At 46.0% G+C, this 1,153,433-nt stretch overlaps 1 protein-coding gene and 1 pseudogene across 2 annotated transcripts; one reads left to right on the top strand and one right to left on the bottom strand.

The window, feature by feature from the left end:
- Window positions 1–72,976: 72,976 nt before the first annotated feature.
- On the bottom strand, window positions 72,977–73,537 carry LOC138448008 (carbonic anhydrase 12 pseudogene; annotated as a pseudogene).
- Window positions 73,538–457,674: 384,137 nt separating this feature from the next.
- Window positions 457,675–968,373, top strand: SEC14L1 (SEC14 like lipid binding 1). 2 transcript variants are annotated; one of them, XM_069654651.1, is made up of 17 exons: window positions 457,675–457,809; window positions 493,237–493,327; window positions 637,054–637,203; window positions 637,897–638,028; window positions 662,947–663,075; window positions 675,620–675,851; window positions 677,274–677,383; window positions 711,086–711,275; window positions 764,246–764,334; window positions 764,523–764,593; window positions 772,535–772,706; window positions 819,601–819,735; window positions 838,249–838,383; window positions 839,680–839,931; window positions 894,555–894,733; window positions 967,129–967,230; window positions 967,996–968,373. In XM_069654651.1, the coding sequence occupies exons 2-17, from the start codon at window positions 493,265–493,267 to the stop codon at window positions 968,231–968,233; spliced, it is 2,379 nt and encodes a 792-aa protein (XP_069510752.1). In that variant the 5' UTR covers window positions 457,675–457,809; window positions 493,237–493,264; the 3' UTR covers window positions 968,234–968,373. The 2 variants fall into 2 exon arrangements, with proteins under 2 accessions (XP_069510752.1, XP_069510753.1); XM_069654652.1 differs by having other exon boundaries at window positions 457,683–457,809; window positions 493,212–493,327.
- Window positions 968,374–1,153,433: the final 185,060 nt, after the last annotated feature.

Below are 1,153,433 nucleotides of genomic sequence, written 5' to 3'. Positions count from 1 at the left end.
TTGTACATGGAGGGGGAATTCATGGAATTCGAAACACTTCAAGAACAAAATGATGTCCACACTGGCCAGTTTCTATGGTACCAGAAACTTAGATCCACGGCACGCGCCAGATGGTCGACATGGCCGGAGGAACCGGACACGAACCCCCTGATCACATTGCTATACGAACTAGGAGAGGGAGGGAGACCAGTGTCACAGATCTACAGCCACTTAAACGACACCCCCAATCCACGCAGTGCTGGGCTAAAATCCAAATGGGAAGCAGACATAGGTCGAGAGTTAACAGACTGTGAATGGGAAAGGGCCCTCATATTTCCTAAAACAGTATCCAGAAACCATAGATTTAGGCAAATACAATTGAACCTTCTACATCGTACATACCTAACCCCATTCAGGCTTGCCAAGCTCCATAATACTCAGAGCTCCAGATGCCCCTGGTGCGAAATGGACAATGCGGACCTGTTCCACATGTTCTGGCGGTGTGCCAAGACACACTCACTGTGGTCCTTCATACAGCAGACAAGCGAAACTCTGGGGCTGACCAGATATGAATGGACTCCTAAGGAGTGCCTACTCGGCACATACCCCAGACCAGCAAAACTAAAACACCTCATTAGATTAATGGACATTATGAGCATTCTGGCTAAGAGGACAATTGCAATGTCCTGGAAGAAACCATCGGGACCACAACCAAAAATCTGGCACAGAGAACTGAAACGATGGGTGCGAGCTGAAACGAAAGCTTGGGAAGAAAGTGTAGCCAGATCCACGGATGCATCGAGTATGACCCTAGATGCCTGGAGAGGGCTTACAGACCCCCTGTTTTACCCCTCTGATGATAAGCCCCCATGAATCACCACAAGCATGCAGTAGAAGGCCCCGAGGACAGGAGCAGAGTCCTCGAGAAAGTCCAGCCATACCTTCATGTGAACCCTCCTAAAGGAAGTCCCCTCACCTCCTGTAAATCCTGACCCTCCCTGAGCCCCACTTGGTACCGACCCCTCAAGAAGCAGACACCTGGAGATAGTTAAAGTTTCTATGTTAAGTTGTTAAGTTATAAATGTTAATAACCTGAGCCGCAATCTGATTTACTGCTTGATAACAGATTTGACAATTTTTCTGTGCTTGTAACAAATAACAAATGCCAATAAACAGATTTAAAAATAAAAATAAAGCCTTTTGTTACTTTGCTCGGTCATGGCAACACCACTTGAAAAGCCTGGCCTACTACTTATCTCAGTCTTTGTTTGAATACTTGTACCTTGCTTGAAACTTCTAATCTGCACCCTCAATCTGTGCTAATCTGAGCTCTGTCCTGCATCTGAACTGCAGAGAATATAACGTCCTTGTGACTGCTTTTGTTAAAATGTGTCTCGTAGTTTTGAAAGGAACAAAGTGCCCTTGCTGTCGTTTGCTACATTTCAGATGAACTGCCACTTTTTTACTGTTCTGATTGCAGCAAGGGAAAAGAGGCTAAAGGCACTTGAAAGGAATATGCATGGTTATTTTGGTAGCTTCTGGGGCAACATATCATTCTATGGGTTCTGATTGTAAAGAGGGATGGATGCATCCAAATACTCTTGCATCCCTTGATTTCTTTGGTTTCACTTGGCCCAAATATGTGTACACCACGGGCCCAAAAATGCCTTAAGAGGCCCCTGGCGGTCAGTGAGTTTTTTGTTGAGTTAGGTTACAGCACGTAAAGTTTGTGTTGCCATGTTGGAGCTCTGGTGTTTTCCCACTCTTTTGCCTATTAATGAGTTTCAACCTATGAAGAATGGGTATTTTTGGGTTTGAGCGGTGGTAAGATAAGATGTAGGTCCAAGTAAAGGGGTGTGTGTGTGTGTGTGTGTTGGTTTAGGTATGATCTGCAAGGTGGGAAATGGGACATTGGTGGGTTGGTTAGTGAGTGTGAAGGCTGCTTACTTTTCCTGTGTTTGAGGGAGTTTGGTTCCTTGTCACAGCGTAGAATTCTGGAAACCCAGGACCTACAATGTGTCACCATGGTTACCATGATGCTGTTGTGGGTCTCTGACGTTTTAATTGTAGGAGTTAATTCAATCATCTTTTCATAAACTGTGTTTGGTGTGTCTCCTATATATATTATTGTGAAGGAGGATCTAATTTCTCTTCCTAAATCTTTATTTGAGAAATTCTATTGATGTTGGATCTAAGTCCTTAAAAAATGTGTAAAACCCAATGTATGTCTGTATGTATATGTGGGATTTATAAATCACAGATACGGTTGGGAAGCAAAGGAGCGCTGAACATGGTGGACGCCCTCTGTGATAAACTGAATCAGAGTTATTCAAGTTTGAGGTTGGGTGGAGATCACAAGGGACGGCAATCCTATTCTTGTACTTTACAAAAGGGAAGAACATGTACTTATTTTCAATTGCAGATCTATAATTTCCTTTCTGCAATCACGAGAGACACTACATCATGTGGACCATGTTACAAGAGTTCTGCCAGCAACATTAACGCGTGGTTCACTAGTTGTCATGCCAGTGCTTCTGAGACCTGGAGATGCATGATCAGTTTTCAGATTCTTAAACACTGGACTAAGCTCATTCCAATGCTCCTGGTTGAGTCAAAGAGCTTCCCCACCTTAAATAGTTTGAGGATTGGCAACTGGGGGTCATTGCATGAGTGCTTCTTTCAGATCGACTCGATGAATAGGGGTGGAGGGATGCTTAGGTGATCTGTTGATACCTGCCATGACAAATGTGGTGGATCCGATGCTGTTCTTCTGTTGAGTTTAAATTCTGGTTGAAGATTCCAAAAGCTATTGCAAGAGTACTTTATCATGCTGCTCTATTGTCTTTAGAAAGTTCATTGTTCTTACCTTTACTAATTTGTGAACGTTGAGTTATACATGCTTCACATAGTTTGATGGGGGCATGTTTATCAGACTGTTAAGGATTTCAATCAGGCAACACACCCGGGTCTCAGCCTAGTATGCAGTGCACAAATTAAATACTTATTTTATTATGTCTATAGGTGCAATATTCTGAGTGATATACCACTCATATCACACCCCTTCTCAAAATACCCCCAGGTCACAATAAACCAGGAATCAGGCTGGTTGGTAAAGGTAATATATATTTATTTATTAAAATTCAAACCAAACATTTGCTTTGTAATAGGGAACAGCAATCACCAATGTGGTGACAATGACAGATAGGTAGGTATGTAAGGCAGTTAAATTCACTTTTTGCAACACAGAATATAAAATATCAGAGAAAAGAACAGTTTCGGCTTGTTTGAAAGATAGCATTTGAGTTAAGATTTCCCCCTGCAAAATTCCTTAACCCACAAATAACAATTCTAAACAGATATAAGGAAGCAGCAGGTATTAAGGAATAAAGAACCGTACACAGAATTTAGATACAACCTTCCCTCCCCAAACAAGAGAGAAAAATGGGTTGGAAATCTTGCACTTTAAAAATGACATTCGGAAATGGCTGTGTGAAACAATGAATATGTGCAAAAGTTCCTAAATCAGTACACATTTCTATGGGAGCAACACTGACAAGATGCTAACAATCATGAGCTATACTTTAAGCAAATCAAAGATGCTTCCCTTGAAATTTTTGGGATTTCTTCAGAATGTGGGCCTAGCTGAAAAAGGAGTTCAGCAATGCTGAGGCCTTAGCTTGGTAAGTAAAATCAGGAATCAGGAACAAGGATGGAGAATTCAGGAACAGGGCGCCACAAAGAAAATCAGGATGAAGTCAGGAATCAGTGTGCCAGTGTGCTGTGAGGTTCCCCTATTTATCATACTAAATTACATCACTAAATTATATGACAGGGGCAGTCCTACAACCCACACCAATGATGCTATGATTGGGCAAGAGCACAATCTCTGCCTTGCCTTTCGCTGATGGATGACAGAAAGGGATGTCATGTTTCATGAGATGATCTTTACAGTGTCTGGAAACCTCTCATAGCTATTGGGACAAAAATCTAACTTTCCCACAAATACATATTTATGTAGTTATGATCTCTAAGAAAATCAGATGCACAGGTTACATATTTTGTGGGTCACATTTCAATCCAAATCTCCAGTCTGTGTGGACCTGGTTTAGGCTTTCAGGGACATTTTGGCAATTTTAACCATGAAAGATTTAGCCTAAAATTTCCCAATTTTGTACATAGATGCGCATTTACTCCTGGTATATGTGTACATAATGTTATGTGCGCAAATCAATACTTTCCCCACAAATGGTTATTCTTCACAACTTCTGTTCCTTATGCAGTACAAGGTTCCATCATGTCTTCAAAGAACGAGCATAAAGTTAGAGTTAAAACTACCAACTTTCAGATTTCTCCTCATTCATGTGGCAAAGTTACATGTCTTTAAAGTTCAATTACAAATAGGCATTTAAACACCAAATTGTCCTTAGCAGTTTTTTTATTTTCATTAAACTGAAGAAGCTGTCAAATTCCTTTGAAACAGGATGAGGGGCCTCTTTCCTGCCTTTCACACTTGACAGGTGAGAATCTTAGCCTGCTATTGTCTCAGCCTTAGGCAAAGACGAATGTCTGATGCACTGGGAAACCCCTCATTGTCTTGGGATTCAAAGCATCCATGCTTGCAATTTGCATTTCCTGCTCCAGAGGTTTATGAGGTTTCACCCTTCCTCAGGCTGGCACTCTGGGATAGCAGTTTTTTTTCCTTTGACATAGGGCCTCATTACGAGGTGGGCGGTAAGGTATTACCGGCACCAGTAAGGAGACCAGTGCTGGTAATCCCTTACCGCCCTACTACGAGGTCCCTTAGCGGGTCCCTCCAGTAACGCCTTGTCTGACCAGGCGTTATGGACGGGACCCGTTAAGGGACCTTGAAGCTAATAACGGTACCACAATTTGCGGTACCATTATTAGCGCCTTCCCCATTCCCATTGAGCCCTATAGGGGCCCTATAGGGGCTCAATGGGAATGGGGAATGGCTTTTTCAATGGGGACTTACCCGTCCCGCAAAGGTCGGACTACACCGGTAAATCCCCATTGAACGAGACCGGTGCTGGACACGTTATTGGCGGCAGTCATGGCATAAATAGCACCATGACTACCACCAATCTCGTAATGAGGCCCAGTTTGCCATTCAGCTTGGGTTTTTGCTTTGATGTATACTTTTAACTCTCAACTTTAAACATGTAGAATGAAACTGTTTATATGTTTGTTTCTAACAGTAGCAAATCCTTTTTACATGCTTGAATAATCAAGCCTTTAAACAATAATATACTTTGTAAAATAGGCGATTTTGCTCTTCATTCAGGATAAAGCACATTTAACTAATTTCTTTTAAATTTGGTTTTCATCTGCAGAAAATACCCATTTTAGTCAGCTTTAGTCCTTCCCTTGAGTGCTGGAATGGTTTGCAGCATGGATACATGTATCATGCCTTTGTTTGGAGTCTCTCTCTGCACAGCTGATTCTTATACTTATTGCAAAGTTTTAGCCGCGTTTCCCGTGAAAATGAAAACAAAACCTCGCGTTTGCGTTCACAAAGATACTTTTTCCTGGAGCTGTCATTCAAATGAGGCCTGGTTCCTCTGAGCCACAATGGATGATCCCGAGCAAGCATTTCAGGACCTTTTTGATCATAGTGGTTTATGAGAAATGAATGGATTTAGAGCAAAACAGCACTTTGAAGTTTGAAAACTGACATTTAAAAGATGCATTTTGGGTTTTCAGCACAATGATGCTATTACATTCACTTTGCTCCATGCTGACTGTGGCAGAGCCCACTGGCATGTTCTTGCAGTGAGGAGACTGTTTTCACCGCACCTGAACTGTGTGTGGCAGGATGTTCAGCCTTTTTCCGGTTGTGACTCAACACAGTTTTAAACATTTTGGCGCACACAGGAGTCAGCGCATTCATTTTGGGCTGTTTCTTTCACCATTGCAGTAAAGTGATGTAGTGAGGCACATTTGAGTGGGTCAAAATATCCCACAAGACTGCATTCTGCAAATAAGCAATCTTCTTCACTTCTTTTAGCTTCATGAATTAGTGCTTCAGCTAAAGCCATAGGTCAATCCAATTGTACTATGATTTGTTTGCAATGTATCAATATCAAGAAACTCAGGTTTTTGGACACTGGGGACAGAACCACGTCATCCTGCTACTGTCTCTTAGATGGCATACGATGATCAGGTGACCTGCGCAGCTCACTTTTCAGGCACCAGAACACTTTTTAATGTTTGGAAAGGGCTAATCGGCACCTGTGAAAAACAATGGAGATGTCAGATGTAATTTCCACAAAATTATATATTTGACCACTTGTTAACAGTCCAGCATTAACATCTGGATTGAGACCCTCTGTGGAAATCTTATTATTTTTAAAAATATATTTCTGACACCTTGCAACGTGCTTTGCTTTAGCAGGATGTCACAGTGCTTGTACTCATCCAGCTTCTTCAATTCAGTCTCAGATACAGAGAAAACTAAATGTAGCACAGTGCACACCCAAATCCTCCTCCTCTCTAACTCTCCACTCACATTCTGTGGCCTTTCTTGGAGCTTTAAGTGAAAAGAAGATCAAAAGTTCCTTTCCCAAATTAACGATTGATACATGTGTGTAAGTAGGCCCGGAGAGTAGTTCATACCTGTTCATTGCCTTTTAAGAGGCGATCTGTAAGAGCCCGAACTATAGGAAGTGAGAGAATGTTTTATCTTGCATCCTTACTGGTTTAATATACTGTACATGCATTACATTAAAAACCTTTATTCATTCACAACCAAATGCGCAATTTATTCATACCAATAATATTCAATATTAACCCCATTGTGTCAAAAGTAGCATTTCAAAATACATAATACAGTTAATTGTAAGAATACAAAATATGCTATACAATCAATCCCTTCATAAAACAATAAAAAATATTCATTATTGTTACACTATATTAAAAGCTGTAGATTTAGACACATATTTATAGATGTGCCTAAAGCTATGCTACATGTTTCTGTCCCAAGTAATACAAATGCTTTGAAATTCTTCATGGGTATTCTAAATTGTGTTACGTATTGTTCAATATGAGATTTTTCTTTTTTTTTTTTTTCCATTCACTTTTTATTTAATGCTATATCATACACAGGTAAAAGGACAATAATGAGACCAAATCTAAGATACAGAATATATCATATTGCTGCCTAGTTATCAAGCGGTTCCTAATTGAATGCCAATCTACTTTCTGAACACACCATGGTCTCGATTCATCAAATAACTTCAGTACAGTATCCATTTATAAAAACAAAGTCCATTGTAAAACTTGTCATTGTATTAACGTAAAAGAGCAAAGATCATGAGGTTTATGATGCACCCCCTGGTAATCATGCTGACTCACAAAATGAATTAACGGCCCCCTTTCCTCCAAACATTTGCTGTATAAAACTATAATTTCGGCCACCATTCCTTTATATGTGGTGTGCTAGCCATTTTCCAATTACGGGCGACTACATTTTGAGCTGATACCAAGAAATTAACTCATTAATTGGAAAACCTATATGGCTCCTCCCATCTTTCCATATACGTATGTAGGGGCGTAAACCCCTGCATTAAGCATTTTGTATAATGAAGAGATACTCCTTGTAGGGGGGATCACCTATAAACAAATCTTCAAAGGGTGTTGTTTCTTTCAACACTTGCCTAGACACTTTAACATTAGTTATACAATGCCTGAGCTGAATAAAACCATACATATCTGCATCCTTTTGGGGTATTCCAAATCTGAGTAAGAGGGGATGGAAAGGTAGTCATATTATATTTCCTTGCTGCCCTATCCCAGTTTGTCAACATAGCCTTGTTTATGGAAGTAACTGTGTGACATTTAACTGTAGGGAAACGCCAACACTAGTCATGTAAAGGGACCCCTATTGCCAATTGTTCTATTTCCACCCAATCTTTCAGTGAATTCTCAGACCCTTTGCTGTCTAGGAGTGGAGTAAGCTGCGTTGCATACAAATAACTCTCCAAACCGATTTTCTTTGGAATTAAAATTGGCAATGCCTGTAGAACGTACAACACCCTCGGCAGCAGGGTCATCTTAACTGCTGCCATTCTTCCTATCTATGACATTTCAGTCTTATCCCATGTTAGTAAATCCTCCTTAAGTGATGATAATCCCCAGGGACAGTATTCTGATATAGCCAATCATATCTGGGTGTAAGATAAATCCCCAAATATTTCAGATTTTTGGAAGTCCACTGAAAATTAAATGCTGCCTTCAGATCCTTTTCCACGTGAGGTTCTTCCAATATAATAAATATGTCTGATTTAGTATAGTACATTTTAATTATACTATCATTTACTATAATTGTAAAGCCTGATGCATTGTGAAATGATTCTAATAATGCCACTATATTAGGTAACATGTTCTCTGAATCGTGCATTAAAAGAAAATCATCATCGGCATATAATGCGACTTTATGATGGGAACCTGCCATTTTAATTCCTTGAATGATGTCCTGTATGCAGACTTTGCATGCCAGTGGTTCCATTGACAAAGCAAACAGGAAAGGCAATAATGGATACCCTTGCCGGGTCCCCCTGGACAAAGAAAGCGGCTCAGTGAACGTAACATTTAACTCTATTCTCGCAGTGGGTTGGACATAATTTGCTAAAACTCTTTTCACAAATGTGGGTCCAGAGCCAAACCCGCGTAGCACCTCAGAGAGATAGGTCCAATCTATTCTTTCATAGGCTTTCTATGCGTTGACTGATAACACCATTAAAGGTATATTCTTGCGTCATGCCCAGTCGATCACATTTTTTTCCCTTAGAATATTATCATGAGCCTGTCTACCAGAAAACAATCCCGTCTGGTCCCTCGGTATAATATTTCAGGCAAATGTTCACTAACCTTATGGCCAACATTTTTGAATAAATATGAGCATAGTAATTCCAGTCTGCTATTGGTTTATATGAGGCACTCCTTGCTGAATCCTTTCTCGGGTTTCCGCTAGAAGAGTCAACATGCATTCACCCATCGTAGGGGTAATAGCTCCAGTGTCAACAAAATTATTAATAGAAGTAGCTAGCTGAGGAGCCAATATGCACACAAATATTTTATAGAACAAGGCCGAGAATCCATCTGGGGGTGGGTTTTATTATTAGGGAGGGATCTTATCAATTGAAAAATCTTCTCTACCCTTATCAGGGCTTCTAACCTAGCCCTATCCAAGACGGGATATTTTCGGAAGTTGCAAAAGAAAGTCCTGCTGGACAGTAATGTCTAGTCGGTCCACCCCAAATAATTCTGTGTAATAACGGGCAAGATGCTCATCTTAGTGGGTTCGTCCTCATGCTCTTGACCCATTTTGTCTTTATGTTTTGCTATTGTGTTTTTATTATATTGTGACTTCAGCTTGTAAGCCAATACCCCTGAGGCTTAATTAGAGACACTAAAGTAATATCTTTTGGTTTTGAGCAGCTTATAGGATATATTGGTTTCCCTGTGGAAATTAGTCTCCACGGCTGGATACCTGTGTTTCTCATATAGGTCACTTTTTTCAATTTAATGTATTCACTAATGTGTTCTCATATCACACTCTACATGACTGCACTTGCATTTCAATGCATTACATGACTGTTCATCCCCCACTGTATTTTTCATCTTGTAAAATTGTTCCTGCCCAGGCACAGCTACAAGCTGCCAGTTTTACTGCCAGTAAATCACCTCTTCCTGAAAAACACTTCCCCTTCCCAATCCCTGCATTTGTACCCAACTGCCCCCATCCCTTTCTGTCACTTGGACTTTCTTGCTCCCCCAAGGGGCCATGCCTATGCTCTGATTCCTGCCCCTTCCTCCCTGGACTCATGAAAGCAGATGTGGTCACCACAGGGGTGGGTGAGGGGAGCCCTTCCAACTCCTTCCTCTGCTGTTGTCCCTTGATGCTTGCCAACCTGACACATCCCTGCCCCCGTCCTCCTTGATCTTTCCATCCCCTTTCTGGGACAGCTGTGGAGGAGGGGGTCTGTGCCTGCATGTGTCAGCCTGCCCCCTGTTAATCTCCCCATTCTGTAACTTGGACAGCTGTGTTCAACATGACACCAACCCCTTCCTGCTGGGACTCTGTGGGCGAGCTCGGCAGGGGTGAAGAAACAGCCTTATAAGTGGACAGAGAACCAGGGCTGGGTCTCTTTTTTAGCTGCAGTGCTGGAAGCGTGGGGGAAGGGGAGCTAGAGAGACCCAAACAGGTACACTTTCTCCAATCTAGTCTACTCCCTTTCCATTACCTTGTGCCCCTTCCTCCCCAACCTGCTCTTCTCTGCTCCTGCATCTACCCCTTTTCCTCTCTCTCTGTGTATCTCTCTTTTACCCTCTCTGTTTCTCTCTCTGTGCCCCTCACTCTCTCTCTGTGCCCCACACTCTCTGTCACTCTCTGTGCCCTCATGCTCTGTCACTCTCTATGCCCCTCACTCTCCCACTCTGTCACTCTCTGTGCCCCTCACTCTCTGTGCCCATTACACTCTGTGACTCTCTGTGTCCCTCACTTTCCCACTCTGCCACTATATGTGCCCCTCACCCTCCCTCACACTCCCTCCCTCACTTTCCCTCCCTCACTCACTCTTCTTCCATCGTTCTCCCTCTGGGTGTGCCCAGCCAGTATTCCTCTCATCAATGCCCTCCTTGTGCCTGCAGGCCAGTGCAGACAATCATCCATATCTAGTGTGCCTACTTACTCTGCTGGCAATGAGCCTACTTCCCTGTCTGTAATAACTGTGTTTCCTGATGTCTGCAAGGACGTAGGTACCTTCTTTTGTGTTCTCACTTTCTTGGGTAGACTGCCTGTTATTGCCAGAGGGGGAACCCATTCCGCATACACAATGCACACCTCACTGAGGTCTGTTAATTCCCTGACCCAAAACTGTGGCTCTGTCTGAGGTCTCCCCCACAACCTTCCCCAATGTGGCCTGCCTTCCAATTCCACAATGCTTTCAGTTCATCCCTAGCTGTTTGTCATTTTTTTTAATGTTGTCGGTCCAATTCTGGCACCCTATTTTAAATTGTTATTCTTTGTGACATTAACATCGTTTTCTGATCTGATGCCAAGCTAAGGAGTTCACCCCATTATGTGGCTTTTAAAGCCTCCCAAATGTTACAATCAAGGTATCCTGCAATGTATTTTAAATGTAACAAAATCCTCTCTGAAATAGAAGAGCAATAGGTTACATCCGCCAGGAGGAAATTATTAAACTTCCACATATTGGCCTTCCTAGATAAAGATGTATATGCATCAATTTGCATTGTAATAGGGTCATGACCAATTCTAAAGTAGAAGCTGAGATTGAGGCTAGATGCCAAGAAATAATATATCCTAGAGAAACTACAGTGGACATGAGAGAAATGTGAATACTACCTTGTCTGAGGGTGAAAATACTGCCACACATCTACTAAGTGTAAATCTTCCATAGCTCGCCATAGAGACTCCGAACCCGCTTTTTCCGAGGTCCCAGCCAGTCTCAATCTCTGCATTTCCCCCGTTTAGCACCACATTAAAGCCCCCCCTATAACCAATTCCCATTTCTGAAATTGGGCAATACTCTGATACAATCCAGCTTAAAAATCTTCAATGTGTTGACTGGAAATTTAGATTGAGAATAAAGATACATCTTTATCCCCCAAGCATATGTGAATGCCATTAAATCTCCCCTGGTTGGCCCGAACTTCCCGTCAGTTTCTTACATTTTAGAGATTGAGTAAATATGATTGCCACTCCTAATTTCCTATTCCGGGGCGATGAGAACAACTGGTGCAGAAAACCGCTACACCTCATTCGCTGCCAGTCCTTTTTCAAGAGATGATTCTCCTGTAGCATCACTATGTCGGCCTTCATTTCGGTTAATTTAGCAAACATACTTTTATGTTTCATAGGGGAATTAAGACCTTGTACCCCCACAGAGACAATTTTAAGATCACCCATTTATTCCCCACATGTCAACCTCTTCAACTTGACATTCCACCCATCCCGTTCACCCCAGTTGTTAATGCCTCATATCATCTGCCTCTTAGCGAGATCATCCTCTTTTTGCAATGCCCATTTTGTATTTGCAGCACCGCCATCTTGTGACCAGGGAGTGCATTGAACAACTTGAACCACACACACCCCAACCTTAACAGAAAAGACTTCTGCTTCCAGCCAATGGAAATTATAATAATCTACTCTACTGCTTAAATGACTTGAAAAAGTTAAACATAAAACAACCCCGTCATAGGGACACATTAGGTATCCAACATATGTTTTGGCATGCACTTCTGATGCCACTGCATGTTAAACCAAAACACAACCTCACAGAATTCTAACAAATAACCAACAGATCAAGACCCAACTTAAATTGCAACTGCTCACTAATCAGCATGTGAGGCTCTCAGCCCAAAGTGAAACACAGACCCCACTCTGAGTCACTTCAATTGCCCTCTGAGTGCCCACTCCTCTCTCTTTGATCTATGTAGGCTCGTCTACGCTCCTTCCCTCGATCTCTTCAAGATCTTACTCAATCCCAATCGGTCCATGGGCCCAGGGACTCCTCCATGACCGGCAACTGAATCTCCTCATGTGGAATCTTAAGCACTTCTACCACTGCTTAAAGGGAAGCAAATTGGTGTTTGACCCCCTCGAACTTGAACATGATTCGGAACGGGTAGCCTCATTTACATGGGATTTCTTTACGAAGCAGCCATTGTGCAAGTGGATACATCTGTCCATGCATTCGACTAGTCCACTGCACCAGATGTTGGAACAGATTAAGAGTGCAGCCTCTGAATAAAACACCCTGTCTTCTGAAAAATAAACTTACTTTTTATAAAAATATACCCTTATGAGCAATCTGGAAGAAGATTTTGAAGATGTTGAAAATTCGAAACTAGCCTGTGCATCCAATCCAGGGTGAGGTCAGCCGCAGAAGCTTCACCCATGACCTCTCTAACCAAGCCATGCACGTAATCTTCCAGGATCCAGCCTATAAAGAATCGCGGGATCCCTCTCATTCGTATATTGTTCTTGCATGAATAATTTTCACTATCCTCTGTCCGTTCATCCAGAGACGACCGATATACCTCCAAAAATGTAACTTGTTGGTCAAGTTGAGCAAAGTTATTCTCTTGGTCACAGAAGGCATTTTCCAAATCTCCTAATCAGTCTTCAGCTTGTTGCACATTCTGGGACAATTCACGAAAAAGAACCTTTAAGTTCTAGAAGTGTAGCTTCCATGTCCTTTTGGATCGATTGCAATAAGTGAGCAATGTCTCCTTTGGTGGTTGTCTGCTCAGGACCAGATGCCCCAGTGGAGGTGGACCTGATTGTCTGTAGCAGGTCTTTAATTGAAGACGAGGATTTGTCTTTCAACTTGTGCGACTTTATTGTGAATCCTAAGCTTTGACATGTGTCTGCAGAGCCTACTCGTTATAACCACAAACCCTCCACACCATTTCACATAGAGGAGGTAAAGTGTAATCATGCCATGCCTGCTTCACTCCTCCCATGTAGGGCATCAGGCCTCCCCTCATGGTCTCCTTATGTTCATGCCTACGGGAACCCTCACCTTTCCTCAAGCCCATCAGTAATATTGGGATCCCTTCAAAGGCTATCGCGAGCCAAGCACCTTCTAATCTTTGTTGTAGTTTGGGCCCATCTCGGGTCTACCGCAAATGACTGCCATGTTCAAAAGCTGCTGCCAGCCCAGAAGTGACTCCCTGCTTGCTCTCCTGACACACCACACCATTCCAGACAAGGGGTTCCACTCCCTGTGGTGCGGTTTGTCTGTACTGAAACAGCAGGGAGGTGGTGCCTGTTACGCTCACCTGGTATCCACGGGGACGCCCTTATGCCCTTGTTACCGGATTCACCCTGGACCCTTCCCGATTCGGGATGGTGCCTTCTATGGAGGTCGGGCCTGAAAACACAGGAGGACTGGATTTAGGAACAGATTTCGTTTTCTTCCCCCCGCTCCCTGGATTCGATCTGATGGCCCACTCCTCACCTTGTTGTGATGTCTGGCGTGCCCTCAGTCCTACCTTCTGTGCAGGGGCATGTAGGTTTCTGCGGGTTTGAGCGACCGTGTTAACTTCACTGGTGCTAACCCATTCGAGTGTCTTTAAGGAGGTAAGTGTGGTTAAAGCAATCTTAAAATGTCCTTGTTTTCCTTTCTTGCTATTAATGTCTTTTCCTTATTTATTGCCCCTTAGGTGCACGGAGGTTCGGTGGATGCGCAGCTTGGATCGGGCTCCTACCCGGATGATGGACGCAGGAGCTTGTGATGGATGGTAGGTTAAGTGCGAAGTGCGGCACGGTAATGTCTTCTTTTGCTAACCTGTGTTCTTTATTCCTTTTCAGGTCGCGATGGTCTTTCTGGGCGTGTGAAGATTTCTGAAGCGGAGCCGGCCAAGAAATGCCCAGCCAGGTGAGGTTCTCGTGATTACTGCCGTAAATGCTGTGAGTAACCTGCTTTAACGTTGTCCTTTCTCTCCCCCTCCAGGTGCTTTGTTCTGGTGCGTGCGTGATGTCCCGGTGATGCTGCCGACTGGATGAAAGACTGCGAGCTGCAGGAAGACGGATACTCGACGGATTGGAAGCTGCAGGTAAGGAGAGACTGCTAATGATGTTCTTTTGTCTCCTCTGCATGTCCGCTGTTCAAGGATTGCCGGATTCTGGTCTCTGGGTACGATGAGCGTCATGCTGCTGGCTGCAGAATAACGCGAAGCACATTCTGTAACTTGGGTGTGGTTTATATAGCCCTCTAGTAAAGTAGTCCAGGTAAAGTATTCTGGGCTACCACACCCAAAACACTGCACCGCACAGTCTGGTTCTAGGAACTAGGCTGTGTGGGTGCCTCCATGTTGGCTGCAGGCCTCCAATGAAAAGTAGTCCCTTCAAGACTGTGTCCCAATCTGAACATGAGCCTGGCGCCAAAGGCGCCAGGTCTGACTCCAGGAGAGTCCATGAGAATAGTGCAAGGCCCTTGGGGCCCTAAATGAACCCTGAGTCTTAACCCTACCTGGCATGTGACCATGCCAGTGGGGTTTTGGGTGACGGGTCGTGACAGTGCCTTACTAATTTGGATCAACTCCCTTTCCTTACTGCAACCACATCCGCCATAGGCAACTATGATATTGCCCATGCCTGCCGCTCCCACCTAGGAGGGTAGAGCTGTTATGGAATCTCTAGGTTCACTCGATCGGATTATTCCTGTCCTGGGTTACAGATGAAAATCACTGCCTCAACAGCCGTTCACTGGGCACAACTTCCAAAAACCCTCAGCGGTGGCTGCTGCAGTTATACCGCTGCCTATATCAGCTGCACCACGTCCTTGAAAACGATCTAAGTCTCAGTGAAGTCGTATATGCAGGGCTGGAGAGCTCACTGGAGAGCTCACAGGACATATGTCTCCAGTTACCTCTAATATAGAAATGAGGGAACCCCCAACAACCACTAGTGCAGCTAGTGGTATTTCTACCTTTCCAATTAGGGGGATACTTAAGAGAACATATAAGGAGCAGCAAGGTAGGTAATTCCACCAACAGCTAATACCATACAAACACAGGGCCTCATTACGACTCAGGCGGTAAGTGATCAAAATTACCGCCATGGCGTAATGAGCGTTAACGCCATGGTCCGATGGCGATAAGAGCGCCATATTACGACCCATCGCGCACGAGCATTACGCCATGGCGGTAACGTAAACTACGCCATGCCGTAAACAGCCCTTACCGGCCTCGTTAACAGCGCAGGGTGACCTACCGCCACCCATCATTGCGCCGACCGTAGTCAGCGGTCACCGTAATTAGCGGTGACGGCAATTAGGCGGAACCGGAAATAGCGTAATCGCGGCGGAACGGGAAACAGCACAGCGGCCATCTTAAAAAACACAATCAATTGCCATCCTACCCAACCACACCACAACCAACCCTCAAACCCTGACATTCCCATAACCCACCCATTTCCTCAGCCAACCAGGCCGAAAGTTGTCAAGAAGGCATGTGACAGGCAGCGGCAGGAGCGCTTCAGTCGTGAGGAACTGCAAATGCTTGCAGACATGCTCCAGAAGAAGGCCGATGTTGTCTTCTCCACTGAGATGACCCGGACAGCCATAGGCCGCAAAAAGGAGGTGTGGGAACTTGTGGCACAACGTGTCAGTGCTGTTGGAACCACCCTACGCACCTCCAAACAGTGCCGCAAGAGATGGGACGACCTGCGGATCAGGGTCCAGGGCATTATGTCTGCCAACCATAACCTGGCCCTGGGAACTGGCGGGGGAGCAGACTCCCCACTGAAGATGCAGCCATGGGAGGAGACATGTGCCTCTCTGATTGGCATTGAGTGCATCGAAGGTGTCGGCGAGATGGAGAGAGGGGCCCCGACATCTGGAGACACAGGTAGGTGCCTCATATCCAGCCTTGCAAGACACCCTGATACACTTGCACGTGACAATCACAATGTGGCAGACGCAACACATCAACAGATGAGCCACACCCTGCGCACATGCAGCATGTACACTGTACAGTAGGCAGACACACACCTGCATGCAAAACCGAACCTAAAGGGAGGCAACCTGTATGTCACGGGCTACTAACTCCACCATCTATCGATTACACTCTTCACAATGCCTGCTCAATGTCCGCTGAACCATCAATAACAGTCACCCTCCTCTGCTCCACCACAGGCTCGCAATCGGACACTGCCAGGGACGACAGCACCAGCACCCCAGCCAAGAAGGCCAGGAAAGTGGGAGAAGGGAACCATGCATCCACCTCTGCTGGACCCAGGCAGAAACCACGCCAGGCTGAAGAGGCCAGGGCAGCAAAGTCCCCCGAGGAAGGGGTCGTGACAGCGCCTGCAGCCCAACAACACCCACTGTTGCCCACTGAGGGCAATGTGTCAGCAGGGAGCAGTACTGTTGGGGAGACTGCAGCCATCGCTGCCTGCTCCGACAGTGATGTGGAGGATGACACTGGACTTGACCACAACACGCAACTGCACTCACCACACCTATCCCCAATCAGCCATCATGGAGATGACACCCAGGGCCCATCGCCAGCTAATTCATGGCCAGCAACTCCAAGCCCAGTGGGAGTTGTGGAAGATGGGAGTAGTCCCATTGGTACCCCATTGGCACCCTCCATTGGGCCAGAATTCCAGCTGTCGCTGGAGCAGATTGCCAACAGGCAGGAAGCACAGGGCACACTCCTCACGCAGCATGTTGCAGAATGTGGAAGTGCCAGTGCAGCCATGGAGAGGAGTGCTGATGGCATCAGGGCTGCCATCCAAACTGCCAGCAGGGACATATGCACCGAACTTGCTGCAGTGCGGCAGATGATGAGCCAGCTCATCCAGACAATTGTGGACACATGCCGTACTGAGCAGCCCGGTACATCCTCAGCTGCAAGTTCAGCACAAGCCTCTCCCGTCCGCAGGTCATCCAGGACCCTGAGGAGCACAGGCAGGGGGGCCCCAGGTTCCGGGAGAGGGGGCAGTCAATAGTGTGCTAAACTATACACACTTCACCACGGGCACTGTCACATGTTTGCAGGGTGTTCAGGGGGGAGGGGGAGGGGGGAATTGGGTGTGTTGGAGTGTTCAGGGGGGAGGGGGAGGGGGGAATTTGGTGTGTTGGAGTGTTCAGGGGGGAGGGGGAGGGGGAATTGGGTGTGTTGGAGTGTTCAGGGGGGAGGGGGAGGGGGAATTGGGTGTGTTGGAGTGTTCAGGGGGGAGGGGGAGGGGTTCTGTTATACCTATTCAGAAGAACAATACACTTTTTCTTTTCTCACAAACGAAATGTGTGGACATTGCTCATTGCGTATGTGTGCTTTATTGTTTTACAGTCCACAGTGTTGACATACCAGACACACTCAGTGCCCCAAGTGCCATCCATATGTTACACACTCGCTGTGTGTGCTAGAAGTATCGGTCAATGACATTCTGACGCATTATATGCCCCTCCTGTGCATCGCTGCCTCCCTGAGGTGCTGCCCCATCCCCATCATCATCATCCCCATCATCAGGTGGTTGTGGTTCTGCGTCAGGGGGCAGAGGCACGTTTCGTCTGATGCACATATTGTGTAGCATGACACGCGGCCATGACGATCTTTGCAACCTTCTCATGGCGGTACATGAGTGCCCCGCCAGACCTGCTGAGGCAGCGGAAACGTGCCTTCAGTAGGCCAAAAGCATGCTCTATCACCACACGGGTACGTGCATGGGCATGGTTGTAGTCCTCCTCATGCTGGTTCGATGGGTTCCGCACTGGTGTGAGGAGCCACCTCTTCAGGGGATAGCCCGCATCACCTGTAAAATGTGAGAAAATAATGTGTCAGGAACGAGATTGATATGTGAACATGACGCACAACCATGCCTTGATTCTGACTGTTACTGTGCACCAATTGGAGTTGTGGTTATGGATTTACACTGTGCAACCAGTATGTGTTCATGGCTCTCATGTACTGTTTTGCATGCAAAAACACAATGCAGGGGGGACGATTGCCTTGTGAGTGGCCATCCACTGTGTCCATTCAGGCCGTCATTCATGTGACCTTGCACGTGTCCTGTGAGCTTGAAGCTCACATGATAGCAACATTGATGTCTGGCTCATTATGACCCCAGTGAGCATTACTGGTGTCAATGGGGACAGTTTGTGGGTCTTGTAGTGGTGCATTGATGTTCCTGTCTGTCATGTGCCTCCTTTGTGCGCAGTTGTGGGGGACAGGCCTTTCAGTAGTTGGTGCATGGTGACGTGCATGTTGGTGGTTTTCTTTAGGGTCAATGCGGTCACAATTTGCACAATGCACTTGCAGATGGTTGTGTCGTTTTTGGGATGCACTTTCATTCACATGTTGGGATGATTAGGTCAGGCATGATGTGTACACTACTCTGTTGACGTCAGTGCTGCCACAGGGAATGATCTGGCTACTGCTAGTTGCACCCATGTGACGTATGCATCACCCCCCTGTATCTGCCAGATGAAATATGCATTGGTACGTCATTCAACACCCACTTTGCATTTCCATCCTCATGACATTAGACTCACCGAGTAGGTAGGATCTTGAGCCTGCATGTCGCTCCATGTAGCGTGGTATTGTGGAGTTCCGAAGGACCATAGAATCATGGGTTGATCCGGGGAATCTGGCACAACAATGTGTGATGATCCTGTTGGAGTCACAGACCATTTGCACGTTGATTGAGTGGAAATGTTTACGGTTGCGGTACGGTACCTCCATGGCATGTGGGACCACCAATTCAACATGGGTGCAGTCAATGGCACCAATGCAACCAGGTATGCCGGCCAGTGCATGGAAACCCACTTTGGTGTTGGCAATCTCCTGGGCAGACAGTGGTAATGAGATGTGGTCATCTGTGTGCTTGAGGAGGGCATCGAGCACTTGCATCAGTGTACGCGAGAATAATGGTTGTGATATGCCATGCAAGTGCCCCACTGTGTGCTGGTAGGTGCCTGTGGCCAGGAAGTGGAGCACGGACACTACCTTCAGTAGGGGGGGGGTGGCAGTGGGTGTTTCAATCATGCTGACGATGTCGTTGTGTATCATGTCCACAATGGTGGTGATGGTGTCCCGGTCCAGTCGGTACAGGGTGTGGATCTGCTCAGCGGTGAGGTTGAATGGGCTGGCTCTGATGCGTGGGATTGGGGGCTGCCTGCGTGGTGGCACTGGCTGTGCTGGTGGGGCTTGCTGGGCCTGCCTTGCCCTCCTTCTCCTCCTGCGTCTCCTCTGTGCAGCCTGTTGTTGTTGTTGTTGTTGTAGTTGCTGTTGTAGCACTCGCATTGCTATCAGGTCCTCCAGCCCCAACATTGCTAGTCCTATTGGTATCATTGTGGAGTGTGACTGGATGTGGGAAGGGGTGGGGTGTGCTCTTTTTGTACTTCCTGAGTCTGTATTGCCTTCACCTGTGCTGTTTCTGTGCACCTGCGGCAGCTGCATTCACTTTACATGGCCCTTTACGGTTGGTTCGCAATGGCGTAATTAGCACCATGGCGGTAAGGTACTTAACGGGCTGGGTGATGGCGTTAGGGGCATGTCCGCTTGGGTCGGCATTCGCGTACCTTTCCGCCATGGCGCTAAGTACGGTGTGGATGTTGGCGTGCGCGCGCCCTTGGCGCAGTCAGCGGCAGCGTTAGCTACGATGCCGCTAATGACATCGTAGTTTACGGTCACGGGTCGTAATCGGCCCTAGCGGAAGACGATGGCGGTAATCGTTTACGCCATTGTTTTTCGCTTTGCGCCAGGGTCGTAATGAGGGCCACAGTCTTTTAGCAAAACATATACATGTTATTCAATAGCCATAAAAACACTGTACAAAAGTTAATCAGTAAGAAAAAATCAACAATTGACAGAGTGCTTGTGACAAGAACAAACCTAGGCGTGTAGATCACAACAATTCATACCTGATGTCAATTTGACTTCGGTTTCGTATAACCCTCAAGTTCAGTTTACATATAGAGATGGAATATGATCCACACTTGGAACTCAATTGATAAACTAGCCCACTTAATCGCTAGTGTAATGCATCAACATGTTTCAGTTCATATTCTAGCGTGTAGAACTTTCTTCAGGAGGAGAATCACAATTTGTCACTTCAACCTTGATGTATTATTTTTAAGAACCCATTGGGCCTCATTACATTCTTGGCGGAATGGGTTAACGGTTGCCGCCAATGGATGCAGACCCATTAAACCCATTCTGCCTGATTACGAGGTCCCCTCGCGGGAGCCGGTAAGGACGCCTGGTAAAACCAGGCGTCCTTACCGGCTCCCGCGAGGGGACCAGGGAGCTAACAATGGGCCGGTCGTAATCAGCCCGTTGTTAGCTCCCTGCACCCATTCCCATTGAGCCCTGTGGTGGCTCGAATGGGAATGGGGAAGGTCCGGGTCCGGGTCCGGGTTCCCTGAGGGTGGAATTACCGGGCCCTCCAAACTCAGAGTGGCCCGGTAATTCCCCATTCAGGGAAGCCGGACCCGGTTTTGGAGGCAGCCATGCCACCAATAGCGGCATGGCTACCGCCAAAGCTGATATGAGGCCCTTTGGCTGAACTGCAACCATCATTCTGCACTTCAAGCTTGGGTACGCTGTGGGTGTGTAAATTGCTAAGGACCACGGTAGCAAATCCAGAACAGCCATTGTTTGCCTACCATAAGTCGACCTCTATAGATAACTGTGTAAGCTCTAGTCGCTATCGAACTCTCAGTGCCCCCCAGTTGAGCATTACAAGCCAATGGAGGCTACCCCCAGTTGTAGGGCATCATCCATGCGGCCATTGTGCTGTTTGCAAACTAACCACCAGAAGCAAAGAAGTGAACATAGGTCTGAACCGTCCTTGGTTACAAAAAGCTTTTTCAAATTGGAATATAGAATATGTAGTGTGTATGATCACATGTCCTTGTGGTCTACACTACATCGGAAAGATTAATAACAAAATCAAAACCTGTATTAGGGAACATAAAAGCTGCCGAAAAAATAAGATCTTGCAAGCACCGATGGTAAAGCATTTTGTAGAAAAAAAACCATGGTCCTGAGAGTTTCTCATGGACGGTCCTGCTGGTAGTGACAGGTGACAAGACAGGCATTAAAAACAAAATACTTGTCCAGAAAGAACAAAAGCTTATTTTGAAGACACGAAGTGACATCCGGGGTCTTAATGGCTCCATTGAATGGCACAAATTTAAATTAAATGGTATAAATGGTACACATACGGCCACTACTAGTCAGAAACAAAACTGAATTCCCTGGGCAACAGCCAGGCACTCTCAAGAATTCCAGCAAAACAAACTATATGCAACATTCTTAAAGAGGAGGCTCCTTGGTCATTGAAAATAAGCCTGGCGAGGGAGAATAAAGATATGATCGTCCGCTATAAAAAATAAGTCATCGCGGGACTAATAGAGATAGAAGAGGGACTACGTTTTTAAATTCCCAGGGCAGGAGCCTTTCATTTACTCGCCCAAAGATGGCGCTAGCAAAGACAACCACGGTGCCGGTACGGAAGTATACCGCGATGGCTCCCATCTCGAACGGATTATCCCAGAACAAGGAATTATGTGTGATGGAAGTCTCCTTTTTGGGACTGGAGAGCACAACGCGTCTCTGTGGGTTACCGGATTCCCGTGACTGAATGGACGAGGTGAGTCGGTCCAACACAGTCGGGTGGCAAAGAACATTCACTAGAGGCAAGCGAGAATGGGCAATTGCTCTCTCTTCTAACAGCCTAACCTAAAAGATACCCGGACTACACGCTGCAGGTACAAAGGCGCCGACTGAACTTTGGAGCAGTAAAGAGGAGACTGCGGGAGGCGAATCTTAAATATATGCTGATGTACCCTGCAAAGTTAAAAGAAAATTACAAAAATAAGGCATTGTTCGTTGAGACCCCAGAAGAAGCTATGGATTGGTTGGATGCACAGAATGGCCCACAGGAGACGAAGGAACAGTGAGGGGCAAAGACAAGTGATGCGCAGCTGACACCAACTTCAAGGTGCTGTATATATAATGACACTAGGACTTGAATATAGATACATAAAGGTCAGTTAAAAGGTAGACTGCATATAAGGTGGGGGAACAACACAACATATTTGATGCGGGAGACACAGAGGTCCCAACTCGTACCCCAGTAGATAGATTAGCTAGGTTGCCAGTAGTGTGGAAACCACCTGCGGGGTTCCTTGCACTGAGTAAATCGGGGCGGGACCAGAAGTGGGAAGGCCTGAGATCCAGGGGTGGAGCTGGGTGACAGTTGGGGATCGGGAGGGTGGGGGCAGGGGGAACTGTTGGGGTGTTCGTAGTGGGGATGACAAGGGAGCGAGTGTTGGGACGGGAGGAGGGTGAGAGGGGAGTTGAGGAGTTTGCAGTGGGAGTTGGTAGGGAACAAGCTTGTAAGGGGGAAGGAGGGAATAACAAAGATGATACAAATCTGTACAGGAAGAGGATGGGGAGAAGGGTGGGTGGAGTAGGGTATAGCTGAAATGGGGGACCTTAGAATTGTGACCTGGAATGTACGCGGGTTAAACACTTATATTAAGCGCAACAAAGTTATGATGTATCTACACCGGCAAAAGATAGACATAGCAATGCTACAGGAAACCCACTTAACTAAAGAGAGACTAGAGTTGATGAAGAGGAAACGAAAAGGCACCACAATAGGAGCCACATACTCAGTATATGCTAGGGGGGGTCCTTATATGGATTGCGCCCCACGTCCCGCTCAAACTGTTACAACAGGAAGTAAGAGAAGATGGAAGAATGGTGCTGGTAAAAGGGATGGTGGGTAATAAAATGGTTAACCTGATTAATATCTATGCCTCGAACAATGATAACGCATCTTGTCTCAGGAAACTGTATGCTATTGTTAGCCCATACATGGAAGGAGCGGTCATAGTCCGGGGGGACTTTAACTGCACACTAGACCCCAAGATGGATAGATCAGATGACAAAAGAACCAATTCTAGCCCGGCGGCGAAGGTCCTGACCACACTTATGTGAAGTTCCAGCTCACTAAGATATGGAGGAAGCTGTACCCCACTTGCAGAGGGTACTCCCATTATGCAGCCCTGCATGACTTTTACACCAGGTTAGACTACATACTAGTGTCTAGTTCCGTGTTTGAGCAAATTAGGTGTGCGGAGTACAAAGCGGCAGTCATATCAGACCACACACCACTGACGGTGACATGGCAGATCTCGCCGCCTAGGCCCAGGATACCGACATGGAAACTTCGAGCTGAAGCTCTCAAAGACACCATGTTCAGGGAAGATCTTAGGAAAGCAGTACAGGAGTACTTTGAACTAAATGAAGGAAGTGTTGAGTCAGCTGGCACACTCTGGGAAGCATTTAAGGTGGTGATAAGGGGGGCAGCAATATCAAAGTCAGCTGGGCTACTGGGTGACATAATGGCAGACCTACAAACCACGGAAAGGGAGATTGAGGATAAAATGCAAGAGAGACCGGAATCCTCAGAAAAGACGGAGGCGATAAGACACGTAACCGAAAAATGTAAATCCCACTGGAAGAGATTATGTAACCTCAACTATAGAAAATATATAGAGAGACAACATGCGGAAGGGGATAAACCAGGCAGATTACTAGCCTGGTTGTGTAAGAGTGAGACCCCAAGACAAGTGATGCGAGAGATGCGACGTGAGGATGGCATACTCGAAGACACACAGGAAGGGGTGAATGAGTGCTTTCAGAAATACTATCGTAAATTATATACCGATAAAATAGAGGCAGAGGAAATTGACACAAACAAAGTGCTGGAAGGTATCATCCTGCACAGGCACGAGGTAGCCGACAGGGAAAGGCTGGAGGCACCACTGGACTTGGAGGAACTGGAATATGTAATCCGTAACCTACCCAACAATAAGGCGCCGGGGGCCGATGGCCTCCCAAGCAAATATTTTAAGACATACATGGCAGACCTGCTTCCACCACTGTTGGCTATGTTAAATGAGGTGTTTGAACGGGGCAGGCTGCCAGAGACTCTAAGGGAAGCAGTCATCATCCCGCTTCTCAAGCCGGGTAAAATAGGCACTGACTGCGGATCTTACAGACCGTTGTCGATGTTAAATCAGGACAGTAAGATCCTCACCGCAGTGATGGCAAACAGACTGAAACCACTGATCAGCACCCTGATACACCATGACCAAACGGGATATGTCCCCCAGCGCAGCATTTCTGATAATTTTAGGAGATTGCACCACGTTATAGACCAGACTGCTGGGGCGTGGCCTGGAGCTCATGGTGGACAGAGGCTGAGGCGCCGAGCTCCGGCCGAGACACTGCATCTTGATCCTTTTTCGCCGTAAGCAGGCATACCTCCGGGGCCACATCGAACCACGGTGGACCGGAAACCGATCCTCATCAAGAAGCAGTGCCTCTGATAAGAAATCGGGACGCAGAACGTCCACAATCCCGCCCGTTCTGCCCTACCCCCCGTCCCCGCCGGCACCTAAGATGGCGGCTGTTCCATGATGCCGCATCAACTCGAGACCAGGCAGTCAGCTATTCCCACCGCAGCGCCCGCAGGAGGAGAGAGGCGCCAAGACCGCGGTCGAGGCACGCACTGAAGACCGCTGTGCTATACCGCCCCTTACAACACGAAACGCACCGGGCATCGGACGGCTGGACACAGCTCTTTCTCCGAGTCCGACCGCGGGAGCCCAGAACACGAGAAGTGAGCGGGAAACCGCTAGGAGACACAGCATCGTCTCCCTGCCATCAATGAGACCACTACGTTGCCGAGTCCCGTGGAGAGCGGAGCCAAAGTCACTGAGGTGAGGAGACCTGGGGGGCACGCCACCAGACTAAGGGGGCTATTCGAATCACCACACTGCCCCGTGGCACCCTGACCTCAAGCCCACGGCGAACCACTTGAGAAAAGAGGACAATAATCCCAACCCGCTGTGCGAGACCCCAGGCCACCAAAATTGGGTACTCCCTAAAACTCTCGTTAGCAACAAAGAGACGCCAAAATCAATTGGAGCACTCACGCTACTGCGCCACAGGCGCTGCAATTTGAGCGGAGCACGCGCCTCTCCAGGCAACTGCAACAGTACAACCCCACGCACCTAAGGGCCATAAGCGAGAACTGAGGCTCGAATCTCACCAGACAGGCCCAGCGCTAAAGCGCCAAGACTTTAACATGTCCTCCAGGAGCAAACCGAAACCCTCCACAATGGACACGTACGTCACCACCAAGTCAAAAAACTCAGCCACCCCCCACCTCCACACTCTAGAACCCGCACAATCAAAGGGGGCTGATTCCGCCGAAAATCAAACCCAAGTACTAGAAGCCATAGCATCGCTGCGCACATTTATCGATTCCAGAATAGACAAATTCAGATCAGACATCCAACTGATGCTCCAGGATGCTAGAAACTTAACAGAAAGGGTGATGAACTCCGAATCGGCCATAAAAGAGACAACGGAAGAAACAGTCGAACTGAAATCCAAAGTCGCAAACCTTGAAAGGCAGGTCGCCATCCTCGAGGCCAGAGCCGAGGAAGCCGAGGGACGTGCCAGACGGGGCAACATCAGAATACTGGGAGTGCGAGAAGACGACGAGGCCCCGAACCCAACAGCATACGTAGAGGCCTTCCTACAACAAGAAGTAGGCGCGGGAAAACTTACACAAGGCTTTGCAGTTGAAAGGGCACACAGGTCCCTCCAGAAGAAACCCCCCCCAGGATCCCATCCTCGCCCGATAATCGCCAAAATACTTAATTTCCAAGATCGAAAAACCATATTGAGGCCCTCCAGGGAAGAGGGCCCCATAGAACGTGGCAACGCTAAAATCTCTGTCTACCCAGACTATACTCCAAAGGTGCAAAGGGAGAGAAACTCATTTGTACCTATCAAGGCCAGACTCCGGCAACTGAACCTAAAATATATGTTACTCTATCCATCGAGACTAAAGGTCATCCACAAGGGCCGTGCGATCTTCCTAGAGTCCCCAGCAGCCGCCAATATGTGGATGGAAGACAACAATCTAGCAGAAGACGGGGACACCTATCCCAAGGGCAAATGAGGAAATCCACTTATCTACGCACTTGACACATAAGCGCATACTGCATCACTACCCTATGACAACCAAGGAGGTAACCTACACCACTATTTATCAAACAGATGCGGCCCTCGCTTGGCCTCACACCAGGCACAGGACCTAGCCCCCACGAACAGACCAGGACAGGCCAGTTGCCTGCCCGACCCCGCTCGAGCCTGATACCCGGATGGGACCTGACGGCGCGAAAGCGCCTGAGCAAGAAAAACGCAGTCGCTGGGCGCACCAGTTCCAGTTTTGTTAAATGTTACTCTAGTTACACAGTCTTCACACTAGCGCAACGAACAAGGCAGAGGGCAAGACCACCGCAGATCACAAGCAAAACCAGAACTAAGAACCGAGATCTGGGAACCACCGAGGATGATCAACAACCGATGAGAAACACAGGAAAGGGCAGACGCACGGAATCCAACACTCCATCCCAATGGCGACACAATTGAAAGTGATAACTTGGAATGTACGTGGTATGGGATCATACTTGAGAAGGAATAGGATCCAATCCTATCTCCGCAGAAAGGAGGTATCCATTGCACTACTCCAAGAGACCCACCTGTCGAAGGAGTCCTCGTCCAAGTTAGCTGAGCGGTGGGGAGGCACCACGAAAGGAGCACCCTACTCTAGCTATGCTTGAGGAGTTTTCAAGTGGGTGAACCCGAACGTGCCATTCTGCCTACTGGGCTCGGAGGCAGACCCTGAAGGCAGGTATCTAATAATATGGGGAACCATTGAACATACGGCGGTCTGTATAGTGAACTCCTACTTTCCACAACACGGAATTCCCTCACACCTTAAAGCGCTCTGTGCCAAAATGACGCATCACAGGGAAGGCACCTTCATATGGGCTGGCGACTTTAACTGCTACAGAAACGGAAACATGGATAGATCCACACCCCCCCAGCAACCGAGAAACGCCGCCACTCAAGCACTCAACGATGTGCTGGATTACCTCAACTTGGTTGACATTTGGAGAGAACAACATCCCAATGAAAGAAGCTTCTCATATTACTCGGCCCCTCACAAGATTCACACAAGGATTGATTATCTGTTCATCAACAGAGAGCAAACCTCAATGGTAGACGCAACAGCATACCTAGGCAGATCGATCTCCGATCATTCACCATTAATTATGGAATGGAAATTAAGGGGACCCAGACCACCGATCCCGACATGGAAAATGCCCACTGCAGCGCTTGCGGATCAAGAATTCAGGGAAGCCCTCGGCAACAAACTTGAGGACTACATAGACAACAATAAAGGTTCTGTATCAACCTAGAGCACGCTTTGGGAGGCGATGAAGGTAGTGATAAGAGGAGAGGTGATAGCGGGGGCTGGAGGCATTCGGAAACACCTGACGGCAGCCCTAGAAGAACGAGAAGCTGAAATAACACGCCTCAAGGCATGCACTGTCGCCACCCCGGAAATGGAAGAGACCCTACAAGAAATTTGCGAAGAATGTCGCACAACCTGGGACAGGCTAGCCAAATTTGACTTTGCAACAAAAACTGCTAAAACCCACAAAGAAGCCGATAAACCAGGCAGGATACTAGCCAGGTTATGCAAACGGGAACAACCAAGACGCACTCCTACAGAGATCATAACTGAGAACGGGACAACATGCAAGACCCAACAGGATATCAACAACGCCTTTGCGGAGTTCTACTGTAAACTATACTCCCACAATAGGCAAATATCCAGAGAAGAAATCAAGAACACCCTGGAAGAGATTGGGCTATCCGAGGAACAGAGAGAAGCTTTGGAAATGGAGATCACTACAGAAGATGTTAAGGAAGCTATCAGGTTGCTGGCCACCTGTAAGACTCCTGACAGTGACGGCCTCCCGCCTGAATTTTATAAAGCTTACGAAGATATCATCACTCCGATACTACATGAGGTCTACACGGAGGCATACGGAGTAGGGATACTCCCTAACACTATGAAAGAAACAATCATAATCCTCATGCATAAGCCCAACAAACTGCCCATGGACTGTGATTCATACCGCCCATTAGCAATGCTAAACTACGACAGTAAGATCCTAACCACTATCCTAGCCAATAGACTTGCAAAGGTGGTGGGAACCCTGATTCACGACGACCAAAATGGCTTCGTCCCGGGACGCAACACCACGGCCAACCTAAGAAGACTTCAACACAGTATGGCGGAGACCACCGCGAGAGACGAGAATCTTGCGGTACTCTCACTCGACACAGTCAAGGCCTTCGACTCAATATTCTGGGAATGGTTTGTCGAGGTGCTGAGGGAGTTTGGATTTGGAGAGGGTTTTGTGAGATGGATCAAGGTGCTCTACAACTCACCAATGGCAAGAGTGAAAACTGGAGGGATGATCTCGAAGCCGTGGGAGATTCAGAGAGGCAATAGGCAAGGGTGCCTGCTATCACCGATGCTATACATCTTAGGCTTGGAACCAATTGCCATCTATTTTAGACAACAGTTCTTCGACGCAGGCATTAAACTGGGCGACCAACACTCCATAATATCCCTGTACGCCGACGATGTACTCTTGTATGTGAAGGACCCACAAATAAATGCACAAGTCATACTAGACGTCCTCGACAACTACGCACTTTACTCAGGAATCAAGTTTAGCAGATCGAATTCCTGTGCATTCCCGCTGGCAAGACTCAGAGGCCTAACAAAAACTGATTTACCAGCAGTGGGGATAAAATGGCAATCCGAAGCATTCCGATACCTGGGAATAAACATCCATCACACCCCAGAACACACGACCACAACACTGAAATGGCGCTGAAGGGACTCCGCAATTCTATGAAATTCTGGTCAAAACTGCCACTTGCAATGATGGGTCGGGCGGCCATTACAAAAATGATAATTCTCCCCCGCTTCCTATACTTCTTCACAAACATCTGTTACTATATCCACCCCACCTTCTTCAAGACACTTGAAATATTAATCCGAGACTTCCTATGGGTCCCTTCCAGACATAAACTACCCATCTCAGTGCTCACACTACGACACAAAGAAGGCGGAATACAATTCCCCGACTTTCAGATGTACTACTTAGCTGCACAGCTCAGCCACGTGACAAGGTGGCTTCAAGACGAACAAAACAATGAATCTGCACTACTGAGACAAATACCCTCCAATCTCTTCCGGAAGGAAGTACTCTGGAACCCCCTCAAGCAGACACAGAATGTCCCCATGATAGCGAAATTAGGCAGACAGATCTGGAGCAGAACTCGCTCCATTCTACAATCGAGCCATCCATATTCACCCAACTCTCCCATCCTAGCGGATGCATGCAAAACCATGACGGATCTGAGGGTAGCAAGAAGCTGGGAGAGTGCCGGGATCCATGTATGGGGGGACATGTTCGAAGAGGACAAATTCAGAGACTTTGAATCGATGCAGGAGGTTGAAGGACTCTCCAGCGGCCAATTTCTATTGTATCACCGACTCAAACAGATCACCAGAAGCAAATGGGACAGCTGGCCCGAGGAACCCACTCCGGACTCGTTATTACAGGAGATGTACGAGTTAGCGGATGGATGGAAACCGGTAACCCGGCTCTACAGCCGATTGATGGACAAACCCAACCCCAAAGGCATAGCACTCAAGGAGAGATGGGAAATGGACCTGGGCATCAAACTAACCAACAAAGAATGGGAAAGAATTTTATTGTACCCAAAAGAGGTGTCCCGCAACGCCAGGTTCAGGCAGATACAACTGAATACCCTATACAGGACGTACATGACCCCACAGCGGGTGGCTAAATTCAACAAGAAAGTCTCACCGAATTGCCTCTGGTGCGGCAGCGACACAGCCGACATGATCCACATGTTTTGGACCTGCAATAGGGTAAAGACACTCTGGTCCAGAGTTAGGCAGACTTGCACAACTGCTGGCATAACCAGATATGAGTGGGACCCGAAAGTCTGCCTATTCGGAGCTCACCCCAAAATAAGCAAATACAGACACGTAGTCAAACTGATGGACCTATCCTGCATCCTTGCGAAAAGAACCATAGCTATGGCCTGGAAGCCCCCAGGGGTCCCGAGATATGAATGCTGGATTAAGGAACTAGAAAGGTGGTCCGAGGCAGAGACCAGAGCATGGCAGGAAGGGGCCAACTATGGAACAGACGAAGCAAACAACACCCTCGAGTCGTGGAAGGCCCTCCTAAGAGATGTGCCCTTTACTGCAGACCACAAACCCCCCTGAAGGGAACCCCAGAAACAACATAATGCCAGGAAGAGTTTCACCTAAACTTTCAAAGACGCCCGACTTGACCCAACCTCGGCACCCGAACTCACGAATTCACCTACCTCTGCCCCTGTATAGACACTGAAGATACCACAACTTTTAATGAAGACTGTTTTGTTTGTTTGTTTAACACCTCATTTTTTGTTAAATGTTAACTATATTTAAATGCTAATAAAATATGTTTAAAAAATAAATAGACCAGACCGCTGGAAACTTCCAAGAACTGGCGATAGTCTCACTAGACACAGTCAAGGCTTTTGACTCTGTAAAGTGGCCTTGGCTACTAGCGGTTCTTAAGAAATTTGGGATAGGACCGGGTATATCTGCAATGGGTGAAACTATTGTATAGTGCACCGATCGCCAGAGTCGGGACAGGGTTGGTGGTCTCGGAAAGGTGGACACTAGGCAGAGGCTGCCCCTGTCCCTGATGCTGTTTATCCTAGTGCTGGAGCCACTGGCAGCGTACCTCAGATACCAATATGGGGAGGTGGGCATTAGAACGAAAAGTTGACAGCACCTGATATCATTGTATGCAGATGACATGCTATTGTATCTGAGATACCCTTAAGAAAACTTACAATATATACTAGAGGTACTAGATCGATATGCACTATTATCAGGTGTCCATGATATAAGGGAATGCCTCAAGATACGCTGCAGGTGTTACAGATTGAGTGGGCGGTAGACACCTTTAGATACCTGGGGATAAATGTATACCATAAGGTTGTAGATGAACACAAGAATAATACAGAGAGGGCAGTAGAAGGGATCCAACGCAGTATGACATTCTGGACAAGGTTGCCCCTGACCATGATGGGAAGGATGGCATTGCTTAAAATGATAGTATTGCCCAGGCTGCTACACAATTTTGCAAATGTCCCGTATTCAATACCTAAACGCTTTTTCAATAAACTCCATAATATGTGCAGAGGGTTCATCTGGCATAACACTAGGAATCGGGTAGCCCTATGGAAATTACAAAACCCACACGATAGGGCGGGTATTAAACTACCCAATTTTGAAGTGTACTACTTAGCGGGCCAATTGCGTAGCTAGATGGCTTTCTGATGACACCATATCAGAGTTCAAACTATTGAGGCCGAAATGCACACCATATTTTCTGAATGATTGGATGTGGGTAACGGAGCCACCGAAAGGTAGGAGAGCGGCATTACTGACCCTGGGAAAGAAGATCTGGCATAGGACCTGCATAAAGTTGTGAAGCCGGACACCGTGCTCCCCGCAGGTCCCTCTGTGACACTGCAGGGGATAGACGACCAACTGAGACGTGCCATAAGGGAACACTGGTAACCGGTTGGGGTGACAACGGTTGGGGATGTGTGGCAAGGAGGTGGCAGAATAAGTTTGACAGCTCAAGAGAGGACACAGGTCTACACAGCGGGCAGTATATCACGTATGTGAGGCTGATGGCATTGTTAAAAAAGACGTAGTCAGAAGAGAAACTGGGCCAGCAGCCAGACAAGGCCATAGAAATGGTCCAAGCAGTGTCAGGCGGGGGACACAAGGTCTCCAGAATTTACGAATTATTGATGTCTAAAGTGGGAAAAGAGGTGGTTCAAACGAGGCGAGACTGGGAAGAAGACAGTGGGGAGACAATAAGTGATGGTCTATGGGAAAGGATGCAAGGGTACCATAAAAAAGGGTCGAGGAATGTCCGATTACAACAGATTGAACTGTATATCACTCATAGAGCATATATGATCCCCAAGAGAATTGCTAGGTTTGCAAATGCGCCTACACAGCGGTGCCCGAAATGCAAGGTGGAAAATGCTAGGATGATACACATGTTTTGGGCTTGTCCCGAAATAGCGAGATATTGGAAGGAAATAGCAGACTGACTGGCTACCAAAGGGATTGAACTGGTGGTAGACTCCTTGTGGGCATGTATGGTGGGGGGCTTCCCTAGACCACGCAAACTCAAGCATGTGTGTAATCTCAAAGATCTGGCCTATATTTTAGCGAAACAAAGGATAGCCATGGGATGGAAAGCTCAGGCGAGACCCAAGGTAGATACCTAGTGGAGGGACCTCCTTCAGTGGGCTGAGGCTGAAACTGTGGTCTGAAGGGAGGTAGCATGTAGAGGGGGAGAAGAAGAAGCAGAAACATTGATGGCATGGCAGCATTTGATTGCATCACTAACGGGCTTGGGACCCGACGAATTGGACATGGATAGCTCCCTGGATTATGGTAAAGAAGAGACAGTTGTGGACTAGTGGACCGTGTTGGCTCCTTATAGGGACTTTAATGGGGCGGAGGGGAAGAAAAGGTGGGATGTTGGGGTTTGAGTAGTTTATGCACCATGTTAAGGTGCACTGTTTGTTTGTTATGAAACTAATAAAATGTTCATTAAAATTCTTTTTTTTTAAACCTAAAATACTGTTTTTCCGTTATCCCAAGGGTCGGTCTTTCTGCGACACAGGAAGGGGCCGGTCTGAATTTTGGACGTGTACTACTGATGACAAGTGACGTCAGGTAAGAGCGCCCTCGGCATGGAGATTAGATGGTGTCCTGAGTAGAGGACACATGCAGAGTTGATAAGTGGGGCTAGTAGCTCATGTCTCCCTTGTTAGAATTTTTAAACATGATGAGGACTTTATATTAGAGGCCTCGAAAACCTTTCCTACCAGGTTTTCCTAAATCATCTGGGGCAAGAGTCCTAGAACAAACAAACATGCAAACTTGTTCTATAAGTTTTATCTTTGGCATGTAAGATAGTGAGTGCTGGAGAGTTCACTGTGTACAAAGTTTAGAGTCATGAGGAGTTCTCCACACGTGGTGTCGAATGGGAGGACTTGCCCAGAGTTGTTTTGTGGTATAGAGAAGTTGGTTATGATAAGGAAGTTTGATATTGAGTCTATGTATTGTTACAGATGATCGTGCCAACTGATTTTGGGACAGCTGTGGAACTGGAAGAATAGGTTTACTCCAGGACCAGATCAATATCTTTGCCCCACTCACACAAGAGGTAAAGAATGTTTTCTGCTCCTCGTCTTTGACAGATTTATACCGTCCAAAACATAAAAAAGTAATGGATTTTTCCCTTTATGTTTCACACCCACAGCATACCCAAGCTTGAAGTGCAAAATGATGGTTGCAGTTCAGCCAATGTGTTCTTAAAAATAATACGTCATGGTTGAAGTGACAAATTGTGATTTCCCTCCTGAAGAAAGTTCACACGCTAGAATATGAACTGAAACATGTCGAGGCATTACAATAGCGATTAAGTAGGCAGTTTATCAATTGAGATCCAAGTGTGGATCATATTCCATCTCGATATGTAAACTGAACTTGACGGTTATAGGAAACCGAAGTGAAATTGACATCGGGTATGAATTGTTGCGATCTCCACGCCTAGGTTTGTTATTGTCACAAGCACGATGTCTATTGATGATTTTTGATTACTGATTAACTTTTGTACAGTGTTTTTATGGATATTGAATAAAATGTATATGTTTTGCTAAAAGACTGTGTTTGTATGGGTATTAGCTGTTGGTGGAATTACCTACCTTGCTGCTCCTTATATGTTCTCTCCAGTTACCTCTGCCGGGCCATGACCAATATGAGATTTTTCAATTAGTTTGCTGTCCAACCCTCTCACTTGTTTTACAAAGCAACCATTTATTTTGCAGTTGTATACTGTGGGCATATAAAATCCCTTCTGCTTGCCTTTGTCTTACTTTTAACAAAATGTGATGTTCCTCCTAAGAAATTACAATGTTTCTGTTTCTAAAATCCCCTGAAATTATCCCAATGTATTCTGCTGTATGTTGCTTTATAGAATAAGAGCAGTTGTTTTCTCTCAGTCTAGTTCCACTCTGTCCTTGGAGTTAGTTCAGCAGCTTGCATGCCTGAGCTGCAGAAAAAGAAAGAGTGAATGCCAGGAATATTTAATCTTTCTCTGCACGGCTTATGGCATCTGAGCTTCTGAAATAGCATTGAAGACACAATGGATCTAGAGTGAGAGACAACAACCAAGGTACGGCAGAAAAACATAGGATGTCTTGGTGAGCACTGTATATAAATTTGGCGAAATTTCTCCAGGCATATGATTTCTATTGTGTCCAGTAGGAAGTGACACACATTTCTGCACTACTTAAGCGAGGAGGCCCAAATGTTTGCCTGCGATGCATTAAATGTTCCGATTGCCAAAAACATGATTAGCTGCTGTGGGCAAATGCTGTTCATCGGTTCTCTGGTTCCACATGCTTTTAAAATCTCTGTTTTTTTAATTCATGTGTGTGTTTCTTTGTTTATCTCTTGGCCACATGTATGGCACCTACTGCAGACACAGCCACTCTAAAGCACCTACAAAGAAAGGGACATGGGTAAAGACAATTAATCTTTCACTGGCTTTTGAGGTCTTCTAATCAGTGAAGGCTAGGGAGAAGAAGGAGGCTAAGTGTGTGATCACACAGGAAGGGAAAAGTGCAATAGAACCTGGGAAGAAGTAAATGCAATAGTCCACATTGCAGGAGAGAAGGTGCACAAAAGCCCAGGAGAGATAAATGTAAAATGAACCAGAAGAGGATAGGTGCCAGGGAACCAAGAGGTCCTGGCATAATACAAACAGTGTGGGAGAGTGGAGAGCATAGAGAGGATTGGGCCAGTACTGCCAAGAAATAGAATAGGCAATGGCCCCAGGAGAACATTCAATGTCGAAGCTCATTTTTAAATAGAATTGTCATTAATCTCTTGTAGGTGTTTTCCCATCCGTAAGGCCTAGTGTACATCATTCCAGAGCAAGGCACCCCTAGAGTCCAAGGTCCTCTCCCAAAGTTCCTTCCTCCTAAAGGGCGCAATAACAATATTGTGCACTAAAGAGGATCTGAGGGGCCTTGACAGTAGAGCTGTATCTTGCACTTTCAATAGACTGCTTCTACCCCTATAAAGTCTCTGTGGGTGATACACAAAGCCTTGAAGTTGATGCTGGCAGCAAGAAGGAGGCAGTAGAGGGAGAGCAAGGATGGGTGATGTGATCACAAAGTTGTAGGCACAATGGTAACCTGATGAGCATGTTCTGGATGACCTCCAGTTGGTGGGCCAAGCATTCAGGCAGCAACAGGAATAGTCTGTTGCCATAGAAGAGCCTTAAAATCACCACGGTGGTTGTCATTTTCATGCTTTTACGGAGTTTAAGGATATGGGGGGTGGGGTGCTTAAGCATGTGTAGCTGGACTTGGGATATCTCAGTAATGAAAGACAACAGATGTCCGCACTTTTGTGGAACACCTTTGTGGAGGTTCATCAGAGGATTTCTGATCTCCCGGTAATGTCTTGCACTTATGGTGAAAAGGACATAACACTGTCAAAGATGATTCAGAGATTTTTGTAGTGTGGGTCAGGATAGGTGGTGGTCCCAGAGAGGCTAGCTAAGAGAAAGGGACCTATAGGGGATTTGAGGAGATATGTGTAGGATTTTGGTGTGTGACTTATTAACAGAGAAGCAATTGTCAATCACCCTGTTATGTATCTGCAGGAGGCATGAGGAGATGTAAGGTGAGATGATGGAGGAAGCACTGAGACTGAAGGTAATCTCTGTGTCATCTGAATATATATGAAAGTTGACAAAGAAAGAGGAGTTGTTGGCGACAAGGGTTTATGGTATGTGTTGAGCAGCCATGGTAATATAATAGATTCCTTTTTAACACCACAGATAAGGAATTTAGGTTGGGTTAAAAGGGACCCAAATTAGACATGGATAACCTGTCAACAAGAAAGGAGGAGATCATTCAAGAGCAGTGACATTGGTGCTAAAGTAGGTGTTCAGGTGGTCAACAAGGATGGAGTTCTTGATGGTATCAAAGGCTGCAGAGAGATCCAGGTTGGATGAGGATGGCTGTGATGTTGTCATGTTTTGCCTTGTATAAAGGAGGTCAGTTTCCATTCCCCTGACTGAACTGTAACTGAATGTGTGGTCATACAGAAGATAGTGAGCTTTCCTCTAGGATTGCACTGTTGAGTTGCTGCTATTTCTAGGGTCTTTCCCATGAAGGGGTGTAAGAAATAGGGTGGTTGTTAAAAGGAATGTTGGGGGCATCCATGCACATTCTTTTTTAAAAGGGGATTTGCAAGTTTTCTTAATGATGCCCAGGAAGATTCCTGTTTAAAGTGAGCAGTTGTGGCTGAGGGAAGGTGCAAAGGAGACAACATTGCCATTTATGGTCTTTGCAGGACATGCTCAGAAAGTAATTTCATTGTTTTTAGCTAGCACAATCATATCAGAAGGAGAGGTTGGCTGGAAGGCAAGAAGGAGACTTGAGTCTTTTTGTCCAGGCAAGGTGGGGCAGAGGAAGCGCTGGTGTGCATACAAGCTTGGAATTAAATGATCATTTCACAGAAAAGAGTCAACCATTGATTGGGGGGCTTCTGTGGAAGAGGCATATTCAGAGAAACAATAGATCTTGAAGAGTACAGCTTCAGAGTTGTTGGCTCTGGCAATGTGGTCATGCAAGAAAGTTGTCTTCCTGCTTGTGATGATTGTGTACTAGCCTTTCAGATGTCTCAGCCATGCTATTTTGTCCTTTGTTTGTTTTACAATTTGCACTAGCATCTCTCTAGCACTAGCACTCCTTTGGTTTTCTTCATAAGAGCCATTTCCTTATTGAAAAAAGGGTACAGTTTTGCTGCTAGCTGAAGTTTCTTCGTGATGACCAGAGGCTGAGTATCTAAAGTTATGCAGAACTCTTTGTGGAGGCTCATCAAAGGATTTCTGAAAAATGTGAATGTCAACTGTGATCAGACCATGTGAGGGGTGTGTGCCTTATGGATCTGCCAGAAAATTTCAAAGAGAAGAGAAAATGAGAAAATGCTTAAATCCAGAAAAGTTAAAGCATTCCTAAATGCTGAGGCAGAATAGTTAGCAGAGCCGTCAAGACAAAGGTTGATGTTGCAAAACAAGATAAGCCAGTTGGAGATAGAGTTCGACCACTCAATGGAAAGAGAATGTCCCGAGAGGATCTATAGATAGAGGCCATCATAATACAAACACAGGGGGCACAAATTCAAGTTGCAAACTACTAGCCATAAGGAAGGCACTCTGCACCTCAATTCTATGCATACATATACAGAGAACACAGTTACTTACTAGCCAAGAGTCAAATATCACTAGCCAATGAGCAGTGTCAAGTGCACATTTTGCACCCTGCAAGAATTCTTATTAAGTAGGCATTTGCAGGAAATAATTTCAAAGGAGAATTTGGAAGGAAGGATCCTTGTGACATGGATATGCGAAGGGTAGATCACAGCTTCCCCACATCCATATTTATTCTGACTTCTAACTCTAATGTGCAATTGTAGTATACATTTTACCCAACGTGTTTAGAAAATTGATCTTTCATGCATCATTTGACATCAGTTATCTAAAAACATTCTTGGACAGGCAGGGCGCCCTCTACCATCCTCTATGTCTTGAAGTTAAAACACCACGATTTTGTGAATTAATTATTGAAAAATATATTTAGGGAAAAATATGTTGTAAACATTAAAAATGCATTGGTATGTAACGTCTTGGAGCACAGGTTCAGACGAAGCCTATGCAAGTAGGTGCTGGATCCAGAGTTACTTGAACAAAGCCTCACTTGGATTCTATATGGTGTTACAGAAAGCCTTCACATTGGTAGCTTCAGATACAATTACCTGTATTGTCTTTCTTTTTATATTATTATATAATTACGAAGAGCTTGTCCTTCATCTTGTTCCTCAGAGCTTTTTGCTTCTAGTGTCTGGTTGATAGAAAGGCCTCCTACAGATTGACCACTAGGCATAAAGATGTGTTCATAATATGGATTATGTATATAGCTCACAAAGCAAACTGAATGGTCGATTTTTCAGGAACTGTGTCCACACTAGTAGTACTAGCAGAAGATTGCTTTACTTGTCTCTGTGCCCCTGTTGGATTGCAGCAACCATTTTGTCCACAGTGGGAGTCAGAGAAACCAGAGCACAGGACATGGGAAACATGTGAGGATGGTAACCGTAATAGGCAAAGAAGAGGGAGTTGTTTATGGCGGAATGAAAAGAGGTATTACAAGCTAATTCAGCTATTGGTAGAAGAGAGGTCCAATTATCAGCAGCACCAATAGAAAAGCAACAAAGGTATTGTTCTAATACTTTGCACACCCTTTCTGTTGACCTGCTACACTTGGGATGGTAGCCTGAAGAGAGATTGCATTCAATGTGTGGGGCAGAAGATAAATGCTTCCAGAATCTCATGGTATATTCGGGCCCTTGATCAGAAACAACAGTAGTGGGGAGGCCATGGAATCGGAAAATCCCCTGCAAAAACACCTCAGCCATTTCTGAGGCAGTGGTCCCCTTCTTCATGGCATCAAAATGAGCTATCTTAGTGATGCGATCTACTGTCACCATAAAAGTCATCATCTCTTCCAAGATAGGCAATTCCATGATAAAGTCAGTGGTTATCGCTTCCCACAGTCCAGTTGGTACAGGAAGAGGGAGTAGTTTCCCAAGGCTGGAGTGTGTAGAGTATTTGTTCTGAGTGCAGACAGAGCATGAAGAAAAATAATCAGCAACGTGCTTCCTCTATGTAAGCCCCCAGAAATATCTTGATAGGATGTTACAGGTGGACCAGCGGCCGGATAATCATGGCGAAGACATATAGCTTTAATAGGTAAGGTCTCAGTGGAAGCAATTAACTTCTTGTCCTTACAGGTATAGCCATCATTATCCAACAAGTTCTGTACCACTTCATGTAAGCCTGTAAGACTTGGGTCCTCAATATAAGTCCTCAATATAAGTTTGGCAGTGAAGGTTAATTCCATTACCACCACTTTTCCTGCACCTCCAAACTACAAGTTTGCCGATGGGGGTCGACTGATTTAACTCTAGCCAATAGCTGAGGTAAATCTGACCCCCACTGGCAAAAAACAGCCAGCATTCCTATCACTGGTAATACCGCTAATACTGGCAATCCCCACATGGACTCCATGGAATGGGGATTTACCGACTGTTGCTGGCATCTGTAATATCCTGTAAAGTCCAGGATATCAGGCGCCAGTAAGAGTGGGCCGTTTGCCAGTATCCTGCCAGAATTACCAGCGAGATACCAGCAAATTTATAATGACCACCTTGGTCAACAAACTGCTGTACGTTAAAAACAAAATGCTTTCCGGTTAACAGCAATTCACTGGTTCAGATGCTTGGCCCTGAATCATATATTTCTGTTGTGAAGTTATTACATTATGTTGTTATCAATATGGAGGGGGAGACATGCATGCAATACTAGAGGCTATGGAAGCGTGGAGTTGTCACTGCTGCCAGGTTCTAATGAGGTCATAGGGCACTAGCTGTATGCTCTGTCCCCAGCGTTCTATATTTGTCAGTTGGAGTTGTCCCTTGCCTACATTGGATGTTTCTGATGTGCTGGGGGTCTTTTACCTGTTTACTTAATAAATCCATATCACAAAGACTTACCTGCCTCCACGAGTGCCTTCATAACATTGGTGACGAGGATGGGATGTGGACAGGAGACCTGAAGACCTCCAGCAGAGCTATCCAAAGGCGAGCGCCGCTCCGCTTTCCCCTGGCGTAGTAGCGGCGGCCCGCAACCAAAGTGTTCCCTCCCCTTTGTGCCCGTGAGATTGTGGCCGCTCGGCCATCCCGGCGTTGTAGTGGCCACCCCGATCAGCAGCACCGACTGTCTTGCCAGCCAAGTAAGTGTCGCTGCGCTGCACTACTCTCCACCCCAGGGCTTTGGGTAACTCTCGCCGCGTTACTTTCCTCTATACTCTCAGCCATAACACACACGCTGCGGGGCCATGCCGTGAGAATAAGCGAAAGCCCGCTTTATTGTTTTGGACGCCTGCCGTTTCATCGTCCTCTGTGGCACAGGCCGACGCGGTGTCCCGGAAGAGGGAGGGAGCAGCGCTTGAAGAAGGAGGGAGGATTACCGTACCCATGGTAATAGAAGCGCAGCAAGAAGAAGGTCATCATTCATTCTGTAATGAATGCGCAGTGAAAAAGGTTTACCATACCCACGGTAATAGAAGCGCAGCAAAAAGAAGGTTATCATTCATTTTGTAATGAATGCGCAGTGAAAAAGGGTTACCATACCCACGGTAATAGAAGCGCAGTAAGAAGAAGGCCTTTATCCATTTGGTAATGAATGCGCAGTAAAAAAAAAAATTGTGGAGCTGACGTTTTATCGAACTATATTACAAGGATGTGTGCACAGTAGTAAATTCAGTGAGACTTTGACAGAGCATAAGGGAACACATTAAAAAGGGGAGAAGAGACATTGCAAAGCTTCATTAAGCAGGACCTTGAAAGGACATTAAAGGGGATCAATGGAAGACAGAGGTTTAGATTGAATTTAGTAGCACATTGCCGAAAGTTCCATGTCATCAGACTTATATCCTCACAGAACGAGAAAGGAGAGAGAGAAAACTTCAAGGAAGAGGCAGTGCACGGGAAAAGGCATCAGCAAAAGCATTCCAGAACCAGGAGCATGGCAGGTCTACCTGGAATAGCAGGGCCCCCAATATTCATGCCTGTGCCAGGTCCAGCAAAAATACGGTGGGCTCTGGTGAGAGGAAGTTGGCTTTGTTGCTGCATTTCTTGGGATTTCTTGGGATACGAAGGTCAGAGAATTTATGAAACGCTTCCTCAGCCAGCGGGAGATGGCAGTGGTGCGGATGACGCTGTCAATGAATTTGATATGGCTCTACTTAAGCTGGACAAGCATTTCAATCCCAAGACCAGCACGGTATTGGAACGTTATAATTTCCGCATGAGGGTGCAAGCACAAGGTGAATCGGTTGAAGAGTATGTGACAGCCTTGCGACATTTAGCTTTGACATGCAAGTTTCAAGGGTCTTTTGATGAACACATCCGTGACCAGTTTATGACTCATTGTAGATCCAATAAGATACGCGAAGAATTGTGGCTGAAGGACGACCCCAATCTTGATGAGGTTCTAGATCTTGCTAAACGTGTGGAACACTCATAGGCATGTGTCGCTAAGTTGTCGAAGAATGAAACAAGCGACCTCAAGGAAGTAAAGAGTGAAGTCCTAAATGTCGCAGATAACAAAGGCAAAAGAAGGGGGAAAACCAAGCAATCGAGCAGAGTTGTCGGGGAAGAGAATAGAAACCAAGAGCCTGGGCAGAGGACTGAAAGAAAAGAGGACAGACTATGTTTTCGATGTGGGAGCAGTACGCATTTTGCTTCATCTGTTGTGTGCCCTGGCCGCAAAGTGACGTGTGCAAAGTGTAAGAGGAAGGGTCACTATGCGAACTGCTGTAAGAACTACCAATTTGGTCAATCCGGCCAAAAGAAGGTCTTGTACGTCAATGAGGAAGAAGATGGAAGATCGTCAGAGGAGGAAGTGATAATTCCAATGCAGAATGTCATTGTCAATACCGTGAATGTTGTGTTGGATGGTGAGAATGGAGACGAGTGTGAGCGACCTTATGCGGTTGTGAAGGTGAACGGTCATGAAGTCTATATGATGGCTGATTCTGGCTCAAAGATTACGTTAGTGTCCAGAAGTGTATTTGAGAAGGAGATGTGCGGGGCCGTAGCCCTATTAAGTGAACCGGATATCAATCCTGGAGGGTACAATCAGGACAATATTGTTTTACTGGGATTTGTATGGTGTGAATTCGAGTTCAAAGGAAGGAGGTGTAGAGGAAAGGTATATGTCACCGAGAAAGGGCAATCATTGCTGGGGTGGAGAGAACAGAAGAGCTTGGCCATTCGATTAGATCCCAATAACCCTGAGCAGGTGCTTCAGGTGTCTGTGCCTTGCAATAAAGTAGACAAGTATGTGACAGACCATATGGGAGTTTTTGAGAAAAGTTTGGGAAAGGTGAAGGGATTTCAACACCAAATTATTCTAAAAAGAGGTAGTGTGCCTGTTGTTGCTAAACTCAGGCCGGTACCTTTCTCTTTGAGAGAGGGTGTGAAGAATGAGCTTAAAAAACTACTACAGATGGGTGTGATTGAGAGAGCGGGAGGCGTCGAATGGGTGTCACCGGTGGTAGTGGTAAAAAAAAGTTCTGGTGATCTGAGATTATGTATTGACATGTGTGAGCTCAACAAGTGTGCGATGGTCGACAGGCACCCCTTGCCAAACATGGGTGAGATGTTAACCATGGTGGGCCAGGGGAAGATATTTTCAAAACTTGATATGGCGTCCGCATACCACCAGGTTGAGCTGACGGAAGAATGTAGAAAGGTTACGGCTTTTATAACGCACAAGGGTGTTTTCCAATTTAGAAGAATGCCGTTTGGGTTGGCGTCGGCCTCATCGGTATTCCAAAAGATCATGGATCGGTTGATTGGGTCGGTAAAAGGAGTAGTTTGCTTCCAAGACGATGTGCTGATTTGTGGTGAGACGTTAGAAGAACATGACAGGAGTCTTGATGATGTGTTGAACATTTTCGAGGAGAGAGGCGTTACTTTAAGGGAAGAAAAATGTTAATTTGCGGTATCTAAGGTGGACTATTTGGGTCACGAAGTGTCAGCTGAGGGGGTGAAACCCAAGGAAAGCATTATTAACTCGATAAAGGAAATAGAGAAACCCACAACAAAAACTGAACTTCGTTCATTTTTAGGTATGACAGAGTTTTATCAAAAATGTGTGAAAGACTATGCAACTAAAGTTCGTGAGATGAGGAAAATATTAAGGAAAGGTGCTGATTTCATATGGAGTTGCGAGTGTGATGCAGAATTTAACAGAATCAAAGAGGAAATAGACATGGCAAAGCCTTTGGGATGTTTTGATACAAGAAAATTGTCTATTATTACGGTAGATGCTAGTGATGGCGGCCTGGGAGCCGTTTTGGCTCAGAAACAGGATGATGGGTCGGAAGTTATAATAGCCCATGCTTCACGTGGCCTAAAGGGTGCGGAAGTACGGTATTCAGTTCTTGAAAAGGAAGCTCTCGCTTGTTATTGGGCCGTAGAGAGGTTTAAAAATGTTGTCTGGGGTGTGGAATTTGTGATTCGGACGGATCACAAACCTTTGAAAGTAATCTTTGAGACGAAAGGACTGGACAAAATTTCACGAAGGGTGGCTGGATGGGTCACCAGTTTGCAACCCCACAAGTTTGTGATGGAGGTGATTCCTGGAAGAGAGAACACGGTGGCGGACAATTTGTCTAGAGTCAAGGTCAGTTCCCAAGATAGGATTGAAGATGATAACATGGAGATGGTGTTTGTGAGTACAGAAGGCATTGTATCCAAGCAAGAGTGGTTGGATGAGATAAGGAAGGATGCGATTTTGAGCAGGGTGATATCCTACGTAGTTTCTGGTGTTTGGCCTAATAAATCGGCCTTGTTGGAGGAGGAAAGACCTTTCTGGGAGGTGAAGGATGAATTGTCAGTTGCGGATGAGATATTGTTCAGGTGGGAGAGGGCAGTAGCACCAGTGGGGATCCGTAGAAAAATTATCGATCTGGCGCACAGTGGACATATTGGCATCGCAAAGACGAAAGGGGTACTGAGGACTGATTACTAGTGGCCAGGTTTTGATAAGGAAGTTGAAGCCCGTTTGAGTGAGTGCCAATTTTGCATAAGAAGTGGTAAGGGCGTAGAGGCCAAGAGACAACCTTTAATTGATGTTGGTGTTCTGGCTAAAATTTGGAGTGATATAGCTATGGACATATTAGGACCCGTCGATTTGGGATATGGTTGGGGAAGATTTGTGGTTCTGGTTGTCGATTTGTTCTCTAGGTGGGTAGATTTCAAAGTTGTGAGAGAAATATCGGGGAAAGTATGGTTAAGGTTTTGCAAGAGATCTTTGCAAGTGAGGCTCTCCCAGGAAGTGTCCTCACAGACAATGGCACGCAATTTACCGGTGGATGCTTTCCCAAGTATTTGGAAAAATGTGGTGTGAGACATAAGAGGGAAGCTCTTTATCATCCTGAAACAAATGGAGTAGTTGAGAGGTTGAATAGATGTGTGATGGAGAGCATTTGCATGGGGGAAGAGTGTGGATTTGATAAATTGGCGACTATTCAAAATAGGATGTGGGCATTGCGCATGGCACCTCACGCTACTACCGGTCTGTGTCCGTTCGAACTTATGAGAGGTCGAAAACCTTACTCCATGACGTGTCCGCCATGGTTAGGCAGGAGCAGGGAATCTGATGTAGTCATTGATGAGGTGAGGAAGTCTCTCAAGAAGAAGAAGAGTGAATGGGTTATGCGTGAGAATAAAAGGAGAGGAAGGAAGGAATTGCGGGTGGAATCTGGTGACTGGGTGAGGATTAAGAAGGGAGTGGTGAGAAAGAAGGGTGACTTGTTGTATTCTGACCCAGTTAGAGTTGTTGCAGTGTTGAAGGGTGCAGTGCGTGTTGCAGGCGGTCAGGTTTGGAATAAAGACTGCATCGCTACTGTAAAAAGATGTCACGTGTAAAGTGGAGATATTGGGTGAAGAACTTTTATGAAAAAGAGGGAGATGTGTTGTGAAGTTATTACATTATGTTGTTATCAATATGGAGGGGGAGACATGCATGCAATACTAGGGGCTGTGGAAGCGTGGAGTTGTCACTGCTGCCAGGTTCTAATGATGTCATAGGGCACTAGCTGTATGCTCTGTCCCCAGCATTCTATATTTGTCAGTTGAAGTTGTCCCTTGCCTATATTGGATGTTTCTGATGTGCTGGGGGTCTTTTACCTGTTTACTTAATAAATCCATATCACAAAGACTTACCTGCCTCCACGAGTGCCTTCATAACAATTTCCTAGACAATGCAGCAAGAATGTTCTTGGAACCAGGTAAGTAGGTTAGGAAAAAATCGAACTATGCCAAAAAGTAGGCACATCAGGCCTGTCTGCTGTTTCTACACTTAGATTTCTGGAGAGTCTTAAAATGCTTGCGATCAGTTTGGATTTCTCTTGGATACAGAGTCCCCAGTAATAGGTGTCTCCATTCAAGGCAAGCTGATTTTAATGTTAAAAGTTCCTTTTCCAGTACTGAATACCGCCTTTTGCTGGTGGTGCGGGAACAAGAGTAATAGGCTATTGGCAGCCTGAAGTTGAAGGAGCACAGATCCTAATGGGGTGTCCATGGTGTTCAGCTTCACGAAAAGCTTTCTTTAGATGTATAAAGGCTATATCAGCCTCTCTAATCCAGGAAAACCTATCGATAACATTGTTTTTTGCAATAGGTGAGTCAAAGGCTACACGCGAGCTGAAAAGTCTTGGACGAAATTTCCTATAACAATTTGCCAATACCAGAAATTGTTGAACTTGGAGAACCGACTGGGGAGTTTGCTGAGACCTGTTTCTTGTGACAAATGTGCTCTACTGATGGTTGTTTGCACATCCCCTTTCCTTGGCCATCCATTCTGAACAGGTGAGAGACTCCAACAGTGTGCATCTCTTCTTGCGACTCAACACTGATCTTCTTCCTGCCTGTGTAGCAGAGCTATCATTGCACCTATCTTTACCCAACTCTCACAAATACAGGATCACCATTTTTCTATGTCTGTATCATTGCTTCAGCTGCCTTTACCCTTTGAAATATGCTCACATGGATGACCAACATTCTACTTCAAACAGGCATGCAAACAGTAGATTGATCAAATAAAACGGTGTCAACTACCTAAACCACACCTGGCAGTCACCTTGACAGTAGCAAAATGATGTGTCTACATAATGTAGAGGACAGCAATTAAAGGTTCTGTTGCTAACTGTTCTAATGGGTAGAACGCACTCAGATGTTCAATTGAACCTTGAAAGTAGAATATTATCAAAATGTGAAATAACTGGCGAGGGACTTTTTTGTAGACACCTTCAGAGGTATTACCTTGCGACCTATTATGAATTGATACTTTTAATTTTTGGACATATTGGTTATAGAATTTTTTGATCAGTCGTTGCATCGAAGTAAGCTTCTTCGGAGACATAGAGACCCTCCACTCTGTTTGTTCAAAATAGTATCGGTTGGGTGAGCTTACACTTGTCGGTGCGCCGCAAAGTTAGGAAATGAAAACATCTTTGAGATAGTATTTGAAATTCCTTTAATTGAAGGTTTTTAGTGTTGTAGCCTTAGTGGATGACACGTGTTTCAGCAAGAAAAGATTGTCTTTTTCAAATCCAGGCTATATGTCCTCTGTTTGCCATGTGGTCTGCGTTTGAGAGTACCGGCACTCTCAAACGCGGACCACACGGCAAACAGAGAACATTTTCGTACGAGGTGGGATTGAACCCATGACTTACCATTTCCTTGCATTATGCTGTTATTCACGGAAATGAATATAGCCTGGATTTGAAAAAGGCAATCTTTTCTTGCCGAAACACGTGTCATCCACTAAGGCTACAACCCTTAAAACCTTCAATTAAAGGAATTTCAAATACTATCTGAAAGATGTTTTAATTTCCTAACTTTGCGGCGCACCGACAAGTGTAAGCTCACCAGCCAATACTATTATCAAAATTTGGCTTCATCATAGTCTTCATGAGACTGCTCCAAAATTGAGTAGGCATCATCCACTCACACTAACAACCTTCTTGTGAGACATACTCCTCAAGGCAGATGTGATATATAGATTTCTTGTCATCATCTGGCAAAACAAAGAATGAACTCATCCGCGAAAATTGTGCCAACCTCTATTTCACATCTCCTCAAGACACTCAAAAGAAACAAAGCCCTACCCCTCAGGCATGATCACTAGATCGAAGCAGTATGATATAATGAGATGTATCAGCAAACACATTTTTGGAAAACAGTACCAGAGTGAGTACATAATATCACATCACTGGGACAATGACCATGAACAGACAAACCCTTCAGATGATCAATGAATCATGGATTATAGAAATGCATGGCAATAGCAAGAAAAAAATCTATTGGAAGGACTGTCTATGAAACTACATAGTCCTTCCATTAAATCGTGCCAACAGTACATAGGTTGGTCAGGTCTATCCTTGCATGCCACACCATGGTCTACAACAACTCCGATACACTGGAACATGCTTGAAGACTGCAAACATTACATCACAACTTTACATCATGGGAACCTCATTTGCCAGGGCCTAATTGTTTACCCTCTCTTCCAACCACCTGGTAGTTACCATTAACCTCGACCAGAATTGCAGAATTATTATCTAAGGCAACCCTTTCTGTGTGATGACATTGATTCTAATCTTAATGTACCGAAAGCCATTGCATCAAGGGTTAACAAGTAGACAAGCAAAAGTGGCTTCTCCTCACCCAGTTCCTTAGACTAATGGCTCAGTCCTGACACCTTTGAGAACAACCTGTTTTGTGTTCCTAGCTACCATGCAGGACAGTCTAGTATCATGTTGCAGACCATTTAGCTGTCATAACCATCTGCCTTCCACTCCTACAACCCCTGTCAAGCACCCACAAATTCCACTGTTAATGTACTGGTTGTCCCCCATCATAATGTTGCAACATAATCAGCAACAATTACAACTACTGGTGTAATGCTACACTCATTAAAACCAACTCACAGGGCTCCATACATCAGTCATAATCAACGATTGCCACAAAACCCCTCCCCAAATGGCCCACATCATCTAAATCTGCCCACTAAGAAACCTTGTCAAACCCACACTCTGCAGCTAATTCAATAAATTTAATTCAGATGTTTATAGTGATCGGAAACAAGCAGAAGCTCAAAAATGGCAGAAAGATAAACAATTTAGCGATACAATTAGGAAATTACTGACAACACAAAGTCATCAAAAATAATCCAAAATGTCATTAATAAAAGTAGGGACCCGACCACCAATAGAATAGGATCAAGGTAATAGTGATGATATCTTGTCACAAATATCTGAATTTATATAGAGAAAATGTAGGAGTAGAAGCAGAAACGAATCATGAAATATTGAACAACATTGACATTCTGGCTAAAGAAAGAACATATGAATAGAAAAAGATAATACAAATATCAAAACCACTCCAAAGCAGCCAGCTGAATCTTGCCCATAATGAAGAAGTCTCCCTGCTTTCAGTGTGTATTCCTTTTAAATGTGTCGGTGCTTTAAAAAATAATTGGGATATGTGTTTGTCTGTGTTTTCCCCTTTTTCCTTGCAGATAAATAGCAGACAACTCATTTTTCCAGTGGATCCAAAGTCAATTCATTTTATTGCGTGTTGAAAGAGAAAGTTCTAATACTATATAAACTTACGTGAAATGGAAATATTTTCTGTATAAGAAAATAATGGTTTCATTATAATCATAACTTCTCATTTGGCACTGCTTCATTGTTGGCTCACATTCTCTACATTCATAAACCTTAAAAAGCCAACGGATTGGTTTCACTGCAAGTTTAAGAAATGGCTATTCTCCAATTGTTTAATTTCTGCAGTTTCATTGCAATTACTACATTTCCTTACATTTGTGTCAAAACCATCCATCATAAACTGTGTAAAGTTACAAAAAAGCTGCAAAATGCACAACTCGGGCTGTAGAGCAACAAGGGCATGGGGAAGGGTTGGTGCAACACTTGTTCAGGGTTGGATTGAAAATGTACAGGTGAAATTGTGTTACAGTAAAACTGTGCAGGGCCTAAAGAAAAAGGAAATCATCAGAAGAAGCCTGTCCTACAAGCCTGCCAGCCTGCCAAATGCAAACACAAGCTCAGGTTGACAAACAGCATCAATCAGAGCATGCTCGCTGCAGGCTCTTTTTATTAAAACCACTGCTTGAAACGTCTCCCAATACAAATTACAGAAGATACAAAGAACACAAAAAATACAAGTAGTGGGCATAGAAATGGTGTTTCTCCAGTCTCCAGTTTCCACTTGAACACAAACATTTAATACTGGTTGGGCCTTACCTTACACCTGTATCTGGAATGTCTAGTGATGAATAAAATAAAAACCTAGCCCTGTCGTGCTGGCAAAACAATCATATTAAATCAGCGTGACAGAATGGGCCCAGATTTTGGGGGAAAAGCACACAAAATGTATGTTTTAAAAAAAGCAAATCTGATTTGATTGCAAGTTATTGCAAGTCATACAGACCTATCTCTGTGCTCAAAATGGACAAAGGTTTTGCACATCAACAATGGAAACATTGATTAATCTAATGCAGAGAAATATAGTTAATAAAGAACAGCATTGATTTTCTCGAAATCAGAATATTCATAATCATGCATTAGATTCATAAATTGCACTCACTATACCTCAGTAAAAGAAATCTCTCTTACAACAATCAGAAGATACACAGAAAAAGCATGTACAGGGTTAACTGGCAATTCATTTACCATATCGCAATTTCTACATTCTTTCAACAAAGTATTTAGGATTTTTATGAATCCACAACAGCTAGAATGTATATAAATATGTATAACAGTGAATATACAGAGAACATTGAGTTTCAACAAGGAACAAGGCAGGGATGCCCACTGAGTGAGTTTCTATTTGCTTTTATGAAGACCCACACTCCAGGGAGTTGAAGGCATAGAATGATATATATTCTAAACAACCCAGGAAATACAATGAAAATTATACAACAAATGATATAGAAATTTGGTAGCATATTAGGATTTTAGGTTATAAATCAAAAAGCTATCCAAATTTACCTTAACCATTACATTCAACTAGTTGAAACACACTTAAATATCTGTATATCTGGGTCATGAGTAGGCAGAAGTAGCTGTATTATCTGAAATTAGAGAACATGATGAATAAAGTAAGGATTGGATGGAGTAGTGTAGGCACAATACAACTCCCTTTGATTGCTAGAATATAATACACCACGAGGCCCGTTATCGCAACATGTCTTTATCTATTTCAGTCTATATCATTAGATGCTCCAAAATCATTTTTAACAAATATTTGAATTGTCATTCTCTTTGGAATAATAAACGGGTAAGTACAATGTTTTGAAAACTCTGTCAAAGTGAAAGATCGTGGAATGTGAACTACCAGATCTGTTTTACATTTTTACTTAGCTACCAAATTTCAGGTTAGATAACTGATGTTAATGGAGATAGAAATGAGTGTTTCATTCAAATAAATCGATAGGACATGAACATTCAAGTGAAGTGCTGTACAAATTGGGATGCCAAAACCTTTTAAACAACCTTTTAAACAAGCCAAGCTAAAAATCATAGTCTTGCACCATTATTGTTGTTTACTATTAATTATACTAATTTTTCTGACAAGAAGCCTACATTGTTACAATGTCACTGCTACTTGATAACAAATCTAAGAAAATCACCTGATCCGAGGACTAGTGCGAATTTCCTCAGATTCAGAATAAATACCCTACCATCTCTGGAAATTCTACATATTAGAGATGGGGTAGCTTTTCCTAGTGATATTTGTCAGGATTGTGAGATAAAAGCAAAGCACTCAACCAAACATCTGTTATCTGCCTGTGCTGGGACTAGGGAACTGAGGTGTGCCAGACTACAAAGGTTTGTTCATAATGTTGAATTTTTGGATTCTGCTATGTTCTAGGTAAGAATGGCTTCGGGAAACCAAGTTGGAAAGACTTTGAATGATTTACACCTCATTAACAAGGATACCATTTGTAAGAATCTGTAGGGACTGAAATATGCTGTAGTGGCCTGGACTCCTTTTGCTCCTTTGAAATGAATTGCTCTATGCTATTTAGTTATAATATTCATCTTTTTTCTTTTCCTTTTGTTTTAAGGATCATAGTTGTCATTTTGATGTGTGGCTAATTTGTGTCTTCGTTTTGTCTTATGTGTAAAACAACTATTTTTCTTTTAGGATATCAAAAATTCTAATGTTTTATTGTTTTATCTGTAATTGTTCATAATGTGTAAAAAGTCAGGATTTTTCTCTTTGGCTATACCACAATACATTTAAAAAAATAACAAATGAGAACATTTGAAGAAAATATGGACAATAAGTAGAACCACTCAGATATGCAAATGCACTTCTATATACACTATGCATTGATATGAAAGCCATTTGGGAAAGATATGGGATTGGCAAGCAATGCAAACTGATTTTGAACAAACTGGACAATTATATGTAGGGGTAATTTTATCTGATTTGAGGAACTAATATAATTAGTGACAAATAGTAATAACTTCACTTATTCTCATGTTTTGAAAATTAGGCTTATAACATTTCAACAGAGAAAGATCTTACAGAAGAACACATGATTAACCATAGCATAACACAAAATTATATTGCACAATATGACCCAATACCTCCATCTTCAAAATAAAGGAGAAGAGGAACAATATTACTTTAGGATGGCCTTTTGAGCTGGGTTAAGAAATTGATGTTAATGATTGGGAAATTGTATATGATAGAAACATAATTGTACTAGACCATCAGCAATGCAGACAAATCAGTATGATAAGTAGCATAGACTCTGCAATGCATTGAAAATAAATACATTTTGACATTACCAAATGGTCGCTGATGCAGCAACAGCTTGAACAAACAGCACCTGCCCACCCCCACTGACAGATCCTTATTGAACTGTGATTTTAACTGCTTTTATCAGAATGTCCAACAAAAAAGACGTGTGACACTCCTGAAAACCCTACCTCCAAAAGAAACCAAGAAATCTCCTGAGATGGCTAAGATGGAAGCTGGTAAAGAACCAAGTTCATATGATATCTACACTCTCCTAAATCGTGTGGCTGAGAACGATGGTGAGATGAAGACTCTCCCTTTTTGACCTATCTGGTAAGGTTTCAAGTCTGAAGGGGCAAGTGTCATAAGTGGTAAAGAGATCTGGGAGCCTAGAAAAAGAAATATGAGGAAGTTATAGGATTTATAAGGAACTTAGAGAGGAGTTGAATCATCTGCAATTGACAAATTGCAAGCTTGGCAAAAACGTACGCACCCTTGGGGTTCCGGAATCCAAAGATACGTTGCACAGTCCAGCTGATCTGATAACTCTAATTTTGGGAGACTATTTGGGATACGGTGTGTTGTTCAAATCTGACATTGATACAGTTTTCAGGGCTGGGAAGTTAGATGCTGGAAAGCCAAAGAAATCGATCATTAGTCAAGGAGCTCATATTACAAAATGCGAGGGTTAAAGGCTCCCGGTTATGACATGGGAATCCAATATATTTCTACCCATACTTTCCCATGGATGTGGTGTTCAAGAGGAAGCTATTTGGAGAGGCCAAAAGGTTTGCAAAGGAGAACAATATCAAAGTGATTCTCCCTAACCCTGCGACTCTGAAACTATGTCTACCCAAAGAGATAAAAAGGACTTCAGACCCCATGCAGGCCTGTCGCTGACTGATGAATGTGAATGCATATATGTATAATGGTGGGTGCCAGGATTGTACTCAATTGGCCCTTTTATTTACACATAGTTTGTCTTATCAACATCTTAAAGTAATGTTTATGAATCACATGGCATGTTGCGATAATTAATATTATAATTATTTTGTATACTTTAAATTATACTTTTGTTGATTATAATTCTGATGTTTACTGTTGATTTGAATTCTGTAATGGTCTTAACAACCTATAGCTGTAGTGTGATGAAATGGGTTGTGTGCACGAGCCTGCCTATCCCTGTCCCTCTCCTCACGTCTGTCTGCATGATCTCCTGTTTGGTTGTATCATTGCGCTTTCAAGGAAAGGACTGTGTCTGGGAAAGGACTGCATTTGTTTCATGGTCCACACTGATCCAAAGTCTCAACGGCTGCGCCTCTAGACGGCATTGATGGCACCTATATGTACTTATGTGTCTCTTCACATTTTGTCTCTACATGTCACCTCAATATGGTTTCTGGAAAGGACATGCATTTAGGATACACGGTACAAAATTATATTTTGAATAAATGGAGCGGCTTGGAGGGAGAGCGCGAACAGGAGGGCAAATCACACCCCTGACTCCCCGTATCCGCACATCAATTACTTGCAGATATGAAACGTCTTCCTCTACACCTAAGAGACAGCTTATACAGTGTACAATGTAGGTGAGGCTGTGCACATACTGATCTCAGCGGTTTTCATATAATTTGCATAGCACAATGCTTTGTTTATCAACAACCCTCTGAGCTTGCATGACAATGTTGATATTTATTTCACTTTTGGACTATGTGTGTTCTTTGTGAATGACTATCTCTTTGTTCAAATATGATTAATTCTATGGTGGTGGGTGGGTACTGTTTCTTTGCTTTGGTGATTTAACTTTCACTTGTGGAGCTACTTACAGTGTTTCATCCATTGCAATTATATCCAGTTGTTTCTGGCATTCCCTCCACTCCTCTTGTGCAGAGGCCCTACTCTATACCCCCTTCCTTTTTTTTGTTTTTGTATATATACATACTTTTCTTAGTTTCTGCTTACATGGACAATTATACTGTGCGCAGATATATTTATAAAAATATATATGTTTTGTAATCATACTCTATATTTCCATATCTCTACCCCCTTTTCGTTTTGTATTTACCTCTTTAACATAATCGTTTCTTTCTCGAATACTGTGATTTAACATATTAAACCTCTATCATGGAATGTGAATAGATCAACCCTGCCAAACATAGAAAGATCCTGTCATGTTTGAAATCACTGTCATGTGACATATCCCTATTGCAAGAAACCCACCTTACTGATACAGAGGCAAAGACACATTAACACAAATAGGTGTGACAAACCGAAAAGATTTAGAGGGGTATATTACTTCAGTGAGGGTCAAGGTCCAGGATGCAGAAATTGTGTTGTGTTACATTTATGCTCCAAACTCGGATGACTCGCACTTCTTTCATGAACTATCATAACATATTCACAATTGTGGGGCCCAATCTATCATAATTGGAGGTCATTTTAACAATGTGATGTATCCTATGTTAAACTGTTGGAACGTACTTAGGACCATACAGATCACGAGAAGTAGATGTTGTGACGAGGCCTGCACAAAGGCCCTGTCAGGGAACAGAGGGAGCACACCCCAAACAAACTGTGGTGCCTGCTTGTCTACAGGTCCCCTATCCACCTTACTTGTGATGATGGTGGCATCCCTGCTGCAGGAGAACACCGTTGGAGAGAAGGCGCAACGGGAAGCAGCAGAAGGAATACACCACACAGCAGTGGTCCCCACTTTGCCACAGGATGCGGCAAGCAGCATAACACTGGCCGCAAGAGAAAGGGACGCAGCGAAGACTCTACGGGTCTACGCGCCATGCAGAAATATAGGCCTTATTAATAAAACTCTCACCAGCCCACCAGGGACATTAACTCCAGTCCCTCAGAAAGTCTTGTATTACTTTCTTTGCAAGAGATGCTGTCAGAAAAGGGGGCGGGCCTTACAAGCTATTTTTGAAGCCTCTCTAAGCACTTCCACTGCCACACCCCCTTGAGCCGATTAAGTGATTGGACAGATTGAGTATGCAATCCTGGTAGGGGGTGGGGTATTTAGGAAGGTGCATGTGAGTTGTGCCGTTTGGGATAGTTGGGTGGGGTAACCTGTACAGAAGGATGTCCGAGAGACCTGAGAAGGCGACAGCGAAAGGAGTGCAAAGGCTATTGGTGAGAGGGGACCTGTGGGGTGTTTGTGTTTGAGAGTAAGGAGTCTAAGAAATAGCGATAGAGTAGAAAGTAGTTGTAGGTGGGTGTAGTGGTAGTAGCAGGAAATGGTAGCTGGCAGTAGTGGACGGTAGTTAGTAGAAGCAATCGTATTGGAAGTGACAGGATTGGGAAAGGGTTATGAGAATAGTAGGAACAGGGGAGAGAGGTAGGTGTAAGGTAGAGGGGGAGTTGAAGGTGCAGTAGTAGTCAGGAGGAAAGAAGGCAATAGTAGTAGAGGTGTTGGTAGTAGAGTGGTAGTTGGAATAAGGAGAGTGGTAACATCTAACGGTGGAGGTAGAAAGTCAGAGTGAGAGATTAGAGGTACAGTGACATGGTGGGAGGAGAAAAAGCCTAAGATAGCAGTATGGATAGGAGATGCCGAAACCAGCGACCAGCAATATAGATCTTATAAAAGATTGTCAAAAGGGATTCCCAAAGCGGCAGGAAAACTCAATAGTCCAAGTTAAATAAACTGATCCTAGAAATCACCAGACACTATTTGAGGATCATATATTAATAGCGAATCCTACAGAATGGTACTAAAGTCATCCTCCAGACCTATGTTAGTTTTCAAAGTGGTAGGATCAGTTAGGTTTGTTTCGGACAGCAGCCTTATTCCATTGGACATTCAGAAATGGCAGACAAGCACCTTAGCCATTAACATACAAAGGGACCACCCATAGTGATAGAAAAAGTTAAGTCTTATCATTTTACTTTAATACAATATTGTGAACCATGAACTCAGATTGTTTGTGCCTTTCTTCTGACTTGCCAAAGATGATAAAAGGCTATGGAGTGAAGGATGAGTACATCAACTATTTCTATCTACAGATGAGTATCAGTCAGAGGGAGAAATGAATCTAATTTAGGACATCATGATCAACCACTCCCTCCTCTAGGTAGCGACTAAAATTGGTTATTTATAAAACGCTTAATACCCAGAGGTTTCTAAGCACGTACCCGGGGATCAAACCTGTGTTGCTCTGCGTGGTCTTGCTTCCAAGGCGAAAGCTTTGCCCCTGAGCTATCCTCCCAAGACACACTTGAGACCAATTACTTGAGATATGGTTCACTGGCAGGAGCATATTGACTTTTGTGAATATTCTCCCACAAAAATGCAGTATCCTCTCCAATAACAGAAACTAGAGTAAATGTGGCAGGGTCTTAATGATCAAATCCAATGGTATCTCGTGCATTGAGATCAAAAGGCCATAACACCCACGTCTATCAACATAGCTTAGTCAAGTGTTCCATCAGTCCTACTACCTCCCTGGAGAGTTTAGTGGTCTACTGCACATCCCGCTCCAAGCTCAATGTTGCAGTCGCTTTATACCTGAATGATCTAAGCATATGACATCACTCACACATGGGTGTAATAGCATTAAAATGACAGTTAAATACAACTGTACACAGAGGGCCTAATTACGAGGCTGGCGGCCGCGGAATAAACGGTGCCGGTAAGGGACCGGCACTGTTCATTCCGGGCCGCCACATTACGAGTTCTGCTGCGGGTCCCTCTCTGTACACCTGGCCAGACCAGACGTACAGAGCGGGACCCGCTAGCAGTCCAGGATGCTAACAACGGGCCCGTCATTAACAGGCCCGTTTATTAGCATCCTCCCCATTCCCAGTGAGCCCTATGGGGACTCAAATGGGAATGGGGACGTACCGGGTCCGGGTCCCGCAAAAGGGAATTACCGGGCCCTCCAAGGTCGGAATGTCCCGGGAAGTCCCCTTTTGCGGGCCCCGGACCTGGACCTGAGTTTGGGGGTAGTCATGCCGCTAAAAACGGCATGGCTACCTCCAAATTCGTAATGAGGCCCAGTGTGTTTTAGTAAAGTGAAGAGTGATGAGTACACTCTGCGGGCTTCCTTGTGCGTGGACTTCTAAGTTTGTTTACTATTTCTCTCACTGCCAGGAGGTGGTGCTTAAAGACTGCAACACACACTGAGCATGCGGTGTGCACAATGTGTTTTGGTGAAGTGAAGAGTGATGAGAACACTCTGCGGGCTTCATTGTGTGTGGACTTCTAAGTCTGTTTACTATTTCTCTCACTGCCAGGAGGTGGTGCTTAAAGACTGCAACACACACTGAGTGTGCTGTGTGCACTGTGGGTTTTGGTGAAGTGAATAGTGAAGAATACACTCTGCGGGCTGCCTTGTGTGGGGACTTCTAGGTCTGTTTATTATTTCTCTCACTGCCAGGCGGTCGTGCTTAAAGACTGCAATACACGTGGTGTGTGCGGTGTGTGCAGCGTGTTTTGGTGTTGTGGCGGTCTGGGTGTGCAGCTTGTGCTTGTGGAAACATTCTGGATACCTACTGGAATCGTTATTGAACCAATTAACACAGCAAACTCTCTTTGTTTGAGAGCACCTTGTAGGTATGCTCTACGGAGTGGAAAAATTATAATGCCACGTGTGCTTCCCTTGAATTTGGTATCCGATTAGGAAATGCTTGCAGCTATGAATTTTCCGCTACCTCTATCGCCTGAGCTTACACTGTGCGCTTCCTCCGGTCGAGACTGTTAATCCCATGGCGGGGGAACTGTGTCAAAATTGGTCCCTGTTTTGGGAGACTTAACTAACCAACACATAAAAGCCTGTTCCAAAACAATTAAAACTTTTTTTTCCATCGAAAGGGAAACAGACTCTTAGAACTTGTCCGGGAACGGGACTAAGTCTGAATGAAAAAGTGTTGGCTTTACCAGTAGCAATTGGCTCCATATCAAGGCCCCAATCGATGCTTGAGGATCATAGTCTTCCTCTTGTGGCCCACAGTTGGGATGATACTCCACCGGATCCCCATCAGTTTTATGTACCTGATTTTGATTCTTCTATGTCCTCATTTGACTCATCACCGTATTTTAAACCAGCGAGGAAGTCAGATATTCCATTTTCATCTAATGCAGGGGTGATATTTCAGTTGCGAACTCACTAACTGAAATAAATCAGGTACTGTGCATATTGGTGAGTCTATACAAGGGTTTAAAGCTAGAAACAAAATCAAACTCAATACTCTTTGAGGCCCTGTTATTGAAATTCAAAAACTTTAAACTTCATATGACGGTGAAAGATTTTCTTTTCAATCAAAGCTCATAAAAGCCAGAGGATGTGGTGCATGGTCAAGCATTGGCTATAAATCAAAAGGGTGTACAAATCCCTGTCGTGCATTCGGGGGCACTGGTACGTCTGTGGATCAAACAGTTAAAGTTGTCAATATGACCAGAAGTCCTCTCCCTGAGTGTGTGGATGTCTTATCTGCCACTTGCGGATGTCCTAAGATCTCATCCCTCCAGATTCAGACAAAGGTCAAGGGTTTGTTGCCAGAAGAGGTGATACCCCCAATGTCAGCAGAGGTGATAGTACCTCTGGGTCAGAGTTTGGAAGTAATTTGTCTGGATGAATTACTGGGATGTGTAAAATCTCAGAATGAAGTTATAGCCACTTAGCGTTGTCATATTAATGTAACTTCAGGTAAATGGGGCTAAAACCCCCAACGGAAGGCTCAACAACTGAAGAAAACAAAGAACTGACGAACCAAAAAGGTGAACTCATATTCTTCTCACCACTTTGTGAACTCATTATTGTCTCAATCATTGGTGAAATCAGCTCTTTCTAATATCTCTAAAACAAGGGGGGGGTGCAACAATCATCCAACATGGGAAACTCTATTCCAACATCGTCGCAGACATTCTTTGGTTTGCAGGCTAAATTGGGGTTTGTTCCTGCTGTTGAGAGAGCAGCAATAATGCAATATAGTCCCATTGTGTATTCTGATTCATTGCAATCTGCTACTGCACAAGCATTGGCAGGTAACCAGCTAGATATGCCATCTTCTGCAGTCACAGCAGGTTGTTGCGATTTACTGCCAATTGGGGTAACAACATTCCCAGTTTGTTCTGTAGTAACTCAAGAGGGGATGAATGGCCAGTCAAAGCTTCAGTCATCTGGAAATATAAAGCCTTCTGCTGCTTGGTGGCATTATTTGGACTCTTTATGTGTTTCTTCCAGAGAAGGTCAACAAGTTACTCTGGTTCACAATCAGATGTCAGAGAATGAATTGCAACGTCTCAAAGGTAACTTCCTGGATGTTCTCTTTGAGTGGCGACCCTTGGGTCCAGAGGTATTATGTAGAAAGGGTAAATTGAAAGGGAAACCAGATGCTATGCAGAAGGAAACAGATAATCACTTCAGAATAATTATCGAAAGTGTAATAGCTGAGAACAAATGCTTAACTTTGAACAGGACAAACATCCTGCATCTATAACAAGAGATTCCCAGTCTAGAGGGGATCTAGGCTAGGGACATTGGGAGGGTTTCCATTATCAATAGGTATAGGACAGATAGATGTGTAGTGTATTTAAACTCAAAACTTGTGTATGAATTTGTGTTGAAATCACCGGACTTCCTAGGAACCTATGGTTTTGATCTATCCCATTTTTCTGATAATTTCTTCTTGCTTTTGTATACCAGAATGTGAATTAAGTCTTTAAGGTGAATGCTGAGGATTTCTGAGGAAACACATGACTGGTTGTGGTTATTAAATGTGGCGACTAAAAAATAATACATCCAAATGTGATTGCTCAGAAACATTGGGTTTACCATGGTCGCTCTTATCCTGGAACACCAGAGGGCACGTTAAACTCTTTACTGAATCCAGGGTGGGTGTATAATGTATGCTTCATATGGTGGTATGCCTTCAAGAAACTTGGCTGTTGTATCCTCCATCCTTTCACGGCCTCGCTGTGACTTTTCAGGCAGTCCGACAAGCTGACCATGGTCGACCGTCTGCAGGGCTACTTTCCTTAGTGAAATCGGATAAGGGAACTAGTGTGGTATCATCTGGCAATTCAATTTTTTGTGTCTTGCTGACGCATGTACGACTAGCGGATAGTGTGATGGTGAATGTCCTCATTATCAACATCTATTGGAATGATAAAATCTCAAGGTTGGGATAAATGCTTGATTTTCTGGTCTTCACTATTGAGGGTTGGTGGGAGGAGGTTGGGGGTGGTCAGGTTCTTGTAGTGGGTGACCTTAATTGTGAATGTCGCAATCAAGCTACTGGTATAGAATTTTAGGGCACTTTCATTGCCACCTCACATAAGCAGAATAATGTGATCCAGTGGTTGGGATGTCTCAGAGGGTTAGGTCTGACCATATTCAATGGGACAGTAAAAGGGGACACCCCCCTCCGAACTACGTGGTCTAATGGGCTAGTCTATTCTACCATAGACTACGTTTTTGCGGGAGGATGGCTGTTTGATTTTTGTTGTGAGTTGAAAATGACTCCTACTTTGTTAAGTGATCATTCCATGTTGGTGGCAAAATTCTGTTCGGGACCGACTACATATGGTGAGGAGAATTGCGGTCCCACTGATCTGAGTACCAATATGGCAGGCAATCGATTGACTTGGAGCCTCTCATTGGTGGCTACGGTTAATAAGGCATTGGTTAAGATTTTGACCTCCACAACAGAGGAGTGGAGGTATTACACTTATACTGCCCAATATTTGGATCATTTTTTACATTAATTAATTGAGCCACACGACTTGTATGGGAGACGCAGAGGGCCCCTTAATCACCAAAAGCACAGGCATGCATACAATATAGAGGTGGCATCCCACAAGCGTGAGCTAAGAAAGTCTATTAGGAGATTGCGGAATCAGTATGAGGTATCATACTCAGAAAAAACCCTCTAATTAATTCTCTTTCTCAATGTCATAAGAATTGGATGAGGTTGAGAGACGTGCGAAAAGACCCCGAGAGGATGCAGAGGTCATGTTAAAAAATCTCTCAAATAAATCGGCACAAGCTTTTTGGAAACTAATTAACACACCAAACTGCCCCAAATTAGTAATCAAATCAATGCTGTTTCTGAAAGTCCATGTGTTGCCCATTTCGAAAAAATATATGGTAAAATATATACTGACCAAGAATGAATCCCTCTAGAAGTGGGTACCCTGGAGATAATGGATCCCATTTTGTTTGGCCATGATATTGTCTTAGACACTGTTATGAAAATGAGTCCCTCACGGGCCTCTGGGCCGAACAAGCTTTCAAATATACTGTTTAAAAGGAATCCTGTGGCCTGGGTAACTGCTTTGTCGACTCTTTTTATGGATATAGTTATCTCGAGATCTTTTCCTTTCACTTGGTCGTTTGCCCATGTTGTACCTATCTAAAAGAGGGGTCATCAGACTTCTCCACTTAACTACAGGCCTATTGCTGTTCTTGATGCCGACAGCAAGGTTTTGCGTGTAGTTTGCTGTCCCATCTTGAAACATGGGCCTTCGAGGTTGGTAGGGTCCAGAAGTGGCAGACGGGTTTCCGTTGAAATCCTGGCACCTCTATTAATGGTGCAGTGGTCAGTATTGTTCAACAGCTTTCCTGGGAGGGGAAATACATACATTGCCTCACTTGATCTGTCCTCTGCTTTTGATGCAGTGGATCACACACTATTGTGGTCTAAATTGAAGTTGTGGAGTTCCTGATGAACTATTGCGCTCAATAAGTGTCCTCTATTCCACTTCTGAAATTCAAGTTCATATGAAGTACCTGGGGGCTTTGTCATGACAAATTCCGACCTTTCGTGGCGTTAGGCAGGGGTGCATATTAGCCACCTGCCTGTTTAATTTGTATCTTTCAGATATTGGTGAGCACTTACAACCAACCACTTTCATCTCGCCAAAGATTCACTGATTCAAACCATTTTGGCTGTTGTATTTTTTGAGTGCACTGTGGTTGGTCTGCAAAGAATGTTGAAAGTTCACAACTTACATGAGTAAGCATGCTCTGACTGTAAATTCAGCCAAAACAAAAATCTTGCAATGTACTAAGGGCCGGAAAAAAGCCACCTATCACTGGAAAATTGATGAGCAAGTAATTGGGAAGGTGGACTCACTTATCTATCTGGGGTTTTTCCTTTCCTCCAAACAAGACCATGCAAGCTTGTTTGAATGGTTAAAGAAACTTGCTCATAACTTAGCCAACCAACTGGTGAAGGTTGATCAAAAATATGGCAGATTTACTTCCAAGCCCAATTTTAAGGTTTTATGAATGTAAAATTGTGTCAAAATTGTTCCGATATCTACCCTATGGTACTATTGGAGTAAGTGCCTATTTTGGAGACCATGATTTGGCTGAGAGTTTTACAGCTTCCTAACTCTGTACCAATCAATGCAATTAGGTACCATCTGGGTATTGTATCATTGCAAACACGTGAAATTTGCAAAATTCTCCCACTCGTAATAAAAATTCTGTTTCCATCTGTGGTTTCTTTACTTGAAGATCTGAATATTATGTTAGATGCCCAGTCGAGTACTTGCCTTTCGAGAGGTTTACTCATTTGGTATTCTGCTTTTGGCAGAATTGCGTAGTTCCATTAGGGATCTGAGAGACAGCTCAATACACAATAAGAAATTATTATTTGAGACTGACTGCATTTTAACTATTGTACATTTTAATTTGTATCTCTGACTCAACCATCTCCAAGGTGAACCTAAGTAGTTAGCATTTTTGACCCCTTTTCTTTTTGTATAAACAGCCAAATCTGCTAACAGGGTTTTTTTGAGATTTTGCCTTAATTTGTCCAAAACTAGACAGATTCTTGCAAGATATGGGATTCTCAAGAATGATGAGGTGGGTTGTCGTTTTTGTAATATTCCCTTAGAATGTAAGACACTTAAACATCTACTTACCTACTTCGCGGCACTCCAAAAAGTTTACAGAATTGATGGTTATGGGTGATGGTGAGAGCATCTGGTCAATCTAGCTATCAGGTTATACAACTTCCTCTGTTTTAGCTATTACCAATATTATTAATTAATTGAATTTGGAGACTGAGTATAGAGCACATTTGTTTCTTAAATGTTTGTATTAGTCAATCCCTCTATTTTAGACCTGAGTGTTAATGAAAAATATAATGACTCCTTTTAAAGATTTATGGGTTTTATTGTTGTTTGAATGACTAGAGTATGAATTATTGAGGTTCTATAGGAAAAGTTGTATGTAAAGTGGTTCCTTTTCTGTTTATTTAGTTTTCCCCCTTGTTAGATTGATGGTAATAGCAGATGAGTGAGCATAATGTGCATTGTGATTTTAGTACCATTTTATGAGTCGATTAATTGCATTATGATATTGTTATTGATATGAAATGTGATATGATATGGCATTTATACACAAGTGTTTCAAAGCGCAACGAGGCAAGGGAGGGGGAACAGAGGGAAGACAGAGACAACGATCTTACTAGGCCAGGTGACCAGGTGACATTGAGATCGCGCAAGTACAGGGGAGAGGGGAAAGGGAAAGTGCAGTTGGGAGGTGTAGGGAGCAGTGCAATAGATAGGATCAACAGTAAAATAAATAAATAAATAGAACAGTAGGTAAAAGTGCGGCCAGCTAGTGGCAAGTGCAGGGGCAAGTGCAGACATCAAGTGTCAAGAGCTGGTGGGGACTGTAGGGATACAGAAACAGCCCCACGTACAGGGGTTACCCGGAGGCAGTGCAGGAGTGCAGATGGCAGGGGAGGGGACCTGGGCCCAAGATCAGAGGGTAGCCAGGTGACCAGTGTAGTTTCAGTCAGGAGTTCAGCAGGGGAGAGGAGGAGAGAAATCAGAAGCAAAGAGGAAGGTCTTGAGGTGCTTCTGGAACTGAAGATGGTTCTCCTTGAGCTTCAGGGAGGTAGGGAGGCTGTTCCAGAGGGAGGCTCCTGCCGAAGATAGAGATCTACCACCAACATGTTGTTTGGAGAAGCAACTGACCCTGGGGGAGTTGGAGGCGAATGAATGAAGAGCCAGAGAAGGAAGATATTTAGGAAGAGAGCGTTAGAGGTAATGAGGCCTCAGACCCCAGAATGCCTTGTGGGCAATGCAGAGGGGTTTGAACTTAATCCTCACAGCTACAGGTAGCCAATGCATAGATTTCAGTCCTGGAGAGATACCATCCCTGGGCTTGAGGCCAAGGACAAGTCTCGCAGTCCTGTTCTGGATGAGTTGCAGAGGGTGGAGAGTAGAAGCAGGTGGATTTAGAAAGAGGCTGTTGCAGTAGTCCAGCCTAGAGAGAACCAGAGCTCTGGAGACAGTGAGCTTCTGGGGAAAGGAGAAGAAGGAAAGAATACCCCTGAGGAGGTGCAACTGGTAGTGTGACTTCTTAGAGAGGTCAGAGATGTGAGGAGAGAAGGAAAGAGTGGAGTCAAAGATGGCCATGAGGATTTTAGCCTCACAGGTGGGAGAAGGAAGAGGGCCAAGAGAGGCCGGCCAGAGAACAACAGGAAAGGAGGGAGTAGGTGTGCCGATGAGGAGAATCTCAGTCTTACTGGCATTAAGGCAGAGATCGTTGTCAGCACACCACTCCTGGATAGCAGACACACAGTTATAGATGAGAGAAGGAGAGTGGCGGAAGGAAGCCTGAAAATTATCTGAGTGTCATCCGTATAGCACTGAAAGGTGGGGCAAAGAGTGGCTATGCAGTGGGCAAGAAGTACCAGGTATTGGCTGAACAGCTAGGGAGAGAGGATAGACCCTTGGGGAGCACCACAGGTACAGATAGAGATAGAGGAGAGGAGGGAACCAAGTTGGACGTGGGAGGGTTGATCTGAGAGGAAAGGGGTCAGCCAAGCCAGGGCCTGATTGGTGATACCCAGGTTATCATGGAGACAGTTGAGCAGGATGCGATGGTTGACCATGTCAAAGGCAGAAGAGAGATCAAGTAAGATGAGGACACAGGGGGTATTTGAGTGAAGGTTGGAGAGCAGGTCTGATGTTTACAGATTTCTTTTATTTCTGTTTTCTTCTCTTTGTAATGTTTATATGTTAAATGTTATTTTCAAACAAACAACATTAAAATAAAATAACAAAAAAACAACAATGGATTTGCCATTTGTCAACTAAGAGAGCAACGCCACATATTTTCATATGCATAGATATAAAGTGCGTGCCATTAAAGATACACATTGGGAAGTCTATTGCTAATTTGAGGCCATTATAAAGAAAAAGTGATCAATTGCACTTAAAATTAGAACATTCATGATAGATCACACCACAATTATTACTTGTAAAATGTTACCTTGTTAATTTCACTTGTATTAAAATGTATAGAAGCACACACCACCCACAAATGAATTCTGAACTTAGTTTAAGCTCAAAATATCTCTTTTGCACAAAAAAAATATTTTCTTAAAAACAACAATGGCCAGGCCTCATTGCCCATCATTTTGATCTGTGCACAGCAGACAATTCCTGGTCTTCGACAATTCCCAAAAAACAAGCCAAAATTTATTCCAGAATCAGGTTTCTCATGGACTTGTTTTTCATTAAGTTAAAGTGAAGGTCTATTAGTGCTCTAAGTAATGATAATTGGCTGAAACATTAGGTGCATTCAAGAGACAGGTTTCTTCAGAATTAACTAACCTATGTGTATTGAAATCCATTGGGCCCCATGAAGAAAGTACATCTGCTCCATTAACCAGTTTATTAAAATGATCCTTTGTTCAACAAAAAGTATTTCTCAAAATATATGCTTTCTGTTGATAAACTGTCAAGCCACACACAAATGCATTCAGCAAAAATGTACGTCATGTCAGACCATTAGGGCGCTATCCACACACCATCCCTAACCACGGAAGTGAATGGAGTATGACCCTCCCACCTTGGTTGGCACAGGTCCTTAATTTCGTACTCTCAGGTCAACATGAAGCAGCCAATGGTGGGGAGAGGGTTAGGGAGGGGTTGTGGATGGATAGAGGGAAAGAGGAACATCAGAAAGAGGGTTTGGGTTGCATAATGTATGGGCAGGGGAGGTTGGGAATAATCTTACAATGTTTTGTGTGCAATGTTCTAACCTGGTGTGTCTCAAACATACCTTAATTAGTGTCTAAGCAATTCAATACTTGTATGCACTCTGATCTATCTCCTGAATAATTCTTACACCTACACACGTCATTAAATGGGCTCCTTAATTCCCCCTTTCCACCTTTACTGACATGCCAAATGCATTACAGTGAAGAATGAAATGGAACATGATGTAGCATGATGTAACATGATGAACCACACCAACAATGGCATGGACAGAATTTTGTGGCAATGAACACATGACACAATGATGTTCACAAACACACATAGTTCTAATTAACTGGGTTCTCACTGCTGAATTATTTGAGATACTGTGGCACCCTACCATGCTCGCCGATTTTCACATTTGTGACTGAGCAGTCTGTATAGTACTTCCAACACCCTGTTTGCCTCACAGCATGTACTTTTTCCTGTGTATGCACTTACAGCGTTAATATATTTGGGATTTTCTGATACTGAAACCACACTGTTTGCCTCACAGTGTGCTGGGTAATATGATCTTCATGCGAAAGCTGGTATCCACACTAAACACAATGTCGGCATCCGAGTGTGCCCAGAACATAACATTCATGAACATCAGGTTTGGGTACTTATTTTAAGCTCGTAGATTCGTTTGCGGCGTCCCTGAGCGTAGACATGCTGGCAAGGATTCTTCAGTCAGAAAGCTGAAGTCTGTTGTTCTCGTTCTCACCGCCACACTGTCGGGTTTGTTACTCCCCAGCTTCCCCGCCACCAGGTTTGTTCCACTTCCTGCCCATCCCACCAGGTTCGTGAACAAATCTGCACCAAGGCACAGGCAGGTGCTGCTTATCAGGACCTCCAGCAGCACAAGTGCACTGCACATACCGCCAAGCATCATGGGGCTTGTAGTTCCCAGAGAGATTTGCAGGCTTAATGACCTGCATTGCCATGGCTTGTTAGCAAAGCCAAAATGACTATAGCCATACCTGCAGCTGACAGCCCGACAATCCCTTGTTGTTCTGCACAATGTTGACTTTAAATTAGGCATTCAAACTGGACGTACAATATTTGTTCGAATTTCTGAACAATTTGTTCAATTAGAAAACAGAATACAGATTTGGATTAAGCAGAATAACACACATCATGCGCATATACAAATACTATATTAAAATGTATGATATGCATCATTTATATATTTTATTAACTACATCATGCATGAAGTGGCTGGCATATAAATAAAATCTTCAGATTCAGTATAGTCTTATGAATCTACATATGCTAATTTCAACAAAATCACATGTTCAAGAAGAGAAATATTCAAAAAGAACTATTCCAGTTCAATGTTGGTTTCCTCAGTTAATCATTAGTGCAGTGACAGTTCATAGCTGAAACATCATCTTATGGCAAGATAAATATCAATAGGCCAATATAAACAAGGAGAAGCACCTTGGTGGGTGTGGGAAACTCAAAGGAACCTATCACATGCTCGGTTCAATCCAAATATCTGTGTCAAAATGATGTGATGCTTTGTGTGTGGGTTTTGCTTGGTATTCAAGCTCAAGCACCTAGGGAGAAAGAAGAGCCATGGGAACATCAAGATGCAAGAGAGCTTGACCAACAGGAGAGAAGGAGATTTGGCTTCCAACTGGATATAGCTGATGAGGAAGTCTCTTTAATGGGCATTAACCAAAATAGACCTAATGCAAAGGTCTTTCCCATAGCAGGGCCATATAACTTGAGCACTAATTTGAAGCAGGTGCACTGACTCAAGGTAGAACCTAACTGGTGGAGCAGCATGAGGTCATTGGTGTTCCTACCTGTCCTGGGCCTTTGAAAAACAGAAAAGGAGTGAGCAACCAAGCTCCAGATTGTTTAGGCAATTTATGAGAAAACATTTATTCCCAGGCAGTATTTTGGGAGCCCTGGTTTAAAGCTATATCCCTGAAAAAAGGGAAAGTAGTATAAAGTGTGTGTGTTTTTCATTTGTCAACCCTATCTAGCATCATTGTAAAATTAATCTGCAATTTGGGATCTCTTGAACATTTAGACATCTCAAACTGAAATGTGGAATTGTGAGTGCTTTTATTGTTGTCTGCAATAGTCAAAGAAGTAATGGAATACTGTTCCTTAATGAACAAATACAACTAGGGTGTTTTGAGTGTGAACCTAATTCCTTTAAAATAGTGAGATAGTTAGGCTCTACTGTCCCAGCATTACAAAAGCAACAGAAATTATGAGAAACCTAATCCTTTACAAGTATTTGCAACAAATCCAACATCATAAAAGATTTAATCAAATGTTGTCCATGCCAAAGCCAAGAGCTCATATATAGTGTCCAGCATGAACCCATAGATTTTGTCCACCATTTTATTTAAAGTAAAGATAGCATATTTGTCTGTTGCCAAAACTTGTTAATGGCTTTAGAGAAAATGAAGAGAGAACTGCTTCAACTTTTGATGTTATGGTGAGCTGGACTTAAGATAGACATAATTTTATACTGAAGATTGCTTGATTTAACTTTTGTGAAACCATCAATGTCAATTGGTGCATCATCATAAAAAACTATCTGAACCCATTGTTTAGAGTAGTCATTCATATGTATTTTTCTATGTATGAATGTTTGCACGGGAATGCCATGTACCGAGGATATTTGATGTTAAATGAAGTGGTTAGTAAGACAGACGTGGGCAGGCTATTGTGTATTTTTAATGTAGTCCAAAGTTATTTGTAGCATTTTGGGTGACTTCGGCAGTAGCAGTGGAGGTTAGGAGACCACCTGCATTTCCTTGATGTATTACTTTAAATAAAATAAACTATTATACAGCCTTGTATAATTGTATAATTGTATAATTAATATTGTATAATTCTTGTATAATTCTTGTTCCAGATTGTGTGGTGGGATTGGTGCAGTGGTGGTTATTGGAGGGGGGATATTTCTCTGTAATAATGAACCAACCACAACAGTAAATATACATGCCAAAGATTGATCTCATTACAAGATGGGGGCTTCTTTGGGATGCAGATGTTATGCAGATGTTACTGTGTACTGTGTAACTGATGTTAGCACATGAATGCATTGTGTAATACAGATTGCGCCCATGTTCAAAAACATATGTGAAGTTACATTGATGTGTTAAACTAAATGGTACCTGTAGAAGAATCTCAGTGGATACAGAATGTTTTCAGAAAAGGGTACTGGTGAATTGAGAAATGTGTTGTATTTCAATTGGGTAATAATAGCTATGTATGTAAATATGTCCCATGTAAAGCGCTTTAGATTAAAGCGCAACATAAAAAACGAATTATTATTATTTTTGAAGAGTTGGTGTTGACCGATCTCACAAGTCTGGAAAATGTTCTTGGTATCCCAATGTATCCCGGGCCAATAGAATTTGCTAGCAATGTGGGCCTGAGTTTTAGCTTGGCCTAGATGTCTTCCTGTAAGATGGGAGTGTGCGAACTCAAGCACTACCTGTCTGTGAAATCAGGGAATCACTAGTTGTACCATTGGTAATCTCTCTGGAGTAACATCCCCTCTAAATAGGAGTCCTTTTTGTAAGAAGAAAAATGGATCACCTCCCTTCCGTCCCTTAGATTCAAGTATAAGTTGGAGAAGAGCTTCAGCCAACAAGGGATTGTTTTGCTGAGCAAAATCCAGATCTGGGAGCATGTCAGAATTATCATCACCTGTTAGAGATGGTTGGGAAGAAGTATGTTGTTTATAAGCATATCCCTCTCAGTGGCATCTTTCTCAGCCTCTTCCTTGGGAATAGGTAATCTTACCCTCTGAAGTATTCCTTGGACTATTTATTTGATCGCCTACCTGTATTTGAAAGGTTTCCTCTTTGTGGCTGTGCATTGCAGTCAAATCCAACTTCTGACACCATATATGAGACAAGTGTGGTATCAAGAGAGACACACGGGATCATTATGGGTTTGGCTGTAATCCGCTGGTTTTAGTGGTGGGTTGCTGCCGAATTTGTAACACTGTTTCCACCACTTGAAATCCCAGTGCTACCAGGACATTACAACTCTCGTCAGCTCGGGATATCAGGCCGCGGAAAGTGTAAATCCCCATTCCCATTGAGTCCCATATGACTCCATGCAATGGGGACACGGAAGCACTGGCACACACACTCAATTGTTATAGTTTCAAAACCTTTATTTACTATAATGCTAGGGTTTCTGTAATACTTAACTGGCCCTAACTTGTTGTATGGTTCCTTCAATTGATGTTTCTAAGGGCCGTCAATGTTTGAAAGTCCAAAACCAAAATGAGTCGGTGTCTAAACGGTATTCTCCCCCAATCCCTCATGATCTTCCACTTAGGTGATCCTCTGTCGCTTGTTCACCCCCAGGGTCGAGATCCAAAAGTGACAGGCCTTCCCTGGGCACCTGAGTGGAAGATCCCTGGGGATTAGGCGGGAGAATACCATCAGGTTTTTCACACTACACTGTAAAACCCAAACACTCTAAGTAAATAGGAAACACTGATTTTCAGTAACTGGAAGAAATTCTATATTATCCAACATCACAGAAAGGATTTGGGGCCCACAATCCAGAAGAACAATGGAGAATAGAGAAAAGCGAAAGGAGTAGTGCCCTTGTAATGAACCAAGAAGTTTTTTATACATTCACTACGACAGGGAGAGTATATACGTAAACAGGGAGGGGGGCTGAAGAAGTGTCTTTGACTCTGATGAGGAACTGAAGTGGGAAGTGATAGAAAAAGAAACCCACAAAAACATTTTGTGAAAGAACCGATTAAAATTAACCATACCAATGCCATAAAAATCTTTATAACCTCTTATCATAAACATACAGAATATTCAGTTTGGGAACATTTAGAATTGTATGAACAGATGATGGCATCATTTGCATTGAAAAACACCAACCAATATAGAATACTTGACATGATCTCTTTCCTTAGAGTTTTTGAGGTTCCTTGCTGGAAAGAAAGACCCAAATCACTATAAAAGCAACTTTTAATGTTTTTTTAATGAAATAAAAAGTATACTTTTATTACTTTTCTTTTTACATAGAAATGAAAAGAAAAAACACCTTTGAAAATGTCATTGGCAATCCTTCAGCATTTGTGCACATTATGACATATGCATCAATTATTATGGATGAGGGAAAGAAAGCTTCATTTCAATACAGGAAATGGTGTGTGAATGAAGTACAGTCAACAGTTCAAACAAATAAAAACATCGGAAGTGTGGCATAGCAAATGAGCTTTTAGATATCCCATTGGATCAAAGGAGTGATTTTCTAAGCATTTCTGACAATACTCATGCACTGGAGATCCAAACAGGTACAATAATGTACAACGACGAAATGTTCAATTATGTATTGATGTGAGGCAGTTATATAATTTAGATTTTTCTCATTCATCATGGTCAGTTTAAAATCAAGCTTTTGCAGTGTGAAAGCAAAAAACGGTTAAACAAATGCAATTGTGGTTCCGTTCTCAGTGTCCTGCCTGCCCAGAGCAGCGTGATCAAAATCCTTCTTCATTGAAATAAATTCAAAATATGCATAACTTCAATGCAAATACTGTTGGGCCTGACCTTGGCAGAATTATTTTTAGAAGGTGTTTGAAAGGCAATTATTTTAGAAAAAGTGTTTTAGGTAATTGCCATAATTTTCATTCGCCAAATATTAATGTAAGTAAAACACACACAGACGCACGCACGCACGCACGCACACACACACACACACACACACTTTACTTAAGAGAATGCAACAGCATACTGACATCTATTCAATGTGTATACGTGTAAGCTAGAAGACGGTTGTATCAATTTACAATTTTATAAAAAATGCGGTAAAAAAAAATAGGAAAGTTATCTCGAGCACACCAAGGCACAGCATTCTCGTCCACTGGCAAGAGTGCCTTTAAAAACAAGCATTGCGCCTATGATGATCGAAAACGATTTTGCTGTTGGGTATTTCCAGATCTCTAGAAGCTAATCAGGAGTCCATCTTTGCCAAATAAGGGGTCCCCTTAACACACCCTAGAAATATTGACTTTGGAGAAGAAAGCGCGGCAGCACAAGCGAGCATTTATTTTGCACCACCCAACTGCAGTGGTCCACAAAGTAACTTCCCATTAATAATGTGTTGCCATAATGTGTGGACATCAAGGACATAAATGGAGCATCACATAGTACCATTTAAGGCAATTACTAAATTGGAAACTGGAGCACGATAGTTGCATTTTTAAGAGAAGGAATGAGAGAACATTATTTAACACATGGCATAAATTAACTAAATCGGTTGTGAATCAGCATGGGCGGCACTGATTGTCGTGATGGACCTTGAAGGCGGTGCAAACACAATCATAGAATCTTCACTAGTCTGAGAAATCTCAGAAACCCAGAGCTGCTACTGGAAGATAATGTAGAAAAATAAAATGGAATACAACAAACCATATGTTTTTAGAATTCCCTCTATTCACTGTGACTTTAAAACAAATGCTAGATGGGGATCTAGTTGTGCAGTTGTCAGTCTGTTGGAAAGGGTTAACCATTGAAGGACCATCATTATGTGGCAAGAATAAGCAATGTTCACTAGGATACTGGTGTCGCCATTTGATTGGATTAATGCCTACAACGAACTCTTCACAGTTTCATGCCTCAGGCAGGACTTTGGGAAACATTAAATAGTTAAAGTTCAACAGTTTAAAGCTCTTTCTCCCTTTGTCCCTATATCAGTCCTTTAATTAATATTTTGATATTATGCACTTTGCCCATAACGTTGGTACAGTCAGCACACAAATCCTGGTCGATTTCCACAGTTATACTTTTGAGACGTTCTACTCTTTCTCCACTGCTGGCTTGTATATCACCGATTTGTTCTCTTTGTCTTCTTTGTTAGTGCACTTGTTCCTTGGAATCAAGCAACAGGTACCCACACAATTGCAATAACACAATCGCAATAATGACAGGTACCCCAAGAACACTGGCCAGGACAACGGAGATGACAACTCCTTGACGAAAGGAAACCGAGACTCGCCCTTCGTCAAACTCTTGTGGTGTTCTGTAGTTATCAGCCATCTCGAAAGGAAAAGGGTCATTTTCCTGCGTACAATACAGGTCAGTTTCTAGTGCAACAAGCTGCATGTGTGCAAGCTGGACAGGATTTCTGAACACAGTCCAGAGAACACTGGGATAACAGGGTGGGGTAGTCAGCGACCCTTCATATCAATAGTACTCATCCAGTCTCTCTGGAAGAAGTTCCTGCACATTAAAACCTGAAATGGGAACTATTTGATCTTTGTGCCTCACGCTGCTTAACTGACAGAAGAGTTTTTCAAAAGATGGATGGAATGAACCCAACTCAATAAAAACTGCAAGAACAGCAAGACCATCTGCTTTATCAATGGCAGTTGCTATATCAGGATATTTATCAGAGTTACAATACACAATATGCATCAGAGGAACTTCCTTTGAAAGAATGCTGCTGTTTGTCTTGATGCAGCAACTCTCAAATGGCTAACATATGAAATCCTTTGGCCCTAAACACTGACAGTTACAGTTTATACAGCTCCACAGCTAAGATCATTAGATCCGATCTCATTTTGACATAAACAGATGTAGACTCAGTTGAGTCAGCCTTTAAAATATTTTTCAACACATCGAAAACCTGCAAGAAGCAAGTAAAGCAGCATATTACCTAATGTGTGCTGTGGATCAATCTGATAGGGAGTTTGCTCAAGATCTCAAGAGTGTCCAAATCTCTTGACGTGTCCATACAACATATGTTGTTCGTCTGCAATTTTGATGACTCAAGATTGTTGAAGTGGATTATCATTCAGGCTACAAGGTTCTATGAGGAACAGTAATCAACAACTCTGAAAAACGAAGAAAAGAACCCTAAGCAGAAGCCTTCGTCAGTCACAATTGTGGTAGATCAGGTGAAGATGCTATGCGCAATGGCAGCAGGTTCAGCAAAGTACTCACATAAGGGAAATAATCCAGAAGCAGGGTGCATTCCAATCTCCTGTTTATCCAGGTACAGGCAAAATGTCAGAGGGCTTAACAGGCCCTCAGACAGTGATATGATGTTGTATAAAATGTCATTTATAATGCGCCTGTAGACAGGTTTTTCAAGGCGCTACAAGACAATGGAGTGAAGACAGAAGGAGGACAAAACGAACGATATTACTAGGGCTTGTGTCATTCAGATTGTGCAAGTACGACAATGCAAAGTGTATGGGAAAATGAAGGGGGACGTGCCAAGGAGAGGGAAGGGGGAAGTGCAAGTACAGGGGAAGGGCAATAAGGGCAGCATTGCTCTGAGTAATTGCGACCAGGGCAGAATGGCTCTGTGTAAGTGCAAGGAGGCAGGGGACTGTAGGGTTACAGTTACAGCGCTAAGCAGTGGTAAAAGTGAGCGGGAGCGGTCGGGAGTGGTGCTCCTATACTTTTTTAAATTACATTGTACAGCTCCTATACTTTTATTTTAAAAAGAAACCGTTCCGGAATGCTTTTGTTTTGTTTTAAAATAAAAGTGTAGGAAGAAGTTGAAACCTTCACTTTCAGTGCACTGCGCTTAAACAGCAGGTGCAAGTGTTTGTGGGGTGTATTGTGTGTGGGAGGGGTTGTGGCAATGGGGTTTGTGGGGAGCAGGGGCAGGCCAGCAGGGAACATAGTTCCACTACTTCTTTTTGTACACTTCGACCACTGCCTTTAAGTGTGCAGTAGGCCCGTTGGGAGTGCAGGGGAGACTGTTCATGGAGGAGCCTGGTACGCAGTGAGACGCTGCGGGTAGACAAGCAAACAGTTGGTACAGCAGGCTGGTGGTCAGCAGTGGAGAGAGAGAAAGCAGAGGAGAAAGGGAAGGTCTTGAGCTACTTCCAGAACTTCAGGTGGTCCAGCTCAAGAATGACAGGGCTAGGGTGACGTTCCAGAGGGAGGCACCTGCAGAGGAGAGAGATCTACCCCCCTCTCTTTGCCTGGAGAAGCGTCTCCCCTTCAGAGAGTTTGAAGTAGTTGAGCAAAGGGCTCAAGAAGGAAGATATTTTTGAAGAGAGATTCAGATGTAGTGTTGGCCCCGTCCCCAGAAAGCCTTATGGAGGATGAGGAGGGTCTTGAACTTGATCCTTGCAGTCACCAAGAGCCAGTGGAGAGATTTCAGTGCTGGAGAGATACAGTCCCAGGGTTTGAGGCCACGGACAAGTCTTGCAGTCCTGTACTGGATTAGTTGCAGAGGATGGAGAGTAGAGGAAGGTGTATTACTTCCTCCACAAGTCAGTCTTCACCAACTGTCCATCCCTGAATCCTCCCTTAAGACAGGGAACATTCCACCTTCTATGTTCCACTGTCACTAGGAGGCCCGCAGTGTGGTGAGGGAACAGAGGCTGGGGAACACATCACCAAATTGAAGTTTACTCCTCCATCTCACTTAGAGACGGGGTATACCAAAGATCTACTCCTGTGCTTTTAAAAATTCGAAAACACGCAGGGAAGCCTCTCTGTTAAAAGCCAATCAAATAGTTATCCACATGGAATGCAAAATACAATGAAACCAGACTTGCATTAATCCCCGGGTTTTGTTCATAGGCCTTTCCTAGGCTACAGGTATGCTCCCATCACCAGACCCCAGGATCAGGTTTTCAGGGGAATCCAGACCAAAGTGTCTCTTGGGATAAAAAGCAATTACCTCCTCCTAGAACAAAATAACAAGACAACTTTCTACCTAATCCTAGGTTCCAAGATAGATCCTTGTATCATGGGTGATTTGAGGCCGTGCAATACATACAACAAAAACTATCAGAATTCCTAGAATTACTTCTCTAAAAAATATAATTCTGTTCCAAGGGAGGAACAGAGATATGAGCAAACCCAACCCAGCAGTCAAGAGGGTATCAAAAAGATTACTTATCTGGAGCAACAAAGACCATTGGCCAAGTTATGAGATCCCAAAAGGCGAAACCTATTAGTAATGCTCCCAGAAGAACTGCCCAAACTGAATTGATAGTTCTGAGAGGACAATGTTAGGAAGCAAATATACCTAACAAAAGTCACCAGGAGAATAGGAAAAGGGGGATTCAAATATAAAACTTAGGCCACCCCTTGGAGGGAGCTGCCTCTATGCGTGAAAAATGGTAAAGACCAATAATGCCACCTGTTCCTTCCTTGGGGTTAAATTCAAATAAAAACAAGAAAGTGAATTCCAGTGAAGTGAAAAATGTGACAATCACATTTGAGAAAGAGACTATATCAGTGGACATAGAACCAGGAGGTTCCTCTTTTAAGGATGAATTGCAACCTTGAAAGGAATAACAAATCAAATGTAAAAGATGTGTGACAAATATCTGAAGAGGAAAGAATGAGATTAACCAAGAAACCCCTAGACATGAGCATACCCAAGAAAAATCAAATTAAATAAATCTGATTGAAAGGCCAAGTAAAGAGGGCATTCTTTCAACTCTGGATTACTCTAGAGACTGCACACCAAGCAAAGGCCATGCCCAGAAACATGAGAAAAGGGTGTAGTCCCTGTTGCATTTGTGATTTCGAAAGCTAGTTATAGTCCTTGACCAACCCCTCTGAACTTCAGCTTGAGGAAGAGGCTCATATGGTGATGGCCTTAGGTCAAGTTTATGAAACCCAATCATGAGAACGGTACATTGAAAACTGTCCACTAAATTGCACCTTCTCTGCATGTCGGAAGTGGAAGATGAGAGGTTTATCACCCCTATCACAGTTCAGGAGAAATGTGACTGCCAGTCTCTCATAGATACTGGTTCTAAGGCGACCTCCACTTCTTAAGGAATTCTCAACACTTTGAACCAAGAAAAAGGGGTAAATCATTCCATTATCCACAAATACATTCCTGGAAAATTCCACAACTTTCAATGAAAGGGGATTCCAGTAGATGGGGGTCACTGAACTGGAAATCAAAATCTTGTGATAGTCCTGGCTCTTGAGGGCACTCCTTTCTAACTTGGAAACAATTTACTTTAACAGATGTTGCCCTTGATAGATTGAGTGAACCAGAAGCTCTGGACCCAAACTCTCCACTGAGTCAAACTAGACAAAAGTTGCAATTATGTCCGCTTGAACAACTCTTGTCACATGAGTGAACAGCATCCAGACACAGTGGAAACTAATTTACAAAATGCTCAAGTTCCTTCATATCTCTAAAGAAAAAGGATGATTGTGAATGGACTTACACTGAACCTTTACAAATAAATCTTTCACCAAATAATGAGTGGTTATCCACTTTGGATAGAAATACATTAAGCTTCTGTCTGTGGATGGTCAACAGTGTGTGTCTAGGTAAACTAGTGGATACCTCAGGCAATAAAATAAGCAGTCTTGCTACTATACAAAGGAAATGAGACGCCCTATTTATCCCCACTCAAATTAATGGAGGTAAAGATCCATTTCTCTCAACGTTTTGCTTATGATATGATATGATATGACATTTATAATGTGCCTAAACACAAGTGTCTGCTTGATTCAAGAAAGAAGCTTCATCAGTGAAAAACTGCATAGACAATTACAAAGAGAAGATACACACATTTTACAAGCTATATAAATTGGAATCCAGTTGTAGTACCCAGATTATAAAATACCTAATTGTGGCTATTGTGAGGAATCTGAGGCCGCCCTCACTTCTTTTCCCCTGATATCCTCTGCTCTGGTGGCTAAGGAAAGGCTATCGCTTTTGGATCCTGACCCGGGGGGTGGATATGCGAGTATCACCTGGGTGGAGGAGACTTGGGACGTGGGGAGAGCACATCCTTAGGTGAAACATGGTATCCCCAATTTCCCTTTCACAACAAACCTTCCATCCCTCAAGCCTATATAGGCTTCTGTCAGCCTTTTTCCTGTGCATGCACATTCCCCAAAACACACCAGTATGCTACTGGGACGAAGATGAGGACAACTAGAACAACACATCCTCACTTTGTAAAAGCAAACACATATTGACCTCAGCCAAGTACTGAGACAAGGAGGAGGAGAACAAGAGTAAATCAGGACTACCACTTTAGCGATCCAGCCCTCTTTAGAATAATCATGAAGGTGGAAACTTTAAAAGCTGGAATCCAGAGGGAAATGGAGTCAGCTCTGGGAGAACGCCCACAAACTGCTGGGTGCAAGCAGATCTCTCCGGTGTATCGGTGTGGCAGGAGGAGCCCTCGAAACCCGTGGAAAAGTGCAGAGTGTATGCAGCGGGAAGCAAAGGTACAGGATGCTGGAGGCTTGTGGCAAGCCGTAAGAAGGAGGCTTGTTAAACCGAGGGAAGCAGTCATGTGAGTCCTGAGTCACAGAGGAAGCACTGCTGGATGAGGGCGAGCCATGGAAGACCACTGGGAGAAGACGCAAGGTCCTGCACGGAAAGAAAGAAACCCATGGTGGCAGAGGACCTCGCAAGAAGCCGTAAGTCTGGCCTTTGAGTGCAACCAGAAGGTGAAACACCGGCTGGCAGGCAGACATGGAGAGAAAGTAATTGACATTGATTTAAATGGAAACACGCATTGCTATTTGAAGGAAGGCAGATATAGGCATTTCGAATACTGAACAAAATAAAAGCAAGTTGAAGCAGATAAAAGGGATTTTTAATACTGAATGAAGTTGTGAACACTATTGAATCTTGAGAGGAGAGAAAGAAGGAGTGTGAATCTTACTGAAAGGAAGTTTGTGAATAATACTGAAATGATGCACTGCATTATATCAGAGATCAAGCAGTGGCAAATGGCCAAAATACAAGGAACTCTATTAACTGAGAAACAAGTGTTAGCAAAGCCAAAAGAGCACAGAGTTGTGTGATATGAGAAATCCAGCATTGGCCAAAGCCAAGAGAGTTCAAGGAACTGTATGTTATAAAGAAACAAGAATTGGCAAAAGCTAAGGGAACATAGGAAAGTGTAACAAGTGCATGGTGGCCATCCAAGCCACACTACAGTGTCAAGGGAATGTGACACATGTGAATGAAGCAAGCATCACTGCTAAGGAAAAGCAGTGGACTGGGTTTAATGGAAAAGCAGTGAAGAAGTGGTACCGGTTATGTGATCTGTAATGGGTGGGCCATGTGGTCTGACAACTGTGCCTAGACCGGTTGCCCCCTAAATGGAAAAGTCACTGAAAACACCTACAAAAAAGCTTGTGTTGTGCAATAACCTTGTTGGTGATTTTGAAGTCTTGTTTTTTTGAAAGCTGGAAGATTTGAACTCTTCGGGAAGGAAACCCCTTTGTGCTTTTTTTGAAAAATTGGAAGATTTCAACTCTTGAGGAAGGGAACCCCTGTGCTTCATGAACTATTCTGATCTTGTGGAAGGGAAGCTAATTACAAGTCAAGAGCTAGAAGAAGCTCTGAACTTTAGTTTGAACACTAATCAATTGTGATGCTGACAGCCCTACACATTGTATGCAGTTAGTTGTGAGGGCAAGTAAAGGTTTTGGACACAGACAGATGTTTTGCTTTGGACTTCCTGACGCAGACTATCCTTAGTTTTCTTTAGGTAGGGAAATCCCACCTTAGACTAAGGCAAGTTAGGCATTACTCCACCCTGCCTTTTTGAGTTAGTAAAACTTTGTTAAACAAACTCGAGCATGTTATCTGTGTCTGACTCATGATGGCTTCACAAAAGGTGACAGGAGTCGGATGCGGCTCAACTGATACAAGTTGGGGAACTCTTGAAATGACCACATTTATTACAGCCTCCGATCCACCACTCGTTAAAAATGAACCCAAGAAACAACTGGGAGGAATTGACACCATCAGAGGAATTAGATAGTGGTAGCTCTAACCTTGATAGAAATACTAGAAGATTTTAGATGGCCAATCTTAATTCTTTAACCAGCCAGTCTTTCCCCAATGGTTAGAGGCCAAGTGGTCAAATTCCATTGAGTCAAGACCATCAGTCTTGGGAAGGTGGGGAAGTTTGAGACCCGATCCCTTCTGAGTCCAAGGATGGGAGTAACCTTTCATCTAATAGTAGCCTGGGCCATCCTTCCTATATGAAAAGCAGTGGAAGGGAAAAGCTACTGTCTGTTCTGTCCCCAGGAATGGGTGGTCCCAGCTACAGAGAAGATCATCATTTACTTATACCTCTGGGTAGAGCTCCCCTCTAACATGGTTATGTATGTTATACCAGGCAGAAAGAAAGACTTGAGAATATTGCCACTACTATCATGTGAAAATAAAGTGGAATTTATACTACTGAATTGTGCATCCAACCCAATTAAAATCCAAAGGGGGGATTTGATGGGGTGCTTGGTCTACAAAGTTATCAGCGAAAACCCTCACCAAGCAAACCCAGAAATATTTGGTAAGATCCCAGAAGTCGAGAGAAGGTGGGATCCGGATAGGAGTGACAGCCTATGGGAAACATGCAACTTTTCCAATTCCTTAATATCAAGGGGAAAGCCTGCCTTTTTGAGTTAATAAATCTTCGCTCAATGAACTTGAACCTATTGTCTGTGTCTGACTCATGATGCCTACACCCCATGCGTTGCTTGATTAAATAAACAAACTCAGAATGGCTTTACACTGAAATGTAAATAATATACACTTAACAAGACCAAATGCTTTACTGAAACCAAAATTAGCTAATGCAAAGAAGCCTATGTATGTCTGCTGCCATATGAAATAGGAATAGAATAAACTCTGCAACTTGAATTTCAGTATAATAGAAGATAATAATTGACAGAATGTTAATTGCAAATTACATTAGAGATCTAGAATATTCTTGCAAATCTGAACATATAATGCAAGGAAGAGGACCCTAGCGGCAGTCCAATCCAAAAATTCAACTGCAAATGGTTCTGCAGGAGGTGAGTTTGCTGGGTATTTTAACTCAAACAAAGTTGGCCGAAGAAAGAGTTTTGGTAGAGCGGAAAATGAGGAAAGCCTGTGTCAACAGTGGGTAAGCTGATTAAGACTCCAACTGGAGGTAATTGATGGAAATTCTCCTGAAATGTCATCTTTTACAGATGGGACTGAATACAGAGTTCTTTCCCATGATAGAACCAGATTTCCTGAGAGGGATTTTGAGAGCAGCTGTACAGAATGAAAGGGAGGGCTTATTTGGTGTTAATGCCTCAGGCTTACTGATGTCTGAATCAGTCCCAACCCTTAGAAAGAGAAACCAAAAGTGAATACAATGGCTGCAAATTATTTAGACATATGTCCTAAGAATTAATTAAACACTAGATGGCAATTAAGCGTATTTTGGGGAGCCCTATTTACTAGCTATGTCACTTGAATAGGGGATACAGCACAAGGTGTATGTGCTTTGTGATTAATAATTAAAATTAAAACCCTTGATAGCTTTACCATAATAAGGGTTTCCTCCAACAATTTGGGATCTCTGGAGGCATTCCACATCCCAAAATAAAATTTGGAATAATAAGCCTTTGTGATTGGTGTCTGCCATAGTCAATAAAGTAAGTGAAATCTATTCCTTAATGAATACATTTAAATGGGGTGTTGAGATGGTGAGCATGATTACTATAGAAGAGTGAGAGAGCTAGGCACTGCTGCATCACAGTATTGTAAAAATAAAAGGAATTCCTGAAATCAAGCCTTTAAAATTATGTGCAATCAATTCAGTTTCGCATAGATATCCCTTTTGGTATCGATACCCAATCTAGGAACTAAATGCTTTTCGCAAATAGTGTCAAACATTTTAGATTTGAATTAGCCCAACAATCAGAGAACCAATACATTTGTGAACCTATCGTTTTGTAAACATAAACGCTGCTTGTTCAACTGCAATTAAAATTGTTGTTTAAATAATAGCAACCCATTGTATGGCTGGTCTGTTTTTTACATTAGTGGCCGGTGAGGGACAATGAGCTTGTTACAAGCAATCTCATTGGCCCTCGCTGGGGAATTACCTAACCAGGAATCGCTCTCCCCTACAACGTTCTTTCACTCCTGTCCCCGACTAGGGGCAGGGGGGGTTACAGCCACTCAGCCAATGAGGAGGATCGGAACGTCAATTCCTGCTCCGAGCCACCACATGGCTGGAGGCTGCCAACTTCCCCTGCCGTGTTGTCCCCCCACCTCCCCAATCCAAAGTATTCCCTGCCCGCCCTCCCAACCTATCTTTACCTTATTTTCTGTCCATTTCGGGAGCGGATGCACTGGGAACACTTCTGTCCCCCATGCGTCTGCTCCCGATCTGTGACAGGCCGTCATGGAAAGAAAGAAGTGATTACACATAGTCCCTTCTCTCCTTTCCATGGTAGTTATTTTATTTGTTTACATTTTTCCCTATTTTTTGAATGACCGCCAAGGAAAGGGAGAAGGGACTACTTGTAGTCCCTTCTCCCTTTCCATGGTGGCCATTATGTTTGTTTACTTTTTCACATTCATTTTCCATGGCCACCCTGGAAAGGGCGGGCATTTATTTTTTTTGTCTGTTCCGAAAAGCCAGAGATTTTTTGCTATTAGTACACTGGTCTTATGGGCTGGGGTACTAATAGCAATGGGCCCCTTACAGGGGGGCATTACCACTTCAGGTAGAGAAATATGCTATGGACAGCCATGGGATCTTTTAACATTACTAACATCTTTTTTTAGCAATCCAGTCATTATATGATGAAAATGTGGCCATGGTTAGACTAGGCCAGTGGGGAGAATGTACTGATTTTTTTTAAAGTCAGTAATGGAGTAAGATAACACAGGGCTGTGTACTTGCCCCGCTGCTGTTTTTGTTATACATAAACTTTCTTGCAGATCAGATTCAAGATCTCGAATGTGATGCCCCAAGGCTGGGAGATAAGAACGTTTCAGAACAAGATCTCGGTCAGTACTTAAAGATTGCTTAAGATTTTGGATATATTTTGTAATGATTGGGTACTGGAAGTTGTTGGGATCTGACTGGGGAAGAGGTTAATGGGGGACAGGAGAATGTGGAACGTGGGTGGCGTTTGAATGGCTGATGCTTGAGAGAGGAGAGCGGATGCCGATGGGAGTGGTTATGTGTAGAACTGCATATCAAATAAAGTTAATGTGTCCCTTAGATTCACATTTGTGGCAACGAGTGCCGGGGCAGTGCTATTAGGATCTTTGTAAATGGAGATTGTAATACCCAATATGAACCCTTGATGACATTGCTATTGCAATAGAATAGGATGTGACCTGACTTATTCTGGAGCTGTTGGCTTCCTACCGGATGCCATAAACTTGGCCTCCTTTTATTCCGATATTATGGTTGAGAGGGAATGGCCGCTAAAATGATGACCTTTTGGAAGACATATTTTACAGAGGGGGTTTCCCAGTGAAATTGTAATGGAAAATGGCGCAAAGTTCACGCCAGAGGCTATGAGGACCTTTTTAGGTTCTGTGGCTTTTAAACATAAAAGGACAGTATTGCATCATCCATGTGCAAATGGGTTGGTAGAAAGCAAATCGACTCATTAAAGGAAATCTAAAACTGGTCTTAATATCGGGCATAGCTTGAAAGGAGGTCGTCAGACAGATGGCCTGGGCATATTGCACCATACCACATTCTATTACAAGGGAATCACCTTTCCTATTGCTTAAAGAGAGCCTGTCACTTCCAAAGAGAAGTTTTGCTTTTCTAAAATAAGTGCACGGATATATTACTTAGTTTTCTCCACAATACACTAAAAAGGAAAGCATTGTACACTTGAAATGGCAAGAATGTACACACACTCTCAGCTGAATTGTATAACTGTCTCTTTACGGCCGTTTATTAATGAATAGTATAAAATAAATAAAAGCAAATTATATGGTATACTTCAGCATTGGAACAGTTGCAAGCCTCCTTATCTCGCCAAAGAATTCACTGGATAGCTTCCAGACTGGGTTGGCAGAGAGACTCTTCACAACGGGACTAATTAATGATTGATACAAAACATAAATAAAATCAAATTAGTTGGTATACTTCAGCACTGGAACAGTTGCAAGCCACCTTATCTCGCCAAATAACTTCACTGGATAGCTTCCAGACTAGGTTGGCAGAAAGACTCTTCACAACGGGACCCGGGAAAAATGCGTCCACCTTTCTCCCAGCAAAGAAGCTTTCTCTGACAGCCTAAACGTGTGCTCTCCAATTTAAACATTAAAAATGTGTCTAATGGCAATTTCCGGAAAGTTCACCTGTTGCTGGCATTCACAGGCATTCGGCTGAAATGTCATATGGAACTCTGCAAGGGGTAAACACATTATTTTTCTCATGGGAGTGCAAAAGAGCGCAAAAGAGCTTGCTTTTGGCTCCTGCAACGTTATCAGGCAGTAATTCAAAACAGTTCTTGAACACAGCAAAGTAGCAAAGGGAAAAACAAGATGTTTTTCTAGTGATTCACAGAATTCAGGCAGTATTCAAAGCTCACATTAAAATGTAGCAGCCTTCACTGTGGCTTGAGGAAAATGTCAACTTCTGCACCCAGAATGCATTTCAACTAGGGTCATGTTCCTTAGTCAAAGATATTACTTTTTTAGATCATAACAGCATTACCCGAGCAGTAGCAGCCCAATGGCTATATAAGGAACAATGTGATAATAGGCATAGAGTCAAAGAACAAAAACATGCAATAAGAGAGTGAGTGAGGGTGAAAAACCAAACAGAAACATTTCTAGGACCAAAGAAGATATATAGGGTCATAGATGGTGTGGTTATCATGGAAGGGGAGAACCGTGGTCTAAGTTGTGACTAGTCAAATGCTCCCAAGGTGCTACTGCAAAGGATCATATGGAGAAGACTCTGAGGGGTGAAAAAATGGATAATGATAGTGGCAACAGCCGATGGGATGGGAAAACTGTATTTGAAGGAGGAAAGATGTCAATCAGGAGGGACACTAAGGAAACGGAAAGGTCCACAGTGGATGAAAGACTTTTCTTGTAAATAAGGTGGGTGCAGCTCGTTGGGGGTGTGTACATTTCTTGTGTGTGCTCTTCCCTTTCACTGCAGGTACATAGTCATATGTTGTGCAACACAACATTTTCAGTGTATTCTCTCCCGATTCACTGCATATACATACTTGTATTTCATAATTTCTGTTTCTTATGGGAAAGAGGATGTGTTGGGATCTGACTAGGGAAGGGTCTTGTGGGGGCCACAAGAATGTGGAAATCGGGCAGAGGTGTCAAGGGAAGACGGTTGAGAGAGCAGAGCGGCTGCCAGTTGGTGTGTTTATGGGTAAAGACTTATATCAAACAAAGTTAATTTGACTTACCTGGAAATTATCCTTGGCCCCACATTAGAAGCTAATCCTGCGAAGACTGTGGCCATAGTGTTCCACAGATTTAGAAATAAAATGATTCCTCTTTAATATAAGGGAGTTTACATTTTCCAGGTTGATCAATTTGACTAATTAGGAGTCAGACCGTCAGCTAATAGCTCCTGGAGCACCGATGTGTATTTATTGTAGCAATTGTGTGTCTAGATGGCACTCATGTGCCTAGACTTAAAGAGAAGATATAGCGGTAGAGTTTCTATTGAGGCACTAGAAGCATATAGCACAAAGCTCATGCAGCGACCCTATTTGGGGCTGATTTATGGGGCCATATATCGATAAATATTACTGAATTGAGTGAAAAGAGTTTTTTTAAGACTCTGCCCTTGATCCTGCTCCTTTTAGAAGTGGGAATGCAACCTATGTGGTATGAAGCCTAGTTAAAAACCCTTGTTATTTTGGAGACACCAGGGAGGAATTACAATTTCATGAAAGAGTCCTCTGGGAGATTAATAGTCAAAATGGGGATGGTGAGTGGAAGGGGCTTTCTTTTGTTAAATCTACTTTATGTCTACCATGTCTTCTTGCATTTGTGGAATGAATATTAAGCACATAATGGTGTGCCTCACCTCAAAATTAGGGCTGCTTTTGATTAGAGGGAGCTGACCCATTTCATATCTTGGTTGATTTTGGCCCTTTTTATCCATAGACCATTTATGATTTAAAACAACATGGAGATGTGAACCTTATTTGAGATTACTCGAGTGCCCACAGAAGCAAGCTCTATATGTAAGTGTGCACTTAAATCTCTTGCCTTTAGCAAGTTTGGTTGCCAAGTGGCATTCATTGAGCTCTAATACCTGTCCTATATGTACCTCAATTGTAGAAACAATTATCCACTTCCTCTTATTCTGTCCACGTAACAGTAAGTATAGGGAAAGGTTTATTTGATCCTTCATAGGAGCAAATTGGACTATATGTTCTTGGGACGCATCAGTGTTTTTTAAAGTGTTAACCGCTCCAGATGTGATTATGTCCACAGTAAAATGTTTAGATTCTATCCAGTTTAAATAAAATAACTATTTGAATTTGATTCATTGACTTACTATGAATTTAAATGGATTCTTTCAGACCCATGAATTGATTTTTGATTCCATCTGTTTTTATTGATTTATAATAATAATAATAATTTGGCATTTACATAGCGCCACGAACCCTCGGGTATCTGAGCGCTGCTTATTATTACCCACGGTGTGTGTTGCTCATTTATTGACCTCGGAAGGATGAAAGGCTGAGTTTGGCCCTGCCGGGATTCGAACCTGCTTTAGCAGGCTCTGCACGAATGTCAAAGCGAGCGCTCTACTCGCTGGGCCATTTATTTTGTTATGTTTTAATCCTTTAAAAGATATATATTATTATCCTAATAATCTCATTTTTGTTGACACTTAGGGGGTAATTCATGGATTATTTGCACCGAAAAAAACAGGATTTGTGCGCCATTCTGCCCGCAAATCCCTGTTTAACAAATAGGGATTTGCAGGCAGAATGGCACACAAATCAATTTTTTTTCAGCGCAAATAATCCATGAATTACCCCCTTAATATGCTAGTTTGAGGTTTTCTTTCAAAAATACAAGTTCAAAATGAGTAAGACCTCCCATAAAATGTTGTTCCAGGAATGCTATCAGTATAAAGAAGCCAAAAAAGGCTGCATGGATGGCTTTCAGTTACACGTTCGCATCAAGGGGATCTTCAGGACAGCTATTTTGATGACTCCATTTACCTTCAGCGCTGCTGATGAAATACTTCATCAAGGATAACCTGAGTTTGCCAAGTTTTCCTGTGTAATATTTTGGTTAGTGAATACCTAGAACAGCCTCCCAAACCAATTAGTTTGGCCGAAACAATTATGTAAATTCATAACTACTTGGGACTGAACCGAACAGTGTTGATTAAGCAAGATTTTATTTGGAGCATTGCTTGATAAACGCTTTGGCTTTGCCACCATAGGGAACTTCCACATACCTCTGTGAAGAAGCAGTCCCGGGCAGTGAGGGGTGCAAGCTTGTGTGGTGCATGCCTACAGCAGAAATCAAACTTACTACAGGACAAAGCAGAGCAGATTTCAGCCCTAATGAAACCTGCGCAAAAGCATGTGGATATTTGCAGCTCAAGACTACATAGACCTACCTCTGCGACACTATTTTGGAGACTCCACAAGTCCCAACCATGTGTTGTCTACTTTAATGAGACTCCACAGCCACCATCCTAGCATGGAGTAAGGAAGATCCATTAACCCTCAAAAGGCATTCATTAAACTTCCTCTGTGCATTCCTACTATGTCAGCATGTATATGTGCTAAGGGGGGCACTAAACAATAAGGGATTTAGGAGCTATATTGTGTGTCCATTTTCTTGACAGCATTATCTCAACTAACACATACAGAGATTTGGGGATTAGGAATAAGGTTGGAAGAATAAACTATTACCACCAGTTATTCAAATTAATTTCACATGCTCATGTTCTTTCCTCAGGCCTATCCTTTCCATTCATTAATATATTGATGTCATCGGCCATTCCAATGTTAGCAAAAAAGTCTGTTATTTCGTACTCTTCATCGCCGAGTTCTGGGTAGGCTTCTGACCAAAATCAGAGGTTGTAGCATTGGTGGAATCACATGGTTAGTGCAGCCGCTATACCAATGCCCAATGTTACATTACATGATCATAACCCACCCGTGACAAATTGCAGGAAGATTTTAAAATGAATACTTGATTCTCGTGCGTGCTGTGATGATTCACTAGGTGCCATCAATTCTCCCGAGTGGGGAGCCCCTTCTCATGAGGCTAGGAAGGGAGACTGCTAACAAATATTCCCGAAGGGTGGTTTAATGCAGGAGGACCTCGTAGGGAGAGACTCCCCTACTGGGGATGAGGACGACCACCTGGGTGATAGGCGGCACAACACCCACTCTCTGACTGATACATCAATGTGCGATTGTAACATCGTGTCAGTTTCCTCAATTGAGACGAAGAAGATCAGCCGAGATATAAAGATTAACACAAAGCGCAGGTACTGAGAAGAGGTGGCCCAAGCAGCCATGAAGAGTTGTCCATGGTATGGTAGGAAACGTTCTAGTGATCCGAGAGGGAATATTCACCTAAGCAAAATAAAAATGGACAAGGGACTCAGTGAAGGAAAGAACAGTCCTGGATGAAGTTCAGCTGAGAAGGAAAGCAGCACTGGAGATAGTTCAGCCCGGGAAAAGCAAGGAAGATGTAGAGAATGCTTAGAAGAATCTGAAAGCCATCATCTGTTGGAGATGGGAAGTAGGCGGCCAGAATCCTTTGGTGTGGAGCTGGTCGGGAACATGGCTGGAGGCTGAGAGGCAGTGGCATGACCTTGGAAAGGTGGACCGTGCAGTCATACAATAGCGCCTACACCGCCGCCTGGAGGATGGGAACGAGACACGTGGAGCAAGAGACCTGGGGACATTGAATGCCTGTGCAATGATCCCAAACGAAGCAAGAGCCAAGGAAGAAACAGCAGAGCGTGGGATCCGGTAGGGGTGTAAAGATGGGAAAGGAATACAAATTAATTAAAAATAAGGATACGAGAATTCTTCCTCATGGCAGTAATTGGGAGGAGAGTAAACCAAGTGGGCCTTGCATAGTCAACCCAAGCAAGATAAGGGTCTGGGACTTGAACCAGCATCAAGCAAATATCAGAGGAAGTCGCCCTCCAAACAGTGCAGAGATAAGCCTGCTGGACACCAGGGAAGGGTATTGAACCCTGTCCATAATTGTAGTGGGGGAGACAAGCCCACTGACCGCCAGGAAAGGGTCTGAGACCCTGTGCACAACTGCAGTGGGGAAGAGAGGCCCACTGGTCACCTGGAAGGGTCTGGGACCCTGTCCACAACCGCAGTTGGGAAGAGAAGCCCACTGGTCACCACGGAAGGGTCTGCCACTCTGTCCACCATACCAGTTGGAAAGAAGAAACCACTGCTCATATAAGAAGGGTCTGGGACCCCAACAGAAAGCTCAGAGAAAATCTTCCTCACTACAGCGGCGGAGATAACGCTCCTAGTTATAAGAATAGGATCTAGGATCCTAACAAGATTTGGGACATTGTTGAAAGCAAGTCACAAAGGCAAAATGTGCATCAACCTGGAAGCACTCTGAAAAGATTCTATCAAGTAATATCAGTAGAGGGCGTCATTCTCCTGGAAGCCAAGCAGACGTTGTGATAGAGATGACAGGGGATGGGAGTCATTCCCCCTGGCTTTGTGAGTGAACTGTGCCAATCAGACAAAGATAATAGACGCATTTGCTTTGCTCTGAACCAAGGCATCAAGGCAGACCCTGACAAAATCAGCGCCATTGTCAACCTGGAGTCCCCGAAGGATGTGTCCGAGCTGCGATCCTTCCTTGAGATGGCAGGATACTGTGCCCGATATCTACTCCAATATGTGATGCTGACCAGCCCGCTGAGACAACTTCTCAAGAAAGACCTCCCCTTCATATGGGACGGACAGTGTCAGGAATCTTTCTACAAGATCAAAAAGGAACTGGCAAACAACCGCCAGCTTCCGTATTTCAACCCTCAGCGGGACACGTAAATTACAGTTGTAGCCAGCCCAGTCGGACTAGGCGTGATCCTAGCCCAGACCAACCAGCAGCAAACAACTGAGACGGGCATATTAGCGTATGCCAGCAGAGCGCTCACATCCATTGTGCAGGCTTACTCCCAGGCAGAACGTGAGAGCCTAGCCGGGATCTGGGCTGGTGAGAAGTTTCACCATTTCTTTATAGGGAGAACATTTGTCCTCGTAACGGACCTCCAAGCACTCCTGTCCATATTTGGAAACCCCAAGATCAAGAGGCCACCCCGTATAGAGCAATGGGGCATCCGCCTCCAAGAGTACGACTATACTATCGTCCGCAAGCCGGGAGGTGAAGCCAACCCCACCGACTATTTGTCCAGGCACCCTGGCAGTGCTCCAGACACCGCCATGCAGCTCGAGGCAGAATCGTACATTGCATACTTGTACTTAAACACCCTCCCCCTGGCCATTACGAAAGTGCAATTTGCCAAACAGTGCAGGACAAACCGCACCTTCTGAGCGGCCGTCCAACTCACGAACTCCAAGAGATGGCGGCATGTAATCATGGAAAGCTTTGAAATGGGGGAGCTGGACAGGAGAGATCTGCAGAGGATGGCAATGATACAGAGAGAACTGGCCACAACGGAACAAGGGACACTCCTGAGAGGAAACCGGCTAGTGGCCACCAAAGGCTTCAGGAAGACCCTGGTCATAATCGTGCATGAAGGGCATAGGGACATAGCCAACAAAAAGAAAATTCTACGCAACCAGGTCTGGTTCCCATGCATGCACACCATAGTCGAGGCCACCCTGAGACACTGCGCTCCATGTCAGGTGACAGCAGCGAGCACACCCCCATGCCCGCTCCATACAGTCCCAACACCTGAAGGACCCTGGCAAAAAGGGGCAGTGGACTTCTGTGGACCCCTGAAGAGGGAGGACACCTTCTTGTGGCAATCGACGAGTACTCGTGGTTCCCCCTAGTGAAGCATGTTCCATACAAAGCATTCCACCAGGTGGTAGCCGTAGTGGACGAACTATTCAGCAAATGGGGCGTCCCCAATGTTGTAAAGATGGACAATGTCCCACCATTCCAAAGAGAAGAATTCAGAAAGTTTGCAGCACGTTTGGGTTTCCACCAGCAAAGGATCACCCCACTGTGGCCACAAGCCAATGGCATGACGAAACGCTTCATGGCAACCATAAAGAGGACCCACCAGAAACCCGCTGCAGACCAGGCCTCCATGCCCCAAGCCATTTGCCAGATGCTGAGGAGTTACAGAAATACACCTCATGAGACAACCGGCCGAACCCCAGCAGAACTCATGATAAAATATAACCCACGAACATGGCTGCCGCAACTGGAGGACTACACTCCGGCCGAAGACACTGAGATTAGGGAACGAGGGGCCGAGAAGAGGAGAAAGGCCAAAGAATGGACAGACCGAAAGCGGAAAGCCAAAGAGTCTTAAATTCCGGCAGGCGAGGTCGCACTGATCAGACAAACACAGCAACGGAAAACTGACCCCAGATACAGACCCAAACCCCTGGTTGTCACTGAAGTGAAAGGGCCAATCATCACAGACACTGGAGACTACGAAGAGATAACAAGAAATGCCTTGTTCTTCCGCCAGCTGTTCCAAGAGGACCCTGAGGAAGAGGTGCCTGGGGTGGTAGAAGAAGCCAGGGAAGAAGGACCGCAGACGGAGCCGCCTGAGGACCCCTCACCAAAGGCTCCCGATGAGGGCACCGGGGACCAGCATGGCCACCCTCAGCAGACCATATGCAAACCCCCCCCCGCCTCATCGAACAGATGTAGGCCACAAACTCCTGTGATAAGGGGGTGGGGGCTATGGGTTAATAGGAGCACTGCGTCCTTAAGGGAAACGAAAGAGAGACTGGAGGGAGGAAAGGGGGGGGCACGAGGGGAGGGGACACAAGAGGAAACCGCAGTAAGCAGTAGAGGTTAGACGTACACCCTCGAGTCCGTCTATTATTGTCTATATGTGCCGACCCAGGGACACAACAAGCTTGATGGCTTTTTTGGGTTGGGGAGTATATTGGCTTTCGGGCGGTATGTTTGCAGCTTCAGAAGATGTCTTGTTAATGTGGGATTGTTTATGTTGTGGTGTCGTTGGTTACAGGGTTGCCTATAGTCAGGATCCTAGTGGATATATTGAGTAGGGAAGTATGTATTAATCTTTAGTTCAGTGATGGGTCTATTGTTTTAGGCAGGCATTGTTTGTTTGTGAGGTACAATAGCCAGTGTGTGCTTACTTTAAGATATTGTACTTGTCTTCGCAATCCTCAGAGTAGCAGGCTGCCTCTACAGAACAGCTGAGGTACATGCCTCACAAAATCAACACCCCTAGAAGTGTTTACATATGTTCTACTGCACTAAGGTAATGCTAGCTGGCTGCGCTACAAGGCAAACACCTGCTGCAATCTTGCACATCACAAGATTGAGCCAAGATCGTCTGAGCCACGATGGCTGCCATTCCCTTGAGAAAGGGGCTTAAGGCGAGCGCATACCTGCAGCAGCTTCAACACCCGAGTAACAAAAGCATTCCGGGAACAACTGTAAATATGCAAATGAACCACAACACGTGAGCCGTCAGAATGAACACGAACGCTCGCATCTTAATTGGATTTCCTGGAACTGCCTCATGGGGACTATCCACCTGAGACTGGTATGCGCTGGCAGGGGCAGCTCGCACGAAGACTCGCCAAAGATAAAATATGGTACTGGCCACATTATATACTTCTTTATTTCTCTTCATTTTGCGCAGCTGGGTCCTCTCAATTAGTTGCACTAAACAAAGGTCGGGGCTCGTCAGACCTCAGGGTTCCAGGAGAAATCTGACATTGTGGAAAATCACGTGGAAATTGAGTATAGTCATGCTCTGAGCCTGTATGAAGATGCCACAGATCCTTCCGATTCTATGGTGTGAACATCAGGCTTCTTCTTGGCTTAACAGAATGAAAATTAATGCTGCCATATCTCCCTTCGTCACGTGATTAAGTACAATGGAGTTTCGGAAAACACCTTTTGTTTGCTTCTCATAATCCATTCCTGATCCTGCAATTCTTCCTCTTTTCTTTCTGCTCCTGTCCTGGTCACATGACGAGCAGACCTGGCTAAGAGCTTCTAGGAATGTTGCTTTCAGTACCAGACACAGTTCCTCCTGTGGGCTCAAAACAGGTTGGCAGATAGGCGCGCACGTGGGTGGACGTGACCAACTGCTGTCTGCACTGAAGGTTTCATTTGATAATCCGAGAAAGGTCAGGACCTCATCAGATAGACAGACCTATATGTGTCTGGACTGAATGCTAAACTCCCTCTATTCTTCTGTTCAGCACCAGAAGCAAGCCTATTGGCTACCGAGGATTTTTATTCTAAACATAGGATCATGGAGTGTGCTATGATTTCCCTCCATTCTCAATGATTCTGAGAAGTCTTCCCTATGCCAGTCCGACGGAAAGGCAATTGTGTTGTTTGCGTCATTTTGATTCTATCGGGGATGTTACCCAATTTCCCTGGAATAGTCCATTGACTTTCTGATTCTTCTGTGGGCATTCAAAGGAAATGACCTGCAAACCCCCCGCATCGTTTAGTTCTGTCACTGCAGCTGATAGCGTGGCCTACATAAGTCATGTGAGGATATTAATAATAATTTGGCAATTTATATAGAAGGTCATGCCTGATTGCCCCACCTTCTAGGTTCTCTAATATTAGGTGGCACTACCATTACCCACCCATGGTTTTCAATGTGTAAACCTCTGGAGGATGAAGGGCTGGGTTGGCCCAACCAGACTATTGAATCCATGTCACAGAGCATTGACATTGCCCCAGTCAGAAGGCAAGTATGTTGTGCTTGAGCTATTCGCCTAGGATCAGTGGGCCCCACTAATTCCAGGGCCACAACTCTGCTTGTAATCATTGGCTCGCAGAGACATGTGGTTTCCTTTTGGCCTCATGTAAGTCAAGTGATAGATTTATTTTGCCAGATGAGGCAAAAACAGTTCTTAGCATAGTGTGAATGCTTCTAGATCAGCTATCGAGTCTAATCACTCTATGACGAATGGCATTTCACTGGCGACACATTGGCCTGTCGTTTTCTCAGAGGACTTGAATAAGTACTATACGTAGACCCAAATACTCTCGCCTGTGGGTTGTGATTAAAGTACTACCAGTGTTTGGAGAACGAATGGACAGCTCAGATGTATTCCTGCAACTCTTTCACCAACTGCTTATGTTCGTGTGCCCGATTCCTTTCGGAGGATGGTGTATTTTAGAGCCCTTGATGTGCTGGGACATGCATTTTCTCCAGTTGGGGTGTCATTGAGCATCTCTCGCCCGACTAAAAGGATTTATAGGATTATTAAGTTCCTCACTTTCTCAGATGGTCCTAAACTATATTTATTTAAAGGTTTACAACAATATGAACCCTGCCCCAAGGAAATGAGACCACCTGTGGACCAGTTATCTCCTTTGAGAAGGCGTTCCATCTGGTCACCTCTCCGACTTTGGTTAGATGGATTTAATGGGTCCAGGAGGGCATAGGTGTTAACATTCTAGGTACCCACTCCTGTAAGGTTCTACCTCTTCTGCAGCCTGTTGGTCAGGGGATAGGCTAAACAACATTCTCAAGTATGCAGGTTGAGGAGCATGTCTTTCACAGATTCTACGGTAAATCAATTATCCACCATTCTTCTGAGACCAGACATGGAGGTGGAGGAGAGCCATCGAGCCTGACATGTTGGATTCTGGGTGTGATAGCCTTGCTATTGTTTCTCACAAATGGTTAACCTTTAAATTATTGATGGTCGCTATTGAAAAGAAGAAGGGGGCAGGAGCAAGAAAGGTTTGCGGCTCGGGCTCAAATCATAACGAATCAAGTGCCAAAGTGGATTATCAAAACTGTACATTGAATTTTTCTTACTGCTGTAAATAGGGTAACACAGTCTGCTGCATAATACCTGCTTCAGTGTCATTAACAGAATGCCGACACTCTGTGGTAATTTACTAGGAACAATTATAATTGTTTCTATCTGTTTGTGATATAAGTGAAATTATATTTTTGATAAAGTCTATTCAGTGTGGTAGCAATTTTTCTTTTTCCATATGCTGTACATCATCCATGCAGTTTTTGGTATATTTGCCATTCTAAAATGGTGTGTCTGTGTGAAGAAATACTCACGTGTGGCTATATAATTCCTAGGTCTGCAAACATTAGTTGTATCCATTTTACGTTTGCATTACATAGTTGCTTAATTAATTCGGCACAGAGACAAACAATACATTTTAATTGCTTTACTGTCTTTAAAATATTGGACGAATGAAGCCTCATGTGGGTTAAATGAAGGCAGTGCTCATTTGTATAGTGCTAGTGTAATCCCCGGTGAGGAATTCAACCATCCCCACGGGGCGTCTGCGCTCGCATGGGCATTTTAAATGTTTTGTATTGAAATGAATGATGGGAGATCAACCTCAGAAAATGTGTGGGGCTAATCCGCACACATTTTCCTATGCTCACCGCAAAACAAACCCATAGACCGGGGGGACACAGCCAACAGCTGCAGTCCTTCTTGTCACATTTAGTTGGAATGTGACACCTAGGAGTACTTGAAAGCATCTCAAGAGAAGGAGGGCAACACCTTCCTCCGGCCAAGGCCAGCCTAATTATCTATCGCGAGAGGCCTGATCGCAGAGCTGACATAGGGAACAGGAAACCCAACACCTTTTTGATATGCATCTGAGCCAACCTGAAGTCAGCTCCCACCCCTTAGTATGAAGGGCAGTTAATGTCATGTCTGGGACAACTGTTTACAGTAGGTAACCCCTGCAGGAAGAACCCCTTTCAGAGTGAAGAAGTATGTTATTTGATGGAGACAGAAAGTCTATTCTTGCCATAACCTCAAGGGAGACCTGCGCTTTGATCAGGGACCAGAGAGAGCTCCATTAACCAGAGAGATCCTTTGATGCACAACAGACTAGAAGATGGGTGGGACTTAGTAGTACATGTTTTCACCCCTTTGCCTTTCTTGTTGCAAAGCCCTCTGGTTATGACCTCATGCATAACAGAAGATTGTTGGTAGGGACCCAGGATTGGTGCATTAAGGTAGGGTTATCCTGCACCAATCATTGAGGCTCATTTGGCTTTTAAAGAGGGTTGAGCCCCTCTTTTGGTAGATCATCGGAAGACTTTGCAAGGATTAACAAGGAGCGCTCATTTGGACCCTGGGTACTGAATCCAGAGGCTCCTCTAGCAGCTCCAGAGCTGGTTCCCAGCCAGCACACAGCTTGTCCTGCTAGGCTCTGCAAGCAAGCTTCCTAGATGGGAAGTACCAGTGAGTCTCGGAACCAAAAGAAGGACAATGCCATTGCCTGCAACTCTCTCCTCAGCTTTAGGCAGTCCACCTTAAATGATGACACAAGCCCAGCAAAGAAGCTAGGAGGAATGCACCGACAAGCATCAACCAGCTTCCACTTTTAAGGACATTTTCGAGGCAGTCGAGGCCCTCGAGCTGCAACTGACTGCACCTCTCACTGTTTTCATGCCGCGGTCACTCACACCATCCGAGACGCCTTCACCAGTGCTCCAGACCCGCCAACCAGCACTGAGACTACGATTCCTGACCCTGAGCCACTGTGTAGGCCAACCTGCAGCCATCCGTCCAGCCTCGCTCACCGAACTGCCTGCCACCAGATACCCGCAGCTGTCTCCCATTTTGAACTATGTTGCAGAAGCTGCAAAGCGCCCTGAAATGGACTCAACGCTGTCGAGCACCGAGAACTTCTACAATCACAAGGTACTTTGTGTTTCTGTACCACTGGTCCTTCTCTGAAGGCCCCTAGTGACATTTTATGACCCATTGCTCCCTTTGTGTTGAAACCAAGTATCCTTGAACATTGTGATTAATTACTTCACCGACTACCCCCTGTCAGTATCCAGAGTGCACTCCCTTTCCTTCTTAAAACTGTCTATCCTCTGTATTCCTGCACAGGGTGGAATGTATTTGTAGTGTGCTAGAACTGTCTGTTGTGATAATAATAAAGTAGATATTTGTCTACAACCTTAACAGGAGAGTCCCCTTTACCATTGGGTAACAATTGTATTTTTGCTGTTTTGCAACTAACCAACTATCCACGACCTATTTATTTATTTATTTATTTATTTATTCGTATTTGTTAAGCGCACAGGCAGCCCATAGGGCATCGTGGCGCTGGTTACAGATATGAACATGACTTCTTGTACATACCGAGAAGTCATAACTTAGTTGCAATAGAAAGGTTTGCAGATATGAACATGACTTGTTATACATACATAGAGGTCATAACTTGGATGCAAGAGAAAAGTAGTAGTTATAGGTGTGTAGCTGTGGGTGAGGAGGAGAGAGAGGAGAGGGTGGGCATACACATGATGGGGGAATTAGTTGAACAAAGTGGTTTTCAGTTTTTTTCGGAAGGTGGTGAGAGAGGTTTCTGCTCTGAGCGTGCTAGGTAGTGCGTTCCATAGTTTAGGTGCGATGTAGGGGAAGCTTATTCCACCTGCTTTAGCTCGCTTGATGCGAGGGACCCTAAGTAGGTTAGTGTGGCATTGTCTCGTTGGCCTATTGGTGTGAGATCTAACTAGCGTGTCAGACAGGTATGAAGGTGCAGTCAGGTTAATACATTTGTGTGCGGTGGTAAGTATTTTAAATGTAATGCGCTCTTTAACAGGTAGCCAATGTGCTTCCCTTCTGGCTTTCGCAATGTGGTCTCTTTTAGGTATATTGAGGGCTGCTCTTAGTGCATTATTTTGTGTTATTTGAAGTTTATTGAGATTGGAGTTGGAAGTGCCCGCCAGTAGCGCATTACAATAGTCTAGTTTGGCTCCAATGGTGGCTCTGGCAATGGATAGGCAGTTATCTTTAGTTAGGAATGGTTTGATTGCATTGATAAGCTTGGTACTCAGGGCGGAAGCAGAGACAATGGAGTTGACTTGCTTCTCCATGGAGAGTGATGCGTCAATGTGGACTCCTAGTGTTTTTACCGAAGGTAGAACTGGGATGACACAATTGTCAATGCAGAAGTTGGTGAAGAGGGGGTCGAGGTTTGTGAGGGTGGGTTTTTGGCCGAGGATGAGGATTTCGGTCTTGTCTCCGTTAAGGCATAGACCGTTTGTGGCCATCCATGCTTGGATGGTGGCGTATATATTCTGGAGGGTGGCTGCGTCCTGGTGGTAGAGTCCTGTGAGCGGGAGGAGTACTTGGGTATCGTCAGCGTAGTTGGTGTATGTGATCCCAAGTGCGTCCAGTTTATCAAAGAGTGGTTTGGTGAAAAGATTATAGAGGGTAGGAGCCGTACATGAGCCCTGAGGGACTCCATACCTGATGGTGGTAGGCTCTGCGTTGGCTGTATTGGAAAACACTTTCATCACTCTACCTTCGAGGAAGGAGGTGATCCAATTTGTGGCTTGTTTAGAGAAATGTGCGGCCTGTGTGAGATGGTTGGTGAGGATGGCGTGGTCGACTAGATCAAATGCCGCTGAGAGGTCTAGGAGGAGCAGAAGGGCCGGCTTGCCTTTGTCTAGGATCAGGGTAATTTGATTCTTAAGATCTAGTAGGGCAGTTTCGGTGCCATGACCTTTGCGGAATCCAGACTGCCTTTTACCTAGGACAGAGTTGTTTTCTATGTAGGCCTGTATCTGCATATGTGCAGCTTTATCAAGGATTTTTAAGAGAAATGGAACCGTAGTAATAGGCCGATAATTGTTAGGTTGAGCAGGGTCCAGGGTTGGTTTCTTTAAGAGTGGGCGTACCCATGCCTCTTTAAGGCTGTCAGGAACATTGCCAGTCTTGAAAGAGGCGTTAATGAATGCTGTGATGATTGGTGCGAGGGGGGTCGCACATTCTTTAATGATATTAGGGGGGCATATGTCGCCTTTACATCGAGATGGTTTGAGCTGTTTGAGGATGTGGAGAGTGTCTGACTCGGTGATTGGGGAGAAATCGAATTTGGAGGTGTGCTCGTCTTTGGTGTTATTGACGGAGAGGGTCTGCTGGGTGTGCAGTGCCTTAGAGTGTTCTGCTATTTTATTTTGAAGGAGGTCTATTTTATTTAACATTGCTGTTTGAATGCTGTTACACCAGGTCTCATCCTTAACAATCTCATCTGTGCAAATTGGGGGGATGGTGAGCTCTTTAAAGATGGTGAAGAGCTCTTTTGAGTGGGAGTTGGCTTCCAGGATACGTTTATTGTAGGTTTCTGATTTCGCCTGGAATATGGCATGTTTGTATTTTTTAGAGAAACTGAGAAAGTCTACTTTGGTGGTGTCACATGGATTGGCCTGCCATGTTTTGAGGGCTTGGCGTTTGCATTGGCGTAGATTTAATAAGTCCTCCGTGAACCATGAGTTGGAGTGAAACGATTTTTTTGCTTTTTTGTTTTCAAGAGGGGCTGCGGTATTGATGGCGTGGGTGAGTGTGTCTTTGAGGATCTCTGCTAGTATGCAAGGGTCAGAGGAGAACGGTGGCGCTAGGCAGGGGATGTTGAGAAGGGGACGTATATTTTCTGCTGTAAGTTTTTTAGCACTTCTGGCTAGCATGGCCGGTGCTGGTATAAGAGGTGTGGAGTAGGAGGTTATGGGAATGCAGAATTGAAGGCAGTTGTGATCAGTCCAAGGAAGGGCTGTGTTGGAGTTGAGGGTGGAGCCACAGTTGTGATCAGCTACCCAATCTAGGATACGGCCTTTGTTGTGGGTCGGGGCAGTGACTATTTGTGTGAATCCTAGATCTGTGAGGTTTCTGGTGAGGGTGATAGCTTCTTTGTCAAGTTTATCATTATATCCAAGGTTAAGGTCTCCTAAAAACAATGTTTTGGAAGTTTGTTTAATGTTTTTTCCAAGAAGATGGTTGACTATGCCTTTGAAGTTATTGGAGGGTCCTGGGGGTCTGTATATGACATGAATGTTTACTGTGTCTTTGGGGGAGAGGGTGAGTTTGGCTGAGAGGATGTCAATGGGGTCTTCCCCTGTGGTAGGAGTCTGTCTTAAGGCTAGGGTGTCTTTAAAGATTAGTGCGACTCCACCTCCCATTTTTGCTGATCTGTCTTGTCTTAGGATCGTGTAACCTGATGGTACAGCTAAGCTGATAGTTGGGCCAGAGGCAGGGTGCAGCCATGTTTCTGTTATGGCTAATATGTCTAGGTCTTGGTTGGTGATGATGTCATTGACTTCTAAAGCGTGGGCGTTGAGTGAGCGTACATTTAATAGAGCACATTTAAGGTGTTGGAGCTTATTTGGTAGAGTTGGCTTGAGGTTGGTACTAGGGGTACAGTTTTTGGTAGTGTGAGTAGGCTTGTTAGTCGAGTGATATCTGACTTCACAATGGTCGTGTGGGGTTGGAGCGAGCTTAGGGGACCTGATAGGGTGCTTGCGGGTTGTGGTGTATGGTGGGCAGCAGGTCTTGGCGTGAGTGCGAGAGCCTAGGCGTGAGTTTCTAGGTGTGACTTGCATGGGTGTGGAGAGGAGAGCTAGATGGGGTGTGCGTGTTCTGAGTCTGTATTGTCTGAGTAAGATCTCTGGAGGAGTGGCATGTGTGGTGGTGTGTCTGGGCTCCATGAAGTGGCTGTTGGGTTGCCCTGAGGGCACGGAGTAGTCAGTAGTACTAGTCAGTAAGGTGTAGACTAGACCCGTGAAGAGGTACAGTGTGTGGCGGCAGTACATGTTGAGATAAGTTAGCGAGTAAAGTCTCAAGCGACCCTAAGGCGCAACACAATATCACAATGGTGTCTGGGCGACCATAAGGTGCTACACAATATCACAGTGGTCTCTGGGCGACCATGGGGTGCTACACAATATCACAGTGGTCTCTGGGCGACCATAAGGTGCTACACAATATCACAGTGGTCTCTGGGCGACCATAAGGTGCTACACAATATCACAGTGGTCTCTGGGCGACCATAAGGTGCTACACAATATCACAGTGGTCTCTGGGCGACCATAAGGTGCTACACAATATCACAGTGGTCTCTGGGCGACCATAAGGTGCTACACAATATCACAGTGGTCTCTGGGCGACCATAAGGTGCTACACAATATCACAGTGGTCTCTGGGCGACCATGAGGTGCTACACAATATCACAGTGGTCTCTGGGCGACCATGAGGTGCTACACAATATCACAGTGGTCTCTGGGCGACCATAAGGTGCTACACAATATCACAGTGGTCTCTGGGCGACCATAAGGTGCTACACAATATCACAGTGGTCACTGGGCGACCATGAGGTGCTACACATATCACAGTGGTCTCTGGGCGACCATAAGGTGCTACACAATATCACAGTGGTCTCTGGGCGACCATGAGGTGCTACACATATCACAGTGGTCTCTGGGCGACCATAAGGTGCTACACAATATCACAGTGGTCTCTGGGCGACCATAAGGTGCTACACAATATCACAGTGGTCTCTGGGCGACCATGAGGTGCTACACAATATCACAGTGGTCTCTGGGCGACCATAAGGTGCTACACAATATCACAGTGGTCTCTGGGCGACCATGAGGTGCTACACAATATCACAGTGGTCTCTGGGCGACCATAAGGTGCTACACAATATCACAGTGGTCTCTGGGCGACCATGAGGTGCTACACAATATCACAGTGGTCTCTGGGCGACCATAAGGTGCTACACAATATCACAGTGGTCTCTGGGCGACCATGAGGTGCTACACATATCACAGTGGTCTCTGGGCGACCATAAGGTGCTACACAATATCACAGTGGTCTCTGGGCGACCATGAGGTGCTACACATATCACAGTGGTCTCTGGGCGACCATAAGGTGCTACACAATATCACAGTGGTCTCTGGGCGACCATAAGGTGCAGATGCTATTATCAAGTGACAGCATATTGCAATGCAGGGCAAGAGCATGGTTAGTTGGCTACAGATTATGCATTGAAATATTTTTGTTGCAGTTCGAGAGCACAACGGTGCAGGTGGGACCTTGGACGTAGCAATGTTGGGAGGTGCATGTCTGTGGAGGCTGAGAACAGTTCAGGACTCTAACTCGCGGGTCGGGAGTGGATTGTGGAGGAGGGGGGCAGTATGCTTACCCTGTGGGTGGACGGCAAGGGGTCCTGGCTCTAGGCTCAACGGTGTAGACAGGCTGAAGACAGGCACAGTGCCTTTGTGGGTGCCTTCGTGGTGGGCCGGCTCCAAGCCTGCCGGCTTGTGGTTGGCTCCCAAGTAGGGGAGAGGAGCCAATCACGATGCTTGTAGGGCTGTGGGGCCGAGTGGAGTGTTGTGGCAGTGACGGTCGGCCATCTTGGAGTGGGGCAGACCTCGTGTCTCCCAATGGTGGCTAGATGCACTCCAGTGCAGTAATGGGGCAAGTCCTACTTGGAAGTGGGCCCCTGGGCAATCAGGAGCGGCGCGGATATATTAATAAATAATCCGCCGCGATTTGCCGAAAAACGGCACACTCGCGCTCCGAATTCCGAAAATTCCGAAAATCATCTGATGGCTTGTGGCATACCTGGAGTTAGGCAGGGCTCCAGGGCATCAGTGCAGGGCTGCCTACTGCTCCAGCAGTAGAAGGAGGGAGCTCCTGCTCCTCCAGGCTCAGCAGACCTAGCTGAGATAAGCCTGCCGTTCCGTCCACGTTACCAAAAATGGACAAGGAGTTTTATAATTTAATTTTGTTTCCAATCTGTTTGGATACCTTCTGGTGTACTAGAGGTGTGGAGCTGATTGATGGTTTATAATATGATATTCATCCCTGGACCACTGGTGCCCTGGAAGATGATTTGTCACCCCCACCCCCCTATGGGTGTGAAGTTCCCATTAACCATTGGCTGGGTTGTGTGAATGCCCCTTCCTGGTGTACATCAAAAAGCACATGTGTCACAGCTCACTAGGGATGAAGGTATCAAATGCATTTAAGTGCACTAAATAGTGTAATACACAGTTGTTATTATATATGTTTTATTGGTTATGTGAATTGTATATGAAATGTAAGTGTTATGGATTTAGGTTTGATGCAGTATGTATTAGATATACCTATGTATTGTTATGTTATGAGAAATGGGGGAATCCATTTTAGCTCCCCTGGTGAGGTATTTGGCTACTACAAAGACCTTTTCTACAAAATGTCCTCAATTTGACCTTTGTGAGAACCTATGAGAGCTCATGGATTGTTGGGGAAGTGCCTGTTGAAGGGCAGTTGGATTGAGAGAGAAGTTGTGATAGCCTGTCCTGTAGTTAAGCACTCCAAATACTATATAAATATATAAATTAATATATACTCTCAGAGAAAAAACAATACCCATGACTTTAAATAAAAGTTGCTTTAAAGCTTTTTTATGCCATCAGTTCAACCCTGTTCATTGCACTACGCCACTCACCAGTTCCTGAGGAGTTTTCATATGGGGTAAGGTGTGTAGCTCCCCTGCCTCATATCTTCATTCCAATCCAACTTCAGTTGTGAAGAAGTAAGGGTTATTTTTAGCTTTACAAATATGCACAGTGTTCCAATCGACAGTCTGACTGGACTTCCAGGTGAGGAAAGCACTGTTCAACATGCCTTCAAGTCACGTTATTAGAGAGAAATGCTGCTCTCAGAGGACGCTTTCTCTTTCTCACTCCGGCTCAGGTGAGATAAATAATGTAAACACAGGCTGCCGCCAAGTGATTTTAGTGTCACTAACAGAATACAGACTTCAGTACAAACCCTGTTTGTACAAGGTATACACATTTCTTAGGGATTCCTATAAATGAAGTCCTGCAAGAGACTTTTGATTATGGTTGTGGAAGTTAAGGAATACCTTTGTTTGCAAGGCAACTGCACATCTATCTTCAGCACTCTTGTCTTTTGAGCCTAAACACCACCCCCACAGTGTCAGCTGTATAAACTACATTAACAGTGTTCATATTTTCATGGAGCTGCTTGCACTCTCTCCCATACATTTTTAAATGGATGTCCTGGATCCCTATTGGCACCACGGGATATGTGATATGGTGATTGAGTTCTGAACTATGCACGCTGGAGCTGCATTTCCATTTTTGAAAACAGTCTGAGGAATGGACACTTTTATAGGGAATAATACATTGCAAATTAACACATTGCTCTGCTGATTCCTAAATATTAAAAAGACTGGTATTTAAATTCTTCACATCTAGAGTCCTAGAGCAAAAGTGGTGAGAATCCCATCTGAGATCACTGAAGCTGCTCCATGAACTTCAATCTGCGCTTCAACCAGGAGAGTGGGCATTGAGCTATTTCATCCTTCGCTTTTACCAACTAACTGTAATGCATACTATTTCTTACACAGAATGGTATTATCATGTAGAGAAGGAGCCAAAGTTCTGCCCCTATTTTGCCTACATGTTGGCAGCCAGAGATTGCGACATGTGCAATGCCAGTAAGAGTGCCAATACCGCAAAAATCCTTGAAACAAGGTATCCATTGAGAAAACCCTATATTTATCCATGAAGAAATTATGATCTTCTAAAGGAAGTTCCGGAAGAAGTGTGAAAATGAATGAAAAATGAGATGGTGATGTCACATGAAGTAGAAGTGACGCACACAGTAGAGATATAAATGAAGTAAGAATGTAGACCCTATAGAACCTGATGGCGGAGTAATGAAGTATGTAACATTTTGCCCCTGAAATGAAGATTGCATGTGCGGAGAGGCACCAAAGAAAATGAAAAACCATTTTACAATTGTACAGACGCAGTAACGCAAGTAGACGAAGGAATCATAAGGCTGGCTATGTAGTGAATAGATTGCGGCGATGCGCCAAAGTATATACATAGGAAATATATAGAATCTGGATGTTCCACAATGCACTTTAGCAAACTTGGACCCTGTGAATGGAAGAATTGGAAGTGTGGTGCAGCAGAATAATAGGTGACGGTAAAGAAAGATTTGAGAAAGGCTTCTCTGGCCCAGTGTCAAGAGTTGGGGCCACCGAGAGCCTAGCCGTGTACTCGAGAAGATACAATAACCTGAGAAGCGAATCCAGCTTCCATTTGAGGTGTAATGAAAATCATGGATGGTGCCAAGATGTCTTCATTTAATGGTATTATAATACAACAAAGAGCTTGAAAGCGTGGTCTCCAGCCACGTGATTGGATGAGAATAGACTTTGGGTCGAGCTACACCGAGACCAGAAGATAAGACCATGCTTCACTCCCTTTTATTCCCAGGCGCAGTGAGCCTCTGCAAGGCCAAGTTCCATAGGGTTTAATTGAATTGCAGACCGCATTTGTGATGATGGATATTGGGCTAATTGGGTGGGAAGGCATGACCAGGCCAAACCCCCCAGCACCTGGAGTCCCAGTTGCGTGCTGCTAGCATGTGAAAACTTCCAGAAGGGTACAAGCGTGCTAACCAATTGCAAGGGGCCACGTATTAAGGAGCCCTATAGTTTGAGAAGTCAATAGTATGTCATATATTTTCATGACATGGAAGATGACTTGCTCTTGGGATGGGCTTAGTTGCCCACCTGACCTTAGAGATACAATCACGTCCCTGTTGCCCATAGAAAGTACATGTAGATGTGCCCCGTTGACCGACCACAACCCCTAGTAGGTTTTCTTATTTTGCCACGTATCCTGGCGTAAGTCATGATGAATATTTCATATAATGGCAATGTTTTTTATGAATTATGGCGAGATAAGTCTGTGCTGCGTCTGTTGATGTCCATTGTACTCCCTGTTTTAAAGACTTGTTATTAAAACAGCTTTACCTTTTGCCAACTTCTTGAGTTGGTCTGATTATTGATGTTTGAGTAAGATCTGCATCCCCATCCATCTCAGGTACTGTTACCTCGTCTTAAAGGACCCGTTGTCCGGGTTCAATCACATGAACTGAGGCATTATTTTGTCTACTTGGACTTTTTAAATTTTTATTTTCTATTACTAATCATTTAAATGTGAATGTATTTTAGTCAGTCTGATACTTCCATGATCCATATTTGTGTTTCTCACAGTACAGTGATGGGGGAATAGCTCAGGGGCAACGTGTACATCTTGGAAGCAAGACAACGCAGCGTAACATAGGTTGGAATCACAATCCTTGCTGAGAAACCAATCTCTGGTATTATGCCTGTCATAAAAGAACAATTATAGTTATAATAAGAACAAATATTATCCCTAAGGAGGGGACAGAGTATTTTATTAAAGCACCACTGTTATACTTGTGCATGCGTAATTTATTCGGAGTCATCCATGTGCAACAGTGTGAACGCTGCACATTACACTCAATATGGAGGGGTGATTATTTTTATTGATTGAGTTTTGAGCACTGTGTCAGTCCAGAGGTTTGGTAGTGCTCTCAGAGTTTATTAAAACAATTCAGGCTATTAGTCCTGGTACCTTCGCTCTCATATGTAAGAGTTGATGGACCGGTTACACTATGGAGAAAGAGCACTTAGGACATGGACTGGACCGCATGGCAAGGTATCAAGTCACCGAACTGGTATGACCTAGGCTAGTTTAGGAGCTATGAACTGTAGACTTTGATAATGGAAGCCGATGGAGGAGACTTGGGATTTAACAAAGAAGGTAATGGACGGGAAATGGAATGCGCCAAGCAGTCCTTATCTGCTATGAATCAATTTTCCCCAATTAATAACATTCACTCTGCTTCTCATGTGTCTCCAATGGGTGGGAATGGACAGAGTCATACTTAGGTTTAAGGAACATCTACCTTCATGGGATGCCATAGCCTTAATCCATGGATCCTCTCCTTTAAAGTAACCACTCATCTTCTTGGTGTGGCTCCTTTTTAGCATGTTGTACCATTGTAGATCAACTGTGTGGTAAGCAATGCACAGTTCCCAACCAGAGGGGAAAGGGGCAGGCTGTGCACAGAGAAAGTAGTTTATGTGTAATACCTGCTGATCCTAATCATTTAAGCTGCAAGAGCATCATCAGTGCTTGCTACCACTAGCAGCAGATGGCAAAAGCGAGCAATGGGTAAGAACCAGGAATGTAGGTATACCAGCAAGGCCATAAATAAGGCACCCACCAAACCAATCTTGCAGGGTGCCTGCAGTCCAAATGTATGTCCAAACCTCTGTGAGGGATTCAGCATATGGGATATCCATCAACTGGCCAATTAAAAACACAGAGCTTTGGTGGACCAATCAGAGCCCCCTATTCTTTGGGTTGCTACACTAGGTTGATAAAAGGATCAGCTAATTTCATGGTTCTTTGCAGCTTTTCCTTGGCTGTTAGAGGGAAGAACGGCTCTGGCCCACAAAGGAAGAGAGATGGGCAGCTTGTGCTGTAGTCCTGGAGGGCATTTTGTGTCTTTTTCACATTCCGGTAGTGTAATTGTATATTGTTTTATGAATTACCTCCTCTTTTTTTCCCCGAAAAAGAAATCCTTTGTGAAAAACGTTTGTGAAGTCCTTTGGGATTTTTCTTAATCTTTTAATTTCCCTCCTTTGACCCAAAAAATAAAAAATTGGTAAAAGAAACTTTATGAAACCCTGGGTGCACCCCGTTGTTGCTGTATTTTGTATCTGCTTTCCCTTACACTACCCCACAAACTGAAAAAGAGAAACTTGCGGTTCTCTTAGTGATCCTCCAAGCCTACAATTATTATGGAAATATGTATTTCTTTGGGTGAATCTTATCGTTGGTTGAGGAGGAGGGTCATCAGCAGAAGATAGAGCAGGAGGAGAGAGAGATGAGGGTGAGCAGGAAGTGCAACGGGAGGAGGCAGATATGGAGGGGGGGAAAAAGTTGGATCATGTGGAAGCAGAACATGAGTGGGAGAATCAGGTGTAAGATGAGGAAGAAGAAATGGAAGGTCAGAGACTAACCAGTCTCATGCTGGGGCTCCTGTCATGGGGAGGGGGAAAACAGGACAGAGGAATAGAACAATGAAAGGGAATTGCCCCAACACTTAGTCCATGGTCTTCCTGGGTGTGGCAGTACTTCCCAAGCTCTACATTAAGGAAGTGCGGGGTAGTAACAAGACAGGGCATTATGCACTGGGAACGACTGCATTGGGTAAATACATTTTGCGAAGGCATAAACCAACATATTATCTGAATGTGCCACTTTCTGCTCCTGCCACCAGGGTAGCCTCCTCCAGAGGTGAGGCAGAAGCATATTCCATCACGTCTGTAGATACAGGTCGTTTCCCATCACAACGTAGAACACAGCAGTATGGGACAGAGGCCAAAGCATATCTAGCAGCACTGGCCACAGCTAGCAGGGCTATGTTGGCTCATTTAGCTCACTGTCCACTTGTGGTGGAAAGGTTGTCCATGCTTAAATACAGGTGCAACCAATGTGATCACATGTGCTGGCTTGTAGACACACATTGCCTGCATTGTGGGGTGGTGGTCAGCCGACAGAGCTGGAAGACACTACTGTTCGAGATGTTTTAGTGGCTTACTGGCCTGCCCAACATCCCCCACTTAAATGAGCAAGGGGAAAGACTGACAAGCCTTCAGTGTTTTGAAAATTGACTTCCCACACCTCACCTGCCTGCTCCTATTTATCACCCCTCTCCTCCTGGCATCCTATGATCTATTCATTGCTCAGACATGGCATCCATCCACTCTCGTTGGCTCCTTGTCCTTCCTTGCCCCTGTCGTACCATTGCAACTCTCCCCTGATATCAAAATACCACATACATATGTTCTTTCAAGTCAGCTCTTCAACAGCATCTCCTATAATTGGAAGGGGCAACCACTCTCTGTATAATTGCCACTGTCTACATGCGTGCTCACATCTCCCTCCAAAAACTCCTGTTGGTTCCCCTGTTAGTTGGTTCCCAGTTCATGTCTTACCCTAGACCCATCATCCTCAGGAAGACCCTGAAAGAAAAGTGGTCTGGTCACTTTCCTGTAGAACAAGAAGAACCCAAAACATTCCCATATTGGTGGACCTCAAGTAGCAGGAAGAACACCAAAAATTCTCTCTGGTTGGCGGAAAACCCAAACAAGTCTGTTATTGGTACCTCTCAGACCTGTTGAAAGGTAGCTCTCTCATAAAGTACTGAAGTTTAAAAAATAATAACAGTAGCAGTGCCTCTGAACAAGACGAATGAGTAGGAGAAATGATAATGGCATCTCATCATGATATGACAGTCACACCACACCCACAGTCATTTACTAGAGTTATCCGTTTCACAACCAAATGACTCACTAAACAACCCTGCTACACTTTTGACAACTTGTTGGCAGCAACAAAGCCAAGCTCTAGGTTGTGATGGGGTGCCCACCACAAATAACCATGCTAACTCTTAAGGCATGTCTGAGGGTGTTCATTGTAGTAGTAGAGACAGACTGGATGCTGAATTTAGGTGTTCTCTGGGGTCCACAGGGCTTTGGATTTTGGCCGCCCGGGCCGTCCCCACTGTGTCCTCCTCCCTTGCCCAAGCATCTGTAACAGGGATGTAAGGATGTTTTCTCGAAGATGATGGCTACCTGTCTCCCTAGGGGTCTTTTAGATGTCCCTGACCTATCCTGCTTAGTACTGTAAGGGTATTATCAAATGGTGCCTCCTTCCACCCAGTTCCACCTATTCCTCTTGCACACACACTCTCGCCTGACCCTTCCCTGCATTAGGTCCCAAGATGTTCCCCTCCCACTGTACTATCATCCCTATGAACTCTCACTCAGCCTTTCACCACCATCCTTTGATTTTACTTCTCTTCTTACTCCTGCTTGTACTATCAATCTGATCTCCAACCATCACTCCACTGCTACCACTGCTGTTATTCTTTCCTCCCTCCTATGATACCTCATGGCTCCCTCCGCTACTAATGCTACTGCCTCTCTTTCATTACAGCTAATCCTACCACTACTTCTATTCTCCCACTCCCTGTTGCTACTAATGCCCCTCTACTACAACTACTATCTGTCACCATCACTACTCCTTCTCTACTATGACTATCACTCATTAAGCCTCAGTACCGACCACTACTACCAACTGCCACCCCCTACTCCCTCTATCACTCTACTACTCCTAAAATTACTATGACCAATATTACCACCCTGCTACTCCTACTCTACCTCTACCCCTCACACTCTCCACTCTCACACACAAATGCTCCACTGACCACCCCCTCCTTCCGATAGCCTCTGCACTCATTTCGCTCTCGCCTCCTCAGGTCTCTCAGACATCCTCCACCAACTTCTGTCCACACCCGACTGACCCACAATTGACCACTCACATGCACTCCCTTAAATACCCCACCCTCCTACCAGGATTGGCCTCATACCTTATCCAATCACTTACCTGGCTGAACTGGTGTGAAATGGCAAGGGCTTGGTGAGGGCTGATAAGTGCTGCTAAGCCCCGGCCCCTCCTTCATGTAGTCTATCTGCATTCCTAACCTGGAGCCTGTAGTGTCTCCCAGGGACCGGTCCTTTGAGGCCTCCCTGGTTGGCTAGTGGGGTTGCAACTGCCCTTGCGCCCCTTAACAATTAATATCCCTGGTAGGTTAGTGGATTCGTCCCCAAGGCCTCGATGAGAGGAACTTTCCGTCTTAAAATATTACCCAGGTGGTTTAGTGGGTGTTGTCTTCCTACCAATGCTCCATCTGCTACAGGATGGTACTTTTGTAACCGGAGGGACAGCCCTAATGATGGCAGGATATGAGCTAAGTAGGGTTGAAACATAAGGAGGGCGTCCTACCATCCACATTTGGATGTTTACACAATTTATGTAAACATAATTACTTTTTTCATGTTTCACTTGCCCGAGAAATCTGTGCAGGATGGTACTATGGCATGGGAAGCCTCTGCAGCGTCCCCCTCCCTTGTGACCTGTGTTGCCGCGTTTTCAGCATTACCCTTTTTAACAGAGACTGCTGCTGCACAGTCTCTGTTTCCAAAGTCTCTGCTGTTTGTGACTCTGTTGTGTCCCCGCGTTGTACTCCCTAGGATTCTCTGTGGGTCACTAGCGCCATAGGATAAGTTAAGGAGGGGCTGTGAGGGGGCCAGCCTTCGTGCCGGCACCGTGCCGAGGTGTTGGGGGCTGGGCTCCCTCCCAAGCAGCCCCTGTCACGATGTGCTGTGGTCTGAGCTACTCCACCGCCACCTTCTCCAAGATGTCAATGACCTTATGACCTCTGCCATAAGATCCTTCTATACACAGAGTGGCTTGTTGCTGGATTGGAAGCATTTGCTGCATGTGGTGAGAAGCTGTTGTTCTTTGTCATTGGAATATCATGTTGGGCTAAGATGCGGCCTACTATGGACATCTGAGTGAGAAAGAAGTGGTGGTGGGGTTGTTTGTTGTGGGGCTAGCATTGGTAGTTTGACTAATGCACACTGACGTTTTGCACGTCCCGATCTTGCAGAGTGTGTTTGAAAGACACTGCACACAGGTGGATGTGTAGCTTTTCCACTCATGACTGTAATTTTGCCATTGTTCTTCTCCTCCTCGTATCAGTATTTTCCCCGAATCGTGTGTTGCTGCTTCCTGTACTTGAATGGTTATAATCCTTATGCAGCAAATCACCAGAATCATTATTCTCAAACTATTAGGATGTTATGGATATAGACCAAGAACTTCCCATATCCCGCTCCTCTACATTGCGTGCTGTCTCTCGTGGCTCATCATGCACCTCCACACTATGGCCCTCATTACGACCCTGGCGGAAAGGGGTTTACGCCGGCGTAAACCATGGCGCCCCTTTCCGCCTGACTACGAGTTCCCGTAGCGCCATGGTGATTTTTACGCCTGCTTTTTGCAGGCGGAAAAATCCATGGCGCTACGGAACTTGTTGTTAATTACGGCACCGTAATTTACGGTGGCGTAATTAACGCCTTCCCCACTCCCATTATACCCTATGGGGCAGAAATGGGAATGGGGAAGGGTAAATGGGGATTGGGGACTTACCGCCCCGCCAAGGTCGGAATGGGGCGGTAAGTCCGCCAACCACCATGGCGGAGTTGGCAGCTTAGCGCCATGGACCATGGTGCAAATTGCACCATGGTTCTCCGCCAGGGTCCTAATGAGGCCCAATGTGTTGTTTGCCCAAGCTCATCAAAAGGGGCAATCTGCACATATCCCCCTTAAGGCACGGATCCTTCTTCTGCGACCCGAATACCTGAGCACCTACTATCTCTTACACAGCAGATGCTTCTCCCTCCAACGAATGTATAGACTTTTGTAAGCAAGGCACAATTATGTACAATACAGCCTCTGAATATATTCTCCTCTTGCCAGCAAAGAACTCAAAGAATGTTCTAACCTGCAAGTATGTGAACAAGTCACACAAAGACAACACACTCAAACACAGGCATTAATTATGATCTCCCCTGCCTTGAAAGAATTCTAAGAAATTATTCTGCGCAAGCAAAACATATGTTGACTGGTCATACAAAGAAGGAATATTCAGTGATAGTCATATAATCTCCTCTCGACTTCAAAGAACTCTTAGAGCCTCATTCCGAGTTTGGAGGTAGTCATGGCGCTATTTGCGCCATGACTTCCTCCAATAACGGGTCCGGCACCAGTATGGTTCAATGGGGACTTACCGGTGTAGTCCGACCTTTGCAGGACCGGTAAGTCCCCATTGAAAAAGCCATTCCCCATTCCCATTTGAGCCCCCATAGGGCTCAATGGGAATGGGGAAGGCGCTAATAACGGTACTGCAAATTGCAGTACCGTTATTGGATCTGAATTCCCTTAACGGGTCCCGTCCATAACGCCTGGTCACACCAGGCGTTAAAGGAGGGACCCGCTAAGGGAACTCGTAGTAGGGCGGTAAGGGATTACCGGCACCGGTCTCCTTACTGGTGCCCGGTATCCTTTACCGCCCCACTCGGAATGAGGCCCTTAGACTTGTGTATGCAAACAACAAATATGTGGACTGGCCATATAAACATGGCAGGCTCACTTACTGCCACAAAATATAATCGCCTTATCCCTACAGTCTTTTCTAGGCAAACAGAAAATATGTGAACTGGTTACACAAACAAACAGACTCAGTTTTCATCTTCTCTGTTCTTTGTCAACTTGTGACTCCATGTCTTTATCTTTAGTATCTCTTGAACGGTTGTCTTTTCATTCTCGTCTTAAATTCAATTTCCTCTGATGGTCTTTAAATCTCTTAATAATCTTGCTCCTTCTTATCTCTCTTCTTTGGTTTCCTTTGATGTTCCATTCCGAACACTCCATTCTCAGTATATTTTTTTTCTTCACTGTTCCACATCCTCTGTGTGCCCAGTCTCATTATCATTCTTTTTCTTTACTTGCACCTCTACATTGGAATGCGCTACCTCTTTCTCTATGCTTTATTCCATCTTATTCAGTTTTTCATTCGGCTCTTAAAGCCTATCTTTTGTAGTTGATTTTTTGGCATTGTAAATCACTTTCTTGCACTGTACTGTGATGTGATATGTGTACTTCGCTTTGGCATACACTGCATAATAAATATTCAGAGGCCGATTCATGGAATTAATGTGCGCTGAAATTTTCAGCGCAAGCGTGCGAAAGCGTGCGAATCGCAGTGCCAGTGCGAAAATCGCAGCGAAACCCGCGCACAGCGATTCATGGAAGTCCGTGCGCGTGGAAATCCATGGATGTGCGCTGAAATCCTGTTCAGCGCATGCTAGCGCACTCGCCTTCAAAAAGCGTGCGCTAAGCGCACATAGCGCGGCGCACACGACAAAAGCAGGCGTAACACGGGGCGTGACACGTGGAATGGGGAACAACGTATGAAAATGTGGGCGTCACGGGGAAAGTACAGGAGGCAAGTGCACGGAACGCCCACACGCTCGCCTACAACATGTATTCATGGAATCAAATAGGGCAAACCAGCGCACGGGCAAAGACGCGCACAGGCCTAAACACGTCCGCCACACGAAGGCAGGCGGTAGCGTCCCTGCACATGAAAAAAATGTGCGCTAACAAAAAGCACGTAGATACAGCTATGATGAATGTCCCATACTGTGTCCCTCTAGGACAAATGACGTGCAAAGCGGTACGCGACAAACAGGGACACCCGCTGTGTGAAAAATAGCGTGTGCGTGTATTTCGGGGGTGCACAGGAAGTTTCACATGCGTTAGGCCTTGGGCTAGCGGGGTACTTGTATAACTGGGGTTCGCGTGAAGTCTCACATGCGATTGGATCCGGGTACGTGTATTTCTGGGGTTCGCGTGAAGTTTAACACACGATTGGCCCTGTGCGAGTGGGGAACGTGTATTTCTGGGGTTCGCGTGAAGTTGAACACGCGATAGGCCTTGGGCGAGCGGGGTACTTGTATAACTGGGGTTCGCGTGAAGTCTCACACATGATTGGATCCGGGTACGTGTATTTCGGGGGTGCGCGGGAAGTTTCACACACGAAAGGGCCTGTGCGAGTGGGGTACGTGTATTTCTGGGGTACGCGTGGAGTTTCACACGCGATAGGCCCTGTGCGAGTGGGGTACGTGTATAACTGGGGTTCACATGGAGTTTCATACGCGATTGGCCCTGTGCGAGTGGGGTACGTGTATTCCTGGGGTTCGTGGGAAGTCTCACATGCAATTTCAGCAGGGTACGTGTATTTAGAGGTGCCGGGGAGTCCTACACGTGAATTGGCAGTGTGGGTCCTCCCAGGTGTTCCCTCTACACCCTGCACAGCCCCTGCAGGCAGCCCACACCACAGGGGACTACCCTGCACCCCTGGTCATGTCCCGCAGGCAGCCCATCCACCATGGGCATGCCCCCCAGCCAAGCCACATGTCACCTTGCACTACTGATCACCAACGCATGACCCCCTGCACCCCCACCCCCCAGCAGTGCAGGGCACCTGCCAGCAGGCCCCCACTCATGTCCCACTCATGTCCCCCAGCACCCCCACCCCCCCAGCATTGACAGGCACCTGCCAGCAGCCCCGGCACATGTACCCCAGCACCCCCACCCCCCAGCAGTGCAGGGAACCTGCCAGCAGGCCCCCACTCATGTCCCACTCATGTACCCCAGCACCCCCACCCCCCAGCCATCAGGGGCACCTGCCAGCAGTCCCCCACTCATGTCCTCCAGCCCCCCCACTCCCCCAGCATTGACAGGCACCTGCCAGCAGGCCCCGACACATGTCCCCCAGTACCCCCACCCCCAGCAGTGCAGAGCACCTGCCAGCAGGCCCCCACTCATGTCCCCCAGCCCCCCCACCCCCCAGCATTGACAGGCACCTGCCAGCAGGCCCCGACACATGTACCCCAGCACCCCCACCCCCCAGCAGTGCAGGGCACCTGCCAGCAGGCCCCCACTCATGTCCCACTCATGTCCCCAGCACCCCCACCCCCCAGCAGTCAGGGGCACCTGCCAGCAGGCCCCCACACATGTCCCCCAGCACCCCCACCCTCCAGCAGTGCAGGGCACCTGCCAGCAGGCCCCCACACATGTCCCCCAGCACCCCCACCCCCCAGCAGTGAGGGGCACCTGCCAGCAGGCCCCCACTCATGTCCCCCTGCACCCCCACCCCCCAGCAGTCAGGGGCACCTGCCAGCAGGCCCCCACACATGTCTCCCTGCACCCCCACCCCCCAGCAGTCAGGGGCACCTGCCAGCAGGCCCCCACTCATGTCCCCCAGCCCCCCCACCCCCCCAGCATTGACAGGCACCTGCCAGCAGGCCCCGACACATGTCCCCCAGCACCCCCACCCCCCAGCAGTCAGGGGCACCGGCCAGCAGGCCCCCACTCATGTCCCCCAGCCCCCCCCCACCCCCCCAGCATTTACAGGCACCTGCCAGCAGGCCCCGACACATGTCCCCCAGCAGCCCCACCCCCAGCAGTGCAGGACACCTGCCAGCAGGACCCCACTCATGTCCCCCAGCCCCCCACCCCCCCCAGCATTGACAGGCACCTGCCAGCAGGCCCCGACACATGTACCCCAGCAGCCCCACCCCCCAGCAGTGCAGGGCACCTGCCAGCAGGCCCCCACTCATGTCCCACTCATGTCCCCCAGCACCCCCATCCCCCAGCAGTCAGGGGAACCTGCCAGCAGGCCCCCACTCATGTCCCACACATGTCCCCCTGCACCCCCACCCCCCAGCAGTCAGGGGCACCTGCCAGCAGGCCACGACACATGTCCCCCAGCACCCCCACCCCCCAGCAGTGCAGGGCACCTGCCAGCAGGCCCCCACACATGTCCCCCAGCCCCCCACCCCCCAGCATTGACAGGCACCTGCCAGCAGGCCCCAACACATGTACCCCAGCACCCCCACCCCCCAGGAGTGCAGGGCACCTGCCAGCAGGCCCCCACTCATGTCCCACTCATGTCCCCCAGCACCCCCACCCCCCAGCAGGCAGGGGCACCTGCCAGCAGGCCCCCACTCATGTGCCACACATGTCCCCCTGCACCCCCACCCCACATAAGTCAGGGGCACCTGCCAGCAGGCCCCACACATGTCCCCCTGCAACCCCACCCCCCAGCAGTCAGGGGCACCTGCCAGCAGGCCCCCACACATGTCCCCCTGCACCCCCAGGGTGACTGGGCCTTGCGTCGCCGGCCGGTGGGGGCATCCCCGCCGCTTTGCTCCACAGCGCCGTCTCCGCCCTCTTCATCACTTGCCGCTGTGTAGAGGGAGACATAGAACACAAGCATCAGGGTACTGTACAATGGTCCCCTAGACAGGAAGCAATAGCAGATGAGTGGCACTGTCAAACATCACTTCCATCATGTCCCTCCACAACACATGGGTCAGTGCAGGCAAAACACATGCAGTAACAGGCATGGCGCATGCTATGAACATTAGCATACATGTCCAAGGGACTCTTGAAACATACAATGCTGGTTTGAAACTCACATGCATCATGGGTCATGCCTATAACATGCACACACTTCACCGTAGTTTCATCCCTCTGGCCGCGTACACCCCAGACACAGTGGATACAAGGATGAGTAGGCTGCATCAGTGAATCTGAACATTGTCACAGACATGTGTCATGCATCCATGGCATTTACAAGTCACAGACACGCAAGTCAGACACACAGACATGGACACCAGACATGTCCATGACAGCAGCACCCAACTCTCACACCCCATCCATGTCCAATAACAGAGACAGGCATGCATTAATGTGTGCATTCCGCATGCTGCTCCGCATGTTGCATTGTAACACATGCACCAACCATGTGGTTCACACATTACTGGTCTCACATGCATGACCATGATGTCCATGCACACACACATACGTACCTGGCCTATGTCACACATACAGGCAAGTATCAGACAACAAGCACCCTGCAACATGCCCTGTCTCACACAGCAATGCTTGGCCACTTACCGCTCAACTCCAGACGGGTCTGCCTCTGAAGGATCTGGGCGTGGAGCGCTGGGCCTACGCGTTCCAGGACCCTCATCTGGAAGGTACTCATGCTGCCCCGGCCCCCCTCCATGAGGCGCCGGGCCTTTATGAGGGTCCTGGACCTCAAGTCCTCCCAGCGCTTATTGACTTGCTTGATGTTGCGGGTTGCCACCCCCTCCGCGTTGATGGCAACCAGAAAGTCATCCCAGATCCTATCCTGCCCTTCCTTGTTGGCGTGTGATGTTCCGAAGAGGGCATCATAATGCCCCAGGACATGCTCCACCAGGACACCAACTTCCTTCTGACTGAAGCTGGTGGCCCTCTGCCCCTCTGGCTGGGGTCGCCAGTGGTCTCAGATGGTGTTTGCCCCAACATGGCGACCCCCGAGGCAGGCGTGGGTGGGCAACTGTGTCCTGCACGCGTTATGTAACTTACGCGCTTACGTGCTAAGGGCCTTTGGTCCAATGGAATCGCGTGCGTGTGCTGACGCACTTACGCGCTAAGGCCCTTTCCTCGAATTACACGCTGACGTGCAAGATTTTCACGTGCCAAAACACTCCGTATCAAGCTGGCCACCCGAAAACACACGGAACACCACGCTCCTGCCCTGAAGGCCATTTTCCTGCCCCTAAGAGCCCCGAGCACGCTCCCACCTGCCATCTGCTGCTGCCTGACTGCCTGCTGCCCACGTGCCCTGCTATTTGGTGCGTGCACATCAGCCCTCTGCAGGGGTCCAGTTGCTGTGTCCACCCCTGCTGGAACAGAAGACTCCCGACTGGGATACCATCGCTCCACAGCCCAGCCCCCGGACCCAGTTGCCCACCCACACCTGCCTCTGGGGTTGCCATGTCAGGTACACCACCATCTGGCACCACTGGCAACCCCCAGCCAGAGATGCAGAGGGCCACCAGCTTCACTGCCACCGAAGTTGGTGTCCTGGTGGAGCAAGTCCTGGGGCAGTATGATGCCCTCTTCGGAAGTTTGCGCGCCGACAAGGAAGGACGGACCAGGATCTGGACGGACATCGTGACTGCCATCAATGCGGAGGGGGTGGCAGTCCGCAAATTCAAACATGTCATGAAGCGCTGGGAGGACTTCAGGTCCAGGACCCTCAACAAGGCCCGGCACCTCTTGAAGGCAGCGGATGCTAAGGGGCGCCGGGGCCACCTATCGGAGCATCAAATGAGGGTCCTGGAACGCATATCTCCAGCGCTCCACATCCAGGTCCTTGAGAGGCAGACCCGTCTGGAGTCGAGCGGTAAGTGTACATGCATACTGATTGTAAGCTGTGCGTGTGGTGCTGTGCCAGTAGTGTGCAGGTTGCACATGTGGTTTTGTAGGGCCATGTATGGATGTGTACGTACAGGGCAGTGAGGCTAACACATGCGAGTCCTCTCATGTGTGAGACACATGGATGGTGCATGTGTGTGTAAGCTTGCATGCCAAATGCAGATGTGTGAGCACACATGTTTGAATGACAGTGTATGTAAATTGGCATGGTTGTGGTGTCACACATGGATGTCGGTTCCAGCTGCATGTATCTGCACCGTGTACATGTGCATGTGTGTGTATTTCACAAGGGTGCAACAGTGATGCAACATGGATGCTTGGGACACTGATATGTAGAAGACTGATTGCCAGATGTGACATGGATGCCGATCTCATCACTGCGACAGTTGGTGGAGGTTTACACATGCATGTAAGTGTGGTGGCATGTGTGCATGTCTAGTGCACTCCCTGTGTTTCATGTGATGTGTGGATCACCTTTGGCTGCTCATGCTGTTGTATGTCTATGGATGGTGCTGGCTGTTGCCATATGGCTGTGGAATTGCTCATGTGCGTGAGTTTACATGCCATGTGTGTTGGGGATTGTGATGCCATGTCTGAAGTTTGACACTGCCACTCATGTGCAACTGGCATGTGTGTATCAGTCCATTGTACAGTGTCCTGATGCCTGTCTCCTATCTCTTCCTGTCTGCAGCATCAACTGATGAATAGGGCGGAGAGGGTGCTGTGGAGCACAGTGGCGGGGATCACACCACCAGCCGGAGACGCAAGGCCCGGCTACCCTCCCAGGTTGTGATCTCGTTAGGGAGTGAGGAGTCCGGTGCCGCGTCCCAGGCTGCAGCTGCCGAGGGTAGGTCCAAGAGGCGGAGGCCGGAGTTGGACTCCTCGGCAGCAGAAGGGGCAGCTGAGACCCCACAGGGTCCGACGAAGGAAGATGGCATGGAGTCATCCAGGTTGGTGGGGGGTTTGGTGGAGGAGGAGGCCACGAAAGGGACAGAGATGGGGTCTGGAGGTGGGGATTCCACTGGTGCCAGTGGTGCAGTGCAGGGGCAGGGACAGGAGGCAGCACAGGCCGCCGCGGAGGTGCCTGTGTGTAATCCTGTCCCCGATCCTGTGACTGCATCATCCCGCACCAGCAGGGATGCCTACGTCCAGACCCGTTTTCAGGAAGGGGATCCGCTTACAACAACTGGCCTTCCTCTCCCTGCGGACGTGGCTATCCGGGACCGGGTTGAGCCTGTCCTGGCTGGGGTGGCGTTGCGTCAAAGGGCCATGCGAGGTGACCTGCAGTCTTTTCATGGGTAGACTGCACGTCATCTCGAATGGCTCGTTCACCACGTCAGCCTACTGGGACAGGTCACCCAGGCCGGATTCCTCCGTTTGCTGAACCTTGCTTCGACCCCCTCCTCACCTGAACCCCTTATGCGCCAGTCATCCTCTGTGCCATCTTCCCACCCATGTATCACCTGGGTACCCTGTGGAGCTGCCTCTGACCGTGCGGCCAGGCTGGTGGAGGACACATCCCTGCCACAGTAGGGAGTCGGACGTCCAGCAGGGGTGGCCACCTCAACAACTGCACCCCAGCCGGAGGAGGATGTGCAGGCAGCAGGAGCCAGGGCACGGGCACAGGCACAGCAGCAGCAGCAACAAGGTGGAAGCCATGATGGCTCGGGGCCTTCGACATCGGAGGGGCAGGCATCGGCCGGAGGGCAGGAGGACCCAGGACGGGAAGTGTCTTCTGTGTGTCAGCGGTTAGGCCATGCTATAGATGCGGAGCGGCAGCAGACGGAAGATGCACGGTTCACGATGGTCAGGGCGGAGAACTCCATGCAAAGGGCTCTGAGGCGGGCCGAGTGCCTCGAGGCAATTCGCAGGGACCTGGAGGTCCGGATGTCATCGTCCCTGCAAACCCTCGGGGCCATGGAAGAGGACCGCCTCTGGGACATCGAGCAGGAGTTCGATGATGCCCTGGCCCGGGAAATCAGGAAGTGAGCCGTCGGACTAGCCCGCTGCCATTGTATATAGTTAATTCGTGTTAGGTTTCCTTTTGGTTTTCATTTCATTTGGGGCGCTTGGACAATGCCCCACCTTTTTGTATATAGTTGTTCATTAGGTAGGGTTTTTGTAGGTTGGTTCAATGGTTGGGCTCATGGACCCTGGATTTGTACTTTGTATATAGTTCAACACTGGATTTCACTTCATTTAAGTTTCTTTTTTACCATGGATCAATGGATGTGTCTTATTTTTACACTTTGGATTTGGTTGGATGGACAGACTCTTTGGACCCATTTGCTTTTGGATTGATTCGGATTCTGCTTTCACACATTTTTAAAAAATATTTTGGACATGCAGCTTTTTCTTCATTATTTCCATTATTGTGTGATTTTGTTTTATTCATTTGGTTAATTATTGAATACACATTTATTATATACTTTACTGATGTGGTCTTCTATCATTTGTTTTGTGCATGTCACAATGTCGTTCTTTTCACAGTTATGTCTCACCATTGCGTGGGTCTGAGGGACATTGATTCATGGCCATGCTGGTTATGTATTTTCTATCATGACTTTGGGAATTCAATGTGGGGTGTTTGGACTGGGGTGGGATTTGGGTGGCCATGAGGGGCATGGGTCTGGAGTGTGTTGACCTGTCCGTGGGGACATGTGTGGGGGGCTGCTGGCAGGTGCCCCTGACTGCTGGGGGGGGTACAGGGGGACATGTGTGGGACATGAGTGGGGGCCTGCTGGCAGGTGCCCCTGACTGCTGGGGGGTGGGGTGCAGGGGGACATGTGTGGGACATGAGTGAGGGCCTGCTGGCAGGTGCCCCTGATTGCTGGGGGGTGGGGGTGCAGGGGGACATGTGTGGGGGCCTGCTGGCAGGTGCCCCTGACTGCTGGGGGGTGGGGGTGCAGGGGGACATGTGTGGGGGCCTGCTGGCAGGTGCCCCTGACTGCTGGGGGTGGGGGTGCAGGGGGACATGTGTGGGGGCCTGATGGAAGGTGCCCCTGACTGCTGGGGGGTGGGGGTGCAGGGGGACATGTGTGGGACATCAGTGGGGGCCTGCTGGCAGGTGCCCCTGACTGCTGGGGGTGGGGGTGCAGGGGGACATGTGTGGGACATGAGTGGGGGCCTGCTGGCAGGTTCCCCTAACTGCTGGGGGTGGGGATGCAGGGGGACATGTGTGGGGGCCTGCTGGCAAGTGCCCCTGGCTGCTGGGGGGTGGAGGTGAAGGGGGACATGTGTGGGGGCCTGCTGGCAGGTGCCCCTGACTGCTGGGGGGTGGGGGTGCAGGGGGACATGTGTGGGACATGAGTGGGGGCCTGCTGGCAGGTGCCCCTGACTGCTGGGGGGTGGGGGTGCAGGGGGACATGTGTGGGGGCCTGCTGGCAGGTGCCCCTCACTGCTGGGGGTTGGGGTGCAGGGGGACATGTGTTGGACATGAGTGGGGGCCTGCTGTTCAGCCCCTGACTGCTGGGGGGTGGGGGTGCAGGGGGACGTGTGTGGGACATGAGTGGGGTTCTGCTGGCAGATGCCCCTGACTGCTGGGGGTTGGGGTTCAAGGGGGACATGTGTGGGACATGAGGGGGGGCCTGCTGGCAGGTGCCCCTGACTGCTGGGGGGTGGGGGTACAGGGGGACATGTGTGGGGGCCTGCTGGCAGGTGCCCCTGACTGCTGGGTGGTGGGGGTGCAGGGGGACATGTGTGGGGGCCTGCTGGCAGGTGCCCCTGACTGCTGGGGGGTGGGGGTGCAGGGGGACATGTGTGGGACATGAGTGGGGGCCTGCTGGCAGGTGCCCCTGACTGCTCGGAGGTGAGGGTGCAGGGGGACATGTGTGGGACATGTGTGGGGGCCTGCTGGCAGGTGCCCCTGACTGCTGGGGAGTGGGGGTGCAGGGGGACATGTGTGGGGGCCTGCTGGCAGGTGCCCCTTACTGCTGGGGGGTGGGGGTGCAGGGGGACATGTGTGGGGGCCTACTGGCAGGTGCCCCTGACTGCTGGGGAGTGGGGGTGCAGGGGGACATGTGTGGGGGCCTGCTGGCAGGTGCCCCTGACTGCTGGGGGGTGGGGGTGCAGGGGGACATGTGTGGGGGCCTACTGGCAGGTGCCCCTGACTGCTGGGGGTTGGGGGTGCAGGGGGGACATGAGTGGGACATGAGTGGGGGCCTGCTGGCAGGTGCCCCTGACTGCTGGGGGGTGGGGGTGCAGGGGGACATGTGTGGGGGCCTGCTGGCAGGTGCCCCTGACTGCTGGGGGGTGGGGGTGCAGAGGGACATGTGTGGGGGCCTGCTGGCAGGTGCCCCTGACTGCTGGGGGTGGGGGTGCAGGGGGACATGTGTGGGACATGATTGGGGCCTGCTGGCAGGTGCCCCTGACTGCTGGGGGGGTGTTGGTGCAGGGGGGCATGTGTGGGGGCCTGCTGGCAGGTGCCCCTGACTGCTGGGGGGTGGGGGTGCAGGGGGACATGTGTGGGACATGAGTGGGGGCCTGCTGGCAGGTGCCCCTGACTGCTGGGGGGTGGGGGTGCAGGGGGACATGTGTGGGGGCCTGCTGGCAGGTGCCCCTGACTGCTGGGGGGTGGGGGTGCAGGGGGACATGTGTGGGGGCCTGCTGGCAGGTGCCCCTGACTGCTGGGGGGTGGGGGTGCAGGGGGACATGAGTGGGGGCCTGCTGGCAGGTGGCCCTGACTGCTGGGGGGTGGGGGTGCAGGGGGACATGTGTGGGGGCCTGCTGGCAGGTGCCCCTAACTGCTGGGGGGTGGGGGTGCAAGCTGACATGTAGCTTGGCTGGGGGGCATGCCCATGGTGGATGGGCTGCCTGCAGGACATGACCAGGGGTGGGGGGTAGTCCCCTTTGGTGTGGGCTGCCTGCAGGAGCCGTGGGGGGTGTAGAGGGAACACCTGGGGGACCCACCCTGCCAATTCACGTGTAGGACTCACCGCACACCCCTGAAATTCACATACCCCGCTCTGACAGCAAAATCGCGTGTGAAACTTTCCGCGAACCCCAGAAATACACGTACCCTGCTGAAATCGCGTGGGAAACTTCCCGCGATCCCCAGTTATTCACGTACCCCACTCGCACAGACCTTTTCGCGTGTGAAACTTCCCGCGAAGCCCAGTTATACACGTACCCCACTCGCACAGGCCCTTTCGCGTGTGAAACTTCCCACGAACCCCCGTAATACACGTACCCTGCTCCAATCGCGTGTGAAACTTCACGCGAACCCCAGTTATACACGTACCGCACTCGCACAGGCCCTTTCGCGTGTTAAACTTCCCGCGAACCCCAGTTATGCACGTACCCCACTCGCACAGGCCCTTTTGCATGTGAAACTTCACGCAAACCCCAGTTATACACGTACCCCACTCGCACAGGCCCTTTCGCGTGTGAAACTTCACGCGAACCCCCAAAATACACATACCCTGCTGAAATCGCATGTGAAACTTCCCGCGAACACCAGTTATACACGTACCCCACTCGCACAGGCCCTTTTGCGTGTGAAACTTCACGCGAACCCCAGTAACATGTTCCCCGCTTGGCGTTTGCTGTTTGGCAGCCCTGTAAACTGGTCCAGGGTTAGCGCAGCCCTTTGCGCTGGATTGAGGATTTTGACGGCTTTTCCTTGCGCTAGGGGCGTTCTTGGGGGCGTAACTGGCGCTGCTGCAGGGTCGCTGCGCCACTCTGCGCCATGGCTCGTTTTGGAGGCGAAAATCCATGAATACGCTGTGCGCGGAAATCGATTTTAGCGCACGCTGCTGGCGTAGACATTCGCACACGCACACTGTGCGCCAGCCGCGTGCGCCACTTTTGTGCGAAATTCTATGAATTACCCTGACAATATGTACAAATACAAATGCAGTTACATCCACTCAATATAATTTCCCACTGCTGCCAAAGGATTGCAAGACTTGTCTAAGTAAGCAATACATATGCAGACTGGTCACACAAAGATGGTATACTCAGTTATAGACACTAAACATAATCTTCTCCAACATCCACAGAATTTGTAGAATTTAGAGTATGTGGACTGGCTCCACACATATGACATACTCATTGCAGCCACTAAATAGGATTGCCTCCTTCCTCCAAAGAACTCTAAGACTTTTCTATGCAAGCAGCATCTATGTCAAATGGCCACACAGGGTCAACAGATTCAGGTGCATGCACTGAACATGGAGCCTCATTACGAGTTAGATGGTAATTCTGTGGTAAATCCATGGAAAACAAATTACTGCTACCGCCACTTGGTCAGTTGGAACTTCTGCCTGATTACAAGCGGTGGTAGCAGTGTAATTCCCAATTTATTTTAGTTCTAATGGAATTTCTGCCACGGAATTACCACCACAGTAATTCCACCAATTCTGCTGACTTATTTGCGTTGAGTGGAAAGATTTACCTCCAGGGTTTTGCTGGAGGTAAATCTTCCACTCAAAGCTCAAACGTATAATTTGGTGTAGTGGTACAATTGGCGGTAACTGTGTTGCTGCCAATTATACGACTTACCGCCCAATTATCTCCCCCTACTTCCAAATACACAAGCAACACATATATGGACTGACAACACAATTACGGCATATTAAGTTATAGCCACAGAATATAAACCTCTCCTGCCTGCAAATAATTCTTAGACTTTTTCTATGCAGTGAAGAAGTATATGGACTGGCCACTCAGAGATGACAGGCTCAATTAGAGGCTCCACATATAATTTCCTACTGCCTCAAAAGAACTCTAAGACGTTACTATGCAGCAACAAGTATGTGGATTGGCAACCCTCTCATTCAACATAGAATGTGCTCTAATAAGACGTTTCATTTGCAAAAAAGATGTCAAAGGCTTTTCATTCACGAAAAGAGATCTGAGACTTTTCTTTCACAAACAAATAATTCAAAGAGCCACATTCTCAAAAATGAGCACAAATGAAACAAGCACTTTTTTCATTTGTCCTCATTTCTGAAATGCACGGTCACCTTATTCTCAAAGGCATCTTTACACCATCTTTTCACCACTGTTCAGCCCCCTTGCTCTCAACACTAACGTTTGACAGGCTTCCAACAACCACGTGATTGGTTGGAGTGATTTTCACAGAGACAGTCACTAAATGGACTCGTCTCAAAAAATGATAACAAAAAGCATTCCAATTCCCATTTGGGGATTAGAATGCAAGTGTAACAGCTGCGGTTTTTAACAGTGGCTGTCTCACTTAAAGAGAAAATCGTGACAGGGTCAGAAATTACCCTCCTATGATTTGCTCCTCACCCTGCTCCTGGTCCGGACAGGCACAGTGGTGATGACCCTCATTTCTACGCATTTAGAATTGCTTCCCATCCATGAATATGTTATGTGCTCTTAAATGTACAGAAACACCCTCTTATTTGCACAAATGTGGAAAAGGGGCATTTTAATGATGGCATCTAAGAGGCACTCAGTTAGATGCCCTTTTAGAAGGGGCCTGCTCCTTTTGTTGGCACCAGTGATGAGATGCGCCAGAATAACTAGTCACTTAGGCCCAAAACAGTTTGGAGAATCAGGCCCAAAGACTTCATATGCACCACACATTTTACATATTTTGTTTGGCCACAAAAAGATGGGACACTGTATAGACATTGAATGGACTTTCCTGCCTGCCGCTGCCTCCAAACAATTGTGTGATGTAATTTTCCTCAATCTACCAATGAATTGTACATATATGTATGTCATGCAAAGGGGATCAAACTCACTCTTCCCTGCTATTCCTGAGATGGCACGTTCAGTTAGAGACAATGCATATAATCTCCTCCTCGCACCAAACAATACTCTGACTTTTCCACATGAGCAACAAATATCTGAATTGGTTACATAAAGATGGCACACTCAGTTACAATCACTAAAATCACTATCTTGCTTAATAAGATTTCTTAGAATGTTAATTTGATTTCTAAGAGTTTTAGGTCACAAAAATAATTATTTGTGTTTTCTAAGTAAACAACATGTATGTGGAGTAAATGCAGAAAGACAACATACACAGTTACAGCCACTGAATATAATCTCTTCCTGCCTCCAAAGAATTCAAGCACTTTCTACAGAAGAAATGAGTATCTGGAGTAGCCACAAAAAGATGACTTCGGTAAAAAGCCATTGAATGCACCCTCATGCCCAAAACATTTTCTAAAGCATTTCATTTGCAAAAAGACTGGTGTGCCCAGCAATAATTATCTGGACTGTCCACACAGAGATGACACACTCAGCTACAGCCACTGAACTTGCTCTCTCTCTCTCACTCCTAAAACAATTTCTAAGACTTTTAATTTGCTGTGAAATATTTCTATGGTGTTTAATTCACATCGAGAATTCTAAGGCTTTGTATTGACTTCTTACAATGCAACAAGTATTTGGTCAGGCTACAAAAAGATGGCACAGATACAGAATGTGATCACCGTCCTTCCGCTGGCTGCAAACAATTTTCCCTTCAATCTGAGAAGCAATGACACATGCGCTTATGCCATTAAAGGTGGTAACTGGGATTCTCTTCTTGCTAGTACTGACATGCTACACTCAATTAAAGATACTGTATATAATCTTCTCCTGCCTTCAAAGAATTCTAAGACTATTCTGCACAATAAAAAATAATGTGCTCTGGCCACACAAAGATTGCACTGAATGTATTGAATGTACTTTCTTTCCTAAAAAGATTTGTAAGAGATTTCATTCAAAAGATTTTGAAGATTTTGTTTGTAAAAATAAGCAACAAATATTTGCTCTGGCACAAAAATATGATGCACTGAGATCCAGCCATTCTATCTAATCTCCGGATTGCCATTGCCTACAATGCTGTGATATGCTTCTTCTCAATCTGACAAGAAATGGCAGGTGAGCACATGTCATGCTTGTTTGTTTGTTTATTCATTTATATTGCGCGCCAGACCCGAAGGTATGAGGGCACAGGAGCAGTAGGGTTATTCTAAGCTTGGTTCCAGTGCTGTACAGTGATTTACAGTGTATGCATAGGTTAATACAGTTGCGATGGATACAATGATATACAGTTTCCAAGTATACATATTTAAATAGATTGCAAAGGCTAGGTCAGTTATTGGTCATTATTTTTTAACCACTGAATGTAGTTACGTCTAAAGAGGGGGTAGGTTTGGGGTGTCCTTAGGGCGAGTGGTAGGGAGTTCCAGTGTTGGACTGCTTTCACCTGGAAGCTGTTACTGCCCATTTTTTCGATCGATTGAACTTGCGAACTGTAAGCAGGTTAGCGTTGGAGGTTCTGGTGGGGGGCTGCATTAGTGAGGCATTTGTGTGTTAAGGAGGCTACTTTGAGCCAGATTTTCTCGGAAGTGGGGAGCCAGTTATGAGATCTCCTGATGTTGGAGATGTGAGCTCTCTTGGGGATGCTGAGCGCTGCTCTGAGAGCATTATTTTGCAGGGTCTGGATTTTATTAGTAACCTGTTTGTTGGCTCCAACATAAAAGGCGTTACAATAGCCCAGTTTTGATAATACAAGGGTTCTGGCTAGGGTAATATAATTTTGAGTGGATAGGAAAGGCTTGGCTGCTCTTATAAGCTTACATGTGTAGGCTGTGGAAGAGGCCATGGAGATAACCTGTTTATGGAAGGAGAGGGCGGAGTCTAGGTAGGTTCCTAGGGTTTTCACTACCTTGGCTACCTTGATGGGGTTGCCGTCTATAATCAAGCTTGTGTAGTTGTGGTCCATTTTGTTTAGATTTGGGGGGGATCCGAGGATGATGAGTTGAGTCTTGTCATCATTCAGGCATAGACTCTGGGAGGCCATCCATGCCTGGATGATGAGGTACACACTGTTCACCAAGGCCAAATCCTTGTTATAATCTCCCGTCAACGGGATGAGGATCTGGGTATCATCGGCGTAATTAGTGTAGGTGATACCCAGACCATCAAGATCATCAAACAGGGGCTTCGTGAACACGTTGTACAGTGTGGGGGAGACACATGAACCCTGAGGGACCCCACATGTGATGGGGATGGGGTCAGCGGAGGCTGAGGTGGAAAAGACACGCATAGATCTGTTGCTCAGGAATGATTCAATCCAGCCGATGGCTTCTTGGGAGAAGTGGACAGCCGAGTCCAGCTGGTTGCATAGAATTTTGTGATCAACTAGATCGAATGCTGCAGAGAGGTCTAGAAGAAGCAATAAAGCTGTTTTCCCATTATCTCTCAGAGTGTCGATTTGGGCCTTAAGATCGATGAGAGCTGTCTCTGTCCCATGTTGGGGTTTAAAGCTAGATTGCCGGATTCCCAGGAGGTGGTTTTGCTCAAGGTATTTTTGTATTTGTTGATAGGCTGTTTTATCTAATATTTTGAGCAGGAAGGGGACGGTGGTAATGGGTATGTAATTAGTGGGTATAGTCGGGTCTAGGGAGGGTTTTTTGAGTAGAGGGAGGACCCAAGATTCTTTAAGGTTGTTGGGGGTGGTACCTGATGAGAAGGAGGCGTTAATAAGTTTGGTGATGAATGGTGAGAGGTCCCTTGCCGCATCTTTGATGATTTGTGAGGGGCACGGGTCGCCCTGGCAGTTTGATGGTTTAAGGCTGAGGATGATTTTTTCCACTTCTAACGTAGATACTTTGGAAAAGCTGAAACGGGTGAGTGGGTTAGGTATTGGGTTCTGAGGTGTGGGGGAGGTGTGGGGTGTGTGGGAGTGTAAGTGGAGTTAGTAGAGTTAGTTAGGGATTCTTTCTTGTTGGTGATTTTGATTTGAAGGCCTGCTATTTTATTAGAGAGGGAATTTTGGACACTGGTGCACCATTGTTATCTTTCACACATGTGTCTGGGACTAGGACAGGTGTTTCCAGCTCTTTGATGAAAGTAAACAGTTCCTTAGTACTGGATTTTGCTTGTGATATTCTCTGGTTGTACGATTCTTGTTTAGCGATAATGATTTCCTTTTTGTAAGTGGAGACTATTTTGTTGAGGATCTGTTTGTTGATGTCTGTGGGAGATTGTCTCCAGGCTTGTTCCTTTATGCGCTTCTCTAATCTGAGAGCTTTTAGGTGGGTAGAGAACCATGTGTTCAAGTGTTTTTTCGGCCTACATTTTCTCAGTTTTAGGGGTGCAATAGAGTCTAAGGCTGACCGCATGCTATTGTTGTAGCTTTCTACGAGGTAGTGGGGGTTGGAGGTGGGTTGGAGGTAGCTGAGAGTTGGTTCAAAGTCAGGAGGATAAGGGGGATGAGTTTTTCAGCTGTGATGTTTTTTTTGCTTCTCGTAGGGATAGCTGTGGCTAGAAGGTTGTTAGTAATAGGGCTAGCGGCTTCCAGGTTGAAGGTGAGGAGATGGTGGTCGGACCATGGTTGAGGGGTGTTGGCTGTGATGGAGGCCACACAGTTGTGGTCCGCTACCCAGTCAAGGGTTCTCCCTTTGTTGTGGGTAGGGGTGGACACTCTTTGGGTAAAGCCTACTTCTAACAGGGTATTGTTAATGAGGGTAGCCTGGGGGTCTTTGGGGTCTTTCAGGCCAACGTTAAAATCTCCTAAGAGGAGGCTCTGGGAGGTGTTTTTTAAGATGGTGGTGAGGTCTTCCTCGAAGGAACCTAGCGGTCCAGGGGGTCTATAGAATAAGTGGATGGTGATGGTTTAGGAGTTGGCAGTGGGAAGCTTAGCTGTGAGAGATTCGCATGATGGGGGGTGGTTGGTGGTGTCAAGTCTAATGTTGAGGTGTGTTTTGGCAATTATGGCGAGGCCTCCGCTTCTGGATTATGTTCTGTCCGTTCAGAGGATAGTATAGTCATCAGGGATGGCTAGTGAGAGAGCAGGGCCAGCGGCTGCATGGAGCCAGGACTCAGTGATGGCTAGGAAGTCTAGATCTTCTGCTAGAATGAGGTCTGCTATCTCTGTGGCATGGGCTACTACAGATCGCGCGCTAATTAAGGCACCTCTTATGAGAGGGGTGATAGATTTAGTACGGGTGGTTATGTCGGTTAAATTGTGAACCTTATGCTTGGTCATGGTATTAGTTAGGCTATGCTTGGGTGTGTCTGTGGGGCGGTTGGTGGGAGGGACCGAGTGCATGGGTAGGGTCCGGTTAGTTAATTTGGACTCGATGGAGTCTCTGGCTCGGGGCTCATATAGTTTGGGTAATCTAGCACGTAATTTGGTGTTTCTGGCGGCGAGGTTACATGGTGTAGAGAGGTGCATAATGAGTGGGCAAGTGGTGCCTATGGAGGCAGAGCTAGAGGTAAGGCTGAGGTGGCTAGATAGGTGGATGAGGTGGAGAATTACTCCATGCAAGGTGAATAGTTTTCACAAAACATGAGCTATCCTATTTCGATGTTCTAGATCTGCCTCAACGGAGTCCTATTTTAATTTTTGGCTTTGCTTAACTTAAATCCTACTTTAATGTTCTACTGTTCCCTCAACTAAATTCTAGTTATGTTTGTACCTTTTCCTCAACTTCATTCTATCCATTTTCTGCTTTTGTCTCAACTAAAGCCCATTCACTCAACTACTGTGCAACAACCCACCTCTGTAAAAACAAGACCAAGGAGGTCATTATGACCTTGGAGGTAGCCATGCCGCTATTTGCGGCATGGCTACCAGCATTCCGGGTAACAGGTCTGGATTCCCTGAATGGGGAATTACCGGGCCATTCTGACCTTGGGGGGCCCGGTATTTCCCCATTCAGGGGACCCGGTACATCCCCATTCCCATTTGAGCCCCCATAGGGCTCAATGGGAATGGGGAGCATGCTAACAACGGGCCCATTAATGACGGCATCCTGGTTTTACCAGGCGTCCTTACTGGGTCCCGCAAGCGGACCTCGTAATGAGGCGGTAGGAGTTTAACGGGGCCGGCAGCTTTACCGGCCCTGTTAAACCCATACCTTCAAGGTCGTAATGACCTCCCAAGTCTGAACTCAAACTACCTATGCCCTAATTATAAAATTTAAGTCTGAATCACCCTGCCCAAAAAATCCACAAAGCTTAGGGGAAATTTGTTTCTCTCAAAAGTACCAAAATTTGGAGGACCCAAGTTATAGCTGAATAGATTCCCCAGGCTCTACTCCCAAAGTATATTTTCCATTTGTTAGTGAGCGTCATACAAGGAAAACATAATCTCAAATGACTATGAGGGCAATGGTCTGAAATGGCCTGGACATGACTGCAGTAGCCATTAAGCACTTTTTCAATTACATGGATAAGACTTCTGTCCAGAGTTGCAGATGAGGCCTACGATTGTTTCTGTCCCTTCCAAGATGTTCTGCACACGGGATAATGCACAGATGGTAATCTATGAGCAGATGATGCATGGTGTGCTGCACAGATATTTTAAACTAGATACACGAAGGAATGTTTAGAGGCCAAGATATATAGAGGAAAGTGATTGGGTGCAGTGTTCATCTGTGCACCGTGATGTGTGCCAAGTGCATTCATGGTCTACATATCTAATGCCACGTCCCCGTCCTATATATTCCATGAAACAGGGGGATTGACTCACTGACAACCTTGCATATAGTACCCGAGAGGGTAGCTGTGGCTATTCATGGAATCTCGTCACTTCTCCCCATAGGGGAGCCCTTCCCTCTGAAGCCAGGGAGGTGAGCCCGCTACACAACATTCCCCTTAGAGGTGGCGGTCCATACAACGTCACAGGGAGAGACTCCCCTTTTGGGGACAAGGGCTCCTGTTCCGTGAAGGAACTCCCTGCCCTACTTTCTCATTAACCCCTCAGACCATCACTGCCTCAGAAGACACAACCTGAACAGACAACTGTGTGCTATTGGGATACCACTCACATATTAGAACCTAAAACAAATCCACTAAGAAGAAGAAAAGGAGTGGAGGAGTAATGCTGATTGTTCCTCTATGGCAAATAGGGAATACTGTGAAGAGTGGGAACTATGGAGTAAGAAATCATTCTCCAGAGAAAGAGAAGAAGGACAATGATCTTCCATCGGGGAGGACCCAGCTAAAATGCATAAAAACCAAAGAAGGACTTGGATTGGAGAGTCATGTTCACCGAGAAGGCGAAGCCCAGGAAGTTCGAACCTGGGAGAGTGAAGCCACAGCATTCCGGGAGGTCCCCGGTAGAGAGGACTTGGAGAACGAAGAAGGAAAGTGGTGCAGTAGCCAGCAGGGAGCCAACTTGTGTGTGTGGCAAGCATTGCAAGGTGGTGGCGTGACAATAAGGAGGTGGACCGCAAGGTCTGACAATGACGGCGAGACCATCCAAGAAGATACTCGGCGGAGCTGCGTAGACCAAAGCAGATAAGGAAAGGTAGACGCTGGAAACGTTCCTCAAGATGGCGTGATTCAGACCCCACAGGAAGAACCGGTGATACCAAGCTGATAAGCTAAAGGTAACGGGAACATCAGGAGACCCAGTAGGGGCCACAGGCAGACACTGAATAGCAGAGATTTTCATGAATACCGAAAGATTCATCATACTCGTCCCAGTACCTGTAACAGTAGCAAAGAGTATAACAAATACCGGGAGATTCATGAAAATCATCTCAGTATGGTGAAAGCAGCAAAGAGTAAAACAAATACAGGGAGACTCATCATACTCATCTCAATAACCGTAAAAGCAGCAAAGAGTAAAACGAATACCGAGAGACTCATCATACTCGGCTCAGTAAACTTAAAAGCAGCAACGAGTAAAACGAATACAGAAAGACTCATCATACTTGTCTCAGTAAGTGTGAAAACAGCAAAGAGTATAACAAATACCAAGGGACTCATCATACTTGGCCCAATAACTGTGAAAGTCGCAGAACATATAACGAATCCCAAGGGACTCATAATACTTGCCCCAGTAGGTGTGAAAGCAGAAGAGTTTATATTAAATCCAGAGGGACTTGTCACATTCGCCCCAAGTGATTACAAAAGCAGTCAAGATAGGGAAGAAAGTCAGAAGACTTGTAATACTTGCCTCAGTGGTTGGACAGACCAAGACAATAGCAAAGAGGAACAGAAGAACCTACATGGTGGCTCCCAAAAAGGGAAGTACTTACAAGACAATGAAGTATTAAAAGAAACTGGGAATACTGGTCTCTAATGTGTGAGAGACTGTGAAACAAGTCCAAGAGAGAGAGATATTGATGTGAAGGAAATCCAGACGAACAAAGGTCAAGAGCCTCAAGTAGGAAACCAAGGAACTGTAAATAAGTCAAGATAGGGGATACCTGAGAGAAGGTAGAAGAGTACCCTTGAGGAATTAAAGGAACTGATCAACTACTTGTTGTATTGTGCCTGTCTGTCCCTGGTGTAAACTGGTGATGTCATGTGGAATGTTGATCTGTGAAGGCGAGTGTGTTGACATGAAGGTTCTGTAGTTAGACAGCTGGCCCTCCCCTGCCTGGGTGATGGGTTGCTAGTGTTTACTTGTCCTTATAACTCATTGTGATAGTGACTTCAGATCTGCTAATAAACTACATAGGTAATCCTGAGTAAGCGTGAGAGTCACATCGCAACATTGGCGACAAATTGGTCTTAAGAAATGAAGAACCTGCGTGCGAGAAGTATTTGAAGCAACTGGAGAAGCCCGCTGCAGGTGGTGCAGGTAAAAGAAGAAAAGAGGACAAGAAGGACAACACTTCCCCTGTACACAAGTAAGACCCATCACCCAGGGCACAGAAGGGGAGGAGGAGGGTCCAACAGCAGTTGGAATCAGCTGTCCATAAGTTGGAGGGAGAGCTGGTCCAGGGGAGCGAAGAGAAAAGCAGGGCCATAAGCAGAGGCATGTGCTCAGAGACATGCTGCAAGGAGTAAGTGGAGTCCCAAAGAGCAAAGCAAGCCCTTTTGTAGAGGGTAAAATGAGCCATATTTCTTGCAAGAGGCATACATCCCTCAAGATTAGGGAGGGAAGCTGCACAAGGGAAAGCCTAAGCAGAGGCGAGAAGATACAACTATGAAGGGGGTAGATCCTTCACCTGGGTCTAGAAGGTGTCACAGAGAAATGATGCCTTGGAAAGAGGCGATGGACGTGCAAGTTCCTCGTCGCCAGAGTACAATTATGCATATGAGCAATGCTTAGTTGCCTTGAAAAGTGTGACAAGCAGGTAGTACAGAGGTTGGCGCCTACCTGGGTGAAGGTGACAGAGTCTAGGTCTCGATTGCAGTTGTCCTGTGAGACATGAGGGCCAGTGAGACATGAGCACCAGGCAGGATGCTCCTCCGACATCTGGCGGGACCGGCGGGTTCCTGGTGATTAGAACAGGGGGATTTGGTCCATTGGGGAAGCAGAGCTCTGTGAGTTGCAGTGCTCAAGGACCGAATGATGACATCATAGCTGATCAGCGTGTGATGGCGAACAGTGGAGTGTCATCACGCAACCCATTGTGTCTAGGCTGGCCGGTTCGGAAGTTTGACAAGTAGTGTGATTCACCTAGCACTATGAAAACAACGTGATGAAGGTTAATGAGAGTAAAGGACCTTCATTTACGTGGGGCTACGCCTCCAGGAAGTAAGGCCTGAAGTGAGATAGGTGGATAAAGGACTGTCGACTACGTGATGCAATGTTCTCCAGAAGCAGCGCCTGAAGCAATATTCAGCAATATTCAGGTCGGAAGGTAAGTGACAGGTATGGGGAAGTGACAGGTGCAGGGAAGTTTTTGTTCCGAGACTTCATCTGCGTCGGATAAAGGGGAAAGTGAAGAGATTTATCTGAGCCCAGGAGATCCGTGCAAGAGTCAAGTGGAATCACAGAGGGGCTAAAACTGCCGGCGCGTATGAGGTGGCAAGTCTGCGAGTTAAAGCTGGAAAGTGTGATGTCCTCACTTCCTTATCGTTTGGAAGGAAGTCCCATGTTTATGTTTACACACGGGCTGCGACCCGTGTATGCATAGGGGCGGGGTTAGCCGCCCATGGGGGCAGTTAGAAGAAGGATCCCGAGCAATAAAGATGTGTTGCACCCCAGCTCCGTGTGTGTCTCTTCCTGTGATGCGGCTGGTTGAGAGTTCCATGTAGGAGGGTGAAGAGGTCCACAGAGGGGATACCACACTGGCGACGAGGGAAACGAAGTTCCCGCCGTGCCCGCGATCACTGGTCCACAGCTCGTGGTGTGCCGACTGTCACCACTGGGAGCCTGGATTTGATCGCACGCGGGCCGATAGCGGTGGGTGGAGCGCGAAGGCTCCCCACTCTACGAACTTTGGCGCAAGCGTGTTTCGCGCGGTTGGAGCAGCTGCCGGCTCCCCGCGTAAACACCATTCCGGGCGGTGGAGAAAAATCCTCCCGCCGACGGCAACGCCTGCGGAGGCCCGGCCTAGCACAAAGAAAATAAAAATAAGCAACAAGCAGCGGGTGGAGCAGAGACTCCCCGCGCGGGTGGAGCAGCTGTTAGCTCCCCGCCACCAGCATCCCCGGGCGGGGGAGGAGCTTGGCTCCCGCCAACGGCAAGCGCGAACCTCCCGCTCCAACGATCGGGAAGACATAGGGGTAAGAGCGAGCCCCCTCCTGTCCCCAAAGGAAAAAAAAAAAAAAAAATCAATCACACCATGCACGAGGGCCGAATGTGCTGCCCCCCCAAATAAAAACAAGGTGCCACCGCCCCAAGAAGAGGGACCACAACACCCCCTACTGGCAACAAGGTGCCACTGTGCCAAAAACAGGCACCACAGCAACCCTGCTGGCAACAAGGTGCCACTGCGCCAAGAAGAGGCACCACAGCACCCCTGCTGGCAACAAGGCGCCACAGCGCCAAGACTTACATTATTAAAACAAAACCGGCACTACAGTGCCCTGCTGCAAAGTGAACCACACTCAGCTCAGCCAAACAACACACAGAGACACTTCCATGAGCAACTCAGAGGAAGACTCACTGACCATCCCAGTGACACCAAGCAGCACAAGCCAAAAAAAAATGACAGACAGCCTCCTGACACAGCTGCCAGCAAAATTTGACCTCACTGACACTGGCACCCTTGGTTCAAGATGGAAGAGGTGGCTGAGGGACTTTGAAGTATGTCTGAAGGCGGCAGGCGCACTAGATGAGGAACAAAAACTCAATCTTCTAAATCATGCCGTAGGACCAAATGTCAGAGACATTCTTGAAGAAATCCCTGAGGACAACATAGATACGTACGTCAAGCTAAAAACAACACTCACGGAATACTTCACACCTCACACTAATGTGGACTATGAACGACACGTGTTCCATACCACAAAACAACAAAAGGGTGAAACCATAGACGCATTCGTCATGAGACTAAGAGCAAAAATGAAACACTGTGACTTCAACAATTATTCAAATGAAGAAGCCCTCAGGTCACAAATAATAGTGGGGTGTGAAAGTGCCGACTTCCGCAAAAGACTCTTACAACAACCACGCAACCTCGAGGAAATCCTACGGCTGGCACGTTCGGATGCGGCCCTAGCCGCACAAGTGGAAGGTTTGGATGACATAAAAATAACCCATGGAAAACACGAAAGTCTCAACAAACTGGAAGGGACTGCAAGGAACAGTGATCCTTTCTGCTACCGGTGCGGACACGAATACCCCCACGAAGGGACGTTCCCCGCAATGGGACAGAACTGTTCCGCGTGTGGTGGAGAAGACCACTACAAAGCCGTGTGTCTAATTTTCCGCAGCAAGATGAGAGGGGCTGGAAGGAGTTACAAGCCCATGCCAGAACAGGAACAACATCAAATAACACCCCACCGCCATCATCGAGGATCACACCAAACCCCTGAACAAGGGCGCCACAAACACCACGACGAACAGACGGAAAGAAGACATGATAAGAGAGAATGGAGGGAGAACAGGACACCCCTCCCCAGGACAAGAAGAAGACCACGAAGATACGTACGGTGCCTCATTGAACAGTCACAGTCTGACAGCGTATCCAGTGCATCGTCAGATGAGAGAACACCAAAATTGGAAAGAAGCCAGGAGACACCAAGAAAGAAAGGATACCTATACGCTCTAGGGAACAGCACAGCAAAAGAACAGAGCCCCATCCTCAGAATACAAGTAAATCAGACGGCCGCAGAGTTTTTGATTGACACAGGGGCAACTGTAAATGTGATCAGTGAGAAAGTCTACGAGAGCATACCCCATGCCCCCCGCCTGCAACCAGCTCGAACACTCATTTTTCCATATGGATCAAAGACCCCGCTTGCATGCAAAGGTTTCTTCATGGCCTCGTGCCGATACAAAGAACATGAGAAAAGGATACCCATGCACGTCCTGGAGGCAGCGACGGAGAGCGGATGCATACTGAGTTATAAGGCAGCCATAGAAATGGGACTAATACACATATTGTACCGTCTCATGGTACACAAATACCTTGACCCCACAGCAAGCATAGAACAGGTTTTTCCATCGCTATTCAAAGGCCTTGGGAAGTTGAAGGACAGGCAAATAGAACTCCACATCAACACCAAGGTCCCACCCATAGCTCAACACTATAGAGGAATACCCATAAACATTCAAAGACAAGTAGAAAATGAACTAACCAAGCTGCTGGATGCAGACATTATTGAGCCGGCGGAAGGACCCACCCCATGGGTCTCCCCAATCGTACCCGTACCCAAGACATCCGTATATGTGTGGACATGAGAAGGCCCAACGAGGCCATACTAAGGGAACGCCATCAAGCCCCTAGGATAACGGACATGGTACATCTGCTAAACGGTGCCACCGTATTCTCCAAGCTGGACCTCAACAAAGGGTACCACCAGCTGGAACTGTGCAAAAGTTCACGATACATAACCACTTTCGCCACCCATCTAGGACTCTTCCGCTACAAGCGGTTACGTTTCGGCGTGTCGTCTGCAGCTAAAATTTTCCAAGCAGAAATTCACAATGTCATCAAGCATGTACCCAACTGCTTGAACTACAGCGACGACATCCTGGTGTTCGGTCAAACTCAAGAGCAACACGACGACACACTAATGAGAGTGTGCATGGCTCTGGAAGAGGCACAGCTCACACTAAACAAAGACAAATGTGAGTTTCGCAAGAAAACACTCCGTTTCTTCGGTCACATATTCTCTGAAAAGGGAATGACACCCGACCCGGAGAAAGTCAGCGCACTTCGAGAAGCCCCGCCACCCGCCACCACATCAGACCTCAGGTCTTTTCTGGGCCTTGCGAGCTACTGCACACGATATATAAGAGACTTTGCATCCATCAGCGAACCTCTCCGAGCACTCATCAAACTCAACACAGAATTCACATGGTCCCCACAGTGTCAAGAAGCCTTTCAAGCAATTAAAGATCGCATATCCGACGCCCGGAACATGGCATATTTCGACCCCAAAAGAACGACAGAACTCATCGTTGACGCCAGCCCCGTAGGCCTAGGTGCCATCCTGACACAACTTGACGACAGAGTAAAAAGCAAGAAACACATAATATCCTATGCCAGTCGAAGTCTCTCCAAGACCGAACAAGCCTACTCTCAGGCGGAGAAGGAAGGTCTGGCCGTAGTGTGGGCTTGTGAACACTTCCACTTGTTCCTATACGGAAAACCCTTCGTAGTGGTAACAGACCACCACGCCCTCATTTTCATTAACGGCAACCCTCAAGCGAAAATGCCTCCACGCATAGCTCGATGGGCCCTCCGGCTACAGAACTATCAATTCTCCATCACTCATAGACCTGGGAAAGAACATAACCCTGCTGACTTCCTCTCGAGACACCCGAAGGACGCGTGTGGACCTGAACCATCTATAGCTGACCAGTACATACGATATGTTATCAACAGCAACACACCTCAAGGACTGGACATGGACCACATCATTAGTGAGTCCAATACGGATCAAGGGATACAAACCATCCTCAGATGCGTAGAGACAGGGCGATGGAAGCATGCTAAGCAAATTCGGGAAATTATGAACGAAGAGGTCAAGAGGGATATCACATGCTTCTTAGCTGTGAAAGAAGAACTCGCAAAATCGGATGAAGGGTTGCTGCTGAAGGGGACAAAGCTGGTGATACCACGCAGTCTACGCCAGAAGGTACTCGAACTCGCTCATGAAGGACACCGGGGAATTGTGTCCACCAAAAGGATGCTGAGGCAGAAACTATGGTTCCCCCATCTAGACACGGCAGTAGAGGAACTATTACAAGACTGCCCCACCTGTGCACTGGTAAAACCACACACCTCCCCAGAACCCCTAAACATGACCACACTCCCCAAAGGAACATGGGAAGAAATAGCTGTTGATCATTTTGGGCCCATGGAAGGAGGAGAATACATTCTGGTGGCTGTTGATGAATACTCAAGGTACCCTGACCTACAGATAGTTTCTTCCACATCAGCCCATCATACCATACCAGTGTTAGACCGGATGTTCGCAACGTATGGAGTGCCCAAGGTAGTAAAGTCCGACAATGGACCCCCATTCACTGGCCAGGACTTTCAGAGATTTTCTGAGTACATGGGTTTCAAGCACAGAAAAGTGACACCCCTATGGCCACAGGCCAACGGAACAGTTGAGCGCTTTATGAGCAACATCAAGCGTACCACACAAATTGCCCGAATCACGGGAGAACCGGTCGAGAAGTTATTGTATCAACTAATGAGAGACTACAGAAATACTCCCCATAGCACTACGGGGAAAACACCATCAGAGGTGATGTTCGGGCGAGCAATACGAACACGGATACCCCATGTGACCAGTGAGGGAGAGAAATACACGAGAGATGATGAAATGAGGGAAAAGGACACCTCTATGAAGGAGGTCATGAAAAGGGCAGCTGACACCAAACGGCGAGCAAAGACAAATAACATGGAGCCGGGAGATTTAGTGATAGTACGTCAGCCCCAGCCGCGGAAAAATGTAGCCCCGTTTAGCGAGGAGCCTCTCATCATCATCCACAAGAAAGGGTCACTCATCACAGCAGAAGGAGACCAGAGGACAATAACAAGGAACTCATCCCATTTCAGGCGGGTATCGAGAGCCCCAGCCAGAGCAGAAGATAACTTGAGTGACGAGATCGTTCCATGGGATGCTCCCTATGACGGAGATAGAGAAGATTCCGAAGGAGAAGAGACTCCCGAGAGAGGAACAGACATTCCGACAGGAACGGAAGGTCGACCAGCTACGAAGAGGAAAAAGCCCCACCGCCTCATTGAGGAAATGAACTAGTTGGACTAAATGTTTAGTAATGGGAGGATGTGATGTCCTCACTTCCTTATCGTTTGGAAGGAAGTCCCATGTTTATGTTTACACACGGGCTGCGACCCGTGTATGCATAGGGGCGGGGTTAGCCGCCCATGGGGGCAGTTAGAAGAAGGATCCCGAGCAATAAAGATGTGTTGCACCCCAGCTCCGTGTGTGTCTCTTCCTGTGATGCGGCTGGTTGAGAGTTCCATGTAGGAGGGTGAGGAGGTCCACAGAGGGGATACCACAGAAAGTACCCGATTTATAGCAGATTTGTCGCTGGTCAGAGAGGAGTGATTGTCACAGAGAAGAAGAAGCGCTGACGTATGAAGTGCCAATATGGCATGTAGCCTTTAAACCTGTGAAGTTATCCCTACTTTGTGTGTATCTGTATAGCGGGGCTATTAATGCTATTAATTATGCAAATATGCTATTGATGATGCATTTATGTAAGAATTGTTGAGTTCTGAGTTGAGCTCTATAGAGAAAGTGAGCATATGTGGTATGCTTGTACTGAAGAAGTTATTAGAAGTTAACCATATTTTAGGATTTGCAGGAAAATATGGACTTCCATGGACAATTTTATTGATGATGGTGTGAGAGAGTACATGTCCGTGGGGTGTGGATTAGACCTAATGCTTTTGAGGATTTGCAGAAAAAAAAAATCTGGACTTCCATGGACAATTTTAGTGAGGGTGATGTGAGAGGGTACGTGTCTGTGGAGTGTGTTGTAGACCTAACGCCTTTGAGGAGTTGGGTTACTACAGAGTAACATTGACTTTTAGGAAATAATATCATGTAATAGTTTGGGAATGTTATTTTTTTCATGCTGTATTTCTATATACTGTGGAGTGAACAAGGGCATGAGAGTGCATAAGTGAAGGAGGTAGTGACACCTCCATTGAGAGCATTGTTATGACAGTAATTAGTGTGGTAGAGTTTGCCACAGTGGTTCGGGAGATTTAGAGTGTGGTTTGTAAGGTTCAAAATGTTGGCGTTAACAGGAGGTAGCGCCTCCGTTGTGGTGGACGAGTGTTGCTGGTAGCGCCTCCTAGAATAATGTTTGGGTTTGTGTGGTATACACCTCTGAGGTTAGGGATGTAGGACCTCCAATGAGGGCATTTTTGAATGCCAGTAAATGGTGTGGTAGTGACCACAGTGGTTAGGGAGGTAGTGCCTCCAGTATGTCCACCACCGATGGTGAGTGGATATTGTTGTATAGAGCCTCATAGAAGTTTGGGAGGTAGCGCCTCCAGTGTACCCACTCCGAGTGAGGAGTGGCCAATATTTCATAGAGTAGCACACTCTCTGAAAAAGGTGCACTGTTTGTGTGAGGGTGTGAGTTATGTTAGCAGGTGTGGATGTTAGGGTACGCAGTCTGCAATGCTTCAGGGAGGAGTGTTAGTTGTTGGAAGGTGCGTGTCTGTGTGTAAGAGGATGAAGACTTATGGCTTCCATTTAGATTTGTTGTCTTGCATGGAGTGCACTACTGTCCCATCTCTGTTCATAAGCCTTTGGGGCACGCAGCACGCGACCAACATTTTTATTGTGGGATAGATGGTTATATAGTGACTGTGGGGATTGTCCTTGTATTGTCCTTGTCTGTGTGTGATGTGAACTGGTGATGTGTGTTGGGAAAGGAAGGATATGTGTTGTATTGTGCCTGTCTGGTGTTGTATTGTGCCTGTCTGTGTCTGGTGTAAGCTGGTGAGGTGTGTTGGGAAAGGAAGGAGATGTGTTGTATTGTGCCTGTCTGTGTCTGGTGTAAACTGGTGATGTCATGTGGAATGTTGATCTGTGAAGGTAAGTGTGTTGACATTAAGGTTCTGTAGTTAGACAGTTGGCCCTCCCCTGCCTGGGTGATGGGTTGCCAGTGTTTACTTGTCCTTACAACTCGTTGTGATAGTGACTGAGATCTGGTAATAAACTACATAAGTAATCCTGAGTAAGCGTAAGAGTCACATCGCAACACTACTTTACAAGGAATTATCTCAAGATAGACCATTAAGACTGAGAAGGCCTCTCCAGGAGAAGGGTCTCATTCTCCTGGAACGTCTTTTTGGTTTGTTAGTTCATAATTAGTGGTATGGTCAGACAAGGGTAGTTTTTGGACAGAGTATGCACTATTTTGATTTAGATGACTTGACTGACAACAAGCACCCCGGTTAGATTCGGCTAGGCAGGAAAAAGCCCTGTTTGGTAGGGATAGATAGGCCTTGGGTTTATTATTTGAATATACTTGCCACCTCTTTGTCAGCCTCCTTCTTCAGACCTACCACATAGCCCTAGAATCGTGTTGGATTTCACTTGGCACTGATGACATTGACATGGAAAGAGCAGTAACCTATGATAAAAAGTAGATGTCAGAGAGTGCAAGGCCCAGGGCCAACCCTAAGCACATGGCATCAAAAGATTTGTAGGTACCCTTATTTGCATTTGTAGTGACATCAGTGACATTGCAGAAAATGACCTCATAAATTGGGTATCATGGGAAGTTACTTCAAAAGAGGTTGCCAAGAGTAAGCTAAGAGGCAAATAAACTTTGTGATGTACAATACATTAATGGTCACTGTAATTGTACATGAGGCCATATCATGAAAGAGGCTTTTTTGGAGTAGTGAACAATGTTCCCCTCCTCAATTCCATGCTTGGCTTTCAAAAATACTATATTTATAGAAATTACACAAATCGTAGTACGCCAATTGAACACATATATACATCTTTACTCTTTAATACATTAACCAAAAGAGGTTTGACTGTAGCATTATATTTCCACATCCTGAATGGAAGACTACAAATATTAAAATACAATTCAGCATGGGGCTAAAAACAGCCTTTGATTGTTGCAAATGTACGTTCAAAACTTAGACTCACAACAAAACCTAAGGCCCTCATTACGAGAACAGATACCTTTTGTGCTCCTCAGGACACAAATACATGCACCCTTCAAACAGTGGGTGGGGTCACCTGTAAGCAGGCCTGTGACTCGGGGAACCTGTGCGGGGTCCCTCGTGACTGTATCTGGCACCCTGACAACATGCGTATATAAAATCGTAGCTCTGCAATAACTTGGGACATTTGTATGCAAACCCCCGTGAAACATTCCTGCACCCTGCTACGCTGCTTATGCACACCCCTATGTTACAATCGGAACCCCAATTGAGTACATGCACACTGAAATCCGACATGCAACCCCACCTGTGCACTGCAAATCCTACATGCAAGTGGATTTACGCCTGCCTTCGGATGGCGGGTCGTATGAAGGACTTGCGTGACCATTTCCCAATCGAACCGCTGCGCGATCGAATCCATGATTACATTTCGTGTCGCGCAATAGTGGGTGTGCGAGGGACACCCAATTTGTCACAAGTTCTTCCCCATTTTTGGTGTTCCGCCCTCTTCCCAGCCCTGTGCGGAAACCACACACGCGCTCTAATTAGAGTCTCGCTCAAGGCCCTCGACACCTCGAACAGACTTGCCAAGCCAGCACAAACTCCATGCAAGTCCAGGAAAAGTACTACGGGTTCGGTTCCATGAATCGACAAAGGCGGATTAACGTATTTCCACAAACATAATTCCATGAATCAGGACATTTATGTTTACAAAACATTGCTTGGGGAGTAATTTCTTTCGACTGTCAAAAAACCCTGTAGCTAGCTTCTGAATTAAAAACCACATTCCTAGATCAAACACTATGGCAAATGTATACACAATACAAATAAAAGCAATCATGAAGACACTGCAGAAACAATAGTTGGCTTCAGTTAGCAAAACACATCACAATCACAAGTTTTTTTTCACTGCAATCCAAAGACAGATGGTGTTTTAGAAACAAAGTTGCCAAAGGAGGTGCAGAAAACCATATGTCTACCAACTACAGCTGAGAATATATGTGTTCAAGTACCAGAGTTGCAGACTGGAAATCATGGCTTCTCAACATAATCCAAGTGTGTGCTCCTGGTGAAATCGTTATATGTTCCTATGCCTTGTCCACCAATATTAGAAGTCTCTACAAGTGATACAACTCACATTATCCACTGCTCCAAAAAATTCGTGAAATTGCCCCATATATTAATTAGAGGTAGGCAAATCAATGAGGGCTCAAGTATGTCTCGAACCAAACATCTTGCTAAAGCTCAGCCCCTGACCCTCTAAAAATCAAATGCCAAAAAAGAGCCAACGCCTTAAGTGCCAAGCACGAGTATGCTCATCCTTTTTGCATAGACTTGCATAATAGCCGGGCACTTACGGGGAGCTGTCTTTGGTGAAGGTGGTAGCTGAGGGTGGGAGCTGGGAGTATGCAAGAAAAAGGCAGAAGCGGAGATGTTTGAGAAAGAAATGGAGGCCTGGCAGCAAGAAGAGGAAAATCCAAAGAGGGAGAACAGATAATGGAGAAACAAATAAGATGCAAGAGCAGAAATTAAGAAAATTATAGCATACGTTTCCTCAGTGCAGTGTGAGTCAATTTATCTTGAAATGCCACCGGGGTCAATTGTGCTCCTAGCAGCGATCACCCCCTTTTGGTAAACACAAAGCGACGCATGCACTGTTTGTGGAGCCCACTGCCATGCATTGAACAAAGATATTGGGGACTTAGAGAGGCACACTAAATGGCAACTAGAGTGTATCAAACACAGTCACTTCTGAATACAGAGGGCAATCTAATCTCGCAGTAAAACATTTAAAATCTATGGGAAAGTCTCCAGTTGAACACATTGAACACACATTATATCAGCACAACGTAATGGAAACATGCCCCTCGAGTGTACCCTGTGTAGGCACCTTTCTGGCCAGCAGAAGCTGCCTTTATTGCAATTCATCCACTGTAATATCCCTCTGACCAATTGCAGGCAGCCATGTCCGAGTCTGTAAAGCACAATAAGGTGCCAAAAATCCACCATCCAGCCCCCCGCAACCCTCAACGCAAGATACCTTAGACATAATCTTCAGTGTTGGTCTACAAGGGCCAAACTTTCCACTGTGAATTTTTGTACATTTAAAGATCTTCAGATTTTAAAGAGTTAAGTACTTGTCTCAAATATTTGCAATCCATAGTCACTGGTTGAAATCATGACAGGGCTTTTCAGCCCTTTATACTTTGAGGTTGATACATTAGAACAAATAAACTGCCAAATAACAACACTGGGTATCACAGTGTTTAGAAGTAAGAGGAATAGGGCATGAAACACTATATCAAAAAGTTATATGTTCTATTACTCATACGCCATCCAGCATGTGTCATTGCTATAAAGTGCTCTCTAAATGAATAACACTCTTTAGTTTTACTCTCTGGGTAATTGAATTGTAGCCTTTTTATGGTATAGCATAATCATGATGGTAAGGATGAACTCTTTTTGGTTTTTGTGCATTTTGATGTAAATACAATATTGCCAACACCATTGCTTCAGAGAAGAGAGAGGAAAGGAGTACCCGAATGCTGACTTTGTGGTTGGCATGGAATGAAAACTGGAAATACTGTGGCATGATCGGCCAACACACTAAATGTTATTTCTTGTTATTATGCCAATGTAATCCAATAATGGCTTGTTTAATTTTCTCCCAATCAGGAGTATTGTAATATGTCACTTTCAAACCTGTGGCTGTGAAGTGATCTTTCTTTTCCCAGCGAGAGAGAGTTTGGCTATTTGTGGGTTATTTTACTGGCCCTGTTGGGCTACATATGGTTTTCCCTTCCTGGATACTGTTACCATACAAGAGATTCTTTTTTCTCTCTTTTTTGGAGAGCTGCAGTACCACTGACAACATATAGATTTCTTTTGAGGACTTCTGTATGTTATCTGTGGCACTGCACTTCTCCATTCTCAATGTGATTTCTTATGAGGATATATGTATGTTGTCAGTGGTAATGCAGCTCCACAATAAAATGAGTTATGAGAACATCACATTGAGATGAAAACTATAATATGATATGATATGTTATTTATAACATGCTTAATTCCCAGAGGTTTCTAAGCGCGGACCCGGGGATAGAACCTGCGTTGCTCCATGTGGTCTTGTTTCCAAGGCGAGCATGTTGCCTCTGAGCTATCCTCTGACAACTATGACTAAAGACTGCAATTGTTCATGCAACCAACAGATGTCACTCCCCACTTGTGCTGTTGCTCCTTTCCCCGTTGTGCTGTCCATCCTCCCCTTGTTCTGTCTCTCCTTCCCCTAGTGCTGTCACTCCTCCCACCTCTGTACTATCCCTTGTGACGAATAGAGGGATTCAGCCACTTCTCCCAAGGGTGAGAGAGTCCCTTCCTCTGAGGCTAGGGAGGTAAACCTGCTATATAACATTCCCCTGAGGGGTGGAGGTAAGCGGGACCTCACAGGGAGAGACTCCCCTCTTGGGGATAAGGACTCCCTTTCCTATAAGGAATTCCCTTGTTACTATCCCCCCAAAACCAGAATAACAGTATTAACTGACAGATAACTAAATTCCTCTTGCATGTGTTTTTGTAATGTAACACCAGAAAACCATCAACCTGGTACTGCGAAGAGTAAGAACAGGAGAGTAATGAAGAGTGCTTGTCTGTCAAGTACTGACACAAAGAGCCCAACAGAAGGTATGGTGAATAAGTCCCTGACACAAATGAAGGACTTTTCTTGAAAGCCAGGGAAGCCCGAGCAGCACATCATAAATAGAGAAGGGCCAAGGGAAAAAGTATTGAGACTCAGGAGTTTCAGACCATTCGGATCGAGGAGGCTAGGAAACAATAGGAGGCACTGTCTTGCTTGTTGGAAAGCAGACACAAAGAACAAGGGACAGCAGCACGCTGCTCAACCTAAGCAGAGGAAACCCAGAGGAGTCCCTAGTGCTTGGTAGGCAATAAGGCACTAACAGACCCCAAGAGGTCTATTCTTGGGTAGAGTACCCAGCTGAAAGCCGAGAGGAGGAAGGTGGTGGCGTGGAACGGAACCAGAGAAGGAATCCTTCCATCGCTGAAAACGTCAAAGAAGAGTGAAGCGTCTCTCGAGAGTAGGACATGGAAGAAACCGGAAAATCATCCTGACCAACCACAGAGAAGAGAAAGAGAACGCTCATCGGGTAATACAGAAACACTTTAATACAGGTACAGTGTAGAGTGGTAGACCAGGGGAGCGAGGCATAAAGAGTGAAAAGCACTCGGGGACCCGGCATCCGTGTCCCAGTAATTGCCAAAAGTATATGAAGAGTGAAGATCACTCAGGGACCCAGCATCCTTGTCCCAGTGGTTGACAAACATATATGAAGAGTGAAGATCACTCAGGGACCCTGCATCCTCGTCCCAGTGATTGTCAAACATATATGAAGAGTGAAGATCCCTCAGGGAACCTGCATCCTCGTCCCAGTGATTGAGAAAGGCATATAAAGAGTGAAATTCACTCAGGTATACGGCTTCCACATCCCAGTGATTGGCAACAGTGTGAGAAGAGCGGAAATCATCCAAGGGCATATATATTTGTCTCAGTAAGTGGCCAAAGTAAAGCAACTACATAGGACACGTGATAAGTACTACTGTAAATGTCAATGCTGTGAGAGGACTAAAAAACAAAGAAAGATTTTGTTTATACATCCTGAGAAGAGGAAAAGTATTTGGAGAAATAGGGGGACCAAATACCCAAAGGTGTGGGAAGCCCCATTGAAAGAACTGAAGGAGCTATTACAAGGAACAGCAACAGACTATTTGAAAATATCCTATTGAAGAGACTTGTGCTGAGAAGCATCCCCCAGGAGAAGGGAGTCTTTCTCCTGGCATTGTTGTTTTGTATTTATAGTGGTAGGGTCACTTTAGGCCAGTTCTGACAGAGGACAGACTATTACTTTTGGACTTCACATATGATGAGGACCACCGTAGTTTAGTTTTGTTAGGTAGGGCATCTCATAGATCGGGGTAAGTGAGGCATTTTTATTATTATTTAAATAAAAGCACGTTGAAAATGGCACATGAGAGTCCATCTCCACCTTCTGACCTACCACATATGGTGTAAAGAGTTGGATGCAATACCACTGATAAACGTTAGGGGACCCTCAAATATACCAAACTATCACCCAAAGCTTCTTTGCCCACGGTAGCTAATAGGTGTCAACCTACATGGTAGTGCTGATATTGCTACAAGACGGGGAAAGGCAACTGATCCCCACAGGGTTGATTCCATCTCCACTGTCAGGAACCTATATCCGACTAGCCTCTAAGTCAGGGCTCGCCTCGAGGATATGGTCTAGACATGATGCCTGGTATAATTGACCCCAACTATAGAGGTGATGTCAAGATTCCATTACATAGTCATAATCAAGGAAAGCATGCCTATAAAATAAAAGGAGAACAAATAGCACATGGAATTTTCGAGAAATCCATATTCCCTGTTCCCCGGGAGGTTGCAGAAAAAGAACAAACTGAAAGAGGCAGCAAAGGTTTTGATGAAGCTGATAAAACCCTGAAAGAGAGAGCAATGCCCCAAAGAGAAGAAACTGAGCTCATTCCAGACATAGCTTTTTCTCAATATAACGATCACAAATTAGCAGAGGCTTTTGCTAAGGTGATATCTGAAGCAGAAGGTCAGACTTAAGCTGGGTCTTTCTTTTTTTAAAGAAAGGTCTCCTTTACATGGAGGACATAACACCAGAGCGTACGGCGAGAATGCAGTTGGTAATTCCTAGAAGCCACCGAAGGGTAGTCCTAGAACTTGCCAACTCACACTTAACAGCAGGGCATCAAGGCATGAGTAAAACATAAGACCAAATCATTCCAAGTTTGTGTTGGCCTGGGATGTGTGGTAACCTGCTAAATATTTCAGAAAACAAGTCGGTCAGTCCCACCAGCAACTTTACAAGCACTCCCTATTTTAGCGTTCGCTTTCTCACGAATTGGGATGATATCGTCGGGCCTCTTGAATGCTCAAGGCTGGGAAATAAGTTTATACTGGTCATAGTAGACTATGCTACTAGGTATCCTGAAGCTTTTGCCCTCCAAAACAATACAAGTCATCAGATATTAAAACATCTTCTTCCTTTTTTATCTCGAGTGGGTTTTGGCAACTTTGGACATTTTAACTAACTAAAGGTCCACTTTCATGTCCAAAATCAGAGGTAAAGGAAATACTACAAATGCAACTCTGCAGACTTCTGTTTATCATCGGCAGGCCGACGGATTTGTTGAACGTTTCAACCAGACACTGAAAACGATTTTGCAGAAACCAGTTGAAGCAGACGGCAAAACTGCAATTCAATGATTCTGTGGGCACTGTTCGCAGTGATAAAGTCACCTGAGGCTTTGCTAGATTACTCACCCTTTGAACTCCTTTATGGGAGAGAACCTAGCAATGACATTGATATGAGAAACCTGGGAAGAAAGGGAGGAGGCAACGATACTGATCTCTCAAACCACCCAACATTGAGGCATAACATGACATTGGTATGAGAGATTCTTACCATACATTTAGAACAGGCCCAAGAATCCCAAAAGACCAGATATGATGAGAAAGCAGTCACTCATTATTTTCAGTGGGCCAAAACATACTGGTCCTATTACCTACCTCCGATCAAAAAATGTTGTCTAAGTGGTATGGTCAACATGATATAAATGAAAAAAAGGCACCTATAACTACGTCGTTTCTCAAACTGATAGACAGCAGAAGACTAAGCTATACCATATTAAATATTGAAAGAATGGAAAGTTCACCCCATTGAAAGTTCTTCAATAAGGATGGCTACCTTGTTGACTGATAAGGGTCAAGAAAAGAGTCTGGTCACCGAGTTAACCGTAGAACAACAGGAAGATGGTTAGGACCTGTTACACCAATTTCCTGATGTCTTTATTGCTCAACTAGGTCAGTTGAGACATTTTGTACACAACATTAGAACCCCCCAACGAAAAGTATTGAATTTAAAACCATACAGGGTTTCAGAACCCAGAGAGGAAATCATTTACCAAGAAGTGGAAAATATGCTCAAATCCAACATCATAGAGCCTTCAGACAGTCATTGGTCCGTGATGGTAGCCTGGTAGCAAAACCGGATGGATCGTGGAGATTTTATATCGATTTTAGGAAGTTATGTTCTATTTCCCAATTATCATGTGCCTAGGATTGATGACTTGATCGACATATTGGGAAAGGCAAAATATATCTCCATGATCGATCAAACCAAGGGCTAATGGCAGGTACCATTAAATCCTGCTGATAAAAAAAAATGCTTTTTCCACTCCTCGGAGCCCCACCCCCTTTTAGCTCGACCTCAGGCCCCAGCCCCATTTTCATGTTTAAACTCCCCTCCCCCTTTTTACTGTGACCCCAGCTGCCATTTTCATTTTAAAAGCCCCCACCCCTTACTCCTTGTAGCTCGACCTCAGCCCCCATTTTCTGAAACTCCCAAACCCACCCCCTAAACCCCCTCCCCCAGGCCCTGAATGGTGTTGCTCCGGGCCATGTGACCAAAAACACTCTTATTGGACCTTGCCTGGGCATCCTGCAAGGGGCAGTGCAAAAGGGCAATTCCCCCCCCCTCACACCCACCAATCCTGAGGACCACGGACAACGGGTAACGGACGACACAAGATATTCGCAAAGGTTTGAATCCATCATTTGTTCAGCAAGTGGAAATCTACTGTTTGAATCCTGGTATTGATATAGTCTTGTCACATCAAACATTTACAGTATAGAAATGTGCCACATCGGCTAATGCCACTGTGGGGTTTCACCACATCTGAGCTTTGCTATGTGAGATTTACACCTTGAGTCCCGCTATTTTGAACCTTGTCTTCTTTGAATCTTGCCACTGTGGGGTCTCACCACATTTGAGTGTCCTTTCTGCTAGTTTTCACCACATTTGAATTTTGCATCTGTGGGGTTTTGCCACATTTGAGTTTTGCTACTGTGAGATTTCTCCCCTTTTGATTTTGCTGCTGTGATGTCTCACCACACCTGAATTTTGCTACTGTGAGGTTTCAGCCTATGGATTTATTTATGTATTTATCACGCACCACAGCCTGAAGGCATCAGAGCGCACATTAAGGACAGGCACAGAACGGACAGACAATTCGGGAGGTGTAACTTTTACCAGAGGAGGCCATTAGTTGAATAAGAATCTTGTTACTGATTTCACTGCTACTTTGGGGTTTCACCACATTTCCATTTTGCTACTGCTGAGGTTTTTACCACACCTGAATTTTCGCTACTGTGGGGTTTTCACCACATGTGAATCTTCCTAATGCTGGGGTTTTCAGCACATTTCAATTTAGCTATTGTGAGGTCTCACCACATTTGAATATTGCTTCTGGGGGGTTTCGCCACTTATGAATTTGCTACTGGGGGGGGATTCACCACGTTGGAATTTTGCTACTTTGTGGTTTCACCACATGAATCCTATCATGGTTAGGTTTCACCACATATGAATTTTACGACAGATCGCCAGAAACCAACTTACCATCCCCTTCCCTTTTACACACCCTCGCACCTCTCACATACTACACACACCCAGACAGCTAGTGAAACAACATACCAAACACATGCAAACCACACACCCCTCTCTAATCATGCTACAAACCCAATACCTGCAGACAACAAACAACTCAGACACTGGAAGCCGCCCTTCCAGAAACAACACGCCCATTGCACATAACACAGCACACCTACAAAGCTCACACGCACATATGCCAGTTTCTCCTGGTTCTGCAAGCATCAACATATGAACACAATCTCTATCTTATCCCTCATTCACCAACCATACCCTCGTTTTCTTACAGAGCCACCTGAGCAACTGGAGACCTTGCAACTGGCAGCGCTGTGCAGTATAAATCAACATAACATAACCTCCACCATACATCTGCAATATACACTGCTCACCCCCCCAAACACAAATCACTACCTTCAGTAGAATACAGCTGAGCTCCACAAACAATTTGGTCCAGCTGTTCACATAAACAGTCTCATTGACTCTCCTACTCCCAATATAATATGGCATGGCACTCATCTGTTAACTATGGACTGCTACTAGGGTCCTAACCACTCCCTACCTGCCATAGTGCTGGCTAAAAATGCAGGCACGTATTTTAGATATCCTTCCTCACATATCACATCTCTGACTGCGGTCTTCTGAAGGATGTTCATCCACACAGCACTTTGAGGCCATAACAAAGGCAGTAGGTGCTCCACAAAATGAAAATAAATGACATAACTTATTGGATTGTTGTATTCTCCCTCATGTTGCCATTTCCTACTCCTCCCCTACAGTGCTTCCCCCACTCCTGGGCGCTGCCCTTCATTCCTTCCCATGCTGTCATTTCTTCCATAATAAATGTAAAATGCAATAAACAACTACAAAGGTCAAAACTATTGTCTTTGCCAATGCTTGCATTCTGTCGCCTCTGGCAGTTACTAAAAAAACAGGCTGCTTAATTGGCTCTCCTTTTTTTCCCAATGGCTCGGCTATCTCAGGTTTCTACATGTAGTTCAAGCCATGAAAGTTGAAATGAGGATCCATTGACCTTGGCCCATAAATGACCTTTTTTATTGTGGCATGAAATGGCAAATTTTTGTGCATGAAATGTCAGATTTCTGCAGTACAAACCATAACTTATTATGGCATTTTTGCGGCACAATTTCTATTAGCTGGAGGGTGTAAGAATGGCACATTGCAGGAAAGTGGCAGTGAGCAAGAGTACAAGAGAGCCAGGGTATCATTATTTGTTCCTTTGTATCAGTTTAATAGGAAGAGTCCCAGATGTCTTAGTCTTGGCAGAACAGTGTTTGTTTTGGCTAAATTTATTTGGTTTAATGTGCATACAAAGTTAACATTAGTAACTGTATCGATCATTATCAGTTGTAATGCTGAATATATTCCCTTTCTATGTTCTCCAATTCCCCAAACAACTGCACACCTTTCTCACCAGCACACCTCACAAGTCTCACCAAATTCCCCATCACACCCTGCATTCCTGACCTCTCACTCTGTCATACACATACTCATGTGCTCTGTCACACTGCCGTATCCCAATATGCACTCCCCAGTTCCTGCCACACTCCAAGTCATACTCACACCTTACAATCCCAAGTTTATGCGCAGTATACAGTGATTCACCCTTTCTTGCTACTTCTGCCTCTGTGCATAATTTCTCCCACTCTAGCACACTTGTCCCTCATACTTTCTCCCAATATGCAGCTCTCTGCCTCTTTCCTGCCAACTGCTCCCTCTCTGCTTTATGGTCCACTGATCCCTGTGATCCCAAGATCCCTCTACTTTCTGTGCCTATGCTCCTTCTCTGATTTCTGTCTTGCCGCTCCCTCTCTGATTTCTGGCCATCTGCCCCACTGCTTCCTCTCTGCCCACTTGCCCACTGCCCCCCCTCTGGCCCACTGCTCTACCTCTGCTTTCTTGCCTTATCACTCCACGTCTGACCATCACTCCCTCCTATCTCTTTTCCCTCTCATTTTGTGACAATTTTTACATTACTTTTAAATTTAGATTTTGGCGCAGATCCAATGGGGCACCTAAATATAGTGCAGAGGATATGCTATTTTCAGATAGCCATTTTTGGAAATGAGAAGGTCATCTTATTCTCAAAGGTGACCTGTGCATTTCCACAGGGCTGAGCTGTAGTGCAGATGGTTCACTAGCCAGCCTCCTTGAATACATTATTGTTGGAAGTGCTCTCTTGACAATGTTCTACAGGCGCCCAGTGCATTTCACTGTGAAGAGCCCAGAAGGGGCCTGCCGCTGTAAAATGCAATCAATAAAACATATGTCTATCCCGTTTGAGGAATAGAAATCCAAGTGAGATAGCAGTGGTTCATAACTCTGCTGTCACACTTAAAAAATAAATTGCATAACAGGGTCAGGAAAGACCCTGTCATGCAGTGGCACCCCTGTGCGCCTATTCAAAGCAGGCGCATAGGGTTGCCTACAATCTCTGCACATTCATTTAAAAGCACATCTTATTTGTAAATTTGGTATGTGCTTTCAAATGTTCAGAAACGCCCCCTGATTTGCGCAAAGGGGTGAAAAAGGTCATCTGAATGGGCGCAAAAAAGCACCCATTCAGCTGTTCTTTGTGGATCGGGCTGCTCTTTTGTTGGCGCAAGTGATGAGAAGTGCATACGCATTTCCTTTCTTGTGTCAAAAAAAGGTTTTGAGAACCTGGCCCTTGTTTCTTTATTTTAAACAGTAGCTTTTGCAAAAATTGCTGTTTTCGCGCTGTTTTTTAAAACAGCAGTTTCCGCAGCATTTTGTGGGATCCCAGAATTGCTGCAAGCTGAAGGGTCGAAGAAGGTTCCAATGAGGATTCTTCATCCATTTTTAGTTACATTACCCGTCAATCACCTTTTTCTTGCCTATAATTGGGAACCTTTCCGTTTTTATTTGTCGGTGAGTGAGTGATTACACAGCCGTGAATGGCTACAATCGATTTAGCCGAGGCTTTGGGCATCCTTTCAGCCGGCCAAAATATACAGTGTATTACAATAGACGCTGTTTCCACAGTGTCAAACATGATTACAAAACTGCAAAGATTATTCAAAGGGGAAATTCTGTATTGTTCAGGCACATTTTTAGGACCTATAAGTAAGTAATCCTGACAAAATTGCATCTGTCCCTTTGGACCTCTTATATGAACAAGATCCCTGCGACTTAGTCCAACCCAGAGCCAGTACATAGATGAAAACTGTAATTGTAATGTGTGATGTTGTTGCACTGTAATTGCGTTAGACTACACTCCAGTAAATGCACATGCCTCTCCATTCATTAGAAGGAGGGAGTGGACTGCATGATGGCTGAGTTGCAGTAGGCTTGATTGCTTTTTCAGTGCACGTGGTTAATGGTAATGATGTGATTTAGTCTTGAGGGACCTTCTAGTCCTGTTTTGTTTGTTGATAAATAAAACGTGGCGTCTTTTCTACGTTGTTATGGTGATGATAAATACAGCATCTTTATTAAGTCGCTTCTCTTCGATTATGCTAATTTGCAAGTATTTTTTCCAATGGTACAGCTCGTGGTTTGGCTCTTAGAGCCCAGCCAGACGTCCTGCTCCACTCTGGCTCGACTCTCTGTATACATGTCTAGGCCTGCCTACATATAGCATTATACTAAGAGCGATCAATCGTCTTATGCACATCATATAGTCCGTCACTTGGCTTACTCCTGGCAACATCTTTTTAATGTAACTTTCCATGATCCCCTCCAGTAGGAAATACTCACTGTGTGATGTTATTACATATGCAAATTAAGGGGCCCTGCACATTTTGTGCCACCCAGGGCACCACAAATCCTTATGCCGGCCATGAAGAGAGGCCTCCTTGCACCTCTCATCAGTGGTCAAATTGTACAAAATAAAGTAGTGTGTCTACGTACCGCTGTCAACACACCCACATGCTCATCTTGCTCTTCCCATGCTCAACTTTCTCTTCCCATTTAGCCGGGTGGCGCTTTAAAACACGATGCTGTTGTATAAAGCGCCTAACAAATAATAAATAAATAAATCTACTCTCTGCTCGCTTCCACTCGCACCCTTCCCATTGCCAACTCGCCCACAATGCAAAGCTACTGTCTGGTGTCCTGGCACTCCTCCACTCCACCATAAACACTATGTTTTACCACTGAACTATCAAGATCGCAGGAAGCACAGTGAAAGAAAATGGACCTGAGGATCACGAATACTCTTCAGTGCAGGAACCCTCTCATTTATAATCCCCCATATGGGACATTATCCACACACAGCAGTGTACTTGCCAATCACGTTCAATGGTAGAAGACAAATGCTGATCATTGTCTGTGCCGTTTTATACGGTGGTGGTCCAGAAATGAGCTGTATGTCCCAAGCAGCCAATCCAAATAAAGTATAGCACAGGTGTCTCAGCAAGTTATGCCATTACTATGGTACATGCAGACAATAGGTTTGAATTCCAAACGATGACTTTAAAAAAGAAAAGTGACCTTCTACGACTGGCTACGAAGTGTGCTCCACACAAAGAAAATGAATGGAACGCGGTATCCTTTAGTTCCCATCCACTTCGACCTCTACCACTCCTCCGCCATTTTTTTTATTACATTTAATCCCAATAGATCTACAGCCACCATTTTATAACTTCTGCTCTTCCCTCATCTTCCAGCTTCATTGGTCTTGGACCCTGGATAGGAAGGTGTTTGTAATGATTGCTCTGCAGAGCTTGCCACCAGCTGCTAAGCAGCACTGGGGTGATTAATCAGTAATCCGTGCAGATGCTGCGGCAGCGCTTTCGGCAACAGCAGACGATGACAGGGACTGTCTGAAAATGGTGCGCATTCTTGTCCCACCGCTGTGAAGGGACTTATGCTGCTCTTGGTGGGCGCCGCGTCTTCTTTCAACTCTGTCACCATTGTCTGCGCTCTTCTTCTCCAGCTGATCCAGCGGGTAATGACAATCATTCACAAACATCATTCAGGCTTCATACAAATAAAGACAACTAATATAAATCAGCAAAGGAAAACAATGCAATCAAATGAAGCGAACGCCAAACTCACCATAAAGTGTATGACCCTCTCTTAGAAACACACACACTTCCCACTTCTCTGCAGTGTGAAACATTGGCCACAAAAACATATATCGAAGGACCCAGACTCTTCCACCCGGTATCCGCCAGAGTCGCCCTAAGCTTAGCCACCTTTTGGCAATGGAGCTACTGTTTATTTTATACGCCAGATCAGGTGCACCACTGCATAGACTTGTAATGGGTCAAGTGTCACCCTATTAGCATAGGGCCACCAGATTTCCCGAACCAAAAACCGGGACGATTTTGCAAATTGGGTGTAATAGTAATGGAACATGAACATCAATGTGCAGGGTCTAAAATAGATATGATATACAGATCAACCCCAGTTGCTAAGCCCACAAGCGACTGAGTATATCAGAGTTGTGGTATTCAGCAAGAGTTGAGGTATCGTAACTTATTTTCGAGTTCCATTAAGTTTTTTAATGGTCTAGTTGTTGGGAGGGACTCCCAGGTGTGTCAGAGTATAGCTGGGGGTCCGCTTGACTTCGAGGGCCCAATACCCTCCCCAGAATAAACGGAGGACTCAGTCAACGGCAAGTAATATTGCAGTTTATTGCAAATAAAACCAAAAGGCATCAATGCAAGAAAATGGGAATTATCCGGTACATCTCAGCTCCCCATGGCGTGCGGCATAGTTTTGTACATGGATGTCATCATCACCTTGGCCCTTCCCTGAAAAACCTATCATCACAAGTGATTGGGTATCGAGAGTACTATTACCTATGGGGTCTCCTATCGAAGTTATTCTACTGGTCCTTGCATGGCAGGTGGCTGGCCTGTCCTGTTCCCAAGAAGCTATCTATCACATTGTTGCAGAGTAATGGGCTTACCATTGGTTCATACCCTTTGCCATCCACCCCTGGCTTTCTAAGCTATGATTGGTTAGAGCTGATCTCCCCAGGCCTGGGACCCGAATACGTTTTCAGACCTCTATGCACCTCTTCAAGGTGATGTGAACAATTATGTGTCTGCATTGTAACTTGTGTTTACCACCATTGCCTATGAGAATGCGCTCCTCACAATGCAACACTTGTTGCTGGTTGTTTTATGGTTTGCTGGGATCGGCTCTGCTTCCTCCCCCATAGATGACTGTCCATTGTCTCGTTTGGCTGTACCACATGCTCGGAGACCACAAAATTGGGCTCTTCAGCTTACATTTATGAGGATTTAACCTGCTTCTCTGCAGCTGGTTCCCTTGTTGTCTGGAGATTGGAATGTGTCTGCGTATATCTGATCTTGGCTGTTAGCCTGTCTTGCATGTGTTGCTCTCTGTGCATCCTGAATCAGCCTTGCTCATCTCATGCTCCATGGCTTGATATCTGCTGTAATTTTCCTACACCTTATAATGTGGTGTCTACATTGTCCATGTTATGCTAGGTTCCCTATAGGTTAGTGATACGTGGTTCTATCAGGCTCCATTTATACTCCTGTATGTCCATTCGATTATTGTTATAAGCATCTGCAAGCTTTCACATGATGTCTTGTCCCTTGCGATTCTGCGTTACTGCATTTGGCTAGCATGAAAAATAATACAAGCATTGACAGTATGAATTTGTATTTATCCTCTAGCTAAAGAACTGGGTAAGTATGTTGTTCATGTATACGAATGTGTGTTTGTGTTGTGTGGTGCAGGACTGCGAGTGTGCTTCATGTCTAATGCTGCCACGTGGTGGTGTCACTAATGACGTCAGCACGGTGGCTTCTTAGTGCTTTAGTCGAGGCTGTCCATAAGGGTATTTCCATCCACAATCTCAATTTCTTCTCCTATACCTGTGAAGAAGTGTACAGGATTCGGTCTGTATGGCTGGCTAAGAGGATACCTTTCTGTGTACTGGTTAATCATTGGGGCACTTGGGATTCGTCCGAAATAAGATGGGTGGTTGCAAGCATTTCTGGCTCTCCGTCGTGGCATGAATCTCGGGGGTGATGAGGGTCATTCTCGGGACCCTCTCTTCATAATCTTTTTCAGGAAGATTTGTATGCATATTTTTCTGCAGAGTACTGAAATGCACTAGTGCTATGGTTCTGCATTCCCATGTGAACACTACTGCTGTGTCCCTTCCTCTTCCCACATCCAACATTTCCTTCACCTTCTATTCCTTCCTCTTTCATATTCCTATTTATTTAGTGGGGCTTTTAATGTGGTGCAATGCATGTGAGCTACGTCGCCCAGTATTCTTCCATTCTACTCAATTCCATCACATCTTTATAATGTCCTTTACCATTTGTATGTCATTTTCTTGTATTTTTTGGCCCTTCAAACTGTCTGGTAGCAGTACAAGTTGTATTTGTTGATAGTGTCTCACTCGTGTATTGCGGGGCTTTCCCTGCAGCTGTGAGCTGGCCTGTAGACTCTTTAATCAGTAAGCTGCTCTCATAAGGATATATCTTGAAAGTGTTTTTTTTCTTCAAACAGGGCCAGTTTAGTGTCTTGCAGAAACTTCTGAGGGCGGCGCACAAGTTATGAAAAACAGGGACTGTCCCCAAAACCAGGACATCTGGTCACCCTATATGAATGTTATATTGTGTCCTTTTGCTAAATGGATGAGTTTCAATCATGCCTCATCTTAGTCTCTTGGAACTAGGAAACACAAGAAGAAAGTGAGTATGTGAAAACAATCAGAAATCCATAAGCATTCCTTCAAAAAGCATATGACCTGACATCCAATAACTCTGTCATGAGAGACGACCATACTGTATCTTTGTATAAAGGCTTCTTGTTTCAAAGCAAGTGATGAGGTCAATATGTTCACCCCTTGCAGCTTCCTCAAGTAGTGTGTGTTCAGCACCTTGAAGCATCTGTTGTGCTAGATGGGATTACCAAGAAAAGCTCTCAGACCAAATAACCGGACAGACTCAAGGAGTATGGCAAAGTACTACTTTATTCTAAATTTAATAAAGCATGGCAAACTGCAGACATCAAACTGATGCTTGCACACTTACATACAAACTTGATCACACAGAGGTTTTATACCCCAATTAACATCATCTATGACATCATCCTACGTCACAAACTGTAAAACCTATTGATGGGAACGATTGGTTAGGGGAACATATCTACTTATAGAATACATAGGGGTTGATACACCATTGGCTGTCTCCTATCTGTAAGGCACGTCTTGAAATACCTCTAAATATGTATGATACTGATTCCAGCAGCCAAAATGGAGCGTATTGGTCTATGCAACATTGAATAGAAGGTTGCCCAATAAACCCACTGATTGGTTAGCATTCCCACCCAACCTTGGACTTTCGGCTCGGCTAGCAGCACGTAAGCGAAATGAAACCCAGGTGCTTGAGTCACGTAAGATTATTCCCCACTTTCCCAATTAGTCCATCATCTCTCATCAGTCTGACCATGTGCCAGAGTTTTCCGTTCGTAGTTGACCTTGTAGCCTGCTCTCTGTTGTGGTACAATCAAGGGAATGTGAGCACATCACTATCTTCATTCTCAGAATGAATAACCCTTGTTTTCAACTTCTGAATCACACGTGAACAGACCACAAAGTTGTCCATTTGGACCTCTTATTTACTGCTATGTGATTCAATTCATGCTGTGTGTCATTTCTCCTCTTGGCCTTTAGAGACTTTGCTCACTCTATCTTGTATAGACTTTATAAACTTTTAATTAATTTCAAGTCATTGGAAAGTATAGATTGACATTTCCAAAGCCAGGGAAGGCAGCATTTTCTTCAGTTGCATCTGGGTTTTCCAGCCAACTGTGTTTCTGCTGGGACCATGCCTTCACAGGCGGGAACTTTGCAATCCAATAACTCTTCTCTCAAGTCCTAGCCAGTGCTCGAACGCGGGTGTGGCTGTTGTATGATGGTAGCTTTTACAGAGTGTTAACACTTTTTAAACAAAATTCAATATTTTTTTGTTATAACATTTTCGTTATTACAGCATTTTCTGTAATTTAGTTTGTTAAAATCACTGCATACCGTGTTAACTAAGTTGGGTCCAGGAAGGACCCAGGGCCAACTAGGCTTGACTGTAATTGTGTCTTTTGCCATTTGCTTGACATGGAAACCTCGTGATTTACAAAGCCCCTTTCGGGGGGTGTCATTGTTAGCAAAGTCGAACTGAGTAATCAAGCAGGGCTGGATGATTGCATTTTTAATGCTGACCTCTCACTGTCCAGTCGTGGGTCAAGGTAATAGATGTACAGCGCTATCGGCTGGGTACCATCTTTGAAGAGTGCTGGGGCAGTAATCCAGATAGAGATGGAGGCAGTGGCAGACACTATCTTTTGAATTTATTTGAACAGTTCAGATGGAGAAGGTCCGCCGGGATGTGCATGGACAGCCAAGTGAGATTGCTTCCCAGTACTCAACAGCAATAGAGGTGAGTAATGCATGCTGTTGGGGGCCCACAAATTGGTTGTGATGAATAGAGCTGATTCAGCAAGTCCGATGATCTAGTTCCTTTGGTTTTCAACTAAGGGTGCTCCAACCAAGCAGAGCTACCCCCAAAGAGTGCTCATGGTTGCTTAGGTGCAAGGGGGGATGAGAACCTGGTACCACAAACTTGAACAATCATTTGCCACATATCTTGGGCTTTGAAACCATCACTGCTGACTTCCAAGATCTATTTCCTGACCTGGATCTTCTAGATTCTCCCCCTTGAGTGTGCAGCTGTACTGACTGGTCGGCAGATGGTGCAGGTCTGCTGTGGCGAGACTTGGCTCTTGGCAGCAGGCTTCTACCATTAGTGCACGTGTACGTTGTGAGGGACCGGAGGGGGGTGTCTGTACTTCTGCTCTCTATTTGGTAGAGGAGAGGCACAGAGGAACCCTGCCAAGATTCTCAATATTGGTACGTGGCCGAGCAATCAAGGCCTAGCTTCTCAGGAGGTGATGCGGGCTGATTCTTAAGTACAGTGTAGTCCCCGAGCACCCCTAAAGGAATGTCTGCACACTGTATCGGTTAAAACACAGTCTTTATATAATTAATATTCAAGGTTATATACAATATCACGATAACACACTTTGTACTCCGTTATCTATAATGGCAATTATACAGTTCTACGTGGTACCACAATTACTATTAGATCTCTTTAAAGTGCATCAACTGTACGGTTAAATGGCACACAAATCAAGTCGTAAAGGGAAACAACAGTAGAGAAAAGAGGAAAGCAGTTGATAAGAACAATTGGCAGAAATACTGGTCACTACCGTTAAACACAGCTCTGTGTGGAGATCCCCCCACCTAGGCAACCTGTAGAATAAAGATACAAGCCCAGTCCATATATTGTTCACATGAGACTGGCCAATAGTTCTGCAACCCCAAAGTACCTGGCGCTGGTGCGTTCCTTGTCGGGGAATCGACGGCCCTTCTTGAGTGCCCTCCCTTTAAGGCAGGAGTCACGGGTCCTCGAACGTGTGACGGAGAGCAGGATGAGCTACAACGGTGAAGTGGCAGCTTCGTTCCTAGCGGTGCTCGTTGACGGGGAAGCGTAAACGTCCTGCCTCTGTGTCGATAGTTCTGGACCGCAAAGAGTTTGAAGAACTGATGCCCAGCAAGGGCGTCGAGTCGTCAGCATCTCTGTGGTCTTTGGGTGGCAGGAAACCCACCGGCGGATGCTCCTCGGTGTATCGACGGTCAGGCCTTCTCCAGCAGGATACACCGGTGACGATGCGGACGAGAGCGTCCTTGGATTTGAAAGTTCTTAGGCAAACGGGAGCACGGCGGCTCCGGTCGGCGACAGCGGTCATCGACAGTGGCGGACAATGGTCCGGGTGCTTCTCCTTGGGATTCCGCGGCAGTCCCCGTCTCCGGTCGGCAGCCTGTCGAAGGTCTGTCTAACAGGGAGCTTTGGCAAAGATCAGCTGGTGCACGATGGTCCCTCGTAGCTCGGGAAGAGGGCGCCTCACCAGGTCCTCTCTGGGTCAGTCCTTGGAGACACAGCAGCTTTCAAATTGTGAAGGAGAGCAACAGCAATTCTTCTCGTCCAGCAAGGCTTCAAGGTCAAGCTTTATTCCAGTTACTCATCGTAGTGGACTTCAGCTTCTGAACATGATTCCTAGCAGTGAGAGGTCTCGAGATATACTGTTGATCTCCCATTCATTCTGCTGGGTCATACTCAATCATCCAATCATAGCGAAGGGCATTCGTGCAGGCAGGCAGCCAATCAGGCACACAGTGCATTCAGGCCATTCACTTCTCTACAGACACTCACAACAAGTTATGTGTATTGGGACAAGTACCCAGCCATTCAACACTCCACACTGCATTCATACCAGTTTCGGGCAGAGCTGTCTCAGTCATTGTGTCAAACACCAGATACTAGACACCCACAACACAGAATGCATATTCGTCACACACTCCATTCACCCAGGTCCCACCCACAGACGTTCCCACAACATACGGTCGTTGGAAAGGCTCCAGCCAGTCTGGTCAGCACTTCCCCACACTACCATATTTGGAACTTCCACCCAACAGCCAGTCAGGGGGAAAGGACAGAGTCAGGGCTTCCCGGGACTTCGGGAAGATCAAGGTAACAGGTGATGGAAGGCAAGAGGCCATGGGGGCCATCTTGTCTCCATCAGGAATCTACCGATTCCAATGACAGGGCCTGGGCATCCCAAAATGGAGGACGCTCAGGGCACCAGTCAATTCAGCACGGAGCTGCCACCAGCCCATGCCCTGCCCTGTGGGTCACACACAGGTGCCCAAAAACATACACTAGGGGCACAGGGTTGCACCCCTACCCATGGGTGCCACAAGGGTATCCCATGGGTCTGTTCACCAAAACCAAAAGAGAGAGCTGCAGCGCCAGGAGTCCCACATGAACTCCTGCACGAAAAACACGACAGGACACATGATAAAAAGCAGTAAAGGACAAGGATACGGAGGCCCTGTCCCTCCGATGCGTTTCCAGTATTACACAAGTCTCCTCTCGCAATGCACTCCGAAAAAGGTTCCAGGTGTCAGGTGGCTTTTACCAGGATATGGCACAAGGGAGGAAATGGAAACTTTAGTAAAGCGCCACCAGGAAAGCAGATATACTTAGATCCTTAGTGAAGTTCAAAGTACTGAGGCAGAGCCTCCAGTATTTAAGGGGGGAGTGCAGTAGGTGTTCAAAGCCACAATCACATGCATGCTATTCTTTGAAATGCCTGGTTCTGGTCACTCAGAGCCAAGTATGTTAGCTTCCTGGCATGAATAGCTGTGTGCATTCAGGAACTCATTCTTTGAGTCCTACACGATCTTTAAGTGCACCATTTTCTGTGTAACAATTAATGTGGCTGTTGGGGATCAAATCTGCCTTTTCCCTGTACGGTTCGATGTTCGTGCCTTCCGGCTTGACAATGGCCACAGTGACTGCCAGTATGGCAGAGCCAACACTGCGAGTGTAGTCTCCTGACGCAGCGCCACATTTTCTCCAGTATAAATGTGGGCATAACCAGGGCACGCTGTGAGGTGTTGTTAGTATATGGCCTGGAACTTACATGTGGAGCACTGCGCTTACGTAGTGTTAGCTCTTGCCGCAGTCAACACCCTGCAGAGAAGCTGATCTCGAGGCTTGTAGGGCCTTAGCTATTCTTCTTGGCCGAACATTTTAGATCCAGCAGTGCTACCTGGGCATGATGCATGTGGGTTCGTTATTTCCATGCACAGACCATGCCTAGAGTCAAAGTATCAACAATGTATGTCTTGGTTGGAACACTTAAACAACTAGGTGAAAATAGGCCCAGGGTGGTAATCGCATTGTATAGTTAGAGAGAATGCAGAAAAACAGGAGAGAAGCACAGGGGGGGGGTGCGGGAGGTGGCTGTGGGTGATCTTGGGATAGAACTCTCATACATGTATCATTATTGTTAGGGAGAATTCTCATAAATGTGCTAATTCCCTCTACCTTAGAGCCCTCCAGCTCTTTTGCTAAACATTGTGGCTTTGAAGTTTTTAATTCTGTTTGTTTTCTGTGTTTGTTTCTTTTGGTTGTGGTGTTTTAAGATAACTCCATAGGCATCATCTTTTCATGTGTGTTACACAGCACCCTCAGTGCAGTGACACAGGGAAGCCTTTTAAGACTGTCCGAAGGTTTAAACGCCTTCTCTGGGACAAACTACTGTTTCCCAGAGAATGTAAAGTTAAATTGACTTTGCTAGTCTTTTTAAATTCCTAGACCCAGCACACACTATCTTACAATAGAGTGCTGGAGGAGTTACCTAGTATCCCCTATGTCTAGAAACTCATGTAGCAGTCAAATGATACCCTTTCCTATCGAAATGGCTGGTGGCAGTGGTTTTACAAAGGACTACCATGATTTTTCCTCAACCGCAAACACCGGTAGCTAAAAATCACAGGAGGCATGTTTTTCAAGATAGCGCCTTAAGACCCTTTGTTTAAACAGGTCCCAGTCTTCTTTTTTTGCCACTTCTTTTTGGAAAGGTCCTTGTAGAGTTTGGGCCTCATTACACGGTTGGCGGTAAGGGTTAACGGTCACCGGTAATGGTACCAGTGACCGTTAACCCTTACCGCCTTACTACGAGGTACCTTAGCGGGTTGGTACTTTAACGCTTGCTTTTAGCAGCCGTTAAAAACCAACCCGCTAAGGGACCCTGGTGCTAATTACGGCACCGCAAATTTGCGGTACCATAATTAGCACCTTCCCCATTCCCATTATGCCCTATGGGGCATAAATGGGAATGGGGATAGGCAATGGTGGAAGGGGGAATTACCGCCCCGCCAACCGTGGAATAGGGCGGAAATTCCCCTTTCCACCAAGGCGGTGCCGGTATTATACCGGCATGGACCAAGGTGCTATTAGCACCTTGGTCCACCGCCTACCGTGTAATGAGGCCCTTTGTCTCTGCACGCCAAACTAGGTTTGGTCCCTTTGTTCCTACGCCTTTGGCGGGCTTCAGGACTGAAGACCGCCTCTGGTGCCCGAGTGTCTGGGGTGGGCAGGAAGTGAGAGAGGTGCCCGAAACTCACAGAGCTTAGTCTCCTAGGAGACCCAAATGCACTTTGGCATGATTGGCTGGCTGACTGGACAGCCAGCCTGCTGGCTGAGTGGCAGCTAGGCTGAAATGAAAGGGAGAAAACTGTTTAAAAGGCGAGTCTCTTGGACTGAAAGGCAGAGTCAACCACTGGAACAAAGGAACTGAAGACGATCTGCAAGAGGACGGCTGCTGCAATTACTGGACCGTTGGTTTGCCCGAATCTCCAAGCTCACCTCGACAGAGAAACCCCTTCAAGGACGACTTCTTCCTTTGAGTTGGTGGGACCAATCAACTCGTAAGCCACCTGGCTACCATTCTCTGAGCTGTTTAGGATTAACCATCGAGAAGGACACCAGCTTGCTTGTTTGAAGAACAACAACCGGAATCGAAGATTTGCCAATTTGCCAGCTTTGTGATCCGTTCCCGTTCAGTGCAGGAGTCCCCCGACGTCCACCCTCTTGTCCCCAGGACTGTAGCTCAGGAACAGCGAGATCTGCAGGAACTGCCAGGAACAGAGTCTTCAGCTGCATCTTTTTCTTCAATAAAAGGTACTGTGAATACCCAACCGAGAGAATTTACCTCTCACCGCAAAAGTTTGTGGAATTTTGGCAACTTGCAGGCCTAGTCAGCTTGTGACCCGACGTACAAACCTTTCTTCAGTGAACTATTTCTAAGAACCTTGGCAAAGACTTTTTGTTTTAAATACTAGAAACGTTTTTACTTATACAAGACACTAGCTCATTGACTTTGGCCTACCTATTGCATTGAATCAACTCCTCTGGTGAACTCAAACTATTTGCACTGTTTTAAAGTAACTGTAATATTCCTTTTATCAATTTATGCCTTTTTGCTCCTACTTCAATGCTATTTTACTCCGACTTCAAGGGAGCACAACTGCTTAGTAATCAGTATTGTAATAAAATTTTTGTGTGATATTGGTTTCTCCTTTAGTGAATGATTTCTAAATGATTCTGTAATACATTAATAATTGTTTTAACAAGAAACCTTGAGTATAAGTGTCTATCTGAATACGTGTCATTGTAGACCTTTTTGTAAGAGCCTTACAAGCTCACATTCCCTCTTGAGATAAGCCTGGCTACTCAACTCGCTATCAAAAACTGTGTGGTAAAGACTTATACCAAAGGTTGGTTTTGCATACATCTGTAGTCCTAGTTGTGTGTAGTCGCCACAGAGGTTACTGCATACAAACTTCTCCTAACAATTATGAATTACACAACAACCATATTCGTGCATTTCCAAAATTGCCCCATGTGTTTCTTCACAATAGGTATATGCCTTTGCACAAGAGGTAAACGATTGTTCAGATAAGATAAACAGTCATCAGATCACTTTTCTGATTTGCCCAAACTTGTGCTGGCCATGTGGAGGCTCGGCACCACTTCACCCAAGACTGTCACTGTGCTGCTGCTGTGCCTACTGCCCCCAAAATAACCCTATCACCCTGCCATCACTTCCGCTTACCTCAGAATGGTGTTGCAGGATATTGACAAGGAGCATTTTACCTCAGAATCGGGTGCTCTGTCCAGGACAGCAGAATGAAAAAAAAAACTAATTAAACGAATATAGCCGGGGATCCCAGTATCACCTCTGGCCTTTTTTCAGAGATAATACTGGTTGTAAGGGCTACCTGGACTTTAGTTGGGTCATTGGGCATTGCACCCAAAACTAAAAAGCAATCCAACCAACCATGCAGTCTGCACATAGCCATTCACGCACATGTAAATTAAGAGGGTACTATGAGTGACTCAGAGGCTTGGTGCTACTGGAGTGTTTCTCAGAACTGATACTCTTACAGATCTCTCGCGATGAGAGTCCGCAGGGTGTGGATTGGAGCAGAGGAAATCAGGAGAGAAAAAGAAAAAAAGATAGATCATCGAAATATTTGTCTGACAGTGGGATGGAGGCATTCACCTTTGGGGTGTTTTTAAGTCTAGAAAAGACAAAACACCCAGATGGTAGAAAGCAGGAAGACAAAACTTCCATAGAATGGCCTGTGTTTAAAATATGGCTTTCCGTCATGGAGACAAGAACCCTCAGATGTATTGTTAAACATACTGACAGCATGTTTTTCTTTGCTTGAAGGCCTCCCAGATTCCTTCCCCCACTCCTCCTGGCCAAATTGGAACTTTTACATATCCATTTGCTGTATTGTACAGCTTTTTCTTCTCAGACTTGAAAAGACAGGTTCCACCTGTCGTCTTTAATGATTACTGACTTTCATAGGTTTTGTACTGTTAGTTGTTTACTCCAAGAATGTTAAACATGAAAGTATTTTGACTCCCCCAAAAAATTAAATGACTTCCCCATATTTAGGCTTTTAATCAATGGTGGTTTGTGCATTGTGGGCATGGAGGCATAGAACAACCAGCTATGCACAGGCCACCACTTATTATGTAATGCACAGTGCAGTATTTCAGGAGAGCGGTGCATAACAGAATTGCCTACTGCCTGAAGAGACAGAGATCTTTTCTCTCCCTTGCTGACCTACCTGTCTGTGGTGATGACCTACTATTTGGCTACCCTCAGAGTCTTACTGGGTACCAGGCTCCTCCACGATCAGTCTCCCGTGCACTGCCTCCTGGCCTACCGCACACCTGCTGGGTCCCAATACCCCACTGGCGTTCTGTAATAAGGGTTGATCCCACGTGGCCCCAATTACAGAACGCCAGTGGGGTATTGGGACCCAGCAAAAACTCGAGAGGAGCTGTTACAAACTATCTATTACCACACCAAAGAAGAATTAATTAGGAGCCAGAATATCAGCAATAATACTTCTGAGAAGAACTAATTAGTGAGGACCTTTAAGGATCAGCAATTGAACCACATATCGTACAAAGATAATCGAGATATTTTCTGAAGGTCGAAACAGTTGTCAGCTGTTTCAGATCCTTGGAATTAAAGCACATTGAAGAAAACACTCTGGAAATTGTTCTGGACATTTGTATTATTGAGAAAGAAACCTATTCTTTGTAGCAACCCGGTTCATCCAACCCTTCTCTATACTGTACCCTTTGGGAGTGTTAGGGGTACCTCCCATTGCTGTTGCTGCTGCATGTGACCAACCATAGACATTTGGAGAACAGTGCACCCATTTTTGGCTACACCCCACCAGCTACTTGTGCTTGACTATCTATTATGATTGTCAACATTACTTTTAATATAGAGGTTGCATTATTTTATTTTATTTTTATTTTAGCATTTGTGTAACGCCCGGACCCACAGGTATCACAGTTTTTGTACAGGTGGATACAGTAGTAAAATTGTAGGCAAAAAGCATGAAATAGGTAAGGTCGTAGGATGTAGCAAATATGTAATTGTTAGTCATACTTGTTAAAAAAAACAAGTTTTCAAATGTTTCTTGAATGCAGGGGTATGAGGATTCATTTTTTTAGGTGCGGTGTAACGGTAAGCAATGGATACCGTTTTGAAGCCAATCCAAACTTTTATAGGTAGCCAGTGGACTTCCTGGCGGGCTGCAGATATGTGATCCGTTTTACAGAGCCCCAGTGCCACACACAGGGCTTTGTTTTGCAGTAGCTATAGTTAAGGTAGGTTGGAGGCAGAGGTGTCCTTAAAAAGGGCTTTGCAATAGTCCAGTTTGCACAGAATGATGGCTCTTGAGAGCGTGAGACAGTTATTAGGGCTGAGGAATTGTCTGCTTAGCGAAATATGTTTTGCAGTGTGAGCAGTTGAGGATGCTAGGAGTTGACATGCCTTGTCATAGAAAGTTCAGCGGCAAGGTATACCCCTAGGGTTTTGCATATTTGAGGGCAGAAATGGTGTTCCTGTCAATAGTGAAGGTGGCGTAAGAGGGGTCCAGGGATTTGAGGTGGGTGGGGGAGCCCACAATAAGTAGCTCCATCTTCTCACCATTGAGGCAGAGGTTGTGGGTAGTCATCTAGGACTGAATGGTGCCAAATACCTTGTTAATGTTGATTGAGTCACTGGTGTGGTTGCCCGTAAGGGGGATGCAGACTGGCGTTTCATCAGCAAAATTGGTGTAGGTGATGCCTAGGTTGTCAAGAATGTCGAAGAGCGGTTTAGTATAGGTGTTGTAGCGGGTAGGGGAGAGGCAGGATCCTTGCGGGACACCAAGTGGGACAGGGATAGGGTCGGCTGTGTGGTTGTCCATAAAACCTCTTGAGGTACGGTTGCTATGGAAGAATTTGATCCAGCAGATTGCCTCGGGGGAGAAATGGAGATCTGGGAGAGATTGTGGCAGAGCAAGAAGGGTGCGGTGTTGATGGGCCTGAAGTTGGTAGGTGTTAGGGAGAATTCTCATAAATTGCTAATTTCCCTTACCTAATGAGTCCCTCAGCAGCTTTGCTGGATTTCTAGGGTTTATTTTTCACCTGGTAAGAGTGTGAGCCTTTTTCCCATTCTTACATGTGTTTTGCTGTGTGTGTTTTTACCATTTGTGTGATCTTGGGCTCTGGAGCCTCACCTACACTGACTCCATTTTTCTGGGACTGACTGCTGTCTCCCAGAAACATGTAAAGTTGTTATTAACTTTATGTAGTCTCTTTAAATCACAGACCCAGTACAACCCATCTTACATGGAGCATTGGAGAGGGTTAATTCTTATCCCTTTCTGTCTGTTTCTCTTGTAGCACTGTCTCGCTCCCTTTTCATCAAGACTTGGCTGGTGGCAGTGGTAACTACCCTATTTTTTCTACCGCGGTTATCTTAAATAACCATGGTATTGTTTTAGGCTATTTTTAGTAGCCTCGAACATAAACCCGCTTGACCAAATATATTTTATTTCGGTTCCGGCTGGGTTTATTCGCCATTTCTTGTTGTTAAAGTCTTTCTCGTGTTTTACTCTGCGCGCCAAACCAGGTTTGGTCCCTTTGTTCACCGTCCTTTTGCAGGCTTCTGCACAGAAGCCCTCCTTAAAGCGCTTGAAAGTCTGGGTAGGCAGGATGTGAGGGAGGGGTCTTAGGACCCCTTCCACGGATTCCATTGGTAACCCAAGTCACACTCCTGTTTGATTGGCTGGGTCACTGTCCTTGCCAGGACAGACACCCTGCTGTGTGATTGACAGCCAGGCTGTGTGAATGGGGGGAAACTGGATAAAAAGCAGGTCTCTGGGACTGGAAAGGCAGAGTCACCACTGGAATGAAAGATCTGACGTAGAGCTGACAGAAGAGGACCCCTACCATGACGGAACCGCCCGGTGAAGCCCTGCTGGAGGTCCGAATCCTCGAACTCCAACGACAGAGAAGATCCTTCAGGAATCTTCTTCCCTTGAGCTGGTGGGACCAACCAGTTTGCCCAAACTTCAAGCCAGGAACCCTCCTCTGGTCGAATTCGCTGTACAGAGCTACAGTGGGCCGGATAGCCAGCAAGGTCGGACCCTGCCTGGGTTTTAAGGAGCGCACCTTTTATTCGTTGCTTTGCGCTGCTGCTGGTTTCTTCCCTGGGTAGTGCAGGACCCTCCATTCTTCCTACTTCATGTCAGTCCGACAGTCGCTTCAGGAACCGTGAGCCTGCTGGAACTACCAGGAACGTCTGCCTCAGCTACAGCTTCCTCTGCGCTTTACGGTACTGTCCAAGCCTGGTTGCTCGTTTCGGCCGCGGGGAAAGTGTGTGAAATCTTTCTCCAATCCGAGGGATTGTCCTTCTCTTCTCTTTGAACTAACTTTTCTGCCAACCAACCTCGTCCGAAATCCGTGGCACGAACATTACCGCGAACTACCCTGAACCGAGTGATCTTGAGCAAAAGACTTGTGACCTAGTGGCTTTGGCCTTAAGCCTTTTTACCCTGATTCTATCACTGTAGTACTTACCTGTTGGTGTGGTTGGTGTTGGTGTGGTTCAATTTCTATTAACTTTGTCTTTCCCTCCCTTTTGAATCTCTGGAGTGCCATTTTGCTCCCACTTCATTTTGTGAGCTTAACTTGTATAGAAATTATTGGGAGTGGTGTGGTGTATTAAGTGTGTGATTTTTAAACTGCTTTATGATAGTGAAATGTCATATAACTAAAGAGTAAATCAATGTACATTCTTTTACTTGGAAACCTTGAGTCAGAGTTTGCTTGAATCATAGTAATTGCTGTCCTTTGTGTAATTATTTGATACTGCTCACTTACTCTTGAGATAAGTCTGGCTGCTCAGCCATCGCTACCACTTTACTGTGTAGTACAGGCTTGTACCAAAGGGGAATTTGTACTGTCACTTGTAGTCTTAATTGTGTCTGGTGTTCCGAAAGGGTACTGCATATAATTCTGCCTAACAGTAGGTATTGTTGGGTCCAAGGATTTATTTTAACAAGGGGGTGACCCAAGCTTCTTTGATACTGGTGGGCACCTCACATGAGATGAGTAATGAGTTGACAAATCCAGTGATGATGGGGGTGACACTGGGGGCACAGAGCTGTATAATGTGGACGGGGCAGGTATCTCCTTTGCAGTTGGATGGTTTGAGGGTGAGAATGGTATTCAGAACGGTCTCTTGGGTGACAGGGTGGATGGAGAAGCAGGGAACAGGCTCTAATGGGGGAGTGGATGGGGTCGGGCAGTGGCATGGGAGGCGGGTGCATGGGTTTGACAGCTTGTAGGGTTTTCTTGGTTGTGATTTTGCTGCAGGGAAGTTTGATTTTGGTAGTTAGAGCAGTTTGTATGGTGATGCACCATGCTTCGCCAGGTGTAATTAGGAAGGGGGGTGCACTGGGGTTTTATAATTCACGCAAGAGTTCCTTGTGTTGGGACTTGCCATGGAGATTCTGTTGTCATAGGAAGCAGCTTTGATGGCTAAAATAGCAGCCTTGTAGGTAATGAGGCGGGTGCAATTAGTGGGGCTGGGATGTTTCTTGAACAGATGCTCAATGGCTCTTTTCTCTCCGCGGAGGGAAACTAGTTTGTCAGTGAACCAGATGTTAGTAGGTTTGAATGGTTTCAAGGATGTATTCTTAAAAGGAGCATGTTGGTTGAGTGTGGCTAATAGGCTTTCATGAAAATGGTGAGCAAGTGCAGAGGGGCTCTTGCAGTGAGAGGGCTGTGCTTCAATGAGGGACATCAAAGTGGGTTTGAGGATTTTATTTTTAAACTTCAGTGTGCTTCTTACCTGGATTTGGGTAGACGGTAGGCAAGTGTTGGTTACATTGTTTTTTTTTAACTTTATTTTTGGATTTTTCAACAAGTACAAACAAAACAACACCCAAGTGGGTGCGTCAACAGTTGTGCCCTAGAGTCCCATCATCTTCCCTCATTCCCCCACAAAAAGTGTGTATAAAGGATACTGTCTCCTCGGAAAGTCACTCAGGGTTGGGTTAATCTGTGAATGAAACGATTGGAGAGTCCTTTTAGGATACTAGTTGGGATTGAGTTGGCGAGGAGGCACAGTTGGAAGAGGAAAATAGATAAACAATGAATGGTCCCCAAATATTGGGGCGGCGTGCGTGCAAGGGTGGTGTTCTGATCAACTCCGTTTCCACGTCTTGGCAGTACAGGATGTCCTTTAACCAGTTCACCAGGGTGGGGGCTGGGTCCCGCCCCCATGACATGGCCACTCTCCTGCATGCAAGTACCAACAGGATGTCTGCGAGTTTCCTTGCTGCGGGAGAGAGGTGTCTCATTAACCCAAGGAGGGCCACGGCGGGAAAGGGTGTCGGGTCCTCTCAGATAATTGCAGCCATTGTCTGTAAAACCTGGGTCCAGAAGTGGGATAGTCCGAGGCTAGGTGAGGAAAGTTCGCCGCCGGGCTGCCACATCTCTCACAGGAGGCCTCTGATTCAGGACGTTGGACAAATGTTTTGGCCGGAGTGTAGTACATTTGATGGAAGTTTAAATGGATCTGCTGAAAGCATGTGTTCAATGGCACCTTTTGAGTTTGTCGGGGATGTATGACGAGTCCTCATCAGGTATCCTGGTTTGTAGAGATTTTTCCCACCCTGCCTTCTTGCGAGTATTCTTGGGTACCGTGTCTGCCAAGAGGGATCTGTATATCATTGAAACAAGTCTGCCTTCGCCCTGAGCTTGAATTGCATTGTGTAAAAACTGCCATGTAGGTGGTTGTTGCGGGAATGTCAGAAAAAGTGTTTGAAGGGTGTACCGGAGTCTAAAATACACAAATGTGTCAAGGGGTGTACTGCTTCTCTTCTCTTTGGCTGCCTGCGGTGTTATGAATGATCCTTCAGCAAACTGGTCTGTATCTGTAGTTTGTCTACCCATTGGTGGAAGACTATCTCTGCGGTCAGGGGGACCCCGGGTATAAACTTGACTGGCAACAGGGGGGAGAATCTGGTGTGGATGCCATATTTCTGTGCCAACCTTTTCCAAATCGTGTACGTGGAAAGAACCACTTTCATCGTGGCTTGGGGCACTGGGAGATGGCTAATGATGACTGCTCTGAGCAGGTTTGGAGATGCAAGGGCCTGCTCTACTTGCACGTGCGGTCTGATGAAATGAGTGGTGTACCAGTAGCTGAGGAACTGTGCCTGGGCTGCCCAATAGTATCTCTCTAGATCAGGGAGAGCCAGGCCTCTGTGAGACGATGGCAATATGAGCATTGTGTAGGCCACCCTTGCTGGTTTACCCGCCCACAGTAATTCAAGCATTAGACTCCTGGCTTTCCGCAGAAAGGACGGTTTAGTAATAGGGGTATATTGGCAAACAAGTAAATAAGTTTAGGGACCATCACCATTTTAACCAGCGAGGCTCTACCCCACAGTGTTAGTGAGGGCTCTTTCCACCTGTGTATTTGTGCCTGGAGAGACCCTAGCACCTTCTCGTAGTTATCCTTAAATAGGCCGTGGTGATTGAGGGACATTTAAATCCCCAGATAGTGAACGTGGGTGTCTTCCCATGTGAACCCGTGGTCATCTATGAATTTTTGGGTGCCCTATGTCAGGGGGAATATTACTGATTTGGTGTGATTAATTTTTAAGCCAAACACGATGCCAAATTTAATGACTTCGTACATAATGGGATTCAGATGTAGGTTTGGGTCTCAGATGAAGAGAACCACATCATCTGCATAGAGAGAAATGATCAGTTTATGTGGTCTGAGAGCGAGGCCTCTCTGGAGTTATCGGGAACGTAGCCCTGCCGCTAAGAACTCCATTATTAAAGAAAATATTAAAGCTGAGAGGGGGCAGCCTTGTCTGGTCCCCCGCTGCAAGTCTGTGCTTGTGGACTTTGTGTTACCCAAAATAATGGACGATCGGGGCTGTTGTATAAGAGGGTGATCAGCTTGATAAAGTATCTCCCCAGGCCCATCTATTCGAGTACCACAAAGAGATAGGGCCAGTCGAAGGCCTTCTCCGCATCAAGTAGGTCCGCAATTGATTGGTGTGAGGGGTTGAGTGTTTCCATAACTCCAAACAATCTCCTGATGCCAAATGTTGTGTTTTGCCAAGGGGCAAAGCCCGCCTTGTCACCTAGTACCAGTCCCGGCATGAGAGGGAGCAGTCTAGCCGTTAGGATTTTTGCCAGTATCTTGTTATCAAGAATGATCAATAAGATTGGCCCCTATGAGGCACAGTCATCAGGGGGTTTACCTGTTTTGTGTAGCAGAATAATGTTGGCGTCACGAAGGGTCGGTGTTAGGATCCCGTGTTCTAACGCCTCTTCATATACGCACAGGAGGCGTGGGCCACTGTGGTTGCAAAAGACTTATAAAATTCGCCGGTTACACCATCAGGGACTGGAGACCATCAGGGCCTGGGGCTTTGGTGTTGGGTAAACTTTTAATAGCTAGCATAATTTCTTCCAAGGAGATGGGCTGATTTAGTGGCTCGCAAAGCTCTCCCTCCACCCAGTACAGTTCAGTGTCGTTCAGGTAGCCTTGTAGGGTTTTGGGGTCAGTGTTGTGTTTAATTCCTGGTAGAAAGCGCTGAATGCGTCGACAATTTCTTACTCTGTGTGCACCAATGTGCCTTGAGTGTTGCGCACTCTTTCTACCTAGGTGGGTTTCCTATCAGCAGCTATCAGCCGTGCCAGCAGGGCTCCGGGTTTCTGGCCTTCACCGTATTGATGGATTTGATCTCTACGGCCTAGAAATTTCAGCTCTCGCTCCGCTATAGTTCGAACTTCAGAAGTTCCTCTTTAAGTTCTTTAAGTTCTGCTTGGGTAGTCTTTTTAGTTGGCTCTCACTCGCGGCCAGTTCACGTCTGCTCAATTTCAGTATTCCGTTCTCCTTTGCTATGCACACACCTCTGACGAAGCATTTTAAAGTCTCTCAGAGCGTTCCTGCCGAAGGGAAAGAATCTTGATTGATGTCTAGAAAAGCCTTGATTGCCTCACTTAGTTCTGCAGCGAACACCTGGTCTGACAGTGAGCCTGGTTTAAACCTCCAGTGGGGTGTTCCCGATCTTTTTGTGGGGAGCAAGCATTCAAGAGCTACCATGGAGTGATCGGAAAGGGTCTTGGGAAGGATTTGGCAGGGTCCCCACTGGAACAGGCTCTGAGATGATACAGGAGATAGTCAATCCGCGAGCTGGTGTTGTGGACTGCAGAGTGGAAGTTGAATTCCCTGGTCTCCCAGTTAGTGTGTCTCCACATGTCCACCAGGTCGAATGCTCGGCAGATTTCTTGGATCTGAAGGCTTGCTTTGGACGGTCGTGCGGACGTACTGTGTGATTTGTCTTTTAGGGGGTCAATTGGCATGTTCATGTCTCCTCCACAGATGAATGTTGCGGAGCCACAGCCCTCGAGTTGGGATAAGACCCAGTTGAAGTTGCTTGCTCCGTCTACATTGGGGGCATAAGAGTTCACGAAAATAACCTCCCTTCACGCCAGAATCCCTCTCTCACCAAGAGTGCTCTGCCTTCTGCGTCTTTCTCTGATTTTATCAAACTGAAATTGGCTTTCATGTTGATAAGGATGGCCACCCCTCTGGCATACGACGAGTAAGATGAAAAGTACCTGTGGCAGCCCAACTCGCGAGCACAACGGTGTTCTGATTGTGGGAGGAGATGTATCTCCTGTTTCATGGCCACATCGGCTTCATGCCTCCTGAGACAGTGAAGGATTTTCCAAGACTTACTGGGAGGTTGCCCCCTCTAATGTTCCAAGTGACTACCTTGAATTTGACATGTAGGCAGTGGGATGTGGATAGTATTTGGTGGTGTCAGTTGCGGAGAGCGGCGCTCGTGCAGGAGTAAAATGATGATAAACCTTGGTACTTTTTTCTTGGTGTGGGGAGGAGATGAGATTGGATAGGATTGGGGGGAAGGGTGACAGGGGGTGAGGTCCCTGTAGGCGCATTCCCCCAACAGTCTCTGAACTCCCTCCCTTGCACAGGCAACCCTCAACTGTTCCGAAGTTAGTATCCCTCCTGGTTAGTGAAACCATTAACTGGCAGGGATTATTGCAGGGTACTTTCCGAAGATTGTAAAATTGGCGATGTCATTGCTGCTATATAAAGGGGACTGCACTAGGACAGGACACACACACAAAAAACAGACAGACAGACAGGAGACCGAGAAGGCTGCTGAAACTTACCATCTGACAGCTGTAAGGAGACATCAGAGGAGATTGCTGAAAGTGCACCTGGGTGGAGCTGCCTATTTCTAGTAAGGCCTAAAAAGTGACTGTGTCCTAGGGTGGAGAGCGGGAGGCCATCTTTGCAAGTGGAGTGACAAGACCCCTGCCTTATCTTTCCAGAGGATCTTGAGATACAGCTGACTTTCCTGAACCTTAAACAGAGATGTGCAATGCAAGTAGGAGTGAGCTCAGGGAACCCACAAGGTGGGGGAGTCTGCTTGCCTTGAATCCTTTCCCTTTATAGTGGGAGGGGGGAGACAAAACTACGTAGATCCTTAGCCTAGTTAACCAAAAATATTAATTTAATGAATTCCCCCTTTGGCAGACAATATGGGGTGAATTTTGCTAAAATCCGAAACTAACAAAGCTCATTTCCCATTGTGTGTTGAAAAATATGGCCTATGAATTAATTTTGTAATTCTTGTTGCCCAGCTGACCCCTACTTCTTAAGGAAAGGGGGTGTCTTTGTTCTTAAATCAGTCAACCTTTTTATCTAGCTTCCCCAACTCAGGCCCTTCAGTAAGGAAGGGGGAGGGGTCTATAATCCAAAACTCCCCAAAGCATTCATATTTTTCTGTCTGACTTCCCAATATAGACCAAAGCAAGGGGGTGTTCTGAAAAACAAACCAATAAATCACCCTGTGTTTATTTTGAACCAAAAGTGTGGGTGAAATTATAATTGCCATATGTATTTTTACCAATCTTGAAATCCTTCTACTAACCTTTTAAGCCTGCAGAAAAATCAAACTAGCACAACATTACATAACTGCCTTTGTTATTGATCAGTGTAATTATTTAGTGAAGTGAAATTTGCAGAAAGTTAACAATTGTGATTGTGTTCTTTTTTTAATTTCACTGTTGTGATTATTTATGCTGAGAGAAGTTGATTGTGTTTTGGCATGGGTAAAGTGTTGCTGACATTTTTGTGCTAATTCCTATTACCTTTAATTTAAATAAATACCAATATATTTCCCATACACCTGCCTGGTTCTTGGCTCATTGTTAGCTCAGGGAAAAGGGCTACAAGGGGCTAAAAAAAAGAATCTGTTAAACAGATTGTTGCATAACCACGTGAGTGGGGAGGAAGGAACTCCCTGTGTTGAGGGTGGCTTCTCAATAAACTGTTACAGTAGTCGGTGTGAGTAAAGGAGTTATGAGGAGTGGGATTACAGTGTCAGGCTGGTTGAGAGAGTTGAGTTGTTTGTAGTCCAGGTCAATGGTGAAGGTTGTTTGGGGGTTGGTCTTGAGCTTGAGTAGGAGTGTTCCATACCCCTCAGTGAGCAGCAAAGGCAGGGTGCGGATTTGGAGGTCAGATTTAAAGATTAGCGCATCAGCTCTGTGGATGGAGTAGTTAGGGGGTATGGTGAGGCTGAGCAAGGGACCTGATGCTCTATGAAGCCAGGATTCTGTGATGGCTAGTAGCTCCATATGGTTGTCGATTATGAGGTCATGGATTTCTATAGTGTGGACGCCCAGGGATCTGGCATTGATAAAGGCACAGTTGGGAGGGTTTTTCAGAGCAGTCAGAGATGTGGTCACTGGTTTGGCCTGTGGGCTCATAGTAGGGGGACGGGTGTTGAGGTGGTGGGAGTTGCGCGGTGTGGCAGGCTAGCCTATGAGATCTGAGATTTGCAAGAATGGGGTAGGAGAAGTGTTGGAGGTCGTGGGGAAGCAAAGCTGTTCTGGCTCACAAATGTTGTAGTCTCTGGGGACCCAAAAGTGGGCAGGAGGCTCTCGGCGGGTGCATGCTAGTAGAGGAGTGAGGTTTGTAGAGTTGGGAAAGGAGGGAGTTCAACTTTCGAGGGACGTGGATTGTGGCAGGGCTGACTTGGTAGTGATCAAGGCAGGTGGCAAGACACTAGCTAGCGGCAGGGCTCTCATGAGCCTGGTCAGGGCTGGTGGTCGGACACACTTGGTAGTGGTCAAGGCAGGTGGCAGGGCACTAGCTAGAGACAGGAAGCTCTTGAGCATGGTCAGGACTGATGGCAAGACCTCTGTGCAGCTGAACAAGACTGGATTGCGCAAAGAGTTGGCTAGGGGGTGACCGGAGTGGGGCGAGAGAGCATAGCATGCTTGGTCACTAGGAGGAATGTTGGACTGGGGGATAAAGGTGTTTCGGGGAAAAAAACAGGATGGCCTGATGTGCTGGTCACTGCCCATGATGATTAAGGGAGTAGGCGGCGTGGCCGGTGGCTGGCTGGCAGGTTAATGCTCATGATCGGAAGTGGGGGTGGAAGAGTTTTAGGGGGGTTAGGTGTCTGCAGGGGCTAGGTGATGGTGTCATTTGGCATTTCAGGTCTGTGTGAACGGCAGGCTAACAGGTGATCCCGGTGCTGGAAGTGGCTGGATGCAGGAGGCTGGAAGAAGTGATAAACAGGTCAGTGGACATAATCCCTAGAGGAATGGGCAGAGTTAGAATATTGGTGAACATATCCTGATGGTGTATAATGTGTAATGCCAGGAGCAAGGCTGGATGTACGTAAGGGAAAGGGGGTGAAGGTGGTAGGCACTGAGGATGGGTGGCCGGTACTAGGGGTGGTGGAGGGACAAATTGGAGCTAGAACTACATGGGTGTTGTTAGATGGCAGATGCTGGGAGGTACTGGTGGTGGAGGACGTGTCAAGGATCCAGCGTGCAGGGCCTGGGCCTGGCGTCAGCCTGGACAGGGCCAGACAGGGAAACTCCAATCGGGCCTTAGACGTGGGCCTTAGTAGGGGGCTGGCATAGCCTGCCGGCTGCCTGGTACATCCAGGTCTTGCATCAGTATTGGCCAATCCCTGGTGGTCGGGTGCAGGCCAAGCAGCAGAGGCACTTTGGTAGCCTCGGCCATGCATGTACAGTCGGCCATTTTTAGGTGGCCATGTGGTAGATTCGAGGGCAGGGCAGTGGGAAAAACAGTAATTTCAGGTGGCATCAGGCAAGGCCCAGCAGGGCAAATTTCAGTGATGAGGCAGGGCTGGAGCTCACCATGCCCAGCAAGAATTTGCAGCATGTTATTGCATGACACAGATATGCTTACCGGGCATGATGTAAATTCTGCAGCCAGACCACTCGAAGTAGCGGAGTGATCAGATGGCTCAGGAAAGAGCTCCTGTGCATCACAGCTAACCCCACAGGTCCAGACAGGGGAATTATTGGTTAGACTTTTGATGCAGGCATGCATCGCTAAGATAGCTGAGGGTGCTTTTCCTTATTCTGATGATTGAGATCATTAATGCTCGTGCTGGTGATTGTGGGAACTACTGCTTATGCTGAAGAATGCAAGTATTTTTAATTTATACTAAATGTGTGGCCCTTTACTGATGAAAGGGATGTTACTGATGCTGAAGTCCATTAGTGGTCAAATGATAATGACGGAATTATTGTTTATGCTGCCTGATTAATGAACCTGTGCCTTTTCGATACAACATATTTGCCACCATTAAGGAGTACTAGCATGAATAATTGTATTTTGAAAGCACCTTGGAGAACAATAACAGCCTTGGAAAAACATATTAAATATCCCCAAAAAGGAGCCCTGTATTTGGCTTCTGTGGGCAGTCATCTTTCCCACTGCCTGGAATGCTGCCATGGCTCATGGTAGAAAGTATTAATAATGCACTTGACTGGTCACTGCAGGGCACTTTTTACACCAATAAGAAGATTTCTTTTTTATTACACCGTATTTACTATTGGAAATATATTTACAACACTTAAGTGCAGCAGTAGTTTTGAAACGGACTAATTCACAAATAGTTTATCTAAAATGCTATTTTGCAATGACATTTAGATCCCCATTTCTGTCTATCTTTCATTTTGTCTATCCCTCTTTCCTTTTCTTCTGTTTTCTTTTATTTACTTTTCTTTCTGTCCTTTTCATTATTTCGTCCTTTCTTCTCTCCATTTCCTTTCCGTTCCTTTCTACTATCCTTTCCCTATCTCCTTCCATTCCTTCTCCCATTCCGTTCTTCATATTTTCTTTCAAATCTTTCTTTCTCATTCCACCCTGCCTTTTTCTTTCAATGTCCTTTCTTTCTTTCCAGTTTTCTCTTTCTTACTTTCTATCCATGCATTTTAAAAGTATGCTTATACATTCCCTACCCATGGTATTAATGCCCCAGTTGCCTTTGTAGCCCTAGCAATGATTTGCAGCTCGGTCCTTGATTTTACCCCACTAGCCCAGTAATTACTTTTTGTATCAGCAATATGCACCATAACAAGTGAATTGGTTGCAGAAGTTACAGGTTCTTAGCTGGCAGGCTAATGTTCTCTTCAAATACATACATTTTGAACTTTGAAACCTATCCTTCCATCATTATTTGTAGGAGTGATGTGCTGACGGTGCCAGCGCTGCATATTTCTACCATCAGCAAATTCCGGCCAGGAGACAAGAAGCCAAAGAGTCAGCAGGCACCCCAGTCTAGCAGGAATTAAACAAGGAAAAGTAAAAAAGAAAGAGATTGGAACGCCATACACCACCATTACACCAGAGAGAGCCCCACTCTATGCCCACCTCACCACCAGATCTACCTCTACAACCCATGCATTTTCTACAGGGACCTTTCCCATATATAGTCCACTGGATAAAAACTTACATGACCCCCATCATGTAAAGACCCACTCATAATACAGCAGAGGAAAAGCCTGCAGTGGCCTAGCTGGCCTAGCAAACAAATTACAACGGGTGCCCATCTCACTGAAAGAAACCTGCTCATCTCAGTTCAGACACTGCAAGCACAGAGTGAACGTCATCACTACCTTTTGGGTTCAGGTCTTTCGTTACAGTACTGTCAACTAACGGCAACACCTTGGTTCAAAGACTGAGGCGCTTATCCTCTCAACATGTCTCAGCACAAGACCATTGTTAGCCAGGGGCAGTTTGCACAATAGCCCAGGGCTCCGTTTATGAGGGCTCAGCAGCACCAGCTGCCACCTGTAACACAGACTGCGTTGTCAATGGAGCTGCACTGCTTTCAGGCAGGCTCTTTTCTCTGCCTGTTCCAGTAAGGCTATGATCTCCCTCAACCCTGTGACGATTTGGTGCCAAATACACCCTCCCTCAACCACAGAGGGGCGACATAAATACTTGGCACCTTATTCCCTCTTTGTTTTGGCAGACCATTTAAAGTAGAAGCTATTTATAAGAGATGATTCTTAAACTTCCCTTAACAAGAACTACAAAAGTAGCAAAGCACCTGTTAACTTCCCAAATATATGTCTTCTTCCAAGACAACATATGTCACACAAAAAAGGTTTTACACTATCTGCCTTATTTTCATGTGCTCTGAAGTGACAAGCCAAAAAGAGTTTGTTTTGCAGAATAGCACATTTTCCTCACATCATATGGGAAGCATGTGAAAAAACAGCTGTTTACCTGTTCACGCATTATCTTTTGTTTTGAGTCTTTAAGCCATGAAAGTACATTTAAAAAAACCTAAAGGCCACATTTTAGCCTTCCGCTGAATTGCATTCTGTGGCGTTAAGCCCCTGTTCCAATTGCTGGAAAGCGGGTAATGGCCCGGTAACCCAAGTTAATGGCCCAAGAGACGTGTGGGCCATTAATGAGGGCTCTGGTGGCTCAAGGGCTGAAACGGGGGCTTAAAGCCATTAGCACCCCGGGTTACCAAATAGGTAATGCGTGGTGCTAAAAAAAAAGTATTTTCAGTCATTGAACGGGATGCCTATCACGTCTGGTTCATTGACTGAAAATACTGTTCTAAGATGGACGTCATAGAAAGGGAAGCGTCCCTTTCCATAGCGGCTGGAGAAGCTGGGAAGCTGCTGTGGCAGCCTGCACCGCCGCAATACACAGGTAAGCGGGGATGGGAAGGGTTGTTAGAAAAGGCAAAAAAGCAAAATAAAGGGAAGGAGGGTGGGAGAAGATGGCTGCCGGCCGTGGGAACCAGCTGTTGGGCGGCGTTGCACGTGGGCTGAGATTATTGGTTTCAGCCCTTTTTTCTATCCACCTGATTCGCTGGTTCCCCGTGCAGAGTGTTAATGCTATTCGTAGTCTTCCATCCAAGATAGGGAAAAATAATTTTATAATCATCATTTTTAGCTTAACATATTTCTATTCTGATTTACATATTTGCATGAGGACTTTATTATGATGTGTACTATTCAAGTAATCTTTATAAAAACAGAGTCTTCTTGAATGCAGACATGGTGGTGAGGAGGGTAAGGGAGCAAGGTCAAGTGAGTCATGATGATTTGCCAGGATGTGGTATGAGAGGTTGCTGTCCTGGAGACTGCATTGTTTTCTCTGGTCCTGGTCCTGGCCCTGCCCCGATTTTGTGAACATGTGAAGACCTGAAAAATTGCTTATTCTCACTGTCTCACTACCTCCCAGGTAAATAGGCTCTTCTTCGACTGCACTACAAGGCAATCCTGCAGTAGAGGCACGTTGCCCTCTCTGCCCCAAGCCCAATCCCTGCCTTGACGTCCTTGAAACCTGCGGAACAAGACATAGGTATGTAGCTCACCTTATGTTGTGAAAATAATGAAGGCATTGCTTGGAGAATCATTTCTTTGGATGCAAAACATAATGCCTGATTTACAAAAATGTTTTCAATGGGGCTTTCCTGTGTCAAAACATTGTTGTAAATCAGGCCCATAATAATCTTTATCCATATAGATTCATCTCTCTGAGGCTTATCTGCCACAATTAGAAGCCCCTATGACTGATGCAGCTCACCCTGCTCACTACTCAAATGAAAGGCTCTCTAATGAGACTGGCACAAATATCATAGTCACAGACACCATAGCCTGGACATCAACAAGCTTTTCTCTTGGCTTACTTCTGGAAACATCTTTAAATGTAACTTCCCATGATCCGCTCAAGCATTAAAGACTCATTCTGTGACGTAATTGCTGTGATGTCTCTACATATGCAATCCAGCAGGACCCACACTTCTTTTTCTGCCAAAGACTCTGCAAATGCTCATCAGTGTCTATCATTTCCAAGCCTGTGATATGACTCAGCACAACAATCACTGTAATCTAACCCTGAGTCAGCTTTACACGTTGCTGCTTGATTTTGCACCTTGGCATGTATGCGGCAGTCCTGTCTTCCTCTCTCCCTTCCAGGCCATCTAAAACTGCCAGTGTGAGGAATTGCAGCCTTGCAATCCTGTCCACTACATTTCCTTTAGCACAAAGCTTGTTGGGTTTTATCACAAGGGCAATGATTGGTCTTCTTAAAGCAGGCTTGCTTTTGTCCAATTACTTGTGGACTTTTGCCTATACAAAGCGTGTCTACCGCTCCTTCTTTGATCCACTTTTGGACCATCCTTGACATAATAAAGAATTCATTTGAAACACTTTTGGGATGGTTTTGCATTTCCAAAAAACACACATTGAGGTGAAGGAGTGCTCTAAGGCAATCCACTTCCAAGGCACATTGGGGGTGGTTCCTGCTGAGGACCAGGGCATGCCACACTGCTCAAAAACCTCCGTAGGTTGGAAGAACATAGACTAAGATGACTCACCTTGTCCAAGAGTCCTAACATGGGTTTCGCAGTATCCTGAGAACCGGAGCAGCCATCATCCCTGTTTTCTCTGTCAAACTGCATCAAACTACCTTTGATACCACCAACCAGCTCGACGCCATAGCACCAAAGCAGAGTCTCGTCACTTGACTGGCTCCAGCACCAATACACTGCACACTCGACTTCTAATCGCTGCAGCAGACACAGCATCGAACATCGGCTGGAACCGCTGGATCATTGTTTCACACTTTGACCTTAACCAGGGTACCCATCGTCTCGATACAAGCTCGATCATCAAACCACTCCTGGTGATCCCTCCAATCTGCACTGGTCGATGCCGCTTCTGAACCGCACTGAGCACCCACTTAAACTCAACTTAACACTGACTCGCCACATGGTTCAACACAACACAACACTTCTGTACCTGATTCAACCTGCACTGACAACCTCTCGAAGCCCAGCTCAACGCTATCAAACTGCCACACATTGGAATAAGGTACCTTTCAGAGGCCGTGTCCCAGTGGTCCACTTTTGGTACCCTAGAGACTGGCTAAGTCCCTTTTACACCTTTTTCCTCCAAGAACATACACTTTTGAAACTCATTGCATTTCTTGCCTCTGTTTCCAGCCTGCTGAAAACCCAGAGTGCTGCACCATTACATTCTGCATTTCTCTGTCTTTCCGTTATAGCTGTGGGTTTTTATAGTGTTTTATAGTTCTGTGTGCATTGGTATGTTTAATTAAACTAAATATATTTTATAGACCTTGATTGGACATTCCTTTTATTTTGGACTCTTGTACTTTGCTGTTTGGGTTGCTTCTGGATCACATTCACACCCCTTCTCAGAGTATTGCCTTCCCTCGGCCCGGGTTACCACAATAGGTGAAGGAGGTATATTTCTTAGCTATGCCTGTTTTACCTTCTTGATTGGATCACTCTTCTTTTGTATAGGTGTGGGAACTGAGCAGACGGTCTAGCCACTACTCATCATTAGAGCAGAAGTCATTTCATCTCCTTGCACCTTTTCCCGTCATCTCCATGCTGGCAAAGCCTGCCTCCGCCTTCACTCATGTTTTCTGGCACTTACCCCTCCTTGTGCACTTCGTATTTTATGGAGGTGCCGTCACCATTTTCTTCTCAAGGAGGAGGTTATCGACTAAGCCTGTCTTCTCTACTATTATGCTCATGGGGTCGGGTTGTAGCCAGCCAGTTTGCATTACACAAGGAGGAACCGGTTGGCCACTATTTCATTTTTGGTTGCTCCATTGTTTCAAAGCATTTCTCATGACAGTAAACCTGCATATCCCCAAATCAATGCTGCCGTGCCCATGAGAGATAGGCAGCGATAAGAAGACTGCATAATCAATAGTGCAGTAACTTCACACACTGAGGCCAGCGGCTGAGCATCCAGTCACTTATGGGATGTGCAGTGAGGCTAGCCACCTGTCGAAAGTGTACCAGCTTGGTCTAGGAGTATGATAACTGTTGACACAGAAGTATCCTTGGCCCACATGCTGAGTGTGTGGGGAAACTACCAACTGATAGAAGGACATAAGTCACACAATTTCGATTGTGTTTGAACACAGATAGGCACTGACTGTGATCATGATTTTATTTAACCATCTGCGACCTCTGAGCACATTAACCAGCCAGAAATCTGAGATTTCAAAAATCGTGATAGTTGCTAAAATGATCATTCTTCACATATGGAAATCTAACTGCACATTAAAACATGGCTAACAGGCATGTTGGACCTCTCATCACTGGAAGAGTGTCCTATGGAACGATGTAAAAGGAACATGTGTTGATAGCAATCTGGGACTGTTGCCAGATGTCCTGGAGTCTCATGATCAAGGCATGTAACCTAAACATTGACATTGGCCATAGCTAACCATGACGTTTCTCCTGTTGTTTGGAGGCTTCATGTGATTGTCTGCATACGTCTACCCACCACACAATCCCTGCACTGTCGCCCACCCACCTTCCACATAGCATAGCTAAAGTAACGGTGAATCTTAGTACTTCCATAGGACAGTATTGTGGGAACGATCAATGGTGTTTCTGCCTTAGGATAAAATCGTACGATTACTTGGTTATTTAAATGGCTTTGTAATATTGTGTGCTTTCAATAGGTGTTGAACCCCTGCCCCTCCAAAAACCTAATACTGACATCTGGTGTCTCGGGGGCTATGCACCCCTCTGCCTATCCAGTTTAACAGAGAGCGCTGTTGCTGCCCCAGCATGCTGCCTGTGAGTGATTGTGCTCTCAACTTTTTATTACCTGTGTTTGTTCCTGCAAGATAGATCTTACCCTACCCAGGAAAATAATGTAGATCGTCTTGAACACAGCAACACTGTAGGACAGATGAAGAGATCAGTGTGTCAAATGCCTGCTGTGACAATGATTCACAGAACGTTTTCAATGGGATTGCGCCATTATTAAAAATGCTCTGTGAATCTGGCGCAATGTATGCATACTTGGCACAGTAGATCAGTGAGTGTCTGTGTCTACTACAAAGGCCATGAAGTGCTGCCTCATTCTTTTACTCCTTCGTTGGTCAACATATTAGCACCATTAAGTTGCGTAATAATAACAACTTTAATTTCATTTCCAGAACAAAAAGTATATGTAATGTAAAGTTTGCTACATAAACCTCTATTATTATCGCTCCATTCCTACACACTGTGGGCCCGATTCATGGAAAAGTGTGCATTTCTTCTGCAATTGCTGCACGCCAAGAACAACACTGTACACAGAAGAAAAGATCTGCGTACCGCGTATTCATGGTATTTACTGCGCAAACTAACCGTATTCGCAAGTCTCCCCCAAGCAAAGCATACACAGGCAGAGAAGCTACCTTTGCGTGCACCCCCGGATGTGGATAAACGGACCCTTCAGACAGTGCTTGGTGTCCCCCACAAGCAGGCCTGCATCTCAGGGAAACCTGCGCAGGGCCCCCTATAACTGTTACCGGCACCACGACAACATACGTATGATACTTCGCAAATCGGGCTAAACTCAGAAAATCTGCATGCAAACCCCCGTAAGCCATTTGTGCACCCCGCTACACTGCGTACACGCACCCTTAAGTTAGTCGGAACCCCGGTTGGGTACACGCACCCCTTAATTCGACATGGAAACCCACTTCTGCGCTGCGATTCCTATGCTCAAGTGCCTTTACGCCTGCCATCGGGTGGTGTAGAGATCTAGGGATTTGCGTGGCCATTTCTCTGCCGAGAGGCTGCATGGGTGGTACCATGAATACGTGTCATTTGGCACAAAATGTGGACGTGCGAGGGACTGCCTGCGTGCCGTCCCTCATAATGCCCACTTTTTCACATGTTCTCCGCCATTTTCTGTGTTCCCTTCCGTTGCCAGCCCTCTGCGCAATGAGAACAAAGTATATGGTGGAAGGCACAACTATGTCAAAATTGTATATTTAGGTCATTACGCTAGGATAAGGTTGTAAGACTGCAGGAAGTTCATACCAAATTTCAGGTGCAGCAGGGAGAATCTCGAGGCCACTCGAGATTCGTTAAAACAAAGCACCAGACACACACCAGCCGTTGCCATCTTATAGCCCTAAGCTGCACTCCTAATGGGACTTGGTCCCCATTATTATTATTAGAATCTCGTGAGTCCAATCCTACTCCGGACAGGAGAAGTTTTGAGTCACGGGAGTCAACAATCTAAATTAGTTTTCGATGTAGTCGGCATTCACTGTATTCATAATCTATTCATATAAATAGCAAGGTATATAAAGCATCTGTCTATCTGCTCGTCTACAGAAAAGCACCACAGAACTGCGACACAACAGCATTCAAACAGATAAAGTGTTTTTTATAGATATATGAATGTGTACATTTTACCAAGACACTTTCAAATTTATACATTTGCAGCCACACTATTACCTAATAGTGTGGGAAATCATTAACAAAAAACTAATGGTTGTACATTGACAAATTTCTGAAACAATGACAGTATTCTGAGCTGAATGACAGTCCTCAAAAGCACCAAAATGGACTCAGAAGATTATACAGGAAATTACATATTAAATTAAACCAGGAATTCATACGTGGCTGAACAAAACAGAGTAACCACATTAACTCGATTATCCTTCTGGGCAGTATGATTCTTTCTGCTCAGAGCTTCCTAAACACACTCGTAACAACGTGTGCCGATGCGTTTCGATTACGTAACAATCCTTCAGGACGGGTGTGTTATAGTTTCAACAATGTTCATTAATTCCTACAAAAGGGAAGGATAACCTAAGTAGACCTGTATGGGAACAGAGAGATTAAATAGTTAAGTTTCTTCTGCTGATTGTGAAGCATTGTTACTTTTGCTATTAATGTTTATATGAAAAACAATAAAGTGTTGTTGAAAAAAAAAATAGTTAACTTTCAAGTGAAGAGTAAAGCGTAGAGTAAAACTGACCTTATTCCTTTGTATGTAGCAAAATACCGGTGTCAACCTATATGGTAAAATGTGCAAGAGTGCATCATAAAGATTTATTCTAGAGCACGATTCATCTTTTTAAGTAGTACAGACAGAGTTAAATGTACTCACCCGGAAGGAAGACCAATCCCTCTCCCCGGGTGAAATAAAAGGTGATGGGCCGTTCGGCTTGAGGCTAGAACAGATCAGATATGTGCCTTAATTACGTTATAGACATGTCCCCCTGCAATTGCAAAAAAATGTAAACTTAAATGGAGTAAAGGATAAGCTAGATCGCTTCCAATTAAGAGAGCCTGTCGAAAATGACCGGAGTCAATTGTGCTGCCTGTTTTTAACAATGCAAATTGTATTTCAAAACGACAAAGTGGGCATACACCGTGGTGTAGAACATGTCGGGCTATAACTACTGTGCTCCTCCCCAGTTGCTAGGCTGAGATAATGTCCCTAAATCAAAAGGGATACGGCACTCGTGCTGGTTCGAAAATTACACATAAACATAAGCTTCAAGCATGAGCTTAAAAACTCGCCCAGGCTCTCCTATGTTGGTGCGCTGATGATCACACTGACCATCACATTACGTGAAGTACCCATCGTGATGGGCACAAAGCTATGGGAACTTCAGATATCTCACTGAAGACACTTACCATTCGGAATCACGTAACCCCCAGTCCGACCGAGCAGCCCGTCGCCAAGACGCGCTGCTCGCAAGTGTCCTGTTTGCATGGTCGTCATGGAGGCGGCGCGCATGCGCGTCTCTGCTCCAGACCTCCATCTTGGTATGGGTCTGGGCGACTGCAGCGCACGTCTCACAGAACGCCCCTGCCAACAGTATCAGCTCATTATTCTGCCGAACACGTGTTCGGGTTTAGGCTCCACGCCCATATTGTTGTTAAATAGTAATCTAAATGGCTAGATTTTCAAGTCCACCTGGCTCATGCGCGTATGTGCGTTTTGACCTCTTATTTAGCACGTCAGTGCGCGTGTGTTTATTGTAGAACATTAATCTAAATGGCAAGATGTTCGAGTTCACCCGGCTAATGCGTGTATGCGCATTGTGACTTATATGTAGCACGTCAGTGTGCGCGTGTCCACATGCGCGTGTCCATAGGTGGAAACGGAGCTAAGTATTAAAACGTTGTCATAACGGGAATATTAACAGGTGTAACTATAGAGAGTGTATGAAGAGAAAGTAACGGTGTCACTGTACCTATAGGTGAATCTAGGTATGAATGGTGATGAACCTCACCCTGAAAAATTCAATACAGAAGGGGGGTTGAAAAAAGAAGGGGGGTATAAGAGGGGGGGGCATCTAAGCAGTATAGAGCCACATGGTAAACCCACGTATCACTGTCGATACTGGTATATAGATAGAAAGTAAAGTTTTTCAAGGGCGGGAGAAGGGGCGTACGGCAGTAAAAAACTGCTCCGCGCCCCTAAACTCCTGCAAGATAGTCATAGTGACCATCAAGTGAGTATGGTGTGATCCAGCAATCCAGTCACTCCCATCACCCTAAGGGACACCACGTAAATGTTGTGCTGTGATCATTACTCGCAATAAGGTGTCTTTTCTACTGACCTCAATGAGGAAAAAGAGCCCTTCCATGCATATTCGATGTATCCTGCGGTGTCAAAAACCGCTCCCATTCTAATTAGTCAGATTAAAGCCTGCCTGTTACCAGGCTAACATGGTATTGACTCAACAAAGACCTTCCGGTGCCTCTGCCGTTCACATCCTGAAAAACCACAATAAACGTCACCAATAACTCTGTTTTACAACATACCCAAACTAGTAGGTATCGAGTTAAACTCAATGCGTAACCAGAAATCATGTTCCAGACTTTGCCTCAAGAACACTGCACTGGCACATTGATTTGAAGGCACTACCTTGACATTTGTTAGTGACAATCTGTGTGCAACTTAACACAAATAACTAAAAGCACTAAAGAAAACACTAAAGAAAATACATAAGATCAAATTCACAATTCATTCCTCTTGGGCTCAGACAGTCCAAATGATCAATCCAAGCAATCTCCCTCTGGAGTAATCTCTTATGGACATCGCCCCCTCTGGGTCCCACCCTGACTTGTTCTATGATCATACACTTAAGTTGAGCAATACTATGTTTTGCTTCTAGGAAGTGTATTGATACCGGGGATCTGAGACTTTTTGTCCGAATATTGTTCTTGTGTTCAGTCTAGCGTAATTTTGCTTTTCTCATGGTGATCCCAACATAATAAAAACCACAGGGGCATTTAAGCGCATAGACCACATTTGAGGAATTATAGGTGCATGAATGTTTCAATATAATAGGCTTCCCTGTGTATGGGTGTGAAATTGTGTTACCTGGGAGAATGTTACTGCAGTGCTGGCAGTTATGACAGGGTTGGGTTCCTTTGTGTTGAGTCTGAGCCTCGTTAGGCAACGATAGGTCTGCTCTGACCAAACTGTTCCTTAGGGCCCTGCTATTCCTGTAAGCAAAAATTGCCAGCTGTTGAAATAGTGGTTGTGTTGAGGGGTCCATTTGTAGCACTGGCCAATTTCTTTGGATGATGCTCCTGATTTGTTTTGCTTTGAGCTGAATAAGTGGTAACATAGACCATAGAGTCATCTTTGTTCCGCTCTTTGGGTTTCTGTAAAGTGTCTCTATCTATAGTTGCCGCTTTTTCCTCGATCTGGGCTAGGGTGGTGGAGTTGTAGCCTCTTTCCATGAAGTTGTGACGTAAGGATTCCGATTGTCTCACAAATTCGGTATCTTCTGAGATATTTCTGCGATACCGTAAAAATGGACTCAGGTGGACACTGTCAATTGTCCTACGAGGATGAAAACTCGTTGCCAATAAAAGGCTGTTTCTGTCGGTAGCTTTGGTGAAAACCTGTGTCTCCAAATTATCCCCCTTCACATATACTTCTACGTCCAAGAAATTAATCGAGGTTTTGCTTGTGTCAGTTGTAAATTTAATTCTCGGGTGCATTTCATTCATCATACAGAAGAATTCCTGTAGCTCTTCCTCCGGTCCTGACCTCCCAGCCCTCTGCGCAAGCCACTCCTACGCTCTGCGTGGTTTCTTGCGCAAGGTGCTTAACGGCTCACAGAGACGTACCGAGCCTGCACAAACTCCACGCAAGTCCTGGAAAAGTACCGCGCATTCGATTCCATTAATCGACAAACAGGATTTTGCACGCAGTTTGGTGCGCAAGTTCCCTATGTCCCACACAGGTTATTCCATGAATCGGGCCTGTGTGTTTTCCTTTACATAGGCAGACACCCACTCTATCAAGCGACCTCCGTCTATTCATAAACCTGCTGCAAAGCAGTCTATGTCATTACGAGTTTGCCAGTATCCCACTGGTAATTCCGGCGGGATACTGGCAAAATGACCTACCGTTTCCGCCGCCTTGTAATCCAGAATTTCCAGGATATTACAGGTGGCAGAAAGGGCGGTAAATCCCCATTTGTTGGAGTCCCATAGGAAGGGATTGCTGTTTTTTCCGGCATGGGTAATACCAGTGGTAGAAATACGTGCTGTTTTTTTGCCAGTGGGGGCCGGATTTACCTCCAGCTCTTGACTAGAGGTAAATCAATTAAACCCCACCAGTAAACATGTAGTTTGCCAGTCTGGGAAAATTGGCGGTCTCGGAATTACCAGCAAATTTTACCACCAATTTTCCCAGACCTGCAAACTTATAATGAGGGCCATGCAACCTACAGGTCGGAGGTTTAAATCCTGGTAAAATTGCTCAGTGGGCTAATGTGCTCACTGCAATGATATGTAAATCCCTCTCACCCCCTCTCGTGCCCCATACAAACAGTGGGCCTGCTTTACAAAGCATTTTTCGATAGGATTGTGCCATTGTAAAACAGTTTTGTAAATCAAGGCACACTGTGTTTATGGCAAAATGAGACCCACAGAATGGAAATCTCTAAAGAATACCTTCCTAACGCTTTCCAGGCCATGCCCCTGAATATAAATGATCCTTCATAGTTGTTGAAGTGTTGGTACAATCTAGAGGTACTTGGGTTTTAGCCGTGAAATTAGCATTGGTGGTAAAGATAGAGGGCCTCCTGCTCTTCTTGGCATATCCCAAAGAGGTTCTGAAAACTGCCATGACAGAACAGCCTTTAGTGATGGTTTGCCGAATAAGACGCCCTGGCTTGCCTCAAGGCTGCCAGATGGTTTATGTCTATTTCTAAAAAGTATGGAAACGTGAGTCTAGACTCTAGACAATCTTGGAACTACACGTGACGCAGAGAAAAGAACAACAGTATTGTACACTAAAAATCCGAACGCAAACCCTGAAGCTCAGTAAGAAATAGAGTCTGAAACCAGAATTGGCAGCTAATATTAATAGATTGTTGTTCCATTTCTCTATCTAGAGAGAATATTTTCGGGCTCACTGAAACCATTACTTCAAGGTATGCTCTGGTATCTTTGCACATCTGCACTTCTGTCCACAGGGTATCAGGGACAATTGAAGCACTTAACATATTTATTTATTTTATTTATTTCTAACGTGCCAAAAGCCTGCAGGTATCAGGGCGCACACCAAGACACAAGATAGAACGACCAGCACAGGACATCAAGAGAAGTAAATACGGAACCCCATAAGTGGTGTTCTATTCAAACAGTAGTGTTTTCAGATGTTTCGGAAATGGAAATAGATCACTTTCCTGTCTAGGTTTTAAGGGTAAGGAATTCCAGGCCTGGGGTTCCAGAAATGAAAACGATCTGCCATTACCATTGGCCCGTTTCGTTTTAGAACATGAAAGCAGCCAGCAGCTAGTGGACCTTAAAGCTCTATTCGGCCTGTGTAGAGTTGGTCTGTCTTTATGAGAACGAGGGGCATTGCTGTACACGCATTTATGTGTTAAGGTTAGAATTTTAAACTGCACCCGAGCAACCACTAGAAGCCAATGTAGTTCCTTTCTTGTGGCAGATATATGTGATTTCCTGGGTACGTTTTGGGCAATGCAGATGGCATAATTTTGGATCATCTGAATTTTGTGAATGCAGCTTTTATTTGCTCCACCCAGAAGGGCGTTACAGTAATCAGAACTGTAGCCCGTGCAAGGGCAATACAGTTTTGTTCCGAAAGGAACGGTTGTATATGCCTCTAGAGCTTTGAATGGGCCTTCCCCCAATGAGGCCTCCAGATAGACACCCAGTGTTTTAACTCTTTGCAGCACAGGAATGGGACAACTCTCAATTGTGAACTTTAAGTAATCTAATGGAGGGTTCTTCCTGCCTTGGGGAGACCCAAATATCATAGGCTTTGTTTTAATGCTGTTATGGCACATAGGCACCAGTAAACCACTGCTGGAGGTAAATAATTAATAGGGCTGTTTGATTGCACATTTGTGTTTAAGATTATAATATTTAGATTAAATATCATTTTTGGTCAAGATTTAAAGAAATATATTTTATTTGAATGGTTATTATTTTCAATGTCTTCCAGCCTTCAGGAAGAAGCCTGTACTGAGAAATACGTGTCGCCTGTGACAAACCAAATGTTCTGATTTACTTTGGAAAACACACATGGTGAAAGCAGCGCATTAAAAAATGCAATTGTAGACCAACACAAATTAATGTCTAATGCATTTCATTTTGCAGGAGAATTTGCTGGGAGTATTGGTACCCTCATTTTCCGAATACTTAAAGCCGGTCATCAATCACACACCTGTTTTCTTTTGATTACTGCTTGCCACAAGGAAAATGTGAAACAATCTCACTTTCACAACGTATGTGTGAGTGTTTAGGTTTTTCTGAGACGTAATACCAGTATTTTTTCTATTATTACTATAATTATCCACTAGCAAATTGGCACCTGTTCTAAAACCTGCACACAGATGATGGCATAAGTATCTCAGTGTTCAGTGTGAAATAAATAATAGATATTTTAATAACTTTATATCACCATTAGATGATTACATCTCTCTCTCTCTCTCTTTCTATATCTCGCTCTCTTTCTATCTCTGTCTTTATATATACATATACACATGTAGACATATAAATGAGAGAAAATACTATGTGAAAGGGATGTTATTGTTAAGTTGCCCTAATAAGAACGTATGAAATTCAGTGACAAAACATTGTTAAAGGGTAGTTATGGTTGCACCACAAAATCGAAAAATCATAGGAATTCCCCTATGGTAACCTACACAACAATCACAAAAGACATCACCAATCTGTTAGGATCCAGGCAGAAAGGACTTACTATGAGTTGGGTTTTGTGTATTGCAGTCAACATCGGCAGGGTGACAAGTAGCCCCTCATGAACAAGGCCATATTTTGTATAATGCACTTATACTAAGACAAACTATCGACTGAAGTTCTATTGAGAAAATAGCAACCATAAAATACATCAGCGTGGCAGTTTAGCATGCCTTATATGGTATAATCGGCAAGAGAATTATATGTCTTTCTATGCCTACCAGAACGCAGATAAGGGTGACATTTGGAGTTAAAGGCTACATTTATGTCAAGCACTAGGCGAGTTACTAATAACATATGATTATTTTGTGATGTCATATGTGATCTTATCAGTGGTGCCATCATTGATGCCATTTTTGATGTCATCTGTGATGTCACTTTTCTGCTTATGAGAAGTGCATGGTGGTGGTTGCGCAGCTTATCATAACTGGCACATTTCTATGGTTTTTAGATCTTCACAGGTGTCCATGAATAAATCCAATTCATTCAGGAGTCGCTCACCGAGATAACCCCTACCTCACTATGGAGTACTAGGCTTCTCAATAGTCCTCACCTCGTACAGGTTGGGAGATTGTGTAATGGGGAGAGTTCGTTCCAGGCTGCCTCTTGTAACCTACAGAGACCAGAATTCCTTAACAAATGAAGTGGACTTAATCATGTGCACCTTGATTGAAGTGACTCCCTGATGACACATGACAGTGCTTGGAGGAGAACATCACTGGACTGTAAGGCTGAGAGAGCTGGAGACCAGTGTGTTCCACTCACAGGAGAAAACATTGTTTTGGAGCTCCAGACTCCAGAGTGACTGCACCAGCGTTATGCATTACCTCAATATGGAGAGCTCCACTGCTGAATACTACACCCCCCCCACTGTGGTTAAGGCACTGTGTAGTTGGGAAGAAGTGGTTCCTTGCTGTCTATGATAAACCATTGTGACTAGAATTCTTTGCAGGATTAATTGACGTTAACTGTGTGCGGTTCTACTGAACTGCCTCCCTGACAAATGAAAACGTTCTTTCTAGCTACCTTATAGTATTGTCTGGAGAACCCGTGTGAGAAGGACCTCTGTGTGGGAGAAGCGGGCTCTGTGCCTTTTTTTAATTCCCTGTACCTGGTAATGCCCTGACATGCCCCGAAGTGCTTCACTATGAAGGATGTGCACCTCCCACAGTTTCTGCCCTGAGGTTTAATGTTGTATATTGACATGTAGGGTATATGCATGTTAGTGTAAGGTTGGCTGCACGCTCTCTCTGTAGGGGAATGTGAGTGGAATGAAGGCTGCAGATGTGTGTTTTGGAAACTAGCTAAGCAAAATGAGGAGGGGCCCAGAGGCTGTCTCTATGTCTGAAAATACTTGAACTGGAACAAGGAACATGGAGCCTTGAGAATGAAAAAAACGTCACCTTTCCTAGATAAAGCTTCATGGAACGTCATATCTGGAGTGACACAACTATGTATCATTTAGTGTACAAGGCTATGGAAAATGCAAAGCACTGTACCTTTTCCCCAATGCTTAGGCCTTTGTGTAATAGTATAATGCTGCAGTTCTATAGCCTGTCAGAACGCCAGTCTACTCTATGTATTGAGAAAACATTGATCAGGACATGGTTCCGCATGGCTTGAATGAGTAACCAAGAGTTAAAGACACCTTTCCTCCCTCACGTGTAATAAAAGGTTTGAGACATCTTCCGATCTCCGGATTATTAACCTCTAGCATTCATCCTGCTAAGTACTATTTTTTTTCAACACTGTTCTTATTTTATGTTATTAGGATTTTCACCGAGCACCATGGTCTCCAACATGCTCTGGTGAATCTGAACAATTGGTTTGGTAGTGGATTACTGGGGAAAGAGAGAAAATGCAAGAACGCTTTGGTTACAGTCCTCGGGAAGATGCATGCAGTTCTAATAGTCTCCTGCAAGCATTAGACCAATGTCAAGTGTGAGCCAGTGCCATTTTAACGCTTGGCAGAGGATTTGTCCCATGCAGATGACATTGGTCTTGCTTTCATGGGCCATACTGATTTCTAGTGATTTATTTTTTCAACCCACTGATTTTGGGTGTAGATGGCTTGGTGCAGGCATCAGAAAATCTGGGTGTTGATGTTTCCTAGGAGGCAGCTCTGTCAGGTGTATTGAACCACGTTTGAGTCATTAAGCTGCAACATTTGGTGCTGTGGGCTTAGAGAATCCAAGATGGCCAAAAAGCCCACATGTGCGCCAGAATCCAGGAGAACTGCGCAGTTGGCACGAGACCACTCCAAAGATACAACCTTCTTGTGGGGGGTTCCACATCACCACTCTACTGTAAGGATGCCATCAAAAAAATGTTAAGCAAGGGTCCTATACTATCAAGCAAAAGACCATTCTATTGAAATGCAGTAATTCAAGACAACTCAAAAATGGATGCAGTACCGACAAATTCCCCAAGGCGGCGCTAGCGGTCTAAACTCTGACAGGGAAACTGTATTTAGGAATTGCAAGAGGGGCAGGGACTTCAAAGCTTGTTGGTTAATTGAAAATCTTAGCCACCTGCTGTACCCAGAGGCCAAGAGGCTGAGAACTCTTAACACCCCAGAGACTCACCACAGGAGGCAGGATATCACATAGCCCTTCTGAGTGAGGGGGAGGGGTTTCCCCTTCAGCCTGGAGGAGAGAGACAATAACCCTTTCTGTTGAATGGGGTATGTTCATTTTGAGTGTTTCCTGTCAACAGCCCCCTGCCAGCAAGGAGAGACATGTGATCACTGACCCACCCAGACTTCGGGGGGCGGACCCAAACACTTTGGGGAGTTGAATTGCAACAAATATATATTTTATAGAAACTGTGATAACTTATTGTAACCAAATGACAGGAATGTACAACATTGAGAGTCTTAGTTTGAAAAATGCCCTCACAATTTGAGTCCAAACTCCAATTTGTACCATGTTCTGGGGCAAAACCCTGCTAATTATGAATATTGTAGACAATTTATTTAAGCTAGAGACATGGAAAGTTACTGGGATATATGTGGAAGGGAAATGTACCTTTGTATAATTTTTGATGAAAATGTCATATTGCACAACCCACTAAAATCGAAAATAAGTTGCCATTTTTGAATGCAAGCTCCTAGAAACGTCAGAGGCGGAACAGAGACTACCTTAAGCAATGTGTAATATGTACATGTAATGTCAACCACTTGTGTACCTGGGAAATATGTATTTGAATCAAATATAGATTTGTGGGCAAATTGACCAGGGGAGGATCCTCTGACCCATAAACAGACCTCATCACTCTGACTCACAATCCAATTCCCCCAATCATGGGAGAGGGGAGAATTGGGCCAATGACAAGTAGAGAGGGGCAGGCTCAGTTATGCCACGCACACACCCACTTCCAAAACACATAAAAAGAGACTGCTGGTAGAGATTTTCAATTCCATTTTCTGCGGGACGCTCTGCCGGGAGACTCCAGACTTCACATCCATCAATCTTCAGAGACCAGAAATTTACTTCAGAACTCAAAGCAAGGGCCTAAACCCACAAACTGAGAACTCTTCTCAGCAGGCCTCAGCATCCTTAAAATCAATTGCAAACTATTCAACAGCCGGGCGAGCTGTTTGAATTCCCTGCCAAGAACTTTTGCCGGAACCGCAGACCAGACCCAGACCGCCGTGAGCAGAACCAGAGATCCGGATCGCTGTGAGTAGAACCGGTGCCTGATTGACCCGCCGAGCAGAGAGAACTTCCGCTGGACGTGTTGACCAGATCCGTGATGAGGCCCATTCATTTCAAAATTAGGAGTGAGTATCCGCCAGAACTGTGCAGAACCCAATCTCTTAGTTAAAATAATCTAATCCAAACTATTTAACCTAATTAGAACAGCCTCCTAGAAATCGTGTCATCTGTCATTTGTAAAGCTGCACAACTGTCGCCTGTCAATTCTGCAGCTGCAAGCTGTCACCTGTCATTTGAGTTTTACTTTAAATCCGAAAATCTACCTTTATTAAATCGTCCAAATCTCTGGAACCGTTTGTCCTAGGAACGCAATTTAAATTTCATTTTAAAGCTGTGATTCTAGGCTTTCCAACGAACTAGAACCGACTTCCTGCTCCCTATACTTTTTCCGCAATCGCGATTTACGCACTCGCAAAATTTACTGCGATTTGCGATTTTGGCTCAATTTCTCCACTTGTCAAAATAGCAGCTCCATTCTTTCCTTTGTTAAAATCTGTTTGCAACCTGCTAATAACTCATAGAGCATTGCTAAAGTGAGCCTGAACTAATACCAACAAGCATCTCTCACTCACCCTGAATCTCTAGAGGGAATTAAAATAAGTTAGCACATTTTCCATCCATTGCCATCACATTTAAAAGCATTTTGGGCCTGTGTTTCAAACCTCTACCTGTTTTCCTCTAAGATTGCTGGGGGGGGAACTGCATTTCATATTGCATTTTGTTGGGATTCTTGAAGACTGTGTGCTCTCCTTCCATTTCTTACATTGCATAGGGGGGGAGTGAATTGTCAAGGAAAAGTGATTACATTGTCTTTTGTTGAAGCCATATCAAGTTATCTTCTGTACTGCATTTCATTCATCATTGCATTTCCTTGAACCATATAAAGCATTCTTTCCCACCTTATTCTTCTGTTCCTATTCATAAGTTACCTCTTGCTGATTACTGCTTATATTCACAAGTGTAATATCCATTATCAATTTATTTATAGAAGTGTGATATATATATATATTGTTTACATTTTCAAATAAACCTTTTAATTTGCAAAACAAACCTACTTCTTGGCTCAGTGGGGTCAGGGGGATTCTAAGAGGGGGATGTTATACAAGGGTTGTCATCCAGAGTACTGAACTGGACATAAAAATACATCAATAAGGGTTTTCCTCAGCATCCCAGACTAGGCATTGACTTAGCTGAAGTGTTGATTGAATGTCGCTTACAGCTCAGATCTCACCTGCCTCCATCTTTGCCATTTTGACAATTGAAATCAAGAGGACTATACAAGGGATTGTCACAAATGGAAACATGGACAGTAAGTGAAGAACAGCAGACAGAGATTTACAAACATTGTGACTAAATGGGTATGGATGTTACTAACCCATACAGCTAAAGCAAATATAATATTAATGGTGTGCCCTCTATGGCAACAAACATTCAGCACAGCGCCTAATCTACAGTACTGGCAAAAAACCCTCCTTTTGGGGAGGGAACCTAGGAGTGTGATCACATATGAATGTGTTTTAAGCAATAAGCCCGAAGTTGGGGATGCATTACCACTTCAGGTAATGCCCCAGGGCCCATAGTTACAGGCCTGGGTCCCCATCCCTCCCCGGAGGGAAAAGCAGTAACACGGGCAGGCAAGAACTCCATGGGAAACAGGTGCCCAAGGCCGGGGACATTACTTCCAACCGCCCTTGCGCTCCGGCCCGTCTATGTTACAGCTTTTCCCTCTGGGTATCAATGGGGACCCCGCCGGGCCTCCCTGGTACAGCCGCTCAGCTTGGGGATGGTCGACCCTAATGGGAAACAGGCACCCAAGGACTGTGGCAGCACGCCCGGCCATCCTGGAGCACTGGCCAGGCCGCGGTACAGCTTTTCCCTCCAGGGGGTGGTAGGGACTCAGCCGGTGCTCCCTGGGACCACCGCTGAGCTTGAGGCATGCCAACCCAAATGTGAAACTGATGCCCACGGCCGGAGGCATCACCCCTGACCATCCTGGAGCTCTGGGCAGGCCGCGATACAGATTTTCCCATCTGGTAGGGACAGGGACACTACCAAGCCTCTTCGGGACAGCCACTGAGCTTGGGGACAGTCAAACCAAATGGGAAACAAGTGCCAAAGGCCTGGGGTAGAACCCCCATCGTCCTTGAGTTCTAGCAAGGCCACATGAGAGGTTTTCCCTCTGGGGAGGGTTGGGGACGCGGCCAGCCTCCCCGGGGCAGCCACTGAGCTTGAGGATGGTCAACCCGAATGGGAGACAGGCGCCCAAGGCTGGGGCCATCGCCCCCAACCTTCCTGGCTGTGTAACAGCTTTTCCCTCCGGGGATGGATTGGGACCCGGCCGGGTCTGTCTCATGCTTTTCACACATTTTACTATCAGGGTGACTATTGTGACAGAGGATATGAGCACCATAGCAAGTGTGTATTGCATGTTCTGAAGGAATGAACGTTTGCATTACTAGCACACACGTTTCTGACTAATGCCTACTACTCAACAGCGCAAACACATTTAACTGTATGTGTCATGCTTTGCACAAGCATGAGACATACGGTTCCATGTGTTTATGCTCCTGAGTAACGGGGGGTAGTCATAAACATACATGAATAAAAACAGTTTAACATTTGTATTGAAAACAAATATATCCGCACAACACATTACATTAATTTCACTATAAAGCATTTCAGAGAAAAAACAAAAACAGGGTTAGTTAGGTTTACCAGAATATTTGATTTTGAAACAATATGTTTTTAATGTATTAATAAAGTTTATTATGTTGTTACCTTTACATTATTTCTGGTAATTGTAGACTTGTTTTTGTTGCTTTAACCTTAACTATTTTGTATAAATAATTGTTTGAAATAATATACATATTGTGACAAATCCTCAGATGTCGTCCCTTCTCCCCTAGGGGGAGCCCTTTCCCATGAGGTCAGGGAGGTGAGGCCACTACCCAATAGTCCCCCTGTGGGTGATACTCGGTGGCAGGATCTCATGAGGAGGGATCCCCCCTGTGTGACTAGGGACGACTATCAGAGGAGAACGCAGTTTGACAACTGGTTCCATTCACCTAACCCCCCTTTACTCCACATGTACATGTCTCACACCCATATTATCAACAGTACTGGGATGATGAAGAGTACAACCGATCCAATTGAGATCAAAGGTAGAAGTACTGAGATGAAGAACTCCATTGACTCTCAGGAGAACATGCAGATTAAACATACTGAGATGAAGATGAGTATTCCTAGGAAACATAATGAGAGTCTACTTGTTGCCAGATGCTCATTGGTCAATGTAGGAAACAAAAGGAAAAGAGACTCAGAAAGCAGTTGTCTAGTACCCCCACAGGAGCTACAGGAGCCAGCACATGCATGAATGTGGAAGGAAGCAGACCAGGACACCAAGAAGGGAGTTGAAAGGACCAGACCAGTCCAGAGTGGAAGGACCAGAGGGCAAGCTGGCAGAGAGAAGATCCCGGTAATCCTGAAGCCGGGGAAGTATGTGAAGGGAAGACAGCGCTGCCCAGAGTAAGATTGTGACTGCAGTGTTCCCGGGCGGACCTGAGCCTCTGCAAGGCTCCCTAGAGGTAGGGGGAGCACATGGGCGAGCTGGTGGGAATCTAAGAAAGTGCAATTTGCTTCTTCAAAGTCACAGTACCTGGCAGGCAAGTGAACCAGGTCTGTCTCACAACAAGAGAAGCTTAAGGGTCTGGGACCCACCAAATGAAAACAACACAAGTCATCTTCCTTGTGGCGGTACTTGGGAGGAAAGGGCCTTAAGCATCCAAAGGCAAAGAAGAGGAGTCTGGAACCCACCACTATGCAAGAACAACACGAGTCATCTTCCTCGTGGTGGTACTTGGGAGGAAAGTGCACTGATATCCGCAGGCAAACATGAGAGTCTGGGACCCACCACTATGTGAAAACAACATAAGTCATCTTTCTCATGGCAGTTCTTGGTAGGAAAGGGCCCCAAGTATCCTAAGGTAAAAAGAAGAGGGGTCTGGGACCCACCGCTATGTAACAGTAGCACGAGTCATCTTCCTCGTGGTAGTACTTGGGAAGAAAGGGAACCAAGTGCTCTCACGTAAAGAAGAGGAGTCTTGGGGCCCACTGCACAAGAACCGCATGTGTCCATCTTCCTCAGGGTGGTACTTGAGAGAAGAGAGCTCGAAGTACCTGAACATAAAGAAGTGCGGTCTGGGACCCACTCCCATGAGAAGAAGGGAAGCCAAGAGACTTTTACTAAGGACTATACTTGTAAGGGAAGTGAACCAAGTTGGACCAAACATAAAGAGAGAGACGCAGAGGTATGGACCCTACCAGAGACTTTACAATTGGGAAGGAAAGCCCAATGGAAGGGAGACATTCCCTGTGCATTGTGTACTATGTCAAGAAGCCTGGCATTGTGAATGATGTCATGAAGCCCTGACATTGTGAACTTTGTTTAGATGCCTGGCATTATTAACTGTATTAAGAAGTCTGAAGAAGGTCAGGGGAAAGGAGACATCCCCTCTAGCCTTAGGAGGAGTGCAGAAAAAACAAGGGAAGGGCGACATTCTTCCAGGCATTGCAAATTTTGTATTGTACCTTGGGGATTCCGAGAAATCCCTTGGAAAGAGAGACTTTTCACCTTGCATTGGGAACTTTGTTTTGCGACGCATTAGTTGGAACAGTGAACTGTGCATTCTGGGACATTGAGTACCTCCAGAGAGAAACGTCTCTGCCTGCTGAAGGGAGTCATTCACGCAGGCCGAGGAGAACCAACCCTATCCAAGACGTCCAAGACGTCCAGAAGAAGGGAGTCATTCTTCTGGACCAACCTCCCCCATTTTCTGTTAGCTTACTTAAGGATTAGATGTATGGGACAGAGTGAGGTTTGTGCACACAGAATATTGGACTTTTATGATTCGGACATCCAGACAAGACCCTTGACATTAACTTTGAGGCAGGGAATCCCCCTCTTAGAGATAGGGATTGGTAGGTTTTCTTTTTTTTTAAAGCCTAAATGAAGCTGATTGTTTCAACATGCCACCTGTGTGTCAGTGCATTCACTCTGCATCCTTACAATATATATGAGCCACATGTACTCGTTGAGTTAGCTGACCCGTATTAGTCTGGCAATTAACCAAAGTGTGTGTTAGTCACTTGTGCGGTAATAGAGCATATTTTTGTATTTGAATACTCAGTGCATTTGTGTTCTAAAGGATGTGTGGACTGGGTGAGTTATTACTTTGGGCCTCATTACAAGTACAGCAGTGCAGGTAAAAGCAGCAGTAATGAGACATAATTCAATAACTGATATATTACCAGAGTGTTACTACACCCCTGTACTACAAGTTTGTGGTAAGGTGCAGGATTTACCTTTGCTGGAGGTTAATCCACAACCTTACTGCCAGAAATTGTCAAAATGATATATGTGGGGGGCGGGGCGTGGTTAAGCGCCGATGTGGACGGAAGCCTGATCCGTGCTCCCGCTCCGGTGACAAAAAATACATTTTATATCTTTGCGGACATGAAGTAAAACAACTCTTCTTTAGTGTGTGAGCCCTACCGGAGCTTTTCTGCAGCTTGCGGTGAAGTTTCAGCTCCCTCTCATGGTCTCAGAGATGCAGCGTCGGACCAGAAGAAAAGAACTGAGGCGCGGCCTTCTGACAGCGAGGTATCATGATGAATGAACTGATGCGTCCTGTCAGCGATAAGGCAGGCGCGTTATGGGGCCCGCTACATTAAGGTACCTCGTTTCCTGCACAACAAAGGCTGAATGCCTATTACAATGATAATGTAAGGATTATAAGGTGTTTTTAACACACCCCAACGTTTTATATAAATGGTTCTTCATTAATTTAACATTTTTCTACACCAAACATCCATATACTGATGCAGCCTCATAAATAATAGCACATAAAGCTCATAATTGACTGCATTTTGCAATATATTAGAGTTTCATTTGAGCAATATAGCATGGTGCATGTAAATTAAAGGAAAAATATTGCTATGGGGCAAGAAAATGTTCCGAAGGCCTCATCATAAATAAAGCTATTTTTCTGAGCGACAATACTAAAGACCTTTTGATAAATACATGCAGGAAATATCATAATCATACATGGATGTTGGTCAGAATGGAAAGCTGAATAATTTGCTGAACTGTAAGTTAAATGTATAGGCGCACATGTCCTAAGGTCGCATTTAGTGAAGCATTTTGAGAAGGTAACTATCTTTAATATTAAGAAGATACAAGCAGTGCGTCACCTCTAATTCATTCATTGCTGTACTCTTATCACAAATATGGGTTCAAAAAGGGGCAAACTAATGAACTACCTTCTACATCGATGAATAGTGCTCCTAAAAGACAAAAAAGCAACTCACCTACACCAAAAGATGATACACAAGATCCAGTTATGCTAGCTATTTTGTCTGAGATCAAGGCGCTCAAACGCTTTATGGAAGTCACAACGGCGAAACTACAAGACTAGGCAAAAAATGGTCTCCCTTTGAAACAAGAATCAATGAAGTTGAAAGAAGGGTTAGTAATGCAGAGGATATTACGGAAAGAGTGTTGACCTTGGAAAATTTGGTTATATCTCTTCAGAAACAAGCAGAAAATTCAGAGAACAGAAATAGGAGAAATAACCTACGGATCGTAGGCCTTCCAGAGAAAGTAGATAAAGATGATCTTATTCAGTTTTTATACTTCATGCTTCCTACACCAAGTGCCTCTGCAGCTTAATATGCAAAGAGCCCATTGTGTTGACATGAAGAGTCCCTCTCGAAATGCCCCAAGAACTTTTTGTGCTGCTTGACTATTCGCATGTGGTACTTATTCTGGAGAAGGCTAGGCAAAAAAAGCAACTTATGTGGGAAGGTTACACATTCCTTATCTCACAAGATGTCTCTAATGTTACTGCAGCAAGAAGGAAGGAACTATTGACGTTTAGACCAGCCCTAAAACAACTGAATGCCAGCTATGGACTCATCCATCCTGCTTCATTGAAGGTTACCCTTAATGGTAATATGTGGTAATATGTTTACCTTTCAAAACCCAATAGACCTGTGTACCTTTATCCAAAACCAAGAAAAGAAGAAATGGATACGTCTAAACCACATACTTGATTTGGAATCTATTATTGACCCTCTGACATCACATGAAGTCCTCACTGAAGTGGGGTAATGGATGAGCACCGCTGGATCTGGATCTCCATCCCTTTTCTTCTTCAACACATCTCCAACTTGGTTTGGAGTGGCTGTTTCCTGCTAGCCATAACTCGTCATACCATTCAATGCTCTCGTTAAAAATCATAAAATTCCATGTTGTACTTGTTAGTCTTCCCCCTTTCCTTATGTGTCTCCCCTATACGTTCATTACTGAAACACTTGTCAGACTTGACCTTAAGTACGAATATTTTACCCTAACTGCCATTAATGTCTCTTAAGATATCATCATGGAATGTGAAGGGATTGCATAATCCTGTCAATCGACAGAAGATGCTCTCTCATCTTAATAGAGTTAAACCTGCAATTGCGTGTCTGCAAGAGTCCGACCTTTCACAAGAAGAAGCTGCTAAACAGAAATGCTTATGGGTAGGTCAGGTTTTTTCGAGAATGGCCAATGGAAAGAAAAATTTAGTTATTACTCTTATTTATAAACTTCTTAAATGTAAGGTCATTTCCACAGACTTAGAAGATATAGGAGGATGGGTGTTGGTTAAACTTGTTATTGATTCTATTGAATATTCTATACTAAATGTATATGGTCCCACCAACGCTGATCATGTCTTCTGCACTCAATTGAGAAACTATACCTTTAATTCCAGCCTTGATAACCTCATTGTGTGTGGTGACTGCAATGAAGTCTTAGATCCCCACCTTGACAAAAAATCAAATGTGCATTTCAAGAGTACCATATCCCATCACCAGTTCACTAATTTTGTGTCGGATTAAGCTTGATTGATGCCTGGCGCATAGTCCATCCCTCTGATCTTGATTATACTTATTAATCACCACCTCATAATTCCTTTTCAAGAATTGATTATATTTTCATATCAAATCCTTGACCACTCAATTGTTGGATGCCAAAATAGAACCTATTACCCTGTCTGATCATGCTCTTGTCAATATACAACTTTCTAATCCACAGAACAACAACCCATGTAACAGATGGAGATTCAATCCAACCCCCCTGAAAGATGATTCTTTCACCAAATGTATTCAGCAGCAGCATTCTCATTTCTTTTCTGAAAACCTCAACATTGATGCATCCATAGGCAATAATAGGGATTGTTATAAGGCAGTATTAAGAGGACATATAATATCATATACTACCAATAAAAGGAAGAAATTCAAACAAGAAACGGATGATATTATGAATTCAATCAAATCCCTGGAACATGAATACTTACGATCCAATTCTATCACTACTCTACAAAAAATTACTAAACTAAGAATACATTATAATAATTTGGCTATGCAATACTCACGTACTAACCTCTTGAAGTATAAATCTAAAATATTTCAGTTCTCGAATAAATCGAGTAAATCATTAGCGCCATACCTTAAACTGAAAAGAAATAATGCTAAGATTACTGTAATTAAAGATCACAATGGTAATAGAACTTTTAAAGATAAAGACATTTTAAAAGCCTTCTCACATTTCTATCAAAAATGATACTCTTCGGACAACACATCTAATAATTCTTATGCATCTGACTTCTTAGAACAAATACACCACAACTCATATAGCAATACTAATCTACAGATACTGAATGCCCCCTTGTCAGCAAGTGAAACATATAAAGCTATTAGAGACCTTAAGAAAGGAAAATCTCCATGTCCGGATAGTTTTTCAATAGATTTTTTCACCCACTTTAAAGACTTACTAGTACCTAAGCTCAATGATTTGTATTCATCCTTTATTTCTAGCGGGAAAGACAAAGGATCCTTCACTGAAGCTATGCTCATTGTCTTTCCTAAGCCTAATAAGAATGCTAAACAAGTACATAATTATAGACCAATATCCCTGATTAAGACGAATTGCAAAATGTTTGCCAAAATTAAGGCCAATAGACTAATTCCCTTTCTTCCTAATCTAATCAAGAATTATCAGGTAGGTTATATTAAGGGATGATCGTCCTCAGCTAATATTAGACTGTTCTCTAACTTTCTTAATATTATTCAGATTTTTTTTCCTTATGCTGCCATTGCTCTTGATGCCGAAAAGGCTTTTTGGCAGAGTAGAGTGGATATGTTTGAAGCATTAAAGTGGCATAACATTCCTGATCCCTTCATAAATACGATTAAAGTACTGTATTCCGATCCTGAAACATCCATTTTAATTAACGGTCACATATCATCCGATTTCTCTCTTGCCAGAGGCACTCAGCAAGGATGTCCCCTGTGTCCCCTGCTCTTTATTCTGGCATTAGAACCCTTCTGTGAACCTATTAGACAGGATGACAACATAATAGGAATTAATTTTGGAGGAATTCAAATTAAAACTGCTGCGTATGCTGATGATATATTACTACTTTTGCATATAACGGATACCTGTCTTCGCAAGCTGTTACATATTGGTACACAATTTTCTTCGGGATCAGGTTATGAACTTAATAGAGATAAATGTGAAATACTCCTGCTTAACATACACTGTACCCAACAAAATATTTTAGGTTCTGGAATGAAATGGTGCCCTGCAGGCATCAAATATCTAGGCATCCATATAGCATCCTCTATAGAAAATATAACTAAACAAAATATGGCGCATATTCTAAGTAAAGTTAAAGAGCTTACTAATTCATGATCCCCCCTGTATCTATCCTGGTGGGGTAGACTTGAATCAATTAAAATGATGATCTCCCCGATTATACTTGACTCTCTATATATGCTTCCTATTCCACATCCAGCTTCATTTTTCAAATCACCAGACTCATGCATCCTCAAATTCCTCTGAGGGAAAAAGAGACACATAATCTCGTTAAGTAAACTTAAAAAGCTCAGATTAGAGGGAGATGTAGGGTTCCCAGACGTCAGGAAATATCATATGGCCGTTATTTTAAAGCATACACAATTGTGCTTCCTTCCTGCCGATCCTGGGTTACCTAATTGGCTTCATATAGAGACAGCGATGGTTTTATCCCATTCTCTTATGGACTGACCATATATTATAGACAATAAGAGATACTTTATTAATACAAGTATTATTGTCTCCACTATATATCTAAGGTCCTATCTATTTCCATTCATTAAAAAAAAATCTCAGTTTATATCACAATATATATGGTTGAACCCCCTGATTAAGATTAACAAGAGAAAGTTATGTTGGAAGCCATGGCTCTCTCGGGGTATTAAATATGTGAAACAGCTGTTTACCCAGGGAGCAGCTCTTACTTTCGATGAAATAATGGCTAAATACAATGTTCCATTGATACTGGTACACCAATACATGGATTTGATTAATACTCTAATGGATAATTTTGCCTCACTAACATGTAATACACAGGATTATCATGTTGACAGAGCTAGATAGCCCGCGGGGACAAGGGCGCGGGTGTTGGCGTCCCGCGGAGGAGCAGTCTTGGCCCAGGAGGGCTTCCATACTTGCGTGCAAGCCACGCCCCCTCCACTACTTCCCCTAGGACTCTCGGCCCGCCAGGGTGAAGCCCGCGGGGACAAGGGCGCGGGTGTTGGCGTCCCGCGGAGGAGCAGTCTTGGCCCAGGAGGGCTTCCATACTTGCGTGCAAGCCACGCCCCCTCCACTACTTCCCCTAGGACTCTCGGCCCGCCAGGGTGAAGCCCGCGGGGACAAGGGCGCGGGTGTTGGCGTCCCGCGGAGGGTGTTTGCGGACCCGTGGAGGTGCATCTTCTGGATTTTGTCCCTTTGACCCTGAGGCGGTACACGGACACAGTGTTTTGGCGGTGAAGAGGGAGACTCGGCTTGGATACACCTGGGAGAAGAGGGTGAAGTAAGTGCAGGCGAGGGACTGTACGAGGAGCTGTTTGCCTGTGTGTCTTGGTCAAGAGGGTAGAAACATTGGGGTGGACCTACTAAATTCGCAATGTCACTCCTCAAGTCCCTAAGAACTTTGAAAGCCCAGGGACCACCAAGGAAACCCCTCCCTCCATTACCAGCTCTCTCACCCTTCCCTCTCCCCTCATTTTGCTCAGAGGTTCTTCTCACCCGCCAAACGAGTGGTCCCAAACCCAAGCGAAAGGTCCTGGCTGTGAAGAGGTTTTGCTCCCAGGGTCAAAAGGGAGCGTCAGCCAAAGCTCCAATCCCGGATGTGCAAAACTCTGTCCCAATTCATGGGGGTGAGTCCCTCCCATGTTCCCCCGAACCCCCACTAGTGATGAAAGATGGAGGCTGTCGGCTGCCACAGGGGGACAGTATAGCCGCCGGACAAGGGACCAGGGAAGGTCCAAAACCTACTAACCATGGCAGTATGTCTGACCCTTGCGCAGGAGGGGACCGCACCTCTAAGCCTCAGGAGGACCAGGCTATCATAGGCCCCAACGGAGGAAGACATCCAGGCCCGATGTCCCGTCCATCTACTGCAGATGTGCTCTCTCCCCTTGTCTCCAGCTTGAGCCTCAGTCCCCCCAAGGTGTTATCTGTCTCCGGAAATCTTGGCCCCGGATCAGAGATGCCGGAGTCCAATGAGGGAGATACTGCAGGAATTAGAGTACTAGCCAGCAGCTATACCTCAGTAAGCTCCACTCCCGCTTGCAACATCGTGGCTTCTACCCCGTCACCATGTTCTATCATTCGTGCCAGCTCGGGAAAGTCTCTTTCTAGCTCCGCTCTGGCTAGCCCAATTGCGGGGGGCAGTACATTTATTGACGACGACCCTGTGTGCAATCTCTCCCTGGACAATAGAAGCTTCGGGAGTGTACCTATGCCCACAGAGTGCCCGTTGGTCAGCACCTCTCTCTACCTATCTCCACTTAGGGCATCCATGCAACCAAAATGTGAAACCTCCCCGGCTGTAGGGCTGGTTATTAACCCCCCAACCGAGGTGGTTCTGTCACTCGGGGGGTGTAAGTGCAACCAAGTTTTGGCTGAGTTGGCTGCCATTAGAAATTTGCTCACAACTCTAATAGCCATTAAGGGGAGGGAGCAAAGGGAGGGGGAGCCCTTTCCCATTCCGATTGTCTGTAAGGGTCTCTCTGACTTCCCTCTGGTACACCCCAAGGATCAAACCCCCCTGTGTCCCGAGACTATAGCTCCAACATCTTCTTGCCCCAGCCTGTTGTCTGAGCTTGCACATTCAGACATTGGAAAAGATCCCAGGGCAGGCGGCACCAAGCACAGTGAGCTTGGTAGGGTGGTGGAATTTGCCCCAAGTCCAGTAGTCCTAAAAAGCCCTAATCATGAGGGTTAGATTGTCCTTGGTCCACGGCACAGAGTCGGCCCATCTCAGCACCCTGTTCATGACCAGAATGGTCGAGCTACAGTGTATCTTCACAGTGTACCAAAAATGGAAAAGAACATGTTGGAGTCCAGGGAATCTCTTGTAAACAAAAGTGTACACTGGTTACGTTCCGTGAGGGGTTGTTCCTTTGTGTCCAGGGAATCCTTGGTAGGCTGTCGGAGATTGGCCAGTGTGGGCAAGAGCCCGAAGGACATAGTGGAATTGGCCTTTTGGGACTGGAGACTGGCGAGCAGGGTCCTGGGTCAATGGGGGGGAACGGGAGGGACACCAGGGAGCGGAATTCTAATCAGCCCACACTCTTACTTAGGCTTTATATCGCCCATGAGGCCAGTCAGGAGGTCCTACACCCTGTCTGGGGCAAACCTCACTCCCCTGGGCCGTGACCGGACAGGCTTTTTGGGGATCAAGCCCAGGCAATGGGAGTTATCCAGAGGGTGATGGGGGCCTTTGTTTCACCCTTTCCTTTCCCTAAAAGACTTTTTGCTGCACTATTCGAGTATATGGTCTATTGATTGTAATTGCTTTTTGTGTGATGTTTTGTTCTGTGTTTGATGGATTTTTTTCAATCCGAATAAACTTGTTGACTGATATTTATCTAATTCGATGTTTACTGTATCTGGGTTCTACAAAACATGTATATCTGATCCAGCTGTGGCTAACTCATACAACTGTTTAATGGAGTGGAAACGAGACTGTTCCCCAAGTGACGCTCTAACAGTATGGCCTCTTCTATGGAAAAATATCTCAAAAATGATTGTGTGAGCAAGTTCACTCCAAACCATACACTTCTTTCACCATAGAGCCTTTATCATGCCACATACTCTTTTTAAAAGTAAATTATCCTTAGATGACAACTGCTGGAGCTGTTTATGCATTCAAGGTTCCTTCAAACAAATGTTTTTTTAATGTGTTTATGTTAAAAGATTTTGGGGAAGGGTGTGGAATATTCAGATAGATATTTTTCATATACAACAAGATTTGTGTTTTTCATTCTCCTCCATGGAAGTACTTGTATACAACCTATTTTCCATACACATAATGGCTTCCTGTTTGACCTTTTAATTGCAATTGCTATCCAAACAATTACATCTAATTGGAAAGACGTTAAACGTGTACACTGTAAGATTTGGTGGAACTCATTTTGTAACATCCACAGAATGGAAAAATACAATGCTACTTCTCCACAGCTGCTACTTAAACATGAGTTAAAATGGAAGTAATTTGTAGAATATTTACAAAATACTTCTGTCGATGGATAGGAAACTCTTTATAACTAATTGATTTTATAAATCCTAAATAACATCAACCCTCTCCCATCCACATGTGTATGTTTGTCCTGTGCGTCTTGTCTGTACTAAAGTACCAAACTTAATGAGGCCCTTAGTATTGACCGAGATCTCAACTAGACACGTCAGGTCAGTGTAGCACATTCTGACGGTTATGGTTTAGATTTTTCATCATGAATGGAGGACTACAGGTCACAGAATGCAATGGCTATGTTACACCATCCCCACCTACAGTACAACAAGTCAATAATTGTTATGTTGTCCCCACACGGAACTAGAGTTCCTCTACCCACATAGTGCCTATTTCTATCCCAAAGAAGGGTGGACGAGCCCAACACTTTATACACAAGAGCCCTAATGCTAAACGATATCTGTACCTCAAGAAGAACTCTCCTGTCCCCTGGCCCAGCTTCCGCTAGGTGTCACGGGTGGGCCGCCCATCTAATGGGGCTATCAAGGAGAGACTGCCCTATTCCTAAAGTCAACTAAACACTATCTCAGTAAGTAAAAATGATTTTAGATGCTATGTCATGCATCAAGGGGTCTTGTGCCACCTTGCTTATACCACCTTCTTCAGGACTGTCCGGCATCTCCGGTTCTGGAAGCACCTCAAGACCGTCCTCCTTTCTTCTGCCTTCGCTCCCCCTTTCCCCCTCTGCCCTGCTGATCTGTTCTCTCTTGGCACTGTGCACCTGGCCACCCTCTGTCTTTTGGGCCCAGGTACCTGCTCATCCTGTCACCCTCCCGCACTGCCTCCGGGCCACCCCTTGCACTGGGGTCTGTATCTGTACCCATACAGCCCCCCCCTTTTTATTCCTGCACTTATCGGACCTACCCTGCCTGCTGCCTTAAACCTAGCACTTGAAAATTGCTGGCTGCATTACCACTGTTTGTTGCCTTTATTATTTATTTATTGCTATTTATCTGTTTCTCCTCTGCTTCGCACTTTCCACCTCCGCCCCTTCCATGCACTTTTCCCCTCCCCCCTCTCCCATGCACTTGCACGTTCTCAATGTCACTGGGCCTAGTAAGATCACTGTTTTGTTCTCCCCTGTTCCCCTCCCTTGCCTTGTCGTGCTCTGAAACACTTGTGTACGAGCGCGATAGAAATAAAATAACAATCAATCAATCTCCAGGTTATTTTGGAGTGTCGCGGATGTGTGACTCAATGCCACACTCTATTAAATCAGGAACATTTCTTCTTTGCTTCTCATGCCGTGATGATCCTTCCATATAATTATGTGATGTGTTCACACTTTCCTTTATGTCTCACCAGGCTATTGTCAGTTCACCTTTTAAATGCCTGGGGTACTGGAATCCCGCTAGTTGTTAACTCTCTGTTGGCTTCCCAAAGTCGATTGAATTCCCCCACCCACATACATCTAGTACAGCAGAATGATTTCAGCACATTTTTTAAACTGTTACTTTTTTGTGAGCCATTCTACATACATGCATCGTTTATGAAAATGGAAATTTCCATAATTTTGCAATAGCACAGAGATGAGTGTTTCACGTAAGAGCAATTAGTAATGTGATAAATGGTGTGACTCGGAAGGCCAAACCGCTGCAGAAACGTTCAGCTTCAAGCTCTTCCTCAGGCTCTACCTCTTTCATCCAGCCTGATTTGCACCTCACATTCTATTTTTTCACTCTGCATTTTCAGCCTCTCTGTTTTGATTGCCTCCTTCCTTTACTAGTTGCATCGCTACCTTTCAACCAAACACCAAAGCGCGACTTCTGTCTCACCCTGGCCCGACCCATCTGTCTTCTTGATGACATATTGTCCAAAGCTAATGAGCCATGCTGCGATGCTGGCGCAACACTGCATTTGGCAGAGGTGCAGCTGAGCCAGCGAAGACTGAACCAGAAACAGGGATGTTGCCAAGGGCTCATTCTTGGTTTATGGTGGCTGTTACTGGCTGTAATCTCCCAGAGTCCTTTCACACATAGTGTGTGTGTGACAGGAAGAGCGGCACGGACACATAAAGGTTGCGACTGGCACGGCCATTTCTAGGGGTGGGCACACCGTGCAATAGCCTACGGCCCAGTTGGATGCAAGGGGCGCAGATGGCAGTCTGTTAAATCTCCCACCTGGGAGTGCAGAAAGCCATCGCATTAAACATTATTGAGCACTACAGGAACACAGACAGGGAACACAAGCCTGATCTACCCTTATCCATTTACCTCCCAAGATGCAGCCAATAGCTTAATACTCAGCTGAGAGGTTTTTAAGAAGGGTCCCACTCCCTCCAATTAGCATCTCTTTGTGTAACGAACCATGCTTAAACAGTATCATCATTTCTGCACAGCACTTGCGAGCCAGAATGGAGGGATGGGCATTAATGGTGAACTAAAGGGACTTTTCTATTTATGTATTTCTTTTGCTGGTTTACTAGGCTCATTTATTTGTTTAAGGGTGTTTTAGGCAAACCCATTGAGTGACTCAATGTAATCTGAACACTACTAGGGTTGAGACAAAAGACTAACATTCCCAGAATTCATTGAACAGTTAAAGGAAAACCCAGAGCTGGAAACATGTGCTCAGGTGACATAGAGTCAAGTTGCCAAACTATGCTCTTTAATGGAGGCAAAAAACATTTGAGATAGTAGGGAATGCAGCAATATTGCTACCTGTTATGTTTGTTAACCTGCCCCTTAAGTTTTAGCATAGGTGCCAAGGTTTGGAAAAATTGAATTTTGGGTGGAGTGGGTTGCAACAAGTATTGTAGAAACAATAAATGACAAAGCCAACAGTGTTTACATGTTTATAGTGAAAAGCATTCCGTTCTTGCTACTATTGGTATTGAGATCACATGCCCATGTACATTCCCGATTTGCTTAGTGTTACAATTGCATGCCCAAGTTACCATCATTTGATAGGTTTTGCCTGGACATGTTAACATGCAACCTATTGCAGGTATTGTCATCATACAGTGCCAGGTATTCATACAAATGTCCAGCTTTTGTCATCAGAAAACAGCAGCAAGCACAATTTACTGGCCCTTTCAATGTGTTGCCATTGCATTTGCATCATATCATTATAATTTGGTGATTGTTATAGAGCTTCATGTAGATGGGCCACTTCTAAGCTCTGTATCAAAGTGTGTTCATTTTACCCACTGATGGTATTCGATTCATCACCCTCAGACTGAGGAATGGCCTAGTCAGTGCCACCAGGGTTCCAAACTTGCTGCATGGCATTGTCCCATGCCAAAAACCAGCTCGTTGCACAAGAGCTATCCTCATTATGCAACTATTTGCCAGATGTTAACATTATATGCCCAGGAACTCACACCATTTGGCAAGTATTGCCATCAAATGCCTAAGTAGTAATGCCATTTTCTAGATATTGCAATTCTACACTCTGGCACTTTCACGATATTCCAGGTTTTCGCATTAGATGCTCATGAACTCACACCATTTGGAAGCTACTGTGACGAATTGAGGGAATTCGTCCCTTCTCCCCAGGAAGAGCCCCCTGTGTGAGGCTAAGGATTTGAGCCTGCTGTGCAACTTCCTCACTAGGAGTCGAGGTGAGTGCAACCTCACCAGGAGAGACTCCCCCCCCTTGGGGACAAGGGCTACCATTTACATGAACTGCATAATGCCCTCAAAGTAATGACCTATATGGATTTGTGAAACATAACACAACATTATCGATTACATAAAAAAGAAGTTAACTTATGCTATCCACAACAGAAAACGAAGACTATCCCTTTTAATCAGCCCCTCCAAGGGACTGTGCCAAGGATGCTGAAAAGGGATGATATGACAAGACAGAAGGGGGAAAGGTGAGACAGAACAGAGAGACAGCAAGGGAGGGCGAGAAGCGGAGAGAAGCCAGAATGCAAAGAGAACCAGGGGAAGCCCCCTGTGCGTAGCAGAGCGGAAGGAGGCGGATCTCTCGCAAAACTCAATGCCTGCATTAGCCAGTTGAGTGCTGAAGTGGAGCCAAAGATGCTGGGAGACAGGCGTGTGAGAACGGAAGAAAGCACAACACGATTAAAGAGAGTCCAGTGGTGGCATGACCACACAGCAATGGTGGTGGGCAGTCTGCCCACAGAACAGCACTGATACCACTGCTGGTAGAAAACCACACTCGACCCGAGATACAGTGCAAGTTCGATTCGGAAGATGAGGACAAAACCCCCAGACGATGCGACAAGTGAGCCACAGAGCCAAGAAGAAGCAGAAAAAGAGTCCAAGACCTTGCCAGTGATGTTACCCCTGGGAGAAGAAGGTAATACAGGGAGCGGGATTAAATGACAGTTAAAAGGGACTCATTATAACTCTAACGCGTCCCAGTACTAATGAGAAAAGTTTTGGAAATAAGCCGAAGCATGAAATGCAGAGCTACATGAAATACACAAGGCCAAGTTCGCTTAGTGTTAATTACGAGTGATATTAAGGCAGCACTTGTCTCACAGAAACTGAGGAAGCGCCTGGACCTGATATGGCCCCTATTGACTGGCCTGTCGCCTGCTCCAAAGGCAATACCGACTCTCGGTCCACACTAAGAAGAGAGCCCACATTCAAGCCTGTGTCTCTGTGGCATCTAACAACTCAGCCGAACTCTTTAAAATTTGCAAGGAGCTTGCCAACCCTGCGACAGTCTCCACCCCTCCTCTTGCCTCCCTGGCTCTCTGCAATGCCCTTGCCTCGCACTTTATCTCAAAAACCCAGGACATCCTGTCCACCTTCTCCTCCCTTGCCCCTCCTATTCCCTCTCAGTCTGTGCTTGCAGACCCCCCCGTAACCACCCCCCACCGTCCTTCTCTTCCTTTCCGATTTTCTCCCCTGACAAGGTCGCTAGACAAGTCCGATCTATGAAAGCCTCGTCAAAACAGGTTCATCCCTGTTCCTCTAAAACCATCAAGGGCCACATTGACACCCTTGCTCCGGCCCTTGCCGATTTTTGCAACCACTCCTTTGCCTCAGGATCCTTGCCTGCCACCTGAAGCACTCCCTTGTGCATCCTCTTCTCAAGAAACCCACAGCTGATCCTTCCTGTCTGGCTAATTACTGCCCAATTTCCATTACCCCCTTTCTGGGCAAACTCCTGGAAAAGCTGGCCATCTCTCAGCTTAACCTTCATTCAGATTCAGTTGGCTGTCTTCATGACCACCAGTCTGGCTTCAGAGCGGCCAGAAGCACGGAAACTGCTCTCCTGAACATCCGTGAATATCTGCTCTCCAACCTAGACTCTAACATTCCCTCTGTCCTCATCCTTCTTGATCTGTCTTCTGCCTTCGACATGGTCAACCACACCATCCTGCTCAACCGACTCCGTGATAACCTGGGTATCACTGATCAGGCTCTGGCCTGGCCGACCTCTTTTTTCTCTGATCGACCCTCTGAGGTCAAACTCGGGTCCTTCCTATCATCTATCTTCCTCTCTACCTGCGGGGTTCCCCAGGATTCTAACCTTTCACCCTGGCTTTTCAACCAATACCTGGCAACTCTTGCCCGCTGCATTGCCATTTTCTGCTCAAATTTCCAGTGCTATGCTGATGACACGCAACTCATTTTCTGGCTGCCCTCAGCCACCTCCTCCGCCTCTCTCACCTCGGACTGCCTAACTGCCATTCAAGATTGGTGTGCCGCCAATGATCTTTGTCTGAATGCCAGCAAGACGGAGATCCTCCTCATCAGCACACCATCTCCATCCTTTTCCCTCACTCTCTGGCCTGTCTCCCTTCTGGCCTGCCTCCCTTGGCCCAACTTCTTCCCCACCTGCGAGGCTAAGAACCTTGGGGTCATTTTTGACTCCAAACTTTCCTTCTCCGCCCATATCTCTGAGGTCTCTAAAAAGTCAAACTTCCTACTGCACCTCCTCAGAGGTACTTTGCCTTTCCTCTCCTTCCCTCAGAAGCTCACTGTCTCTCAAGCTCTGGTTCTCTCTAGGTTGGACTATTGTAACAGCCCCTTTCTAAATCTACCTGCCTCTACTCTCCGCCCTCTGCAACTTATCCAGAACAGGACTGCGAGACTTTTCCTTGGCATCAAGCCCTGGGATCGTATCTCTCCAGCTCTGAAATCTCTCCTTTGGCTCCCAGTGGATGCAAGAATTAAATTCAAAACCCTCTGCATTGTCCACCAGGCTATCTGGGGCCTGGGTCCAAAATATCTTCAGCTATCCCTCCACAAATACTTCCCCTCTCGAGCTCTTCGCTCCTCTACCTCTAACTCCCTCCGGGTTAATGGTTTTTCAAAGAAACGAGGTGGGGGTAGATCTCTATCTTCGGCTGGGGCCTCCTCTTTGTTTCTGCCTTCTTTCCCCCTCTCCCCTGCTGACCCGCTCTCTCTTGGCACTGTGCACCTGGCCACCCTCTTTCCCCTGGGTCCAGGTACCTGCTCACCCAGCCGCCCTCCTGCACTGCCTCCTGGCCACCCCTTGCACTGGATGGACTGTATCTGTACCCATATAGGCCCCCACCCCATTTTCTTCATTTCTGCACTTATCAGATTTACCTAGTCTGTCGCCATAAACACAGCACTTGCCACTTGCTGGCTGCACTATCACTGTTTATTGCCTCCATTATATTTTTTTATTTATTATTTATTTATCTACTCTCCTCTGCTCTGCACTTTCCACTCTCCCCCGTCCATGCACGTTTTCCCTTTTCCCCTTCCCATGCACTTGCGCGTTCTCAATGTCACTGGGCCTAGTAAGTTTGTTGTTTTGTGTTCTCCCTTGTTTCCCCTCCTCCTGCCTATATGATATATGATATTTTATTCGTATCGTGCTCGTACCCAGGTGTTTCAGAGCGCGATACGAATAAAATATCATATATCATATAGGCAGGAATTGGCCATATTGATTCCTTATTTGTAAAAAGTTTTTAATGCTTTGTTAGAAGCCAACAAAGTCCCACACTCATGGATTCAAGCAGTACTTGTCCCCATATTCAAGAAGGGAGATAGGGAGTCCCTTGCCAATTACAGGCCCATCTCCCTTCTTGATGTGGGAGGTAAGGTGTTTGCAAAGGCGCTTCTGGCCATTTGGCTTGGAGGTGGGGGCTTTCAACCATCTTCAAGCTGGGTTTCAGCTTGATGCCAGTACAGTAGACCAAGTTTTGAGGCTTTATTCATCCTGAAAAAATATGCCACATCGAGGAAAATGAACATTTACGCAGTTTTTCTCAGAACTGCCATAGACAGTGTGTCCCGAGCAAGACTGTGGCAGAAATTGATTGATCTGGGCATGCCGTCTGGCATTTTGAGACTGATTCAGTCTCTTTGTAATGATAATGGGGCAGTAATCAGGTACTCGTTGGACGGCCAAACAACAAGCAAAGTAAAAATCGATGTTGGAGTTAGGCAAGGCTGTGTCCTTGCCCCCGCCCTTTTTTGTGTATTAATCAATGGGGTTAGCAATTTACTGTTGGCCGAACCTACTGATGCCCCAACGTTGGTGAATCAGAGAGACCCAAATCTCTTATTTGCAGATGATGCTGTCCTGCTTTCTCTTACTCCAATGGGCCTCCAAAGGCAATTGACTATTTTTGAAAACTTCTGTGAGGAAAATGGACTGTCAATAAATGTGCAGAAAATGCAGTCAATGGTGTTTAGTAGAATCAGGGCAAAGAGAAAACCGCATCTTATAACTTTACTGAGGGATGGCTAGATTGAGCTAGTTACCCAAAATGATTATTTAGGAGTCAGAATAAAGGCCAATTATGCATGGAATAACCAGGTGAATCAGGCGGCACTTAATCTGACCCGGTACTGTTGCCCTCTGTCTAGATTTACCCAGGTCCAGGTGGCGGGTCCAGTGAGTGCCATCTTGCAGATCTATAAGAGTCAAGCCAGACAGGCTGCCCTATATGGTGCTGAGCTCTGGGGCATGTGTAATACAAGCATGCTCCAGGTAGTGGAGCAGAAATTCCTAAAAACTATCCTGGGCGGGGGGCGTGGCTAACCACCATGTTGTAAAGGCATGTCTTCCGTAGGCTACTGCTAGATCCTTAATTAAACCCACTAATGCAGCAGAGAGTTTGGCGTGGATCGGCGCAGACGAAGATGGAATTATTGAGCTGCCCATGGGTGAAAATTGGAGACGAAGAGCAGCTTCCCTGTGGCGATCAGGTACACGGAAACAACACTCCCAATCACCAAGATGGCGACTGCCATGGCATGACGACTGAGAAGTGGAGCCATGGCACCTGCGCCACATCATTGAAATGGGAAAATAGGATGCCCAAGGAGGGACACAATGAGGCATGAGGGAGCTTCAAAACACGAGGACGAGTGATTGAGTACAGCTTGAGTGGGGGAAGGATCGTGTCAAAGCATTGCTAGCACCAGCCACGTCAGGATTGGGGAACGTGTGCTGGGCTGGAGAGAAGCGGGATGCTGAATGGACTGAAGCGCAGTGTTGTGCGGAGACGGGCTCCAGAGGCCGAGCGTGCAAAGAGGTGACGGAGAGGGACGGAAGATCAGAAATTCCTGACCATAATTTCCCCTACAAGAGAGCTACGGCTCGGAAGGCTAAGACATAAGAAGGCAAGAGGAGGAAAAGTAAACAGCAACCAAAGAGAGTTGCAGTGTTTACACAGGACATTGCTGATGCACAGTGGTACATGGAGGTGCAAGTGAGTGTCGCCCCAGAACAGATATCAGAGGGAAGATAGGCGGCTGCGAAGCAGCAGGGGAAATCCCATTATGCAGATACTCTAAGGCTCCAAACAGTCACGTAACACCATCAATTACTTTCCAGAGCTGTTGTGCAGCCACAGAGGGACCGGCAGGCACAGAGCAGAGAGGGAAGAGGTACATATAAACCATTGCAAAGCGTTGGGGCCTGCTTCCACATACAGCTGGGGGCGTAACAAACCAACTACAGATAGAAAAGCAGAAGCTGGTAAATGGAATTGCATTCGACAGGATAATATTGGAATGCATGGCATGGTAGATCTCACTGAGGGAAACTAATACAACACTAGAAGTGCGCACAGTGAGCCCCTTGCTCCCCAGCCTGGTGCTACACCACACCACTTAAATGATACTTCTGCCCAGAACGGAAATGGGGGAACTAAATCTTTGTCAGCCAAGACTAGCTGTAAGAGGGAGAAGAAGCATGCCCGCTGTGCACAACAACCACATTTGGTGACGAACAGTAACAACGAAGACGCGCAGAAGGATGAGCCCCAACACTGGCAATGTGTACTAAAGATAACAGAGGGTGCTAGAAACACATGCATACATGTTGGGGAGACAGAACAGAGGAAAGGGCAAACAGATGATAATGGTGGATTTTACGAGAAGAGGTGGAAGTGCCCCGGGCACAGCCGTAGTGGGGGCATCGAATGAGCTGAATACTGCCGATGGGCCACAGCAAGATGAAAGACCAATATTGGCAGCCATAGCAGCTCTAAAGGCCTCTCTGGAAAATAAGATTGATGCAGTCATAGTCGACATGGGCCAATTATGGCAAGAGGTCTGCTCCATAGCCGACAGGCTAGGCACAGCGGAAGCACAAGTGCAAGAAAACACAGCGAACATAGGCAATACCACATTAAATGCAACACAACTGACCGATAGAATGAAACTTCTTGAGCAAAGGGTAGAAAATACAGAAGGGCATGTGAGGAGGAACAATATACAAATGCTAGGTCTGCCGGAAGGAGAAGAAGGGCAAAATGCAACGGAGCACTTGTAGAGCTTGCTATTGTAAGAAACAGGTGCTGAGACGCTGACAAAATGATTCACGGTAGAACGTGCACACAGATCCCTTGCTAGGAGACCGCTGCTGGAAGCGCCACCCAGGCCAATAATTGCACAGATTAAAAATGTCAAAGACAAGGAATGCATACTGGCATTTTAAAGAGGTGGTAGGGTATCCGAAGGGCATCTTCAAAGTTGGCAATTTACCCTTATTGCACTTTGCAAGTAGAAAGGAACAGAGTGCATTTTGGCCATATTAAGGAACGATTACGTCAAGCTAACATAAAGTATATGCTCATCTACCCCACTAAACTTAGAGTGGTACACAAGGACAAGACTTGCTTTTTTGAATCCACGATGGAAGTGCAGGACCGGATCAATAGCGAAGGAATAGCGCCCATCCCGGAAAGAGGAGTCAATTGAAAAGACATAGCACCATGGACACGATGCAGAAACAAGGACACTGCTCTGGAGTGGACAGAATCTATGGTTTAGGAGCAGAAAGCCCTCCTGAATACTGAGGTCAGATGGGTTATTTAAACTCCCTGGACAGCCGGTGATGTATACACCTACTTAGACAGTTTTTGCTAAGAGTGCCAGATATACGGTACTCGCCACTGCACGTTGCTCGCTTAAGCGAGGCGGGAACACGAGAAGCGGTTAGGCCTAAACATGCAAAAAGATGTTGGGCCATTGTTTTCCGTTATGAGAAGGGACACGCGCTCACCTAGCGAAGTACCTTGGAAGTGCCTCTTTGCCTGGTACTCTCGCAGATTGCTGATTTTCTTCTTTGGACTTCCTGTGAATACAGGCTTAAAGATTTGTGCTTTCCATACTAGATTGAAGACATTACAGTCTACGTGCTGAAAACCACGAGCGACCCTAATGGCCTGACTAAATAAAAACAAGCACACGCGCGCACCTAGCGAAGTACCTTGGAAGTGCCTCTTTGCCTCTTCGCATTGGCGTTGAGGGCTCAGGGCTCTTCCTAGGTTATCTTCCCAGTGCGCTCTCATTTTTATCATGCAGTCACGTTTCCCACTCTCCTCACTGAAATCTGGTGTGCTGTTGGGCATTTCGCCAGTGAAGCGACAAGAGATGATAAAACCCCAATTATCAAACTCACGGAAGCGAGCGCTAAATCAAACGTGCTCCACGCCGGTTGCAATAAGAGCAGGAAAATTACCCAGGTTTGTGCACAAAGACAGCTCTACTGCTGATATTCAAACATTTTGTAAAGAATCTCAATTGCCTACTGTTGCTAATGTTAAACATCAGGTGACCTCCTCCGAATTATTGGTGGAAATGGCTTGTCGGAGGTCTACCTTAAAAAATGCATCTATTGTACAGGGTGTCAGCAAAATGCCATCTGTTAATGCTATATCAATTGAAGTAAATGAACCCATTGAAATATCTGATGCTCCTAAAGTGGCACGTGCAGACTTTAACACTGTAGCGTCTTCGTCAGACAGTGTACTTTTGAACAAGGTTCCTTCTACAGCTAAGTTTAGTTTAGTTTAGTTTATTACTTGTATTGCGCACCGAACCCACAGGTAGTCGAGCGCATCATATAAGATTGCTCACAGCTTAGTTGTGCATAACAAAAGCATTACTAAGACACTGATCAGTGAATTGCCTGATATTGCGATCATCGATTTAAACACAAGTCAATCTGGTTTTTCAACACATTTGTTACCTACATGTCGCGTAATCTCTCGAAATCACCCATGATGTTCTCTGATATAGAGATAGAATGCTCAGAAATCGAGATCTCGTATCTTGCGCCAACACCACGACGTCCCAAGAGCCCTATTCTTAATGCTCCAAATTTATCTCGCCCGGAAAAGGAACAGAACTTGTTGGCAATAACATTAGACGTGATGAATGTTGCTTTACAATCCTTGTTTAGATTGTTTGAATCTTTAGATAGTAAACAAGCTGAACAAATGAGACAATTCGAGAATGTATTACTGTGGCAGGCTGAAACTGGCTCATTGCGAAAACGAAAATTAACTGAACATCATGTTGATGTAAAATTACCGTTGAGATTGGTTTCAGCCTGCACACAAACTTCCATTTGTAATGCACACCCGGATTCACTCTCAAATCAAAAATCAAATACACAAGGCTTCAAACAAATCCGTGTAGTGCCACTGATTGAAGGCATTATACAAGATACCAATGTCCAACCAGCACCTAAAAATAATGAAGTCATTCTAGGGGTATCACAACTAATGCATGAAAAAGCAGCGAAAAGTACATATACCATCTTTTCCAATGATTCGAAAAAGAAAGTGCGAACAAATGATCAAACAAAATTACCAAAAAAGAACTGTACCGAGAAAACAAAATCTTTCTTTAAAAAAGTAAACATTCCTCCAAACAATGCGAGAATAGCTTCAAATGCGGTTACAAGAAAATATCAACAACAGGTGCAGGCTTGCGCCATTCTTAATCCCCCTAATATAAATTCAAATGTTTTACCTTATGCTCCATTGGATAACTTGATGAATGTGGCTACCGGACAAGCTATTGAAAATAATAACTCAGGGGCCACACCTTTGGTGAGCCGTGCTAACGCCCTTACTTGTACCACTAAAACCGCCATAACGGAGTTACATCGGTGGGAAATCAGACGAGCGGTCGACGCTTATATGACGGGGCACCCCCTGCCTATTAAATTGAGCTCTGACCCAAACTCTGATGTTTCCAAGTTGAATGGGCACGCGCAAATACACTTAAACTCCTTTGACAGCACAGTCTGCTGCCGTACACTCTCTTTTAAATTCCCGCTCGGCCCATGTCTGTGCGGTGCAAAATCCGATTGTTGCTGCAGAAAACTTGAAAGAACAAACTAAAAGCACCCCTTTGAACATCAATGGTGGCTCTATTCAAACACAAGCTGCAGTGTCAATAACTAACAGACCGATGACTTCACTTGAGAAAAATCGTACTCTTCTTGCACAAGTTGCGCCTGAACTCCTTCAATTGCTGCAAACAGTGTTGAATATGGATATGCTAAAAACAAACCCCCACTCAAATTCCACTAAATCATATTCAGTGGGTAGCTTGGGGAAAATTAATGATCATGGGAAGAAACGGCCTGCAAATCACTCTTTGAGTTTGTCTTGCAGAGCAAGTCCCTTTCCACAGTATGACTTAAATTGTCATTCAATTCTTAAATTGTTTGCTGATATTCCTCAATTAGAGGATATTACCTCCTCTGATATTGTTTTGGTTGAATTCCAGCCCAAACAAAAACCGAAATCTGTGAGAATTTGGATGAACTCTAGGGTAATCTAAAACACAATATGGCTATCTAAACTCCAGCTGTTTGCGATGGGCTTTGAATTATCAGCTGAAACTACAATGATGAAACCAATTTTAGATCAAAACCAGGCCCAACCAAACTCCCAAAATGAGACCCGACAATTGCCACAGCAAACTTTGTCTATAAGTAAGCAGATTTGTAAACAATGTAATTGTATGCCCAAGCAAAGATAACTAGACTAAGAGAATAAAGCTGGGGTGATTTCCCTATTGATTTGGAATACTATGGGTTTAACTAATTTGTTGAATAATAATGAAAGTCTTTTAAGCATGTTCAATATCCTCCTATTACAAGAAACATGGCTTACATCTGTCGCTATATGGGATAAATATGAACTGCTTCTAAACCCTGCTCATAAAGGAAGCTGGGGGAGACCCACTTCTGGCCTCCTAATAGCGATACAAATGAGTTAATTAGTGCCAACCTATGGGCTTCTCCTAACCAGTATATGCAGCTGATTCATCTCAAAGTTCATTTAACCACTTACGCTTTGATAAATGTCTATTGAAATCCGGTGGGAATATCCGATAAATGCTTCCTAAAAGATCTAAGCGAGTTATTGAATCTGATAACACGGGACCCCTTAATCTCGCAATTTCTTATTGCTGGAGATTTGAATTTTGATTGTATAAATGAGAAAATCCAAAACAATAAAATCAGAGCGGCAAAGTGGAATCAGTTTGCAAAATTTCATAATCTGCATAAACTCAATGGAGCTTTCAAATCAGATAATCCCCCACATCCAACGTGGCGAAGAGGGATATCCTCCTCGACAATTGACTATATATACACCGATGCTGCTTTCTTTCAAGCCTTCATAGATTTTGAAATCTTGGAAACATCGGCCAGTGATCATTATCAGCTGACAGCAAAATGACTGACTGAAAACAATACACTATGTGTGAGAACCAGTTCTCAACAAAGTAATATAATTGTAAACACTGGTGGTAATTGAATAGACTGGTGGTCTGAGGAGTCTTTGGGTAATTTTCATCAGCTTCTGGCAACAAATGTAGCCTCAATTGCTGACGGTGATTGCCCTAGTGAGGCGATCTATACTGTCATGATGCAAGTGGTACTTTGTAACTCGAGACAAAGATCCTCAGTTCCAAAATCAGATCTGCACAAGATCCATGCATATGATCATGATGTGAAAGTAAGGAAACCCTATTTAGAAGACTTAAACATGAGGCATTTAAACAACCAGAAGACATCAGGTTTAGATTGTTATCCAACATCAGAACAAAGTATAAGAACTGGCTAAAATTTAGACGGTACAAATTATACCAAAATTATGGTGCCATCATGCTGAGTGCTTTACACAATAAGAATATAGCCAAGAGTTGGATGTTATTGAATCAGGTGTCCAATGACTCTCAAGCCATTATACTAGCAAATGATGTCACAGAACAAAATTGGATTAACCCCTTTACAAATCTTTGCTCCATTCCTGAGGAGGCCTTTAGTTTGGATCCCTTGGCAGGTCTGATGAGATTTTTTTTAAAGTTTGACTTAGATGATATTCGTCTATACATCAAACAAGCCAGCAATTCTAGAGCTTGCGGCCCGGACGATCTATCTAATCAAACTCTTAAGAGACACCCTGAAGCTGGGGCCATTATACTGTTTAACATCTTTACCATCATTAACAAGACCCAATCTCTTCCGCCCTCTTGGAGACATTCTATTATTCACAAGAAGGGAGATAGACAGACACCTACTAGTTATAGACCAATAGCTCTCTTGGATGCGCCTGGGAAAATGTACTCAAGAATTATATTGAAGGAGTTGAATACTTGGACTTCTCGGGCACGTCTTAGAGATCCTTTCCGAGCAGGTTTTGTAACAAGGCTTGGGACCATTCCTTACATCATCACGTTAAACATGCTTCAATCAGATTATGCTGCTCGAAATCAGCCTTTGTATCTTGCATTCTTTGATTTCATAGTAGCTTTCGACTCCATTGATTAGCTGCTCTAGTTTAATAAACTGATTGATTATAATTGTCCAACAACCCTACTTGAATTGATGATGCTGTTGCAAACAAATACGACCATGCAAGTCAGGTTATCTCAAGCTGGTCTTCTGTCGAATACATTCTCTACCCATCATGGTCTTAAGCAGGGGTGCATTCTTGCCTCCTCAGACTTCAATGAGTTTCTTTTTGATTTGGGTATCTCCTTAAGGAAAATTCTAAATGATCCTCCGAGCTTGGTTGATCAAAAGATCTGTTATCTACTGTATGTACTGTATGCAGATGATCTTGTGCTTATGTCTAAGACCCATGTTGGTTTGCAAAAGTTATTGACTGGTCTAGATGTATATGTGACTACTAACCATCTTGAGATCAATACTAACAAAACTCAAATAATGGTCTGCACACCAAATGGCTGTAGAAAAATAAGATCGTTTAAGTGGAATCTTCACAATGTAGAGCTTCTAAATGTCTCCCAATATAAGTATGTAGGAATGATAATTTATTTCTAATACCATGACATGCTTGACCCATGAACTTGAATTGAAAGGCAAACTGCGTTCTTTGGTCTCACAAGAGTCTTATGGGCAAATATGGAAAATTTTCAATGCAACACATTATTCTATTCTACCAGCAAAAGGTAATTCCGATCCTAACCTATGGCAGCGAAGCCTTAAAGCCAAGAGATCGCAAATGGTGGGATAAACGGGAATCTTTCTTTTGGAAACAAGTTTTGTGTGTACCAAACTCTACGCCCCTCCCCATATTGCGCTTTGAACTGGGGCTTCTTTCCATGAATTGTCAGGTGGTGTGGAAATACTGTGCCTTGCTTCGTAAGTGTTTACTGTGCCTGAAGTGTTCTAATTTATTGGGAGTAATGGCTTATCATTTACTGGCTCTGAGCCAGAGCTTTTCTAAAACTTGGTGTCAGTATACTTTAAATGCTCTGGCTGATGCTTCGGTAGAGTTGGACCTTCTTTTACACAATCCAGCATGATCTAAAGTGAAGATCTTCCAACATGACTGGTGTGAGAATCGAAATAAGTGTATGCATTATAAGGATTTTGACACAAAATTGTTTGGTCATAAGCAATATCGAGCTATGGCTGATTACTTGATCAAATTCCCATCTCCTTATATGCGCAACAAGTATCTTCGATTTAGATTAAATCTCTGGCCTACAATGGATGTGATGGCAAGAAGAAGGCTAATTCAAAAAGAGCAAAACTATTGTCGTTTTTGTGAGAACAAAAATCAGAAAGAAACTTTGGAACATTGTTTAGTGTTCTGTCCGAAGTTGAGTTGTCAACGAATGAAGTTCTTTAAGAACTCGCTTGAAAATTTGTGTACATCTGAACTGATTGATCCATGGCAGAGCCTTTTTTCAAGTACAAAATTGGCAATCAGAGTGGCTAAAGTACGATTCTTAGTCTCAATTTTTCCAGAAAATCCACTGTAACAGAATGGTAAAGTAACTATCTGTATGTAAATTGTTCTGTGATTGTAGAAATTGATGTAAATATATATGTAAATTATTTTCTAATCCTAATGTAAATGTGAAACTTTTGATGTAATTTGAAAGGTTGATTTTATTAACCATCCAAATAAAAAAATAAAAAATTTAAAAAAAGAGAAGGGACACGTCCTTCCATAAAGGTTTTGGCTTACTGTTGGGAAGGGGGTTTCAATTTCAAGAGAGAACTGTAAGAGTGTGGTCTGGAATGTACAGGCATTATGTCCTGTCTCGAATGGGGCATTGGAAGGGCGGGCATGAGCTAAAATAGTGGAATGATATTGGGAAAAAGGCATGTGGGACAGGATAGGCAGGGTTGAGAGGTGGAAATGGCCACAGGGGTTAAGATAGTGACCTGGAATATACAGAGTTTAAATTGTTATATCAAAACATTGAGAGTACATACATGTCTGCGGAGAAAAGGAGTGAGAATAGCACTACTACAAGAAAACCCACTTCACGATGGAACAGTAATGCACCCTGGCAAAGAAATGAGGAGGGATGTTGGTGGGCTCACCGTACTCCACATATGCTAGGGTGGTGGTGATTTCGGTGGCACCCTCGGTCCCCTTTAAAATCTTGGAGAAGAGGAGAGATGATGAGGGCAGAATGTTCCTTGTGTATGGTGTTTTGGAAAGTCTACAGGTGTGTATTGTTAACACATATGCGCCCAAACATGAGGCGAGACCTTTCTTCAGTTCACTGTCCCCACACTTGACCACATATCGGGGAGCAATGTGGATCTGGGGGGGACTTTAAATGCACAATGAATCCTTTCATAGACAGATCAGATGGTAAACATAGGAAGCCGTCCCCTCCAGCCAAACTCCTGACAAGATTATTAGATCATCTGTCGCTTGAGGATGTTTGGAGGTCGGAACATGGGCAATCACAAGGATATTCACATTACTCTGACCCACACGTTGTGTATACGCTGTGCCACTACAGTCAAGTGGCACAGCGAGTAGAGCGCTCGCTTTGACATCTGTGCAGAGCCTGCTAACGCAGGTTCGAATCCGGCAGGGCCAAACTCAGCCTTTCATCCTTCCGAGGTCGATAAATGAGCACCACACACCGTGGGTAATAATAAGCAGCGCTCAGATACCCAAGGGTTCGTAGCGCTATGTAAATGCCAAATTATTATTATTATTATTGTTACTATTGATTATCTCTTTACCAGACAGGAAATGTTTGGAAAGTTCGAGGAACTCGAGCATTCCTCTCAGACCATGCCTGCTTGATTGTAGAGTGGCAGGGGCTTTCATATAGGCCCCTGATTCCAGTATGGAGGATACATGCAGAAGCATTACTTCTGATGTGTTTCAAAATCAGGTATCGGACAGTACAGAAGGTTTTTCAAGGTCAACGTGGCAAGCGTGGATAGTCTAGGTACACAATGAGAAGCCTTTGAAATTATGATGAGGGGCGAGGCAATGGGGCGAATAAGCAGGGTTAGGAAAGATATATTGAAAGATCTTTCGAATACTGAGAGACAAATAGCTGAGACGGAGCACAAGCAAGTGGCAGAAGGCGAACAGAACGGAACGTTGATAAAACTTAGACAGCAGTGTATAGCGCAGTGGGAGAGGCTAAGTAGGTTTGACTATGCAAAGTACACGGAAAGGCTAAATGGGGAGCGGGACAAACCTGCATGTTTGCTGGTGTGGCTGTGCCGAAGTGGAGAGAAAAGGGAAATGATTTGTGCACTTTAGGATGACAAGGGTGAGACACACAGGACACATATTGGTGGTAATACAGTGTTTGCTAGGTTTTATGAGTCTCTATACAATCAAGAGGAAGAAATAGATTGTCTGGAAGTGGAGGAGGCTTTGTCACATTTACCAATGCCAAGCTTGACTTCAGAGCAGGCGTAGCTGGTAGATGCCCTACTGGCAGTTGAAGAACTACTTGAGGCTATTAAGACATTAACCACGGGTAAAACACCTGGCACAGATCCACTACCTGGGGAATTTTATGGAGAATACATGAAGAAACTAGCGCCCAAATTATTAGGGATGTATGAGGAAGTGTATAAGAGAGGGAAGTTGTGACTAAGTTTAAGGGAATCCATAATTGTGCCGATTCCGAAACCGGGGAAGACTCCTTTGGAATGTGGACCATATTGTCCCTTCCCCATGATAAACACGGATTGCAAAATCCTGACGGCAACTTTGGCGCAAAGATTTTAAAAGGTGATAGGTGAAATAGCACACCCAGATCAGGCGGGGTATGTCCCGGGCAGAAATACTTCCTGGAACTTACGTAGGTTACATTATATAATAGACTGTACTAATAGTATGCAGAAGGAATGCTTAGTGGGTTCCTTGGACGCTATTAAAGCATTCGACTCAGTCAAAAGGGGTTGGATGTACGCTACTCTGAGACGCTTTGGCATGGGACCCGTCTTTTTACAATGGGTACCGTAAGGAACTCATGGTGGCAACAGTAAAGACAGACACAAGTGATCACAGTTCAAGGGTGTTTATTAAACTGTAAATGCATGGTGGAAAAATGGCTTACCTAAGATAGGACCAAGTTTTGACCATCAACTGAAACATGAGGCAGTCCTTGTGGCATCTTGTGAAAGTAAAAGCCCTATACTAAAAAAATAAACTATTGCCAAATCCTTACAACTAATTACAGAAAGAGTGTGGGATAGGGTTTTCAATAAAGAAAGAAGTGTTAAAAAATAATAAATCAGGATGTGATTGCCAGGGGTCTCCCTTCCCCACGTTTTGAGCATGGGACAAAGTGGATCTCCTGAGCACAGCACAGGCTCCAGCTTTACCAGCACAAGCCGACATTTCCGTACCAGCTATCCCATTCGTCGATGGTTAAGTCTCTTTTCAATAAAAAGACTCTTGCCTTTGAGGGCCTGATGTATACAACAACAAACAAAGAGTTTCTTTCCAAATGGCCTTTGAGTGATGTCTTTTCACCCCTGGATCTCCCTCGGCCAGACTCTGACCCAAATGACTAGGGGGACAATTCACTTCCTCTGGTCTTCCAATATTTCTTGCACTCACGAATCTTAATGTCCTTTCAAACAATTCACTTTGGACATCCCTCGGTCGGGTTCACACAGTCTTTGTTTGACTTTAGACTTCGCCCCTTCTCTTTAGCATCCCTCTGCCGGGTTCACTCTTGCCAACCTTTGCAACAAACTGTTCATCTGCTAGTTACACCAAGCGGGATTCATTTCCCTTTTCCCATCAATTATCTGCCGGTCAAAGACTTTCTATGGTACAGAGGATTTTACAGGACCCCTGTATGACCACTTTGACCTCTTCTCGCCTTTTCCCAAAGCCTTCTAGTTACGGCAGTCTCTACCTTCAGGTAATTGCCCAGAGTTTCCTGCGTGAGCACCCGCGTGGTGCCAGACTCCTCTGTTGCTTGTTCCCCCCTCTTTCATCAATATCTTCCTTAAACCTTTCAAAGTTCAAATAAGCCATGGGCTACTTTTTGTTCAACACAGTTTGGTTTCTAATCGACTCTCCCCTTGACTCACCGGCTGTGATGAACCGCTTGGCTTTCTTTCTCTTTGGGGTTGAAGTTGGTACCACAGAGACAAGCATCTCTCCCCCGGTTGGTATTCAGCGGAGGTGTTTGCGGTCTTATGATTCCTTCTGGGGAGGTTGAACAGGCCTTGTTTGGAAAGGGCAAGGTTGCGTCTCTTCTTGTCACCCTCTCAGTATTTGCCGTCCTTCTCCTCCTCTTGAACTGCCGTGCTCAGTAAGCTCTCACGTTGTGCGGTCTGCCTTGCTTGTCCTGTGCTCTCGTGCTCCACCTTTAATACCTGTGGGGAAGGGAAAGGGCCATCAGGTGTGCGTGATTCTGGTCTATTGCCTGACTTTGCTTGACCCTTGTATTGGGTTGTATTGGGTCATGTCAGGTAAACGGCTCTGGTGTTAGTCCATTGTCTTTCATGTTGTGCGAAAGTGTTTGTGTCGGAAAAGCGGGCGGGGTCAGTGTTTTGGAATATCCTACGTGGTAGGATGGGGAAAAGGTGTTGAAAGAAGGGGGATACTGTGTCTCACCTGTTGGTGTCCCACTCCCTGAGAACCCCCATCCAGGTGATCCTCCCTCACTGGTCCACCCCCAGAAACTTGATCCAATATCGATGGCCGTGTCCTGGCCACCTGGATGACAGAACCCCGGGATCTAGCTAGGAGACACCTTCAGCTTTCTCACAGTACGAGTGATCTACACGGCACCAAGGGCTGCTAGGGTACGGACGGGGGAACATACCTCTGGAAGCTGGGAGCTCAGAAAAGGTACAAGGCAAGGCTGCCCCCTGTCTCCTATGTTATTCATCTTGGCCTTGGAGTCGCTTGCAGAGAGTTTACATTTAGAATATAGAGACACAGGTATAGCAATAAGAGAGATGAGGCATGTCATTGTTTTAAGCTGATGATATGCTGCTTTATTTAAGTAGACCAGGGGACAATCTTTCTCACATATTAGACATGCTGGACAGATACGCAGAACTCTCGGGAAAAAGGATCAGCAGGGGAATATCCTGCTTGTTCTCGTTGGGAGACTTGAGGGCCTTAAATGAAAATCAGATTCCGGAACTGGGTATAAAATGGTCACTGTGGTCGTTTAGATATCTGGGAACTAACGTTGGGCATGACCTCACAGATACACATACACTCAACATGCAGGGGGTGTGGAACGGTCTTGAAAAGACCATGCTATTTTGGAAGAAACTGCCGTTATCAATGGCAGGCAGGGCAGTGCTGATTAAGGTGGAGGTAGTGCCAACGATAATGTATCATTTGGTAAATGTCCCATACAACATGGCTGTGACATTCTTCCGTAAAGTTGATGGCGTAATGAGAGAATTCTTATGGGTGGGCAAAAGGAATAGAATAGCGTTGAGTGCGAGTGGAGTGACTATGCCGAAGGTGGGATCCGTGTACCTACCTTTAAAGCCTATTTGGCAGGACAGCTACAGTTTGTCAGTGGGTGGTTGGCGGACGAGCCTACATTAGTCACGCTGCTTCTGCCACCATGGGTGGAACCCTTTTTTTTTTTTTAAAGAGATACTATGGGTGGATGACAGGAGTTTAACATAAATGCTGCATTTGGTAACTCATGGAACGAGGATGTGGAAGAGAGCCTGGAAATCGATAGGGGTGGAAGGACCCTACTCCCCACTCTGGCAGTGATAGTGAATAGGCATCGAGAAATGAGGGAAGCAGTTAGAATCCAATGCGAAGAGAAAGGGGTAGCCACTGTAGGCGATTTAACGGAGGACGGGCGGTTAAAAGAGTTTGAGACCTTATGTAAAGAAAATGGAATCCTAGACAGACAGTTTTTGTCAAACATGAGCATGGTCGGATTAATTGCGTGAAGATGGCCTGAAGTTCAGACTGGAATAGTGATTGATAGCACACTTGCAACCATGTATGATGTTAGAGAGGGGGGCTATGTCGTATCCCGATTATATGAATTACGGATGGGAAGACGAAGGCAGGGATTGACAAAGACACAAATAAAGAGGAACTAGGTAATTAATTCACTGATGTGGAACGGGGAAATGTGCTTCTTTACACAAAACGGGTGTCCAGAAATGTTAAATTTAAGTTGATTCAACTGTATGTGACACATCGCACTTATATGACACCACACAGGATATCACAGATCCCAGGTGCAGATAAACAGGGCCACCCTATATGTTTGGTGGGGGAAGCAGGAATGCTTCTTATGGTCTGGATGTGCCCCATTATTCAAATATTCTGGGTAGCGATTGTGGATAGAGCGGCAGAGGGAGGGGTGGACATGAAGGAGTGGCCGCCTGAAGCATGTTTATTAGGTATGTTCCCATGGGGGAAGAGAGGGAGAGGACAGGATAGGCAGACGACACGGCCTGCAAATTGGCTTGTGGCCCCAGCATTGTAGCATGGTGGGGAGATTTACAGAGATGGCCGATGGCAGAGACAGTGGTGTGGCATAGAGCGATAGGCAGAGGTCAGAGGGAAAGGAGTGAAGACGTGCTGGCCTAGAATACGCTCACCTAGAAAGTATTCGACACTGAGATAATAGAGCAAAGCCTACAAGACGAAGGATAAGGGGATGGATGAGGAGAGCAGGCTTTGTCAGGGTTGTCTAGAAGAGACTTGTTAGGGGTGCAAATAGAAACGCAATGCAGAAACATTGAAGGAGTAATGGCTGAAGAATGGGATGTGAAATGCAATTATGGAAAATATGCAGAAGTAAATTAGAGGGCTAGGGTATGGCTCAGCTGGCAGAGCATCCGACATCAGAAAAGTACATGCAGTGTTTCTGGAGCGGCTTCAGGACTTAGAGCTTGAGGTATTGCACACACCAGGAAGCTCAAACAGTGTGAACACTACTGGGATTGTGATTTGTGGATGCAAACTGGAAAACACTCAATGTTCGATTATTTTGGGGGGGGTGGTGGGGCGGGTGGAAGCGGTATGGGGGGTTGATAACTGTATGTTTGTTTGTCACATGGAAAAACAATTACATTTTTTTCTTTTAAACTATCCTGGGCTTGCCAGCAAACGCCTCTAATGTCCTGGTTTTTTGGGAGGTGGCTCTGCAGAGCATTGACTTCATCTGTGGAGTGAGGCCAATGTTTCTTTGGGCTCACCTTTGGACCAATGGTAACCTGGGTAATTATAGAAAAGCGATAAAAGATGTTTTATCCCAGCCTGGTGGCTCGAATTTTCCTTGGTGTGCGGCCATAAGGAACGAGCTGACTATTATGGTGTGAGAAAGTTATTGGTTTTATGCTGAATCAATTGAAAAAAGCTTACGAAAGAAGGTGGGAGAACGAAACTCATGTGAAACAAGTAAATTCAACTGGTCTAGCCCGATTTGTATCAAGGAAATACATTTCGGCTTTGAACATAATTTAGATAGAATGCAGGCAAAATTGATGAGATCTCTTTACATAAAGTTGTGCATTGGTATTTTGCCTCTTGCCAGCATGAAACATAAATAGAACCCGAGTAATACAGCAGATTGCCCATTCTGCTGAAATGTAGCCAAAAGCACAGTGCACTTCATTCTCATTTTCCCAGAGTATCTCCACATAAGAAGGAAATACCTGATGCTGCTCTTTAAACAACCTTGTATAAGAGGAATCAGCGAGGCCCTTCATTTACGTGTAGTGGGAAAGAGTGAAGTAGCGGCCCATTGTATGGGGAACTATGCATATCAAGCTTGGAGGAAGAGATCTAAGTATGCCACCTCTCTACCGAAGGATGTGTTAACCCTGAATGGTTAATCGATTGTTTCTTATTGTTTCATGAATATTACTGATTTATGAATTTTATCTGTGCATTTTATGTGCTATTCCTTTCTACTTGTAGCATTGCTATTCATGTTATTTAGTATTGATCAATTTGAGTGTTGAATTTTGTATGTGACTTTTATGATCTGCTGGATCGAAATAAAGTTATATGAAATGAAACAAAGTAGTAGAGGAATAGAGTTGAAGACGTGTTGCCTTGGGAAAAAGGAAAAGTCATCCCAGGCCCTGACGATGAGAAAGAGAATATAACAGAGAAAAGTATTGGAACTAAGTCGAGGAATGAGAATCATGTTCATGAAAATCAGAGCTACATGAAATACCCAAAATGGGTGGGGAGTAGAGTGGAAAACTCTTTGCCTTGGGAAAACATAAATGTCAGGCCAGGTCCCGAAGATGAGAAAGACAACATAATACATAAAGACATTTGAGAAACAAACACCCAGGTGACCAGAAAGACAAAGCTCATACATGAAACAGCACTCTGGGAATAGAGGCTAGCACCTGACAAGAAAGAGAGACGGAACCTATATAACGGTAATAGTGTTGCCATAAAAAGAGAGAGGAAGAATATCAGTCCCCTACAAGAGTTACAGAATTTAATTTAGAGGATAACAAGAGACTATTTGTGTTTTGCCTATTGAGTGGAACTAAAGAACATAGAAACCCTGTGAGAAAACACAGCAACCAGGAGAAGAGAGTCACACTCCTGGCCTTATTTGGTTACATTAGGGGTATGGTCAGATAGGATAGATGTGGACATTGTATAGACTTGTTTTGGGACATTCATCCTGGCTGATGAGCACCATAGTTAGTAAAATAGGTAAGGAACATGCAATAGATATAGGAAGAGTTAGGCCTCATTTTACTTTAGAATAAATATCATGCTTAAAATGTCTTCACAGCCTCTGTGCCCTTCTTCTGACCCTTCACAGTATTGTTACACTTAGTTAGATACTCAGCTCACATGGCAACATTACTGCTTCACGCCATAGCCTACCTACTTCTCTGGCCTCTCCCTATAGCGCTTTGAAGTATCTTCAAGGAACTCTATATAACCTAATCTTACTTAATATTGATGGTAACTTTCTTCTTTTTCACTACCACCCAACTCTTCTATATATTTACTGGCCATCTTCTATTCTTCCGCCAGAGGGTTTGGAATTGCCTTTGAGTGCTGTGTTCACCAACTAAAGAGAGCTACTGGCTCTTACTACAGTTTCAAATGAGACACAATTTCAGAAAAATAGATCACGCAGCAGCAACAGGTGCTTTTTCAAGAGCAACATCTAAGAGAGTGCCCTTCATTTAGACAACAAACTAAAACATTAGATAGAAAATGAATTCCTGTGTAAAATATTATTGTATACATTGTCTACTTATTCATTTTATGTACGAGACAACAAAATGGTATTTAAATTGCAATGATTTAATGATTTTGGAGAGAGAGGGCAGTGCGAGGTAGCAGAATAGGAGCCACCTGAGGGAGGCCCATTCTGGTGTTTTGCCCTGGGCACATTATTGTCTAGATAGTGCCCTGGCTACTGGCAATGTCCCTGTGATACGGCACTAGCTACCCTTTATTCTCTTAGCTTGTGACGCTCTCACACCATCTTTCGACCGGACCCCATTACATTCCTGCCTAAACTCAAACTCAACAAAATTAAAGCTATCACACAGCTGTTCTTCCTCTCCTTATTATCATCCATAGACTACACAGTCTAGTCTCCAGTTAGACCTGGCATGATATCTTGTCGACACTCTCTGATTTCGTATGCCCACCTCAGGTATAGCATATACTGGCAGGTCAATGTTACTCGCAGCTGGGATCATAGTCGACATCTGAAGCTCTCATCTGTCCCTCAATGTTTATGGCAGGTATCACATCAGTTTCTGATTTAAAGTCCTCCTTGTTTTAATACTCGTCATTCCTTCCCACAGTCTCCTCAACAACAATTGAAATGGGAAACATTACGGGTGACTAGGGAGTGACCATCAAGGACCATTGATCTCTTTGTGGCTACCCCTACCCCTGGCATCCACAGTGTGTGTGCAGGGTTTCTGTTGTGCCAAAGTACCTGATCTCCCCTGTTCAATGCCACTATTTTGGCACAGCTTCCTGCATGTCTACATTTGGAACATGACAAGATGAAAGTGATGGGTTTAGACCTTTCATCGTAGTAACTCGTCCACTGGGGCTATGGGTGTAGTGGAATGAGGCGCTTGACGGTACTTCTTCAGGAACACAACAGGGCTCATTTTTTCATTCACTGTAATTCAACAATAGACACATAGGTGGGTCCCCACCCATCAAATTTTGGTCACGTGTACAGTGGAGTGCAAAATTGCAGGACATAAGGGGGCATACACACTGCCAGGCAAATTGAGTAAATGCTGCCTGCTATGTGATCATATATAGGGATCCACAGCAGTTGTGCCAGCACAAAAATCCATGCCAGAACAAATGTTGGGAGTATTTGTATGCCAGAGAGGATGGGAGCTGCTGAAACGCAAGTTGTGTTGCGCTGTTCCTCACTGCCACACAAAAGCAGGGAAATGAGGCATGAACTAAATCTCATGCATAAAAGTCTTACCAAAACTTTTATGCATTAGATTGACCTCAAGGGTCCTTGAAAATGAGCTCTAGTGAGTGCACTTTGAGTTCTAACCTTGAGATTGGGAGACACAAGAGAATGTATTCAAGGTAAACTTGAACCTTTCCATCTCTCTATTTGGCCAAGACCATGCTCAGGGTATTTTGCATTGTTTTCTACAAACTCTTGAGGCATGCCTGACATGCAAAGATGTTCTCTATTACTGGAATCACTATGTGCGTAGCGGTCCAGGACAAAAACTCCACTTCTGAGAAATGAAATAATTCATTCAGGATGATAATGCCATTTTGTCAGTATTGCCCAAAAGTCAACACTTGTCACTTGCCACCTGACGGGGCCGAACACACAGGCCCTTCCATGATTGGTGGGCCTGCGCCTGGTCTCCCAGATTCTTGACACAGCACACACTGCCATACTAGTTCATTGCTTTTTACTCTAAGCCTGAGAATCAGACTTTTTCCCTCAGTCCTGACTTCATTTTTGCAGTTCTTTATTGTCTGCTGTGTGCTAATCCAAGCACTTTCTCTACTAGGAAATCTGCCGCCACTATCCGGGAGTTTGCAGCTGGATGTCTCTGTTGACATAGAATAGCTCTTTGTAAAGACTGAGTCCTGCTAAAGATGACTCTGACATCTTCTGATGTACTAGTTACTTCTTTAATTAAGTTTTTGTACATTATATCAAGTACATCAAGTCAGGTACACTTAAGCTTAGGGCAGCATGCACCGGCATCCTCTCTCAGGGGTTTACATCTCCAACTGACTCTCACAGAACACATTCATACATCAACATTCTCTCAGGCTACATTCTCTGTCACTCATTCCAACATTCCAAGCATTCAACTCAGAGTAGAGGGGAAGTCTAGTCACTACATATCTCTCCCCCTTAATAATAACAAACAACATCTACCAGCAAAAGATACACACTCACAAACACACACCATCCAATGCGCGTGCATCTCTTACCTCAAACAGAAACACTCTACACGCACACCTAAACCCTAAGAGCGTCCTCACCCTGTGGGACAATTACTCCTCCAAACAATGCCTCTCCCTTTTTCTACACAGTAAAGAAGAGACAACATCAACATCAACAAAGATACCCTTCTAAACTCCACCACAACTTCAGGCATACCAGCCCCTCTACACATTTACTCATCTCACAGCGCACAACATCACATCACTACTCGGCTCCCTCACATCCACTCCGTACGCACAACTCACTGGCTGCGCACTCCACATATTCCTTAAACCAGGCTAGGTATTCCGAATACCCGGATAGCCAACACCACAACACTCAGTGTCACTATCCCACATGGGCCCGTGTTAAAAGAACGCCTTCTACACCACATTCTTCCTACAGGAGCTCTTCATTACACCACTCACTGAAACATACAACACTACTCATCGCATCAACTGCTAACAACGACTCTACTCCCCCACAGCCACTCCATACACACAGCTCCTGGCTGAGTACTACACATGTCCCTAAGAACCAGGATGGGCATTCCAAACACCCGGGTGGCCTACACGCAACAACAAAGTCACCAAAAGTGCTAGTGTCACCACCCCCAAAAGTTGCCTGTGTCCCAAGGACCACCAATCACTGCACCAACACACTAGCTGCGAGGAAGCTCCAAAAAGCACACTCACAACAACACTACGCAACCACTGCATCATACTCTTGATAATCCCCAAAATGTCAATACAATTCAATATCAATGTCATAACATTTAAGTAACTTTTACACAAAACTTCTACATTTTCTAACATTGAATAAGAGTCCCAATAAAAATCATTAGTATTGGAAAACTCACAAACACGTTTCCAAATTTGATTTACTGTAACCCTAACCAGTCCACACTGCCTGCTACTTTTTTAGAGTCCATCTGTGGGGAAAAAAGAACTGTTAAACACAAATGTCCTATTAAACTAAAAGGTTCATAAAATCATGTGCTAAAATCTCAACTATGTATTTTCTAACAGAGGCCACGACTTTTAAACTCATTCCGTGCTCACCATCAGTCGCACCCAGCCCTCACATCACCACTACCATAACAACTTAATAAAACTTAATACTATAGCCAGAAACAAATAAAACAATTAATCTTCATTTGCTGCTTCTCCTGCCAGCTCCCATTTGACACAAAATGTACCTTTGGGGACACGGCCCTTTGTCAGCTGTAGGGACATGACATACTTCCCCTTTCCGATTCTGTATGCCGGTATCCTTCGGTTTCCCCAAACCATTTCAGTCGAACGCTCCACATTCAAACCTTGAGCTACGGCACCGTCCAACGTTTGCTTCAATGCCGGCATCCCTTAACTGTCACCAACTCATTCCCAAAGCCGCGCCATCCCCACAGGCAGCGCACCTTCTTCATCGTGTGGCATTTGTTTTTTCTTTCCCTTCCACCCATGAAACGGTGCTTCGCCACTTTTGCCTGATAGTACACCACATTTTTCCCTACCACTGCTTCTTGCTGCACACGCTTAGCCTTTAAAGCAGCCCCTCACCACCATCATTCACAAAGAAAGGACCTCTGTTTTCCCAGTTGCAACGTTGCAGCGTTGAATATGTCAAAAGGTTCTTTCCTTTCACACATGCAGTTCCATGGAAGTGAACACTTACCACGCCGATGACGTACACTACGTTCAATGGTAACAGTTCTGCTGAATCGCCAACTCCCTCGGAATTCCACCTGATGTCACCATTCTTGGCCCAACTCCGGTGAGCACGGAGCTCTCCGCTCAACCGTCACTGCACCCGCTTAAAACTCCCGGATGCAGACAACCTCACTAAACGGGTCTCCTGACATGCGCCGCCTCAAGCAACATACTGTTCACCATCACGGCACGGTTCCCCAGTGCTTGGGAACCTCCTCTGTCAACATTGGGATGCCCTCAGGAGGCACTGGGCCACAAGGACCTCCACTAACACAGCTCCCGGCAACTCCAAATCAAGATAAGGCTCCCACTGTGAGCCCGGGCACTGATCCGCAGAAATCACCACAGCACTTCAGAGGTCGCTGTAATAATTGCATCCACGCAGGTGAGATCTCCTTCTGCAGCACTTTTGCTCGCACCTTAAGTCTCCACAGTTCTATGGACCCCAGGTTCATTGCAAAGCTCCAAGCCCCACCATATGTCAATATTGGCTCTCAGACTCTCCCATGCGCTAATATGGCTCCAAGCCCCTCCACTGTGCAGTAATGGGCTCCAAGCCCCTTAAAGGCACAGCAATGGGCTCCAAGCCCCTCCAAGTGGTTTGCCAATGGGCCCTAAGCCCCTCCAATGTCAGCAATGGGCACCAAGCCCCCTAAATACAGCTATGAGCTCCAAGCCCTTTCAGTTGCTGCAATGGACTCCAAGCCCCTCCGAACCGCAGCCATGGACTCCAAGCCCCTTCACATTCTGCAGAGGTCTCCAAGCCCCTTCATTTCTACTAATGGGCCCTTAGCCCCATCAAAATCCATATTGCCAGTCTCTTGGCCCCCGCTGTCCCTGGACCACCTGCTGGCAGACACACTGGCCCCAGGCCCTGGCGATGCCCTCTACTTCCTGCGCCTCTGCATCCAGCGCTGGGCCCCTCTGGCCTTATGGCAATCAGCGCTGCCCCTACCTGAGAGGATCTTCATTTTGGGTTGGGGGGCGTTGCATGTCCCCTCCTTTGTGCTGTCCCCCCAGCACAGCCAGCATCCTCGTCGCCATTGTAAAGAGTGAGTTCTGCTAAAGAGGACTCTGACATCTTCTGATGTACTAGTTACTTCTTTAATTACGTTCTTGTACATTATATCAAGTACATCAAGTCAGGTACACTTAAGCTTAGGGCAACATGCACCAGCATCCTCTCTCAGGGGTCTACATCTCCAACTGACACTCACAGAACACATTCATACATCAACATTGTCTCAGGCTACATTCTCTGTCACTCACTCCAACATTCTAAGCATTCAACTCAGAGTCCAGGGGAAGCCTCGTCACTACACTCTTGTCTTAATTGCCACAGTGTGCCCTGATTGTCGCCCATGCAATTCTTCGATGTGAATTATTGTTTAACCAAGTGCCCTAGTGGCCATATTTCCTTTCCTGTTTGGACAACTGGAGACATTCATCATTTTCAATAACTATAATCATTTCTTCAAGTTTCATGGGCACTGGTACATCCACTACAATGATGCCATGAATATGTACTTCTCCCATGTTTTCCTCACTAGCAATAGGGCAGGGGGCACTACTGGGTGTATGGATAGAACGTCTGCCAAGTTGATGCCTCCTTGTTGATAGTGTAGCCCTTGGTATTTCTGGCCCTGGCCTGGGCAAGGGTGCGCAGTGCTTTACCTCAGGGAGGCACCACACTGGAACACCCCCCAACCCCTAGACCAGCTGGGCAGGAAGGTGCGCTGAGCAAAAGGAAACATAAAGATGTTAACTCAAACAGAAGACGGGCCACAAACCTAGGTTCCACATGGAAAATAAGGCCTAGTGCAGGGGAGGTAACACTTGTGAGCAATTATATATTTATTTTAAACGCAAACAGGTCCAGATAACATATCATAAAAAGAATCGACCACCCCTTGTACTTCCCCTCAGACTGGCTACCCCTTTATACAAGGCGTTAAGAGTTATCCCCCTGAGGGAACACTCCTCATGTGATGAACCTCCAGCAGCCCACTCCCCTATCTTCGCTGGGCTCTCTCCACTTGACAGTATAATCCCTTCTTCCAATATTTAAATTGCCTTTCTATTAAACAACCAGAGGCAACTTCAGTCTTCCCTAAATATATTTCGTATGTCCTTAATAAAAGTCACAGTCTATTTACAAGACCGAGTGGCATTGCACAGTACCTTTGTATCCTTTCAGGTGATGTATCCTCAGCCCCCACTCTGCAGCATGTGGCAGTCACAGGATAATATACCTGCCTCTGATGCGCAGAGGCCTTGCTGCTCAATATGCCCAAGATTATTTCATGACGCTTTATATTTACTTTCCAGGGATATAGCAGCCGATTTTCTTCTGTGCCAGTGATTTCTCAATCCAAGGTCTAATCCCTCTAATTCCCTCCCTGGTTGTGCATAGGCTGCATGTTCCCCCTTGAGAGGGGCCCACCCTGTGTGGGTGAGCACCAGTGAGTGTGGCATCTGTTCGGCTCTGCCATGGTCCCGCTTACTTGAGCAGAGCCACCAATGAGCCTGCCGCTCTTCTCCATGGCTACCACGCTGCATCAGATGTAGAGGTTGGGGTTCTAGGTTAGTTCACTGTCTGCTCTACCCATCTAGCCCTAGGAGGGCAAAAAACCTTACAGACACCTCGTCGGTTTGGGCGGACCTGCACATGCTGCCCGGGCCTGTGAGGTACACACATCTTCATCCCCTAGCCCGTATGGGCCCATGTCAGGCAGGCTTCTCCACACATGCCTCTAGGTCTGACATCTTGTGTGACTTGGGGACGGGCACATCACACAAATAACATCCTGGGCTTCGTTGTTGTCCAGCTCACCTGGTTTGGCCCCTGGGCATGCTGTGTGCATCCCAGGCCATGCCCTCTGGTCCGGGCCTTATATGTTCACAATGCCCTTGATCTGGGCTCATTCTTTACCTGTGTCACCATCCTGTGCTGTGCAGCTTGGGACTTACTAATGTTGTTAGGCCTGCTTGGTCTGGACCCTGGGTGGGCAGACATCTCCCCCGTCCCTTTAGGAGCACAGGCTGCTCAGAACATGCAGTTCATCCTCTAGATACCACTGGGCTGCGTCTGGAATATGTGGCGCAGCTTACAGGATGTCTTAAACCCTGTGACGCCACAGCCACCCAGGGAGCTCACAAGCCTCTCCTTCCTAAGTCTTGCTCCAACCGTTCTCCTCAACGGTTTGGTTTCCAACGTCCCTCAGCTTCTCGAATAGAATCTTAAGCACATGTAAGTCTATTTTCCATTCCTTGGGGTCCCGCCTTTTGTCATTCATTTATGGATGTTCCAGGGGGCTCCCAAAGTGAGGACACCTTGGTACAGTCAGGTAAATCCAGTGATTTAAGGATCAATCTGCTAATATACAGAAGGTGCAAAGAAATTATATTTTCAGCCATACCAGTCAAGAAAAGAAAAGGGAATTGCATAAAGATTTGAGTATTATTGCCATAACATTTTCAAAAATAGAGTCATACTATATAAAAAAAATTGGTTGACAGATTATAAAATACTTACTGTTATAGTGAAAAATGTTTAGCCATTATGGTGCAAAAGAATTTTGAAATCCTTTTGGTTGATTATTAAAGGAGACCTAATAGATCAATCAGGTATAGGTAGATTCCATTGCATGCTTTTCTATTGTAGGAGAAATCATCACATTGTTTTGTAACTAATTTTAGCAAATGTATGTTAAGGTAATAGAAAAGCTACAAGAGAGATGGTGGGGGGTGTGAGGGCTCTCCCCGCGCATACATTTGCGGTAAAATGTCATATATGCAATTAAATCCAATCTTTGAAGTTGTTAGGAAACAATATTATGATTTATGCGCCTTCGACTGTGCATGAAGCAAACTTCATAGTACCATGTGCCGATTGTGTTATGACTTTGATCAGGTAGAAACCTATGGCAAAAAAAACTTCGGGAGCCATGGACCACAATGCATTCCGATAATACATCTAAAAGAAAACCCTGATCTTTGCAGCAATATTTTGCTCTTAGTCTTTAAGCAAATTTCAGTATCCAATATCATACCATCCTAATGGCAGTCCTCTATTATTATTCCTATTTTTATAAAGGGCGATAGGGCTGAACCAAAGAATTATCGGCTGATCGCCTTAATGGATTCTGCAGGTAAAATCTTTGCCTCCATTGTTCTTAAAGATCTTTACCAATGAGCATATTCTGTGAGCAGATTCCAGAAATTACAAATAGGTTTCAGGTTTCAGATGTCATATGGGTACATTCTTAAACGAGTTTCTGTTGAATCTTCTCCAAACACAAGCTTGTAAGCGAGGTAGCCAACCAGTATATATTGTGTGTACTGATTTAACTATCATTGTTCTCTTCTTTGCCCTAAGATAGAATCCTGGGCCATTCCTCCAGGCCTGTTGTCGGTTATTGCCCTCTTACATTCCAATAATACTATCCAAGTTAGACTGAATGGTAATGTGATGTTGACTTCCAAAATATGCCTATTTTGTGAGCTGTGAAAAGGCTGTGTATTGGCCCAACTAATCTTTAATGTTGATGATCAAGGTGACCATCTCTCCAAAGTTAATTCTATTCCTGCTCTTATTGTTGAAGTCCTTATACAATGGTTGGCCTATGCTGATGATCTAATTATATTGCGAATACATGAAACGGAATGAACTGGTGATAAACATGGAAAAATCAAAGGTCGTGACAGTCGACAGAAGTAACAAACCATCTAAGAAAAAATTCTAATGGGAAATTGGAGGAGCATACCTGGAATCAGTGTCAGAGATCAGATATCTAGGAGTGAGATTTAACATATCAAGCATAGAAAAAAATTGGGAAGATGAGTTGTATGCGAAAGCAAAGAAGCTAAGCTCGCAGGGTAGAATAATAAATGAAAGATTTGGAAAATCCTCCCTGGTGCCAGTACAAATATTTTACGTTCAGAAAGTAGCTCCATCACTCACATATGGAAGCGAAGTTGGAGTGAATCTATCTCATGAAATCACTACTAAAACTACCAAGAAACACACGTATAGTAGCAATCAGATCGGAACTTGGGCTCGAGTCTCTTGAAGCGAAAATTAAATGGAAATCTCTGAGACTGTTGAGAGAAATTTGCGAAGAACAGCCTGCAGAAGGGTACAACATACTGGCAGAGAAAGGACAGGAAAAAAGTGCTGTATGTTTAAACAACTGAAAAAGGGAATGGTGCCAGATTTGATCAGAATTGGAATCATCAGAGGATGAGTTGGTCATGAACCCAAACCGTTTAAAGGAGAAGCTCTTAAGACAGGACTGGATTTTAACAAGAGAGGCAAAATTTAACCTATAGAGTATAGGAAATATGGCCAAAGAACATTGAAAAAGAAATGTGCTTCTAGAGTACTTGTTAAAATTCCCTTTTAATTTTCATACAGAGAGACTACTGAAAATCTGATTAGGTGTTTTTACAACAAACTAATATAAAAACAGAATAGGAAAAAGAGGGATCAACGAAGGAAGGCACAGATTCTGTTCAATTGAAAAACAACAGGAAACAACATTCCATCTCTTAATGAAATGTGGAGCCATAGTAAAAGAGAGACATTGAATGTTGGAGGGCCATATGACACCATTTGAATCAAAAAGCAATCAAGAATGGTGGGACTATTTTATACGAGGAAGTAATCATAGACTTACATGTGCTGGAATAAACTTTTTAGAGAAGATTCTTAAAGAAAAAGACTTAGAATCTGACATTAAAACAGTTGCAAGAAGATGAAGGAAAACAAGTTCAGGAAGAGTCAAGGAGTGTGGTAAAGGACTAAGATGACAAGAAATTGGGAATGAAAGTGTGATAAAAGTTTGCAATTGTAAACTAAATATGCACTATATAAATACAAAAAATAATTCAAAAAGGATATTGCACCATGCTCCTGAAGGTCTTAAACTTGTATTAAATGCACTCCTTCAGTACCCGACCAATTATGATTTAACAATTTATAGTTCCAAATCAAGTGATGGGCGTGCCCTTAAATAATAATCCCATTCCATGTCACTGGCACCTAAATGGGACAGAACTAGAAGTCTGAAGTCTCAGAAAATCATATTTGTTGGGTTCCCCTTTATTTAGGCATCCTAATATGTTGGGGGTAATTGAGAGACTAAGATAGAACATCCTAGCCCTTGTAGCTCAAATTACATTTATTAAGAAGTATGGGAAATGTACAGTATCTACTCATGTAAATGTTTATAAATGGAAGGTTTCTCCTTCATTGCTCTTTGGGCTGGAGATATCTCACAAAACTGATTGGTACTTCTTAAATAGATTAGAGGAAATTGTTTGGAGAAATGTCTTAAGCCTTCCTCAGAGCGTACCAACTGTGATAGTTGTGGTCGAGTTGGGCCTTTCTTCTTTGTTGGTTCATGCACAGTGATAGGTACTCTCTTTTTACCTCAAGGTCTTATTACCATTTACAAATTCACTGTATAGAACGTTTTATATAGGAGGGAATTTGATCCGTTGAACACTAGAGTTCTAAAGTATATTCTGTTTAAATCTATTTTAGTTTCAGAAAAAATGGGGAATCTTCCCCAGTATTTAACTAAATTCCCTAATGCCAAATTCAGGAGAACATATTTACATTTTCGGTGTAATCTTTGTCCTACTTTTGAAGTAGTTGGTATAAGATGAGCTTTGGATCGCTACAAATGTATATGTAGATTGTATAATCGTGATATCGTGGCAACAATGGAGTATTTTCTGATCTATTCTTGTTTATATGCTTGTCATGTGGAGTGCTTCAGCAAATTTGTCATAACTAAATTTTTCTTTCTAGCACTTGTTTATGGAAAAGGATCCTTAAAACAGTTGATTATATGAATACTGTTAATTAGATATTAGAGACATGCATAACTTACAATGTTATGAATCTACTGGTACTATGATACAGTAAATGTTACTCGTTTATCTGTGACAATTATTTCTGGTGAGTGTGAATGTTTGATTCCTTCACACTGCAAAAGGTGCATCTGGGTTAAAAGCCCCCATACACCCTGTAAAGCAATCTGATATTCTAAAACAACAAATTGAAATACAAAGTAAACACCATTTCCTTGTTTTGTAGCACTTCAATGTTTCATCACAGCACCAAAAAACAGACTCAATGCATTCTCTGCATTCTAAGTGCCTGATTTACAAAACTGTTTTAACATGGTAAAGTGCCATTGAAAACATGTTTGTAAATCAGGCCCTAAGTGTTTGTTTTAAAGGAGTGGGTATTGTGAGAAATCTGAAGGTGTCTCACCTGCTAGTCCGGGAGATCTGTCATCCAGGTGGCCAGGACACGGCCATTGCTATTGGATCCAGTTCCTGGGGGTGGACAAGTGAGGGAGGATCAACTGGATGAGGGGGTCTTTGGGGAGTGGAAGTGGAATACCGATGGGTGAGACACAGTACCCCCCTTCCTTCTAACTCGTTTTCCCCATCCTACCTCATAGGATACTTAGATGCTCTACCACCCTTTTCCGACACAAACACTTTCCTTTGCCGTGAAAGACAACGGACTAACACCAGAGCAGTTTACCTGACATGTCCCGACACAAGGGTCAAGCAGTGTCAGGCAATTGATGATGACTACGCACACCTGACGGCACTTTCACTTCCACACGGGGATAAAAGGCAGAGCACAAGCGCACACTTTGAGAAAGGCCGAACGCACAAGGAAACAGCTACAACGGACCAGCAGTTCAAACAGAGGAGAAACCTGGAGGGATGAAGAGGGGGGAACTGCCCTTGCCCTTCTCAACTTAGACTTGCGAAGCCTTCGAAAGGGAAACCATATGACTGGGGACTCCACCTGGCGTATGGTGTGACAGTTGTCAACGGCACACAGAGCCCTCCCTCTCTGATAGCCAAAGCGGGGAGCAGCGATTGCCACCCCGGTGCTGTCCTTGAATCCAGAGACAAGAAACTCTGCCAGATCAGCACAGCCGATTCAGAGAAGACAGATAGCAAAACCAAACTGTGCTGGGTTCAAGGTTGCAGGTGGCAACCTTGTTAAACAAAGAACTTGTTTAAGTGAACTTTGAAGAAACCCTAGCAAAAGGTCCAGAAGCAGAGGGGTCAGGCATCGCGAGGCGCTCACTCGAAGGACTCTGATTGAAGCCTTTTTTTTGGGTCATATTGTTTTGTTAAAACTACAAAAACCAAAAGGCCTTAAGAGAGGCCAGACTGAAGTGTCAAAGTGGTCCGATGAGGGTCGGGCAAAACCCCTCATACACTCGAAAGTCTTTGACCCATAGGAGAAAACTGAATGAACTGTAAAATTGAATGATACGTTTTTGAGTGAGCCCGAATGAGGGAGATCCAAAGGAGCAAAGAGCAATCGCCCAACGTAATAGATTACCAAAGGAACTTTTGTTTATTGTTTTTGGTTCAGCCGGCCTTCTAAGGCAAGAGACTTTGCAGGAAATAGACTTGGCCCCAGAAGGTCCTGGCATCATTGAAAGGAACTGTAACCTCGTGCTGGTGAGGCCCAGTAGTGTATTGTGCTCAAAGGTCCTGCCTTGCCCCGTGCTAAAAACATGGGGCAGGGAGACCCCCGCCATAGAATCCTGACTTATCAATTGGTGAACACAGTATTTAGTGTTATCATTAGTTATGTTAATTGTTAGTCGTTAAAAAGTCCCTATTTTTGTAGAAGTCTGGTTGGACATTCTTTTATTTTGGTACCGAAGTACTATTTTTGTTGAATTGTTTATGTACTAGCTCACCTTAGTGGCTGCTGATTTTTTTAACTGGAGGAGCGTATATGTATGTGCCTAATATGCAGGAGCAACCGAGCATGGTAGAATTAACTAAACATGGGGTGAGGGGTTTGTGATGTTCTCCCCTGAGAGAATGTTTAAAATAATGGGTTAAAATGGTGCATTTTACAGCACTTTCTGTGAAACATTGGGTAAGAAAGCCACACAGTTTGTAATCAATTTGGTATGGTAGCACATGGAAAAGCCCAATAGATTCAAGTCACAAGCCATGCACAGTCCCATTTTCAAATGCATTTACAGGATGCATTGGGCCACAACACATGCCATTAAGTAAAGATTTCCGTGCTCAATGTGCCCATATGCAACAATGCATGCTGCATCAATATATGCTAGTATTACCATAGAAGCACTAACAGTGAGTAAACATACCATGTCACTAAAATAAAGACTATCCAGATTGGTCATACCATGATATGCCAGTGTATCGAGTAATCACACAGTAATCACACTTATTTTTGCTTTTATCTTTGATGCAAAGTACAAAAATGCCAGGACAGACACAGAATATATGGCTACTGTGGATCCCCTACTTTAAGCAAGTCTAGCCATTTAATAACACTCATCCTGTTTGCTTTACTCTTGATGACAATTAAAAAATGTCATGCCACATTAAGAAAATAAATGCAGACTGGCACTTCTAATGTTGGTCAGTCTATCCATATAAAAACAGTTATATTTGCTTTTCCCTTGATGCCAAGTAAAACAATTCCATGCCACATTAAGAAAGTTTACACAGACTGACACTAGTAGTGCCAGTCCGAATATACTTTCGTAATGTGGCATTGCACTTTTTACTTGACATTGAGGTTAAAGCAAACATGATAAGAGTTATTACCTGGGTAGACTGACATACATTGAATGTAGGTTAGTGACAACACTTAGCATGTTTGCTTTACCCTTGATGCACAGTGCCACACAGGGGCTGACAACAAAAACACTTCCATCTGAGCCTACACACAACATTCATGTAACTCCTTGTATACATGCCGTCATAAAAATAAGTATCAACATACATACATGCATGCATGCAATCCATACAGACATACATACAGATAATTTATTAAAAAAACACGTACCTTGCCTGCATGCACCCACGCCACTACTGGGAGGACCGGTTGGGCATCCCCTCCTCTCTGGGATGTAAACACAGCAACTGACAGGAGAGGGCTTCTCTCCTGTCAGTCAGCATATCTATGCTGCTAGTGCAATAATGAGACGGTGGAGCCAGTCTTCCGGTCCCCCACTACTTCCTATTTTTATGGGCTACATTTGTTGCTGAGCCAAAGGATCTCTGCAACAAACGATAACAAAATAAAATGCTTAGCGGTGGACGGGCACCTGCTCTAAGGCAGGCAGCACAGTCTCCTGTGCAAATAAAACACACAGGATACTGAGCGGCTTGCAACACAGGAGAGGGGATGGCCTGCCCCATAGTAGCAGGCAGCCACTGCATCTCATACACCTCTTGAAGAGGAATAGTCTGTCCTTGGCCCACATTACCAAAAAAGAAGCAAATGAGGTATATTTATCAGGCTGTGTATGTTCCTCTTTTAGGATTGGGATCAAAGCTTGTTTAGTAATAGTGTGGGGCTGAGAAGCCGCTTTAGACACTACTCATCCCAATACGCCTGCAGAGCAGTAGCCATTTTGTCACACTTACTCTCAATGATAAGGACTGTGATGGTGTTAGGCTCACCCATTTTTATCACACGATACTTTTTCCGCTATTTTTTAAAGAATATTCATGAGTCCTGTGAATTTCTTTTGCATTCAGAATCCATTTGAAAAATGCACTGCTCCGTTGTTAATTGGTTGCATTCAACATTCTACATCCCTGAGAGTGCTCGTTGGGGAGTGGATTTCTACAATTGAATATCTATATTCTGATTAGAAAACCCCATTGAGGGTCAGAGAGCATGGAATAATGTGCGTGCCAACTCTGCTCTCCTAGTGTGTAAGATAACAGTCCTGCTGCTTGCATTGCCACATGCAATGAAAGTGTACTCAAGGCGTCAGATTTCAGGCGATAGCAGGGCACGTGGCGCCCGCACGGCAGATATTGTGTTAGGTGGAGTCTAAGGTATAGGTAGGATTAACTACACACTGTAAGTGACGGTCAGGGCATTCAGTAAAGAAATACCAGCCAATGCTGTGGGGAACAGAAATGCAAATAGACTCACAGTCACACCCATGATTTGCCTGACAATACGTTTACAGGCTTCTTTCATTCGTCACTACAGGTTTTCCAGTGTTAGGGGTCAATTCATACCAGAAGCTCTCTCCAATACTGGAGAGAGACCATTCTATTCACAGAGAAGTTGCCATTAGAAACCCTGACTCTCTTATTCCATGAGTAAATCAGGAGTAAGTCAGAGGTTCTCTTCTAAACTTCTTTGTGGATTGAATAGTCTATATCCAGGAGTAGATAAAAAGTAAGTTAGAGTTACGACTGGTAACTTCTTTGTGAAGCAGCCCCTTACACCGAATGAATAAACTATAACAAAAAAAAACTGGGTTGCTTTTTCTTACCTATTGTCGTTCGTGCCCAAAAGAGTAAAACGTGGCATAAGATTTCTTGAGGCGTGGTTTTACCAAACTGACCATTTACACTAACGTTGTCCTTTTTTGTATTTGTATACTCAGAAGAGGAGGAGCTCCACAACGGAGAACTTGCCATGTACAACCGGGGGAGACTCCCCAGAGTATGAAAACCAGACAAGATACCAGCGCCGACTGAATGGCCCTATTACCAGCAACACCAACAGTGCCACGTGAAGCAAAGCCGACACAGCAATTGGGGGCTATAGGAGCTGATCGATGTGACGCTCAGACAACAAAAGCCATATAAGCACTGGTATTAACGCGGCTAGAAAGGAACTTGGTGTGTCCAACCGAAGGACGGATGGTGCAGAACTCGCTACCGTTGGGACACAAGGAGCAGTGCGACGGCTGCACTCACGCGGGAACTTATTGACAAGCCCACAGCGAGAGCAATTAGGAAGGTGCATCAATATCTGAGATACTACGTAAGCCACCGGTTGCCGACGTAGGAATAGATAGGAGACCCAGACGAAAGGTGAAGCTCTGGCGAGAACGCTTTGGCCTCTAAGGCGGGCAAAACTAAAGCAAAACAGCCAACTATGGATGATTTTGCCAAAGCTTCCCTAAGTGCGCAAGCTGTGAGACCCAAGAAACAAGATATGCAAAGTGGGTCGACCCCCGCACGAGATGACCAACAGATATTGGAAGCCATTGCAGAGCTGAAGACTTCTTGGGCCTGCAAGATGGACTCAGCTATTGCAGAACTAAGGATTTCGCTGGAACATAAGATTGATGCAGTCAGTGTAGCTGTCAATCTACTACGACAAGATGTCCGGAAACTGGCAGAGTGTTACGCTCACCTGGATTCCACAGGGGCGTCGAACAAAGCTGGACTGCTGCGGTCTCCACCAGTGTGACTCGTAGCGAAGTGATGATCGCCTGCACTTGCCCACTCAGTTTCGTCTGCCTGGCCCGCAAGAATATTTTCCTAAAAGCAGTAAAGGGGATTAGCCACCCGTGGTAGAGAGGTTACACTAACACTATTTTCCTTGAAAACTTCCAGTATTCCCCTTCATAAAGTTTCACCTTATTGTTTGGATGGATGAACTCTCCATCCTGCGTGGAGTGCAGGGGCGCGTAGAAGTTCAGTTACTTCACTGATACGAAGGTATTTGGCAGAGTTCCAGACAACAATGACTCTGTGGTAAGTAGTGTGTAAAGCGAATGTATAGTTCTTTTGGAGTTCAAATGTCTGTTAACTCACTCTTGCTCCTTTCATACCTTTTCCCTTTCAGCATGATCCAAGGAGTGAGTTTGCCTTGATGGATGAAGGTAGCGCTTAGGTAAGAGTCAGTTTGTACCAAGCACCGTCTAGCAAGTAAAATTTTTCCAAATGTAATTAACCAATAGTTCTCTATCTTCTTTGCAGGTGCGGCGCCTTGCCGAAAATGTCTAACGTAGGATGGTGACCAGCACTGCCTCGCGTGGTAAAATTCCGAGTAAGTTTCTTGCGGTAAGTAAAAGAATGTCTTTGGCAGAACCCCGCTCAACTTTTGTTTTTTCTTGTCTTTTCAGATGCTGATGTTTCGGGCGGCGATTCAACGGGTGCTGCGCCGGGTCGTGGAGATGCTCCGAAGACAGGTGAGTATGGCGCGGCGCTGCAGCTGGAAATGTGACACGGTTTATTTTAATGTCTTTTTCCTTTATCCACAGGTGCGGCTGCTCCAGGAAAAGATCATGACCAAATGAAAAATCTCCTTGTTCTAACCTTCTATTCTTCTTTCCTTTTCTCTAGGATCGGGTCCGGACACAAGACAGGTGTGGCTGTAGACTGGATGCTGGACTGCAGACACGGTGAGCGTTACGCTGCTAAGATGCAGATTAACGCAAAGTGTGTGCTGCTCTTCGGGCGTGGTTTAAATAGCATCAAAAAAGTAGTTCCCAGGTAAGAAGTTCCAGTACCACACCCAAGCAGCAAAATAGTTCCTAAAGGAAAGTAGTCCCTGTATGGCCTCATGATGACCTGTACATGAGTTCTTTGCAGGATGACCTGCATAGTTTAAAGTTGGCAATATGAGCCTGGCGCCTACTGCGCCAGGACTGAACCCATATAGCCCCTAGGTGGGGTTTTGGGAATTCCTGTGTCTTCTTGGGTGCCTGTTCCCTGGACAGATGGACCTGTTCTGGATGGCTGGGGGCAGTCATCGTGACACAGAGCACACGAGCGCGCTGGAAAAGGATGTGGAATCTAAAAAAAGCACCAGCACTGCGAATGCCAAGGAAATCTCTGGGCTACAACAAAAAGTGCACAACCTGGAAAATAGGGCGGAAGAGGCAGAAGGACGGGCACGGAGAAACAATATACGCCTCGTATGGCTTCCAAAGGGGGCAGAAGGAACGGACCCGATGAACTATGTTGAAAATATGCTGCTGCAGGAAATAACTGGAGGCACACTCACCCAAGGATTCGCAGTGGAAGGGCGCATAGGGCCCTGACCAAAAGGCCGCAACCTGGCACACCTCCCAGGCCACTTATTGCCAAAATTCTGAAGTACAAAGACAGGGAAAAGATACTGGAGCATTTCCGCAAAGGAGGAACCATCAGCAGAGGATCTGCAACCATCGCGTCGTATCCAGATTATACCTTCATGGTGCAAAGACAACGACTGAACTACGTATCTGTCAAAAGAAGGCTACGCGAGGCAGGATTTAAATATATGTCACTATACCCGGTAAAATTGGAAGTGGTGCACAACAACAAGATGCACTTTTTCGAGACCCCAAAGGACGCGACTTCATGGCTGGATGCACAGAATTGCCCAGCAGAGACTGTTAACCAGACGGAGAGCAGACTAGATAAGTGATGATGTGGGGGTGTCTGGGCCGCAGACACTGTTGGTTGAGCTGGGTGGGTTGTTGTTTACAGCTAAGCCATTGACATTGAGCCTCAGCATAATCCTCTGGGCCTATTATATTGGTAGAGTGAATGTAGATGCAGTATGCTATATATATATATATGTGCTTAGGACCACTAAGTTGGAATATACAAACAAGAGATGTAATATTGGCATAGTATAGCTTTTGCGTATTATATTGAGGCAGTTATGTGGGAGTCACGGAGGGAAACGCTCTTACCTCCAATAGTTAGTTTAGTTGGGATACCAGTAGAGGGCCCTCCCCTGCAGCGTTCCAAGTACCGGGGTGACCGGGCTAGGACTAGATGCAGGGTAGCCTGAGATCCAGGGAAGGATTTGGGAAGGTTTCAACAGTTTGGGATAGGGGTGGGGGGCCGAAAGGGGAAGTTGTGGAGTTTCAAAGGGGGAAGGGAAAGGTGTTGGGGATGTTCAAGGGAAACTAGCCTGCAATCATATGCCATGGAAGAAGATGAGAAGGGTGTGGGGGGAAATGGGTGGAGCAGGAAACGGCCAGAATGGGAGACCTGAAGATAATGTCCTGGAACGCGAGTGGATTGAATTCTTGTATTAAATGGAATAAGGTAATGATGTACTTAAGGAGGTTGAAGATAGACATTTATATTTGGATTTTTGTATTTTATTTATTTATATAGCGCACGTGGCCCAAGGGCATCCGGGGGCATTACTTAGGTTACATAGCAGAGATACAAGCATAAACAGTAGGGATAAACATTGCACTGATACAGGAAACCCACCTGAACAAGGAAAAGCAAGAGGTGGTAGGGAGAAAATGGAAAGGGATAACCCTAGGGGCAACATACTCGATGTACATCAGAGGGATCCTCACATAGATAGCGCCACATGTCCCGTTTAAGGTATAACAGTCCACCATAGATGAAGACGGGAGGATGGTACTAATTAAAGGGATGGTGCAGAATAGATAAGTGAACATTTTTAATGTTTATGTCTCCAATCAGGATACCACAGCTTACTTCAGAGGCGTATATCCCAAGTTTAGTCGATATATGGATGGAGCAGTTATATGGTCTTTAATTGTATCCTAGACCCGAGGTTAGACAGATCTGATGAGAAAATATGCAGACCGGTTCTGGCTGCCAAGGCTTTGATTACCCTGTTACAGGACTTTAGATTGGAGGATGTGTGGCGAATACGCCACCCTCACGTTAGAGGGTATTCACACTATTCCGCGCCACAGAACCTAGGCACCAGATTAGATTACATTTTTGTCAGGCCAGAGCTACTGGAAGCCGTGACACAAGCAGAATACAAGGCTATAGTCCTCTCGGACCATGCACCACTGATAGTGACGTGGCAGATCTCTACCCCTAGGGTGAGAATCCCGACATGGAAACTCAGAGCAGAGGCACTCAAAGATACTGTATTTAGAGAAGATATGGGAAAGAACATACAGGAGTATTTTTTAACATAATACTGGCAGCGTGGAGTCAGCCTGGATGCTATGGGAGGCATTTAAAGTAGTAGTGAGGGGAGCGGCAATATCAAAATCGAAAGGGTTACAAGGCGGTATATTACGAGACTTACATAATGCAGAGAGAGAGCTGGAAAGGACAATGCAGGAAGGCACGGAATCCCCTACGGACAGAGAAGCCATTAGCCAATTACAACAAGCATGTAGGGCACACTGGGAGAGATTGTGCAACTTAAATTACAGGACATATGTGGAGAAACAACATGCGGAGGGAGATAAACCAGGAAGGTTGCTAGCATGGCTGTATCAAAGTGAGACCCCCAAACATACAATCAAACTAATGAAAGATGTGGATGGCCAGATGTGGTATAGCCAAGAAGGTGTGAATAAATGTTTTTTGGAATATTATAGGAGACTGTATGCAGATGTTGATGAGGAGGAAGAGGTTGCCACGCTTGGGTTGTTGTCAGAGATTGCTCTACCTAAGCTTGACACGGCAGACAGGGAGAGCCTAGAGGCCCTGGTGGCTTAAGACGAATTAGAATACGTGATAAACACGCTTCCCACCAACAAAGCCCCTTGCATGGACGGCCTCATGAGTGAGTTTTATAAAACGTACAAGACCGAAGTGCTCCCTCCGATGCTAGCAATGCTGAATAAAGCGTTTAATACTAATGTGTTGCCCATATCCCTTCGGGAAACAATAATTATCCCGTTACTTAAACCCAACAAACCAGATACGGATTGTGGGTCATATAGACCACTTTCGATGCTTAATCAAGGCAGCAAAATACTTGCAGCGGTGATGGCGAATAAGCTGTGGCCCATCATAAACAAACTCATTCATCTTGATCAGACGGGGTATGTCCCAGGTAGATGTATATCAGACAACCTTAGAAGGCTCCATCATGTCATTGACCAGACAGAAGAAATCTCCCAAGAGATAGCGATAGTCTCACTGGATGCAGTGAAAGCCATTCATTCGGTCAAGTGGCCTTGGCTCTTAGCCGTCTTGGAGGAATATGGGGTGGGGTTGGGTATCTGAAGTGGGTCTGGCTACTATATAATAAACCACTGGGTCGAGTGAAAACAGGGCAGATTATATCTGAACAGTGGCAACTGAGTACAAGACAGGGCTGCCCGTGGTCCCCGATGCTGTTCATTTTAGCGCTGGAGCCCCTGCGGCGTATCTGAGACAACAATATGGTTAGGTCGGGATTGATACCAAGGGAGGGCAATATTTAATATCAATGTATGCGGACGATATGTTGCTGTACCTGAAATACCCCAAAGAGAATTTACAATACATTCTAGAGGTTATGGAGCGGTTTGCGATGATATCTGGCATAACAGTCAACCCCAAAAAATCTAGTATATTCCCCCTAGGGAGATATGTAGGATTGCCACTACACACATTGCCGGTATTGCAGATAAAATGAGACAGAAACATCACGATACCTGGGAATAGATATATACCATAAAGTTGATGATGAGAACAAGCAAAATACGGTGGCTTCCATGTCAAAAATTGAAAACAGTATAATATTTTGGGCCAAACTACCTTTGACCATGATGCGGAGGGTGGCGCTGCTGAAAATGGTGGTATTGCCTAGGCTATTACATTACTTTACAAATATTCTGTATATGATACCCAAGCATTTCTTTGGTAAAATACAGAACATATGCAGGGGGTTCATATGGTGAAATTCCAGGACCACAATTGCGTTGTGGAAGTTGCAAAACCCGTATGAACAAGGGGGCATTAGATTGCCCAACTTTGAAGTGTACTATTTGGCCAGCCAGCTCCAATACATGGCGCGCTGGCAGGCGGATAACCCCACACATGAGGATAGACTGCTCAGGGCAGAGGGCACCCCTTTCTTTTTGAATGAGTGGATGTGGTTGACGAAGCGACAGCGGGGTGAGGGGACGAGTTTGCTAAACTTAGGCTGGGAAATATGGCATAAGTCTTGCCGGGTGATAGGAAACCCAGCTCCGTGCTCTCCACAAGTGCCACCGGTGGCAGTAGTTGGTACGGATCAACAAATGAGAGTGATAATCAGGAAACATTGGGAAACAAACAGCATAGCAACCTTGCGAGATGTGTGGCAAGATGGGAAAGTGATAGAGTTCGATACATTAGTGGAGGACTCGGCAGTACACCGGGGACAATACATTACGTACGCTAGGTTAATAAAGATGGTCAGGGATAGGTGGCCAGAGGCTGTGCTGGCTCAACAACCGGATGCGGTCATAGAAAACTTCTGTGATACATCAGAATGGGGCCATGAAGTCTCTCGGATATACGAGCTGTTGATGTCCAAGGTCAGGAAGGAGGTGATTAAGACAAGACGGGATTGGGAGGAAGAGTGGGGGGAAGCAATGGGAGACGGGCTCTGGACCAGGGCACAAGGCTACCATAAAAAAGTATCTAGGAATGTGAGGCTACAACAGATTCAGCTGTCCATCACCCACAGAGCATACATGACCCCTAAAATGATAGCCAAATTTGATAATGCTGGAACACAGACTTGTCCAAAATGCGGGGAAGTGAATGCAGGAATGGTGCACATCATCTGGATATGCCCGGAAATTAGGGGATTCTGGAGAGAGGTGGCACACTTATTGGCAGAAAAAGAGATAATTTTGGATGTAGACTCCCTAGATCGAGCAAACTGAAGCATGTAAGCAAGCTCAAAGACTTGGCGTATATGCTTGCTAAAGGCAGAATAGCAATGAGCTGGAAAGCAAGAGGAAGGCCCAGAGTGGAAGCTTGGTGGTACGATCTTCAGAAATGGGCGAATGCCAAGACTACGGTTTGGCACAAGGCCGCAAACAGGGGAGGGGAAGAAGAGGCAGGTACGCTGGTAGCCTGGAAACACTTGGTAGCATCTTTGTCAGGGTCGGGTCGGTGGAAGTTCAGAAAAAGATAACTCCTCAGATGCAGAGGAGGAAGAGGCGCCCACTGGATGAGGCTGATATAGGATGTAATGTGAAGTAGGCTTGGGAAGTAGGGAGGGTAGGGGCGGGAGAAAAAAGGGGGAACGAAAGGATAAACGGGTTTATGTATAATGAGACTAACGCATGTTTGGTGTTCCACTGTATGATGCTTTTGTTGACACTAATAAAAATGTTTAAAAAAAACATTCACCTTTATACACATCTATTCCTGACTATGTCTCTCTTGTATAGCGATGCTGGGGCAAATAAGCCACGAAAATTCCAAGATTGCCAGAGCAAACACTCACGTCCCACATACAGCCAACATTACATTGCATACTAACTTACACATCTCAAAATCTGCCTTGGAAACACAAAGCAATTACCACAACAGTTTAAGACATATCAGCCTCCTCCCTTGTGCGGGTAGGGTGGGAGAAAAAAGGAAAAACATGTTTATGTATAATGAGAAGAACGCATGTTTGGCGTTCCACTGTATGATGCTTTTGTTGACACTAATAAAAATGTTAAAAAAATAAAAAAGTAAATAATAAACAAAACATTCATCTTTATACACATCTATTCCCGACTATGTCTCTCTTGTATAGTGATGCCGGGGCAAATAAGACACGGAAATTCCAAGATTACCAGAGCAAACACTCATGTCCCACATACAACCAACATTACATTACATACTAACTTACACATCTCAAAATATGCTTTGGAAACACAAAGCAATTTCCAAACAGTTTAAGACATACCAGCCTCCTCCCTTGTGCAGAACTATGGTCCACCTAACAGGACTGACGTGCCCCCATGTTATCACAAAAACATGATTCCCCGCTGCATCCCTCCCTACCTGTGTCTGCAGCATATATTTCCCATGTTCCCAACTTCTTATCTTAACACTCGTTCATTTTCTTTTCTTCTGCAGATTAAAGTCTAGTTACCCTTGGGGGGCACAATGTGAACCCCAATATGGGCCTCATTACGAGTTTGGTAGTGTGGGAAAAACAGTGTTACGAGTTTGGTAGTGTGGGAAAAACAGTGGTGGTGCTTCCGTTTACCTCAATTTTTCCTGCACCGCCAAACTAAAGGTTTGGTGGTATTACGTCTGGCAGAATTACTGGATGGTAATACTGCCGGTATTTGTAGGTAAAGTGGAGGAGCATGAAGCTGGAGGAAACTCCTCTACTTTACCTCCTAAAATCAGCAGTATTATCATCCAGTAGTTCTGCCAGAGGTAATACCGCCAACAATACACAATGGAGTCCTTTGGCCTCCATAAAATGGGAATTTAAATTGTAAAACCACCACTTGCAATCCGGCAGTATTACCACCAGTTAGAATACCACCGAACCAAGTGGCCGTAGTGGTAATGCCATTTGTTGGTATCTTGGTGGTATTACTGCTGAGATACCACCAAACTCGCAATGAGCCCGATGTCCGTAATGCACTAAACCATAGATGTTGGGACAGTTGACCTCTGCATGACAAGCTGCTGATGAGGGGCCTTACGGGAGATGTCTTGCTTAGTCAACATTTGCAGGTATCGAATTAGTAAGACCCTTATAATGGGCTGTGTGTCTTTGAAATGTATTATTTATTAGGTATTTTGTGGAATGCCACATGTCTTGCCGCTGCTTCAAGGCACATGCCCCCGTTGGAGTGATCTGATGATGAATGTTCTGGATTCATGTTGGATAGCTGCTCAGACTGGTCGAACAAGGAGTTATTTCATATGGGATTGAAGGCAACAATGTATTTATTTATTTATTTTTTGCATTTATAGCAGCGCACCAAACCCTTGGGCATCAGTGCGCTAGTTACAGTAAGTGTGAAGTGACATTCTTCAAGATGCAGGATCACGCATACAGATTACAGCATACAGGTGGTTCTTAAACAGCACAATCTGGCGGAGCCCGGCCTCATGGTACCAAGGGATACATCAGGTATACAAATATACAAAAGGACAACATTTGTTTAACTGGTCAGTATGGCAAAACCGTGCCTCATGGTCCAGGGGCTTCATCAGGCATAAAGATACATGCGTGACAAAATAATGGTGAGTGCACAGTCTGGGAAAGCCATGCCACATGACACGGGGAGTCTACATCAGGCCTACAAATACATGAGAGACAACATAATGGTGAGGGCACAGTTTGGCAAAGCCACGCCTCATGTATGGGGGCTACAGTATGGGGGAACAGTAATTCCGTTTGCATGCACCTCGCAAGTTAACAGACAGGAGGATGGCTGCCCAGTTTGTTTCCTCATAGGTCAGGTTCTATAGTTTACTCTCTTCGCCAGCAGCCTCACACTTACTATGGGCATTTATCATTGTTTTGGCTTGATACAGTGTGTCGCTTGGCTTCCCTGGTGACAGGCGCTATGTCCATCCATTATTGGATTTCCGCTCTGCCAGGCTGCTCTACTTGGCTTTGGAGCTGCACCCGCACTTCCATTGTTGTTATTCTGCCCAGCCTTTCATTGGGCAAGACCACCCTGTCCCAGGACCTCAGCCCTGATTCCATATATATGCCCTGTACTGCATCACAGTACATGCAGTGTGCCCCAGTCGAGCGGCCGGAGGTTCTTACTGGTGGGCAGTGTATGTCCCTTTCACAATATTATGCTTCCGGTGCCCGTGTAAAATCACGTGTCTCAGGGCTTTGATCAATTGCACATCCACAGGGTACTTCGTCCGCGCTGATCTCGCCTCTGCTACGTTTCGCCTCATGAAATGGCAAGCAGAGTGTTACGGCGGCGTTCAGAGGGGTTCATAGTCATAAAATCGAATGACATAATGTCGAAAGTCATTATGTTAAAAAAAAAAAGGTTGAGAAAAAATTTCGAATTTCTATTTTTGCTTGTATTTGTTCTAAATGGGGGATTTCCTCCCCAACCCTCTTTTTTTAACCCCTTTTTTCTAATCGCGATAGCCAAAAAAAACATAAATAAAAAAATAAATTCTAAAAAAACATGTTCGACATTTTTATTTTCGACATTATGACTGTCGACATTATGTTTTCGACTTTATGACTTCACACCGTTCAGAGGGTTTTCCTCATATCCTGTACAGCCTTGGTATTAAGACTGTGAACTTGTAACCACTGCAGCCTGATCCTGTTACTTTGTATCTGAGTCACACGGGCCGTGTCCCTGTGCTGTTGGCCGTATGTTCTGTACAGATCGAACGTTCATGCTGTTGTAGTCTAGGTGGCAATGCGAGGTGCCTGGACTCCCGAAAATCTACACTGCTGCGTTCCGTATAGGTACATCCGTGTTGGAGACTTCACTGCATACGTCAGTGCCTCTGATCTTCCAGATACGTTCCGTTTTCACCTTTCGGCTCCTCAGCCCGTTGAAATAATTCCACCGAGATTCTCACTACTAACGGTGTGGCGCCTGCCAGCACGACCGATACACCTTCATACTGGAGCCGGCAGTTCCAGCTGCAGTGGGCTGAATCCGTCTTGTACCAGACCAGTTGTTCCTCCTGTTACGTTGCATTTGTCTGTCCAGTCCTTTGTCCTTTGTGAACCGCCATTTTGTTTTCTTGTTGTGGATCTGCAGCAATCTGTCACTGACTCGCAGGTCACTCGTTACGGTGCCATTCGTTATGAAATTGTGCTCATGCTTTGCAGCCACCGTTCATGCGTACATAGTTAAAAGTTTACCAGGCATGGCGAACTCTGAGCATAGCTTTTGTAGGGATCAGGTAGGATCGGCAGGAGCATCACAGAAACAGCTCCTATCTCATGGCTCTGTAGCCACGCCACTCTGTATAAAGGTGAATGTTGTTGCAAATAGAAGGTAAGGCAATGGAGTGTTCAAACTATTATGATAAAATTGAAAAAGCGTGACACCTTGATGCCAAAAAGGTTATTATTGAGAGTGTGTTAGGCGTCATATCATGCTAGACTTTATTTTAGTACAGGGTGGTGACTTACTTGGGAGTACCCTATCAGAATATCGTAGCGCATAGCCATCTATAGAGAGAATATATAGCCTGTACCCCCTATGCAGGCTGTGTACATTTGATCGAGTGAAAGGCAGGGAATGTGCAATAAACAGGATAGGTAAGGAGAGAGGCCCAGATGTCTGTCCGATCGTAGACACTGTTAATCCGGCACCGTTCTATTATGTTACCATGCTCTGACTGTTACAGAAAGGTTATGACACGCTTTGTTGCTTGTACAGTATTTTGTGCCACAGTGAAGCCACCCCACAGGACTGCAAGCCGGCAACATGAGGACCAGTGTACCCAAACATTGGCAGTGAGGGGGCCCCTATCAGACAATGGGCATGAAACAGAACTGAACGTGCTTCAAAACGGTCTCAGAGTCACGTACAATGGTGACCTGTGCAACCTGTACACCTGAAAACCCTTTAAAAAACATTTGGTAGGGATTATATGTTATGTTATACTATGTTACTTGATATTTGTATAGATGTAGATGATTCATTGAATTAAGAGTGAAAGTGTCCTCAATTTAAAATGAAACCTGCCAGGTATAGATGGCTGATGGGAGAGAATGCATAGGGCAATTGACCCAATTGGAAACAAACACATTGAACCCCCCCCCCCTCCTTTGGAGTATTTCAGGAAATCCACCCAATTCAGAGTTTAACACTGGCACAGGTTGTATTTCTGCAATACCTCCAGATTATAAAAGGGCATTTTGTGGGAAGACAAAATAGTATTTCCTTGTAAAGAAAATGTTTTATAATTGTTTGGCTGTCGAAGAGTGATTCCAAGTAGCTTTAACTGAGGGAGTAATAATATTTTAATGCGATAGAATACTAGTACTGACTAGAAAAGGTCTTACAATTCACTGCGGTTAGGAGGAGATTATACTCAGTGGCAGGGCGCAGCACACATGCCATCTCGTTGTAACTCTGTAGAAGTGAATATCTGGAGTGCAAACACATCTGGAACTATCAAACTAATGATTGTCCTAATATATTTATTTGCACGCTCAATGTTGTGCTTTCTTTTTTCATTCATGACAATTAATTTCTCCAGTTTACCAGCATTCCTGGCAACGACAAATTACACTCACAACTTATGTGGATTTCGAAATTCTAATTTGATATACAGACGAGTGAAGAGTATATTGGAACAACGTAATGGTCTGTCCCCTGTGCATAGTCCATCAGTTTTAATGTTGAGTCCAAAACTCAATATTCCTCTCCCTCACTGGTTATTGTTCAGTGATTGGAGGTGTAGTAGTTTGATATGTGTGAAGAGAATTGGTCTATCATTTCCCAACCTCTTACTTTTTTTATTCTTATCTGTGATTCTTTAGGGAGGAGTTATCTTTTCCAAATTTCAAACATACAATGATACAAAGACAAAACAGAGCATTTAACGCCTCATGCTCTTCTAATTATTCATATACGTCAGAGTTCGTATATCATAACATGTGTTAAGTTCTATATCCGACAGTGCATGAAACAAGTAATGAAACAAGAATCAGTCTACATATATTCAATGCACATGCAGCCAGATAAGAGATATTGGGTCCCAACATTACATGAAGAGGAATTTGAGAACAACTGTACATAGCATAAACATTTCACAGTGTGTGTGTGAATCTACAATGGATACAATAGTGTCTCTACTATTTCTGTATTGCTATGGCCCATGTGTTACAATGGTTCTGTGCTCCTGGTATGCCTCTTGAGGATGAAACCTATGCGTTTCTACGCAAGTCAACGTCACTACCTGTTAGCTGTTGGTGTGGGCAAGGCTGGATGTGTGTGGGGTCTTGTCCCTTCTTTACATGTTTTGGGAGGTTTGGAAGTAGTCTACCTTCATCTGGACTTGATCAGTGGAACCCCTAGTTTTGGAACACCAAACGACTCAATTCCTAGGAGGTATAGTTGCTGGTTATAAAGTTAGAGTGGTGTGGCAAAGTACAGACTTCGAATAAAGAGAGAAAGGGCTAGTTGTGTGCCCACAAAATAAACTTACTTTGAATTTAAATTAAATCCTCCATCTGGGGTCTACTTGGGGGTGCTGCAAATAGAGTCCTTAACATGATAGTCTGTGATAAGTTATAAAAGATAGTAAGAAACAATAGCGAAGCATTCACTATTATGTACCATTGTGTTTCATTACATAAAAGTTTTATCTGGAGCACTTTACCGACCTGCTAAATCGCTATGGTGTGGGCATGCGAGGTCAAAGTTTCCTGCAGCAGGCTCCACTATGGCTGGAAATTAAATGAAAAAAAAGAGGTTAGGGATCACAGCGTTCTGGCATTTCTGGGGTGCTAGTTCTGGGGTGGTAGTGAGTTACCATGTATTCGCATACTGTTTCCAATATCTGGAAGAGTCCCTGCTCATGGTACATCTGCACCGAGTGCCAAGACAGAGAATCAATGGCCGTGGCCACGGGGCGCACCTCCTCAGAGCACGGTCATACTGCCGCTGCAATCGGGAGACAGAAAGGGGGGGACGAAAATGTCATAATTATGGAGCCTGTGGCGTTGCCCCTTTAAGGGTACGCACGCGACGGAGTGACGTCAACTCCGTCGCGTGCCAGTTTAAATAAACGGGGCGGCTCCTGGTGACGTCAGTTCACCGGGGAGCCCACACCGACAACATCTCCGTCTCTGTGTCTGATTACCACAGGGGGTGGGGGGCTCACGGAGGCGGCCCATCGGAGACCGCCAACAGTGGCGACGAGACCGGGATCGCTTCCTGAGACACGCGGGGGAGTTTCGCCGCAGCGCGGATGATCGTGTGTGAGCGCGCGACGAACTCCGACCGCAGAGAAGGGAGCGACGCACGCGGCTGGCGGCCATTTTGATGAACAGGCCTCGGAGACTCACGGCTTCATAACGAAGCGTCGGTGAGCCATCCGGGCTTAATTTTTGGAAACTTCAGCGGCGGATGGTCGCTGAACACAGCGCATGTCAATTTCATGAGGAAACTTTGACAATTTCCACCATTATCGTCGAGCAGAGGCAGGGGAACTCCATGGGGAGCCTGCTGTTGCACTAGGAGTCTGTCCCTTTCCTCTACTCAATTTTTGGACACATCATTGTCTGCATGCTGGCTGGAGTGACACCTTCACGAAGATCACGGCTAGTGGTGAGTTGCGGCCCCTTTCTTGCCAATCTTGTGGGGTGCCTGTGCGCTCTCCACCATGAACCAGGATGCTGCTGCTGCTGCTGCTCCTGCTGCTGTGGGTCCAGTACCGCCTGTGCTTCCACCTGCCCCTCCGCCGAAACCACCGGGGTCCCTACAGCCAATGCCTGAGTTTGATATCTCGGGTGCTCCATCGGGCCTGGGACAGAGGTGGAAGATGTGGATGGATAGGCTGGAGATGTATTTCAGGGCCACAATGGAAACAACGGACGACGGCAAGCTGGCCACCCTCCTGTACTCGGCTGGTCCGGCGGTGCATGAGGTATTTATGTCCCTGCAGCCGGTGGACGGATCGTTTGCTGCGGCAAAGGAGGCACTCCATAACCATTTTCTGCCAATGGCCAATGCGGACTATGAACGTTTTCTTATGGGAACGGCTCGCCAAAAAGATGATGAGACTCTGGATGTATTCGTTGGGCGGCTGCGGCGTCTGGCAGCACCGTGTGCTTGGAATGACCCCGAGGTCATGATTAGGAACCAACTCATTCAGGGGTGCAGCTCTGGGAAACTGAGACGCCAGATCCTGCGGGAGCCGGGCATCACCCTCCCTCGCATCCTAGAACTGGGGAGATGCCACGAGGTCGCTGAACTGCGTGCGACCAGGATGGAAGCGGGTGTTCGCCCAGCCAAGGTGGAGGAGATCTGTGCGGTCGGAAGAGGCCGCGGGTTAAGGCGCCCTATGAACAATCAGAGCCAGCGCGCGCAGGGGCCGAATATCTCCTGCCCGAAGTGTGGCTATGATCTCCCGCACCCCGCGGAGTGCCCGGCAACGGGAGTCAAGTGTGGCAGATGCGGAGGCCCTGACCACTTCGCCAGAATGTGTAAGTCTGCCGCCCCCAAAATTGTGCCGAGGGGACCAGTTCGAGCCGGCTTCTTCCGGCCCCAGAGGGCTTCCAACGTTGCCCAGGTGGACCAGGGTGACGAAGGAGCCCCTCAGGAGGAGGAGGAGGAGGACGAGGATGAGGAGAACGTGTTCTTCGTGTCCAGTGTGAGCGTGCTCAAGTCCCGCTCCAAAAGACAACCCAGGTGTAACGTGCTGGTTAATGGAAACTCTGTGCCGATGCTAGTGGACACTGGCGCTTCTGTAAATGTAATGGCCCGCCAGCATTACAAGACCATGCTGGCCCCGCCCGTGCTGGCTGCGCCGAGGGCACGCATATTCACCTTCGGCGGGGACCGGCCTTTGCATCTAGACGGTGTGTTCGTGGCCGATGTGCAGTATGGGGACTCACACATACGGGCTCGATTCTACGTTACACCGGTGAGCGACAACACCCTGCTCTGCTGTGCCGCGGCGGAGGCACTGGGCATCGTCACGTTCGCATACGCAGTATACTTAGAGGACATCCAGGTCCTCCTGGCCAAACATGGATCCCTGTTTGAGGGCATTGGACAGCTGGTGGGTGAGCCAGTCCGGCTCCATATCGACGAATCCATACAACCAGTGGCGCTGAAGCACCGACGGGTCCCTTTCCATCTCAGGGATCTGGTGGATCGTGAGCTTGACAACCTCGTGGAGTTGGACATAATTGAAAAGGTTGAAGGACCCACCCCCTGGGTGTCACCCATTGTCATCGCCCGCAAGCCCAAGCAACCCGATGCTGTGAGAATTTGTGTGGACATGCGGCTGCCTAATAAGGCCATAAAGAGGGAGCGACACCTCACCCCCACCATCGATGACATTATTGCGGAGCTGCAGGGTGCAAGGTTTTTCTCTAAGCTCGATCTGAGATCGGGCTATCATCAGGTGGTCTTGCACCCCGAGTCCAGGTACATTACTACCTTTACCACACATCGGGGTCTTTATCGATATAAAAGACTAAGCTTTGGGGTGTCCTCGGCAGCGGAGGTTTTTCAAAACATAATAAGAGGTGCACTGGCGGATCTGGAGGGCGTCCTTAATATCAGCGACGATATCCTGGTGTACGCCAAATCGGAAACGGAGCATCGGTCACGCCTGTCCAAGACTTTTGAACGGCTACGTCTGCTGGGCCTCACGTTACACAAGGACAAATGCGAATTTCTGAAGACGGAGATCGAATTCTTTGGGTTCGTATTCAAGGCGGATGGGGTGTCACCAGATCCCCGCAAAGTGAGAGACATCAAGGAGGCGCGCCCGCCCGAAAATGTCGCGGAGGTGAGGAGTTTTCTGGGGATGGTCACTTACTGCGGCCGTTTCATCAGAAATCTCGCATCCCGCTCTGAGCCCCTGAGGTCGCTCACCAAGAAGGACACCACCTGGCAGTGGGGCCCTCTGGAACAGGCGGCATTTGACGATATTCGAGGGGCGTTGGCGGCGCATGATACCATGGCATTCTTTGACCCGAGCCTGCAGACGGAGATCGTGGTGGACGCCAGCCCATATGGGCTAGGGGCAGTGCTCACGCAAGTGGGAAAAGATCAGGAGGTCCGGCCAATAGCATATGCCAGCAAGGCCCTGTCTGACACTGAGCAACGTTACTCTCAAATCGAGAGGGAGGCCCTGGCGGTACTGTGGGGCTGTCGGCACTTCCGCCTCTACATTCTGGGGCGTCCTGTGACCGTGGTCACTGACCACAAGCCGCTGTTGCCGATCATGGCGGGCTCGTCATCTCGCCCGCCAGTGAGGATTGAGCGTTGGATGCTCGCCCTGCTGGAGTATGGGGTGTCATTGACCTATCGTCCCGGTGCCAACAATGCGGCGGACTACCTATCGCGACACACCAGGAACGACTCGCAGGTGTCGGCGTCGGCGGAGGAAGCCGACGAACATGTCTGCCAGGTCATAGAGACTGCAACACCGAACTCCATGCAGGTGGAGGAACTTGAGGCGGCTTCGAAAGGCGACGAGTGTTTCTCCATCCTGAAGGAGGCCATGCAGAAGGGTGCCTGGAAGACAGTGCTGGAGGCGGTGGAGCGAAGAACATGTGAGGCCAGGGTCACTCTCGAGCAGTTGTGGAGAGTGAGAGAGGAACTAACGTTCTCCGAGTCGGGGCTACTGCTAAGAGGGGAAAGGATCGTAGTGCCCCAGGCCAAAGTGGCACAGGTCATCGCGCTGGCGCACCAAGGGCATCAAGGGGCCCCCAAAACCAAAGCTCGCCTCCGTCAGAAGGTGTGGTTTCCTGAGTTGGAGCGGAAGGTGGAGGCGTTCGTGGCCTCTTGTGTGTGGTGTCAGGCGGCGGCCCCGGCCCAGAAAGAACCATCCATTGAAGCAATGCCCCGCGGGACTCGACCATGGGAAGTGGTGCACGCCGACTCCGGGTCCACATCCAGAGGCACGCATTTTCTAGTGGTGGTAGACGAGTGGTCGAGGTACCCGGAAGTGGAGTTTATAGACTCAGTGGCGTTTGAGAACGTGGTGGTGGCGCTAGAGAAGATCTTTGCCACTCATGGCCTCCCCTCGGTGCTGTGCTCGGACAACGGAGCCCCATTCCAGGGGGAGAGTTTCGCAGAACTCATGAAAGAGTATGGAATTCAACACCGGCGGGTCACCCCACTGTGGCCCCGCGCCAACGGGGAGGCCGAGCGAATGATGCGCACCCTCAACAAGGTGTTCCGCATTGCCCATGGAAGAGGGGAGTGTTTGCAGAGGGCTCTGTACGTATTCCTACGAGGGTACCGCACCACCCCTCATTCGTCTACGGGGGTGGCTCCGGCAGAAGCACTATTCCAGCGGTGCCCGAGAGATGTCATACCGGAGGTGGGGGACAGAGACCCCGCCGTCATCGACAATGAGCAGGTGGAAGAGGACAGACAGGTCAGGACACAGATGGAGAACATCCGGAGGGGGCTCAGACCCCCACACATCGCGCTGGGGGATGAGGTGCTGGTAAGAAATCGTCACCCTCATGGAAAACTGTCTCTCACGTATGAACCCGCCCCCCTGGACGTGGTGGCCGTAAAAGGGTCAATGGTGACTGCATCGGATGGAACTTCATCGGTAACCAGGAATGCGTCGTTCTTCAGGAAGATTGGTGACCCCAGAGTGGACAACCCGGACAACCGAGAAGGGGAAGGCGCTCTGGATGAAGGTGGGGGAGAACACGCCGTAGTGGAATCACCCGCTCGAGGCGGACCTGGTCCAGGAACACCAGCCAGGGACGGTGGCAGGAGGTACCCCCTGAGATCAGGGCGGGGGAAACCTGCCCGTCTCAGTGACTATGTTACGGACTGAGCTGGGAGGCTGACCGGGGACTAATGGTCAGGCCATGACAGGTACACACGGGGGATCCGGGGTGGCTGTCAATAAATGGGGGTTTTTGTTGAAACTTATAGAGTGATATGTGTCATAGATGTGTGCTAGTTAAGTACTCCTATTTCCAATTTGTTGTTATGGAAAAGGAGGAGTGTGGCGTTGCCCCTTTAAGGGTACGCACGCGACGGAGTGACGTCAACTCCGTCGCGTGCCAGTTTAAATAAACGGGGCGGCTCCTGGTGACGTCAGTTCACCGGGGAGCCCACACCGACAACATCTCCGTCTCTGTGTCTGATTACCACAGGGGGTGGGGGGCTCACGGAGGCGGCCCATCGGAGACCGCCAACAGAGCCTGTCAGGGCCGAGGCCATAAAACCTTGGGATACCGGCGGTGCGATCGTGTGCCTTTCTTGCGGTTTAGCCGTCTGTGTGAAGCTGTCGGGCGCGCAAGGTTGCTAGCTGTGCCCATTGGTATGGGAACATTGAATGGTTTTCCTTTCTCATAATACGAGAGAAATGTGCCCATTGTCATGGATATGTAAATGCTGCACTGCCGGCGCATGCTCGTAACGCACGTGACTGGCTGGCGTTGCCCGTTGTTTCGGCAACTTGCTCTAATGGAAGCATGCATATGGCACCTATGCACGCCCTGTTGCTAGGGGTGCGTCCAGATCGAGCATATCTTTAACACCTAAAAGTGCCTAGGGGGAGGTGTGCAGAGGAGGTCCAGCCCACTGTCTCTTGGATAGGAGGTGGCAAGACATTTCAAGTTGTATCTACTGATAAGCCAGGGAAAACAACACACAGTGCAGAGATGCAGGATATGGAAGGTTCCCGGTATCCTGCTCCACCCCCACCCCCCACATTCACTGATGATGTGGCTCAGAATAATTAGGATGATGATAAACAAGATAGAGGTGCCCCATCTGAATCCAGATAGCAGCTACTGATTTTAGAAACCAGTAATACAGAGCAGAAGAATACGGGTAAAAAAGCCACAGAAGAGAAAATCTACTGTTGAACTTTGTACAGAGTCTTGGAAAGCCAGCCCATCAGCTCTGAAAGTGAAAAACATCAGCACATGGCAGCCACAGCACAAACTCTTCTACCATCACTTTCGCTGCCAGATTAGCACAGGAAGGCAGTCGTCTTAGTCCAGCAATCAAGTCCAAAGTGCAGAAATGAAACCTACTAGAGGACAGAGAATGACAGCATCTTGTGCCTAGGAATGTGTACAACATCTTTGCACTGCTATATGATGCAACACCATGCACAGGATTAGGATAAATCCAGAAAACCTCTACTGAAGCATTTTCACCAGCTACCCGTCACCTAGGCACCTGCAGTCTGTATAGTCAACACAAGAATTGTTGCTTCTGTGCCATAGCTCTATGAACTGACCACCGGTGGGTGTCCAGTCATTTGGTCGACTGAAAACTGGTCGAATGACATTTGGTCGACGGGTTTTCGTTTTTTAAAAAAAGGGTTTTTTAGAGAAAAAAAGGGGGTTGGGGGAGGACCCCCCAAAAAAATAAAAAAAAGGGGTGAAAATAAAAAAGAAAAAAAATTCGACCATTTGGTTTCGACCAAATTGGTTTCGACCAAATTGGTTCGACCATTTTTCTGGTCGACCAATTTTTTTCGACCAAATGTCTGGTAACCACCACGGTGGTGACTGGCTGTAAATGTTTGTGATGCCATTAGTGTTTGTGCTACTGTTGTTCTTTTTGGAGTCCGGCTCCTTCTATTTAACAACCATAGTAATGCAGGTGGAGCTACCATCCAACTAGGCAGACAGTAACCATAGCATTTTGTTCTGCTCTCCCTGTGGAACATGAATTGCAAAGATGACAATTATTTGGCTGTTCTAAGCCCTGTTATATGAGCACCAAACTCAAAAAAACACAAGTTCGAGCCGCCGCTGCAGTTTACCTAGCACACTGTAGCATTTTATATACTGTCATGCAACATTATTCAATGTTATATTCCAGAGAGTTTAAACTGTGAATATGGGCAGTGAATAATTATCATGTTCTACTGTATTAACTGCTTTGCTGTGTTTTACCAAAATTGCAAACATCTAAACAATGGCTTTAGAAAACACACAATATGAGGCACAGGCCCTCAATGACAATCTCTGCACTAAGTATGAAGTTCACCCAATCTTACAGGATTATCTGGTGTTGTGTAGTATCATGCCATGTTTTGTTCGAAGTGTTAGATTGTTAGCTTCTTTATTCAGCTCAGAGAACAGAACAACCAACACACACAAGCAATAAAGTTCCAAACCACAGGAATGACTGTGGGGAGAAAAAAAAATATAGACATTGTCTCGTCCACCCTCGCATGGTCACCGAATTGTACACCTATGGGCTTATTTTACAGCTTGGATTTTGACTTTGGGGATACATGGTCAATGAACTCCTACAAGGTGTACTGGGGTGAAACTAGAACACAAAAGGGAAAAAGTATTATCTTTCAGAGTCAGAATGTAGCATGAAATAAAGAAATGTGCATAAGGGCCTAAGCTAAAATAACCTAGTGTACCATACCAGTCCCCAATCTAAAAGAACACAGTTCCAGGGATAAAACTGCTAGCTATCTTCAGTTCGCTCACAGTCACAGGGTGTTTATAGCACAAGAGCAAGCTTTTTTGGTTTCTCTTTGTTTTGCTCCTTTAAATATTATCCTTGGGGGATTCCAGGCGTGTAGGCTCAACACACACCTATTAGCAGGTACTTCCCTTTTGCCTGAGGTCACATCAAAAATGATCACAGACTGGAATTATTTCCCTTACTTACTCTATTCTCATCCATCAGACAAGGGGTGGGTTCAGGCTCCAGCCTCTTCCCTTTACAAGCTCACAAACTTGCACCGTGGCCTTGGATAGTAGCCAAAGCAGGCTTTCAGTTCTCTGTTCACCTCAAGTTCTCTGGCTTAAACCAAGATCTTGGAAAGCACCAAGCTGGCAACTAAACCATACGGCTCTCCTTCAGACTTTACTGGTACTTGCCAGGGTCTGTACAGCAGCCCCCAGCAGACTTTTGGCAACATGCGTCAAAGTCAGCACTGCTCAGCAAAGTGTTCTCCTTCGTTAACTTTTGTTCACTTGTCTCTTTTACCAAAGCTTCTTTCTCACTGTCTCACTGTCTTTTGCCCTCTGCCTCCTTTTATACTGTTTTAGTGACTGTAGGATTGGGGGAATCATCCCCTCATTCTCTTGAGGTCACTGGATTGGCGAGGGCACCACAGGCGGCTCTACTGTCTCCCCAGGTGTGACATTTTCCCTTAATGTACTCATGTGTCATTGCTTTCTTTAAGGTTTGATTGATAAAGAAATCATGGCCCTTGTCTCGGGAGGATAGCTCAGCTGCAACGTGCTCGCCTTGGAAGACGACACGGGGCAATACAGGTTCGATCCCCGGATCTGCGCTTAGAAACCTTTGGGTATTAAGCGCTTTATAAATAACCTATCATATCATTACTTAAGGACCACTGCCATTATTTTGGGGTCAGCTCAGTGGTCCCTCTATCTGCTTCCCTGCCTTTTCAGCAGAATAAATGTCTCAGTGTTGCTGGATTTGTGCAGCTTGTGAGCTGCCTGATCTCTTTTATTTGTTCTATTAGCGGTAAGCTCAGGAAGCTGCAAATAAGTGGGTCTGCAAGAATTTGCCCAGCTGCAGTTCATTTGCAATGTGAGCCAAACGCTTTCTTCTTCGTTCAGTGACAAATAATCAGGGATCCTGGTAATTCTGTTCCTTGCACAGCTGATGGACGCTGCAGGCACCTTCATTGAATCTCCCCCCATCTGATCTATTTCTTTCTTAAGGATAGCCCTCCACAAAAGTCTGTGGAAGGCAGATAGGCTCTGGGGGTGCACTTTATACCACTTCCAACGGTTCCATCCTGAAGTGGGTGGCTCCAGGGGAGTTGCTAGGTCTGGAAAAGACCCGGGGCTAAGCTGATGTCGGAACTGTTGGGACTGGGGGCTAGCTAGCCTTTTGGCTGTAGCTCCAGAGATTCTATCCGGGGCTACAACCAAAAGATCAGGGGCTATAGGCCCCTTAGCCCCCCCCTAGCAACGCCCCTGGGTGGCTCCATTTAGCTCAAAGAACCTCCAGGTCCCTCACCTTCCCCCTCACAGCGGACTTCGTCAAACCAGTTAATAGTGGTATTGTATTCAGTGGTGGGTTGATGCTTTACTCCATAAGCCTCCACCACTTAAAATGCACATTGGGACTCATTACAAGTTTGGCACTCGTTACGTTGCCGGCACTCGTAATCCGGCAGTAATACCGACGGACGAGTGACGGTAACGGCAATATAGTTTGGTGGTATCCCATTGGATATAAGGCGGGGTACCGCCAAACTATATTGCTGTTACCGGCACCCGTCCGTAGGTATTACTGCCGGATTACGAGTGCCGGCAACGGTTGTAAATCCCCATTCCATGGAGTCCGCTGGAACTCCATGGGGTCTTTGCGGTATTACCAGTGCTGGTAATACTGGCAATTTTTGCCCCTAAGGTGATTGATTTACTTCCAGCTCTTAGCTGGAGGTAAATGAGATGCCCCACCTGCCAACTTGTAGTTGGCCAGTGCAGTAACCTGCTGGTAAACGTTATTACCGGCATGTTATTACTGCACCAGACAACTTAATATTGTGTTTGTTTTCTGTCCAGGAAAAAAAGTAAATAACTCAAGGGCCCATTGCCAGCTGGCAGGATATTACATGTTGCGGATGGAAACTGCTAATATTAAAGACCAGATTGAATATGATTAATACATAGGATTTCTGTCTTCAGACTTTACAAAAGTATTGCAAGTCGCAAGTTCCCAACCGTGTACTTATTAATGGGTCAACATGTGTCCACTTAATTGATGTCAAAATAAATACTTTAACTCAGAGTAACCACTTTACTCACTCCCTTTTCAGCTCTGCAGGCAGCACTCAAACTTTGACTGTTGAATATATTTGCATTTTATTCCACACAACAGTAGGCTGTGATAAAGGCTTCTGCAACTCATTGTGATCCCCTGGCACAATTGGAGAGGCACTCTTGTCATCCCTGCAATATTTAGGGAATATGTTGCTGGCTCTGAAGGCAGTCACTATGTTTGCCTTTTTCCTACCCTCTTGCCCAAGGCCCAGTCAATCACATACTGGAGCATGTGCATCTCAAGGGCATCCTCCTCTGGCATGGGGTTGAGCGCAACCCAACTTGTATTTATGTGGCTATACAGGTCCCTCTGTGCCTGCTCTAATAGCGGCACACCCAAGAGGCTTCCAGCACAATCACAAACAAGCTGCACTAGGTGTGATGGGAACAAAGCTCTGCTAGTGCATAGTGCATTTGATGCAGTATTCGCAAATGGCAGTGATTCTTGGGCAGACTAAGAGTGTGGGCTACTGAGGGTTACTTTTACCAGTGTGTCTGTCCACGAGCAGGAGGGTGATCCTGTTACTCCATCTATGTTTCCTCTGCCTGTTCCACCAGCACCTTCACCATCTCCTCGTTCATCTCCAGGCAGTTCTCTGATAGGTTCTCGTGAGCAAGGGGAGCAAGTGAAGCTTAGTGGTCCGTCTGGATGGGAGACGGAATAACTTATGTGGTTCAGGGGTGACAGAGAGAACATCTTTTGGAAAGAGTTAGACTCTTATTTGGGTAATGTATTTTTCTGAACTGGATACTATGGTAGGCCTCGCCATTTCAAGATGGAGACCTATCTGCTACAGATGATGTTATGAAGAAGTGAGTGCTGCGAGTGGAACCTTCAAATTCTTCTAAACTGCCTTTCATCTGTGACTCAGAAGCTGCCAGACCTCTTCAATGTCAGCCTCAGTAGAGTACGTCAGAAGCACAGCAGTTGTTTATCTAAGGGGAAGCAGTATTTCCAATTTAATGAGGGCCAAGGTCCCAATGAACTTGCGCGAGTGTGCAGACCAATTGGAGATTTTAAATGAAGGCTGAGCGCAGTCATGAGCAACAAACAACAAGCGTCCACAACACAAGTACCTTGCCAAAGATTCAACACTTGCACGATGCCCAGCAGCAATCATTTTCGCCAACTCAGGGAACTTTCTCTTTTTAATCTGTGTTTGTGCAAACTGTTGATGCCTAAGGTGCGAATTCAGTGTCTGGCACCTGATGCCCCATCTAGGCTTGCTAGTATTCTATCTTCAGTACCAGGGCGTGTTGGAGTAGAACCTCATGCTCTGTGCACCCTTGCAGCACTGACCCTTCACTGGAGATTAGTGTTGCTTAAACCGTTCTTCAAACCTAAGGCCCACTCTCAGCTGTGCACACTGTGAGGAGAAAAACCCTCTTTCAACGAAAAGACTTAATAGATTTCTACACATTTAGATGGTTAAGGATTGATCTGAAGTAATGTTTTTTAGAAAGGAAAATCAAATCTAACAGTACTTACAAAACCATATGAGGAGAGTTATCAATTGAAGAAAACCATCTGAGGCTAGACACTGCATGGAGGGGTCCAGTGGGTGCCATCAGGAACTCCTACGGGCACCGTTTCGAAACCATTCAACCCAAGCTCTACGCAGAGGTTACAAGGTAGAGTGAGAGACCTAGTCTGGTCAGTATCTAGAATTTTGCAGGTTGAAAGAGGAAACTAATAAAGTTGCAGGTTTTGTATTACTGTAGGCTTCCTCATCGTGCAGTGGGACACACCTGGAGTTTCTTATTTTATCCCATTCCCCTTTCCCTAGTGGTATACATAACTCCAGAGCAAATCTACATCAGGAGTACCCAAACGTTTCTGTGGTGAGAGCTACATATCATTCAAAGCCAATGGAAGAGAGCGTCTTGGGTTGATGATGTTCATGAGGAAGGAGTGGGTGGAGCGGTGGGGGCAGGGCTATGGGTGGAGTCATGGCAGGCAAATACTTGCAAAAATAAATACAGGACTAAAATAACGCTCTTGTAAAGAGATGACTTGAAGTTTAAAAAAAACTACAGTGGTATTATTAGGGCACAGTGCAAAATGTGCTTAATTCCTCCTTTGGTGGGCAAATAAAATGAACACAGGGATCATTTCCACTGCATTTTTTCCTCTTTCTCGGGTTTCTCTTTCTGGTGCTCTCCTTTAGCATTCGTCTCTCTCTCTCTCTCTCTCTCTCTCTCTCTCTTTCTCTCTCGCGCTCTCTCTCTGCCTCCGGCCCACACTCACCTCGTCTCATTTTCTCTGTCAATCTCTATCCCATTTTACTTACTTGATTCCTCTCTCTCGCACCCTCCCTCTGTGTAGATCTTTGTCTCGCTCCATCTCTTCCCACTGTTGCACATATTTTCCCTTTGTAACGCCCCATTAATGCTACTTTGTAAATTATATGACACAGTATGTGGTTCATGCCTTTACAATGCTGTTATTTCCATTGACATTGCGAAATTGAAGCAGAGTCCTGTTTAGAGTAACATACTTATTTGCATTAAAAAGTAATTTAAAGAAGGAAACGGATGTATGTATCCTAATGCCGGTTATACATGACATGTTCACTGTGTCTGCCCTTACTTACCTGTATAGATAAAGCATTGCTATCCTACAAAAAAACACATGATATATCCACCATGTTATATACTTACCTACTTACCTGATTGGCCATCCCTCAAAAGGCTGGCCTTGGTTTCCAGCAAAGAGACACAGTGTTCATCCTGAAACAAATTGTGTCCCACAAGATATTACCGCCCAGGGCACGGCATGTAGTAGTGCATCTCTCCAGCTGACTTTATACAAACACATCCTGCGCTTTCGGGGGTGGGGGGATCTGAGGGCGGATGTTGGGTGGGGGAAGGCTGTCCCACCAGTACTTCGTTCAGCCAGGCTCAGCGTGCCTTAAGCCTGAAGTGTTCTGCCACTCATCTCTCCTAGTTCTAGGTCTTGTCAGCTGTACTGTGCTTCACCTCCAGAGCATGTCGGGCTGGGAAAAAGAAAAATAGTGTATGGTGGCCATTTGTAACACCTGCCTCACACTTTAGAACGATAAGGCTGCGGTAGGATCAGATGCCTGTGGGCCGGGTGAAGAAGGAAAAGAAAACAGATGCTCCCACCCAGTGTGCCCAAGCTCCTTTGATCGAGAATAAGCTCTGGGGGATCAAGAGTAGCAAAACCAACAAAAACCCTGGTGAGGCCTTGGCTGCTCCGTGTTTGTGTCTGAGTGTTTCGTCACTCTCCATGTACAGGGATCACAGGATTTAGTCAGTGAGGTTGCACTTTGGTCGAGAGAAATAAAAAACCCATTGGACTTCCTAAAATTCCTGTTGTGGGTCTCTTCCTCAACCCCAATGTTTGTGACTTGCAGGTGCCCTGCCTCCCTTCAACTCTGCATTGTAGGAGCAACTTCATAGAAGGACGCTGGTTGTCAGAGAACTGGCTCTGTCTAAACTGAGACAAAACTGAACTACTCCTAATTCGTTCATCCAAAACAATAAAGAAACTCGACAGCCAGTACAATGTCTTCACCATTGACAACACACAAATCATAGTTTCCCAGGCCATTAAAACCCTTGCAATCTACATAGATTCCAACCTCTCTATGAGGAAACAGGTAAATGTCATTGCCTCTTTCAGTCTACATAGATTCCAACCTCTCTATGAGGAAACAGGTAAATGTCATTGCCTCTTCTGCAGCCTACCACTGTAAACTACTTAACACAGCTAGACCCTTCCTGACTAAGCAAAACTGCTTGACCATAGCCAGAGCGATAATCGGGGCCCGACTGCAATGCCCTCCTGGTCGGCCCCTCCACAAAAAATATTGAAAAACTTCAAATTGTCCAAAATAATGCTCTCTGGGCTGCAGTCGGCATCCCTAGAAGGGATCACATTTCAGCTGCAAGGAAACAAGCCTTATAAAAAAGTGTCCATAACTGCCCCAAACACTGTTAACATAGGCCCTTCCATAAACCCATTACCAACTATGAAACTGCTGGACACCCCCTCCTTCTACTTTCGCAAAGTTTCCACCAAAGAAGTTGAGAAAGTCATCCTCACCCTCAAACCTTCTAATTGCCAGGGTGACCCATGTCCAGCCCAAATCATAAAAGACGCCGCCCGCAAACTCTCACCATTCATTACTAAACTATAAACGCCTCTTTCACATCAGGCACCATACCCAGCAACCTGAAACATTCCTGGGTCCTCCCCCTCCTCAAAAAGCAAACTTTGGACCCCTCCATCCCAACCAACTACCGCCCCATAACTACTGTGCCGTTCCTATTGAAAATCCTAGACAAAGTTGCCTACCAACAAATTCAACACCACCTGGAACTAAACCACCTCCTAGGAGTCCGACAGTCCGGCTTCAGACCACAGCACGGCACCGAGACTGCACTCCTAGACCTTAAGGCACAAATACACATACTAAGAGATAATGGCACGACCTCTCTCCTACTACTCCTTGACCTTTCTGCCGCTTTCGATCTGGTAGACCATGCAATACTTTGCAATCACCTGGTCACGGCAGCCTGCTTCTCCCAGAAGCAGTCGCATGGATCCAGTCCTTCCTAGACAACGGGACAATGCGAGTCTTCTCTCCCCTAGCAGCTGCTGATCCCGCACCCATTACTTGCGGCGTACCCCAAGCATCCTGCGTATCACCCACCCTCTATAATATCTTCACAAAGCCCCTTTTCGATAATCTAGACGGTCTTGGTATCACCTACACCAACTATGCAGACGATACACAGATCCTCATCCCGCTGACGGGAGATTATGACAAGGATTTGGCCTTTGTGAATAGAGTCTACCTCATTATCCAGGCATGGATGGCCGCTCATGGTCTATGCCTGAATGATGACAAAACAGAACTCCTCATTCTAGGCACCTCCTCCAATATAAAAAAACTGGGCACCAACTATGACTCCTTCATAATTGATAACAAAACACCATTACTGTAGCCAAAGTAGTTAAAACCCTCGGTTTTTATATAGATTCCACGCTTACATTTGGTAAACAAGTGAATTCCATGGCCTCAGCCACCTCGTATACCTGCAAGCTAATTAGAGCAGCCAAGCCCTTCCTTTCACCCAATAACTTTGTCATCCTAGAAAGAGCATTAATCCTGTCGAAACTAGATTATTGCAACGTCCTCTACATAGGCAGTAATAAATAAATCACCTCCAAAATTCAAACACTGCAAAATAATTCCCTGAGAGCCACCCTAAACTTCCCTAAAAATTCCCACATATCAGACCTTAGGAGATCCACCAACTGGATTTCCACTAAAGAAAATAATCCTCCTCAAAACAGCTTCCCTCACTCATAAATGCCTCAATCATGCAGCCCCACAATACCTTATAGACAGATTCACCAGACAAGCCTCCCCTCCCTTACGTAAAGCCAACACTAACCTTTTATTATTACCCAGATTTAAACTCACTAAATCTGGCAGGAGTAGCTTCGCTGTCAAAGCGGCAGAACTGTGGAACTCACTTCCAACTGATCTAAGGGAAGATCTCCCCTACCAGCAATTCAGATCCAACCTGATCCAATGGCTAAAAGATCATGATGCTTAACCTCGCACTACAGTCAGGTGGGATCTCATGTATATTCTGTATATTTGCTCCGTTCTTTTAATCTGTCACACCTGCATTTTGTAAACCGACTGTACATACTTTTATGATTATTTGTCTCTACATTTCTACAGCATTGTAACCATAGCTGTACTCCTTGCTTATTTGTAATATGTAACCTAAGTTGAACAACCCTCTTTCTGCCTTCGCGCCCGAATACCCCCGGGTCTGGTGCGCAATCTAAATAAATAAACAAACAAACTGGGTGCCCATTAAAGAACTCGTCATGCTTCAAAAAACTGGCCCTCACTCACAAATGTATCCACCACGCAGCCTCTCAGTACCTATCACAAAGAATTACCAGACCACCCACAAGGAGACCAACCAGAACCCCATACACCAACCTACTCTCAGTGCCCAAGGTCACAGGAGCAGGGACTGAAGGCTCCAGCTTTCCATTCATTGCCGCGACCCAGTGGAACTGCTTGCCATCCAACTTCAGAGGAATATCATCTCACATAGCCTTCCGCAAAGCAATCAAAACACTACTGTCCGTCTGAACCCGCCAGTATCTACTCTATATCCTGCCTGTAAAACTGCCACTCTTCTTGTAACTAAGTCGTTTGTAAACAGTGCTACCAATGTAACCCTAACTAACCCCCAACGCCGTATGTAACCAGTAAGCAAAGTATGTAACATGTAACTAAGTCACTCTCTACTAACAGCGCCTCGATGACCCTGGGCTGCTAGTGTGCTTTATAAATGCAAATAAATAAAATATAAAACATTCCTTCATTCCACTCTTTGGCCACCTTGATTCCTCCTCAAGAGGACCGCCCTGCTTTCACCTGCAGACACTCACTTCATTACGAGGCTATATATGCTAGATACAGAGGAGAGGAACTACAAAATACTACTGAAGAGTGCCTGACGTTTGGGCTCCTGTACCTGCTGGATTAACCTTCAGTAATAAAACACAATGGCCATGCCTTCGCCGGCCAAACTCAGCTCTCCCAAATACAGAGCTGAAGGTGTCCTTTTAGTGACCCGTCCTCTCGTTTCAGCACTTTCATAAATAAGAACAATGTATAAAGTTTGACAAAGTTGTCTTCTCTCGCTTCCAGCTTGCCTAATAGCTTACATTACTGTGTAGAGTGCACATACAGGCACGTTGGAGAATTTAGGAGAAGAGAAAGAACAAAATTATGATAAAGCCCCAGCTCTCCTGGCCCCCGGTCTCTGTGTGGCATTTGTGTCACACCAAGGCAAGGCAGGGGTGCCTGCCCACGCTTTCTAGACCCAAAGGTGTGCACGCACATTTCAGGGGTCAATCTTCGATAGTGCACCCTGGAAGTTGTCCCAAAACTGCAAGGCAGTTCATTAAGCCCATCAGCATCCTCGGGGAATAAAAGGTGACAACAAGTAATGCTGGTAGCTTCAGCCCTCCCTTGTTCAATGAAACAAAGACAGATTTAGTGCACTTTATCCAAGGGACTTCATCCTCCCTAGATCTGGGAGCCAGCCTCACCCCAAGCCCCTGAGACCATACAATTCCAATGATCTGCTGTGTAGCTTATGTAGGTACAACTGAGGCATAGGATTCAGAAGCCACAGCTCGTCTGAATCCTGCCTGCCCAAGGCACTGGGCGAAAGTTGCTGCACCCAGAAGAAGATACCCCAAAAAGTGAAACTTTGCATCCAGCTCCACCAGCCTCTGTGCAGCCACAGGTGCCATCCTAGAGAAGAAAGAAAAAGACTGCCTGTCTCTGAAGAAAGAAGCTGCGGGTGACCCCAGCCTCGTGTGCCTGTCACCCTACTAGCTCGCACCCACCTTCAGCAGACACCAAAAGGCCATCACAGGCACAGCACCGAGGAGCAGCTTCTGGGTTCAGAAACTTAGCTTGCTTTTTGGATGCACTCGGTTTGATTATCAGTTTGGCAATTTGTGTGGCTTCTTACTCGTATATTTTACAATTCTTTTTGTAGACTGCAGCTACGATTATTTAGAAGTGACATTGTAGACCAAGGTCAAGTCAGAAATCGATCCCTCTATTTTCTATCCATACCAAAGGCTGGCACCTTTAAAAAAAAGGGTATTTCGTATGAAATTCAGAGCACAGAATAAAGAGACAAGACCGAAAGCAAGAAAAACTCTATAATATATAGGAAAGGCTTGGTATCATCACAAGCTGTGTTTGGGAGATCTTTATTGAGATGAGAGATGATAGGTTATTTATAACGTGCTTAATACCCAGAGGTTTCTAATCGCGGACCGGGGTTCGAACCTGTGTTGCTGCGTGTGGTTTTGTTTCCAAGGCGAGCCGAGCACATTGCACCTGAGTTATCCTCCCATGTTTCACTTTTTGGCACAATAGTGACTTTTAAACCCACTTTTCTACCATTTTCTACAGAGATATGTCCTTAAACTATTGACATTGTTGCCAAGCCTCTTGCCTGGACATCCCTGCTTTGTACGTTCTGTGTTTTCCTTACAGGTGTGGGCTTATAATGTTTTTAGTTACTTTGTTACTGGGTGTTTTTATTTAAATTGAGATGTTTTATAGAACCTTCATTTGACCATTTTTTATTTTGGAATCGTACTAAAGCTGTTTGGGTTGCTGTTCTTATCAGCTCACACCCCTCATGAAGACTTAGTCTGCCCATGGTGCATGTGACCTAAAGAAATGAAGGAGGTATAACAGTCAGGCTCTGCCTCTTCCACCTTTATGATTGGGATCACTGCTGGATTAGTAGTAATGTGGAACTGAATAGGCGGTGTAGTAGTCACTACTCATCCCTGTACTCCTGCAGAGCAGTAGTAATTTCCGGTATGCATTGATTATAATGAATAACAAACAGAGAATACCTTTAATAAAGAAACAATAATAACGAAAACAATATTGAATTATTGTTTAAAATGTATATGGGGTGGGGTAAGGTGTTAAAACATGTGGGGGGGGGTTGGGGTGCGTTTAAAAGCATAGGGAAACTGGGGACTTCCTGGGACCTCCAAAATAAAAACAAATAAAACATTTGATGTTTTTAGTTATAAAGGTTTTGTAATTAAAGCATTCTCTGTAATGTAATTTGTTATAATCAAATGTAACAGTCATTTCCTCACAATGTGCTAAGTGCAACTGCAAGAATAAAAGTACTTTGGTGTTATGTTTGCATTTTCTCTGATTGCAGTGAGCAAATGTTGACAAAAGTAATGAAGTTGGCGGAAGGTGAAACCACACCACGCTGCATGACCGAAGGCACAAAATGATCGGTCTCCGTCTTTGGAAAGTGTTACCTTTCCCGGATCCGCTGCATTACAAACTGTGTGCTTTGTCTCAGCCTACTTCCAGTGAACCCCTCTTTTGGGCTGAGCAGCTAGTTTTTTGAGATAGTGAGAGATGAAGAGAAGAGGATGAAAGTGTGAATGGGAGCTGCAGGGGTGAATGGCTAGGGAAGCAAGGGCGTGGAAAATATTTAAACAATGCTGAGGAAAAAGTGGGGGGAGATATCTGAACAGTAACAAGCGAGAAAAATATAGCAAGGGATAGAAATGCTCAGGGGCAGACTGTGAAGGTGGGCAAGGGGACAATTGCCCGCTAGCACGGCTGGGTTGATGCTTCCTTGGATCAGAGCCACAATATGTAAAAAAGTAATTGAAAAAGACAAAATCCTTCCAATTTCAGCCTGCTTTGAAGTACGGAGTGCTACAAGACCTGCTCAGATTCTGTGTGGATGGGGTGTGACAAGCACTGGTATGGATCTGCCTGGGTAGCCCTTACTCATATGCCACCACAGTGAGTGAGAGGGGAAAAGAGGAGAGGCCACAGGTGCATGTTCATACTGGACAGTGGCAATGTACGCATTTGAATAACCGGGCCTGTGAAGTCTGTACTGTAAGGAACTCGTGGTGGCAACAGTGAAGACAGACACAAGTGATCACAGTTCAAGGGTGTTTATTAAACTGTAAATGCAGGCTGTAAAACACCTAAGCTAAACATAAATCTAGGATGGGAGCAAGCTTCGACCATCAAATGAAAAATAAGTCAGTCCTTGTTGCGTCTTGTCGAAGTAAAAGGCCTATACTAAAAAAACGATTGCCAAATCCTTACATCTAATCACAGAAAGAGTGTGGATAGGTTTTTCAATAAAAGAAGGAAGTGCTAAGAAATTATAAGTCTGGATGTGTATGGAGCACCGAAGAAGGTGGATCTCCTGAGCACAGCACACACTCGAGCTTTCCCAGAACAAGCTGACCGTCCCGTACCAGTTATTAGTTATCAGGTTCTTCGATGGTTAAGTCTCTTTTCAATAAAATGTCTCTTGCCTTCAATGGCCTGATCTATTCAACAAAACAAATAAAAAGTTCCTTTCCAAATGGACTTTGGGTGATGACTTTCCACCTCTGGATCTTCCTCGGTTGGGCTCGGACCCCTAGGCTTCCCTCAATCAGGCTCAGGCCTTTTTTTTGTGATCACCCTCTGCCAGGCTTGGATCCAATTACCAAGAGGGAAAATCCACTTCCCCTGTCTTACAATACTCCTTGCATTCACAAATCTTAATGTGCTTTCAAACAGTTCACTGTGGACATCCCTTGGTCGGGTTCACTCCTGTCAACACACTGTTCATGGGACTTCAGGCTTCACCCCTTTTTGGTAGCATCGCTCTGCCATGTTCACTCTTGCCAACCTTTGCAACACACTGTTCATGCGCTAACTTCCCCAAGCAGGATTCATTTCCCTTAGCTTCACAATCATCTGTCGGTCAAAGACTTTCGACTGTACAGAGGATATTACAAGACCCCTGTATGACCACTCTGACATCTTTTTGCCTTTTCCCAAGTCCTTCTGGTAATGGTAGTTTCAACAATTGGGTAATCGCCCAGAGTTCCTTGAGTGAGCACCCACATGGTGTCGGACTCCTCTGTTGCTGGTTTTCACCCTTCTTGCATCAATAGCTCTATCAGCCATTCACAGTTCAATTTAGCTGCTTGTTACTTTTCATTCAAACCAGTTTGGTTTCTTATCGACTTTCCCATCGACTCACCGGCATTCATGAACCATTTGGCTTTCTTTCTCTTTGGGGTCAAGATTGGTACCATGGAGACAAGAGTCTCTCCCCGGCTTGGCTATCAGCGGAGGAGGGTCTTGTGTACCATTGACATCTGCTGCAGCACACACTGGCTATTGTTTGCGGTCTTATGGCTCCTTCTGCAGAGGATCCATAGGCCTTGGCCGAAAAGGGCAAGATCGCGTCTCTCCTTATCACCCCCTTGGTATGCGCCTTCTTTCTCCTCCTCTTGAAATGCCATGTTGAGTTAGCTCTCACGTCATGCGGTCTGCCTTGCTTGTCCTGTGCTCTCATGCACCACCTTTTATCCCTGTGGGGAAGGGAAAGGGCCGTCAGGTGTTTGTGTGATTTTGGTTAATTGCCTGACTTCGCCTGACCCTTGTATTGGGACATGTCAGGTAAACGGCTCTGGCGTTAGTCTGTTGTCTTTTGTGCTGTGCGAAAGTGTTTGTGTTGGAAAATGAGGGGGGCAGTGTTTTGGAATATCCAAAGTGGTCGGATGGAGAAAATGTGTCAAAATAAGGAGGACACCGCGTCTCACCCGTCGGTGTCCCACTCCCACTCCCCAAAAACTCCCCGTCCAGGTGATCCTCCCTCACTGGTCCACCCCCAGGAACTGGATCCAATAGTGATGGCTGTGTCCTGGCCACCTGGATGACAGATCCCCAGGGACTAGCCAGGGAGACACCTTCAGGTTTCTCACATACCCTTGCTCCATGCAATGTACCACATTTGTTTCACAGAGGAAGCGGAAAAGAAAATCTACATTTCCCTGGTCTTTTTTTCTTTAGTGCTCCACAGTGAAACAACAGGGTTGTAGGTCTATAAACCATTGTATGACTCGAAGGTTGGAATCTTTGCGTTGGCTTATCAAAACTAGGGGTGACTGGTCTGTAATGAGTGTGAACTTTAGTCCCAATAGGTAGTACCGAAGATGGATGATGGCCAGGGCCTCCAGTTATAACACAGAGGAATTTGTTTCACGTGGGAACAGCTTGCAGCTCGTGAATAATATGGGATGTTCCAATCCATCGCAAACCTGGGAAAGGACGGCTCCTAACCCTGTAAGGGAGGCATCTGTCTGTAGGACAAACTCCTTAGAGAAAACAACTACCTTCTGGATAGGGTTCTGACACAGAGTCTGCTTCAAGGTGTTATAACATATCTCATCCTTGTCATTCCAATGAAGTTTCTGCGGTTCAGCATTCTTAAGTTTATCGGTCAGCTGGGCTGTTTTGTCTGAAAAGTTGGGGCTAAACCTACGGTCGTGTCCTATTAAGCTGAGAAAAGCTCTAAGATCTCTTTTGGTATTGGGAGTTGGTGTATATAAAACAGCTTTTACCTTCTCATGTTGGGGTTGTACATTCCCGTTCCCTACGAAGAAGCCAAGATATTTTACGGCTGATTGGGCCAATCTGCACTTAGTTGGATTTGCAGTTAGGCCAGCGTTTGTGAGAACTTTCATGATGGTATATAGATGGAAGAGATGGTCCTCCCATGTCTTACCATAAATGATGATATCGCCAATATGAGCTCCACAGAAATCAGAATACAGTTGTAGGATTTGATCCATGAGGCGTTGGAAAGTAGCTGGCGCACTGTGTAGACTGAAAGGGAGGACTTTAAATTGGAATAATCATAGCACCGTTGAAAACGTGATCTTTTCCTTATCTGGTCCATATACAGGAACTTGCCAGTACCCCTTGGTTAAATCTAGGGTAGATAGAAAGGTGGCTGCTCCGAGTTTATCAATTAGGTCATCGATGCGTGCCATGGGTTAGGAATTAGAAGTCTGATATGGCATTAACTTGACGGATGTCCATACAGAATCTGCAGGAACTGTCAGGTTTAGTAACCAACACGATAGGAGAGGACCATGGACATGAAGAGGGCTCAATAATGCTGGCTTTCAACATTTTGGTGACTTCCTCGATCACTATCTGTTTACGGGCTTTTGGGAGTCGATATGGTTTTAAGTGCAGCACTTTACCCTTAGGTGTTCTAATATAGTGGTATGTACTTCCTGGTTTTTCTGGGAATATATGGGGAAATTAAATTACCACATCTTTTAGATCTTGTAGATGCTAAGTAGATAGCTCAGAAGGAATTAAGTCAAAGTTATCTATGTCTTCAGGAACCAGACAGGCTAGTACTTTGGCATGGGTGACTGACAGGTTCTCTTTCCACTCTTTCAAGAGATTTTCAATCTCGTTCTCACGATAATCCCCCGTTCTCGGTTGAGACTATTACAGTGGGCTCTCTTACTAAAATTCCTAAGGAAATGTGCCGTACTACTTGTCAAATGGACATTCTACCTTCAAAAATATGCTTACAATATTTAGATATTTTTGCACCTTTGACGCATTTTATGAATGCTTCTTTTTTAGATAATGATGTGCCCAACCTTCTGAAAAGTGTCACAGTTACCTGTTTACTTAAAAAACCCAATCTCCACCCTACAGTATATTCTAACTACAGACCCATCACCAATGTTCAATTTCTGTTGAAGGTAGTTGATAAGGTGGCGGCTGTTAAACTCCAACAGAATTTCAATAAATCAAGCATTCTACACAAGTGGCAGTGCGGTTTTAGGAGTGCACATGGGACGGTGACTGCAATGCTCGACTTACAAACTGAAATGCTAGACATTATGGATGGTAGTGGATCAGGGCTGCTGTTGCTTTTAGATCTTTCAGCGGCCTTCAATCTTGTAGATCATTCCAAATGTCTAATTGGTAATTGTTCCACCAATAAAGTTAAATGGTTTTGGACATTTCTAAGTAAAAGAAAGTCTAAGATTGTTTGGGTAAATTCTTCATCTCCTTCAGAGCCTATTACATGTGGAGTTTCGCAGGGGGTCTGTTCATCTCCCACCCTCTTTAATGTCTTCTGTTGATCATTGTGTGATCTCTTGGACTCTATGGGATTACATTTCACCAACTACGCTGATGAAACTGAGCTTCTTTTTAGAGTAAGTGGAGAATACACAAAGGACACAGAGCTTATTGCGTCTGTATGAGAACATTCGTATTTGGATGATGGAAAATGGGCTTTGCCTTAATAGTCAGAAGACTGAGCTTCTGATTTTTGGCTCCGTCCAAGCAAGAGAAAAACTAGGAGTGGATTATGATAAGCTATGTATTTATTTATTTATTTATTTATTTATTTTAATTCTTCATAATGCGCCAAATCGCCCGCAGACCTCAAGGTGCACAAAAAACACAAAACAGGACAGCAAATTAACGAGAGACACAGAATTCAAGAAAAGAGAAACAAAATCTAAGGGGCCCTAAAGAGAAACGTTTGAATTTGGCGAGGGAGGTGGATAACTTAAGGTCCAAAGGGATTGAGTTCCAGGTAGCAGGGGCCACAACATCAAACCTGGTTTTCCCAAATTTGGGTAGGCGAAATCTAGGTCGACTAAGCCTAGCCTGTTCGAGTGACCTAAGGGATCGTACAGGTACATATCGCTGAATACGCTCAATGAGGTAGCTGGGTGTTGCAGCATTCAGATACTTGAACTTAAGTGTCAGGATCGTAAAGGAGAGCTGGTGCTTAATAGGCAGCCAATGCAGTTTTTCTCTGGCTTCAGTGATGGAGTGCCATCTTGGAAGACCCAGCACTGCTTGGACCGTGCAATTTTGTGTGACCTGGAGGGTGGCCAGATTGGATTGAGAGGCTATTGCAGTAATCTAGCCTCGAGTTAATTAAAGCTGAGGCTAGAATAGACATGTTGTTAACAGACAAAAAGGGACGCAAGGAACCCAACTGCTTATTAATCCAACTGCATGAAGCACAAATCTTCGTCACATGAGATCGGTCAAGTGGCACAGCGAGTAGAGCGAGTAGAGCGCTCGCTTTGACATCCATGCAGAGCCTGCTGATGCATGCTCGAATCCCGGCAGGGCCAAACTCAGCCTTTCATCCTTCCGAGGTCGATAAATGAGCACCACACACCGTGGGTAATAACAAGCAGCGCTCAGATACCTGAGGGTTCGTAGCGCTATATAAATGCAAAATTATTATTATTATTATTATTATTATTATTATTATTATTATTATTATTATTATCTCATGGTAAGCTCTGAGTCAATCTTGAGTGTTTTGACGCTCTGAGCCACGGGAATGAAAACATTGGAAATAAAAAATGATGCATATTCCAATGAGGCATTTTTTAGCATGTGGCTAGAAGCTGCAATGAGAATCTCCATTTTGTCAGTGTTCAGGGCCATGGAATTCTGGGTGATCCAGGAGTGAATGAAAGTATAAATGGTTTTGATTGCCTGAGAATCCACGGAATAAGATCCCGAGGGTTCGAGGATGACCTGGGTGTCATCAGCATAATTGGTATACAGGACACCCAGGTCATCAAGCAGCAAAAGAAGAGGAAGAATATAAATGGTAAAAAGAGTCAGAGACAGTTAAAGGAATGTTTTGGTCAAAATCTTTTATTGCCCCTACGGGTCGGCCATGTGTTTTTAAGCCTAAGTCGCTCGATTTTGGAAAAATTCCTGTGGACCATACCTGAGTTTTTATCCATTAAACGCACGCGAAAACAGGCACCAGGGAGCTGCCATTTTGTGATAATCCTATCATTTCCCCCATCGCCCTGGCTGACCTGCTTTTGCGGCACTAAATAATATCCCCCGACCCTGAGCCTGTCATCAGCAGACGCGTACCGCCCATTTTACAACGCCAAAGCACGTCTCGTGTCAACATTCGCTGCGCTTCAGCTAATGACGTGTCGCCATGGAAATGGCAGGACGCCTCTTTCCTCAATAAGTATAAACAGACCGTTTCACAACACACAGCAGCAGATTTTCGATTCCATTCCTCTCCCTGTGTTACTTTGAGTATTTTGTGACTCGTTTCTGTGCTCTGGTCAGCTACCTTCGTTGCTAGTAGCCCGTGTGAACAGATACCAGTACCACGGCTATAAATTATTTTAGTTTGTGTAACAATCAATGGCTACAATAATGCCCTACATGTACGAGCCCGAATATACCAAGGAGGAACTACTGGAAAGGGAAACACACGAAAACGATGGGTCTTTGGACGGCAGTTGGGAGGACGATTCAACAGCTGAAGAGCCTGGACCTAGTCGCATGGACGGTGTTTCCACCTGGTGCACATGCAATCGGTGCAAGCTAATGCCAACCGAGGACGAGAACTGCTGCTGCTGTGAAAACTCGGGATGCTTGGCCTACATTTCGGAAGGCGAGCCACGACTGCAATGCATCACCGAGCTGCCAGACTTCAGGGCAGCCTGCCTCACACGGTCTGTGTTGAGGATAATGATGGTGCTTATGTACGAACTTCGCGCAACTGTTCGTCCTTGTAATCCGAGTAACGAGTAAGTATACTCTGGTTGTCATGCCACTCCTATTTCATGGTCTTCTACTATATCCAAAATTACATATATATATCATTGTCGTTCAATAGTGTGCAGTGTCTAGATAGCATTTGTCCGAGCAGAATGCCATTAGTTACAAGAATTGTCATTGACAACAAACGTTTATTAAACTTATCTTGGTCATTTAAAAATAGTTAGTTCCATTCCTTTTCACAGGTGGTACAGGCTGGTGGCCTATTGTTCCTTTATATGGTGGCTTCACGGGAGGCTTGGACACCGCGTTCGAAGAGTGATACCCGCCTGTGCCATTCGTGCCATAAGAGAAACGTTCCAGAGTGTCTATGAGGAAATGGAGTTCGACTTTGTCAAAAGCCTTATTGTTGCTGTATTAGAGACACACAGATATGGAATTTTGAACGTTTCTGTGCAGAGCACTGATCCATTGCCACCCAACATTGCCACTGTGCCATGTCCACCCAAAGGAGAGCTGCTTGTGAAGTACAAATCTTCTCTCTATTCACCTCATATTGCTGACCTTGTCTATATGTGTATGTATATATTTTTGTTGATGTAACTGATTTTCGCAATCTCTAAATGCTGCGCACTGTTAACCGAGGGGAGGCTTGCGTATTGCAAATAATAAAACAAACAAACAATAAATCTCACTTTCAACTCAACTCCTCGGGTACTTTATACTTTCCCTGACCTTCCCCAAAAAATTATAAGTCTCAATAGTTATGGTTCTTTGGGGCTTCAAAGCTTGCAGACAACGAGGACAAAATTGGGGGCCTTAGAACGCGCCAAGCGAGCCGTTGCAGATGGGAGAGAAGCCAGTTCGCATTTGCACATTGAGGCGCAGTACATAGATGGATTAGAAACTTTAAGTTCTCACAGATGGCTTTACTACGGGATGTTGCAAAGAAAGAATGTATGCTCATTTCTAGTGAAGGTCAGCGGCTTTGATTTTCAGCTCGCGCCCTGAAGAGGCCCACAACTCGCACTGGCAGTATAAGGTTCTATTGTTTTTTGACCTTGAGAGACAGGGACCATGCCGAAAGAACTTCATTTGAAGGGGGTGGGGGTGGGTGCAATAACGTAAACGACGATAAGGCAGAACATTCTGAAACTAGACCGAGTTTCATGTTAGTTCAGTATACGAAAAATCGTTGTCAAGAGCACAGTGGGGTTTACGGACTGCATTACGCAGAGACACAATGGAAATTGCAAATATAATGTAAGTAACTCTTTAGACGCTTTTATACCGGAATGAAGAATTAATGAATGGATGCATGAATAAATGAATGAATGAAGAGCTTGTTAAACGTTTGTGGGATCGTCCTTGTAGCGGGCACATGGGCATGCAGGTCCACATCCACACGCATGTACACAAAATGTCGTTTCTCATTGTGTACTAACCTCGATTTATTTCGTTACTTTTCGCATTGATTTTAGAGCCGAACATACTCCATTGCACTATCCTTGAAAGCGAATAGTTTCAGCTCGGCCGTAATAAATAAAATGAATAATATTACTAAAGATCGGCTGGCGAGACTAATTATAAATTTTATGTTTTCAAAACAGGTATATCCTTCCCTTTTGCTACTGCCACCAGTTTCAGACACCGGCAGATGGTTTTTTTAACCGCCAGCTGCAGCTTAATGTAAACAACTGCACAATTCTGATGATTTTGTGGGACGATCGCCAAGGGCCCATATGCCCTTACGCGGTACTAGCGGCTAGAAGCAACATATCAACCTTTACGCTGGCCTAGTGCCTACTTGATGGAACAGCCTTGCAGTTCAACGTGCGACAAAAGTGCTTCTTTTAACGAAAACCAACACCCTGTGTACCATAAAGGAACAGCGCGTGACTCACGATAAACTTTTACGGATTTGCAGATAGAGATAAAAGAAAATAAATGGCTTTCGGAGTTCATATGGCAATTGCTGAATATTCTATAAACATTTAATGTCAAATAAATGTACTTTACCAAATGTACCATGTTGCTGTTTGATTTTAAAGTACAGTTTCATATTCCGAATTGTGGCGCGCTGTGTTGTGAGTTGATCTGTGTTGGTTTCCGGGTTCTGTGTGAAGTCGCGTAGAAGACTGGGCGCGTTTGCCTACGCAGCACAGAAACGTCACGGAGAGAGGCGGGAAATATGAATGTTTTGATAATGTCAGGCTCAGGGGCGGGGGATAGGAGTTAGTGCCGCAAAAGTAGGTCATCCAGGGCGATGGGGGAAATTATAGGATTATCACAAAATGGCAGCTCTCTGATGCCTGTTTTCGCGTGCGTTTAATGGACGAAAACTCGGGTAAGGTCCATAGGAAATTTTTCGAAAATCGAGCGACTTAGGCTTAAAAACACATGGCCGACCCATAGGGGCAATAACATTTTTTGACCGAACCATTCCTTTAAGATCCCTGATGACCACCCCGTGTGAGAAGAGTGGGACAAGACGAGGTGTCATGAATTACAACGCGAGCATTATGTAGGCCCAGGAAGGAGACCAGCCATTGCGTGGTTAAGTTGGTATAGCCGACCAGGGATTGCAGCATGGATGCCAAGAGCTCATGGTCGACCAAATCGAATGCGGCCGAAAGATCCAGCAACATAAGAAGTGCTGGATGACCGCATTCGATAATGGATGCCAAGTTGGACTTTAAATCGAGCAGGCGTTATAGCCAGATTGACGAGGCCCCAGGATGGAATTTTCCTCGATAAATCTTTGCAGCTGAAGATATGCCACCCGATCCATCACCTTAAGTATTAAAGGGACCTTAGTGATTGGGCGGTAATGCTTGGGCTGGAGAGGATCGAGGTTGGCTTTTTTCAGAAGCGAAAGTACAATATGTTGTGAATCTGCGCAATGGCCCAAGCATTACATTTGATGACACAATTTGGATACGTAAGTCGTAATAATTCCTGCACAATCCAAAAAACTCCTTGTATCCAAAGACAATTTATTGCAGAATCTCGCAAAATCTACAGCCGACACGTGTTTCGACCAATCAGTCGTTCTCAAGGCAAGTTCATCTGTTACTTATAGTCACTTAAGTTTGCAGATTATCTATCCTCCGATAGTGTGCTCCTAGTTGGAGAGCCTTCCTGGATCTAATGATTAATTATGTTGCCAATCACAAGTTCACTTCTCCAAATAGATTAAATTCTCATGTGGCGCAGTATGTGCATATGTGTGTTCATCTGGTCAAATATTATTGTTTTCTGAACAGGAAATATGTTTACGGTGTGTCCTGAGTTAATGAACTCACAAGCTTCAATTCATTGGTTCAGATACCTGGACCATGTAGTCATTGGGATAAATCCCAAGTTGCATCAACTGGGCTCAGATCCAAATGCCAAGGGGTACAATCCAATTCCCCTGGTTTTACAATACTCCTGCATTCACAAATCTTCCTTCATTCACAAATCTTAATGTTCTTTCAAACAGTTGACTGTGGACATCCCTTGGTCGTGTTCACTCCTGTCAGCACAATATTCGTGGGACTTTAGGCTTCGCCCCTTTTTGTTAACATCCCTCCGCCGGGTTCACTCTTGCCAACCTTTGCAACACACTGTTCATGCGCTTACTTCACCAACCGGGATTAATTTCCCTTAGCTTCACAATAATCTGTTGGTCAAAGATTTTTGACTGTACAGAGGATTTTACAAGACCCCTGTATGACCACTTTAACCTCTTTTTGCCTTTTCCCAAGGCCTTCTGGGTATTTTGAGTTTAAACAATCAGGTAATCACCCAGAATTTCTTGACTAAGCACCCACGTGATGTCAGACTCCTCTGTGGCTGGTTCCCCCCTTGTTGCATCTATAGCTCTATCAGCTGTTCAAAGTTCAATTTAGCCGCCTGCTACCTTTCGTTCAACCCAGTTCGGTTTCTTATCGCCTTTCCCATCGACTCACTGGCTGTGATGAACGGCTTGGTTTTCTTTCTCTTTGGAGGCAAGGTTGGTACCACAGAGACAAGTGTCTCTCCCCATCTTGGTTATCAGCGGAGGAGGGTCTGTTGATATCAGCTAGCTATTGTTCGCGGTCTTATGATTCCTTCTGCAGAGGATTCACGGCCCTTGGTCAGAAAGGGCAAAATCGCTTCTCTCCTTGCCACCCTCTCGGTATGCGCTGTCTTTCTCCTCCTCTTGAACTGCTGTGCTGAGTTAGCTTGCATGTTGTGCAGTCTGCCTTGCTCGTCATGTGCTCTCGTGCTCCACCTTTTATCACTGTGGGGAAGGGGAAGGGCTGTCAGGTGTGTGAGATTCTGGTTAATTGCCTGACCTTGCCTGAACCTTGTATTGCGACATGTCAAGTAAGCGGCTCTGGTGTTAGTCCGTTGTCTTTCATGTTGTGCGAAAGTATTTGTGTTAGAAAAGGGGGAGGCAGTGTTTTAGAATATCCTACATGGTAGGATGGGGTAAAGGTGTTGAAAGAAGGGGGACACTGTCTCTCACCCATCAGTGTCCCACTCCCACTCCCCAAGGAACCCCATTCAGGTGATCCTCACTCACTGGTCAAATCCCAGAAAATGGATCCAATAGCGATGACCGTGTCCTGGCCACCGGGATAACATATCCCCGGGGACTAGCCAGGGAGACCCCTTCAGGTTTCTCACAGTAACTAATGCTCTTTTACAATCCTCAGCAGTTTATCACGACTCCTACTTGCCAACGTTGTAAGGGTCCATATCTTATTAAGAGTTTTTCCTCAGTTTTATTCTGTAAGAAAACTTACGCTTCTGTGAATTTCTAGAGCACTGGTGAGTTAATTAAAAAAAAGTGAAGTATTAGCTCTTCCAAATAGCACCCATGTACAATACTATCTGTGGTTAAAGAAATGGTTGTTGGATTGTGGTACACATTTTTAAGCACAGTAGGATTGTGGTACACATTTTTAAGCACAGTTGAAAAACATGCACAGAAACGTTTAACATTCAGCTATTAGTTATTAGTTGACTACAAAATAAGGGGAGTGAGCAGCAGAGTGAGGTTGCAGACAGTGGCAGACCGGAGTCTTTCTGCTGTTTCTCCACTTTTCCCAGCATACCTGTGTCTACAAAGGGGCCTCCCACCCGCGGAGCGGCCGCGGAGTGAGCAGCAGAGTGAGGTTGCAGACAGTGGCAGACCGTGGCCAGAGTGTGGGCTAAGGGGAAAGCTACCGAAATGGACACACACCCGCGGACAGACGAGTCTGAGAGGACTACACTTGCAATGAACATTGTGAACGAACAGCGAGTTGCAAGGGCGGAGTTATCGCAACCAGGAGCGGTCACAGGTACGGGTGCGGCACCCCTTCACTATACTCGGGGAATGGAGGGCTCTGTAAAGGATCCTTCAGTCGCGGACTTTTCAGCCCTCCTTGCCGCCCGCCCCTCCTCTCCGTATCCCTTGTTGGAAAATCCTTCCCTTCACGAAACCTGCTTTCCCGTTACCCTACCCACCTCCCCTATTTTTTCCCCGCCTTCCCTTTCCCGTTCCCTTACCTGTCCGACCTTGGAGGTGGAGACTGCAACAAATCACCGGGTGCTTAGACCGTTGAAGGAGTCCTGTCCGGGAAGAGGCTTTCCCCGGAAACGTGGAGAGAAGATCACAGCTCCCAAGAGGGTGCCGAAGCGCACTATTTCGTCTGACCAAGCCGAGTCTCCTGTGACACCCAAACTCGAGACCGCGAGACTCCTGCTGAGTAATTCCAGCGACGAAGCGCTCCGCATCACACCGGAAACGGAAGAAGTCGGGCCTTCGCCTTCGGTGGACTCGAGAGGCAACTCGTCAGTGGAGGCTCAGTGGGGAGGAACCACTGTGTCAGCGGTGTCGGCCCCCCGATCTGCACGTGTGTGCCGAGAGGGGGAGGAGAGCCAGACTACTAGAAATCATACGGCCCTCGATGCATCGCTTATGGCCGGTGCGAATTGCATTAGCCCAAAGGGTGATAAAGACCAAACAGAGACACTTGTGGGACAACGCCCAAGGTTGGACGTGGCAGGCAACGGCGATTCTTCAGAACACCCAAACAACAGAGGTAGCGCCCAAGACGCCATGTCCAAGTCGTTGGGGTTTGCAACAAAAACTTTATGTGCTGCGCAAATTCATACTGCATCAGCAGCAGAAAATCAAGAGTGTCAAATAAAGGAGCCCTGGCCGATGCAAACTATGGCCATAGAAAAACCTGGAGAAGTATTTAATTGTAAAACTGCACATCGAAATCCGGCGGTCTTCGACTCCTCAGTGGATGGAAGCACTGAGGTTATCGAATCCGTTACGGAATTGGGCACTGCAACTAAAACTTCGGAAAAACCGACAGTTGCATATTTCCAAACGAAAACCCAACTGAAAAAGAAAAAAGAAAAAATGGGAGTGGACAACGAGTGTCAGAACACCCTACCCTTAACGACGATCTGCAAACCACATCGACATAACTACAATAAAGTGAGAAGCAGAACGACCCCTAGATCGAAAACTCTTTCAAAAAAAAAACTGGGGCCAAAAATCGGTCCTATCAAAGGCTGCACAGTGACAGCCATGAACGATTTTTTCAGAACGAAGCTGGAGTTAAAATTAAATCAAGGTCACGAGCTGTCTGACTGTGAAATTCTTGAGAGTCTTGATGAAGTAGAAACAAATACATCAAAACCAGACTGTCTCACAGTGGAGGCCCCCATAAGTCCAAAACCTCTGATCAGTCCATCAGCCAAGACGCAGGGAGGGTCTTTCCCGCCTTTAAGATGGCACTACTCAAATAATTACCAAAACACGACTGAATTTAGTGAATCAACGGGAAAGATCACTGATTTAAGCTCCCAAATCTCATCGGAGGTTGAACCAAAGACAGATAAGGAGAGAACTGAAGAAGAGATTTTGACCCTAGAGCCTAATACAGACCTGCACGAAACTACGACTGCAGAAGGCAGCCTTATTAAAGAATCACGAGACATGGATCCTAAAAGCGATAAGATCAAGAGACCACAGGCAGATGAGAAGCAAGTGATGGACATCGGAGCAGTGTCGCCTCCAGTCGAAGGGGGACCAACTGCTAATCCAAAAGAAAACGAAATTAACAGGGGAAAAACAACTCTACTGTATCCCGCACGAGCCGTGACACGGAGCCTCGAGGAAATTCAACAACTACTTCCACTAAACCTCGTGCCGCAAAGTATGGATCATTCCTCACTAATGTCGTCAGTGACGATAGCAATGGCGCCATTTACAAAGATGTACGAGACTATAAATGATACACTCCGGGATCAGGTGTCTATGCTTACCGTAATGCAGTCCAAACTGCAATATTTGGAAGGCTACATTATGGGGGCTCAAAACTCCAAATCGGATGGAAGAACGCAAAATAAAGGGCAGGTTGAAACCTGCCGCTGCGGTTATGCCCATGGCTCCCTCCCGACAGCTGAGCAACTTGAGAACAAACAATCACAATATCCGAACATAGATCAGACAGCCACATCTCTCGGACAGGATGAAACCGTAAGGTCGCAGGTTCATGACGAAAGAGTTGCCAATATTTCCAACATCGAACAAGGTGGCGAGCCACTGGATGCTATTATAGCTATCCTTGAAGAAGGAGATAATCATATGGTGACGGTAAAAGAAGCAGTCACGAACGGGGCAAATCAAGAAACAGCTAATCCCTTTTCCTATATCCAGACTGGGGAAAAAGTTAAGAACCCCAGTAAAGATATCAATGCAAAGCCAAAGAACTTCACATTTGGAATATTCTCGCAACAAAAATCAATCGTCAATCAAACCTCAAAGAAGGAAGGGAATAGACCAATAGTTTCTTTGGTCTCTGAAACATCAGCGAAGCAGCAAAAGGTCGCCGTTAGGAAAAACGGTGCTCCAACCAAACTAGCGAAGAAACCCACTATTCGGACTACTAACGAGAGAGAAAAGCGAGCTAATTGTGCAAAGGAAAAAGGGACTGTCCTTACGGTAGCGGAGCAGTTGGATTGGAGTATTGTGACTGTGGACGAGACAGGATTCGAAAATCACCCAACAAAATCGTCAAAGAGAAAGGCACATAAAGCGATCACGGACTCTCCCATAAACGAACCACCATATAAGGTCCTCATGTACGAAATTCCTGACTCGCCAACAGCAGTAACAGTGAAAAACGTAAGACCGCATAAAGCTGAATCCACATCTACCTTGAACCCAAGGTCTAACATTCAGGAAGTACAAAGAACAAAAGAGGGACGTAGAAACGACACAAATATATGGAAGGAAAATAAAAACCGGTTTTCTCCGGTTCATACTCGAGGACAGGCAGACAAAGGAGAGCGGATAAAGCCTCGCAAATTTAGCTATGACAACAAAAAAAAGATATCAGATTCTTACCTCCAATACATCACTGAGGTGAACCTGAAAAAAAAAGGAGAAAGCATATTAGAACAAGATCACGAGCGGAAAAAAGCAGCAAAACAAATCTTTACTGCCCATATGTTAAGACTGAAAAACATCAACTCAAAGCAAGAGGATATAATCATGAACAGAACTAATATTATAAAAATTTTGACCCAAATCACAAGCCTGCAGCACATCGAAAATAAAGATCTGTGGATAGTAGAACCAAGTACCACCGGGAGATCTGATTATTCTTATATACACCTTTCTTCGGAGAACACCAAACGTCATATAATGAGAGAATCCGAAAAGCTACTGTCGATGGGATTTGAATTAACTGACCCCAAACATGCCCACGTAAAAGAGGTCTCTACTACACGAAGCGATAGAGACACGAGAAATCTGAAGGCCACTCCGCAAATGAGCACTAGATACATCAGTAAAATGCCTCACGCGCAGCCTGGCCTGACGAGCCGAAGTCCATACTACTCAAGATCAGGAGTGGTCAACCAGAAAGAAAGAAAAAGACCCGAGATAATTCTTCAAAAAGAATCGCAACGGGAACAAAACATTCATCGAAACAAAAGACCCCCACAATCTAACTGTAATAACCCGTCTTCCAAAAATGATGGTAGACTAAGTTCAAACGAAGTGGAATCATGGACATGGTACAGAACTGAAGTACCAAATCGAAAAAATTATTAGCAACGAACGATGGGAATGAAGACTCCCATGCGCTCGGGAAAGCCAAAAGTTTAGGAGACACAAATTCAATCGCCAAACCCACTAAGAATTGGATGCTGGAACACGAGAGGCTTCGCTCATTTAACAAGAGAAACCGATGTTAACTTGGGAAATTTCGATGCACTTTGCCTCCAGGAGACCTGGTTAACTACTAAACCCCAACTAGACGGTTACGATATAGTATTTACGTGTGCCAGAAAAGGTGAATCGGGAAGACCGTCAGCAGGCCTCATCACCGCCATTAAAGCAGGATCTGGCCTGGAAATTTTCGAAATATTAAAAACTTCTTATTGGACACAGGTCATGTTTCTAACAAGAAAATCTTCCACTCTGAACCAAAAGGAAAGTATGGTTCTTCTGGTCAATGTCTACTGGAATCCACAGGTAACAACCAACGAAGATTTCCTCAACGAACTTCAAAATGTTTTTGAGGAAGCACAGAAGATACGGAGTGACCACAGTACCATTATAAGTGGGGACTTCAACGCTATCTGTGAAGGAATTGGCAACCGCTCTACATCGTTTACTCAAAAGTCTCCCGCGCGGGAGAGAGGCAACTTTCTTGAAAAGATCATGGCGGAACGAGATATGCACAATCTACACTGGCAGCGAAATAAGGCAAATCTGGTAATTCCCTCATGGCAACGAGACGAACAAACAGGAACGATAGACCACATATTCGTCTCGAGAGACATCTTGCCAGAGATTCGCTCCTTTACAATCAGGCCAACAATTTACAGCGATCATAATCTCTTAGAGACAGAAGTTTGGGCTGCCAAATCCCAAACGACTTTGAACAATCTTCCACTGGAGACAACAGAAAAAAGCAAGCGGGTCAAAATATCTGCGAAGGGCATACGGGAATTGGAAGCCCAATTTGTTGGTTCTCAAACTCTAAGACCGACAGTGCTAAAAAGAAAAGAGATTGATCTGGACTACACACCCCTTCTAACCAGGTTTCTAATGGATCCAGCTAAAGCATCGGTGGAGAAGAATGATCGATCTCATCCGCATGCATACAATAAAGAACTTGTAGAGAAAAGGAAGGAATGTAGAAAACTTAAAAGATTAGCACAAAGAACCCCATCTTCAGAGAACAACGAAAAATGGCAAAAATCGGTACGGCATTACAAAAGCTGGCTTCAAAATCATCGCCACAAGCTGTATCTGAAAGATTCCCAGCAAATGCTGTTAACCATCTGCGGCAAAAAGCCTAAGGAATTCTGGAACTTGATCAATGGAACACAAAAGAATGCTAACGAGAGCATCCAGAACAATGTGAGTGAGGCACGTTGGATTGACCATTTTTCAAAATTATTCGCACCCATTAGGGCACTGAACGTAACTGAAACTTCCAAGAGTGAATGTCATAAAAAGATAAGCCCATGGTCTATTCCTGATGACAAAGAGTCTATCTTAGACAAACTTAAGAAATTAAACAACTCGAGGGCTCCAGGACCCGATGGGATCAGTAATTTGGAACTGAAAAAAAATCCGGAGTGCTGGGCTAACATCATGAGCGAGCTTTTCACAAATTGTAACAGAAAAGGAGCTATACCACCAACTTGGCGAAAAGCCAACATTGTGCCCATCTACAAGAGAGGTGCGACTGATGACTCGAATCAATACAGGCCCATTGCCCTTCTGGACACAATGGGGAAAGTATTCGCGTCTCTGGCTCTAGATGCGTTCCAAGAGTGGACGCGTTCGTCAAAAGTATTGGACCCATTCCAGAATGGCTTTATCAGAAACTCTGGAACCTCAACGAACATCCTACTCATGAGTGCTTTAAAGGGAAAGGCTCTTCAAAGTGGCAAACCAATCTATGTCGTTTTTATCGACCTGGTCCAAGCGTTTGACCAGGTTGACAGGGAGCGCTTATGGGCGAAATTGGAATCAAAAGGATGTCCGGAGTCAATTTTAAATCCAATAAAGGCCTTACATCAAGGGACATCAATTCGAGTTCGCTTGAGTGCAGATGGTCGACTCTCGGAAGAAATTGTAACAGCTCGTGGAGTCAAACAGGGTTGTCCTTTGGCTCCATCACTGTACAACTCTTACATCGCAGACTACGGAGACTCCACCCTTGCGATTAGACATTTTCCCCCGACGTTGGGAGGGGAGAAGATAGATCGCTTACTGTACGCGGATGATATCATCTTGATGGACTTAACACCTATAGGCCTTCAACGGCAATTGGATAACATGGTAACATACATGTCTGAAAACAATTTGCGCCTAAATAACGTAAAGACAAAAGTGCTCATTCTGGGCAGACCTCCAAAGTGGACCTCCAAATTCACCTGGCACTGTGATGGTAGGAGGCTGGAAAGAGTGGAAGCCTTTAAATATCTTGGGATCACAATTAGTAACGACAAAGAGGAAAAAATCATGTTGGAAACACTCTGGGCAAAATTAAAAAATCTTACAGCCCAAGCCAAGGCTGTGGACAAGAAACACGGCCGCTTCTCGATCGTACCTATTGTGAGATTCTATAAAGCCAAGGTCGTTCCGGCCCTAATCTACGGGATGGATGCAATGTTGCTAGCCCCGAACACCATCTGGGAGAAACTGGAAGCTTATTTTTGGCGAAGGGTCCTTGATTTAGCCCAATCTACTCCAATTGCATTAATAAGACGAGAGTTATGCACCTCCTCACTGTTGGCAATAAAACTGAGAGCCACCTTGATGTTATACCGCAAGGTAATAAATAATCCAGAAGCCCGAGTATTGCACCTGATATGGAAAGAACTTTCGGAGGGAAACAATCGGATGCTTGAATCCTGGGAACAATCCAACCGGAGAATATTGGAAGAATTGGATCTGCCTGTTGAGACACTCATACACAATCCAAATCGAGTGTCGAAAAAACTTTTGGAAGCCGACTGGATTCATACTCAAGAAGTGGCTTGGTCGTATTCCATCACAGCAAAATTACCAACTGCTCCAATGACGCTAAACGCCACGCGAGGTTACTTATTGAAGTTCCCAGATAAGAACCTAAGTCGTCTGTTTTTAAGATTCAAGTTGAACCAAATAAAAACCAACGAGATCTTGGCAATTCGTAACCAAGTACCATCGAGCACCTGCCGCTTCTGTCAGCCTATAAATGCCATAGAAAGCACAAAACATCTGCTAATGGAATGTCCCGGGCTCAAAACGAAAAGAGACAAGTATCTTGCTGACCCACTGAAAAACCATCTCACCCTCGATGAGGATAATCTCTGGTCACTTCTGACGAATGGGAATAACACCAGATGTGTCTTAGGAGTAACACTCTTCCTCAAATCCTTGAAGCTTGAGCAGGAGGAACCCCACTATGCTCTAGCTCACTGAACAAAGATATGTCTAAAAGGAATCTGGACGTTCTATGTATGAAGACCACTCATGTCTTATTTTTGTAAAAATTGTGACACAATTAAAACAAAAATAAAAAAAAAAAATAATAAAAAAAAAAATAAGGGGTTCATTCAGAGTTGTGTGTATTGTTTTTACTGAAATACTGCACAAGGAAGTTAGTATTTCTGGAATATCGCTGGAGGTATTTGCTGGTAGCAACATAAAAAGTTTTTCTTTTGAACATTTCTTTTCAGACATTTTCATCTTGAAAGTGAAGGCGGATTATATAGAGTAGTGAGTCATAGCACTATTATACATTTGTTTGTATGCAGAAAAGGGTCAATTCTAACTCATGTATGGATTACATGTGTAGGGTGGTGACAGAGGGCAACAGAGATCCAATTAAGACTTCTCATGTATTTTATCAGGTTGTTTTATCTTTTGACTTGCTGCATTGAAAGACAGAGTTATTAAATGGTGTAATATTTTAGCTCTTGGATAACAACTTTGCAGAGCACATTTTGTTGGTTCTAATCTTAAAGATAAAATATGAGAAGATTAAGCCTCCTCTGCTGTCTAAATTGGAAACTGTGGAACCAGAAAGCCAGGGCTCAAATTTCTGGTGTCCACACTTAACACATTTTGTGATCCTGAGAAAATCATTTCCCATTACTATGCCTTATTTTCATGAACTACCTATAGGGAAAGTCTCACTCATATGGGTGTATAATGTATAGTGTTACTCCATAAATAATTATAATATTAACCATTTATATAATGCACACTGATGGCGATGCAGGTTACTAAACAAAGGTCTTACGTTGTGGGGGTGAGTAGGCAGGGTGCTAAGCATCTGACTCAGCTCCACCAATGAATTCACTAGCTTGCCCACCTCTTTACAATGGTCTAAAAGTAAAGATGAGATGTGATGCTGTCAATTTGCAAACTAGGACACAAGGAAACCTGGGAAATGTGAACTTTCCCATTTCAGAAAACTACATTTTTCTGGTGAAATATTTGCACTACATTTTGTAACTGGGAGAGGTTTCCTGGTGCCTGTGTCTCTAGGAAACCGCAAACATAACTGAAATGTATAAGAAGATGTGTGGGAGTCATAAGTAAACAAGGGTAATCCAGACGTGAACCCCTTGCTCACGGTGCTTTAGAGAGGGTCAGCTTCAACCCACTGAGGAGGCACAGCAAGGCTGAAACACGTGCCCGGTGTTGCTGATGGTTGGTACTCTTGTTCAGAGTAGAATCGCATAGCATGTCTGTGCTGGACTGCCTTTTGGATGGGGACAGACTGATATGCAAATGGATATGTATGTTCTGTGTAAGGGGCAGTGAGCTAAAACGCGGTTGTAGACCCACCTGAGTGGAAGATATTCCATAGAACAGGGTATTTGACCCATGTTCATTCTCACTCCTCTTCAATATGTGAAACTTGGGGTTTCACTATAAGTAACCAAGGGTAATCCAGATGTGGACCACTTGCTCACTGTGCTTTTGAGAGGCTCAGGTTCACATCACTGAGGGGGCCCAACAGGCTGAAATGAGTGTCTGTGGTTGCTGATGGTACTCTTGTTCAGAGGAGAATTGCCCAGCATTTCGGTGCTGGGTTGACCTTTGGGTGGGACCAGACTGATATACACATTGATATTTCTCTTCTGTGAAGGGAGCAGTGAGCTTAAATGTGGTTGTAGGCCCTCCTGAGTGGAAGAAATTCCATAGAACAGGGTATTTGACCCATATTCATTCTCAGTAGAGGGGCCCACAGATTCCTCTTATAACAGAAAGCTATGCTGCATAAAAATGTCAATAATGTCTACTATAATACTTGAGAATGTGTGGGTGGGGAAGAGGTTGGTATTGTGTTTGGTTGTTCTGGAAGTTTGGGCATCTGCATTATGGGTTTAGGGCCCTGCACACTGTACCAGAAAATTATACTTGCCCCCCAGGCCAAAAGTTGACAGTCCTCTGCTGCTGTTCTGGGGAATGGAAAGGAAAGCTCGGAAGCAGGAATTGGGAGTTTCAAAACTACCAGACAAAGCCAGTGAAAAGGCATCAGAATCCTTAAGCCAAAAGGAGCTTTCACTCTGACATGCCCTGATCAATCATAGCACGTGTATCTGCCAAAAAAGACACTGCCACGCTGTGATTAGTCAGATCTCTTCCTTGTTGTACAGTACATAGATTTTATGGAAGCAACTAGTAGGCCCCGGGCGAGCTATCAATCGCACGCCTTTTATGAGTTGAAACCCCAGAGTGTGATGCAAGCTACAGGTAGGTCTGTAGGGTTTAACAGCAACTTCTGTGGAATTCAGCATACTGGGACCGAACACCCCCACCACGTCTGCAGCCTCTTCTTCACGTATCACCATTTACTATCCAACTCGAAAGTTGATTAAGTCATAGGGCCTCATTACAACCGTGGCGTTAAGGGGTTAACGGCGGCGTAAAAGGCTGCAGCGCCGTTAAACCCTTAACGCCAGATTCACACTTTAACGCCTGCTTTTTGCAGGCGTTAAAGACCAACCCGCTAAGGGACCTTGGTGCTAATTACGGCACCGTAATTTACAGTGCCGTAATTAGCGCCTTCCCCATTCCCATTGAGCCCTATGGGCCAAAAATGGGAATGGGGAAGGGGCCATGGTGAATGGGGATTTACCGCCCCGCCAACCTTGGAATGGGGCGGTAAATCCGCCATCCACCATGGCGGAATCCGGCATGGACCATGGTGCTAATAGCACCATGGTCCAACGCCAGAGTTGTATTGAGGCCCATTGTCTAGCAATTACGTTGGTGTATCCGCAGCTACTGTGGCCCACTTCTCAGACACATAGCCAGCTCCTTCCATCACCTCTAGCACAAGGACTTTCTGTGCTAACCCTTCCTTTTCCGCATTCCCATCTTTCTCATCCGACGTTGGCAACCCTATGTGGTCAACCTCTGCATCCTCCACTGAGGCCGTAGAAAATCCCTGTTCGTCAGTTCTCCCTTCTGCACAATCGCCTGGACCTTCTCCCTGCATGGCCATGGCAAACCCTTGATTGTCAGCTCTGATTCCTGTTCTCTTCCTGAGCTGTCAATGACTCTCCCACCTCAGACAATGCCTGATGCAGCTGTGGGAGAATGGAACCTACTCCCAAAAACACACCATGCGCACATTTCTCCTCCAAACCTCCAAATAAACTTCCTTGTTCTCCTGGAAGGGAACTTCCTCTTTCACCTCTCCCTCCGAATACACATGTACTTGCACAAAACTCACACAGGCAAACAGAAAAAGTTCTCAGGCAAAGAAGAGTGACTAAAACAATGGAAGGATACTCTGATTCAAGAACAAATGGATTTTTTTTTAGGTTTCAAAACAAGTGGGAATACAAAAGGTAACAGTTATTTTTTTTTAGGTAAAAACCAGGGTGAGTGAAACAAATAAAAGACATTGGCCCTCATGACGACCCTGGCGGAAATCGAAAAATGATGGCGGAAATGCAATACCGCCATCGAATAGCGCTCGGTGCGACTATGACCCGTCACCGCAAAGTACGAAGCCATTAGCGACACCGTAGTGAACGCCAACGCTAACTGCACCAAGTACGCGCGCGCGCCATGCCAAACCGTAAATACCACCATGGCGCAAGGGTACGCCAATTCCGACCCTAGCGGACATGTACCTAACGCCATCAAGCACGGCGGAAAGTACCATTCCGCCATGGTGAGAAGTACGGCATCGCGAATCAACCGTAAAGGGCCCCACTGAGTGCCTGTACACCGCTCCCTGCCCACAAAGTACAACTCCCCGTAGGTGCAATGAAGTCACAATGCAACCAGTGAAATGTACAAGTCACCCATGCATGCCAACGAACAAAAGAATCACAAGAGGGGCCAATGGGAGCTGCAGGGCACAGATGGCACGAATACAGAAGCCATTCCAATGGACATGACCACAGTCCCCCACCAAGAAACGCACGCAAACACAGGCACCTGTGAGCAGCAAAATTCCGAAAATCACATCATTCCACCAGTCCACCTGGCTGACCGGCATCTGTTACACAAAACCCAATCCCCCGCCCCTGAGCATGACAACATTCAAACAGTCATATTGGCAGCCCCCATCCCTGACCTCACTGGGATACGTAGGCAAACGCGCCCAGTACAGTACCACGCAACTAAACTCCGAAGCTGGAACCCAATGCAGATCTCCTCACAATACATCGCTCCCCAAATAGGATTATGCCACATCACTCGCAAAGAAGAACGCCACACGGCCCATATCAGAATAGAAATTTAATGCGCAACAAAATCACCAAGCCCATACAGCCATTAGGCCATGAACTCCAAAACACATTTCACCATTGTGGGCTGCATCCGCAAGAAATGACCAGCTACTACTTGTGTGACGCCCTGTTCCATCATGGTACACAGAGCCACATTCACGTACGAAAAGGCAACATGGTAGCGCACAGAACCGCAGGGCCGTCCCAATGGGGAGGCACTAGTCCAGCTGAAAGGCCGAAATGTTGCTCCGAGCCACTAGTACTGCGTAAGGGCATGTGGCCCATTGGCGATCGTCCCATAAGATCGTAATGCTGCTCCACTGATTAACACGAAGCAGCAGGTGTCGGGAGTAAAAGCCATCTGCAGGAGTGGCATACAGATGGCAGTGGCAAAAGGGGAGGAGATACCTGTCAACCAAAAGAAAAGAAAAAGAACAAAATGGCCATCAGAACTACATTCAAACAACTCACTTCAATGATCACACTAAATCCACAGCCATATGCATGCTAGCCCACTCCAAAGGATCATCACCACCCCAAAACCACTTGCGACTCATAACCATCTATATCGAGGTGTAAACACCATCACAAATGAGTGTACCTGTGCATGCGTCTGTGAAAACAGAATCCATCAGATGGGAATGTTAACGTGCATGGACACAAGTGTCTCAAGGCGCGTCGAGACAGGGAGGGCTCAACAAGGCCAGATAGACGATGGTCCCACTATGGCAGCCCTGCATCACATAGCGCAGGGGAGGCGGACAGATTCAAAGAAGCCCTGTACATGGCAAACTCTGTATCAAATCATCTGCCCATGCATCCATTCATCATTCCCTCATCCCGGCATAAATACGCCTGAATATTTACTCACATAACATTAGAAATTTCCATTGAGTCTGTGCGCTATGCAGCCTGCAAAATCCACAGTGCCCCAGCCCGTAATTCCAGTGTTGTGAAGTAACATGTATTTGGGAACGTCCGGCCTCATCGCCCACGTCGCTATTGCGCATCCCAAACTATACATATCAATCATTGCATCCTCGCCATGGCCCCTGTCTCAAGGACATTGAACAATAGAACGTTATATTTGCACTCAGACCTGTTGGCATCTCCTCGCCGCTAGCTGAAAACCGAAAGCGCCGCCCTTCGAATTCCTCATTTGCAACATCACGTCGAAAAGGCATCTGTGGCCGTTTGAAATCACAAATTAATCCATCTAGTGCGGCTGTGTGTGAAAATGGCAACTGCCTTCACCCACGAATGGGACGCCCCGCCCGTCGGTGCAACTCGGTACAGTGATGCATGAGGGCCCACCGTTACTCGAGTACTACGTTCCACTGATCCTTCACAAGTCTGTTCGCGACTGCAAAGATTGTATGTGAAACAATGGGACCATAGCCAAATGTACATATCAACAAATGTTACACGGCCATCGGGTACAAATACATGATTGCAATAGCAAGATGCCATTCCTCGAATTGCAGCGTTGTGTGCGGGACGTGCTCGGCCAAAGGGGAGAGCAGCTTGCACAGGTGGAATGAATCACCACAGGTGGAGGCCATACAGCTTGAAAACACATAAATTGCACACCCAGTCTCCTCCCACAACCACACCCACTCCGAAATGCTACCGGCAGGACTCGAGATGTTGGCCCTGGGGGACCTGATAGCACTGCAAGTACTCCAACTCCAGGAAGAAGACGAACACCAACTACAACCGGCCGCACGGAGGAGACGCAGGAGGAGGAGGAGGCCAAGGCAGGGCCAGCAAGGGCCGCCAGCACAGCCACTACCACCACGCAGGCAGCCCGCAATCCCACGCCTCCGAGCACATCCGTTCAACCTCACTGATGAGCAGATCCACACCCTCTACCGTTTGGACCGGGACACCATAGCCGCCATTGTGGACATGACACAGGCTGACCTTGTCAGCATGATAGATAGCCCAACCGCCATCCCACCCCTACTGAAGGTGGTGTCTGTACTACACTTCCTGGCCACAGGCACCTACCAGCACACAGTCGGACAGTTGCATGGCATTTCTCAGCCACTGTTCTCACGGACACTATTGCAAGTGCTCGATGCCCTCCTGCAGCACGCAGACGACTACATCTCCCTACCACGCTCGGAGCAGGAAATTACCAACACTAAAGTGGGATTCCATGCACTTGCCGGCATACCGGGTTGCATTGGTGCCATCGACTGCACCCATGTGGAATTGGTCGTCCCACATGCCATGGAGGCCCAGTACCGCAACCGAAAACAATTTCATTCCCTGAATGTACAAATGGTGTGTGACTCCAACAGGATCATTACACATTGTTGTGCCCGATTCCCTGGATCAACCCATGATTCTATGGTCTTGAGGAACTCTACAATACCACGCTACATGGAGCGACACGCAGGGAACAGATCCTGGCTACTCGGTGAGTCTCATTTCATGCATGATAATGTGGGGTATGTGAATCGGCAATGACCTGGCAGGAAGGGGGGGGTGTGCGTACGTAGCAATGGCATTCCACATCATACGTTTATCGTCCACATACAGGTGATGCTGGATATCCACTGAAGAGATGGCTCCTCACACCAGTCCGGAACCCACGGGACCAGCATGAGGAGGACTACAACCATGCCCACTCACGTACCCGTGTAGTCATTGAACAGGCATTCGGCCTACTGAAGACTCGTTTCCGCTGCCTCAGCAGGTCTGGCGGGGCACTCCTGTACCGCCATGAGAAGGTTGCAAAGATGGTGATGGCATGTGTCATGCTCCACAACATGTGCGTACGTAGAAATGTGCCCATGCCCCCTGACGCAGAACTGCAAGCACCTGATGATGGTCATGATGAGGGTGGGGATGTGGCAGCACCTCAAGGAGTCTGCGAGGCACAGGAGGGCCGTGACATTCGTCAGCATCTCATTGATGCATGCTTCTAGCACTCACGCCTGGTGGCTGATACATGGACACGGTACTCGTGGCACTGTGTGTGTCTGGTACATGCACAATATGGACTGTACGCCTATGATGGCCTAGTACACAAAGATCATTGTCCACACATCTCATTGGTTGATCGTGCACTGTTTATGGCATATGTGATATCATGTTGAACACCCTATCGACCCGCCACCCAAGTGAGCCCAAGAAACCCCCTCCACCCTCCTACCTCCACCCCGAACACCAGTGTCCAAAGATGCTCATTGTCAGTGGGCTGTCGCTATTGCAAGCCCCCTCTGCGGGTATCAGGGGCACCCCTGCCTGTGGAGCGCAGGTTCCTCCCAGATCTACGTTGGGGGCTGCCCTGGACGGAACTTGCAACGGATGATGTCTCTGCCTGCTCACGTCCATGCATGTCCCTAAGGGTTTGTGAGAGCTCAGTGAGCACACGGCGCACTGCGGCAAGTTCGGCACATACGTCTTTGGACGTCGCATGCAGTTCCCCCCTCAGGCTCTCGGTGCTTCTCTCCATTTGGGCTCTCAGGCTCTCGGTGCTACTCTCCATTTGGACTCTCAGGCTCTCGGTGCTACTCTCCATTTGTGCCCTTAGTGTCTCTGTACTTCTCTCCATTTCTGCCCTAAGTGTCTCAGTTGATGTTTCTATGTCTGCCTTAGTGCCCCCACATTCATCGGCATGGTCCTTGAGGAGCGTGGCCAGTTGCTGCTGTTGCACGATTAACTGGTCGAGGGACTGTTGCCTCTGCTGGGCCATGGCCATTTGCGGTGGTGTCACAGAGGGGCTGGTGACCTCATGTTGCCTTGCCACAGGGCTTGTGGGGGATGGCCAGTCGTCGTCTTGTGGGTGCCCCTGCGTGGTATCCTCATGTTGTACGGGATGGGACAGACAGGGGGATTGGGACAGGTCATGGATGGATCTGACTTCGACATCCCCGTCTTCTGTTCCGGAGCATGCTGCCATCAATGGGGTGTCACCTATGGTGCTGCTGCCACCAGAGGCAGTGCCTTCTGTGGCATCCATTGGGGGGACCTGTGGTGGTGGTGTTGTGGGCATGCTGGCTGCTGGGGTGCCTGTTGATGTTCCCTCCTCTGTGCTGCCACCTGATTTGTGCTGCTGCCGTGTCTTGATGCGTGCAGCTGAGGTGGAGGGTCTTTGGCCGTTGGTCTTGGCCCTCTTTGCAGGTGTGCTGGTAGGGGTGTCCTGATGCTCGTCGTTTGGATCGGACCCTGTGGTGGAGTAAAGGAGGGCGAGGGTTATTAATGGGTCTGTGGGGATTGGAATGGCAATGTATCACATGCATTGGGGTGGTACCTGAGGGTGATTTGGGTCGGGGCCTTGGAGGTGCTTTCATTTGTGTGTGGAGTGAGGGTGCAGTTGTTTGGCAGCCTGCAGTTAGGGTGTGCCTGCTGCTCGTGTAGTGGGTGTTTTAGGGGTTTTTAATTATTTATGTATTTATTGTGAGTTTTAAAGTGCGCTATCAGGCCAATGTGTGTGGACGTTCTCCTGGACATGTGTTTCTGTTGCACTATGTGGACACATGGTACTTCACATGATTGGACATTGTGGATTTGGCATTGTTTTATTTGGGCCACCTACCTGATTCTCCGGATGTCTGCACTCCTTTCTCCATCCCTCCGACTCCCTCTATGGTCTCCATTCCAATGGTGGAGGCACAGATTTCTTCCCAGGGGGTCAACTTGATGGGTGATTCCGATCCTCCCCCGGTGGCTGTGGCAATGTTGCGGTTCGCAGAAAGTATGCTACGGACGCGTATCCGCAGGTCGTCCCATCGCTTTCTGCATTGCTGTGGGTTGCGGGGTGCGGTCCCCACCGCACTTACCCGCTGTGCCACCAGAGCCCATATGGCCTTCTTGTTCGCAAGTGGCGTCCTGGTCATTTGCGTGGAGAAGACGACGGCAGCATTCTCCTGGAGGGTCTCTGTTAGCACGGTGAGTTCCTCACGGGAGAAGTGGACCTGCCGCTTGCGGTCGCACGCTTTCTTCGCTACTTTTCCCATTTTTCTTGGTTTCGCTAGGGTGGATGACGGGTTGGGGTGTGTTTCAGGGTAGTGTTTTTAGTGGTTGTGTGGATTTTATGGTTTTATAGGTGTACGGCGGGATGTTTCCCGTTCCGGGCACATGTTTTTACTTCCGTTTCCGTATATTTACGGTCACCGTACTTTCCGGTTGGCGCTCACTGCGGTGTCCGCTGTGATGGGTGGCGGTATTGCACCTAGGGCGCCGTACGGCGGCGGTGTGGGCCGTTTTGGGGTCATTTCCGCCATCGCGGACTTTGCACTTCCGCCATGCCGTGGTGCTCGTGCCCGATGGGTCGGAATGGGCCGCACTTTGCTCCATCGTGCAATGGCGGAAACGCTATTTACGCTGTGGCGGTCCGGTCAGTCACTTTCCGCCAGGGTCGTAATGAGGGCCATTGGCCCTCATTACGACCCTGGCGGAAATCGAAAAACGATGGCGGAAATGCAATACCGCCATCGAATAGCGCTCGGTGCGACTATGACCCGTCACCGCAAAGTACGAAGCCATTAGCGACACCGTAGTGAACGCCAACGATAACTGCACCAAGTACGCGCGCGTGCGCCATGCCAAACCGTAAATACCACCATGGCGCAAGGGTACGCCAATTCCGACCCTAGCGGACATGTACCTAACGCCATCAAGCACGGCGGAAAGTACCATTCCGCCATGGTGAGAAGTACGGCATCGCGAATCAACCGTAAACGGCCCCACTGAGTGCCTGTACACCGCTCCCTGCCCACAAAGTACAACTCCCCGTAGGTGCAATGAAGTCACAATGCAACCAGTGAAATGTACAAGTCACCCATGCATGCCAACGAACAAAAGAATCACAAGAGGGGCCAATGGGAGCTGCAGGGCACAGATGGCACGAATACAGAAGCCATTCCAATGGACATGACCACAGTCCCCCACCAAGAAACGCACGCAAACACAGGCACCTGTGAGCAGCAAAATTCCGAAAATCACATCATTCCACCAGTCCACCTGGCTGACCGGCATCTGTTACACAAAACCCAATCCCCCGCCCCTGAGCATGACAACATTCAAACAGTCATATTGGCAGCCCCCATCCCTGACCTCACTGGGCTACGTAGGCAAACGCGCCCAGCACAGTACCACGCAACTAAACTCCGAAGCTGGAACCCAATGCAGATCTCCTCACAATACATCGCTCCCCAAATAGGATTATGCCACATCACTCGCAAAGAAGAACGCCACACGGCCCATATCAGAATAGAAATTTAATGCACAACAAAATCACCAAGCCCATACAGCCATTAGGCCATGAACTCCAAAACACATTTCACCATTGTGGGCTGCATCCGCAAGAAATGACCAGCTACTACTTGTGTGACGCCCTGTTCCATCATGGTACACAGAGCCACATTCACGTACGAAAAGGCAACATGGTAGCGCACAGAACCGCAGGGCCGTCCCTATGGGGAGGCACTAGTCCAGCTGAAAGGCCGAAATGTTGCTCCGAGCCACTAGTACTGCGTAAGGGCATGTGGCCCATTGGCGATCGTCCCATAAGATCGTAATGCTGCTCCACTGATTAACACGAAGCAGCAGGTGTCGGGAGTAAAAGCCATCTGCAGGAGTGGCATACAGATGGCAGTGGCAAAAGGGGAGGAGATACCTGTCAACCAAAAGAAAAGAAAAAGAACAAAATGGCCATCAGAACTACATTCGAACAACTCACTTCAATGATCACACTAAATCCACAGCCATATGCATGCTAGCCCACTCCAAAGGATCATCACCACCCCAAAACCACTTGCGACTCATAACCATCTATATCGAGGTGTAAACACCATCACAAACGAGTGTACCTGTGCATGCGTCTGTGAAAACAGAATCCATCAGATGGGATTGTTAACGTGCATGGACACAAGTGTCTCAAGGCGCGTCGAGACAGGGAGGGCTCAACAAGGCCAGATAGACGATGGTCCCACTATGGCAGCCCTGCATCACATAGCGCAGGGGAGGCGGACAGATTCAAAGAAGCCCTGTACATGGCAAACTCTGTATCAAATCATCTGCCCATGCATCCATTCATCATTCCCCCATCCCGGCATAAATACGCCTGAATATTTACTCACATAACATTAGAAATTTCCATTGAGTCTGTGCGCTATGCAGCCTGCAAAATCCACAGTGCCCCAGCCCGTAATTCCAGTGTTGTGAAGTAACATGTATTTGGGAACGTCCGGCCTCATCGCCCACGTCGCTATTGCGCATCCCAAACTATTCATATCAATCATTGCATCCTCGCCATGGCCCCTGTCTCAAGGACATTGAACAATAGAACGTTATATTTGCACTCAGACCTGTGGGCATCTCCTCGCCGCTAGCTGAAAACCGAAAGCGCCGCCCTTCGAATTCCTCATTTGCAACATCACGTCGAAAAGGCATCTGTGGCCGTTTGAAATCACAAATTAATCCATCTAGTGCGGCTGTGTGTGAAAATGGCAACTGCCTTCACCCACGAATGGGACGCCCCGCCCGTCGGTGCAACTCGGTACAGTGATGCATGAGGGCCCACCGTTACTCGAGTACTACGTTCCACTGACCCTTCACAAGTCTGTTCGCGACTGCAAAGATTGTATGTGAAACAATGGGACCATAGCCGAATGTACATATCAACAAATGTTACACGGCCATCGGGTACAAATACATGATTGCAATAGCAAGATGCCATTCCTCGAATTGCAGCGTTGTGTGCGGGACGTGCTCGGCCAAAGGGGAGAGCAGCTTGCACAGGTGGAATGAATCACCACAGGTGGAGGCCATACAGCCTGAAAACACATAAATTGCACACCCAGTCTCCTCCCACAACCACACCCACTCCGAAATGCTACCGGCAGGACTCGCGATGTTGGCCCTGGGGGACCTGATAGCACTGCAAGTACTCCAACTCCAGGAAGAAGACGAACACCAACTACAACCGGCCGCACGGAGGAGACGCAGGAGGAGGAGGAGGCCAAGGCAGGGCCAGCAAGGGCCGCCAGCACAGCCACTACCACCACGCAGGCAGCCCGCAATCCCACGCCTCCGAGCACATCCGTTCAACCTCACTGATGAGCAGATCCACACCCTCTACCGTTTGGACCGGGACACCATAGCCGCCATTGTGGACATGACACAGGCTGACCTTGTCAGCATGATAGATAGCCCAACCGCCATCCCAGCCCTACTGAAGGTGGTGTCTGTACTACACTTCCTGGCCACAGGCACCTACCAGCACACAGTCGGACAGTTGCATGGCATTTCTCAGCCACTGTTCTCACGGACACTATTGCAAGTGCTCGATGCCCTCCTGCAGCACGCAGACGACTACATCTCCCTACCACGCTCGGAGCAGGAAATTACCAACACTAAAGTGGGATTCCATGCACTTGCCGGCATACCGGGTTGCATTGGTGCCATCGACTGCACCCATGTGGAATTGGTCGTCCCACATGCCATGGAGGCCCAGTACCGCAACCGAAAACAATTTCATTCCCTGAATGTACAAATGGTGTGTGACTCCAACAGGATCATTACACATTGTTGTGCCCGATTCCCTGGATCAACCCATGATTCTATGGTCTTGAGGAACTCTACAATACCACGCTACATGGAGCGACACGCAGGGAACAGATCCTGGCTACTCGGTGAGTCTCATTTCATGCATGATAATGTGGGGTATGTGAATCGGCAATGACCTGGCAGGAAGGGGGGGGGGGTGTGCGTACGTAGCAATGGCATTCCACATCATACGTTTATCGTCCACATACAGGTGATGCTGGATATCCACTGAAGAGATGGCTCCTCACACCAGTCCGGAACCCACGGGACCAGCATGAGGAGGACTACAACCATGCCCACTCACATACCCGTGTAGTCATTGAACAGGCATTCGGCCTACTGAAGACTCGTTTCCGCTGCCTCAGCAGGTCTGGCGGGGCACTCCTGTACCGCCATGAGAAGGTTGCAAAGATGGTGATGGCATGTGTCATGCTCCACAACATGTGAGTACGTAGCAATGTGCCCATGCCCCCTGACGCAGAACTGCAAGCACCTGATGATGGTCATGATGAGGGTGGGGATGTGGCAGCACCTCAAGGAGTCTGCGAGGCACAGGAGGGCCGTGACATTCGTCAGCATCTCATTGATGCATGCTTCTAGCACTCACGCCTGGTGGCAGATACATGGACACGGTACTCGTGGCACTGTGTGTGTCTGGTACATGCACAATATGGGCTGTACGCCTATGATGGCCTAGTACACAAAGATCATTGTCCACACATCTCATTGGTTGATCGTGCACTGTTTATGGCATATGTGATATCATGTTGAACACCCTATCGACCCGCCACCCAAGTGAGCCCAAGAAACCCCCTCCACCCTCCTACCTCCACCCCGAACACCAGTGTCCAAAGATGCTCATTGTCAGTGGGCTGTCGCTATTGCAAGCCCCCTCTGCGGGTATCAGGGGCACCCCTGCCTGTGGAGCGCAGGTTCCTCCCAGATCTACGTTGGGGGCTGCCCTGGACGGAACTTGCAACGGATGATGTCTCTGCCTGCTCACGTCCATGCATGTCCCTAAGGGTTTGTGAGAGCTCAGTGAGCACACGGCGCACTGCGGCAAGTTCGGCACATACGTCTTTGGACGTCGCATGCAGTTCCCCCCTCAGGCTCTCGGTGCTTCTCTCCATTTGGGCTCTCAGGCTCTCGGTGCTACTCTCCATTTGGACTCTCAGGCTCTCGGTGCTACTCTCCATTTGTGCCCTTAGTGTCTCTGTACTTCTCTCCATTTCTGCCCTAAGTGTCTCAGTTGATGTTTCTATGTCTGCCTTAGTGCCCCCACATTCATCGGCATGGTCCTTGAGGAGCGTGGCCAGTTGCTGCTGTTGCACGATTAACTGGTCGAGGGACTGTTGCCTCTGCTGGGCCATGGCCATTTGCGGTGGTGTCACAGAGGGGCTGGTGACCTCATGTTGCCTTGCCACAGGGCTTGTGGGGGATGGCCAGTCGTCGTCTTGTGGGTGCCCCTGCGTGGTATCCTCATGTTGTACGGGATGGGACAGACAGGGGGATTGGGACAGGTCATGGATGGATCTGACTTCGACATCCCCGTCTTCTGTGTCGGAGCATGCTGCCATCAATGGGGTGTCACCTATGGTGCTGCTGCCACCAGAGGCAGTGCCTTCTGTGGCATCCATTGGGGGGACCTGTGGTGGTGGTGTTGTGGGCATGCTGGCTGCTGGGGTGCCTGTTGATGTTCCCTCCTCTGTGCTGCCACCTGATTTGTGCTGCTGCCGTGTCTTGATGCGTGCAGCTGAGGTGGAGGGTCTTTGGCCGTTGGTCTTGGCCCTCTTTGCAGGTGTGCTGGTAGGGGTGTCCTGATGCTCGTCGTTTGGATCGGACCCTGTGGTGGAGTACAGGAGGGCGAGGGTTATTAATGGGTCTGTGGGAATTGGAATGGCAATGTATCACATGCATTGGGGTGGTACCTGAGGGTGATTTGGGTCGGGGCCTTGGAGGTGCTTTCATTTGTGTGTGGAGTGAGGGTGCAGTTGTTTGGCAGCCTGCAGTTAGGGTGTGCCTGCTGCTCGTGTAGTGGGTGTTTTAGGGGTTTTTAATTATTTATGTATTTATTGTGAGTTTTAAAGTGCGCTATCAGGCCAATGTGTGTGGACGTTCTCCTGGACATGTGTTTCTGTTGCACTATGTGGACACATGGTACTTCACATGATTGGACATTGTGGATTTGGCATTGTTTTATTTGGGCCACCTACCTGATTCTCCGGATGTCTGCACTCCTTTCTCCATCCCTCCGACTCCCTCTATGGTCTCCATTCCAATGGTGGAGGCACAGATTTCTTCCCAGGGGGTCAACTTGATGGGTGATTCCGATCCTCCCCCGGTGGCTGTGGCAATGTTGCGGTTCGCAGAAAGCATGCTACGGACGCGTATCCGCAGGTCGTCCCATCGCTTTCTGCATTGCTGTGGGTTGCGGGGTGCGGTCCCCACCGCACTTACCCGCTGTGCCACCAGAGCCCATATGGCCTTCTTGTTCGCAAGTGCCGTCCTGGTCATTTGCGTGGAGAAGACGACGGCAGCATTCTCCTGGAGGGTCTCTGTTAGCACGGTGAGTTCCTCACGGGAGAAGTGGACCTGCCGCTTGCGGTCGCACGCTTTCTTCGCTACTTTTCCCATTTTTCTTGGTTTCGCTAGGGTGGATGACGGGTTGGGGTGTGTTTCAGGGTAGTGTTTTTAGTGGTTGTGTGGATTTTATGGTTTTATAGGTGTACGGTGGGATGTTTCCCGTTCCGGGCACATGTTTTTACTTCCGTTTCCGTATATTTACGGTCACCGTACTTTCCGGTTGGCGCTCACTGCGGTGTCCGCTGTGATGGGTGGCGGTATTGCACCTAGGGCGCCGTACGGCGGCGGTGTGGGCCGTTTTGGGGTCATTTCCGCCATCGCAGACTTTGCACTTCCGCCATGCCGTGGTGCTCGTGCCCGATGGGTCGGAATGGGCCGCACTTTGCTCCATCGTGCAATGGCGGAAACGCTATTTACGCTGTGGCGGTCCGGTCAGTCACTTTCCGCCAGGGTCGTAATGAGGGCCATTGTGCGATGCATAGCAGGGCAAACACAACCAAATAGGAGTAGGAAAACAAAAGGGAAAAGGGCTTTTTTGTTTTGCTGTTTTCATTCCACAAAAGGGAAATCGAACAGATAAATGACAAAGAAAACCTTCGTTTTTCTTTAAGATTTTATGAGCTGAAGTGAGGGTAAAAAAAGGAATGATGACAAAGCGGTTCTAATTAACAAACAAACTAACTAAAAAAAGAAGGCCAGTAGCAATCAAAAAGCTATAAAAAATAAAAAAAAATACAATGCCAAAACAAGACCACCAAACCCCGCCAATGCTCAAATGCAAGCTATGTGTCTGCCTGGGCACTCCTGTTCCTACAGCCGAACAAAACCCACAGAGATAAAGTGAAATTGAACTTTTCCTGTAAACTAAAAATAAAATTCATACAATAAGAACTTGAAACATTTCCCAGGAATGCAAGCTAATATTCGCTCTAGACGGTAAATTGAATTCACTTGTTTTCCTTTCCTGTTGTTGATTTATCTATTTCCAATGCTCCCAAGCAAGTGTATTTTAGTGTGCCATTTGGATAAGTCATATAAAATAAGGAAATCGTAACACAATATAAAACACACAGTTTGTTGTATGGGCACCTTACAAATGTCCAATAAAATACAAATAAATACCACCTTGTCCGAATTCCTGGTCGTAGTTTTTACTTTGTGAGGTGAGCTGCAATAGCCCCTTGAATACAGACACCTTACTTACCCATGAATCTGTTGGATCATCCCATATGATTCAGGGAGAGTACCTTTCGAGGTTTAAATCCATGGGCTGAGATTAAAGAAGTTCCATTAACAAATATATACAGGTGAACGGCATACCATGAACGAACGGAGTATGTGAGAGTTATGGTAGAGAGAGATAGTGAATACTTAATTTAGTTTTACTTGTATTGGTTTTTAGATAGCGCTTTTACCCAAAGCGCTTAGCAGCGTAATAAATCCAGCACACCGATTTTGGGTGCAAATTGAAAACACACTATAATTGAGTACAAAACATTCAGTTCTTTACAATAGAAACGCAGTGTTCTTTTAAGCATTTCTTTAAAATTAGCAATGTAGGAATGAGACAAATGTCCCAAGGAAGAGAGGCAGGTAGAGGATCAGATGGAGCGGCAGTCGAAAGAGAACCTGAAATGGTCTGACAAATGTTATGATCTGAAATAGCGGGAAATGAGGAGGATGAAGTGGCTGCAACTTGCGAACATAATCTGGAGAGGTAACAATTACGTTATTTTCAAAAAAAGAACAAATGGTTGAAACTTTATTAAGCAAAAATAATGCAAAATCATCAGCAGAAATAGAAGAGTTATAAGAGGGATCACTTGCAGGAGGGGAAAATAACTTTTTATGGGTAGAGATGAGCATTCACATTTGATGCGATAATATTCAGGGTTAGCGTTTTAAGAACTAATGAAAAGGTAGGGAGCTGTGGATTTGGGAGGCAGGCCAAAACGGGGAAGGCCATGTGGAAGGCCCCAGGCAGAGCCACAGTTTTGGTCCAGGGAATCACAGACCCAGTGAGGATGCATTGTGTATGCAGGCGGATTGTGTCCCCACTCTGGAAATAACAGGCAGGCTACATTGAAGAGTTGGAACAGCAATGAATGCACCAAAGCCTTTGTTTAGGTCAGAAATCAGGAACTGATTTATTACTGGCAGAGAAGTAGACTTATTGCCAGCAGAGTACACTAGGCACACTGGGCATGGAAGATTGTCTGCACAGGGCTGCAAGCACAAAGCGAAACATCAACGACAGGTACATGGGCTAGACACACCCACCTCATGGGACCCGGGGGCCTGCGGAGTACCCTGGGATGCGGGGGGGAAGCTTATTGGGGCGGCTGCTGGGAAGGAGAAGAAAGGACAAGAGAGATGGGGGAGAGAGAACGAGACAAAAGAATGGGCAGCTAGACAGCGATGAGGAAGGGCTGAAAGGGCAAGCCTTGGGCTGTAGATGGCCTCATTACGACCCTTGCGGAAATGGAAAAATGATGGCGGAAATGCAATACCGCCATCGAACACCGCTCGTTGCGATCATGACCCGTCACCGTAAAGTACGATGCCATTAGCGACACCGCAGTGAACGGCAACGCTAACTGCACCAAGTACGCGCACGCGCGCCTTGCAAAACCGGAATCACCGCCATGGCGCAACGGTACGCGAATTCTGACCCTAGCGGACATGTACTGAACGCCATCAAGCACGTCGTAAAGTACCATTCCGCCATGGCGAGAAATACGGCAACGCGAACCAACCGTAAATGGCCCACTGAGTGCCTGTACTCCACTCCCTGGCCTCATTGCACAACTCCTGGCAGGCGCAATGTACTCACACTATGCAACCAGTGAAATCCACAATTCACCCATGCATGCCAACGTAGAAAAGCATGCAGGGGCTCAAAGCGCCCCGTGAGTGGGCATCCATGTACGGCATGTCACCATAGCCGTACTGACGCAGCACAGGCATGTGAAGGTACAATACATCAAAATGAAAATCAAGAACACATGACACAAAACAACAGTAGTCCCCCATCGCTTGCCACCAGCGCAAGGCAACATCCAAAACAGCATCCTGAGGGGGATTGCACCAGCCCTGTACTCATGCCAGTAAACAAACCAACCATCAGCAGAAGCATGTACCACACAAGTCGGCAGAGTGACTGAGCAGCCAGGCACATCCCAAGAGGGGCCGATGGGAGCTGCAGGGCACAGATGGCATCAATACAGAAGCTATTCCAATGGACATGACCCCAGTCCCCCTCCAACAAACGCACGCAAACACAGTCACCTGTGACCAGCCACATTCTGAACAACCCATCATTCCACCAATCGACCTGGCTGACAGGCACCAGTCGGCCAAAAGCCAATCCCCCGCCCCTGAACAGCACATCATGTAAACAGTCACAATGGCAGCCCCTATCCGTGACCATACTGTGCTACGTAGGCAAACGCGGCCAGTACTGTACCACGCAACTCAACTCAGAAGGCGGAACACAATGCAGATCATCACGCAATACATACCGCCACAAAGCGAAATTCGCCACATCACCTGCAAAGAACAACGCAACACGACAAATATCGGAATACAATTTAAATGCACATCCAAATGACAAAGGCCCCACAGCAATTTGCAAAATACCACCAAAACAACCATCATCACCGAGGGCTGCATCTGCAATAATTGACCGGCTTCCACTTGTGTGACGCCCTGTACCATCATGGCACACAGGGCCTACATCAACGTTCCAAAAGGCACCATGGAAGCGGCAAGAACCGCAGGTCCGTCCCATGAGGCAGGCACTAGTCGAGCTGAAAGGCCGAAATGTTGCACCTAGCCACCAGTACAGCGTAAGGGCATGTGGCCCATTGGCGATCGTCCCATATGATCGAAATGGTGCTCCACTGATTCACCCGAAGCTGCAGGAGTCGAGAGTAAAAACCATCTGGAGGAGTGGCGTAGAGATGGCATCTGCAATAGGGCAGGAGATACCTGTCACCCAAAAGAAACACAAATCAACCGATTGCATTACGGGACTCATGATGCATTACAATCTTCATTCAACACACCAAATCCACACCCATATGCATGCTAGCCCACTCCAAAGGAATATACACACCCCTAAATCAGTATCGAATCATAACGAAACCAATCGAGCTAAATACACCATTGTCAACGTCGGTTACTGTGCATGCGTCCGTCAAGATAGAACCCATGACATGGGATTAGTAACGTGCCTAGACACAAGTGTATGAAGGCGCGTCGAGACAGGGAGGATCCGACAAGGGCAGATAGACGTATGTCCCACTATGGCAGCCTTGCATCACATAACGCAGGGGAAGGGGAGTGAATCAAAAAACCCATGTACATGGCAGACCCTAAACGGAATCATCAGTCCATGCATCCACACATCATTCCCTCATCCCGCAATGAAAACGCATGAATATTCACTCACATAATATGTGAAACTTCCATCGCGTCTGTGCGTAATGCAGTCCGCAAAAACCACTGTGCCCCTGGCCGGATCTGTAGTGTTGTGAGGCAAGATGGATTTGGGAACGTCCTGCCTTATCGTCCACTACGCTGTTGCGCATCCCATTCAATTCATATCATTCATTGCCTGCTCGTTATGGGCCATGTCCCAAGGACATACTACAATAGAACGTTACATTTCCAGCCAGACCTGTGGGCGTATCCTCGCCGCTACTTCAAAACCCAAAATGCTGGCCTTCGAATTCCTCACTTGCAACATTACGTCGAAAAGGCTTCTGTGAACGCTTGCATTCACAATTACATCAATGTAGTGCGGCTGTGTGTCATGATGCTAACTGGCTGCAATCACAAATGGCACGCCACGCCCGTCGGTGAAGTACGTTACTGTGCTGCATGAGGGTCGGCCATCGATCGAGCCCTACATACCACTGACTCTTCACAGGTATGGAAGCGGCTGCAATCATAGCATGTGTAACAATGGGAGCATAGCATGAAAATCAGTCAAAGTACATCACACTGCCATCGGGATTTGATACATGATTCAAATCCCAAGATGCCATGCGGCCAAATTCAGCCTTACGTGCGGGACGTGCTCGGCCAGAAGGGATTGCATCTGCCACAGATTCATTCAATCAGCACAGGTGGAGGCCATACAGGCCGACAGCACATATATTGCAGACCCAAACCCCTCCCACAACCACTCCCACTCCAAAATGCTACCGGCAGGACTAGCGATGTTGGGCCTGGGGTACCAGATAGCACTGCAAGTGCTACAACTACAAGAAGACGACGAACAACAACAGGTACAACAACCGGGCGCACAGGGGAGACGGAGGAGAAGGAGGAGGAGGAGGGCAAGGCAGGGTCAGCAAGGCCCACAAGCACTGCCACTACCACCACGCAGGCGGCCCGCAATCCCACGCCTCCGAGCCGATCCGTTCAACCTCACTGCTGAGCAGATCCACACCCTCTACCGTTTGGACCGGGACACCATAATCGCCATTGTGGACATGACACATGCTGACCTCGTGAGCATGATAGATAGCCCAACCGCCATCCCACCCCTACTGAAGGTGGTGTCTGCACTCCACTTCCTGGCCACAGGCACCTACCAGCACACAGTGGGACAGTTGCATGGCATTTCACAGCCACTGTTCTCACGGACACTCTTCCAAGTGCACGATGCCCTCCTGAAGCACGCCGACGACCACATCACACTACCACGCACGTACCAGGAGATTACCAACGCTAAAGTGGGATTCCATGCACTTGGCGGCATCCCGGGTTGCATTGGTGCCATCGACTGCACCCATGTAGAATTGGTTGTCCCACATGCCATGGAGGTCCAGTACCGCAACCGGAAACAATTTCATTCAATCAATGTGCAAATGGTGTGTGACTCCAACAAGATCTTTACGCATTGTTGTGCCAGATTTCCAGGATCTACCCATGATTCTATGGTCCTGAGGAACACAAGAATACCACGCTACATGGAGCGACACGCAGGGCACAGATCCTGGCTACTCGGTGAGTCTCATTCCATGCATGACATCGTGGCCCATTTGATGCGTCAATGACCTTGCAGGGGGGGGGGGGGCTACTTAGCACTATCATTCCACTGACACCCTTAATTCGTCTCATACAGGTGATGCCGGGTATCCACTGAAGAGATGGCTCCTTACACCAATCCGGAACCCACAGAACGAGCATGAGGAGGACTACAACCATGCCCACTCACGTACCCGTGTGGTCATTGAACAGGCATTCGGCCTACTGAAGGCTCGTTTCCGCAGCCTCAGCAGGTCTGGCGGGGCACTCATGTACAGCCATGAGAAGGTTTCTAAGATGGTCATGGCATGTGTCATGCTGCACAACATGTGCATACGTAGGAATGTGCCCATGCCCCCTGACGCTGTACTGCATGCACCTGAAGATGATGATGGTGATGAGGGTGGGGATGTGGAGGCACCTCAAGGAGTCCATGAGGCACAGGATGTACGTGCAATCCGACAGAGCATCATAGATGCATGCTTCTAGCAACCACGCATGGTGCCTATTACACGGAAAGGGGACCTGTGGCACTGTGTGTGTGTAGTACAGGCACATTGTGGACTGTACGCCTATGAAGGCCTCGTACGCAAATATCAATGTCCACACATGTCATTGGATGATAATGAGGTGCTGTATTGTTGATGTGATTTGATTTATACACCCTATGGACCCGCCACCCAGTGAAGCCCAACACACCCACTCCACCCTACTACCTCCCCCCCCAACACCAGTGTCCAAATATGCATGCTGTCCGTGGGTAGACGCTATTGCAAGCCCCCTCTACGGGTATCAGGGGCACCCCTGCCCGTGGAGCGCAGGTTCCTGCCAGATCTGCGTTGGGGGCTGCCCTGGACGGAACTTGCCACGGATGATGTCTCTGCCTGCTCGCGTCCATGCATGTCTCTGAGGGTTTGTGAGAGCTCCGAGAGCACACGGCGCACAGCAGCAAGTTCAGCACAAACGTCTTTGGACGTCGCATGCAGTTCCCCCCTCAGGCTCTCGGTGCTTTTCTCCATTTGTGCTCTCAGGCTCTCGGTGCTTCTCTCCATTTCTCCCCTGAGGCTCTCACTACTTTTCTCTATCTGTGCCCTGAGTGTCTCGGTGGATGTTTCCATGGCTGCCCTGGAACCCCCGCATTCATTTGCATGGTCCTTGAGTAGCGTGGACGCTTCCTGCTGTTGCTCGATCAGCAGGTCGAGGGACTGTTGCCTCTGCTGGGCCCTGGACATTTGCGGTGGTGTGACAGGGGGGCTGCTCAACACATGTTGCCTTGGCACAGGACTTGTGGGGGTTGGCCAGTCGTCGTCTTCAGGGTGCCCCTGCGTGGTTTCGTCATGGTGTAGGGGATGGAACATGCAGGGGGATTGGGAAAGGTCATGGATGGTACCTACGTCGCCAGCACTGTTTTCCGTGTCGGAGCATGCTGGCATGACAGCTGTGTCACCTATGGTGCTGCTACCACCAGAGGCAGTGCCATCAGATACGTTCTTTGGGGGGACCTGTGGTGCTGGGGTTGTGGACTTGCTGGCTGCTGGGGTGCCTGTTGCAGTCCCCTCCAGTGTGCTGCCACTTGATTCCTGCTGCTGCCGTGTCTTGATCCTTGCACCTGAGGTGGAGGCTCTTGGGACGTTGGTCCTGGCCCTCTTTGCAGGCGTGCTGGTAGGGGTGTCCTGCAGCTCGTCGTTGGTATCGGACCCTGTGGTGGAGTAAAGAGGGGCGAGCGTTAGTTATGGGTCTGTCGGATTTGGAATGGCAACGTATCAAATGCATTGGGGTGGTACATGTGGCTGATTTGGGACTGGGCCTTGGAGGTGGTCTCATTTTCGTGTGGATTGAGGATGCATTCATTTGGCTGCCTGCAGTTAGGGGGTGCATGCTGCACATGTAGGGGTTGTTTATGGCTTCTTGATTGATTTGTTTGTTCATTCTGACTTTTAGAGGGCGCTGTCAGGGCAAAGTATGTATTGCACTATGGGGTCACATGGTACTGCACATGTTCGTGGTTTGTGGATTTCGCATTGTTTCTCTTGGCCAACCTACCTGATTCTCCGGATGTCGGCACTCCTTTCTCCATCCCTCCGACTCCCTCTATGCTCTCCATTCCTATGGTGGAGGCGCAGATTTCCTCCCAGGGGGTCAACTTGATGGGCGACTCTGAACCCCCCCCGGTAGCTGTGGCGATGTTCCTGTTCGCAGAAAGTATGCTGCGTACGCGGATCCGCAGGTCGTCCCACCGCTTGCGACATTGCTGTGGCGTGCGGGGTGTTGTCCCCACCGCACTTACGCGCTGTGCCACCAGGGCCCATATGGCCTTCTTGTTGGCAAGGGCCGTCCTGGTCATTTGACTGGAGAAGACGACGGCGGAATTTTCCTGGAGGGTCTCGGTGAGCACGGTCAGTTCCTCTCGGGAGAAGTGTACCTGCCGCTTGCGGTCACACGCTTTCTTGGCTACCTTTCCCATATTTATTTTTTTAGCTGGGGTTGCTAACGGGTTGGGATGTGTGTCAGGGTCGGATTTTTTATGGTTGTGTTGGGATTCGGATTTTATAGTTGTGCGGCGTGCTGTTTCCCGTTCCGGCCACATGCTTTTACTTCCGTTTCCGTATATTTACGGTGGCCGTAATTTGCGGTGCACGCTCGTTACGGTTACCGCTCATTACGGTGACCGCTAAGATGGGTGGCGGTATTGCACCTGGTGCAGCGTACGGCGGCGGTAAGGGCCGTTTTGGGGTCATTTCCGCCATCGCAGCCTTTCGGATTCCGCCATGGCGTAATGCTCGTGCCCGATGGGTCGTGATTGGCCGCACTTTGCTCCTTCGTGCAATGGCGGAAACGCTATTTACGCTGTTGCGGTCCGGTCAGTCACTTTCCGCCAGGGTCGTAATGAGGCCCAATGGCTTTATAACTGGCAGATGATGCCTGGGCTCGGAACAGGTTTTGTTTTCAGGAGGGTTGGCTGGGTTCTGGAGGGAATGGAGTCCCTTTGTTAGGGCAGGAGCATGGCTGGAGTTCCATAACCCCCCACATACCTGTACTTACACATAGTACAGGACACACAGGGTGGAAGAACATAGGAACTCAACACAGGTCCACATAGCAAGGCAGGGTCTCACAGACACACACTAAAGACACAATGTCTGCTATCCATACAGTGCAGGAACACAGGGTTAAAAGGTGGACAATGTCCAGTGTGCCAGCAGCCAAGCAAATTACAAAAATCATGAAGTAAAAGTACAAAACGCAATGAGCAGGTCATGTTGTAACCAAGTACAGTAAAGTGTCAATGCAGTAACCAAAAACAGATTCCGGCATGAAGCGAACAAAAATAAAATACAGGGAAACCTGCAGGTACTGGCAAAATAAATACAAGCACAGAAACTGTAGTCAGGGGTCAGTCTGTGTAGATTAATGGACAGGGAAAAGAAAATATACAGTTACATACAGTGCAAGATGAAAAATACATTTGGCAAAAGTGAGTTATGTAATACATTGGAAGAAAATAAAAAAACACAGAACACCCACAGTAAACTCAAGTAATGTATTTGTGAAACAAAAGTGAAGGCTGTCAGGGGTCCACACATGGAGACTGTCATTTCCACAACCCCCTCTGGACCTGAAAGGGGCCACATCAACTGGGATGGGGGACAGCATTACACCTCAGTCCGGGTCAGTCTGTACCTTTCATGGTTTAGGGAGTCTGAGTTCCAGATTGTGAGGGGGATATGAGCCACGGTCAGCTAAGGTGCAGTCGCCTGGCAAAACTTTTACATGAGGTTCTAGAGTAGTTTGTAGATGACAAGTAGTGAGTGCAACCGCCCAACAGCAAACAGGGCATATGAAAGCAGTTTTCCCCAGAAGGAGTTTAACTAGTTTTTTATTCCATCCAGAGAGTCCTTTGATGTATCCTTGGGGGTGGCCCACAAGGGAGGTGATGTAAGCGGATTGGTCAAAGATTTCATCAGAGGAGTCTGGACCAAATACACAACACTCTGGTCCAATATGTGCACACACTACGCCATGTGAAGCCAATATCATGTCGAGGGCCAGTTTTTTGGAGAGCCAGTTTTCTCATCTCCCTCTGGTCAGCAGACAATGTTTACAGTGAGAATGCAGTCTGAATTGTTGCCACTTCCAGAATTGCCTGCAACAATGCACATCCCAACCTACTCTCATGACACCCATCTGGGGTATTAATGAGGTACCATACAGCTGCGCATCCATCAGAGGAGTTTAGGTGTTGCCTATGTCACAGGCTTTTTGTAGGTCACAGGCATTTCGGGTCTTGTTATGAGGTCTTCATTTGGTGACCCTAATGGCAGGCCCCACGTGGCCAAGGGCACAGCTGCCACTCCACAGTTCAGGCAGCTGCTGGTAGGCCTTGCTACCGCAGATCCAGAAGAGGTCTTCGGGTGCTAACCAGGTGTCTTCATGGTGTACTTGTATTTTATCTATAAGAAATGAAATATGATTTGTAATGACATCATATCACAGAAAATGAGAGGTGAAAAGGTAAACAATTGAAAAAATAAATGTATCCTAAAAAAGAAATAGTTTTGGACTATCACAAGCTTCACCCTGTTCAGGTGGATGAAACTCTGCCTGCTCATCCTGACACTAGCAGTGTCCCTATTGTTCAGCTCAGCTATTGGCTCATGATGTCTGACAACACGGTTGTCAAATATGCAGCCCAGAATGATGACCTTGCTTTGCGGGCTGTACCGCAGAGCTCCTCCTGTGCAGTGTACGCAAAAAAAGCTTGCCTTCAGCAGACAAAATACCCATGCAGTGCTGCTATGGGTCCTGATGTGTGTCTTGTTGTAGTTTTCCTTTTCAAAACACCTAGGACATTGGGATGTTCGCCATGCACATTGGGGTGGGCCAGATGGGTGTGACGAGCCAAGGCATGAGGGGATAGTCAAAATGTCAGCAGGAAATTAATGTTAATGGGTAGACAATCATTTTGAGCATTGCAAGTACATATGATAGGTGATGATATGATAGGTTATTTATAAGGCGCTTAATACCCAGAGGGATCTAAGCGTGGACCCGGGGATCAAACCTGTGCTGTCCGTGTCGTCTTGCTTCCAAGGTGAGCACGTTGCCGCTGAGCTATCGTCCCGAGACAGCTACCACGTAGCCCCGTGTCATGCACTAGACCCAGTGACAGTCCTGGGTTTTACCTTTCCAATGGGAAAACGAAATTACAAGTCTCAGCATGCAATGGGAAAAACCAGGACTGACTCAAACTGTCACGTATGGCATGGGGAGACTTGACAGCTATACAAGTACACTGTGCATATAGTGACTGTGGTTCTCTCCTGCCGTGCATGCGCACCCCACTTCTGTAACTGGTGATACTCACATGTCAGTTGGGTCTAGTTGAGGGCTAAGTAACCTGCATGTGGCAGGGGGAAGTGTAAAGCAGGGCTGTGCAACTTGGGGGTGTCCAGATGTTTTGGACTATGACTCCTAAAATCCCTCATCATTGACTATACTCACTAATGTTAATGGGATTGGTAGTCCAAAGCATCTGGAGAGTCAAAGATTGCTGACCACTGGTGTAAAGGATTAATGGACGGCAGTTTTTTTCTTTTTTAAAGTACTGTTCATATATTTAGCAGCCAGTGTTGTGGTGGCATGTCTGACTGCATGCATCGTGACAGCATGCTATGTTTTGGCACAGTGGGGTTGAAGGTGTATTCTGGGTACCGTGAACAGCAGGATGGGATGCAGAGACTGACATCAAACATCATCTCTAGGTTCACGGTGTGCTTCTGCTTTACATTTCCGAAACATGTGCTCCTTTGCCTGTTGTGGAGTGAACCACAGCAATGTGGGCACTGTCCAAATCCCCCCAACGCTGTGTACCTCATTCATGTTAAACCCTGACTTTGGCGGCCTAGATTTCTGCCTGGGTGGTGGGTGATGTAGCTGTGCCTTTCGTCATGGGGTAGAGAGGCATCAAAGACTTCATCCAGGACCACCGGGAATGAGGGTTGGGGCATGCCAGGAAGCAACCCCCAAAGCGCAGCCACCACCTTGAACAAAGTAGGTATGCTAGCTACAGGAAAGAGGCCATGTTGGTTCTGTCCATACAGGTACATGGACCCCAGCCTTCATCTATGTGTCATGTGTCTCCTCTGCTCCTCCTGTAGCTCCAGTTGCCCTCTCCATCCACTACTATCAGGGGTTCATGTGCACCTTTTCAGGTGATGTGATGCGCCTTTGGCCGCCACAACTTCATCTGGCAGTCATCATCAACCTATGTGTGCTGTAGAAAATTCTTTTGAGATGTTTGACTTGTCCTAATAGTGTGGCGTTTACCACAGGCGGGAATTCAGGAAAACGGCATGCAACATTTTAAATATACTGAATGCAGAAAATATTGCACATAGTACATACTTCTAACAGGGCAGCCAGCAAAAAATACGTTTTTAGAATACTGCAGGTTTTTATCGATAATGCCAAACACAGACTGTCCCGCTTTGTATGCAAGTGATTAAAAGTTGGCCAAAATAGCGTCATATTTCTCTGCAACATATATATTCATAAACATTATTTCTTTGTAGGAAGAAAAGAGAATAATATGATTACGTGGGTGTCTGCGTGTGGTTTGTTTTTTGACTACCAGACTGCAAACACATTCTACCTGGCTCAATAGGAGCTCTTGGAACATTTTTCTGCGACTTGGATGGAGTTCCAGTTCATTGCCAGTGCCCCAGAACAGCACCAACGAAGGATTCTTACGAGAGCTAAGAACCACGTCATTACCATAGAAGTCCACAATACAATGGTGTCGCACTGTCGCAATAGATACAAATGTGTCTGGAGGCGCCCTTCTAGTTCCAGCAAGAGTGAACTGGTGATGTTCCTGTCAGGGTCGGACTGGGGCATACAATTGTCTTGGGCACCAATGAAAAAGTGGCCCACTGTTGCAAATGTCAATTCATTCCTTTTGTGACAGACTGTTTCAGTAGTAGCCGAGGGGGAGGTTTTGGATAAAATATGATGCAAATTGTGCATTGTAAAGAATATTTATTCAGTAACAGTAGTCAAAACCACTAACCGCATGGTGAAGTAACTTTTCAAACTGGCCCAAAAAACTGGCCCACGCTGCATTCTGCGTTTTTGTTTCGGGCATTGCCCTATTGCCCTATAGGCCTGTCTGAGCCTGTTTGCCATTCAGCTCTTACCTTACAGTAGTCCGTGGGCAGCAAGGTTAGAGGCTGTGCTTCAGAAATCCTTGGATGCCCTGTCAAAGGTTTCAACATTCCAGTTTTTCCTGGCCCAGAAGCCAGAACACAGGATAAACAAGCATTGTCAAAGCCAACAGTTTGGGCTTCTGTGTAGGCATAGGATAGCATTTACCAGGCACTCCCATAGTCGTATTATCTTGCCAAAAGAAAACAAAAGATTGAAAATGATGTGATTATCTGGACATATGATAGCAGTGCCTGACAAATGACTATCTGATACCTATACACAAGCTAAAACTATTGTTTTTTAAAATATTTTTAAAAGACTACAGTGCAACAAATAGCTATAAATCAAGTAGTTGAAGGCACACTTGGTTAAGACAATTTTATTTCACCAGTTAGTGGAGAGTCCAACGTTTGAGGGTAGTATTGATAAAAAAAAAAGACCGCTGGAGGATGTGTTTTAGGTGGTTAAGGACAGGTAGGGGGTGTGAATGGCCTTAGGGATTAGCATGATCAGGGGCAGTCAGTGGTTGGGTAAATAACCAAACAACACTTGCAAACTGTGTGTTCTTCATTGCACATCATCTCCTAGGTGCACTGTATTAGTTTCCGCTTAGTAACCTAATAGCCAAAACTAAGAATAGGACAGCTCATACAGACAGGAATGCATTGCAATCTTACTCTTTTGTTTTACCACCAACAAAAACAACCTCACCACCTCGGATGTGGTTCAGCCCCTTCTACAGACAATAGATCAGCTTTAATTTGCCAATTCCATCCAACACCAGTAAAGAGATATTTTAATAACTGAGCCGTTGAATATAGAATAATTTATCCCCTACATTACGGTGTTAGTATAATCCAAGTCACCAAGGAGCTCCGTGTCCAAATAGAGGAGCAAGGCTGAAATCAGAGTTCTTTTATCCTGTCACAGTAGTGCAAGGTGAATTACAGTATCCTTGTTTACATATGCAGGGGGTATTTTAGTGACAAAATCCTTCTGCGCATTTCACGGCTGCCATGAAGTACGTAGGTCTTTACGCTGCAATTCGTTGGCGAGTAGAGAGCCAGGGGGCTGAATCAGCAGTGGGGCCAGTCTGAGGAATGCTACTGCACAATACCAGCCCCACCAGCCCACGTGTCCGGAAGTGCTGATGCCGCGGCCAGGAACATCTGCTGCATCTCTGAGCAGCAATGACGCAGGCAGGTGTTGGTGGAGGCAGAAAGACATAAATCATCACATTTCAGTGCCAGGGTCTAAACTGGAGGGGGCAGCCGCGGCAGTGCTGCAGCTACTGACTCCGAGGAGTCCTAGACCGACCCAGAATCATACCCAGCCCTACGCACTCATCACCCCAGAAGGACTGGAAATGACTAAACACTCATAGGGGTGATCAATAGGTTCATCCGGAAGGACGGACGCTCAAGGGCGAGGGACTTCTCATCAGATACGGAGGAAGAAATTAATTGGCATCAAACTTTCCAGGCCATAGGGGATTGTTAGGAGACTATAGCCGTTGTCTCCTAGAAATACTACACGCGTTAATAACATTACAGCACGCAGTATTTGTATGGCCTTTGACTCATCATGAGTTTACGGCTACCAGGGGCGGAGCCAGCCACAGACATTTTGGGGGTTTGGATGTCAGTTTTGAATGCTGGTAGTTAGTGGGATCATTAAACCTATTTCGATGTTGATCCCCACCCTGGGCCAGTGGCAGATTTAAGGCAAAGGGCCCCATGGGCAGCACCCGACACAGGGCCCTAGGTGGGCGGGTCATGGAGGCGGAGCTTTGGGTGGGCGGAGTTAATTGTGGTCAAAGTGCACAATGGCAAACTTTAGGGACAAAAGCAATTTTTTATTAAGTTGTCTTCATTACAGTTACCTAGGGGTCTGACTAACTGGAAACAGCTGGGCCTCCTCAGCAGGCTTTGCTATGCTAAATATTGTAAACCTAGAGAACATGCGCGTCCTTGTAGCAGAAAAGTGATGTCATTCTGTTTGTGCGGGCGTTGCTGCAGACATGCATTGCAAAACAGCAGAATTACATAGTGTTAAGCTTTTGCTGCACGGGTTGGAGAGTGAAAAACTCGGATCTGTACAAGGGTGTACTAGTATGGAATTACAGAGCCCTTTACAATATTTTGTATCTGCGTGTACTTTAGATGCAAAACAGATCAGTGTGGACGGTGTTAAAAAACAAGCAAGAAGATAATTGATGTTTGTGACAATAGTGTGATGAGCTGCTTGTGATCGCTGCAGGACCGGATGCTGTATTTCTTCGTTTTTTCATTTGCTTTTTCCCCGAAAGATGATAGAATGCTGTGACACTCCCCAACCATACCACACCCCTATGTGCCCGATTTACAAAATGTTTCCAATGGGATTTTTCCATTGAAAAGTGCTTTTGTAAATCAGGCCATATGGCGCCTTCTAGGGTAGGGCTGTGCTTCGTAAACCTCCTAAATAAAGGAAAAGTAAAAAAAAAAAAAGCAACACAGAACAACGTGCTGATGTGGATTGTCTAATATTTTAAAACCTTTGCATTTCAGCATGTATTTTGAAGGAGATACTGACATTTGTATATAACAAAGCCTGTGACAACTAACATGCAAAACACGCCACAAGAACTGCATTGTCTTTTTTTTCATCAGTGACCAAACCCCTCTTCATTAAGCACCAAACTTGTTTCGCTTTGTTTATGGTGTGAAAGCTGTCACATAAAAGCCTGCCATGTTCCCTCAGGGCTGACAGTTTTAAGATCCACAATGAGCCACACGGCGATGGTACGTGTGCTCTCTGGCAGCAGTCAGGGGGAAAGCAAGCAGAGAACTGCCGCTGCAAACCAGGCCCCCCACAGCAGAAAGGGCCCTGTGCTGAGTGGAAGCGGCGGGACCTAGCACAGGGGCCCGCTCGCCATTTGTCTGGCTGACGACCGTTAGATCCGCCTCTGCCACCAGATGCATCTTTTAACTCCAACTAGAAGCCTATCAAGGATTGTCTAACAAGTGGGACCTTGAGGTAACTTAGTAGGGCTCACCCTAAGGGGAGCTCAAAAAGGGAACTGGGCTTGTTCTGCCCACCAACCGAATCTTTAGGAGCTCCCAAGTGTTGGAAGAGCGATCCAACTTCGGTGGTTTCAGAGGGATTCTCTCCCAGAGAAAAATGTTTAAATAAGGGGTTGAAATGGTGAATTTTACAGTACGTTCTGTGATACATTAGGTAAAAAGTCTAACAGTTTACAATCGGTTTTGTAGAGTAATACATGATAAAAGTTCATTAGATGCCAAGTCCTCAACAACACAAAATATTTTCAAACACATTTTCCTAATGCCTTTGCCCACTGTACTCCAGCACCCGCAAGTGTAAAAAACATTTCCATACTGATTGTGCCCAAACACATCCATTCTGGTGCTCCTATATATGTCAGTAATCCCACATCAGAAAATACTCATGTTTGCTTTGTCCATGATTCCAGCAATGATACTGTTACAAAACATGTTCATGCTGGCTCTGCCAATATATGCAGTTTCACCACCTAAGAACATGCTCTTTTTGGCTTTGCCTTAATGCCAGTTAAAAAAAATTGCCAAAGTAAGAAAACATGGTTAGCTGGTACAATAGCTCAGTGGGTTGAGCCCTTGCTGCTGTAGGTTACAGATTAAAATCCCAGCAAGGCCCGCTCAGCCTTTCATCCTTCTAAGGTAAATAAGTGAGTACCAACTTCGGTTGGGTGATCATGTTATATAAATATGTTCTCTGTACAGTGCTTTGACGAAAGCGCTATGAAAATAAATCATTATCATTACAGAAATCCCTGATATAAGAACACTCTCCGTGTTGTGTTTGTCACCTAATGCCAGTAGAAAATGCCATGCAAAAGTAAGAAAACATTGCTTTACAGGCTGCACAAAGTCCCCCTGCCCCAGCCTTTGTAAGAACACTTATCATGTTGACTTTGACCTTAACACCATTATAGCAATGCCATGCCACACTATGGAAACATGCCCTCCATCATGTAAGAACACTCCCAAAGCTGGCTTTATCCTTAATGTGAGTATAAAATTCAATGCCACACTATGACCCAGCAGGGGTGTTGCTAGGTCTGGAAAAGATCAGGGGCTAAGCTAATGTCGAGACTGGCGGGATTCGGGGCTAGCCATAGCCTTTTGGTTGTAGTGCCTGAGCTTCTATCCGGGGCTACAACCAAAAGACCTGGGGTTACAGCCCCCTCAGCCCCGCCCCTAGCAATGCCTCTGTGATCCAGCCAGCTCCATTGCAGTAGCCTTCCCCTGCTGCAACCCCTCCTACACATAATAACACTCAAGTTGGCTTTGCTTTGCCCAAAAATGCCAGCAAAACATGCCAAGTTCCTGGCAAAAAATTGCAATGCTCCAATGCATACGCCAGACAGGGACTGGCCAATAGGGCAATAGAGCAAGGTCTGAACCAAAATTGCAAAATGCTATTGTGGGCCAGTTTTATGGGTGAAAGTGGGCCATTTATTTGGCCAAGGTGGGCCAGTTTGATGAGTTACTTCACTATGCGGCTAGTGGTTTTGACCAGTGTGGCTGGATAAATATTCTTTAAAATGCACAATTTGCCTCACATTTTATCAAAAATTCCCCCTTTGGTACCATTCAAACAGTGTCACAAAAGGAATGAATTGCTATTTGCAACTCTGGGACACATTTTCATTGGTGCCCGAGCCAGCTGTATACCCCCAGTCTGAGCCTGGCACGCATGCGTGCACACACACACCCACCCATACAGCTTCTGTCATTCACACATGCACCCAGAATATTCACACTACTCTCTCATTCTCAAGCACACTCGCACACATGCACACCATTCACACTGCATTTATTCATACGCATGTACTTAGAAATCCCGTCACATACAAACATACATATACGCACTTACACACACCTGCATACATATATACGTGCATATAATCAGAATCGTACAATTACTGCAACTCTACAATGTAGCCCGGTACAAAAATTGCGCCTTTGTGCACTTCAAAAATCCTGACCTGCATTACTGCGCCCATTACGGTAAGCGGGCGACAGGAAAAAGAGGAAGGAAAAAAAGACCAAGCACCGTCCCATGTAAGTGGGAGGAACTGATGCCGCAGGCGCAGAGGGAGTCAGCAGCGTGCTGAAGGTAAGTGGGGTGGGGGTTGAGGATTGCTGGCAAACGTGATCTGATCACTGTGCCGCGCTGCAATTTGCGTCGACATTTTCATTGGCACAGTTATGGGCAGTGCAGTGAACACATAGATTCTTTACAATCTACACATACCCGTTTCCCTCTGGACCCTCAGGCCCTTCCCTGTCTACACCTCTGCATCTCAAAGGCTATTTAGTTAAACAAGGGAACGCTAATCATTGGGGGCATGGGCCAATTGAATGCTGAGCCCACCAGTTACTCCATGTTGTATTCATTTTACCTCATGTCCAAATTTCCCAAAATAAATGTCCTTCTCTGTGAAAGGAATGGGAACACAGCTAGGACTGCATGGTTTGACGCTGCTGCTGTCCCGTGCATGCAAGTGCACAAAATGTGGCACAAATATGGGTGCACGTACAATGTGCTACAGCACAACATTTTCCCATAAAAAGTGCAATTGCAGTGAAAACATGTGTTGCTAGTGCCCCATAATTAGGCAACCATCGTAACATTAATCGTTTGGGCAGGGGCAACCGTGTGGTGTAATATCTTCGGTTTTCAGGCAGGATTACTACCCCTAATCATGCAGTATTTACGACAGACAGTAGTTTCAAATTACAGAGTGAGGTAAATAGCCTTTATTCACAATGACGGTGCTTGTAAAAACAGGCAGTATTAAGAAGACAAAATTGTTCCAATTCTGCCACACTCATAATGAGTCCTTAGTTATGATATGATACGGCATTTATAACGCGCCTATGCACAAGTGCATAGGCGCGTTGATTACATTCCCAATGGAGACTCAAAGATCTCGACCCTAACACTGGATCCAATCGTCCACTCTTGTCAAATTCTGCAGACTAAGGGCCTCCATAAGAGTTTGGCAGTACTACCAGCAAAAATACCACCAACCAGAATGACCATGACTACACACAGTAAGTATGTAATGGGAAGGGTCAGCACGATTCAGTCATGCAGGATCTCCAGTTAGTCCCTATAGGACTCCATTGGTGATTCATAATTACCGCATGTGGAAATTGCCATATGCTGTAATGTTTTGCATGAAGGTAATTACCGCCACACAAAAGCTGTTGGAGTTTAGATTTTCAGGTACAAATTTGGCAGAGTAGCAAAACGATCTGAATTTTTGATATACCACATTTTTTGCCACTACTGCAAAACTGGTAATGACCCTTTAGCCTTCACTTCCTGGTGCTCCCATCTTTATACGTCCATTGGCACATGCCAACTCAGATAGTAAACCCCTATACCTCTTCCTGGGGATATTATTATTATTATGATAATAAGGCCAACTGTTACAAACTACACTCATTTGCTGAAGAGGGTAAGCTCACTTCCTTTTTTTAAGAATGAACGGGCTTCATTACATGCTTTGGCGGTATTTTGGTGGTAAATACGCTGAAATACCGCCAAACAGAATTACTGTTGACACAACTTAGTTTTTGGAGTCCATAGGACTCCACAGGGATTTCGGCGGAATTACTGCTGGTGGTAATTCTGACGATTTTGCCATTTTTGGGCAGAACGGTGGAGGATTTAAAATCTTCCACCTTACCACCAAAGTTGTAGCATGGCAGTAATGAAGTGGTAACTCGATTACCACTGCATTAACCACTGTTTTTTCCCACACCGTCATACTCGTAATGAGGAAGATTTTGTTGCATGCAGGCAGAGTAAAGACCAGGAGATGCCATGTTGGTGCCCATATATCCCTAGTGCCCTCATTAAAAGGCACATCACGCTGATAAGTGTCCAGATCAAATAGCTGATTGCTAGACCATAGCCTGCCATGGTTGTATTGGAGAGTGGGCACCATGCCAGCATTGCTGTTAGAAGAACCACATCAGGCTTTTCAAGAATGTCAGTCGGGATAGTTCGACCTCCCGGTGCTGATGCAGCAGTGAAGACTTTGAGCTTTGGTTACAGAAAACATGACAACACTGATTCAGCAGCAAGGAGCTTGAGCTCTGTTTGCATAAAACACACGCTTAACTATGACACAGCAGCGAGGAGCCTGAGGTCTGGCTACAGAAACACGTGACTTAACACTGACGCGCTTGATCTCTGTTTGCAGCAAACACATGATCTAACACTATGGCAGTAGCGAGGAGCTTGAGCTCTGTATACACACAACAGATAACTGAACACAGACACAGCACAGCAGAAAGGAGCTTGAACTCTGGTTACAGAAAACACACGATCTAACACTGGCACAGCAGTACGCTTCCTCGAGTCATTCTTTGAATGGAGGGGCAGAGCTCCAGTGCCCCAATAGAGCAGCTGCCACTGGTGAGGAGCTTGAGCTCTGGTTACAGAAAATGCACGACTTGACACAGACACAGCAAAGATGAGCTTGAATCTCTACACAGTAAAACATGACTTAACACTGACGCAGCAGTGAGGGTTTGCGGTCTGGTTGCTGAACATAACGATCCTAATAGCAGCCTCTTCAGCCTCGTATTATCCCTACAGAGTACACATTTTTCGGTGACTGTGGTGGTGGCCACTGAGGGGCACCAGCATTCTAAAGGGTTAGCGGTTGGTGGATATTTTTAGTGGAGCGGCTTTAATTATGCTCCTAGATTACCACGAGCGCAGCAAGTGCTAAGTACTGTAGGGGACGTTTGGGGTGTTTCTCCCCCATAGAACACTTTAAAAATACTATGGTGAAATGGTACATTCCATACCACACTTTCTGAAAAAAACAGGGTAAAAGGCCATTTACAGTCGGTTCTGTAGGGCAGCCCATGAAAACGTTCAATAGATGTCTGGTCACCAGCAGTACAAAGGAGCATTTGACAGCATTTTTTCATGATACCTCTGTCCACAATATGTACCAGCATTGCCATTGTAAATCACTTTGGTGATGCTGGTACTCTGCATACATGGCAACATTACCATTGTACAACACTTTCATAATGTTGGTGCCCATGAAATATATGTTTGTATTTCCGCTGTAAATCACTCTAATGAAGCTACTTCCAGAATATATTAAATGGTTCTCACTGTAGATATCTTAAATGAAGCTGTGCCCACAATATATGCCAGCAATACCACTGTAAATCCAATCCAGTTTCTCTTCTTCTCTGCACTCAGGCACTTGTAACCCGCATTTCCCATTATAAAAGCTGGCCCCCAAGTAAAACCCACAAATGGGCCACTCACGCTTGCGACGCGACAGCATCAGAATGGTGCAGAGCATTTCCTAAAAAAAAGTTACTCAATGTTTCTAGTAATTGCATCATTCTGCCAGCATATGTTACACTGGTGAGATCCTTCCTTTTGCAGCGTTTTCCAGACAATCTCTGGGCACATGTAGGGTTCTTGATACAGGTTTTGACAGTTTGAAGTAATTTTACCATCGAACATTAGAAAGTAGGATTCTGAAAAATACAATCCCATACCAGTAATACACATTTCCATGCTGGGAGTAATTGTGTGAACTATGCAAGACCTCTTTGATGGTAATAAACAGTTTGTATTTGAATGTGAATTAACTGGAATGTTGTAATTAGAAACATGTTTTAATGCACTATAAAAAACCTTCAGGATTTATGTAAAAAGGACTTTGATTATTTAAACCTCTGAAAGAGAAAATTAGGTGCAGGAGGGCAAGGTCACAGCTTTTAAATACAGAATACTTGGCATGCTTGAATTCCTGTCTAATGCCCAAGTATTTCCGCAGCTGTTTTACATTACACATCAAGTCAGGCCTATGTCTTATATCCACCCAACTAAAAATCGACCACAGTCTAAAAGCTCTTTCATGCATTCGGGTCTGTATCTGGAGTGTAAATGTGAGCTGTGCAGCAAGGTGCCTGCAAAGCCATACCAACAGCAGCTGGGTTCTTTCATAGCACCAATGCCTCAGAACCAGCGTGCCCTCTCATTCAACAATCAAGGCCAGTTATGCACCTCTCACCTAAAACCCCATTTGCTATTAAAGGTCACTTTTCTGGTCACTGTGTGACATATAAGTCAATGTAGAGCGAATGTCGCAATTTCTAAAAGCACTTTTACAGTCACGGCCTATATATTCATGGATGACGGAACTGAGAGCTAAAAGCACAGTACAGAACCCAACAGTGTCCACAAAATAACCGTAGTCCCCCTCTGCTGGCTTTGCCCAGATGATTGTAAAACACTTTCATGCTGGTGCGGCCACTTATCCCCCACTCCTTCAAATTCCCCCACCGCGCCAAGCAAACACCTGCATGCATTGCCACATACACTCCCGCATGCATACACATACATGCATGCGTGCACACACTCATTAAAACTCTGGTCTGGTACGTGTACACACGCACACGCAAACTGCATGTACACACTAAGCTTACCTTTTACATGCAGTGATCCGCTGCTCCCGTCCTCTCGCCTTCGAAGGCCAGGCATACAGTGGATGGAACATGTGAGGTGTGGGTGGGGATTGACGCTTGGTTTGTGCGTTTTTAATGAAGCTGTGTACCTTTTCTGCAAATGAAAAACGCAGGGTTCAGTGGGAGTCAGGGGGGTGCATCGGGTCATGGGCCAAAGGGGAGCAGCCACCCCCTGAGCTCTGCCACTGCTTCCCCCTGATCGTCACCTTGCCACAGTTGCATGTGGTGGTGTGGGCGTTCATCAGGCTGTGACTGGAGGTATGAGGTGCTGGCACACCACCCTTGGCCATCCTAGTGGTGCTATGAGGCAGTGAGTGGCTGTCTTTTGATTTCAATTGGTGAATTCTAACACACAAACAGGGGATAACAGGCCAAACTGAATCAGTGGGCACAGGGTAAGACTCCACAAAATAGTGGGAAGCAGATGGGTATGTCAGCAGTGGGAAAAAGTGGTGTTGGAAATGGTGATTGCCGAGTGGCGCTGAAGTTGCTGGCAGAGCTAGCACCGCCCTGCTGATACTCATGCGATTTGGCGCCCATGTCGCAGCATATGTTGATGAGACAGTGTGCATACAGCCAGTAGGAGCACGCAGTTGCTTAGGATGCACATTACACCCTATTTGAAGAGGCCTCTATGTGAGCCGTGGCCATTGCTTGTTACACCACGCATCCATAGTGAGAAGCTTCCTAGATGTCATGTGGTCAGGTGCACAGTGCAATATATCTACTTGTTAATTCTTACACATTGCCCAAGGGTCACCGAGATCGAGCATATAGACTGCCCTTTCCTCCTAAGAGCACATCATGAGAGGAAGCCCACTCCTTACTGTGTGGCCTTCAACTTCCACCAGTGCTCACCCACCCAGCAGTGCTCCTCCACCCACCAGTGCCCAGCCACCCACCAGTGCCCAGCCACGCACCAGTGGTCATCCACCCACCAGTGCCCACACACGCACCAGTGCCCAGCCACCCACCAGTGCTCAACTACCCACCAGTGCCCAGGCACCCACCAGTGCTCAGCCACCCACCAGTGCCCAGCCATCCACCAGGGCCCAGCCACCCACCAGTGCTCAACCACCCACCAGTGCCCAGCCACCCACCAGTGCTCAAGCAAGCACCAGTGCCCAGCCGCCCACCACTGCTCAACCAGCCACCAGTGCCCTGACACCCACCAGTGCTCAACCACCCACGAGTGCCCAGAAAACCACCAGTGCCCAGCCACCAACCAGTGCCCAGACATGCACCAATGCCCAGCCACGCACCAGTGCCCAGCCACCCACCAGTGCTCAGCGACTCACCAGTGCTCAGCCACCCACCAGTGCCCAGCCATTCAACAGGGCCCAGCCACCCACCAGTGCTCAGCCACCCACCAGTGCCCAGCCACCCACTAGTGCCCAGCCATTCAACAGGGCCCAGCCACCCACCAGTGCTCAACCACCCACCAGTGCCCAGCCACCCACCAGTGCTCAAGCAAGCACCGGTGCCCAGCCGCCCACCACTCCTCAACCAGCCACCAGTGCCCTGACACCCACCAGTGCTCAACCACCCACGAGTGCTCAGAAAACCACCAGTGCCCAGCCACCAACCAGTGCCCAGACATGCACCAATGCCCAGCCACGCACCAGTGCCCAGCCACCCACCAGTGCTCAGCGACCCACCAGTGCTCAGCCACCCACCAGTGCCCAGCCATTCAACAGGGCCCAGCCACCCACCAGTGCTCAGCCACCCACCAGTGCCCAGCCACCCACTAGTGCCCAGCCATCCACCAGGGCCCAGCCATCCACCAGGGCCCAGCCACCCACCAGTGCTCAACCACCCACACGTGCCCAGGGACCCACCAGTGCCCAGCCACGCACCAGTGCTCACCCACCCACCAGGGCCCACCACCCACCAGTGCTCAGCCACTCATCAGTGCCCAGCCACCCACTAGTTCCCAGTCACCCACCAGTGCCCAGCCACCCACCAGTGCTCAGACACAGTGCCTCAGACCTTCTGCTTGAGGTCATTCCACTGCTTCTTTACGTCACAGCCTGGGGGCGGGGGCACAGGGTAAACAGCAGTAACGATGTCTCAGGTGCCATTCCACGGGGCAGACCGCTGCCTCGGGTCAATTTGTGCCACGTGAGAGTCAGGGTGACTCCTTGGCCACATCCTCTGCAAGGACCACGAGTTCCTGATACGTAAATTTCTTCGCTGTTTTGCGCTACATCCCATCAGTGGTGGTGCTGATGAATACCAGTAAACTATGGACTGGCATCTAGCATGGATTAGGCGTCTAGCTTTAAGAAAGGCAGCTGGTGAACATTGCTGATACAGTGCACATGCAGTTATGGCAATTGCCACAGGCAGTCATTTTCTTTGCACTTGTTTCCATATACATGCTCCCCCTGGTTTGCTTTGCACTGTCAAGTTTGTAATTACAGATTACTGCATGCTGTAACAAACAACAATGACTGCACGTGATACATTCCTATCAAATTATACAAAACTCGTTATGATGCGCGAAGCGCTATACAACATGTATAGTTCATATTGGGAGTCATTCCATTTCCCCCCTTTGTAATGCATAGATTTGGGAGCACTGATGGAAGCAGTGCTCTGCCTCCCCGCCACCATCATTTAGTGAATTGGGCGCTACTGTGCCAGAGTTCATATTCAACGTGGTGCACGTGCTTCTGCCAGGTGGATTACTTGCACAGCCAGGCGGTGCCCCAGAGAGCAAATTGGCAGCTTGGGCCTGGCTCGGGCATTTCGCTGCCCTACCCAGTCCCCAGAGAGACCAAAGCAATCCCTTCTCCCAGGTGGACAAAGTCATGGCAAAGACGAAGCAATCGCCAACATAGCTGGCAGTATTTGAGCGCTTACATGTGGCAGACGCAGAAAGGTAGGAGGATGACTGTACCCTTAGTGTGCAAAATTGTGCAAAGAAGATGATCAGTCTAAAACCTCTATTCTCTCCTTTCACGTGTGTCTGCCAGGAACAAAAAAAAACGCACTTTGATGTTTAGTGCTATACGTCTTCTTAAGGAAAGATATTTACCCCTACATTCTCAAATCTAAGTTCTGTCGGAAATCCGAGATGGGACACAAAGGTGCATCAAAAAGATGTTTAAAATGCTCCAAAGAGCAGATCTTGTGCATGAACTGCAACACAAAAGAAGGTGCAGGAGTGCAAAAGATGAGCAAACTGGGTAGAAAGCAAGCATATCAAGGAAATCAAGTATGTGGCCAAAAATGCTCCCAATATCAGATTGTCAAAAAAAGGAGTAAATAATGTGCTCCAAAAAATGCCTTTGAACATTTGTTCCTATCGATGGGGGGAAGCAAGTGGCCCAGCCACTCCGATCACATAACCCAACACACCATAAAAGCCCAGCACATTGAGGCAGCAACATTCTCAAATATGGTGGATCCGGGAGCAACATAATTTAGGAGAATAAATAAATAAATAAATAAATAAATAAATAAATAAATAAATAAAAATGAGGGGGCAACGGATATATAGGAAGAGGATTAGCTAATTCCAAATTGCAAATGAAGAGTTCACCCAAAGGTATAAATTCCACCACATGTAAAGCAACTACTGGAGATGCTGAGAGAGAGGCAGGGGGCCTTGTCACGCACACATTGCGATGACATGCTTTACCACCATTAGTAAAGCTACCAACAGACCTGCACAGGTTCCTTTCAGAGGGCTAGTGGAATCAAATCTGGAATATCAGTTTTCACAATCAAGGTCCACAATGTGATGATTGTATCTGCCAGACAACTTATATCCATGCCCCAAGATGCACACAGAAGGGCAGAAACTCGGAGAGCATTGTATAACATTGCAGAGTTCCCAAAAATCTGTGGTGCCCTTGTTTGCCATTGTTTGAGGCTTGCATGCCCTCAGCAGCGAATAATCACATATAGACAAAAAGGAAGCACTGTTATTCCGTCCATGTACAGACGGTGGGTGATGCTGGCAACAGCATCATGAATTTCGGTGCAAACTTTCCTGGATCGACACATAACAGCTACCTCTACTGGAAGGCACTCTGCAGTAGCACATACATTTGAAGCTGGACCGTATGAGCAGAGTGTTAGGGAAAATTCTCCAGAATGGCTAATTCCCCTTACCTACTGAGTCCCTCAGCAGCTTGGATTTCTAGGATTTATTTTTTCACCTGGTAAGAGTGTGAGCCTTTTTTCCCACTGTTACATGTGTTTTTGGCTATGTGTTGTACATTTTTGTGTTCATAGACTGTGGAGTCTCACCTACTCCATAGGCATCATATTTTTACTGTGTGTCACACAGCACCTTTAGTGCTGTGACGCAGAGTTGTCTTTTAGACTTCCCACTTTAAACTCCATTTTCTGGGACTGACTACTGTCTCACATAACATGTAAAGTTGCCATTGACTTTACTAGTCTTTTTAAATGTACAGACCCAGTACAAATTATCTTCCATAGAGTACTGTAAGGGTTAATAATGATCACTTTTTGTCTGTTTCTCATGGAAGATTGTTTTGTTCCCCTTTCTCTAAGATTTGGCTGGTGGCATTGGTATCTAACATTTTTTCAATACCGCGGACTATGAAAATAGCCTTGGTACGGTTAGAGGCTATGGTGGTAGCCTCGAACTTTAATCCGCTGTACCCCTTGTAATTTTATTTGGTTCCGGTTGGGTTTATTCGCCATTTCTTTTTGTAAAGGTCTTTCTCGTGCTTTACTCTGCATGCCAAACCAGGTTTGGTTCATTTGTTCGCCGTCCTTTGGCGGGCTTCTGTACAGAAGCCCTCCTTAGGTGCCTGAGTGTCTGGGTGGACAGGATGTGAGGAAGAGGTTTAAGGCCCCCTGCACAGGGTCTCCTTGAAGACCCAAGTCGCACTCCAGTTTGATTGGCTGGGTGACTGTCTTGCCAGGACAGCCACCCTGGTGTGTGATTGACAGCCAGGCTGTGTGAATGGGGAAAGCCTGCTTAAAAGCAGGTCTCTGGGACTTGGAAGGCAGAGTCACCACTGGATCAAGAGAACCGAAGAGAAGCTGAAGGAAGAGGACTACTGCAACTACTGAACCTCCCGGTGAAGCCCTGTTGTGGGTCAGAATTGCCTGAAACTTCGACGACACGGATGATCTGCAAGGAAGCTTCTCCCCTTGAGCTGGTCGGACCAACCAGTTTGCCAAACATCAAGCAAGGCCTCCCTCTCCTGGTCGAATTTGCTGTGCATTGCTGCAGTGAACCGGATAGCCAGGAGTACCAGACCCTGTTTGGGTTTTAAGGCGCGCACCTTTTATTCGTCGCTTTGCTCTGCTGCTGGATTCTTCTCTTGGCAGTGAAGGACCCTCCAGTCTTCCTCCTTCTTGTCAGTCCGACAGTCGCTTCAGGAACCGTGAGCCTGCAGGAACTGCCAGGAACTTCTGCCTCAGCTACAGCATTCTTCTTCTACTAAGGTACTGTTCAAATCTGATCGTTCGTTCCGTCCGACCGCAGTGAAAGTGTTTTAAATCTTTCGCTAATCCGAGGGCTTGTCCTTCTCTACTCTTTTAAATAACTTTTCTTCTGACCAACTTCGTTTCGAATTCTTGGCAAAGACTTAACCGCGAACTACTCTGAATGTTTGATCCTCTGCAAAGACACTGAACCATTAACATTGGCCCAGGCCTATTGATTTGAATCCTAGTTGTAGTAAGCCTTTTCTAGATTGCCCTGCCTATTACTTGTTGGTGCTGCTTGATTTTGAATAACCTTGTCTTTCCCTCCCTTTTTTAAATTGCTGGAGTGCCATTTTGCTCACACTTCATTTTGAACTTAACTTGTCCAGAATTGATTGGGTGTGGTGTAGTGTTTTAAGATTGTGATTTTCTGCTGCTTTATATTAGTGAACTGTTTTATAACTGATGGTGTAAATAAATGTATATTCTTTTACTCAGAAACCTTGAATCAGTGTTTGCTTGAACCATAGTAATTGCTGTCCTTTGTGTAACTTCTGATACTGCTCACTTTACTCTTGAGATAAGTCTGGCTGCTCAGCCATCGCTACCACTTTACTGTGTAGTACAGGCTCGTATCAAAGGTGAATTTGTACTTGCACTTGTAGTCTTAATTGTGTGTGGTGTTCCCAAAGGCTACTGCATATGATTCTGCCTTACACAGACATGGTTGATCTGTCAGTCATGTTGGGCCTCCTCAGTGAGGTGCAGCTTGGTTCCCTATGGTGCAACAAGAAAGGGGCCCACGTCTGGGCATACCCTCTCTCACATGGTTAGACAAACTAAAACCCAAAAAGTGATGGGTGGATATAACACACAAGCACCTACACTGCTCCATGTGGATAACAGTGAACACACATCACATGATGCCTTCCTCATACACATGACAGTGGGTACCCCCCATCCTTTCTCAACCCTTTCAGGAACCCATTGAGCAGAGGCCAGCAGAGGTCCAATTCAGCACACATCCTCATCAGAACCCCCATAGGGTGGAGTGCTCCTGTTCGACCGCTGACTGTATGCAGCATAGCTGTTTGGTGCGCCATGCTAAATAACATAGCACTCAGATGTGGCTTGCATAGTGAGATATGCCCTGGTCTGCACCCACCACCACCTATGCCACATGTTGCAGCTGATTGACAGTGGAGAGCAGCTGATGCCATATGGGATGATATGGTCTTGAGAACTTTCACCTGAGGCAGCATGCACGGTGGACAGTCTCATTTTCTGTGGTATGTGAGCCTGTGTGATGTATGATATGTATATGCGACATTAACCTTGAGTTTTTCAGAACGTTAATAAAGAGGAATTAGAAACCATCTAATGCACGCATAATCAAAATGGATCAGATATAATGGGCAAAAAGTACCATCTCCTTGTAGCCCCTGGTTCCCCCTATGGTAGCTCCATAGGAGCATCTGCAGCAATACAATTTAAATCAAATTCATGCAGAATGTACTCTAAAGAAACACGCTGTAGAAGGTGCAGCAGTTTCCGGAGTATCAAGGCTTCAAACCTTGAAGTTGAGGGATATAATTATGTCCCCAGATCGCAGCACCATTAAGTAGTATAGATTTCACTCTAGCTGTATAACGGAGTAAAACTGTCTTGATAGAAAAGCCCATACTTTTACCAATAAAACTACTGATGGCACTGACAACTTTTAAGCATTTGCTTTTAAGTTCTATCTCTACTTGTTCAAGGATCTCACCATCAAATGTCCATGCATATTTTTTCTGACGAGATCGATTTTTAGCAAACACTATAATTTTACTTTTTTTTATGTTTACCTTTAAATTATTGCTTTTGGCAAAGACAGCTAAGGCGTTTAGGGAGATCTGCAGGCCATACAGAGTATGATCCAGTAAAAGTAAATTGCCTGTGTTAGGCAGAATTATATGTAGTACCCTTTGGGAACACCACACACAATTAAGACTACAAGTGACAGTACAAATTCACTTTTGGTACAAGCCTGTACTACACAGTAAAATGGTAGCGATGGCTGAGCAGCCAGACCTATCTCCAGAGCAAGTGAGCAGTATCAATAGTTACAGAAAGGACAGCAATTACTGTGATTCAAACACTGACACAAGGTTTCTGAGTAAAAGAATATACATTTATTTACACATCAGTTGTAAAACATTTCACTAAAGTTAAGCAGTTGGAAAATCAGACTCTTAATACACCACACCACTCCCAATAGATTCTGGACAAGTTAAGCTAAAAAATGAAGTGTGAGCAAAATGGCTCTCCAATAATTTAAAAGGGAGGGAAAGACAAAGTTAGACTAAAATTGAGCAGCACCAACAGGTAAGTAAACAGAGCAAACTAGAAAGAGGAACTACAGTGATGTCAAATCAAAAAGGCTTAGGGCCAAAGTCAATAGGACAAAAGTCTTTTGCTCAAGATCACACAGTTCAGGGTAGTTTGCGGTTAAGTCTTTGCCAAGAGTTCCGGACGAAGTTGGTCATTAGAAAAGTTAGTTTAAAGAGTAGAGAAGGACGAGCCCTCGAATTGGCGAAAGGATTCACACACCTTCCTGAAGCGATTGTCAGACTGACATGAAGTAGGAAGACTGGAGGGTCCTGCACTGCCCAGTGAAGAAACCAGCAGCAGAGCAAAGCAACATATAAAAGGTACGCTCCTTAAAGCCCAAGCAGGGTCCGACCTTCCTGGCTATCCGGTTCACTGTACAGCAAATTCGACCAGCGGAGGGAGTCCTGGCTTGCAGTTTGGGCAAACTGGTTGGTCCCACCAGCTCAGGGGAAGAAGATTCCTGGTAGATCTTCTCTGTCATTGGAGTCTGAAGATTCGGACATGCAGCAGGGCTTCACCGGGCAGTTGAGTTGTTGTAGGGGTCCTCTTCTGTCAGCTCCTCATTGGTTCTTTCATTCCAGTGGCGACTCTGCCTTTCCAGCACCAGAGGCCTGCTTTTTATGCAGTTTTCCCCCATTCACACAGCCTGGCTGTCAATCACACAGCAGGGTGGCTGTGCTGGCGGGACAGTCACCGAGCCAATCAAATAGGAGTGTGACTTGGGTTACCAAGGGAACCCATGGCAGGGGTCCTAAAACCCCTCCCTCACATCCAGCCTACCCAGACTTTCAGGCGCCTAAGGAGGGCTTCTGTGTAGAAACCCGCGAAAGGACAGCAAACAAAGGAACCAAACCTGGTTTGGCGCACAGAGTAAAACACGAGAAAGACAATTTCAAAAAGAAATGGCGAATAAACCCAGCAGGAAACGTATAGCAAAGTATATGGTCTAGCGGGTTTAACTTCGAGGCTACCAAGATAGCCTAAAACAATACCAAGGTTATTTAACATAACCGCGGTAGGAAAAATAGGTTAGTTACCACTGCCACCAGCCAAGTCTTGATAAAAAGGGAGCAAAACAATGCTCCAAGAGAAACAGACAAAAAAGTGATCATTATTAACCCTTACAGTACTCTATGGAAGATAATTTGTACTGGGTCTGTACATTTAAAAAGACTAATAAAGTCAATGGCAACGTTACATGTTCTGGGAGACAGTAGTCAGTCCCAGAAAATGGAGTCTGAGTTGGGAAGTCTAAAAGACAACCCTGTGTCACTGCACTGAAGGTGCTGGTTAACACATAGTAAAAAGATGATGCCTGTGGAGTAGGTGAGGCTCCACAGTCTATGAACACAAAAAATGTTATACACGCACAGCAAAACACATGTAAGAGTGGGAAAAAATGCTCACACTCTTACCAGGTGAAAATAATAAATCCTAGAAATCCAGCAAAGCTGCTGAGGGACTCAGTAGGTACTGGAAATTAGCCATTCTGGAGAATTCTCCCTACCAGCATGTGCCAACCAATTGAAGGTAATTGCTCCTACGTTTGCAGGGCAGATAGATGTGCCTAGCATGAATTCTGGGAGGTCTCTCAAGTAAAGATTAAATAGCGTGGCAGCCACTATACAACCCTGTTTGACACCAAGGAATGTAGGGAATGATTTTTATTAGTGTTCCTATGGCATGAAGACAAACTTGCACTGTGGTCTCAGAGTACAACAACATCAGCATTTTCAGTAAGCCTAGAGCGATGTACAACTTGATGAGTTTGGCCCAAAGTTTATTTCCATTTACCGAATGGAAGGCTGCACTAAAGTCTATGTATGCACAATACATTGTAGAGTTGCAGCGCTTCTAAGAATATTCTACTGCGGATATTAAGATCATTATATTGTCGGTAGTACTAGATTATTCTATATAACCTTTCTGATTTGGCGGGAGTATCTTATTTACCCGAATCCAGGTAGTTAGTTCAGCTAAGAGGACCCCTGCAAAGATTTTAGCCGGAATGTCGCATTCTTATAAACAGGCAAGATGTTACTCATTTTGCATGTGGCAGGGATAACACCTCTCAGACCAATTTCATTAAATAGAATAATTAGCACTTGGGCCCTTCCTCCCGGTGAGGTTTTTATCAGGTTGTTACATATCCCATCGGGACCCGTTGCTCGAGAATTAGTGAACCCGACAATGATTTTATATATACCATGCATTGTTGCTGAGCATACCCAGGTACTCTCCAGAGGTTTCACCTTATCTTTAGTGTCTAGGATCCCAGAGTGCACTGCATATGCTTTTCCCAGTCCGATTCTGTAACACAATTAATGGGAAGATCCCTTTTATTGTACTATGTATAACTTGCCAAATTTCTGTAGAATTTCTTTTGGGTTTTCAACAATGCTATTTTTTTCCATAGATCAAGCTCAAATGTTCAAGAGGATGCCTTTTGGCCTTGCCTCAGCTGCAGCAGTCGTCCAGAGACTTATGTTACATTTGGTGGTTTAACGGGAGTCTATTGCTTCCAAGATGATATCTTAGTTTCAGCTGAGACAGAGGACGAGCATTTTATTTTTTTATTTATTTATTTATTTTAATTTTGTAACACGCCAACATGCCCGTGGGCCTCAGGTTGGTAGGAGTGGTACAGGTGATTCAGGAAAGGGGGCTAACATTAAAATTGGAAAAATGTAAGATTAATAAAGAAGACGTGTCATATCTTGGTCATTCTATAAGCGCCGATAGAATAAATCCTAAGAAAGAGTTTGTGAACTCCATAATGAACATTCCAGAACCTGGTAACAAAAATCAGTTAAGAAGTTTTTTAGGAATGACTGAGTATTATTCAAAGTTTTTGGCAAACTATAGAGAAAAGACCAAATGTATGAGAGAGTTGATGAAGAAATGTGCAAAATTCATATGGTCAGATGAGTGTAAAATTGAATTTGAACAGATGGAAAAAGAGATCAATAATGCCCCGACATTGAGAATGTTTGATTGTAAAGCCAAGACTGTAATCTCTGTGGATGCCCGAAAAATCGGTTTGGGAGGAGTGTTGGAACAAGTTCAAGAGAAAGGGCCAGTCCCTATTGCATTTGCATCAAGGGCATTGAAAGATGCAGAGTTGAATTATACTACAATTGAGAGGTAAGCCCTGGGAGTGAAATGGATCTTAGAACATTTTAGGAATATTGTGTGGTGATTGCCCATCTTACTAAAAAGTGATTATAAACCTTTGGTACATGTGTTGCAGTCCAAGACACCTCATTTAATTTTGCTGCAAATAAGGCGATGGATTTTTGACATCATGCAATATAATATATGAAATGATATGATATGGCATTTATAATGCGTCTAAACACAAGTGTTTCAAGACATGACGAGTCAAGGGCGGGGGAACAGAGGGAAGACAGACAACGATCCTACTAGGCTAGGTGTCATTCAGATCACGCAAGTGCATAGGAAGGGGGGAGGGGAAAGTGCAGTACAAGGGATAATAAAATAAATAACAGTAAGAAAAGTACAGCCAGCAGCTGGAAAATGCAGGGGTAAAGGGTAAGTGCAGGCATCAAGTGTCAAGTGCTGGTAAAGGGACAGTAAGGACACAGAAAAACAGCCCCGAAGTGCGGAGGTGCAAGGAAGGCAGTGCAGGTGTGCAACTGGCGGGGAGGGGTCCTGAGCCCAAGATCAGAGGGTGGCCAGGTAGCCAGTGCAGTGTCAGTTTCAGCCAGGAAATCACCAGGGGAGAGGAGGAGAGAAAGCAGAAGCAAAGAGAAAGGTTTTGAGGTTCTTCCAGAACCAGAGATGATCCTCCTCAAGTTTCAGGGGGGTAGGAAGGCTGTTCCAGAGGGAAGCACCAGCCGAAGAAATAGATCTACCACCGACTCTTTGCTTGGAGAAGCGACTGACCCTGAGGGAGTTGGAGGCGGAAGAGCGAAGAGCTTGAGAAGGAAGATATTTAGGAAGAGAGAGTTGAAGGTATTGATGACCCAGGCCCCAGAACACCTTGTGGACAATGCAAAGGATTACACACCGGGAAAGCTAAACATGGTAGCTGAATGTTTTTCAAGGTTGCCTTGGGACTGTGCAGACTGTGATAGTGAATGTGGTGTGGATTCCGAAACAAGCAATATTATAGCTATGGTAAATCCAGGCATAAGAAAGGAACAATGGAGTAGTGCTGTTGAGGGTGTTCCAGAACAGGCATGTCTCAGGCGAGCAGTTAGCAGTGAGTGGAATGATATTGACCAAAGAGTGGAAGCTTACTTGCAAAAAAGAGATGAGATATCTATGGATGCAGGAGTGATTGTGTCATTCCTCCTACTAGTCTAAGAGAAAAGATAATATCATTGGCTCATGAAGGGCATGTGGGCAGAAGTTTGACTAAAAGAAGGGTGAGAAATAGTTACTGGTGGCCAGGCATGTGGGAGGCTATTGAAGAGAGTGTCAAGAATTGTGTTACATGTGCTGCCAGTGGCAAGGGCAAGAGAGCGAGAAAGACCCCTTTACAACCTATCAAAATACCAAGTGAGATTTGGTCCAAGTTGGTGATCGATGTAAGGGGGCCCTATGAGAATTTGTGTGCTGATAAGATTTACATTGTGGTGTTGATGGATTACACCTCAAAATGGGTTGAGTGGGGTATAGTTTAAGGGAATATCACATCTGGAAAGATAATTTATTTCTTAAGTGAAATATTTAACAGTGAAGGTGATCCCAAAGAAGTGGTATCTGACAATGGATCTCAGTTTATATCAATTGAATTTCAATCCTTTTTAAGGGAAAGGGCAACTGAACATATAAATACATCACTTTATCATCCAATGGCTAATGGGCTCGTTGAAAGAATTAATAGTTTCATAAAAAATGGCATTCAATTAGCTTTGGTGAATAGGCTTCCATGGGGGGAAACTTTGAAGGAAACCTTGTGTGCGTACAGGACAACCCGACATTCTGTGACAGAGGTAGAGCCATTTACCATGATGAGGGGTAGATTAGCTTCTAATCGCTTGAGGCCGGCGTGGATGTTCACCAATAACTGTGGTAGTTATATTGACATGGAGAAGATTTTGAGAAGAGTGAGAGAGAAACAAAACAAGTACAAAGAGTACTATGATCGCAGGAATGGAGTGGTGAAAAGTAAGATCAAAGAAGATGATGTAGTTTGTACAAAGGAGCCAAGGAAAGTGACGAAAGTAGAGTCCAGATGTAGGTCTCCGCAAAGAGTAATAAGCTGCTCAGGAAAATCAGTATATTATTGAAGGATGGAAAAAGGGGGTCCTGTGATGATGTGGTAAGAGTAGTGGTAGTAACTCAAACATGCAGGAGTTGACAAGTGATGGGTGAGGTAATTCACAGGAATATGGAGGTAACATGAGGATTGATGATTTTGGGACAACCATTTCGTGTCCTAGAAACATGTTGACAAGAAGGAATCGCAGAGTGATTCAGAATTTTGACAAAGATTTGATTTATTATTAATCTGTATAGTTTTCAGTATCCACATTGTTGAAATGTCTTACTAGCGTTTTTCTTTTTTGATGTATTAGCTATATTTTGTTCATTCATCCATGCTCCCCTCCCCTCCCCTTTCTTCTTTCTGCTTTGTTTTATTCTTTTTGATGCTATGGGGGGAAGATGTTATGTTACGTCACCAATGAACCATTCAGTGGGTTGAGGCATCTATGCTAGCTGCCAGCCTCGGGGGTTTATGAAATAAACTCAACATATCAATATCAATACATGTCTCACCTCTTATTTACAACATACAGTGAATAGAGAACCGGAATAGTGGTGGTGGGGCGGCACGGGGGGGCATAGGTTAGACTAAAAGAGGAACCAGACAGATGTGGGGCTAGGATACCAATGATCACAAACCCTAATAGTTACCATCCAACTTCCCGGCCTTTTATTACAAAACAGAAAGGGCACCTGACTGAGTTGCTGCGGACACGTGTTTCACTACTTTTCTCACTGTTTCTATTGTCTCACTTTCTTTTTTCCCCTTTCCTTAGTTTCCTTTATATATGTGTGATCTTGTTATATGTCTTTGAAGTTACATGATATGCTGGAATGTATTTGGGGCCATATGGAGTGTAGGATGGCTCTGATGCTACTCCTAGTGATATTGTTGTTTTGATAATGGACATAATGGCTCAAATGTATGGGCTTACAGGGAGATTAAATGAATTGCAGATGTTAGTTTGTTACAGATGTTCTGCTTTTCCCATTTGGGCCTGGAGTGTTATTTCACTATTTCACTGTGTTATTGTAATGTATTACTTGTATGTATTAATCAATGAACATTTTGATACATCGTTTTTACTGGATTATTTTAGGCTGAGAATATGCCTGTGGCTGTATGGAGTCAATAAGGTCACAGTGGCCAGCCCGGTATGGTATGTTTGCTCAGGTATTGTCTGCAGCGTCTAATATATATTATTGCAGGAAGGGCATACTGTGACAAGGCGTTACCCTGTATGGGAATATCTTTCTATTACGTTACAGATGTTCTGCAATTCTCCTTTCGTCATACAGAGGTTTTCTGTGAATGTATGAGCTTAATGTAGTATTGCAATGCATCATTGAATGAACTCTTGATATTTGTTGATTAATGTTGTGTACTGTGGTTTGGAAATCATTAATACATATATTAAACACAAACTAAAAGCAATTGGCCAATTGGCACTGACTCACTTTTTAATCTTGACAAAGGATGTGACAAATATTGAGTTTGACTTTTAAAACCGACATCTTTCAAACCGCATGCTTCAGGGAAGCTGCAAAAGAAATAATTACGAAATTGAAAGCCCCTGGCAAAAGGTATTTTTCACATCTTCGCTCAGAGGGAAGTTGTTCAGGGCAAAAAGTTAAAATGCAGGTCAGTAAATGACATGCTAATAAATATCCTGGTATTTATATAATCACATATTGCTATGTGTGGTGATTGCGTCCTCTTTATTTGATGAATTGAATGCACAAGTGTATTTTCATATTTATAACTGTATATCATAAATGGTCCCTGTAGTAATGGTTAAGTACCATGCCCCATAGGTAGAGCACGTTTTGGGCAGTTTATACTTTACACAGATTTTGACAAATCTGCACAGCAAATTCCCCTAAAGATATATACCTGATTCTGATTTTTATGGGGCGGGGGACAGTTCTGAAGTTTTGCACGGTTTACTTCTAGAAGGGGCAACGTTGTAAGTGGCAGGGGTCCAAAATATTTTGAAATACCAACTTACTTGCATTGAAAATGTTTTTTCTTGCATCTACAGACTGAACAGCTGGACAGATCTTTGCAAAACTTATGTAACAAGTGGCAGTTCATTCCTGAATGTGTGCTTTTGCCAATTTGGTATTTCTCCGTCCAGTGATTTTTAAAAATGGTAAGAAAGTTGGTAAAATAAATGTGTGATATCCGGGTTCCGGTCAAGGGCTTGTAGAGGAGCAGTTACATGCCTCTACAGGAAATCCCGCCCCTACCTCCTCTATATTGGCAATTGTGACCATACCACGACGAGTATTCAAAAGAAGGTATCCTTTGAGAAAACCTTATCAAATGTATTCCTGAAGAGACGATAATCTGAGGGAGGATCTCCCTGAAGGAACATGAAAAGGAGCAAAAAGAGCTATTGATGTCACGAAGATGAGCATGGCGCCCTGAGAATACTGGCTGAAGAGAATGCATGGACCATACATTGACTGATGACAAAGTTAGGAATCAAGTAAACTTTCATATGCGAAAAGAAGATTGTACATGTGCAAAGCACTTCATAAAATGCAAGCCGTTCAATAATTGTACAGATGCTGTAGATTAAGTAATCTTAGAAGATTGAATTGAATTGATTTGAATTGAGTATTTATAACGCGCACTGGACAAATTAAATCATAACTGGGCGAAGATGTATCAACTGCCATTTGTCTATGAGCGGTCCACTAAATCATATGAGATTGCTTAGCACCAGCAATCGTAAACGTACACAAAGGAAAAAAAACGAACAGAACAGATGGGTCTTCACGGCCCTCCGGAAAGCCGAGAGGGTTTGAATCCAGCGTATTTCTCTGGGCAGTTTGTTCCACGCTCTAGGACCGTAGACTGCGAATCTGCGGTCCCCTTTATTCACACAACTGGTACCTGGTATGCAAAGCAGATTTTGGTCTGCAGAGCACAGTTGTCGGGTGGGAACATACCTCCTGATTTTGTCTGATAGGTATGTTGGTCCTATCCTATTCACGCCCTTGTAGACCAGACAGAGGACCTTAAACTCTATTCTCTCCTTTACTGGCAACCAGTGTAGGGCTTTTCTCAGAATGGAGATTGGGGCTGATTTTTTTGCCCTATGCACCAGTCTGACTGCTGCATTTTGGGCCAACTGCAATCTTCGCAGTTGGTAGGCTGGGATACCCGACAGGAATGCATTACCATAATCATAAACCTTCGAATTGACCAGAGTACCAATGACTACCGCTCTATCCTCATTCGCAATGAAAGGTAAGGTATGTCTCAATATGCCCAATGAGTGATATGCTGCCTGCACCTTCGTGCTCACCTGGTAGATGGCTATAGGTAGTGAATAGACTGCAGGTGAAGCCGCCATTGTATTGACCTGGACATCAGTGTCATGAATTTAGCAAGCCATGGCCCATGGAGAGAAGAGGTGAGAACTGTGTCAGAGCAAGAATAAGCTGAGATTGTGATAATGAATGCCAAGACTGTTTGACCTAGTATCAAAGTTGAAGCAGCCAAGGCTGGTTACCTATTCTCGAAGGTAGTAAGCATGAGAAGATGAATCATCCCTTGTTAAGGTGAAAAGAAAGAACACCAAGCGTGCCAAGTTTTATTCATTTAAGACATTTAAATGCTCCAAAATGGACCAAATCGTGGTGTCCTTTCACGTGAACCAAGGATGGAAATAGAGTTGAGCGTGGAGTTTTAGAACAACGATAGTGTGTGCTCGCACTCCCAAATATTCCCAGGGTCAAGAATACTTTGCAAGGTCAAGTTCAAAGACAATCTTCATGGCAGAAGGCATGGGTGATGAGAGATGATGGGCTAATTGGGTGGGGAGTTAAAGTCACCTGGGTCTGAGCTTACGTGTTGCTAAATGAACTGAATGTTCCAGACATGGCACGAGCGTGCCAATCAATTATAGAGGGCGTATAACAAAGGGCCTTATAGTTTGAGAGACAATAATATACTGTGTGCTTAATAGTGTTGAAGATTACATGTTTTAGAGGTAGGCATGAATTGTCCACCTGAAAGTGGATAGCCAATCTCTATCCCAGGCTGTATAGAAAGTATACTTAGATGTTCCACTTGAAACTATCACAATCCCTCATAGGTTTTTTCATTTGCCACGTAGTATGACATCATGTCTGATGTATTTTCTGCATATAAGGATGTTTTTATAAGTAATATCTGTTGGTGTCCATTGTAACTCCCTGTTTTAGATAACTGTTAATAAAACAGCACCTTTGCCATCTTCCTGAGTTGGTTTGATTATTTGGTGTCTGAGTTATTCTGCATTCCCATCCATTGCATGCACGATACCCAAAGGCCCTTATTCCCGCGTGGTAGCAGTGTGGATGGTTGGAAAAGATCCAAACTAGTTAGTCTCCAGAGTTTCGGATGATCGGGCATCCTCCACCATTAGCCAGAATATCGCAGGGTTTCCTGAGGAGAGTGACCGATAGAAATAAACTTGCAAGAAGAACTGAGATAGTGGGCAGGCCCCCCTTTGACGAAATCCCTGCCTGGTTTCCACGGGCGCTCTGCTGATGAAAGGCGAAGTGGTCAGATTGAAGGGGAATGGCAAATAACGGGATGGGATTGTGATAATTTCTGAGTAACAGGAAATATTGTGTGGAGAAAAGGTAGCACCTAGAGTCCTGGCTCAAGGCAGTTTCAGAAGGAAATGTTTCAAATCCCAACGGGGTACAGCAGAAACATATATTGCGTAAACAGTTTTATGTAAGGTGACATCTCAAACCCTGTATAAGGTACCAAGTAAAGCTGAGAAAGAAAAAGATGATCACAGTGTTTATTGATGTGTTATATCGACTAGTCTGTATGTTGTTTGTTGAGTAAAAATATTGAAGAGCGATAGAGGTTGTGAAGTAATTGAAAAAGTTGAGGAGCAATAGTGATTAAGCATAGCAAAGTGATTGGTACCAATCAAAAGCTAAAGATTGCTAATTGAGAAATTAGAGGCTTGAGCGGCGATTGATGGTGCTTGCTCATATTTGTTGTTTTAAAGGCCTGAAAAAGTGGTGATTTAAGCAAAAGTATAAAGGTTATTTCATAAGTCTGGTAAGTATTGACAGTCGATTGAGACTTGTCATTATGGGTGATACTCCTCTGATGCACTTATGTAAAATGTTACCAAAGCACATGCTCAAACTCAAACATTATAGTGTGGATGGGTGAAAGGCACGGCAGATAAAATGTTTATGCCATGGCCACAAGGGGGATCATTGTCAAAAGCGGTATTGCAACACATGACTACATACTTGCATGCTGCGTACACGGGGAAAAAAACAGAGAAAAGATTAGCGGTTCTAGAGCTCTGGAAAATGTACCAGGAAGAAAGGGAAGATTCGCCACCTGAGTAGTGGATGCTTAGACAGCATAAGGAGGAAGGTGCTGAGCCTTCAACTCCCCTTACCTAACTAGAATTAAAAGGTGCTAGTATGGAAGTAATAGGGTTATATCCTTTAAAGGAGTGGAAGTCAGCAACAGGGTATAGTAATCCAATATACAAACCTCCTGCTTATAGCAGCGATGATAGTCCAGAGGAGAATGAGAGAAAAAGAAGATATCTACAAGATCATACATGACAAAGAAGAAAAGAGTGAGCTGTCGAATCTGTCGACAGAAATAGACAGGGCGATTAAGAGATCGAAAGGAGAGAAGGATAAAGCTGACGAGATAGTGCGCGTGCAGAACTAATGGATGGGAGGACAGATATTACTTAAAATAGATGGGAAAAGCCTTGAGGAAGTTAGGCAAATAGAAAATAAGAATGATCAAGATAGAAAAGACAACGAACGAGAGAAGAGATTGAAAGAAGATGAGCAGAAAAGGAAGAGCAGGAAGCGACGAGAACAGATATATCAGGAGGAGCAAGAGAAAAAAAAGAACAGGCAGAAGAGCAAAGTATGACAATAGACAGAGAGCAATAGAAGATAGGGATAGAAGAGAAAGGAAGATAGAAGATTAGGAAGCGCAAAGATTAAGAGACAAAAGAATACAGAGATGAAGGGAAGAAGAGGAAAGAAGGGAAGGAGTAAGAAGAGAAGAACAAAGGCAAGAGGAAGAAAGAATTAGAAGGGATGCAAGAAAGCAAAGAGAACCAGATGAAGAAATAGAACTAAAAAGAAGACAGCAAGGTCTTCATACCAGGCTCATTCATAAGGAACCAGTAGGGACAAGCCCAGAAATACAACGGGACAGAATAGAAGAGAAGGAAGCAGTGCCAACGGCATCTAGAGTAGTATTGGAAGAAGAAAACTTTGATGCGGTGAGCATCGGAGATAAGATCGATACGGCCTACCAAGAATTAAAGCAAGGTAGCAAGTATGGAATTTGAGGGAGGAGGGATCAATCCCTAGCATTTCAATCACAAAGCGAAGAAGAAATTCCATTCAGTCACGAACATAGAACATTGTCCTTAAGCAGACTGAACCTAGACAAAGATGAAGAGGATGTTAATCATACTAGTTGGGGACAAGACATATCAGACGAGGAAAGAGAATCCAGTCTTGGGGTAGAAGGAGGAAGCGCATGTGCCCCTAAAGATAGTCTGCAAATAGATAAAGAAGTAAGATGGTCGGATCTGGAACAACCTTAGAATAGGACACCAGATCCCATAGCATATCCAAAGCGTCCCTGAGGATGATCATATAGTGAGAAGGGAGAATCGCTGCCATAGGTGAGCAGGTTAAGGTTGTTACCGACGAGGAGATAGACAGGGACGATCGTCCCCGCCATGGATAGCCTAAAGATGGGAACCGAGTCTGGGTTGGGGTTTACGCAGTTTGCATTATTGGAAAAAGGGGAACAAGACCACAGTATGTTCCGTGGCCGCAGATGGACAAGGATAATTTAAGGTGTAAGCACCTGAGTTTGACTTTGGGTGCTGGAAAATGGACATATAAATTAGGAAAAATGACAGGAGGAAACATACTGGTGATAGGGGACATAAAAGGTCTCCTGGCAGCTATTCTTGGGAAAGGGCTGATGTCATATGGAGGAGAGCAGGATATTCAAGGTGTGACAGCACAAAACACATCGCATGACGAAGCCATTTAATAATTGTAGAGCAGACGTTTGGAGAGCACTCAGGGTACAGCATCCCCATACATCAAATATCGGTGCAATTATGACATGTAAGATAAAGGAAGATGAAGACCCTATTGCTTACATTCAGGATATTCAAGAGAAATGGCAACTTGAAACTCGCGAGCCTTGGGAAAAAACAGTGGCATTATTTTACCACATTTTATGTCAGGGGTTACCTGAGCCAGTGCAAAGGCAGATGAAGAAACAAGTGGGATGGAAGCAACACCGTGGGCTGAGATACAGCTGACGAGTACACCATTGTCGGTTATTACAAGAGAAAAATAAGAGGAAAGATGAGACTAGGAAAATCAAGGAAGTGAAGTTAGTTCAGAATAAATTGTCAACATTTGCCATGGAAGGGGCGGTATTGACAAGCGGAGAAGGATGGGGAATGCAGTAAGCAGTGGGTACATCGCAGGTGAGTAATCAGCGCCCGATCGATCATGCTGGACATGGGTGTGTGCCACGAAGCTGAGGTAGAGAAGGTGGATTCCAAAATAATCAAGGTGGGTTTCAGAAACATAGAATGGGAAAAAGGAGTATCCAGGGAGGATATAACCAAGGGGGACTTGTCAGACAGGCACCCCCAGTATGCTGGACTTGTGGAATTGCATGCATATGTGGAAGCCAAGGGAATGTATGAAAGGGCCAATTTTCAAGAGGGGGGACAGCTTATCCTCCACCATATAGTACACAAACTAGAGAAGGGTTTGCCCAAGATCAAACATGTTATCAGACACAAGTGCCGTGAGTACAGCAGGTACAGCAACAAGAGCTAGAGCAAATGATTCCACCACAAAGGCAGTCGCAACAAGCCCCTATGCAGACACAGCAGTATGAAAACACAGGACAAGTGCTGACACCCAGAATAGGAGGTGTCACTGTGGTAGGAGGAAATCCTTTCACAGGGACGGGGATGAGCCTGTACCCACAATAGGACAGCTCGCAGTATGAGTTGATGTGTTCAGTACTATCTCTGACACCATACCCCCAAAAGGAACCAAGGGTCGATGTGACGATAGGAGGCAAATCTTTTTCTTTTCTAGTAGGCACTGGAGCTACTTGTTCATGTATATGAGAGGGAAAATATCCAATGTCAGGAATTGCCATGAATGCTCAAGGGTTCTGTGGAGCTACAAGTCGAGTTACTTTTAATAATGAATTACCAGTCTCTATAGGAAAGTGTGACATGTCTGTTCCTTTGTTATATTCACGAAAGATACCGGTTAACATTTTGGGAAGAGATTTGATGACAAAACTTAACATGACGATTTCATTCACTGATCAAGGAATAGTGTGCTCCACTCCAGGAATACACTATTTTAACATGGGCAAATTTATACTGGTGTTCACAGGGCAAGTGGCTATGCAAATTATGTTCCAATAGATCCAGAGATTTTTACAGTATGGAGTGAGCATTCTACTGACCTGGTTACCTGCCTTAGTGGGGAAAAATTGTGAGGCTACCTGATGAGTTTTTGTTTAGACCACAAATACCCATGGATGAAGAGGGGGGACAGACTATCCATATAGAATTAAAAGCAGTCACATTATGAAGGGAAATGGCAATGCTCGCAGGAGTAGATGATGAGGGTAGATCATGGAGAACAGTAATAGCTCTCGAGAAAGGGTACAGATTGACTGACATAAATGATGATGACATTTTCAGGGAAGCCCAAACAGATGATGAAGTGGTGTCCTTTATGAGCATAACATACTGGAAAGGATAGAAAAGAGGGAAGTCCCATAGCGAATGGCGATAATGCGGCAGAGTCCAGCATTTTTTCAGGAAAGTTTGGAGAAGTTGCTAAGTGTCCTTTGGACCACAGGTTCTTATGACATAGGTTTATTAAAGGGTATGGGGGGGGGGTTAAATAAAGCTTAAGCCAGGAACAATTTTGCCTTGAGAAAAACAGTACCCCATGTCTCGAGAGGCTGATGAAGGTTTATTTCAGACCATTTCAGCACTGATGAAACAAGGGATTCTGCTGCCATCGTAATACAGCGGTGTATCCGATCAAAAAATCTAAAGGAGGGTCATGGAGATTTATAGAAGATATGAGACTGATTAACCAGATTGTAGATGCATAGTTTCCTCTAGTTCCTAACCCGGTGATGATGCTATGCAGTATCCAGGTGGAAGCTTGATATTTCCGATTTGAAACATTTGTTTTTCACGATCCCATTACACAAAGACTCACAAGACTTGGCTTCCTTTACATACCGCCAGACTCGACTGAAACATACTCGTTTGCCCCAGGGGTACTGTGAGTCTCATCGATCTTTAACAGAGTCCTAGGGATGGACTTAGGCAATATTGATATTAAGAGTGCAGTGATACAATACATCGATGAGATATTAATTTGTAGCACCACGGAAAATGAGTGCAGACAAGATTCTATTCAGATGATGACTATTCTAGCAGATGAGGGATGTAAGGTAGACAAGGAGAAGTTACAATACTACCAAAGAGTTGTTATACATAGAGCAGCTGATTTCACATGCAGGAAAGAAGGCGACACCTGAAAGAGCTGAGGCGATTGTGAAAACCTCAAACCAAATACAGTGAAACAGATGCAAAAATTTGTCAGGCTATGCAACTATGTTAGAGCCTGGATGTTTGATTACAGTACATAGACAAGACCCCTTTTGCAAGCTTTAAATAAAGCACAAGTGGATATAGTAAAAATAGAATAGACTGAGGAAATGCAGGAAGAGTTTGAGGAGCTGAAAAAAGCAATTTGTACAGCCCCTCTTTTAGGAATTCCCAATCATGCTGAGAAATTTTATTTGTTTTTGCACACAAATGGGACAGCCATGACAGCTGTGCTTACGCAGAGAACTACATTGGGGTACAAGCCTTTAGCGTATTACATTGGGATTTTAGACCCAGTTATGAGAGGACACTTTCCTTGTGAACTGTCATTGGCAGCTGCCACATTCTCAATTGAGAAGTCTACAAGTATTGTTATGGGCTGCTCTATGACCCTCTTCGTGGAGCATGCTCTGTTTGCTATTTTAGAGAAACCCAAAGGCACATTGACATCCCAAGAGCTTCAACTTATGAGGTAATGATTTCTAATCCGACGATTAACATTGCAACATGTAAAATAGTGACTCCTGCCACTTTTATAGCTGAGCCAATAGAAGAAGGCGATCATTTGCATGACTGTGCTAATTATGTTGAATTTTATGATGATATACCCCGAGTGAAGAAGAATGCTTTGGCGGGACGGGAAATTCTCTTTATTGATGGTTCTTCGAAAATGTATCAAACTAGTGGGGAAGGACATTCAGGCACAGCGGTAGTGAGACATAAATTAAATGGGGAATTTGAAGTTGAAGCAAGTGCAAGGCTACGTCTCACTTTTCAGTGCAAGCAGCTGAATTAGTAGCGCTTATTGTCACACTCGAGAAACACAAAGGGCAGGAAGTGACTCTGCCTACGTGATGTCAACCGTACACGCAGGATTAGCATGTTGGAAATCAGGGGCTACCTCCGTGCGGATGGCACTCCAGTGCAGCACACTTCCTTATTGGACAGGCTTATTAAGGCACTACCACTCCCAGTGGCCATAGCGATTGTTAAAAGTGCAGCACATACTAAGTGAACAGATTTGATCTTTTTATATAAGGAGGAGTTTGCGCCAAAATCAGGCCATCATATTGCACATTCATACCTTCCCACGATGACGAGAATGGGACCTTGACAGAGGCCATAACGTTGCTAACGAACCTGCATAACAAGATGGAAGACGAGACTGAGGACACTGAGAATGACTGTTGGTTTGCTTCCATAATCTCATGGATTCCACAGTATATGGCAAACATCTTCAAGTTTCTTGGAGCAACATTGGTGATGGTGATGTTTGGAATCTGTGTGGTCAGGATAATAATTTTCCAATGTAAGAAGAGGTCAACGAAGGCAGTAGGAATGAAGATCATGATTGATGTCGAATCAGGGTTAGGATCAAAGGAATTTACTGATGAAGATGTCAGAAAATACATAGAGGCCAGCATTGCAGCACCTGAAGGAGCAAAGTTCCTGTATCCAAAGAATCATAAGAAGTACGTAGGACGATGGCTCTATTGTAATCTGAATGGACAGTGCTACTACATGACCAGGAGTGTGGATGTCATGGTCATGAAGTCAGGCGCAGAGGCATGCAGGGGTCGCATGCACAGGAGACCTGGTTGGACCAAATAGCTTTTATTATGGACATATCACTTCAGATGCATTAACCTTGAACATTCCATCTATTAAGCAGGATGCATTAACCTTGAACATTCCATCCATTAAGCAGCCCCAAGTGCATTCTTGGGTGTGGCTGCTAATGGATTGCCTTTGCACGTGCTCACTCTCTAGGAGTGGCAGGGTGTGGCTGGTAAGCTGGGCCTAATGGCCGTGCCCACGATCTCAGCTATATAAACTGCCCTGATCCTCAGGACAGACGCTTTGCGTTATTCTGCACTTGCAAGCAGCGTAACGCTCACTGTCGTCTAAGGTCAGACTTACCTTTGAAGATCCTGCTTCCTGGACATCCTGCTTCCTGCCAGCATACTTACCAACTGGGGGAAGCTGTTCTTATCTGTACATCTCTTCGGCTAATCGAGTATTCATCTTTACACTTTCCGGAACACCGATATCTTCATCTTGGCATTGCAGCACGACACGCTCCATCGTCGACAGCAGCGCCTGCAAGGAAAAACAGAAGACAAGGTTAGACATCAATAAAACAGTCAGTTTAAGGTTGTGCTTCGCCATACTTCACGCTTTTCCTTAAACCATGTCTTACCTGTTGTCGAACATTGTGGTAGCATTCATCTTCCAACCGGCCGTGTCTCACAGCTGCATTGAGGCCGCATTTCCATCTAAGGGAAGAAAACAGAAGAGAGACATTATTGCGGGCATAATTAGGAGCAACATATAAAGACATTAAACAGAATGAACAGCATCACAAGAGCTCAAGAAAGACTTACAAATCATAAGGAGAAGCATAGTCGCAGCTGGACTGGACTAATCCTTATCAGGGATCAGTGAAGGAACTAGATCCCATTTGACGCGCCCCTTTCAGAAGTAGCAGAACGGAGAGCTTATCTTCCATAATTCACAGGTGAGCTTTATGGGCCGGCTTATGCTCACAGAAACCGTACTTTGGGGTGAAGGGTTCGAGAGGTACAACAATCACAGATTGGCACACTCACACACACCTATCTCCACTCAGGAGCTGTATCACCACGTACCACCGCTCACAGCTTTTCTACTGAGGGAGAGGCCTGAAGGGGGTGATTCAAGTTCAGGGAAGGCTGCAACCCTGCCCCAACCCCTCCGCAGAGAGCAGGTGAGCGTAACAGTGGATGAACATGTTCAATCAGCCTGCACCCTGAGGGGGTGATGAAGATTTGGACGCCGAGGAAACACTTCTTCAAGAGAAAATACCAGGATGTGGAAACCATTGAAGAAGTGGTCGATGACTCGACCAGAGGGGGGAATGTAGAGGATCAGTTACATGCCTCTGCAGGAAATCCCACCCCCTACCTCCTAAATGTTGGAAGCCTGAGATTGTGCTATGCTTCACACCAGCAGTTGTGACAATACCACGACGAGTATTCGAAAGAAGGAATCCTTTGAGAAAACCTTATCAAATGTATCCCCGAAGAAACCATAATCTGAGGGAGGAACTCCTTGAAGGAATATGAAAAGGAGCAAAAAGAGGAGCTGGTGACATCATGAAAGATGAGCGTGATGTCCTAAGAATACTGGCTGAAGAGAATGCATGGGCCTTACAGCGACGGATGAAGTTAAGAATCGAGTAAACTTTCACATACAAAAAGAAGATTGCACGTGTGTGAAACACTGCATAAAATGCAAGCCATTCAATAACTGTACAGATGCTGTAATGCAAGTAGATTAAGTCACCATTAACAAAGTCTATTCACTACATAAAGCTGGCTTTATGTAGTGAATAGACTGCTGTCGAAGCTGCCATTATATAGAAGCTGGACATCGGTCACATGAATTTAGTAAGCCAGGATACATGGAGAGAAGAGGCAAGAACTGTGTTGCAGCAAGAATAAGCTGAGACCGTGGAAAGAAATGGCGAGGCTGTTTGGCCTGGTATCAAAGTTGAAGAAGTCAAGGCTGGTTATCTATTCTTGAAGGTAGTAAATGTGAGAAACTGAATCATTCCACGTTAAGGTGCAAAGAAAGAACAGCATATGTGACAAGTTTTATTCATTTAAGACATTTAAATGCTGCAATATGGACCAAATTGTGGTCTCCTGGAACTAGAGTTGAGCGTGGAGTTCTCGAACAACAATAGCGAGTGCCTGCACTCCCATATATTCCCAGAGACAAGAATACTTTTCAAGGCTAAGTTCAAAGACAATCTTCATGGCAGAAGGTATGGGTGATGAGAGATGATGGGTTAATTGGGTGGGGAGTTAAAGTCAAGTCCACCTCCAGGCCCCTGGGTCTGAGTTTACGTGCTGCTAAGTGAACCGAATGTTCCAGACATGGCTCAAGCGTGCCAACCAATTATAGACAGCCGTATAATGAAGGGCCTTATAGCTTGAGAGCCAATAAACCACTATGTACTTAATAGTGTTGAAGATTACATGTTTTAGAGGTAGGCATAAGTTGTCCACCTGACAGTAGATAGCCAATTGCAAAACCAGTGTCCCCCTTGAAACTATCATAATCCCTCATAGGCTTTTCTTATTTGCCACGTAGTATGACGCCACATCTGACATATTGTCTGCATATAAGGATGTTTTTATAAGAAATGCAATGAGAGATCGAGCAGATGTCCATTGTAACTCCCTATTTTAGATGATTGTGTCATGCATGCGCCATGGGCACATCCATTTTTGCTCCATTTGGACTTTACTAATTAATGATTATGTTAATCTAACTACGCATACCATAATGCACCTGGCGGCAAGCATTGTTTTCTGGCCTTTCCTATTGGAGTTCTATGGAACTACACCCCCCAGAAGCCTTAGAGTCTGGTCCTGCTTCCACCAGCCCAGGAACAGAAAGGGCGGTGGCCGATTGCCTGCAGGTGTGATTCGCCAGGTGAAACCAATTGGCCTGCCTCTGTGCTGGGCTAGGCAGTATATAAGGCTGCTGTCTGCAGTGACTCGGCCTCTTGCATTGAGAGTCCTTCCTCCACCTTTCGCGAGTGTCTTCGGATCCTTGTATGCTGTTTATCCTCTCTCCTGCTGGGACCCTGCCTTACAGCTTGTTACACCCTGCTGCCTACAGCCCTAGCCCTTTGGGCTCCCTGCCTTGTTGCTTGCTCCACCCTGCAGCGGATCACGCTCTGCTGCCTTCCAGTCTCCGCCCTTGCCCTGCCGGGCTCTCCACCCCGCAGCGGATCACGCTCTGCTGCCTTCCAGTCTCCGCCCTTGCCCTGCCGGGCTCTCCACCCCGCAGCGGATCACGCTCTGCTGCCTTCCAGTCTCCGCCCTTGCCCTGCCGGGCTCTCCACATTACAGCGGATCACGCTCTGCTGCCTTCCAGCCTTCGCCCTTGCCCTGCCGGGCTCTCCACATTACAGCGGATCACGCTCTGCTGCCTTCCAGCCTTTGCCCTTGCCCTGCCGGGCTCTCCACATTACAGCGGATCACGCTCTGCTGCCTTCCAGCCTTCGCCCTTGCCCTGCCGGGCATTACAGCGGATCACGCTCTGCTGTCTTCCAGTCTTCGCCCTTGCCCTACCGGGCTCTCCACATTGCAGCGTATCACGCTCAGCTGCTTTCCAGCCTTAGCCCTTGTCCTCAGGGCTCCCTGCTCTGCAGCCTCCTCTCTCCGGCTGCCTTTGCCCTTGTCCTCTGGGCTCCCCGCTTGCAGCCTATCTCACACCGGCTGCCTTAGCCCTTGTCCTCAGGGCTCCCTGCTCTGCAGCCTGCCTCTCTCCGGCTGCCTTTGCCCTTGTCCTCTGGGCTCCCTGCTCTGCAGCCTTCCTCACTCCGGCTGCCGTAGCCCTTTTCCTCTGATATTTCTACCTTACCGTCCCACTCTTGTGGGCTTTCTCCTCGCCTTCCTGCTCCTCTGAGCGCTCCACCTACCTTTCTGTCCTCTGTTATTCATATCCTGTTACTCGACTTTCCCTTCCTATCCTTCTGCTAGTTTGCTATCATCTCCTTTCCTGGATTTGTCTGTTGTATCTACTCTTGTACTGTTTGTAGACCCTTTGTACAGAGCTTGTCTGCTGGTTCCCATCAGACAACCTCTGCCCCTTCCCTTGTCTTGTTTCTATATCACAGACACCCATAGCTGCTGTTCCAAGTTATGAGCAAACAGCGTGGGACTCTGTTATAGCAAACTGTGCAGAAGGCTAGAGTATTTCCAAGGTTCGTGGAATACTCTTTTCCTATTTTGCATACACCCCAAGAGGGTATTCACTCTATACCTTTTCCCTTGCTACTCTTCCCTACTCTTCACTCCCTTTCCTTTCCACGGTGTGTGTTCCTATCTGTCCACTTTATTTCAACACCCAAACTTGTCTGGGTGTCTTGTGCCACTCGTATTGGAGTGCCATCCTTGACAGAATGCAAGAGCCAAAGATTTCTTATTCCATTGGCCGGAAGGGCACACACAGACCAAAGATGCTTCCCTTTCGAGTAAAGAAACCTTTGCATAAACCTATGGTTTCCCTAAGGACAGCAAACAAGAAACTTAGTCTAAAGGACAGTCTCGCCTTAGAAAACAAAGATTTACAAGCACGGTACTATACCCACTGGCTAGCTGACCCTTCTTCCATGTACAATTATTATGACATTTGCGACTATGATCCGCAGTCCTTATCTGTTGCAGAGCTACAGCAAGATAATGAATTCTTACAGATCTTATTAGACCAAACAGTGGAAAACTCTCCTGCGTCTACTGACACGCCTGCTAACACCGTAACAGCTAAGGACATATCACTCATTGTGAGAGAATCTAAACCAGAATACGCTGTTGCCAGTGTAATATGAGCAAGATCACCATGGCAAGCTCCCCAGAATGCTGGTAAACCTTATTCGACAGGACAAGGCAGTTATTATCCTGAGGTTTGTGCATCTGGTTCCGGGTACAAAGGACCTATACTAACCATTGGTTGTCTTAATACTTCCACAGTATCTATTAACCACAATAACCCTAAGGTCAGTCTTCCCATTGCTACAACCACATTTTCTACCACACCCGCTTCTGAAGCTGTAGATCAAACTACTGATACTTACCTGCTACACAAACAACTCCTACGACTTAAAAGAAAGACCGAAGACCTTTATGATGACTTTGTTTATTTGTATCACAAGAATCTTATGAAGGGACACAAGTCACCAGACCTTTTGACTCTCTGTCCAACACCTGACATCTTATCTTTAGAGATCGACATGATAAGGCCTGGAGTTGCCATACAGAAAAGTATACAGACATTTACCGAGCAGATGGAAGACCTATATATATCATATGTATCCCTTCTAGAGATTGACACAGCTCTTTCACCTTCCAGCCGCAGAAGCTCAGGTTGTTGTACTGATAGAAAAGAATTAACTCCTCCGGAGGGTCATATCACACACACAGTCATTACACCGCAAGACAAGGGTGGTCCACTGATTGAAAATCCTTCTGAGTCAAAGGATGCTTCCGCCCTCACCCTTGCCTATCGTCCAGTACCCACACCTACAACCTCCTCTGCAATGACAATGGCAGCTGAAGAGACTGGCACAGTTCACACCGAGCATGCGGAAGTGGCAAGCGGGGCTTGCCAAAGTGTGGCTGTGCTATCAGAAATCACTCTGGAGAAATTAACATCTTCTGTTTCTTCGATACCCCCTGAATCGCAAGTGGTTGTGGTACCCGATCTACCAGTAGTTGCAACACCTGATTTGTCTGTAGCTGCTATATCACTCGAACTTCCAACTGCTATTCATGATCTGCCAACTGCTGTGGTTCCAAAACCCCCGGACACATTTGAGACTCCTGAAGTCCCTACTACAGATCTTGAGGTCGCTATAGCTATTGTGAAACCTGAAACTACTACTCCAGTTGTTCCTGCTGGTATATCCATAGCACTAAGACTGCCAGACTTTACTCTACCTGTCTCAGGTGTTTTCCAGCCCGCTGGCTCTCTCATGGCTCCCTCACACCTAATTGTTACAGCCTTGATACCCCCTACAGCCATTCAAGATCTCACCGCTGCTGTATCCTCTGAACTCTCTATGGCAAACCCTGATGTTGTCATTACTACTTCGGATGTCTTGGAAAACCTTCCTAAAGGTACCAACTCTGCTGTACCTATGGCTCCACTTTCCAGCATCATACTGTTGCCCATCAAGGAAAAATCTATCTTGGAGCCTGCAGCAGTTTTTCACAGTTCCTCTCTTCATGCACACACAGTTGGGGTCTGTGTTCCAAAGACTACATCTTTTCTGAATTCTACATCCAAGGTTCAGAACATTGGTACCGGCTCCGTCATTCAAGACTCTCACCTTACAACTCGTTTCTGGTGCCTCATGATCTGTCTTTTTGGAGTAAGACTCTTGTACTGTGGTACAGACACTCTTCCTACAGGTCGGTCTTCAGGGAGCCTGGAGAGGGGCCTGGAGAGGGGCATACTGTCATGCATGCGCCATGGGCACATCCATTTTTGCTCCATTTGGACTTTACTAATTAATGATTATGGTAATCTAACTACGCATACCATAATGCACCTGGCGGCAAGCATTGTTTTCTGGCCTTTCCTATTGGAGTTCTATGGAACTACACCCCCCAGAAGCCTTAGAGTCTGGTCCTGCTTCCACCAGCCCAGGAACAGAAAGGGCGGTGGCCGATTGCCTGCAGGTGTGATTCGCCAGGTGAAACCAATTGGCCTGCCTCTGTGCTGGGCTAGGCAGTATATAAGGCTGCTGTCTGCAGTGACTCGGCCTCTTGCATTGAGAGTCCTTCCTCCACCTTTCGCGAGTGTCTTCGGATCCTTGTATGCTGTTTATCCTCTCTCCTGCTGGGACCCTGCCTTACAGCTTGTTACACCCTGCTGCCTACAGCCCTAGCCCTTTGGGCTCCCTGCCTTGTTGCTTGCTCCACCCTGCAGCGGATCACGCTCTGCTGCCTTCCAGTCTCCGCCCTTGCCCTGCCGGGCTCTCCACCCCGCAGCGGATCACGCTCTGCTGCCTTCCAGTCTCCGCCCTTGCCCTGCCGGGCTCTCCACCCCGCAGCGGATCACGCTCTGCTGCCTTCCAGTCTCCGCCCTTGCCCTGCCGGGCTCTCCACATTACAGCGGATCACGCTCTGCTGCCTTCCAGCCTTCGCCCTTGCCCTGCCGGGCTCTCCACATTACAGCGGATCACGCTCTGCTGCCTTCCAGCCTTTGCCCTTGCCCTGCCGGGCTCTCCACATTACAGCGGATCACGCTCTGCTGCCTTCCAGCCTTCGCCCTTGCCCTGCCGGGCATTACAGCGGATCACGCTCTGCTGTCTTCCAGTCTTCGCCCTTGCCCTACCGGGCTCTCCACATTGCAGCGTATCACGCTCAGCTGCTTTCCAGCCTTAGCCCTTGTCCTCAGGGCTCCCTGCTCTGCAGCCTCCTCTCTCCGGCTGCCTTTGCCCTTGTCCTCTGGGCTCCCCGCTTGCAGCCTATCTCACACCGGCTGCCTTAGCCCTTGTCCTCAGGGCTCCCTGCTCTGCAGCCTGCCTCTCTCCGGCTGCCTTTGCCCTTGTCCTCTGGGCTCCCTGCTCTGCAGCCTTCCTCACTCCGGCTGCCGTAGCCCTTTTCCTCTGATATTTCTACCTTACCGTCCCACTCTTGTGGGCTTTCTCCTCGCCTTCCTGCTCCTCTGAGCGCTCCACCTACCTTTCTGTCCTCTGTTATTCATATCCTGTTACTCGACTTTCCCTTCCTATCCTTCTGCTAGTTTGCTATCATCTCCTTTCCTGGATTTGTCTGTTGTATCTACTCTTGTACTGTTTGTAGACCCTTTGTACAGAGCTTGTCTGCTGGTTCCCATCAGACAACCTCTGCCCCTTCCCTTGTCTTGTTTCTATATCACAGACACCCATAGCTGCTGTTCCAAGTTATGAGCAAACAGCGTGGGACTCTGTTATAGCAAACTGTGCAGAAGGCTAGAGTATTTCCAAGGTTCGTGGAATACTCTTTTCCTATTTTGCATACACCCCAAGAGGGTATTCACTCTATACCTTTTCCCTTGCTACTCTTCCCTACTCTTCACTCCCTTTCCTTTCCACGGTGTGTGTTCCTATCTGTCCACTTTATTTCAACACCCAAACTTGTCTGGGTGTCTTGTGCCACTCGTATTGGAGTGCCATCCTTGACAGATTGTTAATAAAACGGCACCTTTGCCATCTTCCTGAGTTGGTTTGATTATTTGGTGCCAGAGTTATTCTGCATCCCGATCCATTGCATGCACGATACCCAAAGGGCCTTATGCTCAGGCTCACTTACTGGTTTGGTGTCTGCTCTCCACTGCTCAGAGAGGCCTGTGCTGTTTGTTAATATTGTGGAACAGCACTGAATGGTCAGTTAAGGAGCATGAGGAACAACCAACATTTTTTTAAATGATTCCATGTATGATTCGCAGACGTATATAGACTGCATGCTAAAGGAAGCTCCAATACATAACATCGCAGTACTCTTTAGCATACAGCAATCTCAGGGGAGGCAAAAGCTGGTCATTCTTACCTGGGCAAGCAGCGAGTCCTGGCAGCACCCTGCGCTTCTCTTACCTTGCCCATCTCTGGGTTTCACCGCAACCTGCAAGGGAGAAGGAACAAGGTCACCATTAACAAAGCACTTACCTGGGCAAGCAGTGCTTCGAACGCTCATCACTCCGGAACATCACTGCAACCTGTACAAAGAGAAGAGAACACAGGTTAGCAATTTACACCAATAAACAGCGCAGCGCTCCACACATCAATAACTCACCGTGGTCTTTGCTATCGGCGCGGCAACTCCGAGATCACAACCATCCCTTTGAAAACAAAAAGAGACATTGTTAGGGAACAGCGTAGTGCAGCAAGACGCAGAGAAAACGGAGAAAAAGGAGGGAAAGAAAAAGACAGAATAAAGACAGAAAAGAAATTATAACTCACCTGGAAGACAGAAATCAGAGTCGGAGTCACAGCCGGTCTGGACATAAGGGCACACGGACCAGTAAAGTAACTAGGTCCACGGAACGCCTGCACCAACCACGTGCCCCTGCACAGAGACGCAGGACAGAGAGTTGAACGCACAAAAACCTAAGGTGAGCAATAACTCCAAAGGAGGGGATTTGGACCAGAGGAAGGTGGGAGTCCACCCATCACAGAACCAGTATCTCAACCCTCCATTCTCCTGTTATAGGAGCTACCCAATGTCTGACACATAACAAATCAGAGAGGGGTCCGGGATAGCACTTAGACCTCCATCCAGTATTGTGTGGTGCCCCCGCGGATACCAGGTGAGCGTAACAGGTTTGGTATAGATATATATATATACCAAATCGCTTATTTGGACCATGGGCATGTAAAACATGGTTGCAGTGATGGCATGTACATTTCAACAAATATGTAATGTCCAGAATTTAATTCACAGGAATTATTTTTCTTTGGAAAAGGACTAATAAACACAGGAGAAATTAATATGCATACCTCTGTTGGTTTAGGTTGAATTTAAGAATTCCTGCACATGTATCAACAAAGTCTCTTACCCCAAATACAATGTGATTCGTGTGAGCATTAATTACGAGTTTGGGAGTAAATCCACTTGATTATCCCCAGACTCGATTACCATTACCACCAATTGGTCCCATGGATTTACTGCGGGATTACATGTGGTGGTAGGGTGGTGTAAGTACCCATTTTTGAAGTCCACAGGACTCCATGGGGATTTTGGTAGAATTACCTGAGGCAGACATTCCGCTATGCTAATTCTGCTGATATTTGCAGATTTCTGGTAGAAAAGTGGCAGAATCACCTCCAGCCTTTTGCTGAAGGTACATCCTCCACTTCACTACCAACCGTGTAGTGCAGTGGTGTGGTAATGAGGTAGTAATCTGGTGGTAAGGGAATTACTGCCCCATTACAGCCACTTTTACCAACACCGCCATACTTGTAATAAGGAAGAATGTCCAACTCTGCTGCCCCCAACATCGATTCAGATTGAGGAAGATCTATTAAGGGCATGAAGAAATCAAGAAGCATGACTGTGGGGGGGAGCAATAGGTGACAGATAGGTAGGGTATGGGGTTAGGAGGTAGTAGGTAGTGGGTTATGTGTCCTGAGAAGGCCCAGGGAAGGGGGATGCCCCTGTGGGGTAAGGGAATATAGCAGTAAATAATATGAATGAACCATGTAATAGGCAAACCTGTGCCGTAACAGAAAGCACTGAAACACTGCAATATTAAACGTGAGGCCTAAAAAGGCCAGGCCTCGGTACCAGCAGCAGCGGATCTTGTGTTGGGTGTCCTGACCCACGTTTAAGCTATCATGCCACAACATTTGGTGCTGTGGGCTTAGAAAATTCAAGATGGCGGAAAACCCACATGTGCGCCGAAATCCAGGAAAGCTGCGCAGTTTGTGCGCACACCAAAATGGTTGCCTCATTTGCCACCCACCAGTGCGAGAATGAAAGGCCGGGTTGCCATGAGGGAAATGGGTTGCCAAAGGAAAAACAGTAGCGCCGGTTAGCTTCAAAGCGCTTTAAAACCACCATTGGACTACCCGCACAGTAGTCTGAAACCATTGGGAATGGCAATGCTGATTGCCAAATGCAACCTAGAATTGTGGGGAATTCATTTCTTAAATCCCAAAAATGGGTGCAGTACCAGTACTCACCACTATCCAAAAGCCGGCGTTTTAAAACCACCCTGTGTTTCTCTGAAGGCAGGCTCAAAATGCCTATTTTCAAACATTGCAACATGTGCAAAATATTCACTGAACACCAGCAGACATTTGGCAGAATGGAGTTTTGTGTGCTTACAAAATCGGGGAAATGAAGAGCCCAAAACAATGCTTATAACAAAACTGCTATGGAGTCAGCAGTTTAAGTTGCACTGGATTTAAAGACACTAAAATCGAAAATGTTTAGATTAAATGAGTGACCTATGTTTGGTGTCACATGCCTTTGTAACTGTTGAAATGTCATAGTTTTGCACTTAGAATCAGCATTCTAGCTGCATGTGTAAAATTGCAAGTTAATTTAAAAAGCAACAAAAAACATGACAGTTAGCTGAAAGTCTGGCTTAAGGAACTTGATTTTGCTTGACAGCTACCCCCATCAGGAGTGAAACTTGAGTCACAACTGTGTTCCCAGGCCTATCTGCCTTTTGCTGGCCACACTAAGGATATGCCATCTATCTGATAATTGAATTACCTGTGCTCTACAGGAGCTCTGAACAAAGCCTGTCTTGACTCAGGCAAAGGTTTTATTACAGCGGTCGTAAAATGTAGCTTCCTCTTGGCAGAAGCTGGGAGGGGCACTGCCTGTGAGAGCAAGCTGGCTTGGCAGAACTGGATAAACCAGTATTTCCACCATGTGACCTGGGAAACCACACCCCTTTGTAGCCAGAATATTGTTTAGAAAAAGATGAATAACTCATGGTGCGGACATGTGAAAATTTTATAAATGATACCATAATTCTTGTGATTTTTCTGCCCACAGTTTAAGAGGTTTTTAGAACCGGTGGTATGTTCAGGGGGGTTTTAGCGGAAAAGAGGATATTACTCAAAATGTGTGCATGTGAAAAATCTGACACTTCATCAACTAATGTCCATACTCCTTGCGCACATGTGTGTAAATTTGGGGTAATGTCCGGAATTGCAAACCAGTTAAAAAGTGCAAAATATTGCCATTTCTGAATGCAAGCTCCCAGGAAGAGCAGAGTTTGAACAGGAGATACCTCCTGTGATATGTGAGGGGTGCATATGATTTTAAAACAATATGTACCTCTGCAAATATGTATTTGTTTCAAATCTAGATTTGTGTGTAAGTTGACAGGAGGAGTGGACTTTCTGCAAGCCATAAAATGACATCGCTCTGACTCACAGTTCCTTCCCCAATCAAGTGAGAAATGGAAATTTGACCAATGGCAAGTGGAGAGGGGTAGGGGCTAGTGATGCTGCATACACACCCACTTGCAAAAGACATAAAAGCAGATAGTGCAAGCCAAATAGACATTCATTTTCCACTTGCAGCTGGAAGCTCTGCCAAAATTCCATATTTTACCTCCATCAACATCCAGAGATCCAGACTTCAAATCCCTCAATCTCCAGAATCCAGAAGCAGTGCTGTACCCAGAAAGAGAGAGCAGAGCTGACCCAGGCCAATGTTAGCAGAACCAAAGAGCTGAACCGGAGTCCAGTCTAAAACCTGACCAGATCCATGGCGAGGCCCATTTCACTCAAGAATATAGTGTGAGTACCTAGAAAACTGTGCAGAACCAATCTCCTAGTTAAAATAATATAATTCAATCCTATTTTAATCTAAGTAGAACTGTCTCCTAACTGTCACCTGTCATTTGTAAAGCTGTCACTTGTCATTTTCTAGTTGCAAGCTGCACTTGTCATTTTGAGCTTTTAAAATTTCAAATCTGAAAAACGACCTTCACAAAATCGCTCATATCTCCGCGACCGTTTGTCTTAGAGACTTGCAATAACTTTCATCTATAGTTTTACCGCAATCGCGGAACACGCATCCACGAATTTTACCGCGATTTGCAAATTTCTCCACGTGTAAAATCAGCTGCTGCTTGCCTTCCATTTGCCAGAAAATCGTTTGCCTCATAAAAACTATCCCTGAATCATTGCAAGAGTGAGCCTGAGCTAATATTAACTAGATACCACTCACCCTGAACCTCTAGAGGGAATCAAAAGCATTTTAGCATACTTTTCACTGAATTGCCAGCACATATCAAAGCATTTTGCCTGTGTTTTCAAACTTCTGTAGTCTAAGCTTGCTGGGGTGAACTGAATCACATTTGATTGCATTTCTGAGAACTGTGTGTTTTCCTTCCATTTCCTTGCCTTGCATCAAGGGGGGGAGGGGATTGCCAGAGAAAAGTGATTACATTGTTTTGTTGAAATCATATTGAGTCTTTTCTATACTGCATTTCATTCATTCAACCTTACATTTCCTTGAACCCTATAAAGCATTCTCTACCACATTATACTTCTGTACCTATTTACCAGTGTGCTACCTTATCCATTTCATGTGAACTCCTTAGTGATTATAAAGAAGTGTGCTAGTGCCAGATTCTCCGTTGTTAATCTTTATCATATCAGATTAAGTGTGATATTCAATTATTAAGTTATTATAAAGTGTGATCTATATATCTATTGTTTAAATTATCAAATAAACCTTTTAACTTGCAAAACAGAACTACTTCTCGGCTCAGTGGGGTCAGGGGGATTCCAAGAGAGGGGTGTTATATAGGTGTAGTCATCTAGAATGCATGAACTGGACATAAAGATATATCAATAAGGGTTTTCATTCAGTATTATAGACTAGGCGTTGACTTAGCTGTAGTGTTGAATTGAATCCTCTTACAAATTGGGGGCTCGGGCCGGACGTCTGGGTTAGAATACCACTTGTGCAGCTTAATACAGTGTGCTAACTGACGGGATACATACATCCAGTCGGATCACCACGCTGCATTACGCTGTGAAGCATTCCTCAAAAGGGCACTCCAAGAAAAGTTCTGTTCTGCAAAAATAAAATACTAACTTCTGTAAGTCAGGACAGAGACCAATCTCTAGAATGACGACCTTGGTAGATATGAAAATAGCCAGAGAGCACTTCTTACATAAACTATTTGTGAGAGGTGAATGGGCTGAGCAGGGCCAGGATGCCTGGTTGCAGGCCATCACGCGACAGGTCACTGAAACAGGGTCAGACTTGTGGAGAGATCAGGGTCCATTACATGTGGCCCTGAGTGAACTATATATGGCCTCTAAGGCCAAAGATGAACACGACAAGATTGTTAGGATAGCGGCATACCTGTACCTATATGTGGGAGACATGCAGGATAGATGTGCTGAAAGCCAAAATCTGGCAAATAGGCAACAGATGGCGTTAGAGAAGGCCCAATCTGACCTGGTCTCTTCTGAGCAGAGGCTGCAGGGGAGCCAGGAGTCAGAAAATGATAGTAGGCAATATATCATTAAAATAAAAGAGGATATGGACATCCTGCAACGGGAAAAGGCAGAACAGGATACCAGATTTCTGGCCTTGCAGAAGGAGTACCAAGAAGGTTTGGACTCCCTACTGCAGAGCCAGAAAAAGCTGGAGCAACAGCTAGACTTCAATAGGGCATGTGCTGAGCAGGTAGTCACCCTGCAAGGCCACCTAGATAGGGAAAAGGCAGAAAGCAATAAACTGATTCTGAAAGACCTGGATACCCAGGCAGAGTTTGATGAAGAGCGCCGGAAAGCTGGTGCCCTCCAAAGGCAGAGGGACGACCTGGCAGCACAGATGCAGGCTCTCAGTCAGGAAAGAGACACTTTAGGCCAGGAAGTCTGCCACTTAAAAAAGGAAATTGAAGAAAATCACCTGGCCCTCCAGGGGCTGGGTGACCTCCAAAAAGAAAACCAGAACTTGGTAGAGCACACCAGAAGGGTGGAAGATGCTCTGGCAAGAAAGGAGCAGGCCGGTAGGGATGGGACTCAGGAGGTAAACCTCCTGCAGCAAAGACTGGCCCAGTTCTCCAGGACCAACCAGGAAGCACAGAGGGAAAATGAGGCCCTCTGTCAATACAATGATAGGCTCTGACAACAGGTAGCGATGCAGGAGAGACTGATAGAGTCTAGTAAGACCTTAACTGAGGAACTGAAGGCACAAATGCAGGCTCTTGCATTGCAACAGGGAGCAGGGGCGGATAGAGATGAGGTTCGCTGGGAAATGGAAACTCCGGAGCATAACCTCAGGAGCCCTAGTACCAGAGGCCCTCATACCTCTCAGTCCCTGGACTCTGCCACCCCCATGTCCCCTGGCGCACATGAGCACCGGGCCACAGGGATGGCAGATTACTATCCAGCCAGAAGCATGGGGCTCATAGGCCAGTACCTCCCAGGATTGGATGGGCGGGCATCTGGGCATGGTCACCCAAGCATGGTGCAATTCAGTGGGGAACCCCAGGAGAATAGGCCCATTAAGGGCATCCTGAAAACCTCTGCCCAGTTAGGTCAGTGGGGGGGTACCCATCAAATCCTGGCAGCAAGGAGGAATCTGAAGACTCCTCTGAACTGCGCAGCAAACAGGAGACCAGGTCCCCACATTCTGCCAGCCATTCCCAGGCTCGCAGAATCTAGGAAAACCTGGAAGATCTGACGGGAACCTCTGGGAGCAGTGCCTCGGAGTCCGAGGACGAATGGACAAGGGTTACCCGAACCAAAAAGGCCAATAAGGCAAAAAGGGCCTTGCTTAAGGACCCCTTAAAGCAGATTAAGGCGATCAGGAGCGTCATCACGCCTTACCATAAGAACGCTAAGTATTCTGTTTGGGAGCACTTCGAGTTGTTTGAGCAAATGATGGAGACTTTCCATTTGAAGGACAGCCAAAGGTGTATTCAATATGTAAAGTGGACCTTCTCCCCGGAATACTCCAGTTTCTTTGCGGGGCTGGAGGACCAAAATCATTTAAGATGGTCCACCTATAAGGCGGCCATCTTGAAACATTTTTCCGTTCATAGAAATCCTCAAGAGGCTCGCAAGGCAGCCTACAATTTACAATGTGGGGAGGATCAGGCCCCACAAGAATTTGTGCAGGAGTTAAAGCGTGCTTTTGAGCAGACCACCAGAAGGGTGCGCACAGACAGCAGAGAATTTGTCAATACATTTTTCCATGCCTTGCCCAAATATATAATGACCCAGCTCGTGAGAGATTTTCATGAGAAAAGATCTTTAGACTGGGTCATTGAACAGGCTACCCGGATCTATGAGGTGCAGAAGCCCATAGAAAATAAAAGCAAAACCCAGAAAAATCCCAAAGCCAACAGCACCCCTGCTGCTGCCAAGGTGGCAGAGGTAAAGGTCACCCCCGTTTTGGATTTGGAGATGGGGGGGCCTAAAAACCTACCTGCACCTAATAATGCTAGGCCCAGGAGGTCCTCGGGCCAGTCACAGACAGGGAGCCAGGGAGGCAGCCCCACAAATGGGGTCCCTCGCTCTCCTGATTATGTAAGCCCCCGTTACAAGGGAAACAGACCCATCCTGGGTTATGTGTGGACTCCTCCAGCCCAAGGGGGGGGGATCCAGCCAAGCACCTAACCCAGGGAACTTCCCTCCAAACTTCCCACAGGAGGGCAGAAATTTACCAAACCCTGGGCAGAACTTTTTCCCGAGATATCCACCCGACTTTCAGCCCCAAAACCATCCATCCTTCTTTCCCCAATTCCCTGAGCCCAGACCACTGAATCCGGGAGAGGGGAGGCCAAGGGTGGAGGGGTACCCAAATCTTCCCAACCCGGGGTATTACCAGAGGAGGAACAGCTACCCTTCCCGGGATCAGCCCAGGGGAGAAAACAGGGCCCCGTATCAGCCTGAGCGGGTTTCCCAGTTAGAGCGCCAGGTTCAAAACATGGCGCGGGATCTGGGTCACATACTGAGGGCTCAGCAGAACCCTCAGATGGGCGTGCCAGCGCAGAACGCACCCAACTCTGGACCTGGTGCTCCAGAACAATGACGGGGGCCGCACCCCGATAACACACCGGTTCCCAGGGAGGAGGCACAAAGGGAAGGGGGGTGTAAAGCCTTGGAGGAAGCTTCCTTCCTCACTTGTAAACAGCCCCTGGAAACCCAGGAACCGGAAACAAAATCTCTTGCCCCTGAAAGTCTGCTTCCTAAGGAGCAGAGGGGGGGTAGGAGAAACAAAAGACCCAAACAGACTCAGTTTGAGGAGGAGGTACAGATCTTCCAATTTGAGGGAGAGGGATCCTCAGAGGATCCTGGGAAAAGGATCTTCTCCTTCAGAGAGGGGGGAACTCCTCCCAAAGAAAAATGGGTCCCTAGGGATGCAAATCCAGACTGGGGAGATGTGGAGACTGAGCTACCGCCGCCCACCATCTCATCCCAGAACCAACAGCATGAAAATCCCCTGGTTCAAACCCATCCTGGGGACTGCCTCCAAAAAGGGGGGGGCGGCCCAGAACCGGAGCCAGGGAACCCACAATGGCTCTGATCTCCAGTTGCCAAATTTTTCTTTCAGATTCCCAAGGCTCTCCACAGAATTCTGCCCAAATTTCTTCTCTTGCAATGTCCAAAACCAGAAAATTTGCCCACCAGTTGTCCAAAAATGTACATTATCTGTGCCCCCTTGAGGAGAAGGAGGGAAGATATTATGCCCCGGTACAAGTACAGGGGCAGGGTACAATCTCGGCACTGGTGGACACTGGATCTCAAGCTACCCTTCTGTCCAGAAGGGCCTTTGACGAACTGAATGCAGGAAGGGGAGAGAATTACCAAATTCCTCTCACCTCTCTTCCTGGACAACTCCAGAACTTTGACGGGAAGGAAATGCCCGTCGAGGGGACGGCAGATTTGGACATTAAAATTGGGCGACATAAGTTGAAACACCCGGTCATAGTTGTGACCCCAGAGGGCACCCCTTGTTTACTAGGGAATGACCTCCTGAGAAGGTTGTCACCCCTAATAGATTGCGTAAACAAGGTCCTCTGGACCCAGACTAGCCGACCAATAAAATTAAAACAGAGTGTCAACCATGTTAGTTTAAACGGCACCTGCCACATGGTTGAACAAAAATCTGACCAAGTAGAATTTCACTTCCAGAACAACCAGATTCCAGACGTGACAGTAATAGCAGTAGGACAACAGACTGGTGATGGGGGGTCCTCTCTATTTCTGAAAATCAACCTTCCTTCCAGTTTAAGGTGGTATTCCACACTGGAAGGAAACATTCTGAAATTCTATACTAATCCACAATCAGAAACTACCACTTCTATAGTCCAGGAAGATGTGAAATCAGCTCAAAGCCTGGCTGATATTCAGCAAATTGGAGAGCAGTTGTTCATCCCTGTCCAATTAAATGATGGGAAGGACTCTGTTCTCGCTCGAGTGTGTGTGAACAACGGTAAGAGCTTCATCAGCGAAGCCATGTTCCGCCAACTCCCAAAAGATCCAGCCATTCCCACATTCAAACTGATAGACAAATGGGAAATGGACCTGGAAGCGCCTAATTCCAAACATCTCCTGCCAAGCAGGTGTATGCTCAAAATCTCCATTGGCAACAAGAGCATAGTCCATAATTGTTGGGTCGTGCGAGACGTCCCTGCCGCCTTTTACTTAGGCAGTGACATTCTCAATCGCTTTGCCATTAGTTTGGACCTAATAAACTTCAAAGCTTGGTCCCGATTAGCGGATAATCCCATGGGCTTTGATGATCCAGAAAAAGCATTTAGGTCAGCTCAATTGCTACCTTATGCAGTTGAAATTCAGATCAAAGAGGAAGTCACCATCCCAGAAAGGACTCGACAATTCCCCCTGGAAGTGAAAGCTAAAAGGGGACAAGAGTTGAAAAACCCTGATGCTTACATACATCTAAATGCTTCTCTCCAACTGCAAGGGTTAGGGGTAAACCCAACTCCATTAGTCAACATAGAACATGACACCATTCCAATAGAGGTGGATAACAGCGACTTAAAGAGTATTACTCTAGCCGCAGGCACCATTGTTGGAATGGTGGTTGATGACCGACATTTTTCCATTGATTTAGGTAATGAACTGTTAGGACCAATCCCCAAGGACTGTTTTGACAGTGACAGTGAGGACCATACAACACCAGACAGGATTTTTACCCGGCATGGGGGGATCTTCCTGGTGTACACTTCTTGCCCCTATGGTAAGGAAGATGTGACTTGTGACTTCAGGAGGGATGAGGTGATTTTCCAGGTCCATGAGGGCTGCCTTTCCCACCTGAAGCCTCCGGTCCAAATCAGCACTCTGACCAGGGACTTCTCCACCCAGCTGGAGGAGGCCGCGGAGATAGCCAGACCAGAAGTCTTTCCAGGCTTCAGGCAGATGGTGGAAGAGAGAGTCAACCTAGCTGATGCCTGTGTGACTCTGGAACAAAAGCAAAAGTTGAAACAAGTTTTCTTGGATTTCCAAGATCTCTTTGCGGTAGACTCATATGACTGTGGTCGCACTGACATCCACACAACAACAATCCCCACGGACCCTGGCATGACCCCAGTGTTTGTGAAGCAATATTGCTTGCCTCTCGCATCCATGGAGTCCCTTACTGAAATAATTAAGAACCTTGAGCCCCGGGGAATAATCCGTCCAGTCCACAGCACCTTCAATAATCCGGTCCTGGGAATATTGAAGCCGAACGGCCAGTGGAGACTCTGTGCTGACCTCAGGGAGCTCAACAAACGGTCCATACTTCCCGATGGCCTCTGCCCTACATTGACCAAGGGCTGGCCCAGATCCAGGGGTCACAGGTATTCACAGCAATAGACCTGACCAATGGATACTGGACTGTGCCTGTCAGTAGGGAGGACCAATACAAGCTGGCTTTTACCTTTGGGGGCCAGCAGTACACATGGACCCGGACTCCCTTCGGATACCTTAACTCCGGTAATGAGTTCAATATCTTCCTACATAAGGCCATGCCCGACCTGGGTGCGAGGGGTAACCTGGCTTATGTAGATGATGTCCTCATCAAAAGTTCATCTGTGGAGGAACACATAGCGGAGATCCGTTATGTTCTGACGCAGTTGAGGGCCGCCGGAGCAAAACTTTCCTTTCAGAAAGCACGGTGGTGTAGAACCCGTGTTAATTTCTTGGGGCATGAGATTACTCCTCAGGGTCTCTGTCCCCAGGAAAAGAAAGTGGAAGCACTTCAGAAACTGAAAGACCCCACAACTCTGCGAGAACTAAGGAGCCTCCTTGGACTGACTAATTACAGCAGAAAGTTCATTGAGGGCTACGCAGAGATTACCAGACCCCTGATTCATCTCCTGAAGGGGGGGGCGCAAGTGGGAATGGGGTCCAGAACAAGCCGAGGCAGTAAAACAACTCAAAAGAAGCCTCTCACAAGCGCCTTGCCTAGCTTACCCTGTCAGAAACAAGGAGTTCTTCCTGGAGACGGGGTTCTCTAATACGTGCTTGACGGCAGTATTATACCAAAAGCATGACAAGGTCAATAAAGTAATCTCCTATGCGAGCAAAACTTTATCCTCTGTGGAGGAAAAATTCAACGATTGTGAGAAGGCACTCCTGGCAACGGTGTGGGCATTGAAGAATTACCGCCCGTTTATCCAGGGGGAACACATCATAGTGGAGACTCCACACCAGCCTCTGCAATATCTCCAAAGTGACAGAATCCGGGCCGGAAATGTGAGTAATTCCCGAATTACTTCCTGGATTCTGTCAATGCAAGGCTTTCCTGTGGAGGTCAGATATGGCCAAAACAAGAAGAGTCCCCTCGCGCAAGGTCTGGCTGACTTGCATGATTGTGCCAGAGAAAACTGTCTTGAGGACGAAAGTCTAAAAATAAAGGACAACATGGAGGCATACCTTAATTCCCCACACAAAGTCTTTGAAGAAGACAAGTGTGAGGGAATGCCCACTGTCTATGTGGATGGATGCTCTTACCATGTTGACAACGACGGGGAGAAAGAACTGGTGGCCGGCGTAGGGAATGCATGGGTGAATGCGTCCCCAGAACCCTCCGCTGGATACAAAATTGGTCCCCGAAGTAGTCAGGTGGCAGAATTGATGGCTGTGCATCAGGCCATCCTCACTGCTGTCCAGCATCAACTCCGCGAACTGGTCATAATCACAGATTCGGATTATGTACGGAACGGGTTCGTGGAGCACCTGGTTAATTGGAAAACCAGAGGCATGTTATGTGCTAACAACAAACCCTTGAAACATGGGAAGTTGATTCAAAACATTGATGATCTGGTCACCTCGAATGAGATGACCATCTATTGGAAAAAGATCAAGGCTCATTCCAAAGTAGAGGGACCAGACAAAACTGGAAATGACTTAGCTGATCAGCTGGCCAAACCCGGGGCCATCCAAGGGGATCTAATTGAGATTGAGTCCCTGTTGGGGGAAATCCAGGTCACTGCTACCACTAGGTCCCAGACAAATGCTCACAATGACCTTTCAATTGCACAATGGAGTAAGGAGACCCCTGATGCTGATTTGATTACCGCTCAGAAGGGGGATCCAATAATTGGTAAATTTTACCAGCACCTTGAGGACCCTGAGAACTTTCCCCTGACGGATACCGATTACATTGGGAAAGAGGACCTAAGAGTGTTGATTAAATGTCCAAAAATGTTCCGAATCCAAGACGGTTTGCTGGTAAGGAAATCCAAAGCTGGCCACGATCAGTGGGTGGTTCCTACCTCATTCCGAAGCCTGATGTTAAGTCACGCCCATGATGCGGCCACCGCCGGTCATAGGGGGTTTCACACAACATTGGAAATCTTAAGAGAGGTTGCATACTGGCCACACATGGGGCAGGACCTCGACCAATATTTGAAGGGGTGTCTTGTGTGTGCACAATTTCAGCCATCATCCCTCACGCACCGGGCGCCTTTACAAAAGAGGGGAATGACACTGCCATGGTCAGATTTACAAATCGACTTTGTAGGCCCCGTGATTCGCTCTGCTAGGGGGAATAAGTACATGTTGACTGTGACATGCTTGTTTACCAAGTGGGTGGAATGTCTCCCAGCCCCAAATTGCAAGGCAGAAACTGCAGCTGCCTTGATGATTAACCACATCTTTTCCCGTTTTGGTCTACCTCAAAGGATTGAGTCAGACAGAGGTAGCCACTTCACCAGTGAAGTAATGACAAAGATGTGGGAGATACTGGGGGTCAAGAGAAAGCTGCATATTGCTTATAGGCCAGCTTCTTCTGGGGCAGTAGAGAGATATAACCAGACAATTGTGAGCATATTAAAGAAGTTTGTGGCAGATTCTGGGCCAAGTTGGGATATCCGATTACCTCTGGTCCTAATGGCCATCAGATCTACCCCTTCATCTGCAACCAAAATGTCACCATTTGAGTTGATGACTGGGCGCAAGATGGTGCTTCCTCAGCATTTGCTCTACAGGACCCAAGAGCAGACACTGATAAATGCCTCCACTACTCATGAGTATGTAGAGAATTTAAGGAAACACCTCCAACATGCTTTTGCTTATGCTCAGCGGAATCTAGAAAGATCAGCTGATAGCATGAAGACCCATTATGACCTGAAAACTTCCAGGAAGGAATATCAGGTGGGAGACCGGGTCTATCTATACAACTTCCAAAGGAACCAGGCCAAGCAGCGCACATTTTTTCCTACATGGAAAGGACCCTTGGAGATCATCGACAAGATCTCCCCTGTGGCCTACAAAATCCACATCCCCAAAGGTCCTTTGGCAGCGGGGGAAGACAAGTGGGTACACATAAACCAGTTGAAGTGTTGCCATCCCAGGCACGCTCTGCAACAACTGGAGGAATCCTCTGGAATCCTAGCGGGTGCTGTCTCAGACTAATTCTGTTCCAATCATAAAACATACCACATCTAGTCTCTAAAATATTGTGATTTGCATGAAACTGTCTCTTAGTTATACTGTTTTTTTTCAAAATAAGAATGTAATGTTTCGTTATGATGAAATGCATATGCTGCCCCACTATCTCAACAGTGGTGGAAAAACGTCTATGAGTAGGTATTGCCGCTCTTCCTTTGTCGTCCTAGGTGAAAGAAAACCTGAAGACGGGCCAAGGAGGGCGATCCGGAGACTGGGAACGAAGATCCAATGGGCCCAGTGGACCGCCCAATATTCCCATCAGGACCGGCGAGGAGGACCGATCGATCAGTACCGGATGGAGAAGAAGATGCTGAACTGTGCCATCTACAGAGTAGGAAGAAGATTATGCGGACAGACCGGTGCGTGGGTCAAAACCCTTGGGCACGCGACTCCCCATCGACTCAAATTCAAAGTGCAGTCGCGTGGGGGGGCTTGTTGGGTGTCCTGACCCACGTTTAAGCTATCATGCCACAACATTTGGTGCTGTGGGCTTAGAAAATTCAAGATGGCGGAAAACCCACATGTGCGCCGAAATCCAGGAAAGCTGCGCAGTTTGTGCGCACACCAAAATGGTTGCCTCACTTGCCACCCACCAGTGCGAGAATGAAAGGCCGGGTTGCCATGAGGGAAATGGGTTGCCAAAGGAAAAACAGTAGCGCCGGTTAGCTTCAAAGCGCTTTAAAACCACCATTGGACTACCCGCACAGTAGTCTGAAACCATTGGGAATGGCAATGCTGATTGCCAAATGCAACCTAGAATTGTGGGGAATTCATTTCTTAAATCCCAAAAATGGGTGCAGTACCAGTACTCACCACTATCCAAAAGTCGGCGTTTTAAAACCACCCTGTGTTTCTCTGAAGGCAGGCTCAAAATGCCTATTTTCAAACATTGCAACATGTGCAAAATATTCACTGAACACCAGCAGACATTTGGCAGAATGGAGTTTTGTGTGCTTACAAAATAGGGGAAATGAAGAGCCCAAAACAATGCTTATAACAAAACTGCTATGGAGTCAGCAGTTTAAGTTGCACTGGATTTAAAGACACTAAAATCGAAAATGTTTAGATTAAATGAGTGACCTATGTTTGGTGTCACATGCCTTTGTAACTGTTGAAATGTCATAGTTTTGCACTTAGAATCAGCATTCTAGCTGCATGTGTAAAATTGCAAGTTAATTTAAAAAGCAACAAAAAACATGACAGTTAGCTGAAAGTCTGGCTTAAGGAACTTGATTTTGCTTGACAGCTACCCCCATCAGGAGTGAAACTTGAGTCACAACTGTGTTCCCAGGCCTATCTGCCTTTTGCTGGCCACACTAAGGATATGCCATCTATCTGATAATTGAATTACCTGTGCTCTACAGGAGCTCTGAACAAAGCCTGTCTTGACTCAGGCAAAGGTTTTATTACAGCGGTCGTAAAATGTAGCTTCCTCTTGGCAGAAGCTGGGAGGGGCACTGCCTGTGAGAGCAAGCTGGCTTGGCAGAACTGGATAAACCAGTATTTCCACCATGTGACCTGGGAAACCACACCCCTTTGTAGCCAGAATATTGTTTAGAAAAAGATGAATAACTCATGGTGCGGACATGTGAAAATTTTATAAATGATACCATAATTCTTGTGATTTTTCTGCCCACAGTTTAAGAGGTTTTTAGAACCGGTGGTATGTTCAGGGGGGTTTTAGCGGAAAAGAGGATATTACTCAAAATGTGTGCATGTGAAAAATCTGACACTTCATCAACTAATGTCCATACTCCTTGCGCACATGTGTGTAAATTTGGGGTAATGTCCGGAATTGCAAACCAGTTAAAAAGTGCAAAATATTGCCATTTCTGAATGCAAGCTCCCAGGAAGAGCAGAGTTTGAACAGGAGATACCTCCTGTGATATGTGAGGGGTGCATATGATTTTAAAACAATATGTACCTCTGCAAATATGTATTTGTTTCAAATCTAGATTTGTGTGTAAGTTGACAGGAGGAGTGGACTTTCTGCAAGCCATAAAATGACATCGCTCTGACTCACAGTTCCTTCCCCAATCAAGTGAGAAATGGAAATTTGACCAATGGCAAGTGGAGAGGGGTAGGGGCTAGTGATGCTGCATACACACCCACTTGCAAAACACATAAAAGCAGATAGTGCAAGCCAAATAGACATTCATTTTCCACTTGCAGCTGGAAGCTCTGCCAAAATTCCATATTTTACCTCCATCAACATCCAGAGATCCAGACTTCAAATCCCTCAATCTCCAGAATCCAGAAGCAGTGCTGTACCCAGAGAGAGAGAGCAGAGCTGACCCAGGCCAATGTTAGCAGAACCAAAGAGCTGAACCGGAGTCCAGTCTAAAACCTGACCATGGCGAGGCCCATTTCACTCAAGAATATAGTGTGAGTACCTAGAAAACTGTGCAGAACCAATCTCCTAGTTAAAATAATATAATTCAATCCTATTTTAATCTAAGTAGAACTGTCTCCTAACTGTCACCTGTCATTTGTAAAGCTGTCACTTGTCATTTTCTAGTTGCAAGCTGCACTTGTCATTTTGAGCTTTTAAAATTTCAAATCTGAAAAACGACCTTCACAAAATCGCTCATATCTCCGCGACCGTTTGTCTTAGAGACTTGCAATAACTTTCATCTGAAAGCTTAGACTCGTGGCTTTCCTACGAACCTCGAAACGCATTCCTACCCCCTATAGTTTTACCGCAATCGCGGAACACGCATCCGCGAATTTTACCGCGATTTGCAAATTTCTCCACGTGTAAAATCAGCTGCTGCTTGCCTTCCATTTGCCAGAAAATCGTTTGCCTCATAAAAACTATCCCTGAATCATTGCAAGAGTGAGCCTGAGCTAATATTAACTAGATACCACTCACCCTGAACCTCTAGAGGGAATCAAAAGCATTTTAGCATACTTTTCACTGAATTGCCAGCACATATCAAAGCATTTTGCCTGTGTTTTCAAACTTCTGTAGTCTAAGCTTGCTGGGGTGAACTGAATCACATTTGATTGCATTTCTGAGAACTGTGTGTTTTCCTTCCATTTCCTTGCCTTGCATCAAGGGGGGGAGGGGATTGCCAGAGAAAAGTGATTACATTGTTTTGTTGAAATCATATTGAGTCTTTTCTATACTGCATTTCATTCATTCAACCTTACATTTCCTTGAACCCTATAAAGCATTCTCTACCACATTATACTTCTGTACCTATTTACCAGTGTGCTACCTTATCCATTTCATGTGAACTCCTTAGTGATTATAAAGAAGTGTGCTAGTGCCAGATTATCCGTTGTTAATCTTTATCATATCAGATTAAGTGTGATATTCAATTATTAAGTTATTATAAAGTGTGATCTATATATCTATTGTTTAAATTATCAAATAAACCTTTTAACTTGCAAAACAGAACTACTTCTCGGCTCAGTGGGGTCAGGGGGATTCCAAGAGAGGGGTGTTATATAGGGGTAGTCATCCAGAACGCATGAACTGGACATAAAGATATATCAATAAGGGTTTTCATTCAGTATTATAGACTAGGCGTTGACTTAGCTGTAGTGTTGAATTGAATCCTCTTACACTTGGCATTCAGCACCAATACACTTTCCCATCCCCGTTCCCAGCTCAGGCATTAGATGAAAAGTCCTTCGCGCCGAACAGCTACAACTATCCATTGTCTTACGTTGCAGGCCTTTGCTTTCAGAAAGTAATGCGAATAGCCAAGCATGGGTAGGGCTGCCCCTGTTTCGGAAGGACGATCTCCTGGGAGGCAGAGCAGAGGTGTAGTCCTGGAGGAGCCTGGGTGAGGGTCTGGGGGGCAGCGGTCAAGGGGGAACACAAATTAGGATGTCCTGTGATTTGTATTATGAGGTGCATGGGGTGAGGCCAACAGATCTAGACCAGTGCCGGGAAGGTATGGAGGTGGCACCTGTGTGTCTGGGGTCCAAACAAGCAGCTCTCATTTCAGCGGGACAATTTAACCTCGAGAATATCCACTAAGCTCATGTCTAATTGGCAGGTGCATATCATGTGAGGTGTTTGTGGGAGAGAAACATTCTTAAGTGGGCCGCTAATCATGGCTCTAGAACCTAAGGTGGCAAGGTCAAAGACCACATGGAAGGAGAGTGGCACAAAGAAACCATAGCCAATCATTCGGCATTCCATAAGGAGTGAGTGGTATGTACATAGGGGACAAAAAATGAGATTGGGGAATTATTACCATATACTGTTTGTGTCATAGGTGATGACAATATCCTTTATAACGTGTTGTTTCGCTTTTACCTAACAAGTGTGCTCTGTGGCTGTTGGGTTTAAATGCCCCTATGGACACGTACCTTTTTCCTTTCTGTATACAAAATAAACCTTGATATCCTTGCAAGACGTGCACCAAGACTTTTTCCTCAGAGGATTGTTTTTACTTGTCTGGTTACAGGTGGGAAGCCCTGCAATGTTTTCCTCCAAAAAGTATTTATTTTTGTATTAATACAGAGGAGTTTTTAGAGCGTGCAACAACTAAAGTCATCTCAGCGTTAGATAGGGTGACATACAACTTCACAAAGTGAAATAAAGTAACTGATGAATCTGTTTAAAAGCTAAACAAGAGGAATTTTTAGTTTTTTCATGAAAGGAAGAGATCACTTTTAAGATGTAGAAATAATGGAAGAACGTTCCATGATAGAGACACCTGTACCAATAAAGATCTTTCACCAGATTCTATATGAGCTTGTTCTAAGATTTTTACCTTGACAATATCTCCACAGTCGTGTACATATTAGAACTTTTCTTGTTCTGTATATGTACTTATCAACCAAAGGCTTTAAATAAGATTCGCCCATTGACCTGGAGCCAATGAATTGACTTTATTCCAGGTGAAATATGTTCTTATTTCCACAGGCCAAGTCAGAAATTAATAGCTATATTTCACTCATGTTGCATACATGAGATTTGCAAGTTGGGCAACGCTAAAATAATTGCTGTTGCCATAAACCCATCTGGATAAAATCAGAGCATTAATTGCAGTGCTCTTATGAAAGAAGAAAAGATAGCCTAATAGATATTTTAGTCTTCATAAATAGTAATTCTGGAAAACTTTGTTGGAAAGAGTAAATCTGAGTCAAACCAGATTCCCAGGTTACTTATAGACTGTGACAGGTTGCATGTATAGCACTAATGATTACAATTTCAATTTTACTAGTATTTGTTGTTAGAGAATGATTGTCAATCCACTTCTTAACTGCCGTTTGACATTCTTGCAGTTTCAATTCAGTTTCTACCCAATGTCCTAAAAGCTGGACTAAACTCTGCGTGTTTTTAGCCTAATTTAAACAGTAGAAACCATAACTATATATTAGAGAAATCAAAGGTCTTAAGAATTCATGAAGAAGAAGTTTCTACCAAGATGAGCCTTGCGGTACATTACATTGTAACAGCTAATGAGCAGAAAAATACTAGCTTATAGTAACTGACTGATTTCTGTCAGATGAAAAGGAGGCTATCCAGGTCAAGGCTTTATCACCCAAGCACATTGTAATAAGGTGTTATAATAAAATCCCATGCCAACTATATTAAGAGTCTCTGTTAGATGCAGCATAATCAGAAAGACATAAATTAGTCTTGCAAGATTTGTTAGTCGAGATTGCTAAATAATAATATTTCTATTAGCAATCCTACGTATATTTATTTTATTTTATTTTTTACATTTGTAAAGCGCACTGCAGCCCGAAGGCATAGAGGCGCTGATAAGCGGTGCGTAAGAAGGCTTGATTAAGGGTTACAAAAAAGCCGCCCCAGAAGAGTTCTTAGTATATACATACAGTGTTACAGATACATAAGTCCAGGGTAGCGAACAAAAAACAGGCACATTATTTGAAGAGACTAGTCTTGATGGCCTTGCGAAAGGCAGTGTGAGAGTCGAGTGGTCTGATGTGCGGTGGAAGGGAGTTCCAGAGGGTGGCTGCCATGGTGGGAAAACCTGTGCCACCATCACGCACTCTGCGGGTTTTTGGCACAGTTAGTAAATTGGAGTAGGCGACTCTGGAGGGCCTGGAAGCACAGGGTTTAGAAAATCTCCGGACGAGATATTTAGGGGCCTGATCGTGAAGACATTTGTGCGTGAGGGCAAGGGTTTTGAACAAGATTCTTTGCTTGACTGGTAGCCAGTGGACCTGACGCCTGAGGTCAGAGATGTGGTCCCTGCGTGATAGTCCAGTGGCGGCCCTTAGGGCATTCTTTTGGACTAGTTGGAGTTTAGCAAGGTTTTTTCCTGACGTCCCTATTAGAAGGGCGTTGCAATAGTCCACTCTTGAGCCAATGATTGCCCTGGCGATAGTTAGGCAATTCTGTTGGGAGAGGTACGGTCTGAGCAGTTTGGAGTAGTAGGCTGAGGAGGATGCAATGGCATTGACCTGCCTGTTCATCTTCAAGTTCGGGTCCAGGTAGACACCCAAGGTCTTGACTCTTTGGGAGACAGGGATTGGAATGTTATCTATGGTGAAGGAGTTGTATTGCTTGTCCAGCTTGCCCAGGGTGGACGGGGAGCCAATCAGCAGAAGCTTGGTTTTCTCGCTGTTGAGGCATAACCAGTTTTCTGCCATCCAAGATTGGATTGTGGTGTAAATGGAGTTGAGCGTTTTCAGGTCAGACAGGTAGTCCCCGGAGAGGGGGATAAGCACCTGAGTGTCATCAGCATAGTTCGTGTATGAGATGCCCAGGGCGTCAAGGATCTTGAACAGCGGCCTCGTGAAGAGGTTGTAGAGGGTTGGGGCGATGCACGATCCCTGTGGGACGCCACATTGGATGATGCTCGGTCAGCGCAGGAAGAGTCGGAGAAGACCTTCATTGCTCTGTCCTGCAGGAAGGAGGTTATCCAGTTGCAGGCAGTCGGGTAGAAGTTGGCTGCGGTGGCAAGATGGTGGCAGAGGGTCTTGTGATCCACCAGATCAAATGCAGCTGATAGGTCCAGAAGGAGGAGTAGAGCAGGTTTGCCTGCATCTCTGAGGTCGTCCATCTGGTTTTTGAGGTCAAGAAGTGCCGTTTCGGTGCCATGTCTTGGCCTGAAGCCTGACTGCCGAAGACCAAGAAGATGGTTATCTTCGATGAATTTTTGAACTTGCAGGTATGCTGCTTTGTCCAAGATTTTTAGTAAAAATGGGACAGCGGTAATGGGCCTATAATTCCCTGGGACCGAAGTGTCTAGGGAGGATTTCTTGATGAGTGGATGAACCCATGCTTCCTTGAGCTCAGCTGGAACATGGCCAGACTTGAATGAGGCATTAATGAAGACAGTGATGAGGGGGACAAGGGCAGGGTCACAGTCCTTGATCACCTGGGCTGGGCAGACGTTCCCTTTACAATTAGAGGGCTTGATGGATCTAAGGAGGGCAGCGACTTCGGTTTCAGTCATGTCCTTAAACTCAAACAGAGGGGCTTGGCTGGTGTCAGCTAATGGAGTAGGGGAGCCAATGGGTTTGGCTAGAAGGTTGTTGAGTGCCTTTTGGTGTGCAAGGATCTTGGCGTGAAGAGTGTTTGTTGCACAAGGCTTCATCTTTTAGGAGAGTGGGAGGGGGGAGGCAGGGGTCTCAAGCTCTCTAAAGATGGAGAAGATATCTTTGGTCCCTGATTTGGCTTCTGAAATCCTAGCGTTGAAAAGGACGCCTTAGCCTTGATTATGGCGTTTTTGTATTCAGTGGATAGGGCCTTAAAAGCTGCTTTGGTGGTGTCTTTGGGGTTATTCTTCCAGGCAGCGAGTGCAGCTCTTTTTTTTTGACGTAGCTGTGAGAGCTCCTGGGTGAACCAGGCATTGGTATGATTGACCTTTTTTGCTTTTTTGAGGGTAAGTGGGGCTACAGTGTCCACGGCCTTGGTGATGATCCTTTTGAAGTCTTTAGCAAGTACTGATGGATCATTAGAGAAGGGCGGAGATAGTGCAGGTACCAGGAGATGTTTAGTAGGTTCTCCTTTGTGAGCTGCCGAGAGCTTCTGGTGAGTGCGGCAGGGAGCGAAATCACTGGCCTAGGCGGCCCTTTTGATGTGGTGCAAATTTAATGCAATGGTGGTCAGACCAAGGGATAGGGGAGATGTCTTTGACCTCAAGGGTGCAGTTGTGGTGGGCAACCCAGTCTAGCGTCCGCCCTTAGAGTGGGTGGGCCTGGAGATAGATTGGGAGAACCCAAGGTTGGAGAGAGCTTTATTGAGGGCAGTGGTGTGGGAGTCCTTAGAGTCATTGAGACCGAGGTTAAAGTCACCTAGGAGTATAACTTTAGATGAGCTTTTTAGATTGTCTGAGAGCGAGTGAATTAAGGCTTCCTGGAAGTCAGTGCACGGCCCAGGCGGGCGTAGACAGCATGGAAAGCAATGGTACAGGTGGCTGAGAGCTGGAGTTTGAGCAGGAGATAGTCAGAGCTCTGACCCAAGTCTGCTTGAATCCTTCTGAATTGTAGATTCTCCTTGGCAATGACAGCCACCCCCCCACCTCTATGAGTGGAGCGATCTTGTCTATGGATGGAATACCCTTCCGGGATGGCAAGTGAGAGGGCAGGGCCAGATGTATCATTTAGCCAGGTTTCACTAATGAAGAGTAGGTCAAGTTTATTAGAGGTGATAAGGTTGTGAATATAGAGAGGGTGCACCGGCAGGGACCGGGCGTTAACTAAGGCACAATATAATGTGGTGTCCTTAGGTTGCAGGGTGTGGTCAGTGGTGGCAGGAGTTGCCACAGTGCGAGTTAGCAATACAGGGCAAGGCACAGCACTATTACCGGGGGCAGCAATCATAGAAACAGGCAGCAGAGTACAGGGTGCATCAGTATTAGCAGGGCAGCAGTCATATAAGCAGGCACCAAGGTACAGGGAGCAACACTATTACCAGGGCCAGCAATCATAGAAACAGGCAGCAGAGTACAGGGCGCATCAGTAATAGCAAGGGCAGCAGTCATAGAAACAGGCAACAGAGTACAAGGCGCATCAGTATTAGCAGGGGCAACAGGCCTCGATACTGGCAGAATATTGCAAGACACTTTATCAGTAGCGGGGTCAAGGAATTGCTGGACGTGGTCAGGAGTGGTACCAAGGTTGTATGTGACACGTGAAGGGTCCAATAGGGTCCGCTTGGCTGACAAGGATGGGTGGTCCCAGGTGAAGAGGTGAGTCGGCAAGTATCTTGGTGCGAGCCGATAGGCAAGAGGCACCACACCAGAGTGCCGTTGGGAGCGTGGACGCAGGTTCTGCTGCTGGATGGATGGAGGCAGGCGAGTAGCGTGGTTGGCCTTCCATGGAGTGGTAATGCGGGAGCAAGCCCCTACATCAGTGGCTGGAAAGGAGGGAGGGGCCGTGCAAGGTGCAGGAGCATGGCAGTGGGGGGTGATGCTACCACGGCGCCAGAGGGAGCGGGAGATCCTGGCCCCAAGGCGGGCTAATCTGGAGGCAGCCCCAGGGGAGGAAGTAGGCGGGGGGTAGGCAGATATGCGGGACCCGAGCCGCAGGTTCCTGGTTGCGAGCGTGCAAGGTAGCATGGCATGAGGGTAGTGAGCAGGGTCATGACCCTTACCTTGAGGAGAAGATCTGGAGGCTGCGTTCTGCGCGGTCGAGCAGCGGAGAGCCGCTGAGAGCGAGCTAGGCCTTTGCTCCTGGCCTTCGCTCTGCTGCGGCTTCGCCTGTCGGTGTCCCTCCAGCCCATATAACGCAGGGGTGGAGGGGCGGGCCTGGTGGGTGGACCGATGGCCATTGGCTTCCTCTTGTTGCCAGATGGTCATCATGGCACTGGCAGTGGCGGCCATTTTCGATTTCTGGAGTCTCGGCTCCTCGTGGTTGGCGGTGGGGGCAGTGGGGGCCAAAGGCAGCTCGGGAGTCCTGGAGATCCGGATGGCTTTAGTGAGGCCTGGGTGGAATAAGAGTGGTGGGTGGCTCTTTCGGCGGCTGTTCTGGCGCGTTCCTGCGCTACGAGGTGCAGGGCAGGGGATGCACGGCGTGTCAGCTGGTGCAAGTCCCCTCGCAGCGGAGCTGCTGAGAGCAAGCTAGGCCTTTGCTCCTGGCCTTTGCTCTGCTGCGGCTTCGCCTGTCGGTGTCCCTCCAGCCCATATAACGCAGTGGTGGAGGGGCGGGCCTGGTGGGTGGACTGATGGCCATTGGCTTCCTCTTGTTGCCGGATGGTCGTCATGGCAACGGCCGTGGCGGCCATTTTCGATTTCTGGAGTCTCGGCTCCTCGAGATTGGCGGTGGGGGCAGTGGGGGCCAAAGGCAGCTTCAGGAGTCCTGGAGATCCGGATGGCTTCAGTGAGGCATGGGTGGGATAAGAGGGGTGGGTGGCTCTGTCGGCAGCTGTTCTCGCATGCTCCTGCGCTACGAGGTGCAGGGCAGGGGATGCACGGCGTGTCAGCTGGTGCAAGTCCCCTCGCAGCGGAGCCGCTGAGAGCGAGCTAGGCCTTTGCTCCTGGCCTTCGCTCTGCTGAGGCAAATTTGTATAGCCTACTTTCATTCAGGGTCAGCGAAAACATGGGCACTCTTTGCAGCATCAGAGGGTCTAGGACCCTCGCAGTCTTACTTCATAACTGGTAAAACAATGACCACAAGAAGGAGACCTTATCCATTTGATGTGTGTCTTGAAATTACCTTTCTCAAATACATAGGAAGTTTTTTAGCATCACATTACTTTGCATTTTAGAATGGGAATATAAAGCCCTGACCATTCTATTTGGTCTTAGCATATTTATATATGGCTTTATATATGTATAGGCTGGGTGATGATTCTTGTAAGTTTCAAGTCATCTTTACAAAATGGCATTTTCTTTCTTTGAAACCAACCACCTATTTCTACCAACTAAAGCTGTAAATATAAATTTATTTAAGTGCATTATGTTACAGACAGGACCCAAATAATGTATTCACAATTAACTAAAGCGTGTGATCCTGGGCAAAAAGTTTTATTTCAGTGAGTGTTATCTGTCAGAATTAGAGGTGCCCACAAGAACATTCTAATGGCCAGTTCTAATTCAGTTGACATGTGTGCATTACACACAAAGTGTCACTCTAGGTACTGCTTCATATATAATAATGATAGTGCCGCTTGATGTACTATATATCAAATGTATTTGTCTCTTGGATAACCTATAGAAACCTTTTGTAATGTAACTTCCCATCATCCGATAGAGTATCAAAGACTGCCTATGAGGTAGTTTTCTGTGGTATCACTTCCATGTCAATATGGTTGCAAATTAGGGGAGCCTTCATGTATTTTTTCACACAGTCACACAAATTATAAACCTGGATCTGATTTCAATGTAAAGCAAAGTTCATATTTGGAGGGAGGTCGGGTGTCAGCATGCACATTTTCTATAGAGTTCCTACCATAAGGCATGTAGATTAATTAAAGAAAGACTAGCCTATGCTTTGCACGTTTGGTATGGACTATACAATCTGGCAATAAATAGCAGGGTGAAACATAATCTCATATTCAGGTGCTTTCAATGAATTAAGATGGTGCCCAAATGGTAACACGTACAATAACCACAGCCTTGCATGAGCAATGCAGACTTTCACATGCAGACTTCAGCCTTACATGTGCACACCCAGCCTTGCACATGCCACATAGCCTTCAAACACAAACACAATACCCTTTCACATTCCCGTACACCAACACGTCGCATGTTCCCTCTCTGCCGTTCACATGCATATATGCAGTAGCATTTTGTATGTGCACAAGAAAGCCTATCATATTCAAGGACACTGCAGCATCTGTGTTCTTCCCACCACAGTGTGGCTAGTGGATACTTTGTGTCCTTATTTTGTATGGCTGTTTTATGCTCTTGTATCCTTGTTTTTCATTTACATATTGTACTTCCAGTATGCCATTTCTTGCAAAATTATATCAAAGGGCTCCTGGTGGATGCAAACTATTCTGACCAGGAAGGCGTACGTTACTAGAACAAAAATAAATGGGTTGAGAACAATCTTACTATGACTCCTCCTCCCTTCTGATTCATTCCAAAATAGCAGCACATGCAAGTGCATAGAATCACACTAGAAGTTACCAAAGGTTTTATATTTGGATAGAATTTAAGTTTCTATATTTTACATTCTGAACATCATGTTAAATACAACACACACAAGCAAACATAATTTGTATTATCAGAACAAAACAGAAGCAAGATCCTGTTCTTGCATAATAATATTGTTAAACAGACGTAATGCAATCACTGCTGTCGCTACTGAAAGTAGACAGGCGTCAAACAAAGAGTGAACAAGTAAACAAACAGGTCAATAGTAGATATCTACATGGGAACAAACAATTGACAGTGGTAATATTGTGTATTGGTGAAAAAAGTGTCTTCTTGCATACACAATGGATAGGTGATGCAGAGTCAAATGACCCACACGACACAGGTAAGCCTGTCACATTCGTTATTGTTGGCAACAAGAGTAGTGGATAACAGCGCCTCTTTGGACAATCTTTCTCCAACCTCCCTGGACCACCAACTGACTTCTTCTAGGACCATAGAACATTCTCAGGCCCTGTCACATTCCAGGGTTCTACTGTCTACTGAATCCCTTACAGATGGCAAACTACTACTTCTAACACACCTCCAGCCTCCCACTCACTCACACACACACATAACCATATAAATGTACACTTCAACAATGCAGAACTGATTCCCATATGGAAGGGACATTTGTTGGTGATGTAACATCTTCAGAAAGCCCTCTTGACCACCCTTCCTTTGTTCCACGCCCTTCCATCCTCTCTAACCAACGCTTACTTGTACACTCTCACCACTCTCTGGGGACCACAATATCTGTTTTTCCGACCATGCCCCCTTTCTTGATTCTCACATTCCCCCACCTGAATCAGGCCCTCCCCAACCACGAGGGACGCACCGCTGTGATGCAGCTTCCTTCTTCTGAAAACTTCAATCGGAATAAGCCATGAGGTAGCGGGTGGCACCTGGCGGTAAGCACACACCATCCTCAGCACAGCTTCCTCCCAGCCTTTTCCTTTGTAGATGCCATGCACGTTGCCTGCATAATGGTACACTTTTGGAGTGATTGTGCTTGACGCCATGACATCATCATGGCTACAAGTAACACAGTACGTAATATGTGACGCAGCACATATATATATAACGGCTGCCATTTTACAATTAAAATTTGGCATCATAGAAACAGCTCGAACAAAGCACACATGTCTGGAGACAGAGAGAGACACGATTTAATGTAATATGCTCCATTCCAAGCATAGCAAGGTAAGAATAAGAACATTGTTGGGGGATAAGTTGCAAACTCAAAAAACAAGTAATTATATTATATTAAGAAGTATTAGCTTAAATCGATTGATAAAGTATCCCTCCTCTTAAATTAAATTAAATATATCATGTTCAATTGCAGCAGGAACCCTGCTTAAAATACCAATTAAATCATTGAAACAAGCCATAAATATTTGAAGAACTATACAAGAATTACACAAAACAAATCAGGTCAGTCATTTTTCTATTCATTAATAGCTTTTGATTTAAGGCAGTTGTGATGATTCCCTAAATGTTGTCATTTCTCCCATAGGGAGAACCCCTTCCCATGAGGCCAGGGAGTTGAGGTCCTGGGACGAGTTGGCCCCACAGAGCAATGAAGATGGAACCCGTGAAACAGACAAAGGACTTATACAATGGGCCCAGACACTGCTGGCAACATTGTATAAAGATCGACAATGGACTAAAAACTTGGTCTCGGGCAGCCGCGGGAGGCTGCAGGTGAGCTGCGCACTGAACGTGGGAGATTCAAACCTGCGATGGAACCCGTGAAACAGACAAAGGACTTATACAATGGGCCCAGACACTGCTGGCAACATTGTATAAAGATCGACAATGGACTAAAAACTTGGTCTCGGGCAGCCGCGGGAGGCTGCAGGTGAGCTGCGCACTGAACGTGGGAGATTCAAACCTGCGTCACTGATCTGGAAAGAGAGAGCTCCAAGAACCCTGGCAGTCCGCTGCGTCTGATGTTCGGAAGGTCCGCGGGAGCAGACCTGTGCACAGTATTGTCAAAAGGAGGAAGGAACGTAGAAGACAATGGGGAATTCTGTTGCATAGCTGCAGGGAAAGCAAGATGCCACAGAAGCCGAAAAGAAATGCCTGCCATCTCAGCAAGCCCCAGCGACATGCCAACATCCCTTACGATGTATAAGGTGGCACGGGAGACACGAAGGGGATGCAGGGCAGCTCACCAAGTGGGTGTATGCAGTTGTCCCTAGGCCCCTTTGCAATTATAACACTTGGGTGGCACAGCAGGGTCCAAAATCCTACAAACCTTCTCTTCCTCATTGCAGTGGTGGAACAAAGCCTGTTGGCCACCAGGGAAGGGTCAAGGAACGCAAGCATCATAAAGGGAACTTAAGAGGGATAGTGCCTTGTGACAAGGGCGGAAGGCGGAGCACTTTCCTCCAAAAAGTAGCTTCCAAGAAGTCCCAAATCGTCGAAGCTCATTGGCACCTTTCTGTTTTTTTCGGGTCACTCGCACCCTTGTAATTCACTTTTCTTTTGCTCCCGCTCTCTTAGTGCTTCTCTTTCGCTTGCTGCTCTTTTTCCTATTTTCTTACTTGCTTTCTGCTTCAGTTCGTTTGACAATCTTTTCACTTGCTTTCTCTTTCATGCCTCTTTACAATCTATCACTTGCTTTTCGCTCTGTGCCGCTTTATAGTCTGTGCCTTTCTCCTGCTCTGCTGCAGTCACATGCACGCTGGCGAGTTTCTCTCTCATTGACTTTCATGAAACTCACTGGACAGTGTCGCATTGACAGGTGGTGCCTTCAGGATACACAGAGTTGAGGTCAGGGTCTCACCACCTGCCCCTCAGAAACTCTTGGGGCAGGCACAGGTCCCAAGGGAACAAGCACTCCACTGAACGCTGCCAGCAGCAAGCAGGCAGCCTAACTCCAGCTCCTTGGAGGCACGGCACCTGCGCCACTCTGCAGCCCCTCACAGACTCCGGGCCAGCGTATCAGCAGGCTGTTTGCCTCCAGCTTTCAGCTCCTGCCACTCTCTGCTCCTTGGCTTCTCTGGTCTGGACAGCATCAACAGCTCACTCATTCTTTGGAAAAAGACCACACCTTTTATAGTTGTGAAAATAGTCAAGTGGAGTCAGATGTGAGTGAAAATTAGTAAATGCCTGACTCTACCTGACTCTATCAGTGGGATAGTTTGAATTCTTTCTATGACCGCTTTCTCTTACATTCCCCATGTTGCTCCTACAGGAAATCTTCACTACTCCCAGTTGCCTCTTCCTCATCCCAGTATTGGTTGGAAATGGGGAGGGGGAGATGGAATGGGTTTGGAAATACCCTATGAAAGTTGACGGAGAACGTTTGGGGGTGTAATGTGATTGGACATTAGATTGAGTCCCTGTTACTTTATTAGGGAGTCGATATTGATTGTATGAAAATCTGCTAATCTTGTCTTTACTTAAGGGGATAGCTTCCCCCTTCCTTATTTATGTGGGTTGATTATACAAACAGGGGTCTTGGTGGTATTCCCTACATCCTGGACAGGTAAAAGATGCATGGATCTCAACCTAAAACTGTTTTAGTTGGGTCTTCTTCCGCTTGAATAGAGGACTCTCGGGGTCTACATGTGAGAATATCCCCAGGTTTCTCACAGCTCCTTAAAGGCTTTGCAGATGAGAGTAATATCCGTGGGACACTTTGATGACTTCTGGTGGCAATGGGTGCATAGGTCACTTTGGGTGTCGATGTAAAGACTGGAGGGGGGTTAACTGTTCTGCTGCCCTCTATTTGGCAGAGTAGAAGCACACAGCACCCCAGCCAAGATTCTCTATTTGGTAGCTATGGGCGAGCAATCAAGGCTTCAGCTCTCTGGAGGTGATGCAGGCTGGTTCTTAAGTACAGCGTGGTCCCCGAGGCCCAAAAAGGAATGTCCACACACTATGTTAGTGAAAACACAGTTCTTTATATAAAGCTTCAATTATATACGCAATCACAATAACACGCTTTGTGCTCAGGCAATTCTAAAAATGGTAAATATATATGGTTTCAATGTGGTACCACAATTACTTCTTAAATTCCAATAAAATGCATCAACAGTAGATAGTTTCATATGGCATACAAATAAATTGATAAAGTGAACCAACAATAGACATAGGAGGAAAGCAGGTTGGTTAAAACAATAGGCAGAATACTGGGCCCCTACCACAAGCACAGTTTTGTATGAGGATCCCCCACCTGGGCAACCTGTAAAGAAAGATATACAAGCCCAGTCCATATATTGCTTATAAGAGTATTATTTCCTTCTATAAAAGTTCTACCACCCCAATGTACCTGGAATAGCAGAGTTCGACATTGGGTCACCGACGGATCCTTCTTGAGCAGCTCCCTTTAAGGCAGGAGCCACGGATCATTGAGATCCCACGAGGAGATGGTGAACAAAGACGTCGAGGCAGTAGCTTCGGTCCTGGCAGTGCTCGTCAATGATCGGTCGCGGATGTCCTGCGAAGGTCGGGCATGCGGTGCACCTCAAAAACGGTAGTTTGTTGCCGTAAAGAGTCTATGAAGAACTTTGGCCCAGCAAGGGCATCGAGTCATCGGTGTCTCTGCGGTCTTCGGGTGGCGGGTAACCCACAAGTGGATCCTTCTCGGCGAAGGTTAGTGGTGCAAGATGGTCCCTCGTAGCTCGGGAAGAGGTCTCCTAGCCAGGTCCTCTCTTGGATCAGTTTCTTGACGACACAGCAGCTTTCAGATTGCGTCAAAGGTAACAGCAGTCAACCTTCTTCTTCGGGCTCGGTTTAGAGATTAAGCATCAGTTTCCACTTCAGCTTATGAACGATTTCCATCAGTGAGAGGTCTCCTGATATACTGTTTGGTCTCTCATTCACTCTGCTGGGTCACACTCAGGCAACCAATCATGCAGAAGTGCATTCATGCAGGCAGGCAATCAATCAGGCTCACAGTGCATTCAGGCCATTCTCATCCCTCCAGGCACTCACAACAAGGAATGTGTATTGGGACAAGTACCCAGCCATTCACCACTCCACACTGCATTCCTACCAGTTTCGGGCAGGGCTGTCTCATTCATTGTGTTTCATACCAGAAACCAGACACCCATAACATGAAGTGCATATTGGTCACGCACTCCATTCACCCAGGTCCCACCCCAAGGGCGTACCCACAACATAAAGTCACTGGGAAGGGGCCTGCCAGTCTGGCATGGACTTCCCCACAATACCATATATGAAATTCTACCCAACAGCCAGTCAGTGGGAAGGGACAGAGTCAGGGCTTTCCAGGACTTTGGGAAAACAAGGTAACAGGAAACAGAAAGCAAGAGGCCACAGGGAACATCTTGTCTCCTATCAGGAATCAACTGATGGCCCCGGTGAATTTCAGCATGGAGCTGCCACCAGCCTATACCCTGCTCTGTGGGCCATAAACAGGTGCCCAAAAATATACACTAGGGATGCAGTGTTGAACCCCCACCCATGGGTGCATAAGGGTATCCCAAGGGTCTGTACCCCAAACCAAAAAGAGGAAGAACTGAACTGCCAGGAGTCCCACATGGACTTCTGGGCAGAAAACAATACAGAACACACATGAAAAAGGACTACAGAACAAGCATAGGGAGGCCCTGTCCCTCCAATGCATTTCCAGCATCACAGTCGGGTTTCAGAATATCACGGTTTTCCAACTTTCAGTTCTTCTGTGCTGCAGCCACAGCACGGACCTCTGGAAGGCTTCTAGAAACCTGGACTTGAGCACTGGAGTGGACCTCAAACCTTTACCAAGTCTGGGCTCTCTGGACGTTTTCATTAGTGTCTGTTGGTGGGAAAATCACTGAGGGACCTTCCTCTGCACTCAGCAACTCTGGACTTTCTCCAGTGGGAAAAGGTGGTCAGTGATGACGGCAAGGATGCTCCTTGAAATGTTCTTAGGCAGTTTTGAACTTTCGTAGCTCTGGGTGTCCAGCAGCACTATGCCAGGGTACACCCTCCTCTGCACGGTAGACAGCAACGGCTTGCTGCGGTCACAAAACGCACCTCCGGACACTGGGTGACACCGATGGACTTCTTCAACTCGAGATGTCCGGGCGCTCCTCTTCAGGACTCACGAAGACCCCTTCTCCGAACAGCAGGCACACTGGACTGGCTTCCAGGGCACTTCTGATGAAGACTTTCAGTTTGCACAATGGTCCCTCGTAGATTTGGGAGAGGACTCCTGTGCAGGTCCTCTCTGGATCAGTCCTTCGAAGAACACAGCAGCTTTTGGATTACACAAAGAAAATGCAGCAGCAGACTTCTCCTTCAGCTGGGCTTCAAGGAACAGCTTCTTCTTGCTTCAGCTTCGACCTCAGCTTCTGAACAAATTGGTCAGTGAGAGGTCCCCAGATATACACATCTGTTCCCCATTCACTCTGGATGAGCCAGGCTTAGCCAGCCAATCACGCAGTAGGGCATTCATGCAGACAGGCAGGCAAACGGGCTCACAGGCATTCAGGCCATTCACTCCACCCAAACACCCATAACAAAGAATGTGGATTGGGGTAGGTACCCAGCCTTTCAACACACTACACTGTATTCATGTCAGCGTGGTAAAAATACAAGTTCAGCAGGGTAAAAAGGGGCAAACCTATCAGTTGTGGGATTAGCCCATTAAAGGGAAGAGGGATTCATTGATAGCCACACAGTTTTATGCACTAGGCTGGAGAATACCCTAAATAATTGTGTTTCAAGCAAATAACTTATAGGCAATAATGTTTGAGCTACAGGTAAGTATACGGCTTAACATTAGACAGAAGCGCTGTAAACAGGCCTCAGAGCATGCTTTTACTAGAAAAAAATTCACGTTTTATTAATTTTCTTAGTACCTGCAGAGGCTGGCAGCACATTGCAAATTACACGTTCCCAGGGTCATACAGAAAGAGCTGAACAGCCTTCGATAGTTTTGAGGTCAGGAAGCAAAGCTCATAGCTGCCGGGAAAGGCAGTGAATGCACAATAATTTTATAATTTGGCATATTAGTTTATGAAACTGGTCTACTGACGGTTTCAAAATGTCCCATGGCGGTTTCAAATTGCCCCATAGCACATCTCGGCTTGGGAAGTGGTTGAAAGAGTTACTAAGATGCAACATTAAAACCGCAACTTGTCAATGGTTCAAGGTTATGATCGGTGTATTCCCATGAGAAACGGATGGAGATGACCGGCGGCAGATGAATAAAATTCCGCTGTTCATCTCAAATGTCTCAATGTTTTGGCACTATAATATGGAAACTGTGGGTTGGACTGTGACGTCACAGAGGTGGTCGAGGGTGGTGTGGTAAGATTTGCAAGACCCAATCATTTCCGGATAATGTATGTCCCACTATAGGGAAATGACGTAGCTCTGCCAATAAGCCTCACATAGAGGACTACCCTAATGTTACAATATGGTTTGATGCTAATTAGTGTGTAGGATTATAAAAGTTCTCCCTTTAGGGAATTATCTTTGACAGCACATTTCATGCAGTCAGTTCCACCTTCTGTATGAATCTTGATTTCACAGCTGCAACTGGACCCAGAATAAATTATGTTACTTCGTGCTTGGTGTCCACTCCTTTTTGGATTACTTCTGTAATTTCTACTGGTGAGTTCTGAGCAACCCGCAGTACATTTTTGGTGACCTGTACAGGGATCTCAGCTTTCCAGACCAGACATGGGAATTTAAACCGTGCTCTTGGCGGAGTGCGGGACAGTGTTTGCATACCTGTCTTAAGAGCTCAACACTGAGGAGGCCGAGTTCACAAAGTTCTGCCTGGCAGAAATGCTCCTTGCGCTCGGAAGGCAGTAATGGCCTTTAAAGGAAGACTGTGGGGTTGAGAAGAGTGGGGAATCTCTGCAGAAGGATACGTGAGTGTACCCGTGCATGAAAGTGCAAGGGGGGGGATTATTTTTATGGTGTATATGGCACACCCTCAAGAGGTGGAGGGCGATTGACAGTAGTAGTCATATATTTTAGGTCCACTTACTTGATAGGGAGTGAGTGGGAGGTGGCACAACTGCGTTAGAGCAGAGGGTTGCATAGTAAGTGGCGCACCTTGTTAGACAAGAGTTGTGCGTATTGCAGGAAATTGGTATAGTTGGGTCATCTTTTATTTACAGGATAAGGAGTTTTGACGTTGTGAAGAGAAGGAGAAGGGGCATATGTATAGGTGTTTTGTTGTAATAGTTGTGGTTTCTTGTGGTGAAGTGAAGTTATTGTGTTTCATGTTTCATTGTGGCTGTGGAAATCGTGGAAGGACCAGAGCCAAACTATTATGTAAATATTTGGAGGAGCTGTGTAGCATGTGCAGGGGGCACGGTTTAACAGAGTGAGGGACCTGAGAAGGCCAGTGTGAATGAAATAGGGTGAATGAGTTAAACGGTAAGTATAAGAGTGAGTGTGAGTGAGGAAGTAGGTAAGAGTTTTTGAGATATAAGTAAGGGGGGTCAATTATAGAACTGGGGAGAAGGAGTAATAATGCCATCCTAATATATGGATTCACCCATTGATCACATGTTCAAAGAATTTCCCCAATATAACGATAAAATATTAAGATATCACTTTCGGTAGACGAATGACACAGTGGGAAAGGCCCGGAGAGGGAGCATTTCAAAAGGATATAATTGACAGTGAGTATTCATATCTCTTAGCAACATATAAAGGTGCAAAGCTTAAAAAGAGACAGGACATTTTAGGTCTCTGGAAACTTTACGAAGAAACTAAAGTAGAGAAAAAGAAGGGAGAGGAGGAAGAGGAGAAGGCTAGCGCTCGGCCCCCTCCCTACGGATTGTTTCCATTGTTAAAACCAGCTACGGGGATATACAAATCCTAAGCGGGCATCTCCAGACAGGGAGAAAACAAAGAAAAATAAGGCAGAGCCAGAACCTCTTTCAGAGGATAAGAAAGAGAAAGGGAATAATAAATAATTAGCAGACATTAAGAAAAGCACACAACAGCAACTGGGCTCCATGTTTGGAGAATCAGAAACGGTAATGGAAAGGGAGATAGAGATAAAATGGAAGGAACAGGGAAAGGGAGAGGACCAACAGGGATGGACAGCAGGATGTATAAAATTCAAAATTGATGACTGTGAACAGGATGAGCTAGACACAACAGAAGGTGATAACACTGCATCTGACTGGGAGGATAGCAGTGACAATGTCAGTAGGGATGATGAATTCGACATTTTTGATTTAACAAGTGCGAATAGAGGAAGGAGGAGAAAATAAGGGGAAGAAGAAGAAAGAGAGGAGCAAACAGGGAACTTGGGAAATAGGCTTCGAGACAGAAAAGCAAGGATGGCAGTACCAAAAAGACCACAAGAGGGGTTAAAGCACGGAGCATGAACCCAGTTGCCCCTTCTACAGAAGGCAAAAGGGGAAGTACATTACGTACCCTGGCAGACGATAGACAGGGATAATTTGATCTACAGTTTACCTTCACTAATGGCAGGGGCCAGCAAGTGGATATATGTATTCTAGAAGGAGACAGTAGGGATCTCACTGGTCAAAGGAGACATCCAGAGTTTATTGGCAGTTTTGGTGGGGGAACGGACACAATTTGGCAGCAAGCAGGGTATGCAGGGGTAGAATAAAGCACTAACATACATGATGGAGCTCCTTTTAACAATTACCAAGCACACATGTTGAAAGCAGAGAGAGCTGTATCCAGATACGTCAGATATGGGATCTATATTAGCACCAAAAATCAAGCCAGATGGACTCGGCAGAATACATACAATCAATACAAGAAATGTGGATACAAGAAAATAAACAGACATGGGACAATAAAATACCCTTATTCTATCACATTTTAGGGAGGGGGCTCCCCACAGAGGTACAGGGTTCCCTGGAAAAAGTAGTAGTGATAGAAGCAAAAGGATGGCCTGAGATACAGGCGACTATCGTACCTTATTGTAAAAGAAAATAGGAGAAAGACAAAGAGGCAGTAGACAACGCAGTAAATGCGGAAAACAAACATGTGCAGAACAAATTGGCAAAAATAAGCATGGAAGGGGGAGTGCTCACGGGACCAGTTAGCGTTCCACACGCCCAACAGGTGGTCTTTCAGTGACAGCGCTGTTACAGCAAAGGGGATATACGCAAGCACCATATAACCCACAATGGGGAGTAAAACAGAAGCAATAGTAGCCCAGATTTATAAATGCACAGCAGCCTGGGTTTGCACATGCAGGAGGAGTAAACCTGTAAATTGTACATTACCAGACAGGAAGTGTATATTATTCAAGGGGGAGGGGATTTGGATATAGGGGTATGGGATCCCAGTTTGGAGGACAGTGTTTTGTTTGCAGACATTTTGGTCACTTTGCCCGAACGTGCTCTCTCATTCCACAAAGAAGAAAGCCAGGAGGAGTGCAACCAGAGCAGCGGTGTATACAGACATATACACAACCTCAACAGATGCAAATGATACCTTAGCAACAGATGCAAATGCAGCCTATAGAGACACAGGTCATACAAGCACAGGGACAAGAACCAGCCCAAGGGTGAGTGATAGCTGTATCACAGGGTACCATAAGAGTACTGGAGGCACCAGCAAAGACACATGCAAAAGAGAAGGTGACAATATTGGGACAGAATGAGGTGCCCCATTACACAGGGGTCACAGTAGTGGGCGGAAATCCATTCACATTTTCAATCAATATATTTTCACAAAAGGGTTGCCCACAGGAAGTACGAGTGTGCCCTGTCCTAGCATTAACTGAAAACCCCGAAGAGGAGTCTGAGGTAGCAGTAAAAATAGGACCAGGGAATTTTCCTTTATAATTGATACAAAAGCTACTAGATACTGTATAAAAGAAGGTGGGGTTCCCATTATCCAACAAAATATTGGACACACAAGGCTTTTCGCGGACAATCCAAGAGGTTCCTCTAACAAAAGATGTACCACTGACAATAAGGATGCAACATATTGTAGCGCCATTACTGTATTCAAAAGATACCCCGATTAACATATAAGGAAGAGATTTGTTAAGCAAATTGAACGCCACAATTTCATTATCAGAGAAAGGAATGGTGTGTACTACACCTGGAATGTACTCACCCAGGCTAGTAGTGCTGATACAAGCATATTATGCACACAGCACACTGAGAGGGATACCCACGCACACAGAGATGTTCCTGTATGGAGTGCATGTACTGCTAGATGGGTCCCAGGGATTCAGGGAAAGGTGCTACCATTGTCAAATGAATTTATATACAGACCATGGTGCCCCTCAACCATCACAACAGGCATACACACACGCACACACTGCTATACCTAGAGGAAGTAGTTGTGAGAGAAGAAATGGTAATACTGGTTGCCACAGATGACAATACTGTGTATCGATCCCACACTAACACTGACAGGAGTAACAGACACGGAGCTGCTTGCCACAAAAGATGAATAGGAGGGGAAGATAGTGTTTCAGCTGAGCATACCTTGTCTGGTACAGATAAAAGAAAGAGCAGTGCCTCAGATGACACAATTGGTGCACGAAAAGAGACAAAATACATGCAGGAGGACTTTGAAAAAGTTCAAAAGAATGTATGGATCACAGGACCCCATGACGTGGGAATATTGAAAGAGGCGGGAGCAGTGCACATTAAGATAAAGGAGGGAGCACTGCTGCCACGGGTAAAGCAATACCCCCTCTCACACGAAGCAAATTAGGGCATATATGAGACACTGCATGCCTTATGGCAGCAAGGTATCATACAGGAATCTACATCACTGTGCAATACAGCAATATATCTGATACAAAAGTCAAAGGGTAGGGAGCAGAGATTCATACAAGATCCCTGCCCTCTTAACAACATCATCGAAGTTTCTGAAGTTCCAACAATTTTCTGCAGCTTCCCAACAGAGGTACGCTACTTCACAGATTTGGATTTGAAGAATGCTTTCTTCTCCATTGCCCTGCATCCAGACTCCAGTAATCTCACCACCTTTACGTATCGCCGGACCAAATTTGAACACACGAGAATGCCTCAAAGGTACTGTGAGGGACCCAGCATATTTAACAGAGTAATTCAAATGGATTTGAGCAATGTGCAAGTAGCATGTACATTGATTCAATACGTAGATGACCTTTTAGTGTGTAGTGTTAAGATGGATTTCTGAACTCTGCCCTGGAGGGGCAGAGATTCAGAAGGCCAACCTAGTTTCTTGGAACAAGGTAACCTCTGGATAAACCAGACCAATCAGGGTAGCTATGGCAGGCGGTCAAGACTAAGTCTCAGGTGGGGTGAGGGTGACTCAAGGACCTCAATGAGCACACAAAGCAAGGACACTTACAAATTACTCCACACAGGTGTTATATCAAAGATATATACACATTTATTGCAAGACCTTTGTAACAAATAGACCATAGCAAAAGAATAACAGTACCACTAAGTAAACCAACACATCTCTATCAATACAATGTACAGACAAGACCATTGGGGTCCAAAGGGTTAAATGCACGAAATATATCGACAACCTAGAGAGGAAGGAAACAGGCAGTGCAGATATTCTTTAGGCCCAGTTCGACATCAAAAATAAACCTAACTAAGAGGCAGTCCAAGCCCTAAGAAGTTAGGATCCTTGTGCTCAATAGTACATGCAATGCAAACGCATGTGGTTGTTCCAATGGGCAGAACAGGGTTTCTTCAGGGGTCTTTAGCAGCTCGGGAAGGTGGATTAGGCGATGAAGAACAAGTTCCCACTATTCAAGAAGGACCTCTACTTGAAGGCAGAGGCAGTTCAAGAGTTTGGGGTGGAGTCGCTATTTCGCAATAGCTGTGGAAAGGAGAGGGCCCCCCAGGGGCCACTCATGCGTAAAAATGGTCCCTTGCGCTAGGGGCCACCAGTTGGGGTATTGAGTACTCACCAGTCCCGGATGCAAGCGGACCCAAACTTCGGCTGGTCAGTCCACTTCGCTTGCAGGTTCGAATGCGGCAAAAAGGAAGTCTCAGCACCTTTCAGTTTCTGAAATACAGTGATGATTCCCAAACGGGACAGTGGCAATTTCTCCGCTCCGGGTGGATGAATCGACGCAGTTTCACTGCAGCAGGCTTCAGGGCCAAGTGGGTCCAAATGCAACAGACTTGCAAAGGACTTTGCCACGGCAGGGCAACACGGTAACCGCGTTTACTCCGGTCCTGGTGCACTCGTCTCACTTCAGACCTGGAAACGCCAAGTGTACGAAATTCGGTCTGAGGGTGCCGGGAATACAGAGCTAGCAGTGTACCAAGTTTCGAGGGCCTCCTCGAAACGGCAGCGGTGACAGAGCAAAGCAGCTGGGTAAGCTGGTCAGTCCACTGGTTGGCCCAGGGACACTTCTGAGAAAGCTTACTTGCAGGGTTTGATGAAGGTGCAGAGAATAGTTGGTCCCACTATTCCAATGGGTTGAAGCATCTTCGCAGACCTTCTAAGACGACCAGATGCAGAGGGGTCCCACGGGACGACAGCGGGCTCAGGGTGCCAAACCTTCCAGCGGGTCACCAGCGGTTCCTTGACTCAGCTTTGTAGTTGCAGGATACTTGGATCCTATCCTCTGTTCAGTGAGAACTCAAGAGATCGACATGGTAGTGATGTTTTCAGCCTCCTCTTATACAAAGTGCTCTTCGCGCCAAAATGGAGAGGACCCAATGGGAGATCTGCTCACAAACACAGACTCCATACATGGAGTAATCACAGACCACGGTGGTCCCAGTCATTCATGGCACTCCAGACTCTCTGGCATTCAAGATGTGTATTGGAACCAGACGTTCCAGCCCACCTCCTGGAGGCCCACACACAAGGCATGCAGAAGTCCGTGAAAGTATTGGGATTCGCAGGAAAGCGCATGACCAAATAAGGACTGACCCAGTCGACTCGAACTGGGGAAGTTGAAGGGGCAAGATGGCCAAAGGACATGACAAAGAACCTCGTGGCATGGCCATTTTGGAGCCAGGCCACCTATTTGCGGTTAATGCGGTTAACATGGCAGGAAAGGGTTAAAAATAATGCGAAAAGAAGCTGCCACCAGTCTTGTCCATGACACATCTGCACAGGGCCTTTGGAAATGACTATAGACCCAAGTGTGCTGTATGGTAAAATACATTGCACACTTGTTACATGTTGCACAAAAGTTGCAACATGAGGAAAGGACTAAGGGAAACAAAGTCTCCCAGTACTGACTGTCATAAGGGCATGAAGGTTTCCCCATACAAAGTGAGCAAAAACCCAGAGGAGTGCAGCTGAGGGCTGTGCTCTTCTGGTAAAGTCAGTCAATGGTATTTTAACAGCAGCAAAAGGTTTGGGGGTTGACGCATGGAGGGAAAATTACATACAGTTATGAAATCTTTCCTAACACTCTCCCCTCCCAGACTAAGGACAGGGGGAACTAATCCACCCCTGGATGAGTTTCTTGTTCAGGTTGGTTAAACATTCTGGACAACCCACCAGCATTGCTATGTTGGACACCTGGCCTATGCTCAATAGTGAAGTCAAAGCCTTGCAGACTTATGGACCACCTAGGCAACTTTGGATTCTCTCCCTTCATGTTCATTAGCCACTTTAAGGGCTTATGGTCAGTTTGCACAATGAAGTGGGTCCCATAGAGATAGGGCCTCTGCTTCCTTAGGGCCCACATGACAGAGAAACATTCTTTCTGTACTGTGGACCATCTGAGCTCTCTGTCCTTAAGCTGGTGACTAATGAAGCCAATAGGGGGTCCCTTACCCTTCTCATCTACTTGTGATACTGTAGCTCCTATCCCAGTGTCAGAGGCATCTGTTTGCACAATAAAAGGTACTTGGTAATCAGGGGCCCTGAGAACAGGGGCCTGGCAGAAGGAGTATTTTAAGCCATTGAAGGCCTTATAATAATAATAAATAATTTGGCATTTATATAGCGCTACAAACCCTCAGGTATCTGAGCCTTCCCCCACTCTTCAGACCAAGTTACCTTCTTGGGTTTCTTTGGAGTTGTGAGAGAAGTCAGAGGGGCAGCTATGATACCATAGTCTGCCATGAAATTTCGGTAGTACCCAGTGAGCCCCAAAAAGGCTCTTACTTGGGTCTGTGTAGTGGGGGTAGGCCAGTCTTGTACTGCTTGTACTTTACTGGGTAGAGGCTGTATCCTCCCTCCACCTAAGGTAGACCACTGATCCTTGTCCAATCTGGCATTTACTGGCCTTTATGGTCAAGTGGGCCTTCTGAAGAGCCTGTAACACAATCCCAAGGTGTTTCACATGGTCTTCCCAGGTGGCACTGAAAACTGCTATATCATCCAGATATGCAAGACAGAATTCATCCAACCCATTTAACACATGATTCAGAAGCCTCTGGAAAGTGGCAGGGGCATTCTTCAACCCAAAAGGCATTACCCTGAACTGGTAAAGGCCCTCTGGTGTTGAGAAAGCTGTCTTCTCCTTGGCATGGTCTGCCAAGGCTATTTGCCAATAGCCTGCAGTGAGGTCAAAGGTGCTGAAGTATTTGGAGGCACCCAAAGTATCCACCAGCTCATCTGTTCTAGGCAAGGGGTGTGCATCTGTCTTGGTGACATCATTCAGAGCCCTGTAATCTACACAGAACCTCAACTCAGAAGTGCCTGCTTTTGGAACCAAAACCACTGGGCTGGACCACGGACTACTGGAGGCTTCAATCACCCCAAGATCCAACATTTTGTTGACCTCCGTCTTAATGTAAGACCTTACTTTGTCTGACATTCTGTATCCCCTACTTTTGGTAGGTACACTGTCTCCTGTGTCAATGTTATGTTTGCACCAAGGTGTCAAACCAGGGGACTGTGAAAACAAGGGGGAAAATTGCCTAAGCAACGTTTTTACCACGGCCTGTTGATCAGAAGTCAGGTGAGGGGCCATTGGACACCCTCAATGGAGCTGTCTGGTGGACTGCTTTGGAACAGGTCAGGGAGAGGTTCTGACTCCTCTTCCACAATGCCTGCGAAGCCAGCAGCAGTGCAGTGATCTCAACTCTTGGGATGAAAGCCTTCAGTCTATTTACATGGAACACTTTTGGAGCCTGTCCAGCCCTTCCAAGGTCCACTAAAAAGTTGACCTCACCTAGTGACTCCACCACTGTGTAAGGGCCTGACGATTTGTTCTGTAAAGCTCTAGGCCTTATAGGTTTCATGATCAGGACTTGCTGACCAGGTGTGAAATTGATGAGGGAAGCCTTCTGGTCATACCAATGTTTCACCAGAGCTTGCCCTGCCTTCAACTTTTCACTAGCCAGACCCATCAGGAGTACCATACTTTTTCTGAGCCCCAGCACATAGTCCACTACATTGGTAGTAATGGGGGGAGTGGGCATCCCCCATCCCTCCTTGACTATGGCCAAGGGTCCCTTTACAGGGTGACCAAACAGAGGTTCAAAGGGGCTGAAGCCAGCACCCTCTTGTGGTACTTCTCTGTAGGCAAACAGTAAGCATGGTAACAGAAAATCCCATTATCTTCTTTGAGGTTTTTCCAGAGCCCCAATCATGCTTTTCAAGGTCCTGTTAAACCTTTCAACCATACTATTGGTTTGTAGGTGGTATGCGGATAAAAACGTATATGTGACACCACATTCTTTCCACAAGGCCTGCATATACTGGGGCATATAGTTGCTGCCCCTATCAGACACAACTTCTTTAGGGAAGCCAGCCCTAGTAAATATGCCAAGCAAAGCTTTTGCAACTGACTTGGAAGTCACAGTTTTCAATGGGATGGCCTCAGGATACCTGATGGCATGGTCGACCAGCACCAGGATAAAACTATTGCCTGAGGATGTTTGGGTGTCAAGGGGACCAACAACGTTGATCCCTACCCTCTGAAATGGTACCCCTATGACTGGGAGTGGTACCAATGGAGCTTGGATTGTTGAGCCACTCTTACCAGATACCTGGCAGGAGGCACAACTCCTGCAGCGACTTTCTACTTGCACCCCCATCTGGGGCCAGTAGAAGTGCATGGATAACCTTTGCTTGGTTCTCTTGATTCCAAGGTGACCAGCAAGGGGAACTTCATGCACCAGCTGCAGGAGGAAGGGTCTTACAGCAAGGGGGACCACCAACCTCCTATGGTCTTCTTCTGTAGACTCTGTAGGCTCACTATACAGGAGCCCACCTTCCCAATAAATCCTGTGCTTCCCAGGAGGTTCACCCTCAAGCTGGCAGCAGGCCTGTCTCCTTAGGCCTTCCAGAGATGGGCACTCACGTTGGCCCTTACTAAATTCTTCTCTGTCAGGACTACCTTCTACTAACAAATCTTGTAGTTCAGGATGGTCATTTGGGTCAAAGACTTTGGGTATCACTTCCTCCTCGTCAGGTCCTTGTGATTGACCAACTACCTCCACCTCAGTGTTAGGTGAATTAGGGGGAATATTCTCTTTCCCTCTTTTGGATTTTGTTACTCCTTTAGCCTTGGATTTCCCCTTTGGCTGGGGCATTGCACTGGTTTTAGCCAGTGCTGCCCTTGTTTGAGACCTTGTGCATGGTCTTTCAGCTGTATCACCCACAAGCCCTAAAGCTCTGAGATCATTTCCCAGCAAGATCTTTCCTGGGACATTCCTCTGTATGCTCACTGGAATCCTGACTGCTGTACCATTTATTGTAAGATTTACAGGTATTACTGGGAACATGATAGGTGGGCCATCAGCCAACTTAGTGGGTACCAGAGCCGCTCTGGCAACTTCCTCTGGGTCTACCAATGTAGAATACACTACAGTACGACTACACCCACCATCCCCAAGAGCTGGAGTATCTAGTCCATTGATCAGCACACTGTCTTTAAAGTAGTGCTTGGTATTATCTGGAATCCTAGCATAAGCCTCTGAGACTTTAGGCTCCCAAGAACAAAGGGAAACTAAAACTACCTCAGCTTCTATCCCACTGGGGAAGGAGTCTGAGGAGAAGGATGCCCCTGTAATCTCTTCTTCCTCATAGGAGGAGAAGGCCAGATTAGCAGAGTGGACTCCCAGGGTTTTGAACTTATATCTGGGACCCCCCTTCACATGGTCAGTTGCTCCACAAGCAAAACAAGATCCATTGGGTCTGTTTAGATAGGGAGGCTTACTATGACCAGAGTTCTGTTTTGGAGGCTGGCCTCCACTACCCTGTGAGTTTGCTTGGGTTTTACCCTTATTTTTCCTTTTGTGGCCCTTCTGGGAGGAAGTATTATCAGAGTGTCCACCCTCCATATCCTTGGACTTTTTCCCCTCCTCCTGTTTACCAGGCTGAGTCTTGTCTTATGGGACACTCTACGTGACATCCACAAATCTGCTGCTATGGCAAGCTTCTTAGGATCTATCTCCTTTGAATCTGCCAAGTGCTGCTTAAACTCAGGGGAAGAAGATGCAAAAATATGTTCAAGCATGACAAGACATATCATACCTTCAAAAGGAGAGACCTTATAACATTCAACCCAACCAGTCAAGTTCTTTAAGGATTCAGTTACATAGGATACCCAAGTACCACCTTCTTTCTTTTTGTACTCTCTGAATCTTTTTAAGTATTGGGCAGGAGTCGTTCCAAACTTTAAGATGAGAGTTTGCTTCAACATTGCAAAATCTGCTCTCTCAGCTTTTGACATTTCCATAATGGCATTACAGCTAGAATGGGCAGTCTGCTAAGTAACCAGGCAATTTTATCAGCATTGTCAACTTGTTGAACTTCACATGCATACTCAAATGTATTCAGCCAGTCTATAATGTCATTCTTTGCCTCACACACACTAAGCAGATCCTCAGGAAACCTTGGATGAGAGGAGGACCCAGACCCATGTCCAGGACCCTTGGATCCATTGGCCACCTGAAGCTTGGCCAGTTGCAACTGGTGATTCCTGTCTTTCTGTTTTTCTGCCTGCTCTATCTTCAGTTTGGCCATGTTAAATTCAAGCTCCTTCTGCCTAAACAGCAGTTCTTGCTTCTTGAATTCAAGTATGGCCTCACCTTCAGCACTGGCAGAGAAAACATTAGACATTACTGTTATGACCGGCTCTTGCCAGAGTCTCTTCTCCTCTCTCACATGACATCACACAGGTACCTGCTTATCTTTGCTTTCATGAAGTCCACTCCAAGGTCAAGGTCCTCCTTCACCATACCTTATCTCATCCTCGTCGCCAATTGTTATGACCGGCTCTTGGTCATAGGGTTCACTCCAAAGGACACTCAGGATACACAGGCCAGGTACTCTTAGCGGTTATTTTATTATCTTCTTAGGTTACAGGATCAGATGTCATCAAGTCATTGAGATATAAAGAGGATCAGGGACAAGAGCCCACAGGCTCCCACCACCCAGGCTCACATCTTGTAACTCCCTGGGTTAGAACCAATACACTCTGAACATTCTAACCTCACACTTACAGCCTACATTCCAATGATGACATCAATCCTGGCACAGCATACATACAAGCCCGGGGGCCAACCCTAACAATTACATCTTCCAAATCCTCATGGTCTCTATGAATCAGTGCAGCGGCAGAACTACCAGTTAGCCAGTATGAGCAGCCCACCTTCTTCTGCACTATCATCAGAAGCTATGGCACTAAGCTGAGCTTCTTGCCAGGCCATGATTCTTTGGATCATTTCCATTTTTGTGCCTGGAGCAGAGATACCTCGCTCAGCACACATCTTTCTCAATGTTTCAGATTTAGAAGCATTTACGGTTAACAAGGTACTTGTTTCCATATTGTTAGATAAGACTATGGCCTTTTTCAGTTATACTACAACAATTCACTATGTGCCCTGGTAGGAATAACTTGAAATGCCTTCAGTAGTATGCAACACTGGATACCTTCAGTCCTATCCCACTGCTGTCCACCAATTTGTTAAGATGGATTTCTGAACTCTGACCTGGAGGGGCAGACGTTCAGAAGGTCAACTTAGTTTCTTGGAACAAGGTAACCTCTGGACAAGCCAGACTAATCAGGGTAGCTACGGCAGGTGGTCAAGACTAAGTCTCAGGAGGGGTGAGGGTGACTTGAAGGACCTCAATGAGCACACAAAGCAAGGACACTTACAAATTACTCCAGACAGGTGTTATATCAAACATATATACACATTTATTACAAGGCCTTTGTAACATAGACCATGGCAAAAGAATCACAGTGACACTAAATAAACCAACCCATTTCTATCAGTACAATGTATATACAAGACCATTGGGGTCCAAAGGGTTGAATGCACGAAATATGTCGACAACCTAGAGGGGAAGGAACAGGCAGTGCAGATATTCTTTAGGCTCAGTTCGACATCAAAAATACACCTAAGAGGCAGTCCAAGACCTAAGAAAAGAGGAGTCTTGTGCTCAATAGTACATTCAATGCAAACGCATGCATTTGTTCTAATGGGCAGAGCAGGGTTTCTTCATGGGTCTCTAGCAGCTCAAGAAGGTGGATGAGGCGATGAAGAACAAGTTCCCACTATTCAAGAAGGACCTCCACTTGAAGGCAGAGGCAGTTCGAGAGTTTGGGATGGAGTCACTATTTCGCAATAGCAGTGGAAAGGAGAGGGCCTCCAGGGGCCACTTGTGCATATAAATTGGCCCTTGCACTAGGAGCCACCGGTTGGGGTATTGAGTACTCACCGGTGCCCGATGCAAGCTCACCCAAACTTCGGCAGGTCAGTCCACTTCGCTTGCAGGTTCGAATGCGGCAAAAAGGACGTCTCGACACCTTTCAGTTCCTGAGATACAGCGATGATTCCCAAATGGGACAGTGGTGATTTCTCCGCTCCAGGTGGATGAATCGACCCAGTTTCACTGCAGCAGGCTTCAGGGGCAAGAGGGTCACAAATGCAGTGGACTTCCAAAGGACGTTGCCGCGGCAGGGCAACACAGTAACCGCGTTTACTCCGGTCCTGGCGCACTCATCTCATTACAGACCTGGGAAAGCCAAGTGTACGAAATTCAGTGTGAGGGTGCCAGGGACACTGAGATAGCAGTATACCAAGTTTTGAGGGCCTCCTTGAAACAGCGGCGGTGACAGAGCAAAGCTGGTAAGCTGGTCAGTCCAATGGTTGGCCCAGGGACACTTCTGAGAAAGCTTACTTGCAGGGTTTGATGAAGGTGCCGAGAATAGTTGGTCCCACTATTCCAATGGGTCGAAGCATCTTCGTAGACCTTCTAGGATGACCAGATACATAGGGGTCTCACGGGATGACAGCGGGCTCAGGGTGCCCAACCTTCCAGCGGGTCACCAGTGGTTCCTCGACTCAGCTTCATAGTTGCAGGATACTTGGATCCTAACCTTTGTTCAGTGAGAACTCAGGAGATCGACATGGTAGTGGTGTTTTCAGCCTCCTGTTATCTAAAGTTCCCTTCGTGCCAAAACAGAGAGGACCCAATGGGAGATCTGCTCACAAACACACACTCCATACGTGGACCAATCACGGACCACAGTGGTGCCCAGTCATTCATGGCACTCCAGACTCTCTGGCACCCAGGCTGTGTATTGGAAGCAGATGTTCCAGCCCACATCCTGGAGGCACACACAAAAGGCATGCAGAAGCCTGTGAAAGTATTGGGATTTGATGGAAAGTGCATGACCAAATAAGGATTGACCCGGGTCGACTCGACCTGGGGAAGGAGAAGGGGCAAGATGGCCAAAAGACAGGACAAAGAACCTCGTGGCATGGCCATTTTGGAGCCAGCCACCTATTTCTGCCAAACGCGGTTAACGTAGTTAACATGGCAGGAAAGGGTTAAAAATGATGCGAAAAGATAGCTGCCACCAGTCATGTCTATGACACATCTGCACAGTTCATAAAAATTCCAGCGAGAGTATCTAGGGCCTTTGGAAATGACTATAGACCCAAGTGTGCTGTATGCTAACATACATTGCACACTGTTACATGTTGCACAGAAGTTGCAACATGAGGAAAGGACTAAGGGAAACAAAGTCTCCCAGTACTGACTGTCTTAAAGGCAGATCAGTTTCCCCACAAAAAGTGAGCGAAAGCCCAGAGGAGTGCAGGTGAGGGCTGTGCTCCTCTGGCAAAGTCAGTCAATGGTGTCTAAACAGCAGAAAAATGTTTGGGGGGTTGACACATGGAGGGAAAATTACATACAATTAAGAAATATTTCCTAACATGTAGTACGACAGAGGATGAATGCAGGGAGGACTGTGTGACACTACTAACGTTGCTGGCTGACAAGGGGTACAAAGTGGACAAAGAAAAATTGCAGCATTGTCAAACAGAAGTGGTTTACTTGGGGCGGATTATATCAGCAGATGGTAGAAAAATAACACCAGAAAGGGTTGAAGCAATACATAAAATACCCCAACCTAAGACAGTGAAATAGATGTGACCGTTCCTAGGTCTACGCAATTACTCCACATAAACAAGACCACTCCTGCAGGCAGTCAAAGAAGCTCAGAAAAACAAAAGCAACATAAAATGGACAGCTGAGGTGAATTACAATTTTGGCAAGCTCAAAAGTGAGCTGGCACATGCACCAGTATTGGCCACCACACTCAATTACAAAGACACACTCAATTACAAAGAGAGGTTTCACTTGTTTTCTCACTCAGACGGTAAAGTAATGACAGCCGTACTAACGCAAAAGAAGGGACAGGGACACAAGCCACGGACATATTACAGTGGATCACTAGACCCAGTGATGCAGGGACACTGCTGCTGCTGTATCTTCAATGGAAAAGACATCTACAATCACAATGGGATACCCAGTAATTTTGCATATGGAACATGCACTGTTCGCAGTAATACAAAGGTCCAAATCAACGTTGACAACTCAGAGAGCATCAGGCTATGAATTAATACTGACATCCCCGGAAATAGAAGTTGTAAGATGCAGGACAGTAAACCCAGCAGAATTCACTGCAGAGCCAATAGAGGAGGGAGATTATACACAGGATTGTGTAGCATGCATGGAGAGGAACAAAGGGAATCCCCTGGTAAAAGAAGAGGTAATTGAGGGTGGGGGGGCATGATCTTCATTGATTGGTCCTCACGTATTGACACATATTCAGGACAAAGGCATTCTGATTCGGCAGTAGTAGGACACAAACACGAAATACACAAGGTAGGGGAATTCATAGTGTTCTCCCAAACACGACTGCCAGCACACTACTCTGCACTGGCGGCAGAAGTGATGTAATTAATTGAGGACATGCAGTAAACTGCATACATAACATTTCCAGTACATCCAGGACTAGCAAGATAGGAAAGGAGAGGGTTCAGGAGAAGCGATGCTACACATGCACAAATGCAGCACTTTTGAGTAAGTTATTAGAAATGGTACCACTTCCAGTAGAACTGCCAATAATAAAGTGCAGAGCCCACACAGGGGGGAAAGATTGTATTTCATTGGGTGATGAAAGAGCAGATAGAGCAGCAATAGAGTAGCTAGCATATTTGCTAGAAGGGACACATGTGTTGTTCCCTGTCAAGAAGGAAAAAATACCACTTGTAGCGTTGATGAAAACAACTAAAGAAAAGAGTGCACTGTCAGAGGGCTTTAATGCGACACCAATAGTGCAGATAATAAAACTGCAACGAGAAGCACCGACTAATGAAAAAGAGCTTTGGAAGAAAATGGGGTGCTCTCTATCTCCAGCGGATTTGATTTGGTGGCAAGACAGCACCGGCAAGGTGTTAATGCCATAAATGTTGTTGACCGTGGCCTTGGAACAGCTTCACTACCCTTCCCACGTATCGAAAGATCATGTGGTTGCAGGTATCAGTGAGGATTGGTTTGTGCCAAATTTACATGAATGCGTGTCTGAATTTGTAAACAATTGTATAGTTTGTCAAACATTTTTATCTGGTCACAAATTTACCGCAACCGAAGGGGCCCTTCCGGCACTTGCATATAGACTATATTCATATGCAAGACCGATGCAACTCTTATAGATACATGATTGCTGTTTTATGTCTGTTTTCACGTTGGCTTGAGGCTGGTCCCTGTGCCCGTAATAACGCCCGCTCAGCAGCAAAACCTTTGGTGAGGGAGGTATTTCCGAGGTGGGGAATCCCAGACGAAATTCTCTCTGACAATGGTCAACATTTTGCTAATGATTTGATTGGGGAAATAACTGGCTTTCTAGGAATGCGGCACAACCTATGTACCATTTACCACCCACAAGCCAATGATGTGGCTGAGAGAATGAATGACTTACTAAACGAGCACTTGGCTAAGCTAACACTGATGCTTGACATGTCATGGTTGTACTGCTTGCCTCTTGCCCTCTTTGCTTTGTGAAATTTGCCTGGAGCAGACCATCATCTCACTCCACATGAAATTGTTACTGGTTGGAGAAAGCATGTTCCTATCTCTCCGGCATGTACAATTTCATTTCTGATGCAAACTCTTCTTCTAACATCTTGGGGGAAGAGTTTCACATGTACCTCACAGAATTTACAAGATCGCTTGCCTATATATCCCAACAGACAAATCCAAGGATACGGACTGTGCAAGTAAATTACAGTGGCAAACAGGCAAGGCAATTTCCACAAGCAGCACTTCTCTACCCTGGGAAGCAGCACTTCTCTACCCTGGGGATAAGGTTTTCATAAAAACCACATCACAAAGTGGAAAGAAGAAAGGTTTACTGGTCCACATACATTGACATATTCAACACCTACTGCAGTGAAGGAAAAGGGCCACCGAGGATGGGTTCACATTGCCGATGTATGCAGGGACAAGAGCACCAGCTCCCCCAGAGAAGAGGGGCAGAGTGCAATGTATTGGGGAGTATACATCAATTTTCATTAACTTTCGTTTCAGCAATAAGGTTTTATAGAAGAGGAACAAGAGAAGGAGGAGGGGGTGTTTTTCAGGATAATGTTATTTTAAACAGTGGCAAAAGCTATCTATTTTATGGAGTGTCATAATATGCATTAGTATAGGGTTAATATTTTTATGTTTTTTGTTTAAAGAAAAGAGTGGTATATGTTCAAACATTAGTGTGAATAGAGCCAAAAGAAATGTGTCGAATGAAGAAGATTCACATCATGACACTGAAAAAGGGCAGGTTATATCATCTGGAAATGTCTGGTATGATGAAATGTACGTGCTGGAAGAGAAAGAGTGAACAGCACATGTTACGTATGTTCACTCATCCCACACGTAATAGGGGCACCCAAGCTTTTCCTGCCTCAGGTTGTACCATATGAGGAAGCAGGATGCCTAATGCACCTATCCCTCTGCAAAACTAGGGGTCTCTTTTAAGGAACAAGTGGTTCTGTCCTGAGGGTGGAAGCAGGGGAGGAGGTCTACACAGATAATTATGGGCAACTTGACAGTATGTCTGAAAAAAGCAAAACCAGAAAAATGATAGTAGAATAAATAACAGAAGGCTCTAAAAAGGGGGAGCAAATGATTAGTGAACACAAACGACTGTAGTGCATAGATAAAGAGGGACATAGCAGTCTTTGGTGTCACACAGGTCCATTAATGAGAATAAAAGGGCCAGTGTGGTATGGTGGCCAATAGGGGGAATAATGCAATGGCATGCTGAAAGGTTGGTGGGATTCGAACAAAATGTGGTTTCCATAGTAAATGATAACTGCAAGGCAATTTGGGGGAAATATGTACATGCATTAACTTGAATAGGTGAAACTCATCAACCAGTTTACATAAAGAGCTTTACACGATTTCCTCTGTGTTTTAGGTCCAGTGGGTCCATGCATTTGGGAACTAACACCGGCTGTGACAAGGTGATGAGGAGTGTGGCACTGACGTAGGGGACAACTGACATCATGGACCTGTGGTGGACATGTGGATCGAAGGCCTACACCCAGCTTCCTCCTAATTGTAGTGGGGTTTATGCGATCGTTACACTGCACTGCCCTGCCCTGGTGGTGCCTCGAAGCAACAACATGGGGCTTTCGTTAAAGGAGCAATTAATGGTGCTGAAGGAAAAAGCGGTGCAGCAGAGCAAGGAGCAAACAGTGCGAGTACTAAACAGAAAAAGGAGAGCGAACAACTACTGGTCTGAGAAGAGTGCAGACAATTATGCAGCAATTCCAGCTGAACTTCCACTGTTTTCCAAGGCAACCAGTTTTTTGTTTCTTTACTGCTACCAGGAGTGCAAACTGCAGCTGATGTCAAGTTGTTCCAGATCACAAAATACGAGTTACTGCGACTGGCCAATTCCACAGCAAAGGTCTTAAACACAGTAAATGAAGAGCTGAGGGCACTACATTTACTGGCACTGCAGAATAGGTATGTGTTGGACCTTCTCACTGCCATGAAGGAGGAGTTTGTGCCAAAATCAGGAGCAGCTGTTGCACTGTAGAGCCGGATGGCGAAGCATCAAACGAACATTAAGAGCAGCCATTAACGAAATACAGACACTCCGTGAGAAGATGACAAACTAAGCTAATAGAGTGCAAACAAACAACTGGTTGAATACCCTTTTCGCCTGGGTGCCTGCTTGGCTCTCAGGAGTATTCAAAGTGAATGTCCCCACGTTGGTTGTAATGCTTGTCACCTTCTGCATTGGGAAAGCTATTTTGAGACCCTATGCTAACAAACAGAGAGGAAAATTAATTTTTCCCCTGAATGTTGACCGGGTAAATGATAAGCCCACTTACAAAGTAACCAACAGTGGATAAATTGATGATATTGTTGACTGGTTTACAACACAACCCGGAGATTTAGAAAACTATGATGCCTATTGGATTTCATGTGATAAGGATGAGCAATGGTGTGTGTTAATAGATGGACAATTGGAAACTTGGGAAGATGATGGAGGTGACATGAGTAGACTAAAAAGAGTATGGATAACTAAAAACAGATCAGCAGAATGGGGACTGTGGGTAGGAGAAGAGTTAGTTATTTGTGGATCAATAAAAGGGGGAATAATGTGGTAAAATGTTAAGCACTGTAAAAAGGTGCAAACTTATCAGCTGTGGGATTAGTACACTAAAAGGGGAGGGGGCTTCATTGATAGCCACACAGTTGTATGCACTAGGCTGGAGAATGCCCTAAATAATTGTGTTTCAAGCAAATAACGTATAGGCAATAAAGTTCGAGTTACAGGTAAGTATACGCTTAACATTAGACAGAGGCACTGTAAACAGAGGCTGGCCGTACATTGCAAATTACATGTTCCCACATTCCCAGGATCATACATAAAGAACTGAACAGCCTTCAATACTTTTGGGGTCAGGAAGCAATGCTCATGGGTGCCGGGAAAGGCACTGAATGCACAATCATTTTATAATTTGGGATATTAGTTTATGAAACTGGTCTACTGACGGTTTCAAAATGTCATATGGTGGTTTCAAATTTCCCTTTAGCACATCTTGGCCTGGGAAGTGGTTCAAACAGTTCCTAAAATGCAACATTAAAACAGTAACTGGTCAATGGTTCAAGGCTCTTGTAATGTCATGATCGGTCGTATTGCCATGAGAAACGGATGGAGATGACCGCCGGCAGATGAATAAAGATCCGCTGGTCATCTCAAATGTCTCAATGTTTTGCACTATAATGTGGGAATTGTGTGTTGGTCATCTCAAATGTCTCAATGTTTTGCACTATAATGTGGGAATTGTGTGTTGGTCATCTCAAATGTCTCAATGTTTTGCACTATAATGTGGGAATTGTGTGTTGGTCATCTCAAATGTCTCAATGTTTTGGCACTATAATGTGGGAATTGTGGGTTGGACTGTGACGTCAATGAGTTGGTCGAGGGTGGTGTGGTAAGATTTGCGAGACCCAATCATTTCAGTATAATTTAGGTCCCACTATAAGGGAAACTATATTGCAACATTAGCGTAGTACTCCATTTGAGGCTTATTGGCAAATGGAGTACTACGCTAATGTTGCAATATAGTTTGATGCTTATTATTTTGTAGGATTATAAATGTTCTTGTTTTAGGGGCGTCTCTTTGACAGATCCTTTCATGCAGTTCAGTGCCACATTCTGTATCAATCTTGCTTTCCCAGCTGCGACTGGACCCAGAATAAATTGTGTTACTTCTTGCTTTGTGTACACTCCTTTTTGGATTACGTTTGTGATTTCTATTGGTGAGTTCTGAGGCAAGCCGCTGTACATCAGTTTCAGTCAGGGCTGTCCCAGTCATTGTATCACACACACAGCAACCAGACACCCATAACACAGAATGTGAATTCACTTCAGACTCCATTCACACAGGTCCCACTCCTTGCGAGTACCCACAACACACAGTCTCTGGGAAGGCTCCAGTCAGTCTGACAGGAGGCAGCCCCAGAGCCATATATGGTATTTCCACCCAACAACCAGTCAGGAGGAAGGCACAGAGTCAGGGCTTCCCATGACTTTGGGAAACAAGGCAAAAGGCAATAGAAACCTTCCATTGATTCATATGTCAGGGACTGGGTGTCCCAAAATAGAGGACCTCGGAGCCACTGCCAAGTCAGTATGCAGCTGCCACCAGCCCATACCCTGATCTGTGGGCAACACAGAGGTTCCCAAAAACACACATAAGGGGTACACGCCCCACCCATGGGTGCCATAAGTGAATCCTGTGGGTGTTCCTCACCAAAAGGAAAATATGAAGAGCTGCACTGCCAGAGGTCCAGGCTGGACCTCAGTGGCAGAACCCATAGAGAAAACACACACAGAGCAGAGAAGTGCTAGGACAATGACTAGGAGGCCATGTCCCTCCATAAGGCATTTCCATCATAACACCACAAATGCCTGCAATTAAATCTGATGAAGGATGTGGAAGTTTTGGGTTGAATTTGTATGATAGCTTGAAAAAGGGTGTAGTGTTTAAATTATGATATGATATGGCATTTATAACGTGCCTGTACACCAGTGTTTCTAGGCACGACAAGACAAGGAGGGGGAAACAAAGGGAGGACAAAACAACAATCTTACTAGGCCTTGTGTCATTCAGATGGTGCAATCACAGGGAGGGGGATGGGAGAAGTGCAAAAAGGGAGGGTGAAGAAGGGCAGAAGGGGAGGTGGAATGGAGAAGTGCAGGTAACAGAGTGGAGCCAGAGGGTGGCTAAGTGCCGGTAATCAGAGGGTGCAACCAGCAGGTGGCTCATAAATGCAGAGAGAGGGGAGTGTAGGGTAACAGATACAGACCACAAGTGCTGGGGGTGGGCGGGCAGTGCAAGGTGCAACTGGTCAGGCAGGAACCTGGGCCCAGATTCAGAGGGTGGCCAGGTGACCAGTGTGTGGAACAGATGGGTCATCAGCAGAGGAGAGGAAGAGATAAAGCGTAAGCAAAGAGGAAGGTCTTGAGTTGCTTCCGGAACCGAAGATGGTTCTGCTCAAGTTTTCGAGAGGCAGGGAGGCTGTTCCAGAGGGAGGCCCAGCCGAAGAAAGAGATCTGCCCCAACTCACTGCTTGCAAAAGCGGCTGACCCTCAGAGAGTTGAGGGTGGATGAGCGGAGAGCTTGAGAAAGGAGATAATTGGGAAGAGAGAGATGGAGGTAGTGCAGACCCAGGTCGCTCAAGTATGTGTAGCTCTCATGGAGAACTTCAGCTAAACATAAATGAGAGCATTATATCTTGCTTACAGCTACTTCTTAGTTGTGCGTGATAGCTCAAGAGGAACTCTGGTTGTTATCAAACTTGTTATTACGATATGTGAAAAATAATGCATCAATTAGATCATATTTATCTTTGGCTATGAGGAACAATGCCCATTTAAACCATTCAGATTGTTAATTGTTCTCTATTGCCAGACTGGTGACAACAGTTCTCCAACTTAATTCATAAGGTGTTGGATGACAACAGACCTTACTTTGTCTGGAATTTCAGCAAGGTGTTGTTTGAGACTTTTTGTATATTTAATTGAAAGGGACTTAAAAGGGACATTTGTTTAAAAATCATTTGTGGCAGTTTGTGATTTGTTACTGTTTCCATCCTCTATTTCAGTCTGCCTGGGAGCATAAGAGCTGAAGGAGGCGGAGCTGGAGAGAGCCACGAACCCTGCAACATTCAGAAGTGCTCTGACCACAGGAAACAAATGCTGGAAGATCAGCGTGTGCAGAAAGCGAAATGCAGAGGAAAGTGGGCCCAAAGTCTAGGGTGGCATGACAAGTAGGACGTACTGGTGGGCAGGTTGACCAGGTAACACCAACACCATAACAATCAGGAATTGGCAAATGCTCCAGTTGCCCATCGAGAGATAGAGACACCAACAAGGAGCGAGCGAACCGCAAGAAGATGCTGGCAGAAGAAAGCCGACAGAGAAACCAAGCACAGGGGAAAGTTCCATGCCAGTGCAGGGCCTGGAGATGTTCCCCCGACAGAGCAAAGGTAGTGGGGAGAATGGGAGGTGAAGCAGGACTCATTATACAGGCTCAGAGACTCATGTCAGTACAAATTACAAAATTGTAAAATTAAATCTGATTACCTTGAACAGTGTTACTGTAATCAGAAGGATCATAAATAGTCCTGAGAAAGGGATCAATGGAACATGAGTCATACTATCCTACCTACAAAGAGGGGAAAACACCCAGTTACTCAAGGAACATTTAGGAGAATGTAACAGAGAAAGAATATTATAAAGTGAAGTGCAGAGAAGCCTCAGGAATAAGTGATAAACAAGACTGCACCAAGAAAGGTTGAAGTCTAATGGCAAACAACACATAGGAAAAGAGACTTTTCATGAAAACCCAGAACATATTAGCACGAATCAAAGGATTTAACAAAGGCCAAGGAAAGTAATCCTTAAAGAGGAGAAGAAAGCCAAAAGTCCACAGGAACTGGTACAGAAGGTAACAAGAAAATAATTGAAAATTGAATATTAACAGGAAACTCGAAGGATTAAAGAAGAGAAGCGCGAGTAGCATCTATCAGGAGAAGGTAGTCATTCTCCTGACCTTAGTTTGACAGAAATAGTGGTATGTTCAGTCAGCATTGGTTTTGGACAGCGGATATATTCCTTTGGACTTTTAATGATGACTGACGAGTACTGTAGTTAGAAAAATAGGTAGGGAATACCCCATTGGGATAGTGGAAGCTATTCCTAATTCTTTAATAAACAAATGTTGGGAATGTCCTATGAGTGTCTGCGTAATTCTTCTGACCCACCACAAGGTGCTTTGAAAGTTTATTCTGAAATGCAGCTCAAAGGATGTACATGTAATCCAATGTGGATGAAACCAGGACAGAAGTCCATGTTCTAAACTGAGTTTTGATTTTACTTTTTGCCAAAAATAGCCTTAAGGATTTGAACGATTGTGGATTTCACTTGCAGTTCAAGCTGAATATATACTGGAATGGGTGCCTGTTGAAAGAAACATTGGGGTAAATATTTTTTGGAGAAGGCTTATTCCTTTTTTAATAATTGTTTCTTCCGCTATCTCATATAGCCTCTGACATCAACATCTATTGCAATTGGATGTTTTTGTTTCTGGTATTAGGCTACTTGATGGTAGACAGGTTCCATGTTGCTAGTATGAAACCAATCACCCTCACAAATGTTTTAGACCATATCCAAACATCTGACCTCACGGCTGAGCATACAGTATTGGGTTAGCACACAGATAGCAAAGACAGGAAACACAGTTGAAGGTCCCAAATGCTCTTGATCCTTCCTTATTGCTACCCTTCTAGTAGTAAATATCATTTTGGCAAAATGAAGCCATATATAACATGTTGGCCAATATTTCAATGATATGTATGCAATGTGACCAGCGTGTAAATTTAAAACATGTAACTAATGTAAGTTTCTGATTTTTCTTTTTTTTTCTTTATCTTTTCTTTATTGATTTGGTTTTCTTTCTCTCTCCCATTAATCCCACCCTTTCCCCCTTCCTCAATTTCTGTCTGATGTATAACCTAATTTGCATTGTGATTCTATAGTGACTTAATGATTGTATTATATGCCCTATTTTGAGAAAGGCTCGGAGGGAGCCGAAACACGTGTCAAATTAAAAGGTCCTCCCATGGGAGATTTATTACACAAAATCAGTGCCAGCATATCTTTTGAGTGATTCTAATCCTTCAAATATTCTGTAAATATGTGTGGCGCTGTCACAGTGTGAAACATTTCAAAATCTAAACACATGGATGACAGGGGCTTAGCTGCAAAATGCTTGTAAGGTCTGCAGCTCAAGACGACGAGGAAATTGTTTCTTGCCCTGGCAGGCAGGCTCACTACAAACTGTAAAAATGTCAGCTATTAGCAGCGCTCAATTTCTTTATATTATAGAGGAAATGCCCAGTTAACACAAAAGGCATGCGTAGTCACTCTTTACATTTGCAGACCCAAGTGGCTATAGAGTTCAAGAAAAATGAACAGCTAACGGGGAAGATGGTGGCACCTTGCAATAACAGAAGGCTAGTTAGGATAGATTACAAAGCAACATGTCTTATAATGTTACAAAGTTCTACCTCTAAATGTGACACCCTTTACTGTTGAAAAGAGTGGATATGCTGAATCCACACATGCAGTGTGTCCATTTTGCGGTAATAAATAGTTACCCTAGGACACCAGAGAGGGAGGCAGAACAGAGGGCCAGCACACATAAGTGCTCATTAAGGCCAGAGGGGCTTTGGAGAATGGAGGATAGCCAGGCCCAAACGAGGCAGATCCTGTCAACCACAGACGTAGCAGCCTTATTTACACCAGACTCCTCTCTAAATGCGAGTGTCAACTGGATACTTCCTGTGTGCATGGAGACTAAAGGTGTAAGGTGCAGAGCAGCTTAATGGAAGATATAGGTTATCAATGCGTGTAAATTAAACACCACTTTTTCTATTATTTACCCATTCAAACATTCTCTTTGCTTACATGACCATCTTGTTTATAGGTGTGATGATATGTTATGGTATATCTGATTTTCCTGTAGCTTGCTTTATGTGGTTGAGAATCCTCAGAGGATAGGGCATCATATTGAAATATCATATTAAAATGATAACTCTTTTGTCAAGTGTATATTTAATTGCAACTAGGTCTAATGTTAACTCTAAGTTGGTCACAAACCTCATTTCTCTGTGTGCGTATATGTTTAATCATGTGAATAACACCAGACACTAGGCCATGCTATGTTTAAGCGATGGATATATGACCCGGGGTGTTTTAAACATGAATGACAGATGACCACGGGTTTATCCTCACAGCTTCGCATGAGGTGGAGAAAAGTGAGAACGTGGTCTCGCCTGAACCACAGGCATTCTTGTCAAGGCGGGATGAGTCAAGAGAGACCCAAAGGTGGGGTGGGAACCGAGAAGTTACAATGCGGGGCGAGCCAACAGAGACCACAATTCGGGGTGAGCCAACAGACGCATAGGTGGGATGAACAAACAGAAACTCCCAGGCATTAACAAATCACAAGAAGCTCCAAGGCTGGGTGAGAATTGAGAAACCCCAAGGTGGAGACTGCAAAGAGATACCCAAAAAGGAGATAAACCTCAGAAAGCCCCAGAGTGGGGATACAACCGGGGACCCAGTGTGGGAAATGGAGAGGGGAAACAACCCCAGAGCGGGGGTAAGAAGAGATGGAGACATACTATGCTGATATGAAAACTGAAGGACATTCAGTGCACATTTTGGACTGTGCAAGTAGTTGAGGAACCGATAGTCCAGACTCCAGGGTGGAGGTCAGAAACCAGCCATCGTCCCTTTATTTGGGACACAGAGCACACATATGTTTCTATCCTTAAATGTTCTTCCACCATAAACATCTTTGCTGTTCCTATAGTTCATATGAATACATTTTTAATTTCTATGCACCTTCAAATTGCATTTCATGAAATGCCTAACATTTTGCCTTCATGTACTTTGTGAACATCTTAAATGAATGGTTTGGTCAGAAATATTGTTGTCCCTATGGTTCGGCCATGTGCTTTTAATCTTAATTCGATCGATTGTACAAACATTTCATATGCACCTTACCTGAGTTTTCGTCTCATGAACACAAGCAAAATCAGGGAGCAGTGCGCGGCCATCTTGTGATAATCTTATCACTTGCCGCATCGCCCTGGGTGACCTGCGTTTGCGGCACTAAATCATACCCCCGCCCCCTGCACCTGACATCACCAAATCATTTATATTCTCTGCCTCTCTCCATGACGTTGCTGAGCAGCGTGGCCAAACGCGCCCAGTCGTCACCTACGCGACTAGACGCGGAACCCGGAAAACAACACACATCACCTCACAGTGCGGCACGTCACAATTAGGAATATGAAACTGTACTTTAAAAGGAAACAACAAGACTGTACAATTGGTAAAGTACATATATTTCACGTTAAATGTTTCCATAACAATCGGCGTGTGACTGAATCAATTAAAATAGAACTTTTTTCTTTGCCTGTACCGCGTATGACAGAATGGACCTTGTCTGTCGTTTAATAAATCTGCAAATGTTTATCGTGAGTCACGCGCTGTTCCTTTATGGGTACACAGGGTGTTCGTTTTGGGTAATAAATCCACAAATGTTTATCGTGAGCCACGCTCTGTTCCTTTTGGGTACACGGGGTGTTCGTTTTGGCTAACAAATCCACAAATGTTTATCGTGAGCCACGCGCTGTTCCTTTTAGGTACACAGAGGGTTCGTTTTGGGTAATCGAAGCACTTCGGTTGCACGGTGAGTTGCAAGGCTGGTGCTTCAACTTGGCACTAGACCACCGTAAAGGTTGTTATGTTGCTCCTAATTGCCGGTATCACATACGGACAGATTGGACCTTGTCTGCCGTCCCAAAATACGGTCAAGTAGATCCAACGATTGACATGTAGCTGGAGCTGGCGGTTGAAGAAGCCATCGGTCGGGGTCTGGAATAGATGACAATCGCAGAACGGCACGATGTAACTGTTTGCAAAAGATAAAAATCGAAAAGTGCCTCAGTAGCCGATCTTTATTACAATTATTCATTTTCTTTACTAGCGCAGAGGTGATACAATGTGAACCGAGAGAATACAACGTGGAATATCAAAGTACTGTGCTATTTGCTTCCGCGGATAGTGCAAATGAGAATGTTGAGCTATAAACGTAATGCGTAAACTGGGGCAATAATTCGAGGTGCAAAAACAATGTAATGATTTATTAGCGTTGAGCCAGGGAGAAACGAGTGGTGGTCTACATGCGTCTCGATGCTGGCCTGCCCCTGTTGCCCGGTAGAAAGAAGTACTAGCACTTCATTGCAATATGCCAAACAGAACGAACAAGTACAATGTCACCCATCAGTAATGGTCAGCTATTCTTATTTCGATTAGATCTGGTATGAAATCGTCTAAAGAGAAACTTACATTACATTTGCAATTTCCATTCTCTAGGCGTAATGCAGACCGTGATGCAGAACCCTCCGTTCGTGTCAACGTTTTCTCATAAACTGAACTTACATGTAACTAGGTGCAGTTTCGGAATGGGCAACCTAATCATATCATACATTATTACACCCCCCTTCAATTCAATCCCTTTCACAATGGTCACTGCCTCTCAAGGTCAAAAAACAATAGAACCTTATACTGTGCGAGGGACGCATGGGGCCTCACAGCTCCCAAGCCGAAATTCAAAGCTGCTGACCTTCACTCAAAATGAACGTACATTCTTACCTTGCAACATCCCGTTTCAATGCATCCATGATAAAAATGAATGTTGAAACACGTGCTCTGGAAATAGGGGGCCGCTCGTTGTTCGTGGCGCTGCTCAGCTGAAGATGAAATTTGCCAATAGGGCCACCACTGCTTATTTCATGGCCTCCTACCACATGGCATGTTTTCACAGTCGGTACTTCTTGCATGCCTAGAATGTTTTGCGGCTATGTCTAATCCCTTTTGTAGGTCCAGCAGTTATTCAGATTTTTGTGGAACTTTATTGCAAGTCAACTGCCAAAACCCTAATATTCTTACACACTGTTAACCATTGTTCATTAACACTAAAAATGAAGGTCCCACAGTATCTCAACTAAACTGTGAAATGTGAAAGCAATAATAATAATTGTAATATATTTTCAAGATAAAGGACTGAGAGGATAGATTTCAAAAGACAAAATGCATACTTTATTTATATAGATTATAGAAACATTTTTTTGCAAAAATAAAAACAGACAGTAATCATTTCGACTGGGATTTGAAGGATTTAACAAGCTCTGCTTTGGGTGGACATGGTACGCTGGCAATGTTTTGTGGCAATGTATGTGTGCTCGGAACAGATTTGTGTGCGATTCCATGAGTATGCATCTCAACAACATTAACAATGCGATCTTTCACAAAATCGAATTGCATTTGATCATATACTGGCTTGACCACCCATTTTTTGCTTCTTTTTGGAAAGGCCATATTGTAGCGAAGCATCCCCAAGTTTCCTGCAGTCCTAGATTGTTCCCGGCCCACATTCTCGTTATGCGCTAATACCGCTAGTAAAGTCCTACATTTCATCCCCTGGATGCCAAAATACAATCTCTTTGGCCTGTACTTTAGGCACATATTGTGGAACACCTCCAAATCTCCTGTGTGACAGAATTCTGTGAGTCCCTTCAGATCTCTTGATAGAGTTTTATCAAACACAATCTTCTCAAGGGCTTTGTGTGTAGGTGAAGATGGTATCAACCACTTCTTCTTCCGTGCCTGCTCTGGGGACAAAGGGCCATGTTCACATTGGTGGAAATGTTGGTTTTCTGTCCAGTGGTGAACGTTGGAACAGTGGTGCATTAGTGACCGCCATTTTTCCAGTAGAATTTCCACAGACCCATCACATGTTTTGGAGCTCCACCAAAGATGGTTGCTGAAAGACTGGGACCATTGTGAAATACTTTCCAAACCTTTTTTTTCCATGCAGCCAAGATTTTTTTATTGATTGATTTGGCAACATGCCATCGTCAAATTGATGTTTAATATTTGGATACTGCTCTCTCATTGTCTTGGCTATTGAAAACGTGTCTGTCCGTTGCTATGAAGTGGATTTGCATTCCCCTCGATTGTAGATCTTCCAGTGATTTTATAAAACCAAGTTTCTCCATGGCCACCGAGGATTTACATTGGTACACCTGCACGACCACCAAACTCACAATGTTCTTACTTTCCATGTCCTGAAGATGGTAGGTGCAGTACTTAGCAGAAATTCGGGGGCTGTCACACTGTCCATCGCCAGCTAGCCTGAACCGTTTGTCGGGGAATGTAGTTTCAATAGCCAATTGTTCAATTTTCCAAGCTTCACTAATGGCAGGGAGTAGATAATCACATTGGTATTTGTAGTATTGCGTTTTAGAAGTTAAATGTAGTCCCACAAACTGAAAGAAACTCGATAACTTTGTGAAACTAGAGCCACTGAAAAGTAAAGCTGCTGCACTTAGTAGATTGCCAGCTGGCAGTTTCCCCAGCATCGGTTGAGTGGACCATGAAAATGCTTTATGTGACTTTTCACAGGTGGCATGTATTTTCAGGCTACTGCCTTGTGTTAGACGAGTCACGCTCACCAATGGCTTTCCACATACTTCCCCTCCCACTGAATGCACACAGTTCAGCATCTTTATAATCTCCATCAAGCTGCTGTCGAATACTATGTATTTGGCCTCTTTTATTATACTGTCATCTGGCAACACTGTTGTTTCGGACTGAACCGTTGTGGACATATCAACCAAACCGGACACACTATAGTCGATATCTTTGTCTGTTTCGTCGGTCAATAGTGTTGATGCTTCAGTTGCTGTCATTTCAACATCTGTTACTTGACGATGGATAGGAGAAAACATCAATGTGGACTGTTTTTTGCGGGGCATTTTTTTGGCGGATGTCGATTGTGTCAAGCGGTCATCGAGTAATGTAAAACTATCTTCTATAAATTCAATTGCGTCTTCCTCTGGCGGAGCAGGTGCATTGTAGCAATGGTCCAAGAACACTTTGCTGGAATCGCCGGTCTTATTAAATTCATTTTCTGGCCATTGGACATAGGCATCTCGAATGTGAACACGACGCGCCTCAATGAATAGTTCCTCCATGGTGAAAACAGTTTGGCAAGCAGCATCTGTCATTTGTATCGCTGTCTGTGTATGCATAGTCCGTACTCGATTGGGAAACTACAGAACAGATAGGAAAAGGGATGTTCAGTCTAAATCCAACATACAGTGTTGTACAATTGACATTAAAAAAGCATATAATGAAGGCATTAGCACTAAACTTTTGCCAACAATAGAAAGTGTTTATAACTAACCTTATTTTTATTTCTTTTCTTTGAAACCTTCTTCACTCTAAAATCAGCAAACTGGCGGACCAACTCTGATACACGTTCCTCCGGTTCAATATACGGATCTTGTATACATCCCTACAAAAATAGTATCCATTTAAAATAAGTCATTGGCATTACACAACTAATTAGACCGACCTTCTTTTATTCAATGGTACTGTCAATGTGCATACCTCTGGCACTGGAGCAACTGAATGGTCTGTTTCCGGAACAACCGCAATGGATAATGTAATTGTATAGGATGCTGCAGCATCTCCCTGAAACACAGTACTTGCATTAGTAAGGTCGAAAAAATTGGAAACGGGACAAATACTACAAAGGTACATATCAACAGTAAAGTGGTAAAGAAACATTGTGCAATGCAATGATACGTTGCGAAAATATGAACAGATTATCTCATCCTATTTGTTTCTTTAACAAATTAAAAACATTTCTCTTTGAGAAATATTACAATGATGGACTTCTTGGATTGACGTTGCTTCATTACAGAACAATATAGTTGTTGGATTTATATTGATTAGAAATTTTGATCAAGTGTATGGTGTGAGTGCGAGATATCTTCCCGAAATAGGATTTTCTTTTGTTTACTTATTATAAACATTGTGGGACGTTTGAGGGCAAGATATCACTTGCTGCCAACATATTTCTGTAGCTTTTAGAGTGGCAAATAGCGCACATAGTCTAATAGCGATCCCACATTTACTGGCAATAATGCAATGATACGGTGCAAAAATATGATCACATTATCTAGAATTCCGTACATAAAAGCAGTCTGGAACAGAATAGCTAGGTAAGATTACCTGATACGCGCTCGAAGTAGTTGATAACTCCAGGCAACACGGGGATGTTGAATCTTGTTCCTTCATATTCGGAGGATAGTAAAGTGGTAAAGGGAAAGTATTATTCGATTTAGAAATTCAAACATTACAAAATGGCATGTAAGGAGACTGAATACTAGAAAATTACACTTATTGAAACGCATAATATAGCATAGTTATCGTTCCCATAAATCATTTTTCTATGTGGGTTCTACAAAACAAGTACTGATGTTTAGCAAAAAACTCATTATTTCAGCAGCTATTGAATCACATAAATATGGAATGTACTATAAGTGGCATTTACACCGAAAATACAGGCGTGAAGCCAAATCATGCAGCGTGACTCACCTGTGGCGGCATTTTCACGAGTAAAGTCGGAATAGCGTTTGGGAACAATTTCCCAGTTGCTCTCGGTTGATTCCTCTTTGTGTACAAGGATGTGTCGTACATATCCAGTGAGAAGTGCAGGCTGCAGATGCGGTATCGATGACCCCTCTTGTCCTCCAAGACTTGGTTGACTCTACTTTCAAGGTCTTCCAGTGGTATCCGCAACGTCTGACCCATTCTCTTATTCGATCAACAGTGTTAGGGAATACATGCATTGTAATGTCTTCGGATTTGTCATGGGTCTTCGAAGGGCAACCGAAAATAGCACATGCAGGCATTGTTGTAAATTCTGAAAAATATAGGTCAACATTATTAGAAAATTATTTTGCATGAGCATGTGAGAAAGAATGAATTGGACCATACATTTTTCGAAGCACGCTTTCTTTTGGGCAGCACAGCAAAACCAGTGCAGCGTGTGCGGCTGTATAATAGGATAAATTTCACAAACAAACCATTTGTTACTCATCCCTTGAATGTTCTATCATGCATGAAAATGAAACTTGCTTATACTATAGGCACGGCCCTCGAAGGATGCCTTTCGATTAGGATACATGTCCTTACCTTGACCAACAAACAGTTGGATTCAGCAAACAGAGTAATTAGTGGAAGGAGAACAGGGTGATGTTCACAGGTAGCACACTGACGAGTTCAGTCGAAGCGGTCACAGAGTAGCACGTTCACGAGTTGACTTGCAGTGCTCAAAGATGTTCTCATAGTAAACATCCAGTGGTCTATAAAGAATAACAAAAAGGGGTGTGTTAGTGAATGAATGACGTGTATATGTTGTGGTATTATGTACATTGCAGGAGCGCGGCCTGCTTCAGGGGAGGCCTGCCTGGAGACACGGGGTCTGAGGAGGCAATGTGAGCAATGGCCCCTGGGCGTGGGATACCTTTTGAAGTGTACATGCTGTTTGGCACCTTGGCCGTTTGCGCCCCTGACAGCCCCCCATGGCAGCGCACATCTACTGGTGCGAACTGCCTTTGATAGAGGGGGGTGGGATGGATGGGCCGGGGGCGTGCAGACAAGGCACCGGAACACTGCTGAATTGAGACACACCTGATTCACTAAAAAAATGAAACAACCATAGATAAAAATATGTTGTGTTTTATTTGGTTTCTTATTTTGATGGCACAAAAATACTACACATTGTAAAGGTTCGGTTGCAGCTCGGCGAGGGAGAATCCCCTGTACTGACCACTCTCGCTGGGGAAAGTTTGTCTAATGGCGCCAACGACACAGGCAGGTATTACACGTCGAACGCAGTGTCCAAGCCTCCCATGAAGCCACCATGTGTACGAACGATAGGCGACCAGCCGGTACCACCTATGAAAGAAAAAGATACAATCTGTTTTTAAATGACCAAGATAAGTGTATTAAACCTTAGTTGTCAATGACAATTCTTGTATACAATGGCATTTTTGCCAGGACACATGCTAACTAGACACTGCACAATATTGAACGACTTTTATGCAACTATTACTAGAGAATTGCAAGACTAAACGGATATGACAATGATATCTTGCAGTTACGTGAATATAGGGGACAACCGTGAAATAGTAGAGGCCTAACTGACATCACAACCAGACTACACTTACTCGCTGCTTGGATTACGAGGGCGAACTGTTGCGCAAAGTTCGTGCATAAGCACATCAAAATCCTCAACACGGACCGTGTGAGACAGACTGCTGTGAAGTCTGGCAGCTCGGTAATGCATTACGGCTGTGGATCGCCTTGCGATATGTAGGACAAGCATCCAGAGTTTTCTCGGCAGCAGCAGTTCTCCACCTCGGTTGGCATTAGCGCGCACCGATTGCAGGTGCACCAGGTGGAAACACCGTCCATGCGACTAGGCCCAGGCTCTTCATCTGTTGAAACGTCCGCCCAACTGTTGTCCAAATCCCCATCGTCTACAGAGCTTGCTCTTTCCAGTAATTCCTCCTCGGAATACTCGGGCTTGTACAGGTAGGGCATTATTGTTGCCATTGTGTGGCAAAGATACAAAATAAATTATAGCGATGGTACTGATATCTGTTCACACGGGCTACAAGCAACGAAGGTAGCTGACCAGAGCTGTTGTGTGTTGTGAAACGCTCTGTTTATACTTGTCCAGGAAAGAGGCTTCCTGCCGTTTCCATGGCGACACGTCAGTAGCTGAGGCCCAGAGAATGTTGACACGAGACGTGCTTTGGCGTTGTGAAATGGGCGGTAGGCATCTAGTCATGTCAGGATCAGGGGCGGGGGATATGATTTAGTGCCGCAAACGCAGGTCACCCAGGGCGATGCGGAAAGTGATTAGATTATCACGAAATGGCCACGCCATGCTCCCTGATTTTGCTTGTGTTCAAGAGACGAAAACTCGGGCAAGGTACATAGGAAATGTTTGTATGATCGATCGATTTATGGTTAAAACCAATAATATTTTCTGCCCGAACCATTCTTTTAACAGTGGAGTTTCTTTTTAATAAATGTTTGCAGTCTTTAAATGAATTTGATTCTTGCAGGTATTTCTGTATAAAATGCTGCATAGCGAGCAAAGGCAGACAAATCATGGGTTGTCATGTTGCTATAAAGTGTTGTATATAGATGTGTACAGATGTTTCAGGTTGTAATATTAATAGGTAGAATTTACCATGTTTATTAGCCTCGAACCAATGTCAAAACCTCATGCGCTGCAACAGAATCCAGTAAAAACCAGTTTGCAACTGACCAACTGAAATGTTCACCAAGGTTCTAAGGTTGCATCAAATTCTGGGAGGTGGCTTTATCTAAGCGTTTCATGGTGACTTGGACGACCTGTGCATAGCAAGTTTTCAATTATATGTTATGTAACCTTTTTCAGGGCAAAAACAATCTCTTCTTCCATTTGCACCACTGTTTAGCACACATACATCTGCCTTAGTCCCCTCTGGTGCAATTTCTCAGGCTTCTTCCATAAACCCCCGATTGGAGAGAAAAAGGTTAAGATTTATTTTCAACTGATGTTTAACACACACAGAATGGTTCAGTGATGCTTGTTTGTTTGAAACAATTATTTCATTTAGAAGTGTGATTCTCCACGACCTATCCAAGGATTCCAACCATGTCAGTCTGCAACTCCAGCAGGAATGAGGATTCTACTGGATGGGTTCTTTGTAGAGGTGGCGCAGGAGCTGGAATGGGTAGAAAGAACAAGAGAGGTCGGGGCTCTGAAAGGGAATTAACATTGAGTGGAGTGTTGGCAAAATGTTCTTTGAAGAGTAGCATCTTCAGGCATTTCCTGAATTGTAGGAAGGAGAGAAACTGTCTTATATACCTTGGTAGCTTGTTTCAGAGACAGGGTGCATAGCAGTACCATTTAAATCGTTTTTTTAATGGTTTTACGCAGCTCCAGGGGACTTATGCATCCAAAGTGGTGATTTTGTCTGTTAGAATTGGGGATATTCAGTTCCAAATCCAATATATGCTGCCTTTAAGGCAAGCATTAGGTGGTGGTGACGATTATTGGGATGCAAAAAAAGTGATGGGGGTGCTTTGGAATTTGACATTTATGTAGCAAAAGAGGATTGGTCCTCTCTAATGAAGGGTTCTTGTTAGGCTTGACATGGGCGCAAGGCACTGCTTGTAGACAGTGAGGGTGCCGGTGATATGCTTGATAGTGACTAATCATGGCACTCCAGTGAACCTCTTTTCTTTTTTAGTGGAAATTTCAGCCAACCAATAAAAGATAGTTTTTGCTGGATGCGTTTGGTGGCATCTGAGGTTGCTGGTCATCTGCCCTACCATAAATACAGAGAGTCGATTACACTTCCACAGAGGAACTGGTAACTGGTGTTTTATTGTGTTATTTATTGACAGTAGAAGCCAATCCCTAAATGATTGCGTGAATATGACTGTGTTTTTTTTCAAGTATTTGCAATTATACTAACAAACCAAATACTGGCTCCTCCATCCATAAACTTAAAGGAGAGTTTTTGCGTCCTCTGTTGGTGGTGATGCACACTGCTGCTGGCTCAGAGCAAAAACTAGGATGTTTGCCTCACCAAATTGTTGGCCCCAGGGCTCACAAAACCCTACGACAGCCATGTCCTCCAAATCATCTCCTAACATCTCTTCAAGAAAATAAAAGTGAATTCACTATTTGTCATGGTCAGTTGATATTTGTAAGGATCTGGTCTTATCCTCCATCCTAATGGAATCTGGATTGAGTGTCATGATTGACAATGGAATGTTACTGGTTAGAATGTTTATGTGTGACTGGTGTTCTCTTGAGAGAGTTGAGAGATGTAGCCTGAGAGAGAGGATGCTGGTGCTTTGTCTATGAGATCTGGACTTTACCATCTGATGAATAATGACTCTAGAAACTGGATGTTACACTTGGAAACTGATTAAAGAAGTTACTCATCCACACCTTGATGTCAGAGTCATTTTGCTAAAACACAGAACTCCACATTGGCGACGAGGATGCTGGTTGTGCTGGGGGGACAGCACAGAACAAGAGACAAGCACCGCCCCCCAACCCATGTAAGCCCCTCTCTCTCAGGTAGGGCGAGCGCTTAATCCTATAAGCGCAGAAGGGCCCAGCGCAATGGGCACAGGCGCAGAAAATAAGGAGATGCACCAAAGCCAGGGGCCAGCTGGTCTGTCAGTAGTTAGACAGGTCAAGCACAGAGAAAGTCAAGAGACTTTGGCAGGTTTGAGGGCCCAAAGACTGTTTTAAGGGGTTGGTAATCCAAGGTGTGACATGGAGGGCTTGGTGCCCAGGGCAGTAGCGATTTGAAGAGGCCTGGGGGTCTAAGTTATGCACGGATTATTAGGAAGCCATGCTGCGTAGCTGGGGGCTTGGAGCCCAGGGCAGCAGCATCATTAGAGGTTGGGAACCTAAGCTGCGCCAAGAAGTGACAGGGAAGTTATTTGAAGGAGTTTGGGCTAAGGTACAAAGCGCCTGGAGCAGAGGAGGGACCTGGGGGCCATTCCAGCGTTTGAGAGGGCTTGGAGCCCATACCTGCACCTAAGGGACTTGTAGCCCGTGAATACACTTGAGGGCATGGAGCCCATGGCACAGTTGGAGGTATTCGGAGTCACAAATGTGCTTACGAAGGGGCTCAGAGCCAATATGCAGCAACACCATAAGGGAGTTAGAGCCCATTACAGCGCTGGAAGGGGCTCTTAATTCTGGCTTTGCTGAGGAGAAAAGGCTGCATATATCAGGCTCTGGAACCGGCTGTTTTCAGGCAGAGTGACACACTTGCAAAATGTGGGCCAGCGAGAAGTGCAGGGAGAGGCCTGTGCTGTGTAGGAGGTTTCCGTGTGCAGAAGAGTGCAAAAACTAGAAGTTGGAAGAGTCTGCGCGCTCAAATCTGCGCTCTCAATTAGGGATCGGATTATGGTGTGCTGCTGTCGTATTGTTATGAAACCAATATCGCAAAGATGCAGAGCACTGCATCATTGAGCATGAAGAGGGGCCGTGTCCCCGAATGTACTTTTAGTTTAAAGATGTGGACATGAGGAGGGGCCGTGTCCCTGAAGGTATTTTAGTTTAATGAAGTGGACACGAGGAGGGGCTGTGTGCCCGAAGGTACTGTTTGTATAAAGATGTAGACACGAGGAGCAAGGAACGGAGTTATTCATTTTTCTTTGCTTTTGAGGATGTTTATTAGTGGAATAGCAGATTCAGTTTAGTTTGGTGATAAATGTCATGTGAGGTCTGTATAACATTTAAAGAGTGTGAGTGCGTGAGAGTGTGAGCTTGAAATTGACGGTTGTAGTTTCGTGTGGGATATGTTGTCCAGATATTTGGGTGCTCCATCAAAGTGGTCAAATGCTGAGGAGCAGAGAACAAGGTTTACAATTTTTGTTTACAAATTTTGTTTTGAGTTTAGGTTTCAAAGGTGTTTGTGCGCAGTCAGCCAGGGGTGTGCGGGATTTAAATCCTGATTTGAAGGGTTTTAAAAGAGGTTTAAAGTGACATTTTTGAAGGAAGTGATTGAAACATGCATAGTTCTAGTGATAGTTTGAAATGTTACTCAGTATTTGTGTTTTCAGAACATTTGTGATGGGGGCCTGTGGCAAGTGGTGGTGCATGATATTGATTGGTGTGCAGGGATGGGGTGTAAAAGTCGTGGCCTTTGTTAACTAATGCTTAGTAGTGGAATAGATTGTTACTGGCATGTTTAACTAACACACATTTGCTTCCACAGATGGATTTTTTATTGAAGTACAGGTTGCGTAGTCAGTATTGCTAGAGTTTGGTATGTGGAAACTAAAGTAGAGTTTTCGCTGCACTAATGTTTTTCTCCACAGGTGGGACTTGTATAATGCAGAATTAATGAAAGTTTGGTTATGTTAAAGTGTAAATATGTGGTTAAGCAAAGTTAATGGTTGTTGTGCTTAGAAACTTTACAGTAGTTGTCATGATAATATGAGGATTTTAGCAGAGTTATTGATGTTTGTGTGTCGCTTGGGTGTATGAAGTGGGGTTCTCCCAAAAAGGAGCTTGATGTACTGAGGAATACTTTCAACATGGGCACAATTGGGGTAATGGAGTCACTGAGTAGTGAAGTAGATACCCGAGTATCAGGGATACTCTGCCTAGTTGGAGGTGGTATGTGTTGAGGCACTGTAACGCTCACCTGATTCTCGCAGAGGCGCCGGTCTTGACTGGGCGACTACCGTATCTTCAAAGGTGATGTGTAGCACCCGGTTGGCTCTTTGGGCTGGACCTCTGTGCACTGTATGCCTGACGTGTAGAGTAAGATGTCTGCAGATAGAAAATATGGGGTTAATGAACTGGGGTTATTGGGGTGTCCCTATCTCTTTCCTCTTCTCCTCTCCTGTAGACCCCCAAAGGTTAACGCTCTCACCTTAGGTAAGTGAATGCCGAGCTCTCCATCTGCCTCGGGGCAGGGTGCTGTAACCAGTTTCTTCACTGGATAGGTAGCGCAGGCCTCTTGACTTCAGAGGACTGCTGTCCGTCGTTTACTGCACGAGCGGTAAGTTTCGAGTCATTCAAATGTCTTTAAAGTCTTTAGTAATGATGTCTCTTGTTCTGCAGGGTTCCGGCGATGGCGGATGACGGGCTGAAGTAAGTTGAAGATGGAGCCCGTGTGATGAATAGAAGCGCCTGGAAGCACGTAAGTAAGCGCTTGTTGCCTGCTTCACTATGCGCTCTAACTGTCTTTTTATTTTGCAGGTACGAGTTCGGAGCGGCTGCAGGGTGCCGGAATACCCACTGGATTAGATGTGGAAAGGAGTAATGGCACGTGAGTATTAAAGTTCCCCAATGTCTTTAAACGCACCTTGTTTTGTCTTTCAGATGCGGGATGCAGCGCCGAAGGCCTCCGGAGCGTGCGAAGAGTTGGTAAACTTTTGTCTGTCAGATGCCGGAATGCAGTGTGAAGACCTCCGGAGCGCACGAAGAGTAGGTAAACCTTTGCCTTTCAGAGGCCGGAATGCTAACCTGTTCTTTCTTGTCTTTATAGGTGTTGCTGAAGACTGGATTCAGGATGGTAAGCCTTTGCCTTTCAGATGCCGGAATGCTAACCTGTTCTTTTTTGTCTTTATAGGTGTTGCTGAAGACTGGATTCAGGATGGTAAGCCTTTTTCCTTAGGCCCAGGACCGGATGCAGAAGACACGATGAGCGTTCTGCTGCAGAGGTTGCAGAATAACGCAAAGCAAGATTCATCCACCGGGTGTGGTTTAAATAGCCTCCTGTAGTGCTTAGGTGTCTCCTTCCACAGCCACGCCTAAGTAAGAAAAGAGTTCCTGGTAAGAAAAGAGTTCCTGCCTTCCAGAAGAGTTCCAGTGTTCTGAATCTAGGGAGTGGCTCCAGCCCCACCCAACAGGAAAAGTAGTTCCAAACAGAAGAGGATCAGAGGCTCAACTGGCAGGCAAGTAAGCAGCATGGTCTGCTGAAGGTAAGTCCACCCAAGCATTATGAGCCCGGCGCTTCCAGCGCTGGGACTGGGCATATTTATGAGCCTGGTGCCACTGGCGCCAGGACTGGGTCCAAAAGGTCCCAATTGGGACTGGTTGGCACTCGGAACCTGTGTTATGGATCTGCTTCCAAGGGAGTTGGGAAAACCCTGACCTTTTGGAAGCAGAGATCATGACAGTACCCCCCCTCAAGGCCCCTCCCAAACCGGGCTTCTCCAGGGGTTTTGGCTTGTCAGGAAATGTTCGGTGAAATCTTTTGATTAGGCGAGGAGCGTGGACATATTCAGCAGGTTCCCAGGATCTCTCTTGGGGGCCGTAGCCTTTCCAGTCAATTAGGTAGAATAGTTTAGATTTGGAGATCTTGGAGTCCAGAATGCTTTTGACTTCAAACTCGAGTTCTCCATCCACTAGGATAGGTTTTGGAGATTTGGTTAGTCGGGTTTGAGGTTGCACAGGTTTTAATAGAGAGACGTGGAAGACCGGATGTATCTTCATGTGCGGGGGCAAGTCCAACTTGACCGCTACTGGGTTTACTATGGTAGTGATGGAATAGGGACCAAGGTATCTTGGGTTGAATGTGCGTGGCCCTTTTAGAGATAGATATTTGGTGGATAACCAGACTTGATCCCCTACTTGATAGTGAGGGGCTTCCTTCCGATGTTGATCTGCTCCTTTCTTGTATTGGTCTTTAGCCCTTTGAAGGTGAGAAACAGCTTCCTTAAAGGCTTGGGTGATTGTAGAATGCAGGTAGTCTACTGCTGGTGTTTCAAGATCTTGGAGGGGATCCAACTCCGAGGTTCGAGGGTGACTGCCGTACAAAAGAAAAAACGGGGTTTTCCCAGTTCCCGAATGGACAGAGTTATTGTAGGCATACTCGGCTATCCAAAGGATATTTTTCCAAGTTTTTTCAGTTTGTTGCAGCATGCAGCGTAAATACTGTTCCAGAGTTTGATTGGTCCTCTCGGTTTGTCCGTCGGTCTGAGGGTGGTGACTGGTTGATAGTCTCACATCAATTTGAGCCGACCGACAGCAACTTCGCCAAAAATGAGAAATAAATTGACTACCTCGATCTGAAATTAGAACCGAAGGAAAACCGTGCAGTCGGACGATGTTTTCGAGAAATTCTCGGGCCAGAGTTGCTGCTGTTGGCAAGCCTTTGAGCGGAATGAAATGCGCCATCTTGGAGAATAAGTCCACGATTACTAGAATCGTATTGTATCCGGAGCATGGAGGTAGATTGGTGATGAAGTCCATAGAAAGCGTATGCCAAGGGCGAGGTGGGATGTCAATAGGGCGTAAGAGGCCTGCTGGTCTTTCCTTTTGACTCTTGTTTTGGGCGCATACTCCACAGGACATTATAAAGTCTCTGATATCTTTTTTCCAAGACGGCCACCAGAAGTAGCGCTTGATCTTTTCTGAGGTCTTGGCTATACCGGGATGACCTTCCATTAAAGAGTCGTGATAACAAGAGATTACTTTTTTCTGTAAATCTGTGCTGGGTAGGTATAATCGTTCTTGGAAATACAATAAGTTGTCCTTTACTGCAAAGTCCTTTCCCTGCAGATGCCAATTCTGTATGTCTGCTGGAGTTACAAGTTGCCTGGCTTTATCCTTAACTTCCTCTATGGATTCTGTGGCGATTACACCCAGAATTCTTTGTTCCGGAATGATTGGTACAGGTTTAGGGTTGACCAAGTGTTCTTCCACTCCCATCCGAGAAAGGGCATCGGCTTTACCGTTCTTTGTACCAGGTCGATAGGTAATTATGAAGTCAAACTCGGCAAAGAATAATGCCCAACGGAGTTGTCTAGAGGATTGGGCTTTTGCGGTCTTCAAATATTGCAGGTTTCGGTGATCCGTAATCACAGTAATGGTGTGTCGGGCCCCCAGCAGATAATGCCGCCAAGCCTTAAAGGCAGACTTGATAGCCAGAAGTTCCTTGTCAGTAATCGTGTAATTGATTTCAGGAGGCGAGAATTTGCGGGACCAAAATGCCACGGGATGCAACTGATTGGTTATCGGGTCCTTTTGTGATAGAACTGCCCCCATGGCAAGGCTTGAAGCATCAGTTTCCACGATGTAGGGGAGTTCGGGGCGAGGGTGTTTTAAGATTGGTGCAGAGATAAATTTAGTCTTCAAATCCTGGAAAGCTTGTTCCGCCTCGGTAGACCATTCAAAACGTTTGTTTTTCTTTAACAAGGCAGTGATGGGCTGGACTATTCGAGAGAATTCGGGGATAAACCTGCGGTAAAAGTTAGCGAAGCCTAACATGCTTTGCACACCTTTTACGGAGGATGGTGATGGCCATTTGAGAACTGCATCGACCTTCTTTGAATCCATACGCACTCCGCCAGGTGATAATATGAATCCCAAGAATTCAACTTCAGTCACGTTGAAAACACATTTTTCCAACTTAGCGAAAAGTTTGTGTTGACGCAATCTTTCGAGGACCATTTTCACGTGTTTCCGATGTTCAGATTCCGATGAAGAATAAACGAGGATGTCGTCAATGTAAACAACAACACATACATCTATGAGCTCTCTGAGGACATCGTTCATAAAATATTGAAAGGCGGCCGGGGCATTGCAAAGTCCGAAGGGCATGACCTGATATTCAAATAGCCCATACTTGGTGCGGAAGGCCGTCTTCCATTCATCGCCCTCTTTTACTCGTACCAAGTGGTAAGCTCCTCTAAGATCCAGCTTTGTATATATGCATGCTTTTCTGACTTGGTCCAGGAGTTCAGGGATCAAAGGTAACGGATATCTATTCTTAACGGTGATCTGGTTCAGGGAGCGATAATCGATACAAGTTCTAAGGTCTCCTTCCTTTTTTGGAACGAAGAACAAAGCTGAAGAAGCAGGGGACTTGGAAGGACGAATAAACCCATTTGCCAGGTATTGATCCAGGTATTGTCGAAGGTGAAGGTTCTCAGGCTCGGTGAGGGCATAAATTCTACTACAAGGAGGAGTAGATCCAGGTATCAGGTCTATCTGGCAGTCATAAGACCTATGAGGAGGTAGAGAGTTAGCCTGATCCTTCCGGAAAACATCTTGGTATTCTAGGTATTCGGGAGGTAACTGGGGAGTCTCTGAAGAAATTGCGGCCAGTGCAACACCAGGTGGAGGGTGACAAGTAGAGACACATTCTGGAAACTGGACCGTTCTTGCTCGCCAATCGATCAGAGGATTGTGTTTCTCTAACCAAGGTATTCCTAGAATAATCTGAAACTGAGGGGCCTTGATCACATCGAACACGATCTTCTCATGGTGTCCATCTTGACTTACTAGCGTCACCTCTTGAGTGGTATGCGTTACTGGCCCGGAGGCTATCTCCGTACCATCCACCGTAGTAATGACGTCCTTTACAGCCTTGGGACAAAGAGTTAGATTCATCCTCAAAACCATTTCATGATCCACATAATTGCCGATGGCACCGCTGTCGACGTAAGCTTCAATTGCATGTAATCGATCCGGATTATCAGGGCTAATGAGGACCATAGGTATCACGAAATGCGAGGTCACGGAACTGGTTTTCACGCTCGGCAAGAGGACCTCTATTCTTGTCGGGCGAGGTCGTTTCCCTGCTCAGAGTTTGTAACTTTGGTAACTGCAGCTCCTACTGCCTTCTTGGCAGGTTTCACCGGACAGTCTCGAAGAAAGTGCCCTGAGTTTCCGCAATATAGGCATAATTGCAACTGTTTCCTCCTTTCCCGCTCCCTTTGTGTTAGAGGACCTTTCAGACCCCCTATTTGCATGGGTTCCCCGGAGTCTACTCCTTTGGAAGGAGTTGGCGGTTTGGAAAATACTCGAGCATCAAACTTGGAACGATCGGCCTTCCTGTTCTGCAGCCTGTGATCTATTTGAACGACCAAGTCTATATAATCCGAACAGTCTTGTGGGGGATTCACTACTTGGGCTAAAACGTCTTTGAGCTCTCCACGTAGACCTCTATAAAACAGCGTAATCCTTTTGTCCTCAGGCCATTGAGTTTCCACTATTAGTCTATTGAAAGATGCAATATAAGCCAAAAGGTCTTGATTACCCTGTTGCAACGAAAGAAGCTCATTGTCCAAGGCCTGCCCCTGTGAATGTCTTGCGAACAGTTTTTCCATACTAAGCTGAAAGGCTTGAAAATCATGGAGAACCGGATCATCTTGATTAACTAGAGGGATCGACCAGTCTGCCGCATTGCCACTAAGGTACGAAAGTACAAAAGCTACTTTAGCTTGATCAGTTGGAAAGGCTGCTGGCCGGCATAAGAAGTGCAACCGGCACTGATTGATAAATACTGCAAACCTCTTTGGGTCACCAGAAAATCGTTCGGGCGGAGCCAGAGGTACATTCCCAGGTAGGTTGATCTGCACTGGATTCATAGAGGATGTTGAAGGAAGATTTGCCCCTGATGCGGGTAACGGGGTCTGTCCGGCTTGTGACTGTAGCACTTGTCTAGCAAGATTGTCTGTTCTCTCCTTGGAAATAATTAGTTCCCTTCTTAGAGCATTCGTTTCCTGACGAGCTGCATGCACTTCTGCCCTTAGTTCCCCAAGTAACCGGGCTAGGGGGTCAGTATCCGAGGTTTCCATAGCGCCTGGGCGAGAGTTTTGTGGTAGGCTTTGCGTTCTGTAACGCTCACCTGATTCTCGCAGAGGCGCCGGTCTTGACTGGGCGACTACCGTATCTTCAAAGGTGATGTGTAGCACCCGGTTGGCTCTTTGGGCTGGACCTCTGTGCACTGTATGCCTGACGTGTAGAGTAAGATGTCTGCAGATAGAAAATATGGGGTTAATGAACTGGGGTTATTGGGGTGTCCCTATCTCTTTCCTCTTCTCCTCTCCTGTAGACCCCCAAAGGTTAACGCTCTCACCTTAGGTAAGTGAATGCCGAGCTCTCCATCTGCCTCGGGGCAGGGTGCTGTAACCAGTTTCTTCACTGGATAGGTAGCGCAGGCCTCTTGACTTCAGAGGACTGCTGTCCGTCGTTTACTGCACGAGCGGTAAGTTTCGAGTCATTCAAATGTCTTTAAAGTCTTTAGTAATGATGTCTCTTGTTCTGCAGGGTTCCGGCGATGGCGGATGACGGGCTGAAGTGAGTTGAAGATGGAGCCCGTGTGATGAATAGAAGCGCCTGGAAGCACGTAAGTAAGCGCTTGTTGCCTGCTTCACTATGCGCTCTAACTGTCTTTTTATTTTGCAGGTACGAGTTCGGAGCGGCTGCAGGGTGCCGGAATACCCACTGGATTAGATGTGGAAAGGAGTAATGGCACGTGAGTATTAAAGTTCCCCAATGTCTTTAAACGCACCTTGTTTTGTCTTACAGATGCGGGATGCAGCGCCGAAGGCCTCCGGAGCGTGCGAAGAGTTGGTAAACTTTTGTCTTTCAGATGCCGGAATGCAGTGTGAAGACCTCCGGAGCGCACGAAGAGTAGGTAAACCGTTGCCTTTCAGAGGCCGGAATGCTAACCTGTTCTTTCTTGTCTTTATAGGTGTTGCTGAAGACTGGATTCAGGATGGTAAGCCTTTGCCTTTCAGATGCCGGAATGCTAACCTGTTCTTTCTTGTCTTTATAGGTGTTGCTGAAGACTGGATTCAGGATGGTAAGCCTTTTTCCTTAGGCCCAGGACCGGATGCAGAAGACACAATGAGCGTTCTGCTGCAGAGGTTGCAGAATAACGCAAAGCAAGATTCATCCACCTGGTGTGGTTTAAATAGTCTCCTGTAGTGCTTAGGTGTCTCCTTCCACAGCCACGCCTAAGTAAGAAAAGAGTTCCTGGTAAGAAAAGAGTTCCTGCCTTCCAGAAGAGTTCCAGTGTTCTGAATCTAGGGAGTGGCTCCAGCCCCACCCAACAGGAAAAGTAGTTCCAAACAGAAGAGGATCAGAGGCTCAACTGGCAGGCAAGTAAGCAGCATGGTCTGCTGAAGGTAAGTCCACCCAAGCATTATGAGCCCGGCGCTTCCAGCGCTGGGACTGGGCATATTTATGAGCCTGGTGCCACTGGCGCCAGGACTGGGTCCAAAAGGTCCCAATTGGGACTGGTTGGCACTCGGAACCTGTGTTATGGATCTGCTTCCAAGGGAGTTGGGAAAACCCTGACCTTTTGGAAGCAGAGATCATGACAGGCACATACCGGTTTGCGATTGAAGGGTGTGAGGGAGTTGTGTGTGTGTTCTATTGGAGGACATTGGAGTTACGATTTGGATGAGAGGAATGGGTGCCTCTATGTTTGTAAAGTGTAGTAATGGTTTTCAGTAGTTGGATGCCTCTTCTTCACTTAGTAGAAAGAGGAAGGGACATTGGTTGTAATTGTGTCACACGGCGGTGTGGATGTTCATGGAATATAGGAAGTGGTTAGCAGAATGTTCTTAGTTTGGAGAGATGATGCAGGTGCATCGAACTTGTGGGTGTCTGTGTGTGTGTGTGCTGTATATAGCTGTTGTGTTTGAGTTAACTGGTTGTCTTTTTGATATCTCTGAGGAGGGGAGATATGTAAGGATCTGGTCTTATCCTCCACCCTAATGGAATCTGGACTGAGTGTCATGATTGACAATGGAATGTTACTGGTTAGAACGTTTATGTGTGACTGGTGTTCTCTTGAGAGAGTTGAGAGATGTAGCCTGAGAGAGAGGATGCCGGTGCTTTGTCTATGAGATCTGGACTTTACCATCTGATGAATAATGACTTTAGAAACTGGATGTTACACTTGGAAACTGATTAAAGAAGTTACTCATCCACACCTTGATGTCAGAGTCATTTTGCTAAAACACAGAACTCCACAATATTCTCATAAATTCCAACAGTTCAGATCACACAAGAACACTATTTTGGACACAAATCTTGAGAATTCAATGTGTGCATTGACTTTCATTGGAATTAGAGATATTTTAGAAATGGAACGATAAAATGCCTGAAAGATAAAATGTTAGTATTAAAAAAAGGTAGTCCCTCTTCTAAAAGAGGATGGTTGCCGTGTGTGTATTGCTCACATGAACATCAACCAAATGAGGACAATTTTATAAAATGTTTTTGCAGGACACTTTAGGCAGAGGTGCATCAGAAGCTGTTTGTAGTGAGCATCGTTCCATACGACATTTGCGTCCTCATGCCCCCATTTTATTCATCCACAACAATAAATGAACGGCCACGATTATTATATATTGAACTTTAAAAACTAGCAAACCGTGAGAGGGCTTTTTGAAAGCATAAGCTGCAAACTGAATTACTTCTAGTGACTCTCCGCGTTGGCAGATAAAATACAGCGAGATGAAACATATGCCCAGGATCACACTTTAGTTAAGTGGTGAAACTGAGATTAGAGCTTTAATGTTCCCATCCATAATAGGGGTTTACAGTTGCTTTGGTGGTCCTGCTACCATAGCTCTCAACTCTCACGCTTTTGGCGGGTGTCACCCGCCTTGTAAACAGCTGACTCACCCGCCAAGCCTCCAGCACGCCCATTCATTTCAATGGGCGTCTCACCCGCCAAAACTAAAATCGGGTGTTTTCACCCGCCTTCGCGACCCAAATGGTTGAGAGCTATGTGCTACACAGCAGCAAAACCTGAACTTTCCCCCGTTCCAGCCGGTTGCCTACCCTATCACTAAGCTCTCCCTTCGTGAACCGGCCAACATTCAGTCTGGTGAATTCGTGATTCCTAATCAAACGACGTTCCCATAGCTCTCAACCAGTTCTGTCGCAAAGGCGGGTGAAAACACCCGATTTTGTTTTTGGCGGGTGAGAGCCCATTGTAATGAATGGGTGTGCAGGAGGCTTGGCGGGTGAATCAGCTCTTTGCCAGGCGGTGACACCCGCCAAAGCGTGTGAGTTGAGAGCTATGCGTTCCGTTGCCCATGTCCCCCATTTTACAGCCCTGATTGCGCATTCAAGACCTATTACTTAACCTGGCTGATTACCCCCACGGCCTCCCACCATTCCCGATTTCCCATTGGGGCGGTGTGCACGTACGTGATGTCATTCGGCGTGCGTCTGACATGTGGGTGCTGTCGTGCGTCAGACGCTTAGGGGAACGATTGGCTCCGCCTGTCAGCCGGGAAGAAGACAACAGTGCGGAGCCGGCTCTCAGCCGGGTGAAGGGAGGAGATATCCTCTTCCCCGGGCCCGGAAACGTCAAGGCTTTACATCGCGCCAGTAAGCCAGTCCTACCTAAACCGCTTCCTCCAAGCCAGAACAGCAAAGAATCCCAGGCCCCCGAGCCCGGCAAGCTGATTGCAGACTGATCGCCAGCACACTCAGCCCTTTTCGCCTGACAGAAGTATGGGCCCACTGGAACCCCACCACTAATTTCGGTGAGTCTCAGCCAAAGGCTAGGGGGAAGGGTGTGTGCATTGCATTAAGGGGTTGCGTCCACACTTACTACCGGGGGCGTGAAGGGAAGGGGGAGGGTATGTGAATAGAGAGGCAGTCCGAAATCAGGGTGGTCAGACAGACGCCTAATGTTATGTTGTTTAGTTTTACGAACTCTGCCATCTGTAGGGTTTTGGAAACGGACCGAACTGTAGAGGTGGATGAAGGGTGTTTTTGTTTCTCTTCATGCGATCTAGTTTGGGGGATTGCTGTATAAATGGATGAATTTTCTGTGTCCCTGTTGAGCAGTAGATGGAGATGTAGGGTGAACCGATTTGGAAACCAAAAACTGGGACATTTTGGCAAATATAATAAAATTGGCATTTTTGGACTTATGAGTTTAAATCTTACGGTGTGTGTGTCTATATGAATGACCAATCGCTGAGATTGAGTACCCCAACGAAAGTATCCCTTTTAAAATGTTAGCCAGATGTGGGGTATCTGTGGGCTCTGATATAATAACGCGCGATACACAGTATTAGAGTTCTTTCACTATTTCAGGAGCATACTGATTGCTTTAAACCTTTATTACCGGTGTTACTCTAATCATTTGAAACATCGTTATCCGCTCTGTCATATGTATTTTATTCAGTGGGGTTTTTAAATGCATCAGAATGCACTTCAGCCACTTCATTCAGTAAAATTTTCTTCTCTTCTCCATTTTATTATATCACAACATTGTTGGTCATTTTGCAGTTCCTTTTTTTTCTGTCCATCTGACTTTGTGGCAGCAATACCGATGCTTGATGTTGACTTGGCCTCTGTCTCATGCACGGTCGGACTATCCCTTCAGCGGTAACCTGACTTGCAAGAACCTTTTACCGAAATATGCTTGGTTAAGGATTAAGCTGCTTAAAGCATTTTCATTAAAACTGGTATAGTTCACTGTTTCATTAAAGTTTGTCATGGCAGGGTACATGTGACAATCTGGCCCTGTTCCCTCAAAATTGGGACATCTAGTCACCTTAAGGTGGTCTACAGAGTTGGGTGTTAGTATAGACCGGGCATGAGAAGGTTGTAACTTCGGTCTCTATATAAAGGGAGTTAGTAATGTATTTAAGGGTGCTGTTCATTAATGTGTGACCACCCTCGCCATCAGTTGTTTGCACTATGCCGATGGCACATTAAAAGTTTTGCGGTCCAAGGAGTTGCTGAGCGAGATAGCTGTTCATAATGAAACGCATCCGCATCGGTGCATGTCAAGAAAAAGCTGTTGCACTTTTGGTGCAGATTGGGTTCATGGCACTTCGAGAGTACCAGGGCACATCTTTCAGAAATATTCTCATGTCCTGGTCGTTCTTTTACTAAGACTTATAGACATACTCCATATCAGTTTTTTAAATTCTTATGGGTTGCCAGTAATATGTTTACGAAGTATCATGACATGCGATTAATTGGATGCTGGCACCATGCTCCAGAATAAAAAACACGAGTGGCACAGTTGAAGTGCTAACTCGCTGGCGTCTGGAATGTGCTTGTCTTTTTAGTGTGCCCAATGTAATCAGCACCAGGAGTTTCCAGCACCTGTGAGTTTTGACCCCTGCACAGCATCACAAATACAAGACTCCACTAGTACATATAGGCATGTACTGTCCAGTTTCATCAGTATTCCACCTCACCTGGTTTGTGTGGGTTTACAACAACCATTATTACCAGTACTAGAGCCCCCTCCCCCATACTTGCAGTCTTAAAATGTCTCAACATCACTAGCACAAGACAATGCTCGCAGAATCTACTACTCCATTTGCATTGGCGAGGAGACTTTATGACTGGTAAGTACCATTTGCATGCTACTCTGTCTTGCTTGCACGTATGGGGATGTTTGAAACTTTTTCTTGATATTTACTGCAAAAAAAAAGTTTTTTTCAGTAAATCACTTCACTGTACATACCTTTTGGGTGACAGGATTGCACCAAATATGAAGCGCGCTTATGGTGGAATGCACCATTTACAGAAAGCACTACATATTTTGTCACATTTTGCCATGGGGCAAGTGCAATTCTCTTAGGCTGAGTATGTCAACTAAGGAACTGGCCCTGCGGGTCTTGCGTGATTAACAATTTGCTAGGCCTGCTAATGCCTGGCCACCACATGTGAACTACACTGCCCAGTATCCCCAGTACTAGAGCATGGACCCCAAAATCGCATAGGTCCATCACAGTGCTACTTGTTATCACCAATACTTAAATAATTGCCTCACAACTATTACACCCAACAGAGGCATGTTGGTGTGGCTAGTATCGCAAGTACTGGAATTTATGCCATGGTTATTTTCTTAGAGCAACACTATGAACTGCACCACAGACTTGATCTACCACCGGCATATATGTGTAGCATAAGCAGGCTGCCATTGTCTAGGATCATAATCACTAGAATATGCACTTCGACAGTGTACCAGTATAGCCTGACTGGCATTGTCTAAAACAATGCAACCAGAAACAAATGTTGTCTCTTCAAACAGGTTTTATTTTGTTAAGTACGAGTATGATGGTTAATTGGTTTACTCTAATGAGGATTGAGGCTCTGGCCAGATTCACCTTTTGCATGCAGTATTTTTTGATTTTCATCAGCGTATGATCTGTTAGGTGTAATAGACTTTGGGGGAAGTTAAAGGGATGGAGTTTTCTTGATGGTTTGTTGACAGTTATTTTGTTTTTACCACACACCGATATGTGGGTGCAAATATGGCTGAAAGCAGAGGGGAAATCTCATGAGATGGGTTTTAAACAGGGAAGTTTAAAGGCCCTTTTATGACTGACCTTGATATTGCTTTTTTCCAGGTTAGAAATTTCCCCTGAGAATACGCCTTACCTTTTATTCCATGGCTTACATATTCAGATGGCCATGTTATGTTGGCTCGAAGTCTAAAATAATGAGGAAAAGAAGCGCGAAGTACAACATTTAGTTGGTATGTGAAGAATCCCCCAATAGAGGCGGGTTAATAGATGTATTTGTTTCGTTTTTATAATTGTTGCAAAAACAGACGCTGGAAGATTTAGTCGATAGTACTTTTGTGAATTTGAGACCTTCTTTTATCCGGCTCCAAGAAATTGAACCAACATACAGGGTGTTTCTTGGCAGCCCGATTTTATTTTGGTATATAAAATGAAGAAGACTCCCATCAGATTATATGGTGTTGAAAACCCTATCATATTGTATGGTATTGAAAACCCAGCAAACACAAGATGTGGATTGACTTTTCGAAAGTGCAGACCCTAATCTTAAGATTACTCTTTGGTCTCCCACAAGGTTTGGCTGTTAAGACCACTAGGTCGGAATTTTTATTTCATGCTTGAGCGCCTTAATCGAGAAATTTGGCTGTATGCTAAATCTGTTATTTAAAACACACTTTTTTAAATTGTGAATATAATTAATCACATTTCAATTAACTTCAATCATCAACTGAATATATTAATTACTTCCCCAAGTAACTCTTAGTTCAGAACTATATATATTATTTCTCTGATGGGTAGCAAGAGTGTGTATGAATTTCAGGTTACATTTATTGCCAACTAAGGAAATAATGGATGCTTGGTTTTGACATCTCACATTTGTCATTTTTGTAATGTTTTATTTAATTTTTGAAACATCTAGTATTCTCAATTGTATGTGTTTTGCATTTTAATTGGTTTGCTTTTAATACTGAGTTCCTTCAGACAGTCTTTTTGGGAGTGTTTAATGAATGGGATATCAATGCCACTGATATTAATGAATGGGGCATTTTGAAAAAAAAAAAATTGTAGAAATTGCATTAGTAGATTTTTAATAAATTGGACCAGTGGAAGGTTTTCGTAAACCATTACAATGTAACAATTAATCAATTAAACACATTGTCGAGTATTGCCAGTACTGACTGTACCCCCACCTATGCATGGCCGATGTGGCTGTCCCCAGCAGTAGACTTGCTTTAGACTTCTTTGGTCTGTGCACTAATGATTGGGTGGAACCACCAGGTTGAGTGAGTCACTCGCTGGATTTGGTAAAAGTATTTTTAGATTTGTAACCTATGCCCACTATTTTTCCAGAGTCAAATAGAAGTTCACAAGGCTTTTTGGGAATTCCACGGTCACTAAACACCTTTCAGAAAAAAACAGCACGAAAATCAGATCTCATGTGCTGGTGCTATAAAGCAGTGTCTACTAGACCTTGAGATTTCATAAGTGATTTTAAACTGATTAATCCCCCTTCTTGAAAGCCTAACCTCTTTCTCCAGTTTGTGAGCAATTTATTCAACAGTCGAGTACTGATACTGCAGAGTACTCTAATAACATGCTTACTATGGAAGTGCGTGTACTTCAATTTTCCAATGAGAGTGCAGTATCCCAAGCCGGTTACTATTTTACAGTTTGGTAGAATCTTCAGTTGACTTGATCACTAGGTTATGCGAAGAATAGTTTATGATAAGTTGAAAATATACTTAAGGACTTTCAAAATCATAGCACTTACGCTTTTCAGAAATCACATGGATGTATTTTATTAGTGATGGAAATGCCAGCCTACTCTAAATATTTTTATATGGTTAATGCCTTATTTATTGTGTCTTGCTTGAACTCATTACCTGTAACTATGCCTTGTTTCAAAAGTTGGAAGTTCTGACAATGCCTCAATGGATCCATTTGGAACTGCACAGGGGGAGTGAAACACAGGGACACCAGTAGTCTCAAGGAATGCCTTGATCTTTAGATGCCCTCATATGTGGGTACCTATCGCCTGTTGTGTAGCGGTCAACAACCTCAACAACTACTTTTTCATTCTATACTACCAAATTGAGGTTTTGTTGAAATGCATAACGAGTGTGAGTCGTACACGTTTTAGGCAGATGGTAACCAGCCAATAGTAATTTTCAATTCCACACAAATCCATTAAGGTTTTGTCAGAATTTGCAACTTAAAAAAATAAACTGCTATTGATGAAGTGTGGCACACTGTCAAAAATCCCACTATGCATAGCGTTCAGAACTGAACACATGAATGGAGTATGAGCTAGACTAATGCAGTAAAAAAGAGCGCAGTTAACCAACAAGTATCTAGATTAGTATTAGAGAACAACATGATTGTTGTAGTAAGGGCTGTCAACAAATTTGTTAATATGCCAATTCAATACATTTCCAACCAAAAGGTACCATGGATGCCACATTGGAGTTAATATGCAAGATATACTGCGTAGCAATAAAGATGATGCATTTGAGAGTGTTCCATACCTCGCCACATTAGCAGAGGTACCCATCTTTTGCTACAAGCAGCACAGACATCGCCTTCAAGTCGCTCTTTGGATTAGCACAGAATCAGTTTATCTACCCTCTTTGTCACTTCCTTTACACTTGTTTGGCTTGCCTGAATGTTTTAATTCATGGGAGTAATGTTTTTACCAATCCATTTGCAATTTCCTGGTTGTTGGTGTCTGGTTGCACTGTTGGTTATTCAGATCTATGTCCAAATGCTGTTCACAAAAGGCCAAACCTGCAGATTCCATCCAGATAAAAAGACTGCATTCCGCATGTTCAGCATTTTGTAAATAATTTCTGGAATGACCCACCGAAATTCCCACGGGAGGTCTGTACTAAGGTGCGACACCAAAGGTGCTCATCAGCAACTTTACGGCGCCAAGCATTCCTATGTGCAACAAGGAGCTTTCTGACCTGGGATAGGGGGCGGGTCTGCGCAAGCAGGCTCTCTTTGTGCATGGAGATGAGACGCCGGGGTGAGAAGGGGTGGGCAGGGGCCGTAAGCCTAGTTTCCCCTGGCAAGGGAAGAAACCCAGGTTGGCCCACAACACTTAAAGTGCTGCCCACGGAGCAAGGGGGAGTGGGGCTGCCAGATCTTACTCTGTACTATAGAGCAGTGTAACTGAGGGTGTTGGTCCCCCATCTGCGAGAAGATTCAGATAAGCAGTGGGGTTACTTCGAAAATTGCCGTCTTCAACCGGCGATAGTTGGGCAGTGGCTGTGGGTCGCACCGGAAAAGGTGCCTAGAAGAATTGGGGTGCACCCCATATTTGGAGTGATCTGAAATATGTGGAGAAGAGGCCTAGGTATGAAGGGGGTCTCCACATGGCCTTCGCCTTTGAGTCACCTATGGGCTCCACTGATAAGAGACGATGTGTCTGACCCCGAGAGGGACCAGAACTGGTTTGAGATAGGGCTGACAACGTTAGAACAGCTATGGGTGGATGGGAAATTCATCACTGTCCAGTAATTAAAGGCCTCACTACGAATTGGAAAACTGTTGGTATTTGGTATTTACAGTTAAAGGGAGTACTGATTGTGAAGAAGTGGAAGCTATTGGTTCTGAGGGGGCTCACAGAGAAAATACTGCACACCACACCAATACGAAGGGGCTCATTTCGCTACTGTATGCTTTACAGATAGCAGATAATATGGGAGATACAGAGGGACTTCGAGCCAAATGGGAGCGGGATCTGGGAAGGGAGGTGAAGGAGTAGCTATGGCGGAGAAGGTGTAGGAGAGCCTTTACGACCTCAATGTCATTAGTGGCAATATGACCTGGTTCGGCTACCCAGGATGTTCCCGCCTGTGATCCCGTACTGCTGGCCCAATTTTTAGGAACGTGCAACATATTGGCACATGTGGTGGTCCTGTAGAAAGGTGCAGGTTCACTGGTGGGAAGTGTTGGGGTGGAAAAAGAGGTGTATGGTGTGGCAAGGAGTCCAGATCCCATGTTGGTACTATCTTGGTTGGAACAGCTGGAAAGCCCTGTCACATATGGTACACTTCTTGTTGTTGGCCGCGAGAACCTATGTTGTCACATTTTGGAAGAGGGAGAAACTCCTTGGGGTAAGTGAATGGTCTGCTAAAGCCAAAGAGCTATATCTGATGGAGAAGATCGCTGCAGCACTCCATGGAGTGGAGGGAGAATGGTCTGGGTTCCGAAGCGAGTTTGAGTATGTCCCGCCAGCAATGTTGGGGAGGGAAATGGGCTGGATGCTGAGATTAGGTAGTGTTAAGGTGATGTCTATAGAGCCCCCCTACTTAATTACCGTGCTTTTGAGAGACATACACCAAAGTCTTGCATTATGGAGCGGCGTGTTTAGATTAAGGCAATTGAACTGTGGTTTTCAGTTTGATGCAAGTGGGAGGTTTCTGCACTAGGGTAAATGGGTGTGGGTGAAGCGTAGAAGGACACTGTTCTCTTTTGGCTAATATATGTTGATTTGACTTTCTATGCTGGAAAACTATACAAATTTAAAAAGAAAGATACGAAGGGTGATTTATTCTATCCATAAAAGCGATACAACAATGCAGTCTTAAAATGTATTGACCGATTCAGGGGGAAGCAGTGAGAGGAGAAGAAAATTGAGAAATAGGATCAAATTTACAGGCACCAATAATAAAAAGCAGCAGTTTGAAAAGCTGAAGCAGGAGTCTTAAGATTGTTTAGGGGCACCGTAAAGAAGGGCAATACCGCCTGTCAATGGGGAACAGTACCAATAGAATGGAATTAAATAAATTGGGAGGAATAAAGGATTTGATCGGACAAAAAATTGATATTTGGTGCATTGCCAAGGGTATTTTCCTTTTTAACTTGGACAATTTGCTGTCTGATCAGAAGCCGGGTGACCGAGAAAAAGAGACAAGAGGAGGGGAAATTAAATCTCTACTTCCTTTAACATTCTAAGTCTAACTGTGGTCTTACATGTGCGGGGCTATCAAAGACAAAGTCTTGGCAGAATTGATTTCATATGCACCATTGATATCCATGACACATTCAAACAGTTGCTCAAATGAAGGACATCTCTTCAGATACTTTCAAATATAATTTTGTGTCATTTGCATACTGGTATATCAACCCCACATTGATCAATCCCATCCCTCAAAGGCTCCATGTAAAGGTTAAATAGGATGGTGAACAAGCTGGACCACAGGGGCACCTTGCAGCACACAGACAACGGTTTGGATATAAAAGGCTGCCATCTGGAAAGGATGTGATCTGCCAAGTGGAAAATAATGGGACCATGTAAGAACACTACCACTGATTACCATGCTCTGCAATAGTATTGAAAGGAGTGCCTCCTGTACCATGGTGTTGAAGGCTGCGGACAGATCAACAAACGGGAACCAGCGGCCTGAAAGATGTCGCGCACAAACTGTAAAACAGCAATGTCGGCGCTGTCCAGGTCCCTAAAGCTGGACTGGTACTAACAGAGTGTTGAAGACGTTGCTCTGTATCGGCTGTTAGCTGAACAGACATTGCTTTTTCTTAGACCTTATTCAGAGATTGAAATTAAGATTGGATAAGCAGGAGCTAAAAGCAGCCCGAGGGTTTCCAGCATTAACCAGTAACCTGGAGCTATTATTTGCAAACGAGGTGCTAGAACATGGTGCTCCTTAAATCTAACTTTCATATAAGATGCAAAGTTTATCATTTTGAACATTCTTATATGACCCCTTATGCTTTAACTGTCAAGTCAAATTCACATAGGTTTGTTGATTCGCCATCATTTGGCCTGGGGAGCCAACAGTAGCTCCTGTTAACTGGTTGCTGCCAAGTTAACCTGGTCCTTCTGGTCTATAAGTAGGAGCTAAACAGCTCCCAGCTCCGCTCAATTTCGAACCGTGTTACTCAAAGAAGGTAAATTACTAATGTGTCAAAACCTGACACATTAGATAGATAGATCGAGCGGAAAGCTTCTTTATAAGTCGAGTGATCATACCTAACCTCGGATTTTCTGAAAATATACCCTTGCTAAGAAAATAATGTATACTTTGAATAAGAAGTCAAACGGCTTCAGGAGATAGAGATTTTATGAAGCAGAGGTGATACTATTAAGAATCATCAAGAGCATAAGAAGTACACATCATTTAAGTAGTCATTTGGAGAAACCGGGGAAAAGCAATCCCAATTAGAATATCTCTAGGTACATATCAGTACTGAAATGACCTGGTTCTTATTGCCATATTTCCTTTTGGATCTGATTGATTTTGTCAATAAGAAAATGTATTGATTTGACAGCATTTGTCAATGAAAAAAATAATCGAATAGGAAGAAATACAAACCACATTTTAATATCGAGGAACACAGTAATTGTAATACAGATGATGTCCTATAACTTGCCAGCACATTTATATCGGTAAAACCAACAGAAAATATAAAACGAGAATGATCAAGCATAGAAGCTGAATTAAAAATACATTTGAGAAAGCTCCCCTCGTTATTGAACAAGGCCATACCCTTCAGATTTGCAGTGGGTTATCCTGAAAAAGGTTGAAGGACGATTCCAAGATGAGATTAATTAAAACAACTTAATCTGGAGCACGAATTGTTTTATTTTCTTTTTACTAAAAGTAATATTGTGGGTCTGAACGAGAACATTGAGTGGAACAATGTTGCCTAAATGGAGAGCATACAACAGCGTCTATGGTTGGATCACTCTCGTTCAATATGTTGGAAGTTGCCAGTAGTGCTCTGTGGTTACAATACATTGTTGGGCACATTACCTACGCACATGGGGTGCCCTTGCATCTCTTCTTATCATGTATGCTTTTATGCAAATGTAGCTCTGACCTGACTGACACCAGTCTTTTTTTGCTTTTGGAGTACTGATCTGAGCTCAATAAGATCCACCCATGGTCTGCAGGGTGCGTTGGTTTGGTTCTTCATGTTAATCAAATACCCATTTAGTTTGCCTAATTGGGTCTCTTTCTTCATTGTCCAGCCCACTCCCGGGCACCACTAGGCTCAGTGCCCCTTTATGTGAAGTTGGACTATACCCCTCGATATTTGTCACCAGTTGGAGACCGTTTTGAGCTCTAGATGACTTAAATTGGTGTCTACTTATTTACCCTCGAATGAGTTTATTACCGGTCTGGACCAGGTCGTTTTTGGGTTTCACTGGTCTATTTAGATCATATAGAAAGGGAAATGCAGCCACTTAGTGGCTGACATCCCGAATCCTATTGATGCATTCCCGTTGATGTCATTGTGATAGATGTCATCACAGTGATGCGTCACCATTAAATACGGCGGCTATTTTGGGTGCGGGTTTTGGCGGTCTAGAGGAAAACTGACTACTTGCGACTTTGCAGCATTTATTTCTCGGTGAGTATTCCATAAAATACGAGTTAGTAGTCTGATATGGTATGCAATTCAGGTTGGGGGTTACTTGTAATTATACTTGTGCATTTGTACCTTTTTTGTCTGCAGTCTTCCACAAGCGAGTTGGGATTGATTCCTTGTGATATCTACGGCCGGTGGATTGCATCATAGTAAGGCCAGACCTGAATAATCTCTGGTAGTGCGCAAGTAAGTGTCCCTTTGACCATTACACCATGCCACCATTCCGGTTCTGTCTGTTTTGTCTTATTGAGGCAGCAGTAACTATTTTATCTTGATAAGGGAAGCCAACTTTGGAGGCCAATGGGGCATCTGCAATTATGATGACCTCTGATATCTAGCTGGAGGTAAGCCCCTTCCGCTCTTCAGTTAAGTGCATGCACAGAGAGTTTTATGCACACAGCAAGCACCTAGTGGTTTTATCTATAACATTTGGGTTCTATGTACCCTTTTGTGTTTGAAAATAGCAAGAGGGCGAGAGTTTGACACACTTAAAGTAACAAGAGATTGCGTCAACAACATATATGGTTATTGGTGGTGTCAGCGATTAATTCCAGACGCACCAATTGGATATATATTTATCATTTATACTATAAATCCTGTGGGGATGGGATTGTTGAAGGTCTAGCAAGAGACCATTAAGCATTTTTATTGTGTCTATCCATTCAGGGTACATTGGGAAGTCCTAGTTTGAGAGCCTTGAGAGTTCCAGCCATTAAGCACTTTACACGCAAGTGGAAATATACAGCCCCTGATGAATGTCTGGCAGACATTAGCCTCTGTAGGACAGCAACTTGTACAAGTACGGCATTGCCAAGAGTGCACGACAGTTGGATTATTTGACCAGCGTGCTAATTGCAGGAAGTTAAACCATGCATAATGGCATCATCCTGGTCTTATGAATGTGTGTGTGAGGCAAAATTTTACAGTGATAGTTGCAGATTATATATATATATATATATATATATATATATTTCACATTTGTGTGCTTTATAAGTTCTTCCTGTGTTTTATTATTATTGACACTTTATATATAGCTTTCCTTTTGTTTATTAAATACTACATTCGCCACGTTGTAGGAAGGCCACTTTCCCCTAGAGTAGGGTTATCCGTTGGAGGTCAGTGTCATGCTGAATAGTGGCAGCATTAATCGACAAAGCATTAAAATGTAGTTAATTGAGGGGGCACTGTGGTGCACGACATACAGTAGCAGTTCCCCACGTCGCTCTGCCCTGAAACCGTGCTCCTAGGCCGTATTGTAGCGGCCATAGGGTGCTCGGTTTTGCAGGATGAGACGTTGGGAGGTGCACAAGATCTTAAGCCGAACGTTGGAGAGCACTGAATGCTGGAGGAGAGCAGAAGCCGGCGGAAACCTTGCAGGCTGTGTGGCGCATTGAACGCCTCAGATGAAGATTCGACAGTGGAAGGACGACAGTGTGGACTTCTTTTTCCCCTCCAGCTCTTGTACTGTTTATGTCAATCCTGAGCAACTCCCTGCCTGCGGGCTTCAATGCGGCTTTAACGTGTTCTCCCTCTTCACATGCAGACCATTACAGCTGCGGTGACTGCGGGATAGAAAGTGACATCAAATAGCCGCTGTTGGTTCGCTAATATCACAGTTGGAGTGAAACTGACATCTAACTTGAACGAAGTTGCCAGCAATCTCTGGCATTTCAATACATGGAACCTTTTCTTTTTTCGTGACTCTCAGTGGGGGACTGGGAACTCCACATGAATAGAAATCCTAACCAAGCTAAAGCAAAGCCCTCCTGTGCAGTAAGGACGGGTAAACCTTTTGAGGCTGTTAACACTGCCAGTGAACAAGAAATCTGCATAGGCGGCAGGGCACCTAGTATCTGGTGTACCATATCACAGCATTACATCGGCTGAACCCACCAGCCCAACGCTGAGTTGCCCAGGGCTGGAGTCCAGTGAGAAGACCCAGGGCCTCTGGAGGGGCCACCCGAGGGTGAGGACCCCTGTGATCAATTGAAGGGTCCTAGTAGGCTAGAGTCGAGCGGCGTGAAGGGCAGTGACCCCCTGGACAGAAATGAACCACCACCAGAAACCGGGGATTGACCTTCTCAACCCTGCAGAGAGCAAAGGGCCAGCTGGCGTGAAGACAAACGGAGCAACAAGTACAAACTGCGCGGAGGCGCCTCTAAATAGACTGAGCGCACAAGATATCTGTGCGCATCAGTGGAAGTGCTGGGGGTGTAGTACAATCTCCCTGGGTGAATGGAGCCGCAAAGCCTGTGGGCTTTGGATAGTAGTATCAGAACCCCTGCAACGGTGCATAAGGAGAAAGGAGACATGACTAAAGGGAAGGAAGCCAAGCACCTAAACCAAAATAGACGCATACACCCCTGGGATCTCGGCGGGTTGCCCCTCCATTGAGGCTCATGAAGGCTAAGTGGGGAGAAGGGAGGATGATTCCTGCGCCACTCAAGATATCCTCAAAGCCATTCAGGAATACAAGGTCCAACTGGGGCAGAGGATAGATACGGTCGGTATTGAAGTTGGACTCTTGCAGAAAGATCTGCAAAACATGGTCACTATGCAGGAGGCTGAAGAGCATATATCGGCAGTTGTGCATGCGCTAACCCCACTTCAGAAAGACACGCAATCTCTACTGCTGCGAACAGCAATGCTGGAGAGAAGAATAGAGGATGCCGAAGGGCGCTCTTGCCGGAACATCAGGCTGAGTGGGTTACCAGAGAAAGAGGGGGGGCCCTCAAAGGAGCTCTTTCTGATGGAATTGATCCACGAATGGATGAAACCCCGGGACTTTCAAAATTCTTCTCTATGGGGCACGCACACAGGGTACCGGGAAGAGAACCACCCCACGGTGCCCCGCCAGACAAGTGATTGTGAAAATGCTCATTTACCCAAACAGGGACGCCATCCTCAAAATGGCAAGAAAGAAAGGGCCCTTGGAGTACAATGGGGCTGTAGCTGCAATTTACCCAGACTTTACGAAGGCAGTGCAAAAAACACAACAGTATGTAGACGCAGTGAAGAAGAAACGTAGAGAAAAGGTTGTGCAGTACACAGTGATGATCCCAGCTACCATAAGACTTTGTCGACCACAGGGAGTGTGTGTTTTCAACAAACCACTTGGGTGGGGACCATTGCTGAGCAGCTGTAGGATCAACCACAGTGAGCGACTGCTCGGAGGGCCCAACCAGATCCCCGAGAGCCAGGGAGCTCACAGACAGTTGTTGAACGAGGGAAGAGGGGGGGTACCGAGAATAGTTGAATGGGCTTCCTGGCAACAATATATGGTTCTGGTATTTGGACGGCTTCAAGCAATAAGCTGAAAATGGAAGAATTCTGACGGCTGCCTGAACGTGGGAGTAAGGGCAGAGCGAACATTACACGCAGTACCCCCACACCAAGTCCCGGCTCCAGGTTTGTAGAGAGGGACCATTTTTTTGTTAAAAGGGCGACGGATGCTTCTAGTTGGAGAGAAGTAGAGGGGGCAGGGGGAGTTTAAATGGGATCGGCGATGGAGGGATTGTTGGTGGGGGAAGGAAATTGTTCTTGGGGGGAGAGCAGAGAGGGGGTCCAGTGGGAAGGAAAGTTGTTCTTTACTGAACAGAGATGGATGCCCACCACCAGCCTGCGCCAGCACACCAGGGCGCCCACTGGCCAAAAGAATGTACAAGGCAGCGGGGACGGGGAGGGAACATGGACAACTCGGATGCATGACATGGAATGTCAATGACATTTTGGATACATTTTAAGAGTCTCGTCATGCGGTATAAAAGAGACCAAAAGGCAGAGATAATTTTAATGCAAGAAACCCACCTGATGGGGACGGTGTGTCAAATGTCTAGGCAAGGGACAATTCAATGTAGTGGAGCATGCAGGGTACTACAGAGGATCCCGGGGAGTGGCGATACTGGTGCACACATCGGTTCCTCTTCCAATAGACAAGATGAGTAACTGGGAAGGGCGGGTTGTTGGGATCACGAGTGAATTGTGGGCAAAATCCATCCTGATATTGAGCGCATATGCGCCATCGACACTAAGTGATGATTGAAATTCATGCACTTCTAGCAAGACATGGGGCAGACATTACGATTATGGGCGGGGACTTTAAAGATGTCCTAAACGGGGACCTGAACAGATGGTTGCAAGGAGGGCGTTGTGGAGGGGGGGGGGGGGTTAGAACCAGGCTTGCAGCATTGTCTTTGACGACAGGGCTACGTGATGCGTAGAGGGAGCTGCACCTAAGTCAGAAATACTGTCCTTACTACTCCGGGGCCCATAACTTCCAGTCGCAGCTTGATTATATATTTCTGCCCTTTACACTCATTGGCAGGGTGGTCGAAGCGAGATATTTGTCTAGGGGGCTGTCAGACCATGCCCTGTTGTATATTCAACTGGTCAAAGCTGGGGAAGGGGAGTGGAGGTTGAATGCGTACTACCTGGGGGATGTGATGATAAAAGAAAAACTGTGCAAAGGGACTGAGGAGTACTTTGCGTTAAATAGAGGCACAGTCGATCGCGGCATTACGATCTGGGAGGCCCACACAGTGATGATTAGGGGGACGGATAAGTGTGTAATTAAGGCTACATGAGGCAGAGAGGATTAAGTTACTGGAGAAGAAAGGCGGTGGAGGAGGCTGAGAGGAGGCACAACAAGTCACCTATGGCAGGTGGTCACAGATCTGTGAAATGGGAGACAAAGGGGGGGGGGGGTGGGTTCTTGCATAGCTTAAAAGGGAAAGATGTTTCTGGACGGGACAGAGGGGGCGGAGGGGAGTACAGGGAGGTGGATGTAATAGCTTGAGTTTTTGCTGATTACTATCAATCCCTCTACGTAGAGGCTCCAGCGTAGACACTCGGGGAAATTGAGAGATACTTGACAGCCATAGACCTACCTCTGCTGGGGGAACAGGAGCGCCTGAACCTAGAACAAGAAATAGAGAAGAGATCAAGGGGCCATCCACAGTTTACAAGGGGGGGGGGGGAAACGCCAGCGAGTTTCCAGTTGAGTTTTGGTGGAACATCTCGGACAAGGTGAGCCACCCTATGTTAGAGATGTTACTAGAGTCGGGGAAAGGCCGTCACTCGGAGGAGTGGGGGTTCCTTTGGGCAGTCATGGATAAGATGGGGTTTTGGCCCACAATTTATGAAATGGGTGCAGCGGCTCTACACGTGCCGTGTATTTCCTCTCCTGAGGGGCACACGCCAGGGATGCCCACTGTCGCACCTCTTGTTCCTCATGGCGATTGAGCCCTTGGCTCAAGCCCTTAGATCAGACCACTTAGTTTGAGGGTTTCTGCTGATCCGGGAGGTGGGAGGACAAGATATCCCTATAAACGGATAACCTCCTGATATACTTGGGGTGGGGGGAGAATATGGAAAGATCTGGCCTCATACTATAGAGATACTTCCAGAATTCCGGTGGTACTGTACTCTGAAGATGAACTAGGGGAAATCTGTGGTTACGCTGGTCAAGGGAGGAAGGGAAGAAGTGCTTCGGGATTGTCCCCGGCGAGCTGATAAGGGGTAGGGGGTTCAAATACTTGGACACTACCCGCCCCCCCCTCCCCAACAGTGATCAATAGCTGCCGGTAGCGCTCCTGGGGAAGAGTCCACTTATTAAAGATGATTTCACTTCCCCAATTACTATATGCACTGCAAAATACACTGGTCCAACTCCCGAGCAAGTACTTTGGTGTTATTCATGCCCTGATTAGAGGGGTGATCTGGAACACCAAAGCCCCACGTAGAGCCCTGCATATGTTGACGAGATCAGTATGGGAGGGTGGTCTGGGGCTACCAGATATTAAGATGAACTACTGGGCTGCTCAGTTAATAGTTGTGAATGACTGGTTGTTTGGGGGAAGTGACCTCCCTCATATAAAACTAGGATTGGAGGCAATGCGTAACACTGATCCACTGTTAATACTATATGCTGCGGCGGGGTGGCGGCAGCTTCCCCAGCGGGATAGAAACTGATACACATAAGAGGGGACGTTACACGGGTATGAGGTGGAAGGGGAAAATTACGAGATTCCTGCTGCTGTGGGGGAACCCAGGATTGCAGGAAGTCCCGAAAATGGGCAATTGATCGCGCTGGAGTGGGGCAGGATCACTAGAGGGTAGCTTGGAGCTATTTAGCTCCCACTTCTAGCATATTGGAGCCTGGTTAGCTTGAAAACGACCTCCACAATGAGCTACTTTTGGCACCTAGATCCCTTCAAAATATGTAATTGGGCCATTAACTTTGAGTATGTAAATAAAGAAGAATTGGAACACTTGTAATACACAATGGTTCATAGAAAATGGACGAAAATTAAAGGAGTATCTCTGGCAGCTCCTGCCTTCTGGGTGATGCCTGACACTCAGGAGCTGGTTTTAGTTCCTGCTCATCGAATCTCCATTTCAAAGCCGCCGTGCTGGGGGGGTGTGGCCCTTATCTTCCCTGAGTGGATTCCTGCCACGGCAATTCCCACGCAGTCCTACTCCTCTTTCGAATGTCTTGTCTGCCGACTCTCTCCCTCTCCTAGCCATTCCCTCACCGTGGCTACTGTATCGGCCACCTGGTCAAATTTCCTCCTTCCTCTCCGAGTGGGCGGACCTCTCCTCCTCACTCCTGTCCTCAACCACTCAACTCCTCATTCTTGGTGACTTCAACATCCACCTGGATGCCCCCCCCCTCTCTGGACTCTTTCACGACCTCTGCGACTCTTCTCTCTCTCTATTCTCCCGTCTGGGCAGACCCATTCTGCAGGGCACATTCTAGATGCCCTGATCTCTTCTGACCTTCCCCTCTCTGTCCCTCTCTCCACTCCTCTCTCCTGGAGTGATCACTTTCTCCTTTCTTCCCACCTCACCCTCCCTACCCCACAGGCAAAGCCACCCTCATCACTGCCACCTTCCTTCTCTGTCATCCAACCCATGAAGCGTGTGTCAGTTGAGGCTTTCGCTGCCACCTTCTCGCCCCCTCCTCCCCCCTCGGCTGACTCCCATCCTGACACAGCCCTCTCCTCTCTCCACTCTGCTATATCTGATACTCTTGATATCCTTGCCCCTGTCATGAGAATCCGCCTGAAGCCCAAAGCCAAATGTAACTCCTGGTATGACTCTGATCTCGTCACCCTTAAACGCAAGTGCAGGGTGGCAGAGAGGAAATGGCGTGCTTCATGTTCATCCTCTGACAAACTGGCCTGTCGCCTGCTCCAAAGGCAATACCGGCTCTCCGTTCTCACCAAGAAGAGAGCCCTTATCCAAGCCCGCATCACTGCGGCATCTAACAATTTGGCCGAACTCTTTAAAATCTGCAAGGAGCTGGCCAATCCTGCTGCAGTATCTACCTCTCCTGTCCCCTCCCAGGCCCTCTGTACGGCACTGGCCTCCCACTTCATTTAAAAAACTCAGGACATCCTGTCCTCACTCTCCTCCTATCACTCCCCCCCCCCACACTATTCCCTGCCCGTCCTCTGGCCCCTCTTCAGCACCCCTCCTCTCTCCTTCTCTGCCTTTCCCTTTTTTTCTGCTGACAAGGTTTCGAGACCAGTCCGATCTATGAAAGTCTCGTCAAAACAGGTCCACCCCTGTTCCTCCAAAACGATCAAGGACCACATCGACTCCTTGGCTCCTGCCCTTGCTGACTTCTGCAATCACTCCTTCGCCTCTGGAGTCTTCCCATCCCCTCTTAAGCACTCCCTTGTGCACCCCCTTCTTAAGAAACCCTTCCTGCCCAGCTAACTATCGCCCAATCTCTGTCACTCCCTTCCTGGGCAAGCTCCTGGAGAAACTGGCCATCTCCCAGCTTAATTTCCATGCTGAAGCTGTTGGTAGCCTTCATGGCCATCAGTCTGGCTTCAGAGCCGCCAGAAGCACGGAAACTGCTCTCCTGAACATCCGTGAGGATCTACTCTCGAACCTTGACTCTAACATTCCATGTGTTCTCATCTTGCTTGATCTCTCTTCTGCCTTTGATACTGTCAACCATACCATCCTGCTTAACCGTCTCCGTGATAACCTGGGTATCACTGGTCAGGCTCTGGCTTGGCTGACCTCTTTCCTCTCAAATCGACCCTCCCAGGTCCAACTGGGGTCTTTCCTCTCTGACATCTTTTTCTCTACCTGTGGTGTCCCCTATGGTTCTAACCTCTCTCCCTGGCTGTTCAACCAGTATCTGGCACTTCTTGCCCACCGCATCGCTGCTCTCTGCCCCAGTGCTATGCGGATGATACCCAGCTCATTTTCAGGCTACCCTCGGCCTCCTCTTCTCCTTCCCTCATCTCTGACTGTCTTTCTGCTATCCAGGAATGGTGTGCCGCCAACGACCTCTGCCTTAATGCCAGTAAGACTGAGATTCTACTCATCGGCACACCCACTCCCTCCTTCCCTGAAGCTCTCTGGCCGGCCTCTCTTGATCCTCTTCCTGCTCCTACCTGCAAGGCAAAAAACCTTGGGGTCATCTTCGACTCCACACTCTCCTTCTCTCCTCACATTTCGGACGTTTCTAAGAAGTCACACTACCAGCTGCACCTCCTCAGAGGTATCCTTCCTTTCCTCTCCTTCCCCCAGAAGCTCACTGTCTCCAGAACCCTGGTTCTCTCGAAGCTGGACTACTGTAACAGCCTCTATCTAAATCTGCCTGCCTCTACTCTCCGCCCGCTGCAACTCATCCAGAACAGGACTGCGAGACTTGTCCTTGGCCTCGAGCCCAGGGAACGTATCTCTCCAGGACTGAAATCGCTACACTGGCTCCCTGTGGCTGCGAGGATTAAGTTCAAAACCCTCTGCATTGTTCACAAGGCCTTCTGGGGCCTTGGGCCAAAATACCTTCAACTTTCTCTTCCTAAATATCTTGCTTCTCGAGCTCTTCGCTCATCCGCCTCCAACTCCCTCAGGGTCAGTCGCTTCTCCAAGCAACGTGTTGGGGGGAGATCTCTCTCCACAGCAGAGGCCTCCCTCTGGAACAGCCTTCCTGCCTCCCTGAAACTTGAGGAGAACCATCTCCGGTTCCGGAAGCACCTCAAAACCTTCCTCTTTGCTTCTGCTTTCTCTCCCCTGCTAAATCACTGAAACTGTACTGAATCAGCAACTGGGCCACTCGCCAATCTCGGCCCTTGGCCCAGCCACTCTCCCCTGCACTGCCTCCGTGGCAACCCCTGCACTACGGGACTGTCTCTGTATCCCTACAGCCCCCCTTCCCAGCACTTGTCTGCACTTATCCTGCACTTGCCACCAGCTGGCCCTTATTATTTATCTTGTATTTTACTAATCACTTTGTACTGCACTTTGCCCTCTCCCTTTCCCCCTTGCACTTTTCCCGTCCCCCCTACCCATGCACTTGCGCGATCTGAATGACACATAGCCTAGTAGGATCGTTTGTCTGTCTCCCCATGTTCCCCCCTCCCTGACTCGTCGCGCCTTGAAACACTTGTGTATAGGCGCGTTACAAATGCCCTATCATATCAAGAGTGGGAGACATGATCAAAAACAACACATTATTGTCCTTTCGGGACTAAGAGAAAAATATGGGTTGAGCCCTGAAGATGCATACCCATACACTTGGTTGGTGCACGGCACAGCTCAGAGGGGATCTAGATCTTCCGGAGCACAATCTGATGGAGATTAATCTACTCGTGGAGGGTCTGTCGAAGAAAGGGATTTCGACATTATACAGGTCATCAACAACTTCTCGAAACCCCTGCTGACTCAGAAAAGAAAAATGGGAAAGGCATCTGGGTCCCCTGGAAAGTGAGGACTCTGTGGAAGCGATGGTAGCCCCCAGGGTGGCCAATATGTCCTCACGGATGAGGTTGATCCAGTACACATTTCTGCAGTGGGTATACTACTCTAGGGATGAGCTCTACAAAACGGGCGGGGCGGAATCGGATGTGTGTCTTAAATGTAGAGACATGGTGGGCACATTTTATAACCTGTTGTGGGAGTGTCGGTTTGTTTCGGCTGTATGGGACGGGGTTACTAACATTATGGCTAGAACCCTAGGAAGCCCGGTCCCCAAAGAACTCAAACTGTTACATGCCTCTGGAGATTATGAAGGGTCCAGATGGGACAGTAAATGGCCTGCATTCACCACCATGGTGGCTTAAAGACTTGGCAGCCACGTGGGGATCTGGTGACATACAGATATTTGCGAACTGGGAGGCAGGTATGGACCGCTCCCGAAGTATGGAAAATGTGGCATACTGGACAAAGGGAATGCAAGGGAAATATTCTAAAATATGGGAAGAGCATTTGAGGTAGGAAGTGGGGCGGGGTGCAGGCACGGGGGGGGGTAGAAATGTTTGGAATGGGAACGGGATATGGGACGAATGGGGGTGGGGCTGATCCAGGGGTTGCATGGGTGGCGGGGGTGGGTATCCGTATTGTGCAGATGTTCAATCTTTGGTGTTTTTATTCAAAAATGCTAATAAAGAGACGTGTAGATATATAAAAAAAAGGTAGGTTAGCCGGTTACCAATGATTTCTAATGGCAGCGTGCAAGCCTAAACTCTGATAAAGATTGAACGGAGGGACAACAGCACTATGCTTTCTCAAGTTTGCACAGTTGACATTTATTCTGAACTAAAGTCTGGGAATATCAAGGCGCTGAAGAAGTCAAACCAAACAAAAACCATACGTTGCTGTGTGGGGACCACCATATGCACTCCTAAGGCACAAAACCCAAATTTGATAAGATGGTCTGTCAACAAGTGCCCAGCAAAAATTACTGGATCCCTGAAGCAGACTCCAAATATTCAATATGCAACTGTCATAAATAAGACATTTAAATGTTGACCATATTCATATTCAAAATCACAACATGAGCATTTAAAGTAAAAAGAAAAATGGTTTTGGAGCCAAAAATTCAAGAACAGTTTTGTTAGAAATTATTTTTTAAAGAAACAAAACGAAATTTTATCAGCATCTGGATTCAAACATAAATAATCACAAAGTTAGTGTATAAACAATCCTAGTCAAAGCAACAACCACATGTAACTCAAATTAATTTTTATAACACAGCTGAATCTCAGCAGAATACACTATCCCTGTATTTAGTATCTATAGAATTCGCAAGAGCTCCCAATGAATTTATGGTACCCTAAACCGGATACTCAGTGGGCAGTATTTCTCAATAGTCCAAATAGCTCCTTTGAAGTTAGTACATAGCCAACGCGTTTCGGATTCTACACAATCCAGCCTCGGGCAAGGAAAGCCTTCTGTTCACCGCTGCACATCCACCTGTGTGCGTACCTAACAAATGTATAGATAAATGTATATCAATGAACGTGCTCTTGAATCTAAAGGTAGCTGTAGTCTAATTCAAAGCTAGAGAAGCACTAACCTTAATTCTTCATATACCCTGTTAATAAAAGGAGAGAACTGATATTAACTATAGCTATTCACTAATGACTTGAAACCACATAAAGAGCTCAAAGGCTACAAAAGGTGCATCTTCAAAAAGGTGCTAATTACACCATACTGTAAAAACTCCTCTGAAGTATAGCCAATCACCAAAGGCTTAAAGCAAACAATTGCTCCGACAATATAGAAGCTGCATTGGGTTCTGCATGTATACACACCCGGTAAGGGAAGTAAATCCACACCACTGTAGGGAATGTAGAGTAGTCAGACGGTCGGCAACAACTGGAAAAAAACAGAAAAGGGGCGAAAATCGAGCCGTTAATACTAACGAAATGCTAGTCAATGCCATAGTAGATCTAAGGGCGATATAATCCTGCAAAGCCTGGGGACCGTCTGAGACAACCTGTCCCCACGCCTGCAGCGGACTCATCAATATCAGTATGTACACACTTTAGCAGACTCAATGCGGCAGACCCACATATCCGCTGTAAAGACTTACTCGATTCACGGCATGAACAGCTCCAAGGGACACAACCGGCTGCAAGTAAATGCACGGCCGGTCGTCGGAAAGCTAAATAGGTAGTCGTGGCAACCCTGTGCTTGCGCACCATTACCAGACCGGCATGGGCGCATTCTTGTTGTAGGCCTAATCTGTCATCCGCATTAGACCCAGTGGGCACAGAAGTGCTGTGGGGGCAAACGCTGTGACAATAAGTAAATGAACATCACAATGAAGAGCAGGACTACTGTTTAGCAGCAGTAAATGAGTATCAAAGCTACTTGGCAAGTGCTTCTGCCCTCTAACAGATGAATATCAATCCCCTCTGGGATTGGTACATGTGGAGCAGAATAAAAGGGCCAGAATTGGGGGAAGCGCTGAACGAATTCTGCTCTGGCCCCCTTGATGGCCACATACACTATCTCTTCCACTCACTGGTGGGGTGCTAAGTGTAGCACGCTCCCACCTCTAAAACTAGTACACCAAGATGCATAAGATAATCTAGCGTAGGGGGCAGACAAGGGGGAAGTGCAGACGAAATTCTGCTCTGGCCCCCCTGCCAACTGGAAGGTGCAGCAAAGATTTTTACATGCCTGTAAATACAAAGAGTGGAATGCTTCTAGAAACAAAAAATAATAATAAAGGCAAAACTTAAAATACCAAGTCTTAATTGAATGCAAACATGCCCCCGTTCCTATGTCGTCTCGAATCCAGTCACAATCCCCTGTGTACTCGGGCTCTATTAGTCATGAACACATGTAATAAAACTTGGTGTGTCAAAGGTAAAGCTAATTCCCGAAGTCACCCAAAAAGCCATCATCTCGCAGGAAAATCCTGCTCACAGTCGGGGTGGTTAGCCACAATTCAATAAGTGGCAGTGTTAACAATATTCAAAGAGGATCCCATACTTCCACAGTGTGATAATAATACATGAGTAATGAAACACAAATAACTAAGAGTCCTAGCTCATAACCGAAACCATACATAACTAATAAGTCACCTCAAGAACACAGGTACAGAAGAGTCAATCTTGATCCATCCCACAGTACATCAATTTAAGCCTGTACTGGCTGAGTGGCATTAACTTTTCACATCGTAAAGTGGACCCTATCTCTCGGGAGCAACCCGCTGACCTTCTAATAGCCAAATCTGGCCCTATGTACAGTAAATTAACAACAATGCAAAGTATGTCAACACATCGTTTAGCCATAGGATTACCAGCTCTAATGGCCAAAGAAGAACCAGATTGTATAGCTCATTATGATGCGCCATCCTCAAAGGAGGCCATCCATTGTTTAGATAAAGCACATCAACTCAAAATCCACATTCATACCCCTTGGGTTAAGCGAGTCCAGCAGATCAATCCACAATATTTTTCTTTGGAGGAGCTTCCTATGTAGGCCCCCCACGGGAACCCAATCTAATTTGCTCGATTATGACACACTTAAGCTGCGCGACAGTGTGTCGTGCCTGGTGAAAATGGGTAGCCACTGGAGATTTGTGGTTATTAGTACGGATGTTGGACTTGTGCTCCGACCACCGCGTCTTAGCTTTCCTGGTTGTCATTCCTACATAGTAGAGTCCACAGGGGCACTTTAATCCATAAATGACATTCGTGGCATCACAGGTGCAAGTGTTTTAACCATATAGGTTTCCCAGAGTGTGAATGCGTGATGCTATTCCCTCGGATCACATTGGCGCAGTGTGGGCATTTCTGATGGTATAGTACCTTTACATGTTCTTAGTCATCGGTGTGTGTAGCTCCGCTTTCAACAAACTGGACCAAAGCGCTCTATTATTCCTATAGGCGAACATTTTAAGAATTGACTCATCAGTACGCTGTTAATGGTTCTCCGGGGGTGGAAACTGGTCGCTAAAAGGAGGCTGTTCCTATCTGTTGTTTTATTGAACACTTGTCTTTGGAGCCCTTGTTCTTTGGGATAGACTTCAATGTCAAGAAAATGAATCAGATTGGCTGGCTTCAACTGTAAAGCGGATCCTAGCGTGCATTTGGTTCATCATGTCAAAAAATGCCTGTAGTTCCTCGGCCGGTCTAGTCCAGATCCCAGATATGTCATCAATATATCTTACATATAAAGACAGATGTTGTTGCCACCTTGGAGAAAATAGCACATGTTCGTGCTGAAGGTAGTACGTGTAGATATTAGTGTAGTATGGGGCCATAGCCGCACCCATGCTTGTTCCAGAAATCTGAAGAAAAAAATCTGTTGCCAAATTTGAAAAAATTGTTATTCAGGACAAGTTTAAGCAAAGTGAGTACCAAAAGCCGGTCGCCTTGACAGTTCCCAGATCTTAATAGGAGCCATTCGACTGCTTCCAGGCCTGCTTCGTGGACTATGTTTGTATACTGGGAGGTGACGTCCATTGTGGAGAGGATGTCACGCCCCACCTGAAATTGCACATCTTTCAATTTCTGTAGAAGGTGCATAGTATCTCTCAAACATGTAGCCGTGTTCTGTATAAGAGGCTGCAACATTTTATCCAGGTATGTGCCAAGGGTTCCAACAGACTGCCCGATGCTGCAATAAACGGTCGCACCGGTCGGTTAGAAAGTCTCTTTTGGTAGAATATATATATATATATATATATATATATATATATATATATATATATATATATATATATATATATATATATATATATATATATATATATATCCGGTGATATGGGATGCTTATTCTCTAGAAACTTGTGAGTCTTCTCCGATATGGCTCCTCTGTTTTCCGCCTGGTCCAGTACTTCCTGTATCAATTCCATCACCTTTGCCGTAGGGTAAAACAATATCTCCTTATAGGTTTCCGTATCGGCGAGCTGAAGAAGTCAAACACATTTCAAGCCATGTGAGTGGGGCAACTTGTTTAATAAAATATTGTGACTTCTTGATGGAAATTAGAAATCACATATATAGCAGTCTCATGATAAATCGTATGAGCGGCATAAATAAGAGTCTGATGCAGATGTGGCATTGATAATTGCGAGTAAGAATGTTGACCCTGCCTAAAGTTAATGGATACTGAGGTTCTGAATTAAATGTTAAAATGGTCAGACCTGTCAATCAGACTGGGGGATAAATATGAATTGATCAGAATATAAAATGATTTGTACAGGGTTACTTTGAGATACATCAAAATCAACATGCTGAACTAAATCAAAATATTAAATTTAGTTGGAACTGGAAAAAGTAAGTGTCCTAGATGAATTGAAATCTCCAAAGAATGATGTGAAAATAAAATAAATTAAATTAGTTAAAATATTGGCTAATAAATCTGAATACTGATCTTAAATATGGGGACACAGTTTTGGTGGGTGAATGGCATAAGAAAAAAACATTTAAGGTGAGAGATGGGTATTAAAGAATAGAGAAAGACCGTGTACGCATTACATTTTAAAAGACGATTTATAGAGTACACAAAGACCACACCTTTTTAATTGGTCCCTCTGATAACGTAAAAGATAGTGGATAGCATGTGAAAGTTCATCAAAAAGTGCTGAGAAACCAGAGAGAACCACATTTCTGTCAGAAAGAAAATCAAAAAGGGTAGAGCTAAGTAAATAACATTCTGATATGAAGTAGCACATTGAGCTTTTAAAGGTGCTGCTGAAATCTAAAATATAGCAAGAGGAACAGACCATTGTATGGACATGGTTCAATTGATTAATTCATGAAGAACTTTAAACTTCCTTGAGAAAGAAGGATGCTGGGGATAATTACAGGGATTTGGCAATAGTACTTTGAATAACAAATATTACTAACAACAAAGGATAAATCATCAGTTGACTCATCACTGATTACCAACAACTGTAATCATCAGGCAAATGACAGGAGATGGGCAAAGCTTTTAACTCGCTGCCCTTTGCGCAAATGCCCATGAGTTCAGATTCACAGATCAGGGCAACATGACTCCCACATGATCATCCCTCCTCCATCAGGTTTCATGTCAGCAGGGGTTGAGGGACCCATTAGTGGGCACGACTGGTACAGCCCAAATGAGAGACGCTGGGGACCCGGCGAGCTGGAAACTGTCACAACAGGTCCTTGCAGAAATGTGAAGTTCAAAAGGCAAACTGGAGTTGTTTTGTGCGTCTCATTACAGTAGAACCTCAGGCAAAGCAATTAAGGGCCCTTTTGACTGCACAGTTCTTTTAGTGGCATACTTCCTGTAACCATGGGACTGTGTTAAAAAGATAGAATCTCAGTAATTTACATTTGTAAAGGCTATAGTCTGCAAACTACTTTGCATGGGTGTTTGACAGAAACATTTCTGTCCTCCTAATAGAGGATCATTACCTGGATCTATGCGTCTCTTCTTGTGGAGGCTTCTGCATATCGTTGGGCATATTCAATCCATCATACCCGCTATGCTGACTATTTTTCTCTAAGATCTAAAAGATCGTGTTTCACTCTTCCATAAAGACTAAGCAGATGGGGGGGCAGAGGGGATTATTCTTGTCACATACAGCGGTGGCCCACAACTATTTAGGGGGAGGGTGCTGCACCCTACCCCTGCTAGGGTGGCAGGCCGCTACCTCGCCCGAATGGCAGTAGTACAGTCCACCCTTTTTCTTTGTGGTCTGGGGACTGTGCTGCTTGCCTCTAGGAGCAAGCCTCTGCTGCACAATTTCTTTTTTTTCATTTGTATGTGGAGCCCTTTAGTCTCCGTTTAAAAACATAGTGCAGAATAATTAGAGGCGGCGGAAGTCTGGCCTGTCTGCTTTCTTTATTGCGTTAGCAGTGTAGACCCACTGCTTGATAGGAGAGGATTCCTCTTCTGTTAGGCAGCATGTTACGGTTCGTGTTGCAGAAAACCGCAACGTGAACATGCTGACTGACCAGGGAGGCCATCTGCCAGGCAGTGTGTCTACATCCCATGGATGAGCAGAGGGCATCCCGCGTTTTACCAGTCGTCATGATGGATGTAGTCTCAAAGGCATTTTGCAAGTTTATAAAACCAGTAATATTCCATCCATTACATACTGGAGGAAGGTTTAAGGATTACCAAATTCCGTTTCGGTGTCCAATATTAGATTAGAACTAGGGAAAATGTCTTTATTCACTCTTAAATTGATAAATGAAGCAGTATATTTAAAGATATGTAAAGACAATGGTCTTTGTTATCCCAAGTAATAAAGACTGATATGAATTATTAAAAATATTGCATAATTGAGTTGAAGGATTTTTTACAAAAAGTACTTGGAAGTTGATTAGCAACTTAAAAAAGTTTATTAGCAACTGTGAAAAAGACAATGCAGTAACTTGTTATTTTGACCTATTCTCCGAGGCAGATGCAACTATATTTATTGAAATGTTCCTCTCTGATTATTAGAGGTATGTTTTTACTGCTACGCTTATACCAGCTGCCATACGTGGCTACTGTATGTCCTAGAATTGGCCTTTCAGTGGATGGCAGGATTTGTAGAATATGTAGATTGTGGGAATGTTAAGAAACCTTTAGATATGTAACCGATTATTTTAAACATTTTCTAGGCGGTGGTGGGGGATGCTAGAGAATTCAAAAACCCCATCACCTCCCATCCTCCACCCCCCCGAATCTCATGTTTTTTTTCTGCTCCCTCGCAGTGCACGGTTGCTCTCGCATATTGGGCACATATATCTACGACCCTCCAGTTCAAAAATTCAACAGCCGCCGCTATGAAATGGAAAGTATGCAGGCTTTTTGTTGTCGCAGCTGCGAGCTGTTTATTGTACGGACATGGCCATTGTTTAACCTGCTGCTTTACAAAACACCTCTGCTGTTAAATGATGACCTAACCATGTTTTCACGCTGCTAAAGGTGCTGAATTCACTGCCCAGGTATCGACACGTGTGCCTAATGTATGCATGATTCGCTTATTAAAACTGTGAGCGATTCCAAAATATAACCTAGCATTCGACATGTACGTTAATGTTCTGCTTAATCGTTGTTGCAATGACGGCTCTAACCTTGTTTTTACGTGCAACTCTGGTGTCTTGTTTATCTGGATTATGAGCAATGCAGTATAGTACTTTGCAGCGTACAACATTTCTAAATGTTTACTGCCGCGGCAGGTCATTTTTTTGCTTTTAGTGCTGTTTTTCCGTCGTCAAATCCTTTAGAAAATTGTAGTTGTGGTTTTGAACCGATGGCACCAAAATGCCTACACGAGCAAGAACAGACTGGCAACATTCACAACTTCTTTCCGGAGTTCTGCAGTTACGTAGAGAAAGGCATGGGGGAAGGAAGGTTTTGTGCTTCTTATTTACATTAAATCCACCTATTATCAGCGGCAGAATCTCAGTTAAAGGCAGGTCTCATTATAGACAACAGCCTATCCGAACGCCTGTGCCGTTATTGCTCACTCCATTCTGTATTGTCAAATGAACATCTGACACACTTATATAAGACTTGTCATCTGTAAATCACGGATTTACATGTTTACTATTAGTGTTCAATCATTAAACACGTGGAAAAAACAGATGTAGTAGTTGCTGTGAAACATTTCTCTTTACTGCACCTTTGCTTCAATGTTTTTGGCCCCCCAAACTTTATTTTTTGATCCTGGCGTGTACTTTTTACAGTGCAATGAAGCCTTAAGCGTCACTACACTGTCTTTTGCTCATCTGTTATGGGGAAACTGACATGTCCTGCAGGCTGTCCATACTGGGAAGCATGGGTTCCCCTTAGTCTTGCGACTTTGTTTCTGCTTTTGGTAACTTGGTATCACTTGTAACGTTTTATCATTGTTTGATGCATCCTACAATGCAGGACAATGGGGTGCACTTTTTTTTTGCCCTATTCGAATACTTAAAGGAGTTTTGGTTACTCTAGGTGTGCTCAATGGAAAAGCTGCTGGCATCAGTGACTTTTTACCATTTGTTTGGTGTTTTTCGTTTTAGCCTTACCGCGTTTGTCTAATAACTGTGGCTAGTGTTCAAACATGGCCGTGCCGCATGGTGTTTCGCTTGTACTTTGACAATCTTGTTCTTTAGCCTTCTTCCTGGTCTGTGAGGCTAGGGAAATCCTTATTTGGACTGCCAGTGGCTGGGAAAGCCAAAGCTTTTGTCGGGCTACTGGAGGGCTATATGTGTTTGCTGGCAGGATGTGGGCTGGGACTTTCTGGTCCCAATCCACAAACTGGTTTCAGTGTGTCTGAGTGGTATTCATGAGTGTCCCCCCCCCCCCAGTGGTCCTGATTGACCACTGCTGGGGTGTGTGTGTGGCTAGTCCTGCTATTGGGAGTTTCGACTCGTACCTGGCTTTTAGGATAAGCAGAGGACCCCTGCACCCACTCCTCCAGAGAGCCTGGAGTAATCTTAAGGAGCCAAGACTCCTCTCCAGCTGCGAGACCCTTGAAGAGATCGGAGATCTGACAGAAGGAGACCCGGTGACCAACTTTTGCTTCTGTCCCGGTGGAACCCTGTCTTGCTCCTGATTTGCAGCTGTCCTGCGAGGGAGCTTCGACCCTTGGAGTGGAGGGAACATCCATTCCTGACGTCTGCTCGGTACTCTGCGAAGAAGAGCCTTCGCAAGTGTCCTGGGACAGTCTTGTGGTTGACCAGCTCTGATTTTGGGCTGCCAACATCACCATTCTTAGTTGCGGCATGGGACTTGGGTGATCCTCAGCTTGTCCTACAAGACTTCAGCGAGATGTTGGAGTCCTAGCTTCAAGGGTACCTGAGATTGGAGGGAAACTGACCACGACAAGTGAGTCCCTTTGCATTGCTGTGCTGCGATGACCACCGTCTGAAATGCCTTGCCTGACCTGAGTCGTGTCCCAAGAGGGGTCCTGCATCAAATCTTGCTGCATTCTTCATCTGAGTGTCCTTGCACCAGCGAAAGACACCAACCGGAGATAAGCTCGAACCTGCAACCCCTGCGAATTGAGGACTGCGACTGACGTCAAGAAAAGCAACCTCAATACGAAATGTTGGATCTAGGCTGCTTCTCATACATTACTTTTATTAGAAAACTGGAGAGTGGAAACCGCATTGGCTCCTGGATGAAACCTATAATTAAACGTAACCCTTTTTATATACAGGAAGTCAGTGGAGTTTAGTTAAGAGGCTGCAATTGAGTGTGCCTTGGAGAATTTGTAGTCTGAGATGCCACCGAGTTTGGCATTCTCTATAGACCATATAGCGGGTAATTCAGTTTTCCAAAATAAAGAGAATTGCCCTAATCCAGTGTGGAAGATGACAATGCAGAAACCGTAATGGCTCTTAGGTTGGTAGGCAAAAGGAGAAGTTTGTTTAATTTAAGAGCTAGGAAGCAGCTGCTGGAAACCCCTCTGATCTGATAATGGATAGACAAATGTGAGGAGCCAGGAATGAAACATGGTCACATTGAGCTCCTAGTTTTGGCTATAAACATGTATTCAAAATAAAAGGGGGTTCGAAAAGGCCTCACTATACCTACTCTAGGAGGTTTTGCCCTACCTCAACCATAACTAAAGGTCTGTCCAGTGTCAAGATGTCCAAAGCAAAATGCCCAGTGTCTGAAATCCTATCCTCGCTCTTACATTCTACGAAGCAACTCTAATATGTGAAGGGTAATGTATTTGGCCTTGTAAGTGCCCCAACGTTCAAGTTCAAAAGAAACGTTCCAAATGGATAAGGTCACAGTTCAGAGGACCACTCTCTTGGCCGGGTTTTTCTTAAGGATGAAGTTCATAGTTCCATGGTACAACTGCTTTTCCCCAGGTTTCTCTTCAAGACCATCAAATTCCTGACGGCATGAATCTTCATTGGGGCTCTTTGTTCAACAAAATACTTGTATACAAAAACCAACTTGGATGTACTTTCTCGTAGCAGACTTGGTGTACTCTCCTGCCAGATTCTTTTCCACTTGGTGTATTCCCCTGCCAGGACTTCTTTATGGGTTTGGTTTTGCACACTTGCAAACTTGGACTTGGCCTGGTGTACTTTCCTGCCAGGGCTTTTCATAGGATTTACTTTGTAGGCTTGCAATCTTGACTTTGCCTGGTATACTTTCCTGCCAAGGTTTTCTGTATGATATACTCCACACACTTGCAGACTTGCTATTGCCGGGGAATTTCATCTGATTTACTTTATACAGTTGCACGTTCATCTGTAAACCCTTTTTGAGTAATATTGGATTTCATATTCCTTCTCATTCACTTCATACACTTGTCATATTTTGGCAGAGTTTCCGAAGCACCCCAGTGTCCTCTCTCTCGCTCACCTGGTATCCACGGGGACGCCACCCAGCCCTGGTTGGATGATTTGCACTCTCGAACCCTCTCCCGGTCCCTTGGTAAGGCCTCTGGTTAAAGATGGGTCTGCAATATAGGAGAGCTGGATTCAATGCCAGATTGTCTTTGTTTTCCCACCTCCCTTGGCCTCAACTCCTTCCTCCCCTTTAGGCCTTCTCCTTACCTTAATATTGTAAAAGGTGGATTCTCCGTCGTGCTCCTCGTGGCAGGGGTGCGTAGATGTGGGGGGGCGAGCAGCGATCAAGTTACTTCACTGGTGCAAGCCCCCCTGTGGGAATCCAGGCCTGCTGCGACTCACGTCTTTATATGCAGTTCTTATGTTCCTCTTAGTTCGAATAATGTCTTGCGTCTTTCCTTTTAGGTATGGAAAGGTATTTTGGTGTTGTCATGCAGTTTGAAGATGAGCATGGGCCAGTAGGCGAAAGCGCGGTGTGCGCGATGCTGTCCGGTGAGTAATGAGCGATGCGTGGCGCTGTTTCGCCTTTTATATTGCTAACCTGTGTCTTTTCTCTCCTTGCAGGTTGCGATGTTCCTCGTTGAGCGCCGTAATGTTCCAACAATGATACTGACCAGGAGATGACTACCCAGGTAAGAATTGTGTGGCTTTCTTCATTCACCAGGAAACGTGAGTAAACGCTTACTAATGCTGTCTTTCTTTCTCCTCTTTTCAGGTTATGGTATTCCAGGATGCATGTGGTGCTAGATGATGGAGTTTGTACCTTCAGGTGAGTGGAACTGAAGTCAGCGATGGATTGAAGACAGGATACTGTTCAGGTATGTTTCGTAGTGCTCTTTCTCTCTCTGCAGATCCTTGGTTTCAGGTAAGCTGGCATCAAAGAACTGGACACGGTGAGCGTTACGCTGCCCACAGCAGAATAACGCAAAGCATGTTCTGCTGTTTGGGTGCGGTTTAAATAGTCTCAGGTAAAGTAGTCCGGGCAAAGTAGTTCCAGGCCTGCCACACCCAAAAGACTAGACCGCATAGCTCAGTTCCTTGTAACCGAGCTATGTGTGTGCCTGCATGTTGGCTGAACCCTTCCCTCCCACCCCCCAGTTAAATAGTCCCATTCTAATGTAAGTCTTCATGATGGTTATGAGCCTGGCACCAAATGCGCCAGGACTGACTCCAAGAGTCTTGGATGAGGTTTTAAGGCCTTTGACTTGGCCCTAACTGGAAGGCTGACTTGCCAGTGAGGGCCAGGGGCAAGGGTCATCTCTCTCTTTCTCTTTCTCTCTCTTCCTTCTGGTCCCTCGCGGTAGACTGGAGGCAGCACCCCAATGTCCCGCTTGCAGGCTTTGCTGTACAGCTTCCATGTCCTTCGCGGCTCCCACTTTCCTCTGGGCTCCTGTGCCGTGTTCGGGTGGTGGTGAGGCTTTTTCCAGGTTCCTGTGGCCACTAGGAAGTTCTTCCCTCTTGCATTCACTGCATGGTGAACCAGCCTCTGTAGTAGTCCGTCTCCTGCCTTCCTCCTGAGCCTGTGGCTCCACCGAGAGGGCAAGGCTTTCCCATGTAGCATTCTCCCACTTCGTGCTGGGCAAAGCTTTTAAATGTCCTAGCACCTATCATACTCTCACAACCGCTAGAGCGTATCTGTGGCTTCTCATTCCTGATGCTCTGCCATTACTCCATTTCAGCCTCCTTGTCCCAATATTTCTAGATTAATGGGAGTTGTCGGTAGTGCTAGGTGTTTTAGTGTAGAGTATTGGAAGGTGTTACCACTAGGTCTTATGGATGGTTGAAGGGAATCGGCACAATATGCCATAAAGGCATGGGAAATGGAAGGGGTATCCCTAAAAGTGAAAGGGGATACCATGTCCCATCCCATGATGTACCATCCATCTGAGATTCACCTCCCCCATGTGATCCTCCCTCGTTAGCTACCCTCAGGGTCCGGTTTAGGTAGCGGCTGCCATTCCCTGGCCACACCGGGACAGTGTTTCTTCTGTGGGTGGAGTGATGACATCTCAGTTTAATCACACAGATCCTGGTCAAAACACAAGCCAATTGTCGACCCCAAAGCTTGCTTTTAGCCATCACTAGGACCTCTAACTTGCCTTTATTCAGCTTCTACTAATGTCCAGCCATCCAGTGATCAACGGAATCGAGACCATGGGCAAAATCAGGTTGACTAGTTCTTTTAATAAGTGAATGAATGTGGAAAGGAAGAGTAAGACTCAAAGTAAATGGAGATTGACCCATTTAATAGGTGGATTAATTCTGCCGAGTATGACCACTGGATACAAGAGCCGGAAGGGGCACCATTCGACTTCTCCAGATTGAAAAAAGTAGCTCTATGCTAACGAGATTGCATGCGCTTTACTATTTCCCTTTAAAGTGCACAAATGGCTAGAACAGCACACACAAAATTGAAGGTTAAAAGGAGACGAAAACAAAAAGCATCTTGCACAACCAAGGGTACAGTAAACTTGTTGAGCGGCAGTTTAAGCAGTCAGCATATCTCACATTAGTATCTAAACAAGTAATTCATCATTTTGATTTTTTTTTTATTGGGGAAATCAACCCTCCCGCCCCCCCCCCCCCTTTTCTGTATGTGCAGTTGTTATATGGATGTCCATTTCTTGTATGGAAGTGATATGGGCTGAGCATTTGTTGGAATACGTAATCCATTTTGAAACGCAAGATGAAAGACTTAACAGATGAAATATTTTGTGTGTGTATGTCTGTATACGGCAGCTCTACACAGAAGACCTCTTTTGACGAGATATTTCTTGCATCCTTCGTTTCACAGTGAAATGATGACTGTGCCCTTGTGTAATCCGAAGGTGAAGTTCCACTGTCTGAAACTTTAACATGCATACCTGTGTGGCTTGAAGGTGACTTTCTTGCCTGTCTGAATATCTGTGTAAATTGAGTATTTTATTTGTCGTAGTTCTGAGCTTTCAAATCTGTGTACCCCAATGGATAGTTGTGTCTGCTGCCCACACTTTTTAACCTCCGAAAAGTACTGATATCGAAGATTTTGTATAACCTACGGGATAGCTTTTGTGTCAGAACATGTCTGTGCTACCTGAGAGACACCTTCTCTATTTTAGGATAATCGTATACAATCTGAGCAGTCTACTGTCTGAACCATACAGTTTTTCGCTGCCTGGGAGAAAGCCTCATGGAAAACCATGTAATCCAAAGACGTACGTTTGGGTCTGTGCAACATGAAGGATGGCTCCATTTATTTGAGCGGTTTGCAAATCACAACTGAATCCCTTTTTATTGCATCTGGCTTGGGATCAATTCATCTCTTTTGCTCTTCTGTTTTGCCACTGGGGTTGTTTAAACATTCTAATTTACGTTGTTACGGCTATACCTGGATATTTAACTTCTTGCTGCACACTGCTTCACTTCACGCACACACTTTCCCTTACTCTATGGACAAAGTATTTCTGTGCCTTGCTTGTCGGCTCAAAACCTGAAGTTTTGCACCCTGACTGTTTTGATAAAAAGAATGAGAAACTCCCTACTCTGAACAGTGATTAGGTCAGCCTGTAAACTCCCAGAATCTTCCTGTATTGTGTGCTTCTGATTTTGGAATGTATGCAAGTATATTCTAGAGCAAGAAGTTACTCTAGAGATGTACATTTTTGTGACTGCAGACGTTCACTGCTTCTTTAGGAATTACCCTCTCTATGTAATGTCTTCAGAAAGAAACTCACTGATGCTAGAACCACAGAAGTCTACAGTAGTACATGACAAAATGACATTTTTCTGGCATTTGTGTTCTTCCATTTCAGGAAGAAGACCGTTCTTCAAAGAACACATCCTCTGCCACTGACTGTTAATCACAAATGCCCCGCCCCTTCCTGGATTTCCCATCAGTTTGCCTCCCTTATGTCATAAAGCGCTTATCTAGGTTTGCGCTATGACTGTCCCATGAATGCGGAAGTGAAACTCTGTGTTTCAAATATAGCCATGCGTCCAGTGTTGACATTCAGAGCCTCTCCTACATTAGGGCAGTCCTTGTTTGGCAGCCACCCTGAAGGGGAATTGGTCACTCCTGGGAGGGTGGAGATGATGGCTGCAGCATGGGTTGCATGATGGCACAGATCTCTGTGATGCATTCATTGATCTGTCAGTAGCTGGGTGATCAGATGTCTGTTTTAACTGTACCGTTGCAGGAGGTCTTCTAAGATCGTTTTGCACTGGAGAGTTTTGAAGTCGCTATTGATTTGCTAACACAATGATCAGTTTTTCAATGGTTTGTATTTTTCAGGTTTGAGGAACCCCCATAAACGCGCAACATGGTGCAGAAATACCAGTCACCCGTGAGGGTGTATAAACACTCTTTTGAGCTTATTATGGCTGTAAGTAACACTCGACTTTAATTTTCCTGTGAAGATCTGTCTATTGTTCTTCTCCCCCTAATCTCTTGTTGTACAATTTGATATGCATTCTTTGGAAGGAAATCTAGCGTCACATATAAAATATATATATATATATATTTTCTTTTTTTTTAAAGTTGCTTTGTGATACGGTAATGACATTTGCGTTTCTTTCCTTAATTGACATTAATATTGATTTGCTTACAGCTGCGATTATACTGCATGTTGAAACAAGTAACGCTTATAGCCGTCATAATGATTATAGAGGACAGAAAGCTGTGGTTGGTCTGTGGCATTGTGCAGTGTATATACAATTCTGCCTAATTTTCCACAGCTCGGAATAGTTGTATTTCTTTTACATTTCTCTTTTGGCAGTTTGTCAGTCTTGCTGCAACCTTTCATTAGTTTTTAACTATCGTTGCCACTACATCTGTTACTGCATTAATCTGTTAGTCTCTTTACTGCCACATTTCTATCTCTGCTAACACTTCCTTTTTCTGTGATGTGACTTTGCTCACTCTCTTGCTCTCTGCTGCTGCGGCTGAATGAGGCACTAATACATAGCATGTAAAAAATGTAAATTCCAAATGAGATGCAATTATAGCTTTCTGTCCAGTACATATAGCAATTTTATTTTGTATGTGTTATAGAGGTTTACTAATGTACCTCTCGATGCAAATTCCCATAAACATAGGGTTTCATTACAAGTTGACCGCTGTGGAATTAACCTGCCAGTATTAATGTTTAGAGGTACGTTTCTGCCCTAGCCAACTACAAGTTTTCCGGTGAGGGGCCTGAGTTACCTTCAGCTTCTAGCTAGAGGGAAGTCGGGCACCTCATCGGCTAAAATCACTGGAATTACTGACAAAATCCAAGGCGACTCCATGGAATGGGGATTTATATCCGACACCAGGGCTGGTATCCATAATCCAATTTGTCAGTATCCTGGCGGATATATCGCCAGGATACCAGCAAACGTGTAATGAGGCCCATAGAGTTAATTTCAGATAGGTATATTTATGTTGCACCATTTGGCTTTGACTTGGGGAGCCAAAAGTAGCTCCTGGTAGCTGTTGGTGTCAAGCTAACCAGGATCTTCTAGGCGTTATCCAGGAACTGAATGACTCCTAGCAATTTCGAACGCTGCCATGGTGTGAGAGTCCAAAGTGGCGATGAGAGAATAGCATCCAGTGTGTGACTTTCATTGTGGGTGGCGGTCTGATGGGCAAATGTTAAAATTGAGTCACATAGATTAGTGAAAACTTGGAATTGCTTGTTGGATAAACATTCTTGATGACTTTAGTATCTGCTAGTTTGTAGGTTTAACTTGTTCCATCCACTCATCTAGAAAATGTGCAGGTCCCTTTGCTGGGTGATAGATGCTGATTATGGTCAAGGAGGTACAAAGGTCAAACAGCCATATGCAAACCAAGCATTCAGACAAGGACACTTAATGGTTTTGATCATAGTGGTACGGATGAAGGCAGCGTAAATTACAGTGCCCTCCCACCAGGCTTGTTTAACCTGTTGCACACCTGCATCTTATTCCCACAGGAAGAAATGTGTCTACCAGGGTTGTGATGTTTTCTGAAGAACGTTTTTTTGTTACCTGAAGAAAGTCTATTTCACAGTTCGCCATTGAATTGTGCACATTAACAACATGCTTATTATCCGAGCAGGTGTTAAGGGGTAGCAATGTTCCAGTAAGGTCTAGGAGAGCGTGGTTTAGCAGCTGAACAGTTATCATTCAGACTGTGGGATGGAAATAAATGTCGCTGAGCTTCCAGCTGGGTATCTACAGCTTGGTAAACTGAGCAGAGGGGATTATACGTGTGGTGGAAGAGGACAGGTTGTGGAGGAAAGCAGAGTGAGATTGATGAGAAGCAGTAGGTGGTTTGATGACGGTCAAAGTGAAATGGAGATAAACCAGATGGACTTGGCGGGAGGAGTAAAATGACATTTCTGTAGTTGCCTTGTTCTATAATGGTTCCATTCCCATACACATTAACAATCAGCTTCAGGTGAAGGGTACAGCTGTATTATGTAGAATGGATCCTCTTTTACCCCCCGTTCACTTAAATATATCCTTTTCTTTTTTAAAAATTTTTTTTTTAAAGTTTTGACATAACATATAAAGACAATGTATCGGTGAAGAAATAACATTCAACGTACTTTACTACATCTTAATTACAACTATTTCCCAATATTTATGCCTCCCTTCCCCACCCCCCAATACAGTGTGTGCTACATTGCGTTCCTCTATAGATCTTTATTCACATAATAGCACCTACGGTCAGATTTGTGTCCTTACAACATAGCCAAGTGAAGCGGCCGGAAGGGAGCTCCCCGAAATATCCTCAAGTGCTCCGCCACATTTAGTAGTTAGTGTCATGGTCTCATCTTGGATCTGACATGCTTCCACGTTTACTCTCATCATGGTGTGTCAATGCTTTAATCAACCACGCTTTGTAATCTAATGGCTTGGTACATATTTGGCTATGAAGTCTTGCCATAGAGTTTCACATTGTGTGGACGTCCCACGTAGGGCCGCCGTGATTTTTTTCCATCACACATATGCTAGTGGCCACATTTATCCATTCTTTCTTAATCGGGATCTCCTCTGATTTCCATTTCATGACTATACATGCTCGAGCGGCTAAAAGTAATGGGGCGATTAGTCCTGTCGCACTCACCTAGACCTCTTCATACTTCTCTAGCTCAAACCATATCAAAAGGGGAGCTCGCTCACGTTGGATCCCATCCATTTCCTTAATCCAACCTAACACTTCATCCCAAAACACTGTTACCCTGGGGCATCCCCACCACTTATGCCAGTAGTTTGCTTTGTGTCCGCACTGTTGTCAACATTGGGGACTCACCGTTTGGTACATCTTGGACTACCGGTGGGGGTCATATTGCCACCTGTGAAGAAGCTTGATGGCCTGTAGGTTGTACTGGGAGGATGATTGACACTTTAGAGGTTCCCTTGCATATCTTGGACCATAGCTCAGGGGTAATTTCCATTTTTATATCTGTCTCCCATCTGTTTCTAAGGTTGGTTGTGGAACCCTTTCCTGCCTCTATCAGGGTTCTGTAAATGGCTGAGATTAAACCCTTAGTGTCGGTGAGAGTGTCAAGAAGCTTTTCAAAGGGAGTGAGTTCTCTCTGTAATTTCTCTTTCCATGGTTCCCCTCATTAGTGTGCCCTTTAGTTGAAGAAAGTGGAAGACCGGCAGTTTCCCTATGCCCAGTGCGCTCTCAAGGCCCATGATCATGATGAATGTTCCCCCTCTCCAGAGTTGACCAACCCTCTCCAACCTTGCACGGTCTGGGATTTCCTCTCTAATTCCCGGTGCTCAGATGTGGCTCAATGGGGATGGCCACATCGTGACTCTGCGCGTGTTCGGGCTCTCCTGCCAAATTTCCCATATGGTGCTAATAATCGGATGCCGCTGTATCCTACGTGTCAATTTGCTCTTCGGAACCCAAAGCCACTCTGAGAAAGTTGGAAATGTAAAACAGCCTTTTTCACCTCTGCAAAGAACGATTTTGGGATCTTAATTGGAAGCATTTGGAAAGGTTATAGGAATCGTGGGAGACATACCATCTTAATTGCATTCACCCTCCCCATCTATGATACCGTGAGTTTCTGCCACTTAGGTTAGTTCGGAATTTCTCAAGCAGGTGGGGAAAGTTGACCTCATAAAGAGCATCTAGGTGTCTGACCAGATTAATCCCCAAATATCTTAAGGTGGTTTCCCCAATGGTTAGCCCCAAGGTTGTATATTTCTCTGTCACTTAGTGTGGGCTCATGAAGAGGAAACAAAATGGACATGCTTTTGTTAATTTTGAAACCGGAGGCCATAGCATTCTATCAATAGTAACATTCTGGCGATAGATGTTAGCAGGTTTGTGATATGTAACAGTAGGTCGTCAGCCTATAAGGCTACCTTGAATTCTTTTCCGTGACTTGAGATCCCTTCAACCAACCGGTCCGCTCTGATTTCTTGTGCTAGTGGTTCCAGTGACAGGGCAATGTGTAGATTACTTTTACCCCTCTCCTAAATCTCTCACCAAGTAGGACTTTGGTCAAGACCGCCTCTAAGAATCCCCATTCGACCCTGTCGAATGCCTTCTCTGCATCGATCGATAGGAGCACTGGGTCTCCTGTCATCTGTGCAGATTCATGTATGAGGTGCAAGGTCTTCTGCATTTTGTCTGACCCTTGCCTTCCCAAGATGAATCCCACCTGATCTGGGTGTATAAGCCGGGGCATATGTATCTCTAAGCGTGCAGCCAGTACCCTCGCATAAATCTTTGCATCTATGTTGAGCAGTGAAATCGGACGGTATGACCCGCAATGCATGGGGTTTCTTCCTTCCTTTGGTATCACTGAAATTAGAGCCTCGGAGAAGGAGTCCGGTGCTACGCCCGTCTTGAAAATCTAATTGAACAGCTTCACTAGGAGGGGGAGCACGGAGGACAGGAATGTCTTGTAATAGCCGGCTGTGTAGCCGTCATTTCCGGGGGCCTTTCCCAGCAGGATCCTTTTCACTGCGCTCTTAATCTCTTATGGTGTGATCGGGGCATCCGTTACGTCCGCCTCATCTCGTGTTATTCCAGGCATCTCTATCCCGGTCAGATAGTTGTCTATTTCTAGGTGGTCGTGCTTTTTTCGGATTCATATGATTGTTGGTAGTACCGTGCAAATGCCTCATGGATGTTAATTCCCTGCTCGACCTGGGAGCCTCCCACCCCTTTGTGTATGGATGCCACCCACCTCTCCTCCCTTTGTCCACGTAGCCTAGCTGCCAACAGGGCGGGCGTCGTCCTTATCCCCCTTCTCATAATATTTTTGTTTGAGGAGTTGAAGTTTCCTGACTACTTGAGCCTCTTCAAGGAGGCAAAGTTCTTCTCTTTTTTTGCCTGGATAGGGCGATGATCTCTATTCTTCACTCAGCAGCATTTGTGCCTCCCAGTCTAAGTGTGTTATTTCTGCTCTCAGTTTCTTTTCTATCAGGGTCCTCTCTCTTTTCTTGTTGGTGCCTTCTCTTATTAATATCCCTCACCAGGTCGCTTTCCCCATGTCCCAAACAGTTTTTAAGGGTATCTCGCCTGTATCATTCATCTTAATGTATTCCATCTATTTTGGTTTCCATTTCTGTTTGGAAGACTGGGTCTTTCCAGAACGACTCATTACACCGCCATTTCGCCCCCTTGCGTGGCAGTGCCCCTAGGTCCAGTCCCAAGGAAACCATGTCTTGATCCGACCAGGAGATGGGCTCAATTAATGAGCTGGTCGTCACCGCCCTCAATTCTTCTGAGATGTAAATATAGTCCATTCTTGTGTATGTGCCGTGAGGTGCAGAGTAAAAGGTGTAGCGCATAGTATCTGAATGTAAGGCCCGCCATATGTCTCGTAATCTGTATGTCTGCATCATATCTGTGACCTCTTTTCTACCGGCATCAGCCGGTTCTGGGGGGTCTGGGGTTGCCGATTGCCTATCTCTTTTGGTGTCAGCCCATAGATTGAAATCACCTCCAATTATTACATGACTTTCTGCTTCAAGCATTATTTTCGATACTGTGCGTTGCATGGACCCAGCCTGTTTAACATTCGGGGCATACATTGTCGCCAATGTAAACTTTAGACCCCTCATGTTCCCAACCAACATTAGGGCGCTCCCCTCCACATCCATCCAGGTCTTGAAGACCTTAAATTGTACCCCTCTTTTAACCAGTATGCCAATTCCTGCTTTCTTCAGAGGCCCTGAACCCCAATATTTCATCACCTGCCTGGGCTGTATCCCTCTTCGTTCATCACCCCGGGCGTACTTCTTCTCCTGCAGGAGGAGCATGTCTATCCCAGACCTTCGGAATTCCCTCTGCACCATGGACCTTTTCATGGGGGAATAAAGCCCCTTAACATTGAGTGTGCAGACTCTTGTGAGGGCATCGCCTGCTATCCCGGAGGCCGCTGCCATCATCTATCTGTAAATCGTTGTATGTATGTTTGGGACTTTAACAAATCTGCTTCTCTCTTGCGACTACAAAAGTTACCTCCTACATAGTTGCACAGCACTGTATCTGTTTGCACCCCCCTCTCCAAACTCCCAATGGCATCCGAGCCAGCACTTTCAGCATTTCCGGCTAGAATCGGACCACCAGTGAGGACCAAAGTTGCCATGGTCCCATCGCTAGGACACCTTTTTACCATTGAGCCCCCTTCATCGCTCTTCCCTTCCCATCCCTCCTTTTTTGAATCTCCTCATTACTGCCTTACGTCAGTTCTGACATGGTTATTTTGGGTCATCCCTAGGTATCGATCATTCGCCTGTAGTTGGTCCATTGTTCGCCCCCACAGCTGCCCAACCTTCAGCTCAACATCACAAAATGATCATCACTTTATACAGACCCATTCAGGGATCATCCCTCAGCATCTGGAGACTCATTCATTCGTCTGTACTTCCTGGAGCCCTGGATTCGCCATCGCCTAGGTCCTTTGATGCATCGTGGGGCATTCTCTTCGCCCCTTCCTACTTGGTTCGATTCTCCCTCGGGGTCTCCCAGTAGATCGGCTGTGCAACTCTGAATGTCTCTTTTTTTTTTTTATTTTTTTTTTTATTGTATTTCCTTCCCACTCGAAGGTTATAGAGCAAGGGGTATCCCCATCTATATCGTACTCCCTTTCCTTTCAACCACTGCGTGAGCGGGACGCATTTCCGCCTCATGGCTAGTGTGAGAGATGACCAGTCCTGAAAGATCGAGACCCTTGCCTCATCAAGGGTAATCTGTGCGTTTCGTTTGGCCTTCTCCAGCACCCTGGTTTTGTTGGCGAAATTGTGGAACCGAGCCAACACCGTCCCTGGTCCTCCCGCTGTATGTATTCGATCTAGTTTCGGTTCGTCGATGGAGTCATCTTCGAACAGTAGCAAGGAATGGAGTTTAAAACCTGTTTCCCTCATAGAAGAATATCTGTGACTGTCTCCTTTGAAGAAATATTGATCTAGGAGTCGGCAATGGGAATGGAAGGGTTCCATTTCATGATTTGTTTTTTCAAAGATTACTTGGCAATTTAGGTTGAGTGCAGGGAAGGTTATTGTAAGGCAGTTATTGGATGACGTGGCAGCCATCGGTTGGGCATAGGATAAAACAAAATCTCGAGTACAGTAGCTGTGAGAATTCTCCCTATTTGTGTCACTTGCAGTCGCGGCCATCGCCGTGACTGGCGATTTCTTCCGCGTTGGAGTTTGAGGAGACGCAGAGGAAGGGTACTTTAGTCCCTTTTCTGTGTTCGCAGCCGCCACTCCAAACGCGGGACGCAACGCTGCCGGGAGTATTTAAATCCCCGCCTCCCGGCAGGTCGTTGCGTTGCAACCCCCTCTGTTGTTTACCTTTCGACTCTGGGTCCTTCGCTCTTCCTCTGCACCCCGCTTTGGAATTACTGAGGAGTTTTCTCCGTGGTTACTTTCTCCGGTGTTTCCGTCCCCGGAACACCGCACTTTCGTTTTCAGTTTCTCTCTGCCGCCTTCCCTGGGCGGTGCTAACTGTGCCTTTTTCTCCGGCAGAGTCTCTCTCGCTCTCTCGCTCTCTCGCTCTCTCGCTCTCTCGCTCTCTCTCTCTCTTGCTCTCTCTCTCTCTTGCTCTCTCTCTCTCTCTTCTTTCCCTTCTTTCCCTTGCTCTTTTGGGTCCAGACAGCGTGGGGTTTTCCCCCGTGCTTTCCCGCAGTGCTTCTTGGAAGATTGACTACCTCCACCTCAGCCGTCAGTTGCTGCCTTCTCCGCCTGCTCTTATGGCCTAGTGCTACCGTTGGACTTGGACGTTTTGAGGGCCACTACCTCAGTGTTGGAGATCCTCTGCTTCCTTCTTCATCTGCGAACAACTGGCCTTCTGAGACAAGTCTTGACACCTCTTATCAGGGTTTTTTTTTCCCCTTGCGGGTTTTTCCCTGTATTTTCTGGCTTGATTCCAGAAAGGAGGTCACTGTGCCGCTGTTCTCACCCAGCGGCGACAGTGGCTTCTCTCCGTGACAAGCCCACGCACCAGAAAAAGGAGAGAGACTACCTGGCACGTCGAGGCCTGCAAGATATCATCGACTCGGAAAGCTCAGGGGAGACTCAGCCAAGGGTACCGTTCACGTCACAATTTGTTTGATATTTATGTATCCTAAATCTATAAACGTGGATTACAACTTTCAGGTTGCATGCTGCTAGCCCAGAATAAAGTCGCATAGCCCCTCCGTTTTCCCTAGTGGCAGAGCATACTATTTCTTACTCGGCTAGACTCAATTCTCATTTGCCAATGGCTACTAGCAAGTGCAAATTTTGAGGCCTGCTCTGTGTATATATTGGAGCAACATGGTTTTTCGGACATAAATACACACACTAAGAAACAGTAATTGGGGCCATCCTGTAGCAGTTGCCTTAATAAGCAATTGACTGATTGGTGTTTGGAATAGATATGTGGCCATGGGGCGGGACAAGAGACGACGGACAGTAGTCCATAGTCTTGTTATGGACAGGGTTCTGTATACAGTGGCGCTCTGCACAGTATGGTTGGGGTGGGTGATTGTTGGTACTCATTTTAGGCACAGTAGGTGCATCAATGCAGATTTAATGTAAAGGAGGAGGGTGAGCTGAGTGATTGGATAACAGAGAGATTAAGCTGGATGCTCGAGCAATGGTTTCATGGAGGAGAGTAGCAGAAGAAAGTGTCTTCCTCCTGAGCGACGGAGGCCCAGCTCATGAATGGATACAAAAGCCCTAGGAATTTGAAGAGCGGCCGGTTTCTCATAGATCACCAACCAGAAATGGATGCAGTGTTTGGAAGGGGCAAAAGAGTGGCAGAATAATAGAGGGTGCATGTTGCAAAGTTTTGTATAGCCGGGAGAAGGATTAGAGGGCGTGGGGGTGGCGATTTAAGTAAGATGCTATGACGGGAGTGAAGGTGACAAGAGTGCCTTCTCGTATGAGGGCTTTGGCGGAATGGTAGCTGAGTGGGTGGATTTTCTTGTATTAAGTCTTTTTTTTTTTTGCACTCGCTTCCTTTGCCTCCATTAATTTTCAGTCCCTGTCCCTTGATGTGCAGTTGTTTTGCATGCATATTTCGCTGCTACGCATTGAAGCCATTTTGGTCTCGACAGATTTATATTGGATGCCTTGCCTTTACCCTGACCCAGAAGTCTTCCCAATTAAAAGCAAATGCATTGCTTGATCGTCCCATGTACTTGTTCCATTGCCACTTGATTCCTGTTTTCTTTGAAACGCACACTGATGAGCTGTAAAGGTCTGTAGCACTGATGTTATGTTTCTAGCCATGTTTCAGTATACATGGATGGAGTAAATTATTTTAAACCCAATTTCATGTTGCTTGTCCCTTTGAGCAGTTGTGGGTGGGTTTGGCATGTGGTGAGCTACTGAATAAGGATTTTTCCATTGAGACAATCAATATCGATCGATGAGAATGGATATTTGTTCCTCATGTTTTACACTCACGCATTCATGCTGTCTGAGAGGGGGCGAGGCAAGGTCGGAAATATCATGGAGTGTTCCACAGATTTCTCTGCTGATATTTTTCACATGTAAGGAAGGGTTCACGGGGCTGCCTCAGCCATGTCATTCATTTGCTATTGGGGGCAGTGGTTGTTTTCTCGGAAGGTAGAAAACCTTTATTCGGATATACGCTCCATTAAAACACAAATAATCTCATAATAAATTGAATATACAATTATCTGTCCTCAACGGGTAATACAATGCAAATGATCAGAAAGTCACAGTAGAATGAAACACCTTATTGACAAAAATAAAAGCCATCTTCTATTTCTATTAACGACAGCCAGCACGTTCTTAATAAAATGAGCTAAATCTGTTCACATCATCACAGTTTAAAATGTAATTCATAGCATGCTTGAATGTCCGTAGTCCGTTTTTAATAAAAGCAGGCCTTAACCACTGCTTCCTTAACGTGATCGGAAATGTACAATCCAATAAAAAGTGCCATGTCTTCTACTTGGCCCATCTCGCAGTGGTAGACCTTTTTCTTTGATCAGCCACAGTGTTCTTGATCTTAAGGGGCGTATATTTAACTTAGTCATAAGTATAAGTCTTCTAGTTTCAGGGGACTTGATCTTAAGTACAACGAGGGAAACATCCGGGCATCTTGGTAATGGAGATTAATGTTTCAATGAGTTTAGATGTTCTCTTCGCTCTAGTAACTTATTATACTCCCTTTTTTGCTGCTCTCTCCTTTTAAAAGAGAGCTGCGCAGGTTGCAGGATAAGTTGCCCAGTGCCTTTACAGCCCCCAACTTCCATGCCTTCATTACAGTTGATTCCATCATTATGCCAGCTCTTTGTTCCCTAACCTGTTCAGCACTGAATCGTACTGTTCGTAATGTACGTATTTGGCGGTGGATTGAATTGCACATTTAAAAAATATTCTAAAAACATCCTTTGACTTTGATGAGAAACTTATTATGCCTAGTTCATTTCTTAGTGTGTCCCATGGAGTTCTAGAAGGCAAACCTGTGATCTTCTGTACCCTCTGTTTATCATTCTGTCTAAGGTCGTGCATTGAGCTTCACTCCAGTCCTCTGCACCATAGCAGTATTAATTTTAGATCCCAACACCTGGAGGCACTTATCCAATTGTTTCCCCCAAAATAGTAATACAAAATGAGGGAGACCCTTTTCATACCTTGATGCTTGCTTCGCTGCCATTTTTATATGATTACTCCATCCATCACTTTCAGAAAAGCACAAGTAATCACATTCTTTCACCACCTCAAGTGGTTTTTGTTCAAACGCCACGTCAAAACTGGTTTCTTCTTACCAAATTTGACGCAAGTACTGTCGGCTGATCGGCGGGTCCTGCTGCTCCTCCTGCCTTCGCCCTGCTCACCAGATTCACCTTACTGGCCTTATTTCTGGTACAAATATATACCCCAACTTGTACCAACTGGACCTATGTGGACCTATGTGGACTTATAAGGACTTGTAATACGCTTATATTGCGTCTAATAACTCCAATTTCCCTTAATTGTTGTGTTTAGTTGTAGCCACGCCCCCTGCCTGACGTACCTGCACCACCGCAAGAACTCGCAAGTACTGTCCGCTGTGCCGCGGTGTTGCAGTTTGCTGTGGCACTCTGCTCTTCTTTTTCAGTTGTAACTCCCCTGTGTGTCGTTATATCTACTCGGCCACTGGTGACTCCCTGGCAACGTGCTGACTCATTGTTGTCGTGACATTCACCTTAAAACTTTTTCAGGCTCCTTGCTCTATTCCCCCCGCCACCCTCCCTGTGCTCTGGAGCCTCGAGTCCCATTATCCTGCGATTTCTCGTTGCTTTGAAGCCGTTTGGATGCTTGTCATCGAGCCCCTTGACTTCCTGATTTACTGGCTCACTGCTGATACTTCTCTCTCACGGGGCTGGAGTCGCGAGCCTTGCAGTGCCGCGGCGCTCTGCTGATCTAAAGTGACCTGTTGTACCAACAAAAACTTTATTTAAGGGGTAAAAGGGGAAAAAAATAAAAAAGGCTTATACCTTGTGTTTCTTCCCATCAAAAGCTTAGCTGATCACTCTATTCCGCGAACGGTTGCTAAACAATTTAAACAAATTAAACATGCTCTTATTCATCTATCTGCACTATTACAAATATGTTTAGGTTAACCTTGGGAATGCCTCATCCCCCTCCTTGTTATGCCCCCCGTTTTCCTCTGTACACATACGCCCTGGCTTCCAAATTTCTGCTATTACTGGATATCCCCTGGTCTAGCAAACACGAGTCTCTGTCCCACATCCTTGACACCTCTCATTCAAGAGACTACAAATGTAAACACCACTCACTTGAAAAAAGCATTCGAGAATCCTTCTGCGAACTGCCTGTCTGACAGAACTATGCAAGATTGTTATGAGATCCAACCCTCCCCTTTTGATGAACAAGCTTTTCATACTCCATGCTTTGTTCCCGAGTCATCACTTAACCCATTACATGAACCAAAATCACTACCTCATCTACCTCTTTACTCAGAGGTTCTTAATGGGTTAAACAGCGGATTTCCAACCTTTGCCTTTTATATTACTTGGTCAGCTGAAGAAAACAAAAGGAAGGACAAAAACCCCCCAAAAATTGATAAAATAACTCCTAGTCCCTCTTCTAATTTTCCTATTGTTCAATCAACGCAAAATCCCCCCTCTGTAAATTGTGTTTCTTTCCCGCTAGCAAAACAAGTCACAGTTAATGAACTTGCTGAATCGAGGCTATCTAACTCACCTGAAATGTTTCCGACTGATTGCCCCAATGACATCATTTCCTGCCAGGATTCTGCACTATCAACCAACTCTGAAGTTCCATCATTTGTCAAACCTATCCCTCGTCCTTCTTTTGGTTTTCCTACATTCCCTAACCTTGCTGTGGAATCTGCCCTCACGGCCATAAACACTTTGATATTTTCACTTACCAAACTTTTTGAACTCCTAGATTCCCGTACTTGCTCCCAGGAACTATTACTAAACAACTTAATTGGCAAAATTGATTGGCTGGCAATAAACTTTCTGGCATTTGTGAAAGCTGAACTCAGTACTAAGTGTTTTTCTTTCCCTTGCAAGTGAGATCACGCCTGTAAGTTCCGGCACCTGAAAATGTGACTCAAATCCCAATCCCTTCGATCTCTAGTTCCCCTGAGACACTACCTGCCCCTGAGGTGGAAATATGTCCTGAACCTGAATCAACGCTCACACCTCCCCCAGAAAATAGCCCAGTGTATGAGATCTTTAATCGCCCTTCACAGAACAAGAGACAAACGCAAAAAACATACCTCGAAATTATCCCAAACTTTGAACACTATTGCAGATCCGTCATCGGAGAATCTGCAATAAAAAAAACCAAAGAATTAAGCTCTGACAAAAAACAGACTAGCTGCCTCTAAAGCTAAAATGTTTCTAGACACTATTTCCTTACCTCCTCAGCAAAATGTGCCTTCTATTGTCCCTTCAGTACAAGAGATCTCTGTTCGTTCTTCGAAAGATCTCATTCCGGGCCCTGAGCTACCATCGGCAGGTGTGATGTCTCTCAAAGGTAAGAAGCTTGTTTCAATATCCCCCTGCACTGAGCCTGTATTACCCTTAAGTGCTGTTGAAATTACAAACAACGATATACCAAGTGCTGATCTTATGAATGTATCGGTTTATTCAAATAACATATCTGTCTTGGAAATGGTTCATCAAAGTCTCCACCAAGATCGAGCAAGGACAACATCCCGAAATCCAACGTTCTGCATTGTACTAGATCATGACTCAAATCCGTTCACGACCGTTGAACAAAAAAGAAAAAAAACTGGCGAAGAGAGCTCCTTTTCCTAAAGACTCTCCCATGAGAGCCCAAGACCCTACAGTTCCTAATAAATCCTTCCCTTTACCCTCCTCAGAAATTGTAAATGCTGAAGACCCCCCCCCCCAAACTACCACCTCCTGGTGGCATGTCCGATTCCACTTCCCCAGATGAAGAAGTCTTACAAGAGGAAGAATGGCTTCCTAAAGTTCTATCAAATGAAATATTGAGGCTCACTATGATCGACAGAATATTTTCTGATTATAGGACTACTATATTAACAATATTTAATTCTGTCCCACAGTTAAAACACATTAACTCAGAGGATATTGATGGTGTTTCCTATCCCAGCCCATCAAGATAATGTTGACGTTAAAATACCATCTCTAATCCTAAAAAAATATGTCTGGGATCAACAACAGTTATTTGAAAAAGATCTTTTACTTGAACCTATATCCCCTCTGATCCCTAATCCTGACCATCATCAATTCCCAGGATTAAAAAAACAATTTCCTTCTCGGTCTTTTCCGAATGCCTCATGTACCAACTGTAATCCAGGCACCAAAATCCAACCGCCTCCGCAACAATCTAAATGGGCGTGGGTATCCAGTGCTAGATTCCTTCAAAAGAAGAATTGCTAGCAAAATAAGGCACCTCAACACCAATGCTCCCTTATTTCTTGGAATACTTGTGGGTTCTCCCATCTACTTAATTCTAAATCACTCTTACTTAATAATTATGATGTAATTTTGTTACAAGAAACGTGGATGTCCAGCCCTCCTCTTTAGCCTGACCATCAACTTGTAGTAGTTAACGCTTCCAAACCAGCAAAGGGCAGACCAGCAGCTGGCCTCCTTGTAGCAGTAAGAACTGACTCTCAGCTATCTATTACCGTATGGGAAAGCCCAGACCCTTGTATACAACCAGGCTTAATTACGACTGCCAACAAAGATCATCCTTTTTTCCCTAAGACTGCAAACATAAATATATATTGGAACCCAGCATCTGTGACTTCTCCCAAATTCTCTGACAATATTGAGTCAATTCTTGATAAAATTCTTCTTGAAACAGATATAACCAATACAATAATTTCCGGTGACTTTAACATGAATCTGAAACAGTCTTCTGAAAAATTAAGTAAGTCAAGACCAGGTAATTGGTTATCCCTAATGAAAACTAGAAACTTTACAAAATTAAATGGTACTTTCCCTAACAATGTACCCCCAAGACCAACTTGGTCGAGAGGTAATCTTAAGTCTATTCTAGACTATGCTTTTATCTCTAATAATTAAATTAAAACAATAATGAACTTCCAAATTATCCAAACTACATCGAGTGATCACAATTTGGTGGTAACATCTTGGAGACCACATTCTAAACCAAATTCTGAATATTACAAGGTCCCAATTGAAATAAACAATGCAAGAACAAGAATTCAGTGAACCCTGATATAGCCAATCACAGAGCAAAATTAAGGCGCGATTTAAGACTACTATATTTATACGATAATAAAATTCTAAAACGAAAAATAAATACAGAAATCAAATTAAGCAAATAATAGCGAAAACAAAACAATGCTGAATCAATGCTAAAAGCCCTTCTCTCCAGAAAAGCGGGAGAAATATAGAAAATAATAAATAGATCAGAAACAGCTGAAAAATCTATTTGATTAAATTGCATTGACCAACTGACATGGGCAAAACACTGAGAATCTTTTATTTAAACCAGATGAAGCTCTCGTCGCTAAGAATCAAAGTGGTCTCGACACCAAATCGTTTGACGCCCTGGATATAACTATCATAATCAAGAAACTGAACAACTCGCGTGCGCCTGGTCCTGACATGATAACAAATGCCATTTTAAAGGAAAACCCGGTAGCCTGGGCTGATGTTTTATACCTGATTTTTAAAAATGTGAATCAAAATAAATTTCCTCCATCATGGCAGGAGGCAATTATAATCCTGATTTTTAAATCTGGGGATAGATCTTCTCCAACTATCGCCCTATAGTGCTTTTAGACGTGCCAGGAAAAATCTTAGCAAGACTTGTGGTTCGAGATTTCACAAAATGGCTCCATGAGCAGGATTTAATAGATCCCTATCAATCTGGTTTTGTGCCAGGTATAAGTACATCATTAAATCTAATTATTATTGCCATACTCAAAGCACAAGCCATTTGAATGAAACAACCAATATATCTTGCACTAGTAGATTTCAAACAAGCGTTTGACATCTCTCGCTCCTTGCTATGGGAAAAACATTTAAATGCCAGTTGCCCTGCTTATATTTTTAACCTGATTTTATTGTTTTACTCGAGCATGAGTATAAGAGTTAAACTTACAACCAACGGTCTTTTGTCAAACACAATAAGAACAAATACTGGGTTAAAACGGGGATGTCCGTTCACCTCAATTCTTTTTAACTTTTATTAATTACTTTTTTAAAGAATTAATGGTAGTGCAGTCTTTCTCGCCACGTCTAGGATCCCTAACTATACCTTATCTATTATACGCAGATGATATGGTTCTTTTTGATACTCCTCCTATAGGTCTCCAAAGGAAATTGGGTGCGTTATCGCAATATGCAGAACTACACAAACTCGAAATCAACATCAAAAAAACAAAAATTTTAATCGTTCAGCCCTCTCCAAAAAAAAACAAAATCAGATTTAACTGGTTTATTACCAATTATCCACTTGACATAATACATCAGTATAAATACCTTGGAGTCCATATCAATTTGAATATAGCGGACATCCCTTACAAAGACGAAATCACCAATAGAGTGAAACTTCTAACAATTCAAGCAAAAGCCCTACAAAGGAAGTTTGGTCGGTTTTCTTTAATACATGGGTGCATGTTCTATTTACAGAAAGCTGTTCCCATAATAAAATATGGAAGTCATACCAAAATTATGAACAAACAAGTAAACTGGGATTACATTGAAGTATTATATTGGAAAGCAATACTGCCGGGCCCTCCAAGTTACCCAATAGCTATAATTCGCTATTTCCTCGGGTTGTCTTCTTTTTCTGTGGTGGTCACTTGGGCAATGTTAGCATTATATCGGAAAACCCTTCTTACTACAGATAATGCTAAAAATGTATTTCCGGCGGTAAGAGACATGATGAAATCCACAAGTAGTAATCCAATTTCCTCTTGGGTCGAAGAGTGTAAAAAGTCTCTTTTGGAGGCAGATCTCTCCTTTTAATGATCTCGCTCAATTTCCCGACAAAGCCAAACTCAGGTTGCTAAAATATGACTGGATTGTTAGAAGGGAAAAATGTCTCCAATATTCAGCCTTTAAAGCGGGTCCTTTTATTGTGAAAGCACTGAACGACATTCCGAAATATATCTCAGCATTCCCAGACAGATCGTATGCGGACATCTTTTTACGTTTTAGGCTAAATTTATTACCAACCAAGATCAAACTTGCACAATATGCTAAAGACCCAACGCTAAGTCTTTCCTGTAGATTCTGCAAAATATCTGTGAATGAGGAATCCATCTTTCATTTAATCTCGGAATGTCCTTCTCTGCTCGAATTAAGGATAAAATATTTTAAGTTTTTCAAATATAATAATAATAATAATTATTATTATTTGGCATTTATATAGCGCTACGAACCCTCGGGTATCTGAGCGCTGCTTATTATTACCCACGGTGTGTGGTGCTCATTTAACGACCTCGGAAGGATAAAAGGCTGAGTTTGGCCCCGCCGGGATTAGAACCTGCGTTAGCAGACTGCACAGATGTCAAAGCGAGCTCTCTACTCGCTGTGCCACTTGACCGGCAATATAGAGTATTACTTACCAAAGAACTATTATGGTATGAGATATTCAACACATCAAAAGTTTCACTGATTATAGCTACTGTTCACTATCTTAATGAAATGAATCTAGCGAAATATTCATACTGTCATAATTAAAACTGAAATGAAGATCTCTTAATCTAGGCACTTTTAATTTTCTTTTATCAAATTAGGGTTTTATGATTGAGGTTTTAAATCTAAATATGTTGAATTTACGAGAAAGAAAGTGTAATGAAAAGGTATGTTTTAATGTACTTGATTATTTAAAAAAAATGTGTAACTTTGATGGGAAAGATTGAAAAAGTTGAATTTCAACTAAACCAATTTCAATTAAAAAAATGTTTTTAAAAAAATTATATTTTAAATTTAGAGAGGTTCAACAGAAGACCTAGGTCTTTAAAATATTGATACGCGTAATCAAGATTTCTCTGTAAACCTCCTGGAGCTAGGTCAAACCCTGACTTGTTGCGTGTGGATTAAAATCATGGAGGAAAGGAGAAAACAATAAAGGGGCAGCCTTGCTTTACACCCTTATTAGTCAGAGTAGTTATGCTTTGGGGCACATCTAACCCTTGCCAATGTGTAACCCTAAGTTTAGAGTGGTTGTCTTCTCAGAGTTTAAGTGGCTTCGTTCCACTCCCTAAGAGTACACTTCACAATTGTAGCCAGAATACACCCTCTTTCTTTTTTTTTACGGTAAACCGTTATTTCCTTGTGTTTTATGTAGAGCTATTTTAGTGAGCAGGATTTCCTTTTAACTGTCTAAAACTTGAGGTTCGAGGGATGCCTTCATAATCAGTAAATACATGTCCCATGTCAGTTTCTTACATATATTAATTTTGTATTGATTTTATTGTTTAAAGCCAGACTTGACTCGAGAGCAGCGGAGCACTGGACAGTGAGTGGGTGGCCAGCATTTTGGTTGGAATCTTGAGTGTTGATATGTGTGTCCGTTGGAATTAGTTGTTGGTCAGGTGTTGTTGAAAAAGCATGTGTGTATAGTATCTGCCCATTACATATGGTCTTGATCTTCAATGTTTGGGCCCAACGAGTCTAGTTTTAAATGGATGATGGAACACCATCTGTGGTTTTACAGTGACCAATTATAATAGAAACATGGGTTCTTTTGTAGAAGCCAGGTTTGGTTTCATCGGCTCCAGCCAAGTAGCTGTCTTGAGCTTGACATTTTGGAATGTACTCGCCAGAAGTCGCATAGGAGTCCATGGTAAGATAGTTCAGTCCCCCAAGCAGGACTGCACCTTTTCATAACTAAAAGGGGAAGCCTGCCTAAGAGCCAGAACCACTGAGTCCCATTAGCAGCAGGTGAAGTGGATAGCACCTGGATGGAAGACTCGGACTGAATGGAGTGAGAGCAGCTGGTCTAGCAGACCCAAATGGAAAGGGGCTTGGGCAGTGAGTTAGTGGGGCTGTGAAAACATTGAGATAATTTAGGAATGGGCCCTATGGAATGTACTAAAACAATCTTCCTTTCCAGTACTTGCGCAACCCCTATATTTCAGCACCTGTCAAGCGGGCCTGTTCAAATCTATCATGAGTGTATCGAGCTTCCAGGTCCACAAGCTCTTTGGGAAAGAAGTTATTCTTCGATGGCAGAGCATGATGAAGGGAAGGAAAAAGCAGAGAGGCCTACAAAGAGGAAAGCGGGCTTGCGTGCATCCCTGAACTGTGACCATACACCTATATACTAATCCAGGAACCTAGATTATGGAGTCTTCATGGCCAGACGTGCTCGGAAAAGGTTTAACTATAGGAAGTCCACAGAAAGCTGGAATGGCTGACCAGGCAGAATGGAGAAAACGTGTGTGGGCAGGGTGGCGACTGTTAATGCCAGAAGCGGCAGCCGACAAATGGAGCAGGGCCAAGGTGGAAGAATCCTAATGGAACAACTGCAAACTGCGGCTCTTGCAAGGATGATGTAAGTCGTTGTTTCACTCTGCCCCATGTACTAGCGTGATCTATAGATTAAGAATAGGTAATGTTCCGCCTAATTGTTCCTGTGGAATTTTGCCTGGACAATACCCCTGCTTTATCATGTAGTTTACTAGGAAAATATGACGGAGTATACATGAATCGAGCAAATAATCCACCTCGCATGGTGTGGATGTAGACCTCTAACTTCTCTTAGAAAACTTAGATTCTTGCGATCGGTCAATACTTCGACTGAATGTATAGAACCTGCCAGATAATGTCTCTGGTGAGTGAAGTCCTCTGCATTCAGCAAGATTTATTTGCTTGAAAAAGTACTGCACCGAAGGCAGCAACCCATCGTGACCTTTGTGATGTGATCACCCCAAGAGTAGTATGGCATGTATCTGTCTCATTGCAAAAGGTTTAGTTGTGTCTAGTTAAAGTGTACAGAACGCTTCTTTAAGTGCATCAAACCCACCCTCAGTCGCTTGCATTTTTGTGTGAGTTGAATAAGGCACTGCAGAGCAGGCCTAAATGAATCAACAGTAGATATTGGCAAACCCCAAGAATCCTCAGACATCTGTTCCTTAGCAAGGCTGGGGCAACTCCATACCCATCCTGACTATGTTCTGAACTCCACCTCTTGTACACAGAACAGACATTTCTAGAATGTTGTGTAAAAGCGCTATTTGTGCACATGGTGTTGGTATTCCCGAAGCTTGTGATTAAGTCAGGATATTGTCCAACTGCACCAACAGAAAAACCCTGCGCACATACTAACCCATCATGTTGCACTCATAGTGGCGAAACCTCTGCTAGAAGCAAGAATGGAGCAGGGACAAGTTGTAAGAACCCCAATAATTATGTTCCCATATGTTAGGAGTGGCCCCCAGCAAGAACAGCACTAGCGCAGACTGTGGAGGCCAGAGGTATAGTGACTGTGGAGCCAGCATCTGAGAGATGTTTGGAGGGTGCGGGGGGAGGGGGGGTGAGGAAAGAAAATGGCAACCGTGTATGCCAGTAGCAGCTGCCAAGAAGGAATTAGAAATCTGGGACAGGAATAACGGATGTGGCAGCTGCGTAATACAGGAGTGGCCACAAGAGTGAGGACGGAGGAACGGCGACAACCGTCTGTGTGTTGGCAGCAAGATGACAGGAACAAATGCACTGCAAGACACCCACGCTCACTCCTGCGACCCATGCATTAGCATCTCCCAAGGTGCCTGAACTGTTAGTTTGCAAACCAATTGCAACTGAAGTTCTGCCGCCTTTCCTAGCCGGTGGCCCCAACTAAAAACAGTTCGCTTTTTTTTAACTTCACATTTTTTGAACCTCGTGCATAATAAATTGCAAGTCTGTCAAAGAATGACCGCATGCAGGCGACCTTTCCACAAAGTGGTGTTGCTATCGGCCTTTAATTCTTTTACAAATACCATTGCAATACACAGAAGAGATTTTTAAATGTTTAGGTTGATGTTATTTTGGGTTCTGGTAGTTAGTAATCTTGCTTTCATGATGCGGGAAACACATCTATCATACTCTTTACTTTTATATAAGCATTTGTAAATTTGAATTTGTCGCCTTGGTTTATAATGTTATTTACTGTGTGTGTGCACATATGTATGCACACATACATACAGTGAATAACATTATACACCAACCTGACAAATTATATATAGTTAATACATACAAAGTAATTTCCATCAAAGTATATTCATTTTGCTTTTTGAAGTCGTACAGTAATATTAGTTATATCTAAAAAGATAGAAGCTCAAGTGTCTAAAGTTCCATGATTTCACCTGGTAACTGATCATTTGATCAAAGTTTGGATTATCGACCAACATTAAACGTCAGGCATTGGTCTTGTGTGATGCGGAATAGAAGGGGCAGGATGCCGGGTATCGGTCTTGCTTTGAGGGGTAGAATGACACCAGCAACAGATTTGTGGCATAGCTTTGCTCGTTTTACTCTTGGAGCTGATCCAGACCCCTCCTGGCACAGCTCTACCCATACATTCTCTTGCTCCATAATTTATTTGGACGGCTTGCGCATGCCATAGGTAAACACTGGTTCTCTGTTCATGAGCTGAGAATACATTAAAAAACCCTATCAATCCTAGCAGTGCCTTGGGTTTAAGCTTCATTCCCTGCCTCCTCTTTACTGAAACTGATTCATAAGCAATGTAATGATGATTGCCAGCTTGTCCTTTGCAAAACTGAGAGTCGAGAAGGTAGGAGCTTGTTGGACGAGTGGACCCCCGCACTGATCTGTTAGCTTTTGGTAGACCATAGTTTGTCCTGCAGCCTGGTGTTGAGGTTCCAGTGAGACGGAGCTCATGAAGGCCCACTGGTTATGTGAAATGGTAGAGTGGTGTATGGGACCTCAATTACAATGGCGCTGGATATGGCGTTTGCCAACGAGGTGTAAAAGTACCTTTACTATGACTCTTCAAAGACTGATTGTACACAATTAGAAGTTTGTGGTTAGTTTGTTTAGGTGTAATATTGCATATTAACCATATGCCGTTTACATATCAAGGAATGCCGACACGCCTTTTGATCATGGGTCTTTCTCAAGGCTATGCGTGTGGTGAGAATGTGTGCACTAATCGTGAATCGGTGCCGTGAAAAACAATAGGAGTGATATTAGTATATACGTTTGTATTTGTAGTTGCAAGGATAAAGGAGGTTGTACAGAGTGAACACACATAAACTAGCAATTGTTTTCACATAGACTGTTTGTATTTCATGGTGAAAAGTGGGTTGACTGGGAGTCCTGAGCAGTGGTGGTGAGGTGATCAAAAAACAAATGTAACAATGCCCATAATGATCAGATATCAGCATATTACAATACAGTTAGCACAAAGGAGGGGAGGAAGGAGAAGGGAAGGAAGGAATTAGTAGAAGGCCAGGTATGAGGGCAATATTGCGCTGGGTAGTTGAAGTGGGTTTTTAGCGTGAGTGTGCAGGCCTGTTTGGTCCTGTGTATATAGGGCTGTGTAGCTTCTGTATGACAAGGAAAAGAAGTGTGTTATGGTCAGATAGCCTGGTGATTTTTGGCATACATGAGAACAAGTATATGGGCCTGTTTGGGTATGGTGCAGCTGTGGTGACGGGCGGGTGCTGTGTGTCCAGGAGGGGGTATTGTATTATTTCATTTTGTATTATTTCCGATAATGTGGTTCCAAGTGGTAGGTGAGGTGTGATGGATGGGGCAACCCCTTATTGCTAATTGGGCTTGGCCTGGAATTGGGTCCTGTCGGGGCTGCAGTGTGTTGTGCCAATCAAGTTGGGAGAGGCTTGGGTGGTCCCGTTCTAGTAGGCGCGGTTAGGGCCCCCGCAGCAGATAGGTGCATGGCAATGGAGTCCATGAAGTGTTAACACGATTATCAGGTGTCTGTCCATGGTATGTGATACCCATGGTGTGTTGGCACAGGGATTCTTGTTGCGAGCCAATACCGTGGTTGTTTGCCCCCCTGACCCAGTACGTGAGGGGCAGGGGGAGGATGTGCGTGGTGAGGGTGGAGTGGAGGGTCCAGCTGAATGGGCAGAGAGTAGGGCGAGTCTGGTGACTCCTTCAATATGGTGCCACCCCGCCCTCCCCCAGTGTGGATGTAGCGGTCATTAGGAGAAGGATTACGTGGTCTTGTCCCGCGGTGTCCTGGTCATGCGCCGGTCGGCAGGAGGGCTGCGGGCAATGTGTTCCGCCACAAACGTCGAGTGTCAGTGATCGGGGGTTGAGGTGCGTTTAGTCTTGCTGCTGTAGTCGGCTGTGAGATAAATGCACTCGACATGCTAATAAAGAACCCAAGTATTCCCGATGGTTAACAGAGGTTGCGGGCGGTCATATCAGGGATTAGTATGGTATAAGGATTATACGGAAACAATTTTGTGTAATAAAAAACCAGGCCAGTGGGCACAATTGGATGCGTGACACGGTGTGTCTTCCAGGAGTCAAACTGGCAGGTACTCCGGGTCTGTCAGTCGTCGGGGCGGGAGTGCCCTGCTAACGGGGAATTTTAACAAAGTGACAGGCAAGCAATTATCACAGGCGAGGTCAACTTACCTAAAGACCGGCGGGGCTTCATGAGAAAAGTGCAGGCTTGCAGCGATCATCCAGATTGTGATCACGTTGTGCTGAACGCCTCATACTATATAAAGTAAAATCTCATAGGCTCGAAATGGCAGGCAATGGCAAGTGGGTGCTGATTGGCTGGGGTGTGGAAGGGGCCCAAATAGTATAGAAAATAACATTAGCCTTTTGGGTAGTAGACTCTGTATGGCTATTAGCGGGGTGTACCCTAACGTGGGTGGTAGCCAGTGGTCCCGGCCACATAGCTAAGTGGTAGGGTACTCCTGCATGGATTAGGCATTATTGCACCAGTCTGCAGTACGAGGGGCCCTACGTTGAATGGGCTGAGGGTGGTTGCCTGTGGGGAATGCTAGTTCTGATGGCAGCTAGTGAGGGCGGTTAGTTCAAAAAGTAGTCGTGAGGGGCCGGTGTCCATGGTGGGCGCAAGAGCTGATAAAAGGTTGGTGGATGGATGGTTCCCAATGAGATGGAGGGCTGCGTTAGAATATTAAATAGCTTATGCGGGTGTTTACCCAAACTGGGAGTGTGTGATCATGTGAATTGCATGCGTAGGACAAAGTTGGGATGGCAGGTTGGAGGTCCCTGTCTGTATGGGAGTTGTGGGCAATTGGTAGACAGAGGGTATAGTAATGCTGCAGTGATGTCATGAAATTGCTGGCGCAGCAGGCCTGCCAGATGTGGCCACAGGGGCATGATTGGCAGGTTGCGAGAGCAAGGCCCCAGTGTTGGGGTGATGGGGCAGGCGGGAGAGAGGGTAGGTGTTACGCTCACCTGTCTCCCACAGGGGCGTCGATCGGACCCGGACAGCTGCGACCTCCTCCAACGTGAAGCGTAGTGCAGAGATGACAGACTGGACTGGACCGCCTAATCTCGTCTGCTTGACCCGTAGAAGTATTCTCCTGCAAGTGGAGAAAGGGATTTAGCCACCCGTGGATTCTAGTAATGGCACCCCACTGTTCTCCCCACTAATCACCACCGATATTCACTTTTAGTAAGCTCACCTTATGTTTTTAAATGATGAGCTCTCCATCCTGCGTGGAATGCAGGGGCGCGTAGATACCAGTTACTTCACAGGTTTGAAGGCTTTGGAAGAGTTCCGGATGAATATTGACTCCGAGGTTCCAGGCGAGAACCCGTAAGTATAAAGTTCAAAGAGTTCAATAAGTCCGATGTTCACTCTTGGACATTCCTTTCTTGTGTTGCAGCTGGATCCAAGGGAAGCTTGTCTTGTGGCAGCTGATGGTGTTCAGGTAAGAGTCTGTATTACCCAACAATGTCCGGTAAAAGATGCGTGTATTTAAATTGCTGGTTTCTCTCTCCTTACAGGTGCGGCGTAAGAAGTTGCGGTTTGTTACAGAATAATGCCTCCGGTTGTTAATCAGGTAAGTCTATGGTGGAAAGGTTGTATTTGTTGACTCTCTCGGCTCATCTTATGTTTCTTGTCCCCTAGATGGTGGAATTCGGCAAAGAAAATGATGGAGGCTGCGCCGGATCGAAAAATGCTGTGAGGACTGGTGAGTATGGCGCGGCGCTGCAGCTGGCGATGCATGTAGAATAATGTCCTTTTCAAGTTCAAAGACGTGATGGATCCGGAATTCAGGTAAGGATTGAAATAATATCTGTATTCTAACCTTTCCTTCTTTCTTCTATTGCTAGGAGCTCTGGATTCGAGACGGGTGTGGCTGAAGACTGGATGCTGACTGCAGGCACGGTGAGCGTTACGCTGCTGGATGCAGAATAACGCGAAGCATGTGCTGCTGTTCGGGTGTGGTTTAAATAGCCTCCAAAGTAGTTCCAGGTAAGAAGTCCCTAGAACCACACCAGAGTAAAAAATAGTCCCTGTAGTAAAATAGTCCCATCCAGGCCTCACGTTGGCTTGGATTCATTTGCAGCATGGTCTGCTTGAGGTAAGTAAAGTCTATGAGCCTGGCGCCTATGGCGCCAGGACTGATTTCTATTATGAGCCTAAGGCGCCAGGACTGAACCCAGACAGCCCCCAGCCGGGGCTGCTGGGGTTTTATTAAATATCTGGATGCCTGCTCCCAGTGCTGATGAGCTTGATCCGGATGCCCGGGGGTAGGCATCATGACAGTATGCTAGTTGTTCTGTGTAAGGTGGTGTGCCTATCAATCCTGGGAGCCAGATGGCCCGTATGGAAGTTCATGGTGGCCAAGTGTATCAAAGGACATGGAAGCCCGGGAGTCGGGCGAAAGTTGTGTGGTCAGGTCAGTCACATAGACTGGATAGACGTCATAGAAATACATTTAGCTCATGATCAGTTTTGAGACCCAGACTGACATTCCTGTATTTGCAAATAAGCTTTGCCTCGTGTTATCGTAGTCTGAGTTCTCGGTCACCTCCTCTCTGTTCCCCCTTAATGAGTTCCAATCCCACAAACTGTATGTCCTCTTTTCGTTACAACTGGTGATTTTCCTACCTGGTTATGTTCAAGGGAAACCATTGTCCCAAAATTAGAGACTATATAAACTGTAAATCGAAATGAACAAGTTACTCTCTTGGTAACTCTTGGTACCTGGTAACGTTCTTTCCATGGGATGGTCCGACGACGTATTCCATATCTATGACAGTAATCACCACAGCTGTGTTGCTTCGGAAAATCTTTCGGCGTCGATACGCTGTCCTCGAGGGCCTCCGTCGAGCCGACGTCACCGGATGTTATAAGTAGGACGCACGACGACTGTAGCCTCAGTTCGTTTTTTCCACAAACGTGCTCGCTTCGGAGATCTCGGCGCGCCTCGATTCTACTGAATCCTGTTCTTTCGGTTCTTCAAACCTGTTTCTTCATTGCTATCGTATGATGTCTTCGGCTTCTTCCACCCCGCGGTCCGGGTTTAAGAAGTGTCGGGTGTGCGGGTCCAAGATGTTGCTGACTGATACGCACAACGCTTGCCTCTGGTGCCGCGGGGAGGACCATGATACGGATGATTGTGTCGACTGCCAATCGCTCACATCGAAAGCCTTGCGGGAGCGTAAGAGAAAGCTGTCGGTCGGTAAGGTGGCCAAGCCCCGGAAGTCGCGTTCCACTGTTCTTTCGACGGATGATTCGAGGGGCAACACTCCGCCTCGTCGTCGTGAGTCCGGGGGTTCTCAATCTGGGAGTCAGTCCCGCCATTCCTCTGCTTCCTCGAGGCACTCCAGGAAGTGCTGTTGCAGGTCGCCTTCCCCGTCCTCTTCCGAGGACTCTGCCCGTCGGCGGGTTGCTTGTCTCAACAAGCATTCCACTCCTGAGGAATGGGATTCCTTCCGAAAGGAGATGTTGGCGATTTTTCAGTCGCAGGGCTCTGGTCCGTCTGACGCCGGTCGTGGCCGTGCTAGAGACACCGCTCGTACGCCTTCGGGCTCGAGCAGTCGTCGCGACCACCGGCGCCTTCGAGGTCCCGGTCGGACAAGTATGGTCGCTCTAGACATGCCTGTTCCAGGTCCCGGTTCTCGATGCCCTCGAGACCGTGAAAACCTGTGAAGTCTTCGAGGAAGACCTCGGCGGCGCCAAGGTCGTCGATGGACTCTCTTGAGGCCCCGCCTCCGAGGAAGTCGTCTGCGCCCAGGCTGTCGAGAGACATGCTCAGGGCTCCACCCTCGAGTCCTGTGTCGACAGCTTCGAAGCTGTCAGCGCCGCGCTCAACGCCGATTCCGTCGACGCCTTTCGCGGCAGCCTTGTCGGAGGTATCCCGTGGCACAGTGGCACCCCCCCAGAAAGGCTCTGGCCAAGGCTAAACATGTCTTTGTGCCTTTTTCTGTACCCTCCTTCCAGCCTCTGGATTATATTTCTGAGGTGGATGATGGGTCTGAGGAAGGTGAGGTTCCTGCAAGACTTCCTGATAACATTGTTTCTGGTCATAGTCAACTTGAGGACCTGCGTCAGTCACTGCACGACACCAGTGGTCTGGACAACTCTCCAGAGGTGGAGTTTGGTAGGCCGCAGCCTAGCACACATCCCGAATCCTCCTAACGGCGCCTCATGTCGAGGGTTATGGACTACCTGGGGTGGTCTGACCCCCTCCCCCCCATGGGAATTTTCAGCAGGATGACCTGACTGATATCCTAGACCAAGGTCCTCCAACTGACCCGGTGCTGCCATTCCATATGGCCTTGCAGAGAAGGGTGGCTGTGGCTTGGACTGCTCCGGAGAGTTTCCCGGCAGTGAGTAAGTCCTTGCCGAGGAAATATCACCCAGCCAGTGGCGACCCCTGCTACTTGACCACGCACCCTACTCCGGAGAGTTTGGTGGTGCAGGCGGCTACGGCCCTGGCAAAGCAGGCGTCGTACCCTACCATCCCTCCTGATGGGGACGACAAACTTTTTGACGGTTGGGCGAAGAAGGTATTTTGCTTCTGGGTGTATGGCGCTTCAGGCTGCCAACTCTGTTTGTCCCTTGTCTCGTTTCACGCACACTCTGCGGAACTGTAGTTCCCTAGCGGCTGATCATATTCCCGAAGGGGAGGAACGGGATGGTTTCCTTGCTATCGTGCAGGATGGCAAGGATGCATGTGTGAATCCGTTCAGTCGGGTCTGGACATGGTTGATTGCGTCAGCCGGTCCATGGCGGCGAGCACCATCATACGCAGGTTTGCGTGGTTGCGGAAGTCAGGTTTTGCTCCTGATGTGCAAGCCCGGCTCCTCAACATGCCCTTTGATGGTGACCATCTTTTTGGCAGCAAGGCTGCATCGAAGTCGTTGGGCGCTGCTGTTCGCCAACCTCCGCCTTTTCGTCCTAGGGGACAGCAATGGAGGGGAGGTTCCTTTCGATATTACCCGTCCTTTAGTAAATTGAGAGGAGCTGCAAGTCAAGGGGGCAACCGTGGGAGTGCCAAAGGTGGGAAGCGAGGTACTCTAGGTGCCAAGGTCGCGCGAGTAGTTGACTCTTTGCCATCAGGCACTGCCGCAGCCGCTTCAGCTCAGTCATGAGGCCCATGCTTCTCCGGTTGGAGCAAGGCTGGTGCAGCATCTTGTAGAATGGTGTGCCATTACTTCAGATGTGTGGGTTCTGCAGATCATAGCCACGGCTACTGTCTTCCTTTCCAGCAGAGGCCTCACGACAATCCACCAGGGAACCTCTCTTTGAAGAGTCCGGATCTGCTGATTGCGCAGGAAATTCAATCCCTGCTGGAGAAAGGCGCCATAGAACTGGTGCCTGTAGCGGAGAGGAACAAGGGATGGTATTCCCCTTATTTTTTGATTTCGAAGAAAGACGGAGGATTGAGAACCATCATGGACTTGCACGGTTTGAACAAGCTCCTCAGGAAGGGCAAGTTCAAGATGGTTACTCTTTCTCAAGTCCTCCAGGCCCTTCAACTTCAGGACTGGTTGGTGTCTCTCGACCTCAAGGAAGCTTATTTTCTTGTGCCGATCCATCCCAAGCACAAGAAGTACCTGAGGTTCGCGGTTGGCGACTCGCACTTTTAGTTTCTAGTCCTGCCGTTCGGATTGACCTCCGCCCCAAGGATTTTCAACAAGCTCATGGTGGTGGTGGCAGTGTATCTCAGGAAAGGGGGGATTCACGTCTACCCCTACCTGGATGATTGGTGGATCAGAGCGCGCTCTCCCGAGCAAGTCTTGGTTAATCTGTCAGTCACCTGCCACTCTCTTCACCAGCTGGGCTTCTCCCTCAACTTAAAGAAGTCTCACTTGACGCCAACTCAGCTGCTCCAGTACATCGGAGCAGTGCTCAACACATCCCTGGGGCAGTGTTTTCCTCCCCAGGTGAGGGATTACCACATTCAGCAGATGGTGCACAAGTTTCAACATGGCCAGAGTCTCCCAGCGTTCGAGTTCTTGAGGTTGCTAGGCCTCATGGCATCCTGCATTCTTCTGGTGCCAGAGGCCAGGTTGCGGATGAGATCTTTGCAATGGGCTCTCAAGCTCCAGTGGTCACAGTGAGGGCCGTCAGGCTTGCCCTGAAGGCTTTTCTGCCGACTCTGCGAGGACAGAATGTCCTGATTCCGTCAGACAACACAGTGGCCATGCACTACCTCAACAAAAAGGGGGGGTAGGGTCACTTCCTCTGTGCAGGGAGGCGATGCAGCTCTGGTTCTGGGACAAGCAGGAAATTTCCATCTCAACAGTTCATCTGGCCGGAGACGAAAACGAGACAGCGGACGCTCTGAGCTTTTCACAAAATGTATAACCGTTATAAATCTGCAGTTGATCAAGCATGTTCCTAATTTCATTTTCCATCTTTCCACAAATTGGCATATTCGTCCCATTTTGAGATCCTCCAGGAAACCGCTCTAACTGGCCATTTCAGTCTCCAAGGTCCTAGGAAAATGCACTTTCTCTTTGAAACCGCCTGGAAATTACATAAAAACATAGCATAAAATGTAATTAATTGCTGCGAAAAATGCCTAAAAATGAAATCACACTTGCTTTCTTTGAAATCCCAGACCCCCTGCCTTCAAGTCTGGCAGAGCAGGGAATTATGACGCCCTCCGTAACATCACATTTGACTGCAGGATGGTTTACTGGCAGGTGCGACTTCCAGTGGGAAGCGGGGCTTTTAATTGTGAAGTTTCCTGCCTTAGCCCAAACAGTTTTTTCCGGTATTCAGTCACCTTTGAAGAAGCACAGAAGTCTTGTGGGTGGAAAGGTTATGTACAATGCTTTAGTCAACCCCCCCCCCCACAGCATATTTCCCTGACATTTTTGTGCGAGCAGTGCTATCTTTTCACTGTAGCATTAAGTCATTTTTCTTTTTCACACATGCGCAAGCCGTTTTATTTATTTTTTGGTCTGTTTAAAATCCTGTCTTGTATTTCACGGGATTCTTTAATTTCTCCTTTTTGAGCAAGTTTGCATTTACTGTTGGTCCATTGACAATGAGGGGTAGGCCCCCTTCCACACGGTTTTCTGATTTCACATGAACAAATGAAAAAGCCAAGCGATTTTTCATTTGCTGTGTTTCAAGGGCTGCTGTTGAAGTGAAATGGAAAGCAGAAGCCGTGTCTGGTTGTAGTGTTGAAATTCTTGCCCCTCATGTGAATTAAAAGTAAAAAAGGGGCATTTCCTTTTTTTTTTTTTTTTTTTGGTGCAGTGTAAAACTTGTCATTCAAGTGAAACAAAAGCAACGCAGTGCCATTTTTGGGTTAGTGTTCAACTGCTTGCCACTCATGTAATGGGGAAAGCAAAGCACGTTTTTTGTGGCAGGGTTTAAATGCGGTTTTTCAGGTGAAAAGGATTTCTGTTTAGGGCCTTTAAATGCACCCCACAGCCAGACCTTGCCTACCATATATTTATTTGCTCAGTTATTTATATGGTTATGTTCGTTTGTGGGATTGTTGTTTAAGAATGAAGTAACACAGGATGGCAAGAGCATTGTAGTGAGAAGTTGAGAGGCACAGGGAAACTAGCACAGAATTAAAGTAGTATAATATGCAGAACAACTCTTGCGTCCCGTGTCTTCATTTGTTACAACACTCACCTGGAAATTGGTATTTTTCCTGGGTGCTACTTGGGTCCCTGGCGTTTTCGAACTACAAGGAACTCTGTACCATTTTATCATCCCTTTAGTGCCATAGATTGCGTCAATAACCAATTTTTAATCCAATATTTCTGTTAAGTGTAGCAAGGATTTACTGCACTCTTAACATGTATTAGTTTTGCCTGCTTTAGATACAATCTGCCTTTATTCCATAGTTATCTTAGTTATGTTCAAACTTGCATATTTTATGGTCAATTAATTTTTACAGCTAAAAGTAGCATATACTGCACCTAATGGATGTTTAGCGAATTTGGTATAATTTACTGTGGCCCTATACCAAAGGATACCAGTATATCGCGCCAATTTACATTTTATGCAAATGTGACGCCCCCTCACTCACCTCCGTCCATCTGAAACCATTCTTGCATGGCTCGGTATGGGGGAAGATTCATTGTTGTATTCTCCTCCTGTATCCTCAACATTAATTCTGCACCAAGCCAGTCTTTCGGCTCTGACATCCTTTATCAATTGGCTTGGATGCCAAGCGTTCACATGCTCTCCTTGTGAGGAAAGACAATATAAATATCTTGTTCTCAACCTCCCCACAGTTCCTAGGAGCTCCTGAGCACATTTCAATGCCCTCCCACATCCATAGCTAGATTTAAACCATTGCTCTAATAACTGTGGCCCTTTAGTGGTATCGCCAGTAAGCATAGTGCTCAATCCTTGTCTTGACCTTCAACTATATATACATGCCAGTGATCATTGATCACGATCACTCATCCTTGTTACCGCTCCTTTTTTGTTGGGGTTTAAGACTGTCTTATTCCGTGATTTTCGCTTCCGTTACACTGTTCTGTTTACACACTACCCATTTATTTTTCAACTCGCAGACCAAGGTCTGGTTTGTCATTAGTGGGATGCCAATTTGTTTCCACACAGACCTGGTCCTTTGCTTTTAAGCCTCTACACTGGTGATGCGCATAGACGTTTAACATAACATAATTGTGGCCATCATTTCTCGTGAATAAAATTCAAATCCATCTGGTGCCGCCACCTAGTTGAACAGAAAACATGCAGATTATCTAGGGATGTCAGTCTTGGCTTGGCACTGCCACCTGAAGTGCTTACTGTACTCATTTTGTTTTTATAATGCTTCTGTTAATTGGATTTATACCATGCTCTGTTGCACAGTCCCAACGTCTTGGTGGATCTGCAAGAGAATAGGGTGGGTCAAGGTAATTGGGGCTTGGGGGAGAGGAAAATGCAAGTTAGCTTTGCTGCTGTAATCGTCACTTGTATAGTGGGTATTCCCATTGGTATGTTCTCAAAGCCTTGTAGGTGAAGGGCCTCGGGGGACCAAAGTCTTTTAGAATGCATGTGTGCTTTAGCCGATACAAAGTAGGATACGGGTGGCCAAGTCCAATTTAGCTGTCCATACCGAACTGGCATGTGGATGGGTGCCATGCATTCATCTGGAGAGCATGCAAGTGTCCAGCTAAGACTGAATTTTTGTCATGTGGGATAGCTGGATTCTATTGACAGGTGTTGTGCGATGTGTCTTAAAGTGCTGGTGGGTGGCCTTGCCTTCGGCTATCTACCATATACATGGAGTGTGGCACGTACCCACGTGTTCCTGCTGGTTTCTTTGTTATTTAGATCTGGCATGGAATCTATCCCGAGGTCAGCTCGAGTTAATTCCCTCGGTCCCTTTTAAATTTCATGGTGGCTTCACAACTAGAGGGAGATTAACTTGCCCGAAGATGCAAGGGCTCGTCAGGATGCAGAGGGGAAAAGCCAGGTCATGAGCTTCATCCGAAAGGCACGGTGGTCCTCCATGTATTGTATGCTGAGGTGGGATTGAGTTCCAGATTGAGGGGGCTTTGACGGAGAAGGACCCCCACCCCCTAATCTTGTAGATTTTGAAGGGAGACATAACCAGAAGCAGTGCAGAGCCTGAGCGCAGGTTTCTGTTGGGTTGGTTACTGGCGAGTTTCTGTTGAAGGTATTCTGGGCCTGACTCGTGGATGGTATGGTCAGTGATGCCAATGGCTTTAAAAGTGGTGGGAACCAGTGGAGGACACAGGAGGGATGGTGTGATGTGTACTTTGGGTCCAAGGGCCAGGAGGGACCTAGCTGCTGTGTTTTGGACCCGTTGGAGCTTTCTAGTTGATATGTGGGGGCGCCCAGGTACAGGGAGTTGGCGTAATCTAGGCGGGTGAGGACCATGTTCATGATTGCATTGACTCTGTGAGGGTAGGAGAAAATGTGTCTGAGAATGTGGAAGTGTAGGTAGCAAGATTTAGACAGTGTTAATGTGGTGTGATTGTCAGATCAGCATCCTAGGATCTCCACCGAGTGGATGCGGTGGGGGGTCAAGGAAGGAAAGCCAAGGGGTGGCTGGGGGAAGAGGGCAGCCTTCCCGCAGATATTTCTGTTCTTCCAGGGTTGAGGAAGAGGTGGTTGGCTGTCGCCCTAAGGTCAATGTCTGTGAGGCAGGAGGCGAGGTCGGGGATGTTTGCAGACTTGGGGATCTTAAAGATGATTTGGGTGTCGTCAGCGTAGTAGTTGGAGCAGGTTAGGGTATGTGGTATGTATATTAGGTTGTAGGTCAACTGGTCGAATCTAAATGGTCGACAGGACAAATGGTCGACACCAAAAGGTCGACAGGTCAAATGATCGAATTTATTTTTTTTTTCTTTTTTTTTTTGGGGGGGTCTCCCAAACCCCTTTTTTGCTAAAAAAAAACCTTTTTTTTCACTAAACGAAAACCTAAAAAAATATATATAACTAAAATAAAAAATTCGATCATTTGTCATGTCGACCAAATTGTGTCGACCATTTGTCTGTCGACCATTTGACTAGACACCAGCGAATAAGGACGGGGAGGTGGCTTAAGTAGAGGTTGACGAGTAGGGAGGCACACTGTGGGACCCTGTTGGCGAGTGGGTGTGGGGCCGAGGAGGGGTGGGGGGGAGTGTGAATCCACCCAAGTGCTGTGTACCTTATGCTGAGAGTGGAGTCTGTCAATGAGGATGCTGTTGTAAATGGTTTCGAAAGGCCACAGAGATGAGATGACGAGGAGAAGTGCAGCACATCCTTATTTGTCAGTTACGATTTTGAGGTCATCCCAGATGGATACTAGAGATCAATGCATGCAGACTGTAAGGACCCCAGAGCTGTCTATATATGCGGTTAGGTTTTGAGCAGGGTTTGTTGTGACGCATTTGTGTCAAAAGGGGGAGACTTTTGTGCCGATTTGGTCATGGCTGCAGTATGTAAGTTGTAGTGTTCTGATGTTTGATGTCTGTGGGGAGGGGTGTTAAATGTTACCATATGTGGGCATCTTAATTGGTATGGTGATTATGCGTTGGGAATGTAGAATTTGAGCTTTGAGAAGAGCTGCCTGATGCCTCAATTATCAGATTGATTAATGGGCAAAGACAATTCTGAAACCACACGCAGCAAATCACAGCATGGCATGGCATAGCATGGTATAGCAAGGCATGAAAAGGGCAAGAAAATCCACACAAAGTATTATAAACCATAACCCATAAAAAAGGCATTTATAATGAAAATCAACCTGGAGCACACAGTCAACACGCACTGCATAAAGGTTCTTGCTTTCTTTTATCGTGTAAATGGCTGTCTTTAGGTGAAAACAATTATTGAATGGCTCTGAGACCCCCCTGTGGGGAACAGCTCATACATTGTGCAGATTCTAATCTCCAAATGCTACTACATACCCTTGGAAGGAAAGTCCTTAAAATCTGTATGAATAAAGCATGTTTTGCCCTGGTTCGATTTAGCTGTAACACATAGCTTTGTAAGGAAATTGGCCAAAGACCCTTACCTAGCAAGGTGCCAGAGACGGCAATCTCGAGATTGCAGTGTTGTTACTAGTCCCCATGACCACACCCAAGCCCCCTTTCTGTCAATGTCCGCATTCTGCTCTTCGCCATCCTACAGCTGCCACAATCCCATTTCTAGGCATTGGGGCTGCACTTTTGTGGAATTCATTCTCTACCTTCTATCTTTTCTGCTCCTCATTTCATTGTGAAAAACCCCATGCAAGGTTGCTGCCTCACTCCAAAACAGAGGTCCTGGTGCCTTCTCAAAATCTGGTCAATTGTGACCATTGGTGGCGTAAGTGGAAATGTATTCATGTTATTTTGCATTGTATGATAAGAGTCTGGGTTTATGCGAGAGCGAGAGAGCAGGATAAACCTCTGGGAGAATGGAGCAAGGATTCTGTTCCCTTTCCTGTCTATTGCCCGACTAACTCCTTGCCCTCCCTCGACTGGCAAATGTTCCAGCAGGTGACTGAAAACACCACCAGAGCATGCAACAAGTTTGAGGCATTTCTCAGCCTGCCATCCAACATGCCATGGAGGTGAAATGTGTGACTGCAGTCCTCAAATTTCAAGCAGCCCTTCTCTAAACCAAACGTTCTTGCCTCTGATTACCCCAATCGTGTTGCTTATGTTAATGAGTGGCGTTTCCAGATTGTCCCTATCCCTTATCTCCTAACTAGTTTTGTTCTACATGGACGTTTATCTGAGGGAGAGAGATTGATAGTGGCAAAGTGAACTAGTAATATGGGACATGTCTGTGAGAAGCCATTGGTGCGTTGCAGGTTCTTTTGCCCTGTACGGTCTACTCCACCCTTCTCAGACTAACTGCCTGCCCGCTAATATCTCTGACCACCTTATACCACTAGAGCAAACCCACAACGCCTGCAACAGGCCTAGACTTTAGCACAGCAACACTAACTGAACCATGACAGCGCTCTCTGTTTAGACCTATCCCGCTCTCCCACATCAGCGGTTAGCCAGATTGAATCTTCGGTTCTTCCTTGTGGATAACATTCATCCAAGTTTCTGCGCAGAATCCATAGAAAGCGAACTGGCACAGAAACTGGGTTCTAATGGCCTGCACCTATCAACGCCACAGATTTCGCATCTACCACTCCCATTGGCCCACTAATGCCTCGCCCTCCGACCTTTTTCTTAGTTATGCGCAGTCCTGTTTTTTTTTTAATGTTTTTTTTTAATCTGGTCACCCTAATCTAGCAACACTTTATGCTATTCGTTTTCACTTTGCACGTTATGGTGGCACCTTCTGATAAGGCTGCAAGCTATATGCAGTTAATAACTGTATTATAGTGTTGTGTTTTTGTTTTTTTAGTATTAATGAATAATGTATGTTATGTATTGATTTTATGGTTTATGCCCGAAATAAAGCTTTTATTGGTAGATTGATCATAGATTGAGGCACCTTGGATGCAACGCTTGTACATAGGTACGCTCGTCTGCATCTGGCGTTAGATGGGTGACCTGAGTATATGAGGAAATACTACACACTGCCCTTTCTAAGGCTGTTGCATCTGGGCCTTTGGCTTTATCTTGGCAAGATAATGTTCATGGCATAAAATAAAGGCTGGCGTATTGGCTTGTTTGTAAAGTTTTCATTCCTTGCCAGGCGTCTTGAAAGTTAGACTTGCGGTGTTTCATTTGTATATACTGAATGCTGCTTATGTTTAGTTAGTTTGTATCCAATTCAGTCTTTCAGCAGAACAAATGCTTTTTAAAAATATTTTTACAAATGTTTAATGGAGACAGATCCTGCATCCTCCCCTGCTTTTTTCCCCTCTACTTACTTCAAACAAAAAAGGGTCTGTTGTGTTTCGACACAATTGCATTTCCACCAGTGTAAACCCGGAACGACCTTTTTTCACCGATGTGACGACCTCACCTTTGGGAGTACCACAGTGATTCGGTGGCGCAATGTTTTGTATGGATTCTTCCAAGTGCTTAGTTTATCTCTAAGCAAAAAAAAAAAAAATCGAATCCGCTGTTTTCCACGTCCAGGCCTAACGTGCGGTGCAGTTCCTTTTTGATTTAGCTTTGCTAAACATGATTTTCGGAAGTTAAGGTTTCTTTTTATTGGCTTGTGATGTACGAACACACTTCAGGTCCTCGATTCCCAACCTCGTTGGCTGGGTTACAGGAGCCAAGGAGTTTCTGGTTGAAACCAGAATTGTTTGGCCAAAGCTCTACTAATTCCGTTTTACATTCCTCTGCTGACCTCACCGAGACCTTTAACGCATTTGCCTTGGAAACATGTTATACGATTTATTTTACCCTATGTGGCTTTACGTATCTTTTTGTTTCAAGTATGCCAGCATGATGCGAAAACTGCCGAGGAGAAACGAACAGATATGGAATCCATCCCACCGGTCTCAGGTGCTGGACAATTTGGCTACATCCACTTTATTTATTGACCGTGTTGCTAAAGTGAGTTTGTGTGAATACTTGGAGCTTTTTATTCGGAAGCATAGTGCGAGGAATTGCCGTCTTGCAAGTGTGTAACTCGCTTTTTTTGTATATTTGTATTAAATAATAATAAAATGATTCATGTAATTTCATATCTCTAAAAGCGTAACCTGCTGATCAGATTCCCCTTTTATACGTTTCCTGTCAGAAGCGTAGGGCATGTATCACTGTTCCATACCTCTCACTTTTGGTGGGTTATCACCCGCCATTTAAGCAGCTCCCTCACCCGCCATTTAAGCAGCTCCCTCACCCGCCATTTAAGCAGCTCCCTCACCCGCCAAGTCCGTTTCACGCCCATATAAGTTAATGGACTTTTACCTGCCCAAAACAAAATCTGGTGTTTTAACCCTTCCAGGGGCTACATTAGGGTGAGAGTTAGGGTGCTCTGCTGCATCAGTATCCTGATAACTGTAAAAGTAAAGCTATCCCTCAGTTCAGGCATATTGCATGGCACTACTTATGATCATGGTAGCCACATCACAATTGATAACGCACATGAGTTAGCACAGCTCTGCTGTGGAAGGTAATTTGTTTTCTGGTCAGCCAGGTGGAGACTGCGAAATGGCCTGACAGGAACCTGGAGGACTAGGCCTCTTTGTCTTTGGGAGGACAGGTACCCCCCATCTACCAGAAGCAACCGCACAGCAGGCTGTCCTTGGCTCAGGCATCAAAGGAGCACACACATTCAAAAGTAGTAGACTTGCACTAGGGTGCTGTATATCGAAAGGCCTTTGTTCTTAGTGAGAAGGGGAGGGCCGGGATTAGAGTAGGTAGTAATTATCTGTTCAATGGAAGGATACTTCAACCATTTTGTTTCTCTCTGTCCCTCTTCCCCTTTCCTGTCCCTTTCACTTCCTCTGGTGCAAAACCCTTTGGGTGCGACATCTAAGGGGCAAAGTCCACTCCGTTCAAGAGCAGGAATTGTACCACTAAGGCAGGTAGCTTTAGTCTAATCACCTGGAGACGTTTGCCTTTAAAAGAAGGGATGTCTCACCCCTTTGACAGATTCTCTCACATCCTCTCGGATCCTCTCAGGATTCGCAGTGTCGCTCTGAAAGAACACTCTGGACTTCCTTTGGAAAAGTTGTACTTTCCAAAACCCTCAGCCTGAGGTGAAGGAGCCATTCAAGGCAGAAGGAAGATCTGTTCCCTATCCACTCCCATAGAACATCAGGAGTGACCTTTGGTGTGGATCAGGATTTGCCACTCTGCACCAGAATCCCCTAAAGCTGAGGGAGCTGACCTTGATCGGATCCACCCTGTCCTCTTGTCCCCCTGAGTGAGCCTCACAACAACCGGAGAGCAAGACCAGCCGTTGCTCCCTGTTTTAACACACCAAACCAGTTGCTTCATGTCCCCCCCTCAAACACCTTGAACAAGGGGGAAGGTGCTGGGGCAGAACTGTTGCTTGCCCTTCGAACCAGCTTGACGCTGCATCGTGCTTTAGCTAAGCACGTCACCTGCTAGGCCCGTATCAACTGTTTGACGCAGAACCTGATCCGAATCACTGGTGAGTCACACGACAACTCTGACCTGACCGGGGGTTACAAACCCGGACTGACCCAGCTAGCCCTTGAACAGCTGCCTCATCGACCTACACTTCGACCGCTGACTCAAACTGCTGGAATGTCACTCATTGACTCCTCCCAGTGGCTATAACCCGACTTGGCCTGATCCAACTGTGAAGCGATCCTGGCGACTGCCCAACCTGCACCTTTGAAGGCCTCTCTTTGAACACACAGAGCGACCGCCTTCCCAGCCTGCTCGACACCTGCTTCCTGCTTGCAGCTTGGCCCTACATGATCCAACATGCCCGAACTCAGATTGATCCACTCGCATTAACGATCAACACTTCATCTGATTCTGTCGGCTCACCAAGAACTGAGTCCAGGTACTATTGACCCTGAACCGCCCATGTCTGCCAACTTGAACCCTAGAGACTGGTTGGGTCACAATCGCGTCTGCTTTCATCAACAATGTATCCTTTTTGCAGCAAGTAATTTACCCATCACCACCGGAACGAGTGCTACTTTCCTCAGTCTGTCGCATCTTCTGTTCTTCCTTCAGGGTGGTGTGAGGGATCAGAAATGTGAGGCAGACAACTTTGTGAAGTTTTTTTTTTTAAAAAATGCCATTTTATTAACTCAAAAGGTTGGATAAACGCCTAAATCCCTACCCTGACGATGATTTCCCTGCCTAAAATAAACTGAAGGAAACGAGGTAAATGTGAGTTTAAAAAGCAACAAAAAGAACAATTACATTCACAGCATGATGGATGTCTCTCCTTATAATATGGGTGAATTTCCCTTCCCCCAGATTCAAGCAGGATTTTGTTCAACAGTTCCAAAAGAAAATAAGGAAATCCTATCTTGCAATTAAGTTCCAACACAGATCTTGTTGATTCCAATTTGACAACAAAAGTACCAATGCTTCAGAATTGATCAACAATATTTCTTCCTCTTCTATTTGTGATATTAAGAACTCGAACAACCTTCTTTGCATAAACCAAGAACATTTCCCTTGGTCATTAAGATCAACAAAAATTATCTTTTTCAGAATTATTCTGCAACAACGTATTTGCTTGAAATTGTTACACTTCTGCAGCAGTTCATACCACACTGGCTTCAGCAATGAAAGTTTGTCAGGATGATTCTCTAATAATTCCATATCACTGGTTCTACCACTTCTTCTATACGATTTGTAAGCATCACTTTGCAATACTTCATTAACTTCCACCTGGTTTACTCCCATGCCACGCCTACTACTTCAGTGTTTTCTCTTCTGTTCTACTCTCCTGCCATGCCAGAAAAAACATCAAACTACAAGTACTTCTGTGATAAGGTTCAGCTTACAACAATTTAGCAATATCTTGCTTCACAACACCATGTTTTAGATTTTCTTTAGGGAAAACAGGATTCACATTAGTGCTATTTATTGTACACCTGTTATTTCCACACACTCTGCAAGTTATGCTCCACTCCTTATGAACATCCTTCATCAGAAGGGCAGCCTTCTTGCCACTCTTGTATCCCCACTCCTTCGTTACCCAAATACGGACAATAATTCTGTTTCACCCTGACTCTTCTTTGGCAATGTGGGTTCCTTTTATGATCTTCTTAAACCATGGGCAAACGGTTTTACAAACATTTAGATCCCCTTTGCCCCCTCTTGATTTGGGCAATGGTTGTTAGTTTTAATTGGCCTTGTTGTAGCTCTCATTGGGCTTTGGCAAAGGTCATTTGTATAGGGTTCTTGAATGATTTCCCCCCTCTTCTTGATGGTTTTCAAATGTACCCACATGCATGTAATCGCACCTTTTTGGTCTGATAATTGAGCTCTTATTGTTCACTTGCTCCTTTTTGAAAGTTAGTTTGGTTTACACAATACTGATTGATCTGCTTTCTGTCAGTTCGTTATGCTTCCTGCTTCAAAGTACCTGGTCTGAGCAAGCGGGCGGTTACGGACCGCTCTGGTGTCACAATATCTTAACTCACCGGGTCTGGCATGTGCATCCGTTCCCCTCGCTGCTTTCATGTCTTCTATCTCAGCTGTTTCCCTTGATCTGTCAACCGGCTGCTTTGTCTTTTGCGTCCCATGCGAATCGCACACCAAACTTTCTCGGCCCCAAAGGCTCTCTGGTGCTCGCCTGCCACTGGAGACAGCCTTGCTTTGGGGGGAAAGTGTTCCAAAACTTTGCTTCCTGCTGCACAGCCTCTTCATATCAGGTCTCCACGGGGAAAGCTTCCGTCTTCAACGATTCCCGCTGCACGACCTCTGCAATTAAGGCTTCTGGAGGTAAAGACCCTTTCAGGACCGGCAACTGCATGCGACTTGCCAGTGGTCCCGGTGTCCTCTTTCTCCTCCAGCTGCAACGTGGAGAGTTCAAACTCCAAACCCCCCCCCCCCTCTTAAGACTACTGCTCTGCTCCTGCTTTCTCATGGCCTGCACCTGGGGGGGGGGGTTGTTTTTAAAAAAATGTATTTCAACTTTATTAACGTTTTGCAATGTCACAAAATAATATATGGCCAATAGCACAATACAACCCCTCAATGCACCACTTGACTCTGGCCAATCTACACAATTGCCACATATACTTCCCTTCACCTCTCCACCCGCCTGGTATAGGCTGTCGCCTCCATCAGGCTCGAGTAAATCCACCAGTGTCTTGTCTGTTCAAACCTGCTCTTTACTCCGCCCCCCCCTACACCCACCCCCCTTCATCCACCGGTTCCCCTCCTCCTGTTATCCCCTCCTCCTGTTATCCCTTTAACCTTTACACATTCCGAGAATAGAGCACCTCGAATTGAGGGGCCCTTTTAAGTCTTCCTCAGGTGTGGCTCTTTTCCATTAACAAGCTGCAATTTGCAGTTTTGTTCCTCTTCAGCCCTCTTCTTCGTCCCAGTAACTTGGGGGAGTATGGGACTTGGAGTTCATAATGTAAAAATCTGTTTTTCTAATGGGAATGTTGCTTTCATGCTCATTTCCTTTACTAATTATACAAGGATAATTTGAAAGACTTGGCTTTACAAAGAAATTAAAGATTTTCAGGGCCTAAATTGGTATTATTTTACAGCCTTATCTCTACTATTCCTTTGGGAGGTGGGGGTGCATCTAGCTTTGAGTCTCACTATTTTCAAAAGGGTTTTTATTTTGCTCAATGCTTAAGGGTTTATAAATGTTTTCACCCACATTAAGATGTTCAATTTGGGTGGTAAAAAGTTCTCCCTGACATAAAGCCAGATTGTGGCATCACTGACATTTCTTTCCTAGAGGAACACTCGTACTGCGTCTCACCCAATGGAGTCGTCCTGGACCCTTTTTCCTCCCAGCTGATGCACCCGCAGAACACCACCCCCAAAGGTCAGGATCCGAAAGCGTCTGCCTTTCCGAGGCCACCTGGGAGGAGACTTTAGGCAGGGTCTTTGTGAGGACTCTGCAGGATTCATCACAGTGGGTTCTTGTACAGCTTTTACTATTCAATCTATTGTAGATGGTGTGCTTGATTAAAGTCTATATATTTTTATAGAACCTTGATTGGACATTCCCTTCATTTTGCACTGTGATACTGTTATTTGGGTCACTACTGTTTCACCTTCACAGCTCTCTTGAGAGCATCGCCTTCCCTCTGCCCACAATAGGCGAAGGAGGAATATCTCTTAACTTCCCCTAATGCATCCAAATCTCGAATGATTGTGGTAACGGAGAAAAGAACCATCAAATCCTATAGCTGGAGGATGGGGGAGGATCATGTGGAACAGGTCCAGGCATAACATATTTAGGCTATAACTTTACTAATATCTCTTAACTGTCCCTGTTTTACCTTTATGATTGCGTTGTGTTTTGGTTTGTAGAAGTGTGAGGGCTAAATGGGCCATTTTTTTCCCCTACTCATCCTTGTACTCCTGCGGAGCAGAATCCAATTAGTCACATATAGTTATTTGTATGCAGGTGTCCAGTGTTTAAGTTGGATATTAAATCAAGAAGGGGCCCTGGAAAGGGGGCGTGGTAAAATGGTGATGTGTGTTAAAGGAGGGCGGTTTGGCCGTGGCCCCTACGAGCCACATGCAACTTCAGCTGGCCCTAAAATCCCCTATGAGAGAGCGTGAAATCTGCTGACTGCTTTGCAGAAACTCAAAGGGCATTTTGGGAACCGAAATTTAAACGCCACATTTTAAATATGACCTCCATGACAGTGCTTCAAACCTGCAACTCCCTTCTGAGCTCGTAATGTGTACACTGGCCTTCCTGGTTATTTAATTTCAAATAAGACCCTAATAGTAAAATCACTGCAAACCACAAGTTCTATATAACAATTTGGATAAATACAGGTTTTGGGAGTCCGTTGATGGCCTCCTGCAAGTATTTGTTAGTCTATTCCCCATCCTCCTACCTAGAGTCACCCGTTCTCATGCTTATGTCCCAAGTGCTTACTCCATGGCGTTGAACCCCGGCGGCACCCAAGCTCATGGTCAGTGTCTGGAGACTGCTAGGGCTTTTAGTCTGCCACACCTATCCCCGGCCCACTTAAAGACTTGCAGGTATACATTGTACTGTGGCTTGTCTAAGGATTCTTAATTTATTTTAAGGAAGGTTCCAGACAGGTGGGGGGGCGGGGTGGAGGAATCTTAAAGGTGGTAACCTTGTAAGCCGTGAAGTCAGGAGTAACTTGGAATGGTGTCTCGATACCCATTACCATTAATTGGCCAGACAATGAATTTCCAGAAAGTGTTCCTACTCGCCAACAAGTGACATATGAAACACTTTAAATCAATCCCAACCACTGGGAATTTTCCTTGCCAGTTTTCCATCCATCATGTTTTAATGTCTCTTCCACCATTAATTACTGAAGGGAGCCAACCATATTCAAATCAGTATCGGCCCGATCTTCAAAGGGAACAAGTCATGATGGGTCATAATACATAGTTATGTTTCATCCTGTTTGGGCTTCATCTGTGAGGTGCAACTTGATCCCTAGGTTCTGGACCATTCCCAGCACTAGCTCCATTTAATGATAGATTGTCTACTACTAAGACTAATAACCGTTTTCTCACTGAACTATAGTCAATTATGTCGTACATGGCGTCTGTTGATTCTTGTAGACTCAGGGGAGGTTGTCTTGCCAATTAGGGCGCCCCTATTCCCTGGACATTCGACTGCATTAGATCTGTTCATTGCACTTAGGTCTGTACCGCCTTCCTCCAACTTGAGGACTCCTGTTCAGGCTTCAGAAAGATGCCATATCTTTTTGTTTCCAGGCTTTCCTGCGTGCGCCTCAGTGGCACCAACACAATGTTCACATTTGCTCTTCATGTGTATATGTTGCTAGGCTTATAAATCACCTGGCCTCGTACTAGCGGCCTGCATACTTCGAGGCCAGCGCCTGAGAGCGTTGTTTAGCGCAGCCGAGATCACAGCAGGCCTCTGTCTGCAGGGAGAGCACAATGGACATTAATACTGTCGTTCGGATGAATGCATTTCCATTCACACTTTGGTTAAAATAAAAATCATGTGAGCACAATGTGTGCCCAAACCTTTCAGAAATGCAGGTCTCTGTCCTCATGCTTCCTTCATCCTCCCACCAGCCGAAGTGCCCGAGTACAAATGGTGGTCCCACAACATTCTGCGTACATGGATTCCTGGGAGGGGATGTGCAAGCACATTACAAGTATTCCCGACTCATGCCAAACCTAATATAACCCTTGTTGAATGGCCATGATTTTGCAGAGTGATGCCAGATGCGGAGACTGCATGTCCTGCACTCTTGAACTGTGGAATGTGCGCCCCTACACTAAATGATGGAAGGGATGTTATCAAACTTGTTGGAAATGCGAGACAGTCCTGCTGTTGCATGTGCCTTGGTCTGTCAGCATGTTGTAGCTTTGCTTTATTTTCCTTAACTGCAAACTGATTTTTTTTCAATTCCTCGGATTTTCTACATCCGTTATGTCTTCGGAAGAACGGATGGAATGTGGTTATGTTTTTTTTTTTAAAACAAAAAGATTTGCCCATCAAACAAACAAGCTTGCGTTCAGTGAGGTGAACATCTCTGATCTCTACCATAGCCAACAACAAATTTTGCCTTGGAGTGTATCCCCAGACCCTACCACTTTACCTCCATAGACTAGATTAAATCTTCCTTTACCAACCACCAATGTCCGTTTAAAAAAACTTTGATGCAATAACTCTACTTCGAGACAACCAACACACCTTCTATTGTACACCACTGACATTGCCAGTCCACCGGGGCTACCCATCTGGCCTAACGATTGCTCAGACACCAGTGATCTCTACACTTTTCCAATACGATGACGCAGGTTTAGCGGAATAATGTTCTACCCATCACAGTGGTTAACGCATGGCCACAAGGACTTAAACCGAGATCAACTTTCTTGAATTGTATCTGAAGCTAAACCTGAAACAATGTAATTTTTGTCACCTCTGCCTCTAGGACCTTACACTGGCTGGTGACTGGTCTGAATGCCAATTTTAAAGTGATATGTACCGTAAAAATAGTTCTCTAAATCCTGTCTCCCTAGCTAAGCATATATTTCAAACCTTCAAACCCTACAAGTTTCCAACACACATTAGTGTGATGCCTTAACGTTTATGGAATTGCCAAAGCATGGAGCATACTTTTAAATCTATTTCTTCTCCCAAGCGCAGGTTGATAGCGACTTGATTGGCATTTCAACCATCAACACTACTGGTAAGAAGGCATAGCCGAATCTGTATTCATGTTTTCCTCGGTACACATTCCTTTTTCCAATTCCTTCTGCTTCACTTCATACTTTTTTATTTTTCAGGGTTTCACAAATATCCATTTAGCCTCTCGGTATGCTGCTTTATTTAAAATTCTAAGCCATGTAATTAAACAACTGTTCCCTTCTAAACACCTATAGCTTCCACACACCTCACTATAATCCTCAAAGCAGTAGCCTATTGACTCGTACTATGTGTGCACTCTTCACTACCTCTTTAAGAGATGTGCTATTTTGTGAAAGTGCTGTTTACCTGCGATGCACGTACTTGTCACTTCTCCACGTGTGCTTGTTGTTACGAGCCTATGGACTTCATTTTAATGAAGCCGTACAGACCCACACCTGCATTGTTTGTTCTCAAATGTTAGTAAAGCATACAATGTGCTATTTGTTTTGGGTGAAAGAAATGTTGTGAAAACATGTAGGCGTCCCCTCCACACTTTTATGTAGATGAATACATGCCTGCGGAAATTCTTAGAAATCAAGTAGTACAAACCGTCAAATAAACCAGTCCTTGCTGGTGTCATTGTTGAGTACCGGTAATTTTGCATGTGGTGTTTGAGGTAAATGTTTAACTCCAATTAAATATTTAATTTCGTCTTGTAAAAGAACACCATCAATCTTGATTTAAAAAAAAAAAACAGTATCAATGCACCATGAAATGGGAAAGGGCATCGAATACAGTCTTTCCATGTCCGTCTTATAGCTATGCAGTAATTTGGGGTGTGGAGGGGGGGTGAGAGGGGCTAATGTTGTATGATGATTAAATAGAATACTGTTAAAGTATCTTTAAGGAACACCAGTGAAGGATTTCAGCAGTGAATTGATTCAGAAAAAAACGTTAAAACACCAGACTCTTAAGACACGAACAAGGGAGAGAACACATTTGAAATGAAGGGAAAGGCATGACCAGACCAAGTGATTGTACCAGAATGGAGTAGAAATGTACTATATCAAAATATAAGGAACATTATACAGTTAATAAATGTACGTGAGAGATCATTCTTTTTTGCAATAGGAAAAATCCTTTGCTGCATTGGGTTTGTGGGTGAGCTAAGGGATTGGGCTTTGAAGGTCAATATGTCAAGAGTAGTCAAGCGCTTCACAAGTTATGGATTAGATCTTCAAGCTCAGAATCTCTTATGGCCCCTTTTTAAGATTTATGAAAGCACAAGGCCTGTTTCGGTTCCTATAGCAATATATCTGGAGTGGATTTCCCAAGAGCTAGATTTGGTTTGACTAGTATGCTTTTACTTTTTCAGGTCTCGAAAAAATCTTGCTATCTTGCAGGTCGTGCAACTTATTTGATCTAGACCTAGGGGAAATGAACTGGACTTGTAAACCTGGCAGCATAATATTTTTTTTGTATTGAAAATCCATGTTGACGCACAAAGAAACATAACCAGCAATGTTAATTGTCTTTCTGATATTTTCCTCCTCCTAGACATGCTGGAACACCATGGATCTTGTATTCTCTAATGTCTAGAATACATGTGAAGTACTATTAGGCTAATATGAGGCTTATGAAACATTTTGTTGACGGGCTTAGAGTTTTCGAAATTTTGTTGGATCCAGTTAGGGTTAGAATAGGTCTAAAAGTTAGGGTTTTAGTTAAGGTTATGATAAATGAAATCGTACACAATGGACCTTCTGCCAGGGCCTAGGATAGGGTTGAAGTGTGAATTAGTTTTTGGACCTAATAAACAAAGGGAGCACCAAAAAGTGCTGGATGTTAAAAGAAAGAATATGGTTGGCTGCAAACTGAAACTGATTCAGGATTATGTTAATCTGTTTAACGGAACCGGTGTGATTGAGCCAATCCTTTGTACTGACCCCCCTCAGCACCAATCCAGCTGCATGCGATCATCTGTGTCTTCCTGCACAACAGCATTAGCAGAGATGCTCAGAAGGGACTACTGTTGGATCACTATACACTCATGGAAAATGGATGAGCAGGGCCATTCATGAATATAGGTGATCCTGGAAATTGGCTGCTCCAAGCTAACCATACTTGAAAGGCTACAATTTACATATCTTTTTGAGGCTCAACATTTGGTAACTCGTTTTCCCTATCCAAAGGGATGTGAGGGGGTACTGGGTGCGTTGTGTACAACAGCCAGAGATACCACAGGCACTGCACTCCAATGCAGCTGTCCTTCTTCCTCAACCCCTCACTTATGTCTGGAGTCTGTGTTGACATTGCAATGTTCTTTTCACATTCTCAGATTTTGTATTCTTTCTTTATTGTGCAGAATCTCAACCCTCGTCCACTCTGGGTCCTTGCTCCCCACAATTAACCTGTAGTTGTTGTTCGGTGCTTGCTGTTGGACTATAGGGAGCTGAGATTGTCACTCTGTCTCACGCAGGGTTTGGAGAGTGTCACCTAGATTGCGGCTTGTGGCTGTATCCACTGATCAATTTTAGAAGATAGATGGGTTGAAAAATTCCTTTTTTATTTTTGGCTGAAAGTTGGTGTAGCCAACTATGCCAATGATCTTTAGGTTTGTTTCATACTTTGCAATTTAGTCTTTTTAGTTTGGGCTATTCAGTGTCGCTTGCGACACCTATAATAGCCCAAACTATTGCATTCAAATACTGAATCATGCTTACATAGGGAAAATAGCTTCTGACAAGAAGTACACAAGAATGACATTTGAGAAGGGGGACACAGCGTATTTGGTTATTGATCCCTCCCATTCCCTAGCCATGCTGTTACTTATGGCTAATCCCACCCATTCCTGCCCATTTCTGGAACTCTGAGCTCTTCCATGGTGGCGGCCATGTTGGATAAAGGTCACACATGCACACTGCCGGTTACGTAGGCATTTATCTCCAGTATTGGATGCAACAATGAAAATTATCTCCCAAAAGAAGAATTCTGTTTAAACACAGAAATGTGTCCCAAAATGCAGCAGAAAATGGTATCATTAGTATTAACTTACCATGTGCTTGTATTTACCTAGTCATAAAATTCTTGGCTCCAAGGGCAAAAATCGTTTTCAAAAAGCCACATTTGAAATTTTAAAAAAACGTTCTACAACCCTGTTTTGTGGCAGCTCATAGCATTAATAATGGACACCATCTTGTAAGTACGCGAAGGCCCCATTTGGCATCCCCAGTATGAGCCAAGCAGAGTGTCAACAGGAAACGCCTGCTCGCCTGCGCTTTGTAAACTGGGAGAAAACGAGTTGTCCAGTCCTTCCAGCCTCGGACCCAAACACAGATGCTGCGTCTCCCCGACACATGCGATAACCAAAGTGTGACAGTCACCGTGGAGTGTTTTGCAGAAGCTGCCCGTGCAGCAAGAGTATCTCCTGCGGACACTGGAAACTTCGCGAGCGTCTTCGGCTCAGCGTGCAGCAGAATTTCGTTTTCAAGTTCATATGTGTCTCGATCGTTAAACTGTGTTCCCCGGCTGTCCTCAAATTAATTTCTACATGTGTTATCAAGCGTATACATCGATCTGGTTAATGCCATCGTTATAAAGCCACCACTTTGTATGTGTGCGTGTGCGTGTGTTCGTTCGAAGACCCTGTCTAGGGAGTAAAGGAAAACCAACGAAAAAAACGTATGCTTTTTTATTTAACTGCTTGTTGCAGGCGCTGTTCTCGGTTTAGGGTCTTTTTCTACATGGCTCGCTCCAGGCGGAGTGTGTGTCTGATTACGTGTGATTGACATTTTGTGTTTAATTATCAAAACAAAGAAAAGGTAAGGGGTTGGGGAATTGTTTGTGCATTTATTTCGTGAGTGGTTTCTTTCAGTTTCGCTTCTTTAAATGTAGTCGTACTCGTTTAAGTGTTGCTCTGAACCTTAAAGTCCAGATGTCTCTGCGATTAGCTCATAAATTATTCTCTCACGTGGACGAGTCTGCACTTCTCCATTTAGGATCCTGTAGCAGTGACTAAGGCCTTCGTCTTTCTGACGTCCCCCAAAAAAATCGAGTACCACTAAATTGGTTAATGGACAAGACTGATTATACCACTTACAAGCATGGCTTATCCAGCATGCACTGATGCATAACAATGTGATATCCATAAGCCACCTTAAGTCACAAGTTTGCTGGCTGGTATGGTCGACTCAGCCCTTTATCCCTCGAATGTAAATACTTTGAAACCAATACATTTAGAAATAATACCCAATACATTTAGAAATAATACCATCTATTACAAAGCAGTTTATAATTGTCATGTTGTATAAATCAAGCCAGTGGCATTTTAAAGGGCATTAAACCAGCAGATCTAAGGCTCCAAAGTCAAACTAGCATGGGCAAAGAAAACAGTTTTGACTTGTGTGTAGGCATGGGAGAGGCATTTGCCAGACATTCCCATAACGTTAACACATAGCCATAACATGGCAAAAGTTGAAAACTGTAGGAGTACCTGGACACATGTCAGTGCCTCTCAAGTTCGGGTCTAATGCCAAAACAAAAAGCAAGAGCATTAGCTTTGCCAATGCTTGTTATAACAGGGATTCAGTGCAAGAAACTAATGTGAGGACTTGCACTTTTTATATTGTATACTATTGTACGTTTCATTTGTATAACGCCAATTTTACCATAATTCTAGTCTAAATGCACTGTTAGTGGAAATGCCCTTGGAGGACTGAAGTCCAGAGTGTTGGAGGTCATGAAGCATGATAAAGATGCGTGTGTGCATTTGCCAAAAAAAGACTTTGTAGGGCTGGCCAGGCTCTGGTAGAAAAGCAACCCATGTGGTCAGCTATGTGGATGGGTGCTGCGAGGAGTAGGGTGGCGTCGGTGCTAGACTCGCTATGTGTTTGCAGGCCCAAATTTGTCGTAGGTCTGATCCGCATTCTGCTGTCGGAGGTGTTGAGGGGCAGTCTGGTGTAAGTAGGCAGATAGTTTGTGAACAGCACAACCACATTTTGTCGTAGTCCTTGCTGTATACTGTTGTGTGGATAGCCATGCCTGCGGCCAGTGGAGTGGTGTATTACATGTACCTTGCCGATATTGATGGTGCTTTGTTAGGGTGCCCGCTCGGGTATTTGGCTTCTTCTGTCGTCTTGCAGCTGTGATCAAAATGGTTAGCATCAGCAACAGTCTATGCTCCATCTAATCGCCGCAGGACGTGCACAGATTGTGTTTGAAGATTCTTCTAGGGGGTCTGGTGGCGAGTCTATCCAGATATCAAGCGCTTACTGATCATTTTTAATGAGGTATCTTTACCAGGGATTTACCATCATATTTGCGCAACATTTACTGCCCCCAAACCCCATTTTGTGTAGAGCAATGTTGAGCTGGTTCATGATTGCCCTCCTGTGGTGTTGCACAGAGGACCCCCACCAGGCCTGCTGCTTCGGGCAATGGCTGCGGGGGCCCGAATTCCCATGAATTCCTGCATTGCATCCCATAGCTCGCTCTCTCGCTCTCGTCTGGGCCACTGCAAATACAGCCGCCTGTGGAGACAGTTCATATACTCAGGTTTTGAAGGGTTTTTGTTTTTAGGATAATGTAGTAAATAAAGAGCCAGGTTTTTAGTTTGTTTTTGAAGGAGAGGTAGTTTTCGGTACAGAGGACGTGCAGTGGGAAGTGTTCTAGATGGTGGGCGCTATATACATTATAAATAAAGTGTCTAAAGGCACCCTGGACTAAGATATTTTTATTGAGTTAGGAGCTCCTTTACAGCTGGAATTAAACCATTAACTCTCAGAACGCTGCTTAGAACTAACACGGGTGGGCCGTTTACAGCACAGAAGTTGATGTTGCAGAATGCCTTACAACTGAGATCGCATGCATGAGTATTTTGGTCAGGGAGGGGCCAAGTTATGTGTGATATTGGCATGGCTATTGGCGGGTAAAAAAGTAAAATGTTACGGAGAAGGTTCGTGCCTCACATCCTATCTGTACTCAAATGCGATAGTTTCATTTCATCTGTGTGTAACCAGCAAGTGACAGCGTTTAATACAATTATAATAGTACTGCGAGCTAATGTGCCCACCGTCCAGTAATGCAATCCGAGAAAGCCAGTTTAGTGGCATATCTTTCAAATACGTTCCTTTTCACGGGTATTTCCCACTGTGTAGCCAGTTGACAAATCTGGACAGCCACACACGTCGATAAACTATAATGGGCTCTCGTCCACCAAAAAACAGAATCTGATTTCACTAACCATGATTAATCAAAAAGCTGAGCGGTATGCAGTGGAGTTTAATGTACATGCTAGTGATATGTGGGTTTAACCTTTTCAGGGCGTTTCAAATCCTGTCGCGTAGCTCGGGGTTTAATCCTGCCTCCCCTTCTTAACGCACAAGTCGCACGTTTCTCTTACTATCGCCACCACTGCCCACAGATCACCCAGGATGGGTTGTTGCTGGCAAAGTGTCATGGTCTATGTGATCCGGGTGCCTAGTTGAATTCTTTCTTAAGGCACACAGTAATGTTTTACTCCCTCTTTTGTAGCTAGGGGATGATGTTGCTAGACATTTTGCCTAGAAACATTTCACCTCGACCTCCGTTTTCTGACCGATATCGTGCAGTGCAGGGTAGCAGCAATGTCTGGCCTCCTCAGGACAAGGTGGGGGGCGGGGGCGAGTAGTCTGAAACGTCCAAGTATGCGCGCTGGGCTTTCATCAAGTGGAGAGTGTGCGCGCACTCCCATTCCATCGCCCTCCCTACTAGTATAGTGGGCTTTCCTCATGGGACGCTCGCTCAGACATTTGCGACTCTGTGCGTTTATGGTCATAAATCCGAACATGATTGTAAAGACCAGTTGAGAAGCCTTGCCAAGAGCCTCTGACCTGTATCAAACTATGAATCGTCTTACACAAAACAATCCTGTATTTTTTTATTTTTATTTTGGGAATTAAGTTGAACGTGCGTTTTGGTGTTTGTAACAGATTCTAACAGTCTCTTTTTAGTTTGGGCTATTAAGACACACCTATAAGCTGAAACTATTGCATTGGAGTACAGATTGGGAGGAATGGCATATGAGGAGGTGCACAGAGGAATTACCTATGCGGAGGGACACAGTGCCTAGGTGTTTGGCTATGTGCCCACCCATTGACTGCCCATGGCCATGCTAATCGCTATGGCCATTCCGACCCTGTTCCTGAGCCTTTCTGCCCAAAAAACCTACTCATGGGAACTCTTTGAGCTCCCTTTAATCAAACCTTACTTACCATCAGGCTTTTATGAATGGTTGGTGATGAGTGGTTCTCGTCATACTTGATACACCAGACATGTTGAAGCACCAGACATGTTGAAGCTTTGAATTTCATTCTTCCTTGACCAGTAACTAGTGCAGAGCTTTCAAGGTGTGATGATGATTATTTTGCATTCCAGAAGTGACTGGATGCATGGTATTGTGCCGTTTGCAATTTCTTGTATTCTTGGATGCAAGTCCCTGCTGCTTGATGTGATTCTCTATGCAGCATTCATTTTAGGATTAGTGACAGAACCACAAAAGCCCAAACTATTGGCTTTGCCAATGCTTGTTTCCTTTTTGCTGTGCATACATTCAAACTTGGGGTATATGTCCTATCTTGCTGGTTTTGGTTTCGTCTCAGAGAATGGCCCCTTTCTGTCTCCTACATCGCAGTCTTTTGTCACAGTCCGACTCTTTGGCCCAATCTGTCAGTCTTCCCCTACCTCCCTGTTGGGCAGAATTGCATGCAGTACCCTCTGGGACCACCACATACAATTAGGACTACAGGTGTAAGCAAAACCAACCTTTGGTATAAGTCTGTACTACACAGTTTTGTGGTAGCGAGCTGAGCAGCCAGGCTTATCTCGAGAGGGAATGTGAGCAGTACAAGAGGTAACACGGAGGTCTTACAATCACAGTGGTTTAAGTAGACACTTACTCTCAAGTTTTCTTGGTAAAACACTTATTAATTTATTACACAATCATTTACAAATCATTCACTAGAAGGTGGCAACTTTAATATTATACACAAACATACTTCAATAGCAAACCAATACGTTTCTGAACAAATTAGGCTTTCCTGAAATATGAGCAAAATGGCATTTCAGTTACTTTCATTGGGAGTAAAAAGGCACAGGTTAGCAGAATAGATCACAAATATTTTATTAGGCAGTGCAAATAGTTATAGTTCACTAGAGGACTCGATTCAGGTCAATACCAAAGTCAGTGGAGTAGTGCCTTGGATAGGAAAGAGCAGTTCTTGAAGTAAACGGTAAAGTCTTTGCCAAAGTTCTCGGAAGTAGTTTGTACGAAAAAGAATCCTATGTTGGGTCACAAGCTGATTAGGCCTGTAAGTTGGGAAAGTTCCACGAACTTTGACCGCGAGAGAAGCATTCTCTCAATCTGGTTGGCACAGTACCTTAGTATGAAGCAAAAGATGCAGCTGAAGACGTTGGTTCCTGGCAGTTGCTGCAGATCTCACTTTTCCTAAGTCTCAGTCGTGGGGGCAAGAGGGAGGACGTCGGGGGACACCTGCACTGCATAGGATCGTCGGAAAACGCTGACAAAATGGAGTCTCTTCAGTTCGAGTAGCTTTTCATCAAGCACACAAGCTGGTGTCCTTCCCCCTGGTTAATCCCAACCAGCTCCGAGAATGGTATCCAGTTGGCTTACGAGTTGATTGGCCCCAGCAACGCAAAGGAAGAAGTCGTCCTTGAAGGGGCTTCTTTGTCAAGGTGAACTTGGCAATTCGGACCTGCAGCAGGGCTTCACCAGGAAAACTAACGGTCTAGGAGTTGCAGCAGTCCTCTTCCAGCTTGTCTTCGGTTCTTTCGTTCCAGTGGTTGACTCTACTTTACAGTCCAAGAGACTCGCCTTTTAAACAGTTTTCTCCCTTTCATTCCAGCCTATCTGTCACTCACCCAGGAGGGTGGCTGTCCTTGCCGGACAGTCAGCCAGCCAATCACGCCAGAGTGCATGTGGGTCTCCAATGAGACTAAGCACAGGGAGTTTTGGGCACCTCCCTCACTTCCTGCCCACCCACGCCCGCCAAAGGCATAGACACAAAGGGAGCAAACCTTGTTTGGCGCGCAGAGACAAACACTAGAAGAACCTTTCCAAAAAGAAATGGTTAAAAAAGAATACCGGGACCTGTTTAAAAAAAGGAGTTTAAGGCGTCATCTTGAAAAACATAGCTCTCACAACTTTTAGCTACCGGTGTTCGCAGTCGGGGAAAAATCATGGTAGTTTGTTGTTAAACCACTGCCACCAGCTATTTCGATAGAAAAGGGTAGCATTTGACTGCTACATGAGTATTTTAGACACAGGGGATATTGGGTAACCCCTCCAGCACTCCAGCACTGTATAGGAAGACACTAGAGGGTAATAATAATCGATTCCATTAAATTATTTTCTCTTACAGCAATTGTCTCGACATCTTCATACCCCCATAGCTCTGAGCCATAAAGAGCTGCTGAAACCGCCTGTTTCTGATAGTTCTAATGCAGGCAAATCTATGCCACTCCCATCGCTAGAAAAGGGTAAAGTAGCCCTGCTAAATTTGTTCTGCGTAATGGCAGCGCTGTTTATCTGAAGGGCCCATCCTGGTCTGGCCTGAAATCTCACACCTAGATGGTCAAAGCTATCCACTTGTTGAGAATCATCAATCTTTATTTAAAGCGCAATGTTCTTTCCGAGTTTCAGCTTTATTACCCTCGTCGTAGTTTTTGCCGCATTTATACAGAGACCCAGCTCCTTTTTGATTTCCTTAAACCAATTGAGAGGGATTCCTTCAAGCCTCGCAGTGATGTTGCTATTAAAACTCCATCATCCGCACAGAATGGTGCAGGACATTTTACTGTAGCAATTTGTGGGCAGTCCCAGCACCCCTTGTTAACTCGTCTATGATCTCTTGTATGTAACAATTAAATAAAAGGGGTGCCAGGTCACAGCCCTGCCGAACACCCCGAGCCACCTCAAAGAATGATGTTTGGCCACAACCCATATTGTAGCGTACACAGAACGTGATATTCGAGTAAAGTGAGGCTATGATGCTAATCGGGTACTCTGGAACCTTATGCTTCACCAGCACCAGCCATAGCTGCCTGTGCACCACGGAGTCAAAACCTGTCCTAAGGTCCACAAACAATACGTATAGGCGCATTTTCAGTAGGACAGAGTATTTTTGGATAATAAAAAAAACCTAAAACCCTGATACACAGTCCCATGGCCTTTTTGGAACCCTGCCTTGTGTACGCTAATCAGCCTTTTCTGATCAACCCAATTGTAGATGTTTCTGAATTATTTTACAAATAACTTCCCAACCCGCTAACGGGGAGATTGGTCTATAGTTAGCCCGGCTATCCCTGCCACCCTTCTTGTATACTGGGATGATCGCTGCCTTGTGCCAAGAGTCTGGGATCCTGCCTTGCCACAAGATTGCGTTAAACACCCTGCATAGTATAGGGGCCCAAATTGTTATCTTGCCCTTAAAGAGATCCAACAGAATATGGTCTGGGCCTGCCGCTTTACTGATTTTTTTTTGGGACCTAAGGCGTCCTCTACCTCCTGAAGGGTGATACACAAACAGTTACTGCTTGGTATACAGTGGGTAGCAAGAGGACGAGTTGGAGAGCGGACTGAAGCATACAAAAATGTGCCCTTCATCGATTCTCCTCCTGTGCTACCAGCAGGTTGATGGTCTGTCTTTTTGGTGTAATTTAAGTCTTTGTATTGGGTTCTCAGGAAATGGAGCTTGAGTCTATTAATCCCCTTTGGGTCCTTTATGCTTTTTACTATGTTTTTTTAGCCGCTCTACAGAAACCATCAAACCATGCCACCCTCTCAGTATGTTTGATTGGCCTTGGGCATAGCTATCTAAAACATACGGCAGAATGTAATTTTTTTTTAAGTTTCGAATTCAGCCAGGACCGCGGCAGACTCACTTTCCTGGTTGCAGATAGCCTCGACGTTGGCTGAGATAGAAGCATACATGCTCCGTTTTGACTCCGGCAAGGAGACCCATGCCCTTTTCAGTGGTCTTCGGGCAAAGCCCTTGCCCCCCACATATTGAGGGCACTGTGTAGAAGCCTCATGACTACGTCCAAGGCTTCCCACCTTAAGTAGATGGCTAACGGGTGTTGGCCGCTGGGTGGTGGTCGCTTTCGGTCCTATCGATGACTCTAAAATCGCCTACCCGTGCCCAGGCAAGTGCTGAGATTAGGATGTAAGCAATTAGGGTGCTTCCCCTAAATACTATAACGTTTTTTTTTTTTGCGGGTTGATCAGTGGCAAACTTGGCATCACAGGCTCTTAGTTTTAAATGGTAGATGATTGGGCTGCTAGAGGATACTTTGAGAGCGGTGAAGACACCGCCAAGTCAGGAATATCCCAGGCTAGGTCTTCGTCGGCCCACAGACTTTCAAGGTGGTCTGTTGGTTCCAATTGTAGGTTAAAATCTCCTGCCATCACTATAGAATATTGTGACACCTCAAATTCATTGGCAAACAACACTGTCTGAATTCTTACCATGCAGGCCATTCTGTTCAGGCCAGAGGATTTGTTATAGACATTAATTAACCATAAAGACACTGAGGCGTTGAGTTTAATAACGAGCATTAGAACATATGAGGACTGAGTATCCACTGTCTTCGCCTCCCACTCCAGAGAAGACTCAAGCCAGAACAAGTAGTCCCTCCCCCCCCTGGCCCGCCCTTCAGAGCCTTAGTGGCCGGGATATAAAATTAATGGTAGCTGTGTACTTGACAGGGGCGAAGGCCCATATTTCCTGGCAGGCAATTATATGATGGACTCTAATAAAAAAACGAGTACATACAAGGTCATCCAGGTGCCCGTTTACCCCTGCTATGTCCCTGGAGAGCAACCTGAATCCCAAGGTGCTTACTCCAGGGTTTGTGCCATCTCCAAGTCATTTGGCTGCCTCTGGTCTAGGTGGGTAGCAGATCGGGGTCTGTTGGAAGCGATCAGGAGCTCGCTGGCTGCTTTCGTTTGCCCTTCCCGCACAGGTGGAGCTGGCTCGGGTTGAGGACCTTGGAGCTTGATCTGTTGCCCCGCAGTTGGCATCTCCTGGTTAATAATGCTGACATGCCGTAATAAAGGAAAGTATGCCTCTGTGAGCTGCTTATGACACACTGAAAGTTTGTACCCCATAGACTAAAGACTTCCTGAACATCTGCAGAGTAATGAGACTGTTGCTGGTGAGGCGAATTCTATTAAAGCACAGTTATGGGTGCCATTCCACTTAGGGAGTTCATGCAAGCTATGTCACTGCTGCAGATTGAAGATAACTGGGAAATATACCCCCAAATGTCCAGGAGAACAGAGAAGTTAAAAAATGGGCTGTTGAATCTTGGGATAAGTTCCTCAATTCACTGGATAGCAAAAGGTTAACCTGCGATTCGCTGTTTTTTTACTAGCTCCAGTAGTAGACTCCCTATACAGCAGTGAATAATGGTTGGTACCAAACGAATTGGCTAAGGGTCCCTTTTGAAGATGGTGTTGGCTCTGGTAAGGCAACGCAGAAAACCCAGGATCCACAGGCCTGGATCAACTCGAAGTCTCTCTGAGGAACTTCAAAATAATGTTGGTTGTTTGATTGGGTTGCTTCAGAAGTAGCGGCCTGCTTAGATATAGGCCCTTGAAGGATCCCCTGTCTGATTGAACCATCCCCCTGCTACTTTGTGATGGAAACTTGTATTGGGCTTGGGGAGAGAGACCTACGGTGATATGGCGGCATAGCGCCACAGGTGACTGAACGGGGTGCCACATCTTACTGTTGGTTGATCTTTGGCAGCCAGGTGTTGTTTTTTTCACTTTGGCCGCCTGCTGGAAAAGCTGGCAGTCATTGACTGCTCGGCCAGTAGGACCTCAATCACCTCTTCCTCCGTTTTAGCCACTACACACAAGGGAGCTTTCTGATTACATGAGTTCGATGTTCTATTACTCTCGAGTCGGCTCTTCACTCGTGTGTGGCCTGGGTTGACCAAGACCCGCCAGCCATTTCCGTCTGGTTTTAATTTGCTACCCTGATGTTTGCGCGACCGATGAGGTGCTGTTTTGGCCATAGGCTAAAATTACGTTGACCGCCCTGGCGAGTTAGTGAATGCTGGTCAGCTGCCAGATTTGAGCAAAGCAGAAGTAATGCCTCAATTCTAGACCAAATGAAGTTAAGGGAAGCAGACGTTGCCTTATCTTGGAAGGAGTGGAGTCTTAAAGAGGATAACACTGTGTTGGTGAGGTTTTCCTCGGTGAGAGATGCCATACAGTTTGATGTCAAGACATCTAAGTTTGGACTTGATGCATTAGCATTATTTGAGGCCTCAAAATGACTCCAAGTGGTACCCATCGACTTTCGTCTTAAGTTCTCACACATAAGAAGGAGGGCTTTATTATCGATCGATGGAATACTGTGATCTGAAACAATGGCAGGCTCAGTATCAGTATCAGGAATTTTGTCCCTTGTTTGATTGATAGGAGGTAAGTAGGTGTTGCGTGTTGTCGAGGAAAATGTATCGGTCAGAGCCTGCAAAATTTCCAGTAATTGACCTTTGGCCTGTTGTCAGCCAGCCCTTTTTAGCTCTTTGATCGAAGAGCTACCTTTTTGTCCAGTTTTGACTTTGGATGGAGACCAAGTGCTTCCCCGCCTGAGGGCATTCACCTCGAAGACCAGCTCTTCTTAGAGGCTTCATTGTTGTTGGGGTACCTCGGGAATATAGATGGTGAGTTTGTTTTATCGGCTAGTTTGGTCTATCTTTTCTGTTGACCTCATAACATATTAATTAGTATATAGGCCTTTACAACTAGCAATTGGGAACACTAGGCACTAGAGGTACTTAAGGTACTATCACTGGATTTAGTGTGGCCTTTTGTAACCTCTTGTGGTCTGTAGATAAATTTGTTTAGAGTCAGATAGAAGACAATGAATGATAGGGGAGGTGGGGGAGGGGAGAAGAGAAAAGGCGGGAAAAATGATTTTAAGGGCTTCCAGGTGCCGCACTAACCTCCATCCTTTCAGTGTGTGGCAGTCTGAGAAGGTATCCCAGCCAGGGCACGCACAGCAGAGTGCGGAATGCACCCACTGCTGCCTTCCCTGGTCTTTCCGGGGCGATATCCAAACACAAGCAATTCCCAACCTGATTGGTTGAAAGTTTGCTTCCTCCACCAATGATATACCCCCAGCAATGCACAGAGTGCTGGGTTCACTTACCAATCCCCAACACGGCCAAGCCCAGTGATCAGCCAAGGTGGCTCAATGGGCCTTTGCCCAACAGTCACCACCCCAAATATGGACTGTTGTTAGCCAGTTGCTTGTTTTCTTGTATTCTGTATTAGAGGCTGCTTTGAAAAAAAAAAAGAGCAAAAAGGAACTCACTTACGATTGCGCCTGCTTACTTGCAACTCCAGCTTACTGATCTTCTGCTCGCGCTTAGTAGCAGCCCCACACATTAACTGCTGGTGGCTGCAGCGGCCCCTATCGACGTCTTCTCTGGCCAACCTTTTTTTTAAAAAACATTTTTATTATTTTTTATTCAAACCAATGTGCATACTGTAACATTTCAATTATACATCGCTTTATTGTGCTCGCTGCTTTCCTTATCCCACCCCCCATTTTGAGCCTACTTCTACTCACGTTCTGTTCCTGCATCTTGTGAATCCCTTTCTATGGGTTCCGTTGGGTCTCGCATTGATCCAAATAACTCTGCTATTAACAATTTCCAGGCCATCAGGGTCTCTGTCTCCTCCTCCCCCCCGTACTGCTCGATTCTTGCCATACCATGGTTTCTGCATCAGCCCATTTCTGCAAATCTTTCCACCATACCTCTAGTCGTGGTCTGTGGCATGTCTTCCACCCCATAACAATTCTCCTCTTTGGAAGCGCATATGCCAGGTCCTTTAGTTTGCTCACATGCTTGAGTTTTCGTGGTCTAGGGAACCCCCCTAACGAGCAGGCCCACACTGTATCAACCACAATCTTAATACCTCTTTCTGCTAGTCTGTGTGCCACTTCGCTCCAAAAGCACTCGATAACCGGGCATGACCAAAACATATGCACTATACCAGCATTCTCTTCATCACATTTGGGGCATGCTTGCCGTCCTACATTTTTAAACCTAGCTATCCTCTGGGGTGTCATATATGCTGTATGTGTAATATACAGTTGCATCTGCTATTAATCTTGCATTCCTCGACACCTTCTTATGATACCCTTGCGCTCGTTCCCACATCCCATCATCCATCCGGGCTCCCACTTCCGCCTCCCAGTCTTGTCTCAGTTGTACTACCTCCTTTCCTACTTTGGACATCATCATCTCGTATATTCTGGATATCTCATTTCCCCCCTTTGCCATGTCATATATTGTATCTATGGTAACATCTGGTTCTTCCCCAAGTACCACTTCGGGCTATGTCCTCCTAATTCTCTGCACTATTCTATGATGCGTGATATACTGGCCTGTATGTAACCCGATTTCTTCCCCCAACACCTCAAAATCTATTATAGCCCCCTCTTGCCAAATATCACCCATTGTTACTATCCCAACAGGTTCCCAGTGGTTTCTGATTATCATCCTTAGTTGCTTTTCTTCACCCGCCAGTGCTACTAGTGGTACCTGCGGGGAACACAGGGATGCGTTCTCCATCATCTGACATGCCGTGCGCCACATCTTCCATCCAAGTACCATCATCTTTGGACGCCCTTCCATTTCTGCCTTGGGCAGCCACATAATCTCTTTTAAATAAAATGGGGCACAATCTTGTCTAAACAGCCTGGACTCAGAGGTTTCCTCCCCTGAGAGCCATTTAGCCAAATATTGCAACTGGCTTGCTATATGATAAACCTCGTAATTAGGCAGTTTTATACCCCCTCTCTCATAGAAATTCTGTAGCTTCCAGAGGGCCACACTATTTCGTGTGCCATGCCAAAGGAAATCCCTGCCCACACTGTCCAATCTAATGAACAACTGCTTCGGTATCAAGTACGGTATATTCCCAAAGTAGTGCAGGAGCCTAGGCAGGACCACCATATTCAACATTGCCCCACGTCCCATCATTGCTGAAGGCAGCTTCACCCAGAACCCCATGCAATTTTCGATTGTTTTTTTAAATGGCTACCTCTGTATTGCCCTTATGCTCCTCTTCCACCGTGTGGTATATATCTACCCCTAAATAGCGAAATGTGCTAACCTCCCATGGTATCTGTAACACCGGTAGCTGTTTCAATGGGATCCCTTTATATCCACACAATGGGAACATGCTAGATTTCGGAGGGTTCACCGCTATATCAGACAGCCCGGCATATCTTTCCATCACTTCCAAAATGTGTTGGTTTTCCTCTGGGTGTCGCAAATAAAACATGTCATCCGCATATAAGGCGATTAGATGTCGTTCCCCTCCCACAGCAATGCCTGTCGTATCATATTGTTGCCTCTATATCGCTAAGGGTTCCAGGGCCAATATATAGAGCATAGGGGACCTTGGACATCCTTGTCTGGTACCCCTACAGAGTTGCCATCTTTCAGATATCACTGCTCCTGTTTTAACTCTCGCTAGCGGTTCACTATATAACATTTTCACTAACTGTAGATATCCAGGCCCCATGCCATAGCCAGCCAAGGCCGCCAACAGCCATGGCCATTTGACAGAGTCAAAGGCCTTTATTGCATCCAGTGATACAATTACCAATTCACCTTCTTTCGCGTTCCCATGCTCAATAACTCAATGGAGTCCTCTGAGATTATTGGGTATGTTCCTATTCGGGACATAGCCCATCTGGTCAGGATGTATTAATTTGCCAATAACCCTCCTCAGTCTGTTTGCCAAAACAGCCGTCAGTATTTTGCTGTCTTGATTCGACATTGATAGGGGTCTATATGAACCGCAGCTATACCCGGGCTTGTTAGGTTTGGGCAGCGGTATCATAACCGCTTCTCTAAGTGACTGGCAGTCTGCCCAGCTCATATGCCTCATTCAACATTTCCAAAAGCAGGGGAGCACCTCTCCTTTTAAATATTTTATAGAATTCACTTGGGAGTCCATCAGCCCCCGGAGTCTTGATGGTGGGTAACTGCCTCACCACCTCGTCCAACTCTTCTAAAGTAATCGGTGCATCCAGCTCCTCTCTTTCCTCAGCACTGATCTGCGGCAATCTCATATCCTCCAATGTTTCTACTATCGTCGTATAATTACTCTCCCCATCATCTCCATATAGTAGCCTATAGTTGTCTGCAAACTCCCGGTTAACTCCCTCTTGGGTATCAACTACACTTCCATCTTCCCTTGTTATTGTTCTAATCGTTGGTCTGGGGGTTTCACTCTTGTATAGCCATGCCAAGATCCTTCCTGGTTTATCCCCTCCCGCATGCTGTCTCTCTATATATTTTATATAGTTTAGGTTACACAGTCTTTCCCAGTGTCCAGCACATTTCTGTTGCAGCCCGAGTATCAGTTCAGTATCTTCCTTGGTATTATTTTCTCCCTTCAATGCTCTTTCTAATTCTCCCTCCGTTTCCCGTAGGTCAGCTAGGATCCCTCCTTGCAGTCCTTTAGATTTTGCTATGGCTACCCCTCTCATCACAACTTTAAAGGCTTCCCACAACGTGCCCACCAAGTCCACATTGCCAGTATTTGTCTCAAAGTAGTTAACAATCTCCTCCCTCTTATCCTCCCTAAAAAAGGGGTCTTTCAGCGCCTCTGCTCTGAGGTGCCATGTCGGAATCCTCGCTCTCGGGGGTCGATATTGCCATTCGAGGATCAAAGGGGAGTGGTACGAGAGGACCCTCGCTTTATATTCTGCTTGCGTGATCTCCGTCATTATCTCTAGTGTGACAAAAACATAGTCCAACCTTGTGTGTAATTGCTGCGGGGCAGAGTAATGCGAGTATTGCCTCTTGGGGGTGCCGTGACCTCCACACATCTTCGAACCCAAAGTCATTCAGCAATGTCTGCAACACTTTAGCGGCTGGGGCAGGTATATCCATTTTCCCATCTGATCTATCAACCTTAGAGTTTAGTATACAGTTCAAGTCTCCTCCCCAAATCACCGCGCTCCCCACACACATGCTAAGGTTGTTACACAAGGTTCTAAAATATGCTGCTGTGTTTTGATTCAGGGCATACATATTTACAATGCTTATCTCCCTATTTTCCACCAATCCCCTCATTATGACCATCGTCCCGTCCGTCTCAACTGTCTAACAGCTGAAACGGGACATGTGGTGCCACCCAGATAATCACTCCCCTAGCATAAACCAAATATGATGAGCCCACCACGGTCCCCTTCCATTTCTTCCCGATCATCTCCATCTTATCCTGTGTCGGGTGCATCTCTTGCAGCAAGGCTATGTCTATCTTCTGTCTACGCAGGTATAGCATGACCTTATTCCTCTTTAAGTAGCTGTTGAGCCCCCTGACATTCCAAGTAATTAATTTAAGATCCCCCATGACTTGTTAGAATCCCACTCCTCCCCCCACCTAAGCAGTCCAGATCCAATTGTATTTCCTGTCTATATAGGCTTGCTTCCCAACTCAAACTTCCCTTAACTAAAAACACAAACACCCCACCCTCTCTCCCTCCCTCTCTCCCTCCCTCCCTCCCACCTCCCTTCCCTGTCCCAACAACACCCTCCCCAACTGTTGCCCAGCTCCATCCCTGGATCTCGGCCACCCCGCATCTAGCCCTTTCTGGCATTAGCCCGTACTCGCAGCTCAGCAGGGTGACGTCGCCCTAGTGGCTCTCTTACTACTAATTACTGGGGGTAGGTTGCTTCCATCCTGCTGCTCCTGATTACTTCAAGTTCACTACGCCTACCGCTACTAAGTTTATTTGTGCATTTTATTCTCTATATTCCAGTCCAACAGGGTCAGTGAGTCCAAAAGTGTAATAGTCCAATTCAAATGTTCCACAGTCGCTTACTGGGACTCCCTCCCCACTTATCCCCTCAGTATTCATGATACATCCCCCCTCACGCTCCTCATGATCCTTCTCCTCATCTCGCTCCGGACAGCCCTGCAAGTCCAGCCATGCCGCCGCTTCCTCTGGGGTATAAAAAAAAAAACGCTCTACTTTTATGCAAGACCTTTAGCTTCGCAGGGTACAAAAGCATGTACTTGATCCCGGCCGTCTCCTCTTGACCGCCACATAGCTGTATCGCTGTCTCTGCACCAACATGGTGTAATCAGGATACGCTGTGATGTTGGTAGATGCCCTTTCTATCGTTCCACCTTTACGAAAGTTCTCCAAGATCTTCTCTCTGTCTTTATAATTCAGGCTCTTTGCAATTATCGGCCGAGGAGGGGCCCCGGGCTGTGGTTTCCTCATCAGGGCCTGATGTGCTCGTTCAACAGTAAACCCTTGTGAGAGCTTGTCTGCCCCCATCTTGCAGGATCATATTCTCCACATAGTCTGTGGGGTCCTGGCCTTCTTCTCCCTCCGGCAGGCCGACCACACGGATGTTTCGTCTTGCCCTTCCTTCTGCTTCCTCTGCTCGGTTCTCAAGATTAGCCACCTGTTGCTTTAGTATGTGGACCTCCTTCACCTTATTCATGCTGGTATCTGTGTTGGTTTTCACAGCACTCTCTAGACCACTTGAGCATCGCGTGACTTCCAAAAACCAGCCTCCTTCTTTTCTCTCCGCCGCTCGGCTCTATTCTCTTTCCGCTGCCGCGGCTGCGGTCCCTTTGTTGTCCGCCATCTTGGCTACTGTGTATCCATACGGCTGCATTCTCTAAAGTCAATTTCTTCCGGATACCGTACACGATTCGCTTGCCTTTCGTAGTTGTTGCAGGGCACCTATTCAGACGCCTGTACCTTCATTTCTGAGGCGCATGAGTCATTTTTCAAGCGTAATTTCCCGGATCAATGTCGGATCCACAGGAGCTGCACAGCAAGGCACGTCCTACACCATGGCTAGATAGCGACGCCTCCTCTGGCCAACCTTCATTAGATAGGGTGGGTGCTCAGCAGCTCACCTCATCAGCAGCATAAGGCTGCAGTAATCCCCAGCGCTCCGGAACCGTCTGTTAAGTAAGAATTGGTGCAGTCCCACTGTGTGAGACTACACAACCCTTATCTGCTTGGTATTGGGTAACCCACCTTTGGAATAGGTCTGTACTACACAGGTTGGTAGTGTGACGGAGCAGCCAGACCTATCTCAAGAGGGGTAAATGTGATCTGTAGAACTGTAGCAATGAAATTCGTATATACAAGTAACACTTACACTCAAGGTTTCTGTTTTTATTTAACATCAATTTTTAAGTAAGCATTCTTTAAAAAGGCAATTTGTGTAATAATGTAAATATACTTTAAAAATACTTTAGAGAATCAGAACAAGTTGGTGGATAATCTTTAGATATGCTTCATACACAATTCGTACACGCTGAGGTAACTTCAAGGCATACATTAGTTTTCAAAAATTGATTAGAGTTTGCTAATTAAAAATTGATTAGCAAACAGACCCATTTGATTATCAATGTTTGACCGATATGGTTAATGTCGCCAGAAGTTATTTGTACAGTTTACATGAAATGAGCAACAATACAGCATTTTTGCATGCAGCTGAAATAAGACATTAGTGAGAACATTTAGGACTTGCACATTCATTAAAATTCAGCTAGACCTGTAGGTTGGGTAACTTAGTTTACCTATTCTACCTAAGAGAAATGCACTCAACCCATTGCAACAGATGACAACAAATTTAAATGCGATCTCTGTAAAATGATGCATGCCACTACAAACCCGCTTTATGGTTGGCACGCTGCTGCCACCCAGAGGCCAGCTATGTACAGTGAAACTTTTATTTGACATTTACTGCAAATAACGTAAATGTTAAATAAAAGTTTCAAATATCCCTTGCAAATGGTACTCGCACTTTATAAATTCTACTTGACTATGCGAGTGAGCGAAAAGGCTTTGCGACACGCGGATGAGTGTCTGTAAAATGTAAAGGGTTAGCTGCATGAATGGACACATAGATATTTTAAAAGGCTCTGAACACAGTTTGGCCAGCTGTCTCCTGCAGTTGCTAATATATAATGCAATTGTATTTCTAAATCACATTAAGCTCTGTAAATTTACTGCAGTGTATGGTAGTGAAGTAGATCTGTAGATGTAGCAACTCAGTGGAACTATTGATCACTACTTTGCGTGTACATCTAGTTAGTTTTGTGTATTCATTATGTAAGAGGAAAGAAAGTAGGAGACTAGGCAGAGTGGATGGTGTAGCAAGCGGAGAACTGGACAAACTAGGTGGAATATTGTAGTTTGTGGTCATCTCACTTTCAGGGTAGCTGGTATAAAGCAAAAGGCTGATACGATAGAAAGTCAATGAGTATGGGATCCGCTCATGGGTTGAGCGCCAATTGCACAGATGAATGTAACTAGCAAGCTACAGAATTAGGTTTGCCATCAAAAGCTTTTGACCGTGTGATCATGTACTTTTTCAAAAGTGTTCACTTATCAATATGATGGATCTTCATCAACAAAATTCAATGAGATGATACACTAATCTAATCTTTACTGTAATGCAGGGAGGCCATACAGTGTTTTGCAGTGTTAATACTGTATTTATGCATTATGGATTGGAATTGCAAGACTGTCCTTTAAAAAAAAATATATAAAGTTAACGCATACTTGTCTTTGCAAGACAGGATATAGTTGGCTTAATAAAAGTATCACTAAAACTATCATCCCGATTTACTTTTGGTTTCCAATTATTTGAAAAAGAAAAATTCATTCTTTTGCCTAGCACTCCCACACGTGCCTTTGGCACTTTGGAGTGGAGGAGATGATTACTGTTGCATTTTCTCGCCATTAGCACTTGAAGTGACTAGAGAAAAGGGAGTGAAGAGAGCACTGAGGGCAAGAGTGGACTGCAGGGCTCTGTGCTTTGATTGAACATGGCAACTTAAATAGTAAGCTTTGCTACATAAGTGTCAATTTGATAAGCAATCCTACAGAATTGCATATCAAATTGCTATGCGACACTTCTTATTTTATGCCTTGGACTTCAATCACAAGGACAGTAATTGCATTTATGTATCACACTAGTTATACTTTGCAAATTCTGAGGTTGCAAAAAGGAAAGGTTTAAGGATGCAAAAAGGTTAAACAGGTTCTCCAGTATTTGTGAGGATACTTAAATCTTCCAATGAAATCTAGCAAAGCCTTCCCAGCAATAACTGTTTAAAACAAGTAACCACCTATGAGGGACAGCAATATCAAATTCAATGGGCTAGATGAGTCAGCAGGGAGCCAGGACAGCCAACGTCAATTGTGAAAAGTCCATGGAGCTGAGGCACTTCTTAGATGAAAAGTCTTGCACAAAGTTAGAGACTTATAGACATCACTTGTAGCTCTTAAGCCTCTGCAAAGAGCGTTGGAATCAACTCTAAAGGTAAGCCAATGGACTCCCAACTCAGAAAAGCAGAACTAACAGACAGCACAGTAAGTAACCCAAGTCTAAACAGTACCTTTTGTTAGAAGAAGAGTGGTTCAGATGGATTATGTCCTGTTGCAGCAATACAGACCCTGGGTTCCTGAGCCTCAGTCGTGGGGACAAGAGGGAGGATGTCTGGAGGACTCCTGCACCACCATTTGGAGGTTGTCTGCAGCTACGAGCTCTTTTCGGTTCAGCAGCACTTTGCCGTTTCAGCGATTTTAGTAAACCGCACCGTCGCAGATCTCTGATGCCAGTTGGGCTTTCTTCACTCCTTGGGTCCTGCACTCTTGTGATGGGACTCGAGCTCTGGTTGTCCTGCTTCTGGGAGGGTCTTTAGGAGACTCCTAGAGCTTCTGGCCAGATTTCAGACGTTGCACTCTATTACGGATTTCTCAACCCCTGGCACTCGGTTCTTGCAGCAGCAAAGACGTACAGCCAGCCAGTCAGGGAAGATGGTCCAGTGGAGTTCGTCTCTGGGTTAGTTGGTCCCACTAAACCAAGGGAAGAAGTCTCCCCTTCCGGAGCTTCTGTCGAATTTAAAAAAGGAGTTTCAGCACAGCAGCAAGGCTTCACCGGGCAATTCAAAGGTCCAGGAGGATGCAGCAAGCTTCGTTCATGGTTTCTTCGTCTGATATTTCTCCCAGTGGTCGACTCTGCCTCTAGTCCCAAAACCCTCACCTTTTTAAGCGGGTTTCTCCCATTCATGCACATCCTAGGCTATCGCTCAAACAGCAGAATGGCTATCCTGAAAGGACAGACAGACAGCCAGCCAGCCAGCCAGCCTATCGGGACTGGTTGCATTCAGGCACTCCTAGAGACAAAGCACAGGGGGGTTTCGGGAGCCTCCCTCACATCCTGCCTTTCCAGACACACTGGAGCCAGAGGCGGGCTTTAGGGCCAAAGGGCTCAAAGCTGGCACAACGCAGTGTGTAAAACCAAAGAAAGACCTCACAAACAGAAAATGGCAAAAAAAGAAGACCGGGGCAATTTTGACAAAATGGTCACCCATGGGTGCTGTAGTGCAGGTGAGGGTTCAGCCTTGGATAGAAAAGCACAAGGGTAGGAAAATTAAACCACTGCCACCAGCCATGTAAAGTAGTGAGGGTAACATATAAATGTTGCATGAGAATGTAGGATAAGGGGCTACTACGTAAAACCCAGCACTCCACATAAGATGGTGTGTGCTGGTCCTACAAAGAGAAAAGGTAAGTGAAGTTAATTTCACTTTACTATTTTTGGGAACAGTAGTTCACCCAAAAAAAGGTATTTAAACCTTATGAGAAATCTAAAGGGTTTCCCTGTGACACTGCACTGGAAGGTGCTGTGTCTCACCATACAAACAGTAGATGCCTATGGAGTTGGTCAGACTCCTAAAACAGAGGAAACAGATAATCCAAGTAGGTCAAAACACATGAGAAAGTGAGAAAAGGTCGCACTCACTCCAGGGTTAAAATTAATAAGTCATAAAGTCCAGCAAAAGAGCTGGGGTTCTCTAAGGTTGAAGGGAATTAGCAGAGAAATTTGAATTCTCCCTAACACCCGTCCCCCTCACACTAAAGGACAAGATCCACTCCTGGATGAATCTCCTATTCCAGTCAGTCATTCTTTATTTAGAGACCTTCAGCATTTTGGCGATGACACCCTGACCAGTGTTCTATGGTACAATCAACCCCTTGGAGGCTGATTGACCATCTCAACAATTTTGGATTCTCCCCCTTCATCTGCATTAACCTTCTCAAGGGTTGGTGGTCTCTCTGAATAATGAAAGTAGAACCATACAAGTATGGCCTAAACTACTTCAGAGACCAGAAAATGGCAAAACATTCATGTTCTATAGTTGCCCACCTTGTCTCACGGTCCTTCAGTTTCCTACTGATGAAGCAGATGGGGTCTTCCCTGCCTTTCTTATCCAGTTGACTCAAAACTGCACCTATCCCTGTGATGGAAGCCTGTGTTTGTACAGTGAAGGATTGGGTGAAGTCGGGAGCTGACGAGACTGGAGCTTGACAAAGGGCTTTCATCAGTCCTTCAAAAGCCTTAGTGCACTACTCATTCCACCTGACATTCTTGGGGAATTTGGGCAAGGAGATCACATTCAAGGGAGAAGCTATGGTCCCATAGTTCTCTATGAAGTTCCTGTAGTACCCAGTGAGACCTAGGATGGCTGTCACTTCTGGGTAGTAGAAGTGGCACAGTCTTGTACCACTTGTACTTTGCTAGGCAATGGCCTTATTCCACCTCCTCCTACCTCATGTCCATAGTAGACCACTTTACTCTGACCAATTTTACATTTTCTAGCTTTTATGATCAGATTGGCCTGTTCCGGAGCCTGCAAAACATATCCTAGGTGGTGATGATGCTCTTCCCAAGTGGGGCTGAACACTGCAGTGTCACCCAGGTATGCCATGCAGAAGTCCTCTAACCCATTCAGAACTTGATTCACCATACTCTGGAATATAGCAGGTGCATTTTATTTGTCCAAAACCCATAACCTCAAACTGGTATAATTCTCCTGGAAGGGGGAAATGCAGTTTTCTCCTTTGCATGGTCTCTGAGCTATTTGCTAGTACCCTGAGATCAGATCAAATGTACTGAGGAACTTGGCTGAGCCAGGTTTGTCCACCAGCTCATTTGTCCTGTGTAAAGGATGGGCATCCATTGTGATGTCTGCATTAAGAGCTCTATAGTCTACACAGAATCTCAACTCTTTGGTTCTTGCTTTTGGCACTAGTACAACTGGACTAGCGCATTGGACTTGTATTTGACTCAACCCCAAGATCAAGCATCTTCTTGACCTCTTCTTTTGTGTGTTCTGACATTCTGTAACCCCTGCTTTTGACAGGGAGACTGTCACCAGTACGAATACCATGCTGGCCCCAAGAGGTCAAGCCTGATGTCCGTGAAACCAGGGAGGCAAACTGATTCAATAGACCCTTGCACTCTTCCTGTTGTTGCTGAGTCAAATCTGAAGAGCGTTTCAACCCTTCCATTGTCTTATCTTAAGGTTGTCCCCTGGGGAGATCAGGGAGAGGCTAACTCTCCTCCTCTTGATCAGAGGCTAGAACCAAAGGTCCTAGTTCTTGTCTGGAAACCTAAGCCTTCAGACGCTTAGTGTGATAGACCCTAGGGGCCTGCGTGGGGTTGCCCAAGTCCACTAAATAGTTGATCTCTCCAAGTTTGCCTATCTTGAAGGGTCAAATCCATGTGTCCTGTAAGGCCCTCTGCCTTGTAGGTACCATAACCAATACAAGATGGTCTGGAGTAAACTCCACCATGTTGGCCTTCTGGTCATGCCAATGCTTGACCAGAGCCTGACCCGCTTTCAGGTTTTCTGAGGCTTCTTTCATTAGTGCCATCCTCTCCCTGAAGCCTAGCACATGGCCAGTGACCCTCACTGGCTGTAGGGAAGGAACACTCGCCAATCCTTCCTTTTATCACGGCCAAAGGGCCTCTGACTGGATGACCATAAAGAAGTTCAAATGGGATATAACCAACTCCTGCTTGAGGGACTTCTCTATGAGCAAAGAAAAGGCATGATATGACATTTATAACACGCCTATACACAAGTGTTTCATCTTCATAGTACGGCTAAACCTATCCACCAATCCATTGGTTTGGTGATGGTAGGCTGTTGAGAACGTGTAAGTCACTCCACAGTTCTTCCACATGGTCTGCATGTACTGGGACATAAACCTTGATTCCCCCGTCGGAGATAACTTCCTTAGGAAAACCTACCCTGGTAGAAATACCAAGGAGGGGCTTGAGTATTAACAGTTCTCATATGTATGGCCTCAGGATACCTGGTAGCATGGTGTACCACAACCAATATAAATCAGTTGTCTGAGGAAGTTGGAGGGTTTAGGGGACCAACAATGTCAATTCCTACCCTCTCAAAAGGGACTTGGGGCACTAAAGGTGCCACATCCTTGGACCCACTCTTGCCAGAAGTCTGACACGTGTGGCAGCTCCTACAGAATTTATCTAAATCAACCCACATCCTGGGCCAGGAGAAGTACAGAGAGCCTCTCTTTGGTCCTCTTGAAACGTAAGTGACCAGCCAATTGGATCTCATGTGCTAACTGTAGGAACTTTTGTCTCACCTCCTGAGGCACTACCAGTTTCCTGTAGTCCCCCGGGGTAGACTCAGTAGGTTCACTGTAGAGGTCATCCTCCCAGTAAAGCATATGTTCCCCTTGCTCTTGCCCTTCCAGCTAGGAAGCTGTCTGCTGGTGCAGACCTTCTAGAGAGGGACACGCTTTGTGCTCTTCTGAAGTCTGCCCTAGAGGGCACACCTTCTGCAAGTAATGTCTGCAGCTCGGGGTGGTCCCTAGGATCCAGATCTCCAACGCAGGGAAGGCTTTCTTCCAGCTCTCTGTCACCAGTAGCTGATTCCACAGATTCTGGTTGGTCCTCCCACTCGGTCTTAAATGGGGATGGGGTCACTGGGGAGACCTGGGACAGACCTCTCGGTGGTGTCCTTATCCTATGTACAGGCTTGGGTTTCACATCTTTCTTTCTTTCAGAGACATTAGATCTCTCTTATTTCTTTCCTTTTCTTTGAAGTAGAAGGGGTGGCCTTCCTGTGGAGTGGAGGTATTGGAAATCTCTTCAACCTCAAACTGAGAGTCTCTCAAGGCTGCCTCTCTGTCCAATCTTGTTTGCTCCTGGTTCTTTCTGGTGGGAGGCCTGGGGGTACTAGCCACTACTCCAAGAGTTTTCCAGTCATTTCCCAACAGGACTCTCCCTGGCACTTTATTCTGTACACTAACAGGAATTCTAACAGTCATATTATTGCACTGGATGAGCGCCTGCAGAATATGAACCATTTGGATAGGGCCTCCTGCAAGATTAGTGGGAACTTTGGGTGCCTTAGCTACATCCTCGGGTTTGAAAGAAAAGTTAATCAACCATTGTAATGCTTGCCCCGGTGTTTCTGATGGCAGGGGTTTTCTGACCATTTACAAGAACACTGTCCTTATAATCTTCTTTTGTGTTGTCTGGAATGGCGTTCTAAACCTCAACGTTCTGTTGTTCCCACAGACACAAGGACACTAAAGATACACTGGCTTGAACTCCATCGGGGTCTTCAGCCAGTAGTTGAAAGTGTGCACTTGCCATTTGCACTTCTCCCTCATGGATGAAAGCTAAAGAGGCAGTGTGGACCCCTGAAGGTTTACCCTTAGATCTGGGATCCCCTTTGACTTGATCTACAGACTCGCATACAAAACATTTCCCAAATGTTCTATGGAATGGGGGTTTCCGTTGACCTCCTTCTGGTTTGGCACCAGAGGGTTCACTAGACCTACCAGGTTTCCCATGGAAGTTACCCTTGCTATGTTTGTGGCCCTCTTTTGTATGGTTGGAATTATAATTCTCTTTACCCTCTTTCTTGTGCTCAGTGCTCCAGATAAGATTTTGAGGCAGGAGTATTTTACTCCCCATTTTTAAACTTTGAGAGTAAATGCGATTTCAAGAGTAAAAATGACTTTTCTCCTTGGCAAGAGTAAAATGTATTTGACATCCAGCAGACGCGTGCAAAAACTGTATGGAAATCATTGCTATGCGGCAGCTTTCTGCATTGTGACAGAATACACCTTTCATTATTTCTCTAAGGTCTGGTCATTTGATCTCTCCTGTATATATGTAAATGTTGGAATTGTATTGTGTGTTTTGAGGTTCGAAAACACAATTGTCTCTTGATATTTAATGAAAGTCCTCATTTCCTGGAGCTATTACTACCTAATGCTATGCCAATGTTATGATACAACAGTGCAAAGAAGCAAAGACTCCATGCTAAATTCTATATCTAATCTCATGGTCAAATGGTTATTTATCTAGCGCTTTTGGCAAAGTGCTGTACATAGAACATATTTATCACAATTATCACCAAACCAAAGTCTGTGCTTCTTTATTGACCTCAAAAGGATGAAAGGCTGAGTTGGCCTTGCCAGGATTCAAACCTGCAGATCACGCACAGATCGCAGTGACGAGCTCTCAACTGGCTGAGCTATCTTATTGGCTAACTGCCTTCAGAGGTCAGTAAACTGAGTATCGACTGAGGTATAATAATCACAGTGCCTAGATGTTGGACGAACCATGTATAAAGTGCTGCATAAAGTTAACCATCTATCTGGATTATCACAGGGACAGGTTTTGCTGAGTTTCTATTTCAATTACAAATGTAACCTTGATTTGTTTGTTTTTTAACAGCGCTTGCGCTTCCTGGAGAGTCGGGGTTTGGATGTTTTAATTGTAGTCTTGAAGATTTGAAATGCTATAACACCTGTGATTGGTGTAATGACAATCACTCACCCTTGAGCAAAGACTGCTGCCACTGACCATTTATAGTAATGTACCCCATTGACTGCAAAGTTGAATGGATGTAAACTAGACTGTGCATACTCCTCATTTAACACTCTGTTTTTAAATGTGTACAAATGATCTGCCTGCGCATGATTATGCACACAGCAATTCTGAAAAATACAATTGTGTAATACTGGTTTGCTGTCACTGAAAAAATAGCATACTTTCTTACAAAAGATGAATTCTTAATTGCAGCTTAGTTTTCCATCTTATTAATTTTACAATCATAAAATGCTAGGAAACCAAATATGCACAGTGCTTCTGTTTGCTCCATGAGCATCTTCACACAGCAGGAGCTGAATGGAAAGAAACCATTCCTTTTATCACAGTGTGAAGTTTCTATTTTTGAAAGGCTTCAGAGAAATACATTCTGTTTTAGAGGCTTTTCTCCATGGCCTGCAATTACATCCATGTAGAAAGAAAGCATTCTGTTTTCTGTCAAGTAACTTGACCTTTGCACTGCTCTCTGCTCTAAACTGGTGTGTAAATGTACACAGGAAGAAGGCCGGGTACGCACTTTATCTGGAGGCCTGCTTGTGCTGCTTCCCTGCTTCTTTCTTGTGAGTTGCTCCAGAGTCCTTGTGAGTGGTCCGATAAGTCAGCAGCTTGTGCTAGCTTTTTAGGATCAATTTCCTTTGAGTCAGACAAGTGCTGTCTCTGCTCAGGAGAGCAGGCATCAAAAATAGATTCAAGAATTTCTCATTCCTTCAGAGGTGTGTACTCTACCACTTGACTCAACCATCTACGTTTTTCAAACATTTACATTCCCAGGTAGCCTAAGGAGTACCATCAATCTTTTTGAGGGTCCTAAACCTCTTACGGTTCTGGGAAAGAGTTTTCCCAAATCTGGCTCTTAATGTCAGCTTAACTGATTCATAATCCTTTCTCTCACTGGCACCCAACTCCATCACAGCCATTCAGGGGGAGACTAGACATGAGCCATGGAATTAAATAATTCCCACTTATTCCTTGAAGACCATAGGTGTATTCAAACGTACCCAGCCAATCTAACACATCAAGTTTAGGTTCATACATACTGCTTCTTTGGGCAGGCGAGGCATCTTTGGACTAGTAGACCTAGAAGACCCTGAAAAGCAAGCAGAATCCAGGGTCATCTTTCTCCTCTCCATTTCGTTCTGCATTTCTCTTTCTCTAAGTTTCAACTCTTGATGTTTGGTTTCAACTTGGACATCTAGTTTCTTGCATGCCTACTCTAATCTTAGCCTCTCAAGTGAAATATAATCTGGGCTTCGGTTTAGGCCTTGATGGGTCCCAATGGGAAGTGGCCGAGGTACATGGGCAGGCTGTGGAAGAGGGTGGCTCCCTTCTGGAGGCTCCTCTCTCCCCGGACTCCTCTTGCAGATTTGAGTTTGACTTTAAACTAGCATCCTCATCATAATCTTTCACAGTATTTGGTGAGTAGGTGTTACAGGCCTACTACCCAAGCTTTGGTGATCTAACAACCTTACAATCCATTCATATGTTTTTCCTTTCAGAGTCAGGACCCTGGTTTTACACATCTTTCAGTTGTTCTACTGTCGGGCAAGTCGGGGCTGACTCATTAAAGTTATCCATATTTGGCATGTTGCAATTGCTTAACCTTTTGGTGGAGCTTGGCCTTGAGGCTTGTTTAGTTGGGCACAAGTATAACACATAGTCAATGAAACCACTCTACGCCAATCCCACCGCCTGCCACCAGTGTTAGGTAAGAATTGGTGCAGTCACACTGTGTGACTACACAACCCTTATCAACTTGATAAGGGTTGGGTAGTCTCGTGCAGTGTGACTCCACCAATTCTTGCCTAACACCGGCACTCCGATGAACTGCACTGAAAGAGGAAAGAACCTCCCAGCGCCCAATGCGTGAATCAAGCTGTGTCAAGCCGCACCCAACACTCTACTTTCGATGGCACAATATAACAGTACAGTATCATCACAGAAATGGACACTAAGAATATAATGGGTAGTCTGCAATCCATAAAATAAAAAGGAACCATGTCCCTTTCTCACAGCTCCTTGTCTGTTTGATCAATCGTGAACATGTATTTAGCAGGACACATCTTCTTTCATGTCAGGATACAGTGTGCTAGCAGGCCACTACTTTCGTCGCCATCTCATCTTAAGTGATGCATGTTTTACTATTGTTTGATGTAAGGAGGGATAGGAGTCCCTTCTGTCTCCAACTGTGATTAACGTGGTTCTAACAGTAAGAAGTGCACCACAGTTTCAACCATCTTCTATTCAGTCTGTCCCTATGCACCTTGCCAAACGTAACACCTAGAATGCTCATTTGGACTCATCCCAATCTAAATTGCATACATCTCTTTGGTGACTTTAATCTTCACCTTAGTTCAACTCCTGCTTCTTTCCCCTTTTTTCTACCATTGTCTCTCCACTTATTTCAACTCTCTCCCCCTGCTTCTCATTCCTCTGGTTCTTCAGCTGATTCTCTAGTCTGTGTTTCCTGTTCCTTCTGTTGATCTGTTTGGTCTTTCTTCCATGATGTTCCTTCTTCCTCTTTCCCTACTGCTTCTTTTGTGTTCTTAGTTGGTTTGCTGCCTCATTCTCCACTCTTGTACATTCATTTCTTCCTCTCTTTTGGACTTTTTGCTTTTCCTTCCCTCTTTGCCAAAGTCACAGTTCAAACATCCATTCCCAGATTCACCTGAGAATAAGACTGACTGGACCAGCTATGAAATGTTCCCAAACCCCCTGAGACAGAAGCTGATTAGAAACTACCAGGTCCCAAAGAAACAGGGTATTCGGTACTACATCTTTCAAGATGCATTATGTTTAGAGATGTAAAACTCAGTGAATTCCAGAGTGTCTTGCAGGGAAAATGCATTATGGGGAATCACTAGCGGGTGCGGAAACTTAGCTTATGCCACAAAATACACCCAGCTTTCACAAATGCAAAAGAGAATGGTTGTCTCTCTCCCCTGCAGCATTTAAAGAGAAATACTTTTTTCCCCCTGCCAAAGGAAAAACGATTTTTGCAAAGGTGGGAACATACTAAAGGTCTGCCTGTCCATTGTGGTGGCCCATTTAATTGTTTTACATCAGAAACCCACAAAACTAATTTCTATGCAGGGACACAGTCTGGAGGCAAGGCAGGAGAGGTGTAGCTAACAAACCCCAGCTCCAGCACTTGGAAGCCAACTGAAAGAAATCAAAGATGGCGCAAAGCCTTGGAGACTTCCTTCCGCTGGCTTAGATTAGGAAGGTAATTTATGCAGTCAGTTCACAAGTTTTCCTCCACTAATGGGAGAACAGTGAGGGCTCTAAAACAGGCTAAGAAACAGTCTTTTTGATCTTGGAATTGAGGAGGTGTGTTCGCGGAGGAAGCTGGATAGCACCAGAGCAGAGGGAGCCCCTTAAGTCCAGAATAGGAGTGTGCTCGAGTGAGGGAGGACCCCCCCCGCGCCCAAACTTCCTAAGGTCCCAGATGCAGATGTCTTATTTCACTGGCTAACATTGCCACTGTCAATCTCTCGCGACCCCTCTTGCGCTCACACTCTCAACTTCTATGTGTCTATCAATTTCTGTGTCTTTGCCTCGATCTTAGGGCTTGTGCGCTCTCTGTCTCAGATGGATACATTTTATCCTACGTACAGCAAAACCAGCACCTGCAAGTTTGCAGATGAGGAAAAAGGACAGTCTGGAAACTGAAATCATTACCATACGTTACGAAGGCAAGAACGTTTGGTTCAGAAAAAGGGCTGCTTAAATTTGAGGACTGCAGTCTCCCACTTCACCTTCCTTAATAGGTTGACTGGCTGGCCGAGATAAACCTCAGTATATGATGCTCCGATGCTGTGCTCAGTGGCCTGCTGCCACTTTTGCTTGTGGAAAGGGAAAGGCATTTGTCACATGGTCGGGACAGGAACTAGAATCTCTGCTCCTGTCTCCTAGAGGACCACGCTGTAAATTTGTGCCTGTAAATATGAAATGTAGAGAACTGCAAAAGGCCAAACTATTGGCTTTGCCAATGCTTGTTCTACACTTTGACTGTAATGGCAACCAGTTTAATTCCTTTTTAATGCTTTACCTGTTTTGGGCTGTCCATTTATTTTTGATTTTAGAGCACAGAGTAATCCATTTTGTGAAGGTATTCAGTCGAGGAGAAATAACTATCGGTTTGATTATATTTGTGTAAGCAACACGATGTATAAATTGGGACAAATACGTTTTCCAAATGTATTTACTTTTAAGGGTTGTTAGAGTGGTGCAGGTTCCGTAGTGCTACTACTAAACAGTGGTAGAAATTGACTTTTTTTTTCTGGGGGATCCGATCCAGCGCTGGGGGCAGTTGGTGGAGCTGGGGGGTTGATGGTGGGAATTTTACTCGCCACCTATGAACATTTTTGCCTCTAAGCCCCTCAGAAGATGAATCATGAACACCTGGAAAATAGCCCAGTTTCTTATAATGTTGTAAGTAAAGTATAAAATGTGAACCCCTTTTTTAAACCTATAGGAATGAATATCAATATTTCCTGTAGAATTCGATATTAACAAGGCACTTCACAGGGCTCCTGCTCAGACCCTCAAGTGGTCTTGTGTTGAAGTGTATGCCTCTGAACCTAGTGACCACTGTTGAAATTCCGCCCCGCTGCATAGTTTAAACAGAATGCATCACAGCATTCTAAAATAAATGTAGAGGGCGTGTGGATTTCCCTGCAACGGGGCGTCCAAGAGCCCTGAAGAAATGTTTTTATCGTAAGATCTGTCCTAATTCCATCACTGCTACTAATAGTGGGTATGCGTGCTGGGATATGGATGTGAACAGGGGGCAAACAGAGATACAAAATTATGCGAACGCCGTCGTCGTTCAGTGATCTGCGATTGGCCGGGAATGTAATGGTTGGGTAAATATTGGCGTAGCAGTTCAACTGCTTTTTTAGTGTTTTGCATGGCAGGCTTGGATAATAATTTCCTGTGGTATGCAACTTCCTGTTTGCATTAGTTTCCGAGGATGATGGTTTCCTCGTCATCAGCTGCTGCTTGTTTTTACTTTGTGCATTTAAAATACATGTCGGAAGCTTCAAATATGATCTAATTCTAAAGTGTGCAAGGGAGAGCGAGCATGCAATGGGTTACTAATGTCCTGTGTTTCCACCTAAATGGCACGCCGTTCTTCTTAGGGGGGGTCTGACTTGTCTGCAGTTAACAGACCTGTATGTAAAGCCGCGACAACGTAGACGTGAATATGCAGCACTCAGAAATGTTGAAGTAGTTTGTTCGTTTGCATATGACCTGCCGTGTACTCAAAAAGGGAAGCATTGTGACAGAATGCCCATCTTTGAAGGCCGTTTCAGCTTTTTTGATTTTTATTTCATAAAATGATGCCGATAGTTCTGTTTCAGGAGGTTAGGCACCCCCTTAATGACCCATGCAAGTAAACGCGTAGTGCACTCGTGATTTTGCTGGGGCTGTCTTCTGACTGCCTTTGCAACTGCTTTGCAGTGGCGTCAGAGCAGGTTCAAAGGTTATATGTGCGTTCCTGAGTGTAGCCTGCTGGAGCCCAAAGTTCCAAGGAGGCCTGGGCATTGCCTTTTGTAGTTAAAGGCACTCATTTCTCAAAGGCATAACCGTTTGTCTTGGAGCCTTGGTTGCATTGTAAACCTTAAACTCAAGCCCCAGCTGGCTTAGCAGAGTGGCTCGCAAGAGGACGTAGTTATACAGCCACAAGCAATTTAATGTCATTAAATTACCAACCGGATGACCACTGACTTATCCATGGTAGGGTTATGTTGATTCTGTTTGTCGGGTCTGCATTCCACCCAGGCACCAGCTAGGCAGAGGCCAGGAAGCATTACCTTTTATGCTCCGGATAATGGGTGTGACCTCCTCCACAGTACTGGACCCCACTCCCCTGCGGGGGTGGGCTATGAACAGGCTCTCAGAAATGCCTGCCACAGTACAAAAAGGAGACCGCATTAGGGTGCTGATTACTGGAGTTTGAGAGAATACTCTAGTATTCTTGCCTGTGTTCAGAAAATAACTTAAGCCAAAATGAAACCTAGAACAGAATGTTGGGTTACAACTCAGAGAGAAAGGTTTATTCTGCTTCAGCGTGCCCATCATGGTTTACAAATTTACAAATGACCATCTGAATCTCCCCCCCCAATACCCTCTAGTTATCTGTTAAGGAAACCTATGTTAAAAAGCCTACAATTTTAATACATATTGCCAACAGGAGTCCTTTTGAGGTAGGCAGACGGAGGAAAAAGTCGGAGTTAGAGTAGCATAGGACAGAGGTACAGTCGATTGAGGGGTTCGACCATCTTGGTTCTTGCTGGGGCTTCTCAAACTCACACTTCCTATGGATAATGCACTGTGGGTTTGACGACACAGGGTAAAGGACGTTTGTCACAGCAACCCTGATTGTTTCTCTTCTATCTGTCTCGAAGGCCTCCAATTAGCTACGGTATTTTGTCTACATAAGGGGGCAGGAAAACTGCCCTCACTGCCACTCCTCCTACCCTTAGTTGAAGAGGCAAGCTTTTCTCTCTGCCCATCGAGAGGGGCTATTTGGAATGAACAGCTGGCCATCCAAGACTCTCTGCAACTGAGACTCTGGTACCCAACCTGTCACTAGTGGTGGCAGAACTCTACAAATGTGATTTTTAAAAAAGAAAAGGAATTGCATGTCCTTCAGAAACCCTGGACTGGGTCTCCCAGCACCCTAGAAGCCTAAGAAGCAGTCGAGCTTGTTTTCCGCCTGGAGATCTTTTTCAAACAGACCAGACTGCAGTTGGTGACTTCAAGCTCTTACAGCACTGTGGTGCTGCCTTTTTGTCATGCTAAGAAGTTGTGATTCACTTACCTCAGTGTTTGAGAGATCAACCTTGACCTGACCCATCAGATTCCTCACTCGACTAGACTCGACACCCCAGCCAGCTCAACCCCAACAAAGTGTGGACTTGCTGTGTCTCGACCGCCGACTCGAACCATCAACAGCCAACATCCCGCTCTTCTCGATGCTGGCTGAAACCGCTGGTAGTCATTATCTCGACTGTCTCAACAATTCTACAATCCATTGGGGGCTCCTGTCCAGATGAGTCTCTACTGCAACTCGCCATTAGAAGACCGCCTTGTAGTGCAGCACAGCACCTAGATGACCAACTCGATGCATTTGAGCTCCAAGACAAGCTTTTAAAACATGTTATGTTAGTGGTTCTGTCCCCCCTGGCCTGCCTTTAAGGGCCCTAGTGACTGAGAAGACCCGACTTTCTACTTTTTTCGAAAGACGCATTCTTTTTTAATGATATTGTTTTTGAACTATTGCCTGTTCTGCCCATATCTAGACCCAGAATGCCCTTTTCCGTATAGTGGCTTGGAAAGGGGTCGTGGGTATTCAAACAAAAAAAGCATGCAAGTAATTAAATACACTAAAGAACCTATTATGCAACTTTCATTAGACATTCTTCATTCTGCCCTAAGCAGTGGAGATGCACCATTCAAGTTGACCTTGTGCCCCTTTATGATTGGGATCACTGGTGGTTTATTAGTGCTGTGGTGTTGACTAGCTGTTTTAGCCACTGCTAAACTTTGTACTCCTGCAGAGCAGTAATCTTTTCATCACAAGCATTGACTGGAGTTTGGTGGCTGTCACATTCTCAATTGGCGTCAGTTTTTCGTTGATGTACAGTTATTTGCATTCATGTTACCCAGTCCATATATTTTTCCATTATAAGTAATCAAATCCCAATCCTGCCAATGAGAGGTAATGGGTGTGAAGCAGTTGTTTGAGCATGACCTGTTTAACCTAATTCTGCAAGAAACGTGTATGTTCACAATGGACAATTGTGCAGATTCTCTTGCCAGATCTAAATCTTATGACTTGACCATTGCAGGAAACAGAACCAGTCTGTTCAACTCTTCTGCCTCTCAGGGTATTTGTATAAATGGCTACCGTCAGTGCTCCAGATAATATTTTGAAGTGGGAGTATTTTACTCCCTATTTTTTAAAGTTGGGATTAAAATGATTTTTAGGGAGTCAAAATGGAAGTGTAATTCCCAATGGGAGTAAGCAAGTAAAAATATGTTCTAACTGGAAAACTGTAATGTTTTTGTAATAATTATTCCTTTGCACCCATTTATTTATACACATTATTAAAAGATAAATCTTTACCTCTTCCAATCAGACAGTAATAACAGTAGTTCCTTCCTATGGCACTATGCTCACTACTGTTCCAAACATATCCATGGAGCTGTGTGGGTGAAAGCAGGGGCACAAGGTCCAACGTTTCGGTTTCATATTTTTGTTGGTAGTATTTGTACTTGTTTTTATTTTTGGGGATTTTTTGCCAACTTTTAGAGTAAAAGTGGCCGATACACCCCTTATCTGTAGGGCTGGCTACTGTCAGATCCACTTTGTCTTGTTTGTCATGAATTCCTTTTACCCCTTGGGTAACTTGTTTCTGTCAAGAACAAGTTGTCCTTTTGGCTGTTGTATGAGTTAAAAATTCTGTCACATGGGGTCAACTGAGGTCCATTTGGCAAAGCCCGCAAAAACAATGCATTAGGTAGTGAACGCTGCCTCGCCTTCACATTCTGTCTCCAGAGAGAATGAAGGTAATCTGCGTATCTTTGCCAAAATGTGTTTTATTTGTTCAGGTTTGTGCACCATCTTTTTTATTCTTCTAGGAGAAGACTGAAGTTCATATTAACTCGAGAACGTTGTGAAAACTGCTGCCGCAATAAAAAAGAGCTGTAAAGTGTATTCCCAGATAATCATTGATCCACTAGACTTTGAAAGATTTTTAGCTTTCACAAACGCGAACTGGGTCAACTGCTTGGTTTCTTTGTATTTCAGGTTACCCTCGATTTACCCATAGTCTTTACTTGTATTGTATATGATGATCTTAAAACACGTGTGACTTCCTAGTATATGAATCTTTATGTAAGTGTGTGTGTGTGTGTGTGTGGGTGTGTGTGTGTGTGTGTGTGTGTGTAGGTGTAGGGTGGCAGCCCCCCAGCCAATGAGGAAGCTCAGAACGGTGGCGTTACGAGACGGTAGTCCCGGAGCCTCTGGCGGCCGCCATCTCCCCCACCGGGGAGTAAGGTAAGTGCTCTCCCCACCCCCTTATTCACAGATTTACTTTCACTCTGCCCCCCCCACACCCCCTCCCACTTACTTTCTCCTTTCCGATCCTTTTCAGGATCGGACGCATTGGGAACACTTCTGTCTCCGGCATATCCGCTCCCGATCTGCAGCATGCCACCATGGAAAAGAGAGAAGTAGTCCCTCTCTTTTCCATGACACCTATTTTCTTTGTTTTCATTTTTCCTATTTTTTTTAATGGCCGCCATGGAAAGGGAGAAGGACTACATGCATTCCTCTCTCCCGTTCCATGCCATCTTATTTGTGAACTTTTTTTTTCAATGGCTGCCATGAAAAGGGAAACCTGACTTTGTTTTGCATTCCGTAGTGTCCATTTTGTTTTTTCTCTGTTTTGAAAATCTGTAGCGATAACTCCTGGATGGTCGGGGGTGATGTCCCCGGCCTTGGGTGCCGGCTCACTTGTTGGTCGACTGTCCAAGTTTAGCAGCGGTCCCATGGAGCCCTGGCAGTATGCCAATGTCTCCCCAGAGAGAAAAGCTGTAACTCATCCCAGCCAGAGCTCCTGGATGGTTGCTGCTGCCGCCCCTGGCCTTTGGCGCCTGTCTCCCATGTGCGTCGTCTGTTGCCAAGTCCAGCAGCAGTCCCAGGGAGCCCATGTTGGGCGACCATCCCAAGTTCAGTGCTGGTCCCAGGAATCCCAGGAAGCCCCGGCAGCGTCCCCATCCCTCTCTGGAGGGAAAAGCTGTAACGCAGGCCAGCCAGAGCTTTTGGACAGCCAAGGTTGCTGCCTCCGGCCTTTGGCGGCGATCCTCAAGTTCAGCGGCGGTCCCAGGGAGCCCTGGCAGTGTGCCATTGCCTCACCGGAGAGAAAAACTCTAACGCAGCCCAGCCAGAGGTCCAGGGCAGTTGCTCCTGGCCTTGGACACCTGTCTCCCATAAATCCAGTGGTAGTGAGCCCTGGCAGGTTGCTCATCCCTTCCCAGAAGGAAATGCTGTAACGCAGGCCAGCCAGAGCTCCGGGACGACCGGCGGTGCTGCCTCCGGGCTTTGGTGCCTTTCTCCCTTGTTGGTTGACCGTCCTGAAGTAGAGCTGCGGTCCCAGGGAGCCCCGGCGGGGTCCCCATCCCTCCCCTGGATGGAAAACCTGTAATGGCGTCCAGCCATATCCCGTGGATGGTCCTCTATGTGCCTGGGCCGTTGGCTCCTGTCACCAATGTTGGGCGACCATCCCCAAGTTCAGCGCCGGTCCCAGGGAGTCCCGGCAGGGACCCCATCCCTCACTGGAGGGACAAGCTGTAACGCAGGCCAGCCAAAGCTTTGGGCGTGCTTCCTCCCGGCTTGGGCATCTGTCTTCCTTGTTGGTTGACCCTGCCCAAGTTCAGCAGAATTCACAGGGAGCCCCAGCAGGGTCTCCATCCCTTCCCAGAGGAAAAAGCTGTAACATAGCCTACCCAAAGCTCTAGGATGGTCAGGGGAGATTGGTCCACCCTTGGGTGCCTGTCTACCTTGTTGGTTGACCGTCCCAAGGTCTGCAGCGGATTGGGGTCCCTCTCCCTGGCCAATTGCAGCTTTTCCCTCCTGTGGGTAATAAATTCTAGGGCAATTTGTGCAATTCAGCCCTCTTTTGGATCCCCACCAGTGTCTTCTTTTTTAGAAATGCATGGGGTACCCCGTTTTCCTTGGTGGCTGCGACACCCCAAGCCCAAATCTGAGGGTTGTCCACAAAGCCAAATCCAGTCTTCCCGAGGGCGTTTGAGGTACCAGTGGCTTAACCTTCTTCCCTTTGCGCCCAGATAGGTGCACCCACACATCAGGTACCGTTTTCATCGGGGCACCTGTGGGAAGGTAGCAAATGTGGTGTTTTCTCTTGGTTTTGATAATGTTTTCATACACTTGCATGCACTTTGTTACACAACCCTTTACTTTCCTAAATGCAACCTACATTTAGTTGCTGCTTTTAGGCACTGTACGCTTTTGTAACCTATGCAAGTCACCTATCCTTCAAACGTCTGCCTGTGCTCTTTCAAAAAAATGTATGCTTTCCGTTAGTCGCCACATTTGTTTTCTTTATTTTCAAATGCGAAGTACGTCTGTTTAGGCCGTCAGTATAAAACCCATGTGTACCATGACTCATTATTTTGGCTTGTGCTGTTGCTTGTTTAGTGAAACATTACGAGAAATGTGTGATTTCCTAACTAGTAGAGTGGGGGGGAGGTTGGAGGGGGGAATGTAGCAGTGCATTGCTTTTCTCAATGTTTACAGAAGCCATTACCTTACATGTCGAACAGATACCTTTTTGTTTGTCATTTTTCCAATTTGTTTCACAAACTGTTGGAATTTTACCTACATAGTTGTTGCCTGACCTGCGCAAATCACCCCTTCCTAAACTTGGAATTTTGTCTACCTGTCAAAAATGTATGCCTTTCTGTCTTCCTATTCAGCTTTGCTACCCTCCTCTTTCATTCAGTCCACGCATGTCCTATTAGAAAAAAAGGGAAAAATCACCTACCTCTCACAAAACTAATGGTAACCTTATAAAAATGTTTGTTTCCTCTCAGCCTGTTCTTGAAAGCTTGGAAAATGGTGAATTCAGAGCAGCAAGCCGTGTGTTCCTAGCTCTTACATGGAAAAAACCACAGGCTTCTTTGTACATAATTTTATTGGCATTTTCTGAAAAAACAAATTTGCTCTCATTTTCTCTCGCCCCTCCCTCCCCCAAAAACAAACTCAGATTCCTCGGTGGCGTTAAGACAGCCTACATGTGGTAAGAAAAGGGGCCAGATTTGGCCAAGATATCTCTTGTAACAAAAAGGGATTGAATGCAGTATACCGAAATTTCCAAAAAAGGGCTCGGCACTTGGAGGCAGAAGCCTCAGCAGTTAAGGGGTTCAATATGTTGTGATGTGCTTTTAGAAAGCACATAAACAATAATGTCCAGGTCGTCTGAACCAGACAAGGGTCACTGACCATTCCAAGTCTGCAGTACAGTGTATTTGAGGTATGAGCTCAGATCATGAAGCCACAATGTGATTTGATTTTTTTTTTTTTATTTATTTTTTTTTTTTTTTGGCAGCCCATCTGAATTTGTTCGGCCTCTATGGAGCGGATAAAATTGAGTGTTTAGCTGAATGCGTTGAATTTTTCAGGCCATGTTTTTCATATGCTGTGTGGCAGTTTGCCAAAAAATGATTATCAAAAGAAAGAGTTCCGTTATGTTTTTAGGTCTTATACAGAGCTCTGCTGCCATTTGCATGGACTCTTGGTGTTCTGGCAGATCTGAAAGAGGGGCTGGTGGTGTCAGAGTTTGATTGGTGAGGAAAGGGGGGGGGAGCAAGATGGCTTTGCTCTTTTGTTAAAGTGTGCAGTCCAGAAGTCCTCAGGTACTGTTTCTCAGTTGTTTCTGTTGAGAGCTGTGTCCAGAGAAGAGCCTTGGTGTGCCTGTGGCGTCAGGATGTGTTGGTAGGGGCTGTTTTATATGAGTTGATAGGAGTGGTGAGGCATTCTGATGTCAGTTGGGAAGGGTGTTCAATTGTCATGTGTGGCTATCTTACTATGCATATTTAAGAATGTAGAATTTGAGTGTGATACTGCGGGGAACAGTCTGTTCCTCAGAGCATCTATGGGATGTGGCTTTGCCAACATCCTGATAGTGGTGATCTTCAGGTAGGGTATTTGTGAGAAGTTCTGAGGAACCATAGTGTGTTGGTGTTTTATGCACTGGACAGCATGCAGCGCTTGGTACTACCTCAAGTTGGAGAACGATGTGTGAAGAGTGATGGGGGCAGGTGAACCGTGGAATTAATTCTCTAACGACGATTAAAAGCATAATTTCAGTGGGGCGGGGTATCTGGGAGCAAAATCACAAAGCAAAATTATGGAGCACCTTTGCTTTCAGTATACAGTAAGGCAGTGGTGCAGCCAAGATCTGTGTTGCAATTGTCCTGTTCCAGCTACTGATATTTTAAATGTTCTGCCCAGTGTTGTTTGACACCCAGCGGTTGATGTGTAGCTGATGGAAAATGTTTTGTGCTAGCTGTGTTTTTACCAGCGCTGGTCATTTTATACATGTGCTGGTATTGCATAATTGCAGTACTACCTCCTTTACCCACTCACTGGAGTGGATCGCTTGGCAAGGTGTTCATTTACCAGTGGGGCTTTTTAATTTTAACCAAGGCCCAGATCTCGTATGCTAATGCCACATTCATATACAAATCATTTTGTTTAGGAATTTAAAAATGTAGGCAAATACTGGAAATGGTGTATCCCGTGAGGGTGCTAATACCACACATAACATGGAGTGTTAAACGTTTCCAGCATGTGGTGTAACACTGGGAAGTGGGGAAAAGTGCTACATCAGAAAACCGTTCCCGCTCTCTTTCATGGTCTACACTGCCTGTCCAAGGCCGTGTGTGTCATTTCCCATAAAAAGTTCGCGTGATTTCGGCTTATAGCCGCGTGTTTTTCAACAAAGATTATCATTGAAGCCAAAACGTGATTCAGGACTGTTTGCGAATGCCAATTGGTCTGCCCCCCCACCCCCTCCACCCCCAATATTTGTTGGACAGGGTCTATTTGGGCTGAGTAAGCTACTGGCATTGATTGTCACAGGAGAGCCATGAATGCGCACAACTCCCTAACCTATCCTTATGGTAGGTAGACAACACAATGTGCCTTTTAAAAAGATTTTGGAAACTTTTACTTTTTTTTCTTGCATTGTGAAATAACATCTGTTAGTACCTGGCGAGGGTCAATCCCATTGTAACAATCCAATCAGATTGGCCCTCGCCAGGGCTTTACCTGACCGGGAATTCCTCTCTCCACTACGTTCCTTCATGTCCCCGGCAGGAGGGGGGCGGGTGTCAGGCACTCAGCCAATGAGGAGGCTCGGAACGGGGTAATCACTACACATAGTCCCTTCTTTCCTTTCCATGGCAGCCATTTTTTTTGCTTTACTTTTATTTCTATTTTTTTCAATGGCTGCCATGGAAAGGGAAAACTTACTTTGTTTTCCCTTCCCCGGTGGCCATTTTGTTTATATTATTATTATTATTATTATTATTATTATTATTAATAATTTTTTTAAAAATCTGGTCAAACGCTGGAGTAAAAATTGTAAAATAAATGTAGTACCTCAGTCTTATGGGCTGAGGTTCTAATAGCAATAAGCCCCTCACTGTGGGGGCATTACCAAGTATGGTAATGCCCCCACAGTGATGCATCTGTGAGTGATTTTATTTCGAAAGGGTGTGTGCGTGACAGTGTATCTGCATGAGTAAGTGTCTAGGTGGGTGTCATGTGAATGAGTGAGAGAAGCTGTATGGGTGCTTAATTGCTTCTGTGGATTTGCGTATGATAGTGCATGGGTGTGGGAAGGCTGGGGCTTGGAGGAAGCATTGGTGCAGGGCAATATCAAGTTCAGACAAAACATACCTGCCTGCTGCATACAATGCGCAGTCAGCAAGAACAGTTTTTTTCTCTCTAATGCATGGCATTATTTCTGGACATCTATGTCAAAGTGGTATTGTATGAAATTACCTAACCCAAAATTACCGACCTCACCAAGACCTAAAACACACACCACGAAAAGTGCGAACTACCAAAAGTTTGAACTTTTTGTGGTGGGTGTTTAGGTCTTTTGGTTGGTCGGGGGAAAACAAATAACCTGCAACACCCCGCTCACTATACTATAAAGTACAGAAGCGTAGCCAGTTTGTACATTTTCTATTTTTGTAATGGGATTCTTAATGGCCAATCCAACAGGAGTGTGTTCTTACAAGTGGATATTGGCCTTCTGCACAAAACAAACATTACATGTGAATAATGGCATACATGGGTGCAGCCTACGTGGAAATGTATTGGCATATATTGTAGGGGAAAGCATCACAAAAATGTGTTGGGAAATGATCCATTGCACTGTTGGGGACTTTCATCTACTAGATTTCATGAGCTACCCAACAAAACTGATTGTTTGGCTCCTTATCCAATTTTTCACAGTGTGCTGTATAATACACCATTTTAACACATTATTCTAGGGCGGAGAACCATCCCGAAATTCAGCTTGGTTGGTTCGGGCTTTCTCGCTGTGCTCGGTCATTCTTGCAGATTGTGGGAAATATTACCCCCTCCGATTAAAATATTCACAAGTCGCCACTGCTTCACTGTCTAAGATAGGTCTTTCTAATGGGATTGCCACGTGGCTCAACACTAGGTTACTCGCGATCTTTCAATTCCTGGATTTGTCGTAGGTACTCCAGAAGCATAACACTTCCCTGGCCTGATTACATTTTATGAAGACATTTTAAGCACACGTGATATCAGCTTCCATACTTCTGATTGATCAGTCCCGAGATTTTAAAAGTACTTGGTGAAAGGCCTACCATTTGCTCACAAACAGTAAAAGCAGTAGGTTTCAGCAAAAGACTTGCATGGAATCGGGACATTAAAAGGTTTGCAAGCACAGACAATTCAATATTGTTAGCCTTCTCAATTCCAGATGGCTCTCATGGTATTTAGCTGGATTCTGCTACCTCTGACTGTCAGTATGTTTTTGACTGATTCAACGCGATCATACACCATTGACTGTGCTGGGTAGGCCATGTGGGACTTGTAGGCCAAAATATCTGCACGGTAGAAGGTTACACACTCCTGCCTTACAACATGGGAAGCCTTGCATGAGTTGTCAAGAGGATCATTCAGGTGTGTGAATGATAACTGGGCAGTAGGAATGCTGACTGAACCGAATGAAGGAGAAATTCTGATTGGGCACTAGAAATCATGTCTGCTCAAGTTGTGTAGAGCAGTGTTAATGTATGAGGTGTTAGACTGTCAACTGAAGAGAACAAAGTGTGAGGATTGAGCAGTGAGAAGGACAAATGAGGAATAAGGAGCAGATGTAGGAAGTGAGGATTTCCTAAAATGGATTCTGTACTGGCCATATGGTAGACACTTTTCATAATGATACTGTCGGCTAAGAGGATGTTTTAATTGCAACAACTTTCATGGGGGGGGTCAATCCATGTTCCTTGGGCACCTCTGTATTAATTGACAAAGGTCACAGATGGCAGACATCCCTCTGAGTTTTAAAAGCGGTTCACATGATGTGATTTGTGTGGGTCCTAGGGCTGTCCTCTCTCTACTCTCCCTTGGGATTTTCTCCCTAACCCAGGTGTCCGTAGCCCTGGTTAGTTCTACCAAACAGCAACCCCTACTGTATAATACCGACCTTCTTCTAGAGGTGTCTCACTAAATGTTGAATATCTACTCTTCCTGAGGGATTTCCTAACTCTCCCTACTCTAATCAGTTGTCCGTGTCCTAATGGGAATTTGGGATTGTGTATTGCACTTTCTCACTTGGACTCTCGCTCCCACGTCTACGTCTCGCCGCCTTCTCTTACTTTCTCATCCTGCTTACTCCCTCCGATGTTTCTCTTCTTTGAAGGGATTGTGTCCTCCGACGTATTCCTCATCTTAGATATCTCGTTCCAGCTCTGCTGGCCTCAGAAAATGTTTCTCTAGAGGGCGCTGCACGTCGACGTCCTCCGAGTCGATGTCCCTCGACAGCCACTGTATCGACGTCATCCTGCCTATAAAGGCCGTGCGCAGCGTCCGTTGCTCAGTTCCGTTTTTCCGCGCTTACTCAGTGCCTCGGAATACCGTTGCTCAGTTTTTGTCAGATTATATCTATTTACCTCGAGTTATTCGATCCGTACTCGATGGCTTCTTCGTCGGAACCGACAACTCCTCGATCCGGCTTCAAAAAATGCCGAGATTGTGGGAAAAAGATGTCGCTGACTGACCCTCACAGAGTTTGTCTGTGGTGTTTGGGAGCTGAACACCATTGTTCGGAGTGCGAGGACTGTATGTCCATGACAGCTAAGGAGCGTAGGGGGAAGCTGGAGAAAGGTAAGACTTTTAAAGCTTCTTCTTCGTCGACGAAGTCGAGACATTCGTCTCCTCGTCACCATTCGCGCTCCAGGTCTCGGAGTGGGTCCCATCACTCCTCGAGATCGAAGCACTCGAAGAGGAGACGTCGAAGATCCCCTTCTCCGTCTTCCTCTGTTTCGCCTAAGAGAATCCCTTGCCCCACGAAACATAGTTCCTGGGCTGAATGGGTGGAATTCCGTAAAAATATGATGAGCGTCTTCGAGAAAGCGTCCTCGACTGCCGAGAGCGATGCTCTGGTCGAAAGACCCGAAGGTCAAAAACGCTGCGAGTCGCAGTAAAACCTCAGGAAACCTCTCGAGCGCGTCTCGAACCCTCGAGTAGGACTATGACCTCCAAACCTTCCTCGAAGGTTCCGTTGACGCCGTCAACGAAGATTCCGTCGACGCCGAGGTCGGTGTCTTCGATGCCGTTGTCGAAGGGACCTTCGACACACGGGTCTGTCGACTCGACGCCAGCGTCGACACCGGCGTCGACGCCAAGAAAAGTCACGGTCACGACACACCCAGTGACTATCCCCAGGTCCTCGATGACGATGGCTTCGAGAGTGTCGAGTAGAATCCCAATTCTGTCGAGGTCATCGAGGCCTCCGCCTTTGTTTTCGACGCCACGCTCGAAGCCTTCGGCGTCGACGACATTGACGTTTTCGAGGCCGATTATGACAAGTTCGGCACCCTCTGCCTTGGAAATGGGATTTACACCCTTTATGAGTTCAGAACAATTGAGAACTATGTCCTCAATTATGGAAGAGGGTGAATTGTCTGAACAGGAAGACACATTTGAGTTGCAGGGACCTGTAACCCCAAATAGAGAGGAATTTTCCTCTGAAGAACGCAGATTAAAGGATCTTCATGATTCCTTACATGAGGCAAGTGGGTTAGACACTTCCCCCTGAGGTGGAGTTTGCTAGGCCAGACCCGGGGGAGCATGCTGAAACCCCTTATAGAGCCTTAATGGCCAGGATCATAGAGTTTATGGGGTGGTCTGCACCTTCACAATCTTTCCAACAAGATGACCTCACGGATATTCTTCACAAAGGCCCACAGGAGGATCCTGTGGTGCCTTTTCATAAAGCTCTTCAGAGGAAGATTATGACGAACTGGGAAACCCCAGATGTCGTCCCGGCAGTAAATAAAAAACTGCCTACAAAGTATAGGGTATCCTCTACAGACCCAGAGTTTCTGTCAAAACACCCATCCCCAGAAAGTCTGGTGGTACAGGCAGCATCTTCTACCGATGTCAAGACGGCTTATCCTACCGTCCCAGAGGACAGGGACGATAAAAAATATGATGCTATGGCAAAGAAAGTTTTTTTCGGCATGTAGCATGGCGTTAAAATCTGTTAATGCTACTTGCACCCTTGCTAGATTCAGCCATACACTTTGGGAGAGTGCTTCTACAGCGGCTGACTGCATCCCGGAGGGAGAAGAAAGGGAGGCGTTCCTGAATATCATACAGGACGGTAAAGACGCTATGTGCGAATCCCTCCAGACGGGCATTGATTCGGCTGACAGTATCAGCAGAGCAATGGCGGCAAGTACAACAACCAGGAGATTTGCTTGGTTGAGAAAGTCTGGTTTTGGCCCTGATGTGCAAGCCAGGCTCTTGAACATGCCATTCGATGGCTCTTCTTTGTTCGGAAAGAAGGCGGATGACAGTTTAGAGAAACTGCAAACTTCAAAAGCAGCAGCAAAATCCCTAGGCGCTGCAATCCATCAGACACCTTTTCGTCCCACAGGAACCTCTGCGAGGGGCAAGTCCTTTCGCTTCTACTCCGCATTCGGAAGAGGTAGAGGACGTCCGGCTCAAAGGGGACAAAGAAGAACTACCCGAGGTGGACGGGGTAGATATTCAAAAGCCGCAGCAACAGCAGGTGCCTCTTTACCATCGGCATCCGCATCAGCCGCCCCAAAACCACTCTGAGGACTTCCCTCACAGGACACCTGTAGGAGGCAGGTTGACTCAACATCTGGCGGAATGGCAGGCTATCACGTCAGATGCTTGGGCATTGGAAACAGTTGCCCAAGGTTACTGCCTGCCTCTCCTACGCATACCTCAGAGTCATCCACCGGGGATCAGCTCTCAGAAAGCTCCAGATCTGCTCCTCTTGCAGGAAGATTTAGACCTGCTAGAGAAAGGTGCCATAGAACCGGTACCTGTAGCGGAGAGGAACAAGGGCTGGTACTCCCCTTATTTTCTCATTCCAAAGAAAGACGGAGGACTGAGACCCATCTTGGACTTGCGAGAATTGAACAAATTCCTCAGGAAAGACAAATTCAAGAACTCTTTCTCAGATCCTCCAGGCCCTTCAGTTCCAGGACTGGTTGGTATCTCTGGACCTTCAGGATGCTTATTTCCATGTGCCTATCCATCTCAAACACAGGAAATTCCTGAGGTTCGCAATTGGCAACTCTCACTATCAATTTCGAGTGCTGCCATTTGGGCTGACTTCCGCCCGAGGGTCTTCACCAAGTTAATGTCGGTAGTGGCGGCAAGTCTAAGGAGGGAAGGGATTCACGTCTATCCCTACCTGGACGATTGGTTGATCAGGGCTGTCTCTTCGGAACAAGCTCAGATCCAGCTAAATCACGTGTGCCACTCCCTTCACAAACTGGGCTTCTCCCTCAATTTAAAGAAGTCACAAATGATACCATCACAGAGACTCCAGTTTATAGGAGCGATCTTGGACACTTCCCTGGGAAAAGCCTCGCCACCAGAGGTGAGGGCTCAAGATCTTCTACAGATGGTTACCAAGTTCCAAGATGCCCAACGTCTGCCAGCCTTCGACTTTTTGAGGTTGCTAGGCCTCATGGCATCCTGCATTTTCCTAGTGCCAGAGGCTCGCCTGAGAATAAGATCCCTCCAGTGGGCACTGAGGACTCAGTGGTCACAATTCTCACGGAGAATGACAGATCTTCTTCAGGTTCCCGACAGGGTGGCTCGAGACCTTCGGTGGTGGGCCTGTCAGGAGAACATTCTGAAAGGAGAACAGTTTTGGCAACCCTGGCCGGAGATAACAGTAGTCACGGATGCCTCACTCACGGGGTGGGGAGCCCACGCCAACGACTTGACCATCAGCGGTCGTTGGTCTCCATCGGAGTCCAGACTACATATCAAACTGTTAGAGCTGAGAGCCATCAGACTTGCGCTGAAGGCGTTCCTACCAGCTGTACAAGGGAAAAACGTCTTGATAATGACTGACAACACAGTGGCCATGCATTACCTCAACAAAAGAGGAGGCGTAGGATCACTAGCCCTGTGCAGAGAGGCGATGCAGCTCTGGTTTTGGGCAATCCAAGAAGGAATCTCTCGATCGGCAGTTCACCTAGCCGGAGAGAAGAACTTGACAGCGGACGCTCTGAGCAGGCGGAGCACAGTCTCCCACAAGTGGGAACTAGCTCAGGAAGTCCTTCAAGAGATCTTTGCCCTTTGGGGAACCCCTCAGGTAGATCTGTTCGCCACCAGCGTCAACAGGAAATGCGATCTGTTCTGCTCAAGGGAATTTCCCCCGAGAGGAGCTCTGGGAGACGCGTTCATAGTGGACTGGGAGTTTCTGCTTCTGTACGCGTTCCTACCGGTCCCTGTCATTCCTCAAATGATCAGGAGGTTGAGAAGATTCCGGAGAACCATGATCCTAATTGCCCCGGATTGGGCCAGGAGAACGTGGTACCCGGACCTTCTAGACTTGTCCATCTGCCCTCCAATTCGACTTCCACTCAGAGAGAACCTACTCTCACAGAAGGGAGGTCAGGTTCTTCATCCAGACATCAAAACCCTCAACCTTCACGCTTGGCTTCTGAAAGGTTGAGGTACAAAGATTGGGACCTCCCTGATGATGATATGGAGATGTTGCTTTCGGCAAGGAGGCCAGCAACAAAGTCTTTATACCGCTGCCGTTGGAACAGAATTTTGCAGCTGGTGTAGAGAACAGAATATCAACCCTTTTTCATGTGGTACACCAATGGTTTTGTCCTTCCTTCTATATTTGGCGAATTCAGGCCTTCAAGTTGGCACCATTAAGGGCTATCTCGCAGCGCTATCCATCTTTAAGCGCACTGCGGAAGACCCATCCTATTTCAAGTTACCCTTGGTAATACAGTTTCTAAAGGGGTTAACCAATGTTTATCCCCCAAGACCATTCCAAGTTCCCCTATGGGATTTAAACTTAGTACTAACTTTCCTGATGGACACACCTTTCGAACCACTCCATTCTTGTTCGTTAAGATTCCTTACCCTTAAAACTGTTTTATTAATAGCACTTACATCTGCTAGAAGGGTGAGCGAATTACAAGCTCTTTCTTGTAAAACCCCTCTCACAATATTTCACAAAGACGTCCTGCAAGTGAAGCCTAATTTCCTCCCAAAGGTGGTTTCTGAATTCCATATCACTCAGAAGATTACCCCACCATCTTTCTATCCTCCTCCTCATCCGGGGAAAGAGGAAGAGACGTTACAAAGGCTAGACCCTAGAAGGGCTTTAAGTTTTTAGATCAATAGACTAGCCAGGATAAGACAGGCAGACCAGCTGTTTGTAGGTTACACAGGTCACAAGCTGGGGTTACCAATAACTAAGCAGACCATTTCCAGAGGGATCATTCTAGCCATTCTGGAATGTTATAAACTGGCAGGGAAAGAGCCCCCTCAAAACCTTAGGGCTCATTCGACCAGAGGTATTGCAGCTTCATCGGCCCTCAAAAGAGGCGTGCCGGTTAAAGACATCTGTGCGGCCGCTACATGGTCGTCTGTCCATACCTTTACACGATTTTACAATTTGGATTCCTCCTCTAGTCAACAGACTAGGTTTGGAAGGGCTGTACTGCATTCTATTCATCAATAGAAGACAGCGTGAAGTCAGTACTTCCTCCTCCAATAATAGAATACTGCTATGGGAGCCTATCTAAGATGAGGAATACGTCGGAGGACACAAACCCTTCGAAGAACAAGTTACTTCTTACCTTGTAACGTTCTTTCGACGGGATGTTCCTCCGACGTATTCCTCATCGACCCTCCCATCCATCCCCGCAGTTCTACTTCCCTTGTTGTTGCAGCTTTCGCTCCTTCGGGGTGATTAGTCTAGTCCAGAAAGTATTATTGTGTAAGTAATACGTCGGAGGAACATCCTGTCAAAAGAAATTTACAAGGTAAGAAGTAACTTGTTCTTCGAAGGGATTGTGTCCTCCGACGTATTCCTCATCTTAGATATATCCTTCCAGCTCTGCTGGCCTCAGAAATTTTTTTTCTCTAGAGGGCGCTGCGCGTCGACGTCCCTCGAGTCGATGTCCCTCGACAGCCGCCGTATTGACGCTCGACGTCATCCTGCCTATAAAGGCCGCGCGCAGCGTCCGTTGCTCAGTTCCGTTTTTCCGCGCTTACTCGGTGCCTCGGAATACCGTTGCTCAGTTCTTAGTCAGATTAATCCTATTTACCTCGAGTTATTCGATCCGTACTCGATGGCTTCCTCGTCGGAACCGACAACTCCTCCATCCGGCTTCAAAAAATGTCGAGATTGTGGGAAAAAGATGTCGTTGACCGATCCTCACAGAAATTGTCTATGGTGCTTGGGAGCTGAACACCATTGTCGGAATGCGAGGACTGTATGTCCATGACAGCTAAGGCCCTGAAGGAGCGTAGGGGGAAGCTGGAGAAAGGTAAGACTTTTAAAGCTTCTTCTTCGTCGACGAAGTCGAGACATTCGTCTCCTCGTCACCATTCGCGCTCCAGGTCTCGGAGTGGGTCTCATCACTCCTCGAGATCGAAGCACTCGAAGAGGAGACGTCGAAGATCCCCTTCTCCGTCTTCCTCTTCCTCTGTTTCGCCAAAAAGAATCCCTTGCCCCACGAAACATAGTTCCCGGGCTGAATGGGAGGAATTCCGAAAAAATATGATGAGCGTCTTCGAGAAAGCGGCCTCGACCCCCTCGAAGACTGCCAAGAGCGATGCTCTGGTCGAAAGACCCGAAGGTCAAAAACGCCGCAAGTCGCAGTACCCGGCGAAAGAAACCTCTCGAGCGCGTCTCGAACCCTCGAGCAGGACTATGACCTCCAAACCTTCCTCGAAGGTTCCGTCGACGCCGTCGACGAAGGTTCCGTCGATGTCTTCGACGCCGTTGTCGAAGGGACCTTCGACACACGGGTCTGTCGACTCAACGCCGGCCTCGACACCGGCGTCGACGCCAAGAAAAGTCACGGTGACCACACATCCAGTGACTATCCCCAGGCCCTCGACGTCGATATTGTCGAGTAGAATTCCAATTCTGTCGAGGTCCTCGAGGCCTCCACCTCTGTTTTCGACGCCACGCTCGAAGCCTTCGACGTCTGCGTTGACGACATCGACGTTTTCGAGGCCAATAATGACAAGTTCGGCACCCTCTGCCTTGGAAATGGGATTTATTCCCTTTATGAGTTCAGAACAATTGAGAACTATATCCTCAATTTTAGAAGAGGGTGATTTGTCTGAACAAGACACATTTGAGTTACAGGGACCTGTAACCCCAGTTAGAGAGGAATTTTCATCTGAAGAGCGCAGATTAAAGGATCTTCATGATTCTTTACATGAGGCAAGTGGGTTAGACACTTCCCCTGAGGTGGATTTTGCTAAGCCAGACCCGGGGGAGCATGCTGAAACCCCCTACAGAGCCTTAATGGCCAGGATTACAGAGTTCATGGGGTGGTCTGCACCTTCACAATCTTTCCAGCAAGATGACCTCACGGATATTCTCGACAAAGGCCCAAAAGAGGATCCTGTGGTGCCCTTTCATAAAGCTCTTCAGAGAAAGATCATGACAAACTGGGAAACCCCAGATGTAATACCAGCAGTAAATAAAAAACTGTCTGCAAAGTACAGGGTATCTTCCACAGACCCAGAGTTTTTGTCTAAACATCCATCCCCAGAAAGTCTGGTGGTACAAGCAGCATCCTCTACAGATGTCAAGACGGCTTATCCTACAGTCCCACAGGACAGGGACGATAAAAAATATGATGCTATGGCAAAGAAAGTCTTTTCAGCATGTAGCATGGCATTAAAGTCTGTTAATGCTACTTGCACCCTTGCTAGGTTCAGCCATACACTTTGGGAGTGTGCTTCTACAGCGGCTGACTGCATCCCGGAGGGAGAAGAAAGGGATGCGTTCCTGAATATTATACAGGACGGTAAAGACGCTATGTGCGAATCCCTCCAGACGGGCATTGATTCGGCTGACAGTATCAGCAGAGCAATGGCGGCAAGTACATCAACCAGGAGATTCGCTTGGTTGAGAAAGTCGGGTTTTGCCCCAGATGTGCAAGCCAGGCTCTTGAACATGCCATTCGATGGCTCTTCTTTGTTCGGGAAAAAGACGGATGACAGTTTAGAGAAACTGCAAACTTCAAAAGCTGCAGCAAAATCCCTAGGAGCTGCAATCCGTCAGACTCCTTTTCGTCCCACAGGAACCTCTGCGAGGGGCAAGTCCTTTCGCTTCTACTCCGCATTCGGAAGAGGTAGAGGACGACCGGCTCAAAGGGGTCAAAGAACTACCCGAGGTGGACGGGGTAGATATTCTAAAGCCGCAGCAACAGCAGGTGCCTCTTTACCATCGGCATCTGCATCAGCCGCCCCAAAACCACTCTGAGGACTCCCCTCACAGGACACCTGTAGGAGGCAGGTTGACTCAACATCTGACGGTATGGCAGGCTATCACGTCAGATGCTTGGGCATTGGAAACAGTCGCCCAAGGTTACTGCCTGCCTGTCCTACGTATACCTCAGAGTCATCCACCGGGGATCAGCTCTCAGAAAGCTCCAGATCCGCTCCTCTTGCAGGAAATTTTGGACCTGCTAGAGAAAGGTGCCATAGAACCGGTACCTGTAGCGGAGAGGGACAAGGGCTGGTACTCCCCTTACTTTCTCATTCCGAAGAAAGACGGAGGACTGAGACCCATCTTGGACTTGCGAGAATTGAACAAATTCCTCAGAAAAGACAAATTCAAGATGGTCACTCTTTCTCAGATCCTCCAGGCCCTTCAGTTTCAGGACTGGTTGGTATCTCTGGACCTTCAGGACGCTTATTTCCATGTGCCTATCCATCTCAAACACAGGAAGTACCCGAGGTTCGCAATTGGCAACTCTCACTATCAATTTCGAGTACTGCCATTTGGGCTGACCTCCGCCCCGAGGGTCTTCACCAAGTTAATGTCGGTAGTGGCTGCAAGTCTAAGGAGGGAAGGGATTCACGTCTACCCCTACCTGGACGATTGGCTGATCAGGGCTGTTTCTCCGGAGCAAGCTCAGATCCAGCTAAATCACGTGTGCCATTTCCTTCACAGACTCGGCTTCTCCCTCAATTTAAAGAAGTCACAAATGATACCATCTCAGAGACTCCAGTTCATAGGAGCGATCCTGGATACTTCCCTGGGAAAAGCCTCGCCACCAGAGGTGAGGGCTCAAGATATTCTACAGATGGTTACCAAGTTCCAGCATGCCCAACGTCTCCCAGCCTTCGACTTTTTGAGGTTGCTAGGCCTCATGGCATCCTGCATTTTCCTTGTGCCAGAGGCTTGCCTGAGAATGAGATCCCTCCAGTGGGCACTGAGGACTCCGTGGTCACAATTCTCAGGGAGAATGACAGATCTTCAGGTTCCCGGCAGGGTGGCTCGAGACCTTCAGTGGTGGGCCTGTCAGGAGAACATTCTGAAAGGAGAACAGTTTTGGCAACCCTGGCCGGAGATAACAGTAGTCACGGATGCCTCACTCACGGGGTGGGGAGCCCACGCCAACGACTTGACCACCAGCGGTCGTTGGTCTCCACCGGAGTCCAGACTACACATCAACCGGTTAGAGCTGAGAGCCATCAGACTTGCGTTGAAGGCTTTCCTGCCAGCTGTACAAGGGAAGAACGTCCTGATAATGACGGACAACACAGTGGCCATGCATTACCTCAACAAAAGAGGAGGCGTAGGATCACTAGCCCTGTGCAGAGAGGCGATGCAGCTCTGGTTTTGGGCAATCCAAGAAGGAATCTCTCTATCGGCAGTTCACCTAGCCGGAGAGAAGAACTTGACAGCGGACGCTCTGAGCAGGCAGAACACAGTCTCCCACGAATGGGAGCTAGCTCAGGAAGTCCTTCAAGAGATCTTCGCCCTTTGGGGAACCCCTCAGGTAGATCTGTTCGCCACCAGCCTAAACAGGAAATGCGACCTGTTCTGCTCAAGGGAATTTCCTCCGAGAGGAGCTCTGGGAGACGCGTTCATAGTGGACTGGGAGTTTCCGCTTCTGTACGCGTTCCCACCTGTCCCTGTCATTCCTCAAATGATCAGGAGGTTGAGAAGATTCCGGCGAACCATGATCCTAATTGCCCCGGATTGGGCCAGGAGAACGTGGTACCCGGACCTTCTAGACTTGTCCATCTGCCCTCCAATTCGACTTCCTCTCAGAGAGAACCTACTCTCACAGAAGGGAGGTCAGGTTCTCCATCCAGACATCAAAACCCTCAACCTTCACGCTTGGCTTCTGAACGGCTGAGGTACAAGGATTGGGACCTCCCTGATGATGTTATGGAGGTGTTGCTTTCGGCAAGGAGGCCAGCAACAAAGTCTTTATACCGCTGCCGTTGGAACAGATTTTGCAGCTGGTGTAGAGAACAGAATATCGACCCATTTTCATGTGGTACACCAATGGTTTTGTCCTTCCTACTATATTTGGCAAATTCAGGCCTTCAAGTTGGCACCATTAAGGGCTATCTCGCAGCGCTATCTTTCTTTAAGCGTACTGCGGAAGAACCATCCTATTTCAAATTACCCTTGGTAATACAGTTGCTAAAGGGGTTAACCAATGTTTATCCCCCAAGACCATTCCAAGTTCCCCTATGGGATTTAAACTTAGTACTAACTTTCCTGATGGGTACACCTTTCGAACCTCTCCATTCTTGTTCGTTAAGATTCCTTACCCTTAAAACTGTTTTATTAATAGCACTTACATCTGCTAGAAGGGTGAGCGAATTACAAGCTCTTTCTTGTAAACCCCCCTCATACAATCTTTCACAAAGACAAAGTTGTCCTGCAAGTGAAGCCTAATTTCCTCCCAAAGGTGGTTTCTGAATTCCATATCACTCAGAAGATTACCCTACCATCTTTCTATCCTCCTCCTCACCCGGGGAAAGAGGAAGAGAGGTTACACAGACTAGACCCTAGGAGGGTTTTAAGTTTTTAGATCAATAGACTAGCCAGGATAAGACAGGCAGACCAGCTGTTTGTAGGTTACGCAGGTCACAAGCTGGGGTTACCAATAACTAAGCAGACCATTTCCAGATGGATCATTCTAGCCATTCTGGAATGTTATAAACTGGCAGGGAAAGAGCCCCCCAAAACCTTAGGGCTCATTCGACCAGAGGTATTGCAGCTTCATCGGCCCTCAAAAGAGGCGTGCCGGTTAAAGACATATGTGCGGCCGCTACATGGTCGTCTGTCCATACCTTTACACGTTTTTACAATCTGGATTCCTCCTCCAGTCAAGAGACTAGGTTTGGAAGGGCTGTACTGCATTCTATTCATCAATAGAAGACAGCGTGAAGTCAGTACTCCCTCCTCCGAATATAGAATACTGCTATGGGAGCCTATCTAAGATGAGGAATACGTCGGAGGACACAATCCCTTCGAAGAACAAGTTACTTCTTAACTTGTAATGTTCTTTCGACGGGATGTTCCTCCGACGTATTCCTCATCGACCCTCCCATCCATCCCCGCAGTTCTACTTCCCTTGTTGTTGCAGCTTACGCTCCTTCAGGGTGATTAGTCTAGTCCAGACAGTAATACTGTGGGCTACAAAACGGAACTGAGCAACGGACGCTGCGCGCGGCCTTTATAGGCAGGATGACGTTGAGCGTCAATACGGCGGCTGTCGAGGGACATCGACTCGAGGGACGTCGACGCGCAGCGCCCTCTAGAGAAAAAATTTTCCGAGGCCAGCAGAGCTGGAAGTATATATCTAAGATGTGGAATACGTCGGAGGAACATCCCGTCGAAAGAACGTTACAAGGTAAGAAGTAACTTGTTCTTCTCTTCTTCTCTCTCCCACCTCCACCCTTTGATGTTACCTCTCCTCATACTGCTAGTCCTTGTCCATATCTCTACTCCCCTCTTCTACACTATTCCTCCCCACCTTCCACTAGTAATCTCATTTCACTACTACTGCCTACTACCACACCTGCTCCCTTCTGCCACAACTGCTCCCTTCTATCACTACTATTCCCTACTACTCCCTCCTCCTAGTACTAATCCTCCTCCTCCTCCCCCACACTACTACTGCCCTGCCTCTTCTTTCTCCTCCTCAAACACTAATAATACTTCTACCCCCACAGAACTACTCCCACACCCCTTCTCGGTCACCTTCCTTTCACTCTGTACGGGTCTTCTCAAACTCTCACCTTAAATTACCCTCTCTGCGCACATGTCTCACTCACACCCACACTGCAGAAACACTGACCCTCCTGCGCCAATACCTCCCCTGTTGTACAAATCGTCATAACCCCGCTTCTCTATCCTTCGTCCTGCTGGTCTCTTGGTCCACCTCCTGTGACCTCGCCCGAACAAGTCACACTACCTGTTTCTTGCCTCTTGCTCTTATCCCACCTCTTCTGTTTTGAATTAAGCCTGCTCTTCCCCACCCTGGGCATGGATGTGTAATGAGAATTTGTAGAAAGGTGGCTAAGTCCCACCCACTTACTTTGCGCAGGCTCACCGAAAACTGATGGAATGCCAATGTTCGTGTTTCAGTGCCCTGGTCCTTAGACTCCCAGTAAATCCTGGAAGGAACGTTTGTTCTGTCTCTTAGTCAGATCTCTGGTGGTCCAGGTGGCCTCTGTAGTGTTGTGTGAACTCACTTCGGTTTTTTTTTCTTTGAATTTCATAGGTTTTTATTAGCGCAACTCTGGAGCTCCACGCAGTCTGCGGCTGTACCACTGTATTGATAAGCGGTCTATCCCTCTCTCCGTTGTGACTGCTTTGCCTCTAAACGTCTCGCTCTCTTGTGGCCCCTTTCAGACGGCTCTCTGTTCCTCGTTCTGTGCACTAGCTCTGCAAAAAACAAACTGGCAAGCATTTGGTCGAGGTATGGATTGGGCAATTTGTGGTCTACACGGAGTCCTTATTGCACATAGGAAGGGGACAGGAATTTGGTTCTTAAACTTTGTCACCGTCCCCAACAGGGCTAAGAACTGTTCCGGGTGTCTCTAAACATCCCACCGTTAATGGAGGGGCTCTCTCACCTCCTCTTGACAAGGCCAGTAGGCTGGCCTCATCACATCAGATTTCCACATATCTTTACCCAAAAGCTTTTATTGAATAGTTGAAGAATGTTCCTCAATTCGGAGGCTGTCCTGTTTAATGTTTGGATCTAAAACCGTCCTTTGATTTTTTTTTTTTTTGCCTCCTCAAAACAGCCAATTCTCTTATACACGTTTTATTTTGAGAAACTCAAAATGCATGTATATGTGTAGTTTTGTTTTCGAAATTGGGCTTCCATAGTTTGCAGGTGTCTAATGCATTGGTAAGGGCTCGCATGGGTGCTTTCAAGACACGTTTTACAAGCCAGGAAAAGTGTTCTCTACGCTGCAATTGTAAATTTGCATTTTTCCATCTGTGTTCAGAAAAGTATAGAAAACGAATAGTGTTTGTGTTCCAAACCCTACAAAGAGGCTAAAATGCAAGAATCCACCCGAACCTTCACATGAATGGCGATGACATGTTTTGTTGGATTGCAAAGTCGATTAAATCAAATTCTTGACTTGTCCATGACTTCAGCACGTTTTTATTGCAAGAGCAGTGTGTGCATGGTAGAACTCCTTCTCCATTGTTCTCTCCACGTGGTACTGTACCTCGGAGGCTCGTGAAGGTCTTGACCCTTTCCTGTTATTTCAGTTTGAACGGTACATGGTGTCTTTTCCATAGAGCTGGGACATTTTCCCGTTGGCCCTAGTCGTGGCTGGTGAATGGCAGACACAACAATCATCTAGCATGTTGTCTGTTTTCCTAGATAATGCACCTCTGAATGCATTTTTAAATGAATGCCTTTTTTATTTTTTTGCCTACTAACGCGTGCTTCCTGTCCTGAGACCAAGGAAAATAATGCACACTATATTTATTTGTTGTTGCGTTTATAGAGATGTACTATTTAGCCATTAAGAGCCAGGATGCAACACTCTGTTTAAGGTGCATGTCACATTCTTAACTTGCAGCAAAATTCTATCATTCTCGTTCTTAGGATGTTGATAAAATCAATACCACTAGGTTGATAACATCAGTACCATTGAGTTTGGTAATGGCAATGCGATGCCTATTAGTCAAATGCGAAGACACAATAGTTTGTGTTCTGAATAAAAGGTAAATAATTGGATGACCATTGTAGTCTTAATGCTTAATATTTTGACTGTCCGTGAACAAAACCACCTGGCCTATATAAGTGGCTCAGGTATGTGATGTCATCTTTGATGTCCTGGGTGTTAGTCTTCGCAGTGGCGCGAGTTATTGTTGCTTAGCTTACCATAACTGGCGAATTTCTGGGGGTTTTCGGTTTTACTTGTAACCATAACGTCCCACAAAGTTTGTTTTTCTTTGAATTTCATAGGTTTTTACTAGCGCAACTTGGCCATAACGGTCCTTTTAACAAAGTTTTTTTCAATAAATTTCATGGGTTTTTACCAGTGCATGCTATTTTCCTACAACTTATTAACATCATACTTGCCCAATATAGCAATATTTGTGCCCAATTTACAAAGGGCCACCTTAAAATTCAGCGATTTTCCACCTTCTAGAATCATTTTAACACTTCTATATACTTTTTGCAACTATGTCAACTGGTTTTGATCTGACGTCATTGCAAACCTTCCAGACAGTGCCACATGACCATACACTGGCGCGCGGCATGATGTGTCCAAGAACCCGTCCGCACTCCACGATAAGATCTGTGCTTCGCGGACAGTTCGGAACTGCATTTTGTACTGATCTAGGAACTTCCAACTTCAAAATTTTCCTTGCCCAGCTCCTACACCTTTTCCTACTCATTATCCATTAACAATACAGTACATACTTTTAGCAAAACTGCTATTTATCTTAAAATGGCATCAGCTAATGCCATCTCTCCTCCCAAAGAGCCACCTCCACTGCTGTAATCAAGGAGCATGAGCAACACTGTCCCCTACCTTAGAAATAACAGCGCAACATGTTCCCCTGTCCACCTGCCCCTCCATATTAGTGTTTTATATACTTTATGGGCTATATTGGCCCATAAACTATAGAAAGGCCCAAATGGCATGGAAGGTTGTGGTGCTCCTGTGCCAAAGGTTCCCTTTGCTGCTTTGATGCTGCCAGTACCATTCTCTAGGCAGTCAAGTTCCAGATCTTCTGAAGTGTGTTGCTCCCTCAAATGGGCCTAAAGGCACAAAGAGCAGGAAACTGAAGCTGTCATTTTCTTGTCTCCATTGGAGATGCTGGCACTTCCAGGGCAATCTAGTGTCTGATACCTCAGCTACCAGAGACCCCTTTGCCCCTTCAGATCAATGGTCTGTGCTGACTTTTTCTATGACTTTGGACTTACCTCAGGCATCCTCGACATAGATTCTTTTGTTTTGTCTTCAGAGCCATGGCTGTCAGTGACATCGGGCACTGCTGGACTCTGTCATCTACAGCTTTGTTGCCTCAACCTCCCTCTTAACCCCATCGGCCTCAAGCAGAAGATCACTTCTTCGCCAAATTAAGTCATCAAGCAATCGCCTTCAATTAAGGGAGATTTCAGAGTCTTCATAAGAGAAATGTCTCCTCCGGCATGACTGGTCATCCACTCTCCACTCCTCTGTCAAAGCCGGTCACCGGAGCCTCTCCTGCTCCCAAATTGAAGGGTCGCCCTGGTCTACAGTCTCCCATCCGCCTTCTGTACTTCCGTTCCCATAGCTCCTTGCAGTTCCAGATCAGGGTGATGAAGATGAATCTGATGGGGACGACGAGGATGATGAGTCCTATGAGAAGAAGTTGTAAAAAAAGAGGTAAGGGCATCAGGAGTAGCTGTATTCAGCAATGTAATCCATGTCTTGGTGAGGCAGAGACATTTTAGGTTGAGGCTAAAGTGAAATTTGGCTCATTGCAAACAGATATTGCATTCTAGAGAACTACGGAGATAGGAGAGGAAGGGAGGATATCGGAGGGTAAAATAAATAGTACACACGTGAGTGTGTGGAGTGAACATATGGGCGAGAATTACTGGTACAGGGATAGAGCCAGTCATATTAGAGATGTGTGCCGTTAAGAAGCGCAAAAAGTGGTAGAGCCAGCCACTGGATTGGTAGGCCTGAAGCCCTTCGAAATTTACACAGTTGAAGGCAGAACGTAGCCTGGACGCGCAGCTTGGGAAGCTGATGGGAGTAGAGGGATAGTCTAATAGCCTGTTAAATGGTTTATCTGTTGGGGCAGAGTTTTTAAGTTTAAAGTATCATTAACAGGCAGATGCAACAAACATACAGTGGCAGAGGACAGAAGCTAGTCCTACCCATAGCAATGCACCCCCCATGGCAAATACGTAACTGCTCTGCTCAGTTTTTAGATGGCTCACATCACACTCTGATTAGCATATATTTGTGACACAAAATGGCCATTTAATTAAGGTGAACGATGCATCTGAAGCAAAAAGGAAGGCGTAACAGATATCCAGCCTCATGGTCTCGAGGAAGGCTGGAGTGGGGGGGGGGGGTAGTAGGGAGTGACCGTGCCATGGGTTGGTGCACCTACTGAAGCTATGTATGTGTAACCTGAATGCCACACAATCCTTTCCTCGTGAGATACCGATAGGCGTTGGCTTGGTGTGCTGAGACCAGTAGTCACCGAACATCACATACAGACTGCTTCTCAGCACACAGAACATATGAACATGGAACCTTCTGCTTCACTTTCTTTCTCCTTAATGTTTGCAGGTTAGTTGGAGGTAGAGCGACGTCTTGTGTCTGAGGGGAGGGTTACTGAGGCCCCAGTGCACAAAGTAAAGACACAGTTGATAGTGGGCATGCAGGCACTTGTAGAGACACGAGGTATTGGTTGGTTTCTTATGGCCCCATTCACGACTGCTTTTTAGAACAGTTCTCCTGCCCTAACCCCAAACATTTGAAGGCTGAATCCACCCATGAGTGCCAAGGAGGGTAAATTAAGAGAAAACTCAGTCAAGGAGGTGATAAAAACATACGCCATAATGAAATAATGTGCAAAACCCAAATGGAGCAGGCAGGTGGCATCCAGTGGGCGGACGTCCGCGCAAGTGTCTTCAAAATCATGTCGCTGGGGCAACAAGAAAAGAGCACACTGGTCACGGTAGGCAGGAAAGGATAGTTGCAACGGCAGAACAGGTTTTTGTATCCCCAAATGGACTGGCAATATCATGGTGTCTGGTGTCGCAGGAGCTCGATAGAATCAACTGGGGACTAGGTGGTGGTTTACTAGAATCACACCATGCACTGAAGTCACTCTTCTGGCATCGTATGGAGGTGTGGCAGAGCTGCAGGCAGGAAAGCAAGCAGAATGAATCTGCCACAGGATGCCATCCAGCTATGCAGGCCCAGTTGGCAGCCAATGGCTTGGACTTTGCCAAGGACTGCGTCCGGTATGGTGCTTGGTTTGGGCTTGGACATCAGAGTGAGGATTCAGCTTCGACAGATCTTACAGGTGTGTGCCAACTAGAGGCTTCCACAGATTTTGTGTCAAAGATGGGTTTTTATAGTGCCCAATATGAACGCGTGTTCCTTCTGCTGCTTTCAGTGATGTTTCTGGCATCATATGGCTATATTGCCCCTCTTTTTTTAGTACTTTTAGGGCCCTGGGCAGGCGTTTAAAATGACATTCCTGGACTTTCAAGATGGCCGCCGTGGAGGGAGGACGTGTGTGAGCCGAGCTCCGTCTCCCCTCCCGCGCCTCGGCAGCAGCTTGCTTCGTACGGAACTCTCGAATGACCTGGAATGGGCAATGAGCCCTTGACGTAAACGCCAGGAATCCACCGATCCACCGTAACAGAAGTGGAACGCCACCTCAAGTGCATTATCCCGAATGCGGACACATTGCGACACGGGAGGTTTTCCCGCCGACCACAACAGTCGGAGTATTCCATAAGAAGCAGCGAACGAAGCGGGAGACCCCACCCCCCCTCCGACTCCCCCACAGACGGAGAATCTTAACGGGGCTCCGCGGGGCTGAGATCACGCATCGGGCCTGCGACACCCCACAGCCAAGACCGGGAGTCGGAGGAGAGCTTCGCCCACCCGGAAGAAGGGAAGCGAAAAGGAGACGGCGTCCCCCCCCCCCCCCCCGGAACGGAGGAGCAGACTTGGGGGTTCAGGGAACGCCTTCACCTCGGGCTGGGCGGCTAGATCCGTGAGTACGTTTGCTCCGGTACGCCTCCTGCCTCCCCGCCAGGAACCGACCGGACAAGGGAGAGTGCCCCCCCGCCAGTCAAAAGCATTAAGAGACGGGCAGCGCAACCAGGGCAAGACAGGAGGAATCCGTCAGTAAAGGAGAAGGGGGGGGGAGCTCTCCTTAACAGTGGGGAGAGTTAAGGGCCCGTGCTATCCTCAGGAAGCCCCCCCCGGGGCAAAATAAGAACTTGTGTGGCCCTTGGCACTATCCCGCTGGCCCTCCATCGCTAGGGGGCCGGGGCTCCGATCAGAGCAGGACCTTAAGCGCGTGGGACAGACACGCATGCAGGAAACCCGAAGTGGTGGGATCTGAAATACCGGGAGGCAAGCCACATATGGTTTAAACTCGCTCAGGCCCAGATGTCAAGAGGGAAGCAAGGACACACAAACCCCTCGTCCCAAACTCACAAACCAGACCAGAACCTAGTCCACCTCTGGGGGGGAGACAAAGGGAACCCAGATAAAGCAGGAGCGCATAGAGCATCAAATGGCTGCCCAGCAGTAGACGCTCCCCACGGCGAGATGGCCACGAAGGAAGATCTAAAAACGTGGTTTGGGGAGTTCTAATTGCAATTTATGGACTCAATGAATGTGCATCTAGATGCCATGAAGAACGAATTTAAATCAGCGCTCCAAGAATTAAAAACAGAAGTTGCAGGACTGGGTGAAAGGACAGATACCCTGGAGAGAGTGGTACAGAACATGGCGAAAGAAACGCAACAAGTGGCAGAAACGCAGGAACAACTTGCCCGTCTAACGCATAATCTGGAGATTCAATGCGAAGATTTGGAAAATAGATCGCAAAGGTCAAACATAAGGATCAAAAACATGCCGGAGTTGGTCGAGGAAAAAGATCTCAAGTCGGCGGTGCAGCAAGTTTTCCTAGATATCCTCGACCTGCAGGAGGAAGACGAAATACCGATCGATTGAATACATAGTGGGCCCGAGGAGAACGAAGACCCAAGGTGACCGCCCGAGGGACGTGCTGGTGGCCCTCACGAGATACGCTCAAAAGGAGAAGATCCTAAAAGGCCAGGGCGATGGACAATATCCGCATGAATGGAGAGGAGGTACAATTCTACCAGGATATTGCCTTAACACTCCAGAAAAGAAGGGACATGGCCCAAATAACAAAGGAACTCACCTCGCGTAAAATTAAATGCAAGTGGATGTTTCCATTTGGACTATTATTCACATGGGATGGAGAGCAAAAAAGAATTACCACTAGAGAAGGTCAGACAATTTTGAATCTACAGGATCAGGACGACTCCCCACACGTAAGCGGCATGATCCACTCAGCACGGAAGAGCAGGGGGAGTGGAAAACAATAAACAGAAGGGAGAGGAGCCCCAGCAAAAGGAAATGAAGACCAGAGTGGGCAGAGAACGGTGGAGCGGAAGCACAATAAGGCGGAGCGCAAGGAGGCTCGGAATCGCCAGCAGAAAGAGTCCGATACTACAGGTGCCGTGAGGGTGAGGAGTGAGGACCTGGGGGTATCTGAAGTCATGTGGAAGGGTTTAGGAATCCCTTCAAAGTTATCCCTGAGAGTGTTGGAGAGTATGAAGCACACGGATTAGAGAATCATGCCATCCTCAGGGCAGTTGGGGGAGGGAAGAGGGAATCGCGCCAGTTGGGGTTTGCGCTAGTTTTGGGGGGGGGGGAGGGAGTTGGGGACAGGGGAAGACCGAGCATAACTCAACAGGGTATGGGAGAAGCGGAAGTACAACAAGCCTAATACCCCGCAATAGCCAATGGGGATAAAGATTTTGACACACAATGTCAGAGGCCTTAATTACCCAGTCAAGCGTAAAAAAGTTGAACAATATCAGGCCGGGCGCATATGACATAGTAATGCTACAGGAGACACACATTAAAGACCGGGATAAGCAGAAGGTGCGTCTCAAGGGTTTTAACCAAATACTCCAAGCAAATGCACAAGATAAAAAAGCAGGGGTTCTCATAGCGCTTAAAGACTCCTTACATGCTCAGGTAAAGACAATGTGGAGAGACAAACAGGCAAGGTACCTAATAGTCACTCTAACAATCGAAGGTAGACCCCTCACATTGGCCACAGTATATGCCCCAAATACGGGGCAGGAGGGCTTCTTAAGAGATACCCTGAATAAAACAGAACAGCAGGCCGCAGGGGATATTATATTGGGGGGGACTTCAATATGGCGTGGGACCCATCCCTAGATAGATCTGGACCCAGACAACGAGACCAGGGCACCCCATCCAAAAACTTAAAGCAGAAGTTTACGCACTTAGGGCTGTCTGATGCATGGCGGAATGGCAACCCCAAACAGAAAACCTTCTCTTACTATTCACACGTACATAACACTGCTTCGAGAATAGATTACTTATTGGTCTCAGTGGGGCTTCTTGGTAGGATAAAACAGATTGAGATGGATCCCATTACACTCTCTGACCATGGCCCGCTGTGGGCAGTTATTAACTGGTCAAAACACCACCACCGGTTGTGGAACTGGTGCCTCCCGAAGGACATCATTAGAGACCCGGTGATGAGCGAGACGCTGAGAGAACACATCCTAGAATACATGGCCAACAATGATCTCCCCGGAACAAACAAAGATACACTATGGGATGCCCATAAGGCGGTCATAAGGGGACACCTCATAGCGCTTAAAGCTCAGAAAGAGAAAGCTCATCGCCAATGGGAAAAAGAATTAGAAGGGAAAATAGGGGCGATACAAGCAGAACTGTAAAGTCGCCCATCAGGAAACTCATGAGAACGATGAGGCATGTTCAGGGGCAGTTGGAAACACTCAGAATGAAAAAAGCAGAAATGGCTCTACTTTATACGAAACATTGGTATTATGTGAAGGCAAATAAAGCAGACAAACTGCTAGCTAGACAGCTGAGGGAAACAGCAGGCCCAGATGATACGAGCTCTGAAAGATGAGTCAGGTCTACTTAAAACACAGACGGAGGAGATTGGAAGGATTCTAGGTAGATTTTACCAAAAATTGTACTCCACTGACCATCCGAAGGAGGAGCTGCAAGAGGCCTTTCTGGCTGGGGTTCACCTTCCCGGCCTGACAGAAGAGGATAAACAGGCCCTGGATAGGGACATCACCATAGACGAGGTCAATGCAGCAATACAGTCCCTCCCGAATAACAAAACCCCGGGTCCGGATGGGTTTACCGCCATATACTACAAAACATACAAGGTTATCCTTGCCCCGACACTTGCATCCCTGTTCAACACATTTGGGGGGGGAAGGGTGATGTGACAGACAATGAACGAGGCAAAAGTGCTGGTTTTTCATAAAAAGGGTAAAGAAGAACAACTCCCCACCGCTTACGGCCCGATAGCCTTAATTAATCTGGATGCCAAATTGTACACAAGGATTCTTGCGACAAGACTGGGCCCAATCCTCCCCAGGATAGTCCATCAAGACCAGTCAGGTTTCGTCCCAAACCGCCAGACCCACGACAACATAAGGGTCCTTCCCCCTGTCGAAAAGATTAGCATTAAACAAACCCCGGCAGCATTGATAACCCTAGACGATGAGAAAGCGTTTGATCGAGTAGAATGGTTTTACCTGTTTCGGGGTCTTCAGAAAATCGGAATGGGCAAGGGCTTTATAGACGAGGTTAGGGCCAATTACAACTCCCCGTCCATCAGGATAGCGGTAAATGGGGCGCTGTCGGACAGGGTATACCTAGAAAGAGGGACGAAACAAGGGTGCCCGCTTTCCCCCCTTCTATATGCCAAATACCTGGAACCACTCTTGGCAAGAATAAGGGATCTAACAGAGGTGCAGGGTATTAAGATGGCGGGCCAGGAACATAAAGCGGTGGCCTACGCTGATGATATGCTGGTGGCCATAGGGGACCCAGCGAAGTCCCTCCCACACTTAATGGATATCATAGAAAGATTTGGAGAGATATCTGAGTTGAAAAAATGGCCAAAAATCGGTGATGTTGATACTGGCAGGGAATACAGAGGAAATTACCACTGCGGCCACAGATTGCCAACTGAAAATAGCCACCGCGGGCATCAGATATCTAGGAATTACTCTCACTGACCAAATAGACAAATTTTATGCCCACAACTACCCCCCAATCCTAGAGAAAGTCAAAAATGATTTGCTAAAATGGAACCCGTTGGCGATTTCCTGGTGGGGGAGAATCACGGCAGTGAAAATGACAATTCTCCCCAAACTAATGTACTTGTTTCAGGCGCTCCCGATAAAACCCCGCCAGGCTTTCTTCAAAGCACTCAGAAAGGCGGTCTCTAAATATGTCAAAACCCCAAGACTTTCAAATGCTGTATTGACAGCTCATAGAAGGGAGGGGGGGATGTGCCATGCCACACTTCAAGAAATACTATGAGGCGGCCCAGCTCTGGGTATTGAGGGACTGGATCTCGGAACAGGGGGAGAAAATTTGGGAGAGGCAGGATAGGGCGGTGGCAACAACATCCACCAGACACCTCCTATGGATCAATAGACGGTTCCGACATGCTAACACCACCATTAGCAAGATAATGAAGACGGCATTGGGGGTGTGGGATGCCGCCATGAAACATGAAACCCTGACCAAGGATCCTGCCCCGTTCATGCCATGTTTGGAAATCCCGAATTCCCCCCGGGAATGGAGAAGGGATCTTTTCACAGGGGGGTGCAAGATGGTGGGAGATATGCAACTTGACCGACAGATCCGGTCTTTCGAGAACTGCAAAGCACTAATGAACTTAACAACAAAAGATAGATATCAATATGAACAGTTACATCACTGGTTGAGCACTCCACGTATGAAGGAAGCAATGACTAGGGAATTGACCTCCTTCGAGACCTATATCATGACGCACACTGGCTCTCGCGGTTTGTCTCCAACACCTATAAATGCACTAAAGGAACCTACTGCTTGGCAATACATGAGGAAGTGGGAGAAAACCCTGGGTTACGCACTCCCCAAAGAAAGGTGGGAATACATATGGGGTCTAATGTCAAAACTGACAAGAGCCATCCAAACGAGAGAAATGTGGGTGAAAATGATGGTGTAATGGCACTACACCCCGGAGAGACTGAACTTGATGTTTGCTAACTCCCCGAGCAAATGTTGGAGAGATTGTGGTGGGAAAGGAGATTGGAGACATATCTGGTGGGACTGCCCGAAGATAAGCCCATACTGGGGAGAGATCAAAAACCAAATGCTTGGAATGTTCCCGGGGACAGAACACCTAGGAGAGGAAATATGGCTGGGGGGCTTTTGGGATCCAAAGGACAGAACGCTAACTACTCCGCAGAAAAGGAACTTTACGGGCCTCTTCATAGGTGCGTGGCTGGAAATCGCTAGCAACTGGAAGCACAAAAACCCACCATTGCTTGTAGATTGGACGCGAAGGGTTTGGTCACATCTGGCATTGGAACTAATAACATATAACATCCAAGGAGATCACGGGAGATTTAGAAATGACTGGGGAGGGGTACTAGAATTCCTCCAAAAGGACTATAAAGAACAATGGTGCCCACACAACATAAGGCTATTGGACTTATTTACGTGAAGGAGGAAAAGGACTCCCTTGATAAGACTTATGCGAACTGAGTTATGTAAGCTCGGGGGGGGGGGGTTAGGAGGGAGAGTGTTTATTGTTTGCGTTAAGTGTAGAATGATGCACAACCATTGTATGGAATGACGTTGAGCTAATAGAAAACCAATAAAAAATGTTAAAAAAAAAAAAGAATTCCATTCCTGTTAAAGAATGTTAAAGAATGTGTTGTAGCTCTGTTCTTGCCACATGTACACAGTAAAACAAAAACAATGGGGAACATACCTGGTTTCATGGGGACACTAATCAGTGGTGGATGGACATCTTTGACTTTATTATGGTCCTTGCGAGTTGCTCGGTAAGCTTTTCATGCCATCGTATTTCAGCCCACTGGGTCCCGACGGAAGGGACAGGACAGTCTTGGTCCCACCCACAAAAAAGCCAGTAAACCGTGAATTGATTGCTCGCATGCTTACTGCATGGCGTCACAAACGTTTTCAGGCTGCGAGTTCTGACCATCAAACCCACTCGAATACGTGCTCTTATTTTCTAAAGTGGTGTTTGAAATTAGAAGAGCTGTTTTCCTGATTGTGTAAATTTCAGGAAATGTTGCTTAGTTTCTATTTCTCCCCAGTGGATACTGTATTAAAACTAGATTGCTCTGCTTAGAAATGTGGGCGTTTTGTCTCTTGATCCGCTGGTACAGAATTTCTGGAATCTGTCCTTCAGGCTATAAGTATGCTCCTTTAAGCTCGTATTTAATAACATTTTAATCAGATGGTCTCATGACAGCTATTCTGGCTCCTTTCTTGGTAACCACCCCTTTATTTAACTTTGGTCTCAAGGTTATCAACTGGTCACCCTTCCTGCAGTGCCCAATCTGCTCAGCATGCGGTGTATACCGAGTTGAAGCTGCCAACAGAACACCACTCCTCTCACTATCCTACTCCCTCTTCACCCTACTAACCCTCCCCCCCTTATCGTTTACAGATCCGCCAGAGCACCTGGAGACCAATTCCGTTGGTGACGGTACGCGGTACAAATACCTTTAACATTTAACATACGCTGCAAACTTCCTGCCCCTTAGCATTCTCAGCTTGCACATCCTTAAGACACAACTGTGCAGTTACAATCCAACAGCAGATTCAGTTTGTGTTGATTGAAAGACAACACCCCTACCACCCAGGACTTTAATTGGGGTGGGACTAGCCAGCGTGGGCCCAGGCATTTTCCGGAATCTTCTGTTGCGCTCGGATGCTACTGGGATTTCCTCTGCCCTGGGTAACAAGCATTCAAGGCGGGTTTTCCTTTGCGCAGGTTATGCTTTAGGAGAATCGCAGCGTTTAGCGATTCTCTGAGGAGGTATGAACACGTTGAACCAAACCCGAGGCTGTCTCTCCATAAGTGTAAATGTATTGCTCATGGTTAGAAAACATTTACTCCTACATCCCATCCCCTTTCCTCCATACTTATGGGACATTCCTCCGTCCTACGGGACGGGACCGGAGCACTTTGTAAAAAGCATCACATTTTTCAAAATGTTTGTCCTTCTCTTTTTACGTGGGGTATCGCATGCGGCCGTAACCCCGCCCTCCTTAGCTTGGCCCAGTGCATCACCCATCAGTCCTCTTATCCGCCAGTTTAGCGGTTGCGTAGTAGTCCGTCTATGCCGTTTTGGTTAGATTTTCCTAATTGTTCTTCCTGCGAATGACGTTTTTCTAGGGCGGATCCCCATCCTCTTTGGGTTGGGTCCAGATCAGCGGTGGGATTCGTGCTTCTACTGCGATTCCCTTTTGGTCTGGGCACTTTAACGTCATCTGGAACGGTGGGAGGAGGTGTTTCAACGTGTTTCTCCTCCGCATTTTCTTTGACGAGAAGAAGAGTCGCCCGGTAAGTTCTTTAGTTTTTATGGCAACCCGACCGGGGGACTTCTTCACAGGGTTCTTCCCAGTCTGGGAGGGGCTTTAAACGCTCCATCACCGGGGGTTTCCCCTGAGGTGCCTTCTAGGCCTAAGAAAAGTACCAGAGTTTACTCCGAGGGCCCTACTCACACCGGGGCCCTCTCGCACCGGATTGCAATCCGAGGCGCCTTCTGTGGGGGCTATTCAACGGCCCAGTTCTACTGAGGCGGTGGGTACCGGAGCTTGCTTTGAAATCTCCTTGTCTGGAGCTTCCCATACAGACACCGGGGCATGCCCCAAAGCCTCGATTGATGTTTTCTGTACCGAACCAAGGTTCGAGGCCCCTCGTGAGGGAGCTGTTACCGGACTCGGGTCAGAGGTTCCCCTATCAGAGGCTAAGGTGACCGACCGAACTGAGAGGCCTGTTAAGGTCTTGTCGGTGAGGTGGGTTCCTCATCGGTCTCGCTCTAGTGGGGATACCGGTTCTGTTGAGGGGGTACAGAGTGAGGTTGCTGACTGTAATTCCTCTGTTACTGGCGTTGCTGAGGTTCCTCTTTCAGAGGCTAATTTGGCTATTAGTATGTCTCAGAAACATCCTAGGCCACAAAGTAGCAGCTCTGCCGAGGTTCCTTGTGTCAAGGCTAAAGTCAAGACCCCTGACCTGTCTGTGGAGAACCCTGCCTCACTCGCACATGTGACGCAGATCTCAGGTGTTGACAAAATGGTGCCCGTTCCCGTGCGAACTGCGATGGCCATGTTGGACTCTTCTCTTACACCTACGCCATTGGCGTTGGGAGCATATTTTCAGGGGAACAGCGTTTTCCTTGTGCACTGTTTCGTCCAGTTTGACTGGAATGCTCGGATGTCATTACAGCACTCGGTCTCGCTCCCTGCGGCGTCTGCGCCATTGATCTACGTCAACCTGGCTGGTGATGGCCCCTCTTGGCAACCCTCTCCTTTGCGCCCCTGGAGCTATTCCTCATGAGAGGCCTCTGCCTGCCACAGTGTCTAAGCCTTCAGCGGAGGATGTCTTTGGAAAATTTCAGAAGCTAATGCACTCCGACCGCATGAAGGAATATTTCAGATGTCTTTGTAAGAAAATCTGCCCTCCAGGGCCGTGTTCCGTTCCTACGGTTCCCGTCACAGCACCGGTTGTTCTGGCAGCTGTCCCACCTCTACCAGTTGGCCCACCTCCAGCCCTTCCGCCGCCCTTGTCTCCAATAGACCAGTCTTCGGCGGATTCAGACATGACGCAGGTCAATCTGGACGCGTTGGATGGCGCGCGAGGGGATCAGGATGGCGATGACAAGCCCCGCTCTGTTAAGGCGTTCCATGACCGGGTACTGGACATGACTCTTCTGGATGTTCCAGTACCTGAGGCACCCCTCCGCTAGAAGGGGTGCTTTCGGGGGAGTTCACGTCGTCTCCTCAGGAGCGCACCAGCTTGTTCTTTCAGAAGAACATTTTGGCCGAGGTCCGCAAAGTCTGGGATAAGCCACACTCTGGACTGCATGTTAACAAAAAGATTGACGCTCGTTATAGGCTTCATACTTAGGAGGAGGTAGCCTTAGCGTCTTGTCCGCTTCCTTCCTCCCACAGTGGTGGCGGCCACTACGCTTCAATCCAGACAGGCTTCAGCATCATCTACAGCGGCGGCTCAGGATCTGGCCAAAGAGGACAAGATGATTGACTCTTTGGGGAGGAAGATCTTTGCTAATTTGGCTCTGCAGTTGTGACAGGCGAATGCAGAGTTAATTTTAGCGGGGCAAATATGAAAATGTGGAAAGATCTGTCGGAATTTGAGGAGTTCATTCCTGCGGACAAGCTGGATGATTTTAAGGCTGGCTTGTCAGATGCCAGAGTCTTGGCGCAGGATATACTTGAGGCTGCGGCGCTTCATGTCGACCCCTCGGCTCATGCTTGACGTGGACACGTCTAGTCAGGCTTGGCTTCATGCCATGAAGTTTTCCAAGGAGGTGCAGGATAAAGTTCTGGACCTGCCTTTTGACGGCAAAGAACTGTTCCATTTGTGAACGGATGTAGAGCTGACTAAAACAAAGGACAGCACTCCGACGGCCAAGTCTTTGTCCTTTCAGGTAAAACCACCTTTGAGGGTTCCGAACGCCTTCGCAGCCTCTGTCATCCTCTGGTTTTCAGGGCTTTCTAGATCAGAAAACCGAGTCGATCCTCCAGCTGGAAATTCCTGCCGGCGTCGGCAGCGAGGCCAGTTTTTCTCTTGGTCCTTGGGCCTCCTCCTCAAGATCTGGGGGTCCCGCCTCTGAGAAACCTGCTAAATGAGGGTTTTTGGCGCTTGCATGAGACCCCGGTGGGAGGGCGCATTGCGTCTCACTGGGAGGTGTAGCAGACATCACGAGGACCGATGGGTCTTGTCAGTAGCTCGGGCGGGCTTCCGCTTACCCCTTCCCCCAACCCACCCTTCAATCCTCCCTTCCAGCAGTCGGGGACGCGCCCTCCCTTCGAGCCGAAATCCAGAAGCTTCTGGATCTCAAGGCTGTGGAACCCATTCCCCTAGGGGAGCGAGGGGAGGGCTTCTACTCCTGTCTGTTCACGGTGTCCAAACCCAACCAATCTGGCCAGTGCACCATCCTAGACCTTCCCCAGTTCAACCTTTCTCTTCCCCAAGAGAAATGCAAGATGATTACCCCCGGCCAGATAAAGTCCTCTCTACGGAAGGGCGACTGGCTCAGCGTGGTGGACCTTCAGGATGCTTATATGCATATCCTCATTTGGAGCCTGCATCGGAAATACCTACTATTTTCCATGGGGGAGGAGCATTTCCAGTTTTGTGTGCTCCCGTTTGGTCTTAGCTCGGCACTGCATGTCTTTACGAAGATGATCATCGCAGCTTATCTTCGGCTTCAGGGTAACCATGTGAATCCGTATTTGGACGACTGGCTGCTGTGCAGTCCCTGTCTACTGAAAGCCTCGAGCAACCTTCAGTCTCTCCTCCAGCTCCGGTTCCACCTTGGGCTGTCGGTGAACCGGCGGAAATCCACCATGACGGTCTCTCAGGACTTGATTTTCCTGGGTTTTTGTTGGAACACGATCGATTGCAAGGTGCACCTGACTGGGGACAGAATGGCACCAAGTGTCAGGTGTTAATGCAGTCGGAGAGCATGTCGGCCTGATGGTTCCAGAGGCTTCTGGGACTCGTGGCCTTGTGCGTGCTTGCTCTTTCTTTTGCTCATCTCAAGATGAGGCGGACGCAGGTGGCTCTTCGGAGCTCATGGCTTCAAGCAGTGGATCCATATTCGAAAATGATACTGGTTGCTTTGTTCATGTGGACGGACCTCTTGTGGTGGTCGCGTCTCGGGAATCTGTCGGTGGGCGCTCCCTTCCAGGACCCTTGCCCGCTATTGACCATCACAACGGATTCTGCCCTTCTGGGTTGGGTGGATCATCTTCAAGTTTCAGATCTCTGGTCGCCACAGGAAAGACAGCTTCATATAAATTATCTGGAGCTTCTGGCTATATTCCTGGCGCTGAAAGCGTTCAAACCAGGAATTGTCAACAAGGTGGTCCGTGTCCGCACGGACAATGCAGTGTCCATGTTCCATATCAACAAGCAGGTGGGTACCACGTCTCCTCCTCTTGTGGATCTTGCCATTCTCCAGCATTGGATCTTTCATCGATTCACATGCTTAGAATATTCCCCGTCGTCAGACTGGGAACCCTCGGTACACATATATAGTCGTTTCCTATAGGAAAAAACTTCCGACACTTGTGTGTCCTATCCACATCTACGTCCTCCCAGGGGACGTCCACGCACGCCCCATAGGACGTAATGGTATATAAGCCCCGCCCCCGCGGGTCCCGTCAGATTTCAACCGTCTCCAAAGATAGTGGGATCTCCTCGCGTAGTCTCTATTGCTAGAATTTTCGAATTGTCACTGGGGATGCCGTCAGCCGACGAGCAATTGTCAGCTATGAGTGGGAACTGAACACAGAGATCCTCTGACATTTTTCACTGTTGGGGCACTCCAGAAGTGGACCTCTTTGCGACATCTACAAACAAGAAGCTTCCCCTGTATGCCTCCAGGAACGGGCTGGGAGCCTCCTCACTCTGGGATGCTCTCGCAATCCCATGGCACAACATGAAGGCCTACGCTTTTCTGCCTCCTCTTCCTCTTCCTCTGATCCATCAAAAGCTTTGCAAGCTGAGGAACACAGTGAATTGCTACCTGCTGTTCATAGCCCCTTGTTGGCCAGCCAGGTTTTGGTTTTCGGAGCTTCAGCACCGATCAGTGTTCCCGCCGCTCAAGCTTCCACTGGTTCCCGACCTGTTTCACCAGAGCGGTCTACAACGGTGGCACCCTTCCCCACAATCCTTCAGCTTGACGGTTTGGTGCCTGAGTTCAGATCTCTAGAGCACTTCAATTTGTCTGCGGATAACATGTGCATTATTCAAGCGGCCAGGAAGCCCTCAACAAGGTCTCAGTATAGAAGTAAATGGCTACGCTTCTGTCACTGGTGTTTGGCTAGGCAGCTAGACCCCAAGGAGGCTACTATCGACACAGTCCTGTCCTTTGTCTCACATCTGGCAGAGTCTGGCATCCACGTCTTGTCCTGAAGGACATATTTATCGGCTGGTGCCACTTATTTGTCCGCTGACCAGTGTTCCTTTTCACTGTCTAATCCAGTCATTAAAAGACACCTTGCGGGCCTCATGCATCTTTATCCTCCTGTTCACAACCTGCATCCAAGGTGGGATTTGAATGTGGTCCTTACGGCCTTGTGTCATAAGCCTTTTGAGCCCATGACTACTGTCGATTTTGAGTACCTTTCCTGGAAAGTGTCCTTTTTTATTGCTGTGACTTCGGCAAGGCGTGTAAGTGAGCTTCAGGCCTTGTCAATTGATCACCCGTTCCTTACTTTTCATAAAGATAAGGTTGACCTGCGAACAAATCCTGCCTTTCTTCCTAAGGTGGTCTCTGATTTTCATCTGAATCAGTCGATTTAATTGCCTGTATTCTTCCCAGTCCCGCCTTCAGAGGCTGAAGGGGTTCTGCACAACCTGGACGTTAGAAGAGCTCTCGTTCTATCTGGACAGAACATCTGAACTTAGGAACTCTTCACAACTTTTTGTGACCATCGGAAATCCACAAGGAAAGCCGGCCTTGAAAACGACCATCTCTCGTTGGATCGCGGCTTGTATTTCAGAGGCGTAGACCATTCAGGGTCTTTGGGCCCCAAAGGGAATTCATGCTCATCTTGTGCGGGGCAAGGCGGCTGCTGTTGCCTTTCAAAAATGTTTCCTGGGAGGCCATTGTGAAAGCGGCTACATTGGACTGCCCATCGGCTTTTTGTAAGCATTACTGTCTGGATATGAGCTCCAGGGCTGATTCTCAGTTCGGTCAAGCTGTGTTTAAGAACCTGTTTCAGTAAAGAGTGACCATCCACCCGTAATTCTTGTGAGGAGTGCTTGGGAATCTCCCATAAGTATGGAGGAAAGGCAACGGGACGTAGGAGTATTATAAAGTTACTCACCGTAGTGACTGCCTTTCTCCTAGTCCACAGTCCCCTTTCCTCCATACGCCCCTCCCCCGCCATCCCCTCTAATGAGGTTCCTCTGTTATTGCTTAAAGGTCATAGACTGGTTATAGAAATGGACTGATGGGTGATGCGCTGGGTGGAGCTAAGCAGGGCAGGGTTACGGCCGTGTGCGTTACCCCACATAAAAAGAGAAGGACAACATTTTTTAAAAATGTGATGCTTTGTTCAAAGTGCTCCGGTCCCAGCCCACAGGACGGATGAATGTCCCAGAAGTATGGAGGAAAGGGGCTTGTGACTAGGAGTATGGTAGTCACTACGGTGAGTAACTTTATAATTACTGTTCGTATGAGTATTTGGGACTGACAAATGAAAAGGGCCCGAAGTCTGAGTACTTTACAAGCTCCTAAGGATTTCATTCTTTAATATCTGTTAGGACAGTTTTTCTGAAGTCCATCTAAGGGTTTAGTAAAACCATTCAACTGAGACAGTACAAGACTCCACTCTTAGTATAAGGCTGTGCCACCTGAGTATATGTTAGCGTAGACCGAGCAGCCAGGCTTATCTTAAAAGGGGAGAGAGGGCTGTAGAATCGGTACAAGAAATTGTAATACACACGGTCCAAAGAAACACTGACACACATAATTATTTATTTAAAAACACATGTATAAAAACACACTGGCACTAATATCAAGCACTTTCAAAAACACAGTTACTAAAGTATATACACTCCCTTAAAAGAGTATTAGACAAGTCTCAAGTAAAGCACCACTTATTTTCAGACAGCGCTTAACGCAGATGGCACTCTAATAATTTGGTTAAAAGGGAGAGAAAGGCAGAGCATAAATTGAAACAGATCCCAACACTTTCAAAAGAACACAGCAAGAGAGGAAGGCAAAATAAAACCGTGAAGTTAGAGTTAAGAAAGCCGGATCCACTTTTAAGAGGATCAGAACGAAAGGTTCAAGGTCACACGGTTGAAAAGTGCACAAAAGTCTCAAAGGTTCAGAAAGAAGTTGGACCAAAAGAAAGGGACCAGTTAGATGGTCAAGAGACCAGCCCAGTCTAGAAGGTTAAGGATTTACTGTCACCTTGTAGCAATCTATAGAAAGGGAGGCCAGGCGGACACAGTACCTTGAAATGGTGAGAATATTCCAGCGGGGGCAGTTGTTCCTGGCAGCGGTTGCGAGTCGGTGCTTCGTCCGGCAGAAGAGAAGACCTTGTCGGGGAGGAAAGCAGAAGGTCGTTGTACTGCCAGGGAAGAAACCAGCCGCGGAGTTTCTCGATTCAAAGGAGCAGTCCTTTTATTCGCGGTTCAGTGGTAAGTGGCTATCCGTTTGCCGGGGTGCTTGGCACGGGCAATTCGACCACTAGACGTCCTGGTAGGTGAAAAGGAAAGCGAACTGGTTGTCCCCACCAGCTCAAGGGGAAGAGACTCTCCGGCAAGATCTCCTCTGTCGTCGGGAAGTGGTGAGACGGTTCAGCAGGGCTCCACCGGTGGTGTCGTCGTCGTAGGTCGGCTCAGCTTCTCCCTCTTCGGATTTACAGGTCCGGTGGCGACTTCTGAAGTTCAGTCCCAAAAGCCCTGCTTTTATGCAAGAAACCCCCATTCATTCAGCCTATCTCTCAATCAAACATGCTAAGTGGTGAGCCGGACGGCTCACCACTTGGGCCAATCACACAAGAGTGCAACTTGAGTTGCCAAGGCAACTCAGTCCAGGGTGCCTAAACCCCCTCCCACACCCCCTGTGGTACCCAGACAGAGTGGCACCACTTTTGGAGGCTTCTGTGGAGAAGCCCGCCAAAAAGTGGAACAAAGGGCTCGACTTGGGTTGGAGGCACAGAAGAGAACACAAACGCCATTTTAGAATCGAGTTCTGGCAAAAAATACCAACCGGTGAATTAATATTAAATAAATAACCCGGCGGTATGTTCGAGGCTATAGGAATTAAATAATTAAAGTTGGTAGCCTCGAACAATGGGAAAATCCCATAGAGATATATTCACGGTCGAATATAAAAAGTAGTATCCACTTGCACCAGCCAAAACTCGATCAGGGGGGACGGAGACGTGCCCCCTCGAATAACAGACCCCGGGGCAATCGAATTGCCCCGACCAGTACGTCCACAATATGATGGTTTGTACTTGTTACTGTTCATAATTTGGGACTAGTAAAGCCAATGGTGACTTTACATGCCCTGGGAGACAGTAGTCAGTCCCACGGTATGGAGTCTATGGTGGGGTGTCACTATGACAACCCTGTGTCACTGCACTGAGGGTGCTGTGTAACACACATAGTAAAAACACATGAGACCCTATGGAGTAAAAGACCCTATAGCCCATAAAACACATTAACAGTCAAAGGAACCCCTCAAATCATGTCCAAGAGTGTGAGGAAAAGAGTCTCACTCTTGGCAGGAGAAAAAAAACAAACTCCAGAAATCCAGCAAAGCTACTGGGGGACTCACTAGGTTAGGAAATTCAGCCTAAACAGAGAATTCTCCCTAACACAGTGTTGAATAAAATTTGAATTGTACTGAAATCCAGGGAACGGGGTGGGGTGTCCAAATGTCATGTAGTCCGTATTGTCTGCAGGCTCCTAACATGTAACTATGCAAAATGTGGTGCTAATTGGTGAAACGGTGTGAAATTGTTTAAGGAACAACGCTTCACCACAAACCCAGACACAAACCCACAACTTTCACTATTCCAAAGATGGATATAATTTGAAATTGGGCTCAGCCTTTAATTTCCAGCAATGTTTATCAACCCGAGTGTGTGCTAATAAATGTTTGATGCTAATGTTGGAGCTCAAGTCTCTTGAATATGCGCCACCTAGAAAATGGCAATTTGAGCGTAGATATAGGATTTATGACACGCTTTTCCCAACTTTAAACCTGGGACTATCGAGGCAACCACGTCGACAGTTCTGAAGAGGATGAAGCTTCAAGACACCAAAAACTGCAACCGTGGATGTCCAAGTTCAAATGATTACATCCGTTATCGAGCATGGAGCAAGCTGAGCTAGCAATGGACCATTCTAACAGTGGGAGCGTATTTTTGTATTTGCTCCTTAGAATGCAAGCCAGTAAGGCACTGTCTAGCATGAGGCGCACTAGGATACAATTTGCCATTGCATCATTTAAACTTTGGGAATGTGCATTGGTCCCTTCATATGCAGGCCAGTAGTAGGCATAATTAACTCTGGACATATTGTACACCAGTTTGGGCATTGCTATCAATGCAGGTAATTATATGGCTGTAGATGCCAGGCGGAGGCAGACAAACCTTGTATTTGAGAAAACTGGAGGTTAGCTGAAATGAAAACAAATTGAGCATTAGTTATCTGTGAACAAATGTACACTGTGTGGGGAAAGGTGTGAAACGACTCCTTTTTTTCAAATTGCATGTATGATGATCTTGCAGTTTTGGATTTTTCTACAATATCATGGATTTGTTTTCGTACTTCCTGGTTCCAACTTTTTAGACTTTATCGAAGTAAAGAAATGAGTCGACCAATTAGTTTTTATAGAAATGGACAAGTTGAGTCTTGTTTATTAGCTTGCAAGCCAAGAACCCGTAGTATCACATCCTAACCCACCATCCTAGCCAACCCAACCATGTCCTCCAACTCACCTGGCCTTCTACAATCCCTCCGGCCCAGGCCCACATTCGTTCCAACACACACCGTTGAAACATGCCCCTCTCTCTCCTTAGAATGATCCCTATTCTGTCCTCTACTTGCAGTGACTCAAGGGTGGTCACGTGTTGGTCTCCTTGTGGGTCAATCGATTCTGTCTGGCGACTTACAACCTCTTCCTTCTCGTGCAAAGGGTTGTTGGTCCACCAACCCATGGCTCGGTCCTGCTAAGAGATAATACCCCTTTGTGGGGTCCAGTTCAAACCATTTTATTATAAGGATGGGAGCTGGATGGCTTCACCCAGTGGCCCAGGAGTCCTAAAAACTGCTGATCGTTGAATGCTTTTATCTTTCTCTCCTTCATTCCTTCTCAACTGCCTTCTTAGGACACTCTTTGCATTCTACTTTCATGAGCAGATGTTACTCATCTCCTTCCCTTAACTTACTCCCAATAGAACATGAATCACATGCGTTCCGTATTCTAAGAACATATATACAAGGATTGAACCAGTAAATCTACTAATTTACACTTAATGCTACTAATTTGACATACTCACAACTTGTGAATTACTCTGAATTGTTATCACTAAGACAATTGCAGAAGGACAACACTGTTGAAATGTATACATTATTATTCTACACACTCATTTAAAAATGCTAGTCTCCGTCTACTTCTCCTCAATCTCTGGTATCTCTGCTTTTTCCTTCCTACACTTTCCTTCTCAATACTTCTATTATCTCCATTCCTCGCGCCAACCATTTAATTTTTTATTTTAATATTCTGTTATTCCACACTCTTCCTTCTGCAGTTCTGACCACCCCATGTAAACCTCCTTTATCTCATAAGGACTAGACAATTTAATATTGGGATTTCTCATACGCAGACGTTGAGGCACCCAGACCTTAGAGCAACTTCAGAGTCTGAATTATATATAGAGTTGTTGCCCTCACTCTTTAGTCTCTTGAGATAAGAAACTACTGCAGATTTCCTAAACCTGTAGTGCTGTCTATGGAGATGTTATGACCCGACCCTTTAGTGTTCCAGTGAAGTCCAATAAGTCTGATGTCTCCCGCTACAACAGTCAATACAGATTCATCTCTTGGTTGGTGAAAACCCCAAGGTGATTTCAAAGTACATGGCTTAAGGTCCTCAACAGACTAGGCACATGTACAAAGACTTACCTGTGAAGCTGAGGGTAATACCTGGAGGGGCCAGGGGTTAGGGGCTAGGGAATGTATTTTGTGTGCTCTAACCCGCACTCTGTGAAATGACAGTTTCAAAAGTCTGGAGTAAAGGGTGCTGTGAACTTGCAGTACAGTAGTCGCAGTGGTGAGTAACCTATCGTTTTTGCAATTTTTAATCTTGAATTCATAACGTAAAGGCAAAACTACAATTTCATGAGTGCAAGAAAAAACAAAACGTGATGTTCCACGTCTGCCCGACAAGAATCTAGTCAAGCACTCTGCCCAAAGGTTTGAAACTTAAAACAGTCAATAATATTTTGCCCTGGTATCTGCATCCCTGAAATCCACATATAGAGCTGCTACCTTCAGACTTGGCGGTCAATAAAGCCACCAAAATCTGGTTATATAAAGTACTAATAGGTCATGCTTATTCAATTGCAAACACCCAACTGTTGGAGGTGATATCTGCCACAGATCACTCCATTAAATCACATTTTCAAGTGAGAGGCGAGAGTTTGTTACTAGACTCTAGCAGATTGTACTAATCAAATCTGTGTGTTTAGTTCCCAATTCAAGCGCCCTGTATAAAATACTTAGTGCTTCTCACACTGACCCTACCTCCTTTCCATTGTTTTTTGTTGCAGGGTTACCTTCCTCGTAACCCCAATGTCTTGCTAGTTCTTTGATGCCTTCTGCCCTTTCACCTCACACCCACACTCCAGGCCTGTTAGCGCAGACCCTCAGGGTCCTGCAGTTAGCAGGTGCTTCACTGGTCCAGTTTTCAATCACTAAGCCCCTGCTCTGCATGCCTGAAAATGTCAGTTATTTGCTCAGATGTGTTTGGGCAAAGCCCTTGTATGTCATGCTGGGCACAGCACCCGTGGTTTTCAGAAGGCTCTCTGCTTCCCCCTGCACCCTAAGAAAGAGTAAAAAAGGGTGGGTTAGGGGGACAGGGCTGTGATTTATATATCCCTGGGATCTCAACCAGTTCATGCCCTCCAAATCCTCTAGCACAGCACTTGAGGAAATGAGGGGTGTTCCCAGACAGCCACCCTTACCTCACTCTACATGATCCTTGTTGCACAGTGTGTATAGTGTATCTAGTTAGCTGGTAGTTGAGCGAGCAAGAGAGAAGAGGAAGATGGAAGTAGAGACACAGTACATATGTCACATGGATCTTCACGTCTCACTCTATCCTATCGCATTACAGAATGCAGCATGTTTGCTAAGTTATACAAAGTTTGCAACATTTTATGATGGTCGCAACATCCGTCTGTGTGGGATTTCAACAGGGTGCATCAGATAACTCTCTTCCTCTTACCCTGTTGCCCATGTGCCTTTAAGCCATCACTGCCTCCTCCTCACCCCACTAGACTCTTGAACTATTGCAATTTTCCATATATATGGATATATATGGATATACATATACACTGACCAACATGCCAAAGCTTACCCATGCTTACACCCACGCAGGCCTGGAGGATGTCTACTGGAGCCTTCCAGCATCAAGTACCCGAACCTTTTGGGACATCACCCTGCAACACACACATCACCACACATTTTGCTTACCCGTAGCAGAACATAGTTTCACCAATCTGGTCACATTGCTATTACAGAAAAAGCAACTTTGTTCTTCCACTCCCCACCTAACCGTAATGATCGGAACAGTGGGCAGTTTGCCGACCCCCACACCCCTTTTAGAGCCAGACCAGGAGGAGACCTCTCCCGTTCGGCACCCTCACAGGTGTCCTGCCGTCGGAACAATGAGGGTGCCGAGCAGTGTTCCTGCTCAGCACCCTCATTGTCATGGCACAGAGCATTACAATGGGGGCCATTATACATTGATGGTAGGGAGAGGCGGGGGGTCTATTAGCAGGGACTTTTGTCGCTTCAGAAATGTGAATGGGGATGATCAGAAGTGAAAAGGTTGCATAATGCTGCACGCTTTATGAAATAATGACTATGGCTTTAAAACCCAAGGGGCATTTTTAGGCTCACATATGATGCTATTGTGACATTGTATGCAGGATGGGGAGACATTGCATGCAGGATGGGGAGAATAAAACTAAAGACCTACTCTTATTCCGTGACATATTTCCGTGATGATGTGCGTGTGTATGACCTTCAGTCATTTTTTATCCATCAATCCTTCAAAGACGACTACTTCAGAACCAACACCGAAGAACGCGGAAGACAACTGCAGATTTCGGCTGCGGTGCTGCCATCTCTGAATGTCCCCTCCACTACCATGGCCTCTAGCTGCCTGGCATAGTGGGCCCAGCGTTTAGCTGAGCAGTCCTTAAGGTTTTTCGGCGTGAAGAGCTTGCAAGCTCGACAGGTTGCCTCGGGGTGGTCTCGTGGGAGACACAGATTGTAAGTATTGTGCTTATCCACCTAGGGAAACCTCCTGTTACACGTTGGGCAGATTTTGAATGGAGTACTCTCCATAGGTTACACAATGGCAGCGGGCGGGTATATGTTGGGAGTATTTTTACTCCCTATTTTTATTTTATGGGAGTATTTGCCTTTTTTTTAGGGAGTAAAAGTGGACGATAGACCCCTTATCTGTAGGGCTGGGTATAACGGCATATCGTCAGCATACATTGATATTAGATGTGGCCCTTCTTTCGTGTGGATTTCTACCTCCCCGCATTGTTGCCTATGATATATCGCTAAGGGTTCTAGTGCGAGGATAAACGGCATCGTGGATCAGGGGCAACCCTGTCTGGTGCCCCTACTGAGTTGCCACCTCTCTGAAATAATTGCTCCCATCTTAACTCTGGCTAGTGGCGTGCTGTACTGTAGTTTCACCCACTTCAGGTACCCAGGCCCTATTTCATATTCTGTGAGGGCTGCCATCAGCCATGTCCATTTAACGGAATTGAAGGTCTTCACCGCGTCTAATGAGACAATTGCGACATCCTGCAAGTCCCCTTCCGTTTGCTCTATGATCTGGTGGAGCCTTCTGAGTTTATCAGATATCCTTCTGTGTGGAACATATCCGGTCTGGTCAGGATGTATAAGTTTGTCAATAACCTGTCTCAGTCTATTTGCAAACACCGCCGTGAGTATCTTGCTGTCCTGGTTCAGCATGGATAGCTGTCTATAAGACCCACAGCCCGTGCTTGGCTTGTTCGGTTTGATGAGTGGGATAATAGCCTCTGTCAGGGACTCCGGCAGCATCCCTATTTCTAGAGCTTCATTGAACATTGCCAGTAGCGGGGGGAGAACCTCCAACTTATGTTTTATAGAACTCACTGGCGAGTCCTTCTGTTCTTGGGGTCTTGCAAATAAGTAATTGCTGGATTACCGCTTCTAGTTCATCTAATGTGATTGGGGCCTCTAGGTCGCTCTTCAATACTCCGTTTGGGTAGGCCAAGATCTTCTAGTGTTTATATCATCTTGCCCCTTCAACGTTTCTGCACAGTTGTTGGTAGAACTCCAGGAACCCTCTGTTCACGCACCCTTGGGTGCGAAGCATTTGTCCATGCTCCTCTTTTATTGCCCTGATCGTTGGTCTGGGTGTCTCATTTTTATATAACCATGCTAGTAGCCTCCCCGGTTTGTCCCCGCCCGTTTGCTGCCTCTCTATGAATTTCTTGTAACTTTAGTTGCATAATCTCGCCCAGTACCCTCCACACTCTTGTTGCAATTGACTTATGGTCTCTGCATCCTCTAGGGAGTCCTCCCCCCTTCGCCTGATTGCCCCTAGTTTCGCCTCTGCTATTTGCAGCTCCTGCATTATGCCTCCCTGTAACCCTTTAGATTTTGATATCTCTGCTCCCCTCGCCACCACCCAGTGCTCCTGATAATATTTTGAGGTGGGAGTATTTTACGCATTATTTTTCAAATTAGAGAGTAAATGCAATTTCAAGAGTAAAAATGAGTTTTCTCCTCTGCAAGAGTAAAACTTATCCAACACATACACCCAAGGCATACGTAAAATCAGACCCATAGAACAAAAGCGTTGTAGATCTAAGTGGTCTGGCTTGTGCAGAGCCCTTCACTCCACATGCAAACGGCACATCCCGTCCGGGCACATAGTAACAGCACATCACTCCACTTGATAATGGCATATATCCTCTCTGAACATGCTAGCTACGCATCTCCTCTTGACATATACTAACAAGTACGCCACGCACTCTGAGCACATGGTAAAGGCACATCTACTGTGAGCATTTTCAGAGATTTGCTGTTAGCATTTGAAGAGCAAATTTGTGTCATTTGCATGTGTAAATTGCACCTTTACACTGTGCGCATGCTAACAGCACATCTCTATGCATATGCTAATGGCAGACATTGTTTTCACGTATTGATAGAACATGTTCCGTTTAGCAAGCCTAATATTTGTACACGTTGACAGGACATATCTCTACTCATAGTGACCTCCAATCTCTTCTCTGCGCATGCTATTGGCACAGCTCTTCTCGTCTGCTAATGGTGCATCTTCTCTGCGCACATACTAGTGGGACAACTCTCGGTACATGTGTGCCTTCTATGCACATGCTAATGGGACGTATCCTCTCTGCACATGCTAACTGCACATCCCATCCATGCATGTACAGCGACAGGATATGCATTTAGCATGTGCAAACTCCACATCCTGTCTATGCAGATGCTAACAGCACTTCTCGGCTCTGCATTCTAATTGCCCTTCTGTTCCATGGCACGTGCAAATGACACATCTTTACTAAGTACGTACTATGGGGACATTTCTTCTGTGTGAGTGCTAACATAGCATCTCCTCTTCCCATGCTATAACAGCACATATCCTCTCTGCCAGGGCTCCCTTCTACACAGGCTAAAACGTTGCATCCAAAAAAAGGGTGGAAAGCTACTGCGCATGAGGGCGGCCTGTACTTCCCAAGTTCCAATTACGTGACGCAGCCTTTAATGGGTATAGCGCAGAGGAAAGGCCGCAGAGGAGTCGCATCTTACAAGAAATGCAATGATGAAGAATGACCGTTCACACAAGTTACTATTAGTGCTGGAAATTGACAAACAGTACTGGGGCCAAATGTACCCGATTTTCCCCCTCCCCTTTCCTTATTCAGCCTGACTCGAACATGTCCTCCCCAGCCCCCACCACAATGCCCAACAGTGCTCCCCTGGCATTCAGCTCTGTTTTTCTGTAATAAATGAAGTACCATTCGAAATGGGATAACCGTTACCGCAGTGCTTAAAAGCAGAAGGAATTTGGCTAAAAGCGCTATTTAAGAACACATACTCCCTTTCGACCCGTTATTGGCATAGCCTCAGTACACATGCAGCAGCACATCTCCTCTCTGCACATGCTAACTGAGCATCTCTTTTCTTCATGTGCCAGTGGCACATGGCTTCCCTGCATGTGCTATTGGCAAACATATTCAGTTCAGGCTAATGGAACCGTTCATCCCTGCATGGGGTAAAGGCCTATTCCTCGTGGTATAGCCCAACAGCAAGCGCACGTCTTACTACAGCCAGCATAACCTTATAAATTATACATTACAGAGCAGGTTTGCAACAGGCAGCAAGTAAAGGAATAATTGCAGATTTGTTGGCTCCCGCCCCTTTATTTCAGCACTTTGAGGGGAGAGGTGGGGGTGGCTGGTGGCTTGTGAGAGTAAGCCGACCTACCTGACCTCTCTCCCATGCAGGGGCACAACAAAACCAACATTGTGGGGTGCAGGAGGGGGGAATTAAGTCATGATGGGAGGGGCCACTTCAGAAAATAGGCAGGGCAAACTTGGAGGCTCTGCCCCCACTGTTCTACCCAACGCCTCCCATGGTCTGGTGTGGGGAACAACTATTGAATAGCATATTTTAAAGCGCAATATGCAGAGAGGTGATAGAAGACTTTCTTGAAAGTAACAGCTTTAAAGTTTTACTGCGTTTGTTCAAGTACATTTTTCTGAGCACACACAGTAAAACATTAACACCGCCAGTTTGGGGGAAAGACTTCCCTCACATCCCTGCCGATCAAAATGCAATGCGCACATCCAGGGGTGCACCTAGGCTAAAATGTAGGCTGGGGCTAACCCTTCAAATGTTGGGAGAGGCACTAACTTCAGAGACTGTGGAGGAATGGCAAACTTACTTGTGTAGGGGCATCTAACTTCATTACTCATTGTAATAAGAATATTCTAGTGCAGCTTCAATGTTACAATCAGTTAACTGCTCTCTCCTTTGAGTTTGAAACACCCACTTCTTGCAGAACCTGAAGGTCCTAGAAAGTGTGAAAATGGCAGATGGTGTGCAATGAAAGACTCAATATCATAGCATAACAGGGCAATGCAGAGTGTGGGGCAGTACTATGGACGGCCCAAGCAACTTCAGTGGCTGGGAGCAACAGGGCAGAAAATGTAATGTTGGTTCTACCACAGTCCGCTATACTAGAATCTCTGGTGCACTGACTGGCTGGTGACACTATGTCTGCCTGTCAAATCCAGTGTTACAAGAATGGGGGAGGGCCAGTGCAGCAATAATGCCATTCTATGCAGCAGCATTGGAGCGACTAGCAGAGGAGCAACAGTATACACAAATGTGTCCCTGCACTTATTAAAACTGTCCTTTTGTAATAGTGTAAACTTATAAGCACTCCAATTTTTGCAATTGAAGTCAGAATAAGATTACATTATTTGCTCAGCATCACACACTTACGCTAAACAGCGAAGCTGGGATTTTAACCTGCTCTTTCAATTTGGCATGGCCACCTTCTTCCGTGCTTTACTTGGCACAAGACTTTTAGTTTTGGGTGTCAAGACCTACAATAATAATGTCCTATAGAGTTTACTTGCATAGTGAAGCATCATAACATGTAAATCCTAATAGCAGCATTTTGTGCCAAAATAATATCACTGTAGCTTATTTTCCACATCCAGCATGGAAAACTAGAAGATGCAAAAGGCAAAACATCCTGGACTTACCCACTTCATTTTCAGCGCTTTAAAATTTATGGTTATTAAAGAATATTCAACTTAGGACATCAAAGCAAACTTTACTTTTTTTAGCATATCAAGCTATTAAATGTTATGGGTATGAACACATTTTAAATGGGTGCTTGCTTTATTGTGTTGCTCGCTTAGCTGTCACAGATTTGGTCTTTCAGTTGGAAATTCACCATCATGTGTAAGAAAGGCTATGCTGCTGACAAAAGAAACGCTACAGTGCCATCTAGTAGTGGATGTTTTAGTGAATAAATCAAAGCGTACACAGTATGCAGTAAAACATTAAATCATGTGTATTTTCCATAATTTCATGCGTAAAAAGGCTAGTTACGCAGGTTATCTGCAGGGCTGCCACCACCTTAAATACCTCCCATACTGTGCCCGCCGCTTCTACGCTCCCTGTGTTATTTTCAAAGTATTCTAGAAATTCCTCTCTCAGGTCCTCCCTAAACACTGTCTTTCAATGCTTCGGCTCTAAGCTGCCATGTTGGGATCCTAGCTCTAGGGCGTGAGTATTGCCATGTTAAGATCAATGGCGAGTGGTCTGAGTACCCTCGCTTTGTATTCCGACCGCACCAGCTCTCCCGTCAACTCCGGAGTAGCAAACATGTAATCTAGCAGTGTGTACAGGTTTTGTGGGGCCGAGTAATGAGAATGTCTCTTAAGTGGGTGGTGTAGCCTCCACATGTCCTCCATATGGAAGTCTCCCAACAGGGTCCTCAAGGTTTTGGCTGCAGTGGTAGGTTTATCTAATTCCTTGTCTGATATGTCCACTCTGGGGTCCAGCGTACAATTAAAGTCCCCCCCCCCCCATAACGCTGCTCCCCCCAGGTAGGGGCTGACTTTACTATATAGGGTCTTGAAATAGGCCACAATATCTTGGTTCGTGGCGTATGTGTTGATGAAACACAGCTCTCTTTTCTATCAAACCCCGTATCGCCACCATCCTCTCATCTAATTCCACAGTGGACTGTGATAACTGAAAGGGACGTGCAGTGCGATCCAAGTAATCACCCTCTCGGGTGTATGCAGAGTATGTTGCCCCTATGGTAGTCCCCTTCCATTTCTTCTTTATCACATCCTGTTTTTCTTTTGTGAGGTGCGTTTCTTGTAGTAGGGCAATATCTATCTTCTGTCTCCTTGGGTACATCATAATCTTGCTCCTCTTCAAGTAACTATTGAGCCCCCAGACGTTCCTGGTTACAATCTTAAGGGCTCCCATCACTCATCCATATCCAGCCCCGACTCTGTCCTCCCTTGTCTTCTGCCTCATGCGCAGTGGCTCGTGGGTGCAAGCTCGTTCCCTCCCAACTTCCCTCTCCCCCCAACAAACTCCCCCAACCCACCCTCTCAAACCCCAACTGCTGCCCCCCACCCCCTTCCTGCTTCCCCAAACTGTTTTCTCAGCTCCAACCCTGGATCTCTGGCTAGCCCGCATCTAGCCCGTCTCTCAGTATAACCGATGCTCGGCACTCAGCAGGGGGATACTTCCTTAAAAGTATCCCAACTAAACTACCTCTAGGGGGATTGGTAGTGTGTCTCCTCATATTACTTCCTACATTGCGCTGACAGCACGTCATAGTATAAGCTCCATATTATTAACCTACCAGCCCATGTGCAATCCGCTATAATCTAGTCCCAATGTCAGCATGTCTGACGTAGTCATCACTTTGTATAGGCATCTAATGTGTCTGTGCTTTGTCCACAAGGTCACCGGCTTACATCTGTCTCACTCCCCTTCTGGTCTGCCGCTCCCGTCGGGCAATTCCTTGAGTCTAGCCATGTCCTCACCTCCTCCGGTGAATCAAAGAATAGAGCTTTGTTCTTTAAGAGCACCTTCATCTTTGACGGGTACAGCAGCATGTATCTATATACTGCCTTGCGCATCCTCTTCACCACCACATAGTTCAAGCGTTGCCTCTGTACCATGAGTGTGTAGTCCGGGTACGCTGTGACAGTTTCCGATGCTCTGCTTATTGTTACTTCCTTACGGAAGTGTTCCAGGACCTTCTCTCTGTCTTTGTAGTTCAGGATCTTTGCAATAATCCGCGGTGGGGCTCCAGGTGGTGGTTTTCTTATCAGGGCCCTGTGCACTCTTCCTACTGCGAACCCTTGGCTTAGTGCTCTGCTCGTTATTTCCTGCAGCAACATATTTTCGATGTAGTTCGTCTGGTCCGATCCCTCTTCCCCTTTCGGAAGCCCCACGATACGCACATTGTTTCTGCAAGCCCGACCTTCAGCTTCTTAAGCTCTATTTTCGAGGTTCCGCACTTGTTGTTGCAGCACGTGGACATCCATTGTGTTGGTCTTGCATGAGCTTGCATTGTTTTTCACTTCCTTTTCCAGGGTCCCTGTGTGCTCGGCCAGTGCGCGCACCTCTTGCTGCAGTAAATTCACATTGATGCTCACAGCGTCAATTTTGGATTCCAGAGCCGTCCGTAGGTCCGAGATGGCTGTGTCCATCCTGCTACCCATCGATACCTTCAGTTCCGCTATAGTGTCAAAAATCCGTTGGTTGTTGAGCGCAATCTTGTTGTGGTCTTTAGAGCTTTGTTCTTTCCCACTGGCCCCTTCCGTGGTCTGCAGTGGTTTAGCGTATTCCTCGATGGTGGGACCCCATTTCCCTTTGTGAGCAGGCTACCAACAGGGCAATGCCCTGACCTCGGCCCCCTCTGTTCTGTAGGGCCCTTGGGGTGTACTCTCCGGTGTTTCCCAGGCTTATCCACTGCTTCACTTATGATGTGCGTACCACTGTTCCATTCCAGCCCTTGCACTGCATTTATTCGGTTGCTGCGCAGTGTCCCTTTGAGAGTCCAGGCTGTGCTGGCTCCCGTTTAGTTCCAAACCCTTCCCTCAGAGCCCTGTCCATATCGGTGTTCTTCTTGGTCTCCTTGGCCCATTCCAATCCAGACCTTGTGGGCCCCTCTCTGTGACCCCTACAGGTCAGGGCCCCCCTGTTTCCTCGTTTGGTGTGGGTGTCCAACAGGGTGCTTCCTCACCGGGCAGTGGCTCCTTTTGCAGCTGGCACACCAGCCCATCTCGTGCACCCTGCTCCAAGCATTTTCAATCCTGCTATGGGCACTCAGCATACATGCACCAGGTGGGTTGTTCACTGCATCTGCCCTTGAAGTTACTATGGTGCATGTGCCAGTATTTCCCTCTGTGCTTCAACGTCCCTTCAGTGTGGCCGCTCCGTTCTGAGTAATCACCATGAAATACAATGTATCTGGTTATTGTGTCCGCGTTCGTTGCAGAGCAGAGCTTTCCATAATCCGTTTGCTCGCTTCGGTTCCTGAGGCAACAATGTGTCGTTATACTGGTGCTGTATCCGCATCACGCCCGCTGTGTCTCCGCTTCGGTCCACGTCCTCAACTGTTAAGGCTGTCTCTCCGGCTCCTAGGCAGTTCGTTCCTAACGGGTCGTTCCTTCCTCATGCTCTGCCCTGGGCACTAGCATCAGTACTGCGCTCCCAGCACACGCGGCCGAAGCCGTGCCCCATCCAGGGTCCCCCCGCTCGCCCGTTACAGGGAGCTCCACGACAGGGCACTGAGCTCGCCCGCAATTAACCCTTTGTCAGCCAGGCGGCGGCCATTTTTTCAGCACAACAGGAGCTCTGGAATCTCCTCCAGCTGCCCACAATGAAGCCGCTCTTTACATCAGCACCACCTTTCACCTTGGCATGCCTTAAGGTTTCATGCACTTGGTCCTTTAATTTTCGAGCGATTGCTGTAGTTTCCACGTGTCTTTGTCGAGGATAGTGTATGGATCCGCAGGGGCTTCAGGGACGACACGTATCGAAGACTGATGATGCTCCTTTTTCTGTCAGGTCACTTCTGTTGGTGCAATCCATATGCAAATTTGGAGCTTTGCATGTATTTTGCTTGAGTTTCCTGCATCTGTAATGGACTTGCAATTAGATTTTTTTTTTTTTTTGTGTGTGTTCAAATGACCTGATTAATAGTTTACAATGTGATAAAATATCTTACTTGTACTGTTTCAATCAACCCTAGGGCAGTCCAATCAAGACGTCATTTAGACTGCACGTGGCCATGGGTGTTGTAAATGAAAACCTGTTCCATCCAATCGGTATTCGCTGTACAACTCGCACCCACGGCATAGATTTAACCTTGAGCAAGACGGCTTTGCAGGTTAGGGCACAGCTCCAGGATTATAAATGGACTGACGTCTCGCTATGCAGTCCTGTTACCACTTGTTGGCCATTTTCCCTGGAATTGTACGTAGACAACTGTTGGAAACTTACAGCGAAAGCTGCGCCATTGTCAACCCACATCATATTTACTGGCAACGTGTTGCCAAGCAACACATAATAAAGACTTATGTTCCAAATAGGATTATAGTGGATTGTTAAAACTGTACCTAGTCCATGCAGTGGTGGTGTTCATATTTGAAGTGCACTGGCAGATCTAAAACAGTTGATTGCTACGTCTCCAAACATTTTAGAGCACTACCAGCAGGAAACAAAACTCCTAGAGACTTATACTTATTCCATATAGAATACTATGTAGTGCAATAGATAAACACATGTCTGAAGAACTGGGACTGTAACCAGCCCTTTTAAATATATTTAAGTGTTCTAGCAGCCCCTTATCAGGAGTGCAGAGAAACTTGTATTTGCACCATATGGGAAGAATAGTTTAGGTTAAAAATGTGGATAATCAAACACTTGATTTGACCTGGAGTGTGCAAAGAGGTACCAGCTGCCCCGATCATGAATGGAAAGTAAGCAAATCTGAAATCCATCTGTGTATGTTACAGATGGCTCTAGAAACAGCCATACAACCAGAGCAGTTGATTCAGGTGCTTTGATCATTTTTTTTTATCCAGCAGTGTATGAGGGCCAGTCATCACTCTCTTGACTAGATGTAGGAGTTCCACTAGCCTAGGCATCCTTGGCCCCAAATTGTTGTTCCTTGCGGTCTAATCTCTATATATCGTTTGATGAGGACCTAAAGTCAAAATGCCTTCTCTCTCTCCCCCAGGTCTTTCTAAACTGTCCCTACACTATCGATATTGCTAGTGACTAAAAGGCTATAGGATATGCCTTCAGACACGCTGCCTGACTCAACATCCTTTCTGCCATGCTTACACGTTACTCCATTCACTACTCTCAGCTGTCCAACTCCACCCACCATGTCTCTGTATGCTCCCTACATCCTCGTCCTCTGTCTCTCTCCCCTGCCTCTACCCTTTTTATATTAATCACTGCTACACACTGCTAATACCCCTCCTGCCCACTTCTCCCCAAACGCTCTCATTTCACTCTCCCCACCATTTTCCACTCACTCCCTCAAACACTAACCACTCTGCACCACTTGCTCTCACCAACCAATACCTCACCTTTTCTACACATCTCATCCACACTCCAATCAATTGACCTTCCTCCTGCTGGTCTCTTGGTCTGCCACCTCCTTCTGGAGATAATTGAAGTAATTGCTGGGTATGCCAATGAAATAAGGCAGGATCCTCAGACTCACAGGTAGGTTCCAGTGTAATTCCTTTATCACTGCTTCAGTAAGTTACATCAAGATCTTAGAGACAACCACTGGCTCCCATCACCCAGGCAGGTGCTCCCCAACTGCCTGCCTCTAGAACCTTCTCACCACACATTAGTTTACTAACATTCTCTCAGTCACACCCAACATTCTATCTTGCATCATCATCTTCTGCATTGATCCCAATCTCTATATAACTAACCTCCCTTGCTTTCACATGTAACCACAACACACCGGAGCACATCTCCCTCCTTCACATAAAGCTAACATCCGTACCACATACACATCACATTATCACTGTTCACACATTCACCAGTACCGACATTCACCACTGTCAATATCAGCCACACGCTGGGTGCACAAGGAATTTGTAAAATGAGATGGGGCTGCACCAACTAGAATGCAAGAACACAAAGGCCAGTGGAAGCCATATGTCTTTACCTTACTACAAAGCATGTAAGCATCTTTCACCAAATACCCCCCCAGCCCCCCGGAACACTACAGCATGCATAACCACAGATAAAACCTTCTCTCTTCCGCTCTCTTTCGCTCTCTTTCTCTTTCTCTCTCTTTCTCTCTCTTTCTCTTTCTCTCTTTCTCTCTCTTTCTCTCTCTTTCTCTCTCTCTGTGTGTGTCTCTGTGTGTGTCTCTGTGTGTGTCTCTGTGTGTGTCTCTGTGTGTGTCTCTGTGTGTGTCTCTGTGTGTGTCTCTGTGTGTGTCTCTCTGTGTGTCTCTCTGTGTGTCTCTCTGTGTCTCTCCTTTCTTACGAGAGGTGCAAATCTCTGAACATTGTGGAGGACACACCCCCTATCTCTTCTGGGTTAAAACATATATAGTCCATGATCAATCCCATTCCTATGACTTTCTCAAGGATACTGCTGAAAATAGTCCCAGCATGCACACACCTTTTTAGTGAGCGGTGACGCTCATATCAATGCGCAGGGCGTACCCCCTATATCTTCTGGGTTAACATATGATCAAACCTCTCTAAATGATGGAGGTACAACCCCCTTTCTACTCTGGTCAGATCTTACTAAAGATCGACCATGCTGACACATAAAGCCACCCCCAAATCACTGAGGTTGAACACTGTATCTACTCTGGTTGAATCTAAAAAGATCAACCACTCTCACGGGGCAGAGGTCAAACCCCTTATCTACTCTGGCTAGCAAAACAGTGCGGGACCACGCACTTTTGTCAGAAAGCATACATTTCCTTCTGGGTACTGCGCCCCTATACTTTACCCTGGATCATCTACTGGTGCACAACTCACAGGGTTATCCGGGGCTCCGCTTTCTTATCTTTCACCCTGGGTCTCTCCTGGGCACTGCACCTCCTTCGCCCTAGGTATTCTGCATTCCCCTTGGCACCTCCTCCAGCCCCCTCCTCTTTCTTTGCCCTGGGTGATCAGACTTACTTGTGGAGGCAGTGGTTTCTCTGTCCTCTTTACTGCACCGTCCACAGCAGACTGGTCGCCTTAAACATCGCCACGTGGGTCAGTTTCTTGTCTTCATGAAGACCAACTTGTTGCCAGTGAAATGAAGTAGGATCCTCAGGCTCACAGATAGGTTCCAGTATAATTCCTTTATTACAGCTTCTGTAAGTTACATCAAGATCTTACAGAGATAACGGAGACAACCACTGGCTCCCATCACCCAGGCAGGAAACTGCCTGCCTCTGGAACCTTTTCACCACACATTCTCTTACTCGCGCATAAACATGCTCTCATATACAAACAACATTCTCCCTTGTACCACCAGCTTCTGCATTCATCCCTAGCATTATATAACCGCCATCAAGCAGACTATTTCAGTCACATTCCGATGGTCCAGTAGTTTATTACAGTTGAATTGAAACTCTGACCTGTCTGTCTATTAAGGGGAGTGGTATTTTAAATCAAGGGGAAGTAGTGAGAAGTGGGTAGGCAGGGATATTTTAACTAATTTGTTGTTGCACAAATGAAAGATTCCTCCGGGACACTCGCATCCAATCCAAGGTGCCCCAGTGCTCACAGTGAATTACATGCATAGATACTTATGGTGAAGTGTGCTTTGCTAAAGTCTGTGTTTCCACAGCTGGAATTCTTATCATTGACCGGTTGTGAAGAAAACATTTTTGATCTGTAATTTGATTTGATTATTTCTATTTGGGTAATAAATACACCTTCTGTGCAAGTTATCCCAAAAGGGGAGGGAAGCTATGTGAAATCAATTTGATTACATTGAGGATCCAAGTTTCCTAAAATTAACTTGATTAAAGGAAAATTGTGTTTGGGGTGGGTGGAAAATTCCCCTAAATTATGTATTGGCCGGTTAAAACATCATACAGCCCCAAATTAAGTGGACCCCTGTTGGGTGATTGCAGCTCTATTTTAAGTTCTTGGTGATGTAGGCCAGCTTCAAGGTTCTGATGCTGCATGCACTGGTGCTGAGGAGTGGTGCACAGTGCCTGGTAAAGCTGCATACGATGTATTCTTATTTCCATGGCGTTCTCTCGTTGAAGCTCAGATAGCTGTAGGCAGGGCGCATGGGGGGCAGGGGGCTAAGTGGTTGCATTCCTGCAAGTGGTCTCTCCGTATTGCTGCTGCATCCCCTGTGGCTCTAGACAAGAAAGAGAACACTTGGCTAGTACTTTTTTCGACTTCTGGGGGTAATGGAAGTTAGAACTGCACAGTTTAGTCAATTGGGTAGGGGATGGGAATAGAGGCCCCTCTGAAGTGCAAAACCGACAACCCCATTCCCCGCCATACTGCCTGTGGAGGACTGGCTCAGTCTTTCACCCTGGTATGCCTACCAACCCAGGCCGAGGGGGTTTCCTATCCTCTCGAGACAAGGTCATATGTCTTACCTTGTCACACACCTACACCCTCTCTCCCAAGTCTTTCTCTTCGACCTTTCGACCTGGCCACTAGCTGACTGAGGATAGTGGTATAGGAAATCTACAATTACCTGCTTAGCCCCAGCGCTGTGTTCAACTTTAAAAGAATATAGTTGTAGGGCCATGAACCACCTCAATATTCAGGGGTTAGTATCGCCATCCAAACTGTGTCGTGGTCTGTGGCGAGCTTAAACAGTCCGCCAGTTAGACAATTTCAAAGACTGAATATGGCTCATTTGATGGCTAAACATTCTGAATCGATCACTGGATAGTTAATCTCTCTGTAAAATAGTTTCTGGCTGTTGAACATTATAGGCTTCTCTTCTCCTCCCTGTACTTGTGACGGCACCACCCCACCTGTGCTTGCAACCGTACCACCCCAAGACCGATAGAGGAAACATCTGTTGGAAGGATAAACTCCTTGGAAACTTTGGCATGATCAATACTGGGCTTCTGCAGAGAGCCTCTCAGTTGGTCAAAGGCCATTTGGGCGCATGTATCCCATTTGATATTAGGATGGCTTTTTGTCCGTTTGTTGGTCTTGGGTTAGGCTTTTTCAGAGAAATGCGGTATGAACCTCTGATAGTAGCCTACGAGGTTGAGTAAAGTCTGTACATTCCTTTTGTAACAGCCTTAGGTGCTTTGTACACTGCTTCAACTGACTTTCTGCAATAGAACTTGCCCATTTCCTACTTAAAATCCCAGGTACTCTGCAATGCATTGTCGCAATGCAAGTTAACTAAAAATAATAGATTTTTGCGCCTGAAAATCGGCTTTGTCTTATAGGATAGCGTCCTTTTGTACATATCCTTATCAACCCAAGGATGCAGACAAGGAGTTCACCCGCATTAGGGATCATAAGTTTTGAACAGCCTTGTGATCGGTGCTTTGGGGTATGTTTAGCTAACACAATCAATGTTACGGTGGGTTTAAACAAATCTATATGAAAAATACCTTTTTAATGGTATTTCACTAACACCACAAATGAAACGTTAACTCGTGCAACCCCATCACTTGCAATACTCCATTTAAATTAGCAAAGGATGTGAGGTATAATGTTTACACTTTTTTTTATTTTTTTAAGTTGAAACTTGGCAGATTTGTCATGAGCGTTCAGATGAGGCTAGATCGATGCTGCCATATTTGGTGAACTTTGATGGACAAGGTCAAAGGTTACAGAGGAAAACGTTCCCCTCCCCGCCCCTTTCATGTTCTTCTAAAGTGTTAAGTCCACTTTTAGAGTCACAGCTCTATTATATATCTCAAAGTAAACTACTACATTCGTATCATATTCTGTAAAATGGCCAATTTGGGTAGATAATTTGTCTAAGCATTCAAATAGCCAGTCCCAAAGAAAGCCCCCTGCAGAATAGGAAGGCGTTTATTGTGTTTTCCTATTGCCGTCATTTTGCCACTCTGTGCACTATCAGGGCAGAGGGGGAGCTGGCTTCTGGAATCGCTCCGCGGGGCACTACACACAGCATCAAGCTGGTAATCTGTGTAGCCCCACACAGTGGAGTTGCTACGTCTGTGGCAGATGGAGATGGCGTCAGTTTGCCGAGCATTGCCATTGTACTCCTTCTGGGCACTGGGCAGGTTGGCTCCATGTGTGCCTTTGCCTAGCACGGTCGTTTCCATGGTCTTCAAACAAGGCTGGCTGCCTCTCAAATGTCCGCCACCCCCCGAAGTCAACATATATTCTATGCCCGCAATCACATTAACATTCTTTAAAAGCACGTCTTTTCTATTATGCAATTGATTATGAACCAGTACTCTCAAAGTATTTTTTGAATTGCGCTTTCATATTACACCATGCGTTTTTATAAATGGTTGCTGTGGACAACGCATATAAAATTAGAATCCTGCATGTCAACACAGCGTTATCTGGATAGAATAGTTTGAAGTAAGAGTGAACCTATTTGCCTAAGGCAGAGAACCGGACATTTACCATTTTGTCAATCTCTTGATCGCATCTTTGTTGTCATTTCTTCTAGCTTCTGTCTTTTGATAAGACTGAAAATGATGTTCAATTAACGTGTATTAATTAGCAAGCTTTGCGTGCTGCTTAAGAACGGCGTTTGTGCACATAGCTACTGCATTTAAAACTGCATACTGTTGGCGCCTCCCTAACCTCCTCTCCTCCATCAATATTGTTTTCTGATATGAAATGTCTTGTATGCATGTGCTGCATTATACAATGCCAAGTGAATAGTCTAAGCTGGCCTGGTACTGTAGCTCTGTTTGACATGTATTAGTGGTTCTTTGTACAACGTGCTGCAGCTATTTAGTAACGATAATCTGTGCCGGAATGTTAACAAAAGTCCTTTTCTTTTAACAGGCCTATGAAAGACGCTTCCCCACCTGCCCCCTTATTCCCATGTTTGTGGCTAGTGACGTTTCCAGTGAGTTCAAGAGTGAAGACGGTGCTGTGCATGTCGTAGAACGGCGATGCAAACTTGATGTGGACGCTCCAAGACTTTTGAAGAAGGTAATGCAGTCTTTCTTAATTTCTTGTGTCCTGTATCAAAACAAAAGGAAGCAACACGTTGGATAAGTAACGTATTTTGTGTGCCTTGTATGTGCTTGCTGAAGTTCTTACATTTAGGTTATGGTATCTTACATTTGCATAGCCCCTCCTGCTACAAGGTTATGGCCTCGAAGCGCTTTGCCTGTCAGTGGAAAAGGAAGAATATGATAAAACTTGATTGAACATGCAGTAGTTTGGGGAGAATCAAAGAGGGCGGAGGATAGATAAGATGCTCGGGAAGAAAAGGTGGAGAAAGTTTGTGTATAATTGGACCAAATGTATCATGGGACTGAATTCAATGGGTTGCAGCACCGAATGGAGAGAGGGGTTTGTCCCTCGAGGGTGTATGTCTGGAATTTACTCACCCTGTTGAGCTTATATGTTATGTTAGCCAATATTTATATGGAGCTCATCACCACTGTAGTGGCCTTGTGGCTCCTGACCTTATCCGAAAGGTAGCATATTGTGACCATGGCATGCAAGCGTGTCATCTGACCTTACTCTGGAAAGGAAGGGGAGGTTTGGGGAGAAGGTGATTGGAAAGTGAAACTAAACAGAATGACTAAAATTTGAGTAGAAAACGATTGGACGAGTTTCAAAAAGGAATGCTGTTCTTGGACAATAATTCGTGTTTTTTTTTTTTATCTATTTCAGATTGCCGGGGTAGATTTTGTTTACTTCATCCAGAAGAATTCTCTCAATAGAAGAGAACGGACTTTGCACATAGAGGCTCGCAATGAGACATTCTCTAGCAGGGTTGTGATCAATGAACACTGCTGCTACACTGTGAGTTGGGAGTTCTGTGTTGCCGTTATTCCATGCCAAAGATATTCGAGTCGTCTTACTGTGACCATGCTCAGTGGCATGTTTGGCCCATAGAAAACAAGCGTTGCAACCTTTTTAGAACATGCTCTCCCAAATGATCTTTAAGGGGTGCATGGCGCGCCCTGTGCTCCCCATGTCGATGTTTCATGTTTACGCACTGTATCCGTTTACTTAGTTTTGTTCCTTTAATGTGAGTGGACATTTAAAACAGATTGCTTCAGCCTGCACATATAGTTTAGTTTTGAATTTCTTGATAATGAGCAAGTGACAGATATAAATACCTCCTAATAAGACTGCACATACAAATGGTAGTTGGAAGGGAAGATCTTGAGATGTATATATTTCTGAGGCTTGTGGAATCTGCTTAGATCACATGCTGTGCATAGGCCGACATCTGCGGAGTATTACAGTTTGTTTTTTGAAACTCAAAATTGGGCGTCGACACAGGGCGTGCCAGTAATACTATCCCTAGTGTGACGTCCACTGTACCCATGATCCCTCATGCGTGTAGGACCCTCAGATTGTTTTTTTCCGCTATACTTGACGGAAGCATTCCGCGGAGTTCCCTGGCTTTCAGCCATATTTTGCTAAAAACAATTATTCCCCGTTCTTCCACTCTCACGTCGAATCTTCGAGATTCGAAGTTCGACGCCGGCCCAGAGAAGAAACTACTGTCGAGAGCTGCACATCGGACTTTGGGCATCGGAAGGTCGGTGGTCTCGGCGCGGGCCTTGGAAGGCCTCTGGCCTCGGCCCTACAAGTGGGGGGTGGTAACATACTCTACACTCGTATATATATTTTCCTACACACACTAGCCCGCTGCCACAGGGTGCGTATGGAGGGTTGTGAAAACAAGGAAATAATATGAGGCAGGGTAACCAAAAAGGAAACACACCAAACACAGGTTACAAAGGAACATACAAAGTACATTATTTTATACTGAATCCAGTGACAAAAGAACAGAACAAAATTCAGATAGCTATCGACCCTCAGTACAACACAGCGAACTCCGGCGTGGTTCGGTGTGCTCAGTCAGTGCAAATATTCATTGAAACAGTCAGGCTTTCATACATTTCTCCAGCCTGTTGTCCAGCCTTTCTTCAGGTTAACCATTCCATAAATAAGTTACTGCTCTAGGGTCCCTTGCCAGGCCAAATCTAGTTCATCTTAGGTTTATACATTAACCAGAAGAAATGGTAATAATGTATGCTCTAGGCCTAACATTACAATGCAGGACTTAATTTATAGAATATAGTTAAGCAGGTGTTCTCATTCAATTATAGATCAGTTTCGGTGATACAGGTAATCCATTACACACAGGTCAGCAGAAGGACAAGGTCTCAGCTCATGACCCTAAAAAGTGGCCGGCAGGCAAGTTATACATTAGCGGTACAGAGGTCATGACAATCGAGTTCTGTTCTGAATAACATAGGCCACCATTTTAGCTCACATGGTGACTTTATAGAGCAAGAAAACCTAAAATGGCAGCTTGACCCAAAATGGCCGTTTACATAGATTCTAAGGTCAGGACCTTGCAATGCGAGTTTATTCGCATGTAGTTTATAAGCAGCTTGTTAGCAGCTTGGCGTAGGCCAATATACATATATTCATAGCAATAGGAGGCACGATATAATTTCTAGTTTGACAAAACCTCCTTTTGGCCTATGCCAAGTGCTAAACTACTTCTGATCTCCCTGCAAATAACTCCATGTGTCATCGTCCATACACCCTGAATAGCTGTCAGAAATATCTATCGCCATTAGATCTTTTACTAAGATCTCTTTCAGTACATAGGGCCTCATTACACGGAAGGCGGTAATCCAGGGTGCTATTAGCACCCTGGACCATGCCGGTAAATTACCGGCACCGCCTTGGCGGAAAGGGGATTTACCGCCCCATTCCAAGGTTGGAGGGGCGGTAAATCCCCTTTCCGCCATTGCCCTTCCCCATTCCCATTTCTGCCCCATAGGGCTCTATGGGAATGGGGAAGGCGCTAATTACGGCACCGCAATTTTGCGGTGCCGTAATTAGCTCCGAGGTCCCTTAGCGGGTTGGTACTTAACGCCTGCAAGAAGCAGGCGTTAATTCCTCCAACCCGCAAAGGGACCTCGTAGTACGGCGGTAAGGGTTAACGGTCACCGTTGCCATTAACGGTGACCGATAACCCTTACCGCCGTCCGTGTAATGAGGCCCATACTCCTTAGAGGTTTTATCCGGGGCATACACTTTGTCCTATTGTACCTATCGCCTGAGCTCAACATCCCCCTAGCATTGAACATACACTTGGTAGACATTGGATACAACAACAAAGAAATAGCAGAATTCCCAAAATAATCAGCAAGACTGAAAGCACTTTCCAACCCCAAGACCGCGAGAAGTCCCAGAACCAAGCGCTAAGATCCCAATTTCCCTCGGGAACATGCACTTCTGAACTAAGAATGTGCAGATTCTGTATTGCCTTAAAAATAGTTGGGGAGGAATCCGGTACAAAAACACAGCAAGCGGACCCCACTAGTTTACATACTTCACCACGTTCAGCCAGAATGACATCTAATGCCATCCGGTTCTGAAGCGCTACCAATCTGATCGCTTTCTGCTCTAAAGTCATATTATAGAGTATATCTGTGGTCCGGTTGATGGTTCTCTCCAGTACTCTCGCTAGTTTCCTGATCTCCTCGGAATTCGCTATCTGCCCAAAGAATAGAAGGAATGATTTCGCTACATCTCCTAAAACCTGTGCTGGAGTGTCGCCATTCTCGTCCCGCCATGGACGAGCCTTCGAAACCTCTACAGTACTTGCTATAAACACCCCAGGTAACAGGATTCCTAGATAACAAGTTCCCTGCCAATCCCTGGGCAACCATGGAAATGCTACATTACCGCAAACAAAATAGACAGGTTCGCCTACATACAAAGGTCTGTTTTCCCCAGTCAAATTTGCAAAGTTGGCACAACCTTTAAAATCTCCCATTGACCGAGTGCCATTCCTCTGTATGCAGAAAGAAACTGAATCGGGGCTATGGTTAACAGTGTAAGAAGGAGGCACGGCATCCTTATTGCCTATCGGAGCCATCTTAAAGGAAATCAAAGATTGGAAAGGATGAGACAATCTATCAGAAGGCCTAATAGAAGCAATATTGAGCTTACTCCTATTTGCGAAAAGCGAGCATCCCAGGGGAGTCAGAACACGTTTCTCGAAACTATTCAAATTAGTTCCATCAAAGTTCCCCGAGATGCTATCGTTCCATCGGCCAAAGAACAGTGAAGCATAACAAGCAGTTGTGAAAGGTAAAGGGTGAATATACCAACCTAGCCCCTTATCCCCATGTTGCGGTAAATGTGAGCAGACCCAACAATTAGTCTTATTAAAAATGGCATGTATTGCATTCATTATAAGCAACAAGGTATTATTGTGGTACTTCTGTCTATGCTGTGAGTCCCTAGGTGACTGAGTATGCAAATGTACAAAAGCTGTAGGAACAGTGGGTACAATTTCAGTTGACAGCAAAGACTCTAAAGGATGAGTTTCTTCGAAATACCAAAGGCCTAAGACAGTGACTATTATAAAACCAAATATTATCATAAAAACACAGCAATACGTTTTCAGGGCTCAGGCACATTGTTAATTGTCCGAGTTGGTCACCCCCTTATTTATAAGTCCAATATGAGCAGCAGCGGTGGCAGTAGCAGGCATTGTAGATTTTCAATTGACGACCCCAATGTTCGTTGCTGGCGACACTACGGTCGCGCGGCTTCTTAGTCCTTCCACAACCCCTAGCCAACAGAATCCCCTTCCTCAACTTTTTGGGCAAAAGCAAGCCCTTGATGATCCTTTCCTTCCTTGAATGCACAGCCAAACCGTGCCGTAGGTCTATCAGATGCACAGCAAAACCGTGCCGTATGTCTATCTTCGTGGCCGGAAGTTGTATCTTGTTGTGCCTGGTATTGTTTGATCCGAGAACAAGATGTCGTCACTTCCCGTTGGAAGCAACGTATCGGAGGCAAGTGAAGTTGGAACAGCAATTTCCGGGAGCAAAATTTTCGGAGTGTGCGGAGACAAAATGGCAGCTTCCCCAAGCCTCACGGGCTCAGAAAGATTCTCCGACGCACTCTCAGTGCTACTCACTGCTTTGGGATCATTGGTTGCAGCGTTAGCGAGGGGTTCTGTTTCTTTTGTAACGTGTGGCACTGGGTGAGGAAGTTTCTTGACATGCGTCGCGTGGATCCAATGCTACCGGCCTGCGACACGCATCGCTGTTTGGGTGACCAGCAGGACCTGGAACGGGCCCCGCCACCGAGGTGCAAGGCAGGAAGATCGGTCAAAGGATTTGACCAAAACCCAACTTCCAGGTTGTATACTGTGGCCTGGGCCCTCGTATCGCGCGGGTAAAGCGTCTCGTACCTGGTGATAAATGAAATACAGGTTTTTAGTCAACTGGCTACAATAGTCTGAAAGCAATACATTTTCTACATTCCTCAATGCCCTAGGCTTCGGAAGACCCCAGATATTGGCAGGTCTCCCCATTACCACCTCAAATGGAGAGAGCCCAGTCTTAGTTTGAGGGGTTGTACGCATGGCTAGTAACACGATCGGTAAGGCGTCCGGCCATTTTAGTTTGGTGCCGGCACACGTCTTAGCGAGCTTGTTTTTTATGATACCATTGTGTCTTTCCACTAATCCGGCGCTCTGAGCATGTCTGGCCGAATGGAATCGTTTGTCAATTTACATTGCCGTACACATCTGTAGAATTACAGCAGCGATAAAATGTGGACCATTATCCGACCAGATAACTTTCGGCAAACCGAACCGTGGGAAGAATTCCTTTAACATGGTCTTTGCAGTGGTCATGGCTGTAGCGTCTTTAACAGGGAAAGCCTCGACCCACTAACTAAAGGCGCAAATGACCACAAGGACATATTTTAGATTGTTACATCGCTCCATTTCAATAAAGTCAAAGTGAATCACTTCAAACGGGACAGAAGGAGGCCCAAAGCTACCTCTTGGATTCTTCTAATGTGGCATCGGCTTGGATATCCCGTACAGACCCAACGCCCTCATCCATTGCATAGGCATCTACAGTCTCCCTTGAAACATACATCTCCGTGAAGAGATCAGTGGCAGTTTGTCTAGCTATTTGATCAGAGAAAGCATTCCCTTTCCCTACATCATCTATAATCTTGCGATGTGCTGCGCACTTAATGATCGCTAACTGACTAGGGAGCGCAAGTGCTGAAAGCAATTGTACTATCAGGGAGCCATGTTGGATCTTGGTGCCATGCGAAGTTAAAAACCCTCTCTCTGACCAAAGGCTCCCAAAGTTGTGAGCCACCCCAAAGGCATACTGACTATCAGTATATATGTTCACTGTTAGCCCTTCGGAAAGCTCACAAGCTCGAGCCTGCGCAGAGTTATGCGTAATTCTCTTGGTCTCCACAACCATACTCAATGTAGTGACTGCATAAGCAGCTGTGGATGTACCATCCAGTAGTTTGAAGCAGGAGCCATCACAAAACAGCTCCCCTTGTGGGTTATCCAAAGGAGTAACCCTCAAATCAACTGCCTTTTGTATCTTGTTCAGTAGTATACAGGCAGTCATGTGACTCTTCGTCACCGCAAACAGTATTTTGCGGGAAAGGTAGGTGTTCAGCCGGATTAAGAATGCAGCACCTCCTAATTTGAATGTGGGGAGCAAACAAGATTATTTCATATCTTGTCAGTCGTGCGGAAGTGAGGTGTTGCGTTTGGCTTTTGTTCAATAGAATATCTACAGAGTGAGGCACCATCAGGGTTAAATCATGGCCTAGGACCATTCCCTCACTCTGTTTTACAGACGCAGCAGCAGCAGCGACAGCACGCAAACATCTTGGCAAAGCGCATGCAACAGGATCAAGGGCGGAAGAGTAGTAACCGCATGGCCTATTCTTCCCTCCATGTTCCTGCGTTAATACAGCCAAAGCACATCCATCACATTCATTCACAAATGACACAAAGGCCTTCTTATAGTACGGTGTGCCCAAAACTGTCGCCGAACATAATGCAGTCTTGAGCAACTCGAATGAATGTTGATGCTCCGTATTCTATGGCAATGGTGAAGAAATACCCTTCTTCGTCAAGGCCAACATCGGTTTTATCACTAGTGAGAAGTTTGGGATCCATAACCTACAGTAAGAAGCCATACCTATCAAGGCTCTAACTTCCTTTTGTGTATTTGGGACAGACATGCCAGAAATGTGTTTTATTCTTTCAGGTGTCAATCTTCTTCCCTCCTTTGACAGGAGATAGCCTAAATAGGCGACCTACTTGCAACAATATTGAAACTTTTTAAGAAAAGCTTTGTGACCATGCTTAGCTAGATGGATGAGCAAAACAGTGTCCTCTTTACAAGAGCTCTGAGTCAGCGGCTAAAAGCAAATCATCAACCTATTGAAGCAACGTACAAGTAGGGGGCAATTCAAGGGTATCAAGCTGCTCTTTCAAAGCCCTACTATAAATACTAGGACTCTCAGTATAACCTTGAGGTGCACGAGTAAATGTGAATGAGCGTTCCCCTAAGGTGAACGCGAACAAGTATCTACTATCCTCATGTATAGGAATACTGAAGAAAGTATTCTTTAGGTCCACAACACTGAAGTGAGTAGATGTAGCTGGAATCATGGTTAATATTGTCGTCACATCAGGCACAATTGGAAATTGCGGAGCGACGACTTTATTAATGGCACGTAAATCAATTATAAAACGAAATGGAATTGCATTATCGCCTTTTTTGTACACGGGTAAAATCGGACTATTGCACAAACTTCCTGCAATCTCCTCAATCACCCCACGATGCACAAAATCGGAAACAATGCTCTTCAAAGCTCGCTCGCCTTCAACTGAGATCTTATACTGTGGAATACGGGGCAGCTTAATTCCATGTTTCAAAACTATTTTAACAGGCTCAATCTGCAAAACACCAACATCATTGTCATCAACTGCCCACAAACACTCTGGTACATTACTGAATTCTGGCGGCAAAGTCTAGTCAAGAATTGCGAAACAGAACATTGCTGTGGTGAAATAGTCAAACGCACTCCATCAGAAGAACAATGAATTACCGCATTTAATTCCTTCAACAGATTCAACCCCAGCAAATTCTCTCCACAATTCGAAGTCAAGAGAAATGGACAGTGGTCCGTAAAGGGACCCAAAGAAATAGGTACCGGTGAAGAAACCGGACAAACAACTGGTGTGCCAGAAAACCCTACAGAAACATTGGTTTGCCCTGACAGTGGAATGTTTGGAACCCGAGAATGATCAATGGAGCACTTCTGTGCTCCATTGTCTATCAAAAATTGATGTTTCCTATTTCCCACTACCATTTCAACGTAGGGACCTTTCTGACTAACGGGAATAGGTGTAGGTTCCAAACCCTGCTTCGGGCAATCCTAACAAAACAAAATATCATCAAAAGGAAGCTCTTCAGATAGATATGCAGCAGAAGGATGATCAAATATGTTTCTAGTATCCACACTCGAAGTCTGATTATCCTGTGAAAAAGGTTACTGGGGATCCTGCGAAAACTGGCCTCTACCAGGGCCCCCTACACCCGGGCGACCTCTGGATCGTCTACCCATATTTCCAAACGTGTTATTCGACCTCTGTCGAAGGACTGGGCATTGTGCACGCCAATGACCCTCCTGGCGACAATAGGCACACTGGTTAATATTCACAGGACCCAAGGGCACATTCCCTTGTGGAACATACTGACCTCTAATCTGCGAACTACCCCCTCTGGGGCCTCTAACAATTTGCTGTAACAATACTTTAGTCTTCAAATCACCTTTTCTCTTCTCGACTCTATCTTTTTCATTATTGACACGGTTCTCGTAGTACTGAGCCATGTGTCGTACTTCTGATTGGGATTTCGCCTGCCAAGCACTCTCAGAAGACATCATTTGTGACTGGATGTCAGACAGCAATCCACGTACAAATTTGTCCACAAATAATCTTTTCCCAGACTCTGTGCCTAAGTCTTGTCCACTGAAATCCGAGAATACCTGTTCAAACCAATTAAAGAACTCGGTAGCACCCTTATATTTTCCTTGGATACAGGCCGTAAGCTTGTCCCAAATAATTCTCTTTTCGGGAATTATAGTTTTCAGTTTTGCAATGATTCTGTTAGGCAAAGTCATTATCACCTGAGGTGGTCTCTCACCAGCTGGCCTTTCTCCGTCAAGCCTAATTATGTTAACCCACGTATCTCCTAACCCTGGTACATCGTCTATAGTTCTAACCTGTTTCCACAAATCTACGGGCAGGAGTACAGGGAATAACAAATTAATGTCGCCTAAGATGAACACTGAGGACTGCAAAACAGACTCTATCTCTTTATAGAACCCTGTCGGATTTTTCCTAATGTCAGGAATAGTTTGTCTAATAGTATTCACTTCCTGTCGTGAAAATGGGACGTGAACAAACTGTGATACATAATGTGCAGGAATGTCCACAGCAGGTGTACCTGCTGCAGCATTAGTGGGAATCTCAACCTTTGGGACAAATGTCGGAGGAACCTCTCTCATAGGCAACTGAGATGTAGGCAACTCCGAACGCTTACTAAGCAACAGAGCTAAGTCGAGCGCTAAAGCAGTTGAAGTGTCAAGTGAAAAGCTCTCTTATAAATGCTCAATAACTCTGTGGGACAACTAATCTTTCTCTTTAAACATTCATCCTGCAGGTACTCTACCATTACCTGTATCACTTTCCTCTGCATTTCTAGCGTATATTGACTGTATGTGTCATATACCTCAACTGGAGTTATCGATATGTCTGAAATCCATCTAATCGCATCTTTTGTACAAATTTGCGCTTCCTCAGATGTCGATTTACGACACGGAAGAAATCGTTTCTGTACATACATACTTTCTTCTTCATCATCCTCATTCCGTAACCTTTCCAACTCCTTTCTATACTCAAATATCCTCTCAACATGCTCATGTACCTTCTCCACAGTGTCTCTCAAACGGAGATCTGCATTATTTAATTTACCCCACATTACACATAAATGAATCCCTAAACCTTCAATGAAAACATTTTTCTCAGGAAAATTATCCATATTAGAAAGTGTGGCAAGAACATTAGCTCAATCATCTCTCTCCATACAATGCTTAGCCCATGCAAACAAATCCTGTTTCTTTTCTATAGGTACAGTATTACAAGTAACAATCCTCGACCCCGCACCTTGATCAACTACAGACGGTACGGAACTACTTGGGAGTGAGGGTGCAGGCAAATTCAATGGAGGTACTATTACTGGTGCAATGGGAAGAGGCAGAGGAGCAGGTGGAGGAACAACAACCGGAGGAATAGGAACAACAGGTTGAGCAGGAAGAGCAGGAACAACAGCAGGAAGAGGTACAGCAGGAGGAAGAGGAACATACAGAGGTGGTGCAGAGGCACCAGGCCTTCGTTCATTTAACAATTTGTCGATAAACTCATCAGAAACATGAAGATCTTTGGAAGGATAGATTGTCTGAATACCGAGCGAGAAAGCCCTGTCCATATTCCTAACCGACTCAGACTGTTTGTCCTGATCATATAACAACGCCTTTTCAGCGTTTGTTTTATGACGGCGCGCATGTTTTTCCCTACTTTTAAGCTGATGCAACGCTTCTCTTTTCCAATTTTGCAAAACATCAAATGCTGCAGGTATGGCCTTCTTTTTTAACAAGACTGACTCTAAATATTCAATACGAGGGATCTCAAAACTACCATTGACTGGCCACTGAAGTTCAGAGGCATGTCTGGTTTGTCTGTGCCAAATTTTATTAAATACTACACTTCCAAGGCCATGCTTACAGTACATAGTACATGCCGGCGACCCCTCCTGTGGTGCCGGACGGCTAAATTCCAAAGATTGTCTATCGCTGTGGAATAATGCCCTAAAGCAGCTAGACAATTTCCCAGGCATTTCTCAAATACTCGGTGTTACCTGGTCAATAATTGTGTCTGCAGATACAATGCGCCAAATTCAAATTGTAAGGGTTGAATTAAGAGTCGGGTAACGACTCGCCTGACCAAACCTAAGGAGGACCGATCGGTTTACAAAGGACTTACCTAACGAATTTTACCTTGTGTATGGTGATTTCGGCAAATCTGCCCGCCTCAAAAAATTGACCCTCGTCAAGATGCCGTCTCAGACCCACACGGCTATCGTCCAGGGAATGGATCGTGCAGCGCTGTTGAGGTGTCTCGTTCAGTCGGGCCCGTTATGTCACACCGTCCGATCCCGGTCCGATAGCGTGCGTCAACCTTCAATAATCCGGCATCAATCTTGAGGGTCCCTATTCCGGGCGCCAACTGTGAAAACAAGGAAATAATATGAGGCAGGGTAACCAAAAAGGAAACGCACCAAACACAGGTTACAAAGGAACATACAAAGTACTTTATTTTATACTGAATCCAGTTACAAAAGAACAGAACAAAATTCAGATAGCTATCGACCCTCAGTACAACACAGCGAACTCCGGCGTGGTTCGGTGTGCTCAGTGAGTGCAAATATTCATTGAAACAGTCAGGCTTTCATACATTTCTCCAGCCTGTTGTCCAGCCTTTCTTCAGGTTAACCATTCCATAAATAAGTTACTGCTCTAGGATCCCTTGCCAGGTCAAATCTAGTTCACCTTAGGTTTCTACATTAACGAGAAGAAATGGTAATAATGTATGCTCTAGGCCTAACATTACAATGCAGGACTTAATTTATACAATATAGTTAAGCAGGTGTTCTCATTCAATTATAGATCAGTTTCGGTGATACAGGTAATCCATTACACACAGGTCAGCAGAAGGACAAGGTCTCAGCTCATGACCCTAACAAGTGGCCTGCAGGCAAGTTATACATTAGCTGTACAGGGGTCATGACAACCGAGTTCTGTTCTGAATAACATAGGCCACCATTTTAGCTCACATGGTGACTTTATAGAGCAAGAAAACCTAAAATGGCGGCTTGACCCAAAATGGCCGTTTACATAGATTCTAAGGTCAGGACCTTGCAATGCAAGTTTATTCGCATGTAGTTTATAAGCAGCTTGTTAGCAGCTTGCCGTAGGCCAATATACATATATTCATAGCAATAGGAGGCACGATATAATTTCTAGTTTGACAGGGTAACCCTTTCAAATTCTGCCCCAAGTGCAACCGCAAGTATCCTTGGGTTGACAAACACGCCACCTGTAACCTCTGCTTGCCGAGGGACCACCCCGAGGCGAACTGCAGAGCGTGTAGCCGGTTCAAGGCTAAGATACTTAAGGACCGCTCGACCAAACGTTGGGCCCACCACGCCAGGCAACGCGAGGCCATGGAAGCGGAGGGCACATTCAGTGATGGCAGTGACGCCGTACTTTAAGACGGCGAGGGCAACGAGGCGTTGAAAGACGCCCAAACGCCAGTCCCCGACCTCGGAAGGCTGTCCGGCAGCGCAGTTATGGGGAACATACCCGGCGACACAAGCGCTACCCACACCACTTCCACACCTAAGCACTCAAAGTCCAACCGAGACTCGACACGCGTGTCGAGTTCTCGGAAAGAGGCACACAGAGCGGTCCACTGAATCAGTGTCCTCTGTGCGTTCTCGGTCAAGATCGCCTCACGGCACCAGGCAACCATCCACAGTTGCCAAAAGTGCCTCACTCACCAAAGTCATGGAGGTAAGCTCATCAGAAGATGAAGCCGACCGCCAGCCCCAGGCCGCTCGCCAAAAGTCGGCGTCAGCAGACCGTTCGGCGGCTGCTTCCGAATCCCGACGCCCTCAGTCTAAGGAAAGTGACACTACCCCCGAATCGCGACGCCAGGCGTTGAAAAGCTCTGAGAGGGTGAAAAGACCAGGGAAACACACTTCCACTCATGGGGAAGGGGGGAAACAGCAGAAGAAACCATATTACCCTTCTTCTGCACCACAATTACATAAAGACAGTTCTAAGTCTTCTGATAAACAGCTAGCCAAGACCGCTGCACAAGCCCATAGGTCCAGTCAAGGCATAGAAGGGGAACCCTCTCAAGAAAGGGTCATTCCCAGCTCCCCAAAATGGACCATTGAGGATATAGACAGGGTTATGTCTAGGTTGTCCTCCCTAGCAGACTTCTACTCAAAGAACCCAGAACACTTCCTCTCCTATACCCCGGACGGTGCTACTCCCTCAGGGTCTAGGGACCCGCAGCCCCTTGGTAAGAAACCTCGGTTTGAGACCCCAACGCAAGGTCGGTCTTCAGACCCTTTTTACATCCAGCCTTCCGCCCATATAGTGAGGATCTACGACAGGATGAGGATCCAGACTTGATAACGTTGGACGACCAAACTGGGGTGGACTATTATGGGGATGACGAGGACCAAGAGGGGGAGGAAGATGACCCAGAAGTCTACAGAATAGACTCCCCGGTAGGCAAAGGACCTCAAGTTATCGACTCGCCAGTCGACAACCAGCCCCTCCTAAATGAGGTCTTGACTAGAGCGGCAGAACACTTCCTCATATACACTCAAGGGGCACAGGAGGAGAGAGACTTTGCTGAGGAACTAGTAGGAGAAAAGAAACCAATTGCTCAGGCCATTCCATTTCTCAAGTCCATTCAACGGAGAATTGATCCTTCCCTTCTCAATCCTAACCTCACCAGGACAGTAAACCCCAGAGTCGAGAAATTGTTCAGGGCAGCCCAATCAGACCCACTTTACATAAGGGGGCAACTGAAGCCGGACTCCCTAGTAGTTACTAATACCCGGAAGAGGGCGGGAACGCCTCCATCATCTGAGGCTCCCCCCGACAAGGAGAGTAAGAAAATCTACGGGTTGGGAAGGAAGGTAGCCTCCACTTCCGCTTACCAGGCAAGGATTGCCAACTCCACCACTCTGCTGGCTAGTTACAACTGCCACCAGTGGAAGCAAGTAGCTGCCCTCATCGACTCCGCACCGGAACCCTTAAAGGGCCAGTTGGCCCAGGTTGCGTCGGAGGGGAGAGCCGTGTCCGGTTGCATCCTTAAGGCAACCTTTGATGCCGCAGAGAACGCCGGCAGGCTAATAGCAGAGAACACTGTCATTAAGAGGCATGCTTGGTTAAGACAGTCAGGGTTTAAACCTGAGACACAAGCATCCCTAATCGACATGCCGGTGGAGCCTAATCTACTGTCTGGCAAAGCGGTAGAGGACGCATTAAAGAATGCCAAAGATGAGTATGAGACTCTGAAATCCCAGGGACAGTTGCCCAACAAGCCCCCTAATCAGAGAGGCAATAGTAATTTTCATCGCCCACGCGGCAAAAATTCACAAAGAGGCTCCATCTATTCACAGGGGCAGGGTAGTTCATGGGGTAACGACCAGCAGTCTACCCAGAGTTACAGCAGAGAGGGGCCGTGGTAAGGGTAGAGGCAGCCCTAGCAGAGGCGGCACGCCTCCCGCAAAACAGTGACGCCGCGTTCAGGGTCCCTTCTCACGCAACCCCAGTAGGGGGACGCATTAACAACTTCACCCAAGCTTGGGAAGGGATCACATCAGACAGAGGGGTGCTGTCCACAGTGTCCGCAGGATACTGCATAGAACTACTCGATCGTCCCCGAAACCACCCTCCACGTCAAAAAATACATTCCTCAGACCACCAGAAGATCCTCCTCGAGGAGATTGTCAATCTTCTAGCAAAGGACGCGATAGAACTCGTGCCGGGCAACCAGGTAAACAAGGGTATTTATTCAATTTACTTCCTTGTGCCAAAAAAAGACCTGACAATGCGCCCAGTATTAGACTTACGCCCTGCAAACAAGTATGTCAAAGCCCCAAAAGTTTCGCATGACTACTCTCCAAGAGGTAATCCCCCTCCTAAAAAAGGGGGATTACAAGGCAACATTGGACATGAAACATGCCTATTTTCATATTTCCATGTTCCCAGCGCACAGAAGATTCTTGCGCTTCAAGGTGGACAGTCAGCACTACCAGTTCAAGGTGCTGCCCTTCGGTATAGCCTCGGCTCCAAGGGTATTCACCAAGGTACTGTAACGCTCACCTGACTCCCACGGGGGCGCTGGCCTGGTTCGCGCTGCTGTGATCTCGTCTAAGGTGATGCGCAGGGTTCGGAAGACGGACTGGACCGGGCCCCAGATCTGGCTTGTCTGACTCGCAGAAGTATCCTTCTGTAGGTGAGAATAGGGGGTTAACTGTCTGCGGGGTAATGCAATCGGCCTCCCACTTACCCCTCTCACCCTCCTCAAAACCCTTCTGTGCTTCCCCATAGCGTCTCACCTTAGGGTCTGGAAGGACGAGCTCTCCATCCTGCTTCTGATGCAGGGGCGCGTTGGTATCCAGTTACGTCACTGGATTTTCGGATGGGTGAGAACCAAACTTGCTTGGCTTCCAGGTAAGTTTTTCTATAAGTGGTTCCCCTTGTGTCCAGGCATTAATGTTCTAATGCTAGTGTCTTTTTCCCCATAGGGGCCGGGGTACGGAATGCCGGGGAACAGGCACCGACCCGAGGTGAGCGGTGAAATCCTTGTGGAAATCAGGTAAGTCTTTAATGAGTGTTTTGGTAATGTCTTTTCATTCACTCATTAACGCTGATGTCTTTTTCCCCTTAGGGGCCGGGGGCCGAAAATGCCTGGATGCGGCGCGGACCCGAAATGAAAAGGGAATGACCCATCAGGTAAGTCTTGACATGGAGTTTTAGCTTCCCTTTTCCCTTCTTTCTCTCATCTTTGTTCTTGTCTTTTTCTCCCTAGGCGCGGGGGCGCGACTGCGAATCCGGATGGTCGCTGCTGAACATGGAGGCGCCCTGTAAAGGTGAGTAGAATGCGGCGCTGCAGTGATCGATGCGATGTGCTTTTAAAAATAAATGTCTTCCTTTTCAGGATTGTCGGCGAAATGTCTCTGGGATGCAGATTTAGCAGGTGAGGCCTTTTCCTTCTTCTGTTCTCTTGTTCCCTTCCTTTGCAGGTGATTCAGGATGCTGGCAGGTGTGGCAGAAGTCAAGATGCAGGAGCAGACACAGTGAGCATCCAGCTGCTAGATGCAGAACAACGCGAAGCACGTGTGGCTGATCGGGTGTGGTTTAAATAGCCTTGGAAGAAGTTTCTAGAATGTGTCCTTCCTCCAATCGGGTATGTATCCTTCCCCGACCACGCCCGGGTGGTAAATGAGTCCCACAGGTAAAGTAGTTCCTTTCAGGCCTCAAGGAGGCCGGGGTTCTGCAGCATGGTCTGCATCAGGTAAGTGCACCCAAACACTTTCATAATGAGCCTGGCGCCTATGGCGCCAGGACTGACGTTTTCTATGAGCCTGGCGCCATAGGCGCCAGGACGCTGTCCAAAGGGCCCCTATAAGGGGTTGCTGGGACCTTCCCCGGGGACTTGATGTCCGCTTTCGGGGACGCAGGGCCTGAGCCGGCTCCCCGGGAGCGGGCATCGTGACGGGTACTGGCGGTGGCGGCAGCACACCTACGCTGGGAGGCAATACCAGTGTACCCTTACCTGGGCGACTGGCTCATCACGGCGGAGACCCCAGTAATTTGTAGATCAAACATTCAAAGAACGATCAACCTCCTCTTCGAATTGGGTTTCACCATAAACGAGAAACCCAAGGTACTGGCAGTGGCGGCGGCACACCTACGCAGGGAGGCAATACCAGTGTACCCTTACCTGGGCGACTGGCTCATCACGGCGGAGACCCCAGTAATTTGCAGATCAAACATTCAAAGAACGATCAACCTCCTCTTCGAATTGGGTTTCTCCATAAACGAGAAACCCAAGGTACTGGCAGTGGCGGCGGCACACCTACGCAGGGAGGCAATACCAGTGTACCCTTACCTGGGCAACTGGCTCATCATGGCGGAGACCCCAGTAATTTGCAGATCAAACATTCAAAGAACGATCAGCCTCCTCTTCGAATTGGGTTTCTCCATAAACGAGAAAAAAATCAAGCCTGGTGCCAAGCACCTCCAAACAGTTCCTAGGAGCTGGCCTAAACACTCAAGAGGGGTTGGCCTTTCCATCCGAGGAAAGAATTTGGAATCTACTACTGCAAATTCCTCTTTATCAGCCCAGTCACCAGATAAGGGTGCGCAAAGCGATGCGTTTGTTAGGCATGATGGCGTCATGTATTTACCTGGTCCCCCACGCGTGCCTGCGCTTGCGACCCATGCAAGAATGGTTGGCGAAACAGTGGTCTCAGGCAAGTGGTCAGTGGGACGATCTAGTGGTTGTTTCGCCAACACTTGTACAAAGTCTTCACTGGTGGACAAGAGAACCTGTCAAAGGGGAAACCCTTTTACGATCCAGAGGTACAGGCTGTAGTCACTGCGGACGCATCCCTGTCAGTGTGGGGAGCACACCTCCTTCACCACACAGCTCAGGGTCTCTGGTCTCACACAGTGGCCAAGAACCATATCAATCTGCTAGAGCTTCTGGCAGTATTCAGAGCGCTTCAAGCGTTCGAGCCCCACCTGTTGAACCTGTCAGTGCAGATCCTGACAGACAGCACAACAGCAATGTTTTACCTAAACAAACAGGGACTCGTTCTCCAAATCTGTCCAAGCTTGCCCAGAAAAGCTGGAAATGGGCACTCGGGCGGAACATTTACCTGTCATCTCAACATGTTCCAGGGGATCTCAATTCGCTAGCGGACGCTTTGAGCAGAGATCCCCACCCGCCCCAAGAGAACACGAATGGTGTCTACTCAGAGAACTCGTAGAAGACATCTTCTAACAGTGGGGGTTCCCCACTACAGACCTATTCGCCACAAGCAAAAACAGGCAATGCCCAGGATTCGCATCCAGGTTCCCCCAGCCAGACTCCAAGGGGAATGCCCTGTGGATGAACTGGTCAGGGATGTTTGCCTATGCTTTTCCACCAACCCCTCTCATGAGGAAGGTGGTCAACAAGATGCACAGGTAATCGATGACGCTCATCCTAGTTGCTCCCATGTGGGCGAGGCAACCGTGGTTCCCACACCTACGCAGACTTGCAGTGTGCAAACCCATTAGACTCCCGTGCTGGTACAACGTACTGTCCCAGCACCAAGGTCAAACAGTGCATCCTCAACCCAGCTCAATGAACCTGGCAGCATGGCTCCTGAAGTCATAGAGTTTGGACATCTCAACTTACCACAGCGATGTATGGACATCCTAAAGGAATCTAGGAAACCTAACATGAGGCACTGTTACTTTGATAAATGGAAAAGATTCGTTATCTGGTGCCAGAATAGGCAACCCAGTTGATTGCACTCCTTCCAATATTGTCACTTACATGCTCCACCTGCTGGATGCAGGGCTGGTATTTAACTCACTAAAGGTACATCTGGCAGCGCTTTCAGCCTACACCACTTCCCACAACAAGGTTCTGTGGTGGAAAGTACCAGTGGTTAAAGCCTTCATGGAAGGGGTAAAGAGACTCCACCCTCCAATTTCAAACCCACCACCTGGTTGGGACCTTAATGTGGTGCTTGCTAAACTCATGGGCCCACCATTTGAACCCATGCATAAAGCCAGTCTCAAACACCTGACCTATAAAACTGCCTTCTTAGTAGCCATTACATCCATAAGAAGGGTCAGTGAAATTCAGGCTCCGTCAGTGCAGGATCCTTTCTCTACTGTTCATAAGGATAAACTGGTTCTACGAACACACCCTAGGTTCTCACCTAAGTTTATTTCTAAATTCCACGTTAACCAGTCCATCGAGCTTCCGGCCTTCTTCCAAGAAACCAAAAGCTCTGCTGAGGTGAAACTACACACTCTAGATGTGCGAAGAGCGGTCCTCTACTAAGTAGACAAGACCAGACCGCTAAGGAAAACAGACCAACTGTTTGTCTCCGTAGCAACAGGCAGAGAAGGAGATTGCGTCTCTAAAGGTGCCATCTCCAAATGGATAGTCAATTGTATCCAACTATGTTACTCCCTTTCTGAAAAGATTCTGCCTTTTACGCCAAGAGCCCACTCTACAAGAGGCATTGGGGCCACTCTGGCTTTCATTGCAAATGTACCCCTTGACACCATTTGCAAAGCAGCTACTTGGAGCTCTATTCACACTTTTAGTCAGCATTACTGCATTGACACTCATTCCAAGACAGATACTCAAGTGGGACAAGCAGTTCTAAGACATCTGTTTGCTCAGGACCCTTCTCACATCCCACCTCCTTCCTCTAACACTGCTCGCTAATCTATGCACAGCATGTGATCTAAGCAGATTCCACAAGCCTCAGAAGGGATACATTACTCACCGTAATCGTATTTCTGATGCTTGTATCTGCTTAGATTCACATGCGACCCGCCCTTCCTCCCCTCTGAGAGAAGGCGCATGGATGCTTGTAGTCTTATCTTCCTTTCTATCTGCTTGGATAATCTGTACTCACGCTACTCCTCATGCTACCTCATGTCAGAGAAAATACAATCTGAGGGTCCTACACGCGTGAGGGATCATGGGTACAGTGGACGTCACACTAGGGATAGTATTACTGGCACGCCCTGTGTCATCGCCCATTTTCGAGTTTCAAAAAACCACCTGTAATACTCTGCAGCTTCTACTAGATGTCGGCCTATGCACAGCATGTGAATCTAAGCAGATACAAGCATCAGAAATACGATTACGGTGAGTAATGTATCCCATATATCACTCTGAGGCTTGTGGATCTGCTTAGATCACATGCTGTGTATAGTCCGACATCTAGTGGTAGTCGCAGAGTATTACAAGATTTGTTTTTGAAACTCAAACGGACGTCGACAGGGCGTGTTAGTAATCCTATGTGTACTGTACCCATGGTCCATCATGCATCGAGGTCCCTCCGATTGTTTCCACAATCTAAGTTGGTCGCAAGTTGCAGAGTTCCTTTCAGGCTGATGCCTTTTGATTAGTTAAAGTTTATTCATAGACTTTTCTTTCTTTACTGTCTGCTTGTTGCCGCAGCATCATCCAAATGCTCGACGGCCCTAGTTCCATCGTTGTCGACGATGCCTGACTGACTCAACGACCAGACTTTTGGCCTTCATGGCCTCTTCAGGGCTCAGCCCTTACAGTAGGAGAGCAGGGGGGAGGTCTTGCATAGCTATTCCATTTAGACAATGCACATTCTGCCACCCCATTTTCCCTTTTGTCGCCAAACCACCCTTTCCATTTATTATGGAAAACGCCCCTTTTAAATGTTTCCCTTCTGCCACAGGAAGTTCCAGTGGAAAGATACGTACAGTGAGCAACTACTGTCTCCCTAGGGACCACCCAGAAAAGCTTTGCATCTCCTGCAAACATTTCCGCCCGAAAACCCTTAAACACTGCTTGACCAAGCACTGGGCCGTCCACGCCATGCAGGCCGAAGCCTCGATCGACGTGACAGCGAGGGCAGTATCAGTGTCCCTAGTGACGCAAAAAGCGACCAAGGTTTGTCGGTACCCTATGTCTGGGCCTCTGACTCCACTAAGCAGGCACGCGAGTCTGTGATGGAAATGACACCCGGCGGCCATAGCGCGCACACACACTTCCAAACACACAACATATGGCGACCTTCGAAATTGTTGACCGTCGAAGCCCGCGCAGGGTCTGCGGTAAAAAGCATCTAAATCCTTCCTTTCCTCTGGGCCATCTCTTGCGCCTTCACTTCACCGCAGGCCAGGCCTTGGAACTGGCCTCGAAGGTCGATTCGGACACCACGCATAAAACGCCCTCCATTCATGGGCCAAAAAAGGCGGCGACAAAAGGCGTATCAGCGTCTCCAAACATACACCGAAGATGCAGGAACTTAATAGAAAAACATGTCCCTGCTAACCTTTTAAAGACAAAATCACCCAAGATAGCAAAATCTTCAATGCCTTTGCCTCCCCAGACCGCTGGCTCTCATGATACTGGGTCTTCTTGTGCAGATACACTCACAGGGGCTTTGCAACACAAGACCAGGCACTCTTCCATATCACCGCTACCCCTTCATGTTTTCCACCCTCCTATGAGCGGACCCCTGAATGATTAAATAAAATTATGAAGAGGATGTCATGCTTGTTGACTTCATGGACAGGCACCCTGAAGAACTTGCGTCCCTTAAAGACACCTCCCAGTCAGGGGCTGCAAAAACAACCCCCTGCCAAAAAAACACGTCTTGACCTCCCACAACCCAGCACTTCCGCTCAGGGCCCTCGAGCCTCCCTCTGTCAAGACCCCTCTCAGGACATGTATGCTATCGACCCCTCAGGGTCTCAAGACCCCGGCTCTCATGGAGACCAGGGATATCAATACAGTCAGGACCAGATCTGTCGCCCAGTCGCCTGACCACCAAGATCAGCCCGTGGCAGATTCACCTGTAGATAATCTGCTTCAATACCATGAACTGCTGCTGAAGGCTGCCCAATGTTTCCGTATTGACAACCAAGAGGCCCAAAGGGATAAAGACTTTGTGGAAGACATTCTTGGTGACAAGAAATCTGCCACTCAGTTCATTCCACTGTAATAGAAAAACTTTTCAGGCCAGCGCCAACAGACCCCCTGTACATTAAGGGTCAGCTCAGACCTGACTCACTTATCACCACTACTAGGAAGAGTGCTGGCACTCCTCTGGTTTCGGCTGAAGCCCTGCCAGATGAAGAAAGTAAAAATCTACACTTTTGGAAGGAAAGTCGCATCCTCAGCAGCATTTCAAACTAGAATTGTGAATAATTCCACTCTCCTAGCTATTTATGGCTGTCACAAGTGGGATGAGTTGGAACACCAAGTTGAGGCTGTACCAGAACCCCTAAAATCTCTTCTACTGAACACCATTTCAGAAGGCAAGCAGTTATCTTAAGAGCATTCTTAAAAACAACCTTGATGCAGCAGACAATGTGCGTTGCATCATAGCAGAGGGCACACTTATCAAGCGCCATGTCTGGCTTAGACAGTCTGGGTTTAAATTGGAAACACAGGTCACCATACTTAACATGCCGATGGAACCGAATGCCCTCTTCAGCAAGGCTGTCAAAGATGCCCTCAAAAGTACAAAGAAAGAGTATGATACTCTTAGATCCCTCAGCCAATTAACCGACAAACCCTACGTCCAACAGGGTTCCTCAAACTCCAGGAGTATTCGGGGACAGGGCAATGCTCTTCTGGATACAATCGGGGCAACCAGTCTTCGATACAGGGCCCCTCACAAGGACAGTCTTCAAAAGATCCAGAGGAAAGGGCAGAACATCCCCTGGGAGAGGCTCAACCCCTCCCAAGCAATTATGCACTGCTACAAATCCCCTCCCATGTCACTCCAGTAGGAGGTTGCATCTCACATTTCACCCACGCATGTGAGGGGATTACATCAGACAAGTTGGTATTGTCCACCGTTGCAAGGGGGTATTTCATCAAACCTTTGCAAAAACCACCCAACTGGCCGCCAAGACACAGGAAGATGACGCCAGAAGAGCGGTGCATTCTATTGGCGGAAGTAAAGACTCTGCTGGAATAAGACACCATAGAGATTGTCCCAGTAAATCGGGTAAACAAGGGTATTTATTCAACGTCCTTCCTTGTGCCAAAGAAAGACCTATCCATGCGAACACCTATGTCAAGCCTCAAACGATTTGCATGACCACACTCCAAGAGGTAATCCCTCTCTTAGAATCGGGGGGATTACATGGCAACATTGGATATGAAAGATGCATACTTTCATATTTCAATGTTCCCAGCGCACAGGAATTGGCTCCGATTCCAAATAATGGGTGTACACTACCAGTTCAAGGTGCTTCCCTTCGGCATCGCCACAGCTCCAAGAGTGTTCACGAAAGTGCTTGCAGCTGCAGAAGCACACCTATGCAGAGTCAATCCCAGTGTTCCCTTATCTAGCCGACTGGCTAATTACCGGGGCGTCTCCTCAAATTTGCAAACAAAACCCTCAATGAACTATAAACCTTTTTTTCCAATTGGGTTTCTCCATCAATGAGAAAAAGTCAAGTCTAGTTCCCAGCCAAGTGAAACCATTTCTGGCAGCCATCCTAAAAACAAGAGGAGCTGGCTTTCCCGTCAAACGAAAGGTTACAAAACTTGCCGTTGCAAGAACCTCATTACAAGGCCGGTCGCCAGATAACTATGCAAACCAATGCACTTGCTCAGGATGATGGTCTCATGCATACACTTGGTTCCACACCCACACCTGTGCATGCGCCCAATGCAGGAGTGGTTAGCAATACAATGGTCTCATGCAAGCTGTCAGTGGTACTGTCTAGTGTTTGTTTCGCTAACTCTGGTAAGGCCCTTCACTGGTGGTCCAGGGACAACCTGTTAAAATGAAAACCCTTTTTTGCGTTGCACCAACACAAGCGATCCGAACTGCAGATGCCTCACTCGTCAGATGGGGAGCCCACCTCCTCCACCACACAGCCCACAGCCAGTTGACACACCACAACCCAAAAACACATCAACTTTCTAGAACCTCTGGCAGTCCTCAAAGCTCTACAAGCCTTTCAACAACATCTTGCAGGACAAACTGTGCAAGTCCTCACAAACCGCACCACTGCCATGATCTACATAAACAAGCAGGGAGGCACATACACTCCAAGTCTGTCCAAGCTATCCCAAAAAATATGGAGGTGGGCACTTGGGCAGAACATGTTCTTAACCTCTCAACACGTTCCAGGGGAACTCGGTGCTCTGACGGATACTCTGAGCAGATACTCGCTACCAGAAGAGCATGAATGGCAACTCAACAGAGACATTCTAGATGTCGTTTTTCCCAATGCCCCCCACCCCCAGCCTCTCCTTTAGCCTTTTTTCCACAAGCCTAAACAATCAATGCACAGACTTTGCATCCAGGTCTCCCCAACCATGGTGCACGGGGGAACGCCCGGTGGATAAACTAGTCGGGAATATTTGCACCAGGAACAAGCTACTCTAATCATGTTTGCTCCTATGTGGGTGAGACAACCTTGGTTTCCACATCTGCTCAAACTGGCGAAGTGCAACACAATCAAGCTCCCGTGCCCTTACAACATGGTAACACAATGCACGGGAGCATCTCCCGACAGTCGCCCTCAATTTATGAACTTGGCAGCCTGGCTCCTGAAGTCATAGTTCGGTCACTTAAATCTTCCACAACGGTGTCTGGATATCCTAAAGGAGGCATGGAAACCCAACACCAGACACTGCTACTTCAACAATTGGAAATGGAGCAGGTCACAATAGATAGACCAAATTGAATCTTCTCCAGCTAACATTCTGCATTACATGCTTTACCTACTAGACTCTTGCTTAGTATTCAACTCCATTAAAATACATCTGGCGGCACTGTCGGCTTACACCACCTTCAGAACAAAGTATCCTGGTGGAAAGTTCCACTTATTAAAGCCTTCATGGAAGTGGTAAAGAGGATATACCCTCCCATCTCTAACCCTCCACCAGGTTGGGATCTTAATATCGTGCTCTCCAAACTCATGGGTCCGCCCTTTTGAACCTGTGCACAAGGCCAGCCTAAAACATTTAACCTACAAAACTGCATTCCTATTAGCCATCACCTCTATAAAACGAGTCGGTGAGATACAGGTTTTGTCTGTACAAAATTCTTTCTTCATAATCAACAAGGACAAAGGTGTCCTCAGAACACGCCCTAGGTTTTCATCTAAGTTCATTTCAAAGTTCCATATGAATCAATCTAACAAACTTCCTACCTTCTTTCAAAATCCATCATTCTTTGCTGAAAGAATCCTCCATAGACTAGATGTACAGAGGGTGATCTTGTACTATGTGAACAAAACTAAGCCCCTGGGGAAAGCAGACCAACTTTGTTTGCATAGAACATGGGAGAGAAGGTGATGATCTATCAAAAAACGCCATCTACAGATGGATAGTCAAATGCACACAACTCTGCTATTCCCTATCCAAGCAAGTTTTACCTTTCCCCTCACAGGGTTCACTCTACCAGAGGTACCAGATCTACCTTGGCCTTCATTGCAAAGGTCCCCCCTAGACGCCATTTGAAAAGCAGCTATATGCAGTCCGTTCATACATTCACACAGCATTATTGGATTGACACTCGCTCTAAAGCAGATTCACAGGGTGGGACAAGCGGTACTTAAACATGTATTTGCTGCTGTACCTTCTCACATGCCATCTCCTTCTCCAGATATTGCTCGCTAACCTATGCAGAGCATTTGATCTAAGCACCCCACGAGCCTCAAAAGGGATAGATTACTCACTGTAATCGTATTTCTGATGCTTGTATCTGCTTAGATTCACATGCGCCCACCCTTCCCCTTTTAGACTCGATGGCGCTTGTTTTCTGGTCTCATTGTTTCTGCTTTATCACATCTATACTCGCGCTATACTTCATGCAACCTCGTGTCAGAAACAAACAATCTGAGAGACCTGGATGCGTTTAGGCCCATGGGTACAGTACATGCCACACTGGGGATAGTATTACTAACACTCCCCGTCGACGTGCGTTTTTGAATTTTGATAAAATACTCTTGTAATACGCTGCGAATACCACTAGATGTCGGACTATGCAGAGCATGTGAATGTAAGCATTTACCAGCAACAGAAATAAGATTATGGTGAGTAATCTATCCCATCTATTTTGGATTCAGAATTCCTTTGCGTGTCACATATTGATCCACAATGCAGCATCCAATATGTACACAGTGAAATATGGATCATTTTTAACCTTGAAGTGCCCAGGCATTTGCAACATGGTGATCTCACATAATTGAACTTTTGCCATTTTTGGTAGAATACTGGTGTTACTTTTTGTGTAACTAGATATTTTTTATTGTGCATCTCCCAGGAGAGAACCTATTCTTGGAGCACATATTTCAATCCACTCGAAATCGTGTATTGTGAACATTTCATAGCATAACAGAAGAACATACGGTTTGGAGGATCATTTGGAGTCTGATATTTGTGTTAATTTTGTATGTTTACTTATCATGCCATTCTCGCTGCAGGTTCACCCTGACAACGAAGAATGGACATGCTTCGAACAGTCGGCCAGTCTGGATATCAAATCCTTCTTTGGTTTTGAGAGCACTGTGGAGAAAATAGCCATGAAGCAGTACACAAGCAACATCAAGAAGGTCAGCGGCTCTTTCCTCCAATTCTTCATATTGCAAATCCCCAATCGAATTGTGGGGCATTGATTCCTCATTCCGGACTTCTGCTTTCATCTTCCAGGCACCTTCTTTTTGGAAAATAAATAGTTTAAAAAAGGATTATATTTATGCATGCAGCTATTCGTTTCACATGTTATCTGCACTGATTATTTTAATTTTTAAAAAGCGCTCACACAGCCCGGTGGCATCGAGGCGCTGTTACAGGAATATGTCTTAGATGCGTATTTATGATGCACTTAATACCCAGAGGTTACTAAGCGCAGACCCGGGGATCGAACCTGTGTTGCTTCGTGTCGTCTTGTTTCCAAGGCGAGCATGTTGCCGCTGAGCTATCCTACTGGGATTACTTGTGTGTATAAAATACATTTTTAGTGTTGAACCCATGTTTCTTGATGCCTTTGGAGCCAGGCAACCTGTCCCATCCATGAAGCATCTTTTTCAGCCTCCCAGTCATGTGAGCACCAGTACATCTGGTAAATGCATCCATATATGAGCAAGATGATAATGATGAGTCTTGAATTGAGTTGTCTCTGCAGGCCTTTTGGGCATGCACATCTATCTGTTCCGAAGACTGTCCACGTTCTGCTCAAAGACCAAACGTTAACAAAATAAGTGTTTATATAGTAGAGATGTGTATAGGTAGAGATTAGAATGCTGTGGTGATGTCAGCCTGGCATGTAGATAATAATCCAAATGGAATGTTTAGCTTTGAATTGATTCCACTGGAGAGTCGTTGTTAGCATTGGAGAGTGGAAGTGCTAGGGGTCTGTTCAGTGTGATATTTTTTTGTTTAAATAAACACACTAAGAAAAGTATTTTGGCGTGGAAGTGTAAGGGGATTCAATTTAACACTACAGCTAAGTCAACGCCTAGTCTATAATACTGAATGAAAACCCTTATTGATATATCTTTAGGTCCAGTTCATGCGTTCTGGATGACTACCCCTATATAACACCCCTCTCTTGGAATCCCCCTGACCCCACTGAGCCAAGAAGTAGTTCTGTTTTGCAAGTTTAAAAGGTTTATTTGATAAATTAAAATATATATATATATCACACTTTATAATAAATTAATAATTGACTAGCACACTTAATCTGATATGATAAAGATTAATAACGGAGAATCTGGCACTAACACGCTTCTTATAATCACTAATGAGTTGACATGAAATGGATAAGATAGCACACAGGTGAATAGGAACAAAAGAAGAAGGTGGTACAGAATGCTTTATGTAAGCTCAGGTGGATGCAATATTCAATGAATGCAGTACAGAAAATACTCAATATGATTTCAACCAAACAATGTAATCACTTTTCTCTGGCAATCCCCTCCCCCCCTTGATGCAAGGCAAGGAAATGGAAGGAAAACACACAGTTCTCAGAAATGCAATCAAATGTGATTCAGTTCACCCCAGCAAGCTTAGACTACAGAAGTTTGAAAACACAGGCCCAAATTGCTTTGATATGTGCTGGCAATGAATTAAAAAATATGCTAAAATGCTTTTAATTCCCTTTTCAGAGGTTCAGGGTGAGTGGTATCTAGTTAATATTAGTCCAGGCTCACACTAGCAATGATGCAGGGATAGTTAGCAGGTTAAACGAATTTCTGGCAATGGAAGGCAAGCAGCAGCAGCTTTTTACACGTGAAGAAATTTGCAAATCGCGGCAAAATTCGCGGATGCGTCGAGCGCTATTACAGAGGAACCACAAGGACTATCTCTATCGTTTTGGGGTCCTAGGAAAGCCTGGGATCTCAGCTTCAAAATGAAAGTTACTGCAAGTCTCTAGCACAAACGGTTGCGGAGATATGAGCGATTAAATAAAGGTCGTTTTTCCGATTTGAAATTTTAAACGCACACTTTTTCAGCTTTAAAAATGATGGCAGGATAACACAATTGCTAAACTGCAGTTCTACTTAGGTTAAAAATGGATTGAATTATATTATTTTAACTAAGAGATGGGTTCTACACAGTTTTACTATGTACTCACACTATATTCTTGAATTAAATGGGCCTCGTCACGGATCTGGTCAGGGTTTTAAACTGGACTCTGGTCTGGTCTAGTCTGGCCTCTGCACTTCACAGTGATCTGGGTCAGCTCTCTCTGCTGGTCTGGGTCTCTCTGGGTACAGCACTGCTTTCTCTCTGGTCTGGTCTCTTAGTTCTGGATAGATTGAAGTCTCTAGTTTGGCTCTCTGGAGGTTTGATGGAGGTAAAGCATGGATTTTTCCGGCAGAGCGTCCCGCTGCAGATGGAATTGAAAAGTCCCTATCTGTCCTGTCTGTCTGCTTTTATGTGTTTAGAATGTGGGTGTGTTCTAGCATCACTGACCCTACCTCTCTCTCAGCTTCTAATTGGTCAAACTTCCATTTATCATTTGATTGGGGAATGAACTGTGAGTCAGAGTGATGTCATTTTACAGCCTGCAGAAAGTCCACTCCTCCTGTCAACTTACACACAAATCTAGATTTGAAACAAATACATATTTGCAGAGGTACATATTGTTTTAAAATCATATGCACCCATCATGCATTACAGGAGGTATCCCCTGTTCAAACTCTGCTCTTCCTGGGAGCTTGCATTCAGAAATGGCACATATTTCACTTTTTAACTGATTTTGCAATTTCTGACATTGACCCAACTTTACATACATGTGCGCAGGGAGTACGGACATTAACTGATGAAGTTTCAGATTTTTAACATGCATACATTTAGAGTTATCCCCACTTTTCCGCTGACACCCCCCTGAACATACCACCGGTTCTAAAAACCTCTTAAACTGTGGGCAGAAAAATCACAAGAATTATGGTATCATTTTATAAAATTTTCACATGTCCGCTCTATGAGTTAGTCATCTTTTTAAAGTTATGTTCTGGCTCCAAAGGGGTGTGGTTTACCCTCAGCACAAGGTTGAATTACTGGTTTTTCCAGTTCTGCCAAGCCAGCTTGCTCTCACAGGCAGTGCCCCTCCCCTTTCCTCAGGAGGAAGCCACTTTTTACGACCATTTACGACTCCTGCCAATAAAACCTTTGCCTGAGCCAGGACAGGGCTTTGTTCACTTTCCTGCAGAGCACAGGTAATTCAATTATCAGATAGATGGCATATCCTTAGTGTGAGCAGCAAAAGGGCAGCTAGGCCTGGGAACACAGCTGTGACTCAAGTTTCACACCTGATGGGGGTAGTTGCCAGGCAGAATTCAGTTCCTTAAGCCAGGTTTCAGATAAAATGTCACTTTTTGTTCCCCAGTTTCTGCCTTCAAATAAAACTAAACATTTTCACATATGCAGCTAGAATGCTGATTCTAAGTGCAAAACTATGACATTTCAACAGTTACAAAGGCATGTGACACCAAACATAGGTCACTTATTTAATCTAAACATTTTCGATTTTAGTGTCTTTAAATCCAGTGCAACTTAAACTGCTGACTCCATAGCTCAGCCAGTTTTGTTATAAGCATTGTTCTGGGCTCTTCATTTCCCAGATTTTGTAGGCACACAAAACTCCATTCTACCAAATGTCTGCTGGTGTTCAGTGAATATTTTGCACATATTGCAATGTTTGAAATAGGCACTTTGGCTTGCCTTCAGAGAAACACAGGGTGGTTTTAAACTGCCGGCTTTTGGATAGTGGCGAGTACTGGTACTGCACCCATTTTTGGGATTTAAGAAAATGAATTCCCCACAATTCTAGGTTGCATTTGGCAATCAGCATTGCCATTCCCAATGGTTTCAGACTACTGTGCGGGTAGTCCAATGGTGGTTTTAGGCAGTGTCCTTCTGTGCCCATAACATCGGCAAAAATGGGTGGCAGCCTATTCTTCCTGCATTTCCCTGTGCATTTTCTGGGAAGCTCTGGCCATCATGATGTTTTCATGTCAGTACTGCACAGTTTTGAGGTAGGGCTCGGATGCATGGGTAAATACATCCCACAGAAGTCCTTTCCTACAATAAGATAACCAGTTTAGGCTATGAGTGGTTATGTCTGAGGAGGCACAGGTGCCTCTACATTGAGGATCTTCCACAAGGCAGTGATTTCTTAGCAATCGTAGCTGGTTGTGAACATTTGAGAAGTCATTTGAACTGGGATTTCATGCTATTGGGATTTCATTTGATTTTAATTTGCAGAAAAAATATAAGGAGGCTTTAGAGAACTAAAACACCATTAGGTGTATTGTGTATCTTGTTAGCTGTGACAGTCTATTGGGCGCTTACCCTTTGATCAAGCAGCGGAACCACCTCGAAATCGGACCATGCCCCGTTTCACTTTAAATTGATTACTGAAACCAGGTGACCAGAGCAGCACAGAGTGGCCAATAGACTTTTGCTCACAGCATTTTTGCTTATTGCCAGCGTCTAGTGTAGACACGCTGCTGACTCAAGTCAGTACTCTGATTCATTACTTGATTGTGAAGCTACTGTTGAGTCCCATAATGTTGGAGCTTTGGGTAGGCAAGCCTTGGCACACAGCTCGCGTTAAAATCTGTGTAAATATGGTGACCATAAAAACTCTGACCATGTTTTACTGTCTAATATTGGTGGACTTGAACTGAATACCTCTTGCGAAATTACCAATTTTCTTCCACCGGTAGTTCAAGCTGCAACCCTTTATAGATTGTTCAGTACACTTTTGTTCGACTTTCCAGGTTTGGGTTCTGAACTTCTTGCTGACTTTAATTGACACTTATTTTAGCTAAGCAATCGTCTATGCAAGACTCATCAATTGTACCTATGATGATTGAATGAGAGCCCCTTGTTATATAGGTAGCGTGATAAGTGGTGGCACTCAAGTTATTGTGAAGCAGTGTTGTACCCTTTTTAACAATGTATTTGCTGCACTTGCTGGCAATGAGATGACATTCTGCTTGAAGAATCAACTTGTGGCCATTAGCTTAATTTTACATCTCTCTGCAGCTGGTATTGAACCCAGTAGTTTATTACATACACAAAGTTGCTGCTTACAACCTCTATGGGTTTTCACATGGCACCTGTAATCTTGACAAATGTCATGCAGACTTTGGTAAGGAAGCTATTCCAGGGCTAGCTAAGTCACCTGAACTTGTAAGATTGAACATTTTGCTTTGTTCCTTGGTACAGCTATGTGAAATCCTCTCCAAAGAATCTACTAAACTTCCTATTTAGCTAGGCGAACCAATTCACGCAATTTTTAAAAATGGTTCTTATGTGAATAAAATTAACCGCTCGCTAAATATGATGCAAGACTATAAAATTATGTAATAAAGTAATTCTCCAACATAGCCATCCAGCACTTTTATTGAACATTACTGAAATGCCAATTTATCAATTATGTTGATTTGTGGAAGTTCTTCACATACAGTGCCTGGCTCCGTGAATGAGGCAATTGTAGGACAACATATTGAGCATATTTACCCATCATGACTGACGCACAAGGTAGATGGTCTCAATGAAATAGAGGTTTGTTGTATTGATGGAAATGCTGATTAAACTAATGACTGGGAATAAACACTGCAATCACCCTCAATGGACACAAATGAAGTTACACTTTTAATCTAATTGTGTAAGAGATCTATTAATTTTGGTTGTAAACCAAGAGTTAGTATGATCTGGTACACATTACGACCAAAAGAAAAGGTGCTATTCTGAAAAATATCAAGGACCGTGTAATGACTGAGAGGCAAACTGGTGCAATCAAATGATATAAAAAGCTCATGGGGTCCTCGGGGAAATCAAATGCATAATACTTCTGATAGAAAAAAGTAAAATGATCAGTTTATTGATCATTCCCCTGGCAGCCTTGTGGTGCCTTTTCCAGATGTTAACATGAGCTTGAATATGTTCTAGTATTATTTATTATTATTTGGGTATTTATTGAGTGCATACATGCTTCCAGAAGCAATGGAGCACTTTACAATCATATGGAAAGAACTCAGCGAGGGAAGCTTAGAAAAAAGGAGCAGAGAGCCAACCGGGGATGGTTGTTAATTGCGGCAAGTCTGATGTTGACGGGTGTAGGGTCAAGAGTCTTGTAACGTAGGCTGAATAGGCCTGTCATCTGGTTCTTTCCTTCCTGCACTATTGTTATTGAAATCTGCAGATTTCCCTACTTCCGGTGGATCGCAGGCCTCTTGAGATGCTGAGTTTCTCATTGAGGTAGCTTGGGGACTTAAGATAGCCTTGTAGATGATGCAACAGGATTTGATGAAGATACAGGCTTGCAGTGGGAGACGGTGCAGTTTGATGAGTGTCTGGATGATGTGGTGGAATTTGCGGAGTCCTTTAATGAGTCTTGCTGCAGCATGCAGGACATATTTCAGGGGTACCGGGGTAGCCGCTGGAAGGCCTTCCATAAGGGCATTGCCACCATCCAGATAGGAGAGGACCAAGGCTTGGACAGCAGATCTGAAATTGTTTCTGGGATGAAGGGCTTGATTTTCAGCAGGAAAGAAAGTTGGTACCAGGCCGTTTGTGTCCTCCTTGCTATGTGCGGTTTGAAGGAAAGGTGTCTGTCGATGTCAAACCAACGGGGCTTGGTGCAGGTGGCCAGCAGTGGTGTGAAGCCCTCGAGGGGTGTCGCAGAGTGCCAGGGCTGGGTGTTTGGTGTGGTTGGTCAGCAGTAGGAATATGTCTTGAAGGGTTTGGCTTCAGGTAAGCACTGGACATCCACAACTGGATCAATGAGGCAGGCCTTGAGCCTCTGGATGTCTTTGATGGCGGATATCTTGAGGTAGAACTGTGTCATCTGTCTATTGCTGCATTTGGATGTTGTGTGGAGCGAGGAGGATTCCAAGTGGTTCCATGCAAAGATTGAAGATCATGGGGAGAGGATGGATCCTTGATTGACTCCACAGATGATGGGTAGAGTTGGTGATCTGGAGGAATCAATTCGGACAAAATGCACCAACCATTAGATGGTGGCCAATGCAAAGCATGTGATCCTAAGCAGATGCAAGCCTCTGAGTCAGTTGCTAGTAAGTAATAATATATCTGATGCTTGTGAATCTACTTAGAATTATATGCTGTGCATATTGTCCGACATCTATTGGTAATGGCAGAGTATTGCATCTTTTGAAGATCAAAAGGGGAGGGCGACATGGGCGTGACTGTAACACTAGCCCTATCGTGATGTGCAGTGTACCCAAAATCCCTCGCACGAGGTCCCGCCGATTGTTTTTTTTCCGCCAACATGTTTGGTCTCCTTATTCAGAGCTCGAAAGAGTTAAAATTGCTTACTTTGTACCACGACCTATGGTCGTCTAGTTGACTGCCTCGTGGGTTTCCTGCCACCGAAGATATCCATCTAACTGCTCGCCGACTGTCGACCGCGTGCCTCCGGCCAGACCCTTGCAGTAGGGAGAGTGGGGCACTGGGTTTATTCTTCTTCATGAATGTATTGCCTTTTCCCTTCTCTTTCTCTATTTGGTCTGGCTGCCGTCACCCTATGCTATGGAGAGGACGGCCTTTACATTTTGCCCGTTGTGTAACTGCAAGTGCAGTCCTCACCAGTTGGTGCAGTCCACTGGTGAGGACTACACAAGATGTATCTGCTTGGTATTGGGTAACCCACCTTTTTAATATAGGCCTGTACTACACAAGTTGGGAGTGTGACTGAGCAGCCAGGCTTATCTTAATGGGGGGGTAATGTGAGCTGTGTAAAGGACAATAAAGGTTCGTACATGCTTTATGGTAACACTTTTTCCAGCACATAGGTCTGAGGTGCGACTTCAGTTAAGGTCAGTATTACTTATTCTCAGTTACCAATTCAGTTATTGAGTTGTATAGGAAGGGTAAGGTTAGATTAAGACTGAGAACATACTTTTTAACAGTTTCTAAAACAATTAAAATCTCCTAAATTGAGGCAGGTAAACTTTTATCCCAGAAATAATAGTAAACACAATTCTAACCTATTAGGGAACAAGTATTGCCAAAGTCAGTAGGTTTAGAGGAGTGGCTTCAGGCAGCCAGGACAGCCAAAGTCAATGGACAAAGTCAATAGTTCTGATGCACTTCTTGGATATAGTCTTGACAAAGTTAGTAAGTTCAGAAGAAATCAAAGTAACTCAAGTGAGCTACTTTGTAAGAAAGCACAAGCTGTTAGGACAGTGCAGGTGAGTTGGCATCAACTCTAAAGTGGAACAAACGCACTTTGCAGGATAGTAAGCACAAATTATTGCTAAAAAGTGAACACCCCAGGTCCCACAGTACTTGTGATTCAAAGAAAAATGTTCCAGATGGATTCCTTCGTGCTACAGCTTGGCAGACCCTTGTTCCTGGACCTTGGTTGTGGTGACGAAAGGAAGGACGTCTGTCGGGCTCCTGCAGCAGTACTGAGGGACTACTTGGCTAAGGATTTCCTTTGTTTCAGCAGCACTTCAGTGTTTTGCCTTTTCCTCTGCGTCAATGAAGAACGAATATCTCTTGTTGGAAGAAGCTTGCTCCCTCGGTCCTGGACTCTGGTGAGGGGACTCTGGATCAAGATTTCCTGTTTCTGTAGGGTCCTTGGGATGCCCACGAAGATTTGACCGGATTCGAACTTTGCAAGACGATGCTCTCGTCAGTGGTCACAGGACCCCTGTCATTGGGCTTCTGCAGCTCTGGTGAGGCACAGCAAGTCGGGGGTTGCACCAAATGGAAGCTTGTCTTGGGGCAAGTTGGTCCCACCAGCCCAAGGGAGGAAGTTGTCCTGTATCGGTCTTCCCACACAGTTGCAGAGCTTTACCAGGCACTTCACGGTCCAGGAGGGGCTGATCGCGTCTTGTCACATCTTCTTAGGATGTTCCTCTCCAGTGGTCAACTCTGCCTCTAGTCCCAAAAACCTTTCTTTTTATGCAATTTCCCATTCATTCACAGCATATGCTGTCAATCACACAGCAGGGTGGCTGTCCTTTTCAGGACAGCCAGCCAGTCAATCAGGACTGGTTTCATTCAGGGACACATAGAGACAAAGGACAGGAAAGTTTTGGGACCCTCCCTCACTTCCTGCCTTTCTAGACATACTGGAGCCTGGGCGGGCTTCAAGGCTGAAGCCTGCCGAAGGCAAAACACACAAAGGGATCAAACCAGTTTCGACTAACAGAGTAAAATCCCAGAAGAAACTAACAAACAAAATGGCGAAAAAAGACCGGGGCCATTTTGAGAAAATGGACACCCATGGGTGCTGTACTGCAGCTGAGGGTTCAGCCTGTGGTAAAGATGCATACTGGTTGTAAAATTAAACCACTGCCACCAGCCATATAATCTAAGTTAGTGTAACAAAAATGTGTACATGAGAAGTGGGATAGGAATTACTAAGTAACCCCCACAGCACTGCACCTAGAGGTGCTGGTCCCACAAAGAAAAAAGTAAGACAGAGATCATCTTACTATTCTTGGGGACTGTTGTACACCCAAGAAAATGTATTTAAATATTCGAAAAAGTCAAAGGGACCTTTCAGTGGTACTGCACCTAAGGTACTTTGTGTCACTAAACAAAAAGCAGATGCCTAAGTAGTTTGTCAGACTCCATAAAACAAAAAAATCCCAGTCCGGAGAAACATGTGGAATGAGAAAAAGGCCCCACTAAAAAAATCATAAGCCTCAAGTCCAGCAAAAGAGCTACGGGTCTCTAAGGCTGAAGGGAATTGGCACAGAAATTAAAATTCTCCCTAACAGCTCGCGCTTCAGCCAACTCAAAACCACTCTGAGGCCTTGACTCACAAGACCCCAGTGGGAGGCAGACTTGGCATCTGAAAGAATGGTGGGGCATCACTTCAGATGCTGGGCACTGGAAACTGTAGCCCGAGGTTACTGCCTTACTTTTCAAAAAAGGCCTCTAGATCATCCACCAGGGAACAACTCTTTCAAAGTTCTGGATCCGCTCCTTGTGCAGGAAATGTTGACCCTGCTAGAGAGAGGTGCTATAGAAAGGTGCTATAGAACCAGTACCTGCGGCGGAAATAAACAAGGGTTGGTACTCCCCATACTTTCTAATTCCCCAAAAAGGATGGAGGATTCAGACCCATTTTTGACTTAAGAAACTTGAACAAGTTCCTCAGGAAGGACAAGTTCAAGATGGTTACCTTTTCCCAAATCATTCAGTTTCTCCAACTCCAGACTGGATGGTGTGATTGGACCTTCAGGATGCTTACTTTCATGTGCCTATCCATCACAAGCACAGAAAGTACCTGAGATTTGTGGGTGGCTGTACTCATTATCAGCTTCGAATTCTACCATTCGGGCTGACCTCAGCCCCAAAGGTTTTCACCAAGTTAATGGAGGTGGAGGCAGCGAGTCTTGAGGGTGGGGGGGATTCACGTCTATCCCTACCTGGACGATTGGCTGATCAGGGCACGTCCGCCCGAACATCTTAGCGTAACCTGCCATTCTCTCCACAAACTGGGTTTCTCCCTCAATTACAAGAAGTCCCACATGATACCATTTTAATTTAAAAAAAAAAAAAAATGGGGTTGTTTGATCTCATGGCCTCCTGCATTTTTCTGGTGCCAGAAGCTTGCATCAGAATGAGATCCCTCCATTGGTCTGTAAACCCCCATATATGGTTTTATATAAAGACCGCGTTCTCAAGGTGAAACCTTCTTTTTTTACCTAAGGTAGTCTCCGGCTTCCACTTGTCGCACAAGATAATTTTACCAACTTTTTATTCACTGCCGCATCCTGGAAAGGAGGAGTAAAGATTACATAGGCTGGACCCAAAAAGGGCTCTGTTTTTGTATATCAAGAATGGCAACATTTCATCAAAATGACCAATGATTCATTGGCTATACAGGCCCTAAATTGGGTTTAGCTGTTAAACAGACCCTATCCAGATGGATCATCCTGGCTACTGGGAAATGTTACAGGTTAGCGGGGAAAGATCAGCTGGATGCTCGAGAGCACATTCCACAAGGGGCATGGCAACCTCTGCTGCTCTTGAGGTGTCCCAGTAAAAGAAATTTGTTCAGCTGCCACTTGGTCGTCCATTCAGATGTTTGTGAAACCATTACTGCCTGGATTCATCTTCCAGTCATGAAGGACAATTTGGAAAACCGGGAGTCTATCATACAATGAGGAATACGTGGGAGGACACAATCCATTTGAAGAGCAAGTTACTTGCCCCTCGTAACGTTATTTTGATTGGATGTTCCTCCCACGTATTCCTCATCGCCTCTCCCACCCTACCCCGCCATAGAATTTACGTGTTACACTTTACGCTTTCTTGGAACCTATGGTCTATAGTACGCCTGGTAATTCTTCTACAGGTGGGGAAAAGCAGAACTGAAGCCAATAGGGTGCTGCATGTGCTATGTATTCTGACAGTGACATTGACAGTCGAACGGAGGCCCTCGAGGGACATTGACTCGGTGAGATGGCACAGAGCGCTCCCGTCGGAAATTTCCAAAGTAACTAAAGCTGGAAGGATAGTTATCATAAGATGAGGAATACCTAGGAGGAACATCCAATCAAAAGAACGTCACCAGGGGTAAGTAACTTGTTCGTCTACGCCAATTCCGAGAGACCTATGGCTTCCAGCAAGGTTCCTTCCGCACTATGGACGAAACAATGGAGGTATTGCTCTATTGTTTGTGTTTCTGATGGTCGGACTTGTTACGGATGCAGGTCTCACAATGCAGAATGTAAACCCAAACATCCTCCTATAGGGATGGCCTCCAATACTGTTATTGGATTACGTCATTTGTTTTAGTGATTCCTGGGTGTCCAGCCGTTGATGAATCAAGGCACCACTGCATAACTTGATCTCGCAAAACTGTTGTGGGCAAGTATACTGCTGAGCCATGGTAAGGCAGAACCTTTTGCGCCAGTTGCTGCTTGGACGTATCATTCCACTGGCTGTGTTCCTGTGCTGTCATGGCGTCGCTGATCCAGGCAAAGAAGTCAATGCTCGTAAGCCCTGTGATCTGAGCAGGCGGTACTATGGGATTTATGTTGTCCTGGCCCGGGCGCTAGGTGACTATGAAATTGAACTCCGCAAAATACATAGCCCACCGTAGCTGACGCAGGCTGAAGTCTTTGGCTGATTTAAGGAATTGAGTTTCTGTGGTACGTTAGAAGTGTCACTGTGTGGCGTGCACCTAACAAGGAGTGTCTCCGCTATGCAAAGCCCATTTTGATTGCCAACAGCTCCCTGTCCGCAATAATGTCATTTTGTTCAGCTGGATTTAGTTTCCTAGAATAGTAGACTACTGTGTGTAAGTGTCTGTTCTGACCTCGCTGGAATAGTATTAACACTATGGCATAGCTTGATGCATCATTGAAAGGCTGTGATGGGTTACAGCAGACAAATATTACATAACTGTAAGTGTCTCTATGATGCTTGTAATCTGCTTATATTCACATGCACCCACCCTTCCTGTGAATCTAAGTAGATGCAAACATCAGAAAGACGATAACAGGTATGGAATAGTTGTCATATGCACATATATACTGTTTGTGCTTGGATCCAGTTCTTTTGGAGTAAGGTAACAGTGTGCAACTCACCCCACCCTCCAGCCTCTCTCTTCTAGTTATGTTGAAGGTCATGTTTTCTTTTTTCCTAAAGGGTAAAGAAATCATTGAATATTACTTGAAGCAGATGGAGGATGAAGGAATCACATCCCTCCCTCGCTGGACTCCAGGGCTCACATGTACTGAGGGCAGCACCATCTCTACCTCGGGACGACCTGTATCACCAGCCATGAACATACCAGACATGGTGCCTGGGGAATGTCCAAGCACTAAAGAAGCACTCGGCACATCCGGCAGCCCTCAAGAGCTCCCTGGGACACCAGATGGTATGCTTACCTAGTTCCATTTATACTAGTCTTTGCACATTGTAAGTAATACAGTCCTTGATTCTTGTCCTTTTTTTGTTTAATACATTGTGTTTTTATGTTGGCTTCTTTTTGGTCCAAGCTTTTACAGTTACGTTATTAGTCATTTTTGCTTTCCATTTTTTAGCACAATGCCTGCCTGGTTTAATTTAGTGCAGTGGTCTTCATGCGGGATATTTCTTTCACAGGGAAGTGTTCAGTACATCAATATGTCGGGTGAAAAAGACTTTGTTGAAGAAAATAAAATTGTGTAAGCTCATGGTGCAAATAATATAAAATAATTAATTTTGCTCCAACTACAATGTTTTTATACAAACATGCTTATCTCTGTCTCTGTGACATTGAACACAGATGGTTTGTATCTTGTATTTTTATCCCACTTATTTTGTAATAGTTGCATTTCATAGTAGATATTTTTTTTTTCAAATGTTGAACTTTGTATCCATACATATATTGTACTATACGTTGATTTTATTTAATTGTTAATGTATATTTGATGCACTTCTATTGAATACATTGAAAAATGTACCTCCTATGCTGCAATATGTTCCAAATGAGCCAGAAGAATACTTTAATCCCTGAACGGCTAAGGGTGAGTAAGTTTGTCCGGCATTCCCATAAGGAATCACTGTAGGATCTGTCAACTCCAGCAATAAAGTGGTATTATACTGCCTCCTATAACAACAAAATTAATCTGAGTAACATAAATACTGAGTTACCTGAGAACAATGGCAGTTAGTATGGCATCCTTCTTTCCCCCCTGTAGATTAATGGAAATCACAGTGACAGAAAGGGGTGGTATTTTATTTTATTACATACATGTTTCATCACTCTTGGCTGTACAGAAGCAGCTTCCTCACAAGCTCCCCCTCTGTCCATACATATAAATAGGAATGAATACCTTGTGCCTATTCACAGGCTGGAGCAATTATGGCAGCAAGCTACCCTCGTTGTCTGTAGAGAAGGAGCCCATCATTCATTTGGCTGTCCTTCAGGTTGATTGGACACACTTGATAATAACATACTGTACCTTCTTCATGTGTGTATTGGGGCAACTTGTCCTTTTATAGAAGTGGGCAGCGCCTTAATATTTTTTCAGACCTAGTATCACTTTTGCATTACTTCTGTCATAAAGGTTTATTCAAGGGCAGTCCTGCTAAAATCCAGCAGTGTGGTGACATACCAGTACTTAATGTTTCCATAACTCTTTATGACTACCTTCTTAATATGTAGTTTCCTTTTTACTGTACAATGAGAATCCTGGCCCTTTACCTCCAAAGCTGAACTCTTATTTCAAAGTGAGGTTTTCACTTCACTGAATCATTTCCAGAGAATTGAGACTAGCTTAAAAACCATGATAATTCTGCTTCTCTTCTCTTCTAGACAAGTTGGAGGCAGACTACATCAAGCGCTACCTGGGTGATTTGACTCCCCTCCAGGAGAGCTGCCTCATTCGCCTGCGGCAGTGGCTTCAAGAGACGCATAAGGGCAAGGTGAGCAAACGGGCCCCTCTTTCTTGAAACCTCAAAATGTCAGTACAGAGCCCTGGAAGTGTTTTCTGGCATTTCGTTTTAACTTTGTTTTTGTAAAGTTTATGTATGGCTTGTCCGCTGCATTTGAGCACGGAAAACTGGGTGTGGTCGTAGAAAAGCTTAAGAGGCCCAAGGATAGTTTATAAAGGACCATCCAGAAGCTGGGGTGCAGCTTCAACCCTATGTCTGGACATCAGTGGCAATGCTACGACTACTGAACAGGGAACTTTTGATTTCAGAATGCTTTGCAAAAGCAGACTTGCAGAATCTATGGATTATCTCAATATTTATGGCTGATTTACACACACCATGGAACCACTTAAAGATTATGACTCTCTTTATTCTTAAACATGCAATTTTACCAAAACAATTACATTTTCCTTTAATGCACAGGGGTCTGCCATCAGTGCTGGAGCTTGCAAAGTCGTGGAAGGTATTTTTGGGATTGTGTGGCAGCCCCTGCGCTTCGCATACACCTTGACACTCAAGTAGTTTAGCAAAGCTGTTTGTGGAGTACCAGTGCTGAATTAAAAGCTGAACATGCAGATTCAAGACTGGGTGTATGCAGCCCTACAGATAAGGAGTGTATTGGCCACCTTTATTCCCTGAAAATAGCCTAATACTCCCAAAAAACTAAAATGGGGAGTCAAAATACTCCCATCAAAAAATAGGAAACGGACACATGGAACATTGTGCCCTTGCTTTCACCCACGTATCTCCATAGATCTGTTTGGACCACTGGTAAACCTAGTACCACAGGAAGAAACTACTATTATAACTTCCTGATAGGAAAAAGTTAACATGTATCGTTTAGTGTCCATTAATAACTAGGTGCAAATACATAATTCTTTAAAAAAAAAAATTACCGTTGTCCAGTTAAAACATATTTTTACTTGTTAGTAAAATACTCCCTTTGGGAACTCGATGTATGTTTTTACTGCCTAAAAAATCATTTTACTCCCAACTTTAGGGAGTAAAATACCCACACTTCCAAATCTTATCTGGAGCACTGGGTGTATGGACAAAGGTGCGCTGGCAAACTGAGGATTTTGATTTTGGCTTGGATGTGTGGGCTGACAAATCCAGCATTCAAAGTACTTGTTGGTTAAAAGGTAATGACTAAATCAGTTTATCACGTACACAGGAAGCTGTGTATTTGTGTATACTACTTTACCAGGAGCTTCCTTGGGTTCGGAGTCTAGTGCATTGACTTAATTGCTAGTGTGCTTGTAGTGCAATAGCAGGGATTTTGCAGACCAAATATTAGTTGGAAAGAGCGTGTTGTGCCTGTCGCATCACCGGGTTGTTGGGAGATTCTGCGAGCCAAGTTTCACATATTTCCACATACTATTCTCCTACTCTTTCGGTATTGTTTATTTATTAAGCACACCAAACCCGGGGGCATCTGGGCGCATTACATGGCTACATAAGTTACAAGAAGAAGACGGCAAGAAAAAAACACATATGAAATAGTTACAATAAATTGCAGGTGTATACAACTGTTTCATACAGATATCTACAGGTGGTCAGAATAGTACATTCATTATACGTCGGAGGAAAGGAGCCAGGATTTCGTATTCTTCCTAAAGCTAAAGTAGGACGATTCTACTCTTAGGTCAACTGGTAGTGAGTTACATAGTTTAGAGGTCATCAATGGAAAGCTACTGCCACCTGCTTTTTGTAATTTAAATCTCGATACATTCAAGCAGTGTGAATGTACAGTTCTGGTAGGGTGTACTGAGGTTTTTTTAAACAAATTTGTCAACAAGATATTTAGGGCCAGAATTAGTGAGACATTTGTGCGTAAGGGTTAAAGTTTTGAATTTAATTCTGCCTTTAACTGCAAACCATCTTGAGCTGCGTCTGATATCTGAAATATGCTGGGTTCTCGGAATGTTGACCACACTTCTTAAGGCGTTGTTCTGTAGTATTTGTAGTTTGTTCAGGTTATGATTGCTTGATCCTAGATATAAGGCATTGCAGTAATCTTATTTTGATAAAATTAGGGCTCTGGCCAATATGTTACAACTGTCTGAGATTAAAGGTTTACAAGCGTTAATTAATTTACAGGTGTACGCAGTGGAAGATGCAGTGGCATTAATCTGTTTCTTTAAATTCAGAGCTGAGTCGAGGTAAAAGCCTAAGGTTTTCACCTCCTTGGAAACTTTGATATAGTTACCGTCGATGTTGAAAGAATTGAACTGCTGGCTTAGATTATTTAGTTTTACTGTGGATCCGACAAGAAGCTCTGTCTTCTCATCGTTATAAGCCGTGGGTGGCCATCCAAGCTTAAGTCGTCAGATATATTTTATTTAGTAGGTTGGAGTCCGTTTCGTGATCACCAGTGATGGGGATGAAAATCTGTGTCCTCTGCACAGTTAGTGTAGATGACGCCCAGACTATCGAGATCATCAAATAGAGGCTTAGTGAATATATTGTACAATGTCGGCGAGACACATGACCCTTGTGGGACTCCACATGTCATGGGTATGGGTTCCGCGGCGGCGTTAGTTAAGAAGACTCTTACAGTACGATTATCAAGGAATGATTGAATCCATGCCGTGTCTTCCTGAGTGAAATGTGCTGCTGAGGTTAGATGGTTGTAAAGGACCTTGTGGTTGAGTAACTCGAATGCAGCCGAGAGATCTAAACGGAGGAGGAGAGCAAGTTTCCCATTGTCCTTTAGGCTATCCATTTGATTCTTCAAGTCTAATAAGGCGGATTCAGTTCAATGTTTAGGTCTAAAGCCAGATTGACGCAGATCTAGGAGATTATTCGTTTCCAGGTAAGACTGAATCTAGAGATGGGCAGCTTGATTTAAGATTCTAAGAAGGAACAAGACAGTAGTTATGGGCCTGTAATTAGTGGGTATGTTAGGATCTAAGTTAGGTTTTTTTTAAGAGCAGGAGGACCCACGCGTCTTTTAGATTAGAAGGTATCGTGCATGAGTTGAATGAAGTGTTAATGAAGGTGGTGATGAATGGCGCTAGTTCCCTAGCTGCCTCTTTTATTATGGGTGCAGGACAGGAATCTCCTTGGCATCTGGAAGGTTTTAATGAAGATATTATTTGAAAAACTTCTTGTGTGGAGACGGGGGAACATTTGAAACGGTTGCATGTTTTCATCTGAATTAGGTGTAATTCTGGAATGGGCTGATGGATTAAGTTTCTTGTTTTCAATGTTGTCTTGGAGAAGTGAGATGTTATTGGCTAGTGCAGTTTGAATATTGGTACACCAGGTCTTAACCTTGGTGCACATATCTGTAGGGGGTAAGGGTGACCCTGTGTTGGGAACCAAATAAAAAAAGGATGCTTATTGATTCTGCAACATATGTTTCCCTGATTCCCATACTATAGAGGAGTGCCCTATGTACCATACAAAAAGGCAGATTGGCTTCTGAAAGATGGGGAAATGAAACAAGCTTAGAGCCAAGTAATCCTTTGAGGTGTGTTCTGGACATTTAGGCCCCACTGCCTTTGAGCAACAACACCACAAAAGTCAGGTAGTGAACCTCCCCTCTCTATGGTAACGTCTATTGGAAGGCTGCCTTCCCTGAAAGCAGCATGTTTGGATGAGCCTTCGGTCCAAGTGGGCAGAACGTGCAGTGCCAGTGGCAGGAGCAGACTGAGAAGGTAAGGCGTGGGTGGGGGATGATGCAGTGGTGTTGATTTGGCTGGGAAGAGAACTGGGTGTGGTGGAGGTAGTCAGAGGGAGGGGGCACAGAAGGAGTCAGCAAGCGTGGGAGGCCAGGGATTGCAGGTGTCCTCTGAATTTGAGGAGGTAGTTGGGTGGAGGAGGTGGGCGGCGAGACACTGGGACTTTGGAGTGTCCCCTGCATCAGAGAAAGGGCACTGATGCGATTTCCCTGCAGCGCCGAAGTTGTACCAGGTAATGTTTTCAGCAAAAGTGGCCTGCAGGGAGAAAACAAATGATAATCTTGATGGTGACATTTTTGCCATTGAGGCACTCTTCAAAGTCGTAACCATTTTCAATGTCAAAGACCCTGTTGACTAATATTTTGTCAAGATCTATGACAGTGCCACTAAAGGGAATCCTTTCTCCAACACTCCAAAAGACCATGCCAGGTGCAGGAAAAAACCTGGAGCAAGGTATCGTGCACTTTCAAGGACTTGCTCTACCCAAAAGACCAAGGGCAGTCCAACTTCTTCAGAATGGGGTGTGGCATGGATTTACATGCTCATGAATATTCCTGTCGTCAGGCTAGGAATCCTTGGTAAAGAAAAAATCAGTTTTTCATTTCTGAACTGTCTTTCTCCTAACAACCAATCAATGAGCTCTGGGTCGTACTGCCCCCAGCCAATGACTGCTCACTACCTAAGCCCCTCCTCTGGCAGCCATCTTCAGATTTTTACTGCACTTTCAAGTGTTGGGAGTCCTCGTGTTTAGCTCCCGACCTTTTACAGTGTGTGTTAGTTTTTTTGAAAGACTTGTGCTCCATTGATCAACCTTCCGATTCACCGTTTTTCGAATTCTTCTCTGCCCCTCAAGGGCGGAGTTTCTTTGTGGAGGCTTCCAGAAGATTCTTCAGGCCTGCGCCGCGTGGACCATATCGGAGGAGAAGGATTGAACCCCGCTTTTCAAGCTTTACTCCGACTGCGGTTTACGGAATGTCTTCTCGGATGACAGACATTCCCAGTGCCTTTACTGCCTGTACTCGGCGCACAAGAAGGAAGATTGTAGTTTTGCCAGGAGATGGCCCCTCGCACGGTTGAAGGATCGGCATAGGTGGCTGAAAGAGTGGCTACAGGCCAAGGCCCCTGCTCTGGGTGGGTCCCAGGAGCATGCCTCTCCCGGTTCCAAGAAAGCTGAGCGGGCTTCGAAGTTCTTTGAGGGGGGGCACTCCCTCAGGGGTCCAACAGGAGGCTAAGCACTGCAAGTCCACTGCCCCTGGGAGCGCCGTTACAGCGGGCTCCCCGATGGCCAGGGCAAGTCCGGTGTCACCAGCGTCTTCAGTCACCAGCCAGCGCTCAGGATCGTCATCCAAGAGGAAGTCGGACCATCCGGGCAAACTCAAGGAGAAGCCCAAGACTGACTTGCCGGACAAGGCCAAGGGGGGGATCGGGGTGCTGACCCTCCCCTAAGGAGAAAGCCAAGCAGGACAAGGAGTCCGGGACGCACAAGGACAAACAGGACAAAGGACCGGTCCTGACCGTGAAGGCCCAGCCTTCTATCGAGGGGGTAGTGGCGTCTCTCGCAAAGGGCGCCGGGGCGGTTCCGCAGGGCGCAACCCCAAAGGCGAGGGTATCCCTTCCTCCCAGGAGGGAGGCTGTGTTCCGGCCCATAGAGAAGACCCCAGAGAAGATGCCGGTCATCTCCTCAAGACTGTCCCCTTTTATAAAGCTGATCATCGTACACCACTGCCGATTGTTGCATGAGAAAAATCGAAAGAAGGAGGATACTAGGAAGATTGAGGAAGCTAAATTAGTACAGAAGAAGCTGTCCAAGTATGGTATAGGTGGGGCGATGTTGACTAGTGGAGAAGCGCCAGGGTCACAGCATACAGCAGGTATGCTACAGGTGAATATCCATTGGCAGTTGGATCAAGGAGGAATTGGATTTAATGCCGAGAGGCAGAGGAGGTTTCAGAGGAAGAGAAGGCTTTCAGAATAATCAGGAAGGCATCCAGAAAAACCAAGGTGGTTTTCAAAATGTACAGAATGACAACCAAGGCATGCAAGGAGGACAGGTTAGGAGATTCCCTCCTGTATGGTGGACATGTGGAATGACAGGGCACATAGTACAAACATGTGGGAGCCAGGGGTATGTACAGAATGGGCAATTCTCAAGAGGGGCGGGGGACAGTACATCCTCCAGCATATAGCCCACAAAATAGGGATGGGTTTGCCCAAGATCAGACAGTGTATCAGGCGCAAACACAGCAGGCTTTGCAATCACAGCAAGCACCATTGAATCCGTCACCAGGGCAGTCGCGGCACACACCCATGCAGATACAGCAGAGTGCAAACACTGGGCAGTTATTGACCCCTAGTGTAGGAGGTGTCACCATTGAGGGTGGGAATCCTTTTACAGGTACGGGAATAAGTATGTACCCACAATAGGACAGCTCACAGGGTGACTTGATGTGTTCAGTACTATCAGTAATGCCCAATCATCAATAGGAACTGAGGGTTGACGTCACCTTAGGAGGCAAATCCTTTTCTTTATTAGTAGACACAGGAGCAACTTGCTCATGTATACGAGAGGGAACATTTTCGTTATCGGGTAATGCATGAATGCTCAAGGATTCTCTGGAGCTACAAGTAGAGGTCCTTTTACTGAAAAATTGCCAGTCTCTATAGGAGAATGCGTTGTCTGTCCCATTGTTGTATTCGAGGCAGACTCCAGTTAAAATAGTGGGTTGAGATTTAATGACAAAGCTAAATATGACGATTTCCTTCCCCGATGAAGGCATAGTGTGTTCAACACCAGGAATACACTATTTAAATGTAAGTGAATTCATCATGCCATTTACAGGTCAAATAGCTTTGCGAAGGATGCCACTGGAACCTGAGGTTTTTCATTATGGGATAAGCATTCTGTTAACATGGCTACCTGGTTTAGTGGGTAAGATAATGCGAATACCTGATGAATTTCGGTTTAGACCACAGATACCCATGGACGAAGGGGGGGGACACAGGTTTTTCTCTTGGAATCATAGGTAGCCATATTACAAGGGGAATTGACTATGCTCGAAGGATGAGACAAGGGTAGGCCATGGAGAACAGTAATTGCCATTGAGGACAGATATAGATTGACTGTCACTGACAAGGATATGTTTAGAGATGATCCGTCGGATGAAGTGATATTTGAAATGAGCATCACTTATTGGATCAGGACAGAAAGAGGGGTCCCACAGAGAATGGTGATGGTGCAGAAACGTTCTGCATTTTTTGATACCAATCTCCTTATGGACTACAGGTCCTTATAGCGGCCTGTTGAAGGGGGTGGGAGAAGTTAAGATTAAGCTGAAGCCAGGAGCAATTTTACCTCGAGCAAGGCAGTATCCCATGTCCAGAGAGGCAGACGAGGGGATTTTTAAGACTATATCCGGTATGATGGAACAAGGCATTTTAGTGACGTTGGAGTTACCATGTAATATTGCAGTGTACCCTATCCAGAAATCGGGGGCGGGGGGGTTGTGGCGTTTAATTCAAGATCTGAGGCCGATTAACCAGATTGTAGAGGAAGCGTTTCCTCTAGTCCCGAATCCTGCCACGATTCTGTGCAGTATTCCCCCAGAAGCGTGATGTTTTACGGTGATTGACTTGAAAAATGTGTTTCTCTCAATCCTGTTGCACAAGGATTCTCAAGATCTCACATTTACGTTCCGTCAGACGAAACTGAAAAGTACATGTTTATCTCGGGGGTACTGTGAGTCACCATCTATCTTTGACAGGGTCCTGCAGATCTGATATGAGCAATATTGTTTTGCCAAGTTGTGTGTTGCATTACGTAGATGACATTTTAGTTTGCAGCACAACAGAGGAAGAGTGCAGGCGAGACTCGATTGAGTTAATGGTTATCCTAGAAGACAAAGGATATAAAGTGGATAAGGAGAAATTGCCGTACTGTCAATAAGAGGTGTTATACATGTTATACATAGGACAGTTAATTTTGCATGACGGAAAGAAAGTCACACCCGAGAGAGTTGATGCGATCATGAAAACGTCAAACTGCACACGATAAACCAAATGCAACTATTCCTAGGATTGTGTAATTATGTGAGAGCATGGGTATTCGAATATAGTTCATACACAAGACCTTTGCTGCAAGTCCTAAAGAAGGCGCAGGTGTACAAGGAAAACATTGAATGGACTGAGGAAACTGAGGAGGGGTTTGATGAATTAAAAAAAGCAATTTGTACAGCTCCAGTTTTAGGAATTCCAATTCTGATGAATTATTTTTGTTTTTGCACACAAATGGAACAGTCATGACAGCAGTACTTACATAGAGAACTATATTTGGGTACAAACCCTTGCATTGTACGGTGGGATTTTGGACCCAGTAATGAGCTTCCCTTGCGAACAATCGTTGGCTGCAGCCGCGTTCGCGATCGATAACACTGCCACTATAGTGATGGGGTGTTCCATGACGTTATTTGTTGAGCATGCATTGTTTACTGTTTTGGAGCAACCTAAGGGGTACGCTGATGTCTCGGAGAGCTTCTGCTTATGAGGTGGTTATATTAAATCCAGCGATCAAAACAGTCCGGTGTAAAATAGTGAATCCTGCCACGTTTGTAGCTGAACCACTGGTAGAGAATGAACAAGTGCATGATTGCTCAAACTATGAAGAATTCTATGATGAGATCCCGATGGTGAAGGAAAATGCTTTAGCAGCAGGGGAGATTCTCTTTATTGATGGTCCTTCAAGGATCAATCAAACTGATGGAGAAAGGCATTCAGGTGCCGCTGTAGTAAAGCACAAGGCTAATGGGGAGTGCAAGACTACTTTCTCCCTTTTCAGCACAGGCTGCAGAATTAGTGGTGCTTGTCGTGCTTGAGAATCACGCAGACCAGGAAGTAACTGTGTACAGTGACTCTGCCTACGTGACATCAGCCGTGCACGCAGGGCTAGCACGTTGGAAAAGGAGGGGCTTCCTCCAAGCGGACAGCACTCCAGTGCAACACTCTGCATTATTGAATAGGCTTATTAAAGCACTACAAATGCCAGTAGCCATATCAATAGTTAAGTGCGCAGCGCACACTAAGAGGACTGACTATATTTCACTCGGAAACCAATCCACCGACAAGGAGGTAAAAAGGGTTGCATATTCATTCGACATAATGAGTTTTGATACTCCTGATGCGAAAGAGAAGTTTGTTGGGATGCTGATTGTGAATGCAAGTTTTAACCTCTTATCTTGAAATCAGTTAATGGAAATCTAGGGTGAAGCTCCACAAGAAGAGAAAGATTTGTGGACGCGGAGGGGTGTTCTTTATACCCCTTCTGAAGCACTGTGGCGACAAGACAGCACTGGTAAACCGGTGATGCCTGTAGTCATATTAAGTGTGGTGTTAGAACAGCTACACTACCCTGCGCCTGTCACTAGGGAAAGCCACACTACCCTGCGCATGTCACTAGGGAAAACCTTGCAGCAACCATTGCGGAGGACTGGTTCGTACCGAACCTGTTGGAACACGTTGCTTTTTATGTAGCTTTTTATGTAGTAATTGCATCGTATGTCAAGTGTACTGCCGGGCACACTTTGCAAACAGTCGGAGTAATTCCTCAACCGAATAGTCCTTTTCAGCATTGATTATGTTGAAAACACAACACTTGAGAACTGCCTTTGTGACGTATTCAACTGAATGAACGCTAACTACCTCAAACTCAACCCAGGCAAAACAGAAATAATGATAATCACAAAAAAGGGGGAGACCACCCATACCTCTGGCCAAGGCAACTCGGCACAACCCAGCCCCATCGTAGACTGTAAAAAACCTGGAAGTTTTGATTGACAACAAACTTACCCTAGAGCCACAAGTAAACGCTATACTCAAGAAATGCTTCTTCCTACTGCGAGCGGCAAAAAGGATCCCACTGTTCCTATCATTTGCCAACAAAACGCTAACCATCATCGCTCTTGTCATGTCCAGAGTAGATTACGCCAATAGCCTATACCTGGCTATGCTTGAACGACTTCTAAAAAAAAAAAACTACAACGCATAAAAAATGCAGCAGCCAGACTGCTCCTCAAACCTCTCCGAAGAAAACACATCACACCTGCGCTAAAAACACTACATTGGTACAGAATTCCTGAGAGACAAACTACATCTACATCACCCAACAAGAATGCTCAGATCAAGCAACATTTGCCTGGAACCAAAACCCTACAACTAGAGAAAACTCAGAGGATCCTATTTCTCTCACCTCGCACCAAAAATGTGGAACAACTTATAAGCAACACAAGAAACCATCTACTATTCAGGAAACTGCGCAAATCTTGGCTCTTCACTGCATAACTAGAAGAACGCCGACAGGAAGCATGCACATACCTGGTAACAATGATGAGTGAAGACACTGATCCCAGACCCCAACAATCTATCCACTACAAACAGAATCCAAGGAAGACATTCCATGAAGTATCAAACTACAAACTGAGAGATGGCCATAACAGGACAACACTAATTACCGAATACATAGTTGGACCAAAACAGAAGGTGAAGGACGATCCATCAATAGTACTCTGGACCCGAATCGCACCCAGGCCCAGCAGACCACCGCCAATATGGACAGCGAGAGAATAGGGGGCGGCCAACCCATAGCACCAACACCAGAGGGCGGGATTAGACATAACTGCCCCCTCAACAACTGGGGGCGTGCTGTGCCATCTAACCTAACAGATAGCCAAGAAATGTAACCAGCTACTAAGCGCACCTACAGGAATGCTATTTAAACAGAAGAAGATCGACTAGATTCAGGACATATAACCCACTAACCCAACTGCAAATCTCTGCAATTCACCCGAAAACCCACACAACCATTTCTCGGCCAGCAAACCACACACACTTGACCACACCACAACAACAAACACAACTTCAACAGCACACAAGGTCTCTCTCCAATCTGATACTTACACCAAAGCTCAGCGCACGGTGGAAACCAAACTGAAGCCGCCAATAGCACACCACTTCTCTCACTCTCCTACTCCCTTCTCGCCCGCCCTCCTGTTACAGATCCGCATGAGCGCCTGGGGACCAACTCCGTTGATGATGGTGCACAATATAAATACCTTTAACATTAACGTATGCTGCAGGTGGATCGAGGCGGGTCCATGCACACACCCTGATGCCACTTGCGCTGCAAAGTTTTTAGTTCGAGAAGTATTTCCGAGATGGGGAGCATATGAGGTGCTGAGATCAGATAATGGCCCCCATTTTGTGAATGAGGTTTTTGAAAAAAATAAGCTTGAGCATTAAGCATATGTTTTCTTCTGCTTATTACCCGCAAGCGGATGGGATATGTGAGACTCAACGGTCTGCTCAAAGAGATAAAAACCAAATTGAAACGGACACTGAAAAAGGGGTGGTTGCATTGCCTGTCCCTTGCATTATATGCATTAAGAAATCAGCCTGGCTCAGACCACCACGTCACACCCCACAAACTAGTCACATGGAGACGAATGAGAACGCCTCGAACTCCTCCATCGAGGACTAGGAGTGATGCCCAGACAACTGGAGAATTATTAGATGAGCTACGTGCGTACTTAACATGTATGACGGCTAGTATCTGTCATTTTAGATCAAGTCAAGCGGATGGGGTGTTGGTCTCAGAACACAGATGACCATACAGCAACCAGAGTTCAAGAATGACCTGTACCTAGACTTTTTCCTGGAGATCAGGTGCTAATCGGGATATTCACAAGAAAGTGGCACGAGCCCAGATTTTGTGGCCCTTTCATTGTGAGGATATCACTCCATCAGCAATTAAGGTACAAGGAAGACCAGCTTGGATTCATCAAGGAGACATGAAAGTCTACGCTGGAGAGGCCGGTCTTAACCATTCGGAAGCAAGTCCAAGAGAAGAAGTTCAGCACGTGCAGACTAGATCGAGGAAGAAGGACGCAGAGACTGTTTAGTAGACAGAAAGAGGACTGTGTTTCCCCTGAAACACTCTTTGTGATTGCTACTTCAAGGAATGGGAAAGCTACAGTTCTTGAACCACAGGAGTTTGTTGACATTGAACTTTGGAGTGTGAAGGCAAAGGGAAGGATGCCAGATTTGGACTTTCTGTTTGACGATTGGAAGAGCGATCAGTTCTCAGATTTATTTCTTACTGACTTTCTCTTTGGTTGGCTACATGGTGCTCACTGATGTTGACATACGCAGTTTACTTCTTGCTGTCGTCAATTTTCATACTCCAATCTTACCCTGCTCCTGTTGGGCGTTGTTTCGATGTGCCCACTTTTGTCCAAGATCCTCAGAATGGCCCAACGATCAGACGTCTACTGGCAGCAATTCTAGACCAGATTAGACAATTACTCGAATGTTTCTTTGAGCCCACAAATGACTCTATCCGACGATGACGCCCACAAATTACTTGCCAGGAATTTTTATTATTTGATTCAAGCTCATCCATATCTTGTTTGGAGAAACACTTTTGTGTTCATGCGAGATCCTATAAATTGTCCAGCAATCAGTCAGTTACTGAAGGAGGTTGTCGAGGCGATTCAACGACTACCGGAGCATCTAAGGAGATTGCCTGAATAAAAATATTTTTTTATTCCTTAAAAGTAATTACAGGCAAATCATGTGGTACATAAACCACCTTGCAAAACCAGACAGTGAGCAAAGACCGCAACGAGTGGAGAAGCATTGTTGGTGGAGAATAATGTATTGGTGCATAATATATGCTTGCTCGAGGTTTATCGTTTCTGATTTTGCTGATTCACAGTGTATTTTATTGGTCAAAAGAAAACAGTGGTCCCTTTTGATTCGTCCTATTCCAATAACTCATTCAGATTTAGACATTGCAAGAAAGCCTAGGCCATATGTGATTTTCCCGACTCTAGTAGCTCATACAGAGGTACCTATACCTCTGACGAATGACCCAAAGCTTCCCTTTGGAGGGAGGTATATTTACTTACTTTATGGTCACTATAGAGAGAATTATTTGGCAAGAATGAAACCAAGAACTAAGAGGTGTAAGGGAGAATGGCCATGAATTAAATGATTATCTAGACAGTACAGTACATTTGGGGAACAGCATGTGATGTCAGCACATGAAAGAGGTGGGCAAGAGAACTTCAGAGGAGGATTGCTATGTATGTGCACTCCTGCCTTATGCTATGGGAAAATCTAAGGTATTCATAGCCATTGAAATCTATGTCCAAACGGCTCATTGCCAATCTCATATAGCACTTTACCTAGCAAGAGGTCAGTTCATGGGCCGAACAGCATCATTGGTATGGATGACAGAATGGTCAACCCCGGATGAAGATTATTATGTTCAAGACTTAAAGACAAGAGAAAGAGCACACACCAGAAATCATGTGAGAAGATATGAAAAGCCAGGAGTGAGGAGCTGGAATCAGATGGGAAGTAAATAGAAGACTTGAGATTGTCAAGGAAAGGCCAAAGAAGAAATTCAAAGCTGTAAGGAAAGAGGCCAGATGCGGATCTGGGGAACACTACTTTCTCCAGATGGCTGGGAAGAAGGCGCAGTCATATGCAGAGCCTTGGTAGTGACTGTTCATCAACCAGTTATTGACCGGGTGGAAAAAGGATGCAAACCTCTCTGGTTGAAACTTGCAAAACTGCTGACATGGCTCACAGACAATGGGGGTCCTTTTACAGATAGTGCCTTTTGGACAGTGCAAAACTGTTTCAGAAACAATGGCACAAGAAAAGTTGGAGAGAATCAAAAGTGTGGTCGAATCTTTGATGTGCCAGGAATGAATACTGGCACAGCAGTGATAATGGATCCCTACTGGGCCTGTGGATCCAGAGCTTACATGAAGTTGACCAGAGATTGGGGAGGACTATGTTCTTTAGTGATTGTCCATGTTGCACCATTGGTGATTCCCAAGAGTGACCTGAACATCACTGAGTTCCCAAAAGCAGATGCTCACCTAAGAAAAAAGAGATCTACTGAACCTTTGAATCTGATGAAGAGAGAACATTCTTTCTCAGTCAAGTCAATAGAAGCCTTTGATGCTATTCCATATGAACGCAGATTGTTCAGCCAGACTTCAGCAGTTCTCTATGCCTGGAATCCAGACAATGGCAAATACCAAATGGTTACAGATAACCAGATGGGAGCTTCTGCATCACTACCATAAAGCAATTCAATGCTATCAAGGAGGAGTTAAGAGCCATGCGACTGACTCTCCAGAACAGATATGTCTTTGATATGATCACATCTATGGATGGAGGTGTTTGTCCCAAAATTGGAGAATCATGTTGCACATTCATATCTTCTCACAACGACGAGAATGGCACCTTGACAGAGGCCATAACGATGCTGACAAACTTGCATGTCAAAATGATAGACGAAGTAAAAGATATTGCTGATGACAGCTGGTTTGGTTCAATCTTCACATGGGTTCCACAATGGATGGTGAACATTTTCAAGTTTCTTGGAGCCCTGTTGGTGGTGATCATGTTTGGAGTTTGTGTGAGCAAGATAATAATCACACAATGCAAGAACACTGCAAAGAAAGCAGTTGGAATGAAGATTGTGATCAATGTTGAATCTAGGTGACAACATAAAGAGCTGACAGATTAAGAAATCGGAGACTACGTGAAGGCCAGTAATCATGTACACGAGGGAACAAAGTTCCTGTATCCAAGGAATCACAAGAAGTATGTGGGAAGATGGATCTACTGCAGGCCCAATGGACAATGCATGCCTGTGACCTGGAGTATTGTTGAGCATGTGAAATCAGCCGGATACCTCCAAAGGATTTATGAAGATATGGGTCCCAAAGAAGCATTTCTTCAGACGAGTATGTTTTAGATGTGACGGTTGATGAGTGGTCGATGAATCGCCCAGAGGGGGGGGTGGGAAGGTAGAGGAGGTGCAAAGTACCCCATCCAAAGCTCCGCCCCCATGTTGCCTATATGTTGGTAACCAGAAATGGTGACACATGCAGTTCCAGTGAGAATACCTGTACTGCAAAGAATCCTTGAGACAAGGTACCCACTGAGAAAACCCTACATAAATACATGAAGACAGTGTTCTTTTGTATGAAGTTCCAGAGGAAGTGTGCATTTGAATGAGAAAGAAGATTAGATGAAGTGGAGATTAAGCAACATTTCGGGATCGAAATGAACATGCTTGTGCAATGACGCACCAGAGAAAATGCAAAGTCATTTTACACTAGTACAGATGCAGAAACGCAAGCAGACTAAGTCATCAGAAGGCCGGCTACGTAGTGAATAGATTGCGGCAATGTATACATATAGGAATGAAGAGAACCTGGATATTCCACGATGCACTTTAGCAAGGCTTGAAACCCCATGATTGGAAGGGATTTCAGTGGCGCAGTTGGTAATAAACTGATGGCGACAGAGAAATTCAAGAAAGGTTTGGCTGGACCAGCACCAAGTAGTCGAGGCCACAGAGAGTTGGGCGCCTGCCAAAAGGCTACAATGAACGTGAGAAAGAAACTTCAGTTTGAAGCAGTATGAAAAAACACTGAAGGCATCAAAAGTTCATCATTTAATAGTATTATATGCAGCAAAAGACTCGAAAGAGTGGTCTGCAGTCACATGGTTGAGATCAAAATGGCTTTGGGTCAAGCTACACCGAAACTAGAAGACAAGGCGATGCTGCACTCCCCTTAATTCTCAGGCACAGAGAGCTTCTGCAAGGCCAAGTTCAAGACCTTAATTGACGAGCAGACTGTAGGAGTGATGTTAGATGTGGGCTAATTGGGTGCGAAGGCAAGACCACACCGACCATCCATGCACCTGGGATTCTAGCCTGCGTGCTGCTAGCGTCTGGAATATTCCAGAAGGGTACAAGCGTGCCAACCAATTGTAGATGGCCACGTATGAGGGAGCCCTATAGTTTGTGTAATCAATTAATCGTTGTGTATTTTATGACGATGAAGATGACTTATCACTAGGGATGAGCTTAGAAGCCCACTTGATTTAGAGACCCAATTACTATTCCCGATAGTATGGGACGTATATGTAGATGTTCCTTGAGAGCCTATCATATCCTCAAGTAGGTTTTTGTAGTTTGCCATGTAGTATGACGTCAGTGATGATGAATTTTGATTATACGTTTCTTCTGAAATGTATTGAGAGCTTGGGCGAACGTCGGATGATGTCCGTTGTAACTCCCTGTTTTAGATAATTGATATTAAAACGGAACTAAGTTTTGCCAATTTCCTGAGTCGTTTTGATTATTGATGTTTGATTAACTTCTGCATCCCCATCCAAAAGGACTCTAGGTCTATGGATTCACTTGCTTTTTATGCAAGTTCCCATTCATTCACAGCCTTAGGATATCAATCACACAGCAGGATGGCTGTCCTCCAGGACAGCCAGGCGGCCAATTGGAACTGGTTTCACTCGGGCACGCCTAGACACAAGGACAGGGATGTTTCGGGACCCTCCCTCACTTCTTGCCTTTCTAGACACACTGGATCCTGGGCAGGCCCGCCAAAGGCAAAATACAGAAAGGACTAAAACGGGGGTCATCTTACTATTCTTGGAAATAGTAGTTCACCCAAGAATATGTAGTTCTTGCGGTATGCTCGCTGTTCTAATATTGAAAATAGAAATGAATAGCATTTAAGAAATTGCTATTTGAAAAGAAAAGAAGGAAAAATGAAGTGAAGCGCTTTATTTTTCTACAAAGAGTGCCTAAATACAGTGCTGAGAACCGCCTTGTCTTTGGCTGCTTTGCACTGCCCACCACCACACCTTATCTGTGTGCCTGTGCAACACAGACTACGCAGCGATTTCAAGATGGCCGCTGCCTCCTCTACCTCCTAGAAGGCCTTTTTCCAAGCCCTCCTCTCACCCTGATTGGGTGATTCACTGTATTTGTGGCCAATTGTGGGAACTGGCAGGCTTAAGCCGGCCCTCCAACCCCAGGCTCACATCTAAGGCCCTGTCTGTGAATGCCATACATCCGGGCCCAATTTACTGGTATCGCCATTCGACAATTCTCATTTCTGTGCTAATTCCCTTCAAGCTTGGAGACCCCCAGCTCTTTTGCTGCACTTAAGAATTTTTTATTTTAACCCTGGAGTGAGTGAGCCTTTTTTTCTCATTCTCTAATGTGTTTTTATCTGATTTGGATTATTCGTTTCCTTTGTTTTTGGATTCTGCCAAACTCCCTAGACATCTACTTTTTGTATGGTGACACACAACACCTTCAGTGCAGTGTCACAGAGAAATGCTTTAGATTTCTCATAAGGTTTAAATTACTTTTCTTGGGTGAACTACTCTTCCCAAAAATAGTAAAGTGGAATTGACTTTTCTCTCTGTAGGTCCAGCTAACACCATTGTATGTGGAGTGCTGGGGGGGTTACTTAGTAGCCTCCTTTCCAACCTACTCATTTAACATATTTATGTTGCCCTCACTACTTTAAATGGCTGGTGGCAGTGGTTTAATTGTCCTACCTTTGTGCTTTTTCCACCGCAGTCTGAATCCTCAGCTGCAATATAGCACCCATGGGTTACCATTTTGTCAAAAATAGCCCGGTCTTCTTTTTTTGACATTTTCTGTTTGTGAGGTCTTTCTTGGGTTTCACTCTGCATGCAAAGCCATGTTTGAGCCCTTTGTTCTTTTTGCTTTTGGCTAGGCTGTGCATGAATGGGAGAAGCCTGCTTAAAAGGAGTTTTGGGTCTGAAAGACTGAGTCGACCACTGGGAAGAAAAACCCGATGAAGAAACCATGAACGAAGCTTGCTGCATCATCCTGGACCTTTGAATTGCCTGGTGAAACCCTGCTACTGTGCTGAAACTCCCTTTTCTAATCAACAAGAGAAGCTCCGGAAGTGACGACTTCTTCCCTTGAGTTAGTGGGACCAACTAACTCTGAAACTACCATTGGACCAAGTTCCTCGACAGGCTGTACTTCTTCGCTGCTGCAGGAACCGAGTGTCTGGGGTCAAGAAATCCATAGTCTAGTGCAACGTCTGTGATCTGGCCAGAAGCTCCAGAAGTCTCCCCAGGGCCCTCCAGAAGCAGGATGAACAAAGCTTGAGTCCCTTCACCAGAGTGCAGGACTCAACAAGTGAAGGAAGCCCAACCGGTATCCAAGATCCGCAGTGTGTGCGGTTTACCGAGCGCTGAAACAGCGAAGTGGTGCTAATCTGAAAAGAGCCCGCAACTGCTGCCGACCTCTGAATTGCTGCCGGAGGAGGCCTCTAGACGTCCTCCCTCTTGTCCCCACGTCGAAGGCCCAGGAACCCAGTATCTGCATCTCTGCAACCAGACAAAAGCCAGCTGGACACACTTCTTCTAACCAATGGTAATGTTCCGACTTGGGGTACTTACCTCAGTGTCTTAAGCTTTGCTCTTTTCAGTTGAGACTTGCAGTAGCTACCTTTGTTAGAGTTGATCTAAGCGCTACCCTTCAGAAGTGTTAACAGCTTGTGACCCTACAGTGATTTTTCCTCAACAAACTCTCTAAATTTGTGCAAGACTTTGCTGTCTAAGAAGTGCCTCAGCTCCATAGACTGTTCTCCAATTGACTCTGGCTGTCCTGGCTCCCTGCAGACTCTTCTAGTCCATTTGACTTTGATACTTAATGTCCCTCTGTAAGTGATTTCAATCCGGCACACACCAACGCGTAGCATGTAGTGCACAACTGAAATCCTTATTATTTTTGTCTAAACGTTCTTTATTCTGAACGATATACCACTCATATCACGCCCTTCTCCTGGAACCCCCTAGGTCACACTGAACCAGGAATCGGGCTGGTTTGCAAAGGTAATTATTTATTTATGCATTTAAAAATTAATCACAATATGTCTTAAGTGGTACACAACAATCACCAATGGGGTGATATAACACTGAATAATCTCTTTAATACACAAGGAGTAAGTAGTGGGCAAAACAATTCAGCACAAAAAATTATACTTTTGTGTTGGTTCAGATCTGATAGCAGTGTGGTTAAAGGTTCCCCCTGCAGACCCCTCGACCCCTAATAGGTAATGTAAAGAGATAGGAGGAGAGAACAGGTTTCAGGAATGGCAGAATTCAAACAGAATATCAACCCCACTTTCCCCCAGCAAACACAAGAGAAAAACGGAGTTGATTATCCAGCTGTCAAAATGGCTTTTAAAGTTATCTTTAGAATGGACTAGGCAAAAACACCAAATATGGTCAAAATTGCTGAAATTATTATCAATTCTTATGGGAGCCGATTATGATAGTTGCACACAAACCCAAGCAATGATTTACTCCCAAGAAAACATTTGAAAACTTAAAATTAAAGTCGGAAGCAATGAAAAGCTGTTTTACACGTGTAAAAATTTCCCAAAATGATATTTGCGGCAAACTGTTCACTGCACGAGAATCGCATTGATTTGACAAATGGTTTCTTACACTAGAGGATGACTATGAACAAAACGAATACCACACAGGAACACAGTCACTTGATCAGGGTGACTGCCTGCTAAGGAAACTCGCCTTCTTCAGATGAGAAAAGGATCAGCGCAGAGATAGTTTTAACAATACTAGTTCGGAGGAAAGATAGGATGGTTTAGAGGGGTTTCAGACAATGCAAAGATACTCCTCACAATACAGGTTCTGAATACAAGATAGGATGAGTCTAATATAGGGCTACGACCATGCAATGTTCATATGCTAGGGACACAATCCTTCCTATCGATACTCACTGGATACATTTTTAAATGGGACCCTCAGTTCTGGTCAGGGGATTCGATCTGGTTTACAAAAGACAGCTGCTCACATCGGACTGGTCAGGATCTGCAAGGTGCTCTGGTCCCAGCATGGCACAGGACTGGATAGGGTCAGCAAGGCGCTCTGGTCACAGCAAGGCACAGGACTGGACTGGATCTGCCCTTCTTGGTTCTGAGGTGATTTCTTTTCAGTAGGCAAGCAGTAACAGCACAGCCCTTTTGTATTATGTTGCTTCCCCTTAGGCTTGTGGGGTTCGTTTACGGAATTTGAGGCCTAGCCGAGAATGGTTCAGCTATGCAGTGGGCCTTTTTCTTTGCCAAGTTTCTGGAGTCCGGAGCAAGGAAGATGTAGAGTTCAGCAGCATGGTGCTCCGCTAGCATCAGGATAGTGAGTGAATCTGTCAGTCCTTATGTGTGGTGAGCTGTCCCTATTTATGCTATGAAATTGCATCATAAAGGGGGTGTGTGGGCTGGTTTAGCCTAAGCTTACCCCTTTGAATGGTGATTGGGTCAAAGTCTCCCCTCTGCCTTGATAGGAGGAGAGAAACAGAGTGTCATCTTTATGGTGTGATTTTATAAGGCTGAGGATCCACCCATAGCCCCGGGAACACAAAATCTACTTTTGGCAAAATATATATTTCCACCTGTGAAACCTCTATGAAAATCACATATACAGATTACATATTTTACCTAGCAGCTATTCCTCAAAACCCTGTAGCTGTGGGATCTTGTATACGTTTTTCACAGAATTTTGCCCTTTTCACTAGGAACACAATGTCCAATTTTTAAGCAAATTTCTACAAGTGTGTGTGTGTTTAACATGGGAATAAGTGTATAAAGTTTCACAATTCAGGCGGAAATGCATTTTGTGTAAAACCACATTTCTTGCCATTGCTGTCCAGAACCTGTCACACAGTTCTGGCGCCTCTTCACCCATGCATCCAGAAATTACATTGACAACTTTATTTTTATATTTTTCACAATTTTAAACAGTAAGATCAGTCTTTTTAAGATATGTTCTTTGTCCATGTTAAGCAACTCCTCCCCTTGGTCTCTCCCTGGAAGCCCAGGAGCCATCCCCCATGTTTGCTCCTTGCAGAGGCCAATTACGACTGTCTTCACACTTCGAATTTCCTGCTCTGCAGCTTGTCATTCTTCCTTTTGCCTCTGTAGACCAGGTTCTTTCCCACCCTGTAATTAACACTTCTCCGTGATTTCCTGCTGGGGGGGGAAAGGCCTTCCTTCTGTGAGAAAAACCTGTTCAAGTTCTGCAGCTTCAGCCAGGTTTAAATTAATTGTTAAATTCTGTGGCCTTTTCCTTAGCACAAAACAAACTTGTTGGATCAAATAGCAGCTAGAATTCTCGTTCAAGATTTTAAATCATGGTATCAAAACAATTACAATATGGGTTACTATCAGTAACAGGCCTCTTAGATTGCAAACATTTGATTTTCAGTTTATGCATGTTAAAGTTTAATCAGGCAGGCTGCTGACAGCTGTCATCACAGCAGCCCTCTGCTGCACAGAGATATTTGACAGATCCACAGGCAGGCCACTTTTGCTGTGGAAATCTCTTTATGCTCTACGCTTTTCAAGACATTGTAAATTCCCAATGGTTTCTTCAACTAAGTGAATTGTAGAACCCAGATAGAATTTTTAATATTTAAAAGGTGTTCTGTGCCGGCATTCTGAAGTTCCAGCAACAAAGAAAAATTGATTTAGAGCAATATTTGGAGTTTCCTTAGCCAAGCACTGCTTTTTCCTTCTGCACTCAACTTTCAATTGTTGTGGAGCCCAGTGATACATTTCAGAACTGAGAGCTCTGTCCCACCACTAACAACATGCGTGGCAGATTGGGCAGCCATCTTTTTGTGGGTTGAAAAGCACGCTTTTCAGGGGTTCTGGCGCGCACAAAGGTTTTGCAGCCATTTTGCTGTTTCTGGCACCATCATAACAGAGTGATGCAGCATAGCAGAGCAGAAGTGGGTCGATACATCCCACACCTCATAGGTGATGACTTGTTTTTTAACTATTATTGCTGGGAAAGGCTAGGCTTCATTGGAAGATTTAAGTGCTCACAGGCTCTGAGAACTTGTTTAACCTTGTTACTTCCCTTACTCTTTCCTTTCCACAAACCTCAGAATTTACAAAGTGTAAAAGTGATATATAAATGCCATTACTGTCCTAGTTAGTGAAGTCACCTCAGGGTGTAGGAAGTGTGTAAGAAGCATCTCTAAAGAGTATGTACTAGCTTTGTGCTGATTCTGGAAAGGTTTTTTAATGTATATTTGATTGTTGCCTATATTGCCTTTTTAAAGAATACTTATTTTTTTCAAAAACAAATGAATAATTATTTATTACACAAACCTTGAGTATAAATGTTAGCTGGCTACTTGTATTTGTGGATTTCATTGCTACAGCTCTACAGCTCACATTTACCCCTCTTGAGATGAGGCTGGCTGCTCAGTCACACTACCAACTTGTGTAGCACAGGCCTATACCAAAAGGTGGGTTACCTAACACCAAGAGGGCAAGTGTTGTGTAGTGTCCCCCAGGGTTACTACATCAATTCTTGCCTAACAGCTTCTAAATGCATACTCGCGATCAACGCTCCTCCGGGCTGTTACCTCCCGACTCGCGCCATCAAGTGAGTTCAAGGGCTGCCTCATCCACATAAAACCCTTTCTTTTCTGCCCCCCAAGCCTTCAAGTCTGAAAACACCCCTTCCGCTACAGTGACTTTCTGCCTTCACACTTTGACTCATTCCACCATACACTAATTGCCGCCACTGCCCTACCGGTCTCCTGCAAAACCTGCCGTTTGCTTGATAATCTTATTTAGATGTGCCCCCTTGCTACTTAGAAAGTGCCTGTTTGCCTAACAATCGTTTTCAGCTGTACCTTGTTGCTGCAGACCAATGTGCTTATTCGTCTGAACCCCCACTACCCCTTTTTGGCACCCTCTGTCCCCTACTCTGTTTGCCCCCACAACCAACCCTCCTTGTGTCTCAGTGCATCAGCCCGGTATTGCAGGCAGCTATGTCACTATCTATCTCTCCTATCTTCTCCAACTGCTTCTCCATTTCCTATCCCTCTCCTATCATGGCAGGAAGAAACTTAAGAAGCACATACTGGGTTACAACCCAAGCCTTCCTATTGCAGACACCTATGTCACGGCTTTCGCTAGAGAGACTCTCACAGACATCCTCTTTGTCGTCCTCTCACCCGACCTATGGACCCGATACATGGTCTCTTTTTTCATATCGCCTCTCCCCCCTTTAATGGTGGCACCCGCTGGAAGGTCCTCCTCGACCTTTTAGACATTGATGATTGTAAAGAAGCTGCAAGCCAAGGTGTTTATTTACTAGTTTCCAGCAGTAAAGCATAAGACCCCCAACACAGTCAGCATCCAGGGTACAACTGAATAAAGCCAAGCATAAACATTGATGACACATTCCAGAATGGTATAAACACAAGGGATCCAATCTAGAATCACAGATGCCCTGCCTGTCAGAACAAGGAAAAGGCATTAGCACTTAGCAATAACAATACATAAAGCATTAGTCCCTATATATAACACAGATGACCCTGGATCTGAATGGAACCGTCATGGTTCAGGGTCCTCAACCCAACCTTCTCTTTGCCAGGCTCCTACCTCGCCTCTCAAACCTTACCTCTCCCCCTGAACAGGCTCCCTTGCCCACTGCTCCCTTGCCCACTGTGCCTCCCTCTGTTGCACAGGCTCCCTTGCCTGCTGTGCCTTCCTTCTCCAATGCACAGGCTCCCTTATTTATTTATTTCTAACACATCGTAGCCCGTAGGTATCGGGGCGTGGAGAAAAGATGGATGGAGCAAAAATGGAATGTGGAATGAAGAATCATCGGAGATGAGTCAAAACCATATGAGAACAAGGTCTTTAATGCTTTTTTAAATGCAGATGAGCTACTTTCACTGCGCAAATGTACAGGCAGCTTATTCCATGCAATGGCTGCTTTTAAAGGGTATGACCTTTCTTTTCCCCTAACTCGTTCGGATCTAGGGCATATCAATCGCATGGAATCATTCGATCTGGTATCTCTGATTGAACTTTGGACCATGTTTTAGGCAAAGTTTGAATGCAGTACCCTCTGGGACCACTACAAGCAACTATGACTACAGGTGTAAGCGAACCAACCTTTGGAATAAGTCTGTACTACACAGTTTTGGTAGCAGAGCTGGGCCGCCAGGCTTATCTCAAGGGGGGTAATGTGAGCAGTAATCTTACACAGAGGTCTACAATCACAGGTGTCCAAATAAAATCTTACACTCAAGGTTTCTTGGTTAAATACTTATTCATTTATTAACCATTCATTCATAATTCATTCAATTGAAAGGAGGCAATTATATAACACACATATATACTTCAATACTATTTCAGAATACTTTTCAAGAGGAGTAAAAGGCAAAGAATATTAGTACATGAAAAGGTTAGAAGTATTCTTAGACAGTGTAGATATGTTGAGTTCACCAGAAGAGTCAATTCAATAGGCTAGGCCAAAGTCAATGGGCTAAAGTCTTGGATAGGATAAAGCGGTTCTGGTAGTTCAATGGAAAACTCTGCACAAGTTCTCAGAAGTAGTTTGTGAAAAGGAGAATCATATGTTGGGTCACAAGCTGATTAGGCCTGCGAGTTGCAGGTGTCGAGCACTTTCACCGCGATAGGTAAGTACTCTGTCTGATTTTACAGTACTTTACAAATTAAGAAAAAGAGGCAGCTGATGACTTATGTTCCTGGCAGTTCCTGCAGATGTCGCTGTTCCTGGTCCTCAGTCGTGAGGACAAGAGGGAGGACGTCGGGGGACTCCTGCACTGCACTTAAACAGTCAAAAGCTCACAACTGGCAAACTTCAATCCCGGTGGCTGTAAGTAAAGCATACAAACTGGTATCCCTCTCCCTGGTTATACTGTTTCCTGCAGCACTCTTGAGGAAGATGCAATCAGCTCCGAGATAGGTATCCAGTTGGCTTACTGTCTAGTTGATTGGTCCCACAAACTCAAAGGGAGAAGTGGTCCTTGCAGGGCTTCTCTGTCGAGATGAACTTGGCGATTCGGACCTGCAGCAGTGCTTCACCAGGCAAACCAATGGTCCAGGAGTTGCAGCAGCCGTCCTCTTCAAGCTAGTCTTCGGTTCTTTCGTTCCAGTGGTGGACTCTGCCTTCCAAGCCAAGAGATTCACCTTTTATTCAGTTCTCTCCCATTCTTTCCAGCCTAGCTGTCACTCACCCAGCAGGGTGGTTGTCTTTACCGGACAGTCAGCCAGCCAATCACCAGAGAGTGCATTTGGGTGTCCTAGGAGACGAAGCACCGGGAGTTTCGGGCACCTTCTCTCTTCTTGCCCACCCCAGACACTCTGGAGCCAGAGGTGGTCTTCACTCCTGAAGCCCGCCAAAGGCAAATGAACAAAGAGACCAAACTAGGTTTGGCGTGCAGAGGCAAACTCTAGAAGGACCTTTCTAAAAAGAAATGGCGCAAAAAGACCGGGACAAAAGGGGCTCAGATGCCATCTTGAAAAAACATGGCTCCCGCAATTTAATGTTACCGGAGTTATGAATAGTTCGCAGTCGGGAAAAATGATGGTAGTTCGTTGTAAAACCACTGCCACCAGCCATTCTGAAAGGAAAGGATACCATTTGACTGGTACATGAGTATCTAGACACAGGGGCTACTAAGTAACCCCTCCAGCACTCTATTGTAAGATAGGGTGTGCTGGGTCTAGGAATTTAAAAGACTAGTAAAGTCAATTTCACTTTACTTACTCTGGGAAATGGTAGTTGTCCCAGAGAAGGTATTTAAACCTTGGGAAAGCCTGAAAGGCTTCCCTGTGCCACTGCACTGAGGGTGCAGTGTGACACAAATGAAAGGATGATGCCTATGGAGTTGTTTAGACTCTATAACCAAAGAGAACACTGAGGTAACGCACATCAAAATACATGAGTGGGAAAAAGGCTCACTCTCTCCAGGTAAAAAAAAAAAAGTCCTCAAAATTCAGCAACGTTCCTGGGGGTCTCCAATGTGAAGGGAATTAGCACATTTTTGAGAATCCTCCCAAACACCATGATACAAGTTTTCAGATATATACGGGCATCACCAAATAACAATTTGTGAGTCATGGTGTTAATTTTGAACTCTATTCTTGCTTGTACAGGAAGCCAATGTATTTCTGTCCTGTACTGTGATATATGATCAGGTTTTGAAACATCTTTAATGATTTTCACAGCATCATTATGCAGAATCTGCAATATTTTGTTACAGCGTTTGCTTGCTCGGCCTAATAATGCGTTGTAATAGTCTAAACTTGACAGGACTAAAGCTCTTACTAGAGTGGTATATTTGGCTACAGAAACAAAGGGTTTTATCAGGTGTAATAGCCTGAGATGGTATTGTATGTTTTTTGTCACACTTGTAACTTGAGCATCTGCGTTAAGTGATGCCTCAATGATAACCCCAAGAGTTTCTACTTTATTGGCTGTATTTATTAGATGCTGGTCAATACATAATGTATCATAATCTGCTCCTAGTTTTTCCTCTTGCTTTAACTGAACCAAATATGAAAAGTTCAGTTTTCTGGCTGTTAAGGCAAAGGCCATTTTCCATCATCCAAATATGAATTTTCTCATAGACGTGATAAACTGCGTTCTTTGTTTATTCTACACTCAGTCTCAAAAGAAGCTGAGTGTCGTTAGCGTAATTGGTGAAATATAATCCCATAGATCACACAAATATCGGCAAAAACAACTGGCAGGGGGCAAGCAGGCTCCCTGAGGGACTCCACATACCCTAGGCTCTGGATAAGATGAAGCATTTTTCCAAATGATCTTGGACTTTCTATTACTTGGAAATGTCTGAAGCCATTCAACCATATCGAAGGAACAGTTTTCAATTTCCTGAATGCACGTTAGTTTAGAATGGTCTACATGATCGAAGGCTGCATCAAGATCTATGAACATCAGCAGCCCTGATCCACCATCATCCATGATATCTAGCATTTCTGTTTTTAAGTTTAACATAGCAGTCTCTGTCCCATGCGCAGTCCTAAAGCCAGACTGCCGTTGGTGGAGAATACGAGACTTCTTGAAACACTGTTGGAGCTGAATAGCCACCACCTTATCAACTACCTTTAACAGGAATTGGAAATTGGTAATGCGTCTATAATTCGAATATACTGCAAGGTCCATGTGTGGTTTTTTAAGTAGAGGGGTAACTGTGACACTTTTCTAAAGGTCAGGCACATCATGCACTTACATCCCGTCCCCTTTCCTCCATACTGTATGGGCGTCCCTTCCAAGGGACGGGAGACTGAACCTTTTTCACAAGAAAAAACCTTCTTCCCCTTTTCTCCTTTAAATTTAGAGGCGCTGCCATGACTCCGCCCTCCGGTGCCACACCTCAGTCCCCTTTTCTGCATCAACAGAAACAGGCTGAATTCGCCAGCAATGCTGGGTTTGGTTTGGGCCATGTAATTCCACGCGCGGATACTTCTCTTTGACTTTTTTTTGTCTTATCTATCATTCAGGTACTCTGTCCTCAGGCGTCCCGCTCCTCCGCAGCGCATGTCGACTTCTACAGGTTCAGCAGGTGTCCATCCTGCAACGGGCTCTTCCCAACTTCAGACCCCCATGCCCTCTGCCTAAGTTGCCTTGGGCCAGACCATGGTTGGCAATCATGTTCGGCGTGTGATTCGCTGTCCTCGAAGGTGCTGAAGAACAGACTAGCCAGATGGACGGAGCTCTTCCAGTGGTCGCCTCCAGAAGATCTCGTGAAGCATCGAACCAGGCCCAAGGTAGGGCCAATATTTTCCAGCGCACCCCGCAATGGTGACTCCTTCCCAGGGACTCTCCCGCACGGGAGGGATCAGCCAGGTCATTCTACCGGCACGTGCCCCGGGGCTGCTACAGCTACCGGCCTTTGGGTCGAGGGGTCCTCGGATCCTCCCGGTCAGTGTCGAGGGACCGAAAGGTTCTTGTACCGGGTCTACACCCGAGGGGCTAAGCCCTTTTACTGGTACAATAGTCGAAGGGCTATGCCCTAACGCGGCAATACGTCCGAGGGGAAACGCCCTAATACCAGCAATACATCCGAGGGGGCGCCTAAAAGCAGCTCTACCGACCCCCCGGCCACCTCTTTGGCCAGTGAGGAGATGCTCTTTGAGAAGTTTCTCGGCCTCATGAGGTCCCCTCAGATGGGGGTTATCATCAAAGAAAGTCCTCCTTGCCATGCTAGAGACACCACAGACGCCTTAATCGGGCCCCCCGGCCCCGGTGCAGTGGCCTCCTCCGGCTCCACAGCCAACTCCGCTACCTCTGCTGCCTCCTCAGCCTCTGGCTGCGGTCCCTGTACCCCAGCCTCCGGTGCCATCTACCCCTCCTCCTCCACAAGATCTGTAGGAGATGGATGATGAGGAGGAGGATCCGGACATGGCATCCTCAGCCAGGGCCTTCCATGAACGTCTTGCTGGCCTGGCAGAGTACCTGGGCCTCCCCCCAACCCGAGGTTGAACAGCCGGCAGAGGGGGTTCTGGCTGAAGTCCTTACAAGACGCCCCTCTGCCAACACTGGGATTCCACTGCAAACCGATGTAGTCTCCCTGGCCAAGAAGGGTTGGCTCAAGCCCCACTCAGTCCAGCCGGTCAACCGACGCCTGGACGCCAAGTACAGGCAGATGGAGGGGGCTACACTCTTGTTCTCGACCCATCCTCAGCCACACTCCTCGGTGATCGCTGTGGCATCACTATACTCCATGCCTCAGTTGTCCTCAGCCTCCTCCTCTGCGGCAATGCTAGGCAAGGAGGAGAAGATCTTGGAGGCGTACGGCAAGAAGATCTACTCCAACGCCTCCTTGTACCAGCGTCAGGCCAACGCAGATGCCATGCTGACTGCCACCAACCAACGGTTATGGCCGGATATTGCGGACTTCCTCCCGGGAACTCCCCACCCAATGCCAATCACGTTTTAAGGCAGGGCTAGTGGAAGCCAAGCTCATGGCTCATGACCTCATGGAATCCACTGTGGCTCATATCGATACCTCAGGCCGTGCCATCTGCATTGCCACGGACATGAGGAACAGCCTGGCTCCGGGCAAGGAAATTCCACCTTGATGTCCAGGAGCGCATTCTAGATCTACTGTACGAGGGGTGGGGGTTTACCTCTTCCACTCCTCTACGGACGAAGAGCTGGACAAAAAACAGATCACAAATTACAAAGTCTTTATCCATTCTTACAAAGACCACACCCAAATCGTACACCCAATCTCAGCAGCGCTTGGAAAAGGGTCGTACATATGGAGGGTTCCGCGGCTTCCAGGAAAGCAGATCCAGCCAGCTGGACCGCTCGCCGTCTCAGAACTGGTGCAAACAACCAAATGGTGGGGGGGTAGTAAGGGCTTTTTCCAGTCCCTCTCCTCAGCCTACGAGGGAAAGAAGGCATGACATGCCCCTTCGAGTCCACGTGTCTCCGGGGGGGTATCCTCTCCGTATTGTCCACAGGGTACTGCCTTCCTACCCCAGCCTCTCCTCCTTCCTCCCCTCCACTCCCATAGGTTGGGACAGCAACTCTTTTGGCAGAGATCCGATGGCTCGTAGAGAGCGCCAGGCAGTGGAGGAAGTCCCAGCCTCCCAGCGACGTTTTGGCTTCTACTCCAGGATTTTCACCATTCAGAAGAAGAACCAGGCGGGCCTCAGAGTTGTGCTGGACTATTCCACCTTCAACCTCTCCTTAACCCTGCAAAAATTCAAGATGGTTACGCCAGCTTTTATAGCGGAGACATTGGACAAGGGAGAATGGATCTGCTCTCTGGACCTGAAGGACGCGTACCTACACGTCCCGATTTGGCAGCCCCATCATTCTTTCCTACGGTTCTGGATCATGGGCTTCTATTTCCAATACAAAGTCCTTCCATTGGCCTCAACTCAGCCCCCAGGGTCTTTACCAGACTCATGAACGCTGTAGCAGCCCTACTCAGAGCATGGGTAGATGTGGAGGACTCGGAGGTCCTCCACATCTACCCATACCTCGACAACTGTCTCGTCAGGGCTACATCTCCGTAAGCGGTTCACCACTCTTCCCATGCCCTTATGAATACACTGCGCGACCCGGGCTTCTCGCTCCACCTCTAGAAGTCACAGCTGCTCCTTATGCAGACTGACATTCCTGGGACTCATTTGGGACACATGCTCAGAGGGTTTTCCCGTGGGAGGACAAAATCTCAGCCGTCAAGAGGGCCACCGCCCACTTCCTAAGCAGAAAGGGGATCTCGGCATGGTGGTACCAACATCTCCTGGGTCTACTGGCGGCGGTCCTGTTAGCCGTGCCACACGCAAGACTAAGGATGAGAAGGATTCAGCTGCATTTAGCGGCCTCATGGAATCCGGAGCGGGACTCGCGATCGAGATGATCAACATTCCTCCATCTCTCCACCCGGACCTAACTTGGTGGTCCATGGACTGCAACCTACGGATGGGCAAGCCCTTTCGGCCGCTCTCTCCGCAGGCTACCATCACCAGACTCCTCCCTCGAGGGCTGGGGAGCCACCCTGGACGATCTCTCGGTCCACGGCACCTGGACTCGACAGAAGCAGGAATACCACATCAATTGGTTGGAGCTGAACGCCATCTGGCTAGCGCTCAGAGCATTCCTACCACTTCTCAAAGGGAAGGTTGTCCTCATCCAGACAGACAACTCGACCAGCATGTACTACGTCAACAAGCAGGAAGTCACCAGATCCCTCCTCTGTGCAGACTGGCCATCAGCATGTGGGAATGGGCTCTGGAAAACGACATTTACCTCAGCGATCCACCTCCCGGGCGAATCCAACCTGGAGGCGGCTAGGGTCAGCAGGCTGGGAGCGGACAATTACGAGTGGCAGCTAAACGACCTTGTTATTCAGGAGATCTTCAACAGGTCGGGTGGATCTCTTTGCCACCTTGCACAACAAGAAGTGTCCCCAGTTTGCATCCGGCAAGGTCAGGGCCCCGGCTCTCTGGGCGACGCATTTCACCTCCAGTGGACCGGCATGAAAGCCTACACCTTTCCGCCTACTCCCCTGATCCACAGGGTAATTTGAAAGATCAAGGAGTCTCACTGACTCCTCATCATTCTGATAGTTCCATGGTGGCCTGCCAGGCCATGGTTTTTGGAACTACTCAGCCTCTCGGAGGTGCCCCCAATACACCTTCCGACGGGCCCAGTAAATCTTCTGGCACAGCAGGGTGGCAGCCATCCACCCCGCCAGAGGGAAACTAGCCCTCACAGCGTGGTACCTGAGCAGGTAACACTTCGGCACCTTAGCCTCTCAAAGGCCAATCTGGAGATCATACAGGGTGCCAGGATCAAAGCCACCAGGGCCCAGTACAAAAGCAAATGGACCAGATTCTGCCTCTGGGCAGACTCCAAGGGAATTGCCCCTTGGCCTGCAATTTGGAGGACATGCTCTCCTTTTCGGCGCACCCCGCTCGTTTGGGCATACAGGTGGACACCTGCGGCACATACCTTGCAGCCCTTGTGGCTTACAGGAACTTTGAGGAGGGTATTTTTTCTCCTCCAACCCTATCGTCAAGAAACATCTGACTGGTCTCGCTAGGCTCTACCCGCCTGTCAAGAGACCGCACCGTGTGTGGGACCTTAACATAGTCTTGGGTGCCCTGGCGCACAAACCATTCGAGCCAATGGCGTCCGTGGACATTAGGCTGGTCACCATCAAGACGGCCTTACTAGTTGGTCTTCCCTCGGCTCGCAGAGTCAGCAAGATCCAGGCGATGGTCGCCTCTGAACCATATACCACCTTTCGCAAGGACAAGGTAGTCTTGCGGACGCACCCGGCATTTCTGCCCAAGGTGCCATCTGCATTTCACTTGAACAAAGAAATAGTACTTCCTACATTCTTTCCTGATCCCAAGGATGAAGCACAGAGAGTGTTGCACTGCCTGGATGTCAGGCATGCCCTAAATTTCTACTTGGACAGGACCAAGGGCTTCCGCAAGACGGACGGCCTGTTTGTCACTTTCGGAGGCTCGAAGCCAGGCTCTCGGGCCTCTTAAGGCCTCCATTTCCCACTGGATGGTCTCTACCATCAAAGAAGCGTATGATGGCCAGCACAAGCCGCTCCCGGCCAACCTGCATGCCCATGCAGTCGGGGCCAAGGCAACGGCCATCGCATTCCAGCGCCATGTCCCTTGGCAAGTCATAAGCAGGGCGGCCACTTGGGCCTCTCCATCGGCTCTCTGCAAGCATTACTGTTTGGATGCCGGCTCTAGATCTGATGCATCTTTCGGACGGCGGTTCTCTTAAGTAGGGTGTCCTCTCCACCCTGGGGCTACAGTCAGTTGTAATCGCCCAAACAGTATGGAGGAAAGGGGACGGGGCGTAAGAGTAATTATAAGTTACTCACCATAGTGACTAACGTACTCTTGGTCCACACTCAGCATTCCTCCATACGTCCCAACAACCTCCTTTCCCCCTAATAATACTGGTGTCATTAGGCAATGTTCAATCTATGACGCATCCATGGGGACTGAGGTGTGGCACCAGAGGGTGGAGTCAGGGCAGCACATGCTCCCTGTGCCGTGCCCCCGCGTGTCCCTACATTTAAAGGGGAAGGATTTTTCTGGTTAAAAAGGTTCTGTCTCACGTCCCTTGGAAGGGACGCCCGTACAGTATGGAGGAAAGGGGACTATGGACGAAGAGTATGTTAGTCACTACAGTGAGTAACTTATAATGTCTCGGCACTACTCCGAAAATAAGCTGTTCAATTCAAACTGTCGGTCATGGCCCCTCTGCAATGGAGCACAAGCAACCTTACTGTGGGTCCAGTGCAACAAGCAAGCAACCATGCTGCCAGTTGTGAATGGTAGTATTGGAGAAGGGGATCTAATGAGGAGAAAGGCTCTCCCAAAACCAAACTCCTGAGATTTTTGCATAACTCAGTATCCATTACAAGTGACATTCACAGCAGCAGTGGGCATACTTACACCCAACACAAACCAAGAAGTTTGAAATGTAATTGTAAAACGGCTGCAAACTATGCAAAGGGCCAATGGATTTTCAACTTAAATAGCTAATCCCAGCCTTCAAATCAAGCTTTTCTGCTGCCCCTCCATTCCACAAGACTTAGGACTTGTATGTGCAAGCATTGTGGCGGGGGCTGGTGGGGGGGTGTGAAGGTCACTTATTTGGGAAACGTATACTATGGGCACTCAATATTTACTGAGCAGTGGAATGAGGTGGGCGTGTTATAGGAAAAGGGGAGACTTTGCTGTCCACCAGGGTTGAGTGACTTGGGAGAAGTACAGACTTGTGGTAATGGGCACCTGAGCATGGAACAATTATCCTGTACTTCAGGCAGCTTCGGAGTACTGCTTAACCCTCATATGATGTCATTGGTGCTCTGGAGAACATCCCTCCTCCCCCTTTAATGATTGCTGGTTCCTTTCCAGGCACTGTGCAGCCTTGGTTTTCCTCCTGCTTTTATTGTGAGGCTGAAAAGAGGTAAGCTCTATTAGAAAAGTGAAATGCTACTGCATACTAAAACACCCACCCGTTTAAATAGCCCTCCTGGACTTTTACAATGCGGAAAACTAAGGCAAAAGGGAAAGCAGATACAAAGTCAAGGTATAGGGAGATGATCAGTTGGTTTCAGGGCAGGTGCTCCTTAATTGGAACAGACACTGCGATGCCAGATTGGGCAGGGGCACCATAAACTTGTCCATATTTTAAGCGTTTCAACATTCATTTTGGGCAATTAAAATATTTTAAGATAATTCTGAAATGCTGTTCTGTTAGACAACCCTGAATGGTATAAATCAACCTTGCAAAAGTGCCAAACAAACATTATTGTGGTGGACAATGTTCTTATATGGAGCTCAAAAGCAAGCTTTTCAGTTAATTTGCATAACCATGTTGCCTTGCTTTGTGGCTTTGATCTGGAGATGAGCTTCCAGTGATGGTTACTGGTTGATGCTGTGACACGCGTGGCTCGTTGGCTAAAATTGTATATTGTACTGAAGTTGTAATTTCCTCAATATTGTTGGGGACTTTAAAAAAAGTTCTTTAAAAGAAAATAATTGTACTTTTAGTCTTTCTGACACAGTAGTCCGACCACTTGTATATACTGAATTTTTGGGAGATATACGAAGTGTCTAAAAAGACCAGACGTACACTGGCCTGGCTGATGAGTGTTTGACAGTCCTTAATCATTCCATATGTTTCCTGGCTGTTTTTGTTTTGATCATGTAAGACTATCTAAAACATGTTTGTGTCTTTCATGCAAATTTACTTCCAGATCCCAAAGGACGAGCATATTTTAAGATTTCTGCGTGCCCGAGATTTCAACATCGACAAGGCCCGTGAGATCCTGTGCCAGTCTTTAACATGGCGTAAGCAGCATCAAGTGGACTACCTGCTCAGCACCTGGAATCCTCCTCAAGTCCTGCAGGATTACTATGCTGGAGGCTGGCATCACCATGACAAAGGTCTGCATTTATCCCATTGAATTTATTTTAATGTATTTATTTTTTCTCTAATGCTGCAAGCTTAATATGTTGAGGTGTGCAAGAGCAGAATGACTGTGTAATGGCAAGTGCCGCTTGTAGAGAAATACAATGACTAGTTGCAATGTGTTTCAAATTGTTAGAAAAACCAAATATGTTTAAAAACAAATACTAAGGGTACTGTTATAGAGATGATTGCTGGGCCCTCCTTCACTGTTCTTCTACACCCACCTGCCTTTCAAAGTTGGACAAGCCAGAACTTCTTTATCCTCCAGCTAAGAGGACAGAAAACAAAGAATTGCACTGCAGTTTCTAGTACTTCTCGACAGTGGCTCTTGCATGCTGCGATTTCTCTCATGTGCCACCTGCCCATGACGATTGTGAGCAGAGGCTGACCTGTGCTCCTACTGATATGAAGTTTCCTCATGTCAAGAAGCGAAATATCACTTGGCTTTCCTTTCCTTTGAGTCAGAGGCAATCCCAGGGTGTGAGAGATAAGCTAAAGCCTGATAACTCATGGGAGTAGGTTCATTCAGACTTCGTAGTTTTTCTATAGTTCTTTTATTAGAGGGAAACCTTAGATGTTCCTGCAGGAATTTCCCAGATGTGCAGCAGTCCTAAGTTTAGGATACTATATTGAAAATGTAGAAGGCCAGAGTAGCGGACCTATGTGATGCCCCGTATGCTAATGACTTTTTGTAGCGCTCTTCTTTGTGATTAAGCCTTATTGTTGCCCTAAGGATTAAGGGTTTAATTCCTTTTTGGTCCATTCTCACAATTACCACAATTTCAGGTTTTAATGTGATTTACTTGCTAGTTAGAAAAGCCAAGTTGTCTGCAGAGAAATCGAATCTCTGCTGAGCAGATGGATTTCACCATACTGCATCCCCATATTTGTGTCTGTAGATGTCTGCTGCTGCATTCCCCTGTTATATCAGTAGGGCATCTGACTTCAATCCTTGCAAACTGGAAGTTAAATGATAGTTTCTCACCAGCAACTTGTTACAAGAGTCCAACTGCCTTTCCCACTATACTGGGTCCACGAATTACTGTGTCAAAAACCTTGCCTCGGGTAATCTTATGAAGAAACAATCTCTGGTAGAAAGCATGCAAGGTAGAAGCTGCTGGTCGATTTCATCACTCGCCCTGTCAGTGTGACCTTTTGGTATATCTCTTACAATTCAACAGATATTCGAATTGAATTGGAATGGTGGTTGGACTAGTACAGCAGACGCTTTACTTGTATCTTGCTTTTTGGAAGACTGTATGGAAAATGGGCAGAGAGCATGGGCGTAGGACATGGGGAGGGGAATGGGGGACAAATCCCCACCCACAAGCTTAAGTGGGGAGGGTGCAATGTAATGTATCCCCCCAGTTTGTGTCCTGCTGCCCTGACTGATGCGTGTAAACTTCAGACTCTGAAGTTTGCACGCAGCATGCGCGGGCCGTGGATTCTATCCGAATCTTCCGTGACCACAACAGTGGGGGAGGGGATGGAGAACGAGTTGTTAACTCTTGCTCGTGCGTTCCCCTCCTCCCTCACCCCCAGGAATACAGCACGTGCCACTGCCAGCCCAGCCTTGCCTGGGAGTGCGCAGCTTGCCAGCTTCCTCATCAGAAGCCACTACAGCAGGCAGCAACGCGTGTGTGAGACTGACTTGACGGAAATCTCCACGGTCCTCCGGTATTCTTCCTTTCTGTCCCTGCTCACTGAAACGCCTCGTGTTGCAACCACTCGCTTCCCTGCTCTCTGGTTTAGCCACCAGTGATCCTGTCCTTTCCCTTCCGCTCACCTGCCTTCTCTTCCCGCTGCCTTCTTCCTTCATGTCATTTCGTTTTGGTTAATATTCTGGAAGGTTTCTAACAACTCTACAGCCACATTATGCATTTAGTTTCTGTGCTTTTTGGAAATTCGAATCCTGATGTATTTCTAACTCTTTAGAAACACACAAGGCAGGATCAAAATTTATTGAAACGGAAGGAAAAAAAGTTACAAAACACACCGAAATGCTCATAATGCATTCAAAAGTCAAAATCCAACCTGTAAACTAGAAGGAAGGATTACCACCCCTTGATAGGCCAAGAGACAAAATAAATGAGCTCCAACAGACGCATAAGTGCTCAGAATGCATTGAAAAATACATTATTCAACATACAGCCTGTAAACTATTAGTGAGGAACAAAACGTATTGAAACGTATCAAAGACCAACAAAAACAGCTTCAAAATACACCCTTTCCTCGTGTTTTGGTAAATGCGAATTCTGGTGGATTCCCATTTTGTATTGAGTTTCCATGCTTTCTTCTCCCACACAAAGCAGGATCGAAATGTACTGTTTACAGGCTTTTTAATCTTCAATGCATTTTAAGCTTTTCTGAGTGTTTTGGAGCTTGTATTTACCATCTGTTGATCCATTCAACATGTGTGCATACTGCCTTGTGGTTTTCAAGCTGGATTTTGAATGATAACATTTTCAATGCATTTTGAGTGCCATGGGTATGTGTTTTTCGGAGCTAGTTTGTCCCTCTATCCTCCTATGCATCTAAAGGCTAGTTTTTTCTGATGACTCTTTGGATGCATTTTGAGCACTAGGTCTTGCTCTGGAGCTGTTTTTTCCTGCCACTGAATCTTTCAATACATTTTGATCCTGCCTTGTGTTTAAAGGCTGGATCTTGAATGATGACATTTTCAAAGCATTTTGAGCATTTGTTTGTTTCGGAGCTAGGTTTTCCTCGTTGAACCTCTCAACACAAACTGGTTTTTACTTCCGTTGAAACTGAATACATTTTGATCCTGCCTTTCAACGAAAGAAACAACCTGGATGGGCTGACAAAACGATGCCAGTCCACTACTGAACGGCCGCAGTATGCATTCACACCCCTAGACTTTCAGAAACACCTGCATGCACACAATTTCATGGAACTGTTAACCTCATGGTCTGCGTGGAAGAGTTGAGTGCAAGCATAGGTGAGTGAGCACACATGGAAGTGTGAGTTAGGCTATGTTATTGGATTTATTAGGAGCACTGCAGCTATTTGCATGGTCTCTTGATGTTCTGGGATATGTAAGGGAACATGGTTGGCTTTCGTTAGTACTCACAGCATGAAACAGTGCAAGATTGCTTTGATGCTGTTTTGATGCATGCAGGCTCTAGTATATTTGTATGTGTTTTGTGTCAAGGATACTTGATGTATTTGTATCGAGAGATGCGCTTTATGCTTCGCTAGAGCGAGGTTGGTGGATTTATGCTGTTTGCTCTTGTTTTATACAGTGATATATGTAATTTAATACGTACTGTTATTTTAATTTTGCGAAGTCCCATGGTGTCCCCAGTGCCCCCACCTCCCCCCCCCCCAGATTTTATGGGTCTCCGATGCCCCTGGCAGAGAGAACCCTCTGTGTTGACTGCCCCTGGCAATACCCAGGCAGGCATTGCAAAAGATTAGTCAAACAATAGAGAGGCTTCACACAGCAAAGGATGAACACATCTATAACTTGAAGTGTTTCATGCACAGTGCTTTGTCGAGATGACTTCCATTTTGAATTCTTTTCTGATATACTGCTATTGGTTTAGGACTACATTGGCACAGTAAGCACATAACTGTCCCATCTTAGACTTTTGTTCAATTCCCATGCTTGAATATTTCCCCTATACAGACTAGATCCTTTATGTATTATGGTTTGCTGGTATCGCGTTGTTTTGATGACTGGTGTTTTTTCAAAGAAATTTTCAATTAAAAAAATTACTTCGAAAAAACGAATTGCAGTGTATATAAGGGAATAAGGGGTTAAAAGGTGTGTGGATGAGATTGAGGTAGGGATAATAGTACAGTGTAGCGGTTTTTGGCGATGGGCGCCCCGGAAAACAAAAATATATTGATGGGTTACTTTCAAGAAACTATTGTCTGCAAGGGGACATGGAACCATTTTGCTATATGAATCAGTTTTAGATTAACAAGCTGTTAATGTTGCAGCCTCATATTTTTACCACATGTAAAATGGTGGTGCTTCAGTGAAGTCGGCTCTGGAAGAACTCATTTATAGTCGAGATGCACAGCATATTTTACACAGGATTCTTTTTATGGGAGAAGCTGCTGTGCATGAATCTGTTAACACATCTTTCCTTTCATAGTGGTTTCGTGTCAGACTATCCACTCATCCAGAGCCAAATATAAAGAAAATGTTTGAGCCTGCTCTTGCAAGGATTGCATTTATAATTTGTATCCCGATAATGCGCTTGAGTTCTAGAAGACTTGTATGGTATTTTTATGAAATCGGGGACAAGACTATTCAAAGTACTTATTCATCTTCAGGGCAGTGAAGAGACCAGAGTGCAAGTTGTTCTTCCTCACTAGGGAGTAAGGCTTTATGACCTAAAGTGCTCTAGTGCAGCTTTTGTCAATTTGAGAAGACAAGGAATCAAGGGGAGGAGTAGAAAATGCTAAGGATTCTGCCCATGCTCGGGCTCATAGTGATATCAAGCCACCATCTGAAAAGGTCAGTGAAGATCACCTTGACATCTGTAGATTTGGTGCTGGCAACTGCAATATTGAGGCCCTTGCCGTTGTTGGTGACTTTGCTGGTTCTTTCCTCCTTGATGGCATGAGATTTCTATCTCTTCGTTTGAGGGCCTCTAAGTGGGGTCCTCTTATTGCCGAAGAAGTGTAACCTAGCCATGTGTAGTACAGGGACGTCATTTGGGGGTCGCCAGGGGTCGCAACTGCGACCTCTGTGGTGTCCCTTGCGACCTCTGTGGTGTCCCTTGCGACCTCTACTAAAAAAAAAAAATACTTTTTTTTTTTTTTTTTTTTTTTTAAGTTATGCAAGCTCCTGGGCTGTGGCTCTTTACTTCTGGGGTGGTTGGCTTTCTTGTTCAGGCCCCTTAAAAAAAAAAAGACTTGAGGCACTTGTTCTTATTTTTCTTCTAACACTTTCAGCACTGACCCTAAATAAGAAAGAATAGGTATACCAAATAATGTGTCTTTCTGGAATTCTATACAGTAATTGCTGGCCTCATTAAATGTTTATTTCAGGCACACTTCAGGGGGTGAGTCACTGATTTAGTCTGTTCTTAAACGCCTCACTAAGCCTAAGCCGTTCATCCTTCTGAGGTCGATAAATGAGTACCAACACAGGTTGGGTGATATTGGGTGTATATTTTTTCTATATAAAGCGCTTAATGATGTGTTATTATATAGCACTTACGCTTATCATTTGGTCATGGACGTCTGCTTGCATACACAGTCATTTGGTAATACGGGCCAATAAACACTGAACTTAATGATACATATGGCGATCCATTCTTGTATGAATGTACATCATATAGTGATATCATAACTATATTTTTCATAGTTTACAATGCTATGTGATGCCACTTCCTGTTTTTTCAACGGGTGAAATGTCGTATACCATCGCTATCCGCTATATCACTTTGGGGCGGGGTCTAATGACATCACTTCCTGTGATGTCATCAGAGGGTCAAGGGTCGGGTGATGTCACTTCCGCTACCCCTGGCATTTTGGTGAAATGACGTCCCTGGTGTAGTAGCATCAGATGTTGGTCTATCCTTCTCCTGCATTCACTTCGCCATACATGCACTTTGTCACTTTTACTTCACCTGTCTTTCACTTCTCCAAGCGTTCATTTTGTCATTACTGTGGGGTTCCCTTTGAACCCATATTCTTCCCCCATTTCCTCCCTTGACCCCCAACTCTTACCTTATAGCTAACCTTAACCACATCCATTGCTACCATGACATTGTGAAGAGGCAGATAAAGTAAAATCATGGAAACGTCAATACATGATTAAGTGAATGTAGGAGAATTGGGTGTAGGGGAGGATTTCTGGGGAAGGGAGAATATGATTTCATCAGTCACTCGGTGTTAACTTACCTTTTTGTGTTTTTAGGTCTTACTTTCTGCACCATTTGGACTACACTAGGAACATGAAAATGCTAGGCCTCTGCATTTCTGATATTGCCTCCATTAAGACCAGATTGTCACGTTAATTAAAGGGGAAACCGCAAGTGTGCCATGTATAACTAGCTCTGTACCTTACTGAACAATAGTGCTTTAGTACGTTAAAATGCATTTTGGAGGGAAGCAGTTTTCTTCCCTGCCATATATGCAGGGTTTTTGACGAGGCCTGCTTGGCCAGTTCAGTCGAAGACTGTATTTAGTTGGTGTTGGAATTATAAATCACTATTTCCTGATGTTGGCAAAATATTTCTTTGAATTTGCCAGGCCTCATTCACAAATAATTAATTAAATTCTGGGAAGCTGGGCTGAGTAAAGTTGTCAAGTCCCCAGTTGTTCATACTCTCTGTGCTTGTCAGAGAGGTAATTAGTCGAGATCACTTCTCCTGTGGTGTCCTTCAGGGGATGGCATGGGTGGGAGTAGCTGTGGAAAAGCACATCTTCTACTGGGAGCAGAAGGATTGTGTTGGTACTCCGGGAGGATTTCAGACTTTGAGACACCAGAGGACATCAGGAATTCCCCCACTATAACTCTGCCTACCTCTACCATTGACTTCTGATTTGTGCGGGCCGAATGGATGGTCATTTCATCAAAGTTTGGGTGGAAGGAGTAGCCTGCTGCTGGGAGAGGTCATTACAGCGAAGGAAGATTTCCAGCATTGTGAAGGGTGAAGATTGCACTGCAGAAGCACTCTAGCCCGGGGCTGAAGTGGATGGAGGCATAACTATTTACGAAACCCTAAGCCATAATGTTATCAAGCTTCCACATTGCTGTGCCATGACCTGGTAAGGCCATGATGCTCAAAACAAGAGTGGGTGTTCCCATCCATGCTCCTGCTTTGCAAAATAACTTCAATATCCTCAAAAAATAGTAATGCATGTGTAAAGTACTACCAAGTTCTGGTTGAGAAAAGAAGTTGTCAAGTCTGTAGGAGATTACTCATGAAATATAGAAACTTAAATCTGCATGCATCTTTAGCAGATAGACCATGCCACACATGAATCAAAACATTAATTTAGTCCCTGAAATGGTTTAAACATCGACTAAGGAAACATTTTTAAAAAATGGGGGGCAAAAAAGGAAATTCAAAAACAATTATTTATTTCAATGATATTTCTCAACCAAAAAATGGAGCAAAGAAATGTACTCCATGTTAATGTGAGTCTTTGATAAGGTATCCTTCAAATGAACCGAAATCATTTGAAGGAAGCTGATTAACACATCTAGGAAAAATTATTTTTAGCTGTATACGCTTTGGGAGAAAAACATGAGCAGAATCTTGTTTTTCTGCTGTCAATGATTTTCAGATCCACTTTATCGTCATGCTGGAATAGGGGTGGGGGGATTAATCTTTACATATACTGCCTAGTTCAAGCTAAGTCGATGTGAAACGTTTGTTTTCTTCTTTGATAAGTAGACAATTTGATCTACTAAACTGATGTAACCAATTGGATGTCAACAGCATCCAGCTAGAAATGAAACCATGATATGACCCCTATTCTACTGTTCAGAGGGCATTGCTCTTTCATTTGCCCAACAATAATGTCTAGTATTCTATTCTACAATAATTTAATTTTTAAAAAAGCAACATCTTTCTATTTAGTTCTGGAAATAAACAATACCCCCAGAGTTTGGCCCCTTTATAGAGATATGGATCGTGCTTGTGCTGTATATACTTCCGGTATGATGATATAGCTCTATTTTTAATACTTGCAGCAAATGATGCTATAGCGCCAATTTCTTGTGCATATGGGAGTTTGTAGCACTCAACATGTTGCTTTCAGGAACCAGTCCTGTTTTTCCTAATCCCCAAATAATTAAACTGAAGAGGGGGTCCCTGGTATGGCCCTCATGTCCCCTATACGAATGTCATCCCAAAGAATGAGTAACGGGAGATGTAACTTGCTATTCGCCAGTGTATCCCACATATGCAAAGAGATATTCCCTCAGACGACCAATTAAACCGTGTACGGTTTCGAGGAAACGGGTGCCTCATCAATGGATTAGATTGACTGATGACGAAGTCAGCGGTGATGATGTCGCTAGTGACAACACGACATAGCATTTTTAGTCACAAAGCAAATTTGCATCCCTACACGCACACACACACGAAGAACCTGCTTACACCTTCTCTTCTCCTTTCTTTAGCCAAATGCAGAAATGCAAGAAAGCCAAACATACGTGGACCGAGCTTGCAACCGCATTATCGCAACTAATCATAAAGAGCTAAGGGGACACATAAGGAACCTATAGGGCTCTATCACGACTAACCTCTAAGACGATATTAGAATGCATACAGAAACCATAGAATGACTGGAGTGAATACATGTGAAACCACAGGCCTCAAATACATGGAGGGGAAAGCGCAGTCCCTGTAGCATGAAGTACAGAGATGTCAGCAGCCAAGGACATGGCCGGGTGGAAAATTCCTGATTCCCGAGGCGGTGAACCACCTGCGAAATATAGAATGAAATCCTCATAATTGGAGACAGGCTCAGTTTTTTGGTCCTCTCACATGTGACCCAGCAGAGCCGAACAATCACCATTTTCTCATGGTGAGAAGAGGAGCTGTTTCCAGCGAAGCGGACAAGATTGATGCATGCATTGTCCACCAAAAAAACTGCAACCTGCAGGCACTTACGTGATCAGACCAGTGGCAACAATGGGAACGAATAGTCTATCCCATTACCTTGAAAAGGTACACCGAGTACTGTGAAAGAAACTGGATCCCAGGCCTGGGGGACCCGCTCCAGCCAATCCAGGCGCTCACATGGGGTGGTGTAGAATGTTGCACGGGCCAATGGTCTTCGTGTGACCCTGCAACAAAGTAATAGTTTTGTGGGGAGGTCTCGGGCGTAGCCACCTGACATGGGAAGACCAGTGAGAATCCAGATGTATATGGGTTCCATAGGTAGGAAGTCCGAGTGAAACAAAAGTGTGTTCTCGTAGGATTTTGTGGATGGTGTTTGTGCTTGCAACGCCACCACGATGCAAAACTGGGTGACACAGGCTCAGAAGATGAAATTGCCTGAGATGTGTGGCTTCCTGTATGATCCCTGTCTATTGGAGAATAACACTGTAAAACTTGCCTCATGGCTGAATTTTATGTTATTGCCATGGGGGAAGGTTTCGGATCGGCCCTAGATACTCAGCTAACTTGTGATATTGTTGATGCGAAGTCACCCCGTCCTCTGGCATATTACAAAGTGGTAGCAGAGGATGGTTGGCTACGATCGATCAGCACAAAGTCATCTCGTCGAAACGCATAGAGGACTGTGAGAGGACGCATGGCGACAGAGAGACACGAGGGAGATGCACACCGTGAAGAGGTCCTCGGGTACCGCCTTTGAGAAATTCCTGCCCACTTTCTGTGGGACGCCCAGCAGACCAGAGGTCGGAGTGGCAGGTTGAGAGAGAGATGGTGGCCGAGCAACGTCGGCTGATCAGACTGTAAGTATAGACTCAGCCATACAGCAAATGGGAGAAGGGGGGGGAACAGATGTTTGGTGTCGGGTGGTGTTGAGTGCCTTAGGGGTGGTAAGAATCTGTGGTGGGTGTTCTTTGTGGTTGGGGAACATTCGATTTTTGGGTGATCAGTTTTGGCAGTTGGCCTAGATGATTGTCTCAAGGTTATGGATGCCAGAAGTTGTGTAAATATTGGATTTCCTGTGGGTTGGGTGTTGTAGCTCAGGTCATGGATGACAGTATCCCTGTGTATAGGGCTTAGCAGGTAAAGCTAGCTTCAATCACGGAAGGTGTTCATCTGGTTAAGTCGTGCAGAGGCGTTTTATCTACAAGGTGACGCTATAGGTAGAGAATAAACAAGTGAAATATTGATATCCCCTGTTTAAGAGGCAGGAAGACGGCCATGTATATGTTGTTTGTCCTTGTTTGGGTGTTGGTGCAGTTGGGAAATGTGATCAATTCAGTGAAGAGGTGGGTATCTGTGAATTAATTTTTTTCTTTCTCTCCTGTATTGTAGAGGTGACGTCACCAATCAGGTTTGTGTATAGAACGTGGAGCGTCCGAGGGGTCGACAACTTTTCAATGGTTGTAAACGACAGTGGAAGGTTAAGGTTGTGTTTTGGGGCGGTGCGCGGAAGGCGCATGCACAGGGCTGATGGATGTGCCTTTTGAGGCAGAGAACTGCAGAGGGGCTGTGTGCGGAACACTCCCAGCGTATTGGTCGAAATCCGGAGAGGCTACTAATTTTTGTGACTCAGTGAGCTATTTGAACATCTTGTGTTAAGGTAAAATTTAAGTGAATGTGTGTGGTAACAGTGGAAGCGTCGAACTTGGGGTTGAATGTATTCAGGCAACAAATACGCGGGGGAAACACCCTTACAGCGCATGTGAAAGTCCTTTTCACACTATAAGGACACGATTTGTAAATATAGCGCGGAATGGACACGAGGCACACATGGCAAACTGCCTAAGCCATGGCCAAAAGGAGGGAGCTTCTCCAAATGTGTGCAGCAACCGTTACATGCACATATACACAAGTCTTACAAGGGGAAGAAGTTGAGCAAATGAATGGTTATATTTGAGTTGTGGAAAATGCAGATGAAAGGGGAAAATCCTAAATTGTTAAGATGGTCAATCAGTCTACAGGGGTTTGATTTTACTATTGAACACAGGTTAGGGTGTAATCACCAAAATGCTGATGGTCTCTGCAGAATGTATGACCGACTGGAGTAAGGAGATTCATCCAGGGGTGAATTAAATCCTCCTGTCCCTTAGTCTGGGGGGGGGACGAGTGTTGGGGAGAATTCTCATAAATGTATTCCCTTCACCTTAGGGACCCCTAGCAACTTTGCTGGATTTTGAGGACTTGATTGTTTTACCTGGAGAGAGTGGGAGCCTTTTTTCCCACTCTTTCATGTATTTTGTGTTTTACTCTTGTGTTCTTTGATTATGGAGTTTTAGACAACTCCATAGGTATCATCTTTTTATGTGTGTCACACAGCACCCTCAGTGCAGTGACACAGGGAAGCCTTTAAGTCTGTCCCCAGGTTCAAATACCTTCTCTAGGATAAACTACAGTTTCCCAGAGAATGTAAAGTTAAATTGACTTTACTAGTCTTTTTAAATTCATAGACCCGCATGCACTATCTTACAATAGAGTGCTGGAGGGGTTACCTAGTATCCCTTATGTCTAGAAACTCGTTTAGCAGTGAAATGCTACCCTTTCCTATCGAAATGGCTGGTGACGGTGCTTTTACACCAAACTACCATGATTTATTTCGACCGCAAACACCAGTAGCTAAAAATCACGGGAGCCATGTTTTTCAAGATGGCGTCTCAGCCCCCTTTATTTAATCAGGTCATGGTCTTCTTTTTTTGACATTTTCTTTTTGGAAAGGTCCTTCTAGAGTTTGCCTCTGCGCACCAAACTAGGTTTGGTCCCTTTGTTCCTACGCATTTTGCAGGCTTCAGGACTGAAGACCGCCTCTGTCGCCCAAATGTCTGGGGTGGGCAGGAAGTGAGGGAGGTGCCCGAAACTCCCTGTGCTTATTCTCCTAGGAGACACAAATGCACTCTAGTGTGATTGGCTGGCTGACTATCGGGCTAGGCTGGAATGAATGGGAGAAAACTGTTTAAAAGGCGAGTCTCTTGGACTGAAAGGCAGAGTCGACCACTGGAACGAAAGAACCAAAGACAAGCTGGAAGAGGACAGCTGCTGCAACTACTGGACCGTTGGATTGCCTGGTGGAGCCCTGCTGCAGGTCTGAATCGCCAAGTTCACCTCGACAGAGAAGCCCCTTCAAGGACAGCTTGTCCTTCGAGTTGGTGGGACCAATCAACTCGTAAGCCACCTGGATACCATTCTCGGAGCTGGTTAGGATTAACCAGGGAGAAGGACACCAGCTTGTGTGCTTGAAGAAAAGCAACTGGAATCGAAAATTTGCCAATTTGCCAGTTTTGTGATCCGTCCCCATGCAGTGCAGTAGTCCCCCGAACGTCCTCCCTCTTGTCCCCACTACTGAGGCTCAGGAACAGCGAGATCTGCAGGAACTGCCAGGAACACAAGTCTTCAGCTGCATCTTTTTCTTCAATATAAGGTACTGTGTAAACCCAATCGAGAGCACTTACCTCTCAATGCAAAAGTGCGTACAACTTTGGCAACTTGCAGGCCTAGTGAGCTTGTTAGCCGACATACAAACCTTTCTTCCGTGAACTACTTCAAATAACCGTGGCAAAGACTTTTCCGTTTTAAATACCAGAACCGTTTTTACTTATACAAGGCACTAGTCCATTGACTTTGGCCTATCTTTTGCATTGAATCAACTCCTCTGGTGAACTCAAACTATTTGCACTGTTTTAAAGTAACTGTAGTATTCGATGATCAACTTATGCCTTTTTGCTCCTACTTCAATGCTATTTTGCTCCTACTTCAAGGGAGCTCCACTGCTTAGTAATCAGTATTGTAGTATCATTTTTGTGTGATATTGGTTGCCTCCTTTATTGAATGCTTTCTAAATGATTGTGTAATAAATTACTAATTGTTTTACCAAGAAACCTTGAGTGTAAGCGTCTATCTGAATACTTGCTATTGTAGACCTTTGTGTAACACCCTTACAAGCTCACATTCCCTCTTGAGATAAAACCATCTGCTCAGCTCGCTAACAAAAACTGTGTGGTACAGACTTATTCCAAAGGTTGGTTTTGCTTACACCTGTAGTCCTAGTTGTGTGTAGTGGTCCCAGAGGGTACTGTATACAAACTTTGCCTAACCGGATTATATCCAGCGAGGGAATTAAGAGCAGTGGCAGGGTATACCAATCCCGTATGTGCACCTCCGGCATATAGCAAAAGGGAGGGGCAAGACGACACTGGACAAGTGGCTAAGGCGCAACGCAAGGCACAGGCGGCAAAAGGAATGAACGCAGCGAGATTCAGGCACGTGTAAAAGAGAACGAACCAGGGACAGGGGGAAGAATGGAGGGACCTGAGCACATATTTCCGAGCGAGTGGCTAGGTGGACAGATATTGCTTACAATAGATGGGGAAAGTAGCGGGAGAAATGGGAGGCCCTAACCAAGAAGCTGTGTGTTGCAGGGATGTAGATGAAGCAAGAGAATGGGCAGCGGTAATGGAAGTAGAGAGATGAGAAGGAAGAGAACGAGAGGGTACGCAGAGAGGAGCAGAAGGCAGAAGTGAGTGAGGTTGAGGAGGGGGAAACGCAGAGACAGAGCTCAAGGACATAGCAGGAAGGAGGGCAGAAGAAGAGAGGGAAAAACGAGTGCAAATAAAGAAAGGCAAGAGAAAGTTGGAAGTGAAGCTGCTCCTTGGAGAGCGACGGCGCACAGAGGAGGATAGGCGCGCCGTGCAGGAAGCATAAGTGAAGATGGGTTTAGCATGTTTTAGTGACGACGAAGAGGGAGATGCGCAAGGGAGTTGAGTGAATCCGAGGTGGGAAACATAGCAGGGCTATTTCGCGAATAGACAGATGATATTGCTTCCTCCGTGAGGGGGGAGTGCGGAAGTACAAGTAACCTAGAAGAGAGGCAGCAGGAAGGCGCAGTGTTGAGGAGGCTCGGCTTCCAGGGGCACTTTGAAACAGTGCTTATGGGGACACAGGGTCCGATGACGACTTATTGGGGAGTGAGGACTCGGGCTCGGTCCTCCCATCGTTCTCAATTGGAGCCCAGACCGAGACACAATGTGGGGAGATGATAAAGGCGCAGACGGACTAAGGGAGGACAGAGGGGAAAGATTGTAGCATTCTAGGGATATATTGCGCAGCGCAGACAGCATTACCCCATACACGCACGGGCTCAGATCTCCCAGCACGAAGGAGGGGAGAATTGGCGAGGGTGTTCACTGCCACTAAAGACACTAGGAGGCAAGGTGGACAGGAAGGACTAACGCTGTGCCCACTGTTAGAGAAGGGAAGGGGGATAACCTCAATATATACCATAGCAACAGATCGCCAAGGATAACTTGAGGTGTAAGTTACCTTTGTTGATAGTGTGAGCTGGGAAATGGATATATGAGAAAGATTAACAGCAAGGACGACATTAGCGGTGGGTGACATGAAAAGCGTACTTTCGGCCATTCTCGTGGTGGTTGCGGATGTGTGGAAAAGGGCCAGCAACCCAAGACTAACCGCACTGAATACGGCACACAATGGTTCACCATTTAACAACTGTCGAGCGGCCATGTTGCACGCTCTAAGGATGCAGTACCCAGACACTTTGGACATCAGCGCGATGATGGCATGCAAAATGGGTGAAGACGAAGACCCCCTTCAGTATAGAGAAATAGAGACGTGAGACACAGGAACCGTGGGATAAATCAGTGGGATTATTCTATCATATATTATATCAAGGGTTGCCTGAGCAGGTGCAAAAACAGCTCAAGACGTTCATGGGGATGGAGGCTAAACCGTGGTCTGAAATTCAACTCACTATAGTACACTATTGTAGGTTAATGCAAGACAACGTGAGAAAAAAGCATGGGGAAACAAAACGGGAAGAGGTGAAGTAAGTGCAGAAGAAATTGCCAAAATGCATTATGGAAGGGGCAATGTTAACAAGCACTGAAGGAGCAGGTACGCTGCATGCGCAGTACAGACCACCACCCGCGGAAAGAGGTTTCATGAGGCGGGTTGACATGCACCACAGGCTTGGAGGGAGAGGAGAACTGCCTATGGATATCAGATGCAGCAAGGCCAAGAAGGATTTTCACTGGGCTATCCGAGACCAATGGGAGAACCGCCTCAGTGTTGGGTATGTGGACAGATCTGGCATATTTTGCCAGTGTGCAGAAGCAGGTGAGGGATGCAACAGATCGGGGGAAAGGCAATACCAGCCTGCATAGCAGGGAGAGCAGACTATTATGCCAAAGACAAAACACAGCGAGAGGTACAGACACATGCACAGGCTTACTAGCCTATGGTGCAGATACCCCAGATGCAGGGGCTCATGCAACCATATTCACTGGCAACACCTGCATCACAGATGCAGAGTAACATGTAGTCACTGCACGCTACACAGCAGAACGACGGGCAATGACATGCACAGATTAAGGGATCGAAATTAAAATTGGATAAACAAAAGCTATAAGCAGATCCATGATATCTAGCATTAACCACTGACCAGGAGCTATCACTGGGGAACGAGGAGTTAGTACATAGTGTTCCACAAACCGAACTTCCACATAATATTTGTATTTGTATTTTATTTATTTGTAATGCGCACCTAACCCAAGGGTAGCCAGGCGCAAAGGCGGCAAGAGGGTTGCAAAGCTTGGTTACATACAGTATGGTGAAGGTCCAGCTAGGGTTACAATGACGGACGTATCACGCCAAATAGGAGGGTAGAACATGTACATTAAAGGCAAAACTATAAACATATTTACAATCAATGGGTAGAGCATGTACATTAAGGGCAATACTGTAAACATATTTACATTCAATGAGGAGCCACATGGTAGTTGCGAATCTGGGTCTCTAAGAGTCGTTATGATTCGAGAGATTTGAGCCAGTGGACAGTCCTTGCTCTGAACTGGTGGTAGGGTAGGTCCTCCCTGCAAGTAGGGGGGAGGGAGTTCCAGAATTGTGCTGCTTTTACTGGAAAGCTATTGCCTCCAGATGTAGTACGTTTGAACCTGGGCACCAGAAGAAGGTTAGCGTTGGCCGTTCTCGAGGGGCGGGAGAGGGTAGGTCTAGTAAATCTGGCGATGAGGTATTGGGGGGGCTGCTTGGTGGAGGCATTTGTGAATCAGAGACACCGATTTAAGGAATATCTTGTCCTTGGTGGATAGCCAGTTAACAGATCTTCTGGATTCTGAAATATGGGCTTTCTTCGGAATACTAAGGGCTGCTCTGAGGGCATTATTTTGGAGGATTTGGATTTTGTTAGAGATATATTTGTTGCAGCCTACATATAAGGCATTGCAATAGTCCAACTTGGACAGGATCAGCGCCCTGCCCAAGGTGGTGAAGTTGGTGGGGGTGAGGAAGGGTTTGTCTGCCCTGATGAGTTTGAAAGTGTAGGAAGTGGCGGAGGCCATTGCGTTCACTTGTTTGTTGAAGGTAAGGGTGGAATCTAGATAGAATACGAGGGTTTTAACCTCCTTAGCTACCATGATTTTGTTATCGTCAATTATGAATGATGAGTATTTGTGGCCCAGTTTGTTGAGGTAGTGTGTGGAGCCTAGAATGAGAAGTTCTGTCTTGTTATCATTCAGGCATAGACCATGTGAGGCCATCCATGCCTGGATGATGAGGTACACTTTATTAACGAAGGCCAAATCCTTGCCATAATCCCCCGACAACGGGATGAGGATCTGGGTATCATCGGCGTAATTATTGTAGGTGATACCCAGATCGTCTAGATCATCAAAAAGGGGCTTCGTGAAAATGTTATAAAGTGTAGGGGAGACGCAAGATCCTTGTGGCACGCCGCACGTGATGGGGATAGGGTCGGCTGCTGCTGATAATGAGAAGTCTCATCGTACGGTTATTAAGGAAGGATTGGATCCAGTTGGTTGCTGCTTGAGAGAAGTGGGCAGCTATTTGTAGGTGGTTGCACAAGATCTTATGGTCGACCAGGTCGAAGGCCGCAGAGAGATCAAGGAGAAGGAATAATGCTGTCTTTCCCTGGTCTCTCAACTCGTCTATCTGTGCCTTGAGATCTATGAGTGCGGTTTCTGTTCCGTGTTGTGGCCTGAAGCCTGATTGACGGACGCCTAAGAGCTGGAAGTGCTCAAGGTAGTGTTGGATCTGTTGGTATGCTATTTTGTCGATGATTTTAAGGAGGAAAGGTACTGTGGTAATAGGGCGGTAGTTAGTTGGGGTGGATGGGTCTAAATTCGTTTTTTTAAGCAAAGGGAGGACCCAGGACTGTTTTAAATTATTAGGTACGGTGCCTGATGTGAAAAACATTAGTTTGGTAATAAATGGTGCGAGATCACAGGCAGCATCCTTAATCAGTTGAGCGGGGCATAGGTCTCCGTGGTGGTTTGAGGGTGAGAATGGTATTTTCTCCCTCTTTGGTGGATACTTTGTGCAAGTTGAAGGAGGGGTAGTGCGCTGGGGGGGGGGATTGAGTCGGGTGAACCTTTTTGTGGGAGACGGTACTCTGCTTGGTGGAGGAGAGTAGAGATTCTTTTTGATTGCTTATCTTAGTCTTAAGGGAGGAGATTTTGTTCGCTAGGGCATTTTGAATGCCCGTGCACCAATTTTTATCTTTGATGCACGAATCAGGTATTAAGATCGGGGATTCAACCTCTTTAAGTATTGTGAAAAGCTCTCTAGTGTTGGATTTAGCTTGTGAGATTCGCGAGCTGAATGACTATTATTTAGCCAGTATAATTTCTTTTTTATATTGGGAGGCTAGACTACTCAAGTTTTTTTTGTATTTTTTTTCTGAGGGGGTGGCTCGCCAGATTTTTTCACAGCGTCGCTTTTCCTGTCTGAGGGCTTTGAGATGAGGCAAAAACCAGGAGTTAATGTGTTTCCGGGGCTTGCTCTTTTTTAGCTTCAAAGGGGCTATGGCGTCAAGGGATGAGAGCATGATTTTATTGTAGATGTCCACCATCGTGAGTGGATCAGTGTGATCCGGGATGGCATTCAAGGTAGGTGTGATGAGCGAGATCAGGTTTTCCGGGGTGATATTATTTTTATTTCGGGATTGGACAGCTGGAGCTATGCTGTTAGCTTGAGCTGGGGTTGCCTTTAGGGTAAACGAGATAAAATAGTGGTCTGTCCAGGGCCGCGGGAGTATGGCAGAGACCAAGACTGGGCAGTTGTGCACAGCTAACCAGCCCAGGGTTCTCCCTTTGATATGCAAACTTCTCCAGCATGGGGTCTGGCATGGATTAACATGCTCATGAATATTCTCCGTCAGGCTGGGAATCCTCAGTAAAAGAAAAAACAGTTTCACTTTCATTTCTAAACTGTCTTTCTCATATAAACCAATCACTGAACTCTGGGTCATACTGCACCCAGCCAATGACTGCCCTCTCTTCCTAAGCCCCTCCTCTGCCAGCCATCTTCACATTTTTACCGCACATTCAAGTGTTGGGAGTCCTCACGTTTTGCTCTTTGAGATTTCTGCGTTTTGGCACTTATTTCAGTAGGAAAACTGTTTTTTGTTCTATCGAGCCGTGTGCTCCATCGTTTATCCATCCGATTAACGGGGATCAGTTTTTCAACATCTTTCATCGCCCCTCAAGGGTATAAATCGTCAAGTGTTTTCTTCTTGGAAGTTTCCAGATGTTAATGAGTCCTACACCGCGCCGGATCATGTTGGAGTAGAAGGACAGAGCCTCCCTCTTCAAGCTCTGCACCACCTGCGGATTGCAGAATGTTTTCGCGGCCGACAAGCATTCCCGGTGCCTGTATTGTCTGCCCCCGACTCAGAAGGCAGAAGATTGAGATTTGCCGTGGCATCTCTAAGTGCACAATGAAGGACCGGCATGTCCGATTGGCAACTTGGCTCAAGGCCAATGCCTCTGCCCAGTGTGGCCCACAGGGGCATGCCTCATCCAGATCCAGCCATCCAGAGCGGGCTTATAAGTCTTTTGAGGGCGCTCCATCCATAGGGGCCCAAGACAAGGCCAAACACTGCGAGTCCGCTTCCGCCAGGGTCGCTGTGCAAGCGGGTCCCCCGACGTTCAGAGCACGTTTATAGTCTACCATCAGCCTCAATCTCCAGCCGTTGCTCCAGCTCTTCGGCGAACAGAAAGTCAGCTACCCCGGGGAAGCTGCAGGAAAACAGGAGAAGGACAAGCAGGACAAGGTGTCCGTCCTGCCAGCTACGGCCCAGGTGATTCAGGCCAAGACGTCCTCTTCCATCGAGATGGTTGCTGTTCTATTGAAGGCAAAAGGGGCTGACCTGGTCCAGGGTACCCCAGTGGCAGCCAGGGTTGCGCTCCCTCCCAGGCGGGAGGCTTCAGCCAGACCACTGGAGAAGACTCTGGAGAAGAGGATGCCGGGCCTGTGCCCAAGGCTGACCCCTCAGGACCCCGGAGGAAAGGGGGGGGACATGGAAGAACTACAGGGCACAGATATTTCCTCGTCCGATGAGGAAGACGTTGTTTCCGTCCACACCATCCCGGAGGAGATTGGGGATGACAAGAACGTTGACAAGTTGCCCACTGGAGGCGGCGACGATGATGAGGTAGGGGGTGACGACGACGAGGTAGGGGGCGACGACACAGGTGCTGGGCTGAGCTACCCTGTCCCCCAGGTACCCCCCGACCCCCCGAGATCAGCCGCAGATATTCTCTTGACCCTCCACACACTGGTGTCGGAGATTCATAAGAGGAATGCCGACCGCACCACGTGACCCTGCAGGCGACAACCCTGTTGACACCGGTGGCACCAGCGCTGAAGAAGAGGAGGCACCCTACGCCTCCACTCCAACTATCACTGCCCCCTCCCCCTAGGGACACAGGGACGGACACCGATGGTTGACTCTCTCCGCCACCAAGGGCTTCTCCGCCGGACGAAGGGGTTTCCTTCCACTCAATGATCGCCTGTGCATCGAACCTTTTCCGTTTCTAAACCCTTTCTCCTATAAACCAAAGTGAACTGTTTTTCTTTTACCTAGGATTCCCAGCCTGATGACGGTGAATATTCATGAGCATGTTAATCCATGCCAGACCCATGCTGGAGAACAACAGTTACAGGTAAGTAACTTGTTCCATATAACTTTGCCCATTATGCTTGAAATGTCGTATAGATGAGCCCTAATGTTTATAGATTTTTCAAACGCACAGTTACATTCATATGGGTGCTCTGTTCCCCTGTGGTACAGTTCATCACCCCACTGTAAGTACCCGTAATTCCACCAAAGAACCCCGCCCAGTATATTTGTATATGCATCCTATTTTTGCCCATTGAACCCCCTAGCCCTCTTCAAACATTTGTGACCCACCACTAAGGTGGCTACTACCACCATCTATGACCACTCATGTCGGCAATGCTCTGCCTCGACCTGCTATGCGCTGCTGAACTGGAGTAAAACACAGTCAAATGATTACCTCTAACGGCCCCTGGCAGCCAAATGCAGACCCTTCCACCGAACTATTCACTAATTGAATCTATACTACAGCCGGATCACCTTGCCTCTGTTAGCGCTCTGATCCGTTCATCCTGCCGCAATTACCATAATCCCATCAATTAAGTCCCTGCTAACACATTGCATTAGCCTGATACTATGCTGTGGCTACATACCGCATTTAAATCTGCCCTGAAAACTGTGCTACTGGTGATATTCTGCATTTAGCATACTATGATATTTGTGTTGCTGCTATTATACTGCACCCTAGCCAGCCTTCATACTCTGTTGTAGCTATATACCGCATTTAAATTTGCCCTGAAAATTGTGCTACTGTTGATATTCTGCATTTAGCATAATCTGATATTTGTGTTGCTACTATTATACTGCATCTTAGGCGACCAACCCTGATACTATGCTGTAGTCAAGTTATTGCTTTTAGATCTGCCCCAAAAATTACAATACTGTTAGTATAGTGAATTTAGTACACTCTGCTATCTCAGTATCCTGATGGCCTAACGGTCACAGTCCACTTTGCCTCTCCACGCCTGAAAATATACCACACACCGAGTCTATTAATATCATATATAGCCACACACATCTCCCTATAGGTTCATCTCACTTTAAAACCAGTGATGTTATTTTGGTTACTTATCATCATGCTCCCATACTGCGCTATCCCAGAAAGTACTCCATGCACAAGAAACCACCTATTGATTTTCAGAAACAGGCTATCTAGGCTAGCATGTCCCAGACATCACCCCATTCCCTGCCCAACGCTGTTCTTGCCATCCACTCTGCCGTTTGCAACCAGCTTAACTCATGCACCCACTCACACATCCCTCCTCAAGCCCTCAGCAGACCCTAACATCAACCCTATTGTTGGCAGTGCCAGAACAACCCGCCTAAGATCACGCACTAAAACGCACTGTCATCCCCACCCTCCCCCTATCGCAACGCTTACTCCTTGCAAGCCCAATTACCCTAGATCTATCAAAAAACAAATACTACCTACCACCCAGGCCTCTAACAGACCACCCAAGGATGCTCAACGACAAGCACCTAACAATCCCACTACAGTTAAACCCGAGCCACCATCCAGCTTCAAAAGCGCCCTCATCAACGCTCGATCTCTAGGAGCCCATACCATCGAAATACACGATCTAATCACTGAACAAAATCTAGATCTCTTGATAATCACAGAATCTTGGCTTCACCAAGCATCAGGCCCTTTACTTGCCTTGGCCCTACCTCCTGACTATTACATACTAAGAACTGATAGGAAGAATGCCATAGGTGGAGGCATTGCCATCATAGCCAGGATTAACATACAACTTAGATCTATCCCCATTGAAGATATCTCAGGCTGTGAACTGTTGCTAGTGAAGCTTGCCATAAATGAGAAAACCACTATCAATATTATAGTGATATATAGAACTCCCAGTATAAACAGCCACCCAGAAACAGACATCCCCTACAAAATGCATTATCCTCGGAGACCTGAACCTAGGATATAACGACCACCAAGACCATAAAGCTACAATTTTACAAGCAGCTCTCAAACACGTGAATTTTATCCAAATAGTGAATGAACCCACTCATATCAAGAGCTGAATTCTGGACTGGGTTCTGACATTAAACACCAGACTTATTGACTCTATCACCCCAATTGGTTGGACAGACCACTACTGTATAAAATTCACCATCAGGAGTGATGAACCCTGGCCCCCCATTCCTAAACTAATGGACACCATCAAAACCAGAAATTCCTGCAAGCTTACTGTAGAGAACTTCACACCCACCCTTACAAAGAATTTCTTATCCAACCTAGTCACCAGTGAAGATCCTAGTGTCATCTCCGACTACCACAATTGCCCCACCCTTACCATTGATGAAGTAGTGCCTGTTACAAGTAAAACTTGCTGCACTGATAAAAGGGCCCACTTCTGGTTCAGCGAAGAACTAGCTTCCTTAAGAAGAACCAAACGTTTTCTTGAACATGCCTACAACAAACATCCCACCCCTGACTCCGCCAAAGCCTTCAAGGGCTCAAACAAAATCTATAAATCAGCCATACTATCTCACAAAGCTAACGCATACAACGCACGTATAAACTATTCCTCGTCTGATGCCAAAGAACTCTTCTCTATCCTTAGAGAAATAGAAAACCCTACGCCCAACTCTACTACAGAAAAGGGCAGCAAAGAATGGTGCACCACCATTCAAGACGCACTATCTGCCAAAATCGCACTATTACAAAACAAAATTACTACCAAAAGACGACTTCTAGCAGACAAAAACTCTGTAACCACTAACACCTCACCAACCTCTCTCGAAAAACCCAAGCCTCCTTTCCACTCAGCCCAGTCTCACAAGAAACAGTACTCAACACTATTGCTAAACTCAAAGCCTCTAACTGCAAAGGCGATAGTGTCCCAGGTAAACTAGTTAAGGCCTGCGCAAGCACCCTCACCCCTATCATTACCAATTTTGTCAACTCTTCCTTCAACACTAATATAGTCCCAGCCAGCATCAAAAAAGCGTGGTCACCCCACTCCTCAAAAAACCATAATTGGACCCCACAGTACCCACCAATTACCGACCAATAACAGTTCCTTTCCTGCTCAAACTCATTGATAAAATAGCATATACACACATTCAAGCACACCTCGAACAGAACCAACTGTTAGGAACCAGACAATCGGGTTTCAGGCCCAACCATAGTACGGAAACGGCCCTCCTGGACCTCAAAATCCAGATGGACACTATTAGAGATTCAGGCAAACTCTGCATCCTCCTGCTGTTAGACCTCTCTGCAGCCTTTGACCTTGTGGACCATGATAAACTCTGTACATCCATAGCCAATGATTTTAATTTCTCCAGTGATGCCACAAAGTGGGTGAAATCCTTCCTGGCAGAACGCACTTCCAGAGTTGCTATAGACAAGGAAGCTGCTGATCCCATACCAGTACCCATAGGAGTACCCCAGGGCTCATGCCTCTCCCCAACACTTTATAATGCTTACACTAAGCTCCTCTTCTCTGCCCTTGATGATATGAGTGTCATCTATGCCAATTTTGCAGATGACACCCAGATCTTCATACCCATCGAGGGTAACTATGACCAGGACACTGGTCATTAACACAATATACACGATCATCCCAAACTGGATGGCATTGAACAGCCTTTGTCTCAATGATGAGAAAACCGAGATTCTCATTGTGGGATCGCCAACTTAAATAGCCGCACTTCACCTGGACTACGCCTCCATCAATATAGACGGATCCCCAATCCCAGTACTCAAGCAAGTCAAAACTTTAGGTGTCTACCTAGACGCCAACCTCACGCTGACCAAATATATCAGTACCCTCTCGTCATCCACCGCACACACATCCAAACTGATAGTGTTAAGCCGCCAATTCCTGGCCCTAACCAATTGCCTTACCTTAGCTAGAGCGTTGGTATTATCAAAACTGGATTACTGCAATGTACTTTTGCTAGGGAGTTCAAAGGCTAACCTCAGTAAATCGCCACTCATGCAAAATAAAGTTCTAAGAGCATCATTAGGAATAAAAAAAGTCTGATCACATCTCGCAGATTAGGAAAGATGCACACTGGTTACCTATTGAAGCAAGAATAATCTTAAAAACTCTATGTATTGCACAGGGGGGGGGGGGGACAGTTTCCGTGTACTAGCACCCAAACACTGGAACTCTCTCCCCATTCACATCAAAAAATATACCTAATTCCTCAGCTTCAAAAAGCAACTGAAAACCTTGTTATTCAACCAATACTAATAACCGTCTCTCTCCTGTTTTAGTAATATGATCAGTTGTCCAAATCTGCAACCTTGTTTGTTCCTAACCTGTATGACCTGCATTCTGTTACCTTCTGCAAGCCTTTCTCTTTGTAAGACCAACTATTAAAGATGTCTGTAACCATGCCGTGATACCCTAAGGTCTGGGCATGTAACAAATGTAATAAATAAATTAAATTAAAAAATACAGGTCTTGTTTGTTCAGCATTAGTTGGCTTGGAGAGACAAAATTAGCTTGTGGTAGTTTTTGGTGCCAAGCTAGCCAGGCTCTGCTCGTCTACAAGCAGGAGCTTAACAGCTCCCAGCTCCCCTCAATTTCGAACCCTGCAGATTCAATGGGAGTAGCTCCTGTTCGGACATTGGGAGGGGTGACTGTGGTGGGGGGGACAAACCATTCACAGGGAACGGCATTTCATTGTACCCACAAGAGGACAGCCGATAGACCGACCTGATGTGTTCCATCATATCGATTACACCCAACCCGGCAGAGGAACCATGTATAGGAGTACTGATGGGTGACAAGACTTTTTCCTTTGTTGTAGACACAGAGACGACTAGGTTCTGTATCAGGGAGGGAAGGTATACAATGTCAGGCAACGCTATGAATGCACAGGGATTTTCTGGGGTGATGGATTTGGTTCTTTTTGCAGACTGAATTCCGAATCGAGCTGAGACGCTGATGGCCTCCTCCTAGCTCTCAGAATTCTCCGAAATGTGCTAATTCCTCTCTACCTTAAAGACCCCAAGCTCTTTTGCTGAAGTTTAAGACTTTTAATGTCTAACCTAACCCTCCCATGTATTTTTAATGTGATTTTCTTTGACTGTGTTCCTTTTATCTTTGGAGTCTGACAAATTCCATAGGCATCATCTTTACATTGTGACACTGCACCTTCAGTGCAGTGGCACAGGGAAGTCTCTTGGGTTCCCCAAAGGTTTAAATACCTTCTCTTGGATAAACTATTGTTTCCAAGAGCAGTAAAGTGAAATTGACTTTACTTACATTTGTAACTTTCTAGACTCAGCACACTATCTTACCATTGGGTGCTGGAGAGGGGTTGCTTAGTATCACCCTTTGTCTAGTTCCTCATGTAACATATTTTTATGTTACCCTTTCTACAATTAATGGCTGGTGGCAGTGGTTTACTTTTTCCTACCATATTTTGTTTTTACCGCGGGCTGCGTTCGCAGCAGTAAGGCACCGATGGGTGCCCATTTTGTCAAAATGGCCCCGGTCTTCTTTTTTCGCAATTTCTTGTTGTAAACGTCCGTCTTAAGATTTACTCTGCGTGCCAAACCAGGTTTGGTCCCTTTGTTCGTTTTGTATTTGGCGTGTTTCACAAGTGAATCCCACATCTGGCTCCAGTACATCGGTCGGGGGCAGGAAGTGAGGGAGGTGCCGGAAACTCCCTGTGCTTAATCCCCTTGGTTACAGGAATGCACCCAAAGGTGATTGGCCGGCTGGCTTTCCGGCACGGACAGCCTCCCTGCTGTGTGATTAACAGCTAGGCTGGAATGAATGGGAGAAACCTGCATAAAATGCAGGCTTTTTGGCTTGGCAGGCAGAGTCGACCACTGGACGAAGGAACCCAAAGAAGAACTTGGAAGAGACGCCACTTGGAAGAGACGCCTGCTGCAACTCCTGAACTGTTATTTAAACCTTTGAGAAACCCAAGAGACTTAACTGTGCCACTGCACTGAAGGTGCTGTGAGTCACAATGTAAAGATGATGCCTATGGAGTTTGTCAGACTCCAAAGTTAAAAGGAACACATAGTCACAAATCACAATAAAAGTACATGAGAGGGTGAAAAAAGGGGCTTTGAAGTATTTTTTTAAGTGTTACATGTTTTGCTCCCTTCTGAAGAAGGCATATAGAACTGACTGTGAAATAAATTGTTTCATCAAGAAACCTTGAGCGTGTTTATTTGAATAACTGTTTTGTGAAACTGTGTCACAACATTACTGCTCACATTGACCCCTCTTGAGATAAGCCTGGCTGCTCAACCACACTACCAACCTGTGTAGTTCAGACTTGTACCAAAGGTTGGGTCCCTATTTCCAGGAGGTCAAGGTTATTGTAGTGCACCCTAAGGGTACTGCATACAATCTTGCCAAACATCGTCTTCCCCTTGGTCCTGAAAAGGGCGCCCAAACTGTTAGTTTGTATGCAGTACCCTTTGCGACAACTACACACAACTATGACTACAGGTGTAAGCAAACCAACCTTTGGTATAAGTCTGTACTACACAGTTTGGTAGTGTGGCTGAGCAGCCAGGCTTATCTCAAGAGGGGAATGTGAGCAGTAATGATGTTACACAGGTCTACAGTCACAAGTGTTCACATGAACTCTTACACTCAAGATTTCTTTGAAAAATAGTTAGATTTATCTATCTGTCGGTTATAAAACATTCATAAGAAGGAGGCAATTATATAACGCACAAACATCGAGGGATAGTGGGTGCAGGGGATGTCGCGCTGGGGATGGTGTTGCTGGCGCGCCCTGTTCGGCATCCCTTTTCGAGTTTCTGGAGATGGGCTGTGGTGCTCTGCAGCTTCCACTAGATGTTGGCCTATGCACAGCATGTGAATCTAAGCAGATGCAAGCATCAGAAATAAGATTACGGTGAGTAATGTATCCCATATCACCTTTACACAAGAGTTTGGGAGGGAAAGTTTTAGTTACAACACACTTTACCACTTGACCATTGGGCTGAGCAGGTGAGTCGTGGCCTTGGGAGACCCTCCTGGGCCCCCTTTTAGCCATCTTTAGGGTTTCGTTTGCCCCTTGGCCTCCTCTCCCTTCCCCGCTCCCTCGCTCTCCCGTGCCTTCCTCCCGCCTCCCCAACCCACCCACCACCCCTGATTGGTCCTTCCACCTTCCCATGCTGCCGGGCTTCTGTGGGCCAAACACTGCGCTCGCCATTACCATGAGGCTGAGCAGGTGAGTCGTGGCCTTTGGAGACCCTCCTGGGCCCCCTTTTAGCCATCTTTAGGGCCTTGTTTGCCCGTTGGCCTCCTCTCCCTTCCCCGCTCCCTCGCTCTCCCGCCTCCCCAACCTGCCCACCACCCCTGATTGGTCCTTCCACCTTCCCATGCTGCGGGGCTTCTGTGGGCCAAACACCGTGCTCACCATTACCATGGGACTGAGCAGGTGAGTCGTGGCCTTGGGAGACCCTCCTGGGCCCCCTTTTAGCCATCTTTAGGGCCTTGTTTGCCAGTTGGCCTCCTCTCCCTTCCCCCGCTCCCTTGCTCTCCCGTGCCTTCCTCCCGCCTCTCCAACCCGCCCACCACCCCTGATTGGTCCTTCCACCTTCCCATGCTTCCATCAGGCCTGCACAGGTGAGTGAGTTTTTTTTGTTTCTTTTTTAAAAAGATTGAGAGGCCCGGTGTACCTCCTGGTACCAGCGCCCACGTGGTTCTTTCTCCCCGCTCCCCTTTCGCTTCCCATTCCTCCCCTTCCGCCTCCCAGACCACCCCTCACCTCGATTGGCTCACTCTACACTATTAAAGCTATCTGCCCAGGGCAGTCCTCTGCCTGGAAGCCCCTGCGGCGAAGGGCCCCAAGGCCAAGGGTGGCTCCAACAGAGGCGGCTCCACAAAGTGTCTGCAGGTGTCAGGAGGGGAAGCCAAGAAAGACAGCAGACACCAACAAAACTGTGAGTGGGGCATGGGCGGGGTATAGAGCAATTACTCTACTCCAGAAAGCCCCTGTCACTCTACCTTACCTTCCATAGTGTAGACTGCCATAGACTTTAATAAGACATACTTAGGAAGACTTGTGACCACTGTAAATGGATTGTAAATGGAGCCTTGTGATGCATATGCTAGTGCCACACATGTAGGAAATGGAACTTTAGCTCGCGTCACTTCTAGATAGAAATGTGACTGTTAACATGTGCCACACTCGAATGGAATTCTGAACTTTAGCTTGCGTCGCATCTAGATAGAAATGTGACTGTTAGCATGTGCCTCACTCAGGATTCTTAACTTTAGCTTGTGTCGCATCTAGATAGAAATGTGAATGTCAGCATGTACCGCACCTAGATGGAATCCCATAATTGCAATGGACAGCAATGCCAACTAACCAACCAACCAACTAACAATTCCATCCCTCTGCATACACCTCTCAAACTCTAACCAACCACAAGCCTAAAACGCAGCAATCAGCACAAACTTCACAACAATGCAACAACAAAACAAACCGCACATAGACTTGCACAACAGAACACGACGTCTACGGACCGTAAAACACCAAAAGCCCAGCCAACGGACCCACCGGGCTGAGGCTGCCAACAGCACATCACTGCTCTCTTGCACTTTTCCAGCTTACTCCCATTAACCCACTCCCTCTACTCCCCTTTTTTAGAGCCGCTAGAGCGCCAGGGGTCCACTTCGGTGGCGATAGTGCGCGATACAAATGTCCATTAACATTAACATACACTTCAATACTGTTTCAGAATATTTTTCAAGAGGAGTAAAAGGCGAAGGTTATTGGAACATGAAAGGTTACAATTATTCTTAGACAGTGTAGATATTTTGAGTTCACTGGAAGATTCAATTCAATAGGCTAGGCCAAATTCAATGGGCTTAAGTCTTGGATAGGACAAAGCGGTTCTGGTAGTTCAACAGAAAAGTCTCTGCACAAATGCTTAGAAGCAGTTTGTAAAAAGAATACGCCTACGTCCTGTCCCCTTTCCTCCATACTTATGGGACATTCCTCCGTCCTGTGGGACTGGACCGGAGCATTTTGTAAAAGCATCACATTTTTGAAAAATGTCTCCTTCTCTTTTTACGCAGGGTACCGCACGCAGCTGTAACCCGCCCTCCTTAGCTCCGCACAGCACATCGCCCATCAATCCTTTTCTCTGCACGTTCAGGACTGGGCGCACTTGCATCTTCGGAAGATTTTTTTCCTTCCAGTGGCCTTCTCTCCTGCTCCAGTTTAGCGGTCGCGTAGTAGTCGGTCTATGCCGTTTTGGTTAGATTTTCCTAATTGTTCTTCCTGTGAACAATGTTTCGCTAGGGCGGATCCCCATCCTCTTTGTTTAGAGTGTTTGGGTGCGCACCACCGGTGGGACTTGTGCTTCTACTGCGATTCCCTTTCGGTCCGGGCAATTCAACGTCGCCTGGAGCTGTGGGAGGAGGTGTTTCAGCGCATTCCTCCTCCGCATTTTCAGAGTTTCATCGACGAGAAGAAGAGACGCCTGGTAAATTCTTTAGTTTACCAGGCGTCCGGGTCTGCCCGGTCCGGGAGGGGCTTTAAAAGCTGTCACCAGGGTTTCCCCTGAGGTGCCTTCTAGGCCTAAGAAAAGTATCGAAATTTTCTTCTAGGGCCTCTAAGGGGCCTAAGCACACCAGATTGCAATCCGAGTCCCCTCCTGTGGGGGGCTATTCAATGGCCCCGTTCTACTGAGGCAATGGGTACCGGAGCTTGCTTTGAGGGCTCCTTGTCTGGAGCTTCCCATACAGCCACAGGGGCGTGCCCCGAGGCCTCTATTGAGGTTTTCTGTACCGAACCAAGGTTCGAGGCCCCTCGTGAGGGAGCTGTTACCGGACTCTGGTCTGAGATTCCTCTATCGGAGGCTAAGGTGACCGACAGAACTGAGAGGCCTGTTAAGGTCTTGTCGGTGAGGTGGGTTCCTCATTGGTCTCGCTCTAGTGGGGATACCCGTTCTGTTGAGGGGTAACAGAGTGAGGTCGCTGGCCGTAATTCCTCTGTTAATGGCGTTGCTGAGGTTCCTCTTTCAGAGGCTAATTTGGCTATTAGTATGTCTCAGAAACATCCTAGGCCACACAGTACCGGCTCTGCCGAGGTTCCTTGTGTAAAAGCTAAAGACAAGACCCCTGACCTGTCTGTGGAAACCCCTGTCTCACTCACACATGTGACGCAGTTCTCCTCAGGCGTTGATAAAATGGTGCCCGTTCCCACACGAACTGTGACAGCCATTTTGGACTCTTTCCTTACACCTATGCCATCATTGTTGGGTGCTGGGAGCATATTTTTGGGTGAGCAGCGTTTTCCTTGTGCACCATTTCATCCAGTTTATGACTGGAACGCTCGGGTGCCATTACAGCACTCCGTCTCGCTCCCTGCAGCGTCTGCACCATTGATCTACGTCAACCCGGCTGGTGAGGGCCCCTCTTGGCAACCCTCTCCTTTGCGCCCCTGGAGCTATTCCTCTCATGAGAGGTCTCCGCCTGCCACAGTGTATAAGCCTTCGGCGGAGGATGCCGTCTTCGGAAAATTTCAGAAACTAATGCACTCCGACCCCATGAATGAATATTTTGGGTCTAAGGAAATCTGCCCTCCAGGGCCTGGTTCCGTTCCGATGGTTCCCGTCACAGCACCGGTTGTCCCGGCAGCTGTCCCACCTCTACCAGCTAGCCCACCTCCAGCCCTTCCCTTTCTGCCGCCCTTGTCTACAATAGACAAGTCTTCAGCAGAGCCAGACGTGACACAGGTCAATCCGGACGCATTGGATGACGAACAAGGGGATCAGGATGGCGATGACCTGCCCCGCTCTGTTAGGGCATTCCATGACTGGGTACTGGACATGACTCTTATGGATGTTCCAGTACCTGAGGCACCCCCTCCGCAACAAGGGGTGCTTTCATGGGCGTTCACCTTGTCTCCTCGGGAGCGCACCTGCTTGTTCTTTCAGATGGACGTTTTGGCCAAGGTCCACAGTCTGGGATAAGCCACACTGTGGACTGCATGTTAACAAAAAGATTGACGCTCATTATAGGCTTCATAATTCGGAGGAGGTAGCCGTAGCATCTTGCCCACTTCCTTCCTCCACAGTGGTGGTGGCTGCTACGCTTCAATCCAGACCTGCTTCAGCGTCATCTACAGCGGTGGCTCAGGTTCTGGCCAAAGAGGACAAGTGGCTTGACTCTGGAGGAAGATCTGCAGTTGCGCCAGGCGAACGCAGAGCTCATTTTAGCAGCGGCAAATATGAAAATGTGGAAAGGTCTGTCGGAATTTGAGTTCATTCCTGCGGACAAGCTGGATGATTTTAAGGCTGGCTTGTCAGATGCCAGAGTCCTGGCGCAGGATATGCTTGAGGCTGCGGTGCATCATGTCGACACCTCGGCTCGGGGCCTCATGCTTGGCGTGGACACGTCTCGTCAGGCTTGCATCATGCCACAAAGTTTTCCAAGGAGGTGCAGGATAAAGTTCTGGACCTGCCTTTTGACGGCAAAGAACTGTTCCATTCGTCAACGGATGTAGAGCTAACTAAAATAAAGGACAGCACTCAGACGTCCAAGTCTTTGTCCGTTCTGGTAAAACCACCTTTTAGGGCTCAGAGAACGCCTTCGCAGCCTCGGTCTTCCTCTGGTTTTCGGGGGTTTCTAGATTGGAAAACAGTTGATCCTCCAGCTGGAAATTCCCGCTGGCGTCAGCAGCGAGGCCGTTTTTTCTCTTGGTCCTCGGCCTCCTCCTCAGGATCTGGGGGTCCCGCCTCGGAGAAACCGGCTAAATGAGGGTTTTTGTCGCTCACACAAGACCCCGGTGGGAGGGCGCATTGCGTATCAATGGGAGGCGTGGCAGACCATCACCGAGGACCGGTGGGTCTTACCAGTAGCTCGGGCGGGCTTCCGCTTGCCCCTTCTCGCTACCCCACCCTTCAATCCTCCCTTCCAGCAGTTGGGGATGCCCTTCCTCAGAGCTGAAGTCCAGAAGCTTCTGGATCTCAAGGCGGTGGAACCCGTTCCCGTAGGGGAGAGAGGGGAGGGCTTCTACTTCAGTCTGTTCACGGTGCCCAAACCCAACCAGGCTGGTCTACGCACCATCCTAGACCTTTCCCAGTTCAACCTTTCTCTTCCCCAAGAGAAATTCAAGATGATCACCCCAGGCCAGATAAAGTCATCTCTACAGAAGGGAGACTGGCTCAGCGTGGTGGACCTTCAGGATGCTTATATGCATATCCTCATTTGGAGCCCGCATCGGCAATACCTACTGTTTTCCATGGGGGAGGAGCATTTCCAGTTTCGTGTGCTCCCTTTTGGTCTCAGCTCGGCACAGCGTGCCTTTACGAAGATGTCGGTCATCGCAGCTCATCTTCTGCTTCAGGGTATCCATGTGTATCCGTATTTGGACGACTGGCTGCTGCGCTGTGCCTGTCCACTGAAAGCCTCGAGCAACCTTCAGTCTCTTCTCTAGCGCCTGTTCCACCTTAGGCTGTGGTGAACTGGTGGAAATCCTCCAGGACGGTCTCTCAGGACTTGATTTTCCTAGGTTTTCGTTAGAACACGATCAATTGCAAGGTTTTGCTTACCGCGGACAGAATGGTGGATCTGTTGGCCACATGTCGGGTGTTTATGCAGTCGGTAAGCATGTCGGCCTGGTTGTTCCAGAGGCTTCTGGGCCTCATGGCTTCGTGCGTGCTTGCTCTACCTCATCTGAAGATGAGGCGGACACAGATAGCTCTTCGGAGCTCATGGCTTCAAGCAGTGGATCCAGATTCCAAAATGATACTGGTTCCATCGTTCATGAAGACGGACCTCTTGTGGTGGTCGTCTCTCAGCAATCTGTCGGTGGGCGCTCCCTTCCAGGACCCTTGCCTGCTATTGACTGTCACGACAGAATCCTCCCTTCTTGGTTGGGGTGCGACGCTGGATCATCTTCAAGTTTCGGATCTCTGGTCGCCACAGGATAGACAGCTTCATATACATTATCTGGAGCTTCTGGCTATATTCCTTGCGCTGAAAGCGTTCAAACCAGGTATTGTCAACAAGGTGGTCTGTGTCCGCACGGAAAATGTGGTGTCCATGTTTATCAACAAGCAGGGGGTACCAGGTCTTCTCCTCCTCTTGTCACTGCGGATGCCCTCAGCCGACGAGTAATTGTCAGCTATGAGTAGGGAACTGAACACAGAGATCCTCTTACATTTTTCGCTGTTGGGGCATTCCAGAAGTGGACCTCTTTGTGACATTTACAAACAAGAAGCTTCCCCTGTATGGAATGGGCTCGGAGCCTCCTCGGGGATGCTCTTGAAATCCCATGGCACAACATGAAGGCGTACGCTTTTCTGCCTCTTCCTCTGATCCATTGGGTGCTTTGCAAGCTGAGGAATACGGTGAATTGCTACCTGCTGTTCATAGCCCCTTGGTGGCCAGCCAGGTTTTGGTTTTCGGAGCTTCAGTGTCTATCAGTGTGCCCACCGCTCAAGCTTCCACTGGTTCCTGACCTGCTTCACCAGAGCGATCAACTGTGGCACCCCTCCCCACAATCGTTCAGCTTGGCGGCTTGGTGCCTGAGTTCAGATCTTTAGACCGCTTCAATTTATCTGAGGAAAACATGTGCATTATTCAAGCGGCCAGGAAGCCCTCAACAAGATCTCAGTATAGAGGTAAATGGCTACGCTTCTGTCACTGGTGTCTGGCTAGGCAGCTAGACTCCAGGGAGGCTACTATCGATATGGTCCTGTCCTTTGTCTCACATCTGGCAGAGTCTGGCATCCATGTCTTGTCCTGCAGGACATATTTATTGGTTGTGGCCGCTTATTTGTTCGCTGACCAGTGTTCCTTTTCACTGTCTAATCCAGTCATTAAAAGACACTTTGCCGGCCTGATGAATCTTTATCCTCCTGTTCGCAACCTGCATCCGAGGTGGGATTTGAATGTGGTCTTTACAACCTTGTCATAAGCCTTTTGAGCCCACGGCTACTGTCGATTTTTAAATGCCTTTCCTGGAAAGTGTCCCTTTTGATTGCTGTGACTTTGGCAAGGCTTGTAAGTGAGCTTCAGGCCTTGTCGGTTGAACATCCATTCATTACTTTTCAAAAAGATAAGGTCCTGCAAACAAATCCAGCCTTTCTTTAAGGTGGTCTCTGATTTTCATCTGAATCAGTAGATTTCATTGCTTGTGTTCTTCCCAGACCCGAAAGGGTTCTGCACTGCCTGGACCTTAGTTCTATCTGGACAGAACATCTGAGCTTAGGAACTCTTCGCAGCTTTTGTGACCTTCGGAAATCCGCAAGTAAAGTCGGCCTCGGAAGCGACCATCTTTCGGTGGATCGCAGCTTGTATTTCGGAGGCGTATACGCTTCAGGGTCTTCGGGCCCCAAAGGGAATTCATGCTCATCTTGTGCGGGGCAAGGCAGCTGCCATTGCCTTCCAAAAATATGTTCCCTGGGAGTCCATCGCGAAAGCGGCTTCATTGGCCTCCCCATCAGCTTTTTGTAAGCATTACTGTCGGGATCTGAGCTCTAGGGCTGATGCTCAGTTCGGTCAACCTGTGCTTAGGAACCTGTTTCAGTAAGGAGTTTCCATCCACCCGTTATTTCTGTGAGGAGTGCTTGGGAATCTCCCATAAGTATGGAGGAAAGGGGACGGGACGTATGAGTAAAGTTACTCACCGTAGTGACTACCTTACTCCTAGTCCATAGTCCCCTTTCCTCCATTCCCCCGCCATCGTCCCCTCTAAAAAGGTTCCTATGTTATTGCTTAAAGGTCATAGACCTGGCGATAGAAAAGGACTGATGGGCGATGCGCTGGGTGGTGCTAAGGAGGGCGGTGTTACGGCCGCGTGTGGAACCCTGCGTAAAAAGAGGACACATTTTTCAAAAATGTGATGCTTTTTACAAAGTGCTCCGGTCCTGTCCCACAGGACGGAGGAGTGTCCCAGAAGTATGGAGGAAAGGGTACTATGGATTATGAGTATATGTTGGGTCACAAGCTGATTAGGCCTGCAAGTTGCGAAAGTTTCAAGCACTTTCACCGCGAGAGTTAAGTACTCTGTCTGATTTCACAGTACCTTACAATGAAGAAAAAAATGCAGCTGATGACTTCTGTTCCTGGTAGTTCCTGCAGATCTCGCTGTTCCTGGCGTCAGTCGTGGGGACAAGAGGGAGGACGTCGGGGGACTCCTGCACTGCACTGGGACTGGTCAAAAAGTGGCAACTGGCAAACTTCGATTCCCGTAACTGTAAGTAAAGCACACAAACTGGTGTCCCCCTCCCTAGTTATTCGGTTTCCTGCAGCACTCTGAGGAAAATACAATCAGCTCCGAGATTGGTATGTAGGTGACTTACTGTCGAGTTGATTGGTCCCACCAACTCAAAGGGAGAAGTCGTCCTTGCAGGGCTTTTCTGTGGAGATGAATTTGGCGATTCGGACCTGCAGCAGTGCATCACAGGGCAAACCAACGGTCCAGGAGTTGCAGCAGCTATCCTCTTCCAGCTTGTCTTCGGTTCTTTCATTCCAGTGGTCGACTCTGCCTTCCAAGCTAAGAGACTTGCCTTTTATTCAGTTCTCTCCCATTCATTCCAGCCTAGCTGCCACACACCTAGCAGGGTGACTAAGCACAGGGAGTTTCGGGCACCTCCCTCACTTCCTGCCCACCGCAGACACTTGGGCGCAAGAGGCGGCCTTCACTCCTGAAGCCTCCCAAAGGCGATGGAACAAAGGGACCGAACTAGGTTTGGCGCTCAGACAAACTCTAGAAGGACCTTTCAGAAAAGAAATGGCAAAAAAAGACCGGGATCTGTTTTTACAGAGGGGGCTCAGACACCATCTTGAAAAACATGGCTCACGCGATTTAACGTTACCGGAGCTACGGATAGTTTGCGGTCGGGAAAAATCATGGTAGTTTGTTGTAAAACCACTGCCACCAGCCATTCTGAGAGGAAAGGGTAGCATTTGACTGCTACATGAGTATCTAGACATAGGGGATACTAAGTAACCCCTCGAGCCCATGTGGTGTGCCGGGTCTAGGAATTGAAAGACTGATAAAGTCAATTTCACTTCACTTACTCTGGGAAACAGTAGTTTATCCCAGAGAAGGTATTTAAACCTTGGGAAAGCCTGAAAGGCTTCCCTGTGCCACTGCACTGAAGGTGCTCTGTGACACAAATGAAATGATGCCTATGCGGTTGCTTAAACTCCATAACTAGAGAAAACACAAGAGTAAAACACACATCAAAATACATTAGTGAGTGGGGAAAAAGGCTCACTCTCTCTCTCCAGGTAAAGAAATCAAGTCCTCAAAATCCAGCAAAGTTGCTGGGGGTCTCTAAGGTGAAGGGAATTAACACATTTTTGAGAATTCTCCCTGAAACAAACCACAGAGCCGCATCCAACCGCAAATAAACTCTTGCCTGAAGCCTTCCCCGTTGATCCCTGCTGCATAATCCCTTCCAGTGTCCTGTGTTCTTGACTGGTAGGGCAGTTTTTCTAAAGTCCAAATACGGGCTTAGCAAAACCATTCAACTGAGACAGTACGCGACTAAAGGCTGTACCACCCACCTGAGTATATGGTAGCCTACACAGAGCAGCCTAGCTAATCATAGGAGGGGGAGAGGGCTGTAGAATTGGTACAAAGACATTGTAGTACAATGGTCCAAAGAAACACTGAAACACTATGTACAATAATTCAATGGTAGTAGAACCTGTCAGTTATGCAGTGACACTCAGTGGAGAAATGACATAATGAACCAACCCCTATACCTATAACTAATTCAGGTTAACAGTCCTAGGTGAGTAAGACCTGTTGGTGTTATATTCAATTACAGTGTCTTTTCAGCTCAGTGGGACACTGTCTAAAATGAGAGAGCACTATTTACACTAATTTAGGATGCACCAGGTAGACCAAGGTCAGCTACACCTAAAGAACACCTTTTTAAGAATGCAACACTGCTATTCTAGGCAAGTAAAACCTAATGTAATATACTATTACAGTTGCTTTTCAGTTCAGTGGAACACAGACTGAGGTAAGTAATAACTCTTTAACTTATTTTAGGATGGCACACAGCTATCTCAAAGTAAGTAAAACCTTTATACTTTTTGGAGGTGCTATCAGCAACTTAAAGGTGTGTATAGACCCAAGACTCTTTTAGCATTTGTATAAAACAGACCAAGGCAAGCAAAACTCAATGTTACACTTTATGGATGACTCCATGTTAATCCAGTTCAAAACCCAATGCAGACGTATTCTAAACAGGCTATACAGCAAGTTAGGGAAAACAAGACCCAGTTGGGGAACTTATTCACCTATTCTCTGAAAGAAATCGTTGGTGAAGCCAACCGCATTACTTTTGGGAAAGAGGCACAAACAATTCAAAGTTGAGTAAATTAACCGTATATATACTTTTCACAATGGCACTACACGTATTCAAGGTAAGAACTTTTGTAACTGTTCACTCTGAGTTACAGTTACTAACTAAATCTTTAACGTAAGTAACTTAAACACTTGTTATACTTTTCAAGACAGAATCCTTTACTTATCCAGTCCTTCCCTAGTCTATTGCATGAGCTCACTTAGAGGCAGAAGAGGGACCCTAGTGGTCTAGGTGCCAGCTGTAGGCAGGGTGAGGTAGGGTTCCGTTGCAAGACTGTTCAAACAATTACATAGTTCACTTTAAAGTTCGAGTCTAGGGAAAGGAGGATTGCAGCAGTGGACCTGGGTGTATTGGATGGGTGGACTCCCAATCACAGAAAATGCCCCACAGAAATCAGTCTTAAGATAAGTAAATACCCAAGCCAACACAGTACCTCAGCACAGAAGAAGAGTTGCAGCAGGAAGATTTCAGGATCTGCAGCCAGAAACCCGGTTGATGGATTCCTTTGTCATGAAGACGGAAGACAGGACTTTGGAAAGAAATTTGCAACAGGGATCAACGGAGAAGGCTCCAGGCAAGAGTTTCCTTGCAGTTGGATACAGCTCTGTGGTTTTGGCTCCCTTTTCAGGAGCCAGAAGAAGACTGAATATCGCTGGTCGGATTCTCATCGTTTGCAAGATCCAGCACTCTGACTGGACTTTTAGGGCTCAAATAGTGTCTCTGGAGTTCCAGCTGGATGCCATATAACTTTCAACTCTATTCTGAAGACTGTGCACCGCACAATGGCTCAAGGTCCCAGGATATTGGGATATTGCGTCTGGGTTATCGGTTTCATGATCCCCAGGTCGATTGGAAGAAAGGGTTACAGCAGGCTCCAGTTACACAGCTGGTTGCTGGAAATCGCTATGGCCTTTGTTTCTTCATCTTCCTCTTCGGTTTCGGTTCTAGTGGTCGACTTGTCAGCAGCTCCCAGGTTTGGAGTTTTTGTCAGGAACTACAGCACAAACTCTGCATTCTCTCACCGCATTTTACAGCAAGTGGCGGGCTGGCTGTTCAATCAAGACAGAGAGCCCCCCACTGGGAATTGCTTCCTTTCAGGCAAGGTGGAAGACAAAGGGCTGCAGAGTCTTGGACTCCTCCCTCGCTTCCTGCCTTTCCAGACACTCTGGAGCCTAGGCAGGGAATCCACTGGATTCCAGCCGAAGACAAAACGACCACTGAGGGTGTTCCCGCCTAGAATGGCAGGGGAATACCTCAAACAGCAAGCAGACATGAAATGGCGATAAAAGGAGTCCTCCATTTTTAAAAAATGATGTCCTTTCTGTGCCTTACCGAGGCTGAATTAACAGCCTGCGGGTAATAGACTAAAAGTCATAAAGGTAAAACCACTGCCACCAGCCATTCATGTAAAACTTGCAATTGTAACAAAATGTTTCCAGGTAAGTAAGAAAGGGGAGACATTGTATCCCCCCAGCACTCCACATAAGGTGGCGTGTGCTGGCTCCCTATATAAAATGTAAAGGGGGATTAAAATCCCTCTTTACTACTTTGGAAATATAGTTACTTAGGAACTGTAGTTAACAGGGGACCCCAAAGGGGCAACCCAGCCTAAACCCAAAAGTTGTAGGAAATGATACCTTCAACCATACACTATGGAGAGACATAAAAAGGTCACCCATAAAAATAGTAAAAGACTAGGAGAGAGGGGAAAATGGTTCCCCTCCACCTAGGGACAAGGTAAAATAGTTACCTAGTCAAAGCAAAAAGTTCTAGGGTTGACGCAGGTCAGGAAGATTTATCATTGTCATGAAAATCTTAACTAACATTAACAAGGACTTCATCAACCAGGTTTTTGGTTGCAGATTGCAGATCCTGAAGTCTTCCTGCTGCAAACTCTTCTATGCTAAGGTGCTGTGCTGGCTGGGGTATTTGCCAACCTCTAGCTTTTGTGATTCCTGTGTAGCTTTGAGGTGTTTCTTGTGATTGGGAGGCCTCTCATCTAGTTCCCCCTGGGCCACTGCTGGAATCCTCCTAGGGTGTCTTTGCAGAAGTCCCTATACTCTAAAATGAAATACTTGTTTGAAGAGACTTCCTCAGGAACTCTGACTTTGCCTGCAATTAAACCCCATCTCACCCTGCCTACAGCTGGCTCCTAGACCACTAGGGTCCCTCTTCTGAGAGAACTCATGCAATAGACTAGGGAAAGACCGGATAAGAAAAGGATTCTGCCTTGAAAACCAGTGTTTGAAAGTTAACTACTTGTGAAAGAGTTGATTGGAGAGTGAGCAGTTACAAAAGTTCGTACTTACCTTGAATGTGTTTTGCCATTCTGAAAAGTATATGTAAGGTTATTATACTCACCTGTGAATTGGTTATGCCTCTTTCCCAAAAGAAATAAAAGAAATGCTGTTGGCTTCACTATTTCTTTCAGAATTTTAGTGTATAGGTTTACCAACTAGGTCTTGCTTTCTCTGACCTGCTTTTTCGCCGGTCTAGATTGTGTTCCTTAGGTTTTTACCTGCCTAGAACAGCTGTGTGCCATTCTTAAGAAGTGTTCTGAAGGTGTAGGTGACCTTGGTCTGCCTGATGCAGTCCTAAATTAGTGTAGTTATCACTTACTTTAGTCTGTGTTCCACTGATCTGAAAAGCAACTGTAATTGTAAAACAAAGGGGGGGTCTGGGAATCTCTCTACCAGCACGAACACAGCCCAATGACCTGTTCTTGGGTGAATAACCCCTGGGAGAGACTCTACCAAGTCTTTAGCTCACTGTCACTTTTCACAGAGAAGAAATATCCCAACTGTAATTGTATATTACACAGTGAGGTCTTACTTACCTTGTATAACTGTGTGTTATCCTGAATGTAGTTATAGGTTTATACTGTTCCATGAATGTGTGTTCCACAATTCAGAAAGGTGTGGGTTGGTTTAATACACGATTTCTTAAACTGGGGGTCACTGCATGAATGACAGGTTCTACTACCCTTGACTTACTGTAAAGTACTCTAAAAGTAACTGATGGTTTTACTTCCCATGAATAGATGCGTCCTATACTAAATGTTTGATAAGGTCTACCTTCCCTAGAAATACTGTTGGTTTTCTAAACAAGGTCTATGATTTGGTCTATGTACCTTTAAAGCATTGAGTTGGTTATTATAATTGTGTTTATAAATAATATTATAGTACTTGGCCTACTTGTATTTAAATAAACGATTTATTTTTTACAATACATAGGGCCTGATTCATGTAACGCTTTCTATGAGATTGTGCCATTATAAAACATTTCCACGAATCGGGCCCATAGTGTTTCAGTATTTCTTTGGACCATATGTATGATACAATTTCTTTGTCCCAATCTACAGACCTCTCTCTCGCCTAACATACGCCTGGCTTCTCGGTCTACACTGCCATATACTCAGGTGGTACAGCCTTATACTACGAGTGGAGTTTTGTACTGTCTCAGTTGTATGGTTTTACTAAGCCCTTAGTTGAGCTTCAGAAAAACTGTACTAACACTTCATAATTCTTAAGTGGTGGCTCTCGCCCTGCATTGGCTCCTCTACATGCTTCTGCAGACCATCTTATGTGGGACAGTCCCTCTACTGGCAAAATTCAGCCTGACTTTGGCCTCCAGAAAAGGAAAACTCGCTCCGTTCTGGTAGGCCCCTGAGCTCTAAAGCTACCATGTCCTCCATCTCTGGTTCATTTTCTACACCAATAGGCAACCCTGAGATCATTGAAACCTGTGCTACCACAGTAGGCATTTCAGTGGCCACTGGGCCCTGTCTCGCAGGAATGGGCACCTCTGTGAGCTTGGGATCTGGCAGAGGGGCCCCAGCTGAGGGAAGACGAAAAAGAAGAGCTCAAAACGTTATATTTGGAGGAGGAAAAGGTCTCGGTTTTATATTTGGCTAGAGATGGGAAGGGGCATATGTTTCTCAGGAGCAAGGGCCCTCCCTTATCTGTTGAATATTTTAAAAACTACTGGTTGAATTTACACCAAGCTAAAGATAGGCACATCTCTCACACCTCTTGTCCATCTAGTTTGTTTGGTACAACTCTGTCCAGCAGTTTTCGTGTTCAATGCAAGCTTTTTTTTCTGTATGTCAAAATGAACATGACTAGGCCGATAAGTGTTTACTTTTTCTTTCTTCTGAATAACTTCTGAGCTTTTTAATGACTTTTCCCTAAAATGTACCATTTGGTCGGACCCCGGGGTCGAAGTATTGTTTTGATCAATTTCATCCAAGTATATCCAGCGAGTCATACGTTTTTAGCAATAGAATGTTGGGAAAAGTCAGATCAAACAGGTTTTACCTGAACTATCCCCCCCGTCTTGTAATTTATTTTTGTATATATTTGTTATGATGATTTCTTTTCTTGTTGGTTTTGAAATTAAATTAATTTGCTAATGTTCTGACATTCTGCACACTATAGATTGTGTTTGAATTTGTTTGTTACTGGGTTTTTCCAAAATAGCCTGACATTCTCCAGCATGGGGTCTGGCATGGATTTACATGCTCATGAATATTCCCCGTCGTCAAGCTGGGGATCCTTGGTAAAGAAAAAATCAGTTTCACTTCTGAACTATCTTTCTCCTAACAACCAATCACTGGTCTCTGGGTCATACTGCCCCCAGCCAATGAATGCCCTCTACCTAAGCCCCTCCTCTGGCAGCCATCTTCAGATTTTTACCGCAATGTTGGGAGTCCGCGTTCTATCTCTCAAGCTTTTACTGTATTTTGCTCTTATTTCGGTCAATCGAGCCTCATGCTTCATCGTTCCACCTTCCGATTAACAGGTACCCGTTTTCGCATTCTTCAGCTCCCCTCGAGGGCGAATTTCGTCAAGTTTCTTTTTGAGGATTCCAGAAGCTTCTTCAAGGCCTACGCCGCGTGGACGTGGCGGATGAGAAGGACTGGCACCTCTCCAAGGTTTGCCCCGGTTGCAACCTACGGAATGTCTTTTCGGACGACGGACATTCCATGTGCCTTTACTGCCTGCACTCGGACACGATGCACGTGGAGGAGGACTGTGCATCTTGTCAGTAGATGGTACCCCGCGCGCTGTACGACCGACGCAGGCATCTCAACAAGTGACTGCAGGCCAAGGCCCCTGCTCTGGGTGAGTCCCGGCAGCATGCCTCCCCTGCCCAGAAGAAGAAAGTTGAGCAGTCTTCTAAGACCTTTGAGGGTGCCCCTCCCGCAGGGGCCCAACATAAGGCTAAGCACTGCAAGTCCATAGCCACCGGGAGTGCCGTTGCGATGGGCTCAGCAGTGGCTAGGGCGAGCACAGCGTCTCCAGTGCCTTCGACCACGAGCCAACGCTCAAGTTCTTCCAAGAAGAGGAAGTCTGACCATCCGGGCAAGCTTTTGCGAAGACTCAGACATGCCCTACTAAGAAGGCCACGGTGGAGCGGGGCTCAGGCCCTCCCCCCTAAGGTGAAGGCCTCAGGCTCGACCAAGGTCGTGAAGGCCCAGGTTCATCTGACAAGGCCCCTTCCATCGAAGGAGTGGTGGCGTCCGTTGCGAAGGCCGCCGAGGCGGATCCGCAGGGCATGGCCCCGAAGGCAAGAGTATCCCTGCCTGCCAGGAGGGAGTCCTCTTTTCAACCCATCGAAAAGATATCGGAGAAGATGCCTATCATTTCCCCGAAACCGTCTCCCTTGGTCGCAGAGAAGGTGGGGTATGGTAGCTCTTCAAGGCTTGGATATCTCCTCTGAGGAGCAGCTTACCAACTTCCGGACCCTCCAGGATGAACGGTGCGTCGAGAGCAGGCCTTACGGGAAGGATCACGATGAGGGCGACGACGAAGATGGCAACGAGGAGACTGACTAGGAGCAACAGGGCCAGCCTAAGCCGCAAATGCTCTCGCCTCCATCGCCACAACGACCTCAGCAACCACTTGATGTATCGGACATTCACTGCTCGGCATACCCTATGTTCGGAGATCCGGACGAGGATGCCTCTTGCGCTGGCTGCCCCACCCACTGCGCCGGTAGCATCGGAGGAACCACCACCATCCAACAAGAGGAGAGTTCACCCTCCGCCTCCTTTCCACCATTCGCCCCCACCCCCACCCCCCCTTGAGGGATGAGACTGATCCGGACACGGTGACGACGGGAATGGATGAGGACGGCGGCAGATTGGGGGAATCTCCCATCTCTGGCGCCAAGATCTTCACCGCACGACGAATTAGGCTCATTTCACACCATGATCTCGAGGGCCTCAGAGTTGTTTCAGCTTGTCCCTGAGGAGAAGAAGAGGGTTTCCTTTACCAGTGAAGAAGAAGACCGTACTTTCGATCCTGCTCTTGGATGACATTTGGGACAAGGGGTTGTCCCTCATGAAGAACCCTTCCTCGGCGAAGAGGGACCGTTATGAGAAGATATACAGGGTGCCGGACTCTGCGCCATAGTGCTTATGGTCCTAGCCATCTCCGGAATCTGTGGTTTCGGCAAAGGCCAAGAAGAAATCTTCGGGCTCCTCCTCGTCGGCGGCCTCCCCTTACCCCCACCTGCCCGGACAGTGAGAAGAAGTTGGAGGCTATGGGGCAAAGAGTTATCTCAGCGGCGACGACCATCAAGGCTGCAAACGCTCTCGCCATCGTGGTGCGTTATGACGGGGAGCTTTGGTTCAAGATCGCTCCCCTCCTGGAATTTCTTCCCGACGACAAGAGGGCAGAAGCTTTGGAGATCCTACGGGAAGGCGAGGTGGCATCAGATCACACCATTAAAGTGGCTACGGACATCGCTGACACGGGGTTCCTCCAAATGGGCAACAGCGTTTTCCTTCGTCGGCGGAGCTGGCTTAGGGCCACTAATTTCCGCCAGGATGTTCAATCAAAGGTGTTGGACATGCCCTTAGACTGGAACAATTTCTTCGGGAAGACTGTGGACGAGTCTCTTCAGGCCATCAAGGCGGTCACTGAGACGGCTCGTGCCTTGGGCACGCTTCAGCAACGACGGCCATCCTTTCGGACTTCTGGAGGAAAATCCCAAGGTTCTTCCAAAGGATTCGAGGGAGGTGCTTCGTCCTACAGTCAACCCCCTACCGCTCATCGGCCCAGGAGACCTACAGAGGAGGATGTTGTCACCAAAGACCCCAAGGTGGCGCTTCAAAAACAGGATTGAACTGGCCGTGGCGTCGGGCCCCCACCCGAGCATCCTGTTGGGAGGCCGGCTGGCGATCTTCGTCAGCGTGTGGAAGACCATCTCCACCGACCGTTGGGTGCTGGACGCTCTTGCCCACGGACACACCCTAGAGTTCCAATGGAAGTGTCCCCATATACCACCAGTGGCCCGGCAGGAAAACCACATCCCTCAACTTCTGCTGGAGGTGCGGGCCATGCTAAAAAGGGTGCGATGGAGCTCGTCCCAAGGAGGCTCCGGGGCACCGAGTGTACTCTCGTTACTTCCTCATCAAAAAGAAGACTGGTGGTTGGAGGCCCATCCTGGACCTCCGCCGTCTGAACAAGTAAATCAAGTCTCAAAAGTTTCGGATGGTGACTCTTCAGCACGTGCTAGGACAGCTGGAAGAGGGGGATTTTCTATCATCGCTGGACTTGGAAGATGCCTATTTTCACATCCCCATACACAAGGGCCACCGTAAGATCCTGCGCTTCGTGGTTCAAGGGCAACATTACCAGTTCAAGGCCCTTTCCTTCGGATTGAAGTCGGCGCCAAGAGTCTTCACCAATTGCCTGGCGCCGGTGGCAGCGCAGCTGCGCCTATGAGGAAACCACGTGTACCCTTACCTGGACGACTGGCTCATCCGGGCAAGCTGAAAGGACATCGCCGTTTAACACGCGGCAAGGGCCGTCCAACTCCTGACCGATCTGGGGTTCTCTGTGAACTATGCAAAGTCCTGCTTGATTCCATCGCAGGATGCGCAGTTTCTGGGGTCCCGACTCAACAGTGTCGTGCCTGGCGTCTCCGTCGGAGGAGAGGATAGCAGCCATCTTGGGCAAGGTACAATTGCTGTTGGCATTGAAGATTGCAAGGGTGAGGTCCATCAAGTCCATGATGTCGTCATGCATATACCCCATTCGGCTGTGCAGGCTTTGGATGCGTCTACTTCAAGAGTTCCTCGACGCCCGTTGGATACAAGTGTCGGGAAGCTTTGAGGACAAGATCACACTCGACGAGAGTTTCAGTCGAGCAATATGGTGGTGCGGAGTGCACTCACATCTGTCCGCAGGCACAGATTTCCAGACGCACCCTCATCAGGGGACGGTCACGGCAGGAACCTCTCTGGAAGGATGGCGAGTGCACACCGGAAGTCTTCATGCCAGAGGCCTGTGGCTACCGGAGGAGATGATGTTGCAAAACAAATTGTAGGAGCTGCGGGTAGTGTTTTGGGCCATTGAGGCCTTCCTTCCTACCCTCAAGGGCAAGGTGGTACGGGTCTTCACGGACATCACCACCACAATGTTCTACATCAGGAATCGGGGGGGGGGGGGGACTAGATCCCCAGCGCTCTCCAAAGAGGCGCTGGAACTTTGACACTGGGCCGTAGCCCAGGGGATGTTACTCATCCCGTTTCATCTGGCAGGAGTGAAGACTCTCTCAGCAGGGAGATGCGCTCTTGCCACGAGTGGGAACTTCGGCAGGACCAAGTGGATCACCTGTTCAGCAGATGGGGCAATCTCCAGATTGATCTATTTGTGACGGTGACAAACACCAAGTGCCGGAGGTTCGCCAACAGGTTTCCCCAGCCAGGGAGCATGGGGGAAGCATTCTCTTTCCCCTGGGACAGCCTGTTTCTGTATGCGTTCCCTCCGTTGCTGTTGCTTCTTTGATTAGTCAATCAACTCAGACTGTCCCGGTGCAGGATGATACTCGTACCGGCGTGGCCGAGACCGATATGGTACCTGGACTTTCTGGACATGTCGGTGTCCCCTCCAGTCAAGCTTCCGGCAGTTGCAGATCTTCTCGCCAGGGAAGGAGTCTAGATTCTGCACCACGACCCAGGATAGCTGAACCTGAAGGCCTGGCTCCTGCAGCACTAGTTTGTGGGCTCCCAGCGGATTGTAAGGAGGTGCTCGCCAAGGCTAGAGCTTAGTCTACTCTCAAATTCTACGGGCACAAGTGGAAGAGGGTCACCGTTTGGTGCTGTACTCGGAAGATCGACCCTCTACGAGTCACTGCTCCGCAGGTGCTTCCGTATTTGTCGTTGTCCTAGGCAGGACTGGCCCACGCTTCCATCAAAGTTCATCTGGCTGCTATCTCCCGCTACACCAAATCTCCTGGACGATCATCCTTATTGTCAAATCGATTGGTCAAGGAGTTAGTCAAAGGACTATTTCGTTCGTTCCCACCGTTGAAGGCTCCGGCCCCGGCGTGGGAGCTCAATGTGGTGCTGACTAGGCTCATGGGTCCTCTGTTCGAGCCTATGCATTTAGCGCCACTGACATTTTTGTCGTGGAGAACAGCTTTTCTTGTGGCCATCACCTCTGCACGACGAGTGGGAGAGATCCAGGCCCTCTCCTGTAAACAACCTTATTTGACTTTCCACGAGACGAGGGTAGTGCTACGGACACACCCCTTCTTCATGCCCAAGGTGCTGTCAAACTGTCATCTAAACAAGCCCTTGGTGTTACCTGTATTCTTCCGGACGCCTTCGTCGCCTTCTGAGAGGGCTTTGCACTCACTGGATGTGGCTAGAGCAATGAAGTTCTGTGTGGACCGCACGAAAGACGTCGCATCTTTTTGTGCACTTTGGGCCTGTGAACCATGGGGAGGCCCTCCAATGCTTCCATTTCCAGGTGGTTCTCCGGCTGCATCACCCATTGTCACCGGTTGGCAAACCGACCGCTGCCTAGCCATCTGAGAGCCCACTCGACCAGAGCGTTCGCTGCAACTACAGCGTTACTGTCTGATGTGCCCCTGCTTGACATCTGCAGGGCTGTTACGTGGAGGTCGACGCACACCTTCACAAAGTTCTCCTGCGTCGACAAGGATTCCAGAGAGGAGTCCAGAGTCGGCCAAGCAGTGCTGCGCAACCTGTTGGCTTGAAGGTGAGCCTGTTGAGGAGGTAAGAGATGCTTAATGTTGAGATGCTTAAGGTTGAGCCTTGCCACCTCCCGTGGTGGTTCATGTGTGTACTGCTATGTATGCTTTATTCATGAGCATTTGAATCCATGCCAGCCCCCATGCAAGAGAAGGAACAAGTTACTTACCAGTAACTGTTGTTCTCCAGCATGGGTCTGGCATGGATTCGCATGCAAACCCTTCCGCCTACTCCTCTACGGCTTTTCTCTTGGTCCTACTGCCACTTTATGTGCTACCAAATCTAAAGATGGCTGCCAGAGGGGCTTAGGTAAAGGGCAGTCATTGGCTGGGGGCAGTATGACCCAGAGACCAGTGATTGGTTGTTAGGAGAAAGACAGTTCAGAAGTGAAACTGAAACTGATTTTTTCTTTACCGAGGATTCCCAGCCTGATGGTGAATATTCATGAGCATGTGAATTCATGCCAGACCCATGCTGGAGAATAGTTACAGGTAAGTAACTTGTTCCTTTTCATTTACATGACTTTTGTACTTTGTGGAGATACCCATGATGCAAAATTAGATTACAATAGTAGCATTTCAAATCCCAATCATGCTTGGGATCTCAATATTTTAGTTGCTCTATATTATCAGTCCTTTGAACATATGGCCAATGCCCCAAAACTGGTGTCTGTGTTAGGTAGAATTCTCAGAAATGTGGTAATTCCCTTCTACCTTAGAGACCCCCAGCTCTTTTTGCTGAATTTTAGGACTTTTTTCTCTCTCATGTAATTTTAAAGTGATTTATTCTGTTTCTTTTAACTGTGGAGTCTGACAAACTCCATAAGCAGCATCTTTACATTGTCACACAGCACCTTTCGTGTAGTGACACTGGGAAGTCTCTTAGATTTCCCAAAGGTTTAAATACCTTCTCTTGGTGAAACTACTGTTTCCAAGAGCAGTGAAGTCAAATTGACTTTACTTACATTTTGTAACTTTCGAGACCCAGCACACACTATATTACAATCAGGTGTCGAAGTGTACGAAAAGAAGTAGTGGAACTATGTTCCCTGCTAGCCTGCACCCAGGCCCCACAAACCCCATCGCCACGCCCTCTCCCACACACAATACAAACCCCCAAACACTAATACCTACTGTTCAGGGGAACGTTCAGTACAGTGCACTGAAAGGGCAAGCTGCAACGTCTTCCTACACTTTTATTTTAAAACGAAACCATTCCGGAATATAAAAGTATAGGAGCTGTAAAACGTAATTTAAAAAAGTAGAGGAGCACCGCTCCCGCTCACTTCGACCACTGATTACAATAGAGTACTGGAGGGGTTACTTAGGATCCTCTGTCTAGTTTCTCATGTAACTTTTTTTATTTTACCCTTTCTACAATTAGTGGCTGGTGGCAGTGGTTTACTTTTTACTACCATTGTGTATTTACTGCGGCCTGTGTTCGCAGCTGCAGTCAGGCACCCATTGGTGCCTATTTTGTCAAAATGGCCCAGTTTTCTTTTTTCGCCATTTCTCATTGGCAAGGTCCTTCTTGAAATGTACTCTGCGTGCCAAACCAGGGTTGGTCCCTTTCTCCGTGTTTTTTCTTTGGTGGGATTCACGAGTGAAGCCCTCCTCTGGCCCCAGTATGTCTGGTAGGGGCAGGTGCCCGAAGCTCCCTGTGCTTAATCCCCTTGTTTGCAGGAATGCACCCAAAGGTGATTGGCCGGCTGGCTGTCTGGCAAGGACAGCCACCCTGCTTTGTGATTGACAGCTAGGCTGGAATGAATGGGAGAAACCTGCATATGGCTTGGAAGGCAGTCGACCACTGGACGAAGGAATCAGAAGAAGAACTTTCAGGAGACACCTGCTGCAACTCCTGGACCGTTGGTTTGCCTGTTGAAGCACTGCTGCTGTCCTGAAACTCCGAATTCGCCTCAACTAGGGAAGCCCTGCAAGGACAACCTCTTCCTTTTTGAGTTGGTGGGACCAATAAACACCAAAGTAAGCGCGTCTGGACATCCTCTTGAAGCTGGCTGTATTTCCACTGTGCCAGGGAGAGGAACACCAGATTGTGTGCGTTGCTTTTAAGTCTGATCCGAGCGCTAGGAAGATCCTCGGACTTTCCTAATGCAGGACTAACCAAGCCTAAGCCACCTCAACAGAGTGCTGGACCCCAGAAGCAAGGAAAGTCTTAAGTGGTATCCAAGAACTGCAGTGTTGCTATTTGCTGTCAGACGCAAGGAGCTGAAACACTGAAGGACTGTTGAATTGAAGTTTGCCCATTGCTGCTGCTGCTGACCTTCCCATTGCAGAGCAGGAGTCCCCAGACGTCCTCCCTCTTGTCCCCACGGCTGAGACTCAGGAAGAACAAGATCTACAGAGCTGTACAGGAACAGAAGCCAGCTGGAACCATTTGTTCCAACCAGAGGTACTGTAAAGTCTAGGAGAACTTACCTCTTGTTGTGTAGCCTTGCTTGCTCTCAGTTGATACCTGTTTCGGTTACCTTGCAGAGTTGCTAAAGCTTTGTCCCTCATAAGCCTCCCAGCTTGTGGCCCTTCAAGTGTTTTATTTTCTACAAACATTCCTTAAAACATTGTGCAAGACTTTTATTTTATTTTTTTAACCTACCTGCAAAGATCTTCAGCTCCCCTTGACATTGTGCAATTAACATTGGCTGTCCTGGCTCCCTGCGTGACTCTTCTTACATCTGACATTGTGCTTTATCTTTTCCCCAGGAAAGGGTTAATTTACTGAACATTGGAAGGTTTCAAAAGTACTTACCTGTTTATGAATTAATTTGTTAACCTTTGTTTTATTCCTCTATTCTATCTTTTACACTAAACTCAGTATTGCTCTAGATGTACCAGTGATAAATCAATGTCCACAGTGTTCTAGCTATTTAAGTCACCAGAGGGTGTAGGAAGTGTCTGTGTGCCATCACCAAGGGGTATCATCTGATTTAGAGAAATAGTGTGCATTGAAGTGTATTTTAATTGTTACATATAGATCTCTCCCTTCTGAAGAAGGCTTATACAACTGACTGAAATAAATTAATAATTGTTTCATCAAGAAACCTTGAGTGTAAGTGTTTATTTGAATAACTGTACTGTGAAACTCTGTGTCACAACATTACTGCTCACATTGACCCCTCGTGAGATGAGCATGGCTGCTCAGCCACACTACCAACCTGTGTAGTTAAGACTTGTACCAAAGGTTGGGTCCCTATTGCCAGGAGGTCAAGGTTATTGTACTGCACCCAAAAGGGTACTGCATACAATCTTGCCTAACACTCGGAAGGTGGTATTTCTTGTTATAGTTCCTCCTGGTGTCGGGGCTATTGCTTGAATTTCATCTGCTTAAAATTCATCATGATTTTAATATCAAACAGGAGATTTTATATTAATGTAAAAACACTCCATAATCTATATACAATGAGGTTGTTTTATTTGTTCTGCCTTGTAAGGTGGAGTGTCTGCTTTCATAAATGTTTGTTTTGGAGGAAGCAAGAAGGAAGGAGAGGTACTGCTCTGGATTCTAATGTGCATACAATGCTGGAATGTTGAAGGTTGAATCCAGGATTGGCCAGATGCAGAGAAGGTGCTGCCCTTATTTGAATGTCATTAGCCTCTTAGTGGCGGTGAGGAGAAGCTAAGGGATAAAGAGCATTTGCATAGAGCTTCAAGAGCATCATTTGTGAATGTAGTGTGATGAGTTCCTTTGTGTAGCAAGCTATAGATAACCTTTCCACGTATTAAGACCGAACAAGGGTAGAAAATAGGGTTGAAACCATATAGATGTGTTCTCAGTGTGGTGGCAAGGCATTGTAATTTGACTGTGGTGTCCCTAAACTGCGCCACTAACCCTGAAATTTTGGGATCTGACTGGATCCATGTACACAAGCAATGAAACACCAAATGCCACAAAAACCATATCCCTTCATGTTTACAGGAAGTTTAAGAATTAAACGCACAACTTTTCATAGCATTATTTTGTGCAACTTTCATAGATTCCATCATACCCACCTACGTTCAACATTGGTTTTTCTTGCACATAATTTTAGAAATGGCAAAATTATGCAGCACACAAACCTGTTTTAAGGCGTTCAGTATGGTAAACCGTGCTAGTTTCAGGAGTTCTTGTTTATGAATCCTTTCAACACTTCAGTTTAACAACATAGTTTGATGGCAGATGCCTGCTCAACCTGCTAGCACACACACGTGTGTGTGTGCACACATGCATGCGCACGCACGCACGCACACACTCTCGCCCTCCCTCCCTCGCGCCCCCTCCCAGGCTCTGTTAGGCAAGATTGTATGCAGTACCAATAGGGTGCACTACAACAACCCTGACCTCCTGACAGTAGTAACCCAACCTTTGGTATAAGTTTGTACTAAACAGGTTGATAGTGTGGACGAGTAGCCAGGCTTATCTCAAGAGGGGTCAATGTGAGCTGTAGGGGAGTTACACAGAGGTTCACAGTGACAAGTATTCAAGCAAACACTTACACACAGGGTTTCTTGATTAAAAAAAAAATATTTATTTATTTACCCGTCAGTTAATGTAAGCCTTCTTCATAAGGGAGCACTGTAAAACACCACACAAATATACTTCAAAATTACACAATCTCTTAGTTCAGATTCAGTAAATACCCATTTGGGATGGCATACAGCAGAGACCACACCCACAGGTGACTTCAATTGCTAGGGTGCTGTTGACATTCATGTATTACTGTTGGCATTCAGAATTAGTTAAGAGCAAGTGAAAAGGGAAAGGTTATTAGAGCAAACAAGTTACCACAAATATTTCTTAAGCAGGCAAATACTTTCAGATCCCCCAATAAGAGTAATTCAGTTAAAACAGGCTAAGCCAAAGTCAATAGGCAAGAGTCTAGATAGGCTGAAACACTTCTTTGAAGGTAAGTAGAAAAGTCTTTGCACAACGTTTCAGAAGTCTTTGAAAAAAAAGATGAATCAATGTAGGGCCACAAGCTGTTAAACGTGCGAGTAGTAGAAGATGCAAGCAACTCTACTGCAAGAGGTAAGTTCTCTTACACTTTGTACAGTACCTTTAAAATGAAGAAAAGATGCAGCAGATGACTCCTGTTCCTGTGCAGCTCTACAGATCTCACTGTTCCTGGGCCTCAGTCGTGGGGACAAGAGGGAGGATGTCGGGGGGACTCCTGCACTGGGACAGTCAAAACTTGCAACCGGCAAACTTCACTTTCAGTGACTGTACAGTGTTTCAGCTTCTTGCGTCTACCGCAAATAGCAACACTGCGGTTCCTGGCTGTTGAGGTGGACTTTCCTTGCGTCTGTGGTCCCACACTCTGTTGAGGGGGCTCATGCTCGGTCAGTCCTGCTTCCTGGGAGTCCGAAGGATCTTCCTGGGGCTCTTGGTCAACTTAAAAGCAATGCACTCAAACTGGTGTTCCTCTCCCTGGCTCTACGGTTTCCAGCAGCAACTCTGTGGAAATCCACGGTTGGCAAAAATCATGGTAGTTTGTTCTAAAACCACTCTCACCAGCCATTTCAAGAGGTAAGGGTAACATTTGACTGTGTGTTTAGACACAGCAGATGCTAGGCAACCCCTCCAGCACTCTATAGGAAGATAGTGTGTGCTGGGTCTATGAATTTAAAAACACTAGTAAAGTCAATTTAACTTTACATGCTCTGGTAGACAGTAGTCAGTCCCAGAGAAGGTATTTAAGGCGTGGGGAGTCTGAAAGACAGCCCTGTGCCACTGCACTGAATGTGCTGTGTGATACACAAGAAAAATATGCCTATGGAGTTGTTTAAAACTCCATATCCAAAGAACACAAAAGTAAAACACCCGTCAAAATACATCAAAGAGTGGGAAAAAAAGGCTCACACTCTTTCGAGGTAAAAATTTAAATCCTAGAAATCCAGCAAAGTTGCTGGGGGTCTCAAAAGGTAAAGGAGATTAGCACATTCTTTAGAATTCTCCCTAACACTCTCCCCCTCTCGTGTTCTCCCCCTCTAGCTTCATCTTTATTATGTGCAATTCCAAGAATATTTAATATTTTATGATGTACCCTTGCACACCTTGCAGTTATCTAAGTGTACCCATTGTTTCTACAGATGGCCGTCCGCTCTATGTGCTGAGGCTGGGTCAGATGGACACAAAAGGTTTAGTACGGGCACTTGGAGAGGAATCCCTCCTTCGACATGTAAGTTTACAGCAGAGTTCCAAACTGTGTGGAGCGTAATCGCTGAATAGACTGCCCTCCTGCTCTCTTTTGGAGAATTAAATTGTGCCCTAACATGTAATCCACCTTTGATACATGTTCACTGGGTTTTAGTATGATCTTGACCTCTGATCCCTCTATTTAACATCACAGTATTATCCCCAAAACAGGTACTGTCAATAAATGAAGAAGGTCTAAGACGCTGTGAAGAGAACACTAAAGTGTTTGGGCGGCCAATAAGGTGAGTCTAGGTGGGCAAACATTGTGATTAGTATTTTTGGCAACTTAACTTTGAAACATTTGAAAAGGAAGAAATGCAATCTTTTACACACGTGTTAAACGTTTCAAAGTTTAATTTCCTGATCCTGTGTGTAGAGTCATTCCTAGGAACCATTTATTTGAGAACCTCAATAGGCCTTAGCATTCTCTTAACTGTTTCAACGAGACTGACAACCAATGCTACTGATAAGTTGTATGTTTAGTACTAGAGTTACTTCATTTTTGACCCGGTTATAGTTGAAAGGCGACTGCTTATATGGTCTCACAAAGTAATGTGAAAATTGTTGCCTGGGCTGTTATCGTCTTTGTTTGCCAACCATGTATTCTTGCCTTTGGAATTGAACGAGTCTTTACACCCTACTACAGTATTTAAGCTCTGTCTCTTCATGGATTCTTTTGTCCAATTGCAATAGCATCTTTTTTTTGGCATTGTCTCTGTCCTTTTGATTGTTTATATGGATTTTCAGAACTAGCCCTGTGGACAGAGTGAGAGGCCACCTTATTCTGCTTAACAGGAAAATACATTGATGTCTAGCCAAATTCTACCAAGATGATGTAATTGAGCAATAAAGCTTGGGTTTAGGAAAGTGTGGGGATGCTGAAGGGTTCAGTTACACACACACAACACTCATCATTCAAGTTAGGCAAATTGTATAAAAATGCAGTAATATTAAATGGGCCTTGAACAAACTCTTATCTATTAAGTTCACAGGTACGTAATCTAGTATGTATATCCATCATCAACATATGTAAATCCAGCTTAAAATGCTATTGTTAGAGCGCCAACACTTTAGTTTTCATGTGGTTAGCTCAGTTTGATATAGCACTTTGATATCAAGATAACTATTCAAGCAGTTAGATAACAGGTAAGTAATTCAAAGAGTAGAAAAGCACAATACACAGCCTTAAAAAATGAGGTCCAATACAAAAGTAATCCTTTGTATGGACCTTGGAGTCTTTAAATAATGCTGAACTACTGTTGGCAAAGCCATCGTGTAGGTGCAAATATCGCAGAACACAGCAAGTATATTTCTTAGCATGCCCTCTCACAATCTCACCACCTTCAGCAAAGTCCAAGAGGATTCCTTGGCCAGAACTCCACTGCTCATGACCAGGGGAACAGAGAGGTGGTGGTTAGGACTTTGCACCTGATAACACCTGTGTATTCAGAGGTGTGGGAGGCCTGGGGGAACTGGGGGCGAGCCAGATCTGTTCAATAGCTAGGGTCCTGGGGACATTAATATCTTACTGTTTGCATTTAGAATACTGTTAGAAGTTGGTCAAAGGAAAAAGTTATTGGAACAAACAAGAGATCACAAATATTCTTAAGCAGGCAAATACTTTTGGATCCCCACAGCAGAGTCATTCAGTACAACAGGCTAGGCCAAAATCAATGGGCAAAAGTAGGTAAGTAGAAAAGTCTTTGCACAATGTTTTAGAAGTCTTTGAAGAACAGAAGAATCAAATGTAGCGCCACAAGTTGATTAGACTTGTGAGTAGTAGAAGATGCAAGCAACTCTACAATAAGAGGTAAGATCTCTCAGACTTAACAGTACCTTTGTATTGAAGAAAGTGCAGCAGATGACTTCTGTTCCTGTGCAGCTCTGCAAATCTCTCTGTTCCTGGGCCTCAGTCGTGGGGACACAAGGGGCGACTTCTGGGGACTCCTGCACTGCAATGAGACTGTCACCGTTCGCAACCAGCAATCTTTCCAAAAAGTGGCACTTCTGTGTTTCAGCTCCTTGCAACTGCCGCAAATAGCAACACCGCGGTACCCGGCTGTTGAGATGGACTTTCCTTGCTTCTGGGGTCGCTCACTCTGTTGAGGGGACTCGGGCTCAGTCAGTCCTGCTTCCTGGGAGTCCGGAGGATCTTCCTGGAGCTTTTGGCCAACTTAAAAGCAACGCACACAATCTGGTGTTCCTCTCTCTGGCTATTCGGTTTCCAGCAGCAACTCTGTGGAAAAGCAACCAGCTCTGAAAGAATATCCAGGTGGCTTACTTTGGAGTTGATTGGTCCCACCAACTCAAGGGGAGAAGTCGTCCTTGCAGGGGCTTCTGTCGATGCGAATTTGGAGTTTCAGCACAAAAGCAGGGCTTCACCGGGAAAACCAATGGTCCAGGAGTTGCAGCAGGCGTCCTCTTCAAGTTCTTCTTTGGTTCCTGCGTCCAGTGGTCGACTCTGCCTTCCAAGCCAAAAGCCTCGCCTTTTATTCAGTTCTCTCCCATTCATTCCAGCCTAGCTGTCAGTCACCCAGCAGGGTGGCTCTCCTTGCCGTACAGTCAGCTGGCCAATCACTACAGGAGTGCAGTTGGGTCTCCTAGGAGTTTAAGCACAGGGAGTTTTCGGGCACCTCCCTCACTTCCTGCCCACCCCAGACACCCTGGAGCCAGAGGCAGGCTTCACTCGTGAATCCCGCCAAAGGCAAAGCGAACAATGGGACCAAACCTAGTTTGGCGCGCAGAGTGAATCTCGAAGGACCTTTCCACAAAGAAATGGCGAAAAAAGACTGGGCCATTTTGACAAAAATGGCACCCATGGGTGCTTTACTGCAGCTGCGAACGCAGCCCGCAGTCATTGCACACCACAGTAGCTAAAATGAAACCACTGCCACCAGCCATTCAGTGAGAAAAGAGTAACATAAAAATGTTATATGAGAAGCTAGACAAAAGGGATACTAGGTAATCCCTCCAGCACCCTATTGTAAGATAGTGTGTGCTGGGTCTAGAAAGTTACAAATGTAAGTGAAGTCAATTTCACTTAACTGCTCTGAGAAACAGTAGTTTATCCCAGAGAAGGTATTTAAACCTTTGGGAAATCTTAAAGACTTCCCTGTGCCACTGCACTGAAGATGCTGTGTGGCACAATGTAAAAGATGATGGCTATGGAGTTTGTCAGACTCCACAACCAAAAGAAACACAAAGTTCAGAAATCACATTAAAATACATGAGAGAATGGGGAAAAAAGGGTCTCATGCTCTCCAGGTTAAAAAAATCAAGTCCTCAAAATCCAGCAAAGCTGCTGGGGGTCTCTAAGTTGGAGGGAATCAGCACATTTCTGAGAATTCTCTGTAACAGTGGAGACCACAGTAAACACTGGTCAGGTGGTGGAATACTACTCTCGTGGAGGAAACCGAGAAGCTGGTCCTTCAAGGCCCATCTTTCTTGACCTGCAACTGCATGGTAGGGCCCCTTGTGTCCCTAGCCGAGGACTGTGGAGTACCAAGCCAGACTCTGGATGTCGACCAATGCAGTGTGGTAGCCCAGGCTGGAGCTAGTCAGTCCAGAGTGGTGCTGGGACACTTCTGAAGGCCTCGGAGTGCACGAGCCTCGAGCAGGGGTTGTGACTGGTTGTTCCCACTGGCCCTGGGATTGAAGCACTCTTGAAGGCATCCAGAGATCGAACGAAAGAGCAGGCTGATGAGAATTCTCGTTGGCTCCAATTATTATTCACTGGTCTTCAGTGGGATGCTCTTCTTCAAAGGAGTCTTGGCTCTGGAACTCTGCAGAATGGCTATAGTCATCTTTTTAAAGCCGAGCTGGATACTCACCTGAGCCCACCAACAGTAAGGATCTGCACAATTCAAATTGGCTGGGGCTGTTCAATCATGGACAACCTGTGGCCAGCGCATCTGCCCAGCAACAGACCTACTTCGGCCAGGATGTGGTCTGGGACTGGGCAGACACAGCCCCCACATCCGGCTACAAATACATACCATCACTTTGCCCAGGAAAGAGCTTAACATATATGGCATATTTGGGCCTCAGAAGGCAGGAAGAAGGCTAACGGACAACATGGCAAAAGGACAAGGCAACATCTCGTGGCACAGCCATTTTTGAATGTATGGTGCTTAAGAAGTTCGTATGCAAAAAAACTGCATGTAAGAAAGTAATTTACTTCACATAGTCTTGGAGGGGAAACCTTTTTTCTCCCAATTTACGGACTAATCTAGTTGAGACAAGGGTATATGATCTACTAAAAATACATGGTTTAACTGTGCTACCAGTAACTTTGCAAACACCTTACGAATGTAGAAGGAGGAAGTTGTCGTAATGTCCATTTGGAAACGGTAACCTCTAGCGGAATTACCTGGTATACAATTTGACATCCAGATTAGAAACTGTAAACAAGCTAAGAGACAGGCTATTAGAGCCATTATATCCTCTTCCAAAAAGGGAATTGAAGTGAAGATTTCTGCCTGTCGGCTGGAGTCTTTTCAATACTGGCTGAAGGTGTATAAAGTAAAAAGAAAATACCATTGTCGAAATCAATCTTTTTGCGAAAACTAATTAACCATGACTCAAGAGGTATATGGTGACTGCTCAACATTATGGACAACCACCAAAGAAGAGTCCAGATTAATTGTATTTTGGAATTTAACTGGGTTAATTTGAACTCTAAGCTTTTTCTATAAAGCAGTGGGACTTCAAGGTTTATCAAGAATCACTCTGGGTATCCATGGAAAGTAAATTTTGATTTCTAGATTTAGAAAGTGCCTTATTCAAATTAAAATCTTCTAGAGCTTGCAGCCCTGATTTCCTTTCTAATGCTACCATGATGAGAAAATGCGGTATTATGGTACAACATTCTTTGGTATTTTTTTCTCCAAATCGTTAGCTGTAGGGTGCTTCCCGAATCTTGGACTGTTTCCATAATTGTCCCCATATACAAAGGGACAGGGCGTCTCCTTCTAACTATAGGCCAGTATCGTTAATTGATTTGTCATCTAAGGTCCTAGCTAGTTTTGTTTTGAAGGACTTAACTCAATGGGCGGTAGAGACGCAGCAGTTGAGTACTTTTCAAAATGGTTTCAGAAAGGTTGTGGGCACTTCTACCAACGGCCTCATTCGTTTACTTTTTCAGAGATCTGTCAAAGTGATCAAACAATGTTGTTTATTTTTGGCTAGTCTTAACTTAGCTTTCGATATGGTGAATAGAGCCCGTTTATGATGCAAACTGAGCGATGGGGTATAATACCTCGTTTGTTAACCATGCTCCTCTTCCATTCTAACAATAAGGTATAGGTAAGACTGAATTCTCACTGCTTGTTATCAAGGGAAGTACTAGTGAATATGGGACTTAGGCAGTGTTGCGTCCATGCACCTATTTTGTTTCATTTATACTTTTCAGATTTGCTGCTTGCTTTTTCTCAACCCGTTCTTTTTCCACCAAGGTTGGGTTCTCTGAAAATAGGCTTGTTAGCCTATGCAGACGATCTTGTTCTTATTGATTTAACCCAGATTAGATTATATAATCCTTCAGATGACATCAGACTACCTTATTGATAATATGTTGATAATTAACCCTTCAAAATTAGTATTTTGTGTTATAAAACGTCTAACAAAGCTAAGAAATTTGTATGGTCGATTGATGGAAAGAAAATCCAACAGGTGGGCAACTTAATGTATTTGGGTTATACTTTTGCAAATTGTCTGGTGCAGAATTCTTCGGATGCAGAAGTGACACCTTTACAACACAATTGAGATTGATTCAGAGGAAGTTCTGATTCTAATCTTTGCCGGCTATACAATTTAATAAGGCAAAGGTATCACCTGCAGTATTATATGGGTGAAAACTGTTCCCTATGTCAATTTAAATGGTTGGGGATTTATGAAGAGAAAATTTGGCGCAAGGTTTGAAATCTCCCTTTTTTCCCGATTGAAGCAATTTGTATGGAATTGGGTCTCCAATCTTTCTGGTATCATTATAAATGGCGCAAGTTACATCTTTTTTTTTTATAAGCTTCAATCCAAGGGCTCTAGCAATGCACTCTCTAAACTATGGGAGCCTTTGAGATTAAAACCGGATGGGGCTCTGTTGGAGTTTATATCAGAATGCGAACATTTCCTCAAAGAAATTGAATTGACCTTGGTAATAGATTTCCTTGTGATGAAGAAAAGATTGTGTGAATTGGACAGGAGTGATGCATTAGACTATTTTAAAAAAATTATCATTATACAGGGATGAAGCACATTGAATGGAAATGTCGCTGTCAGAGCCCTACACACAACCTGACATACTTTCTTTTTTAGGTAATTTATTTATTGTTTTATACAATGACAGCATCTGAAATCATTCTAACAGTATGACTGTATTTCACATTACGGATTCTCATGGAGCCACTGCACCATGTTCAATGAATAGCCTCTCCAGGGAGGTTCCCTGCCTCGCCATGAAATATTCTTTATCGTACCCCAGATATCAACTGGTCGTGCAAAATTAGCCTATATCCAGCTTCCGTATCAAAACTATAGGCAATATCCTTCAACCATAACTCCTTTGTGGGTGCCACCTTCCTTCCCCAAACCAGAGACACTGTCCTTTTAGCCGATGCCAGCTTCAGCCCAGCGAGTCTCCTCGCATGCCCCGGACCGTACTTGTATAACCTAATAATGCAATCGGAGGGTTTGGTTCTATGCGCTCCCCAATAACCTCGCCAAGGACCTAAAATACTTCAGTCCAATAGGCAAGCTTACATAATTAAGACTCCATTGTGCTCTTTAGAGTAAGTCTTTTGAGGTTCTGACTAAATTGCTATGCAACTTAAGTTGTAGGCCTGCATCTAGGCCTGGACTTCGAACACTGTTTCTGTAGGATATGCAAATCTGAAAAGATTTAATCTCTATACCATTTAGTTATAAAGGTGAGGCTATTAAGTCTAGAAGAAAGAATTTCAGTCGTTTTTGTTCATTCGTTTGCTATGGTGTTTTCAGAAAATGTATAGTCCAAATTAATGAGCACTTTGCATTTATCCCACTCAGTTGCTCTTTTAGCTTTTTTTTTAGCAGAAATGAGATCTTCTTGGGGTCATCCCAGCTTTAGTTGAATATCTTTTATCAGAATAAGGGTGATTTTATGTTTTCATTATGATTTTAATTACATTCAATTTGTTTAAATGTAAATGTTCATATTTATGTTTGTATTTATCAAATTCTGTTTATTTTGATTTTTTTGTGAAAGGTAACACAATAAAGATGTAAGAATAATACGTTTTTTTTAAAGTAATCAAACGCATTAGAAAACATCTGTTGCCATCATGCAAGAAACCAAAAAATGTATCAAAACAATAGAGAAAGGAATTTGAAGTATCACTTCCACACTTCACTGTAAAGGTGTAGGTGCAGTGTAAAACAAGCATTTTCCTAATGGGGCGGGAGGGGGGGCATAGTCCTCCTGCACTGATAGCTGTTGCGACTGATTAGTGTCCCAAAGCAGGTGAGCTAAGTAAGTAAAGCATAAACACTTTCCTTACCTTAAAAAGCCCGGGCAGTACAAAGTTGGGGGGTGGGATCCATAGAGGTATATGAATGAAAAGCAGCAAAAAGAAAATTCCCAACATAAAACGCTTCTATGAATCCGGCCCAAAATGTCTTGTATCCTCCTACATCTACTAAAATGGCAAAAGGGTTATCGGACATGTTTGGAGAAAACCTTGGAGCCTGTGTTCTATTATGTGTTTTGGATGTTGGAAACCTCTGAGCAATTACCTTAATCAATGTGCCTCACAGATGTATAATAAATGACAAAGATCATTTACTCTGTTTGGCTGATCCCAGTGGAGAAGTATTTTAGCTGTATCTCTGCCAAATAATGGCTTTTATTTCTCCAGAAGCTACTGGTTGCATGGTGTGTTTGAAGGAGCTCTTGACTTCCTGAGTCAAGTGTTCTGTCTTCCTTCTCAGATGTAGCTTATCTTCTGTGAGCTGGAGAACCTTTCTTTGACAGTCTTAGCATGGAAATGCTGTCAGTGCAATATAGCTGTTTAGGTAGGTAGTTACTGGTCAAATGGGAACACTCATTCACTGAACTGCCCCAGGTTCTTGGTTTTACATTCAATTTTGATACTTATCTTAATCCTTCATGTCTGGTATTAATTTTTTCAAATGGTCTCTCCCTACCACAGCTCCTGGACCTGCTTGGTGGACCTCGAAGGCCTGAACATGCGACACTTATGGAGACCTGGTGTCAAGGCATTGCTTCGTATCATTGAAGTTGTAGAGGCAAATTACCCAGAGACTCTGGGCCGTCTTCTCATCCTTCGAGCCCCTAGGGTCTTCCCAGTCCTTTGGACTCTTGTGAGTTTGGGGGTCCATCTGTGCTTACGATGATATGATTGGTTATTTATAACACGCAGAGGTTTCGAAGCGCGGACCGGGGGATCGAATCTGTGTTGCTCCGAGGCGAGCATGTTGCCCCTGAGCTATCCTGCTGAGACATGCTGCTGGCAATGATAGTCAATAGGCCAAGCCCTGTCTCCTACCCACAATAAAGTAATGTCCACTTTTGTATTAACTTTGCAAATCTTGGCATTATAGTGATTAGTGCTCCCTCAATGGAATGTACCTCTGAAACTCATCTATAAATCAAAAAACTGATCAGGGTGAGTCCGAATATGAGCTGACCCACTATTGTATTACACTTATCTTGACCAACAAATTGAACATATTAAATCAACAAATGACACAGGTTATTAAACAACATACATTACCTATATACAAAGAACAACCAACAATACAAAAAAGACAACTACATTCATTAAGGATTAGAGCCTAGCTAAATAGCCCCTTACCATTATCTGGAACACTGAATGTCTACATATGCCAAATTAATTGGCTTGATCAACAGTGTTAAGTATTGAGCACTTTATGGTGATGGGATTGTTGACATGACTGTGTTTCGGCTCTTCAGCAAAGATGGTGTGCTGTAAATACATCAGCCATCATCAGGACGGGGAATTATAAGACAAACTCATTTAAGAGGTGTCCTGTAGTAATGATCTAGAAAACCAAATAAGTAGGGATCTATATCCGGGAACAGACTTGCAGTTTCCCCCTGGCCCCCTGCAAGTTAAATGAGGATCGGCCCGGGAGATATCCACTTATGATTATATGAAAACAGTTAATCCCAGGGTGTCCTCTTATAAACCGTTTTAAACTAATTTTTAATTACGAGAGTGCTGTCTAATATGGTGAAACCCATTGCGACTGCAAGCATTGCGTCCAAGTATTGCATACGTGCATTCTGCATATTGATTTTAGCTGCATATATTTATTCACCAACACCTCTGTGTGAAAGTGCATCCACACTGTTGTTACCTCCTCCATGAGCACAGTCTCTAATGTTGTAAAGCGGCAGGGTACAGCTATGCATAGTCGTAATATGAGTTCACTAGTGTTACTCTTATGTACCACGCTATATTAATGCAAAATTAATACACATACAGCATGATTGCCCCATGTCTATGCCCCCATACTGGGGTATGTTCATTGGTATTCGCATACTTGATCGAAAAGCATTTGACCTTTTTCATTTGACTGAATATCTTTGATTGTTTTTTCAGTTAAACTAAATATATGGGGAGGGGGTAAGGGAATAGGTTAAGGTGGGGTGTAGGAGGAGGGGATTTGTGGGCGGTCTCCCCCTGCATTTTCGACCAAAGAAACAACAATAAAGGTCAAATTGCAAAAGGTCAAATATTTTCGACCAAGTAGACCTAAACCTGTTTGTGTGTACAATTCTTTACAAAAGGATACCGTTTTTGCAGGGATATCAAGCCGTTTCACCGGTGCATTCTCAAAATGGGTACCTTAAAGGACACATATGGATACCTCAAAAGGGTGGTCAATGTGTTGGGTACACAAAAATGGAGATTGTAGGCACAATGTGGCATACAGGTATTCAATGTTTTATCCCCCATATTCAATGTTCTTGGATAGATCATTGTGGCACAATGTTGCTGTTATTTACGAAATGATTCAGTTTTTGCAGGGATACAACACATTACATGGGTACATAAAGAAAAAATAAAATAAAAAATAAAAATTTGAGTAGTCGAACAGACGCACACTGGGCTACAAAAAAGTGCTCAATGTGTTAGTTGATGCACTGCAATGGCCATTGTGGGTTAAGAGTGGCATATGGGTGATCAATATTGTTAATCTTTCGCCCATGTTCTCACATGGTTCAATATGTCCCAATACTACTGTGCTTGAGCCAGATCTATACCCCAATGTTTGGTGTCCCAGCCTCAACGTGCAAATCCAGAGGTGGCCCACGCTATTGGCGTATTAGGTTGTTCCACTAAACCGCCACATTGAGCCCTCTATGGGTGCTGTCAAGGCGTAATATCTGTTGGGGAGAATTCTCATTTCTGTGCTAATTACCTTCATCCTTGGAGACCCCCAGCTGGACGTGGGACTTCTTCATTCTAACGCTGGAGTGAGTGAGAGACCATGTTAGGCAAGATTATATGCAGTAACCCTGTGGGAGACTACACTAGTCTTGTCCTCTTGGTATTAGGTAACCCACCTATCGGTATAGGTCTGTACTACATAAGTTGGTAGTGTGACTGAGCATCCAGACATATCTCAAGAGGGGTAAATGTGAGCTGTAGCATCGAAATCCACACATTCAAGTATCCAATCGGTCAGTTTTAAACAAACATTCTTTAAAAAGCGCAATATGCAACAATAAAAATATACTTCATAACACGTTCTCAGAATCAAGATAAGCAAGTAGATACTCCTTAGAGATGCTTCATACATACTTCCTACACCCTGGGGTGAATTCAAATACTAGGACAGTATTGGCATTTATATATCACTTTTGTACTAGAATTCTGAGGTTGTGGAAAGGTTAAGGGAAGGAAAAAAGTTAACAGGTTCTCAGAGAATGTGAGCACTTTTAAATCTCACAATGAAGTCTAGATCAAACCTTTCCCAGCAATATTAGTTAAAAACCAATTTATCGCCTATGAGGGACAGTTACAATCAATGTCAATGGGTCAGAAGAGTCTGCAGGGAGCAGGACAGCCAAAGTCAATTTGGAACAAAGTCTATGGAGCTGAGGCCATTCTTATATGGCAAAAAGTCTTGCACAAAGTTATTGAATTTGTTGTAGAAAATCACTGTTTTGCCACAAACTGTTACACTTGTGTAAAGTTAGAGCGAGAATAATTGTAGAAAGGCAGCTACTGCAAATCTTAACTGAGACAAGCAAGCTACAGACAAATAGGTAAGTACCATTTATTCAGAACAGTACCTTAGGGTAGAAGACAAGGATCCAGCTGGCTTCTATCCTGGTTGCAGACTTGCCGATCCTGTGTTCCTGGGCCTCAGTCGTGGGGACCAGAGGGAGGATGTCTGGAGGACTCCTGCACAGCAGTACGGAGGTCAGCGGCAGCTACGGGCTCTTTTCAGTTCAGCGGCACTTTGCGGTTTCAGCTACCAGCGAATAGGTGACTCGAGCTTGGGTCGTCCTGCTTCGGGAGGGTCCTCAGGATCTTCCTGGCGCTTCGGTCTGGCTTAGACGTTTCACTTGACTACAGATTTATCGACCCTTAGCACTCTGTTCCTGCAGCAGCAAAGAAGTACAGCCGGTTGGGGAAGGTCTTCCAGCAAAGCTCGTCTCTGTGTTAGTTGGTCCCACCAACCCAAAGGAAGAAGTCGTCCTCTTCGGAACTTCTCTAGTTGATTCGGAAAAGGAGTTTCAGCACAGCAGCAGGGCTTCACCGGGCAGTTCAACGGTCCAGGAGGATGCCGCAAGCTTCTCTTCACGATTCCTTCGTCGGATGTTTCTTCCAGTGGTCGACTCTGTCTTCACTTCAAGAAGCCTCGCCTTTTATGCAGGTGTCTCCCATTCATGCACAGCCTAGCTGTCTCTCACACAGCGGGCAGGCTGTCCTACAAGGACAGCCAGCCATCCAATCATGACTGGGTGCATTCAGGTTACCAAGGAGACTAAGGACATGGAGTTTCGGGCACCTCCCTTGCTTCCTGCCCTGCCAGACGCACTGGAGCCAGAGTCGGGTTTCAGTACTGAAGCCCGCCAACGGCAAAGCGAACAAAAGGATTGTTTGGCGCACAGAGTAAAACCCAAGAAAACCTCACAAACAAGAAATGGCGAAAAAAGAAGACAGGCCATTTTGACACAATGGTCACCCATGGGTGCTGTACTGCATCTTAGGATTCAGCCTGCGATAGAAAAAAACAATGGTAAGAAAATTAAACGACTGCCACCAGCCATTTAAAATAGTGAGGGTAACATAAAAAATGTTACACAAATAAGTAGAAAAAGGGTCTACTAAGTAACCCCTCCTCCCAGCACTCCACATAAGATGGGGTGTGCTGTATCTACTGAGAGAAAAGGTAAGTAAAAAGTCAATTTCACTTCACTATTCTTTGGAACAGTAGTTCTCACAAGAAAAGGTATTTAAACCTTATGAGAAATCTAAAGGATTTCTCTGACACTGCACTGCAGGTGCTGTGTCACCATACAGAAATTAGATGCCTATGGAGTTTGTCAGACTCCAAAAACAAAGGAAACACATACTCCAAATCAGATCAAAATACATGAGAGAGTGAGAAAAATGGCTCCCTCTCTTCAGGGTTAAAATTAAACGTCCTAAAGTCCAGCAAAAGAGCTGGGGTCTCGAAGGTTGAAGGGAATTGGCACAGAAAATGTTCGCTAATAGACCTTTTTGTCACTCTCTCATGTGTTTTCTACCTGATTTGGATTTTGTGTTTCCACTGTTTTTGGAGTCTGACAAACTCCATGGGCATTTACTTTTTGTAGATGCCTTGTGGTACTTACCTCATTGTCTTTTAGCTGTGCTTTTCTCAGTTGGAAATTGCAGTGGCTTACCTTAAGAGTTGATTCCATCTGTCTTTTCACAGGCTTAAAAGCTTGTGACCCTACAAGTGATTTCCTACAAACTCTCTAACTTTGTGCAAGACTGTTTCTGATCTAAGAAGTGCCTCGGCTCCATAGACTGTTCCAATTTACTTTGGCTGTCCTGGCTCCCTGAAGACTCTAGTCTATAGACTCTAATATTGTTTGTCCCTCATAGGTAGTAGCTTGTTGTGAACTGTTACTGCTCAGAAAGGCTTGTCTAGACTTCATTGAAATATTTAGTGGTCCTCGTGTATACGGAGAACCTGTTTAAACTTTTCTTTCCTTAAACCTTTCCTTTCTGCAAACTCAGAATCTACTGAGTATAACCATTGTGATATATAAATGCCATTACTGTCCTTAAAATTGAAGTCACCTCAGGGTGTAGGAATTGTGTAAGAAGCATATCCAAAGATCATCCACTGACTAGTTCTGGTTCTGAAAAGACATTTTAAAGTATATTTACATTGTTACTTGAATTGCCTTTTTAAAGAACGCTCATTTAAAAATGGATGTTAAATAAATAACTATTTATAACAGAAACCGTTAAATAACTATTACAGAAACCTTGAGTGTAAATGTTACTCGGCTACTTGTATTTACGCATTTCACTTGTACAGAACTACAGCTCACATTTACCCCTCTTGGGGTAGGCTTGGCTGCTCAGTCACACTAACAACCTGTGTAGTACAGACCTATACCAAAAGGTGGGTTACCTAATACCAAGCAGATAGTGGTGTGTAGTCTCACACAGTGTGACTGAATCAATTCTTACCTAACAATATCCACCTTTGGTTCTATTTTCCCCAGTTGTTTGGCTACGGCTTCCCCTCTCCTGTTGGGGGTGAGCATCTATAAGGCAAACCACTTCAAATCCCGGTCAGTGTGCCTTTTCAAATTGTAGTGGTCCACTAAGGGTTTGTCAACGACCTTATGTCGTATACACGAGCGATGTTCCGAGATGCGGTGTTTGACTGGTTTTATGGTCCTGCCAACGTAAATTCATTTGCATGGGCACTGAATGATGTATATCACCATTTTGCTATTGCAGTTAGTGTGTCTTGCGAATCCAATGGGTGTGTTTTTGAGGTCAAATTAATGTTTGGTCTCCGTAAATTGGCAGGCAACACACCTTCCACCTTTGTAGTGTGCCTGGATACGTGGAAGCCCCAGGTACACTCCAATAATAGTTGCATCACTGGTTCTTGGTATGTGTGGACCAAGTGTTCTGTAAGTTTTGCTTCTTTATCATGGCGAAGAAGTGTTTTTTGGAAAGAGTCCCAATGTTTTGTAGGAGATGCCATTTTTTAGGGTTTCATTTTGAGCACTCCATTTTTTTAATGTACCCATGAAATGTGTTGTATCCCTGCAAAAACGGTATCATTTTGTAAATAACAATATTGTGTCACTATGATCTTTGCAAGAACATTAAATATGGGGGATAGTACAACATCATTGAGTGCCTGTATGCCACTGTTAGGGAGAATTCTCATTTTGAATGGATTGTGTCCTTCCACGTATTCCTTATCTTTGATATTTCCCAATATCCAACTTGCTGCTTCGGGAAAAAATATTTCCCAGTAGAGGGCGATGTCCGTCGATGCCTGTCGAGTTGATGTGCCTCAGAGGCCTCCGTGCCGATATCGACGTCATCACAGGTATAAGTAGCGCGCGCAGAGTCCATTGCTCAATTCTGCTTTTCCGCGTTTCACAGCTTTGTGAACGCAACGCTCGTTTCCGTTAGAACTTAAAAATCCTTTGATTTTCGATGAAAATCTCTGCTGCACTCAACGAATATGGCTTCATCATCAACTCCATCAACGCCCCGGTCCAGTTTAAAAAAAATGCTGAGACTGTGGGGCAAAGATCTATGATGGATCCACACAGGGACTGTTTGTGGTGCCTTGGGGCAGAGCATCCATGCTCTGAATGCGACGAGTGCATGTCCATAACGGCCAAGGACTTCAGAGAGCGCAGAGGGAAGCTGGAGAGAGGTAGGCCACAAAAGTCCATTACCCCCTCTAAACGTACTTCAGACGAGTCGAGACCTTCATCTCCTCATCACAAAAAAACACTCCTGGTCATGCTCTAGAAGTGGATCCCACCATTCTGCCACTTCAAAACACAGTAAGAAAAGGCGCGATAGGTCGCGGTCCACCTCGTCCTCCAGTTCTCCTGAGAGGGTTACTTGTCCAACGAAAAACAGTTCCCCGACACAGTGGGAGGAATTCCGCAAAAAGAATCTTAAAGGTGTTCGAGCGCCTGTCCTTGCCCCGTTCAGACACCTAGAGGCGATACCCCAAAAATAAAACACAGAAGCTGTGAGTCGTCAACTGTTAGGCAAAGTTTGTATGCAGTACCCTCTGGGAACACTACAAACAACTCTGACTACAGGTATAGGAAACCCAACCTTTGGTATAAGCTTGTACTACACAGTTTTGGTAGCGTGTTGAGCCGCCAGGCTTATTTCAAGAGGAGTCAATGTGAGCTGTAGTGGAGTTACACAGAGATTTACAGTTACAAGTATTCAAATAAACTGTTACACTCAAGGTTTCTTGAATAAACAAGTATTAATTTATCAGTCAGTTAGAATAAGGCTTCTTCAGAAGGGAGCAATATAATAGTAACACTCAAATACACTTCATGAAATACAAACTCTTAATATCTCTAAATCACTAGATACCCTTTTGGGATGGCCCACAGACACTACCTACCCCTCGGTTGACTTCAATTGCTAGGGTGCTGGGGGCATCAATATATCACTGTTGCATTTAGGATCATATAAATCAAGTCAATAGAAAAGATTATTTAGAACAAACAAGAGACCACAAATATTCTTAAGCAGGCAAATACTTTTGCATCCCCCAAGAAGAGTCGTTCAGTACAATAGGCTAGGCCAAAGTCAATGGGCAAAAAGTCTTATATAGGATGAAGCACTTCTGGTAGGTTCATGGAAAAGTCTTTGCACAATGTTTTAGAAGTCTTTGAAGAAAAGAATCAAATGTAGGGCCACAAGCTGATTAGACTTGTGAGTAGTAGAAGATGCAAGCAACTCCACTGCAAGAGGTAAGTTCTCTTTGACTTTATACACTACCTTTAAAAAGGAAGAAAAGATGCAGCAGATGACTCCTGTACCTGTGCAGCTCTGCAGATCTCACTGTTCCTGGGCCTCAGTCGTGGGGACAAGAGGGAGGACATCTGGGGACTCCTGCACTGGGACTGTCAAAACTCGCAACTGGCAAACTTTACTTTCAGTGGCTGTTAAAGGCATGGTCTAGTAAAAAATGTTATTGTCCCTACGGGTCGGCCATGTTTTTTTAAGCCTAAGTGGCTCGATTTTAGAAAACTTTCCTATGGACCTTAACAGAGTTTTCGTCCATTAAACGCACGCGAAAACAAGCACCAGGGAGCCGCCATTTTCTGATAATCCTATCTTTTCCCCCATCGCCCTGGCTGACCTGCTTTTGCGGCACTAAATCAATTCCCCCGCCCCTGAGCCTGACATTAACAAAACATTCATATTCCCCGCCTCTCTCCGTGACGTTACTGTGCTGCGTAGGCAAATGCGCCCAGTCGTCTTCTACGCGACTCCACACAGAACCCGGAAACCAACACAGACCATCTCACAACACAGCGCACCACAATTCGGAATACGAAACTGTACTTTAAAATCAAACAGCAACACAGTACATTTGGTAAAGTACATTTATTTTACATTAAATGTTTAGAGAATATTCAGCAATTGCCATATGAACTCCGAAAGCCATTTATTTTATCTGTATCCGCCAAGGTACACAGGGTGTTGCTTTTCGTTAAAAGAAGCACTTTGGAAGCACCGTGAACCGCAAGGCTGTTCCATCAACTAGGCACTAGTCCATCGTAAAGGTTGATATGTTGCTTCTAGCCACTAGTACAGCGTAAGGGCATGTGGGCCCTTGGCGATCGTCCCATAAAATTGTTAGTGTGCTCCAGTTGTTCACACGAAGCTGCAGGTGTCTACTGTAAAAGCCATCTGCTGGTGTCTCAAACCGATGGCAGTAGCAGAAGGGGAGCAAATACCTGTTTTGAAAACAAAAAAATTATAATTAGTCTCGCCAGCCGATCTTCATTATTATTACTTTTATTTATTACAGCTGATCAGAAACTATTTGCTTGCAAGGATAGTTCAATGGAGTATGTTCGGCTCTAAAATCAATGCGAAAAGTCACGAAATAAATCGAGGCCAACACACAATGATAAACGACAGTTAGTCTACATGCGTGAGGAATGATATGATATATGATATGGCATTTGTAACGCGCCTATACTCAAGTGTTTCTAGGCGTGACGAGGCAGGTGGGGAACAAGGGCAGACAGACAACGATCCTACCAGGCCAGGTGTCTTTCTGATCGCGCATGGGGAAGGGCTGTACATGGTTAGTTGAATACAAATTAAATAATAGGGCCAGCTGGTGGCAAGTGCAAGGTAAATGCCGGGAGAAGGGGCTGAAGGATACAGAGACAGTCCCGTAGTGCAGGTAGGCAGTGCAGGGAAAAGTGGCTGGGCCAAGGACCGAGATCGGTGAGACCAGTGGACCTGCATGCCCATGTGCCCACTACGAACACGTTTTACTTGCTTTTCCTAGCTCTTCATTCATTCATTTATTCATGCATCCATTCATTAAATCTTCATTCCGGTATAAAAGTGTGTAAAGATTTACTTACATTATATTTGAAATTTCCATTGTGTCTCTTCGTAATGCAGTCTGTAAAACGGACCGTGCTCTTGACAACGATTTTTCGTATACTGAACTAAAATGAAAATCTGTCTAGTTTCTGAATTTTCTGCCTTATCGTCTCTTACGTTATTGCGCACCCCCTTCAAATGTAGTTCTTTCGGCATGGTCCCTGTCTCAAGGTCAAACAACAATAGACCCTTATACTTCCAGTGCGACTTGTGGGCCTCATCTGGGCGCTGTCCTTCGCTTTCTTTATTTGCAACATCACGTAGTATAGGCATCTGTGAGAACTTGAAGTTTAGAATCCGTCTATGTAGTGCGCTATCAATGTGCAAATGCGAACTGGCTTCTCTCCCAAATGCCACGGCCTGCTTGGCTGGGGCGTTCTAAGTGCCCCAATTTTGTCCCTGTTGTCTGCGAGCTTTGCAGCCCAAATTGAGATATTTTAATTTTTGGCGGAAGGTCAGGGAAAGTATAAAGTACCACAGGAGTTGAGTTAAAAGTGAGATTTATTGTTTGTTTTATTATTTGCAATACGCAAGCTTCCCCTCCGTTAACAGTGCGCAGCATTTACATTTACATGAGATGAGACATGAGAAAAATATATACATACACATATATGAGGTGAATAGAGAGAATTCAAAGATGACACCCAGCTTGTTCGCCAGCCATGATGGTGAAGGTAGGGGTTAGGTTTACAGGTACACTGTACAATAACATTTATTTACAAAAAGACAATCGTATTGCAATTATTTAAACCGGGATTTGTACTTCACAATCAGCTGTGCTTCGGGTGGGCATGGCACAGTCGCAATGTTCGGTGGCAATGGATCACTGCTCCGCACAGAAACGTCCAAAATTCCATATCTGTGCTTCTCTAACACAGCAACAATAAGGCCTTTCACAAAGTCGAACTGCATTTCATCATAGACTGGTTTGATCACCCATTGCTTACTTCGTTTTGAAAACACCTTAGTGTAGCGAGGCATCCTTACTTTACCCCTAGTCCTAGATTGTTCACGTCCGACATTGCTGTTAAGGGCCAAGACCGCTAATAGAGTGCGATGTTTCATGCCCCGAAAGCTAAAATGCAAGCGCTTTGGCCTGTACTTTAGGCACATATTGTGGAACACTTCCAAATCTCCTGTGTGACAGAATTCTGTCAGTCCTCTCAAATCTCTTGATAGAGTTTTGTCAAACAATCTTTTCAATGGCTTTGTGTGTCGGTGAAGATGGAATCAACCACTTCTTCTTCCGTGCCTCCTTTGGGGACAAAGGGCCATGTTCACATTGGTGGAAATGTTGGTTTGCTGTCCAGTGGTGAACGTTGGTACAGTGGTGCATCAGTGACCGCCATTTTTCAAGTAGTATTTCCACTGACCCTTCACACGTTTTTGAGCTCCACCAAAGATGGTTGGTGATAGAATGTGACCACTGCAAAATACTTTCAAGACCTTTTTTTTTTCCCTGCAGCTGAGATTTTCTTATTGATTGATTTAGCAAGATGCCATACGTCAAATTGATGTTTAATATGTGGGAACTGCTCTCTCATTGTCTTGGCAATTGAAACGTGTCTATCCGTGGCTATGAGGTCGATGTGCATTCCCCTTGATTGTAGATATTCCACTGATTTTATAAATCCTAGTTTCTCCATGGCCACTGACGATGTACATTGTGTTACCTGCAAGACCACCGAACTCCCAATTTTCCTACTATTCATGTCCTGAAAGTGGTAAGTGCAGTACTTGGCAGAAAATCCAGGGCTGTCGCACTGTCCATCGCCGGCTAGCCTGAATCGTTTGCCTTCGAATGTACTTGCTAGAGACAATTGTTCAATTTTCCAAGCATCACTAATGGCCGGAAACAGATAATCACGTTGGTATATGTAGTACAGCGCTTGAGAAATGAAATGGGGTCCCACAAACTGAAAGAAAGCCTCTAACTTTCTAAAACAGGAGCCACTAAAAAGTGATGCAGCTGCACAGAGTAGATTGCCTGCTGGCAGTTTCCCCAGCATCGGTTGTGCAGACCATGATAACCCATGATTTAATCTACAGGCGGCATTTATTTTGACGTTACTGCCTTTTATTTGACGAGTCACATTAATCAATGGCTTCCCACATACTTTCCCTCTAATGGAATGCACACATTTCAGCATACTTATAATTTCCATCAAACAACTGTCGAATACAATGTATTTGCTCTTTCATTAGACTGTCATCCTGCGTCAACGTTGTTTCGGCCTGTGACGTTGTGGAAATTTCAACACATTGGAAAGTAATATTGCTGATATCAAGTTCTGATGCGTCTATGGATGCTGCGGCTGGTTCATTCTCTGTCATTTCGACATCTATTACTTCAACATTGATGGGAGAACACAACAATGTCGACAGGTTTTTTGGTGGCAAATTTTTGGCGGGTGTAGATTGTGTGAATTGATCTGCAACTACTTCAGAGCTATCTTCAATACATTCAATAACATCTTCTTGTGGTGGTGCGGTCGCACTGTAGCTATGGTCCAATGCAACTTTGCTGTAGTCTCCAAACACAGTTAATTCATGTTCTGGCCATTGGACATGAGCATCTCGAGCCTGAACACTCCTCGCCTCAATTAATAGTTCCTCCATAGTGTACACGGTCTGGTAAGCCACATCTCTCATTCGCTTCACTGTCTGTGTATGTATAGTTCTGACACCCACGGGTAACTGGAGGAGAGATTGGAAAAGGGATGTTCAGTTTAAACACAAGATGGAGTGTAGTAGAATTGACTGGAAAAAAACATAAAATAGTCCCCAGCACAAACATTTTTTTAAAGTTATGAACTGTTTGTAACTAACCTTTTTTTGTTTTTTTTGTCTTTGCAACTTTTTTGACTCGACCTTCAACATCTGCACGCTGTAGCTCCGATTCGTTTCCGCATGTCCTCCCTTCCTCTTGCGCTGCAACGACTATATTTTCTGTATCCGCATAGACGGCACGGAATGAGGCTCCATCGTCTCCCTGAAACATAGTACTTTCATTACTATGTATCAAAATATTGTTAGCATAAAACACACGTGAGGACGAACACACAGGTACATCTCAATAGCCAAACACAATTTAAACATTGTGTGCAACAATCAAACGACAAGTATTCGACCAGTGATGATCTATTTCGATGCAACTGTCAGTATCCATACCTCTGGCTCTGCATGGACTGCCATGAATGGTTGCATTGGAGAGGAGGCATCCGCATCTCCCTGAAACACAGTACATGCATTAGTATGCTTTTCAATATTGGAAACACAACACACACTTGGGGTCGACGGCACAGGTACATATAAAGAGATAACCACAAATGATGCATTGTCAAAAAGAATCAAGGAAAATCTAAATATGATCACATTTCATCGACTTATTTCTCCGATTCCTTTACATCTGCATCATCTAAATGAGATGTGATTGTGGTGGAAGCTCCGTCGTCTCCCTGAAACACAGTACTTGGATTAGTATGGTTTTCAATATTGGAAACATAACACACACTTGGGGTCGAACGCACAGGTACATATAAAGAGATAACCGCAAATGATGCATTGTCCAAAAGAATCAAGGAAAATCTAAATATGATCACATTTCATCGACTTATTTCTCCGATTTATTTACATCTGCATCATCTAAATTGGATGTTGTGATTGTAGTGGAAGCTTCGTCGTCTCCCTGAAACACAGCACTTGCGTTAATAGGGAAGAAAGTATAGCAAATAGAATCACGTTATATGATCACGCATGATGGAGCTGTCATTATCCATACCTCGTGCTGCTGAAGAATATCTATGGCTGTTGCAAATGTAGTGCGCACTTCCGAAAGCTGTTGCGCCGATTCGTATACGCATGGTCCCGCTTCCACTGGAATTACTTGAATGTCAGGCTCTGCATCAAGTGCAGGGGTTGACGCTCCATCAACTGCCTGAAACATAGTACTTGCATTAGTGAGGATTACAATAGTGAAAACATAACACACACCTGGGGTCGACAGCACAGGTACATATCAACGGCTAACCACGAATGAAACATTGTGTAGAACAATCAAACGTCAAGAATTCCAGCTCTGATGACGATGCTCGATGGAGCTGTCAGTATCCATACCTCCTGCTGGTGAAGAACATCTAGAAATGTTGTAGATGTGGCGGACGCTTCAGCATCTCCCTGAAAGACAGTACTTGCATTAGTATGGATAACACTAATTATAACTGAAAACAAACACCAGTGGACGATAACTAAGGTGTATATTAATTGGAAAGCACTAACCAAACATTCGGTAAAATAATTACACGATAAAATAAAACTATTACTTGACATGCATAAAACAAGTCTGTAGCGGATTAGCCTAGTAAGATTACCTGATACGCGCTAGAAGTGGTTGATAACTGCGACCACGTCAAGGATGTAGAATGTTCTTGCTTCAGATTCAAGGGATAGTCAAGAAGTTGTAAAGGTAAATTAATGATTGATAATGAAATGCCAATATTAAAAATTGCCATGTAAGGCGACAGAATACTTGAAAAATGCTCAATACAGCACAGTTCCCTGTTCCCATATATATACATTGCGTTTGTGGGTTATGAAATCGAAAAAGAATATATTGATAAATGTCATTATTCAAAAAACTATACACTCATATCAATATCGAAATTATTACAAGGGATAGAACACCTACAATATCAATTAATCCGTTCGGCTACCTACACACTACCGCAAGGCCTAAAGCTAAATCCGAACACTTGACTCTCCGGTGGCGGAATGTGGATGAATAGAGTGGGAATAGCATTTTCGAGCAATTTCCGTGTCGTTCGCCGTTTATTCTTCTTTGTTACCCAAGATGTGTACATGTCCAAGGAAAAGTGCAGGCTGCAGATGCGGTATCGATCACCCCTCTTGTCCTGTAAGACTTGTTGGACTCTACTTTCCAGCTCATCCAGTGTATATCTGCAATGTCTGACCCATTCTCTTATTCGATCAACAGTTTTCGGGAATACATGCATTGTAGTGCCTTCAGATTTCGCATGGGTCTTCGAAGGGCAACCGCTAATCGAACAGGCAGGCATTGTTGATAAATCTGAAAAGTAAATATCGACATTATTATACAATCTTCAAGAATAAAGATTTGATTCAAAAGTAAATGAATCATACAATGATAAATGCAAGGTTTGTTTTGGTCGCAGGAACTATACCAGTTTATTATGTGCGGCTTAGTATTTGCATAAGTTGCAGAAATGTATAAATGATGTGTCTAAAATCTGAACATGTGACTCGTCCCTTGGATGTCCTGTCTTGCACGAGAAGGAAACATGCTTACATTATAGACTGGACCCCTGACGGATGCAATTCGTTGACAATAGACACAGATGAAAATAAATAGATCTAGTGATAGCATAGCAATGGAAACTCAAGTCAATAGCAATGAGACCAATGAACATAGCACTATTGTGTGCTCTACTCGCAAATAGATAGAAATTTAAAAATCTGCGAAATATGACTAGGATACATGGCCTTACCTTGACCAACAAACAGTTGGATTCAGCAAGCAGAGCAGTATGTTGCAGGAGAATAGGTGGGTGGCCACGGGTAGCACACTGATGGGTTTGCTCTAAGCAGTCACAGAAGTTCACGGATAGCACGACGACGAGCAGATTAGCGTAGATCTCAGTGGTTGCCAGGTAACACGTTCAGGAGTTGACTTGCAAAGCACAAAGATGTTCTCATGAGACATATCAAGTGGTTTATAAAGTATTAGAAACAGGGGTGTGTTTGTGAATGAATGACGTATGTATGTTGTGGTCTTAGGGGGGCGGCCTGCTTGAAGGGGAGGCTTGGCTGGAGACACGGGGTCTGAGGAGGCCATGTGAGTGATGGCCCCTTGGCGTGGGATACCTTTTGAAGTGTACATGTAGTTTGGCACCTTGGCCTTTCGCGCCCCTGACAGCCCCCCATGCCAGCGCGCATCCACTGGCGCGAACCGCCTTTATATCAATATATAGTATATCGCCTTTATATCAATGATAGTATATCGTTGCTTATCAATAACAAATGCCACATACCGGAGATTCTTGTGAGCACAGACCCACACTTCAACCGGTGTATTATAGTGGTCAAGACCCTAAGGACTGTATAATCCAATGGTAATTGTTAGTATAGATATATGTGTGACTTTTATAGAGACATAACCTACTGAAAGACTTTGAACAAGTGTTATTTAGTGCATGCATTATCGAGAATATGTTATGTTAGCTTAGATAGATAGTGACCACCCTGCTTCACAGCGACCAGACCTTCACCCATTCGGAGCACAGATGTCTGATGTCCATCCTTGAATGGAGACACACTTGATTCATTTAAAAAATCGAAACAACCGTTGTTAAAATATATGTGGTGTTTTATTTTGTACCTTATTTTCATGACACAAAAATACAAGACTTTAAAGATTATACAGGTCAGGTTGCAGCACAGCGAGAGAAAATCCCCTGTACTGACCGCTGTCACTCGGGAACGTTTCTCTAATGGCACGAACGGCACAGGCGGTTATCACTCTTCGAACGCGGTGTCCAAGCCTCCCGTGGAGCCACCATGTAAAGGAACGATAGGCCACCAGCCTGTACCACCTGTGAAAAGGAATGAAACAAACTGTTTTTAAATTACCAAGATAAGTTTAATAAACGTTTGTTGTCAATGACAATTCTTGTAACTAATGGCATTCTGCACGGACAAATGCTATCTAGACAATGCACACTATTGAACGACTTACATGCGTTACAATGAAATGTAGATGTAATTTTGGGTATAGTAGAGGAACATGAAATAGGAGTGGCATCACAAGCAGAGTATACTTACTCGTTACTCGGATTACGAGGACGAACAGTTGCGCGAAGTTCGTGCATAAGCACCATCATTATTCTCAACACGGCCCGTGTGAGGCAGGCTGCCCTGAAGTCTGGCAGCTCGGTGATGCATTGCGGTCGTGGCTCGCCTTCCGAAATGTAGGCCAGGCATCCCGAGTTTTCTCGGCAGCAGCAGTTCTCGTCCTCAGTTGACATTAGCCCGCACCAATTGCATGTGCACCAGGTGGAGACGCCGTCCATTCGACTAGGCCCAGGCTCTTCATCTGTTGATTCGTCTTGCCAACTGCCGTCCGAATCCCCATCGTTTTCGCGTGCTTCCCTTTCCAGTAGTTCCTCCTCGGTGTACTCGGGCTCGTACATATAGGGCATTATTGTAGCCATTGTGTGTTAAACTAAAATAATTTATAGCGGTGGTACTGGTATCTGTTCACACGGGCTACAAGCGGCGAAGGTAGCTGACCAGAGCACTGAAACGAGTCACAGAATACTCAAAGTAACACAGGGAGAGGAATGGAATCGAAAATCTGCTGCTGTGTGTTGTGAAACGGTCTGTTTATACTTATTGAGGAAAGAGGCGTCCTGCCATTTCCATGGCGACACGTCATTGCTGAAGCGCAGCGAATGTTGACACAAGACGTGCTTTGGCGTTGGGAAATGGGCAGTACGAGTCTGCTGATGACAGGCTCTGGGGCGGGGGATTTGATTTAGTGCCGCAAAAGCAGGTCAGCCAGGGCGATGGGGCAAAAGATAGGATTATCAGAAAATGGCGGCTCCCTGGTGCTTGTTTTCGCGTGCGTTTAATGGACGAAAACTCGGGTAAGGTCCATAGGAAAGTTTTCTAAAATCGAGCTACTTAGGCTTAAAAAAACATGGCTGACCCGTAGGGACAATAAAACATTTTACTAGACCATGCCTTTGTGTTTCAGCTCCTTGCGTCTACTGCAAATAGCAACACTGCGGTCCCTGGCTGTCGAGATGGACTTTCCTTGCTTCTGCGGTCCTGCACTTTGTTGAGGGGGCTCAGGATCGGTCAGTCCTGCTTCCTGGGAGTCCAGAGGATCTTCCTGGAGCTCTAGGCCAGCTTAAAAACAACGCACACAATCTGGTGTTCCTCTCCCTGGCTATATGGTTTCCAGCAGCAACTCTGTGGAAATTCAACCAGCTCTGAGATAGATGTACATGTGGCTTGCTTTGGAGTGGATTGGTCCCACCAACTCAAGGGAAGAAGTCGTCCTTGCAGGGGCTTCTCTTTCGATGCAAACTTGGCGTTTCGGCACTGCAGCAGGTCTTGGCGGGGCAAACCAATGGTCCAGGAGTTGCAGCAGGCGTCCTCTTCAAGTTCGTCCAGTGGTCGACTCTGCCTTCCAAGCCAAAGGCCTCGCCTTTTATACAGTTCTCTCCTTTTTATTCCAGCTAGCTGTCATCACCCAGCAGGGTGGCTGTCCTTGCCGGACAGTTTGCTGGCCAATCGCTACAGAGTGCATTTGGGTCTCCTAGGTGACTAAGCACAGGGAGTTTCGGGCACCTCCCTCACTTCCTGCCTACCCCAGACAGCCTGGAGCCATAGGCAGGTTTCACTTGTGAATCCCGCTAAAGTCAAAGCGAACAATGGGACCAAACCTGGTTTGGCACGCAGAGTAAATCTCAAGAAGGCCCTTTCCACAAAGAAATGGTGATAAAAGAAGACCAGGGTCATTTTGACAAAAAATGGCTCTCTTGGGTGCTTTACTGCAGCTGCGAATGCAGCCCGCGGTAAACGCACACCACGGTAGTTAAAACAAAACCACTGCCACCAGCCATTCAGTGAGTAAAGGGTAACATAGAAATGTTACATAAGAAGCTAGACAAAGGGGATACTAGGTAACCCCACCAGCACCCTAATGTAAGATAGTGTGTGCTGGGTTTAGAAAGTTACAAATGTAAGTTAAGTCAATTTCACTTTACTGCTCTGGGAAACAGTTTATCCCAGAGAAGGTATTCAAACCTTAGGGAAATCTTAAGACTTCCCGGAGTCACTGCACTGAAGGTGTGGTGTGACACAATGTAAAAGATGATGCCTATGGAGTTTGTCAGACTCCATAACCAAAAGAAACAGTGTTCAAGAATTAAATAAAAATACATGAGAGAGTGGGGGGTGAAAGGGTCTCACTCTTTCCAGGTTAAACAAATCAAGTCCTCAAAATCCAGCAAAGTTGCTGGGGGTTTCTAAGGTGGAGGGAATTGGCACATTTCTGAGAATTCTCCCGAACATCAACCTCTGCTGTAGAGACTCCTCGAGAGAGTGAAAAACACTTGAGTCGAGAAAAAGCCTCTGTGACGCACAAAAAGTCATTACTGTCGATAAGTCGAAGAGTGCATCATCGACGTCCTCTGCGCCTCCATCGAAGAAGTCACCGACACCTTGTGTGTCGACCCCCCCCCCTTGTCTCAGCAGAAGACTACAACGTCGACGATCTCGTCGAAGACCTCAACATTTCCGTCGATTCCATCAACAACCTTGAAGCCTTTCACGGTTTCATCGAAGCCGCGGACGTCATCGTCGGTATTGTACAAAAAGACTATGGCCCTCATTACGACCCTGGCGGAGTGGGTTTCCGCCAGCGGTAATCGCGGCGGACCCGTCCGCCGTACTACGAGTTCCCTTAGCGCCATGGAGGTTTTCTCCGCCTGGTTTTACCGGGCGGAGAAAACCATGGCGCTAAGGGACCTCGTTGTTAATTACGCCGCCGTACTTTACGGCGGCGTAATTAACTCCTTCCCCACTCCCATTATACCCTATGGGGCAAGAATGGGAATGGGGAAGGGTAAAATGGGGATTGGGGATTTACCGCTCCGCCAAGGTCGGCATGGGGTGGTAAATCCGCCAACCCCCATGGCGCTATCGGCGGCTTTCCGCCATGCTCCGCGGTGCATTTAGCACCGCGGATTCCGCCAGGGTCGTAATGAGGGCCTATCTAAACGGTCGCATGAACAAAAAGTTCTACAAATGCTACCACCGAAGTTTCGAACCTTTGGTGGTAGCATTGCAGGTAAGTTAAAAAAAAAAGGCTGAGGGGGTGTCCCCTGCAACACCCCACTCACTATACTGTGTGATATAGTAAGCGGGGGTTGCAGGGGGAAACCCCTGCAGCCCCGCTAAAAGAAGAAGGAAAAAAAAAAAAAAACAAAGACAAGGACCCATCGTGAAGAAAAAGGTAAGTGGGTTTTGTTTATGTTGGGGTGTGGGTGGGGCTTGTGTCATGGGGGTGTGTTGTGGGTGGGGGTGGGGGTGGGGGTATGTATGTGTGTTCGCATGAGAAAGTTGCAAACTTTTGGTGGTTTGCACCTTTCTCATGCGAACTAAAATCAGCCGCGGTCGGATCGCGTAGATCCTCATCGGCAACAATTTCAGCACCAATAACCAATAACACCTATCACCAATAACATCTAAAGCGCCTTCTGCGCCTACTTTTGAAAGAAACTACACACCACAACCTCTTGCAGATTTATTTAAGACCCTATTCTCAAGGAGGCAGAAACATCTTTGGTCTTGAGTATGGGACGCACTTGGTCCCAGAAGAACTGGTATCAGAGGAATCTAAATTAAAACATCTACAGGAATCCTTGCATGAAGCAAGTGTAATTGATACTTCCCCGGAAGTTGATTTTGGAAAGCCTGATCCAGGATATCACGCTGAAAGCAATTACAGGTTGCTTATGTCTAGGGTGATGGAGTATATGGGGTGGTCTAGGCCTACACCTGTGTTCGAACAAGATGACCTGACAGATATACTCGGTAAGGGACTGCAGGAGCACCCTATTGTCCCTTTTCACAAGGCTTTACATAAAAGGTTCTCTACCACTGGGAAACACCAGAGGTGATCCCTGCAGTTAACAAGAGAGTGATGGCAAAATATAGAGCATCTGCCTCAGATCCTTTATCTCTCAAAACACCCAACTCCAGAAAGTCTGGTTGCACAGGCTGCATCTTCTTCTGGAAAGCAAAATGCATACCCTACAATGCCACAGGATCGTGACAACAAATGTGATGCCATTGCCACAAAAGTTTTCTCTGCATTCAGCATGGCACTAAAGTCTCCTAATGCCACATACACGCTGGCGAGATTCACGCACACCCTTTGGGATTGTGTTTCGATGGCCGCTGACCATATCCCAGAAGGGAAGAAAGGGACAGTTTCTTGAACCTTATCAAGGATGGAAAGGACGCCATGTGAGAATCCCTCCAAACCGGTCTCGACTCTTTTGACAGCATCAGCAGAGCAATGGTGGCTTGTACAGTGATGCGCAAACACGCAAATCTGCGGAAGTCGGGATTTGCCCCAGACGTACAGTCCAGACTTCTCAACATGCCCTTTGATGGCACACACCTATTTGGAAGTTAAGCTGATGAAAGTTTGGAGAAACTGCAAACTTCCAAGGCGGCAGCCAAATTCCTTGGAGCTGCGATAAGGCAAACTCCAAACCGCCCCACAGGTACGCCTTGGAGGGGTAGGTCCTTTCACTGCTATTCCGCATTTGGAAAAGGCAGAGGACCGCCAGCTCAAAGAGGCCAGAGATGTTTCCCCCGTGGCGGACGGGGTAGAGGTACTAAGATCGCAACTGCAGGTGCTGCTTTACCCTCTGTTAGGGAGAATTCTCATAAATGTGGTAATTCCCTTTCCCTTAGAGACCCCTAGCAACTTTGCTGGATTTTGTGGACTTGATTTTACTTGGAGAGCGTGTGAGCTTTTTTTCCCACTCATGTATTTTGATGTGCGTTTTACTCTTCTGTTCTTTGATTATGGGGTTTCAGATGATGCCTATCTTTTCATGTGTGTCACACAGCACCCTCAGTGCAGTGACACAGGGAAGCCTTTTAGGCTGTCCCAAGGTTTAAAAACCCTCTCTGGGATAAACTACTGTTTCCCAGAGAATGTAAAGTTAAATTGACTTTACTAGTCTTTTTTTTTAAATTCCTAGACCCAGCACGCCCCCATCTTACAATAGAGTGATGAAGGGGTTACCTAGTATTCCCTTATGTCTAGAAACTCATATAGCAGTCAAATGCTAACCTTTCCTATCGAAATGGCTTGTGGCAGTGGTTTTACAACGAACTACCATGATTTTTCCCGACCGTGAACATGGTAGCCAAAGATCACGGGAGCCATGTTTTTCAAGATGGCCTCTGAGCCCCTTCTGTTTAAACACGTCCCGGTCTTCTTTTTTTCACCATTTCTTTTTGGAACGGTCCTTCTAGTGTTTGTCCCTGCGCGCCAAACTAGGTTTGGTCCCTTTGTGTCTACGCCTTTTGCGGGCTTCAGGACTGAAGCCCGCCTCTGGCGCCCGAGTGTCTGGGGTGGGCAGGAAGTGAGGGAGGTGCCCGAAACTTCCCTGTGCTTAGTCTCCTGCACTCTGGCATGATTGACTGGCTGACTGCCGGCAGTGAGAGCCACCCTGCTGGGTGAGTGGCAGCTAGGATGGAATGAATGGGAGAAAACTGTTTAAAAGGCTCTTGGACTGGAAAGCAGAGTCGACTACTGGACCGAAAGAACCGAAGACCAGCTGGAAGAGTACGGCTGCGGCAACTACTGGACTGTTGGTTTGCCCGGTGGAGCCCTGCTGCAGGTCCAATCGCCAAGTTCACCTCGACAGAGAAGCCCTTCAAGTACCTTCTACCTTTGAGTTGATGGGTCCAATCAACCCGTAAGCCACCTGGATACCATTCTCAGAGCTGGTTAGGATTAACCAGGGGGGGAAGGACACCAGCTTGTGTGCTTGAAGACCAGCAACCGGAATCGAAGATTTGCCAATTCGCCAGCTTTGAGACCAGTCTCCGTGCAGTGCAGGAGTCCCCTGATGTCCTCCCACTTGTCCCCATGACTGAGGCTCAGGAACAGCGAGATCTGCAGGAACTGCCAGGAACAGAAGTCTTCAGTTGCATCTTTTTCTTCAATATAAGGTATTGTGAAAACCCGACCGAGAGAACTTGCCTCTCGCTGCCAAAGTACGTACAACTTTGGCAACTTGCAGGCCTAGTCCGCTTGTGACCCGACATAGAAACCTTTCTTCCGTGAACTACTTCTAAGAACCGTGGCAAAAACTATTCAGTTTTTAATACCAGAATTGTTTTTACTTATACAAGTCACTAGCCCATGGACTTTGGCCTACCTATTGCATTGAATCAACTCCTCTGGTGAGCTCAAACTATTTGCACTGTTTTAGAGTAACTGTAATATTCGTTTTTATTAACTTATGCCTTTTTGCTTCTACTTATTCAGTACTGTAGTATAGTTTTTGTGATATTGGTTACCTCATCTAGTGAATGCTTTATAAATGATTGTGTAATAAATTAATACGTGTTTTACCAAGAAACCTTGAGTGTAAGTGTCTATCTGAATACTTGTAATTATAGACCTTTGTGTAATGTCCTTACAAGCTCACATTCCCTCTTGAGAAAAGCCTGGCTGCCCAGCTTGCTACCAAAAACTCTGTGGTACAGACTTATACCAAAGGTTGGTTTTGCTTACACCTGTAGTCATAGTTGTGTGTAGTGGTCCCAGAGGGTACTGCATACAAACTTTGCCTAACACCCTCAGCATCTGCGTCAGCCGCCCCAAAACCTCTGAGGTCTTCCATCACAAAACATCGGTAGGAGGCAGATAAACTCCACATCTGACAGAATGGCAGGCTTTTACTTCAGATGCTTGGGTATTGGAGACAATCGACCATGGTTACTGTCTGCCTTTCCTACAAACACCTCAGTCATCCACCGGGAGACATCTCTTTGTAGATTCCAGACCCGCTCCTTATGCAGGAGATTTTAACCCTGCTAGAGAAAGGTGCTATAGAACCGGTACCTGTAGCGGAGAGGAACAAGGGTTGGTACTCCCTGTATTTTCCAATACCGAAAAAAAGACAGAGGATTGAGAGCCATCTTGGACTTAAGAGACTTGAACAAGTTCCTCAGGAAGGATAAGTTCTAGATGGTGACTTTCTCAAATCCTTCAGGCGTTCCAACTTCAGGATTGGTTGGTATCATTGGGCCTTCAGGATGCTTACTTTCATGTGCCTATCCATCACAAGCACAAAGTACAAAAGGTTTGCCATTGGCAACTTGCACTATCAGTTTCGGGTTCTGTCTTTTGGGCTAACCTCTACCCCGAGGGTTTTCACCAAGTTAATGGTGGTTGTGGCAGCAAGTCACAGGAAAGGGGGGGGGGGGGAATTCACGTCTACCCCTACCTAGAAGATTGAATGATCACGGCCAACTCCCCAAAACAAGCCCTACATCATCTCGCGCCACAGACTGGGCTTCTCCCTCAACTTCAAGAAGTCCCACATGATCCCATCACAAAGGCTCCAGTTCATCTGAGCAGTCCTGGATACATCCCTAGGAAAGGCCTTGCCACCATAGTAGGGATGTAACGGTATAACGGTATACCGTTAAAGATACCGTGAACCACTTAATTGAACAATAATAACCGTCACATTGTTTATACCGTTCATACCGTTTAAGTGTGCTTTTCAATCTGATTTGGAAAGGCTGCAGTAAGCAATTGCTGCACTGTCTTGGTTTTGCACTTTTGGATGTGCCGTCTGCCAAGTAGTTTCAGTTGGTGCAGTTTTTAATGCCATTCCATAAACCACACGTGCCTTACACAAAATCAATATGTTAGCAATAGGAAGAATAGATACAGTGCCAAGAAGGAAAAGGGTTTACTTTGGGGTGGCGGCTTTGGGGTTTATATATTTATAATGGATAATGTTCTCTAAACATATGGCAATGGGGGATTTCCCTGGTTCTATCATTGAATTTACAAATAATAAGTCACACTGCGAAATTCACTCATCTCTGTGGGTATTCCCTGCTGCCATACCAAAGGGTAACATGTCAGTGATTGCTGAACACCTTTTGGCCCGCAAGTAAACTAAAGGCTGTAACGTAAAAAGAAAGTGTGTGTGTGTGTGTGTGTGTGTGTACAAGAGTATACTACCATCAGCCTCAATTGATCTGTGGCATGCAGGTTATCAAGATGGCAACATGTTCATCTTCACCAGTAGCCAGTGGGGAAGCAAAAAGCCTAAATGACCACTTAAGGAAAGCTTTTTAGTTTGCTTTGCCAGTTGCAGCAGGCCTCCACCCCACCCCCTCCTCTCCACACTTGTGTTTGGTGGAAGCAAGGCATTTCAGTGGAAAGTATGTTGAAAAGCCCAATTCTGGCCCTGGGTGCCTGGTTTTGTTTGTGATGATAAATCTGTCAATTTATGACCTTTTAGAAAATATTTGTTAAGATCAGTTAACTCCACCTGCTATACTGCGATAACCATGATATACCGTCATTTGGCAAGAAGGTTATCGTACCGTCATAAAATGAATACCGTGACACCCCTACACCATAGGTGAGGGCTCAAGACATTATACGGATGGTGACAAAGTTCCAGAATGCACAACATTTTCCGGCCTTCGACTTTGCGGTTGCTTGTCCTCATGGCATCCTGCTTTTTTCTGGTGCCAGAGGATCGCCTGAGAATGAGATCCCTTCAGTGGGCTCTCGGGACCCAATGGTCTCAGTTCTCGGGGGGGGATGTCAGATATCCTTCACATCCCACACAGAGTAGTACTGGGCCTTCAGTGGTGGACCTGTCGGGAGTACATCTTGAGAGCAGAACCTTTTTGGCAACCATGGCTGGAGATAACAGTAGTGACGGATGCCTCACTCATGGGGTGGGGAGCTCACGCCAACAATTTGACCATCAGCGGTCGTTGGTCTCAATCGGACACCAAACTACAGATCAACCTTTTATAGCTGCAAGCAATCAGACTAGCGCTGAAGGCTTTCCTGCCATCGGTATGGGGAAAGAATGTCCTGATAATGACGGACAACACAGTGGCCATGTACTACCTCTACAAATGATGTGTAGGGTCACTACCACTGTGCAGAGAGGCAATACAGCTCTGGTACTGGGCAATACAAGGAATCTCTCTCTCGGAAGTGCACCTAGCCGGAGAGAAGAACACGACAGCGGACGCTCTGAGCAGGCAGAGTGCAGTCTCTCACGAGTGGGAACTAGCTCAGGAAGTCCTTCGAGAAGATCTTCACCCTTTGGGGAACCCCTCAAGTGGATCTGTTTGCGACCAGTGCAAGCAGGAAGTGCAAACTGTACTGCTCCAGGGAATTTCCCCTGAGAGGAGCTCTAGGAGATGCATTAGTGGTGGACTGGGAATTTCCACTCCTCTACGCATTTCATCCAGTCCCCGTCATTCCTCATGTAATAAAGAGGTTGAGGAGATTCAGGAAAACCATGATCCTAATTGCACCGACTAGGGCCAAGAGAACGTGGTACCCGGCCCTTCTAGACATGTCCGTCTGCCCTCTGATTAGTCATCCACAAAGAGAGGATCTACCCTCGCGAGAGGAGGGTCAGGTTCTCCATCCGGATATCAGGACTACTCAGCCTTTACGCATGGTTTCTGAGTGGCTGAGATACAAAGATTGGGACCTCCCGGATGATGTTCTGGAGGTGTAGCTTTCGGCCAAAAGGCCAGTAACAAAATCCTTATACTGCTGCCGATGGAATAAGTTCTGCAGCTGGTGTAGACACAAGAATGTTGACCCTTTTTCATGCAATACACTGACGGTGTTGTCTTTTCTGTTACACTTAGTACCAGTCTGGAGTCCCAGATTTTCTATCAAAGGTTACCTAGCAGCACTTTCCATCTTCAAGTGTACTGCTGAAGAAGTATCCTACTTTAAAATACCTCTCGTAATACAATTCTTGAAGGGGTTAACTAATGTTTATCCCCAACCCCCTTTCAGTTGCCCCTGTGGGATCTAAACTTAGTCTTAAACTTTTGAATGAGTACTCCCTTTGAACCTCTTAATTCGTGCCCATTAAGATTGCTTACTTTCCAAACATTCTATTTGGTGGTAATAACATCTGCCCGAAAGGTGAGCGAGTTACAAACCTTGTTTTACAAGCTGTTAGGCAAGATTGTATGCAGTACCCTTTGGATACACTACAACAACCCTGACCTCCTGGCAATAGGAACACAACCTTTGTCTGTACTACACAGGTTGGTAGCGTGTTGAGCAGCCAGGCTTATCTCAAGAGGGGTCAATGTGAGCTGTAGGGGAGTTACAGAGATTCACAGTGACAAGTATTCAAATAAACTCTTATACACGTTTCTTGATTAAACAATTATTAATTTATTTAAGTCAGTTTGAATAAGCCTTCTCCAGAAGGGAGAAATATAAAGCAACACACAAATACACTTCAAAATACACACTCTTAGTTTTCTAAATCAGCAAATACCCATTTGGGATGGCTCACAGACACTACCTACACACTCAGGAGACTTCAATAGCTATGGTGTTGTGGACATTAATATATCACTGTTGCATTTAGAATATACTGGAGAGGAGTGCTAAAGAAAAGAGGTTTTAGAATAAGACAAGTGTTCACACAATTGTTCTCAACCAGGTAAGTACTTTTAACAAACCCGCAAGCCCCCCTATTCCCCCCCCCAATGCAAAGTCGGTTAACTCTTTCCTGGAAGGAAGGCAAAACATATAAGCAGAAGAGAGAAGTCATTCAGGGAGCCAGGCCAGCCAATGTTAAGTTAGCAAAAGTCAAGGTGAACTGAAGCACTTTCTGCAGGTAAGTAGAAAGTCTTGCACAAGGTTTTTGAAATTTTTGTAGCAAAAGTAGAATCAAATATAGGGTCACAAGCTGTTGGGCCTGTGAGTAGTAGAAAATGCAAGCAATTCTACAAGGGCAACCAAGATAAGTTTCAACTGGATAAAGCAAGGTAGCACAACAAGAGGCAAGTTCTCTTAGACTGTACAGTACCTTTTAAGTTGAAGAAAAGTGCAGCAGATGGCTTCTATTCCTGTGCAGCTCTGCAGATCCTGGTTTGCCTGGGCCTCAGTCATGGAGACGAGGGAGGACTTCTGGGGACTCCTGCACTGGGATGGTCACCGACCGCAACCGGCAATCTTCAAACAAGTGGCACTTCGGTGTTTCAGCTCTCTGCGTCTACCGCAAATAGCAACACTGCGGTTCCTGGCTGCCGAGATGGGCTTTCCTTGCCTCTGGGGTCCAGCACTCTGTTGAGGTGGCTCAGGCTCGGTCAGTCCTGCTTCCTGGTAGTCCGGAAATCTTCCTGGAGCTCTTGGCCAGCTTAAAAGCAACACAAACAATGTGTTGTTCCTCTCCCTGGCTATTCGGTTCCAGCAGCGACTGCAGTGGAAATTCAACCATATTCAAGAAGATGTCCAGGTGGCTTACTTTGGAGTTGATTGGTCCCACCAACTCAAGGGGAGAAGTCGTCCTTGCGGGGCTTCTCTGTCGATACGAATTTGGAGTTTCAACACAGCAGCAGGGCTTCACCGGGCAAACCAGTGGTCCAGGAGTTGCAGCAGGCGTCCTCTTCAAGTTCTTCTTCGGATTCCTTCGTCCAGTGGTCACCTCTGCCTCCAAAGCCAAAAGACTCTCCTTTTATTCAGTTCTCTCCCATTCATTCCAGCCTAGCTGTCAGTCACCCAGCAGGGTGGCTGTCCTTGTCGGAAAGCCAGCCGGCCAAGAGTGCATTCCTGTCTCCTAGGTGACTAAGCACGGAGTTCCGGGCACCTCCCTCGCTTCATGCCCCCGCCAGACACTCTGGAGCCAGAGGCAGGCTTCACTCGTGTATCCTGCCAAAAACCAAATGAACCAAGGTACCAAACCTGGTTTGTCTCGCAGAGTAAATCTCAAGAAGGACCTTTCCACAAAGAAATGGTGAAAAAAGACTGGGGCCATTTTGACAAAAATGGCACACTTGGGTGCTTTACCCTGGCTGCGAACGCGGTAAAAGCACACCACGGTAGGTAAAAGTAAACCACTGCCATCGGCCATTCATCGAGGAAAGGGTAACATACAATTGTTACATGAGAAGCTACACAAAAGGGGATACTAAGTAACCCCTCCAGCACCCTACTGTGAGATAGTGTGCTGTGTCCAGAAAGTTACAAATGTAAGTAAAGTCAATTTCACTTCTCAAGCATGGGGTCTGGCATGGATTCACATGCTCATGAATATTCCCCGTCATCAGGCTGGGAATCCTTGGTGAAGAAAAAAAAATCAGTTTTTCATTTCTGAACTGTGTTTCTCCTAATACCAAATCCCTGAGCTCTGGGTCATTCTGCCCCCAGCCAATGACTGCCCCCTACCTAAGCCCCTCCTCTGACAGCCATATTCAGAATTTTACCGCACATTCAAGTGTTGGACGTTATCATTTTTTGGAAAAGTATTACTTTTATTTTTCAGTCAATCAGGCCTTGTGCTCCATCAATCAACCAATCCGATTAATGGGGACCCGTTCGAGTTTCTTTGTGGAGGCTTCCAGAAGATTCTCAGGCCTACGTCGCGTGGACCATGTTGGAGTAGAAGGATTTGGCTCCCCTGTTCAAGATCTGCTCCAGCTGTGGCTCGCGGAAATGTCTTTTCGGACGACAAGCATTTCGAATGTCTTTACGGCCTGTATCTGGCGCACAAGGAAGAGGATTGTGCGTTTTGCCAGGAGATGTCCTCGCGCATGATGAAGGATCGGCACAGGCGACTGAACGAGTGGCGACAGGCCAAGGCTTCTGCTCTGGGTGGGTCCCAGCAGCATGCCTCTCCCAGCTCCAAGAAGGCTGAGCGGGCTTCTAAGACCTTTGAGGGGGTCCAACAGAAGGCTAAGCACCGCAAGTCCACTGTCACCGGGAGTGCCGTTGCGGCAGGCTCCCCGGGGGCCAGGGCGCGTTCGATGTCTCCAGCCTCCAGCACCAGTCAACGCTCAGGATCTTCAGCCAAGAGGAAGTCGGACCATCCGGGCAAACTCAAGGAGAGACCCAAGTCCGCAAAACCAGAGAAGACCAAGGGTGATTGGGGTTCGGACCATCCCCCTAAGGAGAAGGTCAAGCAGGACAAGGTTCCAGCCCTGACCGTGAAGGTCCACCCGGTGAAGGCCCAGCCTTCTATCGAGGGGAAGGCTGCTGAGGTGGCTCCGCAGGGCCCGACCTCCGAAGATGAGGGTGTCCCTTTCTCCCAGGAGGGAGCTGGCATTCCGGCCCATAGAGAAGATGCTGGAGAAGAGGATGCCAGTCATCTTCCGAGACCTTCCCTGCTTGAGGCAAAGAAAGGGGGGGGGGTGCGGTGGCACTCCAAGGTATGGATATCTCCTTTGAGGAGACGCTCACCGTCCTGCAACCCATACAGGAGGAGGTGAACTTGGGGGACAGGCCCTACGACGAGCGCACAGATGAAGGCGACGACGAAGGTGACGACAGCGAGTACACAGTCAAGGAGGAGCAACAAGGCAATGATGGCTTGGGTGCACAGCCGGTGCCCAAGCAGCCTATTCCGCAACCACCTCAGCTGCCAACCCCAACTCCACTACCTCTCAGAGACCTTTCGGGGGGACATTCTCTCAGCCCTGCATACACTGACCTCAGAGATACAGACAAGGTTGTCCATCGCACCTGCTGCCCCACCCGCGGTGCCGGTTGAGCCCTGGGCAACGGGAGAGCCTCCAACCAAGACGAGAAGACCTCCACCTCCTTGACCCCCCATCGCCCTCTTCACCACTCACTCTTCTCCCCCATCCACCCCCGATGGTGAGAGGCCAGACACGGCGACGACGGGCATGGACCACGATGGCGGATTAGGGTACCTCCCATCTCCGCCGCATAGATCTTCGCTGCCGGACGAGATAGGCTCGTTCCATTCAATGATCTCCAGAGCTTCTGAACTTTTTCATCTCACCCCAGAGGAGAAGGAGGGCTTCTTATATCAACGCCGTGAGGCAAAGAGAAAGACCATCCTCTCGGTCCCACTCCTGGATGACGTCTGGGACGAAGGCCTGTCCCTCATGAAGAACCCTTCTACGGCCCAGGCGAAAAAGGAGTGCCTGGAGAAGAGGTGTCAGCGGCGGCCAAGAAGTCGTCCTCGGGCGGCTCTTCCTCTGCTGCTGCCACTCCTCCGGACAGCGAGGGCAAGAAGTTAGATGCCATGGGGAGACGGGTAATCTATTCTGCGGCAACTACCATCAAGGCTGGCAATGCCCTTGCCATTGTAACACGCTACGACCGGGATCTGTGCTTCAAGATCGCCCCCCTCCTGGACTTCCTCCCTGACGACAAGAGGTCAGATGCACTGGAAAATCTGCAGGAATGTGAGGTGGCGTCAGACTACGCCTTCACGGTGGCCACAGACATTGCCAACGTGGGGTTCTGCCAAATGGGCAACAGTATTTGACTTTGTCGTCGTGGCTGGCTCAGGGCCTCCAGCTTTCACCAGGACATTCAGTCGAAGGTGTTGGACATGCCCTTCGACAAATCTGTTCGGGAAGGCCGTGGATGAGTCTTTGCAGGCCATTAAGACTGACACAGAGACAGCTTGGGCTCTGGGCTCTCTTCAGCAACGGAGGCCGTCCTTTCAGCCCTCGGGCGGCAAGGCCCAGGGTTCATCCAAGGGTTTTGGCAGGGGTTCCTCTTCTTACCGCCAGCCCTCCTGATCTCTGGCCCAGGAAACCAACAGGGGCCATTCAAAGGCCTTCGGAGGAGGACGTCCTCTGGGTCCCAGAACAGCCCCTCGACGTCCAAGCCGGACTAAACCGGCCGTGGCATCGGCAGGGGGGGGCCCTTTCGTGCACCCCGGTGGGAGGCTGGTGAACTTAGTCGGCATCTGGGAGACCATCTCCACCGACTGTTGGGTGCTGGACGCTCTCAGCCACTGACACATCCCTGGAATTTCAACAGAAGTGTCCCTGTATAGCACTGCTGGCCCGTCAGGAGAACCACGTCCCCCAGTTGTTGCTGGAGGTGCAGGCCATGCTAAGGAAAGGCGCGTTGGAGTTTGTCCCAAAGAGGCTCCGTAGTGTACTCAAGGTACTTCCTTGTAAAAAAGTAGACCGGCAGCTGGAGGCCCATTCTAGACCTCTGTCGTTTGAACAAATACATCAAGTCCTAAAAATTGTGGATGATCACGCTTCAACGCATGCTTGGTCTGCTAGAAGAGGGGGGACTTCCTGTCATTGCTGGACTTGGAGGAAGCTTAATTTCACATCCCCATTCACAAGGGGCACCGCAAGTGTCTATGCTTCGTGGTTCAAGGGTAGCGCTACTAATTCAAGGCCCTTCCCTTCGGATTGAAGTCGGCGCCAGGGTTTTCACCAAGTGCCTGGCACCAGTGGCGGCGCACCTGCGGCTTCAGGGGATCCATGTCTACCCTTACCTGGACGACTGGCTCATCCGGGCCAACTCAAAGGAGGTTGCCGTGGATCACACGGCGAGGACCATTTGCTTGCTGACGGATCTGGGGTTCTCAGGGAACTATGCAAAGTCCTGCTTTACTCCTTCACAGGATGCGTTGTTTCTGGGATCCTGACTCAACACAGCGTCGTGCCTGGCGCCCCCCTTCGGAGGAGAGGATAGCGGCCATCTTGGGTAAGGTGCAACGGCTTTTAGCACTGAAGGTTGCCACGGTGAGGACTGTCAAGTCTCTGCTCGGCATGATGTCATGCATCTACCTCATCCGACTGTGCAGGCTACGGATGCGTCTGCTCCAGGAGTTCCTTGACGCCCGTTAGATTCAAGTGTCTGGAAGCTTTGAGGACAGGATCTCGCTCCATGAGTTTCCATCGAGCGATAAGGTGGTGGGAAGTTTGCACGCACCGGTCAGGGGGGTGCAGAGTTCCAGACCCCACAGCACCAGGAGACGGTCACAACAGATGCCTCTCTGGAAGGATGGGGAGCCCACACCAGAAGTCTTCATGCAAGAGGCCTTCGGCTACTGGAGGAGAAAACGCTGCACATCAGCGTGTTGGAGCTGCGGGCTATGTTTTGGGCCCTCCAGTCTTTCCTTCCGTCCCTCAAGGGCAAGGTGGTGCGGGTCTTCACGGACAACACCACCACAATGTTCTACATCAGGAAGCAGGGGGGCACCAGATCCCTGGCGCTCTCCAAGAAAGCCTAGGAACTGTGGCAATGGGCAGTCGCCCAGGGGATGATCATCACATTTCATCTGGCAGGAATGAAGAACACTGTTGCAGATTCTCTAAGCATGGAGCTGCGTTCTTGCCACAAGTGAGAGCTTCGTCAGGACCAAGTGGATTGCCTGTTCCGCAGATGGGGCAATCCCCAGATTGATCTATTTGCGACAGCGACAAACACCAAGTGCCGGAGGTTCGCCAGCGGGTTTCCCCAGGTGGGGAGCATGGGGCACGCATTCTCATTCCCCTGGGACGGCCTGTTTCTGTATGCGTTCCCTCCGTTGCTTCTTCGACTTGTCAGTCAACTCAGACGGTCCCGGTGCAGGATGATCCTCGTCGCACCGGCGTGGCCGAGGCAGATATGGAACCCCTACCTTCTCAACATGTCAGTGGCCCCTCCAGTCAAGCTTCCGGTGGTCGCATATCTTCTCGCCAGGATCACTGAACCTGAAGGCCTGCCTCCTGCAGCATTAGAATTTGGGGGTTACAACCTTCCAGCGGCCTGTTTGTCAAGGCATTGTTCACTCTTAAATGCTACGGACATAAATATAAGAGGTTCACAGTTTGGTGCCGTGCACAGAAGATCGACCCTCTACGAGTCACGGCTCCGCAGGTGCTACCATATCTACTTTCGAAGTCCAAAGCAGGTTTGGCACATGCTTCTATCAAAGTGCATCTGGCGGCTATCTCCAGCAACACCAGATGTCCTGGATGATCATCGTTGTGGTCACATCGTCTGGTAAGGAGTTCGTCAAGGGACTATTCCGTTCGTTCCTGCTGGTGAAAGCCCCGGCCCCGGCGTGGGAACTCAATGTGGTGCTGACTAGGCTCATGGGAACTCCATTCAAACCTATGCAGACAGTTCCAGTGAAGTTTTTGTCGTGGAAGACAGCGTTCCTCGTGGCCATCACCTCTGCACGAGTGGGAGAGATTCAGGCCCTGTTCTGTAAGCCAACTTACTTAACTTTTCACGACACAAGGGTGGTGCTGCGGACACACCCCTCCTTCATGCCCAAGGTGCCGTCAGACTTTCATCTGAACAAGCCCTTGGTGTTACCTGTGTTTTTTCCGACACCTTCGTCGATGGCTGAAAGGACTTTGCACTCGCTGGATGTGGCTATGTGGACCGCACGAAGCGCTTCCAGAAGACGTTGCAACTTTTTGTGAACTGTGGCCCTGTGAACCATGGGAAGTCCCTCTCCAAGGCTTCCATTTCCAGGTGGCTCTCTGGCTGTATTACCCATTGTCACCGGTTGGCGAACCGACCGTTGCCTGGCCGTCCGAGAGCCCATTCGACAGAGCGATCGCTGAAACTAAGGCGTTCCTATCTGGTGTGCCCCTGCTGGACATCTGCAGGGCTGCTACGTGGAGGTCGACGCGCACCTTCACGAGATTCTACTGCATCGACTGGGATTCCAAGGAGGAGCCCAGAGTCAGCCAAGTAGTGCTGCGCCACCTGTTCGCTTGAAGGTGAGCCTGGTGAGGAGGTAAGAGATGCTCATGTTGAGCCTTTGCCACCACTCGTGGTTGTGCATGTGTGTACTGCTACGTATTCTTTATTCATGAGCATGTGAATCCATGCCAGACCCCATGCTGATACTAAACTGTAACTGTTCTCCAGCATGGGTCTGGCATGGATTCACATGCTAACTCTCCCGCCTACCCCTCTGTGGCTCTTCTCTTGGTCCTACTGCCACTTTACGTGCTACCAAATCTGAAGATGGCTGCCAGAAGAGGAGCTTAGGTAGAGGGCAGTCATTGGCTGGGGGCAGTATGACCCAGAGCTCCGTGATTGGTTATTAGGAGAAAGAAAGTTCAGAAATGAAACGGATTTTTTTTCTTTACCGAGGATTCCCAGCCTGACGGAATGTTCATGAGCATGTGAATCCATGCCACACCCCATGCTGGAGAACACAGGTAAGTAACTTGTTCCTTTACTGCTCTTGGAAACAGTAGTTTATCCAAGAGAAGGTATTTTAATCCTTTGGGAAATCTGAAAGACTTCCCTGTGCCACTGCACTGAAGGGCCTGTGTGACACAATGTAAACAATGATGCCTATGGAGTTTGTCCGACTCCACAACCAAAGGAAATCACATTAAAATACATGCGAGAGTGGGAAAAAAGGGTCTTGCTCGCTCCAGGTTAAGAATTCAAGTCCTCAACATCCAGTAAAGTTGCTGGGGGTCTCTAAGGTTGAGAGGAATTAGCACATTTCTGAGAATTCTCCCTAACAAAAGCCTCCTCACACAGTCTTTCACAAGGACAGAGTAGTGTTAAGAGTGAAGCCTTATTTCCTTCCCAAGGTAGCGTCTGAGTTCCACATTACTCAGAGGATAACTTAACCTTCTTTTTATCCTCCTCTGCATCCAGGGAAGGAGGAAGAAAGGCTGCACAGACTCTCTCCAAAGCGTGCCTTGAGTTTTTACATTATCAGACTTGCTAACCTGAGACAAACTGACCAATTATTTGTGGGTTACACAGGTCATAAGTTGGGTCTAGCCATCACCAAAAAACTATTTCGAATGGATTGTGTCCTCCCACGTATTCCTCATCTTATGATAATTCGTTATCTCCAGCTTCACTGCTTCGGAAAAAGAAATGTCTCTCGGCTGAGAGCTCTTTGATCGAGGTTGTGGCGTCTATTTTCCCTCGACGGACTCCGTACTCTGTCGACGCCACCGATGGTATAAATAGCTCGAGCCGCGCCCGTTGCTTCAGTTCAGTTTTTCCGATCGCTTCGCTATCGAGAACGGCGCGCTAGAGATTTTCTGTGAAGAAAATGTCGTCATCTTCGACTCCTTCGACACCCAAGACTGGGTTCAAGAAGCGCGTAGACTGTGGATCAAAAATGTCGATCACGGATCCTCACCGGGTTTGTCTCTGGTGTCTCGGTTCCAGTCACCGGACCGCCGACTGTGGTTCCTGCCAATCCATGGCCGAGAAAGCTCTTTGTGAGAGGAGAGGTAAACTGTCGGTGGGGAGGGAAGCCTCTAAAAAGGCTACATCCAAAAAACATAAGAAAGCGACTGATTCGAAGGAATCGGATCGCCATAAGCACTCCAAGAGATCTCGATCTAGGACTAGATCGAGACACTCTTTTTCCTCGTCCAAAAAAATGAAGAGGAGACAGATCTCCCTCATCATCTTCAGAAATTCAATGTCCGACAAAATCGGATTATCCCAAAAAATTGGAAGAATTTTGTAAAAAGATGATGGAGGTATTCGAGAATGCGGCCCGACCCCCTCGAATGAACCTCGGAAAAGCCGTACCCCTAAAGTCGCTCCATTGGACGACAAAGGGAAGTCCAAGACTACCATGGTAAAAACCGGTAGTGTCGAGGATACTCGAAAAACTCGAGTCGACGCCAAGTCATCGAGGACTCTTCGAGAGTCGAGCACCACTGCGGTGCCATATAAAAAACATAAGTCGTCGAAAGCTTCGACGATTTCATAGACGCCGTCGGCGTCGACCATTTCAGCATCGAAACCAAAAACAACCTTGACGCCTGTGTCGAAGTCATCTTCGAAGTCATCGAAGATTCTTTCGACAACTTCGAAGGATTTCTCTATTCCTTCGACGCGTATGGTAGAGGAAGAAAGAAGATTCACTCCATTGCCCAGATCAGACTTTTTTTAAGTCCATGTCCTCAATTTATGAGGAATCTGGCTCAGAGGAAGACCAAGTTACTCCTTTTGGAGTTTCATATGGCACAAACCAAGTTCCTGAGGAGCTCATTGATCAAGAATTTAAAATGAGAGACCTGAGTGACTCTACATTCTGCCAGTGGAATTGACACCTCCCCAGAATTAGTTTGCCAGACCTGATCCTGCAGAGCATGCAGACGCTGGGTACAGGAGTCTTATGACAAGAGTAATTGAGTATATGGGTTGGGGTAACACTTCACCCGTTTTTGAACAGGATGACATGACGGATATAATTGATAGAGGTCCTCAAAAAGATACAGTTCTCCCCTTTCACGGTGGAGAAAAACTGGGAAAAGCCTGAGAGCATTGCTGCTGCAGATAGTAATTTTCCCCAAGAAATACAGACCAGCTGGTACGGATCCCGAATACTTGAACACGCATCCGACTCTAGAAAGTCTAGTCATTCAGGCAGCATCCACATCAAAGCAAACTGCATATCCCACTATCCTTCCAGATAGAGAAGATAAAAAAGTTGATGCCTGGGCACGCAAAGTTTTCACATCAGTCAGTATTGCCCTTAAATCGACAAATGTCACCTGTATCCTGGCCAGGTTTACCCATACCCTGTGGGACTGTATTTCGGAGGCGGCTGATCATATTCCGGAAGGCGAGGGAAGGGAAGCCTTCCTGAATATAGTCAAAGACGGGAAGGAGGCAATGGGGGAATGTCTCCAGTCTGGACTGGATACTGCTGATAGCATCAGCAGATCCATGGCTGCAAGCATTGTGCTACGCAGATTTGCGTGGTTGAGGAAGTCGGGGTTTGCACCAGACGTGCAAGCCAGACTCCTTAACATGCCCTTTGATGGCTCGAGGCTGTTTGGCAGCAAGGCTGATGAAAGCCTAGAAAAACTTCAGACCTCGAAAGCGGCAGCTAAATTGCTTAGCGCCTCCATGCGCCAGCCTCTAAAACCCTATTCTGGCTCGTCTTCTTAGAGGGGTCGTTCTTTTCGTTACTACTCCTCATTTAGTAGAGCAAGAGGACAGGCTTCTCAAAGGGGCAAAAGAAACTTCCCTCGTGGAGGAAGAGGTGCAAAATCAGCCCCAGGAGCGGCATCTGTACCCTCAGCCACTCCTGCAGCTGCCTCCAAATCCCTCTGAGACCTTGTTGCACAAAACACCAGTGGGAGACAGGATCTCTCAGCATCTGAAGGAATGGCAGGGCATTACCTCAGATGCTTGGGCACTGGAAACAGTAGCCCAAGGTTACCGTCTCCCCTTCCTAAAAAGGCCTCAATCATCCACCGGGAGCCAACTCTGTTAAAAAAAATTCCAGATCCGCACCTGTTGCAGGAAATTTTAACCCTGCTAGAGGAAGGTGCCATAGAACAGGTACCTGTAGCGGAAAGGAACAGGGGTTGGTACTCCCCATACTTTCTCATTCCAAAAAAGGACAGAGGACTGAGACCCATCTTCGACTTGAGAAACTTGAACAAGTTCCTCAGGAAGGACAAGTTCAAGATGGTGACTCTTTCTCAGATCCTTCAGGCTCTCCAACTACAAGATTGGTTGGTATCATTGGACCTTCAGGATGCTTACTTTCATGTGCCAATCAATCCAAAGCACAGAAAGTACCTGAGGTTCGCGATTGGCAATTCTCATTATCAGTTTCGAGTTCTGCCATTCGGGTTGACCTCCGCTCCGAGGGTTTTCACCAAACTGTTGGCGGTTGTGGCAGCGAGTCTCAGGAGAGGAGGTATTCACATATATCCCTACCTGGTCGACTGGTTTATCAGAGCAAGTTCTCCAATACAAGCTCGGGAACATCTTTCGATCACATGCCAGTTTCACCACAAATTGGGCTTCTCCCTCAATTTCAAGAAGTCCCATATGATACCATCCCAAAAACTCCAGTTTATCGGAGCAGTCTTGGATACTTCCTCGGGAAAAGCTTTGCCTCCCGAAGTGAGAGCTCTCCACATCCAGCAGATGGTAACAAAGTTCCAGAATGCCCAACGTCTACCGGCCTTCGATTTTCTCAGGTTGCTCGGCCTCATGGCATCCTGCATTTTCCTGGTACCAGAGGCCATGTTGAGAATGAGATCCCTTCAATGGGCACTCGGAACTGAGTGGTCCCAGTTCTCAGGGAATATGTCGGATCTTCTGCAAGTCCCAAGCGCAGTTGCTTAGGATCTTCTATGGTGGGCTTGCAACGACAACATTGTCGAGGGAGAATCTGTTTGGCAACCATGGCGGGAGATAACAGTAGTGACGGACGCCTCACTCACGGGGAGGGGAGCACACACCAACAATCTGACAATCAGCGAACGTTGGTCTCCATCGGAGTCCAAACTACACATCAACCTTTTGGAGCTGAGGGCAATCAGACTAGCGCTGAAGGCCTTTCTGCCCTCTGTACAGGGCAAGAATGTCCTGATAATGACGGACAATACAGTGGCCATGTACTATCTCAACAAGAGAGGTTGTGTAGGGTCACTACCACTGTGCAGAGAGACAATGCAGCTCTGGTTCTGGGCAATACGAGAGGGAATCTCTCTATCGGCAATTCACCTAGCCGGAAAGAAGAACACGGCGGCAGATGCTCAGAGCAGGCAGAGCAGTCTCCCACGAGTGGGAGCTAGCTCAGGAAGTCCTTCTGGAGAATTTCCTTTGGGGAACCCCTCAAGTGGATCTATTCGCCACCGAGATCAGAAGTGCGATTAGTACTGCTCAAGGGAATTTCCTCAAAGAGGAGCTCTGGGAGACGCATTCGTAGTGGAGTGGAAGTTTCCACTACTGTATGCGTTTCCCCCAGTCCCTGTGATTCCTCAAGTAATCAGGAGGTTGAGAAAGTTCAGGAAAACCATGATCCTAATTGCCCCAGATTGGGCCAGGAGGACGTGGTACCCGGACCTCCTAGACATGTCCATCTGCCCTCCAATACGTCTTCCGCAAAGAGGATCTTCTCTCGCAAGAGGAAGGTCGGGTTATCCATCCAGAGGTCAAGACACTCAACCGTCACGCATGGTTTCTGAGCGGTTGAGATACAAGGATTGGGATCTTCCGGATGACGTAATGGAAGTTTTGCTTTCGGCCAGAAGGCCAGCAACAAAATCTTTGTACCGATGTCGCTGGAACAGGTTTAGTAACTGGTGCAAATAAAAGAACACAGACCCTTTACAATGTGGCACTCCAGTAGTGCTCTTTTCTTTTACATTTAGCTAATCTGGGGCTCTAGATAGGAACAATCAAAGGATACCTTGCTGCGCTGTCCATTTTCAAGCGCACCTCGGAAGAGGTTTCATATTTCAAAATACCATTAATAATTCAATTCTTAAAAGGGCTTAGTAACGTATACCCTCCAGTACCTTTTCATGTCCCAACTTGGGATTTAAATTTAGTACTAAAATTCTTGACTTGCATACCTTTTGAGCCTCTGCACTCCTGTCCATTGTGGCTTTTAACACTAAAAACTGTCCTTCTTGTGGCTCTCATCAGCCTGCAGGGTTAGTGAACTTCAGGCTCTCATGCAAACCACCATATACAATTTTTTATAAGGATAAGGTAGTCTTTAAAGTTAAACCTTCCTTTTTACCAAAGGTAGTTTCAGACTTCCATTTGTCACAAAAAATAATACTACCAACATTTTATCCTCCTCCTCATTTGGGCAAGGAAGAGGAGAGACTGCATAGACTAGATCCCAAGAGGGCTCTTAGTTTTTACATATCGAGGATGTCTAAATTCCGACAAGATGACCAATTGTTTGTGGGTTATACTGGTCATAAACTGGGCTTATCAGTAACAAAACAGACCATATCCCGCTGGATCATTTTGGCCATAATTGAATGTTACAGATTGGCGGGAAAAGACCCACCAGATGGGCTTCGAGCTCATTCTACAAGGGGAATGCCTACTGTGGCTCTAAAGAGGGGAGTGCCGGCAGCAGATATTTGTGCAGCTGTAACTTGAAACAATGCATACTTTTATCAAGCATTACTGCTTGGATACTGCCTCCTCCAATGAGGGGTTATTTGCCAAAGCAGTTCTGCATTCTGTACATGAAAACTGTAATTAGTACTCCCACCTCCAAAATTGCCACTGCTATGGGAGTCTATCATAAGATGAGGAATACGTGGGAGGACACAATCCATTTGAAGTACAAGTTACTTACCAACTGTAACGTTTTTTCGACTGGATGTTCCTCCAACGTATTCCTCATCTACCCTCCCATCCTACCCCACAGTACAGTTTACGTTTTCTTACACTTTCCTCTCACGAAGAGTGCATCAGTTATGGGGCACGCCTGGGTGTATATGTTTCATCGAAAAAACAGAACTGAAGCAACGGGCGCGGCTCGAGCGATTTATACCATCGGTGACGTCGACAGAGTACGGAGTCCGTCGAGGGACAGTCAACGCCACGACCTTAAGCACAGCGCCCTCTGCTGAGAGAAACATTTTTTTCCGAAGCAGCGAAGCTGGAGATAACGAATTATCATAAGATGAGGAATACGTGGGAGGAACATCCAGTCGAAAGAAAGTTACAGTTGGTAAGTAACTTGTTCTTCTAGGTGGATCATTTTAACAATTGCAGAATGTTATAAATTGGCTCCAGAACACAGACAAGCCCATTGAACCAGGGGTATCGCAGCTTTGTCATCTCTTCAGAGAGGAGTTTTTTAAAGGACATTTGTGCGGCTGCCACATGGTCGTCTACACACACATTTACAAAATTCTATAGCCTGGATTCCTCCACTAGCCAAGAATCAAAATTCGGAAAGGCAGTATTGCACTCTGTTCACACTTAAATCACTCTACTTTGACTCCCTCTTCCTGATTATATTAATGCTTTGGGAGAGTATCAAAGATGAGGAATACGTGGGAGGACACAATCCATTTGAAGAACAAGTTACTTACCCCTGGTAATGTTCCTTATCGCCCCTCTCTACCCCGCAGTAAAACTATCCTTGTGGTAACAGTCTGCGCTCCCTTAAGGGTAGTAACTGTCTAACTTAAGACGCTCCATTGCTTCAAAACAGAACTGGGCAACAGATGCTGCGCGCTCTACTTATACCTGTGATGACGTCTATCGGCACAGAGGCCTCTGAGGGACATCGACTCGACGGGCATCGACGCACAGCGCCCTCTACTGGGGAATTTTATTTTTCCAAAGCAGCTAGCTGGATATTGGGAAATATCAAAGATAAGGAATTCGTGGGAGGAACATCCACTCGAAAGAACGTTACCAGGGGAAGTAACTTATTCTTCTGTGCTAATTCCCTTCAACCTTCGAGACCCCCAGCTCTCTTGCTGGACTTTAGGACTTTTTAATTTTAACCCTGGAGAGAGTGAGCCCTTTTTCTCAATCTTATGTATTTTGATCTGATTTGGATTATGTTTCCTTTGTTTTTGGAGTCTGACAACCTCCATAGACATCTACTTTTGTATGTTGACACACAGCACCTTCAGTGCAGTGTCGCAGAGAAATCCTTTAGATTTCTTATACGGTTTAAATACCTTTTCTAGGGTGAACTACAGTTCCCAAGAATAGTAAAGTGAAACTTTTCTCAGAGTGCTCGGGGGTTACTTAGTATACCCTTTTCCGATTTACTCCTGTAACATTTTTAATGTAACCCTCACTACTTTAAATGGCTGGTGGCAGTGGTTTAATTTTCCTACTATTCAGCTTTTCTACCACAGGCTGAATCCTCAGCTACAATATAGCACCCATGGGGTGACCATTGTGTCAAAATGGCCTCTGTCGTCTTTTTTCACCATTTCTTGTTTGTGAGGTATTTCTTGGGTTTTACTTTGCACGCAAAACCAGGTTTGAGCCCTTTTTCTGTTTAGCATTTGGAGGGCTTCAGTACTGAAACCTGCCTCTGGCTCCAATGTGTGTGGCAGGGCAGAAAGTGAGGGAGGTGCCGGACACTCCCCTGACCTTAGTCTCCTTGGTTACCTGAATGCCCCCAGTCCTGATTGGCTGGAGGGCTGTCCTTGTAGGACAGCCACCCTGCTGTGTGAGTGACAGCTAGGCTGTGCATTAATGGAGGCTTCTTGGTCTGAAGACCAGAGTCGACCACTGGGAAGAACAACCCGATGAAGAAACCGTGAACTAAACTTGCTGCACCCTCCTGGACCTTTGAATTGCCCTGGTGAAGCCCTGCTGCTGTGCTGAAACTCCTTTTTTTTGAATGGATTGTGTCCTCCAACGTGTCCACAGCTGTGCACTTCGGAAACATTTTCGGCAGAGGGCATCCTGCGTCAATGATGTTGGGTCAATGTCCCTCGAAGGCCTCCGTTGAGGGCAACATCACCGGATGTTATAAATGGGACGCACGGCACCCGTAACCTTAGTGCCGTTTTTCCGCAAACGTGTTTGCTTCGAGAACTTGGCGCGCCTCGTTTGTTTCATTGTAGAGATGTCTTTTTCTTCGACCGACTCTGCGGTCTGTCCTCAAGACCTGCCGGGACTGCAAGTCGAAAATGCCGATCACCGACCCGCATCGCATTTGTTTGTGGTGCTTGGGTGAGAGTCACGACACGGACAACTGTTCTAAATGCTAGTTGCTGACTGGCAAGGCCTTGTGAAAGGGGAAGCTCCAGGTAGGTAGGGGTTCTAAGCCTCCTGGATGACTTGATGGAGGTGTTGCTTTCGGCCAGGCGGCCTTCAACAACATCCCTGTACTGTTGCCGTAAGTTCTGCGACTGGTGCAGAGGGCACAATGTTGTACCTTTTCAGAGCTCCATTCCTATGGTTTTGTCTTTCTTACTTTCATTGGCCCACAGGGACCTTCAAGTGGGTACCATTAAGTGTTACCTGGCGGTGCTGCGTATCTTTAAGCGCTCGTCTGAAGAATGTTCTTACTTTAAGATTCCTTTGATTTCTCGATTTCTTAAAGGACTGTGTTCCAACCGTCCCCTTTCCAGGTGCCGGTTTGGGATATAAATTTGGTTTTGAAATTTCTCATGGGTGCTCTGTTTGAACCTTTGCACTCTTGTCCTTTGAGGTTGTCCTTCAAGATTGTGTTCTTGGTTGCGGTTACTTCCGCTCGCAGAGTGAGTGAATTGCAGGCACTTTCCTCTAAGCCACCCTTTACTCTGTTCCACAAGGACACGGTTGTACTGAGAGTACGTCCTTCTTTTCTACCTAAGGTAGTATCTGAATTTCATTTGAGTCAGAAGGTGCTTCTCCCCTCTTTCTATCCTCCTCATCCTGGTAAGGAAAAGGAGCGACTCCATCGGTTGTATCCTAGGAGAGCTCTGAGCTTTTACATTTCTAGGATGTCCAGGGTCAGAGTGGACGATCAACTCTTTGTAGGATATGCTGGACACCGATTGGGCCAGGCTGTTAACAAACCGACCTTGTCCAGGTGGATTATCCTCACCATTACGGAGTGTTACCGATTGGCGGGTAAGGACCCTCCTGAAGGTTTGCAAGCTCATTCTACTAGGGGCGTGGCTACTTCCACCGCCCCTCCAGCGGGGTGTTCGTATTAGGAATATTTGTGATGCCGCTACATGGGCGTCTCACCACACCTTTGTTAAACATTACTCCCTGGATACAATCCATGGTCAGGATATGGCCTTTGGTAAGGCGGTTCTTTATTCCGCCATCTGATTGGGTACTCTAAATTCTTTTCCCCCTCCATTTTCTGGTACTGCTTTGGGAATCTGTCAAAGATGTGGAATACGTTGGAGGATGCAATCCATTCGAAGAACAAGTTACTTGCCAACTGGTAACGTTATTTCAACTGGATGTTCCTCCAACGTATTCCACATCGCCCTCACAGCCTGCACCTCTGGACAATTTCCTATGCGATTGCAGCTTACGTTTCTGCTATGCTATGTGCAGTCAAGCAGGCATGAGACTGGTGCCACACGTTCTGGGGGAAAAAACTTAAACTCGGGCTACGGGCGCTGTGCGTCCTATTTATAGCATCCGGTGATGTCGCCCTCGACGGAGGCCTTCGAGGTACATCGACGCAAGACGCCCTCTGCCTAAAACGTTTCTGAAGTGCACAGCTGTGGACATTACATGTCAAACTTGTGGAATGCGTTGATGGAACATCCAGTCGAAAGAACATTACCAGTTGGTAAGTAACTTCTTCTTCTGATTGACAAGAGAAGCTCCGGACGGAACGACTTCCCTTGGGTTAGTGGGACCAACTAACCCTGAGAAGAACTTTGCTGGATGACCTTCCACAACTGGCTGTACTTCTGCTGCTGCTGGAACCAACTGGCAGGGGTTGAGTAATCTGTAGTCGAGTACAATGTCTGTAAACTGCCCAAAAGCTATGGGAGTCTCCTGAGGACCCTCCCGGAGCAGGACGACCCAAGCTCTAGTCACCTCACTAGAGTGCGGGACTCAAGGAGTGAAGGAAACCCAACCTGTGTGCAAGATCTGCGTGGTGCGGTTTCCCGAGCGCTGAAACCGCGAAGTGCCGCTGATCCGAAGAACGCCTGTAGCTGCTGCCGACCTTTGAATTGCTGTGCAGGAGTCCTCCAGACGTCCTCCATCTTGTCCCCACGACTGAGGCCCGGGAACACAGGAACATCACTGCAACCAGACAGAAGCCAGCTGGATCCTCTTCTTCTAACCAAAGGTATTTTTCTGACTTTGGGGTACTTACCTCATTGTCTGTAGCTTGCTCTTCAGTTGAGAATTGCAGTAGCTGCTTTTCTAGCATTGATTGTAGCTCTAACTTTCACAAGTGTAACAGCGTGTGGCCCAACAGTGATTTTCTTCAACATACTCTCTAACTTTGTGCAAGACCTTTTGCTTTCTAAGAAGTGCCACAGCTCCATAGACTTTGCTCCGATTGACGTTGGCTGTTCTGACTCCCTACAGACTCTTCTAATCCATTGACTTTGATTCTTACTGTCCCTCATAGGTCATACATTGGTTTTTAACTAATATTGCTGAGAAAGGTTTTTATTAGACTTCATTGGAAGATCTGAGAACTTGTTTAATCTTTTTCCTTCCTTTAACCTTGCCTTTCTGCCAAACTCAGAATTTGCCAAGTACAATGCCCATACTGTCCTAATTAGTGATGTCACCTCAGGGTGAAGGGAGTGTGTATGAAGCATCTATAAAGAGTATCTACTTGCTTGACTTGATTCTGAAAAAGTATTTTGAAGTGTATTTTTATTGTTGCACATTGCCCTTTTTAAAGAGTGCTTATTTAAAACTGCCCATTAAATAAATGCATTATTTTACTAGAAAACCTTGAGTGTAAGTGTTATTTGAATTTCGATGCTAAAGCTCTACAGCTCAATTTACCCCTCTTGAGATGAGTCTGGCTGCTCAGTCATACTACCAACTTGTGTAGTACAGACCTAATAACAATAGGTGGGTTTCCTAATACCAAGAGGACATGGGTTGTGTAGTCTCACACAGGCTTACTACATTAATTCTTGCATAACAGCCACGTTGTGACTACAATCTCCATTTCAGTGTACCTAACACATTAACCACCCGTTTGAGGTACCTAAATATGTGTACTTAAAAGTCCCTGTTTTGTGAATGTACTGGTGAAAAGGGTTGGATCCCTGCAAAAACGGTATCCTTTTGTAAAGAATTGTACACTCGAACAGACCCCTTTATGGGGGCATTATGGGGGCATAGACCTAGGGGCAATTATGCTTTGTGTATTAATTTGCATTAAATTGCTGGTAGGGCATGCTTTACATGTGAATTTGCCGATCCCATGGGTCGGCCACAGGCTCGGGTGTTGCAGCTCCTGGTTTAATGACACAGGTGCCACCTCCGGACACTTGGCACCATGGTACTCCGACGCATGCTCATGACTACTTTAAACACCTCGGCACTGGGGGCTCTCACTTATTCCTGCAATTTGTTGCAGTTTCACCCACAACCATAATAGGGACCACATTGATCCCTTTTTTCTTTAACTTTAGAGCGAGCTGGTTCATGTGCACTGGCTGCATTGCAAACCTTTATTACAGAGCCCAACTGAAGTGTACTCAAGGACCCACGGGTCATCTCGATAAGGTAATTGACCCTATTGGTCATCTTGTAAGTGCACTCATTCACAGACACCACTAACAAGTAGATTTTGAAGACCTTTCATTAAGATTCAATATTGAAACATGTTCTTGTGTGTTACAGAAATTATCAACACACCGTCATGAATTTGCATCACACGTGCTAGACTTTCACGAGCACAGTAAGTTCCCTTTGGGACTGTTGGATGCAATTCTTGAGCTTAGGTGCTCCTTATTTTCAAAATTGTTCCGGATATAGACCCCTACTTAGTGTTATTTGTTTTTCTAGATCATTAACACAGGACAGCTCTTGAAGGAGTTTGTCTTACAATTTCCCGTCCTGATGAAGGCTGATGTATTTACAGCACTCCACCTTTGCTGAAGGGCCGAAACAGTTATGTCACAATCCCGTCGCCATAAAGTGCTCAATACTCTACACTGTTGGTCAACCTGATTAATTTGGGATATGTAGAAATCCAGTGCTCCTGACAATGTTTAGGGGCTATATAATATAGCTAGGATCTAATCCTTCATCAATGTATTAGTCTATTTATTTTGTATTTTTGGTTGTTCTTTGCATATAGGTAATGTTTGTTGTTTATTAACCTGGCATTTGTTGATTTAATACTTTTAATTTGTTGTTGGTCAAGATAGCAAGTGTAATAAAATAGTGGGTCACCTCCTATCCGGACTCCCCCCATTTTGTTTTTTGATTCATAGATGTACGTTTTCACCTGGAGAGATCAGGGGATAGGCAGGTGCCCCTTTAACTTTTTGTTCCTCTGAAATTCATGAAATATATTCTGTGTTTAATTACATTGACATTCACAAGCGAAATATCTACAAATGGTGACATGGGAAATGTTTCCAGTTTACAAATGTGCCTTCCAGGATGTTTATGGCCAAAGGCTAATGAAATAACTTTGTGCCTGATGCAAAAAGTTGGTTTACAGGAAACACAAAAATACATGTTAGTAGCAAAGGGGCAGGGTGATACTGAATAAGTGCACAATTAAGCTTTGGGGACTTCAGGCCTGCATTAGTGTGTTTTCTTTTCCCTGCAGGTGAGTCCCTTTATCGATGACAACACCAGGAAGAAGTTCCTCATTTATGCTGGAAACGATTATCAGGGCCCCGGTGGCCTGGTGGATTATATTGATAAAGAGATTATCCCGGATTTCCTCAGTGGCGAGTGCATGGTAAGAAATGAATCCACTCATGATATTGTGTCTAATTTCATGAAAATATGATGGTTTGCTTATATTGGAATCATTCAGATATACGATGCATCCCAAACAATGTACCCCATAGCGCATTTATAAGTGATTGTCATGATTTATATATCAAACTGAGGAAAACTGGTAGTGCTAGATTTTCTTTCATTCTCAGCTCATGCAAACATAGAGCTACTTTGTGACAGTGGATGCAATGGGAACGGGAGAAAGCTTAAGGTTTGGAGCACTACATTCCTCATAAAGAGCATTTTTCCTGAACATGGCTGGTCATCTGTACATGGGTTTGCAAAAGCACATGAAGACTGCAAAAAAACTTCTTCTGCGAAGTGTTAATACGATTAGTTGGGGCAGGTCATTTATGTAGACCTAGCCTTTTTTCATTTTTCACATTTAATTACTGATGTGCTCCACATCTCTAAAAATAGTTAATTTCTCTAAGGTGATCACATTTTTGTTTTCATGTAATTGGATGACATTACTGTGTACTCTGTTGTCGGTTTGTTGTTGTACTTGGCTGTGTGGCTGTTCTCCAATACCTCTTACAGAATTGCACAAAGGAAATCCTTAGAAACCTTGAAATGTGAAGCAAGGGGGGGAGAGGATGGTCTGGGAAACTCTCTACCAGCACAAACACAGCCCATTGACTTGTTCTTGGGTGGATGGCCGGTGGGAGTGTCTCAACCAAGTCTTTAGCTCACTGTTCTTTTCACAGAGAAGCCTTTCCCCACATATCAGTCTTTGTCCTGCCCAGGGGCAGTCCAGCACTGAAATGCTAGCCAATTCTCCTCTGAACAAGAGTACCACAGCAACCCCATACACGTGTTTCAACCTTGTTGGGCATCATCAGTGAGGTGAAGCTGTGTCTCTTTAAGAGCAGTGAGCAAGGGGTCCACGCCTGGAGTCCCCTTAGTTGCCAGGGGAATCCAGATGTGTACCCCTTGCTCACTGCTCTTAGAGAGACACAGCTTCACCTCACTGATATTGCTGCAGCCTTACTCTTCTCTTTCCACTTCTATTTTATCTTTTAGTAGTTTGAAACAAATTTGGTCATACGTATATATTTATAATCGCTGACAAAAGTTGTTAAAGGGATGTTAAGGTTAAGTTGCACTACTAAAAAACCTATGAAATTCCAGGGAAAAACGTTGCTACAGGGTACTATACAGGGTTATGGTTACAGGTAAAAGCAAATTTCTGGGGATTTTCGGAAGTTATGGTCAGCTAAGCAACCAAAACTTGCGTACCCACTGTGCACTCAAGGACTAACACCCATGACATCACAAATTTCATTGATGACATGACAGGTTTTGCTTAGCTGACCATAACTTCCGAATTTCAGGGTTTTTTCGATTTTACCTGTAATATTAAAACATCCCTGTAGCAATGTTTTTTCATGGAATTTCATAGGTTTTTTTTTAGTAGCGCAACTTAACCATAACGTCCCTTTACCAACGTTTTTTCAGTGAATTTCATTGTTTTTTAGCAGTATACCCTTAGTTTGTAAAGATGTACTGTGGAACATAGTGAAGCCGCTGGCACCATGTTAATGGGCACAGCAGTCGCTGACTATGCGTCTGGATGCGGACATCGGGTGGCATCCAACCTGCTCAGGAAGGCAGGCGCTCTATTGCATAGTGGTAACAATCCCCAACCACAAGGAACATATACGAACAGCCCCATGTACAAGAATTGCAAGGGAAAATGGAGTAGGTCTGGAAATTGTGTACTTATGATGAAGCAAACAGGACAAAGGCATGGGGAGTAAACCATAACGGAACGCACCAACAAGAGAAGTGATGTCTGCCTTCAACAATCTTAACGCATTGCTACTGTACATGGAAACAAAGAATGAACGGCCAGAGTACGGACTGGAATGTAATAAGACCAGAACGTCACTACAATGTAGTAAGCACAGTAAAGTTTGTCTAATAATTGCACAGGTGCAGCAGTATACAATAGTAGAGAAACATAACGTTTCTTTTCTCACGCAGCAATGGCAAGCACCTTCGTGTCTGGAAGACATTTTTCCTCATGACGCAATGACGTACGATACTAACCTCATTGGTACGCACAGTAGTGTGAAGCATAAATTATGTAATATATACTGCTATATGTACACAAAACTCATTTCCTTGTCTGTAAGAGAACATATTGGAAAGGGAAGCAAGGCAGCACAAGCGGCAACCCTTCCACAGCAGCATACGGTCATAGGAAAGTAATGAGAAACTGTGCATAGCAAAATGGACAGCCTGGAAAGCAAAGTAGAAAAATTGGTGAACAGTTGTGCCGCCTGAAAGGATGCATACAAGGGTATGTTATGGACAAAATAAAACAGCACTGGCAGACCTGCACGTGTACCCCTTCCACATGTCAGAGCCCGCCATCCCCTCAAAATCCATGTGATGGGAGACGGTATGGTGATGCGTCAATCTCTTCCTCCCCTCACAAACAACTTGCGCAAATCCCCAAATTGTATCCACTTCTGCTACCCCTTCCCTTGCCTAGTGCTGTGTATGAATGTGTAGAAGTAAACGTTAATAATTAATATGTTGCCGAGTGTATATGTGGTATTGTTTTTTTATTAAAATGTCGTTACTGACTCAGCTGCACACAGTCCTCGTTGGAGTGACCGCAATTAAGAAAAAGGTGTCCACCGCAGCTGGCCCGCCTATCCACAATAACAATGGAGGCATCCGTACGACGCCAGCACGCTCTGCATGGCCGCATGTTGTCCACCACATACGATGACGTGTGGGAGCGGACGTTTGTTCATTGTGCAAGTACACGCATGTGTATCGGTTCCTCTGTGTCCTGGTAACACTGCCACTGTGCAGCATATGTGAACTAACGTTAATTAGGTAGAGGCGCCCACTCACGTACTACAGGTACATCCCACCTTCTATACCCAATAAACAGCCAGCGACTCTCAAAATGGTTGTCGCACGTGTGGTGCACTATTATTCAGTAGAGAAGTCGCAACGGTGTGCATAGGACACCTATGTGCATGCGCACAACATATCCCAGCCAAAACGTGCCCAACGGACAGCCGTTCCAAATGAGAACAGTGGCGACATCACCATGCGACCCCACCCACGCTCTGTGTGGGCCCTTATTCGGGGACACGATCCGGACCCTCGGAAAGCAGCAAAGTACAGTGTTCAGCAATGTATGGAGTGTTTTTCGGAAGTACACGCTTACAAACACACCACAATGTGCTGTTGTACATGTATGTATGGTTTTGAACAATGGAGGCCTGTTTTCCGGGTGCAAGTTCTCCACAGCAGCCCTACAAAAGGCCACACCCCAGAGCAGCTCTGCAATCTATTTGCACCTTTTCAGTACAGAGTAGCAGGCCACATAGGTTGGCCGTATGTTGGACCAAATCTCCTGTGCTACATTGCGTTTGCAACTAATAGCAACCATGTCATTCCGGCTCAGTGCGCACAGTAATGGAGAACATTGTGAACGACCCTTCCTGTTACCCACACCCGCAGATGTGATACTCCCCACTGTCCCAATTCACGGGTAGCATGCTGAAAACTGGAGTGGGTGCACATGTTTCCCCAAGGATGGCGAGGGCCGTGCCCCAATAAAGCAGAAACATTCCTTCTTCCCTTTCCACTTTCTTCTTTCCATGATGCCGTTATTGCGTACTGTGCATCCACAAATGACATTGAAGAGCTCTCCATGTAACGGTTATCAGTTCTGTACAACAGTCCTCTGCGTTCACACCATGCCAAGAAACATTCTTGCGCAATCCCTCTGCCTCCAGAGTCCCATTTCAATGACTGCCATCCTGAAAATCCCCAGATGTGGCTTTCGTGCTGCATGCGTGAATAAATTGCAACCAGGGTAGGGGGGAGGAGTTGGTTGTAAAGGGCGACTTTGAAAAGAGCATTTTTTTCTTTTTTCTTTAGATGCTTGTAGACACTTTTTTCGGTTTTTATTTGATTTTGTGTTTTCTTGTGCTCAAATTGTTGCAGTACACTCTTCACTGCATCTTGTAGATGGGCAAACAAAACAGTATTATCAATGGGCGACAACAAAATGCCATTTGCTTGGAAAAACTCAGCATTTCTACAACCAATGAGGTCATTGTTGCAGAAGAACATCCCACCAGCGGACAAAAAAGTACACATGCTTCTGTTGATGAGACACCTTCTTGCCTCTGGCTCGGAACAACATCCACGAGCATTGTCCCATACTCTTCGTGCTGTTATGGATGATAAAAGCACATTGGCAGTGGGAAAAAGCCTTGTGCCACGAGTGGGAACTTCGGCAGGACCACGTGGATCACCTGTTCCGCAGATGGGGCCATCCCCAGATCGATCTGTTTGCATGGGGGACGCATTCTCTTTCCCCTGGGACAGCCTGTTGCTGTATGCATTCCCTCCGTTGCCGTTGCTTCTTCGACTAGTCAATCAACTCAGACGGTCCCGGAGCAGGATGATCCTCGTCGCACCGGCGTGGCCGAGACATATATGGTACCCAGACCTTCTGGACAAGTCAGCGTCCAGCGTCCCCTCCAGTCAAGCTTCCGGCAGTCGCAGATCTTCTCACCAGGGAAGGAGGCGTGATTCCGCACCACGACCCAGGATCGCTGAACCTGAAGGCCTGGCTCCTGCAGCACTACAGTTTGGAGGCTACAATCTCCCAGCTTCGTCTACTCTCAAATGCTACGGCACAAGTGGAAGATGTTCGCCGTTTGATGCCGTACTCAGAAGATCGACCCTCTAGCAGTCACTGCTACGCAGGTGCTTCCGTATTTGTTCTCGTTGGCCAAGGCAGGACTGGCCCATGCTTCCATCAAAGTTCATCTGGCGGCTATCTCCTGCTACACCAGATCTCCTGGACGATCATCCTTATGGTCGCATCGATTGGTCAAGGTGTTCGTCAAAGGACTATTTTGCTCGTTCCCGCCTATCCTTCGGCGCCACTGACATTTTTGTCGTGGAAAACGGCTTTTCTTGTGGCCATCACCTCCGCACGACGAGTGGGAGAGATCCAGGCCCTCTCTTGTAAACCACCTTATTTGCACGAGACAAGGGTGGTGCTACGGACGCGCCCCTCCTTCATGCCCAAGGTGCCATTGGACATTAATCTAAACGAGCCCTTGGTGTTACCTGTAATCTTCCCGACGCCTTTGTTGCTGGCTGAGAGGACTTTGCACTCCCTGGATGTGGCTAGAGCGCTGAAGTTCTACGTGGACTGCACTAAGTGTTTCCGGAAGATGTTGCAACTTTTTGTGAACTTTGGCCCTGTGAACCATGGGATGGCCCTCTCAAAGGCTTCCATTTCCAGGTGGCTCTCCGGCTGCATCACCCATTGTCACCGGTTGGCAAATCAACCGATGCCTGGCCGTCCGAGAGCCCACTCGAACAGAGCGATTGCTGCAACTACGGCGTTCCTGTCTGGTGTGCCCCTGCTGGACATCTGCATGGCTGCTACGTGGAGGTCGATGCACACTTTCACAAGATTCTACTCCGTCGACGGAGTCCAGAGTCGACCAAGCAGTGCTGCAGAACCTGTTCGCTTGAAGGTTTATTTATTTCTATAGCACCCCTGACACTGAGGTATCTGGCCGCATTAGGCAAAGTAGAATTGTTAGACATAGTCAAAATAGTTGCATTACAGTTACATTTGTAGAATCCCAGAGGGCGAGAATACAGTTGATAGACATGGGATGTAGTAGAAAAACAGTTACTTGTTAGGGAAATGTAGGGTAGAAAATCCTTCTCAGTTCTTACTGATAGCCAGGAAATGGCGTTTCTCCTGAATTTAGTGAATGCCTGGGTCGTTTTGATGGTAAGTGGGATGGTATTCCACAATTCGGCCGCCATGACAGGGAAGCTGCTCCCTCCAGATTTCTTTTAGTTTATATCTTGGGACCACCAGGCAAGATGTTTTAGCTGATCTAGTGATCTATGTGGAAGATCTGATAGTGAATTTTTCAGTTAGGTAGGGTGGACCTGTATGGTTCATGGATTTAAAGGTAAGAAGCAGGGTTTTCAACTCTATTTTCCTTTATGGAAAGCCATTTGTGTTGTCTTCTTATTGCGGAAATATGCTCTCTGCTTGCTATATTTAATGCAGCTATAAGTGCATTGTTCTGCATTATTTGTAGTTTGTTGAGCACAAAATTACTAGCACCCAGATAAAGTCTGTTACAATAGTCCAGTTTGGACAATATGAGTGCTCTGGCTAAGAGGAGGCAAATTTCTCTTGAGCAGGGGTCTGCAGGCCCCTATTAGTTTGCCCGTATAGGCGGTGACTGAGGCAGTTATGTTCACTTGTTTGTGTAAATTAGATGAGGCGTCCAGGTAAAAACCTAGTGTTTTTACTTCTTTGGCCACTAGGATGTTATTCCCATCTATATTGAAGGAAGCATAGTTTGGGCCAAGCTTGTAGAACCTACCAGCAGAAGTTCTCTCATTATTATTCAGGCAGAGGCCATGGGTGGCCATCCATGCCTGAATGATTAGATACATTTTGTTCACAAGCCGTACATTAGTGTTGTAGATGCCGGTTAGGGGGAGGAGGATCTGGGTGTCATCTGTGTAATTCGTATAGGTGACACCCAGACGGTCCAGTTCATCAAACAGAGGCTTTGTGAAGATATTATACAGGGTGGGGGACACACACGAACCCAGAGGCACTCCACAAGTGATAGGTATGGGGTCAGCTGCTGCAGATGGTGAGTAGACTCTCATGGTCCTGTTTAGGAATAATTCAATCCAAGTGATTGCTGTATGGGAGAAATGGGCTGCTGTGGCGAGGTGATCAGAGTACTCTGTGGTCGACCAGGTCAAAAGCAGCCGATTAGTCCAAAAGGAACAGGATTGCAAGTCTTCCTTTGTCTTTGAGTTAGTCAGTCTGGCTTTTTAGGTCTTTCGGGGCTAATAAAGGCTAATTAGTCTCCAGTCTTACCTCCTCACAAGGTGATCCTGGAGAGGAGGTAAGAGATGCTTAATGTTGAGCCTTGCCACCTCCCGTGGCTGTGCACTGCTGTGTATTCTTTATTCATGAGCATGTGAATCCATGCCAGACCCATGCTGGAGAACAATAGTTAGAGCTAAGTAACTTGTTCCTTTCGCCCCTCTCCAACCGACCCGCTATATATCCGGGGACATGCCACTCCCGACTACCTAGTGGTCACAACTACTAGGAAGAGAGCAGGAGTATCCTTGTCTGTCTGAGGCAACGCCTGACAAGGATTGCAAGAATTTGTATTCCCTGGGGAAGCGCATTAAAACATCAGCGGCCTACTCACTAGAAATGCTAACACCACATTACTGGCTACTTACAGCGATGTCCAGTGGAATTTGCTCCAGAATGGCCTGCAGGAAGTCCCAGAGCCAACACGATCACGCCTGCTGGTGATTGTGTCGGAAGGGAGGCAGGTCAATCAGAACATCCTCAAAAACACCTTGGATGTTACAGAAACAGCTGGACGGACACTGGCACAAGGTACCTTGCTTAAAAGGCACGCATGGTTAAACAATTCAGGATTTAAACCGGAAACCGAGGCATCCCTCATTAACAAGCCGGTAGAAGAAACTAACCTGTCTGGAAAGGTAGTGGATGAGGCTTTAGAGACTGCAAAAAAGCAACAGGAAACCTTAAAGTCTCTAAACCAGATTACACAAAGACCCTATCAGCAGCGAGGGGTAACTCTCGCTGCTCCTTTCGGGGACAATCCTTCCCACGCGCCCCCCACAATCAGTATGGAACGGGAAATACATCATGGTCCTCAGGACAAGGGGAAACTGCCACAAGCCAATATCGGCAAAGAGAGCAGCACCGTGGCAAAGGAAGAGGTAGAGGCTCCACCCCAAGAGGCTCCCTGGCCCTCAAATCAAAAATGACTTGCCGATACTGGTCCCCTCCCATGCCTCCATGGTCAGGGGACGGATAACATCTTTCTTTCATGCATGGGAGGGAATGACCACAGACCAGTGTGTGCGCAAGACAGTCGCACACGGTTACTCTATCAGGTTTAGCCAGTCACCTCGATACCAAACACTAACGAACAGACGCTTATCGCCAGAACATCTGAAGATCCTACTGCAAGAGGTCGATATCCTGCAAGAAAAGGGTGCGAACAAGGGTATTTATTCAGGGTACTTCGTTGTACCCAAAAAGGCTCTCACCATGCGCCCTGTGCTCGACTTGCGCCCAGCGAATACATTTGTCAAACCACGAAAGTTTCGAATGACCACATTGCAAGAGGTCATCCGTCTACTAACACAAGGGGATTACATGGCAACATTGGACATGAAAGATGCATACTTTCATATTTAAATGCTGCCAGTGCGCAGAAAATACCTAAGGTTCATGATAGAGCACAAACACTATCAGTTCAAGGTACTTCCCTTCGGCATTGCCTCAGCCCCAAGGGTATTTACAAAGGTGCTGGCGGTAGTAGCGGCTCACCTGCGCAGGCAGTCCATTCCGGTCTTACCTCAATGACTGGCTAATAAGTGGGGAACATGCCTCGAACACCCAAAAGACGATAGATCTACTCTTCAGCCTGGGATTCTCAATCAACGAGAAAAAGTGCAGCCTACACCCTAGCCAAGTCGAACAATTTCTGGGGGCTCTAATTCGGACAGCAGATGTACTTGCCTTCCCCTCCAACGAGAGGGTCCAAAACATGCTGTGCCAGGTCCCTCACTATGTAGCCAGTCGCAAGGTTACTGTACGCAAAGCCATGCGACTGTTGGGGATGATGACCTCCTGCATTTACTTAGTCCCTCACGCACATTTGCACATATGCCCCATGCAAGAGTGGCTCAACAGCCAATGATGTCAGGTCAGCAGACAATGGGACGATCTAGTGGTTGTCTTGGCAGCCCTTGTTCTCTCTCTGCAATGGTGGTCGAGGGAAAACCTATTGAATGGGAAAACCGTCACCAACCCCGCAGTAGAAGCCACTCTCACTGTGGACGCATACCTGACCGTGTGGGGGGCACACCTCCTTCATCACACAGCAAATGTGTTTGGTCGCCAGCAGTAGCATCGAACCACATAAACCTGTTGGAGTTGTTAGCAATGTTCAAAACCCTAAAGGCTATCAAAGCACAACTACAGGGGAAGACGGTACTGTTCCTCATGGACAGCACCACGGCCATGTATAACCTGAACAAACAGGGAGGCACACACTCTCCAGGGCTATCCAAACTATCCCAGAGCATTTGGAAGTGGGCTCTCAGATGCGAGATGTTCCTCCTGTCTCAACACGTTCCATGGGAACTTCATCTTCTGGCAGACGTGCTCAGCAGAGACTTCCCTCTATCCACAGAGTATGAATGGCATTTACACGAAGACATCATCTCCAACGTCTTCGCGGAATGGGACTTCCCAGAGATCGACTTGTTCGCAACTCTGCAGAACGCACAATGCCCAGATTACGCCTGCAGGTACCCCCACAACCGCGCCAAGGGTAACGGTCTCTGGATAACATGCTGAGGGAAATTGGTCTCACTTCCCCCCCCTACTCAACAAGATAGTGCACAAGATGCACCAGGAAACAGTCACAATGATTCTGGTGGCCCCTATGTTGGCCCGCCAACCCTGGTTCTCCCATCTGATGGCGATGTCAATCTCTCCTCCGATGAAGCTACCTTGCCCATATAACTGTTAGTCAAAGTTTGAATGCAGTACCCTCTGGGAGCACTACAAACAACTATGATTACAGGTATAGGAAACCCAACCTTTGTTATAAGCTGGTACTACACAGTTTTGGTAGCGTGTTGAGCAGCTAGGCTTATCTCAAGAGGTGAAATGTGAGCTGTAGTGGAGTTGCACAAAGATTCACAGTTAACGGTATTCAAATAAACTCTTACACTCAAGGTTTCTTGCATCTTGCAAAAACAATTTATCAGTCAGCTATAAAGCCTTCTTCAGAAGGGAGCAATTGAATAGTTACACAAAAATATACTTCAGTACTGTACACTGAGTTTCTGGATCAGACCAGGCCCTTTTGGGATAGCCCACAGACACGACCTACACCCACAGGTGACTTCAGTAACAAGGGTGCTGGGGACATTAAAACCTTACTGTTGACATACAGAATACTTTCAATGGTTTGTACAAGGCAAAGGTTATTAGAACACAAGAAATACACATTTTCTTAGGCAGGGCAAATACTTTCAGATAGCAAGAGAAGAATCATTCAATTCTATAGGCTAAGCCAAAGTCAATAGGAAAAAGACTTTGTATAGGATGCAGCACTTCAGGTAAGTAAAGGGAAAAGTCTTTGCATAAGTTCTTAGGAGTCTTTGATAAAAAGAAGAACCAAATGTGGGGCCACAAGCTGATTAGACTTGTGAGTTGCAGAAGTTTCAAGCACTTCCACAGTAAGCAGTAAGTTCTCTTAGGCTAGTTTTACAGTACCTTAGTAAAGAAGGAAAGGATGCAGCTGAAGACTTCTGCTCCTGTACAGCTCTGCAGATCTCACTGTTCCTGGGCTTCAGTCATGAGGACAAGAGAGGACATTGGGGGACTCTTGCACTGTATTGACACCGTCAAAGCTGGCAACCGGCAAACTTTACTTTCAGTGGCTGTTTCGCGTTTCAGCTCCTTGCGGTACAGCAAATGGCAATAAGCACGGTTCCTGGCTGTCAAGGTGGACTTTCTCACATCTGAGGTCCTGTACTCAACTGGGAGTGGGGGGGGGGGGGTCATGCTTGGTCAGTCTGGCTTTGTGGGAGTCCGGAGGATCTTCCAAAAGCTTTCAGCCAGTTTACAAGCAACGCACACAGTCTGGTGTCCCTCTCCCTGGCTCTACGGTTTCCTGCAGCACTCTGAGGAAATGCAACCAGCTCCAAGATGGGTGTCCAGGTGGCTTACTTGGGAGTTGATTGGTCCCACCAACTCAAAGGGAGAAGTCGTCCTTGCAGGGCTTCTACGTCGATGCAAACTTGGCGATTCGGGCCTGCAGCAGGGCTTCACCGGGCAAACCAACGGTTCAGGAGTTGCAGCAGCCATCCTCTTCAAGCTCTTCTTTGGTTCCTTTGTCCAGTGGTCGACTCTGCCTTCCAAGCCAAGAGACTCGCCTTTTATTCAGTTGTCTCCCATTCATTCCAGCCTAGCTGCAACTCGCCCAGCAGGGTGGCTGTCCTTGCTGGACAGTTAGCTAGCCAATCGTCAGAGTGCATTTGGATCTCCTAGGAGACTAAGCACGGAGTATCGGGCACCTCCCTCACTTCCTGCCTACCCCAAAACCTCTGGAGCCAGAGGCGTTTTTCACTCCTGAAACCCGCCAAAGGCGAATGAGCAAAGAGACCAAACCTGGTTTGGCGCACAGAAAAAAGTCGAAGGACCTTTCCACAAAGAAATGGCAAAAAAGACCAGGTACCATTTTAACAAAGCAGGCTCCGTGCCATTTTGAAAAACATAGCTCCCGCGATTTAACGTTACCGGAGCTGTGAATAGTTTGCAGTTGGGGTAAATAATGGTAGTTCCTTGCAAAACCACTGCCACCAGCCATTCTGAGAGCAAAGGGTAACATGTGAATGCTACGTGAGTAACTAGACACAGGGGATACTAAGTAACCCCTCCAGCACTCTATTGTAAGATAGGGTGTGCAGGGTCAAGAATTTTACAGGACTAAGTGAAGTCAATTCCACTCCAGTGTTCTGGGAAACAGTAGTTGATCCCAGAGAAGGTATTTAAACCTTGGGAAATTTGAAAGACTTCCCTGTGTCACTGCACTGAAGGTGCTTTGTGACACAATTGTAAAAGATGATGCCTATGGAGTTGGTTAGTCTCCATAACCAAAAAGAAACAAAGTGTTTAAAATCACATTAAAATACAAGAGAGTGGGGGATGGGCGGAAGGGTCTCAATCTCCCCAGGTTAAAAAATCAAGTCCTCAAAAACCAGCAACGTTGCTGGGGGTCTCTAAGGTGGAGGGAATTAGCACATTCTTTGAGAATTCTCCCCAACAACATGCTCTCACAAGACAAGGGGGAGCACTCCATCCATGCCCGCAAACTCTCAACTTAGTCACCTGGCTCCTGAAGTCAGAGTTCAGGCACCTCCAACTTCCTCAGAGATGCATGGACATACTTAAAGAGGCTAGAAAGTCGAACACCAGACATTGCTTTTCCAATAAATGGAAATGCTTCATTATTTGATGCCATTCTAAGGGCATCAACCCCATAGACTGCTCACCAACCCATATAGTCTTAAACCTGACTCATCTACTGGACTCTGGTCTGGTTTTTAATTCCATGAAGGTCCACCTAGTTGCACTTTCAGCTTACGTCTCAAAGGAAAGTGTTGTGGTAGAAGATCCCAGCAATCAAGGCATTTATGGAAGGGGTTAAAAGACTTTGTCTCCCAATTTCAAACCCTAAATGTGGTATTAACTAGACTAATGGGATCTCCCTTTGAACCTATGCATAAGGTAGCCTTAAAGCACTCACTTACAAGACGGCCTTCCTTGTGGCAGTCACTTCAATAAGATGAGTCAGTGAATGACAGGCCCTTTCAGTTAAAGACCCATTTGTCACAATTCACAAAGACAAGGTGGTTCTTGCGCACTCATCAAAGGTTTGCACCTTAATTCATTTCAAAGTTCCATGTGAACCAATCAATAGAACTACCCACCTTCTTCCAGAACCCCACTAACATGGCAGATAGAAGCCTACACACACTGGATGTGCTCAGGGCAGTCCTATATTATCTGGAAAAGACGAAACCACTAAGAAAGACTAATCCGTTTTTCGTTTTAGTGGTGGCTGGCGGAGAAGTGGACCCTGTCTGTCAGCCATCTCAAAGCAGATTTTAAATTACATCACACTCTGCTACACTCTTGCCAAGAGAGATCTGCCCTTCAAGCCTAGAGCACACTCTACTCATGGCACAGGAGCTTCCATAGCATTCATTGCAAATGTTCCTCTTGAGTCAATTTGCAAAGCAGCAACCTGGAGTTCTATACACACCTTTACAAAACACTACTGCCTAGATAATCCCTCTAGGTCTGGTTCTCAGGTGGGACAAGCGGTACTAAAATATCTCTTTACTACTGTTCCTTCTCACATACCACCTCTAATGCTGGGTACTGCTTTCTAGTCTATGCACAGCATGTGATTCTCAGCAGATTCACAAGCATCGGAAGACATGCATTACTTAGCGTAATAGCATTTCTGATGATTGTATCTGCTTAGATTCACATGCGCCCACCCTTCCTCCCCACTCGGAGTAGAAGGAACATAGACATCTTACTACTGTCTATCTGTACTCACTCATGTTAGTCATAAGGCTCCCTCACGACAGAAAAAACACAGAGGGACCTCGACATGGGAGAGATTTTGGGTACACTACATGTCACATTAGGGATAGCATTACAAGCACGCCCATGTTGACGTCCCCTTTTGATCCTCGAAAGATAAGATGCAATACTCCGCGATTACCACTAGATGACGGACTATATGAACAGCCTGTGAATCTAAGCAGATACAATCATCAGAAATGCTATTACGGTAAGTAATGCATATCCTATATGGGGGTTCTAAAAGCAGGATACCAGCACTTTACCTTTTAAACAGTTAGACAATTGTAAGCCATATGAAGTGCAATACATTAAGCATCTGTGTGGGGGTAAAGTTTGTGAAGAAAAGAACAAATACATTTAAAACCAGTTGGAGACATGCAAGTACATTGTTGGAACATCCAGAATAAAACCTAGTTTCAGGCCCCTTGTCCTTAATCAGTCCTGGTCTGCTAGGAGAGATGGCACATTGTGCACAAAAGTCACCAATTCCACAAGATTCACTTTGCAAAGAGTCAGGTGGCTTTATGAAGTGATTCACTAACAAGAGTTGAGAAGGCCATAGGTGTTCCAGAACCAGAAAAAAACAAGGTAAGTTCATCTCCAAATCCCATCACTCTAGGGGACTCTACCCTGTCCTAGCCAGGCAAGGGAGAGGTAGGTTTAGGACTTTACACCCATACAACCTTTTAGGCAGAATTGCATGCAGCACCGCCTGGGACCACCACATACAATTGGGACTACAGGTATAAGCAAAACCCACCTTTGGTATAAATCTGTACTACACAAATTTTGGTAGCGAGCTGAGCAGCCAGGCTTGTCTCGAGGGAATGTGAGCAGTAAAAGGATGTTACACAGAGGTCTTACAATTACAGTGGTTCAAGTAGACACTCAAGGTTTCTTGGTAAAACACTTATTAATTTATTACACAATCATTTAGAAAACATTCACTCGAAGGACGCCACTTAATATCGTACACAAACACACTTCAATACCAAACCAATAAGTTTCTGAGTAAATTATGCTCCCCTGAAATAGGAGCAAAATGGCATTTCAGTTACTTTAAATGGGAGTACAAAGGCACAAGTTAATAAAATAGATCACAAATACTTTCTTAGGCAGTGCAAATAGTTTCAGTTCACTAGAGGACTCGATTCAGTTCAATAGGTCTAGGCCAAAGTCAATGGACTAGTGTCTTAGATAGGAAAGAGCAGCTCTTGTAGTAAACGGTAAAGTCTTTGACAAAGCTCTGAGAAGTAGTTTGTACGAAAAAGAATCATATGTTGGGTCACAAGCTAATTAGGCCTGCAAGTTGGGAAAGTTTCCCAAACTTTCACCGCAAGAGGGGAGTTCTCTTAATCGGTTTTGCACAGTACCTTAACATGAAGAAAAGATGCAGCTGAAGACGTTGGTTCCTGGCAGTTCCTATAGATCTCACTGTTCCTTAGCCTCAGTCGTGGGGACAAGAGGGAGGACGTTGGGGGACTCCTGCAATGCACGGGGATGGATCAAACAAGCTGGCAAAATGGAAGATCTTCGGTTCGAGTAGCTGTCGTCAAGCGCTAAAGCTGGTGTCCTTCCCCCTGGTTAATCCTAACCAGCTCTGAGAATGGTATCCATGTGGCTTACGAGTTGATTGGTCCAACCAACTGAAAGGAAGAAGTCGTCCTTGAAGGGGCATCTCTGTCGAGATGAACTTGGCTATTCGGGCCTGCAGCAGGGCTTCACCGGGAAAACCAACGGTCCAGGAGTTGCAGCAGCCGTCCTCTTCCAGCTCGTCTTCGGTTCCTTCTTTCCAGTGGTCGACTCTGCTTTCCAGTCCAAGAGACTCGCCTTTTAAGCAGTTTTCTCCCTTTCATTCCAGCCTAGCTGTCACTCACCCAGTAGGGTGGCTGTCCTTGCCGGACAGTCAGCCAGCCAATCACACCAGAGTGCATTTGGGTCTCCTATGAGACTAAGCACAGGGAGTTTCGGGCACCTCCCTCACTTCCTGTCATACGAACAAAGGGACCATACCTGGTTTGGCACGCAGAGACAAACTCTAGAAGGACCTTTAAAAAAAGAAACAGTGAAAAAAGACCGGGACCTTTTTAAACAAAGGTGCTTAAGGCGCCGTTTAAAAAATAAAAATGGCTCCAGTGATTTTTAGCTACCGGTGTTCGCGGTCGGGAAAAATCATGGTAGTTCGTTGTAAAACCACTGCCACCAACCATTTCGATAGGAAAGGGGTAGCATTTGACTGCTACGTGAGTTTCTAGACCTTGGGGATATTGGGTAACGCCTGCCCCCCCCCAGCACTAATAGTCAATTTAACTTTACATTCTCTGGGAAACAATATCTTATCCCAGAGAAGGTATTTAAACTTTTTGGAAGTCTAACAAGACATCCCTGTGTCACTGCAAAGATGATGCCTATGGAGTTATCTAAAACTCCATATTCAACGAACACAAGAGTAAAACACACATCAAAATACATGAGAGTGGGGAAAAAAGGCTTCCTCTCTTTCCAGGTAAAGTCCTCAAAATCCAGCAAAGTTGCTGGGGGTCTCTAAGGTGAAGGGAATTAGCACATTTATGAGAATTCTCCCGAACACAACCTTATGCCGACAGGGAGGGTAGATGAAGGTATGCAAATTCACCCCTTTACTCGGATGTCTTCAACAACCACTTCAGGGGTTCCCAAATCTGCTGAGCCCACTACCTGTACATTTGGTCTGGTCTCGGGAGGTCCAGGGGCCGTGAGTGCAGACATTGCTTTCATCACCTGGTTTTGGTCCGTCTAGTCGGTGACTCCAGTCTCTGATGAGACGGTACTGAAGACTGTACAACTGGGCACCTCTGGCACACAGCAGGCAACCTCAGGGGACCACCAAGATGCAAAAAAAGGCTGATTCCAGCAGTGACACCACGATTAGGCGGCGACAGCGATCATTGCGGCGCGAACAAAAAAACAGGGCTTACACGTCACCTCCTTGGTCAGGAAGGCAGCTACTGCAGGGGAGAGCATGCCGTCTCAAAAGCTGAATATCGTCAAAAGTTCCAAAGTTGAACTCGGAGCAGTTATACGGTGCAACAAGGTAGCCCAGGAGTGTGTTGGTCAGTCCAGCGTGTAGTCAACGGACACTTTCGAAGACTCGGCAGGGATGAATCCTCGAACAGGGGACAGGACAGGTTGTTCCCACCTGTCAAGGGGTCGAAGCACTGACTAGGGCTTCACTGGAACTTGATTGGACGAAATGCTGGTTGGCAGCAGTGGACTGCCCTTCTTTGTAGGGGTCTTGGCTCCAACAACCTATCAAATGGCTGAAGCAGTCCTCCGTTTATCCACGATTTGACTGGAGTTACCCCCAAGCACGCCAGTGGTAAGGATTTGCACCGTTAAAACTGTTAGCGGCTGTCCAACCCTGGGCGACCTCTGGCCAACGCATCTGCCCAGCAACAGCCACATTTTGGCATGAATATTGACTAGATAAATAAAAACCCAGTCCCGGCATCCGACCACACACAAACCACCACTCCACCTGGGCAATCAGGAAAGGGCTTCCCATGTGTGGCAATTCTGCACCCGAGTGGGCAGGAAGGTCAAGGCACAAAATGGCCAAAGGACAGGTGTCTTGTGGTATGGCCATTTTAGAGCGTATGGTACTCTAAATGACATTCTGCAATAAAGTGCAAAAGGGTTCCATGTGTTAGTATCCCCGCAAAAATATTGCGATACAAAAATATCGCCATTTTTGCGGCGATATCGCCCCATGGACCCTGCGGGGGACACCCCTGCAACCCCTGCATTATTCTAAAATGTGCGGGGGACACCCTTGCTCCCACAAAATATCCTCCCCAAAAAGAAAATATCGCCTATCGCGAGACAAACGGACATATGTAATGTATGCCGATATTTTTGGTGGGGATATTTTGTAGGGATACTGTGCAAAAGTGCATTAGGGAAAAGTAAAAACAGTTTTGAAAAATAGCTGGCGCCACCAGTCCATCCTAGATACATTGTGATTGCAACACTGAAGTTGCAAAAGAAAAGATTTTAGGTACAGTGTCCCAACCGCTTTTCATGGTAAGGTGATGTTTGCAGTTTAAAAATAACCCGAATTCCAAGGGAGGCAGGGTCTCGTAGTACTGATGGTCTTAGGGACCGATCAGTGTCGCCATAAAAAGTTTGAAAAAGCAAGGTAAGTAAGGCTTTACTTGCCTCCAAAAAGTCTGATCAGGGTGTAGACAATAGCAAAACGATAGATGGCCCTTTTGAAGTCTGTGGGAGTAAAGCAACAAAAAGAAAATCTTACATAACACTTGGCATGTTTCATTCTCTTGTCTGCTATGTTACAACCTTTGAATTTAATGTCTGAAATCTGTATTCTTGGGGGAGTGACTGCTCAGTTAAAGTGGCCTTAGTGCTAATCCATTACTCTGGTTCAGCTTCCCCTTAGTTGATGGTTAGTCAATTTCTGAGTAGAGCTTGGGCAATGAGGCGAAGATGCCTGGCCCAAAGCGGGTAAGGTTATGGCAGTGTCTCCCATTGATGTTTAACAGAGATGATGGCCAAGAGGGACTTATATTGGGTTATTTTGTAGCAGTTCATTTCTTTTTTGTTATCTTAGTTTAGCTGTTATTTCATTTTATGGTTTGATAGGTTGTATGCTATTTTAAATATTGAAGATTAGCAATGTCAAGTCCTTGACAGTCACAGGAAAATATTTCACCTAATACGGGTTGGTGAAATTGTGATGCACTGTTTTTTGCAGTTTTATTCACAGCCTGTGTTTTGGTATTTTATTGATGAGGTGCTATGCTATATATTGTATTGTGATTGTGCTATTTGTCGCCATTTATTATAAGCATGATGGACAATAACCCAAATACACTGACGGTAAGGATAATGGACTTCAGACCATATTTGTGTGTTACATGGGTGTCAATACAAGTGCAGGATAATTGTATAGTTGAAGGCTGTTGTCTCATGCAGTTTTCCACCCAATAGGGAAGACTCGTCCCCTCTGAACGCTGGCTACTCTTTTCTTTGAATGTGCTAGGCCACCTGTTCTGCTACTGTCCAATGAGTTGACAAACCAACTTAATAGTTGGATTTAATTTTTTTGTATTTACTTTGTGATTTCTAAAATCTGAACTCAGCTCCCCTAGCAGTTATATGTGAAACAGTTAGCTCATTGTCTGCTTTTATTTTTTTTAGTGTGAAGTTCCAGAGGGAGGGCTGGTTCCCAAGTCCCTCTATCGGACAACAGAAGAGCTGGAAACGGAAGATATCAAGTTGTGGACAGAAACAATTTACCAGTCTGCAAGTGTCTTCAAGGGTTCCCCGCATGAAGTAAGGCTGCTTCCCATTTTTGACTGAACACAAGGCTCTTGCCTGTTGATAGTTGCATCTAATTCTTATTCTTCTTTAATTTGAAAGTTCCTAATATAATGCAAGCATGTATCACCACATATTATTCCAACATTCTCACATAAGAGACTCCCTTTGCTTTTGAAATGCCCTTGACAAACTGATTTTGTACTTTCAACTCAAACATAGAGCTGAGCTGCTTCTTTTCCTAAAAGATTCTCTTGAAAACTGGTTCATTCTATTCCCTTTCCAAGTGAGTTAGGGTTACCTGGTGCAGTAATTGCTCTTGGATGTGGGCCTGGTAAAGTTTTCTTAGGATTGGGTAAGGCTTTTCATACGTTGTCAAATGGGACTCATTTCTATGTATAGTGAAAAGAATCTTAAACATAAATGTTTAGGGGCATTGGCACTATGTAAGGTTATTTGCATCTATTGGATTTGGCTGAAAAAAGGACCTCTGTACTTGGGGTTATTTGATGTGGCTCCATTTGCATACTTGTACAGCACATTATTTATGTATGGTATTTCCATAGCATGAACCGATCTAGAAATCAGTAAAGAACCGTACGAAAAATGGGAGAATTAAGAGTGGACAAGGAGCACATGGGCATGGTAGGGCTGGTGGCAGTAACATGCTTTTATTAAACCCTCCCTGATTTTTCTCACCTTTTTACGTGCCAGTTTGAACAGGCTTTAGAAAATATAGTCTCATTTGACATGGACATGGGCGAGTACATGGTACTGTTGAAGTGCATGTTATGATTAGATGTGTTAACTTCCTGCCAGTGGGTATGGCTGTTGTAGACAATCTTAATATGCGAGTAGGGCAGTGCCTCATGCATCAAATGCGGCTTCTGTACATTATCATTAACTGTAGTTAAAAATTGGCTCTAGGTGCAAAAGTAGTTTGATTTTGGTACGGAAAGCATTCTGTCACTAGGTGAGTCTGCACTATTTTATCAGGTATTGGTGCGGAATGTGCACTTGCACAATATGGCTGCAACCGATTTTTATTAATGTGGTCGATGGGGCACTGGGTACAGCTGTATTATATGATCATTATATGTGGTTACCATCACATGTATTTGTGAAAGGAGTACTAATAATGGGTAAGGTTTCGGTGTGTGTGTGTGTGTGTGTGTGTGTGTGTGTGTGTGTGTGTGTGTGTGTGTGTAATATTGCTGTTAGTTATAGACAGAATAGTTCGTTTTTAGAAGCTCAATGTTCTGTCTGTTTTTTGGTTGAAGCGAATATTGATTCTTTTGATTCCCTTTCCAGTTACTAATTCAGATTGTGGATGCATCTTCGGTTATCACCTGGGACTTTGATGTATGCAAAGGTGATATAGTGTTTAACATCTACCACTCCAAGAGATCACCAGCAGCTCCAAAGAAGGATTCGCTAGCAGCACACACCATTTCAGGCCCCGGCGGGAACAATGTGCAGCTGATAGACAAATCGTGGCAACTTGGAAGTGACTACAGCATGGTGGAGTCTCCACTGACCTGCAAGGAGGGCGAGAGCGTGCAGGTATAAATAGACCGTACATGCACACATATACCTGTACATACACATATATACTGCCCACTCACATACCTGCACACACACTAACTAGCACTACTACCATAAACACACCCCTTCAGCTACACACTCATCTTTTCGCAGACTGTATGTAATGTTTCAGAGCAATTTTGTGTCACTCTTCCCCAGTCTTAATCGTGGCCATGCACACCTATGCACTCTGAATGGGTATACATGCACACCTTTCCCAATCCCTTCAACAAATGGTATAGTGTGACATTACCTTAATTGTATAAATAATTAAATGGTCTCATGGCTATTCTTGGCAATACCTACCCAACTAATGCTTCTCTGGGGGCTCAACATTTTTAAGCATGTGATAGAAGTGAGACTGATTATTTGTAAATCTCTGAAAGTATTACTGTTCCCTGTGGATTCCTTTGCCTCATTTGAGATGTTAGCATGCTGAGTGATTGCTGAAGAGGTCTTTATTTTGCCTATTTGCTTTTAAGAATTCCTATGTAATGTTACGTCAGACTTGTAGAACTCACCTTTCTAATGGATTCCTTACTCTGAGTCCTCATTTTTTATATTGATCTCTCTGCACAGCAGTTCATCAGACGGTTTTCTGCCACTAAGGGGTGCAGCACAGCTCTGCGTCTGCTCTTCCCGATGCCTCTACGTGCCAAACATGATGGTGGGCCAGTATATATATATTTCTGAGGCTTGTGGAATCTGCTTAGATCACATGCTGTGCATAGGCCGACATCTAGTGGAAGCTGCAGAGTATTACAGTTGTTTTTCAAACTCAAAGGGATGTTGACCGGGCGTGCCAGTAATACTATCCCTAGTGTGACGTCCACTGTACCCATGATCCCTCATGCGTGTAGGTCCCTCCAGATTGTTTTTTTCTGCCATACTAGTAGGACGCATATATGCGGAGTTCCTGTTGGCGAAAAGCCTGTATCTACTTTCAATTACGTTAGATTTCTTCCTATGCTTTGTCCACCGAAGAACGACACCGGTGAGGATCGGAGAGATGTCCGTCGGAGACTGCCGCGATGGACCCTTGGCCTTGGAAGGCCACGCCGGGCCTCGGCCCAGTCAGTAGGGAGAGTGGGGGAAGGTCAGATATAGATATATTCCCCTTTTCAAACATATTATTTGCCCAGCTGCCATAATTTGACCATATGGAGAGTACTCCGTTCAAATTCTGCCCCAAATTTAACAGAAGGTTCCCTTGGGTAGATAAACATTTAATTTGTAATCTGTGTCTCCATCGAGACCATATTGAGGCATCTTGTTGGGCCTGTAGGCTCTTCAAACCTAAAACCCTAAAGGACTGCTCCATAAAGAAGCTGGGCCCACTACGCCAGGCACCTTGAAGCCATGGACGTAGAGGACGCTTTCAGTGATGACGGCAACGCCGCTGAATTGGAGGGTGATAGGACAGCTTCGGCTACCCAGGTGCAGGCCCCCGACCCCGTAGGACAGGCTGGCGGCCATGTTGTGGGGACCACACCGGGTGGCAAAAGCGCAGCATGTACACTCACCACCAAACACATTAGCCCCGGCTGAGACGCGACGCGCGTGTGGAGTGATTGGCAACGGTCGACACCTAGGGAGCGGGCCACCAAATCCCTGTCCTCTGGGCGTTCCCGCTTGCGGTCGCCTCACGGCAGGGCCCAGCTGTCCTCGGATAGAAAAGGTATCGCCCATCAAACTACCGTCGAGACCCGGTCGTCTGACAACGATGCCGTGTCCCAACCCACTTCCAAGACTAGACGCTCTGCGTCTAATCCCACAGCTGCTTCGGACCAGGCGGAAGTGCCAAAAAAGTCTGGAAAGACCACTTCTGGCCATGGGGAGGGGATAAACGCCATAAAAAATCCTCTAAAGATCCCCACACTCCTAAAAAATAAAATTTAAAAAAAAGCATGGGGAAGACAATGCTGCAAAAAGATCTAAAGAACCTGAGCCTCCCCCTAATACCAAGGTTACACCTCCCACGGATGTGCATATGGACCTTACCCCTCAAACTGTTACAATACCAAGCTCCAAAGAATAGAGCCCTGCAGATATAGACAGAGTAATGAAAAGGATTACCTTTATGGCCAACCTTTATGAAAAGGATCAATTATTTTCAAAGTTAAATGAGCACCCCTCTCACCCCCCCCCCCACTTCAGCTCCATCTGGTTCCAAAGCCACACCCGTCTCCTCAATCCCTTCCTAAGAGGTCTCGCACTGAGACCCCCTTTCAGGACTTAGACATAGACCCTTTGTTGTGGAGCCTTATGACCCCGCTTCATACCATGAAGACCCTGACCCTCAATTCGATGAGGTCCAGGATGCAGAACCTTATTACGGGGATGACGAGGAACAGGAGGCTGAAGATGAGGCTGACGCTTACACCTTAGACTCCCCAATTCCTAAGGACCCTCCCGTAAATGATTCTCCAGTCGATAACCAACCCCTCCTTTGAGGTGTTGGCCAAGGCGGCTCAACACTTCCAAATTGATACTCAGGAACTTCAGGAGGACAAGGATTTCGCAGAGCAAATCCTGGGGGACAAGAGGGCAGTAGCTCAGTCCATCCCGCTACTAAAATCTATTCCGCGCAGGATTCAGCCACCTCTACAAACCCCTAATCTCACGTGTGCAGTAAATCCGCTCGTCGAGAAGTATTCCATGCCGCTCCCTCTGACCCTTTATATATTAGGGGACAACCTAATATATCACCTACAACCTAATGTCACCACCAGGAGCAAAAGAGGCTCCCCTGGATAAAGAAAGCAAGAGGATTTATGGCCTAGGTAGAAAAGTCACCTCGTCTGCGGCTTATCAGGCTAGGATAGCCAACAGTGCCACCCTCTTGGCGACCTATAATTGCCACAAGTGGGAGAAAGTTTCTGCTTTACTCTCCTCTGCACCAGAACCTTTAAAAACGTAGTTGCCACAAGTGGCAGCCGAGGGGAGGGCAGTATCTGGCTGCCTCCTTAAAACGAACTTCGATGCAGCTGATAATGTTGGTAGAATAATCGCTGAGGGTACGATCATTAAAAGGCATGCATCTCTGAGACAATCAGGATTTAAGCCTGAAACTCGGGCAACACTTATAGACATGCTGGTTGAGCCTAACATATTATTCGGCAAAACTGACAAAGATTCCCTAAAACTGCGAAAGATGAGTATGACACTTTAAAATCCCTTGGTCAACTCACTAACAAACCCTCTGGGCAGAGGGGAAGCAGTAATTTACGCTGCTTTCAGGGCCAAAATTCCCAAGGAGGGTCTAGCCATAGCCAGAATCAGAGCTCATCATGGGGGAATAACCAATCAGTCTTCCCAGGGCTACCCAAGAGGGCAGCGCGGGGGTCGTGGGTGGAGAAGAGGCAGCCTCGCTAGAGGTGGTACGCCACCTTCCAAACAGTGGCTTTGCACTACAGGTGGTCTCCCATGCTTCCCCAGTAGGGGGGCGCATTACCAACTTCAACCACGCCAGGGAATCACCTTGGACAGATAGGTGCTGTCCACAGTATCTGGCGGCTACTGCATCGAATTACTCTAGTGCCCCCACAAATCCCCTCCACGGCAAAAAGTACACTCCAGAACACCAGCGGCTCCTTCTCAAGGAGATTGCCACTCTGCTGTTAAAGGACGCCATAGAGGTCGTCCCGGCCAACCAGGTAAACATGGGTATTTATTCAACCTACTTCCTTGTGCCAAAGAAGGATCTCACAATACGCCCAGTATTAGATTTGCGCACTGCAAACAAGTATGTCATGCCACAAAAATTCTGTATGACTTCGCTACAGTAATCCCCCTACTAAAAAGGGGATTACATGGCAACACGGGATATGAAAGATGCCTATTTTCATATTTCAATGTTCCCAGCACACAGAAGATTCTTGCGTTTCAAGATAGCAAACCAGCACTACCAATTCAAGGTGCTGCCCTTCAGAATAGCCTCGGCTCCAAGGGTATTCACCAAGGTACTGGCGGTGGTGGCAGCGCACCTGCGCAGGGAGCCAATCTCAGTGTACCCTTACCTGGACAACTGGCTTATTACAGGGGAGTCGCCCCTAATTTGCAGACAAAACATCCAAAGAACCATCAACCTCCTCTTTCAATTGGGCTTCTCCATCAACGAGAAAAAGTCAAGCCTTTTGCCAAGCGCCTCGAAACAGTTCCTAGGAGCTGTCTTAAATACTCAAGAGGGTTTGGCCTTTCCGTCAGAGGAAAGAATTCAAAATGTGTTGCTGCAAATTCCTCAATATCAAGCCAGTCGCCAAATAAGGGTCGCGCAAAGCAATGCGTTTGCTAGGCATGATGGCGTCTTGCATTTACCTGGTTGCCCATGCATGGTGGGCGAAATAGTGGTCTCGGGCAGGTGGTCAGTGGGATGATCTCGTTTCGCCAACACTAGTACAGAATCTTTGATGGTGGACGAGAGAGAATCTAACAAAAGGGAAACCCTTCTACGACCCAGGCCGTCGTCACAACAGACGCCTCCTTAACAGGGTGGGGAGCTCACTACCTTCACCACACAGCTCAGGGTCTCTGGTCTCGCAAGGTTGCTCAGAACCACATCAATCGACTGGAACTTCTAGCAGTATTCAGAGCACTTCGGGCATTTGAGCCCCTCTTATCAAACCAGTCAGTGCAGGTCCTTACAGACAGCACAACTGCAATGTTTTACATAAACAGGGGGGCACTAGTTCTCAAAATCTGTCCAGGCTTGCCCAACAAATTTGGAAATGGGCACTCAAACGGAAGATTTACCTGTCAGCCCAACATGTTCCGGGGGAACTTGACTCACTAGCAGACTCTCTGAGCAGAGATCCCCTTCCAGAGTAACACAAATGGCGACTAGACAAAGACGTCGTAGAACATCTCTTCTCTTTGTGGGGTTTCCCCACAATAGACCTATTCGCCACAAGCGAAAACAGTCGATGCCTAGACTTCGCGTCCAGGTTCCCCTAGCCAAGCTCCAAGGGGGAACGCCCTATGGATGCACTTGTCAGGGATATTTGCCTAAGATTTTCCACCAACCCCTCTCATGAGGAAGGTGGCGAACAAGATACACAAGGAACCAGTGATGCTTATCCTAGTTGCTCCTATGTGGCCAAGACAACCATGGTATCCACATCTGCGCAAACTGGCGATTGCGATCCCATCCAACTCCTGTTAGTACAACCCACTCACCCAGCACGAGGGAATAACAGTGCAGCCGCACTCTATCAACTTGGCAGCATGGCTCCTGAGGTCATAGAGTTCGGAAATCTCAACCTGCCACAGAGATGCATGGATATCTTGAAAGAATCAAGAAAACCAAACACTAGGCACTGTTACTTTGACAAATGTAATTTGGTGCCAGACTAAACAAATCAACCCTATAGAATGTACTCTATCCCACATTCTAACTTATATGCTCCATTTGCTAGATGCAGGGTTAGTATTTAACTCCCTAAAGGTCCACCTGGTGGCTTTGTCAGCCTACACGACCTCTCATAATAAGGTCTTATGCTGAAAAGTACCAGTCATCAAAGCATTTATGGAGGGAGTAAAGAGACTCCACCCTCCAATTTCTAACCCGCCACCAGGGTGGGACCTCAATGTGGTACTCGCTAAGCTCATGGGACCCCCTTTCGAGCCTATGCACAAATCTAGTCTCAAACACCTGACTTTTAAAAACTGCCTTCTTAGTGGCAATCACTTCCATAAGAACAGTCAGTGAAATCCAAGCATAGTCAGTGCAGGATCCTTTCTTTGTTGTACACAGACAAGCTGGTTTTACTTACTCACCCTATGTTCTCACCTAAATGTATCTCAAAATGTCATGTAAACCAGTCAATTGAGCTACTGGCTTTCTTCCAGGAGCCCAACAGCTCAGCTGAGGTAAAACTCCACACATTAGATGTGAGGAGAGCGGTTCTCTATTACGTAGACAAACCAGATCGCTAAGGAAAACAGATAAATTGTTTGTCTCGATAGTGCCAGGCAGAGAAGGTGACCGCATTTCTAAGAATGCCATCTCTAGGTGGATAGTCAAATATATCCAACTGTGCTATTCCCTATCAGATAAAACTCTGCCTTTTACGCCCAGGGCTCACTCCACAAGAGGTACTGGAGCCACTCTGGCTTTCATTGCAAATGTCCCCTTGGACTGTATTTGCAAGGCAGCTACATGGAGCTCTGTACATACTTTCACTCGGCACTACTGCATTGACACCCATTCCAAGACAGATACACAAGTGGGACAAGTGGTTCTAAGAAATGTATTCGCTCATGAACCTTCTCACATCCCACCTCCCTCTTCTACTGCTCGCTAATCTATGCACAGCATGTGATCTAAGCAGATTCCACAAGCCTCGGAAGGGATACATTACTCACCGTAATCGTATTTCTGATGCTTGTATCTGCTTAGATTCACATGCGACCCACTCTTCCTCCCCTCGGAGAGAAGGTGCATGGATGCTTATGCGCTTGTCTAATACGTATCTGCTTGGTTACAACTGTACTCGCGCTACACCTCATGCTACCTCATGGCAGAAAAATACAATCTGAGGGACCTACACGCGTGAGGGATCATGGGTACAGTGGACGTCACACTAGGGATAGTATTACTGGCATGCCCTGTCGACGTCCCTTTTCGGGTTTGAAAAACAACAATTGTAATACTCTGCAGCTTCCACTAGAAGTCAGCCTATGCACAGCATGTGCATCTAAGCCGATACAAGCATCAGAAATACGATTACAGTGATATATATTCTTTGCCCGTGACCTCAGTTCCATTTTACTGCGCTCTATGCTCGCTTTAGAAACACTGCTTCTTTGAAATGGTCTCATGTCTCGCTACTTTAGAAGGTATGCCAAATCCGACTAAGTCTTCGAGGTTTAAACCCTGCCTAGACTATGTGCATCAAATGATCCTCTCACATCCTCATCTGATTTCTTTGTTACCTCTGTGACAAAATTACGTGTCATGTCAGTCAATGCACCCCAAGGCGCTTCGGGAATGCGAGGCGAAGCTCTTCACTTTCCTCCACAAGAAGAGTGACAAACTCGCCATGTTGGGCAAGATTGTATGCCGTACCCTTTGGGTGCACTATAACAACCCTGATCTCTTGAGCTAAAGTAGGGACATGTTATAGAGTGTCAAACACGCAAAATAACAAGCTCAATTACCCCTCTTTTAGTCCACCTCGGACTTGGGTCTGGGAAGAGGAGTTAAGGATAGATTATCTATTTCATCTATCTGAAAGACACATAGAACAAATGTTGTTTTCAAAAGAGTAAGCAGAGTGCGAAACACATTTTTAATCGCATCAATTTAGTAACACAAAAAACATGATGGGTGCTTTCCACAAGACACCTCACAAGTTTAAAGCACATTCAAAGATCTTAGAAATTAAAAGGTCCAGCAAAAACACATTTTTTTCTACTGTTGTAACAGATCACCTTGCTAAACTGTTTTCAAAATGTTGGTTATCTCACACCATTTTTTAGGGGAACAAACTAAATATACACAGCGTGACAGATCTAATGCTGTAGGGGAGAGACACATAGATTGTAGTGTCTACAGGATGTCTACATATGTTTCGGCCCACAGATTTACATCAACACCATCTCTGGTGTTCTGCTGTTCTAGTTATGGCCCTCTTCAGGACAATATGTTGCTTCTAGGGTGACAAAGAAGTTCACAGAAACAGTCCCCTCATAGTTTTTCAGGTACTATAAAGAATGGAAAAACAGAATTTGTGTTAGTGGTAGGTCTACAGAAGTACATGGTTAAAAACTCTTTTGATAGAGGTTCGTGCGTATTTGGGCTCTTTTGTTGCCCATCCAACTTTTCACTGACCTTTATAGACTCTTGTGGTTGGATTTAAGATCGATTACTGTAGCAGAGGAAATGAAGTCACTTTCTCTTTGTGCGTTCCGATACGCAACTTAAACGAACAAATTTCGGCTTGTGACAGGCATCATGCCGTTGTTGTTTCCTTTCGTCAAGGGGTTTCCTTTTTTCCCGTTTTCCGGACCTATTTATGAGAAAGGATCTTATATATAATAGCGGAATATATTCTAGGGTAAAGGGGAACACAAGTCATCTGACATGTGTACTGACATGGTGCTTCTTAGGCCGTTTGTTTCTAAAGTTGGTGCCGGATGGCAAAATAGCCTGCACACGTAACCAGAGAATGGCTTTGCAATTCGATGTTCTTTCTTTCGTGGTCCGTCTCGCCCACCGGTCTGGGGGGACAAAGGTGGGAGGGACGTTAGTAGAACTCTAACTTCATTACTTGTGAGAGTTACATGCATTTGTCAAAAGCAAAAGGGAGGGAGCATGTGGCTCTTTCAATGCCTCGGTTCTCCCCACTTTCTGGAATCATGAATGTACCATTTTCGAAGTGGATTTACCTTGTGGTCAGTTCCAATGGGTTCGGTGATCCTTCGGTTCACAGAGGCTTCTTGTTGTCTGCGCGCGAGGGGAATGATTCGTCTTACGCGATGCCGCAGCAAGTTATTTTTCCCTTCCGTGTTTGCGTGTCATGTGACTACACGTATACGCGTCTGGTCTACGTTTCACTTTAGATTTGATGTGCGTCTGGTCCCTGCGGTATCGCAAGAGGGGTCAATTTGAGCTGTAGGGGAGTTTTACAGAGATTCACAGTGACAAGTATTCAAATCAACATTTACACACAAGGTTTCTTGATTAAACGATTATTAATTTATCAGTCAGAGTAGGCCTTCATAAGGGGACAATATAAAGCAACCCACAAATATACTTCAAAATACACACTCTTAGTTTCTAAATAAGCAAATACCCATTTGGGATGGCATACAGACACTTTTTACGTCGGGTGACTTCAATAGTTAGTGTGCTGTTGACATTAATGTATCACTGTTGCATTTAGTATATTCATGAGAGGAGTGTTAGAGAAGAGAGTTCAGCATAAAACAAGTATTCCCACAATTATTCTTAAGGGAAGTACTTTCAAAATAAACCCCCTGTTAGGCAGGGATGTGAGTGCACTACACACAACTCTCACTACAGGTATAGGAAACCCAACCTTTGGTATAAGCTTGTACTACACCGTTTTGGTAGCGTGTTGAGCAGCCAGGCTTTTCTCAAGAGGGGTCAATGTGAGCTGTAGGGGAGTTACACAGAGATTCACAGTGACAAGTATTCAAATAAACACTTAGACACAAGGTTTCTTGAATAAACAATTATTAATTTATCAGCCAGTTAGAGTAAGCCTTCTTCAGAAGGGAGCAATATCACAGTAACACTCAAGTACACTTCAAAACACACACTCTTAATAGTCTAAAATCAGTGAAGACCCTTTTGGGATGGTCCACAGACACAACCTTATATAAACACTTTAGGAGCCAACTGTATACACATGGTAGTTAACTTAAATATCCATTAAATGTGTTGCCTACCGGTCCCGAATAGGACACCCTTACCCTTTGTGGGGGTGCCTGTCCCTAGAAGAGAGGTGACGCACCGCCTATCTAAAAGGGATAGAGAGGAGAGTCGTCCCCCAAGTCTACAATGTATTTCACTGTCTGTGAATCTTGGTGATATAAAGGTAATGTCTCGATCAATAGAGTAACATTTCTTAGGGGCGCAATTTCAATCCCGGGAACCTAGGCCCTGTACAATTATTTATTGGCCTCCAAAGAAGTGTTAACACTAAGTTGTAGACCAATTTATTGGTTAAGGGAAACCATAAAAGTGATTATATTTAAAACAACAAAAACTGTTAATAGAAGGAGTCTTCCATTAAGAGTAGTGCCTTTTGGAGAAGGCTGTACTATGAGCACCCAACCAATGAGGATATGGATGTTCAGGTAGCTTCTGTAAGCCACTAGTGGATTCAGATTTCTTCCACAACTTTGTTAGTTTATGAGGGTTTGGAGAGAAACTCCGTTACGATGACATTGCTTCAATCCCGTATCCCACGTGTTCTTCAGGATATCGTGCGTTGAGGTGGTTGACCGGTTTCAATGACTTCTCTAGATTTGTCATCTTCTTCGGGACCAATTTGTTACGTTCTGTCTATATCAGATCAGCACTCCTGATGGATATGGGGGCGAGTCACCACATCTACCTAGGAAAAAGTATTGAAAACTACTTTTGGTATAGGTCCGTTAAGTAAATAATTGCTTTTTTCTATAAGCCTATTAGTGGTTTCTGCATAATTTCTATCGGTATGGTGAAAACCATTACTGTCACAATTGCGAAGGAAGGGCTCCATCTGTTGCCCTCTATCCCCCAGTGTTCTATTATTCGAAAAAAAGGTTCAGCCACCACCTTAGTAGAGTGATTACCTTTTCCCCAGACAGTTGGGTCATGTCTGGGTGATCATGTGGCTGTCCCTGTCTCCTATCGATGGTCGAGATCCGCGTGATTCCTGTGTTGCTCATGGGTCACCTGGTATTTGGAAAGAAGTTTACTCATGACCCTGTCATTGTGGCCAAGAACCGCCAAATTTAGATTTTTAAATTATATTAGTAATGTTGCTAGGCTATGCTACGCTCCTAGCTATGTTGAGGTAATGGAAAACTAGTCCCAGTGTCCAGCTTTTATAGATCGCTGATCCAATAATTACATAGTGGATGCGCTTTGTCTGCTCCGGAGAATCCTGTGGTGCAGCCCTGTTCAGTGTATCCCTGATGCCCCGAGGGTGCAGTGTTTTTTTGTTGCACATATTGGAGAGGTGCCAGTGTGCAGGGCCTCACTGATGTTATGTAGACTGTAACGTCTACTGGTTTTTGAACCCAGTCATCGGGGAGCCTAATCCCATAATGTCCTAAAGATTAGGTCGTATCCCGCTGCCGGTTCTACCCATAAATATGTTGCTGTTCAATGTGGAAAAGCCACACCCCAAAAGACACGTTATAAGCGTGGCGAGGGGGGAGGGGGTGTTGTTTTTTGTATGCCCGCGAGTTCAATCATGGTAACATACAGGGTGCCCAAGGCTTACTCTTATTTCGTGCGTGTTTCCATCATACAGGGGTAACGGAATGACGAGTGATTCGAGCTCTGTCCAGCAGCAAACAGAGTTGCTAGGCAACACTTCGTTGGCTTAAATAGGGCATTGTTGCTTTCTTTAGCTCCGCTGGCGGCCATCATTGAGTGGACCGCAAGTGTATCTTATTCCTGTACTGTTTCGTAGTTAGCACCATGCATCTGTGCCCGTCCTGTAAAAACGGATGAACACTAAACTGCATGTGTTATATTGCTTGATCTCTAAAAACCTTTGCGTTCTTAACCGAGTCTGCCCCTCGGTTGTGATATTGGTTGTAGGGGGCTTACATTCAGTCCATGTCCATTCAGATAGGGCCCTGAGTGGGCTGGCATTCTGGGCAATTATTTTGCAACATGGTGCTAGATATTTAGTTGCAGCATAAGTTGTTGACAATATTGTTTCCAAAAAAGGTGATTTTACCGGGGGGTGTACTTTGGAAAACAAGACAGCTCACCTAAATGTGTGGTAGAACCTGTATACTATAGGTTGTTGATTGGCTCCGTTGTAGTGACAGTACTACATTCTATCCAGTCGCTCTTCAAGATGGTATGTGGTCTCAAATGAGGTGTGTGGTCTAAAATTCTACATGGTCCATTGTTGGTTCCTCACTTCATAAGGGCCAGGTCGTGCCATTGGATCTCCTCATTGAGGCCGTTCTTGACTGTGTCCAGGCGAAATATCCATAGCTGTTCTCTTTTTAGTAGCATTTCACCATAGTTGTCACGTCTTTTCGGAGGTCTCAACTTTTCAAGAATGGTCCATTTGAAGTCATCCTGTGTGTGACCATGAGTGTTGAAGTGCTCAACCAGAGGGGCTGTTAGTTATTTTGTTCATATGCATGACTACTTATACTTGATTAGTCTTTTCTTTACTTCTCTAACTGGAGAGTAGATCATCACAGCAGTGATTTCTTCCCTTTCCGTGTCCTTCGTATGTTGTTCTAGAGTGATTTCCCTTGGTATGTTCCTAGCCCGCTTGAAGGTATCATTGATGATTTTCTTAGGGTAACCTCTATTTCTCAGTTGTTTTTTTTAGTGCTCCTGCTTGGGTGTTGTAATCTTCAGCTATTGTACAAGTTCTTCGGTACCTTAGGAACTGTCCTAAGGGTAAATTCTCACTAAAGGCTTTTGGATGGTAGCTAGTATACTGTAATAAAGAGCTTCTGTCGGTGTCTTTTTGTATACTTCTGAGATCAGTTTTCCTTCCTTGCCTAAAACATGGAGATCCAGGAAGTGGGTTTCAATTCTGCTGAAGTCCACAGTGAATTTGAGATGGGTGTTACAGGTGTTCAGCCATAGGTGGAAGGCTGTTAGAATATCTTGCATAGATATGCTCATTTTCAAAACATTCGTCGTATAAGTTATCCAGGCTCGGGGATCCCCTTAGAAATGTTACTCTATCGATTGAGACATTGCCTTTTTATCACCAAGATTCACAGACATTGAAATACATTGTAGACTTCGAGACGACTCTCCTCTCTACCCGTTTTAGATGGGCGGTGTGTCACCTCTCTCCTATGGACAGGAATCCCACACAGGGTAAGGGTGTCCCCCTATTAGGGGCCAGTAGGTAACACATTTAATGGATATTTAAATTAGGAGCCAAATGTATACACGTGGTAGTTAAAGTGTTTATATGTGTACAACCAGTGACTTTAACTAACACTTAAGATCGAATATTGGAATAACCAATCCGTATCCCCGATTGTTTGTGTGCCACAGACACAACCTACACCCTCAGGTGACTTCAATAGCTAGGGTGCTGGGGGACATTAATATCTTACTGTTTGCATTGAGAATACTGTTGAATTTGGTAAAAGGAAAAGGTTATTTAGAACATACAAGAGACCACAAATAATATTAAGCAGGCAAATGCGTCGGGGTCCTCCAAGAAGAGCCATTCAGTGAAAAAGGCTAAGCCAAAGTCAATGGGCAAAAGTCTTTCTGAGCTGAAGTACTTCTTGGCAGGTGAGTAGACAAAGTGTTTGCACAATGTTTCAGAAGTCTTTGAAGAAAGAAGAATCAAATAGGCCACAAGCTGTTAGACTTGTGAAAGGTAGAAGATGCAAGCAACTCTACGACAAGAGGGAAGTTCTCTCAGACTTTACAGTATCCTTTATATTGAAGAAAAAGTGCAGCAGATGATTTCTGTTCCTGCGCAGCTCTGCAGATATCTCTGTTCCTGGGCCTGAGTCGTGGGGACTCCTGCACTGCAATTGTACAGTCACCGCTCGCAACCGGTAATCTTTCCAACAAATGGCAACACTGCGGTTCCTGGCTGTCGAGATGGACTTTCCTCGCTTCTGGGGTCCCGCAGTCAGTTGAGGGGGGCTCGGGCTCGGTCAGTCCTGCTTCCTGGGAGTCCAGAGGATATTTCTGGAGCTCTTAGCCAACTTACAATCAACACACTCAATCTGGTGTTCCTCTCCCTGGCTATACGGCCTCCAGCAGAAACTCTGTGGAAATTCAACCAGCTCCGAGAAGGTTGTCCAGGTGGCTTACTTTGGAATTGATTGGTCCCACCAACTCAAGGGGAGAAGTTGTCCTTGCAGGGGCTTCTGTCGATACGAATTTCGAGTTTCAGCACAGCTGCAGGGCTTCACTGGGCAAACCAACGGTCCAGGATTTGCAGCAGGCGTCCTCTTCAAGTTCTTCTTCGGTTCCTGCGACCAGTGGTCGACTCTGCCTTCCAAGCCAAAAGCCTTGCCTTTTATTCAGTTCTCGCCCATTAATTCCAGCCTAGCTGTCAGTCACCCAGCAGGGTGGCTGTCATCACCGGACAGTCAGCCCGTCAATCACTACAGAGTGCATTTGGGTCTCCTAGGAGACTAAGCACAGGGAGTTTCGGGCACCTCCCTCACTTCCTGCCTACCCCAGACACCATGGAGCCAGAGGCGGGCTTCACTCGTGAATCCCGCCAAAGGCAAAGCGGACAATGGAACCAAACCTAGTTTGGCGCGCTAAGTAAATCTCAAGAAGGACCTTTGCCCAAAGAAATGGCAAAAAAAGAAGACCGGGGCCATTTTGACAAAAATGGCACCCTTGGGTGCTTTACTGCAGCTGCACACGCAGCCCGCGGTAAATGCACACCACGGTAGTTAAAATGAAACCACTGCCATCAGCCATTCAGTGAGAAAAGGGTAACATAACATTTTTTACATGAGAAGCTAGACAAAGGGGATACTAGGTAACCCCTCCAGCACCCTATTGTAAAATGGTGTGCGCTGGGTTTAGAAAGTTACAAATGTAAGTAAAGTCAATTTCACTTTACTGCTCTGGGAAACAGTAGTTTATCCCAGAGAAGGTATTTAAACCTTTGGGAAATCTGAAAGACTTCCCCGTGCCACTGCACTGAAGGTGCTGTGTGACACAATATAGAAGATGATGCCTAGACAACCAAAAGAAACGCACAGTCCAGGAATCACATTAAAATACATGAGATAGACAATCAACTCCTCAAAATTCAGCAAAGTTGCTGGGGTCTCTAAGGTGGAGGGAATTATCAAATTTCTGAGAATTCTCCCCAACACCCCCAAGTCAGTTAACCCTTCCCTAGAAGGAATGTAAAGCACATAAGCAGAAGAGAGAAGAGTAATTCAGGGGGCGAGGCCTGCCAATGTTAAATTACCAAGAGTCAAGGTGAGCTGAAGCACTTCTTGCAGGTAAGTAGAAAGTGTTTCACAATGTTTAAAAAGTCTTTGTAGAATAGAATAAATCAAAGTAGGGCCACAAGCCGAATAGGCTTGTGAGGTGAAGAAGCTGCAATCAACTCTACAAGGGCAACCAAGACAAGTTTCCAATGAGATATAGCAAGGTGGCACAACATGAGGTAAGTTCTCTCAGACTTTACAGTACCTTTAATTTGAAGAAAAGTGCGGCAGATGGCTTCTGTTCCTGTGCAGCTCTGCAGATCCTGGTTTTCCTGGGCCTCAGTCGTGGGGACAAGAGGAAGGACTTCTGGGGACTCCTGCACTGCAATGGGACGGTCACCAAGCGCAACCAGCAATCTTCATACAAGTGGCACTTTGGTGTTTCAGCTCCTCGCGTCTACCGCAAATTGCAACACCACAGTTCCTGGCTGTCGAGATGGGCTTTCCTTGCATCTAGGGTCCCGCACTCTGTTGAGGGGGCTCAGGCTCGGTCAGTCCTGCTTCCTGGGAGTCTGAAGGATCTTCCTGGAGCTCTTGGCCAGTTTAAAAGCAACGCACACAATCTGGTGTTCCTCTCTCCCTGGCTATTTGGTTTCAGCAGTGACTGCAGTGGAAATTCAACCTGCTCCAAGAGAATGTCCAGGTGGCTTACTTTGGAGTTGTTTGGGGCCACCAACTCAAAGGGAGAAGTCGTCCTTGTAAAGACTGGAGGGGGGTGTCTGTACTCCGGCTCTCTATATGCCAGAGGAAAGGCACTGCAGACCCCAGCCAAGATTCTTTATTATTGGTATTGTGGCGAACAATCAAGGCTTAGCTCTCAGGAGGTGATGCAGGCTGGTTCTTAAGTACAGTGTAGTGCCCAATTACCCACAAAGGAATGTCCACACACTGTATTAGTGAAAACAGTCTTTATATAATTAAGGTTCAAGGTTATATACACAATCACAATAACTCACTTTGTGCTCAGTTAATCTACAATGGCAAATATATACCCAGTTCTACGTGGTACCACAACTACTATTGGATTTCATTAAAGTGCATCAACTGTACTTAGTTTTAATGTAACACGAATCAAGTAATAGAGAACCAACAATGGACATAGGAGGAAAAGCAGTTGGTTAGAACAATTGCCAGAATACTGAGCCCCTACCACCAGGCACAATTCTGTATGAGGATCCCCCCACCTGGGCAACCTGTAAATAAAGATATATCGTACAAGCCCAGTCCATATATTGTTCAATAGGAGTCGTATTTACTTCTAAATAGTACTACACAACCCCAATGTACCTGGAATAGCAGAGATCGACGTTGTGTTGATGTTGGATCCTTCTTGAGCGGCTCCCTTTTAGGCAGGTGCCACGGATGGTCGATATCCCATGAGGAAAAAGGATAAACACTGTCGTTGCGGCAGCAGCTTCGTTCTTGCGGTGCTCGTTGGCGCTCGGTCGAAAACGTCCTGCAAGCTGAGGCATGTGGTGCACCTCGACGACAAGTGTTTGTTGCTGCAAAGAGTCAGTAAAGAACTTTGGCCCAGCAAGGGCGTCGGGTTGCCAGCGTCTGGCGTCGGCAAACGGGATGGGACCAATGATGGCTTCAGTAGCTTTGTCAGCATCTCTGAGATCTTCGGGTGGCGGTAAACCCACAGGCGGATTCTCCTCGGTCATCGGTGGCCTTGACTTTCTCCAGCAGGATGAAAGTGGTCGACTAGGATGAACAAGGGAGTCCTTAGATCAAAATGTTCTTAGGCAAAGGGGGCACTGCGGTTCCGGTTGGCGACGGCGGTCGGCGACGGTTGACTGTCCGGTGCTTCTTTGTTCTCCTCGGCGGTCAAGTTCTCCGGTCGGCAGCCTGTCGTAGGTCTGTCTACCAGGGAGCTTTGGCAAAGATCAGCTGGTGCACGATGGTCCCTCGTAACTCGGGAAGAGGTATCCTAGCCAGGTCCTCTCTTGGATCAGTACCTTGAAGGCACAGCAGCTTTCAGATTAGCGAAGGACAGCAGCAGCAGTTCTTAACGCTCACCTGGTATCCATGGGGACGTCACTCGGCCTGTTCTGACCTCTTACGACCTCAAACCCTTCCCTGGAGTCTACTCGACTGGAGACTGGGCCTGCAACACCAGATTGGCAGAGTTTAACTCCCTATTGTCTCTGTGTGCTTGAACCCCTTCTTCCCCGGGGTCCAACCCTTCCCTTTGATCCACAGCTCACCTTGTTTTCTTGGAAAGTGTGCTCTCCATCCTGCTTTCAGTGCAGGGGAGCGTTGATTGATGCGGGCTCGTTGCTGCTTAGTTACTTCACTGGCAAGAGTCCGACAGGTAAGTATAATGAGTCTTTTGAACAGTTCTCTAACTTCGTTCCTTTCCTTCCTTAGATGATGGCCTGGGTCTGGGGATGGCGACGCGTTGCTGAGATGAGTAGCGCTGAAGGTGAGTGAGAGCGTGATGCGACCATTTCGTATTTGTATTGAACTGAGTTTTTTCTGTGTCTTTTAGGTGCCACAACGTTTTCAGCGTGGATGCCGGTTATGAAGAAGAAATGCAGTGAGTAAGCGCGGTATGTGGCACCTTTAGATGTTTCCACGCTAACCTGGAGTGTATTTTCCCTCTTGCAGATGGATGAGAAGCTCCGGAGACAGAGTTCCCCCAGAGCGGCTAGGATTCAGGGAAGCGTTTGAAGCTCGTACAGTCTTTAAAAATAAACGAAGATTTGCTGAATGCTTACTAATGCCTTTTTTCTGTTCTTTTCCCTTTTCCTTAGGAAGCGGCGTGCCGGGATGGGAATGACACCGCCGAAGATGCCTGCAGAAAAGAAGAAGCGATGAATGATGGGCAGAAGCGCCGCAAGGTAAGTCTGTTCCTAACGGTGTTCTTGTTCTTGCAGGAGCTGAGCGCAGAAGAAAGATGCATGCCTACTGGAGACCGATCCGAACACGGTGAGTGTCACGCTGCAGGTGCAGAAAACACAAAGCATGTTTCTCAGCCTGGGCATGGCTTAAATAGTCTCTGGGTATCCCAGGTGTCTCTGGGCTGAACCACACCCAAAAGACAATACTGCACATGCAGTTCTGGGAACGGAAATATGTGGGGGCATCCATCTTGTCCCCATCAAAGCACTACAAGTCCAATCCCCAATGTTATCCTATGGGAGTGAGTGAGTCTGGTGCCACAAGCGCCAAGTCGGACTCCAAGTGGCTCTTTGGAGGGATGGAGAGGCCCTTGAGGGCCATGTAGGTGATCGTGGCCTGGCTCCAGCCTGACATCTTGGAGGGCTGGGGACATGAGGGGCAGGAATCATGACAGTGGGCTTAAAAGTTAAGTGTCAGTTTCAACTTCAACTTCTGAACGATTTCTAGCAGTGAGAGGCCCCCAGATATACTGTTGATCTCCCGTTCACTCTGCTGGGTCACACTCAGGCAACCAATCATTCAGAATGGCATTCAGGCAGCTAATCAGGCACACAGTGCATTCAGGCCATTCTTCTCCATCCAGACATTCGCAACACAGAATGTGGATTTGGAAAAGCACTCTGCCATTCAACACTACTCACTGCATTCATACCAGTTTCCGGGGCTGGGCTGTCTCAGTCATTGTGTCAAACACCAGATACTAGAAACCCATAACGTGGAATGGAATGCGTATTCGATACATAGTCCATTCACCCAGACCCCACCCCACAGGCATGCCCACAACATAGTCATTGGGAAGGCTCCAGCCAGTCTGGTCTGGACTTCCCAATAACACTATATATGGAACTTCCACCCAACAGCCAGTCAGGGGGGAGGGACAGAGTTGGGGCTTCCAGGGACTTCGGGGAAAAATAAGGAAACGGGTGATAGAAAGCAAGAGGCCACAGGGGCCATTTTGTTTCCTATCAGGAATCCACTGATTCCAATGACCTGGGCTTCCCAAAATGGAGGACGCTCGGGGCACCCGTCAATTCAGCAAGGAGCTGCCACCAGCCCGTACCCTGCTCTGTGGCCCACACACAGGTACCCAAAAACATACACTAGGAGTGCAGGGCCGTACTTCCACCCTAGGGTGCCATAAGGGTATCCCAAAGGTCTGTTCACCAAACCAAATACAGGAAGAGCCGCATTGCCAGTTGTCCCACGTGAACTCCTGCGCGGAAAACAAGACGGAACACATGATAAAAAGCAATAAAGGACAAGGATTCGGAGGCCCTGTCCCTCTGATGCATTTCCAGCATCAGAGGGACAGGGCCTCTGAATCCTTGAAGGGGCTTCTCTGTCGATACGAATTTGGAGCTTCAGCACAGCAGCAGGGCTTCATCGGGCAAACCAATGGTCCAGGAGTTGCAGCAGGTGTCCTCTTCAAGAAGTTCTTTGGATTCCTTCGTCGAGTGGTCGACTCTGCCTTCCAAGCCAAACATCCTTGCCTTTTATGGAGGTTTCTCCCATTCATTCAAGCCTAGCTGTCATTCACCCAGCAAGGGTGGCTGTCCTTACCGGACAGCCAGCCGGCCAATCACCTAAGAGTGCATTCCTGTCTCCTAGGAGACTAAGCATAGGGAGTTTTGGGCACCTCCCTCGCTTCCTGCCCCCGCCACAAAGCCTGTAGCCAGAGGCGGGCTTCACTCATGAATCCTGCCAAAGACAAAATTAACAAAGGCACCAAACCTGGTTTGGCGCACTGAGTAAATCTCAAGAAGGACCTTTCCACAAAGAAATGGCGAAAAAAGAAGACCGGGCCATTTTGACAAAAATGGCACCCTTGGGTGCTTTATTGCAGCTGCGAACGCAGCCCACGGTAAAATCCCAAAATGGTAGTAAAAAGTAAACCACTGCCACCAGCCATTCAGTGAGGAAAGGGTAACATAGAAATGTTACATGAGAAGCTAGACAAAGGGGATACTAAGTAACCCCTCCAGCACCCTATTGTAAGATAGTGTGCGCTGGGTCTAGAAAGTTACAAATGTAAGTAAAGTCAATTTCACTTTACTGCTCTGGGAGACAGTAGTTTATCCCAGAGAAGGTATTTAAACCTTTGGGAAATCTGAAAGACTTCCCTGTGTCACTGCACTGAAGGTGCTGTGTGACATAATGTAAAGATAATGCATATGGAGTTTGTCAGACTCCACAACCAAAAGAAAGTGTTCCAAATAACATTAAAATGAATGAGAGAGGAGGCCACCAGGGGGCGCACAGGCAATGGCTGCCTGAGTGCACAGCTCCTGCCGAAGCCTGGAAACACGAGGGGATTGAGCCCCCCCCTGAGGCCCCCCAGCAGGCCCAACGTGTTGGATCGACCTTCTGGCCCCCCCCCGGGCCCCCAGCGAACGAAAGAGCGGAGTCTGAGAGCCCCGGAAAGCCGGAGAACGAGTCCCGGGGCTCCCGGGCAGGAAACAGAGCAGGGCCCAGGCGCTCGCGGAGCCGGGGGAGAGGCGGAGCCCCCCCGAGCCCACACAGACTTTTTTGCCTGTCCTGCCCCCGCAACCCCCGTGACTGGCACTCCCCCCACGCCACCCCCCCCTCTGTGGTCTGGACCCCCAGCGAGGCGTGGAGGTGGCCGCGGAGCGGGTGAAGGCTTTCTCCGCCCTCCTCCCCCATCCCCCCACGCCTCGAACCGAAGGACTGCAGGCCGAGATCCCCGCGTGGCGGGTGGCGGGAGAAGGCCCGACACTAGGGGGACCGGGACGGCGCCACTGGAGTCCCGGCGCCCCCCGACAGATCGGAGTAAGTGGAGCGGGCCTTGGAACGGCCCCCCCCGGAATCTCCAGCACGGGCAGCCGCAGCCCCCTGGGGAAGACAGAGGCGGCGATTCAGAGGACCCAGGAGCCGCTCCCCCCGGGTGTGCTAGCGGCGTGGGGAGGGCCTCCTGGAGCCCCACGCAGGCGGCAAGGGGCCCCTGAAGCATGCAGGCAGATGCCGAGAGGGACCGGTGGTAGGCCCCAGCCCCCCCTCTCGTGACACGGAGGCAGCGCAATCGGCCGTGGGGGCTACCCGGGTGTGAGGCCCCCGCCTATCGCTGGTGGGGCGTGTGCCTGCCCGGAGGTGGCCCCCCACCCCTCCTCGAGACAAGAGCCTACAGGCCGGGCACGAGAGCCACGGCCCCCCCTCTTCCTCCCTGCTCAACCGGGCTAGTCCATTAGAGCCCCCCAGTTAACACCATCCCCTCTCGGGGAAACCAGAGGAAGCCCCTGACTGGCTCGACGAGCGTGGACAGGGTGTGCCCGGGCACCCCCGGCATACAACTACCCCCAAGGGGCATCGGTGAAGCATTTAACTCAAGTGAGGAGAGACCCGGCCTCGCTTTCCCCCCCTTGGCAAGTCCCCCCTCGGGTCGCCCCGGGAGGGAGGCCGAGGTCTGGCCTGGAGGGGGCTCTGGGAAGCATCAGATGAGCTGGAGGGACGCCTTGCAAGGATTCCGCTTCCAGGAGATTGCTAGAGGTAGCACAGACAAGAGCCTCAAACGGACTATAGCCCAATCGGAGGGTGCAGCCCCCCTCCTCAGCTGCAATGGAAAGGGGCTTCGCTTTGATCTTACAGGAGATCAGGGACATGCGCTCCGACATTGCCCAGAAATTTGAGAAAATGGACCAAAGGGTGGATAAGGTCGAGGACAGACTGTTACAGGTCAAGACCTACCAATCGTCAACAGCTGCCCAGGACGTTCATATAAGCATGAGGCTGGAGGCCCTGGAGAAGAGGGACGAGGAAAGGGCCCGGCAGCTGGACGATTTCGAGAATAGGGAGAGGAGGAACAACCTCAGAATCTTCGGAGTGCCCGAAATGGAGGGGGAAACGGAGAGGGACGTCACCCGAGCGGTGCGCGACATCATCACCCTCCTGTTCGCAGAAGAGATGACGACCGAACTTACATTTGACAGGGTGCACAGAGCGGGGGGCAGGGCTGGGGCCCCTCGGTCGATTTTGGTCCAGTTCCACTACTACTTGGAGAAGACAAAAGTGCTGGAGGAGGCCAGAAAAGCCAGATAAATCACCTACAATAACGCCCAGGTCTCCATATACCAGGACCTCTCTGCTTACACGCTGGCCAAGCGTAGAATGTGCCGCCCCCTTACACAGCTGCTCAAGGAGAAGGGCGTGCGCTACAGATGGGGCTACCCGTTCTCCCTGACTTTTGAATACATGGACCAAAGATCGACCCTGATTACGGAAGAAGACATAAGGGGAGCTATTCAAGAATACACAGTGGGGGGGGGCGTGGCCAGCAGCCATCCGATGAGGACGTGAGCCCGTGCTGCTCCCGCGCCACTGGCCTTATCCTGCCGAAATCCTGTTAAAATATATATCCGAGCTGAACCCTGAATTACTCCAGCGTTGTGTGAGACTCTCCTGCACCGAATCGCGTTGCTCCGACGTAAAAGGAATCGCCGTCCAGATCGAGTGGAAGTTACAGGAACCGTGACGAGCGCAGAGCCCAAGATGGCTGCCATAACTGCGATCACGCACTAACTGTCGGCCGGGAACAGCTCCACCGGGCTCTGCAGTCAATATCCTGACCGCGGCGGCGGGGCGGTGAAGCGATCGCAGGTGCAGCTCGCCTGCTCACTGCGAGATCGTGGCGAACGCCTCTGCCTGCGCGAGAGCCCCTTCGATCCGGGGGCCTGGAGAGGGCCCGGAGCGGGACGCTTGGCGTGTCAGTGTTGGCGCTGAAGAAGACACACGGCGCACCGGGGGGTGATCCGACTAGCACGCCCCCTGCAACCGGTGACGCGGACCTGCTCCTCGAGGCCCGGAACATCCGGCGATGTGGTAAGGAGTGAGGAAGGTGGGATAGAGAGCGCTAGCGAACCGCCTCCCCTCCCCCCACGGGCGAAGGACCCCCAGACGGGGCTGCGATCCCTACCGGCGTCTGCTGACAACTTGGGCTGCGAACCTCCTCTCATTTCTGGGACACAACAGACGTCCCCACAGCGGCGTGCAGCCTAGTGCGTGTGGCCGCTACCAAGGGACAGAACCACAGGGTCCCGGTGGGTGCTATAAAGCGGTGACCGATTCGCATATCACAAATACGCACACCTACACCGTCTTGACCCTCAGAGCTGCTGAATGTGTGGCTAATAGACATTGTTTGGACAAGGGAACTGTAAAGCTAGCACAAGCATAAATACCTGCCGGTCGCAACGTGCCCGGCACCACCATCAATAACTTACCAATAGTGCCTACCCCCAACACCTGCCGGACCCCCCCTCCTCTGGGACCAGACATCAGCATACTGCAACAGTACCCCAACAAACAGAAAATGGGTAAGGAGAAGCCCAGGAAAACATCCACACAGAGCAAGATCGAGCAATATGCAGCTATGCCAGCACCCCGCTCACCAGAGACCCCACCGTCGGTCGACCCGGATCATGTGGACAATATTTCTCTGAGAGACATCATGAGCACCATCACCAACTCAGGACCTCGATGGAAAAAAAGATGGATAGTATTGGTGCAGACGTGTCCCTGCTGCGCCATGATCTGCAAAAGCTGACCTCCCGTACGGGAGAGGCAGAGACACGAATCTCTGAAACCGAGGATGGCCTGCGAGGTGTAAATAGGCAAGTGGCGAGTATGCTAGCACGGATAAAGACCCTGGAAGCAAGGGTGGACGATAGCGAGGGTAGATCCCGGTGCAATAATATCCGCATAATCGGCCTGCCGGAAAAAGCCGAAGGGGAATGTATGGAACTCTTCCTTGAAGACTGGTTGACGAATATCTATGACGGAGAGGCATTCTCTAAATTCTTCTCTATCGAGGGGGCCCACCGTATCCCAGCTGGCAAAGTGACGCCAGGAGCTCCACCACGCACAGTAATTGCCAAATTTTTGAACTATAGAGATAGGGACACGGTACTCCAACTGGCAAGATCGAAGGGCATGGTCACATTCAACGGATCGAAAATAGCCTTCTTCCCCGATTTCACCAGGGAGATACAGAAAGCATGACAGTCATTTGACCCGCTCAAGAAACGCCTACAATCAATGGGTGTGAAATATGGACTGCTCTTCCCTGCCCAACTCAAGATATTCCATGGGGGCACGACCGTGCACTTCACCGACCCCAGAGAGGCGTGGAATTGGGCCGAACGGCACATAGAAGGGAACTGGAACACGGAGGGAAGAGGGAGGGATAGACGCAATAGTCCTCGCCCAGGGGATAGACGCAATAGTCCTCGCCCAGAACGTCCGCCTGAACAGGGCCAACAGCAGCGGCCACAACCAGGAAATCTGCTGCGGGAAGAAATATGAAATGGGTGCAGTTTTGGGCAGAATGCCAAGGCTACTAAACCTAGGAGCACCACAAATTTCTCACCCTCCACGCCAATCTACGCACGGAATACAACCAGGCCAGTGGCCGAACAGCCACCCGCCCCACGAGCGAAGACTAAAACTAAAGAAGTCCGCGACAGCACCACGGACAGGTGCTGTGAAACTTACGAAGTTCATGTGCCACTGAGGGTGGCTTAGTTAAGGTTTACTTGTTCTGTTCAAATTTCGGGCGACAGATACTCCAGGTTGGGTGGGAGTATAGGGAGGGGGGTCAGGTAACGCTACCGAGGCAGTAGATGCCTCCAGGGGAACGAGGGACGGAGTTGGGGGGAGGGGGAGTTCTTATTCTTGCTTTGGGTTTTGTCTTTATTTTTGTTCATGTATGGTCCGACAACACTAAATATTCACTCCTACGAATCCGCACCACACAACGAAACAGACCGTGTTTCTTCCCGGAATCCTACATATACTGCCCAACAGTAACCCGTCCCCCACCCAGATGACGAGTGCTAGATCTGATACAAAATCATTACGTCTCCTGACATGGAATGTCAATGGGTTGGGTAGTGGGATAAAACGCAGACTGGTCACCCAAGCGTTAAACAGGCAAGCGCCGGATGTGGCGTTGCTCACAGAAACACACCTGGCGGGCACCACATGCAACCTATTTAAACGTGGTAACTATCGCACAGCACTGCACTCGGGTTTTACTTCAGGCTCCAGAGGGGTCCTCATACTGATCCGTAAGAAGCTACCGCTCACACTTTCCAGTGTGTCACAGGACACAGGAGGAAGATTCGTGCATATGACAGGAACCCTATGGAATCAAACCATAACAATACTAGCTATTTACGCACCACCCGCGCTGTTGTCAAATCTCATAGAAGAGATAACTCCCCAGATAGTACAGGACTCCTCAGACACACTAATTCTTGGTGGCGATTTTAATGATGTTATGAACCTGGGTATGGACTGTACACACCTAAAGGGCAGGAATCATGACACGCACACAAGGCTAGCCACCTTCACATCAGCACTGGGACTGAGGGATGTATGGCGTGACCTTCACCCCGAGAATCGAGAATACTCATTCCACTCGGGCGTCCATGAATCCCTCTCTATACTGGACTATTTTTTTTGTTCCAACCACAGAGGTACATAGAGTACTTAACGCCACCCTACTCCCGCGTGGCATCTCTGACCACTCGCCCCTACTAATAGAACTATCAACGACAAGGCCAATCCATCCACCTTCATGGCGCCTTAACAACTATTACTTAGGCTTCCCGGAGCTTGTAGAACGTATTCAAGAAACTACAACCAATTACTTTGAACTAAACGCAGGGTCAATTGATAACCCAGGATTGTTATGGGAAGCGTATAAGCCAGTATTGCGGGGAGAGATTATCTCCTGGACAACGGCGCACAAAAAAGCTCAAATACAAAAAGTAAAAGAGGCTGAAGAACAGGTGGAACGTGCAGAACGCGCACATCTGGCGCAAGACCTGCCTGAAACGAACCGAGCACTGGTCCTTGCCCAAAATAAAATGCACAATGTAGCCCTAGACAACGCTAAACAGGCGCAAACCACGATGCGCGCCAGATTATATGAGACTGGAGATAAGGCGGGTAAAATGTTAGCCTGGCTGGAGCGCAGGGATGAAGGGCACAAACAGGTCAGGATGATCAAACCCGACAATTCGGAACCACTGTGGACAGATCAGGATATTGCAGAAGGCTTCGCAGCTTACTATGCAACGCTCTATGGGTCACCGGAAGCCCCCACTAACCCCTCCGTATTAAATGGGATCACCCTTCCGAGCCTAACGGGCGCACAGAGAGACCTACTGGAGGCAACCATTACTGAAGAGGAGCTAGGGTTGGCCATGTCACAATTACACCCTGGGAAAACACCGGGGCCGAATGGCTTCCCGGTGGAGACATGGAAAAAGATAGAATCAAGTGCGATACTTCCAAATCTCCTGCGGATGTACACACACTGGAGGGAGCAAGGACAGCTCCCCCCAGACCTAAGGAGGGCAACTATAATAGTGATCCCCAAACCAGATAGGCCCCCAGAGAAATGTAGTTCGTACAGGCCGATTTCGCTAATCAACACTGAAACCAAAATCCTGGCGAAAGCATTAGCAAATCGACTGCAGAAAGCTATCCCGTCACTGATACATCCAGACCAATGCGGCTTTATGCCCCAGAGGTCTACGCGTATGAATATACACAGACTGCACGCTGCACTTCGAAAAATCCTCCCTCCTGCGGGGTCCCTTGGCGCTATTAGCCATAGACTTTGAGAAAGCCTTCGACTCGGTGCACTGGTCAGCACTGTGGGAAATAATGCGTTGAATGGGTTTCGGTGACCAATTCCTGGGATGGGTGCAGTTGCTATACAAGTCCCCAGAGGCCATGACCAGAGTAAATGGGTGGCTCTCACAGCCATTTAGATTGGGCAAAGGGACACGACAGGGCTGTCCCTTGTCTGCAATGCTTTTTGCGCTTGCCATAGAGCCGTTGGCGAATCTGTTAAGAGAATCACAAATGTGGAAGGGTTTCGGGTGGACAGATGATTGTGAGGATAAGGTCTCATTATATGCAGATGACCTGCTCCTGTAGCTATCAGACCCCATAACCTTTTGTCCTGCAGTGATACGCTTACTGGAGGAATACAAATCCTTTAGTGGTTTGAAGGTAAACTGGTCGAAATCCACACTGTTTCCATTGAGAGAGATGGGTAGCGTAGGGATACAGAATTGCCCCTTTCGTATAGAAGTAACCCCGTTACCTGGGGGTTCAGATAACAACGAACTTAAACGATTACGTAGAGAAAAACCTCCACCCAATCATAAACCACTTTGCAGAGGACGTCAAACACTGGAACACCCTGCCACTGACCCTACTCGGGAGAGCAGCACTATTTAAGATGATGGCACTACCTAGATTCCTGTACATACTCCAAAATGCCCCGTTACACATCCCCAGACGGGAGTGTCACAGAATCGACGGAATCCTCCGGAAACTCCTGTGGAACAATTGACACCCGAGAATAGCGCTCCACATCCTGCAGCGTTCCATCTGGGAGGGAGGCATAGGATTGCCGCGTATACAGACGTACTATTGGGCGAATCAGATGGCAGTAATAAACGACCTATTACACGGCAAACCCCTCGCTACCTCACATTAAATCTGATACCCTGGATGGAGCGAACATAACCCCACTAGAGTCCCTATACCGGAAAACTAATACCAACACCACCAAAACAATGGCTGCTCACCGAGCATTAATCTGGGCAGAGGCGCATAAACATATAAACTGGGAAGGGAAAACCACACCGGTACAGCCACCATGGGCAAATAAACACATCCCTGAGCTGGACAGGCTCCCAAAATGGCAGAACTGGATAACTGCGGGAATAACAAAATTGGGGGATGTGATTCGGGATGGGGGAATTGTGCCATTTGAGGGGTTGGTGGAGGAGTTCAACCTCCCTGTCAGCGGTACTTGCCTGACCTGCGTGACATAGCAGACTACACCCCCATAGAGAGGAACCTGGTCCTAGACAGCATAGACACCAAAATCACCTCGGTGATGTATAATGTTCTCACCTCGTTTGCCACACCGGAGCTATCGAGTCTAAAGTCTAAGTGGGAAAGGGATGTGGGAGAAATACTGGCTTAAGACTGGATAACAATCCTAATGTACCTGAGGGAAACCGCCATTTCGGCCAGATTACGCCTTGTCCAGCTCAAAATCCTGCATAGAATTTACTATCTAAGGGTCGCACTGTACCGATGGGGTAAAACCACAGACCCGAATTGCCTGCGCTGCCGCCAGGAAGAGGGCACCTTTTTCCACATTGTATGGGGCTGTCCGCGCATCACGCTATACTGGCAACGCTACTGCGACACACTTACTAAGGTACTGGGTCGGATCGTGCCCAGAGATCCGAAACTGATGTTGCTGGGTGTCGAGGACGAGGGTGAGATGTCTCGCACTGATAAGCTACTGTTTGCAACCACCACGGCACTGATCAAACGCAACATTGCCAAGCTATGGGGTTCGGATGTAACCCCTGAGCATGCACAATGGATAGATGATGTAGATGCATGCATTGCGATGGAGGGAAGAGTATATGCGGCCAGAGGATGTCCTGGGAAAGCGGGGAAAATCTGGGAAAAGTGGGAGAACGCACAATAAGACTTTTGTACGACACAGGCCTGTGGCCAGAGTGTAATTGAAATGTAAGAGTGTACATGTAATCGTTAACATAACCTTACGTTGTTGAAAGCTGGACCTTATGTTCTTTTGTGATGTTCTTGGTTGCTGGACCCCTTCAGGGTCATTGTTCTTTTTTGTGTATTATGCAATAAAATCAATAAAAGTGTTTAATCAAAAAAAGAATACACAGTGGACACGAACCCCAGGAGGGGTCCTTTAGGGCCGGAGCATGGCAGACCAAATGGCCCTGGCCCGTCCGGAGAAAGAAGGCTGCGCACGGGAGCGAGGAAATTTAGGAAAATGAACACCCCCTCCCCAGCGAAGGACGGGGAACGGAATGACTCCGAGGACTGAAAACGGGGACGACCCGTAGTGTCCTGGTCGGATGGGCGCAGAGTCAGAGGACTAACTACTTACACCGTCCCAACGAACAGCAAGTATGAGGGGTTCCTAGCTGGGACACAGCCGCGGGGGGACTTTGGGGGCTCGAGGTGATGAGCTTCTTACGAGGTTTGCCTGGCCGAGGTGGGCAGGCTGGTGGTTCGGCCAAAAGCCAGCGATGGCACAACTATTTGGCTGGACGCCGGGGTGGGGGTGGGGGGTACACAGAAGTTGGGGTAGTTCAGTTATGGTTTGGGGAAGGGGGGCAGTTGGGGGAACTGTTCTAGGCCCACCCGGGGGGAAAGGGTGGGGGGGGGTTGGGGAACGTAAAGCTGAATTAAGGGAGCACGCAAGAAAGAGCATTGAGACGACGGTGACGAAGAGAGAGGTAATTCTAGATTATGGCTGACAGTCTGCCCGTCCTGGGTGCGGGCTCCCTCAACGTACGGGGCTTAAACACCCCCACAAAGGGATCCTTGGTGTGCAGGGAATTCAGAAGGGCCAACCTCGACTTTCTCTTTGTGCAAGAGACTCATTGGCCACGGCGGAAGGAGCCCAAACTGCGGGGAGCGGGAATTGGGGAGGTCTTCAGTGCTTCCCACGAATGCAAAAAGAGAGGGGGGGCCATATTGGTAGCGAGGAATGTGGGCTTTGAGAACGAGGCCATGCTGAAAGACCCTGGGGGCCGTTACCTGTTAGTGCGGGGTTCCCTGCAGGGGGCCCCACTCACCCTGGCCGTCATCTACGGCCCAAACGAAGGACAAACTCAATTTTGGGAGGAGGTGAGGGATAAACTCAAGCACTTTGTCCATGGCACGGTAGTGGTGGGGGGGGGACTTCAACATGGTCCTGGACCCAACCCGGGACAGGAAACGTGCAGGACTGCAGCCCTCTGCGGCGGCAGATGAGACCATGGCGCGTAACTTCCACTAGGTCAACTCAGAACTGGGTCTTATGGACACGATCCCGATCCCGAGAACGGACACCCCCTCTTTCACATATTCAGCCACCCATATGTCGTTTTCCAGGATAGACTACATCTTGGTGGACGAGATCCTGTACCCATTCATCTCTGGCCATAGGGTCGACCCCGTCCCCTGGTCCGAGTCACTATAGCAAGGGGAGGGCTAAGCGAACGCAGGGGGAGGTGGAAGTGCAACGACTCCCTGTTGAAGGACGAGGTCCTAGCTCAGGAGGTTCTCGAGGCTATCACAGATTTTTTCGAACTCAATGATAATGGGGAGGTAGGCTCGCATACCCTATGGGACGCCTTCAAGGCAACCCTACAGGGAGTCCTGATCAAAATGGGAGCCCAGAAAAAAAGGCAGAGGGAGGCCCAGGAAAAGCTACTAAGGGAGAAAATCGCCCTACTCCAACCGGGAGGTCACCCCACGGACCCCTTAGACCGTGATCAGGTGGCCGCCCTGGAGCACTACAGGCTCCAGCTGAAGGACCTCCTACTCCACAAGACAGCGAGAAGTCTTCAACTGGTCAAACAAAAGTATTATGAAAAAGGGGACAGGGCGGATAGGATTCTGGCTTGGTAACTGAGGGAGGTACAGAGAAGCAGATTAGTGAAAGCAGTGAAGAACGAGGTGGGGGAGGTGGGCTACGATACTCCCCATATTGGTGAGGCCTTCCGACGATACTATGAGAAGCTATATTTGTCGGAATACAATGGGGGTGAGGCGGAGATTGAGGGGTTCTTGAACTCTATACGGATCCCGGCCCTGACCAGGGAGATGGCGGAGGGGTTGGAGGGTCCGGTGACAGAGGAGGGGGTGGAGCGTGTGATCAGAGGTATGAAGGTGGGCACTTCCCCGGGAGAGGATGGATACTCGGTCTACTTCTACAAGAGGTTTCGCTCGACCCTTTCCCCCTATTTGGTTAAGGTGTTCAATGCAGTGCTGGAGGGGGGGGTCCATCCCGGACGCCAAGATGGAGGCTATTATAGTGGTGCTCCCCAAAGACGGCAGGGACCCCTCGGAGTGCTCCTCTTACTGCCCAATCTCTCTGTTGAATATCGATGTAAAGATCCTGGCCAAGGTGATTGGGGGACGAATGGAGGGGATCCTGCCGAAACTAGTCCACGGAGACCAGGTGGGGTTCATTAGGGGAAGACGGGGCTCAGATAACATCCGTAAAACCATAGATTTGTTCCACTACGCCCAGGTGTCAGACCTAGATGCGAGCGTTCTGTACCTTGATTCGGAAAAGGCGTTCGATAGGGTGGAGTGGAGATTCATGGAACTCACCCTCCAGAAAATGGGCTTTGGGGCGCACATCAGGGACTGGGTGGCGGCGCTATACAGGGCCCCAAAGGCCAGGGTTCAAGTGAATGGCAGGTTGTCAGAATCATTCCCCCTTTCGCGGGGGACAAGGCAGGGTTGTCCACTCTCCCCTCTGATCTATGTCCTTTCCATGGAACCCCTAGCCATAGCGGTCAGAGCTAACCCAGACATCAAGGGGATCAGGAGAGGCGAAGTAGAATTTACTCTCCCTGTTCGCAGATGACATCCTGGCTTACCTGGTGGACCCAGGTTCCTCGTACCCCCCCCCCCCCCTCCCCTGTCCCTGATGGCCGCCTTCGGGCGCCTCTCGGGTCTCAAGATTAACGCATCCAAATCTGTCCTGCTCCCCATGAGAGCGCGGGACCTGGGTCTGGACCCCCTAGACAGCCTGGAAGGGATAACAGTGGGGAAGGCCTCCATCCGATACCTGGGAGTCCTTCTCACCCGGGACCTAACCAACCTCACCCCAGCCAACTACGACCCCGTTGTGTCGAGGATCAGTGCAGATCTAAGGAGATGGGGGTCAATGATTCTGTCATGGTACGGCCGCATGACGGCAGTGAAGATGAACATACTCCCGCGTTTACTATATCTCTTCACCGCCCTCCCAACTAGTGTCCCCGACCAGACATTCAGGGTCCTCCAAAATGCGGTGCGTGAGTTCATATGGCAGGGTGGGACCCCGAGGACCGCAAAGGCAATCTTGACCTTACCGAGGGGAGGAGGGAGGGTTTGGGCTGCCAGACTTCCAACTCTACTTCTGCGCTGCGCGTTCTCCTGGAACACATGAAAGAGGGGATGGGCACATACTGGTCGTACCTGGAGGACATGGACGCTCACCCACTCAAGGTTCGGGACCTTCTCTGGGCTCCAAGCAAGTTCATCCCGAACAGACTCAAATCTCACCCAAATCTGGGAGTCCTCTGGTCGATCTGGAGGGAAGGCCCCCAGACGGCACACCTAACGTCGTAGCCGTCACCGATGTCATCACTCTTGGGCCACCCCCTTAAATTGGGAAGTAGGGGTTTCCGCAATGCATAGTCCTGGCCTGGTCTGATTCAGGGATGGAGTGGGCAGGGCAAATGTTTAGGGAAGGGGAATTTCTGCCTTATGAGGAATTGAGAGACGCCCTCGGGCAGGGGTCCCTCTCCATATTTGAATATCTCCGCTTGAAGGGAATCCTTTGTGACTAATCCTGGGGCCAGACCTTGAGGAGACAGCTGACCCCCTTCGAGAAACTACTGGATACTGCGTCCTCCAGGAAGGGAGCGGTATCGGGGATGTATAGGATACTGAACACTGTTAATCTGGGGGAAAGGAGGAGGTTCCGCACTTTCTGGAATGATTTGGCAGGGGAGGAGATTTTGGAGGACGCCTGGGCAAGGATATTCAAAATAGCCTTCCATGGGAACTTATTCACAGCGGACATGGAACATAACTTCAAGATCTTACAGGGGTGGCATAGAGATCCAGCGAAGTTGTCGAAAATGTTCATGGAAGTGTCCCCCGCATGCCCAAGGGGATGCGACCAGGTCGGTACGAGAGGTCACATGTGGTGGCACTGCCCGAAGGTGCAGGCATATTGGGAGGAGGTAAGGGGCTGGATCGCTGAAGTATCGGAGGAACTACTCCCCCAGAACCCCCTGACAATGCTGCTGGGCCTTCCCCCAGAGGACACGGACATAGCCAGATACCGAAGAATGTGGGAAACCATGTTGAGGGCGGGGAGGGTGGCCCTAGCCCAAAAATGGAAGAGCCCAGAAACCCCTTCGAAGGAAGTCTGGCTAAATAAGGTCAAAAACTTGTTCCTGATGGACAAACTTACGGCAGTGATGAACAATGACTTGGGCACTTTCCAAGCAAACCGGTTCGGGGTACAGCAGACCTGGGGATGGGATGTACACTGATCCGCAGGGAGGAAACATGGAGGGAACGGGCGCCCAAAGCCCGGGCTACGGCGGATTATACACAGCCATACACGTTGTCAACGCTCAGGCTCTTTCTCGAGCTCCGGACATATAGAGCTTTCCACGCGTCTCCCCAACAAAGAAGGTTTAATTGGGACTAAGTTTATTGGGGGGGGGGGGGTCTGTTTGGGGTGGTAGCGGGGGGGTATTCGGGCCAGTCATTTGTACACCGCTTTGAAAATGTTTCATGCCCGTTTGTTATACTTTGAAAACGCTAATAAAACAAAGTTTAAAAATAAAAATGAATGAGAGAGTGGGAAAAGGGGTCTCACTCTCTCCAGGTTAAAATATCAAGCACTTGAACTGGAGGTTTCCAGTCCTTTAAAATGAGTAGCAATACCCTGGAGATGGGTGGGAATGCAGATTCTACTTGTATATCAATAATCAAGACGACACAAATAGTTTGGCAAAGTACATCTGTTTTAATGCAAGTCTTAAAACAGGGAGTACAACGAACATCAGAAATCACTGGATACTGACTCAATCATTTCATAAAAAACCTGGGTTCTTAAACCCATAATTGGTCATAGCTGACGTGTTAACCTGCGTCATTACCAACGTCATCCTACGTGGCAAACTACTAAAACTTATCGGGAAGCGGGATTGGTTCCAAGTGAATAACTAAGCATATGTGTTATATCTGTAGTAACAGAAGGGTAATGGGATAGCAAACATCAGGTGGGGCAACTAAGCCCTCCCTTCAAAATGGCCACTATGAACATCACTAAATGTATGACGTCCCATTGGCTACACAAACTATATGACCCCAAACTACGTGGTCCCCTACAATTAGTTGGCTTCTAACCCGCGTCAGTAATTTCCACCTACGTGAGCAGCACGCAGACTGAACAACCAGGTGCGGATAAACTCGTCTTAGCACTAGCTTACCACCATTTAAAATAGGATCCATCATCACCTCAATGGTCCAGTGTCTATTAGTACCTTTTGAAGTTGGCCTTGAGTTTGTACTGTTCTCTGATCATTTTTAAGGAGTATGGGTACTATCTGGCTTCCGTGCATAGGTATGACCATCTCATCCGTCCAACTTTCTTCCATCACGTGACTGGAAGCCAGGAATTGAGCCTTTTCGTGTATTTGTTTTTATTCTTCAATAAACCTGACGTCTTTTGTTTTCCCTTGACCTTCTTGAACAGGAGCTTCTGTACTTTCACGTTAATTGTATACAATGTCAGCCAACTCCTATTTTGATAAGACCATGGCTGCCTTGGCTCAGTGAACTCCTTAGCTGAAATGGATTCTGTTTAATTCAATTGCTTTTTGTAACTGCGACACAGAAAATGAGGCCTTCTCGCGTTTGTTCAGTACTGCTTTATACATAGTGGAAACATTCATTCTTCATTTAATCCATATGTATCTCAGGTATATAGGTATCTATTTAAGCATGTGGCTAGCTTCATGACTGCTTTGCTGCTTGCGTTTCATTGCATCTGGACACGTTTAAACTAACTAAATATCTTATTACGTTTGTGGCATGTGTTTCTTCATCTTGATCCGAAGATGTCACTTATCCTTGGTACTTCGTTGTTCCTTATGAATCGTCTGCCTCTCTGGTCTGGTTATCTTTCCATCTGGGTGTCGAATCACTTTATATGATGTCACTATTCATCCTGGTCATTCAGTTTCTTTGTTTCATCAGGAATCTTGTTCAAATGGCCATCATATTGTCTTGGATGCAAGTATGGTTTCCTCAATGGGTACTTTACTTCCCATATTCTCTTAGGTATAGGTACTCTTATGGGTACCACAGAGCCCTCTCTTCTCTCTGCTGGTTTAACGTTCAGTATACGTCACATACTTTGGTTCAAACGTTTCAGGTAATGTAGGCAGGGCAGGTGGAGTGGGGGGTACTTGACTCCTCCTCTACACCCTCAAAATCCAGAAAAGTTGCTCGGGGTCTCTAAGGTAGAGGGAAATAGCACATTTCTGAGAAATCTCCCTAACAGTGATAATGGGCATCACTGTCTAGTACCCTTTGACAGCGGGAAGGATTTAGAGATTAGCCCATTAATGAATACCTTTTCCGAAATCTCCTTATGTATACAATCAACCATTTGTATAAACATGGGGCCAAACCCCATTTCCTGCAGTGTATATTCTAGAAACTTCCAGTTGACTGTCAAAAGCTTTTTCAGCATCATAAAAAGCCATCACTGATTTTGATTCTCTCTCACTGTGTGCGCCTATAACATCTAATATCTTTCTAATATTGTCATATCCAAGTCCCTCGAGAGTAAAGTCTGCTTGCGATTCATCTATCAAACTTCCCACACATTCAAGTAGCCTATTTGACCATATCTTAGTAAGAAAATATTAAATCTACATTCAACAATGATATTGATCTATAGTATCCACACTTTTTATGATCCCTATCCGGTTTGGGTATTACAATAATCAAGGCTTCTTTCATTGATTCACATAATGTTCCTGATATCAGAAAATCATTAAAGACTAAACACAGAACCGGCAATAACTGAGTCGCAAAAAGTTTATACAATTCACAAATTAGGCCATCTGGCCCGGTGATTTCCCACTATTAAGTTGTTGTATATTGCATCATATATCTCATTAACTTCAATTTTTTTTTTCCATTTTAATTTCGTTTTCAACTGATAATTTCGAAATATTCATCTTCCTAAAGAATGGTTTCAGATCTTCATCATTTGGAAAAAGCTCTTTGTATAACCTTGAATAAAAACTACGGAAATAATCATACCTCTTCAGTTTTAAATAAAGTTTCCCCTTCATTAGTTTGTATGTACGTAATACATGTATCATTAGCCACCCCTTTCAATTTAATAGCTAATAACTTACAATTTTTATCTCCAAATTCCCAGAATTTCTATTTGTTATGAAACATTCCTTTTCTGCCATTGTATTCACTTGATTCATCATTTCTCCTTCTAACTTCCTCAATTTTATCCTGTTTGACTCGGTATCAAAATTTGCACAAGTCTTCTGCAATTCTGAAACACACTCCTCTGTCTTTTTCAATAACCTCCAAATTCTTCCCCTTAGCATGCGCAGATCTGCTTATTAATTCTCCTCTTAATACTGTATAAAGCAATCCCAAACAATTTTATGGTTCGTAGTACCTTTGTTCTCATCAAAGTAATTTTTAGTTTCAAGCCCTGTAATGTCTGTCGAATCCTTCAGTACTCCTGCCTGCAATCTCCATTTCTAAGATCTGTCCTTTAGATCTATATTTATTTCTAGTTCCAGTAACGCATGATCGGAAATTCTTCTCCTTAATTTCCGAGCATACTACCTGACTAATCTATCACTAACAAGCATATAGTATATCTTCGAATATGATTTATGAACCAGTGAGTAAAAGGTGTATTCTTTCTTCATTTGGTGCATCTCCCGCCATACATCTACTAGGTTATATTTGTGTGTGAAACTCATCACTGATTCTTTCACCGGTACTACGTCCTTTCATCGCAGGATGTTTTTTCGCAGGGTTTTTTACCACAATTTATTTTCTCGAAAAAACCCATCACATTTTTTAGAAAATATGGGTTTGGGGGAAATGCCCCCCAAAAAGAATTTTAAAAAACTTGATGGGTTTTTTCTTAAAATGCGATATGACATGGAACCCTTTCACCGCCATTCCTACAATCTGACTTCTTATCTAATTTACTAATATTGCAATTACTATTCATCATAACATTAAATGATTTTATGAAGGGATTTTATCTCCATCTCATTCAATAAATTGCTTAGCCTATCAAGGAACTGGACAGTTGGCGAGCATGGGGCTTAAATAGTTCTTACCGTCGTACAACAAATCAATTCGCAATATGCGACCATCATCTTTTATTATCTTCTTTACTTTTATTGGTATTCCCTTCCTGAATAATATGCTCACTCCTCTCGATTTAGAGTCATAACAATTAGATACCACTTGGGTATACCTAGAATTAATTGGAAGACTTTCAAATTGATCATTCAAATGAGTTTCTTGTAGGAACACTATCTCCTCTGTTCCTCCAATCCCTCGCTATAATTTCCCATCGCTTAGAAGCACAATTGATACCTTTCACATTCCACGAAACAAGGTTCTGCGGTTTCATACCCTAGAGTTCTAAATCCTTCTGCCTATAAAATGAGTTTGGATATACTCCATATACTCCTTTCCAAGCTTACTAAATGAACCATTATCATAATAAAAAAGAAACCGCCCACTAGGAACAACAAAACAAACCTAAGAATTCCACATAGACTAACATTTAACAACCTAAGCCAATAAACCTCTACATGTAGTCTCAAATATATCACATTTTATCTATATACAACATTTGAATTGTCTCGAACCATGCTTCGCAATAGATCCATGCCCATTTCAATATATTTTCTTATCAGTCATATCCCCCTTATTTTCCCCCTTTCCTTAACACTATTCTAAAATAACCATATACCAGACACATTACCATCATACAGAGTATTCCTTATAGCAACATTACATTATAAACAGCTCCTTACCATCACCTTACTTAACACTCGCATTGAAAGCTATTCATTGCTCAGAACTCGTATACAACTGCTCATAAACCGTATGAGATCACAATTTCCTTTACTTTCTTTTTTGCCTTCTTCCCTCCTATTATAAATTGATCCTCAATTTTAGCATGTGCCATGTCTAACTCATCCAACAATGTTTATATTAATAGAAGTTTCCTGTCCAGTTCTCTCTTAACTATTTATAAACGTAATATTCCTTCTACTAAACTCTGTTCTTGTATATAGTAATACTAGTGCCTGCCTAAATACTATCATCCCCCTCAGCATTCTAGTATCTCTCCCAACCCATGTTATCAGATATCTCGGTACATTCCATCATATTACCTATAATACGTAATAGCTTATCATGAATTATCTTCTTCTGACCTTACTCTACCTCCCCTTAAAATAAATTCCCCTTCACCTCAATACATTTGTACATTGAAACTTTTGTTGTATACTTTATCATCAGAATTTTTCAGTGAAGAAAAATGCAATATCTAAAATAGCATAGTTTCAATCAGATTTATATAACCTTATGGGTGAATAGATCATGTTATCTTCCCCAAGATTTTCACTGTCAGCGATCCTGCTTTCTTGTTTGTCATAGCAAGTGTTGGAGCCTACACTCTTACTTGGCTTGCAGTACATAATAATTAATTCCATTAACTTTCTTAAGGATACGACTTTCCTTCCCAGCATCTTGAAATGAAGAACCTGCAACCCACATTCGGATCTGTGTGAAATTACTGAGTTGAAAAGTCATACCACAAAAAATCTGTCTCCCCCCCCCCCCCCCCATTTTTTCATAGTGGCAGGAGACACCCCAGAGCCCCACCACCTTAAAACTATACACTTTTATTAACTCTACCCACCCACATATACATATGCAAATACATGGGGGGTCGGACTTTTGGTGGTAAGACTTTTCGACTTAGGTAATTTTGTCTTAACCCCCCACATTCATCTAGGACATACTCCGCACTGTCACCCATTCTGACCATGTAGCATGAATCCCGTCTTTGTAGCGCCAAAACAGCATCTCCATCCCCATCTGCATGAACAATACCAGTCAGCGATCCAGTTCAGTATTTTAAATCTGTATGGAAATGTTTTGAAGTGTTTCGCTTAACAGTTTCGCTCTTATAACTTAGCTTTGTGGATCATCATACCTCTACAATTTGTAAGCTCAAGTTCCATTATCAGCTCAAATTATTTTATAAATATTCTGATGTGTTTTAAGCTTATTTCTTCTTTTTTTCTCCTTTCCCCCTTTTCATTCCTCGGCGTCCTCTTTCTCATACCCTCGCGTATTCAAACTTAATCTCACAACCAGATTCCAGGCTGCGAAACATCATGCACTTGAGGGCGATAGTCTGCACCATAAAGATGGCCCCTGCAGTACGTGGTGCCTGAATAATAGCTGTAAGCCCGGTCATGACGGATGTTAGGAAGAATTCTCATAAATGTGCTAATTCCCTCCACCTTAGAGATCCACAGCAACTTTGCTGGATTTTGAGGACTTGATTTTTTTAACCTGGAGAGAGTGAGACCCTTTTCCCCACCCTCTCATGTATTTTAATGTGATTTTATTTTTTCCACAGTTTGTTTTTTTTTGGTTATGGAGTCTGACAAACTCCATAGGCATCATCTTTTACAGTGTGTCAGTTTTCCCAAAGGTTTGAATACCTTCTCTTGGACAAACTGTTTCCAAGAACAGTTCTTTGTCTATCTTCTCATGTAACATTTGTGTTACCCTTGTCCTCACTGAATGGCTGGTGGCAGTGGTATCACCAAATGCCACCAAATGCACTCTGTGGTGATTGGCCAACTGACTGACAGCTTGGCTGGAATGAATGGGAGAATCCCGAATAAAATGCGAGGCTTTTGGCTGGAAGGCACAGTTGACCACTGGACGAAGGAACCGAAGAAGAACTTGGAGTATGCCTGCTGCAACTCGTGGACCGTTGGTTTGCCCGGTGAAGCCCTACTGCTGTGCTGAAACTCCAAATTCGTTTTGACAGAGAAGCCCCTGCAAGGACGACTTCTCCCCTTGAGTTGGTGGGACCAATCAACTCCAAAGTAAGCCACCTGGACATCCATCTCGGAGCTGGTTGAATTTCCACAGAGTTGCTCCTGGGAACCGTAGAGCTAGGGAGAGGAACACCAGTTTGTGTGCGTTGCTTTTAAGTTGGCCAAGAGCTCCAGGAAGATCCTCCAAGCTCTCAGGAAGCAGGACTGACAGAGCCTGAGCCCTCTCAACAGAGTGCGGGACCCCAGAAGCAAGGAAAGTCCATCTCGACAGCCAGGAACCGCGGTGTTGCTATTTGCGGTAGTCGCGAGGGGCTGAAACACCGAAGTGCTACTTGTTTGAAGATTGCCGGTTGTGAGCGGCGACCATCTCATTGCAGTGCAGTAGTCTCCAGAAGTCCTCCATCTTGTCCCCATGACTACGGCCCAGGAACAGTGAGATCTGCAGAGCTGCACATGAACAGGAGTCATCTGCTGCACTTTTTCTTCAATCCAAAGATACTGTAAAGTCTGAGAGAATTTACCTCTCATTGTAGAGTTGCTTGAATCTTCTACTACTCACAAGTCTAATCAGCTTGTGGCCCTACATTTGATTCTTTTTTTCAAAGACTTCTAAAACATTGTGCAAAGGCTTTTCTACTTACCTACCAGGAGTGTTTCAGCTCATATAAGACTTTTGCCCATTGACTTTGGTTTAACCTGTTCTACTGAATGACTCTGCTTAGGGGATCCAAAAGTATTTGGCGGCTCAAGAATATTTGAGATCTCTTGTTTGTTCATTTGACCAATTCCTAAGAATGTTCTAAATGCAAAAGTAAGATATTAATGTCCCCAGCACACTAGCTATGAAGTCACCTGAGGGTGTAGGTTGACTGTCGGCCATCATAAAAGGGTCTTTACTGATTTAGAAAATAAGAGTGTGTAGTTTTGGAGTGTATTTGTGTTTTGCTTTTAAATTGCTCCCTTCTGAAGAATGCTTATTCTAACTGACTGATAAATACATTAATAATTGTTTATTCAAGAAACCTTGTGTGTAAGTGTTTATTTGGATAATTGTCACTATAAATCTCTGTGCAACTCCCCTACAGCTCACATTGACCCCTCTTGAGATAAGCCTGGCTGCTCAACATGCTACCAACCTGTGTAGTACAGGCTCCTACCAAAGGTTGGGTTCCTATTGCCAGGAGATCAGGTTTGTTGTAGTGCACCCAAAGGGTACTGAATACAATCTTGCCTAACAACGGAAAAAAACGTGCCCGGACGTATCAATAATAATCGGAATGCAACTCTGCCCAAACCCTAAGATTCATGAAGGGATAGTCGGCACACCATTCGGGAAAAAGAAGATAGCTGGGAGGAATAGGGAGAGCCATCAAGAGAGGAGGTGACGGGCCAGACATCCGTCCGACCATTTAGAAATATAGACAAATCACTGCAGTGCAAGGCATCGCAAAGCAGGGCCAACTCAACTCACGCTGCCTTCCCGGAAGCCATGTCCAACTTCCATAGGCTGTCTACGTTTCCATTCTGCCATGAATCGTTGCATCTGTGAGCAGAGGGGTTTCCTTGTGCTGCATAGGAGTCTCAGCAGCCCTTAACTGACCTTGACCAGTCCAATAGGACCACTCCGCTCATTCCTGGGGTTAGGTGCCCATGTTTTCTTTCTTCCACAACACTGCAGAGTTCCATATCACGGCTGTACCGTTAGGCAGAATTCTCATAAATGTGCTAATTCCCTTCACCTTAGAGACCACCAGCAACTTTTCTGGATTTTAAGGACTGGATTTCCTTTACCTGGAGAGTGTGTGAGCCTTTTTTCCCACTCTCATGTATTTTGATGTGTGTTTTACTCTTCTGTTCTTTGATTGTGTAGTTTGACAACTCCATGACACAGGGAAGCCTTTTTCGGCTGTCCCAAGGTTTAAATACCTTCTCTGTCAACTACTGTTTCCCAGAGAAAGTAAAGTGAAATTGACTTTACTTGTCCTTTTCAAATTCCTAGACCCAGCACGCCCTATCTTACAATAGAGTGCTGGAGGGGTTACTTAGTATCCCCTATGTCTAGAAACTCATGTAGCAGTCAAATGCTACCCTTTCCTCTCGAAATGGCTGGTGGCAGTGGTTTTACAACGAACTACCTTGATTTTTCCCGACCGCGAACACCGGCAGCGTTATATCGCGGGATCCATGTTTTTCAAGATGGCGCCTGAGCCCCTTTGTTTAAACGGGACACGGTCTTCTTTTTTCACCATTTCTTTTTGGAAAGGTCGTTCTAGAGTTTGTCTCTGCATGCCAAACTAGGTTTGGTCCCTTTGTTTCTATTCCTTTGGTGGTCTTCAGGACTGAAGACCGCCTCTGGCGTGTGAATGTCTGGGGTGGGCAGGGAGTGACGTAGGTGCCCAAAACTCCCTGTGCTTAGTCTCCTAGGAGACCAAAATGCAATCTGGTGTGATTGGCTGGCATACTGTCCGGTAAGGACAGCCACCCTGCTGGCTGAGTGACGGCTAGGCTGGAATGAAAGGGAGAAAACTGTTTAAAAGGCGAGTCTCTTGGACTGGAAAGCAGTCGACCACTGGAACGAAAGAACCGAACACGAGCTGGAAGAGGACGGCTGCTGCAACTCCTGGAACGTTGGTTTGCCCGGTGAAGCCCTGCTGCCGGTCCGAATCGCCAAGTTCATTTTGACAGAGAAGGCCCTTCAAGGACGAATTCTTCCCTTTGAGTTGGTGGGACCAATCAACTCGTAAGCCACCTGGATACAATTCTCGTAGCTGGTTAGGATTAACCAGGGGGAAGGACACCAACTTGTGTGCTTGATGACAGCTACTCGAACCGAAGATCTTCAATTTTCCCAGCTTGTTTGACCCGTCCCCGTGCAGTGTAGGATTCCCCCGACGTCCTCCCTCTTGTCCCCATGACTGAGGCTCAGGAACAGTGAGATCTGCAGGAACTCCCTGTGCTTAGTCACCTTGGCTACAGGAATGCACCCAAGGGTGATTGGCTGGAGGGCTGTCCTTGGAGGACAGCCACCCTGCTGTGTGATTGACAGCTAGGCTGGAATGAATGGGAGAAACCTGCATATAAGCCAAGGCTTTTTGGCTTGGAAGGCAGAGTCGACATCTGGACGGAGGAATCCGAAGAAGAACTTGGAGGAGATGCCTGCTGCAATTCCTGGACCGTTGGTCCCTCTTGGAGCTGGCTGTACTTCCACTGCTGCTGGAACCGAAGTGCCAGGGAGAGGAACATCAGATCAAGTGCATTGCTTTTTAGTTCGGACCCGAGCCTCCGAAGATCCTCTGGACTCCCTTGAAGCAGGACTGACCAAGCCTGAGCCACCTTAACAGAGTGCTTGACCCCAGATATGAAAAAAGTCTAGAGTGGTATCCGAGAGTCCGCTGTGGTGCTATTTGCTGAGACGCGAGGAGCTGAAACCACAAGGTGCCACTGAATTGAAGTATGAACTTTGCTGCCGCCGAACTTCCCATTGTGTTGCAGGAGTCCCCAGAAGTCCTCCCTCTTGTCCCCACGACTGAGGCACATGAACAGGATCTGCAGAGCCACACAGGAACACTAACCAAAGGTACTGTAAACCTAAGAGGACTTGCCTCTTGTTGTGTAGCCTTACTTGTTCCCAGTTGAGACGTGTCTTGGTTGCCATTGCACAGTTGCTTGCAGCTTTGTACCTCACAACCCTCCCAGCTTGTGACCTTTTAAGTGAATCTTATTTCTACAAACCTTTCTAAAACATTGTGCAAGACTTTTACTCCCCTGCAAAGAAGATCTTCAACTTCCCTAGACTTTGTTCAACTAGCATTGACTGTCCTGGCTCTCTGAAAGACTTTTCTAACTCTGACTTGGTGCTTTTGCCTTTCCTCCAGGAAAGCGTTACTTTGTATTGGTACTTATCAGTTTATGAATTATTTAACCTTTGTTTTATTCCCCTATCTACCCCTTTGCACCCAAACTCAGTATTGCTCTAAATGTACCAGTGATACATCAATGTCCACAGTGTCCTAGCTATTTGTCACCGGAGGGTGTAGGAAGTGTCTGTGTCCTCCCCAATGGGTATCATCTGATTTAGAGAAGCAGTTTGTTTTGAAGTGTATTATAATTGTTACATATATTGCTCCCTTCTAAAGCAGGCCTGTATAACTGACTGTTAAATTAATAATTGTTTAATCAAGAAACTTTGAGTGTACTTTTATTTGAATACTTGTCACTGTGAATCTCTGTGTAACTCCCCTATAGCTCACATTGACACCTCTTGAGATAAGCCTGGCTACTCGACCACACTACCAACCTGTGTAGTACAGACTTATTCCAAAGGTTGGGTTCCTATTGCCAGGAGGTCAGGGTTGTTGTTCTGCACCCAAAAGGTACTGCATACAGTCTTGCCTAACGAGATCCTTTCCGAAGCATGTGGGTGAGGTGCGTGACTATATTACTGACTACCAAGTAGACATTATTTGCCTCAGAGACATGGCTATCTGAGTCCCATGGGCCAACGATAGACCAAGCTACCCCCAGGTTATGTCATCTTTGGGAAGAATCAATTTGGAAGCATTGGGGATGGTGTAGGCATAATTTGTAGAAGTGATTTAGGGATGTATGAGGTCACTATAGATTGTGAGGGCTGTCAAGTCCTACATACTAAAATAACTTTGAACCATCATAATGGCCTTAATTTCATTCTGGTTTATAGGCCTCCATCCAAAATGTCTTTTTAATGATCATATTATCCAACTTCTCCATTACAAAAAATGAACTGCTCTACAATCTTGCTTGGCGATTTGAATAGTTGGAAGGGCGATGTTGGGGACAAATCAGCCCTTGGGCCTCCTTACGAGTCCGGCTGTAAGCATGCCGGTGCTTCAGGCGAGTTGCCGCCAGACTCGTAACATTGTACCGGCACCTAGCTTCCCGGTGCTACCGGGACATTACAAGTCCCGCAGGACCTGGTGCCTTCCTGCTTCCCGCTCTTTTTCACCACTTAGCAAGCCCTGCCCACTTGGTGCCTTCCTGCTTCCCGCTCTTTTTCACCACTTAGCAAGCCCTGCCCACCTGGTGCCTTCCTGTTTCCTGCTCTTTTTCACCACTTAGCAAGCCCTGCCCACTTGGTGCCTTCCTGCTTCCCGCTCTTTTTCACCACTTAGCAAGCCCTGCCCACCTGGTGCCTTCCTGATTCCTGCTCTTTTTCACCACTTAGCAAGCCCCGCCCACCTGGTGCCTTCCTGCTTCCCGCTCTTTTTCACCACTTAGCAAGCCCTGCCCACCTGGTGCCTTCCTGCTTTCCCGCTCTTTTTCACCACTTTGCAAGCCACGCCCACCTGGTGCTTTCCTGCTTCCCGCTCTTTTTCACCACTTAGCAAGCCCTGCCCACCTGGTGCCTTCCTGTTTCCTGCTCTTTTTCACCACTTAGCAAGCCCCGCCCACCTGGTGCCTTCCTGCTTCCCGCTCTTTTTCACCACTTAGCAAGCCCTGCCCACCTGGTGCCTTCCTGCTTTCCCGCTCTTTTTCACCACTTTGCAAGCCACGCCCACCTGGTGCTTTCCTGCTTGCCGCTCCGTTTCCCTACTTGAGGAGCCCTCCAGCTTCTTTTCCTTTGCAGATGGGGAGCAGGTGCAAGTGGATCTAGGTCACCTGGCCTAAGCCCCGCCCAGCTGGTACCTTCCTGCCTGCTGCTCTTTTTCACCACTTAGCAATTCCCACCCACCTGGTGCCTTCCTTCACCATCACTGTCTTGTGGCCAATGCTGGATTTGACTTGTATGGACTTGATTCATTCACGGTGCGTCACTCTTTCTCAACTCTCATGCTGGACTTCCTTTGCATCGTGTACTCATGGTGACCCTGAATCATGCTGTTCCCATCTTCATCTTGTATCCTGGCTTGCAACATTATGTGTTACTACTGACTTCTGCAATTGTATTCGCTCTCCACTCTTGCTTCTCCGCTCTTTTTGACTGCTTGCTCTCTTTTCTCTCCTCCTTTCCCTTCTCCCTTTTCCTATCTCCTCCCCTTACTTTCTTCTATGCACTTACTCTATCAGAATTGTCCCTGGACCTAATATGATAGCAACCTCGTCTGTTTCCTCTACCCTCCCATTACTGTTTTTTTCCACCCCACCATCCCTCCAGCACTATCTGAAATGTTGTCAGGCCTAGTATGATAGTCGCTTGTTTTGTTCCTCCCCTCCCTTTCTGCACCCCTCTCCCTCACCTTTTGTTTTTCTCCAGCTCTACCAGAAATGTTGTCAGGCCTAGTACGGTAGTCGCCTGTCTATTTCCATTTCCTCCCCACTCTCCCCCTCCCTTCCTTATCTATGTTTTAGCTCTTGCACTATCTGAAATGTCGTCAGGCCGAGTACGATAGTTAATTTCACATCCTTACTGTTCATGGCCTGTGAGAATGTGGTTGTATTTTCCCTTGTTCCCTCCCTTGCCTTGAAGCGCTTTGAAACACATTGTGTATAGGTGCTATATAAATAATCGTATCCAATATGGATACACATGGATAACCTGGAGACGAAGATAGGCCGCAATCACTGACATCATCTTCGTGAAGACATGCAGCGCCGAGCTGAGGCCTAAAGGAAACACTCGAAACTGGAAGTGCTCCTCTCCCAAAGAGAAGCGGAGATATCTCCTGTGTGGGTTCCAAATCAGGATATGCATGTACACGTCCTGAAGATCCACAACGCTGAGCCAATCGCCCATCTGCAAAGAGGAGCGTATCTGGCTGGGCGTGATCATCTTGAATTTCTCTTGGGGTAGGATAAGATTGAACTGGGAAAGGTCTAGGCCTGGTTGGGTTTGGGCACCGTAAACAGCCGGGAGTAGAAGCCCTCCCCTCGCTCCCCAAGGGGAACGGGTTCCACAGCTCTGAGGTCCAGAAGTGTCTGAAATTCGGCTTTGAGTGTTGGGCGAGTCCGACAGCTGAAAAGGAGGGTTGAGGGGTGGGGTTGGGGGCAGAGGTAAGCGGAAGCTCGCCCGAGCGACTGACAAGACCCATCTGTCTTCTGTGATGGTCTGCCACGCCTCCCAATGAGACGCAATGCGTCCTCCCACCGGGGTCTCGTGCAAGCGCGGAAAACCCTCATTTAGTAGGTTTATCGGTGGTGGTGCCACCTGAACCTAAGGAGGTTGCTGAAGAGCGGGAGAAAAACTGCGTCTGTTGTTGCCTTCGGCGGTTATTCCCCACGGGGGTATCCACTCTGCGAGATTTGCGGTCGAGGAAGCCCCTAAAGCCAGAAGAAGATCGACTTTGTGACAGCGGTCTCTGGGTTTTGAAAGGAGCCTTAACCAGGACAGACAATGACTTAGCTGTCTGAGTGCTATCCTTTGTCTTGGTGAGCTCTACATCTGTTGTAGAATGAAAGAGCTCCTTACCATCGAACGGAAGGTCCAACACCTTGTCCTGCACTTCTTTTGAAAATTTAGTGGCATGCAGCCACACCTGCTGTGAGGTATCAACCCCCAGCATAAGGCCCCGAGCCGAGGTGTCTACGTGATGAGCCGCAGCCCCCAGGAGATCCTGGGCCAAGACCCTGGTGTCGGATAGGCCTCCTTTGAAGTCTTCCAGCTTCTCGACCGGGATAAACTCATCAAACTCTGACAGACCTTTCCACATCCGCATGTTAGCTCCCGCTAATATCAATTCAGCGTTGGCCTGCCTGAGCTGCAAGGCGGAGTTGGCGAAGATTTTCCTCCCGAGGGAGTCTAGGAGCTTGTCCTCCTCTCCCAGAACCTGAGCAGCCGTCGTGGAAGAGGATGCTGCAGGCCTGTACTGCAAAGTGGCCACAGCCACCACTGTGGAGGAGGGAGGCGGACAAGACGACAAGGCCACCTCTTCTGAAGAATGCAGCCTGTATCTCGCGTCAATTTTCTTATTGACAAAAAGTCCAGTGTGTGGCTTTTCCCAGACTCTGCGGACCTCGGCCAGAACGTCCTTCTGCAAGAACAGGCCGGTACGCTCCAAGGGAGACAGGGTGAACGCCCCAGAAAGCACATCCTCCTGCGGAGCGGGTGCCTTGGGCACCGTAACATCTAAGAAACTCATGTCCAGTACCCGGTCATGAAAAGCACTATTAGAGCGGGGAAGGTCCTTGTTGTCCTGATCGCCTTGGGCGTCATCTGACAGGTCAGGATCCTGCTGAGCCGTGTCAGGCGCTGCCTTGTCCACCGGGGACAATGGAGGCAAAGGCGGAAGAATCGGGGAAGGCACCGTAGGCAAGGGAGGCGCCGGCAGAACCGCCGGCGGAACCACCGGAGGAACGGGTGGAGCCGGAGGTGCAGGTGGACATATCTCCCTGAAAAGCCCTTTGAAATATTCCCTCATGGGGTCGGTACGCATAAGCGTTTAAAATTTACCAAAAAAGGCATCCTCCGGGGACTGTTTCGGAACCTGAGGAGGCCTCTCATGAGGTTCACAAATCCAGGGACGTAACTGGGAAGGGAGCCACATAGGCCCCTCCACCGACGTATCCACATAAATCACAGGTGCCGACCCCGCAGGCAACGAAACATTGTGCGGAAGAGGCATCCGGCCGTTCCAACCGTAAACTGGCCGATAAGGATGTGCACAAGGGACTCTGTTCACCCAAGGGACCAAACCCTGCACCTGAGGCCGATGGCGTAGATGTAGGGGTAGCACCTAAAATGGCGCCGCGGTCGTGACGGGAGCGGGCGTCATTTTGTCCTCATCTGAGAGGAACTGCGGCACGTGAGGAAGTGAAGCAGGGATCCCCGTCTATGGATCAGGGGTCTTAACTTTAGCCTTAACATAAGGAACCTCGGCAGAGCCGGTACTGTGAGGCCTGGAATGTTTTTGTGACATACCAACCGCCAACTCAGCCTTCAAAGGAAGGACCTCGGCACTGCCGGTAAAAGAAGAACTTTGCTTCTTTGCCCCCTCAACAGGTCTGGTATCAACGCAGGAGCGGGAACGGTGAGAAACAGCTTTCACCGACAAGGCCTTGTCGGGCCTCTCAGAACTGTTGGTAGCTTTAGCCTCTGAACGAGGGACCTCGGACCCAGGTCCGGTAACAGCCTTATCTGCGCGGGCCTCGAACATCCGTTCGGTAACGACAAGGCCTCGGGGCGCACCCCGGTCTTGTTTTTGAGGGAAGCCGACAGAGGCCTCAGAGCGAGCTCCGGTACCCCACGACTCAGTAGAACTGGGTCTACAAACAGCCCCCACAGGAGGGGCCTCGGAGCGTACTCCGGTATCCACAGGCCCCTTACGGAGACCCTCGGAGAAAACTGTGGTAGAATTTTATTAGGCCCAACGGGCACCTCCGGGCGAACCCCGGTGACAGAGCAATCAACGCCCCTCCCGGCCTGAGAGGATCCCGGAAAAGGTATCCCGCGGCCAGGGTGCTCTGAAAAGTAAAGAACTTACCGGGCGTTTTTTCTTCTCGTCGATGAACGCCTGAAAATGTGAAGGAGGAGTTCGTCGGAACACCTCCTCCCACCGCTCCAACCGACGTTGAATTGCCCGGACCGAAAGGGAGTCGCAGTAAAAACAGGAGTCCCAACGGTGATCCGGTCCCAAACACTCTAAGCAAAGAGGATGGGGATCCGCCCTCGCGAAACGACGGTGACACGATGAACAATCTGGAAAATCTAGTTTGAACGACATGGACTAGTAAACGATGCTAGCGAGAGCCAGAGAGGAAAAAGGGAAGACAATCTTCTGAGGATGCAAGTGCGTCCAGCCCAGAACGAGCGGAGAAAAGGACTGATGGGCGATGCGCGGGGCGGATCCAAGGTGGGCGCGGTTACGGCCGCATGCTCGGGCCCCGCATAAAGAGAGGAAGGACACATTTTTGGAAAAATTTGGATGCTTTTTACAAAGTGCTCTGGTCCCGTTCCACGGGACGGAGAGATGTCCCATAAGTATGGAGGAATGGGGACGGGACGTAGGAGTAATATATATCAAATCTTTTTGTTAAACTGCAGAGTTTAGGTATACAATTTTGCAATTACGCTGATGATTTTCAGTTAACCATGGAGCTTTCTGGTGACTAGGAGTCAGACCAAATTAAGTTAAATAATATCTGCATGACTATTAAAGACTGGATGTCTGCAAATTGGCTTTGCTTCAATGTGCCTCAAACAGAATTTATGGTCTATGGGTCTCCGTATGCTAGGGATGTGCTTATCCCGGCGTATAGAAGTTTTGATATTGATAGGGACCACACCACTGTTGTAGATAGTGCTAAAACACTAAATATCTATACGGAAGCTTCCTTGAAGGGCAATGCTCACGTAAACTATGTGGCAAAACATTTGAATTATTATTTGAAGGTTCTGAGATGGATCTGCATTGGCTCCTGGTTGTTGAGAGAATTCCATTTAAAGTTCTAACCTTGGGACCCAAATGTTTGTACGGCAATGCACCCTCCTACCTAAAAGAGAGGTTGGCAATTTACAAACTGGCTCGTAATTTCAGATCATCAGACACATCCTGCTTATGTACCTCCCGGTTCAGGAGAACCCTTGGGATGGGGCGTTATTTTCCAGTATTGTTGACCCAAGAATGGAATAAGCTTCCTGCGAACATGCGGACCGAAAAGAACCATCTTGTCTTTAGGAAAAGCTTGAAGACCCTTCTTTTTGCATAGTAAGCAGCTATCTGGGGTGGATGGTTCACTATCCTGCAGGTCAGATTTGTCTGTTTTTGTGTTTTTGTTCGTTTTATGTAGCGCCCTGATGCCTACAGGCTGTTGGCGCTTAACAAATCAATAGAAAATAAAATTGCCATGCTACGAGATGGTCGCTTGCTTGGTTGCCATATTGTACTTTGGCCTTCTTCCTGCTTTCCCAGGTCAGGAGATTCCATATAGGGTCATGCACTTGCCCGGGAAAGCTGCTTCTTTCGCGGGCTAGTGATGCATGCATGCATGCATGCGTGCGTGCGTGGCTGTGTGTGTGGCTGTGTGCGTGTGTGGCTGGCCCAGGAAGCGGGTCGGACTGTCTGGTCCCAGTCCACCTCTGTGATGCCAGAGAGCCTGGGTTTGTGGGACAAGAGTGAAGCCAGTAGTTGTCCCTGATTGGACAACTACTGGCTCAATGGTGCAGCTCCTTCCCATTGGTGGGCTTGGACTTGCTGTCAGCCTGGAATTTGGATAAGAAGAGGACTCCTGCAGCTATTTCTTCCGAACAGCATTAGAGCCAAGAATCCTTCATAGAAGAACAGATGACTGAAGATCCGAAGATGACTACTATAGAGGCTTGGCATTCCTTTCTGTTTCTGGCCCGGGGAAGCTTGTTGGACTGCCTGATTTCTGAAGAACCTGAGCGCTGCTCAAGTCCCCCTTGAACTAGTGGGACCAACTAGTCTCAATGCCTTCTTGAGGATCCAGCCATCTTGAGCCTTCGGAAGTGTCCCTGCACCAACTCCTGGACTGACCAGCTCCCATATGGACTACATCAGCTGTTTCGTGGTTGCACCCAACTCGTTGGTAGTCTCCAGCTCGTGCTACAAGTCGCCTTCCCTCCGAATTTCAGCCTCCCAGCATCAAGCGATCCTGTCCTAGAGAAACTTCTGTGACCGTGACTGGAAAGACTCCTGTCATTGCCTGTGTGCGAAGACCATCCCTGGAACTCGCCTTCCCCCATCATGTGAAGTGCATCAATGATTTTTGTATTTTTTTGTTAGGGAGAATTCTCAGAAATGTGCTAATTCCGTCTACCTTAGAGACCCCCAGCAACTTTGCTGGTTTTTTGACGACTTGATTTTTTTTTTTTACCTGGAAAGAGTGAGACTTTTTCCCACTCTCTCATGTATTTTAATGTGATTTTGTGCATTGGTTGTAGAGTCTGACCAACTCCATAGGCATCATCTTTTACATTTTTCTCACACAGCACCTTCAGTGCAGTGACAGAGGGAATTCTTTCAGATGTCCCCAAGGTTTAAATACCTTCTCTGGGATAAACTACTGTTTCCCTTACTTGGTATCCCCTTTGACTAGCTTCTCATGTAACATTTTTTTATGTTACCGTTTCCTCACTGAATGGCTGGGGCAGTGGTTTACTTTTATTACCATTGTGTGTCTTTACCGCGGGCTGCGTTCACAGCCACAGTAAAGCACCCATGGGTGCCATTTTTTTGTCAAAATGGCCCTGGTCGTCTTTCTTGGCCATTTCTTTGTGGAAAAGTCCTCCTTGAGATTTACTCTGCGCCCCAAACCAGGTTTGGTCCCTTTGTTCATTTTGCCTTTGGCGGGATTCATGAGTGAAGCCAGCCTCAGGCTCCAGGGTGTCTGGCGGGGGCAGGAAGCAAGGGAGGTGCCCGAAACTCCCTGTGCTTAGTCTCCTAGGGGACAAGAATGCATTCTTAGGTGATTGGCCTGCTGGCTGTCCGGCAAGGACGGCCCCCCTGCTGGGTGACTGACAGCTAGGCTGGAATGAATGAGAGAAACCTGCATAAAAGGTTAGGCTTTTTGGCTTGGAAGGCAGTTGACCACTGGACGAAGGAATCCGAAGAAAAACTTGAAGAGGACACCTGCTAAGCCCTGCTGATGTGCTGAAACTCCAAATTCGTATCAACAGAGAAGCCCCTGCAAGGACGACTTCTCCCTTTGAGTTAGTGGGACCAATCAACTCCAAAGTAAGCCACCTGGACATCCTCTCGGAGCTGGTTGAAATTCCACTGCAGTCACTGCTGAAACCAAATAGCCAGGGAGAGAGGAACACCAGATCGTATGCGTTGCTTTTAAGCTGGCCAAGAGCTCCAGGAAGATCCTCTGGACTCCCGAAGCAGGACTGACCCAGCCTGAGCCTCCACAACAGAGTTGCGGGACCCCAGATGCAAGGAAACCCCAACTCAACAGCCAGGAACTGTGGTGTTGCTATTTGCGGTAGACGCAAGGAGCTTCAAGACCGAAGTACCATTTGTTTGAAGTTTGCTGGTTGCGAGCGGTGACCGTCCCATTGCAGTGCAGGAGTCCCCAGACGTCCTCCCTCTTGTCCCCATGACCAACAGGATTTGCAGAGCTGCACAAGAACAGAAGTCATCTGCTGCACTTTTTCTTCAACCTAAAGGTACTGTAAAGTCTTAAGAGAACTTGCCTCTTGTTGTGCTACCTTGCTTGTCCTCGCTGGAGACTTGTCTCAGTTGCTCATGTAGAGTTGCTTGAAGCTTCTCTACCTCACAAGCCTAATCAGCTTGTGGCCCTACTTTGATTTCTTCTATTCTACAAAGACTTTTAAACATTGTGAAAGACTTTCTACTTACCTGCAAGAAGTTCTTCAACTCACCTTGACTTTTGGTAACTTAACTTTGGCTCGATTGGCTCTCAGAATGACTTTTCTCTCCCTTGCTTATGTATTTTGCCTTCCTTCCAAGAAATGGTTAACTGACTTTGCATTGGGGGTTATTTTGAAAGTCTTACCTGCTTAAGGATAACTGTGTGAATACTTGTTTTATTCTGAACTTTCTTTTCTTTGACACTCCTCTTGAATATTCTAAATGTAACTGTGATATATTAATGTCGACAGCACCCTAACTATTGAAGTCACCTCAGGGTGTAGGTAGTGCCCGTATGCCATCGCAAATGGGTATTTGCTGATTTAAAAAAAACTAAAAGTGTGTATTTGCTGAAGTGTATTTGTGTGTTGCTTTACATTGCTCCCTTCTGAAGAATGCTTTTTCTAACTGACTGATAAATTAATAATTGTTTAATCAAGAAACCTTGTGTGTAAGAGGTTATTTGAATACTTGTCACTGTGAATCTCTGTAACTCCCCTACCGCTCACATTGACCCCTCTTGTGATAAGCCTGTAGTGCACCTAAAGGGTACTGCATACATTCTTGCCTAACATTCTTCTTTGCCAGTGGTTGCATCTTGCCGTTGTACCCAGCCGGAAGAATCCTTGCTCCCTGGAACCAACAGCAAGAAATGCAACCCCCAGCTACACCGAGACGATCCACCAAGTCATCTGGGTGGGAAGTAACTGCATTGTAACTGACCTCCCCCGTCCCCACCCATCCTGTCCTCCATAGGATAACATTGGGAACAAGTCCCTTTTTGTCTCCTAGCTTTCCATTTCGCTGCCTTTAGGTCTTCAAACCTGGGTACTAACCTCTTAAAGGTTAGAACACTTTTTACTTACCTTAGTAACATTGTTGAATATCATCCTGAACTATCAACACTATAAGTAAATTATAACTTAACTACAGAGATACCATTCTCGGGAGAAGCATTGTGGCTCCCGTGACTTTTTGGCACTAGGCCCCATTCCTCGGAGGGATTCCACTGCTTAAGTTAGAGAATTTACTTGTGATCTGGTTGCATCATTTAATCCATTTAATTTACTTACCTGCTTGCAGAATAAGTTATTTTAATAAATGAATGAAGCCTGTGGTGAATGTATATATTTGTATCCTAGTGTTGTGCAATAATACCACCTGTTAGTTTCATTTTTCAGTGTACACAGAACGCCTAAAATAAATAACTTTGTTTATACTTTGTTTACACTTGCCTGTCTAAATGAAATTGTGTACTATTCCGTATGGACTTCCTGAGGACCCCTGACCCCACTCACACACACTCTCATGAGAATAGCTTTGACTGGGTATCCAGTCAATATAGCAAAAACATTAGAGTGGTAGATTTCAGAGTGGACCATAAAACTGAAATACACTGCAAACATTAATTAAATAAATAAAGGGAAGCGGGGGAAAGGGATTAAAATTGATCAGGATGGGGGTTGAGGTGGCGTTATAAGGGTACTAACTACCCTCGCCCCCCCAAATTTTAAAAAAATGTTTCACATTTTGTCTGCGATTAAATTTACCACTCTGTAATTGTGGTGGGTAAAATCACATAGAACCCTTTGACTGCTCTCCATTGCTCCCTTGATTGGGGTTTGGCTAAACCTTGAGTTCCCTGTTCACTATAACTAGGGTGGCCACCTAAAATCTGTCCACCAGGCCAGATCTTGAAATCCATCTTAACAGTTTGCATCCTTTAACAAATTAGCAATTGGGATTTCCAGCCTGAATAGAAATTTGTATTGACCATCATAAGCCACCTGGCTCAACCCCGCCCGCCCCTTCACTTTGTATGGGTAGGAATTGAACCCAATCACTTTGAATTCTCCTATAGTCAGTGCAGCCTACATGGTCTCCCACATATGTCTTTGAATCTCAACTAAAGCTGTTATGTAAAATAGTTACTGTAATATGATTTCATGTATGTGGGGACTCCTATCCCACAGGCCTGACTGTTTTGTCACACTACTGTCTACATGCTGTTGATGATACTTGGCATTGCTTTTTGCAGGGTTCCCACGTCACTCGATGGCCCGGCTACTACATCCTGCAATGGAAATTCCATAGCATGCCTGCTTGCGCCACAACTAATCTACCACGGGTTGATGATGTGCTGGCCTCCCTTCAGGTGTCCTCCCATAAGTGCAAAGTCATGTACTACACAGAAGTAATCGGGTCTGAAGATTTCAGGTATGGATTCAGTGTTGTCTTTTTTCTGTAATTTCTGCAAATGTTATGTTACCTGGGCCATCCCGTTTTCTTTGCACTCAGTCACGCCGCTTCAGACTTGGTTCTGCTGTGGTGCAGGGATGTGTCAGCAGTTAGTCTAAGAGGATTAAAGGGCCTGACCTGAACCTTCGTATATCACAAGAGGATGACATTGGACAAAGAGCTGAACCAGAAATGCTGAAAGGTGGCTCCAGAAGGCGAAGTAAGCTCTCATTGGTAATGTTGGATATCTCTTAGAGGCCCAGAAAAGGGAATAGTAGTGGAGTTGGCATCAATCATCACTATCTCATAAAGGGTGTTAATATGGATTCTGAGAGGCCACCTTATTATAGTGAACAGGGAGGAAACCCTGTAGTTAAGTCCTGCCCAGGAAGGAATTTGGGCCTGGTGCCCAAAAGTCACCAGTTCCCCAATATGTACTGTTTGGTAAGATTTTCAAATCAATGATAAATCTTCCTGACCTGTGTCAACCCCAGAACTTTTCGCTGAACTGGTAGATTGTTTTTCCTTATATCTCAGTGAATGGGAACCTTTTTCCACTCTCACAGAATCGTTTACTCTTTTTATGGTGTCATTTCTAAGACTCCATAGTGTCTTTTAAAAGTTATCCTCCTTGACAACTTTTTTGCAATAAGTGCCTATTGTTGCTGGATTTCCATAGGGGCTCCCCATTTAACTTTCTCAAGCTAACCTTGTGATAACTACAGGATTTTGTGTTCCCTTTTACATTTATTTTAGGTGAGACCAGCACCCCCCACCTTATGTGGAGTGCTTTGGAGTTACTGAGTATTCCCTTTCTCATTTTAAATGTAACATTTATGTTATAAGGACAAGCTTACTTTAATGGCTAGTGGCAGTGAACCTTTTTAATAATTCAGTGCACCTTTACCGCGGGCTGTTTGCACAGCCCTGGTAAAGGCACCCATGGGTGCTCATTTTACCAAAATGGCCTGTCTTCTTTTTTTAAAAATCATTTTAGTGTTCCTTGTCCTTTCTTGTTCCTTCCCCTGACCTCCAGGTTGGGAAGTTCCTTTGTGTTAACTTTTTTGTCTTCGGAAGGATGCCTTTGGATTCCCCGCCCAGCCTCCAGAGTCTGTGAAGGCAGGAAGTGAGGGAGAGTCAAACCCTGCCGCCCTTTGTCTTCCAGCCTGACTGCGAGACTACAGTTCAAACTGAAAGGCTGGCTGTCCTGAAAGGACTGCCAACCCCCCCAAATTTGAATGTTGCATGGCTGTTTGATTGGCTGGGTTCCTGCATAGAAGTCTGATCCTGGAATCTGAAGAAGTAGTCGACCACTGGAACCAAACCCAAAGAGAAATGAAGAAACCGCAGCTGTGACGATGTCCAGCGACCAGTGCCTGCTGTAGCCCTTCCTTCCAATTGACATGGGGACTCTGAAAATGTGAACCCCGACCCAGAGCCTGGTGAAACCCACAAGACTCAGAAAGACTTGCATTTTGAGCCATCTGATGCCGTGCTGCGACCTTGCGGGGCTGCAATACCCCAATACCCTGGGACCTCAAGCCATTGTGCAGTGCAAAGTCTTCGGAATTCCAAATCTCGATGAAACTTCGGGAGCATCCTGCTGGATCTCCAGAGGCACAATTCCAGTCCCAAAAGTCCCCTCACCAGAGTGCTGAACTTTGTAAACGAGAAGAATCTGACCAGGAATATTCTGTCTTCTGTGCTCTTGAAAAAGGCGCCAAATCCACAGAGCCACATCCAGCCACAAGGAAAAGCTTGCCTAGAGCCTTCCCAGTGATCCTTGCTGCGAAAGTCCTTCTAGTGTCCTGTCATCTGTCCTCTTGACAAAGGAATTCAACAGCCAGATTTTTGGCTACAGATCCTAAATTCGTCCTGCTGCAAAATCTTTTATTGTGCTGAGGTACTCTGCTTGCTTGGGTATCTGCTTACCAGAAGTCTCTTGTGCTTACTGTGTAGCTTTGGGGTGTCTTCTGTGATTAGGAGACCTCTCGTCCAGTGCACCCAGGCCCCTGCTGGAAACCTCCCAGGGTGTCTTCTCTGAAGCCCCTGGACCCTAAACTAATTCTAAAAGTAAAGTACTTACTTGCTCTAATAGTCTACCCTAGGGACTCTGACGTTTGCTACTTAAGAATCTATCCTGACCTGCCTGCTGGACACTAGACCCTAGTGACACCCCTTCTGCCACTGAAAACACTCATGCTCCAAGAATAAGGGAAAGACTTCTAAGGATTGGGCCTTTTGCCTAGAAAAGAGAATACGTGTTTAAAAGTTAGTTACTTGCAAAAAAAGTTGGTTGGTAACTGTAAGTCTGAGAGTGAACAGTTAGAAAAGTTATTACTTACCTTAGAAATGTTCTGCTATTCTGAAAAGTATATAACATCTTTCTTTCCTTGGAAACTGTTTCGCCATTCTAATAGAAAGTAGATGTATAAGGTTATTTTACTCGCCTGTAAATTGGCTGGGCCTCTTTCCCAAAAGTAATGCTGTTGGCTTCACTAACGATTTCCTTCAGAGAATAGGTGTATAAGTTTCCCAAGTGGGTCTTGCTTCCCCTGACTTGCTGTTAACGTGTCCAGAATAAGTCTACCTTAGGTTTTACATACCTAGAATACCTTTGAGTCATTCATAAAGTGTAACACTGGGATTTTCTTTCCCTGGTCTGTTTTAGATGGACATAAAACAGTCTTAGCTTTATACCCGCCTTTGAATTGCTGAGCCCTCCTGTAAAATGTTTATAGGTTTTACTTACCTTGAGTATAACTGAGGTGTCTTAAAATAAGTTGGTTATTGCTTCCCTTAGTCTATGAACTGAAAAGCAACTGTATTTGACTATTACACCCCAATATCCAACTCCGCTAGAATAACTGCTATCCTGAATCAGAGTTATAGGTTTATACTGTTCCTAGAATCTGTGTTTCATTAGATCAGAAAAGTATATTGTCCAGTTGACTTACTATTTGATTGATTGCTGAGCATCACAGTACAACTGACAGGGGTCTACTACCCTGTATTGCTGTAAATAATCCAAAAAATAACTATTGGATTTGACTTCCCTAGAACTATTAGGTTTTCCAAATAAGGTTATATGTTTTGGTCTGTGCACCTTCAAGCATAGTGTTTTTATAATTGTGGTTGTATATAATGTGATGGTACTTATTTTCCCCAAGATTTATCTGGGCCTACTTGTATTTCTTTGAACTCATTGTACAGCCCTCTCTCCCTCCTAACATAATCCTGGCTGCTCTGTCTACTCTACCATGAACTCGGGTGGTACAGCCTTATACTAAGAGTGGAGTCTTATACTGTATACTGTCTCGGTTAAATGGTTTTACTAAGCCCTTAGATGGACTATTTTAAGAGGAAGATGTGAGCTGTAGGTAAGTACACTGAACCTTACTTAGACATGCACACCAAAAGAACTCTTACACTTATAATCAGTGCTGGAGATAAGATTTTGAGGTGGGAGTATTTTACGCATGATTTTTCAAATTAGAGCGTAAATGCAATTTCAAGAGTAAAAATTAGTTTTCTCCTCTGCAAGAGAGTAAAACTTATCCAACACATACGTTATGGGTATGAACACATTTTAAAAGGGTGCGTGCTTTATTGTGTTGCTCGCTTAGCTGTCACAGATTTGGTCTTTCAGTTGGAAATTCACCATCATGCATAAGAAGGCTATGCTGCTGACAATAGAAATGCTACATTGCCATCTAGTGGTGGAAAGTATGTTTTTTTAATGAATAAATCACTGGGTACACGGTACGCAGTACAAAATTAAATGGTCCGTATTTGCCATATTTATATGCGTAAAAGGTCAAGATACGCACGTTAACTGGTAGGCTGCTTATAATTTATATACAATTATATATTTATCATATATGCACCAGAATCACTTTAAATAATTTAACATTAGAACACTTCAGAATACTTTGAGAGTACACGTCAAAGGGCACTTTCACTTTTGTGTTTAGTCGCGGTTACTTTTGTTTCATCGAAAGGGAAAAGACAATGTAACCGTATTACCAGTTATTACGCGCACCTGTGGAATTCGATAGTTCATACAGTAATGCATTTACTCTGCAAACACATAGTAAAGTCACTTGAAGGGAGGGAAATGGTTAGTGTAATATTGGCCTGTTTCATGGTTCTCAAGAGGGTTTCTTCGTGCAGTAAGTCTGTTAAGTACCAAAACGCAACCCTAGCTAAAGGTAGTTCGCAGAGGGCTCAAAGTCTTGACAAACAGTAGAATACAAAGAGTTCCTGTGGATTTCTACCTGTCTCTAGTGTTGTAGAAGCAGCAAGTTAACTAACAAGGGAGACCTTTTATAGGACTTGATGAAGGGACACAAGCAGCGGCTTGAGTCTGAGGTAAGAGGGGGTGACTCTGAACACCTCTAGGTGCACTCCAACACTCTGGAGCGACTTCTTGGAATCAGGTTAGCAATAGCTTTTTCCCCACAGTACCTTTTGGTTAAAAGAAAATGTTTGCTGGATGCTCTGCAATGTTGCTGCTCTGGACCCGACCTCCGGATTCCTTGGTGTGAAGACTGAAGGAAGGACAGTTGATGGGGGGGGGGGGTCTCCGCAGCAGTCTCGAGGGAGGACCTGGGGCACGACTCTTGGTTCAGTCTGTGGTTTTGGTGCCTTTTCTGCAGCACCAACAATGGACACAGATTGCCCCATCAATCTTCTTCGCTTCCTGCAGTCCCACGCTCTGATGAGGGGTTTGGGCACGTTGAATTGGATCTCTGGAGTGTCCTTACGGGCTCGGCAAAGAGTTGGACGGATTCAGTCTTTCCACGATGATTGTTAGGGAGAATTCTCAATTCTGTGTTAGTTCCCTTCTACCTTAAAGACCCCCAGCTCTTTTGCTGGACTTTAGGACTTTTAATTCTAATCCTCGAGAGAATGAGACCTTATTCCCACTCATGTATTTTCTTTTTTATTTGAGCCCTGTTTCGTTTGGTTTTGCAGTTTGGCAAACTCCATAGGCATCAACTTTTTGTATTGACATACAGCACCCTCAGTGCAGTGTCACAGAGAAGTCCTTTGGCTTTCTCTAAGTTTAAATACCTTCTCTTGGATAAATTACTGTTTCCAAGAGTAGTAAAGTGAAATTGACTTTACTTGCCTTTTTCTCTTTGTAGACCCAGTACACACGTCTTACATAGAGTGCTGAAGGGGTTACTTAGTATCCCCTTTGTCTACCTTCTCATGTAACATTTTTATGTTACGCTTTCTACAATTAATGGTTGGTGGCAGTGGTTTACTTTTTCCTACCATTGTGCATTTTTACCGCAGGCTGCATTCACAGCTGCAGTATTGCAAGCATGGGTGCCCATTTTGTCAAAATGGCCTTGTTTTGTTTTTTCGCCATTTCTGGTTGGAAAGGTCCTCCTTGAGATTTACTCTGCACGCCAAACCCGGTTTGGTCCCTTTGTTCGTTTTGTCTTTGGCAGGATTCGCGAGTGAAGCCCGCCTCTGGGTGCAGCGTGTATAGCAGGGGCAGGAAGTGAGGGAGGTGCCCAAAACTCCCTGTGTTTAGTCTCCTTGGTTACAGGAATGCACCCAAGTGTGATTGGCTGGAGGGCTGTCCTTGGAGGACAGCCACCCTGCTGTGTGATTTACAGCTAGGCTGGAATAAATGGGAGAAACCTACATAAATCAAGGCTGTTTGGCTTGGAATGCAGAGTCGACCACTGGACGAAGGAATCCGAAGAAGAACTTGGAAGAGATGCCTGCTGCAACTCCTGGACCATTGGTTTGCCCGCTGAAGCCCTGCTGCTGTGCTGAAGCTCTGAATTCGCCTCGACTAGAGAAGTCCTACAAGGACGACTTCTCCCCTTGGGTTGGTGGGACCAATCAACCCCAAAGTGAACTCGTCTGGACATACTCTCGGAGCTGTCTGTACTTCTGTTGCTACTGCAGGAGCGAGTGGAAAACCAGATCGAGTGCATCACTTTTTAGTCGGACCCGAACTCCAGGAAGATCCTCCAGACTTCCCTGAAGCTGGACAGACCAAGCCTGAGCCACCTCAACAGAATGCTGGACCCCAGGTGCGAGGAAAGTCTAGAGTGGTATCCGAGAAACCGCAGTGGTGCTATTTGCTATAGACGCGAGGAGCTGAAACCGCAAAGTGCCGCTGAATTAAAGTTTGACGTTTGCTGCTGCCGCCGAGCTTCCAATTGTAGTGCAGGAGTCCCCAGACGTCCTCCCTCTTGTCACCACGAGTAAGGCCCAGGAACAACAGGATCTGCAGAGATACACAGTAACAGAAGCCAGCTGGAACCATTTCTTCTAACCAAAGGTACTGTAAACCTAAGAGGACTTACCTCTTTTTGTGTAGCATTACTTGTTCTCAGTTAATACTTGTCTTGGTTGCCATTGCAGAGTTGCTTGCAGCTTTGCCCTCACAGGCCTCCCTGCTTGAGGCCCTCCAAGTGAATCTTATTTCTACAAACGTTTCTAAAACATTGTGTAAGACTCTTACTTACCTGCAAGAAGACCTTCAGCTCCCCTAGACTTTGCTCAACTAACATTGACTGTCCTTGCTCCCTGAGAGACTCTTCTTGCTGCTGATGTTGTTTTTACCTTTCCTCCAGGAAAGGGTTCATTTACTTTGCATTGGAGGGTTTAAAAAGTACTTACCAGTTTATGAATTATTTTGTTAACCTTTGTTCTATTCCTATATCTAATCCTTTACACCCAAATTCAGTATTGCTCCAAATGTACCAGTGATAAATCAATGTCCACAGTGTCCTAGCTATTTAAGTCACCTAAGGGTGTAGGAAGTCTATGTGTGCATCCCCAATGGATATCATCTGATTTAGAGAAACTGAGTGTGTTTTGAAGTGTACTAGAAGTGTTACGTGTTTTGCTCCCTCTGAAGAAGGCTTATATAACTGACTGTTAAATTAATAATTTTTAATCAAGAAGCCTTGAGTACAAGTATTTATTTGAATGACTGTCACTGTGAAACTCTGTGTTACAACCTTACAGCTCACATTGACCCCTCTTGAGATAGGCCTGGCTGCTCAGTCACTCTACCAACTTGTGTAGTACAGGCCTGTACCAAAGGTTGGGTTACCTATTGCCAAGAGGACAAGGCTTGGTGTAGTCTCCGACAGGGTTGCTGCATACAATCTTGCCTAACAGCGATGCACTTGTAATGGGCAGCAGGTCTCTTGGTATGGAGGTTCCACAGCTCTGGAAACTGCTAGGACCTCGGCGGATTGCTCAATTCAAAGTTCGTCTTGGGACTGGTTGTTCCCACCAGCCAAATGGAAGGAGCCGCCCTCTTCGGAGCTCCTCTGTCACACAGGAAACGGGGTCAGGACAGCAGTGGTCACTTCACGGTGTTGCAAAGGGTCTGCAGGTGCCTCTGGTATTCTTCTTCGGTTACTTCTGTTTCCAGTGGTCGACTTGCTTTTCACTTCAGATGCCTCGCCTTTTATGCGGTTCCAGTACACACTCCTCTGCAATCATCTCTCTCAGCATTTTACAGAAAGGGGTGTTTGGCTGTCTAATCAGGACAGCAGATCCCCTGTCGTAGTTGGTTCTATTCTGGCTCTGACGGACACTGTCCTCCCCCATGCCCCCAGAATGGTAGAAGGTCAAAATAAGAACAACCCCGCTTGTAATGGCAAAAAATAAAGAGAGGCCTTAAATTGGTACTTGGATGCCCCTATTGTGCGCTACTGGGGTTATGGACAAACCTGTGATTTAAAAACGACACAATAATTGGTAGAACACATCCACTGCTACCAGCCATAACTAGGAGATTGTCTGTGACTAAAAAGACACAGTAGCAGAGTGAAGGGGGATACTAGCTATCCCATTAGCACTTAACTGAAGGTGGTGTGTGCCAATCTCTCAGTATATAGAGTTTTGGGAGAGATACTACGTATCTCTCTCTATCCTTAAGACCTGTAGTTACTCTAGGATATAGAAAAAAGGAATCTTAAAGGAGGACCCCAAGGGTCCCCAGCAACACTGCCCATAAGGAGTTGTGTGCTGCAGTAGTAAAAACACAGATGCCTTTAAGAGCTGTGGAGCGGACAGACTCCATAGTACAGGTAGAATTCAAAGAATAGAGTTCCAAAAGACAGAGCCCACACGAATGAATGAATGAATGAATGAATGAATGAATGAATGAATGAATGAATGAATGAATGAATGAATGAATGAATGGAAAAAGGCTCCACTCATTCACAATTGGAAAATAAGGTGCAGATGTCCATCAAAAGCGTTGGGGGCCTCGCTATGAGAAGGGATGAAGCATAAAAATGATAATTCTCCCTAACGGTCCCTCACCCAATCACACTACCTTAGGGGAAGTCTTGAGGGGATCCTTAACCAGATCACACCACCATTCTTAGTGAGAGGGGTCCTAAACCATACCGCAAACATTCTTCGTCAGGCAAAGTAAAGGATGGGTTAGGGCTTTACAGCCATACAACACTATGAAGGGTGGGGGTCGTAGGACAAGGCACGCTAACTCCACCCCCCTTAGTCAGATTCGTATTTTTCTACTTGTCAAGACTTTAAGCACTCTCCAAACTGCCTTTAGCTGGGGTTGCGTTTTTTTGGAACTTAAGACTTGTATGAAGAAACTGCCTCTAGAACCTTAATCCTTGCTAGTATAACACTAACAATAACCAACTATTGTATGTGTATGCAGAATAAATGTCTTAACCGTATTTTAGCTAAGATTCACGCCTCTGCGTTAGCGACAATTCGATAGAACTGTCATTACTGTCAAAAGCTGTAACAAATGGAACCGCAAGCAACTACCAACTAAGCAGTGGCCTTAAAGTATCCTTAAGTATTCTAAAGTGTATTGGTTTATTGTGCTAAGTATTTAAAGGTGATTCTTATAATCTATATTTTAACATGTCTGTAAGTGTTTATTTGATGTGCATTACTATCTAGGCTCAGTGAACTTATCTACAGCTCACATCATCCTCTAATGGTAAGCCTGACTGCTATGCCACTCTACCAAGGGTCCATCATTAGTACAAACTGATACTAAGAGTTGGGGGGGGGGATCTACAAACCACTGGTATAGTGTTAGTTAAGATTTTCATAGAAATGGTAAATCTTCCTGACCTGGGTCAACCCCAGAACTTTTTGCTTTACTGGTGGATTATTTTTCCTTAATACCTCTGTGAGTGGGAACCTTTTTCCACACCTAGGATCTTTTACTCTTTTTATGGGTGTCATTTTTCTTTAGACTCTCCATAGTGTCTTTTTTAAAGTTATCCTCTTTAACAACATTTTGGCAATAAGTACCCGTTGTTGCTGGGTTGCCCTAGGAGCTCCCCTTTTAACTTTCTCTAGCTAACCTTGAGACAACTACAGTTCCGAAGGGTAAAAAGAATCTTTGGATCCCTTTTACATTTTATTTTGTGAAACCAGCACACCCCACCTTATGTGGAATGCTGGGGAGATTCAATGTATCCCCTGTCAAACTAAAACTGTAACAATTCTGTTACAGGGACAAGCTTACCGTCAATGGCTGGTGGCAGTGATGCCCTGTATTAATTTGGTGCACCTTTACCGCGGGCTGTGTTCACAACTGCAGTTAAGGCACCAAAGGGTGCTCATTTTACTAAAATGGCCCCTGTCATCTTTTTTCACCATTTTAGTGTTTGCCTTTTCTTGTTCCTGACATTCAGTGCGGGAAATTCCTTTGTGATTTTTATCTTCGGTGGGAGTCCCCTGCACTTCCTGCCCAGGCTTTAGTCTGCCTGTGAAGGCAGGAAGCGAGGGAGGAGTCCAGAACTTTACAGCCCTTTGTCTTCTGCAAGTTGCCAAAGTTTCACAAACTTTCGCAGTGAGAGGTAAGTTCTCTCGGTCGAGTTTTCACAGTACCTTACAATGAAGACAAAGATGCAGCTGAAGACATCTGTTCCTGGCAGTTCCTGCAGATCTCGCTGTTCCTGAGCCTCAGTCCTGGGGACAAGAGGGAGGACGTCTGGGGACTCCTGCACTGCAAGGTCAAAAAGCTGGCAAAGGCAAATCTTGATTCCGGTAGCTGTAGTCAAGCCCACAAACTGGTGTCCTTCTCCCTGGCTATTCGGTTTCCTGCAGCACTCTGAGGAAAATACAACCAGCTCCAAGAATGGTATCCAGGTGGCTTACCAGTTGACTGGTCCCACCAACTCAAAGGGAGAATTCGTCCTTGAAGGGCTTCTCTGTCAAGATTAACTTGGTGATTCGGACCTGCAGCAGGGCTTCACCGGGCAAACCAACGGTCCAAGAGTTGCAGCAGCCACCCTCTTCCAGCTCGTCTTCGGTTCTTTCATTCCAGTGGTCGACTCTGCTTTCCTGTCCAGTCCAGCCTTTTAAACAGTTTTCTCCCTTTCATTCCAGCCTAGCTGTCGCTCACCCAGCAGGGTGGCTGTTCTTGCCGGACAGTCAGCCAGCCAATCACGCCAGAGTGCATTTGGGTCTCCTACGAGACTAAGCACAGGGAGTTCCGGGCACCTCCCTCACTTCCTGCCCTCCCCAGACACTCAGACGCCAGAGGCGGTCTTCAGTCCTGAATCCCGCCAAAGGCACACGACCAAAGGGACCAAACTTGGTTTGGCGTGCAGAGACAAACACTAGAAGGACCTTTCCAAAAAGAAACAGCAAAAAAAGAGGACCGGGTCCTGTTTAAACAAAGGGGCTTAAGGCGCCATCTTGAAAAACATGGCTCCCGTGATTTGTAGCTACCGGTGTTCACGGTCTGGAAAAATCATGGTAGTTCGTTGTAAAACCACTGCCACCAGCCTTTTCAGTAGGAAAGGGTAGCATCTGACTGCTACATGAGGATTTAGACACAGGGGATACTATGTAACCCCTCCAGCTCTCCATTGTAAAATGGGGTGTGCTGGGTCTAGGAATTTGGAAAGACTAGTAAAGTCAATTTCACTTTACATTCTCTGGGAAACAGTTGTTTATTCCAGAGAAGGTATTATCCCAGAGAAGGTATCTAAAACTTTGGGAAGTCTAAAAGACATCCCTGTGTCACTGCACTGAGGGTGCTGTGTAACACACATGAAAAGATGATTCCTATGGAGTTATCTAAAACTCCATAATCAAAGAACACAAGTGAAAACCACACATCAAAACACATGAGTGGGGGGGGGGAAAGCCTCACGCTCTTTCCAGGTAAAAATAATCAAGTCCTCAAAATCCAGCAAAGTTGCTGGAGGTCTCTAAGGTGAAGGGAATTAACAAATGTTTGAGAATTCTCCCTAACACTGTGAACTCTGTGTTACAACCCTACAGCTCACGTTGACCCCTCTTGAGATGAGCCTGGCTGCTCAGTCACTCTACCAGCTTGTGTTGTACATGCTTATACAAAAGGTTGGGTTAACTATTGCCAAGAGGACAAGGATGGTGCAGTCTCCCACAGGGTACTGCATGCAATGTTGCCCAACACTAAGGAACTCTGACTTTTGCTACTTAAGAACCTATTCTGACACTGTCTGTTGGTCACTCGATCCTAGTGACCAACACTCATGCTGCAAGAATAAGGGAACAACTTTTTAGGGATTGGGCCTTTTGCCTAGAAAAGAAAATACATGTTTAAAAGTGACTAACTTGTAAAAGAGTTGGTTGGTACTGTAATTCTAAGAGAAGTTCTTACTTACCTTCGATGTGTGATGCACTATTTTTAAAAGTATGGTTAACATCTTTCTTTCCTTAGAAACTGTTTTGCCATTCTAATATAAAGTAGATGTGACGGTATATTACTCACCTGTGATTTGGTTGTGCCTCTTACCAAAAGTAATTTTGGTTTCACCAGATTGGTTTCACTATTTCCTGTTAGGATAATTGTACGAGTGTCCCCGCCACAACTGGGTCTTGGTTCCCCTGACTTGCTGTTAGCATGTCCAGAATAAGTCTGCATTAGGTCTAACATACCTAGAATAACTGAGTCATTGGGAATAAAAGAGTAACATTGGGTTTTGCTTTCCCTGTGCTGTTGTAGACGGACACAAGAGTCTTTGGTTCCAACTGTCCATCATAGGTGATACATAAGTTTAACTTGTATTGCTGGGAAATATTTAACCTGGACTTCATTGGGAGATTGCAAAAGTATATGGGTTTTACTTACCTTGAGTTAGATGTGTGCCATCCAAAAATAAGATCTGTGTTTCACTGATCTCAAAAGCACCTGTGATTGAATATTACATCCTAGTATAACTGTGTGTTTTCACAAAAGTAGTTACAGGTTTTTACTGTACGTAGAACAAGTTTTCTCCAGCATGGGGTCTGGCATGGATTCACATGCTCATGAATGTTCCCCGTCGTCAGGCTGGGAATCCTTGGTAAAGAAAAAATCAGTTTCATTTTCACTTCTGAACTGTCTTTCTCCTAACAACCAATCACTTGTCTCTGGGTCATACTGCCCCCAGCCAATGACTACCCTCTAGCTAAGTCCCTCCTCTGGCAGCCATCTTCAGATTTTTACTGCACGTTCAAGTGTTGGGAGTCCTAGTGCTTAGCTTTCGAGCTTTTACTGCATTTTGCAATTTTTATAAGAGTTCTACTCTATTTTTCCAGTCAATCGAGCCTCAAGTTCCATCGATCCATCCTCCGATTAACGGGTACTCATTTTTCGGATTCTTCAGCGCCCCTAAAGGGAGATTTTCCGTCGAGTTTCTTCTTGGAGGATTCCAGAAGCTTTTTCAAGGCCTACCCTGCGTGGAGAGGGCAGAGGAGAAGGAAGACTCGACACCTCTTTTCCGGATTTGTCTAGGATGCGACCTGCGGAACATCCCCGTGGACGATGGGCACTCCGTGTGTATCTACTGCCTACATTCAGACCAATCGCACATGGAAGGCGACTGCATTTTGCCATGATATGGTCCCCCGCACCATGAAGGACCGGCACAGGTGACTCAGAGTGGCTCCAGACCAAGGCCCCTGCTGTGGGTGGGTCCCGGCAGCATGCCTCTCCTTGCCACAAGAAGTCGGAGTGGTCTTCTAAGACCTTTTGAGGGCGCCCCGGTGACAGGGTCCCAACATAAGGCCAAGCGCCGTTGCAATGGGATCCCCAGCGGCCAGGGTGGGCACAGCGTCTCCGGCACCTTCGACCACGAGCCAAGGCTCCGGTTCAGCGAAGAAGAGTAAGTCGGACCGCCGGGTATGCTTCTAGAGAAGCCCCAGAAAGACCAGTCGGAGAAGGACAAGGGGGAGCGGGGCGCTGACCCTCACGCTAAGGTGAAGGCCCCTAGCACGGCCAAGGTCGTGCAGGCCCAGATTCACCAGGCAAAGCCATCCCTTGAAAGCGTGGTGGCATCCCTAGCGAATGCCGCGGATGCGGGTTCGCAGCGTACAACCCCCAAGACTAGTCTCCCTGCCTGCCAGGAGGGAATCGTCGTTTCAACCTATTGAGAAGACGCCAGAGAAGGTGATGCCCGTCATCTCCCCGAAACGGTCTCCCCTGGTCGAACAGAAGGGGGGGGCATGGTACTCCTGCTAGGCACCCACATCTCCTTTGTGGAGGAGCTTTCCACACTAAAGACCGTTTTGGAGAAGAGATTCGAGGCCAAGGCCTACGCGAGGGACCCTGACGAAGGAGACATCGAGAGTGGCGATGAGACAGACAAGGAGGAGCAGGCCGTGTAGGAGTTGGATAACCCCACACTGCTGCCACCGTCGCTACTGCCGAAACCACCTCAACCCCCAGCGGATATTTCGTTGGACATTCTCCAGGCACTCCACACCTTGTGTTCCGAGATCCGGACGAGGATGCCCCTTCTGCCGACGGAAGGATCCCGCGGTGCCGGGACCATCGGGTGTGCCGCCTACCAAGAAGAGGAGAGTGAATCCTCAACCGACTTTTCACCCGTCGCCCCCCCCTCCCCTCCACCAAGGGAGGATTCGGACCAGGTGACTGGGACGGGCACGGACGACGATTATGGGTTAGGAGACCCTCCTGTCTCCGCCGCCCAGAGCTTCCCCACCCGACGAGATAGGCTCGTTCCATGCCATGATCTCTAGGGCCTCGGATTGTTTCAGCTGACCCCCGAGGAGAAAAGCGAGGGGTTCCTGTACCAACGCTGCGAGGCAGAGGAAGACTGTGCTGGTGATCCCTCTGTTGGACCACATTTGGGACGAGGGCTTGTCCCTTATGAAGAACCCGTCCTCGGCCCCAGCAAAGAGGGACCGGTACGAAAAGTACTGGGTTTTGGACTCTGTGCCAAAGTGTTGGAATTCCCAGCCCTCCCTGGATTCAGTAGTCTTGACGGCAGCGAGGAAGAAATCCTCTGGCTCTGCTGCATCAACAACCTCCTCTCCCCCGGACAGTGAGGGGAAGAAGTTGGATGCCATGGGATGACGAGCCATCACATCGGCAGCGACGACCATCAAAGCGGCCAATGCCCTCGCACACACACGTCATGCCTGGCGTCTCCGAGGATAGCACGCAAGGGTGAAGTCGATCAAGTCCCTTCTCTTCATGATGTCATGCATATACCTCGTTTGACTGTGCAGGCTGTGGATGCGGCCACTGCAAGAGTACCTCGACGCCCGTTTGATCCAGGTATCGGGAAGCTTTGCAGACAAGGTCTCTCTCGCAGAGACTTTCTATCGAGCAACATGGTGGTGGGGTGTCCGCGCATCTGTCGGTGGGCTCGGACTTCCAGACCCCACCTCATCAGGAGACAGTTACGATGGACGCCTCCCTGGAAGGATGGGGCGCACACACCGGAAGTCTCCACGCAAGAGGACTGTGGCTTCCGGAGGAGAAGTACTTGCATATCAACGTTCTGGAGCTACGGGCAGTGTTTTGGGCCCTCAAGTCTTTCCTTCTGTCCCTCAAGGGCAAGGTGGTACAACACCCCTACCACGATGTTCTACATCCGGATGCAGGGGGACACCAGGTCCCCAGCACTTTCCAGAGAGGCGCAGGACCTATGGCTCTGGACCGTTGCCCAGGGGATATTCCTTGTACCGTTTCATCTGGCAGGAGTGAAGAACATCATTGCCGATTCCCTCAGCAGGGAGCTGCGCTCGTGGGCAATCTCCACATCAATCTGTTTGCGACGAACACCAAGTACCGGAGGTTCGCCAGCAGGTTTCACCAGCCGGGGAGCATGGGGGATGCATTCTCATTCCCCTGGGACGTTCCTTTTCTCTATGCGTTCACCTCCTCCCCCCTACCCCCCCCATTGCCGTTGCTTCTGCGACTCATCAAACAACTCAGATGGTCCCGGTGCAGGATGATCCTCGTTGCACCGGCGTGGCTGAACTTGTCAACGTCCCCTCCAGTCAAGCTTCCGGCGGTCGCAGATCTTTTCACCGGAGAAGGAGGCGCGATCCTGCATCACGACCCAGTGTCACTGAACGTGCAGGCCTGGCTCCTGCAGCGCTAGAGTTTGGAGGATTCAAGATCCCAGCGGACTTCAAGGAGGTACTTGCCAAGGCCAGGGCTTCGTCTACACCGAAATGTTAGACATAAGTGGAAGAGGTTCACCGTCTGGTGCCGTGCACTGAAGATAGACCCTCTGCGGATTACGGCCCCTTAGGTGCTGCCGTATTTGCTGTCGCTTGCCAAAGCAGGACTGGCGCATACTTCCATCAAGATTCACCTGGCGGCTATCTGCCGCTATACCAGTTCTCCGGGGCGGTTGTTGCTGTGGTCACACCGTCTGGTCAAGGAGTTCATCAAAGGACTTTTCTGTTCGTTCCTGCTGGTGAGGGCTCTGGCCCAGGCATGGGAGCTCAATTTGGTGCTGACTAGGCTCATGGTTCCTCTTTTCGAGCCTATGCATTCGGCGCCACTGAAATTCTTATCGTCGAAGACTGCGTTTCTGGTGGCCATCACCTCGGCACGACAAGTGGGAGAGATCCAGGCCCCCTCTTGTAAACCTCCGTACTTGACATTTCGCGAAACGAGGCTAGTGCTATGGGCGCACCCCTCCTTCATGCCCAAGGTGCCGTTGGACTTTTATCTAAACGAGCCTTTGGTGTTACTTCGTCGCCGGCTGAGAGGACTTTGCACTCGCTGGATGTGGCTAGAGCGCTGAAGTTTTATGTGGCCCGCACGAAGAGTTTTTGGAAGATGTCACAACTGTTTGTGAACTTGGCCCTGTGAACCAAGGGAAGACCCTCTCCAAGGCTTCCGTTTCCAGGTGGCTCTCCGGCTGCATCACTCATTGTCACTGGTTGGCAAACCGACTGTTGCTTGGCTGTCCGAGAGCCCACTCGACCAGAGCGATCGCTGCAACTACGGCATTCCTGTCTGGTGTGCCCCTGCTGGACATCTGCAGGGTTACTACGTGGAGGTAGACACGCACCTTCTCGAGATTCTACTGCATCGACTGGGATTCCAGGGAAAAGTCAACCTGTTCGCTTGAAGGTGAGCCTGATGAGGAGGTAAGAGATGCTTGATGTTGAGCCTTGCCACCTGCCGTGGTTGTGCATGTGTGTACTGCTATGTATTCTTTATTCATGAGCATGTGAATCCATACCAGACCCCATGCTGGAGAAGGAACACGTTACTTACCTGTAACTGTTGTTCTCCAGCATGGTTTTGGCATGGATTCACATGCGAACCCTCCCGCCTACCCCTCTGCGGCTCTTCTCTTGGTCCTACTGCCAATATACATGCTACCAAATCTGAAGATGGCTGCCAGAGGAGGGGCTTAGGTAGAAGGCAGTCATTGGCTGGGGGCAGTATGACCCAGAGACCAGTGATTGGTTGTTAGAAGATAGACAGTTCAGTTTTTTTCTTCACCGAGGATTTACCAACCTGACGGGGGAATATTCATGAGCATGTGAATCCATGCCAGATCCATGCTGCAGAACAACAGTTACAGGTAAGTAACTTGTTTCTTCCACTAGCACCAAACGTATACTGTCCAGTTGACTGATTATGTGATTTGTTGCTGAGCATCACGGTATAACTGGTAGGGTCTACTGCCCTGGATTTACTGAATATAATTGTGCAAGTAACCATTGTTCTTACCCCCCAGGAATAGGTGTGACCTATACTGAATGTGTATGCAAATGATTGACTTCCCTAGAACTACTGTTAGGTGTTCCAAATAAGGTTTATGCTTTGGTCTGTGAACCTTCGAGCATAGTGTTGTGTTTTTATAGTTGTGATTACATATAATGTGTGATAGTACTTACCCCTAGAGTGATCTGGGCCTACTTGTATTTAAATAAATCCTTTATTTTTACAATACATAGTGTTTGTGTTTCTTTGGACCATTTGTATTAGTTTCATTTGTACTGATTCTACAGCCCTCTCTCCCTCCTAAAATAAGCCTGGTTGCTCTGTCTACGCTACCAACGTACTCTGGTGGGTACAGCCTTATACCAAGAGTGGAGCCTTGTACTGCCTCAGTTGAATGGTTTTGATGAAGTTTGGTAGAACGTCGGAAAAACTGTCCTAACAGATAGCTTACTAAAGTCTTACCTCCAAGTAAGACTTTAGGAAAACTCTCCCAACAGGAGTAGGAAAACAGGTTCTAAACTGAGGGCGGCTGCCCTTGGAGGTGGTGTCCTTACAGAGGTGAACATGGCTGAGGTGTTGAAACAGGAATCGTGCCCGCTAGGAGCGGGTGAGGTCAAAACAGGCAGCCGATTGGAGTGAGCCTTGGTGATTGTGTATATGTGAAGAACCCCAAATTTGTATCCGGGGGACAAGTGTGTAGATGCCTCCACGCGTGGTGAAGGTCAGGGTGTATGTGGTTCTGGATGATGGGTCACGGTGGAGTAAGAGAAGAGTTGTGGTGTAGAACAGTGGTTACATGTGATTTTATCCAATGAAAAAATTAACATTTTTAACGAAAAAATACAGATTTTTGTTACATTTGGGAGGTCGCCCCCCCATTTGCCTTTGTTTATAATCCCATCCCAACCCCCTCTCCACCTGTTTTAACCCGTTACCCCACCCCATATATATTTTTAAAAATTAGATATTTTTTTATTAAAAATATTTAGCTAACAAAGTTTTCGTAACTTAGGCAACTCTAATAGTATTAGACAATGGGAATTAGAATGGAATTTCCAACAACCATCCCCAGATTTGTGGCCTGAAATTTGGAAAGTGTTCTATGCCACATCTATAGCTGCCAATCTAACCCAAACATATTTATTTTACACCGTGCATTTCTCACTCCATCAAGAATTACAAAAATCAATATTAAATCATCCAGTAATTGTTGGTCATGTCATAACTGCAATGCAGGTTTCATTCATTTGATTTATAATTACAAATGTGTAATATCATTCTGGACAAAAATATGGATATGCATGCAAAAGATTTTTCGAAGGGATTGTGTCCTCCGACGTATTCCTCATCTTAGATATCTCCTTCCAGCTCTGCTGGCTTCGGAAAATTTTTCTCTAGAGGGCGCTGCGCGTCGACGTCCTCCGAGTCGATGTCCCTCGACAGCCGCCGTGTCGACGTCATCCTGCCTATAAAGGCCGCGCGCAGCGTCCGTTGCTCAGTTCCGTTTTTCCACGCTTACTCAGTGCCTCGGAATACCGTTGCTCAGTTTTTGTCAGGTTAAATCTATTTACCTCGAGTTATTCGATCCGTACTCGATGGCTTCTTCGTCTGAACCGACAACTCCTCGATCCGGCTTCAAAAAATGCCGAGATTGTGGGAAAAAGATGTCGCTGACTGACCCTCACAGAGTTTGTCGGTGGTGTTTGGGAGCTGAACACCATTGTTCGGAGTGCGAGGACTGTATGTCCATGACAGCTAAGGCCCTGAAGGAGCGTAGGGGGAAGCTGGAGAAAGGTAAGACTTTTAAAGCTTCTTCTTCGTCGACGAAGTCGAGACATTCGTCTCCTCGTCACCATTCGCGCTCCAGGTCTCGGAGTGGGTCCCATCACTCCTCGAGATCGAAGCACTCGAAGAGGAGACGTCGAAGATCCCCTTCTCCGTCTTCCTCTTCCTCTGTTTCGCCAAAAAGAATCCCTTGCCCCACGAAACATAGTTCCCGGGCTGAATGGGAGGAATTCCGCAAAAATATGATGAGCGTCTTCAAGAAAGCGGCCTCGACCCCCTCGAAGACTGCCGAGAGCGATGCTCTGGTCGAAAGACCCGAAGGTCAAAAACGCCGCGAGTCGCAGTACCTGGCGAAGGAAACCTCTCGAGCGCGTCTCGAACCCTCGAGTAGGACTATGACCTCCAAACCTTCCTCGAAGGTGCCGTCGACGAAGGTTCCGTCGACGCCGAGGTCAGTGTCTTCAACGCCGTTGTCGAAGAGACCTTCCACACACGGGTCTGTCGACTCGACACCAGCTTCGACACCGGCGTCGACGCCAAGAAAAGTCACGGTCACGACACACCCAGTGACTATCCCCAGGTCCTCGATGACGATGGCTTCGAGATTGTCGAGTAGAATCCCAATTCTGTTGAGGTCATCGAGGCCTTCGCCTTTGTTTTCGACGCCACGCTCGAAGCCTTAGACGTCGGCGTCGACGACATCAACGTTTTCGAGGCCGATTATGACAAGTTCGGCACCCTCTGCCTTGGAAATGGGATTTACACCCTTTATGAGTTCAGAACAATTGAGAACTATGTCCTCAATTATGGAAGAGGGTGAATTGTCTGAACAGGAAGACGCATTTGAGTTGCAGGGACCTGTAACCCCAATTAGAGAGGAATTTTCCTCTGAAGAATGCAGGTTAAAGGATCTTCATGATTCCTTACATGAGGCAAGTGGGTTAGACACTTCCCCTGAGGTGGAGTTTGCTAGGCCAGACCCGGGGGAGCATGCTGAAACCCCCTATAGAGCCTTAATGGCCAGGATCACAGAGTTTATGGGGTGGTCTGCACCTTCACAATCTTTCCAACAAGGTGACCTCACGGATATTCTTGACAAAGGCCCACAGGAGGATCCTGTGGTGCCTTTTCATAAAGCTCTTCAGAGGAAGATTATGACGAACTGGGAAACCCGAGATGTCGTCCCAGCAGTAAATAAAAAACTGTCTACAAAATATAGGGTATCCTCTACAGACCCGGAGTTTTTGTCAAAACACCCATCCCCAGAAAGTCTGGTGGTACAGGCAGCATCTTCTACCGATGTCAAGACGGCTTATCCTACCTTCCCACAGGACAGGGACGATAAAAAATATGATGCTATGGCAAACAAAGTTTTTTTCGGCATGTAGCATGGCGTTAAAATCTGTTAATGCTACTTGCACCCTTGCTAGATTCAGCCATACACTTTGGGAGTGTGCTTCTACAGCGGCTGACTGCATCCCAGAGGGAGAAGAAAGGGAGGCGTTCCTGAATATCATACAGGACGGTAAAGACGCTATGTGCGAATCCCTCCAGACGGGCATTGATTCGGCTGACAGTATCAGCAGAGCAATGGCGGCAAGTACAACAACCAGGAGATTCGCTTGGTTGAGAAAGTCTGGTTTTGCCCCTGATATGCAAGCCAGGCTCTTGAACATGCCATTCGATGGCTCTTCTTTGTTCGGAAAAAAGGCGGATGACAGTTTAGAGAAACTGCAAACTTCAAAAGCAGCAGCAAAATCCCTAGGCGCTGCAATCCGTCAGACACCTTTTCGTCCCACAGGAACCTCTACGAGGGGCAAGTCCTTTCGCTTCTACTCCGCATTCGGAAGAGGTAGAGGACGTCCGGCTCAAAGGGGACAAAGAAGAACTACCCGAGGTGGATGGGGTAGATATTCAAAAGCCGCAGCAACAGCAGGTGCCTCTTTACCATCGGCATCCGCATCAGCCGCCCCAAAACCACTCTGAGGACTTCCCTCACAGGACACCTGTAGGAGGCAGGTTGACTCAACATCTGGCGGAATGGCAGGCTATCACGTCAGATGCTTGGGCATTGGAAACAGTTGCCCACGGTTACTGCCTGCCTCTCCTACGCATACCTCAGAGTCATCCACCGGGGATCAGCTCTCAGAAAGCTCCAGATCCGCTCCTCTTGCAGGAAATTTTCGACCTGCTAGAGAAAGGTGCCATAGAACCGGTACCGGTAGCGGAGAGGAACAAGGGCTGGTACTCCCCTTATTTTCTCATTCCAGAGAAAGACGGAGGACTGAGACCCATCTTGGACTTGCGAGAATTGAACAAATTCCTCAGGAAAGACAAATTCAAGATGGTCACTCTTTCTCAGATCCTCCAGGCCCTTCAGTTCCAGGACTGATTGGTATCTCTGGACCTTCAGGATGCTTATTTCCATGTGCCTATCCATCTCAAACACAGGAAATACCTGAGGTTCGCAATTGGCAACTCTCACTATCAATTTTGAGTGCTGCCATTTGGGCTGACCTCCGCCCCGAGGGTCTTCACCAAGTTAATGTCGGTAGTGGCAGCAAGTCTAAGGAGGGAAGGGATTCACGTCGACCCCTACCTGGACGATTGGTTGATCAGGGCTGTCTCTTTGGAACAAGCTCAGATCCAGCTAAATCACGTGTGCCACTCCCTTCACAAACTGGGCTTCTCCCTCAATTTAAAGAAGTCACAAATGATACCATCACAGAGACTCCAGTTCATAGGAGCGATCCTGGACACTTCCCTGGGAAAAGCCGCGCCACCAGAGGTGAGGGCTCAAGATATTCTACAGATGGTTACCAAGTTCCAAGATGCCCAACGTCTCCCAGCCTTCGACTTTTTAAGGTTGCTAGGCCTCATGGCATCCTGCATTTTCCTAGTGCCAGAGGCTCGCCTGAGAATGAGATCCCTCCAGTGGGCACTGAGGACTCAGTGGTCACAATTCTCAGGGAGAATGACAGATCTTCTTCAGGTTCCCGACAGGGTGGCTCGAGACCTTCAGTGGTGGGCCTGTCAGGAGAGCATTCTGAAAGGAGAACAGTTTTGGCAACCCTGGCCGGAGATAACAGTAGTCACGGATGCCTCACTCACGGGGTGGGGAGCCCACGCCAACGACTTGACCATCAGCGGTCGTTGGTCTTCATCGGAGTCCAGACTACATATCAACCTGTTAGAGCTGAGAGCCATCAGACTTGCGCTGAAGGCGTTCCTGCCAGCTGTACAAGGGAAAAACATCCTGATAATGACGGACAACACAGTGGCCATGCGTTACCTCAACAAAAGAGGAGGCGTAGGATCACTACCCCTGTGCAGAGAGGCGATGCAGCTCTGGTTTTGGGCAATCCAAGAAGGAATCTCTCTATCGGCAGTTCACCTAGCCGGAGAGAAGAACTTGACAGCGGACAATCTGAGCAGGCAGAGCACAGTCTCCCACGAGTGGGAACTAGCTCAGGAAGTCCTTCAAGAGATCTTCGCCCCCTTTGGGGAACCCCTCAGGTGGATCTGTTCGCCACCAGCGTCAACAGGAAATGCGATCTGTTCTGCTCAAGGGAATTTCCCCCGAGAGGAGCTCTGGGAGACGTGTTCATAGTGGACTGGGAGTTTCCGCTTCTGTACGCGTTCCCACCGGTCCCTGTCTTTCCTCAAATGATCAGGAGGTTGAGAAGATTCCGGAGAACCATGATCCTAATTGCCCCGGATTGGGCCAGGAGAACGTGGTACCCGGACCTTCTAGACTTGTCCATCTGCCCTCCAATTCGACTTCCACTCAGAGAGAACCTACTCTCACAGAAGGGAGGTCAGGTTCTCCATCCAGACATCAAAACCCTCAACCTTCACGCTTGGCTTCTGAAAGGTTGAGGTACAAGGATTGGGACCTCCCTGATGATGTTATGGAGGTGTTGCTTTCGGCAAAGAGGCCAGCAACAAAGTCTTTATACCGCTGCCGTTGGAACAGATTTTGCAGCTGGTGTAGAGAACAGAATATCGACCCATTTTCATGTGGTACACCAATGGTTTTGTCCTTCCTTCTATATTTGGCGAATTCAGGCCTTCAAGTTGGCACCATTAAGGGCTATCTCGCAGCGCTATCCATCTTTAAGCGCACTGCGGAAGAACCATCCTATTTCAAGTTACCCTTGGTAATACAGTTTCTAAAGGGGTTAACCAATGTTTATCCCCCAAGACCATTCCAAGTTCCCCTATGGGATTTAAACTTAGTACTAACTTTCCTGATGGGCAAACCTTTCGAACCACTCCATTCTTGTTCGTTAAGATTCCTTTCCCTTAAAACTGTTTTATTAATAGCACTTACATCTGCTAGAAGGGTGAGCGAATTACAAGCTCTTTGATGTAAACCCCCTCACACAATATTTCACAAAGACAAAGTTGTCCTGCAAGTGAAGCCTAATTTCCTCCCAAAGGTGGTTTCTGAATTCCATATCACTCAGAAGATTACCCTACCATGTTTCTATCCTCCTCCTCATCCGGGGAAAGAGGAAGAGAGGTTACACAGGCTAGACCCTAGAAGGGCTTTAAGTTTTTACATCAGTAGACTAGCCAGGATAAGACAGGCAGACCAGCTGTTTGTAGGTTACACAGGTCACAAGCTGGGGTTACCAATAACTAAGCAGACCATTTCCAGATAGATCATTCTAGCCATTCTGGAATGTTATAAACTGGCAGGGAAAGAGCCCCCTCAAAACCTTAGGGCTCTTTCGACCAGAGGTATTGCAGCTTCATCGGCCCTCAAAAGAGGCGTGCCGGTTAAAGACATCTGTGCGGCCGCTACATGGTCGTCTGTCCATACCTTTACACGATTTTACAATTTGGATTCCTCCTCCAGTCAAGAGACTAGGTTTGGAAGGGCTGTACTGCATTCTATTCATCAATAGAAGACAGCGTGAAGTCAGTACTCCCTCCTCCAATAATAGAATACTGCTATGGGAGCCTATCTAAGATGAGGAATACGTCGGAGGACACAATCCCTTCGAAGAACAAGTTACTTCTTACCTTGTAACGTTCTTTCGACGGGATGTTCCTCCGACTTATTCCTCATCGACCCTCCCATCCATCCCCGCAGTTCTACTTCCCTTGTTGTTGCAGCTTACGCTCCTTCAGGGTGATTAGTCTAGTCCAGAAAGTATTATTGTGGGCTACAAAACGGAACTGAGCAACGGACGCTGCGCGCGGCCTTTATAGGCAGGATGACGTCGACACGGCGGCTGTCGAGGGACATCGACTCGGAGGACGTCGACGCGCAGCGCCCTCTAGAGAGAAATTTTCCGAGGCCAGCAGAGCTGGAAGGAGATATCTAAGATGAGGAATACGTCGGAGGAACATCCCGTCGAAAGAACGTTACAAGGTAAGAAGTAACTTGTTCTTCTTTTTAAAGAGTCGCCATCTCTTTGTAATATCATAATTGGACCAATTGTTAACCCATACCTTAAAATAGACTCACCATGCTTATTTAACCTATTTGTTTGTATGATATGATAGTTTATTTATATAGCGCCTATACACAATACGTTTCAAAGCTCTTCAAGGCAAGGGCGCGAACAAGGGAAAATACAATGACATTCTTAAAGGCTATGAATAGTAAGATGTGAAATTAACTATCGTGCTCGGCCTGACAACATTTCCAATAGTGCTGGAGGGTGGGGGTGGGGGGGGTGGCTAAGTAAGGGGAGGCGGGAGGAGACTGACAATGTTGCTATCATACTAGGTCCAGGGACAATTCTGATAGAGTAAGTGCATAGAAGAAAGTAAGGGGAGGAGAGAACAGAGAGTAAGCAGCCAAAAAGAGTAGAGAAGCTAGAAGGGAGAGCAAATACAATTGCAGAAGTCCGTATAAACACAGTGTTGCAAGCCAGGATACAAGATGAAGATGGGAACAGCATGATTCAGGCCCACCATGAGTACAAGATGCAAAGGAAGTCCAGCATCAGAGTTGAGAAAGGGTGACGCACCGTGAATCAATAAAAGTAAAATCCAGAATTGGCCACAAGACAGTGATGGTGAAACCAGAATGTATCGGGATAGACTCCTGCAGAAGTAGGCTGGTGGCGTGATGGGGATCAAGGAAGAAGAATCAAGCAAAACAGTCAACGCCTGCATTTTGCATTATTTCTTTGACTTGGATGGACTATTCTAAACTATTGTCTGCTTGGTGGGATTTAATATGCTCTATTCACAGTATTGAAAAATGTAATGCCTTTTCCTCTAATATCTTACACAAGTTTGATAAAAAATGGAATCCTTTTATTGCTTACCTCAACAGTGGTGAATAATATTACTATGGCTATGACTTTTCTGCTATCATGTATCACCTCCTCATCTATCCTATTGTCTGTCCAGTTTGTCACCTGTTTGTCCAACTTGGATATTGATGCATGATTTCTTAATTATCTTGATTTCCTTTCTTTTATATTCGAAATTATTAACTCAAGATTAATTCTTCTGTATCTGTATAAGCGATATAAGTTGTATCTTCATGCTATATTTACACTGTTCTAGAAATTTACTGATTAAAAATTCCATTCGACAAAATCAATGCATACCCAGAATGGTGCACTCGTGGTGTCGCAGAATGGTGCACCCGTGGTGCCACATGACATGTGTGGGTCCTCTTTTGAGCCTCCTTTGTTTTCCTGTGGGTGGACACACAGCTGAGGTTGGGATGGGAAGCAGTGGTTTGCTTGAGGCAATGAGGGGTTGGGAAGTGTTGTGGCAGGGTCAGAACCTGTGGTTCAGGGTCGCATACGGTGGCGGGGGCCAATAATAACTGTTGGCGATGGTCGCACACCTGGGATCATATTGCCTCTGGTCAAAGTGAGAGATTATGTCTGGAAGGATGTGAGTGATTTGAGTTTGCTTGTTGTACGTTCCCTTAATGAGTTCTGTTTCATATGAAATGAGTCTATATCATCCTGTTCATATGTTTCTTCTTTTACAGCCTTTGTTATTAGTTACCGGGATAATTGATTTCACTCCCTGCAGCCATGTATTAACATTCTGGGTCAGTGGTTCGATTTTCTGTCTCCATGGATACTGTTTGTTTCCTTCTCCTCTAGCCTGTTCCTTTTCTCATTTTCCTTATTTGTCGTGGTCATTAAGGGGGGGGAGAAGCGTTTTAATAGAGTGTTCTGATGGAACCCTGGCGCTTTGTTCTTCGGCCAGTGTCTCACATTTTTGATCAGTTGGTGAGTGGTGGTGCAGCCACAGGGTCCGTTTTGCTTTCGAATGAACATTTGTTCCTGACTTACCCGTGTACGGTCGTTGCTTCAAACCTTCACTTACTTTTGGATTAGTGGTGCCATCCTTCTTTTGGGACCAACCCACAAGAGGTGTAACCACTTCTACTTTGCGGACATGTAAGGAGGGAGAATGATTTACCTGACTTACCTGTCCCTTTTCCAATGTGGTGGGCTCAGAGAGACCCACAGGTCAGACAGATTTGCTGGTTCTTTTGATCAATGACCTTGGAATCAAGTGCTGATGCGATGGGGAGCAATTATTCATGATCTTCTCAAACGTAACTAATTTAATCATACCCTCAAGGGAGCACACATTGTAGCCATTTACCCATCCATTCAAGCTTCTTCAGGAAGTCATTCACCCATGACCACCACTGAACATCATTCTTTCTTCTTGTGCTCCCAAAAACACCTCAGATACAGAATGGGAGTCTTAACAAATCTCAACGCTAGAGCAGCTTTCACATTCTCATACTTCACTCTCTTCTGCACCCAACTCCAAAATAGCACATTAAATCTTGGGCAACAGAGAAAGCAGGAATGCAATCTTGCAGTCTGTTAGGGCAGTTTTTCTGAAGTCCAACTAAGGGCTTAGTAAAACCATGCAACTGAGACAGTACAAGACTCTACTCTTAGTATAAGGCTGTACTACCTGAGTATATGGTAGCATAGACAGATCAACCAGGCATATTGTTTGGGAGATATCATTTGTATGCTTCATCCCCTCTCCTAGTGAGACCCCCAGCACTTTTGCTGGACTTCTCGACCTTTTCCTTTCAATCCTCAATTAGTGGGGCCTTTTTCCTCACATTCATCCTTATGGGCTCTGTGTTTTAGTATTCTTTGTATTCTACCTGTACTATGGGGTCTGTCTGTTCCATAGCTCTTAAAGGCATCTGTGTATTTACTATTGCAGCACACAGCTCCTTCTGGGCAGTGTTGTTGGGGACCCTTGGGGTCATCCTTTAAGATTCCTTTCCTATATCCTCAAGTAACTACAGCTCTTAACGATGGAGAGATGCATAGTATCTCTTCCAAAACTCTATAGTCTGAGAGATTGGCACACAACACTTTCAGTGGAGTGCCAAAGGGATACCTCGTATCCCCCTTCTTTCTTCTCATGTGTCATTTTAGGACAATGACCTAGTTATGGCTGGTGGCAGTGGACGTGTTCTACCAACTATTGTGTATTTTTTGTACCGCAGGCTAGGTCCATAGCATTGGTAGCGCACAATAGGGGCACCCAAGTACCAGCCTACTAGCGTGGTTGTTCAGTGCCTGAATAGGTCCAGCTCCCAACAGGGGGTCTGGCTGTCCTGATTGGACAGCCAAACACCCCTTTCTGTAAAATGCTTAGAGATTGCAGAGGAGTGGAACTGTATAAAAGGTGAGGCTTCTAGAGTGAAAAGCAAGTCGACCACTGTAAACCGAAGAAGACGACCAGAGATGCCTGCCTACCCTTTGCAACGCTGTCAAGTGACCACTGCTGTCCTGATCCCGTTTCGATGCGTCAGAGGAGCTCCGAAGAGGATGACTCCTTCCCTTGGTCTGGTGGGAACATTCAGTGCCAAGACAAAGGTTGAAACAAGTCTTCTCCTGAAGTCCTACGAGCTTCCAGAGCTGCAGAACCCCATCACCAGTAGACCTTCTGACCATTTCGAGTGCATCGTTGTGGAAACGCTGAATCCGTCCAAATCTTTGCTGAATATGTAAGGACACTACAGAGATCTGATCCTACTCCCCCAGAACTTCTCACTACAGTTTGGGACTGTAGGCAGCAAAGAAGATTGACCGGTCAATCCGTGTCCTTTGTTGGTGCTGCAGAAAAGGTGCCAAAACCGCAGGGTTAACCAGGAAGTTGCTGAAATTCATGCCACAGGTCCTCCCTCTGGACTGTTGCTGAGAGATCCTGTCCATTGTCCTGCCTTCAGTCACCAGACCAAAGAACCGGAGTCCGGGTCCAGAGCTGCAACATCGCAGAAAATCTACACGAAAATGTTCTTATAACCGAAGATACTGTAGGGAAAAAGATATTGCTTGCCTGATTCCAAGAACGTTGGAGTGCATGTATAGGTGTCCAGGGCAACCCCCTCTTACCTCCGACCCAAGCCGCTGCTTGTGTCCCCTTCTCGAGTCCATTTTAAGGTCTCCCTTGTTAGTTGATAACTTGATGCTTCAAGAACTCTAGACACTGGAAGAAATCCACTTGAACTCTTCGTAATTTGCTGTTTGTCAAGACTTCGTCCTCTCCGAACTGCCTTTAGCTATGGTTGTGTTGTTGGACTTAAGACTTACTAGGCGAACAAACAGTCTCTAGAACCTTGAACTAAGCTTATGTTGTAATAACTAACCATTTTCCTCCCTTTAAGTGACTTTACGATATATGTTTGCAGAGTAAATATACTACCATATAAACCGCATGAGTGCGCAATAACCGATAATACGGTAACATTGTCTTTTCCCTTTTTAACGTGGCTACAAATCTAGCTGCGAACAAAGTGAAAGTGCCCTTTGAAGTGTAGTATCAAGTAATCCTAAGTGTTCTAGCATAAACGTCTGAAGTATTTAAGGTGATTCTGGTGTAAATATAATGCCTTTTTCTCTAGCATGGGGTCTGACATGGATTCACATGCTCATGAATATTCCCCGTCAGGCTGGGAATCCTCGGTAACAGAAAAAATCAGTTTTGTTTTGGAACTGTATTTCCTAACAACCAATCACTGAACTGTGGGTCATACTGCCCACAGCCAATGACTGCCCTCTACCTAAGCCCCTCCTCTGGCAGCAATCTTCAGATTTTTACGGCACGTTGAAGTGTTGGGAGTTCTTGTGCTTAGCTCTTGAGCTTTTACTGCGTTTTTTCACTTTTTAGAAGAGTTCTCTATTTTTCGGTCAATCGAGCCTTGTGTTCCATCGATAAACCTTCTGATTAACGGGGACCCTTTATTCGGATTCTTCAGTGACCCTCAAAGGCGGTTTTCGTCAAGTTTCTTCGTGGATGCTTCCAGAAGATTCTTCAGGCCTGCGCCGCGTGGACCATGTCTGAGGAGAAGGATTCAACCCCCCTTTTTGAAGCTTTGCTCCGACTGCGGCTTTACAGAATGTCTTCTCGGACGACCAACATTCCCAGTGCCTTTACTGCCTGTACCTGACGCACAAGGAGGAAGATTGTGCTTTTGGCCAGGAGATGACGGCACACACGCTGAAGGATCAGCATAGGCGGCTGAAAGAGAGATTACAGGCCTAGGCCCCTACTCTGGGTGGGGTCCCAGGAACATGCCTCTCCCGGTTCCAAGAAAGCTGAGCGGCCTTCTAAGACATTTGAGGGCGCCCGGGGTGGTCCAACAGAAGGCTAAGCACCACAAGTCCACTACCACCGGGAGCGCTGGCACCGGCTGGCTCATCGGCAGCAGTCGGGACCATCCGGGCAAACTCAAGGAGAAGCCCAAAACCGACTTGCCAGAGAAGGCCAAGGAGGGTCGGGGCGCTGACCCTACCCCGAAGTAGAAGGCCAAGCAGGACAAGGCGTCCAGGACAACCAAGGCAAAGCAATACAAGGGAGCGGTACTGACCATGAAGGCCCAGGTTCACCCGTTGAAGGCCCCGCCTTCAATCGAGGTGGTGGAGGTGTGCCTCTCTGTAACGCTCACCTGATTCCTGTAGAGGCGCCGGTCTTGACTGGGCGTATACCGTATCTTCAAAGGTGATGTGTAACACACGGCTGGCTCTTTGGGCTGGACCTCTGTGCACTTTATGTCTGACTTGAAGGGTAAGATGTCTGCAGATAGAAAATATGGGATTAAGGAACTGGGTTATTGAATGTCTCTCTCTTCTTCCCTTTCTCTTCTCCTGTAGAACCCCAAAGGTTAACGCTGTCACCTTAGGTAAGTGAACGCCGTGCTCTCCATCTGCCTCGGGGCAGGGTGCTGTAACCAGTTTCTTCACTGGATAAGGGGAGCAGGCCTCTTGACTTCAGAGGACTGCTGTCCGTCGTTTACTGCACGAACGGTAAGTTTCGAGTAATTCTAATGTCTTTAAAGTCTTTAGTAATGATGTTTCTTGTTTTGCAGGGTTCCGGCGATGGCGGATGACGGGCTGAAGTGAGTTGAAGATGAAGCCCGTGCGATAAATGGAAGCGCCTGGAAGCACGTAAGTAAGCGCTTGTTGCCTGCTTCACGATGCGCTCTAACTGTCTTTTTATTTTGCAGGTACAAGTTCGGAGCGGCTGCAGGGTGCCGGAATACCCACTGGGTTAGATGTGGAAAGGAGTAATGGCACGTGAGTATTAAAGTTCCCCAATGTCTTTAAACGCACCTTGTTTTGTCTTTCAGATGCGGGATGCAGCGCCGAAGGCCTCCGGAGCGTGCGAAGAGTTGGTAAGCCTTTGTCTTTCAGATGCCGGAATGCAGCGCGAGGCGTTGGTGACAGCCGATGGACCAGGTAAGTGAAGAGCTGTCACTGAAGACCGTAATGCTAACTTGTTCTTTCTTGTCTTTATAGGTGTTGCTGAAGACTGGATTCAGGATGGTAAGCCTTTTTCCTTAGGCCCAGGATCAGATGCAGAAGACACGATGAGCGTTCTGCTGCAGAGGATGCAGAATAACGCAAAGCAAGATTCATCCATCGGGTGTGGTTTAAATAGCCTCCTGTAGTGCTTAGGTGTCTCCTTCCACAGCCACGCCTAGGTAAGAAAAGAGTTCCTGCTTTCCAGAAGAGTTCCAGTGTTCTGAATCTAGGGAGTGGCTCCTGCCCCACCCAACAGGAAAAGTAGTTCCAAACAGAAGAGGATCAGAGGCTCAACTGGCAGGCAAGTAAGCAGCATGGTCTGCTGCAGGGAAGTCCACCCAAGCATTATGAGCCTGGCGCTTCCAGCGCTGGGACTGGGCATATTTATGAGCCTGGTGCCACTGGTGCCAGGACTGGGTCCAAAAGGTCCCAATTGGGACTGGTTGGCACTCGGAACCTGGGTTATGGATCTGCTTCCAAGGGAGTTGGGAAAACCCTGACCTTTTGGAAGCAGAGATCATGACAGTACCCCCCCCCCCCCCTCAAGGCCCCTCCCAAACCGGCCTCCTCCGGGGGTTTTGGCTTGTCAGGAAATGTTCGGTAAATCTTTTGATTAGGCGAGGAGCGTGGACATATTCAGCAGGTTCCCAGGATCTCTCTTGGGGGCCGTAGCCTTTCCAGTCAATTAGGTAAAATAGTTTAGATTTGGAGATCTTGGAGTCCAGAATGCTTTTGACTTCAAACTCGAGTTCTCCATCAACTAGGATAGGTTTTGGAGATTTAGTTAGTCGGGTTTGAGGTTGCACGGGTTTTAATAGAGAGACGTGGAAGACCGGATGTATCTTCATGTGCGGGGGAAAGTCCAACTTGACCGCTACTGGGTTTACTATGGTAGTGATGGAATAGGGACCAAGGTATCTTGGGTTGAATGTGCGTGGCCCTTTTAGAGGTAGATATTTGGTGGATAACCAGACTTGATCCCCTACTTGATATTGAGGGGCTTCCTTCCGATGTTGATCTACTCCTTTCTTGTATTGTTCTTTAGCCCTTTGAAGGTGAGAAACAGCTTCTTTAAAGGCTTGGGTGATTGTAGAATGCAGGTAGTCTACTGCTGGTGTTTCAAGATCTTGGAGGGGATCCAACTCCGAGGTTCGAGGGTGACTGCCGTACAAAAGAAAAAACTGGGTTTTCCCAGTTCCCGAATGGACAGAGTTATTGTAGGCATATTCGGCTATCCAAAGGATGTCTTTCCAAGTTTTTTCAGTTTGTTGCAGCATGCAGCGTAAATACTGTTCCAGAGTTTGATTGGTCCTCTCGGTTTGTCCGTCGGTCTGAGGGTAGTGACTGGTCGATAGTCTCACATCAATTTGAGCCGACCGACAGCAACTTCGCCAAAAATGAGAAATAAATTGACTACCTCGATCCGAAATTAGAACCGAAGGAAAACCGTGCAGTCGGACGATGTTTCCGAGAAATTCTCGGGCCAGAGTTGCTGCTGTTGGGAAGCCTTTGAGCGGAATGAAATGCGCCATCTTGGAGAATAATTCCACGATTACTAGAATCGAATTGTATCCGGAGCATGGAGGTAGATCGGTGATTAAGTCCATAGAAAGCGTATGCCAAGGGCGAGGTGGGATGTCAATAGGGCCTAAGAGGCCTGCTGGTCTTTCCTTTTGACTCTTGTTTTGGGCGCATACTCCACAGGACATTATAAAGTCTCTGATATCTTTTTTCCAAGACGGCCACCAGAAGTAGCGCTTGATCTTTTCTGAGGTCTTGGCCATACCGGGATGTCCTTCCATTAAAGAATCGTGATAACAAGAGATTACTTTTTTCTGTAAATCTGTGCTGGGTAGGTATAATCGTTCTTGGAAATACAATAAGTTGTCCTTTACTGCAAAGTACTTTCCCTGCAGATGCCAATTCTGTATGTCTGCTGTAGTTACAAGTTGCCTGGCTTTATCCTTAACTTCCTCTATGGATTCTGTGGTGATTACACCCAGAATTCTTTGTTCGGGAATGATTGGTACAGGTTTAGAGTTGATCAAGTGTTCTTCCACTCCCATCCGAGAATGGGCATCAGCTTTACCGTTCTTTGTACCAGGTCGATAGGTAATTATGAAGTCAAACTCGGCAAAGAATAATGCCCAACGGAGTTGTCTAGAGGATTGGGCTTTTGCGGTTTTCAAATATTGCAGGTTTCGGTGATCCGTAATCACAGTAACGGTGTGTCGGGCCCCCAGCAGATAATGCCGCCAAGCCTTAAAGGCAGACTTGATAGCCAGAAGTTCCTTGTCAGTAATCGTGTAATTGATTTCAGGAGGCGAGAATTTGCGGACCAAAATGCCACGGGATGCAACTGATTGCTTACCGGGTCCTTTTGTGATAGAACTGCCCCCATGGCAAGGCTTGAAGCATCAGTTTCCACGATGTAGGGGAGTTCGGGGCGAGGGTGTTTTAAGATTGGTGCAGAGATAAATTTAGTCTTCAAATCCTGGAAAGCTTGTTCCGCCTCGGTAGACCATTCAAAACGTTTGTTTTTCTTTAACAAGGCAGTGATGGGCTGGACTATTCGAGAGAATTCGGGGATAAACCTGCGGTAAAAGTTAGCGAAGCCTAACATGCTTTGCACACCTTTTACGGAGGATGGTGATGGCCATTTGAGAACTGCATCGACCTTCTTTGAATCCATACGCACTCCGCCAGGTGATAATATGAATCCCAAGAATTCAACTTCAGTCACGTTGAAAACACATTTTTCCAACTTAGCGAAAAGTTTGTGTTGACGCAATCTTTCGAGGACCATTTTCACGTGTTTCCGATGTTCAGATTCCGATGAAGAATAAACGAGGATGTCGTCAATGTAAACAACAACACACACATCTATGAGCTCTCTGAGGACATCGTTCATAAAATATTGAAAGGCGGCCGGGGCATTGCAAAGTCCGAAGGGCATGACCTGATATTCAAATAGCCCATACTTGGTGCGGAAGGCCGTCTTCCATTCATCGCCCTCTTTTACTCGTACCAAGTGGTAAGCTCCTCTAAGATCCAGCTTTGTATATATGCATGCTTTTCTGACTTGGTCCAGGAGTTCAGGGATCAAAGGTAACGGATATCTATTCTTAACTGTGATCTGGTTCAGGGAGCGATAATCTATACAAGTTTTAAGGTCTCCTTCCTTTTTTGGAACGAAGAACAAAGCTGAAGAAGCAGGGGACTTGGAAGGACGAATAAACCCATTTGCCAGGTATTGATCCAGGTATTGTCGAAGGTGAAGGTTCTCAGGCTCGGTGAGGGCATAAATTCTACTACAAGGAGGAGTAGATCCAGGTATCAGGTCTATCTGGCAGTCATAAGACCTATGAGGAGGTAGAGAGTTAGCCTGATCCTTCCGGAAAACATCTTGGTATTCTAGGTATTCGGGAGGTAACTGGGGAGTCTCTGAAGAAATTGCTGCCAGTGCAACACCAGGTGGAGGGTGACAAGTAGAGACACATTCTGGAAACTGGACCGTTCTTGCTCGCCAATCGATCAGAGGATTGTGTTTCTCTAACCAAGGTATTCCTAGAATAATCTGAAACTGAGGGGCCTTGATCACATCGAACACGATCTTCTCATGGTGTCCATCTTGACTTACTAGCGTCACCTCTTGAGTGGTATGCGTTACTGGCCCGGAGGCTATCTCCGTACCATCCACCGTAGTAATGACGTCCTTTACAGCCTTGGGACAAAGAGTTGGATTCATCCTCAAAACCATTTCATGATCCATAATTGCCGATGGCACCGCTGTCGACGTAAGCTTCAATTGCATGTAATCGATCCGGATTATCAGGGCTAATGAGGACCATAGGTATCACGAAATGCGAGGTCACGGAACTGGTTTTCACGCTCGGCAAGAGGACCTCTATTCTTGTCGGGCGAGGTCGTTTCCCTGCTCAGAGTTTGTAACTTTGGTAACTGCAGCTCCTACTGCCTTCTTGGCAGGTTTCACCGGACAGTCTCGAAGAAAGTGCCCTGAGTTTCCGCAATAGAGGCATAATTGCAACTGTTTTCTCCTTTCCCGCTCCTCTTGTATTAGAGGACCTTTCAGACCCCCTATTTGCATGGGTTCCCCGGAGTCTACTACTTTGGAAGGAGTTGGCGGTTTGGAAAATACTCGAGCATCAAACTTGGAACGATCGGCCTTCCTGTTCTGCAGTCTGTGATCTATTTGAACGACTAAGTCTATATAGTCCGAACAATCTTGTGGGGGATTCACTACTTGGGCTAACGCATCTTTGAGCTCTCCACGTAGACCGCTATAAAACAGCGTAATCCTTTTGTCCTCAGGCCATTGAGTTTCCACTATCAGTCTGTTGAAAGACGCAATATAAGCCAAAAGGTCTTGATTACCTTGTTGCAACGAAAGAAGCTCATTGTCCAAGGCCTGCCCCTGTGAATGTCTTGCGAACAGTTTTTCCATACTGAGCTGAAAAGCTTGAAAATCATGGAGGACCGGATCATCTTGATTTACTAGAGGGATCTACCAGTCTGCCGCATTGCCACTAAGGTACGAAAGCACGAAAGCTACTTTAGCTTGATCAGTTGGAAAGGCTGCTGGCCGGCATAAGAAATGCAACCGGCACTGATTGATAAATACTGCAAACCTCTTTGGGTCACCAGAAAATCGTTCGGGCGGAGCCAGAGGTACATTCCCAGGTAGGTTGATCTGCACTGGATTCATAGAGGATGTAGAAGGAAGATTTCCCCCAGATGCGGGTAACGAAGTCTGTCCGGCTTGTGACTGTAGCAATTGTCTAGCGAGATCATCTGTTCGCTCCTTGGAAATAATCAGTTCCCTTCTTAGAGCGTTCGTTTCCTGACGGGCTGCATGCACTTCTGCCCTTAGTTCCCCAAGTAACTGGGCTAGCTGGTCGGTATCCGAGGTTTCCATAGCGCCTGGACGGGAGTTTTGTGGTAGGCTTTGCGTTCTGTAACGCTCACCCTGTAGAGGCGCGGGTCTTGTCTGGGCGTATACCGTATCTTCAAAAGTGATGTGTAACACACGGCTGGCTCTTTGGGCTGGACCTCTGTGCACTGTATGTCTGACTTGAAGGGTAAGATGTCTGCAGATAGAAAATATGGGATTAAGGAACTGGGTTATTGAATGTCTCTCTCTTCTTCCCTTTCTCTTCTCCTGTAGAACCCCAAAGGTTAACTCTCTCACCTTAGGTAAGTGAACGCCGTGCTCTCCATCTGCCTCGGGGCAGGGTGCTGTAACAAGTTTCTTCACTGGATAAGGGGAGCAGGCCTCTTGACTTCAGAGGACTGCTGTCAGTCGTTTACTGCACGAACGGTAAGTTTCGAGTAATTCTAATGTCTTTAAAGTCTTTAGTAATGATGTTTCTTGTTTTGCAGGGTTCCGGCGATGGCGGATGACGGGCTGAAGTGAGTTGAAGATGGAGCCCGTGTGATGAATGGAAGCGCCTGGAAGCACGTAAGCAAGCGCTTGTTGCCTGCTTCACGATGCGCTCTAACTGTCTTTTTATTTTGCAGGTACAAGTTCGGAGCGGCTGCAGGGTGCCGGAATACCCACTGGGTTGGATGTGGAAAGGAGTAATGGCACGTGAGTATTAAAGTTCCCCAATGTCTTTAAACGCACCATGTTTTGTCTTTCAGATGCGGGATGCAGCGCCGAAGGCCTCCGGAGCGTGCGAAGAGTAGGTAAGCCTTTGTCTTTCAGATGCCGGAATGCAGCGCGAGGCGTTGGTGACAGCCGATGGACCAGGTAAGTGAAGAGCTGTCACTGAAGACCGTAATGCTAACCTGTTCTTTCTTGTCTTTATAGGTGTTGCTGAAGACTGGATTCAGGATGGTAAGCCTTTTTCCTTAGGCCCAGGATCAGATGCAGAAGACACGATGAGCGTTCTGCTGCAGAGGATGCAGAATAACGCAAAGCAAGATTCATCCATCGGGTGTGGTTTAAATAGCCTCCTGTAGTGCTTAGGTGTCTCCTTCCACAGCCACGCCTAGGTAAGAAAAGAGTTCCTGCTTTCCAGAAGAGTTCCAGTGTTCTGAATCTAGGGAGTGGCTCCTGCCCCACCCAACAGGAAAAGTAGTTCCAAACAGAAGAGGATCAGAGGCTCAACTGGCAGGCAAGTAAGCAGCATGGTCTGCTGCAGGTAAGTCCACCCAAGCATTATGAGCCCGGCGCTTCCAGCGCTGGGACAGGGCATATTTATGAGCCTGGTGCCACTGGCGCCAGGACTGGGTCCAAAAGGTCCCAATTGGGACTGGTTGGCACTCGGAACCTGGGTTATGGATCTGCTTCCAAGTGAGTTGGGAAAACCCTGACCTTTTGGAAGCAGAGATCATGACACTCTCGAAGGCCGCCGTGGCTGATCCGCAGGGCGCACCCCCGTAGGCAAGAGTGTCCCTCCCGGCCAGGAGGGAATCTTCTTTCCAGCGCCCAGAGAAGAAGATGCTGGTTATCTCCCTGAGACCACAGATCTCTCCTCAGAGGAGGAGCTAATCTACCTTCAAACCATCCAGGAGGAGAACGTCGGGAACAGGCCCTGCGACGAGGGCGCTGACGAGGATACCGTTTAGGAAGATGACGGAGAGCCGCAGGGCAACGAGAGCCTGGGCCCCCTGCCTGCGCCCCAGCTTCCTATTCCACCTCGCTGCCACCTCCGCCTCAGCTGCCGCCTAGAGACCTCTCGGTGGACATGCTCTCTGCACTGCATACTCTGGTCTCCGAGATGCAGACAAGGATGCCTATTCTGCCGGCGGTCACTCCCGCGACGCCAGGGTCAGCCGGACCTCTGGCAACAGGGGAACCGCCGGCCAAGAAGGGAAGAGGCACCTTCTGCCTCCTTGCCACCCCGCGCCTCCGGCACCCGACTCCCCCCCCCCCCCCCCCCGAGGGGTTTGACGGACCCCGATGCGGTGGCGACGGGCATGGGCAACGACAGTGGGGATGGGGGACCTCCCGTCGCCGCCTCCCAGATTTTCCCTGCTGGACGAGATAGGGTTGTTTCACACGATCTCCAGAGCTGCGGAGCTATTCCTGCTCGCTCCAGAGGAGAAGTAGGGCTTCTTGTACAAGCGCCATGAGGCGAAGAGAAAGACCATCCTCTCGGTCCCACTCCTGGATGACATTTGGGACAAAGGCTGGGGTCTCTCATGACGAACCCTTCTATGGATCTGGCAAAGAGGGATCGCGCCTTGAGAAGGACGACAGGGTGCCGGACTCTGCACCCAAGTGGTTGCGGGCCCAACCGTCGTCCAGGCTCTGTGGTATTGGCAGCGGCCAAGAGGTCGTTGTGCGCTTCTTCCTCGGCAGCTTCCACCCCTCTGGACAGCAAGGGGAAGAAGTTGGCTACGACGGAGAGCTGTGGTTCAAGATCGCTCCCATCCTGGACTTCCTCCCCGGCGACATTTTTATATACGACATTTTATATGCGTGCCCATTCAGATGGCCTTTTCCACCTCCTTGAGCAAACCGGGGGGCGTTTCTGCCAATTTAAAAGTGCATCCCACATTTCCAAGCAAGATGCACCTTTAAATGTGCAGAAATTGTAGTCAACCTACGCGCACGGGATGTGGGCGTGCCACTGCATGACAGGGTCTTTTCTGACTATGTCATGCATTTCTTTTAAGTTATGAACCGCTGCTGTGTCGCTTGCATTTCTGATCCTCAAACAGGATAAAAATGCGTGAAGGGCCTGTCCCTGTGAAAGGTGCTGAGAGCTTGCAGAACACTGTCGGGAGAGCGCTTCTATTCAAGGTACTACCCATTTTGTCCCACAAAAATCGATTGGATGGTACAATTTGACCTATTTTGGCCTGGACCATTCAATCGATTTTTATAAATGGTGAAAATGTGTTGAACGTGATGGGCAAGAAAGGAAAGGGAGAGCAGTGGGTCAGTGGAGGAAGCGGTGCACAAGAGAGCAGAGAAAGCAGTGGGCCAGCATTCGGAGCGCGAGCGGAGGTACAGAAAGTAGAGGGAGCGTGTGGTCAGTGAGCCAGAAAGCAGAGAGGAAGCGGTTGGCCGGAAAGAGGCAGTGAGCTGCAGATTGGGAAAAAGACTGAGGGAAGAGTGCGATAGAATGGGAGCAAGGATGCAAGATGCAGAAGCAGCACAAAAGAATGAAGGACTGTATATTGCGCGAGGAATGAGAGTGTAAGGTGTGAGTTGGGAGTATTATTTGGAGTGTGGCGGGGACTGGGGAGTGCAAATTGTGACTTGACAGTGTGACATAGCACGTGAGTATTTGTATGACAGAGGTTCAGGAATGCAAGTTGTGATGGGGAGTTGGTAAGATGTGTGTTGGTGAGAGGTGTTGTGGGTGTTTGTGGGATTGAGAACATAGAGGGGGAATATTTTCAGCATTACAACTGATAATGATCAATTTAGTTAATACTATTAAATAGGCATGCACATTAAACCAAAAAATTAGCCAAGTCAAACCAATCCAGAGACATGGCAATCTTCCTATTAAATTAATACAAAAGATACATAATGATGATACCCTGGCTCTCTTGTAGCCTTGCACTCTGCCTCTTTCCAGCAATGTGGCAATCTTACACTCTCCAGTTAATAAAAAATGTCCCGCAAAAATCGTGCAATAAATAAAGGTTTGTGCCGCAATATTTGACATTTCATGCCGCAAAATCCTTGAAGGTCTGATTGTGTATTTCGGTACTTAACTGTCTAACTGGAATGTTTGTGGTGTTCTGTGTGGGTCCTTTTTAGCCCTAGACCACTCTTGCACCCCTCCTGAGTCTTAAGCCTTGATTGGGTTTGGCTAGTCTTCAGTTTCTTCCTGTTTAGCATAGTAAATTGACCTCCCAAAATCCACCACAGGTTCTATTATGGAAATCCTTCTCAACACCCTGTAATCAATCAGTGCAACAATATGACCACAACAGTAATCATGTGAACAGCCATAAAAAGTTAGAATACATTGGAAAACGTTAGAAAAGACCTGCTATGGAAGTTGTCCTGATTTCTTCTTACTCCCGTCAATATTTTATCCCGTCGATGTTAGCATCTGTCCAGTTTTGAGGTTTGGGAATGTCTAGTCCCATTCACACTCTGGCCAGGGAGATGTCTTTTTTTGCTGGGCAGATGTGGGGTGGGTTGATGTCAAGGATTGGGCAGCTCTTGCCAGTTTGTATGGTGCAGATATTTTCCATTGTGTGGCTTGGGTGACCCTGTCTCCAATTTAGGATAACAGTAATACTTCTGCAGCCATTCTTCAGATTATTGTTGAAGCTAAGGCTACTATGAAGAGCTTCATAGTAGCTATGAAGGTCCAGGGAGGCTTGCTGCCTCCCTGGACCGTTCTACTGAAGACCCTCACCAGTTCTTCTTGGGCTAATGGGATGAATCAGGACAGACCCCTAGTCACCGTTCTTACACTCTGAAGCCTTTGGAAGTGTCCCAAAGAACCTCTCTCCCTGGCTGTTTAACCAATACCTGGCACTTGGCCTCAAGCCCAGGGACTGTATCTCTCCAGAACTGAAATCACTACACTGGCTCCCTGTGGCTGCGAGGATAAAGTTCAAAACCCTCTGCATTGTCCACAAGGCCTTCTGGGGCCTTGGGCCAAAATACCCTCAACTCTCTCTTCCTAAATATCTTCCTTCTCGAGCTCTTCGCTCATCCGCCTCCAACTCCCTCAGGGTCAGCCGCTTCTCCAAGCAGCGAGTTGGGGGGAGATCGCTCTCCGCAGCACGGGCCTCCCTCTGGAACAGCCTTCCTGCCTCCCTGAAACTTGAGGAGAACCATCTCCGGTTCCGTAAGCACCTCAAAACCTTCCTCTTTGCTTTGCTTTCTTTCCCCCTCTCCCCTGCTAAATCACTGAAACTGTACTGAATCAGCAACTGGGCCACTCGCCAATCTCGGTCCTTGGCCCAGCCACTCTCCCCTGCATTGCCTCCCTGGCAACCCCTGCACTGCGGGACTGTCTCTGTATCCCTACAGCCCCCTTCCCAGCACTTGTCTGCACTTATACTGCACTTGCCACCAGCTGGCCCTTACTATTTATCTTGTATTTTACTAATCACTTTGTACTGCACTCTCCCCTTTCCCTTTCCCCCTTGTACTTTTTCCCGTCCCCTCTACCCATGCACTTGCGCGATCTGAATGACACCTGGCCTAGTAGGATCGTTTGTCTGTCTCCCCTTGTTCCCCCCTCCCTGCCTCGTCGCGCCTTGAAACACTTGTGTATAGGCGCGTTACAAATGCCATATCATATCTTATATCATTATCACTTCTTGCCCACCGCATTACTGCGCTCTACCCTTACTTCCAGTGCTATGCGGATGACACTCGGCTCATTTTCAGGCTACTCTCGGCCACCTCTTCTCCCTCTCTCATCTCTGACTGTCCGCCATCCAGGAGTGGTGTGCTGCCAATGATCTCTGCCTTAATGCCAGTAAGACTGAGATTCCCCTCATCGGCATACCTGCTCCCTCATTTCCTGTTAATCTCTGGCCGGCCTCTCTTGGCCCTCTTCCTGCACCCACCTGTGAGGCTAAAAACCTTGGGGTCATCTTCAACTCCACATCCTCCTTCTCTCCTCACATCGCTGACATCTCTAAGAAGTCACACTACCAGCTGCACCTCCTCAGAGGTATATTTCCTTTCCTCTCCTTCCCCCAGTAGCTCACTGTCTCCAGAGCTCTGGTTCTCTCTAGGCTGGACTATTGTAACAGCCTCTTTCTAAATCTGCCTGCCTCTACTCTCCGCCCTCTGCAACTTATTCAGAACAGGACTGCAAGACTTGTTCTTGTCCTCAACCCCAGCGATCGTATCTCTCCAGGACTGAAATCCCAGCACTGGCTCCCAGTGGCTGCAAGGATTAAGTTCAAAACCATGTGCATTGTCCACAAGGCCTTCTGGGACCTGGGGCCTCAATACCTTCAACTCTCTTCCTAAATATCTTCCTTCTCGAGCTCTTCACTCATCTGCCTCCAACCTCCTCGGAGTCAGTCGCTTCTCCAAGCAGCGAGTTGGTGGTAGATCTCTCTCTTCGGCTGGGGCCGCCCTCTGGAACAGCCTCCCTGCCTCACTGAAACTTGAGGAGAATCCTCTCCAGTTCCGGAAGCACCTCAAGACCGTTCTCTTTTCTTCTGCTTTTTCTCCTCCTCTCCCCTGCTGAACCCCTGGCTGAAACTGCACTGGTTACCTGGCCACCCTCTGATCTCTGGCCCAGGTCCCCTCCACCGTCAGTCGCACACCTGCACTGCCTTCCTGACAACCCCCGCACTCGGGAATGTCGCTGTATCCCTACAGTCCCTCTACCATCACTTGACACTGGATTTCTGCACTTACCCTTGCACTTGCCACCAGCTGACTGTACTTACTTTTGTTATTAGTCTATTATCCCATTTACTGCACTCTCCCCTCCCCCTCTCCCTTGTACTTTACCCTTCCCATGCACTTGCGCAATCTGAATGACACCTAGTAGGATCGCTGTTTATCTTCCCTCTGTTCCCCCTCCCTTGCCTCTTCGTGCCTTGAAACACTTGTGTATAGACGCGTTATAAATGCCATATCATATCCCAGACCATCCTGTACTCCGCCCAGAGCCTCTTCTGTGTGCTGGTCACTATTCAGAGTTTCGCGTTGGAACTATGCAGGTCTCCAGCTTGTGGCCTAAGAACAGTCCTCCTGCAGCTGATGTCCGCCATTTCAAAGGGGGGCCTTCTGAGAGCAGTTTCTTTGTCTTCACCATCCTAGTCACCTGTCAGCATCTGAGTATGTTCTTCACTGCTACCGCTTCCATCGTCTCCTGGGTTCTGTCATCATGGGACTTGTGATGTTTGCATCTCTGGGTGTCTGGGTTGTCTAGCTGCACAGCATCAGGAACTTTCATCAGAGCTTGGAAACGTTGTTTAGCCAGGCCCAATCATGTTGGTGAAAATTACCACTGCACCTGTGAGCCCCGGGCCCTCTGCAATGGAACCAAGGACTGTGTAAAGTAGGCCCAGCACATAGAGGAATCCTAGGGATGGTTTCTAGTGCAATCTGAATAAAGGGACCTGCCTGCATGCATAGCTGTGTCTCAATCTCCCCCCCGCCCCCGGTTTGTAAGAGTACAAATGCCTGACCCTGCCTCTCCCTTGCCTGGTCGTGATCAGTGAAGGTTATGCCAAGGAATCCACCCACATCCCCATGGCCTCACCTAGAGTGGTGAGATTGGGTGAAGACCCCTTATCTTTAGTCCTTACCATTTTTCTTTCACTCTTGGAATATTCTATTCGCCTGTTGGCTTTTCAATATTGCCAAAGAACAAGTGATAATCTCATGGCACGTCCATTTTACGGTGCTAGCCACCTTTGGTAGCCATTTGCAGTAAATATAAAATTGCATGAGAAAAATATTGCAAAAACTGAAAATCACTCCGCTGTCACCAGTTTGTCTTAGGCACAATGTCACAATAACCAAAAAGATATCAGGTAAGGCGTTATAAAGATACAAAATATCCCAACTGCACTTCACTGTAATAACAGTGGAGTAGCAGTCATAGCAGGATTCCCTGTCTGGCAGTCTTACTTTGTTTTCTGGAGGCGGAGCCATTTTTTCAATAACCCCTTTATTCTGCGGTGCGATGTAGCAGTCAGAGCAGTCCGAGCTGTCCATGTGTCGAAGTGGCAGCACAGTACAGATTTTTGCCGTGCCACAATTCCGTTACGATTGGATTCATCATGATATTGCACAGTAAGCACATTAGATTTTACTGAATGAAAGGTGGAAAGCGGCTGCAATCTCGACGTAGCTCTCTACTGGTAACCTATTGCCTGTACTGACTGTTTTGGCCCAAATGCAAGATAATCTTCTAAGCAAATTGCTTGAAATAAAACCCTTTACACACCATAATGAATATTGGAGAGGAACGCAAGATTGCGCTCCGTAGTGCAGTGGCAGCAGAGAAAGTCCTGGATTTACCACCCAATGAGGGTGCTCTGAAAGTTCCTAGCGTGTCAGACCAACTGAATGATAATTTTACAAATAAAACAACTCGGCGCAAAACAATTGGGGGCTATTTTGGAACTGTGCATCTGACTGAGAAGCGGAGGTCACTAACATGGCGGAGGTATCACTATTGATGGCGTATCCTAAGGAACCTTTGATGAGGATTGAGGAAGCCGGTACAAATATCACATGGAGCCTGGGATTGTTAGCCCGTCAGGAGCCATCTACAAAATTGGACAAGCAAAACTTACTGCAGGGGAGTATGTTGTATACTATTGTCTCCAACATTGTCCTCTCTATCTCCGCCTTTGATAAAACAGCTCATTGCTGAAACCTTGTAATAGACTGAGCAGAAATTAATTCGTCCACCTTTGGTAATGTGATCGGTTTCCCCAGATCTACAGAGGCTAGCATTAACCTCAAGCTCCACCCGTAGTTGTAAAAGTGAGTGACTGTATAAGTGAGTCTGATATAGAACTGGGAGCAACAAATGCAGTGGGAACCTTGCCATTAAGTAATTTGCGACGCAAGTTGGGGTGTCTTGTTCAACCAACTTTCAATACGATCACTGCTCGATGGAAGCATTACTAATACTCTGCACCACCCTGTCCATAGAACAGCGTGAATCTAAAGAAATCCTGGCTGAGGTCATGGACATTATTTTAATTGCCAATGAACAGATTCAATATCCCGACTCGGCAACCTCCTTGGGGAACATAGCACTGTCGGTAAATACAAATGATAGTACTACTGTGCGTCAGACTAGGGATTATGAAAGTCTGAATGAAAGTAGATGTTGTACTCCCACTGACAACGTTGATCAAAGGAACCCAATAACAGGGTCTGAACAAATGTATATAGAATCACACTATCTGACATTAATTAAAGAGGCGAAATATCTCCCAAAATAAGGTAAAGTCCATGAAAGAAAGGAGGGAAAATTAGAAACAAAGAAAATGCCCCCCACCACCACATACAGTAAGGAAAAATATTCCGAAATAAAAGCAAGTTGGAAGATCGGATGATCTGAACAAACTTGAACCACAGAATGGAGGGAGTAGTGAAATACTGGCAACCATCTGTGATAGTATGGCAAGGTTCAGGTGAACAAATCTTACCATTATTTCTGGCGAACGGCACCAAATGGTAAGTAGCACCGCGCGGCCCGGCAGCCAAGACAAATTAACAAATCATCAAACTGCTGCAGTAACTTTGCCATCTACAGGGAACTCTTGTTTGCAGGGAGGACCTAGCGATCTAAGGGCAGGAGGGAGATATGAACAAATGAAGAGCCCCCACACGGTGGACACAAACGAGTAACGTGTTATTGACTACTCCAACATGTTTAGGCAAAATTAATATAACGATCAATATGAAGAGTGCAGGGCAGCTCAGCAAGGCACTGGGTTTTCAGTGCTGTGGAGCAGGATTAAATTGCAAGAGAATTTTCCTTTGTCTACTAGCCCGTTCCTGAATAGGAGTTCTATAATGAACTTATTTAATTGTATACCACCACTCAGAAACATTAATAGAAATGACATTGTACGACTCATCCTTCCGGATATATACAGTACCCCGAATTGGGTAATAATGGAGTTTACTACACCTGCTATAGCAACCTTGTTAAGTCTACATCAGAGCAACCTAGTAAAGATGGTGTATCCGCTCAGTTTGCTGGAAGCGGAGTGGTAACCCACAGGAGATAAATCATAATCTGGGTGCAGGAACCTTTCCTACATGCAGACCACGCCCTCTTGACGCTAGATACTGGAACCATTCGGATTGGAACCTGCCCTTTGTCAAATCCAAAACAAGGTGTACAGATGAAAGGAGCAACAATGTACTTTGGTCAATGGATCTGCCTAAGCATGTTGTACTAACCAAGTGTGAAAGACTGAGAATTTAGCCCAAATTAGATGGGTCTCCTGGAATTGACGCGGCTATAATTCTTTCATACCGACACTTGTATAAGAGTCCGCCTAAACAACGCAGGCCTCACATCAAAACCCATCCAAACATGTTGCGGGGTAAAGCAAGGCTGCCCCCTGGCCCCGGCGCTGTTTATATCATTCTTGGGAGACTTTAAGGACAGTCAAAGCAAGACCAGAACATTTCCACCTAAAATAGGTGTGACGCAAATCCCAAGACTGTTGTACGCGGACGACCTAATTCTACTCGATCTTACCCAGGTGGGACTCCAACGCCAACTGGATAATTTGTCATCATATATTCAAGAAAATAACCTGGAGATTAACAAAGCCAAAACTAAGATATTGATTTTACAAAAAACTGCCACCAAAAAAAAGGAGCGGTTTCACTGGCATCTCAACGAAACACAAATTGAAGTGCTGGACTCATTTAAATATCTGGGTGTCCACCTGGATAGCTCGAAGAAATCTGGCAGTATGCAAGCCATTTTATGGTCGAAAACCAAAAATTTGACAGCACAGCTAAGAATGGTTGATCGAAAATATGGAAAGTTCTCACTCCAACCTGCTATAAACTACTATAAGGCAAAGATCGTTCCATCACTGACTTATGGCATGGACGCCACACCCTCCATTCCTCCCTTAATTTGGCAAAAATTGGAAGGTCATATATGGAGAGCCGTCTTGGGTCTTCCAAACTCAACCCCGATCGCCCCAATCAGGTGTGAACTTGGCCTTCTGTCTTTGAAGGCTGTAGTGGGTCATAGCTCTCTGCAACTATATAGAAAAATTATTCACCCTAAGAGTCTCAAAATCTACCAAATAATGGCATCAGAACTGGAAAAAGGTTCAAATCGGACTATGAATCAGTGGGCCGCGGATCAAAAACTACAGCAAATAGTGTGTACTGAAGCAGAACTGAAAGAAAACCCAACTAGGATAAAACAAAACTTGAATGTTGGGACTGGATAAATACGATTGATTTAGCTTCATCGTGTAAACTTCTAGTACACCTTCCCATGAACACCAACAAATTAAAAGAACCGATGGCGTACTGTAAAAAATACCCTGACAAACTAGTGGTGAGAACCCTTTTAAAAGCTCGCCTAAACGTCTTACCGACTGGAGAAATCTTAGCTATCAGAGCGGGCTTGGAGAAACTACCCTGCAGACTGTGCAAATCCTGATGACATTGAATCGATAAAACATCTATTGATGCAATGCCCTACTCTTCACCAGGCCAGGATCACCTACTTTTCCACCCTGACGGCCACATCATTTGCAGGGAATGAAGGTATTTGGTGGAAGCGCCTGATTACAGGTGAAAAGACTCGATGGCACACGGCGACTGCTAAACTTTTAAACCTGGCTTTGGAAAGAATAAAAGATACTCCGGAAGTTAGGATCTAAATGCACAAACAACGAAGTAAAAATGCAAGGCACGAATCACTCATAAGATAAAATCAGAAAGGACTTCTCTCAGTTTAGAAAGCGCTCTTGTAAAAATCTTTTTTATGATTAAATACAAGTAAAAAAAAAATATATATTTTCTGACAAACTCAATCAGACTACAAGTGTTAACCTCATGTGGTGTATTTTTATTATGAAACTTGGTGAACTGATGAATTTTTTAATGATGGTTTTAATATAGTTTGCTGTCCAGCTATGCCGAATGCACGTGGATACCCTATTGGGGACTTGCCATAGAAGTCTATTTATTCTTAGAAATCTTGAAAATGGGTAAAACCTTGCTGCGTGTATTATCTGTTCTATATGACAAACGGCATTTACAAACACCTCTCCTACGTATACATATTTACAAGCCCCCTACTGTGATCTATAGCAGCACAATACATAGTGCCTCATATATTAGATCAATGGTATGCACGTCATCCTCTGGGAAGAATGATTGTAGTGGGGGACTTTAATGAACATGCATACAGAAATGGTGTGTCCCCTTATACCAGATGGCATTAAACAGCCCAACCCATTGGGAAGAACGGCAGAGAGGCCATTGAAAATCAAGGAGTGGAGTAGGTATTTGGAAATGCATAATATAGTATGTCTCAATTTAAAAGGGAATGGGAAGTTTGGAAGAAATCTAGTCCCATTGTAGTCCTACAGTTTTTTACAGACTAATTTTAGCAACCGTTTGGCACTGACACAGGATTATATCACAAACGGAAAGGTAAAAATAGTACCTAGAAAGTACTCTGTGTGTCCGTAGTTAATAGCTAGAGGAACCAGATCTGCTGGACGGACACGAATATAGAGAAACCCAATTCCCACTTTCATAAAGATTTTTTCTTTTATGAATAGGCTGAATGAATGTGGCTTAGATGTGAACAATGCACTTTTTTGATATCTTGAAGCTCTGTGGTGTGAGTAAGGGGACAAATGGGACAGCACATAGCCCCTTCGATATGGTATTATTCCACAAAAATGAATTGTGTAAAGATCGAGCAAGGCTCAAGAAGCGGGCCGATCTCACAAAATCGATGTGTGCAGCCTATCAAAAACATTACTTACAAGATACAAAAATTGGGTCGGGCAACATCGGAGATCCCTCTTAGTGCATATTGGATAGCTATGTTTAATCTCTTAAACACTAGTGATACCAAAAAGTTCTGGTCCTTTTTTAGGACTTTCCTGGCAGGAAATTCGGCACAAGAGCTCAACGCTATCGAAGAGACAGTATGGACATCATATTTGGGAGTTCTATATTACGACCCCCTTATAGTGCGACCTACTCCTACCAGGTCCCATGAAATGGGAAATATTAAAAGGTATTGAAGCTGATTACATAGTAGTGGTAATTAAAAGCCTAAAAACATCTAGGGCACCTGGCCGAATGCCGTGGCCAATATAGTATACAAATCTAATCCATCTTGCTGGCAGTGATCTTGGCCCAATGGTTTGGAAAGATCTTGGCACAGGACCAGATCCCAAATAGTTGGAGGGAATCCATCTTGGTCCCTGTACACAAAAAGGGTGGAGAAGCTAAGCCCACAAACTATAGCCAAGAAGTTTGCCACATTGTTATTGAACAAACTTACCAGATGGGCAGAAGATACAGGTCACCTGCAAAAGTGCCAAACTGGCTTTCGAAAATCTTGTAGCACAATACACAAAAGCTGTGTGCTGCAATATTTAATTGCAGATACTAAAATCTTTATATGTGCTATATGGACTTTTTGTAAGCATTTGACAGTTTCCCGTCAGAAACATTGGAGTAAGCTTATGAAGTGGGGCTTGGACCCCGTTTTACTCCACTTTATTAAGGCTGTGGTATCCTTGCAGAGGTTGCAAGAGGGGAAACCAACGTACCAGGTTCGGACCAATGTTGGACTAAAGCAGGGATGCATTTGGGCACCCCTGCTTTATAATGTGTACCTCAGATTTTGATCTGTGCCTGGCTGATGTGAGGTATTTCCCTCCTCGGATTGCAAAAGATCAAATTCCTTAGTTAATGTATGCAGACGATACAATAGTTATGGATCACATGCCCATTGGTCTTCAGGGCAGTATTGATGCGCTAGCGAGATATGCTAGCAGGAATAATTTGGTGCTTGGTAACCGAGCTAAAAGGTCAGAATCCTTTATATGGAAACTGAACGATGCCAAGCTCGAAGTTAATTAATAATATTTATACTTGGGGATCACAATTAGTGTTGTCCCAACCAATTCATACTATGGTGATTACACTAACCCTTGTATTTTAAAGAAATGGTAGCTGCTAATATGCTATATTGTTAGTGCAGGTGGTAACAATATGGAAGGTGCCAGAAAAATATATCAAAGCACCATCATACCTGCTCTACTGTATGAACTGGAATTACTTTCGGATAGATATATGAAATTCTTGGATAAACTGGAAGGAAAAATCCTTAGATCGATAACTGTTCCAAAGGGACTTCGGTAGAAGCATATCACTCTGAATTGATCCTTCGCTGTCTTCGGGCACACTGGCTATTAAAGCGCTATAAGCTCAAGTGTTCCCTTTTGCTTAGAGCACCAGAGGAAAATACACTTATGGGTTTGGTGGCAACAAGACTGCAAATGGAACCCTGAATTCCTTTCAAGGGGACTTGAAAAAGGTCGTCTGTGAACAAATGTAATAATATAAACGTTCTGTTAGAGGTTCTGGAGATCCCTGATTATGAGAAGCAGCTTAGGAGGAAGACCTGGGCATGGGATAGAGCTGAATGGATGCAAAAACATGGCAACCAAGGACGGTATTTGCAATATACTCAACAGGGATTTACTGTTCATGGTCTCTGCGCGTATCTGCTAAAACCATGCAAAGGGAGCATGAGGGAATTGATCATCTTTCTTCGTTTAAATATCCTTCCTACATATCAATATACTGGTAGTTGGATAGGTGTCACGTACAAAGATCGAAGGTGTAGATTATGTAAAAATTCTTTTGAGAACAATAATGTCCATGGTTGAAGGCCCAATATGAAAAGGCATATGCCTTCTTTGTTACCGAGATGAGAAATATTGAAGGTAACCGGTTCTAGAGCACTCTTTATGGCGCAACATAAAAGATGATGTAAAATATCTTTTGCATTTTTAAAAAAACTGGTGCTGGAGGAAAGGTTTCTATGGTTGACAGCTGTGGAGTAATCAATTGGGCTGGACAGGTTTTATTTGGGATATTAATTGAATGTTTTAACTTTAATGATTTGTGAATGAAATTTGAATATATTGGCTTGTTTCCTTTTTTGATAGTTTGAGATTTATTGTTGAGACGGATTGTAAAGTATCTTGTTTTTTAAATGTGTGCTTAAGTTTTATTCTTTTGTAACCAAATGCACAATAAAAAAAATTTAAAAAAGGAAAGTCATGTGTGCCATTGTAAAAATACAAGAATTCCAAAAGAGACCAAGTTTCTCAGTACTGTCTTGGGGACCGGTTAGTTTCCCCATAAGAATGGGCAAAACTGGCAAGGAAAGCAAAGCAGAAGGCTTACTAACCTCAAAGTCATGATAGGGTTAAATAATAAGCAAAAAGACTAGGGGTCATACAGTAATCAGTGATATCTATGATGGAGGAAAAGGTGCAAAAAGGAAATCTTTCATATCATCAACTTTCTTAACCAAAAATACAGGCTCATCCGACTTCTGTGACAAGGGTGCCGGGAAACTATGTGAAAATACTAACACTACTGTTGTTTTGGAAGGATAATTTAATACCACTTTAAGCAGAAACCTGGACAGGCTGGGCAACACTACTGCAAACGTTTTTAGGTTGGTTAGAAAGCTTCTTTGGGCGACTGTCTTAGATAAGTTAATGCACTATAGGAAATGTATAACAAGGTGATTACAGATATTTTTCACCAGTTCATGGGTCTGTCACTAGGATTGACTTCTACCTCCTGACTGAGTGTATTTACCACTGGCTGACTGTTGTACCTTTTTCCCCACACTCGATCCGATCACTGTGGTGCTCCTGGAGATGACCCTCCAATTGCGGCATATAGAGTGAAGGAATGGCGATTCAAAATGATTCTTACAGACCTTGATTTACATAACACGTTGGAATAGGAAATCACAATTATTCCGCAGTAATGTACAATCAGTTACTACTAGGTTGACTTTGTGGGAGAGTTTTAGGGCATATATGAGGGAAATATGTACCTAGGCATTATAAAGAGGGAGGAGGACCTGGAAGTACTTTTTTTCTTTTTGGCTTCTTGGAGGGGATAGGTGTAATGCAAATAGCCGCGAGGTTTGTTTGGCAGATGGGTTGGTGTCCACCCAGAATGAGGCTATTAACAAGTCATTGACACTTGAGTCCTTGTACACTTCCAAATGCATTGTGACATTGGAGCAGGTTGATGAATACCTAAGCAAAGACGCTCTGGGTTAGATCATGGATAATGGTTAAGGAAGCTTTGAATCTGCCGAGTGGGTTAAGGCAATATAGAAGCTGGCTGCTGATAAAGCCCCGGACCAGGTGGTTTTTCTATGGAGTTTTCTAAAGCTTATCCGGATATTCCAGGGCATTATCTGCTGGCTATATATAAAGAATCATTTGAGATTGGTAGATTGCCCAAGATGTCTGAGGAGGCACTTATCCTTTTATTGAAACCTGCAAGCAATCAAGAGTGGTCAATTTATAGACCCACATCCTTAATTAACTTTGATAAGAAAATCCTTGCCAAGGCAGTAGCAAATTGGTTTCTACTCTGTGCTGTTTTAGTCCATCCTGATTCCTCAATACTTATCCCAGGTAGCTCAGTCTCCCATAACCTCAGGTGGTTATTTGCTCCACTTCACCATTTTGAGCTAACACTCACAGTGATTGCTGTTCAATTGGATGCCGAAAAGGTGTTGGGCTTCTTCAAATGGGTGTTTGTCTTTACCTTATTGCAGACAATGAGATTAAGACGAGTGCATACCTCATAACTCTTACACAAACCTCTTGGCTAGGGTGTTAAGAATGGTCGGTCCCTGAGGCTTCTTTCTGGGCCTGGGCAACTAGCAGTGCTGTCTTCAATCTGTTGCTATTTAATTTGGCAATAGAACTCCTTGCTCCATGAATTCGATCTATGCACAGGGACTGGAGGTCATCAATTGTAGTCTCTCAAGTTGTAATTTCCATATATAGCTACATCCCGAATTGTAGACAGTTGTCCTTGGGGTTGCTAGACTGTTCTATTCCATAGATTACTGCTGTGGCCCACAAAATGTTTGGTCCAGCTGTCGCATACTGACACAGCAATCCACACCAAGCCTGAACTCTCTTCATTCTACGAATGTTATAATGTCACTACGCTAGTCGTTTCTACTAATCCTAAAACAGTTGCTTGAAATTATAAATACTATTTGCATATAATGTTATTTATTTTTTTAGTTCATCTCTGTTCAGACTACGGTCTGCTAAAGGGCCATTTACCTAGCATTGCTTTGAGGCCGTAACAATGGTACTAAGGCACTATATAAATATAAAGTAACATAATCGAAGCAGATGACATTGTTCTTTAAGGATCACCCTAAACGTATGCATGATCATAGCTGAGGTCATTGAATTCGGTACTTATGTGGGTTTTAAATTAAGGCAAATTGTAAATGTTTCCTATTACGCCTGTCACAGCAATCTGTGACGGTTTAGCTAGATTGCAATGGTGCCAAAGTACCATTGAATTGTGCAATGACCAGATATTACTCATCCAGTGTAACTTTGGAGTTGCACTGGAGCGACTTGGGGGATGAGTAAGTAAATGGATTCAGCTGACATTTATTAGTCAAGTATTTCGGTCCTAAGTGAAAAGATCTTTTTTCACTTAAAGACCGATATAGAAATACCACTCCATGACAGCACGTAGTAGTCTTTCTAAATCCAACTGTCACGCCCCTGCCGCACACTAAGGGGAGCAAAAACAAAGAGGTGATGGCTGGAAGGTTTGGACTGAATCTTAACCACTGGCGTTGCTCTGGGCAACCTTCACGACCATCATTCTTCGCCTGCCAAGCCATTACAGAAGGGGAAAAACCATATGCAAATCAGGCTTGGTCCCACACCAAAAGGGGCAGTCCAGCCCGAACTGCTAGGTCACATCACTTCTGCACGAGACCACAAGCATCCCCAAACATGCTTCGGCCTTGTTGGGCCTCATCAGTGAGGAGTAGATTGGGTCTCTAGGCCCAGCAGGCATGGGACCCACGTCTGGGCATACCTGTCCCACTCGGGGTGACAAAGCAAAAACAGAGGTGATGGCTGGAATGTTTAAACTGAATCTTAACCACACGAAGAGGAAACAGCATTTTGAAGGTGTCAAGAGAAAAATAACTTTACAATGCCGGTTTTCAGATGAAAAGAAAATCGGTCAAATTCTAATCTTGGGCTCCTCTCAATGGCTTAATAAATTAGATCACTCATATCAGTCCTTCATCATTGATGGCAATGTCATTAAAGTGTCCAAGGATACTAAAACCTTGGGCATCTATCTTGACTCCACCCTGTCCCTGACCAGACAAACCAATGCCGTCAGATCAGCATCGGCATATACCTGTAAACTCATTGCAGACCGTTTCTGATCACCCCAATAGCATCACTCTAGCTAGAACGCTTATGTCTAAGATAGACTACTGTAGCAACCTTTATATGGGGACTAGCCAGGCTAACCTTAACAAACTGCAAATCACCCAGAATAACACCATTAGAGCGGCCTTAAATATTCCAAGAAACAAACATATTTCCGATATCAGGACTAACCTGCACTGGCTCCCTGTCAAACGGAGAATCTCGCTGAAAACACTTGCCCTTACTCACAAATGTTTGACTAACAAAGCCCCTCTCTATCTATCAAACCGCCTCTCCCTCCACACCCCAAAGAACTGCTCAGACACACAGCCTATCTCTGCCGAGATTTAAACTTCAAAAAGCTGGGGCGTGAGCTTCCCTGTTCTGGCCACCAAGCTCTGGAACACTCTTCCGTCCACGATCCGATCTGAGCCCTCATTCAATTCCTTCAAACTGAAAACGAAATCATGGCTCCTAGCTCAAATCTGATTCATCCTTCTACTTGTAGCAATCACCAAGAGTTATCTGCCCCCGCTAAACGTTGTCTTGCTTAAATGATGTTCCTATGATAAACTGCCTAATGTGATTGCCTATGTAACTCGACTATCCAATCTACTCTCTCCTGTATGTATCTGACACCACGCTCGGCTTGACCAAGCCTACGTTCTGCTGTATACTTCTTTGCTTCTTGTAAGTTTAAGTTTGGCTGTATATTCTACTTACCTCTGTAAATGTCTATTATAATATACCTTATACAATTTTTTTGTACTCTCTTGTAAATTTACGCTATGTTGTATATCTTGTATATGTTGTTCATTTTTGTAACTATGCCTATTAAGTTTTCCCGCCCAGATGACTTTGGGCCTGGTGCGCTACAAATTAAAAATACAAATACAAAGTAAATCAGTCTTTTTCAACAAAGGTCTTTTCACATAGAACCAATATTTCTTCTAAAAAATGATAATCCTGCTCAAGTGGCTCCACTTGTTCCTGGGAATCCTGATGATTCTACCTGTTGGGACAGTTTTTCTGAAATCCAACTAAGGACTTAGTAAAACCATACAACTAAGACAGTACAAAACTCCACTCTTAGTATAAGGCTATACCACCTGAGTATTTGGTAGTGTAGACTGAGCATCCAGGCTTATTTTAGGAGGGAGAGAGGGCTGTAGCTTGGTAGAAATAAATTGTAGCATACATAAATCCAAAGAAACACAGACACTATGTATTGTTTAAAAATGGTTTATTTAAATACAAGTAGGCCAAGATGAATCTTGGGTAAATAAGAACTATCACATTATATATGAACACAATTATAAAAATCACAACGCAATGCTTTAAAGTACACAAACCTAAGCATAGACCTTGTTCATAACAATATTTCTAGGTTAGTCAGATCTTAAACACGTTTAGTATAGGACACACCTATTCATGGGGAGTAAAAGGATCAGTTACTTTTAGATTACCTTTCAGTAGGTTATGGGTAGTAGACACTGTCAGTCATGCAGTGACACTCAGTTAAGGAGTCACTTACTAAGCCAACCCTGTTATCAGGACATAGATTCAAGGAGCAGTAAAAACCTATAACTACATTTAGGATAACAGTTATACCAGGTGAGCAAAACCTTTTTGGTATAATATACAATTAAAGTTGCTTTTCAACTCAGTGGAACACAGACTAAGGTAAGCAATAACTCTTCACACTAATTTAGGATTGCACCAGGCAGACCACGGTCAGCTAAACCTGCCGAAAACATTTTAATAATGGCACACAGCTATTCTAGGCAGTTAAGACCGAAGTATGTAAAATACCATTGCAGTTGCTTTTCAGCTTAGTGGAACATAGAAAGTTATTGCTTAGCTTAGTCTAACTTATTTTAGGGTGTCTCACGGCAGACCAAGGTAAGTAAAACTTACAATACACTTCTTAAGAATTGCACACAGCTATTCACGATAAGTAAAACCCAAGGCAGACTTACTCTAGACAGGCTATTCAGCAAGTCGGGGGAAGCAAGACCCAGTTGGTAAATGTATACACTAATGTTCTGAAATAAATAAGGAAGTGAAGCCAATAGCATTACTTTTGAGAAAGGGGCACAACGATTCATAGGTGAGTAATATAACCTTACATATACTTTTCAGAATGGCAGAACACATTCAAGGTAATTAATAACTGTTTGCTCTCAGCATGACAGTTGCCAACCAACTCTTTCACAATTAAGTAACTTTTAAACACTTGTTATACTTGAATCCTTTTCCTATCCAGTATCCAGTCCTTCCCTAGTCCGCTGAATGAGTTCTCTCATAAGATAACCTAGCGGTTTGTTAAGACAGTTTTTCTGAAGTCTAAGGGCTCAGTAAAACCATTCAACTGAGACAGTACAAGACTCGACTATAAGGCTGTGCCACCTGAGTATATGGTAACGTAGACCGAGCAGCCAAACTTGGCTTAGGAGGCGGGAGGCCTGTAGAATTAGTCCAAAGAAATTGTAGTACACATATGGTCCAGGGAACACTGAAGCACTATGTATTGTAAAACATACATGGTTTATTTAAATACAAGTAGGCCCAGATACATCTTGGTTGAAAATAAGTACCATCACAATTCATATAAACACATTATAAAAGCACAACACTATGCTTCAAAGTACACATACCAAAGCATAGACCTTGTTTAGAACACTAACAGTATTCAGACCTTATCATACGCATTTAGTATAGGCCACACCTATGCATGGGGAGTAAAAACCATTAGTTACTTTTAGATGACTTTCTGTAATACAAGAGTAGTAGACCCTAGCAGTTGTACCGGGACGCTCAGCAAACAAATCACTTAGTAAACCAAAATGCAAGTGTACTTTTCTGAACACGGGAACACTCATTCAAGGAACAGTAGAAACCTACAACTACTTATTCTAGGTGAGTAGGACCTTTTTCTGGTGTAATATGCTATTACAGTTGCTTTACAGCTCAGTGGAACACAGTCTAAGATAATCAAGAGCTCTTTACACTAATTTAGGATTGCACCCGGCAGACCAAGGTCAGCTACACCTAAAGAACACTTTACAAGACATGAATGGCACACCACTATTCTAGGTGGCTATTCTAGGCAGGTAAAACCTAATGTTGTAATATACTATTACAGTTGCTTTTCATATCAGTGGAACACAGACTGAGGTAAGAAATAACTGAACTTATTTTAGGATGACACACAGCTAACTCAAGGTAAGTAAACCCTCTATACCTTTTAAAGGAGCTATCAGCAACTTAAAAATAGGTATAAACCTAAGACTGTTTTAGCATTTGTATAAAACAGACCAGGGAAAGCAAAACCCAATGTTACACTTTAAGAATGACTCAACGGCATTACTTTTGGGAAAGAGGTTCAACCAATTCCCAGGTGAGTAAAATAACCTTCGATATAATTTAGGCACAATGTCACAATAACCAAAAAGATATCAGGTAAGGCGTTATAAAGATACAAAATATCCCAACTGCACTTCACTGTAATAACAGTGGAGTAGCAGTCATAGCAGGATTCCCTGTCTGGCAGTCTTACTTTGTTTTCTGGAGGCGGAGCCATTTTTTCAATAACCCCTGTATTCTGCGGTGCGATGTAGCAGTCAGAGCTGTCCGAGCTGTCCATATAATTTTCAGAGTGGCACCACACACATTCAAGGTAAGTAAGAACTTTTGTAACTGCTCTCTCTGAGTTAGTTACCAAACCAGCTCTTTCACAAGTAAGTACTTTTAAACACGTGTTATACTTTTCAAGACAGAATCCTTACTTATCCGGTCCTTCCCTATTCTATTGCTGAGTTCACTCGGAGGCAGAAGAGGGACCCTAGTGGGATAGGTTCCAGCTGTAGGCAGGGTGAGATGGGGTTCTTTTGCAGGCAAAAGTGAGAGTTCCTGTGGAAGACTGCTTAAACAAGTAAGTAGTTCACTTTAAATTTAATTAGGGTCCATTGAACTGGATGAGAGGACTCCCAGTCACAGAAAACACCCCAAACGCTTTACAGAAATCACACAGGCTTAAGGTAAGTAAATACCCTAGCCAACACAGTACCTCAGCACAGAAGAAGAGTTGTAGCAGGAAGACTTCAGGATCTGCACCCAAAAACCCAGTTGTTGAATTCTCCAGCATGGGGTATGGCATGGATTCACATGCTCATGAATATTCCCTGTCATGACGGGAGTCCTCCCTAAAAGGAAGCTTCGCTCCTCTAATCCAATCACTGCACTCTGGGTCATACTGCCCCCCAGCCAATGACTGCCCTCTCTCTTAACCGCTCCTCTGGCAGCCATCCTCAGATTTTTACCCCACGTTCAAGTGTTAGAGCAAAACTCGGACTCCCATGAACTATTCTACAGTTTTCGTGCTTTTTTCGAGAAAGTCCTATTTTTGTCAAAACCGAGCCTGTGTGTACTCTACTCTTGATCGACCGACAAGCGGGGATCCGTTGTCGGTGCATTTCAGCACCCCTCAATGTCAAGGATAATCTAGTTTTCAGCGAAGTTTCCAGAAGGCCAGTGGGCTTACTTCCCTCTTTCTCGTCCGTCATGGTCAGAGGTGCGAAGTTCTCTCTTGAAGGTCTGCTCCAGATGCGGACTGCGGAACGTGTTTGTCGCGTACAAGCACCTTAAATGCCTCTGTCTTCACCCAGACCACAAAGAAGGGGATTGCGAGATCTGCCTCGGGTTCTCCAAGAGAACGATGAAGGATTGTCACAGTAGACTGGCGGTGTGACTAAGCGCCAAGGCCTCTGCCCCATGCCTGAAGCAGGGTCATGCCTCACCCAGGACCGGCCAGTCCGAGAAGCAGGCTTCTAAGTCCTTTGAGGGCATGCCATCCATGGGAGCCCAAGACATGGCCAAGCACTGCAAGTCCGTTTCTGTCTGGGTCACCGCGATCAACCTCACCATCTGCCTCCCTCTCCAGCCATCAATCAAGCTCCTCCTCAAAAAGGAAATCGACCAAGCTAAGCTCCCTAAAGCGAGAGAGGCACGAGCAGCCTAGGGTGGAAGAAAAGGCGTCCGACCTGCCCAAGAATGCTCAGGCAGTGCAGGAAAAATCGTTTTGACGATTGAGATGGTGGCGGGCGCTCTCTCGAAGGCCAAAGGGGCTGACCCTGTGAAGGTAGCCCCAACTGGCCAGGGTGTCCCTACCCCAGAGGCCTCGGCTGTGGCCAACGCGCTGGTGATCCTGGCCTGGTACGACCAGGAACTGTGGTACAAACTGGCCCCGATTTCCTGCCCAACGACAAGTGGGTGGATGTGATCGCACTCCTCCAGGAGGGGGAAGTGGCTTCAGACCATGCCATCACAGTGGCCCTGGACATCGCTGGCACAGGTTTCCGACAGATGGGGAACGGTGTTGCCTTCGTGGCTGGCTGAAGGCCACCAATTCCCTCTAGGAGGTACAGATGAGGTTACTGGACTTGCCCTTCGACAGGGATAACCTCTTCGGGAAGGCCGTTGACGAGTCCTTGCAGGAAATCAAGACAGATACAGCTTGCGCCCTTTGTACTCTCAAACAGCACTGCTCTTCTTTCGCGCCGCCGGAGTAAAGTCTGGCAGATTGCCAAAAGGTTTTGGTGGAGGCTCCACATCGTACCGTCAGCCGTCCTGGTCCATGACCCAGAGGCCTACGGAGGCAGTTCCAAGGCTTTCGGTGGACGTGGTCAGCGCCATTGTCGCCCCCAAGGCAGAACGCAGGCGCCGAAGCAGGACTGAACCAGCCAGGATGTCGGGCATCCACCCATGTACCCCGGTGGGAGGCCGGCTGGCAGGATTCATGAGCGAGTGGGAAAAGATCTCCACCGACAGATGGGTGGTGGACGCTCTCACCCACGGGCATACCCTGGCGTTTCATCAAGTGTCTGCGTGTCCCTATGGTGACCGGGCCGGAGCAGCACATCCTTCAGCACCTTCAAGAGGTACGTGCCATGCTAAAAAAAAAAAGAGGGGGGGCCATAGAGCTAGTTACAAGACGACTCTGGGGCATCTACTCCAGATACTTCTTAGTCAAAGACCGGGGGCTGGAGGCCCATTCTAGACCGGCAGCGTCTCAACAAGTACCTCAAGTCCTAAAACTTCAGGATGGTCACGTTGCAGCACGTACTCGGCCAACAGGAGGAGGAAGACTTACGGACATAGCTGGAGCTGGAGGACACCTACTTCCACGTCCCCATTCACAGGAAGCATCAGAAGTTCCTACGCTTTGTGGTGCAGGGACGGCACTACCAGTTCAAGGCCATCCCTTTCGGCCTGAAGTCAACTCCCAGGGTGTTCACAAAGTGCCTGGCACCTGTGGCGGCCCATCTACGTCTTCGAGGGATACATGTGTACCCGTACCTCGATGACTGGCTCATCCAGGCCAATTGAAGAGAGGTAGCCGTCGAACACACAGACGACCGTCTGGCTGCTGACGAATCTGGGGTTCTCCGTCAATTATCTGAAGTCCTGCTTGACACCATCTCAGAACGCACTGTTCCTAGGAGCCAGGCTCAACACGGTCTCCTGCTTAGCATCGCCCTTTGAGGAGAGGATAGCGGTTGTGCTGGGGAAGGTACAACGGCTGTTGTACCTGAAGACTGCCACAGTGGCCCCCAGTGTCGACGTCATGCATCTACCTTATACGGCTATGCAGGTTGCGGATGCAGCCTCTTTAGGAGTTCCTGGATGCTCGCTCAATACAATTTTCTGGAAGCTTCGCTGACAAGATCCTGTTCGACGAGGAGTTCTGTTGGGTGGCGAGATGGTGGGGCATACACTCAATCGCCCAGGGCACAGGGTTTGTAAACACTCCATACCAGGAGATGGTCACCACAGACGCTTCCCTGGAGGGCTGGGGAAGCCCACAACAGACCTCTGCACGCCAGAGGCTTGAGGCTGCCGGAGGAGGATTTCCACATCAATATCCTGGAGATGCGTGCAGTGTTCTGGGCCCTCAAGTCTTTCCTTCTGTCCCTGAAGGGCAAGGTGGTGAGGATCTTCACAGACAACACAACCACAATGTTCTACATCTGGAAGCAGGGGGGCACTCCATCTCCAAAGAGGCGCAGAACTTGTGGCACTGGGCCGTTTGGACAAGAGATGTGGACTGCATCTTCATCAAGTGAGGCAGGCCCCAGATTGATCTGTTTGCAACAGCAGCAAACACCAAATGCCAGAAAATCGCCAGCATGTTTCACCAGCCAAGGAACATGGGGGACGCGTTCTCCTTTCCGTGGGAAGGCCTGTTTCTGTACATGTTTCCCTGGTTGCCCCTCCTGCTCAGAGTCATCAGTCAACTCACAGTGCCGATGCTGGATGATAGTCGTCGCCCCGGCGTGGCCGAGGCAGATTTGGTACTCAGACCTTCACAGCCTGTCGGTGTCACCTCCGGTCAAGCTGCCAGTGGTCGCAGATCTGCTCACCAGAGAAGGAGGCGCAATCCTGCACCACAGCCCTGGATCTCTGAACCTGAGGGCTTGGCTCCTGCAGCCATAGCGTTTGGAGGATACGAGTTGCCGGCAGACTGCAAGGAGGTGCTGGCCAAGGCCAGAGCGTTGTCAACTCTCAAATGCTACGGTCACAAGTGGTAGCATTTCGCTACGTGATGCCGGTTGCAGAAGATCATCCCTCTGAGGGTCACGGCCCAGCAGATCCTTCCATACCTGTCCTTAGCCAAGGCGGGGGTGGCGCATTCCTCCATCAAGGTGCAACTGGCAGCTATCTCCCGCTACATCAGGTCCCCTGCAAGATCTTCTTTGTTCCAAGACGTTCCCAAAGGACTGTTTTGATCTTTTCCCACCAGTGAAGGCTCCTGCCCCGGCATGGGAACTCAACGTGGTGCTGACGAGGCTCATGAGAGCCCCCTTCAAGCCTATGCATCAGGCCCCTCTCAATTTCCCCTCATGGAAAACTGCTTTCTTTGTGGCCGTCACCTCTGCCAGGAGGGTGGGAGAGATCCAGGCCCTATGCTGCAAACAGCCATATCTGACTTTTCTCGAATTCATCGGAATTCCACCTCAACAAACCTTTGGTGTTACCTGTGTTTTTTCCAAAGCCTTTGAAAGGGCATTGCATTCGCTGGACGTTGCTCATGCCCTGAAGTTCTATGTGGCACGAGCAACGAGAAATTTCGGAGGACGTCTCAACTGTTTGTGAACTTTTGTCCTGTGAACCATGGGAAGCTTTGTCCAAGGTTTCCGCTCCAGGTGGCTCTCCGGCTGTGTCGCACACTGCCATCGGTTGGCCATCCGAAAGCCCATTCCACCAGAGCGATCGCTGCAACAACGGCGTTCCTGTCTGGTGTGCTCCTGCTGGACATCTTCAGGGCTACTATGTGGAGGTCTACGCACACCTTTACGAGGTTCTACTGGTCGGCAGGGATTCAGAAGAAGAGTCCAGGTGGGGCTAAGCAACCGGTTCGCTTGAGCTGAGTCTGTTCCAGAAGTAAGAGTTGATTGCTTCTGTTGAGCCTTGCCACCTCCCGTGCTTGTGTAATGTGGTACTGCTATATATTCTTTATTCATGAGCATGTGAATCCATGCCAGACCCCATGCTGGAGAAGGAACAAGTTACTTACCTGTAACTATTGTTCTGATGCTTGTTAATCTGCTTAGAATCACATGCTGTGCATATGGTCCAACATCCAGTGGTAACCGCAGAATATTGCCTCTCGTCTTTTAGAGACCGAAAGGGGACGTCCCCATTGGTGTATCTGTAGGCATTGGTGTATCTGTAACACTATCCCAATAGTGACCTTTAGTGTACCCAAAACCCTCACACGCAGAGGTCCCTCAGATTGTTTTTTTCTGCCCAGATAACTGGTCGCCCCATTGCGGAGCTCTTCATACGAGACATTGTTGCTCCTTGTCTACTGACTTTGAGGGTTAATTCCCCTAAAGTCACTTTGACGGTGCTTCAAATGCTACGACGAAGACTGCGGGAACTTTCGACGGCGGTGGACCTCGACGCCTAAGATTCGGCCGCAGAGTCATCCACATGGCCGGGCCCTCTGGCCAGCCTACACAGTAGGGAGAGTGGGGTCGGGGTGGTCATATCATTCGCTATGTCTCTCCTCTTTCCCCCTCTAGGTCTGGTCATCATTTTCATTACCTTTCGCTATGAAAGGACACCATTTAGGTTTTACCCCTCTTGCAGGGTCAGATGCCTGTGGAAGGACGAGCACGATAAGTGCAATAATTGTCTGCCTCTTGACCACGACGAAGCACGGTGCGCGGCTTGTAGACTCCTTCGACCTAATACACTTAAGGAGTGCCGCGTTAAGCAGTAGGCCGCCTACGGCATTTTTCGGGCTGGATCTTCTTCCTCCACTCCCGCCGAAAGTGACGGGGCACTAGTGATGACCAAGCATCCGTATCGATTCCATTGACCTTATGACGGACCCTTCTAGGTCCGTCACACCCGTCCCCGACCCCTCCAGGCCTGACTAAAGTCACACTACAGGGAAAACACTCGGCGACGGGGTGTACAAAAAACACATTAAACACACAACCCCTTCCCCGGTTTCGATGGTTCTGTCGAAACTGGTGAAAGCTCCAACAGGACCGCCGAAAATTTCGACGGAATCCTCTGATCTTGAAGATCAACAGCCTTCCCTGCATCCGCAGCAGCGGCTTGCGACTGATCCTTGGAAAACTAAGGGCGCTACCTCAAAATCACATTTGGCCGGCGCAGCGGGCTCAGCTGACGCTCCGATGCCCGCTAAGGCCCGGTAGACGAAAAATCTACCGTTAGGCCTCCTAGTCAATCGATAGGCAAAAAATCTACCGCTAGGCCTCCTAGTCATACAGCACGCCCGATTCGCTAGACATCGCAGAAAGCATTGCAAGTATTACTAAAGACGCGCCACAGCACCCTGATGCTCGTGAAGACTGAGGACAGTCGGGAGCCTTTGTCTAGCACTATTAGTAATACATTTCGGCGCCAAAGGCAAGAAAATGAAGATTTTCCACCTTTTACACCTTCTGGTTCCTCTAAATGGACCAGGGAAAAATTTGAAGGGTGCATGGACCGCTTGGAAAGGATTGTCGCTTTCAGAGCACCCTACACCCAAGAGGCCTCGGGAGGATCCTCTTTCTGTGTCAACCTTAAGGTTTCCTGGAAATTTTGAATCTTCTCAGGACCATTTCACTTCTATCCACCCTGAAGAGGAAATTCAAATGGACACATTTCATGACATTTATGATGAGGGAGAAGATACTATCTTCCTACAGGACTACACAGCAGATGACCAGGCAATGCCACGGACAACTGGGAGGACACTCGTAAGGTTAAGACAGAGCCATGGGCACTCTCTACTCACAATCAGGACACAGATGTCCTGTTTTTGGACTCCCCTCCTTCCACCCCGGCCCACCAGGCTTCACCAGTAGACCATCAGATGGTCTTTAATGCCATCTTAAGGAAGGCAGCCGATTACTTTACCCAAGGAGCCATACCTGAACAAGATTTCATGGAGGACATTCATAAAGAACTCCCCACCCCCAGTCAAGCCATTCCTCTCCTAAACTCCATTAAAAGGAGATTGGATCCTACTCTTGTCACACCAGCCCAGACCAGGACAGTAAATCCAAGGGTGGAGAAATTATTTCGGCCATCGCCTACTGACCCTCAATATATTAAAAGCCATGCCACCCCCGATTGCCTAGTGATTACCACCACCCAGAAACAGGCGGGAGTACCCCTTGCTACTGGAGCGGCACCTCCTGCTAAAGAGCCAAAAAGATCATATGCCTTGGGTAAACGTATTACCGCTGCAGCTGCCTTACCACGCACATAGCAAACACCACCACGTTGCTTGCCAGTTATGCTGATGCGCAATGGAACCTTATACAAGAAGGTCTCCAGGAGGCACCTGAACCCGCAAAAACCAAATCACTTGCCATCGTGGCCGAGGGCAGGCAATTCAACCAAAATGTTTTTTTTTAAAACACTCTGGATACTGCAGAGACGGCAGGAAGATCCCTGGCTCAGGGCACACTGCTTAAACGGCACGCTTGGCTCCGAAACTCGGACCCAAGCAACTCTTATTAACAAACCTATCGAAGAGTCGAATCTCTTTGGTAAAGCAGTCGACAAGGCTCTGGAGACTGCCAAAAAAGAGCATGAGACTTTTAAGCCCCTGCAATAGATCACACAAAAACCCTCCCCATCCCCCCAGAGGGGAAGCGGTTCCCGCTGGTCCTTTTGAGGCCAATCCCGTTCCGCCCAAAACATGTACATCACGGGGAAAAAACTGGAACTCGGGTCAAGCATCCAGCACCCCCGCCAACTATCCACCTAGGGGGGGTCAGCAACGCGGGATAGGCAGAGGCCCCAACTCCAGGGGTGTCACAGCCTCTACGGATACAGGTCCCCTCCCATGTCACCCCGGGCGGGGGGCGCTTAACATCTTTCCTTTCGGTATGGGAGGGGATTACATCAGACAAGTGGGTTCTAAAAACGGTCGCCCACGGGTACTGCGTGGAATTCGCCCGGCCACCACAGTTCAGACTGCCCAAGACAAGACGCCTGATGCCAGACCATCTGCGAATCCTGAAACAAGAGGTGAAAGCACCTCTGGAAAAGGACGCCATAGAAGCAGTCCCTATTCTTCCTTCAGGTAAACAAGGGTATTTATTCAGTGTACTGCCTTGTACTCAAAAAGGACCTCACCATGCGCCCTGTACTAGACTTGCGCCCAGCGAACAAGTTTGTCAAACCTCAAATGTTTTGTATGGTAACTCTGCAGGAAGTAATCCCACTGTTGAAACATGGGGATTACATGGCAACATTGGACATGAAAGATGCATACTTTCATATTTCAATGTTGCCGGCGCACAGAAAATACCTAAGGTTCATGATAGAGGACAAGCACTATCAGTTCAAAGTACTCCCCTTCGGCATTGCCTCAGCGCCAGTTTACGAAAGTCCTGGCAGTGGCAGCTGCACACCTGCGCAGACTATCCGTCCCTGTCTACCCTTACGTCGACGACTGGCTCCTAACAGGGGACTCTTACGAGACATGCCTAGGAAATGCACAGAAAACAATAGACCTCCTATTCAGTTTGGGATTCTCCATCAACGAGAAGAAATCCAGCTTAGACCCCAGTCAAGCCAAACAATTCCTAGGTGCTCTGATTCAGACAAAGGAGGGTCTCGTCTTCCCCTCCAAAGAGAGGTTTCAGAACATGCTTTCTCAGATCCCTCCATATGTAGCCAGTCGGGAAGTGACGGTACGCAAGGCAATGCGCTTGCTAGATATGATGGCGTCATACATTTATTTAGTTCCCCATGCGCGGCTGCGCATGCGTCCCATGCAAGAGTGGCTCAACAGCCAGTGGTGTCAGGCCAGCGGACAATGGGAAGATCTGGTAGTTGTCTCGCCAGCCCTCATTCTCTCTGCAGTGGTGGTCGAGGGAAAACCTCTTGAAAGGGAAGACCTTCACCACCCCCGCAGTGGAAGCCACTCTCACGACAGACTCATCTCTCGCGGGGTGTGGGGCTCACCTACTTCAGCAGACAGCACATGGAGTGTGGTCCCCACAAATAGCATCCAACCATATAAATCTGTTAGAGCCATTAGCAGTATTCAAGGCACTAAAGGCCTTTCAAACACAACTACAAAGGAAATCAGTTCTGGTCCTGACGGACAGCACCACAGCCATGTATTACCTAAACAAACAAGGAGACCCACACTCTCCAGGGCTATCCAAGCTGGCCCAAAACATTTGGATGTGGGCTCACAAACACAAGATGTTCCTGTTGTCCCAACACGTTCCAGGGGAACTCAATCTTCTGGCGGACGTGCTCAGCAGAGATTTCCCACTGCCCTTATAATATGAATGGAGTCTACACAAAGACATCATCTTCAATGTGGACTGGGGCTTCCCAGAGTTAGACCTGTTTGCTACTCAGGGGAACGCCCAATGCCAAGACTACGCCTCCAGGTATACCCAGAACCGCTCCAAGGGGAACAGACTCTGGATAGCATGGTCAGGGAAATTTGTCTACAATTTTCCCCCCTACTCCCCTTCTGAACAAGATAGTGCACAAGATGCACCAGAAACCAGTTACCATGATACTGGTGGCCCCCATGTGGACCTGCCAACCCTGATTCACTCATCTAATGGAGATGTCCTTCTCCCCCGGTGGGGGGAGACACTACACCCATGCCCGCAAACTCTGAATTTAGCGACCTGGCTCCTGAGGTCATAGTTTGGACACCTTCAACTCCCTCAGAGATGCATGGACATACTCAGGGAGGCTAGAAAACCTAACACTCATCATTGCTATTCCAGTATGTGGAAACGCTTTGTCATCTGGTGTAAAACCAAGGGCGTCAATCCCATGGACTGCTCGCCTACCTACATTGTGTTGTACCGAACTCTTTTGTTAGACTCAGGTTTGGTTTTTAATTCCCTAAAGGTTCATCTAGCTGTTCTATCAGCCTACACTACGTCACAACAGAAAGTGTTGTTGTGGAAAATACCTGTTAAGGCTTTTATGGAAGGGTTTAAGAGAATTCACCCCCCCATTTCTAACCCAGCTCCCAGGTGGGATCTAAATGTGGTTTTCACCAGACTCATGGGGTCTCCCTTTGAACCAATGCATAAAGCAAGTCTAAAAGACCTTACTTATAAGACGGCCTTCCTAGTGGCTATTACTTCTATTAGAAGGGTTAGCGAACTAAAAGCCTTTTCAGTTCTAGACCTTTTTGTTACAGTCTGCAGGGATAGGATGGTTCTGCACACTCATCCCAGATTTGCGCCTAAATTCATTTTGAAGTTCCATGTGAACCAATCAATCGAACTACCCACTTTCTCCAGAATCCCACAAGCATGGCTGAAGGAAGCCTACACACACTAGATGTGCGCAGGGTAGTCATGTTTTACTTGGAAAGAATGAAACCACTGAGGAAGACAAACCAGTTTTTCGTTTCAGTGGCAGCTGGTCGAGAAGGGGATCCTGTCTCTAAATTAGCTATCTCAAGGTGGATTGTCAAATGCATCACACTATGCTATACTTTTGCTAAGAGAGAACTGCCTTTCAAGCCTAGAGCACACTACTCTGGGCACTGGGGCTTCCATAGCATTCATTGCAAATGTTCCCCTGGAGTCCATTTGCAAAGCGGCAACCTGGAGTTCTGTACACACCTTTACAAAACACTATTGCCTAGACACTCATTCTAAATCTGATTCTCAGGTGGGACAAACAGTATTAAGATATCTTTTCTCTACTGTTCCTTCTAACAACCCACCTCCAACTCCGGGTACTGCTCGCTAGTCTATGCACAGCATGTGATTCTAAGCAGATTAACAAGCATCAGAAGACGTGCATTACTCACCGTAATGGCATTTCTGCTGATTGTATCTGCTTGGATTCACATGCGCCCTCCCTGCCTCCTGGTCGGGGTGGCAGGAACATATACGTCTTACTACTTTCTCTCTTTATGTACTCACTCACAATGGCCTGCGGCTCCCTCATGGCAGAAAAAATACAATCGGAGGGACCTCAGCGCGTGAGGGATTTTGGGTACACTACACGTCACGATAGGGATAGTGTTACACACACGCCTATGCTGACGTCCCCTTTTGGTCCCCGAAAGACAAGATGCAATACTCCACGGTTACCACTGGATGTCGTACCATATGCACAGCATGTGAATCTAAGCAGATACAATCATCAGAAATGCTATTGCGGTGAGTAATGCAGGTCTTCTCCAGCATGGGTCTGGCATGGATTCACATGCAAACCCTCCCTCCTACCACTCTGTGGCTCTAGTTGGTCATTCTGCATCTGTACTTGCTTACCAAATCTGAAGATGGCTGCCAGAGGAGGGGCTTAGGGAGAGGGCAGTCATTGGCTGGGGGCAGTATGACCCAGAGTGCAGTGATTGGTTTAGAGGAGGAATACAGTTAGAAAGTGAACGTTTTTTTCTTTTACCTAGGATTCCCTGCCTGACGACGGGGAATATTCCTGACCATATGAATCCATGCCAGACCCATGCTAGAGAACATTAGTTACAGGTAAGTTACTTGTTCCTTCCTTGTCATGAAGACTGAAGACCGGACCGCGGAAGGACTTTTGCAGCAGGGATCATAGGGAAGGCTCTGGGCAAGAGGATCACACGGTTAACTCGGCACGGAAGAATAGGTTGCAGTGGGGTACACTTCAGGATCTGCAGCCAGAAACCTGGTCGCTGAATTCCTTGTCCTGACGACAAGACCCTGGAAGGACTTTTAAAGCTAGGATCAATGGGGGATGCTCCAGGCAAGATTTTCGTGGCTGGATGCGGTTCTGTGGTTTTTGGCACACTTTTCAGGAGCCAGTAGAAGACTGAATATCGCTGGTCTGATTCTTGTCATTTGCAAGGTCCAGCATTCTGGTGAGGGAACTTTGGACTCAAGTCACGTCCCTGGAGGTCCAGCAGGATGCCCACAAAGTTTCAGCAAGATATGGAATTCAGAAGACTGTGCACTGCCCGATGACTGGCGGTCCTATGGTATTGGGGTATTACAGACCTGCACGTTTGCAGCAAGACGTGGGATGGCTCAAAATGCAGGTCTTCTTGAGTCTAGTGGATCCCAATAGGCTTCAAGTCTGGTTCGTCCTTTTTGGGATCCCCAGGTTGAATGAAAGAAAGAGTTATAGCAGGCTCCGGTTACACAGCAAGCTCTACGGTAGCCAGAAATCGCTATGGCCTTAGTTTCTTCATCTTCCTCTTCGGTTTCGGTTCCAGTGGTCGACTTGTCAGCAACTTCCAGGTTTAGAGTTTATTAGGAACCGCTGCACATTCTCTCCCTGCATTTTGTTCCAATCAGAAAAGCCAGCGCCGCCCCACTGGGAGTTGTTACCTTTCAGGCAAGGTGAAAGACCAAGGACTGCATAGCTTTGGACTCCTCCCTCACTTCCTGCGTTTCCAGACACTCTGGAGCCCTGGCAGGGAATCCACAGGATTCCCGCCAAAGACAAATCCGCCACTGAGGTTGTTCCCGCCTAGAATGGCAGGGGAAGACCGCAGAAACAGCAAGCACACAAATGCCCACCATTTTAGAAATTACATTTTAGGGATACCCCCTTTTTGAAATAGGGTCTGGTGGGATGTTCTGTTGCTGACATTGAATTATTTCCTGGTGGTGCAGGCACACGGTTTGCCTTATTGGTTTTCAGGGTACCCAGACAGGTTGCATGTTCATTTTCAAAAGGCAATCCATTGCTCCAACTATCATACTAGTGGCGGTGCTGTGGGAAGTATAAGGGCTGACGTTGTAGAAATGCAGTTCATTCAACTTGTAACGCTTCGACAAAACTGGCTAAAATATGTGTTAAACATCTTACCTTTTCTCCTTCTATAACAGTGACCATGGGTTGCCCTTTACATTTGAAAAGATATTAACCAAACTGGGGCTTCACACTTTATTCCCATGCTTGACCATTTTGTCTCCTGGCGGACATAAACGTAAAGGGGACTTAACAACTGTTGACTTGCTACTATATTTTCTCCAGCATGGGGTCTGGCATGGATTCACATGCTCATGAATATTCCCTGTCGTCAGGCTGGGAATCCTCGGTAAAGAAGAAATCAGTATCAGTTTCGTTTCTGATCTGTCTGTTTTAGTAGTAACCAATCACTGATCTCTGGGTCATACTGCCCCCAGCCAATGACTGCCCTCTCCCTAAATCCTGCCTCTGGCAGCCATCCTCAGATTTTTACCGCACGCTCAAGTGTTGGGAGTCCTCGTGTTTAGCTCTCGAGTTTTTTTTTTTTAACTGCATTTTCATGCTTTTTCAGGAGAATTTCTAATTTTTTCGCTTTAATCGAGCCTCAAGCTCCACCGTTTCTACTTCCGATAACGGGGACCCGTTTCGGAATTCTTCTACGCCCCTCAAGGGTGAAGTTTTCGTCGAGTTTATACTTCTTGGAGGATTCCGGAAGATCTGCGGCCTACCTCAACGGACATGGCCCAGGACAAGGGGAGCGTGACGCCCAGATCCAAGCTGTTCAGGAACTGCCCTGGATGCGGATTATATAACGTTTTCAAGGAGGACGAGCATTCGCGATGCCTCTACTGCCTCCATGGGGACAAGACGCACGTGGAGAAGGACTGTGCGTTTTGCAAGAACCTTTCGGAACGGACCAAACAAGATCGTTGTTCCCGCCTCGCCACCTGGCTGGAGAAGGGCACAGCAAGTGAGAAGGTGAAGAAGTCTGAGCTACGTGGAGGTCGACGCACACCTTCACAAGATTCTACTGTGTCGATCGGGACTCCAGGGAGGAGTCCAGGGTCGGCCAAGCAGTGCTGCGCAACCTGTTCGCTTAAGGTGAGCCTGGTGAGGAGGTAAGAGTTGCTTAATGTTGAGTTGTTGTATTGCTTAATGTTGAGCCTGTTGCCACCTCCCGTGGTTGTGCATGTGTATACTGCTATGTATTCTTTTATTCATGAGCATGTGAATCCATGCCAGACCCCATGCTGGAGAAGGAACAAGTTACTTACCTGTAACTGTTGTTCTCCAGCATGGGTCTGGCATGGATTCACATGCGAACCCTCCCGCCTACCCCTCTGCGGCTCTTCACTTGGTCATACTGCCACTTGGCGTGCTACCAAATCTGAGGATGGCTGCCAGAGGCGGGGCTTAGGGAGAGGGCAGTCATTGGCTGGGGGCAGTATGACCCAGAGATCAGTGATTGGTTACTACTAAGAAAGACGGATCAGAAACGAAACTGATACTGATTTGTTCTTTACCGAGGATTCCCAGCCTGACGATGGGGAATATTCATGAGCATGTGAATCCATGCCAGACCCATGCTGGAGAACAACAGTTACAGGTAAGTAACTTGTTCCTTAGATGGAATGCAGCTTTAAATGCCTTTCTACCTGAAGTTCCAAGTGTGCATTAAACATTCAAATCGCTTGGTCGGATGACAGAAGCTTTTAGAGAATAAATTGGTAGCGACAATAGAAATACAGTTTAGTTAGTCTCATTCAGAAAGATATAAGTTGTACCTTTGCCATCAAATTAATCAGGTCTCATTGAACCGTAGACGCTGACCTCTTAGCTTACACAGACTTTTTCCAAGTTAGTGATAAGCGTAATGATTATGGGTTTCAAGGGACTAGCTTCTTGCATCTCGAGTAGGAATGCCCCATTATTACATACTGGTCGAAAACATTAATGGAAAATGGTCACATTAATGGTATACACAGAACAGGGTACCCATGAACAGACCTTCGTGATATACTATGGCATTACCCGTGAGGTGTAGAAGTGAGCCCTTTAGTCGGGCACCAAAGATGCAGGAATGGTTGATTTGATATTGCCCAATGTGATGAGCAGGAATCCGCATATGGCCTGCTTACCTCTCCATCCGGTAAATTTTCAGGCATGTAGCCCTGCCACAGATAACTTCAATTGTCCGTTAATGATTACAAGAAACAGGCATGGTTGGATTATGAATTCTCCCCCATTTTACAGCTCTGGCTTTCCAGTGTACTAAAGTTCTCCCACATTTGTTTTTATTTGTACCTATCACTACGTTACAATATGTGCAGCTTTTATGCTGAGAGCCATTCTTCATATCATTCTTTCTCTTGTGTTAACAGGATACACCAGATGTACTATTTTTAATATTTCTTTTTGTAATTGTTGATTAAAGTCTTTTATACGTTGTAAACAATATAAATAGGATTTTGAAAATGACTGCTTGTTGTTGGATGAGCTATATTACTATTGGGGACTGACGCCTTCAGGGCAACTGAAATCAATTTCGTCCCACTGTTTCGGCAAAAGATTTAGGAAAATGTCCCCAATGGACAAATTGTGTTGCACCGAGTTCCCAGAGAGCTTGCGCAAAAAAACGTGGATTATAATTCTGACCCACTTTTCCTCCTTTTTTTTTTTTCCTCTCTACTCAGGGGGTCCATGACAAGCCTGGAGTCCAGCCACAGTGGATTCTCCCAGCTCAGCGCTGCCACCACTTCCTCAAGCCAGTCTCACTCCAGCTCCATGATCTCCAGGTAGTGCCCACCAAGCTACAGTTGAACAAAACAATTCAGAGCTCACTGGAACAGGATGGTGGGCCTCGTCTTACTGCGCCAGCGGACTCTTGGGCAGCCCAAATGCCATGCCCACTGCTACTATAGTTCTGCTGTTCCTGTAGATAGATGCATTAAACATATTTTCATTTCATTTATCCTCATCTAACCTTAACTACCTTATCAACTAACTGTATATTCTGATTATTTATATATGTTTAAAAATATAGCATTTATTAGTAAATGTGCTGGTTACGTATTTTATTGGAGTACAATTACCAAAACGCCCTTGCATGCAGTTGGTGACTCTCCTATTTTTGTTACTGTCAGAATATGCAGGCCCCCTAACCTCGTCCCTAATGGGGCTCCTAGCAGTTGGTGTTTACCCTAACTGTTTTTCCACTTGTTTATAAAGTAAACAAAATTCTGGATGTGGCTGGCTGCGAAAGGTGTATCCGATAAGAGGCAAACTCTCTATTCCCCTCCTCTTCAAGAAGATCTGTTAGTTGATTTTGATAAAAAAGTTGGGGGGCCTGCTTTTTCTCTTTTTCAAACCTCCCATTAACCTACCAACTCCTTTGTTGCATTAATGTTCTCTAGGATGTAGCCCTTTCCCTTGTGTTTGAGCTCATTCATTCATTATAAAATTACCATTTTTGGCATGCATGGGTTAGTGCATGTTTAGCTATCCGTCCATGACAAAGGTATAAATACTTTTTTCCTCTTTTTTTTCATTTTTTTTTACAGAGAGCCCCTTCACCTTTCTGAGCATGGGCTCTCCCTCGCTACACCCAGCCCAGACCTAAAGGCTTGTCCGGATGGGGTCCTCAGGTTCGCCCAAGCCCCATCCTTCTGGGGCCACCACTTTTCTACTCTGTACACTCTCCGGCCACCTCCGTTCCTCCGGTGGCCCCCATCATGGCGCTTGTCTTCTGTCCGAGAGGGCGGCGGGATGGCAGAGATTGACTCGGGCACCACCACGTGACTCGGGACTGCTTCTACTTCCTCTTCCCTGCTGGAGCCCCCTCGTGAGCGTGCTGAATCTGCGACGGGGTTTACACTCAGTGGGCACGAGGGAGCAGGAAGCTTGCAACAACTACCCTTTGCTTTCCTCTCCAGGGGACTTCCTTCAGGGCCAACGTCAAGAGACCCAAAAACGAAAAGCTAAATAATTTGCTTCTAAAGACATGAAAACATTGCAGGCTGCAGGATTTTTGACTACTGAACAAAATCTCTCCCTGTAAGGTATACAGCAAATCCACATTTTCAACATTGCTACACTGAGTAACTGCAGACTAGTCGTGGAAGTCCAGCACATGTTCAGCCTTTTCCAATGGCTGTAAGTCTCACCATTGCCTGAAACCTCACCAGTACCGCTTTCACAGAGACATCTCATACATGTATACCGAACAATAGCTGGCTTTGTCAGGCAGGGCCTGTGAAACCAAGTAGCCTGGAATTTTACAATGTCTGCATGCCCGTCTGCCTGCTGAGAACCTGCGTTCCGATGGGACGCACTGAGAGTGAATTTTTCTACGGAAAATGACTGAACCTTTCTTTCAAATGCTTTCTCTTTTTTACTTTCCTTTCTATTTATAGTACAAAGCACTTAAGTAAGAATCCATCTTTGCTGCGCTGAGTGTGATCTTGCAAGGACGTGAAAAATGGCTTCATGTTTTGAGCTTGGAAGAGTGCAACGCATCTGCAACTATCACACTGTAATGTTTGCAGACTTTATATCTGTGCCTTATGGCACCTTAGATTTAACTGCCGTTGAGGCCCCTGCACCTCCTCGCTCATGAGAGATGTGATTAATCCCAGGAGGTAGCATGGTAAGGTGGTGGGAGAGGGAAGTATTCATGGATCTTCTCAATGCTGTGATGACACTTGCCTCCATGAACAGATGTTTTGAAATGGCACCTTTTGTAGTCTTCCTCTTCATCTGCATGCTTGTCCGATATAGACCACAGTTTAACAACACCTCAGACTTGCGTGAACTTCCACCAGGATGTTTGAGGAAAGTAGGGAAATGTGCCAGAACGAAATAATTCGCTCAGGCTTGGTTACATTCACCCAGTCTCTTGCTTACCCCCTCTCGGACTGAGACTAGCTGTTTTTTTCTGGAGTCTTTGTTATGTCAACAGAGAGATTACTTGCTTTAAGGCAAAATAGCAAAAATACTGTGTGGCTAGTTTGTCAAGTTTTAAAAACTTGTAGGAGCATAATTATCCTCTCTTATACAGGTCAGGTGAGGGGTTGGCTCATGAGCATTTGGAAAAAAAACATTTTGAAAGGTGCTTTTGTTTAAAAAATATTGTATAAAATTCTTATTGTTTTTGGTATCTGTTACAGTAATGTGCAAGGAGGGTGGCAGCCCCAAGCCATATAGATATCTGTGACCTGCAAAATGTGTCGGTGTACAAAAAAACAACTGATATCCAGGTTCATGGGAGACTGTTGAGAGTAGGCTATGAAATGGCGGGAGTGGAGGCACAAAGCTTACCGATGAGATCGTTTGACATTGACAGCTGAAATGTCAAATGTAATGTTTGCTTATTACTTTCTGAATTTTTCGGATTCCATTTTACTGTTTTAAAAAAAAATCTATCAGTGAGAGGTACAATTGCTGTCTTTCGTTTGCCCAATAGTAAGGATGAATTGATTTGCTAACGCCCCCTAGATTCAGCAATTGTTAGCCTCATGGCAAGATTTCCTGCTTCTTTCAGCAGTGGATTTCATTGCTGTCTCTAACATAAGAACATACCGTATCCCATCCTTTTTGAACATGCCTCTTTTGCACTAGTTTGGTAGTACGAGGTACATGCACCATTACTAACTCCAATATGTCTAGCAACTTGGGGACTGGCATGTGAAGTGGCCTAAATATTGCAAGTGGATGGGAGGTGACATGGAAACACCCTCCAAAAAGTAAGCATCAAAAGATGGGGCCGCCAAGATCATCAGACGTAAATTGAAAATTACTCTTGAAAGGAAGCAATTGTAATGGCCAGTTGTTCAGAGAAAGCAATAAGCTGATTCCTTGCTCTCCAGAATTGAAATCTCGATCATAACCAGCATTGTATGCCCACATTTATGTTCTAAATGTCTAACATATTTACTTTTCGTCAAGGAAAGCAAAGTTCCTGCTTCTAAATACGGTTCTGACCCAAGACACTGACTCTCCATTGTGGTAGAAAGTAACTAGAGTGGTGCAGAACATTCCTTTCTCTCAATGTTTGAAATGTTGGGCACCCTAATCATCTGTCCATTGACATTACAGCATCACTCACTCTGCCTCTTGGTGTCTGCTACAAAAGACAATTCTATTTAAATGTTCAGATTCCCTGTTGCTTTTTGTCCCCTCGTGTACCCTGGTTTTCTGTCTGTGCTATAGTTGTTCTGTGCAAAGTGGGTGCTAATTGTTAGCCACCTTCTCTGGTATATCCCGCTGTTTTTTTCCCTCTTGTGTGATTGAGCCAGTGCATGCCTCCCACTCTTTCCCCTCAATTGTCTCTCACTTTCATGTCCTGCTTCTTCTCTGGTGTACATGTGCCCTTCTTGCCTTATGGGTCAGAGCCTCATGTTGGTCCATCCTTAATGTGTTCTTTCCTTAGGACTGGATTTATCAAGATAGATAGTAAAAAGCAATCACCTGTTTGGGATGACCACATGTGAGAACTATTTCTGTTTGTTATTTCAGATTTTTCACTTCATTGGTCAATCCCAAGTATGGACTGCATTTTACGGTTTAGGGTGGTGATCATTTCAAAACTAGCATCTGCATATAGTTGTCTTTTGGGTTTTGTGTGTTGACCTTTGTGGTTTCTACATGCCCTTGGGTGTGTATTTGTATCTGTGTCTGATTCAGTGTTTTCTATACTGCCAAAGCTGGACCTTAACTGCTGATCTGCAAGTCTCCTGCTGCCCATGTTGGCCAGATCATGCCGGAAATTTGTGTGTGCCAGGTATAGGCATTCATCTTGCTTTACAGATGGTCCGATACTACACCCTGGAGGCTGCCTGGTCTTTCACGTGCCATATTGCATTACTAAGACCTCCTCCTTACCTGGTATTTTCTTAGTTAAGATTGAGGAGCCATAGATTCTTCAAGTCATTTGCAGCACCTGCTTTTGCCTTGTTGAAAGTAATTGATGCAAATCATTGGTTATGTTCTGCCTCCCTCTTTTGAAGATCTTTCATCTTTCCCCTCTGATGTCTAAAGGATTCCTTATTAAATGGTTTCATTATATAATGCCCCCAACTTTATATTTTAGCAAGAAATGCACCTGGCAGTAAAACACGTTTTAGCAACCTTTTGGTGGTGATTGTCCTACAAAGGGTACAGGTCCTCATTAACCGCAATGTGTAAAGTTACAGCATTGCTTTCTCTGGAGACGTATTCCTCCAGATATTAGACTCTATATTAGCCTGTTTTCTATAGGTGCTTTTGAATTGTTTTTTTCTAAGGAGATCGTCTAATGAAAAAAAGATTGTTCGCCAGCATAGTTTCTTGGTACTCAACTTGTTACGTTTCCTTCTGCCTTTTAAGATAGTGTGATGTGCTTGAGAAGCCAAGGCATAGTGCTGCACCCGGGTTAGATAGTGCCTGGCATAAGTAGCTTCCCAAATAACAGTTCAATGTGTGGCTCACTGTTGGGAAAGGAGACATATCGAATTGATGCTCGTTTTAGGATCAGGTGAAGTTTAAATTGTGAAACTTGGTACAGTTAAAATCTGTGAGACAATCGCTGCTATATCATGTTTGTACCTGCCATAAAGGAGAGACTGCCAAACGCATCCTTGCAAGATGTTCTTTCCTGGCACAAAAGAAAACTCTCTTGACACGTTCTGAATTAAAGGGCTTTTTATGTGGTAACACGGTTGCACGTTCCATTGTATGATTGTTTTAAACACTAGACGCTGTTGGTTTTGGACATCTTTGTACATTTACTAACACACAGGCAAGACCATTGCATGCATCCTTGTATTGGTAGGTAGAGAAGGGTGTGTGGGTAGAGAGGGTGTAGTGGCTTCAACAGAGCCGAAGGAACTTGGCAAAAGACAAAGACATGACGCCTTGTCTTCATAATTTTGGAGACCTTTGATAAGAAGACCGTTACAGTAGCAGTTTAACAGCAACTTTTTTCAGTGGCCATGTATAAAATTTTATTTTTTTCGCAGTTCATCGTATCTAACTTGACATTGCCTCCTTCTTTCTTCAATGAAAGAGTTGCCATATTTTCCACCCTGGAGGCCTTGCTCAGTCTGCTCGACAATATACCCGGGCCAGTTTACTTGGCAAATCGCCCAAGTTTTTTCAATTGATTTATCATAAGCAATAAACTCATTCTCTGTAGAGTTCTAAAGCACTGAAGAGCACAAACATTTTTTATGATGCAAGCGGCAGCAACATATTTTCCATTTAAAACCTATTAAGCAGATATTGGTTTTGGTTTAACTGTGATTAAAAGTGACCCAGGCATAGGCTTTGTACTGCTTGCATGCTTTCTACTAACCAGACATGTAAGTAACATGGCCACTATACTTTTCCTCCCTTTTTTGAGTATTTCCTTCATTCCTCTGGTTATTTGGCCTTGTCGGATGCTCTCAACATCTTATCCTCTTCACCAGTTTGCCAGCATTCCTTGAATTTAATTCTTTGTATCTCTTTCTGTATTTCATCCATAACATATCAGACTCTATATTTGTTTTGTAAACCTATTACCTCATTCTTAGTGACACAATGAAAAGAAAGTCTTTAAAAGATTTTTATTATTAAAAATAAATATTAAAGATATTGACAACCACATCGTGTGAAGTCTTCTTTAAAGTGTAAACTTTGATCAGTCTGTGACCTTATTTTTCATTCCAATATTCAACATGAAAATGCAACAGTTAAATCTGTACTGGATAAGTAGCATGCCAGGTTTCAAAGTCCAGCCCCAATCTAATCTTGTCATGTGCAGCGCAGTATTAAAGGGGGCTATTCAGATTAAATAACAGGGTCACCACCCCAATGGCTTCTGTGGTCAAAGAACAGCGGATCTAGTAGATTGGTCAATGAATACAACACTTGGTACTGGCCTGTATTCAACCTTTTGGTCACTAACTTGATTTAGAGGCAGGGCCGACTCAGCCATCTTCCTCTGTGGGCAATAAATTAAGCACCATTAAGGTGGCTCCTGGTAAGGTATTTTTCTCAACCAAATGCCACAGTACCAAGTGGTAGATTGATTTTAAAAACAACAAAAGTATGTACACATCGTGGGATCTATATTGATATTCGTGTGACTGATTCTTGCACTGGATCGTTCATAAAATTGAATGCTTTGCTTACTTCTCAGACAATATGCTGAAAATCCTTTCTATCATTAATATCAATATAAAAATCTGTGTAGCCAATCCACCTCATTGTAGTTATTTTCTGCCCTGTCCAATTAGGGTAGAGTCTTCAGGCTCTGCCTCCAGAGGTCATCTTTAGATTCTTTGTGCACACTCCCTGCTTGGGAATACACTGCAAACTCTACTGACATATACAGATAAATCTGAAACTTAATCAAAACTTCAACCAAAGACAATGCTTATGCTGCCTGCCCTGCACATCTTATCACCTATTATCTATCTTTGTGGGTTCCATTCCATAAAATGAAGTTGAAACCAGAGCATTACGCAGAGCAGCATTTTAGTTTACACAGTTTTCTGGTGCACATTCATGCCCAAGCCTTGCTGGTGATCAGCGCACATGCTACGGCCCCCAAACCCTCATGTCCTTTGCTACACATTGCTGGGGCACCTTGCAACAGTTGCATAGATGTTTTCACCACACCCGTTAAATATTGCTTTTTCTTATTTGATCCTTTTGTGGTTATGCTCATAGGGAAGGGGTTTAAGTACTGTGCTTCCTGTTAGAAGCCTTTCCCGTTCGCTGAACCACAATCTGTGTTTAGTGCAGGACCTTTTTGGGATGACTACAAAACCTGCAATGTTTTTTCTTCGTGCTTCCTTCCTTATAGGCTACCACACGGGGAGATAATCTTCCATCCCCGGTCTGAGGGGATTGTTCATGTTTCAACACTGGAAAAAGGTAAGTAGATTTCTTGTTTTTACAGGCACGCCCGGTGTGGCCGCTTCTTCCCCATGACCCACCAAGTTGGAAGGGGGCTTTGACACTATTGCTGTTTTGGCAGCCTATTCTTGGGATGAGGTGCCTGGTGGCAGTTCTAGCATTTACCCCACTGCCCATACTCTACACGCAGAGGGTCTCTCATGGCTCATACTTAGGCTATATACTCCTCATTTGTCTAGCGATTCAGGTCCCCCTGCCTCCCTCTCCCCTTGAGGCAATGGCTTCCTCATGCGGCTGGCCTGTGGCACTGTGCTCTCTGCGCTTACACGCTTAATGTGTTGTCTGCCAAGTTTCCAACTGCCTCCAGCTCTTCCTATGCTCTGTGGCAGCATTGGCAATCGCTCCTTCCTCCACCACTTGGAACATTATTTTGAAATTGCAGAATACACCGAGAAGACTTCATCCCTGCCAGGAGGACAAATGACTTCCTTGGCCTCACTAGAGAATGACTTTTGTGTTGCATTTTCCATTTTATCAAATCCAACAACTCCCATCGGCCAATGCTTTATAGCCATACAAAACTGTATGTGCCAAAACATGTGTCTCAACCCCAGCAAGAAAGAGGTCATGGTCTTTGGCACCCAACACATTCACCATCTTCCTTTTATATGGCCCGGTGACCCAGGGGGAAACCTTCAACTTCTTCAGCAGCACAGAACCTGGGATTCCTAATGGACACTGACCTACCCCTTAACCCACATAAAAAAGACCTAGATGCTCCACTACTTGGGACTTCACCAAAAGATCATCATCTATACGGGTCTGTCCTCCGAAATTGTAAAATCAACGCAATTTACTCAAAATAAAACTGCAAGCCATACAACTCCATGCCTAAAAACACTCAACTGGTTATCCCTCAAAACTAAAATAGAAATTAAAATCCTAAACATTACTCACAAGACCATCCCCTCTTGTAGCCCCTCGTGCCTCCAATAATTCCTTACATTTGCCATCCCACGCAGATATCGATCTTCAAATAAGACTTCACCTGCATGACACCACTCCCACCTTCATCCGCACACCACCCTTTTTAACTATATAAGCACTTGGACACCACAAATGCCCTCTCCCTACCTCCTTTTTTTTCTTCCTTGGTTTTCACCACGTTCAACGCCACCCCTCCCTCCTTCCATCCCCTTTTACCACAATAGCACTTATCTGATATGCACTTTGTGATCCCCTATCAATTTTATGCCTACAGTAAAATAGTTTGATTCCAACAATACCCTCCCCTTATTGCTCTTCTCCTGCCCACCCATCCTTCCCCGTCTGTCTCCTTAACACTTCTGGAACTTACTCTCTCGTGCCTCGAAAGTATTTCTTGCTAATTTTGATAACATGTCAATGATCTGTACATGTCTTTACATTCAGGCTTCGACCAGATGACTTTGGAGCCTTGAAGCAGTTGTGTGATCTCGTACATGTATACAAGAGACCAATAAAATAATGTAAGGTCCTTTATTGGAAGCACAAATTAGGCTGTAGCATTCAGGTTTAGTTCACCTCTTCCTTTAGTAAGCAGTTTATATCCTCAAGTACTTCATGTAAGGAAGAGTAGGTAAGTATATGGAAACAGAGTACCCATAGATCCATTCACCCAGGGCAGGCACACTGGTGCGACTGGCATTCTCGGAACACACTCATTTGAGAAGCACCCAGGGTTCCACTCATCACAGCCATGGCATCACTCTCACTGTGAATCAAGCACATTCCTTCAAGTTATCTACGCCTCACTATTCTGAGGAGGGAGGGATAGCTGAGGGGAGAAAACCGTTTGTCTTGGAAGCAAGACAGTGCAGCCCAACACAGGTTTGAATCATGATCCTGCGCTTAGAAAACAATCTCTGGTAATAAACACGTTCTAAAAGAACAGTTATAATAATAATGTTCACATTCAAATGCACAAGAACGTGTGCCACTTTCACGACCACAGATTCACTACACGGTGGGGACATGGCTATTAGCACAACTCCACTAATGCTCTGCCAAGTGAAGCGTGCAAGCGTTTTCAGCAAGTAGAACCATTGTACCTCGTGCTGCAAGGCAACCTTAAGGGCTATCGGGCCGTGCAAGTCTACCCAAACCTGACAGCTCTTGGTGACACCAGGGGTGTCAGGTCATGTAACTCTGCCCAGGCCTGACAGTTAATGGTGATACCAGATAAGTTGGGTTATGCAAGTCTACAGAGGACTGGCAGATCATGGTGACATGAAAGGCGTCGGGTCATGCAAGTCTACCCACTCTCAAAACGATAGCATGGGCGGTGCTAGCCTAGGGCTTGGGAGGGCTGAAGGCCTCCCACTTTGGGGCAGAAGGCTTCACTCTGTTCTGAAGCCCAGCCGCGGTCTCTGATGGCAAGAGCCTGTCAAATGTATCGCCCAGTATAGTGATCTGTTTACCTAGTTTTAAACAGTCATTAACGGCCTCCAATAATTTGCATTGTTTGAACTAAATCGCCTGAGAGTTGGGGAGAAACATTCATCTAATGGCCAAAAGAAAGGCTGTGACAAATCAACTTCTAGGTTACTAATGGCTAGGGTTGAATATCGGTTTCTAAACCATCAATCAGGTCCACACCTCTAATACACCAGAATGGATCCCGAACAGATTGGATTAAACAAGCATACAATAAAAATTGTAAACCACCTTGTCCAATTTTGCTAACGTGGACAGAACAGCAGACGTATCTCCTCTAAAGATCGTGGATCAGTAATTATTTTCAGCACAGCGAAAATAACATTATTACCCAATGATCAAAGGTTATATAAAAATAGTCTTTATCTTTATGACAACAGACGATCTAATATCACTATTAAATACAACGCACCCTGTAAAGGAATGCAGAGAGAAGACAGTTTCTAAGAAGGAAAAGGGATGCACTCTGGATACTGACGGGGGGGGGGGGGTCGTTGGTATGGTTAATAACCACACTAGGTTTTTAAAAGGCTTCTTGTCTTCAGAGAAAAAGGGAGAAATTGTCTTAAAAGGTCTCTAGGGCCTTTCTGCAAAGGGCCAGGGCGACAGAACCACAATGTACCTCTTGTAGTTGTTCTTGGTGCTCGACAGAGTTGAGTTGGCTTCAGGAGGCTTTTCGGGCTTCTGCGACAGAGTTCAAGACAGGTGTCGGTAGTGGGTGCCGGGCGGCAAGACTGTTTGGCAAGCAATTCTTGGCGAAAGGCTGCAGGCTGGCCTTCACGGCGACTCGGGGTCAGGAATCGTTTCAGTGCTGATCAGTGGTTCTGAAGCGCTGGTCGGGATGTCTATGGTTCATTCAGTGACTTCGGCTTGATGGCGGTAGCTTGAGGCTGGACATCGGTCAGTGTCGCAGGTGGTTGCTGATCAAAGAACTTGACTGGTTTCCGAATGTTCTTTAAGGCAGATGCTTGTTGTTGCACTCCTCCCTGCCTCTTCAATGGGCCTGCATTGTCCTTTAAGGCGGACGGCACAGAGCTAGAGTGTGTTCAGGTTCAGTGACCTTCTGGCACTCCCTGTCCAGGGAGATTGCTGTAGAGCCAAGCAAGGTACAATATGTGCTGGCTGGGTACCAGTTCTGAAGCACGCTGGAGGGCCTTCTCAGTTATTTTCTCCCTCTGTTCCCTGGAGAAGTTAATTTGAGGGGTCTTGCTTCCCTGTCCTTCCTTCACTGGTGGAAGCTATAAGGGAGACTGCACCTTCAGCCAGGGTCCAAGGTTGAGTTATTTTTGCTTCAAGTGAAGTCTTCAGATGATCTGCCTAAAATTAAAGCCAAGTGGGCCACATTGAGTGGTGTAGCCTCAGCCTACCTTAGCCAACCAATCCTGGGGTCCTACCAACAATCTTCTGTATGTGTGAGGCCATAACCAGAGTGCTTTGCAACAGGAAGCGCTGGTGTCCCAGAACCCAATATGGCTGAATCCTTCTCTCAACAGAGTTCTGGGCTCACCCCGTGTGATACTAGGTCCCACCTACCTTCTTGTCTGCTGTGATCAGACTCTATCTAGTTAATGGTTCACCCTGGGTGGTTCCTTATTAAAGCAGCAGATCTCCCTTGAAGATGCTGAGAGCTCAGACTCTGGCTTCTTCAAACCACATTCTTGTATCTTATGAATGGGGTTGTCTGCTGCAAAAAGACTCGGACATGTCAGTGCATGGTGATTGACGCTGCAGGGTGGGATCTGGCTTTAGGTTGACAATAACATATGAAAGCTTTCTTGGGTTTCCTGTCTCCTTTATTATGCTATGCAGCCAGGCCCCATGGACACCTGTTTGAAGTACCCTCTATTGGTATGTTAATCACTGCCACCCGCTGCAGGGCTAACAAACAAGCAGGGCAGTTCCATGGTGCCCTTGTCAGTTAATCAGGGTGTCCATGGCAGGGAGAAGGACCCCCCACCTTCCTTGGAATAACATTGTGCTCTCCTCTCCTGTCAATTCCAACTAAATATGACAGGGTGGACTGCACTGTGTCCATGCTGGAGTACATGGGTCTATGCTTTTGTGATATGAGCATATGAAAATTTGTTTGGACTAGCCCCACACATTTTCCTGAGGCAGGTCTACATCATCCATATGCTTAAATATTTCAAAAAAGCCCAGGCGAGTCCATGCCCTCCATGCGGATGGTCGAATTCCTCCCAAAGGAGTAATATCCTTTCAACCTCCTGGGCTTCCATGGAAGAGAGGGTCGGTAAACAGCGCAAACAGTTTGTTGACCCCACTCACTACCAGCTTTCAAAAATGCCATCCAGCCGCCCCTCCCTGCCCCTTCCACTCATCCCAGCTGTGGTATCCCTCACACTGTCAAAACGAGCACAATCCTTCCAGCGACCACAGAATCCAACTCCCACTTCTCATCAGGATAACCGCTGGCCAAGACGAGAATATGTGCCCTCCAGTGGTTTCTTCCTCTGTCCAAGGTCCCTTTTAATTGGCCTATTAATGTAGTAGGTTTCTAGCCGCGAGTCGGTAGCGACCACCCACACTCTCCACTTCATCTGCACATTTTTCTGATGGGCCAGAGTGGGTTGGACTGAGCCTCAACCTATGGGAATCGGATTCCCCTCCATGTCATGCTGCAGAAATTACAGATTACTGAAACAGACATCATCCAGCTTGATTGCTCACAGGCAAGCACTACCAATGGTGCCTATCCTATTGACTCATGTTTGGTACCCACATCAAGAGTAATCCCTTCTTCCCACGTTTAAGCAGTACATGACATCCACTCTGGTCTCAACCCAGAGACAAGTGATTCCTTTTTTCCACTGCCTCCATCATTGCCACATGCTCCTCAAAGGGCCCTTTACCAACTCAGTCACCATGGCGACCTTCAACTCAACTTGTGGACATTACCCCAGAGTACCCCTTCAATCACAGGGCAGACACTGAAGTTGATTTTTGCTGAAGCTCAAAGAGATGAGGAGGATCTCCCCATGTTAAATTGGCCTTTCTCCAAAGGATTCTTGTGGTTCTAGAATTCTTCAACACACAGTTCTCTGAACCTTCACAAGTGGGGTCTATGGTCCTTGCAACTGTTCTCTCTGGACAGCAAGATGTCTGTCCCGAATGAAGCAAAGAAGATCTGGGAATCTTTAAAGAAAATTGTGGCCTGCCAACCCTGTAAACCCACCCCCCCACTTCCCTATCAGAAAGCTGTATGCCAACTTAAGTTGCTTTTTGGACAAGATGTCTGGTTATCTTCCATATTCCATAAGGGTGTTGGCTGTTATCGCAAACAGCCTTATTTCAACCTCTTCTGCTCCCACTTTGTCTATTACACCTACAGACAGAGGGGAAAAGGCCCAGAACGCTGTTCACTGACGAGGTCTACAGCATTTGTACTCTCCATTTGAAACGCTTGTGTAATCTTAGCGGTCTGCTGAGTTTGTCTTTTATGGGATATCGCCAAATTTACCAGTAAGCTTTGGGACGACAGTTCTGGTTTATAGGAAGAAAAATAGGCAACCATTGACCTGCTTGAGTCAGCTGTGGAGGCGAGCATGCTGGTATGGCAATAATTGGGGGGCGCCTGCCTCAAAAGCGCTATGCTTATCACAGACACAGGTGAAGGTAAGGCCTCTGCTTTTTAACAGCTTGCAGCCCTTTTGCTCTTCACCAGATGATGGGCTCAGCAATGAAAATTCTTATCAGATGTATCCACCTACTCTGCTCACAAACAGGCTTCATTAACTATGGCTTCATTCAAGACGGGCCAAGGAATTTTCAGTCTTCCTTGCAGCATAGGAAGTAGGAGAGACAGCCTCAGCGACTCTTTCTCTAAATACTATAAAAAGCAGAGAAGAAGCAAATGCTTTCAAATGGATTTATTTCTCCTTCAGACTCCTCATTTTAGGAATATCCTCACGGCATCAGCCTGGCTTTAGAAACCTTTTCAGCCACCCGTGGGGTTCTGTGGCTCCATGTATGATCAGCTTGCTGTCTTTGGTGCCCATGGCTCCAGAAGTGAAGTATATATGGAACTCTATATACAGAAAGAATAAGGTAACGTGTCCCCAATTCTAAATCCGCATTGCCCCAACAGGAATCTGGGTGTTGCGGCCAAAGGGTGTGAATCGTAACACAAAGATAATCGCTAGGGTATTTTAAATCTCTCTCATTCTGGACTAGAATTCATACTAATGTCCATTGCTGACATAAATGAGAGTATTTACTTTCTGACAGAGTATTTCTGAGAGCGGGACAATTACACATCAGACAATACAAATAAAATGAAAACGGCTTTGTAGTTTCTGCAATAGATCCAATCTAGCACATGGAAATATACAAGTCTTCCAGAAGGCCTACATTATATATGTGAACACTTAAATACTCGTTAAACAATACAATCCCACCCTGATGTCACTATTATTCTGTACACAAACTGTACAGATTTCTCTGTCCAAAGAGACCATCCCCAAGACAAATAGCCCATCATCACTTCAAGTGGACTCAAAAGAAAGACACAATTCTCACTTCCTCCGATATTAATAAACGATTTCACTATGAGTTCACTCTTACTTGCGTGTAAACAGCCCAGTATCACTTGGTGTGAAGATAGGGAGGCTACATTCTTTCTCCTGTGGATGTTAGCAAACACTTGTTAGCAGTTACAAAGTTATTGCCGCACCATCTATAACAATAAAATACATAAAAAAGACTATATCAATGTTTTGTACTCCTGTCATCCTCATTTTAGTTATTGTCATATTAATGATACAGTGGACAGCCCCATAGATGAAGCTCCATCTGACTCACCACCTATCCACTTGGCGGAGGAAGTAGGGATGTGATTTTCTTAATTCCAATATGACAATAAAGAACTAAAATGAGGATGACAGGAGTACAACATTGATATAGTCTTGTTTATGTATTTTATTGTTATAGATGGTGTGGCTCAAGCTGATATATGTACAAGAAAATGTGTTGTTCTGCCCTAAAGAAGGTTGTGATACAAAGAGAGCACTAGCAATGATGCTCGATTAGAGCAACTGAAACACGTTTCGACATAAGAATCTGTGGGAACAACATCATACAGACTTTTTTGTTACCTTTGAACTAATTTGAGGCCTTCTTTGTTAACCTTCAATGTTTAGAAATGTAACAGATTCATGACTGTTACCTGATGTGTTTAAACCAATTTCTGATAGTATTTTTGACAGTGTGTTGAAGAGAGTATGAGTGTGAATGATTGGTAGTGAATGAGCTACAATGTATTGTTATAATCTCAAACAAATTATTAAACAAGAAGGTTTTTGAATAAAATGAAATGCTTGGAAATATAAACCAAGTTACAGAATATTTGTGTGTCCTGTCATCCCTTGTTTACTAGTCCAAACCCCCCACATTATTATTTCATGACCTGTAGGACTAGGGACTTATCACAGGTACCCCTTTTTTTGTCTTTTTGCAATGATCATACTAGGCCAGGTATAATTCAGATTATAAACCAGTGCCCCTCAAATCTTCACATCAGCACTTGACAGTACTGAGTCAAAGAAGATGCAAATAAGAATGATGAAGACTACACCCTTATACCACTTTGGTACTAGGGTGAAGAAGATGCCTGCAAGGAACTGTGAGGGTCAGGTATGTCCCTGTAATTGTGGTCAGGCAGGGATAATCCGATTTCCACACCTGCTGTCTGTCAAGGGGATGCATGTCTATAAAGGGAGACAAGCAGAGCAGGGCATGACAGGTGAAGCAACGGGGAGACCAAAGTGTGGGTGAGCAGCAGGAGACCCATGAAAGGAGGCTGCCATGGTGGCCCAGGGTAAAGAACCAGGATGCCGACAGATGTCCCAGAGGATTTATGGGACCTGATATGTGTGCTCTGTATTCCCCACAAGCCTGGGAGCCTCAAAACCTCAGCACAGGCAGTAGGAGCTGCCAAGGAGCCCAGGATGCCGAGGACGCCATCCTGTCCTGGATCAGGCATCAAAGGCGCCGGTGTGAAGCAGGGAGCACACGGCGAATGAGCGGGGCTCGCAATGGTGGGTTTTCTCATCTTCAGGAGGTGAAAGAAAGTTGTGGGAACCACTGGGTGGAAGGAGAGAAGACAGTCGAGTGTCGTGAGGCGTTCCAGCACGGGGAAGTTCCTAAAGGACCACAAGTGAGTAATGGTCCATGAGAGCAAACAGTTAAGCGCATATTGAATTCCAAACTAGATGAAAATTCATCATTGAAAATCCAATGCATATTTAATACCGAACTAAATAGAAACTGAGCATTGAGATAAAACCAGCACACATTTAATATCGAATTAAAGAGCAATTTCACATTAAAGTGAACAAGTATACATTGAATACTGAACTTAATTAGGCTACGTGAGAGAGCATTGACGTCTGAGCTGAAAATTAACTTTAAAACATATGTGGCACAATGAACTAACCCAAACCTGGAAGTCCAATACATTAAAGGCTAAGGGAAGCCAGACAGTGAACTTTAATGGGGGAATGCAGTGTGACAAGGCTACAGTTAGGCAAGATGTGTATGATACTTTGTGGCAGAGCCCCAAGGTGACCAAGGAGAAGCCAGAGGAGAACAAGAATACACCCTAAGACAAGTGCCCAATAAAAGTAATCACGTGCCAGTTACCTGGTGCACATGAACAAATACCAAGTAACCTGTGTGTGTGTGTGGGCTGAGGAGCCCAGGAGCCCTGGTTGTGCAACCTGTGATGGGTGGACTTTGTGGGCTGTTAACTGAGCATAACCAGAGATCCCTAAATGGTGAAAGCTAAGGACACTGTGAAACAAACTCAACGAAACTACTGCAAAGGAGCTGGCGAGGCAAGCCAGAAAGCAGGTCAGGTTGACCTGGTGTTTTGTTAAAGACTTTTGAAAAGTCTAAGACCAGTGTAATTAAAGATATTGAAGTCTTGGTGAAGGAAATTCTGAGACCTAAGGAACTACATTTGTTATCTTGGGAACTGAGTCTCAAGACCCCTTTGTTTTGGATTGTGTTACTTGAAACTCGGGAAGGGAACACCAAGGATTGGTGCTGAACTCTTATCACCTTGAACTGGATAAAGGTAATCTTTGAGCCTTTTTCATGGAACTTTCTTGTGCTTGGGGGAGGGGAGATGCACGGAAGCTGTGAGCTGGAAGAAGCTCAGACCCTTGAGTTAAACACTGGTTCTTTTGACTTTAACATTCCTACACATTAGTTAATTGTAGTTGTGAGGGCAAGGATATGTTTTGGACACAGAGTTTAAGGTTGAACTCTTTGACTGACTTTCCTAGTTTTGGACTGTGGACATATTCCTTTGGAACTTGCCCCTTTAGTTATTTACATAGGCAGGAATAGCCCTCTAATAATATGGAAAGATAGGGCATATCTTTATTATTTTAATAAACATCAGTAAAGATGTCCCTCAAGTGTCCACCTTCTTCCGACACGCCACAGTTTACAAAAGGCATTTACCTCATATCAGCTATGATAATGCTTTCGAGGGTATTGGGTCCTTCGAAGTATTCCATATCTATGACAGGTAATCACCACAGCTGTGCTGCTTTGGAAAATTTTCTACGTCGATACGCTGTCCTCGAGGTCCTCCATCGAGCCGACGTCACCGGATGTTATAAGTAGGAGGCCCGATGCCTGTAGCCTCAGTTCAGTTTTTTCCGCAAATGTGTTCGCTTCGGAGATCTCGGCGCGCCTCAGTTCTTCTGAGTTGTTGTATCGGTTCTTCAAACCAGTTTGTTTGTGAAGATTTCCATGATGTCTTTGTCGTCTTCTACCCCGTGGCCGGGTTTCAAGAAGTGTCGGGACTGCGGTTCCAAGATGTCGCTGACGAACCCGCACGACACCTGCCTCTGGTGCCTTGGTGAGGACCACGCCACGGACGATTGTGACGATTACGAGGCGTTAACTTCAAAGGCCTTGCGGGAGCGTAAGAAGAAGCTTTCTGTCGGTAAGGTGTCCAAGCCCCGCAAGTCGAAATCCACTGGGCTTTTGACTGACGATTGGAGGGGCGACTCTCTGCATCGTCGGACTAAGTCCAGGGGGTGTTGGTCCCGCAGCGGGTCCCGCCATTCCTCTGCCTCTTCGAGGCACTCACGGAAGTGCCGTCATCGGTCACCTTCCCCGTCCTCGTCCGAGGACTCCGCCCGTTGGCGGGTTGCTTGTCCCACCAAGCATTCCACTCCTGCGGAATGGGATTCATTCCGTAAGGAGATGACAATTTTTCAGTTGGAGGGCTCCATTCTGTCCGTGCCGTCAAAAGACGCAGGCAGAGAACGTGCTAGAGACACAGTTTGTACGCCTTAGGGCTCGAGCGGTCGTCGCCATCACCGGGAACCTTCGAGGTCCCGGTCGGACAAGGTGGATCACTCTAGCCATGCCCACTCCAGGTCCCGGTCCTTGACAACATTGAGACCGTTGGAGCCTGTGAGGTCTTTGAAGAAGACGTCGACACCTTCGGAGCCGAGACCGTCGAAGGACTCTCTCGAGGCTCTGCCTCCGAGGAAGCCATCAACGCCATTGGCGCAGAGGCTGTCTAAGGACACGCTCGGGGCTCCGCCCTCGAGGCCTGTGTCAAAGCCATCAGCGCCACGCTCGACATTGACGCTGATTCCGTCAACGCCCTCAATACCTTTCAAGGAGGATTTCTCGGAGGTGCCCCGGAGGAAGGTGCTTGCCAAGTCCAAACACGTGCCCTCATCCAGGGATTTATTCCAGCCTCTTGACTATATTTCTGAGGTGGATGAAGGGTCTGATGATGGTATGGTTCCTGATGACCTATTATCTGGTCATAGCCAGTTAGAAGACCTGTCAGTCTTTGCACAACGCCAGTGGTCTGGACACCTCCCCGGAGGTTGAGTTTGGCAGGCCTGAGCCGGGTACGCATGCTGAATCCTCGTACCGGCGCCTCATGTCGAGAGTCACGGAATATTTGGGGTGGTTTGCGCCACCAGGAGATTTTCTGCAGGATGACCTGACAGACATCTTGGACCAAGGTCCACCAACTGACCCGGTACTGCCGTTCCATATGGCCTTGCAAAGAAGGGTGGCTGCGGCTCGGACTGCTCTGGAGAGTCTCCTGGCAGTGGGCAAGTCTTTGCTGAAAAAATACCGTCCTGCCAGTAGCGACCCCAGCTACTTGACTACGCACCCCACTCCGGAGAGTATGGTGGTGCAGGCGGCTACGGACCTGGCAAAACAGGCATCGTACCCTACCATCCCTCCTGATAGGGACGACAAACGTTTTGATGGCTGGGCGAAGAAAGTGTTTTCTTCAGGGGGTATGGCTTTAGAGGCAGCCAACTCCGTGAGTGCCTTAGCACGTTTCACTCATGCTCTGTGGAATTGTCTCTTTGGCGGCTGAACATATTCCCGAAGGGGAGGAACGGGATGGCTTTCTTGCTCTTGTTCAGGATGGCAAGGATGCCATGTGTGAATCCGTTCAGTCGGGTCTGGACGTGGCAGATTGTGTCAGCTGGTCCATGGTGGCGAGCACCGTAATGTGCAGATTTGCGTGGTTGCGGAAGTCGGGGTTTGCTCCTGATGTGCAAGCCCGGCTTCTCAACATGCTCTTTGATGCTGAACATCTTTTTGGCAGCAAGGCTGACGAGAGCATTGAGAGGTTGCAGACCTCCAAAGCTGCAGAGAAGTCGTTGAGCGCTGCAGTTCGCCAGCCTCCGCCTTTTCGTCCTAGGGGACAGTAATGGAGGGGAGGTTCCTTTTGGTACTACTCTTCCTTTGGTAGATCGAGAGGGGCTGCAAGTCAAAGGGGCCACCGTAGAAGTGCCAGAGGTGGAAAACAAGGTACTGGGGGTGCCAGAGCCGCTCGGGCAGTTGCCTCTTTACCCTCAGGCACTGCGGCAGCCGCTTCAGATCAGTCATGAGGCCATGTCCCATGGTTCGCCGGTTGGGGGAAGGCTGGCGCAGCATCTTTTAGAATGGCGTGCCATTACTTCAGATGTGTGGATTCTAGAGATCATAGGCCTCGGCTACGGTCTTCCTTTCCGGCAGAGGCCTCAACAATCCCCCAGGTAATCTCTCTTTGAAGAGTCCGGAGCCGCTCCTTGCACAGAAAATCAAATCCTTTCTGGAGAAAGGCACCATAGAACTGGTGCCTGTAGCGTAGTGGAACAAGGGATGGTATTCCCCTATTTTTTGATTTCAAAGAAAGACGGGGGATTGAGACCCATCATGGACTTTCATGGTTAGAACAAGCTCCTCAGGAAGGAAAAGTTCAAGATGGTTACTCTCTCTCAAGTCCCTTCAACTGGTTGGTGACTCTCAACCTCAAGGACGCTTACTTTCATGTGCCGATCCATATCAAGCCCAAAAAGTACCTGAGGTTCGCGGTTGGCGACTCGCACTTTCAGTTTCGGGTCCTGCCGTTCGGATTGACCTCCGCCCCGAGGGTTTTCACCAAGCTCATGGTGGTGGTGGCAGCGTATCTCAGGAAAGGGGGGGATTCACGTCTACACCTACCTGGACGGTTGGTTGATCAGGGCGCGCTCTCCTGAGCAGGTCCTGGATCATCTGTCCGTCACCTGCCACTCCCTTCACAAGCTGAGCTTCTCCCTCAACTTGAAGTCCCACTTGACGCCAACTTTGCAGCTCCAGTACATCAGAGCAGTGCTCGACACGTACCTGGGGCAGTGCTTCCCTCCCCAGGTGAGGGCTCATCACATTCTGCAGATGGTGCACAAGTTTCAACATGCCCAGAGTCTCCTGGCGTTCGAGGTCTTGAGGTTGCTCGGCCTCATGGCATCCTGCATTCTTCTGGTGCCAGAGGCCAGGTTGCGGATAAGATCTCTGCAATGGGCCCTCAAGATGCAGTGGTCACATTCCTTGGCAGGATGTCGGACCCCATTCAGGTGCCACCCTCGGTCGCCCAGGACCTTCTGTGGTGGGCCTTCCAAGGCAATCTGATGAAGGGGGCTCCATTTTGGCTACCCTGGCCGGAGGTGACGATCGTGATGGACGCATCCCTCACGGGATGGGGAGCTCATGCCAACGAGTTGACAGTCAGCGGTCGTTGGTCTCTGTCGGAGTCCAGACTCCATATCAATCTCTTGGAGCTGAGGGGGGCTGTCAGGCTTGCCCTGAAGTCTTTTCTGCCGACTGTGCGAGGGAAGAATGTCCTGTCACTTCCTCTGTGAAGGGAGGCAATGCAGCTCTGGTTCTGGGCCATCCAGCAGGAAATTTCGATCTCGGCAGTTCCTCTGGCCGGAGACAAAAACAAGACGGCAGACACTCTGAGCAGGCAGAGCGCCATCTCTCACGAGTGGGAGCTGGCTCAGGAGATTCTCCTGGAGATCTTCGCCCTTTGGGGGACCCCACAAGTGGATCTCTTCGCCTCCAGTGTCAACCGGAAGTGCAAACGTTTTTGCTCGTGGGAATTTCCTCCAAGAGGAGCCTTAGGGAACGCATTCTTGGTCGAGTGGTCCTTCCCACTGCTGTACGCGTTTCCTCCAGTCCCCGTCATCCCGCAAGTGCTGCGGAGGTTGAGGTTCGATTCCCGGATGATCCTCATTGCTCCGGCATGGGGCCGCAGAACGTGGTACCTGAACATTCTCGACTTGTCCATCTGCCCTCCACGCCGTCTTCCCTACCAAGACAATCTGCTCTCACAGGAGGGGGGGTCTGGTTCTCCATCCAGAGGTCCGAACCCTCAACCTTCATGCTTGGCTTCTGAAGGGTTGTGGTATAAGGATTGGGACCTCCCTGAAGACGTGATGGAGGTGTTGCTTTCGGCCAGACGGCCTGCAACAAAGTCCCTGTACCGTTGCCGTTGGAGAAGGTTCTGCAACTGGTGCAGGGTTAAGAATGTGGATCCTTTTTCATGTGACATTCCTGTGGTTCTGTCTTTTTTGCTTTTAGCCCACAAGGGCCTGCAAGTGGGTACCATTAAAGGTTACCTGGCGGCGCGGTCTATATTTAAGTGCTCGTCTGAGGAGTGTTCTTATTTCAAAATTCCTTTGATTTCTCAGTTTCTGAAAGGGCTCACTAATGTGTTTCCACCATCACCTTTCCAGGTGCTCGGTTGGGATTTGAACCTTGTTCTAAAATTCCTAATGGGTGCTCCATTTGAGCCTTTACATTCTTGTCCTTTGAGACTGTTAACTCTTAAAACTGTATTTTTAGTTGCAGTTACTTCCGCTTGCAGAGTGAGAGAGTTGCAGGCACTTTCTGTTAAGCCACCCTTCACAGTGTTTCATAAGGACAGGGTTGTCCTTAGGGTTCGTCCTTCCTTTCTTCCAAAAGTGGTGTCGGAATTTCATTTAAGCCAGAAGGTCATTCTTCCGGCATTTTATCCTCCTCCGCATCTTGGTAAGGAAGAGGAGAGGCTCCATAGGTTGGATCCTAGGAGAACTTTGTTTCTACATTTCACGCATGTCCCGGGTCAGAATGGACGATCCGCTCTTTATAGTTTACGCTGGAAGGCGTTTGGGACAAGCTCTTACTAAGCAGACTTTGTCTAGATGGATTATCTTGGCAATTTCTGAATGTTACCGCTTGGTGGGTAAGGGCCCTCCGGTAGGCTTACGGGCCCATTCTACTAGGGGTATGGCTGCCTCTACTGCCCTGCAGAGGGGTGTTCCTATTCGTAACATCTGTGAAGCCGCCACATGGGCTTCGGTCCATACTTTTGCAAGACACTTCTCCCTAGATTCTATCCATGGGCAGGATCTGGCCTTTGGCAAGGCAGTCCTTTACTCTGCAATTTAAATGGGCATTCTAAATTTCTATTTTCTAAATTCTTTTTCCCTCCTCCATACGTTGGTACTGCTTTTGGAGTCTGTCATAGATATGGAATACGTCGGAGGACCCAATCCCCTCGAAGAACAAGTTACTTTCTTACCTGGTAACGTTCTTTCGATGGGATGGTCTGACGACGTATTCCATATCGCTCCCTCCCTGCCCCGCTACAGAATTTTTTATGCGATTGCAGCTTACGTTTCCGCAGGGCTTTCTGTGGTCATACTGGCATAAGATTGGTGCCACACGTTCTGGAGAAAAAACTATAACTGAGGCTACGGGCGTTGTGCGTCCTACTTATAACATCCGGTGACGTCAGCTCGACGAAGGCCCTCGAGGACAGCGTATCGACGTCATCGACGCAGGATGCAGACCCCGAAAATTTTCCAAAGCAGCACAGCTATGGTGATTACCTGTCATAGATACATAGATATGGAATACGTCGTCGGACCATCCCATCGAAAGAACGTTACCAGGTAAGAAAGTAACTTGTTCTATTGTAGTATGTCCTAAACTCCATATAAAAAATGTCAATTGCATTTCTCCATATCGTTGGAATCGAGCAATTAATATAAAGCAGCATGTGTTCTTTGATTTATGCTGACTTTGAAAACATAGTTTTCTCTTGTCATGGATTTTAATTTCTGCAAGTAAAACCAGAAACACAAAAACCTTCCTTAATCTATTAAAGAAATAGCACGGTTCTGTTTAATCAGAACTCCCCCGCCCCGACTTTCATAAACAATCCAAGCCAGAATAATGGTGCATTCATGTGCCTTTGCTGTACCAATCTCCTGACATCTATAACACCAGTCCTGCAATGGCACAGTGTAGGTTCAAATGTCAATTATGCATTCCTGACAGCTGTTTTTAACTGCCTGCACCTCTGACAGAAATTATAATAATTGTGTAACCTAGTTAGCCTTAGCCTGGTGGCACATTAAACCTTAACAAACCATGCCATTGGGAAATGATGACTGCTAGGATCACCCAATTATACAGCTACAGCAAATTGATATAGTTCTAGCGTCAGCTCTGTGAAATATGCCCAGCTATGGCAGGCCCATGTGTATTAGCCGATTGGTCTGGATGTCTTCAAAACTGTTGCTTTGATTTCCCCCATCAGTGCTTTACAGACAACACTAACGTAACAAAGTCACACTCACACCAGATGGCTTACCACTGTAGTCCCTTTGACGTCTGCAAACAAGGGAAGGGGGTAGAATTAGGGTTGCCAGAAGATAGAGAGGTAGGCTTAGAGACGGGTTCCACCATCTTGATTTTTGCTAGGGCTCCCTACAACTTCCTGCCCCCTCCACCCCTCCATCTCCATCTCCTTCATGACGAGGCTCTCTGGCTTTGATATTAAAAGGCAAAGGGGATTTGTTACCACAGCCTGGATTGGACCCCTTACATCAGACTTGAAGCTGCAGCCTACTCCAAAGTCCTCTGCCAGAGAGGCAAAGCGAGAAGGCCTTCACGGTAGAGGAATGCTATGTTCCCTAGCCATCCTCAGGGAACAGTGGGGGTGATCTGCTGTGGACCAAGGCACCTCTGCTGGCTGCACTGGAACCAGAAATCCCTTTAGGTGGCAGCCAGGATCCTGGAGTGGAAGCATAGAAATGAAGGATTCACCTTGTCCTGGAGAACCTGCATTGGGAAGTCATCATCTTGACCAGAAAAAATGCCTGGCAGCCTGAATAGATGCACCAAAAACAAGATTAAATGGCATTGTGCATGGGCGCTGGCCCCCTTTTTGGGAATATAGTGACCTTTTAAACACCCCCCATTCCATATCTTCCAACGACATATGTTAGCCTTGTCTCACTTAATTTGCTGCATAGCGTACTCCATAGTCATGGTTAGGGACATAAAAGATGAATGATCAATGTGAGAAGCGGTAGGTGCTTTGAAGCACTAATGCAGCGTTCAAGCACCCAAGGAAAGACATGCAATAGAAACGTTTTTGAAGTAACCTCTGTGATATGCAGGAGCCGTCTACACTGCAACTGTTGTGGCATACCCCAATTCTTTCTGTAGGTATGGCCGTCACTCATGTGACCCAGGGCAAAATGCAGCAACTAAAGAAGGGCAACACCCTGCACCATTAAAAGTTGGAAAACCTCAAAATAATGCATGCAAATATAAGCGTGGATTTTTTCAACTCCACCTGAAAATTAAAGATTAAACCCACAGGAAGGCAGAGAATCTGGTGCAAATAATACTAATAAGTCTAGATTTTAACCACCTCAAAAAGGGGATCCATTCTATTTTGCCTATAAACCAACAGTGTTGCACCTGAAACATTAACATTTAAAAGCAGTGGAAAAAAGCACTATCTTCATCATAATTAACTTTTCCAAACAACCTCCCAGTAATCGAGAACTCTATAAGGCTTGTGCAACATTTAGAGCCACTTCTACTCAGAGAAATCAAACTTAAGGGGAGTATTATCCCACTTGACTTATACTAACAAACTAACCTGTGGCAGCTGCAATCTGCTAAAAATATATAAAAATGTTTTGGGACGCCAATAAAAGAAATATACCTTTTCCTGCTTACTGGTGTACCTGTCACACATCCCAGTCCCTAAATGCTTCATTTGATGAACGCTTTCTTTGCGCCGCTCTGCCATGGGTAGCTCTGATGAGGGGATAACCTCTCGTGCCCTCACCAGGGAGGACAATGTGTCTCCCTGCGTCGGAAATGTCAAACCTATTGAATATTTATTTTGTAGAACACCCGCTGGGTGGCAGTGGCTTTGTCGAGAGGATTCCTCCCAGACTTTAAGGGGTAGGGCCTAGAGACACATCTCCCTACAGGGGACAGGAAGAAAAAAGACTTGTAAGTCTCTACTTGGTGAGACTAGCCCTTGCAGTGGTCCGCGATGAGCCTCCTGGGAGGGAGATGAAGAAAGCATACTGAGTTGCTTTGTTTTGGGAGGAGCAACCATGGGCCTCAGTTGATTTTGACCTCCAGCTATTTTTTTCACCTTTTTGCGTTCTTGCTTGCGGTGTCGTTTTGTTTTAACATATCTCAGCAAACTGCCGGTGGCATTGGGTTTCTTTTTTTTTTTTTGATATTACATGCGCTCTTTCTTTTTCTTCTCGCCGAAACCTAAAACCGTTGGTGGCTTTGGGGTAGACTGGCATTGTGCTCTTCATTTTCTGGTGTTACTTTATTTTCGTTCATGCACCCCTGCGAACTGTGAGTGGCATTAGGGTTGATTTGGATTTCTTCTGTTGGTTCTGTGGTATTCCTTTGGTTTTTTTGTATTCTTCTACAAACAGCCAGAAACTGACCAATATTTTATCAAAAAAGGCTCATGTTAATCAGCATGGACTGAAAGCATAGGCACTGTTGCATTTAAACTTCTCTTTGACGTTGGCAGGGAAAGCAATACTGCCAAAGTCATTAAAGTTCAAAAGAAGAGTGTTGGGCAGAATTGCAGGCAGTACCCTCTGGGACCACTACACACAATTAGGACTACAGGTGTTAGCCAAACCAACCTTTGGTATAAGTCTGTACTACAGCTTTTGGTAGCGAGCTGAGCAGCCAGGCTTATCTCAGGAGTGAATGTGAGCAGTACAAGTAGTTACACAAAGGACTTTCAATCACAGTGGTTCAAGTAAACACTTATACTCAATGTTTCCTGGTAAAACACGTATTAATTTATTACACAATCATTTAGAAAACTTTTCACTAGAAGAAGACAACTTAATATTATAAACCAATACACTTCAATACAAAATTCTAAGGTTTTGAGACCGTTTGAGCTCCCCTGAAATAGGAGCCAAATAGCAGTTCAGTACTTGGAAGGGAGCAAAAGGCACAAGGTAAGTAAAATAGATCATATATACTTTTTAGACAGTGCAAATAGTTTCACTTCACCAGAGGAGTTCGATTCAAGTCAATAGGCCAGGCCAAAGTCAATGGGCTAGTGTTCTGGATAAGAAAGAGCAGTTCTGGTATCAAACGGTAAAGTCTTTGCAAAAGTTCTTAGAAGTAGTTTAGGCGAACAAGAATCATATGTCGGGTCACAAGCTGATTAGGCCTGCAAGTTGGGAAAGTTTCACAAACTTTCACCGCGAGAGTGGCGTTCTCTCAATCGAGTTGGCACAGTACCTTTTATATGAAGAAACATATGCTGCTGGAGTTGTGGTTCCTGGCAGGTCCTGCAGATCTCGCTCTTCCTGAGCCTCAGTCTTGGCAACAAGAGAGAAGACATCGGGGGACTCCTGCACTGCACGGGATCGTTGAAGAAAGCAAACAAAATGGAGTCACTTCAGTTCCAGTAGCTGTAGATGCAAGAACACATGCTGGTGTCCCTCTCCCTGGTTAATCCTAACCAGCCTTGAGAATGGTATCCAGGTGTTTTATGAGTTGGTTGGTCCCACCAACTCAAGGGAAGAAGCCGTCCTTGAAGGAGCTTCTCTGTCGAATGGAGTTTGGCAATTCGGACCTGCAGCAGGGCTTCACCGGTCAAACTAACGGTCCAGGAGTTGCAGCAGCTGTCCTTTTCCAGCTCGTCTTTGGTTCTTTTGTTCCAGTGGTCGACTCTACCTTCCAGTCCTGGAGACTCGCCTTTTAAACAGTTTTCTCCCTTTTATTCCAGCCTAGCTGTCACTCACCCAGCAGGGTGGCTGTCCATGTCAGACAGTCAGCCACACAATCACTCCAGAGTGCATTTGGGTCACCTAGGAGACTAAGCACAGGGCGTTTTGGGCACCTCCCTCACTTCTTGCCCACCCCAGACACTTAGACACCAGAGGCGGTCTTCAGTCCTGAAGCCTGCCAAAGGCATACAACAAACAGACCAAACCTAGTTTGGTGCGCAGAGACAAACTCTAGAAGGACATTTCCAAAAAGAAACGGCAAAAAAAGAAGACTGGGACCCGTTTAAACAAAGGGGTTTAAGGTGCCATCTTGAAAAACATGGCTTCTGTGATTTTTAGCTACCAGTGTTCGCGGGAAAAATCATGGTAGTTTGCTGTAAAACCACTGCCACCAGCCTTTTCAATAGGAAAGGGTAGCATTTGATTGCTACATGAGCATTTAGACTCTGGGGATACTCTGTAACCCCTCCAGTACTCCATCGTAAGATGGTGTGTGCTGGATCTAAGAATTTGGAAAAGACTAGTAAAGTCAATTTCACTTTACATTCTCTGGGAAACAGTAGTTTATCCCCGAGAAGGTATTTAAACCTGTGGGAAGTCTAAAAAGACATCCTGTGTCACTGAGGGTGCTGTGTCCCAAAGTTCAGCCTAAGAGCTGGGGGTCTCTAAGGTAGAGAGTAATTAGCACATTTTGAGAACTCTCCCTAACACAGAGTATGTGCTATCTTGTAATTTTTAGACTGATCCCAGAGTGTAATCTTCTCAAAGTCACACTGGAACGCCTGAGGCGATAAAGCAGCTGTGTACAATGTGTCTCACCTCTGTTTTTGCCCAGGGAAATGCTTTTGTTTTTTTTTTCCCTCCAGTTTCTTACACTTGACTCCCATTCACAGGATGATGGCGCAGGTCCTCTGATATGTTACAGACCTCGAGCAGCAGGAGGGTGGCATTCAGCATGCCTCCTTCCCTCTCCCAGGTAAGGGATTGACAAATGAACTTGGGCTACAACTCGAGGCGTTGGACAGGCCTCTGCAGCCCCTGAGGGGGCTGCCAAGGGGCAGCAACTGCTGAAGGCTCCAAATCCTGTCATCTCGCCCTCAGGCTGATCGTTTCTTCTTCAAATGTCGAGGGCAGTTCCTCTTTTCCTCTGTTGCCAGGGGTGAAGAGCTCCTGCAGGCAGGGGTCAAAATTTCAGGGCACAAAGTCCAGTGTTCTGACAGAGTTCCCATGCAGTGGGACTGTTCTGTTGTACACCATCCTACAGCTAAAAGTGAGTGTCATGTATATACAAAATGGCAGGTGTTTGTTTGCATAATGCTTTTTTTCTCACAATCTGAAAGAAAACGGCTGCATGTTAGCAGCACCCCCTGTTAGGGAACACTTTACACTGTATAGCATTTCATGCTCAATAAAATAAACAACATGAATTACATTTTACATTTCACAAGTAAATAAAAGGGTGGTCCCACAGAAAGGTGTCCGAGTAATATGTATGTATAAAATGAGGAAGTGGGTAGGCAGTATGGGAATTTTATTAAGGAGGGAATTATAAATCCGGCCAACAGAATGTGTAAATTTGAACCCCGGGTTGCATATGTCCTAGAAATATTGACACTATTGCCAAGTATATTGCTTGAACACCCCTGCATATCAACCCAGAGTGCCCTTTCACCCCAGGTTCTGCTTTCTCGAGCCAGTTTGCATGTATTTATTTGATTAAAGTGCTTATATTTTTTATATAAGATCGATTGGACATATTTATTATTTTGCAACCCTTGTGCTAATGCTGTTTGGGTTGCTACTGTTGTCAGCTCACACCCCGTCTGAAGATATAGCCTGCCCATGTGCCTAAAAGGAGGAATACTTTACAGACTGTGCCTGTTTCACCTTTTGATTGGAATCACTGCTTGTTTAATCTAGTGCTCACTTGCCTGAGGGTGAGACTGAGATGTGTTTATATGTAAATGTTACTACAGTGCACCATGTTTCTGCTGGCTGCTTTCATTAATTCAGGCGCCAATGCAGAGTACATTTCAATGGCAAAATAATTAAGTCGTCCTCCGATTTCCAATGTTTCTTTTAAGGTGCATGCGCAGTTGGGTGGAGCACCAGTGCTCTTTTTATTTCCGAAAGATATAGTGCAAGAATCTTTAATTAATCACTGCGTAAGTATGTGATGTGCTGCCTTCCTAGCCCTAATCTTTCCTTCTTGGATGTTTTGTGTTTAGCAGAAGCCAATTAGGAGCCATACAAATCCTTCTTTTAAACTGATTGGCTGCACTTTTGTGCACTGCTACAGCCAATGAATCGTGCCAGTCCCCGTCTGGTGCAGCAGACAAAGCATCAATCTCTTCACGTGGGTGTCCAGAGCTCCGGGTGGGCTTGCTCACTCCGTTATTCCAGCTGTTTTCTCCCGCTGCTGGTGCCAGCGCAGCCTGTCATTTTCAGGCCAAGACCAGATGATTCGGATTACCAGCATACCAGCAGTGTATGGGACTTCCCGGGGAGGACTGGCAACATTTTACTTTTCTGGCCTATAGTGCAATGGCCCTAGTCCACAGTGCAGCAGCCCCAACTTCCAGAACAAGTAATCTCGATACCAACCTCTCCCCTCTCACACATTCTCATGTATATATAATAGACGTTATTGACACTACCTTCCTTTCATGCAGCATATTTTATGTTAGGTTTGTGGTTTCTTAAAGAACTAGATTACTGGAAATTCTTCCACTTACCAAACAGTACAATTATTTCACCAGGGTAATATAATTGGTGGAATGGGAAAGCTGGGATTGAAGTCCAGTTTTCATTGTGGTGCAGTTTGTAATTTGACAACAGGTTACATCTCCTCCCCTCCCATCTTTAGTTTTAGAACAATATAAAGAGGTGGGTAAGCTAGAAAAATCATTGGTAAAGCAGAGCCATTTCTGAACCAGGGGGTTTGGGTTTGCTCTTAGAGGCAAGCATGACCTGTCATGTCAAAATACCCATACTTGGCTTCCTGCCTACCCAGCCCACAACACAAAACCCATACCTGCACCCTGTGTACCCAGCCCTCACAAAGGAAGACCCTCACTTGTCATACTGCCTCCTCACCCTTATGCTTAACATAAATTATAATTATTTATAATACATGTTTCATTCACATGTGCATGACTCTAGTTCCCGAGTAGATTGCTGGTTGTGTTCCCCCGATTTCATCCCTTGGGTGAAGGAATGTGTCATATTCTCCCGCATAATGTCAGACCACTTGCCAGTCCTATTGGAACGAATGAAAACTGACACGGACCAAACATTGCAGTGCTGGCATATGTCACCGGCAATACATAAGGACGACGCAGTGATCAAGCCTCTGCAGATAGAAATAATTGACTTCTTCGACCGAAATGTGGGCTCCATGGGATCAATGACCTTGGTGTGGGAATCCTTTAAGATATGGCTGAGAGGACATCTGATGTCACTTACCCTAGGCCCATTACAGGAAATAGGGAGGGATCTAAACCAAACTGAAAACACACTGAAGATCCTAGAAAATGCATAATACCTGGTGCCAGGGCTAGAAATGCTTAAGCCACTACAAACCCAACTCACAAAGTTTAGAACCCTAGTGGACCGGGAAGTACTATACATTTCACAGCCAATAAGGGCCAGGAGATACGGGGAAGGGAATAAAGCGAGTAGATCCCTAGCTAATCTCATCAAATCAGAACAAGGGGCAGGACCTATTACTGGGATCATGGGTGCAGATGGCACAGTACACACAGAAGCCAAAAGGGTCAATGAAGTGTTCAAAGTTCTACTCTGAGTTATACGCAAACACAGACCTGGTGACAACAGACGAACTGGAACACCACTTGGCCTCCTTCCCACTACCCCAATTAGAAAGGGACGAGAGAGAAAAGCTAGATCTCCCACTCACTAGTGAGGACATTAGCCAGGCAATCAAGGATCTGTCTGCCGGCAAAGCGCCAGGACCGGATGGACTTCTGGCAGACTTATACAAATGTTCTAATAGTGAATTGGCCACCAAACTGTTGGAAGAATGGGAAGAGACTATAGGATCAGGCATGTGTCCAGGTTCCATGAGAGAGGCCGTTGGCACAGTCCTGCTTAAACCACACAAGCCCCACCTCATACCGCCCCCTGTCCCTGATAAATTCAGACACTTAAATATTCACCAAAGCAATCGCCAATCGCCTCCTACAATATATGAACAAACTAGTACACCCTGACCAGTCAGGTTTTGTCCCCACACGTTCAACAGCCCTAAATCGCCGCAGATTCTTTGCCATAACATTACAGTTGGACCTGAAAGCCAAAACAGTGGTGATTGCGCTAGATGCTGAGAAATCATTTGACTGTCTCCTGGAGCTACATGTATGCTATATTGCGTAAAATGGGGTTTGGGCCCGGTTTCATACAGTTTATCGAAGTGCTATATAATAACCCAAAGGCCAGAGTCAGAATAAACAAAACCCTATCACCGGAATTTACGCTGCACAGAGGCCCGAGACTGGGATGCCCTCTGTCACCCCTTATATTTGCCCTCACCATAGAGGGCATGGTGGCAGCCTTGCAACACAAACACTCATGGTGTGGAATTTGTATAAGAGGCCCCCCCCAATTTATATCATTATATGCCAGCGATGCCATGTTATATATGAGTTCCCAAGACCAATCTCCCCCCTGTGTTGCAAGCGATTTACGAATATGCTAAATTCTCAGGTTAAAAAATCAACCAAACTAAAACAGAGGTCATCCCCCTAACACAGGGCACAGTAAGGACGGCAGCCACATCACAATTCCGCTGGTCTCCAAACACAGCACGATAGATGGGCATCATATTGGCCACAGACAAACTCTCCATGGCACAAACTATGAACCCTACATAACGAAACCCGAGACTAAATTGAGTGTCTGGAACAGACTCCCCTTATTGTTATATCGTGGTATTGCCCTTTTGAAAATGGTAGTGGTACCCAAATTACTCTATTTAGCAATATCCAAATATGGCCACAACGCCACTCCTTTGACATGCTACAGAAGCCTGCTTCCAACTTTGTATGGGGAGAAGGCACAGTAAGGCTTAATTGGTCTAAACTATGCGAACAGTATGGCACAGGCGGTCTGGCCGCCCCAGACTTTCTGCTATACTACCATGTTGCGCAGGCACACTTTGCGAAATATTGTTCCCAAAACGCAGAGTAATATGCCCATATGTAAGTAGAGACGTTTGCATCAGCCCCCGCGAACCTACAATCTATGATTTATGCAAAGGCATAGCAAAAATATGGATGAGAAGGGCCCCGTATCTTGCACAACACGAGCCTGGGCAACACTCTACGTCAGGGTAGGATGTTCAGAACCCTACTGGCCACTTTTTCCCCTTTGGCACTACCCAGACATGACGCCCACGTTTGACACGACACTGCAGAAGAGCTGGGACCCGGTTAAAGAAATGTACCTAGGAGACCTCTTCCCTGAAGAGAGGTTTGTCCGACTAGAAGAGGTCCAGGGGAGGGTTGGGACTGGACTCAGCACACCACTGCAATATCACCACCTGAGGGCAACATACAGAAACAAGTGATTGTCATTCCCTTCAGCTCCAACCCCACACCTTTTCTTGATCAGCACCCTATCACAAGAAGGGTTCAAAGGTAGCATCTCCACGCTACATAAGGCGGTTTAGACACACGCCCCCTCAAAAAACAAAATGAAGACCAAGTGGGAAAAAGACCTGAGCATAACCATAGAGGATACGCAATGGGCAAAATACTGCCACTATACCAAGTCCATCTCCCACTGTACCAACTTTAGACTGATACAATTCAAAATGCTAAACCACTTACGCGTAAACCCCAGCAAGCTAAGTAAATTCGAATGATCCAAGTAGGCACACTGTCGCAAATGCAACTCCCATGATGCTAACTGGTTGCATATGTACTGGGAATGTCCCCCGGTCAGACAGTTCTGGGAGGAAGTGGCCACCATATTCAGCGACATTTTGGACAAACAGATCCCGGCTACCCCGCTCAAATACTTACTGGGTGATATAGACAAAGCGTCAGTAAAAACACGCAAACTCTTAGCAGTGGCAGGTGCAGTGGCTAAACGGAATATTCTAAAGAACTGGAAGGCAAAGGTGGCCCCCACAACTCAGACATGATTCAGAGACCTGATATCCATACATGAATGTGAAGAGTCCTATGCCAAAGGGGTGGTTTCCGCATGTAGACCTAAAGACCTCTGGCTCCGCTCTACTGATACCTATCTGACACTCAAGATGACATAGCGAGCGTGTCCGTAATACTTAGTCCCATGTGACTTGTATCAAATGCCCATAATACAATGTTACTATTGTATGTTAACAGAATATGCATATTATTGACATATATAATGTAAATGTTATGTAAACGTGAGTATGAAAAAAATATAGGTTTAAAAAAAATATAAATAATTATTAATGGAGCAACACTATAGAGTATAGACCCATATGAATGAGGCCTTCTGTACAGGTAGTTAAGGAAAATAAGGCACAGATGGAAAAGGTTATTTGCTAAGAATCACATAATGTATGAAGTGTGGAACGTAGGGATTTAAGCCCCTTCTTCCTGGTTCCACAGCTTCAAATTGAGAAAGCAGGGGCGATGTCATCCTCTCACATTCCATCTTCAATATTACACACAAAGAAAATGCTTTCTGCAAAGTTGTTATTCAATACTACACATAAAGAAAATGCTTTCTGCAAAGTTGTTATTCAAGGACTAAACTAGTATACTTTTCAATAAATCTGTTTTTCAAAGCACCAATGTATCCGCAAGGGGGAAGCCTATGTATCCTCTGTATCCTAAGGCAAATACATCGGAGAAACATACTAAGATCATAAATGTAATGAAAACTTACTATAATTATAATCTTAGTTTGTACAATTATATGTACTTTCAAAGCACCAAGTCCTATGAGAAAGCCAAATGAAAAAATATAACAGAATTAGTAATTGAATCATAAAGCAAGTATGCATATCACCTAATCAGAAAAAAGAAAGGTGGTAGTCAAGCCAGAACCACAATAAGGTGCAGTGGCATGCAGGTCAGACATAGACCTCATCAACAGTCAACCTGCTGACCATCGTTCCAGATGTGCACCTCAGTCTCATTTACCCTATTTTCCTTACCCATCCTCTGGTGTCTTTCCCTTTCACCACATTCTAAATGCCCCCCTATGTCTTAAAATTAACTTCCAGACTGCTGGTCCTCTTTTGCTCCATTCTTTAACGAGTAACTCAAGCCCCTTCCCTTGCCCTTGTTGCTCAGTCACTAATTCCTTGCCTCTCATGCACATTAATTGCCCATCACACCAAGCCCTATTCCTTTCCCCTAACCACTTTCTGTTGCCCTGGTTTACATTTAGACAGTAGACCACCTTGATTTGCTAGTCACCTCTGCCAGACACAGGAAGCCGTGGTCTGGGTCTTAATGGTAATTGTGACTATGCAGAGGAGCAGCTGAATGCCTCTACAGGAAGTCCCGCCCCTATTCTGCCTCTATGTTGGAATCCATTAATTGTGACAAGTGCAACTCCAGTAATGGTAACCATTACACAAAGAGCCTTTGAGACAAGGTATACACTGAGAAAACTCTGTGATTAATCCCCAAAGAGATGATGGTCTCCTGAGGGAGGACCCCAAATAATTGTGGAGACTTGAAAAGGAGTGGCTGCTGACGTCACAAGAGATGAGTGTGATGCACTGAGAAGGATGGCTGAAGAAGAAAAGGCATAGACCTTATGGAACCTGATGGCGAAGTAAGGAATTAAGAAGACGCTCATGTGCAGAATGAAAATTGCAGTGTGAGAAGCACTGCCAAAAATGCAAGCCGTTTTATAACTGTACAGATCCTGTAACGCAAGTAGGCTAAGTAATTGTAAAGGCTGGCTATACGTAGTGAATCGACTGCAGGTTATTCCACCAATATATATGTATATAGAATCTGGACATTCAATGTCATAACTTTAGTAAGCCCAACCCGTGTAGAAAGGACCCATGTGTTTTTCGCAGCAAAGAAATGAGCCGAAGCTTGTAAATGGACCAAAGGAAAAACTGCTTGGCCTCGTGTCAAAGGCTAGGGCAGCCAAAACTGGTTATCAGTCCTTGAACAGTGAACATGAGAACGCTGAGGCATCTTTTGTTAAGTTGCAAAGAAAGAACACCATGGGTGGCAAGTTATTTTATTTGAGACAATTAAATGCTATAAAATGGGTCAATTCATGGTCTCTGATCACGTACGTCCAGGATGAAAATAGAAGTGGGCATGCAGACCTTAACCTTGATAAGAACATGCTCACACTCCCTTATGGGTGTCCAGTCAACTCGTCGAAAAAAAACTGGTCGACTGCAATTTGGTCGACGCAATTTGGTCGAAAACCATTTCGTCGAAAAAAAATTTTTATTTATATATTTATTTTTGGGTTTTCGTTTTGTTAAAAAATGGGTTTTTAGAGAAAAAAAGGGGGTTGGTGGGGGGACCCCCCCAAAAAAAAAAAAAAAAAAGGGTTAAAATAGAAAAAAAAAAAATTCGACGAAATGGTTTTCGACCAATTTGATTCGACCATTTGTCTGGTCGACCAATTTTTTTCGACGAATTCACTGGCAACCCCCTTATGTTCCCAGAGATGAGACGCGACTACAAGGCCAAGTTCAAAGACAATATGAATGGCAGACGGCATGAGTGACGAGAGAGATGGAGCTCATTGGGTGGGGAGGTACGGTCAAGTTCACCCACCAGCACCTGGGGTACCAACTTACATGCTGCTAGAGAATCGCATGTTCCATAAGGGTACAAGTGTGCCATCCAATTGTAGGAGACTGTATAATGAAGGGCCTTATTTATTTATTTTATTTTTTGTTTGTGTTTAACCAATTTAGGTTTTTACTAAAGGTGTCAAAACTGCGAGAGCCAGTTGTGATTTTCCTTGTGTTTTCTTTGTGTTTTCACTCCTGGTTTAAGTCCTGGTTGGCTGAATTAAATTTTCCCATGGCGAATTCCAGGATCTTTGTCGCTGCGATAGACCATCTATTTTTTTCCCCAGAGATAAGACTGAACCACCAGGGCTCTTTTCTCAGAGATCACTGTCCAAAAAGAGTGGAAGTAAGTAAGAGCTGTTGGGCCTTTCTGGTAGCTGGACAGGACATCATCAGGTGTTTTACAGTTTCCACTTGGTTGCTTCCAGAGCAAAGTCTACATTCGTTTGAATTCGATTGTGACCGAATCTTCAGGATTTCTCTGGTCTGAAGGAGATTTAAGCTGGCTCTCATAAAGTTTCCTCTGAGTGCTTTGTTAGGGAAACACTTGACATAGGTCATGATTTCTTTTCTTTTTAGTGCAACCAGAGGGAGATGGGTTAGGAGTTTGTTCTTAGATACTTGTTCTAGCGTGGTAATCCAGTCAAGTTCCTCCATTTTGATTTTTACTCTTTGAGGATTTGTGATCAAGTCCTCTTCAGTGCAGCCAATGGTAGTTAGTAAGGTTTTTTTCTTTTCTAGCCAAGAGTTTAGCGAGCTGCACGTTCCTACGAAGGCCTCTTTGGCGATTACTTGGTAGACTCCTGGGCTGTCAGCCATCAGGATCCTTCTCTAGAATTTCATGCTGACAGTGAGATTAACCCAAGTTCTCGCCGTATGGCTGCGATTTGTGTTGACTTCGGAACGTTCAATACAGAGCGCCAAAGAAAACCTTCCAGTTTTGCCCATGTCGTCAAAGGTATGCCGAAACAGGCTTCCATCCCATAGACAAGTGAAGGAATTACCTTAGATTTGTAAAAGTGGACTGCCGGCATCAATGAGAACTTTCCATACTGCCTGTCAATCGCTCGGGTTTGAGCAGTAAGGTTTCTCATTTTAGACCAGAGTACTTGCTCCATCCGTGTGTCAAGTTTGGAGGAGTCGACCGTTATGCCCAGGTATTTGAAATGGGTAACTGATTTGAGCTTTGCTTCCCCCAAAAACCAACTTGACTTTACAGTTTTCCTTGGTGCTTTTTCAAGGATCAAGATTTTGGTCTCGTTTACTTTGATTTCGAGGTTGTTATGAGTTATGTATGTCATCAAATTGTCCAGCTGTCTTTGGAGCCTGATCAGTGTTTGGTCTAGGAGCGTCACGTCATCGGCGTACAGTAGACGAGACATCGCTGTTCTCACAATTTTAGGTGGGAAAGCGCGGACTGTCTCGGCGGCCTCCTTGTAGTCACCTAAAAGGCGATAAACATGGCGGGGGCCAGAGGGCAGCCCTGTTTGAAGCCCCTGAATGTCGGGATCTCGGCCAGCGTAGGCCTCGGCGGCTCAAGCGAACTCGCATTCTTGTATCCATGTGTAATGCCATTATGGGGGCCAGGATGGATTCAGGGCACTTCCACGATGCGAGTTTCTCCGAGAGCTTTAACCGGTCAACCCGATCAAAAGCTTGGGTAAGATCCACGAAAGCTATGTATACTCTAGGGGCTGCAGCTCTAACTTTGCTCTTGATGATGTTAAGGAGCATGATGTTCACAGAGGTGTTTGCGTTTTTTGATAAACACGTTTGAAAAAGGGTCGCACATCGAGAGTTCTTTTGGAATTTCGTCAGAAGTAGTGTGGCAATAACCTTACCTATCGTATCCAGTAGGGCGATAGGGCGGTAGTTGCAAGGATCTTCTCTCTGTCCTTTCTTAAAGATGGGAATGACTACTGCCGATGTCCATGAGGGGATTGATTTTGTGGCTTTACATCGAGCAAAAATGTAGGCAATCAAAGGCGTCCATTCTCCTGAGTGTAATTTGAGGTCAAGGTTGGTCAGACCATCAGGACACGGGGCTCTGGATGGTTTCAGGCTCTTTATCACTCTTGCTATATCGTTTTTGTCGCCGAGATCCTCCCAAGATGCTGGGGCCAATTGTTTGTCTGGTTGGCTCTTGTCTTTTACTTTGGCAAAGAGGTTTTCAAAATGGGTCATCCGTTTTTGTTCACTCACCCCGTTAGTTAGGGCTTTGTTTATTTCTGTACCGCTAGATCTAATGAGCGCCCAGAAGTCTTCTGTTTTTTTAGAGGCCATGAACTGCAGCATTTTTTCTGCATCTTACTGGTAGAGCGTCAAGCGATGAAACTTTAGCTAAGAGCGATATTTCTTTGTTTCCTTCAGGAGGAGTTCACGGGCCCCTGGCAAGTTTTGCTTTAGTGTCTCTTTTGAACTTCCTTAACTCTTCCGGCCCGCCAGAACCTGGTTGTATGTGTGTTTGTGTTTTACTGGCCTTGCCACAGGGGTAACTCTATTTCATAAGTAGTGGTTGGTAGTTCACTGCGGCTATTATACCAGGATGGTCCTTGGTCGGATTTTGTTGGCTGTAGATGTTTCTTTTATCGACAATATTTGATGTCGTAAGGCAGAGTCTAGTTTGCTGCGAGTTCAAATCGACAGTCTGATTCCACGTAGCATTGGTAGTTCAAAAAAAGCTCCAAGACATGGTTAGGAGGTTATGATCACTTTTGCTCGTCGTTTGTACCTCAAAAGTGCTAACTATTGGAAGCATTGGGGTAGAGCCGAAAATGTAGTCTAGGGTCGCAGAGAAGGAGTCCCTTTCCCACGTCAGAATAGGAGAGTCAGCATGGCAGATAGATGCCGCGTTGTGTAGATTTCGGGACAACATCAGGGCGGACCATGCCTCTCCTCTCTCGCCGGCAGACGCTCTCGATGCTCTCGTGTTGACAATTTTGTTGGTACTTGGACATTTTGCTTTCAAGTTGCCGCATATGATGATGTTAGACACCAAATAGTCGGCCATTAGTTCGTCAATTGTTGCGATTTTTTTTTTTTTGCAGAAACTTTCAGTTGTGGTCCTCTGAGGGTTCCAGTATAATATGTTTGTTTTGTTGTGTTTTCTAGTTTGAACAAGCTAGTCTCTTAGGGGAGGTTTGAGTCTGGACGATAATCGGAGATCGGTTGGTGATTTTCCTCATCTTTAGCTCTGTTTTGATAGGTCTCCTCTCGTAAGCCACTTGCGGTTAAAGATCCATTGTCTGACTTGTCTTCACTTTTCTGTGAAACTTTTGGGCGCCAGGAATCCCTCTGCCCGGTAGACTGGGTTTGATTTGCTCTGGCCCTAGGTGAGTGGTCACGTGGAGGGGTACGAACTAAGCGAATGTCTGGAGTTCTTTTTGCTAGTTCAGGGGACTCTTTAGCGTGTACTGGATTGCCCTTTGGTTTAGCCCCTGGTTGGGATTGAAATTCTTTAGATACGCGGTCAAGAGTGATCACTTCTTTGGGCTTTGAGGAAATGAAGTTGGTTTCCGGTGAGTCGTCGTCAAAGACTGTGTATTCGCTTAAGTCCATCAGGGCATTATCTTTTAGAAACTTTTCTGTTGTAATTGGTGACCTAACCAGGTCAACCTTGTCTAAGCCAGGGCAAGGTTTGGTGTGTCTTTGCAGAAGTTCTGTGGCGCTCTCGCCAGCACAGGTGTTGTTTCTTTACTGTTTTGATATGCTTGATTCGGTTCCACTGTTCTTTTTTGTTGTGATGTGTAGCACAACTGATTTCTTTTTGTTAACGGTTGTTTTTGATGTTTTTTTTCAGGTTTACGAAGATCGAGTAGTCTGCGGATAAATCCCTGGAATCCTTAGCACCCGTTTTTGCATTTGTGGTTTTGAGGGTTTGGTGCACTTTGATTGTATGTGATTTTGTAACTAATGGGCTGGCCGAAATTTGCAATGACTTCTGTTGAGAAGGCTCCGGCACTGTTGTGGCCAGTAAATGCCCACTTGTTGGTTTGGGCTGCGAAGTCAGGTTACATTGGGTCGCTCTTGAGATTTGCTTTGGTTCAGGCATCCTTGGTTTGATTAATTCTTGTGAGAAATTGGGGATGTTTTCTAACGAGGCAGCCTTTTCTTGTTGCACTGACTGGCGTAGATTTGCTGCGCTCTTAAGTTCTTGGATTGTTTCTTCCAGAGCATTTTGATGCTCGGTTGATTTTAGATCCATGGCGGTAACGTACCCTTCCAAGAATACGGGTTTGGAAAGCATCATCCCAATTATTGTTGTTAAGTCTTTCAGCGAGTCGTTTAGAGACTCCTACAACTTGCTAAAAGGGGCTAAGGCAATTGTAACCGTTGACATTATCGTCATCAAGTCGAGCTTCTTAGAAGCTTCTCTTGATGGGGTGTCATGAGAGGTACTTTGTCGTCCCTGCATTTTGAGGCTGAGCCCCAAAGTGTTCCTCCTCTCAAGAGGGCCGAGGAGAGCGGGTTTGGGGTCTCTACCCACTGATGTTCTCGCCCCTGAGGTACGCTTCGGATTGGTCTTATGGCCGTCAGCACACTCTGGAAGCAGGGCGATCGGTTCGAAAACAGCATCTCCCTGAAAAGTATCGGCCCTGTTTGCTTGAGGTGCTTGTTGATCATTCAGAATCGATTGTAAGAAGGAGTTAGCTTTAGTTTTGCATAGTGACGACTGCTGCTCCGTACTGTCATCTATGGTTTCCCACATTGAGTGCCAGTATCGCTGCATTTACTTCTGTTGGTCTACTTTTTTCCAGTTCTGGTTCTGGTTCACCCGTAGTAGTCATTGTGTGTTGTTTTGGGGAAGGTATGGTCAGCTCCCGTTGATCAGATGTACCCACTGAGAAAGAAGATATAGGTCTGTATCCTGGCGTTTTAACGCCTTTCTAGTAATTCCTGGCCAACTCTCCAAGCTTTTGTTATTGGAAAGTCTAAGGTTGCTTTTAAAATTTCAGTGTCTGACAACTCAGATGAGACATCTAATTTTCTTTTGCATTGCTTCCGGAAGAGGTTTTCCAGTGCGGTAGATGGCAGCGGTGTTGGCAGTGTCTTCAACCTAGGTGCTCCTATTTTCCTTGACTGGAGTTTTGAGTTACTTGTAGCTTTTTTGGGCCCTTCTGTGATAATGTGGTTTGCTACATTATTAAATGCTCATCGAGCAGGGAGTTTCTCCTTGTTACTTTTTTGTTGACTGAGATTTTTTTTGTTTTTTTGTTGTGGCTTTCGCTCCGCGGGCCTTGTGTGTATTAAGGAACCTTCACAATCCGAATCTATGCTGGCATCACTTATAAAGCATTCTTGTGACATTACTTGGCTCTGATTGGCTCGGGCTGGTTGCCACCGATATGTCTTTGTCTTGGGGTTCTAGAAATTGTCACTCGGAACACCGTTAGTGAAGTCTGTAGTGTTATCTAGGACTGCACTTGTGGCGTTAGTTACACTTGAGTGAACCAAGGCAACCACTTTGAGGGAAGCATTTACATTGAAGTCCCGAAGTTGCCATGCGTTTTGAGTTCTTGTAGGTTATTTGTGCGGATTCAAGGTTCCCTCCGGGCAGGGCTCCGCTCCGACTCAGTCCAGCGACATCAGATGTGCCAGAGTTCCTTGGCGAAAGGGGCGTCAGCGGATCTCTACGCGCTCGGATGGAACACTCCATCTGCCTCCTGATCGATGGGGCTCCATAGCGGAGCTGAGCGGGCCGAGAGTAAAGAGCCCCCGTCTGCGCCGACACGCACACTGCTGGTCGCATCGGGTACAGGGCCAGAGGGACAGATCGTTGGTGGTCCGAGGTCCACGCCAGAACAGCCAGGTGAGTCGGCGGTAGTTTGTTTGTCGTTGGCATCTTTGGTTGCATTTTTTTTAGAGTTAATGGTGTTTTAGTCGGGCGTGGTGCACAACTCCCCCGAGGAACCTCCTCCAGGACCACTGCTGGCTCTGAATCTGACACACCGGTGTGGTGCGTGCTGGAAGTAGGGGGGGGTAGGAGGTAGAGAAGTTTCCTAGTGAGGATGCATGTTGGGCCACGCGATGGCTTCTCAGCCTACGCCCTTCGGCCTCCTCCATAAGTCTGTTGGTACTTGAGGAGAAGGGGACCAAATCCATTTACGGGCCGAAAGGGTGGGAGGAAAGGGACTCTTATCATGCTCTAAGTGTTTAATAGTTTTTTGCTGGTGAAGCGAGTGTAGCGAGAAAGGAGAACCGCGGTTCTCGGCTGCCTTGAGTCCTGAGATCACTTTCTCTCCACTTTCCACTACGGGCCGGAATGGAGAATATAAATCCTTTGCAGCAGGACTCAGTCTGTAGCCACGCCTCCTGGGTAGACAGTGAAGAAAAACTGCAGGGCTCTGCCACAGTCACCACAGATCACTCTCTCCACTTTCCGAAGGGCCTTAAAGTTTGAGAGCCAATGGTGTATCATGTTTCTAATAACTGCTGAAGATGACTTGCACTAAGGGAGGGAATATGTTGGCCACCTGACTATAGAGATCCCATCACAATCCAATCTCATATAGAAAGTATATTTAGAATGTTCCCCTTGAGCCTATCGCAATCACATGAAGGTTTTTCTTAGTTTGCCATGTAGTATGACGTCACGTATGAGTTTTTGCTATAAAAGTACTGTTTTTTATTAAATGCTTAGAGGTTATGCTGTGCGATGTCCGTTGTACTCCCTGATTTAGATAATCGAGAATAAAACAGAGACATTTGCCAACTTCCTGAGTCGGTCTTATTGTTTGGTAAGAATTATTCTCCATCCCATCCATTGTATGATGTGTTACCACGACTAAAAGGACCATAAGGGTTCACCCCATCGACCAATAGACTCCAGTGCTTTGGACGACCGGGCACCCTCTGCCATCTAGCTGGAAGATCGCAAATGTTTGTGTGGAGAGCGGACGATATGGAATTATTGCAAGAAAATCGAGACAGGTGGGACTGGTCCTTCTTTGATGAAATTGCTCCTGGTTTCCACAGGCGCTTTGCGGACAGAAGGTGAAAGTGGTCGATTGGAGGGAGGAGTCTATACCAAAGGTCTCGAGCTGAAAGAACGAATGGTGTGTAGACTAAGGGGAGTGGCAAATTGAGGGATGGGATTGTGGTAATTTGTGGTAAAGTAACAAGTAGTTTAGAAAAGTAACGGGAGGTTTGTTTGTATGGAACGAGATAGGCCCAACCCAAGACGGTTCAGAAGAGATTCTCACATTCCAGTCAGAATAAAGTAGGCGATGTATACAACAGGTCCGTATAAGGAGATATTTTAAATCGTGTGATCATGGTATTATTAGGGTCAGAACATAAGGAGTAAGTGCTGAGGATTAATGTGAAGATTCGACTAGTTTGTCTGTTTGTGTGTTATGACCCACATCCCAGAACCCCTCTGGCAAGCCCATGGGCCAGGAGAGATCTGGGCTCGGGTCTCTAACAAGCCTTGGCATCCACTTCTGAAGCCCTCTTGGAGCCAGTCCTGGCGCCTATGTTGCCAGCCTCGTACACTGTGAAAAGACATGTGCTCAGGGGACTACTTTATTTTGAAGCTGTCAGCCAACATGGAGGCATCCACATAGTTTGGCTCCTAGGAACCAAGCTATGTGGTGTAGTGTTTTGGGTGTGGTAGCTTAGGGACTACTTTACCTGGACTACTTTCTTGAAACTATTTAAACCACACCCGAACTGGATAACATGCTTTGCGTTATTTTGCAATCTAGCAACGTGACGCTCACCGTGTCCAGCTATACCCGCGAACCTCAGAGAAGCAGCACCTGCAAGGAGACAAAAGGAACATCATTAGCAGCAGCATCTTACCTGCAATCTTCATCTTTAGCCACCCACAGCTCCTGTGAACAGCTTCTTAGGATCACCGCATCTCCCGGGTCGACGGATATGAAAGAGGAAAGAAACAAGGTATTAGAGACATTACAACATTACGAACTGCGCCTAAAGGCTTACCTGGCAGGTCGGCTCTCGGCCGGCATCGCCTTAGAATTCCACACCCTGGGAGAACAACGCGACCTATTAGAAAAGAAGAGAAAACAGGTTAGCAAAGGCAAGGCATCACAGCGCTGCTCATAGCGCCTACTTACCGCATCATAGCATTCATTACGCACCACCATTTACCGGCGAGGCCCAACTCGGCCAATGTGCCACGCTAAACCTCTGCATACCTAAGGAAGAGAAAGAGACATTATTAAACCAAGAAAGGCATGCAGGAATAACACTATACAAAAACAGCAATAAGACCTACCTGAAAGACATCAAATGGGCCGGCGTCAGTGAAGTAACTAGATTGCATTCGCCCACAAAGGACAATGCGCCCCTGCCAAGAAGGCAAGGCGGAGAGCACACCTAATTCAACAATAAGGCAGAACCTCCCCCACAGGCCACATCTGGGAACCACTGAGAAGGATATCGGTGTCCAATATGGCTGGGTGGCATCCCCGTGGATACCAGGTGAGCGTAACATTGTGTATTTGTGGTAAATTGAGGTGTTGAAGAGCAACAATTGTGCAAGGAAAATTAAGAAAAGGTCAAAGATATAGTGTCCATCTAGAGAAATTGTCGGCACAGATTTAGAGCTAGACTGAGATTATTGAAAAATAGAGGTTTTGAGTGGCTCATATTGTTTTTTTTAATGAAAGTATTTTTGTAAACACTGGTATTGACAGTCAATTGAGACTTGTCACAATGGGAGACATTACTCCTCTGATGCATTTATGTAAGACCTTGCCAAAACACATGCCCAAGCTCAAACAGTACAGTGCAGAATGGGTGAAAGGCACGGCTAATAAGATGTTCATGCCATGGCCACAACGGTGATCATTGTCGAAAGCAGTATTGCAACACATGACCACATACTTGCACGCTGTGTACAGAGGAAAGACATTGGAGAAAAGGTTAGCTATTTTAGAGCTTTGGAAGATGTATCAAGAAGAGGGAGAGGATCCACCACCTGAGGAGTGGATGCTGATTCAGTGTAAGGAGGAAGGTGTCGAGCCTTCTGCTCCCCTTGCCTCATCTGAAGTAAAACGCGATAGTACAGAAAATGCAGCATTGTACCCATTAAAGGAACTGAAAGCAGCGGAAGGTTATAGTCCGACATACAAATCACTTGTTTGTAATAGTGACGATAGTCTAGAAGAGACTAAGAGAACAGAGGAGATCTTTAAGTTCATACAAAACAGGGAAGAGAAAAGCGAGTGATCGAATGTATCGACAGAAATAGATTGAGAGATCAAGAGATGGAAAGGAGAGAAGGATAAAGTTGACAAAGTAACGCTCGTACAGAATGAATGAATGGATGGGAGGACAGATATTGCTCAAGCTAGATGGGAAGAGCATTGATATACTTTAGGCAAAGGAAAATCAAGATGAGCAAGATAGGAAAGAACGGGAATGAGAAAAGAGGTTAAAAGATCAGCAGAAAAGAGAGAGCAGACAGCGGAGAGAACAGATGTACCAGGAGGAGAGCAACAGAAAGAAGAAAGGGTGGAAAAGCAAAGGAAATATAACAGGCAGAGGGCAATAGAAGAACAGGATAGGCAAGAAAAGAAAAAAGCACAGAAATTAAAAGATAAAAGGATACAGAGACGAATAGAAGAGGAAGAGAGAAGAGCAGGGGTAAGGAGAGAAGAAATGTGAAGAGGAAAGAGCTAGATGGGAAGAAAAAAAGAGAAGTAGTGTGAAATTGACCGCATTCAATAGGACTTAATGGAACCAAGTCCAGTAATACAATGGGGCAGTGTAGAAGAGTTCCTCCCATCACAGGGCGCAATGTCAGGGCCATCTAGAGTAAAACACCTATCAGGGCGTAACAGAAGGTGGCACATTGGGAAGCAGAGAGAAGAGAAATCAAACCCTGGCATTCCCATCACAAAGAAAAGAAAATCATCCATTCAGTCTTGAGCATAGAGCCTTATCTTTAAGCAGACTAACCTTAGATGAGGGTGAAAGGGATGAGTCACACTAGTAGGGGACTAGATATGTCGGCCAAAGGGAATCCTTCAGTGGAGAAGCAAAAAGTGTATGTGCCCTTGAGGGAGGCCTGCAGGCAGACAAGGAAGTAAGATGGTCTGCTTTACAACAACCTAAGAATAGGACGCCAGATTCTATAGCATGTCCAGAGCACCCTAAAGGACAATCGTATAGCGAGAAGGGAGAATCACCCCATATGTAAATCGGTTTAGGTCACTGCTAGGAAGAAGGCGATCTGGAAGCATTGTCCCTGCTATGGATAGGCAACGGATGGGAGCCGATTGCGGATTAGGATTTATGCAGTTTCCCTTACTGGAAAAAGGAGGAGCAAGACCACAGTATATTATGTGGCCACAGAAGGATAAGGATAATTTGAGGTACAAACTACCCAGTTTAATGGCGGGTGAAAATGACAGGAGGAAATACCTTAGCAATATGGGATATGGGATATTAAGGGTCTCCTAGCAGCCATTCTTGGGAAAAGAGCAGATGACATCTGGATGAGAGCCGGTTATTCGAGTGTCACGGCACAAAACACAGTGCATGATGCAGCGCCATTTAATAATTGTAGGGCAGACGTCTGGAGGGCTCTGAGTCCAGCATCCCGACGTATCGGACATGGGTGCAATTATGACCTGAAAGAGGATAAGGATCCAATTGCTTACATTCAGGATATTTAGGAGCGCTGCACTCTTGAAACACGTGAGCCATGGGGAAAAACAGTGGCAGTATTTTACCACATTTTGTGTCAGGGATTGCCTGAGCAGGTACAGAAGCAACTCAAAAGCAAATGGGAATGGAAGCAAAGCGGTGGCCTGAGATACAGTTGAGTATAGTGAATCACTGTCGGCTGTTACAGGAGAAGAATAAAAAGAAAGACCATGCTAGACAAATTGAGGAAGCCAAAATATGTCATAGAAGGGGCGGTATTGACGAGCGGAAAAGGGTTAGGAGTACAGCAAACAGTGGGTAAATCGCAGGCAAGTAATCAGCACCCAATGGACCAGGGACGGAATGGGTTCATACCACAAGGTAGAGGCATGGGTTACAGAGGAAGGGGTGGATTCCAAAACAATCAAGGTGGGTTTCAGAGTGCACAGAATGAGAGCCAGAATGTGCAGGGAGGGTTTAACCAAGGGGAACTAGTTAGGCTGGTTCCTCCTGTGTGTTGGACATGTGAGATGACAGGGCACATTGCACGCAGCCACTGTTATGTACAAAATGGTCACTTCTCAAGACAGGTGGCAACTTATCCTCCTGCACATAGCTCACAAGCTAGGGAAGAGTTTGCCCAGGATCAGACAGTGTATCGGGCACAAGCGCCGAAAATACAACAGGCACAGCAAGCACCATTGAATATCCCACAAGGGCAGTCACAGCATGCTCCCATGCAGATACAGCAGAATGCAAACATAGGACAATTTATGACATCTAGAATAGGGGGTGTCACTGTAGTAGGAGGGAATCCCTTTACAGGTACAGGGGTATGCATGTATCCACAATCCGACAGCTCACAGGGCGGCTTGATGTGTTTGGTACAAACTGTGACACCAGACACTCAAGAGGAACCAAGGGTTGATGTGACGATAGGAGGCAAATCTTTTTCGTTTCTAGTAGACATGAGCTACACACTCGTGTATACGAGAGGGAAAATATCCAATGCCGGAATTGCCATAAATGCTCAAGGATTCACTGGAGCTACGAGTTGAGTTCCTTTTACTGATGAATTACCAGTCGCCATAGGAGAGTATGACATGTCTGTTGAATTGTTGTATTCACGGCAGACATCAGTTAATATTTTGAGAAGAGACCTAATGATAACTCAATTTGACAATTTCTTTTACTGACGAAGGTATAGTTTGCTCCACTCATGAGATACACTAAATGAATGTGGGCAAATTTATATTGGCATTTACAAGGCAAATGGCTCTGCAAGGTGTGCCGCTAGAACCAGAAGTACTCTTGTGCCCCGTCCCTTTTCCTCCATACTGCACGGGCGTCCCTTCCAAGGGACGGGAGACGGAACGTTTTTCACCAGAAAAAACACTTTTCCCCTTTACATTTAGAGGCGGGGGTGCAACCCAGGGCGCATGCACTCCCCTGACTCCGCCCTCCAGCGCCACACCTCAGTCCCTTTTTCCGCGCTGACGGGAACTGGCTGAATTCACCGCTCTCCTGGGTTTGTCTTTGGCCATGTAGTTCCACACACGGATACTTTGTCTCTTTGTCTTTGTTTTTTGTCTTTTATCATCAGGTACTTGGTCCTCCGACGTCACGCTCCACTCCATGTCGACTTCCACAAGGTTCAGCAGGTGTCCATCCTGAAATGAGCTCTTCCCAACTTCAGACCCCCACGCCCTCTGCCTACGTTGCCTTGGTCCAGACCACGGTTGGCAAGCTTGTACAGCGCGTGGATCTCTGTCATCGAAAGCGCTGAAGAACAGACTAGCCAGGTGGAGGGAGCTCTTTCAGAAGTCGCCTCCAGAGGACCTCAAGAACTTCGTGAAACATTGAGCCAGACCCAAGGAGGAGCTGCTTTTTTCCATCGCACCCCACGGAGGTGACTCCTCTCCAAGGACTCTCCCGCTCGGTAGGGACCGTCCAGGTCCTTCTACCGGCATGTGCACCGGGACTGCTACAGCTACCGGCCTTCGGGTGGAGGGATCCTCGGATCCTCCCGGGGGCAGTGTTGAGGGACCGGAAGGTTCTTGTACCGGATTGTCATCTGAGGGGCTCTGCCCTTGTACCGGCAATATGTCTGAGGGGGTGCCTAAATGCAGCTCTACTGACCCCTGGGTTGAGTGTGTCTCACCTAGCGGGCCTAGGCCCGAGGAGCAGGGCAGGCCTTGTGATCCACATACAAGAGTCCTGTAGGAGGCTGGGCCCGCCGAGCAACATGTCGCAGGAACGTGGCAGGCAGCTTGACAAGATGGCCACTGCACCAGACAGACACCTGTTCGATGCCATTCCAGGAATTCGGCTAAAAAAAGAGTGTCAAGGTAGGACTTGCCTCAACCAGCTACGTGGCCGACAGCGTATCCTTCTTATGCGCAGGGCAGCTTCCCACTGCATCCACACGGGCAGGGTATGGAGTGACCCCAGCAGTCCCCAGCTACCCCATCAGTACCCCCTACCACCACTCAGGCCAGTGAAGAGGGTTTCTTCGAGAGGTTCCTCAGGTTTATGAAGTCACCTCGGATGGGGGTATCTTCAAGGACGCTATCAGGGAAGTGCTCCCACCTATACTAGCAGCACCACAAGTGCCTCTGCCGGCTCCCCCTGCTCCGGTGCAGCCACTGCCCCCAGCTCCCTAGCTGACTCCTCAGGCGGTTTCGTACCAGCCTTCGGCTGCGGTCCCTGTGCACCATCCTCCAGCTCCAGCTACTCCTCCACCTCCGCAGGATCCTCCTAATCCACAGGACACGGATGACGAGGAGGATCCAGACACGCCATCCCCAGCCAGGGCCTTCCACGAATGTCTTGCTGGGCTGGCGGAATACCTGGGCCTAGCCCAGCCCGAGGTTGAACAGCTGGCAGAGGGGGCTCTGGCTGAAGTCCTCACGCGACCCCCCTCTGCCAAAATGGGGATTCCTCTGCATACCAATGTAGTCTCCCTGGCCAAGAAGGGTTGGCCTAAGCCCCACTCAGCACAGCCAGTCAATCGACGCCTGGATGCAAAGTACAGCAGATGGAGGGGGATACACTCTTGCTCCCCGCCCATCTTTACACTCCTCAGTGATCACTGCGACATCACTATACTCCAAGCCTCAGTCTCCCTCGGCCTCCTCCTCTGCGGCTCTGCTAGGCAAGGAGAAGATCTTGGAGGCGTATGGAAAGAAACTCTAGTCCAACGCATCCCTACATCTTCGACAGGCCAACGCTGATGCCATGCTGGCTGCAGCTAACCAAAGGTTATGGTGGGAAATTGCAGACTTCCTCCTGGAACTCCCTACGCAGAGCCAATCACGTTTTAAGGCAGGGCTGGCAGAGGCCAAGCTGGTGGAGCAGGACCTCATGGAATCCACTGTGGCCAATATTGACACTTCTGGCTATGCCATCTGTATCACCACGTACATGAGAATGACCGCCTGGCTCCGGGCCATGAAATTCAACCTTGACGTCCAGGAACGCATATTAGATCTACCTTTCGAGGGGGTGGGGGGACCTCTTCCACTCCACCACGGATGAAGAGCTGGACAAGAAGAAAAACAGCTCACAAGCGGCCAAGTCTTTATCCATCTTGACAAAGACCACGCCCAAGTCCTACACCCAGTCACAGCAGTGCTCCTACAGGGGGCGTACGTATGGAGGGTTCCACGGCTTCTGGGAATGGAGATCCAGGTAGCCAGACCGCTCGCCATCTCAGAACTGGCACAAGCAACAAAAAGGGGTGGGGGGGAGAAAGGGCTTTTTCCAGTCCCCTTCCTCCACGACAGCCTCCAAGAGAAAGAATGCATGACACGCCCCTTCGGGTCCACGTGTCTCCAGTGGGGGGTAGGCTTGCTCTCCATGCACATTTCTGGCACCAGAATGCTGTGGACCCCTGGATGCTCTTCGTAGTATCCACGGGGTACCACCTTCCTATCCCAGCCTCTCCTCCCTCCTCACCTCCACTCCCTAAGGTTGGGACAGCAACCCTTCTGGTGGAGATCCGGTTGTTAGTAGAGAGCCAGGCAGTGGAGGAAGTTCCAGCCTCCCAGCGAGGATTGGGCTTTTACTCCAGGATTTTCGCCATTCAGAAGTAGAACCAGGCGGGTCTGAGATTTGTGCTGGACCTTTCCACCCACAACCTCTCCTTACCCCTACAAAAAATCAAGATGGTTACGCCAGCTTTTATAGCGGAAACATTGTGCAAGGGAGACTGTATGTGCTCCCTGGATCTGAAGGATGCATATCTACACGTCCCAATTTGGCAGCCCCATCATTCTTTCCTACCGTTCAGGATCATGGGCTACCATTTTCAGTACAAGGTCCTTCCTTTTGGCCTCAATTCGGCCCACAGCGTCTTTACCAGTCTCATGAATACGGTTGCTAACCGCCTCAGAGCGCAGGGCCTCCACATCTACCCATACCTTGATGACTGGCTCATCAGGGCTACATCTCCGGAAGCAGTTCACCTCTCTTCCCACGCCCTTATGAACACACTGCACGATCTGGGCTTCTCGCTCATTCTCAAGAAGTCGCAGCTGCAGCCCACGCAGACTCTGCCATTCTTGGGTCTCATCTAGGATACGTGCTCCCAGAAGGGATTCCTGTCGGAGGACAAGATCTCGGCCATCAAGAAGGCCACCACCCACGTCCTCAGCAGAGAGGTGAACTCTGCCTGGTGGTACCAGCACCTCCTGGGTCTCTTGGTGGTGGTCCTATTAGCCGTTCCACACACGAGATTGAGATTGAGGATGAGGAGGATTCAGCTGCACTTCATGGCCTCATGGAACCAGGAGCGGGGCTCCCAATCTGAGATGAACAACGTTCCTCCATCTCTCCACCCAGACCTAGAATGGTGGTCCAAGGACTACAACCTGTGGACGGGCAAGCCCTTTCGGCCGCCCACCCTGCAGGTCACCATTACTACAGACTCCTCGCTCGAGGGTTGGTGAGCCACCTTGGACGATCTCTCGGTCCATGGCACCTGGACTTAACAGGAGCAGGAATACCACATCAATTGGTTAGAGCTGAATGTCATCTGGCTAGCGCTCAGAGCATTCCTACCACTTCTCAGGGGCAAGGTTGTCCTCATCCAGACAGACAACTCGACCAGCATGTACTACATCAACAAGCAGGGAGGCACCAGGTCCCCTCCACTGTGCAGACTGGCAATCAGCATGTGGGAGTGGGCCCTGGAAAACGACATCTACCTCACGGCAATCCACCTCCCCGTAGAAATCCAACCTGGAGGCGGACAGGTTAGGAGCAGACAATTAAGAGTGGCAGCTAAACAACCTAGTAATTCAGGAGATGTTCAACAGGTGGGGTCATCCCCAGGAGGATCTCTTTGCCACCTGGCACAACAAGAAGTGCCCTGGCAGGGACAGGGTCTCGCTGGGCGACACATTTCGGCTTCAGTGGAACGGCATGACGGCTTACACCTTCCTGCCCACTCTGCTGATTCACAGAGTGATTTGCAAGATCAAGGAGTCTCGCCAATTCAACATCATTCTAATAGCTCCATGGTGGCTGGCCAGTCCATGGTTTTCGGAGCTGTTCAGCCTCTCTGAGATGCCTCCGATTCACCTCCCGACGGGCCCAGCACTCTTCTGGCGCAGCGGGGGGGGCAGGGTCATCCACCCCATGCCTCAGAAACTAGCCCTCACAGCGTGGTGCCTGAGCAGGTAACGCTGCAGCACCTCAGGCTCTCCCAGGCTAATCTGGAAATCATACAGGGCGCTAGGAGCAAGGCTATCAGGGCTCAGTATAAAAGTAAGTGGACCAGGTTCTGCCACTGGGCAGACTCCAAGGAAATCGACCCCCTGGTATGTACTTTGGACAACATGCTCTCCTTCTCAGTGCACCGCACCCACTCGGGGGTCCAGGTGGACACCTGGCGTACATACTTCGCAGCCATCGTGGCTTACAGGCACTCGGAGGAGGGGAGCTTCTCATCCTCCAATTGTTGCGCTCACCTGGTCTCTGCGGGGACGTTGGGGCACGGTTGCAGCCCTCCCAGGAAGTAGAACCCCCCCTGTCTGCTTTCTCCCGCTGCAAATAGGCTGTGGGCTGCTGCAATGAATTTGAACACTGCTCCGGTAGATTATTAATGGTGAGCTCTCCGTCCTACTACTTCGGGCAGGGGTGCATTTAGGATGAGGACTGAGTTCCTTCACTAGTCCTTCATACGCAGTGTCCAGTCCAGCTGTGACTGTTCCACGCCTTTCTGGTGTCTTTCTGTTTTCCCTTTGTCTTAAAGTATTTGTATTGTCCTTCTCACAGCCTGTTGTCAGCTCTGTAATAACAACTATCTTTCTCCCAAATAGGTGTGATTGTGGCCCAGCAGAGCTACAGAGCACGAGGTGGCTCCAAATGAGGAGCGGAGGATCCCGCGGTGGTCCAGCAGCAGGTAAGTGATCTTTTTACAGCTAAGCGCAAAGAATTTTGAAAGCGTGATCTCAAATTGAAAGTTTGTAATGTCTAACCTTGCCTTTTACCGGGTCCGCCTTCGTGGATGAAGATGTCATGCTGCGGTGCCCAGAGCTGAAGTTCTGCGTGCCGGAGGATGAAGATGATGTCATGCTGCGGTGCCCAGAGCTGAAGTCCTGCATTCCGGAGGATGAAGAATGGACGCCAGGCTCAGCGGTGACTAATGCAGGTGAATGCTGACTCCAGGAGGTAAGCGTATGGGCAGGAGACTGGATTCCCAAAGGTAAGTGCTGCTTTATCCCAGTCGGCGATGAGCGTTACGCTGCATGCGAATGCAGATTAACGCGAAGTGTGCACCTTGGGATTGGGTTGGCTTTTATAGCTGAGCTCTTAAGGCCACGCCCGCTTGTTCGGTTCTGCTTGCCACACCTTGAAGTTGCACATGCAGCTCAAGATGGAAAGCCACACCCGGACTGACTGCACACACATGGAAAGTTCCTGAAAAGCACTCCTGCCCATAATAAAGAGTCTTGCTGATGTTTCTACATGAGCCTGGTGCCAAAGGCACCAGGACTGAGTCCAACCGAGTCCCCTGTGTATAAACGTCCCAAGAGGCCGCACCCCATGTGGGACCTTAACATAGCCTTGGGTGCCCTCGCACACTAACCTTTTGAGCCAACGGGGTCCGCAGACATGAGGCTGGTCACCATCAAAACGGCCTTACTGGTCGGCCTCACCTCGGCTCTTAAAGTCAGCGAGATACAGGTGCTGGTCGCCTCAGAACCATATACTACCTTTCCCAGGGACAAATTAGTCCTGCGGACACACCCAGCATTCCTGCCCAAGGTGCCGTCTGCTTTCTACTTGAATGAGGAAATAGTCCTTCCTATGTTTTTTGCCGATCCTAAGGACGAAGCACAGAGTGCTGCACTGCCTGGATGTCAGGCGTGCCCTGAAGTTCTACTTGGACAGGACCAAGGGCTTCCGCTAATTGGATACCCTTTTTGTCACCTTCAGAGGCTCAAGATCAGGCCTCCAAGGCCTCCATATCCCGTTGCATGGTCTCTGCCATAAAACAAGCATAAGAGGGCCAGCACAAGCCTCTTCCGGGCAACATGCATGCCCACGCAGTCAGGGCCAAGGCAACAGCCATCACATTCCAGCGCCATGTCCCTTGGCAAGTCATAAGCAGGGCGGCCATTCCCTCGTCTTTCTGCAAGCATTACTGTTTAGATGCCGGCTCTAGATCTGACGCCGCTTTCGGACAGGTGGTTCTCAGGAACCTATTTGCTTAAGGAGGATCTCCTCTCCACCATGGGGCTACATTCAGCTGTAATCGCCCATGCAGTATGGAGGAAAGGGGAGGGACGTAAGAGTAATTATAAGTTACTCACCGTATTGACTAACGTATTCTTAGTCCTTGGTCCCCTTTCCTCCATTCGTCCCACCAACCTCCCCCTAATAATACTGGTGTCATTAGGCAATGTTAAATCGATTGTCGACGCGTCAATGGAGACTGAGGTGTGGCACCGGAGGGCAGAGTCAGGGGAGCGTATGTGCCCTGGACCGCACCCCCACGTGCCTCTAAATTTGAAGGGGAAGGTTTTCTCTGGTGAAAAAGTTTACGTCTCCTGTCCCTTGAGCAGTATGGAGGAAAGGGCACTAAGATCTAAGAGTATGTTAATCACTACCGTGAGTAACTTATAATTTTTTCTTTATGGGGTGAGCATTCTGTGAACATGACTACCTGGCTTAGTAGGAAAGACTATGAGAATACCTGATTAATTTTTGTTTAGACCACAGATACCTATGGACGAAGAGGGGGGACAGACAATCTCCAGAGTTAGATGCAGCCATAGTATTAGGGGAAATGGCAATGCTCGAAGGAACGGATGATGAGGGTAAGCCATGGAGAACAGTGATTGCCATTGAGGAAGGGTGCAGATTGACTGACATCACTGACGACATGTTTAGGAATGACCAGGTAGAAAATGAAGTAGTGTTCTTTATGAGCATTACATATTGGATCAGAATAGAGAAAAGGGAGATCCCACAGCGTATGGCGATAGTGCGGCAGTGCCCAGTGTTTTTTGACGAAGACTTGGAGAAAGTGCCAAGCTCTTTATGGACTACAGGCCCTTATGATGTATGCCTATTGAAGGGAGTAGGGGAGGTTAAAATAAAGCTGAAACCAGGAGCAATTTTACCTCGAGCAAGACAGTACCCAATGTCTGGAGAGGCAAATGAGGGAATTTTTAAGACCATTTCAGCACTGATGGAGCACAGTATTCTGGTACCGTTGGATTAATCGTGTACCCTGTGAAGAAATCAAAGGGAGGGTCTTGGAGATTCATACAAGATATTGTTGGGGGTCGCCTGCCAGGTCCATATGGCAGGCGCCCCTGGGGTGCTGCTTCCTCACAGCACCCAAACAGGCCCAGCGCCTGTGGGAGTTTGGGGCCTGCCATGTCCATCCGGCAGGCCCTGCGGCGCTATGGGACACCAGCGCCATCCGGGTGGGGGCACAGCCTGCCAGGGTCCTGACCATGCGGATCTCGGCCACCGTCCTGGCACGAGGGTCCCATGTCAACAGGGCCTGCAGGCCTGTACCTCCCACAGGTAGGCCTGCGGCCTACATAATCAAGGAGACACGGACTCAGACCAACCTTCCACGGAGTCTGCAGCCGTTCTGTCTCACGTGCCTGCAGGGGCTCCCTTTATTAACTTGGGCCATGACACAGTCATGGCCCATCTTAAAGGGGCAATACACGGGGGAGGGACACATCCCCTTAAAGGGGCAACACACATGGGAGGGTCCCACGTAACACTCCTCCTTTTTCATAACGAACAAACACACGTAGCTAAAACACACATGCCTCCCACCAGTTACAGAACAACAAAGTACGTATCAATCAGTACTTGCAGGGTAGACCGAAGATATGATATGCCACTGACACATACCTAGCTAACGCTAACAGTTACAGATATAAAGTATACTCCTCCGTTTCTAAACATGCTCAAATAGGTGATCATGGTGGCCGATGAGCTGCTGGAGGACCACAGGCAGATCCACCACAGTTTGCAAGACCCTTTATTAACCTGGGGTTCGGAATGGCAACTACACAAACAACGCCATGGTGAAAGGCTGGCACCACATGCACACCTCGCAATTACGGGATCACAGTCTCACCTCATTGTTATTTACTGAGACCACCTAGAGCATGTAGTTACTATGCAGGCTCACAGCCTCAACCACACAGGATTACTGAGTTCTCTTTAAGCAACTGCAGACCGGCAGACGACCAGTTCCTCTTCCATCAGCGTCCGTTCAGGAGTCACATCCCAAGTCCAGGTCCATTGATGGTACAGTTCACGGCCGACAAAAAAGCCGCACCTGGCACGTGCCAGGGGCCACCTCGGCATGGTCTCTTGATGTTCACAGCAGAGCAGCGAGACGCCGGTCACGGGGCAGCCAGGCTACTCCATGTGATGTTGATGGGGCACAGGGTTGTTGATGGGGTACGGGTTGACAGGACATCGCTCACCCCGTTCGTCAGCAATGTTCTCCCGATCTGGCACATGTCCTTCCTCCAGGAGCACAGGAGGGCGCACAAGCACTCATGATGAGCTGCAACCCATCCCTTGACTGATGCACTGATTCTTGGTGTTGGGGCCCAGGGCTGCCTGGCTGAACTCAGGGGGTCCGGTAGGTATCTCCCCGAAGCCCTGTTTAGCCTGGTCCGTCGATGGCATAGCGTGCAGGGTGTCTTTAGCGACAGGCCGCCAGGGTGTCCTCAGTGGCAGGCAGTCATGGCCACCAGCATGGTAGGCAGGGTGGCCTGTGTACTGATGGCACCGTTCCCGGAGATATTCGTTACTCTGCTGGTTAGCCTTCCCTTCCGACTGCTGTAACAGTGCACCAGCTCTTGTCTGGCGGCCAACGCTGGGCAGGATTGGCATTCCAGGTGCGTGGTGTGAGCTACCATCTCGGATCACCTGATAGCGCCGGGGTTGCACAGAACGCAGGATGTCCTAGTGCTCATGGCAGTGACCCCCACCCACGGGGCCTGAAGGTGACCACGTCGGCCACAGTGAGGCTACAGTTGGCGCTGGAACAATGCCACGCTTCAGTTGCACAGGGCAGTCTTTGATGCAGAGAGTCATTTGTCCATCGTGTGCAGCCTCTTGGACATTCCATTGGTAGTGAGGTGTACGATGCTCTGAGTGCAGTGCGCTCACGCACCCAGGACTTGGAGTTCTGATGTGATGCTGACGAATCTGCTCTGCACTGTGACATGTGTTGACCCGGAATAAGTGATTACTCACATTCCACTGGATGTATCGGGCTCATCCCGGCCTGCCTTGCTTGTCGGTGCCTGTGGAGTAAACTGGCCTCCTCATCTCTGCTCTGGTGTGAAGCGCCTTATAGTTGCCCCCTCAGTATGCTGCTCCCGACTGGAGCCAGTCATCACTTTCCTGGCGGGCGGCAGACCGGCGGGCAGGCAGGGCCCCAGGAGGATGGGCTGGGTGACTGCAGTGGCGCAGTGTGGGGCCACTTACGCCGCACACAGGTTGACCGTGATGGACTCGTGTTGGACTCGCCGGCTGCCTGGGACTCCCCACTGCATGGTGAGGGTCATTCTTTCTGGACACCTGGTGGCACGTGGCGCCTCTTCCCCAGTGCAGGATGGTACTGGGGTTGCAGGTGCGCAGGGACGTTCGGTTTCTCTAAGTGTCCCGCCGTGCACAGTGCATGGGTCGCAGGACACACCACTGCCCTGGCTTGGAACCCAGAGGAGCCTGAGGGTGGAGTCCCCATCTCCAGAGGTGCCGCGGTCCCAGTTGGTGCTGGTGCACTAGTTCTGCTTGGTGTCTTGTCGGCTCAGCACCGGTTGCGCCCCCCAGGATCATCCAATGGGGCGCCTCTGGCACAGGCTAGCCACCTTTCTTGTTCCGGGGCCTCGCTGGTACTATTTCGCCCTCATCATCAGCTCCTGCGGAGCGTGCATGCTTCTTTCCTTTCTGCATCACGGTCCGGGTGTCTACTGGAGTCTCTCATTTTCGCCATCACTCCACAGGTGCTACCTCTCAAGTAGGTCTGGCAGCAGATGCAGCCGGGGTGCCTTCTACTGTGCTCCTCCAACTGCTGTAGCAGGTCTTCACTGTGGATTTCTTTATTTTATTTTTCCAGCATTTGTTGTGCTCTGCACGGCCACGCCGCTCTTCATGCACTTGTTAATGGCCAGCAGTGCTCGGAATTCCAAACCTGCCTCTCACGGTAGTCCTCCACCGCAGGCGGCCCAGAATCAATCGGGGCTCTGTCGGTCTCATGGCGCCAGCAAATGCGGGACTATTTTCCTTCGTTCGGCTGGAGCTTATCTTCATCACACTGCTCACCGGAGAACTTTCACGTTTATGTTCTCTGTTGCCGCGGAGACTGCCATGACGTGCAGGTTGGTTCCCCCCTGGCAGCACAAGTGCCCTCAGTGCAGAGGCCCACGGCCAGGCAGGATCACCGACAGGGCTCCTCCGCCCACTGTCTTTTGCTGCCTTGGGGCATCTCCACCCCCCCCCCCTCGGTCGTGGCAGCGGGTGTTCTGCCTCTTCACAGGGGAGGAGGCAGGGCAGCACGGCTTCTCCCTACGCGGCGGATGCCGCTCATTACTTCTCCATTGGGTCGCACAGTCGTCCCCTCCGGCGGCGTGCTGCTGGGGTGAGCCGCAGCATGACCCAACCCACCCCAGGCGGGAGGTATCACTTCTCCTTTGCCGGCACGATGGAAACCGGCGGGGGCAGGCTGGCTCTCTCTCTTTCCCCAAACAGCTCAGATGCCACAGGGGTAGGATGGCTCCCCCACCGGCCGCACGAGCACCCTCCACGCAGAGGGCCGCGGCCAGGGGGGGCTCACCCGCAGGACTCTCGCCGGGGAGGACCCACTGTACCGGAGACCTCCGAGCCCTGCTGTCTTCCAGCAGGCATCCTTTCCCTTTTTTTTTTTTTTTTGCTGCAGCAGGCCCGGATTCTGGATGGGCCGCCGCTGGCAAAAGTTTCCTTTTGCAATTTTTTTTTGAAAATTGCTGCTCCTCCCCCTCCGCGGTGGATGTCACTTCACATCTTCTTTGCGGGGGGGCGCACCTCCCCTCCATCGCGGGCTCAGATACCCGTTCTTCTTGTTGTCGCTGGGGGGGGCAGTGCTCACGCGGCCGATGCCGCTTACCATTTTCGTGCGGCCGAGGCCGCTCTCCAGTTCGCAGCGCGGCTGATGCTGCGTGCACCAAGCCGCCCGATGTTGTGCGGCCTCCGGGTGAGGAGGGGCTGCTCACCCTCCTCCCCACACGATCGATGCCGCCTTCAACGGGGGGGCGGGGCGGGCAACTCACCTCCCTCCGACAGGAGGGGAGCACCAGCTCCTTGATGTGGCGGCTGACGCCATGGGGCAACCTCGCTCCACACGGAGTGGGGGCGCAGACTCACACCGCTCGCCGTCTCGCCCAGGCGCGAGCGAGGGAGGGGCAGCTCCTCACCACGGGCCACGCGGGGCCTTTACTCCTCGTCGCCTTTGTTGGGGGTCGCCTGCCAGGTCCATATGGCAGGCGCCCCTGGGGTGCTGCTTCCTCACAGCACCCAAACAGGCCCAGCGCCTGTGGGAGTTTGGGGCCTGCCATGTCCATCCGGCAGGCCCCGCGGCGCTATGGGACACCAGCGCCATCCGGGTGGGGGCACAGCCTGCCAGGGTCCTGACCATGCGGATCTCGGCCACCGTCCTGGCACGAGGGTCCCATGTCAACAGGGCCTGCAGGCCTGTACCTCCCACAGGTAGGCCTGCGGCCTACATCATCAAGGAGACACGGACTCAAACCAACCTTCCACGGAGTCTGCAGCCGTTCTGTCTCACGTGCCTGCAGGGGCTCCCTTTATTAACTTGGGCCATGACACAGTCATGGCCCATCTTAAAGGGGCAATACACGGGGGAGGGACACATCCCCTTAAAGGGGAAACCCACATGGGAGGGTCCCACGTAACAGATATGAGACTGATTAACCAGATTGTAGAGGCAGAATTTCCTTTAGTTCCTAATCCAGCGATGATACTATGCAGTATACCAGTAGAAGCGCAATATTTTACGGTGATTGGTTTGAAGAATGTGTATTTCTCAATCCCGTTGCATAAGGATTGACAAGATTTGACTTTGTTTACGTTGCATCAAATTCACCTGGGCTGCTACCTTCGGTGGCGGCAGCTGCTGACTGATTTGCACATGGCTGGTCCCCTTTTGCAATGGCGCAGACGGGCTAAAAAACGGTGGTGTGGAAGGTTGCCCAGAGCAATTGCCAGTGGTTTAGATTAATTCGAAACCTTCCACCCATCACTTTTGTGGTCAGTATGTTTCTCCTTGTGAGAGAGGGTATGCCCAGACGTGGGTCCCTTGCTCGCTGCGCCACAGGGAACCAGGCTGCACCTCACTGAGGAGGTCCAACAAGGCCGAAACATGTCTGGGGTTGCTTGGTTTTCTGTGCGAAGGGGACCTGGCCTAGCAGTTCGGGCTGGGCTGCTACCTTCGGTGGCGGCAGCTGCTGACTGATTTGCACATGGCTGGTCCCCTTTTGCAATGGCGCAGACGGGCTAAAAAACGGTGGTGTGGAAGGTTGCCCAGAGCAATTGCCAGTGGTTTAGATTAATTCGAAACCTTCCACCCATCACTTTTGTGGTCAGTATGTTTCTCCTTGTGAGAGAGGGTATGCCCAGACGTGGGTCCCTTGCTCGCTGCGCCACAGGGAACCAGGCTGCACCTCACTGAGGAGGTCCAACAAGGCCGAAACATGTCTGGGGTTGCTTGGTTTTCTGTGCGAAGGGGACCTGGCCTAGCAGTTCGGGCTGGGCTGCTACCTTCGGTGGCGGCAGCTGCTGACTGATTTGCACATGGCTGGTCCCCTTTTGCAATGGCGCAGACGGGCTAAAAAACGGTGGTGTGGAAGGTTGCCCAGAGCAATTGCCAGTGGTTTAGATTAATTCGAAACCTTCCACCCATCACTTTTGTGGTCAAATTCACCTGAAACATACTTGTTTGCCTCAAGAGTACTGTGAGTCTCCATCGATCTTTAATAGAGTCCTACAGGTGGAGCTAGGCAATATTGATTTGAAAAGCTCTGTAATACAGTATGTAGATGACATTCTGATTTGTAGCCCAACAGAAGAGTGCAGACAAGATGTGATTCAGCTGATGACTATTTTAGCAGACAAAGGATATAAAGTAGACAAAGAGAAGTTAGAGTACTGTCAAGAAGAAGTGTTGTACATAGGCCAGTTGATCTCACATGAGGGAAAGAGGGTAACGCCTGAAAGAGCAGAAGCGATCATGAAAACTGCTTAACCACACACAGTGAAACGGATGCAACAGTTTTTGGGATTGTGTAATTATGCAAGAGCATAGCTATTTGACTATAGTTCATACACAAGACCCCTTTTGCAAACTTTAAAGAAAGCACAGGTGAATAAAGAGGAAATGGAATGGACTGAGGAAATGGAGGGAAGGTTTGAAGAATTAAAAAAAGCAACTTGTACAGCTCCTGTTTTAGGAATTCCCAATTATGCTGAGGGGATTTTCTTGTTTTCACATACAAATGGGACAGTTATGACAGCAGTGTTAACGGAGAGGACTACATTAGGGAACACCCCTCTGGCATATTACAGTGGGAGTTCAGACCCAGTTATGAAAGGGCATTTTCTTTGTGAACAATCATTGGCAGCCGCTGTGTTCACAAATGAGAAATATACAAGTATTGTAATGGGTTGTTCTGTGATGCTTTTTGTGGAACATGCTTTATTTGCCGTTATGGAGAAACCCAAGGGTACATTGACATCTCACAGAGCTTCTGTATATGAAGTAATGATATCAAATCCAGTGATTAAAATAGTCATATGTAAAATAGTAAACTTTGCCACCTTTGTAGCTGATCCAGTGGCAGAGGGCGAGCATGTGCATGATTGTGCAAATTATGTAGAGTTCTATGATGACATACCGCGTATAAAAGAAAACGCATTATCAGGAGGGGGAAATTCTCTTTAATGATGGTTCTTCGATAATGTATCAAACAAGTGGAGAAGGGCATTCTGGCGCAGCTTTAGTGAGGCACAGCGCAAATGGCAAGTTTGATTTTTAGTAAGTGCAAGACTGCCATCTCACTTTTCAGCGCAATCAGCAGAATTGGTAGCACTTATTGTCACACTCGAAAAACATGTAGGCCAGGGAGTGACAGTGTGCAGTGACTCTGCCTATGTGACATCAACCGTTCACGCAAGTTTAGAACGTTGGAAAAGGAGGGGCCACCTCCGAGCAGACGGCACTCCAGTGCAGCATGCATCCTTATTGGACAGGCTTATTAAAGCACTACAACTCCCTGTAGCCATAGCGATAGTTAAATTCGGAGCGCAAACTAACTTTATCTCTTACGGGAAAAAAGCTGCAGACGCAGAGGCCAAAAGGGTTGCGTATTCACAAGGGATTTCAAGTTTTGATGCTACAGATGTTAAGGAGAAGGAAGTCACAATTATGGTAGTGAATGAAGGATTTAATCATTTACCAAGAGCTCAGTTAATGGAGATTCAAGGCAGTGAACCACAGGAAGAGCAGGAATTATGGAAGCGAAGGGATGTTCTTTATCCCCCACAGAAGAATTATGGTGAAAAGATGGCACTGGAAAGCTGGTGATGCCAGTAGCATTGTTAAAGATAGGCTTGTACAGCTGCACTACCCTGCACATGTAACAAGGGAAAGTCTTGCTTCAACTATTGCAGAAGACTGGTTCGTACCGAACCTGTTAGAACACATTGCATTTTATTTAGTAAACGGTATCGTATGTCAAAGATTTACCGCTGGGTATACACTGCGAATGATTTGAGGAGTTATTCCTCGACCGAATGGTCCTTTTCAGGATTTACTTATTGATTATGTTGATATGCTGCATGTATGTTATGGATACAGGTATCTGATAGTGGTGGTGTGTCCCTTCTCCAGGTAGATCGAAGCAGGTCCTTGTGCCCACCATGATGCCAATTGCGCAGTGACGTTTTTAGTACTTGAAGTCTTCCCAAGATGGGGAGTGTGTGAAGTGCTGAAATCCGACAATGGCCCTCATTTTGTTAATGAGGTGTTGGAACAAATAGGATTATTGTTCAACATTAAACATAAGTTCTCCTTTTGGATCATAATAGAAAAGGTGAATCATAAGAAACAAAAGGACACAAAGCAAAACTGTGCATATGTATATTGCAGACCAACCTATTAGTCCCCACCACTTGTGCCACTCTGGTATCTCTTGAACTTGCTAATTTTCTGAAATCTCTATTGTTTTCATGGGCTACAACCATTATGTTAGGAAGACACAGGAGCAGTACAGAGGAAGTAGATAATGGGATTGACACATATTTAGACAGTACCACACACTAGGGTAATAACGTGGTATCAACACATGAAAAAGGTGAAAGAGTGAAACTTCCAAGGAGGGTTCTTAGGTTTACGCTCTCGTACCTTATGCCATGAGTGCTGCCCATAATTTCATTTCCAGAGAAATACCAGAGTATGATGCCAGATGTCTCGGCCAACTTGCTGCATGCATGAACCGAGGACAGTTTCAAGCACATTGGGCCACTCTGTGATGGAGATCAAAATGGTAATTTCCATTCCTGGATGATTATATCAAGACTACACAGATGGAAAAGGAGCCTGCATGGAAGAGCAAGATACGCACGTACCCTAGGGCAGGACAGGATGAAGTGGTCATAACAGAAATGAAGAGAATGGACTGTCCTGATAAAGCAGAAATAGCTTGGACGCCTGGGTGTAGGGAAAGAACTCAGATGCTAGTCTATGGACAAGTGAAGTCCAAGAAAGGATGGGAAGAAGGATTGATGTCCTGTGCAGCTATTGAAACCAGATTATGTGCGGAAAGTACAAAAGTAAAGTATGAGTTTCTGAGTCACTGGGCTGAACATGCCAAGCTGCTGACGTGGATAGAAGATGAATCGGGCCCAATGTTTGTAATTACGCTGGTGAATGCAACAATGTGCTTTCATCAAAAAGGAAGAATGCATGTGGGAAATAACATACATTGCAAGACCATAGTTGCAGTCTCCAGTATGGGAGCAGGGACAGCTGTCTTGATGGATTGATATTGGGTTTGTGGTTCCAGAGCCTACGCTGCCCAAGGATTGGGGAGGAACGTGTTCCTTAGTACTTGGCCATGCTCCAGCATTAGTGATTCCAAAGAGTGATCTGAACATTGGCGAATTTCCAAAAGCAGATGCCCATTTGAGGAGAAGATCGCCCGAATTCCTCAACCAGACACAGAGGGAGAATTATTTCTCTGTAAAATCGATAGACGCCTTTGATGCTATTCCATACGAGCACAGACTGTTCAGCAAAACTGCCTCGATCTTTACGACCATCTTTATGCCAGGGATCCAGATGATGCCCAATGCTAAATGGCTACAGATTACCAGATGGGAACTCCTGCAGATGATTAACACTACCACAAAGGCATTCAATGCGATCAAGGAAGAATTGAGGGCCATTAGGCTTATGACCCTCCAGAACAGATATGTCCTTGATATGATCACAGCAATGGATGGAGGTGCTTGCGCTAAAATCGGGCCATCATGTTGCACGTTCATACCTTTTCAAGTTGACCGAGAATGGGACCTTGACAGAAGCCATAATGTTGCTGACGAACCTGCACTGGAAGATGAGACAGAAGATATTGCAGATTACAGCTGGTTCGCGTCTATCTTCTCATGGGTGCCACAATGGATGGCGAATATCTTCAACCTCCTGGGAGCAGTACTGGTGATGATGTTTGGATTTTGCATGATCATGGTAATAATCACCCAGTATAAGAAGGCAGCAAAGAAAGCTGTAGGAATGAAGATCATGATCGATGTCAAATCAGGGTTTGGACCCAAGAAGTTGACAGATGAAGAAATAACAGTGCATAAAGACCAGCATTGTAGCACCTGAGGGAACAAGGTTCCTGCCTCCAAGGAATCATAAGAAGTACATGCGACGATGGATCTACTATAATCCGAATGGCCAGTGCAGCTACATGACCTGGAGTGTTGATGAAAATGTAAAATCAGAATCCCTGAAGGGAGTAGTGAAAATGTGGACTCCAACAATGCATTTTTTTCAAGAATGGATGTCAAGATGTGGAAGTTGGTGAAGGAGTGGTTGATAAATCAACCAGAGGGGTGAGAAAAGAGAAGAGGCTGAATACCTCTACAGGAATTCCCGCCCCTATTCTGCCTATATGTTGGAAACCGGAAATTGCAAGATGTGCAACTCCAGTAATGGTACCCATTACACGAAGAGCCTTGAGACAAGGTATCCACTGAGAAAACCCTATGTGATGTATCCCCAAAGAGATGGTGGTCTCCTGAGGGAGGACCCCAAAGAAGTGTGAAGACTTGAAAAGGAGACACTGGTGACGTCACAAGAGATGAGCGTGACGCACTGAGAAGGATGGCAGAAGAAGAAAAGGCGTAGACCTTATGGAACTTGATGGCAAAGTAAGGAATTAAGAAGATGCTCACGTGCGAAATGAAGATTGCACATGTGAGAAGCACTGCAGAAAATGCAAGCCATTTTATAACTGTACAGATGCTGTAGCACAAGTAGGCTAAGTAATCGTAAAGGCTGGCTATACGTAGTGAATAGACTGCAGGCGGTGCCACCAATATATATGTATAAAGAATCTGGGCATTCGATGTCATAACTTTAGTAAGATCAATCCATGCAGAAAGGAGGATTGATAGCTGTGTGTGTGTCGCAGCAAAGAAATGAGCCGAAGCTTGAAGATGGACCAAAGGAAAACTGCTTGGCCTGGTGTCAAAGACTAAGGCAACCAAAACTGGTTATCGGTCTGAAGAATAGTGAACATTAGAACACTGAGTCATCCCTTGTTAATTTGCAAAGAGAGAACACCATGGGTTCCAAGTTCTTTTATTAGAGACAATGATATGCTATAAAATGGGTCGATTCACGGTGTCTGATCATGCGAGTCCAGGATATAAATAGAAGTGGCCATGTAGACCTGAACCTTAATAAGCACATGCTCACACTCCCATATATTCCCAGAGACGAGAAGCGACTACATGGCCAAGTCCAAAAACAATATGAATGGTAGACAGCATGATTGATGATACAGATGGGGCTAATTGGTTGGGGATGTACGGTCAAGTCCACCCACCAACACCTGGGGTACCAGCTGACATGCTGCTAGAGAATCAAATTTTCCAGAAGGGTACACATGTGCCAATCAATTGTAGGCAACCGTATAATCAAGGGCTTTATAGTTTGAGAGCCAATGGTGTGTCATGTTTCTAACAACCGTTTAAGATGATTTGCACTAAGGAAGGGTATAAGTTTGCCCACCTGACTATAGAGATCCTATCACAATCCAATACCTTATAGAAAGTATATTTAGATGTTCCCCTTGGGCCTATCACAATTCCATGTAGATTTTTCTTAGTTTGCCACCTAGTATGACATCAAGTAGGACAAGTATTTGCTATAAAAGTACTGTTTTTTATGAAATGTTTCGAGATGATGCTGTGCGTTGTCTGTTGATGTAAGTTGTACTCCTAGTTTTAGGTAATTGAGAATAAAGCAGAGACATTTGCCAACTTCCTGAGTCGGTCTTATTGTTTGACAGTTATTCTCGATCCCATCCATCATATGATGTGTTACCTCGATAAAAAGGACCATAAGGGTTCAACTATATGGTCTGCACTTGGGCAATGCTGAGCGAAAGACGGCGAGGGGACTTGGCTTTTTTTTTTTGCCAAGTTGAACTTTCTTGTTTGTTTGTTTAATTTTCTTATATAGCGCACCTGACCCACGGGTATGTGGGCACTGATGAAATAAGAAGATGGTTACAGATTACAGTGAATAGAATGGAAAGTACATACATGCATGGATAGAAAGGTACAGATACATTTTAGTGATAAGAAACATGAAAAGAGATTCAGATTAGTTCTTACTGAGTAGCCATGAGATGACATTTCTCCTGAAGTTGGCAAACACTTGGATGGATTTAATGTCGGAGGGGATTGTGTTCCACAGTTGGGTGGCCATGACTGGGAAGCTGACCCACCTGCTCTCTTCAGATTATATCTGGAGACCACTAGACCAAAGGTGTTGGAGGATATGGTAATTCATGCGGAGGATCTAAGTGTGAATTTTTTCGGTGCGATACGGAGGGGCTATGTGCTTCAGCGCCTTATTGGTAAGACATAGGGGGTCATTACGACCTTGGAGGTAACCATGCCGCAATTTGCGGCATGGTTACCCCCTTACTAGGTACCGGGTCCGGGTTCCTTGAATGAGGAATTACTGGGCCATTCCAACCTTGGAGGACCCGGTAATTCCTCATTCAAGGAACCCGGACCCGGTACATCCCCATTCCCATTCAAGCCCCCATAGGGCTCAGTGGGAATGGGGAGGGAGCTAACGGGCTCGTTGTTACCTGCCTGGTCTGCTAGCCGGACCCACTAAGGGCACCTGGTTTTACCAGGCGCCCTTTGCGGGTCCGGCGAGCAGACTCATAATGGGGTGGTAAGGGGTTGACGGCTCCGGCACCATTACCGGCACCGTTAACCCCTTACCGCCAAGCTCATAATGACCCCCTAGTGTTTTAAGTTCAATCTTTTCTTGTATGGAAAGCCATTTGCATTGTTTTCTGATGGCTGAGATATGTTCTCTTCTTGGTATATTTAAGGCAGCTCTAAGAGCATTGTTCTGCATTATCTGAAGTTTGTTGGTAACTGTCTTGTTAGCACCTAAGTAGAGGCCATTACAATAGTCCAATTTGGACTGTATGAGTGCTCTGGCTAGAATCAGACAACTTTCGGTACACAGCAGAGGTCTGCAGGCCCTTATCTGCTTGCCTGTGTAAGAGGTGGATGAGGCGGTCATGTATACTTGTTTGGATAAATTGGAAGGGGTGTCGAGATAGAAGCCTAATGTTTTTACATCTTTGGCGATAGGGATGTTATTCCCATCTATGTTGATAGAGGTTTAATTGGGGCCTAATTTGTTTAAGTTGATGGGTGAGCCGACTAGGAGGAGTTCCGTTTTGTCACCATTCAGACAGAGGCCATGGACGGCCATCCATGCCTGAATGATGGTGTAGTTTTCGTTCACACGATGTACATCTATGTCATAGGTGCCTGTCAAGGGTAGGAGTATCTGGGTGTCATCTGCATAGTTAGTGTAGGTGACACCCAGACGGTCCAGTTTATCAAACAAGGGCTGTGTAAAGATGTTATACAAAGTAGGCAAAACGCAAGAGCCTTGTGGCACGCCAGAGGGGATAGGTATGGGGTCAGCAGCTGCATACGGCGAGAAGACCTGAACGGTCCTATGATTGAGGAAAAATTGAATCCAGGTGATAGCGGACCCAGAAAAGTGAGCTGCCATGGCAAGGTGATCGCAGAATACCTTGCGGTCGACAAGGTTGAATGCCACCAACAGGTCCAGGAGGAGTAGGATGTGGAGGTTACCTTTATCTTTTAGTTCGTCAATCTGCCTTTTGAGGTCGACAAGGGCAGTTTCTGTCCCATGTTGAGGTATAAAGCCAGATTGTCGTGTTCCCATGAGTTTATTAAGACTCTAGATAGTCTTGGATTTGCAAGTACGCAACCCTTTCTAGAATTTTTAACAAGAAGGGGACTGTGGTAATGGGTCTGTAGTTAGTGGGGATCGTGGGGTATAGCATTTGTTTTTTGAGTAAGGGTAGTACCCACAATTCCTTCAGGTCACTTGGTATAGTGCTGCTAGAGAATGATGCACTGATTAATTTAGTAATGAATGGGGACTGGTCTCTGGCTGCGTCTTTAATGGTCTGTGCTGGATACCTATCGCCCTGGCAATTAGATGGTTTCAACAAGGCTATGATTTTTTGTACTTCTGGTACTGATATGTTAGAGAATTTGAACCCTGTGGACTGATGCAGGGGGGTGACAGGTGGGGGAGAGGTTATGGCAGAATCAATAAATTGACGCTGTTTGTCTGCTATTTTAGTATGAAGGCCGGTAGTTTTGTTGGTGAGCGCATTTTTAATGCTTGTGGACCAAGGTTTGTCTTTTAGGCATACATCCATTGGTGGGTTGGGGTTCTCAAGCTCTCTCAATATGTTGAAAACTTCTGTAGTGCTGGAACCTGCTTGGTTTACTCTATTGTTGAAGGTGTCCCGCTTAATACAGATTATCTCATCTTTGTATTTGGTGGTAATATTAGCTATGTTGGTTTTGTTCTCTGATGACGGGGTGTTTTTCCAAAGTGGTTCAAGTTTCCTCTTTTCTGATCATAGCACCTTTTTATTCAGGGGTGAACCAGGTATTCATATGTGCTCTTGGTTTCCCTTTCCGTATTTTAAGTGGTGCGACTATATCTATAGCTTTGGCCATAGATGCGTTATAGGCGTCTACCAATAAATTGGGGTCATTTGTGATAGGTAGTGCGCTTAGTGCAGGGATTACCAGAGGTAAGATAGCCTCGGCAGTAATGTTGCGCTCGTTTCTAGTGGAACACAGTGGTGCCAAGGGGCACGATTTGTTCAGTAGATTATTGATACTAAACTCAAAGGAAAGAAGGTGGTGGACAGTCTATAATTGAGATAGAATCTTGTTCATTGCGATATTACAATTTAGATCTGCTACCCAATCGATGGTCCTACCTTTCTCGCGAGTAGGTTGGGTGATTTGTTTTGAGTCCGTGTTCAGTCAGGACATTAGCTAGGGAGATTGCTTGGAGATCATTAGGATCCTTATAGCCTAGATTGAAATCTCCTAGGATTAGGGTTTGTGAAGTTGTTTTGGTATTAGTCATAATGTCTTCCTCGAATGAACCTATGGGTCCAGGAGGCTTATATATTAGGTGGATTGTGGTGGTACTTTTGTGCAACTTTTGGAGTTTGGCAGAGAGAAGCTTGCAGGGGGAGCTGAATGAGCTTATTCTCATGTCTAACGTAGTTCTTAATATGATGCCGCTGCCTCCTCCTCTGGAATTGGGTCTGTCCATTCTAATGATGGAGTAATTATCAGGCACTGCTAGTACAAGTGAAGTGCCTGCTGCCGCATGAAGCCAGTATTCTGTAACTGCAAGGAAGTCTAGGTTGTTGGACAGAATGATATCTGCAATCTCAGTAGCATGGGCTACAAGGGACGTGGTATTTATTAAGGCACCTTTGATGGACTGCTTCTGATTGTTGAGTGGGCTGTTGCTTGTTGTGGGTTGTTTTTGATTTGTGTTTTGTCTATGTTGGGTAGGTTGCGTGTCTGAAAATCCCTTGTGGAGTTTACTTGAGAGTGTAGGACCGTGTTTGCCATGCTGGCTGTGAGGTGCGACCATGAGGAATGGTGGGAGCCTAGACCGGAGTCTGAAATTTCTGTCAATATAATTAGGGCAAGTGGTCGATAGAATTCTGTCGATAGACTTATGGTCGGTGGTAGGTAGGCTAGTAGTGCGGCTTGCGGTACTCTTATTGATAGTGGAGTTAGATGGCGTGCCCTTGTTATTCCATGGTGGAATTGGTAGTAGGTTGGGTAGGAATAGGGCTGAGTGTGGCATCCAGACTGCTGAAGTTCAGTGCTGGTAGGAAGGGGTGGCTTTGATCCTAGCGCCAGCGGCTATGTTGGAGATCATGTTTGGGCACAGTTGTTGCTCCATCTGATCAGAGTCAGATGGTTGCCTGTAGTCGGTTCTGGCGGTAGCGAGTATAAATGGGAGAGTGCGAAGTAAGTTTTGCATAATTTGCTTTCTTGCTGGCAGGTGCAGTATGGAAATGGACAAGTTGGTAGCATAGCGTGGGCATAGCAAATTGTAGGGTGACGATTTCCACTTCACAGTGCATGCAATAAAGTGCACAGTGATGACAATATGCTGTTCAGTAGACAATATAGGCAGTGTATGATACACAATGTGGGCAATGTGCTATTCAGTATGCAATACAGACAGTGGGCCTCATCACGAGTTTGGTGGTAACCCTTAAATCCGGCGGTAACGCTATTACCACTGCATTTAAGGGTCTGCCGGATCACGAGTACAAATACCGCCGGCACAAGTACAGCCGGCTCAAGTACAGCCGACTGTAATAGCACCAGCTGTAATGGTGCCATTATCCATTCGCACTATTACAGAGCAATCACGAGTCCTGCGTAGGAAATATAAAATCGTCAAATAAAGAACGTTCTAACGTTGAGGGGGGATATGCTGAAAATACCCCTACCCAAATGCTGGAGGAAAAAGAACACAGGACACAGTAAAAAGTGAAACCAATGTAAATCAGAGGCCTACAAAGGACCCACCCATGCACAACACACCATGCTGCCATTTGGAGCCGGGAGCCTTGATGTGGACATCTACCTGCTGCGCCTGGAGCTACAGAGGCCAGCCAACCAGGCCAGGACCCTGGGAGTGCAGGGGGTGGTGGGGATGAGGAGAAGGAGGAGGAGAGCAGCACCAGCAAGGTGGCCAGCCCTCCCCAGGGTCAGGCCAACACCGTGGGACCTGACTGATGGGCAGTTGGTGACCGAGTACAGGCTGGACAGGGCAACCATCACCCAGTTGCTGGACACAATCCAGGATGACATCGGCAGCCGTATAGCTATCAGCACTGCAGTGCCCCCACTCGTGATGCTTGTGTCCGTGCTACAATACCTCAGGACTGGCAGCTACCAACACACCGTTGCCATGATGAATGGCATAGCCCAGTCCACCTGCAGTGCCATGCTGGGACAGGTGCTGGATGCACTGCAGCTCCATGTGAATGAGCACATTGCATTGCCAGCCACACAGGCAAAAGTGAACCAGCTGAAGGGTCGATTCGATGCCATTGCCCAGGTCCCGAATGTCATAGCAGCCCTGGACTGCACACATGTAGCACTAGTACCACCCCAGGCACGTGAGGCAGCCTAAGAAACCGTAAAAATTAACATTCCATGAATATGCAGGTGACATGTAGCCCTGACCTCACCTTCAGCCACTATTGCACCCGCTATCCAGGAACCACCCATGACTCCATGGTCCTGTGCAACAGTACCCTGCCAGTATACATGGAAAGGCACCAAGGCCAAAACACATGGATGCTGGATGAGTACAAATGTAGTCCAAAATGCATGTTAAATGACACCTGATGGGGCTGGACATACACAGTGAAATCCCTGCATGCTAGCAGGAGACATAGGCAGCACCAGCACTGCAACATTCCCATGCATGTATCTTGCACGAGAACCCTTGGACATCACAGCATGCAACACAGCAGAGCACACCCAGTCTGAATGGCAAAAACATGTGGCAGCACAGTCACATATGGAAGCCCAACTGCCACAAAGATTCCTGTGTGTGTCGCAGTATTGCCTCTCACCCTGATACAGCAGATACATCCCACTCTGGCCACCCGACAGTCAGGCAAATGGTACGCAAACGTAGGCACAGCCACAAAAGCACTACACACAAGTAGTTTGATTCACGACAATGTACATCCCTGAAACACTGACCCCTGATTGGCCAATCACATGCCTGGAGAACTGTACATAATTGTGCCAATCGGCAAACGCAACAGCAGCCAAAGGGAATGCCAATGGCACATGGGCTAACAACATGTTGCATGCACAAGCTGATTGAAGGGTCCCCTCCACCAGTGACAAGGGACAGAGTACTGTTACATTTCGAAACAGGGGTGGTGCTAGAAGTAAGTAATCCATTGAATCAATGCTGCCCCTAGCACAGCACACACCACAATGTAAGTGACCATAACTAGTCCACATGTAATACATGAGTGTGGTGCACATAACAACTCACATATACATAGATACACAGCTGCATGGCAACTTCAGACCATGCATGTCCTGGAAGGCAAAGGGTGTATACCAACTTGGCAATGAGATAGCATGACCTCTTCAACACAAACTTAATCCTGCTGCCAATGTCACTGATGACTGAGCCTTGTGCACCCACTGAACCAACCTTGTCCTCATACCTGCATTCTCTCCCCTGCAGGTGATTCTGGATATCCCCAGTATACATGGCTCATGACCCCTATGCATCATCCACACACTCCAGCTGAGTGTCCATATAACATTGCCCATGGACGTACATGCATCTGCGTGGAGAGGATATTTGGACTGCTGAAGGCACGTTTCCGGTGCCTATACTGTATGGGAGGGGCATTGATGTATGCACCTGAAAAAGTAGGCAAAATCATATTTACATGTGTCATGCTGCACAACATTTGCTGTCGCAGGAATGGGCCACTGCCCCCAATGCTGTTGTGCACCCACCTGGGGATGGGAGTGAAGATGATGATGTGCCAGAAGCTGTTGCAAATGTACACAGGAATGGGATGAGGGAGGGGAGGTTGGCCAGACAGGGTTTGATTGAGAATTATTTTTGATACGGGTGACGGCTACATTTGACATATATCGCTTGAACATTAAAGAGCACTTTAACACAATCATGACAGTCCATGCTTTGTGTGATTTTTTTTTTTAAACGTGATTTATTATATTTTTGACAATCTCCCCTCCTGCCATTGAACACCCAGAACACAATCCCCTCTCCCCCAGTGAACACACCAGCACCCAATCCCCCCTCCGCCCAGTGAACACCCAGCACACAATGCCCCATCCCCCCAGTTAACTCCCAGCACACAACCCCCCCCACCCCAGTGCAATCCCCAAAACAGTGCAGGTAGGTACATGTTCTCAGGGCACCCACAACAATGCCATGTCCTTCTATGATGGTCGCGGGTGCTTTCCAAGTCCTGACCCCTCTGGTGTGCGTGATCTCAGGTGGTGCAATCCCTTTGTGTGTGTGTAGTGGAGGTCGATGGGACTGACCCGGTGACCTGCAGCTGCTGGTGGAGAAGGTTGTTGGATTCCCTTGTCTGCTCTGCATGTGCAGATACTGCCTTGCACAACTCGCGTACCCTTTGACCGAAACCGGTCAGGGCTGCAGTGCATCTCTCCACCACTTTCCGGGTGCGTGCGTTGTCTCGGGCCACGTACTTGCAGCCATACCATATGGCTCCGCTGATGGCCTTGATGTGCCGGCTGTGCACTTGGGCCATGGACTCCACTTTTTCCTGTTTGGCCTCAATTATGTGCAGACGTCCCATCACGGCAGCTCCCGTGACGAAAGGTACCCCAGGTGCGACGGGTACCAGGGTGGCAGCTGTGCGCTGCCTGGGGGGGTTGCATGGAGACATGTTGGCAGCTTGGATGGGGCTGCTGCATTCCAAGTGCCTATCATCTGGGGTGCCATATGATGGTGTGTCAAGATCAGGCTCTGGTGTGCGGACACGACGCACATGCACACATGGGGTGTGTGCTACCTGTGTGACTGGCTCTGGGCTCCCCTGAGGTGTGGCCATTTCTTTGGTGTCACTGCATCTGGGTAAACGCAACAGTCCTGGCTGAGGTGCAGCTGTAGGTGTCTGTCCCTCATCGGGCTCTGACCCACAGGTGACTCCCTCTACATAGAGTGTCTGCATGATGGGTTGGGGTGAGGTAGGCACTGACCCCCTGTGGCCATGTGGTTGCTGCAGCCATCTGGTTGTGCTGCAGTGTGGTGATGTGGGATGGGTCCGGTGTCGGTTTGTGTCCGGGCGGCCCCTTTGCGAGGGGGTGGTGCTGGTTGAGGAGTGTTGCATCGGGCGCTGTGATGCAGTGGCCTCCTCACTGTCATCGCCGTCCTGTGGTGATTGCTGTGTGCCTGTTGGGCACATAGGGTGTGGATTGAGTTCAGGACGGCCTACATTAGTATCATGCATTTCATGCCATCAAGTGGGATTGTAGATAGCAATCATGCATTGCACTTGCATTGTGTTCAATCCACATGTTGTGATTGGTGGAATGTGTCACTGTGGAGGGGCACTGCACAGACATGTTTGTGTGTCATCACATGTGTGATGGGGATGCACTGTGCACATTGTGCTGGGGGTTTATTCATGCACAATCACACTCCACGTAGCTGTGCCATGGATGTCTTTCCCCTGGCCCTTGTATTGATGCAGTGCACGTACAGGGGAGTGTAGGGGGCGCTATGGTACGGTGGTACAAAGGCTCAGTTATGGGTGTCTGCAGTGCCCCAAACACATTGCATGCACATGCATTCACTCAGGGTCTGCATGTGTGGTCCTTTCAGATTCATGCATTTGGGTGGGGCCTCACCTGCAGCCTGCTGGATACCGGTGCCAGCCTCCGCTCCGCCGACTCCTTCTATGGTGCCCATGTCGATGAGCGCTGGCCCTCTTCCAGTGCCCATGCTTGCACTCCTGTGCTGGGATAGGATGCCACGTACTCTGACATGCAAGTCATTGAGGCGCTTGCAACAGTCCTCCCCATCCCGGGGCACGCTCCCCACTGCAGACACCCTCTGGCTGATGTTCCGCCAGATCTGTGCACAACGCTGCCTGCTTTTCTTGCGCTGCTGTGCACCATGTAGTTCTTCATGGTGAGTCACTGCCTCCTCCACAAGTACGGCCAGCACCTGGTCATAAAATTTGGGTTTCCTGATCCTGTCCAGGGCTGACTTGCCCATAGTGCGATCCTGTGACTCCTCACGGGGGTGGATGGCTTGCAGTGGCTGTGATATTTGACGGATTGTGATTTCCAAAATGGCCACTGCTTTATTTCCCGTTCCGGCAGTGACACGTTTCCCACGCGCTATTAGCACGGCAGTAGCGCACAGTGCGCTGGATTTACGGGTTCTTGGCCAATTTCTACATCGAGCGCTATTTGCGTTAACGCCATGTCCCTGTGTGCGTGCACGCCTAGTTGTGATCTGGTGGGCTTTCCGCCTGGGGGCTTGGCGTTAGCACGAATACCGCTCGATGGGAAATCCGCCAGAATACCGCCCAACTCCTGATGAGGCCCAGTGTATAGTACACAGCGTAGGCAGGATGCTGTTTAATACCCAATATAGGCAGTGCGTGGTACACACTGAGGGTAGTGTGCTAATTGCTACACAATATAGACAAAGTAATACATGATATCTGTTGTTGCACAATGCATGCAATGCAGTGACAGTAAGGGCAGAGTATGGGGCGGGTACGCAATACATGCAAAACAGTGACAGTAAAGGCAAGTGCGTGCATTGTTCCGTGGTAGCACGCTGTGGGTAATGCATGCTAGTTTCAAAATGTAGTGCTAACGCAATAATTGGTAGATGCATTGGTTGACAGTCATAGAATCGAAAGAAGCAGAAGCTACATGATAGACTGCAGATTGGATGCCATACGTGGTGCTAGCAATTTGGGTGGTTACGTGTACAAAATAGATAATGCACGGGAAGGCTCAGGTAAATAAATTCACTGGCAGGGTAATAGTCAAGCAATGTTCATCTGTGATAGTACATTGGGCGGAAGGCAACAGGTGGTATGAAGGGTTATCACGAGAGGAAGAAAGAGTGTGCTATGCAGCTACGTTTAGTTGCGCAGGGTAGGCTGATACGATACAATACTTATGCCATGGAAAGTCGACTGCATATTTCAATGCACAGAAGCAGAGAGAACTTCAAGGGGAATACAGCTTGGACCTTGTGATGGAGAGAGAGCATATTTATGTACGATTTCAAATAATGTTGTGTGTGTGTGTTTGAGTGTATTTGTGACAGTGTAGTAAAGTATATGTGGAAAGATGCAACTGTGTTCATGTGACTTTGTATCTATATATCTGAATCTGGTATTGATTTGCATGTGTCTTTTGTTGGTCACATAAGAGAAGAGTCTTGTGGACAAGACAATGAAAAAAGATTACACACTCGGGGTCATTCAGAGTTGGGAGGTAACAGTAAAATCATCAGTATTTGGCTAATACTGTTGATTTTGCCATCCATGCAAATCAGGGTTTGATCAATTACTATTGGTGTTATTCCATCGGAATATAGGAAGTGGTATTTAGGTGGGCTTTTTGCAGAAAATCCATCTATTTTTACCTCCACCTTGGAGGTGGAGGTCAAAAATTCAAAATGGCCCCATTTTTTAAAAGTCTTTCTTTTAACTGTACAGACCCGGAGCACATGTGCTTCCCTTCAATAGAGTGAAAACTGTTTTAACAGCGGGACATGTTGAAGGTTAAACATGTGGGCATCCCTGATTGCCTCATATAATGCATAAAAGGGCCCGAATTGACCCTTTTGTGCATGCAGAAAGTCCACAGTAGTGACATGAGCCACTTCTGTACATGATCCATTTCTCACTTCAAATTGATGCTGAAAATTACTGACAAAAAATGTTTAGAAAAACATTTTTACATTACTGCCATTGGAGGTGGTATTTCTGAAATATCACGGGGTATTCCAGAAATACCACCTCTGCTGGTGGTAATTTTCAAAAATACCACTGGAAGAGCATGTAACTTTCTTCAGTGGTATTAAAAAATCCAGTCAACTTGATTGACCCCCTCATTTTTTCTTCTTCAAATAATTAATACCTGACTATTTTCAACGGTATTAAAAAATCCACCCAACTCGATTAACCCCCCCCAAACCTCCTCTTTTTTTCTTCTTCAAATAATTAATACCCGACTATTACATCTTTATATGTTGGTTTTTCAATCGTGTCCTAAAGTAGTATCACATCAGTCAACTGCCATTTCTATGACCACTATATAAGTAACATTCATGATTGCTTTTCAGGGTGCTATTTAACTATTTTTGTATGAGCACAATGATGATCAAGAAATTCACCAGAACACTGGTGAAGTATTTGTACCGAAACAAACCGTGGACAAACTCTAATAAGAAATTGACCCTTACTTCCTTGGCAAGTAAGAGTCATGAGATTGTAACAGATCAATGGTGTATAGGGAGCAGTGGAGCCAACATTACCATCCAGGGACCCAGAATCTATTATTTAAATGTGTACATTGCCACTGGGTGGTATGAACATGCCCCTGCAGCCTAGACTTCTTTCCCCTCCCACTGTGGAGGCCCATGTGTGGGACACCCAGGTACATCTACAGCATTGCTAAAATCAAGACAAATGCTTCACCCCATTTACAGATTCTGCGCAGGATTTGCAGATTTGCAGCACTTGGTTTCTTGTGACAGATTAGATTATCAAGGATTTTGTCTTTTTCAAAAACGTTTTTACATTTTGGAACTCTGGTCCATGGGGCAACAGTTCAGCCAGCCGGGGGCGGGGGGGGGGGGGGGCTTGTGGGCGGGGCATCGACCCTTTGCCACCCTTACCATTCGGCCTCTGGACTTCATAATAGGCCATGGGTTGTTCCACAGAGCAGAGCTCTCTGGTCTCTGGAGGAGTGTCTTCTATTCTGTGAGTAGGCAGTGCAACGTGTGAACTAATTGCAGCGGATAATCATGGTCACTCATTTCAAGGCATCTCTGGAAATATAATGCCGGCTGCTTTGGAATGACAAATGGTGAATTACCATATTGAAAAGACTGCCTGAAAGGTTATTTGCCTGCATTTCACTAAATGCATTAGTCTGGGTTCCTTGATAACTTGCAACCTCGTCTACACTCACAGTTAATGAATGCAACACTTGATAACAGTTTTACTTTTCCTTTTAGGCAGGACTCCAGTCTTAGAAAAAAGTGTGGGGACTCACAGGACGTAAACATATGCATGTTATTCAATAGGTCTTAATGCACAGGCAAATAAGTAAAACATGTCAACAGAATAGCCACAGGAGCTATTTCAACCATTTGCAACCGAGTTTCTTGTAGTCTTGTAGCAAAGTGTTTGACCTTCAGTCACGCAATTCCGGTTGCAGAATAGAGTGCAATAATTGTTTTTAAAACTCCTCGAAAACACTTAATAGGGAGGATAGCACAGCGGCAGCGTGCGCGTCTTGGAAGCAAGACGACACAAAGCAACAACAGGTTCGATCCCCGGGTCCGCGCTTAGAAACCTCCGAGTGTTTAAACGCGAAATACGTAACTAAGACAAAGAAAAATCACAACTAAGAAAAAAAAAAACTAACAATTCCTGTAACAGCGCCTCGATGCCTGCGGGCTGTGTGAGCGCTTTATAAATGTAAAAAAAATAAAATAAAATAAAATAAATGTCTGCCCTCTGAAAAAAGTTGCCACCCGCAAACCTGTGTCCTGACTTTAGATAGCAAAAGATAAATCAATGTACGGTGGGTGCTTGGTCTTAGTGTGAACTAATTGCAATGCATGACTGCCCATTTCCAGACATCAATGTATATGCACTGCACGCTGCTTTAGAATGACAAATGCGGAAATTACCAAAGTGAAGACCGTAACATAAGTTTTAATTGTATGTCAGTATGCGCTGCATAGGTGGAGTTGCTACTGCTGTTTTCTAACAACCTTGGCAGTGCTCTCAATGAATGCAGCCAGGGCCATATTAAGCAGTTTTGTGACACGGGGCACAGACACCTTTGGGGGCCCCCTCCACCAAACCAAAGATATTAAGAGTTCTGAATATCTGGTCGTGCACACCTCATCGTGATCATGACCCATAGCCATAGCTTGTTACGCTGCGTCACAGCGATCAAAATAAGCATGGGTACTCCCTTTCGTTCCCATTACACTCTTCATTCTAACTATAATCGTAATGAGAAACGAGTAGAATTTGAAGTGCGACATTAGCAGTCCATCATAAGGGTACTTGTGTTATAGCGTTGTTATAGGAAACTATTCAGCAATAGCAGCCACAAGGAAGGTATTTATTTGTGCATTTATATAGCGCACATAAACCAATGGTATCTAGGTGCAGTTGTTGAGAATACATTAAAGGTTACAGCAGGAACAGACATTGCATTACGTTTTAGTATTTTTTTTTTTTAAAACGACCACAATGAATTGGTGATATTTATGTCTGTGGACACCCTTCCCTGTTCGCTCCGCAGACAGGACACCGATAGGTTAATCGGCTTGCGTCATGTCACGCGACGTGTTTGCTGATTGGCTGGGATGAAGCTGCAGAGGAGTTCCCAAATACAGCCCGCACTCCAACCACCCAATTCGAAGTACCAGGAACGTTCACACCAAAATATGTGACGTATGATGAGCAAATAAACCAGCAGAGAGCCGCAGTGGGGCTCTGTCTAGTACCGATCAGAAGAACAGCACCTATTGAAGTATCAGTACCAAGGAAACCATGGACAGTAAGGTATCCATTGAGGAAACCCTTTCAACAAATGAAACGAAATGAAGTACAGACGAATGGTGACGTCACAAGAACCTGGACTGACTCACATATAGAAGAAATGACGACTAGAGAATGACCCAAAGAGACTAAATGCCATGAACAAGGATATCGTGAACCTAAAGTGAAAGGACAATGTCAACTGTAAGAAGCTTGAGCTGTAAGCAAGATGCAGATATTCGACCAGTTTACACCTGTACATATGCTTGGAACCACAAGAAAGCTCAGAAAATGGTGCGGCTTGCTATGCTTAATAGGAAGATAGTGCGGCAAGCGCCACTATACATAACCTACCTCAAACGAAGCATATTATATAAGTGTATTTCCACTTTGCACAACAAGCAGAATCAACCCAAGGTTACTAAAGGCCACACGAGGAAAGTTAAATATTTAGCAAAATCGAGAAGAGACGGCAGAAACGAAACTCAGCAGAGGGAACTCGTGCCAGGAAAGCCAAGGTCGTATCAGTGGAAGAGACTAACAGTAGTTACATGTAATTGAAACTAAGAACAGAATATCATGCTTCTGAAAGGTTAAGATAAGAAGACGAAGGCAGGTGGTGTGTAAAACAAAAATCAAATACACTAATTGATGGAGAAAGAGGCAAGTTCACGGTGTCCGAATCATGTGACCAGCCGAGCAAGAAGAAGCGAGAGCTCACACCTACGCATGGCACCAGACCAGGTGAAGATATCAGAACTTTACCAGACAGAAGATGCAGTCTCGAGGCCAACCACAGTGAAATAATTGACAAATGGCTACTAAAGTGATGATTGATTGTAACAATAATTGGAGGAAGACCGGGCAACTAAGGGGCACCCCGCACCTGGCCGACCATTCTGCATGCTGCTAAGCAAAGTGGAAAAGTATGCATGGGGTTGGTGCCAACCCGATCACAATGGACCAAGTAATCTAGGGTCCTATAGTTAGTAGAACATCGTACTTTTAGTGACGTCTGCAGAAACCATTTTTGAAGGGAGGGCTTAGATGCCCACCTGACGGTGTTAACCCAATCTCCTCACTCCGTTACCATATACAGATATAGAACCTATATTAAAGTTACCGTTCTCAAACCAATAGAATTGCATGTCAACTTTTGAGTGTTACACGTCAATGATGATGAGTTTTCAGTATAAATGTTTTGATTTTTATGAAGATCGTTGGAGTTGTGAAGTGAGAAGGAAGATCACGCATCCGCTGATATTCATGAGACTCCCCGATTTTTGTACTTGTCATTAAACGGGCTCCCTTTGCCAAACGGTGAGTTGTCCTTATTGATTGGTGTTGAAGTATATATATGAACACCCATCCATTCACGGGTGCTGCTATCTTGTTTTAAAGTGCTTCTGAGCAAACCCCGACTCTATGGGCTGGTTGGGGGTCTCAGAGCACACTTGGTATCAGAGATAGGATGGTTATCGATTAGAATAAGACACCCATTGACCGTCGTCATAAAGTAATTCTATGTCCTCGGCAATATCACAAGTCCTTTGCCATCCAGCTGAGTAGACCGTGAAGCTCCCCGTAGACAGTGGTAGAGTAAAAATAAAATCTGTAGAACAAGGTCTGAAGGGACCCATGTTACCCACATAACCCCTTCCCACTCCTACGGGCAACTGAGCGGAAGAACGGCCAGAGAAGGCAGTGGCGAAGGCGGTGATCCCAAGCATCCATAGAGGAAACATGCGAATGGTGAGTGAAAAACACTAATGCTTTGGCAAAAAGCATATACCTTAGAACAAGTAAGGGAAAAGGTAATGGAGGGAGGCGGGAAAATAAAATAATAAAATAGTCAGAAGTAGAGAAGAATATATATATATATATATATATATATATATATATATATATATAATTACATGGCCACGATAGTGGCCATGTAGTTATGGTTAAGTTACTGTTTCCATAGGAAGAGCACTTTTTGGGTGGCTTATAACTTCGCTCTCCCTGGACGGATCCTCACCAAACTTTGCTTTTTGCCAAAATAATAACATAGTCAGAAGTAGATAAGAAAATATATATATATATATATATATATATATATATATATATATATGGAAATATGGAAATAATGACTCAGGAATAAGTAAGTAGACAGAGTGGATACCGGGAAAGACACCCGAGAAGAATAATTAAGTAGACAGAGCGAGGATACCCGAGAAGTGAGAGGATTGGCCTAATTCCTACGCTTTTAAAATAAACAGCTAGAAAAAACTTGCATCCATAGTCCCAAATAAAGGGGAACAAATAGGTCACCACATCGGTTAAAGATGCTTTTGTGAAAGGGATGGGTTTAAACTCCATGTCGGGGTAAAAACATTAGAGTCAGAGGTATATGTGGCCAGCTGGAGTTCGTCTAGTGTGTTAACGTCTGTCTTATGTGTTGTTTGTTGTGACGTCATAAGTAAAACATTTTCCTTAGAGGAACTGACCTCAGATGTACGCGATTAAATAACTGAGATATTGTAGTATACAAATTGATGTTTATTGAATAAAATGGAAGATATTAAATTTGCAGGAAAAAAACGGGATTGGAGCTTGCGGTGATTGGTGCTTGCTCATATTGTTGGAATTGTTTAAGTCAAGTAAAGTGTTAACAAGTGTTATATAAAGAGAAAGGGAATAGATTTAAGCATGGAAGACATAACTCCATTAGCACACCTGTGCAAACAGTTGCCGAAACATGCACCTAAGCTGAAAAAGTACAGTGCAGAATGGGTTAAAGGAACCGCCCACAAAATGTTTATGCCTCGGCCACAGGGCGGGACATTATCTAAAAATGTTTTGCAACACATGATGACATACTTGCACGCTACAAACATGGGCAAAAGTTAGACAAATGCCTAGCTTGTCTAGAGTTGTGGAAATGTATCAATAAGACAAGGAAGAGGGACCGCCATTAGACTGGATACTTAACGTATGCACAGGGGGGAGGGGTGACACGCCCTCAGCGCCACCAGCCCCATCTGAAACAAAAATTGAAAATAAGGAGGAAGGGTTATACCCGCTCAGGGAACTTAAAGCAGCCACAGGGTATAGCAACCCAGCAAAGTAGTGACGAAAATCAAGATAAAGATAAAGATAGAGATAGAGATATTACCTCCAAAGTCCCGAGGGACAAGGAGAGATGCGATGACCAGACACAGGCAATTACATCTCTCGAGGCAGAGAGAGAAGGCAAAAGAAGGAAAGGAAGCGAAGATAAAACTGATGAGATAGCATTCGCAAAGAACGAATGAATGGAAGGGCAGATTTTATTGAAACTCGATGGCAAAAGCATTGATGATGCGAAAAAAAAGAAGTTAGATGATGTACCTAGAATGGAGAAGGAAAAGGAAAAAGGATTGAGAGATGAAATAATAAAGAAAAAGATAGGCAGAGACGAGAACATTTATATCGCAAAGAGCAAGAAAGGCAACATGATCGTAAACAGAGAACAGCCAATGACCAACACAGACAAGAGCAGCGAAGAATAGAGGAAGAACAAAGGATACGAGAGAAAAGAATAAAGAGACGAAGGGATGAGGCGAACCGAAGGGCAAATGAAAGTAGAGACGCAAAGAAAGAGGAAGAAGATAGGGTCAGAGAAGAAGCGAGGAAGCGCATAGAATTCAATGACGATGTACAACGTAAGCGAAGACCGAGAGCACATGATCTTGAATATCTGGAAAGAGAGGTTAAAAAACCTGATCCAGTGGTAGACTGGGAGGACATAGAAGAATTCTTTCCTGAGTACGATTTAGTACCAGGCACGTCTAGGGCAAATATTGAGGATGCCTTTGACACCATAAGCATCGGAGAAACGATCGACAGGATATACGATGAAATGGGGCTAGAACAAGTACCCCAAGGGGAGGGGGAAGACGAGCGCCTAGAGAGCACTCTGCTTTATGATGCTGAGGACGTCTCCCAAAGTAGTGGAAATAGAGAACTGTCCCTAGACAGGTTGGAAATAAGTAGGAATAAAGATGATGCAAGACATTGCACAAGTTGGGCGCAGACAATATCCGACACTGAAACAGAGGGACATGAGGAAAAGGAGGAAGAGAGGAGATGCAAAAAAACGATTCCCATGAGGGAAAGGGATAAAATGGCTAGATTCTAGTGAATCAGCCACACAGTCAGACCGACACGAAGAGGTATCTCACGGTCAGAAGGGGGTGTCCCCAACACCGTATATGAACTGGCTAAGGACATTGCCAGGTAGGCGGCGATGCAGGAATATTACTCCTGCAATAGACAGAAGAACAATGAGAGAGGAAAGAGAGGACTACGCATCCCAATTTCTGTTGCTCCAGAAAGGCGGAGTGAAGACCACAGTATATTCCATGGCCACACATGGACCGAGAAAACCTAAAAAATAAGATTCCAATGTTGACATCAGGAGCCGGAAAATGGATACACGAGCTAGAAAAAATGACAGGAGGGAACACGTTAGCTATCGGGGATATCAAAGTTCTCTTAATCGCCATACTTGGTGATAGAGCAGACGATCTGTGGACGCAGGCAGGTTACCCTGGTGTGACCACAGTTAATACCACGCATGACAGAGCTCCATTTAACAATTGCAGAACCATGGTGTGGAAAGCACTGCGAGTGCTATACCCAGATACTTCCGATATGGGAGCTATCATGACTCGGAAAACAAAGGAGTCGTAAGATCTTTTGATTTACATACAGAATTTCCAAGACGCATGGGTACTCGATATACGGGAATCTTGGGGAAAATCTATATCCGTGTTCTACCATATATTGTGCAAAGGACTGCCAGAGCCGGTACAGAAACAGCTCAAGAAATTGGTAGGAATCGAGGCCAAGCCATGGTCAGAAATACAGTTGACCGTCGCACACTATTGCAGGCTGCTGCAAGAAAAGAATTGCAAAAAGGAATTGGCACGAAAGTGTGAAGAGGCAAAATGAGTGCAGAAGAAATTGTCAAAATATGCTCTGGAAGGAGCAATGATAACTAGCACAGCTGAATCGAGCATGCCACAAGTCAATAATCCACAGCCGAATAATCAGGGCAGTACGCTGTTTTACCCCAGGGGAAGAAGAATTAGAGGAAGAGGATGGCAGAGTAATCAGGGAGGTTTCCAGAGTAATCAAGGAGGTTTTCAAAACCTGCAAAATAGCAATCAAGATATGTCAAATGGGCAAATGATCAGACCACCACCAGTATGTTGGTTGTGTGGGATGACAGGGCATTTAGCGCGCACATGCAGAAATCAAGGCATGATGCAGAACGCCCAAGGAACAGGAGCAGGTACAGTGAATCCACCTGCATTTTTTCAGAAAGGAGTTGCACAAAATCACACAGTGCAACAACAAATGCCAGGAGCGCAACAAGGCTTGCAACCTCAGAATTCTGTTAGTTTTCCACAAGGACAGTCCCAACAGTCACCGATGCAACTGTCACAGACAGTAAGCACAGGACAGACCGTGACCCTGGAATGAGGAGTAACACTGGTGATGGGGGAAGTCCATTCATACAAGGTGGGACAAAATTATATATGGACTAGGACAGTTCACTGGGAGCCCTGATGTGTTCTATCCTATCAGTGACACCAGACCCTCACCGTTAACCAATTGGGGATGTCGTTGTAGGCGATAAAGAATATTCCTTCTTAGTTGACACGGGTGCAACACGTTTGTGTATACCTGAAGGCAAGTTTTGCTTGTCCGGGGATGCTATAAATACTCAGAGTTTCACAGGAGCTACAAGTTGTGCTCCCTTTACAAACGCACTTCCAGTCTCTATAGGAGAATGTGAAATGAATGTGCCTCTATTATATTAACGACAAACCCCAGTAAACATTTTGGGTCGAGATCCAATGACAAAGTTAAATATGACAATCTCGTTCACAGAGGAGGGCATAGTATGTTCAACTCCAGGAATGCACTATTCAAACATATGCGAAATCATTATAGCATACGCAGGACACACAGCTATGAGGGCTATACCAATAGAACCAGAAATATTTGCATATGGAATACGCGTGTTAATGGCAGGGCTGCCAGGCCTTGCTGAAAAAACTATGAGGACCCCAGATTAATTTTTGTTCAGGCCAAGAATACCTATTTCTCTTAATAATAAACACAGCCGCAATGCGAGGAAAAGTGGTGTTGATCGATGGTTATGATGAAGGCCGACAATGGTGCATAGTAATCGCCATTGAAGAGGGATACAGATTGACTGACGTCACTGATGACGATCTGTTTGATGAACAAGCAGACGGAGCAGAAACAACAGTGGAGGAGAACCTCAACGTTTGGGTGAAAATGATAAAAAGAGAAGTGCCTCAGAGAATGATGTTAGCACAGAATCGTCCCGAATATTTTGAGGAAGACATGGCCCAGGTGCATGTCTCATTGTGGACCACAGGACCCTATGACGTAGGCTTATTGAAAGGAGTCAGAGAAGTGAAGATTAAGCTGAAGCCAGGAGCAATTCTACCGAAAGCACGGCAATACCCCATGTATAGGGAGTCTGATGAAGGAATTTCTAAGACAATTTCGGCTATGATGGAGCAAGGCATCTTAGTGATGTCAGAGTCACCATGTGATACGTCAGTGTACGCTGTGAAAAAAAGTCAAGGGGGGTCTTGGAGGCTGGTTCAAGATCTAAGGCTGATAAATTAAATTATGGAAGCCAAGTTCCCTTTAGTCCCTAACCCCACTACAATCCTATGTAATATATCGACTGAGGCAAAATATTTCACGGTGATTGACTTGAAAAATGCATTTTTCTCAATCCAGTTGCACCGTGTCTTGCAAGATCTGACGTCATTCGCGTTCAGACAGATGCGTCTGAAAAGCATGAGGCTACCCCAGGGGTACTGTGAGCCTCCTATCTTTAACAGAGTCCTGCAGATCATTAGAAAGTGTTGTCATGCAATATGTGGACGACATATTAATTTGCAGCACGACAGAAGAGAAATGCAGACACGATTCTGTTCAGCTATTAACTATACTAGCTGAAAAAGGATACAAGGTTGACAAAGAGAAGTTACAATATTGTCAACGAGGAGTACTCTACATAGGTCAGCTGATCTCTCATGAAGGGAAAAGAGTTACCCCAGAAAGAGCTGAAGCCATACTAAACACAGCCAAGCCACACACGGTGAAGCAGATGCAGAGTTTCTTAGGCCTGTGCAATTATGTCAGGGCATGGGTTTTCGACTACAGCTCTTACACCAAGCCTTTGGTTCAGGCCCTAAAAAAGGCACAAGTGAAGAAAGGAAAGATTGAATGGTTTGAGACCATGGAGGCAGGATTTGAGGAACTCAAAAGAGCAATTTGCACAGCACCAGTTTTAGGAATCCCCAATTATGCAGAGGAATTTTACCTGTTCTCAAACACGAATGGCAGCGTTATGACAGCAGTACTCACGCAGAGGACCATGTTGGGGTACAAGCCCCTAGCATATTATACTGTACATTTGGACCCCGTGATCAGAGGCCATTTCCTTTGCGAACAAAGTTTAGCTGCCTCAGCATTCGCCATAGAGAAAGCTACTACCATTGTAATGGGATGCTCGATGACATTGTACGTTGAGCACTCGCTCTTTGCTATTCTAGAGAAACTGAAGGGCGCACTCAGAGAGCTTCTGATTATGAAGTGATAATATTGAATCCCTCAATCAAGATAGTCTGATATAAAATAGTGAACCCAGCTATGTTCATAGCTGAACTAGTCACTGAAGGAGAGCCAATACGTGACTGTGCACATTATGAAGAATTCTATGATGAAATCCCCAGAGTGAAAGAAAATGCATTGGCAGAAGGAGAAATTGTCTTCGTTGACGGTTCTTCGAGAATTGATCAAAATGATGGGCAAAGATATACAGGCGTTGCTGTGATGAAGCACGCAGCAAATGGAGAATGTTGAGTACTACTTGGTGCACGAATACCATCTCATTATTCAGCACAGGCTGCAGAATTATTGGCGTTGATACTCGTGATTGAGAATCATGCAAGCCAGGAAGTAACTGTACAGTGACTCTGCCTATGTGAAGTCAACAGTGTATGCAGGCTTAGCGTGCTGGAAAAGGAGGGGCTACCTCCGAGCGGACGGCACACCAGTACAGCATGCAGCCTTATTGGAAGGGCTGATTAAGGCACTACAGCTCCCAGTGGGCATAGCAGTCGTGAAATGCACTGCCCATATGAAGGGGACAGATTTTATCTCACGAGGAAATCAAGCAGCAGACACGGAAGCCAAGCGTATGGCATCCAAGAGTGAGACGATCATGGAGGTGGAAGTCGCTCACACAAATGAGAAAATGATTGTTGCACGGAGAGCACCTCAAGCTACAATAGTCTGGGACAAACACAGTTGATGGGACTCCAAGGGGAGGCACCACAGGAGGAAAAGAACTTATGGAAACGGTGAGGGTGTTCTTTAAACCCCTGTGAAAGCGTGTGGTGACAAGACAGCACTGGTAAATCAGTAATGCCTATAGCCCTGTTAAAAATAGTGCTGGAGCAGTTAAACTATCCTGCACACATGACAAAAGAGAATCTAGCAGCAACGCTCACAGACGATTGGTTCATACCAAACTTAGCGGAGCATGTTGCATTTTCTATAGTGAACTGTATAATCTGCCGACAGTTCACAGCTGGGCACACATTAAAAGTAATGAGGAGTCATCCCAAGGCCAAATGGACCTTTTCAGCACTTGCATATTGATTATGTCGACATGATCCTAGTATGTAACGGGTACAGATACCTAATTGTTGTGATGTGTCCATTCTCTAGATGGTTAGAGGCAGGTCCATGTACACACCCAGACTCTACCTGTGCGGCCACATTTTTAGTGATGGAGGTATTTCCCAGGTGGGGGGTATGTGAAGTCATGAGATCGGATAATGGGACCCATTTTGTAAATTATGTTTTTGAACAGATTAGCTTGTTGCTTGGTATAAAGCACAAGTTCTCATTGGGGTATCACCCACAAGGTAATGGGATATGTGAGAAGCTCAAGGGCTTATTAAAGGAAAGAATGGCCAAGTTGAACCTTACTTGAAGAAAGGGATGGTTGCACAGCCTTCCTTTGGCACTGTATTCACCACGGAATCAACCTGGTTCCGACCATCATCTTACGCCGCACAAAATAGCCACAGGAAGAAGAATGCGTACTCCCCTGACACCCCGAGACAGAGCTAGATGTGATGCCCAGTCAACAGGAGAAATCTTAGGGTCTGAAATGCAAAAATTACTTGAATTGCATGACATCTTGCCTTACTGTAATTTCAGGCCAGCTGCAGCGACAACAAAAAGGGTGCAGGGCAGCAGGGAACACAGGAGATACCACTACAGGCACAGCCAAAGGACTTTGTGTTCCATCCGTTTTCCCTGGAGACACCATCCTGGTAAAGAACCATACAAGGAAAAAGTGGGATGAGCCAAGGTTTAATGGTCCCTTTACAGTGAAAGATTACACTCCCTCTGCAGTAAAGCTACAAGGTAGGAGAGCTTGGATCGTTTTGGGTGACATCAAACCATACATCGGAGAAGGCCCCGTGCCTGCACCCCATCGCGAAGAGACTAAAGATGACGGGGAAGACCCACAGCATGTGCAGACGAGGTAGGACGCATGAGCAGCAGCAAAAAAAAGACAAAGAACTTTTGTACAAAAATTGAGGCTTCATTTTGGACATTACTCTGAACAAAAAAGGAGATAAGGACATAAAAACGGACACTCTGTGCATCCTATTTGCAGGGTGAATAAGAACATTGCACTCGTAAGCCACAACATAGTCTGTTGACTTCTAAATTTGGACTGAGGCACACTGAAACCTTGACTAGAAAAGAATATTCCAAATTTTGATCGAGGACACATAAATTGGAAGAAAATATAGTAACCAGATTCCTTCCACAAAGAGACCTTGTTCGGAATCACTTATGGTGTCCCAGAGTAGCGACATCACCAAAGATGTGGTGACATACTTCGATCTAGTGCTAAGATCATACCCATCATTGCTGGGGAGGCTAACCAGTTTCACTGACTTTCTTCAAGATCCTGAAAACGAAAAGACTATAAGGAGATTGCTTAGTGTGACTGCCGAGCAGTTCCTCCTACTTCCTAAGTACAGCGTGGAAAAACCAAATGTCCCAAGCGGAGAAGGAAGCGAATGAGCTTATCAACGTATTGTTCTTTCGCCTAATTGAAGACTGTCCAGATCTTGTCGGGAGAACGATGGATGTATTAACTTTTCTTCGAGATCCAGCAAATACAGAACGTCTGAGCATAATCCTAAAAATTATTATTATGCAAGTAGCTCTCCACGCACACAGAAAGTGCAGACACTGTTCACAGTAAAGTGAAAGCCTACAGTCCTAAACCTCAGCAAGAGAGGACAAATGGTGCTTAGTTTAGCATAACTTTGAATTTCAGGGGTTTTTCGGTTTTACTTGAAACCATAATGTCCCTTTAACAGGTTTTTCATTGAATTTCATAGGTTTTTATTAGAGCAACTTTACCATGACGTCCCCTTAACAAGATTTTTTCTTGAGTTTCATGGGTTTTTACCAGTGCGTGCTATTTTCGTACAACTTACTAATATCATACTTACCCAATATAACAATATTTGTGTCCAATTTACAAAGTGTCACCTTAAAATTGTGCCATTTCCCACCTTCTAGAATCATTTTGAACACTTCTATACACTTTTTGCAACTATTTGAACTAGTTTTGCATCAGTGGATGTCTACGAACATCTGACTTCATTGCGGACCTTCCGGACAGTGCCAGATGACCATACGCTGGAGCGCAGCATGACGTGTCCGCGAACCCGTCCGCACTTCACGATAAGATCCGTGCTTCGCAGACAGTTCAGAACGGCATTTTCTACTGATCTAGGAACTTTCAACATCAAAATTTCCCTTGCACAGCTCCAACACCTAATCCTACTCATTATCCATTAACAATCTAGTACACAGTACATACTTTTAGCAAAACTGCTATTTCTCTTAAAATGGCTTCAGCTAATACCATCGCTCCTCCCCAAGAGCCACCACCACTGCTGTAATCAAGGAGCATGAGAAACACTGCCCCCCACCTTAGAAATAACACACATGCAATATTTACCCCTGTCTACCTACCCCTCCTTATTAGTGTTTGGTGCCTCTTCCCTCATTTCCTCCCCACATTTCTTCTTGGCTCTCCTGCCAAAAAAATAAATACATCCAAAAACAACAAAAGAAATGTTCCTTTAGAACTACTTTTCGCAGTTAAAAAATAGAACTAAAAAAAAAATGTTTAGACTCCATCTACTTTATATTTCTCAGTAAACTATATAGACTCAATAAGATTTCCCAACATTCCATTTGCATTTTGTGTTATGCTAATGGGAATATTGTGGTGTTCATCCTCCATTCCAGGGAGTGGAACGGTGGATATGGATACTCGCCCGGCAGCCCAAGTTATCAGCCCAAGTGAAGCGAGGGTTGAAAACGAGGACTCTAGACCATTATCCCCCCCCCCATTTCAGCCCCTGTAATGGGGGATGAAGGCCATTAGCAACCTAGTTTCCCAAAGCGGGAACCCAGGCAGGCTGAAAAAAAGGATTTCTCTTCCTACACCGGGACGCCTGCGGCATCCCGGTGTAGGAAGGAAAATTCTTTTCCAAGATGGCCACCATGGAAAGGGAAGGCGGGGTTCCATACAGGACCCCTCTTCGCTTTCCATGGAAGCCTGTTTCCAAGATGGCCTTGGAAAGTGAATGCGGGGTTCCATCAGGGCCGCTCTTCGCTTTCCATGGAAGCCTGTAGAAGGCAAAAAGAGAACCCTATGACCTTATTACCACAAGCACATTTTTCTTCCCTTTCAAATCAATCCCAATTTCGAATAACTTCACCACAAAGCCAGTCCCAGGTGGACATGGCCACTTTACCCCCATGTGTTGTCCCTTGTGGTCATGGCCAGTAGCCAGATTGTCCGGATCATGACCTTATTCCATGACCTGGACAATCTGGCCACTGCCCATGGACACAGGCTACACCTCAGTCACCAAAGATACACCACTATTTTTTGTACCTACATAATGACACTTGTCAAAAAATAAAACACGGGCACATTTGCAAAACCATGCTTTCAAGTCCTTGCCAATGCTCCAAAAGTTTGCTGGAAATCCACCCATGTTTGATTTTTTCAAAAGTGTCAAATGTATGCATATACAATCGTCATATAACCTAGCCCCTACTTGACAAAATCCATTCAGACTTTACGAAAACATTTACATCTTTGTGCAAACCTTTGTGTAGATTTGTCAAATGGCACCACATTTATAATCCTTAACAATATTTTGGGATCCCCCCTCTAATTCTGCTCTCTCTTGACGAAATCTTACCAAACTTTGCAAAAACATTTATATCTAGCTCTATTATCAGTTTGCCAATTTAAGTGTAGATTCGACAAATGGCACCTCATTTATAAGCCTTTACATTATTTTGGGATCCACCCTCTAATCCCCCCCCCACTAATTTTTCCCCCTCTTGACAAAATCCCACCAAACTTCACAAAAACATTTATATCTATATGTCTCACCGATTAACCAATCGGTGTCCTTTTTTTCATTTGTCAAATGGCACCTCATTTATAAGCTTTTTCATAAGTTTTGGACCCCCCTCTAGTTTTGCCCCCTCTAGACAGAATCCCACCAAAACTTTGCAAATTCATTCGGGATCAGGACAGAAATAAAATTGCGAAATTTCATGCATTTTCATTAAGTAGCTCAAACATTGTAAGCCATCCAAAAACTGCCCCCAAACATCTGAAGTGTCCCCGAACTTCACAGGACTGTTCACGTACATCCAAACTGTTTGCGGACATTTGCGGCAAAAACCACCCATTATTTTGCTTCTTAAAGCCATATACCATCTTATCTTCATCACCCCTCATCTCCCCAGAGATTATTTGATAAGTTTGATAAGTGCAATGTTGTGTTTTTTAATATGTTTTTACTGCGATGTCCACGGACACCGGCCACTGTCCGCGAATCCAAGATGGCGGGCATTTCCAAAAATCTGACGCACCTCACGCTTTATCCCAGCCAATCAGCAAACACGTTGTGTGTCCACGGACATGACGCAAGCCGATTAACCAATCGGTGTCCTGTCCAAAGAGCGAACAGGGAAGTGTGTCCGCAGAGCGGATATAGATATCACTCATACGTTTTAACTTACATTTTGGTTGTTTTAAAAAAAACTACTTGACTGTAACGCTCACCTGATTCCCGCAGAGGCGCCGGTCTTGACTGGGTGAATGCTGTATCTTCAAAGGTGATGTGTAACACACGGTTGGCTCTTTGGGCTGGACCTCTGTGCACTGTATGTCTGACTCGAAGAGTAAGATGTCTGCAGATAGAAAATATGGGATTAATGAACTGGGGTTATTGGGTGCCTCTCTCCTCTTCCCTTTCTCTTCTCCTGTAGAACCCCAAAGGTTAACACCCTCACCTTAGGTAAGTGAACGCTGAGCTCTCCATCTGCCTCGGGGCAGGGTGCCGTAACCAGTTTCTTCACTGGATAAGGGTGCAGGCCTCTTGACCTCAGAGGACTGCTGTCCGTCAACTGCACGAACGGTAAGTTCTGGGCACTTCAAATGTCTTAAAAGTCTTTTGTAATGATATCTCTTGTTTTGCAGGGTTCCGGCGATGGCGGATGGCGGGCTGATGAGAGTTGAGGATCGAACCCGCGTGAGGAATAGAAGCGCCTGGAAGCACGTAAGTAAGCGCTTGTAGCCTGCTTCACGATGCGCACTAACTGTCCCTTTTATCTTGCAGGTACAAGTTCGGAGCTTTAGAGAAGCTGAAGGGTGCTGGAATTCCCACTGGATTCGGCGTGGGAAGGAGTAATGGCACGTGAGTAATAAAGTTGCCCAATGTCTTTAAACGCACCTTCTTTTGTCTTTCAGATGCGGGATGCAGCGCCGAAGGCCTCCGGAGCGTGCGAAGAGCTGGTAAGCTTTTGTCTTTCCGATGCCGGAATGCAGTGCGAAGACCTCCGGAGCGTGCGAAGAGCTGGTAAGCTTTTGTCTTTCAGATGCCGGAATGCAGCGCGAGGCGTTGGTGACAGCCGATGGACCAGGTAAGAGATGCGCTGCCACTGAAGACCGTAGTGCTAACCTGTTCTTTCTTTGTCTTTACAGGTGCTGCTGAAGACTGGATTCCAGGATGGTAAGCCTTTGTTCCCTTAGGCCCAGGATCAGAAGCAGAAGACACGATGAGCGTTCTGCTGCAGAGAATGCAGAATAACGCAAAGCAAGATTCATCCATCGGGTGTGGTTTAAATAGCCTCCTGTAGTGCTTAGGTGTCTCCTTCCACAGCCACGCCTAAGAAAAGAGTTCCTGCTTTCCAGAAGAGTTCCAGTGTTCTGAACCTATGGAGTGGCTCCTGCCCCACCCAACAGGAAAAGTAGTCCCAAACAGAAGAGGATCAGGGGTTCAACTGACAGGTAAGTAAGCAGCATGGTCTGCTGCAGGTAAGTCCACCCAAGCATTATGAGCCCGGCGCTTCCAGCGCTGGGACTGGGCATCTTTATGGGCCTGGTGCCACTGGCGCCAGGACAGGGTCCAAAAGGTCCCAATTGGGACTGGCTGGCACTCGGAACCGGGGTTATGGGTCTGCTTCCAAGGGAGTCGGGCAAGTCCTGATCTTTTGGAAGCAGAGATCATGACATTGACGGATTTACACCAAATTAACAAAAGCACGCTTTCGGGACCAAGCCTTCGCTCCTGCTGCAAATCTGGTGAAAATCCATCGAGCGGTTTGGGCTGTAGTCGTGAGCAATGTTTTTTCCCATTATGTTTATGGAAAAAAAAGAAAATTTGGGACCCCCCTATAACTTTGCCCCCTCTGGATGAAATATCACCAAACTTTGCAGGAAAATTGAGAGCGGGCCATATACTTTTTTTTTGCAAAGGTGAGGATTCGTCCACAGTGAGCAAAGTTATAAGTTGGCGAAAAAGTGCTCTTCCTACGGGTTTAGCAACATAACCATAACTACATGGCCGCTACCGCAGGCCATGTAATATATATATATCAACTGCTGGAATTTGGTGTTGGATTCTTGTATATGAACACAGACCTCTGCAATAAGTGCTTAACACACTGAGCTATCTCCTGAACCATCGCAGCATGCACATTTGTCAATCTGCATTTCAGCTTTGTCTATTGCCCATGATCAATATGATCCCCAGAGACAGGTGAGAATGCTACTGGAGTTGTGTCATAACGAATGTGCACACTATGTATACCATTACAGGGTGTGTTAATCAGAGCAGAATGTTCTTGTCAATGACAGACTACTTGTCAATGACAGACACACAATAAGGTTAGCCTCCGCAACATGCTGTAAAATATGCTGATGTGTGCTATTTATGTTTGGTGAACAATATAAAGGAACTTCTTTGGCTCAAGCAGCCTTGTGTTTGCCCTCCAATAAAGATCTCTCTGAACGCATCCCTCGTTTAATTTTTTGTTTAATTTTAGATCATCATTAAGTGATGTATGCTGGCTCTGTGAAAATGCATCTATTCTGTGTTATTCTGTGTTAGGCTAAGCACACCCATTGAACTGTATTATTTGTTTACAACACAACATTGGGAAGGGAAGACCAGCCCCTAAGAGTACTTTTGGAACTCCATCCATGCCATTTGAAGGGATTCATTTTGATTTCATTGAAATGGAACACTGCCAGAATTACAAATATGTGTTAGTAGTGATACGTGCATTTAGCAAATGGGTTGAGGCTTTCCCTTTGAAGGATAATATTGCCAAGTCCACTGCAAAAGTCATGCTAAAAGAGTACTTCCCTAGATTTGGGTTACCTAGAGTAATATGGTCCGACAACGGACTGGATTTTATTGCCGCTATCATACTACAGGTATGTGAGGGGCTACAGATTAAGAAGCGTTTCCACTCTGCAAGACATCCTCAGGGGATATAGACTTGTTATTCCCTGTCATCATGCCGGCATATTTATGGAAACAGGTTAGGTCTGTAGACGATGTACCTGTTATGGGTGATACATGGGGTGCACTCGAACTAGCTGATAGGTGATAGGTCAAGAAAAGAAGACAAGAAACCTTCAGAGAACATATTGATATTACCAAATTACATTGTAGCCAAACTCAAGACTTTGGTGCCAGAGAAAATAATAATTTGGGATAAATTGACCACATGCATGCAAGGAAAAACGGAGGGAGCCACAGAGAATTTTAACCAGTTTGAGCTTCACTGGCCAGGATTTGAGTGCGGAACCAGGGAAAAGATTGTTTGTTGATAAATTCGTAAATCACAGCTTCTGCAATTCTACATATGGCTCAGTATTATGAGAATAGGGTGAACAATGAGAAGCAAAAGATTGAAAAGAAAAAGGTTCACTTAAAAACTAGGGTGCTCTTGCAGCAAATTGCAAGAGGACCACGCTGAGGGAATGCTCAACAGAGAGGACAGTTTACCCCACAAATGGGGACTGCGAATGTAAACCAATGTGCCTATTGTAAGAAAGAGGGCCACTGGAGGGCACAGTGTCCATTCCACCAGCAGAAGGTGTGTGAAAACAAAAAAGATCTCGAGGCTGAGTACCCCAAAAGGAAATACGCCAAAAGCGGGTTACAAAGAAAGATACAAAAGCAGCAGATAGCTATAGGTCGTCAGTACAACACAACGAACTCCAGCGCTGTTCGGTGTGCTTAGTGAGGGGGACTGTACATTAGAATAGTCGTGCCTTTTATACTATCAGAAACATGATGTTCAGCCCACCTACAAGTTAATACATCACGGATCTAGGGTTCGTGCCGAGTTCATACATCTATGCATTTAGGGTTTACCATTAATACATTCACTAACAAGTCATAATGGCAACAGTATGTCTTAGGATTTCTCGTAGAGCCTTCTCAAACAGTTTTATACACTGCAGTCAAACAAGTGTTCATATTTCGGTATTTGAATACATTGTGTTTAACATATGCTTGCGGATTAGCTTCGTTGGCGCAGGTAATCCTCTATACACAGGTCAACGAAGGACAAGATCTCAGTTCATGACCCTAACATGTGGCCTGCAGGCAAGTTACATATCAGTTTGTACACAGAGGTCAAGACAGCCATGTTACATTCGGAAAGACACTGTCCACCATCTTAGAACGCAGGGTGACTTTAGAGAGAGAATCTAAAATATCGGATAGACCTTAAATGGCGGCTTACTCCAATCTAAGGTCAAGACCTTGCAACGCGGATTTCTCCGTAAGTGGCTTGTAAGCATCTTGGCGTAGGCCAATATACATATATTCATATAGTATAGGAGGCACGATATGATTTCCCGTTCAACAGGTGAATGGAATACCAGGTAGAAGGTCAAGGGCACATAGCAATGGCATGCAAGGGCTGAATAGAAATCAGTTTTCCGAGAACCAGCAATATGGCAGCAACACAGAGAATCAAGATGTGCAACAGAATTGCAGGAGTACGAACATTTTTTACAACGCTACACACATTTTTCTGAAGATTTTACATCTGATGACATTTTGTTACGCTGGGATAGCCCGAAGCAGGATCCGGAAGCTACTCCTATCCCCATAGACCAGAAATGACCCTACATAGAGATGAAGGTAGGGGATAGGGCACACACTTTTCAGGTGGACACAGAAGCTCACAAATGCTCTATTGACCACTCAAAGGTTCCAGATATTCCCCTGTCAGGGCAACAAAATGTATCAGTAGGGTTCTCTGGTACCCCAGTAGTAAGCCCAGTCTCTTAATCCGGTGCCAATTTCTTTAGGACTTTTCACTGACTCATGTCCATTTTTATTGACAACCAATTGTGGTGAAAATCTGCTGGGATTGAATTTATTGAAAAAATTGCACACAGTGATTTACTGCTCTCCAGATGGAGTATAATGATAATGATAATAATGATAATGATGTGTTATTTATATAGCGCCTTAATCCAAAGCACGTTACAGAGCACATATTTACATACAATATCACCCAACCAAAATTTCACCTCACAGTTCATGGCTTTTCCATTACCCAGTGAGTTGCACCAGGTACCAACACATCTATGGGAGATAAATGACAATGATGTAGGAATTCTAGATGTTGAACCAGTGCACATTGTTTGAAAACCGGTATTACATTGCCTTGCATTCCACAATAAAAAGTTTCAGTAGATGGTGAGCATGCACGTAAGTGTATTGTTTCTGATTTAATGCATCAAGGTGTAATAGAAGAAATCTCTGGTAGCACATGCAATAGCCCTATTTTGCCAGTTTATAAGAAAGGTGACAATGCATTACCCTACTGTTTTATTATTGGTCTTCGAGTGATTAGTTTCCCATTTTTCCCGACATCACTACAATTCTAACTATGATTCCTGCAACTGCTACATATTTCTCAGTCATTGACTTGAAAAATGCATTTTTTAGCATCCCTATACACCCAGATAGCAGGTATTTGTTTGCTTTTTCCCTTGGAGGATGTTCCTTTAGTTTCACACAAATGCCGCAAAGGTACACAGAGTCCTAGCATTTATAGTGGGGCCCTCAAGGAACAACTAGATATGCTTGATTTTCCTTCCTCTTGCACACTCGTACAATACATTGATGACTTGCTTATCGCTGTAGATTCAGAAAAGGTTTGTAAAGAGGCTACTATTTTGTTACTGAAGTATCTAGCCGATAAGGGTCATAAAGCCTCTTTAAAATAATTTCAGTATCGTCAACAGGAGGTCACCTATTTAGGAGGAGGGAAGGCACCTTGCACCTGAAAGGATACAAAGCATCTCTGATATGGAAGTACCAAATACACAGAAAGAAGTTAGGGCTTTTATTGGAATGGCTTTCTATTGCAGGCAATGGATTCAAAATGTTTCGTTCTTGATTAAGCCTTTGTTGACATGGACAAGATAAGATGTAGCATTACCTCTGCCTTGGGATAGAGATTGTCCAGACACCTTTGATCTGCTCAAAACTGCTGTATGTTCCAGACCGGTATTGGGCACACCAAATTATAGCAAAGATGTTGTCCTATATGTGCATGAGAGAGACGATGCGCTTTGGCTGTTTTGACACAGGAAAATGGTGGAAGGAACAGGCCATGCAGCCATTTGTCCTCCACGTTAGGCCCTGTTGCATGCGCTTAGCCAAAATGTCTCAAGGCTGCGGCCGCTGCTGTGGCCTCAGTAAGCCAAAGTGAAGGCATGGATTTGGGTCACACCTTAACCGTGATGGTGCCTCACTCGGTAGATGTACTACTGAATAGAATGCAAACTCAGCATTTCACATCTGCCTGTCTCATAAAATACAAGATTATTCTATTTGCACACCACATCAACATTCAGAGATACTGTTCTTTGAAAGCTGCTGAACTTTTACATCCTCTAAACGAGGACAGTAATAATTACATGACCCATGATTGTCACTGAACAAGACACCAAGGGGAGGATTGATTTAAGCGACACACTCTTGCCATCCCCGGACAGGGAAATATTTTGTGATGGTCCTTGTTTCAAACTCCCAGACAGCACTTTTACCGCCGCCTATGCAATCACCACCGTAGACACAATTATTGAAAGCAGGAGAATTCCTCACAACTCTGCCCAGGCTGCAGAAATAATTCCTTTGACTAGAGCTTAATTAATACACCAACAGGTATCTAACTACATCCATAATGCTACAAAAGTAATTTTAAAATCCTATACGGTTAGAATATGCCAACAGGTATCTAACTACTTTAAAAATACTTTTCATTATAATACACTTAAAACATGCCATCACAGTTGTTGCTAGAAAAGTTCTTGAAACTCCAATATAGTTAGAATACACTGTGAGAAACTAGAGGGTGTCTCACCTGCTAGTTCCTGGGCATCTCTCTCTCAGGTGATCAGGGCATGGCCATCGTCTTTGGATCCAGATCCTGGGGGTGGACCAGTGTGGGAGGACCACCTGGGTCAGGGGTCTTCGGGGAGTGAGCGTAATATATACGATGACGAGACACGGTATTCAACCTTATTTTGTTTATCAAACCCATCCTATGTTTTAGGATGCTCTGAGGTCCCAACCTCCCCCCCTTTACACAAACACTGGGCTGAGGAAGAGGATGACTGAGAATAACAACACTCACTTGCATACATCGTACAGGCCATGTCCCGCTAAACGGGTCAGGCAAAGTCATGCACTTAATCCTAAGTGCATACAGCCGATGCCAATTGGCTCTCCTCACGTGAATAAATGGCAGAAACCAAAGAGAGACTCTGAGCAGGGCGGAACACGCGAATGAGCTGAACTTTGGGGACAAAGGCACACCTACTCGGGCAGAGCAAGGGACGAGAGCAGCAGGCCGAAAACCCCAATGATTCCCTATTGGAGGCCGTTGCCTCTGACAGGCCGTGACAGATGCGTGGCGAAGGCCAGATCCCACAAGTGAAGATTGCACTGTGTTCCAAAGACGCCAGCAACCCACCCGGGTGAACGGCAGAGTTGGGGAAGTGAGGTCACGCCTGTAGTACTAAACTTGACTTGAAAATCGGAAAAAGACAAATAAGAAAGAGGTGCACACGGCCGGCGAGTTGGCAAGTGACCTGAGAGATCAATGTGTGTGTTTAAGTTAATAAAGTAGCAACACCATGTCACAAGTGAAGGCTGCACGCTTGTGGATGAGTCGCGAAGAAGGGCGGGCCTGCGAATTAACTTTGATGTACAGAACAGCTGGAAAATCGGCTATACTAAGTAACAGAGTGATCCGATGAAAGGAAGTAACCCATTCGAAAGTCTCAGTGAAAGGTACTTTGTTTGAAGCAAGAAAGCAAATGGACAATGAAAGTAAAAGGAAGAAGATTAATTCCTAGAGAAGGGAAGAGTGAAAGTAACACAGTGAACTTTGAATCAAATGGTCTTGCACTGGTCTGCCAAATAAGCCACACACAATTGAAATTCTTTGACATCTGAAAGGGGTCCGAGCCCCGCAGAGGGAGGCCCAAAGTGAAATTAGCTTGGCGAAGGGATCCCCCCCTTGCAACATGTTTTGTTGAAGTTTATCATAGGCGATCTGAGCCCAAAAGAACTGTGTGATGAAAGGTCTGAGCCCGGCAGAGGGGGATCTTTGGGGGACCTTTTGGATAAGGCATTATTTTGCAAGAAAGAGAAAGTCTCGAGCGTGGAAGGCCAGGTGGGCCTCAATCCATGGCTTCTTGAACTGTGTATATTGTATGGAAAGCTGAACCAGAGTGTGTCATCCTACCTACACACATCACCTTACTCAGGGAGGCCTAACGTGTGGAGGAGAGCTGGTTCAACCACATTATCCTTTGAACAATGACTTTTCCTGTTGTTGACATTTTTCCTTGTCAGGCTTCTTGTACAAGAGATAGGGAAGGCATTATGTTTTTTAGCATAGGCCATTTTGTGTTGACAGTCTACTAGGACTGCGTTATTTATTATTTGATGGCCGAAACTACTCCAATCTTAGTTATAGGGCAGAACAGGGGTTTTTCCAATCCCAACCATTTAAATAAAGGTTTTACAAATTGTGCCCATTGTGTCAGTCTCTGCTTGTGATACCATGCCTTCCCTACAACACCACCAGATATCTAATTACTTTAAACATGCGCTTAATTACAACAGTCTTCAAACAAACATCCTATCACACTTACACTCATATAATATATCCATGCAACCACAGACAAGCTTTCTGTAACATGTACATTCTTAAACTATGTAAATGCCAAAAACTGCACGTAATTACAGTAGTTTTTTTTTTATCCACAATGGATTTTTTTTCCCCAATGACTATTTCATGTCAATACAACAACAGCACATCAGACACAAATGTTGTACCAAACATAGGACATGGAATGCACTATTTATGAGGGTCAAAAAAGTATTGTATTGTGCTATACTTGTCATGATGCCTACCCCCGGGGAACCAGACCAGGTCCAGCAACCCCAGAAGCAGGCATCAAGTTGTTTTGAGCAAGCCCAAAAGCCCCTGCTAGGGGCTGTTTGGGTGCGGTCCTGGCACCTATACCTGGTGCAGACCATGCTACAGAGCTCCAAGCCAAATGAGGCTTGGAAGGGGCTATTTTACCTAGGGACTATTTTTTTACTCGGGTGGGGCTGGGGAAGAATACTTACCTGGGACTACTTTGGAGCCTATTTAAACCACGCCCGAAGAGCAGCACACGCTTCGCGTTATTCTGCATCCAGCAGCGTAACGCTCACCGTGTCTGCAAGCCTGCATCCAGTCTTCTGCCACACCCGCCTCGAGTCTGCAGCTCCTAGAAAAAGGGAGGAACAGAAGGAGAAAAGGTTAGAATAAGAGCAAACCTTCGATCCTTACCTGAATTCCGGATCCACCGCACCTTCGAGCTGGAAGAAAGAAGCGTTTACGCGCGCCGCGTCACCTGCTGCAGCGCCGCGCTGAACTCACCGGCCTTCAAAGCATCCTCACGATCCACCACATCCTTCTGCACGTTCCCGCCGCATTCTGGCACCTAAGGGGAACACAAGAACAGCAAAGGTGAGCCAAGGAAATAAACAGAGGCAATAGCAACTACCCCCATAGACTTACCTGATTACCGCTGGGGGTACTATTCCTCTTCACGGGTCGGCGCAGTCTCCATTGCATCCTCGCCGCACCCCAGCCCTTAAGGGGAACAAAAGGACGACAAGGTGAGACAACGGGACAAATAAGGGGAACTCTTCTCTCCACAATAGACTTACCTAATTTTACCGCCGGAGGCTTTATTCCCCAAACTTCATATTTTCTCTCCACACCTGAATAAAGGAGCAAGCCACAGGTTACATTCTGGCCTTATTTTATTGAACTGTGTAGGATAAGCCAAATCCTTACCTGAACTTCGTCAGCTACCACAAGGAACTCTTCACTGGGGTCAAGCTGCAAACTGCAAGGAATCGGACAAGAGTGAAAGTCAGACATCTGAACTCTTACGAACTAGATATTTTTCGGAGTCAATATTGTTCTGGAACTCACCAATTCCTTCGAGCCAGTGAAGCAACTGGTTATCAACCCGCCCCTGCGCTCAATGCAGGATGGAGAGCTCATCTTTTCAAACCATCAGGTGAGACTATAAGAGGGGACATCAAAGGTGATCTGTGGGGAGAACAGCAGGGGTGGGGGGAATTTATGCTCAATTCCGTGGGTGGTTAATTCCCTTTCTCCATTTGCAGACGAATATTCCTACGGGCCAAGAAAACGAAGGTAGGTGGGCCAGTCCAGTCCGTTATCTCGGCCCTATGCGTCACATTGGTGGAGACCGCAGCTGTCCAGTTCAGATGGACGCCTCTGTGGGAGCCAGGTGAGCGTAACAATACTTTAGTGAATCAATATGAGTTGAAGAAATATTAAGTAGGCATTTGTTAGATGTGCTGGTAACCTATGTTTTGAAGTAATGGAAGTGTTGGTACATTCAAACCAACCACTTGCCTTTTGACATTTGCAGTATAGTGGCCTGCAGCAGTTGTGGCACCATTGTAGTAGATTATGCCCACTGTTGTGAAGGATTTCTTGCCAAGATGTACTTGGCTGTGTCTGAAGCTAGTAAGCTTAGTTATTTTTGGTACCATCTGCGTTGTACTTTAGAAGCATTAATATCACATATTGGCCATGTGAGTTTCTTTGCATGCTGGAACAATTGTCTGAATTGCAAAAAGGGCAAAATATGCTATGATTTGCATACTGCAGAAGCTGGTGAAATGGACGGATTCAGAATTTGGTATAGATACATACACAAATCATTCATTAGGGATGTGCTCTTGTGAAACATGTTTGCAGAGTGCATGTATGTTTCCACGTGTATGATATCTGGAAGATGTCATTTATAGGGATGTTATTGGTTTCTAGGACTTGTAGTAAGTACATTCAGAATTGTTGTGGATCTTCCTGCGTGTTTATGGTGAATTTTACCATTCCTGCACAGAAGTCCAATTATTGCCTTATACCTGAGACACTGTAAGTGCTGTCAGGATTATTTCTGGTATTTCTATGAGGATGAGCATTTACAAACACAACTGTTTCGAGCCGTTTCAGTGAATGCTGTGAACAATTGGTAGCAATTTACTCCAGTTGTGTTACTGAATTTAAATTGAACAGAGAGTTGTGCCTCTGTATCCTTTGATGGGCCTGCAGTTGTTTTTTGAGAAGAGACATTTGTCTCGGTCTTCTGATGGACCTGGAGTTTTTTGGACTGGAGAGTTTTGTGGTTGTACTATTTGATGGAGCAGCAGTTCTTAGTTTTTTCAGTATTGCTGAGAGATCTACTATAGTTTCTGTTTATATAATTTTTCTTTTTAAAGTTGTATTTTGAGGTACAGGGTACATATCTAAATGGGTTGTACAGTACACATAGCCTGTTGTATTCTAGGATGCAAGGAATGTCAGCATTGTCAACGTTGACTTTGAGTGTAAGAAGAAATGAAAGTGCTACATGACCTTCTTTGAAGACTGTGCTGCCAATGTCCATCTATGCTTGATATAGGGTTAGACCTTGGAATTTGTGTATAGTGACAACATATGCAAGATATCAAGAGAATTGTTCTCTGCATACATACAGGTCTTTGAAAAGAAGGAAACATGCTATTATGCGGTCTATTTATTTAGCTTCTGCAAGTTTGTCAAAGTGAATGTTGAGAAATTGAATGCTGTCGTCATGTGAATATGTTTTGGACGCCACCAGCTGTACCAATCACTCCATTCACTAAACATGGTTCTACATTAAGGTATCAAGGTTAGGTTTTAGAATTACTATGCAGTTTAGACACAGAGTTAATACCTTTTCTAATTTTAGCTGTGTTGGGCATGCATTTTGGTAAGCTATTTAGTCGTTCTGTTTCTTTTTGACACATAGGGAGTGTCATGGAGTGTACTTCTAGTTTGTTTGTGGAAGTGATATGCAGTATGGGTTGCATTTATTTTTTCACCATTGTATCATTGAATTGAGTACAGATTGCAAGGGTTGCCTTTAAGGGCATGCATTTTATATTTTGTTGATTTCAATGTTCCTTGACATCAGGGGCAGATGTGTTTTGCCCATATAATTCATGGATGAATCTAGTTTTTAATGTGGATTGTGCATCTTCATTAAGCAGACCATTTCTAATGCTATTAAAATGTTAGCATATGTGATCTCTGCAGACTGACGCATGTTTTGAGTTAGTTCTCTGTAGCAAAAATGTTGCCAGAGATGTACATTTCCATTGCTGCCGTGTTTGTTACGGCATTGTTTGTGTCCTAATGTTTTGAAAATAGGTTGACCTTTTTACTGGTGTTGTTCTACTGGGAGGAGAATTAATTGCTGTAAAGTTATACCTCCTATGTTGTAAGCAGCTAAACTTGTCGGGGCTGTTACAACAGCTGAAAGGTTGTTGTTTAAATCTTGTAGACATTTACTGATTATTTCAGTGAATAACGTTTTGCCAGAATCAGCTTTCCCACTTACATACAAGAGCAGAGGTTTATCATTTTTACAGCTACATGTTTTAGTTTCATGTTTAAAACCATGTTCAATTTTTTCAGTGACTTCTAAATTAATGGTGAGTTGTTTATCATTTAGCTGTGATTTGTGAAGTTCAGATTGTTTAGATTGATGCATGGCATTTTCTACATCAGTCGAGCTATTTCCGCTTCATTTAGTGGTTCTAAAAGTGGTTCTTGGATTCCTGTTAGAGAAGGTTGACTACCTTCAGGAGTGTCTTTATCTAGTAGAGCTTCAATTTCTTCCTCTTGCTGGAGTTCATTGTCCAACATTTGTTTGTATTGTTTATAATTGGCATTTGTTATACTGCTTTCATTTGATATGAATGCAGCATCAAATGAATCATGGTGGTCTAATAATTGTTCTTCTTTTCTCCAAGGTTTAAAAGGTTGTAGTACGGGCATATAATACAGTTCTCTATGTTGTCAGGATTTAAATGATAACTTTATACAATTAATTAGGCTGGGTTTAGCAAGTTTTGCTAGACTTCCTTCACAAGTTGAGACTGAATATTTGCCAGTTGTCTCATCTGGTGTGACATTGTTTTTGTAGGAGTAGTTTTGGGCTATGTCGTACAGGCACATGTTTTCCAAAGCAGTAATTCTGTTTGGATATTATGTGTCATTTAAATTGTTTAATAAAATATCCTGACTGTTGGGATGATTTGCGGCAATTGTTCCCATCTCTGGGTAGGATTTTAGTACTCTTTTTCGTGATGAAGCTGGACCAAGGTTTAGCCAGACATGTTTTCGGATTTCCCATATTAGGGTGTACCTGTTCAACGGTCTGCAGCTTTGTAGAACCCGCATTCCGTATGGGAGAGCGTTTTATAGCAAAACTGTACAATGTTTGTGATTAGTGTTTTGTGTGATGATATGTCATCCCCAAGGTCTTTCAGATCTGTTTTCTCACCTGTGGCTTATCTTGCAACTGCAGTGGAATTGTCTGCAATGTATTGTATGTCTATATTTGCATTCCACAAGTGGGCAATGATTGCATTGTAATCATTTATGTACTTGGATGCTTTGTTGTTTTTAATGTTGTTTTGCTTTTAGGGGATTTGCCATTTACACTGTGCCTAACTGAAGACAGCAAGCTATTTACTTGTCTTTTTTGGCAAACTGGTCTAGGGACATTTGGTATAGTATTTATGTTTTTATATTGACATCAGCAGTATTTGCCACACTTAGTTTTTTTGAAAGTGTAAGATTTGTATACGTAGGTCACTATGGGCCTCATGGGAGTCATCTTCGACTCAGAGGTATTGTACCTTTTCTCACCTTCCCCCAGAGGCTCACATTCTCCAGAGCCCTGGTTCTCTTCAGACTGGACTACTGCAACAGTCTTTCTCAATCTTCCCACCTCTATTCTTTGACCAGAACAGAACATCAAGACTTATACTTGACTTCAAGCCCATGGACCACATCTCTCTGGCGCTGGAATCCCTTCACTGGCTCCCCGTGGCTGCAAGGATCAAATTCAAGTTCCTATGCATAGTCCATAAGGCTTTCTGGGGGTGGGGTCCTTACTACCTTCAACGCTCTTTTCCTAAATACTCTCCTTCCAGAGTCCTCCACTCAGCCTCCTCCAACTCCCTATGGGTGAGCCACTTTTCCAAACAGAGGTATGGAGGTAGATCCTTATCCTCTGCAGGTGCCTCCTGGAACAGCCTGCCTGCTTCTTTCCGCCTTGAGCCGGACCTCCTTAAGTTCTGGAAACTCCACAAAACATTTCTCTTCTCTTCCTCTTTTACTCACCCTCTCCCTTGCTAAGCTCCTTCTCTTCTCTTTTGTTTCCCTCATTTGTTCTCATCCCCAACCTGTTGAGTCAGCTGACTGGTCCTCTGGTACACCTCCTGAACATCACAGGTCCCGGGCTTCCCCACCAGTCTTGCTCTTGCCTCCGGGTCTCCGCACTCTGCCTTGCGTTGCTGCACTCAGAATATGTTCCATGAGAGTGGCACCCACTCTGCACTTAATCCTGGCACCTGCTGGTCTGGACACACTTGTCCCCCTCCCTTGCACTTCTGTCTGCACACTTGCACGACCTGTATGCACTAGGCTTAGCATCTTTGTCTGTCATATCCTTCTATACCTATCTGTCTGTTCCTGCATGCATATGCCACCCCCTCTACTTCCCCTCCACTCTTTGTCACACACACTTAAACTAGTAGAAATGCCCTGGCCTAGTATGCTAGTTATTGCTTTTAGATCATTCAGAAACTTCAAGGCCTAAGAATGATTGAGACAATATCCCTGTGTTCCCTTCCCTCCTTAAAGCACTTTGAAGCACTTCACTTGTGTATAAGTGCTTTACAAATCATTGAAACAAACAAAGTTCCTATTGTTAAATAGGAACTCCCGTCCCCTGCACACCAATTGGTATTGGAAATCAAAATTCCAAACAATATTTAAATAGCTTGAGTAATTCAAATCGGTTATGTCTTTAGATAACCAATTTTGTTATGACAATTGTTGTCAAAACATTCAAGGATACATACAATCAAGAATATTTGTAATCAAAAAATCAAAATAGGAGTTCAATTCACTCAATAGTATCAGATTATATTAATCATGAGCTCTACGCGTTTCGAGAGTGAACCTCTCTTCTTCAGGAGCAATACATTATATTTTTAACAGAATATTTTCTGTGAGAATGCTTTAAACAGAAAAATTTAAGTTTCTTTTGACAAAGGAATTTTTGACAAATATTTTAGCAATTCAATGGCTGCCTATTTTACATTTAATACAGACATGATTGTATTTGTCAACTAAATTGTCTTGTGTGTCTTCAAAAAGATCATTTGTCTGTGGGGTAATGGAAACATCATCTTGTGGCACAATTCTCTGAGAATCTGTGGATAATATTAATAAATATTAGTATTGTGTAGCTCAGTGGGAGTTCTACTGTTAGTCAGGTAAGATGTTGTAAGTACCTGTATGATGATACAGCACGTAACAAGGGAATTCAGATATCCAGACGCTTGGTCGTGCAAAATCTTGTCCTATAAAGGTAGATAAATTTGATATATATATATATATATATATATATATATATCTTATTTTCTAAGTGTTAAACTTAATATATTATCACCATTTATGTGAATTGACTGTTCTATACACTCACCGATTCGTGAGTGTGCTCTATCTGGTACAGTCAATGTTCTTCTCGTGTCTGGATCTGTTCTTTCATTGGATTTAACATCACGTTGTCCAAGTTTTGAAAATAACTTATCTTTTTGTATTCGATTATCTAAGGAATTACAATATGTGTCAGTAAGTAATAATCTCTAGATGTTATTCGCTATCTTGTTAATGTTGTATGAACAAAGCTTACCTCTGCTTCTACGTCCACTAGCCGTTGGTACTTCTTTCCAATTCCCGTCAGTGAAAAGCAATTCAATCGTGCATGGTTCCTAAAGTAGTCATGTGATGTTGATCACATGTCTCCACGGGTTTTGGGAATGGTAGTTTCTCTATGTGAAGTGTCGTGCGGTAGTCGCCTTTTTAGTTCCTAAAGTAGTCATGTGATGTTGATCACATGATTACACGGGGTTATGGGAATCGTAGTTTCTCTGTGTGAATTGTTGCAAAAGAGATTATGTGCCCATGTCATAGATTTAAATTGCTAAATTCTATTCTACTCGAAACAATTCACTAATGAGTGTCATGTTAAATGGACAAGTGATATTATTCATTAAAATACACAGAATTTTCACTGCTTTATTGCTTAATTAAATGAGTCATGTAATCTGAATCGCGTTACTACACAGAATTCTGGGAAATGTAGTGCCTCTGATTGTAAGGGCTATTTCGTTATATTCAAATGCTCTTTCCATTATCCCATAGTCAAAACAACATAATTCAGGTTGTCCTAATATAATTCTCGCTGGGATCTTCGTATATATATATATATCCACATTTCAACAGTTTTGAACAGTTCTAAGTATGTAGTGGTCTATACATATTGATATTTACATATTGTCATTTATTGACAAAAACATATTCAAAGAGTACTCTTAATTCATGCCTCTAGGTTCTAGGGCATCCAACCTATGCATCCAAAACATCTCTCTGCGAGACAGTATTTGTTGTAAGTTACCCCCTCTCGCTGGTCGTGTAACGGTCTCTAGGACCACAAATCTCAATTGTGAAATTGTGTTATGGTGATCTCGAAAGTGTCTCATGACTGGTGATTTTATATTGCCAGTTCTAATGTTTGACTTATGTTCAGATATGCGATCTTTCACTCGCCTCAATGTTTGACCAACATAATACTTGCCACAGGGGCAAATTAATCCATATACCACACATTTGTTTTCACAGGTTGCATAGTGTTGTAGAGTTTTTTTTTTTTGGCTTGTGTAGGATTGTTTGACCTTTCTGGACATAGTTGCATTGGCTGCAGTTTAAACAGGGAAATGTCTGTTTCTTGGATTTTGTTAATAGCCTTTGTTGTGTTGTAGTCGTTCGCTCTGCTTTGACTAGTGAGTCCCGTAGGTTCCTCCCTCTGTTATAAGCCATTAGAGGTGGGTTCGGGAACAAAGTACTGAGTTGTGGGTCTAACCTGGTGATTTTCCAATTTTTATGTAACGCTCTCTTAACCTGTGCGCTGCTTGTAGAGTACTGTGATAAATATATCAATGGAGGATTATCTTTATCTTGTTTGTTCTTTTGAGTTAAGAGTTCAGGCCTTTTTAGTGTGCAACATCTTTCTTTGGCTTCTGTCAATATTGGTTGTGGAAAACTTCTCTCTTCATACCGTGTCAATTGCTCTTTTGCAGCTTCCTCATATCCTGCTTCATTAGAGACAATGCGTTTAATCCTTTGCAATTGACTCGGAGGTAAGTTTCTTTTCAGATGTTCCAGATGATGACTTGTAACAAATAAGGGGTTGTTAACATCCGTGGGTTTTCTGTAAGTTGCTGTTTGCAATTTACCATTTTCTGGATAGATATTTGTGTCCAAAAAATGTACGGATGGTGTTCCAATCTCAAGAGTGAACTTGATGCGGTTGTTGCGAGTGTTCAAATACTCCAAAAATTCTGCCAATTGTTCTTTCGTACCTTTCCATATTGCAAAGACATCATCTATGTAACGTCGCCACATCAGCAATTTGTCTGACCATCTTGGATTCTCTAGTATGTTTTGAGCCTCAAAATAAAACATAAAAGTGTTCGCATATACTGGGGCCATGGCTGAACCCATTGAAGTTCCAGATATCTGTAAATAATATTTTCTTTCAAATCTAAAGTAATTATTGTACAGAATCATTTTAGCAAGCTCAATAAGTGCTTTACAAATCAACCATTACAATTACAATTGCAGCAGCTGCTCGCTCTTTTAGTGCTGGATCACGAGTAGTGTTATGTCAGCAAGTCTCCTTTGGACCCAATGGGGTTTTTGGCTCTATTAGCACCGAAAATGGGCGGAAAGTTAAGATTTTAACCTCCAGCAAAAAGCTGGAGGAAAATCTTCAACTTTCCATCCATCTCATGAATGGGCCAACCCTTCAATGCAGTAATTGCAGGATAGAGCAGCAACGTAGGCCGAAATTGCACAAGGGCAGAAGATTAGTCTCCTGAAAAAGAAGCGGTCTGAATATGCACAGACAATACAAGCCTCACAGAAGGAAAATGAGTTCCGTTGTGAAGAGAACAAGAGACTAAGCGACCAGTTAATGGCACAAAATAAAGTGCTAGAAGCCACTCAAGAATTGAACTCATGTCTCTGTATATCACCAAGAGATAGGAACTGAGAAAAACAAATGTGAGAGGTTGGAAAATGAAATAGATACAAACAGGCTTTAAGGCACCCCGGCCAGTCAGTGTATGGAAAAGCACCCTCCAATCCCAGAGTGATGGCCTCTCTACCATGAACCTCAAGCCAACTCACCACTTCATATGTACGGGGTGCAGCTGACTTCATAACTGCCAGTTTCAAGAACAGGGAAACATGAGGCAGCCAGACTCACCCAGGCACGGTCACATTGAGCCAGAAGGCCAGTCCTTATTGGATATTGATGAATATTCATCTTTACCCAGTAGAAGGGAAGGTGGCTGGACCAGTGGGCTCTGGGAATTTAAAAATACCCTGGCATGCTCCCCTGACCAGGAGGGCTCCTATGATGAAAAGATCAGGCAGTTGGACTGGCAGAAAATGAAGTTACAAAGGGACCAGCTGGTCCGTTTTTCAGACAGAGAAGAACCAGAGTCCAGGCCTCAAGAGTATTTTAAAAACCTTCACATATTCAGGGAGGTGGGAGGAATTCCCCACCATGCCCAGAAGGAGGGATGAGAAGGATGAGTACTTCCCCATGTGAAAAGGGGAGTTCAAGGGAAATGACCCTGAGAGCCCACAGCACCACTTGGGAGAAGAGACCAGACCCCTTCATTCTGGAAGGGATTCCCAGTCTCATAGAGGTAGGGAGCACCTCGAGGATGGAGTGGACCACCAATAGCAGCAGCTCTGAGTCCGAGGGTGCGTGTACTCAGGTGCAGCAGAAAAGAAAGTCTGCCAAACAAAAGAGGGCTCTTGTGAAAGACCCAATTAGGCAGATGAAGGCCATCAAGAGCTTTATGACTCTCTACCATAAGAACGCTATATTTTCAGCATGGGAGCATCCATAGCTTTGTGACCAAATGATTACTTAATTTGGTAATAAGAAAGACAGAGACTCCATGGAGTTTGTCAAATGGACATTTTCCCCTGAATACTAAATCTTCTTTATAAGGCCGGAGGACCAAGAGCACCAGAAATGGCACACCTACAAGGTGGCCATCTTGAAACATTTCTCCATTCACAGAAACCCTCAGGTGTCCCTCAAGGTGGCCTACAACCTGCAGTGTAGGGAAGACCAAGCACCTCAAAAGTTTGTTCAAGAGCGGAAGTGAGCATTTGCACAGACCTCTAGGTGGGTGAACACCAACAGCCTGGTGTTCATCAACACGTACTTCCATGCGCTCCTGAAATACATTATGACCCAACTAGTAAGGGATGTCCATGGCCGTAGGACCCTAGACAGAACAGGCCACCCTGATCTATTAGGCCCAAAAGCCCCCTGAAAACAAAAACAACCCTAAAATCCCTAAACCATCAAACACATCCGCTGCTGCAAAGGTAGCGCAGGTAAAAAATATTCCCATATTGGAAACTGGGGGCCTAAAAATATTCCTCCCACTAACACCAACAAGCAGAATTAGAGGCAGAGAAGACCCTCAGATCCAACCCAATCGGGTGGTAGCCAGGCTGGGTACCACACCAACACTCCATCTGACCCTGCCACATATATCAGTCCCAGATACAATGGTAACAGATCCATCCTGGGGTATATATGGACTCCCCTGGCACAAGGGGGTCCAATCAGGTAGGTACTGCCCTGTGAAACCTCGCTGCTCCTTTCCGGGAGCAGCGAAGCTATGAATCAAGACCTCCCTACCAACCAGAAAAAAAGTCACAATTTGAGTGACATTCCAAAAATTAACCTGGGTTGCATTTTGAGGGCTCAGCAGTACCCTCCACTGAAAATTGCTGGCCAGAATAACCTGACACCCGAGTCTGGTGCCACGCAGCATTGACAGGAAGAAACCTCCAACAACCAACAGGTACCAGAACAGGGGGAACAGGGGAAGAGAGCTGCAAAGCCCTAGAACTTCCTTTCCTACTGGAACAAAACCCCTGGAAACCTCTGAACCGAAATATAAATCTTCTACCCCCGAAAAGCTGGAACCTAGGGAACAGAGGGTAAGTAGGAGAAATCGAAAGCAAAAGATAACCCCTCTTTGTGGCGGAAGTTTGCATCATTCCTTTTGAAGGAGAAGAATTCCTGGAGGATTCAGGGAAGAAAATCTTCTCTTTGAAGGATGGAGGGATCCCTCCTAAGGGAAAATGGGTCCCAAAAGAACCTGATTTAGACTAGGTATGGAGACTGACCCAGAACAACACATACTTAAACCCCAACAATGTAACTGTCTCCAGGAAAAGGGGGACAGCAAAGAATCAGGGGAAAAAGGGACTTCCCAATCCCACTTTTTTCTGGGTGCAAAATCTTTTTTACAGGTATGCAGAGTCAGACACAGAACACTGGCAAAGATCACAGTGTCGGAATTCAATATAAAAATGTGAACAGCCAAGCTGGCACAGGATGCACACTTTCTTTGCAGCCTTGAGGAGAGAGAAGAAAGATTTTATATTTCCGTCAAGGTACAGGGTCAATGTGCATTATCAGCACTGGTGGATACTGGATCCCAAGCCACCCTCCTGTCCAAAAAGGTATTTGACAAACTGAATTCAGGAAGTGGAGAGAGTCAACAAATTCCCCTCACACCTCTTCCTGGACAACTCCAAAACTTCAATGGGAATGATATTTCCGTTGAAGGGACTGCGGATCTGGAGATAAAAATTGGGCAACAAAGGGTGAAACACCCGGTAATAGTCATCACTCTAGAGGGCACATCTTGTCTACTGGGGAATTAGCTCCTTTTGAGGTTATCGCCCCGATTGAGTGCGTGAACAAGGTCCTCTGGACTCCGACTAACCAGCCAATCAAATTAAAACAAAGCACAAACTATGTGAGTTTTAACGGTGCATGCCACATGATTGAACAGCGGTCCAACAAAATCGGATTCCATTTTAGGAGCAATCAAGTCCCAGACATCACTGTCATCTCTGTAGGAGAACAAACTGGTGATGGGAACCCTTCTCCATTTTTGAAAATATCAGCCTCCCTCCCAGTTTTAAGTGGCATTCCACACTGGAAGGAACTACTGACATTTTATACCAATCCACAATCAGAAGAAAACCCAAATCCCATTAAAAGAGATGATGAAAATCCAGCTTAAAGTTTAACCGACATCGAGATAAATGGTGAACAGCTGTATTTCCCCATTCAGGTTAATGAGGGGGCGGAGCCTGTTCTCGTCCGAGTATGCCTGAATAACAGAAGCTTCCTCAGCGAAGCACTATTCAGGAACCTCCCAAAAGATCAGACCATTCCCACTCTACTGCCCATCAGGTGCATGCTAAATAGGTCCATTGGTGACAAAATTATAAAACATATTTTTAGGGTTGTGAGAGATGTCCCCTCTGCCTTTTACTTAGGCAGTGACATTCCAAATCGATTTGCAATTAATTTTGACCTAATTAATCACACGGTCTGGTCCCGACTGGGGGGTAACCCCATGGGTTTTGACAACACTGAGAAAGCATTTTGGTCAGCTGAATTGCTGCCGTATGTGGTTGAAGTTCAAGTGAGAGAATAGGTTACCATCCCAGGACAGGTGCGCCAATTTACAATTCCCCTAAATATTATGCGAGGACAGGACATCAAAAATAAGGATGCCTATATAAATCTGAATTATCAAGGTTTTTATTTACATCTGACACCTCTAGTTGACCTAGAACATGACACCATTCGAATATTGGTGGATAACAGCGACCCTCGATGTATAACTTTGGGCGCAGACAACTTAATTGGAATGGCGGTTGATGCCCAACATTATTCTATTGATTTAGGTAATGAGATCATAGGACCAATTCCAAATGACTGCTACAATTTTAATGATGATATCCCTCCAGTAAGTATTTTCACCAGGCAAGGGGGGAATTTCTTGGTGTACTCTTCCTGCCGTTATGGTGTGGAAGAGGTGACCTGTGACATCAGGAAGGGTGAGGTGGTATTCCGAGTTAACAGTAACTACCTCCCATCCTTGAAACCTAACGTCCAGGCCAACATATAACACAATATCTCTCCACCCAACTGCAGGATAACGCCAAAATTGCCAAGCCCAAGGTCTTTCCAAGTTTTAAGCAGATGGTCAAAGAATTAATCAATCTCGCTGATGCCTGTGAGACCGAGGAGCAAAAGTAGAAGCTGAAAAGCTGAAACAGGTGTTTTTTGATTTTCAGGATATCTTTGAAGTGGATTCTTATGATTGTGGACGCGCAGAGATACATTCAACCACCCTACCTATGGACCCTTAGATGGCTCCAGTATTTGTGAAGCAATACCAGTTGCCTCTCATGTCTATGGAGTCACTCAAAGAGATTATAAAAAAAAGTATGATCCTATGGGATAATTCCTCCAATCCACACTACCTTTGACAACCTGGTACTGAGAATACTCAAACCTAGTGGCCAATAGAGACTTTGTGCAGACTTTAGGGAGTTAAATAAATGGGTACACGTGTCAAGATGGCCCCTTCTCTACATCAGGGACTGGCCCAGATCCAAGGGTGAAAGGTGTATACCGCCATTGACCTGATCAATGGTTACTGGACAGTATTCGTGAGTAGGGAAGACCAGTACAAGCCTGCCTTTACATTTGCTGGGCAACAATACCCGTGGACCCAAACTCCCTTTGGATACATAAAATCTGGCAATGAATGTAATATCTTCCTGCATAAGGCCATGCCCGACTTGGGCAAAGGGGAAACCTGGCTTATGTAGATGTCTTAATCAAGAGCTCAACTGTGGAAGAATACATAGCTGAAATACGCTATGTTCTGACGCAGTTGCAGAAAACCAGAGCAAAACTGTCCTTTCAGAAGGGACAATGGTGTAAGACCTGTGTGAACTTATTTGGGCATGGAATCACCCCTGAGCCTCTCAGTCCCGAGGTGAAAAAGGTGGAAGCATTATTGAAATTGAAAGACCATACTACTCTGCAAGAACTTAGAAGCCTTTTTGGACTCACTAATTATAGTAGATAGTTCATTGAAGACTACACAGTGGTCAAACAACCCATGGCCAATTTATTAAAGGCTGGGGTCAAGTGGGAATGGGGTCCAGAACAATCCAAGGCAGTAAAACACTTAGAGGAGCCTTTTCCAAGCCCCTTTTTTGTCTTACCCCATAAAGAACAAGGAATTCCTCCTGGAGACAGGGTTCTCAGATACTTGCTTAATGGCAGTATAATACCAAAAGCACAACAAGGTCAACAAAATAATCTTGTATGCGAGCAAGACTTTGTCCTTGGTGAAGGAAAAATTCAATGATTGTGAAAAGGCAGTCCAGGCAATCTTGTGGGCATTGAAGAATTACCACCCATTCATCCAGGGAGAACACATCATCTTGGAGACTCCTCATCTACCCCTGCAATATCTCCAAAGTGACCAAATCTGAAAAGGGAAGTTGAGAAATTCCAGAATTACTTCCTGCATTCTGTCCATACAAGGCTTTCATTTGGAGGTCAGATATGGGCAAAACAAGAAGATTTGACTACTGCACAAAATGAGGACCCAATTATTGGGAAATGTTATTAAGATATTGAAGACCCGTGAATTTTCCTCTGACAGAATCCGATTATATCTGGAAGGAGGATCTCCGGATGTTGAAGTATTCCAAAATGTTTCAAATCCAAGACAGTTTGTTGGTATGGAGATCCATATCTGGATGTGACCAGTGGGTGGTACCTACCTCATTCCAATGCCTAATGTTAATTCATGCCGATGCTGCAGACACTGCCCATCAAGGGGGGTTTACACAACCTTAGAAATCTTGCGCGAGGTTGCATATTGGCCACACATGGGCCAGGACCTTGACATCTACTTAAAGGCGTGTCTTGTGTGTGCTCAGTTTCAGCCGAGTTCTCTCACAGACAGAGCTCCCCTACAGAAAAGGGGAAGGGCACTGCCTTGGTTGGATTTGCAAGTTAAATTCTTCGGGCCAGTGATTTGCTCCTCTAGAGGAAACAAGTACATGTTGACCCTGACATGCTTGTTTACCAAGTGGGTAGAATGTCTTCCGGCCCCGAATTGTAAGGGAGAGAATGCTGCTGCACTAATAATCAAACACATCTCTCATTTCGGCCTTCCCCAAAGGATTGAGTCGGACAGAGGAAGTCATTTTACCAGCAAGATGATGACCACGATGTGGTTGATATTAGGTGTGAAGAGGAAACTCCACATTGCCTATCACCCAGCCCCGATTGGAGGAATTGAGAGGTACAATCAAACAATTGTGGGCATTTTGAATAAGTTTGTGGTGGACTCTGGACCAAATTGGGACATCCGATTACAGCTTGTCCTAATAGCCATGAGATCTACACACACTTCTGCAACAAGAATGTCTCAATTTGAGCTCAAGACGGGACGAAAAATGGTGCTACCTCAGCATCTGTTCTACAGAACTCAAGAGCAGGCTCTGATCAACGCGTCCACCCGACACATGAGTACATTGAAATTTTATGAAAACACCTTCAGCACGCTTTTGCTTACACTCAGCGCAATTTAGAAAGGTCGGCAGGAGGAATTAAAGCCTGCTACGAATAAGAAAATGAACAAGTTGGAGTACGAAGTAGGAGACAGGGTTTAGCTATACAATTTCCAAAGGAACCAGACCAAGGAGAGGAAGTTCCTTCCTTCTTGGCGCGGTGCCTTTGAAACTTTTGATAAAATCTCAGCTGTCGCCTAGAAGATCTGTATCCTCAAAGGGGAACATACGGCATACGGAAGAGAAATGGGTCCATATCAATCAGTTGAAGAGCTGTCGCCCCAGACAGACTTCATGACTGATTATAAGACCCAGTGAGGGTAAAGCCCAGGAACCATCTGAGGAATAAAAGAAAAATAGGGAAATCCGGATGGAGAATATCACACATTTACAGGGAGTAAAACAATTCATACTTGAGGAATGTACCAATATTGGAGAAAGATAATGTCATATTGTATATGTCAAGTGAAATCAATGTTAACATTTGGTTGCAATGTATGAACAGTTTTTTTGTTGTTCAAGTTGTATCCGTATTTACCGGGGAAAGATGTACTGTATAAAATACTTAGTCTCTTTTACTCTCCGCAGATTCAATAACTCCTTTCCTTCCCAAGGGGAGGCTGGAGTTTCCAAAAAGGGAGGGGTCCAGGACCAAAACCCCAAAATCCAAAAAGAGTGGAGTGCAGACCAGAGCACCACTCCCTCAGGATTGGAAAAAGAGCAGGCGTGCCCGGACGAGGACATTCATGGCATGAACCAAAGCCAAAAGGAAAAAAAAAATACACTCTCCTCTTGCTCTTTTCTCTGAATCTCCTGAATCAAAGAATCAGGGAAGGGGGGTTTGTGGGGTAAAACGATAGTCCCAGTGTGACAGAAATGGTGCAGTATTGAAAGTTACATGTACATGGTGGGTAAATGCAATATCCTAGTCTTTCAGAATTGTGAACTGCAACTTGTTTTTCTCTCTGAGCTGAAACTCTGACAGGTCTGGTTGTCGATTTAAATACTAAGATATCCAAAGAAGTAGATTAAAATTCTGGGATTTACAGATAACATGAAAAACAGAAATGAGCTTCATGGTCAGGTTTCACATAAAATGTGCATTAACTCTGAACAAAGACCCTTTGAAGCTCAGGGGGAAAGGGTAAGATAAACATTGGCCGAGCAGATGGCTGGTCACATGCTACAGGAGAAATGGAAACTTGGAGGAGAAACAAAACTACCTCTCAGAGCATTCAGTGCCATTGATTAAACATTGAACACATTTTCCTAAATAAAAAGAGCATCATGTGTCCCAGTGGGCTCACCCCGCTTCATTTTCAAGGGGATAAAAAGCCAGTTAGGATAAAAGTTATGATAAATAGTATGATTCTGGCATTTTCATAAATCTGAGGAAGTGAAATATTGATAGACTAATTGACGGTGAAATTAATGTTTGTGTCAGAGTTGTAACTATTTAGGCGCATCCGAAACCACAAAAAATTGTAGCTCTGCCCAGGTAGGGCGTGCTGAAAGAAAATTAGTATTATCCTACTCGCCAAAAAATATAGAACAAAAAATATATGTATTCATGTGGTTGTCTGAAAGACTAAGGTAGTTGCCACATTGTGAGATTTTTCAGAATACAAAATGTAAAACCCACATGTCACTTTGGGATGACAAATCTTTCTCCTCCAGCAACCTAGATCATTCATATCTCCCAACTTCTGGTCCTATCAGCAGCCACTGGGTGTGTTGGTGGGAGATGAAGGAAGAGTGCGGCCCAATCCTTACCCTGGGAATTATGACAATGTTGGCGTGTCATCAGCCCTATAAGAGGGCATGTTTGCATCAGAAGAGGGCTTTTTCCTTTTATTCCAGGAGATAGCCTGCTGATGGATTCTTGCGAGGAAAAACTAGCAGAGAGGTCTCAATCCTTGCATTGGAGACAGTTACAGAGAAATCTAGAAGCTAGCTGGGACCCCATCAGAGGAGTCCGGGTGCAGGAGAAAGTCCTGGACTGAAAGCCCTTAACCAGATCTGCGCTGTCCTCGAAGGAGCTCTGCTGTTTTCCCTGACCAACGCCTCCCATGTAAGTAGACCAATCCAAAAGCCATCAATTGTGTTGGGAGCTACCTGACTTATCCCTTTCCATTTGTGGGTGGGGGGTGAACCTGGGTAGGCCCTTGGCACATTGTATTCAATTGAATTCAAATGAATTCTACTATAGAAAATCACCCTATCCATTTCAATTGCATTGTGTTGGGAACAGCCCGCCTTAATCCTTTCCATTAAATTGCTGAAGCTGTGTAAATCCTTAACAGCTTTAATTGAAGTTAATTCAATTAATTCCCGTACAGAAAATCGTGAAATTAGTATTGTTAGACTTCAAAACTAACAACGTTCATGCCCAGTGTGGTAGAGCCGGTATAGACCATAAAGACTTGGGTGACTGTCCTTCTGAAACCCTTGACTCCTGTCCCGAAGGTGGGTGGCCATAATCCCAAAATAGGTAATCCTAAACGCTTCCTTTCAAGTGAATGTAGAGGGTACAAAACCAAACTTCCTATTTATTCCCAGTGATTCCAATGTCAGAATTACAAAGCCTTACATCTCATGTGTATGTGTGTTGCAAAAACAACATTTCCCATGTATTCCCTTGAATCCCAAACCAGAATTACCAAGCATTGCTTCTCATTTGAATGTGTGTTGAAAAAATGATTTCCCCATTTGAGTTGCTTGTCCCCACTGTGCCTTTCAAATGAAAGTCAAAAAACGAAATTTCCCATTGATTCCTTTGCCTCCCAAATCAGAATCCCAAAGCACTGCCTGTCCTTTGAACAAGTGTTGCAAAACTATTTTCCAATATATTGTGCATGTTTCCTATTGGTTAAATTGAAATAAAATTTGTTGTAAGTTGTGACTGCATGTTTTGAAATGTTACCTCTGATTTAATAACAGAATTACTAGGGAGTTGTGATATTGGCTGTTGCTACAGCATTGGTGGCTATTATTGGCTGCTGGTCTTCTTTGTAAAACCTTAAATATAGATTCTTACTATACACTGGCCTGGTTCCTAGTCCATTGGTGACACTGGGTATTTGTTGGGATGGGTGTGAGACAGGTAGAAGGCCTCACCAAATTTGACTTGTTAAGGTGCTTTATTTTGCGCCACCTAGCTTAGGGGTTAGGGGATAAGGAACTCCCTGAGTTGAGTGTGACCGCCTAATAAACTGTGACAAAGGGAAGATGAGATGAATAGAAGTATAGGACTAAAGGATGACGATATACATTATATATTTTATAGACGTATAGTGCTGATTGAAGCACGAGAACAATCTGAGGAAGAGACAGGGTAACTACAGCCCTCTAGGGAGCTTGCAAGGGATACCAAGAATACAGACATGGGTTGACAAGCATGAAACAAAACATCTAGGGAAGAGGACTGGGGATTTATATAGGCAAATGAGAGATAACAAGGGTAATAAAACCCAAGAGGATGTTAAAGGATCTTTATCGAGGGAAACAAGAGGAAGGTCAGGTGACGCATTAACAGATAAGCATAGAGGGCTGTCTTTAGGTAGACTAGATATTGAGGATGTGTACAGGGATGAAAGTCATACAAGCTGGGGCATAATGATGTCAGATGAAGAAAGGGAAGAAAGCGAGAAAGCACGAGGAGATGGCGCAGGTGGTTTCTCGAAAGATTTGAGTGTAGAGAAAGGGGTAAAAAGGTCAGACTTTGAGGACCCTAAAGAAAAAACATCACAACCGACATATACACTGAGCGACCACCAGCACCATTGCACAGTGCAGGGGATGTATCCCTGCCTTATGTAAGCAGATTAAGGTTACTACCAGGACGGAGAAAAATGGGCAAGACTAGCCAAACCTGGAAGGCATGAAGTGTAGGTGGGCATGATTATGGATCATGGTTTTCTCAATTCTTATTATTATAGAAAAGGGGAGGATGACCACTATGTATTCCGTAGCCACAAATGGACAAGGATAATTTGAAATGCAAATTATCTAGTTTGACTTCAGGTGCAGGAAATGGATTTATGAGTTTAAAAGAATGACATCAGGAATGACATTAGCTATAGGTGACAGCTAACAACATTTGGAAGAGAGCAGGATATGCAGGTGTGACTGCACGAAACATGGAGCACCGTTTAATAATTGGAGAGCAGATGTATGGGGTGCACTCAGAGTATAATATCCCGGTACATCAGATATGGGTACGATCATGATTAGGAAGATGGGCAAGGATGAAGATCCTGTTGCCTTTATTCAAGATATTCAAGAGAGATGGCACCTTGAGACGAGAGAACCGTGGGATAAAACAGTGCAATTATTTTACTACATTTTATGTTGGGTACTGCCCAAGCCAGTGCAAAGGCAGATGAAGAAAAAGGGAGGGAGAGATGGAAGCAAAGCCACGGTCAGAAATACGATAGACTATTGTGTACCATTGTTGATGGTTACAAGAGAAGATTAATAAGAAAGCAGGTGGAAGTGACATTAGTTCATGAAAAATTGTGAAAACTAGCCATAGAGGGAGCAGTATTGATGAGTAAGGAAGGTGTGGCAACACGAGAGATGCGACCAGTGCAGCAAAATAATGTATCAATCCTATGGATCAGAGTGGGTACATTTCTTGGCCAAGAGGAAGAGGGAATAGACCCAGGGGAGGAGGGTGAGGTGGATTCCTGAACCCTCAGGTAGGAGGAGGATTTAATGGCAGACAGCCACAACAATTCTGGAATTGTGAGAGGATGGGACATACAGCCAGAACATGTAGAAGTAGAGGGGGCATGCAGCTGAATTGGCAAGCTCCAAGTGTGGGGGGAATGTGCTATGTTCCACAATATAATACAGAATCACAGTAGTATTATGCCCAAGATCACATGCATATTCAGGCATGTGCGCCACAACAACAGCAAACACAGCAAGCTCCATTACAAATGCAATCACAACTAGGGCAACCATAGCAAGTGCCTATGCAAACACAACAGATACAGGCCCAGCAAGCCCAGACACAACAGGCCATTGTACAGAAAGACGTATCATTGGCCTCAAGCCCAGGGACCACATCTCTCCAGTGATGAAATCCCACCACTGGCTCCCCATAGCTGCAAGGATCAAATTCAAGACCCTCTGCATAGTCCACAAAGCTTTCTGGGGACTCTCTCTTCCTAAATACTTTCCTTCTAGAGCCCTACACCTATCCTCTTCCAACTCTCTGCAGATGAGAATTTTTTCCAAACAGAGATTTGGGGGTAGATTTTTATCCTCTGCAGGTGCTTCCTTCTGGAACAAGTGCCCTGCCCCCCTCCGTCTTGAGCCTGATCTCCTTAAATTCTGGAAATTCCTTAAGACCTTCCTCTTCTCTTCATATTTCTCTCTCCCTTGCTAACCTCCTCTCTATTCCCTCCTCCTTCTCTTCCATAACTCTGCTCTGTTTTGCTGACGTGTTGCCTGGTGCACCTATAGAGCCTCACAGGTCCTAGTCTCCCCGCCAGTCTTTGCACTTGCCCTGGGCCCCTCCACTCTGCTCTCCACTACTGCCCTTCTGGAATTCATTCCATGAGAAGGGTAGCCTCTCTGCACTTAACCCAGGGCACTGCCTGACTGGGTGCAATTGTTCCCCTCCTTTTAACTTCCTGTCTGTGTGCTTACATTACCTAAAATGCACTAGTCTTAGTTTGCCTGGCCTAGTATGGTAGTGTTTGTCTCTGCATGTTATTCTCCTTCTCCTCCCTTCCCACTTCACTCTTTGTCATGCACTTGCACTATCTGAAATGTTACTGGGCTAGTATGGTGGTCTATTGATTGTTTGTCTTCTCCCTCTCCTCCCCCGTTCACCTTCCTTCCAGTCAGGCACTTCACCAGTAATGTCATCAAGCCTAGTATGCTAGTCATGTTCCGTTAGATCATTTAGAAACTTCAAGGCCTAAGAATGTCTCTGTATTTCCCGGTTTCCTTCCCGCTTTGAAGCACTTCATTTGTGTATAAGCACTTTACAAATAAACAATTACCACAATCAAACACAAATATGGGAATACTGCAAACACCCACACCTAAATAAGGGAGTGTGACCGTGGTAGGAGGAAATCCTTTCACAGGTACAGGGCTGAATTTATATCCATAATAGGACGGCCCATAGAGTGACCTGATGTGTTCAGTACTATCAGTGACACCACACCCCCCAAGAGGAACCAAATGGCAAGGTAACGATAGGAGGCAAGACATTTTTGTTCCTTGTAGACATTGGAGCAATTTTTTCCTGTGTTCAGGAGGGAAAATACCCAATGTCAGGAATTGTCATGAATGCGCAGGGATTTTCTGGGGCGATGAGTTTAGTTCCTTTTACAGACGAATTGCCAATCTCTATAAGAATACATAACATGTCGATACACTTATTATATTATGATCAGACACCATTTAACATATTAGGACATGCCTTGATGACAAAACTTGACATGACAATGAGGCCAATTCATGGAATTAATGTGCACTGAAATTTTCGGCGCAAGTGTGGGAAAGCGTGCGAATCGCAGTGCAAGTGCGAAAATCGCAGCGAAACCCCCGCACAGCGATTCATGGAAGTCTGTGTGCGTGTAAATCCCTGGATGTGTGCTAAAATTCTGTGTGGCGCACGCTGGTGCACACGTCTCCAAACAGTGTGCGCACATAGCGCAGCGCACACAACAAAAGTAGGCGGAACAGGGGGCGTAACACGCAGAATGGGGAACAACGCATGAAGATGTGGGCGTCACGGGGGAAGTACAGGAGGCAAATGTGCGGAACGCCCACACGCACGTCTACAACATGTATTCATGGAATCGAACGGGGCCAATGCGTGCGCCAAAAAAGACGCGCTAATCCAGAAACACGTATGCCAGCAGGAAGCAGGCGTACGTGGACCCGCGCAGCATAAAAGTGCACGCAAACAACAAACGAGCTCAGACGGCAAGATGAAAATACCATTCCTAGCAGCAGTGGTCGTGGGATACCGCAGGAGGAGGAGGATAGTCAGGGCCAGAATTTTTACACCCAGAACCAGCCTTTTTGGGATGCCTGATGACCAGGTGTATGGGAGGTACAGGTTTCCACCTCACATAATACTCGACCTGGTGAGTGAGTGGGAGGATGACCTCACATCACCCACCATGTGCTCCCAAGCACTCAGCCCCCTGGAGAAGGTCCTCAATGTACTGCACTTCTTGGCCACTGGATCATTTCAGCGGACAAGTGCTATAGTGGGGGGGTGTCACAGGCCACGCAGTCACGCTGCCTACACCAGGTGTTGGCCATCATGACTGCACGCCCATCAGTCCGCAGGCACATATACCTGCCCAGAATACCTGCAGAAAGGCAGGCTGCCGTCCAGGATTTCTATGGGGTGGCACAATTCCCCAAAGTGCTAGGTGCCATTGATTGCACCCATGTGGCTCTACTTCCCCCCAGGGCATCTGAGCACATCCATAGAGATCGCAAGCACTGGCATTCCAAAACGTGCAGGTAGTATGTGATGCCAAGGGAATCATCACCTCAGTATATGCCAACTATCCAGGGTCCACCCACGACAGTTTCATTTACAGAATGTGAACCCTAAACCGGGACCTAGAATCTGGGCGGCATGGCGATACATGGCTGCTTGGTGAGTATAAATGCCACTGCACATGTATGCATGTCAGATACTGAGTAATGTCACAACCCCACTAATGATACCCATCACCACCTCCCCAGGGGACAGTGCCTACCCTCTGAGCACCCACATGATGATGCCAATTCGGAACCCCACCACGCCACCCGAGGTAAGATACAACACAAACACAGTGGAGCGCAAATTCTGAGTGCTCAAGTCACGCTTTCGCTCCCTTGACCGCTCTGGTGGGCAGCTGTTATATGCTCCCCCAGTAGTGTGCAGGATCATAGTGGCAGCATGTGTCCTGCACAACGTTGCAACACGCCGGGGCCTGCCGGTGGACATGGTGGTGCCCCCACATCCCCAACCACATGCACGCCCGCTGCGCATGGGAGGGGAAGGGCACGTGGTGAGGCAGCCTGTACGCAGCTGGTGGCTAATTACTTCACATAAAATCACACCCCTGTGGAGTGCATACAGCCCTGGCACATACCAGCTGACAATCAATGATGATCATTAACATAACCAGGTAAAAATAGTGGCCCAGTGTGGGCTGTAAACAATGAATCAAGCATATCACATATGTTGCAATAGGGCAGAATAATGCGTAGCAAAAATGGGAGAGTGGAAACAATCAGCCTGAATGAACACTTACAAAATCTGAACAATGTAGTTGCAAGATGAAAGTTCAAGGTAAAGTGCACTAATGTGGGCCTAATTGGCAACTGTGGGCAGATGTGATACAGTCATACCCAAATCCAAGGCACGTGAATGTGTGGGAGGAAGCAAATGGGTGACCCATTACACTCAGGAGTACACACCCTCACGTGGCACTCAATCAGAACCCATCACCCAAACAATATACACATGGATTACACACACACACGCATGGGCACTCACCAGACAATGCATCGTAATCAGGTAGATCTCCCACACCTTGGATCTGTTCCTCTGTGACGAAGGTCCCAGCAACAGACTCATGTTCAGTGAGTTTGTTGTCCTCTTGTGGAGACCCATCGCCAGTCACCAGAGTAGCGGCATGATTTGAGGCCAGCTTGTTCTTTGCTCTGCGTTTCAGGTCATTCCACCGCTTGTAGCAATCATCAGCTGTGCACCTCACAAATCCAAGGGCACTTATGCAGTCCGCAATGGTCTACCAGTGTGCCCTACGTTGACCAGGTGTGGTCTTCCACCCTGCAGTCACCAACATTTCGCGGCTATGTGCTGACACATAGCTCACAAGTGCATCAAGTTCCGGGTCATTAAAGCTAGGCTTCCTTGACGTGCCGGAGTATGTAGCCGTGTCTGGGGTCTCAGTCTGTTGTTTCAGAGCACCCTTCTTCCTCTTTTTCAAAGGTGGAGCAGAGCCTGAGTGGCTTACGCCGCTCTGGTCAGTAGGGGCAGAAGCACCGGTGGACTGGGTAGTAGGAGTGTGCAAATGCACAATGACCATAGGCCTTGGTGCAGGCATTGGCAGAAGTGTGATGTTGGCAGGGGGAACGTCAGTTTGATGGACCTGGACCGACACTGTCCTGGCTGGGAGACTCAGAGCTGGGGTGGATGGAGCTGCAGCTGCCCCTGCAGCCTCCCCACCCTGCCTACTTGGGGCAGCAGATGACATAGCTGCCCCAGATCCACGTGGCTTGGTGACACCAACTTGCACCGCCACACGTGGCCTAGACTTGCTGACCTGGAAGTCAGCCTGGAGTCATCCTGTGCCAGGTCAGGTGCCACAATGGGCTGGTCCAACAAGGGCTCAGCTGGGATGGTGTCAGCCACGTTTCCCTCAACCATGGGGGGGCATGGGTGTCCCTAATTGGTCCTCCACATATTGGCGTCTAGGGGCACCCTGCAAATCCCGGCCACGTCCCCTACCGTGCCCACTACGCCCACCTTTTGAAGGTCGGCCACCTTTGCCTCCCTAACCGCTTGGTCGCCTCCCAACCATGGCACTGATGTTGTTGTGCGTATGGGAGTAGCAGTAAACTATTGTCCTGGGCAATTGGGGGTGAAAGGGGTAGGGTACTAGATGGAATTCGTACCCTAGTGCTCTAACGAGGCTGTCTGTGACCCCTGGGGGAAGATGACGGGTCACGCAACGCACAGGTAGCCCAAAATCAAAAAATAACGTGCACGCAACCCCTCGTAGACCACTTGCGTGAATAAATGAACCCGCACTACGCTGTGGCACCCAGAAACACAAAAATAAGCATACGCATAATACACGCAGCCTACAATGACCTCTGAAGGGGTATGCGACACACGGGGCAAGCACAGTTGGTAAATACGTGCGCGACTCACCGTCTGCCTGGAAAAAGAACGTGAAAAAAACGCATATGTGCGCGTAGACAACACCCTCGCCAAAAGAAGAACTGTACGCTGTCTGAGGAGACAGGACAAAAGAAGAAGTGAACGCTGTTTGACGAAACAGGCCCAAAAAAAATAAAGAACGCTGTCAGAGGTAACAGGGAGTACGAACTTGAAACACTGTGAAGTAATCGCGTGTGAACCGACAAGAAGTACAGAATTCACCCACTCGCTCTCCACGAAAAGCACGTACAAGGAATGGGTTCCTACACGTACCTTTTAAAGCGGCCCACATGTACAGCGTCACTTACGCGTGTAGGCGCTAAGGCCCTTTCCTCCAATTACACGAGCTGACACTCAGACGTGCAGTTTCTGGACATGTACGATGAACATGCACCCGTGTTGATGGAAACGCCTGCGCGCGTCACGTCACTTACGTGCGTAGGCCCTTTCCTCAGATTACACGCATCCACACGCGGACATGCAGTTTTTTCACGCGCGCTGAACCACTATGCCCACGTCATGAGGAAAACGCCCGCGTGAGTCACGTCACAGAAGTGCTTACGCGCTAAGGGCCTTTGGTCCAATGAAACCGCGTATGTGTGCTGATGAGGTTACGCGCGTAGGGCCTTTCCTCGAATTACACACTGACATGCAAGATTTTCACGTTCCAAATCACTCTGTATCAAGCTGGCCACGCAACAACACATGGAAGACCACGCTCCTGCCCAGAAGGCCGAATTACTGCCCCCCTGAGCCCCGAGCACGCTCTCACCTGCCATCTACTGCTGCCTTCCTGCCTGCTGCCCACGTGCCCTGCTATTTGGTGCCTGCACAACAGCCAGGGTTCCAGTTGCTGTGTCCACCCCTGCTGGAACAGAATACTCCTGACTGGGATACCATCGCACCACAGCCCAGCTCCAGGACCCAGTTGCCCGCCCATTCCTTCCTTCGGGGTTCGCCATGTTGGGGCAAACACCATCTGAGACCACTGGTGACCCCCAGCCAGAGAGGCAGAGGGCTACCAGCTTCAGTGTGAAGGAAGTTGGTGTCCTGGTGGAGCATGTCCTGGGGCATTTTGATGCCCTCTTCGGAACATCACGCGCCAACAAGGAAGGACGGGAGAGGATCTGGGACGATGTAGTGGTTGCCATCAACGCGGAGGGGGTGGCAACCCGCGACATCAAGCACGTCAAGAAGCGCTGGGAGGACTTGAGGTCCAGGACCCTCTACAAGGCCCGGCACCTCGCGGAGGGGGGGCCGGGTCAGCATGAGTGACATCTAGATGAGGGTCCTGGAACGCGTAGGCCCAGCGCTCCATGCCCAGATCCTGCACAGGAAGACCCATCTGGAGTTGAGCGGTAAGTGGCCAAGCATTGGTGTGTGAGACAGGGCATGTTGCAGTGTGCTGGTAGCCTGATACTTGCCTGTATGTGTGACATAGGCCATGTATGGATGTGTGTGTGCAGGGACATCATGGTCATGCATGTGAGACCAGTAATGTGTGAACCACATGGTTGGTGCATGAGTTACAATGCAACCTGGGTAGCTGTATGGCAAATGCACACATGAAAGCATGCCAGTGTCTGTTCTTGCACATGGTGGGGTGTGAGGGATGGGTGCTGCTGTCATGTACATGTATGGTGCACATGTGTGTGTGTCTGAGAAGTGTGTGTGTGACTTAGGAATGCCATATATTCATGACACATGTATGTGATGATGTGTACATTCACTCATGCAGTGCGGTCACCGTTGTATGCACTGTGTCTATCCACTGTGTCTGTGGTGTGCAAGGCATGATGCATGACCCTCTGGTGATGTGTGTGCATGGGATCAGTGTGAGCCATGATGCATGTGAGTTTGAAGGCAAGATTTTGGTTAATAGAGGCCCTTGTACATGGATGCTGGTGTTGATTGCAGGCGCCGCGCCTGTTCATGCATGTGTGTTGCGTGCATTCACCCATGTGTTGTGGAGGGACTGGATGGATGTGACGTTAGACACTGCAACTCATGTGTTATTGCTTCCTGTCTAGGGGAATGTTGTACTGTACCCTGATGCTTGTGTTCAATGTCTCCCTCTACGCAGCGTCAAGTGAAGAAGAGGGCAGAGACAGCGCTGTGGAGCCAAGCGGTGGGGATGCCTCCACCGGGCGATGATGCAAGGCCCAGCCACCCTCCCAGGACTTGCCATCATCCGGGAGCAAGGGGGCTGCTGCCGCGTCTGCCACTACGGCTGTGGCGGAATGGCCGGGTGAGCCCCCACAGGGGCTTGCAATGGCGGAAGACGGTACAGAGACATCCAGGTTGGTGGTCTCCACAGAGGAGGAGGAGCCCGCTACTGAGCCGCACATGGGGCCTGGTGGGGGTAGTACCACTGGTGCAAGTGGTGCAGTCCAGGGCCAGGGTCAGGGGGCAGCACAGGTCACCGCGGAGGGGCCTGTGCATGTCCCTGTCCTTGACCCTGTGACTGCACCACCATGCACCAGCAGGGATGCCCCGTCCCAGGCCTGTCCGCAGATAGGGGAGAGTGCCATGTCATCTGCCTCTCCACTACCTGCAGACGAGGGGTCCCATGACCGTATGGGCTCCATCCTGATTGGTGTCGCGTTGCGCATGCATGACATTCATGATGATGTGCGTTCATCCTGGGTGGAGAACGCATGCCTTCACAAACAGCAGTGTCGCGACGTGGCACTGTTGGGAGGGGCCCTGGTCGGTGGGTTGCTACCTGTGTCGCGCACTCTGGTGGACCTCTCCTCCTCTGTGGAGACTATGCACCAGTCGTTCTCCCTGCCGTCTTCCGGCCCAGATTCCACCAGGGCCCCCTGTGGACCTGGCCCGACCAACACAGCCAGCTTGGTGGAGCTCACATCCCTGCCACAGTCGGGAGTCGGCGGTCCAGCAGGGGTGAACACCACAAATGGAGACCAGCTGATGGAGGATATGCAGGCACCATCGAACAGGGAACATGGACAGCAGCAGCAGCAGCAGGAGCAGGCTGTAGGTGGGAGCAATGATGGCTTGGGGCCATCAACATCGGAGGGGCAGGCATCGGCCAGAGGGCAGGAGGACCCAGGAATGGGAGTGTCTTCCGTGTGGCAGCAGTTGGGCCAGCGGATAGATGCGGAGCTGCGGTGGGCGGAAGAGGCGCGGTTCACCATGGTCAGGGCGGAGTCTCCATGCGTCAGGCGTTGAGGCGGACAGAGTGCCTCGAGGCAACTCGCAGGGAGTTGGAACAGGCCAGGAGTGCTTCCTCGCAAGACCTCAGGGCCAGGGCTTAGGCCCACCTCTGGGACATCGACATGGAGTTCGATGATGCCCTGGCCCGGGACAGCACAGAGTGAGTCGCAGGACTTGCCCGCCGCCATTGTATATAGCTAGATAGTGTTAGGTTTCCTTTCTGTTTTTGTTTATTTTGGGGCGATTGGACAATGCACCACGTTTTTTGTATATAGTTCTTTATTAGGTAGTCTTTTTTGTAGGTTTCATTTCATTTGTTGGACTCATGGACCCTGGATTGGTGATTTGTATATAGTTGAACAGTGGATTTATTATTATTTTTTTCATTTCACCATGGAGCAATGGATTTCACTTATTTTTTTCTCTTGGATTTGCTTTGTTGGACCAAGACTTTGGACATTTTCATTTGGATTTCTTTGAATTCTGATTTCATATTTTTGATTATTTTCTGGACATGCTGCGTTTTATTTCTTCTTCACATTGTGTGTTTTCTTTTCATTACATTCATTTTGGGTTCAATACATTTTTGTTTCATACTTCGATGTGTGGTATTCTCTCATTGATTTCATGCATGTCATGATGTGGGTTTTCACATTCACTTGCACCCATTGTGTGTGTGTGACGGACATGTGTTCATTTACATACTTGCCATTCGGGTTGTATCATGTAATGGGCATTTCTATGTGGGTGGATACAATACTTGGTTGGGTCTTTGGGCTGGGGTGGCGTGGGGGTGTGATGTGGCTGGCCATTAATGTGATGTGGCTGGCCATTAGGCCAATGATTGAGGATCGCCATGACGTGGGGGCAGGGGGACATGTGGTGGGGCCTGCTGGCAGGTGCCCCTGACTGCTGGAGGGTGGGGGTGCTGGGGGACATGTGTGAGACATGAGTGGGGGCCTGCTGGCAGGTGCCCCTGACTGCTGGGGGGTGGGGTGTTGGGGGACATGAGTGGGGGCCTGCTGGCAGGTGCCCCTGACTGCTGGGGGTGGGGGTGCTGGGGGACATGAGTGGGGGCCTGCTGACAGGTGCCCCTGACTGCTGGGGGGTGAGGGTGCTGGGGGACATGTGTGGGACATGAATGGGGGCCTGCTGGCAGGTGCCCCTCACTGCTGGGGGTGCTGGGGGACATGTGTGAGACATGAGTGGGAGCCTGCTGGCAGGTGCCCCTGACTGCTGGGGGGTAGGGGTGCTGGGGGACATGAGTGGGGGCCTGCTGGCAGGTGCCCCTGACTGCTGGGGAGATGGGGGTGCAGGGGGACATGAGTGGGGGCCTGATGGCAGGTGCCCCTGACTGCTGGGGGTGGGGGTGCTGGGGGCCTGCTGGCAGGTGCCCCTGACTGCTGGGGGGTGGGGGTGCTGGGGGACATGAGTAGGTGCCTGCTGGTAGGTGCCCCTGACTGCTGGGGGTGGGGGTGCTGGGGGCCTTCTGGCAGGTGCCCCTGACTGCTGGGGGGTGGGGGTGCTGGGGGACATGAGTAGGGGCCTGCTGGCAGGTGCCCCTGACTGCTGGGTGTGCTGGGGGACATGAGTAGGGGCCTGTTGGCAGGTGCCCCTGACTGCTGGGGGGTGGGGGTGCTGGGGGACATGAGTGGGGGCCTGCTGGCAGGTGCCCCTGACTGCTGGGTGTGCTGGGGGACATGAGTGGGGGCCTGCTGGCGGGTGTCCCTGACTGCTGGGGGTTGGGGGTGCTGGGGGACATGTGTGGGGCATGAGTGGGGGCCTGCTGGCAGGTGCCCCTGACTGCTGGGGGGTGGGGGTGCTGGGGGACATGAGTTGGTGATCAGTAGTGCAAGTTGACATGTGGCTTGGCTGGGGGGCATGCCCATGGTGGATGGGCTGCCTGCGGGACATGACCAGGGGTGCAGGGTAGTCCCCTGTGGTGTGGGCTGCCTGCAGGTGCCGTGGAGGGTGTAGAGGGAACACCTGGGAGTTCCAATTCACGTGCTGGACTCCCCACGCATCCCCGAAAATCACGTACCCCGCTCTGAAAGCAAAATCGCGTGTGAAACTTCCAGCGCACCCCTGATTTACACGTACCCGCTCTGATCGCGTGTGAAACTTCCCGCGAACCCCAGGAATACACGCACCCCACTCGCACAGGGCCAATCGCGTGTGAAACTTCCCGCGCACCCCTGATTTACATGTACCCTGCTCCGATCGCGTGTGAAACCTCCCGCGCACCCCAGGAATACACGGACCCCACTTGCACACGGCCAATCGTGTGTGAAACTTCCTGCGCACCCCCGAATTACACGTACCCCGCTCCGATCACGTGTGAAACTTCCCGCCCACACCCGAAATACACGTACCACGCTCCGATCATGTGTGAAACCTCCTGCGCACCCCAGGAATACACGCACCCCACTCGCACAGGGCCTATCGCGTGTGAAACTTCCCACGCACCCCCGAATTACATGTACCCCGCTCCGACCGCGTGTGAAACTTCCTGCCCACACCCAAAATACACATACCACGCTCCGGTCATGTGTGAAACCTCCCGCGCACCCCAGGAATACACGCACCCCACTCGCACAGGGCCTATCGCGTGTGAAACTTCCCACGCACCCCCAAATTACATGTACCCCGTCTGATCGCGTGTGAAACGTCCCGCCCACACCCAAAATACACATACCACGCTCTGATCGCGTGTGAAACTTCCTGCGAACCCCAGTAATACACATTCCCCGCTTGCCGTGTTGTCACGCTCACCTGATTCCCACGGAGGCGCAGGTCTGGCTTCGAGTGCTGATGCTTCTTCAATGGTGAAGCGCAGGACTCTGAAGATGGACTCTCTGGCTCGCAGGAATATTCCCCTGTGCGTGAAAAGGGAGTATTACCTACTGACGGAATAATGCTCAAGCCTCCCACTCCCTTCCAACCCTCCACGATACCCTTCCTCGATTCCCCGTGAAGTCTCACCTTAGGGTCTGGAAGGATGAGTTCTCCATCCTGCTTCTGATGCAGGGGCGCGTTGAAACCCAGTTACTTCACTGGATTGAGGTTTGATGGGAGTTCAAATAAGCTTGACTATTCAGGTAAGGCGCTGTAAGAGTTCTGTAGCAAGTTCAAAAGTTCAAGCTTAATAATAATGTTCATTGTCTTATTGCAGCAAGCGCTAACGCTTATGTCTTTTTCCCCTTAGGGGCCGGGGTTCGGAATGGCGGAGATATGGCGCCGACCCGAAGTGAAACGTGCAGTTCCAGTAAATGACAGGTAAGTTCTGGATGAGCATTCGGGTAATGTCTTTGCATTCGCTCATTCAATGTCTTTGTCTTTTTTCCCCATAGGGGCCGGGGTCCGCAATGCCAGGAAGCGGCAGGACCCGAAATGAAATGGGAATGACCCAACAGGTAAGTCTTAGAAGGAAACTGAGCTTTTCCTATTCCCTTCCTTCTCTCACCTTGTGTTCTTGTCTTTTTCTCTCTAGGCTCTGGGAAGTGGCTGCGGATCCGGATGATCGCTGCTGAAGATGGAGGTGCCCAGGAAAGGTGAATGAAATGCAGCGCTGCAGCGATCGAAGCGAAATGCTTTTAAAATTATGTCTTCCCTTTCAGGATTGTCGGTGTGATGTCTCCGTGATGCAGCTTTAGCAGGTAAGGTCTTCTTTCTCTCCAATTCTCTCTTAGCAGGTGACCCAGGATGCTGAAAGGCGTGGCAGAAGTCCAGATGCAGGAGCTGACTCGGTGAGCGTCCAGCTGCGAGGAGCAGAACAACGCGAAGCGTGAGTTGCTGATCGGGCGTGGTTTAAATAGCTTTGGAAGAAGTTCCAGGTATGTATCCTTCCACCGATCAGGTATGTATCCTTCCCCAACCACACCCAGGGGAAAGTAGTCCCACAGGTAAAGTAGTTCCATTCAGGCCTCAAGAGGGCCTGGATGTGGCAGCATGGTCTGCATCAGGTAAGTGCACATTAAAACACTTGAACACTTGTCTAGCTTTATGAGCCTGGCGCCAGGACAGGGGTCCAACATGAGCCTGGCGCCTAAGGCGCCAGGACTGTGTCCAAAGGGCCCCAGCTTGGGCCCGCTGGCACTTCCCTAGGGGGAATGATGCCTGCCTCTGGGGTTGCTGGGTCGGACCTGGCTCCTTGGAGGTAGGCATCATGACACGTGTGCTGTGTGGCGGCCCTTTATTCTGGTACAGGGTTAGCACAGCCCTTTGCGCTGGATTGGGTATTTTGATGGCTTTTCCTTGCGCGAGGGACATTCTTGGGGGCGTAACTGGCGCTGCTGCAGGGTCGCTGCGCCACTGTGCGCCACGGCTGGTTTTGGTAGCTAAAATCCATGAATACGCTGTGCGCGGAAATGGATTTTAGCGCACGCGGCTGGCGCAGAGATTCGCACGTGCACACTGTGCGCCAGCTGCGTGCGCCACTTGTGTGCTAAATTCTATGAATTACCCTGAATATCTTTTACTGATGAGGGAATAGTGTGTTCCACTAAAGGGATACATTATATGAAAGTGAACAAATTCATATTAGCCGTCACAGGCCTCAAAGCATTATGAAGAGTCCCTTTAGATCCAGAAATATTTTTGTATGGAGTGACTGTTTTATTATAATGGTTACCTAAGTTGGTAGGTAAAATATTGAGAATACTTGAAGGATTTTTGTTTAGACCAGAAATACCAATGGATGATTAACAAGGACAGGTTAGTCCTTCAGAGTTAGAAGCAGCATTGGTCATAGAGGAAAGATTGTCTGGCCATGGAACAAATGATGAGGGGAGAGGTTTCAGAGCAATGATAGCCCTCAGTGAAGAATAAAGGTTGACAGATTTGACAGATTAACAGCTTTTTAGGGATGATTATTCTGATGATGAATTGGTATTTTTCATAAGTCTCCCTTAAGTGGAGAATAGAGAAATACTGCAGAGAATGGCAATGGTAAAAAAGAAACAATCAATTTTCCAGGAAGATTTGTAGAAAGTGGCAAATATTTTATGGACCACCAGTCCATTTGACGTGGGCCTATTGAAATGAGTAGAAGCAGTTTAAAATAAAGCTTAAATGAGGAGCAATTTTGCCACAAGCAAAACAATATCCCATATCTTGAGAACCGGATGGCGGTATATTCAAGACCATGAAGCAGGGAATATTGGTGCCATCTGAGTCCCCATGTAGCACGGCTGTGTAACCAGTGAAGAAATCAACTGAGGGGTTGTGAAGTTTTATTCAGGATCTTCACCCCCTAAATAATAATGATGAAGGAGAGTTTCCTTCAATTCCAAATCCTGCCACAATATTAAGGAATATTACATCTAAGGCTAAATATTTTACAGTTATAGATCTAAAAAATGTGGTGTTCTCAATTCCCCTCCAAAGGACTTAAAAGATTTGGCTTCCTTTTCATATAGAAATATCAGCCTGAAACATTCTCTATTGCCTCTTGGATACTGAGTCCCCATCAATCTTTAACAGGGTCCTTCAGATAGACCTGGGTAATGTACAGCTCGAGAGTGCAATCATTCAGTATGTAGATGACATATTGGTGTGCAGTAAGACAGAGGAAAGGTGCACGGAAGACCCAGTCCGACTCGTGACCAGCAGAGAAAGGATACAAGGTATACAAAGAAAAGTTACAAAATTGTCAGGAAGAGGTCCTGTACAATAGAAAGTTTATCTTGCAAGAGGGGAGCAAAGTTGTCACGCTGGAAATGGAGGGGCTTTCTCTGTGCAGACAGCTCTGGAGTGCCATATGTGTCCCTATTGGATACACTTATTGAGGCATTAAGACTCCCATTGACTATCGCAGTCGTAAAATGCTTAGCGCATACTGAATGAACAGAGGTCAATTCTTATGGAAATGAACCCACAGTTTTAGAAGCCAAAAAGGCAGCATATTTCCCAAATGTTTCTGATTTTGAAGTAAGAAGTGTTACGCAAATGACGATGCATGTTGATAAAGGAGAGCTTTAACATGATGTCTATTGTTTAGTTAATTGAAATACAAGGTCGAGCCGCACAGGAGCAGCAAGATTCATGGAGAAAACGTGGGTGTTCTTTAGCCCCACTGAGATAATCTAGAGGTAGGATAGCACTTTAAAGTCAGTTATGCCTCTAGCATTATTGAGGGTAGCACTGGAGCAGCTTCAGTAACCCGTGCATACAACTCAGAGTCTTGCTGCTACAAGTGCAGCAGATTGGTTTTAACCACATTTGTTAGAACATGTGGCACAGTTTATTGTGAATTGCATCATGTACCAGAAATGTACTGCAGTGAGCACACTGCAAACAGTGAGAGGAGCAATCCCCAGATCCAATGGCCCATTTCAACATCTACATATAGATTATGTGGATATGGTGCAGACATGCAACAGTTATAGGTACATGCTGGTAGCGGTATAGCCCTTTTCTCGATGGATCGAGGTAGGTCCATGTATGCACCTCGATGCCACATGCACCGCCAAGTTTCTTTTGTGTGAGGTGTTCCCAAGATGGGCTGTGTTGCGGTCTGACGATGGACTATATTTTTGTAAATTAACAGTTTGAGCAAGTAACTCTTTTATTAAGTATAAAACACAAGTGCTCTTCTGCTGATCATTCACAGGCAAATAGAATTTTTGTGAGAGATTAAATGGACTTGGAGAGGATAGCAAAGATTAAGACAACATTGAAGAAGAGGTGGTTACACTGCTTGCACTTTGCGCTATATGCACTGCAAAATCAGCCTGGCTCCGATCACTACCTAACTCTTCATGAGTTGGTGACTGGACGCTGAATGAGAACAACACTTGCTCATCCAACTAGGGTAAAAACTGATGCCCAAAGTTCAGTGGAGACATTAGGTGATGAGATGCATGATTATTTGTCAACTATGACCGCTATCAATAGATCAAGAACCGGAGGGAGGGGCCAAAGTGGATTGAAGAAGAAAGCCAGCCAACTGACCCAGACAACCTTTTAAAACAACCCATCTTATATCCAGGGCACCAGGTCGCCGATACAAACATTTGTCCACACTTGGAATAAATGCTGTTTCGAAGGATCTCATGAGGTCAAAGTAGTTACTCCCACAGCTGTTAAGCTGCATGGAATGGGAGCCTGGCTACATCTACACGACATCAAGCCATATAAGGGAGAAACATCGACCCCTCCTGCATCTTATGACAGTAGAGCAAGAAAATAAGTTCAGCGTATGCATACAAGATCAGCAACCAAAAGCAAAGAAAATTAGTTTATGGAATAATAAAAATATCCTTGAAATAAAGATCAACATGTCTTAAATCTAATAAGGAATGAATGGACTTTTGTTTAAATAGGTACAAGGAACAATATGTTAATGCACCAGAGCCAAAAGACAAGGAATACACGGCATCATCTATGCTACCCATTAAAATAACATTACACACATTCTTGTATGCTGTTTTCACCTAAATATTGCAGTCTGACCCAGCTCTGATAAGACGACATGTGGACATCATGACATTTTTTGGCAATCCTAAAAACAATCACATTCTTTTCAGAATAATTGTGGCAATTATTTTGTAGTTCTTGATATAAAAGTGTGAGTTACACTAGTGTTACGCTCATCTGGCTCCCACAGAGGCGTCAATCTGAACTGGACAGCTGCGGTCTCCACCAATGTGACGCATAGGGCCGAGATGACGGACTGGACTGGCCCTCCTAGCTTCGTTTGCTTGGCCCGTAGGAATAATCTTCTGCAAATGGAGAAAGGGAATTAACCACCCTTGGAGTTGAGCATAAATCCGCCTACCCCCGCTGTTCTCCCCACAGATCACCTTTGATGTCCCCTCTTATAGTCTCACCTGATGGTTTGAAAAGATGAGCTCTCCATCCTGCATTGAGCGCAGGGGCACGTTGATAAGCAGTTGCTTCACTGGCTCGAAGGAATTGGTGAGTTCCAGAACAATATTGACTCCGAAAAGTATGTAGTTCGCAAGAGTTCACATGTCTGACTTTCACTCTTTTCCGATTCCTTGCAGTTTGCAGCTTGACCCCAGCGAAGAGTTCCTCGTGGTAGCTGACGAAGTTCAGGTAAGGATTTGGCTTATCCTACACAGTTCAATAAAATAAGGCCAGAATGTAACCTGTGGCTTGCTCCTTTATTCAGGTGTGGAGAGAAAATATGAAGTTTGGGGAATAAAGCCTCCGGCGGTAAAATTAGGTAAGTCTATTGTGGAGAGAAGAGTTCCCCTTGTTTGTCCTTTCGTCTCACCTTCTTGTCCTTTTGCTCCCCTTAGGGGCCTGGGTACGGCGAGGATACAATGGAGACTGCGCCGACACGTGAAGAGGAATAGTACCCCCTGGCGGTAATCGGGTAAGTCTATGGGGGTAGTTACTATTGCCTCTGTTTATTCCCTTGGCTCACCTTTGCTGTTCTTGTGTTTCCGTTAGGTGCCAGAGTGCGGCGGGAACGTGCAGAAGGATACGGTGGATCGTGAGGATGCTGCGAAGGCCGGTGAGTTCAGCACGGCGCGTGTAAAATGCTTCTTTCTTCCAGCTTGAAGGCACGGTGGATCCGGAATTCAGGTAAGGATCGAAGGTTTTGCTCTTATTCTAACCTCTTCTTCTTCTGTTCTTCCCTTTTTTCTAGGAGCTGCGGACTCGAGGCGGGCGTGGCAGAAGACTGGATGCAGGCTTGCAGACACGGTGAGCATTACGCTGCTGGATGCAGAATAACGCGAAGCGTGTGCTGCTCTTCGGGCGTGGTTTAAATAGCCCCCAAAGTAGTCCCAGGTAAGTATTCCTCCCTAGCCCCACCCGAGTAAAAAATAGTCCCTAGGTAAAATAGTCTCTTCCAAGCCTCCTTTGGCTTGGAGCTCTGCAGCATGGTCTGCATCAGGTAAGCTTGAGCATGGTCTGCATCAGGTAAGTTTTACTCTGAGACTGGCGCCTATGGCAAAACAAAAGCACAAGCAGCATCTTCCCTAATTTTACAAAAAAAATTGTTCAATTTAAGAGACGTTGGAGAAGATGATAATTCAGCTCACTTAAAGAATAACCTATGGTATCGGTACATGAGGGAGGTGGGAGAGATAGAACGTCAGATGAAAGCTGCTACGTGTGTTCTTTCATCCCCTATGCCATGAACGCAGCCAGAACATTTATTGCAAAAGAGATGTCTGCACATGATCTGAAGTGCCTTAGTCATCTGGCAGTGTGCACAATCAGAGGACAATTTTAAGGTAAATGGGCAACTCTACGATGGCGATCAAGGGAACATTTTCATATGAAGCTACTTATGTGAAAACACAAGGGATGGAGAAAGTGATGGGTTGGGCAAGCAAAAACATATGTATCCATCTCAGATATGAGAACGAATAAAGGTTGACTAAGTGAGGAGGATGGAATGTTCACACATAGTGGAAAGATCAGGAGTACCAGGATGCTGGGAGCGACCTCCGCTATTGGTGTATGGATGAGTTGCTACCAGATCAGGATGGGAAGAAAGAATGTCATCTTCCCCTGCACACTTACTGAAAAAGGAATCATGAGCCTAGTACAAATAGTGAATGACATGTGTTTAGAGTCATGGGCCAATTACTGTAAGATACTAAGATGGGTTGACACTGAAGTAGGACCAGTAGCTATAACACCACTGAAAAATTTGACATGTTTCAAGAATGAAGGCTTGGTCCTGTTGGAGAAAATAAAGGATGCAAGCAGGTGCTCGAAGTGCCAGAAATGAATGGAGGAACTGCCATGCTGAGGGATCGATATTGGACCTGTGGATCAAGAGCTTACATGCAGCTCCCTAAAAATTGGGGAGTATTCTCCCCTGTGGTCATACACGTTCCTGCATTAGTGATTCCTCAAAGTAACTCCCATATTGACGAATTTCCAAAAATTGATGAACACCAGAGAAGGAAGAGGTCGCTCAACCTCTGCAGACTGTAGAGGGGGAACTATTTCTCATCAAAGTCAATAGAAGCCTATAATCACATACCAGATGAGCATACATTATTCAGCAATGACATCTATATTAATGCAAGGGCTCCACATTGCAGTAAATGCCAAATGGCTGCAGATCACCAGATGGGAGATGCTGCAAATGATCAATGCAGTAATAAAAGGATTTAATGCAATCACAGAAGAGCTGAGGGCCATTAGGATTATGACCCTCCTGAACAGGTATGTCCTGGATTTACAGCAATTGAAGAAGGCATTTGATCCAAGGTCTGGCATTCTTGCTGCACATTCACACCTTCCCATGATGGAGAAAATGGAACCCTCACAGGAGCATTAACTATGCTGACAGTCTTGCATACGGAGATGGAGGATGAAGTTGATGAGACAACATGAGATGACTGTTTTTCATCTCTGTTTTCGTGGATTCCAACCTCACTGGAAAATAGCTTCAAATTACTTGGAGCAATACTAGTGTTGGTATTGCTAGGAGTCTCTCTCATAGGGATCCGTTTGGGTCAATTCCAGAAACTGCCAAGAAAGCTATTGGGATGAAGATAATGAATGATGTGAATGAAAGAATAGGAGCCAGGGAGTGACAAGCAGATCACTTCTGAGAAGCAGGGTAAAACACCAAAAGGAAATTCTAAGTTACATCCACAGAAAGTACATAGATCAAAAGTTGAATGGTTGAATTGAAGCATAACAAGCCCAAAGCAAACGAAATTGCAAATATATCTCTCCTGAGGATCCTTTGTGACGTGAACAAGGGTGAAACACCTGTAGAGAGTAGGAGTTTGTACATGGAATAAAATTACTAAAAAACTTGAAAAAGCAATACAGTGTGAAGAAAATGTATTTTGCACTCGCTTTTAAGAAGTAAACTTCTAAATGGGAAGTCGCAAGTGGATATGTATATCATTTGAAAATTGATGTGAATGGAGATCATATACCACAGACAGAAGATACCACCGGTGGGAACATAAAGAAAAGTCCCCTGGCACGCTCAGAAACAAAGGTCTACTACCCTAAGGATCACAAGAAATATGTAGGTCGTTGGGTATTCTGTAAATCAACTGGAGAATGCTTTCATATGTCCTGGCGTGTGGATGAGCACATAAAGAATGCAAGTGGCCTGAGGGGGGTGATAAAAATATGGATCCAAAAAAAATCTGATGTGAAGAGAGGATGAAGAAAATTGAAGAGGAGGAGGTGCTTGAGGACTCAACCAGAGGGGGGAATGTAGAGGAGCAGATGGACATGCCATCTCTAGCTCCTGCCCCCTCACCTCTGTCATACTGCAATAGTAGGAGAAGAGCCCCATATGGTACATCAGCTAATAACCCAATACCGCATCAAGGGTATGAGAGATGATATGCACTCAGACAACAGTATTGAACGTACCCTCGCACTGAGAGGCTGGAAGGATGTCTGCACACACCATTGGACCTTATAGAGCTATACCGGATTTCTGACAAGAGCAGAGTGACATCAGAGCAACTGAAACGATATGCAAATACTGAAAGAATAAAGACATAACTGAAGCAACAAGAGAAACATGTAATCAAACATGAAGAAATCATATATGCAAAGAAAATAAAGTAACCTGCTGACTAATGAGTGTATATACTGTGAAGCTGGCATGACATTAAGAGAGACACAGACGCAAAGGTAACCATTTCCAAAACCTTTATTTAATAAAGTTCTGGGGTTGGTGTAATATCTAACTGGCCCCAGATCTAAAGGGATTGTTCCCTCAACTGATGTCGATGTCTGTAAGTCCAAATCAAAATCTGTCTGTGTCTAAACCTATGCTTACCCTCACTGTGATAGGAAGTCTTCTTAAAGGAAAAATAGTGGTTCCAAAAAGAAACATAAACCAAAGCTAGATTCAGGTGGTCTTCTCGCCAGGTGTAGTTTGGTCAATGTCATAAAACATTGTACAATCAAAAAGGGTTGTTCGTTAAACCTTCTTCACAGGGTTGTAATATTTTCCAGACATTGAAAATGTCTCTGGTTCCTTGGGATTTCCTTCCCCAAGCTTCAATTCTTCCAAGTTTAAAAAAAAAACAAAATATGACACAGTTCCTTTTATGCTTCTCAGGATTACCTTCCCCAAGCTTATGCCCCTCTAGTTTCAAACATCAGTTCAGCTTGTCATGATTTACCTTTCTCTTATATACAATTTCTTTCACATACAATCCTTTCAGGGGGTAAAATCAGAGAATTTTGTAAACGCCAGAATCTTTGCTCCTCCCAAGTGCGACCACTCTGATCTTTAGCCACCTCTCTTTTTTTGTTGTACTTGTTTTCCCTTTAACCTTTTATCTTCCTGCACCAATTTATTTCTCTGTGTTTCTTTCACTTTGTCTTGCACAATTGCACCTTATTTTGCTTTACTTTCTGTGTTACGCCTTGCACACCTCCCTCTTTCTGCCGTGCACACTTGCACCTGTCCTTTTCCATATTGTGCCTCTTGCACACTTCTTTCACTCTTCTGTGCACATGTCTCCTCCTCTTGGGTGGTTCACACCCCTTTTCTTACTTGTATATCTCTTGAAATGTCTTTACTCTGAACTTTGCTTTACTTGTGCACTGCTAGCGCGCTTTCTCCTTATTTTCACTTTCCTTGTTATTTTTCTTACTTTCTGTCCTTTTATGCTTTCATTTCTCCCTTTCCGCTCCAGCCAACTGCATGCTCCTGAGTTTCTCTCTCTCACTTATTCGAAACTCACCAGGCAGTTTAGCACTGGCAAGCAGTCTCTTCTGGATGCTTTGGGTTGAGGTCAGTGTCTCACCACCTGCCCGTTAGACACCCTTGGTATTGGCACACGTCCCAAGGGAACAAGCATTTCTTTGAACATTTCCAACAGGGATACAGGCTGCCTCATTCCGACACTCTCGAGAGACAGCTTCCTAGCCATGCTGCAGATACCCTCACGAACACAGGGCCAGTGTCTCGTCACACTGTTCTCCTCCGGATCCTCCAGGCTTCTCTTCCTGCAGCTCCCTGCTCCTTGGTTCCTCTGGTCCAGTCATCATCCCCAGCTTGCTCAATACCTCTGTCAAGAATTGGTATGGGACTGAGAAGGGATCTCCTGCTTGACTCAGCCACACAGCCTTCCTTCTGCTCTCCCAACTGTTGCTGTCTTGCCTGCTTAATAGCCCACCTTTTATACACCTGGGGCCTTTAAGGGGTTTCAGGTGTGAGTCCTTGGTCTCTCTTGCCTGACCATTGGGCCAATGAATAGGACATGCCCGACCCTTAGGACCCCTTTTCACCTCGTCAATCCCAATAGAGTATGGGTGTGTAGGATTGCTGTCAAGTGCCTAACCTCGCCTTCCTCTATTAAAGGGACAGCCTAATGGTGGAGTATCATGGGCTTCTCCCTGCAAAGTGTTATTCCTAGGGATATCTTCATTGCTCCTGATTGCCTCTTCTTTTCCCAGTATTTATTGGAAATTGGGAGGGGGGTAAGATTGAAAAGACCCCCTTAAGGCTGAGGGAGAGTGTGAGGATGAATATTGTGTCTCTGTACCCATAGATGTTACCTGTGGAAAAATGAGGGAAGATGTTTTACCACAAACTAAAGTGGTCATGGGAGGGCTAAGAGTAGAATGGCAATCAGTAAGAAAAGGGGGATACCGCTTCTCACTCATGGATAGATCACTCCTAATCCCCAAGGACACTATACCCTGGTGATCCTCAACCTGCTTGAACCCCTCACCCCAGGTTCTAGAACCAACAGCAGCGGCCATACCCTGGCTGCTGAGAAGAGGATCCAGGGGGAATAGGAGTGTGAATACCTTCAGGTTTGTCACACTATACAGAAACGCAAGGTAGATGAGAAATATGCTTGCTGCAGAGGAAAACATAACATGGCTAGAGTGGCCATGATGGAAAGATGGATGTCGGACTGGTATTAAAACTAGTCAAGCTACCTTGGAGACAGACCAGGGCTGCAAAGTCAGGAGACGCTAGAAAAACAGCTTTGTGTGAGGAATAAAGATGAGTGTATTGTCCTGGGATAAAGGATGCTACTTCAAGGAATAATTGCAAGACACAAGGTGAGTCAAAGGGATAAGCCATGTACTTAAGACATATTTCTCTTAGATTAGGCAAAGGAGAAAACATCAGAAAGAGTCGATTATTCGACAATTAAAGATGCAGAAAACCTATGTAAGATGGAGTGAGCAAATCTCCAGATGCCAACAAGGGTAATGACACCCAGCTCAATTGAATCAAATAGTAGTAGTAAATAGAAGGTCGAGATGGACACATTTGTGGTCTCCTCAAGTGATTCAGAAGTAAAAAACAAGGGCTATTCATTAAGCCCAAACAAAGATAATGGTGTGCCTACATCCACTTGAATGTCTGAGAACAGAGAACAGTCTTCGAGGTCAACTACAAAGGGGAGCCTTGACGATGGACTAATTGAGAAAGTGGTGAGTAGCCTGATGTTGCTTGCGGCACCTGAGTTTCGTTTTGCTTGCTGGCTGGTAACAAGTCGATAGTCCAAGGTTGTAAAATCATGCCAACCAATCAGAGAGTCTATGTAGCAACATGCTATACAATGTTACAAAGACCAACCCGCTGACATTTTTCCACTATAATCCGTATTACACATATTTAGAGGTGTTTCAAGGGGTGCCCACTAGATAAGGGGCAGCCAATAAAGTTATTAACACTTGTACACTCTGTGGGTACATATGTTCCCTTAAGCAATCCCTCTCTTCACTAGGTTTTTGTAACGCTCACCTGATTCCCGTAGAGGCGCCGGTCTTGACTGGGCGTATACCGTATCTTCAAAGGTGATGTGTAACACACGGCTGGCTCTTTGGGCTGGACCTCTGTGCACTGTATGTCTGACTCGAAGGGTAAGATGTCTGCAGATAGAAAATATGGGATTAAGGAACTGGGTTATTGAATGCCTCTCTCTTCTTCCCTTTCTCTTCTCCTGTAGAACCCCAAAGGTTAACGCTCTCACCTTAGGTAAGTGAACGCTGTGCTCTCCATCTGCCTCGGGGCAGGGTGCTGTAACCAGTTTCTTCACTGGATAAGGGGAGCAGGCCTATTGACTTCAGAGGACTGCTGTCCGTCGTTTACTGCACGAACGGTAAGTTTCGAGTAATTCTAATGTCTTTAAAGTCTTTAGTAATGATGTCTCTTGTTTTGCAGGGTTCCGGCGATGGCGGATGACGGGCTGAAGTGAGTTGAAGATGGAGCCCGTGTGATGAATAGAAGCGCCTGGAAGCACGTAAGTAAGCGCTTGTTGCCTGCTTCACGATGCGCTCTAACTGTCTTTTTATTTTGCAGGTATAAGTTCGGAGCGGCTGCAGGGTGCCGGAATACCCACTGGGTTAGATGTGGAAAGGAGTAATGGCACGTGAGTATTAAAGTTCCCCAATGCCTTTAAACGCTCAGATGCGGGATGCAGCGCCGAAGGCCTCCGGAGCGTGCGAAGAGTTGGTAAGCTTTTGTCTTTCAGATGCCGGAATGCAGTGTGAAGACCTCCGGAGCGCACGAAGAGTAGGTAAGCCTTTGTCTTTCAGATGCCGGAATGCAGCGCGAGGCGTTGGTGACAGCCGATGGACCAGGTAAGTGAAGAGCTGTCACTGAAGACCGTAATGCTAACCTGTTCTTTCTTGTCTTTATAGGTGTTGCTGAAGACTGGATTCAGGATGGTAAGCCTTTTTCCTTAGGCCCAGGATCAGATGCAGAAGACACGATGAGCGTTCTGCTGCAGAGGATGCAGAATAACGCAAAGCAAGATTCATCCATCGGGTGTGGTTTAAATAGCCTCCTGTGGTGCTTAGGTGTCTCCTTCCACAGCCACGCCTAGGTAAGAAAAGAGTTCCTGCTTTCCAGAAGAGTTCCAGTGTTCTGAATCTAGGGAGTGGCTCCTGCCCCACCCAACAGGAAAAGTAGTTCCAAACAGAAGAGGATCAGAGGCTCAACTGGCAGGCAAGTAAGCAGCATGGTCTGCTGCAGGTAAGTCCACCCAAGCATTATGAGCCCGGCGCTTCCAGCGCTGGGACTGGGCATATTTATGAGCCTGGTGCCACTGGCGCCAGGACTGGGTCCAAAAGGTCCCAATTGGGACTGGTTGGCACTCGGAACCTGGGTTATGGATCTGCTTCCAAGGGAGTTGGGAAAACCCTGACCTTTTGGAAGCAGAGATCATGACAGTACCCCCCCTCAAGGCCCCTCCCAAACCGGGCTTCTCCGGGGGTTTTGGCTTGTCAGGAAATGTTCGGTGAAATCTTTTGATTAGGCGAGGAGCGTGGACATATTCAGCAGGTTCCCAGGATCTCTCTTGGGGGCCGTAGCCTTTCCAGTCAATTAGGTAAAATAGTTTAGATTTGGAGATCTTGGAGTCCAGAATGCTTTTGACTTCAAACTCGAGTTCTCCATCAACTAGGATAGGATTTGGAGATTTAGTTAGTCGGGTTTGAGGTTGCACGGGTTTCAATAGAGAGACGTGGAAGACCGGATGTATCTTCATGTGCGGGGGCAAGTCCAACTTGACCGCTACTGGGTTTACTATGGTAGTGATGGAATAGGGACCAAGGTATCTTGGGTTGAATGTGCGTGGCCCTTTTAGAGGTAGATATTTGGTGGATAACCAGACTTGATCCCCTACTTGATATTGAGGGGCTTCCTTCCGATGTTGATCTGCTCCTTTCTTGTATTGTTCTTTAGCCCTTTGAAGGTGAGAAACAGCTTCCTTAAAGGCTTGGGTGATTGTAGAATGCAGGTAGTCTACTGCTGGTGTTTCAAGATCTTGGAGGGGATCCAACTCCGAGGTTCGAGGGTGACTGCCGTACAAAAGAAAAAACGGGGTTTTCCCAGTTCCCAAATGGACAGAGTTATTGTAGGCATATTCGGCTATCCAAAGGATGTCTTTCCAAGTTTTTTCAGTTTGTTGCAGCATGCAGCGTAAATACTCTTCCAGAGTTTGATTGGTCCTCTCGGTTTTTCCGTCGGTCTGAGGGTGGTGACTGGTCGATAGTCTCACATCAATTTGAGCCGACCGACAGCAACTTCGCCAAAAATGAGAAATAAATTGACTACCTCGATCCGAAATTAGAACCGAAGGAAAACCGTGCAGTCGGACGATGTTTTCGAGAAATTCTCGGGCCAGAGTTGCTGCTGTTGGCAAGCCTTTGAGCGGACCGAAATGCGCCATCTTGGAGAATAAGTCCACGACTACTAGAATCGTATTGTATCCGGAGCATGGAGGTAGATCGGTGATGAAGTCCATAGAAAGCGTATGCCAAGGGCGAGGTGGGATGTCAATAGGGCGTAAGAGGCCTGCTGGTCTTTCCTTTTGACTCTTGTTTTGGGCGCATACTCCACAGGACATTATAAAGTCTCTGATATCTTTTTTCCAAGACGGCCACCAGAAGTAGCGCTTGATCTTTTCTGAGGTCTTGGCCATACCGGGATGTCCTTCCATTAAAGAATCGTGATAACAAGAGATTACTTTTTTCTGTAAATCTGTGCTGGGTAGGTATAATCGTTCTTGTAAATACAATAATTTGTCCTTTACTGCAAAGTCCTTTCCCTGCAGATGCCAATTCTGTATGTCTGCTGGAGTTACAAGTTGCCTGGCTTTATCCTTAACTTCCTCTATGGATTCTGTGGCGATTACACCCAGAATTCTTTGTTCGGGAATGATTGGTACAGGTTTAGGGTTGATCAAGTGTTCTTCCACTCCCATCCGAGAAAGGGCATCAGATTTACCGTTCTTTGTACCAGGTCGATAGGTAATTATGAAGTCAAACTCGGCAAAGAATAATGCCCAACGGAGTTGTCTAGAGGTTTGGGCTTTTGCGGTTTTCAAATATTGCAGGTTTCGGTGATCCGTAATCACAGTAACGGTGTGTCGGGCCCCCAGCAGATAATGCCGCCAAGCCTTAAAGGCAGACTTGATAGCCAGAAGTTCCTTGTCAGTAATCGTGTCATTGATTTCAGGAGGCGAGAATTTGCGGGACCAAAATGCCACGGGATGCAACTGATTGGTTACCGGGTCCTTTTGTGATAGAACTGCCCCCATGGCAAGGCTTGAAGCATCAGTTTCCACGATGTAGGGGAGTTCGGGGCGAGGGTGTTTTAAGATTGGTGCAGAGATAAATTTAGTCTTCAAATCCTGGAAAGCTTGTTCCGCCTCGGTAGATCATTCAAAACGTTTGTTTTTCTTTAACAAGGCAGTGATGGGCTGGACTATTCGAGAGAATTCGGGGATAAACCTGCGGTAAAAGTTAGCGAAGCCTAACATGCTTTGCACCCCTTTTACGGAGGATGGTGATGGCCACTTGAGAACTGCATCGACCTTCTTTGAATCCATACGCACTCCGCCAGGTGATAATATGAATCCCAAGAATTCAACTTCAGTCACGTTGAAAACACATTTTTCCAACTTAGCGAAAAGTTTGTGTTGATGCAATCTTTCGAGGACCATTTTCACGTGTTTCCGATGTTCAGATTCCGATGAAGAATAAACGAGGATGTCGTCAATGTAAACAACAACACACACATCTATGAGCTCTCTGAGGACATCGTTCATAAAATATTGAAAGGCGGCCGGGGCATTGCAAAGTCCGAAGGGCATGACCTGATATTCAAATAGCCCATACTTGGTGCGGAAGGCCGTCTTCCATTCACCGCCCTCTTTTACTCGTACCAAGTGGTAAGCTCCTCTAAGATCCAGCTTTGTATATATGCATGCTTTTCTGACTTGGTCCAGGAGTTCAGGGATCAAAGGTAACGGATATCTATTCTTAACGGTGATCTGGTTCAGGGAGCGATAATCTATACAAGTTCTAAGGTCTCCTTCCTTTTTTGGAACGAAGAACAAAGCTGAAGAAGCAGGGGACTTGGAAGGACGAATAAACCCATTTGCCAGGTATTGATCCAGGTATTGTCGAAGGTGAAGGTTCTCAGGCTCGGGGAGGGCATAAATTCTACTACAAGGAGGAGTAGATCCAGGTATCAGGTCTATCTGGCAGTCATAAGACCTATGAGGAGGTAGAGAGTTAGCCTGATCCTTCCGGAAAACATCTTGGTATTCTAGGTATTCGGGAGGTAACTGGGGAGTCTCTGAAGAAATTGCTGCCAGTGCAACACCAGGTGGAGGGTGACAAGTAGAGACACATTCTGGAAACTGGACCGTTCTTGCTCGCCAATCGATCAGAGGATTGTGTTTCTCTAACCAAGGTATTCCTAGAATAATCTGAAACTGAGGGGCCTTGATCACATCGAACACGATCTTCTCATGGTGTCCATCTTGACTTACTAGCGTCACCTCTTGAGTGGTATGCGTTACTGGCCCGGAGGCTATCTCCGTACCATCCACCGTAGTAATGACGTCCTTTGCAGCCTTGGGACAAAGAGTTAGATTCATCCTCAAAACCATTTCATGATCCACATAATTGCCGATGGCACCGCTGTCGACGTAAGCTTCAATTGCATGTAATCGATCCGGATTATCAGGGCTAATGAGGACCATAGGTATCACGAAATGCGAGGTCACGGAACTGGTTTTTACGCTCGGCAAGAGGACCTCTATTCTTGTCGAGCGAGGTCGTTTCCCTGCTCAGAGTTTGTAACTTTGGTAACTGCAGCTCCTACTGCCTTCTTGGCAGGTTTCACCGGACAGTCTCGAAGAAAGTGCCCTGAGTTTCCGCAATAGAGGCATAATTGCAACTGTTTTCTCCTTTCCCGCTCCTTTTGTGTTAGAGGACCTTTCAGACCCCCTATTTGCATGGGTTCCCCGGAGTCTACTCCTTTGGAAGGAGTTGGCGGTTTGGAAAATACTCGAGCATCAAACTTGGAACGATCGGCCTTCCTGTTCTGCAGTCTGTGATCTATTTGAACGACTAAGTCTATATAGTCCGAACAATCTTGTGGGGGATTCACTACTTGGGCTAACACATCTTTGAGCTCTCCATGTAGACCTCTATAAAACAGCGTAATTCTTTTGTCCTCAGGCCATTGAGTTTCCACTATCAGTCTGTTGAAAGACGCAATATAAGCCAAAAGGTCTTGATTACCTTGTCGCAACGAAAGAAGCTCATTGTCCAAGGCCTGCCCCTGTGAATGTCTTGCGAACAGTTTTTCCATACTGAGCTGAAAAGCTTGAAAATCATGGAGGACCGGATCATCTTGATTTACTAGAGGGATCGACCAGTCTGCCGCATTGCCACTAAGGTACGAAAGCACGAAAGCTACTTTAGCTTGATCAGTTGGAAAGGCTGCTGGCCGGCATAAGAAATGCAACCGGCACTGATTGATAAATACTGCAAACCTCTTTGGGTCACCAGAAAATCGTTCGGGCGGAGCCAGAGGTACATTCCCAGGTAGGTTGATCTGCACTGGATTCATAGAGGATGTAGAAGGAAGATTTCCCCCAGATGCGGGTAACTGGGTCTGTCCGGCTTGTGACAGTAGCAATTGTCTAGCGAGATCATCTGTTCGCTCCTTGGAAATAATCAGTTCCCTTCTTAGAGCGTTCGTTTCCTGACGGGCTGCATGCACTTCTGCCCTTAGTTCCCCAAGTAACTGGGCTAGCTGGTCGGTATCCGAGGTTTCCATAGCGCCTGGACGGGAGTTTTGTGGTAGGCTTTGTGTTCTGTAACGCTCACCTGATTCCCGTAGAGGCGCCGGTCTTGACTGGGCGTATACTGTATCTTCAAAGGTGATGTGTAACACACGGCTGGCTCTTTGGGCTGGACCTCTGTGCACTGTATGTCTGACTCGAAGGGTAAGATGTCTGCAGATAGAAAATATGGGATTAAGGAACTGGGTTATTGAATGCCTCTCTCTTCTTCCCTTTCTCTTCTCCTGTAGAACCCCAAAGGTTAACGCTCTCACCTTAGGTAAGTGAACGCTGTGCTCTCCATCTGCCTCGGGGCAGGGTGCTGTAACCAGTTTCTTCACTGGATAAGGGGAGCAGGCCTATTGACTTCAGAGGGCTGCTGTCCGTCGTTTACTGCACGAACGGTAAGTTTCAAGTAATTCTAATGTCTTTAAAGTCTTTAGTAATGATGTCTCTTGTTTTGCAGGGTTCCGGCGATGGCGGATGACGGGCTGAAGTGAGTTGAAGATGGAGCCCGTGTGATGAATAGAAGCGCCTGGAAGCACGTAAGTAAGCGCTTGTTGCCTGCTTCACGATGCGCTCTAACTGTCTTTTTATTTTGCAGGTACAAGTTCGGAGCGGCTGCAGGGTGCCGGAATACCCACTGGGTTAGATGTGGAAAGGAGTAATGGCACGTGAGTATTAAAGTTCCCCAATGCCTTTAAACGCTCAGATGCGGGATGCAGCGCCGAAGGCCTCCGGAGCGTGCGAAGAGTTGGTAATCTTTTGTCTTTCAGATGCCGGAATGCAGTGTGAAGACCTCCGGAGCGCACGAAGAGTAGGTAAGCCTTTGTCTTTCAGATGCCGGAATGCAGCGCGAGGCGTTGGTGACAGCCGATGGACCAGGTAAGTGAAGAGCTGTCACTGAAGACCGCAATGCTAACCTGTTCTTTCTTGTCTTTATAGGTGTTGCTGAAGACTGGATTCAGGATGGTAAGCCTTTTTCCTTAGGCCCAGGATCAGATGCAGAAGGCACGATGAGCGTTCTGCTGCAGAGGATGCAGAATAACGCAAAGCAAGATTCATCCATCGGGTGTGGTTTAAATAGCCTCCTGTAGTGCTTAGGTGTCTCCTTCCACAGCCACGCCTAGGTAAGAAAAGAGTTCCTGCTTTCCAGAAGAGTTCCAGTGTTCTGAATCTAGGGAGTGGCTCCTGCCCCACCCAACAGGAAAAGTAGTTCCAAACAGAAGAGGATCAGAGGCTCAACTGGCAGGCAAGTAAGCAGCATGGTCTGCTGCAGGTAAGTCCACCCAAGCATTATGAGCCCGGCGCTTCCAGCGCTGGGACTGGGCATATTTATGAGCCTGGTGCCACTGGCGCCAGGACTGGGTCCAAAAGGTCCCAATTGGGACTGGTTGGCACTCGGAACCTGGGTTATGGATCTGCTTCCAAGGGAGTTGGGAAAACCCTGACCTTTTGGAAGCAGAGATCATGACAGTTTTAGTTTACCACATAGGATGAAGTCATAGAGGATGCATATTGAGGTATAAAACGTTTGTATAATAACACTTGGGTGTGAGTGCGTGAATTACTGCCTGTTATTCACCATATGGCCCTATGTTATTTTTATGCCAATAATAAAGTAGTGCCATATTCATTGGGTCCAAGATCCTTATTGGTAATTCTATGTAGCATGTGAGACACTTCAAGGTGCTATAGCAAACTGGTTTATCCAGGGAGTTCAGCAGTGCTTCTGTACTTCTTCCTCATTTGGTGTCCTGCCCTCAGTGGCTTTGCAGTGGTACTCGTGTCCTCGGCTGCATGCCTCCTCCTTGCTTTGGTTTCCTCTTTCTCCGTCATCGAACAGGTCCCTGCTCCATGGACGTACTGGAGACACTCATCCCTCCTCGACAGCATCTCGTTCTCTTCTCCTCAGTTGTCTTGCCACAGAACCAGTATGTGGCTCCTTGCTCCTCCAGGGCTGGCTTGACAAAGTACACAGTCCTTCCTTGCTTTTCATCACCAGGGCTGCCTCTATTAGACTGTACCGCATATGTTGGATTGAACACACTCCTTCTGGCTAAGCCTCACTTTTCCTCATTCCACTATGATCTGTATGAATGAAATCCTCTACTCTACAAAGATACATAAAGGTGTGGGTTACCACAGGGCACTGAGTGGGGTGAGAGGAAAGCAGGGGACAGAAATGGAGGTGGTGAATACCACATTCTCCCAAGGCAACTGTCACTGGTCCCATGGAGGGTTTCCTTCCCCATGAGATTCACCCGTATAGTACCACCCCCAGGGGTACTATTGGGTAGGAGCCTCACCTCCCTGCCCTCATGGGAAGGAGTTCCCCCATAGGAGCAGTGACAATAACCTCAGATTCATCACAACACTAATAATGGCTCGGCCTTACATAATTTATTGACCTGGATGACGACATGGTGGCAACATTCACTGGATCTGCTACAGAAAAGGGCAGCCCCCCTCAGGGCCATAGACTGGGCCATGTGGAACAGAAGCTGGGCAGATATATATACAGAAACCATACCACCCCCCTGCTTGTCCATCGTCTCCCAGCCCCCCAACCCTCCCTCCATATGCCACCCTTCTCTGATTGGCTGCCATGACCCAGAACAGCCAAAAAGCACACATTTACTCAGTCGAATGGGAAGCTTTCTTATACTTTCGACATCAGCAAGAGGTGCCTCGGGACCCATCCAAGACCTTGGTAGGGCCTGCAACACCCTCTGGAGACTTCATTTTGCCCAGCATTGTTCTGATACCAAAAGCGCAATCCATGCTTCATTGGCCCTGCCCTCTCCCTCGGTCGTCTCCCAGCCCCTTGCACCGCCCTCCAAACACCCTCCACTTATCCCTGATTGGCTGCTGTGACCCAGAACAGGATTTGACCAAGAGTCCCAGGGCAGTATTGCCTGTGCAGCCGGCTTAGGGCATAGGCAAAGGGTGCTTTGCCAACACATTGCATGTTCTTCTCACAGTGTATCTGGGTTGGGTTTGCTTTTTTCAATCTTGCTGCTATGTTGTTCCCCCACGTTGCATTTTCTTTTTGCAGTGCTTCTGGGTGGGGTTTGCATTTTTGAATCTCGCTGTTGTGCTCTTCCGCCACATTCAATTTTCTTCCTGCAGAGCTTCTGGTTTGGGTTTGCCCTTTTTCAACACCCCTCCTGCAAAACCCATCCTAGTATCCTCCCCTTCTCCCCCAGGTTGCCTTCAGGTTCCCCCCAATTGAATGCATCCCAGTCAAGCCCTGCAAGATATTTTCCAACCAGGTGTACGTTTCTCATCAGCAGAACGCCAAGCATGCCACCACAACAAAGTATAACCTACTTGCACGTGCGCGGCCCACTCACCTACATGCCTCTCAATAAATACTACTCAATTAATCACACCCAAAACACTCATCACCTGCTCCAATAGAATACAGCTGGGATCCACGAAAAAATTTGGACCAGCCGTTCACATAATCTGACCCTCCTAACTCTCCCACTCCCCTGAAAATCTGTCACGACACCTATTCTCTCACCTGCTAACGATGGGTTGCTGCTAGGCACCCAGTCACTCACTATCCACCTTCCTGCTGGCTAAAAATGTACACACACATTATCCTTTCATCACCACTTACATCTCCGACTATGGTAATCAGAAGGGTGTTCAGCCCAACAGCACTTTGAGGCCATACCAATGGCAGAAGGTGCTATATAAGTGACAAATAACATTAACACCTCCCTCGCCCTACCCACACCCCTGCAGCAGTGCAGCGCCGGTCACGATGCAAGTACAGGGCCCAATGCATGGGCCAGAGAAAATGGTTACATTTTAAAAGGTATGATTGACAAACATACGCACATGCTACAATATCAGTGAATCGCAAGCAGCCAAAGAAGGCTTTAGCTGTGCTTTGATTATTTTGCAGTTTTTACTTTTGCCGCTGCCATTGCAGGATTGTGTGCTTTGCCGGAGTTAGTGCATGATCCCCTGGAAAATTAAGAGCATTCAAGGCTGCACCAACCAGTTCATGGAGTTGGAGAACTTTTCAAATGAGAAGTCTGAAATGGCCTGATGCCGGCAGCCACCCTGATCACTCTCTCTGAGGTTCAGCACTGCATTTCCACAGGCCAGACGGAACAGTAGTAGCTCAGGCAGGGCCATCGTGCATGATTTTGGCGCTCGGATCACAACCAAATATGCCCCCACGCCATAGAAACGAAGGGATACAAGAATGTCTGGTATCTATCTCACCCTTCATCCCAGCTACAACCCATTATTTCCTTGGGGAGCAGGTGGGTCTTTGGTGGTTCTCGGTTTGTTTCTGAGGGCACATTGGCTTGAACCTCAGGCCTGGCTTGTCAGCCCCCACCTTGAAAAAGCATGTTCTTATTCTGCATTCTTCATGGATGACGGGGGTCAGAAAACTCGCCTGTGTTTTTTTGAGACCTGTCTGCTCCCCGCGAAAACAAAGAAGGCACAGGAAAATTAAGTCTTAAAATGCTTAGGCTGGGATGGGGGGGCGTTCTATGTTTCAATTATGTACTTTCCCATTTCTAGCAGAGATTCGTGCTCTCAGAGACTACAACCCACCCGAATCCGCTCTGTTGCATAGTGCCCCTCCTGGGAGCATGGTAGCTCCCAGGATGTTATCATGGGTCACGTGGCCGTAGCCAGAATGGATCCGACCAGATTGGAATAAACAAGCATGCAATTCAACGTATAAATCTCCTTGTCCAATTTTGGTAGCGTCGACGAAACAGCAGGCTTATCGCCTCTAAAGATTGTGGATTGTTGATAAGTTGCAACACAGCGAAAATACAATTATTACCCAATGATAAAAGTGTCCAGTCAAGGTTGTATAAAAAGATCTACTTATCTAACAACACTACAAAATACAACCCACCCTGTAAAGGAATGCAGAGGACAGACAGTTCTCAGAAGGAAAAGGGATGCACTCTGGATACTGACAGTAGGGTTGTTGGTATAGTTAATAACCACGATAGTTGGTATGGGTTTCTTGGCTTCAGAAAAAGGGGAAAAGGGTCTTAAAATGTCGCTTTGCCCGTCTATGGGGGGCCAAGGGGACAGAACCACAATTTACTTTTTGTTGTTGGTGCTCTTGGTGCTCGACAGGGTTGAGTCAGCAATCAGGGCACTTTTCAGGCTTCTGTGACAGAGTTTGAGACAGGAGTCAGCAGCGGGTATCGGGCAGCAAGAAGGTTCGGTGAACTGAGCAGGACGAATGGCTCAGGTTGGTCTACACAGCGGCTCTGGGTCAGAATCATTGTCTCATTGTTGTTCGGCAGTTCAGAAGCACTGGTCAAGATGTCTCGGATGTCTTTATGCGACTGCGGCTTGACAGTGGTCAATGTTAGTCGGTTGCGGCTCGAGGAACTTGACTGGTTCAAAAATGTCCTATAAGGTGGACTGCGATAGATGCTCATCGAGGCACTTTTCCCAGCTTCTTCAATGGGCTTCTGTCATTCTTTAAGGTGGACGAACCAAAGCTTGTGATTGTGTTGTAGGCAGCTGCCTTGTCCTTGGTTGTAGGTTCAGAGACCTTCTGGCAGTCCCTATCCCGAATGCTTGCTGCAGAGCCTAGCAGGGCACTCTGTGTGCTGGTTGGGTAGCGGTTTTGAAGCAGCTGGTAGGTCCTCTGTTCTGTTTCCCCTGTGGGAATTCTAGGGGACTGATCTTGTTTCCCTCTTTGGATATCCTGGCCTTCCTTCACTGGTGGAATATATAAGGTAGACTGTACCTTCAGCCAGGGTTTGAGGTTGAGTCCTTCTTTCTTACTTCTTCTGAAGTCTTCAAATGATCTGCTAAAAGAGATGCTTAGCCCTGTTGTAAAGCCAACTTGGTGATTGGTGCACTAAGTTGACGCAGTTATGTAAGAAAGGTTGCTGGGTTTCTTGTTTCCTTTGTTATCCTCTGCAGCCAGGCCCTGTGTGGTGAGTGGGTGATGAACAGTATCATCACCTGCTCTGGGCGTATGTTTTGTAGAGTGGTACGGGAGCCACACCCTGAGTGCCCTGAGGGGTTCACTTGGAAAGAAAACACAGACCAAAGACAACTTTGTACTTGCAGTGTTTGTCAAGGAGTTCTCTCCTATGATGTATTTGTTAGAAATGTGATGGCAAGCAGTGGACCTGTATGGACTGCTAAAATAGGACCGCATGACCATCGATTTTTGTCATGCAACATGTTATTATCTTAGATAATCAATCATCAAATTCAACAGGACAATGTCGCACTGAGGTTCTGCAGCAACAGGACATTACATAAAGACCATTTAGCACATAAAAAGTACTTCATAAAAGCACTCTTAATTAAAACTGATCGTAAAGTGCAATGTGCTCCACAATTCACGTTTTGATTCCAAACCTTAAACACCTTCTCACCCTAACTTTGTGCAAATGAACAATTAATCTAGATCATCACATAGATCTGACCATCTTTTTTCTACCCAACACGTTACCCTTCTTTCCATCTCCTTTAGCAATTCATTCCCTTCCCCGCTCCCCCACCCCAAACAATGTGACTTTGTCCACATTCCTTTGGGTTTGAAAAATCCAAGAATTAATCCTTTTTCTTAAATTCCATGTTCCGACATCATCATAAATACTGTTTGTACATACACACGCAATTGGTGTGCAGGAGACGCAAGTGTTCCACGGTCTGTGGACACTGGTTTCTTTCGCTCAGTGAATTCACAAGCTAGTGCCAGGGTTGTTTAAATCGCCCTTGCACCTTCCTATATCCTTAAATTGATCTTTACTACATTTCTTCAATATCCCAGGAGTGCTCCTATACACCTATCTCTATTACATGCAGAAGTTGTTCCGAGTAAACCAAGAGACACATAATCGGTGGTGGGCAATATGTGCCCTGTATGGAAATGGAGCAATAGTACAGCCTGGTAGCTCATAATTGAGGCTTTTTTTGTATATCATAAGTTGCATAACAGAATCCATTCTAGTGTTGCACAATTTTGTCATATAAAATAATGAGATGAAATGATTTTCCCAGGATCACACACTATATAAGTGGTGAACCCAGAATGTAAAACCAGTCTCCGATTTAGGCACTTTATCACATAACTTCCTGCACTAGCTGCGGTTCTACAAATACGTGTCTGATTGGTAAACTATTCCATTTCATGTTTTACATAACCATGTTCCTGATGCTGCTTATGTTTGGGCCATAGAGCCAGGAAAGACACTGCCTTGGCCCCGACTCTGTTCCAACTTTGAATTTTCTGGTTATCCAAGCTCTGTTTCAATGGCAACAATAGAAGTCTATGATGAGGATACTTGTGTTCCAGTTTAGGGTTATGGCATATGGCACATTCTGAGAATGAGATTCACATGGAGGCTACACAGAATGCAGTATTGAAACAAAGACCTGTAGGCATTTGAAAATGGTCCGTCTACTCCAAAACAAATACAGAACTCTGATTAACAGCCGCCCTTGCAGAATGCGCAAGTGCTCACGCATGGGGACAGGAGATTGGAAGCAACATATACTGGAGGTTTCAGAGATGTATGGATCAGAAGTTACTTTTTTTTTTTTTTATTTATTGTGATATAACCTCATTTGGGTTTTTTTTCACATTCCAAAAAAAAAAACAGTACATATATACACATATAAAAAACAAAAACATCATATTCATAAAATATAACTAGATAACATTCACAGATTACTTCGTCACAGTTTTGAAAAATTAGCATATTAAAATTCATCACATCTATGACTAGTTCACCTATAAAAAAAACAGTTTTCCCCTTATTATAACAATAGATCAACAGTATTCTGACGATATAAAACCTGTCTTTTGCAAGACCCTTAAGATATTTAAGGTCAATTTTATTTCATGAACCGCAATCATTCTTTCCCAAAAAGCATCGGAGGATAGTCTATCCAATGACCCAACTAAATTCCCTAAGTATTCCACCCTAATTTTCCAGGTGCCTTTACAGAATCTTAGCAGATGCTCTAACGTTTGTTTACTTAGATCTGAGCATTCCGTGCATAGACTACAAGCCCCTTCAGTGACTCCCCATTTAGTTAACACTGATCCGGTTTTAATCAAGTTTAACCGTACCCTCATAAAATTTTGTCTTCCTTTTGGGTTAGGGAACTTCATCAAGTATCTTGGTACTACACCCTGTTTTTTCCCGTACTTAAAAAACCCTTCGCGAACAGAGGTTGATCTCACCATGTCCCCTGTTGTGATCCAGTCTCTCAAGGATAAGGACTTCTTAACTTTCAGTGGGTTTAAACTCAGTGTTAATTTATCTGTTTCACAATAAGTTAGCAGATTTTCTGCTATCTTTTGGAGTTCTGTCAAAGTGAGTGAGGAATTTAGGTTCATATTTTCTAGGAGATTTTCGTATAGTGTGTTAGTCATTGGCATAATAATAGACCTATACAAGGACAAGAGTTTCCAATCAACTGCGTATTTTAGAGATTTTAATCCAAGTTCGTATCTGAGAGTTGTCGTATGTAGTCCTTTAGGTAATCCCAATACCTGTTTCCAAATGTAACCTTCTATTTTCTGCCAATCTATTGACCACAGTAAAGGTTTAGATTCAATCCCATACAATAGTACTGGGATTACCTTGGCCACATAAAAATTTATGATGGGCATGATTGTAAATTTGCCATAAAGGCTGGCAATCTTCTTCATCTGAGCTATTAGTTGTGTTCCTTTAGCCAGGATTTCACCGTACTGTTTCCCAACTGTGGGGGTCGCATACACTGTGATGTCCAGGTACATTACTTCTTTTACAACCGGTATCTGGTTATTGCCAATTGTCCACCGATATTTTATTTCTTTGCGACCTTTCTGCTCAAAGATTACGATCTTAGATTTGTCAGGGTTAACCACTAGATTGTTTAATTTCATGTACTTATCGAGGGCGTTCAACAATCTTTGTAGGCCGATGGGAGACCTATCAAAAAGGACTATATCGTCCGCATACATAAGCCATCTAACGGCCAAGGACCCCACCTTAGGGCTCATTAGTGATGAGGATTCTAGGGCGGCTCCAAAATCGCCCAAGTAAAACTTAAAGAGAAAAGGAGCAACCATACAACCCTGTCTAACCCCCCTATCTATGTTTGTGTTCTGACAAATAGCCATCCATATTTAATCTTACCCTTGCTGTGTTTTTTTCATGAAGTTTTACTTCCAGTTTTGGGTGCCCCTTATTGTTCCAACTTACTCCATAATTTATCTCGATATACCATGTCAAATGCGCTTGACAGATCGATAAATGCTCCATAAAGTCTTCCTTTATTATTTTTATCTTTCAGATTTGCTAATGAAGCTAATATTATACCATTCAAGGAAGTTGAATGGCCTTTTCTGAATCCAGTCTGCTGTTTAGGGATTATGTTGTTTTGTTTCGCCCATGCTTCAAGTTCTTTTAATATCAAACTAGTGAACAACTTGCTTTCTACGTCAAGCAGTGTAATTGGCCTGTAGCTAATTGGGTTTTTACGATCCCCCTTCTTAAAAATAGGGATTATAAATGCAGTCTTCCAAGAAGATGGAATTATTCTATTTGCGATTACTTTATTGTACAAGGTATATAAGATTTCGGCCCACAGTGTCTCATTTCCTTTAAGGACTTGATAAGTTAGTCCATTTGGGCCCGCAGATCTCGACGCCGAGGATTTTGTGATCAAGTTTAAAATATCCTCTTTGTCAAAATTTAAACCCCAATTTCCATTGTCACTTCTATATTTTTGTCCTCCCACTGGTTCCTGATATTTTGTACCGAAATAGGTTAACCAACTTGCTTCCGACACATTATTCGTCTGAGCAATGGTTTGATGTGTTTGGGTAGCATTTATTAGTGACCAAAAGTTTCGCGAGGAATTATTTTGTAAAGCACGCAGCATCTCTTCCCCATCTTTCTGCCATAGTTTTCCTCTATGTTGTCTAGTCCAACTCTTCAAATCATTTTTAATTTTTTTTTATGCTATTTCTAGTTCTAGTACATTTTTGGCCTGTTTCTTAGCAAGTCTTAATTGTTTTTGAGTCTCACGTTTTTTTTTCCCAAACTGCTTCGTCAAAAAAGTGTTTGTGTACTCGCTGCAAACCCTTTTGGGAACTTGACGGGGGATCGACTGACCATAGAAATTCGTGAAATCGTGATGGGTCACAATGCTGGTGCAAAATATTTAGTTCTCCCAAGTTGGCAAATCCATTCAGGGCTTTATTTAACCGCTCCCCTTCTCTCTTGTATTTTGTCAACCGATTTTTCTGTGCATTAACTTCTACTTTTTGGTCCCAGATTTCTATTTTTTCCTCACTGAACCAATTTAAATGAGCAACTAATCGCTTGTGATCACTTGTTCCACCATCGACCACTGAAAAATGTATACAGGTGTTAAAACATTCGGTTGATAAAAGCATATAATCCAGTGGCGATTCCGAGGAACCCCTCTCCCACGTTGTGACAGATGGAACATCACCTTCTATAGAGCCATTTAGGAATTTTAAATTCCAGTCCTCGAAGAAGTTCGACCATTTTCTTCCATTATTTGTTGCTTCTTTCATTTTCCCTGTATGGGATTTGGATTTGATACATTGGGAATTTAAATCTCCTGCTACCAATATATGTGCGCTAGAGTGCATTATATTGATGTCACAAAGGATTGTCGCAATTGATTCTAGAAACTCAGAGTTTTTCCCTCACAGGGTTCCAGTATAGATTCACAATTATTATCTCCTTACCCGGAGAACCTTTGGGGGAGGTGGTCACTCTCACCACCAGTATTCCTTCCTGTTTGCAAGGTAGCATTGTTGTTTCTTTGAATAAAATCTTTCTACAGGCGATCAGCAAACCTCCCGTCGGTCTTCCCTTGGCTTTGCAGTTAGCTGGTTGTGCTATCAATGTGCTATCAATGCAAAGCCTTCAAGTTCCGGGGTGTTGACTAACCATGTTTCCTGTAGCAAGATCAAATCATTTCCCCCAAAAAACAGCGTACTCATTTTATTATTTTTAAATGAACTGGATCCCCGAGAGTTCCAACTAGTGATTCTCAATTTGTCACTATTAAAGAGACCTCTGTGATACACCCAACTTCTGACAGACTTGCGTAATTATCTCTGGTAACATTGACCACAATGGTATTTGTGACCCACCATTAATAATATTTTCATTTTTTCCCCGGTTGGTTTCATGCAGTAAGGGGATGTTTCCCTTGGTTGACTCATATTCCTCAGTTTCGATCGTTTCTATTACGTGAGATGGCAATTGCTCATATACTTCCAAACCCACCTCAATTAATCTTTCTTGTAGATTTAAAAAAGCTTTTGCCCCCAATTTAGAAACAAATCCAACTTCGACCAAACTAATACATTCTGGCTCTGGAAACCGAACATATTCAATGTCTTTTGTTGAGAATAAATATAATTCTGAAAGTTTTTTAACCAGTGATAGAATCGAGCTCCTATTCAATGGTTTACCAGACTTACGATTTTCCTCATTAGTAAACCACAGTCTCGGGATTGCATATGGATTCAGATCTTCTTGGGGATATATTGTTCTTTCAGTTACCATGTCGGAGGATGAGTTTCCCGCTGGGATATTTATAGTCTCTTCTCTTCTTACCTCTTTGGTTTGATCGTGGTCATCCGTATTCGATATTGATGTTTGAATGCATGTTGTATCCTCTGCAAGTCCCATCCTAGAACTTTGGGTGGTTACCAAATCACTAGTCTTTGTTTTTATTTGGTTGAATATTGGAGCGATTCTTAAGCCAGTCTGGGTCTGCATTGGTGCTTTGAAAGCTTTTTTCTGTTTTGGAAGAAATATTGGAGCTGTTTTTAACAATTTCCCTGTACTCTCTGATCTAATCAAGTCATGTCGAGGTTGATTTCTATCCAGATCAGCTGTTTTTCCTTCTGTTTGGGTACTCGTTGATTTCTTTACCGGATGTACTTCTCCCTCTACTTCGGGAATTCTATCAGTCTCAAGTCTTTTCCTTTGTTGTTTTCTGGATTTATTTATCCCGGCAATTCTTTCTTGTTGTGGAGAATCGTTACCTTTACTTCTACCATCTTTATCCAATATATTTTGGTTCTCATTGATTTTCACAGGATCTGAAATCCCCTTGACAAAGCTATTTATCTTTGATTTTTTTGATCCAATATTCTTCACATTTTTTGTTTTCTTTTCTTGTCGACCTCGTGACTTTGAATCTGTATTATTTTGTTTTTGATTCTTCCGCCTTTCTCTCCTCTTGTAAGATTGTTGTCAGCTCTTCTTCCACATGTAGTTGTTTTCTGCCTCATCTTCAAGATTCTGTATAATTTCCCGTCGATCTTCCACCAGCTGTTCCACCGTTGACTCAGCAATCTGTGCTAATCGGCAGAATTCTTCCATTATTGATTCAGATAATGGAGTATCATCCCCAAAGGTGCTCATTTCAGGGGCTAAATTTATAGTTTTAATTGCTAGATCTTGGTTTAATGAAGAAGGCGGTACTTTTCTTTCGTTCATTTGCAATAACAATTCCTTTATCTCCTTGTTCTCACTCATAAGAGAAGTCATTTGGTGCTTAATTTCCATTAAATCTCCACTGTGCTTTGTGTAACCATCTTCCATCTTTGTCATTAGGGGCAGGACTGAACAGTTTATTACATTGTTTTGACCTACGACTGAAAATTCTAGTTGTTCAATATCTTTTGTCATTTCCTTTAAGATCCCTGTATGGGCCTGCACATCTCTTTTTAGAAGGTCAAAGACCTTCACCAAGGAATTTAAAACGAAATTTAAAGCCGAAAGAGAGGAGACACCATCATTTGGGTCTTGGTTCTTGTTTCCCTGTATCATACTCGGTATTTGCATTGGTAAATCCAGTAGGATTCCATCAAACGCGACCGTATCCCCTCTCGATGCCACTGTTGAGTTTAATCTTTCCTCATGCAATTGTGTATTCTGCACCGAGTTCAACAGATGATTTGGGGTCTTTAAAGGTTCCGTAACTAAGATGGATGGTTCAGATCCACTGATCTCCGTTTGTGAGTTAGTGTTTTGATTAAAAGTTTTTAGAGAATGTGATGTAGGTTCATTTAAATTTTCTTGAACTGGTTTCTGGAAGTAATAATCAATAGTCCCTTTTATATTAGTTGATGTCAAGGTGAAGTCTTTCACCTGTCTGAATGGGGTGTTCCTTATTGAGTCTCTTGTAATTTCTCCCTCCGTTAGTTTATCCGCTTGAAGTTCTTGATGGATTTGTGCCTCTATTATATTGTTACTCCTTGTCGAGGCAATCGGAGTTTGGAGATTAACGGGATTCACATCCTCATGCAGGGATTTTTCGATATAGGAACCATCCCATTCTGGAGCTCTTAAGTCATCAACGTGTTGTCCACTCCTTAAATTATAGCGGGCCATTTCTTATCCCTTCATTGATTCAAGATTAGGCCAAAGAACAAAGGGGGATCATTATCTCTGATTCACTCATTAAGGAGATTAGTAAAGGGACTTGCAGCCCGAGAGCACTGCTGTCTAAAGTAAACTTAAATGACAACAGCCCACCCTTTATCAACCCCGATATTAGTGTTTGTATACTAGCACAAACCCAGGATTCGCTCACTGTCTCACTGTCTATCCAGCAAGCTCAGGTTCATGCAAGGGTGCTGTCGGAGTTAATAGAGCTGATCAGGGTGGTTGTCACTAGTTTGACAATATTGGCCACACGTTAGTACTAGTACTAATACTCGTGTTTATGTGTGGCCCACCGAACGTGATAATTTATAGAATAGCAGATGTAGCGGGCTGCTTCAAGCTGCTTCAAGCCGTTGCGAACTCACCTCTGTGGCCCTCTGTGGCCCGCGAGTATGTAATAAAAGAACGCTGGGATCACTGAGTTCGCTCCCACAGGCTGCTTCGAGCCGCCGCCTCCGCGGACACGCCACGCCACAGACACCCGCCTCTGCCTCTGGGCACGCTGAGCTCAATCTTCACTTTTCGTTTTCCGCCGTCCGATGCCGTCGTCTGCTCGAACGATGGTCCGGGTCCTGCGACTTCCTACTAGAGGAAAGGACCCACACAAACGCACGTACACACGCACGCTTACTCAGCGCTGGCAGTCAAAGCAGTCAAACCGCACTGAAGATCTGTACCAATGGATACTGCGCACAGAATGTCAGCCGCTTCCGACACCTTCCGATAACAGGTAATGTTGCTCTGTAATGGAAGTCCCTCTTCAGTGTCTACTCAGAAGTTACAAGGAAGGTGCAGATACTTCAATATTGACTGAGATTAGAAGAGGCCATGCTTTTGAAATGGTGTTGCCTTGAGTGAGCCAAGAATCAAATGGCTTTGTGGTCTGCAGTACTTGAATGGTTAATTTATCTGAAGCTACAATAAAGCCAAATAAACCAAGGGTGAAACTTGTTTGAAGAGCATAATGAGAACTTAATCACGCTTGGAGAGTGACCATTTCAACATAGTTAGGGACTGACAATGTTGACAGGCTGGATTAAATGAGTTGCTCACCCTGTTTAAGTGGCAAAGCTGGGATTTGAGCCCAGTCTATAATTTTGTGCTTGACCACACTCTTTCCCCAGCTTTTATTATACAGTAGGAAGCACTCGCAATGTTTGCCTTTTAAGAATGAAAATTATATCCTTTTATATGGAACTGACTTTGTACAGAGGGAACATTATTAGCACCTATCCCGATACGCAATCAGGCTAAAACACTAGGAGCCTGACTCACAGAAACGTTTTATAATGGTGCAATCCCATAGGGAAAAGCTCTGTGAATCAGGCCCTAGGAGACCACCTAGATACTAACCTCACACTGACAAAACATGTGAAGGCACTGTCATCGGCCACTTCCTACACTTCCAAGTTTATTGCCCTAAGCCAGCAATTACTGACTCCACAAAACTCTACAACACTAGCACGGGCCCTCATACTGTCTAAATTACACTACTGGAACGGACTATTGCTAGGCGCCTCAAACACTAACCTTGCTAAACTACAACTCTTGCAAAACAAAACACTGCAAGCTGCTCTGGGCATAATAAAATCCGAGCACATCACGCAGATTAGAAGGGAAACCCACTGGCTCCCAATCAAAGCCAGAATCATCTTCAAAACACTGTGTATCACCCACACGTGTCTTAATGAAACCGCTCCTTTATACCTCAAGAAGGTTATTGCCTGCAAGAAGAATTCAAGATCCCTTAGACCAAGCACCAACACCCAACTTTTCATCCCGCGATACCAACTCACTAGGGCTGGGGGAGACAGCTTCCTTGTACTGGCCCCTAAAATATGGAACTCATTGCCCGCAAATACTAGAAACGAACCCTCCCACCAGAAATTCAAGAACATGTTAAAAACCTGGCTTTTCAATAAACACTAGCTATGCTAGTAACTTGTCTGTTCCCCTTTTGCACAATGTAAATAATTATAATACATGTATGCATAATGTGTATTCTCACCTGTAACCAGAGAATCTTTTTTTGAATCTATACCTTATTCTCATTGTCTACTGTGTGACTTTTATACCTTGTAACCAGATAACTAAACATTGCTGTAACCTACGCCGTGATAGCCCAGGATTTGGGCGTATAACAAATGAATAAATAAATAAAAATACATTTTAAAAAAACACGTATGCCAAAATTTGTTTTAATCCTTATTCAAACATCTTCTTTTCATGATGGAGAAAACGAATGTGCAATTTGGCTCCTTTGGAAGAAGTTTAAAATTACCTGGATTCTTGCTGCTGTGAGGTGAAAGGAAACATCTCATGTGGGATTTGAATATATACAGCAAAATAAGATGTGCAATAAGGTCACCTGCTTGTCTTTGTTATTTGATGGGCGAAGAAACCCACTAATATGGAGCAAAACGTTTGGCCAAAGACAACTCGGCGCTATTCAGTACAATCGGATTATTTTGCCATAATCACAGTATCTTCCAGTGGTAAAGCCAGGATGGGGAGCTCCGAAACTTTGGTACCAATCTCTTGAATTTGTACAGCTAGCCCTCTCCTGAGTTCTTCGTTGCTTGGAAGAAACCAGCTCTAGACCTGCTCTATACAGATGCCATGCTAGTTTTAATAATCCTAATGTTTATTGTGATTGAATCCATAATCAGGACTTTACACATACACTTGAGTTAATAAGCTAGCATATCAGAGCCATTGAGAGGAAAGGCTGTGTCTGCTTCGCTGGGATTCACCTTTGCCGTGTGTGCCACAGGAGCCTTCTGCTTCGTCCACTGATCTATCTATTGAGCGGCCGTGGCACTCGCTTATCAATACGCATTACAACTTTGGTGATTGTTGGTGACCAATGATTTCGACAAAATAGGTGAAACAGGCCACACATGTATTGCTATAGTGAACTCACAACTATGTACTATAGTGAAGACAGAACCCATTACAAGATGAATTGATCGGAGCTCAATTGCCAACAGCAGCCAACCAGTCTCGGAGAGTTGCACTGAGGTCCTTTCATCAGGTAGCCAGGTGGGGTCCTAGTTGCCCAAATGGTAAATCAACTTTGAGCTCTGAAAATGTGGAGTGATTAAATGGTATGGTCCTCTTTTCACTTGGGAATGTAAGAAGGATAGGTCCCCCCTCCCTGCCCTCCTCTCCCCCTCTCCCCCACCCACTGAACTCCTGATTCCTAATCCCGGCCAATAACGTAAAAAACAAAAGCAAAACAACAACCACTTCTTCCTCCTTCAGACATTCAAATGTCATTTATACAAATTACATTTGTTTGGTCATTACAACTACTCTGAAGAAAGTCCCTGCGGGAGCTCTCGGAAACTCCTGGCTCCCTGGGAGTGTGCGCTGTGCCTGTCCTCCCAAGGGCTGGGCTACCTGTACCTACAGGGTAGGCTGACGATGTGTGAGGGTTTATGGGGGTTTATTTCAGAATGATGTTTGATGGACCCCTCTGCGAGTTTATGATAAGTCAACACCTTTTGCAGAGGTCTGTCTTCGGCCAGCAAGCACAGATTTACGGATAGTGTTTGCAAAGGCAGCTTCCCTCGGGAATATCGGCACCCCATTAGCCCTATACTGGTGCTTCCTTGCAAAGTAGGAAGGCGGTGAGAAGCTGCAGATGATCACAGACCAGGCGGATAGGCCTCTGAAAGAAAGCCAAGCAGCGAGGAGTGAAACGCTAAATGCCCCCTTTCCGAAAAGTTATTCAACTTTCTTTGGCAACGAGGTGCTCAGAAGTAGTGCGCTGCTGGATACTGCAAAGAGGACGCCTTGGCGACACAAGGAAAGGCAGTCTGAAACGGGTGCCCCCGCCAAAGCACTAAATGATGCATTTGCTTTATGCTAAGGCTGCCAACATAGTGGAGACGGCTCAGTGCCCCTTTCAACTGCAAGCGTTAAAAGGTCCCGGCGCCGTCCCTGTGTACACGTATGTTTTCGGTTCAAGGTTTCATGCCTGGTTCATATGGTGTTCCAAGGGTCTGGTAGAGTTTGCCTTTCCAGCAGCAACCTTACATTCGCATTAATCAGTGAGTCCCACATTGTCTTGTTCCTCCTGGTAGTTGGCGGCGGGTCTGGGGGGTGTTATGTTTCACCCCTCCTGGGAGCCTGGTAGCTCCCAGGACTTGTGTAATGGTCACATTGTACCAACCATGTGACCAACTTAATAAAAAGGACGAGCTGTTTTAGTAGAACAAAGAAGAGACTGTGGCGTGTGTACCGAAAGCACCATGCTGGTGCCATGCCGCGTGCAGGAGGCCTATGGGACGGGCCCAGCAGTTGGACGGTGCCCCTGCCGGGCAACACTGTCCCACTGTCCTTGGGGCACAGTGTGAACACTGAGATGATCGTCACCCCGGCCTGGGTGCCCCCAGAGGTGGGGCTGCTGTAGGCTGGGTGTGCCCAGCCACGATGTCCCGCTCCAGCGATCGATCCGGAGCCCACAGGATGCCTCCTGCTGTGTCTGCTGCGTGAACGCAGCTCCATGGTCAATGTCTGGTGATCCCGACATGTGCTGCGGCCAGCTCTGGCCAGCTCTGGTGACCGGGGGCAGGCCTTCAACAATGGCGACGAGGGCTGGTCTGGGCCCCACATGGCTCTACAAATTGGAACAAGCTTTTCTTCTAACTCTGAGCAGAAGCCAATCAGCAGACTTTTAGCGCTAACATGAATTGGTTCCTTTGCATCATTTATGTTATGCTAACGAGATTTATACTGTGCACCTCTGCCATTTGCATGGCTTCCAGGCACGTGAGTCCCTCCTGCTCCGTCTGTCTGGTATATGCACATCAGAACCAGGAGGCCGCTCACCGAGTGCTTATACAAACTACCTAAATCGCTCAGTTGCCGTTGCAAAGTGGGTTTCATTAGCTGGGTCTGAAGCACTAAAATGGCCGCCTCGAGGTTTTTTCCAGAGTGTTTATGAACAGAACCATGTTGGCTCATCTCGGCATGATCAGTTAGAGGACACAGGGAAGGAGAGGAAGATGAGTGCCAGTCGGTGGACTGGGTAACGCATAACGAGTGCTTGGTCGGTACTGTAAGGCAGCAAAAAAGAGGAAGCAGTGGCATGCATGATAGGGTAGGAGAGAATGTTGAGCCAAAACAGGAGACAGTCCAGCTCGTTAGCTCTATTCATCCATAACACTCATCAATTGTTGAAAATCAGTGATCCCGTAGGCTGCTGTTCCGATTCGTTTATCCCTTGATGTACTTTGCACTCTGAAGTAAACTGCACTGAGAATGGGCGTGTGTGGCTGGCTGACATACCCTGGAACAGACGTTGGGGGGAGGCGAGAGTTGGTGTGCTGCTGCATACTGGGACTTGCTGTGCTCTCTTCCTACCTGTTGCATTGCAGTGTACATGCCCCAGAAACCGTGCATTCTAGGGCTGCGCACTGGTCCTTCTACGACCACATTGACGTTTAGTCGTTTGATTTGTAAAGGTACTGAAATCCGGAACAACATTTCTCCAAGTCACAAACCCAGAAACACATTTTGACTTGTGGTGAAATCCGGGAAAGGGTTGGGGTGTCCATGTCATGTAGCCAGTATTGTCCGGAGGGTCCTAACAGGTAACTATGCAAAATTTGGTGCAGATTGGTGAAACAGTGTGGAATTGTATAAGGAACAACGCTTCACTAAGCCACAAACCTACATATTTTGATTTTTATAAATATAGATAGACGAACAGTGATATTCTGTGAGGGAGGCTAGCCACGGATAGATTTTCCTACTGAGTCACCAGGTGGCAGTATAACTGCAGCAATGATAACCAATGACCAGGGACTGTAGCCATCCGCAGATACATTGTGTGCGAGGAGGGGAGAGGGGTAGTGAGGTCGTGAACATTTGATCAGAAAGAGAGATTCAAAGCCAACGCTGCCACCTCACAGTCTCCGGGTCAGAGCCTTTTCTTCCGGGGTCACCGGCGTGTCCTTCGAATTGCAGCGATTTAAGCGCGCTAAAGAGCCATGTGAGCTTCTCGGCCACAGCTGTGGTATATACGCTGGGCGCTGGCACTATCCTGCATGTTATGTGCTGGTTGCCCTGACTGTGCATGCCACATAACCTCGCTCCATCTACCCAGATTGCACTCCTCAAGTCCCACTCTCGAGCAAATCTCATTGGAAGGCTAACCCCAAACCTCCCAGATGTGCATAGGAGTTAACCCACTTCCCCCCACCCCATCCATCCCTCCTCCTTAGATTTAGCAGATTTGCATCATTGAGGTGAATTAGAAACTGGGCTGGATGCCTCTGGCACCATCTTACAAGAATGCAGTTACAGGGTGAGCAGGAAACTCCATTTCCTGCAAACCTATGGGAGGGAGGGAGCCTCTAGGACCGACCAAGGCATTCAGCAACCCAGGACACATGCTTCAACTACACCAATCTACATACACAAATAGATCACTCCTCGCACCTCGGCACCTGCCTCTCACTTAGGCGTTCATGGATGGTAATACATGGACTAAAGCTGAACCCAACCAATCGGAGCCTATGATTTGCAGCACCCCCCAACTGACTGCACACTGATCCCCTGGACTGAAAATTGTCAACAGCCAGAGACTACTGTCGCCGTCAAAAACCTCGCCCTCTTCACTTACACCCAGAGTTAAAGACATTATGAAAATGGTTCTTGCAATTCCCAACCATCTGACACATCAAGGTAGACCTAACCTTCCCACATTGCACCATGGCACTTATCACCATGGCACTTATCACCATAGCAGTCTCCAAAAATTCAATACACCAACAGCTTTTACCTGGGGTCCCCAGAACACTTGCTAAACTGCCTCCAAAGAGTCCAAAACACTGCAGCGAGACTCCTCCCAAGGAGACAAAGGTGGGAACACATCACTCTGGCCCTCTCGGCACACCACTGGCAAGTACGCGTTTGTCCATAATAGGCATCAGGGCGCTAATCTGCCAAATCAGCCCCAGAGGAAAACCTGAGCACTCCCACATCCACAGCGAGCAGCTGAGAAAGCCCTACTGGGCCAGCCCTGTTGTGGGGTGGGAAACAGGTTTCACAGTGGCTTGGAATGACATGCTGGCAAGGGGTGTTGGGCAGAAACCTGTGCAGTTCTCTTACGGACCACTGCAAAAAGTTTAACACTACAGGTGTTGGCAGTAAACCCAATTGGTAGCAGTCTGTACTACCCAGATTTACCTGGTAGCTGTGGCTGAGCAGTCAGACGTCTCTCAAGAAGAGTTAGACAGTATATAGAGTATACACATTAGGTACAAAAATACAGTAGCACAAGCAAACACTGACCAGAGCTTTGGTATAAAAGTATATAATTATTTATTTAAAAACACACTTATAAAAAATACACTGGCGCTAATATGTCAAGCAAGTTCAAACAGTCACTAGAAATATATACACCTCCCTGATTAATTATTCGACAAGTCTTAGGAAAAGAACACCACTTATTATCAAACAGAGGTGAGCGCTTAACAAAGATGGCACTCCAATAATTATTTAAAAAGGGAGAGAAAAGGCAGAATTAGGAAAGCACACAATACCAACACTTTTAAAAGAACCACAGCAAGTCAAGAAAGGCAGAGTCTACTGTAGAGAAAGAAAGTTCATAGGCCAGGCCCACTCTTGCAGAGAGCAAGGCGGAATGTGCCCAAGATCACACAGTTGAAGTAACTTTAAAAGTCTTTGCAGATAGTTCAAAAAGGAGTTGGATCAGTTCAGAAAAGTTAGTTAACAGGTCCCAGGTCACCCCAGGATAGAGCGTCAAGGATTTACGGGACACCTTGAACAGTCTGTTGCAAGGGAGACCATACGGGACACAGTACCTGAAATGGTGAGAACGCTCCAGCGGGGGCTGTTCCTGGCAGCATGTGCAAGTCAGTGCTTCATCCAGGGGAAGAGAAGATCTTGACGTGGAGGAAAGCTGGAGGTTGTTGCACTGCCAGGGAAGAAACCAGCCGGGGAGTTTCGGGATTTAAAAGGTACGATCCTTTTATTCGCGGTAGTGGTGAAGCGAGGCTATCCGGCCGCTGGGGTGCTTGGCACGGGCAATTCAACCACGAGACGATCCAGGAGGCGAAAAAAAGAGGTGAACTGGTTAACCCGACCAGCTCAAAGGAAGAAGACTCTCCTGGATGAAGATCTTCTCTGTCGTTGGGAAGTGGTGAGACGGTTCAGCAGGGCTCCACCGGTGGTGTCGTCGTTGCAGGTCGGCTCAGCTTCTCCCTCTTCGGATTCTTTAGGCCCTGTGGCGACTTCTGAAGTTCCAGTCCCCAAAGCCCTGCTTTTATGCAGAAAACCTCCATTCACCAGTCCTAGCTGTCAATCAAACATGCTAAGTGGTGAGCCGGGCGGCTCACCACTGGGCCAATCGCACAAGAGTGTGACTTGAGTTGCCAAAGCAACTCAGTCCAGGGTGCCTATTCCTCCCTCCCACACATCCTGTACACCCAGACAGAGTGGCACCACTTTTGGAGGCTTCTGTGCAGAAGCCCGCCAAAAGTGGAACAAAGGGCTTGACTTGGGTTGGAGTTACAGAGGCGAACACAAACAACATTTTAAAACTGAGTCCTGGCAAAAAGACCCAACCGGGGAATAAATATTAAATAAATAACCCGGCGGTATCTTTAACATTGCACCAAAAAGTGGTGCGTTTAAAATGAATGGGAAAATCCCATAGTAAATATTCTTAAGGAATATTTTGCGTGGTAACCACTGCCACCACCCAGAAACTCAACAAGGGGGGACTGCACAGTGCCCCCTTGAAAACAGACCCAGGGGTAATCTAATTAACCCCTTCCAGTACTTCCACAATATGATGGTTTGTACTGGTTCTGTTCACAGATTTGGACTAATAAAGCCAATGGTGACTTTACATGCCCTGGGAGACAGTAATCAGTCCCAGGGTATGGAGTCTATGTTTGGGGGTCACTATGACACCCCTGTGTTACTGCACTGAGGGTGCTGTGTAACACACATACAAAAAACACATGAAACCCTATGGAGTAAAAGACCCCATATCCCATAAAACACATTACAAAGTCTAAGGACATTCTCTAATCATGTCTAAGAGTGGGAGAAAAAGAGTCTCACTCTTAGCAGGAGAAACAAATAAACCCCAAAAATCCAGCAAAGCTGCTGGGGGGACTCACTAGGTTTGGGAAATTAGCCTTAACAGAGAATTCTCCCTAACAAGGGGTAGGGGGTTTGCTTCCCCAGCCGTGAATGACCCATTGTGCATGATATGATATGATAGGTTATTTATATGGTGCTTAATACCCAGGTGTTTCTAAGCACGGACCCGGGGAAAGAACCTGTGGTGCTCCGTGTCGTCTTGCTTCCAAGGGGAGCACATTGCCCTTGAGCTATCGTCCCATAAGGTAGATGGGATGCCGCAGGCCTTTACCGCATGGGGGGCTCTCCTGTACATTAACGCCTTAATGTTGAGATCATGGTGCTCACAACCATACAGCAGGAACCAGGGCTCTGGGAGAGGTGTGATTGACACAGTCCCTGCTTCCAGCCTCCCCAGTGTGCAGGTAATCAGGGAATTAGGCTTTGGTAGCGTGAGTACAGAGGTGAGGATGCTGACTCAGCTGGTAAGTGGACCAAATATCAGCATGTATGTAAGGGGTTTTGTGTGTGGGTGTGTCTATGTGTGTGCACGCCAGGAGTAGTGCTGGCCAGAGTAGGAGTCTGGTGATTGCAGCAATGGGGAAGGAAGGAGTGTCATTGGGTTATTGTCAGATATTTTTTTATGTAACTCTTGCCATACTTTTGACCATGGCCACAATTGAATGTTATGAGGCAATGTTGGCATACATGAGCACCGCCAGCATGTCAAATTGTGGAATCAGAAAAAATACAATTTTACGGCTGTTACACCGAGCAAAGGAAAATACACTGACACGGGCTTATAAAGATTCCCAGAATCTTTATTACAAAAACTGAACAGTATTCAACAAAGTACACAAATAGCTATTTGGCCGTCAATACATCACAGAGACCACCAGCAGGGTTCAATATGAGCAGTGAGGGAATTTCCTAGCTGGACATCGACGCATTTATACAATTTGTAAAATGATGTCCAGCCCCCTTACAGGTTAATCATGTACTGGGCTAGGGTCGCGCCAGGTTCACTTTCCTAATTTACATATCTCATGCATGCGGTTTACTTTTCAATACATTTACTAACACACTCCATTATTCTTTAATTTAACATTTACACTATTTACATATTGTTTTAATAGAGACCAAACAATGTTTTGCATATTATATTCGGATAGCATTACTGTTCTTGTATACTTGTAGTTTAACATTGCTAATTCAAGTAATCCCCTGCTCCCGAGGTCAACAAAGGACAAGGTCTACATGACCCTAACATGTAGCCTGAGGGCAGGTTGGACATTAACTCCCCTACAGAGGTTGGAGAGGTTAAGGCAAGAACAAGGACACACGAGACGGCCATTTTAGATTACAGGGTGACTTTGTATAAAACCCCAAAATGGCGGTTTCTAACCTAAAATGGAGGCTTGATTCAATATGGCGGCTTACATCAATCTCTAAGGTCAAGACCTTGCCGCAGAGAGTTATTCGCGTACAATTATTAAGCAGCTTGGCGTAGGCCAATATACATACAAATCGTTTGTAATAAGAGGCATAATTTAATATCTGGTTTGACAAAATGTGCTCACTACATGTTTGCCGGTCCAGAAATAAGGTGCCGGTGATAACGTATACCAGCACCTTTCCGGAGCGGCAAACTACAAGTCTGCTGGTAGAGGCTCTGATCTACTGGCAGACCCCTACTGGCAGATAAATGCCTGAATCACTGTAACCATTACAAATGCGCCAGTGATTCGGGCAACCCCATCCCATGGAGTTCTATTGGACTCCATGGAATGGGGAGTTGCTGGCATCTCTGCTGCCCGTAATATCCCACTAACACAGGGCTATCGGGGCAGAGACGTTACGGTAGTGCCCAGGTATGCCGCCGGAATTACTGGCAGCATAGCGGGGAACTCATAATGAGCCCCAATGTCTTCTTACACTGATGACACTGACATTATTGGCCAAAAGCCAATATGACTGGTTACTTGCAGTGACAGTACTTTCATCATTAGTAGAAGCCAACACAGATCTGTTCTTAAAGTTTCAGGACTGGCCTTATTGAACAATGGCTAACATAAGTGTGTATTTATGTTATGTTAATGGGCATTTATATGGCGCCTTTCACCATTGGTATGGTATGAACGTGCTGTATGTTGAACGCACTGAGGGACCACAGTCCAGGTAAGTGTGAATAAGAGAAATACATAGTGTGTGTGTGCACTAGGTATGTGTGCAGTTAGGCTGGATTTATCGTGGGGGCTAGCTGCATTCTAATGCCGCAGGTGCGGTGCAGAGTATGTGTGTCAGGTTCTTTGTGTACAGCTAGGTCGCATATGTTGTGCTGAGTAGCTGAATTCGAATTAAGGTGGTGCTCTGCAGTGAGTAGGGTGTGTGGGATTATGTGTGCAGCTAGGCTGAATTTATTGTGGGTTAGAGCAACATTATAATGCTCATTTGGATGCACAAGGTGGTGAAAGATTATCCATGCAGCTAGACCGAATTGATCGGTGGGGATACTTGCATACTAGTATTTGAGGTGCTGTGCAGGACTAACCTTCACAATTCCATCTAAATGTGATGTACAGTGGCTATCTGCCTCTGTCATGAGTACAGTAGCACTACTCTGATTATTGGGCAGCTCCATCATAACTGTGTATATTTACAGAGCAGTACTGCCTTTATTGAAAAAGGCCATCACGAGTCTGCGATCACAGTAACAGTTCTGGCGTTATCTTGGATGTGCAAAAACCATATAGAGACGTGGAGCCAAATTAACGACGTGGTGACCAGGCTCCTCACACAACAATGAAGGACACTCATACAACAAAAGATCACCTCACGTCTTTGGTTACCCCTTAAGGTGTCCCCTAGGCCAGAGATACCTCGTGCTTTATAGCTAACAGATACTAAGTTGACACATTATTTATATATCACTATTTTATTAAATCAACATCACATATCTTTATAACATTTTATAAAACACCTTTTCTAAAAATACAATAATTCCTAAAAATCCTATTACAAACATGTCTCATAAGAACCATACCCATAAATAAAGCAACCTGTGTTGTGCTTAATTCTGTGACATCCTACCTATACAAAGCTAAGTGTTGTATAATATTTTGAAGGAGAACACTCTGCCTCTAGACACACAATGGTCGGTAGCTATCTGGTTCCTTATAAGTAAAGGAGACCACCGATAACATCTAGCATTGGTTCTATACAATTCTACCCCAACTAGTGCTACCCGGGGGTGAAGACCAAATAAATTTATACTTTTTGTATTGTATCGTCACAAAATCACAATACCATAATTGCCCAACATGTTTCGTTCAACAATCCTGTTCACCACAATGTTAAAGAACTTCGTCAGGGGGACCATCTGTACCCTTCAACCTTCTCACTTCTTTTTATGGTTGGTTCAATCCTGCCCAACCCTTCGCTATAAAGGATGCTCTCAAGCTATAGCTTATTTTACAATATTTCTTTCTTAACCTGGAGACACACAAAACAAATAAAGGGGAATATAAACCAAAAATCAACAGTCAATAATGAGAAACATTCTTTGTTGTTGATCAACTTAGTCAGTGTCTAAGTTCACTATACTAAGGCTTACCGTGTTGTGCTTTCACAGAGTCACTCGACACCGGTATATTCAAGGGGAGAGTCCAAGCAATTATGCGGGACTACTCAATTTCTGAAAAACACAAAAAACAGGGCACTCGATCGGTGTATATCCAGAGCAACATTATAATGCTCATTTGGATGCACAAGGTGGTGAAAGATTATCCATGCAGCTAGACCGAATTGATCGGTGGGGATACTTGCATACTAGTATTTGAGGTGCTGTGCAGGACTAACCTTCACAATTCCATCTAAATGTGATGTACAGTGGCTATCTGCCTCTGTCATGAGTACAGTAGCACTACTCTGATTATTGGGCAGCTCCATCATAACTGTGTATATTTACAGAGCAGTACTGCCTTTATTGAAAAAGGCCATCACGAGTCTGCGATCACAGTAACAGTTCTGGCGTTATCTTGGATGTGTACTTACCATAGCAGTAATGGCATCTTTTGGCAAAGTCAACTTGAATATGGACTTTACCGCCCTCACAGGACAAAGCAATCATGAGTCTGTACTCGGGGCACTTACTTGGCAAAGATCATCATATCTATGTATTAAACTAACAGTACTGCAGTGATTGGGTTAATCCAAAACAAGTGTGAATTTACAACAGAAGCACTGATTTCATTGGACAAAATCTGACACAAGTGTGTACTCAGTCATAGGTCTGGCACTATTTGGGAAAGACATCATGGTTATGTACTTACAGTAGCAGTACTGGTTCCATTGGGCACATCTAATTCAAGTGTGGACTTGGTATCAGCACTGGCTTTCATCATGAGTAGTTCGTACTTAAAGTAGCAGTGTTGGCATCATATGGGTCTATTAACAGTAGCGGCACTGCCATTATTACGCATAGTCACCACAGGTCAGTGCCTGCAGTGGAAACACTGCTACATATGGTCACAGCTCGCATGAACAGGCTATCTTACAGTGGCAGTCTTATCCATACTGGGCACAGCCAACAGTACTGTACCCTTCCAGGGGCAAGGCTAGGATATATTGTAGTCACGGCCATCTAGAAAATGTGTTGCAAATGTTCCTGTTAACTATTGGTGGCCTGGCATCTACTATTTTCATGTGATACCTTACAGAACCGATCATAAATTGTATGTTTTTTTACCCAATTCTTCTCAGAAGGTGTACTGTAAAATGCATAATGTTAGCCAATTATTATTTTAAAAGATTCTTAGGTGAACACCATTATCTCCTCCAATGTTATGTTATATGTTGTGTACCGAAGAACAGCGCAACTGACACCAACAGGCAAGCTGGCGCTAAAAGACTGAACATGGCACTATTGTTGAACAGAAGAATTAGAAGAGTAACGTTTTTAAGGCCCTTGTGAATTGCAAGTGAGCAAGATCGCCAAGATCTCCTTGGTTGGCTTGTGCATCTTCATGACCCTCTATCCCAAAAACTCAACCGTGGTCACTGCCACTGGCTCCCTGTCAAGCACAGGACGTCTTTCATAACCCTCGGTATCGTCCACCGTTCCTTCCATGGCTGGGAACTGGAATCCGACATGAAGGAATGTGGCCACTCCAAGGCTCCCCCTACTCCCCCCAATGCAGCCTTAGTAGTAGTGTCATGCTTTAACCATAAACACCACAGAATGATCATCTTCCTCGTTCCTGACAACCAAGCTACGGAAATCATCAGTGCCCAGGCGACCCTGCAAAGAGGTGGAGCTCCAGGCCTTCTGGAAATCCTTCAAAGACTGGCGGTTCACATCAGCATAGCACAAAAACAGCACAGCATACCTGATGACTGCACGGATGGGCTCTCTTCTACCCACCAGGCAGTGCAACCTACTGGCACCACTCAGATATGCAAATCCTAAAAGGCAAACCACTCTGATGTTAACATCATCATAGACATTGAAATCTTGGAGCCAAAGTCCATCCAGAAGAATAACCTCTCAAACCAGTATGAAATAGCGACAGGATTCCTCAGGTCAGCCTCACTGACATGATCTGCAATTCCACACAACACTTTATCAAGGACAGTTGGTCATCTGACTCAGTCGCATCAGTCCCCTAATGTCTTCTCCCCATCAGATTTATAACACTCTTGCCATCCTACAATCAGCACGTAAGGTACCCCAAACAGTGAGAACCCCTCATCCTGACAGGCAACAACACAATTAGACTCCCGGTGTCAGCCCTGTGGCCGCCTCAAACTCTGACAACAGGACTGCTCAAGAATTCTAATCCACTCTCCCTTTATCAAGTAATCGTTTCACCCTTCGCTCTAGCAGCACCCTTACACTCCACACAGAGTCACACTCATATGGCTACTTTATTGCCGGATGGCACCACCCACACCACAGTAACTTGGGCGTAGATGCTAAGACTACCATGCATGGCCCTCCACATCTTTAGCCCTGTCACACCACCCCCACTCACCTAACAGACCAGCATCTCTCCCATTGTTCCACTACTGCTATCTAGTAGAAAAGCCCAAGTGGTACCACCACGAACCACGAAGAACTATGCCAGCACTCGGGTACTTCTGTCCTGTACTCCACAACACCATAGCATTCACAAGTGTCTCTCCCTCTACCCCCGTAACCACGGCACGCTACTTTCTTTACAGAACCACATGACAGCCTGCCAATACACGGCATAGGTGTTCTGTTCCAGACTGCTTTAAGTTACATTAGATAATGGCGTAGGAGTCGGATACATCTACTCACGAAACAGGGTGTGTTCCTATGCACAAAATAGGCATGAAGCATCCTAGGCCAATTGAGCCCTGATGTAACTTAGGGTGTCGCTCTCTGAACCCCTTGTGGCTCAGAGCCTACCGCAGGTCACTATACAATCTATCTGTATTGGTATCCACTCATGGCCTGCCCCACTCATAGCTTTCTTTAGAATGTCTACCACTATACTTGCAGGCTGTCCATTGCAAGCACAAATCCTTCATCAACCATGCATCGAAACATGCCTTCACCTACATGATTCCAGTCATTTTCTGCACCCTTTCACCTTTCCTTGAGATTGCTCATCTGTCTACCTTCAAGAAGCCCTCAAGCACCCTTTCAGTCTTAAGAGCGAAGTCTGTCATCTACAATTACTACCCAAAGCTCGTCGTTTCGCACTGTAGGCAGGCAGTCTCTAGAACTATTATTGCTCTCAGCCTTCTGAGCATGTATACTTTCTCTCTTGAAATTATCCTCAGTCATTGTCATAATTTGCAATCTGGCAAATAACTGCAAACCGTTTCAGCATCATTTTTAAAACGGACCCTTTGCTCTAGGCCACACTAACCCTTTTCTGAACGCCTACCATGGGTCAGATTGTGAAGAATGTATGTCGATAGATGCACTGGTTTACACAGCGCAGCTATCCTCTTCTTGGCATAATGTGCTTGGGGACGCACAAGGATCTTATCCTGCTGTCATGCGTGCCGGCTCCTGGAGGCATTGGCACCGACATACATGGGGTGGCCATTGAATGTTCCATCACGTCTGTCCTTTCTAGCTAAGGTGGCGGTCTAGTCTTTTCACTGCCTTTGGTTCGGCGTGCGGACTGCCGGGAAGCATTTAGCTTCCTTGCTCCCGGCATTCTATGCGTTGCAACGTCAGAGTTTCGCTTTGCTATTTTTCCTGTGCCTTGTTACAGCGCTCTCGTGTCTTATGAGCTTTGCACTTTTCGTGCTTTCCCACCACCATGCCTTTTTCCACAGCGGTTCCTTTCGCGCTCTCTCTTTCTCTTACCTGCCATTCTTCAGCAGTCCGCTGGCTTTTCCCTTGCTTTCCTCCTCTCGACAGCTTCTCTTTTTCTCCTTTCTTTGGAGTATTCAGTAATACTTACGTTTTTCTCTGTTTTATAGTGTTCGGATCCTTTCCTAACGGTCTGCTCTATTTTCTGGTTCCTCTTCTGTCTGCCTCTTGTGGTCGCCCTGCGACTTCCTGCCTACCGCTCAGTAGGACTTTGTTTACCTTTCTCCATTGTTGCCAGTTGTCGGAGCTACGGATCCTGCAGTGTTGTGAACCGGAAATCGTCCTGATTCTTCCACCCGCTTCTGGGATCGCTAGAACAGTTCCTGCTCTTCCATATCTTCTGCAAGAACCAGACTCATTTGACTTCGGGGTTTTTTGTAGCCAAAGGCTTTTTCCCCGACATCGTACCTGTTTCGGTGGTGGAGCCAGAGGGGGCTACAGCTTACAGGTGGCAACTGTGGCTTCCCATCGAGGCCCGCTTCACATCTATATCATGAACCAGTGGGATACAATACGGAGTCCAGTTCCACAGGTGAGGAGTCGGAAGGAGGGTAGTGGATCAGAAGAAATTGAAGTGTACTGTGATAGTTGTGACAGTTTGCAACGCCCACTAGAGATGGCATAACAAGAACAAGTCCAAGACCTTTTGAATGCAGTGCATACTCTCTTGCAGGAGGTACAAACCTTGAAAAATGAAAAACAAATGCTCCAACAGATTTCCCAGGAAGTCCAGACCTTAAAGGCAGAGAATGTAGTACTTGAGCAAATGGTCACCCATCGTGAAACCCCACCTACACCTGAATTACCCCCGATGCCCTTGTCGTCGGGAAAGTTTGATGGAACCTCTAGGAAGGTTAGGGAATTTTTGGATGCATGTAAGATATACTTTACCTTCAGACCCACACTGTATGCCACAAATCAAGCCAAAGTAGGGTTTCTCATTTCCAATATGACTGGAAATGCATTGGCATGGGCTACGCCCTTAGTGATCAGAGAAGACCCCATACTACTAGACTATGAAGGATTTCGGACACTCATTAAACCTTCGAAAGAACAGAGATCACATTTGCAGCTTGTGAAGACCTGTTAGACGCCCATCAAGGATCTATGGATGTGCTGTCATATATTTCGGTATTTAAGACCCTGGCATCTCAAGCAGGATGGCCTGAACAGGTCCAGTACGCAATCTTTAGGCGCAGTATTAAAGAAGAGATCAAAGATGAGCTGGCCAGAACTCCAAGGCCTTCCAGTTTTTTCGAGTTATTGTCTTCCGTACTTCAGATTGAGCATCGTATCATGAAAAGACAAAGTGAACGCAGAAGACTCAGAAACAAACCAACCTTTGGACCTATACCTTACTTCCCGACTTCCTCCTTACCTGTGACGCGAGAAGAACCTATGCAAATTGGAACTACAAGAGGACCATAGACAGCAGAGGAAAGAAGACGCCGTAGAGAAAGAGGCCTGTGTGCGTATTGTTCCTCAGAGAACCATACAATTCAAAATTGTGATGAGTTACCATCACGTAGGTCGGGAAATGACAAACCTCGGAACTAAAAGGGACTAGTATCCGAGGGGCTGCTCATACCTCAAGTCCCTACGTTTCTTTATCTATTTCTCCATCTACACAGACCAATACTGAAGATTCACGACTCATGGTGATAACAGTACAGGTGAAGAGCAAGGTAGATTGGATTGAGGCGTTGGCCTTATTGGACTCTGGAGCTGCTGGTAACTTTGTCGACATCCACTTGGCGGAGCAGATGGGTATTCCCCGAATTGAAAAGATGAAAGACCAGAAGGTAGAAGGAGTAGATGTTCCCCATTGTCCTCTGGTCCCATGACTCATATGACCAACGCTCTACACATAAAAATATTTCAACACACCGAGCTCATCTCATCTGACCTGATCTGCGCCGCTCATTTCCTCATCATTCTGGGAATTACGTGGCTCCATAAGCACAACCCCCAAATTGACTGGGCTCAAAACCAGTTGGCTTTCGTTTCTGAAAGACCATTGTCTCTCTCAACCCAACGTAGCCAAAGTGCATGCCTCTAACATCCTACAAGGTGAATCTATAGGAATACATACCTTACCTGTGGAATTCTCTCTCTACCAACAGGTGTTATCAGACCAACCCTTCCTGGAACTCCCTCCTCATAGGCCGGAAGACTATGCAATCGATCTTGTGCAGGTGGCCTTAGTTCCTTGTGGTCACATGTTTTCTCTATCTCAAATCGAAAAGAAGGCACTTTGCACTTATTTGGACAACAACCTAAAGAATGGTCTCATTCAACCTTCCAAGTCCCCCGTGGGGGCTTCCTTGTTTTTCATTGCTAAACGGGATTCAGCTGAATTAAGATCATGTATAGATTTCCGTGGCCTTAATAAGGTGACAATTCGAGACCGTACCCTATGCCGCTTATCACGGATATCCTGAAGGCCGTGCAGGGAGCTAAAAGATTCACTAAGCTGGATCTTCGCAGTGCATACCACCTATTACGAATACATCAGGGAGATGAATGGAAGATGGCATTTCGCACCCCTTTAGGGCTGTTTGAATATCGGGTGATGCCCTTTGGCTTAGTCGACACTCCAGCCATCTTCCAGAGGTTTATGGACTGTGTTTTTTCTGACCTGATGTTCATTACAGTGATCATTTATCTAGATGATATTTTGGTATTCTCCAAAGACCCACCTCAACATTCACAACATGTTTTGGAAGTACTTCAACGCCTCCAGTCTCACCACCTTCTGGCCAAATTGGAGAAGTGCGAATTTGAAGTCCCTAAAGTACAATACCTAGGTTTTGTCCTTTCCGAAGAGGGGATCGCTATGGACAAAAGGAAAGTTACAGCTATTCTGGACTAGAAGTCTCCCACATCTGTAAAAGAGATTCAAAGATTCTTGGGCTTGGCGATCTTTTATCGCAGATTTATCCCCAATATTTCAGAGGAAGCGCTGCCCATTACCTCTCTACTTAAGAAGACCTCAGGACCATTCTATTGGACCAAAGAAGCTGAAAAAAGTTTACAACATCTTAAAACATTGTTCTGCTCAGCCCCTATTCTCAAGCAACCGGATCAAACTCAACCCTTTATCATAGAGACGGATGCTTCAACCAAAGCCATTGGAGCGGTCTTACTTCAGGAAGACAATGGGATTGAACATCCTATCGCCTACCTCTCCAAGACTTTAAATCCCAGTTAAAGAAATCATTCCGTATTGGAAAAGGAGTTGCTTGCTATGAAGCAAGCCTGTGAAGAGTGGTGACATCTACTTCAAGGAAGTATTCAACCCTTTACAATTCGTACAGACCACCACAATCTCAAGGTGCTAGAATCAATGGAGTGCATTAATTCCCATCAGGCTAGATGGGCTCACTTCTTTGCGCAGTTTGACTTTCATATCAGTTAATACCCTGGTAGTATAAATATGTTGGCTAACGTTCTCTCCAGGAGACAGACTTCAGGAGGATCACCCAAGTTTGTTCCAGAACGCATGTTCCCCAAACATCTGGTGATTGCTTCAGTAGATACCTTCTTACAACAGATAACACAAGCCACTGCTCAGGAACACCAAGATCAAAGTTCAGTACCGGCAGGTATAAAGTTAGAAGACAGGCTCTGGTTTAAGAATGGCCTTCTATACATTCCTGAGGCTAACATTTGGAAAATTGGTGCTACACTGGTGCCATGATCTACCGGCAGCAGGTCATCGAGGAGTAGCAGGTACCTTGGACTTACTCCAGCGTTCACATTATTGGCCCAATTTCAGAAAGGAGGTAACCGAATATGTCAAAAGATGCCCAACTTGTGCCAAAAGCAAATATCCATCCGGCAAGCCTGTTGGACTTTTGGAACAATCTTCCCCTCCTACGTGTCCATGGAATATTATCACTACAGACTTCATAGCGGAATTACCACCCTCCAACTCGTGTACCTGTATCATGGTAACCATAGATACGTACACTAAAATGGCACACTTTTCTCCTTTTACCTAAGCTTCCAACGGCAGAAGAGATGGCAAGTGTGTTCCTTCGAGACATATTCCGCCTACATGGCTTACCAGATAAGATAATATCAGACAGAGGAACGCAATATACCTCTCGGTTTTGGAAAGCAGTGTGCCAACAACTGGGAATCGAAAGAGCGCTATCATCAGGATTCCACCCACAGACCAACGGGCAAACTGAGAGGGTGAATGCCATCCTGGAACAGTATCTCCGCTGCTACTGCAATCAGCAACAAGATAACTGGGTGCCATTACTTCCGACAGCTGAATTTGCGTATAACAATGCAAAACACTCCGCCATTAACCTGTCTCCATTCTATTGTACCTATGGGATGCATCCAAAAACCCTCAACCCAGTACCAAGAAGACCAACAAATTTACCTGCCATTGAGTCTATCATTGACAGGATCAAAGAAGCACATCGGACAGCCCGGGCAAGCCTTGATTCTACAGCACAAACCTACAAAAGACAAGCAGATACTCATCGTCAAAAAGGACCTGACTGGAACGTAGGTTCCAAAGTTTGTCTCTCTACCAAATTCCTCCCAAGATGGGCTCGCCCCTCTAAACTGTCACCTCGGTTTTTGGGTCCTTTCCCTATTCTCTCTAAGATAAATCCGGTGGCCTATAAACTGAGGTTACCTCACAATTTGTGACGGATTCACCCTGTCTTTCATTCCTCTTTGCTCAAACCTTGTTTTTCCCATTCAAAAGGCCGCTCAACACCCAATTACAAACACCTATTGGCTGATCCAGAAGAGGAGTACGAGGTGTCTCACATCTATGACTCCAGATACCATAAAGGAAGAATAGAATATCTCATTGGTTGGAAGGGGTTTCCCCAATCTGAAGATTCGTGGGAACCGTTGGCTCATGTTCATGCTCCGATTTTGCTTGCCAGGTTTCA

The sequence above is a fragment of the Ambystoma mexicanum genome, chromosome 3q (assembly GCF_040938575.1).
Source record: "Ambystoma mexicanum isolate Mex_15411 chromosome 3q, UKY_AmexF1_1, whole genome shotgun sequence".
Classification (NCBI taxonomy): domain Eukaryota; kingdom Metazoa; phylum Chordata; class Amphibia; order Caudata; family Ambystomatidae; genus Ambystoma; species Ambystoma mexicanum.
The sequence above is the reverse complement of the archived record's forward strand: the minus strand, read 5'-3'. Positions and strand labels throughout refer to the sequence as shown.

What these genes read in the sequence shown, in the direction of transcription:
- SEC14L1 (XM_069654651.1), top strand. Translation starts at nt 493,265, where the DNA reads ATGGTGCAGAAATACCAGTCACCCGTGAGGGTGTATAAACACTCTTTT. An exon ending in GTGTTTGGGCGGCCAATAAG is followed by an intron (nt 764,594 to 772,534) that starts GTGAGTCTAGGT and finishes TCCCTACCACAG; the next exon opens with CTCCTGGACCTGCTTGGTGG. An exon ending in AGGAGGGCGAGAGCGTGCAG is followed by an intron (nt 839,932 to 894,554) that starts GTATAAATAGAC and finishes TGCTTTTTGCAG; the next exon opens with GGTTCCCACGTCACTCGATG.